A 1153433-nucleotide genomic window follows, 5' to 3' on the forward strand; every position below is an offset into this window, starting at 1 on the left:
GTGATTCCCAGCAGGAAGCAATATGCTTGCGCTAGTTCTCATTGAGCTAGCCCTCTAAAAATACAAGTGCAAGTTGTGAGATGGGCCAGCTGCCCCCATAATATGCCCATCCAAGCACATAGATAGGGAGGCTAGCCCATCCTGCTGCTCACACTGCTGTGGCTACGCTCTGGTGGTAGCATGCTAGCTCAATCAGCATTAGTGCGAGTATGTCTCCTTGTGCTGGGAATCACACTCCAAGCTCCAAGGGCTTGTCTACATCAGAAAGTTGCAGCGCTGGTGAGGGAGTTACAGCGCTGCAACTTAGGAGGTGTACACATCTGCAGGGCACCACCAGCGCTGCAACTCCCTGTTTGCAGCGCTGGCCGTACTCCCGTTTTGTCTCGGGTGTAGAGGATCCAGCGCTGGTGATCCAGCGCTGGTAATCAAATATAGACACTTACCAGCGCTTTTCTTGACCTCCGTGGAATAAGCAGGTATCCCAGCATACCTGAGGAAGCCTCTGGTAATCAAGCTGGTCTCCTTCCCCGGTTTGCTCTCGCGTTCCCCGAACCCCGAGCAAGCAGGTCTCCTTCCCTGAGGTTTGCTGGGTGGTTCCGGGAACGCGAGAGCAAACCGGGAAAGGAGACCAGCTTCGCCGCGGTTTGCTCTCGCGTTCCCCGAACCCCGAGCAAGCAGGTCTCCTTCCCTGAGGTTTGCTGGGTGGTTCCGGGAACGCGAGAGCAAACCGGGAAAGGAGACCAGCTTCGCCGCGGTTTGCTCTCGCGTTTCCCGGAACCACCCTGCAAACCGCAGGGAAGGAGACCTGCTTGTTCGGGGAACGCGAGAGCAAACCGCGGCGAAGCTGGTCTCCTTTCCCGGGTTTGCTCTCGTGTTCCCCGAACCACCCAGCAAACCGCAGGGAAGGAGACCTGCTTGTTCGGGGGTTCGGGGAACGAGAGAGCAAACCGGGAAAGGAGACCAGCTTCGCCGCGGTTTGCTCTCGCGTTCCCCGAACCTCCCTTGAAGCCGCCCAACAGCGCTGCAGTGTGGCCACATCTAACACCACTTGCAGCGCTGGTTGCTGTAAGTGTGGCCACTCTGCAGCGCTGGCCCTATACAGCTGTACTAATACAGCTGTAACAACCAGCGCTGCAAAATTTTAGATGTAGACATGGCCCAAGTTAGATAGACCTCCAGCCTTGGTAGACAGACACATGCTAGCTAACTTGCTAAAAATAGCAGTGTGGACATTGCAGCATGGACTAGCTGCCCAGTAAAAGACCACCTGACCCCATAGATCTGAGCTTAGGTGGGTAATCCACTCCACTGCCGATTCCACAATGCCCACAATGCTATTTTTAGTGTGTTAATGTAAGCAGTGCTAGCATGTGTCTGATTACCTGGGCTGGGAGGCAAGTGCAGACATATCCTAGGATGTAGTACTTCACTGCTTAGCAAACACACTTAAGGAGGAAAGAGTATGGCATGCCCAAATTGGAATGTTCCAGCCTCCCACATCTTCTGTGGCTGGAAAAAGAAACCCTACATTGCGATTTCAGACTTTTCTACTGAAAAGAAATAATCCAGTGGTTCTGTGGATTGCTAATATTTTCTGACACAAGAGCACATTTACTGGGAAACAAGGTCCTATCTCATCCATTATATAAAGCACGTAAAAATATTCTGAGATATGAGTGCACTAGTGTAGGTCACAGAAATGCTGGTTCTTTGGAATTAATATAGCAAGAATAACTGCAGAATTAGGGTTTCAGTGGTTTTAGTAGGAAATGACATAATTTCAGCATGTTCTAAGCTTCTCTAACATGTTGGTCATCTTTTTAATTAGTGAATAGTTGTGTTACATTTTCAGAGAATGCAGGGTTCATTTGCAAGTGGTACCACTGTGTTTATGGCCAAAACCAAATAACAACACTGATAATAAGTAATAAAAAAGCATAAGGTAGAAGTAAAACAGTTCCACACAAAATTCTTCAAAAGGCTTTTATTTACCAGACAAAGCGCTAAACTATAAGGAAAGATTAAGATAAACTTAGCATGCACATGTCATTTAATAATGGCATTTGAACTTAATATAAGACAAGAGCAGATTTTTCTTCATTTACTATCTTTCCTTGTATTATAGTGAAATCTTATGTTAAAAAAAGACCCCCATTCCCCATTTGTGGCATATTCTGAAAATGGGAGAAGAAACGCCATGAGCAAAAACTTGTAGAGTTTCCTTTGAATTCCTTGGGTAGGGGAGAACAGTGTCTTCCCCCCCGACTCCTTTGTAGAAAAAGCCATTGATCCTCCCAGATATGTGTAGATTTGGGGGGAATCTGTTCTGCTGCCCAACACCCATCATCATAGAGGGCACAGCTCCTGCAGGAGATATACTTGCAGGGATTCTGCTATCTGTGGCTGCCTCTGGAACCACACTCACGCCATGTCTACACTAGAAAGTGTATATTGGAATAGCACCCAGTACAAAAGGGGTTCTGCTATCATAGCTGCATAGCCTCCCTGAATGAGGTTAACAAAGCTGAGAGAAGCATGCTTCTAATGGCATAGTTGTGTCTACACTGAGGGTTTGTTGGTATAGCTGTCAGCTAGTGGATGTGATTTGCCGTCATAACTTTATAGTGTAAACAAGTCTCAGAGGGTATGTCTACCCAGCAACTAGACACCTGTGACTAGCCCATGCCAGGGCTTATGGTACTTGGGCTGCAGGGCTGTTTCACTGATAGGCACTTGTGGACCCTGCAATATGGAAGCCTGGAAGTCTACAAAGCAATGAAACAGCCCTGCAGCCCGAGCCCTGCAAGTCTGAGTCAGCTGGGACAGGCCAGCTGTGGGTTTTTCTTTGCCGTGTAGAGATACCCAGAGAAGGTGCCACAGCACAGAGTTAATTCTGCTTCAAGCTGTAATATTTTTGCTACTTCCCCCACGCAGGAGTGAAGGTGGGGAAGGAGAATCTGGAGGAACTCAAGTGGCTTCTCTGCACCATCTCCTTGCATCCCATCCCCGCCCCTGCCAAACTTTCCAATGTCAAACCATAAAAACAGGAGCAGTTTATAAGCATACGAGACTAGCTAAAATCAATGGGAGTTTTTCCATTGGCTGCAATGGCTTTGGAACAAAAAATACGGTGACAAAGAATATACTGTTAAGAAAAGTGCACTATCTAATCAATAGTGCTACTCAGTGGGATGGTAAGAAATTAGAAAAAGTCTGAAGCCATGAAGTTCAGATTCAGACTGAAACATCACCAAAGGTCAGAAGTTATGTGTTCTGGATCCAGGATTTTATCTTTAGTTGCAAGCAGACTGGACCACTGGCTTGGAGCCATAGCTAAAAAGAACAAAGGAAAGAAGATGGGAACTCCTGAACATGAACATTTCCATATCTTAAAAGTCAAAACAGGTTTTACATCCTGAGTGGCCAAAAATTTACTTTAAAATAAAATGTTTATGAATTGCAACAAGCATCTGACTGTAGATAGCGCAAATTCCCCAACCACCCCTTTTGGTAATTTAAGAAAAAGGAAGAAGTTGTTGTAAAAATACATTGTGCTTTAATGTAAACAAGTAAAGAAAGCCTATCAAAATGAGAGACTAGATGGAATTCTGTGGAATTTAATCAGAAAGCAAAGGGACAAGAAATATATAAAATCCAACCTCACCATAGCAGGTGGTCCAGGGAAACAAGAGGACGGCATAAGCTTCTTAACATCCCCAGATTATACATTTTTTTTAAAATAGCTGATTCAGAAAATCAGGGGTATGTTGTCTCTTTCTATATATATGCTATATTCAACAATTTAAACAATGTTTTTGGTTTTTTTAATCTGTTTTCAAGCCACAATGACTGAAGCAGCTATGTATAATTCAAATAATGAGCCAGATCCTGTTCCCATTGCAGTCAATGGTATTTTTGTTTGCATTATTGTCTTCAAAAGAGTAAGATCTCTCTCGCTCTTCTCTCTCGGTAGCTATATATATGTCACCTGAGATGACACGATTTAAGCAGTGTCTGAGCCAAAATGAAACAACGGAACGTGCATTTAGATTGCAATTTTAGAGAAAAAACCATAAATTGATAGTTACAACACTACTAAATCTAACAATATTTGTACTTACATTGTTCCAGTTTCTGATTGTTCTGGAGTATGGAATGTAAACATAAAATGCATCTAAAGAATTATTTAGGCATTTTCTTTTGCCAAGACATTGCTTTGAATGACAGACTGTATGTGGAGCCCATTAATATTACATGACAAATTTTAAACAGTGAAAACTCATACAGATGAGTTAATTTGCAGCTAGCAGTGAAAACTAAATTACATGAGGTCCTTTCCTGTGGGAGTAGTGACACCTGTGCTGTGTTCAATCCAAAGAGAATATAGGAGTACTTCTAATGAGAACCAGTCTACAGAAATTGAGTAATGTATCTGAGAATGTGAGTCAAGTATTGGCATGAAGAGTGTTTATTTCTGCAAGAATTTGATCATGTACAACAGAAATAGCCATGGATCTATATTCAGATATCTGTTATATAAAATATAGTGAACTATTAACCAGATATTCAAGTCCTTGTTAGCAAATTCAGCAAACTTGCTAACACTAACTTGGAATCTCACTGCTGTTTATACACATTAGGGTCTTGAGAATGAGTTAGTCTAAAACAAAAAGGTGCCATTTACTTTTGGCTTGCCGGCCCCTATCTAATACACATTACACAATTTATGCAGGCTTCCTGGGCCCCCAAACAAGCCTGAGAAGGTCATGTAAGGCTGTGCAGTGCTCTGATCTAGTCAGAAAACAGGTCATCCTACTGCTCAAGGGCAAACCTCCAACACATCTGTCCAGTCTGAGAAGTTGCAGAAGAGCTCAGGAGGTGAACACGCACAAATGATCTCTCTTTCTCCTGAACTCCGTTCCAAGACCTGCTGCTATGTGAATACAGATATTACTATGATAACTGTTGTGTGTAGCTCCAACTATAATGGGCCTCTGGTGGGTAATAAAGGTGAAAGAAAGAAAGCTGGGACTTAGACCTGGTTAAAAAGAAAACCTCTCAAAGCTTTATTTGTGGCGAGAGGTGGGATAATACTTTAGTTACTAATTTATTTGATGAATTTTGCCTCTTTTTTCTCTTCATGAGCAGAACACGAATTTCTTGGATTTATTTGTGTTTCAGAATATTCACCAAATAATTCATCTGGATAATTTTTGGTCTTTAGATCCTTCATGCACAGTTCTATTCTCTGATGAGATGAATGAAACTATGATTATTGGTGAAAACAATTTTGGTTAAAATTTTAAATGTGCTTTGCATAGATATCTTCCAATACTCATAGCATACGTTCCTAAGAAAAAATGCGCTTACTAGATTATTTGTAGAAAGTGAAAACAAAAGAGTGTAAACACAGTCAAAGAAAAAATGTATAAAAATTCAAAACAATATTCATGGACATATTTCTGCAGTTTTGCCTATACTTGTGGTCATAGAGGTATCTCCTACTTTGGAATACTAGGTGAGAATTTTTGCCCAGTTTGTCCATGGTTTTGGATCACAGATATCTTGTGCTGTTATGATCAGTGCATTTCACTTCATTGCTGCAGCAAACAGCAATACAATGGGATATTGTGGTTGTTCTCGTATCACAGAGCTCTGTATTATTCAGACCTTTTTTATACAAGGCAAATTAATGAGCAGGTGATTGAAAAGTTAGGCTTGTAAAGATATGCTACATCTGTAGCTTTTGGACTAAAAAATTTAGAGATGTAGAGGCACAATTTTGAAGCTAATGGAGTTGACATATTTAAGCCAGAGCTGAATTTAGTACTTGGTCCAGATCCTTAGCTGGTAAAAATCCACAGAGCTCCATTGACTTGACTATTTGATTTTAAGTTATGTACAACAAAATGATGTTAAAAGAACATTAGGGTTTCAAAGTCAAGCACTTAAATTGCCAGAATTAAGGTTGCCCATGCAGCCTTAATTTGACCAGGTATGTATGCATTATGATACAGTCTTTAATTACACGATCACATGCTATTTTCCACAAAGCCCCTCCCTCATTCAGTGCATAAGATGGACGATGCTCAGTGAATAGGGAGCTATTCAATATTTCTTTTTGTTCTCATAATTCAGTGTGTGATCCCAGGCCTTATTTAATTCACACCATCCAAACCATGCAACCAACACAAAATTATGAATTACTCATGGACTCTTCCCGTAGAATCTAAATACCTCACAAACATCACTGAATTTATCTTCACAACAGACTCTGAGGTGAGATGGTATTATTAGTCCTGGTTTACAGATGGGGAACTGAGGTAGAGAGAGATTAAGGCCTGATTTTTCAGAGCAGTTAGCGCTTTATATGTTCAAAGCACAGCTCCAATCAATTTCAATGGCAGTTGTGAGTGCTCAGCACTTCTGCCAATAAGGCCACAGTTGTCTCAAGTTGGGAACACAGATAATGAGGGACATGCAGTGGCCACTTTTCGTAAAATTGGTTTAAGCTTAAACAGTAATTCCATCATGTGGAAGTGAACCCCACATAGGTCATCTACGGGTTTGGAATTATTGAAACCATAGCATAGTCCACTTGAGCTAATAGAATAACTGGTTACTGGTAGTATGCTATTATCCTCTGTATGGGTTAGCCACTAGAGGGAGTTGAAACTAACACAATTTGTTGGAGGGGTCACAGATATTTGCTAGACAGCAGAGGAATGTTGGAACTCAGGAATCCTAGGTTTTGTTCCAGGTTCTGGAGGAGAATATTATCTAATGGTTAAAGACTCTTCTGCTATGATCCAGGCCAGGCCAGCCCACCCCTTTCTGCTCTGTCCTTTAGAATGTATTTCTATCTTTCTTGCCTGTACGTCTATACTCTTCTTCCCTGAAGGAGAAGGAAAGTGGCCTTATTGATTAATTAGGGAACAATGCACCATTCATCAAGGATAAGATGGAAGAAAGTATGAAGGTGTTCTAAGAGAAACAAATAATAGATGTCTGAGTCTGGCACCATTGGCAGAAGGATGGAATAAGAGACAAAAGTATAAAAAAGAGTTGTGAAAGGCTTGAAGGTGAGGATAAGAATTTGATGCAGTAGAAAATAGGGAATCACTGAAGAATTCATAAAGAGTGTGATGTTGTCAGAGCAACATTTGGAAAATTATCTTAGCAGCTGGGTATTGGATGTTGCCACTGATATGATTTTGCTTGTTTTGAAGTTGCCAGTTTTTAATAGTCCATTGAGTTTATACAAAGCCACATGGACTGAAAGAATTTCTTGCTGTTCTGGTTCTAACAATCCCTTTGCTTCTCCTAGAGATGAAAATGATCTATCTACTAACAAGACCCAAAGCTGTCATAACCTTCATCAGCTGAAAGAAGTGGGTAGCAGGTGCTTTAGAATACTTTCATCTCTCTGTGTGTATTATATACAAACATATACATTGATATAGAGAGTATGTATCTAGAACTACTTTTTGCTAAAACCAGAATTAGAGACCAGGAGTTCAAAGCTGATTTGATGAGAAGTGACAAAATTCCAAACTTTTTTTTTATCATCAGATATCTTGAGAAGACTGTATTATTGCAGGAGAGCTGAAATAAGACATTTTCCTCATTATTTCATCACCCTGTGAACCCCCTTTTCAATCACATGAAGCAACAGTGCTAAGGGGAGGGATCTTTTGCATGCTGATAGTGACACTTACAAATTTTATTTGTTAGTTTGAGGTGCAGCTGTTCTCAAAGTCCATGAGAATAACTCATTTATGTGCCATCTTCTCTTGTGCTGTTGCACCAGCTAGTACAACACATGGCTAGGACAACATGGAGAAATCCATGTCTTGCTGAATACAGTAAATACATTTTTTCTTAGCAGTGGATAAATGGAAAGTCTCTACTGTCACATCTGCTCAAGCTTACTTATAAAAAGTGATGTAACTGAGGTCTGCTGCAGTCTGAACTATTTAATACTGCTCATCAAGTTTTTTGTATTCTCTCCAAAGTACCTAACTTCAGATCTGGATGTCTATTTTAGTGTTAGAGGATGGATCTCCAAAAGGCGACATGGTTTTAGCCAGTCTTAGCAGGAATGGTTGTGTGAGTGTTGAGGAAATAGGAATCAACCTGAACTTTTGTTCCAAATGCTAATCAAACTTTTTTGAGAATCTGAAGTGTTTAAATACATTTTCTCCTCAATTATTTTGTGCACGTATGTACTTCCATGTCTGTCAGAAGCAGAAAAGCTGAAATACTGTAAGTAAAGGAGAGCTGCATTTAATTCCTGGCTCTGCCACAGGACTTCCTATGTGAATCAGGGCGTGTCAACTAATGCAATTCAATGGAACTTTATTGTCATGACAATCTAGTCAAGTGCTGCCAAAGAGTAGTGACACTTATTGGCTACCTGTCAGATATTCACCTAGGATAAGACTATATACTGCATCTGAGGTTTTAGCCACTGTGTATATTTGTCATTACTGTCCATCCCAGACCAGTGGAACCTGCTACATAATCTCTGTACTTCATTTCCACATCTATTTACTTCTTGTCTATCACATTTTGTTTGTCTTATGTATCTAGATCATAAGTTTGCTGAAAGCATATTTGATAATGGAACACTATCAATGCAAATGCTGTATCTGAGAACCTTATGTGGATTATGGCTGATATCTGCAGGATTGTATAGCGTCCCACACCCTCCGCGTCCCAGCGTTTCATGTTACTACAAAGAAACTACAAAATCGCAGACTCACACTCTGAAACAGAGAAAGATAATATCCGCTTACTAATTTAACTCTAAAATATGGCTGAAAAATGATGAGGCTTTTAAAATTTCAGAATGTAGAGATGAGCCAAATGATTATACCTTTTTTCCTGTAGTTTGTTGCAAGCTCTATATGTGAGAGAACAAAACAGACAAGAATTTGGCATTTTTAAAAAACAGACAAATTTAGTCTCAAAAACTTTTTCCAATGAACTATTTGGCATTGCCCTATATTCAACAACTTCAAATATGCTCCAGATTTTTTATCTCCTTTTTTCTCACCTCTACCACCAACATCTTTGTCCAACCTTAGCAATCTCCCACCTAGATTACTGCTACCTCCTACTCTCTGCCCTACCTGACAGGTAGATAGGCCTTGTACTTCTTCAATCTACCCAAAATGTTGCTGCTAAACTAATTTTCCTCTGTTGCTGCTCTGACTGTATCACTCTGCTATTCAGGCATCACTGATTTTGCAACAATTCCTTCTTCCAATTCATAACCCTTGTCCTCATCTTCAAGGTTTTGTACAACTCTACTCATGGCTTCCCTCATCTTTCATCTCCTACCATTTCAGCCTCAACCACCAACTCCATTTCCCTTCATGTTCTCTTTGTATTATTTTTCCACAAGTACCTGCACACTTTCTCTCACACTGTCCCCTATGCCTGTATTGACTTTCCTGCTGTAGGACACTGAGCAATCAGCCTCACTTCCTTCAGGTCCCTCTTCATAATCTATTCTTTTGACTAAATTTCAGTTTTGATCTGAACTCTGACAACTTTAGAGAGGGAGAAGAAGAGAGAGTGCAGGACAGAGGGAAACAGGGCATACACCACAAAAACAAGAAAACTCTTGACATTGTTTTATGTAAACCTCGTCCCTGATTGAATGGCAAAGGGCTCTATTATAGGAATTTATCTGTGACCTTACACCCAATTTTCTTCATAGAAATATTGTTATGATATGAATATGGCATGACCAAGATATGTTTTATGCACCATGGGTCATGTAAGGTATCATTGGAAAGGTTATGATTTATTGAATGTGTTTATCCAATTTGTATGCATGTATCATTTCTGTTTCTAAAGTTAGGAATACTGTCTATGTAAAAATTACAATTGTGTGGGTGTGTGCTTGGGAAACGCCCACCAGACAGTAAGCAATTAGCCTTAATGGGCAATTAGGTAAAGACAATGAGTTTTCAAAGATGTGGATCTTCCCAAGAGTTCCTTCCTGTGGACTTTGCAAATAAACCTTGTCTCATGGTTGCCCTGACACTGCAAAGTCATGTGATAATATCACCTGATACAAAATACCACCTTGGACACTGCTGGTACTTTTCCACTGGACACAAAGGCTTCCTGCCTTATGTAAATTCTATTTAAGGCTGGGAAGAAAGGCATTCAGGAGTCTCCTCCATTGCCTGCCCAGCAAGGAAGACTGCTAAAAACAGGGCCTGCTCCAGGCACCAGCTAAAGAAGCAGGTGCTTGGGGCGGCCAATACAAAGGGGTGGCAATCCGTCTGCTATTGGGGCGGCACATCCGGGTCTTCGGTGGGAATTCGGCGGTGGGTCCCTCAGTCCCTCTCTTCCTCTTTCAGCTGCCGCCAAAGAGGAAGGGAGGGAGTGGCGGACCTGCCACCAAACTGCCTCTGAAGAATGGAGCAACACGACTGAGCTACCGCCGAAGTGCCGCTGATCGTCTCGCCTTTTTTTTGTTTTGTTTTTTTGCCACTTGGGGTGGCAGAAAACCTGAAGCCGGCCCTGGCTGAAAAACACCTGAAGGGAAAGGCAGGGATGAGTCCAGGCTGAGACAGGGGTCCAGTCTGTAAGAAAAATAACTGGAACTCTAAGCTGCAGAAACTCTGCAACTTGCCTAAACCAACATTTAAGGTGAGAAATTACAATTTGTAACCTGTTTCTTGAGTGTATTAAGCTTAGTTTGCATGTTTTGTTTTATTTGCTCAGTTATCTGCTTTGTTCTGTTTGCTATCCCTTATAATCACTTAAAATTTACCTTTTGTAGTTATAAACTTATTTCTTGTTTATAACGTAACCCAGTTTGTGCAAATCAAATTCGGTGGGGGCAAGAAGCTGTGCATCTCTCTTTCGACATTGAGGGAGAGAGTGATTTTTATGAGCTTGTGCTGTGCAGATTTTTCTATACAGTGCAAGACAATATTATTTTGAGTTTAGTCCCCAAAGGGAGTGTGCAGGTGTGCGCTGAGTGAATCTCTGAACTGATTTCTCCCACACCAAACTGATCTCAGTGTCTCTGCGTCCATTTGCAGCTGGGTGTATCCCTACCCTGTGTGTGTGTGCTGGAGAAGGCTTGAGGGCCTGGAACAGCTGGACATGGTGAGGAAACTCAGGCTGGTGGAACAAGCAGAACTAGTGGGATCCCAGTACATCAGGTGGCATCCAGGATGGGGCGGAGGGGGAGGGGTTTCATCCCATCACATTATCCTGCTAGGACAACACAATCAAAGTATTCTGAAGAAGACTGGCTTGGGAAGCAACTAGAATCCATGTAGTGCACGGAAGAAATTCCAATCTAGTATTTACTTATAAATACTACAAATGAAAAGTCTTCAGTATCAATGTTTCAACAAGTGTGAGCCAGGTAGAATGTTCCCTACTCTGCATTTTCCTTTGGAATAACTTGCTACATGTAAAGGTGAATCCCAGACTGGAGACTTTTTCTAAGTCTGAATGGATTCTGGTGGTTTGACACGTCCTCCTGGGCAGCTGGGCTTCTACAGAGCCCTGACCATAAAATACAATTGTCCTCTCTTATCTTAAGAGGATGGCACTATTCCATTACTATGGGTATAAAAAGTGTTAAATTGCAACCCCTATACTCATAGGGGTGGTGAAAAAAGCACCTCTGTGAATACAATCTTTTTCTTCTTGCACATATCTCATAGATGTGAGTGACTGTGTCCTTTGGTTAAGGACTGTGTGATTTAGTCTTGTACCTACAATATATAGGCATGACCAATCTCTTGACACTTAGCTTCATTTGTGAGGAAGGTGATATATTGTACTTGAGGCTGAATCACTATTAAATTATCCCTCCTCTGCCCATCCCTGGGTAGGAATGTCAAAACAGACATCAGCCATTATGTATTATAGATCCAGGGGGAGATTTTCAAAGACATAAACAATGTGCTAGACAAAGTGAAGTGGCATTCCTAGGAAATAATTGGGAGGAGAGGAAGGCAACTTCCTACCTCTGGGCCCATCCTTTTGAAGCTACACCCTGAGGAGAAACCCATTGTTTGCTGATTACCTGTTATGTGAGAACCAGACCAGAGCCCAGACTGGACAAAAGAGTGACTTGCTGAGAGTTGTTTACCTTGGTGGGGAAATAACACAGTGCAAGTAGGGAACTGTGCAGGCTGGAAAAACCCTGGTCAGAAGCAAGAGTGATGCAAGTCTCCGCCCAAGAGAGATGATGGCTGTGGAACCGAAAGCTTGAGACGGATGGATACCCTTGCTGGACCACAGAGGGGAAACATAGGTGCCGTTGCCTTGAATTGTGACAGCTGCATTTTAAGCTGGTGTGGGGAGGGAGGGAAGGTTCTAAGAAATGCATGTATGTGTCTACACAAGGGCAAATATACTCAAGGGACAATATACTCAAAGGATTGTTCCCACATTACCATGACTGATACCGAACCCATGTTCCATGGAGTTCTGTGGAATGCAGGCCTAAGCAGCCCTAGTGCATTCTTCTACAAGGTACAGTTTGTGCACTCATCCTGATGGCCAATCTCCATCACTGGCTGATATGGAGGGGAAATGGGGCCATGGCCATATCCCTCCTCATTTTTTGGAGCATTTTAATCACACAAAAGGAAAAACAAGGGAGTGTTGTAACTGTCTTGACAATTTATTTGGTTCTCAATGTAGTTATAAACTGCTACTAAGGGGCTAGAGGCATTATGATATCAGAAGGAAATCAACCATATATCAGACACTTGAGTTTAGTTTGGTTATAGTCTAAAAGCCTATAGATTAAAATACTGTTGTCTTGAGTTTCTCACACCTAAAAATGTCACATTTCATGAAGATGCAGATAGGCACCTAGTGGGATTTTCAAAATACCCATCTGCATGTTTAGGTGCCTAAATACCTTTAAAAGATTCCTGACCCTAAGTGCCTAAGTTATGTTAAAAATGAGACTTAGGCCTCTAAATCACATAGCTGCTTTTGAACATTTTATCCATAGTCCTTGCATTTCTACTGAGCAAAACATAATGTCAGGGTTTCTGGGCAGACTACCCCTTCTGAGACCCTTTTCCAATACCAAGAGTGCATCCCTTTCAAGTGGCAGGTCTGTGCCTCCACTTCTCTTTGGGGTGGGATCCCATAATCCAATGCTTTCTCCAACTGGGTCTCCAGATTACACCTCCCTGGGTACCAACTGTGCTACCTAGCAGGTCCAACTACAGCTGGCCCCTGCTGGAGTACTCCTTCAGGTCAGTAGCAGTATGTAGTGTCACAGACACAGGTCTTCAAAAACGAAGTACGATTTATTTTTTCCAGATGATAGACAGAGCTTAGAGAAGTTGTTTTAAAAATAAAGGAGACCTACACATATACTGACTTACCTATGCTTGCCATTCTCCTTAAGTCCTAAGGTAGATACAATTTAGCCTTGATGTCACCTGTTCTTTCTTGGCATCAAGTTACAGCTTGCTAGTTGCAGGCCCTGACTCTGTCAGTCAATGTGCCTGCTGACATTTTCTTCCCTCTTCTTCTGCCAGGGCACCTTTTCAATCCATAAGTGGCTTTTGATCTTGTAGGGTCTCAGGTTCCACAAAGTAAATCTATTAGCTTTGCTGGTGCCTGGAAGTGCCATCTCCTGGTAATGGCCCCATTGTTCCTTTAGCTGCCTTGAAGCTGGCTACCTGAGAAGCTGTCTTACCTGTGTCATTGCTTTACCATTCCTGGATTTTTTAACAACTTCCCCTTTACAGCCTCCTTTGATTTAGCTATAGGCATTCAGGCAGGGTAATGCCATGCAGATATACTGAAGGACACGCTATTTATTAAAACAACTACAAATATTTCCAAGTTCTCCACATATGGTACAGAGTATAATTATTTACAATGCTACTCAATATAAACTATACTAAACCCACATGTTACTAAGATTAATCTTTTCATGAATATCTCTGTATCTTGTTGTGTCATTTATTGGAAATGTTTTGGTGAAATCACCTCTATTTCCTTACTGTTTAATTCCTTGTTAGCCAATGTCAGGGGCAAAAAATTGCATTTTGACAGGCTTTCTTCTTGATTAAGTTTTGGCACAGAACTCATCCTTTTCTGTCATTTGGTTTGTCACTTTGTAAGGCTTTCTTGTTATGGCTAAAGAGCCTATGTTGTTTTTTCTCGCAGCCTATGAGAACTTGGCTGTTGACACCTCATATACTAAATGTTTCATTGGCCCTAACGATTATTTACTTGTTTTTCATAATGTACCAAAACTTAGCTTCCACATGAACAGCTGTTAGAATTGCATAGACAACCATTATTTGTAGTCGAAGGAGATGCTGGTATAATACAAAATACTAGCAAATTGGCAGGTCCTTGAAGTACATATTAATTCCACCATTTATGGTGTGGCAAAATAAAAAATCAATCAATTAATCACTCCAGGCATACAAGATTCCATTGTGCTCAGAAGTGCAATATATTAATGATGGACAGCTTGCCCAAAGTTACAACTTCGAGGAAAACTGAATTTGAATGGGTCTAGTCCTAATTTGCTGAAGATCAGGTTATCTTAACTCCTGCACTGGTGCTTGTGGAAGAATGGAGAGCAAGCAACGAGCCTTATGGGATAGTTGCAAGGGTCTGGCATAGTTGCAGTTGCTTTTCTTGGGTGAGCCACATAGATGGCTTCTGTGGTGCACTTCCAGGGATGCACAGTGGCCTAAAGTGAGCAGGGCTGTCCCCCATCAACCTGAGGAGCAGATTAGTCAGACTTCAGCTAGCAGGTTGTATTGCCTGCCAATCTCCATGTGCACCAGGCTGCTCAGGGAGGGATTGTGCCCCACTGAGTTGGTTATACCTTTGCCAAACTTTAACCATTCAGCCTAGGTGTTTGCCTGAAGCTGATTATTTTTGGAAAGTTTCAGCAAAAATGGTTCAGCTGTTTCCAAGAACAAGATAAAAGAATAGTAGGTTGTGTTGTGCATGTAAAAAAAATCTTACAGTCATTTTGCTGAGAAGCACCTGCACCCCAATGGTCTGTGGTTTGCCGTGGAGTCAGGGATGAATCTTTTACAATATCCATGAAAAACTCCAACATTTGGCCAGTGTATAAAATTTTGAAAAATCTCATGTTACACATGTTCAGTAGAGCCTTTTTAAAGTTTGAGTGGGACAAAAGACAGGGCTGAGGAACTGGGGTGGGATGGGGGAAGAGACAGAATTATTGCATACACTGGTTGGAAGTGACAGAGGCAGAAGGCATTAGGTCTGGAATGAATGGGCAGAAAGGACTGTGATCACTCAAGCGGACTGTACTCTAGAACCTGGAATGGAATCCAAGATTTCTGAGTCTCAGCATTCTGTCAACAAATAGCTGTGACGCCTATTGACAAAGAATAGTTTATCTCCCTCTAGTGGCTGGTTCACATAAAAGGATGACAATCTACTCTTATCTATCCACTATCTCCAGTGCCAGTGTTTTGCTGATCAAAAGAGTCTAGCCCTGCTGATGACCCATGTGGTTGTCAATATGATGCCACATGATGGAATTTGGTTTTTTTCAGTTTGATTCTTTTTTAAATGTAGGAAATTCACACACAGAAAGCAAATTAAAAATCATTAAGGTTGCAAAGTCAAACACCCAAAAGTTAGGAAATGTCAGAATTAAACTTGCCTGTGAAACCTTAATTCAGCCCCCTTGTGTTTATACGTTATGATACAATCTTTAATTACAAGATCGTGTACTGTTTTGTCCATGGGACCCCTGCCTCAATTAGTGCACAGTGTGGACTGCACTCTAGGGATGAATCAGGAGCGTGCAGTAGAGGAGCCTGTTGTCTGTAAGATCCCTGCATCATTTGCTGGAGAAGTTAGAACATATGCAGCAAATGGGGTGGGTAGGGTTGCCAGCTTTCTATCTGCACAAAACCAAATACCCTTGCCCTGCCCACCGCCCCTCTCCTCCTCCAAGGCCCCATCCCCACTCACTCCATTCCCCCTTCCCTCTGGTGTTCACTCTCCCCACTCTCACTCACTTGCTCATTTTCACCAGGCTGGCTCAGGGGGTTGGGGTGTGGGAGGGGATGAGGGCTCTGGGGTGGAGCCAGAAATGAAAAGGTCAGAGTGTGGGAGGGGGCTCTTGGCTGAGGCAGGGGGTTGGGATGCAAGAGGGGGTGAGGGCTCCAGCTGGGGATGCAGGCTCTGGTATGGGGCCAGGGTACAGGATGGGGCTCTGGGCTGGGGCTGAGGGATTTAGAGTGTGGGAGGGGGATCAGGGCTGGGGCAGAGGGTTGGGCCGTAGGGGTGGGCTCAGGGGTGCAGGCTCCAGGTGGCACTTATCTCAAGCAGCTCCCGGAAGCAGTGGCATGTCCCCTTTCTGGCTCCTACACAGAGGTGTGGCCAGGCGGTTCTGCATGCTGCACCGTCCGCAGGCGCTGCCCCTGGAGTGCCCATTGGCCACGGTTTCCAGCCAATGGGAGTGGCAGGGGCGGTGCTTGGGGCGGGGGCAGTGTGTGGAGCCCCCTGGCTGCCCCTATGCGTAGAAGCTGCAAGGGGGACATGCTGGCTGCTTCCCAGGAGCCGCTCGGAGGCTAGCAGGGCACCTGCCAGCCCCACCATACAGCACCACCAATTGAACAGTCAGCAGCCTCCAGGATCCCTTTTTGACTGGGTGTTCCACTCAAAAACCAGACACCTGGTCACCCTAGGGGCAGTGATTACAGGAAGAGAATGGATGGTTTTATGCTTAAGACAGTTGAATGCTGCTGTGGCAAACTGGATGCTATCCCTACTTCTGCCACAAAGTGCTTATGTGATGCTGGCCAAATCACTTAAACAAGTTTTTTCACAGCTGGTCACTAATGGTGTATTCCTCATTTTCTGGATCCCACCTTGAGAGCCTGGGGCATGATTTTCAGAAATGGTGAGCACTCACAGCTGCAAAATGAAGTCAATGGGACCTGTGCTGTGACCAATTTAAGTGCTATAAAATGCTAAGTTCTCGCAAAATCTGAAACTGGGTGCCTAAAATTAATGGACAGTCCTGAGCTCAATTTCTCTGACCTAGACCTTCAAAGATATTTAGATGCTATCTATCTGCCTCTTAAATGCTTAAGGGGATGTCTATATAGCAATTAGGACAACAGCTTTAGGACAACAGCCAGAAAGAGAGGTAGTCAGTCCAAGTGACAGACAGGAATTCCTGTGTGCCCCTGTATACGAGATATATTATACCTTTGAAACTACAGTATTATCAGGTCAAAATGAAGTAGTGAGGGTGAGTATATTTGAACCTTGGTCAAACCTCTTCAGTCCAAGAAGCAGGCGGACAGAGGCCTTATAATCTACCATTCAAATGCTAAAAAAGTAGCACCAGACAAACAAACCAGAGGAATTGCTGTATTTTTTCCTGCTTTTTAGGCAATGTGTTCTTTCAGAAAAGTAACTTTTGATGTGACTTGCTTTGCTCTGACAGCCATTTCTCACACAATTTCTAGGTGCCAAAAAGCAGCATATCAGTGTCTGTCTCCATCATCACAAAGAGAAGGCAGAGGTTAACAATCCCCTGATGGATTGCTCTAATGTGCACAAAGCTATCGATCACATCAAACGTTACTGTAGCATGTATCAGGATACCACAACATAATAATCAGTGTGGTCACAGAATATATACAGTTGCTGTCATGATACATGTACCCTAGCTGGAAACGAATGATTCTGTAAATTCACTGGGGACATAAGATGGTTTTGCAAACTGTTTTTATTTATTACTTTATGAGGCATCTTTTACACGCATCAAGGGGCTTTGCAACATAAAAACGAACAAGTTCCTATATGATGCAATCAATGCATGGAAATAATATTTGGAATAAAGACTCATTTAGCTCCACTTCAGTGCCTTCTCTACTCTGTTTAGTAGTGCTCATGCACTTTGTTCTTTCATGGTTTGGCTCAAAACATACAAAAGATTAGTGATTTGAATGCTACAGAAGATGCAGCATTAGGGTTCATCCCTGCAATGCTTGTGCACAGGCCAACAGGCCCCCAGCTCCTTCTCTCCCCTCCCCAAGGGCTCTGCTCCCTGCTCTCACCTCTACCTCTGGCGTCTCCTGTGCAGAGGTACGTGAGCTGCATGCCTGAGCCTCACGTGGAGCTGACCCAAGTCCCTTCTCCCTTCCCTTCCACCCCTACCATGTGAAGCTGGCCCAAGCCCTTCTCCCCTCCCGCTGCACTGCGTTGTTCCAAGCTTCTTCCTTGTCTCGCGGAACTGGTCCAAGCCACTTACCCAAGCCCTTCTCCTTTCCCATGCAGGGCTGGCCCAGCCCAAGCCCCACACTCACCTCCTCAGACCCCTTTTTTGGTACAATTTGGCATGTGTCCCATTTGCTCCTCCCAACTGGTGATCAGTTGGCAAGAGCAAATGCCTAGTTGTGTCTAAAATTTGGGCTGTCCAGGGCCAAAACAGGATGTATGATCACCCTAAGCTAGGGGTTCCCCAAACTTTTTCAGTTGTGCCATCTCCCCAGTCTGCTCCCCACTCCTGGGAGCCAGGGCAAAGAGCAAGGCAAGAGAAGAAAGCGGGAGCTGAGCCAGGGGTAGTGGTGGGGCTGGGGGGGGGCACGGTCATGAGTGGGGGCCAGAAGTACAGGTGGGGCTGTGTCCAGGAGTGGAGCCATGGCTGGGAGCAGAACCACAGCTGGGGGCAGGGCTGCGATGGGGCCAGAGTGGAGCTGGGGGCACAGCCAGGTTAGGTGTGGCTCTCCACCCACCCTCTGTGTGGGCTGACTTGGGCCCTGCTGCATCCCCCTCCCCCCTGAGCATTCCTCTGTGCCACCCTAGGGTGGTTTGGGGAGCCTGGGCAGCTGTACGGAACCCCAGCCCTCTACCTGTCATGGGAGGGGGGATGGGAGGGAGGTAGCAGAGGTGCCTGAGAGCAGCTCTGGCCTGTGTCCCACTCTCCCAGGGTGTGCCACCCAGGACAAGTGGCAGGTCCAGGGTAGGGTTGCTAATTTTCTAATTTCCCCAAAACAAACTCCCCTGCCCCACCCTGCCCTGAGGCCCAGCCTCTTCCATACCCCTTCTCCAAGGCCCTGCTCTCGCTTGCGCCATCTCCCCCACCCTCACTCACTTTCACCAGGCTGGGGCAGGAGGTTGGGGTCTGTGTGTGAGGGTGAAGGCTTGGCTGGGGCTGCAGGCTCTGGTGTGGGGCTGGGGATGAGGGGTTTTGGGGGTGCAGGAGAGGGGTCCAGGGTGGGGCAGGGGTTGGGGTGTAGTGGGGGTTATGGGCTGAGGGTGTGGGCTCCAGTGGGGTTCTAGGTGTGGAGGAGGGCTTCAGGCTGTGGTAGGGTGTTGGGGATATGTGGGAGGGGGGTGAGGACGCTAGCTGGGAGTGTGGACTCTGGGGTGGGGCTGAGGATGAGCGGTTTGGGGTGCAGGAAGAGGTGGAGCCCTGTGGTGAGGGTGGCGGGGGGGGGGGGGCAAATTTTCTATGTGCCCAGTGCCCCAGTAAATCTTAATCTGGCTCTGCTTCATGCACCTGACTGTCTCCTCTTTAGTGGGACTTCTGGTTTATCAAGGAAAGCAGAATTGGGCCAAGAGCTTCTGAATTGACTGAGTTTGGATGGCAAGATTGTGACAGGCCTTTGTGCGGCTATGAAGCAGCATTGTAGAAATGGTGCTTGCCTGTGCCAAAATCTCTCAGCTCTGGCTGTGGTGTGGCAGTAACTGGGCTTTAGGGGAGGCTAGTGGCAGCACTGATTGAATTGGAGAGTGGAACTTTTGGGAGAACAAGGCAATAGTAGAATGTAGGAGGCAGGACAGATGTAAGAGAGAACACAACCCATTCCCCAACTCCTGCTTTGCTAAAAGCAAAGGGAGCACTCCCTCTCCTGGCCTTTGGGAAGCACAGTTCCTGCATAGCTCCCCCTCCTCTGGGATTTTCACTGACTAGTGACATGAGGGCTGATCAGGGAGGAGACTCTAAAGTGGGATCAGCAGGAGGTGCTGGTTTCTGGCTGGGGAGTTTCTGTGGCTTCCAGCCTTCCTGCCAATAGAAAGGGCAGTACCAGCACTTGACGGGAGAAGAATTGTCTTGATGGAAACACCTATGCCACCATAAAACTGCAAGAGCTGGTGTGTCCCCTCTCCTGGTTTGATCTACTTTAACTCCTGGGTGGTGGATGTAGTAGGAAGAGAGCCTGGGACATAAGCCTTTGATTCAGGGGCCTGGTATGAAGCCTGAGGCTTGGGCTGAAGTAGTGGTCAAAGCTTTCCTAATATAAGGCAAAGTCAGCAAGAGCCAGGCTGTAAGCAGGAGTTAAGTTCTACCTGTGTACGCACTCCCAGAACCTGGCATGAACAAGGCTGGTATTGCAAAAACACACACACATTCCTAAGAAATGCTAGGCACAGGATATTCATGTAAACACATTCCAGAAGGGTGCCAGAGCACTCCATTACCAACTATGGCACAACCACCTCCAAATATAACAAGAACACACTGACCTCTCTTAAAGATAAGGTCAGGCTGACAGTGTGCTCAATAGAGGTGTTTTGATCAAACAAACATGTACAAAGTAATAGGTGGTAGCTAGCCACATCAGGGGAACAGTAACTAACCACATCAGAGGGCAATACTTAACTTGTTTGTATTGGTGTATAAAATGGTCTCAGAGGGAGTGTGGGGGGGAATGGAAAGTCCCACCAGTTACTGAGCTGCATCCATTGTCATAGGCATACATGCACTGAATATACTTGTAGCAAGTATAGGGCACCAATACTGTGCTTTGTCGACAATAAACCTTCCTGGGTGCCTTCTTATCTTAACAACTCTTGTGGTCATTGGGCAGTTCGTGTGAGGTCTGCTGTGCCAGCTGTCTGCACAGTGCTGGGATGGCACACAGAGAGAACACACATACAGCTGACTGGCGACAGTGGAAACTAATTTTGGGATGTAGAGTGAAGATAACTGATTTTGTTGGTGGGGTGCTGGTAACTTTGGGGAGAGGGCAGCAGCAGCAATAATTGATTTGGGGTGATTCTGAACAGTAATTGTCCCAACACCCCTGAACTAGCACTAAATATAAAAGGCATGTCTTTGAGTTAGCTTTTCTTCAGTATGCCTCTCAAACATGTCAGGATCTTTGCACTTTATGAATTTATTTTAAAAAAAAACCCATCAATAACTTTAAGCTCAACAACTTCATAAGACCTGACCTAGCTAGACAGAATGATGGCATTGATGTTGGCAGGGACTGACTGCTGCAGTAAATTATTTTTGAGGTGGGACTCTGTGTGAGATGGGCAGAAAGTGAGGAGAAGGACTATAAGTGCAACAGATAGACTGAGAGCCTGTGACTTGGGTATGTGGTACTGCGGTCAAGAGGGCTGAGCTTTCCCAACAGCATGTGGTGTGGGGGAGTGTCTATGCTGCAATTAGACACCCATGGCTGGCCAATGCTAAGTCACTTGGGCTCATGGGACTCAGGCTAACTGGCTGTTTAATTGTGGGGTAGAAGTTTGGACTTGGGCTGAAGCCTGGGTCCTAGGACCCCTGGGAGTTGGGAGGGTCCCAGAGCTTGGGCTGCAACCCAAGCCAGAATGTTTAAACCAAACATTAAGCAACCTAAGCCTGAGTCTAATGGGTGTCTAATTGCAGTGTATTCGTACACTGGTTTCAGGTGTTGTGAAGCTCTTCTTGTTATGCATAGCCAATTGGAACTGGACCCAGAATAAATTGTATTGTGAGAGAGTATATGTGAAAGATAACTGGAGAGAGAGCATTTTACTAAAAGCCACAACACAAGAACTCGCACTTGGCAATTCACAATTTTTGGAGGAACCATCCCTGGCAACTTAATTCCCCTCTAAGCTGTGTGGTCATGCAGCAGCCTATTAAGTGATGCACAAGCACTCAGGGCTGTGGCAGGGAGAGATGCCTCTTCCCCAACTCCAGACCTGCCATAGCAGGTGGAGAGGTGCCCCTTCCCCAACCCCAACCCCAACCCAACCCAGCCCAGCCCCAAACCTGATGTGGCTGAGGGCAAGCAACCCTCCCCTGGCCCCAACACAGCCCAGCCCCGAACCTGATGCAGCAGGTGGAGAGGTGCCCCTCCCCAGTCCCAAACCAACTCAGCCCCCAGCCTCAACACAGCCCAGCCCCGGACCTGATGCAGTAGGTGGAGAAGTGCCCCTCCCCAGTCCCAAACCAACTCAGCCCCCAGCCTCAACACAGCCCAGCCCCGGACCTGATGCAGCAGGTGGAAAGGTGCCTCTCCCCAGTCCCAAACCAACTCAGCCCCCAGCCTCAACAAAGCCCAGCTCCAGACCTGCCGCGGCCAGGGGAGAGGTGCCCCAACCCAGTCCCAGCCCGGAGCTGCTGTGGTGGGGAGAGGTGCCTCTCCTCCCCAGCCCAGATGCTGCTGCGAGGAGAGACAGAGAGAGTTGGGGGGAGCCCTCTGTCCCCTCTGTAGCCCTGGGGCAGCCTACACCCCAAACCCCTCATCCTCAGCTTCACCCTAGAGCCCGCACCCCACACCAGAGCCCCTCACCCCCCTGCACCCGAACCCTCTGTCACACATCACCTCTATATTGGTGAACATAACTAAATTAATTCTGCACAAATGGGAAAAATTATGGGAACACTGCTGGCCACACCCTCTCAGTTTAAATTTCATGTTCTTTCTCCACAGCTCCCCAAAGACTCTCCGCTACTCTTTAGCTAGCTACAGTCCTGGTGGTGTGAGGTAGGGCAGGAGGTGTGATCAGTGCTGTGGAGAGGAGCTCACCCTCTCTACAGCCCTGGGTATCTGCCACAGATATCATTGGGTGAGGAGAGAGGTAGCCTTTTCTGCTTTAACTTATGTTGCTTTGGAAGCAGTTTAAGATAAAACAAAGGGCTGGTCTACACTGGGGGGGGGCGGGGATCAATCTAAGATACGCAACTTCAGCTACGTGAATAGCGTAGCTGAAGTTGAAGTATCTCAGATCGATTTTCCTTGGGTCCTCATGGCGCGGAATCGACATCCACGGCTCCCCTGTCGACTCTGCTACTGCCATTCGCGCTGGTGGAGTTCTGGAGTCGACGGAGAGCACGTTCGGGGATCGATATATCGCGTCTAGATGCGATGCGATATATATCGATCCCTGAGAAATCGATTGCTACCCGCTGATAGTCTGGACATACCCAAACAAAAAAGCCACTCTTACTCAAGAATAAGTGTGCCAACAGGAGGAGTTATCCCAGTATAACTATATTGGTTTAACTATACTGCGATGATTATACTGGCATAACGAGAGAAACTTTCCCATGTAGACAAGCCCTTAGGCTCCAAAGTCACTTAGATGCTTTTGAAAATGTTCCCTTAATCTCTTTAGTACTTACCTGTATAAGACAGTAGATATAGCAGCCCCAAAGGTTTCTGAATGGATTCTGAGATAAAGGTGTCTAAAGAAGACATGAGGACAATGACTGGAGCACAGAACACGAATATGCAGTGACTAAAAAAACAGCAAATACAACTGCTGTCTTCAATCTATCCTAAGTGTAGGATCTAGGAACCCAGGCTTTTTAATTCTCTGTATCACTCTGTGCTGTTTTCCTGTCAGGCATCACAAGCTATAGAAGTTTGGGCAATCTAGATGGGAACCATTAAGGAAGCCCATGCTGCTGTAGGAAGTGGTTTTGGTAAGTCAGTAGGTGGTGCTATCCTTTCTGAATCAGTATGGAGCCATTGTTGCTGAAGGGTACCAGTGGAGGTGGTAGGGCCAAAAACCTCTGGTAATTAAAAGCCTCGTTTTTAGAGGTTCAGAAGCCATACGAGCCTATGTAATTTCTGTTGTAAGACCAGGGTTGTTAATCTCTATGCTAGTGAGGTAGCATGTTTGTGGCCATTATGATTCAAAGGTTGACTGGAGCATTAAAGAAAAGCAAAGGCTGGAAGCTGAAGTGGTGTTCTGTGAAATAGATATTCATTTTAGTAGATGCTAAATAGTTTATTCGGAAATAAACTGTTTTTTAAGAAGAGGATTCTAGATTCTAGACACATACTATTTTTGCAGTGGTTTGTAAATGTGTATGCACCCATCTGCTCTGAAGAACCTGCTGGCATGGCATTTGCTGTGTTGTAGTCACAGGACATTTCACCACACAGAAACCCACAGTGGCAGCTGAAGACTGCAAATCTTGGCTCTGTATGTGGCTAAATGACCCAGTGGATGCTAAGCCCATCTGTGGAATGATTTTTTTTTATTTTTATTTTTTTTTAGAGACCCTTAGCTGCTGACCCAGTATATTGATAGCAGATGGAGAGCTCATTCCCCTTTCTCATCTCTGAATCTTGAGTCTTATTCATAAGGGACAAAAAACTGGCCTCTCAACTCCTTTATATTAAAGGATTAGCTGCTCACTGCAGATCACCAGCTGGGTGAGGCTCCTGGCTTATCTGTCAAAACATAGCACGCTATTGCCAAAAATATTGGGCAGCTAAGATTTCTGTCTCTGTTTTAGCAAAGACAGTACCTCTCTCTCCAATCAAATTTTGTGTATTTTTAACAACTCTGCAGCTGCTATTGTCATGAATATCTCTTGGTAGCTCTTCAGAGTCAGGTTAACTGACAACCCCTCCCCTTCCACCTTCTTATCAGAGCTGTGCAAAGCTTGCTGGTTTTGTTTCACATGGATTTGTACCCCAAGTCTGAGTTCAAACAAATCCCAAACTCAAATCAAAGCTCAGCCCAAATTGCTGTTTCACAGCTGATTTTAAAATAAATCAATACTGTTATGAGCTGTATGAAACCTTAGCACAGGATGAATGCAAACCTCTTAAAACAGCTGTGTGAACACATTCTGCACTTAAGTTGCAGAACACATTTAAGGGGTCACACCTAAACCAAGGCTTAATAGAATTCACCTAGCACCAGCGGTGTGTGTTTGTGTGTGTGTGAGTGTACAGTCTGCTGCCACTGTAAGCAGTGTGACCCTGACAAAAGCGAGAGAAAAGAGAGCTTTAGGGTTTGTTGGCTACAGAGATTTGGGGATGTAAACTAAGAAACTGCTCCTTTTGTTCGTGGTTTCTCCTGTGTTCAGAGAAATGGGACTTTGTCCATTACTTGTAAATAAATGAGATCACATCAAAGAAATCCCTATCATCAATTTCGTCTCCAAACTAGAACAACCTACCAGATCCTGAAAATTTGGCTAGTTGTTCAGCTTAAAAGGTGTAATAATACTTTATCCTGGCTTTGTCTGAGCGACTTACAAATCTTATTGAGCCTTTCAGATAACTTGGGATAGGTTTGAGTTTGTAATGAAACTCACATCCCAGAGAGGTTTGTGTGGTTATAGGTTTCATCTTAAGTTCCCTCTAAGCTGCGCGGCTGCGCAGCAGCCTACTAAGTGCTGTGCAGGCACTCAGGGGTGTGGCAGGAGATGCATATCCCCCAGCCCTGGACCTGCCATAGTGGGGAGAAGCGCCCCTCTCCCAGCCCCAACCCAGCCTGGCCAGGACAGTACCAGGTTTATAATGGCACCATAGCGCTAAGCCAATGCTCAGCAGGGGCCCTGCTGGGCCAGCCTGGCACTCCATTTCACTTGCAGTGCAACCTAGCAGCTCCTCTCCTCTCCTCTCCTCTCCAGCCCCTCCCCAGTGCTCCTTTAGGCCTGCCGGCCCAGGGCTTCCCCCCATCCCCCTCCACTACTTAGGGAGCCTGAAGTGGTGGACCATCTCCTGTGGATGGACCTGCTGTGGACAGAGAAGAGGTGCCCCAACCCAACCCCGGACCTGCTGCAGATGGGAAAGAGGCACCCCAACCCAGCCCCGGGCCTGCCATGGAAGTCACACATCACCTCCATATTGGTGCACATAAAAAAAATCATTCCACACGTGTGGGAAAAATTAGAAATAACACTGGTTTCATCATGAATATTTCACTTCATTCTTCCATCCAAGCCTTAAGGAATTCTTGTATGTAGCTGTGATGTAACATGACTGTTAATAAAGAGACTGAGAAGCAGAGTACAGGGAGGAAGCAAAGGATACTAAACATGAACTGTTCTGCAGCCCTGCGGAGATGACAAATTTGTATTTTGGATAAAAAAAATTGCATGTCTGTGCTGAGTTGCAAAAATAGTCCTTAATTTGAAACTTTTTATAATTTAGATGAATTCTAAAGTTTAAAATTAAAAGGAATATATTGTAAATAATGTAAAGATAGAACTATTGATAAGACTTGAACTACAATCTTTCTCCCTCTCAAAAACACACATTCACAGTTTCATAGTTCTAAATTAAGGATCTGATTCAGCAAAGCACTTAATTGCATGCATATGTGACTTAAAACCCAGTGACTGCAATAGAATTACTCATGTGTGTAATTTTTAAGCATATGCTGAATTAGGGACTAAATTGGGGAAGGGGAAAATTAATTAGCCTCAGTTTTTCATAAAAGTAACTGTTGCCTAACCATTTGTAGATGTAAATAACAAAAATTCTATCGTGTCACATACATCTCATTTAAAATGGAAATACAAATTTTAAAGGGAATGCTCTGGCTGCCTATTGGTAGTGGAATGCATTACCATGTAAGGATCTGAGTTCACAGACGTGGCTGTGTAGCTGTTTCATAGTACTCTATAAGGACTCATGTATACGGCTCAACATAACTTGGGGTTGAACTGGAGAATATCTTTTAGAAAGACATCCAATCTTGATGTTAAAACTCCAGTTATGAATAGTATACCCTAACCATTGGAGATATGTGTGTCTGTGTGCATATATATAATGCCATAGAAACATAAAGGGTCTTTTGTTATAAAAGGAACTTTCAGTGTCATCTAAAAAAATAGGGTAAGAAAGCAAGCACAAACACAGACATGATCTCCCCATCTGTCTTACGAGGGTTATTTATTTTGCAGGATGTTTAACCTTTTCTAGCCATGCATCACACTACCATTTTAAACACATGCATAGATTCTATTGATGACAGAGGAGCATATAAAGGTTATACTGGGGGCCAGTATTTGGCCCAATAAATCTAGCTAAAGCAAAAAAGGGAATTATGGGTTGCCAGACTGTAATAATAGTAATGGGTGAGTCTCATGTGATTTGGTACAAGTCACAGTATAAGCATTTCTAAATCACTGATATCTATAATCTAAATGCTCTATTTTACATCATGACCTGTGGTGAGGTAAGCACCTGGATGAGATAAGACTGAAAAACTATCCATATTTCTCTGAACTGTCTGACCCTCTTGGGTTTATAAAATGTTCTAGCATTAAATATCACACAAGCAGGCTATTGAATTCCAATACTTCCTGTTTCTGGTAAGCCAATAATACCAGCCCTTTCCACAGTTTCTCAGCCCTTCCATCTTAGGTGCCAGTTAGAGCCAGGAAATACATAGAAATACAAAATTAAAAAATAATGAGAAAAAAGTAATCTGAGCCTTAGAAAAGGGCTGACTGGACTGTTGGGTTGATTCTTATTTCATCCCAGCTAGTTTGCTCATTATCTGAGCTGGAATTTGTCCAGGATGCCAAGGTCTTTACCCTAACCTTTGCAGAAAAAAAAAATCTCACTTTTATAACTTATCTGAAAGAAGATGAGGCCCCTAGGGCCAATGGTACAGTGACTGCTAGATCCAACTATGGCACTAGTTTAATAATGATCAAGGCTCTGATCCTGCAATGAGCTCTCTATGGATGGACACAGAATCATAGAACTGGAAGGGACCTTGAGAGGTCATCTAGTCCAGTCCCCTGCACTCAAGGCAGGACTAAGTATTATCTAGACCATCCCTGACAGGTGTTTGTCCAATCTGCTCTTAAAATCCCCAGTGATGGAGATTCTATCACTTCCCTAGGCAATTTATTGCAGTGCTTAACCACTCTGACAGTTAGGAAGTTTTTCCTAATGTTCAACCTAAACCGCCCTTGCTGCAATTTAAGCCCATTTCTTCTTGTCCTATCCTCAGAGGTTAAGAAGAACAACGTTTCTTCCTCCTTCTTGTAACAACTTTTTATGTACTTGAAAACTGTTACCATGTCCCCTCTCGGTCTTTTCTTTTCCAGACTAAACAAGCCAATTTTTTCAATTTTCCCTCACAAGTCATGCTTTCTAGACCTTTATTCATTTTTAATCACTATACACAGCAAGTTCATGTGTACGGTACAACTCAAGGATGTGCAGTTTGGAAAGACGACAAATTATCTTTAAAAAAATTGACAGTTGGCAAAGGCATTTTAGACAATAAACATATTTGCCCATGACAGAGCTGTGAAATATATTCCTGTTTGATTCAAAGGGACCTTTTCTGTACACTTCTAAACATTATTTTCTCTGCACAGTAAATGGCAAATGCATCAGAACACTGGGAAGGGGTGTGGAGGAGAAACTATTTTTTCCACCAGAATTAGTGGCTGCATAGTGGATTGCAGCATGGGCTCAGAATACGTGATGCTGCAGTTTGGCCTAATCATTTGGGACATGTCAGGTTCCAGGGTATTGATCATTTCATATTAAATCTTGCTCTTAAGCGTGAAGTGGTCCCTGTAGCTCTGCTGTCAGATTAATCGCAGCAATAAGAAAGATCTCTTCCCTTGAGAACAGAGGTAAGAAATGTTAAGGCAGGACTGCTGCCCCACCCCCCAGCCATGGTATTGAGTCCTTCCTTCCTCCTTCCCCCCTAGGATTTAGACAGAATTTACTGCATGATAACTATGGAAAGGACAATGTGAGAAGTGTCTGGGGCTTCATATTCCCCTTTTTCTCCCTTGAACCCTACCTCCCAAAAACAAAGCTATATAGTCCTGACCAAACTGTTATAACAATTGGAATAAAAGACAGAAATTTGGCTCAATAAGATTAGGTTATTGTTCAGTCTGAATATCTAATTCAGAGACAACGCATAACTCTTGATGGCCAGGTGGGCACAATTTAAAGATTTGGGGGGCGGGGGGACATGTGACTGTCCCATGCATCACCTCTGGGCTGAGGAGCAACAGCAAAGTGAGAAGTACCAAGGTAGTGGCGAGCAAGCACCTCGGGGAGTATCTCATGGCAATCGGGCTCCACGGACAGGGGCTGGCTCCAAGGGGCTGGCTCCAAGGGGCGTCGCTGGCTGGCACTGGGCTTCTTCAGGGAAGAGGCATGGAGGTGCAGCTCAGAGCTATACCACCTGCCCTGCCTGGGGAGTGCCTGGTTGTGCAGAAGTGGCCCAGCTCCAGAAGCAGGGCAGGGTGGGCTGCCACATGGTCAGCCAGCACCCCAGCTCCCAGAGCATGGAGAGTCAGGGGCCCAAGTGACTCCTACAGCTTGTGATTCACTGTCTCCTGGCAGGAGGCAGGCAACAGCTTTCAAACAATGGGGCGTGCCTCCCTGGGGTGTGCATATGCATCCTGCAATCTGAAAACCTCTGTGCTTAATGGAAGGTAAAAATCTGGGAGAGCATGTGACCCTGCATGTCTCTGCCTCCCCCCTCCTCCCCGCTCACACACATAGCCTCTGGTCTAATTGTACTAAAAGCTGCTCTTCCTGATTTATCAAAGTGCAACTGTGCAGCATGTGACCAACAGAAATTTCATTTAGTTTAATACCATTTCTGCAGCTACTAAAAGACCATGCCTTCACAGGGCAAATCCTGCCTATATAGTCACACAAAGTCCTCTGGGAGTGGCACCAACATGGACCCACTGTGCAAGGTTTGGGAACCTGTCCATTCCATTCATGGTGGTCAGATCACTAGGGTGTGGGAAGGGGTCAGATGTTGGGGACAGAAGAGCCATTGCTGGTGTGCTGCATTGTATAAGGTATCAGATTAAAGTAGTCTCTTCAGAATTGCTCTGCAGGTTAAGGGTGGGGTAAAGAAGATTTCTCCCACTTCCATTTGCTCAGAGCCCAACCCAAGCTACTCTCTGGGCATTGGCATGAGGTTTTGATCTTCAATACACATATAAATATTGCCAGGGAGTTAGTACTTATCAATTAGAAAACATACACAGGGAAATCAGCATGAATTTTCTTTATAAGCTGCTTCCTGGACTGAAACTAACCAAGACAATTAACTTAAAAAAAGCTATTCAGGGCGTGGGGTGGGAGGCATTGGCCAACAGAAAATATGTAAGTGAGGGAACAGCACTGAGGCTGCAGAAAAATTTATTAGTAGAATAGCAGAATGATAGATACATTATTCAAAGAATATGTGCTGCATGCTGAGGAGACAGTAAATATGGTAAGAAGGAAAAACAAAGAGACATGCAGCAACCAGAAATAAAGATTTGGGACCTTGGTTAGTTGACTAGATATAAATATAATGGGCTTCCTATTTAAAGCTTCTAAAATAAAATGACAGTAGAAAGCACTACCAGGATTCACTGCATTACACCATAAACAGAATGGCTTTCTTCCCCCAGTGTTTATTCTTTTATAACCCCATCAGTGCAATCTAGCCAGCGTAGACAAATCCAATGATACAGTTTTAAATTACACAATTCCATGCTATTTTATACATAGGACCCTCATCTCATTCAAAACACAGGATTGACCTGCTCCAGGAATGGATCAGGGTTGTGTATTTAATGAGGCTGTTGTCTGTAGGAGCCCTGCATCATTTGTTGCAGAAGATGAAAGGCATGTAATAAAAAAGAAAAGGCAGAGAAGAGAAAGGGTCACGTCATGGTTTAGGCAGTTATATGCCATCCTGGCAAACTGGATTCTATCCCTGCTTGTGCTGCTGAGTTCCTATGTGATACTGGGTACCACAGAAAAATCACAAATAAGGAGATCAGTAATTCTGTATTTAGAGCAGCGATCGAATGGCGTGAATTAATAAGGCAAGGGACAACACATTGAATCAGGAGGAGAAGAAAAAATATTAAATGGCTGCTCATTCTTTGAGAACCATCCATCCCGCTCACTGAATGAGGCAGGGATCCTGTGGATAAAAAGTCTAATTTGTGAAAGCGGATGATTCTTTTATATGTACACATTGATTGATGCAATATACATTTTTCATATAATTATTGATGTATTATAATTTATGACCAGATCCTCAGCTTTCATAAATTATCAAAGCTCTACGGAAGTTTGGATATAATAATTCATACCAAGTATGGATCTGGTCCTAATGCATGGATTTGCCATTCATCTATGTAATCATATACACTACAGAATATTATGTAAATCTATTAACATCAGCTAATATTCTACATAAAAGAAACTCTATTAATGTTGTACATAAAAATACACACCCAACATTTATATCCCCCAAACTGATTACTGTGTGTGCATAGCAAATACCTTGCTCTTCTGCCTGAGAAATGCCCATTCACATAGCTTTTGTGTTAGAGTACCTAGATTTTTTAAGGAACATATGCTTCTCTTTCTCTGTGAAACTACACATTTTTTGGAACCACTGCTATGTTACATCATACCTTCTGGGACAGGTAGTAGAGTGCAGCAGCCAAAGTGATGTTGTCATGGTTCTTATGGAATCCAAGAACCCATGGGAACCCAAGGATTAAGTCATTTATTTTTTCTTTCAGTTTCAGCAATGGTAAACAACAACTGCTAGAGCTGGTTAAAAAAAATCAAATTCTGAAATTTTTCAACGAAAAAGGACTTTAGTTATAGAGCATACATCAACTGAGATTAAATGTTCTAAAATGTTGTCCTGGCTCTGGAAATCATTTCTATCAATAAGGAAAGATAGTGTGATGAAGAAGTCAAAAGTTCAGATTGTCAGAGAAAAAACTCAGTTCTTCCTTTCAAATGCAGACAAGGTTAGGACAGTAATTGAGCTTGTCTGTCTGGCAGTAAAAGAGCAGTGCCATAGCTTCATGTATTTCAAACACTTTAATAGTCACTGAAGAAGGGTTTGGAAGATGCATCTGATTACTATGTTACTACAGTCACACCAGTTTGACAGGTGTGATGCATCAACACAGTATTACAAGTTTAAGATAATCTATAGTATTCCTTTTCATCAAGCGACACACTGTAGTGGCATGTTGCACAAAGCTCAGTGTGTTCAGTCTCTAGGCATTTGTGCTTGCTGCCTAAAATAGAATGTCTCACTGTGATGGGTTAATCCTTCTTTGGCTCTGGTCCTGGGCAGATTACTAGCTATAGCATTCTGTGAAAGACTGCTGTGTAAGGCAAGTATTTCACTTAAGTCATTTACCACAGTTTCTAGACTGTAAAAGTATCATGTGCATCTGCCAGTCTATATGTAGAATAATTTCAATTGTCATTTGTAAAGCTTCCACTGAGTATTTTAATCATTAATTTAAATAATGAATAATTGAAGTTTTATTCCAAATAATGGTGTTTTAAAAACACTGGGTGAAACATGAGCCCTCATTTATACCTGTGCAAATCCAGAGCAAGTTTGGCTAATGTGTCCCCTAAAAATGGATTTCACTGTACAGTTTTGTCACATTTGCGTTGTTGTAAAACCTGCAGAGAGTCTCAATTGTATTAAGTGATGATCATGTTGATAAATGGCAGCCTAATTTACACCCAACTGAAGGTCAATGAATAGAGCCCAGTGATTACTGAAAGAGATGTTCCACAAATATTTGTCCTAACTTTAAAATGGTTAGTGTCATCCCCAAACTCATGGCTCTTTTCATGTGAGATGTCTGCTGACTTTCAATCAACTGAGTTTTACTGGAATGAAAAGTCACAGAAACCAAAGCTAAGATTTTCAAAAGTGACTATGCTTTTAGGTGCCTTAAGCATGGGTGCCTAACTTAAGATACCTTTTAAGGGCTCAGCACTTTCTGAAAACTGGTCATTTATAACACAGCTCCAGTTGGGAACCCAAAAATGAAGCCAACCCCAGATCATGACAAATTGTGAAATGATTTTGAAAATTGTGGCACTTTTTTAAATTTACAAACCCCCCCAGCTTGTACATGTATTAACATCCAATCAGAAGGCAGAAAAGGTACAATGTGACCATGCATGACTGACTGACAGCTTGAATATTGAATATTTAAAGAGAAATATTCAGGTTCAAGCTACAGAAATACATCCCCTCACACACACACAAATTCATGAATCAATTTTGAATAATGAGCCCTCCTGAGGAAGTGGAGACCTAGTTGTGGATATCCTAGTTGCGGAGCAAAAAAAAGAGCTAAATTTGTCAGATAAATTCACTGTGAATTATTCACACATTTGTAATAAATATATTGAGGAACAAAAAGGTCAACATTGGGAAATGGGAGAGGAAAGGAAGTTGTTATATATCAATTTTTAATGCAACAAAAGCATATTATTTTTCAGTTTTAGTATTCTGTCATATTTTATATTTTGTCAGTAAAGTTGGATTAATCTAGGGCAAAATTTTCAAAGGAGTCTAAGTCACATTTTCAAAAGTGACATAGGCACTTAGGACCCTATGTGTGATCCACTGACTTTCAATTACTTAGACTCTTTTGAAAATTTAACCATTAGTCTTTGGCCATTCCCATTATATTTTGATGTTGGAAGAATTTCTAAAGGAGGATAAATAAATATTCAGTAACTACTCTTTAGGCTGACTACCTGCGTACATCTGAGAACTGACTGTAAGACATGGAAGTCAGCAAAAGTTTTTATCCTCATAGCAGAACCAATCATATACAATCATATACTGGGGAAATAGACAGCCAGAGGTACCAGAGAAAGCATTGAGATGTATTTGAAATATATGAGTGAAATGGTGAAAGTTCAGTTTCTCAAGGAAGAGCAGAGAGTATGAGAAGCTATGTCTGAATGCCACAGGAATCATTGCTGACATCAGATTTGCCAAGGTCAACAAGCACAGCATCAAAGAGACACTAATTTTCCTTAAGTCGCCAAGTACAAGAAGCACTGCTCAGAAGCTTCAACATAATCAGCCTAGAGTGAGTCAGGTTAACAAAATATGTCCTGAGCAAAGTGAACAAATATATGCAGGACTGATCCCTCCCCACCAAAAACTACAATACTTTGTGCATTTAATAAAAGTGCTGTGCCTTCGTTCCAACCAACCTCTCTTGAAAGTTTACTCATATTAAAAGGGCACAGTAAAGAGAGAACTCTGCTGATAAACTGGGCTGTAGGCCAAAAATAGTAGTCCTATTGCAACAAAAAGGGCATCTCCACAGGAATTGGGGGCAGGGAGGGGAAAATAGTACCTTAAAGGCACAGAAGCAGCAGGAAAAATATTAAACAAAGGAAAACAAAAAAGGTTGTAAATGAACAGAATTTCTTTTGCAAATGCCTTGGAGTGAGCATTCCTCCAAAAAGCTTTATCTTTGCTGGTATACCAAGATTATCAAAATAAGTAAGTTATTTTCAATGGTTTCTTGTTGCATCAGGAATTGTTATAAGAGCAAGGAACACTAAATAAATAACCCTCCATGTAGTACATGGGAGATAAAGCACTTTCTGTGTATATGCTTTACTTTCAATACTGGATCAAAAGAATGAATAAGTAGTATAAAGTGAATAAAGTGAATAAAGTGAGATATATTTTACCGGGAAACATGTGACCTAGGAAAAGTTATTCCAAGACCCAGATGAAACCTCCAAAAATTACAATAGCAGATGTACAAATATTGGAAGAGACAGGTAGACTAAGAAAGAGAGTCATTGCTGAACAAATACTTCAGTAATGGCAAAACGCATGGTGCACTGTCTGCTCTTTCAAAGAAAGAGGCTCATTATACTAGAAAACTTGAGAGCTTAAATGCTTGAAAAGATTTAACAGGGTCACCAAGGAACACCAAACAAGAGCACATCAAAGCATCTGCATGCCAGGACTGTCAGACCAGATATTGTTCTTGATGGAAAGTCACTTAATTTGTGCAAAAAAAAAAAAAAAAAAAAAAAGAAATTGCAGTTCTAGTTGGAACCATTGTTGACAACAGAATTGTTCAAAAGACTGGCAGCAGTAGCCACTGGAATAATGTCACATACCTAGTAGACTATTATACATACAGATATGTGGAAGAGGCTAATCTATTGTTCACTGTATTCACACAAGAGATTAACAGATTTAAAGTCATATTCATAAAACATAGAGTTTTTTCACACTTTTCACATATAACGGTCCACATTTGTTCCTGTAATAATCTCTTACAAAGGGTCATCCGTGGGGATTGAAACTGGACCATCATCTCCAAAAAACCACAGGGCTGAAATCCTGGCTCCACTGTATTTGATGGCAAAACTCCCATTGACTTGAATGGAGACAGGACTTAACCCCATGGTGCTACCCCATGAGCTGAAGGAGTAACTCCATTAGCTTATAGTAATAGTAGGCTCTTAGGGTAAAGTTTTCAAAGCACTATGGCCCAGAGCCACAAAGGTATTTAGGCTGCTAACTTCCGTTTAGGAACCCAACATTTTCAGAAGGGATTTAGGCATTTAGGAGCCTAAGTCCCATTAACTTTCAACGAAAAAGACTCCGAGTGCCTAGGTCACTTTGAAAATGGGACTTGGGCACTTTTGAAAATTTTACGTTTATTGTCTAAGTGGACTGGCTATCTTATGATACTTCAATACAGTTTACATGTTTCATTAAAGAAGGTGACCTTCCCCAAAAGACCAGTAGCCCAGAGTATTAGGTAATTTTAGGAAGTACATAAATCTGAGGCAGAATAACCCTCACAATAGGTTTGGAGATAGGTAATCTATTATGAACTCTACTTTAGAGTTTATATTTAGATCTTGTTGGATGTTTCTGAAATTAATTGATGTTAGAAATTATGTATTTGTGATCCTGATTAGAAAATGGTGTTTCATTAGCTATAAGAGAAGAGCTATACTGGGAGGGACTTTAAGAGTTAGTGCTGTGGGTCTCACTACATTCAGAGATGGTGCTGACCTTGCAGTGTCTCTTCTGAGTCAATACTAATAAAGCAAGCACTTCTGTTATCACTGCATGTACCTCCCTGTGGTCCTTGTCACTGTCTGCACCACAACACTGCAGTAGCTTAATTCATTCAGTAACTAGCTTCATTCTTCCAGGTTTATGCTATATTTGAATATTCCCTGTACCATCTCCTGAAGTACACACTGCAATTAGTCTCTGAAGTAAATAGAAGATATATGAGTTATGATGACTTTTTACTTGCCAGTGATTACATGTAAAATATGGCCTGGGAGGGGTCCTGGCTTCATTCATGGTCTTAAGGTTTGATTTATATATATGCACTGTTGAGACTGGGATTAATCTGATAAATTTGCTAAGGTGTCTAGGACAAAAGAGTGGAATTGTTTTACTAGAGATATGAAATATAAGCTTTCCCTGAGCTGAAGCGGAATACTATTGGCATAGCAATAACAACTCTAAACCTGTTATTAAGCCATTCAGCTCATCCTATGGGAGACATTATAATTAACTAATATTTCTTAAGCGCCAGCAATATACTTGATCCTCTAAAACATAGCAAAGACGAAATGGCCCCTGTCCCAAGGCACTTGCAATTAAAATAGAGAGACCACATAAAATGCACTGGGAAACCCAGAGGAAGGCTAATCTTAGAGCTTTTTTCCCTTTCTTTCAAGTGCTTTACTAAAGCAGGATAGCATCAGTGCACTCTGTGATTATAAAAAACTGTTCAAAGCTATTCCTCTTTCAAAGCTACTCTCTTCAAGACATGTCACAGCTGCAGGTGGTTGTAGCTTTATTAGTCAATTGTAGAACAAATCACAATGCAAACTGGCTTTTATTCAATGAAAGCTACATAACTAGCTCAGGGGTTCCACTTATCCTTCCTTTCTCGGCTTTTAAATATTTAATTTTCTTAAATTAACTTTCCTGAGGGAAATAGGTTAATTAATTATATCATAAGTACTAAGGTAGCATTTACAAATCATAAACTATCAACGTTCAACTCTTTCTCCCCAAAGAACCTAATTTGTCTCAGGCAGTTGGGTTCTATTGATGTGGGAGCACCGCCAAGGTCTGATTCTCTACTGAAGTAAGAATGCTGCAGAAACTGGAGATCAGTGTAGCCAAGGAATTTAAATGTGTAGGTTAAAAATAGCTTATGTGTCAAGTAGAGGGTCAGTTTTCATGTGAGACATTTATGGTGAAGAGACTGAATCTGTTACCCATTGTTGAAAGTATTTATAGGAAATTAACTATTTGGAAGCATATCCCTGTCCATTTCAGTCTGCACTGGAGAATCAGAGAATACACTGAAAGAAGCTGGTGGCTGGTAAATAGAGGATACTGGAAAGTTGCTTTGTCCTTTTAAAGATTAGCTAATATTTTCTTTAAACATGACATTAATGATTTAAGGAGTTGTCATGCAACAATTCATATGAGGTACAGGGTTTCCAACTGTAAGAAAATGAATGGACATTTAAAAAAAAAACAGAACATTTTTGTTCTGTCTGTAAAAACATTCTTTCTTGTAAAATATTAATTTGAGAGCTCACGAAATTTTAGATTCCTGCATGACGCTGCGTTGTATTTACTATCTTCATTGTATTAAATGAGTTGGAACAGCCTGTTGGATTTAACCCCCCGCCCACACACACAATATTGAACTATATAAACTAATACCTTTTTCTCCATTTAAAAAAATTATAGATGTTATTGATACTAGCATAGAAGTAGAGAAATAAATATTTTATAATTTAAATTCCTAGTTTAATGAACTAGTCCTCTTATATTGCCAATTAAAATATGTGTGTTGGGGGGGAACCACTGGATAGCTGCAAAAACTGGTAAGTGTGGTTTTTTTGTTAGCTGGCAGTTCTGAATAGGCCCTCCTTAGAAATAAAGATTTTAATGACATGAGTGAGCAATGCTTTGTTTATGCATTATGCTGTTTATGTATAATGGCCCCAGTTGAGCAAAGCACTAAACTTAATTTTGAGCACATGTTTAAGACACATTACAGATTTAAATTAAATTTATGCATAAACTTAAATCCTTTGATAAATAGAATTGGGATTCCTCATGTGCTTAAAATGAAGCGAGTGCTTAAGTGATTATCTGAATCAGGACCTAAGAGCTGAATATATAAGGGAGCAGCAATTAATGATAAATAGTGTGCGTACCTTTATTTTTCAACTATGCTAAGTATGTTTTATACACTATGTGATGTACTCCATCAGACAGATCCTTTTAAGAATTATGAATTCCTCTCTCAATTACATGCCCACAACTGAGGGCAGAATTATTGCTCACTTCAGCCACCAAGACCCGTAAACAATAATATCAAGGCAACATGTGGAGGGAAAAGAAACCCATTTAAAACTGTATCGTCTGAAATCTGACCTCAATTATATCTCTTTAACACATGTTCTGAAACAGGTATAGTGAAATCACACTAGGGATTGAGTGATGTAGTGTGGCGTACCTGCAGTACTTTACGCAGAAGAAATAGTAGTAGAAATATAAAGTAGAGTGCTATGCAGGAGGGTACCAACTGCACCACAAAGCTTAGGAAGAAACTGATTTAGAGTAGAATATTTCACACCTTATTGTGGGATGGATGGAGTTTCCAGAATTCTTTCTTGCACCAAAGTCAAAGGATCCATTCTTAAGAGACCTTCTCACTAATGATGCCGGGGCAAAGATACTTCTGGAGTAGCTTAATGCCATTCCTAATGTGAGAAGGTCATAATATCCTCTTCCTTTCAGGATTGAGGTCCACATGGAAGAAAGCATCCCTATTTAGGACAGCATTTAAGCCTGTTCTTAAGTACCACTGCTGTCCTGAATAGGGATGTTTTATGCACGTGAATAAGTGCTTTCCTGAATGGAGCCCTGAGCACAACAGAGTTTAAGGCCAGAAGGGATCGTTAGTCAGCTAGTTTGGCCTCCTGTATATCCCAGGCCACAGAGGTTCAAACAGTTACTGTGGTGTGTTTTTGTTTGTTTAAAGCAAATCTCCCAGAAGGTCTTGCTGCCTCTTCTATAGCCCTCACAGTCCTTTCCAGGCTGAGAAGAAAAACACGGAGCTCAGAACCCAAACTTAGTTGGCTTACATGGCAGAATGAAGAAGGCTTTTCGATGAATAAATGTTCGGTGATATGTAAACATCTAAAATGTGATCATTCTTGGGAGCTGGACAAGAAATATGGACTTGCCAGACAAGGAGCTGCTCATCATGGGCTAGAAATCTGGAATACTTCTAAACATAACAATTTTATTTTAGTACAACTGTCACAAAAATGCCCCATTTATTTAGTTTTCCTTAAAATATTGCATCAGGGTATACATCTGAGATGCCACTCCTCATTTACAACATTTAGAGGTTTGTCTAAAAACATAATTGGACATCTGCACAGAACAGAAAACCCCAGAGTTGCTGCTTTAATGCCGTCCCTCGATGGAACAGCAGAAACATGAGCATATTTTCTTTACCAAAAAAAAAATTAATATTTAAAATGAATTCTGTGAAGCTCAAGAATTTGCATCTTGAATTACAAGATAATGGACTACTTTATAAGCCTTCTTAGTAGTCTGCAGAACTAAGATAGGCTACAATGTTAACCTCTTTGTCTACTTTATCATAATTAATAACTTATACCACATGAGCTATTTAAAATCATGAGACAGTTGTTACATGGCAGCCACTTGTATTGCTGGGAATAACCATTCATACAAAATGACTGAAATAAATAACTTTGTTATATACCTTTATCCTTACATAGCACTTCTGATTTTCAAATACAAGAAAGAACACAGAGGGCCTGCAATATAGGTAGATAGTAATATCAACATGTTACAGGTGAGTAAATTGGGGCAAAAAGAGTGCGAGGCCAAAATGTTCAACTTAAGTGCCTAACATTAAGCATCTAAATCAGGGCCGTCCATAGGATTCCTAGAGAAGGGCAACAAAGGTGTAACAAGATTATGGAGATCAACAGATGGCTCAGGCAGGGCTTTGGGATGTATGGCCATTGGGAAGCATTTAAGGACAGAAGACTGTTCTCTCGGGATGGACTTCACTTGAGCAAGGAGGGAAATAGACTTCTAGGATGGAGGCTCGCCGAACTGATTAAGAGAGCTTTAAACTAGGAAGTTGTGGGAGATGGTTGGGAGATGTCCATGAGATCTCCACGCTGGAATGTAACCTTGAGAGGGAAGTAAACAAAGTAAGAGGGGATACAGCCGTGGACAGAAGAATTGACATAAGGAGGAAGGGTAGTGTAGATAGCAGACTAACAGGTGATGCTGGTGGTAGAATGTCTGTGCCTAACAGGGTAAAGAATGTCAGTGAAGCCAAACGGCAAAAATTAAGATGTCTGTATACTAATGCGAGGAGCCTAGGGAACAAAATGGAGGAACTAGAGCTACTGGTGCAGGAAGTGAAACCGGATATTATAGGGATAACAGAAACATGGTGGAATAGTAGTCATGACTGGAGTACAGGTATTGAAGGCTATGTGCTGTTTAGAAAAGACAGAAATAAAGGCAAAGGTGGTGGAGTAGCATTGTACATCAATGAGGAGGTTAACTGTAAAGAAATAAGAAGGGATGGAATGGACAAGACAGAGTCTGTCTGGGCAAAAATCACACTGGGAAAGAAAGCTACTAGAGCCTCCCCTGAGATAGTTCTTGGGGTGTGCTACAGATCCCCGGGATCTGATTTGGATATGGATAGAGACCTCTTTAATGTTTTTAAGGAAGTAAACACTAATGTGTGATCATGGGAGACTTTAACTTCCCAGATATAGACTGGAGGACAAGTGCTAGCAAGAATAATAGGGCTCAGATTTTTCTGGATGTGATAGCAGATGGATTTCTTCACCAAGTAGTTGAAGAACCAACAAGAGGGGATGCCATTTTAGATTTGGTTTTGGTGAGTAGTGAGGACCTCATAGAAGAAATGGTTGTAGGGGACAAGCTTGGTTCGAGGGATCATGAGCTAATTCAGTTCAAACTAGATGGAAGGATAAACAAAAATAGATCTGGGACTAGGGTTTTTGACTTCTCGAGGGCTAACTTTAAAGAATTAAGGAAATTAGTTAGGGAAGTGGATTGGACTGAAGAATTTGTGGATCTAAATGTGGAGGAGGTCTGGAATTACTTTAAGTCACAGTTGCAGAAACTATCGGAAGCCTGCATCCCAAGAAAGAGGAAAAAAACCATAGGCAGGAGTTGTAGACCAAGCTGGATGAGCAAGCATCTCAGAAAGGTGATTAAGAAAAAGCAGAAAGCCTACAAGGAGTGGAAGAAGGTTGGGATTAGCAAGGAAAGCTACCTTAGTGAGGTCAGAACGTGTAGGGATAAAGTGAGAAAGGCTAAAAGCTGAGTAGAGTTGGACCTTGCAAAGGGAATTAAAACCAATAGTAAAAGATTCTATAGCCATATAAATAAGAGGAAAACAAAGAAAGAAGAAGTGGGACCGCTAAACACTGAGGATGGAAAGGAGGTTAAGGATAACCTAGGCATGGCCCAATATCTAAATAAGTACTTTGCCTCAGTCTTTAATAAGGCTAATGAGGAGCCTAGGGATAATGGAAGGATGACAAATGGGAATGAGGATATGGAGGTGGATATTACCACATCTGAGGTAGAAGCCAAACTTGAACAGCTTAATGGGACAAAATCGGAGGGCCCAGACAATCTTCATCCAAGAATATTAAAGGAACTGGCGCATGAAATTGCAAGCCCATTAGCGAGAATTTTTAATGAATCGGTAAAACTCAGGGGTTGTACTGTATGACTGGAGAATTGTTAACTTAGTTCCTACCTTTAAGAAAGGGAAAAAACGTGATCCGAGTAACTATAGGCCTGTTAGTTTGACATCTGTAGTACGTAAGGTCTTGGAAAAAATTTTGAAGGAGAAAGTAGTTAAGGACATTGAAGTCAATGGTAATTGGGACAAATTACAACATGGTTTTACTAAAGGTAGATCGTGCCAAACCAGCCTGATCTCCTTCTTTGACAGAGGTGACAGATTATTTAGAAAAAGGAAATGCAGTAGACCTAATTTACTTCGATTTTACTTTAATTTACTTCGATTTTAGTAAGGCATTTGACACGGTTCCACATGGGAAATTATTAGTTAAATCAGAAAAGATGGGAATCAATATGAAAATTGAAAGGCGGATAAGGAACTGGTTAAAGGGGAGACTACAACAGGTAGTGCTGAAGGGTGAACTGTCAGGCTGGAAGGAGGTTACTAGTGGAGTTCCTCAAGGATCGGTTTTGGGACCAATCCTAACCTTTTTATTACTGACCTTGGGACAAAAAGCGAGAATGTGCTAATAAAGTTTGCAGATGACACAAAGCTAGGGGATATTGCTAACACAGAGAAGGACCGGGATATCATACAGGAAGATCTGGATGACATTGTAAACTGGAGTAATAGTAATAGGATGAAATTTAATAGTGAAAAGTGCAAGGTCATGCACTTAGGGATTAATAATAAGAATTTTAGATATACATTGGGGACGCATCAGTTGGAAGCAACAGAAGAGGAGAAAGACCTTGGAGTATTGGTTGATCACAGGATGACTATGAGCCGCCAATGTGATATGGCCGTTAAAAAAGCTAATGCGGTTTTAGGATGCATCAGGAGAGGTATTTCCAGCAAAGATAAGGAGGTGTTAGTACCGATATATAAGGCACTGGTGAGACCTCACCTGGAATACTGTGTGCAGTTCTGGTCTCCCATGTTTAAGAAGGATGATTTCAAACTGGAACAGGTTCAGAGATGGGCTACTAGGATGATCCGAGGAATGGAAAACCTGTCATATGAAAGGAGACTCAAAGAGCTTGGCTTGTTTAGTCTAGCCAAAAGAAGGCTGAGGGGGGATATGCTTGCTCTTTATAAATATATCAGAGGGATTAATATTAGGGAGGGAGAGGAATTATTTAAGCTTAGTACCAATGTAGACACAAGAACGAATGGGTATAAACTGGACACTAGGAAGTTTAGACTTGAAATTAGATGAAGGTTTCTAACCATTAGAGGAGTGAAGTTCTGGAACAGCCTTCCAAGGGGAGTAGTGGGGGCAAAAGACATATCTGGCTTTAAGACTAAGCTTGATAAGTTTATGGAAGGGATGGTATGATGGGATAGCTTAATTTTGGCAATTGATCTTTGATTATCAGCAGATAAGTATGCCATGTGGGCGGTGATGGGATGTTGGATGGGATGGGATCTGAGTTACTGCAGAGAATTCTTTTCTGAGTGCTGGCTGGTGAGTCTTGCCCACATGCTCAGGGTTTAGCTGATCGCCATATTTGGGGTCGGGAAGGAATTTTCCTCCAGGGCAGATTGGCAGAGGCCCTGGAGGTTTTTCGCCTTCCCCTGCAGCGTGGGGCATGGGTCACTTGCTGGTGGATTCTCTGCAGCTTGAGGTCTTCAAACCACAATTTGAAGACTTCAATAACTTGGACATAGGTTAGGGGTTTGTTATAGAAGTGGATGGGTAGGGTTCTGTGGCCTGCTTTGTGCAGGAGGTCAGACTAGATGATCACATTGGTCCCTTCTGACCTTAAAGTCTATGAGTCTATGATTCAGGAGGTATGGCATCTTTGGCAGTGGGTCCCGGGGTGGAAGGACCCCCTGCAGCCGAATTGCCACCAAAGACCAGGAGCAGAAGCAGTTCCGGGGGCCCAGGCCCCGCAAGAGTTTTCCAGGGTGTCATAAACAGATAAGTAAGAGTTAATAGAACAGACGTACTTCATCTCTCTTTTACCTGTAAAGAGTTAACAAGATCAGTGAGCCAGGCTGTCACCTGACCAGAGGACCAATCAGGGGACAGGATACTTTCAAATCTTGAAGGAGGGAAGTTTGGGTGTGTGCTGTTATTTTTTGGTTGCTGTTCACTCTCGGGGCTCAGAGGGACCAGACGTGCAACCAGGTTTCTCTCCAATCTCTCCGATACAGGCTCTTATAAGTTCAGAATAGTAAGTACTAGGTGATAAGGCGAGTTAGGCTTATGTTTGTTTTCTTTATTTCCAAATGTGTATTTGGTTTCAAGGAGTTCAAATTTATATTTTGCTGAAAGGATTTTAATTTGTACTTGAATACTTAGGCTGGGAGGATATTCCCAGTGTCTATTGCTGAAAGACCCTGTACCTATTCCATCTTAAATTTACAAAGATCATTTTTAGTGTTTTTCTTTCTTTAATTAAAAGCTTTTCTTGTTTAAGAACCTGATTGTTATTTTTATTCTGGTGTGAGACCCCAGGGGACGGGGTCTGGATTCACCAGGGAATTGGTGGGGAGAAAGGAGGGAAGGGGGAGAGAGAGGCTAATTTCTCTCTGTGTTAGGATTACTGTCTCTCTCAGGGAGAGTCTGGGAGGGGGAGAGAGAAGGAGGGGGGAAGGTGCATTTTCCTCTCTGTTTTAAGATTCAAGGAGTTTGAATCACAGTGATCTTCCAGAGTAACCCAGGGAGGGGAAGCCTGGGAGAGGCAACGGTGAGGGAAAGGGTTTACTTTCCTTGTGTTAAGATCCAGAGGGTCTGGGTCTTGGGGGTCCCCGGGCAAGGTTTTGGGGGGACCAGAGTGTACCAGGCACTGGAATTCCTGGTTGGTGGCAGCGCTACAGGTTCTAAGCTGGTAATTGAGCTTAGAGGAATTCATGCTGGTACCCCATCTTTTGGATGCTAAGGTTCAGAGTAGGGGATTATATCATGACACGGGGCCCCTGGAGCGAGTGAAGGACCCTGTTCCAGGGGCCCCCAAAAAATCTCGTGGGGGCTCCTGTGGGAACCAGGGCCTGGGGAAAATTGCCCCACTTGCCCCCCACCCACCTCTGGGCAGCCCTGATCTAAATTTACATTTAACCTCTCACATAGATTATTTTGGGTGCCTAGATTTTAGTTTAGATTAAGGGTAAAATTTTCAAAGGACCTAAGGCCCAGAACCTCAGAGGATTTAGGCACATAACTTCCAGTAAAATCAATGGGAGTTGGGAGACTAAATACCTTTGAGGTGCAGGACCCAAGTGACTTAGGCACTTAGGTTTCTAAGTCTCTTTTGAAAATGGGACTTAGGCTCCTAAGTCGTTTAGGGTCTGATCCATGAAGCAACTTAGGCATCTACATCCCCGTGCGTGGTACCACTGCAATCCATGAAACTCCCACTTGGCTGCTGACTAACCCTGCTAGATGCCTAAACTCACTTGGTGCAGAACTTTTCTCTGTAACAGCTCTCTAGGCACCTAAGTTTTAGACCCTGGGGCATGCACACTGCTGCCTCACTCTACATGCCCAACTCTGCTGAAGCTCAGAACCAGGGGAGGAGGGGGGAGCGCTATCCGGTAGATGGCCTCTGAGCAATATCCAGCTGTAGGACGAGGAGTGGCTGCTGTTGCTACCAACCTTACAACTCTTAGCCCAGTTAGAGCACTCACCTGCAACATGAGACACTCAGGCTCAATTTCCTCCTCTCTACCAGAGAGAGAGAAGGGATTTGAACAGGGGTCTCCTACCTCTCAGGAGAGTGCTCTAACTGGAATATCATAATGGGGGGGGGGCAGGTCCCCTCAGTCTCTTCAGTTGAAGCTGTTCCACTGTGGATAAATAACGAAAAAGTGATTGGGATAGCATGACTGGACCCAGGGTCTCCCTCCTCCCACCATTGGACTACAGAATCATTCTCACTTGCTCTCTCTCTCTGGCCCATTGACAACTGAAATATTTATCCACAGTGGAACAGCTTCAACAGGAGAGATTGAGGGATTTACCCCACATCAGAATATCCCACCAGAATGGCCAGAGCACTAGCCTGAGAGGTGGGAGGCCCCTCTTCAAAGAGAGGGGAATTGAACTAGGATCTCCCACATCCCAGGTGAAGACTCTAAGCACTAGTATAAAAGTTATAAGGTCTCCTCCCCCACCCTCTGTTTTGTGCGTAGCGAGGCAGGAACCAAACTCATTCCTACAGGAAATGCCTTCTACGTCCAAATGCACCTGTCTTCAGGTGGTTGGTTCTTGTTTGTGGATCGCTAAGCAGAGATAGGTTCCTTTTTGAAGCCCAGATTTAGGTACTTAACTCAGAGAGGATGGGGGTTAGGATTCACCCTTCTGGTTGGTATTTCCTAATGGCTAGCTGAGGTGGCTCCACCCCTAGTCTGCTGGTTTTTGTGGATTACAGGTGACTCTCTCTCTTACATGCCTATCTCTCCGCACTCATTGTATGGGCAGCTGAGGTACCTAACTCAGTCTCTGTGAACCATAATGTTGTTCCTGTAATTTTCTAGGCACCTACATGTAAGGTGCTGTGATGCTCAGCATTGCATGCCCAGGTCTGTTTGTGGATCCCAGGGTGAGGTCCTTTTGAAAATTTTACTCTAAGGGTAGGTCTACACAGCTCATAGCAGCGAGCCTTCCAGCCTGGGTCGAGAGACTCGGGCTTGCAGGACTCACATCGGCACTCTAAAAATAGTTGTGTGAACAGCGCTTTGAAGTTGCAGCTCAGGCTATGAAGCCAAACCTCTTCTCTAGGCTTCAGAGACAGAGCCACAATGTCTACACAGCTATTTTTAGCATAGTAGCACAAGCTCCATGAACCCAAGGGAACAGCTACAATGTGGGGGCGGGGGGCGCGGAATACAGACCCGCAGCAGCAATTCTCAGAGCCTGGGCCAATGGACTCGCGTTCACAGGAGTCACACTGAGGGGCTAAAATTAGCAATTTAGACATAAAGCTTGGGATGGAGCCCAGTCTCTGAAACCCAGTGACAGGGGAGGGTCTCAAATCCCTGGCTCCAGCCCAATCCCGAACATCTACACTGGCATTTTTAACTCCACAGTGCGAACATGAATCAGCTGACCCAGGCTCTGAGCCTTGCTGATGAGGTGTGTGTTTGGTTTTGGTTTTTGCTGTATAGCCATACCCCAAGTCTGTCAACCCAGCCTAGGAGGCCTGCTGCTGTGGGCTGTGAGACATACCCTAAGAGCCTAACTGTAGGTGCTTAACCTTGACAATTTTAGCCTTTTCAAGGTCACTCAGGGTGTCAGTGGCGGTGCTAGGAATAGAAGTGAGGCATTTTCACTCCCATGATCTAAGCTCTACACAAAGTTCCACTTGCAAAATTTCAGTTTGGAGAATGCAGCTGTTGGTATTGCTCTCTCTCAAAGGTTAAGCAAGCTACTTGCTCACCATTCGATAATGTTGTATCATCAGCAGCATATGTGACGATGTACAGTAGGTAACTATCAAACAAGTAGATAGTTCCTGCCATAAAGAACACATATCTAAAAACATGAGTGGTTACAACAAAGCATAGTCCAACACAGAACAGAGTAGGGTATGGTCATTAGAGCTGGAATGCTGAAGAGTTTAATCATTAATACGTGTCTAAATAGCATGTAACAGTATGAAGAGGTCGGTTCAAAAGTTGGGCCTCAGTCACAGTGTAATTGTATTGCACCTCTTCTAAAATGAAAAAGGGAATAAACTCAAAGCTGAGAGAGATTCACCAGCTCTTGGTTTTAGTGCAAAAATAAATACTGATTCCTTTTGCCAGAATTAGGTGAGTTACATTCGTTCCTTGTATTCCAGCAGAAACAAATATCTGTCGGCATCATTAGACATGGAACTTTGTCACAAGAGTGTGAGAGAATCGTTCCATATTTAGTTGGCTTTTCAGCCTGTTTGCATGTCTAAAACTGTGCTGATCTTAGGGAGTTTATTTCAGCTGAAGTGAGCTTGCTTGGCTCCCTGTCGAACAAGGCTGTTAGGCAAGACAGCTGCATGTCATTTGTTTTAATTTGTTGATACTAAAAATCCTTGCATTTGTAACTGATGGGAGGCAGAATATGTAATTCCTCAGTGCAGGACTTAGAGCATTCTTAGCTGTGCGATTTCAGACCAGAATGCACTGAACGAATGCTAAATTAATAGGAAGTCAGAGACTTGGTAATTCTCATATTAAAAGAAATCTGATTTTATGTTTTGGTAGTAATATTTGGAGACATCTTTAAAGTATAGAATAGTGGAGGTTTGAGAGACTGAGATGCTGCAGGAGGAAAAAAGAAGGCTGCAAACAGAAGTGTAAAATTCTACCTCACAACATAATATTTCATATATGCCCTGTTAAGCTTCTGAACAAATTACTTAAGTACCAAGGTTTTATATTATTACTCAAAATAGATACTATAGCCAGCTTAATATCCAAGCAAAGAACATTTCCATACCTGTCTGCCTAACAGGCATCAAACAATCTGCCTTATTTCTGCTAATATTATTGCTAATAGGCATAGAAATGTTAAGAAAATTAGAAAAGTCTTTACTAGGCAAGAACATAATGGTTCTGACTACAGTACTTTACTACCTGGTAAAGCATAGATGCATCTTATTTTGTTCCATATTGTAGCTTTCCTAGATATTATTAATAATCATCTTCTAATTTCAACCAAAGAGTTGTTTTATCTATTCCCACGTTTAAAGAAATGTGACTGCTCAATGAATATACTGGTGTGGGGGTCTATTTTTCAATATGAGGTACTTTACTTATTATAGGAAAATGTTGAAGCTAAAGATACACTGAAATGCAGATTGAATTCCCCTTGCTAGTCATTTATCCCTCTGTTAACCCCATCAGTACTAATTTTTACTTTAGTCATACATTGAGATTTTGCAAGTTTTCTACCTACCAAAAGCTCTTGTATTGGTTGAAGGGTGTACAGCCCTGTGAAGATGTACAATATCATATTATTGAATTCTGAGGTCTGACAAATTAATTTAGACTTAAATCTTAAACAACAATATATTCTTATTCATTTTGACATAGCACCTAGAGACCGATCAGATCAGGGTTCTATAGTGCTAGTTGCTGAAGACACAGAGTAGAATAACAATCCCTGACCCAAAGAGAATACAAGCTAAAAGACAAGACATGACAGGTGGATGGGACATACAAGAGGGGGTTGGAGGAGATGGAGTAACAAAAATAATAGGACTGCACAATTCTTAACCAATCAGGAGCAGTAACCACATGTTGTCACCTGTTTAGCCATAATCTGCTTGCAGTTTTCTGTACGCATTACAGAACATGAGAGTTTTGAGGAGGGACTTGAAGGGAGATAAAGTGTCTTTACAGATTTTGTATTCAAGCATGCATGTCAGCCTTTATACACATACTGTAAGACTAACTGTAGCTGGAGAACACAAATGCAGACTTTTTATTTTTTGTGCCCTGGTACATGCCAATCCTATTTCTTAGTTTTCTTTCATTTTAAGTTTTTGGGTCACATTCAGAGAAAAACCTCACATGTATTCCTTCAGTGTTGTTGGGATTTTTTTTTCTGCTGCAGTGTTTTGCCAACTTGTAGGCAGGCTGTATTAGCCTAAGGGGAATGGGGCAGAGGAGAACAGCATTGGTGAAGAAAGTTGTATGCCCTGGATCTGCCAATCTCCAGTGCAAATGTGTTCTTGCAGCCATGACTAATGCAGCGAATGGCTGCTTGAAAGCCAGAGACCTTCTGTCCCTGCTGTAACAGCAGCACCTAATGCAGTCAGCCACAGGAGCAGCTCACATGTACAGTACAGGGCTGCAGGCTCACAGTCTGTTCCCATGACACTCATCTAAGCTGCAATATTGTATGAGTTTGGCCTCTCAGAGCCTCCAATGGATACCCTCCCCCCACCAAGCATCATGGAGCCTTTTGATGAGAGAGGAACAGAGAGGAAAAAGAGAGGAGAGAGTGAGGCCACATAGTAAGAGAGGAAAAAATGAGAAATCATTCATCCCAAACAAATTCAGAGGTGGAAAAGTGACAGGAAAAAATAGTTTGGGACTGTATTTTATGGCCTTACTTGATTTGTTGAAAACAAGAGTTCAGCAACAGAAATCCAAAACTGCAGTCATAACTGGTGCCAAACTCCCACTGGTGTCACAGGGAGCTTTGCCTGAGCAGTGTAGGGTCAGACCACCGTGTCTAAACAGGAATGATATATGTTTAATTTTGGATAATTGGCATTAAAAATCTTTCAGCAGTTAGTTGGTTAACAGGATACACATACACTACCACTGCAATTTTAAATCTTTTTTTTTTTTACAGTATCATCTGAAGGCAGCCAGTGCCAACGTGGACCATTAAAATTCAATCTAGTAATTACACTACTACCGTATTAAACAAAAGAAATGTACAAGTCAGGCTATATAACATCACTGAAGAACAATAGAAATGCCTACCGATAGTGTAACATAGAAATGCACAATTAAAAGAATACAAAAGATTCCCTTATTAATTGTATTCTTGTAACAGCTAACTTGGCATTATGATGACATGCACATTTTATTATTAGATATGCCTGGTTCCTTTTGCATAATTCTAGGCTTTTGGCTAGGTTTACCTACAGCTATTCCAAAATGTGATCACATATGAAATTAGGTGTCATCCATGAGGATTTCACTTGGCAGGCAAAGGCAATGCTGAGAACTCTGGGTATTTAGCCCTATCGATCTAGGTATTTATAAAGCCCTCACCACTGCAGTATCTGGATACCTGGGAAAAGGGAGGGCATCTTGTTATTAAACATTAATCCCCTCCATTAATTACTGTTATTTATTACTTGTATTGATTTTACAAACAGATGCAGGGGTTTATTATTTAGTAACAGGAGGCACTTCTATTCCTCTGGATCCTTAGCATTTCTAGTGACTGCAAGATTAAATTAAGGAGCAACTGTAGTGGGTTCTCAACCTCACCCAGGAAGCTAGTGCCTATGGAATGAGGCATTGAGAATGGAGTTAAATATATTAGAAGTCAGGATTCAGGAGGCAAAAGAAAGGGCTCTCCCCAATTTGGGGGGGAAATGAGAATTTAATTTTGATTTAATGAGACAAAAATTGTATTATAAGGGGAACTGGCTATTTAGGTTGCTTCACACTTCATTATAAAAGATTCTTGCAGCCATTTTCTGAGGACCTCTAACAGCCTCCTTTGTTTGCAGCAGGCCTTTGAAATTCAGCAGAAAGAACACACTTTGGCCAGAGAAGAGCCTTTTTTCTGTCCCATGCAGTTTAATTGAGCTATAAACTGTGAGAATTGCTATTTCCTTGCTGTTACTTGCATTCCTCAGGAGAACATCGGCAATGTGTCAAAGCAATAACTGAACAAGTGCATTCTAAAAAGCCAGGCCCATGCTGCCCCCAGAGCAGCAGCAGCACACATTGGAGCTGTGCTGTCTCTCTTCTGTCCTCCCCAGGGGAGAAAAGAGCTGGGCTCCCCTGACAATGCCAGTTGGACCTAGCAATAGTCCTAGTGGCCCATCCCTGACCTCTGGACACTCCACGTGGGACAGTAGCTCCCCCTACATCCAGAAGCAGGGAGAGACAGTGAGCCTGGGCTCCCTCTGACCATGCCATGAATCCAATATATGGCCTCATTAGCCCTTCCTACACTTTGGGTGGACCACATGGTGCAGAACCCCCTCCCCCATCTCCTGGATGGGGGAAAACGAGAAAGCCAGGCTGGGTTCCCCTTGACCATCACTCCAGACCCAGCACCTGGCCCTTGCAGCCTATGCCCCTATGGGATAACAGCCTTCTCCTGCTGCTAGATAATATAGATAATCCGACAGCTCAAGCTACACTGCAGCACTGAAGGTTCAAGTTTCAAATTCTACCGATCATGCAGCCATGGGGGAGGGGATGCTTCAGGTTTCAGCACATAACAACATTAGTTATCAGTTATCATTTTTCCTTTAAAAATATCCAGGAAATTACACACAAAACATGATGTTAAAAGAATGTTACTAAGGTTGTAAAATCAAGCATTCAAAGTTAGGAAATGCCAGATTTAAGGTTGCTTGTGCGACACTAATCTGCCTTCCCCCTTCTGCACGTGCATTAGGATATACTCTTTATTTACACTATCACCTATTATTTTTCTCCATAGGTCAGTATCTAAGAGGTGTATATTTATTGCCTTTTATCAAGGAAAGGACATTCCCAGATGCAAACAATTTCCATCGGCCTAAATCCTCCTCCTTCCCTCAGGACCTGAGAAAAGACATGGGTCTTGTACTGTGCCCTATAAATCAACAAACCTGAGCTCTATTACACCACTAGGGGCAGTGAATTCTGGAGCCCTTTTAGCCCTCAGCTAGGGATTCTTTGTTCCAAAACCACAGGCAGTTAAGTCATGAGATAGTTAGTTTACGTGCTGCAGCTAGGGTGACCAGATGTCCTGATTTTATAGGGACAGTCCCGATACTTGGGACTTTGTCTTATATAGGCACCTATTACCCCCTACCCCCATCCCGATTTTTCACACTTGCTGTCTGGTCACCCTGTAACTGATATTGGGCAAGAGGAGGCTCCAAGCTAGACAGGACCAAAGCTACACAGGGCTTTATTGGTCAATCTTAATGCTTTGAAATGCAATGGGAAGCAAATAGAAAACCAGTGCAGTTATCAAAGAAATGTTATAATATGATCCTTGTGACTAATACTACATAACTAGTAGGCAGCTGCATTCTGCATGACCTTTGGTTTCAAAATGCTTTTCAAATATAACCCCAAGTATAGCACATAACAGTCACAGAGTCTAGAAGCAATAGTGGTAAAACCTACCATGGAAAGATCTGAGTCCAATGGGAAAGGCTGCAAACACCTTGCTAGATGCAGGTGACACAAGTCACTTTCAGTCGCTGATACCATGAGGGATTCCAGGAGCCGTTGGAGGTACAAGAGCAGACCCAAACAATGACTGTCTTGGACAAAGGTTGGCTAGACTCCAATGGAATGGAGAATGAGCTGGCGATATGCCCATTAAAACTGAGGCAACTGGATATATGAAAGCTGTTATCTTCAAAGCATGATCCTGAATACCTTACCTGCTGCAGCAGTATATAAGGGCTAGAGCAGAGAGGAGAATGCTTCCATGCATTGTTTGGTAGGTCAGTGGATAAAGGGGAACACAATGGATCAAGGGCTGAACTCTTTGAACCACAAAAAATTAGTTTCAAAAGCAGATTAAGTGTTCCCATTAAATCAACAGATTGCTGTTGATTTGACAGCTATTATCTGGACCTGAACGTTCAGTGACAATTTGGGTGATAAATTCTCTGCTGACAATTTTACACATAAAATGCCATGGATGACTTTGTTGTAAATTTATTTTTTGATCCTGAAATATCCCAGAGGTTGCCAGTGTGTTAGATTCTCTATAGAGAACATGTCTGTAGTAATTTCCAACATGGCATTTTATGATTACAAATATTTCAGGATTTAGAAAGATTTTCATGAGTAAACAGGTGGTCATCCAAATGCTAGCGAACAATAATAGTAGTGTGAAAGCTTTCTTAACACTCTTTGTATTATTTTTGTATTGCTCTAACAGCTCAAATCCTAGCGTAGGAGTAGGCAACCTATGGCATGGGTGCCAAAGGCGGCACGCGAGCTGATTTTCAGTGTCACTCACACTGCCCGGGTCCTAGCCACGGTCCGGGGGCTCTGCATTTTAATTTAATTTTAGATGAAGCTTCTTAAACATTTTTTAAACCTTATTTACTTTACAGACAACAATAGTTTAGTTAGATATTATAGACTTATAGAAAGAGACCTTCCAAAAACGTTAAAATGTATTACTGGCACATGAAGCCTTAAATTAAAGTGAATAAATGAAGACTCGGCACAGCACTTCTGAAAGGTTGCCGAGCCCTGTCCTAGAGTAACTAACTGGTGAATATATACTCTCCCAGCCTTGATGTTTTCACTGTAAAACAGAAAACAGCCAGATGCTGCTATAACATCAACTTTGTCTCCTCTCATACTATGTGGTTGTTTTGCCTGCCTCTAAACAATGGCTCTGGTAATAGGCATTGTGACCTCTGCTGATAGGCTGCTGTGCCTGCATGGACCACAATGCAGTACTGGGGCCAAGGTTGCTTATCTCTGTGATGAGTTTTTGTCATAAATGAAAGCTCTGTAATTCTAAAAAGTTTATATTTTAACATACTTGCTGGATAAAGTGCTTTCCTGCATGCATAAAAAATGCACTCTACCATCTGCCTACTCATAACATTCTTCTGATCTCCGAGGTTTTGAATCAACTTCTGGAGTCAAATTCGTAACCCATTGGACTTTAGTCACAAACTTTGACATGAATTACACAGTTCCCTGAACTGAAGTCATTTCTTAAACAAACATTATCTCTGGGGGAGTAAAAGCTATTCATCACTTCCTTCCCCAAGTTATCTTCCATGCTGATTAGCACACATTGGGTAAATAAGTTACTGATGCCGAGGAGCCACACTAGCTGTTCTGCAGAAGGTGAATATAGTGCCATTTCCAATGTTGAAAATTTGAGGATGCTTGTGTTGAATTATACATTACAGACATCTTTACTCACTATGCAGTGTCTGTGTCCTAGGCCATTATCTTCATTCCTTGGGGGATTACAGGGAACTAGCAAGATGGAAGCGTAAAAAAAATGAAAAACTTGTTTGTTGCTTGAGGCATGTTTTCTTTTCTTGTTCAGCTTAGTTCAGTTTCAATGCTACACTTGATCAGGACATGCAGACAAATGAAGGAAAGACAATGGGATGGATTTAAGTGGCAGGTTGCACCTTTATTAATTTAACACTGAGAAGTGATGCTATGCCCACCCTCTGCTTTCATAGACCAGACATGGAACCCCATTGGTTCCAGCATGGGGTAACAGGGTACCTACCATGTAACCAATTGCTCAGGGAACACTTGCCTAGGACTACCCCTAGGACTCAATTTGATTCTAAATCATCTCTGCCTCCTCCCAGGTGACGGGTGGCATTACCAAGGGGGAGGAGGGCATCAGTCCGCAAAGACTTCAAGAAGCCCATTCTCCTATAGGCACAAGGTCCAGCACTTGGGACGCCACATTGCAGCACTCTCATCTTTATGCGGTTCTGTAAAATAGGATGTGATCCAATCCCTCAGCAATCTACATCATTTGTTCCCACCAAAAAGTACATGTACCATTCTGACACTGTAAGCTTTTGTGTCAGAGACTTTATTCTCTGCCTTGCTACCTCTTTATGCAATTTTGTGCTGGACCCGTCTGCAACTATATATGCTTTTACTTGCCACAGAGCTGGATTTTGGAGAAGCAGTAGCTCCACTGTGGTTTAGAAAATACACAGTTAAATGGAAGGTAGCAAGGACTGGTTAATATTGCTGAGGCCTTAATCTGGTAAACGGATGCAATTTCAATAAAAAGCTGAAACTCCTTGTCGACAGGAGCAAGGGAATTTAGCTTATTAATGAAAATAAATATTTTAGAGGCAAGGTTTTTGTGAACACTCATATTTGATGACGGTGTTACTCAAGCTCAGGCAGCCCACTTGATCATGCACTGGGTCCTTCCCAGAAGGCTTTGTTTCCACATTGGAAAAGTGCATGTCCCTGTCTTACTGTTTTCATATATGTGGATAGCTTTTTGTTGTTGTTGTTGTTATACACACACTCAGACTACCATAGAAAATTACATATAGGTAGAACTGGGCCTCACAAAGTAGATGATGCAGGTAACTGGACCCAGAATTTGACTGGCATACTACTGACCTTTTCACATCAGGATTTCTTCATATCAAGATGCGCATTATTAAGATGAAGAAATAAGCTTGTGCTAAGAAAAGCTGTTTGTTTTTAAGCAAATAATATTATTGCTGCCTATTCAAAACTTTTTAAAAAAATAGGGATAGTACTGCATTATATTTGAGAACCTCTCTTATAAAGTGCTTTATTCCCTCAAAAACTCTCATTAAGCAATTTTAAATCTAAGTTAATTTTGGACGACTGTATCAAAATTTCACATACACTGCTACCTTGATATAATGCCATCCGATATAACACGAATTTGGATATAACTTGGTAAAGCAGTGCTCCGGAGGGGACTGCGCACTCCAGTGGATCAAAGAAAGTTCAATATAACACGGTTTCACATATAATGCAGTAAGATTTTTTTGGCTCCCAAGGACAGCGTTATATTGAGGTAGAGGTGTACTTGTACAAATTGTGAATAATTGAAAAAATATTAGGGTTTGTTGCAAATATTTTGTAAAGTATAGTATATTTTTACCCATGATCATGCAATACAGTAAGAATGAAAAAAACAATAATTCTTTATACTTGGAGCCAAACAACTTCTGTGAACTGGAATAACTTTTGCTACTTCACACTCCAGTGAAACAATACCTTGACAAAATGGTTCACTGAGAACAGATGCTGGCAGTCTGGCTAGGAAGCCTGTAGCAAGTTTAAGCAACTTTGCATCTATCTGATCTAAGCCCTTTGATTGGAGTAGTGGAAAGGCCCTCAAACCCTTTTTTATGGATTAAGGTGGCAGAGGTAACATAAGCTTCCTGATTAATTTTATGGAGTGGTGGAAACTGCTGCAAGCGAAGAACCTGTTCAGTCTGGGGTTGAAGGAGGGGAAAATGGGAAGAAGAAAAGCTGGTGAAAAGTTTGCAAGTTGATCATCTCTTTAAGAACAATATTTTAGGGGTTGAGGTAAAGCAGTGTCTTCAGCAAAAAGCACACATGGGCCTATCCCCTCTCAAGACCTGGGTTCAGATCTTAAACTGTCACACACACAAAGCAGTTCAACTGCTCGGTGGTCTTCTCCTAGCCCCCATTTGTGTGCACCAGACAAACATCATATATGACAATTGCTAGGCTGCTGCTATGCTGAAACCACTGCTTGTTATACTGATCAATATTGTCTCGTTGTTTCCTGTGCTCCCCCATCTGTCTACAGCCATCTGTTGTCTCTTCTCTTGTGCTTAAGAGTGTAAGCTCATTGGGCAAGAACAGTCTTTTTGTTCTGTATTTGTACAGCACCTAACACAATGGGATCTGGCATGATGACTGAGACTCCTAGGTGGTATAATAATACTGTTTTGACACAATTGGTTGCCAGTGCCTGCTAAGGGGAAAGCCACGACTAGAGCAGCAGAAAAGATGCCGTTCAGGACTGAGGAGCCCTGGAGCCTCTTATATGGCATCTGACTGGCTAAAGTCAGAGCTCTGCTTTTCACTGTTAAAGGAAATACATTTACCTTCAACTATTTAATAGTAGAAAAAAATAGATTTCTCATAAGAGCAGTAAAGAGCAATGTTTCAACATCAAAAATGAAAAAGTGTCCATCCTTCACTGCTTCCTCCATTCATACCAATGAAATATTTGCCGAAAGTCAAAAAAGAAGTGCAAATACCACTGAAGCAAAGTCAGGCTTTTATCAAGTGAACATGGATTTTTTTTTTAAATATTCATCCTTCTCTGTTAATCTGGAATTGGGATTCCAGCACTCTACAATACATTCCTTCCTGAACTATATGAATACTGCCACTGGCCCAAAGTCCAAACAGGGACCAAATTGTGCCTACACACCCAAATGCCACTGATGTTAATGGCATTTGTATATGTGTATTTAAGGGTAAATTTTGGCTTATAGTCAGAAAGTTAACTTTATATATAGCATGAATAGCAATGCCACTGTTTTTCATCTACTGCACCTTTAAATGTAAGGGGCTGGCTTACTTGCCTTTCTCCTGGGGGTAAGGTAGCGTGGAGATTCAAAATGAAGGATCCTACAGTGATAGAGTCACATTTATTTCTCTCTCTCAGGGGGATTTTATCTTTGTTCTTCCTTTTTTTGCTGCTTTTCTTAATGTAAAATCTCTGAAATCAGTTTGGACACTGAAGCTAGTACAAAAGAAAGCAGCTCACATTACTGAGCAGGGCTTGTTTTCCCCAGGAGCATCTGACACCAGCACCCTGGGATCTGCACGGCTGGAGTTTTGAATATTCGTAGCAACATATAAAGATCTATATGTCCTGGGACCAGCCTACTTGTGAATGACCATTCTTTCTATGACATAGGGGCACAGCTGTGCAGCTGAGGTGAATGAGCTTTACTCCCCTCAATTTATTAGAGAGAATGCTGCTAGCAGGGCATTCTGTGTGAGGGGCCCAAGGCTCTGAATGAAATTTAATCTCCCGGTCCATCTCACCTCTTGGTCCAAAATAGCTCAGACTTGTTTATCTTCAGGGCACGTTGCAAACCCCCAACTTTTGGGAAGGAGGGGGAATAGAGTTGCTGGGGCTATAATAGGTGTAATCAGTGTGGATGATGTGGCTAGAATTAGACTCTTGGGAGTTTTTTCTCCCTTTTGGGGTTGCGAAGATTGCTGCCATTGGTTTGAAACTTTAATGGATGCTGAAAGCCAGTTGTGCTTTTAGAAAAATGTTCTCTTTTAAAATGCTGACAAATCTAAAGAAAGAAAAATAGAAGTCTTTTAGATTTTACTCTCTGAATCTGGAAAACATATTCTCACTGGTGAAAATAACAATTTCATCTCAGTTACCAAGTCTGGTTTACATGCCATATATTGCCCTATTGCCAGTTAGGTACAATGCAAATAACAGCTGCCTCACTGTACTGGAAACCTTTGTGACTGGCATGAAATTAACTGTGTCATTCACCATTGAACTAGCTGGCCCTGTCAATACACAGGAGGATTCCAATATGTGGTTTGTTTGCTTGTTCTCACCTTATTTTGGCAGCAGCAGCTCCACGTAACACCTATCTTGACCATATGAATCTTGATTTTTGTTGCTGAAATCTTCAAAACACTAGTTGTTGTCTTTTTTAAAGGTTTAATACATTTTGAACATGTGAAGAATGAGATTAAGTGCTAACACCATGCAGGAGACCCTGACTTTGACAGTAATCCAGGATATAATTTCATTCACATTTCAGAATAAGAAATGTAACACTGAGATACAATAGAATCCATCTCTAGGAAACAGTCTCCTTCCCAGGAGACTTAGCCTTTTAGCCAGATGTACCTATTAATGGAAACCTACAAGGATATGTTGCTAAAAAGACATTTTCAGCTTATTTTTATCAGAACATCTACTTGCAGAGAAGAATAAGCTATTTTAAACTTGCTTAAAACAATCTAAAAAAGGATAGTTATGTAATTTTGGATGTGCACAGACATCCTAGCTGCAAAGAGATGATAGTCCTTCTTTATATGGTTCTGGTAAGACTACATGTCAAATACCGTGTTCAATCCTGGGCATTTCAATACCAGGAACATTCCACAATATTGTTTTATATATTGAAGAATAAAACTTTCCTTCACCTGGTCTTTGACATCTATTCAATTCCCAGGAGTGCACCTATCAAGCTAAACGTCTGACCCTTGAAAATTAAATTACCCTCCCATAGTGAATCAGATTAAAAAATGATTTTACAAATAGGGATAATCTCAATTTATCCTGGTTTTTCAGATAAAATATTATTTAAATCCTCCCTTGTTTGAATCACCTTTTCAAGTCCTTCCTGTTTCTGCCCTTTAGAGATTTAACAACTTTTTTTGGGCAATGAGACTATACAAATATGTCAATTTATACAGGAATCATTACATCAAAAATAAAACTATCATGCTCTGGCATTTCCTTATTTTATTCCTTTATTGTTTTGCTTCATCATCCTATACTGCACTAGTGTAACAATGAGCAATAGCAACAGTGAATTAATATAGAATAAATAAAGCATCCAGAGACACCTCTTGACTATATTTCATTTTTGTCTTGGTCAAATTCTTTTAGACCTAAACTAACAAATCTATATTCAACATGTACCATATCAAATAGTTCAAAGCAGCTGTAAATTCTCAAATGTCCTCTTTTGGGAACCAGTTCTTCATCACTGAAATCACTGGGAGTTTTGCCATTGACTTCATTGATATCAGGATTGATCCTCTATTCCCTTTTGTAATAATCCACTGTTTCTCCCATGTAAATATATCTCCCAATTTGAAGACTAGCATAAAAGATTAAGGTGTTTTATACAACTTCTGGATAAACCGGAAAAACTATAGGATAAAATCCAATTTAGGAAACAATATCATTATACTGAAATAACCTTGTCAGAGTATTTTCAAATTCAATGTTTTCTTAAAAATACATGACAGAGACAGCTACCAGAATTTGAACTTTTGATACAAAACGTTGATTTAAAAAAAGCAGATTATTCCAAGTCTATGTTATATTATTTAAAAAGCAAGAGCAAAACAAATAAAGAAAAATCCTCACATTAATAGTTGGAAAGCTGATTTATAATCTCAGAGTTTAGGGAGAGAGTAAGGATAGAGACTTCTATGATGCCTTTGTGTTTGCTAACACCACGAGATGCTGCACGGGCCTTATTGAATCAACCACTCACAGGGTAATAAGAAATGGGAAATGTTAAAGCAAACCTTTTGCATTGGTGTGCTTCAGCATTCAGGAATGTGGTTGCATTATATTTGAGATATTAATTTGTTCCCAAAAGATCTAAGTTTATTCAGGTTCACTTTTATTTATTTTGGTTTATCAAAGAATCATAGAAGATTAGGATTGGAAGAGACCTCAGGGGTCATCTAGTCTAACACCCTACTCAAAGCTCAAAGAAGACTGGGACTTTGATTGGAAGAACCATCCAGAGCCATAACTATTGCACAAAAGTTTTAGGGATGCTTTGCTTATTTCCTTCTCGCAGCTTGGTTCTGTAGGGGATGAAAAACTTCCACAGAACACCCTTTTGGCAGAAACCCTTACCACTGAATGACAATGAGGCCACTGCTTGGGATGGGGGCTGTTATAGGATTGCGCTCTCGCTCTCTCTCTTTCTCTCTGTGTATCTATCTATCTATCTATGTAAATAGTAAATTAATAGATTAGGTGCCAGTAAGTGGCACTCAAAAATATGTAGCAAGTTCCTGAATTTTGTGGAATCAATAATAATTCTTGTTGGGCACTGCAAGTGCAAGCAGTTCAGTGTGGGAATCATTCTATGCAGCAGGTTGAAGATCCTTGCTTTGAGGTCAGGGTTTCTTGACTTACATGGCAAATTCAGGCCCTGCCCCAATAGAGGAATATTACAAATTCAGTCTCCCTCCATAGAGCCACCCGCTCCCAGAGATACTGCATCAAAACAGGAGACTCTGAAACCTCACTCAGTTTTATGGTAAGTGTCCATCTCCTGGCCACAGTTACATGGAAATACTGGGAGCTTTCCTTATGAAATGTGATAGCTTTCTGTGGCTATTCATTAATTTTATAATGGAGATACACCTATCTCCTAGAACTGGAAGGGACCCTGAAGGGTCACTGAGTCCAGCCCCCTGCCTTCACTAGCAGGACCAAGTACTGATTTTGCCCCAGATCCTTAGGTGGCCTTTTCAAGGATTAAACTCACAACCCTGGGTTTAGCAGACCAATGCTCAAACCACTGAGCTATCCCTCCTCCCGTCTCAAAAGAGATATATTAGAAATGAAAAGGTACAGAGAAGGTACAGATTAAGGGTATGGAACAGCTTCCATATGAGGAGAGATTAAAAAGACTGAGACTATTCAAACTGGAAAAAAGACAACCGAGGGGGGACATGATAGATATCTACAAAAACATGAATGATATGGAGAAAGTAAATAAGGAAGTGTTATTTATTTATCCCTTCACATAATAGAGGAACCAGGGATCATCCAACGAAATTAACAGGAAGCAGGTTTAAAACAAACAGAAGGAAGTACTTCACACAATCAACCTGTGGATGCAATCCCAATGCTCTGGGTATCCCTAAACCTCTGACTGCAAGTAATTCAGTCTCTTTGCTCCTACCTTAGCTATCACTTCCCCTTTCTTACTTCCTGCCCAAGTTGGATGCTGATGGTTATTAACCACATGTTCTAAAGTACTTTATTAGATTTTTTAGAAGGGATTTGATGAGGAACACATTTATCAGCCTCCCACCCTTCCAGTTCTAAGGGCAGTTTTTAGAGCTGTTTGTGTTTAGGATACCTGGGTCCTTGATATTTTAATTAAAATACCTCATGGACCTAGCCTTAGATATCAAATTAAATATTTCTGTGGATCTAATATTTTCATTAACAGCCCCTATAATCCTCACAATAAAGATTTTAGCAGTCGAATTGAATACCAAGAATAAGACAGTGTGTAAATCTCACAATAGAGACCTTACACAAGTACTTTTGCAGATATAAACAGGGAATCCCCATACCCATATACGTTTTCGATATGCAAATGTTGCTGAGGATGGTACTGTATCTCTGCCTGAATGCTTGCAGGAACACATACATCAGATAACACTTTCATGAACCATAAACACATTCCACACCTGACTCACACTCATGACTTCATAATTCAATGTAATCCAACTGTCTATGCCAACATTTTTTTATTAATTGACTCCTTGACAATCATTGATTTATTTTGGTTTTTGAAATTATCAAAAATATTAAAAATAGCTTTTTATTTAGTTTCTACATTAAATCAAGCATTTCCTAAAATCTTGTTTATTTTTTTTAAATGCCTTTCATAATAAACCTAATATCCACAGTCCAGGCACATTATCTGACTAGTTTTTATTATAACAACAAGTACAATGTAAAGGCCATAGAAACCTTGATGTTTAACATAGATGATAAAATGCATCCCTAGAAGGAAGGCTAAATTGCTTTTATGAGACTGTGGAATAGAAAATTTCCTGCTAAAATGGTCACTCTTTCATTTCTTACTTCTTCCTTTTCATAAACAATTTCTCAAACATCACTCACAGCTGAATTTTTCCACTCTGTGTGCATTCTGGGAAGGCCTCCTGCAGAGCTTTGCAGTGTAGCATGAGGGCCACTTACCCTAGCTCACGGGTCCCCAACACGGTGCCCATGGGAGCCATGGCACCCACCAACACGTCTAAGTGCACCCGCATACTGGCCGGTGGACGAGCATCCCCTGAAATGCTGCTGACAAGCTGCGTTATCCACAGGTGTGGGAATTTTGGCAGATGCTTGTCCGCCACCACGGTTCTCCGTGGCTCATCGTCTGGCACTTGCCAGATGAAAAAGGTTGGGGACCACTGCCCTAGCTGCTTTCAGCAGACTTAAGGTTAAACATTGCTATAAATTAATGATTATATCTAAGCTAAAACCAAATCATTTATTTTCAATTTGCATAAGGTAAAGCTTTTGCATGTTGCCAAAGTCTGAGGGTCATGTAAATAAAATGAGATGCTCATGATGTGAAAAGTTGACTTTGGAAGAAGTTACACAGTGGAGGATAGATAGGGACAAGCCACAGGCTTAACTTCTGTAAGCTTTATTTTTAAGAGAGTAGATTTGTTTTGTCTTAGTTTATTTTGATCATGGGTAATCCTAATTACCAATAAGTTGATTCCTCAAGGAAAACTTTGCAAAACTTTGAGGGGCAGTTCTTTCTACTCTTAGAGAAGAACCTCACTGTTTAGCCGAGACTCTTTCAGAATGACCACATTTTGCAAAGTAGTGAGTAAGAATAAGTAACTCACTGCATGTGGAAGGAAGAATTCTGGACTGGTGGCCTAATCAATGCCTCCACCGCATTATATGCTTTACCCTGAAGCTACACAGGATACACCTTGAGGGCAGGTCTACACTACCACTTAAGTCTTCTAACTTACGTCGCTCAGGGGTATGAAAAAGCCCCCTTGTCCATCAGCGACATAAGTTTTGCGCTATCCATACTGGCGCTATATCTTCCACTTCTTGCCAAGGTGGAATAATTATGCCGATGTAGCTGTAGTGTAGACTTGCCCTGAGTGACTTCTAATAAGACAACTGATTTCAGAAGAACATTATATTGTATCTACACAGTGGAGAACTCAGATGGTTAGGTAAAAGCTTTTTGATACCTGCAAGTATTTTTAGCCCTGGAAACCAAAGAGAGTTTGTAAAAGCAGCAAAGGGTCTTGTGGCACCTTACATACTAACAGACGTATTGGAGCATGAGCTTTTGTGGGTGAATACCCACTTCGTCTGACTCATGTAGTGGAAATTTCCAGGAGCAGGTATATATATGCAAGCAAGAAGCAGGCTAGAGATAACGAGGTTAGTTCAATCAGGGAGGATGAGGCCCTCTTCTAGCATATGTGATTAATATTTATATTACAGTAGCACACAGCAGTCCCAACGGTGATTGTACCTCTACTGGGCTAGGGAATCAAGTCAGGAGCCTGTAGGGGAGAGTGCCTTCCTATAGAACCACGGTCTCCTTTAATTCCACATTCTTCAGTGTTGAAAATTACTGTACAAATGAAAAATTCTTTAAATAAAAAGGTATTTAAATATCAGTGTTTTTCCTGGGGCAGGTCAGTTTGGAAAAAAACCCTGCATATCTGAAGCAGTTGCCTACTTCTTCCTATCATTATAAACATAATTTCCCTTGAATATGGGAATTCACCCCAGTTGAGGTGTGAAAACCAAGGGAGGAGAAACTGCTTTTGTAGTTGGCAAGTCATTCACAGTCTTTGTTTAATCCTGAGCTGATGGTGTGAAATTTGCAGATGAACTGAAGCTCGCCAGTTTCTCTTTGAAGTCAGGTCCTGAAGTTTTTTTGCTGCAGGATGGCTACCTTTAGATCTGCTATTGTGTGTCCATGGAGATTGAAGTGTTCTCCTACAGGTTTTTTGTATATTGCCATTCCTAATATCTGATTCAGCCCAGCAGAAAAGTCTGTCCTATCTCGGGGACTCTCCTTCTGCCCTGCCACCCCCACAAACATGATACAGTTCTGCTGCGATCTGGAAGCCTACTTTCGCCGTCTCTAACTCAAAGAATACTTTCAGGATAACACTGAACAGCCCACTGATACACAGTTACCCTCCCACCAACAGCACAAGAAGAACTCCACATGGACTCCTCCTGAGGGTCGAAATGACAGTCTGGACCTATACATAGAATGCTTTTTATTTTTTAAAGCCTTCTGCTTATTGCTTGTACTAATCTTTATATTCCTACTTAACCTCATTGCCCTGTTTCCCTATCCTGTGGTTAGACTTAGCCAGGGTAAATTTCAGTTGAAGCTTTTCCTCTTGTTTCTTAGATATTTTTCACTTTTCCTTAGTAGGTTCACTTTTCCATACAAGATTCAAGTATAAATTCTTGTGGCTTCCCACAAATTCAGCATCTCGAAAAACCAAAAATGTGTCTGCTGTTTCCTCTAGGTAGATATCTTCATCAATGTCTAAACATTTAATTAACTTGAGATGACTAAATCTTAGATGTTTCTCAAATTCAATCTGCCCTATTACAATTACTTCATTTCTTAGGATTAAGACTAGAGTAGTTAGAAGAGTGTTCAATAAATAGCAATACTTGAAAGCAATAATATCAATTATGTATTAGCCTATAGTCTGGATGGGCCAACACCCAAGGCATTAGTAAATGAATAGCAAAGAAAAGGAGCATGCATATGTTTTTTTCCCCACAAAATGTGTCTATTGTAATTTTGATTTGACTCCTTCATATGTTTCACTATAGCCACAGGATAATTTTTCAATCACTTCTTATGCGACATGGAAGGGGAGGATATAAATAACATAGTGATAAATGGATGTGCATCTGGGTCTAGATAATTAAGACTGAGTAACTCTAAGGGCTTGTCTATATGGTGAGTAAGTGCGTGGCAAGCCAGGATGTGACTCTACAGCACACTAGTTTGCCCCATACTAACTTGCCAAGTGGACCCTGCCAAGGCATACTAAAAGTTTTGGAACTATATCAAAACACACTATGGAACTTTTAGTGCATGTGAGGGTCCACACTGAGAGTTAGTGCGTGGCATGCTATTGCACTATAGACTCACACCCTGGCTTTCACTAACTTGTGGTGTAGACAAGACCCAAGTCTAGTGGGAGTTTAAATTGCTATTAAAGACACACTGAAGAGATTAGAAGGAAATGTAAATTACATGTGCTTAAATAGGACTAATTTAGGCTGAATTTGGCCCATTGTGTCCATGCATTTTTTCAAATACCTGAAATTGCCTATAGGGGGCTGGGGGAAGTTTTGTTTTTGTTGCATTTTTATATTTCCTGTACTTAGGTGATCTTTATTATTGACCATGGGCAAGAGAAATGGTTAAATTACTTGGCTTCCCCTGAATAGCTTTGCATAGCTGTTATCCTAGTTTATGGCAACTATTGAAATTTCCATGTTCAAAATTCTAGGCTGTTGCTTATTTCAATATTTTCTGATCATGAGACTTACAATAATGTTCAGACATTTCCAGCCCCTCCTATATTTGGATTGATATCTTTCTAAGGGATCACTGCTATATCCTTTTAGCTGACTTCATGAGTACTGAAACAGAAACCTTTGAATCCTGGTATTTTAAACTTAGTCATTGTCCTGCTTCAGCACTGCCTGTTATTTCAGTCATGTTACATATATTCTTAAAACTTGCAAATTCCATCTTGCAGTCTTCCTATATCTGAGTGTGTGCACATGTAGATTTTTTTCATAATCCTCCATTGTTTTATATACTTACTTTGTCCTAAATGTTAATCCACTTGCCCAAGGAGTCAGACTTTTCCTTGGTGAGGTCAATTTCAGGCACTTACTATGCTGAAATTATAGGTGTCAGAATTTGTTAAGCAGTAGGGTTAACTTAGGGGCAAGTCGTATCCTCACCTGTGAAGGCTCCCCAAACAGCAAAACCAGGGTAGCTGTACTGTTTAAAATGAAAAAAAAAAAAAAAAAAAGGTAGGGCTCTAGGGGAAGGGCAGCAGGGGATAGGCATGGGTCATGGGAATTCAGAGGATCCACTTAGACTTCCCCCTACTAAGTGCAGCAGGAGGAGTATTAGGAACACAGGAATTATGACAGCCACAGAAGAAATTCTGCTGTGGCTCTCAAGCTTCTCCAAACCTGGTCTGGGGACAGGCTAATGATTCCTGGTAATTAACCTGTGTGCTCCTGCCCAGGATTTGGGCCATAGAACATACCATTGTCACATATGCATTCTTCTCCTCTAAATAAGTCCAGTTTTGACCAGGCGTGTGAATCATCCTCATTGCAAGTCTGACAGACATTGACATTTCATAAATGCTTTTCCTACATCTCTTTCCCCTTGTATCTCTCATTGTTACATTTACCCAGTGAGCTCTTTGATCACACAGTCAAAAGAATCTCTTGGAAGGGATTAGTAACATGTCTTAAGCAAGTTTTACCATAAAAGGATTTCTTAAATGTGCCATTCATTAGCTAAAATGTTTGGTGACAAAGATGTAGGCTTTCCACCTGCTGCTCTGACCTCAGTTGCCACAAACACTCGATCATTAAACAGAATTATTTATCCAGCACCTACAGAGTAAATAAATGAAGTCACCAGAACCATATACACATTTCCAATGACAGATTCCAACTGTTTGTGAGCTATAAATATACTAGCTACAAATATTATCATCCATCAACAATAATTACTATGGAACAGACTGTGCCCTGCTGCTTCACAGATGAGCCAGGGTAGTGAGGGCACAAGAAGCTGCCTCCTCTTTTCTACCCTATGCAGCAGCATCCAGGCACAAATGCAGGAAAGTGCCTCCATACTTGCCCTGAATCACAATACCTCAAAAGGGAAGGGGAGTTGTAGCCATAGCCCTGCTCCCATACAGCCCAGTCAGCAGATGTAGCTGGGGATGAATGCAGCACCCCTACTAAGGTATCCTGCAGCTGACATGCTCGCCTTGCACAAACAGGAGGAATTCTGTCTCCTTGAGATGCAGTTGCTCCTAGAGTCTGTGGTGGCACTACTCCATATCACCCAAAACCTATGCTTGTGCCTAGGAATAATTTAGGCCTAGTTCACCCTCATCATGTAATTCTTCCCTTTGGGACGAACTATGGTATGAATCTAATGTAACTTAGGGCTTGTCAATATTACTGGCTGGATCAACAGGCAGCAATCAATCCAGCAGGGGTCAGTTTATCACTTCTAGTCTAAGTGCGATAAATTGACCACCGAGCACTCTCCCGTTGACTCCGGTACTCCACCAGGGCGAGAGGAGCAGGCGAATTCAACAGCGGAGCATCAGCCGTTGACTTACCACAGTGAAGACACTGTGGTAAGTAGATCTAAGTACGTCGACTTCAGCTGCGTTATTCACGTTGCTGAAGTTGCATAACTTACATCAATCCCCATCTCCCCGACCCAGTGTAGACCAGGCCTTAGGCTTGTGGGAAGTGGTGAAAGAGAGGAAGGGAGAACTCCCTTCAACATACAATTAAATCAAAAAATAATTCTTACAAATAAAATTTATAAAGGCATTCACAAAACTTCACACACACACAAAGTAACTTCAATACATAACATTTCACAAATTATATGCAAGCTTTATAGAGAGTTAACCTCTTATCATTGCCTTTCTTCATGAAAGCCAAATTATGTTTTTGTATACATTAATGAATTATTAATATAGAAATGTTAACATCCATACCATTGTTGTAACTAAGTTCACTGCACTTTTAAAACATGAATTGTTTTGAATAATCACTGTGCAAATCACTGCCACAAAGTTCAACAAAAACAGATATTCTGAAATAGATTCCTAGTGTATGACAAATGTAAGGGACTTCTAAGTTCCCAAGATAGACACATTTAGAGACTCAAGATTTTGGCTGGCAAGTGCTTTACATATTTAGCACAAAACATATGCATTATGTTGTGATAAGTGACATATCCAGGGATAATTGCTACATGCCAACTATGAAACACCCATCAGATCTGTCTAAGTCTGATTTTTTTAAAAGAAATAGCATCTGTTTACAATTGCCAGACATTCTTATTGAGGGGAGGGAAGGACTGAAAGCAGCAGGGGAATGATTAATATCAGTTTGAGTAACAAAAAAAAGTGCTTATGCCTTTTCTGTTGTTGTTTTGGCTTATTAAAAAGAAGACCTGATTATTTTCCCCCCTCTTTAAAAAACTTTATTTTTATTTTATTAGATTAGATATTTAGGTCTTGTCTGTTTTGTTTTTCCTGGAAGACTATATGGACAACTGATAAACTAGTAGAATTTACATCATAACAAGTACTCACAAAACCCCTGAGCGACTGAGAGAGGAAGGAATTTTGAGTCACATTGCTTAAAACGTTGTTGTTGTTTTGCTTTTGTTAAACTGCTATAATGTCCTGACTCAAAGTCCCAGAACCAAACTTGCCTGAACTTAGGAAAAGTTTGGATCTGGATCTAAATGTAATGGCTCATGTTAATCACTAGTGACAGTCACTGCCTGGAGCCAGTCCTAGTGAGAACAACAGGGGTCATAGTACCTTAGGAGTGGTCACTGTCTCTGCTGTAATACTACAAATAAAAAACAGAAATCTAAGTGTGGCCTTATGGTCAAATGATTGATTCATTACTAGTAAATTATTTAGGTCATTGAGGAGCATGTTACTTTAACCATTGAAAAATGGAAATGTGAAGTGTACAAATGGAATGCATTTTTAAAATAGCTTTCAGGTCCAGGCCCATGGGGTCCACCTGAGTTTCTCAGACTAAATTTACTGCGATGAGGTAATGCTCACCTGACTCTGAAGCAGGGGGAGGCAAAGCCAAGAGGGAAGAAAGGACATGATAAAAGGGAGAGACATTTGCCATGCTCTCTCTCTTTCACCTACATCTACAGACACCACACCAAGTGACTGAAGAGCTGATCAAAGGGAAGAGCCTGGCAAAAGAGCAACCATACAGCCTGTGGTGAGAAGCTTCTAAGTTTGTAAGGGCTTCTTGAAAGTGTTAAGATCAGCTTAGAATGTGTTTTGCTTTTATTTCATTAGACCAAATCTGACTTGCTATAATTTGACTTATAATCAGTTAAAATCTCTCTTTACAGTTAATTCTCCCTGAAGAGGTGTGTTTGGTTTAAAGCATGTCAGAGACTCCCCTTGGGATAACAAGCCTGGTACATATCAATTTCTTTGTTAAACTGACAAACTCATATAAGCTTGTAGTGTCCAGCAGGCATAACTGGACACTGCAAGACGGAGGTTCCTAGGGTTGTGTCTGGGACCAGAGATTTTGGCTAGCATCATTCGGTTGCAAGTAGGTGGGAGCAGCTTATATGCCAGAGGCTGTGAGTGAACAGCCCAGAAGTGGGGGTTCTCACAGCAGAGCAGGGTAAGGCTGGCTCCCAGAGTCGAGGATTGGAGTGACCGAGCAGATCACCAGTCTAGATAACACCAGAGGGGAAAGTCACAATCTCCCATTACTAACTTAATTGTACCTGGTGGCAATGGAAAATACGTACATGTGGACCTTGGAAGCAGCACCACATCTGTAATTGTGGGGTGAGAGTTTTGATCCCTGTGTACAGATATGCATGGGAACTAGGACAAATTTGCCCAATTTATTTTTCATTGTGACTCAAGTGTGAGAGTGCTTCCATAGTGAAGCGCAAGTTCATCAACTCATCACTCCATGCTGACCCTTCTGGAATCCTAATTTGATGCACTCCCAGAGCATTTGATTGGGGTCAGAGGATTTAGGCTGAAACTCTAACAAGTATTAGATTTGAATAATCCCATCTCATCTGTTGTGACTGGTATCCAGTTTATTCTAATAGTCTGCTATGTGAGTGTCTTTTTAAGATTTAATGAAGTTTTATTAATATCTAGGCACACCAGTGAGCACAGTACAAGGAAACAATACAGCAGAACCTCAGAGTTACAAACACCAGAGTTACAAACTGACTGGTCAACCACACACCTCATATGAAACCAGAATCACGCACTCAGGTAACAGCAGAGACGAAGAAAAAAAAGAAGAAGGGACAAATGCAGTATAGTACTGTGTTAAATATAAAATACAAACAAAATAAAGGGAAAGTTTAAAAAAAAGATTTGACAAGGTAAGGAAATGTTTCTGGGCTTGTTTCATTTAAATTAAGATGGTTAATGTTCAGCTGTAAACTTTTGGAAGAACAACCAGAACGTTTTGTTCAGAGTTACGAACATTTCAGAGTTATGAACAGCCTCCATTCCTGAGGTGTTCGTAACTCTGAGGTTCTACTGTATATCCATCCCTCTAAGCCCATCTATTTACCATTTCCATAAGATTTCATATTGGACTGAATTTGCTATAGATTTTTGTTCCTAGGCCTTAAGAGCCTGGATGATATTTGAAAACTGAGCCAGAGACAGAGGATAATGTATATATGAAATGAACTGAAATGATATTTGGGTAGCAAAGTATTACGCTTCATAGGAGAAGCTAGGATGAATTTTGTCATTTACAATGTCTGGCAGAATCTGGATCATTCCAATTTATCTCCATGAGACACATGAAGACTAGCAAACCTGAGTAACAGTTTCTCAAATTAGTCACTTGAAAATGTGATTTTAGGTATTTTCATTGTTTAAAAAAACCAAAAGCAACTCTCCCTCGCCCCCCAAAACCAACCAAACAAAAAAAGCCAATGATTTTACATTTCCCAAAATGGCTTAAGAAGTTTTCTCCCACTCAGCTGTCATTGGATGAGGTAGCATCTACTTCCCTTCTTTCCCACACACTTATGTTGTATTAACACACCAGTAATAGCTGAACTAATAACATTTACCAAATTCGTAAATGACTTAATACTTTTTTCTCTTGTATAAAATAAACGTAATAAAAACTGCGGAATTAATATATTTTTGTAACTAAATGAAATGGAGCAGTAATCACAGAGGGTTTGGATCTTGCTCCCATTAAACTCTGTGGCAAAAATCTCATTGACTTGACTGGTGAAGGATCGAACCTAGAGTGTTCCAACTTCCAAGCTCTTATAACGATCTCTCTCGAGTAATCAGAAAACATCAGCAAAGGGTATGGTCTCCCATTATTGAATATACAAATGTTCTGACTTTATAATAAATAAATCTAAAGTGGAGACTATCATCGCTTGAGTTTGACATGTAATTTTTGGATATACTTTAATTAATCTCTTTCCACTTCCAATTTAGGGCCCTATTCAGCAGGGCATATTTAAGAACATCTAGGATTTTCTGGAGACTTTCATATGCTCCCAGAGAACCTCAGTTAGGCTCATTTAAAAATCTAATTAATAAATAACTATTTTAAAACACAGTCAGATTTAAAGGGATGATGATAATAAAAATAATAAAAAACCCAAGGAGGGCCCAAAATCCTGTCCACATTGAGCAGGTGTGTTCAGGGTGGGAATGGGGAAGACGGTAAAGAAACAGTCTCTCACATCCTCCAGCTCACCAGTACAGAAGCTGAGAAAGATCCAGTCTCATGAGTAAGCTAGGTTGGAGGAACTCACATGACCTGCCCGCTGGTATACTGTAGGCCTAAGGTAGGGTGGTCTACCAACTTAGGGGGATGGCCATCCCAGTCCCCAGAACTTGGTGCATAGGATGTCAATGGCAGCAGATGCTAGCAGGGAAGGCACTGCTAAAGGAGAAAGGTAAGGGCGTGCTGTAGTACATGTCTCCCTTGGTCCCTCCAGCCTGAAGCCAGTAGGATGGATCAGAGACTTTCCTCCTGGCCATCCCTGCATTCTGGAAGAGCCACAGCAGAATGTTTGCATCTCAGAAGAAAAATTAAAATACACTCTTCAGCTCTTTTGAATAGATCAGATGAACCTAATCTGAAAGAAATGTTAATTAGACTGGAAGAAAATAAACAGGAAGAAAAAAGGAAGAGATAAACCACACGGGCACAATCTGTTTTAAATGATCAGCTTAATGCAAATAACTTCAAATAGGCATGAACACGCTGTCAGCAAACATTTTAAATAAAACTCTGGAAATCTTTTATGCTATTTTTTTCTCCTCCTTTAAATTCCACTAGCCCATCTTTTTCACAACACAAACAACTGCTGCAAGGCAAGGCATTTTTTCTTTAAACGAATCCCAGTGCCATGGCTATTCGAGTACTCATAAAGGATGCAATCCTGTAAGGTGCTGAGTGCCCACATCTCACACTCAGAACAGTGGGAGTGAAGGGTGCTCAGCACCTTGCAGGGCTGGGCCCACAGCACAGAATATGGTTTCATGAATTGGAAATCATACTCTCACATTGCCTCTATGGGTAAAGGTGACATCAGGATCATTGGCAGCTGGAATCATTGTTTTTATTGCATAGCTTTACAACCACCAAAGGAAATAGCAGTAGCTGAATTAATTCCTTAACTGCTATTGAAGTATATGAAAATGAAATCCTTGACGGTAAGGAGAATAAGAAATAAACCTAATTATCTCACTGGAATCTGGAATGCAAAGACATTTGTGTGTTGCTAGATGAGATACAGGCCAGTAAACAGCTACAGGACTGCTGATGTATAAGCCACTGAAGACAGGACAGACTGGTATAATACGCTTCCTAGAAGTTGTGCTGGTAACTGGGCAATGTCACATCTTTAAAAGAGGCCAGTAACAGATTAAGGTCTGTCTTAGACTGACCTAATCTATGTTACCCCAAGCCTGATCATAAGGGTAGGCAGGAAATTAGCACAATAAGAACCTGGTTACCTAGAGTATGGGAGAGAAAAACCGGTAAAAGGATTAATAACGAAATAAACAAATAATGCCTATTTGATATAGTATTTTCATCAGTAGATCCAAAGCACTTCACAATCTTTTAATGCATTTATCCTTATACTACCACCGCAGGGAAAGCTGTTATCCCTATTTTACAGGTGAGCAATTTAGGAACATGGAGGCTAAGTAACTTGCCTAACGTCACACAGAAAGGCAACAACAAAGCAGGGAATTTAACATGGTCTCCCACATCTTAGACCAGGACTCTAACTACTCTGCCATCCTTCCCATTCAAACAGTCTTGATTCAGACAGTCTAAGAAGGGTCTATATTGGCTCCAGTTAACATAGAATAAAACAAGACAAAAATATTCAAAACAGGTGACTATCACCCCAAACATACTTATGTAGTACAAGGCAGGATTTAGACAGTCAAAATCACCCGTTGATTTAGTCATAACGATTGGTTTCTGTGCACAAATTATTTTCTTGATAGATTGGATAAGAAAGCCAGAACAGGTCAATAAAGAAGGAAGAAAATGAGAGAGAATGTATTTTAAGAAAGGAAATATCTGACTACCGATTCCACATAAATTGTGTTTGGATTCTTTCAATTGGGAAATGATACCAAGCGGCACTGAGAGACAGAGGAAATCACAGTGTTATGCTCCTTAAGCGTCTGCAGATAAATAGCTGTTAAAAAATATGGTTAATGTTTTAAAAATACAACACAAAAAAAGAAAAAGAGCAAAGCGATGAGATAAAAAGATGATTTATCCTGTGGCCAGTGTGCTTCAAACTGACCAGAGAAAGTAATCTAATCAGACTTTATTAAACTGATTCTGCAGTACATCCCCTATGCCTGGAAGCATTGTCTGAGCTGGTCTGTAGTCTAATCCTGCTTTAGGAGTCTTGCCAACTATTTAGCCTTTCAAAGCAAAAAAACAGCTACACCCAATTTAATTATTGTGACCTGCTTTTATTGGGAAAAACAAGGATTTTGATGATGGTAAACATCTGAGATGGGCTAAACTGGTGCCAAAATTTTTTTGATACCCCTAAACACAGACAGAGGATCAATCTTGTTCCCAGGCATGGTAGAATTGCCATGGTAGCCAGCCATCACACAGCCTAACAAGCCGCTGCTAGGTTGGATAGGTTTAGAGCATGCATCCAAGCCAGCCCTGGAAATGGAGCACAGAGGGGAGCCTTATTAGAGGGCTTCCCTTAGAGGGCTTCCCTTTGCTTCGGACACTTTCTCAGTTGTGCAATAATCACTCCCTGACAAGGTGGCAACACTGCTCTGATAGAGAGAGGGCAGACAAATTTCTTCACCTCCCCAAAAGAAGCAGTGGAAAGCATCCTCAAAACTTGTTAAAAACAGATTGTGACCTGCCTTTGCCTAGGTGTGTGCAGGTGTGGGGGTTGGGAGAAGAGAGGATGTACAAGGAGCATCTCCCCATACTATGTGCATCTGGGGAGGCCTCAGTCACTGTCTTTGTGAACAGTAAGTACTAGATCCTTGTTCCTTCTGGAGAACAAATCACTTGGGAAGGGGATGGAAGAGGCACCTCCTGGCTGCGCTGGTCCACAAGGCAGGGCCAGTGCACCCAAAAACAGTCTGCACCAGGCTAAAGGGGTGACCCATGCTCACAAATTCTCATCCATGCTCACCAATCAGTTTCAGAGCCACTGCAGCTCCTGAGGCACAATCTCTCCTGGTGCTTCACCAGGGATGCTGCAGTTCATTTCTTCCCACTACACCGGGCTTTGTACAAACTGTACAATTACCTAGCCCTTCTCATAATAGCTTCTACATATGACCACTGGCTGAACTTTGCCTTTACTAAATACTTCTCCTTCTTTGATTTCTTAATAGCTGACTCCCTTCTCCCACTATCACTTCAACTCACCACAGGTTCCCCTTGTCAAGCTGTCTGGAGTAGCTCAAGAGCATGAGTACCAACCTTTGGCCAGACTGCCAAGAAGCAGGGCACAACCCCCAAATTGGTTGAGAGTTCTATACTTAAATTTCACCAAACAAGTAGTAAGTGTGCACTCCTCAAGCACTATAGCAGTCTAACCATGGATTCACAGACAGTCTCCATGGATACTCTGGTCGAGACAAACTTGCCTTTGTGATAGATGGTCCCTCACACCAAAAATCACAATATTCAGGTTACTCCCAATCTCAAAAGACCAGTCACTTATACGTCAGCTGTAGAGTGATTACTTTGTGTTCACCCACAGGTGATGGGGCATTTTTGTCTTTTTTATCATTTTCCTGTGAGTTCATCTGAAAGCATACGGATTGGCTGGTTTTACCCACATAGCTGTTATTGGGGCATTTAGTGCACTGGATGAGGTATACCACATGTTGTGATAGGTATGTGAAGGATCTATGGATCTTGAAAGCTGTGTTGTGGAGGTGTTGATCATTGTAGCAGTGGAGCTATGTCTGCAGGTTTTGCATCTGTAGTTCTGGTTCGGCTTTGAGTTGGTGTGTCCTGGTCTGTGAGGAGCTTGCTTATGATGGTGATGAGCATGTCTATACACCATGATTCCCTGGCCAGAGAAGCAGCGTTGGTGCATTTTTTCTTCCAATCTATAAACTTAATTTTAAGACAATCTGACACTATTGAATGCTTCTCTTGGTCCTCGTGAGTTAATTTACTGTCAGGCTGCTGAAAAGCTGGACTGCAGTGCTGTGGGACAGTGCAGAATCATAATAACTGACAACCTCTGATGAGATTGGACAGGTCCGGTATCAGATGCAGAATCAGCGGAGAAATGTGCACTCCCTCTGACCCTGATGCATAAGCTAGAACACAGTGGCTGTCAGAAAAGTTCTGCATGATCTCAGGTAAAGATCAAAGAATTATGCTAGGATAGAGCTAGGATAAATTCCTATATTGGCTAGTTTACTAAGAAACAAAAAAGGGGCTGTACATTAGTACTGGCTACAATGCTGGTACTTCATCCATATTAGGGGCTAGGCAGTAGTAATAATTGGCTTCCTTGCTTCCTCCTCTCCAATACCACATCTCAGCCTGTCTTTTTGACATCTCTTCCTGGATTGTTTGCCATCAGTTTAAGTTTAAGAATCCTATAAATGAATCCCTGATCTTTCCTCCTAAACACTCACGTCTCTCCAGTTCATTGTCACCAGTGACATTCCCACCATCTTCCTATCATTTATGCCATAACTTGTTATATATTTGTAATCACTCCCTCTTCTTTCCCACACATAACCAGGCTGTGTTCAAATAATGCTCCCAGACTGCATAACATTTCCAAAATCCAACTTTTTCTTTCTGTCCATAATGTCAAACTCTCATCATCTCCTCCACTCTGGCCTTCCTATTCCAGATCATTCAAAATGTAACTGCTGAGATTATCATCCTGTTCCATTGTTCTGATCATGTAACTCCTCTCTTTGAATCGTTCCACTGCCTCACCATTTAATAGGAACAAAGGACATAGATTGGAAAGGCCCTCCTGGGTCAGAGTCCAGTCTCTTGCTATCACAGACAACTCTGGCATATACTCCCATTAATCAAGTTTTCTGTTGAAACTAGTTAGGCTGCTTGCTCCCACTACTTGTATTGGGAAGCTGTTCCAGAGGCTCACTCCTCAGATGGTTAGAAACCATTTTTCTAATTCCCAGCCTATATTTATTCATGGCCAATTTTATACTCATTTGTTTTTTCACTGTATTCAGGCCTCTTATCCTGAACTTTAAGTCCCCTCACAACCATCACTTCTTATCCACTTTTGTATTTTATTTGTTCCCTCCACCACTCCCTACCAATGATGCCAGATTTGAAAACCAATTTGCCATCTTTCGTCACAAAAATCTCCATGTTTTCTTCCATGCTGCCCTATATGCATGGGAAGCCTTCCAAAATTAGTTCATAAGGCCACTGTCTTTTCCTCCTCATTCTTCTTAAGATCTACTTCTGTTGTGATACACACAAGAAATCACTCAACCAATTATGGCTAGGTTGCACATTAGTCAGGACTAGCTATTGTCTGATTCATTCATTCTTCTCTGTTTCAAAGTAAACAGTGAGTTCCTTGGGGCTGTGTCTCCCTGGATGTTTGTAGAATACCTAGGTAATGGGGCCTGATACTGAGTGGGGTCTTTGGGTGCTATCACAACACAAATAATAAATAACTAATAAAAGTTTAATCTAGTGGCATGACTTAATTTTAAACCATATTAAAAGCCTTTAGGAAACAAGTGGGTAGAATGCTCCCGCTAACTAAAGGGTCTTGCTAGCCACCACACTTCAACCACTCTTCCTGATCATCCAAAGTGCAAAGACCTAGCCTCAATCCCTAGTGTTACATCCCCCTTTATCCCTCCTCCTATAAAATGTCAAGGCAAGTTATGCCCGCTGCCCATCCAATTTTTTGCTTACATGATGGCCTTGCATTTGGAAGGCTGCCTGGGGAAAGATGCCTGAGGGAAAAGAAAGCAGGCAAGCATAAAAATAACTTGGATTTCCTTTATAATAAAAATTGCATGGGCTTAATGGGACCCCATTCTTCCATATCTCCAGCTGAATATAATAGAAAAGAACATCATCACTGTGATATATGCAGTTGTGATGTGAGGGATGTGCTATTTACAGCATAGTGTTCTGTATTGAGGTGCTGATCTGCTAGCGACAGCAAATCTATTTTTAGCATTGGATAGTGGAATTCTGCCTACTCACTGTTTCTCCTCTCTGCATTGGCTTCATGTTGACACACAGATTGGATTAACAGATTTGAGGTTCACTAGAGATCAGCCAAAATTGAAATTTTGAGTCCAAACCCTTTCACATTTCTGAGTGTGGGTTGGATTTGAATTCTAAGGTTAGAAACAGCTTTTCTGCTTTTAGGATCACATTGTATCCAGAACCAGATGGGACCAAATAGCTAGTTCTACTTCAGATCCAGCCAAAATCCCCCAAAAACTGCCTCTCTCACAAGATTTTGGGCTAAGGTGACAGCAATTTCATGAGCAGAGGGAAGATTGCCAGCAGAAGTAGCAGAAATCTCACAAAATTTACTGATTTTTGATCCTGAGGTATGCAGAAGTTAAATGGGCATGGACCATCTTTTTGCTTCAGTGGTTCAGGGATTATGGATCCTGTGCTCCTTATCTATGAGATTTTGGTGAAACTCATGGATTTAACCTTGCTTAAAAATGGTTAAATCAGTGAAGCAGAATCTGGGTATGTTCTTAGTGTAACTTGTTGTTGTACACATACACCAGTCCTGGAACAGAGGTGATAACAAGCAGCATGCAGGCATCTTTCAGGCATTTCAGCCAATACTACCTGGTTTCAAGGGAGTAACTCTTCTCAAGAACTTTTCTAGTGAGCCTGATTAATGCAGAGAACAAACTCTTACTGCTTGCAAGAGGTCCCCCTGAGCTGAAGCTGCAAGAGGTCCCCCTGAGCTGAAGCAGGAACAAGTATATGTAGACTATTCCTGACAGATGTTTGTCTAACTGGTTCTTAAACCAATGACAGGAATTCCACAACTTCACTTTGAAGCCTATTCCAATGTTTACACTATCTTTATAGTTAGAAAGCTTTTCCTAATATGTAACCTAACTCTCCCTTGATTCATATTAAGCCCCTTACTTCTTGTCCTACCTTCAGTGGACATGGAGAAAAATTGATCACAGTCTTATTTATAACAGGCCTTAACATATTTGAAGACCGTTTGTCATTAGGTTTCCCCTCCGTCTTTTTTTCCTGAAGATTAAACATGCAAAGTTTCTTTTAAACCTTACTTCATTGGTCAGGCATTCTAAAACTTTTATTATTTTTGCTGCTCTTGTCTGAACTCTCCCCAATTTGTCCCCACCTTTCTTAAAGTGTGGTGTCCAGAACTAGACACAATACTTCAGCTGAGGCCTCACCAGTGTCAAGTAGAACAAGACTATTACGTCCCATGTCTCACAGATGACACTCCTATTAATACACCTCAGAATTATATTAGCTTTTTTTTGCATCACATAGTTAGCTCATATTCAATCTGCGTTCCACTATAATCCCCAGATCCTCTTCAGCAGTACTATTGCCCAGACAATTATTTCCTATTTTATGGTTGTGCATTTGATTTTTCCTCCCTAACTGCTGTTCTTTGCACTTGTCGTTATTGAAGTTCATTGTGTTGATTTCAGACCAATTCTCCAAATTGTGAAGATCATTGCGAAAAATAATCATGTCTGCCAAAACGCTAGCAACCCCTCCCAGCTTGGTGTCTGTGACCTTTTGAGGTGCACCCAGATCAGTAAAGGGTTCCATCACTGCTTGTGCTGCAATCTTGGGACCCTTTGTAGTGTGGAGCTGTGGTTCAATTCCCTGACACCAGTAGCCTGACCACAACCATATAGTCTTACCTTCTCACCGGGGTGGCACCAACAGCCTTTCCAGTCCTCGGTCTCCTCAAATACATCCTTACTGAGTTCTTAATTACCAGACAATTAGACTGTTCCCCTCTGGCTTGTCTACCTCAAAGGTGTGACAGCATCCCTCCAGTGATCAGCTTACATCGACACACACATACACTCCACACTGTTTGTACCTCAGAGACCTGCTTAGATGAAAAAGAACAAAAAGTTAATTTAATAGGAAAAAAACCCACAGATTCAAAGATAAAATAGTAAGGGAGAGCAAATGTATACCAGTTACACAGAAAACAAACGTGAAGATGCAACCTCAGACTTTACACTTTCATATTAGATAAAATCTCTTTTCTCATAAGTTGGAAAACAATTTCCCAGTAAACACCCTAGCAACAGGAGGGATCTAGTGTTGCCAGACAGTTTCCCACCTCAGGACTGTCTCCCAACTTCTGGGTGCTTTTCAGTTCTAACCCTGCCCATTTTAAATGAGTTTGCAGGGCTTTTTCCTCTGAACGTATTTAGAGTGGGAAAAACTCCACCCTTTCTTAGTTTTCAAAGACAGGGTTTTCTTTTCAGTTTCATGCTGCATCCATTTGCTTTCATGGTTGTTCCTCATTGTTTTTTCCTGGGCTAGACAATGGCTAGGTGCTTGAAGCCAATCTTGTCTGGCTGGGGAGATGGCCCCTTTGTCACCTCACAAACAAGATGGGGAAGCAAACTCATATCACATTTCCCTTCATCTTTCTCTTGTTCCTAATGAATTTATAGAACCTCATTTTTTTGCCTTTGATGTCCCTTGCTAAGTGTAACTCAGAAAGGCTAAGGCACAAAAAGATTTTGTTCTTAGGTGGTTGTGTTATTTCTCCTTAGCAATTTGTCCAACTTTCCTCTTATTGTAAGATTTCTTTTTAATTTTCAGGTAATTAAAAAGCTCCTGATGAAGTCATATTGGCCTTTACTATTCTTTCTATCTTTCCTTTGAATTCGGATCGTTTGCTGTTGTGCCTTTAATATTGTCTTTTAGAAACTGCCAACTCTCTGGAACTTCTTTTTCCCTTGGATTTTCTTCCCTTACCTACCAGTTGTCTGAATTTGTTAAAGTCTGCTTTTTTGAAGTCCATTGTCCTTATTCTGCTGCTCTCACTCCTGGCTTTCCTTAAAATCATGAAATCTGTCATTTCATGATATCTTTCACCCAAATTTCCTTCAACCTTCAGGCTCACAACCAATTCCTCCCCATTAGTCAGAATCAAGCATAAAATAGCTGCCCCCTTGGTTTCTTTCTCCAACTTTGTGAAACAAGAAGTTGTTGCCAATTCATTCCAGGAACTTAATCTTTTGCCATATTACTTTTACGACAGATGTCTAGGTAGCTAAAATCACCACATTATTGCCAGTTCTTGGATTTCTGATATTTCTGTTATTTGTTCTAGAAATGCCTCATACACCTCCTCCTGCTGATTTGGTGGTCTATATTGGATCACTATCATGACATTACGCCTGATTTTCCTCCCTTTTATCTTCACCAAGAGACTTTCAGCTCATCTGCCTCTCACTTCCTTCTGAACCTCAGAAGAAATGTATATACTTTTGATGTATAATGCAATAACTCTTCCCTTTTTCCCTGCCTGTCCTTCCTGACCAAGCTATACCCTTCTCTATCAGTATTTCAGTCATAAGATTTATCTCACCAAGTCTCAATGATGACAATTAGGTAATATTTTAACTTGTGTACTAACACTTCCAGTTTGTCTTCTTTATTCCCCATACTCCTTGTATTGGTGAATAGACATCTACAATGTTGATCAGGTTTCCCACTGTTCTCCCTCTTGTTGTTCCTCTGAATCTATTGTAATTTCCATTCCCCAGCCCTCTGCCCTCCAAAAAACCCATCTACCCCTATGTTAAGGTCACCTATAGGCTTTTGTCACCTGACTCCTTTCAACCTAGTTGAAAGCCCTCCTCACTAAGATTGGCAAGTTGGTATCTAAAGATGCTCTTCACCTTCACCGCTGATTAGGCCTCAACTGGAGTATTGTGTCCAATTCTGGGCGCCACATTTCAGGAAAGATATGAACAAACTGGAGAAAGTCTAGAAAAGAGCAACAAAAATGACTAAAAGTCTAGAAAACATGAGCTCTGAGGGAAGATTGAAAAAATTGGGTTTGTTTAGTCTGGAAAAGAAAAGACTAAGAGGGGCATGATAACAGTTTTCAAGGAGAAAGAAGAAAAATTGTTCTTCTTAACTACTGAGGATAGGACAAGAAGCAATGAGCTTAAATTGCAGCCAGGGAGGTTTAGGTTGGACATCGGGAAAAGCTTCTTAACTATCAGGGTGGTTAAGCACTAAAATAAATTGCCTTGGGAAGGTTATGGAATCTCCATCGCTGGAGATTTTTAAGAGTGGGTTAGAAAAACACCTGTCAGGGATGGTCTAGATAATACTTAGTCCTGCCATGAGTGCAGGGGACAGGACTAGATGACTTCTTGAGGTCCCTTCCAGTCCTCTGATTCTATGATTCTTGGTCAAGTGGACTGCATCTCTTCTTAGTGGTCAACCTTCTGAGAATAGCAACTCATGGTCAAATAAACCTAATTTCTCATGTTGACACTATTTGCACAGTCATGCATTCAGTTCCAGGATGTGCATGTCCCTGCCTGGGCCCTAACCCTACTCTCAACCAGGAAGGTGAACAAAAACACAGCCTGCACCTAGATTCCTTTACCCTCACTCCCAGAGCCCTCTGGTCACTGCTGATCTGCTCAGGGTCATGCCTGGCCATATCATTAATGTCCAGGTGGATGGGCAGCATGGGGTAGTGATGGGGGACTGATAAGACTTGGCAAACTTTCTTAATATCCTGAGTGCAGGCTCCGGGCAGGCAACTCACCTCCTGGGATATAAGATCAGATCAGCAGATGGATGCATCCTTCTCAAAAGGAGAAGTCTGGGCCTTGTCACCACCCTACACCTCAATCTATTGGTTGTGGTGGCATGAACCTCCCAAACTTGGAGGAAGGTGGCTTCTATCCCTCAGTCATTGGGGTCTGCTTCTCTCCTCTAGTTGCCAGTACAGCATACCAGCTCTTGAACTTAATGGATGGAGGTCCTAGGCTGGAGGGAGAAGCATACGGTGCCCCATAGCCAGTCTTCTCCCTTCAAAACAACCATTTCTTCTTTTTCCTCTGGTGCTTCTGTAGCCATCAGTAGTGGGCTATCTTCCACCATCCCAGATGTCTCCAAGTGCATCCTGTCTTTGAAGTCCTCATGCACACAGCTGCTAGGCAAAGAAACTGCCCTCTCCTGTCTTACTTGCTGCTTCCTGAGGGACTCCACCGATAGACAACTCTCATGTGTGCCTTTTTCTGCAAGGACATGCAGGCTGCCTTCCCAGCAAGTCAAAATGACAAAATGGGTAGAAATCTCCATGGTCAGGATGACTGTTTGGCTGAGCCCCCACAGGTAGAGTCAGAAGAAGAGCTAGCAGTCGTATTGCCAGCATGTTGTTTTCCTCCCATTGTGTATTCTTCTTACCTGCAAGCTATAGAGGAAAAAAACCCCAACCTTACCTTCCTGCTTTCCTTCACTGGTGAACTCCCTTGGTTTTCCAGATGCCTTCATCTCATCAGCCACATGTATTAACAATTGGTGGGAACCTGCATGAGTTTTTTAAAGCCTGAGCCCCCCACACAGCTGGAATGGGTTACTGAGAAGTGCCAACTTCCTCAATTCCCAGAGGGTGCCCAACCCCCCACTCTCCCCCAGGCTCTGTCCCCACTCCACCCCATTCCCCCAACCCTCCACCTCATCCTGCCTCTTCCCGCTCCTGCTCTGCCCCAGGTCCCATCCCCACTCCAACCCTTCCCACAAGCTCCCACTCCTGCCCTTCCCCTTCCCAACTTTGTCACGACCCCACCCCCTTCCACCCCTCCCCCAACTTCTTCCTGCCCCTGCTCCTCCTCCTCCTCCTCCCAGCAGTGCCTCCTGCACACCACTGAACAGCTGATTGAAGCAGGAGGGAGGCACTGGGAGGGAGGGGGAGAAGCTGATTGGTGGAGCTGCCAGTGGGGGGGAGCCGGGTACTGAGCACCCAGTATTTTTTTTTCCTGTGGGTGTTCCAGCCCCGGACCAACCACAGAGTCAGTGCCTAAGGGTGACTCACTCCTTCTTGCTTTAATCACTAGCTCATAAAAAAAAAAAGAACACACACCCTGCACTGCTCTCACTTTAAAGATCTCTGCTAGAAATCAGGCACTATCCCACCTAACTGCAAAGCAATCTAGCCCAGACAGTCAGCAACCAAGCCCAGATTTCAAATACAGCAAAGCAGCCCAGATTCCTACCAAAGCTCCCTCCTCCCATCCAAAAAAAAATTTAATCAATAGAAATAAGATAAACTTCACAGAGATACTCATCACTTGGCTAACCCCTTTCCTTGCTTCCTCTCCTCCCATGTTAGTAAGTAACCAAAAATATCTCCTCCCAAGAAACAATACCATTACTGCACTGATGCACTCTAGAAGGGTGTGTCCAGCCCTCTTGAGACAGAAGGCTAGGTTGGCTTGAGAAAGCACCTCTAGGGAGCGGAAATGACCACTTCCCCAATATTACCTGAAACCACCCTCAAATAATCCCAGCACCAGCAGCACAGTTAAACAGCCTATTGAAGAAATTACAATCCCCATTAGATTTTATGCAAAGCTGAAGACACTGCAGCCCATCCACAATAGCTAAATGCATTCCAGTAACAGGAGCGGCGCCAGGGTTTTTGGCGCCCTAGGCGCAGGGCCGGCTCTAGCCATTTCGCCGCCCCAAGACGGTCCCGCAGCTCCGGTGGACCTGCCGCAGGCATGCCTGCGGATGCTCCACCGGAGCCGCGGGACCAGTGGACCCTCCGCAGGAAAGCCTGCGGGAGGTCCACCGGAGCAGCCTGCCGCCCTCCCAAATCCTGGTGCCCTAGGCAACCGCCTAGGTCGCCTAAATGGAAGCGCCAGCCCTGTCCAGTAATCTCTGAGCCATTAGGAGCCAGTTTCCAAATTCCTCCCCTGGCCAAGGGTTAATGAGGATGCAACATATTTGTGGCAGTGCAACTCTGGAACGCTTCCTCCAACCATCTTAGCTCCAATTGCTAAGCAAGGTCCACCCACAGTGGACCTTGATCTGCCACACTCCATCCAGCCTGACACAAGATTTTAACAATCAAAGCACAAAACACTAAAAAAAAATTGAAGGTGTCTTGTGCAAATGCAGACAGACCTTTTGCAAGAGCAGGGTGTGTGATGAGTGCAGTACAAATGCTTGAAATAGAAAAGCTTGTACCCAGTAGGGTGACCAGTCATCCCAATATTAGGGGCTTTGTCTTATATACAACTATAGCCTCAAAAAAAAAAAAAGTGTCCCAATTTTTCACACTTGCTATCTGGTCACCCTAGTATCCAGCCTCCAGAATTACATGTATTTCAATTTTTCATTTCATGTAATATTATACAGCTTTATTTAAAATCATGGTCAGTGCATCTGGGATTCCTTTAGAACTCTGATTCCTACATGCTTTTAGTAAAAATCAGATATCCTTGCCCTACACAAGGGTTCTACACTCCTGTGTAGATTTGACTGAGTAACAAATGCTACCTATAATGGACAGCATGTCTACTGGCTTACAGGATCCCTATGTTTAGTGTTAAACAGTGGCAGCAAAGGGAACATTCTGTATTTTTCTTCTGCTCCAGTTGGTACCAAGAGTTACAGAAATTAACTGATATTGACTGTAGTATTTCTTGCACCAAAATCTTTGCAGAATGTGACATTGCAAAGTGCCTAGTAACTGGTGATACAAAGTAATGGGGGATGGGAAAATGTTTCTAAATAAAGCAACAGATTTTTTCCTCCTGCCCTCTCTTTTGTCTGTGGTTTGTAATGCTGTGATATTAATAGAGAATGACAAGTTTAAAGCTTTTATTTATAGTAGTGGAGAATATTTTTGTGAAAGCTCTAAAATATAGGGTTCTGTGGCAGACATTTTATAGTGGTGCTTGTGAGGGAAGCAGAGAGTTCCCTAAAAAAGCATTACTCAAAGCAGTAGAGCTTTAAAATAACATTATTTCAGGAGCATTTCTACCAGTGTAACTCTGCAAATATGCACTACTAAAATTGATAGTTAAATATTTGTTTCACTGTAGCTAGCTCAGAACTGGGGTTCCATTGTACCAGGCACTGAACAAATATATGAAGGCACAAAGGGGCAGAGCCCCTGTTGATGTAAATTGTCATAGATCCATTGTAGTCCCATCCAGTCAACCTGATTCACCACTGTTCATCCTGGCCACCCCACAGGAATACATTCAGTGTGAAAGGAGAATGATAGGAAAAAGCCCAGCCACTCAGCACGTTACAAGGCTGTCCATACTACACCTCCTGCACTCACAAAGGGTCTGCTCTGTTGGGCCTGCATGGCCATAACTGACCTAAGTGCTCACTGCTGGCTTCCTGGTACATTTTCCCCCATGTATGAATAGTAGGCTTCTATGTAGAACTGAGAGTGGTAAAAAGGCCTTCAGGACTGATATTGCCCTCCTCAAGTATCTGGTGACATCTGATTGCTACTTCCACCTCCCCTTAGAGGGAAGGGAAGGGATTACTTTATAGCTTCCTCATAGACTGGTTCTATTCCCCCAGCTCTCCAGTGGCATCAGCTGTCTGGCACTTCACTAACTCCATCCACGCCAAACAGGTTGCTGCTCCACAGGCCTGGCAGGTGGTGAAGGTGGAAGTCTGAAGTCCAGTCTCACCCCATCATGTTCAGCACTAATCCACAGTGGCTCTAATCCTGACTAGATTTTAGTACTTCTGATAGATAAAATAGTCTGAATAACAAGATTATGGTCTCAGACTGTTCACATGGAAATTTGAGATTAAAAACAACTTCCCCACCCCACTCCCCGCAAAAAAAGAACAAACCCTGTTTGATCATCTAGGGCAAGTCCACACAGTCCATGGCAGTAAGCCTCCCCATCCAGTTAAACAGATATGGGCTAGCAGGCAGGACCGGCACCAGTATTTTTGGCGCCCTAAGCGCACTGCCATTTTGCTGCCCCACGCGCTGCTCCTGCGGCTCCGGTGGAGCTGCCGCAGGCATGCCTGTGGGAGGTCCACCGGAGCCACGGGACCAGCAGACCCACTGCAGGCACGCCTGAGGCAGATCAACTGGAGCCGCCTGCCGCCCCGTTGGCAAAATGCTGCCCCGCAATAATCCTGGCGCCCTAGGCGATTGCCTAGGTCGCCTAAATGGAAGTGCAGGCCCTGCTAGCAGGGCTTATGCTAGCACTCTAAAAATAGCTGTGTAGACACCAATTTGAAGTTGCTGCTCAGGCTGGAGTTTTGGCTCTGGGTCCCCCTCCCTTTTTTTTTAAATCAACCATTCTCCCAGTTCTGTGCTCTTTGACTGCTCATATTGCTACTGTTCTCTTATCTACTTATACAACACCATAGGTGTGCAGGGAACTTTTTAATGACAGGTCTTCACCTTGAGGAGCTTCCAGTTGAAATAAGACAACTTGGTGAGGGATGGCACTAACCAAAGACTTTAGAGAGGAGCAAAAAAGTGAAAAGGGTCACACAATATGCTGTCTGATACATTAAAATTGTCTGTTGTCCTTGTTGAAGATTGTTTAGCTATTTAGAATCATAGGACTGGAAGGGACCTTGAGAGGTCATCTAGTCCAGTCTCCTGCACTCATAGCAGGACTAAGTATTATCTAGACCATCCCTGACAGGTATTTGTCTAATCTGCTCTTAAAAATCTCCGATGATTGAGATTCCACAACTTCCCTAGGCAATTTATTCCAGTGCTTAACCACTCTGACAGTTAGGAAGTTTTTCCTAATGTCCAGCCTAAACAGCCCTTGCTGCAATTTAAGGCCATTGCTTCTTGTCCTATCCTCAGAGGTTAAGAAAAATAATTTTTCTCCCTCTTCCTTGTAACAATCTTCTATGTACTTGAAAACTGTTATGTCCCCTCTCAGTTTTCTCTTCTCCAGACTAAACAAACCCAATTTTTTCTATATCTTTCCTCAGGTCATGTTTTCTAGACCTTTAATCATTTTTGTCACTCTCCTCTGGACTCTCCAATTTGTCCACATCCTTCCTGAAATGTGGTGCCCAGAACTGGACACAATACTCCAGTTGAGTCCTAATCAGCGCAGAGTAGAGCAGAAGAATTACTTCTCGTGTCCTGCTTACAATACTCCTGCTAATACATCCCAGAATGATGTTAGCTTTTTTTGCAACAGCATTACACTGTTGACTCATATTTAGCTTGTGGTCAATTATGACCCCCAGATCCCTTTCTGCAGTACTCCTTCCGAGGCAGTCATTTCCAATTTTGTATGTGTGCAACTGATTGTTCCCTCCTAAATAGAGTACTTTGCATTTGTCCTTATTGAATTTCATCCTATTTACTTCAGATCATTTTTCCAGTTTATCCAGATCATTCTGAATTTTTATCCTATCCTCCTAAGCACTTGCAACCCCTCCCAGATTGCTATCACCCACAAACTTTATAAGTGTACTATCTATGCCATTATCTAAATCAGAGGTTCTCAAACTGTGGTCTGCAGACCACTCCATTCAGGTGGTCCATGGATAAGGTGCATGGTGCTCTTTCTTCTCAGGAGCTGAGGACCTATGAGTGCAGTTTTGCCATTCTGATATCAGTTTACAGATCTGTGTGGGAAAGAGGCAGGGAACCTCTCTTCTCATTGACAGCCCAGAAGTACCTGGAGGGCTTCTGTGGTCTGCTTGGCAAATGAAAGTTCAATTCAAATGCTGATATTTTCTGAAATAATTAATTTACAGAGACATACCCATCACCCTCCCAAAAAACCCAACCCAACAAGCACCCACCTCATTAGGGCCTCCAAATATTTTGGGTATGTCTACACTACAAGAGCTACAGCAGCACAGCCGTAGTGTAGACACTTCCTACATTGAAGGAAGCATTCTTCCAGTGACCTACTTGTGTCTACAGTGGGGGAGGAGGAGGTTAGGTTGACCTAATGACAGCACTCAGGGCTCCAAATGACAGCAGTCAGGGCTGAGCAATGTAGCTATATCGATCTAATTTTATTGTAGACCCAGCCATATGTTTAATTCTTTCTCCACCATCTCCTCTTACTCTCATTGAGAGAATCAAGGTGAAGCTATTGTTCCAGCATCTACATTCCCAGAATCCCTGAGTAATTGCACATCCACACTTTTCCCAAACTTCTTTATATACAGGAGTGAACATAAACATTCCAGTTAAGTGTCTAACTTAAAGGCATTTGAAGGGACAATCTAAGCTCTTTTCTTTTAATACGAGTCACATAATTACAATTCTCTTTTGGGTTTACAGTTTAATCAATGAGTCTGCGTTTAAGGAACCATTCCAGCTATACCCACAAATCACATGGTAAATAACTATTCAGTATACCTTTACTTTTCTAATACATGAAAATCTTGCAACCATAATGTGTTTACAAATCACTGCCATTATCCTCTGGACTATATATTAATGTAAGCAATTTTACATTATAAATATTTGCAAGTAAGCTATTGAAAAGCGTTTGCAAGAGATACTGTGATTAAGCTTCAATAAATGCATCCCTTTCCACAGTGGCATCATTGGTTAAACAGAAAGTAAATATCAGAGGCTTAAGGCTCAGAGTAGGTGATGGTGGAAGGTCTCAGTTCATGTTGGGCAAGATAAACAAAATAACTTTTCTCTACAGTGTTGCACATCCCCTTTTAGTTACCCTTTTTATGACCTCTTTTTATTTCACTTCTTGATAATATCTCAAAAGCCCTTTAAATTTGTAAATTTATACAGAATTCGATATCCTGGATTAAGTGAGAGGAGTTCTAAGCCATGTCCTACAAAAGACAAAATAACATGATCATTCACGGTATTTCTAGGAATGGACCATGTCATAATTCTTCTCTGCCAACAGAATCAGCCTGATCGTTAAATCTTCTTCTGAAAATGTTAACCCAACAATTGACAAATTCAAGGAGAGGTTCCTGGATGCCTTCCTACTGATCTTAAGAACAGCTCAATCAGATTATTTTCCTCTATTGTCAGTAACTAGTACACTAAAAATAGCGTGGCATATTCTAGATTAATTTTATTTGACTTTACACAGTTTTATGTGTAATGTTCTGCCAGCTGAAATCTGATATAAGTACCTATTGAAGGAAGAAGATTTAAAGTGTGGGGGAGGAATGTGCTGTGCCACAAAACTGAGGTCAAAGTTTGGCACTCTTCCCTCTCCCACTCCCTCACAAATACCATTGTTGCCCTTGAACCAGAACTCTAGTTCTCAGACAGGTCTCCACACTGGGAAACCAGGCACAGGAAAAAGCCAAGTGGCTATTGTGTGAGGCAGAGGAAAGTGTGGTGTACGTGACACCACATCAGATAGCAAATTTGAACAGGATTCAATAAGAAACTTTAATCTGTTTGATCTTTCTAACCTGTATTTAACTTACTGAGTTATTTTATAGTTTTGATATTTAGAAGAATATTATCAACTTAAAAATACCCTTAAATCTGTTTTGTGGTGTTATTTTTAAACACACTTACTATTGTTGCAAGCACCCAAGATCACTGTAATTGACAGAGATGAGAGAAAAACCTATTTAAAATGTGTTTACTTTGGGCCGAATCTAAGCCCAAAGCTAGCATGGTGGTAAGGGGGCATGAGACACTTCACCAGTAGATGCCCATGTAATAGGTTGTGAAGTAGGGAGGGGACAGGCTGTACAGCACCACAACTTTCCTCTTCTCATGCATGTGAGTGAGGGAGGCTGGGAGTGGATGGAGAAATGCCTAAAACTATTTTTAACTTTATTGTTTTGTTTTAAACAGATTAGATTTCAAGATCTGGTTGTTCCTTTATGGCATCATCCCAACATTTTCAGAGAAGATACATAGGAATCAGGAAACTGAGGGATCAGACTTTTCTTAGCCTAACCCTAATGCAACAACCAGATGGCATTCTTCTCTCCACCCCTTTTATTTCTACAGTAAAAGTGATCAAAACTTTAAGACAGATGTTGTAGATTTTAAATTTTTCACCTCATACCTGGCCTTGTGGCTGGTGTGTATTAATCTGCAAATGCCCAAGTTCCAAAATAGATGCAAGATTGCTGCATTAACATAGCATGTTGCATGGTCTATATGTGGGCATTATTTTTAGTTCAAGAGCAATTCAATTATTTGCTGCCTTTACTGTTGCTAAGGAGGTTTTTCATTGCTTAATAATGGATAACAACAATGGGCTTGATTCTGAACCCACATGGGTATAAATCGGAGTAACTCCATTGCAGTCAGTGGAATTACACTGGCTAAAAATTGGTGTAAGAGAACGATCAGGATTTGTCTGTACAAGTCTCATGCAAGAATGGTTGATAATCAATATCAGGCAGTAGAAATGAGGAGACACATCCAGTCCCACTGCAGCAGCCTCTTAGAATATTAGCAAGGACAGAGAGTTTTAGAAATATTTCTTTATATATCAATCCCCGTCCTCTGATTTGTGGGCACTGATTATATGCAAAATATTGAAAGGCTATTGTAGATGTCAATTGTACAGCTTTATGTTCTATTAAACAATAGGCTAGTTACAGCCAAAGTCAGTGTCGGTGAGTTAATACAACTGATAGCATTTTAGGTGGTAAGGATTCTAATAATTTTATGTATAATACCTCCAGTCCTACAACTGCATCAGTTACCCAATGTAAAAACTCAACATTTATACGATTTGTTTAAGTGTGTCGTTTTAGGCTATCTTAAAGTAGTTCCATGCTTTGGGAACACACAAAACTTCAAGGCCACAGTCAAAATAAATAGGATGAATAAAGAAAAGAAAAGAAAAGAAAAGAAGTGCTGGTTGAACAAAAACTTTTCTTTGAACCCAAAACTAAATGTTTCATTTGCATTTCAGGCATTTTTAACAAAAGCAAAGGGAATTTGGCAAGGAAGGGTTATATTCACAGGGAGACCCAAGCACCTAACTCCAGCATTTTGGCTTCACAAAATGAGAAGAGGAAGGAGGTGGTATCCCTTTGTTACCCAACAGGCCCGTGAGCACTCACTCATTGGAGCAGGGACTGGCACCTCAGCGAGTCACTCTCTAGCCTTTGCTTAGCACACTCTCATTCCTCCTTCCTCTGGCTCAATGAAAATGCAATTATTTATACAAAGTGGAACAGTGTGAACAGGACAGATTGAGGGAGACCCACCCAAAATAGCCAATATCCATCCTAAAGGGGCATTTCTTTCTCCACAATTTTGTGAATGGCAAGGACATTTTGGAGTTAAGTGCCTAAGTCCTCTTGCGAGCCTAGCCTGAAAAATCAAAATGTTAATTCTGAGAATGTCAAAATGAACCAATGTTTTTTTTTACTGAAACAATTTGCCAAAATTGACAAAAAAATTGTGAAATGTTTCAGTTGACCTGAATCTTCTTTTTTTCAGCAAAAGAAGAGTTTGGGCCAAAAAATGTTTTACCCTGTTGTAGAAGACATATCATAGAGATAAATGGCCCTATCTGAAATTGTTCTTTTTGGCACTCCAAGTTATCATTTCAAAAAGTGCTCCAGGGAGAATTTGATTTCAAAATGACATCACTATTGAGAATTGATTTAGATATGGGCCAAAATCAGAACCATTTTAATCAAACTCTCTGAATTGGACAAATTAGGACCTGAAGTTGGTTCTGTAAAGCTAAAATCTGACCAAAACTTTGAAAAATCAGAACCAGTTACAGTTTTGCTCACATCTAGGCTAAGTGTCTTAGATTTTTATTATTTATTTATTTTTGTCTTGCATCTGTTGAAATCCAAATTGGAACAATTGTTTTAAAGAAACCATTTTCTCTCTAAACGCTCCTATTTCAGGAAAATATTGGAACATTGTTGGTGTCAGTACAGATAACACCCTTACTTGTATGCTGCTCAGTGACCTAAACTACATGAATAAAAGGGCAAGTGCAAACATGGTGGAATAAGATGCAGTGTTTCAGTAAGGAATACACGCTTAATATTATTTGGCGTTGTGCCACTCTGTTCAGAATTAAAAGATGGATTATTGTGGATTTGTTTTCTTTTAGGAATTAGGGCTGGCACTGGCTTAGCTTCAGTACTGCAGAGGTATTAACTGAAATGCATTTCTATCTTACAGCTTCATCCCATTTAGCCATTGTGACTTTGGAGTGACTTCCAAAGCAATCCAATCAGAATGAGTTGGCAGATTAATGCTAACTTTCATGTCAGGACTGAAGGCAATACAAAATGAAAATGTTATAAGAGTAGGCATTGCACCAGCCATGCCACAGCTATAAATAAAAATGGACTGTTTCATGTGAGCTAATGAGCCTTTGTTTAATCTGCAAATGGGTAAATCATTAGTAACCTGGCATTGTGTGTATTAATCCCCCTCACATTTGAATAAAAATGATGCGATTGCTCCTGGCCAGAACAGTATGTCCTGCTTAAGGGTTTGGGGTTTTTTTCTATTCATGCAAAATTTCTGACTCAACCACAAATGTCCCCCTCCCCCACACAGTCAACTTTTGTACCCACTGAGACTAATCATGATAAATGTTATCATAGTTCAGCAGAAACAGCACTGTCAAGATTAGAATGGGATTTACTGTTGCACCTTTTGTGTATGCAGGTTTTCCTTCCTGAAAGCAGCATATATGGAATATGGCCTTGTTTTATGAACTCATATTTGAAGAGTGGGAGTTCAGTACAGATATAATTTAAAACATCCACTGTTAATTTATATAATTTTAATATTTAAGTAGAACCAGTTACCAAAACTGTGGTAGAGCCAGTCAGGAGCGAGATAGTCAGAGCTGTGTAGTGAAGTTTACAGAGATCCTGCTCAGTGTTTGACCGAAGTCTGTAGTTCCACCATATCTCTCTCTGATGATAATGAACTACCCTCAAAGTTTAAAAATACATTCTTCTTTTGGCTCCACTGTACTAATTATGTGGAAAGCTATTTTTAGTCTTGAGATATCTGAATGATCTGCATGACTGGTAGTCCACATTCGAAATTCCTGCCAAGTAATTAATGTTCCCTAGGAACACAAATGACACCAACATGCAGTATTAATGGGTATCTGGCAGAACACTTGCTATTGACCTAGATATAATACCATCAGTTGCACTATATCTAATAGGATGTATTGCAAAAAGAGGTCCTGAACCATTTCCACCCAGATTGCTTTACTTTCAGCAATAGCTGATAATTCTGTGGGTTGAGATAATTTCTTATGCAGTACATTGAGTAGGTCTTAGATTTTTAAATTCCTAATTTGCAGGTGTGGCAATCCAAGAGTAACCGACTGTGCCCACAGCTAATTGCACCCACAAAAAAGAAACCAGGTTCAGCCCTTGCTAAAAATGATGCCCCCTAATGTCAATACACGTTAAAGGACATTTAAATAAATTAGATGCAGGGGCGGTGAGTTATATGGATGTGTGGTGCCCGGGCTCCAGCAAATTCAGGACCCAGGGGGCCCGGTTCCACCAAAGTTCGGGGCCAGGTCTCTCCCCCAGCCCTGCCTGCTGCTCCTGCGTGCTGCTCCCAAGTGTCCCTGCCTGCACAGGCCAGTGGGCGGCTGCCCCCTGCAGCTCCATGCTGCACTCCCTCGCCGGCTGCTGGCACAGCCGGCTACAAAGAAGCAGCACTGGGGACAGGTTGAGCCAGCTGCTGTGCCTGCAGAGGGAGGAGGCGCATGGAAGCTTCCCCACCTCCCCTGGCAGGTGACTCCAAGTCAACTCTGGGAAAGGAGGGGAGCTTATCCTGTTTGGACCTCCTAAGCAGCAGCCATGGGGGGCTTGGGTAAGTGTCATGCCCCTCTCTCCCAGAGCTCACTGCTGTCGGCAGGGAGAGGGCTGGGGGAGTCCTCCTCTCTGGCCTGCAGCCCCAGGGCAATCTGCCTGCTGCACATCAAACTCCTCATCTCTAGTCCTGCCCCATGCCTCACACCCCTTCCTGCACCCCAACCCCATGTCCCAGCCTATAGTCTACACTCAGTACCCAAACTCCCAGCCAGATCCCGCACCCCTCCTGCACCCAAAATCCCTCACAGAGCCCACACCTGCACTCCACCCCCCTGCCCAAGCCCAGAGCCTGCACCCAGCATCCAAACTCCTTCCCAGAGCCTGCACCCCTCCCGCACTCAAACTTCCTCCCAGAGCCTGCATCCGAATCCCCCTCCTGCACCCAAACTCTCTCCCAGAGCCTTAAGCAGGTTGGGGTGGGTAGGGAGTCAGACTTGGGCCTGTTCTGGGCACTATCAAAAAATTATACAAACCTGTTGCCCCTGGTTAGATATATTCAATTTGGTGGTGCCTGATGAAAATCACCATAGGGTACTTAAGGAACTAGCTGAAACAATCTTGGGAACTATTAGCAATTATCTTTGAGAACTCATGGAGGATGGGTGAGGGCCCAGAGGACTGGAGAAGGGCATATTCAGTATTTATCTTTTAAAAAGGGAACAAAGAATACCCAGGGAATTATAGACCAGTCAGCCTAGTTTCAATACCTGGAAAGATACAGGACAAATTATTACTGGCCGCATCTGCAGGTTCGGCCGATCGTGATGCCGATCACTGCTCCAGGCTAATGGGAGCTGCTGGAAGCGGAAGCAGCAGGTAAACAAACCGGCCCGGCCTGCCAGGGGCTTTCCCTGCACAAGCGGCGGAACAAGTTTGGGAACCACCGACTTAGGGTAATAAGTAACAGTCAACTTGTATTTGTCAAGAACAAATCATGCCAAACCAAAATAATGTGCTTCTTTGACAGGGTTTCTTGACCTAGCACATGGGAGGAAGCAGAAGACGTGATATCTTGATTTTAGTGAGGCCTTTGACACAGTCTCACATGACATTCTCATAAGCAAACTAAGAAAATCTGGTCCAGATTAAATTACTATAAGGTGGGTACAAAATTAGTTGAAAGACAGTACTCAAAAATGTAATAATCAATGATTCATTGTCAAACTGGAAGGATGTATTAAGTGGGGTCCTGTAGGGGTCTGTTCTGGAGTACTATTCAATATTTTCAATAACAACTTAGATAATGAAGTGGGGAGTATGCTTATAAAATTTTGCAGAAGACTCCAGGTTGGAAGGTGTTGCTAGCACTTTGGAGGACATGTTTATTATTTGGAGTGATCTTCACAAATTGGAGAATTGGTCTGAAATCAACAAGATGAAATTTGATAAAGACAAGTGCAAAGAACTACACTTAGGAAGGAAAAAAATGCACAACTACAAAATGGAGAATAACTGGGTAGGTGGTAATATTACTGAAGGGGATCTGGGAGTTACAGTAGATCACAAACTGAATGAATCAACAATGTGATGCAGTTGCAAAAAAAGGCTAATTATTCTGCAGTGTATGGTATGAGGTGTTCACCTGAGACCAGCCTCAAAAGGGTTAAGGAAGCTGAAAAAGGGCCAGTTATTGAGAAAGGCCACAGAAAGGGTTTAGGCTGGCAGATCAACTCCTGACTAAAAGACAGAGCTCAGCTAAGCAGGTAGGAGCTGGGGTAGTATAAAGCCAGGAATGTGGTAACAGAAAGGGCTTCAGTGAGGAAGTCTTAAATCACTCTCTATGCATTAGAAGAAAGGAGGGAACCCTTGGAAACGGTAGGGACCCTGGTCCTCAGGGAAGGGTCCCCAGATAAGAAAAAGGTGGGGAAAAAAGCCTGTGGGTAAGAAGTAGCCCAGAGAGAGAGAGCAATAAGGTGGTAATGAGCAGACCTTGGCTGCATGTTGTAGGGTCCCTGGGCTGGAACCTGGAACAGTGGGTGGGCCTGGTTCCCCTACCAGCCATTGAAACCGTGGCAGTGCATGGACAGCAGGTCCAGTAAGACTCTATTGTCTGGAAGGGAAAACCACACAGTGATATGCTCAAAGGGCCAAGTCACAAAGAGGAAGCTGCAATCTCTGGAGCGAGAGAGAGTCTGTAGAGCGTAAGAGAGGACAACGGGTGAAGAGACTGCAATTGTAGATATTGGACCTGGAAGAAAGCTTTTCCCCAGAGCAGCCAGGAGGAGGTACCATCAGCAGTGAGCGAGTACCCCATGACAATGTACTAACAGGAGTGCCATATATAAGATATGGGAGGTAATTGTCCTGCCCTACTCGGTGAGGCCTCAGCTGCATTATTGTGTCCAGTTCTGATTGCCACTCTAAGAAAAGATGTGGACAATTGAGAGAGAGAGAGAGAGAGAGAGAGAGAGAGAGACAGTCCGGAGGAGAACAAAACTGATAAAAGATTTAGAAAATATGACTTATGAGGAAAGGCTTAAAAAACCCTGTGCCTGTTTAGTCTTGAGAAAAGACAACTGAGGGGAGAATAGGTTGAACAAACCCCTGTCCTAGATGGTCTATGTATAGTTGGGCCAGCCTCAGTGCAGGGAACTGGGCTAGATGACCCCTCGAGGTCCCTTCCAGATCCAGCCCTATATTTCTATGATTCTATGTGTTCGACCATTCACTGTATGGCCTAAAACAAGTGTCTCTCTGGTACCTTAATTTGGCCTACGGTACTGAATTTGCAATATTTATATCCCTTAGCTTTAATATTTAAACATTGTTCTTTTTGTTCCAAGATTCATTTTTAAAATCTCTAATTACTTTTGTTGTTCACAACAGTATGGCAGTTTCAGTATATAATCTTGTATGCCCACTCATTTGGCGCCTTGTGTATTGGGGGTGTGCCTGGCCTAGAATATAGATACATAAAGAAAACTAAAAAGAATTTCAAAAAGTAGAAATTCCCACTTCTGATAACTTATCAGATCTAGTTTCTCAAACATACACAAAAAGTAGATTTGTCACAGATTTTAATGTACACATTTGCTAGTAGAAAAGTTATTTTAACATATTGTCGCAGGATCTAACAGCTGTATAAAATATATGATAAGCTTGAAGAGAGAGAGAGAGAGAGAGAGAGAGAGAGAGAGACCAGACTTACCAAGTGCAATTATTCTAATGATAAAATTCTTAGCTAAACAAATATTGTCAACAGAATGTCACCTCCACAGTTATTGACAATTTCTGGCAGCAAACTGCTCCAGAAATTAAAAACAAAGTCAGATAATGGAAAGAAGACAGATATACAATTCATGGAAGGATCTTTTGAATTAAAATAGTATATATGAAATATTGCCACAACGTACACTATAATAGATGGGTCAGGATTTAACCCTCAGGATCCTTGGCATTACAGTAATACAAATAATAATAATAATCTCCTGTTTTTTCAAGGCTAGTTCCAGCTGTAGGCTGTATCAATTGGCTACAGACCCACTGGGAAAGTTGAATTTGGAGTCAGTTTGTGCCAGCAGTACCCAGGCATTGGTGCTCACTATTATGATTTTAAGGTCCTGTATCTCCAGACCTAACAGGTTGTTCCACTGGAAAGCTTGAAAATGTCCAGTTTCAGCTGTATAGAAATCCTATTTCTAACTCTGAAGAGTCATACGGTAGGAGATTTTAAGTTGGTCACTGATGCAGTTTTGCCCATTCGGGGCCTCTTTTGAGAGATGGGAAGGGAAGGGTAGAGGGAATTCCAGCTTTGGAACATTTCTCTGGCAAGTTTTTACCAACACTGTATCCTGGTCCCCCAAAATTTAGGAAACCATGTAAAATAGAGTCATTTGCAATGTGAACACTACCTTGTTTCCAGTTAATTGTTTTAGAGTGGCTGTTCACACCTCAGATATGTGAGGTGCTGTTAGCAACATGTCACTCCTCAAAACCTAATGAACTAAGGTCTGAACTTGCAAAATTAGAGGATAGACAGAAAATATATTGGGAGACTGGCTTTTCTTCCCTGCGGTGATTGTACAGAACACATGTATAGGATATTCCCCACAAACCTCATGCAGCGCTGTAAGGGGGAATAGAGAATGCCCCATGGAAGTTATTTGCTCTCCTTAATGTTTTTAAAATAACACTGCTGCCTTACGGGCCTCATCTAGCTTCCATTCAACTCAAGAAGGTCATGCCATTAAATTCAAGAGATGGAACAGGCCCTGGACTTGCAACTTATTAACAGAGATGATCATTTTCAGAAATTCATATGAACTCTTAATTCTTATCAGATCAAATCAAACCTTCAAAAGCATTTTCTGGTTAAATATTTTTTTGGGGTAGAAGATAAGAATGTGCCTTGAGCAAAGATTTTTGTGGCACTAAAAAATGCCAAACAAAAAACAATTTAGCCACTTTAAGAGTAAATATAGAAAGTTAAACAGAAAATCTTTATACTGTTAACAAAATAATACTTTGCACATGCACAGGACTTGCAACCAGAAGATCAATGTGTGTTATTAAAATTATTTAGCTTCACACAATTCTTGTGATTAAAATTGTGGCTCCCTTGTTCTTTGCAAACAACTGTCACCTAAGACTTGACAAACTCACTACAAAAACATCTCATATAAGATATTTATCCATAAAGAGTAACATGTAAGGAATCTACAGAAAGCTCATAACTTGTCAAGTTTCATAATCATTGTGACATGTATGTTCAAGTAATATTTAAGGAACAATGTATTTGCATTGCAAGTATGCTTTAGGGACTGAGCAAAAATTAGTTACCAGGGGATGTGTGTGTTTCAGCAATGGTCCATTTGGGCAGGGAGGAGTTGTCCACCCTGCCGTATTTAACTAGCAATGTAATGCAAGGCTCAATTGTTTACCCTTGCACAATACTAAATTTCAATGGGAAACCATCAGAGGGAACTGCAAACAAATGGAAGCTACTTGCAGGGTTTTTAAAAAGGAACTTTACAAGACAGGTATTCGCCCTGCCTGTGAATAAAAACAAAGGCTGTTTTCAGTATAACACAGAGGTACTATTCATTCATTGGGAAACACCTTTCTGGAACAGGGGTGTTCATGAACATTTGGGTCTTGATTTTTGTAAAACCAGTCAGCTCTGCAAAGACTGAATTTTGGGGAGAAAACTTACTTTATTATATAGGAAGTCAACTATTAACAAGTCTAGACCAAGATTGGTATTTTATGGCTTTGTTTTGTATTGTAATTGTTTGTTTCGATCACTTCTTCTCATTCTAGTTAAATCTTTACCTTTCCTTAAATAGATCTACCTTTTGTTTTACTTTAAATGCTCACAAGTGCTGTGTGTTTACTGGAACTGTGGTTTAAGGTAAAACTGGTAACTGGGTACTCTGCACTTTCAGGAGCAGAGGATCTGGGATTTCTGTGAGTAGCCAGTGGCAGGGACTCATTGATGGATTATCCACTGGGCCAATGAGGCCTGTGCCCAAGGACCCTAGACAATTGGAGGGGCCCCAGAAAAATGAGCACCCCAGTTTTCCAACCCCACTCCCTGGCAACAATGCAGGGCTGCAGTGTGGGGGGCATAATGGGGCTGATCATGTGTGGAATGGGGTGGTGCCATTGGTGGAGCCACAGGCGGAATGGGTGGAATGGGGCAGGACTGCAGGTGGAAGGGGTAGGGGGGGCCCATGAAACCTTAATCCACCTCTGCTGATTATCGCAGGGAAATGCTTCAAAGGGACTCAGGGATAGGGTGTACCTATCATTAACCTGCAAGACAAAGTTAGGTCTGGCATAGCTCGGAGGAGAGGGCTTGTGTGGCTGAAAGGCTGGTGTGGTGCCAAGCACAGGCAGGACTGAAGGCAAGGGTTACAAGATGACTCTCAATCCTGATGGCCCAAAGGACAGTCACAGAAGCATTAGTATCTCCATTTTACAAATTGATTTTTGGGTGCCTACTTTGAGACAACTTGGATCTGATTATCAGAGATTCCAAACATCTTCAGCTTCCATTGACTTCAAGGTGCCTCAAATTTGACACTCAAAACTGAAAGCACTCAAAATTAGTGAGTACTTTTGGAAGTTTTGGACTAAGGGGTCTAGTGTGTGCTCACTGAATTCAATAGTAAAATCCCACTCATTTTGTGTATTATAGGTGTAGAATCAGTCCTTAACCAAAGTCAGACAGGAAATCTATAGCAGATTTGGTCTCCAGATATCCAATTTTATACTTTATCCCTTGAAAAATGCATCCTTCCTTAAACAGGAGGCCAACATGGTCAGAATTTGTTGGATTGCTCTAGGAATACGTTAACCTCTTCTATGAAACAGCACCATGCTTAGCTAAAACAAATGGCTTTTTGATATTGGTCCATTAGGTCCTATGCCAAAGATACACTGGGCCAAATTTTTAGCATGTTTTTCGAATTGTCTCTGAAATGTTTGGTGTTAGACATGCAAAAATTCTCTCATCCAAAGCTCCACAATTGTTCTTATGTAATAAATAATAATATAAAAATTAACTTTGCAACCAACAAGACAAATGAAAAACTTTAACTCAAATAACATTTCTTCTAAAGTTACACAACTTTCTGCATTCTGTCTAATTTATCATTTAAGATCTTTGAAATGGGTCTTTGTCTTCTTACCTATCTTTAAACCAGCATGCACAGTAACAGTGCTGCAAAAGCAATGCATGCTAAAATAACTGCACTTGCAGCCGTGTGCCTCCGCCTAGGAGCTGGACCTGCTGCTGGCCACTTCCAGGGTGCAGCACGGTCCGTGGTGCCAGAACAGGCAGGAAGCCTGCCTTAGCGTCCCCGCTGCACCGCTGACTGGGAGCCACCTGAAGTAAGCCATGTCCCAACTACATGCCCTAATCCCCTGCCCCAGTCCTGAGCCCCCCCAGCCCAGACCCCTGACTCCCTCCCACACCTCCAACCCTCTGCCCCAGCCCAGAGTTCCCTCCCACACCCTGAATCCCTCCTCCCCAGCTCCAATGGGTCATGGGCATCAACAATTTTCTTCAACTGAGTCACCAGAAAAAAAACCACGGATATAAATGATGTATTATTATTATGGTATATTTTTAACATTACAAACTGACATCTTAAAATTATTTCAGATAATTCTTTTCATGATTTTTTAATCTTTCCCTCCCAGTCATATCTATCTGTAATAACTGCAAATGAAAAACAGTCCTTCATTTGGCACCTGAGCCATCAAAGGATCTCAGTTTAGCATTCAATTGTTCATACCAAATTGCATGTTCACTAATGTTACATGAACAGTTACTAAGGCTGTACGTACAAATTAAGAAAATAACCATTTGCACATCTAGCTCTATGCTTGTCCTTGTTTGTATGGAAATATTCTGCCTGGACCAAAGTGAAAGCCATTTTAAAAATATAAAATCTGACCACAGCTGCCTAAAACAATGTTTGAAGATAGAAAAATCTTTGCTTCCAATTTTGCTTTTTTCAGATCCATATGTTGTTACATAACTTATTTTGTGATGTGACCTTTTTAGATCACTATCAGGTTAAAATCTCAGATAAGGCTAATCCTTGATTTCATGATTCTACAGGTTATATAGTGGACTCCACTTAAACTGAATGCCAGTTATCCAGACAATCCTGATGAGAACTGAGTTCCCAGGCTAAGTCAATTTTCTGCACAGCATGTACTGTACTGTCAGTTAAACTGAACAGAATTTTCTCTAGTTTACTTTCCATGGCTCCTCTTATCCCTTTCCCTTCAGCCTCTAATAGCTTTCTACATCCTCTTATATCTATCATATATAGCCCCACAGGTGTACATATTTTAAAAGCTGACAAAAAGACAAAGTGCCTGCCACACTTTAAGATCTCAATCTTTCAAGCAGCTATGCACCTACCTAGCTTGAACCTTGTGAAAAACACTGAAGAACATGATCTTGAAAACCCTTAGAGACTGATTCCGCACCATTTAACTGAATGGGATTTTTGCCATTGATTTCAGTGTGCATAGGATCAGGTCCTTCAGGCTCACTGCTGAAACTGAAGAGTTGCAAGCTCTGCCAACAGTATTTAAGTGCCTGTAGAATCTGGACCTATATTAGATTAAGAACACAACATGAAACCCAAGATCAGATAGTAGTGAATATGGAAGGGTGGGCATAGGGGAGACAAAATAGTAAATGTACAGGAGGGCAGTCCACTAAAAATACTATTAGAGAAGGATAATTATTCCCACAGGCCCTGATCCAAGCATGTAACTTGTAAATAGGACTACTCACATGCTTTAAATTGAGCACTTAAGTCCTTGCTGGAGAGGGGCCACAGTGACAAGTTATTTGAACAGACTAATGCTTTATATTTTATCTTGCTTACATAGGTTTTATTTTGTGATTGTCTTTGTGGGAACTTTATCAAGTTATAAACTCTAAGGATACATCTACACTACCCGCCAAATTGGCGGGTAGTGATAGATCTATCGGAGATCGATTTATCATGTCTAGTGTAGACACAATAAAATCGATCCCCTATCGCTCTGCTGTTGACTCTGGAACTCCACCGCGATGAGAGGTGGAAGCAGAGTCAACGGGGGAGTGGCAGTGGTTGACTCTCCACCATCCTCATGGCCAGGTAAATCGACCTCAGATACCTATTCGCATAGCTGAAGTTGCGTATCTTAGGTCGACACCCACCCCCCACACCCCGTGTAGACCTAGCCTAAGAATTAGTTTGTAATGGAAACAGTCACAAAACATTAACTATAAAGCTTGCTAAGGCAATATGTTACCAAATAACTAGTAATGCATTTATGACTGATAAATATTATACAATGTCTGTGTTCTCCATTATGTGCAGCTTTGGCCAGTTTTTATTATTTGTATAGCTCCAGTGCATTAGAAACTCTACTAATAGTAACACCTAAATTGCCTTATTTCTGTTTGACTGTGGCCACGTCCACACTACAGAGTAAAATCGAAATTAATAAAATCGATTTTATAAAACAGGTTTTATAAAATTGATTTTACGCGTCCACATTAGGGCACATTACTTCGGTGGTGTGTGTCCATGGTCCCAGGCTACCATCGATTTCCGGAGCGGTGCACTCTGGGTAGCTCAGTAAAAGAATGGGACCAATAACTTTTCCGTCCACACTAACCCTAAATCGATATAGTAATATCGATTTTAGGGTTACTCCTCTCATTGAGCAGGAGTACAGAAATCGATTTTAAGACCCCTTAAAATCAATTTTAAGTGCCCTGTAGTGTGGACGGGTACAGCGTTAAGTCGATTTAACGCTGTTTAAATCGATTTAACGCTGTAGTGTGGACCAGGCCTGTGTGTTACCCAAAGTACTACTCATTCTCCTTCTATATAGAATTTGTCAACCCACTTACAATTAAATTTGTAACCCAACGATGAGAACTATTCTTAAAACAGAAAACAGTAATCCCATATGCAACAGAAATGGAGTATTACGGAATGAGTCAAATGGTACAGTATGTATGGCATGTAAAACTCTCCCTTTAGAGGCCTGTAGTGAAAAGGAATGACAACTACGGATCGTTTGCATGCAGACAGGGCACTTACAAGCGTGAGGGATTTTAGATAGCCCACATACTTCTATTCTCTTTTCCCAAATACAGCCTAAATGGGTGATTGCTATTCTATTGACTCAGCTTCTAGATGTATAACTCACAAGCCACCATTTCAAGATACAGAAAGAAGATGATATATGTATATTACCTTTGATTTACTCCATATAATAAGTGTATGGGTTTTTTTGTACAAAGACTATTATAATAGTGTGTAGAGTGTGAATACCGGTGTGCTCATTGCCACAGTGAACTTGGACTCAACCACTCTTTGGGGCTTAGTTCACCAGCAATAAACCAGAGTTACTTCTCTACCTCTCTGGGGTGTTATGTGGACAAAAGATTAAAGATTGTGAGATGCTCAGATACTACAGTAAAGGGGGCCATATATGAATCTAAGAATCTGTCTTTAAAACACCCCATACACCTTTGATATTGTATAAACAAAATAGCTTCATTTTGGGAAATGAAATTTGGGAAGTGATCAGTTCCTAATCTTGATGCAGTTGAACCAAATCACCTGTGAGGATATTTACACCTGTAGTTAACTGATAGCTTATTACAATACAAGACTACCTCTAAGATTTCTTGCTCTTAGTTTTAAATTGCTATAGGCACAATTTTACCTCTTTTGGCCCTGATTCTCCTCACACTTACTCTTGCAAGTGTGAGACGAGTCAGGAGGTGTGAATCAGGAATCAGTGGAGCTACAGTGGTGTAATGTGCTGTGGGAGGACAGTCAGGCCCCTTCTTCAATTCAGGATGTCAGCTGAATGTTACTAAAATCCATGAAAACAAGTATAAAAAGTCTTGTCACAGGGCTCACTCACAGCCCCGCCCTGGTGGTTTAGCACACTCTTCCATTGCTCACGTGCCTCACAGCTCTTTTCACTCTCCAGGACTCATGGTGCCATCAATTTGTGACTCAGCCCTATAGCTACCTAACTATAGAGTTTTCCCCTTCCAAGCTAGCCAAGTCCCACTGGACAATCTGACCAGGTGCCACCTCAGGCAGTCTTCTGTAATTCCCAGTCTGTACCACTTTCCCAGTGGCTCGCAGGGGAACCTGGCTTGCCCGCTACGCCAGGTTTCAGCCCAGGGACCTAATCAACCATCAGCAGCCAAAGTCTACACATTCTCAACTCTTCTTGATTTTCTCTTGGGCTTCTTCCCAGTCTGCCTTCCACAGGTTTTCTTCCCTGCAACTTCTGTCAGGGACAAGATCCTAGGGCTTTTGGTCCCACCATGGTTTCCTTCTACCCACTCTCTGTGCTCAGAGTGCAACTGCAAACTCTCTCCCTGCAGCCCTTTTCTGCTGTGACTTACTGGCTTTATACAAGTCCATCCTGCTCCTGTCCATCTGGGCTTCATCCTCAATAAGTGAATATCAGTCAAGCCTGACTCTTTTCCAGGTGCAACCTATAAGGTTAGTTGCGCCTTTCTGAGCCACTTTAGTGCTGGTGTCGGGGTGAAAACTACATCATGCCTCCAAAAAAATATCATGCTGGACATCACAATAAAACTCCTAGCTAATGTGCTTTTAATATAGTAAATATTGAGTACAGTATTTAACATTTATCTAACATTTCACCTAATAACCTTGTTTACTGTTTAGATATGGCTCAAAAGAATTTACCTACCAATGGGTAAAATACAGTTCCTTACCAAAGTAACCATGGCTCTTTGAGAGAATTACCCATATACCTACGCATTCATGCATCTGAAGAAGTGGGTTTTTTACCCACAAAAGCTTATGCACAAATAAATCTGTTAGTCTTTAAGATGCCACCAGACTCCTCATTGTTTTTGTCATATACCTTTGTATATAGGTGCTTATATAGCCCATAACCATAGTATCAGATGAAATAAAACTATGAAAATTTGAATCTGCATTCTTGGGAGTAGTCTGTAGAGCGTAAGGTCAGAAGTTTCTAGCAAGCAGTGTCCATTAGGACCACTCACCTTCCCCCATCTCCCATGCTTTGGTTCCCAAGGATACAAATTGGGACACATCCCCAACTGCGTGCTATTGCCTTAATCGGAATCCAAAGAATATTGGACTGAAGACTTCAAAGAAGCAAGTGCGCTGAAAGTGAGTACATGTGAGCAGTCATCTAAAAAAACCAGTTCCTGCTGTGGACTTTTTGGGAGCGAGGAAGAATATTTTATTTTGTACTGCATACTAATTGATATGAACATGCCTCAGCCCTGACCTGGAGGAATAACTATGAAGGGTAAGAGATCTCAAACTCTAGTTAATCTTTTTCCTTTGTGCTCAGACTGGCAACAAGAGTAGCCATCATTGCCAATTGTGGTGATTTTTGTGATGTGGACACTTGTTTCCTAGAATGGACTGAAAGCAATAATTTATTTCATGTAGATTGGAGTCCTATATACTCTTCTGAACAAATGCCCAAAACTATAACGCTCTATGGTTAAAATAATTAGGATGAATAAATACTAGTACAGTACTGCTATCTAGATATGGTCTATTTTTCCAGGTCAGTTACCAGGTATTTCAAGACAAAGGTTTCAAGACAGTACATATGGGCTACTAATGCCTTAAATTCTTCATTCTAAAAAAAGCATTATTTATATGCAGTCTGAACAATTTATGCCTCGTTCTCATTTTTTGGATGAACTCCTCAACACACACTAAGACCAGTTCTATACGTACAGTGCTGCAGTGATACAGCTCTATCGGTTCAGCTGCGCTGCTAAAGCATGCCTGGTGAAGATGCTCTATGCTGACAGGAAAGAGCTCTCCCGTCAATATAATAAAATCAGCTCCATGAGCAGCAGAAGCCATTATGGTGGGAGAAGCTGTCCTGCCGACATAGCGTTGTACATACGAGAACTTATATTGGTGTAAATTATGTCGCTCCGGGCAGGGACTAGTTTTTTCACACCCCTGAGTGAGATAAATTATGCTGACATAGGCTATCATGTAGACATAGCTTAAGATCCTCCCTGATAGGATTACCAGAGACACTGTGTTTCTCCCAAAGCTCCCATTCATGCACACTCACACACAGTATTTAATAGCATTAGTCCTGTAGCAGCAATTTTCTCAATAGTGGTTCATTACCAGCAGCTAACAACCCCCTTTTGGCCTTTAATTAATTACCTTATCTTTGAATTTTGGTGAAGGGAAACTACTGTCAAGGGCATTGTTTGCTCAATTACCCAAAAGTAATGGACAAATGCTTAGTAATGAATGTAGAGATAGAAAACCTTCAAAAAGCCATTCAATTTTATTATATTTTCAGTGTGGGCTGTGAAGCCTGAATTTCTTTGACTGGTATCTTTAAAAGAACTAATAGAAGATTTTTTTTCCAAATACCAAGGCAAGAATATTTAAGTTCCTTCTGTAAAAATGCAGTAAAAGGATAAGCTCCAAAGATCAACTAAAGTACCTGATATTATAGCAATATATGAACTGTCACAGACATGCATCTGACGAAGTGGGTATTCACCCACGAAAGCTCATGCTCCAAAACGTCTGTTAGTCTATAAGGTGCCACAGGATTCTTTGCTGCTTTTACAGATCCAGACTAACACGGCTACCCCTCTGATACGTTACAGCTCAGTACTACAAGATGCTGAACAGCTTGAAGTCACTGGGAACTGAAGATGCACATTGCAGGTAGACAAAATTATTCTGTATTCACTCAGTTCCAATGTATTCATGAACAAGTATTCATGGATAGTTCTCCTAGATCTGACAAAAATAATCGCGAATTTCTATGTGTATTAAAGATGGCCATTAGCCTTTTTATTCCCAGTTACCATAATCTTTTCTAAGGTTTACAAGTAATATGGAAACCAGAGCCCCCAGTTTATCGACTTTTGGAGCAGCAGTTTTTTTATTAGAAAGACCAGGGGGTTAAGTGCCTAAATACTTTTCAGGATCTGTCTCCTGATGTATAGGCACTCAAGAAAAGGGATAGAATATAAATTAAAACAGGAGAGACAGTGTTTGTCATTTTATTTAAAAAAAAAATGATGTTCAATATTTAGCTTCTCTCTTGATAGCTTAATGAAGGTCTTTGTGGCATACTGAATGCAACAATCTTGCTCTCCATGCAGGCTGAACAGGATTTGAAAAGAAATATTTAGAGTGTGTTATAGGTACTGGATGTAATGCTGTTTGATTACTCACTAAAATGTTATAAAAGCAGCACCAACATGAGGTGGTACAACAGTGGTACAAATATTGGGAATTACCATTCATTTTCTTAGTAGACAGAAAGATGGTCATTTCCCTCCTTCCCCAACCCCCACTTTCTAGATATAAGCTGGAAATGGCAATTCAGCATTACTGTGTGGGGCTCACACACAGTGCAGTACTGCACACTAGTCACAGAACTAATGGAAACGACATTCCATCCCCTATTCTTGGACCTAACTGTAATGCTCATTCAGTTACTTCATCTACCATCAACTATTTCCTATTTTGGCTTTATAGTCATCTTTACTCCCCCCTCCTTTGCCCCCCCCCAAATTCTTTATCCCTGTAGATTGTTTCCTCTGTGTCACACGAACCCCTGCTGACACTGTGTTTTACAATATGAACAAAATGCCACTGCAAGTTTTTCTACTGCATCTCCCTGAGGATAATGATCATTGATCCTGTAACACATACCTCACAACACTCCAAAGACATATGAACACCTCCACAGGCTTTTCCTTCTTTGCTGGTGTTATGATTTTAACCCTAAAGAATAAAAACAAAACATGATTTACATGTCTTTTCTGAAACTGTGCAAAATACTGGCTCCAGAAATCCTGAAGTCTAATCATTATCAATATACTTTCTCCCTCTGCCAAAGAAACTACAAAATGTAGGTATGTTACACATTTACATCAAGACTAGAACACTTGTGAATTACATCAAGTATAATTAGACTGCCTGACAAAAGAAAAGAGCAACATCAGTTTCTTGCCATAGTATGCAATTCCTGTGCCCTTCCCAAGACAAAATACTTTCTTCCTAACCATCCCCACCACAAAAACTCAGTTACACATACTCACCACCTCCACACAAAAAATGTATTCTGTACTGTGTCCCTACTCCCCAAATTATTAATTCCTTCCACCCTCTGGCGGGTACCCCTTCACCTGTCATGCTCTTCCTTCCCAGCATCTCAGTGAGGCTCGGTTCCTCACAGCAGCTGCAGGTGGATTGTTGTGCAGCCTCTGTTGGCAGCAGTTATGGTGGACATGCAGTCCAGCACTTTCCAGATATGGGGGTACCTGGGTGGGTGAAAGGGGGGGGTCCTATCTGGTTGGCTGGGTGACCAATTGCGAAAATGGATTTATTTTGGTTCTTGAGGAGAATAAGGCTTCCCTGACAGCCGGAGGTCTCCTCTAGCTGCTGAGGGAGTTGTGGGAATGGAACTCCCTATGGTGGTGGAAATCTAAGCCTTACAAGTCTCCTCCAAGTCTGATGAGCAAGAGAACAGGGCTCTTAACTCCTTACCAGCTTGTTAGGCTCTGGCATGGGCAGTGAAGCACCAGCAGGGATTCGATGTGAGATGCAGTGGCTACAAGGCTTCTGCTCAGTGCAAATTCTGAATTGTTTTGATATGGTCAGTTTCTTATGAAGATGTGGAGAACTGTACTGTTTGTTACAATTACTCACATTCACATGGGAAGAATGCCATTTTCCCCATTGGTGCTTTCCATATTTATACAGGTTTATTAAGTAAGTGTGCAGAATCTATACCATGTGGTATAGATGACCAGTCACACACTGTGAATAATGAATAACATGTAGTTGAAGCCATCTAGATTTTATAGCTATTTCTACAATACCCATCACTTCAGTAGTCAAAGTGAAAGGTTTATGAACCACCCAGAGGATGAAATGTTTGCACAAGTGTTTAACAATCATAACAAAGGATAATTAAAAATTACTGTGAGACAAATGAGACTTTGAAAGCTACATTTGTCAGATAAATTGCTTGCTATAATAGTGACTATAGTTCTTCTAGTCCTATGTAGCCAAAAGGCCAAGTTTAAAAAGATGTCACTTTCAAATATGTGGGTGCTGAAAGGGCTACTAGATGTCAGAACCCAAAATTTACCAGCACTAGACTGACACTAGACAGCCAGTATGATGATCATCTGAGTGAAGACTCTGTAGGGAAAGCCCAGACAAAACTGCCAAACAATATATGGATTTACAAGATTTGGTTCTATGAGTCTGTGACAGGATCCCTGTGTGTCAAGCTGGGGCACCACTGTCAGCCCAGTACGGGATTGGTACACCCCATAACCCAGTCATCGGGACTCCCTGTTAAGTGGGTGATTTCGGTTAAGTGGGTCCAGGGCCCGTGATAGGGTCACTTGAACACAGGGGTTAAAGTAACATAAAAGACTTATCGGTACAGGGACCTGGTTCCGGGAAGGAGGGGTGGGGGGGGCGGGGGTCAGCCTTCCCCAGCCTGCCCTTCCACGCTGCCTGGCCCATGATGCCTGACCACTTCTTACTGGTATGCCGTACTGGCCCACTTTTACTTCTGCTTAAACAAATAATCTGTGGTCTCCAGGGGGCCGAAAAAACAAAAAGCTTGGAGCCCTGCAGCCTCCTAGGTGGGGCAAAACAACCAACCAGTCTAGAGCCCTGCAGCCTCCTGGCTGGGGAAGACAGTAGTACTGAACAGCAATCAGGCTGCAGCCCCTCTGAAGGGCTAACAAACAGTCTAGAGCCCTGCAGCCTCCTGGCTGGTGTGGCAGTGGCACTTGGGGAATTAGCCCCCTGGGCAGGGTGAAGCAGCAAGTAGGCTACGGCCTCTGGGTGGGGGAAAACAAATAAACAGTCTATAGGTCTTACTTCCCTCTGTGCTGGACATAGAACCGGCAGCAGCCTCCTCAGCAGATGGTGGCTTGGCTTCCCTGGTGCTCTTTATGGTCAGTGAGTCGCCTGGAGTCTTTGGGCTCTTGTGCCAGGAGTGTTGCTGAGACTGGCAGTGTATGTCCTTCCTTCTCCATCGTTCACCCTGACTGGGCTGGATTGCCTCCCTTTATTAATGACTTCTCCACCTGGACCATGTGCAGCAGGAGAAAGGGAGCATGGCCTCCTGGGCCCACAATGATTGGTCTACCCCCCGCAGCCCAGTGCGGAGTTGGTACACCCCATCACAGAGTCTATATTAAAATAAGGATGTCTGTGCAAAAATAAAATCGGAAGGAAGAAAAAGGAAAAAAAAAAGTAACAAAGAATAAATATTCATAATAAATAAACCAGTAAGTTTGTCATCTTTTTACCGTTAAATCACATTCCATTAAACACGTAGGAGGGATTTTCAAAAGCACTCAGTGCTGGCCTAACTCTGCTCCCATTGAAGTCAGTGGTAAAACTCCTAAACACTTCAAGAGGAGCATAGATAAGTCAATGCTGAGCATTTTTTAAAATCTTGTGTGGTTTTTATGTGGTGCAGGCATCTGTCTTACTGGTTCCTTAGTTAAATAAATGATATGTTTGAATATATGGTACAGGAGCACCACATCTTCTAGCAGACTTGCTTGTATCTAAAAGGTACTTTATACAGCATCCAACATAAGTATTTTAAGTATCAACTTTCTCAAGTTATCTGCAAATGGAGGCTTGTGTTGCCACCTCCCACAATTTCACCATAAGCTGCCTCTGCTGGAGCCAGTTTCATGATGATACAAAAAGCTCCAGTCCTCACGCTATTTCCAGTCTAGCAAAGAGGGATGATGTCACAGTTTCTTGGTCCAGGTGCCTGGAAAGTTACTGGCACAAACACAGAGTCTTGGGTCACATGTGCCTTGCTGAATCATGAGGCATTCATCACCTACATGCTCCCTGAAAAGACTCTGGGAGGGGTCCCTGGAAGAGCTGATTGTCCTTAATGGGCAATCAAGCAGGCTGGCTATCCTTAATGTAAATCTGTCTTGGGGGTGTTACCCAGAAACACAACACATTTGAGATACAAACCATACCAAATATTAATAACTTCAGATATCATGATGATACATGGCTTTAAACAGGATAATCATACTTAGCAAATTACAACTTTTCCATTTATACTTTATGAGGCATACAGTGGACAATAATCATTGCAATTATGTAATAGTGGTAGAAACAGTAATATAAATGGTCACCTTCCTTTTTATACAGCATCACACTTCCATCCCTGAAACACCAGGCCTAGAAAGGAAGCAGGGAAGCTTCTCCCAACCCCAGTAGAGGGAGTGAAGAACCCCCGGAGCCTCAGGAGGAGTGGAGGTACATTGAGGATGAAAAGTAGATTTGGAGGTTAGGCTGGTGGGAAGAGGAAACACAGAACTAGATAATTAGAATGTCTGGGTTTGGAGAGAAGCTGGAATCTCTGCACCATCCAGCAGGCAGTGAGAGCCCTTTCAGTGATGTCCAGAATCATCTCATGCTATAACATTTTGGTGATCTGGCAAAACGGTCACACACATAACACGTGAGATGGGCCGGGGAAGTTCTTAAAAAAAAAAATCAGGAGACAAAAGAACTCCCCCACACACACTATAGTCGTTACAAGATTCACCATCCCAGAGTACCCCTCTCACAACATCATGTGGTGTTGCAGCCACTATGTCTCAGTTTCCCATCAATGGTCTGCTTGATCCATTTAGAGATGTGTGTTTTCTGCAGTGATTTGGACTCCTCCAGGATATCCATGTCTAATACAAACAACACATCAAAGTCTTTGACTAAATCTCAAACTGGGCACAGCCCCTTCTTTCTGGGGGTCTGCTTTCTCTTCTCTAATTCAGATGCTCTCCTGCCCACTCTCTGGACTCATCTTTTGCCTTTTCCAGGCTCCTCTCCATCTCTCCTCTCAGCCTCTCCTGGCTACCTACACCTTTCTAAGTAACCAGTCCTAGGTCTTCTCATCTGGAGTCTTCCACAGGCCTCTACCTATCTTATACTCTCCTCTGGCTTCTCACAACCATCTCCTCTCATCTCCAGCCAGCTTTTCGCTTCTGGGCTTCCTTCCTCCAAAGTTCAACACCCAGCACAGGTGTAGTGGGGTGGAGTTCCTTGAAAGGGCTGATTGGCCCCAAGCCTCATGGACCTAAAAGAGGCAGGCTGCCTTGTTACAATAATCACAAAGGGGCTAACAGAGTCTGAATTATGATATTTTAACTTTTGGGGTTGACAAATAGGCCTGGTCAGAAAACAATTTTGCTTTGAAAAATAAAAGTCAAGGTTTTACATTTTAATTCAATGTCTGAATGAAACTGAAACCAATGGAAAATTTTCTCATGTACACACACCAAAACCAGCACAAGAAACCTCACTGACTTGCCAACAACCTGTTGGTTACGGTGCTTGCAGGAATGTAGGAGTCCCAAGTTCAACACCCTAGTCTGCTTGATTTAGAGCAAGTGCTTAAATCTATCCCTTCCTTCATGAAATTCCATCATGGACACAAAAAACTTTCCCAACAAAATTGTCACTGAAATGGATATGTTTCTGTGAAACACTTCAGTTTTGATGAAATGTCATTTTTTGTTGGGAAACAGTTTCATAAAAAAATTTCAGGCACCTGTAATTGTCCGCAATTAAATGTTATGTTCACATTTAATGTCCAGTTATCTAGCTCATCTATAGGGTCTGATCCATCACCCATTAAAGTTAATGGTCCCACTGAAAACAAAGGTGCTGTATGAAGCTCTAAAATCTCATGGTCAGAATCAGCTTTTGGTGAATTGAAAAAGTCCATTCCAGAACAGGGATTTGAACCTGGCTTAAGCCAGTGAGGTAGAGGTTAAAGGGAGGGGAGATGTATAATGGCACCACCACCACCACTACCTCATCTGTCTCTTTGGACTATTTTGTGGCTGGCTGAAACCATGTGTGTCAAATGTGCTAATATAGTTTTTCATGAACAAAATGCATTTTTAGGCAAATAAATTTGTCAAAATTTTTTTGTCCAGCTATAATCATCATTAGCAACAATAAATATTTGTTAAAAGTGCTGACAAAGGCAGTTCTTACCCAAAAGATTTTATATTCCTGAGTTCTATCTGTACCATTAAATGTGTAAGTGGAATTTTGCTGTCCACATGTTGTAAAGGTGTCTCGCAAATTTGTCCTGTTGGAAAAGCTGCTTACAATAGAGCATTGGCTTCAGACACATGCTCTCTTTCAGGACTCAAACATAAAGGTGACAGTTTTCTGGGTCACTTTGTCACCCTCTGTCTCCAGCAAGAGAGCGTCTTTCTTGTGGCTGCTGAGTGTCAGATGCCTGGCAATACAAAACAAAATTACGTGTAAACCTAGGTCTACACTTTTCAATTGTTATCTTTCTTATCTAATAAAGTAGACCCCTTGCAAAGTTCAGTCCCATGTAGAACTAGCTGGTTTCTCAAGAACCAGGAGTCAATTCATGAAAGCACCCTGTAGGGGACCCCAGAAGATATTGTCATGGTGTAGGCCAGGGCTTGCGCTTTCTCAAGGAGAGGTTATTAGCAGACAGAAGTTGCTAGCAGCTGCTGCTTTTAACCAGATAAAACTGCTCTGTGTGGGAAGCCTCGGTGTTTTGGGGAACTGCAGATTGTCTGCAGAAAGTCCCTGGCCCGAGGCCAGGGGAGGCGGCCATTGCTGATGGAAAGTCCCCCATTGCACATGTAAAGGCTGCTTTGCATGCTATTAGCATGATGCTATAATTGTTGAGGGCTAGAGCTTGCGCATTGAACTTCACACCTGACCGAGCTGTTCGGACGTTGGACTCCCCAAGCCAGTGGCAGCAACGCGTGGAGTTCCCGTTGTGGGTGTGTCACTTAACCTTCATTAAAGCCAATTAATTCACCTGTGTGTGTGGGCCTCGTCCTTGCAGAGCATCCAGGCACGCAACACACCCCCTCCGCCAGGGGTTTTCCTCTGTGTATGGATCCAGAGTGTCTTTCTCTACACTCTGTTATAGTGAAAATAGTCTTCTGTTTCTATTCAGAGGCAGGGCAAAGCCTGACCTTGTTGTACAGGTGTGTTTTCCCCTCTACCTTTAAGTGATTTCAATTGTTTGTGATTATCTCTTATGGTTTTCTATTGACTGTTCTGCAATGTGGTGAGGAAGCTTTGCATCACTACGCTGGCTGACTGCAATGGGCCATCACCGAGACACATCACCTCCTGGTGACCAACTTCTACTCCTAGTCTTTAAAGCATACTTTCAACTTCCTCAGATAATACCTGTGCATACATCTCATGAGGATTATAAATCTTGACAAATTACAAGCTTTCTGGAAATACTTACATCGTACTCTTTATGGATAAATATCTTGGAAGACTGGAGTGGGTTACCTAGGGAGGTGGTGGAATCTCCATCCGTAGAGGTTTTTAAGGCCTGGCTTGACAAAGCCCTGGCTGGGATGATTTAGTTGGGGTTGGGCCTGCTTTGAGCGGGGGGTTGGCCTCGATGACCTCCTGAGATCTCTTCCAACCCTAATCTTCTATGATTCTAAGACATGTTGATATGAGGTTTGTCAAATATGAGGGGAGAGTTGTTTGTAAGGAACAGAGGACCCCTTGCCAAGGGGTCTCTGGGTATGTCTACACTAAAAACACTATAGCAGTACAGGGGTTTTCTCATCCCTGTAGTAATTCCATCTCAGAAGCAGTAGCTAGGTTGACAGAAGAATTCAATCTTCTGTCAATCTTTCAGTCTCTACACTAGGGATTAGGTAGGCTTAATTACATTGCATAGGGCATGACATTTTTCACAGCCCTGAGCAATGTAGTTAAGCTGACCTAATTTTGTATTATAGACCAGCCTGCAGCGTCACACTTTGGCAAATAGGCTTTTGTTACATTAGAACCAATTCAAGTTCTGTCTATGATCATCATATCAGCAACATTAATTAGGATCCCTGTTTTTGAGTCTCTATGATATGGATTCTTATGAATGCTTAATGTGAACATAAACTGTTTCTTTGTGCAGTTTTGCTGGAGACTCCTGAATGGTAAAAAAACAGGCTATAGTTTTTCAATATAAGCAAAAAGGCATTTGCATTGCCTAATGGCTGCAGGGCTCATCTCAGTTAAAATTTTTGCATAACGAGGAGTGTGGGGATAACAAGGTGACTTAGGGAAAAAAGTACAATACATTTCCCAAACCAGCAACATGTCACAAATATTGATGCATTGCATTTCAGTATGATTTTTGTTTCAAAGCCATAACAAAAGGCCATATAGTTCATTAAAAACATTAAGAAAGCTTCAATACAATGGCACAGCAGTTTGTCTCTCAGAAATACCCAGTCTTTTACTTCAAAGATACTACCCACGCTAATTTATTATGCAAACTAAGAGTGATTTTTTAAATAAAATTCTGCAAGTATTCTCTGTCAGCTCTTGCACTTACATATAAATGCAAAATCCTTAGAATTTCAACTCCTGGAATATTTGTCAATTTCATGACTCTGTCTTGGGGCTTTCAGATTGTCATGAGGCACTCCGAGTGGGCAGCCAGAGGTTTGAAGTTAACAAAAAGTGACGGAGCTCATATCTGGGACTATGTTAAATAAGGTTAGGTCAACTGGTTTTAAGTAAATGTTCTATTTATAGATGATCCTCGTTTTGAAATTAAATATTTTTCACTGAGAAGCATGGGTTAAACTCCTCTGCTTGTCCCTTATTTGCCCTTATCTCGGGGGAAGTAGTTGCATGTGGTCATTTTGAGTTAGTCAAGCTGTAACAGTTCTCTACCTGTTTATCCCTTCTTGCAATATTCATGTTCCAAGTCTAGATGACAGCTGAATACATTCAGTGAAGACAGAATTTATAAGAAGGAATTTAACTATTCAGATAGAAATAAAACATGAAATATCTATGCAGTAGTAAGGGATATGGTTATATCTGACACTGGTATGTTTTTGCTACATTCTTCTGACCGTCCAAGAAGTTAAGTATTATGCATACTTGCACTGTAGATGTGCACAGTACTAGATGAAATGCAGATATTCTGTATAATTTACCTTTTTATGTTTTCATGGCACATTTGTGTCACCATGGGCCACTATGTACCAACGTGTGTGCATTATACTGAACACCTAATAAAGCCAAAACTTCCAGATATCTCCCTTTCCACACTTGAAATGTGTCAGGAGCCCTCACCTACAGCTGGTCCGGAATTTTTTTGGTGAAACCGTTTTTATTGGAAAATGTTGATTTGTCAAAACATTGCTGGGATGGGGTGGCTGGTGCACTGGTGTACACACAACTCATGTATCAGTACGGCATGAAACAAAATAGCAAAACTCTGAATTTTTTGCAAAATTGAATTCTTGTGTTCCAGCAAGCCCTATGCTAAATTTCAATTTATACCAGAAACCTGCTAACACATCTTGTCAGGGAAGAGATGCAATACCATTTGACCTATGTGGTTAGTTAAAACTAAGCAATGCAGCTTGAATGTTCAATAATGAATATGCACAAAAACAAAACAAAAAAAACCTATCTACAAGCCAAGAATTGGTAAATAATTCTGAAAAACAAATAACTTTGGAAACAGTGGAAACCTGCTTACTGTATTTTCCACTCCATGCATCTGATGAAGTGAGTTATATCCCATGAAAGCTTATGCCCAAATAAATGTGTTAGTCTCTAAGATGCCACAAGGACTCCTCATTGTTTTAGCTGGGTGAGCTATTCACAGCAAGCAATATATTCAACAAATATGGCCCCTTTTTCTCTTTATGAATTATCTGTGAAGAGGCTTCAGTTATGCTGAATGGGGTCTTTATTCAAAATAACTTGAAGGATTTGTGTACATATTTAAATTTATAGATTACTTGCAATTTATTTTCTATTGACTATAGCTTTGCGTGGTTTGTGGTAAGTGACTTTCTCCTGTCCCATAACTGAATTACTGCCAAACCCACAAACATTCAAGAGAGCTGCATGAATTTTTACAACCCAAAAATTCATGGGCATATATGTTTGCATAAGTATCTGCAACTCTACTAACATTCTGGTGACAAAAATCCACATGTACAAATATTTTCAGAAGATACAAATGTTGTGACTTAATCACAGATGTTTGCAAACACTTTGGCTGCATCTACACTATGATCTATGGGTGTGACTCTCCTATATGTATACACATATTTATGCTAGCTTGATAAAACAGCTAGCACAAGCATAAATAGCAACATAACTATGGTAGCAAGGATAGCAGCAGCAGAAGAGGTACGGTGGAGCAAATCAACCTGAAACTGGTGGGCATGTTCTCAGCACAGCTCACCCATGCCTTCACTGCCTCTATCCATGCCTCTACAGCAGCTACCTGCTATTTATATTCATGCTAACTCGATGAGACGTAGAGCAAGTATGGGTACATGAGCAGAGAACTCACATCTGTAACTCTTAGTGTAGACATAGCCTTTGAAGCATTATTCACCTAACTCCAAATGTAACACTTAGTATTTGTATTACAGTAATTCCTACAGGCCCCAACTGAGATCAGAGAGCCATTGTGCTTAGGTGCTATGCATACATATAGTAAGAGACAACAGCTGTACCAATAAACTTATAATCAAAATAGGCAACGGATGGGAGGGATTGCAGGGTTACAAATTTAACTTAAGCCATGTTCAGAGTAAGATACCTGTATTATCTAATGCACATCTGCCAGAAAATGAGAGAAGCCCAGAACGTGATAGAAGCACAAGCGTACATGCTTGCTAAAAACCAGGTATCTGCCAATAAAATGCAAGAACTTATAGAGGAAACTTGTGAGAATGCAGCTCTTTGAAAAGATTTTATTTTACAGGTAGTCAGCATCAAAGAGATGAGCCTTATCTGTAGTTCACCATTAATGGTCTGTAAATCATCCATTGGTAGGTGTTGGTGACATAATTCTGAAAGTGACAAAATTTAGTGATTCCATGCAGTATGAGGGAAGAAATGCAACATTACATTCATGAAGAACATAATGCAAAAGGAATACCAGAAAAGCCTTACTAGACGAGTATGAAGACAAAAAATATTGTTCATATAGTTTTGAAATATGCATTGTTTTACAGCAGTCTAAGAACCATCATATCTTCAACAAGTACCAGACAAGAGCATGACAAAATCCATTAACTCACCTTATATTTTGAAGGCAAACTATTTAGTGGTAGACCACTCATTCAAACTATTTTGAATTGAATCTTCTACAACAATGGTTCTCAAACGTTCACATAGCAAGCCTCTGTGTGGGACCTCCCTAATAAATTAAAAACACTTTTTTACGTATTTAACACCATTATAAATGCTGGAGACAAAGCAGGGTTTGGTGTGGAGGCTGACAGCTCGCGACCCCCCATGTAATAACCTCGCGACCCCCTGAGCGGTCCCAACCCCCAGTTTGAGAACCCCTGTTCTACAAGATACCCTTACTGAAACAGTAATTTGCCATATAAAAATATATTTAACAGAGAATATTTTATAAAATGTTTTCAGCTAGTGCTGCACAGTATACTAATACAAAATTCAAAACATTCCTACTTGGAGTCTTGAGCATGTTACCCTGAATCTAAGGTACCCAAAGGCCAAATGGAATAGCAAATTAAACTATTCAAATTGTCAGTCAAATTAGGCAGATCTGGATGCTTGTTTGACTATACATTAAGATGCCCCAAAAGGACAATCTGCATTCATAGAATATCAGGATTGGAAGGGACCTCAGGAGGTCATCTAGTCTTTGCACAAAGTGGGACCAATCTCCAGACAGATTTTTGCCCTGATTGTTAAATGGCCCCCTTAAGGATTGAACTCAAAACTTGGCTTTAGCAAGCCAACGCTCAAACCACTGAGCTATCCCTCCCCCACTTTCTAAAAGAAGATATCTGAAAACAGGTTTATGGTAGTTAAAGTGCACAGCTGTGACACAGTTAAGAAACTGACAGTTTGTAACCAGATTTAAAAACTACTAAGAGTGTATCTCGGTTTATACAGTACAGATACCTTACATGGGTTCAGAAGAAACATGAAAGATATATTGAAGGTTTCAGGTGCAGATACTAACAGTTGGAATATCACCTTCTTTCATACCGTACACTGATATTCAAAAATAGGAGGAGAAATTCCACAGAAGTGCTGGCAAATTCAAAAGCATTTTTCATCCTGTTGTATAACTATCTAGAAATGATGTCATCACGGTCATTTTAAAAACTTGTTGTGTTTTTTGCAGACTGAGTGATGAGGAAGGAGGAGAGATTAGAAAGATATAATAGAGTAGTTTAGATATTAGATATGATAAAATAGACTCTGCTAGACTGGATAAGAGTAGGAGAAGAGGCATGACCAGGGAAAGGGGTAGGGGAGAGATACAAGGGTGGGAAGCAAGGGAATAAGGGTAATGACATGAGCCCAGACACCAGGGCTCAAGAAGAAAGATTGTTATTCAGTTCCAGTTGCCCATAGGTAATGGGTCACTGTCAATGTAGTCCCACCTATGCAACCGCCAAGACTTCTGTGCCAGCAAATCATCAAGTGATCACCATCAGTAAGAGCAGGGGAGAGAACAGGCATGGGTTCAGTCATCAGAAAAATCATGCTCTCAACCAGGACCAGCATGGTCAGCTTCAGTACATGTCTCCCAGAGAAGCTGAGGCAACAGAAGTGAGAGTACCCAGCAGAAGGTTCCTTATCTGCTGACTCTGAGTGACCCCGTGCATCTGAGGGTCATCTTCTCAGCACACATCAGTGCTGTGTATGAGGAGAGGGGTTCTCTCCAGAGGGATAGGAGCACTCACAAGAAGAAATAGGATAACAGTTGTTAGATACAACCAGTTAAAGCCATCACCTCCTCCCATACACCTACTAAGCTTTACTTTTCCCCCTGCCATGGTGCTGGTACGCATTATTGAAAAATCTGCATAAGATGGGTCCAATCTGGGATGTGATGAGAACATTGAAAAATATGGGCTTTCTGTTGAAATAAATGCTTTATGGGAGAGGAAGCTTGGGATCTTTATCTTGAATCCTTCCTTTATGCAGCATGTCACTGTTGTGTTAGAGTTAGTGCCTGGGAAATAAACAAATATGAAAATTTGTCAAAGTAAAAATAATGTATTCTGCATAATGCCAGTGTGGCTGTAGTCACACCAATAGGTAAGGTTGCCTAACACTTTCCATTATAAGGCCCTGTATTCAGTTGCATATAACTGCTACATTTTGATCATGGGCTAAAATTTTCATGCTTGTTCTTATCCTCAGGCTGATTATTTGTTTACTCTGAAATTTTCAGCAAAAGCTGATCAGCTGTTTATGAAAACAGGTGACTGTTCCAATGTTAAAATTTTTCCTAACTATTTCTTTGAAGAGCTCTAATACTTGAAGTTTGGCAAGAGGACAGTCCCGGAGTCAGAGAGGTGTGTTTTTATGTTCCAGTGAAAATCCACCTAGATTTGGCTCAGTTATGTGCTCCTGAAAAATCACCATTTGCACATACTCAGTAGAGGCTTGCTTCTCTGAAAATCAAACTGCACAGAGCATGATTCAGTCCCACAAAGCTACCAGTGTGCTAGCCAAAGTGTGAGCCATCCCAGGCACAGAACTACAGCTTTGGATGGGAGGAATAGGGGGAGTTGCAGCTGCCACAGTTCCTTTGATCTATGGGAAAGAAGGGGTTAAAGTAAGAAGTCAGTGGATTTATGCCAGGCCCATGTCTCTTCCTACTTAAATCAGAAGAAATATTTTAAGTTTACACTTCAAGTGCAGTTAAAATCTGTATATCTTAAACCTTTCATTGTGCATAACAATAGACACGGTCAAGGTGTTAACAGGTGAATCTCTTCATGCTGGAATGCCTTTGGAAAAAGAACCTTCCCAAAACACACCAAGAAAAATATGTTTAGTGAGAATCCTGAAGTATCCCAAGCCACCTGGGAACTCTGGTTTATATCTGATGTCGTTGCCATGCAACCATCACAATCTTTCAGTTACTAAAAATGATTTGACTGGAGTTGACCTTACTTTTATGTTAAGGTTACCCCTGCAGCCTTCCTCAAAATAGCAGAATTCTGTCAAACTGCCAGAAACAAAATTCTGTCATTACACAAATTTTTGCAGCCCATTAGTCCATAATATGAATGAATGCCTTTAGCCATTCCAGAAGGGGAGACACAAAAACTACTGATTTATTTCATTTAGAACAAGGTTTTCACTTTTCACTACATCTACATTCTTTTTTTCCCTATGAACATTCATAAGGATTTAAAGCATGTAGACTTTGGGCTCAATTCTGCAGTCCTCATGCAAGCAACCCCCCTATTAGATCTAATGGGAATGTTGCCTTATTTAACAAAACAAAAGAGAGGCCAACAGCTACAAAGAAGTCTGTTAATGTCAGATACACTGTCAGACCAACACAACAACTTAAATAACTAAGGAGTCATATGACTATCATAACCTTAGTCCCAGATTTGGACCTTAGCGTCCAAAATATGGGGGTTAGCATGAAAACCTCCAAGCTTAGTTACCAGCTTGGACCTGGTACCTGCTGCCACCACCCAAAAAATTAGAGTGTTTTGGGGCACTCTGGTCCCTCTGAAAAACCTTCCCTGGGGACCCCAAGACCCAAATCCCTTGAGTCTCACAACAAAGGGAAATAATCCTTTTTCCCTTCCCCCCTCCAGGTGCTCCTGGAGAGATACACAGACACAAGCTCTGTGAAACTACACAGAGAGACTCCCCCTCTCTGTTCCCAATCCTGGAAACAAAAAGTACTTTCCTATTCCCCCAGAGGGAATGCAAAATCAGGCTAGCAATCCAACACACAGATCTCCCCTTGATTTCTTCCTCCCACCAATTCCCTGGTGAGTACAGACTCAATTTCCCTGAAGTAAAGAAAAAACTCCAACAGGTCTTAAAAGAAAGCTTTATATTAAAAGAAAGAAAAATACATCCAAATGTGCTCTCTGTATAAAGATGATACAACACAGGGTCAATTGCTTAAAAGAATATTGAATAAACAGCCTTATTCAAAAAGAATACAAATCAAAGCACTCCAGCACTTATATTCATGCAAATACCAAAGAAAAGAAACCATAGAACTTACTATCTGATCTCTTTGTCCTTACACTTAGAAACAGAAGACTAGAAAGTAGAAAGTACTTCTCCAAAGCTCAGAGAAAGCAGGCAGGCAGACAAAAGACCTAGACACTCAATTCCCTCCACCCAAAGTTGAAAAAATCCGGTTTCCTGATTGGTCCTCTGGTCAGGTGCTTCAGGTGAAAGAGACATTAACCCTTAGCTATCTGTTTATGACAATGACAAATATTATTAACACTTACATTATTTATGACATACTACCACTCAGCCATATATCTCAAAGTGTGTTACATAGATGTACAGATATCATTCCCATTTTGGAGACAGGAGAATGAGGAAGAGAGAAGTTAAATGACTGACACTAAGGGCATGTTGACACTTACCGGTAGATCAGCACTGCTGCAATCCATGTAGCGAGTGTCTATTTAGCAGGTCTGGTGAAGACATGCTAAATCCATGGGAGAGTGCTATCTCATCTATTTGTGTACTCCACCTTTAGCCACCACAGTAAGTGGATCTAACTATGTTGACTTCAGTTATGTTATTCACGTAACTGAAGTTGTGTAAGTTAGATCGATTTACCATGGTAGTGTAGACCAGCCGTAAATTGCGATGTGACCATAGGCAAAGTCAGAACTATTCAGGTTTCCTGTCTTCCAGTCCTGTGCTCTATCCACTAGTTTGTATAGCACTGTCTAGACACACTCGTACGCACCAGTAGGAAAAGATTACAGAAGGAGTAGCTTTCTTCTAACACTGAACAAAAACATTGATTAGAAAAAGACAAACAGTATAATCTTTAAAGCTACTTTATCACTGCTCTGCTTTTGTGTACAGCCATTGCCTACAATCTCTTTCTGTCCCAATTCTTCCTGACTTCTTAATACCATTTTAAAAGAAGTGGTACACACACACTCACATTGCTCTTAATATATCAAGTTAAAAATCCCTCTGTCATGGTATGTAGTGAAGGCCAAAAGTATAACTAGGTTCAAAAAATAATTAGGTAAATTCATGGAGGACAGGTCCATCAATGGCTGTTAACCAAGAAGGTCATGGACGCAACCCCATGGTCTTGATGTCCCTAAACTGCCAAGTGCCAGAAACTGGGACTTGACAACGGAGATGAATTACTCTAAATTGCCCTGTTCTGTTCATTCCCTCTGAAGCATCGGACAGTGGCCACTATCAGAGACAAGATACTGGGCTAGAATGGCCCACTGGTCTGACCCAATACTGCTGTTCTTATGTTCTCTCAACAGTGATAACTCACTGTTTCTTCCCAGCCAAAGTGATGGCAGCTATTTTGGCAAAAAAATATTCTTCCATGGTCTGCAAACTCAACTAACGATTTTACTTTGGTCAGCATCAGCAGTTTCTTGTCCTGAACATAAGATCTGGTTATATCAATATGGTGTTCGCTTCACACACTTTGATTCAGTATTCTTTGAGGTGAGACTTGCCAAAATGAGAAGGGTGTAAAGATCGATGGCACAGAGCACACCCATTCAGGAACTGTCTGGGATTGAGCCTCATGTACTCAGAGGGCATTTTACACCACTCTGGCTCTGTAAAGGGCATTAAAGTGAGCGTAAAAGGTAATTTTCAGAGCAGTGTAAAGAGAATCAGGACTCCTAATATGGAGACAAGAGATAAAACATTGCAATCACCTGGATCCAGATAGTTCTCTTGCATTACATATGCCAGGACTTAGATATTCAGCATCTCTTGTAGCAGCGGATTCAACCTCCACATTAATTACAAAATTACTGTATACAGATTGGAAGTTTTGTTTGGTCCCTATTTTAAACAAAAAATTTATATGAAGTACTATTATTTTGAAAGTATTTGATCTGTTCACCATGGAAAGTTACATGCTGATTTAAAAATTGAAAAGTATATCTGTATCAAAGCTTATGAAGCAGATTTCTAGTTAACTGAAATGTTAATCTTCCTTTCTCCGGAATCAAAACAAATAATCATCTTATTGTCTTCATTTATGAGTTGCCCTTTGCTGTGGTATCTGAGTAACAAATTCCCAGCACTCAGTACTTCACATATATTAACTACGGTTCTGCATCCTACCAACACCCTTGCAAGGCAGGATGCTACTATTCCAATTTTACATAAGAGAAAACGAGCCACAGAGAGAATAAGTGTCAGAGCCAGGATTAGCACTTAAAACAGTGGCGGGCAAACTTTTTGGCCTGAGGGCCACATCATGTTTTGTAAATTGTATGGAGAGCCGGTTAGGGGAAGAGGTCATGGCCTGGCCCCCACCTCTCAGGACTCATGCCCCATCCCCCCGCTCCCTGTCCCCTGCCAACCCCCGGACCCCCGCCGCCCCATCCAAACCCTCCTCTAATTCCTGACAACCCCCCCAGGACCCCTGACCCATTCAACCACCCCTTCTCCCTGTCCCCTGACTGCCTCCGGAACCCCTGCTCCTGACTGCCCCCCACCACACCTCCCTCCCCGCTCGTTCCTGACTGCCCCCCTGGGGTCCCTGCCCCCATTCAACCCCCTGTTCCCGCCCGACTGTTCTGACCCCGTCTACCCCCACCACCACCTCCCAAACTCCCCTGCCCTCTATCTAATCCCCCCAGTTCCATGCCCAGTTACTGCGCTGCCTGGAGCACTGGTGGCTGGCAGCGCTATAGCCGCACTGCCCAGATGGAGCCAGGTCATGCCGCTACCACCACCACACGGCACAGAGCACTGGGTCAGGCTGGGCTCTGCAGCTGTGCTGCCCCAGGAGCTCACAGCCCTGCCACTCAGAGCATTGTGCCAACAGCAGAGCAAGTGAGGCTGCAGGGGAGAGGGGACAGCAGGGGAGGCTCCTGAGGCTGCAGGGGAGGTGGGACAGCAGGGGAAGTGCCGGGAGAGAGCCAACCAGCCCAGGAGCTCAGTGACTGGGCAGGATGGTCCTGTGGGCTGGATGTGGCCCGTGGGCCGCAGTTTGCCCACCTCTGACTTAGAAGGTCCGAGCACAGTACTGGGAGCCACAGTTCCTAAGATGGTACCTCACTCGCTAACAGAAAGTAACCTTACATTTCCCTAGGAACAGATAAACTCACACATTTTAGCTAGAATAAGGCACTAAAATGATCTGATTCAATAAAATTCTGAATCCAAATTTACCACTTCTAAGTATAACAAACATACGTGACTATAGGGGCTGAAGAAATGCAAACATCCACAGAGGCCCAGAGGCATACAAGACTTGGAATGCTCACTGGAAGGTCAGATGGCTTCCTCCATTGGGCTAGCCAACATATCAGACCAACGACTTATCGAAGATGACTAGGCAGAACTTGGGATGTAGCATTTAAGCCCAAGGATAATATGGCCATCCTGAAAATGTTGTATGCATATTGTCCAGCCTAGGTCACTAAGATCCAGGTTTCATGTATATTTTAGCTATCATTAAGACAAAGAACAATTTTCACCATGGAACTCCAGTAAATGTTTTGCTGAGTGCTTATTAAGGGGAAGTGATAGCTTTAGCCAAACATCACTCCTTTCTAAAAATGCATGCTATTACTACTACTTTAGAAATGATTATGTATCTCTTGAGGTCATAGCTCATACTCAGATATATTCCCAGAGAACTCAGTGGGAATTGTGGGTGCTCAGCACCTCTGTATATCAGGCCACTTTTTTTACTGAAAGAGCCTAACTTTAGCCACCTACTTTCAAAAATTTGTGACTCAAGAATCTTAAAATTATTTCTTACCAGACCCAAGAACTGTACAATTTCTCTACCAAGTTTTCAATGATCTGATGTGCTGAACTCAGAATTTGATTTATTTCTTATGCAACAACCATTACTGATGGGGAAAGTCAATTTCAGCTGCTGAAGTATAAGCAACAATATATAAACAACACACTTGTGATGGCATAGTCAACACAATGTCCTTTCCACTCTTTACCAGTTGGACAAACCTCTGAGGTAACTGGAGTTGTGGAAGCACATTTAGGAAATTTCTTTGCTTTAAATTCTATTCATCCAATGAAGTGGGTATTCACCCATTAAAGCTCATGCTCCAATATGTCTGTTAGTCTATAAGGTGCCACAGGACTCTTTGCTGCTTTTACAGATCCAGACTAACATGGCTACCCCTCTGACAGTTAAAATATATATCTTAAATAGCAACAATTGTTGTCAATGTATAGGAATTTTCATTTATATACAACAACAGAACAGGCGACAATGTACCTGGTGAGAAAATATTCACAGTAATGAATGCTTTTCGGAAGAAGGACAAAAAACAAAATGTAAACAGATAGGTAAGTAAATATGATTAGTTAGGAACTATTTGGATAGTAAATGCTGTGAGTTTTATGACTGGCTTTTTTGTAATCTAATATTAGAAAAGGACATCAGAAAAAGTATGCAATCATCTTGTGCACCTCTTTGATTGTGTGTGTGTGTGTGTGTATATATATATATTTTTTTTAAAAAACAAAAGCTTTCACACCAGGTAAGAAGGGCTAGAAATGCTTGGAGTACACCAGCAGGAGGGTTGTTTAGACATCACGATAATAGGTGCTAGATGTACTAGGTAGGCTGGAGAAAATACTGATGAGCAGAGGAAAGCACTTTGAAGGGTTGGCAGCCACAGTGCAGTCTCATTTGGTTCACAGCACTCATCCACAAATAGTCAGTTCAGGCTGTAGGTTTAGGAATACTCCTGGAGTTGTTACTGATACTAAACTCTCACACAGCAGCATTCATGAATAATGCTTTCTACCATCTCTGGCTTGGAGACCACATCACATTCTTGTGAGTGGTAACCTGCCCTCAGTTACACATGCCTTCGTCACCTACCATTTGGAATACAACATTGCAGCTGGGAAGCTGGTCTGCAAAATATCTAGAATTTTTGGAAAAAACTTAATCCCAACTCAGGACAAAGCAAAAAACTCAATTTTTTGTGAACATAAATTCAGCAATATTTTGTTTCAGAAACAAATATGGCCACTGCTACAATGTTTTGGTGTTTCCAAAACAAAATACTCTCCCCACCTTCACGTCAGCCTACCTGGAGGACTACCTGACTTCCTGCTTAGTGGGTTGCTGAATTGCCTGGCACCCAGCCTTGCTGGGGCTGCCTGGCCAGGCAGCCCTCTCACCAGACAAACAGCCTGGGTAGCTAGACAGCCTGGGAGCCAGCCAGCCCATCTTCCCAGCATGCAGCCTGGGAGACTGGTACACTGGGGAGCTAGGTGGGCTGGTGAGAAACTAGCTGTCCAGCCTGTCTGGTTTCTGTCAAAGGTTTTATTTTGATTCCATCAAACGATCATTTTCTAGCAGAAAACTCTTCTTTCAGAAAATTTTCGACCAGTTCTAATTGTGATATATCTGGGCACAAAGCCATCAGCCCCTAGGAAACTCCAAGTAATTCCGAATGTGGTAGCACATCTCCTCAGCAACACAGGCTTCTGTGGGCACATCAAACCTGACCATCGCTCGCAAGACTGGCTTCTCATGTAATATCCAGTGAAAGAAAAAGTCTTGGCCTTTATCTTCAGGGACCTTAATGGCTTGAGTACTGCATTTCCAAAAGATTGGCTAATACTCAAAGATGAAGACTTGTTGACAGCGACACTCCTTGGACACAAAGGAACTTTCTACTACAAGACCATCTGTGCAGGAGCTTTATGGAGGGCTGGTCCCAGAATGTGGAACAAATGCCCACAGGAACTAGGAAGTTCCACAAGCCTCACCACCTTCTGCTCCAAGTGCGAGGTGCACTTCTTTCACCTTGCCATCTCTCCCAAACACATGGCAACATGTGCGTATTATTTTTTCTAAAAGAGTCCTACCAAAACATGGCACAACACATACAATTTTCGCCACTGGGGAAAGGATGAGAGTGGAAATAAACTACATTTCACAGATGTTAGTCACATCACTTAATGTACTACTGGAAAGTGCTCAGACACTACAGTGATGAGGGTAGTAATTATATAGAACAGAAAATGCACAGGAACAGGAAATCTAAGATTAGACATGGTCATGGAAAATTATTAGTTTTATATACCATAGTCTGCATGTACCATATATATACCATATATGGCAAGATATTGAAGCACAGTCCTTCCTTTAACTATGTGACTGATCCCTTTGACTTCAATAGAACAATTTCTGCTTAAAATTAGGCATGTGTTTAAGAGCATCTTGCTGAACTGAGACTTCAGTAAGAGGTCAGACATAAAACATAGGAACATAAATATACACTTTAGTTCTATCTACACTGTAAATACTACCATATTGGAGGACCCAATTAAAATATGGTTGATCCTGAACTGGTGAAAATATAGTGTGATTTTACAATGTAGACCAGAGCAGAGTACTAAAGCCCCGTTAAATCCCAAGTCTGTAACATGGTATAAAAAACACAGCCACGTGCCATCCAATCTGTAAGTCTAAACAGCACTTTGCACAATTCAAACTTCAAATATCACCAAGGAATACAGCTCACACATATGTCAAATTGACAGTGGCTATACCTGGAATGTACTGATCTTTAAGGATTTGTTCAGAGTTGTACAAGATAAATCCAACTACTAACACCATGTTCATAGATTTCATCGATTCATAGATTGTAAGGCCAGAAGGAACCATTGTAATAATCTGGTGTGATGTCCTGTACAAATAGGAATTCCCTGAATTAATTTTTGTTTAAGATAGAGCATATCTTTTAGGAAAAAATATCAAATCTTTATTTAAAAATTGTAAGTGATGGACAATCCACCCCAACTCTTATTGCATTGTTCCAATGATTAATTACCCTCACTATTAAAAAAATGCACCTTATTTCCAGTCAATTTGTCTAGCTTCCACATCCAGCCTTTGGGTCTTGTTATACCTTTCATAGAATAGATTGAAGAACTCTCTATCAAATTTCTGTCCCCCACGTAGGTGCATCTGAACTGTGTTCAAGTTGCCCCTGAACCGTCTCTTTGAGAAATGAAACAGACTCAAGGAGCTCAATTTATCACCATAAGGCTTATTTTTCAATGTTTCAGTAATCATTCTTGTGGCACTTCTCTGAATCCTCTCCAATTTATCAGTATCCTTCTTGAACTATGTATACCACAAGTGGACACAGTATTGAAGGAGTGGCTGTATCAGTGCCAAATACAAAGGTAATATAGCTTCCCTACTCCTACTCAAATATTCCCTTTTTTATATATCATTGGTCTTTTTGGACACAGCATTGCACTGGAAGCTCATGTTCAGCTGACCATCCACCATCACTCCCAATTCCTTTTCAGAGTCACTGTTTCCCAGGATAGAGTCCTCATTCTATATGGTCTACATTCTTTGTTCCTAAATGTATAACTTTATATTTGGCTATATTATACCACATATTGTTTGCTTCTGCTCAGTTTACCAAATGATCCAGATCATTCTGTATCAGTCATAAGTGGATATAAATAGCTGCAGAGAGAAAGCCATTTGCAGTACACAAGTTTTATTGGATCTACAAAGCCCAGGAACTACGCTATATAATCTTGAATTCCATCTACTTGCATCTCATCTTTTAACTATTTACATACACCCACACATGCATATCTATATATACACACACAAATACAGACATCCCATAACAGGTGGAGGGACTCTCTTTTTGTTACTTGCTGGTATAATAACCTACCTACTATGATCCTTGACTGTGCTTTCTAGGCAATGCCATAATAGTGATAATATACAGAAAATGCAGATTGAAAAAATTCCAATGAAATTGGTTTTCACTGGAATTTAGTAATTTCTCCAAATCAAAGTGTTCCACAGATTAATTTCAACCAAGTTCCTCCAGAAATCAGGCAGGGTTCTGAATAATTTCCACATCCTACAGACACCTGCCTGGTTTCCTACCAGTTCACCTGGCAGGCAGGTGGAGACCCTAGTGTCCATGGCTTTAGGACAGTCAGCTGGCAAACTGTCCTGGAGACAGGGACACTAAGGATTCCAGCATCCGCAACCACAGAGACCCAAGGGCTTCTATGGTCCACTGTCCCGGGGGCAGCCAGACAGATGGACTGCTCCAGAATTGGGAACCCCAAGTCTTTTCCTTTTGTGGAGAATTTCAGTTTTTGTCCCAGAACAAATTTCAAAATATTGAAATCCTCTTTGAATCAAAATTGCCTTTCTCCAACAAGCTCCAATATTCAAATTTAAAACTACATTTGTAAGTGGTGAGTCTATCAACAATATAAATGTTTGAATATCCTTTAATTTAAGGAAAGTGACATGCCAAAATAAAGTATATAGTGTACAACCACACATTTGTATCTGATCATGCACCTTGAGTTTTCTTGATCAGGTGCAGAATTGGACCAGGTCATTTATTTTAATGTTCTCATACAAACATGAGAGTTATAATGCACACAGTGTCCTGTCCAGGTCTTACAGTGACCAAACTGGGTCTGGTGAAAAGCTGAGATTTATGTAAACCTTAAACAACTAGAAAAAAAAATCTACCAATATTTCAGGAAGGGTCAAGGCACTGGTCCTTACCAAGGCCAACAGATTAAAACCCATTCTGAGTTCACAGATCAAATCCCTTTTGAGTTATCATGCAACAGAATATTTTTGGCAAAATTCAGACAAGTGCAAATTTCCCTCACTTTTAAACCCCTAAATCGGAGGAGTAAATTTCCAGTTTATTTCACAGAAGCAAAAAAACAGCAAATCTAGCATAAAAGCACTCTGATTTTTTCAGGTGGATTGTCAGAGTTTGGATGAAAATAGAGAGGGGGTCAGCAACAGCCTACTAATAAACACTACATTAACTGAAGAGACTAGTCTCTCTAAAATGATTTTTTCTTATAAAATGCCAAATCATTTTACCAGTATTCATGCTTCTTTGACAGGTCTAGAGAAACTGAGCTGCTCAAGGTCAAAGAGCAAGTCAATGACACATCTGGACACAGAAACAAACTGTTTCATTGCAGGTATCTCAGAATATGTATTAAGTGTGTTCCTGAGTATGTGCCTCAAATACAAAAGCAATAATCTTACCAAGTTTTAAGAGTTGGTCAGTCACTCAAGTGTTAAAACAATAATTCACCAGTTCCCATAGACGATGGCATCTGAAACTGTCAGATTCCTGAAAGAAAGATGCATAATGACAATGAACTGTTCCCATTAACATTGTTACTTTTCTCTTTTCCTTTGCTATATTCTTTTAAGAAAGTTTAAAATAGACAAACCTTTGTAGTACAGGATGAGATTGCTATTTGGTCAGATACTATTGTTGCACCAAGCCCTTAGCGTTAATAGACCAAATAGCTCTGACACTAATGAATGAATAAACATATACTTGAGGACATATATTGTCCTATTTATGCCCAGCCACAGTTGCAGATTCAGTCAACAGCTGTTCATGTGCACCATTAGTGCCCTCTGCAGTGTGTTAATATAGTTGCATTAAAATACAGAGCCAGAAAGCAGTAAAACATAAAGCTAATGCTAATAAGACATTGAATGATGCAACCTAATACACACATTAACCAAAAAGTCATGCTGATTACTTTTGTCAAGTTAAAAGACAGTACGATCATTTGGACAATTTCAGCAAACCAAAGTAGTTAACCTGCAAAGGCTTGTCTTGCACACACGAGTAACTTCACTCTGGCAAGTTATTTCATAGACTTCAATTGCATGGCTCACATGTATCAAGTTACTCTCATGTGGGTTTGTAGGATCAAGTCCTAAATGTTCGAAATAAATTTTATTATATATATAGTTTGAACCAATTCAGAGCTTTGGGGTTGCTTAGTGCATGCCCAGAAAAGCATCACATGTTTGACTTTACAGACATGTGCTGTACATCTCCTTGCTCTTGCAGAAATCTGTATCTCCGCATCTGCCACTTCCTTTGCTGTTTCTTCTTGTCTCTCATGGCACCCTTTCTTTTCAAAAGAATATAGTAAGGAAATTCTCTCCTACTATTACTGTTTCCATTTCCTTCCCATTCCTTGTCTTCTGAAAATCTCTCCATCCACCTCTTTTCTTCCCCCTTACTATGTAGACGCATTTACAGACCATCTGACGCCCTGCCCCACAGATTTACCTTGAATCTGATATTGATACCTAGTCTTTCTCCTTCCTTTTATCACAATTTATACCTTCATCATCAGGGATATGGTAATACCAAACTACAAAATATATAGAAATGACTGAGTAGGTAGTGCTGGTGGGGGAGTGGCACTATATGTGAAAGAAAATGTAGAGTCAAAGTAAAAATCTTAAACGAATCAAACTATACCATATAATCTCTGTGGATGGAAATTCCATGCTTAAATAATAAGAGTATAGCAGTAGAAATATACTACCAACCACCAGAACAGAATGGTTCTAGTGATTGTGAAATGCCTGGAGAGATTAGAGAGGCTACAAAGGCAGAAATGCAATAATAGTGGGGGATTTCAACTATCCCCATATTGACTGAGAATTTGTCACCTAAGGATGGGATGCAGATATAAAATTTCTAGACACCATAAATTATTTCTTCTTGGACCCACTTGTCCTGGAACCCAGAATCGAGAAGGCAATTCATGATTTAGTTCTAAGTGGAACACAGGATCTTGCCCAAGAGGTAAATATAACAATCATTCTGTAATAGCAACCATAGTGTAATTAAATTTAACATCGTTGTAGGAAAAAAATGCCAAGCAAACTCACCAAAATAGCATTTAACTTCAAAAAGGTGAACTGTACAAAAATGAGGAAGCTAGTTAAATGGAAATTAAAAGGAACAGTCAGAGGAGTGAAATGCCTGCAAACTGTATGAAATACTATTTTAAAATATCATAATACAGGCTCAAACTAAATGTATACTCTAAATCAAAACATTAAAAAACAGTAAGAGAACCAAAAAAAGCCACCATGGCTAAACAGCAGAATAAAGGAGGCAGCCAGAGACAAAAAAAGGCATTGTTTAAAAATTAGAAGTCAAATCCCAGTGAAGAAAATAGAAAGGAACATAAATTCTGGCAAATCAAGGGTAAAAATATAATAAGGCAGGCTAAGAAAAAAATTGAAGGGCAACTAGTTAAAGACACTTTAAACACAGCAAAGTACATCAGAAGCAGGAAGCCTGCCAAACAGTCAGTGGGGCCACTGGATAATTGATGTGCTAAAGGAGCACTGAAGGAAGACAAGGTCATTGTGGAAACGCTAAATGAATTCTTTGCCTCAGTCTTCACTGCAGAGGATATAGGAAAGATCCCCACATCCAAACCATTCATTTTAGGTGACAAAGCTGAGGAGTTATCCCAGACTGAGGTGTCAGTAGAGGTTTTGAAACAAACTGATAAATTTAACAGTAATAAGTCACTAGGACCAAACAGTATTCACCCAAGATTTCGGAAGGAACTCAAAGAAGAAATTGCAGAACTATGTATGAACTGCAGTATGTAACCTATTGCTTAAAACATCCTCTGTACCAAATAACTGGAGGGTAGCTAATGTACTACTAATTTTTTTAAAAGGCTCCAGAGGTGAGCGTGGCCATTACAGGCTGGTAAACCTAGCTATGGTATGCCCACACCTTGAATACTGTGCACCCCATCACAAAAAAAGATATATTGGAATTAGAAAAGGTGCAGAGAGAGGCAACAAAAATGTTTAGAGGCTATGGAATGGCTTCCATATGAGGAGAGATTTAAAAGACTGGGACTGTTCAGTTTAGAAAAGAGATGACTAAGGGGAGATATGATAGAGGTCTATAAAACCATGAATGGTGTGGAAAAAGTGAATAGGGAAGTATTATATACTCTTTCACAAAACACAAGAACTAAAGGTCACCTGATGAAAAGAATAGGCAGCAGATTTAAAACAAAAGTAGGGAAATACTTCTTCACACAATTCATAGTAAGCCTGTCATCTCAGTCACTGATTCCATCCACTCTGTGCTCTCCTTCACCTTCGACTCTTTCATTCCTCTCACTCACACCAACCCAGCTGTGACTCACTTCCAACATCTCCTTCCTCCAATACTGCTTCTGTCTTGCTGAAAGACTCTAGAGAAGTCCCATGACCACACACAGATGTCCTCAATTACAAATTCATCTTCCTGCCTCTTTTCTTCTACCGTCTTCTTAGCCAAAAAGAACTACTCAATTTTCATTGACTTTCACTCAGGCAACTGCCACCAATGACTCCCTCATAACTTTGCCACCAGTTTGTTCACTGTATCTCCTAGATCCATTTTTTCTGCACTATTCATACCCCTGAAGCTGTCGTGCATCCTCTGTTAACTACTGCAGTTTCTTACTCTTGCCTTCACAACGCCCATCAAAATTTAAAATACTGTTACTAAGAACATCTTCATTAACCATTGTTTGGACCATGTCCCTCTTCTTCAAATCCTTCCACTGAGTACCTATTCTGTATCTCATCTAGTACAAGCTTCTCATCCTTTCCTTTAAGGCCCTTCACAACATGATCTCCATTTTATCCATTCTTTCATCTTATTATGTTGCCCCCATGCCAGCCCCTTCACTCTAACAACACCCTTTTCGATCACGGATTTGTCCACTTCTTCCACAAGCACCGTCCTGTTTTCTTTCATGCCATCCCCAATCCATGGAGCAGCCTACCTGGACTAGTCTGTAAAGCACTACCCTACTCTGTCCTTCAAATCCCTCCTCTAGACCTACTTCCACTCTGATGCCTACTGGAAACTGTCAATTGGTGATGGGTAGACTGGAAGCCAGAAAGGATTGATTTTCCTTGTTTATTTATATGTTTAAAAAAGTTCAAAAGCTGCGAAGTGCACAAATAAATAAACTAGATAGCTAAATGTTCCTACCACTGAAAACCTCTCCTCTGTTCCCCATCAACTGCCTATTTGTTACATCTTGTCATAAATGGTCGGGGGGTCAGGGGACTGCCTCTTACTATGCATTTGTTGTGCACCTGGTCCTGAGGATCCCTAATCCTGACTGGGGCCTCTGGTTACTCTTGCCATACAAATAGACAATAGGTAAGTATTACCTTCCTAAACAGTTAACTATTGAAACTGGAACTTTGCCAGGATTCTGAGGTTAAGGTCCCATAGCTTTTATTTCTCAACCAAAAAACACCTATCAAACACCTGCAATATAGTACTCCCAAAACTATACAGGGGCAGCAGGCTCAGAAGTGTGTCACTAACTGAATCATCACCACCACTACCTCTTACTCCCGGTAGAATTCTGTGTCACTGTACAATGCAGAATTTGAGCAGAATTTATATTCTGCACAAAATTTCCTTTTCCACCTCACACAAATGGGCTGCAGAGCTGCTGGCAGCCATTAGGGGCTGCTGCATCCCAGCTTCCCAGCTCCCAAATAGAAGACACTGTTGCAGGGGAGTGGGAGGAGGAGCTGGAGGGTTCCCGGCAGCTGCAGTTCCCAGAATACCCTGAAGGAAGGAGGCGGTATGCAGGAAAGTCCATACAAACCCAGAACCCAGCATCAGGCTGTTTCTCCCACTGGATCCCTGAGCTCTAGGGGGTAGAGGGAGCGTGAGTGCCTGGGCTGGGAGGAACTCCACAGCTGGGGTCTGGGAGGAAGGGGGTGTGGGGGTCTGGGTTAGAGGGGCACCCCACAGCTGGGCTCTGGTGGGGAGGGGGTAAGCAAGTCTGGGCTGGGGCATTCCCCATAGCTGGGCTCTAGGGGAAAGGAATATGGGTGCCTGAGGGGTGTGAGGGAGGCCCTGCAGCTGGGCTCTGGGAGGAGAGTCTGTCCCATCCAGCTGCGACCTGGTGGGGGAGAGGGAAGAGAAATAGGAACTGGATTGTCAAAGGAGTTTTTTTAACTCTCTACTTCTGAGGGAATTTTTTTTGTTGCTTCTATTGTTACATACATATATAGTTGCTGACAGGTACTTTGAAAGATATTACCAAAATAATTGAAACTGGCATGATAATATAGTATTATCTTGACAAATAAAATATGCAGAATTTTAAAATATTATGAGCAGATGTTTTTAATTTTTTTGGTGCAGAATTCACCCAGGAGTAACCTATATAACCTCCTTTTGCAGACAGCCTCCCAATCTGAAGCAAATACTCACCAGTAACCACAGACCACACAACAAGAACACTAACCCAGGAACCTATCCTTGCAACAAACCCCGTTGCCAAGTCTGGCCACATATTTATTCAAGGGACACCATCATAGGACCTAATCACATCAGCCACATTATCAGAGGCTCGTTCACCTGCACATCTACCAGTGTGATATATGCCATCACATGCCAGCCATGTCCCTCTGTCACGTACATTGGCCAAACTGGACAGTCTCCACGAAAGAATAAATGGACACAAATCAGACGTCAAGAATTATAACATTCAAAAACCAGTCGGAGAGCACTTCAATCTCCCTGGTCACTCGATTACAGACCTAAAAGTTGCAATATTACAACAAAAAAACTTCAAAAACAGACTCCAACGAGAGAATGCTGAATTGGAATTAATTTGCAAAATGAACACCATTAAATTAGGCTTGAACAAAGACTGGGAGTGGATGAGTCATTATACAAAGTAAAACTATTTCCCCATGTTTATTCCCCCCCTCACACACACACTGTTCCTCACACCTTCTTGTCAACTGCTGCAAATGGACCATTTTGATTACCACTACAAAAAGTGTTTCTCTCTCCTGCTGGTAATAGCTCACCTTACCTGATCATTCTCATTAGAATGTGTACGGTAACACCCATTGTTTCATGTTCTCTGTGTGTGTGTGTGTGTGTGTGTGTGTGTGTGTGTGTATCTATCTATCTTCCTACTGTATTTTCCACTGCATGCATCCGATGAAGTGAGCTGTAGCCCACGAAAGCTTATGCTCAAATAAATTTGTTAGTCTCCAAGGTGCCACAAGTACTCCTGTTCAATTTACATACAATTTGCTATTCCATGATATCTGAAGTACTGTTGAGGGATCTTGCCCATTAGTAGGGGATCTTCTGTGAGTTTGAGAAAGTGAGTGCGATGGTACCTCCCATACGGCTTTATGGAAATATGCACATGAATGTGTGTATATATGTAACATAACTAGAATGTTTTTTATACTAGATATGCCATGCAACATATCTCTGTAAAGGTTATTATCTACTGAATCTATTAATCCTATTTGTATGCATGTATCATTTTTGTATTCGAAGTTATGAATATTGGCTGCATACTTGTTTGATTCTAAGTAGGCTGTAGTGAAGCAGTTGGTCAGCTTCCTGAAAAAAGATTATTCTCAGTAAGTGCCCAATCTGAAAACACTTAAGCCAACAATGAATTTGGAGATACCAATACACATCTGGGCTTTCCCAGGAATGTGGCTTAGCTGGTAAGGAACTCAGTCATGCATAGACATGTGACTTTCTCAGGTGACTCCAAAACTCCATCTTGGAGCTGGACTTTGCATAGGAGAGGGGTGGGGGGCTACATCCACAAGAGAAAGTCTATTTAAGCCTGTGGGAAACCCCTCCATTTTGTCTTCAGCTGGCTAAAGAGATAGCCTCTCCACCCCACAAGATACCTGAAAGAAACTGAAACAAAGGACAGTGACTACAAGGGTGTGAGTGATTGCTGGATCCAGGCTAAAAGATTAGTCTGTAAGAGGGAGCATTCTGGAACTGGTGAGGATCGTATCTGTATTCAGTTTGATTAGACATAGATTTGCATGGTTTAGTTTATTTTGCTTGGTGACTTGCTTTGTTTTGTCTGTTACTACTTGGAACCACTTAAATCCTACTTTCTGTATTTAATAAAATCACTTTTTACTTATTAATTTACTCAGAGTATGTGTTAATACCTGGATGGGCAAACAGCTGTGCATATCTCTCTATCAGTGTTACAGAGGGCAAACGATTTATGAGTTTACCCTGTATAAGATTTATACAGGGTAAAACGGATTTACTTGGGTTTAGACCCCATGGGGAGTTGGGCATCTGAGTGCTAAAGGCAAGAACACTTCTGTAAGCTGCTTTCAGGTAAGCCTACGGCTCTTAGGGGACATGATTCAGACCTGGGTCTGGGTTTGCAGCAGGCTGGTGAGTCTGGCTCAAACCAGGCAGGGCACTGAAGTCCTAAGCTGATGAGGCAGGAAAGCAGGGACCGAAGTAATCTTGGCACATCAGGTGGCGGCTCTCAAGGGGGGTTCTGTGATCCAATCCATCACAATGAGTCTGAAAAATGGCCCCACTATAAAAGATCCCAATAAAAACCAGAAAGTTGGCTAACCACATATCACTAACTTAACTGTTGTGGGAGTGCATATACTCTTGCCCACTGTCATACATGGAAGAGCAATGGAACTGAATATTTGAGGGGGAAGGTCAATAAAGAGAGGACAGGAAAACCAACACCTGAAAAATGCTAGGTGCTCTGTTTAAATCACATTGTTTTTTAAGAAGGGAAAAATCACTCAGCTTGGTGTTTTTGCATATATAAAATAAGTTAGCACCATCTAGTGGCATTAGAAATATTGACTCATTTTTGAAACTGCACACCCCGCTATCTCAATGCAGATAATTTTCCAATGGTGCCTTATTAGGCATATAAGTCTATATTTTCTAATGGGTGAAATCCTAGCTCTATTGAAGTCAATAAGAGTTTTGCCACTGACTTCAATAGGGCCAGGATTATATCCAGCATGCTAAAAGTTAAGCTCCTAAATAAAATGTGAACTAATCTCTATTTCACCAGACCATCAGGGGGCATAAATCCCCTAACTCCTGCCAAACAGAGGTGGATTAGTCTAACATAAATCACATACACTAGAGTTTGTCCAGCAGCAAAACCCCAATCCACGTTTCTTGATCTTGTTTCTAAACACACACACACACACACACACACACTTCTTGCTTAGCAAGGCATAGGGGATGTTCTAGGATGTGTACCCCACTCCAGCCCAGACAGAGTTAACAAGGGCCTCAGAGCCCAATTAGGTTACCAGGGGTCACCTGAGAGACAGAGGGATAAGGTTAATTGAAAATAAAGCCCATCTGGGGAAGGGTTGTGTCAGCATTATATAGACAAGAGACTGAAAGCAGGAGGAGCCTGCAGGGGAAGGAGGGAGGTCATCAGGACTAAGAGGAAGCCTCAGAGGGTCGGGAGGAGAGGAAGCACGGAATCCTGTCCTGTAGTAAGGAATCTAGGAAGAGATTAGGAAGGGGTGAAGTAGCTACAGGGAGTAGAATAGGCTCTTGTGGTAAACCCAGGAAAGTTACCAGAAGAAAGGCTATTGCAAAACAAGCAACAGGCAGCAAAGGATACCCTATATTGTGAAAGCTACATTTTCCAACATGGATGCAAGGAGGTGCAAGAGCAGTGATTGGAAGCCCTGTTACAGAGCACTTCATAGCACTCTCTGACTGGGATACTGTCAACGGTTGGCATCACAGCAGAGTAGCTCTTCATATAAGAGTTAAATATGATCATCACTACTTTTGACCACACCAGCTATGACTGGAAGATTATGTTAATGGTTCTGGCCTTGCAGATTTAAACTTTGAAGATGAAGAAATACATTTAAAACATAAAATGCCAGACAAATCTGTCTATTCCCATTACTAATATTCCTTTGACTGCCCATATGCTATAGGTAAATGAAAATGATACAGTCCACATATGGTCTGAAGATGAAGCATCCTCAGGAGAAGAGCAAGTTATAGAGTAACTCCAATTTATACATTACAGCAGCACAAAGGGATCAAAAGTTTTCTTAAAGGGAGAGCTGTTGTACAGGAGTCCCCAGTGGGATAAAGCCAGCAGAGCCAGCCTGTTTGACACCACCATCTTCCCTTTTCCTTTAGATGAAGGGCATGCCTCCCTATCCCTGGCACATGCGACATAGAGTGAAGCAACAGGAGTCAATGTAGCAGGGACTGGAACACGCTACACTCTGGTGATTTTGAGCCAGCATAACACTCCCTATGATGCTGTTCCAGACAGCACAAGTTGGAGAAACCTTGTGGATGTTCTCACTTGTGCCAGATTTAATAGGCTGTAGGTTTAAAATAAACAAAAGGAAGTACTTCTTCACACAGTGCAGTCAACCTGTGGAACTCTTTGACAGGGGATGTTGTGAAGGCCAAAACTATAACAGAGTTAAAAAAAGAGTTAGTTAATTTCTGGGAAGACAGGTCCATCGATGGCTATTCACCAGGGTGGACAGGAATGCAACACATGCTCCGAGTGTCCCTCTAACCTCCATTTACCAGAACCTGGGAGTGGACAACAGGGATGGATCACTCAATAATTACCGGTTCTGTTCATTCCCTCTGAAGCACTTGGCATTGGCCACTGTCTGAAGACAGGATACTGGGCTAGATGGACCTTTGGTCTGCCCCAGTATGGCTGTTCTTAGGTTTTTATGTTTAGTGTCAGTGATTGTGGGTCTTGAACCATGGCTGACCAGGATCTTCAAAGCTAGCAAGCTGCAACCTACTACCCAGTGACCCGCTAACTATTGTCAGAATAGGAACTGAACATTGACAGAGGACCCCAGTTCTGGAATCTGATTGACAAAATCCTGGGTATTCTGACTGGTTCACAGTTTTTATTTAAACCCAGCACAGGAACAGACAGTTGCCCATGAAACCGGGTCCCTCCCTCCTTTGAACTGCTTCCCCTGCAATATCTGCTCCTACTGCCTGCTGCTGATCTCCTGGTAACCTGACCCCATCTGACATCTGATTCTTGGCTGCCTTCTGCCCTATCAGACTTTGATTTTTTGTTAACCTAAACATGCCTGCTTCCAAACACCTAATGTCAGTTTGTCCTCTGGCCTGTGTCAGACTCTGACCTGGTATCAGACCCAGCTTGACTCCCGACTCCTGCTCCAATCACTAGATCAGACTGTCACATCCCAGTCATGACAGTTAGCTCCAGGATCAGAGGAGGAGGAAAAATGTTTTAGAACTACTTTTTCCCCACTCCTGACATCAACAGATCAAGCACATATGATTTGTCATGTGTTAACCTTTTTTTCTGTTAAGTATGTTCAAGATATAGTTCAAAATTCCTTGTGATGGATTTGAATTCTTGCCATTGGGATTCCATTACACTGTTCACTGAAAAGCCATACCATATGGGTTTCCAGGACAGTTATTCCCTCCTCTACTTTCTTTTCTCTACAATGGATTTTGGAGGTAGGTTTCCAAAACATAATAGCAATGCCTATGAAATGGTGGTAGTTTAGCAACAACTTACCTGAAAGCATAATTAGGCTTGAATTTCTCAAGAACTCCATTGTGCTAATTATAATTAAAATAAACCTAGTGATCATTCACTGTTAAATGAATTTCATTAACTTCTTTATACCTCAAAATACAGTTAATATCCTGACACACTCCAAGATGACCATTAAATGAATCCATCTTCTATTTCAACTTGGTGAAGATTTGGTACAAAGAAGAGCCAATTCTCATGACTAGTGCTCTGGCTAGGAATTTAACACTGGCAACCTCAAGTCTGGTATTAACCTTTCACTTTTCTGATGGTTACTTTATACTCCTCAGAAAAGTTTCGTAGGTTCACACTAAACAAAACTTCAGTGATATCTCAAAAATTACATCATTGGGTATAAGCAGCATATGCCTTTAGCACATTTTAAAATCAAGCACCAAATATTAATTTACAATTGTTTCCTGATAGGTAGCAAATGGAGAATAAGTATCATTTTTGCCAATTATTAACATTTATAACAGATTTCAGTACACACATTCAAATTTTACTATAAAGAAACTTCCTTCCTCACCTCTTCTAAAATAAAATCCACCCATTGTGCAGAGTCACAAACTTACCCATTCTTGGAGTTTAGCTTTATTGAGGAGGAAATAAACAAAAAAAATTCAGCTTATGCTTTCTCTCCAGGCTTGGCTGTTCTTTGGCTTTCTGATTCAGGGCTTTTCAAAACAAAACTCTAGATCTTCTCTCTCCTAGTCAATCACTCATACCTCCTTCATATCCAGATGGGGAAACAGGCCACCTGCCTCAGTGAATTAACAGACCCTATTTAACATTCCTCACCAGGATCAACACTTACTGCTAAGAGGATGGAGTGTTTCAGGAAAACAAATGCTGGAAGTGTTTCACGTGTCATGTGCTATATAATAAATTCAGAAGACTCCATATTTCTAAAACTAAACAGACAATTGTTTAGACAATTGCAGCTAGCATTCAAGCCATGTACTCATAGACTGACAAACTGCTGCCTTTTCCAAACTCTTCCTTCCTACAACTTTTGTTCCTCTATCCAAGTTCCATACAGGATGCTACAGCCAGTATATTATATTTACATAAAGGTAAACTCAGCATAAAATCATCTCATTTTTTTCCATTTTTAAACCTGCATTGACATAGCATTTCCCAAAATATAAGCAATATTCATTTGTATGGATCTACTATCACAAGTAACTCCTATTTCAGTATCATTACAGTGCAGACTCTTTACACAAGAGGGCCAAATGCTCCAGCCCTTATCCACATGATTAATCCCAATGGGATAGTTTATATGAATATATGTTGCAAGATCAAGCCTGTAGTTAACTGCTTTTGGGATGAGGAATAGCAAAATGTGAAAGTTTCTGGCAGACTGTTCATTTAGAAAAGTTTATTTGTAGAGCTGGTTGGAACTTTCTCGATTAAATAAAATTTTACTGAAATACACTTTTTGTTGATATGAAATGCTTCATTTTTCACTAAGTTTTCACAAAGAGACAGAGCTAGCCTCTCTCACTCTACAGCCTGTTGTTTAGGACACTACCCTGAGATGCTGAGATTAAGGTCCCTGCTCTGCCTAATTCAGAATGATGTGTAATGGACATCTCTGATTCAGGCAGAACCCATCTCCCACAGGTTTTGAGCTGAAAATGGAAAATTCCATTTCTCTGAAAAAATTGCCACAAAAATGGAACTATTGTCCTCCTGCCAGTTCTAATTATTAGTGCCAGATTTCCAGCTATGTTACTGATCATCACAATTAAAGATCAATTAGACATTGTTTTTGATTCCCCAGAGGAAAATTGCTCTGATGTGAGATTAATCACTAGATTACCCTGCTGTGACATACAGAGCAAAATGCACAGAAACAAAAATGTATTCTATGGTAAGTGTGGTCGCAAATAGTTGTCATAGTAGACTATGCAGGTCAGCATGGCTCAGCATGTGAAATCACATTTTTTTATTATTGTTTTACTGACATTATGAATGGAAATAGCTTCCCAGAGTAAGTTGTATTACCTGGTAGAAGCCTTCCTAGCTTCTTTGTATTGGTCTAGTTCTTGCACTAATTTTAAACATACATAGTTCTGTTGCCTTCAGTGGAGTTATTCCAGACTTATAGCAATCTGAGATCAGAACCAGGCACACAGTTAAAATTCATCATTCCATGCTGATGTATAAAATTCTGATTGCATATATTGCTATGCTTTATCTGTTAGATGATGCAAGCCCATTAAGACACCACATATGACAAATAAAATAATCTAGACTTACATGACTGAAAGAGCAGGTTTTCTGACAAAAATCTCTCAGTATACAATTCATAAATCAATAAACTAAAAGATTTGCCGCAGAGAAAAAATAGATATAAGTTTTGCTTCTGAGTGGCACTGATTCTCCATCAACTGTGTAATGTGGCTGCAAATTTCATGTTTTCAGAAGAGTTATCCAGTGATTGTTTTCTTTCATAATCTTGAGTTGGACAGTCGGGGCTTCTGGATCACATAAGCACCAAGATGTCTTCTGGTTTATGAAAGCTAACAGCTAGACTAAGACATCTCTCTCTCTTTCTCAGAGAAAGTAATATCACAGTACTCTCTATACAAATGAGATCAGGAGAAACATCCTATTGTCCTCTTCTTCTCCCACTCCTGTTACCTATTTCTGATTATATTTACCCTTATCTTATGTATGCATCTCAGTCCAATATTTATTTTTCCTGTGGTAGGCGCCTATGTCCATTTTGTTGTTCATTTGAGTCTATCACCCCACCCCCAGAGCTTTCTCTACTTTACTGATGTGTAAGCAATTTCCACTGTGTACTTCTGCTTGATATTATTATTCCCTATGTGTGTTATTTTGTATGTATCTAAATTAAATCTCAGATAGTTGGCATTTGCCCAATTTTTCTAAAAATCCCTAAATTGCTCAGTAATTTGTCTGGCCTTTCCTTGTTTGCAGTCAGTTTAAATTTGATATGGTCTGCAAATTTGATTCATGTACAATTGATTCTTCCTGTAGATTGTTTATGAAGATATGGAAATAGTATTGATCCCAAGACAAACCTTTTTTTCGTGTTTTATACAACTTTCCTAATTTGAAGTCTATTTATAATCTTTCTGTTCACCATACAGCAGTCAATTTATCCATTCCACAATAACTTGTTAAAACAAACATCATTCTAATGTCTCATTTAACTCCCTTCCTATGCAGGATCCTAGTTAAAAGCTTTACTAAATTCTAAACTAAGCATAGGTCAAAATCAGAAGCTCAAATACCCTGCTCTTATGCACCATCTTAGAAACAAACCAGCCATGATGGTCTATGGTCTAATGTCATACTGAAAATGGGAAAGGAAATATTTTACTGTGCCTGGTTGGATGCAAAACAAGAAGGTAAAAATCTTGCAAGAACTGCCAATCTTGGGAGATGTCTGTCAACTTGGACCAAAGTCTAATAAGAACAGTTCTGAAATCAGAGATTTTGGTTCTTCAGCACTCTTGAAATTCAGTGGGCTCAGTTAAGTTCCTAAATATGGATTTTGGAGCCTAATGTCAGGCATCCAGTTTTGAATGCAGTCCAGTGTAAACAGATTGGGTGATGCCATGGAAACAGTCCGATACAAGAAAATATTCCATTAGGAAGTTCCATTGTGAAGTCTATAGCTAAGAACAAATACATTTTCTTCTCTTATTTATAACCTTCTATAAATTCCTTGTACAAGAGAAAACAAGACTCCAGTGGCCTCCAAACATCAGAGAAAGCCAAAGTAAATCAAGGAGGACAAATTTAGAACCCCTTCTACCAGCTGAGAATAGCTATGGATGACCTTGGAAACATCAGTTACCAAAATAAGTATCAGTACCAGTTAGGGGACTGCACAATGTGTAAAATTCACAAGTCTTGGATGATATTATTGAAGTCTACCTCTGGGGCAGACCTCTCAGCAAGGATGACTGCACAGTTGAAATATCCGAACAAGTCCCTCTAGATGAAGTCCAAGGACTACATCATTTCCAAGAAATCATGTGCCAGTTGATACTAGTATATATATTTAAATGATCAACAACAGTAATTCTTGACTCCCTACACCAGCTCCAAGAGTCAACTGTAAACTCCCCCATAAAATGCAGTGATTTATAAATTTGTAGAATATAAACTTTGCTCAGTTACTGACTATGAGCATATATGCTGAAGCTTTGCAATACTTCTATGCTCTGATGTTTCACCCATTACCTATGATTTGTTAGGTATGGCTACTCATAGTTTAACACCTTGAATGCTTATCTTACTCTGCCAATTTATATACAGCCAGGCACTTCCTTGGCTTTATTCCCTTTTGTCTTTTAGGTGATCGGAATGATTCTTAATTATTAAAACCCCAACTTTATAACTCAAAGTGCTCACATTACTCTTGATTTTTAAGAAAACTTAGTTGAGCCAATATTGACCAGATACAGCCAACATTGAAGTCAATGACAGTCCTTTCATTGATTTCAATAGACATTGGACCAGGCCTAAGAAGAGTAACTTTTTGGGTGTGAACTTCAATTGAACTAGAAAACCTCACCAGGTTACAGCTGTTATCAGTTTCCAGCTGCTCTCTCCTAAGAGTACAAATTTTCTCAAATTCTCTATTGTTGTAACAAGACTTGTCTCTGGTGAGTAAAATTCACTTAGAGGTTTAGGCCACTTATTGCTCTTTCTACAAGACAATGATACTTTAGATCATGCTTTTCGTGATAGGCACATGTAAAAATATTAATATTTACCCACAGATGCTACAGTGCTAGTCTGCAAACCACATTTTCCCCATATATCAAGAACAGAAAACAGTTTTGGAAACTGTTGGCAAATATTGACTTATGAATGGTAACTAGTGTAGTGTTCAGTTTTCAAATCAAACAATATATGAACATATGAATCTTAGACTCCATAATGGTGTAAACTATTGTTTACTCTGTCTTCTTTCAACTGGCTGCAATGTATACAGTATGTTGCCTGTGCCAACAAGATGCTATTGATTGGGCTAAATGCTGTAATTTAAATAAAGAAAGATAAGAACAGAAAGAAGTGGTGTGCAGGAACTACCCTAGTACATTTGTACCTAATGGGGTGCCTAATCTGGCCGTTTTTTAAACAAAAAAAATCTTGGTACTAGAGCATGAAAATGAAAATTCTGCAATTGACCACTCTCAGTTTATTTTTTCTCATCATCTGAAAGCATTTTCCTATGGGACCCAACTGACAAGGTTTGTTGTTCTGTAATGATGCCACAATAGCTGTAAAATAGTTGCCATTCCAGAAATAGTTATTGCTCTGTGCTTTCTGGGATACTGCAACTATTTCCAATTTCGGTATAGAGCATTGTGCTGTTGGTCAATATTAACTCGTGTTATGGCTCCCACTGCATATTTAATTCTGCCTATGATAAACTTTAAAATTAAGCTCGGTTGTTCAGAAGCACTGAACATATATTTTCTAGATCAATATAACATATGATTGAATAACTAAAACTATATTATACCACTTTAAAATCAGGGGGGTTTCTATTGAGAAGTCCTTGTTCTCACTATAGTCACACATGCACAGAAATGGTTATCGTTACTGCTAGTACTGTATAAGAAAATAAAGCTTGGAAAAAAGAACATTCTTTCATCCTGAAACTGTATGTGGTCATATGTGCTTCCAAAAAACAGATCATTGCAAGACACAGTTTTCAGTATCATGGACACCAACATTTGCAGCTGTTCACTTGCCACATTCATATAACCATTCCACGTACATCTGACTAGAACACACCTGCTGTGATGCTGAAGGTGTCAGATATAGTTTATTAGTTTCAGCTGAGTGTAACTGGGAAAGAACAGCAAAGCAGAAACGGTGACTGTCCAGTTGTGCTGCATGGCCAGCATAATATAAAGAGTTAATACCACTCTCCCCCCCCCCAAAAAATATAATATAATAAAAAAATATAATATGAATGAGGAGTTAACTGGCACTCAGAGATTATGTTTGAGAAGTAAAAGTCCTCAGAAAACATGTACCTTTTTCTTCAAACATATACTGATAAAATGTAGTAATATAATTAACTTCATCAACTAAAAGGGACAGTAGATTAAAAGAAAACCTTGGTCCTTTAGCTCCTTTAAAATGGACACATTAAGGAGCACTCCCATTCATTATCAGACAAGTGGTCATTTCAACAAACGTGGCAGAAGTTAAAATAAAAATGGCATTACAAAAAGTTCTTCTGAATGCTGCAAGACAAAGTTCCCCTAAATGCCTCTCATCATGAATTCCCAGATAAGTACTTTATCAGGAAAGCTTTGTAAAGAAAAAAAAATGAGTAAGAAGTCAGCTACTTTTCTTTGACACTCAGACTTAAAGGTCACCACTATTGCACATACTTCAATGAAGATTGCCCTGATGATGACCACTAATTTGCTCATCATGAAAGTGAAGAGGTTAAAGGTTTGTCCTAACAAGTTCAGTATTGGTCCAATTTTCACTAATGGTTAAATGGTCCCTGGATTTTTGGGACACTGCCTAAATTAGGAAAGTTAGTGGCTATTATCCCTTTTTTAAAAAATGTTTTCTTTGTCTTTTTGGCTAAATTTTTAGATGGCAACAGGTGCAATTCACACATCTGATTTTAGTGCCCAGATTCACTTGACTTTAGAGACAGTCATAGTACTACTACAGTCAAAACGCACAAATGTTCTAATGATGTTGTCTCAGGATTAGTCATTTTACATCTTTTAGTAATTTTCTCCTTTGATCTTGAAACATCTTTTTGAATGTTTGGAAGCAAAGCAATGTTCATCAAATACTGGTCGCAATGGCTTTCATTTATGGCTGGAAGGACATTTTGACTCTCCATCTATGAACAACTGCAAGCTAGTTTGCTCTGCTAATGACATACCATTCCACAAAGTTCTACTGGTCACACATTTGCCTTTGGTCAACATTTTTTTAGATCTCTGTAATACTTATTTTCAATTCTCCAATGTCTGTGTCCTTCATAGTGAATTCAGCAGTGCATTTATTTTATGGGATGCTGTTTTGGTGATATAAAAACCAGGACCTTAGTGATTCCATATTGATGTCTGTTGCAGAGATCACATGACAGCAGCAATGGCAATTTTCCTTTTCAAAAATCATTTTCAGGTATTATTGTTTAACAATACTGAGGGGATTATGGTGATCCCACATTATTTCTGCTCTCACATCTAGTGGACTAAGACACTATACTTTCAGGTCTAAAGGTCTGGCTTTACCTCTGCATTAGGACAAGTAGCCTGGTGGCAGAATTATCTGCGACCACCCTATGCTTATCTACACTGTATCATGTTAGAACATGTCATTGCAGTGTTGGGTAACAAAAGGAGTGAAACATTCAGTGATGATGACTGACTGTCATGTTTACTTTTGGGTCAGCAGGTTGTGGTTTTCTTTACAGTTCAACCTTATGGTTTACCGTATGCTATTAACTACCATGACTCCTAAAGCTCATTATTAACACAATGAAATTTTGTAATGTAGACAAGCCCATGGAGAATTGAACATGTATCTCTTTCAAACCCAAGACTGGTTTTAGTTGTTGAGCATTCTAGACCAAAAGAGGGTGCTTTCCACAGACTCTCTGCTGACTTAGATAGCCCACAGGCAATAACTCTGTGGACTTTCAACTGTTGCAGCCATGCTGTGGGCTGTCAAAAATTCTTTCCTAATAAACAAATATTTGACATTTGTTTAACATCTAAATCCTCTTTGAAATTAGCAGTTCAACCCCAAAAATAGCTTCAAAAACTTCCATTGTTTCCTTAGGCTCCCCATGTCCATCTGTTGTATCCATCTGTTGTCTTGTCTTATTTAGATGTTAAAACCCTTGGAGGAGAAAATCTTTTTGTTATGCAAGTGTGCAGCACCTACCATAGTGGGATCCTGCTCTGTGAGTGGGATCCTTAGATGGTACCACAATGCAAACCGTAAATAGTAACAATAATCCTTGATTTTACAATGCAAGTAATTAAACACATCCTCAAGGCTATGGGCTCTTGCCAGGTTTAAAACCACTGTTGTTCATTTCACAATATTTCATACATTTTAGGTGGTCAAAAACTCTCCATTATAAAAAGCGATGAAGAGTCCTGTGGCACCTTATAGACTAACAGACGTATTGGAGCATTATTCATTATATTTAGATTTACACCAAGATGAACACCTTTCCCAAGCTATGTGCACTATGCATGCTTTATGCCATGACCTAACGCAGGGGACAAGGTAACTTAGTATAAGGTTTACTATTCTTTTCTGGTAATGGAAATCCCATGTCATTTACTATTAAAGAAAAACATTTTTTTCCCCAAGCTCTGCATTTCTTACCTTCTACCATGATCTACTTTTAACTGGGGGTAGGGAGAGGAAAGAGAACCACATACATTTAAGGGCTTCTTTATAGAGAGGTTAGAGGAGTGAAATAGGAGAAGAGTAATTTTTTCTTTAATTACAAATACATTATCAAAATAATGCTCTAAGGCTTGAATTATAGTGTAATTACTCATGCTTACTTGCAGAAGATGGCACAAGACGAAATTTCAGTAAGCATGAATTATTGTACCATAATTCACATCTTGTCATGCCCTGTCACTTAATTAAATACTGAATTATGAAATTCCTATTGAGATGCCATACACAGAATGCAACTCCATATTAATATTAAGCTAATTCTCTAGGCTATCCATTGCAATTGACACCAACAAGATTTAATTACAGGATATTTAAAATAAACTTGTAATTAAGTTTATTTTGAAGTTGTATATCACTTCAATGAAATTAGATTTTTATTTAGAAACCCAACAGCTTTAAGAAAAAAGGCACATTCACCCACCATTTATTTCCTTATAGTTAATACAATGGAATACCCTCTCTTTCCTTCTGTTCCTTCTCTTCTCTAGGCACTTATTTCTTAAAGGGGACCTGCAAATCTTATTTGAAAAATAAGAGTCTGATCTTGCAAGCTGAAATTAATGGATCAGATTCTGTTTATTATTCTTGTACCACACTGAGTACAAAGGCCACAAGCAGGTTGGAACCCTTCAGGTGCTCCTGCAATATACATGTAAAATAAATAAATAAAACCAGTTTGGAGAATGCCCAAATAGCAATGGCGTTAGATGCCCAGCACATCAGAAACTTTAGCTACCCAAACTTTAAAATGTTGGCTTAAATTAGGGCCTGTCTACACTACAGTGGCACATCTATGCCACTGCAGTGCTTCAATGTAGACACTACCTACATTGAAGGAGGCAGTTCTCCTGTCAGCGTAGGCAATCCAGCTCTCTGGGAAGCAGTATCTAGGCCGATGTAAGAATTCTTTCATTGACCTAGTGCTGTCTACATGAGGAGTTAGGTAGACTTAACACCACCACTCAGGGGTGTGGATTTTTCACACCCCTCACCAACATAGTTAAACCAACCTAATTTTCTAGCATAGACCAGCCCTTAGACATTTAACTCATTTAACACTTAGGGTATGTCTAAACTACCCACCGTATCAGCGGGTAGTGATTAATTTCTCGGAGATCGATATATCGCGTCTCATCTAGACACGATATATCGATCCCCAAAAGCGCTCCCGTCAACTCCGGAACTCCACCAGCGCAAACGGCTGTAGCAGAGTTGACAGGGGGAGCTGCGGACATTGATTCTGCGCCGTGAGGATGAGACATAAATCAATCTAAGATACTTTGACTTCAGCTACGCTATTCATGTAGCTGACGTTGTGTATCTTAGGCCTGGTCTACACTACGCATTTATACCGATTTTAGCAGCGTTAAACTGATTTAACGCTGCACCCGTCCACAACGAGGCCCTTTATATCAATATAAAGGGCTTTTTAAACCGGTTTCTGTACTCCTTCCCGACAAAAGGAGTAGTGCTGAAATTGGTATTACCATATCGGATTAGGGTTAGTGTGGCCGCAAATCGATGGTATTGGCCTCCGGGCGGTATCCCACAGTGCTCCACTGTGACCGCTCTGGAAAGCAATCTGAACTCGGATGCACTGGCCAGGTAGACAGGAAAAGCCCCGTGAACTTTTGAATTGCATTTCCTGTTTGCCCAGCGTGGAGCTCTGATCAGCACGGGTGGCAATGCAGGCCCAGATCCAAAAAGAGCTCCAGCATGGATCATACAGGAGATACAGGATCTGATCGCTGTATGGGGAGACAAATCTGTTCTATCAGAGCTCCGTTACAGAAGACAAAATGCCAAAGCATTTGAAAAAAAATCTCCAGGCTATAATACAGAGTCCACAGCACAGTGCTGCGTGACAAGCATAATGGAAAGCCAAAGAATCAAATGGATGCTCAAGGAGGAAGGGAGGGGGGACCGAGGACTCCAGCTATCCCACAGTCCCCAGCAGTCTCCGAAAAGCATTTGCATTCTTGGCTGAGCTCCGAATGCCTGTAGGGTCAAACACATTGTCCGGGGTGGTTCAGGGTATATCTCCTCAATTTACTCCACCTCCCCCCCGTGAAAGAAAAGGGAAAAAAATCGTTTCTTGACTTTTTTCAATGTCACCGTATGTCTACTGCATGCTGCTAGTAGACATGGTGCTGGGGCAATGAACAGCAGCATCCTCTCCCCTCCCTTCCCTGGTGGCAGATGGTACAGCACAGAAGGACTGGTAGCCGTCTTCGTCATCAGCCCGTGAGTGCTCCTGGCTGGCCTCAGGTGAGGTTAGCCGGGGGTGCCTGAGTATAAATAGGAATGACTCCCGGTTATTCCCGGCAGATGGTACAAAATGGCTGGTAACCGTCCTCATCATAGCAACTGGGGGCTGAACTCTATCAGCCCCCCTTCCCCCTTCACGTCTAAAGAAAAGATTCTGTACTGCCTGGACTATCATAGCAGCGGGATGCTGCACTCCGCTCCCCTCCACTGTTTAATGTCCTGCCTGGACTATCATAGCAGCTGGAGGCTGCCTCCCCCCCATTTTATCTCACTAAAAAGTCAGTGTTTCTTATTCCTGCATTATTTATTACTTCATCACACAAATGGGGGGACCTTGCAATGGTAGCCCAGAAGGGTTGGGGGAGGAGGGAAGCAACGGGTGGGGTTGTTGCAGGGACACACCCTAGAATAGCATGCAGCTCATCATTTCTGTGGGATCTGACACGGAGCGGCTGTGATCTCTGATTCTCTGATACACTGGTTCTCTAGTACACTTGCCCCATATTCTAGGCAGGACTGACTCTATTTTCAGATACAACATAAAGGAGGGAATGACCCTCTGGGTCATTCCCATTTTTGTCTTTGCGCCCCCGGCCGACCTCAGCAAAGGTCAGCCAAGAGCACCCGTGACAGCAGCAGATGGTACAGAATGACTGATAACCGTCATCTCATTGTCAATTTACAATGGCACAGCAGACGGTACAGAACGACTGGTAACCGTCTCTGCTACCTTGCAAAGGCAAATGAATGCTGCTGTGCAGCGCTGCAGTACTGTCTCTGTCAGTGGCATCCAGTACACATACGGCAACAGTGACAAAAGGCAAAACGGGCTCCATGGTTGCCACGCTATGGCATCTGCCAGTGCAATCCAGGGAAAAAGGGCGCAAAATGATTGTCTGCCGTTGCTTTCACGGAGGAAGGAATGAGTGACAACATTTACCCAGAATCACCCGCGACACTGTCTTTGCACCATCATGCATTGGGATCTCAACCCAGAATTCCAGTGGGTGGGGGCGACTGCGGGAACTATGGGATAGCTACGAGATAGCTACCCACAGTGCAACGCTCCAGAAATCGACGCTAGCCTCGGTACATGGACGCACACCATCGAATTATTGTGCTTTGTGTGGCCGCATGCACTCGACTTTATGCAATCTGTTTTACAAAACCAGTTTATGTAAAATCAGAATAATCCTGTAGTGTAGACTTACCCTCAGATCGATCCCCTCCTCCCCCTAGTGTAGACCAGCCCTGGAGTAAGTAGCCTGATTTTCATAACTGTTGAGCAACTGCATCTCTCTTTGACGTTAGTAGGAGCAGCAAGTTCTTAACATCTCTGAAAATCAGGCCATTTATTTAAGTGCCTTAAGTTGTTATTAAGGCAAAGTTACACTAAAACTTTAACATACAGCATACATTTTCAGGATCAGGTTAATATTAAAAAAACCTGTCTGAAGATTTTTATGCCTATATTTCTAAGTTTTAAAACATTAAAGAGGATTAAATGCTCCCAAGCCTAGACCAGCAAACTCCATCTCCAAGTGATGGCTAAACATGTTGTAATGTCATAGGAACTCCAAGCCATGCTGGAGCGTGAGGCCAGCCTCCTCTAGCTCCGCTGAAGTCAATGGGAGTTTTTTCATTAACCTCAAAGGCCCATAGTGGGAGAAGTGTCATTGCTACAAATTTTCTTTCAGGATGGTAAACAGCAAAATACCTAAGCAATGCCAGAAGAATCTTAAAGTGACTGGGACTGAGGGTCTCAGATTTTGAAAAAAAATATTAGTTAGCACATAAGTATCAGTAATAAGATGAAGGGAAATAGAATCAGAAATGGTTTGTCCTTATACTTTTACCATAACTAAAAAAAGTCAGTGACACTGAATTAATTAATTTAATTAAGATTTTTAACCAGCAACATGCGGAAGAATCCTCAGAATGGGAGTCATTTTTCAAATAGTATCACCCTACTGACATCATGTTAGAACACACAGATAGATCAAGCATAACTAACTTGTACAGCCTGATTCAAACTTCATTAACTTACACTATTTCATCTTAGCTCACCTGTATCTATAAAGCTTGATTTAACATTGGGTAAATTATAGTAACTGTCAACATAGCTGGGCAATATTTTTACGCTACAGAATGAATTCTGTGTGAAATTGGATTTTGTGAGATTTACTATATGTAGATATAGAGGAAGAGGGTGGAGAGATGGAAAACAAATAGATTTTTTTTAAAAAATGGGCATCTAAAGACAGGGGAATGAAATCAGTATTTAGGCACCTAAATGAGTGACAATAGTTTGGCAATTAGTGGATTTCATTACATCTCTAACTTCCCTCCCTTTCTGGGTTATAGAAACTATGGCTTGGGGTACAAGTTTTTTATTAGCTTTTTGTCCCCGGTAGTTCACCAAAAATTCTTCACCATCCCGTGCTCATTGAAATCAACAGCAAAGCCCTCATTGACTTTGATAGTGAAAAACAGAGCCCATATCCCTAAAGAAGAATCTCAGAAGATTCTGACGGGAACCCTATTTAGAGTCATCTCATGTTTTTGCAAAATCCTTTAAAGGTTTTTAAAGTAATGATGAAAAGGCTTGGATCATGATTAAATTCACAGAAGACCAAAACCATATTTCAGAACAGATCTCAGCGCTTTGGGAACAATTAAAAGCTGTTTAGTACTAACAGCTCTCCTTGGGCCATATGAAAGCTGAGAGGATGAGCTGAATTTCATCAGTACAGTCGATAGAAATTCAACAGTATCATGACCAGCTGGCTTCCTCTCTTTTGAAAAGGCAAGGTCTGATTACTGAAAGGTACAGGAACTTGCTCAAAGGCATGAATACAATGTTTGTGCTTCTGTTCTGCGTTAGCACTTGACAGTTATAGAACTTTAAATAGCAACTGATGCCTCATGGAAATTTTTAAAAGTGTAATTAATTTTGTAATTAAATAAATTAATTTTGTACTGTATTGACAGCCCTGGAAGCTTTGCATATTGCTACAGAACAGGTACAGTATGGTCAGCATTTGTGCAACCTCTAGCATGCCTCAATACTGACCTGAAGGAACCACCTATACTAGGTTAGTTCAGGCTCTTGCCTGCCCAATCCTTCACTTTGTGTTGAAAATGCCAGCAGAGATCCCCACTCAGATCAGCACTTAATGGAAAAATGTATTTAGAAACATTTCTTTCATATCAATATTTTCTATACTACTTGTACCATTCTTCAGTATTGCAAGAAATTATGCTCTGTGCATCTTAAAAATTCATTGTTCCTGGTGCCTATCCCCCACTTGAAGTTACAACCCTTTGCTGTGACCCGAGAATTAATTGCTGTGTAAAGGTATGTCATACAGGATTATGACTCCCAGGTTTGGAACATACATCTCAGGAGCTGATGAACTCTCACAAATCTCAAGATGTTCTTTTTATATACATGTTGAACAAAAAAAGGCGCATAAGCAGGATTCTAAACAGAATGTTTAATGTTCTGCATGAGGCAGCAGCCACTTTTTAAGCGCCCTGATTTAAATGCTGTTCATTCTGTCTCATGATAGCTACAATGATATCAAAACATTTAAGAGAGTATTCCCGCCCCATACAAGACACACATCATTTTGAATGTCAACTTTTTTTTGACTAAAAAGGAACAACTTTGCAAAAACATTTCCCTCTACCTGACCAGTTCTATTATTAAGTTACTATTTTTTTCTTGTAAATGTTTGGTCCACATGGTACTTTATTTCTCTTTAGAATTCAAGCAGTAACCAATATGTTTGACTTTATCAGGATACATTGGGCTTGTCCATATGAACACTTAGTTTGTGCCAGTCTAGTGTGAAGCAACCCACACTAGCCTGCTGCACATCAAGATCCACACATAGGGCACATGCAGCTAAACACCACAATGAAAGGTAGTCTGCATCCACACTGCAGCGTGTAGCTACCTGCAGGGAAAGAATCTGGCTGCAGGACACAACAATGATAAAAAAAGCAGTGTAGACTTAGGAGGCACTGCTTGGGCGTGTAGAGAGATGTATAGGGTATATATCCTCAGGTTTTGGCATGTCTCTATGCTACTTGCCTAAACAGTGCCTCACCATCTATAGTATTACTTATACCCTGCTGGGGGGACGTGCAGTCTTATGTTTAGATTGCAAGTTCTTTGAGAAGAGGTAAGCTGCCTTACGTCAACCTAGCTCTGTAGTGTAGAGCGGGGCAGTGTTTGTGTCCAATGTCTCAGATTTACTTTATTACTCCTAGACTTGCAATCTTTGTTTTGTTTCAGACTGAGTCTCCCACAAATCACAGCTTGATTTGAAATGGATTAACATTGAATAGCACTACTCATTAATTGTTGTCTGTTACTCGTGGAAAGAAGAAATGCACTTAAGAATAGTTGTCTATTTTTTTTTAACAAAGTTATAAAGGAAGTAGTTTTTGAAAGTAACATTATTTGATTTTCAACTTCTAGAGAAAATTAAAGCAGTAAATGACTTCCCCTTCTTGAACACTAATCATAGTACATTGGAAAGGAGCATGCATGGGCAGCTTATACTTTCAGACTTGAGTTTGCTAACAGATAATTATACTTCTTTACAGATCTCGTATGCAGTATAGTTGTAGATGTGTTGGTTCCAGGGTATTGGAGTGAGACAAGGTGGGTGAGGTAATATCTTTTATTGGACCAACTTCTGTTGGTGCGAGAGAGCAGCTTTAAATCCAGACAGCACTCTTCTGCAGGTCTGTGAAAGGTGCTCCCAGTGTCACAGCAAAATGCAAGGTGGAACAGATTGTTTAGCATAAGCAGTTAGCTAAACAAGAAGAGCTGTGAGTGGCTTGAAAGCTTGTTTCTCTCACCAACAGAAGTTGAGCCAATAAAAGTTATTGCCTTACCCATCATGTCTCTTTACAGATCTGTCCATCAGCTGCAAGCTTCCTCATACTCATTTTGTTTGTTTGCTACAATTTATGAGCTATATACTAAAAAAATGTACTTTACTAACAGGTATGAAAAACAACCTCCCATAGAGAGAAAAAACAACTCCATTCCTGCTCAAGAGAAATTCCTCACCCCATTTTATTACCTAGCCAAAATTTATACTTAGCAGGATCAAATAATGGGTCCAGTCCTGTTCTCTGCAAGAACTTTCTGCTCCCACTGAAATTACTTAGGTGTGAAACAACATTTGTTATAGCTGGTGAGCAGTTAGAACATTTCTGCTGCCTACAGCCGTGTCCCACATTATTATAGTGCATAATGATACCTCCATTTGATGCTCCAAGGCTAAGAGGAATTATTGATTTATATGCTAATTGGAAGCACTTGTTTGATATAGATGTCGGATAATAGATAGCCAATTAATGTATATGTGGTTATAATTCATTTATGAGGCTATAAAAACACAATCCCTAGAGTAAATCTATTACATCTATTCTAAATTACAATATACTATATGTAGTGTAGGGTTTTCTCTCCATTTATCCTGGGAGCTTCCCCTCCAAACTGCTGTTATTCGTATTGCAGGGAAGATGCTCTTCAGGACAATATTGCTGCTATAGGAAACACTTACATAATCATATCCGAGGAAGCTTTATAAGATTATCTAGCTCATTAAAAAAAAATAGGCAGACATAGTATTTGATTTGCAGTTGTGACAAAGTTCCTCCCTACCTTGGTGGGTCCTGCGCTAATTTGGCAGATTTGCTCACCTCAGTGATTTTCCCCAAGTCTGGGTCAACTTCTCCTGTGTCTGATCAGGAGTTGGGAGGTTTGGGGGGAACCCGGGCCCGCCCTCTACTCTGGGTCCCAGCCCAGGGCCCTGTGGATTGCAGCTGTCTATTGTGCCTCTTGTAACAGCTCCATGACAGCTACAACTCCCTGAGCTACTTCCCCATGGCCTCCTCCAAACACCTTCTTTATCCTCACCACAGGACCTTCCTCCTGGAATCTGATGACGCTTGTACTCCCTAGTCCTCCAGCAGCACACCCTCTCACTCTCAGCTCCTTGTGCCTCTTGCTCCTAGCTCCTTCCACACACTTCCTCTCCTCTGGCTCCCCTTCCCCCTCCTGACTGGAGTGAGCTCCTTTTTAAACCCAGGTGCCCTGATTAGCCTGCCTTGATTGGCTGCAGGTGTTCTAATCAGCCTGTCTGCCTTAATTGGTTCTAGCAGGTTCCTGATTACTCTAGTGCAGCCCCTGCTCTGGTCACTCAGGGAACAGAAAACTACTCATCCAGTGATCAGTATATTTGCCCTCTACCAGATTCCTGTACCACACTGGCCTGGGTCTGTCACACAGTATACATAGCATATGAGCATTTTTCCTTACCTACAAAACAAAGAGAGGAGAAATTGCCAGGACTAAAGGAATTGTAAATATCTTTCTCTTTTTATCTGCACACAATAAAAAGTAACATTGTGAAAAGTGCTTAAGGAACCTAAATCCCATTTTCAAAAGTGACTTAGGCACTTAGGTTCCTAGAGATTCTGAAAATTCCACTAGACTCCTCAAAACTTTTAAAAATCTGACCCTTAGGTTCCCATCTCTGACTTCCCTAGGTTACATTAGCTGCTAGGCACTTCAACAAATACTAAAATGTTTCCCTTCCAAACTCTAGCAAACCAGTAGCAGAATCATGTGAACAGCCAGTCAACATTAATAGTTAAAAAGGAACATCCTTGCCTTCCCAAAGATCCCCAAACCCATGAAAGTCATCCCCCAAAGCCCTAACAAACTGCAACATGTACCAAAGGTCAACAAATCTAGGTTAATTTGGATCCAGTCGGGGACTGCATTCCAAAGTCAGGAGGCCCTAACTTGGAAACACCTTTGTTTAAACAAAGAGGGCTCTTGACTGAAGTATCTTTGGGTGATTTGAACTAGGCTGAAAATTTGGATCGATTATTGTTTTGTCCAGATCAGCTTGTCTTTCTCTCATGATGAAATGGGGAAACAAAAAGAGGGAGAGAGTCATGTTCACTATGGATTAGTGCAACCCATTAGGTGACCTAGGCGGTCGCCTAGGGCGCTAGCATTTGGAGGGCGGCATTTCAGGCCCTTCAGTGGCGACCGCGGTGGCCAGATCTTCGGCCTCCCCAGTTGTTGTCAGCATTTAGGCAGAGGGACATGGGGCAGGGTGGGTGCGGGGAGGGCTGCCTGCAGCAAGTAAGGGGGGGGCGCAGTACGCAGAAGAACCACTCCCCACCGCAGCTCACCTCTGCTCCACCTCCTCCCCTGAGCACGCCGCCCTACTCTGCTTCTCTCCCTCCCAGGCTTGTGGCGCCAAATAGCTGTTTGGCGCCATAAGCCTGGGAGGTGGGAGAAGTGGAGTGGCGACAACGTGCTCAGGGAGGAGGCAGAGCACAGGTGAGCTGGGGCGGGGAGCTGCCGCACGGCTCCCTGGGTCAGGGGGAGCTGCTGCGGAGGGGGCACCTCAGGGTGGGGGGGGGAGATGCTACGGGGGGAGTGCCTCAGGGCAGAGTAGGAGCAGAGAGCTGCCACAGGGCTCGGGGGAAGGGGGTGCAATGTGGAAGTTTCACCTGGGGCGTGAAACATCCTTGCACCCACTCTGATTAAAACAGAGAACATAAAGGAAGACCGAGTTATAGATTGAGCACTTTGTGCACTGTTCTGTCTCTCTCTCTCTGGAAATATTTCTGGTAATTGGTAAATTCACAACTTGCACAATTGACTCGTATTTTTGGGGATACAAAATAAGAAACTTTCAAGATTATACTTTTTTTTCTCTTAGACTGTCTCTATAACTGTATTGCTGATGCACAAGGGGGCAGTATTTCACAGGAAAATCTTGAATGCTGGATTTATAAAGTATACTGGTGAAAATCTTAGCATAGAAACAAGACATCAGCTCAAATATTTTATATCCAGTAGTTGAGCCAATTTAATGAGTCCAGGGAACTGAACAACATTAAACATGTTTGCCTGCATTTATCTTGCCTTTACTTCTTTATATACCATATGAGTTTGGTTTATGTTACATTAAACTAAATCACATAGTAAGGCTCTGCCAACATTGGTACAAGCTGCAGCCAATGCACGATAATGGCAACAATTGACTCAGCAGCATGTGCTGGCTCTTATACTTCAAGGTCACCTTCTAAAAACATTAGACAAACTTCCAAATGCAATAAGTTATCTTGATCAGGCACCCCAATAATGTTAAAGCTGAATTTCCTTTCCTATAGAATTTCAAGACATCTATGATATTTGTAATAAAAAATTGTAGAAAATATTCAAACAGAACAATTTAAGTTAGCTGATCATGAAATTATTTCATGAATGTGCCTGGAAATTCGGTATGATCACTTAATTTATAAGCCTCCTGATATACAAAATCCCAGTAATGACAAAGTATGGTTTGTGAAATACTATGTTTACATTCTGTGAAAATTTCTATGATACGGCATTGCCCTTGCCCTTCTTTAATGCATTTCAGCTGGAGACCCTGATTCTAGTGTTATCTCAGCTCACGGATGAAAAGGAGTTTAGTGAGCTTGTCCAGTTCCCATTTTCTCACTTCACAAACCCACGAGCCCTGTGACTTTGAATCTGTTCTGCAGAGGCAAATGACTGAAATTGCCATTCAGACAGATGGAGAAGCATTGTGGGGAAACTTAAACAGCACTTGTCCACAGTATGCCTGTCTCAAACCAGTACTATTAGTATTGCACTAAACCTACTCACAAAATAAACATAAAGGACTTCATTCAGAGAGGTGGTTTCCCCCACCGATAGAAAAAACTTCTCAGTGTAGGCTGCTTCTACATTGCAGAACTACGCCGACGTGGTCTCCTCTGTAGTGCTGACATACCTTAAGTTTGCAAAAGGGGCTAGTGATTTTGGGTGCCCAAACTGAGACACCCTAGAGGATTTTTCATCAGTGCTGAACACATACAAAAAAAAGAGGATTGTCCCTCAAGGGTGTCTCATGCTGGGTGACCACAATCAGTAGTCTCACTTTTGGAAATGTTGGCCAAAAAAACTCAACAAAAAACCTGTTTTCATCACCTGGCTTTTCTTATCTTCAAATGTGGACTCATAGTAGTCCCAATATTTGCAAATCAAGTGCATTCCATCTATAACTTCACACACTTCACCTGATTCAACCTTTGTGTTCCACCAGCATGAGTCGGCAGAACCCCGTCTCTGCCCTCCAGCAGCAGAAAGTCTGCTAGGAGCAGGGGCACAAGCCACCAGCAAACCCCACTCTGCTGGAGGACTTTGAACACCCAGCACAGTTGCCAGAACAGAGAGGAGTCAGCCGAGCTTAGGAACAAGTGACTCTCCTGGACAGCCTTCGCTATCAGGGATCATAAGGAACCCTGGCTAGATTTTACAGATGCCAGCTCTGCAGTGGAACATTGATAGGAAGGCAGGCATGGTACCACTGCAGCCACAGAGCAAATCGCCCACTCTCACACAGCTGCTCCAGCAAGCACAGCAAAGAAGCACCTATCGGAGTGAATGTTGCCAGTTGGGTTTAATAGTTGTTTACAGTGTAGATAAAGACAAAAATCTCCTGAAAGTTCAGATGTAATCAGCAACTTGATATGGATAAAGTGAGAACTACCGTGAATCCAATTCCCAAACAAAATCTATGTTGAGGTTGGAAAAAGTCTGATTAATTTACCGACCTCAGGCTCCAAATATTTTCTGGTTTGGGCTGCAATGCCACAAAAAAAAGCTTTTCTCAAAGTATTTCCAATCTAAACAGAGACTCAGAAGTCTTGTGAGGAAAAGTTACTTGTTGAAATATTTCCAGACAAACTTTAATATCAGACAGGTTTGGGGAAATTTAGTCACGCTCAGGCTATGCAAATGGAATGAATCTCTGAACCTTGTGAGGTTAGCACACTACCAGTTGGGACACAAAGCAAAAGAGGCCAAGAAATTCAAAGTTGGGCCTTTTTTCTTATCTATGTGCCTTAATATTAATTAATTGCATGTTATCACAATGCACTGATTGGCAACCTCTGCAATAAAGGGTATGGAAAATGTGGGGTTTTTTTCAGAGGGAAAAATTGGATTTTTATTATGAGGAATTTTCTTCTCATTTTTTGAATTTACTTCAGTATTTATGTGACGGTAGCATGTACTTAAAATTTCTCATAGAGTGGAGGCATTAGACAATCTGTGAATGAAAATTTAAACTACTGTGTTCTAAAATATTAAAGGGCAAATAAAACATCTAGATTCTTGTTATGCTAATGTGGAAACATTATGAAAGTTCTAGCACAGTCTGGAAGCCTAGCAGGCAAAGGGAATAAGTGAAGTCACAAGTGACTGACAAGAGGGATGCGAATGAACTGTGTTAGAGGTGCTTAGAGTTTGTTAGAATTTAAGGACTTCTTGGAAGCAAGGCATGTGGTAGTGTGTTTCTACATAAAGCTGGTTAGCTTATCTTATTTTTAATTTGTTTTTTAAATCTCAAAGTGCAGAAAAATGGAGGATTTTTCTTATTCAAGATTGAATTTGCCATTGAATAAACTGTAGCCTATGGAAATAGAATAGCAAAATACTGATTATTTTGATGATCCTGCAAGTATCATATTTCTTATCCAATCATCTTTATCAAAACGCAGACAACAATGATAATAAAAGTCCCTGTTCCAGACCTTCCAGTTGCTCTTCAACATCAGATTCATTCAGGATCAATGTCCATTCACCATTGACTTAAGTGGGCTTAAGCATGCACTTAAAATTAAGTACACTTCTACCTCAATATAACGTGACCCGATATAACACAAATTCAGATATAACACGGTAAAGCAGTGCTCTGGGGGGGTGGGGCTGCACACTCGGGTGGATCAAAGCAAGTTCGATATAACGTGATAAGATTTTTTGGCTCCTGAGGACAGCGTTATATCGAGGTAGAGGTGTATGCATGTTTTGCTGAATCTGGGCCTTAATCCAGAGTGGATATTCTTATTCCAGAGAATATGAGAGTAATCTATAACCCCATATTCATCTAGCTTTTTTTACAATCATAGACTTCTTGAACTTGCTCATATATTGATCTACCCTGACATCCTACCTTAGAAGAACTGCATACTGGACTTCCCTATTCTCACTGGTTATCAGAAAGGTTTCTACGCTTGCATATGTTCTGTTCTACTTCACACAAAAAGTACTACCTGTAAATGATGTGCATGGGTGCAAACATATCACATCCATATGTCTAATTGAATCTATTTTTCCCATATTGTTTTTTGGTCTAAGATGGAACCAAGTTTCAATTAACCCGATACTACCATTCACTCTCATTAAGTAAATACCATTAAAACTTTTACAATGTCTACAATGTTTTTTTAAATATTCATTGTATTTGTATCCATAACAAACCTGGCATTTTGTTCTCTTTTAATGATCATTGTTTATATTTTCCGCTTGCTATCTCTCTACTCGTTATTCTGTTCTAGTTCAATGTTCATCAGCATGCAGATTCCTAGTCTAAAAACAAACTTGATTTTATAACACTCTTTCCACATACTTCCTGTTGGGTTGCAGCTCAGTTTTTCTTAGGATTCTGTTTCACCCAGAAAGTAGATAGAATCCCTCCTCTAATCACATATTTTCTGATACGTTTTACAGACAACCAAGCACTTTATAATTCTAATCAGCAACCTCCTGTGCAGTCTCCAGTTGGGAAACTCAAAGTCAACTTGAAAAAACACTACTTCATATGTTGCATTTCTTTCCATATTCAGAGAACATATTTGAACCTGTTCTTTAAAGATCAATATCTACACACATACCTACACAGCCATAAGCAATACTACTGTGATAGGTCTGAAGCAAAAGTAAGATCTACCCTTCACCCCAAAAAACATACAAAACAAAACAAAAAACCCCTCAAATTTTGAGAGTGTTCAAAATCTGAACTCAAATTAGAATATTGCAGATAAGAGAAATCATAATCTTATATTCAAACCACCCTTAACTTTAGGGTGTTCCAGATTAAGATCTTGATGCAGATTTTGCAGCACCAGCCCATCTCTGTCTAATGTAATTCCCTTAACAAAGAAATATTTTTTAAGGAATTCAGAACATGGGATAAGACTATGATTTCCTAGAATATACTGATTGTGCAAAAATATTCAATAAATTGATTTGTGATTTTTTAAAAAAATTCTATAAATTAATAGTAAATAGTTTCCTATAAATACTTGACATATTTGAATGCTTTGTGACTTATCTGACCAATCATACGAAAATTGTACTGTTCTTTGATTGAAGACTATGCAATAACACATTTCTAGGTTATTAATGTTTGTAAAGTTCAATGGGATTTCTTCATTTTATAAGCAAACCTTACAATATGGGAAATCAATTTCTACCAATTTTAGGCTTTTATTGTTGTGTCAGGGCCGCCCGGGGGGGAGCAAGTGAGGCAATTTGCCCCAGGCCCCGGGCCCCATAGGGGCCCCCACAAGAGTTTTTTGGGGGCCCTGAAGCAGGATCCTTCACTCGCTCCGGGGGCCCCGGAAAACTCTCGTGGGGGCCGGGCCCCCGGAGCTTCTTCCACTCTGGGTCTTCGGCAGTGGGGGGGTCCTTCCGCTCCGGGGTGGAAGGACCCCCCACCGCCGAATTACTGCTGAAGCAGGACCCGCAGCCGAAGTGCAGCCAGGTCTTCGGCGGCAATTTGGCGGCAGGGGATCCTTCCGCTCCGGGACCCGCCACCAAAATGCCCCGAAGACCCATGACGGGGGGTCCCCCGCCACCACATTACCGCTGAAGACCCAGCTGCACTTCGGCAGTGGGTCCTGCTTCGGCAGTAATGTGGTGGCGGGCCTCACCGCAGGTCTTCGGGGCACTTCGGCAGTAGGTCCCAGAGCGGAAGAACCCCCCTGCCTCCGAATTACTGCTGAAGTGGGAGCCCCCCGCTGCCGAAGACCCCAGGCCCCCCGAGTCTTCTGGGTGGCCTTGTATTGTGTTAGGAAATATTGTTAAGTAGACAGAGCTATTCATTTCCATTAAGGGTACTGTACATTATGATTTCTTCTGTATTCCCCTTTGTTTTGTACCATTTTTATTATGCATTATTAACATGGATGCCCTGAGCTGGTTATCGACAGCAGAGATTAAACACAGGGCCTCTAGCTCTAGGGCTAGGAACTTCTACTGCCTGAGTTAAGAACCAGCTTCCAGAACTCAAAGTTTGTGATAGACTCAAACTTCTAGATGTGCACTATCCGCTAGATGGCAACAAAGAGGCATGTTGCTAATCTGAGTTATCCACAAAGCTGACCAGGAAATGGAATTTTAGTCCTGTGTCATAAATATACACAGGGCAGCTGTACTGCATTACCTTACCTATAAGGGGTTAATCTGTTCAATTAACCTAGTTGGTACCTGACCAGAAGGACCAATGGGGAAAAAAGATACTTTCAAATCTGAAGTGGGGGAGGTTTTCCCTATTATTCTCAAGCCTCAACAGGAAAGGGGGTGAAAGGGGCTTCTAATCCATCAGAGTTTGTTGTAGAAAGAGGCAGGGACCATGAAAAGCCTTTGGAGCTCATGGGGTGAACCACTTGGTTGCCACCTCTAAACACCATCAAACATATGGCCTGGTGGAGAAGTTTAATGGAACTTTGGGAGCCATGATACATAAATTAGTAAATGAGCGCTCCAATGATTGGAACCTGGTATTTCAGCAGTTGCTTTTTGCCTACAGGGCTGTACTAAATTGCCTTACCTGTAAGGGGTTAATCAGTTTGATTAACCTAGTTGGCACCTGACCAGAAGGACCAATGGGGAAATAAGATACTTTCAAATCTGCTGGGTGGGGAGGCAGGTTTTGTTTGGGCTCTCTTTGTTGTTCCTTCTCTCGACAGAGAGAGACACACCAGGCGTCATCTCCTGAAAACATACCTAAAATGATTCATCTACAATTACAAAAAATGTACATAAGCAAGGAAATGTGTTAGATTATCATTTTTTTTAGCTTGTGAATTTTCCTTATGCTAAGAGGTAATTTCATTCCTGTTTGTAACTGGGAAGCAGAGTCAGAGGGGAATCCTCTGTGTTTTAAATCTTTTTATTTACCCTGTAACGTTATCTTCTATCCTGATTTTGCTGGTGTGATTCTCTTACTTTTTTTTATAAATAAAATTCTTCTGTTAAGAACCTGATTGATTTTCAGTGTCCTAATAACAAAGGGGTTTGATCTGTGCTCACATTGTAACCAATTGGTTAGTATACTGTTCTCAAGCCTCCACAGGAAAGGGGGTGAAGGGGTTTGGGGGACTATTTGGGGGAAATAGGAATTCCAAATAACTCTTTTCCTGAATTTTTGTCTAAATCACTTGGTGGTGGCAGCAATACCGTCCAAGAACAAGGAAAAAATGTGTGCCTTGGGGAAGTTTTTAATCTAAGCTGGTAGAATTAAGCTTAGGGGGTCTTTCATGTGGGTCCCCACATCTGTACCCAGGAGGGAACCCTGACATCCTGCAAAAAAATTCGGAGGTTTTTTTGGGGAGGAAAAGCATTCTGTTAGGACAAAAAGTCAAACACACTGAACTTTTTGCAGGACTGGAAATTTTTTAATTTTTCGTTTTAGGAATATTTTGTTTTTTCCAAAACATTCCTGCCATATGGGCAGGGATCTCTGACTGCCTGGCTCCCAGTCTCCATGTGCTGCCCAGCTGGGGAATTAGCTAGTGGGAAAGCCTACCAACCTGCAGGTGGCCTTCCAGGGATCCAGAGAGCCTAGGGAGTCATGGATAGGCCAGCAGGAAATCAGGGAAGGAAGCAGTTTCATCATCAAAACTTTTGACAGAATCTATGTATTCCTGTGACATTTTGGTTCCATCATATCCATATAGTCCAACTGAACACTGTTCCATTAGAAAAAAATTGACCAACTCTACTGATCCATTCATCCTGAGCTTCAGAGGTCCCTCAGAGCTAAAATAGTATGAACCACCAGTTGTAACACCGTTCTGCTGTATGGGTTACAACATTGGGGAATAGACCCTGGACTTCTACCTCTAAACACATAAACCTCCTCTGCCCTACACACAGACTCAGAAAAGGTTTGAGGGATTCTGACTGAGTCAATCAGGCCCCATTTTCTCAGAATCTGTCCAGATATGTCAAAATGACTTACTCCATCCCAGAGTCTTTTGATCCCTCCTTTGAACTTGGGTTAGGCACTGTCCAAACTTCAAGACAATCCCTTAACTCTTTGAAGGGTATTCAAGGCCTTTCAAAGGTTACGCACCTACAGGGCAATTGCATATTGTTTATTAAAGGACAATAGGAGGGTCACTAGAGTGGAAAATACAAGTCTCCTGGCCCTTTCCAGTTACATTCATTCCAGTGTTGTATACTGGAAAGAGAAAGAGGAAAAAAAGATACTTGCTTCAAAGGGCACAGTCACTCCATGTAAGTTTAATATAAGATGCATCGCATGAAACCTGCAGGACCAGCTCAAGAACAGAGCCCTCAATAGTCACCATTTGCCTCCTCTACTTTCTTAGATTGCGTCTTTACAAACCCACTAGTTGAAAATTAACCAGTGAGCGAGTCCCATGAAAACACTCATAAGAAGGCTGCTGCAGGGCAACAAGCCTGGGCAACTACCTCCTGGCCAGAAATCACCCCTCACGGCTCCTGTGGCGTTGAGGATCTGTGACTTTTGTTGCTAAAGGCTTCAAGGTTCCTTAACTTTTTTCAGCCTGGTTTTAGGCTGTAGTAGAGCCTAAGGTAGTTTGATTGTGCAAGAATTTTACTCCTGTGATGGACAAAAGCCAAGTGAGGGGTCTTATTTGATCTCCTACTGCTTCTTTCTCTACTCTTGGTTTACAGGATAAAGTCTCTACCAGAGTGATAAGGTGCTATATAGAGAGAAAGTTAAAAACAAATATAAAATAGCAGAGCCAGTCAAAAGTTTTTTGTTCAAACTCCTTTTCCATGGAAAAAGGTCTTTGACTTCAGGTTTTCATGGAAAGCAAAAACCATTTTTTCTTTTTTTACAAAAATAAAAAAAATTCTGAATAAAAGTTTAGACAAAAATTTAAAAAAATGTTTTAATCTAATATTTTCACAAGGAAAATGAAAATCATTTGCTGACTAGTTTAACAAGTAATTTTAAAGTTGTAGCCATAAAAGACCAAGATTGCTTCACTAGTTTAAAAATTATTTTTAAAGCACAAAATAGATTTCTAGTGTTTCAAATCTTACAGATTTTTCTGGTCAAATCCCCTTTCTCTTGTGCAATATTTACACTCTCTTGCTTTAAAACTCCCTTCTGAATTGCTTTTAAAAAATCACTATTTCCTCAACTATACATAATATTTACTATTGCATATATGTTTGCTCTCATTTTTTATATTTCTTTTAGATTATATTTAAATTCCCATCCTAGTTTTCCTTTTATAATTACTCTGATCTTTTGTGACATTCATTTTCCTTTAATTCTCTTCAGTAGGCACACCAGAGAGATGGGATGTTCATGGAAGTGACCCCTATAAGCTCATACCTCAGCTCACATCCTCACTAACTGAAACTGACAGTGTCAGAGTGAGAATAGAGACAACCCATGCTGATGGAGGAGTCATGACATTTTGTACTGAAGTGCATTCTCCTGCCTTTTTTCTAAAATTGACTCTTTAAACTTTTTATTCCATTCTAACCTCGGTGCATGCCTCTGATATGAACGTGTAAAATGGGCACCGTACAAAAGCATAGTACATTAGTATTACTACATATATAGGACCATGTGTAATGCCTTCCAGAAAGATCTTCAGGTTTCTGAGTAGAGATGGGGGCAGGAGTCAAATTAAAAAAAATTACCTGGAGTTATACTAGGGTTCCATCCTATAACAGGAAAAACACTTTTGGGGAATGTTAGGGACTATATTTCTGTTGGTTCTAATCCAAAAAAGTTTTGTTTCCAAAAAATTTACATGGAATAAAGACTTGAAGATGTAGCCCTTTAATAATTATATTTTATATTAAGCCATACATGTGGGTATTATAGGTACAAATATAAAACTCTTTAGTGTCCAAGAGTTGATAGTCTAATTTATTAGTAAAACAAAAATAGATATCAAAGCATAAAGTGATCAGGAAAGTGGGGTGATGAAACAAGGGAGGAGGAGGGGAAAGCTCTTGGGAGAGCATTTTTCTGCACACTTAAGTTTACAGTGACTAGATGGGTCATTATTTTTATTTTAAAAAATAAAAACAATATGGTTTGCTTTAGGACCCTACCATGATTGGGGGTCAAGCAGTATGGGGATGAATAAGACTGAGCAGAGGTTGGGGGCAAAATGAATAATGAATGTAGGTTTGGGTGGAAGGGGAGAGAAAGCAGTAGAAACAGAAGGTGGAATGAGCTCATTACACATATAGGAGGCCATATGGAAGAGAGACAACACAAGGTCAAAAACTAGAGAAGACAAAAAACCGTATGAGGGCAAGCGAATCTGGGAATAGTAGGAAGGCTTTGGCTCTGGCATTAGCCTATGCATCTCACTCTGCCTAGTATGAGGAGTGCAGAGCTGAATATGCTCAGTACACAGGTGTAGTCTTAGGATCTCAGCACTCCTACTTCCAGAGAATGAATTTGATTCTCCCACAGAACTTCTAGCTCCACCTTACAGAATAGACAAGCTAGTTTCCATGGAGTTTGCATGCCCCGCTTCAGTCCAGTATGATTCGTGAGTATACCACTTACAGCTATCATTCCCCTCCTTCTTACAGGTAGCTCCACCCTTTAGCTGGTTGCTAGGCTTTGGTGACCCACACAGCTCCTCCTACCAGATGTTCTCCATCAGCTATAGTCAAAGCTTCCTTTGTCTGAAACTCTTACACAAAAGATTGGACAACTCTATATCACTAGATAAAACTACAGAGAAGTATATACTTATGGCTTCCAGGCAGGTCTCCTTTGCAGAAAATTAATTCGTAAAGATAGAGACTGAAATCTGCAACCCCCTGGGAGCTGCCACCTGATGGGCCCAGACCACTTCTACCCCCGCTTTCCCTGCCAGCTCAGGACCCCAGCACCCTGTCTTGCTGAGCCAGACACGCCCGTCTGCTCCAACAAATACCCAGGGTCTGAATTACTTCCCACAAAGCTGCAGGATTCCCTGAAAACAGCTCACAGAATTGTTCCTGTCTTTAACACTCAGATGCCCAACTCCTAATGAGGTCTAAGCCCAAATAAATTCATTTTACCCTGTATAAAGCTTATACAGGGTAAACTCATAAATTGTTCACCCTCTATAACTCTGATAGAGAGATATGCACAGCTGTTTGCTCCCACAGGTATTAATACATACTCTAGGTCAATTAATAAGTTATTTTATTAAATATAGAAAGTAGGATTTAAGTGGTTTCAAGTAGTAAAAGACAGAACAAAGTCACCAAGCAAAATAAAATAAAATACACAAATCTATGTCTAATCAAACTGAACACATATAATCTCACTCTCAGAGATGCTTCAGTAAGTTTTTTTCTCAGATTGGACATCTTCCAGGGCTGGGCACAATTCTTTCCCCAGTACAGCTCTTGTTCCAGCTCAAGTGGTAGCTAGGGGATTCTTCATGATGGCTCCTCTCTTTAGCTAGCTGAAGCCAAAATGGAGGGGTCTACCAGGGGTTTAAATAGACTCTCTCTTGTGGGTGGAGACCCACTCCTCACTCTTATGCAAAGTCCAGCTCCAAGATGGAGTTTAGGAGTCACCTGGGCAAGTCACATGTCCATGCATGAGTCACAGTTTTTACAGGCAGCATCCATTGTTTACATGCTACCTTGAACATCCTCAAGTAGACTTCTTATGTGGATTGGAGCATTCCAAAATGTATTGTCCTTTAAATGTTTCTTGATTAGGTACTTAATTTCAACATTCCTTTCTCCAGGAACTGACCAAATACTCCACTAAGGTTATTTAGAAACCAAGCCAGTATACAGCCAACATTCATAACATTCATAACTTTGAATACAAAAATGATACATGCATACAAATAGGATTAATACATTCAGTAGCTCATAACCTTTAAAGAGATATGTTACATGGCATATGTAGCATAAAACACATTCTAAGCATATTTCCATAAAGCCTTATGGGAGGTACCGTCACACTTATGGCTTCCAGGCAGGTCTCCTTTGCAGAAAATTAGTTCATAAAGATACAGACTGAAATCTGCCTTTCCTCAGGGAGCCACCACAGTCTGGAATGTGAGCAATGGCTAGCAGTACTCCAGGTAAAACTTTGGTTGGATCATTGAGACAGAACTGTTCAACACATTGATTCTGAAATGTTGAGTAATGGTGTGAACTAATTAGCTGATCACCATTGGAAGCAAGCTTGGTCAGACAACTCCCATGAATGGAGTGCCAGCACTGAGGGATATAGTTTGTTCTGGAAAGATAGGTATAGGATAAAAGGAGGAGGCATTGCACTGTATATCAAGAATGTACGCACTTGTTGCAAGGTCCAAGAAGAGGTGAGCGGCAAACCTCTGAGAGTATCTGGATGAGGATAAAAAGGGAAAAGAATCATAGTGATATTATTAAATCAAGAAGAGGAAGTGGATGATGCATTCTTCAAGTATGTAACCAGATTAGCTAACACACACAAGCTAGTATTAGTGGGGGATTTAAACTTCCCTGATATCTGTAGGAAGACTAAAACAGCAAAACATAATATGCCATGCAAGTTCTTAGCATGTGTAGGGGACAACTTTCTAATTCAGAAAGTTGAGGAAACAACTAGGAGGCCATAAATTTTGGATCTGGTGTTGACCAACAGGGATGAATTAGTTGCAAATGCTAAGGTGATTGGGAACTTGGGATGAAATGACTGTAATTTGATAGAATTCAAGATCCTTAGGAAAGGAGGACATAAAAACAGCGAAACAATGATACTGGACTTCAGAAAAGCAGACTTCAACCAATTCAGAGAAATAGTAGGTAAGAAAAGGAGTTGAAGGCGGCTGGCAGTTCCTAAAAGATATAATACTAAATACTCAATATCAAGCTATTCCAATGCAGAGAAAAGATAGGAAGAGTCAGGGGAGGCCTATGTGGCTGCACAAGGAGCTTTTTAGTTATCTAAAAACAAAAAAGGGATACATACAGGAAATGGAAGGAGGGACATGTCACCAAGTAGCTATAAATGGGACTAGTGCAAATGTGTAGGGATTAAATCAGGGAAGCCCAGGCAAAGAATGAATTACAGCTGACGAGAAATGTTAGAGACAACAAGGAGTTCTACAATTATGTCAGACAAAAAAGAAAGATCAGAGATGGTGTGGGTCCATTGCTCAATAGAGAAGGTGAGCTAGTAACGAAAGATGATAGGAAGACAGAGCTGATCAGTGCCTACTTTGCTTCAGTGTTCACACTAAAATAACATGTGACCAGACAACTAGCAAAGTTATAGACAAAGGGGAAGGGATGCAGATCAGGATAAGTAAAGAACACATCAGAGATCTTCTGACTTTTTCTCTCTAGATTGCTGAAGGAATTAGCTGAAGAAATCTCAGAGTGATTGGCAATAATATTTACAAACTTGTGGATGACAGGAGAGGTCCTGGAAGACTTAGAAAAGGGCTAACAGAGTGCCTATCTTTAAAGGGAAAAAGGAGGTGCCAGGCAACTATAGACTAGTCAGGCTGACCTCGATGCCTGGGAAGCTACTAGCGCAATGTATAAAACATTCAGTTTGCAAATACCTGGAGGATAAAGGGGTATCAATAGCAGCCAGCATGAATTTACTAAGAACAATTCATACCAAACCAGCTTGATTTCCTTCTTTGGAAAGGTCACTGATTTTGTTGTACCAATTATATTAGACCAGTAAAAACCAGCAGGATCTTATTAAAGGGGACAAGGCAAAGATGCCACATTTATTATGATAACAATTTATGACTAATAACTAATATCTTAATTCTTATACACACACATTATACCTATTACCTACACACACACACACACACACACACACATTATCAGGTGTTCTGCAGCTGCTGCATAGTTACCAGTCCTGAAGATAGCTTAAGTTCATGGCTTGATTTTGCAGCTTGGGTTTGTAGCTTGTGGCAGCTAACTGGCCAGGAAAGCTGGGCACAAGGCTGAGCTGGATCTCTGTTGGGCAGGCACCGATGTTCTTCCATGTTGGCAGCAGAATGTTACCCAGAGTCTCTCATCTCACCCTTCTTTTTTATAGGCTTTTAGTTTGGATTCAAAGTCTACAGGTCTTGCTGTGTCACGCTGCCTCTGGGTTTAGATTGATCACCCATCAATTGCAGGCATGACTTTCAGCCTTGGACCTGGCTTTGATCTTCCTTGTGTTGTTCTGTTGTCCTTTTCTTTTTAGGGTGGATGCTTCTTACTTTGTTTAGGGCTGTTGTCTAGGTCTTCAGCCGTTGGTATTTGAACTTTATCTCATCAGGACAGGCTGGGGCTGGAGGTTGATTCCATCATTCATTCATACCTCATTCACACATCTAAACTAAACTAATATTACAGCAGGGTTTGCAAAAATGAAGGTTGGAGGAAGCTTTTACAAAATGGAGTGAGTGTTTTAAAATGGGGTTTGAATTACAATATGGAACAGAAGTTACAGTGTAGGCAAGTGTAGTGAATGGTGAACAGAAGTTACATTAATAAAGGGAACAATTAAAAACAATTTCATTTATCAGTTCTACAATTTGGTGGATGGGGGAATATGGTGGACATAATATACCTGGACTTTAGCAAGGCTTTTGACATAGTCCTACATGACATTATGACAAGTATGGTGGAGAAATGTAGGCTCGGTGGAACTACCCTTAAGTGGATACATAATTGGTTAAACCACAAACAGTAACAATTAATGGAATAATGTCAGATTAGAAGGAAGTCTCAAATGGGGTTCCAGAGGGATCTGTTTTGAGTTTGGTGTTATTTAACATCTTTATTAATGACCTGGATGTAGAAAGAGAGAGCATACTGATAAAATTTGCAGATTATACAAAGCTAGGAGTGGACTGCAAATACTTTGGAGGATAGAGTTAAAATTCCGAGGGATCTTGATAAATTGGAAAAATGAGCTATAGGCAACTAAATGAAATTCAAAAAAAGACAAATGTAAGGTACTACATTTTTTGGGGGAAAAAATGCACAAAATACAGAATGGAGGATAACTGACTTGGCAGCAGCACTTCCAAGAACAATCTGGAAACTGTAGTGGATCACAACCTTAACATGAATCAATAATGTGATGCTATCGCAAAAAACGCAAATGTAGTTTTGAGTTGCATTAACAGAGGCAGAGCATGCAAGTCACCAGAGTTTAAAGTACCTCTCTGCTCTGTACTCATGCCTCATCTGGAATATAGTGTCCAGTTTGGTCACCAATATATAGAAAGGATGTAGAAAACCTGGAAAGGATCCAAAGGCGAGCAACAAAGATGATTCAAGGGGTGGAATGCAAGCCATATAAGAAAAGGCTGAAGGAAGGGGGTATGTTTAGTTTGAAAAAGAGGAGATTAAAGGGGAACATGATAGCAGTGTCTTGAAAGGCTGCCATAAAAAAGAAGGCAAAAAGTTGTTCTGTCTTGCCACAGAGGACAGGACAAGAGGCAGTCAGTTCAAACTACAGCATAACAGATTTAGATTAAATCGCAGGAAAAACTTCCTAACTGCAAGAACAGTAAGGCAATGGAACAAACTGCCTAGGGATGTTTTGGAAGCTTTTGCACTACAGGTTTTCAAAAAGGAGGCTAGAGAGCCATCTCTCTTGGATGCTTTAGACACAACAAATCCTGCATCTTGGCAGGGGGTTAGACTAGTTGACCTTGGCAGTCCCTTCTAATGCTATGATTCTACCCTCTTCTGCCCATGAAATGGCCATGCTGTCAAGGGAATGGGATCTTACACCCACATGGCAATGATGTCCTTCTACTATATATGTTTCTTTAATGCCTTCCCCTATCCATCCCTTCTATATTTTACCTTGAAAAGCCTAAAATTTGCAAAATGCATCAGTCTGACTGAAATCAAGAAAAGGTGGGCTGACCCAAAGGGCTCAAAATGAGGAGAATGGAATCTACACAAAAACAACTATAACTTCTGACCAAATCCCAATGTGTCTGTTTTGGAATCTAATCATAACAAGGACCAGACTCTTACTGTGCGTTTGGAGACTTGGATCACAACTGGAACATTTAGGTGTTACTATGAAATACAAATAACGTTACTAAGAACAACCACATGCTCTGTATCTCTGTTTAGGGCTTTTCTATGCATTTCCAGGTCATCCTCAACACAACACACCGTAGAGAACTAGTAGGGTCAGTGGAGAACAAGATCAGAAGATCAGACAGCAATATAGGGCTGTGGGACAGCTCAATGGAGTTGGACCACCTAGTGGGTGGAAGAACTATTTCATCTAGAAAAACTACAACTCCGATTTCTCTGAAGGTGCTGGTAGGCTATGTAACCTGAACAAGCCCACAGAGCATGTCAAATCCTGATGCATCACTCTGTCCAAACTGATGCTGATGGAATTCATTACAGACCAGGCTGCCTTGTAGTAAGAAAGAAAAGGGTTCTGACATAAAATTGATGAAAGGAATGGAAATTCCACATGTGTATTTGGTCCCAAATAGCCACAAAAACATCATTTCAAATGGGATTGAACTGAAGAGGGAATTAGGATACGTTTGAGGATTTTAATTCATTTGGCTTTTGGCTGTTTGTTACTAATCATGTGATAACACACTTAAGGAAGAGGAAAAATACAATGAAGTCTTTTGAATATTTTTTTGGTAGGAAACCAAATAAAAAGACCGGGCAGAGGGTGGCTCATGAATTTCAAAAAGAGCTCATGAATTTGCAAATGTGCCTGCCAAGTGCAGATAGTGGAAACGCCTCCTCAGACATCATGCTATATAATACACTTCGACACGGTTACTTGAGAAGTAATAAATGAACTGCAGTCCCTATCCAGAATGTTTGATCAAAAGGAAAAAGTCACAGTTGTGCCAACTTTAATTCACAAGAACGGCCTTAAAGAAATCAATGCGACTGTATCCTCTCTGCAAAAGTATTTCACAAACCATTCCATGATTGCAGCCTTTATAGAGAAAATAATCCAGAGACTGAAAACCAATTTAAGAAAAAAAGAATAGGTATCTGTCATTTGCAACAACTTGGTTGAAACGTGCTGGCACAGCAAACATTTCAATTTGAACAGCTATTGGCAGGACAACTTTATTACAAAATTTGCATCACATTCATTTGTATTTTAAAATAAAAGTGTATGGTTAGCACTTGAATCCTCTTTCATACAAAAATAAAGATTAATAGCCTCATTCACCTGGGTATTTCCTTACCTGAATACATTTTATTAAAAACACATACATGCATATATCACAGTCTTGGGCTTTTCTGAAGTTGTTTCAAAACAGCACATAGAACATCAAAAGTGTCTTCCCAATTACCTCAATGGATCAGGCCCTGAATTTCTGGTTATACTACCTGAAGGGATAACATGATTTTCATGACTTTTAAAAAACATCTGTGTTGAAATAGGCATCAGCTTATGTTAAAAAGCTTTTTTTTTTTTAAATCAGTGACTATCTAGATTGCAACTTAAATAGACTAGAATTTTTTAGTCTTGTGGCCTATACACTTAAATAAAAATGAATTCAGTAAGAGTGAGATGACTTGGCCCCCTCTACAAATCCCTACAAAAGTTTAGACCTTGATCCAACACTGTGTGTGTGTGTGTGTGTGTGTGTGTGTGTGTGTGTGTGTGTGTGTGTGTGTGTGTAGCTCTACACACTGTAGTTCTATTGAGATCAGAGGGTTTATTCATACTGCGTAAAATTAAGTACATGCATAAGTTTTTGCAGAGTCAGGAATTTCCAGTTTTCCAATTAAGAAAAATTTGGGCCCACTTAAGCAAATAAAATGAATTAAGGACACTGAGCTTTATTTTTCTAGGTGATTAAACTGCTGACCATACTTCTGATTTCAAAATCTAAATATGCGTCTTTTTATTTCAGCAGAAAGTCAGTGGGAGCTGTTGTATCTCTGAAAATCATACCACTTTCCTAAAGTTCCTAACTTTAGGTGCCCAGGTTTGAACATTTTGCTCATAGTATATAATACTAGAAAGGGTTTGTGAACCTGGCAAATGAATCAGGTTAATATTTCCATATAACAACCAAAATACACCAGACGATGTAAATAATGCTGATCAACCAGCAGTTAATGGGTGGAAGAATAGGCATCAAGCATCTGTTGAGATTAAACATCTGTAGTGATTTTCTACCATAACCACTTCCAGTTGGTTCCAGACAGACCAGGGAATGCAGAGATGTACGAAAAATAGGAAATAATGGGGAAAAAAAGCTTATCAAAATCTAAAAAGATTTTGAATTAGATCCAGCTTGGAACAACTATTCAGTAAGTTGTTATTTATATAAATAAGTTCACCTGTCCCTAAATAGGTCCTCTGTTATTGTCTAAATATGATTGGGAATATCCTCCACAATTTAAATCTCTAGCATAAATGTAGCACTCCATGTCTCTGTTATTCATCTGTCCTGCCTAAAAACAATCTATGGTGAAATCCTGGCCCTACTGAAGTCAATGGGAGTTTTGCCATAGACTTCACTGGGACCAGGATTTCACTTTACATGTTGTAATAAACTGGCAAGTGTGCACAAGTGTGCTAGTGTTTTTTTACACTGAAGTCTTGTAAACTGATCCACATGGAACTCAATGGGGGCTCCATTGTCTGGGGATTGGTCCTGCTTTGAGCAGGGGGTTGGACTAGATGACCTCCTGAGGTCTCTTCCAACCCTGATATTCTATTCTATGATTCCATACAGGCACAGAGGTGAATCTGCTCAAATCACGTTGCAGGAAGCAGGCCTTTGGGAGAAATTCAATCTCTCAGCTGTGGTTCCTAGGCCCTATACTGTTAACAGTCATTCTCCTTTAGCTTCAGTGAACGAGTATTGCTCTTTTGGAATAGTAGGATCCTGGTACCTGGAACTGCTGAATGGCCATGCCAAGGCAGCATGACCAACTCTAATACTTGTATTGCTAGTCCCACAATATTTGGTGTTTTTTTCCTTAAAGCTCCAGCTCCTAGAGATCTCTAGTTATGGGATTATCTCAGCTTTATTTTAAATATATATATTTTTTTAGCCCTCATCATTGCAGAGAAAAGCTTGAAAATATGAACCCTAAAGGTTCAAAGCCAGAGCAGCATAGAAGACCCCAATATTTATTAGTTTTCATATCTCATAATTAAGCCAAACTCATTATTATTTACAGCCTGATTCATGGTTTTTTAAAACTTGGATTGGGCAGCACTGAGCATAGTGACAATTATCAAGTTCTAGCTGGTCTCCAATTTATTATTAAAGAGCTGAGCTAAAACTGGAATTTCTGTCCTATAGGAAATTCCAATATTTTTCTGTCCCGAAATGGTGAAAAAAAGTTGAAGTATCAAAAATTTTCATGCAATGACATTCTGAAAATTTTTGACATGTAAGTGGGGAGACATTTCATTTTGGCATTTTCTATTGAAACAAAAAATACTGGGTGTTTCTGAATCTAAATGTTTTATTCCAGTTTTTTAACTGACCCAAAAAATTTCATTTTGAGTCACTTCCTATCATGGGAGATGTGATCCAGATAGGGAGTCCAGCACATAGGAGAGAATGAGAGCAATGAGATACTAGAACTACAACTCCTAGGAAACACTGAAACCTCACAGGGATGTAAAGTTTAATGTTGAACTGGCCTGAAGAAAAATATTTTGGGGCAGTTCAGACTGAAGTACTTGATTCAGTTTAAAACAATCCAAGCTAAAATATATTTCTATTTTCTCAACAGAAAAATAAAACTTGAACAAGTTCTGCAATTACACATTTTAAAATCATATTAGTATTTGGGAACTGTCTGCATGTAAAGAATGAGTTGTGCTTTTCTTCTGTTGTCAGACAATTGAGCAGCTAACTGCTCTGATCTTTGCTTCATCAACGGTGAATGCACAGAGTTAAACAAGTTCCTCTAGAAATACAAATTGCGGGGCGGGGGGGTTAGAAGGATAAAATGGTTTGGTCTTTATAGTTATTCATTTGCAAGCAAAGTGCCTAACTAGGCTGAATTGCAGTGCGGATTTTATTGAAGTGACTTGTATTTATAAGCATGCCTTTTACCCTCCTTCATCTGTGCTTTTCATCATGATGCACAGCATCTCTAGTAGGTTTATAATTTGCAGCTGAAAAGGGCAACAATTATAGATATCAATTTGAAAAGAAATCATCTCTCATATCAGTCCTTAGTGAACTGACAATTAAATAATGAATCCTAAATTATGCACAAAAACTACAGATAAAATTTTTTTTTGGTACCTCTGAACAAGTATATATCAAAGTAGCCTGTTGTTAATGCAAGCATGAAAGAGTTACTAATGGGCATTCAACTTGTTCTTCAAGAGTAAATATTTACATTTTTGCATGTCAAGATTTTTTTAAAGAGCAACATCCCTTCCCTTCATCCCTAGTGCAAACTGCACCTAAATAGTGCATTTTCTGTTTGCAGTTAATTGTGGCCATAAATCAGGTATGTATCCACCCAAGTGCTAGGGCCCCCAATTAATTGAAATGACCGCATGCATGATATTTACAGGCCGAGAGTCCACCAGCAAAAAATGAGGTCAGATGGAAGGCCATTTACAAATCTGGTCTTAAGGTACAATCTAAAGAAGAATATACCTCTGATCTCGCACCTGAATGGGAGCAAAGAAGGTCAATTTCTATCCATTACTATCTTGGCATCATTACCATCCGTAGCCAATATTTTTAGCCACTTCAAGTGCTCCTCAGCTCATCAAGTTTCCAATTTAGAAAATTTCCCCAAGCCTTGTAATTTTTCTGTGCCAACATTAAGGTAGAGCCCATCCTTTAATGTCCTAACTCTCCATCCCACCTTCTCACCCATGCACTGAAGCCTTTAAAAATCTCCCTAAGCAAAGAACAAAGAATTTCAGAGAAAAATACCATAGAGGCCCAACACTTAAGCCTTTTTCCTATGCCTCTGAGCGAACATACGGCATCATGTCCCCATGTGACTTAGATAGCCAAATGTCTTTATTCCCCTGGTTTCTGAATCACTCTGGGACTTAGGCATCTGAACCTCTAGAGGAAGACAGCAGTGTGCATGCCCAGAGGCAGGAACTGAGGCTCAGTGGAAAACTTTTACTCTGAAAAAAATGTAGGTAACTACCATTTCTCCTTACTACTTACTAAAATCCATGTTTCATTGCAGTGTTAGTACACTTTAAACTTATAAGTGAAACAGAAAAATAATATGGATATATGTTGGAGCATCAACCATATACAAAGCTTGGCACAAATTACTACCAGAGATTAATTTCCAAAATGTGGAATCACAAGATAAAAAAATTATAGGGCTAGATTAAAACCTAACCAATGCATATTTTCTAAATAAACCTACACAAGATTTTATCAGGTTGGGAAATGGTTAATAATCAGAAACAGAAGAGAAATAATCCTAGTAAGTATCAGAGGGGTAGCCATGTTTGCTGCTTTTACAGATCCAGACTAAGAATCCTGTGGCACCTTATAGACTAACAGACGTTTTGGAGCATGAGCTTTCGTGGGTGAATACCCACTTCTTCAGATGCATGCAGACATGCATCTGAAGAAGTGGGTATTCACCCACGAAAGCTCATGCTCCAAAACGTCTGTTAGTCTATAAGGTGCCACAGGAATCCTAGTAAGAAAATGCTAAATTTCCATTATGCACACTCCACAGGAATTAATATGACTTAAAATTTGCTAAGAGTAAAAAAACCAAAACTTTGCATATATTTTAAATAGTGCCGATCATAAGCTGCCAAAGGGAAAGCAATTGGCCTGACTTTATCTACAGAACAAGCATCATGGCCCATGTTGTAATGGAGGGTTCTCATATCTGATCTGCCACTGTGACTCAATCAAAGAAGGCTTGTTAAGAGAGTCGGACTCTCTGCCTCTCCTGCTTTAAATCAGTGTCATCTTTGACTGCTATTGTGAAATGGCTTTTAGATGTCACCAGCCTGAACCCTGACATGGTAGGACAACTTGTAAGTGTGAAAGCCTAAAGTCTCCTTCGTCAGTTCAGTCTTTGGCCTCTGCTGAGACTCTCAAGAGTGTTAAAGCCAGTTCTGTGGGTCTGTGGTATGGGCACCTATCCACTGAGGGATAAATTAAGGTTATCGGCTCATTACATGTAGGGCACCCAACATCATACAGATGATAATTTGCACACACTATACCCAGATTCAAACCAGCAACCTAGTGATTGGAAGCTCCATATTCCATTACCAATGAAATAACTAAGTGTAATTTCAATTTATATCAGAGTATCTATCTTTTCCTCTTCGTGCTCTGACATATAGTCGACAGTAACAAACTATCCAAAATCTGCGTAGACTGTGGAGAAACTCAAAACTCTGAACTCACATTCTGGAATTGCTAAAGACCTTTTAAATCCACACTTTAAAACAAAGAACAAAACAAAAAAGGAGAGAGAAACAATTACAAAAGGTGTCAGAGATTTCCCAACACAGGCATAAAGGCTTAGAAACTGTATAGGCAGACAAGCCACCAAGACGGCTGTGATGGAGTTGAGAGAGATGTTCAACTTAAGCCACAAATAACCAAGCACCACCACCAAAAAAATCAATCTTAATTGGAGACATCCCTGAACCCCAGACTCAGCTCACGAAGTTTGGTGAATATAATCCAAGGCTGTTCACGGAAGTGTGGAAAGCCAGTGGACCTTCCTTCTCAGAACCATTCACTCTTGATTTCTCCCCATCCCCAGTGAGCCACAGAAGCATATTGGAGTGGGATCGTTATTTGTATTACACTATAACTCAATGACCACAGTCAAATTTTCCATTGTGGGAGGTGTTCTGAATCAGAGCAATAAAGAGAGGCAGAGGCAATCTAGAGGCCAAATTATGTTGTCTCTCAATCAGTTGGGATAAAAGAGAAATCAATTAAATTGGGAATAACCACAAGTGAATCAGAGTTAGTTGTTTTATCAGGAACCACTACTTAGGCTTACACCATAAATACAGCAACCAATTACTGTTACCTACTGAATATCAACTACTATTATCTTAATTAAACTCATTCTATAGGTAATAATTTACATTTATGAAATAACAGAATTTTGAATTAGAAAATGCTATGCACTAGAACATAAACCTTACCATTATATATTGCCTTTTCAGTTTCTCAGGGCTTGTCTATATTACCGGCTGGATCGACAGGCAGCGATTGATCCAGTGGGGGTCGATGTATCACATCTAGTCTAGATGCAATAAATTGACCGCCGAGCGCTCTCCCATTGACTCCGGTACTCCACCAGGGCGAGAGACACAGGTGGAGATGACGGGAGCGTCAGCCATCGACTTACTACAGTGAAGACACCGAGATAAGTAGATCTAAGTACATCTACTAAGTACGCAGTAAGTAGAGCTAAGTTATTTACATAGCTGAAGTTGCATAACATAGATCAGTCCTTCCCTCCCTCTCACCCCCCAGTATAAACCAGGCCTCAGTTTTCAGAAAGAGGGAGCTCAATTACTCAAATATCAGAAAGGGAGCAATCGAGGCCAGTTGAAAAATTTCCATCAAAATTGTTTTTAGATGGAAAAATGAGTTTCCACCTAAAGTTTCTTTATGAAAAGTGTCTGCTTTCAACAGAAAATTTCTATTTTTTATCAAAAAATAGAATGCCCAAAACATTTTGATTTGGGTATAATGCTATAGTGCCTCATGGGAGTTATAGTTCAGTTTTCCTCTATGGGCAAGGCTCCACAGCCAAACCACATCTCCCATGATGCGCCACAGCCAGAGACTACCATGACACACTGATTCTCCTCTTCAAGGAGGTAGCCAGTGGTGTATCATGGGAGATATAGTGCAGCCAATGAGCCCAGTCTATAGAGAATAGAAGCATTAGGCACCCAATGAGGCATCTGAGTGGCATTTCCAAACTGAACTATTTTTGCTTTTGGCAAAAATACCTTGGTTTTTGACTGTTCACCAAAAATCAAAATTTTCCACAGAGGAAAATATCCAACATTTCCCAAACATTTCTAGGTGGCTGTTTTGGAGACAACAATAAGGAGCCAATTACAAGGGCTGATCTGAAGGAAACTCCAAGGGTTTGGTTTACTAAGCCACTTGAAATGGAGCACTGCAGGCTATGTACAGCATGCAGGAAAGTATTGTGGACATTTGTTACTAGTGCAAATCAGCATCACCCTGTTATTCAGTTATTTTACATGGACAGAGGATTTGCACACATGGACGCATTTCTTGGCTCAAGATAAAATTATAACAATATTCCTGCCTCTAAGCATTAATTTCCTTTGTACACCAACCAAACTGCTGCACTTTGCGTTTGCTGACACAGAATAACAACACTTTCCAAGAGCACACCACCAGATGGTAACTGGCATCTAATAATAGAACAAAATACTGAGATTGCCTGCTGTTTAGTTGTGCTTTAACTGACATGACAGCAGTAAATCAGCCACCTAGTAAATACAGTAAGAGGAATGGGATTTGAATAACCGAAGGCCACAAGGCTATAATAAGTGCCTGTGCAACAAACCAGTGACAGGGTTGCTTCAGCACCATGGATTGGAGACGATGAAAGAGACAGAGAATCCCAACAGCTACTCTGCCACACACTTTGTATATTGGAAAGTGCAGCATGATTAATTCAATCAAACCAAATTTACCCAACATACTAAAACACTGGCTCATTTCCAATGAACTGATGAAGTAGTAAACTGTGATGTAAATAACACTGATTTTCTAGTTCCAACATGCAAGTTTCTTGGAGTTGGAGCTGAAATTCAAGATTTCTGGAGAAGAAAGCAAGCATGTGACTTGAGCCTTGTGCCATGAACGGTGAGATTTACCTAAGGCTATATCTATCTGTCTACACACACACACACACACCATATTAGCAATAAGACTGGGATATAATAATTTTGGACCCTTAAGCAAACATTTGAAGTGGAGTCTATTTCTCTCCTCATCACAATAGCCTCTCAGCTCCACCAACACATGCTCAGATGCACATTGTCAGTGTTGGGCTGCTCAGTACCAGAGTTCCCCAACCCCATAAGGTACCAGTTGCATGCCAGGTGTCCTATGACTTAGAAGCAATCACTGTAGATGCTTCAGCAGCTAGAATAGGCCCTATCCTTGGTGGGTTCCAATAATCACTCAGAGGCATGGCTAAGAGAAAGGTTGTTTTACTAGGACTGGGAGGAGAGAGAAAGGTTGCAGAGATAAATGGTCACAATTCAAAGTGAGCAATAGCAGTCAATAATGGGGCTCCTAGTGCCCAGGATGCCCTTTCCAGTTCAGTCTCTGTTTCCAAGCCACTGTCAGCAAGAGTCTCTCACTGAGGCCCCTCAGCACTGGCTCCCAAGGAAAAAAAGATGCATGTGGACCAGGCCTGGTATTACCAGCCATTAAACAATAAACCTTGATATAATAGTAAAACTACATGCAAGAAGATAATAGACATATGTTGTTTTTGTTTAACAAAAGCCAAGTTTTTATTAATAAAACATGGCTTTCAGTAAACAAAAGTGATTTTGAAAACAACTCTTACATCCACTGAACTTATCACAAGTAACAAACACAGTAATTCCTAACTCGTCCACAAGGAGGTAGGACAGCTGTGGGTAAGGGCTCCTGGGACCTAATATTAATTTACTGTTTGTATTATTGCAGCACGTAAAAGCCCTAGTCATACGCCAGGGCCCCATTATGCCAGTCGCTGTACAAACACAGATAGCTTAGAATACAAGTATAAGACAAGAAACAGACTAATAGAGAGAGTTAGATGAGCAAACACAAGGAAACAATGAGACCATACCGTGAGCATGACAGGCTTTGGTATTAGTGTACCGACACTAACAGTTACAAAGGGTTTTTTTGGGTAGACATCTCAGCAAAGGAAAATTTTGAGGAGGAATTTGAAGGAGGACAATGAGGTAGTACCTGGGCAGCTTTCTATACAGTCCGTTCCTCTATTAAAATTATTGAGAATTCCCTGAAGGTCTTACTGGCCGGGGCTCAGCTCCACCATACACTGGCTCATTGGGGACCCCTCCACATGTCTAGATGTTGTACAGGCTGTAAGTCCCACATCACAGTCCCTCCTATAAAGGCATTAGTGCACACTGTACATGAGTACCTTGGGTGACTACTTTTTCTGTGCTCCCTAGAGTCCCCTCCAGATCTAGGTCTTCCTAGGACAGAGTTTAAAGGGTTTCCACCTTCCCTCCCGTATTGGCCAGAATAAGGCACTGGGTTTGCTCTTCCTCCTCCAGCAGACTTATGACTCTCCAGTGGAAGAAAGAGGGAAAAGTAGTGAAGATGCTGAGCACCACATTCAGATTGGAAACAGAATGGGAGCCCCTGGGTGGATGAGGGGATTGGAAGGTCTGATGAAGTTTGGGAGGGGGCCTATCGGCAAGGAAGTTTTTGTGATGGGGAATTGGGAAGAAGGGGAATTAGGGGCACCTCAGAGGGTTAGAATAGGGACTCTAGGCACGAATAGGGGTTGGAGAACTCTAATCATCAGAATGGGTGTTGTGGAGGCCTAGGGCACTAATGTTTTGGCTGTGTACTGGGTGGGAGATGATGTGACATTTTACTTTTTACAAAAGGTGGCAGTGGTGGTACACTGACTTGAGGTGAAATTCTGCTTTGTTACACTGGCATAACTCCAGTGGAGCAAAGGGAATGAGTCTGGATTTCCACTGGACTAACTGGGAGCAGAATTTCATCATTTTTTTTATGATCCTAGGACTGCACTTATGTAAAACAGCTGCTCAGATCTCCCCAGCTGGGAGGGTATTACAGTCACGCATTGACAGCACATGTCCCAGAGTGGGAGAGGACTTAGGGCAAGGAAACTCATCTAATTTTCTACCTTCCATCACTTGGCACCCGGCTCTAGCTTGGAGCCCCAACTTGCTTGGCCTTGTGTAGTACTTCATTAGCATACTAGTAACATTTGGGGATTCCCCATCATGGTGTGAAAGGTGGCTGCTGATCTATTATTTCACTGAATTAAAAGTTAATTGTGGTGTATCCCTGTTTGGAAAACAGAAAGAGAGACTGGCAGCACGCTCAGCTAGCAAGAGCCAATTGTATGCCTGAAATTGCATGGAACACAGAGTACAAGGCAAGTTTGGCCAGTATTAGAAAAGAGAATTTAAGGTTATGTTAATGACTGAGCCTGAGTTCACAATTGCCCTATGACCACAGAAAAGCTGAGCTGGCTTCAATCACAATAAGATTTGATAAAGTATAAGCACCTCCCTGCAGCCCAACAGTTGATTCCTCAGTAGTAAGAACTCACACTCTGCTAATTTGCACACTTGCTATGATTACTCCTGTTCAACACCCCTTCTAGCTGTCTGCTTTGATTGATTTTCTTCCTCCAGTCTTCAACATCCTGCTGATGAATGGCCTCATTCTGCTCGGGAAGCCTGGCCATCCATTCTTGTAAGAGCCATATCACAGCCTAAGCTTCATATTAATATTCTCAGAAGTCTTGCTGTCAGAAAAAGTATTCTCCCTACCGCTTAATTTAGGAAAAGTAAAGACCTTGATTACAAGAGTATAGTACAGTACTAGTGGAATTTTCTATTCCGGTCTCAGCACCAAGAAAATCTACCACCACCACCCCCTTCTCTGGCACAGATAAACTAAGGGAGGTGGAAACTAAGTCACTTTTTAGGAGCTATATGGCCCCAGGTGCAAGGTAGAGCAACCTTGGCTACCCTGACTTGAATAGTTCTTCTAGGGTTTGTTTCACTGGCCAAAGATCAGCAGAATGCATTGTGCTCCAGTTTCCGCAGTGCATCCTCTCTTTCCTCAGGAGATCTTAACACATGCCTTATTCATGTGGGGGTGGGCCCTAGCATAAAATTTATTTTACAACAGCCCAGGATTCCCCCCTACTAGAGGGGAATACATACATCAACTTCTTTAAGGCTGGTTTAGGGCTAAAGATGTGTGGAGGATAGAAATTCTATTTCATGAAGGATTTTGAAATCTGACTTTATTTCAAATCATAGACTCATAGACTCATAGGTCAGAAGGGACCAATCTGATCATCTAGTCTGACCTCCTGCACAAGGCAGGCCACAGAACCCCACCCATCCAATTTTGTACAACCCCTATCCCAGGACAGAGTTATTGAAATCCTCAAAAATGGTTTGAAGACCTCAAGCTGCAGAGACACCACCAGCAAGCGACCCGTGCCCCACGCTGCAGGGGAAGGCGAAAAACCTCCAGGGCACCTGCCAATCTGCCCTGGAGGAAAATTCCTTCCCGACCCCAAATATGGCGATCAGCTAAACCCTGAGCATGTGGGCAAGAGTCACCAGCCAGCACCCAAGAAGGAGTTCTCCGCAGCAACTCAGTACCCATCGCATGCAACATCACCCCGCAGACCATTGAGCAGACCTGTCTGGTGGTAATTCAAGATTAATTGCCCAAATTAACGATCCTATCATAACATCCCCTCCATATACTTATCAAGCTTTGTCTTAAAGCCAGGAAAGTCTTTTGCCCCTACTACTTCCCTCGGAAGGCTATTCCAGAACTTCACTCCCCTAATGGTCAGAAACCTTCGTCTAATTTCAAGTCTAAACTTCCTAATATCCAGTTTATACCCATTCGTCCTCGTGGCTACATTAGTACTAAACTTAAATAATTCCTCTCCCTCCCTAACGTTAACCCCCTTGATATATTTATATAGGGCGAGCATATCCCCCCTCAGCCTTCTTTTGGCCAGGCTAAACAAGCCAAGCTCTTTGAGTCTCCTTTCATAAGGCAGTTTTTCCATTCCTCGGATCATCCTCGTAGCCCGTCTCTGAACCTGTTCCAGTTTGAATTCATCCTTCTTGAACATGGGACACCAGAACTGCACACAGTATTCCAGATGGGGTCTCACCAACGCCGTATACAACGGTACTAACACCTCCTTATCCTTGCAGGAAATACCCCGCCTGATGCATCCCAAAATCGCATTTGCTTTTTTAACAGCCGTATCACATTGGCGACTCATAGTCATCCTGCTATCAACCAGTACCCCAAGGTCCTTCTCTTCCTCCGTCGCTTCCAACTGATGCGCCCCCAACGTATATCCAAAATTCTTATTATTAATTCCTAAATGCATGACCTTGCACTTTTCACTATTGTATTTCATCCTATTTCTATTACTCCAGTTTACAAGGTGGTTCAGATCTTCTTGAATAGTATCCCTGTCCTTCTCCGTGTTAGCAATACCCCCCAGCTTCGTGTCATCCGCAAACTTTATTAGCACATTCCCGCTCTTTGTGCCAAGGTCAGTAATAAAAAGGTTAAATAAGATCGGTCCCAAAACCGATCCTTGAGGGACTCCACTGGTGACCTCCTTCCAGTCCGACAGTTCACCTTTCAATACGACCCTCTGGAATCTCCCCTTCAACCAGTTCCTTATCCACCTTAAAACTGTCATATTCACTCCCAGCTTTTCCAATTTAACTAACAGCTCCCCGTGCGGAACCGTGTCGAACGCCTTACTGAAATCTAGGTAAATTATATCTACCGCATTTCCTTTATCTAAGTAATCCGTCACCTTCTCAAAGAAGGAGATCAGATTGGTTTGGCACGATCTACCTTTAGTAAATCCGTGTTGCAATTCGTCCCAATTACCATTGACCTCTATGTCCTTAACTACTTTCTCCCTTAAAATTTTTTCCAAGACCTTACATACTACAGACGTCAAGCTAACAGGCCTATAATTACCCGGATCACTCTTTTTTCCCTTTCTTGAAAATAGGAACTACATTAGCAATCCTCCAGTCATACGGCACAACACCCGAGATTATCGATTGCTTAAAAATTCTCGCTAACGGGCTCGCAATTTCAAGCGCCAGTTCCTTTAATATCCTCGGGTGGAGATTGTCCGGGCCCTCCGACTTCGACCCATCGAGCTGTTCAAGTACGGCCTCTACCTCAGTTGCAGTAATATCCACTTCCATATCCACATTCCCGTTTATCATCCCTCCATCATCGCAAGGTTCCTCACTAGTCTTATTAAAAACCGAGGCAAAGTACTTGTTTAGATGTTGGGCCATGCCTAGGTTATCCTTAACCTCCATTCCATCCTCAGTGTATAGCGGCCCCACTTCTTCTTTCTTTGTTTTCTTCTTATTTATGTGGCTGTAGAACCTTTTACTATTGGTTTTGATTCCCTTTGCAAGTTCCAGTTCAATGCGGCTTTTAGCCTTCCTCACTTTATCCCTACATGTTCTGACCTCAGCAAGGTAGCTTTCTTTACTGATCCTGCCTTCCTTCCACTCCCTGTAAGCTTTCTGCTTTTGTCTAATCCCCTCTCTGAGTTGCTTGCTCATCCAGTTTGGCCTGCAACTCCTGCCCATGGTTCTTTTCCCCTTTCTCGGGATGCAGGCTTCCGACAGTCTCCGCAGCTGTGACTTAAAGTAATTCCAGGCCTCCTCCACATTTAAATCCACTAATTCCTCCGTCCAATCCACTTCCCTAACTAACTTCCTTAACTCTTTAAAATTAGCCCTCGAGAAGTCGAAAACCCTAATCGCAGATCTACATTTGTTTATCCTTCCATCTAGTTTGAACTGAATCAGCTCATGATCACTCGAACCAAGGTTGTCCCCTACCACCATTTCTTCTACGAGGTCCTCACTGCTCACCAACACCAAGTCTAAAATGGCATCCCCTCTCGTAGGTGCTTCAACTACTTGATGAAGAAATCCATCCGCTATCACATCCAGAAAAATCTGACCCCTATTATTCGTGCAAGTACTCGTCCTCCAGTCTATATCCGGAAGTTGAAGTCCCCCATAATCACACATTTCCCCTTTGTGTTTACTTCATTAAAGACATTAAAGAGGTCTCTATCCATATCCCAATCCGATCCCGGCGGTCTGTAGCACACCCCAAGCACTATCTCAGGGGAAGCTCTAGTTGCTTTTTTACCCAGCGTGATTTTTGCCCAGATGGACTCCGTCTTATCCATTCCATCGCATCTTATTTCGCTACATTTAATTTCATCATTGATGTACAAGGCTACTCCCCAACCTTTGCCTTTCTTCCTGTCTTTTCTGAACAGCACATAGCCTTCAATACCCGTGCTCCAGTCATGAGTACTATTCCACCAGGTTTCGGTAATCCCTATAATATCCGGCTTCACTTCCTGCACGAGTAACTCCAGTTCCTCCATCTTGTTACCTAGGCTCCTCGCATTAGTGTACAAACCTTTTAATTTTCGGCGTTTGGCGTCAGTGACATTCTTTCCCCCGTTGTGCACAAACTGTCTGCCACCAGCATCACCCGTTACTCTGGTTTCTACTCCACTATTCCTCCTTGGATCAAATCTTGGGGCCGCAAGGGTATCCCCGCTCACTTTGTTTACTTCCCTCTCCAGGTTATGTTCTGGCGTGGAGATCTCCCGAACATTTCCCAACCATCTCCCCCAACTTTCTAGTTTAAAGCCCTCTTGATGAGGTCGGCGAGCCTCCATCCTAGAATCCTATTTCCCTCCTTGCTGAGATGAAGTCCATCCTGAGCAAACAGTTGTCTATCCGTAAATGCGTCCCAGTGACCGTACATCCCAAAGCCCTCCTTATAACACCACTCCCTGAGCCATCTGTTGATCGCCATAATCTTGTCCCTCCTTCGTCGCCCCGCTCTAGGAACCGGCAGAATCCCACTGAAGATCACCTGAGCCTCGATGTCTTTAAGCCTCTTCCCCAGTCTGAAATAGTCCTCCTTGATACAGTCCAGTGAGTAACTAGCTGTATCGTTCGTTCCCACATGAAGGATAATCAACGGATTTTTTCCCGCTCCCGCTAAGATCGTATTCAGGCTCAAGTCCACATCCTGTATCTTAGCCCCCGGCAGACAGCATACTCTTCTGTTCTCCCGAGCCAACAGTTTTCAAATTCTAAGCCAGAAAATTCTGAAAAAAGTCATTTTGCATTGATCAAAATACGTCATTTAAAAAAATTATTTTTGACTTTTTAAAGGATTGTTAATATGTTTTTAACAATTTTTAAAACATACTCATTTCAAAACATTTCATCCCAAAAGGGTCATAATGGCCTATTTCAACATTTCTGGAGTTTTTTAATCCTGCTGTTTTTTTATTCCAAAGTGGAATTTTGGTGAAATTGACACAATTTCGAGTATTTCAATTTTGACAGAATTGCCTTTTCCAACAGAAAGTGGTTCTGTCACAGTATTTCTAACCAACTCTATTTAAGATCCTTTTGAGCTGCTTTGTCATCATATGATTATAATGGATTGCATTAGCACCATATATCCTTAATGCTAGTGTAGGTCTGTGCCTTCCAATGTTAAAGAAAATATTTTAAACAGCATCTTGGTTTTGATTCTTCAACTGAAGGTCAAGGCGATCATTGACAACATCATGGTCTGAATTGTGGATGTACTGATCAAGCTATCAGAATTCTCTTACATACCCTTAGTTGCTGAGCAGAAGCAGCACTTAACAGGAAAGAAATGATCAATAGCACTTGTGTGCTGCAGCAGGATGAAACATCACTTATTCCTGAGGGGAAAATTAGTGTTTTAATGAGAAACTCTTTTATTAGTTCTATCCGTGTATTATTATGTTTTTTGTATGGTAATAGCTAACTGTATTTCTTATATAGCACTTAGGCTTTGTATAATGTTTCTCTCAAGAATATCCAAGCACTTCTTAAACTTCACTTCAATTAAGCTTCACAAATCTGCAAGTCAAAATAATTGCAGAAAATGGGCAAACTGAGGCACAAGATGGCTAAGAGAATTTCCCAGTGATTCTGAGTCAGGGAGTAAGCTAGAGTTTCCAGGCCCCTTTTGTTTTTACACTAAACAACACCCTTTAATATTTTACACAGAGAATGTTATAACACAGATAAATAGTTTCATTCCTGAGCAAAGTTACAGAATATCATCAAATATATTCCATTGAGAAGACAGCTGAGTATAAATAGAAATATCATAGGATGAGGAGTGCCCATAGAAATAACTATATCTGCGGGCAGAGGGAACACACACACACACACACACACACACACAGTGGAAATATGAGGAAGTAATAACAGAGTCTTCAGATGTGATTGTCAGTAATGAAATCCGAATAAATTTTTGTTGTACTGTGCTACTAGAACAGTGGTTTTCAATCTGTGATGCTCTGCAGACTATGCCTAAGATTTCTGAAGGAGTCTGCACCTCCATTTGAAATTTTTAGGGGTCCACAAATGAAAAAAGGTTGAAAACAGTACGGTACTAGAGAATAGGTTTTTCGGTTATCAGAACAGGTTATAAATGAAATTGGACTCAGAAGAAGTATTGTTTTCAATAACATGAATGAGGATTGGTACAATACAGTGTAGCTATGGTGATTTTTTTAATTAGGGCTAATTAACTTTGATAGCTAGTATGATAATTGTATATTGTCCTTTCATCAATTTTAGTTATCTTTACAATAAAAATGCTGAAATAATCCCCTCTTAATTAGCATATACACTGATTAAACTATATGAAGGCACAGCAGCAGTATTTCTCCTGATGTTTAACTTTGATGATTGATGAGGACACCTCACTCTCAGGGTCACTTATTCTCAAGCCCTTGAATTCATGGTGGAAAAAAACAGTAATGAAGAAGCTGTCATGAATTGTGCATTTTGTCTTTTATGCAAATTTCAGTGCAATTATGTTCCTAATAGCATATTTCAAAGTACATAATGGTACAATTTCTATTCTGCAACTCCAGATATAATCGGTACTGTGCCAGAGCAGGAGTTTTCTGGCAAAGCAGTCATTGCTATTCTTGAACATACTGTTCATCAACTTCCAAATATCCTCAGCCTATTAGTGATATTTACAATTAATGGTTACTTTTTTTACACAACACAATATGATGTAGATTTAAAACAGTGAACACACATAGTACGGTAGGTTAGGCTAGGATGGCTGAAACAAAAGAAGAAAAGACATTTACCTACACTCACCAACTAGCACTGAACACAACAAATATATACTCAAACTCCAGTCCTGGTAGCATACGCCATAGGTCTTGTTCCACGTACTGGTGGAGCAGTCAAGAGCAGCAGAGTACCACACTAGTATGTGATGCAGTTCATGTTTAATGTGGATTATGAAGTTAGTAGACAAAGCCACTATTGTTTGCATTCTAAACAGATACTCTCACAATCCAAATATAAATGTAAGCCTGAATTTATTTATTTGTTGAGAGGATTTTTTTCTCCTGTCTAATTTGCATTCTCTCATCTTTGGCTGTTACTAGGACACATAAAAGGAGAGCTGGAGGATAAAACATTTTCAGAAATGTTTTCAGGTTACTTGTTCACATCAAGCATTTTGTTTTCCAATCACATTTCATTTTTTTAAAAGAACATAATTAACTTCTGTATGCATAGCTTAGAATGCAATGTTTGCATGTTCATCTTGTCCATGAAAAAGGAATAGAAATTACAGATACAAAATCATTTTGCAACTAAGCAAGCGCAATGGATTTTGCATGAGTAAATTATTACTTGTGAACATAAGTAACAATGCCTAAAAACATTGTGAGGTCCAATGACTGTTTCTGTACAAAGGAGAACAAAATAAAGTTTGGAATAAAAAAAACTAAAAAAACAGCAAGAGCAGCTTCCTGAATTACATCCGGACAACAGGTCAGATCCTTCTCTAGTGCAAATTAATTTAAACTAGTGATTGACTCACACCCACTGAGGATCTGGCCCAACATTTCCACATGAATTCTCATTTCTAATGTTCCAGTGGGCTGAATTTTTCAATCCTCTCAATTACAAACTATGCAATTTATGTTTCCCCAGTTTTGATCATTGTTCTCAGAACTGAAGAAAACATACATTCCTTCAACTCTTCACCATGCTGGAAACATAATTCCTCAGTTATTTGTCCTGACAGCTATTTTCAAGAGGAAATGCACCTTGCAATAGCTACAGACTAAATAGATAAATCTACTTTAGAACAAAAACAGGAAAATGATGTCTTTATAAGGCGTTGCAATAAGATATGAAGACACTTCTCAGCATTTGTCAGGGTAAGATAAGACTAGAAATGGACTGAAGAGCCTCAACTGTTTTGCAAAGAGCCTGTTAAGGCAGTAACATACCTCCCTTTATTTTTACAATGCCTAACACATAATCAGTGTTAGAAACAAATAACTTTAAGGGATGATTTAGATCTAAATTTGTGGTGGGTTCAGATTAAAAAAACCATCTAGTTTTGGCTCATGTCTAGAGAAGACCTTATCCCTGATCAACAGAATGGCCACAGGTACCTGGCCTCACAGTCAAAAAACCTAGCCATTTGCCTGATCTGAAGTCTGTGAGACTCTTTCTATGAATTCAATGGGTTTTGGATTAAGTTCAATGGGAGAACACTGGTGGGGTCAGAGGAACCCAGATAATTTGTTATGTAGAGCAACTGGGATTGTAACAACAAAGACATTTTTAGAATCTCTCCTTCGCTGAGTTATTTTAAATTTACCTTGGAAATATGTAACAATTTATTTGGGGGTTTGTTTTTATGACTGCTGAGTTAGGTAGCATGACAAGGAAAAGATTCAGAAAGACATTTAAACAGGGGCTTTGTGGTACCCATTTTCGTTTCCACAGAACTGCAGCAGCTAACCTTCAATGGGGCTTCTTAACATCTTTTTCTCCACAAATATGATAAACTTGTTAAGCCCTCTGTCTCACATCCCATCTCAAGAGATATTTTTGATGGCAGGATGCTGGACTAGATAGGCTGGCAGCCTGAAGGTATATCTGAAAGAACTCCAGGATCTCAGCCAAGCAAGATGCATAGTTTTTAAGAAACACGTGCACATACATAATACCAACACATCTCAGTACTGGTCTTCAATAGCTCTGTAATTCCAGTCCTGGGCCTCTTCTGAGCATTTTGTGTCAAACTGCATAAGGATTTTGTGACAATAGAAATGATTATGAGATGTCTAGAGAGGAAAGCCTAATGCACTAATTCATGGTTCTACCTAGCCTCTACCTAAAGTTCTTCAAGAACTTTATGGGCTATTTGTAATAGGAGAGCCACATTTTGACTGATGCACAAGGATCCAAGAAATTGCTAAAATACAATATCAGTATTTTTTAACCTCCTTGTGCCTATTCTAGTCATTTTCTACCTTCTTCCCAGAGGCGGCTCTGACGTTAAAAACTGTTGACCTTGGTTTATGGTAATATTTGATAGAGCCAGTAAGATCACTGAAAGTAGTTCTGCAGTCCAGCACAGTAGAAAGATTATGGGATGTGGCAAGATTGGAGGTAGAGGATGAGTATGAAGGTACCTGAAGAAGATTGATCTGATATGCCTAATTCACCCAGAAAAACTGCTGCAGCAATTAAAAAGTAATTAGGTACATACTGTAATAAATGGAAATGCTCCCAAGCATTTTTGGGGGGTGGGGCGCGCAAGAGAAAATAAATGGGACTGCTGAATGTAAGTGTCAAAGGCAGAAACAGCAGCAAAGATTAAGGTGTTCATTCCATTTGTTAGAGAATCTAATGGCACACAATTCTGTATAAACATTTGTAAAAGTATAATGCATTGGAATCTCATTTGCAACATTCAGCTGTGTATTCACTCCTGCTAATTATGATACATGTGTGCTTGGTAGTATATATTACTATTATAGCACAAATAAAACACTAGTAGGATAAATAAGGCCACCGGAAAAGCAAGACAACTAATCTGATCCAGGAGAAAAAAAAAACACAAATACAGTTTTACACATTTGTTGTTATGTCCTCTCCCTGCCCTAGTATATATTGTATTTGCTTTGGAAGTTGTCTCACATGAATGAATTGTGTTTCACTAGTTGATAGCAAAAAAGCAAGCATATTTCAGTGGGGTTTAGAGAGAGTTAAAACGTTCCTACAAGCAGCTCACAAAAATGATCAGTATTTGGACAGCATGTTAAGTCAGTGGATGCCTCTTTTTTAAATAATGCATGCTATTTCCACTTTTGAGTTGTGAGGTAGTGGCACTGCCATAGGGAGAAATAGCAAGATTTCTCCCATTCCTTAGCAGCACATAGTTTTTCTACCCCCAACTTAAAGTGTATTGACTTAAGAAGTTGCAATCTCTCTAGCACAATTCTGTAGAGGGGAACAGATGGTTTGTTAGATACATTTTACAGCTAGTGACTCACAGGAGTTTAGACATATTACTCAGCAGATTAATTTTTTGCTGTAAAGTCATATCAGTGAGTTGAGATCAAAGTGGACACAGCTGAAAACAAGAGCTAGTTAGTCCCTCACTGTCAATGATATATCTAACAAGTGGGCATTTTGCTGAATGAATAATCTTAAACTAAGGAAAATAATTTAGACTTAAGCCAATAGCAATGATGCAGAGACCATGAGCCCTAAAGGAAGTGAAATTATTTTGCCAAAAGCTCTCTCTTGATTAAATAAATTTTAAAAAGGTTAAAAAAATCTTGCTTCTTTGAATGGCTTCTCAGCCTATTCTGTGTCCTGAGTTTTAATGAAGGGAAATAAAAAATCTTGACCGTTACTCACAGAACAAGAAACACGGAGTTTGAATGTAATGAGCATCATCCAGAGTAGAGGAAGCTAAGACTAAGGCCATGGCTACACTTACAGTTCTGCAGCGCTGGTAGTTACAGCTGTGTTCGTACAGCTGTGTAGGGCCAGCGCTGCAGTGTGGCCACACTGACAGCTACCAGCGCAGCAGTGTGGCCACATTTGCAGCATTTGCAGCGCTGTTGGGAGTGGTGCATTGTGGGCAGCTATCCCAGCATTCAAGTGGCTGCAACATGCTTTTCAAAAGAGGGGGGTGGGGTGGAATGTGACAGGGAGCGTGGGGGAGACAGAGAGAATGGATTTTTGGAGCTGACACTGTTCTCAGCTCCCTGCCTTGCAAGTTCTAAGGACTGGAAGACACACAGTGCCTACCTTCAATCATTTTAAAAGTTCTGACCCCTTCCCCCAACCCTTCTGTCATTCACTAAATGCAAATTATGCACTCCTAAATAGCAGTCAGACCAGATAAGCATCTGCTCAATATGGACTTCCCCCTCCCCCTCTGTCGTGTGAGCGTGCTGTTTCTCTCTTCAAGCAAATAGCTGTGAACATTCCAAAGTAATTCCCCTGCCTGCCTCCGCTCGCTCAGCAAACAGGAGCTGTGGTTGTTTTTTAAATAAGCAGTTTGGCTGAACTCCGAGCTCCCCCTTTCTTCCGGTTTGTTGTGGACAGGAATTCTGGGATACCTCCTTATACCCCGGAGGTCAATAAAAGCGCTGGTGGGGTCCACACTTGCTGACCAGCGCTGGAATCGCTACACCCATGGCACAACCGGGTGTACAGCCAGCGCTGCAACCAGGGAGTTGCAGTGCTGGCCGTGCTTTGCAAGTGTGGCCACATCCTAAGTTGCAGCGCTGTAACCCCCTCACCAGCGCTGCAACTCTCTAGTGTAGCCATGGCCTTAGTGTAGTAAAACTTTAAAGGTGAAAAGCAGCATATGCACAAGGAAGGATGAGTTTCAAGAGGTTAGCAGTTTACAAACAAATCTGAAATGAATTCTGACTACTATTTTTATTAAAGCAGCACCTAGAAGACCCAACTGCCAAGGAGTTCCCATTGTGCTAGGCACTTTATATACATACATATTGTAAGAGACAATCCCTGTCCTGCCCATACAACCTAAACAGACAACATAGGCAAAGGCCAAGAGATGAGAAGTATTATGATCCCTATTTTAAAGAAGAGGCACAGCCCAAAGTCATACTAGAAGAGTATGGCAGAGTTAGGAATTGAACCCAGACCTCCTGAGTCCCAATTCTAGTACCTTAAGTACAAGATTACCCTAGCTCTCTATGGAACAGTCGTCACAACACTGCAATAAAAGGACGGTTTTTCTGCCAAGTGAATTGACTCTCACCCACCTACTCCCAAAGTAAAGTAAGATGGAGTCTGGGAAGTCCCATCATGAAATGAACCATCTACAGTCAGTCTTAACAAGGCTTCTTGAAATAATCCCCATTTAACACTGTTAAGCATCTACAGGTGCTGAGCCAAACTTCATTAACTGAACATACAAATGTTTCTATTATGAAAAAAATGCATTTTTTCTTTAAAGCAATAATGGCCTCATATCCCATTGATTGCTGTTGATCTTTAGATTTAAAAGCAAAACATGGAGCTATCACTAAGGCATGAATAAATTAGACAAAAGCTGCAGACTCTCTTTTAACGGGCCCATTTATGAATAGTGCTGAAAACCTGCAGTGCTTGATGGGAGTGGTGAGTGCTCAGCACCTTTTAAGATCAAACTCTGTGTTTGAGTGTATGAGCTTCATCAAATTCTTATTTTGAGGAAGACACTGAATGGTATCTCCTTACTGTCTCCCTGTGAACTCCTATGGACTTTAATGGGAGTATTGTGTTTAAATACCCCATATAACGACACTAACTTTGAGAAGATGCGGTATTAGATTGGTACATTTTATATCATTTTAGATTTCCATTTTATATCCGAAAACTATGAAATTGTATAAAGGCTAGAAAGTTTCTGTTCCATACCATCCCACAGTAAAGCTACCTGACCAGCGCCATATGCTTGATTTGCTTCAAGGAGATTTGTTTCTGAATGGAGATGAAATCCACATTTACAAGTTAATCAGAGATAAAGCATGCAGTAGCATCTTTTCCACGCATTCTCTCCTGCTCTCTTTTTAAATACTCATTTAAAACTGGAATTTATCCATACAATGCCAGTGTACAGACTTCATACATTACACCTGTAGAGTGAAGTGCTGAACAGTATGTGCATTACAGATAAAAATAAGTTCACCCACAGTGTGGAGACAAATGCTGAGATTCTGTGCTGCACTTTGAGTTTGCACGAGAAGGCATAGCCCAGCGGGTGAGTGTGCACAAGGCCATTTTTGCTCCTAAAATTTCGTGCTGATCCATGGGCCAAACTAGCCCTCAACATAAGTTACAATGACCAGGAGCCAACGTGTATAATTTACAGCAGCCTCCCGAAGTCTGCATGTGAACTGCTCCACAGTCTAACATGGACAGAATCCCCATAGTGCCATATGCTATGGGCCCACCCCAATCTGCCTCCTGCTTGGGGAAGAAGGGGGCAGCATACAGCCACTTGCAATGGCTTTACTCTGTGCCTGTACTGAGAGGAAACCTCATCCAGATTCCTTTCATGACGTTGACAGCCCCGGCATACAGTGAGCCATAGCTGTGGCAGAATCTCTCCCAACGTTCTTTCATACATTACTCCTTGTCAATGGTGTGGTCTAGTTGGAACCATGCAGGATCTTGCAATGGGAGAGGCATATAACGGACAGTGTGGAATAGGTATTTCTAAGATATTTATCTCCTTGGTATCTCACTGTTAATATAACTGGTTAAAAACATTTTGCACATTAAGCCAGGTGTGATATACAGCGTTTGCCATTAAGAAGTTGTTTTCAATAATTACCTCACATCTTTCTCCTATTCACAAGATATGAAATAGTTGTGGTAGCTGCATAAAACATGGATTTTTTTAAATGGCAATGCAAGCAATACCAGGCCCAAACAATAAGAGTGATAGCAAAACAAAATGAAATAGTGCTTAAACTGTTGTGACATAGCAATTACCAAAAAGAAGAGAACTTGATCACTACACTTACACACACACACACCCTCTTTCAACATGAGAAGCTAAAACAGTATTGTTAACAAAGGCCGAGACACTACTCCTACTTCTCAAAAGGGCTGTAGCAGCCTGGTAAGAGTTTAGCAGTTTTTAAACTGAAAATTACATCAGCTGATGGAAATTCTGCTGAATGTGTTAAGTGGATTTTACTCACTGGTGCAAGCAACTTTTAACTACAATAAGGTATAACTGAGATTGGAGCTACCCTCAGAAGAGAGAGGTAGTTGTTAGGACAGATGAGTATTGAAAGAAGGAACCCTGAGTATGGCTTAGCTGAGGAGAAGCCATACGTGGGATAAAGTAACCGAAGAGAAGGTTTAGGTCTACAATACAACTTATGTCAGTAAAACATAACTCTCTCAGGGATGTGAATAAAGCACCTCCTTGAGCGACAAGTTCAATCAACATAAGCACTGGTGTGCACAGCACTGTATCAGTGGGAAAGCTGCTCACACTGACCTAGTTTCTGCCATTCACTGAGGTTGTTTTATTAAGTCGACAAGAGAGCTCTCTCTTGACAGCATAGATCATCTTCACCAGCTGCGCTGTATATGTAGACAAGCCCTTTAGACAGAATTCATAGGACTAGTTTGTCAGCATCTTGTTAATAAACAAGACCCCAGGTGTGGGTGATATATTATTTTGACTCTGTGTGTTGCTTGGTGTGGGGATGCCATCCATTTACAGTCCCCTCTTGAAACATAACTCAAAGCCTGATGGAAATTGAGGGGTTTAATTATATAAATTAAAGATAGAAGAGGCCTATTAAGTCATCTTGTTAATCCCTGATCAACCCAGAATGTTTCCCTATGGTGTATTTTCTAGCACTTTGTTTCATCTAATTTTAAATATCTCCTGGGAAGGAACTTCCACCACTTTCCTGAGCCTTGAAAAACTATTTTACAGAAATTATGACTTAAAATAGCCATCAGAATGAAGTTGTACGGCCTCCTTAAACTAAAGATGACTTGAATGTAATATAGAGTCTAACACTAAAATACGTCAGAATATAATGGAAAACAATAAGGCAGCAATTAATTTACTAAAGACATGTATGCTGAAGTATCTTATTCTAGACGTATGTCTGGCTCTTAACTACTAATGATAAAAGCATAACAGAGTAATCATACAAAATGCATAAGCAACCTTCAAATGTAGAAGAGAGAAACCAAATGGCTCCCATCCTATTACTTGTGGATGCCCTTCAACCAAACCACAACATTTATTTAACCACGAACATTTAGACACTGCAGATGAAATAGTCTAAATCAGGGGTAGGCAACTTAGGGCATGTGGGCCAAAGGCAGCACGCAAGCTGATTTTCAGTGGCACTCACATTGCCTGGGTCCTGGCCACCGGTCCAGGGGGCTCTGCATTTTAATTTAATTTTAAGTGAAGCGTCTTAAATATTTTAAAATCCTTATTTACTTTACATACAACAATAGTTTAGTTATATATTATAGACTATAGAAAGAGACCTTCTAAAAATGTTAAAATGTGTTACTCTCACACGAAACCTTAAATTAGAGTGAATAAATGAAGACTTGGCACACCACTTCTGAAAGGCTACTGACCCCTGGTCTAAATTATCAATCCCCTTCCCCTCTTCTGAATTTCATCTTAATGTTCCTTTGCTGTGAGGTTTTTCAAGTAGTGAGGTATCTGACCCCATGGACAATTAAGAATTCAGTTAAGGAAGAAGGTAACATCCATGCTGGGAATTACGTAACTAGAGATCGGTGCAAGACACACAATTGAGATTTGGACCCAGATACACATTAACCTTAGGGATGTTTGGATTTAAGATTTGATTCAGGACATTATAAATATAGAGTCCTTTTGCAAACCCAAATCAAGCACCTGGTTTGGATTTCCAACCCCACTCTTCCTGGAAAGTTTGGTGCTATCTGAAGCCAGAGTTTTGATTTGGTCTATACTCACTATCTGGTATTTCCAGAGGGTATAACATGAAAAGTACACTATTTGAGCAAGATTAAACTAGGTTTCCATGACTTACGCACCTACGCTGAAGAAACATGTAAAAGCAGTCACTTCTCTCATGTTAAAAGCTTAAATCTAATTAACAGAGGGCTCAGGCTCTGTCTTTGGTCAGAATTAAGAAGATTTCCAAGGGATTCCTTTATCTGTTTCTGAACATGAAGTAACATTGCCTTGCAGACTTTTGCTGATGAAAGGATTAACTGCAAAAGGTTTTATTTGTGATAATTGAAAAGGTTAAGGAAGAAGGCTGGATCAATATGTCAGTATTTTCTTGTGAGAGAAGAGACTGCTGGATTGAAGAGAGTGAATATTGTAAGGAGACACAATTTCCTCCCCCTTTCTACCATCACAGGAGCTTAATGAGTTCATTGGCCTACTCACAACTAGAATCCTAATATTCCTAATCAAATCCCTTGTTATTTGATAGCAATGACTGATACAAGAAGCGACTGAAAATTTGCTTTGTTTTCTCCTGTGCTATCCTAGAGACAATAATCTATAAGTATTGAGTCTTTAAAAAGATACATTGCCAGTCAAATGACAATGTTCATGCCACAACAAAATTGGTGGTATGATCTATAGAGCATACATGCAAGAAGAAATAGGTATGAACCATTGTCAGGGATGCAGAAACTATTCTTGGACCACAGTCCTTTCACTTCAGAAAGTACATATGGTCAACAAGAATAGATTAGATTGATAGGTTGATTCTTCACAGCTGATTGTTCTAAAGATCTATAAAATGGAACACGTATTTGACTCTGTAAAACACATGTTTCTGTTGGGGCTGTGAGGTGCAATGACAACAGTGGCTCACTATGGAAACATGAGATTGTCTCTTTGGATAGCATTAGCCTTTCACTTTTAAGACACAATTAAGAACACTTTCAGTTTGAATTCTTATTCTTTGCCACAAATTTATCTATAATGGTCTTCACTTTCCTACTGAGGTATGCAGGGAGCTGGCCAACATAAGACATGATTAAGACATTTGACAATGTCAAGACAGCTGGTAAACTGTGGTCACAGCACATTACACTCATAATTATCTCACTGTTCCCTCATGCTCCCCCTGTTGTACTCACCTACTCTCTAATTTTATGATTAGATTGTAAGCTTTTTTAAGAGCTGGAGACATCTTTTTTGTTATGTTTGCAAAGAGCTAGCAAAATGGGGTTGGGATCTTTGGGCATTATGCCAATACATATAATTAATTAGCTGGGAGTCTGATGTTAGAATTGGTAGCCTCAATTATCTTCAGAGAGCTCATGATTTAAGAGATATGCTAGTCACTGGATCTCTAAGTTGGAGAGTTTGAAGTTTGCCCCAATTGTGTCTTTTTTTCTTTTCCTTTTTCTTTTCTTTTTTTTTTTTTTTTTTTTTTTTTTAACTCTACCATCTCAGTGGCCAACCTTTTCCTAAATGAAACCTTAAATTTTGGAGAACAAGGTGGCAGCATGAAAGAAGTGCCAGTACACTGCACCACCAGATATCAGCCCAGTCCAAACTCTACTGTACATTTACTTTACTGCCAGATATTGCATTCCAAAGCATGCAAAATGTGAAGAGTTTTACAAGCTGACATCAAAATCCAGTTATAGAAGAGGTAAAGATTGTCCTGACTCATTTGCTAGCACATAAGCACCCTGGCTTGGGTGACATTCTGATACTATAAGGGAACATGGCTCCTTCTCTGGGTTATAGTTAAATCATTGATTTCTTGACATTCAAGGGATGTACACATACACTGTCATTACTGGTTTTCTGATAGTTGTAGTTCTTGCAGTGTAATCTGATAGTTTAATGAACTGTTTCCAATGAGAAGTGTTTATTGAACCACTACCTTCATTTCCAAGTAAACCCTTGCAGAATAGTTCAAATCTGCTCATTATTCTTCCTTGGCTCATATCCTGATAATCACCTTCAGATCTATTAAAAGCCATTACCTGGTGCTCTACAATGAACAGTGTCCAAGAATTATGAAAGACACTGCAAACAGTAAAGTTGGCTGAATTGTGGAGTCTATTTCTGTGCAGGTAGCGGACCTGCCCTTTACACAAAGAATGGGCAAGATTTGGGGAAGAGAGCACTGTGATGCAGTTTCCGGCTCCACAGGTGCTCCCTGTATAGGAGCATGTGGCAGGGGATAAGGACTGGGGTGCAGGAAGAACTGCTGGAAGAACTGCAGTGGCGTTGGCAGATCCATTACACCATAGATCAGTGGTTTTCAAACTTTTTTTCTGGTGACCCAGTTGAAGAAAATTGTTGATGCCCATGACCCAATGGAGCTGGGGATGAGGGGTTTGGGGTGTGGGAGTGGATCAGACCTGGGGCAGAAGGATGGGGTGTGGGAGTGAGGTCTGCAGGGGTGGGGCCAAGAATGAGGAGTTCAGGGTGCAGAAAGGGGGGGCTAAGGGCTGGGGATTGGGACATTGACTTACCTCCGATGGCTTCTGGTCAGCAGTGCAGCCGGGGTGCAGAGGCAGGCTTCTCACCTGTCCTGGCACTGCGGATCATGCTGCGCTCCAGAACTGACCAGCAGCAGGCCCGGCTCCTAGGTGGAGGTGCACAAGCAGCTTTGTGTGACTCTCACCCGCAATCACCGCACCCCCTCCCCAAACCGGTTCCCAGCAAATGGGAGTGCAGAGCTGATGCCTGGGGCGGGAACAGCATGTGGAGCCCTGTGGACCCCCTGCCTAGAAGCCAGAGCTGCTGCTGACTGCTTCCGGGGCACAGCGTGGTGTTGAGACAGGTAGGCACTAACCTGTCTTAGCTTGGCAGCACCGCCAATGGGACTTCTAACGTCCTAGTCACTGGTGCTGACCAGAGAGAGACAGTGCCTGCCTGACATGCCACAACCCAGTACTGGGTCGCAACCTGAACTTCGAAAAAAGCTGCCATAGAGCGTCTGTTTCTACCAGCAGCACAGAGGGTTTGCACTAGTTGGGAGGATCATCACTTCTCCATGGCTCTGAGTGCCTTTTCCACAACAGTTGTCCTAGTATCCCACCCAGCTACTCAAAATGGGTGTTGGGGATGCGATTTGAACCCTAGAGTAAAAACAAGTGAAACTTCATCAACAAAATAGCAGCTTGTTCTGACTTACACAGCTCAATTGCACAAACTGTGTCACTAATAATGTTCCATTACAAAAGCCTGAAGGCCAGAAAACTTATGCTGTACCACAGTGGGACCATTCAGAATCTTAGCAGTCAGAAGTAACCAGTGGAGCTGGCTAGCCACACCGGGATATGTGCTGCACCCTCTGAAAGGGCCTGACAATGGAAGGCATAATTTTTTCCACAGTTTCTTCTGGGGCGAGTGAGCTTTCTTTATCCTTTGCCCCCACTGGGCTGTGTCAAAATGGCATCACAGATCTCTAAGGTAACAAATCATAAATCAGCCTGGGTAGGGATAGATTTGGATTTCGAAAATTAAAAGCCAATGGGCCAGCCAACCTGATCGCTCAAACAGCCAAATATATTTTCAAATTGGTTAACTGGACACATGAAAATGGAGCAAACAGTGAACAACAAAAGCACACATTCTCAGCCTTCTCTCTCTCTCTCTCTCTTTTTTCTGCTTGTGCTAATGCTTTATAGGAGGGAGAATTGGGAAGAGGGGAGGTTTTTAATCTAATATTATGAGTTATGAGTTTATGAGTTTAATCTAATAATAATGAGTTATGATAATTAGTGATGCCTAATACTTCTCTGATGCTGTCCTCATGAAAGGATGCTAGGAGTTATGAAACTGTGGTTGGCAGATAAATGATATCTGCCTCAGCCATTGGTCTTACAGATGATTCTGTATGTACAGCTATTATTTCCTGACAGATGCTGGCAGCTCTGCAATTGTTCACGGTCTCAGTGAAGAATAGTAGCTGTCAAGAGGTTTGAGTGTGTTACAACATTTAACAGACCGCCTTTTCAACTTGTCTGAAATGCTGAAGAACGGCATGTGGAAACAATAGAAATGAACGCAAGACTTATTACTGAATGGAGATGGAATATTTATTTTTTGCTGTGCTATGCAGAAGTATTGCAAGAAAGTTTTGTGTGTCCTTTTGGCTGGAAACAGTATGGAAAATCAGGACAAGAATAGAGCACATGGATGAAAAGAAGTGACATGTACACACATACACACGTGTCCATGGACAAAAATTTAGAGCACTTCACCTTCCCATAGTCCTAATTTACAGTAAAAGGAGATGGGATGCCAGATAGCACTCTATTTTAAACCCACAAGGAGTGAATGGAGGTGCTTCCTGCAGCTCCCATTGGCTGGGAAAGGCAAACCGTGGCCACTGCGAGCACCTGTACCTGCGGACACTCAGGTAAACAAAGTGTCTTGTGGCCTGCAGAGGGCTTGCCCTGAACAAGCCATAAACCAAGTTTGGGAACCCCTGGTGTAGTGGATAATAGGCCATCATCTATTGCAATGGTAAAATTTTAACAAATGACCCTCATATTTTGGGCATGTGTATCTTTAAAACTTACCAAAGATGTGTTATATTTAATAAAGGATATCAAATATTTCTGAATGAAACTATATTCTCCAGTGAGAATTTTTTGTCAAAATCATAATTTTCTATGGGAAAGTATCAGTTTTGAATTGTTTTTTTCCCATAAGAATTAAAGTATAAAAATTCATACAGACTTTTAAAATTTAAAAATTGTTTTGAAGTGTCAATTTGAATAGAAAAATTTCATTTTGGCATGTTGAAGCATTTGGTCAAATATGCGGAAATCTTCCATTTTGAAATTTCTGATTTGAAACTTCTCAGAATTTTTTATTTGGTGAACTTTTTTTTGACATTTTGTTCAAATTTGGAATGGAAAATAATTTTTTAAGTGTTCAATTTTTCCTTCAAAGAAAATTCCCCTTTTCCAACAGCTCTAATATTGAATATGGCTAATATGACCAGAAAGTTGAGCAGCTACTCTATAATTTTGTTTTTCCTTTGAAAAGCACAATGGTGAACTTTAGCCATCCATGCAGTATACATCTGCAGTTTCATTTTCCATTTAGAACCCTTCTCTGACTGCCTCTCTGTATCCTCCCAGTCTCCCTTGCTAAGAGTCTCACTTTCATTACTTTCCCACCAATATTGCAGAATTCTTGCTTTTCCTGGCTCTAATATAGAAGATGACCATATTACAGTTTTTCTGTGAAGCAATCCCTTTATACCTATCCAATTCAGAGTCTTATTAGTGTAGTTACTGTGCAAACATACACTAAATAACAATCCCTGCCCCAAAGAGCTTATGATCGAAAAGATAAGACAACAGATAGATGAAACAAGCAGGAGGGAAGGAGCAGAGTAACTAAAATAATAGGATGTTACTGTCTGTGTGTATGCAATTTCTAGCCAGTCAATAGCTATCACAGCTCATCATAAACCTAGCCATGATCTCATTAATTTGCCTATTCAAAACTGTTGCTCTTTATGGCTAAAGAGTGAGTCACATGGTGGAAGCAGGAAAAGAACCAGTGCAATCAGAGACATTCACAGTGACACATGCACACAAATGCAGCTCTTTCAGATGCTGTGTAAAATCAGAGCAACTGGAGCTATTAAAGACCTAATGAAAAAGAAGAATCAGTACTTTTACTGACCTGTGATATTTCTGAGCCGGTAACCTCTCTCTCTCTCTCTCTCACACACACACACTTTTTTCAGTTACTTTTCTGTGTAGCGTTCTCTTACCAGGAATAAAACTTTCCTCCATCTGTGGGCAGCAGGAGCTGCACAAGAAGTTAAAATACATTGTTAGAAACTAGAGCCACAGACACCACAGGGGGGAATACCTTCTCCTGTCTGCCTAATTATATCAGATACATAAACAAATTCAAACCTCTGGCATTGTGAAAACACACCTCAACACAGCTCTCTAATTTAATTTTTTTAAGAGCAAAAGATCAGCAGAAGAGGCAGGTGGAAGAATCCACATATTTTGAAAACAAGAATGCTCCCTACAGGATGCTATTTTAGCTGACTAGACATTTTGTTTCTCCTTGGAACATTAATGAATATTTTCCAGATATCAAATTGGCTTCCAGCAAGTAGCTAAGGGGAGGGGCAGAGAGAGAGAGAACAGGTTCAGAACAGAACAAAAAGGTTAGTGGAAGTTACTCACAGGAGCCAGGCTCAGAAAAGAAGAACAAAGCAAAATATGAGATTTGGACATGGGATTGTAGAACAAACAAACTTGTGAAGGGAGGATGTATTTAATGGGTTGGGGATGGGGGTTGAGAAAGAGAAAGAGAAATAGAGCAGAGCAACAAAAGAAAATGGCAGAAAAGAATTGGAAAACACACAGGGAAGACAAAGTACCCCTTTTAAGGAGAGCTTGAAATCTATTAAAATGGTTTTGTTACAATTTCTAAGCCACTACCTTGAAGATTTGATCCTTACATCTGATGCTTTTGGTTTACAGTGAGAAAAGATGCAAACACATTTAAGTATAAGGTCCCATTGTAGGCTGTGGTCATTCACACGTGCCCTCTGCAGGCTGAATATGGACACTAGCCCAGTTACAACTGTGCCTCTCTTTCATTTTTCTTCTATTACTGCACTGACACTTTTTTGTATTTCATTATCCCATTCTCATTTGTTAACATTACAGATAATTCTGCCTGTACTTCTTAAAGTTTGGTCAATCTCTACTTTTCCACACTTGCTTCTTCAGGCATTCCATCAACTTTTCCTTGGTGTAAGCCTCAATTTTTTCCCAACAGTCAACTGGTAATATCCACTGATCACAGGATCGGACTAATCTTTTGTTATTATTTAAATGTCTGCCTTCTCTGGGCCTATCCTCTTTCCTGAAGGGTTTTCAAGCAGCTTCCTGCTGTTCTCTTTCTGGCCCTTTCTCAGGATTCAGCTTTCCACAGAGCGTGTCCCCAAGCTCAACCCTCAGCCTCTTCCCTATATTGCCCATCTGTAGCTTTCCCCTTTTCCTGTATACATCTCTCTACTAATCCTCTGAGTCAGGTGTCTCCTTGCCCCTCATTAAAGCCAACATCAAAGCACCTGACTGGTCACTGAAGCAGCTGGATTCACTTATTTTAAAGGGGCCAGCCACCTCTGATGGGTCCCAAAGAGGAAATACAAAGACATATGCTCAAATGGCTGTGTGATACGAGAGTTTGATTGACACCACACAATTATATATTTTGTTTAGGCCAGAGATTTTAAAACCTTTCCCTTCCCTAAAGCTTACCTTTCTGTATCTACCTCACCCAAAGCTGTACCTTTCTGTACCAACAGATGTATTGGAGCATCATCTGACGAAGTGGGTATTCACCCACAAAAGCTTATGCTCCAAATACATCGAAAGCTTATGCTCCAATACATCTGTTAGTCTTTAAGGTGCCACAGGACTCGTCGTTTTCAAAGGATGAGTGCTACAACAACAGCCATTAAAGCCATCTCTTGCAAAAAGCAGTATACTTTTTTTTCTCTCTAAATGCAGGCCCCAGTCTGGCAGGCTGTCAGAGCAGCCCTTTGCAGCAAATAGTATATGCAATGGATAACTACTTACTTCAGGCAGTTATTTAGAGACGAGAAACGGAAAGAAAAAGGGTGGAAAAGCATTGCATTAAATGTGTTTCATAATAAAATGCAAACAGGAGGAAAATGGCTTCTTCAGACTTCCATGCTGTGAGGGTTTGTACATAATTCAGCACTTTCTGAAAATGAGCTACATTTTTAGTGAATTTGGGGGTAGATGGGATGCTGAATTTGTGGAAACTCTCAATGGACATAGTGCTCCTGTCAGTAGTTATGTCCTCATCCTGTAGGGTGCTGAGTGCTTCTTAGAGATGCTGAGCCTCAGATCCTTCGACTTTAATGGGAGTTAAGGGATTCAACACATGGCAGGATGGGATCCTTAGGATTATTGGAAGCTCACGTCTATTCTCTGATTGTCACTCTAAATGTGCAGATTGAGATTGCACCATTATTCGTATTGGGACTTAATACTCATTTCCACTTAATACTTAAAAGGATATTGTGAGGTTAATAGGCATATTTAAAAAAATGCTTACCTGTATTAACCTTAGTGATTATCAGGATCACTTTTTCCCCTCTTTGCTTTACTGAAAATTGGTAAAACTAGATTCCTCTCCCCTCCCCCTCCCCCCTCATATCTTTTATTGCTGGTTTAGAAAATGGTTAGTGCTACAATACTTTTTTTGTCAATTCCATTAATTGCCTACAAGTTTTATGTATGTCAGTTGGGCTGTATAATGCATTTAAGTTTTCCACATGATAAAACCTTATTAATGCATTTAAAAGCTGTACTTGCTAATTGTATATATGTTTTTTTTTTACACACATTTTCAAAAATGCACTTCAATAATCTCAAACATGTGAATTATTAATTTTATCCCTGTTTACATGTATTTATTAGCAGTTTCCTTTCTAGTGCTACTTTTACTGCTGAAAATTATACAAAAGACCTTCATATTCCTCTTGAAAGGAACTTCCTACAAGAACTTGAATCTTGGCCCTCCAATTAAAAATTAGATGCTCTAACTGTGCTCCTATTAAAATATAGGTTTCAATTAAAAACTTCCATTGGATCACTACAGATGAAAATGTAATTATCTTATACAGTGAAAAGCAATTATGAAACTGACCACAAGTTTTTTCTGTCCAGTGATTAATCATCATTATAAATGCACTAGAAGTGAATAATAAAGAATAACTAGCATACGGTACAAAGTTGATGTATTTAACATTGTTTATGGTATACATCAATCACACTCCAGTATCCAAAGTACCACCGTATTGCATTCAGCAACACCTCAAATTTGGTGGCATTTGGCTGCAGGACATTTTTATGGCACTACTGCAGTGAAGAGATATACCAAAGCATGATCCACAACAACAAGAACCACTGCTTTATTTCATAGACAATGAAAACTTTACTGAGGAAACAAAAAAAATTCTTGTTCTTATATGTTTTTGAACCTTATAGGCGTCATCATATGAAGTATAACAGATGACAGAAGACACTCTTCTCAATTATATATTATAGCCAATTATTAGGAAAGTTTTTGTCTCATACAATATATTCTCTCAATAATATATTTCAGACAATCCATCAATATGATGAATTTCATTTAAAATACTTCACAGTATGCATGAGGTGCATCACAGAATCATAAAAAGTCTACATTTCAATAGCATAAATATATGCTCAGGATAGTAAAGATGTAATTACATTATTAGCCAAATTAATGAAGCATAGTGCAGAATGATGCCAATAATATAAAAATGCTTTCACCATCAGATGTTGCACATCCATCAGCAATCTATTTCTTCTGGTAGAAGAGAAGGTTACTTACCTATAGCTGGAGGTTCTTCAAGATGTGTGGTTCCTATTTGTACTCCAATTGTGGATGCACATGTGCACCACGCACCTGAGCCCTAAGGATTTTGTAGCAGTGTGCGATGATCTGCACATGTTGTGCATCCGCTCTTACTCCCAGCCAAAGTTATAATCGACTCTGCGGGTCGATGCCTCTCCAGGGACCCTCTTAACTGCTGAGTATGCCAGTCCGCAGCAGAGGGGATGGAGGGCAGGTATTGGAATACTAATAGGGACCATGCATCTCAAAGAACTTCTAGTTACAGGTAAGTAGCCCTCTCCTCCTTCTTCAAGTGATGGTCCCTATATGTATTCCAATGTGTGTGAGTAGCGAGCAGTAATCAGTAATGGAGATGGGTGCAAGGATGCAGGAGGAAATGCAGTCTGTAATATGGCGCAGCCCATGGAAGCGTCTGCAGCCACCCATTGGGTGATGGCATAATGGGAGATGAAAGTCTGAAAGGAAAGCCATGTCGCTGTTTGACAGATATCTTGCCACGAGACATCTGTAAGGTATGCTGATGTGGTAGCTTGCACTCAGGTAGAGTATCTGGCAGCTCTATGTTGGAGAGTGTGTAGCATATTTGGATGCATCCAGAGACCAATTTTGAGATCTGCTGGGAGGAGACCGCTCTACTTTGGACTGGTCTGCAATTGCAAGGCATGGGTCTCATGGAGCTAGAAGGCTAGTGCATGACGGTGGTTGAGGGAGTGAAGTCTCTTGTCCACATTAGAAGTGTGTGGCTTGAAACAGAAGACTGAGGTAGGCAAATGGACTGATTGAAGTGGAACTCCAACACCACCTTCTTGAGGACCATAGGGAGATTTTGTCCTTGTAGAGTATGGGATAAGGGGGGAGGGTCAGCTATCATGGCTGCCAGTTTGCAGACCTACCTAGCGGAAGTAATGGCTACCAAGAACAGAACCTTCATAGAGAGACTGGAGCAGCAGCACATTGCCAGCGGCTCAAAGGATGGTTTCATGAGCAAATAGGACGAGATTAAGCGTGTGGACTAGAGTATTGGGGGAAAAGGTGTTGAGGAGACCTCTCATGAAGCAGATGGTGGTAAGGTGGTAAACATTGAGGCATGGAAGGCACTAAGTGTTGCCAGGTGGACCCAGATAAAGGTTAGGGTGAGGTCCAACATTCTGAGCTTGAGGTGGTAATTAAGGATGATGGGAATGGAAATCTCACTGAGGTGAGGAGGAGGTGGTGATGGTGAGGTCGTGCAGTGAAATGTTTCCATTTAGCTTGGCCGCAGGCCCTGGTGGATGCCCTCCTGCTTTGAGTAAGGATGTGGTGCGCTGGGATGGAGCAGGCTTTGTCTACCTTTGAGGTCCATCCAAAAACCAGAACGTGAGGTGAAGCAGGTCTTGATTGGGATGCTGGACTCATCCCCACTGTTTCATGAGGACATCTGGGATTATACCGAGATGGAGAGGTACCCAGGCAGAGTGTCTGAAGAGATCTGGCAACCAAAACGGATGAGGCCAGTATGGGAACCTGGTCTCATCAAATCTTGAGGAAGACTTGTAGTAGAAGGATAATGGGGGGAAAGGCATAGCAAAGGTCTCCCATCTAGGACAGGAGAAACACATAGTTTTGGGAGTCCTGCCCCAGTGTTTCCTGGGAGAAATAAAGAGGTAACTTGCAGTTCTTGCAAGTAGTGAAAAGATCCCAAGATAGGGTGGCCTAGATTCAGAAGAGGTAGCGGAAAGTGGGGTTGTGTAGTTCCCACTTGTGGTTGAGGTGGAGAGCTCTGTTGAGTGCATTAGCTATGGAATTTTATAGCCCGGTAGGTACATGGCCTGGAGTGAGACATGATGGTGAATGCACCAGTTCCACAGGTGTATAGACTCTGCACAGAGGGATGGAAATTTGGTGCCCCCTTGTTTATTGATATAGGTGACTGCTGTGATATTGTCCAAGAGAAGCTGCATGTGCTGTGATTGGATCAGAGGAAAAAATGCTTGGTAGGCTAGCTGAACTGTTTGGAGCTCCAGAACACTGATGTGCAATCTGGCCTCTTGTGGGATCCAGATGCCCTGAGCTGTGTGACTGTAGGTGTGCCCCACCGCCCACAAAAGAGGCATCTGCCGAGATGGTGGTCTGTGGGGTGGTGGAGCCAAAAGGGGTGCAGACCATAACATTGGAAGGATCGGTGCACCAGGTGAGTGAGGCCAGAACTGTCTGGGGAACCATAACCCTGGCCATGAGATGGTCTCTCTGGGGTCTGTAAACAGAGAGGAGCCAGAGTTGTAGGCAATGCGTGTGTGATCACAAATGTGCATGCCACCATATGGTCAAGGAGGGAGAGGCAATAGCGGACTGTGGTGTATGCTGGAGGTTCATCACAAGGGCCATCAGCATTGTGAAGCAGTCTGGCGGAAGGTATTTAGTAGGCAAAGATCAAGAATGGGGTGGCACCCTCTACCCTTCTTGGAGATGAGGAAGTATGGGGAATAGAAACCTTTGGTACGGAAGTGCCATGGTCTCTATGGCACCCTTTGTCAGAAAAACTTCAGCCTCTTGTTGGAGAAGGCATTGATGGGTAGGGTCCCCTGGAAGTGTCTGGGGGTGGTGGGGAAGGAGCTGTTTAGGAGAAACTAAAGAAATTCTATGGAGTATCTGTGGTGGATAATCTCCAGTACCCAACAGCCTCTGGTGAGCTTGCTTCAATTGTGGGGAAACAGAGCAGGATAGTCCCCCAAAGATGACATGTGGGGCCCTGGGTGGCAATAGGAAGGGTTCACAGCACTCCACTGACATGTCAAATCTGTGCCTTGCATTGTTGGTAGGTAAGGGTCAAGAAAGTGGCTGCGGCACAGGTTGTGGGTTGCTGACACTGAGGTCTACATAGGGGTTCCTAGTGCCGCTGGTAGACGGCATGTAGGGCATATATGGTTGAGAGTGACATTGTTGGCATTTTTGTTTGCGGTGTGGGGCTAGGGTATAAAAACCCAGAGAGGGCAGTGTGTCCCTCAAGTCCTTTAATGAATGAAGAGACTCGTCAGTCTTAGAGTAAAATAACTTGTCCTTGTCAAAAGGGAGGTCATTTCAGAGAAACCAGAGAAATGCAGCCAAGAGTCGCCGCACATGACAATGCCCATCACAAGTGAGCATGAGGATGTGTCATCCGCACACACCTCCCCTTGGAGGCAGAACATGGCTAGGAAGTGCCCTTCATCCACCAGCATCTGAAAGCATTTCTGCTGGTATGGGGGTAGCTTGTCTTTGATCTCTGCCAGCTGGGCGTAGGTGTTAAAGTTATATTTGATCAGCTAAGCCTGGTAGTTGGCGATGCAAAATTGCAAATTTAACCCAAAGTTGTAAACTTTTTGCCACCTAGTCTGTTGGTATGCCCTCTCCTGGCCATGTGCACCACCAGGGACCTGGAGGGTGGGTGGGAAAACAAAAAGTCTGCCTCTTTAGCTGACACAATGTAGCACCATTGTGTGTGTTTTGGCATGAGGATACAGGAGGTCAGGATGTGCCACACTGCTTGTGTGGACTGGAGGATGACAACATTAGTAAGGATTGCCATCCTTAAGGGTCCCTGGGCTGGAGGATGTTGAGCAGCTGGTGCTTCTGATCTTGCACCTCTTCCAGTGCTGGTTTGTTGCTGCCCTTTGTAATAGGTCCTGATACTGCCTGTGGTCATCAGTGGGAGACACGGAGGCAGGAATGAGCACTTCATCCAAAAAGAAGGAAGCAGCTATAGGGACTGACGGAACCAGTGGTACCAGCTTTACCTCTACCCAGTGGCGTTGGAACAATTTTTATATTAGGGGTGCTGAAAGTCATTGACCAAAACTGTAAACATGGTATATGCAAGTACTCCACTTTGAAGGAACAATCAGTTGTACACATACAATATGGGAAATGACTGGCTAGGAATGAGTACTGCGGAAAGGGATCTGGGGGTCACAGTGGATCACAAGCTAAATATGAATCAACAGTGTAACGCTGTTGCAAAAAAAGCAAACAACATTCTGGGATGTATTAGCAGGAGTATTGTAAGCAAGACACAAGAAATAATTTTTCCGTTCTACTCTGCGCTGATTAGGCCTCAGCTCGAGTAGTGTGTCCAGTTCTGGGTGCTGCATTTCAGGAAAGATGAGGACAAATTGGAGAAGGTACACAGAAGAGCAACAAAAATGATTAAAGATCTACAAAATGACCTACAAGGGAAGATAGAAAAAAAATGGGTTTGTTTAGTCTGGAAAAGAGAAGACCAAGAGGGGACATGATAACAGTTTTCATGTACATAAAAGTTTGTTACAAGGAGGAGGGAGAAAAAATGTTTTTCCTAACCTCTGAGGATAGAAAAAGAAACAATGGGCTTAAACTGAAGGAATGGTGGTTTAGGTTAGACATTAGGAAAAAATTCTTGACGGAGTGGTTAAGCACTCCATCATTGGGGATTTTCAAGAGCAGATTGGACAAACACCTGTCAGGGATGGTCTAGATAATACTTAGTCCTGCCTTGAGTGACCTTTCAAGGTCCCTTCCAGTTCTCTGATTCTTTGATGGAAACCACTTAAAGTCAGGGGATGCGGCAGCACCCCCAGCATCCCTAGTTCCAACACCCTTGCCTCTGCCACCTCCTTGGAGCCCGGTGGTGCCAGTGGAGGAGCTGGGGAAGACTGGTTGGAGGCCTGACAGGGTGGGCACTGAGGGCAGTATAGGTACCAGGATACCCAACAGGTAGGGACCCAGGGGTGCGGCGGGCCCCAAGGTATCAGTATTACACCGTCAATGCCATGTCATAAGCAGCTAAATACGGTGGACGGGAGCAGAAGTGATATTTGCACCTGGACACAGGGAAGGTGGGCTCTGGTCCAGAAAAGTCCAAAGATGTCCACAGAAGCGGGAGAGCCAGCAGCACAGACCAGTGTGCTGTTGGTATAGTCTTCTCCGGCAGGAGCAGCTCGTTCGCCAGAGTGTGGCTGGAGAGCAGCAGCAAAGATGGGTAGGACAGCCCCAGGCCCTGTATGGATAGAAGGGGCTCCAAGGGGTCCAGGGAGTGTCCTTGGAGGCATCTGAAGACTGAGGTGGAGTCCACAGAGCCGGCTGCAGTGAAAGTTGTGGAAGTGGTGGCGAGACTGGTGGTGCACATGCAGGGGATGGCAAGATCAAGTGGGAACCAGGTCCCCCGATGCTGCTGCTGGATCCTTTTTCCTCTTTACCTTATCCTCAAGGTGGGGAAGCTTTGGCGCCAGCGAAGTGGTGTTGGCGCACAACATCTCACCCAACCTGAAATGGCTTAGGTAGGAAACGTTGCTCTTAAAAGCAGCCCTCGATAAAGGACTTGCTTCTATGCCCATGAGTGTGCTTCCTACTCTCATATCTGAGCTTGTTTGGGACTGCTGGATCCGAGGCGCGGGAGGTGCTGGGAGGAGCACTCACCGCTGGCAATGGCCAGTGCACCGTTGGTTCCAGTGGTCCCAGATCCGAGTGTGTGTGTGGCCTCATAGTCTCCTCCTGAGGTGAAGTTCTCGTGCTTCTAAAGTCTGCAGTGGAAAACCTTACAGATGGTGCAGTAAGCAGCAATATGGGTTTCCCCAAGGCAGCAGAGACAACATTGGTGCTCATTGTTCACAGGAAATGAGTGAGAGCACAAACACGGTACTTGAACCCAGGACTGTGGGGCATAGTCCCAGGGAGTTGGGGGAGCAGGGGAAGGGATCAGACCCAACAGGGGAAAATTATCACTAAGTAGTAACCTCTGGAAAGGGTGATAATTGGTTGACTTCTTCCTCATAGATTGCTAGATTGGAATTCTCTTTCAGGAAGTATTTATGACTTTTTCATAGGAGATGGTTTGAGTTACTCTTTCACAGTATTATCCATTTAGATACAACTTACTATTTTAAGCTTCATTTTGAATGAATGTAAATTTTACTTGATTTTATGTTTCCATTGAATATAGATATGAAGCTATATTAACAAATAAAAGACATGTCTGAGGTGATTTTCCTAGCTGGGTAATGACAAACATAAAATTTTTAATTAAAAATAACTGATTCTGATACATATTGATTATTCCTCAAGTAGCTTCATTGAAATCAATGGAATGAGTTGCATTGAGCAGTATCTTGCCCCCCAAGTGTGAGAGAAACTGGCTTTAAAGTGTGTTTATTATGTAATACAATCATATTTGTACAGTAATAGTCACATGAATGAGAGAGTAAATGTTCTGCAACAAAACTGAAGTGAAATGGAAACATGGACTTCTCTGAGCAGTGCAACATTTAGGTAGAAAATTAACTTACATTTGTGTTCATGTGCTCAATAGCAGTTTTTATATAGCAGAAAAATGTGTAAACCTAGAAAGGCAGAAAAATATTTTCAAATAGTTTTCACTGCTGTTCCCAGTAGACCATCACATTCTTTTGAGAGGGAACTATTGATCACAGTACAGAGAAAACTTGGAGTTTTCTTTTTAATTAGCAAACAACCACATCTTTTCTATTTTGATTAGAAGAAAGGAGAACAAAACAAAAACCAACCCCTACTCCCATCACCATTACAAAAAACAACACACCAAATAATCCAGGAATTTTTTTTTGTCACAGATAAAACGTTTAATGACAAAAGTAGGGTTTGCAACAATGAATCAACAGAGCAGGTCCCACTTTTTTCAGAATGGCACAAAATTTTTTTTACATTTTTTAGAACTTTTGAGGAATTAATTACAACATATATCAGCAAGTATGGATTTTGGCATATAATAGCAAAATCTACCTTTAAGATCACTTGTTTAGAGAGCACATTTTGTTAATATTGTCATGTGAATGCACTATTTTTGCTAGCCACAAAAGTAGCCTTTTAAGACAGATTTTGCAGTACACCAGTCTCAAGTCCAACAATACATTATCTTTATTCTTTGCAGAACTTTAAAAAGGTAATGTAATAAGGAAACTATTGATCTTGTTACATTTTACAAATACATTCTTTAATATGAAACATTAACCTGAATTACTGTATATTTTATGTACACAAATATCTAATAATACTAGTGTTGTATACTATAGCTAAGTTCCAGGACAGAAGTGTAATGTTGTAAACTTTATCTTCAGCATGGGATGTCAACACTTTCTTGAAACCTTTTTAAATACCACCATATCTAGCAGTTTACTGAATACCAGGAATGAAACAGAATGCAAATAAATCTCCTTTCCTTTCTTCAATGCATTGAGTTATTCAAACTCAACTATGAAAAACAGTTAATGGTACTAAAACATACATATTAAAGAACAAATGTTTAACCTGTGAAAAAGGGATCTGGAATTTAGCAGCGTGCCTGTGACCTGATCTGCCCAGGAGATGTTTAAACCTGTAGCCTTCTCAAGCTCTATGGATTGTTATCTGAACTGAAATAACTCATTCTCCCCAAGTATATCTGATCTGGGGTTTAAATGTCTCTTATTCAAAGGTTATAACTAATTTAGAAAAGCTAGATGGCAACCGTTCAAATCCTATTCTCTCGCTTCTTTAGTGGAACTACTTTTATGGCTGTAGTTCTCACTAATGAATTTTCATTAACATATGACTCTCTTTTTCATACTGACTACCCATGATCTCAATTATAATCAGGCAGCAAAATCCTTGAGAGCACAAGTTGGAAAAAAAAAAAAAGTAAGTGTAGCTGTGGGGCTATAAAATTGCAATGTAGACGTTTGGGCTCAGGCTGGAGCCTGGTCTCTAGAACTGTGCCTCCTTGTGGGGTCCCAGGGCTCAGGCTCCAGACCAAGCCTGAAAGTCTACACTGCAGCTGTATAACCCCACAGCCTGAGCCCTGCAAGCTCAAGTCAGCTGACACGGACCAGCTGTGAATGTTTTATTGCAGGGTAAACATACCCTAAGAAAGGCGAACGGATGAAGACATATCTGCTTTCAGAACTATGCTGTATATCTGAAAAAGATTCTAATCAGACATTTAAAAAAAATAACCAACCTAACATTTTGTTTTGTTTAATTTCCAATATGAGAGTGGTTTTTTTTCTTGCTAGTCTCTAGTAAGAGCCCTATTTATTAAAATCTTGCCTATGGTGCTTGTGATGCTACAGATTCTTTCAAGGCAAGTATTAGTCATAAGTAGCTCAAGTGGTGCTTGGGGCCTCATATTTTTACTGGCCCTGTTCTGACTTGCAGCTTACGACTGGCCAAATTCTTTCCTAGCTGGCAGTTTAGGACATGACAGTTCTCAAGGTTGTCCTTGATGTGATCCTACAGTGCTAAACAGATGACAAACATGTTTCCTCCTCTAAACAACTTCCATTATGCAATAAAAAAACTTCATACAAAATAGCATAATTAAAAATATACATCTACAAACTATACATTTCACTAGATGACTTCTGTAGGTTGACTTAGAATTTCTTTCCAAGTAAATCAGTCCCCTTTTTGTAATATCGATATTTCCAATAGATATTATTTACTTCTTCGTTACTTTTTTTCTCCACCCCCTTCCCAAGTAGTGCCTTATCAGATTTAAAGCTCTTTAAAATGTCATTAATAATGAAAAATCTTATTCTGCATTGACAATGAAAACTACATTATATTTGGATTATACTGGTTGTCTGGCTCATCAGTAAGAGGGGAACAGAACATTTTGAAGACGCATGCAGCTTTGGACAAAAGTACTACAGTTAAAGGCTGAAAGCTTAGCTAGCATTTTATGTTTGTGTACTCTTGGTAAAATCAAGTATAACTTCTTGTACTGGCTTCATGTTTTAATCTTATCAATAAATAACTTGAGAATTTCTGAAGGAAAATGAGGAAAACAGCTGTCTGTTAACGAAGACAATAGATCAAAAATAGTTTAATCAGTCTGCAATGGAAAGATATTTTTCCAAGCTATTTTATGATAAATTTTCTGTGTAAAGTTTATGGAAAACTGGTAGCTTGGAAAGTTTTTATTCAAACTTTTATTTATAAAGGTCCTATTCTGAGAAATCATAGTTAAAAAGAAGCTGTGCAAAGACTGCTAAATTCCGGACAGTGTTAATGAGGCACAACCATTTTGTGTGTACACAGATGTAAAAATCAGATTTTTCTTAGATCCTAACATCTCAAGTTCACATTCTTTATATTTTATTATACAATCCAAAATCAATCTGGAAAGTACAACAGGATATTTTCAAAATGCAGCATGGATAGCAGGGTCACATCTGGAAGTCAAATTTGCACTTCTGAATGCTGGTGCAAAAATTCCTACTGAGTGGCAGAAATGATAAGGCCTGCTGTTTCACATAACAAATCAGACTGCTTTCCACTAGAGGATCATCATCTGGGAGGCATAATTCCAATGTTTAAATTCCACTTGCACTATACCAAAGGGAAAAAAATATGTAACCATTGTTTGGATTTTATTTCTGAACAATAACATCTCTTGCAGCCAATTTAATACTTCTTCCTGTGTGACACCAGAAAAAATAAGATGGTGCTTATCTTGATCAGTTTCTCATGTGGTCCGGTTTCCATGTTTTTAAAAAACACCTACAATAACTTAAATACAAAATAAAGGTTGGAGATACAGCAGCATTGCTTAGTGAAATTAACATAAAAATGTGGGAATGCAACATTTTTGTTGTATGTTAACTGAATAACTCATCTTCTCTGAACTGGAAGGATAATGCATGTGAAAGTTTGGATCTCCAGTAAAAATTGCTTTTCAGTTCCTCTTGGGAAAATATCTGTGTTAGGCAGTATCTCAACATTTGTGCTTCATGGCAAGCTGAAAAAGAACAAGAGAGAAAAAGTTATACTAGTTGTAATTATAGCCATTCCTGGCTAAAGCAACTAATCTGGATGGGCTCTACAAGGAATCCTTCAAATAAAGTATTTTCTAGTGGAAAGGTTGTTGAAAGCCAGACCTGAAACCAGATCCAAGTTTTGACTCAGATTAGCCTTTCCTTGCTCTCCACTCTCCTATTCAGCAGGAAAGGGATTTGGCTGCTTTCATAGAACCAGCTCTATGGGGGCTCCATGCATCAGTTCTCTGTGAAGGGAGAAGGAGCAGAGAGACTCACTAGTATGAGCTGGGACACGCACACATTTCTCCTCCAATCCAACAGAGGTTTCCTGTAAAAGATCACTAAGGCCTGAGGCTTACCTAGTCAAAACAAAATAGTCTTTTGGTCAAGTGGTTTCACAAATATGTGTACTTCTGCCCCCAAATAGTTAGCAAAATGATGATCCAGAATTTCCAACCCAATTTTTCAATCTTCCTTCCTGAAGTTCCTTGTCCAACGGATTCAAAACTTTCAGGGGCTGGAAATCTACCCTGAGCTAAGATCCTGCATGTGAAGTTTCAGAGAAACTTCTACAGTAGCTGGCTTCAACCTCTAACTATGGAAAGGCTACTATCTATAGACTTAGCATGCTAGAGCAGGTGGAGAGGACTGAAGTCCTCAGCAATGCATCAACACCACCAAATGGGCAGTGGCAGTGAAAATTTCCTCATTTGCCTCCAGTCAAACCCTGAGCAGTAATAACAGGACTCGATTAGGTAAGCCTCCATGTGCTCAAGCCTTGGCCTTTCTATTAGAGTGCTCCCAGAGATGGAGTTTTTTTTTTTTTTTTAATAAAGTAGAAATTTACTGGAAAATGTTTATTAGAATGGAGTGTCAATGGCCACTATCTTTTCTGGAAACATCGTGAATAATCATTTATGAGAAGTACATTTCTTTAAGTGGCTTAGATAGCAAGATCTTGCTATTTAGTATCAATAGTTCCAGGATCCCAACTAGATCACAGACATACGCGAAGGATCCCTGGGGAGTGTGGGGCTCACAGTATGGAAAAGGGGATCCCTTGGCACTAAAAAGGTTGAGAACTTATCAGCTAGGGCTACTTTACATTTAACAGAATGTAAAGGTTTAAACTGTTTCACTTGAGAAAATGTGGAAAAAAAAAAAAAAAAGCTACTAGTTCTACTGGTAATTTGTCTTCTGACATAGACTTTGAACAGGTGACTAAGCTGTACTTTAAGGTTCCAGAAAGATTATTCCAATTCCTTACCCAATCTTATTTCTTAAAGTAACTTGACATATAGCTATTATGATTAGTCATATAAATATATAGCTGTGCAATAAACCAGTATGCAATCATAGCAAATTAATGGTGAAATTAATTACAAGTTTAAAATAATACAAATATTTGAGCCATTTCTTTGAAATGGGGCCTACGCCTAGAGAATACTGCCAGGAAAAGCATCCTAAATGGAGACTCTAATTGACTGCAACAAATGTTTGCAAATGTTAATTTGGTGCTTGTTTCTTCCAAAGTTAATGAACAGTGATGTTCATTATCAGTGTTCTGCCAGAGAAGCATTATTTTACCATTTAAATAACACTGCATAATTAGATTCCTACTTTTCTTGTTTGTTTTGGAATACTGAAATATGCAGGAATTTTTTTAAAAAATAACTTAATTTTTATAACAATGACTCAGCTCTGTGTAGTGATTGTCCAACTATTTCAAAGTGTTTAATACCGAAACATGAACAAAAAATTACCAAATTTACTTCTCTGTTACATAAAAGCCCGTCAAAAACAAACCGAAGCACTTTTTCCCAATTTAAAAAACCAAAACAAATCAATTGAGCATCTACAAGCCACTAGGTCACCTGGGTTAGCTGCCCTACACATTTTTACCAGACAATGTGAAGTGATGAGATTATCTGCAGAATTTTAATGAGCATCTTTCCTATTCTTTGTGGGGAATTGTAATTCATTCATCACCTTTACTCGTTTTAAAACAGGTCCTGCTTCAGTATAATTAATATTGAAAGAAAGCTGGTTACAAATAACTGAATTGGGTGACACAGTGTGACTGGTATGAGAGCAGCTTGTGATGATGCCCTTTTCTAAGGAGGGGCATCCTGCTGTGACCAAAAGCTTCCTTTCATGCTCTCCCTCATATATTCCAGAGAAGTAGTAAGTAGAGTAGGCAGAGTCTCTGGCATCCACTCCATGCTTCTGGCCACTGACGGAGAGAAAGGCCAGATTATCTCGCTGATTGCTAGCAGAACTGAAGCAGCCATGCTATTCCTGATTTAGTCTTTTCATTGCCACCCAGAATGCCAGCAGCAGATATCTATGACCCAACTGCTGCAGAACTCGAGGACTAACCCATTTGTCCAATACCCAAGAAAAGATTTGGGGTAGTTCAGTGCAGGAGCAGAAGTGAAAAGTAATTGACCCATTTTATTTTCTTTAACTGAAATCACTAATTTATTCTGGGAAGATGCTTAATTTATTTATCTTCCTGAACATGAAGGTAAATAACACTATCTCTGCTTTCCTTTAATTAAAAAGAAAATAAATTCTGTTATAAATAACCCCATCATTTATCAACTTTGCCAACTCCCTAACCATCACCCACAAACATCTGTTACACTGTCAAGACATGTAGCTGACAGCCAGGACACCTAGCAATGCACAATGGATCATATTAATCCAAGCATGAGGTAATTCATGACACGTATCATTCAGTAAAACTTGAATAGCATGAACTTTTAGCCATCTAATTCCAGCATTACTTCCAAACGGAGAACTAACAGTATCAAACAGACAGCCTATGCAGAAGAAACATTTAGCTACAATAGCAGGTGAAAGCAAGTGCAAGTGACTGGCTAGAAAATGAGGACTGGAAGTTCTCCAGAATTTTTTTTCTTGACAAAGCTTTGTGTTGTAGGTGACTTCCCCCCTCCACCCCTCTCTCTCTCACACACACACACTTTTTCTTCCAGCTGTGAATATCATACTAGTATCTTTGGGCTGTGCAATACCAAGCATGCTGTCTGCACTAAAAAGACAAGTATTCACTGTGAATTTATATTGCATGTTTTAGTTCTGTGATTTCCAGAATGGGATTTTTCTTATGAGGCCTGTGGGAAACAAATAAAACTGCCTTTTTGTCCACAGTTAGGTTTTCATTTGTGGATTTGACAAATTCCTAACCAGACAGAACATGAAATCACTTACTTAAACTACAAGATATTGTACTGCTTTGAGAAATATTTTTACCTCTTTAAAATTACTGTTCACATGTTTAGAAGAAATTTTAATATTATATGTACACATACAGTGTTCGTGTACTAGTTAAACCTGTTTATACCTTCATATAATTGGACCAGGAATGTCGAGGTAGTTGTGGGTAGAAGTCAAGGGAAGGAGTAGTGGAAAGCATGTGTTGATATTTTACATGGGTGTAGAAGATAAGGGGTTGCTTATCAAAGAAGGTCCTTTACTGCAGGTTTCATTGTACTAAGCAAACACAGTATAGACCAGGGGTCCCCAATGCAGTGCCCATGGGCACCATGGCACCCATGGGGGCATCTAAATGTGCCCGCGTCCTGTCCAGCGGTCGAGCATCCGCCAAAATGCCGCTGAAATTCAGCGGCGACTCCTCTTGATGATGTCACTTGCTGCCAACAAGCGACGTCATCGAGAGGCGTCACTGCCGAAATGCTGCCAACTTTCGGTGGATGTTCGACCGCCGCCATGGTCCTTCATCTGACGCCTGCCAGATGAAAAGGTTGGGGATCACTGATATAGACAGTGTGGATAGCTCCTGAGAATAGTTTTGAGGCGCTAAAAATTCTACAGTATTACTGGACAATAAATGTTATTTTAAAATAGAACAGTAGGAGCCACTAGGATATGATTGAGTGATATTGCCCTGCTCATAAGCCTGACAGCTCTGTTTTTCTAATACACATTTGAATGCAAAGTATACTATCACTCACTGAAGGAACTACAGAACTGCTAGTTTCTGTTTGCTCCTTCACTTCTCCCTTGCTCAGTTCCTTGCTATTGGTTCTATGCAGCCTTTATTTTGTTCTGCTCTATTCTACAGCATCCTGACAACTTCGGCTGGAGGCTGCCATAGACAAATATATTATGAATTTAAAATGTTTAACCTATGCTATTCCAAACTCTTCCACTCCAAACACTGAAGAAAAAATTGTGGGGATGGTGAGCTTGAAAGAAAGAAAGGCCTCTGAGAAGCTATTACGAGATTTTTTGTGACAAGGGATTTCAGACTCTCCCTTCTCTGGTTAAACCTATGCTGCTTCCTCTCCCTTGCCACTGGCATTTTTCCCTATTTAGGTCAGGAATAACATTTGTAACACCAACCAGGCTACTTGAAGTTCCATTATACACTTTGTATGGACTTTTTAGGCATTCATCTAATAACGTAGGCTATTCAATACTGCATCCAGTGTGTTAAAATGCAGATTAACCACTACCACAGACAACATTTGCTTAATGCATTTTCATTGAGTTGCTACATTTAGTCTAAGAAACATGAAGCTATTCATGTACACAGACCATTAAACAAAACAAAACAATCCTTAACCAGGCTGCAGTGAATTAAAAAGCACAACAATTATCAGGTCTATATCTGATCTGAGAACATTAACTTATGGAAAAGTGAAATGCTGTAAACTTAACACTATCCACAACAGGATTTTCATGGTATATTTTCAGGTCTCTATGCCTTAACTCCCTTCTAAAAAAAAGTGAATGCTATGTATCAAGGAACTCCTTCTGGATCCAGGTTACTGGGTGCATCAGATTATTTTAGTTTATTTCCAAGAACTGTAAGCCCAGAGAGCTGCAGTATGTAACCAAACCATTTGACCGTGATGGGGCTTATAATGACACTTAATGTTACCTGCCATAATCTGTTCAAGTAAACTTGTAGGGGTATCCATCAGCTGATGAATCACGATAAGAGCTGCCAAGACTTGTGGGGCCAAAAAAAGTTGTACATACCTGAAAGGGCTGATCACAATTCCTGCTTTAAGACAGTTCATATTTTAAGTCTCATAAGGAAGTGGCTACATTTAATTCATGTTTCTATGTGTTCATTGTGTTTTTAAACATATAGCAAAGATACTTAGTGGCCTGGATAGGCACTTCTTATATTCTGTAGACACCTACATAAACAAAAATAATGTCCATGATTTTCTCAAGTGGCTAGTGCTTTTTGGTACCCTACTTGAGACACCAGAAAAAGGCCCTGTCATAAACAGATAGCTAACGGTTAATGTCTCTTTCACCTGAAAAAAAAAAAAGTAACCTGAAGCACCTGACCAGAGGACCAATCAGGAAACAGGATTTTTTCAACTCTGGGTGGAGGGAAGTTTGTGTGTGAGTCCTTTGTTCTTGGTCTTCTGCCTGTATGCTCTCTCGGCTATGAGGGGATTTCTATTTCTTGCTTTCTAATCTTCTGTTTCCCAGTTGTAAGTACAAAGGATCAGCTAGGGATTCATATGTTTTTTTTTGTATTTACATGTCTATAGTTGCTGGAGTGCTTTGAATTGTATTCTTTTTGAATAAGGCTGTTTATTCAATATTCTTTTAAGCAAATGACCCTGTATTTGTCACCTTAATACAGAGAGACCATTTTTATGTATTTTTCTTTCTTTTTATATAAAGCTTTCTTTTAAGACCTGTTGGAGTTTTTCTTTAGTGGGGAACTCTAGGGAATTGAGTCTGCAGCTCACCAGGGAATTGGTGGGATGAAGAAGTCAGGGGGAAAATCTGTGTGTGTTAGATTTACTAGCCTGACTTTGCATTCCCTCTGGGTGAAGAGGGAAGTGCTTGTGTTTCCAGGACTGGAAATAGAGAGGGTGGACTTCCTCTGTTTAGATTCACGGAGTTTGCTTCTGTGTATCTCTCCAGGAACACCTGGAGGTCGGGGGAAGGGAAAAGGTTTATTTCCCTTTGTTGTGAGACTCAAGGGATTTGGGTCTTGGGGTCCCCAGGGAAGGTTTTTGGGGGGGACCAGAGTGCCCCAAAACACTCTAATTTTTTGGGTGGTGGCAGCTTTACCATGTCCAAGCTGGTAACTAAGCTTGGAGGTTTTTCATGCTAACCCCCATATTTTGGACACTAAGGTCCAAATCTGAGACTAGGTTATGATAGGCCCAATTTCAGAAAGTGCTTAGCACTTACCTTCTGAAAAACAAGCTTCTTTATGGGGACTTAAATTCTGCACCCCAAAATGATGAAAAATTAAGTGAAAAATTGTGACTATTTATTTTTTTTGGTATTTTCTTAAAAAAAAACACCCAGCAAAACAAAGGTAATGATAGATTTTATAACTTGAAATAAGTCTTAGTGGCATGGTACAGATACCATACTACATATGTGCATATATCTATACACACGGGAATGGGTAAAGCTGTTGTTTCAATAGCCTGCACACTTTCAATGAGTGATAAAGACAGATGGATACATCGCTGCAGGTTCTGTGCTATTTTTATTAGAACGAGTTGCAACTGAAATCATACAATGACCTATCACATTGTTGCCCAGTTATCTGAAATAGAGTGGGAAGGACCGACCGGACAAATTCAGGGAGGGTGATGATCACTTTTGTTCTAATCCATGGTGATTGTTTTAATGTGAGTTGTGATGGTGAACTGTTGAAGCCTCCATTCAAAGACTGTTTGTGCCCTTTAATGTAAACCATTTCCAATAATATTTTCCCCTGCTTGTTTCTTTATGTGGTGAATATCAGGGCTTCAGCTCCCTCTTTTTATCAGAGGATTTTGGGAGGGTTTGCAGAAACTGGGTAGTGATGCCCTGAATTCTGAACTGCAGCTCTCCATTTTCTAAGTGAGGGCTGTTCCAGGTCCGACGTGCCTGAAGCTGGGGGCAGAGAAAGCAGAAGCCCAGATTTCAGTTTCCTGACCAGGAGCACCGCCAGCTTTTTTGCCGCCCTAGGTGGCAGAAAGTCCCGCCCCCGAAGTGCCGCCCCCGACAGAGGCAGCTGAAGGTTCTGCCCCTGAAATGCTGCCCCTGACAGAGGCGACGGAAGGAGCTGCTGCCGCGGTCACTGCTCCCCAAATGCTAGCGCCCTAGGCGACCGCCTAGGTTGCCTAATGGCTGCTCCTGATATACCACCACCCAGGTCACCCAAACATACAGTACATCTTAAATTCCCAGTGTCTCAATTTGACATATACCCCTACAGTGAGGACAACTGCAAACGCCTCATACTACTAGTGCTATAGAAATAAATAAAATAAAATAACCAAAAAGTCTCATAATGGGCCCCTTCATTGCCTCCCAAATTCATCAAATTCATCTAATTCTCCTGCGATCAAATATCTGTTCTTCCTCCCTTTCATTCTATTTTCCTCTAAGGCTGTGTCCTACACTGTGCAATTGATGGGTTGGAGAAGAGTGTGAGGAACAGCATGGCTCCTGGCTGTTTCCTGTTCTCTTTCATCTTAGCAGTTACCCTGCTGCTGATGCCTATCAGACTCTACTGTTCCTACTGCTGCAATTCAAAGTGAAGTACTACTGGCATCTATCACCTTGGTAGGTTTTTTTTTTGTTTTTTTTTTTTTTTTAAGTATAACAGCATGCTTGCTGGGCCACCATGGAGCTTGCCCTTTGGGAAGCTTCTTTTGCATCATTCTGGATTCCATGTATGATGGCAAGTCTGTAGGACACCTCACTTAGCGCAAGAGAGTTGAGGGATCATTGGCAAAAAAGATGGAAGTCAGGCCAAATATCTAATATCAGTCTTTCTTTTTTTGAAAGCATGTGAATGCATGCACTGGGTGTGTGTGTGTGGTGGCGGGGGAGGGGGAAAGAGACTAACCACACTTATTAGATCCCCTCACAGAATTCTATATGGCAGTTTGAATTGAATGGGCTAGATTTACAGTAGTCACTTTCCTTTACAATTTCAAAACACAGTTCAATGCAGGCTCCCTTGCGACTCAACCCTGAAAAAGCACTTGGGGGAAAGAGGGGACTAGTAACTCCTCTTGAATAGTAGAGACTCTTCCATAAATCCAGGCCATAAAGTCCATGTTTCTGAAGCATATAAATTAATTTTATTCTGACAAGTAATTTACTGTATTACTCTACAGAGTATATTTTTAGGTAGTATTGACATCTGGCACACACACACACAAACACATACACCCTCCACTCCCCATGCTCTTGGAAGGCATTTCTAAATACAGAAAGCCTCCTTTATACTGTAGCTTAGTATCAGTTTCTACCCCACTCCCTTGCAACAGTATTTCTAAGGTCACTTTTGATTCTCGTTATGAACATACAGTAGTTACCATGCTAGTATCAATCATATGACTTCTGCACACTTTCATCCCTGGCACGTAACGTACTTTGCGAGATGGTGCAGTATCTTCAGTATCAAATGCTTAGCAACTGTAGAGTAGATGCCCTGCTTAAGAGAACCAGCTCAACTATAGCCACTATTTAAGAAAAAAAGATGAGGATGAGAATGAAATAGATTACAACACGTACATTGCAATTCAAGACACATTTTAGCACACTATGAGGAATACAGATTAAATCCTATTTCCAGAATTATGCTAATATGGCTAATGATATTCATGCACAAATAAGGAACTAAATGAAATTGGGCCACTCTGGCAACATGTGTTATTATATTTAGTACAAAAGTGAACCAAAATCTGCAAAATGAAAAGTCAAAACTGATGTGCGAGGAAAATTTTGGGGTTCCTGAAGGGTTCTTACTATACACTAATGTATAGAAATGAAAATCTAAATATTTATCTAGACAGGATAGGTGGATTTGCTTATTAAAGTAAACCAACCTTCTCTTCAAACTGCAAGTTTAAGTTTTGTTTAATTATTTTGGAAAATTACCCTCCAACATTGGATACTGCTGCAGTCTGATGTCAGGTAGTCCCTCTCTCTTTCTCGCATGTGCCTTGGCCACCAGTTCCAGTCATATCTTACCACCCTGGGACATCCTAGAAGCACTTCTGAATGTATTTTGTGACCTGATCGCTAGATTTGATTACAACAGCCAGACCAGGACCCCAAGAGACTGCCAGATCAGAGAATCAGACCAGAAAATGCCAGATTAAGAAATTCCTACTCTTCAGCAGTGACTCTCCATCATGCACTCTCCATCTCTGTAGGCAGCATTAGAAGAGATAAGCCCATTCTAGCTTGCAGGGAAATCATATCTCCAGCAACAAGTAGTCATTTTCTTAAATCAGACAATATACTTCCAGACCAGTGGTACCGCTATGGGCACCTGCATGGCCCCACAATATGCCAACATTTTTATGGCTGACCTGGAACAACGCTTCCTCAGCTCTCGTCCATTCATTCCCCATCTTTACCTATGCTACATTGATGACATCATCATCATCTGGACCCATGGGAAGAATTTCACCATGATTTCAACAGCTTCCACCCCACCATCAACCTCAGCCTAGACCAATCTACACGGGAGGTCCACTTCCTAGACACCACAGTACAAATAAATGACGGTCACATTAACACCACCCTATACCGAAAACCCACTGAACGCTATGCCTACCTTCATGCCTCCAGCTTCCATCCCGGACAAACCACACAATCCATGGTTTACAGCCAAGCACTGAGGTACAACTGCATTTGCTCCAGCCCCTCAGACAGAGACCAACACCTACAAGAGCTTCACCAAGCATTCTCAAAACTATGATACCCACATGAGAAAATAAGGAAACAAATCAACAGAACCAGACATGTACCCTGAAGCCTCCTCCTGTACAACAAGCCCAAGAAAGAAACCAACAGAGCTCCACTGGACATCACCTACAGTCCTCAGCTTAAACCTTTCCAACGCATCGTCAGTGATCTACAACCCATCCTGGACAATGATCCCTTGCTTTCACAGACCTTGGGAGGCAGGCCAGTCCTCACCCACAGACAACCCGCCAACCTTAAGCATATTCTCACCAGCAACCACACACCACACCATAGCAACTCTAACTCAGGAACCAATTCATGCAACAAACCTCGATGCCAACTCTGTCCACATATCTACACCAGCGACACCCATCACAGGACCTAATCAGATCAGCTACAACATCACCGGTTCATTCACCTGCATGTCCACCAATGTTATATATGCCATCACGTGCCAGCAATGCCCCTCTGCTATGTACATTGGCCAAACTGGACAGTCTCTATATAAAAGGATAAATGGACACAAGTCAGATATTAGGAATGACAATATACAAAAACCTGTAGGAGAACACTTCAATCTCCATGGACACACAATAGCAGATTTTAAGGTAGTCATCCTACAGCAAAAAAACTTCAGGACTAGACTTCAAAGAGAAACTGCTGAGCTTCAGTTCATTTGCAAATTTGACACCATCAGCACATGATTAAACAAAGACTGTGAATGGCTAGCCAACTACAAAAACAGTTTCTCCTCCCTTGGTGTTCACACCTCAACTGCTAGTTATATACCTGCTTCTGGAAATTTCCATTACATGCATCTGACAAAGTGGGTGTTCACCCACGAAAGCTTATGCTCCAATACATCTGTTAGTCTATAAGGTGCCACAGGGCTCTGTTGTTTTTCACAGATCAAGACTAACACGGCTACCCCTCTGATACTTAAATCAGAATGAAAACATATTCTTTTCCCATCTCAGTTTTAGGCTGAAATATGAAACAGACTAAAAAATATTGCTGAGATACCATTTGCAACTATTCTTATGTTCACCTTATCATAAAATGGACATTAGGATTTGTCATAAACAGATAAGTAAGAGTTAATAGAACAGAAGTACTTCATATGTCTTTTGCCTGTAAAGGGTTAACAAGATCAGTGAGCCTGGCTGTCACCTGACCAGAGGACCAATCAGGGGACAGGATACTTTCAAATCTTGAGGGAGGGAAGTTTTTGTGTGTGCTGTTAGATTTTGGTGGTTGTTCTCTCTGGGTTCTGAGAGTGACCAGACGTGCAACCAGGTTTCTCTCCAATCTCCCTGATACAGGTTCTTATAGATTCAAAATAGTAAGTATTAGGTGATAAGGCGAGTTAGGCTTATGTTTGTTTTCTTTATTTGCAAATGTGTATTTGGCTGGGAGGAGTTCAAATGTGTATTTGGCTGGACGGATTTTAATTTGTACTTGTATACTTAGGCTGGGAGGGTATTCCCAGTGTCTATAGCTGAAAGATGCTGTAACATATTCCATCTTAAATTTACAAAGATAATTTTTACTGTTTTTCCTTTCTTTAATTAAAAGCTTTTCTTGTTTAAGAACCTGATTGTTTTTTTTATTCTGGTGAGACCCCAGGGGACTGGGTCTGGATTCACCAGGGAATTGGTGGGGAGAAAGGAGGGAAGGGGGAGAGAAAGGTTAATTTCTCTCTGTGGTAGGATTACTTTCTCTCTCAGGGAGAGTCTGGGAGGGGGAGAGAGAAGGAGGGGGGAAGATGGATATTCCTCTCTGTTTTAAGATTCAAGGAGTTTGAATCACAGTAATCTTCCAGGGTAACCCAGGGAGGGGAAGCCTGGGAGAGGCAACGGTGAGGGAAAGGGTTTACTTTCCTTGTGTTAAGATCCAGAGGGACTGGGTCTTGGGGGTCCCTGCGCAAGGTTTTGGCGGGACCAGAGAGTGTACCAGGCACTGGAATTCCTGGTTGGTGGCAGCACTACAAGTACTAAGCTGGTAATTGAGCTTAGAGGAATTCATGCTGGTACCCCATCTTTTGGACGCTAAAGTTCAGAGTGGGTAATTATACCATGACAGGATTACAGAATCAGTTCCTTCCCACTGTATATCTTTTTCATTTGAACATCAACAAAGTAACCCTTGTACTATAGTAACTAATATTGGTTACAACTCTCAGGAGAAATCTGGGGACATCAGCTTGAAAGATGTGTGTATGGAATGGGGATGAAATAAATACTTAAACATTTTTGTTTCCATTTTGTAACATGGAAGTTAGGACTAGCAAGGGAAGCATTAGAACACCAGGTCTATTGCACAGGAGAGAGAAATTATAAACCAGAATTTGCTTGTTATTGAGGGACAGTTGTGAGACAAAGCAATCACATATTTGTGAATCTTCGTCAATTGAAAATTTCCCAGTAACTTGTACCTCCTGCAGACGAGGGTGAACAAACATGAAACACTATTTTGAGCTACTGTGAGCCCCATTCCACTAAGAATCTTACCTTGTGTGCAGTTTCTGCAAACTGCTGGGCACTGTTTTTCATATCCTCTGTCTTTTCTTCTGCCCGACCTAATCTTTCTCCACGCTCATTCAAAGCCTGACTTGCCTTCTGTACTGCACTGGTCACACTGTCTGCTGCTGAATGGAGTATGCTGTTTCCTGAAATGCCAGATGTATCATTAGCAACCTAATGTTAACATACAGTGTAGCATAAAAAAATGTGAAAACATTACCAGATTTTTCTTCTGAGTATTAAAAGAAGTTATTTTCAACCCTTAATTCATTCACTCAAGAATAGCATGTCTGCTAATCCATCCTAACTACATTAAATCTAGTTACCTGAATCCTCAGCTAATCTGGGTTTCGTTGTTTTAAACCTGACCACCAAAATGATTTTGACCCAAACCATACCATTAACAGATTATGACCAAATCACATTAAAATAATATAATTTAGGAACATAAGAAAGTGTTACTATGACTAATAGCTAAATGAACATGGTGTGCTACTGCTAGTGACATGTTACCTTTAAAGTTACAGTACTGTATGATGGTAGTTCATTTCAGGATACTACCTGAATAAGTCAATGGAACTGTTAACAGAAATTCACCACAGTAATGTAACAGATCTTAAAATTCTAGACAAAATCTCTATCGTGTAAGTTTATCTAATGTTGTACTCCTTGAGAGGCTACAGCAGGGACAGGCCACCTATGGCATGCGTGCTGAAGGCAACACGTGAGCTGATTTTCAGTGGCACTCACACTACCCAGGCCCTGGCCACCGGTCCAGGGGGCTCTGCATTTTAATTTAATTTTAAATGAAGCTTCTTAAACATTTTAAAAACCTTATTTACTTTATATACAATAGTTTAGTTATATAATATAGACTTAGAGAAAGAGCCCTTCTAAAAACATTAAAATGTATTACTGGCACACAAAACCTTAAATCAGAGTGACTAAATGAAGACTCGGCACACCACTTCTGAAAGGTTGCCGACCCCTGGGCTAGAGCCTTGCAACTCTGAACAACACTTCCTCCTGGATCCCCTTGCCACCATATCAAGTTCATTATATTCAGAATAATGAATTTATCATCTTTCCTCCAAATCATTGTCTGCTTTCTCTCTTCTTTACACTCTTTACAGTTCCATGACTTCGTCATGCCTTAGGCGCATAAACTCATTTGTGATTCCTTTCTTTTTCCTTCACAGCCAGGCTCTCATTACATCCTGTTGCTTTTCCCCCTTTCTCACCACGAAGAACTATACTCTCCCTCTTTATTCTTATTGCTAAAACCCTCAGCCAAACCTGACCATCTGTCATCTCACCTCTCCATATAAAATGGTACTGCTGCAGTCATCTTTTATCCATTTGATCATGTCTTCTACGCACCAGGTCTTATCACATCAAATTCAAGCATCACATTTATGGTTCTGCCCAGACTCATTCTATCTACAGTCTCTGAGCTCATTTCTTCCAAGCCCCATCTACTCGGATTTATTTCTGTTTACTGCCCTCCCCCCCTCCATTTCCTTTCTTATGTATGACTTTGCACTCTCTCATGCAATTCCCTAAACTTGCAATACCCTTCCATTTCTTGTCCACCTACCACCTCTACTTCCAAATCTTTAAAACGCCAGGCATTCTGCCTTGGTTTCCTCAATACAAGGTTCTTTGCCCTCATGAATGTACTAGTCGCTTGCGTTGTGTATGTATTGCTCTACAAATAATATCTTCCCATTTAAAGTCATAATAAGATACCTGTAGATTTCATACTCTTAATAGATCATCATAAATAGTTAGCTTTTAATCATGAATTTAACTCTTCAATGTAACAAACTAATAAGGATTAGGTATTTCCCATTTCTATCATACAGTTGATATAATAATCTTGCAGGCTTTCATCAGAGAGACTCAGAATGTTTTATAATCTGTTTCAGAAGGTAAGTAATTTGCCTAAATCACACAACAAGCTGCTGACAGTCAGGAATGGAATCCAGATATAACTCCTAGTCTTCTGCTCTAACCATTAGATAAGGTATCATTGTGGTGAAAATTAACTATTTAAAAAACTGCTCTGCTAATTTCCAAAACTACCCCTTACCCAGTAGTTTGGGATTACTGGGAGGACAGATACATAAAGATATCTAGGGCTGGAAATTGGCAGAGGGGGAGAGAAACTCTTTTTTTCAGGAAGTCCTTCAGGACGCTGAAAACACTTTGGTGGTAAGAGTTATCCGATTTCACGGAGCAGCTGTCTGCCTCAATTTTTCTCAGAAATTCTTGTTTAGCTGAGAATTTGCTTATGTAAAAAACTAATTCTATTGCTTTTTTTGGCTTTTGTTCAGGTGGTTTGTCCTATAAACATATGTACTGGGCAATACGCCAGAGGAAATAACCTCCCTTCTTATGTGGGTGTGGTCAGCAGCATTCCAGCCTCTTGTACTATTTAGTGTTGGGTTTTGGGATGAGATTTTCAAAAGCGCTCAGTGTTGGGCTAACTCTGCTCCCACCAAAGTGAACAGTATTGACTCCAATGGGAGCAGAATTAGACGACCACGGGAGTGTTTTTGAAAAATCCAACCCCTAGTGTTTTGAAATGGTTCACCAGAATGGATATTTTGCTGGTCTTATATTACTTTCAATCCAAAAATGTAGCACACCTAGAAATTCTTCAAAATATTTTCAGAGAGAGGGGTCAAAATTCTGTATTTAATACATTTCAGCAGAGAATTATATGGCTCTGATTTTGTCAGCAGGCAATAGTAATTAGCTTATTTTTCTTCTTAGCTCTTATGGCATTGTATTCTCTCCTGGTGCTATTTTGTTACATTTGGCTGTATTCAGTGACCTGCAGAAGCAGCTATTATCAGACTGACTTTGGTGCCTCGTTTCTGGCTATTGGTTCCATTTGAACTGCAGTTAACCGTGGATCTGAAAATAAATGTATTTTAGAGCTAGTGACCAGACGACAGCTGACATAGCTGATGATACTGCAGGCTCCCATTCCCTTCATAGCAAAGCGTTATTGGAGAGGTGTGACAGGAAAGTTTTTCTATCACACTGGCTCTAGGAGTATTAATATTCGTAACTCCCCCCCTCCCGCCCCACACCGAGTATTGAAGTGCTGTTAGGAAGATAATCAACATGATTGGAAGTCCTCATAAGGTTCAGCTCCGCAACTGAGGATCTGCCTGAACTGTGCATGCCCAGAGTTAATATCTAATACTGCCAGCCGGTATTTACAAGTGCTAAATCATTAAAAAAAATAGCAAAAGACAGTCCGTGCTTCTGTTCTGTTCTCTGGGAAGAGGGTGGTCCTTAACTTTGTCCCCACTCAGTTTTCACTGAAAGATAAAATGGCTGCAATGTGAGCCATCTTCTTCCATTCTGTACAGAAGACTATGCAGCGGTCATATTTAATCTCTCTTTTTGGCTCCATTGAAAGTTATCCATTCAAAATGGATAAGGCACCCTTTCATGTCTTTGAAAATCATAACCTCAAATCCCCATAACTGTAAGATTATCTACTCCTTTTCCTTTTTACCCCCAAGAAAAAAGCCTGCATGAATCTTGGATGTTAACATAATCATGCACTATCAGACTAGTGCAACGGATTAGTTGAGGTGCATAGCAGAGGTCCCGTTACTGGGAATACCTTGCCTGCAGCTCCATGATGTTTAAATCTGAGTGTATGTGTTATCACAGATGCTGCAGCTGGTCACAGCTATCAGGTAAAACACAGAGAGGCACATTTCCATGGGGGTCCAAAACAGAGCTTTTTTAGATAATAACCAATGTCCCATGTACCAGGTGACTAGTCTGACCTAAATTCCGCCTCTAGGTTCTATGGCCCAGTAAAACAGGTTGCTGTAGATGGAACTAGAGAATGTCTTACTAATTTTTCTTTGAAAAAATTGCTTATTTTAGCATTCTGAGAAGGGCAGACACAAACAATTTTATCTAGCTCAACTGCATGTTATAAGATAAAATGAGAAAACATGTATTTTATAATGATTTTAACTAAATTTTATAAGCAAAATGTGTGTTATGGCTAATTATTTCAGCCTGAAAATAAGAGGAGGATGATGAGCTAATTCTCTTCTTCAGTTTAAATTTCACTGTACATGAAAGCACAAGCAGATCCAAATTTAGTGCCTACATAATTACTCAAGTGAGTGGCTTAATAAGATGGCTTTTAATAAAGTTTTTCCTATCTATGATGGTCTCTCTCATTATTGCAGTTCTCTACTCACAAGACACCAACATGCACTTGTACAAATAAATCAATAGCCACAAATAAATTGTTAATTCAATTTGTTTAGCACAGATCTAGACATTTCATTTCTTAATTCCTTGTAGTGTGATGTAAACCAAATAAAACAAAACCTTTCTCCATCCCTCAGCAGCTTCTATTAGCATTTCTAAATGATATGCAAAATGTACCATGATCCTAATGAACAGAAGGACACAACCCTGTGTGACTGCTTTAGGCCGTTTATCAAACATAAGAAAAGTAAGCTCTTAACACATCATACACACAGAAAAACACACATACAGATGTTGTCATCACAATGAACAGCATAGGAGTCAGTCAGTCTGTCAGATCATGAGACTAATTGGTCTCCAGCGATATAATTGTTGCTTGTTTGCATGATCTGTTTTAACACATTCATAAGACATTAATAACATTCTCTATTAGCCATGTCCTGAAACACTTCAGTCTGACTTATCCATGGGCTTTAACTATGTGTCAATGATATTACTTACAGGTATTGCTTTGTAAAGAATTACAGTTCATTTTTAATTGTGTATACATTATCAAAAACATTTGAATGTTCCCGTCTGTTTTGAGAAGGAAACGTGTGCAGTTAGCTATGTAGATACAAGAAATGAGTTTGTCACATTAGTAAAACATATGAGTTTAAAAGAAAAACATTTTAGGTCTTTTTAAAGAGACATTTATAGCTCCCTCCGAACCCTGTTAAACTGGACTCATGCTAATTAATAAGGCTTCTTTACAGATATAATGTACTCCTGGCCCTGCAATTCATGAATAAAGCAGCTGTTCCGAACTCACAGAGAGAACATTTATACCACATCAACATATATTCTATTTACATACAGATAAATTTTTAGGGTGAAATACTGGCCCCAAGAAATGAATGGGAGTTTTATGGCCAGGATTTTAACCCTGTGTGTTTTTTTTTCCCTTGAAAATTCTGTAGTTTATAATGAGTCTGCCCTCCAGATTACTTGAAGTGTCACTCAACACTTTAAAATACAACACTATTAAGACATCAGTCACCATATAAACCATCAATTATCAAATGTGAAATTAAAATAATATGGTTTGGGAAAGGAACTGACCAATTAAAACTGGAAATATTGTTTTGTAAGTGGAAAGCATGATCTGAGGGTGCAAGGAAGCCACTTCCACACACTATAGGAATCAAGTGTTCTGTGTCTACAAGAGGTGCAGTAGCAGGATGTCATGGTATATTTCCCCAATCTGAACCTTAGAGTCCCAAAGATGGGGTACCAGCATGAATTTCCCGAAGCTTAATTACCAGCTTAGATCTGATAGCTGCCACCAATCAGGACTTGGAATGCCTGATACACTCTGGTCCCCCCAAAACCTTCCCTGGGGACCCCCAAGACCCAGACCCCCTGGATCTTAACACAAGGAAAGTAAACTCTTTTCCTCACCAGTGCCTCTCCTAGGCTTTCCCTCCCTGGGTTACCCTGGAAGATCACTGTGATTCAAACCCCTTCTCTCTCCTTCTCAGGCTTTCCCTCCCTGGGCTATCCTGGAGAGATAGTCAGATTCAAGCTCCGTGAATCTAAAACAAAGGGATTCCACCCTTCTCCCCTCCCTTCTCCTTCCCTGTTAAGTACAGACTTAATTCCCTTGAGACTCAACATGGGGAAAAAAATCAAACAGGTCTTAAAAAGCAAAACTTTTAATAAAAAGAAAAAAAAAAGTAAAAGTTGTCTCTGTAATTTAGATGGTAAAAGTTACAGGGTCTTTCAGCTTACAGACACTAGAGAGAAGCGCCCCCCCCCCCACCCCAGCAAAATACAATTTAAAATACTTCCAGCAAACTACACATTGGCAAATACAGAAAACAATCAAAAGACTATAACAGCCTTTCTACTTAATACTCACTATTCTGAATACGTAAGAGACTGTAGCAGGGAGATTGGCAAGAAATCTGGTTGTACGTCTAGTCCCTTTCAGGACTCAGAGAGAGCAAAGCAAAACCCAAAAACCACAAACAAAGACTTCCCTCCACCGAGATTTGAAAGTATCTTGTTTCCTGATTGGTCCTCTGGTCAGGTGTTTTTGGTTCCCTGTTTGTTAACCCTTTACAGGTAAAAGACATTAACCCTTAACTATCTGTTTATGACACAGGACTCCTCCTGTAATGCAGAAACAGTATATTTATACATGAAGACCAAATATTTAAGCAGTAGGAAAGGGTAGACTGAGAATACCATATCTTTAAATGTACAGCAGGCAGAATACTTTCTCTGGGCTTCTGTTGGTACTTGGACAGGCAGTATACACTGATTTGATTTCAGTGATAGGACATCGATGAGTGTGAAACTATGGCATGGATATTATTGACAATAAGCTATATTTGAGAATACTGACCAGTGCTAAAAGCTTTTTCCAACATATCCCAACACTCATTGCAACTGGAGCGATTTCATGTGTCTTTCTCCTTTGTAATATCTGAGGGTCTGTATTTTCATTTGACTGTTTTCCACTTCTGTAATTTGGTTCCTCTCTCTCTCTCTCATACAGTAGTTTAATCAGGTCCCATTAAAAATGGCAAGTCTACTCTTAAAACTTTTGCTAGTAAAGTAATGTCAGTGAGAGGTTTGACTTTACAAGACATTTTTATACTGGCAAAAACCCTAGTGTAGCTTCAGTTATATTGCCAAAAATAGTGCTTTTGCCAGTATAAACTGGTATATATTGTTGATTTGAGGAATGGGTATAAGCTATACTGGCAGGAAAAACTCTTTTGCTGGTCGATAAACTGTGTCTACACAAGGAGGATTTGTCAGTATAGCTATATCAGCAAACCTTTTCTAGGACTGACTAGGACAAAAAGACCAAACGTAGTTAAAATAAATGCCTCATAGAAATTGTATTTCTTCCCCTCCTGTTGTCTACATAACATTCTGGAAATATGAGAAAAAGCTTTGGTCTCCATGAATAAAGGTCTATTGTGTGGAAAGACTTATGTGACTAAATGTAGAACCACATAACATGTAAAAGGATTGCATTACCAACAGAAAAAAAGCAAATAACTACCACTTAAAAGCCAGTAACTAAAGGTGTTAAATACATGTAAAACTTCTGCTAAGTAGCAACGATGAGTCCTATGGAACCTTAAAGACTAACAAATGTATTGGAGCATAAGCTTTCGTGGGTTAATGGAAATTTCCATTACATGTGTCTGACGAAGTGGGTATTCACCAACGAAAGCTTATGCTCCAATACATCTGTTAGTCATTAAGGTGCCACAGGATTCTTTGTTGCTTTTTACAGATCCAGACCAACACGGCTACTCCTCTGATATCTGATAACTAAATGTTCTTTCAGGTCTAAGCTCTTAAATGGCAATATGATTAATATAAAGCAATGCACTAGAAAGTTCACCTTATTCAGAACTGAAGGCTTGAGACTGATGGACTGCTGCAGAAGGAAACCATTGCTGAAAAACTGAATTTGAATGTTGTTGAATATAGTAAACGAAAACCTTTTTCTGTTTTTTCACGTGCATGGGATAACAGTCAGTCAGCCACATGCAACCAATATTACCTCTTTGGTAATTATTATCGCTTGTGGTATAATTATTACTCAAAACAAAGCAAGTTATACCTGGTTACTTTATATTTTACTCCCTGCTTATCTTTTATATTTGTAAACTCCTGAGTCTAAAATACATTTTTCACTATGACATAATATTCTCTAACAAGAGAGGATTTAAGACTTCATTTTATTTTATTGTATAATCTCACTCAAACCTCAGACTGAGGCAATAGATGGATTTTTAAGAAGAACTCAGCCTTGGCCTAACTGAGCTCCTACTGACTTATATACTTGCTTAATTCTCTTCTTAGTTACACCAGCACAGCTACATCAGTTTCTATGATCAACATAAGACTCTGTGTTGAACACAGGATCAACATATATTATATTGGCAACTTTGGCCAAACTCACTGAGCTCATTTACATTGGTAAAACCCAGGTTGAGAATATGTTGGTTTGTAGTTCAGACAAGTCCAATCCTTCCTATGAGTGCTTATTAATATAACTAGTGGTAATAACAAGTAAACCAAATTGGAAAAATTTGCAGCATGGTGCATCTCTAAATTTCAGCTTTAGAGCTATGTAAAATATTTGCTCTTGTTAAAGAATTTTTTTTAAAGCAGGTTGTTTTCCATAAACCAAAGGTCATCTGAAAGCTTTTCCTCTTTTTAGTCTCAGAATTGACTTTTAAAATCTTAAGTCAAAAAATATTGCACATGTTGCAGGGGTAAGAGAGGATAAAGGATTTTTTTGGCACTATTTTCACAAAATTTCACTTCTCTAGTTCTATGACCTAGAAAACATCTGTGAAACAAAAGTGTATCTATTATACGAAAGTATACACACTCATTGGACAAAGATCAATGAGAGAAATGAAAGATTAAGTGAAGCTAAATAATCGAACCAAACTTGTGATCTGTTTCAATACAAATGCTTTTATAATATAATAAAGTGAATGTGTCAGTCTATCAGTGGTTTTTTTAAAAAATGGCTGCCATAGCACAGTTATTTAAAGAAGTCTATGTTAATAATGAATGTGTTGATAATTAAGGTGTCAGGCCCATAAAGGGGTCTAATTGTCAAGTGTCTCCTTCATGATTATCTCTTGCTTGTAGAACTATTTTATACAATAAATTTAGTGTTGAGCTGCACAAGTGCAAGACAAGCTTAACTGTCTCCTCATGACACACACACACATTCATCCTGGCTAGCCTTTCATAGATCACGAGGGCATGGCAATGTAAAACAAGAAACTACCTATGTTTAAGGCAACTTATGTCATGTTGACAACTCCTTGGTGATGGTCTTGGTACAGCAGTAGGCGATGACTAATCAGACTAGGAAAATCTCAGTAGATCAGATTATTTCTCATTTAGTGACTCTCTTTTAGTGACTGCTCTTATGTCAATGCACCAGAGAATTATATAAGAGTTCAATAGTGTTAATAGCAGAGTTAGGCAAACAAGTGATTTTTCATATTGGTAGCTGATCAGGAAAATAAAAAAAAAATCATTTGGGGTTGACCAGAAATAATATTTTTGATTTTTTGTGCAAAAGCAAAAAACTGAACATGTCGTTTAGGATGAAATGATGTGTTTCTTTCAACCTGAAATGAAACACTGTTCAGGGTTTTTCTCTTTGTTTGTTTTTGTTTTTGATGTGTTTAACTTCAGTACTGGACAAAATGGTTGAAACTATACTAAAGAATAGAATTGTCAGACACATAGAGGAACATGATTAGTTGAGGAAGAGTCAACATGTTTTTTGTAAAGGGAAATCACGCCTCACTAATCTACTAGAATTCTTTGAGGGAGTCAACAAACATGTGAACAAGGAAGATCCAGTGGATATAGTGTACTTAGATTTTCAGAAAGCCTTTGACAAGGTCCCTAACAAAAGGATCTTAAGCAAGGTAAGATGACATGGGATAAGAGGGAAGGTTCACTTATGGACCAGTAACTGGTTAAAAGATAGGAAACAAAGAATAGGAATAAATGGCCAGTTTTCAGAATGGAGAGAGGTAAATAGTGGTGTTCCCCAGGGGTCTGTACTGGGCCCAGTCCTATTCAACATATCCATAAATGATCTGGAAAAAGGAGTACAGTGAGGTGGCAAAATCTGCAGTTGATACAAAACTTCTCAAGATTGCAATCTGCTTTGGACTAAACTAAGAGTTACAAAGGGATCTCACAAAAATGGGTGACTGGGCAACAAAAGGGCAGATGAAATTCAGTGCTGATAAATGCAAAGTAAGAGACATTGGAAAATATAATCCCAACTACACGTATAAAATGATGAGGTCAAAATGAGCTGTTCCCACTCAAGAAAGATCTTGGAGTCATTGTGTATAGTTCTCGGAAAACATCCACTCAATGTGCAGCGGCAGCCAAAAAAGCAAACAGAATGTTGGGAATCATTAAGAAAGGGACAGATAATAAGACAGAAAATATTATATTGCCTCTATATAAATCCATGGTATGCCCACATCTTGAATACTGCATGAAGATGTGGTTGCCCCATCTCAAAAAAGATATATTGGAATTGGAAAAGGTTCAGAAAAGGGCAACAAAAATTATTAGGGATATGGAACAGCTTCGTTTGAGGAGAAATTAATAAGACTTGGACTTTACAGCTTGGAAAAGAGATGATTAAGGGAGGATATGATAGAGGTCTATAAAATCATGATGGGTGTGGCGAAAGTAAATAAGGAAGTGTTATTTACTCCTTCTCATAACACAAGAACTCGGGACCACCAAATAAAATTTAATAGGCAGGAGATTTAAAACAAAGAAAAGGAAGTATTTCTTCACACAACCCACAGTCAACCTGAGGAATTCTTTGCCAGAGGATGTTGTGAAGCCCAAAACTATAACAGAGTTTATAAAAGAACTAGATACAATCCTGGAGAATAGGTCCATCAATGGCTATTAGCCAGGATGGGCGGGGATGGTGTCACAAGCCTGTTTGCCAAAAGCTGGGAATGGGCAACAGGAGATGGAGCCCTTCATTACCTGTTTTGTCCATTCCTTCTGGGACACCTGGCATTGGCCACTGTTGGAAGATACTGGGTGAGATGAACCTTTGGTCTGACTCAGTATGGCTGTTCATATGTTCTTAAGTTAAATCTAGCTAAACTTCAAACAGTATTTCAAAACAAAAAAGTTGAAATGTTTTGTTTTGAAAATATTGAAATGAAACATTTTGACTTTTCCAGAATTTCCCCTCCCCCTCATCCCCCATTTTTTGGGGCCAAAACTATTTGCTGAATTCACAGTCAACCAACCCCAAAGTACATTTTCTGGCCAATTAACTATTTGCCCACAAAAATGAGACCAGCTTTCATTAACAGAAGTACTGTATATAAATCCTCACAGTTATATATAAAAATTCTGATTATAAACCGCAGCTATTACAAACATCAAAATGTCAGAGGACTTTGGAACCAATATAACAATTTAAAGTGAAAATCTATATTTAAAGTGTCTGGTACAGAGGGGAAGGTTGGTTCTTTTGTGGTTAAGTTACTGAGTTGCGACTTCGGAGATCTGCGTTCAGTTTCTAGCTCTGTCATAGATTTCCTATTTAAACTGTAACCTCATCAGGGCAGGGACTGTTTATTATGATGTATTTGTATGGTGCCTAGCAAAATGGGGCCTTGTTCTCAGAGGGGGTTTCTAGTCTCTACCATAACGCAAATAATTATAGGGGGAAAAAAAAACACCACAGAGGGAAAAGAATAAAAGGTAGGATGATAGTTCTGAATGTGTTCTGGAGACATGATCTTGTAATTATTCATGTGCAACCAACTGATGCCACAAATGTGGATTTGTGAATACATCGCAGGTTTTAACTAAAGGAACTTGGGCTGGACCAAATAATAGTGCTGGAATATGAATAGCTCAGGAAAATAGAAATTGAATTCAGAAAGTTACGGAACTATTATACAAATTCTCACGCTTCACAATTTGAAAGTCCCTTTCAAAATAAAGAATATACCAGTGTGTTTTAATAATTGTATACAGATTCCAAGAGGGAGTTAATTGGTTTGGAAATAATTGTGCTGTCCAACTGCTTTTGAAGCTTTATTCAGCTCGACTGTTTAAAAGAAACTCTTCAGGAATTTGACCTGGTGGTGTACAGTGAAAGTTCACATCTTCTTCCTGTGTCTAAAATATCCAGTTTCATATTCAGTGAGTCATTTTACGAAAAACAAAAAAACTACAATTTCACAGCAGTTCTAAGAGTTCTGACTTATTAATGAGTCATTTGTGAAGAAGTGCCTAATATTTCTGAATGCTAAGCCAAAGAAAAAGGTCTGATTTCAATATTTACATAGGGTCTGATTTCTTCTCTGATTTATGCCAATATAAATCGGGCATAACAGCATTGAAGTCAGTGGTATAACTGAGTTTCGTGGGTATAAAATTGTGAGCGAGAAGGATCTGGCTCATAGTATTTATATATTTGAATATCATCTACCACTTGGCACCTTCCTCTATTACAACTGTGATTCCATTTACTGTCATATTTAAAGTTTAGACGTTTATGCTTTTGGAAGAGATTTGCATTCCCATCAATGTACTCTTGCTTTGGTTACTACTATCAAGAGTTATTCAATTAATTCTAATTGGACCTCATTTTAAAACCAAGTCATTCCTCCTAATTTCTTAACAGATTGCATTCAGTTACTAATGAATTGCCATAACGCATTAGGATTTTATAACCAAAAGAAAAATACTGAATTCAAACCACCTGGCCATTAAAATCCTCTGCAGATCATCATCAGCCAACTGCTATCAAATATGGATGTTTATCTGCACAATTTGATTTTAAATTCATAAATAGGATTGAAGTTTATGAATATGTCACTAAATCCTGTTTCCTCAAGTAAACTGAAGCTAAAATTGATCCAGTGTCAATGCAATCCAAACACTAAGGATCAGTTTTACTTTCTGTATAAAAGGAAATCTTATTAAATCCTGCTACAGCACAACATAAAATTTTGGTCACTATATTATGCTACCTCTTAGTAACCAGATGTCATATTCTTCTGCATTTTATGAGGACAGTTATGTTTTTGGTTTTTTTTTTTTTTAGAGTAAACATGGCTTCACTACTTCCCACTTTGGCTATATGAAAAAAAATGTTACTTTGCACCTGCTTATTTCTACAAATTCTGGGAATGTTGCAAACTACAGAAATCATGCTCCTGATCCTAAATAGTATTTCCTACCAGCTAAATGCCTTAGCAACTATGATTCTACTTAATTGTTTATAAAGTATTTTGCAAGAGGACTCCCCATGAAGAGCTAGGCAGCAAGGATATACCAGATTTGTGCTAGCAATGGGTTCATTACTGAGATTATTTTAAATTTCTTTAAAATATTCTAATGAATTGACAGAAAAATAATAGATGTGGAAGAGTGGCAGCCATCTTCAGCTTTAGCAAGACATTAAAAAAATTTAAGCATCTATTTACTTAAAATGGGTTGCTATTTTAAGCATTAATATCTGTGTTAGAATGAAATAGTGGCAGAGCTACTGTTGTTTTTCCAGTCTGAGAGCTGGGAAGCTAGCAGTAGCTCAAACAGTCTGACAGTATTGGGGAAAATGAACCCTCTCCACTAAGAGTTTGGCTCTGCAACAGAGCATTATAGCGTTGCTGTTCTAATCTCTGAACTAAAAGAGCCTTTGTTTGGAACCACCACCAGCTCCGACTCCAAAGTCACCATTGCACTGTGGTATGTATGGAGCTTGCATGAAGCGGGGCTCTCCATGTGATGGAACTCAAACCTGTACTGCAAGACAGCCCTCATAGACTCATAGATTCTAGGGTCAGAAGGGACCAATGTGATCATCTAGTCCGACCCCCTGCACAAAGCAGGCCACAGAACCCTACCCATCCACTTCTATAACAAACCCCTAACCTATGTCCGAGTTATTGAAGTCTTCAAATTGTGGTTTGAAGACCTCAAGCTGCAGAGAATCCACCAGCAAGTGACCCATGCCCCACGCTGCAGAGGAAGGCGAAAAACCTCCAGGGCCTCTGCCAATCTGCCCCAGAGGAAAATTCCTTCCTGACCCCAAATATGGCGATCAGCTAAACCCTGAGCATGTGGGCAAGACTCACCAGCCAGCACTCAGAAAAGAATTCTCTGCAGTAACTCAGATCCCATCCCATCCAACATCCCATCACCTGATCCACATGGCATACTTATCTGCTGATAATCAAAGATCAGTTGCCAAAATTAGGCTATCCCATCATACCATCCCTTCCATAAACTTATCAAGCTTAGTCTTAAAGCCAGATATGTCTTTTGCCCCCACTACTCCCCTTGGAAGGCTGTTCCAGAACTTCACTCCTCTAATGGTTAGAAACCTTCGTCTAATTTCACGTCTAAACTTCCTAGTGTCCAGTTTATACCCATTTGTTCTTCTTTCTACATTGGTACTAAGCTTAAATAATTCCTCTCCCTCCCTAATATTAATCTCTCTGATATATTTATAAAGAGCAAGCATATCCCCCTCAGCCTTCTTTTGGCTAGACTAAACAAGCCAAGCTCTTGAGTCTCCTTTCATATGACAGGTTTTCCATTCCTCGGATTATCCTAGTAGCCCATCTCTGAACCTGTTCCAGTTTGAATTCATCCTTCTTAAACCTGGGAGACCAAAACTGCATACAGTATTCCAGGTGGGGTCTCACCAGTGCCTTATATATCGGTACTAACACCTCCTTATCTTTGCTGGAAATACCTCGCCTGATGCATCCTAAAACCGGGATATCATACAATGCCCGGGGAGCAAAAGCCAGCATTTACCATCCCAAAATGTCTTTGAATATAGTGGCAAACCTGCTATTTCTCTACTTTTGGCTGAGTACTTTACTGCTAGGCTGGGTAAAGAAAAGTATCAATATTAGTTCTATATTTCTGTAGAAATTATTGATGTAAACACCTAAATTTATATCTCCACATTATCATTTAATAATTCAGTTTCAATTTAATTAATCTAGCTGAAGACTCTCTTGCTCTCTCTAGAGAGGTAATAGTACTGAACAGGTAGAATTTGGAAAGAAGCCCATTGTTTGATCGCTTTGGGACATACTGCATTAATCTGATAATTTTAAAAAAATCAGATTAAGACTTTTTGGAGACTTTTTTGGGGGGGCAGGGGTTATAAAAAGGTGTTTTCCAGTTTTCTTGCTTCTGTGTTATCCAATTTAAAAAGAAAGAGTTTTGATGTAGTGCCAACAAAATTAAATACACTGTGGATTCATTTGGTCTTTACAAATCTTCTTTGGCAAAAGATTTGTAGCTATCGTTACATTTTCTTTTAATGTCTTTGACAGAGTGGTGTCATTTGAGACTTTATTTACCATTCTCCATGACTGTATGCTTCATTTCTGAAGAACTCATGTAAACGGCTCCATTTTAGACAAGATGCTTCCTTCTGTCGGCAGTAAACTAATTCTTTTTTGAATGAGGAAGAGTTTATTTTTTGGTACAAGTACTGTAAATGCCATCTTGTTAACTAAAGGCTAGTCTACACTAGAAGCGCTATATCGGCGCAGCTATGTCAGCATAACAACGCCACCTCCATGAGAGGTGGTAGCTATGTCAGCAGGGAAACGCTTATGTCGATGTAACTTATGTCGCTCGGGGGAGAGGGGTTTCCACAACCATGAGCGACGTACGTTATATCCACATAAGTGGTGGTGTAGACAAGCCCTGAGTATCAGCAAACATTTTAAAGAAAAACATGGTAGATTTCATATAGTCCTACCATCCTTCATAAAAGGTATGTGCCCCCACCTGTCAAACAGTATGTAGTCTAGGAATCTTCCTGGACTACTCTCACACCATACACTCAAATTGTAACAGCAGTAAACCCTACCTTTGGCTGACTAAGTAGACTATATCCCATACTAACAGATACACAGACTTGAGCACAGTAGTCCATGGGTTAATGGGAAATAAACATCCAAATCCCCTAATATGGCTTGGAAAACTCAACTTTTAGACTTGAAAATTAAGACTATGAGCTGGCTCAAATACTAACTCAAAGACAGTCTCTCCTCCTGTGACTTGAGGCAACTGCTATCTTGGGGGATGTTGAAACACTCCGCAGAAGGATTAGACTATGAGGAGCTGAAGACAGAGCCATTTCAAGGGACTATAATTGGCTAGAGAACCCGTTTTACTAGAGCTGAGGATGCCCACACATTCAGGCAAAATGCAAAACCCACCTCTTGTGCTACTGCCTTCCCATAATGCTATACTGACTTTAAAAATTTTAGTTATTTGTCTGCTTTCTGAATAGGGATGACAAAAGAGTAAAAGTGGAAGAACAAGATCTGTGAAGTCCCCAAGAATTCATCTTGCTAGTGAAAAGATGAGAGAAAGTTGGAATACTGCCTCACCGGGATTCAGGCAGTGTTGCGAGTTCTCCTAGTATCAACTACTGCATAATCCCAAATTATTTAAATTAGGTACATTTCTAAACATGCTAAAATGACTGCATTTAAAATACAAAATGTTTGTGTTAACTGGACGTGGTGTTTTTAGTTCAACACCATTGCGAATGCTGGAGGAAAGTCATGTAGTCAAGTTTTGGGCCAGTGGTGAAAGTAAGCCGGTATGCCCCAGTTCGGCTCCAGCCCTGGGCCCTTTAAATTACTGCCAGAGCCTTGCTGCCAGAGCCCCTGGATTGCGGAGGTGGCCGGGACCCCCAGGGCTCCGATGGCAATTTAAAGGGCCCCAGGGCTTTGCTGCGGTAGCTGCGGCTGGGAGCCCCTGGCTGTTTAAATCACCGCAGGATTCCCACTGCTGCTACCCCAGGCTCCCGGGAGTGGGGCTCTGGCGGCGACTTAACGGCCCAGGGCGGTAGTGGCAGCCAGAGCTACCACCCCAAGCCCTTTAAATTGCCACCAGAGCCCCGCTGCTGGAGTTGGTGGAGATTTAAAGGGCCCGGGGTGGTAGTGGCCAGAACCCCAGGCCATTTAAATCGCAACCCAATCTCCACTGCCAGAGTCCCGGGGTAGTAGTGGCAGTTGGTCAGTCAACAATTTAAAGGGCCTGGGGCTCCACTGTGGTAGTGGCGGCTGGGAGCTCCTGACCTTTTAAATCACTGCCAGCACCCCCGGCCACTGCAGCTATCCAGGGGCTCCAGCAGCAGGGCTCAGGAAGCCATTTAAAGGGCCTGGGGCTCTGCTGCAGTAGCAGCAGCTGGAGCCCCGGGCCCTTTAAATGGCCCCTGAACCCCAGGCTTCCAAGCCACCTCACCACCTCCGGCAGTGATTTAAATGGCTGGGGCTCCCACCCTACCGCAGCTGGAGCCCAGAAGACTGGGGTGCTGAGGAGGGAGGTGGGCAAGCTGGCAGGAAACCATACACAAGTGGTTTCTGGTGGAATTTCACAGACACATGACACCATGGAACACTTCCATTTCAACAAATCAGCAAATCCCAATGATCAATTGTATAATCAAAAATTTTATGATGAATTCTACAAACAACTTTAACTTTTGCATTTCCTGAGTGCTGAACATGCAACTGTAACATTCTGTTACTACAGTGTTTGTACGGAATTGTATGCGAGAGGACAGAAAGATTGGTGTAAAGCAAGGAATTACCAAAACTAGATGTTTCATCCATAAAAGTGAAAATTTACATGAGCATAATTAAGCCTTTTACTGCCAAGATGTGCCTCTCTCAGGCTTATGCACTTCCAGCTGCAAGCACTGTACATTGTCATGTCATCAGCCTATTGGCCTTAGCTTTAAAAAATTGGGTAATATCTTCACCTTGTAGATATTTTAAATCCTCTAGCTCATGAACATTTGAACTAATGTTAGTTACAGTACTTGTGCTGATATGCTTGATTTAGTAATTTTCTGTTTTTTTGGTAATCCAATGTTTTATTTATATTGAAGTTGTAGAAGAAGGCCTATGATGGCAGGTAACTGAAGGGTTGTATTTGTTTTCAATGGGACTTGTGTTCCTACATATGTGATTCTGAAAATCCCATCCAATATGTATTTGAAAACAAAAAAAAACAAGATGGGATAACTCTAGACTCTTCATTTGCATTTACTCTTGGGAAATAGTAAAAGGATATAACTAAATACAGTGTAAATGGTCAGGAACAGATTCATACCTTTACTTAGTCCCAATCCAACATTTACAATTTCTAGATGCTTCTAACTGTCATGTTTGGTTAAAAAATAAGAACTACTATAAAAGTACAAAGAGCAAAAATAATCCAGACTATCAGATCTAGATTCCCCCCCAATGGCCTATGTAATTATTCTTTCATCATTACTGGTAAGCTGTATTACTTGCTGTATATAATTTTGAATTAGTTAACCAGGTTAGTGAAAGCAGATGATACAGTTCTATCACAGTCAACTGAACTTCACGGATTGGACATTTACTTATTTATATACCGTAAATCTTTACAAACAAATATATGTATTTATTCAGAAACACAGCCAGATACATATTTAACCTCTGAATATGAAGGTAACACAAGCTTCAGAAAGAAGGAAATTGTTACCTTAAGGGCCACTTCGCAAATCCACTGAAATAATAGTTACTCTAAAAGAGTCAGTCTTTGCTACCATACCAGAAATGCATCACTCCACAAAACCAAACCAGTGTTGTGACTGCCGTGACAGCAACAGAAACAAGATCAGCTGACATATTCTTGACCAGAGGCCAACCTGAGGGCAGCTTTGGTAATTTCCCAGGTGCCTGATTTCTGTACCTAATTTGTACAAAACACAATATCTCACAGCTGCCTAAAAGAGATTTTAAAGGGCAAAAGGTCAGTGAGGTGCCCAACTCAAACTGAAAGGAGTGCACCTATATGCTCTTGCCTTTGAAAGTCTCCCTCTACATCTTAATTCCAGAACAGTGACGTACAGACTACAGGCCTCAGCAAGTCATGTTCAATTTTGTTCTGAGCAGTATCACATCACCTCTGCAATGCAGTGAACTCTAGAAAGGATGGTAGTAGCAGGTAGACAGACAGTTTACAGTACACTACTCAACAGCAGGCAAAATAGAAGCTTGTTACAGGACACTCAGGTAAATCGTCCTCTTGTGAAAAGTGTCATGGAATTGTTGATGTCCACAAAGCACTAATTTGGTCTCCGTTTTTAATGACTCATCAGAAAGGCCTCACACACATTAATTTCATAGACCTTGATGAAATGATAAAGGGCTGAATTAAACCCCAGGATTCTAACCTATGATTCCAGGAAGATTAGGTATTTTCAAAACAAACATACACAGATCAATTAAGAACATTACATGCAAATATTTCCAACCTCTGTAAGTCAACCCTCCTCTTACAAAGGAGCGCTGCACTTGTATTTTTTCTTGAAATGGTCATTACCTGAGTTATGTTTTCTAGATTACTAAATCCCTTTTACCCAAGACTTTTCACTTCCAATACAATGTAACTGGTAGTGACAACACTTGACAAGGACTATATTCTCCAAATGCTAGTTCGGTAGTGGTGGTTTGTTTTTTTTAAACACACGACTGTCATACGTCATCTTGGGTCTATTTGCTGCATGTCACCAGCTCGTTATATTTTTCGATAAATAATAAAATTACTGACATAATGAAGCAGGTAGCAAAGGGCTTGTGAGCTTACGTGCATCGCTTATTGAAGTCCCTTATTAAAAAAAGTAGAGGTGTTACATAGAATCTTAGAGAAATGTTATTTCTAGTCATGCAAATTTTATATGCTAATTATCTCCTGTGGTATTAATGAAGAATTCTAATATGACATGTACATAGTGTGCTTGCAAACAAAACATTTCCAGTATGCCAATTCTCAGCTAGAAGGGATGCTTCAGTGCTCTAATTATTGGTTTGAAATACTCAGCCTCCCGCAAGCCACAGGTTTGAATCTGAGCATTATTGACTCATCTCTTCATCCATGCAAGATGCATAAATTAAGTTCCATGCAGTTTATTGTGAGGTTCCTTAATAATGGAGCACTATTGCCTCTGCCATTTATCCCATAGGCATTTCATAGTAGAGGTATGCCCTGGGATACTCAACAATTTACCTCACACAGTCTCACTCTTGAGCAGTGTTAACCTGGCTGCTGCCCGACGCACTAGATATTTCAACATTTATTTCTAACTAGCCCAAGAAGGAGAAAGAAGGAGGGGGAAAAAAGGCTGACCAATGAATCCTGTCCAGTGGGGAACTGCTAGGAGAAGTACTAGCATTAAACCCCAAGACAGCTACAGGTTTTGGCCACTAACATGTAAACAACTTGGAGGAAGCACTTGAAAAATGAAAGGAAGAAAAAAGTAACAATGAGAAAGGAAGGAGGAAAAAAAAGGCTAACAAATGAAACATGTCCTGACCTAGAGATCGCACTTCTGATTTTGTGACAGATAGGAGGAATTATCTCCAGAAGAGCCAGTTCCACGTTGGAAAGTGCCACAAGCGTCGTGGTAAGTTGAATCACCTGACAAAGTAACAGTAATTAAACCTAACTCCACCTTTTTGAGTTAGGCAAGGCATGTTCCCTCACCACCAAAAGTATCCATTCTGAAGTGGATCATAGCTCCTATTTAATAGCACCTAGCAATTCTGACTACAACAGAGAAAAATGTAGTACAGGAAAGGAAGAAAAATATTGTACCCAATTGTAACTGCAGGAGAATTTTAAACAGACAAGAATGTAATAACCTATGTTGATATTTAGCCCATCTCTTGTGGAAGAAAGAAAGAAAAGAGTTGGAGTATTATATTGCTTTAAAATGTGATCCCCTACCTTTCGCAATTTATTTCCAAAATGTTATAATTTTTACGCATTTTGGCTGAATCCTAGATAATAAAATATTAATTTCAGTAATGTAAAAGCTTTTAATGCTGTAACAGCATGTTTTACACAGTCTCATTTGCCATTTCATTGTTTTGGAATCCATTAAATTTAGATTTACAGAAGACTCTCTTTTATATCTGTAATCCTGCACTTAAAACCAAAAATGCCAGGTTTTTCGTACCACACTTGTGTTCATAGGAGATCATAGCTTATTTTATTTCTGCTGGCAGATAATAATTTTCACACTCTCAGTAGATTAAAATTGACTATCAAAGTTGTCAGGACTAAAAATCTAACCTCCTGAATCACAACAATTCTATTAAAAAAATAAAAAAGCGCTACTGGTCATGAATAACATACCTTGGAAAATATCAGTGCTGCAGCACTGATAACATCCCAATTTCTCAGCTGGGTAACAACATCAGCAAACAACCCAGGGAAATGAGGCTCACTGATTGCCAGCAAACTTCAGTGTTGCTGTCTGCTTTGTTGTTGTTTTGCTCTATAAATATAGAGCTGCTAGCCATGGCAGCTTCCTTTAAAAAGGAATTTGTGTTTAGGCACTAATTTGTGATTTCCTCAACTATGACAGCCTGAGGGGGCGTATGCTCCATTTCCTCAATACTTATTTTAGTCTAATATTCAGCCAAATTTCCAGACAAAATTAAAATTAAAAGGAAAATTTAGAAAACAAATTATTGTGCCTATAATCACCAACAGCCATGATTCCAGCACTCAGCGTTACACTGATGGGACACACATACCAACGTTCTTCACTCAATACCAGTTCCTTAAGTCCATACAGATAAAGGTGGCAGTCCCTCACTGCTTTGGCTATGTGTAATATAGTACCAGGGAGATACTAATCATACTGCTCTTTCCACCTTACTATATTACATCCACAGGAAGGGGAGGTATAGTATGTACCGAAGTGACATAGAGCGTAATCTGTATACTGTAGCTGGAGGTGTAATTTCTAGCTTGGGTAGATATATATGTGCTAGCTTTGATTGAGTTAGCATGCACAAAATAGCAGTATAGCCACAGCGGTCTGGGCAGCTGCATGGGCTAGACACCCAAGACAATCCATGCAGGACCCTAGATACTTACTCAGGAGGTTATCCCATCTCACTACCTATGCCAGAGCATCTACACTGCTATTTTTAGTGCACTAGCTCAGTCAAAGTCAGTGCATGCATGTCTACTCAACCAGAAATTACAGCTACAGCTGCAGTGTAGATGTACTCTGAGGTCAATGTAGCAGTGATTTAGCAGAAACTGAGTTAAATCAACACTTGAGAGAACTTTTCGTATGAAGATGTGGAAAAACAAACAAACACACCAACCATCATTTAAAAAGGCATAGTTTTAGTACTTCTCCCCCTTAAAATAAATTCTGTATACACACACACACACACACACACACACACACGAGAGAGAGAGAGAGAGATCATCAACTATGCTGGTATAAAAAGCTAAGTAGAAATTCTCTATAGAAAAAACACAAGCAACAAGAAAAAAGGTTTTGCCAAATGTAAGTAATAATAATGCCAGGAAGTTATTTCAGGCCAGATCCTTCTTCCCAGTCCATCTCATTTGCACTAGTCTGACAGTAGAAGGGTGATGGCACAGCAGAATCCATCATGGAGTGTAAAACTGATATAGCAGCTTAGTTCTGGTCCCAGTTCCACACCAGCACAGAGTCTGTGTCGGGGAGGTTGTGACGCCAAGAGTACCCTAATCCGAATGGGACACTGTCAGGATATTTACCCCCCAAAGGTGGCATGTAACACATTACTGGAGAACTAACAGTGCACTGACCATTACTATTTTTGCATGATGTACATATGGTTAACCCACAAAGAACTTTACAGATGTGCTGGAAAATAAGTGACTAAAATGTACTTCAGGGGGAGCTAGTCAACAGGTTCTCTCCAAACAAAAGAATGAGGCCAACACCTCAAAACAGGAAGCTGAATTCAATGGTTATTTATTTGAATTTGAGGTTGCAGGAAGAGATCATTTACATCATAAAAGTTACCAGCGAGGAGGAACCAGCATGGAGTCCACACCCAGCTGGGGAAAAAACTTTAACTGGGGAGAATACATTTCTAATGGTTTACTGGACGATACAGAGAAGGGGAGTGAATGCTTAAGATATCCACTTCTTGAGGGAAAAAAAGAATCAGCATTTTGATTCTGGAGCCGGGGTGGATCTTCACTGGAACAGCCAGTTACAATGCAGAAGTTGCTGTAAGCAGGGAAACCTTCTTGAACAAGAACTATAGCTGATTAAGTTAAGTTTTAGTCTTATAAACGTTTTACTTGTTATTTGTAACCATTTTAATCTTTATTTCTCTTACTTGAGATTACTTAAACCTATTGCCATTTTTGTTAAGAAACTTGTTTTACTTTTACCATAAACCGACTAATTGCTTTGTTTGAAGTGGAGAGTTTGTCACCCCCAGTTAAATTATTATGTGGCTATCTATTATCTCTTTAAAGGAGCAGGCAACTTAAAAACCTCTGAGTGTGTTCAGTGAGAGGGTTGGACACTGCAGAGAGATGTGTTTGAAGAACTTGGGAGTTGGAGTTCACTGATTGTTATCTGCTACTGGACAGGCAGAGTCCTGAAGAGTTTAATGGAAAGTTAGAAAAGCTGGTGTGTCAGGGAGCTGAGGCATAATTTAGCATCAGCAACACTCTACTTGCTGAGGCTGAAAGGGATAAACACGGTGGCTCACAATTCTCGGAAACCCAGAAGGTTGTCACTGAGGTATCTGGGATGCCTGGGACAGCTGAATGGCCTAGATGGGCCTGTTACTACTGGCATAAGTTAAACATATCTTAAGGCTGCTCTAATTTACATCAGGGCTGAACTGGCCCTGGCTGCCTGTAGGACTTAGGAGCAGAAAGGTGGCAGAAATCCTCCTATATCCCTCTCTCTGAGGGTGTGTTGAGTGATGCTAAGATATACCTGAGGATCTACTACTTTATCTTGAAGTTTTTAAGTAAGTATTACATACAAGAGAGAACAATAAAACCAGAGAAAGCTAAAACATCACACAGTGCCCTTAGAAATGCCCTACCATGCAACTGAGAATATATTAGTTTAAAAGTTATGCTGTCCCAAGTCACCTGAATATCACCTTTTCAAAATCACAATTTTTAATCAGGAAAGTAATTTTGTAACTGGAAAAAGCACTTTGATTTATTATGTTATCATGAAAAACAGATAATGATATACCCTCAAATTTTGTTGAAAAACAGCAACGATATTTTATTTCATTTATATTCATTAATAAGCAACTCTGATCTATAAAAAACATCTCCGGGTAATAGCTAATTTTGGGGGGCATGAGAAGTAGGAGTGGAGTCTATTTTCAGATGGAGACAAATGGCTTGAGTTGATGAATACTGTCTGAAAGACATGGTCTCCTACCTTACCTCTCAGCTGATCAAGAATTGATTGCCAGTGGCTTCATATTCCAATGGTAAACAAATCTAAATAATTGAGGAACCTGGCCAGTGGGCTGCTTGCTATCATTTAGTTATATCTGGTGTGACAAAGTTCCTCCTTTATCTTGATGGGTCCTGCGCTTATTGGCGGATTTGCTCACCTCACAGATTCACCCTGTGGGTCCAGAAACAGCTCAGAGACCTTCTCCGCTGGTAGAAGCCACAGTCCAGGTTAATTCCTCTTGTGTTTGATCAGGAGTTGCAAAGTTTGGGGGGAACCCGGGCCCGCCCTCTACTCCAGGTTCCAGCTCAGGGCTCTGTGGACTGCAGCTGTCTAGAGTACCTCCTGGTACAGTTGCATGACAGCTACAACTCCCTGGGCTACTTCCCCATGGCCTCCTCTCAACACCTTCTTTGTCCTCACCACCGGACCTTCCCCCTGATGTCTGACAACGCTTGTACTTCTCAGTCCTCCAGCAGTATAGCTACTCACTCTCAGCTTCTTGCATGCCTCTTGATCTCAGTTCCTTGCACACACTTCCTCTCCTCTGGCTCCCTTTGGTCTAAATGGAGTGAGCCATTTTATAGCATCAGAGAAGCCTTTATTAGAGTTAGGTGCTTAACAGCCTCACCTGACTCTTAGCAGGTTAATTGGAGTCAGGTGTTCCCATTAGCCTGGAGCAGCCCCTGCTCTGGTCACTCAGGGAACAGAAAACAGCTTATCCAGTGGCCACTATATATCTCCCTTCAACTACTCTGCTGTTCCCAACTGGCCTGGGTCTATCACACTGGAGAGCAGTTGATGCTGAACACCTGGAAGCCAGTTTTGCCCTGTAAGCCAAGGAAAAACAGGAACATGAATTCCTGTTTTAAGTGACTAGATTAGATATAATGCAATTATACCAAAATGTAATGGATGCTAAATGTAAGGAGGTGCGTAGGAGAATGTTATCCACAGTGGTGCAGTAAGAATTAGTGATTTTATGAAGCAGTATGGCCAAGCAACAGACTTGTTTGTTTCACTTCCTTTTTTAATTAAGACTGCATTTATAATCTTTCTTCTACATACATGATTAATGTATATTTATATTTAAGCATTTTGACTATGGTAGGTACTGTTGTTGTAGCAACTTAAATCTCAAAGGATCCAAAGCATTTTAAAAACAAACTTATCTGCAGGTATCACATCATAAAACACTGAAAGGTAGCTACAGATGGATGATGACATTAAGAAGCCAAGGGTCAAGAGTGAAAAATCCTAACGAATTTTAGTGCTGTATCCTTAATTTTGTTGGATAATAAGGAAAATTATTGCCAGATTAATCTATTTGTGCTCAAATTCAGCGAGAGGTGAACGGGCCTTATTTTACAATGCTGTCCGGTTGCCCACAATCCCTTGGTTTGTTAGACACACACAAGTAGATTATCCTGGCTGTCCTCCCAACTCACTAAACTTTGAGACTAATGGAGTCAATTGACAAGTCTTACATAATAGCTGCATCCCCTCCTCATTAATTCTCCACTTGGAATCAAGTTCACCAAGTTAAGCAATACTAGCAAAATGGCTGTGAAGTTGCTTTTATTTCTCCATCACAGTACTCATCTATCACAGATAATGAAGCACAAAAGCCAGTTAACAACATGCCCAATAAAACAGGAGATCAGATTGATTGGAGGCGACATCTTAGCCACGAGGCTGATTCAGGCTATGTAAAAAAGGAACTGGGATAGCTTTAAAAAGAACCTTAAGTACTGGAAGTTGTTAGTCCAGAAACATCACTTGTAGTTACATCTACTTTCTAGGATATATTCACTCTTTCCATTAATTTGCATTTTCATTAAATACATTTTGTATTAGTCAGGGGGATCCTACGTTTTCCACTCAACCCATCTTAGCTTTCCTTCTATGCACCTTGAAGGTAAGTGCTCGGTGCTGGATAGTCTGATGTAGCATGTGGGAAAGTCACAATGGGGCAGGTCATTTGCTATGGTGATATTAACAAGAACTGCCAGATCAAATCCGATAACTTGGAAGCCACTGCCAAAACATCACACTTGTGAGACGCTACTTTTTGGAGCTAGGGAATAACTTCAAAAGTGTGCATGCTACTGAATACTTAATTTTCAATTCTGCAGCATTTTCTGATAGAATAGAGTTAGCTGGCACTTGTCCAATTTTCTTTTGTTGAACATTAAATGTTTTTGAACATTTCTAATGTTTAAATACTGATCTTCCGACTCACTTCTGGGAACTGCTGATGATATATGGAAGCTAGCAAGAAGAGAAACTGGAAGAGCTAGCAAATGGGATACAAAGCAGAAGGGAAGGTGTTGCTTAGCAGAGAGCATTTCTTTCCCTTGGAATGCAGTATTCTGAATTGGGTGTTTTAAGATATCGAGGTAACATATCTGTTTTTGAGCCTTCTACCTTAATCACTACATAGATAATTTTGCTTGTGAAAGGAATAGTAAAATATCCATCTTTTATGATTGGACTCTGTTAAACAAATTACATATCAATGGTGATTTCTTATTTTTTTCAACTCCTGTTCAACAGGTCAGTGACATACACTGACAGCATGATCAACAGTTCACAAAGCAGCTTAATTACTCAAGTAATTAAAAACAGAGCTAGTTAATACATATAAGTTACTTAAAATGTAATAACTTGTGTGCTATAAAATCCACAAAGACCACAAGTTGTAATATGTAATCAAGAACACTTAAAAGCACCAATAAATACGTTATCCAAAAGAAATAACGAATTATCATTGATGTATAATTTTTTTTGTAGAAACACAGAGTCCAGTCATAAAAGATGGATATTTTACTATTCCTTTCAAAAGAAAAGTTATATATATATATGGCGATGAAGGCAGAAAGCCATCACTGTGGCACCAGCTGGTAGAATTATAGAGAAACCTGGGGACAAGATGGAAAATGTCACCACTGATACATTTCTTCTCATTATACAGTGTGGGCTTAGAGTCCAATACACTGAAACTTGAACTCATCTGTGGAAATGCAACATGAGACCACGGGCAATTCAGACTCAGTGGTCATCCTACTTCAGTCAGGTATATAAAAGGGACAAATATGTTTGTTACCTTCAACCCTCACTATTACTAAAGCCACTACTCACATATATAAGGGAAACAGGATTTGACTTGAAGTTTGAAATGATAGTTCTGGAGACAGATTGTGATTACTTCGAATGGACCTGAAACGACTGAATACTCTTGTGATGCACACAAGACATCTCGGTGTCAATACTCTGACTATTATGACACCTGACAGTTTTCAGCAATGCATTTCAAATGAGCTTATCACTGTATAATTTTCTAACAAAATGAACCTGTAGTACAGACTATTCCAATATCCATTGCTAATTAACCCTTTACTCTAGTGGACTTGTTTCAAGCAATTCAGAAATAGACAGAGAAAGGGCTTTTGATACAGAAAGGCTGGATGACTCAGGGACTTCTTATTGATCCAGCAAATAAGCAGGATCATCTGTTCAAGTGTGTGTGTGGGCCCAACCCCTGTGGAAGGATTGGACAGTTTGATTAGGGACCCATAAGACTGCGTACAGGAACTTTTATTGTTTTAATATGTTTGCTCTGTAATGCCTTTAACAATAAATGTGCTTTCTTAGAAAAAGCTATGTGGTAACTTATAACTACCAGCAACCCTGATATTCTATGATTCTATATGTAGCCATTGAAGAGAAAACAAAGCACAGGTGCTGGCCTCTAGGCAGACTGGCTTGCTGGGGATATCACAGCATAAGGCAGTGAGCTGTAGAGCCTTAAAAACATCTGGTCAGAAGGGAGTGGAACAAGAGTCCCTGCCCAGAGACAGCTGGAGACCATGGAGGGGGAAATACAGGTTCAAATGCCCACAATTTCAGGGTAACAAAAAGAACAATTAATTGAAAAAGTAACCTATGGGCTAGGGAAATGTGTTACTGTTAGCCTTTGGGAACAACTGAGCATCCAGATGATGATGTCCCAGATAAAGATTTTGATTGTTCCGCCCCTACCCCTCCATGCCTTTTACTTATAGGTGGTGACAAAAGAGGTAAGCAAGTAACTTTAATTCTGACAGTGCTGTAGTGAATATGAACTTTCAAAGATCTAAAACAGTGGCACAGACAGGAATAAGTAGATTACAAAAGGCTTTATGGTGGACCAGACTGTGGCTGGTCTTGTATGGCTACACACACCAAGGGGCCCCTGGAATAGTGTTCACAAGGTGGCTGGGTAGCAGCACAGGCATCACAGACAACAGTTTCACACCCTGTTCATTTAAAAAGCATGCTACTTCATTTTCAATTATGTTAGTGTATGTTTAATTTCCTGTTTTTAAAAAAGTGACACCTCCCCCCCCCCGAAAATAAAAAATTCCACCGTATGGCATCAGATTGACACCCATATGGTTCATCAGCAGGGTTGGAACCTTTTCTTCCCTGTTCCTTCCAACCGGTTTATATCCCAGTCCTGTCTCTTCACCACCTGTGGCTCCTTGTCCCACTGTACTCACCTAGACAGTTGCAGTCTCTACACCTCAGGCTTCTCCTTCCAGTCCCAGCCTCCTTGCCCAGCAAGTCCTAGTCTCACTGCTGCAGATGCCTCATCCCAGTACCAGTCTAACAAGACTCTCCCAGTCTCCTTGCCCACCCACTCCCAGCTCCTTATCCCCAGTCTCCAGGCCCAATCAATCCCAGTTCTCCCTCCGCATCTAGATGCTTCATCGGGTCAGGTCTACCCTCTCCCTTCATCTCCTTCCCCTCATCCCACCCTTTCTCATTCCCACTATCCGTGCCCAACTGTAATTTAGAATTTAAAAATTTGATGCAGAGCTATTCAAGGTCAGGGAATTCAGTTAGTGTCTCAGTTCCTGGTTATTGTCTTCAAAGAAAATACTCCAATCATTACAAAAGTTCAAGTGCCAGATGAAAGGAAAGATCAAGGAAACCTGAATTGGTGTATCCAAGTTCTAATAAAATCACAAGGGTCTCAGGGCCACTATGCTAGAGGAGACTCTGCCTGACTCACTTAGTCAAAACTCCTGCTGGGCATCCCTTGGAGCATGACCCCTCTGTACTACTCCAGTGCAGGGCCATAAGGACACAATTTAGTCCTCAAGTTAAAATTTAGCTAGAGGAGAAACGAAAATGGAATTTCAAGGTAAACACTTACTCCTCAATCAGCTGTTTTCTGTTAGCTTTTCAAATCAGTGATTAGAAAGTTCATTTTCATCGTCAACACAATAAATAAATATCTTTTTTTCACTCTACATGAATTGTGAGTTGTCACCTCCATTGCAGAAATATTGACATTTCTCTCCTGTTTTAGTACATTCAATTCAAACAATGTTCAGTAGCCATATCAGACTATCCACTTTTATTATGCACTAGATTAACACTAAAAATAAACTCAAAGTACTGCACACTGTGCAATTAACTCTGACTAATAAACTGCATGATTGGTGGCTGCACTATTGAGAAGAGAGATGTGAGGTTTATACACTCTGTCACAGGCAAGAATACCACCTTCAAGAAAGAAAAATTCAGTAATCATAATACGTTGGAGCTGCTAGAGGAATCCATGAATAAATACCTGTCCCCCTGAGGAGAATGCACTTTGGCACTCATCAGCTAAGCTTTACAAATCTGAGTATGTGAATAAAATAAACTACCTGCCCCGTTCAGACTCACTCTAGTATACAGTAACATTAAAGGTGAAGAATTTATTTTTTCTTGGCTAAACTGACAGCAATTTCTATTTGGTAAAGCCAAACAGAACATCAGCTACCAACGAGACAGGTTTAAAAGATTTTTCAAATCTCAAAACACATACTAAGGCATGACTGAGTCAGGCCAGTCATATTCCACCTACAAGATTCTCACTTTTTTCAGTCACCCATCACTATTTTTAATATTATACAGTTTTAGCATTGTTATAATGATTACTGGATCCATAAAGGTTTGTTGCTCCGGTTTTCATCAGAATATACTGCAAACTTTATGCTTTTGCCTAGGACCATGGACTGCCTGATACTTAAAAACTGGCTTCTAGCTCATGTTTATTTGTATAGGCTGTTCAGGGATTTCTCTAACAATAGATGACAAAAGCATCTCTTCAAACAAGGACTTTGTTATACACCAAAACCTACACAGCTGTCACTTATTACATCATAATCAACAACATAATTCAATTTCAACTCATATTTCTAGAAAAAATAGAGAGAGAGACAGCGAAAACAAAATATATAGCAGTATATGTCAGAGGTTTCATAATTCCCATATCCAGTACAGACTGAACAAGAGCTCAGGGGCTAAATCTAACAAAATAATTATAGGATTAATTTATTATTTTAAAGAGAAATGAGTTAACAGAAATGTAGGAATTGCCTGAATGGATCAGAGTAGAGGTCTATCTAGTCCTATAACCTGTGTCTTACAGTCGGCAGTACCAGCTGTTTCATTGGAAGAAATGCTGCAGCAGACGGTTATGGAATAACCTGTCCCAAAGAAAGCTACCTGCAAAACCCCAATAATTAGAGGTTTCTTTATGCCCTGAAACATGAGGGTTTATATCCCATCCAAAGGTTTAGTTTATATTTTATATAGTTATTACTTCAACTTTGGATATTCTTGTTGTCCATATAAATCTCTATCTTTTTGGAATCCTCTTTTCCTCCATGATACATTGTTGCAATGAGTTCCACAGTCCACCGTGTTGTATAAACAATTTTTTCTTATTAATTTTTAAAATGCTGCCTTTCTAGTTAATTGAATGTGCCCTTGTTTTTTTGCATTAGCAAATACACCTCATACTTTAAAAAATGGAATATGGGACATTAGTTGCAATTTTTTTTTTTGGTTGGTTGGTTACATATGTCTATGTTCTTCATAGAGTGTTCCTCTATTCACCAATAACAGGCAATATAAACATTAAAATATATGTACATTTAATAGACATTTATTATATGGTTCTACCCTTCTAAAAGTTTATGAAAGTTAACTTTTTATCCAGGAGGAAAAAAAGGAACGTTGGCTAAGTTAGCAAGAATGGACAGACATATTGTTAAGTCTCATCAAAACATCATTCAGGAAACTGCTCTGTTATTAAGTTAGCCCAGAGATCAGACCCCAAGCCAAAAAGACAGAAGTTAAACTAGAATGTGGGCAATAAATAAAACTACAAAAAACAGCCAATCTTTTTTGCTCCCCTCCATTCCACTTGTTTTTAAATACTGAGACTGATCAGAGAACATGCAGACCACTCAACTGCCTCCAATGTCACTAGGGGCTTGCCTACACAGCAGGTTACTGTGCTGCAACGCAGAGCTTGAATCTACAGTGCAACAGTTTGCTATGCAATAATGTCTCGTGTGGACATTGCTACAGTGAGTGGAAGGCACAGTGTGCTTACAGAGTTGGTCCAATAAAATATATTACTCACCTGTCCTGTCACTCCAACTTCGCCATGCGTTGCTATTTACAATCTGATACAAATTGTGCTCTGTGCACATCAAAACAAAGAGCAATTTGTAAGTCATGAAGGTGACACCCCACTGTGATTTACTGTTACCAAGACACTGTTATAAAATTATTGGATAATATTATGAAATAGACTATTTTATGGCTGAAATACTGTATACATTAAAGAAGTTTACCTTCCTCTCTTTCATTATCAATGTCCCTTTTGACTTACTTTATCTTTTCCTATAATTTTTACAAGAACAAACACACTGTTTATTTGATTGCCCTAGTATGTGTTTGTTTTAGGAAGGCAATTCTGAGATTTGATTATATGCACCATTTTCAAGGAGAAAGCGTGGTCCTACTCTTACGCATTTTATCTCAGCACATGAGCCATCAGCTTCAAAAAAATAAAACCCAGCAAATTTTGAAAAGTTTTATCCGTTGAGTTATATGGGGGCCTCAAATAAAAGAATGGCAAAGTTGATTAACCTTGACATGCATATGTAGTGGAAGAAAAATTATCATATTTAAAAAAAATGCTCTTTGGCAGTATACCTTCTATTGCTTTTTGTTTCCATCTCAAATTTCACAGTAGACATTATTATCCCCAAAGTAAGCAACTGCAACTCATGGTACAAAAAAAGCACTTCCAAAAAGTATTCAAATTATTTCTTACTCAGAACACTGCACTGTAGGTAGCAAAAATGGAAATAAATTCAAAGAATTTGGCAGCTTTATATTATTTGCCTATTTATCACTGCATCAAAGGTAACATACTATTAAAGTTTTTCCATTAGGATAAAAACTTGTATCACTATTTAAAAATCTGAATTAATTATCCAGATTTATGGTGTTTCAACTTTATTCTCCTTATTTTTCCCGCTATTAATGCACATTTAAGTTTCCTTTAAGATCAAATCATTTTTTTAAATAGCTCAGTTTTGTTTTAGGAACATTCATGCTTGCTTTTGCTGTATATAAGTATAGCACTAAAGCAGTTATCTTAAGAATAATAAGATAATACTATCACTATCTTTACACTTTATCCTATTTTTGATGTTTTAAGTTCATTAATGTGAGAGTATGTTCTCATTTGCACCACAACTGCTGTGAGAAAAGGACAGAGATATTATGTCCAGTACAAATTAGTTTTCTATTTTTATCTTTTAGCTTAACAACTAGCAATAATCAAATTTTAAGAACAGAGTAGCTAAAATTCTTTATTTAAAATGCATTCTTTGTGTAGTTTTATTCTGAAAAATGACTTCGTAAAACAGAGACAGAAAGTCGGTGAGGTAACATCTTCTATTGAACTAACTTCTGTTCCTGAGAGAGACAAAGCTTTTGAGCTTACAAAGAGGTCTTCTTCAGGTCTGAGAAATTTACTCAGAGTGTCAAGATGGAACAAAGTATAAGAGGGGTAGCTGTGTTAGTCTGTATCCACAAAAACAACGATGAGTCCACTGACACCTTGAAAACTTATGCCCAAATAAATCTGTTAGTCTTTATGGGTAAAAAACCCACTTCTTCAGATGCATGGAGCGAAAATGACAGATACAGGCATAAATATACATTGGCACATGAAGAGAAGGAGTCTTGTAAGGTAACTTGTAAAATAGCTACCCATAATGCAACACACTGTCAATGCAAGAGCACCAACTGTAGAAGCGCTCCACTGACACAAGGCACGTTGTGCACATGCAAACAACCAATGTAATTGAAGTGGCATATGGTTATTGATGTAACTGAAGTTGACTTAAGTTTGTAGCGTAGACAAGACCTTAGTTTCCCAGACCTGAAGAAGAGCTCTGTGCAAGCTTGAAAGCTTGTCTCTCTCACTAACAGAAGTGAGGTATTACCTCACCCACTTTTGTCTCTGTTATACCTTGGACACAGTTACAACAACTTCATAAAATATGTTATTGGGAACTCCTACGTATATCTTGTCTAAATAATTCCTGCATCCAATTTGGTTATTTTACAAGTAAAAATAGGCTTTTATTTTCTAATTGCCCGGCCTGCTATAATGGTCAAGCTGCTGTTCTTGGCTCTCATTCCACCATCATCATTTATGCAGTTGGAACTTGGGGCCTGATCCAAAGCCCATCGGTGTCCATGGAGAGACTCTTAGTGCCATTTGTTAACAATTCCACTGAAAATACCCTAACAAAATTAGAATCCAGCTCACTCTCCCACAGCTGCTAGAGAAAGAAACTCTTGGATAAGGTGCCATTTTTACAGTAGCTCTTCTAATCATAAATACATTTTAAAGTGAAGGTATTTTTGATGTACTAACTAGAGGCCATGCTACTCATATTTTGTTATAAACTAGAAATAAATAAAATCTTAACGAAATGCAATGGTGTAGGAGCAGGATTTTATAATTGTACAATGAGAATTAATGTATGATTTGATTTCATCCTGCCAACCACCCTTTTTGCATAGCAGAAAGGGATGACCTCTGGGACATTGGTAGAAATGCATCTGACAGACTGTCAAGGCTTGGCTACACTGGAGAGTTGCAGCACTCGTGGTGGGTTTACAGCGCTGCAACTTAGTAACTGTCCACACCTGCAAGGCACATCCAGCACTGCAACTCCCTGGCTGCAGCGCTGGCTGTACACCTGGTCTGCTTGGGGTGTAACGATTGCAGCGCTGGTGATGAAGCGCTACTCATCAAGTGTGGCCACCAAAAGCGCTGTTATTGGCCTCCAGGGTATTAGGAGGTATCCCAGAATGCCTGCTCACAACAAACTGGAAGAATGGCTGAACTCTGAGCTCCCCTGAGCTGCTTATCTAAAAAAAAACCAAACAGCTCCTGTTTGCTGGAGCGAGCAGAGGCAGGCAGGGGAATTGCTTTGGAAGGTTCACAGCTGTTTGCTTGAAGAGAGAAGTCACACGGCAGAGGGGGAGGGGGGAGTCCGTGTTGAGCAGCTGCTTATGTGGTCTGAAGGCTTTTAGGAGTGCATAATTTGCATTTAGTGAATAAGAGAGGGGTGGGGGAAGGGCTCGAAACTTTTAAATTGATTGCAGGTTGGTGATGTGTATGTTCCAGTCCTTAGAACTTGCAAGGCAGGGAGCTGACAGATCCAAAGATCCACTCCCTCTCTCTCCCTCACGTTCCCCCTCACCCCCCTCTTTTGAAAAGCATGTTGCAGCCACTTGAATGCTGGGATAGCTGCCCACAATGCACCACTCCCAACAGCGCTGCAAATGTGGCCACACTGCAGTGCTGGTAGCTGTCAGTGTGGCCACACTGCAGCGCTTTCCCTACACAGCTGTATGAAGACAGCTGTAACTCCCAGCGCTGTACAACTGTAAGCCATACCCTCAGTGTCTCTACTGATGTTAATGCAGGGACAGACCAGAACAGTCCTTATGGATGATTATGGTCACCTTTTTGTTTTAGGATAAGATTTCATTACAGTATTTGCTATAAGGTCTTGCTTCTTGTATGCATTGCAAACTAAGTTGTGTAAGGTTCTTTTGTAATCCGTTTAGTAACCATATAATCCTTCCAAAATGTTATCCTATCTGAAGGTCTCTGTAAAAGACTGTTTGTGTGAATGAGGAACGTATGCATCAGGAAACAAAAAGGTGCGAAGGTCACTGTTATAGCCAGATGGTCAAGGCGGAAGGAGTGAGAACCATCAACATGCATCCATAATGAAGGAAGGGCAGATTGATGACCCTGAGGTGCAGGCAGGCATCTCTAAGGACAAAACAATTAATCAAATCGAAACCAGGACAGGATGATCCTCTCAGAGGTGTATTAGAATGTTTACATCAAAAGATAACACAAGTAAACAGTCAGAAACTGACACAGCAAAATCCATAGACTTCAACAGAGAAAAAAGACTATGGGCTTGGCTACACTCAAAACTCCAAAATGCTGCTGCTGGAGCGCTCCCATGGCAGCTCTTTGAAGTGCGAGTGTGGTCGCAGCACCAGCGCTGGGAGAAAGCTCTCCCAGCACTGGAGCAGGTACTCCACCTCCCCGTGGGGATTAGCTTGCAGCACTGGGAGCCGCGCTCCCAGCGCTGGGGCACTGTTTACACTGGCACTTTGCAGCGCTGTAACTTGCTGCGCTCAGGGGTGTGTTTTTTTCACACCCCTGAGCGAGAAAGTTGCAGCGCTGTAAAGGGCCAGTATAGCCAAGGCCTATAAGAACAGGGTGCTTTGCCATGGGACTTTGGGTTCATCTTGCCACTACTCCAGGAGCATCGGATAGCGACCGACGGAGCCCAGCTCCCCTCTGTGTCCAACCTGGCTGGCCACTAGATCGATCCAGACTCTGGATTGGTAACTATAAACATCAACTGGCAGGACTCTATTTGTGTGCATGGTGTGTGTGCGTGTGCATGGTGTGTGTGTGTGCGTGTGTGCTTGAAAAGCATATGCTAACTGCTGTATTCTCAAGAAATGCAGCGTTTTTGCCTTTTCCCCTATAAAGATCTCGTGTGCTTCTTATAAATACAACAATGGAATTTGTCCATCACTTATAAAGGTTAAATATTAAATATGTGCTGTGTCTTAAAGTCAGGAAAATAGCATGTAAGAAAAATGCAACATTAAATACAAATTAAGTATTTTATGGGGGAAAGGATATCAAGGAAATAATATTGCTTAATGCCATAAAAACATTATTGACTAAAGAGGAAAAACAAGAATCATCAGGCTTATGCACTAATGCAAAAGATAATTATTTTTTCCTACCACTATTTGTTTCCCTAACATACTGCTTCAAGACTGCAAAGCCCACAGTAAATGTTCACAGCTTTGCTTGTGTTTTCAAATAAGACCCAACTGACTCATGTTTAAATGTCACAATGAACCTGAAGGCAGACCAGTTTTTACATATAAATATGTTTCAGATTAGCCCACCAGACTAGTGGAAGCACCATATTGTGCTATTTGTGCATAGCTAATCTGAGCCAATATGTAGCTGATGAAAATCAAATTATTCTCTGAGGAGGAAGAACTGGATGTTCCATAAGTAGCTTCTGCCAGCTGCCCTGGAGCAAAGGTTACAGAAGCCAAAGATACCTTTATTCTTACAAAAAATTGCAACAGCTGAGCTGGTGAAGCTACTTGTTAATTCAACTAGCAGAGGGATTGCTTTGAAACCAAAGTGTGTAGCATGAAGGCTGCAGTAGAAAGTCCCAGATCATCATCATCAGCTTCTATCATCACTCTGCTGCCACTGGAATCACTATATTTTGCAGTTCTCATATTTATCTATAGGTGGCAGCAACTGTTTGCTCTAGAAGGGCAGTTGCAGTCTTGATTGAAATAGTTTAAATATAACAGGGAGCACTCAAAAAACATAGCCAAGAATCAAAAGGGTCAAATTTGTTTCTAATATAAGCCCAATGTTTACAGGAATTAATTTGGCCTAATGTGTTCTCCAATAATTTGTATCATAATAGCAATGTGAATAAAGATACCAGACTCTGCCTTTAAAGGAAACATATATTGGGCTTGATTGTGATCTTACAGCAGTTTTCTTGTTTGTTTTTGTATCTATATTTATTTAGGAAGTTTAAACAAGTTTACAAACCCTTCTCATGTAACTATCAGAAACAAAACAAGCATTACAGCAGTTTTTCATTAAAGAACAAATGAAGAAAAAATCCTAAATGAACCAAACTGTACCATAGAATCTCCATGGATAGTAATTCCAAGCTCGAATAATAAGAATATAGCAGTAGGGATATATTACCAACCACCTGACCAGGGTGGTGATACTGACCGTGAAACGCTCAGGGAGATTAGAGAGGCTATTGAAATAAAAAACTTAATAATAATGGGGGATTTCAACTATCCCCATATTGACTGGGTACATGTCACCTCAGGAAGGGATGCAGAGATAAAGTTTCTTGATATCTTAAATGACTGCTTCTTGGAGCAGCTTGTCCTGGAACCCACAAGAGGAGAGGCAATTCTTGATTTAGTCCTAAGTGGAGCACAGAATCAGGTCCAAGAGGTGAATATAGCTGGACAACTTGGTAATAGTGACCATAATATAATTAAATTTAACATCCCTGTGTCAGGGAAAACACCACAGTGGCCCAACACTGTAGCATTTAATTTCAAAAAGGGGAACTACACAAAAATAAGGAGGTTAGTTAAAGAGAAATTAAAAGGTACAGCACCAAAAGTAAAATCCCTGCAAGCTGCATGGAAACCTTTAAAAGACACCATAATAGAGGCTCAACTTAAATGTATACCCCAAATTAAAATACATAATAAGAGAATCAAAAAAAGAGCCACCATGGCTAAACAACAAAGTAAAGGAAGCAGTGAGAGACAAAAAGGCATCCTTTAAAAAATGGAAGTTAAATCCTAGTGAGGAAAATAGAAAGGAGTATAAACTCTGGGAAATGAAATGTAAAAATATAATTAGGAACGCCAAAAAAGAATTTGAAGAACAGCTAGCCAAAGACTCAAATTGCAATAGGAAAATTATTTTTAAGTACATCAGAAGTAGGAAGCCTGCTAAACCACCAGTGGGGCCACTGGATGATCGAGATGCTAAAGGAGCACTCAAGGATGATAAGGCCATTGTGGAGAAACAAATTAAATTTTTACATTAGTCTTCACGGCTGAAGATGCGAGGGAGAGTCCCAAACCTGAGCCATTCTTTTTAGGTGACAAATATGAGGAACTGTCCCAGATTGAGGTGTCATTAGAGAAGGTTTTGGAATAAACTGATAAACTAAACAATAACAAGTCACAAGGACCAGATGGTATTCACCCAAGAGTTCTGACTCCCCCAGGCAGCCTGGTGGTGATTTATAGGGCCTAGGCCTCCGGCTGCTGCCACGCCAGTGCTGACTGGGAGCCCTGGACCCTTTAAATTGCTACCAGAGCCCCAGGGTAGCAGTGGTGGTGGTGGATGGGAGCCCTGGGGCTCCGGTGGTAATTTGAAGGGCCATGGGCTCCCCACAGCCCTTTTAAATCACCAGGCCCTGGGGCAGCTGCTCCTTTTACTCCCCCCCAACATCAGCAGCCCTGCCAGTATGGTTGGCTGTCTACTGGCGGCCACTTTCTTACTGGTGCACCGTAAGAGACCACACTGGTCTGCTCAAATGTGAACTTGCAGGAAAACTAACTGCAGTCTGTAATCTATAATTTAAATCAGCTTCTGTATCAAATGACTGGAGGATAGCTAATGTGATGCCAATTTTTAAAAAGGGCTGCAGAGGTGACCCCAGCAATTACAGGCCAGTAAGCCTGACATCAGTACCAGGCAAACTGGTTGAAACTATAGTAAAGAAGAAAATTGTCAGACACATAGATGAACATAATTTGTTGGGGGAATAGTCAATATGGTTTTTGTAAAGGGAAATCATGCCTTACCAATTTACTAGAATTCTTTGAGAGGCCAACATACATATGGACAAGGGGGATCCAGTGAATGAAGTATATTTAGATTTTCAAAAAGCCTTTGACAAGGTCCCTCATGAAAGGCTCTTAACCAAAGTAAGATGACATGAGATAAGAGGGAAGGTTCACTCATGGATCAGTAACTGGTTAAAAGATAGGAAACAAAGGGCAGGAATAAATGGTCAGTTTTCGGAATGGAGAGAGGTAAATAAATAGTGGTGTCCCCTAGGGGTCTGTACTGGGCCCAGTTCTATTCAACATATTCATAAATGATCTGGAAAAAGGGGTAAACTGTGAGGGGCAAAATGGCAGATAACACAAAACTACTCATAATAGTTAAGTCCGAGGCAAAATGCAAAGAGCTACGAAAGGATCTCAAAAACTGGGTGACTGGGCAACAAAATGGCATATGAAATTCAGTGCTGATAAATGCAAAGTAATGCACATTGGAGAACATAATCCCAACTATACCAATAAAATGATAGGGTCTAAATTAGCTGTTATCATTCAAGAAAGATCTTGGTGTCATTGTGTATAGTTCTCTGAAAACATCCACTCACTGTGCAGCGGCAGTCAAAGTTAACAGAATGTTGGGACTCATTAAGAAAGGGATAGATAGTAAAACAGAAAATATATTCTCTCTCTAAATATATCTATCTATCTATATCTATATCTATAGATATATATGTATATATATCTATCTATCTCCATGGTACGCCCACATCTTGAATACTGCATGCAGATGTGGTTGTCTCATCTCAAAAAAAGATATATTGGACTTGGAAAAGGTTCAGAAAAGGGCAAAAAAAATGATTAAGGGTATGGAACGGCTGCAGTAGGAGGAGAGATAAATAAGACTGGGAATTTTCAGCTTGGAAAAGAGATGACTAAGGGGGATATGATAGAGGTATATAAAATCATGACAGGTGTGGGAAAGTAAATAAGGAAGTGTTATTTACTCCTTCTCATAACACAAAAACAAGGGCCACCAAATGAAATTAATAGGCAGCAGGTTTAAAATAAACAAAAGAAAGTATTTCTTCACACAACACACAGTCAACCTGTGGAACTCTTTGCCAGGGGATTTTGTGAAGGGCAAGACTATAACAGGGTTCAAAAAAGAACTAGATAAGTTCATGGAGGATAGGTCCATCAATGGCTATTAAGCAGGATGGACTGGGATGGTGTCCCTAGCCTCTGTTTGCCAGAAGCTGGGAATGGGCAACAGGATGAATCACTTGATGATTTACCTGTTCTGTTAATTCATGGCATTGGTCACTGTCAGATGCTGGGCTAGATGGATCTTTGGTCTGACCCAGCATGGCCATATTACACACACACACACACACACACACACACACACACACACAAAATCACCTATAATATGTCAATTTCTTGGGAGGTGCTCAACAAAGTCTGGGTTAGAGTGCCACCCTGCTTTGAGCTGACTGACTTGATAATACGAAAGACTGTTTGGAACAGCCAGTCCACCCTACTTGACTGGTCTGTACAAAGTACTTTCATTCACTCTTGGTCTTTTCTTATTCCATATAAATTCCAACATCATCCTCATTATTTCTGCTAGGTGTTTATCTAAGATAATCACAGAACTATGACACCAAGCTGGGAGGGGTTGCAAGTGATTTGGAGGATAGGATAGGATTAAAATTCAAAATCATATGGACAAACTGGAAAAATGGTCTGAAGTAAATAGGAAGAAATTCAGTCAGAAATGCAAAGTACTCAATTCAGGAAGGAACAATGAGTTGCACACGTACAAAGTGGGAAATGACTGCCTAGTAAGGAGTATTGCGGAAAGGGGTCTGAGGGTCATAGTGGACCACATCCTAAGTATGAGTCAACAATGTAACACTGTTGGAGGAAAAAAAAAAAGTGCAAACATCATTCTGGGATGTATTAGCAGGAGTGTGGTAAGCAAGACACGAGAAGTAAGTCTTCTGCTCTACTCTGCACTGACTAGGCCTCAGCTGGAGTATTGTGTCCAGTTATGGATGTCACATTTCAGGAAAGATGTGGACAAATTGGAGAAAGTCCAGAGAAGAGCAACAAAAATGATTAAAGTTCTAGAAGACATGACCTATGAGAAAAGATAGAAAAAAATGGGTTTGTTTAGTCTGTAAAAGAGAAGAGTGAAGGAGGACATAACTTTCAAATACATAAAAGGTTGTTACAAGGAGGAGGGAGAAAAATTGTTCTCCTTAACCTCTGAGGATAAGACAAAAAAGCAATGGGCTTAAATTTCAGCAAGAGTGGTTTAGGTTGGACATAGGATTTTTTTCCTTAACTGTCAGTGTAGTTAAGCACTGGAATACACTGCCTAGGGAGGTTGTGTAATCTCTGCACTGGAGATTTTTAAGAGCAGGTTAGACAAACCTGTCAGGGACTGTCTAGATCAGTGGTGGGCAACCTGAGGCGCGCAGACTGCACACGGTCAGTCAGGCTAATCTGCTGCCAGACTGCCATATAGCTTGTTTACATTTGCACGGCCACCCCCAGCTCCCAGTGGCTGTGGTTTGCTGCTCCCGGCCAATGAGCTGTGGGAAGCAATGGCCAGCACGTCCCTGTGTTCCGTGCCGCTTCCCGCAGCTCCCATTGGCTGGGAATGGTGAACCATGGCCACTGGGAGCTGCGGGCGGCCATGCAAATGTAAACAGACTGGTGGTGTGCCAGTGGATTACCCTGATGGGCCGCAGGTTGCCCACCACTGGTCTAGATAACACTTCGTGCTGCCTTGAGTTCAGGGGACTGGACTAGAAGACCTCTCGAGGTCCCTTCCAGTCCTATGATTTTGAAACAAGAGAGATATCCTTGGCAGAATGTTCATGGTGACTCTGGATGTTCTTCCCAGTCAAGAAATTGCGTACTTCCCATAGCACTACAGATCTTTTTTCATTTGCTGAAGTAGTGGTTTGACATTTAAGTCAGAGCTCTTCTAGGGCGTTTGAGATTTGAACTTCCAGGTATCTTATAGAATTTGTTGCCCATCTGCAGTGACTTTTCAGAGTCAGACAAATTTATAACTAGTGTTTCAGATTTGGTACAATTTTACTTTAAATGCAGACATCTTCCCAAAGTTCAGGATTTCTTTAGAGACTAACTTTAGGGAAATATTTGGTTTAGATAAAAATAATATTAAAGCATCTGCATATAATGCTGTTTTCTGATGTGTTTCTGAGATAAATTCATTGTTCCTTATCCTCTGTGCAAAAAGATTATAAAATCTGTGCAAAAAGTAAAGGAGACATCCCTATTTAGTCCCTCTGTATATTTCAAACAGGAGAGATTTAACTCCATTTACTTGTACAGCTCTGCATCTAGTGATAACAAAAGAAATGGATCTTTTTATGATCTGAAATTATGAATGATTCCAAGTACTCTCTGAATATTGTCCAATATTTATCTATCAGTGAATCCAGTCTGAACTAGAATTATGTAAGCTGAGAGCATAGACTGCAATCAGCTAGCTAGTATTTTTGCTAAAATCTCTGTCATGCTTCAGCAATGATATGAGTCTACAGGAATTGCAAAATAAGATCTTTTCCATCTTTAGGGAGACAATCACAGTAGCTTCTTTCTTAGATTGTGGAAGTTCCTCCCCTCACAGGATAGCGTTGAAGGTACCTCTCAAAGGATCCATTAATAATTCCTTGAATGACAATAATAGTTTTCCTGATGAATTTGACAAGGTATCAGGTCCTGTAGTTTTATCACTTTTCATACTTGCTATTGCCTCTAGGATTTCTTGTTCTGTTATTTCTTTATCTGAAGTTTCTTTATCAAGTTTACTTATCTCTGGCCAGCCTGCTACTTGAATAATTTTAGAGTTAAATACACAGCAAAAATAGCACATATTTCATTAGAGTGTGTAACTATCTTTTGTGCTGACTGTTCTTAACTGGGTGGAATAATCTCTCAGCAGTTTTACACAGCCACAACAAAAAGATGGAGCCCACTGATTTACAAGATAAGTTTAGAAGAAATTTTGTTTATTTTAAAAAATTATATGGACAAAACTAACTACAATTTTCTTCCATATCAAAATATTTACACATTGGTAACAAATATTTATCTACACACTTTTTGCAAGAGCTTGTACCAAATGACAAATTATTAGAATTCTAGACTTTGCTAGGTAGAAGTGGGGAAAAAATAATATTTTTGTGAGGTGTCAAAACATATTAGAGGACTATATAGTCTCTTCTGCTGTTATCTCCCAATGAAACTGCATAATTATTGCCTTCAGAGACACTAAGAACCAGCTTAATGAAATATCTTTTTACCCAAGACAAAAGATTTTTGAAATCACTCAGCTGGGAATATTTAAATGACTGCTACAAGGTTGCTTGAAATTTAATGCAGTATATATTGAGATGGCATTACTTAAGATAAGCTTCTGTGGATATGCAAAAGATTAATTTTGACACCATACACCTATTTTATTTCTTGCTAACACCATGTATGTCATAGGTAAAATCTGTGGACCATCACCAAATGTAGACTCAAAAGATATCACTGCAGGAAGTGGGGAATAACTAAACACACTATCAGAAAAATAGCTAATGGCACAAGTGCCTGCGTCAATAGCTGTGAACAGCTTTCTCGGGAAAGAACAGAAAGAAGTGACATTTTTTGTCCATTTCATTTCTGCCCACCTGGTACTGACTAGCAGTGGCAACACTTGCCTTAATTTTGTTTAATTCTACTCAGCTGCTACTTGGCAAGGCTATAAGCAGCAGCAAAGGCACTGGAGCTATCTGAAGAGAGCAGATTCCAGAAAACGGTATGCATTGGTTCAATCACATTGGTAATGGAATTTTCAACCCTACTGTGATGACCTTTGTCCTCTCTAATTTTAACTGGCTCAAGTGAGAGGGAGACTGTTTCACAGTTTAAATGACTATCATTTGCAGAACACTGTCAGTTAGCAATACAGAAATAATGCTACCTTATTTGTTACCTTCACCATTAAATCAACATCAACCAAGGGTCTGTTACAAAATGGAAGGAGTACTACCTCTGTTTAAAACGGGGGTGGAGGTGTCTCCCCTCTTCAACCAATTAGTGTCTTTTAACCTGTTGCATCAACATCTGAATAGATGGAAGGGTCTGTGATACAGGCCCCAGCCCTAGTGATCAGGGTCACTGGGGATGGGGTGTAAGGGTCAGCTTGCTCCAGGCCTTCCATTTCAGAGGGCCCCCTAAACTGAGTGGCATTGTGACCTAGCATGTAGGGTTGCAGTGCCACTCAGGTTTGGCCTGGTGGTCCCTCTGTTGTGAATTTGTGTCTTGTAACTCTCTGTTATGACAGAGGGGCCATAGAGGCAAACCTGAGTGGCACTGCAACCCTGTATGCCAGGTTGCAATGCCCAGAGAGGACAGCTGGGCCAAGTCCCATAGAACAGGAGCCAAGCCACCATTACAGGGTGATTACAGTGGAGGTTTCCTCTGCAACTCCCAACCCTGGGCCACCCCTTACTGGTAATATTTTGGATGCATAGGGAGGGGACCTCATTTTCAGATTTTGCTCTGGGCTCCCAAAAACTTCTGTGTGGCCTGGCAGCAATGCCAACTGGCTCTGCCTGCCTCAAAAAGTTGTTCAGTAACATATGGGTGGTGCTGCTGCAGTCTGATGGCAAAACAGCTGCTGTAGGTGTTGAGGACTCTTTGGCAAACACTCATGTTCACTGGTGAGAGAGAGAAATGTGGGGTTTTTGAGGTGAGGGCATTTTTGTGTGCAAAATATGCACATCTCTTTGACCCGGCTCTACTGAACATATTTACACCAGATACTAATGAGAAACTTGTGTTTCATCTTCAATGGTATTTGTTATTTTAAAAAATGTATGTTAATACATATTTCTAATGTAATCAAATGACAAAAGCAAATGACCAGCCAGCATTAGACTTTAAACAACAACAGACTTTATCCCTGAAGGAACTGTATACTCCATACAGTACGCCAAAAACCAATGCCTATCCCATACAAAAGCTACCTTAAAGAGATGGGATGAAGCCACAAGTTTCAATCTGGATTTTGAACACCCCAGAAGTTAGAGAGTATTTGGATCTACTGTTACTAGAAAAAGGGTCATTTGGAAAGTCTATTCTGAATTTAGATTCCAACACCTCCCCCAGCAATCCCTAAAACTGAGTTGTTTATACATGATGTTTTAATTCAGGTCAATTTCTACTTTGTCCCCATTTTGAACTTTGTGATATATATCTTTGCATTTTCTATTAGTGTCTCTGAACATTGCGGTTTCAAACTAAGGTTCTTTGGAATATAATGGGATCATCCCTGGAAGTAGTTAAAGATTTCTCTTCACTTTCTAAAAGAGTTGTGGATAATCCCAGTGTGACGCCAACAGTCCCTTGCTTCATAAAATAGATTTTAACCTCAATGAATGGGGCTGTTTCTGGTCACTTAATAGCTATTCTGTTTGTGGTCAAAGTTATTGACCTACTAATGCAACTCAGGTTTGCACAGGTTTGAATATAAAGGAAGCTAAATAGCACCAAATTCTATTCCATATTACTAAGAATCTCTGCTTTCAGATATTCTCTAAAATTTTTAAGACAAATATTTTCTCTCACTCTGTAGGAGATACATGTATTTATATACAGGAAAAAGGTGAGACCATAAATTGTAATACAAGCCAAAATGTTTTGCTTTAATACTATGAAAGCTTCTCCTTCTACGCTACTGCTGTTATGTTGACTCTTTACAGGAGAAGGCTCATTGGTTCATTTGATAATAAAGATTAACAGATTAATACTTCTTCCATGTTATTACACATGTAAGGAATAAACAGTAGTAATAACCAAATGCCAGCAGTGAGAAAAACCATCCCCAGTTTATATGACAGCTTCCTACCAACGAAGCTAATCTCATCTGTGCCCTTTTCCTAATAATACCAACTTCATTAGGAGCAAAGAGTCCTGTGGCACCTTATAGACTAACAGATGCATTGGAGTATGAGCTTTCGTGGGTGAATACCCCCTTCGTCGAATGCATGTCGTGGAAATTTCCAGAGGCAGGTATAAATATGCAAGCAAGAATCAAGCTAGAGACAACGAGGGATAACGTCATTAGGGTTTTCATAAAGATCTTGGCACTTGTGGTAAAACTGTGCTTTTAAAACTACAGTAGATTAAGATGTACCTTTATGTATACATACAGACAATACAATTCTGTAATTATACTGTATATTGTTTTTTATATAAATTGTTAATGTTACATTAAGGTTATGGATCTGAATGCTCAACGTCAGGAAATACAGATGTTAAATTTGAAAGTTTAATTACCTTCTCCATTCAGTGGTGCTTACATGTTACAATATAGCCTCTAATTATATGATTTGATGGTATTTTTAAAATATTTCTCAACAGTCCCACAATAATAACGTATCAGTTTGTTGATGAAGGATTGGCAGGGGATTTCCTATTGTCAGGTGGTGTTGAGAGGTGGTGACCATTTGGGTTTTGTGGTCACATCATTAGCAGAGTTTATTATTATTTATTATTATTATGATGTGTTCCTGGTAGCAACTACAACTTGCTAGGCATGGTACAAACACAAAAAGGAGGTACAGCCGCTGATAGGGGAAAACGGAACAAGAAGTATGGTAGCCAGGTGGAGAGATTTGCCAAGACCTGGGAGAGCAGTGCCTTTAAAATAGAGACTAACCTTTTGACTTTGAAGGCAACATGAGAACATTCGAACTGTTACTATGGAGGAGTGGGCCAGGCTGATATGGTGAGAATAACATGTCAAGGAAAATGAGCATGGAGACATTGTTTTGTATGGACTAGAGTGAAACAATGTGGGAATTAGGAAGGTCAGAGAAAAGGCTGCATCAGTCAAGAGTACAGATAAGGGTCTGCACTAGAGTTAACTTCAGAGAAGTAAAGAAAGAGATATTAGACGTATGTTGGGAAAAGTGGCAGAATTTGGACACGTTTGAGATGTGCGAGGTGGGGAGAGGTACAAGTCAAAGGAGCTCTAGAATTATGAGCCTCAGTGACAAAGCAAATACTGGTGTGGTCAAGATTAAGAAAATTGAGGTAATGGTTTGGGATAGAAGAAAACCAGCTCAATTTTAGCTATGTGCCGCTTGCATTAAGTTGACAGCGAGACATTCACAATATTATCAACTTCAAGAGATGAAAAAATTAGGAGTCGCCCCTCCCCCCAATAATGAGATTTTAAAAACAAATTCTATTGCATTTTTTAGGTCAGTCTCTTGATTTTTGACAATCTCCCTCCACCCCACACCCATCCCCAGGGGGTGGACATGTGACAATTAGCTTTGCCTGCCCTCTGAGATGTACTGGATAAGGGAATTTTGACCCTTGCTGCAGGAGCTCTCACCCCCTACATCTGTCCAGCCTGTTCTCCATCATCACCACCATATCAGTTCAGCCCCCCTACCCCATCAACCCTCACCACTCTCAGTTCACCCTCTCAGGACTCACCTCATCTGCTCCAAACCCATCATCAATACAGATCCCCCCGCTCCTATGAGCCCCCAACCTTCTCACTTCTGCCCCCCTGAAGTCCCAGGCCATAGTTCAGCCTTCCCAGTCTCTCCTCTGATCCTCTTTGGGTTCTTCACCATGGCCAGGCCAACGGGGCTGCAGTGGGGTCCCCTTCCCACTTCCCAGGCTGGCAGAGGAGCCCCAGTCGTCCCAGAGCTGGGACTGAAAGCGGGAGCCCTGGCCGACCAGGGCATGCTGACAGCAGGAGCCTCTCCTTGTGATAGCTAGGGCTCCCACTGTCAGCCTGCCCCACAAGGAGAGGCGCCCACTGTCATCCCAGGGTGGCTCTGGCTCCCGCTGTCAGGCCTGGGGCTGACTGACAGCGGGAGCCTCTCCTCGTGTGGGCCCTGTGAGACAGGGCTCCTGAGGCATCCCTGGGTGGCCGCCAGTGGGAGCACCAACTAGGGCTGGCTAACAGCAGGAACCTCTCCCTGTGGCAGCTGTGGCTGCTGGTGTCAGCCCAGGGGTGACAGCAGGAGCCATAGCCATGTGGGGCCGATAGCAGGAAATCCGGGGATGACTGACAACAAGCACCCCAACTGCCACAGCACTTTCTACGTCAAGTTAATCCTGATTCATGATCTGGGGATAGAGCTCTCCAATGTGAGGTGTCAGGATTAATTTTACTTAACTTAATCGTGAGAGACGCAATTTCTGTGAGAGTTGGCATGTCTGCATTCAGGAACAGATGTCACAAACAGGCTGTTATGTGGGGCTGGACAAAGTGAAACAGCTCAGGAGACAGAAAGATGTGAGTTATCGGCACAGAACTGGCGGTTGAAGCCATGTGAGCCCATGCAATTGCTTTAAGAAATGGCATAAGGAAAGAACAGCAATTGAAATCAAAATCACTTCCAAATAGTAGAAGAAAGGCAGCAGGGAAACTCATCAACAGACACACACAAGGAAATGTCAGAAGTAGAAGGAAAATAAGGAGAGGATGGTATAATGAAAACTCAGGGAGCATAAGGTGCTAAGAAGGCGGAATGATCATCTGGAGAAGAGAAGATTAAATTAGCGAAGAATTTGACACCACAGGTGGGAAAGGAGTGTTCAGTGAATTTAGAGGTGAAGGGAAATAAAAGGCAAGCGGGGACAAGCAATGGCTTTGAGGATGGAAGATGACAAGAACATGCTCTGATTGTATGAGGAATGAGACAAAGGCCAGTGAGGAGGCGGCAATAAGAATGTAACAAGATAGTATTTGGGATCTGGTTGAGAACATCTGTGTCTATTCACCTTCCTGGGGGAGGTATAAATCAGGTCATGCCTTTGTTTCACGATTTGGAAGACTCAGCAAGAAAGAGATCAGAAGAGCTAATCACTCAGGAAACAGACTGAATAGCTTAATTAGATTGTTTGAGTGACAACTAAATTTTCCCTAATTTCTTCAAGAAAAAGCACATTAGAGAATTGCTGCAGAGACTTATAAAACAAGGTGCTGCAGATAACGAACATAAGAAATTCCAGCCTGTAGGATTAGATGAAACCAAACCTGACACAAATGATTCTGATAGTTCCACAGGTTTTCATCTGTAGAATCTTAAGTGGAATAACTGGGAATCTTCCCGTCAGATGCTCTTCCCGCTGTTTAGACAAAGGGAAGAGTACACAAACCCATATAAGGTTTCAGTCGATATTTTATACCCAATGAATGATCCTAAGTTCATAGTTACTTTAAGAAACACACTTTAATGCTATTATATAGGAATTATGCGAGGTAGCATGAAAAGGAGTAAGATATTGGACTGATTTTCAGCATGGATTTCTGAAAGACAAGACTCAATTTCAGAATGCCTACTTGGAAATTGAGTAGATTTGTGATATAAGCAGCTTTTGGGAAAAGCTTTTGAAGGTAATACAGAGAGTAGACTTTCAACTGGAACTTTATGAATAGCTAGAAAAAAAATTCTGAGGAAGGTGACCCAGATGGCTGAACTGGATGAGTAAAAGTGGAAAGACAAATTAGGCATTAAGGTTCTTTTAGTTAACCAGTTTTCTAAGAACAGGTCCAAGTGTTGTGTCCAAGAGCTAGTCACTCTCAAAACAAATCAGTTGGAAGACTGTTGTGGCTCTTGACAGAGAAGTATCGTAAGGCTTTTGAAGATGGGAGCTTTATTTAACTTCCAATCTGGGCACATTCAGATCCATTACTTCTAAAGAATTAATATGTGGACAAAAGTACAGTTTGACATATACCAGCTCAAAGAGTCAAAGCTTTATCAGGTGCAGTGAATACCTGTGTGAATACTTGTGTTATGAGCTGGTGAAAAATGAGACATTGCTTGGCAAACTCACACTTCATCTTCTATTCTGATCTCACCTCTCTGAACTGGGTCTTTTCCACTACTAAAAAGTACTGCAGAATTATTCACTAGATACTCGATCTTCAAGCAATTATTTCTGTGTGTGGAAACTAAAAGATAGAATTTGGTTGGTTTGAGATATTCAGGAATCCATCTGCAAGATCCATTGGACAATACCTAGAAACTCTGTAAAGTAAGACTTGTACAGAGTCCTGAGAGAAGTAATGTCTCAATCTTGTGCTAAGTGACAAGAAGAGAAGGTCTCAAACCTTTCAGACAGTGCGGATAGTGCTCCTTTGAGTTGAGGTAGTGCTCGTGGAAAATCCAGAATTGGCAAGAATCCTGTTGTGTATACTGAAGCCACCAGGAAATTAGTGAGTGAACATGAATGGAAACAAATGTGTGTTAAAAAGAATGAATCTTGGCAAATGAAATTCAACAATACCAAACAGAATCATCACATTGACATGTCACTCAAGAAATGACTTCATCTGTTCCTATAGATATGTTACCATTAAAAAAATAGCCTACTTATAGTATTATTGGCAACTTCTTTGTATATCAGTGGCATATAAATCAATGTGCAATGGCAGGCAAACATATAAAGTTTTCATTGAATGAACATATCAAGGATATGTAGTATGATCTGAAATACTATCAGAGCCCAGAATTCTCAATCTGCATCACACATGATGGACATAGGAGATGGAAGTGTTGAGAGTCTCTGGGTTAGGCTAAAAGGGGTAAAAAACACAGGTGATGTTGTGCTGGGAGTCTACTACAGGCCACCTAATCAGGTGGAAGAGGTGGATGAGGCTTTTTTCAAACAACTAACAAAATCATTCAAAGCCCAAGATTTGGTGGTGATGGGGGACTTCAACTATCCAGATATATGTTGAGAAAATAACACCGCGGGGCACAGACTATCCAATAAGTTCCTGGACTGCATTGCAGACAACTTTTTATTTCAGAAGGTTGAAAAAGCTACTGGGGGGAAGCTGTTCTAGACTTGATTTCAACAAATAGGGAGGAACTTGTTGAGAATTTGAAAGTAGAAGGAAGCTTGGGTGAAAGTGATCATGAAATCATAGAATTTGCAATTCTAAGGAAGGGTAGAAGGGAGTACAGCAGAATAGAGAAAATGGATTTCAGGAAGGCGGATTTTGGTAAGCTCAGAGAGCTGATAGGTAAGGTCCCATGGGAATCAAGACTGAGGGGAAAAACAACTGAGGAAAGTTGGCAGTTTTTCAAAGGGACACTATTAAGGGCCCAAAAGCAAGCTATTCCGATGGTTAGGAAAGATAAAAAATGTGGCAAAAGACCACCTTGGCTTAACCATGAGATCTTACGTGACCTACAGGGTTAGCAGCAGTGAAAAGTTTTGCAAAAGAACAAACACTAGTGCAAAAAATGCCATTGTGAGTCAACAAGGTTTGTAGGATATTGAAAAGATACTGGTGTCGGGAGTCCCTGGGTAGGGTGAAGCTGGCACAGCCAGCCCCATGCCATCCTCTCCCAGCGCCAGCATAAAGAAGGGGAGGAGGCATAGCCAAAGCACCATGCATAGCAGTGATCTCCAGGCACTGCAATGATCCCCTGGGCAATTAGTTAAAAAAGCTCAGCGTTTGCTCTTGCCACAGTTAAATGTGGCAGCCTTGTGGACCAGAGAAGTGGAATAAACCGACCTCCCTTTATAACTTGGGTTTCACACCTAACAGCTCAGTCAGACCAGAGGACTGGGGCTCCAATATTTTGTCTTACAGGTTCCATTGATCAGTGTAATTTTTTTGAGACATCAAATATATGCTTATATATTTGCCAGAAGAAATTACAAAAAAAGAGCCAGCAATTACTGGGAGAACTTTCTGCTCTCTGAAGCAGCAATTCACTAACACGTCTTAGAGCAGTGCTGACATCAATAATACCAGTGTACAGACGGAGATGTTTTGGCATGATAGAGCACTGAATTGAATGGTTATTGTTTAATAACAGTTATTCTAATTTAGCTCTTTCAGAATAGGGGGAAAAATCAATGTTTGCTAAATGGAAAAGAACAAAATCAGTGGGGAAAGGAATTAATTTTTCAAGCTTTTAGGTTGGTATTCTGAAGAACTGAGAGGAGAGAATGCAATTAAAAAAATGGGGTAGTGTTCTTACATCTCACACATCTTAAAGCAAAATAAATTAAAACCTTGGGAGGAGGGCGGGGAGGAGTGAGAGGGGGCAGGCTAGGCAAGAAGGTTTTTCCAGTAAAGTAACAACTCCACTTCCTTAGAGACCAAACTACTCAGTGCCACAGTTGAATGACTGTCTATTCTGCTGAGCAAACCAGCTCTTTAAGAAGACTGGTGTCAGCTCTTCACCCAGTGACTACTGTTATACAGCAACTAGACATGGTTATTCCTCTTTTGTGCAAATATCTGCAACAGTTTTTACTTACAGAATCCAAAAAATAACACTTACACAGCACTTTGTATGTTCAAACCTATGCAGACAGATTAACACAATTGTGTATACAGTCTACGTTATAAAAACAATATAAAACAGATTAATTAAGGTTCAATCCCCAGAAGTATTTCAATCGCCCTTTACTTACCTCCCATAATTTTAGACTGGCAGTTGATAAATTCTGGCTTCTTGTCTGTAAGGTAGCGCTGACAAGTGTGGTGAAGAATCTGAAAGAATGTGGATTTTTCGGAAGCCGTGCTTGCTACCCATTGGTCAAAAGCATTTTCAAATAGTAAATCAAATTCTGGGGAATCCTAGAAGAAAAATAAGATTTGAATCACTGGTACTATATTTTAAAACTGATTTGAAGATTACATGTAGCAATGGACATTTTTAATAAAGCAATTTAAAATACATTATTTTAAATGACTGACATTCACTTTTACAGCTGGTCTGAAATTCTATTTTCCTGAAGAAATCTTGGATGAAAGTGAGGAAAAAAAATGTTTCTTAATGGAAATTTCCAGGGGTATTTTCAAGTTTTCAATAAAAACTCAAAATTGAAAGATTTCAGCCAGAAATGAGAGAGTTGTAGTGCCTCATGGGGACATGTGTGCCCTTTCTCCTCTGTGAGTGGACTACAGTATATCACTCGTAATGCAACATAGATTCCCCTTTTTGGATGCGCGAGCTGTGCAGCATGGAGTTTCCGGTTGTGATGCATTATGGGAAATTACTCCAAATGGGCATTCCAGGCCATTGAGGAGAATGGGGACACAAGAAGCAAACAAGAAATCATAGTTTGGGTAGGCTGTAATGTTTCCTAAGAGACTGCAGGGCTGACAGTCTGGATTCAACTTGGACAGCAGGCAGTCAGTTAACAAAATACAGCCACATTCCAAACACTGTGCCAACTGCAAAAAGAAACCGACTCTGATCATGTGGTTTGCTTCCTTTGCCTGGCAATCTAGGACAATCCATCCATATCAATGACATGATATAATGTATGCACTGATGTACAGCAATGAGCCACAGCAGGACATGTGTTAGTAGGCCATTGGAACAAGCTTCAGATATGTTTAGCTTTTTGTCTACAAAGTGCTCCAGTAATATATTAATGCATGCCCTGGCACGTCTTATTAGAGTATGCCTGATTATACTGAAAATTAAATAGAGAAGTTTATTGCACTGTATTCTTCCACTAAGAAAAATAGTTCCAGGTAGAAGGAAAAGAGAAAATGGTATTGTATTTTCCATTCTAGTCAGAATATATTTAACAGTAAGGTTCCAAGTGGTTTCCAAACTGCTGCTGACAGGACAGCTTAGCACTTTTGGAAGGGGTGGTCTGTTTCAAACTGACTTTTCCCTCTCCTTTTCTCTTATTGTCTCTCCATACCTCACCCCTACAATGACACAGCAGCCTCCATTATCTTTTTCCCCTCCACACACTCAGTAGAATAGGTATATGGATTATTTTTTGTATTTCGTTTTTCAGTCATTAGATCCCAGACGTGCACTGAGAGAAGTTGGTACACTGGTGCATCATCATTAAGTCACCAGTCAGAATGTGACTTTAGACAATCTAGGATCTCAGCCATACTCAATAAGCATGTTTAATTGTATAATGTATTTGTTTACTTTATACATAATGTTTATGACCACAAGATGTGATTTAAATCCCCAACTCCTAAGGCTGCAAACATTAATTTCTAGCTGCTGCTTAAAAAGGTTTTATCTTTAACTAGCTTGTCCTTTGCAAATCTGTCTGGCGCACTTAACACAGAGAGACGTTAGAAATTCTGAAAGAAGAAAAACCCAGATAATAAAAAAAAAAAGTGTTATGTTGAATTACATTCATGCACCACCTTGAAAATTGCATCTTCGCTCTTTGGGACTGTAACATTATCTGATTAAAATATGACGATACAGCTCATTGTTGCAACCACTGTTATAAATTTGCAGCAAATCTTGTACAAAGGTTGTCAAGTGAGCAGGGGCGGCTCCAGGCCCCAGCACGCCAAGTGCATGCTTGGGGCGGCATGCTGCGGGGGGTGCTCTGCCGGTCGCCGGTCCTGCGGCTCCAGTGGACCTCCCGCAGGCATGCCTGTGGAGGGTCCGACGGTCCCACGGCTCCACTGAAGCCACGGGACCGGCGGATCCTCTGCAGGCACGCCTGCGGGAGGCCCACCGGAGCCGCGGGACCGGCGATCGGCAGAGCGCCCCCCGCAGCATGCTGCCGTGCTTGGGGCAGCGAAATGTCTAGAGCCTCCCCTGCAAGTGGGGTGTCTATGAAAAGGTTATGATTTACTGGTTATGATTATGCTATCTGTATGCATGTATCATTTTTGTATTTGAAGTATTGGCTCTATACTTGGATTTGAAATGTTTGGTCCTGAGGTAACTCCCACAAGGTAATGCCCAGCATTAGAGGGACTATTCAAATTGAGTGGCCCATCGAAAGAATGTTTAACTGCAATGGACCATGGGAGAAGCCTATCTACACTTAATGGAATTTCCTACTGTGACGAGGTGAAATGCATGGACATGTGACTTGCCCATGTAACTCCAAACTCTGTCTTGTTGCTGTAATTTTCCACAGTAAGAACAATGGGATGCCCTCCACATAGCAAAAGCTATAAAAGGCCCTAAAAACACCTCCATTATGTCTTCAGTCCTGCTTCTTACCTCTGGAGGAACTTTGCTACAAACTGAAGCTTTGAACAAAGGACTGAATGACCCATCCAAGCTGTGTATGTGCTCCAGAGACTTGATGTAAGCCAGCACTTACATGCTGCAAGCATGAACCAAGAACTTTACCATTACTGTATGTAATTGATTCCTTTAACCAATTTAAACTCTCAATTTTCTTTCTTTTTATAGATAAACCTTTAGATTTTAGCTACTAAAGGATTGGCATCAGCATAATTTGTGGGTAAGATCTAAGTTATCTATTAACCTGGGTGTGTGGCTGGTCCTTTGGGATCAGAAGAACCTATTATTTGATGAGATTGTAAAGAACCACTCATCTCTGAATCCAATGGTTTTGGTGGTGATATAAGAACTGGAATGCCTGAGGAACCTGCCTTCATGTTTTCTCGTTACCCAGTGTGGTGAAACAGAAGTTTACTTTTGTGGCTGGTTTGGTATATCTTATAAAATAACCACCACCAGTTTTGGGTTGTGTTTGCTCTATTTTTCAGCAGTTCATCCTGAATTTGGCATCCTCAGTTGTGACCCACTAAGGCACTGTTACAGGGACAATGGACAGTCTATAGAGATTGCCATTTTGTTGGATTAAGGAGGAGCCTGTAGGGAAGCATTGCCCCAGGAAAGAGAGTAAGGTCTGTGACCTCTGCAAGGAACAGATGCAGTTGTAGGCAAAGCCAGTTCCAGGAACCTCTTTCCATGCTCTCTCCCACCTTTGCCTGTCCACAGGTATTGATTCATCTTACTGGAGGAAGCATCTAGGGACAGATTTCCAAGTTTTATATTGGATGCAGCTCCATGATGAATTGAAGGCCAAGAGTAGGCTTAGAAACTTGTTCTTCATGGTGGTAAGAGAACAAAGGGGCTCTTCTTCCCTTTTGAAAGCGGGGAAGGAGACAGAAGCAGAAGAGAGAAGAGGAGAAAGGCAGGACCAGAGGTGTAGAAGTGAAGGAGCATAACAGAAGCAAGCTTATTCTGCTCAATCTTCACCTTAAAATTGGGAGAGAATGTGTACTGCTCCACAGGATAGTCGAGAGTTAGTACTTAAACCTGGGCACTTGAGAATATTTGCTTATACATCAGCATGCAAAGTTGGAAACTGTCCAAGACTTTTTGTGAAGAAGACCCCAGGGAGAAGGGGTAACAGTCATGATAGGGTTCCTTCCACCTGCAATTCGGATAGCAGTACAATGGCCTTGATCCTCAACAATAAAAGCAAAACTCCTAACAAAGTTACTTTCTCCAGATGTGTACAATGTACTCACCCGATTAGAGTCTATACCATTAACCTGGCGAAGCTGCTCAAGCATCCACTGTGATCTCTTTACAAAGGACGTGGAACCTTCAAACTGTTTGACTTTTGTAATAGACGCCTGGGAGGGTTTCTTGTTAGTCACTGAACACATAAAAGAAAGCAAAAAAGTATAAATACAGACACACACACAAACACATTTACGTATGAATAGCATCAGTAAAGAAGTGTTAACTCAACACTGCCTGTCAGGAAGGCACTATTTTCCTCAGCCTCAAGTATAAGAGAGGAAAAGGATAACCCCAAACTTTGTAAAGCACTTTGAGATCCACTGATGAAAAGTACGACATATCAAATATCAATCATATTAATAACAAAGCAATGGATGCCTTACAAATATAATAACAAGAAATGAAAAATAAATTTTGAGAAAAAGGGAATGTGCAGAATGCCAGCAAACACAGAGACAACCTAGAAAAGCACACAGCAAAATGACATGGAAAACTTGGATCACTATCTCTGTGCCTAGACCAGGAGAAAATCTAAGTGAGTTGTTCTGAGTGAATGTGCTTCACTTGTGGCATAAAAGAATGTAAGTTTTCTTCTTTTAAAAAAAATAAAGATGACTTGTATATTTGATGCAAAAACTATTCCCTTTGTTGTAACCTTTAATGTAAGCTCATTTACAATTATTTACTACAGTTACAACATTTTAAAGTTATTAATTAATTACTGCCTAACAGTCTTCCTGTACATTAGCTAATCTACTGTTAAAGATATACTAATGATCTACCATTAGATAACTAAAAGATGGGGCTTAAACACTACCAGCCTTATTCACTGGTGCATTTTGCACATTAGTAAAGCCAGCAGGATTTGGCTCTCTCTACTGAGCTTTGCAAACTGATAAACTCCTTTTGCCATTCAGGATGATAAAATCTGCATTCATATTACACTACAAGCTTTTGATTATATATTGGTCCTTCTGAGCATACATCCCCAGGCATTCAAAAATCACCAAGTCAGGAATTGAAAAAATATGAGATGGACTTAAAAATCATCAGATTAGAAAGACAGACAGATAGAAAGAAAAACAAATTTTAGGTTCCTAGTACTGTATTTTGCCTTCTGGTTTCGAAGATTTTAAGGCACATTTGCTTCATATTTGCATGCTTTTCTATAGAACCATAAAAGCTAGAGATAGACTTTTTTCAAAAAAGTGAAATCTGAGCTTCTCATGAAATAACATGACTCCTAGAGCTGGAACTTAAAAATAGACACCAAATATTGTAAAAGTGGGAACCCTGCACAGCACCAGGAGTCTGTTAAAGCAGTATCTTAACACAAGTGATGAGTCTGAACATACAAGTACTTTCAAAGCCTTAAACATGCTTTTTAAAAATACATTGCAGGATAACAGTCATAGTTTTGTATTAAAAATATCATATACTATAGTTTCATGTACATAAGTTTTTTTATTTTCTGGTTCCCTACAGTAGTTCAGGGATGCTGGGCATTGAAGTCCAGATGCCCTTGGTACCTGCCAATCAATGTCATTTCTTCCTGGTTGGGGGCGTCAACTGGTGAATCTCAGCACTTCTAATAAGCACTAGTATAGGAAAGTGGGCAATGGGGAAGCATTCATGGAGGGCAGAGATGGGAAGAAGCAGAAGTCTTGGTGGGTGGAAAAGAGTCCAAAACTTAAAAGATTGTTCCAGACAAAAACGGCCTAAACCTTAATAAAAGATATGAAATTTCATTGTTCAACACCATATACTCTTGTAAGCAGTGCCTCTCGCTCTAGCACATCATTAGTTCCTGTAATGGAAATATTCAAAATCTCCAAAGGGATGGGAACGAAGTTACTTCTATTCCAGAGTATCCTTGTTACAGTGTTCTGTGACACCACAGTGATAAATTTACTTCTTTGAGTCTCTAAACATAAATATCAAACAGTGGGCTCTACAGGAGATGGACAGCAAGCCAAAACCTTGCCATATATGTAACCTATTTCCAGTCTTCAATTTTAACCAATAAATTGGACAAACAAAATTTAGCACGCTAGAAAGGGAAATATGAGTATTTGATTAGCATTATTTTTATTAATTGTGTTCACAACATTTACACATTGTTCTTTAGTTTTTAATCCTGTGCCATGGGTTATATTTCCAACCAGGACCTTCACCTGCTTTAGGCTCTGGTTTTCATACTGATACACAGAATATGCCAGCGAACATCTGTAAAATTATTTTTTTTAATTCATTGCGATACTGGCTGGTCTTCTGGTGACTTTTCCTGAGTGAACTCCAAGTGGAAATTACAGCGAGCCTCTTTTGATATACATACAATGTGACAAAAATCTGTTTCCTGATGCCATGTCAGGATACATATTCCTTATTGATAAAACAAGCACTATATTTCTCAGGTCCGGAGGCATTACAAAGTTCCTTATAAGCCTCTACACTGCTAAATGCTTCTGAAAACAGAACCAAAAAGTTATACATCTGTGTCCTTGTTACCAGTTAAATATTCTTACTCCTGCACCCTTTCACTGGCTTGTTTCCCATGCCTTGGCCTATCCACTCATTCATTTCTTCCTCCTCTTGTATTTTTGTAAACGTGAAGCAGCTAGATTATAAATTCTTCAAATAGCCACCTGCTGTTTGCCCACCTTCACTTGTCCTTTAATGTTACTCTGGACTTCCATGTCAGTGATTGATTTCCAGCCCTACAAAGTCTGCCAGTAGTCCCTAACATAACAACCTACACTTATTTAATATCCTCAACATTTAAAAAAAGTTTAGTTACTTATTTGCAGTATATAGTCAATACACACAGTAAACTATAGATAATAATGACAGTAATGTCAATGTCATTTCACTGGATATTTCACAAACTTAATTGAACTTTGCACTAAAAAAGGGAAATAATTGAACCACAGGCAAAATACAGTTTGATAAAAAGATATTTATTCTAGCACCAAACTCCTTAAATTCTCTCACTTATTCAAATAAATAGGTTCCATATACTTCAGAATAAAACAGAGATCATGTAAGTAAAAATCAATCTCAGTTATATCAAACAATATACTAACTATATTCCAAGAACATTAAGAGTGTTGGGAACACATCATTACACTTTAAAAATATAGAAAACCGTACAACTTAAATAAACACACTATCCTCAGTGTTTTGATATGTGCTTAAAAGATTAAAGCTAACTTCCAACAACAGGAAAAAAGGCTTCCTGTATTAGACTCACTCCCTAAACACAGAAAGGAGATGCCTTTTTTGTTGATGTAAATCATATCTATTTCTGACCTCTCAATAAGCAGTTTAGGAACCATCTTACAGTTTTTAAATAACTATATAAATACTTTGTTATATCTTATTCTGGTCTCCTACTTCACTTTTCTGTTGCCTTATGTTCTCTTTACGCACTTGAAAGTACATTATTACATTATCTCTGCATTTCTGACAATGCTATTTTGTAAATTCACTGTGATGGACAATCTGGTTATTTAATAACACCATGTTATTACTGTTTTCCCCATGTCCTCTGGATTACCTATATTTCTAAAATCCTTTTACCCTCCAGTGTGCCTGAAGCGGAGACTGTAAAGTTTAGGGAGACTTGCTGTGTTTTTTGCTTTCAGGTGTTGACATTTAAATCTCTTCCTTTTTGATACAGTACACAAAGCAGCATGTGAAATTGCACATGTATACATTTTAATCAGATCTTCTGTAAACATACTACTGAATAACTGAACAATACCACAAAGTTTTTTAAAGAACCAAGCTTTGGTCAGGCAGGCAGTTTCTACGAGTACGTAATACTTAAAACAAAGAATAAAAAATAACAAACCCTGTCTTCCACTGCCTCAACATACATCAGATAAAGGGATTGCATCTACAATAATTAGTTGTTAGGGGAAAAAAATAAAGTCATTTACCTTTACTTAACATTGTCACAAATCAATGTATCTGGTTATAAAAAGGACATGGCTTTGCTGGTCTCCATTTGTTACTCAACTGCACCATTATCATATGAAAAGTTCTATTCTTTTGACATTATCTCAGATTTACACACACACATGGCCGCCTTTAGGACATGTGGGGCTCGATTCAAAAGAGCTGCTTCCGAAATGCCGCCGAAGATGGTGGCAATTCCGCGGCAGCTCAATTGGTTGCTGCTGTTTCCGGTGGCACTTCGGCGGAGGGTGTGGGGCCCCTCTTCCAGACGCTGCAGGACCCTCTTAGGCGCGGGACCCGATTGCCGGGAACTGGGGGAATCACCCTAAAGACGGCCCTGCACATACATACCCTACCTAGTATTTCCCAGTTACAGGAGAGATTCAATACAGTAACAGAAAATCTATTTCTGGGATAATAAGGACAGGCCAAAACCCCACCACTTACATGCTTCCCAAGGCCTACAGACAAGGGAACCCAGGCAGACCCATCATACCTAGCCACAGTACTCTTATTGAAGTAATATCAGGACCCACAGAAACCATTAAATCGCTCATCACACAAAGGGCCAACTTCTTCTAAGACAAAACTGGTTTCCTCCACAAACTCTGCAATATTAATAATCTATCCTAGAACACCATTCTTGCCATTGCAAATGTCACTACCCTATACACAAACATTCCTCAAAATGACAACATAGCCACCTGCTTCAAATATGTACAAGACAATGGGCAACCCTCAGATATCCACCCAAAATATATCACCAAACTCATCCATCTATTTCATTTTCATCCATAAGAATTTTACATTCAACAACAATCACTTGGTCGAAACCATGGGAACAGCCAGGGATATTAGGATGGCTCCCCAATATTTCAACTTCTTCATGGGATAGTTTGAGGAAGGATTTCTGGACAAATGCACCATCAATGACTATTAGACAAGATGGTCAGGGATGCAACCGTATGCTCTGAGTGTTGCTAGTCTCTGTTTGCCAGAATCTGGGAGTGGACAACAGGAGATGGATCACTAGATGACTGCTTATTCTATTCATTCCCTCTGAAGCATCTAGCATTGGCCAGTGTTGGAAGATAGGATACTGGGCTAGATGGACTTTTGGTCTGATCCAATATGGCTATTCCTATGTTCTTACAAAACCAATGTCACACCTGAGATACACTGATGATATTTTCATCCTCTGGATGAAACTCTCTCGTAGACTTCCACGACAGCAACAACCACCACTCATGAATTAAATTCCTTCTGGAACACTTCCACACTAGCAACAACTTCCAGAACACCATCCTCAAATTCAGCAATGGCACCTTACAGACAACTACATACAAGAAATCGATGGATCACCACACATCTTCATAGATCCAGTAACCACCACAAACACACCAAGAAATCTGTTATCTACAGCTAAGCACTCAGATACCACATGATATGCTCCGAGGAGAACATACACAATAATGCTACTCAAAACCACCTTCCCCAAACAAGGATGCTCCACCAAAGATGTAGATGGCATCATGGAAAGGGCCACCCAAAAACCCCGAGAAAACCTGCTTCAGTACAGAAATAAACCCCCCTCTGATCACACACCTCTAGTTGCTACCTACCACCCCACACTGGAATCCATAAGGAGTATCATCAAACAACTACAACCCATATTCATCCTGAAAGAAATCTTTCCTGAACCCCCTCTTCTGGCTTTCAATCAAGCCCCCAACCTCTTTAAGTTCGTTATCAGAAGCAAGCTCCCCCAGACTAGGGCACACCAACTCAAAAGTGGCACCAGACCCTGCCAGAACAACAGATGCAAAACCTGCAGACACCTCTACCCTGCTAACACACTTTTCAAGATCTATAGGTTCTACACTTGTCTAACACAACATGTGGTGTACCTCATCCAGTGCACTAAATGCCCCAATAACAGTGAGGTGGGGAAAGCCAGACAATCACTACAACAATTTGGAATGAACTCACACAGGACAATGATAAAAGACAAAAACACCATGTCACCAATGGGTGTACACTTTTCACAAAGTGATCACTCTCTGTCTGACCTATCAGTTCTCATCCTCAAAGGAAACCCGCACAACATGTTCATGAGCCAGAGAGGTTAAAATTCATTGCTAGACACTAAAAATCACAGTCTTAACAAATAGACAGGATTTATGTCTTATTGTAACAATCTATTAACTTACCTTCTTTTCTTATGACAACAGGGGTGTTAACAGACCACTTCAACTTGAATGGTCCCTTATAAGTAGTTAGGGCAGCAAAGAATCCTGTGGCACCTTATAGACTAACAGACGTTTTGGAGCATGAGCTTTCGTGGGTGAATATCCACTTCGTCAGTTAGTCTATAAGGTGCCACAGGATTCTTTGCTGCTTTTACAGATCCAGACTAACACAGCTACCCCTCTGATACTATAAGTAGTTACTGCATATTCTATTAAACTTATCTGTCCAATCTTGTATTTAGCTGTCATAATGAGTAAGTTTCCTAGACCTGAAGAACTCTGTGTAGCTTGAAACCTTTTGTCTCTCACCAGTAGAAGTTGGTCCAATAAAAAGAGATTATCTCACCTACCTTATCTCTAAAATACACATACACAGACATCATTTTTCCTTAAGGTACAGTAAGGCCCAGATTCAGCATTATATGTAAGCCCTATGCTCCACTTTTGAAGAGCAGCACTTCTACTTTCATAGCTCAGAGCCTTAGCACGTGAACACTAATATTCTATAAAAGCAGTAAAGAATCCTGTGGCACCTTATAAACTAACAGAAGTTTTGGAGCATGAGCTTTTGTGGGTGAATACCCACTTCGTATTTACCCACGAAAGCTCATGCTCCAAAATGTCTGTTAGTCTATAAGGTGCCACAGGATTCTTTGCTGCTTTTACAGATCCAGACTAACACGGCTACCCCTCTGATACTAATATTCTGAATCTTCATTCGTAATATGAGTCAAAAGTCGTCATGGTATATCAACTGTAAAAACAATGTTCTATAAAAAACATTAGACTGTTTTAGAATGTGATGACAGACTTGTTTTGTTTTTTAAATGAATAAAAATCAAAGTAAACATATTGCCTGAATCAACAAAAAAAGATAGCTGGCATAATACTGGAATCTTGTCAATGCTGTTCATTCAGCTGATGTAAGCCAATACTGAATAATATTAGATAAAATGAAATCTTTGGAGAAAGTTCAGGACAGAAACAGTGATACTAAACATCCATTATGAAGTGCTGATGTTGCAGGTGATACAGTACTGCATTGAAAAGGGAGATTATTTGATGTGTTTCCTTAATATTCTTTCATGACTATCTACTACTACCCTAAATGGAGTTTCCAGCTCAGATGAGAAACAAGTGTGTGTTCCTAGGTCAGTAACACAAGCTATTGACAAACAAGAGTCATTAGAAGTTCATCAATATGAAACAACTTCAGTAAGCTGAGCCTCTGCAGAAGAAAGGGTTTAAGACAAACCTCCATAGGATACTTACATGTCTCAGACTTTGGATAGTCCTAGAGTCAGGAGAACGTTTCTATAGGAATTTAGCACAGCATTCAGATCACTCCATTCATAAGCTTGTGGATTGTGGATTCATGCTGTCACACCCCCATTGCCCCCTCCCTCAGGGGGTCCCTTGGGAAAGCACATTAGCACTGCATGTTGCTAACGCTGTTGTAAGCATCACAAAGCATTTTGGGGAGGGTCAAAGGCATGAGTGAGGAGTGAAAGCTTTCTTTGCAGACTGCGAGAGACCAAAGGGGGAGGAAGGAAGAAAGCAGAGAATGGGGCCTGGTCTACACTACACGTTTATACCGATTTTAGCAGCGTTAAACCGATTTAAAGCTGCACCCGTCTATGCAATGAGGCCCTTTATATCGATATAAAGGATTCTTTAAACCGGTTTCTGTACTCCTTCCCAACGAGAGGAATAGCGCTGAAATCAGTATTACCATATCGGATTAGGGTTAGTGTGGCCACAAATCGACGGTATTGGCCTCTGGACAGTATCCAACAGTGCACCACTGTGACCGCTCTAGAAAGCAATCTGAACTCAGATGCACTGACCAGGTAAATAGGAAAACCCCTGCAAACTTTTGAATTGCATTTCCCGTTTGCCCAGCGTGGAGCTCTGATCAGCATGGGTGGCGATGCAGTCCCAAATCCAAAAAGAGCTCCAGCATGGACCGTACGGGAGATACTGGATCTGATCGCTGTATGGGGAGACAAATCTGTTCTATCAGAGCTCCGTTACAGAAGACGAAATGCCAAAGCATTTGAAAAAAATCTCCAGGCTATGATACAGAGTCCACAGCACAGTGCTGTGTGACAAGCGTAACGGAAAGCCAAAGAATCAAATGGACACTCATGGAGGAAGGGAGTGGGGACTGAGGACTCCAACTATCCCACAGTCCCCGCAGTCTCCGAAAAGCATTTTCATTCTTGGCTGAGCTTCCAATGCCTGTAGGGTCAAACACATTGTCCAGGGTGGTTCAGGGTATATCTCCTCAATTTACTCTACCTCCCCCCCGTGAAAGAAAAGGGAAAAAAATCGTTTCTTGACTTTTTTCAATGTCACCGTATGTCTACTGCATGCTGCTAGTAGACACGGTGCTGGGGCACTGAACAGCAGCATCCTCTCCCCTCCCTTCCCCGGTGGCAGACGGTACAGTGCAGAAGGACTGGTAGCCATCCTTGTCATCATCCCCTGAGTGCTCCTGGCTAGCCTCAGGTGAAGTCGGCCAGGGGGCGCCTGGGTAAAAGTAGGTATGACTCCCGGTTATTCCCGGCAGATGGTACAGAATGGCTGGTTACCGTCCTCATCATAGCAACTGGGGGCTGAGCTCCATCAGCCCCCCCCCCACCCCCCACTCCTTCATGTCTAAAGAAAAGATTCTGTACTGCCTGGACTATCATAGCAATGGGAGGCTGCGCTCCTCTCCCCCCGCCACCCCCCTTTAATGTCCTGCCTGGACTATCATAGCAGCTGGAGGCTGCCTCCCTCTCATTTTATCTCACTAAAAAGTCAGTGTTTCTTATTCTTGCATTCTTTATTACTTCATCACACAAATGGGGGGACCTTGAAACGGCAGCCCAGAAGGGTTGGGGGGGAGGCAAGCAACAGGTGGGGTTGTTGCAGGGGCATCCCCTAGAATGGCATGCAGCTCATCATTTCTGTGGGATCTGACACGGAGCGGCTGTGCTCTCTGGTTCTCTGATACACTGATTCTCTAGTACACTTGCCCCATATTCTAGGCAGGACTGACTATTTTTAGATACAACATAAAGGAGGGAATGACCAGGGGGTCATTCCTATCTTTGTCTTTGCGCCCCGGCTGACCTCAGCGAAGGTCAGCCAGTAGCACCCATGACAGCAGCAGACGATACAGAACGACTGGTAACCGTTTCTTCTACCTTGCAATGGCAAATGAATGCTGCTGTGTAGCGCTGCAGTACCGCCTCTGTCAGCGGCATCCAGTACATGTACGGTGACAGTGACAAAAGGCAAAACGGGCTCCATGGTTGCCATGCTATGGGTCTGCCAGTGCAATCCAGGGGAAAAGGGCACGAAATGATTGTCTGCCGTTGCTTTCACAGAGGAAGGAATGAGTGACGACATTTACCCAGAATCACCCGCGACACTGTTTTTGCACCATCATGCATTGGGATCTCAACCCAGAATTCCAATGGGCGGGGGCGACTGCGGGAACTATGGGATAGCTACAGGATATCTACCCACAGTGCAACGCTCCAGAAATCGACGCTAGCCTCGGTACATGGACGCACGCCATCGAATTATTGTGCTTTGTGTGGCCGCGTGCACTCGACTTTATACAATCTGTTTTACAAAACCGGTTTATGTAAAATCGGAGTAATCCTGTAGTGTAGACGTACCCGGGTTAACTCACTGTGAAGATAAGACGTGGGCTCCAATCCAAGGTCATACGCTCGAGAAAGAGTCTGTGAGAAGAGGAGAACTAACTGGAGCAGGACGGCAGAGATTGCAGTGAGAACAGTGATGGTAAATGAGACAGCGAAGACCAATGAGGGGAAAACGGTCTCTGGAGCCAGTATGTTTTGGGAACGCGTGGAGGCCACAGTTAGCCGGTTTGGACCAGTACACAGAGAACCAGGAACAGAGGGCCCTAAAACAAAAACATTGTAATGTTGCACCCACTCAAGGATATAGCGGGATTCCACTCCATGGAGATAAAGGCAAAAGGCCTCATACCTGAAGGGGTGTACTAAGATCTGAGGCAAGTGATCAATGGTGCAACTAGCCCTGTAACTGTGACAGTAAATATAAGCAAATGGAAACCACAAATGGGAACCACAAAATAATACAAAAGCACTACTCCATGAATATATCTATCTCTGATTGCCCACACCCCAGCAGCCGTAGAAAAGAGAGAAATGGGCTTCATTAAATCCTGGCTCGGGTGAACCAAACATTTTTTAACTGGACCAATTTTGAAATACAGGTTGTTGTTGTGGAGGGTTTTTTTTTTTTTAAATCTGCTTTTGAGATCTTGATTTAGGATTGATGCATTTAGCTCTGTAAGTCTTTACTTAGGAATAACAGATCTTCATTTAAAGATTCATTTTCTTTTTAGTTCAAAATACACTGTATGAAAAGTTCAAATGTACTGACTGCTGAAGATTAACAGCAGGCAGTGTGAAATTCTAAAATCCTCTAGCTAATCAGAAATTCTATGACAAATGGCTTGATTGCCTCATCGCAATACAACTGGAAATGCTATGTATTTATAAAGTGTTGAATGAATCAAATAACTACTGATTCAAGGAATTAGTGTATAAAGTCTTGGAACAGTTATAAAGGAAGTGATTGTTACAAATGTTTATATTTTAACAAAAAAAGAATTTTAGCTTTAACTGTGAATGCAGGAAAAGTTGCCCACACTGCTTAGATTTTTTTTTTTTAATCTAGAAGATTTTTTAAAAAATACCTATGCTGAAAACAATGGGGATGGAAAAATGACACTAGAAGAAATAAAACAAAGTTTATATTCGTTTTATGAAAATTATGTTAAAAGTGACTGAGGATGGGAAATTTGTCACTGTCTGTGGAAATGTACTGCATGGGTGTTAAGAGTGTGGTTAAAAGAATACCCCTAAATTGGCATTTCCTTGCTTTTAAGGTTTTTAGTTGGGGTAGTGTCACGCCTAGCTAACCTTAACTTCTTGTAAAAGCTCATTTATGGAATTGCAGACAGGTTAGAATAGCAATTTTGTCTAAGGAAAGAAAAGACACAGGCAATGAGTGGTTAGTGTATGAGAGTTCATGTGAAAACTTAACAGCTCCTTCAAACCTTATGTACTGTAATCCATTGTGGAGATATGTACAGTATTTAAAGTACACCTCTACCCCAATATAACACAACCCAATATAACACAAATTTGAACATAATGCAGTAAAGCAGTGCTCAGGGAAGGGGGCTGCGCACTCTGGCGGATCAAGCAAGTTAGATATAATGTGGTTTCACCTATAACGCGGTAAGATTTGTTGGCTCCCGAGGACAGCGTTATACGGGGGTTGAGGAGTATGTTTAATAATTATGAAAATCCAAGTGTACTTTCTTAATATGGAATATTCTTTCAGTTAGACACCTTAATTTACCCTCACAAAATGAAATTAATTACGGTTGACTGTTCTTTGATTTATTAGTATACAAAGCATCAAATATAATAAAAAATAAACTTATTTAATACTGATATTTGAGGAAGTGAACATTTGTAAAATATACAAGCAAATTTCCTTTCATTTTAACAACAGGGGATTTTTATGGCTCAGTATAAAAAAAATCACACACTGGAAACAGATTGACAATAGACAGGCTGATAACTTTAGTTTTCATATTATAGAATGCATCTAATTCTTTCTTAATTGTAAGAATGCTGCTCCTTACAAATATCATTAAATAAACTATGAAGACAATACTCCTACAGGCTTTTGGATTCCACCATGTATAGTAGGACTTCCATTGTGTAGCATAAGTACATAATACAGACTCCGTTCCCAAATTTTATTTATCTCTATTTTCCTCCCTCTCTCTCCCAACCCCTCAAAAAGAAAATAGATCATTTAAAGAGACGTGTGAATTTCTGCATGTCCTAGAGGTTGATGATTAAACACCGTGTTTAATACCTGATACAGTCTGTATCTGGGAGCTATATCTTGCAATGTTGGTAGCAGCAGGGGAGAAAAAAAAATATTTTTTCTAATAGGCTTTTTTTAATCTGATTTGAAGATTTAATTTAAATCACTGATGTTATGCATGAGGGCTGAGAGTGTTAAATTGCAGCTTTGTATCCTTAAATATAAGGGAACGCAGTACTCAAAAGTTGCGTTTTTCCAGTCCCTCTCCCCAAACTTTTAAGTCAATGCAACCAGTTCAAACGAAGCCAGGTCCAATCCCAGTGGAATACATATTACAAACTCTCAAAGACAACATATCAATTGAAATTCTAACATTCAAGTTCTCAAAACTTATGTGATGAATTATATATACACAATATTACCATTTACTAAAGGGAGCTGTGGTTTCTGACCTTCAAATACAGTATCTTTTTTGTTCATCTGTCCAATTTCCACTCAATTCTACACCACTTTCTGGGTCCACTTTTATATTCAGAAGGAGAAGGTGGGGGAAAAAAAGTGACCATGCTGAAATGCTACAAAAGTTTCAGAGACCCTATGACAAATCCTTTCTTGTACAGATTATAAAGAACACAATCTGTAAGAGGAAAAGATGCCCCTGACAGGGATTTCATAAAGGTTTCAATTCTTATGTGAGATTCTTAAATCATTTCTTGTACGTGAACTCTCGGAAAAGAGATGCACCTTTATTCCTCTAAAAGGGAGAAAGAACTCTCCTTTCTTCTATCAGTTATATAGCTATCCTGGAGCAGTGTTTCCCAAACTTTCAAAAGCTGAGTCACCCTAATTCAGAAAAATAAAACCTTCGAACTGCATAATACTAGCAAGGCAGCAAAGGGGCCCATGTACCACATTTTGGGAAGCGTATCTATAAGGGTAATTTCTGACATAGTTAATTTGCGTGTGTGTGAAGTGTTGTTTGCAGTACGATCCTAGAAGTGGAAAGGCCTGGGCTTAGGAAGTTTCCCTAGTCACAAGCCCTCTGCTGAGAACACAGTCTCCTAACCTCATAAGTTAGGAGCAGAAACTTGAACATGATCTGAAATTGACCTGGCAATGTAGAGTTCAGAGCACTGGAGTGAAGACAGCCCCTGAGTTCTATGCAAAGAATAAACAGAGTTATCCTAAAGTGACTCTGCCACTGCTGCAGATCAATTAGATATCTTAACAGCAGGCACTGCTTACTAGTGACAAACTCAATAACAGATTGAGGAGAACGTGCAGTGACATTTGATTGGTTCCCACTGCTCGTTGAAATGAAAGATGTCAGTCTAACCAAGGAAGAGAAATTAGAGGCCAGATAATAGTTGGTTAGACCATCAATACTGAATGATGCCTTCAAGAGTATAGGCTGGACAGTTGTGTGTTAAAGGGTTAGTAAGAAGTTTCTGTCTCTTAGGAGGCACTGGTAATCTTTGTCATTGGTAGATCCAGTCCATTTTTCACCATATAAGAGGGTCTATTTCACAACAGATGGCGAGGCCTTCAGCCGATCCTTGATATAATCCCATCTGTGGGAATGGGAAGGCAAGGGAAGCTCGCTAAGGGAAAGTGGGTCAATAGCCCTCTTTCAGTTAGAGTCTGCTTCTAGGAGGAGTGAATCTTGAATGCAAACCACCTTTTTCTGCAGAACAGAATGAGAAATTTTCACAGTGGAAGATATTAGACTCCTGGACGGGTTGAAGCCAGGCCATTTTGACACTCAACCGGTTGAGTTTTCACAACTCCTGTGACAGAGAAGAACTTCTTAGGGTTCCTTAAAGCCATGCAAATAGCCACAAAAACCTCTTACACTGTAATTGGTTTTCTGACTCTTGCACTCTTTTAGCTTACTTTTTTGTTGTTAAATATTTGTTCCAGATCATTCATGAAACAGTGACCTGTGGGGCTGATGCAGGGGTGAGATAGTGCCTACGGGACAAACCTTAACTAGTTGTGGACAACAGATGGTGGGCATGCTCTACTGGTTCATCCATATCCTAATCCTGTAGTTGGACAACAGTCACCAAGAGAGCGCTATGGATCTATTAGATCCCAATGGCAGACTAATATGGTTGGTTCACCTCTTTGATAGGGGGTAAGAACCCTTGTGACGTTTCCCTCTGGTGTTGTCTGGACCAGTGATCTGCTAGGTCACCCCAATCCTTAACTCTGAGAGCCAGCCTTACCCTGCTCTGCTGTGAGAACCTCCTTCAGAGTCAGGTGAGCATTACCTCACAGTTCCAAAGGAAGGGGGTGATTCTGTTGTTGCTGCCTAGGCCAGCATCCTTTGTTCCTGTGAGTCTGGGCTGGGTATGTCCCATCCACGCCCTGATGGAAGTGTGAACTGCCCTTCTGCGTCTGGCTGCCTCTCCCTCCATAGCCCTTCTGCGTGCAGCCTCCTCTCTGGCTGCCTCTTTTTCTTCTCTCTCTTTTTTCTTTTAACTCCAGTTCTTTCCGCTGTAATAATCTCTGATGCTCCCTCACCTTTTCTGCAATCTGCAGCCTAAAAAGCTCCAACTTCGCAATCGTTTCACTGCTTTCACTCATTTTCCTGCTTTTCTGTTCTTACTTCCCTTTCCCAAAATAAGCAAACAGAATATAACAAAACTGACCTCCTCCTGACTGGTTTTAGCCACTGCACTTAAAATTCACTTAAAATCACAAATATCAGTGCTTAAAATGTGAACTTCATTTGGAGTAACAAGCCGTACATACACCCTTGCTCTCTGAACCACTGTGATGTTCCCCTCTAGTGTTGTCTGGACCAATGATCTGCTAGGTCACCCCAATCCTGGACTCTGTGAGCCAGCCTCACCCTGCTCTGTTGTGAGAGCCCCCACTCCCGGGCTGTTCACGCCCAGCCTCTGACATGTAAGCTGCTCCTTGGACTGTGCAACCGAATGACACTAGCCAATATCTCTGGCCCCAGACACAACCCTAGGAACCTCCATCTTGCAGTGTCCAGTTATGCCCCCTGGACACTGCAAGCTTACAGAAGTATGTCAATTTAACAAAGAAATGGATATGTACCAGGCTTGTTATCCCAAGGGGAGCCTCTGACACACTTCAAAACAAACACACTGCTTCAGGTAGGATAAACAAACAAATTTATTAACTATGAAGGTAGATTTTAAGTGATAAGTCAAAGCACAACTAGTCAGATTTGGTCAAATGAAATAAAAGCAAGATGCATTCTAAGCTGATCTTAACACTTTCAATACCCTTACAAACTTAGATGCTTCTCATCACAGGCTGGCTGGTTGCTCTTCAGCCAGGCTCTCTCCTTTGACCAGCGCTTCAGATGCTTGGTGTGGTGTCTGTAGATGTAAGTAGAAGAGAGAGAGCATGGCAAATGTCCCTTCATTTTATCTTGTCCTTTCTTCCCTCTTGGCTTTGCCTTCCCCCCTTTCGGAGTCAGGTGAGCATTACCTCATCTCAGTTCCAAACTGACCAAAGGAAGGGAGGTAACTCCCTGGAGAGTCTAACAGATTTTTTTGTTGCTGCTTAAGCCAGAGCCCTTTGTACTTGTGAGGCTGGGCTGGGTTTGTCCCATCCACACCCTGATGAGGTGTAAGCTGCCCCTCTGATTTTGGAGAGTTTTTGTCTTGGCTTGCTTTAAGCCATGACAATACATTTTCAGCCTCATAACTATATACATGCAATTATAACCTATAATATCACTACAAAATCACTATAACCACCATGCTCAGTACATCATGAGCCTTCCGAAGACACTCAACATGACAAACTCTGCATTGGATACCACACAGTCATTTTAAAAGGATGAACATGGGGGTGCTGGGTGTTCCTCTGAAGTACAGAGCATCACAACCCTAACCTTAACCATTGCTTGGATCACATTTATGTTATGTTTCTGGTGTCCACCATCAATAGCTCATTGGTTTGAGCATTGGCCTGCTACACCCAGGGTTGTGAGTTCAATCCTTCAGGAGGCCATTTAGGGATCTGGGGCAAAAATCTGTCTGGGACTTGGTCCTGCTTTGAGCAAGGGAGTTGGACTAGATGACCTCCTGAGGTCCCTTCAAACCCCGATATTCTATGATACTTTCCAAACTGTATCAAACTGAAAGTCAAGTCTAGAAATCTCTGCCTGTGAGAAGTGTAAACAGTAGTAAACACATAGATCTCTGAAAATGCACCTGAAAAAATTCTGCAAGTCACAAGATATCCTTTTTACACAGTCACTTTTCAGAGTAGAATTGAACTTCAGTGTGCAGGGGGACAATTAATTTAGGAAATTCCAATAGTAGACTTGACCCAACAGCCTAAAGTTAACTCTGATAAGAAGCCAGTAATGCTGCAAACTGGTATATACATCAACAATATTCCTGTGGGGAAAAAAAAATTGGATGCTACTTTTCCTTCTCTGGACTATGCTAAATCAGGTAACTATCAGAAGGACGCACTACCAGCACAGGGTCAGCATCATCCAACCAAGGCTTGCTGATGCAAATGTGGTAACATTAAAATCTAGTTATCATTACAGTTATAAGTTATATCCATAATCTTAATATAACCAAGAGACTTGAAGAGACTTTGACAATGGTTACCAGGTAGTATTGGCTATCTTTAGCCCCAATCCTGAAGTTAATGGTTTACCATGGAGGCCCAACAGCCAAACAACGTGTTGTAAGTTCCAGGATCAGAGCCTCAATCAATATTGATTTAACACATTAGAATATATTGCCAGAACACTGCCAACTGGTCTGTAGCAGCTTTTCCCACAGCTCCCAGAACTGCATAGGTTAAAGTTTTAAGAAACAAAGACTAAAACATAATCTTCCGTCATATGGATGAGTGATAATCAACAATGGACTGAAAGCTATCCCGCAGATGCATACTTAATCACAGTACTGTTCAAACAATCACAGTACAATTCAAACAATAGATTAAACTCCCCACCAAACACAGCTGGCCAAGCTCTCCTTTTATTTATGTATAAAAAGAGGAAGGATATTCTAGAAATAAAACCTGATTATTCTTTGGAAGTAACACTAAAAACAGAAAACCATGAATACAGAGTAGTAGATTGCAATGTGGGATTCAAATTATGCAACCTTATTTTCTTCTTTTCTCTTTCTAATTCTGAAGCTTTTACAATAGCAGACTATGTATAAATCAAATAAAAGATGACTTTCTAAAACCCCTGCTCGCTCACAAATGAACTAAGACCAATAGTGAAAGCTGGTTATTCAAATTTAGGTATATATATTTAAGAACAATATGTGTATGAATGGGTGCATGCGTTTTTTTTTAAACTGACTTTCCCTATAGGATAAACAAACCTTAAAAACTTTCAAAACTTACCTTATTTTATTATTCAGGTGATTGTCTGATTTTTTTGTCTGATTTTTTATTCCTATTTCACCATAAAACAGTTTGCGAAGACATCGCCAGATTAGTTCAAGAAAAATAAAGCATTATCTTCTGACATTATAGAAACTAGGATTTTCTCTCTCACACACAATGTAGCAATATATTAAATAAAAAGTTCAAGACCATCAGCAATGTGGGTATTTGGGGGCGTGGGGGGAAGAGCAGGATTATATTTTTGAACTCTTCTAAATTTGAATGTCACAGAGTTACAAGGTTCACTGTTCTACTGAAAACGGTTAAGCTCCCTGTGTAAGCCAGCCATGAATATGACAGAAGAAAAAGCCTGCAAATTTCAGTAGCGTTAATACAATTTTCAATAGCAATAGTATTACCTGTGCCTAAACATCTGATCTTCTGTTCTTTCATCATCTTTCCAGATATACCAAATCCTTAAAAAAAGGCAGAAATTGGGCTTGGTTTTGGCTTAATTGGCTTGTGAGTTGCTTGTTTGCCTTGTAGCTTGTTGCTTCTTATTTTTGATCGGCTCCCAACAAGTGGGATCAAGGGGGTGGGGGGACAAGCAGGGTCAAGGAGGGAAAAAGTTAGGGATGCACAGGGGGCCCACCACCATCCCACACTGCACGTCGGGGGGGGGGGTCCTAGTCACAGAGTGTTGGGGTTCTTAGGGATTGGCTTGTTTTGGCCTTGTTTTGAAATGGGATTAGCTTGATTTTTGTCTTATTGTGAAAGCCCGGATGCTTATTTACCGTTTGAAAGTTGGCAACTGTGCATCTTTCCCAAATAACCAATTTAAGTTATTTTAAATTCAGTATTCACACATACATCCTGTTCTTCTATGCATTTTATGTGGCAATAGCATTGTGAATGTGGAGGTGATCTGTCCCGGAAAGCGACCAGTCTGGTGAATTACTATCTTTCATGCACAGAAACTACAACTCTGTAATACATGAACTAATGACATATGATATCAATCATAGTATTAGCAAATACAGTAGAAGGCATGCACATAACACACAAAGAGGAAGAACAGTAAAATCATAGAGTCATGAGCATGGCACTTGGAAGACTAGTTTCCCTGCCCCACCACCAGCTTCCAGTGAAGCTTTGAGTAGGATGCTGAGTTTCTCTGTGCCTCATTTCCCCCTACCCCTCAGACACACATCTGTAAAATGGGAATAATAGCACTTCCCTACCTCCCACGGTGTTGAAATTATAAATACATTAATGATTGTGAAGAACATACTATGGTAAATGGGGGCTTTCTTATAGGTGGCACAGGCAATAATACTTATATTTACATTTGCCCAATGCTTTCTATTATTAGATCCTTGAAGTGGGGCAGCTGCCCCTCTGGCATGGAAGGGGTTAAAGCAAGTCAGGGAGGCTGCACAGAGTTCCAGCCAATCCTGGAAGGGCTTACTGGGAGCCAATCAAGTGGAGGCTTGAAAGCAGCCAATCAGGGTCAGGCTGGGCCCTATAAAAAGGCTGCAGGGCAGAGAGGCATGGAGTCTCTCCCTGGAGGGCAAAGACAGAACAATTGGCTCTTAGAGAGAAACACGCCTAAGATAGAGCAGGGCTGGGCAGGGTCAGAAGAGGCTGGGAGAGCCCTAGGCTGATGACTGCCAGACTGGGGCCCTGACACAAAGGGGCAGAGAAGGTGCTGGGGCTAGGAGGAAGTGGCCCAGGAAAGCAGGCAGTAAAGGAGAGTTGGAGGAGAGCTGTAAGTGGCTGCTGTTAGAGGGTCCCTAGGTCAGGGCCCAGAGTAGCGGGTGGGCCTGCTCCTCCCACATCCATCTTTTTCCCCCACTTCCCAGTAATGAGAGCAGCTAAACCAGACTGTAGTTTGCCCTGGGAGGAAGGGGCTAGACTGAGGCACTGAGGTGACTGGTAGAACCAGAAGCTGCTGGTCCCTCGGAAGGGGGTGGGAGAGAGCCAGCAGAGTGGGCACAGCTGGATGGCAGTGTCCAAAAGCAGATGCTGCAGTCCGGGAATGACGCGGATCTGACTGTGATGACCGTGGAGACAGAGAGAATAATGGTGGGTGAGACACCACTAGCCAATTCTCAAGCCAACCAGCAGGAGGCACCGCTGTGGTGAGTCTGTGCCTCATTACAATCCTATTTGCAGTTCTTTATACAATTTTGTGAATAATAATGTGGGAGGAAAGTAAAGAGAAATGGTTTCCAGACCCAAAATGTAATAATTAGCTTAATTGTTTACAAACTTGCCACACTTTCTGCTAACTGTTCTGCTGATGATGATGAATATCTCCTACACACAGCTCATGATGGGAAATTAAATGAACTGTGGCACAAGTTTAAATGTAAAAGAAACAGAACAGAAATTCCTGAACTCACCTGCAGACCTGATGCATGAAATTAAAGTATCCTGTATCTCCAGTGAAGACTCAGGACTATGGTGCGATCTTGGAGAGACACTTCAGCATTCAAAAAGCAGAATGAAAGACTTAGTATTTGGGTTCTAACATTTTGGTAGTGGTGAAAAACAAAGAGCAATAAATTCACCAGAACAAGACAATTTCTCAAGCCATTGTTTTTTCGTCTCTTTTTAATTCTCCTATTGCTGAGAAGTACAAACCTTAAGTAACTGTTTACAGCTAGAACTCTCCATTTCAGCTTAAGAATAAATTAAGTCTGTTTAATTGTCAAACTTTCACTCTGCCAATAAAACTAAGCCTCATTCTTAACTGAATTTGGCAGGTCATTTTGTGTTGTGTGTAAACAGAATAGCTGAGGTAATTAAAATTAGTTTTTATTAAACTACTTGTATTCATTTCTTTGAATGAATTGTTAGATTGCTAAGGAACATCAATAATAATGTTAGTTAATATTTGTGCTAATAGTTTAATGCTTTGTTGTAGTTTGGTATTTTCAAACACTGGCTTTACAGCATCATGTATATATGTTTATATGTACTTAGAATGCCACTCTACTATACAGATTCTTAGCCATTTTTGGGATTATAGCTTCCTGTTCTCACAGAGCTATTAACGAGGTCACAAAAAAAAAGTGAAATTGGTATTCTATGCATCAAAACAGTTTTATTCCCTGTGTTCCTTAGCTGAGCATTATAGGCCCCACCATCTGTTTAGGAAATGCTTTTGTATATGGTTATTTTTCTACTTTGCAAGATTTTTTCTTTTTATAGGAGTTTGTCAACATGACATCTACTTATTTTGTAAATAGTTCCTAAAAAGGTACTTGCAGTTCTACACTTACTTCTGAATCGCGAATACAATTTTGTTTTGTGGTAAAAGCAGTTTCTATGTTTAAAAGACCCACACAAACAAGAGAGGAATACTGTGAAACTGACTGGAATGTAAAGTGGCCTCCTCAGTCCAGCAAACAGATATCCACTGTGGAGATAAGCTCCCTTCACAGTGTGTTCATCCAGTTCAGCCAACAGGTACAACTGGCATGAGGATCATCAGGTCATCCCCTAACATTGCTAGGAGGAAAGGTAGTCTCTGAATACAGCCAGAAGATGCAGCAGGGACATAAAGGACTGGGCAGATATTCTGTGGCTGCCCTGATAGGCTCTAGTTTTATGAGCATTTCTGGAATAGAAAGTCTCTTCTCTCTGGTATTGACATCTGCCCCCAGGGCAGTCAGTCTCTGAATATTATATCAAGAAGCTCTTTTCCCTATTCATGATCAGTCCCAAGGTTTGGATCAACTGCTGGTGACTGCTCTGGAAGTTTCCTGGAAGGTTTTTGTTCACATGAGCCAGTTGGCCAGGTAGACCACATGAATTACAAAGAGCTACTGTCATGTACCAACATCCTCCTAGCGTTTATATAGGACACTACCATAGCCTTGCTTATCCTGGGTTTATCAGCTCGTAAAGCTGAATATTTACAGTAGTCTTCAATAAATAGCAGTAGTAGGGGTAGATTCACTGTACATGCAGCTTAAAATAAAATCTTGCTAATAGCTTCACTTCTTGGTTTGCTGGGTTGGTTTTGTTATTAACCTGAAAAGATCTCATTGACTAGGTCTCAAAACACATATTTAATAGGAAGGCTTTGATGGTTTACTGCAAAGTACAGATTCCTTCCACTCCCCCACCTCTACCCCCGGCCCAGCTTTCTCCTTATGCTTTTCAACTTGCTAGGTTCACTACTTCCTACTGGGTAAAATTGAGAGCCAGCTGTTTATGTTAACAAAAGAATTAACCAAGCAGTTTATTGTCACCACCCTAGATTCCTCTCCTTCCCCAAGGTGTTGTTTTTTTTTAAATATGGTTTAGGTCAGGATATTTGAGCAAAGTAACAGAAAACACAACAGTTTCTATCAATACTCTTTCTATAATATTCTGGGGGGGGTCATTTTGGGAGTAATTGCAGTATGTACAATATGGTTTAATGTCACTAAAAACCTCCTTCCCCTTCTTCCATCCACAGTATATTTTGCAACTGATGGGGGGAAAATTGTATAAAATAATTGAGAGCAGTTTCCAGCTACAACAGACACAAGCTGCATCTGCCAAAATCTAAACATTCTCTCCACATCCCCTCCCAAGAGTTCAAATAATAAACATCCCACCACATTGGTCTGATTTGGCAGCAACTGTACCAGTACTATTAAGCTAGGCATGTCAACCTTTCATACCCACTTCCATAACTCTTTCAGGTAAAGTATGAGATTAGAATAAATTCATATTCCCAAACTAAGATTTGCTTGGCTTCTCTTCGATCTACAGTGATTCTTTAATTTTTTTCTTTTCGAAAATGTTTACTGTAACATTCCTCTTATGCCTTATATAATCAAAACCACAATGCTGTAAATCAAATCTTGTTTCCTTTTTAGCTAGGCCTCAAAGTAAAAACTATGGTTAGTCATCAGATCAAAATCATATGCTACTTTCCTGAAAGGAAAAGCTGAATAAAGCAGTTTTCACTGGCCTTCATAACAAAAGAGTTGGTTTTGCCCGGAATGCTATTAACAAATATCTATATAAGAAAAATGTAAAAAAAACCCTGAGGTTACAGATTATGAAAATCAGCATGTGAAATGTCTCAAACTCTTAAAATGTGTGTGTATTATACTGCTGGGCTTCTTTGAAAACTACCACAAAGCAGATGCAGAATGTGACCCTCGTGGAGCCACTGCCCAGGGGGAGGGTCCCAGTGCAGGGGAAAGTTTATCGGTGTGCGTCAGCGGCTCCCAGGAGCCGGAGCTGCCTCCTTCTCCCTCCCGGAAGGGCCCCCCCTGCAACACCTCCCACAGCTGCTTGGCCTGAGCTGCTGCAACCTCGTGGGGTCCAGCTGGGAGCAGGGTGGAGGCCCCCCTGAGCCCAGGGGCAAGGCCTGGGCCACACACGCAGCATTTCTCTGCTCCAGCTCGGTCAGAGGGAGCTCGTGGGTAGGATGCAGCCTTGCAGGTGAGAGCACGTTGGGGCTCGGATGCCCAGCTCCCGAAGAAACTCCCCCACTGCCCCCGCAGCTCCGGCTGCTGCTGCGCGGGGGAAATGCCCAGCTGGGGGCACAAGGGCTGGAGAGCAGCGGGAGCCAGGAAAGTTGGAGCCCAGGAAGGAGGCGGTTGTTTCGGGTGCTGGGAGGGAGGGGGCGATGTGCATGCTCAGGGGAGGAGGCGGGGCCAGGGAGGGGTGGAATTGGGGTGGGGACTTTGGGGAAGGGGTTGGAATGGGGGTGGGGAAGGGACAGAGTTGGGGCGGGGCCAGGGGCCCCCATGGTGTGTCCTCTTTTTTTCAGTGTTTAAATATGGTAATCCTTTGAGTAGACAAGCTGAACTCTCTGCTGTTTACAAATATTGTCTACTCTCTGCACCCCTTGGCTCTGCACTTCTTAAATAGACAGCATATTAGTAAGCAGCATCTCATACAGCTTTTGCTGAACAATAAAAATATTTAATAAAAAGAATTAAGACTAGCATTTTGTCATGTATATTTAAAATCTCATTTCAAACTATCTTAGAGTTTAAGGCTTAATATTCATGACATCCAGTGGACACCTAGGAGGCTAGCGTAAAGATTTTTTTTTCTTAATCATATTTCAACATCAGAAGTTTTGCCTCTGGAAAACTGTTTAAAATGTACACCAGGAAGATCTCTACTGTTTGTAAGTGGGATTTGGCAAAATTCCTATACGAGTCAAACAGATGTGCCTCTAAGTGCACAGGACACTAGGAACTATCTCACCAGCATTGTGAAAACAATGCTTGACCTTTATAGTAGCAAGAGGTCTCAGGGCAGGAAGAGACTAAGGAAAATAAGCTAGATGCTCCAGTTAATTAGGCAACGCCTCACATTAAAAGTACTAGAATTGGCGAATAATGGAGTTTTTGGTTCACTAGCATAGCCATTCTGAAGAAAAAAAAAATTTCAGGTCAAACAGAATCCAAATATTCTGGAAAAAAATCAGTGAATTGAAGAAGTCAGCAATAATTTTGTATTGGGTTGACTGCAACATTTAATCTGACACAAAACTAATGGTTTGGTTTCTTCGCTCTTTTGAACACAATGGTCTTCTGCAATATAGGGGTATTTGAATCTGGGTCTCCCACATGCCAAGTCAGTGCCCTAATCAAAGAGGTAACAACTGAAAGATGGGAAACCCCTCCCCCCTTCCCTGTTTTGCGAGCTTCACCTAAGGGCTTATCTACATGGTGGGATAATATGCTCTATGGGGGTATGATTCCTAAAACACACTAATACGTTGAGCATTAATTGGTCCACGCAGACCCTACTGGTAAGCATTAAAGGTTCCCTGGTGTGCTTTACCTTAGTACTCTCTCAAACGACACTACGTTAAAGCACATCAACAGGATCTATACTTGGGGTGGGCAAACTACAGCCTGCAGGATTGTATTCCTTACTTCTCTAACTCATCATTCAATTGTGTAAGAATGTTTCTAAACCTGCTTTTCTTTTCCATAACTGATTTATTACCGTTACACAGCACTGACCTTGTTTCACTTCATCTGAAAAAAGATGCAGATATTTAGAGTAACTAGAATCTCATTTAGCCTTCTTCTCTACTGAGTAATAAGAGTCTATATTTAGGTATTCTACCAATCCTCTCTTGCATACACTAAAAACAACAAAAACCCATGCCACAGGATATCTAGCATGATAGAGTGTAACACCAACAGATCCTGGTCATTGGTGGGACTGAACCTAGACCTCTGGAGCTTAGTGCATGAGCCTCTACCGCATGAGCTAAAAGCCAACCGGCTGTTAGCTAAAGCTGAAAAGCAGACTCAATCGCTCTCTTTTCTAAGTGGTCTCGGTACCCTTAGATGGGACAGAAAACCACACCCAGATATTTGAGATTTGGAGGAAAACACATACATTAAACTATTCAATGCAATTTGTTTTAAGTAAAACATTGGCTAAACTAAGATGATCACTAAACATCCTATTTTTTTTTAAATGTTCAATTTAAAAAGCAGTCAACATCTAATCACACAACAGGTTACATTTGATTTTGGTTAATTTGCACTACAGACCGATTTTGTTCCTACTCTTCTGGTTTATTAAAATTGAAAATCCATATTGTTTAACAGCCCTGTGATGGGATCCCTCAGGCCTTCTATGCTCTCCTGCTTAAGGAAACCCATGGAGGCAAGGCTACCGACAAGCTTAGGTTATGTCTACACTTGAGCTGGAATTTACACCTCCTGCTTGAAGTGTAGGAATACCCTTAGTCTTCTAGAGACCCAGAAAGGCCAGGAGAAGACACTGCCCAATTGACAGCCAACAGGCTAGTTATGAAGGCTTGCTTGCTTCCTCTGAGGGGGAGCTCTGGGAAAGCGGGGACGGGACAGGAGCTCCTCAATGCCAACCCACAACCAGGTCAGGGACTCGTCTTAAAGTCCTGCGAGCAAGAAGTTAACTTTTCTGTTAGTTTGAAGACACACAGAGCCAAATGCTGAGTTTGTTGTTGTTTAGCTGTTTAAAAATCAATGCTGAGCTCACCACATGGGCAGTTCTGCTCTAGACAGGCTGTAACATCTTGTAAATTAAGGCACTATGAGCCTGCATTGCGATGTTTGACCAAAAAGGGGAGGCCACACCTGTGACAAAAATTAAAAATAAACTCCTCCATGCACAGGTCAAAACCACAAGTTTGAGTGATTTTAGGATTCTGGATCTCCTGAAGATCAGAAAAGTGTATTTGATCTTTAAGGAAACACGTTGCCAGCTGAACAATGGAAAGAAGGCAGTTTTAAATCTTTTATTCTCAAACTGGAAACAGGTGCCACAAATATGACAGAGGGAAAATATCCACCATAAGAGGGTTGAGTGGAAAGGAAGAAAAAGGTCATTTTCACTGTAGATACGGAAAATGAGCAGAAAAGAATGCTCTGGTGGAGTATAAAGCACTAAGTCTAAAGAGACCAAAATTCTTGAAGGATTGTGTCGGTTAAGAGGCAAGCCTCAATAGAGATGCACAAAATCTTAACTTAGGAATTTTGTTAAAATCTCTACCGATAATAAACCAGTATTAAAGACTAGATTGAAGTGGCCACTTCATAAACATTATCAGCAAGGCAAATTTATATTTTGTTGTACAGTAGCATATATCATCTCTAACCCCCTGACATTAGCTTACATTCATATGAACTGACTTGGTGCAGTATTTAAACAGGATCATTTCTTTGACTTTTTGTTTTCCCTCAGCAAATACCAGTTACTACTGAGAAAACACATTGTCTTCAGAAAATAAGAAATTACAACATAGAAACCTCCAGCAATATAAATTAATAGAGCTAAGATATTTATGGGCAACACTCCAGCTTTGGTCAGTTATTCAGTTCTGAATATCTGGTCTCCTAACATCAAGAGAGCTAGATTTTATCCATGCTACAACCCCTACCCCGTTTTTAATACTTGAATCCCCAGGATGATTTTAAGAGAATTGTGAAGTATATTTACAGTACACCTGCACATTTTTCATGGGAATAGTCTACTTATAATGATCTGGAGGAATGTCTGAATTAGAGGAAGATTTTGCATCAAGTATCTACCCCCAAAGTACTACTTATGGCCTTCCAAGCAGCAGGTACTAGCTGAGCTGCAGCACTCTGGTCTGTTCAGACAAAATGTCCTTTTATTTCAAAGGAAAATTTTCCCACAAGAAAATACACACACACCTCTGTTGCATGTTAGCCAATGAGGATGATGGCCGGAGCAGACATCAGGCTCAATGGTGAGGGTCAGAGCCATGGTCAGTAGTCAGGAGCCAGAAGCGCAGGGTCAAACCAGAAGGCAGCAACTGGATTCCAGTGTCAAAGGATGAGCCGGGGTCCATCATCAGAAGCCAGAGCTAAGGGTCAAGCTGGAGATCAGAAAGTGGATACCAGAGGGTCAAGCCGGAGTCAGCAGTCAGAGCCAAGAGTTAAACTGAAGGTCAGGAACTGGAGCAAGCAGGGGATCAGGCAGGGAAGGGTTCAAGGTGGGGGCAAGACTGAGTGCAAGGCAGCAGGAGCAGGAACAAGTTAACACAGGAGCAGGCACACTGGCTAATCAGGCACAGTGCTGCAGGCCGGCTGTACTGATACGGTTGTCTGGAGACTAACTCTGCTGCAGGCCCTGATTCCTGACAGTGTCACAGGTAGTTGCAGAGCTGCCCATAGTGTAGCCTATTTTGTACCCCACCTTCCAAATTTTCATCAGTGTAGCTATAATGGACTCTTATTTTGGTACATGTATCATCGTTTCAGAAACTGGACTGCAAATGATCCAGACCTCACTGTCAATATGGGATCTGGGTGTGGACCAAGAATCCCTCATTCTTGATTGTTGATGCAAATTCATTTTATTTATGTAGCCTTTATCCCTGTTATTTAAGAGTTTCAAGTAGACATTTTGCATTGCAGCACTTGTTGTGTAGACCCAAGGTTACTTCACGGTGGGCTAGGGCATTGCTGGTGGACCTGATACAGTGTAAGCTAACTTTGGTTTATGTTGTCATTTAATCTGCTTTTAAATTTTCCCAACAAACTCAACCTCTGAAAGTTTGCAGGAGTTCATTTCTTCTTTAAGAGTATCTTCCTGACACATTTAAAAATAATTCCATCACTTGAAGATTTGGTTTATATCATCCCTTAAAATAGACAAGATATGTGAAATGCTTATATTCAAGTTTTTGCTAAGTTTAGCAAACAAACTTGTAGTTTATGGGGGTCAGTAGAAGGGACAGGGATAAGGGGGAAGAATTGTGACCTCAACCACCAACTTGTTTGAAAAATGTGTCTTCATATCAAATTAAGACAAATCATCTAAAAAGTTCTTATTTTTCAGCAACTAGATTAACACAACATATGGTTGTTAGCCTTGCTGCTTTTTAGAAAGCAATAAAATACAATGCATGATACGGTAAGTGAAAGATAACTCCTTTCACAAGTGTAATTTGCATGACAAGTCTCACCTGAAAGAGCCTGGTAACTTTTTGTAAAACTAATTCCATGCATCCGGAGTCAGTAAATTTGAAAGTTGTGTCCTCTGGTCTGTGCATGTGCCCTGGCTCACTCTGTTCTTCTGTCTGAAGCGATGAAGCGACTGATGGTGTCTTCAGTTCCTTCTCTGCCATGAGTTCACCAATCCACAGCAGAGAGAAAGGCGGGTGGAAAGTGGAATACAGACAGGGACCACACATCTTGAAGAACCTCCAGTTACAGGTAAGTAACCTCCCCTTCCTCAAGTGATGGTCCCTATTATATTCCACTGACTGTGATTGACAAGCAGTACATAAGTTGGAGGAGGATGCAAGGATGAGGATGGAATGGTCATAAGGAAAGCTGCCGTGCCAAAGGAGGCATATGCCGTTGAGTCCTGCACTACCACATAGTGAGCTGCAAAGGTGTGCACCCAACTCCTCGTAGCCACTCTACCTACATCTACAAGTGGAACATCCTAAAGGGAGGCTATGACCAAAGCCTGAGCACTTGTGGAGTGAGCCCACATCTTTGTTGGGCAAGGCAGGCCTGACAACTGGTAGCAAAGTTTAATGCAACCATAAATCTATTTGGAGACTTTCTGGGTGGAGACGACTTATCTCCTGAGTCTCTCTGCTACTACAGAATAGTCTAGGGCACTGCCTGAATGGTTTCATTCTGGGCAGGTAGGAGACCAGAGCTCACCATACGTTGAGGGAATGGAGTTGATGTTCTTCTGCAAAACTGTGTGGTTTAGGGGAGAAAAAAGGTAAATGAATGGCTTGATTGATGTGAAACTGGAAGACCACCTTTGGCAAAGGTTTGAGTTGTGGACATAGGGAGACTCTATCCATATGGAACACCATGAAAAGTGGGTCGGCCATTATAGCTCCAAGCTCGCCAACCTATCTCGCAGCAGTAATTGCAATCAGGAAGGCAGCTTTCAAGGAAAAGAGGGAGCACAAAGCTAATGGAACAAAGGATTGCCTTGTCGGCATAGAGACAACTAGATTCAGTTCTCGTTGCCTGGTGGAAGGGTCCCTCAAGGGAGAAGCAGGCAATGGTTCCCTCATGGACTGAGCAGGTTCTGAGTGAGACCTATTGTGCCTCGGGTTTCAATATGGCCAATAGGTCAGATCCAACGGTGATTGTGGGGGTCCCCACAGCGTAGGGTACCGTCAACTTTGTGGTACTTGTGGCACTAAGTGTTGCCACAGATGAAGGGGTTTTCATGGTGCATAAGAGTGATAAGCCAAAGGTGGCGGTTCTCCCGGTTCTGAGTTGTCAGAGAAGAAGGCAGATCCTGTTTCTAATGGTGGTATCATCACAGCTGAGGAAGAGAGAGTGTAGATTATCAGTGTGCAGGGTGAGTGGCCCCGTCCATTGGTGGAGATCTCATCTCTCTAGAGGTGAAAGGGCTCAATGTGGCCAGGGGAGAGAATCTGGCTCTGGGAAGGCAAAGACTTCACAGAGAGAAGATATGGCTCTTGATCTTCCCGATGTGACAGGCACTCTTTCTTTGCTGGTCATATGAACAGGCACTGGGGTCCTTCCTGGTACAGGAGGGTCCCGAGCTTTGTGGGGTGCCGGAGATGGTGGTACTGATGGATGTGTGCCCAGAACCACTGGATCCCATTGTTTGTGGGTCTTTTTCTCATGCCTGTGGGACTTAGATCATGCTTTGGACCCTTAGGCCAAACTGGCGGAAGTAGAGTTCAACTTTTTTGATTTGGAGGAAGACTTAGTTCCATGCTTATGGGAGTTCTTCCTTACCTTCAAAATAGGCCTTGCAGAGGTCATTCCATGAGCAGTGGAATCAGATGTAGTAGCAGAACATGCATTCTGCGTGGAAACAGGCCAATGTATGGGGGCAGCAGAAGGATGTCCCTGGCCCGGGTCTGAGTATGGTCACATGGCAAGCTCCATGAGATGTTTCCAGAGATGAAGTGCCTGGCCTTCTTGGGTGTGGCTGGGGAAGGACTGACAACTACTGTACTGTGCCGAGACGTGAGCTTCTCCCAGGCAGTAGAGGCAGTGTTAGTGGTCATCACTGACCAAGAATAATCATGAGTAGGAGGCACAGAGGCTGAAAACCCCTAAGTCTATCTAAAACAACTGAGGCTAGTAACTATTAAGAACTTTTTTAAAAGAAAAAGTTTGTAAACTACTGTAAAAACTGTATAAAAACTATGTACATCTAACATTTCTAGAAGTGCGTCTGAGGCGAGATCCAGACCATGGGGCGGTGAGAATATTTGAAGATGCAGTTGGTCCATCCTGCCCTTTATCGTCTCCGATGGAAGCACGAGGTGAGCTACGGTGAATGTGAAGACCAGTGGACAAAATTTTCCAACTCCAGATGCATGGCACACATGCGTAACCCTCAGTAAAATACAATAGGGACCATCACTTAAAGAAGAATAACTGCTCATGAGAAAACACTGCATGTTGATGAAGGTACTTGGTAGATATCAATACATGTACAAATCTCTATAGTCGGAACCTTTGCCTACAGAGTGGAATGACAAAACATTGTTTTTGAGAATAGTCCTTTAAAAAAAAGGTCTCCCCTTTTTCCTTTAATCTAAACTGCTTATTTATTGTAGATTTAGCATTCAATGGTTTGAAACATTAATGGGTTTATACTTTAAGTTATTACAATTCTTTTTTCTTTCCTCATTCAACAAACAGCTTATTAAATCACTGCTGGAGGCTCTTGACATGAGACTGGAGAACAGTGAAAATTTGCTCATGCGAAAAGTTTTACTGAATCCAAATTGGTTGTGATTTGCCACTGCTTTTCTGGCAGTAATGGTTGAAAAAGCACACTACTGGGATGATGAATCTAAATGCAAGTCACAGAAAAACAAAATCTGGTAAACTGAACTCACAGGCTGGATAGCCCAGCTTCAGAAATGAGCCACTAAGCTTACTTTATTATTACAAGAGGAACAAACAAGATCAAATTAATAGAATCAAGCTTTCATCTGAATTATCAATGAATGTGAAGCTTGCATAGATTTTCGAAGAGTACATAGTTACATATCTCGCTGCTCTCATATTCTGTTCTTTCCAGCTTAGGAGCAAGGTGGTGAAAACTGCTTAAAGTTAAAAGAATTAAACTCGATCATGCTATTCTGATGATATTGCTGTAGGAGGTTATTGTCTCCATATTCACAGCTACCATGAAACCCACCAGGAACACACTTGTCAAACAACATACACTGGATGGATTTTTAAAACTACCTCAGAAGGACAACACATTATGCACTGCCATCTCTACACACACCACTGTTAATAAAGGTACAGTCACATGCTAGCCAATTCACAGAGTACTCCTCATATTAAACATGGCTAGCTTTGTGTAAAAAGAAAGCCTTTTTCAAAGGCATGTTAGTATTAAGATAACTGTTCCTAGAACTGAGGCAAGAAATTATTTTTATATAAACCACTGTGAAAGCCAGTAAACTACATTTTCCATGCATCCGATGAAATGAGTATTCACCCACGAAAGCTCATGCTCCAGTACGTCTGTTAGTTTATACGGTGCCACAGGACTCTTTGCTGCTTTTACATTTTAAAATACACTATGGGAACTTAAATCCCTTTAAGAGAAGCTACTTTTACTGTAATGTAAAAGCACTGAAGAAGAACTAAAACTCTGTCAACTGTTATTTTTCCATGCTGTTGAGAGAAAAGAAATGTACTATAAAGCCCATATTGCAGATTCCCACTAGCAATAATAGGAGCTCCCCCTAAGAATATCTCTGCTTCTAATTATCTTAACTAAATATAAGCTTGCTAAAACTTTGAACTCAGAGTAAGTCTGGCGATACATGGTCTTTGTACTGAACGTGGCCTCCAAGAGCTCCCCCAGAACCTGCAGGTTAAATGGGCTGAAAACCATCTCCTCCTAACTGGAGGTTAACAATACATTAGACAAACGCCTGTCAGGAACAGTCTAGGTTTACTTGGTCTTGTCACAGCATGGGAGGCTGGATTAGATAACCTCTAGATATCCCCTCCAGCCATACATTTCTATGATTCTATGGAACCTCAGTCCCTCCTTATAAAGCTAATCTGCAGGAAAATGCTGGAAGATTCACTTCTAAGTTCTCCCTCTGCCCCTAGAGCACTACAATTAGGTTTTTAATTGCAGTCATGTACGTTATTATATGGCTTACATGAACTCATTTCTGTGTTTTCCTATTACCTTTCATATTAAAAAAAAAAAAAGTCAGTATACAGACTCCCACACTACAATACTGTAGTCATGTCCCTGTTAGCCAATTCTATGTGTTCTGATATAACTATTTATTTTACTGTGGTCACACCCAGTTTTCATCAATCCTGGTTCCTTCTGTAAGAATTGAAATTAAGGCATTAGTGCTTGTACACAGGAGCTCCTTCCTCTTAGTGCACATTCTAGAAGAGTGGTGGACTTGGAAGGGCACATGTTCACCCTTGGGGCTGCAGATGTAATATGAGAGGACCAACATGAAATCTGGGGCATGGTGACGAATCAAACTGGACCTTTTAGAGGGAATGGAAATAGGAATTAAAAATTATATATACCCAACAGCTGAAGTGAAAATGAAAAAACCTGTACCCTCCTGTGATGTTGGTAGACCAGGTGCTAGGCCCAGGCCAGTTTATTTATGTATTCGTATAGATCAAAGTGATTGTTAAAATGTATAAAAGCATATTTGGTGTTTAAACTTCATGAAAACTAGTGGGATGTTACTTGCGTTGTTTTCATTTATCTGTATCCCATTATAATGTAGTAGCAAACATTTATAGAGTGTATACCCCTGTAAACAACCCATCAAACAAGAAAGAAGACTTGTGGAATGCAAATGAAGAACTTTAACAGAAAAGTGCTAAATTTCAAAGCAAGGAGTTATTTTGTGTGATGATCAGATGTCAAAGACTCAAAATGCATTCTTCATTCTCTGTCATCAAAGGAAAAGCCCTTTGAGGTAGTGACATTGTCTGCATGCTTTCTGTGAGAAGAAGCTTTAAGTTATTGATTCAAGAAAAGATCCTGCATCTCTGGACTGTTACAGGGAAGTGGACCAGATGCAAAGTGGAGACCCCCAGAAACAATCTGAGTACTCTGAAAAGACTTTTGGGAAACTGGCAATTAATTACATCAGTGCCACAATTTGGAACTACAAACTGTGACTCACCTGTGTATATATTTTACCTGCTTTAACCTCTCAAAAAAACTCATTTCCTTTTCTTGGCTAATAAACATTTAGTCAGTTTACTATAGAATTGGCCATCAGCATTATCTTTGGCATAAGATCTGGGATAAGAGACTGGTCTCTTGGGATTGGAATCAACCTCATGTGGTGTGATTTTTGGTGCAAGTAACCATTTTATCACAAAGTCCAGTTTGTATGGGTGGCAAAATAGATTTGAGAGCCTAAGGGGTCTATCAGTGACTCCATGGTAGGACTGATATAGTGGTACAGGAGTTCACGTTGCCACTGGCTTGGTGAAATCTAATTACAGAACACACCACCAGCTTGGGGTATCTTCAGACAGTCTGCCCTGAGGTAAGCATTCACAGTCGTGAGCCACCCCAGGGAGTGAGACTCCTTCCCACTTCTGTTACTTATTGTACTCACAACTCTGACCACCATAATGTGCATGGAGCAAAATGAATAACATCTTGACTATTCTACTTCCCTAAATAGCTCTGCTGAGATGAGTTTTAAGTCACAACAATGCAGTGAATATAATATGAAAACTGCAGTGAAGAAAGTGGCAGTTGCACCGAACTCTCAGCTAATGGAGCGTGAACTTTGTCCACTGATTTGAAAAAACAGCCAAATGCTGTCCAAGTTTAACATTTCTTCGGACAGACTGTAAATATGTAACCATGTTTCAACATCTGTTTCTTAATCTAATTAAGATTCTGTTAAATGTTTTCATATTAATAGTAATAAAAATAAGTATTTATTAGTTTAGCAAGAAAGTTTCAATACAAATGTTATAGAATCATGCTTTGAATTGCCTGCAAGATACTGGACCTACTTAAAAGAATGGTTAATTTGTCATTTAGAAGTGAGTTTCATGTAATAAAAATAACAGAATCATAGAAATGAAAGGATGGAAAGGACCTCAACAGGTCATCTAGTCTATCCCTACACAGTAAGGTAGGACCAAATATACCTAGACCAGGCCTGCACAACTCGTAAAGCAGCAAGGGCCACATTACTCCAAAGAAAACAGCAGAGGGCCGAAACCTCCCAGCCCCACAGAAACACCCCACCCCAGGGCTGCCCAGCACTGCGGAAACAAACCCTCCTTCCCCAGCGCCGCCCCACCAAAACAGCTGTGGGCCAAAAAGGAAGGTTGGAGGTGGGGAGGTGATACTTTATTTTAAATCAACCAGTGGCTCCCTGCTGAAGAGGTGGCTGGGAGCCCTCAGGGGCAAATTAAAGGGCCCAGGACTCCGGTGGCTGGGGGAACCTGGCAGGGCCAGCTCTAGGTTTTTTGCTGCCCCAAGCAAAAAAAAATTTGGCTGCCCCGCATCCCAGCCCTGTGCTCTCCCCTGTACCCCCCTGCTGCCCCAGTCCTGGGCTCTCCCCCCACCTACCCACACCCCCTGCCACCCCAGTGCTGGGCTTCCCCCTTTCCTTCCGACCAGTGCCCTCACCCAGCTGCTGTCCCAGCCCTGGGCTCCCCCCCTACCAGTGCCCCACACACACACCTCCTGCCGCCCCAGCCCTGGGTCACTGGTAACTCCCTTCCAGGGTGAGTCATTCAGCAGGAATTTTGGATGTGCACAAAACACAGACAGGATTGGTTCCCATATGGTTACAGAGCTGCAGTAAAGTGGAACAATTTTCAGCTTGTGTGATTGGAGGATATCTGGATGCATATTATAAGACTGTCCTCCATAAATGAGAAAAAAGTTGAGATGCCTTTATTATTCTTTTGTTCCACTCTTTCTTTCTATGGGGAATTTGCCAATGCAATATCACTGTCTTCCTTTTAAACAAACAAAAAGGCAATGGCTGTTGAAAATAGCAATTCCAGTCCTAATAAGCATTTCTTGCTCAATTTTATCCTACTTCTTCTACAGCAAGTTACAGTGGATCAGTATATTTGATTTGGGAGAAATGAAGTAACAGCTGCACAAACTGAGCTTGAACACCTCAAAATTCAGGAGTGCTCAAATCTAGAAGGCAGGTGCTGGGGGACAAGGGGGGCTGTGGGCTCCGCGGGGGAGCATGGCAGCAATGTGGCTGGAGCTGCATGGAGCCAGTCACGCTGGTCTGAGTGGCATGGTAAGGGGGCTGGGGGTTGGAGAAGGGGTAGGGGGTTCCAGGGGGCAGTCAAGGGACAGGGAGCAGCGGGGGTTGGATAGAGCAAAGGTTCGGGGGGGCAGTCAGGGGACAGGCAGCGGTTGGATAGGCATGGGAGTCCCAGGGGTTTATCAGGGGACAGGCAGGGGATGGGGTCCTGGGGGAAAATTGGGAGGGGATCTCAGGAGGGGGCAGTTGGGGACAAGGAGAAGGGAGGCTTAGATAGGGGCTGGGGTCCCAAGGGGCAGGGGTCTCAGGTGGGGGCAATCGGGGGACAAGGACCAATGGTGCTTGGGGGTGCGGGTCCTGGGGGGGCAGTTGGGGCAGGGGTCCGGGGAGGGGGCAATCAGCGGCCGCGGGCCGGGGTTCAAAGGGCTCTGGGGTACCCGAAGCCGTGGGGGAGCCCTGAGCCCTTTAAATCCCAGCCACGGCTGGGAATCACTGCGGGCAGCCTAGAGCCCTTTGATTCCCGGCAGCGGCTGGGATTTAAAGGGCTCTGGGCTCCCCACGGCTGCAGCAGCCCAGAGCCCTTTGGTTGCCCACCTCGGCTGAGATTTGAAGGGCTCTGGGCTCCCCGCAGCTGCGGGCAGCCCCGAGTCCTTTGACTCCCGGCCACAGCTGAGATTTAAAGGGCTCTGGGCTCCTTGCCACTGCGGGCAGCCCCGAGCCCTCTGACTCCCAGCTGCAGCTGGGATCTAAAGGGCTCAGGGCTGCCCACAGAGCACCGTGTGCGGGGGATTTAGAATCCCACTGCAGGCCGCACAGTGAGGCTCCGCGGGCCGCATGTTGTGCCGGCCTGACTTAGACCATTCCTGACAGGTGTTTCTCTAACCTATCCTTAAAAGTCTCTAATTATGGAGATTCCACAACACCCTTGGGTAACCCACCCACTTTCCAAGCAATTTCCTACTCTTAAGAAAAAAATACCCAGGAGTCTAATTATCTCTTTAAGAGGAGGAGGAGGCGGCGGAGGGTGGAGACTCAGGACTGGGCAGGAGTATAAGAAGAGTGCAGGAAAATATAACTATGCACAAGTTCCCAGGGAGTGATTTTTGCTGATATAAATTTTGCTTCTCTCCAATTTACTCATTCTCTTCAAAGTGAGGACACCACAAGAAGAATAAAGGAGGTGAGATACCTCCTTACATAGCAACTTTGCCACTATCCCTCTCATGGTGACTACACCATTTATGACTACACCATGGTGACTACAACACCAGGAATGGTCCTTCCCAAAAGTTACATAGTTTGTAAATCCACAGCAACCAGGATGTCAAAGCAAATGGCAGGGCCACTTCTGATTGTAGCAGGCTACTATCCTCATTTGTTTGACACACACCACTTCTCCATAGCTATTGCAAAACTATGATGTGAAGGCCTCAGAGGAAGGATTTCCAAGATGCAGTTCTACATGAATCACCATAAGTTCCAAAAGGTAGACACAGACAGGGAACATTCCACTCCACTGTCTCTGATGCAACACAACCCCACATCCCTGCAGGGAGACATTCCTGCTGTCACATAGTAGCATCCGTGAAAAGTACTTTCCACAATCTGTTGGCCAAGAGACTCCATCTCACCCTGGTGCATAATGACATGCCTTAAATTATTCATGCCTTTACCGTTTCATAGTTGACTACAGCAACACGATATACCTGGTAAAAAGCCTTCAATATTTAGAAAACTCCAGCGGGTACAGAATGCTGTAGCATGTCTCCTCATATCTCCTCAGCAACATAGGCTACCTCAGATACATCACACCTCTCCTCTGCTCCCGACACTGGCTTCTCATCAAACAACTAATCAAGTTGAAGGTCCAAGTCTTATCTTGAAGGTGCTCAATTTATCTAAAAGATTGACTAGAGCTCCAGGATGAAGACCACGGCTGACAACTTCGCTCCTCTGGAACAATGGAACTCTCTCAGTAAGGATAAAGTTCATCTGTGTGGGAGACCGGGCTTCCTCAGGGACAAGTCGGAAACAGTGGAAAGAACTCTCCCTGGAACAAAGGACCCTCACAAACTTCACCACCTTCCACTGCCAGTGCAAGGAGCATTTATTTGAACTTGCCTTTTTTACATAGCATACATAGCAACATATAATTACAAAAAATAGTACCAAAACAAGACACTTTGCTGCACACACTTCTCCCATCCCCTGGGCAGGGGATGAGAGAACAAAACACCCTGTGGCAGATGTTAGTTGTGCTCCTTAACGCACTACTGGAAGATGTTTGGATACCTCAGTGGTGAGCAAGATATTCTATATAGAATAGAACAGAACAACTTCTCTACAGTAACAGTAAATCCTTTGACTCTGAGGCGCTTACAATCCAAGCTCAACATTAAATAATGACAGAAATTAGATGGAGAAACTTGGAATAAAGGCAGGACTAAGAAGGCAATGTTTTACCATGAAGAGCTGGTCAGGGCCCAGGTGGACTTCCTCCTGCTCTGTCCTGGCAATCACCAAAACCAGTATCTTTGGAAGAGCCAGTGTTCCAGGTTTACATACCATAATTACAGCTTCCACAGTCAATGACATGCATATGCTTCAGGTGTCTTTTACAGAACAAATCATAGGAAGCCACAAGGGTTTGAAATTTGCCTCTCCCCCATCATATACATTGACTACTGTTTAGGCTATTTATCCACTTAGATACAGTCATCTGCTGTAAACTCAATTCAGCTGTGCTTTAGATACATGTAGGGCTAATTTTTTTTCCAAATTCACACACAGTTAAATGAGGATATGGGTTGCTAAACATACATACATAAAACAAACATTTCAAAACATCTTCCCTAATATTTCAGACACATCAAAGCAAATGTTGAATCTTAAATAATCGACATAGCAATGAGAAGAATTACATTTACAATGCTCATTCTCTGTCAGAGGAATCAGAGGTGGCTTTGACAAATTAGTTGCACAGATGGAATGATTATTTCCAAATCCTTGTTCCACAAACATTGATGCAACTCTCTATTGTTTAGTAATAAAATTAACTTATACACTGTAAAGTCTATGCTCCCTATTTGTGGTAAGCAGACAGAGGTTGCCTCAGACAAGTTGGAAGACTATAAGCAACTCTTTTTGAGAAAAAGTTTTCTAGGTAAAAACTGGTATTGACCTTTTCCGGTAGCTTTGTAAACCTAGTAGATGACACGCAGAATGCACTATAATCAGAAAGCGACCAAACAGTCACAGCATGTTTGATATTTCCATTTTTTTTTTGAAGAGTTCTCCAAAGTATGTTACCCCCAGTTAGATATATATAACTAAAAGCCCATTCGGGGAACAATTCAATGCATCTGTGCTACATACTATTAGGCATATGTGGTTGTATTTTTTCTGAGATTATTTTCTTATACAGTAACAGTACTCTCTCAGAGTGTGCAAAGATATGACTGTACAGTCAGCCAATAGGCACACACCACAGGTTGCCACAAAAAGTCCCCTAAGTTTCATTTTTATCCTTACTTTTCTTCCAAAGAAAATGTAGTGCTTCACTTGTTTCTCCTAAATGAAATGGCAGCCAATCACCTCTGCTTTCACTAGCATACCATGTATCTACACAGGTCCAAAATCTGCCTTCCAGCAGTAGCACTGTACCACCATATATTCCTTGATAGGAAACATGCAAGAGAAGATTCATCAAAGAAGTATCCCCTCGCAGCTGGGCATAATGTAGCAGGCTCTCCTCCTTTACTGCCCCCTGCCAATGGCTGCTCTGGCTCTGCAGTGGTCTGCCTCATCTCATGACTCAGCCCTCCAGCCAGGTCATGCTCAGTCCCACCCCTTTCGGGGTAACAAAGTCTAACAAAAACAAAATGTTTAAGTTCTCCAGCCGGTGGCCACCCTGGATTCTGAGCCTACTGGTCTACATACTCAGGAGTTCTAGTAGACCATTTCCCCTTCTCAGAGGCTTCATACAATCTTACCAGTGCATGGTAGGGGAAACCCAGGCCCACCCTCTACACCAGGTTTCAGTATTTGGACACTAGGGCAGGCAGTCCGGTTGACTCCACAAAAGACTTCTTACTGCCACCTCCCTGGACTTCCTCCCAGCTAGCTTTTACAGGGCTTTCTACTTGCCCTGCAAGAGACATCCTGTTCCTTATAGCTTTCCTCACTCCCTCCTACCAGGAGACTGACTACAGAGTTTCCCCGTCTCTCCCTACAGCCTCCTTCTGCTCCAAAATAGTGTCAATACATTACAGAAACTGGATCATCTCATAAAAATTCTAGTGCTGATGAAAGATGTCTGGAAATAGCCACGACCATTTAAAAATGAAAATTGTTAGATTTTTAAAAGTTCTTTCAATAATTATGTTAACATAACATTAGCTAGAGAAAATTGTTCATTTGCAGGAATAATTTAATTGATTCTGTCCTTTCAGAGAGACAAAAATGATATTTATCTTTTAAAATTATCCTGTATTTGAACATGCCCCCTTTCAATCCTGGTGATGTACTTTTCTTTTGAGATATTTGAGACTAAAATAAGTTAAGTTACTAGGACATGTTTCTCTGCATGTACAAGACTTCCTCTCCACTCCACTGAAAGACTAATCAGACACTTTCCTTAGTTTATTCACTCTCAAGGTGGTGCAAACATATTAGTTTTCTAATTTTGAATTCAAATAAGTGATTTATATTGAAGGGCTACACTACTGTAGCTAATATCATGAAAATAATGGGCTAGAATCAAGAAAGAAAACTGATACGGCAGCTAGTAAACATATTTTTAAAAGTCTCCTTAGTGCATTCCCCCAAAAATGAGATACACAGTACAAAAGATGAACTTATTAAAAAAACAAACAAATAAAAAAAAAGCGAAGCAAAAAAAACAACAAAAAAAAGCAGCATGTCTGGTTTGTACAGAGTTTCACTTATTGAGATACTTCCCCTAGGTGTACCCAGGGTTGTGTGGCAGCTCAGCACCACATACGCTTAGCATGAAGCAGTGTTGTTTATGACTGTTGTGGATCAGCTCCCTTAAACCACCAGCCTCTGGCAACACAAAACATTGTCTTTCTGGCCCCTGCAGGCCTCTTGTTCTCTGTGCAGGTTAGTGATAGGCACACATTAACCCAAAACTCTCAGAGTGTTCCCATGTAGTGTTCATCCCCTTATCCACTGAGCACTCTACAGTTACCAGGCCTGCTGTTCCCAAAGGAACAGTACACTCCAGCTTGTAAGATTCAACTCAGGATCACCACTTTGCTTAACACTGCAGCACTTAGATATATTTATAGTGAAAACAAGAATAAGTTTATTATCAAAGAACAAATGATGCAGGTGATAAGAATATTGGAAACAAATGTTTACATATGAAACAAACATATTACAAGCTTTTTAGAGACTAAACTTTACTAACAAGTTACTCAAATGAGACTGTATTCAGATAGTAACATCGCACCCATTTGAAGAAAACTTCCCCCCACAAAAAAAATACACACACAAAAAAAAAAACCCAAAACCAAACTCACATCCCTGGTTACAAGAAAACTGACAGATATAACACCATTTTGTTAAGAATGCTGACTCCATTTTCTATAAGAGTCAGACACCAGATCAATAGGTACCTTAGAATGATATAAAACTCAAAAGTCAGCTATGCTATACAGACAGATACATCTGTATGAGCATATATACTGAGAGACTGATCAATTTAGTATCTGTGACACAGGAACACATTTTTCCCCCTAGTGAACACTACATCTCCTATGGTGCAGCAGGCCCCATGGTGGCTGATGAGAGACATAATGTGGGGACACTACATCTGGTATCCACAATTCAAGAAATATGTTGATAAAACTGGAGAGGGTACAGAGAAGAACCAAATGAACGATTCAAGGATTAGATCAGAAGTAGGCAACTTGCGGCACGTGAGCTGATTTTCAGTGGCACTCATACTGCCCGGGTCCTGGCCACCAGTCCGGGGGGCTCTGCATTTTAATTTAATTTTAAATGAAACTTCTTAAACATTTTAAAATCCTTATTTACTTTACATACAACAATAGTTTAGTTATTTATTATAGACTTATAGAAAGAGACCTTCTAAAAATGTTAAACTGTATTACTGGCACGCAAAACCTTAAATTAGAGTGAATAAATGAAGACTTGGCACACCACTTCTGAAAGGTTGCCGACCCCTGGATTAGACAGACCCAAGGAGCTCAATCTATTTAGCTGAACAAAGAGAAGGTTATGGGATTACATAATCACAGTCTATAAGTACCAACATGGAGAACAAAATTTGAGCATAGGCTCTTCAGTCCAGCGGAGAAAGTTATAACATGATCCAATGGCTTTGGAATTAATGAATATAAAGGGATACACAGGATAATACAAAGGAAACATCTCGCACGTACACTGTACAGCATGTTCTTTATACAGTAGTATTCACAACGTTGCTGAACATACTACATTAATATCAGCAACTGGAAAAACGCAATTATTTTGTTTAGCAATCTGTGCATAAGAGTTTATGAATGAATTTAAATCAGATGAAGGAAATTGTTTCTCAGATCTTGATTTCATTAACCTTTAAAGGTTAACAGCTAGAGATTTTTTTAAAGCAGATAAATAAACTTCACAATTGGAGGTAGGGAAGAGGAACAAAACAGAGAAGGTTGAGGAAGGAGGCAAGAATAGAACAGAAAAAGGAAAAGGGAAAGAAATTAAGATTGGAGAAGCAAGAAACAAGGGATTCATTTCAGGTAACCAAAATCGTTACCCATTTCCTCTAGTAACAGTCATACAACCAGGACTCTCAGCCAGTTGAGCACTTCTGTTGTCAGGCAGTTGTCCCATATCTGGGAATCACACTGATAGTTTGGTATTAAAGATTGCTTAAAGGAATGGAGCTACCTGCTGCTTGAGCCAGCTTCAGAAAAGATGTCTGTAAGGAGGGCAGACATCCTATTGCATCAAAAAAGGCCATTCACACAAACAGGCCTCACACTTAAAGAAAGTAGAGAAATAATAATTTAAAAAAGTTACAAAGCTGCACAATACCAAAACAAATATTGTATTCTACAGTTTAAGAAGTTGAAAGCCCTAATGAAAACTAGTACAGTACTTGGATGACTATCTCTGAGCTGATTAAGAGCAGCTTATGTCTTCTGATCACATTAAACTACAAAAAAGGTTAAACAATCTGGTGAAAAGAAGCAGGCTACAGAAAGCCTGCATATTTGCATATAGAAAGCAAAGTGCCTGGAAAAAAGAAAAAAGAAAAGAAAAAAAGAAATTGGTATTGTATATTTTACTGGAATACCTTTTGGATTCCTACTGTCACTTTAAATACTCATCACACAAGCCAATTAGAGAGCATCTTTATCACATGAGCAGCTCATTAAAACCCTCCATACTTCAATCTACATAATGATTTATAGCTGCCTTATTTTAAAAAAGGGACAAAGAGGTGTAGTATTAAGTGAAGTTGGCAGTCATCAGCAACATTGGTAAGGTGTGACAAATTAAAGAGGGTTTTTGAAATGCATATATTTTAAATTCTGGTGTTTACACATAGCCACCTCTAAAAGGCAGATGTGCAGACTGAAAACTAGAATCTTTAAATTCTGCAGTGCAGCATGCTTGGCTCATGACATGAAATACAAGTTACACTGAACTTGGCGTAATTATGGGTGGCACATGACCTTCTTCCCAATAGTTCTGACCAGAAATTAATATTGTGGAAGTATGTGGATCTCACTTGCTCTTCTTATGAAAATATATTTGTACAGGTTCAGCAATGCACTGCAAAACCAAAACTGCAACTCAAATTAAAATAATTATCAGGCTTTACTCCAGTGAAGAATCCATAAATGGGAAGCCAAACGCATATTCCAGACACACACGTTTCAGTCACTGTAGTTAAACTTTGATTAATATTAGAGTAGTAGGGAATGAGTAAAGAACATGTATATACCATTAATACAGGAGGGGTTCTGTTGGAAGTATTAGTTTAAAAACCACAGTTTTAAGGTGACTGTTATAAAATCAGTAACCTCTATTGTTTACAGTGAAAAGCAAACAAGTATAACCTCCCTCCTTTTGTCAGTTGGGAATGAGCCAGAGCATCTTTCCACTCTCATCACTTTCAAAGTCTTGATCTTCTGCTTTCAAATAGCTAAACATGTCACTCAGTGTCAGAATCTCTCCATAACAGGACAGGGACTCATTAGGATTCCTGATAAAGTCATGAACAGTAACCTATAGGCACAGGAAGAATACAAACAATGACCTTGAGGAGTTAAGCAAAAATCTGCAGCAATAAAAAACTACTGGGAAGGGAAGTTAATTTATGAAAGAAAGTCAGGCAAATTGTATTTAGTACTTGTCAGAGTGATCCCTTGTTACAGTCCTCTTAGTTTTATCTCACTGCTCAGTCTGAAATTGACAGAACGTAGACTGAAAAGGCAGTTTTGCTGTCCATTGCTATGTAGGGAGGGCCTTAGTGCCCCTTCTCCTTTCAGTTCCAATGAGCTGGTAGAGTTGAAAGTTTTATCAAGGTCTTATATTTGCCACTAAGCTGTTCCTCCTGCAATACAGCAGCTACATTGCAAAATAAATTACACAAAAAAATGTGTTACGTAATTTAGGAACAGCCCCATGCGTTCAAAAACAATTTTAAAATGAGCATAACATGTATAGAACAGCTCCTTTTTTAATTGACTGGAATTAATATCTAAATCATTTTTATACATTTCTATTTTCATTTGCTGCCACATTGCCATTTTTACAAATACTACACATTTATACATATATTGTGTGGTCCTAAATTCACGTGGGGCTTTGTGGGGTCCATCATAAACATCACCATATTGATTTTAGTGCAATACATCCAAAGAGCGAGTTACAAATTTTCAAGTCTTTTGGTACCTAAATAAGTGATTTGATATCCATTGGTGCTAAGTTTTCAATTCCCCTTAACATTAATGGGAGTTTCAGAAGCTTAAAGTGGCCTGATTTTCAGGTGGCCAAATATGTGGGTATGTATCTGGGTGCCTAACTTTAATCAGACAAGTTTGAAAATTTTAATTTAAGGAATATTCAGAAAAACAAACAGAGTTAAATTATTACTCAGTGAAATCCTCGTTTGCAAATAAAGAGATGATAGATTTTTTTTTCGTCAAAAAAGACTCAGGTCACAAAGGTTTTAGTAGACATGGTGCACTGACCATGAAATTTAAAAACTGTAATGAAAACTTAATGTTTGCACATAACTTTAAATAGAAAGTATTCATATTTTATAGTCTGGCTTTGCAGTTTTATTAGCATACTTAAGATGGCTGCATTATTTATGGGTGATGAGTTCACAAATGATTTATGTAAGCCATTCCAAAATCTTTACACCAGACTATATGCCATCAGATATTTTGTTTGTGCCACACAGACTACAGAGAAACTATTTTAGATGCAATTTCAAAAGATTTTTTTTTAAAAAATTTATACTATTTTTCACATCAACATGTAAAAGTTGGAGTGAGTAAAACAAATTTTAGAGACCTCCAATAGTGATCTAAAATATATTTTCTATACATAGCAATACAAAGTTAATTGTGACACTTCCTCCACTAGTGTTAGCAGCAAATGCATATTTATTATAGAGAGTTGTGATGGTAAAAAAAGGGGAGAGGAGTCAGTTTTGTGACAAGAGTCAAAATTTGAAGCTTACAAAGGAAAAAGTCATACCACACAATATTTAAATTAATATCAAGTTTGTTATGGGACACCACGACCAGTTAAACAAATGTGTTATTTTACAATATACATTGGTTAACATTTAATAGTATTTAGCTAACAGTTTAAAATTATTTAAAACCCTGTAATATTCAACTACATTTGCTTTGTGTACAGACAAATTTTTAGAAGTACATGGAGGAATTTTCTTTGATGGTAGACTGGCCGCAATGACAACGACCAAGACTTTTTACTTGGAGGAGTGGGAGCTACTCTAGAAGTGCTTCTTTTTGTCACTGGACTCATGGCTGTGATGGTTTTATCTAGTGACATACATGTTGTTTACCTCTGTGGCTCTCAACCTTTCCAGACTGCTGTACGCCTTTCAGGAGTCTGATTTGTCTAGCGTACCCTATTTAAAAACTACTTGCTTACAAAATCAGACATAAAAATACAGAAGTGTGACAGCACACTCAATGAAAAATTGCTTACTTTCTCATTTTTACCATATAATAAATCAACCCTATTATTAATACTGTACTTACATTTCAGTGTATATTACATATAGCAGTATAAACAATTCATTGTTTGTCTGAAATTTTAGTTTGTACTGACTTCGCTAGTGCTTTTTATGTAGCCTGTTGTAAAAGTAGGCAAATTATCTAGATGAGTTGATGTACCCACTAGAAGATCTCAGCATATCCTCAGAAATATGCATATCACTGGTTTACAGTACCAAGACACTGATTAACGGACAATTGTTTGCAGTATTGTAGCTGTGTTGGTCCCAGGACATGAGAGTGACAAGATAGGAGAGATAATATCTCAACTTCTGCTGGTGTAAGGGACAAGATTTTGAGCTTCATGGAACTCTTCTTCGGGTCTGGGAAAGATAAACAGTCTCTCTAAGCTAAATCTGTCTCATCTTCTGTTTAGTTTAGACAGTCTGCTTACCTTCCACAGACCTGAAGAAGATCTCTGTAAGATCAAAAAAACTTGTCCCTTCCACAAACAGATGGTGGTCCAATAAAAGATATTACCTCACCTATCTTGTCTCTTTAATGGACAACACTTTCTAGAGTTAGAACTCTGTCAAAATGGTTTTTATAAACTATGTTTAAGGTGTAATCTGGATCATTAAGCAAATTTTCATTTTTTATTTAAAATAAAAAAAAAAAGTATGCACAATTCCATGAGGATACAGCTCTCTCCCGACACAAGCGTTGACAAATTATAAACTATAGTAAATTATTCAGCCTGCTCCAGGGTTGTCAAAAGAGGAGACTAGAGTAGTTTTCCCCCTTGATAAAGTAAGTCTGAATTTGTGAGGCTATTTTCTGGTCTCAGTTGTGACAGAGAGAGGGGGAGAAAGAATGTTTTTTCAACCTCTGATTTTATCATTGTGCTAACTTCCATAAACTAGAAACTTACTGGTAAATAACAGGGGTCCTCTGTTTATATCTCCACATCAAGTCACATTACAGTTTGTGGTTGCTGAGAAAAAAAAATCTTGACCAATTATTGTTTGGCCAGATGATTAGTCCTACTTAGGTTTCACTGATTATGAAACAAGAAAAAATCTGAAATATTATTTCTGTGATGACTTTTTACTATAATCGTTAATGATCTAAATCACATCATCACCACAACTAAAATCTTTAGTGCTATTTGTGCGTTATGATAGATTGGCTTTATTACACAATATTGATCCACTGATCTAACTGGGAGATAATTTTAATTCTTATACCTTCTAAAAAAAATCCACTTAAAAAAAATTTGTGGTTATTGTCTTTAAGCATTGCCAACTCTTAATTGCATTAAAATCACTGTTGAACACGTGTCAGAGCTGACAGACAGCAAAAAAGTCTAGGCTAAAGTAAAACCCAAATAGTGATGCTGGTTTACGTCAATTAATGTTTTCAAGCTGTCTAGTGACACAGAGAAAAATAAATCTAGTAGTTAGTTCTTAAATCTGAGATTTGTGCTTTTGTGTTAGAAACAAAGAGACTGAAACTTGGTAAATAGTGACAAATTACAAAAAGCACTAAATTGTATTTGGACACACTTCCAGAGAAAGCAGAATTTGAGCATTTTAAATACAAATGTATATTTTTAAATACCTTAAAATCACCAGACCAGTTTGTTTATCATCCAATCATTTGAAAAATGATTCTTTACTGCCAGACAGAAGTCTGTGGAATAGCCTGCAAATTGGAAGAATTTCTAGATTCCAAGTGAAAATCTCTCTCACCCTTCTTCATTAGTATTAGAACTTCTTTAACACACTGATGGGGCTTACACTGTCCAGTTTCAGGGACTGGGGATGAGAAGCACAGGACTAGAGCAAATTATCACTGTTCATCAGGATTTAACTAAATTGCACATCTGTATTACATTCTACTACTGCCTATAGGTCAGACTTGAAACTCTTTTCTTTCCTATCAGAGTCCTTCACCAACAGCATGACACCCTTCTACGTCAAGATAGGCGGACAACAAGACAAATCTTGGCATAATTTGTCTTTCCTTAATGTCCCTCTTCTGCACGATTTAGCAGTCAGCCATCAATAGCTATCTTTGTTTGAACTTTGTGCCTTCAGATGCTAGTTTAATGGGAAAAAATATTTTCCAGAAACAGTGTTATGTAGTTAGCCTAAGGCTAATACCGTTTGTTCACCATTCTATGTTGAATAAAATTCCTGGCACTAGTAAGCCTCAACCTCAATATTACTGAATTGCTTTAATATTCTGCATCTGTCAAAGACACTCCTGCACTGAGCATTGAGTATTATGATTTGCTGCATAATGCCAGGAATGAAATTGTGTGTGAACAGCTTTTAAACACTGCTAAAAAAAATCCAGAATTTCTCTTAGACAGGCAAATCTTGTGTATAGACAGAGATACCTGAACCAACCCAGACGAGATATAACTTGACTCAAAAGAAAGTCACCAGGGATTCCATTGAGACTTAGTTCCTAGAATGGGTAAAGCACAAGTATTTTTCATTTCAAAAGAACCAAGCAAAGCAAAATGATTTTGCAAAACTTTCATTACAGACAAAACTACTGTATTTTTTTTTTAAAAAAAGTCACTGAATCAAAATGCTGAATCATGTGTTTTCTCAGATCAGCACTAAAAATTATATCACTTCCTTCAACACAGGTTTTTTTTAAATTACAAACTGTTTTAAAGATAAAAGGCTCAAGTTTATACAGTCAATGGTTTAACGTGTAGTGCTTTGAGCCAAAAAATAAACTCATGCAAATTAACAGACCTCGGTACTAAAGGCTCTTCGGAACACACAATACATCTTTTTAGCTCCGTGGGAAAATATCCATCAGACTGTACAACCCATATCATGGAGATTTCACTTTTGATGATACTATAGTAATGTTTAATTTGCAGCAGGTGGGGAAACTTCTGTAGGGCTATCTTTTACCCCTAGCAAGCATGGAGCTGGAAACCTCCTTCACCCCCAGTCCAAGCAAATAGTGAAGGAGATAGGAATGAAGAAATAAAGCTTTTGGAATACTTAAATCTATCCAGCTAGAAATCTGAGGCAGTGGAAGAAATACAAATCCTCAGTGGACAATGTATATTTTAAAAGTTCATCAACACTTGCTTCGCTAAATTATACATTAATAGCAGCAGTTAGAGATGGGACCTTAGAGGAAGACCAAATGATTCTTCATGCAAATCCTCTCAAATGAGCAGATTTTCACTCTTGTTTCATAAAGAGACTATTTCTGCTGCCCTGTCTCTATGGAGCACTTCACATCCAGTAGTTTGTTAGGAACCATTAGAGTTCTCATTTGAGAGACTGCTCAGAAAAGAAACCTGCTGCTGAAAGTTAACAGCAGCAGAACAAGTGTAGCTGCATCCCTAGGCAATGCTGCAGTGTGATGCTGAACGGAGAACACCTGAAATGTAGCCAACAAAAGGACTCAGCAGTAGTGACCCTTTCCATACCAGGTCTTTTAAATAAATTACTTTTTTGAAAGGCAAATCTTCACAGGATGCAATTAAAAAAGAAACATTTTACAAGATACTAATGTGCTTAAAATTAAATTGAAAACAAAACAAAACAAAAAAACAAAGAAATGTTGACCTAACTGGAGTTCTTTTCTCTAGAGTCGTCGTCTTCTCCCCTGCCACCCATTTCTTATGGAAGAGGAAACTTTCTGTTGAGCATTCAGTTCTCTCTTCATGAAATGATAAATATACACCACTTCATTTGTCTGACATTCTAGCATCAAATCAATGAATGGGATGGCACAGGGTATGTGCATCTGTTCAGCATTACCATGACAGCTGGTTTTAAGATTTGTCAAAAAAAAATACGGGTAGTCTGTTTGGCTGCTGAACTCCTACCAAGAATGAACTTACAGAGCTTTAAAGCCAGCAACTTCCCAGTAAACCTAAAAATTAGGGCTTCACTGACAAACAAACAAAAAAAACCAAAAAAACACAACACTAAACTGGCAACTTGTCAAATCAGTTGGACCAGAGGTTCCTGAACTGGGGTCCATGCACAGCACTTCCAGGTGATTCACAGACCTGCTTCCATCCAAACTGGTGAAGCATGTGCAACGGAAATAAAAAGGAGGCCCTCTGTCCTGGAAAGTTTCAACTGCACAGGCATCAGTGTTCAAGCACTTTCCTCTTTGTCACTTGCCAGAGCTCCCCTGAATGCTTGTTCCTGTTAGAATGCTTGCACAGGAACTGAAGTATGTTAATGAGTTTATCAAGTGTTGCTTCATCATCAATTTAACCATAACCAAAGTTTTACTGAACATAACAATCATAGCAGTAGCCAACACAGAAAGACCAAACCAATCTTCACAATGCTCTGGAAGGATTAGAGCTATTGGGAATGCAGGCAACCACTGATCATCTAGTAGTGTCGTACAGTCGGGGAGGGAAAGTAAAAAGCACAGGGACAAAAAGAGGAGAAGGTAACAAAGCAGCGATACACATTCTGTGAGAACCTTTATTTTTACCTTTTCTTCTTCATACTGTCCTACTAATGTTTCATAGAGCCCAATACTGAAGCTGCCATAAGGAAGGTGTGGGATCAGGAGTGGTAGGTGAGGTTTCCATTAACAGACTTACATAAGGGAGTGATGTGCAGTACAAGAAAAACAGTCCAGGTATTCTCAGGCTTACAGTCTTTTTAAGGGCCAGATTCTGCCACCTTTCTGGCTGTTGATTTAGACTGGATACTCTAAGGCCTAGTCTAAACTGGGGGGAGGGGGGAAATTGATCTAAGATATGCAACTTCAGCTATGAGACTAGCTGAAGTCGATGTATCTTAAATCAAATTAAAATTACTTACTTCATGTCCTGGCGGTGCGGGATCAACGGCCACAGCTCCCCCGTCAACTTTGCTTCCACCTCTTGCACTGCTGGAGTCTACACTACATGTGATAAATCGATCCCTGATAGATCAATCGCTACCTGCCAATCTGGCGGGTAATGTAGATGTACCCTCAGAGTAAGGCACTACACTGGGGGGTGGGGGAAAATCTGGGCCCCTTATTATTTATGCTTACAATAACTAAATTATACCTGTTGATTTCCTGAGTGGAGCTGCAGTGGACTATTAGCCAGTGGGTGTTTCACAGCCACCTAAGTGACACATAATAGATGTTTAAGAGTGACAAAAGATGAGACAGCTTTCTTATCACTTCACTTTTGTCAAACTCTGTCCAGATAGAAGAGCCTTAAATTTGTTTTTAACGAGCCTGCTGCCTTGCGGGAACGTTTTAGTCTCCTGCGAGAGATAATAAGCACCTTCAAGCTATGGAGCTTTTGTTGAAATTCACATAGCAACACACGTGATATTTTCACCCACAAAGGCAGTTGGATCTTTACTTCAATCCCACTGTGGCATTTAGAAGGAACGGAAACTGTCAGGAAAGTGAATGACACCACTGATCTCCCTGCCTTAACCACTACACAATTTACTGATCACTCTGAATCAATATTTTTCTTGGTGAGGAAGAGGGTGGAAGTAGTTCTTTAAGCACGAGTTACCATGCTGAACCGTAAAAAAAAAAAATATTCAACTGACTTGAAAACAAGGTGAGACAATCTTACTTTTATATTAAATTATCTCATTAATAAATAAGACCAAAACAACACACATCTCCTATATGAACTGCAAAGGGAGCATTTCCTGCATGACTATTTGTATATGGATAGTTTGTGTCACTGAATAAGTCCTCCAGCTTTGGAGGGTTTGCGTCTCTGGCAGGGTCTGAGAGAAAATGGATCTTAATTGAGTTGTGTGCCTAAGAATTCTGAGCAGACCTACTGGGACATTACTGTTGGTGGCTTTTCTTTTCTTTTCTATCAAGACCACCAGCTCCACTCCTGAGCTTTCTCCAAAGTGGAAAGTATAAAAGTCCATTTCCAAGAGTTTTGGTGGCTTCTTTTGGTTTAGCTGCTGGACAGAGCACAATTGAGGTAACTGTTATGGTAGCAACAAGGGGTAATGTTTAGGAAGGGGCTGACCTGGCACATAGTAAACTGGCTGTGCTTGAAATATTTTCCTGATTAAATGTTTATAAACCAAGTAATTTTTTTTAAGTAGTACCTTAAGTAAACAAAGCAGAAAATATAAAAGCATTTCACTGGAGTAAATCATTTATCTTTTCAGAGAGGTAAAAGATTATCTGGACTGTAAACATGCACTACGTTTACAGAACGACCACAGAAAGCTACCTTATTCAAGACGTTAAACTAGTGCCCAAGAAAGGAGATTTTTGACCCTCATTCTTCAACAAAGAACCCACACTCAAATTGTTAGCATAGTGGTCACCACACCTATCAATATCACCTTTCCTGAAAAAGGCAGAAAATACTTAATCTGTTATATGATGCAGATTTTTAACAGTGAGTATATAACTAGCGGAATAGTTACAAGGGATGAGATATATTTGCCATCACCTGAAGTCTCGTAATCAAGATTCCTTGTCTTTCTAAAAGATATGCTTAACTATAAATTATTGGACAGGATGAAGGAATTACTGGGTAACGTTCAATGCTCTGTGTTTGCAGGAGGTCAGACTAGATGATTTTAATATATACTTCAACCCCTGAATTCTATAAACGCAAGACTATGCATATAGAAATGTGCTTCAGTTATACAATCCAGTAACCAGCTTAATGTTATCATTCATTAAGATTTATTTTACTTGGTGAATTCAATATTATCTAGTTCATTATGCCACATGTTGCTTTATTTACAACGCTGAAAGGTATAGGTTACATACCTATCCTAATTCAATCAGATCTACTTAACTACACAATTTATTTAGGACTGTAATTGTTTAAAAAAAATCTTAGAACATATATTTAAGTGGCTTACAAACTGATTTAAGCATTTTTGCCCTTAACTTCTATAGCTGGAATAAAGGCTAATCTAGCACAAAGTCTTAAAAAAGCCTGTTGAAGGGAAAAATGAAACAAAACAAAAAAGCCCACAGTAGTCATGGAATTGTCAAGAGTTAACTTACAGTCATTGTCTTATAGGAAGGAAATCACCCCATCAGCCTATACTAACATTTTATTGACTACTGCTCTTCCTACTACATTTTTAAGCCTGCACATGTGATTGTACTCTCTTCCTACAGCATTTTATTAATTTGCATTATGCACTTTACTCTGTATCACCGAATTTGTGTCATCTTGGCATACAAGATTGAAATAGCAATAGTTTATATGGACATGCTTGGAGACATCAAGCACATTTCCAAAGGTAAATTAGCTCCCTTCAATTATTATAAATTGCAAGTTTTGATTAACTACTCTTGCCTTAAGAAATCTACCTATATATCTACTACACTGACGGAGATAACTATGTGCTATCCCAAAATTACTTGCTATAGTGATTTCTGTTCAAGTGGGACAACCATCCCCCACTCTACCATTGGGTGAGCTTCTGCATTTAGTGAGTCTGCTGCCTACAGAGCTGGAAATCCCCACTGGCAGATAGAGTTTTCTAGTTGGTGAGCACCCTACACTAGGGGTTGGAACCTTGTCCTGAGCTGTTGCCCAAAGCACTTTCCCTGCTCCCAGTCACCTGGCTTTGCAGGGAGGTGGTATCAATGAGTCCTTGGTTTGATTGCTGCACTTACTCCCCTCCCAGAAGAACTAGGAAAGGGGTGTGTCTGGGTGTGAATATCAGAGTCTGTTTTGAAGGTGTGCACTCAAAATACGCTTTTGTTAATTTTAACTCCCTTAAGTACTTCAGAGTTCTGGAAGCGTGATTGGATCATTGCTGGCAGCAGGCACAGAAGTATGAAGCATAAACCTTCTGCATTTTCTTCCCTACTTAAAGGCAGATTTGAAGTTCAGAAAAATCAGAGAATCAACTCCAAGTTATCAGTGGATGAATCAGCATCATTACCGGAACATTACTGATATTGGAATAAAATAGGTTTATTGCATTATAATCAGTCTGATTTAGATCTATACAAATACCCTCTTTACGGTACATCCAGATTTAACTGTCAGTACAATAAGGACAACTAAAACTATGATAAAGATCAGAAAAGGTATGGTACAAATAATGGTTTCAACTTGAACTTTGCCATACAAGTGAGAAAGGGACTAACAGTGTTTGAGCAGTGGTTTCTTAATTTCTCTTCACTTGCATTCCAATTCAGTAGACATGATAGAACGCATTATGATGTAACTAGACATGAGACCAAAAACAGAATAAGACCTAACAGTACTACTCACAAATATTATGGTACAGCTTCTAAAACAGTGGTCTCCAAACCTTTTTGATCGCGCACCCCTACCAGTAAAAAATTTTTGAGCATGCACCCCCTGCCATGCCAAAAAAAAAAACACGCTCCTCCTGCCATGCACCCCCACTTTGGAGACCACTGTTCTGAAACTGCAGAATTCCCGTATACAGCATCTCATTTGAGTATCTCAGAGAGCTTTATAAAAGCTGTGTAACTATCATCATCATCTTCTACATGGGGAAGGAATGTGCATTATAAACCAATATAATTAGATACAAGTGAAAATTTCCAAAGGCACAGAGATTCATTTTAGGGTTAAGTCTGAAAAACACTAAAACACAAAAACCAAACTTGATTTATATTCCCAAATTATGATTAACCCACTTAAAAAACAAATTTTTTTTTTAAGTTTTCCTACATGACTATCTGACATATAACCCAGGCTGTTGACTTATCAGTCTGTATCACTGACTAATCAGAACACTAGTGGCTCAACATTTATGCTTTTGTTTATTTTTTGCTTTACCAGGTTAACTTTCAAAACGAAAGTCATAGACCTTCAACTGGCCACTGAATCACCAGACCACCCCCTTATTCCACTTCAGCACTGATCATTATAGCAAATAAAGAGCCATTTGAGATGTGCCACCACAGTGTTATATGTAAAGACAGTTTGAAATTTTTGTAGAACCTGAATGGGATCAATTTCCTGGAACAATTGGACTAGAGGTAATAAATCATACTGACTTGTTTAAAAATATTTTTATTTCTGTAGCTTCTTGGAGAAACCAATGAGTTCTGCACAAGATTAACTGGATTTCTTAACCTTCCATGCACACTGCATAACCCAACATTTTCATTACGGCACTTGGGTAGGTTGGGGGATTCATAACAAGTGGGGCTAGAAATTGCAAGATGATACAGGTAGGGTGTTAAGGGAACAAACTTTTTGTCTAATTGGTGTTTTTTGTGGGAGAGCCTATAAACTGGAAAGATGCATCAATGCTGTACTGAAAAATGGTTAGATTTTCTAATAGTCTGTTTTAAATTCTGAGAGGCAGTTAAAGCTCTGAGTAGAAACTAGGGGAAAAATGAATAAACTGCCTAATAACTGTTGGAAAAGTATGTTTTTCTTCTTGGTCTTCTGCAGCTCTCTCTGGTGCCCTTAGTCTCATACCTTTTACACTTCCAGTTAATTGTTGATGTTGGGAGAAATACGTCCACCACCCTAGTTTGCCTGTGATAGAACTTTCTCCCTCTGCAGTTTACTACTTTAAACTTTTTGACGCATGCGGATCCTGGAGCAGCTCCTACTGTGTTGGGTTCTGTCCCCAGATAAAAAATTTATTACGATAATATTTAAAAAAAGAAGTGAATGGTACAGAGTTTAAGCATAGAAGTTTCTGGTTATCAGGGAATAACGTACAGATTATCAAAGGTTGCAAAGTTCTGTTTAAAATCGGGTGGCATAAGGAATACATAATCTGCAATATCCCCAATTGGGGGTAAAAGGTTGGTTGTCAAAGTACACACATTGAGATATGAGAATATGAAATTCATACAATGGCTATGTTCACGTGTGGAGTATAACGAGTGGATATGATGATGAGGATGGCGAGATTTAATGTTCAGGGAGTTTATGGTTCCAGTTCATATGATCCAAAGGAGAAAATCTCTTGGTCCCTTTCTCGTAGACAAAGAAGAACAATGTCACTCCGGCTCACATCTCCTGGTACTGTCGGTGGCCGGTGATGTGTTCGATGTAAATGTCCCTGGACCATCAGATGGTGTCTGAGACCATGTGGTGCCACATGAGCCGTGTGTAGTGTCCACCAATACTACTCTTAACTGGATCTTGTTTGCTGATTTGGTGCCCTAGCCAGGCTGCTTTAACAGAGAACATGTTCCCTCTCTAATCCAGGCAACAGATAAGCATAATCATCCTTACTCCTTTATTCTCCATTATCTACTGATTTCAGCATCTTGCATTCCAGGCAATTACCAATCCCTCCTCAAAGAGAGCTTGTCAGTCATGTGAGCTCTCTCTCCCCTCCTAATAATGGTGCAGGAATTTGTTTAGCTAATGAGATGAAAATCAGCTAATAGCGGGGCCAGAAAAGAAACAGTGATGTGAGAACAGTTGAATTAACTTGAGAAACTACTGACAGGAAATACAATGGTTAAAATACTCACTTCTTGTAGTCTTTTCTCACATATTTGTGCCATACTTGCTTTATGCCTGTATTTTAAAGTGTCACATGTTTTTACACAATAATAGATCTGACCGCTCACTCAAATTTCTGAACAAATAGAACTATACTAAGAAGTTGATGCTTCCCACATGTGTTGGAGGGGAAGCAATCTCCCCTGCCCCCCCCCCCCCACTGAACAATTTTTCTGGTATTGAGGTATTCAGGACTGTACACAGTAGTCTAGGGCCAGTCATCCCAGAGCCACAGACACAGACAATGAAGTGGTGGATCAGATTCTGTGCTGAATTTCCCAGAAGGCATAGGCCAGGCAGCTAATTCATGCTACTTATGTGCTGCCTAGATTCTGACTTGTAGGAGCAGAAACAGTCTCTAGCATAAACTGGAATAACCCTGGAGGCTGCTCCATCTAACAGCAATCTCTCTACAGTGGCCTATGGGCTGCATTGCCAGACTATCCATAGGACCAAGTGCTACAGCTACTATTCTGGTTTGCACTAGGCATGAAATTTGCTGGCCTGAGTATGCCACCTCCCCTCTTCCCTCCCCACTCATACCCTCTCAGGGTTTGCAAGGATCAGTAGCACAAGGCCACTAATGAAAGCTCTACAGTATTCCTGCTGTGACTCTGGTAAACCAAGTGCCAGCTCTAGCCAAAGCCTAGGCGTCAGCTGAGAACATACAAACCCACAGCTGGAAGCCAGGCCAATTCACTTACGAACCAGTATAGATCAAAATGATTGTTAAATGTATAAGAATGTATTTGGTGTTTAAACTTCATGAAAACTAGTGAGGGTGCTGCATGCATCACTTTCACTTATCTGTATTCTCTTATAATGTAATAGCAAACATTTACGATGTATATACCCTGTAACTAAATAACCCATGAAACTAGAAATAAGCCTTGTGTAATGCAAAGGAAGAGCTTTAGCAGGAAAGTACTAATTCTTGTGCATGTGAAGGCAAGTGGTCATTGTGTATGACGATCAGAGATCAAAGACTCTACATGTATTCCTCTCCCTCTGTCAATCAAAGAAAGATAGGTGGGAACCTTGTCAGCTTGTTTTCTGTGACAAGATGCTATCAGTATGAACACAAGGAAAAACTCCTCATTTCTGGACTGTTTGGATTCTAACAAGGCAGAATAACTGAAGGAGAAAATGGAGATCCCCAAAGTTATTCTGTGTAGCCCAGCTGTACATATATTTTTATGTATCATGTTTCAGTAACTCTCATTCTTTTTCCTTAGCTAATAAACCTTTAGTTGGTTTACTATAGAATTGGTTACTGATATTGTCTTTGGTCTAAGATCTAGGATGCAAACAGACCTGGGTGAGTGACTGGTCTCATGGGACTGGATGTAATCTGAATATGTTGATCACTTACATCAAAAAAATCATATCCATCACATAGTCCAGCCTACCTGCATAGCAAGATAGACTGGAATTCCTAAGGCTGTGATACTCAGACTGAGGCTCACAAGCAGCTCTTTGCAACTCTGCATGATTTAATTATTAACCAATCAGGATGCTTTTACTATGTTACTAATCAATGGTAGTTCATAAAATACTTGGTCAATCATTTTGCTGTGAGAATATATATCTATTTCCCTATTATACTGTTTAAATGTGAATATACTGTATAGTACTATACTAAATGAAACAATGAATTCACACTACTGTGGCTCTTTTGGGTAATGTTGATCACTAATTCTGCTCCTGAACAACTGATGTCTGAGTATCGCTGATCTAAGGGGACTGTCTGCGGCTCCATTACAACGCTACTATAGTACTTTGTACTCCTGAGTGAATTCTGTGCCAAAAGATTAAAAATTATGCAAATTATATTTGTCAATAAATAAACGTGGCTCCAGCATGTCAGTGGGGAGCTGAGGCCACTGGCCGCATTGAGGAGGGAGATCACCCTGAAGCCCCTAGCTTCTCCAGTACAGGGACTTGGCAATGAGGCTGCACCTGATCCTGACACAGTGCAAGGGCTGGGTCTGCCCCAGAAACACCCCAGGGCCCTGCCCCTCTGTGCCAGGTGCACCAGATGTGGGTGGGCAGGCTCAGCCTAGCAGGATCCAAGTGTGGAGGAGCTTAGTGTGGGTGGATCCAGGTGTGGGGTGAGAGGTTTCTGTGTGGGGCAGTCTGGGTGTGGGCAGCTCAGTGGGAGATCTTGATGCATAGGGGCTCATTGGGGGGTTCCAGGTGCAAGGGCAATGGGACTCCGCAGGGGATCCAGGTGATGGTGGTTGGGCCCAGCGAGAGTGTGGGGGGGTCTGGTGTGGGGAGATGGGGACTATCTGGGTGTGGGGTCTCAGTGGGGGTCCACATGCTTAGGGGGTCCAGGTGCACCTGGTTGGGACTCAGCAGGATGGGGATCTGGGTGTGGGGGGCTTGTTGGAGGGGTCCAGGTGTAGAGGGGTAGGGCTTGTCAGGGTGAAGGTTTGATGGGCCTGCTTAATGAAGGGGACTCAGCTGCTGCTGAGGGGATGACACATGCCAGGCTCCCGCTTGCCCTTGTGATTCCCCATCCCCTTTTCTTCTCCATCCCACTCCCTTCAATCCCACATTCCCTTCCCCCTTCCCTATTCCACCCCACTTCCTTTCCCACTGCCTCTTCCCCCCTCACTTCCTCCACCCCCATTTACCCAGCCCCACTGCGAGCACTCACTGTTCCACAGAAAATAGGAAGGCTCCCAGCACACAAAAGGGGAGCACAACTGGTACTAGGACCCATGAAGCTGCATTCAGCTGAAGAGTCAGCGGAGCCTGAGACACAGCCTCTGAGCCTCTGAGCTCTGCATTTGCCGAAATGAGGGGGGAAGGGGCCGGGAAGGCAGTGGCACATAACCCCGTGTGCCTTGCATCATGCCTTGCCTCTGTTTCGGGGGCAATCCCCACCCAAAAAACTACACACATGGTCGCCTCCCACCTGTGCGCGGCTTGCCTTTGCTTCCCTGCCATTTTCTGCAGGAAATGGGGGAGGAGGGGAAAGAAAGAGGAGGAAGCACTTTCTGCAGGTGCGCATTTCCACAGAATCCCCCCAGGAGGAACATTAGGAGTTCACATTTGTTACTGGCTTGATTAAATCTAATTATAGAACATGCCACCAGTTTGGAATGTCCACCCTGCTTTGACATTCTGCCCTAAGGTATGCACTCATGGTCAAGAGCCACTCCAGATAGCATGAGACCTGCATCACAGAGATTTCCCTCCTCAAAGCCCTGAAGCTCATTTATAGCCTTGATAGACTGCTGAAACAGCCTATAGGGCCAAATCCAGGTCAGAATGCCTCCGTATGCATATATGCTCTGGCTGGGATAATTTAGTTGTGGTTAGTCCTGCTTTGAGCAGCAGGTTGGACTACATGACCTCCTGAGGTCTCTTCCAATCCTAAATCTTCTATGATTCTATGTTTACACATATGAAACAAAGACTCAAACTCCCTCGTTCACATTGTGATGTCTTTGCATACATAAGTTTAAGTCACTCTTTTTATGCTACTACATTACATCTTAATATCTATGAAATTCATTAACTATCACTCCAGTTCTCTTTAGGTATTAGATGGTAGCCAATTATCTTGCTCCCATTCAGCTATGTTGCAGATTATATTTTTCAGGAAAAGTGCAAATCTTGGGTATTATTTCCTACCCATTGCACGCATGGCATTATTTCTTGGTTCTGACTATGTCTGCAATGTCTTCCAATGTATTATCTGTACATTTAATTAATGTGGTGTTTACCACTGCTTTGAAGAACAGTCTAAGTGGTTGTTCTACACAGGGCAAATTGACCAGCATATTTACTCCAAATAGCTCCCCTAGAATATTCTAAGCTATTCCATGTGGGCACTCTATTCTGGAATAAAAGTGACTTTATTCCAGCATTGTTAGTATGATTTGTGAGTATGCCAATTATTTCAGAACAGAGCATCCATACTGGGAGCTATTCCACAATAGTTTTTTATGGAATAACTTATTCTGCAATAGTTATTTCAGTCAATTTCCCCACATAACTCTTAGAGGGAGATTTTATGAAACATCATTATCAAGTTCTTTACTGGAGTCCGTATAATACATTTACTCTGTTTCAGTCATCTACTAATTTTGAAATTTGTTCACAAAAGCCATTAGATTGTTCTTTATAAGCCAGTACTATTCCTGCTTCCATTTTGAATGGATTTTTCAAAAGCATTCAGCACCGGCATAACTCTTCACCCATTACAGTCAATCACCATAACCTTTTAGATATAGATTACGATAACAGCATATTAGGTATCTGTCACTCCTGACAAGAGTTGTGAACACGAAGTAGTGAACCACTAGTGGGCCTCTGTGTCACATACAAACGTAGTAATACTTCCAAATTGTTCATACAACATCTCTCAAGTATTTTCTTTTTAAGCAACCCTGTAGCTCAGTCAGTTTAGAATAATTAGTATTTGTTTTCTCACCACTATATTTGTAAAGGCACTTCTAATTCCCCTTAAAGCTGCATGACCAGCCTTAACTCATTTCTGTGGAAAATATATTTTCCGTTCAGAACTATATTATAAGTATATATTATCTGAATATAATATAAGCACAAGTACAAAAACTATTCTAAGAACAAATTTTGATTGTTTTATATTTCTCCAATTTCCAAGTTAGAAATATGATCATCCAGATATTTAGTTCACATTAATCTCAGTTTCCTGTATGGATGGCCCATATGATACAGAGCCTAGTTCAACATTTTCCATAATCATTCCATAATTGGGTAAATCCCTGTTAATCGTGCCTGGTTCAGTACCTTCCATAATCGTGCCATAATTGGATAAATCTGTTTTACTATCACTAGGAAATGCCACTGGGTTTAATTCTGGAAGTTATAAAGCAATGTAGGATATATTCTGGGGAAAATGTACATTGTTAATATTACTGAAATTTAAAGACAAATACAAAATGACACACAGAATCAACAAAAACTGTGCTGGCAGTGGTTTAATCTTTCATTGAGTTTCCTTATATTAATTTCCTTCCTCACTAACTCTTCATTTGTCAGTCTTTCAAAACAACATCCTTTGCTATTTTCTATGCTCTCTTTTAGGATACTCATTAAGCCAGACATTATGTCACTTATTTGTGATGTTAATAGTGTCTCGAACTTATAAAGCTGTTATTTCTTCTGCTACCATTCTATTAGTCTTGTAATAGCCCTGTACCGTTAAGAATTGGAATAGTAACACAATGTTCTCAGCCTTTGACACCAACCTTCCAGCTCTTTGTCAATTTCACAATATTGAAGGAATCACACAATACCTATCCTACTTGAAATAATTCAGTAAACATCCCCAGAGATTCCCAGTCATACAGTTCTGTGGTAACTGGAACTATCCTATTCAATCATTGTTCATTCTGAACTGCTATTGAAAAGGTCCTTCAGACTCAGTACATCAGTAGCTTAAAAGTATTAAGTTGAGAAGCATGGGATATCCATCCTCAGAAATAGGCTTCCTCTCCATTGTTATTTTATCAGTAAACTATAGCACATAAAGAGTGCATCTAATGAAGAGAATACAACAGAATGTGAAGCAATGGAATCTCTAATCCACCAAACCTATTACAATGTAGGCAGGTAGTTTCACAATCTCATACATACTAACTTGCTCTGAAAAGTGCTGAATAGTGTACATGTTATTCAATTTTGTGGTGAATAAGAGTATTCTCCAAGGATGTTTACAATGTAATTACAGATAATTCTGAATAGCTAAGAAATCCATCATGTTACAGAGAAGAAACCTATTGGGTTTACAGCGGTATTAATTTTTAAAGTTTATAAATACACCATTTAAAAAAAAATTACTTCTACACATGAAAAACTCAATCTGTTTTGGAACATTTGGGTTGATTGTGTCTCTCTATTTAAGCTGCTCAAGAATTTTTCCACAAGACTCCTTCATTCTCTACTTAAAAAGGTGTGACACTTTAAAATGAGAAAAGAGAGGAAAGAATCAAATACAGGTGATGTCATAACTGTCTGTGGCTGGTGTATTTTGTTCTGTTCCTCACGTTACCAGGAAATTCACCCCATAGAATTTCAGAAAAACAGACTAGCCAAATTCACCCAGCCTATTGCAGCATTAACCAGAAAGGCAATTCTACCAACTGGAGAATCTAGGCCATGCTGGATTTTAGTGGGTCCAGCAGAGAGATGACCTTAGAAAAATAAATCTCTCTTAAGAAATTATTATTTCCATCATTATCTGAATTGTATTGAACCTAGCCTTTCTGAAATATTACAATATGCAAAACAACTCTATAAATTGAGGTTATTTTGAAGATCACACAAGTTCTCTCTGATGTAGGGCCTAGGACTTATAGGGCCACAGATATATTATTGTCATCACATATTGAACCTTCAAAAGAAGGGCTTGTTGTTGTTTTTTTATTTAAAGGGTGTATATAAAATCCCAGATGGAGTTCTCAAAACTAGTCTGTCAAACAAGAAAAACAAAAACCAGGTGTGTTTATCATCTTCCCCATTGAAGAGTATCAAGCTTCCAAATTCGTGGGCACTTCCAGCTTCCAAAAAGGCAATTCCAGATGGTATTTCAGAAAACATTGAATATCTAAACATGCAAATGAGGCATGCCCAAAACACCTTGTGGGCCTAGCAGATGCAACTTGGGAAAAGGAAGCTTCTATTCTCAGAGTACAGTGCATGAAAAAAGCAGCCTGACCAAAAACTGGAAGACACTCAACACAATGTTTTGTTTTAAAAATAATTTTAAAAGGTACTGATACTAGGACTTCAGTATCCTACCGCTCTGCTCTAATACAAATACCAGACATCACAGATACTGAAGCTGCTGTGTCATGCTTTAACTATGTCCTGAGCAAGTCCAGACACCCTACATTACATATAAAATAAAATAAAATACAGAGATTTACTGGAACTGTGCCTGGTATTAATATGAATTTAAAATTTATAGATTAGTTGGTCTGGCAGCAGGAGCGGTGCCAGGGTTTTTGGCGCCCTAGGCGGGGGTCCTTCCTTGCTCCCAGTCGTTGGTGGCAATTCTGCGGCGGGGGGTCCTTCTGTGCTTCCGGTCTTCGGGGCACTTCGGCAGCGGGTCCCGGAGCGAGTGAAGGACCCGCCGCAGAATTGCCAATGATGACCCAGAGCGTGGAAGGACCCCCCGCCGCCGAATTGCCGCCGAGGATGACAAAATGCTGCCCTCCCAAATCCTGGAGCCCTAGGCGACCACCTAGGTCGCCTAAATGGAAGCACTGGCAGCAGTGTCTGGCAGCAGAAAGCTAAGGCTGTAGATTCTACATATAACTGCTTTCTCTATTTCACCACTCCCCCAACTGGTTAATGCTTTCCGACACCCCTACCAATCACCCTTGAAAGTGAATTTTCAAATGGCTGATACATAGAGGCTGGGAGAAAATACTGTGAGATTCTGAGGTCCCTTCAGAAAGCAATGGTATTACTGTTATCAGTTGAAAGCTGGAAGTCCAACAACTACTCAAGGGAAAAAGCAGGATAATTTTAGAGCACACCACAGATTTCAAACAAAGAAAGAATGCTGGATAAGCTCAAATACGAGGGGAACATTAAGTTACAAAATGCACTGCATTTTTTTTAAATGTCAATTTAACAGCTTGCTAATCTTCCCGAACATTATGGTACCTTTCCAGACACCAACTCCTACCACCACCAACAGATTTACATGTTTTTAGATGCAATTATAAACTAAATCCATCTCACCTCTTTACCTCCCACTTCCTATCAGTCAGCTGCCTCGATCTGCCTATTCAACCCATTACTTCCCAAAATTAAATGGAAGGCATCTTGCTTCATCACTTCCGTTACTCCTTTCTCTACTCCTTTGCCAAATATAATTAGGACAGTTAAAAAAAAAAAGAAAAGTTATAAGATGCCCAACATTATTTCAAAATTTCAGAAATACTGTCCATCCACTGCTTCTTTATATGATTTAGACTTTGTGATCCTGCTGAACTCATCAGCTGCAATACTGACAAGCCTCCATTTCCTTTTTGTGTTATTTTTAGCTCCTCATCCTTCCATCCCAAATTCTAAATCACAAAAGACACCATAAGAGCAACTTGGATAAGAACTTCTTGAAAATAAGGAAAAATATCTCCAATGTTTTAAGCAGCATTTCTCCTCTGGTATTCGATAATATAGTTAAATCATGCACAAACGGGCTGAATTAAGGTTAACCAGGAAACCTTGTTTCTGGTATTTCCTAAGTTCTGAGTCCCTGACTTTGCAACCTTAAAGTTTTGTTAAGGTGGGTTTTGTGTCTCCATTAAAACTTAATATCCCTTTACTATCCGATTTGCATCTGGATACAATTCAGCTTCTAACATTTCATCTGTGACAGGTCTGCCTTCATTTGGTATAAAAAAGTTCAGTTACAATCAACAGCAAAATAATTTCTTGGCTACAAGAAAAAAGGGCAGTGAAACATTAATAACTCTTCACACTGCAGGGCATAAGCCAACTTATTAGGGTATTAGGAAACAGCATTTCCTACGAGGAGGTTATACCATATTTGGCCACTTCAAGATTCTTGCGCCTTGCTCTGAAATATCTTTTACTAATCACTGTCAAACAGGATACTCCACTGAACGGACCACCATTCTCATCCAATATGGCAATTCCTATGTGAGCTGCATCAACAGAGGCACTTACTAATAGAGCATGTTGCCTTCAAAAACAAAATATAAGGTACTCCTTGAAGCATGACATTCTCGTATTTCCTTGGAGAGTATAACAATTTACTAGGGATTCTGGTAAAAAAGCAATTTTACACAGAATACTAGTAGGCATCTGTCAAGAGGCAGCCCCTACCAAGGTTTACAGTCATACAAGAAGTTAGGTGATCATTGCCTGTTTTGGTCAAAGCAGAATGAAAACAATTTTTGTCAAGAATGTGTCACTTGGTGAAAATAGTGTGAACATTCACAAGAAAGGTATTTTTTTAAGTTAATCAGGTCTATTACAGGAAGTTCTACTTGCACTTTCAAATTATGGGCTATATATAATGCATGTAACGGATATTGGGCTGCTCAGGACTATGTTACCTTGTTATCCCCCCTCCCTTCCTCCAGCAAGAGAGAAATTTGCTTGTGCTTAACTGTGTGTTAACTCCCCACCCAACACCACCAGCTTGTTAACCACCCAAAGAATCGCCTCTCGGCTATGCCAGCCCTTACTTTGCCTTGCAGGTTAATGCATGCACCCCAGTCCCCGAGGTCCTCTGAAACATCCCCCTACGGTATTCAGCCCCTTATCCACTGAACACTCATCTTAACATCAGCTATGCTGTTCCTCAAAGGAATACTATTCACACTAGCCTGATCGACTCAACTCAAGATCTTTGTACATTACTACAGCACTAAGATATATTTATAGTAAAAACAATCATAAGTTTATTGCAGCAGTAACAATGGGAATATTGGTTTGGCTGAGGTCTGAGCAAGTCAGTAAACTGCGCCAGCGACCCTTTAAACATCCAAATGCACATTCTACCACCATTCTGCACTCGCTCAACCTATAGTTGAACAGCTCCTGACTATTGTCCAGGCTGCCTGTGTATGGCTTCAGGAGCCATGGCATTAAGGAGTAGGCTGGGTCCCCAAGGATAACTATAGGCATTTCAACATCCCCGACGGTTATTTTCTGTTCTGGGAAGTAAATCCCTTGCTGTAGCCATTTAAACAGATGTGTTTAGTCTTCCTGAAGACATGAGCATCATGAATCCAGCCATCCCACACTGATGTTGGTGAAACATCCCTTGTGATCCACCAGTGCTTGCAGCACCATTGAAAAGTACCCCTTGCAGTTTATGTACTGGCTGCCCTGGTGCTCCAGTGCCAAGACAGGGATATGGGTTCCATGTATCGCCCCACCACAGTTAGGGAATCCCATTGCAGCAAAGCCATTTGCTATGACCTGCACATTTCCCAGAGTCACTACCTTGGTAGCAGCAGCTCAGTGATTGCTTTGGCTATTTGCATCACAGCAGCTCCCGCAGTAGATTTGCTCACTCCAAATTGACTCTCGACTGACCGGTAACTGTCTGGAGTTGCAAGCTTCCAGAGGGCTATTGCCACTCGCTTCTCAACTGTGAGGGCTGCTCTCATCTTGGTATTCTGGCGCTTCAGGGCAGGGAAAAGCAAGTCACAGAGTTCCATGAAAGTGTCCTTACGCACGCGAAAGTTTTGCAGCCACTTGGAATCGTCACACACCTGCAACACTATGCGATCCCACCAGTCTATGCTTGTTTCCCGGGACCAGAATCGGTGTTCCACAGCTATAACCTGCCCCATTAACAGCATGATCTCCGAAGTGCCGGGGTCCGCAGTTTGAGAGAATTCTGTGTCCATGTCCTCATCGCTCTCGTCACCACGCTGCCATAGCTGCCTCCTCCTCGCTTGGTTTTTCAGGTCCTGGTTCAGCATAAACTGCACGATAATGCGTGAGGTGTTTACAATTTTCATGACTGCTGTCTTGAGCTGAGCGGGCTCCATGCTTGCCTTGGTATGGCGTCTGCACAGTTCACCCAGGAAAAAAGGCATGAAAGGTTGTTTGCCATTGCTTCACGGAGGGAGGGGTGAGGCTGTACCCAGAACCATGGGTGACAATGTTTTTTGCCCCATCAGGCATTGGGATCTCAACCCAGAATTCCAATGGGCGAGGGAGACTGCGGGAACTATGGGATAGCTACCCACAGTGCAAAGCTCCAGAAGTCTACACTAGCCTCAGCACATGGACGCACACCACACATCTGTTTTTCTGTTGACGTTTGCTCATTTCTCAGCTGTGAACTGCTTTTACTCCCTTTCCTGACAGGCTGAAAATAGGGACAAAATGGAAGACATCAGAGCTGTCTTGATGTCTCGCAAGCAGTAGCAAATCAGGAAAACGACTAAGAGAACAGAAAGTAAAGCCTCAGTTAGAAGGAACTACAAAGTCTGGCCTCCTTGAAGACTGCTGGTGGAAATAAAAAAAATAAAATAAAGAAATCTGCTTTTTGGGGGGATGTAAATCCTAAAACACACAACTCTATATGTAAGTGAGAGATGTGATTGAAAGAGACGTGTATAGTAAATGTTTTCATATACTGAAGAATCCTTCATTGGAAGTCTTTGTTAACAAAGCAAAGAGTCCTGTGGCACCTTATAGACTAACAGACTTATTGGAGCATGAGCTTTCGTGGGTGCATATGCACTTCGCCTTTGTGGGTGAATATGCACTTTGTCGGACGAAGTGCGTATTCACCCACGAAAGCTCATGCTCCAATACGTCTGTTAGTCTATAAGGTGCCACAGGACTCTTTGCTGCTTTTTCAGATCCAGACTAACACGTCTACCCCTCTGATATTTGTTAACATAGAATTATTTCTCATTTTGCATTCAATGAATTTGAGATTTTAAAAAAAATTAAAGATATTTAATTGTTGAGGGTAATACTGGGTGTTAATCTCCTCGCTGTTGAGAATAGCATCTGAATTAACCTGAAAATAATGACTTGATGTAATTTCCAACACAAAACTAACTGGGGCATGCACACACAAGAGCAAACCAGAATTCAATTTTTTCCTGCTATGATTATGAAATATTCTTGTACATGCCCATATGAAATTAAATTCTCTTTCCAAAGTAGACTGACTTGCTCTGAGTATGCATTGCACAAGTCAGAATGAACATTCCTCTTAAAATTTAAAGTTCTCAAAGATGTGAGTTTCAGGAGAGATTGGTTACTGAGATTCATACAACTCTAATCTCATAGTTGTCAGGAAGTATGTGTGAAAAACACTCAGCATATACTCTGGTGTGCTGGACTAAGATTCAGTAGGGGTCATGAAGGTGTGTGGAAGTACAGAAAGAACTGACAGGGATTTGTAGGGGATCTTAATGCATGAAAGTCTTTGTTAGCAAGAGTTAGGTTAACTGTAACCCTAATAAAGAGAGATTTGTAGAAGCGAGGATTGTGCGAGGCGAGTGGAAAAGATCTATGTGAGAAGTTGTTTTTCGACCTTGTGTAGATAATACGAAATGCAGACTGGAGTCTCTTAAGTGAGAAAAACAAGATATCAGGATGACCTATGTATAAACAAAATGTAGCTGTTGCTTATTATTGTCTGTAACAAAAGTATAAATGCTTGCTGTAATTGTTTACCTGTTGAGAGACCTGTCTAGGAAGGGGAGACCCTATGTCCTAGAGCACTCTCTCCCTGTTGTAGCTGCTAAATAGAATAAAGTATCTGACTCTGCTGCACCCAAACAAAAAGCGAGAACTGAGTTTTTCTCCGACAGGTGTAAGTGGTGGGAGAAAGTAATATCTATAAAATCCCATAATATGTACATTAGAGAAAATCCACCTGTCAAAATAAGAGAAAAATGGTTTGATTTATAAGCTCCTCCACTCCTCACCACTGTCTAATTAAAAATGGATCTCACTGTATCATAAAAGCAAATCCATCTCCAACATAGCAACACATAAAAGTGCCATGTCACTAAGGATTTCATCTCATCTTGCATTCATCTTAACTGATATGATGCACATAAATATCTCTAGAAAAAAACAGACTATTGTTCAATTCCTCATACACACGCTAAGAATGTCTAAAATGAGCATTCCACTTCCCTTTTTTCCCCTGGTGTCTCATACCATAGAAAATCTTAACTTTTTGGGACACATTTTGAGAAATTAGAAACTACTATTTCTGATACATATTATCCCTTTATTCCCCCAAACCTTTCTGTCACTCAGAAACAGTAACCAGCTCCGGGTCAGCTCCATGGCAGGGAGGGGAGGGAGGTGGCGGGTCAGGGGGGAAGACATCCATCATAAACCAAATCTTGACTCATGCTAAAACATGATCTTTCAGTTTAGCAGCCTCTTAGCTCATATACTTGGCAAAAATTTACAATGTTCACAGACTCCTGAAACTTAATCTTCTGAAAAATTCTCTGTTGCCCATATAGACTCAGATTTTTCTGATGAGCAACTGTACAGATCATGAGTATCAAAGGATTTTAGGTGAACACAAATTGTGTTTGAGATACGGAGAAAGGGCAAGAGTGAGGAACACCGTAGAAATGCTTGTTGAAATGAAACCATTGGCAGAAGCTCTGAACTTCACCATTTCCATCTTAAATTGTCCTTTATCCACGGGCCCTTCAAATGCTGTAAAAATCTACCAACTAAACCATGTCCAAAATACAAAAATATTGTTAGCAACAAGATAATACAGCATCATTTGTTCAAGTTCTGCAAAATCTCTCCCGAGTCCTTTATTACATGGATTTTTCCTAGTCATTAGGTTTCAGATCTAAAGTTATATAAAGCATACAGCTCTGACAATTCCAAGCTGCAGGGTACTCAGATCTCCAAATGAAGCTAGGCTGGTACAGTTCTTGACAATAACTTGCACTGTTGATCTGAATAATCCTAGTAGACTGCCTAGGATTTAATATAGAGAGAGGTCTCATTTGACACTAAATTTTTTGGACAGCCTGTTATTTCCTATCATTACTAAAAAACTCACATGTAAACAATTACCTAAATAATGTAAATTAGAGAGAACTTCAAACTTACCATTTTGGAGGCTCTCTTATAGAGCTGTTGAACTTTATTTTATTATTATTAATTACCAGTTTTTAACTAGAAAACAATTCTGACAGGCTGTTGTTACACTGGGAGTGAGGGAGAATTCACTGAAGTTATACAAGTTGAGACTTACCTGAATTGATTTCCAACTTTTCCCATCTTCCTGATATTAGAAGACTTCCTTTATTCCCACCCTGCCATAACCACACCACACCTCCCTAACCATTAGTTGTCAACAGGGGATCAACAAGCATTCCCTATTGGAAACTGGAGTCAATCTGGAGTTGGCTGAGAGCAGGAAGATGGAAAGAGAGAAGGAGAGAGAGAACTGGAAGGACAGATCAATCTGTAGTGCTGTTTCACAGAGTTGTGGTTGACAGCTGAGGGAAAATAAGGCAGGCGAGAGCGTCTTCAATGTTGGGAAATAAAAGAGATGGAAGTGTGGCATGACTCTATAGTTTGGACGCAGTGGGAAGTGGAAGGAGTTGAAAATGAGAAGAACTCTCCTGCAATTCCTCAGTGCATGAAAACGCCACACAAAAAACAAAAAACTGAGTCATACTTGTCTTCAGTGGTTTGAGGTTTAAATGGATAAAGCCTTTTTTTTCCCTGCTCTTTTTACTAAAGCCTATAGCTTAGAACTCAGAAAAAGAACTAACTTTATCATCTAAAAGATGGGTTAATGCATTCATTCACGCTGAGTTAATTTGTGGCTAGGGAACTTGCATGTTTCTTAATAAAAAAAAAAAAGTCATCATTCTTACACAGCCATTAAGACTGAAATGAAATGAGCTCTAATTCTGCATAGCCTGAAATAGATGTCTGCTTATTGGTTGTGTGCTGTTTTGCCCCTCATCCTATGCATCCACTCAGGAAAACGAAAGATATCTGGCAGGGAAAATTCTTCTGTTGAACCCAAGAGTGTGAACCTCATACAAAACTTTTGCTCTTAAACACAGGGAATAAGTGATGTAACACACTAATCATGGCACATCTGTTTTTTTTCCCCTCCCTTATAACCTGAAGATTACATCAATCAAAATAAAATTGTGACATCAAAATACATTTTTTTCTGGAAATAAAACCCATAAAATAGACTTGTAACAGTCAATAATATGGACAAGCACCATTACATTCAGACTAAAACCAGTGGTGACTTAAGATTAAAAAGGATCCAGAGCCAATTCAACCAAAGGGCCTCTTACAAAAATTTTGCAGCAGTTTGCCAATGTCCTGTATCCTCTGCTCCAATCCCCATGGCAGATCACATCACTCTCTGGCAGTCAATCTTATACAAAAGACCACCTTCCACTTTAAGCATAGCCGAGGTTTACAATAAGATGGTTTTTCCTCTGTAGGTGGAGACAACTTCTGATAGGCAAAAAAAAAAAGCCAAGGCATTGAAGTCAGGAGACACTGTGCATAGCACAGACATTACATTATAGAATGTTTCCATAAGTGAACTGGCTACATTTACTTTTGAGATCTGAATGGTAAAAATTACTACAGCACAGCTCACTAACAGCAGACAGCAGGTGCCCTCACATCACCTGCAAAACCTCCTTTTCACTGTACTGTAATGAACACATGAACCTTAGCAGACTGGCAAGTTTAATTTCAACTTCAGTTTTCTTTACTTAGCCTTACCACATTAATTCAAGATACTGGAGGTTTAAGTCTGCTTGTCCTAGCTTTTATGTTTGATACTGAATCTTTTAATGCAGTCCCTGTTAACTTGAACATTTTAAAATCCAGGTAATTGCTTTCCTCGGAACTTTAAAATCTGTGGAAGTCACTGATAATCTAAAGTGTCGAATTATTAATAATATTCATCTTGCAAACTGTTTGTAAAGATCCATCCATGCTTTCTGGAAGGCAATGGAAGTTTTTGTTTTCCATCACAGACAGAATTCGGTTCACCCTTGTCATATAGATATCTCTTGGGCAACAATGATTTCATTTCCTATACTAAGAGATCATGTGAATTTTTTTTTCTAGTTCTTATTCCTACAAAACTCCCCTATCTGGTGGTCATTACTACAAGCTTTTAAAGGGCACCTATCATTGGGTAACTGAAACATACACTGAGACAAGACACAAGTGATCTTAATGAGATACATATGCACATACACAAAAAATAAAAAATAAAAAAAAATAAAAACATGCTGCCAACAGATTTCAATATAACCCAGTCTGCTAAAGAATTAATTATTCAGAAAGGTCTGGATAAGGAGGTAAATCTTGCAATGGAAAATGCTAGTTTTTATTTGCATCTTGTAGGGAAGCAATTCAAGAGCCAGTTACTGACATTGCCCAGCCTCCAGCGCCCACAAACCTTCACCCTTTGGAATAATGTTTGACTATTCTGGATGAGCATAGAGTGTACAGTGAGCTGGAAATGGTAAGGAAATCCTTAAAGAAATATGGTGCTAGTTCATTTAGGGTTTGGCATGTGGTAACTAGCTGGCATACAAAATTCAATGGGCGATAACTGGCAGCCAGTGCAAGAACCAGAGCACAGGTGTCATGTACTTTTATCAGTCCACCCACTCAGAAGGCTGGCAGGCATCTGAAGAAGTGGGTATTCACCCACGAAAGCTCATGCTCCAATATGTTTGTTAATTCATAAGGTGCCACAGGACTCTTTTCTGCTTTTACGGATCCAGACTAACATGGCTACCCCTCTGATATATAAATCTCTAAAAGTTTACTACATTTTTTTAAAGTGTTTTCTTCTCAGAAAACCAATATCTTTAAAATCTTAAGTGATATTGAAAACAAAAACAATGTAAACTATTGGAATTTTTTTTAATACCTTCCTTTCATTTGGGGAGTACATATTGCTGCCACTAGTTAGCTTGCACTTCAATCCTTTCCAAAAATCGTTGGGAAAAACCTTAAGGTGAAACTCAAAACAAACCAACTTAATTCCCCATCAACAAACATTTCATTATGGATAATTTTTGCTAATTCTTTCTCTGGTTTGATCTCCATTAGATAGTGCCACATATTCACTGCTATAGTTAATTATCGGTAGGATATAAAAGTCCAGAGACATACTATGAGCATGGATGGAACACTCTGCACAGAGCAATTCCCAAGGCCAGCCAATCCTTACAGTTTAAACAAGGTCATGGCAAGGAAATCCATTAGGTGTGTACCTTGCACTTTTCAGGGGATTTCCTGATGTCAATATTTACACAGCGCCAACAAGCTATTTGCAGTACACTTTACCATGTTTACTTATATCCAAAGCATCTCTGATAGTGAATTCACCTGAACATGCACCAAATGTTGCCTTTATGGCTTAACAACCTGGAGATAAAACAAAGTGACAGCAGACGATGGTTTTCTCTCAACTATGTATAGTTGCTTTTAAGCCACTAGTAATTCAAGATTTATGTTCTGAGAATGCCAATTACATTTATCATCTAAGTAAAAAAAAGTGACAAAACTCACGCGCTTCATGAAATACCATATTATACAACTCTTAAAATAAATTTCAGGAATATGATTTAGATTTAAAATACAGAGAACAGCACAGAATGAGAGAGAGAAAAACAGAAAAATGGTTAGCTTCCACACCATGACCATTTCTTAAACACCTACTTAACAGCACGATATTGGATTCATTCCCTTTGTTAGCATCATTTATCAATTCTCCTCAATACTTGGTATTTGCACTAATATAGCACTAAAAATCCATATGACCAATAGTATAAACAAGACATGGTGTTATGAAATATCAGGATACATTAATACACCTCTACTCTGATATAACGCTGTCCTTGGGAGCCAAAACAAATCTTACTGTGTTATAGGTGAAACCGCGTTATATCGAACTTGCTTTGATTCGCCAGAGTGTGCATCCCCGCTCCCCCAGAGCACTGCTTTACTGCATTATATCCGAATTCATGTTATATCGGGTGAGAGGTGTACTGCAAAGTTAATTACTAATACAGAGTTTCTTTTAAAAAAAGACAATATCACTCCTACACTGAAATTATCAAGGACTAAGTGTTAGGGGATGTCTACACAGCACCCAAAGGTGTTTCTGCAGCTCTCATAAGCATACCTGCCATAGCTCTGAACAAGTTAGCAGAGCTAAAAATAGCAGTGAAGACATTACTGCACAGACATTAGTGCAAACTAGCAACATGAGTACATATCTAGGATTTTGGGTGGGTCACATTAAAGCCTGTGCTGCTACTTCTTCATTGCTATATTCACCTCTGTTAGCTAAAGAAAAGCTAGCATGGGTAAGCCTATACAAGCGGCAATCACACTTTCGACTGCAGTGTAGACATACCCACAGACTATGGGAACACATTTATGTCTGCTATGTTACCAGTATAGAGTTAATAGAGAAGATGCAAAATTATATTTATCCACAGGCTCACAGACAGAAACTTTATAATAAGAGGTTAATGATAAAATAAGAGTGCCGTGGTCCTCAAGATATCTAATTATGCATGGTTATGATCTTTAGGCAGCATTTTTGAATGGCAACATTAATTTTTTTTCTTATTGTATTTTACGCATGAGTACAAGAGGATTATGTTGTTATACAGCCTTGTACAGTTATATAGATTGATCCCCCACACACACCGCAACTCCCTGGCCACTCTCCCCTTCAGGAATCTCAGCCAGACTTGCATTAATGACTAAAAGTTTATTGGGTTGCATCAGTTTCCTGCTAGAAAAAAACATTGGCTTGATAAACATAAAAGTCTACAGCATCCCGCCACACGGAAGCATGAATCCTTATTTCAGCCCATGGTTCAGTACATCCTAAGGTAAAGAGTAATCTCTAATTTCTTTTGGATTTAAGAGATGTCTTTGCAGAAAATGTTTGACCACCATAAAAGTCTACAGCATCCCGCCACACGGAAGCATGAATCCTTATTTCAGCCCATGGTTCAGTACATCCTAAGGTAAAGAGTACTCTCTAATTTCTTTTGGATTTAAGAGATGTCTTTGCAGAAAATGTTTGACCACCATACATAGTTCATTTAGATCACAAATAAACTTACAAAAACTGCATCTCAGACTCTAGTGGAGACAAAAATCACAGTGCTTTTTGGAGACTCTACTATTCAGCAAGTACAGCAATCTCCCTATTATCCTGCAAACTTTCCAACTTCATAACCCAAACTTTCCCAATCCCTTGCAGGATTTCACAGACTCCACACTCTTCAACTCCAGGAGTCTTCCTGTTGTACCAGGAATTTAGTAGTGCACAGATGCCAATGTTAACTTTTTCAAGAAAGAGATCTCCAACCACACAGAGTGGTTGGGGCTGCTTTGGCTAGAGGTTTTGTGCGCATTTTGGCAAAATGTAGGGCTGCTGTTCGAGTTTTTTGTATTTATAACCTCTATGTAAGTGGGTCTAAACCTTTTTCACTTGGGATCATAAACTGGCCTATTTATCACCACAACCTAAAATATCAAGAAAGGTGTAGGTTCAAGGAGCGGCAGTGTGGTTTTGAGGGGCAAAGGTGAAGAAAGAGGGGCCAAGAAAAAGGCGGAAGCAAGAGAAAAGCTTAATTTTTCCTTTCATTGCTGCTATGTGTTTGTTTTCTGAATCCTTAAATGCCACTCATTGGACATCCCTCACAATCCATCAATTAAATGTGCTCATGGGTTACAAAACTGTGTTCTATACTGCATATGCAGCATTGCAACTGTGAGATAAAGATGTTTGCCACAATGCCTCAATATTGCAAAGATATAACATGGAAGCCTGTGAAATCCCACCATAATGTTCATAGAATCATAGACTATCAGGATTGCAAGGGACCTCAGGAGGTCATCTAGTCCAACCCCCTGCTCAAAGCAGGACCAATCCCCAGACAGATTTTTGCCCCGGATCCCTAAGTGACCCCCTCAAGGATTGAACTCACAACCCTGGGTTTAGCAGGCCAATGCTCAAACCACTGAGCTACCCCCATGAATGTAAGTGTATAAGTAAGAGTACAGTTGTGAAAGCTCCTAAAAGGTTCAGAGATTAGGATGTTTATCAACCCCTAGACTCATTAATCAGACTGATCTAATCCTAGAAATTTTCACTCCTATGCAGTCTGCCTCCTCACAGCAGTATTTACAGGACATCTTACTTCTCTCAATCTGTTCCCAGCCTCAAGCCACAAGAGCTGCCACAGGGGTTCTATTAGTTCCGCCATGCCGCTTGAAGTTAGGTCATTATCTCAACCACCTCTCCTATTCAGCCTTCTCCCAGTTTAAGAGGTGGAAACTGAATGCTGCAGATACCTCAGGCAGACAGCTCTGGTGAAGATGCCTTCTCCTAAATGACAGTATCTCCTACTGCTTTGTCTGGGGGCAATGCATCTACATATCACCCCTTACTCAGGGCTATGCCATAAAGCTCAATCTAGCCATTCACTGTTTGAGTCAAAAATAGTATTCATTACTCAAAGGAATAAATAGGAAATATATTATTTAATATTCTTTTTATACAGACTTTTTAAAGAACTGGAATTTACCTAATATAATGGTGAAAGCTCCTAGAATATAGATTAATGGATGTTAAATAGCAGATTTTTGGCTGAAACTATGCCAGCAAACTGACTTCTTAAGAAAATAGCAGAAAATGTTTTCTCTTTTTGAGAAAGACACCAGGACCATCATCAGTTATGTTTCTATTAAAATATTGTTACATTCTGGGATTTTTTTTCATTAAAAAGCACTGACTTTTCAATGAAAGAGTGTATGCATACACTTCAATTTCAGCTGCTGATTTAAAGTTGCTTTTACAGTTTTCCTTTAAGTACGTTTAACAAATTTCAGCTGCCAAAAATCTGCAGCTAAAGATCCATCACGTGATATTTTGCGCAATTAATTTTAGATATGTAGGTTATTAACTCCAGGCATTAGGGTTTTCTAAATTTCTTTGTATAAATGTCATTATTCTGGATGAATAATCATAAATAATGCTTGGGAGTTGAAAGCCTTTGGCTATTTAAGCTTTCTAAATCTGTCTTTTCAATCGGTCTCAGAAAGGGTATACTGTATAAAACAGTTTCTTCATTTGAGGATATCCTTGTGACAAAACTTAAAAGCTTAGTTCTCAAACAATTCATTAGTCCACTCATGGAAATCAGCTCTTACCATGATTATGTGGTTCTAGATACAGCTTTTCAGTGAAAAAACAGAATACGATAGTGTTCTATTGTACCAAAATTATTATCCATGGAAAGCATTTAATACTTACTTCATCTGCTAAAAAAGTCTACGTTGTAACTTCCCTTCCATCTGATACTGCCTCCAGTAAGGCAAAATTTGAGAAGACAGGACTAATGTACATGACTAGATTCTTAATAAGGTTTTCTAATATTCATCTAGACTCGAGATGAAACTGCCTTAGGAATCTTATTTGACAAAAATGTCTCAAGACATACTGTAATTTCACTCTCTCTTCAATGTCCCAGGATGTTAAGACAATCATTCACATATACAAACTGAAAATATACTTATGTTTAGTCCAATCAAGCCCTTTCCCTATCTAAAATTTTAGGGTAAAAGAGTGAATCTTGTACTAATTGACAAGAGATACACAAATATATGATTGTTTAACAGAACAGGTCTTCTAAGTAAGATTGAACATGAACTTGTTAGATTTTGGGGATATTTCTGGGCCCTATCTTAAGACAGGACAAGCCTGTGAAACAAGGGTAGACTCTTGTGCAGGTTTACTGTGCTTCATCTGTCCAAGAGGAAGTTGGTTACAAAAAGATGATCTGGTAGTCTGGCATATGATTTCAACTGGGAAAAGTTACTTAGGTGGGATAACTGTATCCATAAAGGAGCTGGGGCTGAAGACAGAGTTCAAGCCAGGTGTTTGATCTGTGTGGTAGAGAGAAATTAAACTCAGATTTCAGAGCAGATGGCCTTTTCTTCAAGTATCAAGGTTTAAACATTTGAGATCCAATATAGCTGACATACCACCCTTTCTATATGGAACTACAGATAGAATAGAGAGCAACACACTTCTGAGAAAACATAAAATATGGATTTTGGGGGTAGCTGACTTTCCCAGTGAAGCAGGGCCAGCTATACAGGTACTTAGAGATTAGTCCAAGGAGGATTTTAGTGTAACAGGCTAGACATAGGAATGGAACAAAATCTCACAAAAATGTTAATTCTTTCTTTGCTCTCTCCTTCATTACATCATCCATCCTCTGTTTTTGATCAGGGAAGCGTGTTCACATTATGACCAGGCCAGATGGGTCCAAGGACCACACAAAAGGTTTGAAGTAACTGGGATGGAGAGAGGGGATGAGAATGAAAAAGTTTAATGCTCTTTGGTGTGAACGTAGAACTTTGAGGGAACTGCTGACAAGGCAGATCTTGTACTAACACCTTGGATCTTTTCTTCATTGATAAAGAGAGTTCATTTTTTACCTTGGGGTAACTTATATGCATAAGCTATCCTGAGATAAAAAACACATCAAGGACAGTTTTACTGCTAAGTAAACTATAGCCCCACTTGGGGTTAACCTTGCCTGCTTTACTTAGCAGTAAAACTGAAGTGCCTTGTCATTGCTGTGTTTTTTACCTCAGGATAGCTCACACACTTAAGTTACATCAAGGTATAACTACACCTCTTTTAGTAGTGGAGACAACCAGCAACCCAACTGTGGAACCCAACTGTGAAAAATGTCAGACCGACATTCCCATAAAAGAATGGCATTTTCAAGGAAGTATTGAGAACATACATTTGCATGTGTTTAGGTTTTAGACAGCACTAATTTAAAAGTAAACAAATGCTAAAGGTAAATGTTGGATGGATTAATATAGACTTTGCTTTTCGTATTCAAGGCAGTCTAAGGCAATTTACTAAGGAAAGAGCAGAGCAGGGATTTTCCAGGCAATTCAAACAACCAGTATGCATAATGTAGGGGTTCTCAGACTTCATTGCACTGAGACCCCCTTCTGACAATAAAAATGACTACACGATCCCAGGTGGGAGGACTGAAGCCTGAGCTTGCCCAAGCCCCACCGCCTGGGGCAGGAGAGCTAAAGCCAAAGTCCCATTGCCCTGGGAGAGGGGCCAAAGGCCAAGGGCTTCAGCCCCAGGCAGGGGTTTGTAACCTGAAACCCGCCAACCATGGCTGAATCCCTTAGACTTGGGCTTCAGCCCCAGACAGTGGGGCTCAGACTTGGGCTTCGGCCCTGGGCCCCAGTAAGTCTAATGCCAGCCCAGACGACCCCATTAAAATGAGCTTATGCACCACTTTGGGGTCCTGACCCAGTCTGAGAACAGCTGCGCTAAAGCAAGAGCTCACAGATGTCTTTGCTCAAGAGACGTCAAGGATAGAACAGTAGAATGAACATAGAAAGAATGGTGGCAATACTTACTAAATATGTATCCACCCTAGTATTAGTCTGAGACAAAGGCTCTTAGGAGCTCATTCATGTTGAAAAGTATGCATAGTTTGTATCTTTATCCTGTCAGTAGCGGGTCTAATGCTTCCTATAGTTACATACATAGTAGCGGGTCTAATGCTTCCTATAGTTACGTACATTTGGATTCATTACTGTAAGGCCAAAACATGAGGGGAAAGGACGAGAGATTGTGTTGTAGTTAAGGCACTAGACTGGGACTCAGTAGATCTGGATTCAATTCCTCGTTCCACCACAGTCTTCCTATGTGAATTGATATCAGACAGGCAACTTAATCTCTTTGTTCCTCAGATCCTGTCATAATGTGAACTGGCTGCTTAAGCGCTGGTGTAGCTGCTGGAATTGGAGCCTCTCTTTGCCCTTTATGCCAGCTGGTGATTTCAGCCCAGAGACTTCCTGCTGAATGCTTCCCCCAGTCTCTCAGCCCTTGTCCTCCAAGGAAACCTACACAACACCTTGAAAATACAAGCATGAGAGCTTAAACTTATAACTCTGCTAGACATTAAAAAGCATGAATTTAATAAAGACACTTATTGCAATAATCTGTAAACAACTAACTCCCTTTTTTCCCCTATGACTGCACAGGTGTTAATGGGCCACTTCACCTTGAATGGTATCTTACAATATGTGATAATCACTTATGCTAAACAGTCTGTCCACCCTGTATTCAGTTCTAACACCCTGAGTACCTTTCCCAGTCCTAAAGAAGAGCTGTGTAAACTTTTTCTTTTGACCAATAGAAGTTGGTGAAATAAAAGGCATTACCTCACCCCCTTGTCTGTCTTAATTAGGCAAGACACACACAATTCTTCCCCAAACACTTGTTTGTGGTTCCCCCATGAACTCTTTGTGGCTTCCCAAGGGAACCATTGCTCAGAATTTGTGAAGCACTATTCTATACAAATATATTTTTTAAAGGTGAAGCAATGCACAGTTAGAATCTGACTTTTTTGATGGAAGGCTGGAGGACAGAGGACAGAGAATCATCATCTGCAGAAGGAAATTTGATAATGTAATCCTGCCTTGTTCCTTCACTACTGAATTGACTCACAAAAGATATACAATGTCACAAATAGAGATTTTCCAAGTTCAAGAGAGTGTGTTATTAATTTTTAAGGCAACAACAAAAGGTAATCTAGCAGGTGAAAATGTTGTATATAGCATTCGAATTTAACTAGGCATTCCTTTGTCATATTTTTTCCCATTTGCTGTTCTGTATTCAAGAATACTCATTAATTCAAAGCTCAGAAGAGCAGATCTGTGACAGAACCTTGTTTCCCTTAGTTTCTTTAACATGCAGCTTGATATAAGGTAAAAACAAAGATCTAAAATGAAGTCTATCAGTTAGAAAAGACTACAAAAGAGAGAGAGAAAAGGTGATAGATACAAGCAGGTTCAAAAGCCTATCTTTAAATAGGAAAATTATTATTTAATAATGTGACAATACAGTATCTGAAAGACAACCGTCTTCTACAGTGCAACTGAAGGAAACAATACAAAGTTATTCATCTAATACAGATTAGGTATGAAGTTCAACAATTGTGACACCACGTATCCAGTATTGCAAATAGAGCTCCTCGCCATCTGAAAAGCTTGACACAAGAGACACTGCCTCAGCTAAAGTATTACCACAATGCATAATTGGGTCTCGTATTGGGTCTTTTAAGCACCATAGTAAACACAATTTCACAGCAGGAAGTTAGCCATCAAAACAAGTAATTTTACTCTCCTGCCCATCTTTTTGTGTATGGTTCCTACACTCTACTTTAACCCCAAATGTTATTTGGAAGTTTCTCTCTTGGCACACTGCCATAATTTTGCCACACAGACGGCAAACATCAACCTGTCAATAACTAACTTGATGAATTAACAGCTCCCAAAGATAGCACGACATTCAAGGGGACACTTAAACCTGACATTAAACTCCATATCGATGTCTGCTTTATCTGAGAAGGATGTAACCACAGCTCTACTCCAGTAGATTGGATTCTACTTAACCCCAACATTTTCTGCAAACATAGTCCCTGAGCCTATCTAGCAATCAACTCTAAACTGCACTATGAGATGATCGTGCAGTCTCCATCATTTGCTGGACTGAGATGGACTGGAAAGGAATTTTGCAACACCCATTCCAGCGACAACTCCCAGTTGTGTTGAGTTAACCCTCCATTAGTGGTGTTCAGCTCCCTTATTCTGATATAAAGGATCTCTCTCTCCTGGACATTGGCCTAGCAAAGTAGTCAGGAGAAAACATGGGCGAACAGCTACGCCAGCGACTTAGATTCTACCTGCTTGGTAGGGTGAGTGAGTTAAGATTCTTTCTTTTAAACCCTTAAACAAAGGAATTTCTCCACCATATTCTTTGGCTATGGCTAAACTAGAGAGCTTAGAGTGGCACAGCTGCACAGATGCAGCAGTGCTTCTGCAAGCTCTCTAGTGTAACCACTCTAAGCTGATGGGAGAGAGTTCGCCCATCAACTAAATGAATCCACCCTCAAAGAGCAGTAATAGTTATGCAGGCAGGAGAAGCTTTCCCGGAGAAGCTTTCCCGTCGACATAGCTCTGTCCACAGCAGCGCTTAGGTCAATGTACTTATGTCACTCAGGGGAGTGGCTTATTCACACCCCTGAGCGACATAAGTTATATCGATATAATCGGTCATGGAGACATAGCCTTCGCTGTAAAATTCTAGGTCCCTAATATTCTAAACATTTACATATAGACATACATTGAGAATAACCTTACAATTTCCTTTGTGCAAATGGAACAAAATCATGTAAATATGGCTAGTTCCCATAACTTGGTCACTCATGCCGCTCGGGTTTGTGTACAAGAATTTTAATATACAGAAGTTTTGTTATCCAGCATATTGGGGAAATGGGGGGTACCAGTTAGTCAAAAATTCTAGCTAACTAAGAGTTATACTTACTAATGGAATACCAATTTTCAAAGAATTAGAATACAATAAAATATAAAATAGTATACAGGTACTCACCAATCCAGTAGCAGTATTGCACTGCAGAGTGGCTGATTCCTTGAAGCACTTAGGTGTATACAAATAAAGTTTTCTATACAGTAGGTTATCTTATGACACCACATATCACTATGGGCAGTGCATGGCGTATACCTAGATCACTACAAATATACTTAACACTAAAACTATACTGAACATAATTTAATTGGGAGATATCAGAAATGCCGTTAATAGGGCTTTCTGGTTGATTGATTAAGTGCTGGATAACACTGTTTTTACTGTATTAATGCTTTTCGTGTTTCAAAACAATACCTGTTCTGACTGTTAGGACCAAAAAACACCACACTCTTCAGATCATCTGAGTGAAGTGCAGGATCCATTTTTTCACCTTTCCTAACTAGTTTAAAGCCAGCTTAACAACATCCGCTGGTTCTGAATCCAGGAGTCTGAAACTCCTTCTACATAAGTGATTATTTTAGGAAAAAGTCAAGGTGGTCACAGCTACAATAATATCGCTGAATCTAGTATTTAGATTTTGAAACATTCTGTTGCAGTGAAGACTACTTGAAGAGTCTAGTCAAACAAATAGTAATCACAATCCAAGCTGAAAGAGTGGTCAGGAACCCCAAAAGCTGTTTTCCTGTCTAACAATTTCCTCAATTAGAAACAAAGGAATACAAAAGCCAAGGTATCTTTCATTCTTTGGACAAAGGGACAGGATTATATAAATTAGCTACTAACACCAGCTTCTTCAAACCTGTGTGTCTAAAGTTGGCACCAAAATCCATTGCTAGTCACCTAAATAAACAACCAATTTTTCTAGGTGCTGAGCAACATCGTTTTCATTACACTTAATGAAAACTGCAGGTGTTGAGCACCTCTAGGAAACAGGCGACATATCTAAGTCATGTATCTCAGGCATCCAATTTTGATCTAAACTCATGTGTACTGGGGTGTGGGGGAGGGCACAAGAGAAATATATGGTACAAAGCAATTGCAGACTATCCTTGGGGAAGGATGTAAAACCTTTGTGAAGAGAAAAAACCCACTAATATCAATAGCACTGGATGAAACAAACATACGCAGCCAGAGGGAATCTACTGTTTCAACATACATTACATTCGTTTTTTTCAGGATGAGATCAATACATGTAGCCTGCTAAAAAGAAATTAAATTTTAACTGTATAAAAAAAGAAAAACAAGATCAATATGGAGGTCAAGAAACACAAGTCAGACTGCAAACAAAAAGCAGCTACACCCTCTAACACCACAAGTTGACTATGTGCAAAGTTTTCAAAAAGTATTTAAGTGACTGAAGCCTGGTTTACACTAGAAAATTTGCTTTGCATAACTACAGTGCTCAGGGGTATAAAAAATCCATAATCCTGAGGGTTACCGTTAAGCAGGCCTAAATTCCCAAGTAGGCAGTGCTAGGTCAATGAAAGAATTCTTCTGCCGACCTAACTGCTGGCTCTTGGAGAATGGATAACCTAAGTCAATGGAAGAATCCATCCCATCAGCGTTGTAGTGTCTACACTGAAGCACTGTAGCAGCGCAGCTGTGTTGTAATGGCTTAAATGTAGACAAGCCAATAGGCTTCAAAGTCACATTTTCAAAAGGAATTTAGGATCTTCAATCCCACTGACTTCCAATGAAATTAGAGGTCTAACGTCTTTCAAAAATTGGATTTAGGTGCTTTTGAAAACGTTACCCTATATCAAATGGTGAAAATTAAGCCACATGTGTAAAGAAAGAGGTTTGTTTATGAATTTTATTGAAGTACCAAAACAAAAAAAGAGTATATATGGTAATAGGCAGATGAAGAAATGATTTAATTACATTTACAGGACTTAAAATAGATAACAGTCTCAACAAGATTAACACAGAAGCTAAATTCTCAGAGCTCAGACAGCAACCCTAGCTGTGAAGAGATTATTCATGACACTGCTGTCCATCATTCAAACTACAATGTGGTGTATGTTTCTGCATAGCAAATTACATTAGCAACTGCTTCAGTTTCACCTAGCTCTGAGGGAGGGGTGACTTGGAGGACTGATAATGGGATGAGGAACCTCTCACAGTTGGGCAAGTGGTATGAAACCACCCATGTTAAGTAGTGACCTGAAAACAAATTGCTGTTCTCAGATGCTCATTTTGATGGCCTATGTGAAGCAAGTCAGTCTCAGTCCAGTTCCCTATATATACGCATGTAGCCATTATCTTTGGCATTCCTACTGGTAGGATCTTAAGAGCCAAGGAGCAGATTGGACATGGAAACTGACCTGCCCTCCAAGCCCTTATAATAGCCTCCTTAACATCATTAGACACAATTGGGGCAAAGATGCTAAACTTGTCTGCACTGTGACTGTCATATATATTTGCTCTTTATTTTATCTGTTTTCAGTGCTGCCACAATGGAGCATCTTTCAGAAGCAATTATATAATGGAAATATTAAAAACATTTCCACAAAGGCACTAAGTTCTTCAGCAGCTACATGGTTAAGGATTAGTCAAAAGGAGGATAACTTAATAGAAACTCACTGATGGTAACAATTTAAAGGATTAGTAAAGACAAATCTCAGTCATGCACAATCAATTTTATATCTATTTTCCTCACATTTACATTGTATCAGTTTTTAAGTTTTAATTCACTTCACACATGAAAGTGAAAATAAATATCTGAAGCACAGGAATAGGACAAACTTTGCACAGTCTTAACACAGGAAAGTTGGCAACGTTCATTGTTCGGAGAAGAAATGGTATTCACACACATGCTGCAAAAAAAACAGGGGGTAGGAATGGAATAAATAGCATGCAACACATCTGCTAGCAAATGTTTTTTTCCTAGGATTTATGAACATCTCCCCATACACTGCAGGGAAGTGTAGTGCTTATTCAAGTCCTATGCAGTCTCCTTCAGCTTCAAAAAGTAAGACATTGGCAATGGATCTAATAGACATGGATCCTGGAACCTACAAAGAGCCTATTTTCAACACAAACTGAAACTTTACAACTGTCTCTTCACCTAGTTGTAAGAATCCTATGACATCATTTCCTTGACTTGGATTAACTTTAAATATTTCAGAATGTTTTACATAAAACTTCGTCAAGGAAAACAATGTCTCAAGTAAGAACACAGACACCTTAAGACACGATGATTGAGAAGGCAAAAATTGAAACATTTAAGTGTGTATTCTTCACCTGCAAATTCCAATTTTCAGTTATTATTTGTATTTTGACAGTGGCTAGATGCCCTCAGTCAGGACAGATACCCCTTGGGCTGCGTGCCATCCTGACACACAGGAAGAAGAGAGAATCCCTGTCCAGGGTAGCTTGCAATCCAAAGAGACAAGCAACAGAGACGAAGGTGGGGAGCTGCAGAGGGGAGCAGAATGTGGCATACAAAGTGGGCAGAGACTGGAACAATTTTTTTTATTTTTATTTTTTACCCAAGACAAACAACATACTAAGGTTAAGGGAGAACAGAGGGTATATGTATTACTACACACATACCATATATCTCTACTTATGCTGGTAGGTATAAATGGCAGACATTAATCACAAACCTGGTAAAAGTCTCTGGGCGTACGAAGCTGTCTTCATTCAGGTTAACAGTGGGAGCAATTAAATGAATCATTGAATCATAGAATATCAGAGTCAGATGGGACCTCAGGAGGTCATCTGGTCCAACCACTTGCTTAAAGCAGGACCATTCCCTAACTAAATCATCCCAGCAAGGGCTTTGTCAAGCCTGACCTTAAAAACCTCTAAGGAAGAAGATCCCACCACCCCTCTAGGTAACCCATTCCAGTGCTTCACCATCCTCCTAGTGAAAAAGTTTTTCTTATTATCCAACCTAAACCTCCCCCACTGCAACTTGAGACCATTACTCCTTGTTCTGTCAATGAGCCTTTGTGTAGTGATAGTTGAAACAGGCAACCACCCATGTGGATGGAGGGATTTCCCTGGAGACTGAATGCAACTGTGTGCATGAGGAAGAGAAAGGAACCAGAAAATGAAGAGAAAACTAGCAGGCATTGAGAGCAGCAGTGATATGTGGCCCTGGGAACAATCCAAGAGACAAGAGCTTCTACTAAGCACAATACTCTCTAAAAAGGCATACTTGGATTTCTGAACAAGAAAAGTATCAGAGGGATAGCCATAGGGTGATCAGATGTTCCGATTTTATAGTCTTTTTCTTATATAGGCACCTGTTACCCCCCCATCTCCTATCCTGATTTTTCACACTTGCTGTCTGGTCACCCTAGGTAGCCGTGTTAGTCTGGATCTGTAAAAAGCAACAAAGAGTCCTGTGGCACCTTATAGACTAACAGATGTATTGCAGCATAAGCTTTTGTGAATGAGTTTTTGTCACTTTGAACAAGAAAACTGCCTCATGTATTTGTGTAAATTCTCTATAAACAAAACAGGTTTGCACCAAAGAAATACCAGGCTCTTATAATCAAATTCTCCTCCAAATGGAAACAAACCCTCAAGGCCTGCATATTGGCTAAGCAGTCAGGCTGCAAGAGGCATTTTATTAAATATCTTATAGCACACACAAGGAAGAAATTAACATATCAACTATATCAATCTACCTATTAAAGGCTGGCCAATTTCTGGCAGCTACCTCAGCAAAGGTGGGTTTTCAGACAATTGCTGAAGAAAAGAGTTGTGACCTTATGATTAGTTAAGGGAGGAGATTTCATTCCACAAGCAAGAAACAGTATGGAAGGAAGCACAGAAATATCTATAGGAGAAGTGGAGAAAATAAGTGCTTGAGATGGGTGCCATCGGTAGTGGAAGGGATAATGAAATGTGATCTTGATGCTGGTGCTGTAACTGAACGAAGTGGATCAGTGATAGTTATTATAATTTGTAATTTAAAGTCCTGTCAGGTGAATGAGCTAGAAGTGTAAACAAATGTTATAGTCAGTCATTATTTCCACACCTTTAAGGTTATAGTGGTTTTTAGGTTTTGTTTTGCTTTGTTTAGTTTTTTTAATGGCAAAAACCTTAGTATTTTACATACAGATTATATACCACAGCAACCCTTAACTTCAAAGTATTTTGCATGGGAATAATAAACATTCCTTCCAGCAATGCTGTTCTGCAACATGAATGGTATTTTGGTACTTGAAACATTTCAAGGGAAATGGAAGCCACATTCGATAGCATTGTATGGAGAGCAGCAGCAAATTAAACTGCAACTTACAAAAAAAAAGTTGGAATGGAGCAAAGGAGGACAAAAACAAAGCTTATGTTCAGAAATTCAGATTTATACTTCAAAAAGTTGTTTCTGAATGCATTTAAAAGGGTCTAGTACAAGAGCAATCCTATGGTTAGAATAAACCACATAGCATTAGTACAGCATAATGGTCCTTGTCTTTGCAGGCTTTGGGTCAGAGGTTAGTAATTTGTGGCATTTGAAGCTGTTTGTTCCTTCCCCTGTGAAGAAGTCTCTAAGACTTCGGAGCAGAGAGAGAGAGAGAGAGAGAGAGAGTTACTTCAGCATTTCACTTAGGGTTAGGAGTTTACTCATCCAGGGATTCTGGGGGATTATGCGCTTGCAGAAAATGCGCCCCCAGCAGAATTCCTGTGCTTCCCTGCAGAAAATAGCAAGGAAGCAAAGGGAAGCCATAGGGGGGAGGGGAAGAGCAGGAACATGGGTGCAGTTTTCAGGGGCAGACTGCCCCCTCAAAACAGAGGCAAGGCATGTGAGGTGCCTATGGGGTTATGGGCCACTACTCCCCCCTCATTTCTGCAAGCACAGAGCTGCCCAGTTGAAGGAAGGAGGCTGCATCTCACGCTCTGCTGACTCTGCAACTGAACACCGCCTCCTGGGTTGTAGTGCCAGTCATGCTCCCCTTCTGTGTGCTGGGAGCCCTACTGTTTTCTGTGTATCTGAGAGTGCCCGTGGTGGGGCTGGGTAAGGCGGGTGGGGGAAATGAGGGAAGCGGGCCAGGAGGAAGAGGCAGTGGGGAAGGAAGGGGGTGCAATAGGACAGGGGGAGTAGAATGCGGGAGTGAGAGGAGGGAGAAGAAAAGGAGATAGGGGAATCACAGTGGGAAGTGGGAGCTCGGCATGTGGTGTCCCCTTGGCAACAGCTGGGGCTCCCTCGATAAGCAGGCCCACTGAAGCTTCACCCTGACAAGCCCTATCCCTCTACACCTGGACCCCTCCAATGAGCCCCTTACACCCAGACTTCCACCCTATTGAGTCCCAAGCAGATGCACCTGGACCTCCACCCCATTAAGCCCTACTCCCCCAGGACCCAGACCTCCACACTGAGCCCCCCACACCCAGACCACCTGCTGAGCCCCATCTTCCTAGACCTAGCTCTCCTCCCCCTCCCCCCCAGCTCCAACCACCTTCACCTAGATCCCTTGCAGAGTCCTATTGCCCCAGAACCCCCCAATGAGCCCCTATATATCCAGATCTCCCACTGATCTGCATGCACTCAGAATGCCCCACACAGAAACCTCTCACCCCACACTAAGCCTCTCCACACTTGAATCCTGCTCGGCTGAGCCTGCTCACCCACACCAGGTGCACCTGGCACAGAGAGGCAGGGCCTGAGGGTTTTCTAGGGCAGGCCAAGGCCTTGCACTTTGTCAGGGTCAGGTGCAGTCCTCACTGCCGAGGAGGAGGATTCAGGGTGATTTCCCACTTCAATGCAGCTAGTGGCCTCTGCTCCCCACTGCCATGCTGGAGCCACATTTATTGAGAAATAAAATTTGCAGAATTTTAAAATATTGTGTGCAGAATTTTTAATCTTTTGGTGCAGAATTCCCTCAGGAATAGGAATTGTTCCAAGATAGATTAGAGTGGCGGCTCTAGGCATTTTCCCGCCCCAAGCACAGCAGGCACGCTGCCGAAGGTACGCCAAAGCGACGGGACCAGCGGACCTTCCGCAGGCATGCCACCGAAGGCAACCTGCCTGCAGCCCTCGTGGCAACCGGCAGAGCGCCCCCACTGGCTTGCCGCCCCAAGCACACGCTTGGCGTGCTGATGCCTGGAGGCGCCCCTGAATGGTAGGGAAGGAAATGAGGATGGTGTGTGACAGTGAAAGAGAGAGAGGGAGAGTCAATTCTTACTATTCCTTTGCTCTTCTGCTGGTTTCTCTTAGTGCTTGGAAGACCAGTTTTTTTTCTTTGACCATTTTAAATTAAAATGATTTAGATAAAAGTCATATGAAAAAGTAGGATGTTCTCACATTCAACATTTTGAGTGCACTACTACATGAAGAGGAGGAAGAAAAGCCAGCTACTTAGCCCTTGTCTAGAGAAGAAAATTGTATCAGTTTAACTTCAAATGAGTTTTTAATGCCAGTTTAGGGCATGGCTACACTTGCAGATGTAGAGCACTTTGAATTAAACCAGACTTCATAGAGCGCAGTAGGGAAAGTGCTGCAGTCTGTCCACACTGACAGCTTCAAGCACATTGGCATGGCCACATCTGCAGCACTTGCAGTGGCATTGGGAGCAGTGCATTATGGGCAGCTATCCCAGCATGCAAGTGACTTCAATGTGCTTTTCAAATGGTGGGTGGGGGTGGAATGTGTTATGTGTATGTGGCGGGAAAGAGAGTGGTTGTTTAGGGGGCTGAAGGCATGTCAGCATGCTGCCTTGTAAAGTCAGACAGCAGCAGACCCCCCGCACCCTCCGCCTCTCTCTCTATCACACACATACAGCATTCCACACTAATGGCTGCTTTGACTAGGAGCAAATAAGCAGCCAGGTGTCAGAAACAGAGCTTTTAAACGGCATATCTACATTCCTACAGCGAGTTCAAAACAATAAGAATGGCCACTTGACTTAAGTGGATTATGGGATGTTTCCAGAGGCTGAACACCTCGTCCACATTGGCACCATGGCACTCCAGCAGGGGCACAGCAAACGTTATTCCACTTGCCAAGGTGGAGTACCAGCAGTGCTGTAGCTGTGGAGTCAGAGCGCTCTACATACCTTTCCAGTGTGGACGAGTAGTGAGCCAATGTGCCCAGTGCTCCTTTATTGTGCTATAACTCGCAAGTGTAGCCAAGCCCTCTGTATGATCGGTGCAAACTCCTTTGAACACTTGGCACTGGCAATACAGTTCACCATCATGCTTTATGAAACATGATTTCTTAAAGTATAATGAGCATATTCTAAGCTCTTAGCACTTTATTCACACATTTCTTTAACAATAAGGCCAAACAAAAAAGTCTTTTTAAAGAATTTTAGTTTAAGGTTGTGTAAGATGAAGTCTACAAGACTCAAAGTTCAGTCTGACTCACTTAGCATCTTGCCATTCTGTCTGGTGGTGTGAACGGGTGGCAAAGTATACAGATGGAATGTCTGTTTTTAACTTTGAATTTACTAACTTGTCTCTATGTCAAATCCTTTCCAACTCTTTTTAAAAGAGAGCCCCATTTTCATCTTCTCTTTGTTTTATCTGCAGTCACTGCTCTTCTCCATTTTCCCTCTGTCTACTGCTTAATTGTTTTCTTTTCCATCTCCACAGTTAAATGGTATATGGCTCCTCAATGCTTGTCAGTCCCACTACAGTATAATTGGAGACTGTGTGTAGGCAAACAATAGGGTTTCTTCCCCTCTGACATATTAATAAACTGTAAGGCTATGTCTACACTACAAATTACTTTGGTATAACTTAGGGCTTGTCTACACTATGCAGCTGTTAGCTCCAAGGCTGTGTCGACACAGCCTTGTTGCTAAAAGTCAGTGAGTGTGAACGCTCTTTTGCGGTATTTTGTCTGCACTTTTGCCTACAAAATACTTCCAGCCTCGCAAGCGGCATAAGGAAAGCGCTCCTGCCAACAAAGCCACGTTCACGCTGCCGCTTGTGTCGGAAAAACTTTTGTATTTCGCAGGGGGGGTGGAGTGTTAAGTGCCGCCGAAAGACAAAAGTTTTGGCGACAACTGTGCAGTGTAGACATACCCTTAGGAGCAAGTCTTCACTAGCAACATTAAAGCACTGGCTGCAGCAGTGCTTTAATGCGGCTGTGAAGTTGGGGCATAGAAAAAAATCTCTGGGCTTGTCTACATCAGAAAGTTGCAGCGCTGGTGAGGGAGTTACAGCGCTGCAACTTAGGAGGTGTACACATCTGCAGGGCACCACCAGCGCTGCAACTCCCTGTTTGCAGCGCTGGCCGTACTCCCGTTTTGTCTCGGGTGTAGAGGATCCAGCGCTGGTGATCCAGCGCTGGTAATCAAGTATAGACACTTACCAGCGCTTTTCTTGACCTCCGTGGAATAAGCAGGTATCCCAGCATACCTGAGGAAGCCTCTGGTAATCAAGCTGGTCTCCTTCCCCGGCTTGCTCTCGCGTTCCCCGAACCCCGAGCAAGCAGGTCTCCTTCCCTGAGGTTTGCTGGGTGGTTCCGGGAACGCGAGAGCAAACCGCGGCGAAGCTGGTCTCCTTTCCCGGTTTGCTCTCGCGTTCCCCGAACCCCCGAGCAAGCAGGTCTCCTTCCCTGCGGTTTGCAGGGTGGTTCGGGGAACGCGAGAGCAAACCGCGGCGAAGCTGGTCTCCTTCCCCGGCTTGCTCTCGCGTTCCCCGAACCCCGAGCAAGCAGGTCTCCTTCCCTGCGGTTTGCAGGGTGGTTCGGGGAACGCGAGAGCAAACCGCGGCGAAGCTGGTCTCCTTTCCCGGTTTGCTCTCTTGTTCCCCGAACCCCGAGCAAGCAGCTCTCCTTCCCTGAGGTTTGCTGGGTGGTTCCGGGAACGCGAGAGCAAACCGCGGCGAAGCTGGTCTCCTTTCCCGGTTTGCTCTCTCGTTCCCCGAACCCCCGAGCAAGCAGGTCTTCCCCGCGGTTTGCAGGGTGGTTCGGGGAATGCGAGAGCAAACCGCGGCGAAGCTGGTCTCCTTTCCCGGTTTGCTCTCTCGTTCCCCGAACCCCCGAACAAGCAGGTCTCCTTCCCTGCGGTTTGCAGGGTGGTTCGGGGAACGCGAGAGCAAACCGGGAAAGGAGACCAGCTTCGCCGCGGTTTGCTCTCGCGTTCCCCGAACAAGCAGGTCTCCTTCCCTGCGGTTTGCAGGATGAATCGGGGAACGCGAGAGCAAACCGCGGCGAAGCTGGTCTCCTTTCCCGGTTTGCTCTCGCGTTCCCCGAACCCCCCTTGAAGCCGCCCAACAGCGCTGCAGTGTGGCCACATCTAACACCACTTGCAGCGCTGGTTGCTGTAAGTGTGGCCACTCTGCAGCGCTGGCCCTATACAGCTGTACTAATACAGCTGTAACAACCAGCGCTGCAAAATTTTAGATGTAGACATGGCCTCTCTAAAAAACCACCTCCACCAGGGGAACAGCTCCCAGTGCTGGTGCACTGTCTACACTGGCACTCTGCAGCTCTCAGGGGGTGTTTTTTCACACCGCTGAGCAAGAAAGTTGCAGCACTGTAAAGTGCCAGTGTAGAAAAGCCCTAACTTTAGTATAATCATCAACACCCTTAAGCAACGTAAGTTATGCTGACCTAAGCACCAGTGTGGACCACACTGTGCCCATGGGAGTGTTTCTCCCGCCAATACAGCTACCATCACTTGCAGTGGCAGGAGTTATTAAGCCAACAGCAACTTTGTAATACTGTTCCTAAATTACCTTTCAATTCGTTTCAATCCATTACAACTCCTTATACTGGAGTGGCCAACCTGTGGCTCTGGAGCCACATGCATCTCTTCAGAAGTTAATATGTGGTTCCTTGTATAGGCACCGACTCAGGGGTTGGAGCTACAGGCGCCAACTTTCCAATGTGCCATGGAGGTGCTCATTGCTCAACCCCTGGCTCTGCCACCAGCCCTGCCCCCATTCCACCCCTTCCCGCCCCCTCCCCTGAGCCTGCCATGCCCTCACTCCTTCCTCTCCCCTAGAGCCTCCTGCATGCCACAAAACAGCTGATCAGGAGATGCAGGGAAGGAGAGGGAGGTGCTGATCAGCAGGGCTGTCAGTGGGTCGTAGAAGTTGGGAGCAGAGTGGGGGAGCTGATGGGGGACTGCTGACGTATTACTGTGGCTCTTTGGTAATGTACATTGGTAAATTCTGGCTCCTTCTCAGGCTCAGGTTGGCCACCCCTGCCTTATACCATCATAACCAATTCTTTCTAGCCTTCGATCCCAATACAGCAAAGCATTCAAGCATGCAGTTAGGCATGTGCTTAAGTTAAAGACAAATTTTAAAGGGTAATTTCTTGCTCCTTCTCTTTCAGCTTGTAAAGTTTAACAGTTCACCTTCTCACCTGTCCTTCTCTTGGGAACCTATAGACATGGAGCAGAGAAGTTCTTTATGTTTACCTGATTTTAAATACATCGTATAACTCACAAGCTACAATCTGAACAGTGAATATAGTATAACCATTACCATGATTGAGTTTCAGGTTTCCGTACATATAGGAACCTAGGACTTAACAGGGACTTCTTGTCCATGGAATGTTGATTAGCATAATTTAACAAGTCACTTCATGTGGGCTGATTGTTTCAGTTTGCAAGTTAACTTGTTTTTAATGAGAGCTTATCAAAATTAATTTATTATAGCACAAAGTAAACTAGCCTGTGAAAATGAGACCCACAAAAGCAGTAAGACATCCCATCTTACACATTTCACTATAATTTTAACGTCGTTAGTTTTGATATATATGTATGCATCAATAAAAGTCAATCTGATGAATGAGAAGAACGAATTAATAAAGTACAAGTACACTAGAGTGTGGTAAACTTCACAGTGAATTTAAGTTTACTTCCCTGACTAGTTTGGTTTTTCTGACAATACAAATAATCCTAGTTTTCAACTTTTCCACTAGGATCATGTTCAATACAAGCAAATTCTTCTATAGCCATGTCTTCTACATATGGTGGGGGAGGAGTGGCTTGGCAGAATTCAATGTTTTGTTTTGTTTATCATTTCGATGGATATCTACATTCATTTTTAAGGTTTTTTTATTTTTAATCAATTTAAATTTTCACAGTTGTGGGAAATTGGGGAAGTCAGGCAGTACAGGGGAATCAGACAATTATTTAATGACTATAGATGTTGATATTCAAAAAGTTAAAGCTTTAAAAAAAAAACAAAAAATTGTTAACGTTGCATGTCAAAATATATAAAATATCTATCCTTAAACTCTAGTAAGTTCTCAAATCGGCATTGTTCTTACTTTGCCTGTCTGTACATTTCTATTACTAATTGATGGAAATATTTTATCATCATTTCTGTGTTTACATTGAAATCAGTGTTTACCAACATTTACCAACTAAAATCTGATCCTTCAAACCTAAATATATAGCAACTTTTTTTGATGTCTGGTTGGCCCTTATGTGCACATACATAAGCACACATTATATATTTGCTAACCATGTTAACATATACACGTGTATATTATGCATATATGCTCTAAAAGGAGAGTCATAAATAAGTTTTGCCTTTTTATACTTGGGTAATTTAAGTTAATTTGTACTGGAAAGGAATTATTCTGGAAAAGACAAATGAAGGAAAGCAGACTTCTCTGGACACGCCTCAAGTATGCCACTTGTTTACTGAGAAATTCCAATGATATTTTCCTAATATGAACACTGGTATTACTCCAGGTTCTGATAACTTCATGAAACTCAGTTCCTGCATATAGGGTTAGAGCATAGAAAAATCAATCGTGAAAACTTTTTCTCCAGTCAAACCAAAAAACTTAAACTTTAATTTTAAACCATACTTTGAAGTGTTTACACAACTATATTCCTATTTATCTGCATATGTATTTCACTGTGATAACCCTAAAGTATTCAGCATAGAAGTGCAATTCTTTCGACTCTTTAAAGATTGCAGGAGGGCGGCGATGGAGGAAAAATGAAAATGAAAACTAAGATCCTATTATATTAACAGCTGAAAAGAAAAATGCAACAGAGTCCACATTTCAGTCTTACAGCTTATATTCATATTTCAGGGTTTCTCTTTCTTTGGCTGTCAGCCACATCATTTTAGCCAGAAGGTGGTATCAGTTCACCACGAGTGTGAAAACAAACAGTTTAAAAGTGTGTGTTAAGGGAAAATAATATGAAATCAGAATATTAAACAGATATGTTCTTGCTATATTTGTTGTTCCAATGGAGATATAAAAATAGTAAGAATAGATACTTGGGCAAGAGACATCAATCTGACTAACATCTCCAAGCAACTTGCAGTCTCCCCCAGCTGCTCCCAGTTTTATAATGGTACACTAAAAACAATTACAGAGAATATTCTCAACACAGCCTGAAAAGTAAGATGACATTATTACCCAAGACATACTCAAGAATTTCTGGGCAACTATTAAGTTATCTATTACTCTAATGCCTACAGTGCTCAAGTAGTAAATTTTCTTCTAAGGTATTGAATACATAAATGGCAGTTCCACTTCAAAAAAAAAAACTATAAACACACTTTGTTATTTTAAACCAATCACTTCAGATCAAAGAATGTTCATAGAAAGGCAAAAGCAAAAGAAAAAATCCACTCTATTTCATACCTTTCTATTTAAAGGATGTCAACTTAGTTATGTTAAAGAAACAAAAGTCTTAAGTAAATCCATACATCTGGCTTAGTTTTGCATTTCTTGCAACAGGGACAATGAAAAAAAAATCAATTCATCACTTCTTTGCTGTTTAACATGCTGCAGAGGAATATTTGCTTAAAAAGCAAAATAAATGAAAATGGTGTTTTTTTAAATTGTAGGATCAGTTCTATCGGTCTTCAGTTTTATGAAAGCTTGTTTGGTTTCGATTATTTGTGTCAAGGCTGATTCCCCACTCTAGCACTTCGAATGCAGAAGGTGGGAGCCCACAAGGATTCTAAAATTAATACTGGCCACTACAGGTTTGTATTAAACTCCCAAGGTTACAGCTTTTCTCTGATCTTCGATTGGTAGATGCTGCCACCACCTGAGTGCAGAACCTCTTTGAGAACCCAGGAATGCGCACTTGGGAATTCCCTCCTGTGGGTACCCTTAAGCCCTTTCACATGCAGACACCCATCCGGGGAAGAAAGAGCGGCGGGGAGGAGGGAGGAAATCAGCTGTTGCCACCAACTAATTAACCAACATGTGCACAAACCTCTTAAGACACAAAAATCCAATTCTGTTCTTAAAAAAAAAAGGGGGGGGGGGTAAATTTTATTAATAAAAAAAGAAAATACATCTGGAAACTTAGGTTTTTGCTAGATAAAAAAAAACTACAAGAATTAAGCATCAAGAATAGCTCTCTTGAAGTCCAGTTTAAAAGGTTACAAGCAAAACAAAAGCACCTAGGGTTAGCACGGAGGAATCCACAAGCCATAAAGAAATACAAGGGATAAACCTAATTGCGTCTTCCTAGACATTTCCTGATCTACTTACATATCTCGCGTTTTAGATGAGTAGTTTCTAGGTATGACACTGATGATTTTTCATACCTGGCCCAAGCTTCTCACAGCATAACTGCTTCCTGTCTGCCTCTCCCCAAGAACAGACAGACAGACAAAAGGGAGTCTTTGTACAATTTTTAAAAAAGTTCTAGCCTTTCCATTGGCACTTTTGGCCAGGTGCCCACTCACTTACTTTTACCTATGCATAGCAGTGTGACTTTTTAATCCTTTATAGATAGGCCAATTAGATAGCTACTAAGAGGGATTTTATAGCTACTGGCTGGCTGGGTGTCCATAAAAGGTAGCGCCCCCTCCCCCCCTTTCATTTATCACAATTTGTTTTAACAAAATTCAAATGTGGGCAGAAATGTAAAGTGTTCCTTCAGGGATTTACAAATAGATTAATAAGTCTTCTTTGTCTCCATACAAAGAAGTCTGTCTTCTTTTGGATAGTTGCAATGATATTTATTTATGCTCTAACACATATATAGCATCTCAATGCTTAAAAACAAAACAAAAACACCCCTCAATCCTAGGAAAGCAATTATGTTGTGACATGCATATTATGTTGTCACAGTATTGAGTTTACTCTCATAATCTGAATGAGCAAAAAGAAGGGCACTGTATAATAATTATGCTTTAACATCAGAATATACTAATTTAAAACAGCAGGAAACATCAAGGCCATGTTATCATATATTACCCTTGGCCCAAACTCAAATTTGCAGCCTTTTTGCTAGGCTACTTGGTAGAATCCTAATGAGATACTGCAATGCATACTAAAAACATGCCTAAACACATCAGCAACAACTAGACCATCCTTCTCCTTTTTACATGACCCCTCAAGAGATTTTTATGTTTTCTCTTCCCATCCTCACCCAAAATCCTTTAAAGAAACAATACTTCTGTTTTTCATCCCCTTTTTAAATTAGGTGACAGTGACATTCTTCATAGAGCTGAAAACATTCCAGTTACAGCTAAGTTGCCATGGTCCCAATGACGTAATCATACACAGAGGGGATCTTTGAAAGGAACAGGGGAATGTATTAGTTTCAGACAATTGAAGGAAATACAGGAGAAGCAGGTAGAATATAAAGTTCATCCCTCAGAGGAATAGCTGAATCAGCTTAACAAAGACCTAATATTTCCAAGTACACTGACTACAAGGTAAGTTCATACTGTGCACTATGCCACCAAAGACTGTTTTAGTAAGAACTGTGAAACCATCCGATAAATCAGCTGTTTCTGTCAGCTATATCTATCATATGACAAACCACACACTTCCTGCATTCAAACTTATAAACATTAAAGATATAAACAGTCCTAGTTCATCCACTTGCATTATTAAAATACAAGTCACTCCATTTCTTATAGCAACAGATGATAGCCAATCAGTTAATCAAACTTTAAAGATAAACCAAAAGGATGGCTAGCTGTCAAAATCATTTATCTTACCTGACAAGCAGATGTAGGTTAAATATTCACCCTGGCCCCCAGTTGCTAGGAAAGGAATCTTTTTCTTCGTTCTCCTTTTCACTTGGACAGCTCCCAGCATCCTTTCATCATGTGGGGCAAAAATTTCTTTGTTGATAGCAGCTTTGGCACTCATTGTAGATCAGAAATGGAAGAGGCTGCTGTCCTCTCTAAAATAAAATCATCAATCAAAAAATTAAAACAACGCTAAGTTACAAGAGACTACGGCTGACTTTCATGTACATCAATTATTTTGAGCTTCAAATTAAGTCTTGAATGACTTTGCACAATAATTTCACTTCTTGTCATCTAGAGGTGGGATTTTCAAAAGCACCTAAAGGTATGTTTTCACTGCAGAGTTAACTCAAATTTACCTACACACAAGTTACTCCTCTCAAGTTAGCCTTGCTCGAGTAAGAGCGGCCACACTGCAAAAGACTTACAGTGTCTGTACTGGTGCTGTCAGGGCCAACTCTAGGCACCAGCATTCCAAGCATGTGCTTGGGGCGGCACTTTTCAAGGGAGGGCACTTAGTTTTTTGGGTTGTTGTTTTTTTTTTTTTTTTTTTGCTTTGGCAGCGGCACTCTGGCTTTTTTTTTCCCCCTCCCTTCTTTTGCTTGGGGCAGCAAAAAACCTGTAGCCGGCCCTGGGTGCTGAACTCACTCATGTATAGTGTATCTCATGGAAGAGCAGTAATCCAAACTGTTCTATGAATTCTTCACCAGGGAGTTGTGTGAAACCACATCTGTCCTTTCAAAGCAGAGAGAGAATTGTGGAAAGGCACTGAAGGACTAACAGCACACAGACATGCACAGGCACTGGCTTCCTTCGGGCCCCAGGGGTGCTCAACCATCCGTTCCACCCCAGGATCGACCCCTACCCGATCCCTTTCCCCCCTAAGTCCCCACCTCTTCCTTCCCAGTTCTGCCCCTTCCCCCCCAGCACCTCCTGCACGCCACAGACAGTTGATCACAGCAGGCGGGAGATGCTGGGGGGGAAGGGGAGGAATTAATTGGCAGGGCCACCAGCATATGGGAGGCACTGGGGGGGAAGCTGGCTGCTGGTGGGCACTAAGCATCCACTATTTTTTTCTGTGGGTGCTCCAAGGATTCGGCGCCTCTGCAGACATGTCCTCATTACAGCGTGGTCGTGTTAGTAACAGATGAATCACGTTCACCTGACTTACAGGCAGAGGACACTCAAGATATAGGTAGCTTATACTCTCTTGGGTGAGCAAGTAGAGTTAAAAGCACCTCCACAATGTAGGTAAGAGTGTTTATATGCGGACAGGAATCAAGTCAGGACCAATTCTCAAGTTGTAACTCAGCATTGAAGACAAGCTCATAATTAAAAGCATTAACTACATTGAGTGATGCCACTAGGTCAGAGGTGGGCAAACTATGGTCCGCAGACCACATCCAGCACGCAGCACAATGCTCTGGGGCAGCACAGCTGCAGAGCCGGGCCTGACCCAGTGCTCTGTGCTGCGTGGTGGTGGTGTCAGTGGTGGCGGCATGGCCTGGCTCCAGCCAAGTGGCACAGCTGTAGCAACCCCAGCCACCGGTGCTCCAGGCAGCGCGGTAAGGGGGCACGGAGCAGGAGGGATTGGATAGAGGAGGTCAGGGGTGTGGATAGGAGTCAGGGGGAACAGGGGGTTGAATGGGGGCAGGGGTCCCAGAGGGACAGTCAGGAAGGAGGGGGGGTTGGATGGGGCAGCAGGAGGCAGTCAGGGGCAAGGGTTCTGGGGGCAGGGGGGGTGGATGGGGCAGGGGTTCCAGGGGAGGGGGGGCAGATAGGAGGTGTGAGTCGTGGTCCCTAACTGGCCCTCCACACAATTTCTGAAACCCAATGCAGCCCTCAGGCCAAAACATTTGCCTGCCCCTGCACTAGGTCTTAAGAGACTATATGGCAGCTAGTTATGAGGAAGAGTGCCTCTGTCCCCACACAGATTGGACTCTTCACCCTCCTTCTGTCACTGACCCCAGCCCTGTTTTCTCTGGAAAGTTCCAGATAAATCAGGTGACCTTTTGTTTGGCTCACTCAATTAGTTTACACTTATTTCCCACTTGGGAGCCACTTCCTTGATACCAGTCTTTAGGGTATATCTACATTACAAAATTAAGCCACCACAGTAATTAAATTACTTTTGCATGTCCGCACTACACTCCTTGCATCAACCGTGTGCACCCTCTCCAGGAGGGCTTGAACCGATTTAACTGTTAGTATGGGGCATTGCGGGAAGGCTTCTGAAAAGCAGCAACAGAAGATGCAAGCAATGCAGGGCCTACGCTGACACTGAAGCGATCTGACTACATCGACTTAAACACTATGCCTCTCACGGATGTGCAGTTATTAAGTTGGTGTAGTGGGCGAGTTACATCGGTGGGAGCTATATTTTAGTGTGAACGCTTACAGAGTTAGGTTGATGTAAGCTTTCTTGTGTTGATCTAGCTCTGTAGTGTAGACGATGGCCTGCTTACTTAGTACCTAGAGCGAATGAAACGTCTTAGTCCAATTCAGTGCCACTCCTTTCCTTCAGACTTTAAACTTAATTGATTTTCAAACAGATTCTGTATCCAAGTTCATTTGTAAGTTAATGAAACGCAGCCCCTGATTCAGCCTCTCTCTCTCTACTATATCTAGAGTATTTAACATAAGACTTAAAATGAAAGGGCAAGACCTCTGAATTTGCAGGAGGAATTAATGAAGGACCTCTTAGTTCCATTCAATACTATTTAAATTACTCAGCCCAGCTCTTCATTCACCTAGTCACCTCAGAGACAAAGACAATGGTTAACCTTCGTTTGCCTAGTTTCAAGCTCAAAAGCAAAGAAGGTCAAAACTTAGTTGAAATAATAACTCTCTCCCCTCCTCCCCCCTGAACCTTTTACATAGGGTATGGCTACACTTAAAATTTTGTCGGAGCGCCAGCGCTGGGAGAGAGCTCTCACAGCGCTGCACGTAAACCACATCCCTTACGGGTGTAGATCGCTGTGGCACTGATTACACTGAGGCTTTACAGCGCTGTATCTTGCAGCGCTCAGGGGGGGTGTTTTTTCACACCCCTGAGCGTGAAAGTTGCAGCGCTGTAAAGTGCCAGTGTAGCCAAGCCCATAACAGTATAGGCCCTGATGTGCAAACCATTACACAGATGCTAAACTTCATGCATGTTAGTAATCCAGATGAGGTTAGTGTTATCCTCCATGTATTCAAGTCTGCAGGATCAGGCCCTTTTTCTCCCAAAAAACTTCTTGGATTTTTTTGAAAATTTTCAAATTTTAAAAATTTACTCTGTTCCTCATAATGTACTACCAATTTGGAATCTTCAGATTAGTCAAAAATGGTTTTTTTCCCCCCTTCAAAATCAAATTTATTTTTAATACCTATTTTAAAATTTTAAAATACGCTTTTGAAAAAGGAAGAGATCTATAAAAATACTATACAAATTTTCAGTCACACAAAGTAATCACTTTTGTAAAGGAATGCAAGGCTTTTAAGATTTTCAATTAAAAAAAATAAATTTTCCAATCTGCTCTACACAAACAACATTGGAATTAAATTTAAAATTAGGCCATGTCAATATGTACAGCGCTGCAGCAGCGCAGATGTACTGATAACAGTCGCACCACCGCAGCACATCTATGAAGATACTCTATAATCGATGGGAGAAAGCTCTCTTGTTCTCACACCCTTGAGGGACATTCATTTTACTCACACAGGCTGTAATATCCACATAGCCTCACCCTGAACTATTTGTTAGCAGTGGCAATCATGCAATTTGACAGCTTGGTTAAAATTCTGCACCTAATTTAAATCGCAGCTATAATTCAGAGGAGTGGGGTTTTCGTTTGTTTTTAATCAAAGTTGGCTGCCTTTGTAGGGAAGTTTACTCAAGATAAACTAAAGGCTACCTTGAAAAGGTCTACAGTGAACCAGGAATATTTGAAGTCTTACTGGTGTCCTGTCTAGTTGCCCTCTTCTCCCTCACTGCCAGCCTGCACCCTTTTCACAGCACCTTTTTGTTTGGTATATCGTTGCATAGGACACAACTAAACTCCATAACTCCAGTCATAAAGGCATTCAAGCTCATAAGCCTCTTTTTATGTCTCGAACTTCCTTTGTATGCTCATATGAATCACCCTCAGGTCACTGCTAATTAGCCCAGACATGTAATTGACTGAATAAAGAGAGATAGATAACGTTTGCCATCATCTAGCTAACAAAACATATATGGGAAAGTTTCAGTCTTAGGTTGTGCATTTAAAAAAAAAAAAGGAAATCAAATATAGGATTCAATATTCAGCATGCATACACAGAGCAATTTCAATTTAAAATCTTTACATTTGCTGTTTGCATATAAATACCATGATAATCCCTTTAACATAGTGAGACCAATGACATCACTGGAGATATTCCAGATTTATTCAGGTGTAAGAGTACAATTCTGCCCAGGTAGTTTATCAATTCATTTCAGAACAGATCAGAATTGTTAGTAACAAAGAGCATAGAATTATATTTTTATGCACAAAACACTTACCACAACTACACTGTTGGGGTTGTGCAAAAACTGTAGAAATATTTTGACAAAGTCCACATTTCAGACAACTGTAAGTAAATAACTAAGCTAACTTTCAAAAATAGACTCAAGGTATATGAATGAAACCAGAAAGAAAAGGATAAATCCTTCACTCTCCAGTTACTCTTACTACAGTATTCATTAAAAAGGAAATTTTATTTGACATATCACACTTTTCTGACATACCACAGTTCATTCCTATTCTGAGTTTATGGAAATAGCTGCAGTATCTTTCAGAATGTGACAACTGCAGGTAAAATGCTGACTTGTTAAATGCGATCACTATAAAGGATTATTGGCTTTTGTCCAGGACCGGCGCTAGGGGTTTGAGCACCCTGGGCGGCTGGCAATTTCAGCGCCCTGCGCACTGGTCCCGCAACTCCGGTGGAGCTGCCGCAGTGGTGCCTGCGGAGTGTCCGGTGCTCCGCGGCTCCGGTGGAGCTGCCACAGTCATGCCTGTGGGAGGTCCACCGGAGCCGCACGAGGAGCCGACCATCCACAGGCAGGACTGCGGCAGCTCCACCGGAGCCGCGGACCAACGGACCCTCCACAGGCACCACTGCGGCAGCTCCACCGGAGCTGCCTGCCGTTCCCTCTGGCAAAATGACGCCCACCAATTATTCTGGCGCCCTAGGCGATTGCCTAGGCTGCCTAAATGGTAGAGCTGGCCCTGCTTTTGTCACACGCAGAGAGAGATTTAGGCCATGTCCTCATGGGAAAAGCTGCAGTAGCACAACAGCCTCTGAGTGATATAGCTGGGTCAGCCTAACTTTTTAGTGTAGACCTGGCCAAGACTGAAAACCTTTAGAAGTTGGTTCAATAAAAGATATTAGAGACAAGGAGTAGTCAGATGGTTACCTCCTCCGCCTCATCTGGAAGAGCCCATCACAGAAAATTATGAACAGCAAGAGCCAACCCGCTGGAGTGGGGAACTGGGCCCAGTCCTATAGGGCTGGAGCCATATTCTGCACCAGGCCAAGATAGAAACAGTGACACCCCCTCACACACGCACACCAGAAAGTGGGGCCTGACAGTTTTACTCAGCTCCACTCCACCCGAAATAATATCTTCAGCAGCTGCCTATACAATGAATGAATTACAGTATATTGACTGGTTTCAGAGGGGTAGCCATGTTAGTCTATCAGCAAAAACAACGAGGAGTCCTTGTGGCACCTTAGAGACTAACAAATTTATTTGGGCAAAAGCCCATAAAAGCTGTCAGAGTTCCCTTCCCACAGTGAACTCTGGGGTACAGATGTGGGGACCTGCATGAAAGACCCCCTAAGTTTATATTCTACCAGTTTAGGTTAAAACTTCCCCAAGGCACAAATTCCTTGCCCTGGGATGGTATCGCTGCCACCACCAAGTGAGTTAGACAAAGATTCAGGAAAAGGACCACTTGGAGTTCATATTTGTGCAAAATATCCCCCCCCATTCCCCTTCACCCCCTTTCCTGGGGAGGCTTGAGAATAATATACCAACCAAATAGGTAACCAAGGTGATCACAGACCAGACCCTTGGGTTCTTAGGATACTAAAATTTCAGATTCTTAAAAACAGAACTTTATTATAAAGAAAGAAGTAAAAGAAGCACCTCTGTAAAATCAGGATGGAAGGTAATTTTACAGGGTTATAAGATTTAACACACAGAGGATTCCCCTCTAGGCAAAACTTTAAAGTTGCAAAAAACCAGGAATAAATCTTCGTCTTAGCATAAGGAAAATTCACAAGCTAAAATTCCTTGCTATTACTTACTATTTCTGTCATATTAGATGTATCATTTCAGTCGGAGCTGGATTACTTGGCTGGTCTCTCCCTTTGTCTTAAAGAGAACAACACAGAGCACAAAGCAAAAACCTTCCCCCACAGATTTGAAAGTATCTTCTCCCCTTATTGGACCTTTTGGTCAGGTGCCAACTGGTTATTTGAGCTTCTTAACCTTTTGCAGGTAAAGGAGGGATTTTAGGCTACCTTTAGCTGTATGTTCATGACAAAAGCTTTTGCCCAAATAAATCTGTTAGTTTCTAAGGTGCTACAAGGAGTCCTCGTTGTTTTTGTATATTGACTTTGGCTTTATTTCATGGATGTCTGAAGCAGAGGGATGGAGGGATGCAGACAGGCAGTATTATCTTAAATGCATTGAAATGGGGCAGGAAAGAAGGATAATTAAACACCAAGGCCATGGCTACACTAGAGAGTTGCAGCGCTGGTGAGGGGGTTACAGCGCTGCAACTTAGGATGTGGCCACACTTGCAAAGCACGGCCAGCGCTGCAACTCCCTGGTTGCAGCGCTGGCTGTACACCCGGTCGAGCCTCGGGTGTAGGGATTCCAGCGCTGGTGATCCAGCGCTGGTCAGCAAGTGTGGACGCCCACCAGCGCTTTTATTGACCTCCGGGGTATAAGGAGGTATCCCAGAATTCCTGTCCACAACAAACCGGAAGAAAAGGAGAGCTTGGAGTTCAGCCAAATTGCTTATTTAAAAAACAAACACAGCTCCTGTTTGCTGAGCGAGCGGAGGCAGGCAGGGGAATTACTTTGGAATTTTCACAGCTGTTTGCTTGAAGAGAGAAACAGCACGCTCACACAGCAGGGTGGGAGGGGGAAGTCCGTGTTGAGAAGTTGCTGATCTGGTCTGACGGGTATTTAGCAGTAAATAATTTGCATTCAGTGAATGAGAGAGGAGTGGGGGAAGGGAGTTAGAACTTTTAAAATGATTGAAGGTAGGCACAGTCCTTAGAACTTGCAAGGCAGGGAGCTGAGAACAGTGTCAACTCCAAAAATCCATTCTGTCTGTCTCCTCCACGCTCCCTGTCACATTCCACCCCACCCCCCTCTTTTGAAAAGCACGTTGCAGCCACTTGAATGCTGGGATAGCTGCCCACAATGCACCACTCCCAACAGCGCTGCAAGTGCTGCAAATGTGGCCACACTGCAGCGCTGGTAGCTGTCAGTGTGGCCACACTGCAGCGCCGGCCCTACACAGCTGTACGAACGCAGCCGTAACTACCAGCGCTGCAAAACTGTAAGTATAGCCATGGCCCAAGTGAGCCTGGGGTTGAGTTTCAGTTTCTGACTACCAACTCAGGCCTTGGCTACACTGGCGCTTTACAGCGCTGCAACTTTCTCGCTCAGAGGTGTGAAAAAACACTCCCCTGAGCGCTGCAAGATACAGCGCTGTAAAGCGCCAGTGTAAACCGTGCTGCAGCTCTGGGAGCAAGGCTCCCAGCGCTGCAAGCTAATCCCCATGAGGAGGTGCAGTACCTGCAGCGCTGGGAGAGCTCTCTCCCAGTGTTGGCGCTGCGACCACACTCACACTTCAAAGGGCTGCTGCGGCAGCTCTTTGAAGTTTCGAGTGTAGCCAAGTCCTCACTCCAAAGTGCCACAAGCAATCAGGCTGTTAGCCAGAGAAATATCATTTCAACTCTAAAACTAAGCAATTTGCTGTTATCTTTTCATCTCTCTCCTTTCTAATTTGCATGTTGGTTTCCATCTCCTTTTCCTCTTGGATTCCTATTTGTTTCTGCTGGCCAAGCCTCAACCACACGAAACTAACTTTCAGCTACCAACATATGATGTGCTACAGAAGGAGGAAGAGAAAAGTACACTGTGATCTTCTATTATGACTCTGCTGCTCCTGTTAGGGAATTATCCTTTACAGGAGCAAAGGACACAGGTGAATGGAAACAATTTTCCACTGAAGTTGGAAGGGAGAGAATCTCTCATAAGTGTTTCAAGGTGGGCAGAGGTGTTGGTAGAGGGGGAAAATGCAGGATCCTCTTGGAAAAAAATAGCTCCCTGTTCACATAACTACTGAAAGCACCTCCACATTGTTGACAACTCATGATTTTACTGTCTCATTATTATTTAAAAGCCCCACCTCTTGAATTTATGATTGTGACAATCTGAGTTTTCCCTTAAAAAAAAAAAGTTATTAGCCCTCATGGTTGCAGAAAGGTTGAAAATATGGACCATAAATGCCCAAGAACCAGAGCCACCAAATAAGAGCCACCAAAAATAATAATCTTGCAGCCTACTCAATTTTTTTAATATGTGGGTTAGGCAATACTGCTAGTAAGATAGAATTCTAAAAGAAAAAATAAAACCTGTTTTAGCTCCCACCTCCCCCAAACTTGCTAATGATTTTTTTCTAAAATTGTCTTTGCAAAATCTGCTTCATCTCACTATTACAACATATTAAAATGCTATGGTTCCAATTTCACGCTGTTGCAAATAGAAACTGAAAATAGTTGGGTACCATGGCTAGTTATTGTCTTTGGAACTGCTCTCTTCAGCCACAGTACAAAATACCACCAGGTGCCAGCAATCTGAGTAATCAGAGCCCAATTAAAATCTACTCAGCTGCCTGATTTTTACCCACAGCTGAGAAGCATCTCATTTTGTAAATGAAATAGCTATAGGAGGCTTGTTCCTAGCATTAGAGGCTTGTTCCTAGGTGCTTAACTCTTATCACATGCAGAAATGTGTTCTACCCTGAAAGCCAGATTAGGCTTGGTGGAAACAGCATTTCACATCATGCAATATGCATGGGTTCAGATACCAATCCATAAAGCGGTTACAAAGCTCTCCTATTTCATAGTTTTGTACCGCCACCCATCACCATGTATGAGCCTCTTCCATGTAAAAATTCAAATTTCACAGAGATGCTAGTTCTTCAGGAGTTATGGAAGTTTGCTTGGGGCATGGTCCATATTTTTAATTTTTTATAGTCTAGACATAACTTTTCAAAAGTGATTAGCAATTTTGGTGGCCTAAATGTTTGGGTGACAAACACGATACCTTAAAAGGGGCCTGCAGTTTTCAGATAGTGCTGAGCACCTTCTTGCTGAAAATAGGCCCTTTTTAGATGTCTCAAGATAGGCAACCCAAAAAATCACTGGCCACTTTTGAAAATGTAAGCCCTGGGTTTTATCATCGGTCACAGGTAGTCTCCAAAGAGTTGATGGTGCCAGCCAAGAACTGAAGGGTATAAAAGACCTGCTCCCCTCCTGATCAGGCGTGAGGCACATACATGAGCCATATGAGGTTAGGTCACTTGGTCTTTCACATTTGAGCATCCTGCCTTCAGTAGCAGCATCCAAGCTAGATGGCTCAGAGGAAGATGAGCCATCCTTCTCTCCCCCTCAATGAATGCACTCGTGGAGAAGTGGAAGAGTCTTTCCTGCTAGACAAGAAATTAAATGTTTTGCTCAAGGTCACACAAAATTGTGACAGAGCTGGGAGAAGAACCCAGATGTCTTGACTGGTTTTTTGCTTTAAGTAATTAATCTCATTCATATTACTGTAATGATCATCTTGGAGGTATTAAGAAATTGCTTTCCCCCTCCTCCCGCAGATTTTCACTCTAACCATATTACAGTTTTATGGATATGATTACAGAATTTACGCTCCAGAACATAGACCTAACTGAAACACACAAGAAAAACTTCTCCTGCCTATTCAAGCAAATATGAATCTGAAAGATACAATTCATGTGCAGCATCACACAAATCTTCCCATGCTAAAATCTTTCTAAATGAAATCTATGCCAAGTAGCAGCTTGCAGTTGGACAGCTCACCCATTATTCAGTGATACAAGAAAAAAATCAATTTTAAACAACTTTACAGTATTTCCAAGACTACATTAAAATTAATAAACTACTTATGATCAAGCAGATCTGTCTGCGTGAAGCCCAAAAGAAGTCAAACAATGAGCCACTCGGAAAGTTTACTGGCAGTCTCAGAAGAGCTGTCATATCACATGGAGTTTCCTTGTCCTTCCTTGCAGTTGCTTTTACTGGATTGCAGAAGCAAGAGGATCCAGCCAAAGTCTTCATTAGGGCTCTTGCTACATAGGAGGGGTTGAGGAAATCTGACCTACAGGGAGCAGAATTCAATAGCAGAACTGGGGCTGCCAGTTGGAAAGGAATGCCCAGTGGAATCAAAGCTACTCAAAATGCTGTGCAAGATGAAGAGAAGGACCAGATGCTCAGGAGAGCAGAAGAAAGGAGCAAGAAGCATGCTCAGAGGAGCAAAAGGACCGAAACATTGGGAGGGGAAAATGAAATAGCAAAAGGAGAAAGTGTAATTCATTTATTTGCCAGCAAGGGGAAAAAACACTCATATTAAACACAGTTACAAATTAATGTATGCAGTTTTCGGTATTACTTTTCAATGTATGAGACTGCTGTATTCACTAGGACAGTACTCAGGCATAAACAGGATTGTGTCCAGAAGGCAGCCTCTCTATTAAGCTAGGGTGCATGCTATGAAAGTGTTGAGTAACTAACTGTTGCTGAAACCATCAAGAGCTATGAGACAGTGCTTAAATCAACTTCAGTCAATGGTAGTGTCATTATAAAACACAACTATTCGTAAGAATAGCTTCTGCTGCTTTATGGATCTTGATCTTCCCCTGAATATTTGCTTGCTATAAATGCTAAGGCAACGCATTTGACCATTACCTTTCATCAATATTTTATATCCATTGCTGTCTCAAGCAAAACAGTTAACACAAAGTGTTTTGAGGTGTTATGAGGCATACTGCCATTCTGAACACAGAAAGGTAATCTGTAACTTTTCAAAATGCAAAGTTTAAGACACCCAATTTCTAGACTTGATCCCAGAAGAGTTGTTGGACTTAAGTTTATCCTTAAAATGTAATTAAAGAATTTAATTAGCTCTGCATATAAGGATTAAACTAAATAGGTCAACTTCACTTACAGAGCCAAGGTGAAATCCTGAAAAGGCTGTTAGTTTAGTAGAATAGCATGATCAGAATACTTACCTGTTCTTTCAGTCTGTTAGTTGTCATTCTTCAAAATAAATTAATTAATTAAATAACTAAAAGAAAGAAACTGTCTTTGCTTGAAAGATAGAAGCTATTATCCATACTGCAAAATGTCTATTACAAATCTATTTACATACACTCACAACTTTCCAAAATTATCAATAAACTATTAAAAGGAAATATTCAGCTCCAATAGAGGAGTTGTCTTAAACAGCTGAATTTTCAAATTGACTTTCCCATCCCTCTTCACAAGCACATGGTCAGTGATAAGTGGTTTACAAAAAAATGTTTTTAAAATATGAAAGTTATGAATTTGTGAAAGCACAACATAGTGTGTGTGCATTTTAATTTTAAATGGTGATCTTAAACATACATGTGGTATTTTTTTTGCACACTTTACTTAGTTGCACACCAAAATGTTGAGTTGAACCTGCAGGGACTTCTAAAAGTATGGTATGAGAAGGTGATGGTATAAGTCTATACAGCCAAGAGAAAGCATGACAGGGCTGGAAAAATTCATAGATTTCTTCCTACATCTGCCACTCAGTGGCAATACAAATTTCGCATTTTGTCCAGCACTGTTTGCTTGTCTCCAGCTTATCAAGTGATCTAGACTGCGCTCTACCAGGCCTATCCTCTTCATTATTTACCACTCCCACAATTTTCGTGTCATCTGAAAACTTTACTGCTGAAGGTTTTGTTTTCTTCCAGGTCACTGATAAAAACGTTGAACAGCGTAGGATCAAGATAAGAATGAATCTCTACAGGGTCTCACTAGAAACACACCTGTTTGATGGTGATTCCCTGTTTATAATTATATTTTGAGATCTATCAGTTAACCAGCTTTTAGTCCACTCCATGTTTTATCGCTCTAGTTTTTTAATTAAAATGCCATGCAGTACCAAGTCAAACACCTTACAGAAGTCTTAGGCATAAGGGGAAGGGGTGGGGGAGAAGGTGTCGATCTAGTTTACACAACTTCAGCTACATGAATAACGTAGCTGAAGTCAACGTACTTAGACCTACTCACCATCGTGTTTTCATTGCGGTGAGTCAACTGCTGCTGCTCCCCCCTTGACTCTGCCTGCGCCTCTCGTGGTGGTGTACAGGAGTCAATGGGAGAATGCTTTGGGGGGTGGGGTCACTTTAATCACGTCTAGACTGACACAATAAATCGACTCCTGCTGGATCGATCGCTGCCCACCAATCTGGCAGGTAGTGAAGACATGCCCATAGTATAATGAATCAACACTATTATCTTTATCAACCAAACTTGCAATCTCAAAAACACCTGATATCAAGTTTGACAGGACTTATTTTCCATAAACTCATGTTGATTGGCATTAGTTACATTATCCTCCTTTAATTCTTTATTGAGTCCCATATCAGTTACTCCATTATCTTTCCCAAAATTGAAGTCAGGCTGTTCCTATAGATTTTTTTCCAGACAAGACCTTAAATGCCATTAAGTGTATAGGAAACTAAAGAGCCTGTGACTTTTTTAAAGCAATAAAAAAGGACAGAGGTTTGCCCCAGCATCCAACAAATTCTCCTTCCTCTGTTGTTGGCATTACTTTGGCCAAGGCACTACGCATCAGAAGCAACTTACAAATTGTTATGAACTAATGTGTTCACAGTATTTTCTGCTTAAGTGGCATGCAGTAAGTCAGGGTTGCTACTTCAGTGAGGTGTTTTACAGTAAAATGATTTTGCCTAATGACCATGAATGGTAATCACTGCTGCTCAATAGGAACTAACTCAGCTAGTGCTAAGTAGCACAATGAACAACAAGCTGTTAAACAGGGATGGCCTAGTAGTCTTGCAGTACACAGGTGTCCAAAGCATCATGACTCATGGGTAGACAGGGATACTGGGGGTCATCACATTCCAATCCCCCATCCAGCAACCTGCCAGCATCAGCTTGAACTGGGACTCCTTGAAGTCCAGCTCAGACAGAAGGCTCCAGCCTGAGGCTCCAACTAGTGGAACACTAGAGTTCCTGATAAGTAATGGGAGTGAGACCTAAGCCAGGAGGAGGAACAGCAAGTCACTATACAACTGGGTTCCCCCCTTCTTTGGACCGTTCAGCCAGTTCCACCTGGTCCTGTCTCCTGATCATGACCTCCTGATTCAGCCTGATTCCTTATACCTGACTCTTCGTTCCTGACCTCAGCTCCTGGTTCAAAGCCCCAGCTAATGTGGGGACCCAGCCCTCCACTCTACACTAACCACTAGGCATAGCCACCTACATTCCAGCCCTAACACAAAGAAAAGAGCATGGAAGTTGAACAAGTCAAGAAACAACTGAGTTAGGATTAACTACATATATTTGACTACAATATAGCTCCCTTGGGCTTAACTACATATATTTGACTACAATATAGCTCCCTTTGGCTTATTTCTTAAAATGGGTTTCCAGCCAATAGATCATTATACACTGTTCAATCAGGAGGCTTTGTAAAGTATATCCTCAGGTCAACCCTCCCCAAGCCAATGGTGCTAGCAGCAATACATCTCCTGCAGTGTCTGCGCCAACGAATGACATCTACGGGCACTGAATGCACTGAGGAGAAGCAGGGAGCAGAATGCAGGTTTCTGATGCTGAAGAGGAGGGCCAAGAACCCAACAGCAGCCCCCAGCATCCAGGTCTGGTGAGGGAGCAAAGCAGGCTCTGCCACTACATTCACCACTCTTCACCACTCAATTTCTGAGGGTAAGAGGGGACAGAGACTCAATGCACAGAATGTGACAATTCCTTCAGCCATTCTGAACACCCCAAGTGTATTAGATTTTCATTTTCTTACTATTTCATGATTTTCTAATAAATGACATCAGCCCTCATTTCTTGATGTCCATTGGAAGTTTAATCAGTTCTGCCATACACAGTTTGAGAGAGATGGAGATATCTTTGTATCTATGGAAAGATCTTGGGATAGATTATTCTAATATTTTTGTACTTGGGAACAAGCAAGAATTATGTGGAACAGAAATTGTCAGCAGCATCTTGTGTATTTGCTATGGTTATCTAAACATGTTTTTTGTAGCCACTTCTCTATCTGTTTAGGATTTTATTTCTAGTAAGTGATAGATAGACTGGAAGTATTGCTGACAGACTGCCTACTTGCATGTCATCTTCTGACAGTAAGTGTCACCCATTTCAATGTCCTCTTGATGAATTTGATGCAGCCTATGCAGATCCAATTCTGCACAGTGAAATGGTTCAGAAAGCAGTTTTGCAGACATTTCTTTTCCAATCTTCCCTGAGATATTTTAAATAAAAGTGAGAAACAAGTTCTGCTTGACTTCACATTCCTGTCCAACCTTAACAAAACAGTGAAAAAGCTCAATTCAGAGCATAAACATTATATTGCACATGGTAGAGACAGTGATTTTATCTTCAAAGACATTTGTAGATAATCAGTCACATTCTTGGAAAAGTTTGAATTTGAAAGTTGAGGAACTGAAGCCACTTACATTTTCCCCAATTTTCATTTTTTTTCATAAGAGTTGACAGTCAGCTGGCTGCTAAAGTGACTGAACTGTTACATTTTGATACGTGCATCAGAAATAGAAACTGTTACCATGCAAACCAAAATCCAGCAGAAAGTCAGATGCCAGAGTACTGATTTTTAAGAACAAGTAATAAACAATGTTGCTGGCATTATCTATGAACATTAAAATTTTCTTTGGGTCTCTGCATCCACATAAGCCTCCACTCTCCAAAATGAAAACCAACCAGATCTTAGTTCTCACAGTCATAGAGCCACAGAGTTTAATGCCAGAAAGGACCACCAGATCATCTAGTCTGACCTTCTATACATCAGAGGCCACCAGAACCACTCAGCACCTGCACACTAAGCTCAACAACCAAAATTAGACCAAGTATTACAGCTGACAGGAGAGTACACTATTATACACCATAGGCAGAGAACAGGAGGGACTGAGATGCACCTGCAAAGGCAGGGAAAGGATTCAGCGAGATATAACCAATCATGAAAAGTGACCATACATCACTTATGCTGCAGAGGAAGGCTATATTAGACAGACAGACACACCCCTCTACCCCGATATAAGCGATAAAGCAGTGGGGAGCCCCTGGCCCTTTAAAGCGCCACTCGAGCCCCATTGCTTTACCACGTCATAACGAATTCGTGTGGAGCCCAGGGTCCTTTAAAGTGCCACCCAAGCCCCGCTGTCGGAGCTCCAGTGGTGATTTAAAGGGCCCGGGGCTCCCCACAGCAGCTGGAGTACCAGGACCTTTAAATCAGTGCCCAAGCCAGGCTGCTGGGGCTCCGGCAGCTAGGCTCGGGTGGGGATTTAAAGGGTCAAAGGCTCCAGCCACTGCAGGGAGCCCCATGCCCTTTAAAGTGCCATCGGAACCCTGCTGCCGGAGCTTCGGCAGTGATTTAAAGGGCCCAGGGCTCCCTGCAGCAGCTGGAGCACCAGGCCCTTTAAATCACCGCCGGGGAAGCCGGTCCAGTCCGGCAGGGAGTACCAGCTCTGGCCAGTACACCGTACCAGACTGGACCCAATATAACGCGGTCTCACCTATAAGGCAGTGAGATTTCTTGGCTCCCAAGGACCATGTTATATCGTGTGTGTGTGTGTGTGTGTGTGTGTGTGTGTGTGTGTGTGTGTGTGTGTGTGTGTGTGTGTGTGAGAGAGAGAGAGAGAGAGATATCTATATATCTATATATATATATCTATATATATATATATATCTATCTATATATATCTATATCCAATCTAACCTGGGGGGTAATTCCTTCCCAACCCAATACAGGGCAGTTAGACATGAGCATGTGAACAAGAACCAGCAAGTCAGCACCACTGTTCCTTCTATTTTTTTTATGTCCACGTGCATAATGGATTTGGTTATGTGCAGCAATATGGTGCACATAACAAAATTCATATGGTGGGGGCCTCAGGGCTGGGATGGAGCAGTGAGGGTTCTGGCTGAGGGTGCAGACTCTGGGGTGGGGCCAGCGATGAAGGGTTCGCAGGGGGCTCAGGTCTTGGGCCAAGGGTACAGGGCAGAGAGTGAGGGCTCCGACTAGGAGTGAAGGTGCTGGGGTGGGGCCGGGGATGAGAGGTTTGTGGTGTGGGAGGGGGCTCAGGGCTAGGGGCAGAGGGTTGGGGTGTGGGCTCTGAGATGAGGCTGAGGATGAAGGGGTTGGGGTGCAGGCTGCCACTGCAGTGGGGAGAGAAGACCCCTCCAGCCCTCTCCCCACTGTGACAAGCTCTGTGCTGGGGCCGGCGGGGAGGGGTGCCTCTCTTCGCCGTGGCTCTGAGCCTCTGCACCAGGTTTAATAGGCAGCTGTGCAGCTTGGAGGGAACGTAGATCAGTACCTGAGAGACCGAACACTTGGTGCTACCTCAGAGCCCTGGGCCCTAATGTCCCATTATACACTGCCATGGCCATTCCAGAGTTTCAGAGAAAGGAGATTTTTAAAAAACTGAATACACGTTTTGTTATTCTTTTTTTTGGGGGGAGGGGGGAAAGAGAGGTGAGGAAATCCCTTTGACTCCTGCAGGTGGCTGCCTGAAAACATTCTTTGCATATCTGAATGACAGACCACTGGATAACTCCATCAGTGTGTCTGTTTCCAGCCCCACACTGAATTTTGAGAAACTCAGACCATCATTAAGTGTCATGGTACAGCGATGAGCAGATTTATATTGGTCCAAGATAGACAGATAAGGTGAAAGAGTTGGAGAGCCATGCCCTTAAAATACTGTCTCTTTATATAAGAAATCATCACTAATCCTTACATTTTATACACACAAACTATACAAATTGGAAACTTATATAATAGTAAATTATATATAATTTTTTACATGGCTGGATTTTTAAGTCTAAATGAGATTTAAAAGAAAATTAGTTTGATAGTTTAATATTATGAATGATCCACGTCAGCAAGGTGATACTTAACCAGATTTTAAAGGCATAATTCCAAGGAAACAAAAGTTAAGATTTTCCATCTCAACTCTACATTTGAATATTTGATTCTTCAGCCCTACTACACCTCTACCTCGATATAACGCTGTTCTTGGAAGCCAAAAAAAATCTTACCGAGTTATAGGTGAAACCACATTATATTGAACTTGATTTGATCTGCCGGAGCGCTGCTTTACCGCGTTATAGCCGAATTCATGTTATATTGGGGTACAGCTGTACTGTTAGAATGGTGAGTTTTGGCCTATAATACAGAAAAGGAAAAAAAAATCGCTCCTCTCCTCCTCACACAGACTTGTAATCCAGAAAGTAAGTGGAAGTGAACCGCTACATAGATATATAAACAGATATAGAAAAGAAATACATTTAAAAATAACCCCTGATTTCCAACATGGCTGGAGGTGCATGAAAATCTAACAGACTACTTCTGTGAAACTGAAGATTTTTTTTAAATAGAGTATGAGACTCTCAAGTATGGGACACAGCGATGCCAGCAACTAGCCTGCAGTTATGAAATACCCTTGCTGCAAGAGATTAGAAGGAAAATTAATCTTAAATTCAGGACAAAAAGGGAAAGCTAATCTATTCTACACAGATATGATCACCAATATCTTTTGGAAGGAAAGGGAAAAAAAGAAGGAGGAAAAAATCCAACCTACTAGGGCCAATAAATGATGCTAGAGGAAGAGACAACACTGATGCTCTGACTATACACTCAGAGAAAGGTGAGAGAGAACAAGAGAATTCGTATTTAGATCTTGATGGGTTTACTACAGTTCTGTATCTTATTAAAATACTATATAAGGAATAAGGGATGAGTGAGATAACTCAGTTCAACTCCTAAATTGTTGTTCCAAAGAGGCAAGGTAAAATTAGTATAAATTACATACAGTAAACAACATATTAAACAGAAGTTAATTTATCTCAGTGACAAGCCAACATGCCATACACTTCAGAGTTTTCTGTATCTAATTGTTTACCAGCATAAAATCACAGACTAGCTTGTCCCTATGGCTGCTGAAAAGGTAGGTTTCTAGACATAATACAGTAATTTCTTTGTCTATTCAGTGTTCTCACAGGCTCCAATAGTTTTCACCACGTTACAGCGCATTATCTTATAATGCAGGCTGTCTCAAGCACATGTTAACTCAAGTAGTTTGCACTAGATAAGCAGTCCATTCCAAGGGCTATCCTCTGTATTTGTGTGCCTTATTTGTGACTGGTACAACTCTGTGTTCAGTATTGGTGCTTAAATAATATGCTTCAGCCATTTATACAGATTGACCAACAAATCTTTCCTCCTGTGAAGGTAATTGAATCTGGATTCTGCTGTAATGACCATGTTTTTTGCTTATCGGCACTGTACCGTTTTGGGTGGATTCATTTCCAAAACCACATGAGGCAAAGTGGAATGTAATACTTTTTTATTATTATTAAAGAAACATCTTAAAGTGCTCAAGAACTTACTTTAGAGTGCTAGAAAGGTTCTGCAATTTTGCTGAAAACCAAAGTCACAACACATACAAGACAGACAACAAGCTATTTAAAAGCATCAGCAAGAATTTCTTCACTTTCCATACATTTCAAAGAAACAAGAAAAGCTAAAGAGGTAAATTAAAATGAGGGCAAGGAGGAATGTGATGCTGTATATAAGAAAGTTGATCATTTGTATCATCGTTGCTACCACCATTGCACAATTGCAACAAGTCTTGTACAAATTAGTCATGTAAGATGTCAATGGAGAAGTTATGATTAGCTAGATTATCCTGTTTATATGCATGCATCATCTTTGTATCTGAAGTTATGAATATGGGCTATGCAGCACCGACCGGGAAAAAATAGTGGGTGTTGTGCATCCACCAACAGCCAAGCTCCCCCTAACCCCACCACTCCTCCTTCCTCGAGCACGCCACGTCCCCACTACTACCCCTCCCTCCCAGCACTTCACACCTGCCTAGCTGTTTGGTGGTGCTTAGAACTTTCCGGGAGGGAGGAGGAAGAGTGGGGAAGCAGCGCGCTCAGGGGAGGAGGCAGTAAAGAGGCAGAGCGGGGACTTGGGGGAAGGAGGTGGCATTGGGGCAGGGCCAATGGCATGCAGGGGCAGGGTCAATGGCGGGGGAGAAGGGGGTTGAGCACCCAGAGGGCAGAGGGGAAGTCATCACCTATGAGGCTATGTACTTATACCTTACACCTGTTATATTCCTTCATGATGCTTTCCTGACAGAATTTACATTAGGGATAGACAGCTATGCATTGATGATCCATCAAGGACACTCAGCTCTCAACAAAAAAAAAATCCCCCTCTTCAAGTAAGACCAAAGGAAAAGATATAAAAGTAGATGAGAGATCTATGGGTGGCAGAAGCCACATATTTTTTATTTTTTAATGGGACTGTTATACTATTTAAACAATGAATCGCGATTAATCAAATTGTTAAATAGAATACAATTTAAATAATGTCTACATTTTCAAATATATTGATTTCAATTACAACACAATACAACACGTACAGTGCTCACTTTATATTATTTTTATTACAAATAACTGCACTATAGAAAACAATAGTATTTTTCAATTCACCTGATAAAAATACCTCAGTGCAGTATCTTTATCATGGAAGTTGAACTTACAAATGTAGAAATATGTCCAAAAAAATGCACTCAAAAACAATGTAAACTTTATCGCCCACATGTCCACTCAGTCCTACTTCTTGTTCAGACAATCCTTCAGACAACTTTGTTTACATTTGCAGGAGATAATGCTGTCCACTTCTTGTTTGCCTATTCTTACCTTCAGGTGACATTGTATTCACAAAGCACTTCTGTAGCCAGCATCACAAGATATTTACGTGCCAGATGCACTAAAGATTCATATGTTCTTTCTTCAACCACCATTTCAGAGGACATGCGTCCATGCCAATGATGGGTTCTGCTTGATAATGATCCAAAGTGGTGTGAACTAATGCACATTCATTTTTATTATTTGAGTCAGATACTACCCACAGAAGGTTGCTTTTTCTGGTGATTCGGGTTCTGTAGTTTCCACATCGGAGTGTTGCTCTTAACTCTTCTGAAAGCATGTTATACACCTCCTCCCTCTCAGATTTTAGAAGGCACTTCAGATTCTTAAACTTTGGATCGAGTGCTGTAGCTATCTTTAGAAATCTCACATTGGTACCGTCTTTCTGTTGCGTCAAATCTGCAGTGACAGTGTTCTTAAAATGAGCAACATGTTCTGGGTCATCATCCAAGACTGCTATACCATGAAATATATGGCAGAATGCAGGTAAAACAGAGCAGGAGACATGCAATTCTCCCCCAGGAGTTCAGTCACAAATTTAATTAATGCATTTTTTTTTTTCCAAACAAGCATCATCAGCATGGAAGCATGTCCTCTGGAATGGTGGCCGAAGCATGAAGGGGCATAAGAAAGTTTAGCATAACTGGCACGTAAATACCTTGGGATGCCAGCTACAAAAGTGCCATGAGAACACCTGTTCTCACTTTCAGGTTACATTGTAAATAAGAGTGGGGATATTCACTCCCATAAATGAAAACTTATTTGTCTGAGTGATTGGCTGAACAAGAAGTAGGACTGAGTGGACTTGTAGGCTCTAAAATTATGTAACAACAAAAATCTACATTTGTAACTTGCACTTTCATGATAAAGAGATTGCACTACAGTACTTGTAGGAAGTGAACTGAAAAATGCTGACATTTTTACAGTGCAAATATTTGTAATAAAAATAATATAAAGTGAGTGCTGTATACTTTGTATTCTGGGTTGTAATTGAAATCAATATATTTGAAAATGTAGAAAAACATCAAAAATATTTAATACATTCAATGTTTAACAGTGCAATTAGTCACAATTAATTCTTTTAATCGTAATATTTTGAGTTAATCATGTGCGTTAACTGTGATTAATCAATAGCCCTAATTTTTAACCTTTTCTGTACACTCTTGTACATAGCACTGGGAGCGGGAGGATATGCTGCTTTAAAAAGTTTCCTGTCAAAAGACTGAGACACAGATAGACAGACATGGATATGCTCTCTCCTACATATCGCTTCCTGCTTGTGCTACTCTGCATGCCCTGAGCAACATCCCAATTTCTCAAGCATCAACAAAGAGCCCTTCAGAGACTATGGTAGCTATTTCACTGACAGAATGCTGCTGTGACAACATAGACAGCCCAACAATGCAGAAAGGAAACCATCAGGGCAGTATAAAAGACAAAAAGAAGAAGGGAGGGGAAAAGAGGAGGAGTTTTAAATCTTTGAGCTCATCAGCAAGAGGTGATAGCCAGGGTCAGATATGCCCATGCTGATACATCAGAGGATGTGTAAGTGTCCTGCACGTGAAAAATGGTTCTGCCTTTTTTTTTTTTTTTTTTTTTTGATATTGTGTTTTGAAACATAATGGCTACATCAGGGCCATAACCAGAGCAGGGTGAGCAGAGCAGCTGCCCACATTGCAAAGTCACAGAGATGGGAAAATAGGGCAGAAAAAAAGACTAGGGGGAAAGCAGGAGTTGCTTGTATAACACCAACAGACCCCCAGTCGTCAGGATTGAACCTAGGACCTCTGAAGCTTAGTGCATGAGCCTCTACTGCATGAGCTAAAAGCTATGTGGCCCTTAACTAAGGCTCTAGAGCAGACTCATTAATCCCTCTAAGTGGTCTCAGTGCCACTAGATGGGACAGAGCACCACACCAGTGAGGTTATACTTGCTCACCCCAGGCACTAAAATGCCAAGTTATGGCACTGGGCTACATACAAAAAAAACCCCTCTGCTCTTTCCAACAGCCTGTGCACTGTGTTGCCATTTCTAGAAGCTGCAACTCACAGAGGAGATGTTGTATCAGAGATAAAACAGCTAACAGCTCTGGAACAGGTTAGGGAATAGGTTTGTGTCCAGTTAGTTTTATAAGTACTATTTGTAATTATTACTGTCATCATGAAGTAGATCATTCCTTCTGCAGCAGGAACTGACAAATTGTGGGAAGCCACTGATGCTGAATGGACCCTGTACCTACCTAGGACAAGGGGGCGAAGTCATCACCCTCTCCCTCTTAAACCCTAGTCCAGGGTGCTGGAACTGAGGGGGTCAGAGTCCCATCCCTTTTTACTGGTCATAAAGGGGAAGCAATGGGAGGAGGCAGCAGAGAGGAGCTTGCAGAGGTCGGGACCCTGGGGGGGAGAGGTGGCACGGGGGCAAGGCCTCAGGGAGAGGAGCAGTGCAGAGGCAGGGCCACAGTTCAGGCACTGGTGACACACACACTTTAAGGAAGCTTCTACCACTCCTGCCCTAGTCTAAGCACATGGCTGGGACATGCCTGACCATCTGACCCGGAGAGGAGTGTGCTTCTCCAAGTCAAAAGGAGCCATTGCCCTGTAGGAAACACAGAACCAGGAGGAGGACTGGAGGCAGGAGGGACCTTGCCTCTTCTAAGAATTTAGACCAAACTCGAGGGCTCGCAAAAAGGGTTGAGATCAGACATGGTGGAGATGCATTCAGCAGTTTGTTGTTTTTCATAGATCTGTAAGTCTCTTGTGCTTTTCAAGGAGTGAAGTGTGTGTGTGTGTGTGTGTGTTCGTTCCATAGATTCATAAGAGTTTATGGACTGAAGAAATTCCTTTGCTAAGCACCTGTGTTTCCTTGCTTTCCTGCCACATTGCTCTAAAGGACATGACTAGAAAACCAGAGCTCCCACAGTCAGGTGGACTCTGGGGAGAATGTATCTAAATAACTGGTGGAATCAGGAAGACAGAGGCACTGGTTCCAGGTGGGTCTTGGATGCCAGGCAGCAATAACCCACTGCCCAGGAGATGTCGGACATGGGGTCCACACTTGGGGAGTACATCTGAGAAAACCAGTGATAAGAACGGTGACCTGTCACCACCCAGATGGGCTTAGTAGCACATGGGAGTCAGTGGCTGAGCCTCCATTCAGAGTGGGACTGGATTAGGTGAAAACCTGTTCTATATTATCAGATTTAAATATATGTATATGAAAAAAAGTGTCCAACTTATTGAATACTAGAAAAGAAAGTTCAGGGCCAAGAGGATCACAACTCACTCATCTTTTTATGCCTACCAAAAAAGTGTTAATGATAGGGGTGCTCTTACATCTCCTTATAAACTACAGCACTAAGCAAGTGGATTATTTAGACCTTCAATATACACCTCTACCCCGATATAACGCTGTCCTTGGGATCCAAAAAATCTTATCGCATTATAGGTGAAATCGTATTATATTGAAGTTGCTTTGATCTGGCGGAGTGCACAGGTCCACCCCCCCAGAGCGCTGCTTTACCACGTTATATCCAAATACATGTTATATAGGGCCACATTATATCAGGGTAGAGGTGTATATCCAAACCTCTAGCTGCTACACAACACTGTGAGAATATTTTTCTTTTAAACATAAAACCTAGAGTACACCCAAAGAAATAAGGACAGACCAGCATCTTTAAAAGAGACACTGTAAACTTATATTGCAAGCAAAAGTGGGCTTGTCTACATGGTGATATTAACTATTACTAGTGGCATTATACTGCTCCACCTATGCCAATATAATTCATACGGGCACTCTACTCCAGTGGTTTTCAACCTGGGGTCCGTAGACTACATCTAAGATTTCCAACCTCCATTTGAAATTTTTTAGGGGTTGACAAGGCTGAAAACCACCATTCTATTACAAACTTCAGTATAGTATATGTCGCTTTAGTTGTTCAGAAGAGACATAAGGTACTGGGGGGGGGGGGGGGCAGGGGAGGAGATCTCTTTTATTCCAGAATAGAATGCCCACATTGGGAATTATATTGCCATAGCTCCAACAGTCAATTCCTAGTTTTGCTAGTCAATTTCCCATGTAGATAAACCCTAAACACACTTAAATTACTATTGCAATCTTAGATTATTAAAAGTGAAACTCTTAAAAATCTCTCTATTATGTTCTTCTTTCATTATTTGTATTTATTTCAGTTTGGACGCTGAAAAATCAATAGTTCTACTTTTGACAGTCACTTTCAGGTTCTTAGTGCTGCAAAATTTGCATTACAAACATTGCAGGGGAATTTCTTTACTTTAAAAGCCAAGTAGAGTACACAAGTTTTGGGCTCCAGTCACATGACGTGGATACTATGTTCAATACCCAAACTGGTGGGAATGCCAATCACAATTGCTGGAGAGTAGAATGTCATTCAAGCTTGTACCAACTGCTGCAGTTATTCTACTAAGCGCTAAAGCCATGGTTTGAAGGAATAGGGGTAGGAAGGAGACAATTACCAAATGATCAGACCTAAGCACAAACATCATTTTACTTCGATATGCTGTGCAGACATGTCCAATAATACTGATATTTTAAGAAAGCTTGAAGACATGGGCAAGTGTTTGACAAAACCATTGCCCTCAACCTCTAGTTCTTCACTTTAAGCATGACACTTCCAAAGAAATAACAAATGTGAGCCAGCAGACATACTCCCAGCTGGAATATGCAGTTCAGCTACATCAGAGAACCTCATTCAGTGCCAGCTTCCTTCTACAGCTCCCATGATTACATGAACACAGATTACACAGTAAATGGCAACTTCATCACAAAACATTTTTCACTATCATGTTATCACCATAAAACACATTTTGTTGTGCCAAATGAGAAAGACTGAACCTCAAAAAGTCAATAATTTGAACAAATAGCACATAGGAAAGAAGCCAACCATTTTTGCTGAACTGAGGAATTTTGGCATTTCACAAGGTCCTTGTACTTATTCTTCAACACTAAGGCCTGGTCCACACTACAGCGTTAAATCGATTTAAACAGCGTTAAATCGATTTAACGCTGTACCCGTCCACACTACAAGGCACTTAAAATCGATTTTAAGGAGTCTTAAAATCGATTTCTGTACTCCTCCCCAACGAGAGGAGTAACCCTAAGGAAATCGAAGTTATTGGTCCCATTCTTTTACTGAGCTACCCAGAGTGCACCGCTCCGGAAATCGATGGTAGCCTGGGACCATGGACGCACACCACCGAAGTAATGTGCCCTAGTGTGGACGTGTAAAATCAATTTTATAAAATCTGTTTTATAAAATCGATTTTATTAATTTCGATTTTACTCTGTAGTGTGGACGTGGCCTAAGCAAGCAGACAAAGCTTCCAATTAACCTGCTATGCTAATACAATGCTCTAACAGAATGGTGGAAACAATGTGTGGAGGGAGAGGGAGGAAGGAGAGGGAGTTGGAGATGATCCTCCATCAACCAAGGTTTAGATCTGGACTAAAATACCACATAAAAGATTTACAAAAGGCTGGTGACAAGCTGTTATTTAGACATTAATTCTGACAAAATCCCAGTTGATAAGTTGAGAGCACTGATAGGAAAACATTAGCAGGAATATTAAAATTGGACATTATTTTGCATTCAGATACAAAAAATTAGGAAGGACATCTCAAAGAAATAGCTAGTTGTTAATGTTTAAAATCATAAGTTTATACCTCTGAAAATGATTAACAAATTTTAATGAACCTTTAGATTGGAATAACATCAATCCAGTTCTTTGTAAATACATGAACAATTAAATTCAACAGCATTTCTACTGTCTATCCAGCTTTCAACATGCTTTTGAAACAAAACTGAAGTAGCATTTGTAAGAGATTAATTTTACTTTTGCTCTTTTCCACTAAATGTGCGGATAGAAAGAGGATAACTGATGTAGTCCTGTTAACAATGGTGTCAGGTTAGCAAAACCCATCCCACACTTCAGTGGTAACTTAACAGAAGAAAATTCACACGCTCCAGGAACTATTTGCACAAGGATGATGTATATAAAAAGGTATCCACTGCAAACATCCTGGGCAAATCTTTTACTGTGTATCAGGTTCTAAAGTCTCTGCTTATTATTTCATTGTTGGCACACAGTTACCTCAAATTCTGGCATTCTCCCATTTTTGACTGAGGGAAAGGAGGATGACGGAGAAGACAATGAGGCAATGACAAAGTTTTTCTTTATCTAGTTTATGGGAGTTTTTACACCATTGCATACCAAGGAGAAGAGAAAAGGTCTACTTCAGCAACTATAGCCTCACCATGATAAACCAATGAAAGCAGGGGAGAAGGCTGGAATAGAAAATAGCTTTCCACTCATATGCTACAAAATAAGAATAGCAGTATGCAATACCCCCCATGTAAAATTTTAAGTGACTACAACAGGAAGCAAGTTAGAGGAAATCGGGGCCTCAGTGTCCAAATACTGCATCAGTTGATATGAACACATGGAGTCTGTAGTGTATAGTAAAGGTGAACAAGAATAGCTGCCATAGTTCTTTACCAGGGAGAGACTAGTTAGAGGTCTGTCAGAAGACACGACCCTTATGATGTGGGCTTTGACCTTGAAAAGACATGGGGTTTGTTCTACTCTGTTCTACTTTCTTGGATAGGCACCTCAATCTGTTTAAAAATTGCTAACCCCCAAGCATTGCAAAACAGAATAATGAGGTTTGCAAAAACTCCCAAGGATACTGTGCTTTAAGGATTCTCAATTGTTCTGCCAAATACTTCTTCATTTGGAAAGCTAGGACAGAAATTAATAAGAGAATCCTAGTCTAAAGGGGCATGTCTGGGAGAAACTACCTCTGGTAAGACTGACAAGTGCAGAAACCCAAATTAAAAATGAGGAAAGTACCAGCCAAGTGCTATCACCCTTCTTTTGGCCAAGGTGATGAAAGGGACAATTACCCTAGAGTGGGGCTGAGCAATTCTACCATCTTAAGCACTGCTTTGATATGTATCCAGGGTCTGCTGTAGGCACCAGCTAAACAAGCAGGTGCTTGGGGCAGCATATTTACATAAACTCACTTCCTCCCCTCTCACAACCCTGTAGAAGCGGAGCCACCGAGCAGCTGGGGATCCAGCATAGGAGCTGAGAACCCATGGGACCCTGGGAGCTGTAGTTCTTTGCCTAGCTCCCTGCCTATAGAGCCAGTCCTGGAGCAAGGAAAGAACTACATTTCCCAGCAATCCCTTGGCAGCTATCAACAGGAAAGGGAGGGGTAGGGATTGAGGTAGCTAAGCCATGCTGCAAGTGGAAAGGGGTGGCACCGTGAATGGGGAAGAAGTGTGCCCAAGGAGTAGAAAGCTTTGCCCCAGATATCCCCTTCAGAAGGCTTCCCCGGACTACATTAGGGATACTGGTGTGACCTCACCTTGCAGCCCACAAAGAAGGAATTGGGTGGACTAAATGGACAGTGCCCCTCTCTATCTGAAGCCTAGCAAGGGAGGTACGTGGATCCTACTGGAATTTAAAATGAAAAGTAAGGGAGGGGAGGCTCTGCTAGGGGACTTCAGGAGCTTTAGATACAATACCAGGCACGTAGGAGGATTTCCACTTCTGAGCCATGGAAACAGAAATTGTCTTTTCCTTTCCAGATTTAGCTAATATTCAGAAAGGGAATCTAGCACCTGCCTTCCAGATTTGAGCACCCTCAAAATTCAGGAGTGCTCAGGCTCAATTTGGGCAGCTATTACTTCATTTCTCCCAAATCAAATACACTGATCCAATGTAACTTGCTGTAGAAAAAGTAGGATAAGAAATGAAGCAGCAAGAAATACTTCCCAGTGGTTTTTTAGGACGGGAATTGCTATTTTCAACAGCTATTGCCCTTTTTAAAAAAGAGGAAAAAAAGTTTTATTTGTTTAAAAGGAAGACAGTAATATTGTACTGGCAAATTCCCCATAGAAACAGAGTAGAACAAAAGAATAATAACGGCATCGCAACTTTTCCTCATTTATGTAAGATAGTCTTATAATATGCATCCAGATAACCTCCAATCAAACAATCTGAAAATTGTTCCACTTCACTGCAGTTCTGCAACCATATGGGAACCAATCCTGTCTGTGTTCTGTGCACATCCAAAATTCCTGCTGAATGACCCACCCTGGGAGCGAGTTACCAGTGACCCATGGCTGGGACAGCAGGAGGGTGCGTTGTGAGGGAGAGCCCAGGGCTGGGTCCGCAGGGGAGTGCGGGTCGGGGGAGGGTACTGCTGGGGGGAAAGGAAGGAGCCCAGCGCTGGGACGGCAGGGGGTGCAGGGGTGGGGGGGCAGCCAAACAATTTTTTGCTTGGGGTGGCAAGAAACTTAGAGCTGGCTGTGTGTGGATCCCCAAGTAACCCGGCCCAGACCAATTAATAAATGTACATAATGAAATATTCTTTCCTGTTTGAAAGCAAGGGGATGGGTACAATATAAATAGGGAGGTGATGTGGTGTAAGAAACCAGAGAGACTGCCACAATTCATTTCAGTGTCATCAACGTCCTTTGAGTCTACAGCAGTTGAGGGACTGAGAAGGAGAAGTACTGTATAGGCTAGAAAAACTTTTTTTTTTTTTTTTTTTTTTAAAACAAGTAGTTACCGTACAACTTCCCTGAGCTCAAGATAGTTAAGTAACTGCAGGGTTGCTGGATAAAGGGAAGGATCTAATCCAGAAGGTATGGGGGAGTGGGAAGAACAATTTAATGCAAATCACATCCCTGTCTAAATAAAAACAAGAAATTTAACTCCATGGACTTGCCTTTTGTGACTTGGTTACCACCAGCTAACAGTGTTATTTTACACCTGGCTGAAGAATTAAGTGAAGCGGTATAATTAGCATTATCAGATTTTTCAAGCAATTTATTTGTACAACTGAACCTAGAAAAGAGATCCTGAAGCAGCTCTTTATAGCCTGTCAATAAATTTTACTATCCACAAGACACCGATTACAAATATTTTAATACTCTAACATAAAAAAGTGGATTTATAAGTTTTAATGTGATAGTTCCTATTCTCATACACATAACTGTAATAGTTTAACCGCTCTTTTAAAATTTCCACAGGCTACCAATTGATTAACTCGGCCTAACTACTGTAGTTTTGCTTGGTATGGGAATATTTCCATAAAGAGAAGAACTGTTATTAAGCATTTCTCAGCACAGTTGTTTGAAACTTTAAGAGTATGTTTTGCAATGCTCTGTGGTAAAATTAGAAGTTTCATTATTTCCTCCCACTTCACTCCTTGCTCATATTGTGCTATTGATTTTAAAGCCCAACTCCCAACAGTAAAAAACTAACGGCACAATATGGCCCACTGCTTGCAATGCTAAATTTCTTATGTCAGTTTTCCCATAATATGGATTAGTCCTTTGTGAAACAAAAAGAGGGCTACTGAGGAGTTGAGATTCCCAACCCAGTGTAAGACAGGACTTAGAGTTAGTCTTTGTTACCAGGTCAACACTGCTGTACTAGATGCAATGGGTGTCAATTTAACGGGTCTAGTGAAGACCCACTAAATTGACAGCAGAGTGCTCTCTGCTCGATTCTGTTATTCCAGCTCACCGAGAAGAGTAAGGCAAATCAACCAGAAAGCATCTCCCATTGACACAGTGCAGTGAAGAGACTCCACAGTAAGTTGGCCTATGCTACATCTACTCCAGCTATGTTATTCAAGTAACATAACTTAGGTGACTTACCCCGGCAGTGTAGACAAGGACTTAGCTAATGTCCAGAGACAAGAGGCAAAGAAATTTTCAAGATTTACCTGTTGCTGTTATCTTCTTGTTTGACATAGTACATATCCTTTACTCTAGGCAGATGAAACTTCAAGTACTATGTGAAAAATCACTTCCTTAATGTCATTTACAAAAATAATAGTTTCCACAATGGCAAGGAAGAGCACAGAATTCATATAAAAACATTTGTGTCTAACAGAAGCAAAAAATAGATACACTAAGATCAAACTCTTAAAACATATCATAGAGGCATACAAATACGCCACCAATGTGTTAAGATATTCACAGTCCTTGATCATTTAAAGTCCATACAAGTTCCTTAGAGACCTGTTTACTAACAGTAGATAATCCATACAATTCCTTCAGACAAAACATACTGAAACAATAGTCTTAGGAAGCGTTCCAAAAAAAACGCAAACACACACTCAACCTTAACTCTTATCCCAGCATATGCAGTTAAAAAGTTCATACTGATACAAGTGGATAGTGCTTAATGTGTTACTGTTATGGAACACACAGAGTTATGAAACTATACCCAATAATTCAATAGCTAAATAATTTACATGGAGTACAAACACATTCGGTGTTCTTTGATCAAATGAGAAAAAACCCATCTGCCCTGTGCAGTAAAATGTGGTCACCCATACAACTTTTAGGATGCTTTGAAGTTTGTGTACATTTTCAAATTAGTGGTTCTTCAATGTGGATTACAGTGTCAATTTATAGCAATTCTGAAGGCAGCCTGCTCACAGAAGGTTGATAAAGGTAATAGGAAGTGCACTACCACACATGTTAAAAGATAAGTGTCTACAAAATGGACTGGTCAGAAAAAATAGAACCTGTTAGTATTGTTATTTGTATTACTGTAGCACCAGGTAGCCTCAGTGATGGGCCAGGGCTCCACTGTACCAAGTGCTCTACAGACACAGAACCCTAACCTAGAAAAGCCCTGAGACACTTTTTACACCACCTCAATAAAGCCACCCATCCATAGTGTGATGATAGAAGTGAGTTTTAAGACCTCTCTGTTCAGGACATGACTAATCATTTAATCAGACGTTTATAGTACCAGTAAGGCTGAGGTATATATTGTGCCAAAAAGAGATAATTTGCATTAAATTACTTATATCTGTTTGATATTACCAGTGAGCAGTATTGTGGTAGCCATGTTGGCCCCAAGGATATTAGAGAGATGAGGTGGGTGAAGTAATATATTTTATTAGACAAACTTCTCTTGGTGAAAGAGACTAGCTTTCAAGTTTACACAGAAAAGAAGAGCTCTAAGTGTGAAAGCTTGACTCTCTCTCACCAAGAGAAGAAGTTTAATCCAACAAAAGATATATAATTCAGCCACCTTGTGTCTCATATATGAACAGTGTATTTTATGTCCTGTTTACACCACACCCAAAACTTCTCCATCAAGTATCTCAAGTATTCTATTACATCAACATTCCTCATATTTCACAAGAGGCTGGCATTTGTGCTCCTGGCATATTGCACCATGAAGTAATTGCAGTGATTGTGTGTAGGATGAAGGTATCCAGCAGTTTCAGAAGTCACATGTAGCTGAGCCTGAATAACTCAGCACATTAACAGCAGCAGACAGCACACTATATGAATTATAAAAGGTGATGCTGGCAAGTGTCACACAAGATGACAAGACTCCCTCTGGATGCTATAGTGATATTGTCACTGCAAATCAGTTGAGCTGTTGTGATGTTATTGAAATAGATGATATCACAGTGTGGTAATGTGGAGATTTATGCAAATCAGTAAATATGCTGGACAAAATTTTCAAATTCGAGTGCCTACATTTTCAGTTAGATATTAGGAGGAACTCTAAAGATAGTTAAACACTGGAACAGATTACCTAGGGAGGTTGTGGAATCTCTGTCAATGGAGATTTTTAAGAACAAGTTACACAAAACCCTGTCATGGATGCTCTACTCAGGGGTCTCAAACTCAAACCACCATGGAGGGCCACATGAGGACAAGTACATTGGCCCGAGGGCCACATTACTGACATCTCCCCGCCACTGCCCTCAGCCCCGCCCTCCACTCCACCCCTTCCATGAGGCCCTGCCCCCATTCCAACCCTTTACCCAAAATCCCCACCCCAACTCTGCCCCCTCCCTGCACCCACGGGGTACAGGACGGGTGTAGAATGTGGCAGGGGTTAGGGCAGGGAGTTGGGATGTGGGGTGCAGGAGGCATGAGGGGTGCGTCAGGGGGTTCAGGGCAGTGGGTTGGGATGTGGGGTGCAGGAGGGGTGCATCAGGGGGCTCAGGGAAGTGGGTTGGGGTGCAGGAGGGGTGAGGCAGGGGGTTCAGGGGGTCAGGTGCAGGGTGCAGCAGGAGGCTCAGGGAAAGGGGTTGGGGTACAGCAGGGGGCTCAGGGCAGGGAGTCAGAGTGCAGGGTATGGCAGGGGATCAAGATGCAAGGTGTAGCAAGGGGCTCCCTGCCTGCCTGCCCTGCCCTGCCCCCGTGCGACTCTGGGAAGTGGCTGGAACATGGGGGAGCAGGGGCACAGGGGTGTGTGTGGCTGTTGCTTCAGGCACCGCACTCAGCATCTGCCATTGGCCTGGAACAGGGAACCACAGCCAATGGGAGCTGCTGGGGCAGTGCCTGAAGCAACATCAACACATACCCCTGCGTCTCTCCTCCCCCAGGTTCTGTCCGCTTCCTGGAGCAGCGCGAGGGCAGGGCAGGCAGGGAGCCTGCCCTGCCCCCGGGTGTCGGGCCAGAGCTGCTCTAGGTAAACGCTGGGGGAGGATTGGGGGGGGGACCCGCAAGGAGCTTGGGGGCTGCAGAAAATAACCTCGCAGGCCGCATGCGGCCCATGGGCCACGTGTTTGAGACGCCTGCTCTACATATATTTAATCCTGCATCATCATAGGGGAAATGGACTAAATGACCTCTTGATGTTCCTTCCAGCCCTACATTTCTATGAGTCTATGAAATCTGAATAAATTTGAAAGCTGGAAATACATTTTGCATAAATTGTCACTTACAGCTGAACTAAAAAAAAAAAAAAAAATCTAATTAAGACAAATCACCAACAAGGACACACATGCCATTTATGCTGGTGTAGCACAAGAGTCCTGGGTAAAGAGCTGAATTAGAGCATTAAATGGATTTGGTCACTCTTCAGGAACTCTAGAAATCAATTGAGAAATCCATGATCCCTACTTCTATTCAAGTTTTTCTTTAAACTAAAAAGAAATTAAGTTCATGCCTTGAGCTACATGAGTTTTTTCCCTGTAATAAGTGAGTTCCAGGGACACAGATAATCACCAATTCTTCTTAGTCTCCAAAAATAGGTTCAGAATGAGCAGTGTTTCAGGGATGATGAAACACACTTTTGGCAGACTTCATAATCTAGAAAAATAGCCATGTAAAACTCTGGATGGCTTCCAACCTGTTTCTTACACCGCCAGCGTACTGTATGATGTACTGCATGAATCAGTTGCCAGGACGAACTGCAAATGAAATTCATTTAAGTATCCTTAGAGAGGAGCATTCTTGCAATATACAGCAGCATCTACTATCTTGTAGCACAATCATTTAAAGGGAGATAGCCTAAAACAAACAAAAATTACCAGTGACAGTGAAGCAAACATTTGCTGCTTTTTAAATAATTTTTTATACATCTGTTTAAAACCAGTGTCTCTTTAAATATTATAGACAACATGCATTAAGGTGAGTTTTCAGTCTGAACAGTCAAATACAGAATGAGTGCTGGACAACTAGGTGCATGCCCAGTGGCCCAAAATGCCAATTTCTCACAACCGCAAACAGCGTCTTGAGTAGCTGAGTACATATACACCAGACCTCAGATCATGGTCTCCCAGGCTAGAGTGAACTAGTGATAGAACACAGTAAACACTGCTAGTGCTCTGGTCACTCCAAAGATTGTATGATTTAGCTTCCCCTACTGTAGGATGTGGAAGAGAGAGCAACTATTCCCACCAGATCTAATTCCCCATTCTCTTCAACCTCAGAAAGGAAGAGAGTTAAAATCTACCATATCTGACCCAATATGTCCCCCAGGTGAGATGAATAAATGGTGCAGGCTGCTAAGTTTCTTATCCAGAGGGAAATGGAGGTTGAAGAAACTGATCATTGGTATGATGAGAAGAAAAGAAAGAGGATGGTGGGTGAAGGAAAGAACACAAAGGAAAAATGATCAATCACATCCTTGAACAGAAGAGTAGAGAATAAAGTGTCATGAGAGTAAACAAGCATGTTATTCTCACTTTTTATTTAAATATTAACAAGTTTTATATATCTAAAGTAAAATGATTTTGAAATGCCCAACTGTTAAGAACCCCATATCAACGGAATATATATAAACACTTAAAAGTACAAATTCTTAGTCACACAAACAGTCCCTATAAAGACAGCGTGGCTACTTGTAGCGTTACAAATGTAGCTCAGAAACATTCTGAGCCAAATTATTTCGAGTCTGGTCCTCTGACTTCTCTGTTAAGGCCATAGTTCTGGCTGTATCTTTCCACCTTAGGCCCCTGCTACAGCGGATGCCAACCCCTAACACAAAGTGGTACGAAGAATACAACTCCTGTTTCAGTTTATAACCTATGATACCAACAACTTCAGGGAAAATGGGGGCGCTAAGACTCAACTCAGCAGGCAGAAAGGCCCCTTGCATTCATCTGCACCACAGCTGGAATGTGCTTCCCCACTCAGATCAACTGACACGCACTAGCTCGCCAGGGGTAGCAAAAGCAATGGCTCAAGTTAGCTGCCCAAGTACTTATACAAGAGGTCCAGGTGGGTTTGTACTCAGGTGGCTAGCCTGAGCTGCCACCTGTGCTGTTCCTAGTGACTGTGTATTTTTTAGTGTGTTGGCTCATGCATAGGGTTGCCAACTACCTAACTGCACAAAACCAAACACCCTTACCCCGCCTCAAGGCCCCGCCCCTGCTCACTCCATTCCCCCTTCCTCCATTGCTTACTGTCCTCCACCCTCACTCACTTTCACTGGGCTAGGTCAGAGGGTTGGGGTGCAGGAAGAGGTGAGGGCTCCAGTTCGAGCTGCAGGCTCTGGAGTGTGGCCAGAAATGAGGGGTTCTGGGTGTGAGAGGGGAGGGTAGTGGGGAGGGGAGGGGTTCTGGGTGTGGGAGGGGCTCCAGGCTGGGGAATGAGGTTGGTGTGCAGGAGGGGGCGAGGGATCCAACTGGGGATGCAAGCTCTGGGGTGAGACCAGGGATGAGAGGTTTGGGGTGCAGGAGGAGGCTCCAGGCTGGGGTCGAGGGGTTTGGCGTGCAGGAGAGGGCTCAGGGCTGGAGTAGGTGTGCGGGAGGAGGTGAGGGCTCCAGCTGGGGGTGTAGGCTCTGGGGTGGGGCAGGGATGAGAGGTTTGGGGTACAGGAGGGGGCTACAGGCTGGGGGGGTTGGAGTGCAGAAGGGGGATCAGGGCTGGGTTAGGGGGTTGAGGTGTGGGAGGAGGTGAGGGCTCCAGCTGGGGCCAGGGATGAGGGGTTTGGGGTACAGGAAGGGATTCAAAGCTGGGACAGCGGGTTGAGGTGCAGGTGGGGGTATGGACTCTGGGAGATAGCTTAGGTGCGGAAGGGATTCCGGGTTGGGGTGTCTTGTTGTGCCACTGATCCAACTTGTAGCGGCCTGATCAGTAGTGCTGACCAGAACTACCAGGATCCCTTTTCAACCGGGCGTTTCAGTCGAAAACTGGATGCCTGGCAACTATATTCAGGCAGAGCTTGTGTGTGTGTGTGTGTGTGCGCGCGCGCGCGCATCCACACTGGGAAACACGCTGCCAGCTGCAGTGCGTATGTACCCTTAGTTTACTAATTAAGGTTCCAACATTGGACTCCTCTGAATTAATAGAAGTTCTGCATTTTTGAGTGTGAGGAACCTGGCCTCAAAGTCCATAAATGTTCCATAAGCAACTCAGAATTTCATGTAGTGTTACATCTATAAATACCATTTTCATTCTTATTTATTAACGTTAATTTTTGACAACATAATAGTAGAGCACGTAGGTTTTGAGACCACTGCATATGTAAAACAGAGGTCAACCATAAAGTGACCAGGATCCTTTGAGAAATGCTGATAACACTTGATAGAAAAAAACTCACACAAACAAAAGAGTGACGATTTACACATACAGTTATTTTAATAAAAGGAACATTTATATCAGAAGTGATCCCCACAGTAAAACTGAAGCAGCATGCTAAAACCTGACATTCTGATGTTTAACCATGAAAGACTTGTGAAATGTCAGTAAACAGAACTGTGAAAAATAATTTTTACCACCAATATTGTGAATTTGAAGCTTTGGAAAGTCTTATCAGTCAAGATATCAGGGATGGTGATTAACTCTACAAATTGTTACATTTAATAAATTAGTAATTTGTGATATTCCCACTACATTGTATGAAAGAGTTAAGACAAATGATTTAATACAGGTTGCAGTAGTGTCCATCATTATATTACCACCTTCAAAATATGCACTTACTGTATGTAGATGACAATGCTAGTAGGATTTTTTTTTGCCTCCAAAAACGTAGCTGGTTCACGAGGGGGAAACAAACTAAAGCTTAAAATCTAGTATAACCAATCTGCTCAAAGGGATACCTCCCACCCCAGAAATCTTACCTGCTTAAGTAAGGATCATAATCCCATATTTAATTTACATAATTCCCCATTTTCTAGGCCTGCAATATGGAGCTATCTTTAACTGCAAGAAGATGTGATTCAAGATAGACAGATCCTCTTGGAATATAAAACAGCAGGGGACTCATTTTATTAGTTAGCCTTGTTGGGTCTGTCTTATTTCCTGCCCCGCAACTCCATTCCCCAATAGATCATTCCTCCCCCCTCCCCTCAAAACACACTTTTTGTAAGAGTCAGACAGATATAAGAGAGAGTGTTTTGCAGGGGGGAAGGAAAAAGGAAAGTGATTTGAAAACTTTAGGTTTCAGAGTAGCAGCCGTGTTAGTCTATATCTGCAAAAAGAACAGGAGTACTTGTGGCACTTTAGAGACTAACAAATTTGAGCATAATCTTTTATGGGCTACAGCCCACTTCATCGGATGCACAGAATGAAACATACAGTAAGAAGATATTTATACATACAGAGAACATGAAAAGGTGGAAGTAGCCACACCAACTGTAAGAGGCCAATCAAGATGAGCTATCATCAGCAGGAGAAAAAAAACACTTTTGAAGTGATAATCAAGATGACCCATAAAAGGTGTGAGGATACTTAACATGGGAAATAGATTCAATTAGTGTAATGGCCCAACCATTCCCAATCTCTGTTCAAACCTCAGTTTATTGTATCTAATTTGCATATTAATTCAAGTTCAGCAGTCTCTCTTTGGAGTCTGTTTTTGAAGTTTTTTTGTTGTAAAATTGCCACCTTCAAGTCTGTCACTGAGTGGTTAGAGAGGTTGAAGTGTTCTCCCACTGGTTTTTGAATGTTATGATTCCTGATATCAGATTTTTGTCCCTCAAGTTTATTGATGACCATTAATAAGAGGTAGTTAACACAGTAGTAGAGAAGTATGGACATTCCCAGCATGTTTGTTCTAAGCTACAAAGGTTTGTTCTTTATCCTAGGCATAGTCTACACACAAATTGTGAACAGATAGGTCTCTTTCAAGTGTGTGTGGGGGGGGTGGTTCTTTTTTTTTTTTTTAATACTGAAAGACGTTATACTGCTAGAACTCCTAGTGCAAACATAATTATACCAGTGCAGTACCGTGAACCCCAAAAGCTCAAAAATCACTGTTTAAAAAGAAAAGAAGAAGAAAGATTTTGTGCTTTGTGGTCCATTGTGATTTTGACTCTCCTCTCCAAGAAGAGTGAGGCTGCGACTATGTGACAATTACTTTTTTCAACTCCCCCAAATCCACTGAGAAAGATGATTCTGGCACCTGCTGCTGGAGCTCTCCCTGGCTGCCTGATAGCAGGAAGCTTCCGGGCCTCTCCCCCGGACCCTAACAATCTAATTAACTGTGTCCCACAGATCTGCCATACCATCGCTCAGCAATTACATATGCATGCCTCAGTTGTGTCCTTGACAGTTTTTCCCCTCATCTGCTACCTATCATCCCCACAGCCCCAGTCTGGTCCGGCAGCTCTAAAGGTTCCTCCCATCCCTCTCACAGCCCAAGGTACAGAGAATGCAGTTGCAGCAGAGTCTTCATCTCCCCCTTGCCAGGCCTGGATTTGCAGGGAAGGAGAAGGGAGTGGAAGAAGCAGAAAGCAGACTGACCCATTTTTCATGAGGCAGGGTAGAGGATGGAACAGAGCCAGTGTGAGCTGCTCGGCTCTTTCTGCTCCCTCTCGGGTGAGAATGGCATCGGCTGCTCCCTCTCACAAGTCCCCAGCCCAAATACTCCTCTCTAGAGCTAGGGAAGTGAGGAAGGCACCCAACTGGTGTGGTGGGGGGAGGGGTCAGAGAGAGCTCCCCTAGCAAGGGTGAAATTCACGAGAGCTGGAGCTTCTCATGCAATTTAGAAATTGGTTCCAGGCCCAGCCAAAATTGTGGTACTCCAAAGGAAATCATGAGAGTTGGCAACACTGGGATGTTATGGACCTGTATACAGACAAATGTGTCCATCCTAAGTGGATTTTTACACTTTTACTACACCAGTATAACAAAGACGGTACAACGTTTGTATTTAGACAAGTCCCTAGGAATCATCCTAGGTTTAAGGACAAACATCTGTAACCTTGTTCAAATGTGTGTTGAGGGCCCATACTAGCCTTTACAAACACTTCATCTAGTTATTTGGCAAATAACTCAACATATGGCAATCTAGTGAAGACAAGGAAGCCCTTAGAAATTGGAACTACCATTCCCCATCTCCCTATCTGGAAGAGCAAGGCAAGAACTTCCTTGTAATTATCATGTGGCTCCTGATCTACCAGTCTGCCAACACATTACAGTATGGTTGGCTAAATAAACTATATAAATTAAAACAAACATCCAAGCCCATAATATTTATTGTTTAGCTTTCTTTTGTGTAGTAGCAAAGACATTGCTTACTACCCCACAACCTTCCCTCAACCATAATAATAAGAACAATGCAGATTAAGGATAACCTGGATTCAATTCTACAGCTGAAGTGGAATAATTCCAAATCCCCTCCCACCCTTCATCCTACCCCCCAAAAATGCTGTTTTCTTAATTCAACACTTTTGAACCTATTCCAGTATAGTGGGAAGTGCGAATACCACTTAGCATGTGTGGGAAGAATGTAAATTGTGATCAAAAGGAGAGTAATTTAAAAGAAAATCACTTTTCATTAATGAAATCTTGTTCTACTACTGTTAAAACATACTGCAGTTATTTTATCACCCTCATTCTTCAAGTTAATTCAGATCATGTCCTATACCAAGTTTAAATTCCAGCTTTAGTGCATTGTACTGGATTGCTAAGCAGTCGAATACCAGTTTCACCCCTCCAAGTCTTCACTATTCCTTTCATATAACTTAATGAAGTTTCTGTGTACACACACACACAAAACTAAGAGCAATTTCTCCTGCAACTTTATACCAGTAGGAGCAAAGATGCAAATCCTACCCAATTTTCACTCCCATTCACCTCTGACAGAGCCTAATCCTATTACATAAGTGTTCTTTAACAGACTAAATGCTCTCTACAGTGGGTGGAAATGACCCCCTGAGATTGCCCCCCATCCCTGGCAGAGAGCATCCCTAGCTGGTGTAGAACGGATGTAAGAGCTCCACGCTAGCCTTGTACTCATGCCTGAGCAGGGGGGGGGGGGGCACTGTGGTCAGAGTGCACTATGGCTATTCTCTGCTTGCTAGGGCCCAGGAGAAGTAGGGAGTATGTCAGAGCAGCCCTGTGGCAGGTATGAGACTCCACATAATATTACATTCGCTAACTACAACTGGACTAACATTTTGGCAGTATTTTTAATGATTGCCACTATAAATTACAAGCTCTCAGGGCTTAAAATTCCAGTTTGAGAGATTCCTCAGGATATGTTTCAAAGACTCTCTCAATGATGCATCTACTAGGTGGTGGGGAAGCACGAAGGGGAGACGGAGTGTAGCAGGGTAGTTACCCGCTCCAGTCCTGAAAGGGTTAAAGCCACCCCTGGGAGAGGGCTGAGAGAAAAGCTGGGCTGACTGGGAGGCAGCCTCAGCTGGAGGACATGCCCCACACAGACCCAGCTGGTCCTATAAAGAGGTCAGGGCAGCCAGGAGTTCAGAAGGCTCTCTGTGAACTGAGAAGGAGCAGGGCCTGGCTGCCTAGCAGAAAGGGTACTAGGAGTGAAGCAGGGTTGGGAAAAGGCAGAGGAGCGTAGGAGCTCCTGGCTGACAACTCCCCAGGCTGCAAGGCCTTGTTTAAGGCCTAAAAAGGTATTGGGTGGTAGAGGAAGGCAGCAGGTCCAACTCCCCCTCACCAGTGCTGAGTGGCATACACTGCAGTCTGCCCCAAGGAACGAGGGCTAGTTGGTGACTGGCAGTAGCCTTACACTGAGGCAAGATGAGGATAGAGGGTGGGGGTTCTCCTGGGCAGGGAGACCCTGAGACTGAGGGGTTACTGCCAGAGGGGCAGCGCCCCAGAGACAGGGGCACTGGGAGGGACATGGGGGCTGGCGGTAAGGCAGATCACCGGCCTGCAGAGGGCGCTCCGGAAGCTAGACGAGCTAATTCCCAACAGAGACCAGCTGGAGATGCCACAGGGGTGAGTCTGCACACTTACACAGAGACTCCAAAAGATCCTCTTGCAATATCACTTCAGTCCTATTTTTAAAAAAAGCATTCATAGCCATTTGTTTCAGTGATAGTGGCACTATGGTACTTTAGGCCCTTTGCTCTCACCAAACCTGGTTCCTCTGTAGCTAACTAAAATTTTGACCCATTGGCTCCCTTTCTGGAAGGGAATGGATGAGATAGAAAGCAGAGCAGCCCAGATGCCATGACCTGCATTTGAAGATGGGAGGAGGGAAGTTAGGGAGCAGAGCATCTGGAGCCACTACATTTCCATAGGAAAAGATGGAGGTAGGAAGCACAGCGGCCCCTGAGCAGCTGCTCCTTTCACAGTGGAAGAGTGAGAGTGAGGACTGAAAGCAGAAGAGGAGGAGGATTGAGCCTTCCACGTATCCTGGGCTGGGCAGCAGCAGGAGGGCCATCTATAGATCACCAATGGTCAACAATGCCACATGTTCGCTACCATCAAGAACCGGAGAAATTCCAGTGGGATATCTTCAAAGTTTCAATATGTACTTGGAAACCTTGTAGAAAAAGAAAATTGAACCGAGAGTCTTTTCATATTCCACAAATGCAAAGAGTCAATAAGCATTAGAAAAGATTGACTCTTCAAGTTAAGTACTTTGAATGTTTTGCACATGCGTGTGTTTTTGCTGATATCACCAACTCCTTAACGTAAAGTGGAAGCTGCATTCCTTACAGCACTTCAGCTGTTACCTATTTCATCAACTGTAGCAAGAGAAAATAGAAGCCTGAAAGTTTGATCTTATGTCTTGGCAGGTAGATGAAGGTGGGAATGCATTCTAAACGAGTATGTATTTGTAACTTAAGTATACAACTGTATGCAGTTGGTGATATGGAATCCTAAAAGAAATTAGTATTAATAGGCTGCATTCAATATTGCAGCAAACCTGTGGCCAAAGTAGTAGAATCACAATGGGTATTGATACGTAGCAGTCACAACTGGGATAATGCTGACCATAAATATTATAGGAGCGTGGGGACATGTCTGGCATATGGAAACACCTGCCTTAATCTTTCTTTTTGTCCTTCATTCGAGCCGCTGTAAAGGCAGGGTTCAGATGCTGGAAAGGATTCTCCCAGAACTACATGCTTAAGAAAGGCGGGGCACTACTTCGGTAAGTTTTCTTCTTAAAGTATCTTACTTTCATGTTTATGTTTTAGGGTTGTTTTATTAAAAAAAAAAAAAAAAAAAAAAAAAAAAAAAAAAAAAAAAAAAAAAGACTGACCACTGAACTTACATACTCTTTTTTTTCTCCCTTTTTTTTTTTTTTTTTTTTTTTAAAAGAAAATCTAGTTTGGCCCAAGTAGAAACCGAGCTCCTCTTCTATCTCAAAGCAGTAGATACTCCTTGGGACCAGAGTAGCATTTAGAAATCCTTCATCACCATGGGATTTCATATGGAATAGCAGGAAGCGGCTAAAGAAATCATCAGAGCAGAAGCATAGGTGCAGCTGCAGAGAGGGGCAGAGCTGTACCAGTGATCTCACAAGCAAGACTCAGGCCATGTCTACATCTAAAATTTTGCAGCGCTGGTTGTTACAGCTGTATTAGTACAGCTGTATAGGGCCAGCGCTGCAGAGTGGCCACACTTACAGCAACCAGCGCTGCACGTGGTGTTAGATGTTGCCACACTGCAGCACTGTTGGGCGGCTTCAAGGGAGGTTCGGGGAACGCGAGAGCAAACCGCGGCGAAGCTGGTCTCCTTTCCCGGTTTGCTCTCTCGTTCCCCGAACCCCCGAACAAGCAGGTCTCCTTCCCTGCGGTTTGCTGGGTGGTTCGGGGAACGCGAGAGCAAACCCGGGAAAGGAGACCAGCTTCGCCGCGGTTTGCTCTCGCGTTCCCCGAACAAGCAGGTCTCCTTCCCTGCGGTTTGCAGGGTGGTTCGGGGAACGCGAGAGCAAACCGCGGCGAAGCTGGTCTCCTTTCCCGGTTTGCTCTCGCGTTCCCCGAACCCCGAACAAGCAGGTCTCCTTCCCTGCGGTTTGCTGGGTGGTTCGGGGAACGCGAGAGCAAACCCGGGAAAGGAGACCAGCTTCGCCGCGGTTTGCTCTCGCGTTCCCCCGAACAAGCAGGTCTCCTTCCCTGCGGTTTGCAGGGTGGTTCCGGGAAACGCGAGAACAAACCGCGGCGAAGCTGGTCTCCTTTCCCGGTTTGCTCTCGCGTTCCCGGAACCACCCAGCAAACCTCAGGGAAGGAGACCTGCTTGCTCGGGGTTCGGGGAACGCGAGAGCAAACCGCGGCGAAGCTGGTCTCCTTTCCCGGTTTGCTCTCGCGTTCCCGGAACCACCCAGCAAACCTCAGGGAAGGAGACCTGCTTGCTCGGGGTTCGGGGAACGCGAGAGCAAACCGGGGAAGGAGACCAGCTTGATTACCAGAGGCTTCCTCAGGTATGCTGGGATACCTGCTTATTCCACGGAGGTCAAGAAAAGCGCTGGTAAGTGTCTATATTTGATTACCAGCGCTGGATCACCAGCGCTGGATCCTCTACACCCGAGACAAAACGGGAGTACGGCCAGCGCTGCAAACAGGGAGTTGCAGCGCTGGTGGTGCCCTGCAGATGTGTACACCTCCTAAGTTGCAGCGCTGTAACTCCCTCACCAGCGCTGCAACTTTCTGATGTAGACAAGCCCTCATGCTCACAGGCAGACAATAAGGGCAGGTCTACACTACCAGTAAAGTCGAAGTAACTTATACTGCCCCACTCCCCAAGCAATGCAAGTATTCTGCTGTCCACACCAGTGCTATGTCAGCAGGATATGCTCTCCTATCAGCATAGTGCGTCTTCACCAGACGTGGTACAGCGGCGCCAATGTAGCCCTGTAGTGTAGACTTGCCCTAAAATACTAGTGTTGCTCTCAGTGTTTACTGTGATATCTCTTTTTAAAGAGACTTTCCTTTCAACTTTCGAGGAGCTTTAGTCAACTTTTCAAACAATTTTTTTCTTCAACTTTTTACCCACTAGAGTCACAAACACCATCTAAGATTAGGTGTTGTCAAATGCATGGAGTAAACTTGAAAGCAATGTGTATAGAAGTCTCATGGTCTCTGAAAATAGGAGTCAGTACCCCCTTCAAGAGAGTCATTCACATACTAACAGACAAGAACAAACATATTTAAAAAAAAAAAAAACAGGATTGCACAAACCACACCTCATAGGGAGGTGTAGTGCCTGAACTATTTGCAACTCATTTTTTAAATTGACTTTATTACAAGTTGACAACACCCCTTTAGCAACAGGGTTATTCAGCCACCAGCAGTGCAGAATATGGCAGCAACATGTGCTTTCTAAGAGTAATTTCAATGAAAACTCCAAGGGGAGCTTCAGTTACGCAGAAAGCAATTATGTAGTTGGAAATAGGCCAGGAGACTGGGGTTAATAAACCTACTCTTCCAAAAAGTACCTTAGTTTTACGTTGGGGGAAGGAAGGGGGGAGAGAAAGAAATTGTATCACCACAGTAACCCAATCAGTAAGTTATTTACTAGGATTTACATTATTCACTCGATACACAATATCACTCAAGCCACTAACCCTTAACAGTGAGGTCTCATGCAGTGGAAAGACAATTTAAAAAGTTCCAGAAAGATTAGTTTGGTTTATTCAGCTCTCCAATCTTTATACAAACACACGAGATCTTTGCAAATACTTTAGTTAGGGAAATTTTTATTTGATTTAAGTTCTGCTTTTCAAAATAAAGACATCCTGAATCAAAGGAAATCAATCAGTTAAATTATTCTGTATGTCAAGAAGAGAGGGCATCTGTAAGTTGGAAAAGAAACCGAGTTAATTAAACTAGGGACATCAAATAGGAAGTTAGTTAAGGAGAGGACAGACATTTTTAAGGAAGTTATTCCACTTCTGAGTTTTCTACTATAGATGTTACTATTTAGCTGTATATTCAAGTGAGCAGTTCAAGCGCTTTGGGACTAGACGGCAGTTTACCTGAACAACGAGGACACCATGCAAGAGAAGAGAACTGTGCTTTCAGGATAATAAGAGTCCTGTGCTGAACACGAGATGGTAACCATCACCACAGCCTCACCAGATAAGAAGTTCAATTCTTGGCTACAGTATGCAGCAATGTTCATAGAGGTTAAGGCCAAAAGGGGCAGACCACTACATTTCACCAAGTTACCCCTGTAGTGAGCTCAGCATCGTGTCTGAGTAAAGCATAACTAGTCTGAATTTGAAGACCTCAGGTGATGGAAAATCCACCACTTTCCTTGCTAGTTTCTTCCAATGGTCAATTACTCTCACTGAAAAATTTGTACCCGATCCTTAATTTCAATTTGTCTGGCATCAACTTCCAGCCATTGGTTCTTTTTATGACTTTCTCTGCTAGATTAAAAAGCTCTTGTAGACATGTCCTAAGTTTCTCACTGAGGCATTTTCTCTACCCTTTTAATAATTTGTGGTTCTTCATTACACACACTCTGGTTTTTAAACAGATTTTTAAAAACGTGGGTACCAGAACTGCACACACTATTCTAGTATCAGTCTCGCAAATGCCACATAAAGAGATGAAAAAACCCACCTCCCTACTCACACTCAATTCTCTTTACACATCCAAGGATCATATGGGCTCTTTTTGCCACAGAATCACACTGGGAGCTCATATTCAGTTGTTTGTCCACTATAACCATAAATCCTTTTCAGAGTCACTGCTTTCCAAGATACAGTCCCCCATTCTGTAGATATGGCCTGCATTTCTTATTCACATTTGGCTGTACTAAAATGCCTTTTGTCTGAATGGGCCCAGGTTACCAAGCAATCCAAATACCCAGATCACTCTGCATGTCCACCCAGTCCTCATCATTATTTACCACTTTGCTACTGATTTTTTTTTTTTAAATTGCTAATGACAGAAAGATTGGCAATGTTATAGTTACTTTCAGGCTGTTGATGAAAATTGAGGTCTAATATCAATTCCTGCAAAACTCCAATAGAAATACTCCCATTCAAATGATAATTCGCTGCAGAAGACTCCTTTTGTGATCTGTTAGTCAGTTCTTAATCTATTTTTTGCTTTATTGATACAATGTAGGGCTAATTTTTTTAATCAGAATGTTGTGCAATTATAAGTCATACATCTTTTAAAAAGTACATCTACATGGAGACCTGAAGAACAGCTCTTTGTAAGCTTAAACCGGAGGCAGGCAACCTATGGCACGTGTGCTGAAGGCAGCACACGAGCTGATTCTCAGTGGCACTCACACTGCCCAGGTCCTGACCACCAGTCTGGAGGGCTCTGCATTTTAATTTAATTTTAAGTGAAGCTTCTTAAACATTTAAAAAACCTTATTTACTTTACAGACAATAGTTTAGTTGTTATAGACTTATAGAAAGACCTTCTAAAAATGTTAAAATATATTAATGGCACATGAAACCTTAAATTAGAGTGAATAAATGAAGACTCCGCACACCTCTTCTGAAAGGTTGCTGACCCCTGGCTTAAATGCTTGTCTCACCAACAGAAGCTGGTCTAATGAAAGATATTACCTCATCCACCTTGTGTCTCTATATTACATCTATGCAGTTATCTTTAACAAACACAAACTTGTAATTTCACCAAGGAATTAAATCAGGTTTGTTTGACAAGACCTATTTTATCTGCTGACACATACTAATTTTATTCTTGTCTTAATTCTTTATTAATTGCATCCCATTTCCATGATTTAGCCTGGAATTGATGTCAGGCTAACCAACCTATAGTTACCTGGGTCATTCCACTTGCACTCTCAGAATGCTGGCACAACATTAGGACTCTTCCAGTTTTCTGGAAGGATGATAAAATAGCTAGGGCACTAACCTAAGACTTGGGAGATCTAGTTTGAAGTCCCTGCTTCTCCAGAGACTTCCTGTGTGATTGGGGGAAAGTAACTTAGCGTCGCTGTGCCTCAGTCCCTCATCTAGGGCTTGGCTACACTTGCAGATGTCCAGCACCCATGGGAAAGAGGGGGAAGTCAGCGCCTATGATCATGGGGCATCCTGGGTCCCTGCACAGCCTCCTCTCCCCAAACACTGATCAGCTCCAGTTGCTCCAAGCAGGGTATCAGTTGCTCTGCTGGCTAAATGATAAGTGAGCACTTGCCAAGAAAACAGGAAGGGGAGTTTCAAAGTTCCCAGGGCTTCACAGGCAGATGTCTGTTTACCTGGTATCAGAGCTGCTGGCCAGAGTGGTCACCTAGGCACCGTGGGATATCCTCAGGAGGCTAAAAGCTCTGTAAACAGACAGAACGTGTCTTCACTTGCACATTACTGCAAAAGCATCACTGGTAAGAACTGTATGCCTCTCATGGAGGTGGGTTTCTTTTTGCAGTGAAATTCTGAGTTTCACCGCAAAAAAGTCACTGGCAAGTGTAGGTGCTCCCGTAGTTTTTGCACGAAAAAGGGACTTTTTCCCCACTCTAAATGGCAAGTGTAGACATGCCCTTAGACATAGGTGCAGCTGGAAACAAGGAGCAAAGGCAGCAGATGTTGGGGATTAGCCAAGGCTGGGGGTGGGTAGGGCAGATCTTGCAATGGGAGAGATGGGCAAGAGAGTCAAGGGTGGAGGAAGGTGAAGCATGGAGAGAAACCACAACCATATCAGTGGAAGAAGGGAAAGGACTGAGAGTAGACAAAAAGTCATCAACATTGATGAACTAGAACTCACTGAAAAGTTGAATGACAAGGCATGAGAGAGAGGGCTGATGAGTGGTGCTGAAAGAGATCAGGTTGGAGAGGGGAAGTTCAGCAACAGAAAGAGCTGGTTTGTTCACCGGAAGAGCTGCAGGTGAAACAAAGTGGCCTGGGTGAGGAAATGTGTAATTAACTTTGCACAAAAGTTAATCAAAATTAACTAAGGCTCCTCTGAAGTTTCCCAGGCCTCCTTATTAAAAGAATATTTGTTGCACTTTGCCTGTGCCCTGCTCTCTCATTCTTATGTGTGTTGGTGGTGGGATTGCGGCACACTTCCATCAGCATCTCTCCTCTTACCATCACAAGAGGTCCAACATAAAGTTACAGTTTTTCTTAATGCAAAGCACATAGGGTGGGGAGAAGAGGGATTCAAGAGAACATGTTTTTGCTGACCCATCCTTTCCCACGCCTGCAGCTTTTTATTACTGTCTTCATGTTCCCTTTCAATTGTGACAGATCATAGGAATTCACAATTAATCCCCTCCACAACTTTTCATGAGATTGCACCTCTGTTTCATATATTGGACTCAAAACCATTTTGGTGTGTGGTGAAAGAAGAGTCACATTCACGTGAATTATTCTGAAAACACTCAAGAAAAAAAAAACGTACACAAACCAAAACTGATCTAAAATTGAACTTTGGACACTCCTATATTGAGAGGTCACTAAATAAATGCATATAGAAGGGGCAATAGAGGGAGTACTATATACACTGTTTACTCCTTTATTAACAAAAGGAAGTGTGCAAACAAATGACCTTAAGCCTAATTACCAGGGCAGAAACTAGTCCTCAAATACTCTCATACAAAATCAGAATGTGAGCCACTTATATTACTCACCCATTGAACTACAAATTGTTTAATTTTTTCCCTATTTGCTCTGCACAAATATATCTAATAGACTAGTACAGGATAAGACTCAATTACTGTTGCCATTTTTGGCCATAGAGATACCGCCCACATATGGAATAATACACGCAAACCTGAATCCAAGATTATTTTTTCTTGAAACCAACTGTTCTCAATAAACTGAGTGAAAATTCTTCCCACCGCTCAAGAAACTTTTTTATTATATTGGAAGTAAAACAAACTTTTGTGCTACTAACTGGACAAAATTCTACACTCAGTGTAAATCCACAAGCACACAATTGCAATCAACTGAGTCACTCCCAACTTGCACGGAAAATTTCTCAGTTTCCTCATCAGCAATACCCACCTAAGTCTTAGGATATTGAAAGGCTGAATTAATATTTATAAAGTGCTCTGACAGCCTCAGATGAAACGCACTGCGTAATAGTCTGGTAATGTTACAGATGTAGCACAGTAACATTCCCCAGAAGACTCCTGAAGAACGTTACATGGAATAATGTCAGAGAACACTGGCAATTCCCTCCCCCACTACACATATTTGCTCTCGTTAACTGAAGTTAAACTACTGTGGTTGAATAACTTTGGAATAAAAAATTAGACAGAATATGTGAACAAAGCGAAGTCACTAAATTGTATCTACAATTTTTCAAAAACATTTCAAATGAACAATTTTCAGTCTATGGCTTCTTCACTCCAGCTACTGCTCTCTGTGGTGAGCAACCAGTCCCTTGGGGTTCCTGTTCACTTACCAGATAACAAACAGCAGACAAGTAGGATGACCAGATAGCAACTGTGAAAAACCAGGATATTTTTTTTTTCAGAGGGCTGGGGGAAGATAGAGTATAATTGTGTGTATAAAACAAACTCCCCTAATATCAGGACATCTGGTCACCCTACAGATAAATGATCAAATAATAAACTTCTGGCAAAGGTTCCTGAAACTCTGAAGGGATTCCTGAACAATTTTATAAATATACAAAAATCATCCAGGGATCTACAGAGTGTGACTCCCCACAAACACAGTAACAATTCTAACTCAAAGCATTTGTTCAAAAATACATTTACAAATCTGTTTTCCCTCCCATTATGGTGTCTGTTCCTCACTCAAAATTACTGAGAGTTTTGCTCTTAACTACAGCGAAGGCAGGATCAAGCCCTATTTTTACCAACTGTATCGTATGTTTAATGAGAGCCAAATCCTGCATAGATATAGATGTGTAATTTACACCCTCATCTGTTTAAGTCAATAGAGTATTCATGAGTAAAGTTACATATGTAAATATAAGGAGGATCGGGTCCCAAGACTTTGTCCAGAGCCGTGATAAAGGAGCTACAAGAATAACAATGAGCACTTCATTTCCTCCTACCCCCGAAATATTTAATTTCTCTTCTACAACCAAGGAATAACAAAAGAGGCTTTATTTTATTTGACACAGCTGTTAAGCCACGTTTCTTATTTTTGTATAGAAAACAATGGGAACATTTTGGGAATGTTTCCTGAAAGTATTCTCAACTTTCACCTTTCAACTGGGCTTTTTTATTTAAAAAGCCAAAAGTATAGTTTTTGGTTTTTAATAAAACTACTTCAGTTAAAGATTTTAATAATTTTTTTGTCAGTAAAACCTCCTCCATTTTTTAAATAGCATGTTTGTTTTGTTGTTAAAGGGCTCAGATGCTTGAGCAATGGATGCATGCACATAAACAAATGTATATAACCATTTAAAAAAAAACAAAACTCCTTTACAACAGTTAAGATCATGCCATTACCAAGTGTCAGAAAATTTAATGTAAAGTTGACACCCATGTCAGTGTGAGTTTAAGGGGTATTAGCATCCGTGCCAGAATTTCACAGCTTTAAAACAGAAGTGTTTACATTATTTTTTAAAATTATATAGCTTTGTAATCTAAACATTATCCTCTAGGGCCTAGCAAGTGCAAATACATATTTATAACCTACACCAAAGGTAGTCAACAGGCAGACTGCAGACCAAATAAAAACTGCCAGACCCTGAATGGACCCTGATATCTTTTTATTTGCTTATTCTCATTACTGGGGGGGGCTGTGTTATTTTCTCTGAAGTCTGGACCTTGACTGTACCTTAACCAAGAAACTGAAACTATGACAAAAAAATGACTAGCCCTGACAAACAACATTACAAAGCCAAACAGACCAGCACTGTGCTGATGAATAAAAACCAGACAACAAGACTAATCTAGTTTCATCATGTAAACTGAAGACTAAACACTGAAAAGAAGAGTAAAAAATAGTATCCAAAAAATCTAATTTGCTTCCTTTATTACTAATTTTTAAAACTCAGTGCAATTGTCACCAAAGGATGTGAAGTCTCATGCAACATGCTGGACCTGTTGCATAAATATTACATCATGGAATTTGTGAAATTCCTTCCTGACCTTTCTTGTTTATAACCCAAAATATGGAAATAGCTGCCCTCATTTTTTTGTCCTAGCTAATTTAATGCAGATATTCTTGTGCAAGTATCAAATCCTTTTTTGAATCAGGCTTCCTCTGAGGTTGAGGATGGAGAGGTCACATATGGAGCAACTGTTTGTGAAAAGTGTTTGCCCATTTAGGGCTTGTCAACACTACAAAATTAAGTCAACTTAAGTCCACTACAGTTTCGTGCTCCTTCTGTTAGTGGTGCAGATGGAAGCACTCCTGGTGAGAATCAACTGAAATGGGGCATTGCGGGACACTAACAGGTGGAGCCTGTCAGCCCTGCATGGAGCTCAGAGCTGGCTCCTACCGCAGCTTGGGTTGTCAGCGCCAAGGCAAGGGGGAAAGGCTCCACCTGTCAGCCCCACTCAGGACTGACAGCCAACAGGTGATGTAACTAACAGTGTCCACGTGGACATTGCACCCCCCTAAGTACATCAGTATAAGTGCTACACCTATTGTGTAGATGCAGTTATGTCGAAGGAGGGGGGAATTACTTCGGTGAATGCAGCATTCTAGTGTAGACACTGACATAAGTAGGTTGATGTAAGCTGCCTTGGGTCAACCTTTAGATAACATAGGGTATTTTGTCTTATTTTTCTGGTGAGTTCATTCAAGACGACAGTGATTGTCTAGTTTCACCCACATAGTTGTGTTGGGGCACTGGATGAGGTTCACCACATGTTTTGATAGGCATATGTAGGACCCCTGAACCTTGAAAGGAGTGTTATAGGGCAGGATGGCATATCAATCATCATAGCTTTGAAAATACAGTTGCAGGTTTAGCATCTGTTGTTATGGCAGGTCAAAAGCTTGTGTCTCAGCAAAAGAAGTTGGTCCAATAAAACATATTACCTCACCGACCTTGTCTCGCTCATATCCTGGGACCAACACAGCTACAACAATACTGCAAACATGAGGAAGGACTTCATTTATAAAGAAACCTGTTTAAGAATGTGATAAAACAGAATTTTGCCTTAATGCTCAACCATGAAGAATTAGAACATCACAAACAAGAAGTATGCAAAAAGTTAATGGAACTGCAGCAACAAGTACTCGTTAGAGAAAGGAAAGGAAGCACACTTTAATAGATTGCCAAATAAAGCGACAAGGGCTTAAAGGAGAAGTTATTGCTCAAATACCTGCATTTTACAAAGGGCCAAGGAGTAAAAAAAAAAGATAGACCACTTTACCTTACGAGTACACTATTTCACAAATCTTGTCATTGTGATTATTGCTTAGTGAATGTCCTTTCCAATTTTACTTCTGCTATATATAGCCTTAACGAACATAGTACCTGTTTTCCTGAAAAACCACGGTCACTTCTGTTGTGGTATCTTAGATCCAAAAAAACCCTACAGAACTAGTTACTATTTCTGGGATATTTCTGAGAGGATTGGACTCAGGGCCTTTTATTGAACACTTCCATATCTACATGGCCTATGGCATCCTTCAGGGCAGAGTTCTACCTTTTTCTTCCTTTATTTTATGCTGTAGTTTTATTGTATATCAGAAAGGACTATTTATTGTATGCGGTAGTGTCCATTTCCATTTTGCTCTACTCTCCAGAGCATGTGGGGATTTATCTGGAATATGACACCTATTTTCAAAATATTGGTTTAGTTGTTTTCTATTAAACAGGTGCCTAGAAGACGTTTTAAAAACAAAAAAAAAAAAACCCAAAGATTTATTATTAGTGGTAAGATGTTGCATTGCCCCCAGGTTATATATGTAGATCTCAGTTACTTGCTTATTCACAAAAAGTGGAAGTTAAGCTGCCTTATTTACATTCACCAGTATAGCTAGGATCTCACCAGTATAGTTAGGATCAGTGTGGTTGTACATACAGTAACTCCTCACTTAACATTGTAGTTATGTTCCTGAAAAATGCAACTTTAAGTGAAACGATGTTAAATGAATCCAATTTTCCCATAAGATTTAATGTAAATGTGGAGGGTTAGGTTCCAAGGAAATTTGTTTTGGGCAGACAAAAGGCACTATACACTGTACAGTACTGTATTGTGGTTGGGAAGTGCTCCTGGCTTACCCCACACAGGCACAGCCCGCTGCAGGCAAGGACACTAGGAAGCACCTTCGCAGCAGCAACCGCAGCTTCCCCGGAGAAGAACAGGCGCTGACTTTGCTGGGGGATTCTCCAGGCCCGCCTCTTCCCACCCCCACTCCACCTCCTCTCCGGAGCAACCACATCCTTGCTCCTTTCCCCCCCCAAAGTCCTAAGCACCACTAAACAGCTGTTTGGTGGCGCTTAGGACTTTCTCATAGACTCATAGGTCAGAAGGAACCAATATGATCATCTAGTCTGACCTCCCGCACAAGGCAGGCCACAGAACCCTACCCATCCACTTTTATAACAACCCCTAACCCAGGACCGAGTTATTGAAATCCTCAAAATTGGTTTGAAGACCTCAAGCTGCAGAGAATCCACCAGCAAGCGACCCATGCCCCACGCTGCAGGGGAAGGCAAAAAACCTCCAGGGCCCCTGCCAATCCGCCCTGGAGGAAAATTCCTTCCCGACCCCAAATATGGCGATCAGCTAAACCCTGATCATGTGGGCAAGACTCACCAGCCAGCACCCAAGAAGGAATTCTCTGCAGTAACTCAATTCCCATCCCATCCAACATCTCCCCGCAGACCATTGAGCAGACTTATCTGGTGATAATCCAAGATCAATTGCCCAAATTAAACTATCCTATCATAACATCCCCTCCATATACTTATCAAGCTTAGTCTTAAAGCCAGATAAGTCTTTGGCCCCCACTACTTCCCTTGGAAGGCTGTTCCAGAACTTCACTCCTCTAATGGTTAGAAACCTTCGTCTCATTTCAAGTCTAAACTTCCTAATATCCAGTTTGTACCCATTCGTCCTCGTGCCTACATTAGTACTAAACTTAAATAATTCCTCTCTCTCCCTAACGTTAACCCCCCTGATATATTTATATAGAGCAAGCATATCCCCCGCAGCCTTCTTTTGGCCAGGCTAAACAAGCCAAGCTCTTTGAGTCTCCTTTCATAAGGCAGGTTTTCCATTCCTCGGATCATCCTAGTAGCCAGTCTCTGGACCTGTTCCAGTTTGAATTCATCCTTCTTGAACATGGACACCAGAACTGCACACAATATTCCAGATGGGGTCTCACCAGCGCCGTATATAATGGTACTAACACCTCCTTATCCTTGCTGGAAATACCTCGCCTGATGCATCCTAATATCGCATTTGCTTTTTTAACAGCCATATCACATTGGCAGCTCATAGTCATCCTGCTATCAACCAATACCCCAAGGTCCTTCTCCTCCTCTGTCGCTTCCAACTGATGCGTCCCCAATGTATATCTAAAATTCTTATTATTAATCCCTAAGTGCATGACCTGGCACTTTTCACTATTGTATTTCATCCTATTACTATTACTCCAGTTTACAAGGTGGTCCAGATCTTCCTGAATAGTATCCCTGTCCTTCTCCGTGTTAGCAATACCTCCCAGCTTTGTGTCATCCGCAAACTTTATTAGCACATTCCCGCTCTTTGTGCCAAGGTCAGTAATAAAAAGGTTAAATAAGATCGGTCCCAAAACCGATCCTTGAGGGACTCCACTAGTGACCTCCTTCCAGCCTGACAGTTCACCCTTCAATACGACCCGCTGGAGTCTGCCCTTTAACCAGTTCCTTATCCACCTTACAACTTTCATATTCATCCCCATCTTTTCCAATTTAACTAACAGTTCCCCATGTGGAACCGTGTCAAACGCCTTACTGAAATCGAGGTAAATTAGATCTACCGCATTTCCTTTATCTAAGTAATCCGTCACCTTCTCAAAGAAGGAGATCAGATTGGTTTGGCACGATCTACCTTCAGTAAACCCATGTTGCAATTCGTCCCAATTACCATTGACCTCTATGTCCTTAACTACTTTCTCCCTTAAAATTTTTTCCAAGACCTTACATACTACAGACGTCAAGCTAACAGGCCTATAATTACCCAGATCACTTTTATTCCCTTTCTTAAAAATAGGAACTACTTTAGCAATTCTCCAGTCGTAAGGCACAACCCCCGAGTTTATCGATTGCTTAAAAATTCTCACTAACGGGCTCGCAATTTCACGTGCCAGTTCCTTTAATATCCTCGGATGCAGATTGTCCGGGCCCTCCGATTTTGTCCCATTAAGCTGTACAAGTTTGGCCTCTACCTCAGTTGCGGTAATATCCACCTCGATATCCACATTCCCGTTTATCATCCCTCCATCATCGCTAAACTCCTCACTAGTCTTATTAAAAACTGAGGCAAAGTACTTATTTAGATATTGGGCCATGCCTAGGTTATCCTTAACCTCCATTCCATCCTCAGTGTATAGCGGCCCCACTTCTTTCTTTGTTTTCTTCTTATTTATGTGGCTGTAGAACCTTTTACTATTGGTTTTGATTCCCTTTGCAAGGTCCAGTTCAATGCGGCTTTTAGCCTTCCTCACTTTATCCCTACATGTTCTGACCTCACCAAGGTAGCTTCCCTTGCTAATCCCGCCTTTCTTCCACTCCCTGTAAGCTTTCTGCTTTTTCCTAATCCCCTCTCTGAGTTGCTTGCTCATCCAGCTTGGCCTATAACTCCTGCCCATGGTTTTTTTCCCCTTTCTTGGGATGCAGGCTTCCAACAATTTCTGCAGCTGCGACTTAAAGTAATTCCAGGCCTCCTCCGCATTTAAATCCACAAGTTCCTCCGTCCAATCCACTTCCCTAAATAATTTCCTGAACTCTTTACAATTAGCCCTTGAGAAGTCGAAAACCCTAATCCCAGATCTACATTCGTTTATCCTTCCGTCTAGTTTGAACTGAATCAGCTCATGATCACTCGAAACAAGGTTGTCTCCTACCACCATTTCTTCTACGAGGTCCTCACTGCTCACCAAAACCAAATCTAAAATGGCATCCCCTCTCGTAGGTACTTCAACTACTTGATGAAGAAATCCATCCGCTATCACATCCAGAAAAATCTGACCCCTATTATTCTTGCAAGCACTCGTATTCCAGTCTATATCCGGGAAGTTGAAGTCTCCCATAATCACACATTTCCCCTTTGTGTTTACTTCATTAAGACATTAAAGAGGTCTCTATCCATATCCAAATCAGATCCCGGTGGTCTATAGCACACCCCAAGCACTATCTCAGGGGAAGCTCTAGTTGCTTTTTTACCCAGTGTGATTTTTGCCCAGACAGACTCTGTCTTATCCATACCATCGCTTCTTATTTCATTACAGTTAATCTCATCATTGATGTACAAGGCTACTCCACCACCTTTGCCTTCTTCCTGTCTTTTCTAAACAGCACATAGCCTTCAATACCTGTACTGCAGTTATGAGTACTATTCCACCAGGTTTCTGTTATTCCTATAATATCCGGTTTCACTTCCTGCACCAGTACCTCCAATTCCTCCATCTTGTTACCTAGGCTCCTCGCATTAGTGTACAGACATTTTAATTTTTGGCGTTTGGCGTCAGTGACATTCTTTCCCCCATCGTGCACAGACCTTCTACCAGCAGCATCACCCGTTAATCTGGTTTCTACTGCACTATTCCTCCTTGGATCAATTCTTTGGTCCGCAAGGGTATCCCCTCTCACTTTGTTTACTTCCCTCTCCAGGTTATATTCCGGCGTGGAGATCTCCTGAACATCTCCCAACCATCTCCCCCAACTTCCTAGTTTAAAGCTCTCTTGATGAGGTCGGCGAGCCTCCATCCTAGAATTCTATTTCCCTCCTTACTTAGATGAAGTCCATCCTGAGCGAACAGTTGTCTATCCGTAAACGCTTCCCAATGACCGTACATCCCAAAGCCCTCCTTATAACACCAATGCCTGAGCCATCTGTTGATCACCATAATCTTGTCACTCCTTCGTCGCCCTGCTCTAGGAACCGGCAGAATCCCACTGAAGATCACCTGAGCCTCGATTTCTTTGAGCGTCTTCCCCAGTCTGGCATAGTCCTCCTTGATACAGTCCAGTGAGTAACTAGCCGTATCATTCGTTCCCACATGAAGGACAATCAACGGATTCTTTTCCGCTCCTGCTAGGATCCTATTCAGCCTCAGGTCCACATCCTGTATCTTAGCCCCTGGCAGACAGCACACTCTTCTGTTCTCCCGATCAGGTCTAGTTACAGGCCTGTCTATTCTTCTCAGTAAAGAGTCTCCAATCACGTAGACTTGCCTTTTCCTGGCGACAGTGTGATTCTCCGGTCTATCCCCCACACCAGCTGGCCGCAAGTCCTCTCGATTTGTATTCGCCCTTACAATCCTCCTAGGGCTCATACTTGTTGTCGCCTCCATTGACTCCTCCCGTCCTTCTGCAGGACTAGCTGCTCGTCTCTTTTTCCTTGCCCTCTCTCCTTCAGCAGCCTGCTGTGCTCCATCTTCATTTTCCAATTCAGCAAACCTGTTCCTGAGTTCTATTTCTCCATCGCTGGCCCGTCTCTTCCTCTGCCTGGTTCTCCTAGTCACATGCTTCCACCGTCCACTTTCCTCACCCAGCAGCCCCTCCTCAGAGTTCTTTGGTCCTGCTTCTATCCGCTCGTCTGGGCTTATCCCCTGTGCCTCATCATGTCTGTGTTCCATCATTTGCTCAAACCCCCTTCTAAACTCAGCCAGAGTTTCCACCTGCATCTCCAGTCCTCTTATCTTTTCTTCCAGCAGCTCTATCAGGCGGCACTTCATGCAGACAAAACTCCTTTCAGGTGCCCCCTCCAGGACCATGTACATGCCACAGCTACTGCATCCGGTCATCCTCAGTGTGTCTCTACCTGCTGCCTCTGCCTCAATCATACCCTTCCAACTCTGTGCCTGGCAATCCACGCCTCACACCGCACCACAGGCCACCAACAAGCACTGGGCTGCTGGCAGACCCCTGCCCCTTCCCTTGTCTGACTTCCTGGTTTCTCTGCCTTGGTCTCCCCTGTAACCTCCCCCTGGAAACTCCCACTGAAACTCCCCTGTTAGTGCAGCTCTGTTTGCTGGCTCCTGTGCCGTTGCAGCTGTCTGTGCCGCTGCCTGAGTGCCTGACTCCTTTCTGGGAGGGAGGGGAAGTGGGAGCGGAGACGTGGCACTTCCCTTCTCCTCCGCCTCCCTCCCAGAAAGTCCTAAGTGCCGCCAAACAGCTGTTAAGCGTGAAGCCCTGAGAGGGAGGTGGAGGAGTGGGGAAGCACTGCATCTCCGCTCCTCCCCCTCCCTTTGAGAAAGCTGTTCGGTGGTGCTTAGGACTGTTTAGCAGTGCTTAGGACTTTCTGGGAGGGAGGGGAGGAGCGGAGACACAGACACAGTGCTTCCCCACTCCTCCCTCTCCTGCCCAGAAAGTCCTAAGCGCCGGTGGGGAAAGCACTGGGAGGGAGGGGGAGGAAGCGGAGAATTGGAACTTGTGCAGTGCTCCTTTGTAAAATCGCTGCTTTCCACAGAATCTTACAAGCAGTGGACAGAGCAGGCATCCAAATGACATTATAAGGGAGCACTGCACAACTGTAAACGCGCATGCTCCCTAATAAAGCAGCGATGTAACTTTGAAACAACATTAAGCGGGAGGACATTAAATTAAGAGTTACTGTACAGCAATCCACCATGTAAGTGGATTTGTAAACTGTCCAGAGTGTATAGCTTCAAGACACAAAATTAATTGGAAGATCTACAGATATGTCTACACTACGGGATTATTCCAATTTTACATAAACCGGTTTTGTAAAACAGATTGTATAAAGTCGAGTGCACGCGGCCACACTAAGCACATTAATTCGGTGGTGTGCGTCCATGGTCCGAGGCTAGCGTCAATTTCTGGAGTGTTGCACTGTGGGTAGCTATTCCGTAGCTATCCCATAGTTCCCACAGTCTCCCCCGCCCCTTGGAATTCTGGGTTGAGATCCCAGTGCCTGATGGGGCAAAAATCATTGTCGCAGGTGGTTCTGGGTAAATGTCGTCAGTCATTCCTTCCTCCGGGAAAGCAACGGCAGACAATCATTTCGCGCCCTTTTTCCCTGGATTGCCCAGGCAGACGCCATAGCACGGCAACCACAGAGCCCGTTCAGCCTTTTTTCTTTTTTTTACTGTCACTGTATGTGTACTGGATGTCGCTAACAGAGGCGATACTGCAGCGCTACACAGCAGCATTCACTTGCCTTTGCATGACAGCAGAGACGGTTATCAGTCATTCTGTACCGTCTGCTGCGCCATTTGAGATGATGGTTATCTGTTGTTCTGTACCGTCTGCTGCTGTCATGGGTGCCCCTGGCTGAGGTCGGCTGGGGACACAAAGACAAAAATGGGAATGACTCCCCAAGTCAATCCCTCCTTTATGGTATCTAAAAATAGAGTCAGTCCTGCCTAGAATATGGGGCAAGTGTACTAGAGAACCAGTGTATCAGAGAACCAGAGAGCACAGCTGCTCCATGTGAGATCCCGCAGAAATGATGAGCTGCATGCCATTCACGGTGGGTGCTTCTGCAACAACCCCACCCATTGCTTCCTTCCTCCCCCAACCTTCCTGGACTACCGTGGCAGTGTCCCCCCCATTTGTGTCATGAAATAAAGAATGCAGGAATAAGAAACACTGACTTGTTAGTGAGATAAAATGAGGAGGAGGCAGCTTCCAACTGCTATTAGTCCAGGCAGGACATTAAGCGGTGTGGGGGAGAGGAGCCCAGCATCCCGCTGCTATGATAGTCCAGGCAGTACAGAATCTTTTCTTTACACATGAAAGGGAGGGGGCTGATGGAGTTCAGCCCCCAGTTGCTATGATGAAGATGGTTACCAGCCGTTCTGTACCATCTACTGGGAATGACCGGGACTCATTCCTATTTTTACCCAGGCGCCCCCGGCTGGCCTCACTTGAGGCCAGCCAGGAGCACTCAGCAGATAGCAAGCATATTGTACCGTCTGCCACCGGGGAGGGAAGAGGAGCGGATACTGCTCTTTACTGCCACAGCATCGCGTCTACCAGCAGCATGCAGTAGACATAGGGTGACATTGAAAAAAAGTCAAGAAACGATTTTTTCCCCTTTTCTTTCACCGGGGGGGAAGGGGTAAATTGACGAGCTATACCCTGAACCACCCCGGACAATGTGTTTGACCCTACCAGCATTGAGAGCTCAGCCAAGAATGCAAATACTTTTCGGAGACTGCTAGGGACTGTGGGATAGCTGGAGTCCTCAGTACCCCCTCCCTCCCTCCCTCCCTCCCTCCCTCCATGAGCGTCTATTTGATTCTTTGGCTTTCCGTTACGCTTGTCACGCAGCACTGTGCTGTGGACTCTGTATCATAGCCTGGAGATTTTTTTCAAATGCTTTGGCATTTCATCTTCTTTAACGGAGCTCTGATAGAACAGATTTGTCTCCCCATACAGCGATCAGATCCAGTATCTCCCGTACGGTCCATGCTGGAGCTCTTTTTGGATTTGGGACTGCATTGCCACCCATGCTGATCAGAGCTCCACGCTGCACAAACAGGAAATGAAATTCAAAAGTTTGTGGGGCTTTTCCTGTCTACCTGGCCAGTGCATGCGAGTTCAGATTTCTTTCCAGAGCGGTCACAGTGGTGCACTGTGGGATACCACCCGGAGGCCAATACCGTCAATTTGCGGCCACACTAACCCTAATCCGATACAGTAATACCGATTTTAGCACTACTCCTCTCGTTGGGGAGGAGTACAGAAACCGATTTAAAGAGCCCTTTATATCGATATAAAGGGCCTCATTGTGTGGATGGGTACAGCGTTAAATCGGTTTAACGCTGCTAAAATCGGTTTAAACGCGTAGTGTAGACCAGGCCTACGAGTGCGTCAACTCACACACATCTTGAGCTCCACAATGTTCCTAAGGGTACGTCTAGACTACCCGCCGTATCGGCGGGTAGCGATTGATTTCTTGGGGACCGATGAGACAATCAATGAGACGCGATATATCGATCCTCGAACGCGCTCCCGTCGACTCCGGAACTCCACCAGCACGAACTGCGGTAGCGGAGTCGACAGGGGGAGCTGCGGACGTCAATCCCGTGCCATGAGGACGAGAGGTAAATCAATCTAAGATACTTCGACTTCAGCTATTCACGTAGCTGAAGTTGCGTATCTTAGATCGATTCCCCCCGCCCCCAGTGCAGACCAGCCCTAAGCTTCACAGTCTAGGAAAATTGGGTCCAGGAAACACTTGGATGTCTTTGCCATATACACTACAGAATTGTACAGCTAATGTGATATTAAGACTATGGCAGCCTTCTGCCTTCTGCTCTCCATCAAATCCGGGGGGGGGGGGGGGGGGGAAGACATACCAAAGCTGAGATGCAAACATTTTTGTCCAACACTGCTGAGAACAGCCTTAAACAAACCACTCTCTGATGTGCAAATGCCAAAGTTGGGCAGGAGGGGAGAGAGAAAAATCCACCACTACTTTAGATAGCTTCAGAATACACCCAAAAAAAATTAGAGCGATAACAGTAGTTACAGTTTTTCTATCTAGATTCATCAGTGAACAGGCTTTTATTTATTTAACTCTAGAGAGCATGTACATAACATGTAGAAAATGGACCTGACATGTTTGTTTGTTACCACTCCCTCTCTCCCAATAAAAAACCCCAAACAGGGACAAAGTACATTCACCTCCTCTTATTTGTTTCTGAATGCTATAGTGTAACCTATTAAACACAACAAAGACAATGCAGAATTCATAAACTTCTCAGGGAACATTTCTCTTTTAAAGTTCAACTGGCCAAAATATACAAAGTTTGAAGTATCATGGGAGATTACAAAGAACACCAAAAAAAAAACCAATCAGATAAGAACTCCCTAAACAGCTAATTATTGTCAACCCATCGTCTGTTTTCAACATGTACTGCTGAAAAATCATGAACCTCCTCACAGGAAAATAAGCTGAACTGAGTCTGAGGTACAAGAAAAAAAATCTACTTATCTGAAAAAGGCCCTAAGAACACATCATTATGTAATCTCTGAATGCAAACACTGTAACTTTCATTTTAATGCAAATTTTCATTTTACTGATCAGGATCTTTGACCCGGAGGCAAAGAGACATATCAACAACTCCAGGAAGTTTGTCTGTAGGACTAATTCTTAGAGATAATGGCTTCCACATTCCCCCATCACATTCCTCCCTTGGCTGAAAGAGCTGTTAAATTATCTAGTCTTGACAAAAAGTGAGGAAAGAGCTTCCTATTTGAACATCTACATGGTTATACCATCACTGGGGTTTCTTTTCTGTTGTCTCCTTCAAGGGGAATTTATTTTCTTTTTGGGGACAGTGGTCAAATGACATTAGAATAGCTATCTACACCTACAAAGAACACTGTCATTAAGACAACACAGGAAAATTACAGAGATGGAGGGTGGGGGAAACTGTCTTTTGCTAAATGTCCAGTGCTGTTTAGTCATCCAGTTTAAACAATGCTATGCCTGTTCCTTTCCTGTCACCTAAAGGACAGAAGAAGAGAGACAGGAGGTTTGAATGACCTCCTCCACAGAAGTGTGCTGCAGCCTTGATTAGATACACCTAGCAGAGGAGACTCAAGGTAATGCATTGCCCTTCCTCCAATTTCAGTAAGGAAAGATGGAAGAGTCTGTTCTTCCTTTTGAATAGGAACAGCAGAATACCTGAGGAGATGCCAGCACTCTTCTTGTCAGATGACCTAGGATGAGAGATTCTTAAGAATTTCTCTGTTAAACTGCAGAGTATTGAATTTGTTAATTTCTTCGTTAAATTGCAGAGAGTGTTGATAACATCACCTCTGCCTCACAATAAAGTTAGACAAAGGATAAAATGAAGGCATTCCTGAGAGATCATTCACATTAGCAGAGATTGGACATTCAGGTGACTAACTTAAGCCACAAAAGGTAGACAGGGAAGGAACAGAATGACAAAAAATTTTGTTTTAAATGCAAAGATTCCATTGCAGTGTTTTGGATCTTAACAGCACCACTGAATGAGGCTTACAAATCTAGTGGCACTGTTCACCCTAGGTGAAAAGGAAAACAGTGAACAGGCAACATAAAGGTGAACAAATGTAACCTTGCCAATCAAGTGTATTGTTTTAACATTTTATAAGAAACACACAAAGCAGTTTAAACCATTATATACTTATTTTTATCCTTATCTTTATTCCTTTAAGAATCTCACCAGTAGGAGATGAGGGAAAATGACCATTTCTAGACTGCATAAGCATATCTGGAACAATTCCCTACTAGCAGTCTCTACCTTTAACATCCCTTCTCTGCTATAGGAAAAGCATATTCAGTTACTGAGCAGAAAGATCCCAAGAAGGGGGGAAGGTGAAGACCACAGGAGCCTTCTCTCCCGCTCTTCTTCTTGTCCGCTTTCAAAGCCTTAGAGTGTAGAGGCCAAGGGTAGACAAACTGGGTCACACTCTGATCTTGGTTACGCCAATAGCTCCAGGGACGCTGTCCTGATTTCTACGGGAGCTGCCGCCAACTCCAAACTCTGAGCTGAGGTGTCCGCCTTCCCAGCCCCCAACCCCCACGCAAAGATCTCACCCCATCCCGTGTAACTAGCAAACAAAACACTTTGCAAGAAAAACAAAAGCCACAATCAGACACTAGAAACCCAAACTATCCGCTTGTAAATATTTAACTTTTGCTGCAGTAAATACCAACGCAGAAATGCCGTCAGGCTATATGGCTCCGAACCCCCTGACTGCAATGGGAACTGTAACACGGACATCAAGGGGACAGGATCTGGCCCTTAAAAAGGCCCCATCCCAGGCTGCTCTCTCCAAGCCAGAGCATGATCGCAACACGTAACAATGTGGTTTTCCTAGAAGGAAAGCCGGACTGCGTTTACACTGGGATAACGAGCCCCAGCGCGGCCACAAAACCTCCCCAACCCTTCCAGGATTGGCATATGTGGGCTTCCAGAGGCGGTTTAATCCTTCACTCTCGGGGCTGCTACTTCTTCATACTTCGCGGGAGAACATCGCCCGGCAGCTTCCAAACCCAGCACACCCGGAAAAAGCGAACTCAGCGGGGCGGCCACTCACCGGAGCCTCTGCACAACATGAACTTCAGGGCAGCTCAACTGCCTGACACAGGCTACTGCTGCCAGCAAGTTACACTGGAAATAGCAAAGCCTCCCCCGCCCTCCAGCAACTACTGCAGCTGCAGCAGCCCTGCCACGTCTAACTCCCGGCTGCAGCGGGGCAAAGCAGCAGTAGCCGCGGGCAGACCTACCTTTGTGCCCGGATCCTGACGCTGCTCTCCGGGCTGCGCGCGTTCTGCTGCCGGATCCAGTACTCACTCACTGAATCTCAGCGGCCGGGCGGCCACCCAGCTGTCAGCCCAGAAGCGTGAGTGCAGCCTCACGTGCGGGTGCTGAGCCAATCCAGAGCGCGAACTGCTCCCCCACACACACCCCCTTCCCAGCACATGCGAACTGCGATCGCTCCAAGAGCTCACTTCGGGTTTGGGACTTTCCAGCGGAGGGAGAAGGTGCCGGATCCCAAATGAGCAAGGTTGAGAAAAGCTAAAGGAAGACTGATTGCCTTGAAATCGACAAAGAGAAATCAAGGAGAGTTACGTGCCTAAATACCTTTCAGGATCTGGGCCTTAGACCCAGTAACGCTGTGGTTAAAAATTGGAGCTGGCCAAAAAAATCTATCCAAATTTTTTTGCCCCCAACAAAATGGCTATTTTGACAAAACAGAAACTTTCCCAAAAAAGTCCATTAAAAAGGCACAGGTTTTGAGTAAAAAAGGTATAATATTTTGCTTTTTCAACGGAAACCTATTTTAAACAAAAACATTTTTGCTTTAGACAAAATTTCGCAATCTGCACTATAGTAATTGCAGGATGTGGCCTTTGTTGACTTCCCAGAAAAGGAGATTTATTGGTACAGGAGCAGCTTAGAGGAATAGAGTCTTAAGCAAACACCTATGAACGTGAGTGGCTTCACAAATGAGTTGCATTCAGGGAGACAACTGGCATGTTTGCAGGGCTGGGTCTTAAGTGTGGAATTAAAAATTTTTTGAAGAGATTTGAAATCCAAACAACATGGAATTCATTTAGAAAATGTAATTCTAGTTTTCTGTGTCATAAGCTTCACAATACTAAATTTGCTGAGAAAAGTTGACATTATACCCATCTAGTGACAGAATGCAAATCAGTATGGGAAGGAATTTTTGCCTTATTGAATGAATTCAGGGACTGAATCTTAAACAGCAATGGATAATGTTATGGTAGGAAGAACAGTAACTACCAATGTAGGCCCTGATCCTACAACTTTTTCTGTCTGCATGGAGCTTCCGTTTTAAGGTCCACCTGCCTGGAACAGCTTGCAGGATCAAGACCATATTTTGCTACAGTACTTGTCAAATTATTTTGATTATTAAATGAGAAGATTTGTCCTACTTTTGGCGTGTCCTATGTGACATGACATTAGCATACAATGTCACTGTGACATCAGTCCCAATTCAACGTTTAAAAACAGGTAAACCAGCTAGAATGAAAATCTTCTTGATCTGTTTTTATGTCTATAATGTTAAGAGGGTATTTTGTAATGTTTTCAGTTGCATTTTTTTTTACAGCATTTCAGGAGAGCTAGTATTTAACTATACAGTTTTAGTCATGAGTTTTATATTTACAATCATTTTATCTAACAGTGCACACTAAGAGTTCACTAGCCACTTAGTTCAGTTTTGCTTCTTAATCAACTATATTTCCCACTAAAGTTAAGTGAAGCTTAATCATCAATCATTAGAGGGCAGGATTGGGCCCTGTATCATTACAATCTGTTAAATTTTCATTCATTTAGGACTCAATCCAACATCCATAGAATCTATGGAATGACTCCCATAAATTTCAGAGTTTTGGATGGGGGCTGTGGAAAACATCCAACCTAGCTGACTCTGTGTTAGACTCGGTAACAGAACCTCTTCCAAGTGTCTGACCTTCTACCATTATGTACTGGGGACCTGTTATTTTTCATTTGGCCAGCACCGACCCGTTTTCCCTGTAGCATGAGGTTAAACTCTCAGATCAGGTCCTTTCTTTCTGAGACTCTCATTGCCAATACAGCCAGCTGTTTCCAGCACTCACAGTTTTTTGATCTAATGCACAGCTTTGGAAGAAAGCCAAGGGCAACTGGCCAGGACTTCCAAAAGGGTAAAGCCACAAGCAACCAGCCAAAGAAGCTAGCCCTCCTCACATTGCTATAAAATGCAATATTGCTGATACCAAGAAATCACAGGACAGGCCTCAAAAACGATGAGATTGGCTTAAAAATTATGAGATTTTTTCAAAATAATAAATGTATACATTTTTATTTGCTTTCTGGTTTTCTAAGCTTTTAAGGTACATCTGGGTCACATTTTCAGACTGTTCTCTTCAACAACGAGTGCTAGAAACTTGAAATCAATGAAATTGAGGAGCCTACATATCTTTGAGGGTCTAGGCCTTGCTTCTTTTTAAAAATGAAAGCTAAGATTTCACGTAATTTCATCATTTCAGGAGTGGAGAAAAACATCAAATATCACAAGCACTGACAATACTGAAAATAGCAGTTTTCAGCCCTATTTTATCAGCTCTCTACTTTTTTCTTCCTTCATTTCTAGTTCTTTCCCTCATTTGTTCCCTTTACAATTTTTATATGCCAAGCCGAGAGGTCAGTGTTATATTTTATGCTTAAAAGCTGCATCCCAAGTTCAGCTGCTACTCTTCTCACCTGCAGTCTTACTGCCAGCTGTTACCCATATCTTTCAAATGTTCTTCATTTTTACCTCCATCGTCTATTGACCTTATGATATCTCCCATTCATTAGTTAATTATTGATATCAGAAATGTTGAATCATGAAGTTCTGTTTTGCATGCTTAAGAAATTAATCATCTGTCATCAGCACTATTACTTTTGTCATAGGCTTAATTTTGTGCCTGTGTTCCACACTTGGGCATTGCCAGACTGAGCTGTATTATGTGGCCTACCTGTGGCTCTCTTTCCACAATTGGAGAAGTTCATTTGAAAGTACAGATTCAGAACACCGAGGCTGTCCAAGGGACTTAGGCCCCAATCCTGCAAAGATTTAGGCACACACATCGTTTTGAACGTAGGGGGACAACTCAACTGGTAAGTTACTCTTGTGCCTAAGGGTTTGCAGGACAAGGGCATTACAGCCAAACTCTACCCTGACCTGTGCTTTCTGTTTCCCCATGAAGTCACTGAGACTGTTCTGAGTATCTGAGAGCAGGGTCTAGTCTTTACTACAGAAGAAGCAGGGAGACTCAAGCAGGGCTGGTGCAACCCATTAGGCGACTTAAATGGTCTCCTAAGGCGCTAGCATTGGGTGGGGGGCATTTTGGGTCCTTCGGCGGTGGGTGGATCTTCGGCCGCCCTGGTTGTCATCGGCATTTAGGCGGAGGGAGCTGGGGCAGGGGGGCACGGGGAGGGCCGCCTGCAGCACGTAAGGGGGGAAGCGGTGGCATGCAGGGGAACTCCCCGCCCCGGCTCATCTCTGCTCCATCTCCTCCTCTGAGCATGCTGCCCTGCTCTGCTTCTCTCCCTCCCAGGCTTGCGGCGCCAAACAGCTGATTGGCGCCACGAGCCTGGGAGGTGGGAGAAGTGGAGTGGTGACGGCATGCTCGAGGAGGAGGCAGAGCAGAGGTGAGTTGGGGCGGGGAGCTGCCGCACGGCTCCCTTGGCCGAGGGGGAGCTGCTGCGGGGGGGGGGGGGGCACCACAGAGCGGAGGGGGGGGAGGGCACCACAGGGCGGAGGGCGGGTGGAAAGCTGCCACTGGGCTCGGGGATGGGTGGAGCGCAAGGTAGAAGTTTCGCCTAGGGCGCGAAACATCCTTGCCCCACCCTGGACTCAGGGAAGAGCTGCTAGAGACTTTACTCTTCCTCCAGCAGCAGGAAGTCTTGGAAGCTGCTACGTGGTCCACCCCCTCTTCCAGAAGATGACAGCATACTGGGGAAAGCCACTCACAGCTTATTCCTGGCCCGTGGGAACAAAATTTCTTTCCTCTTCTTCCTGGGGATCACCTACTTCCTCCCATTGCATTAGACCTTATTGCGTCACCTCGGTGACTCTCAGTGCCTTTTTAGGGAAGAGGATGGAAGGATATAATGTGAAGAATCTGTTGCATTATCCATTTCAGCATTTGTGGTGTTTAGTAGAAATGTTAGTCATTTCTGCTCCTTTTATTTCTCTCTCTGTGGAAGGACTTATTTTTGGCGAGTGTGGAAGAACACTGATAAGATGCAGCACTAAGAAGCAATTCATATTAATAAGTAGCACTGTGGAGACTCTGTTGTGCCATTGCACAGCCCATACAATAGTAGATAAGCAATCTTGTAAAACAAGTCTGGTGTTCCATCAAGGGAATCTGGTGTGGCAGCATGCTAAAACAGAGGAGAGATGCTTCAATACTTTTAATATCCACAAGAATCTAACATACAGAGAACAGCATTGTTATGCATGATAGTTTTCCCTTGGCATATGATTTTTAAAATCCGTATTGTGCAAAATGAAATACTATCAACATTTAGAATAATCTTTGTCATCTTTTTGTTCCTTCGATCTCCTCACTTTTATCTTCTTCTGCTTACTCTTTCCACATTTGTATTCTAATGATATCCCTAACTGACAGTTCAGGTGTATCCGAATATCAGGGAGGGAGGGAGAGGAATTACTTAAGCTTAGTACCAATGTGGACGCAAGAACAAATGGATATAAGCTGGACATTAGGAAGTTTAGACTTGAAATTAGACAAAGGTTTCCAACCGTTAGAGGAGTGAAATTCTGGAACAGCCTTCCAAGGGGAGCAATGGGGGCAAAAGACATATCTGGCTTCAAGACTAAGCTGATAAGTTTATGGAGGGGATGGGATAACCTAATTTTGGCAATTAATTGATCTTTGATTATTAGCAGGTAAATATGCCCAATGGTCTGTGATGAGATGTTATATGGGGTGGGATCTGAATTACTACAGAGAATTCTTTCCTGGGTGCTGGCTGGTGAGTCTTGCCCCCATGCTCAGGGTTTAGCTGATCGCCATATTTAGGGTTGGGAAGGAATTTTCCTCCAGGGCCCTGGAGTTTTTTGCCTTCCTCTGCAGCATGGGGCAGAGGTCACTTGCTGGAGGATTCCCTGCACCTTGGGGTCTTTAAACCACGATTTGAGGACTTCAGTAGCTCAGACATAGGTTAGAGGTTTGTTACAGGAGTGGGTGGGTGAGATTCTGTGGCCTGCATTGTGCAGGAGGTCAGACTAGATGATCATAATGGTCCCTTCTGACCTTAAGTCTATGAATCTATGAAACTCTTACCTCCAACTGAACATCAAAAGTGTAACTATATGTAAGTACTTTCCAAAACAATGGGCCTGATTCTCCTCTCACAATAGTTTTTTATTGATATAATGCCATTGACCTTTCTGGAGTAACTCTGGATTTTGGATAGTATTAAGAGGAAGAGTATGGCCCTAAACTTTTCATTATGAAAATCGGAAGAAGAAATGTGATTTGGGTATGAATATGAGCTATGGAAAGCTCTGACTGGCTATCAGTTATAGGTTTTAGAAAATGGAAACATTTTATTTGTTCTGATTGGTTCAGCTGTTAATTGCAAGGCTTGCTTTACCAACTGATGGATCTAGGTATAACAACATTTCTGAGTGACAGGGAAGTTTATTATACATGGCTGTGATGTCACGTGCCTTCTTGACTGATACCTTAACAATGCTTTTAATTTGCCCACACATATTCTAATATGATGTGTAATAAGGCAAGGTAAATACTACATAAAATTATATACCTTTGCATGGCACGCCTTTCTGTTAATCATTACTAAATGGTTATTGTCATAGCCATGTGGAGACACTAGTTATGTATCACTGGTAGAATCTAAATAAGGACTTAGACACAGATATGTTTGCATAACAATTTGTTGCACTTTTATGTTTTAGTGGTTTTGACTGAGGATATGGGGGTGTCTCAAACACTTATAACCTAATCATTTGAATTCATAAAAAAACAATCTTCCTATCAGTGCAGAATGGAGGAAAAAGTGGACCATGCTAGACAGATTACTGTAGAGTATATATTAAATATGTATAATGTTTTATTGGCTCTGTGGTATCTTTTAAATTGTTTTCCAGTTTAACTAATGCAAACATACTCCTTTTCTCGAAGGGAACTGGCTTGTCCAATTGAAAGTACAGCTTTGAACTGAAAGAACACTAAGAGTCTGATGGGTATCAGAAATCCAGCTGATGACAGAAAACATACAGCATAACATAAATACATGAAAGAAGGAAGAGAGTGTTGAAATAGCTTTCTTAAATCCGGTAGCCACATTTTATTGGTATTACAGTAGTGCCTTCCACATTGCTTCTGAAGAGCCAAGTTTCACTTTGACATCAATTTTCACAGGTGCAAATGACAACATTAAGATATCTAACCTTACCAGCAGTGTATGACAGAAGTCTCCGTGCTGCCTGTTGTGCCGACAGCTGATTGCAGGCATTAGTGGACATTCTTCAGAAAAAGTTCCTATTTTCTAAAAATAATTTATAAGCCAGAGTCTTACATAGTCTTGTGAGAAAAAGAAATCCACAAAGAATCATGCTGGAAATGTAATGCTTTAGAGCAGGGGTAGGCAACTTATGGCACACGTGCCAAAGGCAGCACGGGGGAGCTGATTTTCAGTGGCACTCACACTGCCCTGAGGACACCGGTCTGGGGGGCTCTGCATTTTAATTTAATTTTAAATTAAGTTTCTTAAACATTTTAAAAGCTTTATTTACTTTATATACACTAATAGTTTAGTTATATATTACAGACTTCTAGAAAGAGACCTTCTAAAAATGTTAAAATGTATTACCGGCACTCGAAACCTTAAATTAGATTGAATAAATGATGACTTGGCACAGCACTTCTGAAAGGTTGCTGACCCCTGTTTTAGAGCAAGCTATTAATGCCACGGAAGCTATCTTTTATAGAATCATAGAATATCAGGGTTGGAAGGGATCTCAGGAGGTCATCTAGTCTAGCCCCCTGCTCAAAGCTGGACCAATCCCCAAATTGTCCACTCAAGGAGTGAACTCTCAACCCTGGGTTTAGCAAGCCAATGCTCAAACCACTGAGCTATCCCTCCCCAGTTATAGCTGGAGAGATCATATCAAAAATCCATAAATGGGACATCACTGCAAGAATAATTTCTGTTGATATCAGTGAGCGTTCTGGATGTGAACTGAGGGCAATATGTTGCCCTAAGTATTAGAGCAATAGGTACTTTTCAAGCATGAAAACTATATGAAATTCCTTTAATAGAAAGCTTGATTGTCTGGCAGTTTAAATTCAGAATCAAGTCAAATAAAATCTTATCACTTTACTCCTAATCACTGTCCAAACTTCAATTCTCACAATATGCTGTGAAGTCAGAATTATCTTCTGAATTTTATAGACGGGACAGTGAGGTATAGAGATGTTAGGAATCACCACAGGACATACCAAGTTAGGTATGTTACACATCGCGCCACCGAGTGGCTAAACTGTATAATACAGTTTAGCATTTAGTTACTGCCCAAGACTGAGCCAATGCAACTCCCGCCACACTGCTAGTTGTAGCCCACTCGCTCAAGCAGGGCTAGCATGTGTCTATCTGCTAGCACTGAGAAGCATATTCTCAGTTGCAGTGTAGACCTACAGTAAGTAGCATTAGAATCAGGGAACTGGCTCCCTGACATCACACCATCCCCACACCCATGCTAAGCAGATCCACGGCACAAGAGAGAAGCAGCCTCAAATTGCCATTCAAAATTGTATAAGAAACTAATATTGTACAATAACTCATTTTAATTCATTATCATACTATATTTTTTTAAACTGCAACTAAAGAAACAGAAAAGGTGCAAAGAGGCATTTTATTGTAGATCAGCAATTTAACAACTGCTGAGGATTCTACTTTGTGTGTTAGTATAATCCACCTCAGCCCAGAGACACTCATGCTTTTGATGCTGATATTGGAACTCTAAGATATCGCTCTGACTAAAACATTCCAGCTCATCTCCATCTCTCAAAAGGATTCTGGAATTAAAACTTTCATCCAATTACACACAGCAGCTCAGCCAGCATCAACCAGAAATCAGAAAATAAAAGCTAACAACATGCAGGAATTCATGAGAAGCTTCAAGATCCTGCCAAACTCCACTCTCTGGGACTAAACATTATTGTTTTAATGATTATGTTTACCTATGCTTCCACAGCCAGTTTTGACAAAGATACAAGAAGACAGTTAAGAAAAACTGTTCCAGGAACAGTTGTGCACAGCAACTTCCTGAATTATTTTGTTACCTTCATTATGTCTAAAAATACTTTAAAATAGCGTAGACGTGGACTATTCACTTTCCCCCCTTTCGTTTTCTATCAACCTCCAACTCCATGCCCTTTGTCAGAACATGTCCAGCTGAAAAATTTCAGTGATCTCAGTATCATAGATCTCACCGAGCTTGTTGTTATACCTGTAACTAGATTCAGGGCTGCTGCTGCTAGAGAGTCAACCCAGAGTGGGGTTCCAGCAGTGTATAATGTCTGCAGACTAGGATGACCAGATAGCAAATGTGAAAAATCGGGACAAGGGGTGCAGAGTAATAGGATCCTATATAAGAAAAAGACCCAAAAATTGGGACTGTCTCTATAAAATTGGGACATCTGGTCACCCTACTACAGACTTCCCTCTGCTGAGGGCTTGCAGCCAGAAATAATTTACACTGTCCAGGATGTGTGGGCAATGCATTTGTTTAGCATGAACTCCCAAAACTTCGGTTGGTGGAACCCCAGTCCCAGCTTAAAGCTGTCTTAACTCGGGGAAACACTTGAGGGAAATTGGGTGGTACAAACTCCCCTAGATGCAGAGGGACTGTTAGCTGAGGAAAGCGCAAGTAACACACCTCAAGGCAAATTCACTTTGAGTTCACAAGTAGAAAGGATCAAATAGTTGCTTCTTTTTCAAGAAGTTTATAGGTTATTAATGTGCATGTTTTCCAATTTTATTAGCATACACTAGGTTAGAACTTTGTGCATGCAAAAGAGTATGCACATGTGCAAATTGAGTAACTGCACCTTACTACCCAATTTGAATAGTCACAATGTGGGCTTTGGATATACTCAATATGGCAGTCCTCCGAAAATTTGTCCATTAAAGGTGAAACTACCTTGTGCAGTGAGGCCTAGACAATCCATGTTTCTTTCTAACAAGAGACCCCAAATCATCAGCTAACTACATACATATGTCAGGAATAATATAAATCACAGCTTCTGACTTCAAAGAAAAAGAACACAGAGGCAGCTCAGTTAAATCAAGCAATAGAAACATATAAACCCCTTAAAAGGCTTATTAGTTTCAGCAGAGAACAGCAATACACGTATACCCATACCAGTTCCTTAGTTACAATGTGCATCAAAATCATATATTAAATTACAATAGAATGTCAACACATTCACGGTCCAGTGCACAACCTGTCCAAAGCATTTTGAAATCAATTAGCTGAGGTATTCCTCTTCATGTTTTTTGGCATTTACTTCAACTTCTGGCAGATAAATTATTGGGGTATGTTTTGCACTCTTGGTTAGTCCACGTTTCCTGAAGAACCTAACCAAACCCAGACTTGTGAAAATAGGCAGATATGCAGATTTCTTAGGTACAACAAACGTCAGTGCATTCAATGACCATAGCTAATATTGAGAATCATGGAAGTGACTCTAGACAATTTAGAAGACTATTATAGTTGGTATATATACAAGACTGCATTTGAAAGAGTTTAGCATGTGCACCAAAATATACTTCTACAAACTTTGCTTTATAAATTACTAGAGCTTCCATCTAAAGGAAGGCTGTGGAATCCAAGGGAGGTTGTACACATCATTGGAGGGGTTTAAGAACCTCTGTGAGGAGTTTATTTGGTCCTGCCTCAGCACAGGCATCTGGGCTGATGACCTCTTGAGTTCTCCTCAGCCCTACATTTCTATAATTCTATGACAATACAAAATTGTCTGTGACCGTTCAATCTGAAAGCTAATTTCAATATAACCATGTTCATGGTCTATGATGTTTGCTTTTGGAAACACTTAAGAACTTGACCATTGCTAAAATGTATAGTCAATGAAATCTAATATTTAAAGTGGGGTTCTACTCTAAAAGTTGCTCTGTAAATAATGGCATCATTATTCTTTCCATCACTGCCGTCACTGACAAATGTTGATTGTCTTCATTGGGTTTAATTAGGTGGCACTGGTTGGAACTGTGATGCTGTGTATAAGAAAGGTGACCATTTACATCACTGTTGTTACCACTGTTACACAATTTCCATAAATCTTATACAAAGTATGTTATGTAAGGCATCAATGGAAAAGTTACGATTTGCTAAGCATGATTATCCCGTTTATATGCATGTATCATCTTTGTATCTGAAGTTAGGAACATTGGCTACATACTTGTATCTTAAACGTGTTGTATTCCTGGGGGACACCCCCCATAGATTTACATTAGGGCTAGACAGCTATGTGTTGATGGATCCTTATCTCTCACAATGAGACAGTGAAGAATTTCAGATGCCCAGATGCCTTTCCTGTGGATGGCTTAGACAGCAAAAAGCCAATGACCACACTCTGTGATTCAGCAAAACGTGTAGAGACATGTGATATGCTCATGTGACCCTGGACTTCAGCTTGAGCCATTAACTTTCCGTGCACATGGCAAAGGATATAAAAGACACCTCCATTTTGCTTCTTTCCTGTTCTAATTCTCTGGATTGTGGATTTACAACTAAAAGGGGCATCTTGAACTACGGATGGAGAATCTTCCGATCTTTTAGAAGTTACCAGAGAGACTTTTGCAAGCCATCCATCTATTCCATCTCTGCTACAAACCTGATATAAGGACTTTGCAATCATGTGTATGTATCTGATCTATTAACCATTTTAACTCTATTCTTTTATTAATAAATCTTTAGTTAGTTTATTAAGGATTGGCTGACAGCATGATATTTGGGTAAGATCTGAGATACATATTGACCTGGGGGTAAGTGTCTGATCCTTTCAGATTAGTAAGAACCTTACATATGGCAAATAGAGTTTCCAGCAACCTCTCACTACATTAGACCTGTTTGTCTGGATGAGTGCCAATGGCTGGAATGCCTTAAGGGGACTGTGTTTGGCTTCTGGTTAACCAGTGTGGTACTGCAGAAGCTCTTTTGTTACTGGCTCGGGGAATCTAGTTATAGAATAAACCATCAGTTTTTGGGGATTGTCTGCCTTATTTCTGCCAGCCTGGCCTGAGTGTGGCATTATCAATGTGGTCCCTTCCAGGCACCCAGTCACAGGAACATCAAACATGATTCTGATAGGAATTCATGATAAGGAATTGGATACCAAATCATGCCCTCTTTACTATGTTGGCACTGGAAGGATAAAGTTTTCAGCTTGTAAAAAGGAACAGATCTGTTCAATAAGAAGGTTACTTTTCAGAGCAGATCAGCAATGCTAGTAGAAATGTGGTAAAATTTGATGGAAAAGATTACCAGAAAATTACAAATGAATATATGCTTCAGATTTGGATTGTGTTGGTTAGTTACATAACTATTCCAGTCAGAGAACAGAAATAATACCACTTAATATGACTTAATATGACCAATCAAAACAGTGCAATTTTTGAATATTTGCAAGACTTCTTGAAGAGAATAATGAGCAGAAAAAAATTGAATACTTTTCATGCTATGAATTATTCTCTCTACTTGCAAATTGATGTTGTAGCACAGACATAACTAAGATGTGAGGTATGTGTAGAAAATGAGTACCCCTGAAAAGAAGTTATTTTATATATTTTAATTCATTATTAATTCCTGCTCCATTTGTGGGACAATTGTCTCCGAGTCACTTTGTTTTAGTCTAGTTACATAATTTTTGCTTCACTATCAGCAATTTTTAACTTGGATAGTTAGGGTAAAGTGATGGAATAAAATATGTTTCCATTGCAAAAAGCACTTTACTGTCAAAATCGAGACAAGCAATATTTTGAGATCAATTTTCATGGGCTCTCTATGTCAGACACAATCAGTATTGGAGATATTTGCTATATATTGTGATGAAAGATAGAGGTCTGCTTTGGGTTTGTATTTGAAAAAGAAAAAATGTTCACACAGCTTTTTATTTTAAGTCTTAATCCTTCTCCCATTCACTTCAGTGGGATTATATTCAGGCAGTCAACGAAGTATGATAAAGACTATTGTATATCAAGTGAAACAAAGAAGAATACCATCTCTGTATCTAAACTTACATAGGGTGGCATCTTGTGACCCTCCTTCCCCCCCTCCCAAAAAAACAGAATCTTTATAGTTATTTCCTCTTTGTTTATGTAAATGCTTTTTCATTGGTGGATATGAGTGAAGAAATTACTTCCTAAAGACAGGAACATGAAATGTTTGTTCATGTAACAGGTTTCATATAAACACAGCCCAACAAAATACTGCACAGCTGTGGGCCAAATCCCAAGGACTTTGTTCTGCTTTTTCTCTGTCATCTTATCTAAATATTTTTAAATTGGCCCATTGTGAAGCAATAAAAAAATGCAATGAATAAGGGCAGAAGAAAAAAATCCGAAGAGATAATAAGGGCATAAGGGAATGCCACATATTACAAATTCCAGATAACCTCTTGACACACAGAAAGTGGTTAACACAGTTCAAACTAATAAAGCAAAAAATTGTCCAATTTCTGCAGCTTGCACAGACTAAGATAATCTTCTGAATACTCAGTGAACTGTAACCAATAGTTTAGGAATCATCCTTGACAGTCAATATGTTTTCTATGGCTAAAGTATTTTACCCTTTTGAGAATTGAAAAAAAAATAGTTTTTACTTGATATTTACTCATACTTTAGTTAGGAAGAAAGTAAAGAGAGTTAGCATGAGCAAGGATGTAATAAAAATTGAGAAAAGAATTCCTAAGCTAGTGGTGGGCAATCTGCGGCCCGTCAGGGTAATCCGCTGGCAGGCCGCAAGACAGTTTGTTTACACTGACTGCATTGAAAAGATGTCTGAGTAAATATGACTCTCACACCCCTTATCACCTGAAGCACCCCTCAGATTATCCTGTTTTTAAGGATAGGTGTAGTAGTTCTGATTCAAGCTGGTATGTGTTTGAGGCAGGGAGGAGTCATTTGAGAATGGAAGACAAGAGTCGGGGATAGGGGAGGGGTGTTCCTTTCATGGCTCAGGGAAGATGCTTTGGTTGCTAGTTTTTGAAGCACTTCATTTTACTGATTGACTTATTCTGTGAATGTGTGTCTTCCTAACTACTGAGTAGATCTTAGCAGAGATTCTACTGTTTCAAGTTTTTCTGGAGCACTGTCTGAAAATTAAAATACTGATGTTTTGTTTGCTATATAAGCAGATTCCATCTGGAGGCTCTTCATAATAAGAACAGTATAATTTAGCATATCTTGATAATGTGCTTTAAACCAAGTATTTGCATTTGGGGTTTTCAGCAGAAATAATTCATAAATAATTCATAAATTAGGTGAAAAGTATGAATTGTATCTCCCTTGCCTTTCTGGAGTGATAGAAAGCTGCACTTCAACAATATCAATACTTAATTTAATTCTCTTTTCATTTTGAGTTTTTTTTTTCCCTTGCAAGTCTGCCAGGGAAAATTATGCTTAAAACAGCAGCAGATTAGAGAGTGTTCATCCTTTATGTAAATTATACATTACAGCAAAATACTGACACAGTAGACAAATTTTCCTTTTTATAAACTCTTAGAAGCCAAGATTTTCCAGGGATCTAACTTGCCCATGGAGTCCTGGAAGATTTGTGTCTTTAATAGGTCCAGCCAGGTGCCCCAAAATACTCACTTTACACCCTCCTCCCCCCCTCTTCCCCTCCAGGTGCCCTAGAACCAACCTGTTCTGAAAGTTCTGTCCATAGCTTGATGGGCTGCCTAAACCATGGAGAAGATGAGCAGATGAGTACTGTACCAAATGGAACAGGGCCGCCCAGAGGCAAGTGGGGCAATTTGCCCCAGGCCCCGCAGGGCCCCCACGAGAGTTTTTCGGGGCCCCTGGAGCAGGGTCCTTCACTCACTCCGGGGACCCTGGAGCTTCTTCCACTCCAGGTCTTCAGCAGCAATTTGGCAGCGGGGGGGTCCTTCCACTCCAGGACCCGCTGACAAAGTGCCGGGTCTTCAGGCCCCCTGAATCCTCTGGGCAGCCCTGAAATGGAGCCTGTGCATTGTCTTCACATTTAGTTTCAGATACAGTGGATTGCAGTAATCCAGCCTGGAGGTGACAAATGCCTGCATCAGGATGACAATATGACAGTCCTTATCCAGGAGGAAGAGACAAAGCTCCCTGGGGAGTTGGAGATGAAAGAATGCATCTTTAGACAATAATACAATTTGTTCATCCAGATTTAGTGAGGAATAAAACAGGACCTCGAAGCTTCACAGCATCATTTAAGCATTGCCTGAGTTCGGCTTGAGGTAGCTACTCTTAATCCAAGAACTGATCTGTTGTAGGCAGTATGACATCTGAGCACAGTGGCAGTGCTTTCTGTACCCAAGTGGAGATTTAAACGTGATTTAGATATGTTTGTTAAAATGCAAATTATATTTTACTATAATATCCATTATCTCTATACAATTTCTTTTATGGATTAACTTCTTATGACCCTCAGAATCAATGCCTGACTGATATATAACATGGTTGCTTTATGTTTAAGTATTTTTTGGTAAAACCGACAACAGAGATTGATTATTCCATGATCACCTTTTTTTTTTCCCAAGACTGAAGAACTGAAATAGTGTTATCATAATCTGTTTTGGTGTGGAATTAGGTATTTATTTTAAAGATATCTTTAATTCTTCATATTAAAAATCAGTGAAGTATGAAATATGTATAATACATAATAAAAAGTGATGAATTTTGAAGAAAAATTCCACAGTGCTTCTATATTCAGTATCACTAGTCTGTAAAATCATACATGCAAAACAGTAACATTTTTCCCTACATCTCTTCCAATGAGAGTTCAAATAGCACCACCGTCATGATTTCTGAAGATGACTTGGATGGTTAGTTTTAACAAGACATTTTAGAAAACATAGTACCTCTAATGTTTAGAAAGCTCTGAACTACAGTTGAACCTCAGAGTTGCAAACACCTCAGGAATGCAGGTTGTTCGTAACTCTGAAATGTTCGTAAGTCTCAACAAAGCATTCTGGTCATTCTTTCAAAAGTTTATAACTGAACATTGACTTAATACAGCTTTGAAACTTTACTATACAGAAGAAAAATGCTGCTTTCCTTTTTCTTTTTAGTAGTTTACATTTAACATAGTACTATACTATATTTCCTGTTTTTCTTGCTTGCTTTTGTTTTTTGTTTCTGCTGCTGCCTGATTGTGTACTTCTGGTTCCAAATGAGGTGTGTGCATGACTGGTCAGCTAGTAACTCTGTTGTTCATAAATCTGAGGTTCTGCTATAGCCCTGATTGAGCAAAGTGCATACATGAAGTCATGCATGTGGTGAAAGTTAAGAATGAAGAATTATGGAATCCATAAAACTGTAGGTCTGGAAAAGACTTTTAGAGGTCATCTAGTCCAGTCCCTGTGCTGAGGCCAGACCACGTATACTTAGATCATCCCAAACAGGTATTTATCTAATCTATTCTTTAAAAACCTCCAAAGATCAGGATTCCACAACTACCCAGTACTTAACTATTCTTTATAATCAGAATTTTTTTCCTAATATCTAAGCTAAATCAATGTTGCTGCATATTAGGCCCATTTTTTCTTCTTGTCCTACCTTCAGTGGATATGAAGAACAGTTGATCACCGCTCTCTTTATAACAACACTTAACATACTTGAAAACTGTCATCTGGTGCTCCCTTTTTTGTCTTTTCTCAAGACTAAACACATCTAGCTTTTAAACCTTTCCCTAGTTTGCTCATGACAATGTCAAAAGCCTCACTAAAATCAAGATTTATCACATCTGCAGCCTCCCCCCTATCCTCTAGGATATCCTAATGTAATCCTGACATAGAAGGAAATTAGGTAGGATTGGTATGATTTACTCTTGACAAATTCTAGTTTGCTATTACTTATAACCCTACTATCCTGTATATGCATATAGGTGTACTTAAATACTTTGCTGAATTGGGACTTAAGCCTTGACAATTGTCTCAGTTACTTAGTTGTGCCACTCATTAGGTTTCCAAATAAAACTATTTTGCAGTGCTTAGGACATATCTAACATGTCCCTGGATGCTTATTCCCGCAGCTCCCATTGGCTGGGAACGGCAAACCGTGGCCACTGAGAGCTGCGGCTGGCCGTGCCTGCGTCGGTCAATGTAAACAAACTGTCTTGCGGCCTGCCAGTGGATTTTCCTGATGGGCCACATGAGGCCCGTGGGCCGCAGGTTGCCCACCACTGAGCTAGAGACTGTTTGAAGCGCACTAGAGATTTTGCTATTATGATTGATTTTACATAGTAGTTGGATGCCTTTTATGGTGCTGGACAGCTGTATAAAACCCTAAAAATAGATTGCTTAACCAGTAAGTGAGATCTCTGAATTCAATGTGTAACAATGACTACATGCTGTTACGTAGCAAAAACAGTGTTACAGGTAATGAAAACGTGATAGACGGAGTGCTGCTATAAGGCTGGTCTTTGCTTACTGGCCCCAGACACATGGGTCAGAGTGACAAACAGTTATACTTCTATTACATGGCAGGGGTCAGTACTGACTGACTTCAGTGGCTAAGTTTACATGGCATTCAAAAATCCCTGGTAAAAAAGTTAAAGACCTGTTGTAAACCAAATCTAAACAAGGGCAGAAATAAGGTTGATTTATCATCCTTGAGTTACCTAGCTGTTCACAAACATCAAAACATAATGAAAACCTTGTGTACTGCAATGCAGACCATAGTTAACCATATCTGGGTGAATTAAGGATAGGATAGTATTTCAAGTTCCTGACTTCCAGTGGTAAAGAAGTTAACAACAAGGTATTTTATGTGATTTTTAATCTTGTACTCTTGCATCCTGAGTGCAAAAAAATAGAAAGTACTTTGAATTGGAAATACTTCATAAACCTCTTCATAAGCTACTGTGTCAATCATAAGAACTATTAAAGCATGTGTCCATACTTACAGGATATATTTTTCTTTAATCATAAACCATTGCCAGACTTAGCTTTAAAGCAAAAGAAGTGTAAAAGTTTTGCTCTTCAGTGGTAAAAGCAAAAAATAGTTATAACTACTGAAAAGTGTATGTTAGCAAAGTGAATAATGCATTATACTGTTTTCCTTTCCAAAGGCTCCGTAGGAAGGAAACCCTAAGGGTGAAATGCTGGCCACATTGGAGTCCATGGCAGAACTACCAGGATTTCACTTTAATGCTTCATCATAATATTTATTCCTTGGTGAACTAATTAAAATAAGGAAGAAAGCTGAATTTTAGCCATGACAATATAGGCTATGGTACAAGTATAAGACATAGTAGCACATAGAAAGATTTTTATCCAGAGCTCTTCATCCTATACTTTGGAAGCTCAAAAATCCAGCTGATTAGACCTGAACATACGCTTCACTTTAGGGTGACCATATGTCCCATTTTGGCTGGGACAGTCCCTTTTTTAAGCCCTGTCTCAGCCGTTCCAACTTTTTTGGCAAAAAACTTGTACTCAGTTGCCAAAAGTAAATGGGAAAAATACTCACTTCTGTCAAAAAATTGGGGCCCGGAGGAATGTGTGAGTGGGAGGGGTAAGCCATTGCAGTGAGGAGGCAGGTCTTGGGCCAGAGGCAGGCAGTTCACCAACAAGCAGCAACGCCAGCCCCAGCCTTGCCCGCGGTCAGGCAGGGCTCCTGTGAGCAGCAATGCCAGCCCTGCGCAGGAAGGGCAGTGCAAGGGTCAGACTAGTGGCTTGGGCCAGCCCCACATGGGGATGGAGGCTCAGGCAAGTAGTGTCCCGTTTTCCTTTTGGGAAATATGGTCAACCTACCAATGTGATATATGTCATAATGTGCCACCAATGCTCCTCTGCCATGTATATTGAACAAACTGGACAGTCTCTACGCAAAAGAATAAATGAACACAAATCAGACATCGAGAATTGTAACATTCATAAACTAGTAGAAGAGCACTTCAATCTCCCTGGACACTCAATAACAGACTTCAAAGTGGCAATTCTTCAACAAAAAGACTTCAAAAATGGACTCCAATGAGAAACTGCAGAACTGGAATTAATTTGCAAATTGAACACCATCAAATTAGGCCTGAATAAAGACTTGGAGTGGATGAATCACTACAAAAAGTAATTTTCCCTCTGTTGATACTCACAGGTTCTTGTCAACTGTTGGAAATGGGCCATCTTGATTGCATTGGCCTCATTAGCACTAAAAAAGTAATTTTCCCTCCCTTGGTATTCACCCCTTCTTGTCAACTGTTGAGAACAGGCCACTTCCACCTTAATTGAATTGGCTCGTTAGAACTGAACCCCAATTGGTAAGGCAACTCTCATCTTTTCATGTGCTATAATATATATTCTGCTTACTTTATTTTGCACTCCATGCATCTGATGAAGTGGGCTTTAGCCCATGAAAGCTTATGCCCAAATAAATTTGTTAGTCTCTAAGGTGCCACAAGGACTACTCATTGTTTCTACTTCACACTCTCTTTGTAAGACCTAAATGAAGCAACGGAGCTTAGAAGACTCCCAGCTTCTCAAACACCAATTTCAGCAGGCCAAATTTAGGGGCCCTTTTAAAACTTTCATGTCTACTGCAGCAAAGAATGCTAGAATTCCCAACAGTTCACTCACCACAGTGAGTGCTATTCCTGATCATTAGACCATTAACCTAAAGCCAAGTCCTGTGTATTAATTGGTTTTAAAGCCTTCCCAGCATAGGTCTTTGCTGCCCATAGGGTAGACATCCTGCAGGAGATAAATTAATGAAGTATCCTGGAGGAAGGGAGAATTGAAGTTGTTCTTATTAGATACCTTTGGCACACATTCTGGCCTTGAATTTGGGAAAAGGGCTCCACAGGCTGCAGTTTTCACAATTGATAAAGGTGCTTTGCATTTCTATAGCATGTTCACTAAGGATTGCAAAAAGTATGTCAAAAATATAAATCTCCACAGCACCTTTTTGAGATACAGAGTGAAGGTAAAGAGGATAGCTGTTCCCTAAGTTGGTAAATTGAGGCACAAAGGTGTTAAATGGAAACTAGGAAGCCTGACCAGCCTCTGTGGTTAACCACCAGACTACCCTCCCTCCTCTTCATATACACTTTGAAGGGAACTCAATAAAATGTGAAGTATTAAAGTAAAACGCATTTTTGCCTTCTGAATTTCAGCAAGTTGGAGTCAGAATCTGAAGGGTTTATGGTGCAGAGCAAATCACAAATATTCCTCTACAATCTCTAAAAGCATTTATTGCAATAGTTACATGGCAGACACAGGAGTTTTATTTTCAGATGGTATACATTTTCCCCTGGAGATCTCTCCAAATTTTATTTTCCTCTGTCAGTACAAAAGAGTCAGAGTTCCTTTGAAATACACATTCTTTTAGCAGCAGACTCATGAATCCCTTGCTTCCTGAAAGCACTTGCCCTTCTGCAACCCAGAATCAACCCTTTTGTGGCCAGATGAAATAGATATCTAATTTTTAAAGACCTGATGAGAGCTCATTTCAAGCCACTGAAATAGCTTTTTTATACATAGGTTGATCAAGGTGCCCTTTTTAGAGCTGTAACCTCAGTTTGATGGATCAATAGCTTGGGGGCCTTTCAATTAAGAGAACACTATCAGCTTAATTTAACCCCTGATATTTAGACTTGGGGGTACAAAAGGGAGGGGAAGTGATCTGACACTTAATAAAGGTACATGAAATATTTTCATAGTAGTTAAATCAGTTATTTTTATTTCAGGATTCCCTTGCAGCGTTGTCACCCCAAACACAACATCATTTGGTTCAAGAGAGAAAATTGGAAAGTGAAAACAGCTATTAAAAACAAATGAAACTAATAAATCTGCTTTCAGAGGCCAAGCTGAATGAAATTCCTAAAAAGAAAAATTGCAAAATGTTTGAAAGTAACTCAGATTTAAGACCTCCTCCCTTTAAATAATCAGTAATACAGAAAATTTTGGCTGATAGAAGACATATTATTTTCATCCCTCTTTATTGTAAAGAGTTTGTTAAAGTGATATGTTATTGGATTGGGTGGAATTAACTTAGTTCCAAAATAACCATAGCCCATTCCTTGACAATGAAATTGTAGATTTCATCTTTTTGTTCATTCCTTACAAGGTTATGGGACTGAGCTTGAATGGTGCTGAGAGCTTTTATTCACCTTTAAATCCCATTAATTTTACCAATCCCATTAACTGAGAGTTGTGGGTATTCAGCAAATAAGAGGAGGCACTCAGCAACTTGTATGATTGGGCTCTGGGATGCTTTAAAACAAAGAGAAGCTGAGGACAGTGTAATGACTTACATTCGTTATATGTATTTCTCATTACTCTGGAAAAGTTTAACAACTAGCACAAGTCTAGACTTATAATTGACTATAATCCTTCAGCAGTTTATTGATCGGCATATATATTTTTACCAGAACAGTGGCAAACTCAAATAAAATATACCAGGCTTCCTAGAAGAAGCAGAGTGAAATCTTATCCCCACTGAAGTCAATGGGAGTTTTGCCCATTGACTTCAACAGGACCAGGTTTTCATCCATAGAGTTTGAAATATACTTTGGCTCCGAACCTATTCCCGTTTGCAAAACGTTATATGACATTTTTGGGTCTGAATGCTTGGAAGACTTATGCATGTACTTAACTTTAAACATGAATAGTCCCATTGGTGTCAATGGAACTACTCATGTGCTTAAAGTTAAGCATGAAAGTCTTTGCACAATCAATGCTGTTTTCTGTTTACTCCTCAACATAATTGTCATTGGTAAAATGGATCCTATTTGTTGGCTTAGTAACTTTTTCTTTCTTTTATTTTTGGGATCCATCAGATTTCTTTTTACCTGTTGTTCGCAATATGCCAAGTACTGCACTGTTCCACTGCTGTCTAGTTTGGTTTGGTAGATGGCTAAGTGAAGTGAAAGTGTAATTTATTTACCTATGCAATATATTTGTTTTAACACTTTCTAGCAACCTCGATTTTCATCTTTGTCTTATTCTTTTAGCTGTGGACAATTTTAAGACCTCTCTTTTGCGTTTTTGTTATACTTTTTGCTTTAGAATACACGTGGGGAATTTGGCAGGCAAGAATCTTCACAATATTTATAATAAAAGGTCTATTTTTTAAAATGCCTTTTACCAGGCTTCCTTTCATGTGCTCTCAATATTAGAATCTATAAATAATTGTGGGCACAAAGTTACTACTAATATATAGGGTCTGATCCCGCATTTGCTGAAGTCAATGGCAACACTCCCACTGAGTTCAATGTATGAAGGATAGTACCCAAAGTGTGACAGATTCATGTTACCAATTTGTCTGAGGTGTTGGGTGATTAGGCTGAGGCTGCAGGATTGTTAGGGAAAAGGATGAAGGAGAACACCAAGTGTTTAAGTTTTAAAGCTCTATTAGTATAACAACAGCGGTGAGTGCGGGGTGCTATTTACGTTACTTAAAGGAAGGAAGAAAGCGTTAGTGCCCGTGCCCTAACCCACTTTTATGCTTAAACTCGCACAACCCAAGGCTGGCCAAGGCTGGGTGTAACGTAAGAAGAGGGGGAAGGGTAGAAGAGAGTTTTGTTTTGTACACAGGCTGTTTAGGGTTTGCTGTTTATTTTTGACTTGCTTTGGCTTCTAGGAGGGTTTTTAAGTTCTGGGTTTTTTGGAGAGCATTTTGTTCAGGGACCTCTGTCCCCTGTACTCTTTGTCCCAGTCCAAACTGGCTTTCTCCAGCTTTCTTAGCTTTTTCAAAACATACTGGCTTCAGGAACAAGAGACTTTGTTTTCCCCCTCGCTGGCCTTCGCTGTCTCACTAGTTTTTGCAGCCTCTGCAGTCCTGCTTAGCTTAGTTTCTTTTTGGTTTTTTTTAGATGGCTGATCGAGGTTGGAGTCTAGGCTCCCCCATCTTTCTTGGCAGGTAGCTGAGAGTTGGTTGTGTGCAGTGGCCTTGGGCTGAAGTTAACCTCTTATCTTTGGACCTAGCTGGATTGTCGAGTTAATCCATTCCCTTCTCTCTCCCTCCCTCTTCAGCCTCTTGCAACCTGCCAAGGAAACTTTTACTCCACACTCACACCTTTAACCACAGCGTTAGCAACATACAATGCTGATCTGCCTCCTCAGGGGACCCCCTGAGTGAGGGGGCCATTGGGTTGTGACATTCCCCCCCCCCTTGACGCTGAATCAACATTTTGTTGTGGGGGGTCACTCATCACTTAGGTTTTTACCCTCCCTCTGACACGGTAGTTAGTGTTACTGTTGGCCTTCTACACAAACAGCAATATAGCACAAACAAAATTGTTAGGGCGGCAGCAGAGTGTAAATACCAGGTATTATACAAATGTCAGGGAAACTTAGGACTTGGTCTAGTTGTAGATGTCTGTAGATGTCCACATAGCTTAATTTTTATCAACAAATAATTACACCTCAAAATCACACTTGTAGTTATATGTGAATTCAAAAAGGGAGCCAGAGTTATAAGTTAGGTGAAATCTTAAAATCACATATAACTATGTGAAGTAAAAAGCATATTTCAAACTGCTTTGAACAAATGTTTGTGCTCAGAAGTCATGCTAAGCCTTATTTTAAGATGTGGGTGCCTAAGCTGCATCTGGAAATAGGTACTCCAGTAGCAGAGAGATAATTGTACATGCAAAATCCAATATAGTTTTGTTCAGACAAAATGATTAATTTTGTGAGTTTGTATGCAAATGACCCAGTTTATGGGTCAGCTCCTCATCTGGCATAATTAAAAGCAGACTAGCAGAGGGGCTAGATTAGTTCTGTATCAGTTCTCTCAAAACCTTCTAGGTCAAGACCTGTCTATACTTAAAATGCTACAGCTGCGCAGATGCAGCACTTCAGCGCAGACACAAATCTATACCTATGGGAGTGGTTCTCCCATCGGCATAGGTAATACACCTCCTCAAGAGGCAGAATTCTTCCATCAATCTAGAGCTGTATACATGGGGATTGAGATTGTTTTAACAATGCCATTCAGGGGTGTGAATTTTTCACATCCCTGATTGGTCTAGCTAAACTGACCTAATTTTCCAATGTAGACCAAGTTTAGATTATATTTGTTCATTTTACAAATTAGAAGGTTCCTGCCCCCACCCACCCGACAATGCTGCAAACTCCATTTGGGATCTGAAAAATATAGCTTTGCTTTCTCTCTGATATCACTGTTAATGATTGTGCAGTGAGAACTTAGCTGACAATTTGGATGATGCAAGAAATAAAGTTAGAATCCAGCTCACTCTTCCATAACTGTACTGTCTCTTCAAGGCAGAAAAGTAAAAACACCAAAACCCACTGCTCTTGACATTAAGTAAGCAGGCTTGACTCCAAAATGTACATGGAATAGACATATTGAGTAAAAAATGTCACTTTTATACTGTTACTTTGCCTGACTATAAACCTGTGGAGGTTACTTTTGCCATTTTTCCACATAGTTCTTAACATGCCTATATGTTCTGCATCAGCAGGTATTTCTTTTTCTGAAGGAGAGAGAAAATGTGTCTGTGTTCAGTGACAGTATAAGATGGCTTTAGCAGTCTGGAATATCTTTCTAGCTGGAGATATATCTCCCTTTGTCTAAATGACATTAGTGGTAAGTACAAAGCTTTAGCTGACCACTGAACTCTATTGTGATGCATAACATATTTAACTGTAAAAAATGAGCTGATTTCTGAATTCACAATAAAATAAAAGAGAGAAGATTATTATCCTGTTAAGTATCTTAGTATCATAGCAGAAAGGCTGTTTTGGGTAGCTGCCAAGGTACCAGCTAAATCCTGCATGTGCAGCTGCAATTTTAGCATTAAAAATAAATATAGAAATAGTGCAACTTTCTGGGATATCCAAACTATGAACAGATTCATGTTAATTTAAAAACATATTGGAAAAATAAATGCAATCTTCACATTGACATCTGTCATTCTACAGCTTTTCAGTAAATGCATGCCAGCTAGAAAGTAGATTATTTTCCTTTCTGAGACCAGTAAAAAAAAGTGGACATAAGTCATTTATTGGAAAAGACAACAATAAATGACTTTACAAGGTAAGATAAGACATAATGAAGACAATTGTTTATGAATTTGGTGAACATTTGTGTACAGTATTGAATGCAATAGATTGTGTTAAAAATGTCTGTTTATAATCAACAGAAAAGTGATGCTCAAGCTGAAACTCTGTATTCCTAAGGAGTCTGTGTTCAGTGAGTGATTTTAGATGCCATAAGCATTGTATCACCTAAGCACATTAAGGCAGTGTAAGGGTGTAATTTCAATCACAACTTTGAATTGCTTGACTTAAATCAGCAGATGCTAAACAAAACACTGACATGACTTTTGTTTTTCATTTCTTTTTTATTTAGCTGTGTGTGTGTGTGTATGCGCGCGCGCGCATGTGCACACGCACGTGCGAGTGGGGGGAGGTTCAGGGATAGGGGAGGCATTGTAGGGGACCCACACGATTGTCATTAGAGAGACGTGCAATGTCCTGTAATACCACAATTGGCAGTTAAATTTAGCAGCGTCTTAGAGAGAACAGTGCCATCTATTGAGCCATCACTTCCAGCAGCTGCACTATCTTGCTGGTTTTTTTTTCCTTTAAGACAAAGGGGATCCCACTGTTTTTCATGCCTGGCCAGATCATAATGAGGTAAATTTGTCTCTAGAGCAGTCTGGGAATTGAGAATTTTTCCAGTGGGAGTTTTCACAGGAAAAAATCCCACGAGAAAATTTCCTGATAGGAAATACATGTTTTCACATAGGAAAATTAGAAACAATGTCCAAAATGTCCTTAATCTTCTTCCCCCTCATTTTCTCACCATTTTCCAGTTGTTCCCATGATGGGCTTCTGCCTCCAACCCACTTTTCTAGGAAAAAACATAAATAAGAGAAGGTGGGCATTTTCCCACAATTTCTGAATAACAGACGTTTTCTTCCCTAAAGTTTTTAATTACAGATTATCAAACCAAGAAATTCCACCAAAATAGATTTTTGTGAAAAAACTTGTTTTCTATGAAAAAACTCATTTTTTAAAATAAAGATGTAATCACAAATTTTTGATCAGCTCTATCTCATGGCTCTCTTATGCTTCTCCTGTCTGAATCATGATACTATTTGTGATCATAAAATACCCCTATGGCAACTACAGCAATTGCTTATGTGGAAAAGAAGTATGTGGAAGTATTCAGCATTCTTGATCAATCTATAATGATATGAGTTCAATTGTTCTTGGGGCAGGAAGAGGGAGTGATCACTCTTGTATTTCTCTTTTTGTCACCTCTTCCTTTCCATCTCTTCTGTTTTCTTCGCCTGCTTTCGGAACATGCTTTCCCTCCCTCTGATCCTCCACTCACCTCTCTTTCCTGCACATTCTTCTCTTACTGGAGGCGCCTGGTGGTCCCACTGGTGTCAAGTATCCCTCATCTCACTGGTAGCTCTGGTCACTCAGGACAGCTCCTTTTCTATCTGCTCAGCTTATATATTAGCTGTCCCTAGTGGTGTCAGCTAGGCTAGTGCCTCTGCCTTGTTTATACCTGTTGTAGGGAATCTGCATACCTGCGGAAGCAGTTGAAATAAATGCAGAAAAGCCAGCATAATGTTTTCTTCAGACTCACTATGGCCCATCAGCAAGCATGGGAAATAGGATTTAATCTCTTGTACTCATTAGGGGCCAAATTGCAGCTGACCCTGCACAGATATGTATGAAGTAGGGATAAGGCCACAAGGAATCCTCTCCCTTCCACATCTGCACAAATGGCTGGCACACTCACAGGCCTAGTGCACTTGTGCAAGGGTGGGACAGTGTAGTGCTCATCAGCAGTGCTGTATTCCCAGGCAGGGTTGGGGCCTTACTCCTGCTCTCCTTTATGCACCAGCAGTTAGAAAACAGAAGAAGCAGAAACACAGACTGTATTCTTCCAATGAGTGCTGTAGTTGTCTCTATGAGTGCACTCACAACCCCATTCTCAGTCATTCTGCTGACTCAGTACAGACACAGGCAGAACCCCCTCTTGGCTTGCCACCAGTGCAGAGATCTTTCCCCTTCCCTGTACAACTGTGGCATTAAAAACCACAAAAGATCTATAGGACTGGTTCATTTGGTTTAGTTTGTTCAGTGTATTCCCTGTTAAATGTCAGAGAAAGACTTTCAATCCAATTCAGTTGGTGCTTGAGGGGACTTTTGTATAGACCAACATTAGGACTGGGCAAATAGTTCAGACAGAAAACTGAACTGACTAAATACATTTTGACTACTAAGATGAACCTGAGCATTGCAAGGTCAGTTTGGAAAACACGGAAATAAGCTTTTTCATCGTGAGTCTTCTTCCTACTAGGTTGTCCGAATATCTCACAACTAGGAGCCGGTGGTGGTACCTAAATATCATATAGTAGATAGATGCAGTCAAATAATTTTATTTTTATTTACTGCACATTCATTGTTCATCAAGCTCTAGTAGTAGAGATACCTGAGGCAGTAAAAAGCTTAGGTATTTTTATACTTGTGTATCCCCACATACAGACATCATTTGAGAAGACTAAAAAGTGCTTTCTGTAAAGATAGATATGGTCAGATTTGGTCATCTACACATTTTGGAAGACAGAAGAATTGAGGGGGATCGATACATACTTAAGTATGTTCCAGTCTCTTACTCATTTAACATATTACAAGGATTGAATTATTCACTGGGCTCAGATTTCAACCCAAGTCTCATCAGGACAGACTATATTCAGTTTTCTCCATCCAAAAAACACCTTGCATTTTATTCATTCAAAGGCCTGGCCGCTAGTTTGATAGTAGAAGTCATTCTGTATCCGAGGGTCTTTTCACTTTGAGCCTCAACCAGAAAGATGTTGAAGAGGAGTCTCTGCTGGTAAAGAAATTAAATTGTGGATGTCTTCAGGCTTTTAAGAAATTGTACATTAAGTTTCTGTGTAAGAACAACCATAAAATGGAGCTACTGAGAATAATAATAAAATAAGTCCTGGCTGCTTTTTTCTGAAACTTTTCTTAAAATAGAGAATTGAGGCTAAGCTTCATCTAAAATCCTAAGATTTTATCCATGGTAGCAAAATAGGAAAAGGATTAGGTTTGGTTTCTCTTAAACTCATGTTAAATAAAATGGATGTAGAGTTTAATGGATTTTTATCTGATTTCATATTCCTTTCAAATTTCTAAGTGTCACGCCAGTGCTTAAGAGTAGCATTGCAAGTATTCAAGCTAAAGGAATGTTACATAAACCTTAGTTTGTTTTAGTGAAGTTAGAGTTCCTGTCCTTCAGCTCCCAATTCAGTGATAATCCTTTCTAAGACACGTATGGCTGTAACACTGATATGAATGGCTCCCCAAACAGAACTAAAGATTAGTACTATAACTAGTTCTTTCTTATATGAAGTTTGTGTGTATGTATATTACACCACAAACACACACTTTTGGCGGAGTGGAGAGGACCAAGAGATTTGACACAGATTAGCTGGTTTACTTGAACCGTGATTTCCTTTGCAAATATCACATTTTCATACTTTTGGATTATTCTCTCCAACCAACTTTCTTCAAACAGGGTGAGTTTTCTAAGCTGCCAAAGTGAATTAAGAGCACAAATTCCATTGAAAGTTGAATGTGACTTGTTTTCCTAAAATCACTTTAGGCCCTTTTTAGAAAGCTATCCACAGTAGATAGGTTAATCTGGTATTGACCTGATTCAGTCTTCAAGGGTGTCTCAGAAGTATAATTGTATCTGTGCTTTATATTCATACTCAACACCAAAATATGTGAAAATCTAAAGGAGATCAACAGCTATGTGGATGTCTACAAGCAAACCCTACTGAAATGTGCAAACCTCATATTTGCAAGTAGTGAGCTCTCAGACAATCTGACTGAATAGTAAAGCAAGGGGTTGCTGAGAGCAGTAGTGTAGTCAAGGGTAAACACCAGTAAATGGAGTTTGCAGACTTCTCATTTGGGGAATATAGAGTTTAGGTTAGTTTACCTGTTTAAAAAAAAGAAAACACCACTATATCACTGGTGGAGAGTTTCCATCCACACCACAATGGAGCCAAAGGGATGAGGGAGATTCTTTCAGAATTTCCCACCCTCTTCATTGTCCATCCACAGAGCACTCATGGTCTTCCTCTATAGGGACCACAGTTTACTAGTAATTATGATTGAAGTGGGAAAGAGGAGAAAGACAAAATCAAACCTCCAGGAGGAAGCTCTGACAAAACCTTCCGTCTCCCCAGTGCACACACACACACATAAAATTAGATATTGTGTGATATCTGAAGAGCTCTGCTCTTTTTCATGGGAATCTTCTAGCCAGATGGGCTCCTCATTCCAGATCTTTTGCTATCATATAGGATGGCAGCAGAGATGCTTAACCATTTTTGGGGTACAATTGGGAGGCCAGAGAAGGGCTCTGCTACTTGATCAATCTCGATTTAGGATGGTATGTGCAAAAGAAACATTCCAAAATACAGAAAGGATTTCTAGAGTGTCTGAAACCGCAAGTCTGCACACTGGTGTGCCAGTGAATCTGACTAAATCCAAGCAGGCAAATGTCAGATGATAAATTTTGCAGAGACAAATTGCTGTCAATCTCAGAATGTAGGATACACCTGGTTTCATGTTGCCCTTTCATACAAAGATTCACTTAAAGGCAAAGAAATGGTGAATAAATAAAATTAAGGTAATTTATACTGGTGTGGAAGGACTCTGAAAGGAAAAATAAGGGATGGTTTCCTGATAAACCAAATCGGCATTGAATTAAAAGAAAGTAGGAGCAACCAAAGAGGAAGTTTCAGTTAAAATGACTACTTTCACTGGGCACTGGACAGCAGGAATTTTTATTGTACCATTGGAGTTGATATAGGTAAAAGATAAATCTTCAGCAGAAAATGTGATCTTTCAGAAAATAAAAACCAGGCTATTTCCCTTTAAATACACACAGTGACCTGTATTTGGTAGCTAAATACAGCAGCAGAGCAAATTGGCCTCATTATATGTTCTTCTAGTTTCTTTGCCTGCCTGAAATATGTCAGGGCAAAAATTACCATCAAGTTGTTGCCTGCTCAACAATCCTGTAGGAACTAAGAGAGTAAGCATTAGTTTTCATTTGAATTAGGTATATGTTACTGAAAATCTCATACAGCTGATTTTAAAATCTATATTGCCAAATTCAGAGCTAATGTGTAAGGATGTGTAAGTTTTGCATCAATAAGTGGATTACATGGGTCTAAGGGAGTCTAAATTTTGGTAACTTACATACTGCAGGGATAGTAAAGATAACCTCAGATCAACTTATCAGAATGTAATTTATAAGCCTATACATATCACCTCTGAATTTGGCTCACTGAGTCTGATGGAGTCTAAAATGGTTTACTCACATGCTAAGGGGAAAAAAGGGTATAGCAGGAAAATGAACTCAAAGGAAAGGTAACGTGAGCCACATTTAACATTAACTACCCTCATCTGGCTCTTAGGCATATGTTAGTAAATTTTATCAGTTTATACTCAGGACTTTCATACATCCACTTAGCACTTGACAAATCACCTCTGAATTTGGCCTTTGTCTCTGAAAAATTGTCAGCTACTTCCAGGTTATCCATAAAATGCTGTTTCAATTTGCTTTTTGTTGCTGTAAATTTTTAGTTACCGCTTCATCAATTTGCTATTAGATGAAAATAAGGGAAATTAATGGATTAGGCACTAAATCAATTGGTCCAAATTCCACATTCATCTTGTAATATAATGCACTGACTATTATGCCATCAATGAAAACAGCTGCCTACCATAATGTTTCCACCCTACTTAACAAATAGTTACCTATTCTAGAAGTAGAATAGAAATCTTTGAATAGAAATCTTGCTATCAGAATGGGACATATTAATTTGTATTTCATCAGACTGGAGCTGTTTCAATAGTATACCGTCATTATCTTCTCTTGATTCAGACACTCACTCATCAACTCTTTACATGGTTTCTGCTCTTTCAGCAACATTATCTCCCTTTAACTCTTGAACAGCTTTTGAAGCTCCCCATCTCCTGTTTATCTTGAAGTTTCAAAATGTCTACATATCTTAGTACAGGCAGTACAAAAAAACCTTCAACCATTGTCACTCTAAAGTGATTGTATTGCCAGCTTCAAGCTTTCAAAAATCATGAGATTAGCTTAACAACCATGATGTTACGTGTATATATAAATAAATGTAAAATGGGGCTCTATTTTCTTTTTATTTAAGCCTTCAGGGAATCACTTTTCCAAGCCTCTCTCTACAACTGTAAGAGCTAGAAACCAGCATTTAATACTAAAAAAAAGCTCAGATTTTCAGGTTATCACATGATGCCAGCAGCTGTGACTTTAAGAAAGACTGCCCACTAAATACCATGAGGTTCAAGATAAAAATCATGACAGTTGGCAATACTGTGATTTCATATTATCTCCTTTTCAAAATATGGATAGATAATAAGTGCAAGTACGTGGGGCAGTGAACATAGGGATTCAAATAGCACTTGGTTCTTGATATCTCACAGCTCTGCTTTCTCAATGCACAGTGGCCATTTGCTGTGGTTACTTATCTGCCCATTGGAGGGACAAGGTGTAATCATGTAGTTCAGACTTAAATTCAGGGCACTCCAAATAGTTGTTTTGATACAGAACCATCAATAGGTCAGCTAACTTCCCAAAGATTTTGGCTTATATTTCCTCAAAGACATCATTGTGAAAACAAGACATCATTTAATTCCCAAGGTCAGGGTAACATGATAGTTAGAAGAAAATACAGGAGAGCATGTTTAAAACAAAATGCAAAACGTGTTAATATCTGTTCACCTTGCAGAACAGTCAGAGGTTTCCCTTGGAACTGCGGTTCACTTTTTCCATCCCACTACCTCATTTTACCCCTCTACAAAAGATATACAAAGGCAAGTACATAGATACAATTTATTTACTAGTCCAATCTACCTATTCATTGATTTGTGTCCTTTAATACCAGACACATAGCAGAAGTAAATCACATAGCAAAAACTACGTTCTCCAGTTCAGACTGCTAAAGCAGTTTTTATTTTTGGCCATAGGCACAACTATTGGGTAAGGACTAAGGAGCACATGTGACCCCTGAACATTTTACTATTCCATTAGATTTAATCTATTTTCACTACCTGTGGCACAATTCTCAAAGTCTGTAATGCACTTGCATCTTTTATAGATAGTTACACTCCACTATCTATACAGTTTTGGAGGCAAACGCACACATAGTGTTCCAGATAATATTTCATATCTGGAAAAAAATCCTGTAAATGAGCTTAAAGTTTAAGACCAGATCTCAGCTGGAGTAAATTGGTACACCTCCAGCTATGCCAAGTCATATCAGCTAAGGATTTTTTACACTTTGCACATTTGTATTGATCTCTATGTAGCCAGCATAGATATCCAAGATACCATAATTATGCTTTTGTGAACTCAAAACAGGGATTGAATGTACACTTTGCAACCTTTTATGCAGTTGTATCAGTGGGTAAAACCCTCACCCATTACAGGTCCTTAAAATATTGTTTGAAGTAAAGTTTTCATGGCATTGCATAAAAAGTTGGAAGCACTAAGGCTATTGCAGTATTGCTAAGTGAATTGTTTGCAGTTTGCCATACTTGATTTACTGGCATTCTAACTCATTTGATCAATAAACTGAAATTGGAACAAGAGACATCACCTAAGATTTTGAGGAATGTTGGGCATTTCCATCTTGTCATCACAATCTTCTGTAGACAACATGGTGGTAGAAAATGAAAGGCAAGTTTTAGATATTGGTCCTATATTAGGATTATTATGATAAATATCACTAGGTGATGAGTTTGCTCTCTGTTTTGGTCTCTGATTAAAGACAATACTTGAAGCAGATATGCTCTCTGGGAACTGGACATTGAAGTTGGGCTGAGATTCTTGAAAGGATTGTGTATGGCCACCTTTGTTCCAAGACTGTTGTGTATATATATAAATAAAATAAGTTACACTCAGAATATACCTAGATTCCACCTCTGATTCCTCCTCCACTGGGAAAGTGACCTGTCAGGCACCAGACATCTGCTACCAATCAACAGAGGGAAGACAATGGTGTCAGAGCAGGACATGATATTAGAAGAAGGGGCAACAGTATTGTTAAAGTATCTTAAGAACACATTAGATATAAAAAAAATTAACTGGATTTCAATCTGCCCCTGCCCCTTACCATACTACTAAGGCAGTATGTGTAATAACTATATCACTGGTCTATGGCTCACAACACCTGGGTTCTATTCCCAGCTCTGCCAGTGGCCTTGGCCAAGTCACTTCATCTCTCTGTTCATCAGTTTCCTCATCTATAAAATGGGTATAATGGTACTTATCTCCCTCAATTGTAAAGTATTTTGAGATCTATTGATGAAAAGAGCCAGGCATCATTACTGTTATTTGAAACTTTACCGTCAGCAATAATGCAAAACTTGAAGTTGTGTTGCAGTTGAACGATATTACTTCACCCACCGTGTCTCTTCAATAGATTGTACAGTTGAAACATGGGGTAGGCAAAGTGAAGCTCGGTCTTGTTCTTTAGTGTAATTCTTGTCTGTTTACACTATTTTAGACAATAAAAAGCATCTACATAAAGAAGCAGCATATTAAAGCAAGCTTTTTTTTTTATGTGTTTCAAGTTATTGTACATCCTAGGTTCCCCCAACCCCTACAAAGAAGTCTTAACTCTATTCTAGAGGGTTTACAAACTAGATCGATCAGAAAGTTATTGTGTTAAACAAATAAGATCAAATGAGAGAAGAATGTTGAAGTAATGTTGACCAGAAATCTTGCAATAATAAATGTAGAGGTTTCCTCCACTAGTGATCAAACTTAGCTACTCATAAATGTGATTATTTTTAGTTCTTAGGAAGGTGAGAGCCTGAAAATCACTGGTTTGAGTTAGGCACGATGCTTGTGAGTATTACATAAACCCTCTATGTCCCTGACATAGCATCTTAATCTATAAAATCTTGTTCCATGTCTATTAAAGTAGATATGGAGGCTGATGTCAGATTGTGTAGTTTTGTAATGTGAATAAACATTCATTAGGAAACAGCTCGAGGGAACTAGAGTCATTTGAAATGTAATTAAATCTATTTGTCCTAAAGGTAAACAGTGACCGTTCTTTGGTACCACCTAATCCTGCTCATTTACTTACAGCAGTTCCACATTTTGCTTCAAGAGGTACAAAACTGGAAACTGCTGACAGGAGAAGCACTACTCACATTAAGCGTACGGTGAACTATATCTGTTCTTTGCCAAAAACCATTACAGTGTCTTAGATTTCAATCATGGCCTTTGCATGCCGTCTAATAATGACTCAGGAGGTAATTGCACTACTCTGTTCAGCATTGTTGAAGTCTCAGCTGGAGTACGGTGTCCAGTTCTGGGCACCACACTTTAGGAAAGACGTGGACAAACTGAAGAGAGTCCAGAGGAGAAAAACACAAATGCTAAAAGGTTTAGAAAACCTGAGCTATGAGGAAAGGTTAAAAACATATGGACATGTTTAGTTTTGAGAAAAAAGACTGAGGGGGGAACTTAAAACGGTCTTCAAATATGTTAAGGGTTGTTATAATGAGCACTGTGATCAATTGTTCTCCATGTCCACTGAAGGTAGGATGAGTAGTAATGGTCTTAAGCTTCAGCAAGAGAGATTGGTGTTATGATACTAGGAGAAACTTTCTAACTGTAAGGACAGTTAAGCAGTGCAATAGGTTTCCAAGGGAGGTTGTGGAATCCCCATCATTGGAGGTTTGTAAGAAGAGGCTGGACAAACACGTATCAGGGATTGTCCAGGTATACTTGGTCCTACATCAGCCAAGGGGATGGACTAGTTGACAGTTGTAGGGCATGTCTACCCTATAGTGCCCCCCCCTAGTTAATGCAGTGCTCTGCATATTCCCTGCCTCAGTTTCCCTTCTCAGGAAGTCAATCACTTCATTTCAGGCACATTTGACACTTGACTCAATACCATCCTTGTTAGAGCTTGTTTATTACAAAGCCTCATACAAAAAGAGCCATAACAATAAGTTCCAAATAAACAAAACATGCTTCTGACTTACATGATTGACTGAAGACTGCCATCTAAGGTCTGTTCCCAGTCCTCACAGGGCTCAATCTCACTCTCTCTCTCCACTTATGGGAGGAGTCTCAGCCCTCCTTCTGGAGCTTGGGTAGTTCAGGCAACTTTTGTGCTTCCCTTCACCAGATGTACCCACCTTGACTCTTGGAGCTAGGTGGCAATTCATCTTCCTCGCCATACCTTGTAACAGGTAGGGCTGACCAGTAGGCAGCACGGCTAATAAGGGGAAGACTACTTTGTCACAATGACCTTTTGAAGTTCCCTTCCAGCCCTACATTCCTATGATTCTATATCCTCTGGTTATGCTGAGAACTTTAGTTTCAAGCACGTTCAGTTTCTGTTGACAGGGTAAGTCCTTTTCAACAGTAACAGATTTTCCTTTCCTCTCAGAGCCATTAGTTTCAGCAGTAGGAACTAAACCCAGTCTTACGACCCTTTAACCTTGTTTGTTTAATTTGCATTAAGGGCGCTGAACCTGTCTCACCTCACTAGTGTCTTTGGACAAGTTATGTAAGCCGTATTAGATTGTGCTTGAAAATGCACATGCATTTTCATTGCAATAGACTCTCGCCTGTACTCTCAACCTTAGAAGATTTCATATCCCAGTGTTTGCTCCTTTTGAGCAGCCTGGAACTTATCCAATTTCTAGTATGCTTTACAGTATAAAAGACAGTTCTGGCAGGTTTTTTATTATTGGGTTCAATTCCCTTTACAAGACTATGGAAAAGGGACTGAGCTAGAAGAGGAGGGGTAGAGAGAAACATATTATGAAAAAAATGGAATTAAGAGGGTAAAAGAAAAGTTTAAAATAAAACTACATATTCTGTGTTTCTGTATATGATATAGACTTCATGTACTATATATGCTTTATATACTAGATACACTTTATGTATGTGTTTGTATATACCTTATACACTATATATTCCACTTAACGGGCTTTGAGGGGTGAGGGATTTCCCTTCCAATTCATAGTATAATTTTCTCTTGGGCTATGAAAACGTGTTTGTTTTTTAATTGAATTACTTAAAAGATGTATGTCTACAATACAGGAATACAAGGTGTCCTAACTTTCCTACTCAGGTCTGAACCTTAGAGTTCAGAACATGAGAAGCTAGCATGAAACCTCCAAACTTAATTACCAGCTTGGATCTGATATCGCTGCCACCAGCCAGAAGATTCCAGTGTCTGGCTCACTGTGGTCTCCCCAAAACCTTCCCTAGGGGACCCCAAGACTCAGATTCCTTAAGTCTCACAACAAAGGGGAATAAACCATTTCCCTTCCCCCTCCTCTCCTCCTCCCCGATTTCCCTGCCCTGCGTTCCCTAGGAGATTCCCTGCTTCAAGTCCTTGAAACACAAGTACCGAGAGATCAAATCTCTCTCTCCCCTCACCCAGAGGGTATGCAAAGTCAGGCTTTGTAAATCTAACACAAAGAGATGTTCCCTCTCCCTTTGTTTCTTAGCCTTAACCAGTGAAAAACACTTAAACATGTCTTAAAAAGAAAGCTTTATATAAAAAGAAAGAAAAAGACATAAACTGGTCTCTGTATCAAGGTGACAATATACAGGGTCAATTGCTTAACAGAAAAAATGAATAAACAGCCTTATCCAAAAAAAATACAATTTAACACATTCCAGCAACTACACACATGTAAATACAAAAAAACAATATAAACCTATTGTCTTACTATCCTTGTACTTACAACTTGGAAACAGAAGATTAGAAAGCCTGGAGATAGAAAGATCACTCTCAGAGCCGAGAGGGTCACCGAAACAAGACAAAGAACAAAGAACTCACACCCAAAACTTCCCTCCACCCAGATTTGAAATAGTCTTGTTTCCTGATTGGTCCTCTGGTCAGGTGTTTCAGGTCACTTTTTGTTAACCCTTTACAGGTAAAAGAACATTAACCCTTAGCTATCTGTTTATGACACAAGGTTTGTGAACTAGAACTAGTTTTGCATACCATGTGAACACAAAATATGGTTCAAGTGGTTTGCAAAACCTCCAAGTCCCTGAGGTTCACTCATTCCTAGTTTGCATTGAACAGAGCATGTCCTGTGTTATTTCTCTGGTGTGAAAGGAAAACTAACAAAGTGGTTATGTTAATTGTCTAAAATTAAGCTTAGCAATTACCAAGATGTTGAGAAGTCTTGGAGGCCAAAGCATTTAGTACTAAATCTTACTGAGGAGTAATTACATATATATAGAGAGAGAGGAGGCTTAATTAGATGCACTGCCTTTGAGCAATTGCGACATGAAAGGTTGTGTTTAAGCAGAAATGTTTCATAGACCTTTAATAAATGGTCTATGAAACATAATAAATGAAACTACACAAAACTACAGATTTTGCTGCCACTAATTCCTCCCAAGTAGGCACAGTAGAATAATCTGAGAATTCCAAACTCACTTGTAGCTTTTCCAAATTCTAGAAATTAATTTTGCACTAACATCGGAGACAGTCTGGCTTCTATTTCAATGAGTGGGACTTATGCCATGGATTGCAACAGGAACAGAAGTGAGATGCGTATTAAAATTAATTATGAAGGTAGTGGTGTATTTGGAATTATATTTGCATATTGTTAGGTTATGCCTCTTAGCCTGAAACAACACCTATACAGTCAACTGATAAGTCTCTCCCACTGTACAATTCATTGATTCTTCAGATGTTCTATTGGTGAAATTCTTTGCAATTGAATTAATATAATAAATAAAATGTGTTCTCCATTCTCTACAGTAATCAAAATAAGAGATTCCTGCCTGAGTTTTATGTAAAACCTTGACTGAAGTGAAAAAGCAGTTTCTGAGGCCAAGTTTAGGAAACGTCATTTTATCCACCGAGAGCTAGATTTTGCTCAACCTCTGTTGTTGCTCACAGGATCAGGGGCTTAAAGATGATGGAGATGGGCTGATTTGGACCAGATTCTCAGATGGTAAGTAAGTCAGCATATTATACCAGAAGATAGTTAGCTATATTAGTACCCAGATCCTCTTCTAGTGTAAAATTTGAACTTTGATAGAGATTTTAAAAAGAGTGTGCACCTACACTTACAACATTTAGTCTCTGGGGAAAGACTGAATTTTCAGGCATGTTAGAAGTAAATCTGTTCAGTAGTTTAGGAGTTGGAAGCCGTTAAAAATGACTCATTTCTGAAATTCAGACTTACTTTTTCCCTGGATCCATCTAACTAATAGATAGATGAACCCAAACTCAAAAACTAAATCTCACACTTAGGCTGGTGTTATTTTTTACATGTACCATTTATTATCATGTGTATATACACATGCAAATGCACGCACACGCACAGACACACAAACCCCTACCCCTTTTCCCTTGGTAAAATATTTCATAAAAACAAAACAAAGATAAAGTTAGTCATAGATCCAACCCCCTCCCCCAATATGCATTTATAGTGTATGTATAGTAACTAAGAATATAAAATCCTGCTGTGAAAAGAGTTCTGTTACAACAACATATTATATCTTAGCACGAGTAACTACAAAAGTTGTTTCTGGTCGCAAAGTTCTCAGTTTTAGCTCCTGAAAGAAAAAATAACAATTGCACGTGTGTGCGTGTGCACACGCATGAGGATAGAAAATCCCTCAGGACTACAGACTGAAAATTGGCCTTGTAAAAAAAAGTGACCTAAACAATCAGTTCAAACAGTTTTAGGCTGAGTTGAAGGATTGTGTTGAGGTTAAGAAAACAATATTAGAACTTCTCTTAGATCTGTACCAAAGAAAAAAGATCTCCCAGATGGAATTCATGATAAACCTGTTTTCCAATGGTGATACCATATGCTTCTTTGAACTCAGACTGAAAAAGCCATGCTAAAACCTTTTAAATATACAGCATAAACATAAGATACATCTCGTGGGGAAAAAAAAACAAAAAAAACATAGGCTGAGAAAAAGAAGGTTCCTGAACCTCTTTTGGATTCAGTAAAGTATTGAATTTATTTTGAAAAATATAAGCATAGAAACTGCAGCCTTAAGGGGAAAAGGCACCACAGGTCTCAAGTGACAATAGAAACATAGACTCATAGAATATTAGGGTTGGAAGAGACCTCAGGAGGTCATCTAATCCAACCCCCTGCTCAAAGCAGGACCAACACCAACCATTTAAAGGAATAGCTTGCTTATTTTAGCTAACAATCAAAGATCGCCTCAGAATATGCAGTAGCTGTTCTTGAAATAGCAATTTCACTGGTAAATAGACTCAGAATAGCAGGTTTTTTCCTTATCCAAGCAATAAAGATTTTGCTGCAGACAGATGCATTCCTGCAATAAACATCAAGCCCAATGCTGTGTTCACAGTCAAGCAAGACTCCCACTGAGATCAACATACTTAGTCAGTTTGGCTCAAAATTAGTCCCAAGAGCAAAATGAAAAGGTCAGCATGGATGTAGGAGGTCTGGCTGTGTGGATTAGAGAGGGAAGTATCTCTCTTTTTACATTCTGAAGACCAGACTGTACACTTCACTGCATGCAAATGCACTGCAGTGCCTGCGGAGCTCCCCAAAGTCAAGGGCGCTCTGTGCTGGTGCAAAACGAATTGCAAAAGTAGAGCCTAAGGCTGAACATCACTTCACCCCCATAAAGCTGAAGTAATCAAAATCAACTAGGGTATGTCTATACTGCAATTAAACCCCCGTGGCTGGCCCATGCCAACTGACTCGAATTTGTGCAGCTCAGGCTAAGGGGGCTGTTTAATTGTGGTGTAGATGTTCAGGCTTGAAGTAGAAGGGTACCAAAGCTCAGGCTGCAACTTGAGCCCGAACATCTAGAATGCCATCAAACAGTCCATTAGCCCAAGCCCGAGTCAGCTGGCACAGGCTTTTTAATTGCAGTGCAGACATACTTAGTGGCCTGCAGGAGAAACCCAAACCATGACTGTAGGTGTTAGTGGTTAAAAACTTTCAGTTTATTTTTAAATTCAGAGAGGATGAAATTCACCCATATGCCTGTGCCAAGTCTACTGCACCAGCCCAGGTTTGCACTTCAAGATTTAAGTGGTATAAAAGCCTTGCATGTATTCTTTGCACTGTGGTAAATTTCAACTATAATGATTTAAGATCTAACAGGCACATTTTTACATTAATTAAAAAAACTCTATTTCAGTTCACTTTATCTGCCCTGAATGCAACTGACATTCCCCAAATATCTCACATTTGTGTATTCTGGGTTATTTGGGATTCTGAGAATACTTCAGACTAGTTTGTGTCAACAATTTACATCACTAAAGAGCCCAATATTTCGCTAATGAACTATATAGAATTTCCCAGACAAGAAGCTTCTTATACAGAATTAAGGTTGCAAATATGTATCAATTACTTATGAGAACACAGGGTAATTGATAAGTGAATGAAATAAAGTAATAATCCATGCAGTATTTATTCACATTACAATGGTAATAGCACTATTGATTCAGGGTTTTTTATATGCCTATTAAGATGTCAATTCAGTTAATCAGGATATTAGAATGAAATCACGTAGAATAAGTGGATTTTAAAGAGTATTAGAAAGATCAGACAGAAGCTCAGCTTCAATTCACTTAGATATCATGGTGAAGGCGCAGTACAAAAATGTAGATTAGATTGGATAGCTGTTCAAAAATAGAGAGTGAGAAAGTATTTAGTTTGATGCCCACGAGCAATAAGATAGATAAACTGGTAATTAGTGAAGGACAGATTCTGCTCTAATATACCCCTGTGCAAACTTGATGTAATTCTAGTGACTACTCTCAATTTACACTTGCTGTACTGAGAACAGACTTTGGTCCATAGTAGTGGGGGTTTTTTTAATGAAATAAAAATTCACTTACAAAAGTACACTTCATTAGATGCATTATGTTTGTTTTCTAAATATAAGTAAAAGGTGGCGCATGTTCTTAGATATGCAGTATGTGTGGGGATGGGATGATTTGTTTAAAGGGTAAGAGATTTCTACATGTTACGTCTGAAGGCAAGGAACTGGATTTCAAAAGGACAACATTTCCAATCCAGCAGCCCTTCATCCTCAGAGTTTTATTGAAGTCAGTGGGCTTCTCACATGGGCTGTAGGATCAGTGCCAACATCAGCAGACATTTGGCACAGATGACCTCTTTTGAAAAAGGAAACTAACTGGAGTTAATAGTTTTCTTGATAACAGGAATAAATAAAAAACTGAACTGTGGTGCTGGGTGGATGTGGTTTTCAGTTATCCATATTTACATGAGACCAAATCCTGGCTCTGTGTCAGGACAAATACAGCAGCATAAACTACTGACATCACTGCTAACTACTGAGGGACTAGAAGTTGATAATGTACATATAGGAATGAAGAGAAACAGTCAAATGAAAGAGTCTCATTCAATTACATCACATGAAGACAGACAATTATTTACTGACAAATTTTAAAAGTCCTTGTATTCAAATGCTAGAAGTCTAAATACTAAGATGGATGAATTTGAGTGCCTGGTATTAATGAGGATATTGACAAAATAGGAATCACAGTAACTTGGTGGAATGATGATAATCAGTGGGACATGGCAATACTAGGAATGACAGAGTAGGTTGTGCTGGTGGGGGATTGACAATATAAGTGAAAGAAAACAGAGTCAAATATAATACAAATCTTAAATAAATCATATTGTACCACAGAATCTCTATGGATGGAAATCCTATGCTTGAACAATAAGGGTTTGTCTTTACTACCATCCGGATCGGCGCTCTCCCATGGACTCCTGTACTCCAGCTCAGCGAGAGGTGCAGGCAGAGTCGACAGGGGAGTGGCAGCAGTCAACTCATCATAGTGAAGACACTGTGGTAAGTAGATCTAAGTACATAGCTGAAGTTGTATAACTTGGATCAATCTCCACCCCCCCTCGCAGTTTAGACCAGGCCTAGGAGTTTAGCAGTAGGAATATACTACCAACTACTTGACCAGGATGGTGATGGTGACTGTGAAATGCTCCAGGATATTAGAAAGGCTACACAAACAAAAAATCCCATAATGACGAGAGATTTCAACTATCCCCATATTGAGTAGGTACGTGTCACTTCAGGATGGGATGCAGAGATAAAATTTCTGGACACCATTAATGACTGATTCTTGGCCCAGCTAGTCCTGGAACCCCCACAAGGGGACAGGTAATTCTTGATTTAGTTCTAAATGGAGCACAGGATCTGGTCCCAGAGATGAATACAGATGAACTGCTCAGTGCTAGTGACCATAATGTAATTAAAATTAACATCCTAGTAGGGGAGAAAATATCAAAGAAACCCAACATAGTAGCATTTAACTTCAAAAAGGGGAACTATACCAAAATGAGGAAGCTAGTTAAAGAGAGATTAAAAGGAACAGTCAGAAAGGTGAAATGCCTAAAAACTGCCTGGAGATTATTAATAAAGACCATAACAGAGACTCAAACTTAATGTATACACCCCCATCACTTCCCTTCCACCCCAAGAAAAACAGCAAGAGGACCAAAATATGCCATCATGGCTAAACGACAGAATAAGAGAGGCAGTTAAAGACAAAAGTACATCTTTTAAAAATTGGAAGTCATATCCTACTGAGAAAAATAGAAAATAGCATAAACTCTGGCAACTCACATGAATAAGTATAATTAGGCAGGCCTAAAAAAGAATTTGAAGAGCAGCTAGCAAGAGACAAAAACTAAGAGCAATTTTTTAAAGTACATAAGAAACAGGAACCCTGTCAAACAATCACTGAGCTCACTGGACAACCAAGGTGCTAAAGAAGCACTCAAGGAATGCAGCTGTGCAAAAGCTTAATTAATTCTTTGCATCAGTTGTCTGTGGAGGAATGTTAGAAACCACTAGGAAAGGTATAGATAATAGGACAGTAACTACAGTATCATAAAGCCACTATGTAAATCCATGGTACAGCCACACCTTGAATACTGAGTGCATTTCTGGTCTCCTCACCTCAGAAAAGATACATTAGAATTGAAAAGGTACAGAGAAGGGCAACAAAAAAGATTAGGGATACGGAGCAGCTTCTATACTAGAAGAGATTAAAAACTCTGGGACTGCTCAGCTTTGAAAAGAGATGACCAAAGACAGATTTGATCATGAATGATGTGGTGAAAGTGAATAAGGAATTATTTACCCCTTCACGTAACAAGAACCAGGGGTCACCCGATGAAATTAATAGGCAGCAGGTTTAAAACAAACAGAAATACTTCTTCACACAAGTAAACCTATGGAACTTGTTGCTAGGGGATGTTGTGAAGGCCAAAAGTATAACTAGGTTGAAAAAAGAATTAGATATATTCATGGAGATAGATCCACCAATGGCTATTAGCCAAGATGACCAGGGATGCAAGGTACTCTAGGTGTCCCTGAACCTGTGACTGCCAGAAGCTGGAACTGGGCAACGCAGGATGGATCATTCACTAATTCCCTTGTTCTATCTATTCCCTCTGAATCATTGGTACTAGCCACTGTCAGAAGACAGGCTACTGGGTTAGATTGGCCATTGTTATGATCCAATATGATCATTTTCATGTTCTACTACACATTGGCCTCAGAGATTAGGTTTATGACTGCGGGGTTGCACAGGTATAACCAAAGGCAGAATTCACCCTGGCAGGCTTTCTTCGTGTCCTTCCCCAGTTGCTGAAGTGGCTGTACTTTATTTTAAATTAAGATTACTTTGATAACAGTTTGATATATTTAGTCTACTGTATTAGTATTTGCCCACTACTAAGATTAATCTTTAAGAATTGAAAATATATTTAGTCTGCAGAAATATCTTGCCAACAAGAAAGAGCGAGGCAGAAACTGAAATCTGCATGGGAAGTGAGAAACTTATTTACAGTGGGAAAGATTTCCAACTCCTTGTATATTTTGTGGGTGAATAAATTCTGTTTAATTTTTCTTTCATATTACCTGGTTGGTGTTTCATTTTCTTTTTTGCTGTGTCCAGTACATTCTTCCATACACTTGAGGTTTTGGTGAATTTCTGATGTAGGTACTAATTTTAGCAAACAACCTACAATGGGCAGGGGCAAGTTTTCACTTCCTATGTTAAACTGGAGCACTCAAGGAAGAAAGGGCAACATTTAATCTCATACTGTGTCAATAGAAAGGGGTAACACACTACTTGCTATCCCATATCAGTGAAAGTGAAGAAAATTTTGTCTTGCTTGCCTTTGAGTGAGTATTATTGAATCACTGCCACTAACATCAGTTTTCACACAGACTAAACATGCACTTTTCAGTGTGGTCTGATGTAGATCATCAATAAAAATAACATGAAAGGAAATGGTTACATGATCTTTCAAATGTTTGCTACTGTGTATTTATTTTTGTGGGGAATTTGCGATGAGGTAACTACTTGCTAGAGGCTGTCAGACAACATTGTTTCTTATGTCCATTTTTCACTTTACCCATTTCTCCCCCCACCCCCTGATTTGATCTTTAGACTATTTTCTTAACCCATAAGAAGACCCAGGAAATAAGTTTTAGATTAGTGTACCTGCTGTTTGGACTAATACATAAAAAAACTTATAGTGTTTTAATGATAAATCTTTGATTTTAGGGTACAGCTCAGGGGAAAATATTCACAGATTACTAACTTGCAAACTATCCCATGTAAAATGAGTTTGGTGGTTTTAGTCCATTTCCCAGGATGCAAGTGTCCATTTTACCAAAAAAAAGTGTGCTGACAAAAGTAGTGTTAGTGCCATCCAAGAGAGGCCGAGAACTGAACAAGCACAAGGATTCAATTCTTCTCTGACCTACTCTCCACCTTGCGGTAAAGGATGGTCTTGCAGTTAAGGCAGTGGGCAGAGATTAAGGAGATGTGGATTAAATTTCCAGCTTTGTCACAGACTTCCTGCATGACCTTGGTCAAGTCACACAGGGACATTTTCTAAAATGCATAAGTGACTTAGGAACCTAAGTCTTATTAAATGATAATGGGATTTAGGACCCTAAATCACATACGGTAGATGCTTTAGAAAATTTTATCCTTAGTCTCTTTGCCTCAATCTCCTTAGTGTAAAAATGGGAATAATACTTCTGTACTTCAGGGATGTTCTGAGATTTGGAGGAAAGTCAGCCACTAGAGAAAGTGCTTCCATATGAGAATAATAAAATAGAGGATTGATGCATTTGGTGAATTAGTCTGGAGTAAATTCACATTGCTGCCTGTGCTTTATCATCTGTGGCTTTAGATACATCATCCAGGCTGTCAATATGGACTGTTCATAAGCACTAAACTTCATACAAAAACATTAATCATACCTTAAAAAGACAGAAATGCCCTTGGGAGAAACCAGCCAGAACAAACCATAAACATACTCAATATAGAAATGGCCCTTTAACCCAAAACGAGAAGGTTAGCTATAAAAAAAAAAGTGACTGAAGTTCTTTAGTTTTAACTGGGATTAGAAAAGAGACAATTTTCTCTTTGTGACAGCTGCTATAAGAGACACATATTAATGGTAGCGACATGCTGCAGTTTCATTACCTTTGGTCTAGTAACTGCCAACTAATGACAACAAATGGCATTTCATATAACCATCTCTCCCAAATTACTTGATCATTTCTTACATATCCTGAAAAAGATGCAATACTATTAGCATTCTGCACGGTTTTACTGCCATAAGACAGTAATATTATTTCCTAACAGGCATCACGGAACTTAATAATGGAAGTATCAGAGGGGTTAGAAGTTCAGACAGGTGTGAAAAATGCACTGAAGATACGTTTGATTTCTCTGTTAGTTAGTGAGCCAGTAGGGAGAATATAACATTGTGTCTGTTCACATAAACGAGATGGAAGCAAAAGATAACAGAGGATGTTCAAACTGAGATCAATTCCATAAACAGGACTTTGTCACAGCAACTGCAATGGATTAAAAAAGGATGACAAATACAGATTAAAAAAAAGTTTAGTATGTCTATGTTAAAAGTTTCTTTGCAAATGTGGGAGAGCACCTGGGTAACATGTATCTGCTATGGCCAAATTGTTCAAGAATCCATGTTAAGGCACCAAAATAAGATTGGTCGTGTTTTCAAAGGTGCTGAGCAGATCAGTGTTCCTCTTGGAAGAAATGATACTTAATTAGGTGCCTAAATATAGATTTAGGAGTCTCATTTTAAAACCTAAAAGTTTCAAATGTAGGAGTCTAGAAACATATAGGCCAATAGGTTCAACACCTTAGTACTCAGTTCATTTTTCAGGTTTCCTGGAGAGAGGATGGGATTGGGTCTCCTTGACACCTGGACAAAATGCTAGCTTTAGATGGTTGTCATCACAGGAAAGTCTCCTAGCCATGTCATAGTTTTCAGGAATTTTGCATGTGGAGTATTCCAATATTTAAAGAATAAGGGCAGGATCATGGTTGTAATGCACTGCCTGCACTAGGAGATAGGTAGGTGAGCACTAGCTGCTGCTCCCAACTGTTCTCTCTCCTATCATTCCAGGATGAGATTCAAATCAAGATGGTGTGGTTGGAACACAAATCTGTGGGGGGTTTTTTTGTTTTTTTTTTTAAGAACACAGAGTGCAGAGTGTATTTTTCTCATGCTGGCCCAGGGCTCTTAAACATCTGTTTTGCTCTATCTCTTTTCGGATATCTAACACTACTATCGGTGCTGGAATCCCCTGCCTGTGAATGGCATAAGCTCTGGTATTGAGTCTGGCCCATTGCTAAGGTGAAAGGTTCTCTTCACCTTCACCTCCTCAGCACTAAACACCAGCATGAAACTAAGTACTATCTTAATCTATGTGTGCATCTAAAATTAGAATTAGAGCCAAGCAGGAAACTTTTTGGTCCCACAAAACTTTTCAAGATTTCAAAAATCTTCCAGTTCTACATCAGGATAAAAAACAAGACCTGCCTCAAGTCAGGCAGAGTAGGGACTTAAAGCTGGGTCTTCTCCATCATAGGTGAGTTCCCAATGGACTTTCAGCTAATGGCTATTCTAGAGTGAGGTCTCTCTCTCTCAAATTCCATCCTGGATCTGAGAAACTTTTCCAACAAAAGTTTTGTTGATGCGGTACATTCCCACTAAAAAATTCAGTTTTGATTAATTTGCATTTTCTCAGGGAAAAAAACTCTCAACCAACTCTAGACAAGATGAATGATAAATTCAGCCTCCAACTACACATTAACAGCCAGTGTCTGATGCCTGATAGACATATGCAACACCCATTGGCTTCAGTGGGAGGTGAAAGTGTACCACTGAGTGCAAAAATTGGCCCTAAATGTTTATTCTTTGAACATGTAGTGATTCTTTAAAGACATGTCTTTAAAGGGGTTAAAGAGCACTATGGCTTTTGTCCATCTCTAAAGGCTAGACCACAGAGCGGTTTATGAGTTTGCTGATACCTTAAAGCTAATGGACATGATCCTTTAATAAACAGTGCATGCTTTGAGATCCTGAGGTCCTGGCACAAATACAAGTAGTGGCCCATAAGAGATTTGAATTACTATGCACTTTTGAAGCTTGGGATAATCTTTCCCAGTCAGATAACTCTTGCTTATACAATGTGGCTCTTTGTCCCCCTCTACTAGCTAAATTGTGACTATAGGTTTATGAACATAGGTTTATGAATTAAAATGAACAGATATAACCTTTAGCTTAAACAGTAAACGCTTATGCATTTAGATTCAGAGGTCTTGAGTTCAAGCCATGCAGATGATGTAATAAGAGGAATGATTACACTTGTAAAAATAAATGTGATGTTTTCCATTAGGTCGTGCAATATGTCTCATATGCTAGGACCTAAATGTGAACTGTACAACTAGGGTTGAGAAACAACCCCCTTCCAGTCTATTCTACCCTTACAAATGTACTGGAGGAACAAAATTCAGATAATATTGAGGGAGATCATGGGCAGTCAAAGTCCTTAGAAGTTTTTTTCATATACTGTGGCCTGTTTTTGAGAGCATTTCTTTTTATTCTTACTTTTCTTCTCTAGTTGCCTTTAAACAAGGACATGTTTCATTTTTATCTGATGAGTCATTCAAATCATGTAACCAAAATTATATTTTCATTGACACTTATTAATAGTACTTCACAGTATATTTCCTTTCAAGGGGACGGATGGTTGGCAATTATGCAAATATTCTTTAGCTTTCCCCTTTCACATTAGTTACACCAGTAACTCTGAGGCTTATACTAATGGGAAAAAAACATTTATGCTTACAATAATTCATCTAACTTTTCAGAGATGTGTGTTAGTATAAGATTATATATGTATCTTGCTTTTTGGTATCCACAAATGCTATACTACTACTTAGGACTCGTATTGCTTTCCTCCTTCAAAGTGCTTCACCAGCATTAGCTAATAAATTTTCACAATAACCGCATGTGTTGGTTAGTGAATATTTGTATTCTCATTTTCCATAAGGAGAAACTGAAGCAGAAAAGTTAAGAAACTTGCTCAGGACCACAGAGTGAATGTGTGTTCAGCCCAATCTTCATAAAACACAACTTTTTATGTGCAGACATCTTTTTCTGACTAGTAAACATAAAAGATTATCCACCCAAATGGCAAATATACTAGATCAGTCACCTCATTTCCTACATTAGACTTGGTTTATTATGCAATCAAGTCTGGTTTTTGTGTCCTATCTGAATTGCATTTTAGAGAATTTAGTGGTTGTGGAAATTACCTTCCTTGGAGAATGAATTCTTCAATTCCATTCCGTCATTGACCTTTCTACTGAGACTATCAATATGTTTGTGTGATGTGGATATATCTCCTTTGAATTGGACTGAGGCCACTAACTCATTTTACATAGGTCACCAAACCATCATAGAAGAATAATGGTGACTTCTTGTTACCACTGACTGAGCCAGATTTAGAGAAACAGTCACGAGGTAAAAGGTTCCATATCTTAATGAAAATTTCTTGAAGGACCTAGTCCTCCTTTGCCCTTACTCTCATTTAAAAAGTCTTCATGAATACTTCTTTTGTAGTCTCTTCTCAGTGTTTGTTTCTGCACTTTTCCAATGAGAATTTTAAAAGTTATACATTAGAACTTCTCATTCCTACGGCTTTTCTTCAGAGGACAAAATATGTTAGTAAACAGATGTTTGCAAATTCTTTTAGATAGTTTAGTAAGAGACAAATAGAAATAAAACAAAAAAGAATTATCCTCAAAAGCACATTAAGGTTATGGTACTGAAAAACCCCCAAGATACTGTATAAAAGTGATGTTCTGTCAGAGAGGAAAAGCTTTGCACCATTAAACAGTTAGGAGTGTAGTTCTCTGTGGAGGATCATAAACATGCGTACTGTAGTTCTTATGCAGCAGATCATAACAACTTGGTTAGATTTCCACATTTGCTTTCCTTAGGGAAAATTCATTAAGAAATATACTGTTTGGCAATATCAGAATAAATGAGTATAACCTACATAACAAATACAATATTATCGCAATTTCCAAAAGAAAACTTTGAACAATTTCTCCTCTTCTGAACCCTGGCCCATCTCCTATTGAAGTCAGTGGCAACACTCGGTTTGACTTCAATGGGAGCAAAATAATAGTCATAACTACCTGGCATTTATTTAACAGTTTTCATACATAGTTTCTCATAGCACTTTACAAAGGTGATGGACTGGGTGCTTAATTTGCTGTCCCAAGTAGTTCTTGGCAACCAGAGGAGTCTGTGAACAAAGTGCTAACCTGCATGGAAGTGAATGGAATCACCTGCAAGGTTTAGTGCAGTGGCTCTTAAGCTATGACTATGGAAACCTTCATGGAGGTCTGCAGAAAGGACACATTTTGAGAAACCAATCAGAGTGAGGAGGGACTGTTAGAAAGTGGGGCAAGGAGACAGTCCATGAGTGTATCTTTTTACCATCTGGTTGGTAGAACAGAAGTTAAAGAACCACTGATTTGTGCCTTAACTTGTTGATCAACTAAATGGCTCTAGCTTTCAGAAGCAAATTAATACCATAATGCAAGTGCAGAGAGTCAGTGCTAACTCTTAGTCAACATACAATTAAGCTTCACTATGATGTGATGTCACAAGACTATGGTTTAGCACTGCTCTTTAAGCAAGCACTCAGTTACATAAATAGGTAAGGGTAAAAGCTTCCTATAGCACAAGGCGAGAAAGTGACAGAACATTTTAAGTAGCATTTGAAACCCTTGTATTCTAACAGGGCAATTGCTGTTTCAGTGGCCGTAAGTACAGATTGGACCAAGCCTTTGCTGAATGGCTTTGCAAAATTATCGGCACATCTCCAGTAACAGAGCTATTAATCAGTCAGAGCACAGAATTTCCTAAAGTCAATGGATACTTCATACTGCTTTAATATAAAGGGGGGGAGAGGGTATATTTAAAAATACACAAATGGAATGGAGTCTATACTTCAAGAAAACATCTTCCAGGTTTGTTCTGTTCTCAACCGTGGCTCTCTCAACAGCTCAACCCTGCAGGCTCTGCTCATCAATGGTCAGTGCCACCATCACAACCATGCCCTGTCTAAGGCTTCCTATGAAAATGATTAAACAGCATTATTTAAAAACCATAGATGCCAGGTAGGGCACGTGTGGTCATGGGAAATTGCTGCTTCTTAGCATATGTCTTCTTTGCACAGTTTGGCAGGGCTCTTTCCCATGTGTTGCCTCAACCTTCCTCCCGTTCACACGGGACCCTTAGAAACATGACAGATTGGGAAACCCAAAAGTGGCTTGGATCTTTTTTTTTAAATTACGCACTTAATTTCTGCAGGAATCACAGATTTTAGTATATATCATAACAAAAATTCTACTTGGTAAATGCGGCACTTGATTCATTTTTATATTTTGACTATACTATGATTCTGCATGGAAGTTCCCACTGGACTTTTGGCTGTTAAAATGTATAAAATTATTAATATTTTGGGGCAAATTCATCCCTGGGATGACTTCACAGATTTCAATAAATTTAGCTCAAGGATGAATTTGACCTATTCCTAATTCGGACCAACAGTGAACAGTCTAATCACATCAGGTACTTATACTGGAGGTGATTGCATAGTTCCACCATTCTGGGCACCAAGGTGTTCCCTTAAACACTGGTGACAAAAATTAAGACAACCATCAGGTCCTCTTAGGAAATGATCTGTGAAGAGTGATATATAATTCTTGCAAGGTGATGAGCACCACCCACTGAATTCATCTGGGAGCTAAAGGTGTTTGTTAGTTTGTAGGATAAAGTTCCAAGGCCTCACCTGGCAATGGGCTCTGCCCTGTCAGAATCAGGACCTAAGTTTGCAGTATTGAAACTTGGCTAGCACATTTCAAACATTATCTATGAGCAAGAAAAGCCTATTCCTTGTATTTGACTAGCATGAGCAGGGGAAGCCCAAGCATAGCAGGCAGGCAGCTTTCGGTGGCATGCCTGCAGGAGGTCCGCTGGTAACGTGGATCTGGCGGCCTGGCTGCGGGAGGTCTGCCGGTCCCACGCCTTCGGGGTACCTGCTGCCAAATTGCCGCTGAAACCTCGGGACTGGCTGACCTCCCACAGGCATGCCGCCACTGAAACAGCCTGAATGCTGCCCTCATGGCAACCAGCAGGCCGCCCCCCATGGCTTGCTGCCCCAGGCACGCGCTTGGTGCACTGGTGCCTGGAACTGCCCTCGACATGAGTTAACGAAAACAAAAATGTACCTACCAGGAAATTTTCTGTAATCTGCTTCTCTGATGTAACTTTGTTAGGATGAGTGATGTACATTTCTATAGAAAATTATTGGCTATATCTGCATTTTCCTGTTCAGATAAACATCTGAAGATCAACTTAGCTGCATCTGAAAGTTTTTACTTTGATCAGTTAGCTAGATTCCAAGGATCTAAAGATTAAACATGAAGCAGAGATCTCAGTATTACCAGTTGGACAAAGAATAGAGCATGAAATTGGTTAAAAACATGACAGTGCAGTTAACTAAAACAGACGTTATTATGACAATACTTTTATTATCACATCCGAAATTGTCAGTATATGCCAGCAGATTAGACTTCAGGATGGCACTAGAGAGGTTAGCCTTATGAGGACTTTAATGCTGCCTAAAATTAGGTAGAGTGTGAAGATGTAGGAGATTGTCATTTTCTGCCCTGAAAGAATTCTGTCAAGAAAAGGCACCAGCTGTGCAGCATTAGAGAGGCAGAGCTGGCCACAGAAGAGTAGCTGTGTACATGTGGGACCCAGACTTGTCCAAGGACTCAGCAAAAAAAATAACATTAACTTAAAAAACAACCAACCCTCTCCTGGTAAGCTGTGGTCAGAATTTTTCACTTGAAAGAGCAGAAGAGACAGGATGAACCTCTGCCCAAGAGGCAATATTGAACTGTGATGCATAGAATTTCTGGCAGTTCTATGGTCAGGACCAAGACTGGAACCTCACTAGGTTTGCACAGAAAGGATCATCTCACAGAACTGCAATCTTGATGCCTTGCTGACTCTTCAAACATATTTTGATTTTTTATGATCTGCAAGGATCACATATTTTGGAATCACAAAGAAAACTGGACATGCCAAGGTAGATGCATTGTGATAGTGGTATTGGCCCAAAGCCAAACAGCTTCCCTGTTTTCTTTTTAAATGTGGGAATCTTACAGTATGGAGTTGCCTGACAGATTTGTTATTAGTTCAATCACTGACTGAATCATCTGTTTGCAGCATGCCACAAAAACTTCTAATTTGCCCTCAGAGCTTGCCATAAACAAAAATAAAGCACGATCAATAGCACACCAGGTTGATGTGCTATATTATGTTATTCCTCAGTAGGGAAAGAAAAATTAAGATTGGACCATTAAACATGTGCTAAAGGAATATTTCCCATCACCAACCAGACAGTTAATGCAGCCATGATTTTAATCTACTATACATTGTGCAATGTAGGCAGAAAGAACATGGGCTGAAGTTTCCAGTTTGGGTATCTATATCCTGCAGAAGGCCTAACTCATACAGTTCAGCTAAAAAGCCTGTGTGAACTGGGATAATTGCTTTAATAGAATCATAGTTGGAAGGGACTTCAGGAGGTCATCTAGTCTAACCTGCTGCTCAAAGCAGGACCAATCCCCAACTAAATCCCCAAATGGCCCCCTGAAGGATTGAACTCACAACCCTGGGTTTAGCAGGCCAATGCTCAAGACACTGAGTTATCCCTCCCCCTCTGAATTTGAGTTCATGGAGCTCCTAAAATGCTAATTCAGCTTAGCGAAGGGTCTATGGAAGGAGTAGAATGGTGTGGCCCCGAAAGATTTGTGGGGATTTCCTTTGAGTACTACAGCATGCATAATATTCCCTAGGCTCCTTTTCTCATGGTAGCATTGCTCCCCAGGTATCTTAAGGTAATTGACTAGAGCTGATCAGAACTTAGAATTCCCATTCTTCAGGAAATTCCAAAACTATGATTCCCCACCCCGCCATTCTGAACTGGAGCAATAGCAAAAAATGTTTTGAAATGCATAGGGAGTAGAAGGGATCTCATGGCTCATTGAGCCCAATCCTTCTATCTCAGGCAACTTAATGTAATAGTTGAAACATTTCAATTAATTCTATGGTATATATTTTATTTTTATATGACTTTATAAATAGACAATTGGTTTTGAAATTTGTATTCTAATTGGTTTGGTAATTGTACTTGGTTTGCTCAATTGTTACTTTAATTGGTAATTTCCTATTGCAATTAGTATAATAAAACTAAAATAATATATTTATATTTAATAATACAATGCAAAAATAGAAACAATATGTGAACAGTCAAAACATTCCAACTATTATATTATAAATTGCAAAAAAGTCACAGTTAAATATTTCAGCCATACAGAAATTATTCATTTTGATAATTTTATAAGAAATTTCAATAAAATTGATACTGTCCTGCAGAACATTTCAATTTGGTTGAATCAAAGTAACATTGGAAATTTTCCAACCATCAGTTCACTGACCCAGGTTGTCAGAGAAAGAGAAAAGACCGTTTTTTTCCTGGTGTCTAAAAAATAAGTTAGTTTCAGCCTCCCACACAGCCCCCTGCTTCAGTCATACTTCACATCAATTAGCGGTGGCAGGTCTGTACAAATTTTGGTGGTGCCCAAAAGCCCAGAGCCTGCCCCTCCAAACTCCGCCCCCAACAGCCTAAGGGTCTGGGAGAGAGTTTGGGTAGGGGGAGGAGATCTGGGGTGCAGGTCCTGGGCTGGGGCAGGGAATTGGGGTATAGGAGGGGTTCAGGGTGCAGGCTCTGGAAGGGAGTTTGGGGGAGGAAGGGGTGTAGGCTTTGGGCTGGGGCAGAGGCTGGGGTTGCAGGTGAGGAGTGCAGGCTCTGGAAGGGAATTTGGGTGTAGTTCTGGGCTCAGGGTGAGGGGTGCGGGTGAGGTTCTGGGAGGGAGTTCGGGTGCAGGCTCTGGGAGGGAGTGCGGAGGGCTGGGGTGCAGGTTCTGGGAGGGAGTTTGGGGGCAGGAGAGGGTGTATGGGAAGGTGGTGGGGGTGCAGGCTCTGGGATGGAGTTTGGGTGCAGGCTCTGGGCTGGGTGTCATAAACAGATAGCTAAGGGTTAATGTCTCTTTCACCTGAAGCACCTGACCAGAGGACCAATCAGGAAACCGGATTTTTTCAACTTTGGGTGGAGGGATTTGAGTGTTTTTGTCTTTTTTTTCTGGCTGCCTGCCTTCTCTGAGCTTTGGAGAAGTAGTTCTGTTTTCTAATCTTCTGTTTCTAAGTGTAAGGACAAAGAGATCAGATAGTAAGTTATATGGTTTCTTTTCTTTGGTATTTGCATGAATATAAGTGCTGGAGTGCTTTGATTTGTATTCTTTTTGAATAAGGCTGTTTATTCAATATTCTTTTAAGCAATTAACCCTGTGTTGTATCATCTAAATACAGAGAGAACATTTGTACTTAATTTTCTTTCTTTTTATATAAAGCTTTCTTTTAAGACCTGTTGGAGTTTTTCTTTACTTCAGGGAAATTGAGTCTGTACTCACCAGGGAATTGGTGGGAGGAAGAAATCAAGGGGAGATTTGTGTGTTGGATTGCTAGCCTGACTTTGCATTCCCTCTGGGGGAATAGGAAAGTACTTTTTGTTTCCAGGATTGGGAACAGAGAGGGAGATTCACTCTGTTTGGATTCACAGAACTTGTGTCTGTGTATCTCTCCAGGAGCACCTGGAGGGGGGAAGGGAAAAAGGATTATTTCCCTTTGTTGTGAGACTCAAGGGATTTGGGTCTTGGGGTCCCCAGGAAAGGGTTTTCAGGGGGACCAGAGTGCCCCAAAACACTCTAATTTTTTGGGTGGTGGCAGCAGGTACCAGGTCCAAGCTGGTAACTAAGCTTGGAGGTTTTCATGCTAACCCCCATATTTTGGACGCTAAGGTCCAAATCTGGGACTAAGGTTATTACATGAGTAGCAGCGGTGGGAGATAGACAGAATCCAGAAGCCAGTAGAAATATTGTATTTTTCTTTTCTCTGCTAAGGACTTTTTAGCAGAGAGAAGCAGTTGGTTTTAAAAGGGAACCAGAGAGAAATTTTTTTTTTCTGCTCTCTCTGGCAGTTTGTGGCTTGCATGTTAAGCAGAAGTCGTTAAGGACTATTAACAGTCTTTTGTCACACAATAGCACTCCCATTGAGAGTCATACCAGCACTATATGAATGCAAATAAAGTGGTTTTTCAGGTTTACTTGACATTGAAGATTAGCTAGAGAGAGAAAAGGAAAAAAGCACTGTTGCTAGGCAGACTTCAGGAGGCAACAGAGAACCTGCAGTTCAGAAGATAAACACCGGAGGGCACCCCAACACAAGAAAACAGGAATCATGACTTCTAAGGCAAAAATTGCGGCCGAAGAACAAATCAAAGAAGCTGAACACAGGCGACAGATGGAGATGAAAGAAAGAGAAGAACAGATCAAAGAGGCAGCCAAAGAGGCAGCACACAAAAGAAAACTAGAAGAAGAAGAGGTGGCCCACAGAAGGAAGCAAGCAGAAGAAGAAGCAGCCCACAGAAGACAGATAGAACTCCAGAGGGAAGCCCACCAACAGGCCATGGAATTAGAAAAGGCTAAGCAACAGACTCCAGCCAACCCTAACAACCCGGCGCCACATATTGCTCCACAGCCCAGGAAATTTCCCACCTACAAGGCAGGTGATGACACCGAGGCCTTCTTGGAAAATTTTGAAAGAGCCTGTCTTGGGTACAGCATTCCCGAAGACCAGTACATGGTAGAATTGAGGTCACAGCTCAGTGGACCTTTAGCAGAGGTGGCAGCTGAAATGCCTAAGCACCAAATGAATGACTATAAACTTTTTCTAACCAAGGCCAGATACAGGATGGGGATAACCCCAGATCATGCCCGTCGGCGTTTCAGAAACCAAAAGTGGAAACCAGAGGAGTCATTTCCCAAACACGCCTACTACATTGCAAAAAACTATGAGGCCTGGCTAACAGGAAACAACATTCAAACCTTGGAAGAACTGAACCTCCTCATACAAATGGAGCAGTTCTTGGATGGTGTTCCTGAAGACATCACACGGTACATACAAGATGAAAACCCCAAAAATATCGCGGAGGCGGGGGAGATTGGAGCCAAATGGATGGAACTGGCAGAAAGCAAGAAAGCTACTGTCAAGGGGAACGATTACCCCAGGGGGCACACAGACCATAAACCCTACAACCGAGGACAGCCAAGACCCCACATACCACCCAAGTAAAGCCACAGATACCCTACCCTTCAACCTCACCAGTCTCCAGTAACTCACCTCGGCCCAGTGACCCATCAGATGGAAGATGCTTTAAGTGTAATGAACTGGGACATATCAAGGCCAACTGTCCCAAGAACACCATGCGAGTGCAATTCATTACACCACCATCACACCAAAGATCCCCAGGCCCGGATGCCTCCCAAATACCCTTGGAGCGAAGGGAAAATTTGAGAGTGGGCGGAAAGAAGGTTACTGCGTGGAGAGACACGGGGGCACAAGTGTCAGCTATCCACCAATCCTTCGTTGACCCCAAATTCATCAACCCAAAGGCCAAAGTTACAATTTACCCCTTCATGTCACAAGCTGTAGACTTGCCTACAGCTCAACTGCCTGTCCAGTACAAAGGCTGGTCAGGAATGTGGACTTTTGCAGTCTATGACAATTATCCTATCCCCATGCTACTGGGGGAAGACTTGGCCAACCAGGTGAGGCGGGCCAAGAGAGTGGAAATGGTTACACGTAGCCAAACCAGGCAAGCTTCCAGACCCATTCCTGTTCCTGAGCCGTCCACAGAGGCCCCGTCTGTGTTACCAGAGACCCAGACAGAGGTAGTGGACCCGGATTCCATGCCAACCACTGAAACAGCCACAGCACCTCCAGTCCCAGGCCCGGAACTGGAACAGCAACCAGCACCAGCCATTGCAACCCCATCTTCAAACTCAACGCCAGAGGGCGCCAGCGAGCCAAAACTGGCAGAAGCAACAGACAGCCATACCCAAAAGGCTCAGCCAGAGCCTGAAATACCCTCAGGTGCACCAGCGGAGAGCGGTTTCACCAGCAACGGAAACAACCCCATCACCTACATCGCTTCCAGAGGGACCAAGCCCAAGTCCACAGTCTGAGGAAGAACTGGTGACCCCAGCCTCAAGGGAACAGTTCCAGGCTGAGCAGGAAGCGGATGACAGCCTTCAGAAAGCTTGGGCGGCGGCACGGAGCACCCCACCGCCTCTCAGCTCTTCTAATCGATCCCGGTTTGTTATAGACCAAGGACTTTTATACAAGGAAATTCTTTCTGGTGGACACCGGGAAGAATGGCAGCCGCAAAACAGTTGGTGGTTCCAACTAAGTACCGGGGGAAGCTCTTAAGCTTAGCCCATAATCATCCCAGTGGCCATGCTGGGGTGAACAGAACCAAGGACCGGTTGGGGAAGTCCTTCCACTGGGAGGGGATGGGCAAGGACGTTGCCAAGTATGTCCGGTCTTGTGAGGTATGCCAAAGAGTGGGAAAGCCTCAAGACCAGGTCAAGGCCCCTCTCCAGCCACTCCCCATAATTAAGGTCCCATTTCAGCAAGTAGCTGTGGATATTCTGGGTCCTTTCCCAAAAAAGACACCCAGAGGAAAGCAGTACATACTGACTTTAGTGGACTTTGCTACCCGATGGCCGGAAGCAGTAGCTCTAGGCAACACCAGGGCTAACACTGTGTGCCTGGCCCTAACAGACATCTTTGCCAGGGTAGGTTGGCCCTCTAACATCCTTACAGATTCAGGGTCTAATTTCCTGGCAGGGACCATGGAAAAACTGTGGGAAACTCATGGGGTGAATCACTTGGTTGCCACCCCATATCACCATCAAACCAATGGCCTGGTGGAAAGGTTCAATGGAACTTTGGGGGCCATGATACGAAAATTCATCAACGAATTCTCCAATAATTGGGACCTAGTGTTGCAGCAGTTGCTGTTTGCCTACAGGGCTGTACCACATCCCAGTTTAGGGTTTTCACCATTTGAACTTGTGTATGGTCACGAGGTTAAGGGGCCATTACAGTTGGTGAAGCAGCAATGGGAGGGGTTTACGCCTTCTCCAGGAACTAACATTCTGGACTTTGTAAGCAACCTACAAAGCACCCTCCGACACTCTTTAGCCCTTGCTAGAGAGAATCTAAAGGATGCTCAGGAAGAGCAAAAGGCCTGGTATGACAGACATGCCAGAGATCGGTCCTTCAAGGTAGGAGACCAGGTTATGGTCTTGAAGGCGCAACAGGCCCATAAGATGGAAGCATCATGGGAAGGGCCATTCACGGTCCAAGAGCGCCTGGGAGCTGTAAACTACCTCATAGCATTTCCCAATTCCTCACTAAAGCCTAAAGTGTACCATGTTAATTCTCTCAAGCCTTTCTATTCCATAGACTTACAGGTTTGTCAGTTTACAGTCCAGGGAGAGGATGCTGAGTGGCCTGACGGTGTCTACTACGACGGGAAAAAAGACGGTGGCGTGGAAGAGGTGAACCTCTCAACCACTCTGGAACGTCTGCAGCGGCAACAAATCAAGGAGCTGTGCACCAGCTTCGCCCCATTGTTCTCAGCCACCCCAGGACGGACTGAACGGGCATACCACTCCATTGATACAGGTAATGCTCACCCAATCAGAACCCCACCCTACCGAGTGTCTCCTCATGCCCAAGCTGCTATAGAACGGGAGATCCAGAACATGCTACAAATGGGTATAATCCGCCCATCTACCAGTGCATGGGCATCTCCAGTGGTTCTGGTACCCAAACCAGATGGGGAAATACGCTTTTGCGTGGACTACCGTAAGCTAAATGCGGTAACTCGTCCGGACAACTATCCAATGCCACGTACCGATGAGCTATTGGAAAAGTTGGGACGTGCCCAGTTCATCTCTACAATAGACTTAACCAAGGGGTACTGGCAAGTACCGCTAGATGAACCTGCCAAGGAGAGGTCAGCATTCGTCACACATGCGGGGGTGTATGAATTCAATGTCCTTCCTTTCGGCCTTCGAAATGCACCCGCCACCTTCCAGAGGCTGGTAGATGGTCTACTAGCTGGACTGGGAAAATTTGCAGTTGCCTACCTCGATGATGTGGCCATTTTTTCAGACTCCTGGCCCGAACACCTACTACACCTGGAAAAGGTCTTTGAGCGCATCAGGCAGGCAGGACTAACTGTTAAGGCCAAAAAGTGTCAAATAGGCCAAACAGAGTGGACTTACCTGGGGCACCAGGTGGGTCGAGGAACCATAAACCCCCTACAGGCCAAGGTGGATGCTATCCAAAAGTGGCCTGTCCCAAAGTCAAAGAAGCAGGTCCAATCCTTCTTAGGCTTGGCCGGATACTACAGGCGATTTGTGCCCCATTACAGCCAAATCGCTGCCCCACTGACCGACCTGACCAAAAAGACCCAGCCAAATGCAGTTAAGTGGACTGATGAGTGTCAAAAGGCCTTTACCCAACTTAAGGCAACGCTCATGTCTGACCCTGTGCTCAGGGCCCCGGATTTTGACAAGCCATTCCTAGTAACCACCGATGCATCTGAGCGTGGTATAGGAGCAGTGCTCATGCAGGAAGCAACAGATCACAACTTCCATCCTGTCGTGTTTCTCAGCAAGAAACTGTCTGAGAGGGAAAGTCACTGGTCAGTCAGTGAAAAGGAATGCTATGCCATTGTGTACGCCCTGGAAAAGCTACGCCCATATGTTTGGGGACGGCGGTTCCAACTACAAACTGACCATGCTGCACTACAGTGGCTTCATACTGCCAAGGGGAACAACAAGAAACTTCTTCGTTGGAGTTTGGCTCTCCAAGATTTTGATTTTAAAATTCAACACATCACAGGAGCTTCTAACAAAGTAGCTGATGCACTCTCCCGTGAGAGTTTCCCAGAATTCAGTAGTTAAAAGTGTTCTTAAAATGTAGAAGTCTGTTAGTTATATACTTAGGAGTATATGTAAAGGTGTATGTGTTGTATTAATCTGTTTATTTTCAAGTTCTAGAAGGAAATCGCCGCCAGTGAGCTTCCCCACTGTCTGCAATTTGGGGGGCGTGTCATAAACAGATAGCTAAGGGTTAATGTCTCTTTCACCTGAAGCACCTGACCAGAGGACCAATCAGGAAACCGGATTTTTTCAACTTTGGGTGGAGGGATTTGAGTGTTTTTGTCTTTTTTTTCTGGCTGCCTGCCTTCTCTGAGCTTTGGAGAAGTAGTTCTGTTTTCTAATCTTCTGTTTCTAAGTGTAAGGACAAAGAGATCAGATAGTAAGTTATATGGTTTCTTTTCTTTGGTATTTGCATGAATATAAGTGCTGGAGTGCTTTGATTTGTATTCTTTTTGAATAAGGCTGTTTATTCAATATTCTTTTAAGCAATTAACCCTGTGTTGTATCATCTAAATACAGAGAGAACATTTGTACTTATTTTTCTTTCTTTTTATATAAAGCTTTCTTTTAAGACTGTTGGAGTTTTTCTTTACTTCAGGGAAATTGAGTCTGTACTCACCAGGGAATTGGTGGGAGGAAGAAATCAAGGGGAGATTTGTGTGTTGGATTGCTAGCCTGACTTTGCATTCCCTCTGGGGGAATAGGAAAGTACTTTTTGTTTCCAGGATTGGGAACAGAGAGGGAGATTCACTCTGTTTGGATTCACAGAACTTGTGTCTGTGTATCTCTCCAGGAGCACCTGGAGGGGGGAAGGGAAAAAGGATTATTTCCCTTTGTTGTGAGACTCAAGGGATTTGGGTCTTGGGGTCCCCAGGAAAGGGTTTTCAGGGGGACCAGAGTGCCCCAAAACACTCTAATTTTTTGGGTGGTGGCAGCAGGTACCAGGTCCAAGCTGGTAACTAAGCTTGGAGGTTTTCATGCTAACCCCCATATTTTGGACGCTAAGGTCCAAATCTGGGACTAAGGTTATTACACTGGGGCAGGAGGTGGGTGTGCAGGAAGGGGTGAGGGGGGCAGGCTCTGGGCTTGGGGTGAGGGTGCAGGATCTGGGAGGGGGTGCAGGCCCCACCCTGAAGCCTCTTCTGTTCTGGTTATTCTCCTTATGACTATGCTTTCCCCCCCTTGTTCCAAGCTGTATGCCATTATCTTTCTGCAGCCTTCTCATTTCTCTCTTACTGGCCTCTCCAGTCAATAACGGCAACTCCCATCTTTTCATGTGCTGTGTATTTATACCTGCCTACCATATTTTCCACTCCGTGCATCTGGTGAAGTGGGTTATAGCCCACAAAAGCTTATGCCCAAATACATTTGTTAGTCTCTAAGGTGGCACAAGGACTCCTCATTGTTTTTGCTGATACAGACTAACACGGCTACCCCTCTGAAACCTGTTACAATAGGGTTAGCATTTGTGTATCATTTTACAGTCAGTAACTCATCCATCTTCCAACGCCCCTAAGGAGAAACCAAGCCAGAAAAGTCAAGTGATTTGTCAATGTCCACAGAAGAAGTATATGACGGAGATGCTGGGATTGAAGATTTTTGCCATCAGACCTATGACTGACATGCTGCCTCTCTCACTATTGAGCTGTCCCTCCTCCCTGTGGCCAGAAAGCATGTTGGCTGCTGAGTACAGAAGCTGACTTAGGGTATGTCTACACTACGGGATTATTCCGATTTTACATAAACCGGTTTTGTAAAACAGATTGCATAAAGTCGAGTGCACGCGGCCACACTAAGCACATTAATTCGGTGGTGTGCATCCATGTACCGAGGCTAGAGTCGATTTCCAGAGCGCTGCACTGTGGGTAGCTATCCCGTAGCTATCCCATAGTTCCCGCAGTCCCCCCCCCACCCATTGGAATTCTGGGTTGAGATCCCAATGCAAAAACAGTGTCGCGGGTGATTCTGGGTAAATGTCGTCACTCAATCCTACCTCCATGAAAGCAATGGCAGACAATCATTTTGTGCCCTTTTTCCCTGGATTGCCCTGGCAGACGCCATAGCATGGCAACCATGGAGCCCGTTTTGCCTTGTCACTGTCACCGTATGTGTACTGGATGCTGCTGACAGACGCGGTACTGCAGTGCTACACAGCAGCATTCATTTGCCTTTGCAAGGTAGCAGAGACGGTTACCATCCCTATTGCACTGTCTGCCATTGTAAACTGGCGATGAGATGATGGTTATCATTTGTTTTGTACCCTCTGCTGCTGTCATGGGTGCTCCTGGCTGGCCTTGCTGAGGTCGGCCGGGGGCGCATGGACAAAAATGGGAATGACTCCCCAGGTCATTCCCTTCTTTATGTTTTGTCTAAAAATAGAGTCAGTCCTGCCTAGAATATGGGGCAAGTGTACTAGAGAACCAGAGAGCACAGACGCTCTGTGTCAGAGCCCCAGAGATCCCACAGAAATGATAAGCTGCATGCCATTCTAGGGGGTGCCCCTGCAACAAACCCACCGTTGCTTCCCTCCTCCCCCAACCCTCCTGGGCTACCATGGCAGTGTCCCCCAATTTGTGTGATGAAGTAATAAAGAATGGAGAAATAAGAAACACTGACTTTTTAGTGAGATAAAATGAGGGGGAGGAAGCCTCCAGCTGCTATGATAGTCCAGGCAGGACATTAAAGGGTGAGGGGAGGAGCGCAGCCTCCCGCTGCTATGGTAGTCCAGGCAGTACAGAATCTTTTCTTTAGACATGAAGCGGGGGGGCTGATAGAGCTCAGCCTCCAGTTGCTATGACGAGGATGGTTACCAGCCATTCTGCACCATCTGCCGGGAATGACCGGGAGTCATTCCCATTTTTACCCAGGCGCCCCCGGCCGAGGCGAGCCAGGAGCACTCACGGGCTGATGATGACAATGGATAGCAGTCATATTATACCGTCTGCCACCGGGAAGGGGATGCTGGTGTTCAGCGCTGCAGCACCCCGTCTACCAGCAGCATGCAGTAGACATAGGGTGATATTGAAGAAAGGTGAGAAAAGTTTTTTTTCCCTTTTCTTTCGGGGAGGGGGAAGGATGTAAATTGATGACATATACCCTGAAACACTCAGGAAAATGTTTTTGACCCTTCAGGCACTGGGAACTCAGCCAAAAATGCAAATACTTTTCGGAGACTGCGGGGGACTGTGGGATAGCTGGAGTCCTCAGTAACCCCTCCCTCCCTCCATGAGTGTCCATTTGATTCGTTGGCTTTCCCTTACGTTTGTCACACAGCACTGTGCTGTGGACTCTGTATCATAGCCTAGAGATTTTTTCAAATGCTTTGGCATTTCGTCTTCTGTAATGGAGCTCTGATAGAACAGATTTGTCTCCCCATATAGTGATCAGATCCAGTATCGCCCGTACGGTCCATGCTGGAGCTCTTTTGGGATTTGGGACTGCATCGTCACCTGTGCTGATCAGAGCTCCACGCTAGGCAAACAGGAAAACAAATTCAAAAGTTTGCAGGGCTTTTCCTGTCTACCTGGCCAGTGCATCCGAGATCAGATTGCTTTCCAGAGCAGTCACAATGGTGCACTGTGGGATACCGCCCAGAGGCCAACACCGTCGATTTGCGGCCACACTAACCCTAATCCAACATGGCAATACTGACTTCAGTGCTACTCCCCTCGTCGGGGAGGAGTACAGAAATCGGTTTAAAGAGCCCTTTATATCAATATAAAGGGCTTCGTTGTGTGGATGGGTGCAGGGTTAAATCTGTTTAACGCTGCTAAATTTGGTTTAAACGCGTAGCATAGACCAGGCCTATGCAGGCAGCTGTGTGGCAGCTGAGAGGAGCTTATTGCAGTTCTAGCACCGCCAGTTCTCTGCACAGCAGTACTCACTTTCCTAAGGGACTCTCTTCCTGGGCTTTTGAAAATTGGGTGCAGCTGTCCTGGCTCCTTTCTTTGAGTTCCCGAGGCAGCTCCTCTGGGTTCTAACTACCCATCCACAATTGCCAAAGTGGACGTTATCTCCATTTATTGGTTAACTGGCACATAGCAGACTGATGACCGCAAGAACAATCTTTGGCATTCTCAAGGATCTGCCCATCACAGAATGCTATGTTCAAAGAGAATAACTGCCCGAGCAACAAAATCAATTCCATCCCCATAGCAACCAACCTCCTCAGAAGAAAGGTGAGTAAATAGGCCTTGCAGTATACTCAAATAGGCATAGTTGATCTAACTCACTATATTTATATATAGATATATTTAGACAAAATTAATCACACACAAGCTACCGTGTCCCATCCAAGACTTCCCTAATGGGCGCTGCAAAACTCAGAATGTTGTGATGTTGTAAAGGCAGGACTGGTGCAAGGAAGTTTCACGCCCTAGGTGAAACTTCCACCTTGCACCCCCCACCCAGCTAACCCTGCCCCCCCCCCACGGCAGCTAACTCAGCCTCCCACCCGGGGAGCCCCCTCCGCAGCAGCTACCCCCCCATGACAGCTAACCCCTCTCCATCGCTATCCCCCCACAGCAGCTAACCTCACCTGGGGGGACTCCCCCCCGGTCCCCCGTGGCAGCTAACCCTGCCTGGCCAAGGATAGGTCACATGTGCGGCATAGATATATTGATTTATTCCTGAATTCATCTCCAAAAAGAAAACAAGATTGCTAGTGACAGTGGCACAAACCCAAACTAGGATGAAGCAAGAACTCGTTTGCTTATCATTCTTGGAGCTAGAACACAGGTGCTCTTGTTCAGTAGCAAAGATAAACCATAAAAGACATAGTTTTTTCAAAGGCAATTCAGTCTGTATCTAAAATTATTCAGTATGGGTTTGTGTAGTAAAGAGCACAATAAATTGTGTTCACACTGTGGAATTTGTCTGTAAAAAAAACAAACAAACAAACAAACAAAAAAGACCTCCCCACCTCGGCACCTAACTCTGCCTGGGGAGCCCGTCCCAGCTCACCTTGGCTCCGCCTCCTCCACTGAGCATGCTGGCGCTGCTCTAATTCTCCTCCCTGCCCAGGCTTGCGGCGCTGATTGGAGGAGACTTAGAGCTGGGTTGTGTGCTCAGCGGAGGAGGCAGAGTGGAGGTTAGCTGGGGCGGGAAGCTGTTCCCCTGTGCGTCCTGCCCCCGTTACTGCGGGCAACCCTCTCCGCGCACCCCCCGCGTGTGACCCCCCATCCAGTTCACCTACACTCCACCTCCTCGCCTGAAGAGACTTTTAGGCGCCCCCAACCACTAGGCGCCCTAGGCGGTGGCCTAGTTTGCCTAAATGGTTGCACCGGCCCTGTGTAAAGGATAACAACAAACTATTGATTATCACTGAAGAACACAGCAGATGAAAAATTTCATTTTTAATTTAGTGTCCCATCAAGTTAATTTGTAAATTACAAGAAACATCTATTTTTGGAACTGTAATTAAACTGTTATTGAGTAGGATATTAGATAGAGTATAACGAATTACAAGGTCTGATTCGCCCAACCTCATAAGTTTCGGTAAATAAAGATAAGTAACCTGGAAGTGGTCTGTGAATCTGACTCATCATCATGTAAAATAGTTGTTTTCACCTGGTGAAATTTAGTCATAACGAAGCTGTGTACACACGTGGGCCACTCAAGCCCAATGCGGCAGCCACACGTCGGTTCCTGGACACCGAATATATGCCATAAAAAAGGATCTTCACAAACCAGCATGGAGAGCAGTGATGGGATGGGAGGTAGATCGTACAAGGAAAGGGCCACTGGACCACATTACTATAGATTCAATGTCCCTAACACAAGTTAGGGACAAGTAGTGTAGAGGACCTGGAGTAATGGCTGCAAGGAAAGAGGGGGCTACATTGCAGCTCCATGCTTTGGCATCAGGGTGGGTTATAGATTCTACAGCTTCCCAACCCACTTCCACCACTTCTGCATAGAGGCCAATTGTGTGGGTGAAGTGGACATCACTCCTGAGGTGGCAGTGTCCAAAGAAAAAATTAATATGGAAGATTAAAGAAGAACCTGGACTTGCTCTTGGAAACAATAGCTAAACGTTTGCAGTTGGGGAAATTCTTACATAGTTGTTTAGGGAAATGTACTAAAATAGATCTTTTAGGGTGTAAAAGATCCTTTTGAGATGTTTTCTTCTCAGTATGTTCTCAGAATCCATTTCAGAGCCCTGGAGATCCCTTAACTCATTGCCAACTTGTGTCCTGACCCCAACCCTGAAGGCATCACATCATGGCCACAGCCATCTGAAGGGAAGAGTCTGAGAACAGACTTCTCATTAGGCCCTTCAGCTCCACTTCCACACTAGATGAGAAGTGTTTGTGAGGAATGGGATATCCTACCTCCCTGGGGTTCATCAGGTTGCCAGTTCCCATCAGTCCAAAGAATAAGACCCCATAGCAGCACCACTAAGCCACTGGGCTAATGCAGCTTGTCCTCCTCACCCTCAAACTCTTGCAGCTGCATGTTTGCATGAGAAAGTTGTGACAATGGTAGATTTAGGATGAAATTCATTCCTATGCAGATGGCTAGGACAAAGCCTATACTAAAAATAGGGTTTAAGTGGGCATAGCCTTCTGCTGGCCCTTTGCCCATGGGTTAACTTTACTCTTAGTGAACAAGACAAGATGCACATAATATCACATCAAAATCTGCTGCAGTTTTTCCTTGTAAATTGCATGGATATTTAGCACAAGCATTGTGCACCTAAACATTATGCGAAGCAGTCAAAAGATTGTCCATTAATACAAAAATTTTGAGCCAGGATTTTTTCAGTGCTTTTCAGTTTAGCATCTTATTTATTTTCTTTGCTACATGGACAAAATTTACTTCATATTAGAAAAGTCTCTAAATTGCTAGAATTAACGCTTCTGTCTTCTCATTCATTCCAGACTATGGATCTGAAAAGCACTTCTAAGCTAGGTTTGATTCACACTGGTATATACAAGAGTAATGCTATTGAAGTAAATGGATGGGTATCAGTGTAAAACTGGTGTAAGTCAGATCAGAATCAGGCATGAAATACACAGAGTCTATAAAAATTCTGGGCTGAATGACCCATGCATAAAAGTGTCATATCACAAATAAATGCATTAATTTCTCATCTTCATGTTAAGGAAGTTACATCTTAGCTGCAGACAAAAACTAGGCTAAACCAGTTTTGAGAACTTTTGATACTCCTTTATTTTATTCCTAATGCCACACCTGTATGTATCACCCAGATATCTTTGGAACTATAAGACCTCCTCTGACACACACAAACATCCCATGATGAAAAATATTTTCACCATTTTTTAAGAGAGAAAAACTATAAGAGAGGAAAATTTAGCAGGAATCTGTGAGGTGTCATGAAACAATAAGAATCCTTCAAAGGCTTTCTTAGGCCCCAGTTCACCAAAGCACTTTTCCAGGAAGTTAGGCATGTGTCATTCTCCACATGCTCAATGCTTTGCAGATTAGGGATGAGATTATTCACATAAGCATGTGCTTAAATGCTTTATCGAATCAGGACCATTATTTCTAAACTACTTTGTCTTTTTTCTGATCTGATTTCAACTACTTCTGTAACTTCTCTAGAATTATTCCTGATTTACACCAGCATTAGTGAGATCAGAATCAGTTTCTTAAAGACTAGCCATATACTAACATCAACCTAAAATAAAAAAACAATCCATGGACAACATCCTATAGAGCAAAGCAAACTATCTTTCTCTGCAAACTTCCGCTTTGTATCCAAGATAATAAGAACAAAGAAAGAGTGATTTATATAGTTTTAACAATACAAATCGTTTTTCTTTTAAAGACCTTCCTGCCATGTTGCTAAATAACTAATTAAAAACAAGGTAGATAATATCTTTTATTGGAACAACTTCTGCTGATGGAAAGTTCAAACTTTTAAGCTATAAAGATCTCTCATTCAGGTCTGAGGAAGAAAGTAGAGACCTGAAGAAGAGCTCTGTGTAGCTTGAAAAGTTGTACCAAGAAGTTTAGTAAAAGATATTACCTTATCTTTCCGATATCCTAGTATCAACATGTCTACAAAAACACTGCAGTCAACTATTTAAAAACAGATAGATATATATCAGGAAATTAAAATAACTATTAATGTCTTGGTGAAGTAGTGGAAAACTGATTTTTTATTTTTTTATTTTTTGGTATTAAAACAAGAACATAAGAGTTGCCATAGTCCAATATCCTGTCTCTGATAATGGCCAGTACTAAGAGCTTCAGAGGAAAATCTGCCCCCACATTACATCTCTTCCTGGTCTCTAATATATCTCTTCCAAAATTTTTGTTAGCAATAATTATAAGTCTGCTTATAAGAATAAGTATATATTCTTGCTGTCCCTGTTAAGAGTCTAGTACCTCTGTGAATCTTGCTGAATCCTTGGCCTCAGTGATTTCCTGAGGGGATGAGTTCCACAGTTTAATTATACAATGTGTGAAAGAGTATTTATTTTTATCAGTTTTGAATTTGCCAACTTTAAATTTAATTGAATATCCCCTTGTTCTCGTATTATGTGACAGGGAAATATGGATGCACCAGAACCAGAAGTGAAAGGATAACACAAGGGCTGAACTACTATTCTTCCAGGCGGATAGAGATGAATATTATCATTGACTGAATACCAGTCATAGTTAGAAAAAAGGATCAGCGCACCGGAAGATTCCAACTGCACTAAGCAAAGGTTGGGATTTCAGTCAAGCTTAAAAGAAACAACTTACCACATAATAAAACTTGGAGAATAAAGCAAATAAGTATTAGTAGACATTCCTGTGAATATCTGTCAGCTTGCTTCTCTAGCATTTACAGATGAATGAATTTTTAATTTGTAGGAATCAATAATGTTAAGAAGTATTCACATCAAAAAGCTTTTCTAGCATATTTTAAAAGCTCTGTTTAGTGCTCACAGGATATATTGATTGAACAATTGTGTAGGCTCACACACAATTTATTAACAAAGTACTTTTTATAAAGCTTAGGGGTAACATCTTCAAAAGTGCCGAAATGATTTAGGGGCCTAAGTCACATTGACTTTCAGTAATATTTGGCATTTAAAATGGAACATGATCAGTTTATGAATGGGATTATTTTATGGGGTTGCTTGCAATAGCAAGGGAGTGGTCTTGATGAACAAGAAGCTCTGTTAATGTCCTCTTGTGGGTCAGGGAGATGCTGCAGGTGTGTCTTGCCTTAATTTCCTGTGGTTGGGGTGGCAATAGTTTTGTTTTAACAGCCTGGGGCAAGGAGAAACCAACACACACTAACAAAATAGTGTCTCTCCTTTTAATAGGGGTCCAGGACTGAAGCAATTACAATAAACAGTTTGTAAGGTCCTCACGTCTGGACCCTTGGTCAGAGCTCCTAAACCTAAAGTCCACAAAGTCCCTAGTCCAGTTGAGCTGGTGTCCTAGAGCCTGGCTGAGCAACCAAACTCACTGCAGCCTGCATGAATTCTAACTCCCTCTCTTGTCTCTTGCCATTAATTTTAGTGGACCTGGATTTCACCCATAGGCTCCTTAGTACCCAAGCTATTATTGAAAATGAGAATTAGGAGCCTAAGTCACTTAGGTTATTTTAAAAAGTTTATTATCAGGCATCTAATCAGGGAACAGAAACAATAACGTGTGTCTTAAGTAACCAATCATATGGCACTTCCCTGTCCTTCACCAAAATAAATAAATAAATAATCACCAATATTTAACAAACTAGTTTCTTCCTTCAAAGACTTATTCAACATACCATGAAACAAGGTATTCCTGAATAGTTCTAATGGAATAGTGCCCATATGGACACTTTATTTCAGAATAAAAATAATTTCTGCTCCACAGGAAAATTATTCTGGAATAAAGTGATTAGTATTGCAGAATAGTCTCCACCCAGGAAGCTATTCCATTATAGTTATGCCAGTCAATTTCCCCATGTAGACAAGGTCCAACAAAGAATAGAAAATAACCCACAATGGTTTCTGCATGGTGCACACTATTTAAAACTCTTATCTTTCTGGGTATACATTAACATGAAGTTCTTACTAGCATTTCTAAGGCTCTGGTTCCCAGCAGTTGATGGGAACTGCCTAAAACAGGACATTAAGTGTTCTCATTTGTGTGCACCAGTGTCACCCATTAGCCAATTAGCATTATAATGCAACTTTATTCCCTTGATATATTTTCCCCCTATTTTAAAGTATCTTTATTTTCAGACAGGTATATTCTATCAGTCATATATAAACCACCTCAGACGATTATGTAGCACCCAATAATAATAATCTACACTGTATTAATCATCCAATTAAAACATAGATAGTTTAGAAAAGTATTTTTGTTATAACAGCTATATTTTTACCGCTCTGTCTCTTTAAGGGATGGACTCTGCTAAAAGAGCAGCAGTGCACAGCTCCTTTGAACAGGCTGTGTTGTAGCAGTGGTGTCTGTTGGGTGCAAGCAGTTCAGCAATGAGCTATGCTGTTTGATTCTGACGCAAGCTTGAATACAATGTTCCTGTTTAAGAATAGCCCTGATCTGTGAACATAAGACATACTCTTTGGATGATTTCTTGGGTCTTGCATGGACAGAGACATTTTTTGTTAAAATTTCCCAGTATTTCTCCCACCATTTCAGCTCCCCTGAGGATAGACAAAGCACGAGCAGCAGATACTAGCATTTTAAGCCCTGGGTCCTGTGTAGCCCTGGTCTGAGCAAGGTTAGATGACATGGTACTTAGAATGAAAGTGGGTCTTCTGGAGGTTCCAATTTACACTCATCCACCCACAACTGCTACTCTCAGTAGAGTTGCACTGGCAGTTGCAATGGTAAAAAAATTATCAACAAAAAAGTTCTACTGCAACAGACACATTCTTTCTCTTAACACCATGGGTTCTCTGCTCTGAGGCTGAGAATGCTATATTGCTTTATGATTAGAGGGGAAAAAAACATGCATAAAGCCGATATATTCAGCAATGTACCAAATAAACTCATGTATCTCCTTGGCTTTATATTATACCAATGGCACTAAATATTAAATATTAATCCAGGTACATTTTCTGCCTAGTAATGCCCTTTAAATTTAATACATTACATATGAGCATTCTGACTTCTCCACTTTAAATAGCTGTGAGTGTTAAGTGGATTTTATAAATATTTTCAACACGCTGTGTTACTCTAACAGCCACATAATTAGTGCTCACTCTCCCATTTTTAGCCACTGGAACATTTAAAGTATTGTTTACATTTTTTTTTTAAATTTGCTACATGCCAGTTTTATTTCTCCCAGCATTAGTAATTGCAAGACTGCATGGCCACAGGACAACTTCTGTTTTTAAACTATTGGGCTAGATTTTGCAATCCTTAGTCAAGCCGCTGAGCGTTCACACACTGAAGTCAATGGGATCACTCTTATAAATCAGGTCCATACAACTCAGGCCCATTGTTTTCTTAGGGCCAAATTCTTTCTTCTTCCACATTGACACTCACCTTACTTGGAGTAATCCCATGATTTTGATGGGACTGTTCACCAAGTCAGGTACTTCTTAGCAAGGATGAGAGTGGCAGAATTAAGCCATTAGGTTTTCACTCTTTTATTCTCAAGGCTCTTTATTTTTTTAAAACCAATTTTTACTTAAAAATTCCCAGGTTTTACAAAAGCTATTATTCAGTTTTTAACCAATTTTCACCTGAAATTAGGACCACATGAAAATACTGCTATGTTAAGAAAATCCAATGCATTACATTAGGTAAATGTGTTTATGTTAATGGTAAATTAGCTTAAGAGTAAATGTGACGCTGTCTTTGTTAAACTAAAAGAATGTAGTGGAAGAGTCATAGATTCTTCTAGAAGGGACCATTGTGATCATTTAGTCTGACCTCCTGTATAGCACAATCCATAGAATTTTCCCAAAATAATTCCTAGAGCATATCTTTTAAAGGAAGCAACCAAACCCGATTTAAAAATGATCAGTTATGGAGAACCCACCACAACCCTTGGTAAATTGTTCTAATTGTTAATTACTCTCACCATTAAAATTTACACCATATTTTTAGTCTGAATTTGTCTAGCTTCAACTTCCACCCATTGGATCATGTTATACTTTCTCTGCTAGATTGAAGAGCCCATTATTCAATATTTGTTTGCCATTAAGGTATACCTCTACCCCGATATAACATGAATTTGGATATAATGTGGTAAAGCAGTGCTCCGGGGGGGGTGGGAGGGCGGGGCTGTGCACTCCAGTGGATCAAAGCAAGTTTGATATAACGCAGTTTCACCTATAACGTGGTAAGATTTTTTGGCTCCCAAGGACAGCATTGTATTGGGGTAGAGGTGTACTTGTAGACTGTAATCCGATCACTCCTTAACCTTCTCTTTCTTAAGCTAAATAGATTGACCTCTTTGAGTCCATGACTATAAGGCATGTTTTCCAATCCTTTAATCATTCCTGTGGCTCTTCTTTGAGCCCTTTCCAATTTATCAACATCCTTCTTCAATTATTGGCACCAGTATTCCAGCAGCAGTCAGACCAGTGACAAATACAGAGGTAAAGTAACCTCTCTGCACCTACTTGAGGTTCCCCAGGTAATGGACCCCACTGGAAACAGAATGGCTAGATGCCAGTCCCTATTTACAGCTACATTTTGAAATCTGTCATTTAGCCACCTTTTAATCCATGTAATGTGTGCCTTGTTAATTTTAAATTGTTCTATTTTTAAAATCAAAATGTTTTGCAGCAACAAGTCAAACGCCTTACTGAAGTCTAACTATACTATATCAACACTATTATCTTTATCAACCAAACATCAGATTAGTTTGACAGGATCTATTTTCCATAAACCTATGTTGATTTGCATTAATTACATCACCCCCCCATAATTCTTTATTAATTGAGTCCTGTATCATCTGCTCCATTATCTTGCCCAAGATCAATATCAGGCTGACAGGTCTATAATTACCAGGGCCATCTCATTAATTCTTTTTAAAAATTAGCACAATATAGACTTTCTTCCAGTCTTTGGGATCTTCTCCAATGCTTCAGTACTTATTGGGAAAAAAAATCAACATTAATGGTCCAGTGAGCTCCTGGGCCCGCTCTTTTAAAACTCTTGGGTGCGATTTATCTGGACCTGCTGATTTTTAAAAAATCAATCTAACTTTAGCAGCTTCTGTTTAACATCTTCCAGATATATTATTGTAATGGAAAAAGTGTTGTCAGCATCACATGATGAGAATGCATCATTTATTTTTCCTCAAATAAAGAACAGAAATATTTATTGAATACTCTGCCTTTTCCTCATTATTATTGCTAATTCTACAGTTTCAATCTAATAATGGACCAATACCATTGCCAGGATTCTTTTTGTTCCTAGTACATTAAAAAAAATTCCTTCTTATTATCCTTAACACTGCTGGCCATAGAATTCCCCCTTGTGTCCCAGGCATCCCTTATCAAAAATCTACAATTCCTAACTTCTGATTTATACTAGTTACTATCAACTTCCTCTTTCTTCCATTTGTTATATATATATTTATGTTTTACAGCTGCCTTCCTTTCCCCTCTAAAACAGGTTATTTTAATCAGCACAGCCTTTTTTTCAGTTGGAGAATTGTGGCTTTTGGGGCATCTAGAACGATATTCTTAAATGATTCCCAATTATAATTTTTCTGGTTAAATTCTTCCTCTTAGCTTATTTGGCTCATAATTGTTTTCAGCTTTGTGAAATTGGCCCTATTGTTATACCAATTATATTAGACCAGTAAAAACCAACAGGATCTTATTAAAGGGAACAAGGCAAAGATGCCACATTTATTATGATAACAATTTGATTTATACTAATAACTAATATCTTAATTCTTATACACACACATTATACCTAATACCTATACACACACACACACACATCCATCAGATGTTCTGCAGCTGCTGCATAGTTACCAGTCCTGAAGATAGCTTAAGTTCATAGCTTGATTTTGTAGCTTGTGTTCGTAGCTTGTGGCGGCTAACTGGCCAGGAAAGCCAGGCACAAGGACAAGCTGGATCTCTGTTGGGCAGGCACTGATGTCCTTCCATGTTGGCAGCAGAATGTTACCCAGAGTCTCTCATCTCACTCTTCTTTTTTATAGGCTTTTAGTTTGGATTCAGTCTATAGGTCTTGCTGTGTCACGCTGCCTCTGGGTTTAGATTGATCACCCATCAATTGCAGGCGTGACTTTCAGCCTTGAACCTGGCTTTGATCTTCCTTCTGTTGTTCTGTTGTCCTTTTCTTTTTAGGGTGGATGCTTCTTACTTTGTTTAGGGGTGTTGTCTAGGTCTTCAGCTGTTGGTATTTGAACTTTATCTCATCAGGATAGGCTGGGGCTGGAGGTTGATTCCGTCATCCACACATACCTCATTCACACATCTAAACTAAACTAATAAGATTACAACAGGGTTTGCAAAAATGAAGGTTGGAGGAAGCTTTTACAAAATGGAGTGAGTGTTTTAAAAGGGGGTTTGAATTACAATATGGAACAGAAGTTACAGTGTAGGCAAGTGTAGTGAATGATGAACAAAAGTTACATTAATAAAGTGAACAATTAAAAACAATTTCATTTATCAGTTCTACACTATTAAAGCACAAAGTGTGTGTGTGTATGTATGTATGTGTATATATATTTTAGTGGTCTTGACCTTATTCTGCACATTACAAATGTGAACAAGTCATGATCACTTGTACCTAAGCTACCATCAACTTTTAGTTCTGTGATCAGTTCCTCTGTCTGTTAGGACAAAGAACATAAGAATGGCCAAACTATGTCAGACTGTAGGCCTGAGATTTAACTCACCCCATACTAAACCAGCCTTGGGTGAAACTCAGTGATTTCACCACTAAAATTAAGGAAAAAGTGCTCCACTGATGCTAAGGTTCCCCCCACCCTCAGGAATGCCCCTAACAAGTGTTATAACACCAAGGATTGTAAAGTAGAGACCTCAGGAGCTGGGAAGTTTAGGGAGGAAACAAAAAGACCTCAAGAATTGGTAAAATAGAAAAGATAAGCTCTGACCAGTGAATTTATGCTGACCATCTGCACAAACAAAGAAGATCATAAATAAGGTACAATTTGGGCATGAGAGATAAAATATGAAAAGAGTTGAGCAGGGAGGAGAAAAAACATAGATGCAAGTGCATGACTGGTTAAATTTTGTTACCTGGGGAGTACTAAATAATGTGATAGGTTTAGTAAAGTTAAAGGAGGTAGCTAGTCTTACCTATATAATGTAACAAAAAAAACAGTGTTTTTTGGGAACCATTTCCAGCCTGGAATTTAACATGAAGCTGCTAGAACTTTGACTTCTCTGCACAATCATGACGTGCAGAGGCATCGCCAGAAACCTCGAGAAGAGAGGTTCCTGACTGGCCATCGGGTGAATTTTGTCTGTATATTGGGAGTGGTAAGCAGAAGAAATTTGCTTGTATTCTGTGTGTGTTGCTAATAAATAGATGTTTAGTATCCTGTCTTCCGACAGCAGCCAATGCCAGGTGCGCCAGAGCGAATGAACAGAAAAGGCAGTCACCAACTGATCAAAGTCTAATATAAAATTCCCCTGTGTTCCCTGCAACATGTGTGCATATGTGTTTGTCAGTATACAGTATTACACAGCTAAAATACAGTTTATGTAATAAACCACAGCATAAAACTACTTTTACTTTCAATACTTGTATTTTTCTACATATTACTTTATTTCTGTCCTCTTGTCCCCCAACGTTAAACCAGATATTTACCACAGAAACTGTGAAGTTAATTTTTTGCACAGATTTTCACCTGCTTTTTAATTGTTGCAATAAACACAGATAAATTGCTGGGAAATTTTAAACAAAATAAAAATTGAAAACAAAGAGCCCTGCTTATTTTACAGTAGTAACCTGTTGAATGTGTGCATACAGCATAAAGTCTTTTATCAAGAGTGAAAATACATCAGAAAAGATTCCTTCTTAGGCTGTTTTTACTGCCAAAATAAATAAATAAATAAATAAATAAGGTGGCATTTTTAGAGTGAGTAAGCTATCTTAGAGTTACAGGTTTCAGAGTGGTAGCCATGTTAGTCTGTATCAGGAAAAAGAATGTGGAATACTTGTGGCACCTTAGACACTAACAAATGTATTTGGGCATAAGCTTTCGTGGGCTAAAACCCACTTCATTGGATGCATGCAGTGGAAAATACAGTAGGAAGATATATATACACAGAGAACATGAAAAAAATGGGTGTTGCCATACCAACTCTAACTAGACTAATCAATTAAGGTGGGTTATTATCAGCAGGAGAAAAAAAAACTTTTGTAGTGATAATCAGGATGGCCCATTTCAAACAGTTGACAAGAAGGTGTGAGTAACAGTAAGGAGAAAATTAGCCTGGGGAAATAGTTTGTTGTTGAAGAATTGCAATTTTTGTGTCTGTAATTGAGTGATCAGGGTGGTTGAAGTGTTCTCCAAATGGTTTTTGAATGTTATAATTCTTGACATCTGATTTGTGTCCATTTATTCTTTTGCATAGAGACTGCTGGTTTGGCCAATGTGCATGACAGAGGAGCATTGCTGGCATATGATGTGTCAACAAAAAAACCCTTCAAAAACAGACTTCAAATGAGAAACTATGAACTAGAATTAATTTGCAAACGTGACACCATTAAATTAGGCTTGAATAAAGACTGGGAGTGGATGGGTCATTACACAAAGTAAAACTATTTCCCCAGGCTAATTTTTCCCCTACTGTTACTCACACCTTCTTGTCAGTTATTTGAAATGGGCCATCCTGATTATCATTACAAAAGTTCTTTTTCTCCTGCTGATAATAGCCCACCTTAGTTGATTAGTCTTGTTAGAGTTGGTATGGTAACACCCATTTTTTTCATGTTCTCTGTGTGGGTGTATATGTGTATATCTATATCTATATCTCTCTATATATCTATCTTCCTACTGTGTTTTCCACTGAATGCATCCAATAAGTGGGTTTTAGTCCACGAAAGCTTATGCTCAAATAAATTTGTTAGTCTCTAAGATGCCACAAGTACTCTTCATTCTTTATATTGGCACTGTGCTGCTCACATTGAATCTGTTCTATGGCTAAATAGGGGGCTTCGGACTCTTGGCTGTGTCTTTCATGAGCCCTAATTACTCAGAAAGAAATAAAGATTGCAGTTGCAACAGCAGTTCTTGAGGTGTCCGGGTACAATACCACACTGTCATAGACAGATAGCTAAGGGTTAATGTCTCTTTCACCTGTAAAGGGTTAACAAACAGTGACCTGCAACACCTGACCAGAGGACCAATCAGGAGACAAGATACTTTCAAATCTCGGTGGAGGGAAGCCTTTGTTTGTAGTTTTTGGGTTTTGCTTTGTTCTCTCTAGGCTTTGAGAGTGACCACACATACCTACAGGCTCTCTAATCTTCTGTTCCAATTTTGTAAGTACAAAAGTAGAAAGACAGTTTAGTCTTTTTTAACTGTTCTTCTGTATTTGCAACTGTGTATCTGGCTGGTAGAGTTTTAATGTGTATTTGGGTGAAAGTATTTTAAATTGTATTTCTGCTGGAGAAAGCTTTCTTTCTATTGTCTATAAGCTGAAAAACCCTGTAACTTTTTACCATCTAAATTGCAGAGATAGACCTTTTATTTTTTCTTTCTTTTTATTAAAAGTTTTGCTTTTAAGACCTGTCTGATTTTTTTTCCCCTTGTTGAGGATCAAGGGAATTGAGTCTGTACTTAACAGGGAAGGAGAAGGGAGGGGAAGGGTAGTATCCCTTTGTTTTAGATTCACGGAGCTTGAATCTGGATTCCCTCTGGGGGAAGGTATCATTCCTCTCTGTGTGGTGATTCAAGGAATTGAATCACGGTGATCTCCTAGTGTACCCAGGGCGGGAAAGAGCTGGAAGGAAGAAAGGAGGGGGAAGGGAAATGATTTATTCCCCTTTGTTGTGATACTCAAGGAATTGGGTCTTGGGGCCCCCAGGGAAGGTTTTGGGGAGACCAGAGTCTATCAGGCGCTCTACTCTAAGTCCTGAGTGGTGGCAGCAGTACAGGATCTAAGCTGGTAATTAAACTTAGGGGATTTCATGCTAGTACTCATATTTTTGACACACACAAAATGGTTCTATAAAACATTTGCTCATAATTAGCAGGGAAAACATATATGGATAACAGAGATAGGACCTTTAAAATATTCTTGCAGTACTGTGCAGGTGTACAGAGCTAAAATCAATACCATCAAATCTTTTTCAAATGCTGACTCTGAAAAATTACTTCCCAGTAATTTATCAGGTAAATTTAATAGTTTTATAAAAAAAATCAATGATATTTTTTCCAGAATATGCCCAAATGTCTTTATTACCAAGAGAAAAATAATTTCCCCAGATACCTTCTATTAACCACACAAAATGAATTCACACAAACAGCTCTGTTCTTCAATTTTTATGCACGCACATCTCTCAAGCTTAGCAGCAGCAAAATAAAATCAGGTATTGGGCTTGCTCACATTGTTATGAGCTCAGTGGGTCTTGGTCCTTAGGCCTGACTCTGATCTCACTTGCATTGGTGTAAGTCAGGAGTAATTCCACTGTAATCAGTGGAGTTTACTGGTGTAAAACCAGTAAGTAAGATTAGAAGCAGGCTAGCCATAGTTAAATTAGACCATCTGTATTATACATTTAGCCATACCTTCAATTCAGTGATCTGTATTCCAATATTTCATGTTTAGTTTGCTTTGTTTAAAATCTTCTATATCTGTCCCTACCCATTTCTCACATACATTATCAGTTAATATTGTGCAATTTTGCTAATTCTGCTCGATGTGAGAAATGGTTTGAATCTTCAAATTCGGCAGGGATAAGGCCAAATTCAGCCCTTATACACTTAGTGGCTGACTAATTAATAGTTACGTTAGTACAAGGAAGAGTAATTCTCTGTGCTTTCTACTATATGTTAGGGACATGAACGTTCCTCCAGCCTTTTCTATACCAATTTCTAAATAACAAATTCTGATCCCATTTGATATGTGAAGGGCAATTTTAAGGAAGTGAGGTAATAACTCTGACTTTCTTTATGTATTGCAATATTTAAGGTCCAACACTGCACTCATTGCACACCTCAGATTCCCCAGTGGAATTTGGGGTGTACAAGGAATGAAGGTGCATGGTAAATGTCCTAAACTCCCAAGCTGTCCATTTATTTGCTGTTCAAATATCCTCCTTCAGCACCTGTCCTTATCATCACTTCCCTGATGGGACTGAAACTTGGCTGGAAGCCAGGGCACCAGGTCATCTGTTCTCAGTATGAGCAGAGTTTGATGGATTTCTCTGTACATATCCTGTTGTACAACATAGCAGTCTCATAATTCTAACACTGCACTTCTAGTGGTTTATCATTCCCAGTAGTTAAAGTAAAGTGAAACAGGAGGGGAAACTCTCTGTACCAGCCAAGAAGGAGGGGGAGACAAAGAAAGGTAGGAGGATTGTTTTCTCCACTGCGACACTGGCAGACCAGATGCCAGCTCACACTGAACTCTGACATATACATACCTGGGAATCAGTCTGATCCAACTGTGCACTAGTATTGTTAAAATAGGTATTAGAATTGTTAAAATGTATTCAGCATTGAGACTTTATTGAATGCTTGTCAGTTGGTGCTTGCATTAATCTTTCTTATAACATATGTGTTCCCTAGTGCAAGGTAATATTTGAGCGGCTGTATTGTAAGCCTCTGTGACTGTGCAAATCACCAGATGGGAGAGAGACATAAGTATGAAGGGCTTATCTTCAACAGAAGGTTTTATGCCCTTCCCAAAGGGAAAGGTCCATCAATACCAGATAGATTACTGTGGGATGTTGTGACAAGAATTTCCCTACATACCATCAACAAGAAGATAAAATAATTTTGTTGTCCTGCTCTCCTCCCTATGAAGATGAATCATGCAAGCAGGCTCCTCCCATCAGCTGAGTTTGCAGCATGTGGGAGGAAGGAACTAGTCATAGAATCATTGAAATGTTGTACTGAAAAGGACCTCACAATAGGTCATCTAATAGAGTCCCCTGCACTCAAGGCAGGACTAAGTAATAACTAGACCATTCCTGACCCACATTTGTCGAGCCTGTTCTTAAAATCCTCCAGTGACAGGGACTCCACAACCTCATTAGGCAATTTGTTCCAGTGCTTAACCATCATGATTTAGAAAGCATTTTCTAATGTCCAACCTAATCCACCCTTGCTACACTTTAAGCCCATTACTTGTCCTCAGAGGTTTAATGAGAACAATTTTTCCCTTGCTTGTTTGTAACAACCATTTTTACACTTGAAAACTGTCATCATGTCCCCACATCAGTCTTCTCTTCTCCAGACTGAACAAACCCAGTTTCTTCAATCTTCTCTCATACGTCATGTTTTCTAGACCTTTAATCATTTTTGTTGCTCTCCTCTAGACTTTCTCCAATTTTTCCACATCTTTCCTAACATGTGGCACCTAGAACTGGACACAGTACTCCAGCTGAGGCCTTACCAGTGCAGAGTAGAGTGGAAGAATTACTTATTGTGTCTTGCTCACAACACTCCTGCTATTTGCATTTTTTGCAACAGTGTTACACTGTTGAATCACATTTAACTTGTGATCCACTATAACCCTCAGATCTCTTTCCATAGTACTCCTTCCTAGGCAGTCATTTCCCATTTTGTATGTGTGCAGTTGATTGTTCCTTCTTAAGTGAAGTACTTTCCGTTTGTCCATATTGAATCTCATCCTATTTACTTCAAACCACTTCTCCAGATTGTCCAGATGATTTTGAATTTTAATCCCATTCTTGCAACCCCTCCTAGCCTGGTATTGTCCACAAACTTTACTCTCTATGCCATTATCTAAACCATTGATGAAGAAATTGAACAGAACCAGACCCAGTTGTCAAGAAGGTGTGAATAACAGTCGGGGAAAAATTAGCGTGGGGAAATAGTTTTTACTTTATGTAATGACCCATCCACTCCCAGTCTTTATTCAAGTCTAATTTCATAGTGTCCAGTTCGCAAATTAATTCCAGTTCTGCAGTTTCTCATTGGAGTCTGGTTTTGAAGTTTTATTGTTGAAGAATTGCAACTTATGTCTGTAATTGAGTGACCAGGGAGGCTGAAGTGTTCTCCAACTGGTTTTTGAATCTTATAAGTCTTGATGTCTGATTTGTGCCCATTTATTCTTTTGCGCAGAGACTATCCGGTTTGGCCAATGTACATGGCAGAGGGGCATTACTGGCACATGATGGCATATATCACATTGGTAGATGTGCAGGTGAACGATCCTTTGATGGTGTGGCTGATGTGATTAGGTTCTATGACAGTGTCTCTTGAATAGATATGTGGGCAGAGTTGCCAATGGGCTTTGTTGCAAGGATAGATTCCTGGATTAATGTTTTTGTTGTGTGGTGTGTAGCTGCTGGTGAATATTTGCTTCAGGTTGGGGGCGCTGTCTGTAAGCAAGGACTGGTCTGTCTCCCAAGATCTGTGAGAGTGAGGGATTATCCTTCAGAGTAGGTTGTAGATCCTTGATGATGTGCTGGAGAGGTTTTAGTTGGGGCCTGAAAGTAATGACAAGTGGCGTTCTGTTAATTTCTTTGTTGGGCCTGTCTTGTAGTAGGTGACTCCTGGGTATTTTTCTGGCTCTGTCAATCTGTTTCTTCACTTCAGCAGGTGGGTATTGTAATTTTAAGAATGCTTGATAGAGATCTGATAGGTGTTTGTCTCTGTCTGAGGGATTGGAGCAAATACAGTTGTATCTTAGAGCTTGGCTGTAGACAATGGAATGTGTGATGCGGTCTGGATGAAATCTGGAGGCATGTAGGTAAGGATAGTGGCCAGTAGGTTTCCGGTATAGGGTGGTGTTTGTGTGACCATCGCTTATTAGCACTGTAGTGTCCAAGAAGTGGATCTCTTGTGTGGACTGGTCCAGGCTGAGGTTGATGGTGGGATGGAAATTGTCAAAATCATGGTGGAATTCCTCAAGGGCTTCTTTTCCATGGGTCCAGATGATGAAGATGCCATCAATGTAGTGCAAGTAGAGTAGTGGGCATTAGGGGATGAGAACTGAGAAAATGTTGCTCTAAGTCAGCCATAAAAATGTTGGCATACTGTGGGGCCATGCAAGTACCCATAGCAGTGCTGCTGACCTGAAGGTATATATTGTCCCCAAATGTGAAATAGTTGTGGGTGAGAACAAAGTCACAAAGTTCAGCCACCAGGTTTGCAGTGACATTATCGGGGATACTGTTCCTGATGACTTGTAGTCCATCTTTGTGTGGAATGTTGGTGTAGAGGGCTTCTACATCCATAGTGGCCAGGATGGTGTTTTCTGGAAGATCACCAATGGATTGTAGTTTCCTCAGGAAGTCAGTGGTATCTCAAAGATAGCTAGGATTGCTGGTAGCATAGGGCCTAAGGAGAGTGTATACATAGCCAGACAATCGTGCTGTCAGGGTGTGAATGCCTGAGATGATGGAGTGTCCAGGATTTCCAGCTTTATGGATCTTAGGTAGCAGATAGAATACCCCTGCTCAGGATTTTAGGGGTGTGTCTGTGCAGATTGTTCCTGTGCTTTTTCAGGGAGTTTCTTGAGCAAATGATGTAGTTTGTTCTTGAGAGACCCTTTCAAGGGATGAGAAGATAGTTCACTCTTGTTTAACTAGCTCACTAATTAACTTTTGTAAAACCAGTTCAGTCTTTGGCACTTTTGCAAAGAATGCCAACAAAGTAGGCAGTTAGAGCTAAGAAGTATTTCTTCACACAACGCACAGTCAACCTGTGGAACTGTTTGACGGAGGATGTTGTGAAGGCCAAGACTATAACAGGCTTCAAAAAAGAACTAAATAAATTCTTGGAGGATAAGTCCTTCAATGGCTAGTAGCCAGGATGGGCAGGGATGGTGTCCCTAGCCTCTGTTTGCCAGAAGCTGGGAATGAGTGACAGGGAATGGATCTTTTGATGATACCTGTTCATTCCCTCTGGGGCACCTGGCATTAGCCACTGTTGGAAGACAGGAAACTGGGCCAAATGGACTTTTGGTCTGACCCATTATGGCTGTTCTTATGTTTTTAACTGCAGTGGCTTTGAGATGCAGATACCTGTCTTTCAGAAACAAAGATCATCAGAAGTAAATATCAGCCTATAGGAAGTGTCACATAGGCCAGTGAACAGCTAGAAGGCATAGTATTAACTTTTAGTTATTAGTACCTTGGGGACTAATCCTGCTTGCCTTACTCAGTCATTAGCATTTTACTTCAGTTGGACTATTTGTTATTTTATTATTATTTGTATTACTGTGGTGCCCAGGAGCCCTAATCACAGCCCACTGTACTTGGTGCTGTACATACACAGAACAAAAAGGTGGTCCCTGTCCCAAAGAGCTTACAAGTGGCACAGCTGCAGTGATTCAGTGTAGACACTACCTATGTCGACAAGAGGGGTTCTCCCATTAGCATAGGTAATCAATTTCCCCAAGAGATGGCAACTAAGTAGACGGATGTATTCTTCTGTCGACCTAGCAAGGTGTATACAGAGACCTAGGTCAACTTACCTCTGCAGCTCAGGGGTGTGGATTTTTCACACCCTTGAACAACATAATCATGCCAACCTAATTTTCCAGGCCCAAGGGCTTGTCTTCACATACAGCGCTTCAGCATCACAGCTGCACTGGAGCTGTGCCGCTGTAGTGCTTTAAAGAAGACACTACTATGCTGATGGGAGACCTTCTCCCATCAGCATAGTACTTCCATTGACATAGCACTGTCGACATGGGGGTGGGGGGTTAGATTGGTATAACAATGTCACTCAGGGGTGTGGATTTCGCACCCTAGAATAACTTAGGCCATGTCTACACTATGGGAGTAAATCAACCTAAGTTATATAACTTCAACTACCTGAATAACTTATCTGAATTTGACGTAGCTTAGGTCCACTTACTGTGGTGTCTACACTGCGCTGCATCAATGGGAGACGCTCTCTCATCGACTTCCCTTATTCATCTCATTCTGGCAAAGTACTGGAATCGATGGGAGAGTGATTTGCGATCTTCACTAGATCTGCTAAATTGACCCTGAGTGCATCGATCACCACAGCGTCAATCTCCGGTAAGTATAGACATGCCCTTAGTTATATGGATATAGGTTTGTAGTGTAGACCTGGCCTAAAAGAGGTAACTGAGGGATACAGAAGGACAGATAGAGGAGTACAAGGAAACAGTGAGAACTGTGTGAGTAAGCCAAACAGGATTTGGCTGCTGGAATTCATTTGAACCAACAATACAGAGGTGAGAGACTCTATCTAATTACTAATAATCTGAGCCATTCAGCTGCATGACTACAATTCTTGGTTCAACTAAGCTGCTAGATCTCAATAACACGCTTCCTGAAAAGGGGTGTGGTTGGTTGGTTGGTTGTTTTTGAAATTACACATTCAAAAGATTAAAAGTGCAAGGTTCACCAAATACCTCTACTTGCAGCCATTAGCATAAAATTTTAACAGATTTTACATGAAAAAAAAATGTCTGCAACACACTTAGTTCCTAAGGATTGCTTCTCTGTTAACCACTTTTAGTTTATAGACTGCAATGAATGTGTAACAGGACAATAACATGTCTGAGCAGTTTAGGAAAAATATATTCATGAAATCAAGAGGTTCTGGTCATTTGTTACAGCTGGAGTAGGGAGTGACAACCTTTTTTTTAAAATGACATTTCTGACAACAGTACAAATAACAATTAAAAATAAACAAACACAGGAACATCACTAGATGGCAAAAAATGATACTTTATATATCAATAGTTAACAAGAATTGAACGTAAAGTGTAGGCTTGATTGATGCAGTTATTAAATTCTATAATTCAGTGACATTACCCAGAATTTAAAAAAAATCTTATCCAAGTTCTGACTTTTTAAAAGTGAGTTTCCCCATCATTTCCTACATTTTGTTAAATCAAAATGTTGTGGCTGGATGTGAGGTGTATGTACGGGCTATACTTTATGGCTCATTTTCAGGTGTTCTGCACCTTTACATTCAGAGAAGTGTTCCTCCCTGCTTCAGAGACAGCTGCCATTTTGTATTCAGATGGAGCTGTTGCAGAAGGGCACTGGATGATCCTGATGACCATGCTGTCTATCTCCCACGTTCCCATTCCTTCCTGGTTTGTTGGATTTTTTTAAAATGGAAAACTGAAGTCACTGAGATGGAAAGAAAGTGATTGTTCTTTGTCCATGGGACAATGGGCAGGAGATTACTTGTTTTTCTCTTCCAGTGATTTGCTGTAGAGTAACTAATAAGTGGGATATTATTTCCTAAGCTTTAAACATTGTACATTTTTTCATACACCTCCCAACAATGTGAGGTGCTGAGCTTCTTCAGTTCCCTGTGAGTGGGCCTACTGGGGCACTCAGCACCATACAGGATAAGGCCAACAGGACCAGTGCCATATTGCTTTTGGCAAATATACAAACAAATCTATTGCTTCCTAAATTTTTACTTCTTTGGACATGCTCGCCCCCCAGCCTCCACAATGCTTCCAACAATCTTTTCCCATGCCTTTGGTCACCGTTTTTATTCTGATGGGTGTAAATGTTGATAGATTTGAAGTAATTTCTTTTGTAAAATCAAACAGATTTTCCATATCCATTTCCATCTGTCTGGATCGTTTTCTCTCCCATGATCCCCTTTCCAAATACTGCATGAAAGGCAATTCTTTTTCTACATCAACATCTTTCCAAGTTTTATACATATTAGATACAGCTTCCTTTATACTCATTTCTTTAGCAATATACAGCACTGCTACTTGTAGATCTCTATTTAAAGACTATTTCTGGGGGTGGAACATATTTGTATGACTCTTCTACATCCTACAACTGTTACCAGTCACCCCTTCTCATCATATTCATAATGCCCTGACACTCCCCTCCTTTACTTCCCTTCTCAAGCAACTGCATGATCTTATTATCTTGACCCTTCTCTTTCTTCCTTTTTATACGCCTTACTGTGTTTATCTTTTTCTCATATTCACTTGGGTACTGATCCCAATTGTAATAAATACTCTAATAATCATCATCACTAAGACATTAACCAAGCATTACTGGTTGAAACTAGTATGATCATCAAACTCCAATGGCAATATCTTTACACAGCGTGGTCCAAATGCTCCTTGGACAATTCCATCCTCCACAAACTCAATGGAAGAGCCCTTATTCATATCATATTTATCCAGTTTTTGTGGCGGTCCTGATGTTGTGGCCCACATGAATCCGTGTTCACATCACACTCCCCATCAGTACCCAGCCTGAGCTGGGGAAGCTAATGATCCACCCAGTGAACAAAATTCAGTGATGAATCCTGGTCACATGCCACCTGAGGCACGTTGTGCATATACTAAGACTACTTACAATTTTCTTAATATTAGAAAAGAAATACTAAAGAATCCAGGGATTCTAATATACTTGATACAAATGAAACTTAGGAATGCAAACATTCTCATTTTGATGTGACCTACAGTAGGAACAGCTCTGGGTCTAATCCAAAGCCTGTTAAATCAGTGGTAAAATTCCCATTATTCCATATAATTTGGATCAGATCCTGTTTTAAGAGTATCCTACAAAGTAGTTGGTGATAGAGAACAGATGCTTTATTCATTTTATTTGTTTGTCATGTTATTTACTTCATCTGTTCTTTTGTATCTAGCTACTCCAGACTGACTTTTATGCTTTATGAGTGTCTTGATTCTTTCCACTTCTATTGGGTTTTGGTGTTAGATAATAATGCCTTCTAGACTATTACCTTTCTTTACTAAAATGTATCTATCAATTTAAACTGAAAATACATAGCCCCCTAGAGCTTTACCAGCAATTACTAGACCTCTTCATAGCAAGATAAGGTCAGAGCAGATGGATTTGTGATCACATAGAAGGGGAAACAAAATATTTTTCCTAATAAAATTGAGTCTATTTAGGTCAGCAGAGGCTTGTGAAAAATCCCCCTGCCTCACACAGCAGGAGCAGCAGCACTGAAATTATATTGCTCAAATCCCTTTCTAAAAGCCCATGGAACAGTAATATACAAAAGAAACTTGTTAGATAACTTTGTTACACCAAAATTATAGTTTTTCCTAGCAGTCTGATCTTGCAAAACACAAAATTCAGTTAAATGGGATCTGATGTTTTATTCAATATATTTTGGCTTTCTGAGCAGAAAAGGCATTCATTGAAGAGATCTTTTATTTTATCAGGTCAAGTTGCTATTTTAGCTTTTCTTCTACTGGACTTCTCTTCTTTAGCATATATATTCCATTGTCAAGTATTCACTGGAAAAAGCATGGGTGTATTTGATTATTGGCCCTACTGTGCAATAGATTAACCATTTATACCTGGTGCCTTACAGAAGGGGGAGGGATACCTCAGTGGTTTGAGCATTGGCCTGCTAAACCCAGGACTATGAGTTCAATCCTTGAGGGGGCCACTTAGGGATCTAGGGCAAAAATCAGTACTTGGTCCTGCTAGTGAAGGCAGGGGGCTGGACTCAGTGACCCATCAAGAGCCCTTCCAGTTCTAGGAGGTAGGTATATCTTCAATTATCATAGGGGACTTACCCTGTGTTGGGGGATCCTCCATATTCTACTTTTAAAAAAATACAGTATTACTTTGTAACATACATAAAATCCTGCATCCATTAAAGTCAGTGGGAGTTTCCCCTATGTTAGTGGTTTTCAATCTGTGGTCCACTATGACTACATCTAAGATTTCCAAAGGCACCTTCATTCAAAAATTTTGAGGGGGTTGCAAAAAGGTTGAAAACCACTGCCCTGGGGGGATGGAGAGAAGCAGCAAGAGCAGCTAAGATCTTGGTGGCGAAAAAAAAAAAGGCAACTCATTTGTAAAATGGTCAGATACATGGTGAAAAGTGTGGTATTAATACCTAGATACCTCAGTAGATCTGGCCTGCAGGTCCTCAGAATTCGGAGAGTAAAAAGTTGACTTAAAACAGCAAATCAGGTTCCAAGGATCAGGCCAACAGATAGATGATTGGTCTGCTGATTTTAGAAGCATCTGAGATTATGGAGGTCAGTAGAGAATATCCATTTATGTCAGAGAAAGTTAATTGCGCAGGGAAAGATCACAGCTTGTGAAGATGGATCTGGAAAAGTGTTAGAGGAATGTCTTGACTAACAAACTTCAGAATGAGCGTTAAATAGTAGCTCATAGTATTTCACATTCTTTTTCAGTCCCTGCCCTTCAAACATAAGGTCCAGACTGAGTTAAAGCTGTGAGAATACAAAACACATAAGCACACATCTTTGGTACAGCACAGCCAAACCCACAGATTTCTAGAAAATGTAATGAACTGCACAAGCTGCCAGTGACTGGCAGCAAAATAAAACCCTAACATGCACATACAAAAGCTAAGTAGTATTTTTATTTTCACTTCCTACATACAAATATTTATAGGCTACTAGTCTGATTTCTTGTCGGTGGTTATGATTTATGTATCAGGAGAGACAATGCACATTTATTGGCAGGATATCTTATTGTCAGTGATTTCTGCTTCTGTAGTATCCTCCAAATAACTCATTGGTCAGCCCAGTGCGATTTAGAGGCTCAGGTACAGTTCAGTGTTTGCATTTTTCACTCAGGACCTGGCTCTACTACTTACTCACCACGTCACCTTGGGCAAGATATAGAACTTCTATGCTTCAGTTTCCCTATCTGTAAAATGGGTTATATTATTTCTGTAGCATAGTAGAGTCTCTGCTGTTCTTTAAAAAGGATTTTGAAAAATCTGAATTGATTCAGAGAAAGGCTACATGAATTACTTGTGGTCTAGCAAACATACTTTAAAATTAGAGATTAAACAACCTCAATCTGTTTAGCTCATTGAGGAGAAGGCTAAGACGTGATTTAGTCACTGTGTATTATTACCTAGGTAGAAAATATCAGATCTAGAGGGCTCTTTAATCAAGTAGATAAAGACATAACAAAATCCAATGACTGGAAGTTGAGGTCAGTAAAATTCAAACTGGAAAGAAGATGCACATTATTAACTGAGGGTAATTAAATTGGAATAGATTACTAAAGGGTACAGAAAATTCTCTATCACTGGGGGACTTCTGACTGAATGTCTTGCTAAAATATATGCTCTAACTCAGACTTTATAGGGCTAGATGCAGAAGCCACTGGATAAAATTATATGGCCTGGGTTAAAACTATTAAATCTATGAATCTTACTGTCTAAGCTAAGACAAGAATAGGAGGAGACAACAGGGCAATGAGGAGTATTTGTTGAAGGACAAAATGAATACAACAGGGTAACGATGTTTGAGACTAATGCGTTCTGAAAGTTATATTTGGGCTTTTTAAACTACACAAGACTAAGGCAATGCAGAGGTGTAAATGCCCCTCCATATCCATTTCCCAATCATACACATTGCTTGGTCTGAGAAAAGAAGGAAGGGGTAGAATGGAAGGAGAAGAGTTGAAGTAGGAAGGAGCTGAATGGTGGAGGGCAAAAATGAGGCTCCTGAATTTGATTTGGAAAGATAAGGTGAGCTAACGAATGCAATAAGGGCGGAACAGGGGCACAGTGTCAGAGAAGATGGTAGAATTTTGGGCTCCAGGACCCTGCCAGGTGGGAGAGTCAACCAAAAATAATAATAAAAAAAGCAGTTGTGTTTTTACCATGGGATAACTCACACTTATTAGCTTTCCTGCTGTCAAATCCTAGTGAAGGCTAGGCACTTAGTTTTACTGTGAGCTAAACCCCAGGAGGGAGTATAGAGCTGACCTCACCCACCTATCAGGAAGTAAGCACTACAAATGCCTGGTCTCCACTTAGGATTTTACAGCAAGATAATGGTGTCCCACTTTGACCCAAGCGGCTAGACAAAGTTTGGGACTCTGTGAGTGTTCCAGTTGGGAGCAGAAATTGGCAATAAGCAGATATTTCTTTGATGCTGGGTTTTTTTATTTACAAATATAGAAAGCCCTGTGTCTCTGAACACGGAGAGAATCAAATAGCAGGAAACAGTTTCTTTTGCTCATAGCACCAAGAGCACTCTTTCAGCTTGTGCCCCTGGCCCAACAACCTCTTCCCAGGTTTCTTTGAGGGTTAGTCACACATTTTCAATTACTCCTTCAGGCTGTCTGTCTCACTCAGTCTGTTCTCAGTTGTCCCTTTTCCCTGCCCCTCCCACTCCTCTATACCTGGTCACAATATTCAGTCTATGTGGTGCTAGTTTCTGGCCAGACTCCATTAGGATTTGTTTTATATGTGGCCCCTTAATTGTATCTTACAACTGACTTAGATGCAGGACTCATTCACATATCACTTTAAGAAGGTTTTAACTGAACCTGTAACAAGGTTTCACCCCAATCATAACAATAACTATCCATGGTTTGTCCTCTTACTATAAAAACATATCTTTTAAAGCAGTGAAGATAAATTTTTTTTTTCCAGCAGCATTTTGAACAGATTGGAAGGATTATAATGGGTTCAGGAAGTCCAGCGAAGACACAGAATAATAATTCTTACCTCCCTAGGGTGTTCCAAGCTTTAATTACTTAATTTGTATAGGACATTTGGACATCTGTAAATTATAAGTGCTATTTAAGTGAAGTGTTATTGATGGGCATCCTTTTACTCAGGCTTTACATTTTACAGTAGATCAGCATGTAATGTTGTGTTAAAGGTTCTAAAGTAGTGGAATACTTGAAACAATTGTCCATTCGAACCACTGAAAGCCAAAGCCCAGCACGGGGAGATTGATATCTCATGCAATTTTTCCAAGGGCTATAGTCAGGGGAAACTAGTCTAAGGTCTCTTCTAATACAGTGTATATCGTACACCTGTTTTAAATCAACTTAAAAACAACCCAACACTTTAGGACTGTTTCAATATGAACTTAAATCTTATCTTTCTGCTCAGGGATATTTTCCTCAATTGATAAAAAGAGAAAATGATATATAGAATGAATATTTTTTAAAAATTCAAACTGTGATAACTATAGCAAACCCCTTATGCTTCCTTTGTGCTCTCATATGATCTTTTTATATTTTGCTTTAGCTGAAGAGGGGGCTTTTGATATGATAGTCCAGATAAAACTAAGTTTAGATTTGGTTTGTGTGTGGGGCAGAGCATAGGGAGTGAAAACAACATGAATTTCAAATATACGTCTAACTTTTTTTACTAGAAGATTAAATATGCCATAGATACCTAACAAATATCTCCCAGCCCTTGCTACAAGTTATTCATTGTGTTTCACAAGCCTGACCTTTTCCAACAAACCTAGAATACTGAAAGTATTCATTTTATTCATCCTTTGTTGTTTATGAAAATCATGCCATGCTCATTAATCTTTCTTAAATTGTTTATACAATCCACTGGACAAGTTACAAAAAGGCTTTGATATTTAAAATGTCACAGCATCAACTACTTGATTGACTTCATAAAAGCAATCTTCTCAAACTCTGTTTAACCATTTAAATGCAAAGGCACTACCGTACCTAGATCCATAATGCCATCATAGAACTGCATGCAGAACTCCTACTCATGTCAGATCCAGAACAGCGAAAGGTTTGGGCCAGATTCTCTGATATGATCTGGCCTCTTTGCTCAGGTTACAAATGACCAGTGAATTCCCCCAGCTGAAGGGAACTCTGCTTGGGTAAAGCCAGAAAAGCCAGTTCCAGCCAACATTCACCCCAGTGTGTAGGGTATGCCATGAGAGAGAAGGGGCATGTCTTGTGTAGGGAGAAGGTATGGCATAGCCTGATCTCCACTGCGGATACTTCATTTGAATCGGGTCTCTTGAGGACCCCACAAACAGAGGTGTAATTTAGAGCAGTCTTTAGGCTATTCTGAGGTACACTCAGGCCAGAGCCAACTCCAGCCAGCGCCACAGGAGCATGGAGCTCCCTCACCCTCCACTCCCCTGTACAAAGCAGAGCTCAGACTCAGGGAAAATCTTTTTATATTTCTTCTTCTACTGGAGCATGTACCAGTCAAAATGTTTCTGGCTGTAAATGGAATAGCTTTGGCCAAAATCATTCTCCCAACAGGAAATTTACAGTGGGAGGTGGTTTAAGAGGAAGAAGTCTCTCCCTTTAGAGTTGCTTCCTGACTATTCCATTTGTTGGGGGGTGATGAAGGAATGAGATGGCAGCTCACCCTGCTCCCAAAGGAATAGGCTATGGAGGCTGCTTCTAAACTTAGTAGATCCTTGTTAATCCACAGAAGGCCCTATATCTTCATTGCTCTGACATCTGATAGGTCTCTGTACTCCACTTCCTTTATGGTACTGCTCCAATGAGTTCCCAGGCCTCAGCCAATCCCAACAGGAACCTATAGAAAGCAGGAGTGGGAACCAAATCCTGCAAACTAATGGATGTGGATAATTTTACTCACGTGACTCATCCTACAGAATGCAATGGGATTGCTCTCAGACATGTGAGTAATTTACGTGTTTGCAGGATCAAGCAGATGTCGATTATATCATTCGGAAAACTGCATTGCTTGATGCTAAAGAAGTTAAGTTGAGGTGTTAAATGAACTTCAGAAGCATTGAACTTGATTTGGTTTCCTCCCAACTTTTATATTGATCTGACTAAGGGCATACTCCTCCTTTTTAATATTCTAGTAAAGAAAAAACATTTAATCTAAAAATAATGCAGGAAGTAGCACTATGCCTCGTGACTTTTAAGTCAGATTTTAAATCCTATTTTTTCTATCAAATGTGTACTCAGTTTGGAGTAAAGATTTAATTAAGCCTAAAAATGTAATTAAGTGCTATTGAACACAGTAGGTGGCTGTCCTATGAAGGGAGAAGTGCAGCTGCTAAATAGGACATGAAATTTACTATCAAGAGTGGTTTATTTATATAATAATGTAATATAATAATAGGTGTCCTTCAACAGATTAACATTTCAGATGATCACTGACGAACACTTAAGAAAGTGACATTGACAGGATGGTAGTATTATTCTATGTCTATGATGTTTAATCCTTCCCAGGGACCTTGACATGCTGTGAAGGCATGTGTTCGAATGACCCTAGACCATACGCTGTCCGGAGTTTTAACTCTTGGCAGGGCCATTCATGCCAAACAGGTCAAAGTGTAGAGACCAGACAAAAAGCAGTACATTAGTCCTAGACATTGGGAGTTGAACAGTAGGTCAACAACCTATTTATGTTATAGAAACATAAGCTTGCTAGTCTGGAAAACAGCATGATAGACAAACCATCACTAGAATTAAAGTTCTGAAAAGACTTCTTTTTCCATGCAAGTTTTGCTGAAAGTCATTTCAAATGTGTTTTTCATCCTCAAAATTTCACTCTTCCTGGACTTTTCAGCAGACTAATTCTTTTTTATATAGAAAAAGTGGGACAGTTATTGTACTAAAAAATTCAAGTTACTCTCTGGGGTTTTCTTTTTGTTTATTGTGTATGTGTGGCGGGGTGGAGTATTTGAGCAGATTGACTTCAGCTGTTTGAGTTTAGCATGGGTAAAAAGACAAAAATCAAACCACTTATATACCTACCCCTTCCCCAATATTACTAGGATAAAAGTTAATGGTTTTTGAAGTTTCTGGCTAATAGTGGACATAGACTTCATGAGGACTAGTCTGAAAGACAGTTTTTGACTTCTTGGAGTACCAGAAACAGAGACTGTTCAAATAACCATTTTTATCCAGGGAATGAATGTCCTTCCAGGTAGGTTGAAATAGCAGAGGTCAATATCTTCAATGGTAAAGTTTGTCTTCTTTATAGTAGCTATAGAAGGTGAAATCCCAATCTCATTGAAATCAATGACAAAATTCTCATTGACTTCTGTGGAACATACAAATGTCTCTAGATTTGCAAAATACATTGGTTAGTATATATTAACCTTTTTAGTTCTCTTTTTTATATTAATTCCCCCAGAATTTTTATGACATTAGCAGAAAGTAGGTTTGAATTCTAAGAGTATTAGTTCTTAACCTGTGAGTGACCTGTACTCAGGAATTTTTATGTGATTGAGTGTTGGGTTGTATCTAATTATTCTCAGCATCTCCAGGTCTGAGGAATCCAGGTATCCAGAGAAAAGACCCTTCAAACTATTAGGAATGTCTACAGAAGTATGTTATAAACAAAACTGGGTGATTGATCAGGGATACTTTTTTATGGCAGATGTTTTCTGTAGTGGGTTGGGTGATAAATCAGGAATAATTGTTATTACAGATGGATTCTGTAATGGATGAAATAATGAACCATTGAAAGATGTTTTTAAGTTATTAAGAACTGTCGGTTTTCACAGCGGTTGGTCATAACGACCAGATTAGAGATTCCTTTTTACTCATCAATCAGATAAACTGAGGACCATAAAGAAATTCCATCAGTAATTAGGAAAAGTGGAACACATGATAAATATAACCATGGGAAAGTATTTTTGCCATCCAAAAATTGTGTTCCTTGTCTCCAACCCTGTAAAAAACAGAGGGCTTGAAACTTAGGTCAGGGAGTTACAAACTGGCAGCATTCCACTTATTACAGAGGAGAGACACACAAAGGCCAGCACTTTACCTTACACCCAGGGTGATAATGTATCTATTCTTTCTTTATTCTGTATAGTGCTGTACTAATTTCAGATTGATAATCTTTGATTAACTAATTCCATTTCAGCCTGTTATTTGACAATCTTGAATTATAAAATTCAAATATGCAACCTACGTAATTCCTGTGAACATGATTATCATGAGCTTGATCTTCAGAGGTGCTGAAAAACTGCTACTCCCATCCAATGGCTAACTCATGGGAAGGGATGATATAATACCTTTAGAATTATCTGCCTCCATCAGAATGAATAGGAATACAAGAACATTGGATTTAGGACTGGAATGGACCTCCTGGGTCATCAAATAGAATCCCTTGCTATCACAGGCAACTCAATCATACAATTCTGTTCAAAAACTAATCAAGGATCATCTTCAGACAAGTTGGATTGTTTGTCCCACTATTCCTATGGAAGACTGTTCCAGAACTTCACTCCTCTGATGGTGAGAAAACCTCAAAGTTGTACATTTCTGAAAATATTGCATCATCCATTTTCAACCCAGGTTGCATTGGGAGGGAATTACCTCTCCTCTGTAAATAATGCTTTCTTTTCAATGGGATGACTCTCATTGGCTTCAACAGGTTTTAGATTAGTCTGGTGTTCATACATCCTATGCTGCTAAGCATTTGATGCTGTGCAAGTAATGCACATGCTGGTCAACATGGGATCAAGAGCAGTCTTGGGATACTCTAGCAAGCAGATTTCAAACTGATAAAATTCATGTGATGCTTAAGAAGTTTTAAATTGCTTCAAACAAGTGCAAAGAAAATTCAAGGCAACAGAGTTGCTAATAATCTCACCATTCAGGTCCTCTGGTCTAACTAGCCAACCCTCTTCTGAAGTATTACATGGAATTAACAGATCAAACAGCAGAATTAATTAACAAAATATAGAACATCGCCCAAGAAAAAGATTACTACAAATCTTTATTAGCTTTCTCACTGCTATGACCTTGACTGAAGCCTGACTGAGTTTGATCATATTGCTATAGCTGGAAGGTACCCTATACATTTTCAAAAGAAATGGCAAATTAAAGATGCTTCAGGAGAGGACTATCAACATGTTGCAAGGAAAGGAGAGGCTTATTGTCAGTTTAAGAACAGCAGGGGAATTACCAGATGTCTGGAAGACTTCTTAATGTTTGTAATAAAAAGGAATATTGGCATTAGTAAACCCCCACAGAAGCTGCCTGGACAACATAGTCCAAAAAATGAGTTGCAGCAAGAACAGCAGAACAAGCTTTGTAAATGATAACAGTAGTAACTTCTTAAAATCTGAGATGACATGTTTTAAAGGTGCTTTCCACAGCTCCAGAATGTTTTTCCAGTTTTGCAGTGGCAAGTAACATTTCCTAAGCACAAGCAGCCTTCTAACAGGGAGACTGTGCTTCTCCTTCTGTCATTGGCTGTAATACCAAAGCTTCAAAAGCAAGCAGGTACTCCAACAATACAACAAACAGCTCCTAGAAGAGCAAAAATCCCAGGAGAGTCTCAGATCCAACCCTTTGCTCAACGATGGCTCAAAATAAGGAAGCTGCTGGCTTTGTGATGCATGCAAACTTCTTAATTACAGTTCTTCTGAACCACACATTTAAGTACTATGAAGATCCTATTAGCTACAAAGCAGAGAGCCAGACACTTACCCTGTGGCACAGCATTAACAGTACCACTAATGTTACCTTGAAAGGACAGAAACTCAAACATCCACTTCCTGGCTACTTCACAACAGTACTTAAATTATAAAGATTGGCAGGCAGTCTCTGAAACTCATTACTATCTGATGGCTGTTCAGTAGCCTATGTGAAGTGAGTCTAGTTCTGTTTGGATAGATGTCCACCTAACAACTGGCACCATATAGTAAACTTGATGGCAGACCAAAGAAGAATCAAAGGACTGAATGTTTGGATGACTCAACTCTCCCCTCCCTAGGAGAAATTGGGAAATCTGGATTGCCACTACCCATACTGTACCTGCTTTGTGATGGAGACAGCTTCATTCTCCAGTTCTGTCACTGTGGCACAAAATTCATTAAAAAAGCCAAACTGTGACATTCCAGGGTGTTATCCAGACCAGTGAGAGGCTTTGTCATCACCTACCATGTAACAAGGGGTGACCTGCAATGCCTTGCTGCTGTAGCTCCCAACCTGGATTGCTCATAGGAGCACCTGCATGTAACTGCAGCCTGCCAGCCACACTCTGGTCACACTCCAGCTGTCAGCAGCATTGGTTACTATTTCAGGGTGACCCCAACAAATTCTCAGTCTCAGATTTTCCCCCAAAAATGTATGTTCTGTACTGTCCAGCCCTCTCCTGGACAGTCCCAGAGATATTAGGTCTGTTGTTCCTCTAATGAAACAATACACAACAATTAGCCACCTTCAATGGAGTTACCAAGACAATTTAACTTAAACACAGTGGGTTCGATCAAACAATAAAACAAAAGAAGACAGGATTTTAAGTGAGTACAAGTAATGAGGCATAAAAAGTCTGAAATGGTTATAAGAAAAATAAAGAAAATGCTTCCTAGTGCCTAACTGAAACTGTACTTGATTCAAGGTAACATCCTTTCCATATCCTTCCAACAGCATTATGGACCAAAATCTTCACATCTGGACCCTTCCTCCCAAGTCCAACAGATGGTTCTTTAGTCTTTTTGGGAGCAAGAAGGGAGATGGATAGGTAGAGAGATACCTTGGGGTGTTTGCCCCTCACTTTTAAAGTTCAGTCCCCCCCCATAAAGTTATATCAAGCTGAGCAGAAAGAGACATGGAGTCTGAGGGCTGGTCTACACTAGGGGAGGGGATCGATCTAAGATACACAACTTCAGCTATGTGAATAGCATAGCTGAAGTCGAAGTATCTTAGATCGAGTTACCTCCATCCTCACGGCGTGGGATTGACATCCGTGGCTCCCCCTGTCGACTCCGCTACCACTGGTCGCATTGGAGGACTTCCAGAGTCGACATGAGTGCGTTCAGGGATCGATATATCTTGTCTAGATGAGACGCAATATATCGATCCCCGAGAAATCGATTGCTACCTGCCGATATGGCTGGTAATGAAGACGTACCCTAATGAGGAAAGATGCTTCATACTGTTTTCTTTCACCTGCGTGTGCTGAGATGCAGATTTTCTTCTCTCTTTCGCTAGGCTCCAGGACCCTGAAAGGAGAGAGAGTCCTACAGCCCTGGCCCAGCTAACATGGGCCAGGCATGGGTTTTTAATGGCAGTGTAGACATCCCAAAATGGTAGGAGTTTAAGTAGCCAGTCAGTCACTAATATTTAATGGTCCCATAACAGCAGAAAGGGAAAAATAACAGATTTAATTAACATCGCATTGTTGAATAAGTCCAACAGTAATATGAATAAAAGTAAAGGTAATATAAATAAAATCTTAATAGTGTTGTCCAATTAGTGGACAAATGATGTATGATCATGAGTACTAAGAAGATCACAGGAGATAATTTCATGCTCGTTAGTTCGTAGCTATCGCTAAATTCTTAAGCCTGACAGCCCAACCCTGCAGGAAGGTTTTGCAACTGACTTCACTGAAAAAAAGAAACCGATAGCAACTTCGGAAAGACACGAGTCCAGATTTTCAAGACTGCTGAGCTCCCAGTTAAGCATCAAATAAGGGCCAGATTTCATCACCACAAGAAAACCTCCATGTCTGGTCTGTACTTTTAAAGTTTTGGGGATAAATCCTGCTCCTGTCTTAATTTTCATCAAAAGCCCTAGGTGTTGCAGTCCAGATGTGGTTCAGTTGCATACAGATGCAGAGGCCATGGGATGTAGGAAACCAGTGAAAGGAACCTGCATACCCCCTACATGCCATAAAGCCCCTCTCCGTGGGTTCCTATCTTTGTATCCTTGCACAGTGGGATTTTTCTGTGGGTGGGATCACTAGAAGGATTCATCATCAGCCACTGACCAAGTGAGGGGGCTGCCCTATAGCCTGATGCATAGGATAGTCCCCCATCAACACTCTGGAGAAAAACTTGTGCTTGAGATATGGTGGTGAATTAGCTCTTTCATAACTTTGCCCTTTTTTTTTTTTTAAATGCTGTACTACCTAACCTTCTTTGCTTGGACAGAGAACAATCACTGTACAAAAAATATTCCTACAGTAAAAAGCACATGCTAATAACTTGATATTACTGTTAGTTACTGCTTTCTAATTAATTTACCAGCATGTAGAAGTATATTTTTAAAAATGTCAGTGTTATTAAAATTATATTGTGCCAACATACTGCTCTTTAGTCTTAAAATTGTGAGTGAATTACAAATACTGTATATATGCTCCATCAGCCACTCAGAATGCTGGAGTACAGCTCTTATCCACAGAATTTAAATTGAGAATAAGCTTTATCAATTGGAAACCAGCTTTTGCATAACATATAGACAGACTCCATGCAATTATGCACAATGCAAAAGCCTGCATAAATTTATCTCCCTCCCCAGGATAATGCATATAAATTTGTTTGCCCTGCATAAATCTACAAAACTGGCCAATTTTCCTGCCATCCTCAGCCTATCAGCCTGTCTGCCCATCATTTAGCTTTCTTCCTCTATGCCTGCATATTCTGCTGTGCTGTCCACCCAAAGGTTAAGCCCAACGAAGAGCAACAAAAATGATTTGAGGGATGGAAAACATGCCTTTTTTTATAGTGAGAGACTTAAAGAGATTAATCTGTTTAGTTTATGGGAAAAAAAAGATCAAGAGATGACTTGATCGTGGTGTATAAATACCTTCACAGGAAGAAAATACCAATTACTAAAGAGCTCTTTAATCTAGCAAAGCATGACATCACAAAACTGATGGCTGGAAGCTGAAGCCACTAACATTGATTAACCATTCAAAGAAATTATCAAGCAAAGTGATGGATTCTTTATCTCCTGAAGTCTGAAAATCAGGGGTGCATGCCTATCTGGAAGATAAGCTTTAGCACCAGGATCGGCAACTTTTGGCATGCAGCCAGTCAGGGAAATCCGCTGGCAGCCAGGACGGTTTGTTTACCTGCCGCGTCCACAGGTTCGGCCAATTGCAGCTCCCACTGGCTGCGGTTCACCATAGGGGCTGCAGGAAGTGGCGGCCAGCACAACCCTCGGCTCATGCCACTTCCTGCAGCCCCTGTTGGCCTGGAACAGTGAACCGCAGCCAGTGGGAGCTGCGATCGGCCAAACCTGCGGATGCTGCAGGTAAACAAACCATCCCAGCACACTAGCGGATTTCCCTGACAGGCTGTGTGCCAAAGGTTCCTGATCCCTGCTTTAGCCTAACACAAGTTATTGGGCTCAGTACAGGAGTAACTGGGTGAAATTCTATGATCTGTAATACAGAGGATCAGATTAGATGATATAACAGTTCCTTTTGGCCTTAAAATCTATGAACAAATTAATGGAACGTTACTTATTAACGTCAGCGTGTTTGATCAGACACTAATTGCTACCATGTTGGAATTGGCCCAGAGACCTCATCAGCCCCTCTTGCTTCTGCAGGTCTCCCTCCCCTGCCGTACAAATGAAAAAAAATTCTTCTCCTGAGGAATTCCTAACTTCAGCAGGAATTATTCCCTTTCTACTGTACAAATAAATACATAAATAGTTATCTATTTGGATTCATTTTTAGAATTATTGCAATAAAACTGAAGGGTGTTGAATAATGTTGTAATCTGATAACAATGTTGCATAATTCCCAGTCAAAGGCTCTTAGCTTTTTGATCTTTTGTTTCCTGATTAGAGTTGTGCAAACTGTTTGCAGAGGAATCTGAAAGTACATGGAAAATGCCAATTTTGTGATCTAGCAAACTGAGAATCCAGATTAGTTTTGCTGAATTACTTACAAAGCTTCAGGAACCTTTCCATTTTGATAGGTCTTGTTGCACACGAATCCATGCTTGTTTATAGTTTTCATGGAAGCTATGTGCAGTTTTGCATTGCTTGGCTTGCAAAATTCAGCACTTTGCACTGAATTTTGCTTTGCCTTTTTAACTTTGAGTTTGAGTTTCAAACAAAGCAAATCTTGAGGTATGAGATGCAGACTCAGAGAAAGAAAATATTAATAGAAACATCTCCAAAGCAAAACTGGAGAAATTCACAGCTCCATTCAGAAGATGGAAAACTATCTGAATAGCTACACACCTAATGGTATGTACGCTGTAAACTTAGGGCCAGATCCTCAGCTGCTGTATATCAGTGTGACTCTCCACGGGCTTCAATGCAGCTACACAAGTTTATGCCAGCTGAGGATTTGGCCTATGTTATACAAAACTCTGGAAATTGCTCACCTTGCTGATCTGCTGCATCCCAGATTCCTTAACCTTTCAGGTATACAAAGCCCATCTTTTATCCAGGCATGTATAACTTGAGGGAAAGATGATAGTTTACAAGCCTTCCCTTAAAAGTATCAGTGTGAAAGATAAATAGAGCCAAATTTTGATCTCTTTACTCATAGTGAGTAGTGCCCTACTCCACAATAGAGAGTGACAAGTCAATGGGACTACTTTATAAGGGTATCACAACATTCCGTAACATTCTGTTCAAACAAATGTTATATCGTATATATTGTACTTTATTTTCTGTTATGTGCTATATGTAGGTTATTAAACTATAAAATAGAAATAAATAAGATATAGGTAATGGAGAATATGCTGTACAGCGTGGAATTATTTCAGACTCAGAACACATAAAATGCAATGCATTAGAATAAAGATGCTACTGCTTCTCCCTGAATTGGTACAATAAATTAAACACTTTCAAATTTTCAATGCCCATTGGAAAAAAAATCTCAGCTATACATATAAAATGATGGGATCTAAATTAGCTGCTATCACTCAAAACAGATCTTTGAATTATCATGGATCATTCTCTGAAAACGTCTGCTCAAAGTGCAGCAGCAGTCAAAAAAGCTAACTTCAGGAAAGAGATAAGACAGAATACATTATAATACTATTTTATAAATTTGCGGTACACCCACACCTTGAATACATGCTGCATATAGTTCTGGTTGCGCCATCTCCCTCCCCCCCCCAAAAAAAAATAATATCAGAATTGGATGAGGTGCAGACAAGGGCAACAAAAGTGTTTAGGGGTATTAAATGGTTTACATATATGGAGAGATTGAAGACACTGGGCCTGTTCATCTTAGAAAAGAGGTGACTAAGGGAGGATGCAAAAGAGGTCTAAAAATCATGAACGGTGTGGAGAAAGTTAACAGGGAAGTGTTCTTTACCCCTTTACATAACACAAGAACTAGATTTCAGAGTGGTAGCCGGGTTAGTCTGTATTAGCAAAAAGAACGAGGAGTACTTGTGGCACCTTAGAGACTAACAAATTTATTTGGGCATAAACTTTCATAAAACCCACTTCATTGGGGTCACCCAATAAAACAGATAGGCAGCAGGCTTAAAAACAAACAAAAGGAAGTACTTTTTCAACACAACTCACAGTCAACCTGTGGAACCTGATGCCAGGGAATGTTGTGAAGGCCAAAGGATAATGGGATTAAAAAAGAATTAGAAAATGGAGAACAGATCTATCAATGGTTGTTAGGCAAGAGTCTTAGGGATACATCACCCTGCTCCAGGTGTCCCTAAATGTCCAACTGCCAGATGTTAGTGTCACACCCCAATGGCCCCCTCCCCTTAGGGAGTCCCCCAGGAAGGTAGATCAGCACTGTAAATTGCATCGCAAAGCATTTTGGGGAGGGTCAAAGGTGTGTGAGTGGGGAGACGAAGTTTCCTTTGTAGGTACTAGAGGCCAAGAGGGGAGGAAGGAGAAGAGCAGAGAATGGGTTAATTCAACACTAGAGCTAGCAAGTTCAGTCCAAAGATAAGAAGCTAACTCCAGCCAGCTCAAGGCCAGCTGCTACCTGCCAAGATAGAAGGAGGGAAGTCCAACGCCCCCCGACCAGTTGTGAGAAAAGAGGAACTAAGTAAGACACAGAGCTGCAGAGATAACAGCGAGACCAGTGAAGGCCAAGACAGAAAAGAAAACAGTCTCCAAAGCCAAGATGTTTTGGGGAAGGGAAAGAGACCACAGAAAGTAGTTTGGACTGGCACAAAGAGCACCAGGAACACCAGGTCGCAGAATGGAACACTCCCAAAGGAGCCCAGGACTTAAAACCCTCCTGAGAGCTGAAGCAATTCAGAGATCAACAGCGGATCCTTGGATGACCTGGACCCAGGACAGCACTCCCATCCACCCTTCCCCCCCTCTTCTTCTTATGTTACACCCAGGCCTGACCAGTCTTGGGTCGGGTGTGTGTGAGTATGAAAGTGGGTTAGGACTTGGGGCACTAATGCTTTCTTCCTTCCCCTGAGTGATGTGGGAGCATTTCCAGCACTCTCTGCTGTTTTTTGATCAATAAAGCTTTAAACTTCAAACACTTGATTCGCCTTGTCATCTCCTCCCCAAAAAGATCCTATGGCCCCAGCCTGATCAACTGTGGGTCCAGGCAGATTGGTAATGAAAATCTGTCACGCTAGGGCTGGGTCACTTGAAATTGCCATTCTGTTCATTTCCTCTCAAACATCTGGCACTGGCCACTGCCAGAAGACTGGATGCTAGGCCAACCATTGGTCTGACCCAGTATGGCTGTTATTATGTTCTTAAGAAAGGCAAGTCTTTAAAAAATGCTAGTTTTACTTTGAATATATGTCCAGAAAAATAACTACAAAAGTTTAATCAGCCTTTTTCATAGTTTGGAAAGAGAACATTATCATTTTTGCTGAGTCAATTGGATCAGTCTAACCAGTAAATTGATCTCTTTCTAAAGTGATCTATAGTTTACCAGCATGCCCTGAAATATACCCGAGAAGACCATAATGACACATTTACACTATTTATCTCAAACGACAATTTGACAATATTTGTTTGTTCCCAGGGCTCCTTATTTCATATTGTAGAGTTAATTTCCCACACCAAGAGCAAATGAATCTGTAGCACAAATCCCTAAATTCTGTAACAGTTCAAATAGCAACAAGTTCCTTTAACTATCCATAAAGATTCCCAAACACTGATCATCCAATTTCCAACTACATAATCTGGAACAAACAAACATCAATTATAGAAAATGTAATTATCCTTTTAAAATTTCAGCTTAATGGAGATTTTATATCTGTCATTTGTTTCAGTTGCAGAACTATAATTTTACTTAAATAGCAGTTTTAATGGGATTATGAAAGATTTATAAAAGTGATGTATAATCAGAAGGGTTATATACTGAGAATACAGTTCTCACACTACTGCAGAAATGCCTGTGCTGCAAGGAAGAATTATAAGAGCATAGAATCATAGATGTTAAAGACTGAAGAGACTTGGGGCTAAACTCATCATGGCCTTTGGCCAGGCATAAATCCCACCCCCAGAATGCTCCCCAACTCTTCCTGACCTGGCATAGGGGGCCTGTGATCTGTATTGCCTGTACAGAGATGCTATGTCACTGGTGGGCAGGCAGTGGGTAGGCAAGGACAGAGTGGTTGGAGGCTTGACTCTTCCCACCCCCACAACTCAGTAGGTAGAACAGCAGTTACAATCTGCCTCCCAACCCTGGGTTCCTCCTTAGATAACTGGGCTTGCCGCAAAAGAACAAATTAGAATAAAGAAATTAAATATCTTCATAAATATCTCCTTACCATGGTATCATTTGATAGACATAATTAGATCAGTTATATAATTAGGTTTCAGCACCTCTATACAATTCGTAATGTATTACAGAACTCATGTTATTCACTCCATTCTCTCACAGAAAAATTCCCAGTCCTCAGCTAAACAGAGAAATCAGAAATATGCTTTTCATTTCATTTCAGAGAAATCCTTTTTACTTACAAATTCTCATCACGAAGGGCAGGATCTTGTAGAAACGGAGCTTTTACGTGATACTGATTTTAAACAGAAAAAGTTGTCTTATAATCAGAAAAAAGGAATCAGAAAAACACTGAAATCTTAAAGCCAGAAGTCGTCCACCTGATTGTTCCATCTGCTCTGCTGTGTTTGGAAAATGTAATTCTCAGGAAGTGAAGTGATACAGGTCTGAGTCAAAACCTCCAACAATCATTAAGAAAAAAGAAAAAAGCGAAGAAAAGAGACACTGGGTGTAGAGACACATACACATACACTTATGTGCACACATACATATAATATACACATTATATTGTAGAGACACATACACAGACACACATATATATATACATACACTGTTCTATGTTTATGCTGGGCAGAATTCAATTTTTATTTTCTTATGTCAACAGATATTAATGTTTCCCTTTAAATTTTTACAGATGTGGGAAATTATGGTGGGGGAGTCAGACAATAATTTAAATGACAATAGATGTTGACAGTTTTTGTTTTAATGGTTATAAAACTTTAACATTTTTAATCTCAACATCACATGTCAAAATGTTAGCCTTAAATCAAACATTAGTAAATTCCCAAGCAGCATTTTTCTTACTTTGCCTATCTGTAAATTTTGATCATTATCAATGGAAATCTTTTTTATTTGGTTTGTGGTGTACAGTGAAATAAACACTTATCAACATTTAAGTATAAAAATCTAATTCTTCCAAGCCTACCTGCATTGTAGGGGAGTATTGTTAATGCCCTATATAGGAGTGGGGCAATGAGATCATTGTTATAACAGCATGCATTCTGTTTTCTGACAGAATTTTAAGACATATGTTCAATGTTATCACTGATCAGTTGATAAACTGACATTTCATTCATTTCAATGTAAGTGGGCAGCACAACTGAAAGGAGGGAAAAGAGCAGGGAGCTAGCAACAGAAGGCCAAACAGAATGTACAGTATATGCTATGGGCTAAATTCAGAACAGGTTTGAGCAGGCACCATACTCTGGGTAAACACTTTCAAAAGCACTTAAGTGATTTAGGAGCCAATTTTGAAAACATTACCATTTATGTTTTTCTACTGCAGTGTCCCAGACACAGAATCATAGAGTTAGAAGGGACCACAAGGTAATCTAGATTAGCCTCCTGCCAAGATGCAAGATTTATCTGAGACATTGGGACATGTGAGTCCCAATCCAGCAAAGCACTTACTCACATGAATAGTCCCATTGACTTCAGTGGGATTACTCATGTATTTAAAGTTAGGCCCATGCTTAAGAGCTTCGTTGAATCAGGGCTCTGGCATTTATATCAGCTTTATTTAAAGTTAAAAGCAAATTGTTCCACATGAAGTGGTTAGATGTTATATAATAAGCAATTTAGTGCCAATGGTGCATGAATGAAATAAAAAGCTGTAATTTAGAAGCGTGCATGGGTAAAAGTTTTTTTGCTTTTCTTACTTTGCAACTGGACAGGAAGTGTCTGTTAAAGTGCCATTGTAGAGATTTAATTGGAATTGTTCTCTGTGCTAGCACTCAGTTCTCATAAGGGACTTTTCCCTACACATTTTCTTTTGCCCTCCTATTTCTGTCTGCCACTAAATCTAACTCCTCAATTTCCCCTATAAAACTATGAATTTTATTTGCTTTTTTCCCCCAAGTGTACTCTAAAGATAAACTAAGCAATTATTTTAAAGGTTAAGCTGTTGAGACAACTGGAATATATTCTGAAAGATGCAATTTAGCACCAGATCAGATGTAACCAATTCTCAAGAAAGCAAGCAGGAGAAAGACTGAATTATAAGCAAGATTAAAAACGTTTAAAAGAAGTCTTTATTAATAAAAACTAGAAGAGTGGTAGGGAAGAAAAAGACTCAATTCCTATTTAAATTAGTGGAAGGACTTTCACTGAAGTCCATGGAGTTGGATCAGACTCTGAGTTTCTTAAGAAACAGATTACTGAACCGAGATACATAAGACAGCATGGACTGTAGCTGCACATATCAAGAAGAACAAACTGAAATTCCAGAATTGTGTTCTCTTCTCAGATTTACCACTAACTAGTTGTGTGATCTTTGCAAGGCCACCCAAAGCTGCTCTAATTTACAACTTGCACTGTTTCACCTACTGCAGTAGCCTAGAATCCAGGTGTGTAAAGCCACCCGCTTTGCTACACCTTCTGTGCTATGTCTCAGGAGATGCAGCACAGAATCTGGCCCAAGTTATTTCACCGGTTGAATGAAAGATCATTTTGAACTATCTTTCTAATGAAGTATGAGTAGTTGAAAAGGCATTGTCATAAGAATATCTAGCAACATTTTAATATAGCTGTTTGATTATTCAAGTAAAATTAATAAGCCAAGCTCTGCTCTGCTCTGATTTACGTACCTCATGCAGTCCACTTGCCTTCAATAGGGCTGTACAGGGCTCTCTACAACACCCAAAAATTGCAGACAAGAGAAACTTATCAGAAAAATTATACACATAACTGGGGAACAAGGACTAGAATCTTGGCCTTTCAAATCCAAAACTACAGACATCTACCAATTGAAGTTAAAGAGAGGGGGGGTTAATGCCACCTAGAAGGTGGAACCACATATACACAAAGCCTTAACAGAGACTGGGAATGGTTGGGTCATTACACTAATTGAATCTATTTCCCTATGTTAAGTTCTCCTCACATCTTCTATGGGTCATCTTAATTATCACTTCAAAAAATTTGTTTCCCCTGCTGACGATAGCTCATCTCAATTGATTAGACTCTTCCTGTTGGTATGCATACTTCCATCTTTTCATGTTCTCTGTATGTATAAATATCTGTCTGTGTTCCATTCTGTGCATCTGAAGAAGTGAGCTGTAGCTCACGAAAGCTCATGCTGAAATAGATTTGTTAGTCTCTAAGGTGCCACAAGTACTCTTGTTCTTTTTACAAAGCCTTACAGTGACTCTACACAGAACTGGGTTCCGTGACATAGGCACTAACTTCTTTTGTTCCCGGGTGTGTATGTGTGAGAGGATATTCTACTCCTGCTCTGCCCTAGTCCTGCCCCCACTCCACCCCTTCCCCCAAGCCCACACTCCCCCTCTGTTCCGCCATCATCTCCCCCACTCTCACTCCCCCACCCCCTAGTGCCTCCTGCACCCTGCTGAACAGCTGATAATGGCGGCGGGAGGCAGTAGGGGATCAGGGGGAGGAGCTGATCTGTGGGGCTCCCGGTGGGTGCTGAGCGCCCATTATTTTTTCCCTGTGGGTTCTCCAGCTCCCAAACACCACAGGGTTGGTGCCTATGTTCAGTGACTTCAGAATTAATTAAAAAGAAGCACTGCAGCCCTAATCCAGGGAGATCTTGCTGAGCCACCTCAATTCCAAATGAAGGCATTAGGACCTCAGCAACTCACACGCTTGGTTTCCTATTGCATGTTCAGGCTCATTCTTCATGGGAATATCACCCAAATCACTTCTTGGCAGAACCTCCACAGTGCATGTATTCTGACCAGGAACAATAATTACTCCATATTATGCTATGGCATATGGGGGAGGGAGGCATGCTCACCTCCTGCCCACTCCCCACCTGCCTCAAAATGGTGACGTGGTGGGGTGGAGACAAGCTGTGTCACAAGGCACCAGCAGAGAGACACAGAACTCCATCCTCTCATATGGCTGCATATTAACAGTTATTTGGGAGTCCAGAAATGACTTGCTCTTCAGGGCAGGAGTAAGCACCTTTACATGCTTACTCTTTATGGGGATCGTCTCTCTTCATGTGTGGATATTACCAGATAGATAAAGCCTTTATGAGATTGTCTTGGAAACATTGTTTGTCTCTCTTTTTTGCTGGTAGTGGCAGTTTACCCTGTGGTCCACATGCAACGTATAAGTTAAACTTAAAAGGAAGGAAAAACACTATCATATTTTAGAGAAAATAAATATAGTTAATGCCATCACATCTGAGAACAAATCCTGTTTCTGCTGATGGTGTATCATCTTCTAATACTGTGTGTAGACCACGCCTCTGTTAAAAGGCTCTCCCTCATTCATAAATTGTCAAGACTGGGATGTGGGTGGTCCGACCTAGGGGCAGGTCAGCTACCAAGAGATCAGTCTGTGATATGCAGCAGGACAAATAGTCAGCTTACTAGAATCAAACAGTAGCAGCAGAGAAGCTACCCTAAGCAGGAGAAACCCAGGTGTATGGAGAACTTCCTGTTCCTCTGCTTGATTTAAATAGAAGCACAGCCCCAATCAGGACTCCCAGAGTTCACCCAATCAGAACACAGGATTGAAGTCTTCTGTTGGAGTTCAGCCTCTAGTTCTAACACTTGTTAGCAAGTCACTGGGTGGCAGGTCAGGCTTTCCAGCTGCCTAAGATCCCTATGAATTGAGGTGTGAGATCTGTAGTCCCTGACCTAAAATGCTTTTCAAAATGAAAAAAGTCTCTTTTGCTAACTGAGCTAGACAGAGGCAGAGGGTAGAATGACTTTAAATAGAATGTCATTATTGTGCATAGCTGGTGAGTTTTTAATAACATATTAAATTGATTTTCCATCCATACTTCCACTCTCCTGGTGCAGAGAGAGAGAGAGAGAGAGAAAGTAGGCACAGCTGATGTTATTTTTAGATTTGGTGTAGGCCTCCTTTTAAGTGATAATACACTGGAGCACCCTAGACTGTCACATACTGAAGAATAATTACAATCAAGCTCATGAAATTTTAACACAGAAACTGTTGCATTATTTAGAACGTTAATGTGGTTTCAGGAAAAGTAATTACTGGTTATCTATTGCCAGAGACCTCATTTGCTGTCTAACTACAGGGGTGCTGTCTGTGCCGGGATCAAGGCAGAATGCTCTGAATATTTCAAATAAGTCCACAGTAAATGCTTTCTTGTAGTTGTTTTTCCACAGTTATGAATATAACCTACGCTTAAAAGAAAAAAAAAACTTAGAAAAAGCTACTTGTACTAACAAAAACAACTGTCTTTGGGCAAGGGAACTGGGTTGGTAGCAGAAAGAATCCCTGTAATATCAATCTCTTTATACAGAATGAATCATCTTCGTTTTGATCTTCTATGGTTACAAATGTTTAAATATTTCCCCCACTATCACAAATGCTTCCAACAGCCCTGCAACCAGGTCACTATGACAATCGGGGAAAATGTCAGGATGATCAGCACAAGAAACTGTATTGGAAGTTAAACATATTAAATGACAATCTTTGCAGTTATAACTGAAGCCTATTTGAAGGAGCATGGAATGACCCTTTCCTCAAATTATTATTTATATTGCAGTGGTATCCAAAATGTACTGGATGCTTTCCACATTCAGGAAGACACAGGCCCTGTTCCAAAAATCTTGTAACCTAGACAACTAAGTAATATGTCCTTTTCACCCATTGGAGCTTATATATAAATATAATCCAACTTCATTTCTGTGCAGGTGGCTGCATAATTCCCCATTTTTTTTAAATGGCTGCATATATGTGGTCTGAGATTCCATAACTTTTTCTTCTCTCTAGAAAATATGGTTAAAAAGAAATTTCAAAACGTGAACCATGTGTTATTGATGCAGTGAACATCTGTCTGTTCCTGCTGATAAATGTAAACAATACCCCCAAAATGTGTGAATTACTCACACTTGTCTTAATGAACTGTTCACTTGGAAAAGTAATGATTACAAAAGTAGATATTGATTATTTCATTACTTATCATGTTAGGAAAAAAATAAGTGAATGCTATACATTGGTGTGGGATTTAATGTCACATATGCTGTCTATGTCTCTCTCCAGTTTTTGACTAGAGCTTCACATTATCTTTGATTATTTTCTTTTTTAAATCAACCATCAATAAACTCGTGCAAATAAGAGGACAATCACTGACGTCTACATGAACTCAGAACACCGAAGGGTAATCGTTCTTGAGTAGTAACAGCTTTAGGTTGCTTTGTGTTCTCTGTAGCCTTTGTGGTGGCAGAGATGGGAGTGGTAGGCTCTGGTTCTGATCCGAACCATTTGACTGCTTCTGTTTCCAAGAAGATAAATTATTACTAAAAATACAGCAGGAAGTAACTCCATTGAAGTCAATTTGGTGACAAAAATGTACAATTAGTGTGATATCAAAATCAGGCCCTATATATTTTGAGACTTGTTTATTACTATGATTGAAGGAGGAAGGTCTGTTATTCTACTTTTCCCACTTTGAGGTGGAGGATCACATTTATCCTTTCAGGTGTTTGGGCTGGGAGGACGTGCAGGTGGGGAAGGGGAAATCTTGCAGATGCATGCGACTGAACACATTTCACAAGGAAACTCCAGATACTTTGCAAGCCCCACAGAAACTCTCCACAGACTCCATGGAAGACATGGACCCAAGCCTGAGAACTCTTTGGCATCACACTATATTTAGAATCAGTTTAAACCAAGTATAACCATTAACATGACTTATATACAGTAAATGCATATAACAGTACATCTTTTGTCCTGACTAGCCTGATGGGAGCAGTAAAGTCTCACTTGCAGTTTCTGTTTTGTACACCAGATTGCTATGATGGATGGATCATGGATGTGGTCTCTTTTACTACCCTTGCACAAAAATAGCAGTTTATTATAAAAAAAAAATTCTGTTTTATAATTGAAAGTGATACAGCTTTACAATGTAATGAAGATTAACTGAAACCCATGACAACAGCATGGCATGATTACTCTGAAATTATGAATTTTTATAAAAACCCAGCTCAATTTGTTTCAATATTGCAGAGGTCTTTCATTAACAATCAGTAGCACAGTCTGGATGCAGTTTGTATAGCGATTATGTGGAATTTACAGTCTTCCACCTCTCTCCCCAGAAATATCCTAACTGCTGCCTCTTCAACTTCCTGTTGGAGAGATTTGCTTTAACGGTACATTAGCTTTATTGGGTTCAAATAAATGCCTGTGGAATCAGACAATTATTGCTTCACCACAGCATAACTGCCGTCTGCTGTTGTATAGCAAACTCTACGCTGCAGATCAGTGTCCTGGTTTTAGTGTTTTGGTTTTAGTAGCACATTCCCCAGAGTATTTTTATTCACAATTTATTTTTTTATTTGGGTTTATTGATGGCTTGTTTAAAAGAGAAAAAAAAGCAAAAAGCAAAGTATGTGAAGCTATGGGCAAAAAAAAAATACAAAATAAAAAGAGAGAGAGGGACAGAAGAAAACAGAGGCTATATCTACTCTGCTCACCACTGGTGTTTTGTAGGGTACGTGTATCTGTCCACCCAGTAGTGTGTAGCTACATGTGTCAGTGAAAGGCTCTGACAGGGGCAGGTAAAGGGGAAAGGCTCTGGCAACTCCTTGCCACAGGAAAAGCCCCCACAGTAGTGGGAGTTGTCGGAGCCTTTCACTTCTGTCTCACCTTGTCAGAACCTTTCTTTGCTGCTGGGAAATGCTCCCTGTGACAGAGAATGGCTCTGGCAGTGGGACACTGGGGAGGCACGAGGCAAACTGAGGTGGCCACCTCAGATGACAGACTTGGGGGGGGTCACTAGGACCCAGAGTGTAGAAAATTATGTCTGCTGCTGGTGCATATGTATTCTCTCTGCTCTAGATGCACAGAGATGGTGGAGTGCTGTGCTGGAGGGAGGAGGGCACAAGAGACATAACAGGCAGGCAGGAGAAAAAATGAGAGGGACTAACAGAAAGCAGCAGGAGCTGCAGGGAGAGAGAGGAGCCTTTTATATACCTCTGTAGCACTCGCAGAAGCCTGGACTGATTGACACCAGCTTTCGAGGGATCTTCCTGTTTCCTGCTGCTTCCCTGGACCCACTTGAGGAGAACAGGCAGTCAACTGAAGTAGTAGGAGCCAGTTAGGCCCTTAAAATGCCAATATCTTCCCTCACTCAGGACTTGCTACCAGCCTGCTTATTTGTCCCCTTCAACTGAGTGTTGAGAGCCACTGTAGCTGGCACAGAACAGCAGTTATGAGTGAAAGAAGAAAACGCCCCTCTGAGGCAGCATTCAGAAGAAGAAAGCAAGCAAAGGAAGCTTTTCTATCTAAGCAGGAAGGAGCTCTCCTGAGATACATAGACACAAATGTTCACTCTGAGCCTTCTGGCCCCAGTGAGGATGTGAATGGTGAGGAGATGCCTGATTTTCTAGTTAGTCAGAGTGCAGGTGACCTGGCAGCTATTGCAGCATCCACATATACACCTCAAATGGATGTAACTATGCACATTCCTGAAGAAAAGTGTAGATCAGAGAAAAGTGTGGTGGAGGCGCAAGAAACAGCTGCTGCTGAGTTAGTTCCTTAAGTTTAGATGATCCAGGATTGTGGACCCACTTGAACAATAGCCTGACGGACTTCTTTGTATTGCATGGGCCACAACAAGTAAAAATTTCATGTTCCCCAAAGACAATGAAAATAGAAGTTTCCATCCAACACATTATTGGTGTGAAATCCCCAGTTGTGACAAAGTGGAGAGACCACGGCTTATGTACTCAAAAACCCAGAATGCTGCATACTGTTTTTGTTGTAAACTCTTCCAGTCTTATGTTCCAGCCACATTGGGTTCTACAGGAACAAAGGACTGGAAAAATCTGGCTAGAAATCTGGCATGCCATGACAAGGCAGCAAATCACTAGAGAGCATTCCATAGATGGAAAGAGTTTGAGATGAAACTAAGATTAAAGGCCACCATAGATGATCAGTATCAAGAGAAGATTGCATCAGAGTCTCTTTACTGGCAAAATGTTCTGAAAAGGCTCATTGCCATTGTGAGAATGCTTGCTACCCAAAACCTAGCACTATGTGGCACTTCAGATCAGCTGTATGTGCCAAACAATGGAAACTTCCTTAAAATTGTGGAGCTGATGGCTGAGTTTGATGCTGTACTCCAGGAGCATCTAAGATGAGTAACCACTCAAGAAATGTACATACACCACTACCTTGGAAAAACAATAAAAAATGAGATCATACAGTTACTGGCAACAAAAGTCAAACAGAAGATTGTGGCAGATCTGAAGTCAGCAAGATATTACTCTGTTATTCTGGACTGCACACCTGACATCAGCCATATGGAACAAAAGACTTTAATGGCGCATTTTGTAACAACAACAGAACCGAGTGAAAATGTCCCTGCAATGGTGACTGTCAGAGAGCATTTTCTAGAATTTATTGACATGATGATACTACAGGAGCTGGTATGACAAATGTGCTTCTTAAAAAGCTGGAAGTTACAGGAATTGCGATAGCTGACATGAGAGGTCAGGGCTACGATAATGGTGCCAACAAGAGAGGAAAGAACAGAGAAGTGCAGACATGGATGCCAGAGTTAAACCCTCAAGCTTTTTTTGTCCCATGCAGTTCTCATTCATTGAACTTGGTGGTCAGCAATACAGCATCAGCTTCTAGTGAGGCTGCTGAATTTCTGAATGTAATTCAAAGCATATATGTTTTTTTCTCTGCATCAACTCATCGATGGCAAATTTTGAAGCAACATCTGGGAACATCCTCTCTGACACTGAAACCATTGAGTGCCTCATGATGGGAAAGTCGAGAGGAGGTGATAAAGCCTATCAAACACCAAATTGGGAAGATAGATGATGCCATAGTTGCCATTATGGAGAATAATGCTTTGACAGGAACTGTTTGTGGGAGAACAGTGGCAGAGGGAAATGGAATCACCAAAAACATACATAACTTCAAATTTCTGTGTGGCTTAGTGTTGCGGCATGACATACTGTTTGAAATAAATTTTGTAAGGAAGAGACTCCAAGGTGTTGACCTTGATATATCTGGAGTAATGGAACAACTGGACAAAGAAAGTCATACCTACAGTCTTACTGGTCAGATGAGGCATTTCAAAACATTCTGAAGAGTGCACAGAAGTTGGCAGAGGAAGGTCACACTGAAGCTATTTTCCCACCCACTCAAGAATATAAGAGTCACTGAAGAAGACATTTTGATTACGAGGCACGGGATAATCCCATAAGACACCCCAAACAACAATTTAAATTTGAATTCTTTAACCAGGTGCAAGATTGTGCACTACAGTCAGTTGAAGAACGTTTCATGCCGCTCAAGGAATACAGCAGTATATTTGGGATGTTGTATGATATTCCAAAACTCCTCACTATACCTGAAGGATTTGTGATAGGTTATCTAAGTTGTACCTAGATAGGTTTTAAATTGTGCCAAGGGCACCCATCTATAACCTTATCACCATTCCTATAAATCTAAATGGAATAAATAATATTGCAGAATAACATACTTTGTTTTTTAAACAGATGAAGACTATTCTATCCTTCAGCCATGCTGCTGTAAAAAGGCTTTCATATTGTGGTATGGTAGAATAATGCATTATCCTTCACTCATGACTCTATGTGAAAGATTTCATGTGTTTATAGAGCAACTAGTACTCTTACAAACTTAGGAAACTACCTAGTGAAAAATAAAAAGAGGATTAACACTATATAAAAAGGTACATTTATAAAAGATGAATAGATATTTTAATCATGTTACAGAAAAAAATAGAATGTGATAAAAATGATTAACACCTAATGATGTGGTTATACAGTTGGTTCAGCCACAGTTATTGCAATCTATTGGACTCAATATCAGAGAACATGATTTCTTGGAGGGCAGATTGCTGTGGAACATAGTGAGAACCAGTTCAAGGTTGTTGGTGGTGCTCATAGAGCAGCTGCTAATGGTAGAGTGCTGCTTCTGGGCCTGAGAAACTAGCACTGACTGGTGGTTGCATTGTAATAAAGTTGAGGGATGACGAGCAGAGCTGCAGAACTTTCAGATGTACCAGGCCACATTCCTGGACCTGCGTGCTGAGCTCGCCTCATCCCTCCAGTGCAGGGACATTTCAGTGAGAGCTGCACTGACAGTGGAGAAGCCAGTGGCAATCACACTGTGGGGACTTGCAACACCAGATTGCTATCAGGCAATAGGAACTCAATTTGGGATTGGAAAATCCACTGCATGGGCCATTGTCATGCAAGCATGCAGGGCAATTAATTACTATGCTGGACTGCAGCTCTTGGCAATATGCAGGACAGTGAGTAATAGACCCTACACATCCCTATTTTATCATCAGACCATCTTGCCCCCCAGAGTACATCAACAGAAAGGGCTATTTAATATGGTCATGCAAGTGTTGGTGGAGCCAGGGAATGCTTCACTGACATCCATGTTGGGTATCAGCAGTATTCCTTTCACATTCTTCTTTTCTAAGGAATGATGTGTGTAATCATATGCCTTCTTTTGAATGACAATCAGCAATCAATTTTAAGTTTACAAACTTTTGTGATTAATGCTTATGTAATTTTAGCTTGAGACTTCCTTAGTTTTTCCACATTTGGATTTCTTCAGTCATATGTGCTGTCCCTCAGTTGGAGGGATGTTACTCATTTTAGCACCAACAGTACTCTCACAATGCAAACATGGCTACAACTCATTTATATTGCTGAAAATTACTAACATTAAAAATACAGACTTCTGGAACTGAGGTTATAGAAAGTTATTTATGCTAAAGGAAGGACTCCTAGAGCATTTCAAGTTTTCTGTGAATACATTTTTGATGTCACACATTGTGTTGTTTATCTGGGCCTTGAAAAGTTGAGAGGTGGGCATGATGATATGCGTTGCTTTGAAATGAACTTAGCAACTTTAACTCTAAGTTTTGGGAGTGTGCATCCATATCTATTTCAAGGCCCGAGTTCAGAAAGGATATCAAGTTTCAGCTTGTTCTCTCTTCTCACAATTTCAGCATACATTCAAAGACTTAACTATGCTGCTTTGTACTGCTAGTTTGACCAAAAATGAGGTTAAATGTGCCTCCTCTGCAGAACATTAGGCAGGTATATTTGAATACAAATCTCATTATCATAATTATGAATACATTTTGAGTGGCTCTAATTATGACAACTGTAAAATGTAAATTTCCATTAATGGCAATTTCAGAGTTTTGCTTTCATTGGATTAATATTAATAAACCATGCCATTATGTATAGCTGCACACAGCATAGGCATTAAACAATTACTTTTGCTGCCATTATTCTTCTGCTGCAATGCTTTACATGTAAATCAAATGTCCTTATTTTCCTCTGCTGTTTTCTTGTATATATAAATAAAGAATGTAACTTTAGACCTGAGACAAAATGCACTTTATGTTTAAACTTTCTGATCCTTTTGTTCTGGCCCTTTAAAGAAAAAAAAGCCAAATCTGGGTTGTCAGCAGTTAGGGTCCTTTTCAAAATGGGAGGTCATCTTTCCTCTTTGTACGTAGTTAGATTAAATCACATGGAGGAAGTGCCAGGCCTTTGCTCTCAGGGTAAGGAGGTGTCACAGAAACAGTTTGGAACTATGAGAGATTTGGCTCAATCACAGAAAGCACAGCCATCAATTCTTTCATCTAAGGTCACATTTGTGCTACAGCGACAAGACAAAATTATTGTTTTTCTCCTATGTTTTTAAAGCAAAAACATATGGCCTCTATCTTAGGCACATATTTGGCCCCCCATAACTGTAGCATGTGGGGTCCAGAAGTACTATCATTCCTATTTTACAGATAGGGAACTGAGGCATACAGGGCTAGGTTCCATAAAAGGACTTAGGTTCATAACGGCCACGTTAGGCACCTAAATGCCAGAATTGGGACCCACTAGCATTCACAACCCCCTGCTCAGTGACCCCAGAACCCTGTAGGCACCCAAAATTGCTCCACACATAAATTTTTGCAGTAAAATTTTCCTAGGTGCCTATGTTGCCATCTCTAGCATGAGCCTTGAAGCCAGGCATCTAGACACCTAAGCATCACAGTGGTGCACAAACCAGGGAAAGATAGGCAGAGGAATGCCTAACGCACCTGCTCTTCCTGATCTGATAAGCATGCTCAGAAGTTGCCTACCAGAACGGGCCCTCATTGGTGAACTTACACTGTGGCTAATAAATTTAAAAAAAAATCATTGTAGCAGAGGGACTAGCTCCTAGGAATGTCACCACCCAGGTGGATGCCCTAAGCACCAGGCCAGAGCCAGTCTCATGCTTTCCCCCTCAGCCCTGTGCCCATCTGCCCTCCTTCATTTGAACAGCTTCAATAGCAGAGATTGAGAAATCCTTACATCAGAATATTCCATAGCCCAGTGACTAGGATACTTACTTGATAGGTGACAGATTTCTCAGGTAGAGGAAGGAGGACTTGAACAGGAGAAGGAGTTTCCCCTTCCTCCCAAAACAACACAGTTGCCTAACTCCAAGAGAAGGTTTGTAGATGAGAATCCCAAGCAGAAGGAGGTGCCTCTCTGAAGCTCAGATGTAGTTACCTCTCTCCAAGACAGGGACAGGGCTTTGCACACACTCCTGGGCTTGGCACCTCTCAATGGCTAGCTTAGGCAAAGAGTTTTCTAGCATGCTGGCTTTCCTATCCTCCATGAACTTACCTAGTTTTTTTTTTAAACTTTGTTATAGTCTTGGCCTTCAACATCATCCTCTGGAAAGGAATTCCACAGGTTGACTGTGCATTATGTGAAAAAAATATTTCCTTTTGTTTGTTTTAAACCTGCTGCCTATTAATTTCATTTGGTGACTCCTAGTTCTTGTGTTATCAGAAGGCGTAAATAACACTTTCTTATTTACTTTCTCCACAAAAGTCATGATTGGATATACCTCTCTCAGATCCCCCCTTAGTCGTCTCTTTCTCAAGCTGAAAATTCCCAGTCTTATTAATCTCTCCTCATAGGGCAGCCTTTCCATTCCCCTAATCATGTTTGTTGCCCCTTTCTGTATCTTTTCCAATTCCAATATATCTTTTCTGAGATGAGGTGACCACATCTGCATGCAGTATTCAAGATGTGAGCCTACCGTGGATTTATGTAGAGGCAATATGATATTTTCTATCTTATTATCTATTCCTTTCTTAATGATTTCCAACTTTCTGTTCACTTTATTGACTGTCACTGCACATTGAGTGGATGTTTTCAGAGAACTATCCACAATGACTCCAAGATCTCTTTCTTGAGTGGTAACAGCCAATTTAGACACCATCATTTTATATGTATCATTGGGATTATGTTTTCCAATGTGCATTACTTCGCATTTATCAACATTGAATTTTATCTGCCATTTTTTTGCCCAGGCACCCACTTTTGAGAGATCCCTTTGTAGCTCTTTGCAGTCTGCCTCGGACTTCACTATCTTGAGCATTTTTGTATCATCTACAAATTTTGCCACCTCGCTGTTTAGCCCTTTTCCCAGATCATTTATGAGTATTTTGAATAGGACTGGGTCCAATACAGACCCCTGGGAGACACCACTATTTACCTGTCTCCATTCTAAAAACTGACCATTTATTCTTACCATTTGTTTTCTATCTTTTAACCTGTTACCAGTCCATGAGAGGACCTTCCCTCTTATCCCATGACAGATGACTTTGCTTGAGAGCCTTTGGTGAGGGACCTCATCAAAGGCTTTCTGAAAATCTAAGCATAGAGGGGGAGGGATAGCTCAGTGGTTTAAGCATTGGCCTGCTAAACCCAGGGTTGTGAATTCACTCCTTGAGGGGGCCATTTGGGGATTGGTCCTGCTTTGAGCAGGGGGTTGGACTAGATGATCTCCTGAGGTCCCTTCTAACCCTAATAATCTATGATTCTATGACTAACCTAAATAGTATATCCACTGGATCCCCCTTGTCCACATGCTTGTTGACCCCTTCAAAGAATTCTAGTAGATTGATGAGGCACGATTTCCCTTTACAAAAGCCACCTTGACTCTTCCCCAACAAATTATCTTCATCTATGTGTCTGACAATTTTGTTCTTTACTATAGTTTCAACCAGTTTTCCCGGTACTGAAGTCAGGCTTACTGATCTGTACTTGCTGGGATCACCTCTGGAGCCCTTTTTAAAAATTGAAGTCACATTAGCTATCCTCAGTCATTTGTTTGTACATGGTAGATACACAGTAGCCTAAACTTTCACAGAATACCAGGGTTGGAAGGGACCTCAGGAGGTCATCTAGTCCAACCCCCTACTCAAAGGGGGAACCAATCACCAGACAGATTTTTGCCCTAAATCACCCCCTCAAGGATTGAACTCACAACCCTTGCCAATGCTCAAACCACTCAGCTATCCCTCCCCCTAGGAGGCAGCCTCCTTTTTGAGGGCACAAATAACAAATAGAAAATTACAGGTACTAATGTGAATAATTGAACCTCTAACTACCTGAGGGCAAAAAAGAGGTCAGTTCTCAGCCATGTTAAAAATAACCCCTTGATAAGTTTATGAACAGGATTATATGATGGGGTTGCCTAAGATAACATGGGACTGGACTTGACTCTGCAGGTCCTTTCCAATCCTATCTTCCCTGTACATCTGGTTTTCATGTTACAATTTCTCTCCTTTCTTCTCTTCGATATTTTAATCTTATTTTTTCCACTGGAATTTTCTTTTCTTTCTGTTCCTCTTTTCACAGCCACTTCTAGGCAGAATATGAACCTAATAACATGAGTCTGAGCTGAACTTTTGAACCCACAATGTATGTATGGATTTGAGATGAAGCAAAGCAAGCTAATCCATTTTTAGAAAAAATGAAAGATTATAGCACTGCTTTGATCTATTCCTTGTCAGGTACTATTAGTCTAGTACCAGGAACACCACAGGCATCAAGACAAGGAGAAGGTAGGAAGATGTAGAAGTCATGCCAATGTGAAAAATGCAATGTTTGAAATGTAAGCAACTCCCCATCCCTATTAACCAATAATAAATAGAATAGCAAAAGGCACTACATACAGTACTGAACAAGAGGGTTTACATACCAGCCAAAACACAGCTTCCAGCTTTAACAGGTCAGGGATTGTCTGGCTTACTACTTACTACTACACTGTATTCCAACAAGTAAGAGGTGGTAGGGTCAGGCAGGTCCCCACTCCAGTCAGAAAGGGGTTAAAGAGCTCCTCTGGCCAGAATCAGCCCTAGCCCAGTACATCTGTCAAACCTGGAGAGGAATGTATCCTTGAAAGGGAAAATATCCAAGCCCCATCCAGAGCTGCACTTCAAGATCGGTAGAGCTAGCCTTACACAACAGTGTCATGACTGGGATGTGGGCAATCTGACCTAGTGGTCAGAGAGGGTGTCAGGCACCAGGCCAAGTCAGACACCAGATCAGAGTCTGAGATATGCCAGAGGATAGATAGAGAGTCAAGTGTCAGGCAGGGTCAGGTTACCAGGAGATCAGAAGCAGGAGTAGGCAGCACAAGAGAAACACAGTTCCATGGATAACTTCCTGTTCCTGTGCTTGGTTTAAATACAAGTATGAAACAAATCAGGACTCCCAGAGCTCTGCCAATCAGATATCAGGACTGGAGTCCCCTGTCAAAGTTCAGTTTCTAGTTCTGACAACTGTTAGCCCATCACTGGGTGGTAGATCAGAGCTTACCAGTACCTAAGTGCTCTGTGGATCAGGGTTTGAGCCCTCTAGTTGCTTACATCACCCCCTCCCTATGGCATACCCTCAGGACAACATTAGATTGAGCTTTTTGGGGTGAATCCTATGGAACCCTTACACAAGTGCAGGGGCGTGTACACTTTCTACCAGCTCCTCAGCACCATATCCCTCCCAACCAATAAAATACCAGAACCTACCACATTTACAATTAAAGTCCAGTATCTTGTGAACCACTTATTCTTCATGGCCCTATACCAGTGGAGAAGGTGGCTGGGTTCTGTGAGGAAAGTTTTCCATGTAGAGTTTCAAAAGTGATGCAGGAAACATTGTATGAATCTTCAGAGAGTGGGAAATTGAAGTTCAAAACATAATGGATTAACCTGTCATTGGATCCTAAAAGGGTCAAGGAACTGAAAGCCCATCTTGTGAGCAACTCTGTGTGAGGAGATTCTCTGTGGACAAAACACACGGTGAGTTTTGTCTACCCCACTGAATAGTTGGGGTCTTGCTGTCGATGCTGGTCTGCATACTGTTTATAGTCTGCCTTTGCTTTTTTCATGTGATCCTTCACTTCTTCCTGGGCCCAATAAATCTGCTATGCTAGGTCTGAGTTGGTTGGTTTAGGAAAGAACATGGGTAATTGTAGGTGGAATTGTGGGTGCTACCCATAGTTATTAAAAAAAGGGGCTTTGCCCCATAGACACATGGTCCACATTGTTGTATGTAAACTCCATGTAAGGGAAAAGTGAAGACCAATCATCAGCAGGATGATTAATGTATCAGCTCAGTAGTGCTTGAAGATTTCACTTTTATTTTTATACCGAATGATGATTTTTGCATCACACATCTCTTGTGGTACCTCTGCCTCTTTCCAGCATTTAAGTAGCAGCTAATGAAGATATTGCTCCTTACTATAATTTGTCATAATTGTACTATTTGCAACTAATTTATATTTATAAGACCCTATTTTGAGGGATAAGAACAGGGGAGCAGAATTTAAGTTGACTGCCTGAATACACGATGTGGTAATGTTTAAAAGGTTTTACTGGTGTGAGATTGGCAAAGCCGTGATGAGGTTGTGCAGGTGATCCCAAGCAAGTCAAACAATAGTATGAAAAATGACCTAAAGGTATCTCTCTGCCTAAAAAAGCACAACCATAATTTCACAGCTCTACTGAGCTAAGGGGAACTATTGAAACTCACTGAAAGCTGGAAATCTCCAGAAGGCAGCTGCTTGAAGAGGCTCAAGGGTTTGGAAAATTAGAATAAATTATAGGGATTTAAATCAGTAACAGAGGGCAGGTGAGACCATCAAAGGTGCATGATACATTTTGTTTATCACAGCTACTTGCCATATTATACCATTTTACTCTGCTATTAAACCAAAACATTATAATTTCTAGGCAGGACTGTTGTTCTAATGATTCTAAATAGATGTGTAGTCAGAGTTTTCATATACCAGGCAATTAATCAATAAGAATACTGAACTTTGTAGGATTAAAGTATTGAGGGGATGTGACAGCTGATGGAAACACTGCAGTCTGATATATTAGATTTGAATATTTCATTGTTGTCCATTTATTTATTTCAATGTAGCTCTCCATACTGCAGTACATTGGATATGTATGTTTTCTATGAATTTCAATCACCCAAGCTATATTCAGCCAGAATACAGGAAAGAATACTTAGCATATTAATGAACCACACCTCTACCTAAGATAAATTGGTTTAAGGAGGATGTGTGCTCAGATACACAAAAGGGAGGTGAAGGCCTTTAGATATGCTCAAAGCTGTTAAATCTTCCGGGCTACTTTTTGATGTGCAGACATTTTGTATTCAGATTAAAAGAATCACCCAGCAAGGTAGAAAGGTTTCTTTACAAAGAGGTGAAAGATCTTTGAAATGCACCATATAACCCATGCACATTAGAAGAAAGAAATCAAGATGCATCTAGAGACAAGGAATGATTAATAAATAATACAAATTTGAAATCCAACTAAGTTTTTGTATTGTATTGTATGCTAATGAAGATTTTTAAAACCTAGCTTCACAAATTGACAAGAGGACACTAAGGAGAAGGAATCTGGTCACACACACACAGGTCCTGAATAGACCTTTATGGAAGATGCTGAAGTTCTAGCAGCAAATACAGTCAGAGCTAGAAGACAGACAGAACTTTTATTACATGTAAAATCTTCAAGTAGTTTCAATAACATTCTGTGTAACCAAGATGAGAGCCAGATAGCTAATCGTTCCATGAAGTTTTAGACTTTGCTTTTATTTAAGATTCCTAAATTGGTGGCAGAGACTGTTAGTGAGGGGGAAAAAATCACTGTCAGGCACCCAAGAGAAAAGTAACCTAACCGTAACACTCTAAATCAATAAATCTCTTAAACCTAGTGGCTAGAGCGCTGGACTGGGAATCAAGATCTGGATTCTATTTCTGCTTCCACTGTAGGACAAGTCAGTTCACTTCTCAAGGGTTTCAGTTTCCCCATAGGTAAAATGGGGATAACGATACTGAGCTCCTGTGTAAACACTTTGAGGTCCACTGATAAAGCAACTAAACAAGAGCGAGGTATTATTATTTTTAACTCTAATCATGTCTGTAAGTCGCATTTGAAGTCAATGGGACTTAAGTGCTCTGCTTAATAAAATGTGGATAAAAATCTATGATTTTTTTTTAAAAATCATATCTGTAAAAAAATAAATACAGCTTTATTGAAAAAATAAACTTCTTTAAAATTAATTTGAAGTCACAAAACTGCCAAGTTGCCAAGAAAGTCAAAGCACTGAATTGATGGAAATCCCTGACTAGGCACATGGAACCAGAGTTTGTTGAAGTGCTAAACCAGCTTTTCTCAACAGTAGCCTCTTCATTTTTCTTCATTTCAGTTTATTCAATTAGTTCAGCTCAATGACCAATTCATTCAAAATTAAGAAACCAATGGGAGTTGAAAAATCAGGAAAGCTTATTTTCCTCTTTCCATCTATGAATAAAAACTAGGTGTGAAAGGATGAGATATATTAGTTCTAAAATCTTAAAGGACATGGAGACCAGAAACAATTGGTTCAATTCACTAACTACAAATACTTGCTTTGTTTAATAAGTCAGTTAGTTTTAAATGCAGAATGTATTTTGATAAACGTTTTTCTTATGTATTCAGCATATTTAAAGATTTAATTAATATAAATTTGAAAATACTTTTCCATTTTAATTGAATTTTGATTTCCATTCAAATAGAGGTTGAAACAGAGTATTTAGTAAATAAGAAATGCATCATTCACTATTTTCTAATATAATAAAAGTATACAAATTAAGCATCTGAATAAATGTAAGTTAAGCTATTAAATTGCTTAAATAGGTATGTATAGATACAGCGTATACTCCTGGTTATCAAAAAGCAAATTTAGTGTAAAGGCTATCTTTAGTTGCAAATCAGCACTGGTTAATAACCGTTAGAATATGAGACTCAAACTTACTTTAGGAAAATAGTTACAAAGTACAAATGCAAAACAAGATTTAAATAATCACTTTTGATCAAGGTTTCCTGTTTGCTGAATTAAATCATGATTAAATCCACCCTGGCTGAACCCAAGTGAGGTGGAAGTGGGAAAGAGTTAAGAGTTGCACACCTGGTCAAAGGGAAAGAAACTGTGAATCCTCTCCAAAAACAGTGTTGAGAGAAAGCTGTCCAAGGCTGTCCTGAGGATTGGAAAGCCTGAACTGTCATTCTGACTACATGGATAGCCATACTAATTTCAAATACAGGTGGTAGAATTAGGCTCTGTAACTTTCTCTGTTTGTACATATTTTACATTAGTTTATATAAATGTTCTTACCAGAAAACTTATATTAACAACACAACAAATTTTAAGCAAACAGTAAAGAACATCCAGGGAAAGTGAGTTGAACCCTAAAAATGAGACATGATCCCAGAATTGCCATTGCATGTAATAGCTTGGTTTGGCAACTCAGACTCAAGCCACAGAAAATTAGTGCTATCATCAATTTGGGTCGCAAGACTGACTACACTCATGTTTCATTAACTATTACTAATTGTTGTTTATCACACTTTAGTTTTGTCTGGGGATGTGGATTTTTAATTCAGCATTTATTAACCATGACAGACAACTACAAGACATCTTTGCTAATAATGTATCAGAGAAATCTCATGGTTATCCCTTTGCAAATATACCAGAGAGACTGCACTGGAAAAGAGTTCTGTAGTAACCAGAACAAAAATGCTCTTTAGTTTCATAGTGCTGGTGGCCAGTAGTAGTACGGAGACCAAAGATCTGTTTCTATAAGAACTTCCTAGATCTAAGAGATAGATAATTTTGTCCAAGAACTCACAAAGTTTTTAACTCTGGATTTCTCTCAAAGGAATGTGTTTTTTTATTTTATATTCAGAAGGAGAAAAAACAAGCTTAACAGGCATTAAAGGATCACAAACTAAGTAAAAACCAAAGAAAATAATATCCTGATCCACTGACTCACCCCCTTCATTTCCACTTTTGGTTCTCCTTTCTAGACCCACAAGCAATATGGCTTAATCTGCATGCTTATGTACCCTCTTTAAACCTCTGCATGCATCAGATAGAATTTCTCAGACTTTGTAGTGTGATTGTAGTGCATAGTGAGAATCACCTGGACTCTCCAAAACTTGAGAATAACGGCAGTCTTTCTGTCCTTTCAAACTCTTCAGGACTCCGTCAGCGAACAAACAGTCTGGGTATTTCCACAGTAAAGCAGGTTGCAAAGCTTTCATTGGAATGACTTCCCAACAACAACAAAATTAAATTAAAAAATCCCCTTTGCAAAACTGAAATTTCCCACCAGATGGCTCCAGCTCCAGGAACTGAAGAGGCAGTGAGAACTGCACCATGCAGGCTGCCTCAAGTCTGGGGAGTCAGGTCTTCCAGAGTTTGGGGCTCTGAGGCAGTCCTGCCATGCCAGGGCTTCCAGGCTAACTGCCCTGAGGACAGGTGCCTGAAAGCCTCACCTCTAACTAGGGCTCTGCAGCAGGGAGCCTGGAACCCTGACAACCCCAGTTCAAGCCAGGCTCTCAAGTCTTCCAAGCTCCCTGCCATGCAGCTGAGATCCTGACTCTGGCCCCGAAGTCTTGAAGCTGTGGAGTTACTGGCCAAAAGTATGAATGGTGGGTCTGCCTCAGAGCTACCGGCCTGAGAGCCCAGGTGGCCACAGAGTGAAACTGACATCTTGTCAGTTCCAGTCAGCAGCTGTCAGGATCCAAGGAGCAGACTGTTTAGGTAATACCGTATGTTGGTGTTTCTGAAACAGAAATCCTGAAAAAACTTCTAGTTTGCAAGAAATTTGAAAAAGTGTGGATTTGTTCTGAATTTGTTCAGATTTTTTGGATTTATTAGGAATGAAACCAAATTTCAAAACTCTTTCAACCTGGACAATTCCAGATTTCAACCAGCTGTATTTGACAGGTACCACCATTTCAGCCCTTGGGTTAACAGCTGATTGGCCCTCTCAGTTACTGGTAAAACAGACATCTGTAGCCACTATCCAAAGTGTCACTTTCTAGGACAGTATCTTCTCACCATAAGCCCAGCTAAACCAGGCAAGAATCAGCAAACCCCAACTTCACTCAGCTTTGCTCCTGTCCTTTCTTCAACTGAGACAGAATCCCAGTTTAAAACAGTTAACTGGTAAGTGTAAATTCCATTAGGCAGCATAGTCTCTAGGGGCAACAAATATCCCTTCCCAGCTCTCCTATAGCCATAAAGTACACTACAGTGGACAAACATTATCCTAATGGAGTGCTTCCCTCATAAATGGAGTTGGAATAGCACTTATCTATATCCAAAGTAGTACAGGTATTAGAAGCCAGCCCTCACAGCAGACACATCTCTTAGTTCTACCTGGAGCAGCTGCTGATCTTTAACTCTGCTATTTATAGCCTTCCTCCCCACACCCCTTCTCCACTGTGTGCTCTGATTGGCTCATCTCTAAGGGGGTAACTAAGGTTTGACCTACCAGGCAGATTGCCCACAATTACAGGTTCCCAGAGAGCTTCAGAAACAGTTACTGAACATATCCAGTAACTGCCACATCCTGATCTAGGTGTTTCTGGGCCCCTGTGGTTGAGTTGCCCTGCAGGTATTTGGAAACCTAGTATGCCAACTAAAATCCATGTCTCCTCCTCACTGTTTCTTTCCCTTTCTTTGAGCCAAAGTCAGATGCTACAGTATAAAGCATGAGTTACATATGCACTCATTAAGCACATATGAAAACTATGGTGTCTTTAAACCAATAGGTATGGCAATATGGCTATTAATATGTAAGCAAATATCTACCACATGTAGGAACCTGTTAATATTGCTGGTTTGGGTGTTGCTGCTGTAACAAACATTGTGTTTACTCACAAACATTGCATTTGTTCAACTAAAATAATTTAAAAATCTGATTGCAAACTCCTGAGCAGACACTTCAGTTTAGCCACATTTAAAATCAAATCTGCACAGGGTTTTGAACCATTTTCACCAAGTCAATTAAAAAATACACTGTTAGTTAAATGGCTGCCACTTTGTGTGTTGGCAGAACCTAAGATCATTTCTACCCCACAGGAAGCATTTCATTTTAATAACATATTTATGGATATTCTTTTTCCACAACAGTTATGTAACACCACTAAGTGCTTTACAAACATTAATGAACTTAGCCTCATAACAGTCCCATGTGAGATGTTATTACCCTCAGAGTGCACAGTTTAAGAAGTGAGGCAGAGAACTTAAGTAACAAGTACAAAACCAGAGGGGCAGGAATAGACCCAAGATCTCCTGGTTCCCAATCTTGTACTTGAATCACTACAATGTCTTTCCACAGGTACATGTTTTCAAAACAACAATGAAGTTAACTGAGGGTTAATGCCAAGTGATGTCCATGTGAATCCTTACATCATTTTTCTAAGACATGGATAGCGACTAACCCAAAGCTATAAATTTCTTTATTTCTCCTTAGCTTGAGACAAGCTGTTAGTTTGTTTGAATGTATGCTTGTTAGAACATAAAGAAATTAAATGAATGCAATATCAGACATTGGCCTACTACATCAAAGACCTTATAGCAAAGCAGAGAAGCTTATGCTGCATCCCTTGATGTCAGAGTTTTGAAGATTTCATCCCACCATAGGCTTTTCAGCTTTTGAATGTCACAAGTGTAATAATTGGTACATGGGCAAAAGAATGAGCTGAGCATAGGTTGTCAGAGGAGGAACAGAAATTTCACAAGGTGAAAAGAAGTCCTTGGTAAGTGACAGATAGATATAGGTTGGCTGGGATGATTCTTAAGCGGTGGCAGGGGGTGGTTATGGTAACTACATGCTGAAAATAGAAAAATAACATTAGTGATGACTTCAGCCAAAAAGCCATCTTCACGATGGCTCTCCAAATTAATTCTTCAGCTGGAGAGTTATGGGTGTAAAGGAATGTGCAAAACTGCACAATTCAGAAATGGTCTGTAAGAAAGAATTATCTTTTTCCTGACTATATATAGGCTATGATTATTGTTTTCAGGCACAGAACAAATGCAGGATCTTAGTTATTAAATGTAACAGGTGATTGACACAGGATAAACACAGTTATAAGCATTTGGTGGCAGTATGAGTCACATCCAGTGACATATAGGACATCACTGCAAACTGTGACCATGGCACTACCATCCAATAGTTCATCAGCTCATTCACTCAGGACTTAATCCATGGTCTGCTGGAGTCAATGAGAATCTTTCCATCAACTTCTGTTGGCTTTGGATGAGGTCCTACATCAGCTGCAAAGCATAATGGGTCTGAAGCAGGGCTGGCTCTGGCTTTTCTGCCACTCCAAGCAAAAAAATTAAAATGGAGGGGGGGGCAGCCAGAGCGGCAAAGCAGGGGGAAAAAAAAAGGCACAGCCACAGCGACAAAGCGGGGGGGACAAAACAAAAAAATGGCATGGCTGGAGAGGCAAAGTGTGTGTGGGGAATGGCACAGCTGGAGTGGCAAAGCGCAGGGGGGAAGCACTGCGTGGCTGGAGCGGCAAAGTGGGGAGGGGACACGACACGGCTGGAGCAGCAAAGCGGCAGTGGGGGAGGACAAAACTAAAACAGCACAGCTGAAGTGGCAAAGCGGGGGAGGGGGGAAACAGGGTGGCCGGAGCAGCGAACAACAAAAAAAACAGCAGCCATGCCGCCCTAGGATTGGGCGGAATGCCGTCCCGTAGAATCTGCTGCCCCAAGCACAAGCTTGCTCAGCTGGTGCCTAGAGCTGGCCCTAGTCTGAAGTATAATGAACAACAAAGAAAACTGAATCGGTCACTAGAAGAGAGTAAAGGAGTCTTCTTTGGAAATATATGTATAGGCAGTGTCTGTCATGATGTTATAGCATCACAACCAGCTGTGAAAGAAGAGGAGGCAACAGAGCCTCTTTTTCCTCTTTGGAAAGCTGCCATTCAACAGAAGAGTCTGACAGGCAGCTGCAGCATCTGTAGAATCTGGAGGATAAGGAGAAAATGAACTTCAGTTTACTGGCAACTGCAAACACCAGCAGATCCCACAATATATACGAGACAGATAGTGTGTCTTGTTAGCCCATCCAGTATATGGAAGCAACATAGATTATCTGTTATTTACATTGTCTAGTCATAGTCAAGAATTTGATTGGAGGAACTTATTTATTCTCCTAAATTGTAAAGGCTATCTGAGATCTTAAATAGTCCCACCAGTCAATCAACACAGCAAACGCAGCTTTGGCATCTCTCATTGTGCTCCAGCTCTCCAGTATAGTATCAGCATCTCTCACCATGCTCCAGCTCTCTAGTACAGCTCCATCATCTCTCACCATGCCTCACCCCACCCTTCAGTTAGAGTGCTTCTCTGCCCTGTTTATCCTCAGGTTTGACTCTAGCTATTGCCAGGAGACATCAGCCAGCTCACCCCTCCATCATTCCCCAGCCTTCAGCCCTCTCTGGCCCTTTAGCTTCAGTTCTCAGGCTGAAAGCCTGGATCCATCTCCCTCTTCTGCTCTCAGGCTTTAGCCCTCTCATGCCATGGCTCACGAGCTTGGGGAAGTTTGTGGATGATTACTTGAATGCCTTCTTTCACCAGCCAGATCTGGGTCTATGGCCCAACTAGGGAACTCTCAGCACTTCCTCCTTCAGGGATATCCCCTCCTTGCTCTTAGTCCAACTCAACTCCTATTCTCAGCTTCATCTCTGGACTCTCAACTGTCTACTCCCTATGAGTTCTGAACTCTCTCTCTCTTTCTCCAAACCCTCATTTATAACTCCCTAGGGCAGCCCTTCTGGGTTCATTACACCAAATGAGGGTACAGCTGGACTGGAACAGGAGAGCTGGGCCCAGTTTCATTTACATCCTGCTCAACAGGAAAGATCCATTGCCACCAGATGGAACACTATGGGACATTTAAGAGGACAAAAGACATTGGTTGTTCAGCCTCCTCTCCCAATGAAAATGAATCATGAAAGTGGATTCCTCCCATTAGCTGAGTTTGCATCTCTGAGCACAAGGGAGGAGGGGGATAAAAACCTCTGACAAGAAGGAACTGTATGGCTATGCTGCTTGGACTCTGGGGCAAGATTTTATAGGCATAAGCAAGAGATCCCCAGCTGTGTAGCACTAAAGGACATATTGAGCTTACTTATTATAGAAGCCTGTATTACCTTTTGAAATTTAAGATTGTAACTCATTTGTGAATATGTTCACCTGCTTTAATCTTGTAAATAAGTCTCATGTCCTTTTCCTATATAAGGAAGCTGTAGATAGTTTATTATAGAATTGGCTACAAATGTTGTCTTTGCTGTGAGATCTATGGCACAATTGACCTAGAGTAAGTGACTGATCCTTTGGGATTGTGAGTAACCTAAATATTACTGTTATTCTTGGTATAAAGGACCCTCTGTCACAAAGGTAGACTCAAGTGGGTGGCAAGATAGATGAGAGATCTCAAGGGGACTGTCTGTGAATCCAAGTTAAAGCTACTATAGTGCCTGAGGAAGTTTACACTTGATAATCGGTTGGTGAAATGTAAGTATAGAACTCACAACCAATTTGGTGTTTCTGCCCTCATTCCAAACAGTCTACCCTGAGGCTGGTATTCTTGGTTGGTGCTCTTTAGTCACTGCAAGCACCATTACGACCTCTTTTTCTATATAGCCACCAGGGAGCTATCTTTATAGAACTTTCTGACTGAGGCGAAACATGCCCATATATCTTAGTGGCAGGTGAAGTCACCTGTTACATGTCCTAATTTTAGACACCACAGCCCATTTTTAAAGTGCAAAATCTGAACAGATTGTCATTCTGTAAAAGAGAGTGAAGGTGGCAAATTAGAGTGCTGGTTGTCAGTCATGGTGGTTGTGTTGGGTATTACAAATTGTGATTATAATGTACAAATGACAGATAATGAAAAAATGAACAGAACAATACCATAGGCTATGATGAATCTCCTGCCCAGTCTTAGGTCAGTTAAGATAGTGTGATGAATCTGCTAAGGAATGAGTTTCCTGCTTTCTTTCATGCACTGGAAGGACCTAAGTTACTAGGTTCCATGGCAGCTGGGGAAACAGTTGGCAAGGAGTGGGTGAGAGAAGCAGGTTGTTTATTGGTGCTAGAGTGAGTGAGTGAACAAAAGGCAGATGGGGACCAAGGATTATGGGGCTGAAGAGAGCTGTTTCTAGGTAGCAGAGGGAGGTGCCTGTGCGCTGTTTGGTGTTTAAGATCAACAGAATTTATGCACATAGTGTAGAAAAATACCACTGGAAGATACACGACTCCATGTCACTGATTTCTCTAATGATAGGGCTACCACTCAACCACAGGACAAGAAGTCTGTATGTCTGGAACACAGCCACAGGGGAACATGGCTTTGACAAGCCTAAAGCAAGTGTCTTCAGCTTCTTCTTCATGCAGGGCTAGCCCAAATTGACTAACACCCAGGACAGAGATTTATATATAGGGCCCAGTTCCACTCCCTTGTTTTTATTACCTCAGGTACGAGGAGCTTATTCTAGACATGCCCTCCATTCCGCCTTAGGTTCTTAACTCCAGTTAAGCACAGCGCCAGGTTCAGAAAGCAGAGCCTTCGGTGGCAGGTCAACTTTAAAAAGAAAAGGAGAAAGAAAAACAAACAGATGAAAGGGTGAGAAATGGCAAATGCTGTACTAATGGTACAGCTTTTGTCTGGCCTCAGTTCAGAATTAAGAGTAAGAGGAATAAAAACAAAGCAAAACATGCAATCCTACAGGGCTTACTGGGACAGGGGGCATTTCAGTTTCCATGCCAGCTTTTTTGTTGTTGTTTTTCAATGCCCCATATTAAACAGCTTCTGATCTCAGTTACATCAGTATAAATGTGAAGTAACTCCACTGAAGCCCATAGATTTATCCTAGTGTAACTGAGAACAGAGTTATGACCCTTCCTGTACATTCCCATAGAGGCTTAGTTTAGTTCCATAAGTATTTCAACCTGAAATTCCTTCCTTTCCATACATTGGAAATAATTAGATTTGCCTCTAGTGTTTTAAGTATTTGACATTAATAATGTAAATACTGTATAACTTCAGTTGCTAATTTTCTGTTAGAAGACTGCAGTGTAAAGCAATCTAATTTACTTTGAAGTTGAGTCGTTGTGTTGCAAGAATCACCTGTGTACTTGTTTTCAACTGCTGTAAACTGTATCTAGCTGGTATGTTGATAGGTGTTTTTAGAGATCATTAAATAAATAAGAAGAAAATAATTGGGTCTCCATCATGAGGTACATATTACTGTGATTAAGAGAGTAACTACACAGGGGAGTCAGGCTCCCTGACACATTGCTTGTGACCTAGAACTGATCCCAAGATGCTTCTCTCTGTGAAGTCCCATTTTTCATTTTCATATGACTCTACAAGTCCAAGATCTAGCTCTGTTTGTTCCTTTCAGAAATGGAAGTGCTGAAATGCATGTTCTTCTGTATTTTCTGTGGAATCAAGAAGTAATGGAAATCTTCCAATTTTTGCAGGCTCAGGAGCATTAGATAAGCATCCAACCATCCTGGGTTTTTACCATATCAACCCTGACCTCTCTCAAGGCCCAATTATCTGTTTCTCGATTCCTGCTCCTTAAGCCAGCTTTGTATCCCTGAATTGTGAGACAGCCAGGAATATGTGCAGGAGCTATAAATTAACGGTCATGAATCTGCTCTAATTTATCATGTCCCTCAATTGCTCCTGGGAGTCATAGTGCCCTGCACTCTAGATATGTTCCCTCTCTGTGTCTTCTCTGCCCTATCCCCAACCTCCAACTCCAAACCTTTGGTCTGCCTTTTCTTGGGGGAGATCCCTATTATGTCAGCTCTGCACTGGCAAGGGAGGTCCCCTGCACAAGGCATATTCTCTCCTCAGGGAGCTATTTCCTGCCATTTCAGGTTCCTGTACCCCATCATAGTGGTGTAAAAAGATCTCAGTGTGACAGAATATCTGGCCTTTAGTCTTAATCACTATAACTATTTATGACTAGAGAAGGCTAAGCAGATGCAAGTAAAATAAGATCTGGTGCTGACTTATTCTGGTTTTGGATGAGAACAGAAGCTGAAATGGTAAAGGGCTGTCTGAGCGGTATTTGTGGAGCTGTCCAAAGCAAAGATAGATTACAAAATTTGCAAGAAAGCCTGTCCTTGTGAGATTGCATCCTGATTTTCAGACCAAGGCATCTCAGATGCATTTGAGAACTTTCTTTGAATCCGTCCCTCCCTCCAGCATCAAAAATTTAAAGGTTACATTTTAAAGAGTGTATTCTCCATGCTGAATGCCAATAAATCTACATGAGGAAATTGCCAGATTGAAGGGCAGAATGGAATGAAAAAGGCTTCTTGCTTATTTTTACTCTTGAACAAAGAGTTAATTACCATATACTCTGAATCAAGTATGCTATTGACAGGGTCTCTGTGGATTAATAAAAGGATATTTTTGGAATTTTAGGCTCTAGGAAAAATAAAGAGCATCTGAGTCATTCCCCTTTATTCAGGTTAATTGCCATAACCTTGTTTAAGACTCTCTGAATAATAGAGATAATTTCAACAGATGACACTGAAAAAGAAAGTGGGTAATTATTATGGAATTTAAAAGGGATTTAGGAAATATAGGAAGATTTGACCAATAAGATAGACTTTCCACAACAATATACCTTTAGTGCTTTTCAGAGCCTTTGTCAGCAAGAAGAGTTCAAAAAAATAATTATCATTTTCTCAGATTAAATAAAACAACTTTCTGTTCAAACAATTTTCTTCATCTAGTCATTTGTAACTGGCTACATGCATTTGGGTTTTTTTTGTTTGTTTTTCCTTCTTCTGAAGAATCATGTACTGGTCACTTCCAGAAGATGGTTATTAGCCATCATAGACATCAGGACTGTCCTATCCAATCTTAAAAACCCTGGGCCCAACCAAAAGCCCATTATCATCAATGAGTGCAATTCCATTGATTTAATTGGGTTTTCAATCAGTCATCCTGTGTTCCAGTTTTACTAATCAGTTGTGTGTGTGTGTTTACTGCTTTATTTCTGGATACCTATTGGCAAACCATGCCCTCCTTGAATTAAAAATGTGCATGTGAAAATGTTTGACGTGTCTCTACGCACTGCAATGGAAGTGATATTTATACTGTATCTCGTTTGAATCATGTTCCATTTGCTGTGGGAGGACTGTTGTCCATCCAAACAAGTGTTCCTATTTGATTTTGTCCTCCATTATTTCTCTATGTTGACTTTCCATGTCCAATATGCCTTATTTATTCCCTTCTCATCCAGATGTGTGATTGCCACCTTATTTGCTTTTCACCACACTCCTGAACCCAAATTATCAACTGGAAAACTGTATCAGCTGAAATAAAAATTCTGCAGAAAGACCAGAGTTCCAAAATCCATGTGATTTTTCAGCTGATCATTCCAGTCGATGTAAAGCTACCTGGAAGACTTCAACTCAGATGCCTACATATCACACAAAAGGGTTTTGTTCATATCAGCTTAGTATAAAAACAAAAGAGAATCTAGGTTGTATTCTGACAATTGATTCCCTATCAATATTGTAAATGTTAGATTTGTATTGGCCTGGAGGTGCTCACATAGACAAACTCATAAGTTAATCACTGAGTGTAAACAGAACATGAGAAATCCTTCTCATGATCTTTTAACTCTGAAAACACAGAACTGTACTGACAGCTCCTCTGCCAATAGTAAAAGGACCCTAGAAATACTGGAACACGGCTACCACTCTGAAACCTGGAACAAGACTGACACTTATGCAAACACGCAGCCTTCACAGGTCACCCTGGATGTGCCTATCATACATTTTAGTTTTATGCTCCATTCATAGGGCTTCATTTTGGCTACATATGCATAGGTGCCCAAGGGTAGGTTGGGGGCAGGGGGAAAGAAGGGTTTGGGAAGCCCTCCCATTATGCATCCCATGCAGAAGGCAGTCAAAATGACAATGCAAAGAGGGCAAGTCAGCACAAATAGATACCAGTTGGATACCTCTGCCCACTCATTAGTAGCTAGCAGCCAGTGTGTGTACTGGTTCTTTAAATCTGTAGCAAGAAGCTGGTGAAGATTCTACAGAGAAGCTTAACAGTGAAGCAGAGACAGAAACAAGAGTGCAGCTTTAGGAGGAATACTGTTCAATATTGCCAGACTTACAGTTTTAAGACCTATGAGATTAAATAATTTTTTTTTGGTAAAAGTTTGCCTTCAGGATGCAGTCAAGTCATTTTGCCACTAGCTTGCTGGATGACCAGTTCAGCTCTCTGTACTTCAGTTTCCCCAACTGTAAAACAGAGAGAAATGATACTGGCCTCTTTTGTAAATCTCTGAGATCTCTGGATGAAAAGTGCCATGGGGCTAGCTATTATCATCATATTTTCAAATTTATCTCTGCAACCATGAAGACTAGACATATAATTAAAAAAACAACATAAGCTCAGATTCTCAGTTCATCACTCATCTCAGGGTTTAAGTAAAACACCAAGTATCACAAGATTTGCAATAAAATTGCAAGAGGTAACAACATTAAAGTTTTCCCTATTCTAATACATTTCCTTATCAATGTCAGGCGAAAGTGACTCTGTGATTGTTTATCATTGTTTCGTGACAGCCAGCGCTGTGGAAGAATGCATGATATACTGTTTTAGACGGCACAGTAGCAGTCTTTGAATGATCTCCCTCAGCACCTCCAGAAATCTTCTGACTGCCTTTGTCTTTTATAGGCACAATGCCTCTGGCAACTGTCACTTGGGTGTTATATTTCTGCATTCCCCTCTCCCTGTCTGCGCAATCAGCGCACTGCTATCTCTTGAAAAGCTACAAGAAAGTCACTAATTAATCCATGACAAGAAATACTGTGATCTTTCAGAATGCAGTGCTAAGCAAAACAAACCAGCTTTCTTTAAAGATACAGCTGTAAATGAAGTGAAAAACTACAGTAGAAGAGAGAATGAAGCATTGTTTCTTTCCCTTTTTCAGTAAGGTGTTTTGTTAATACTGAAGGATTATCGTACTCTAATGTTGAATCCAGATACTGTTTTTCAGTTTGACTAGTAGTGAAGAACAGTGCCATCTAGTAGCCAATGGTGCAAACTACATTCATTATGGAGCCACTGAATTTGATTACTCGTAGGCATAGCTTTTCATTTAATGCAGGACTACTTGACATTTAGGGTTTTTTTAAATTTTGTTATGAACTTGAAGAGATGCCTATTTCTGTGGAAAATGTCACTAAGGCATGCACATTTTTCAAGCAAAACCTGGCCCACTTTCCCAGTGAAATAGACCAGTTTTCAAGCAAAGTGACAGGGGGGTAGGGAGTCGATTTTTCAAGCAACAGTGACCTTTACATTACAAAGATGCAAAATTGCATCTTTTTGCACGTTTGCAGTATGGAAAAAGCCACTGGATAAACTTTTCTGAACACAGCAACATTTGAGATGGGGGGGGGTGTCTAAAATTATGGGTCAGTGGGTGACCCAATTTTATAGGGACAGTCCCAATTTTTGGGTCATTTTTTATATATACTTCTATTACCATCCTACCCTGATCCTGATTTTTCACACTTGCTGTCTGGTCACCCTATGGGTCAGGCTGTGGGGGAAGCAACTATTTACATCCAAAAGTCTGTTAAAATTGCACCTTCTTTCACAACTTTGATATTGTGTACTGTGAATAACCTCCAATTCATGATTAAAGCAGGAAGGTGTCTGTAAAGCCAAGATCATGAAATCACTGAGGCTCTAGACAGATGCAGGGGACAAGCAATGCAGATTTGAGTGCAGGCTCAGATCTGAAATATTCTACAACTTCAGTTGCTGTCTGATTTTTCACCTACTTGTGCTTCAGGTTCCCCATCTGTGAAATGCGGATAATGATGTTTACCTCCATTGTAAAGCACTTTGAGATCTGTGAATGAAAAGTGCCATGTAAGATCCAGGAATTCATTAATATTTCTTATTATTGCCCAAAAGATGATACAAAGAGAAGAGAAAACGATGGCTTGGTTAGTTGTACCTAACTCTGCATTACTTCATGAATTTGTCAAGAAATCTGTAATAATCCCTATTTATCATAGTGTAAGGGAACTATTGGCCCCTTACTAAAACTCAGTGGAGGTTTCTTGACTGGCTAGCTCCCTGTACCAAAAGTAAGGGGAAGGCTCAATGGGAAATCAGGACCCGGTGACTGACAGTCCCCAGGGGCAATGGAGAGAGGCCATTGCTCCAGGTCAACCTGATTGATGGGGCAGGCAGGCTAATAAGGGAGTCAGGAGGTCGTGGAGGGGTCCTGTCCTCTGTGTGAGCTGGAATTGCCTGGGTCAGACAGAGGGGAGTGGGTCAGTTCTGGGAGTAGAGCCAAGGCAATAAAAGCCCAGAAGCAGCCCAGAGGGCAGACCTGTGCTGGGAGGAGAGCTGTAGCAACCAGAGCCAGAGGGGCCAGGAAAAGCAGCGCAGGGTGCTGGAGCCAAAGCAGCATCAGTGCTAAGACAGAGTGGAGCTGGGACTGGAGCAGTCTGGAGCCAGGTGTGATGAGCAGCTGGGGAGAGTGAGAGGGACCATGGGAGTGGGGCTCAGCGCAGGGAGACGCCCCAGCCAAGAGGCCTTGCTGGTCAGACTTGGAGTAGGATCATAACTCTGATGAGGGGTAGTCCTGCCACATGGAGCCTGAGAGCGTGTGGCCACCGCCACAGCAAGTGTCTGACTTGCAGCATCCCTGGAGCACAGCCAGGGCCTGAGAAGGAGGCCTGGGACTTGTGAGGAACAGACTGTGAACTTCCCTTACATTCCAGAGACTGGTTGTGATATCCCTATGCCACAAAGTGGGGTTGTGTGTTTTCCTTTAACCGTTCCCATTTATTCCTTATTTTTAAAAATTGATTGACATTTAATCAATTGTATTTGCTTTGAACTGTATGCAATGATCAGTGGGTCAGGGAAGTGTCCAGTGCAGAGAGAGCACCCCGGAGTCAGACATCTAGCCCCTTCCTTAAGTGACCACAACAAGGTTGGGGGTCAAGCTGCCCAGGAATCCTGGGCCCAGCCTTGTTGGGGTTATGAGGACTCTGCCACATAGGAGAATGGAAGGGGAGCCCTCGAGGACAGGTAGGCCTCTGGGTAAAGGAAGTGGGAGCACGGACTCAGATCCTTTCTCTAGTCCACTTCACCGGGGTAGTGTATAAGCCAGGAAAGTTCCCCACAATATCGAGCCTGTTCCTCCACATACAATAGCATAATTGGTACTACTAAATTAAAATAGGTTTCAGAGTAGCAGCCATGTTAGTCTGTATCCGCAAAAAGAACAGGAGTACTTGTGGCACCTCAAAAACTAACAAATTTATTTTGTAGCCCTCGAAAGCTTATGCTCAAATTAATTTGTTAGTCTCTAAGGTGCCACAAGTACTCCTGTTCTTTTTTTAAATTAAAATAGTGCAGGCTAATACTCTGATGTGTGTCTATGCTGCATGGAAGTGATCTCAGCATATTACTTTTACTGAATTAGGATTTAGATGTAATATTGACCAGATATCAAGGAATTTTTTTTCCCGGCAGTTGAGATGAATGATTTATTTCAGAGACAGTCTATTTCATTGTCAAATAGAAAAATTGTATTTCTACCTTACTGTTACATTTTCCTAAAAGACAAACCATGAAATCAAAACTGCATTCCAGTGCTCTTAGGGAATAGCCTAGGACACAAACACAGGGATCAATAATAGAAAAACCTAGTCCAGAAAATAACTAATTAAGCCTTCTGTTTTATTTATTTATTTATTTTGAAGTTCCAAAGGATTTCTGATTTTATCTTCATGATTTTCCTTTTCCCAGGCCCATTTTCATCTGTGCTCCAGCCAGCATCAGAAACCCTAGTGCTCAGAAAACAGAAAAGGAAAACAAACAAATGCAAAACAAAACAAAACAAAACTCCCACACTACCTTGTTGGAGTATTTTGAATCTAATGGGTTCAGATAAACTTTGGACAGTAATCTTTTGCCATCTTATTCTACCTTCTGAACTTACCTGAGCTTCGCCAGTCATTAATCAAGTATTTGAGTTCTTTTTTATATCTCCAGAGAGATTCATAGTTGCGATTGAAAAATATTAATCTGATACTAGCCGTATATTCCCATTAAGCCTAGGCAAAAGAATCTAAGTATGTTAAGCACATAAATACCATTTAATTTTAATAAGAGCTGGAGCCCTAACTCTAGTAAATGCCTTTGGAATTCCCATCTCTAATGTGATTAATAGTTAATAAATATAGCTCTAAATGCACTTTAAAAAGCAGTATCTATCTGTCTCAGTAGTATCTATGTCTGTTTCACTCATTTCTATAGTTAGCACAAAAGCAAAAAGGCCTTTTTTAGCCTCTAATGCTATGTAAAAGAGTGGGGTTATTTTTCTCTTTTTAATTATACCCTTTGTATGGCTACTTTTAGATCTTGACACATATGGAGGAGCGTGGTCCTTTCCACTTATTGATTAAGTGCACTTAGCTTTCTGTGATCGACTCCTATTTCTGTTAATTATAAAACTAAATTTTTTTCTTCTTAAGAAAATAAGAGCCAGTAACTAATTTCATTTAGGAATTATTTCATGTCTTCATCTGATGTAGAGGTCCATTCGGGAGATGGGAATACTTCCTCACACTGAAGAGTGAGAGAAGAAGGAAGAAAAGCTAAGAATGCAGCATCTTATGACCCAAGCTTTTCTGGTGAAAGAAGAAAAGGTAGGTGTTTCACTTAGATAGTCAAAGTCTTTTGAAGTTGAGAAAACAAGAGCCTGGACTCCCTGTTCAGGAATTCTCTCTCTCTCAGAGTGCCCATGAAAAAGAAAACCTCTTCCTCTAACTACAAAGCTTGTGATGCTCAAAGCCCACGATGAATCTTTCAGTGATGGCTCTGGAAACCTGCAATATCCTTTATTGTAATATTGTAAAATTATGGACCCCAAGGCACACAAATATCCCCATGCAATCTCTAGGCCAATCTCTGTGCTCAGTCACACACCTGAACCTGATGCCTGTGGAAATGATGCATTCATATCTGACTAAGAATATCCCTCCACTAGGACAAATAGCTTCAAACAGGATGGAACAGCCCTTACCACCTTGGCCCTCTTCCTGTCAAGAGGAAACAAGTGTTTATTAAACTGAAGTTCAATGAGCGCCCATATAATTTGGCACTACCATGATTTCAGGGGCTCTGGGGCCTTGGGTTTGCAAATCATTAACATTGTCTCTTCCCATAGTGCTTTGCCTTCTGAGCAACTTTCTGGTCAAGGATTTCTTTTTAATAGTGATGGTGCATGAAACTACTGCCATACATGAGGTCTAGTTTTCTTGGAACACTGGGATTCTCCTCAGTTGCTGTTAAGAAGCACCAGTGCATGTATAAATGATTGATGGAGATTATGTATGCCTTTCAGCACTGCAGGGGAAAAGAGTCCTTTCCAGAACTGAGCAGTGAGACTACGGCATCAAATCTAAAGGAGATATCTAAGAAAATCCATGTCTTTATAGCCAGCACAATGCACAAGCAGGACTGTCACACCCTACCTACAGTTTACCATCACAACTGTGGGAGGGCTATGTGGGAAGAAAGCCTAGCTACTGGTGGGAGTGGCCATCTGTCTCCACTAGTGATGCAGACATAATACTTTTGTTTCTTGGGACAGTTGCTGTTGGACAGTTGCTAGGTACCTCTTGAACAAACCATTACTAAATTTCTCCACAGCAAGCAAACACTTAGACATGCAACAACAAATCTAGGTGACCTAACTGGATCAACTGGTCCATCCTTTGGACTTTTCTGCTCCCAGTGATTTAGTGCTGTACAGTTCCCATCCCTCATGAAGTCATTCAGAGCATGATGATGTACAACCATGTACTACCAACTGCTCCATGAAAGTTATATTAGAGAAACATGATCTTTATGTAGGCAGCTTCTCTTTCATTGTGCAGTGGGACAACACACCTGCATCTAGTTGGGTAATGGAAGACATCACCTTCAAGAGGAGGCTTTGGCTCAGACTTATTGCTGACTAATCCCTGTTACTTCAAGCAGGGGTGGCTCCAGGCACCAGTGCACCAAGCACGTGCCTAGGGCGGCAAGCCACAGAGGGCAGCCTGCCAGTCGCTGTGAGGGTGGCAGTAAGGCTGCCTTCAGTGGCATGCCTGCAGGAGGTCCGCCAGTCCCTCAGTTTCGGCGGCAATTCAGTGGTGGGTACGCCAAAGGCGTGGAATTGGCGGACCTCCTGCAGGCATGCTGCCGAATCTGCGTTACCAATGGATCACCTGCAGGCGCATCGCCGTAGACCACCTGACTGCCATGCTTGGGGTGGCAAAATATATAAAGCCGCCCCTGACTTCAAGTTAAAATTTGGGGGAACTTCTCTGGGTTAAGTATCAGGGGGTACCCGTGTTAGTCTGTATCCACAAAACAACAAGGAGATGCATCTGAAGAAGTGAGGTATTTTACCCACGAAAGCTTTACATCTGTTTTTAAGGTGCCACCAGACTCCTTCTTGTTTCTCTGAGTTAGTTCATGAGTGTGCACATCAAATACACAGAAGGGAAGAAAGAGTAATGAAGCCAAAATGCGCCTACTCTTTGGCAATGCCCTGACGCTTTGCATCTTGCACTTGCTCCTGCATAAGGGGTGGAGATTTGGCTCTACAGGATTTATTGTAGAATGCCTTTTATTTCATGCTTTTCAGCTGATTTGCTACAGGAAACCATCTCCATGTTTACCACTTCTGGAGTCTCATTAGCTGGGTATTGAATTAGGCAAGATGTCAGTCCAGAATAAATGTGTTCCTGGCAGCACATGCTTTTAAATGCTTCTGTATGTCACATTCAGAGTGTAAAGGAATGTTGTTGGGTAAACATTCAGTAGACATCCTATTTTATGGTAACTGAATTAAGGTTTATGAAGAGCAATTTAGAAGCCATGTGTAATTGTTTCAGCATTTCCATTAGAATTCCCTGTATCCATGGGTTTATAACTGGCTATAAAAATTCACAACGGGCTTGATATATAAGGTCAAACCATGGAAATAAATGTATTTTTAAATGGTGGAAGTGTTATTTAACTGGCTTTCTATATTCTTGTAACAGAATACAAATCTGATCAATGATTAGTCCAGACCAAAGATTATTTTTGAAAAACAGAACAGATTTAACTTACCTTTAAAAAAGAAACATTTTGCTGTCAAGCATTTCATGAGAATTTTTATTTTGTGGCTCAACCACACATTCAGAATCCTACTGAACTAATAATGACTCCTCTTAGGCTCAGTTACCACAGTGATGAGCATGGGAAAGATAGTTGAAACATCAGGATCTGTGAATTAAGCAATATTCTGATTACTGTTGACCTTGAAACCATAACATGAATCTGATTAAACATGCTCATTTCATGAATTTTTAAATGTCCATACACAGATTTTTTTAATGTACATATGAAAAAGTTTGAAAAAAAGTTAAAAAACAAGAATATATTTTTTAAAAATGACCAGTCACCAACATGTGTCACTTTCTTACAGAAACATTTCTCAGACACTTAATAGGTTGGTGAGAGGGATAAGAAACGGTGACTAGAATCTAGAAAAATATGAGTGTTTCACTTGAAAGAGACCCTGAAAAACGTAGTACCAATGTAGTAATTTTTCCTGAATAGCTAGACTAATGCCTTCATGAAATTTTATATCTAAAGGCTGATGTTGAAAATGTTCAGTCAGCAAGGGTGTTCAAAAGCTATTTGCTTGTGCTAAATACAAAAAGTTAGGTTCAAGTGAAGAGTCTGGTTTAAAATTATAAATGCCAAGAGTGAAATCTGAAGCTCAAGACCAAATTCAGCTCATGTAATTATTGAAAACAACTGAGTTGCACCTACTTACCCAGGGCCGGCGCTTGCATTTAGGTGGCTTAGGTAATTGCCTAGGGCGCCAGCATTATTAGGGGGTGGCATTTTGCCGGAGGGGGCGGCAGGCGGCTCCGGTGGAGCTGCCGCAGTCGTGCCTGCGGACGGTCGGCTCCTTGCGCGGCTGCGGTGGACCTCCTGCAAGCACGACTGCGGCAGCTCCACCAGAGCCGCGGGAACAGCCGACCGTCCACAGGCAGGACTGTGGAGCTGGGGGACCAGCGCGCGGGGCGGTGAAATGGCCGTGCGCCTAGGGCGCTCAAACCCCTAGCACTGGTCCTGTATTTACCTCAGAATTGAATTTGACTGCCAGTGCTTAACTTTACTGTATGCAGCGAGGGCAGAGGTGGAATAGAGTTTTAAGGTTGAACTTTAAATTTCCAAGTGCTTGTTATTATGCTAGATACTTTCCACATTATCATCAACATAGTGTATGATTTAAAATACAGGAACAAGTGGGGAAAACTGACATGGACAATAACATCTGTCATAATTTGTACTGTAAATACTTATTAAGGTATACCTGACTTAGCTGGCTGTAGACTACTGTAGTGCTACAAGGCCGGATTTAGGGGCAGGCGACCTAGGCAACTGCTGGGCTTGGGGTTGCCAGGCTCAGGGTGCTGTTTTTGTTTTGAGCGACAAAAGTGAAAATAGAATGTTTGAAGTAAACTGTTGCAGATCACTGACTTCAAATTTTTGGTCTCAATTGTGGTTTGGCATGATATCCTGTTTCAAGTAAACGTTGTAAGCAAGGCATTACAAACTCAATTGATGAACACTGTGACTGCTACTACTTTGATGAGAAGCTGCCTTGATTTTGTTGTGGCCTACAGAGAATGGATTTGAAGATGCCATTACTGCTGCCAAAGAAATAGTGGAAGACTTAGAAGTTGAGTCTGTGTTCAGGGAAACTCTTATTTAATTAGAAGAAGAGACAGTTTGGTTGCAAGGGCAATGATGAGGTGATGGGAAGCTTGGAAGAAAAATTGAAGAAGGAGTTCTTTTGCTCATTCATTGACACTGCTTGACTATTCATTGAAGAAAAATTTGGACAAATGAAGCACCATGAAAAGACCTGGGTTTTTCTGCATGAGCTTAGTAAGTTGCTGTGGACAGGAAAACACCCTTGAACAATTGTACAGATCTTCACCGAATGCTGACACATGGGAACTGTCTGGACGTCGGTGATAAAGAACGCTATGTCGAATTGGACAACATCTGTCACATTTTGCCACACAGCAAGCAATCTACACTCCAAGTTCTCCAATTCATTCATGATGCAGAGCTGAAGGACACTTTTCCTAATGTGTGGTTAGCATTGAGGATTCTACTCGTCACAGTTGTGAGTGATGAGTGCAGCTTTTGAAGCTCAGGCTTATTAAAACATATCTTTGATTGACGATGGCCAATGAGAGACTGACATCGCTTGATATTTTATTGCTTGAAAATGCCATTGGCCAGTCTTTGGATCTTTCTGACATTGTGCTTCTGTTCACAAGGGGAAAGGCAAGAAAAGTGAACTTTTGAACTGAAGGACTAGGGCAGGAGCTCTCAAACTGGGGGTTGGGACCCCTCGGGGGTTGCAAGGTTATTACATGGGGCATTGCGTGCTGTCAGCCTCCACCTCACACCCCGCTTTGCCTCCAGCATTTATAATGGTGTTAAATATATCTAAAAGTGTTTTTAATTTATAAGGGGAGGTTGCACTCAGAAGCTTGCTACGTGAAAGGGGTCACAAGTACAAAAGTTTGAGAACTACTGGACTAGGGTTAACATTCAAATGCTGTCACCTACTGTAACACTATTTAATGCTGGTCCACCCAGTGTCTGTGCACAGTTCAATTTCTTGATGTTAGTACATTTCAGTTATTTTTAAAAATTAAGACGTTTCTATAAGCTCAGAGGAAACTTTTTTTAATTTCCTTATATATAGCATGAATAAATACAAATTAACAGATTCTATGCAAACAAGGCCGGTGCAAGGATGTTTCGCGCCCTAGGCGAAACTTCCACCTTGCACCCTCCCCCCCCCACGCTTCCCCCCTGAGGCGCCTCCCTGCGGCAGCTCCCCCGCTCTTCCCTGAGGTGCTCCCCTTGCGGCAGCTACCACCCCCCACCCTCCGCCCTGAGGCACCCCCGCCCCCACCCCAGCTCACCCTTGCTCCGTGCACGAGCATCCCGAGCACGCCGTCGCCGCTTCACTTCTCCCGCCTCCCAGGCTTGCGGTGCCTAAGCTGATTGGCGCCACAAGCCTGGGAGGTGGGAGAAGTGAAGTGGCCACGGCGTGCTTGGGGAGGAGGCGGGGCAGGGGTGAGCTGGGGCAGGGAGTTCCCCTGCGTGCCGCCCCCTCCCCCCTTACTTGCTGCAGGCGGCCCTCCCGTGCTCCCCTGCCCCAGCTCCCTCTGCCTAAATGTCAGTGGCGACCAGGGTGGCCAAAGATCTGGCTGCTGCGGTCACTGCAGAAGAAAATGGCACCTCCTAAATGCCAGTGCCCTAGGCAACCGCCTAGGTCACCTAAATGGTTGCACCAGCCCTGCATGCAAATGTATTGTCTCATATAACAGGGATAAATCATGCATGCAAATCATGAATCAAAATTGTGAAATGGGCTACAAATGTAATAAAAATAAGGTATTCAAAAGTTTAACAAATGGGGGGGGAGCACTGGAGATGCTCCTCGCATGGGCCATTTGGTTTAGCGCCGGCCCTATAGTACTAGACAGATACCCTTGAAACCACAGATATACTTAAAAAGACATTAAAAGCTTCTCTCTAAGTCACTCTTCTTCTGTGTAAAGTTCAACCATTTCTTTATTTTTAAAGCTTTCCATAACCCTGCCTACATCTCTATCCTCTTCTCCAGCTAAATATACATTCTGTTCTTTCACAGTGCTTCACTCCTGATCTCTCCCTTTGGCTCATTCACCCACTCTAGACTCCAGACTTTCTTTCGTGCCACTGGGTGTGCTTGGAACAACCTCCTAATCAATAACCATCACATTTCTCATTCATCTCCTTCAAAAACTCCAAAAGCTTGTCTGTCCCTGGAATATTCTAATTTTAATGACTAGACATTAAGATGTTTTTTCCTATTTGATGCTCAACTGCTTTTCTTAGATGGTAAGGCCTCTAAGGCACAGGTCTTTCACCTATTTGGTAAAGCTCACCAGCTGCAATCAGAAAAATAAACCATTTAACAATTAATATTTCTTTTCTCTAATTAGATTTAAAAAATAACAAAGTACACCCACATAATACAGCTGTAGATGTCCTAACAATTAGACATACAACAATATAATGATGACTATCTGGCAGCATTCAATACACATATACAGCTAACATTATTAACTCAGCCATGCTGTTTTATTCCCTCAGCCATGCTGTTTTGAATTAATATTCATAGGTAACAAAAATAAACTGAGCCAGCCAGTAGCTTAAAGCAGTCAAACAGCAAACAACAAATTCATCCAGACAGCTAGTAAATCAAAGCAATAGAAAAGGCAGTCTCACCCCCACCAGGTTCCTACCATCCAGGGATAAACTCTCAATCCCTCCCCTCCAAAACAATGAATAATAATAGTAATCATCAAAATTTCAATTGCTTCTTACTCTGTATGTCACACATCTGGAGGATGTGGGCCTCCTGTCAATTTTCAGAAGAGCTGGTCAAAATGGTTTATTTGAAATTAAGGTTTTTCTGTTTGGGGGAAAAACAAGGCATTTTCTGTGGGACATTCTGATTTTGATAAAAAGATCTGTTTTTACACAAAACACATAAAACTTCAGCAGAAAGCATTTTGAATTTTCATTGTATTTTTTTCATATAAACAAAAGCTATTTTCTGACCAGCACCAGCTTTCAGTCCTGACTGCGTAGCTTTTCATGAATAATATTCGAAATATGGAGTGCTGCTTTAACAGGAGTTAATAAATAGCCTGAGGACAGAGTCAGAGCCTTTCATTGAAAAAGAAAAGACTAATGAATGTTCCTGTTAAGAAGTTGTACACTATTCCCTCTCCATCATAACACCCTTGGTCTCTCCGCTAAATCTGACAGCTTCTCTCTGGGTCCCGGTTTCTTCTTACACATCATAAGGGCACCAGCTAAAGGTAAAACTAATGTTAAACTAGAAAGTAACCTCACTAGTCATCCTTCTTAGCACTTGTAAGATTCAGATTTCTGATGAAGGAACCTCTAGCAGTACTTAGAGAAATTACATATCCTAGTAAAGAGTGCTAGCCCCCTCTTGTGGACAAATATCCTCTCTTCTGCAGACATCTCACACTAAATAAAGTAGAGATAGTATTTGAAGTTTAAATAATACTACATCATAGGCATAGTGTGTATGTTTAACATGTGCTGCAACTTATGTCATTCCTGTTCCTTTCTGTCATTTGCAACAAGAAATTGGTGTTCTATTAAACAGATTTTGCTGTGCTGCTAACTGCATGCAGGTAGCAACCCTAATTGTATTTGCTTGTCATTCTAAATGTTGTCAGTAAGTTTCTGTTTTTAAGTAGAGCTGTGCTTTGAAAACTTCATGAGAATGGAAACAGTTTTATGCAAATGGTTGGGAAATGTATTTTCTGTTTTCTAACCAGTTCTTCTGGTTAGTCACAAATAAAGTTTACATTTAAAGCATCCCTGTCAATCCCTCTTGTGAAAGAGATGCCTTTTAAAGAAAAATATCTGCAGGATTCTTTAAAATACCCAGCATATACTCACACATTTGACTTTTGTTTTAGTTAAAGTGATGCACAGCTAAACTAAACATATATAGCATTTGGTTGCCTAGAAGCCGCATCACAAATGAGCACTAATATCAGCTCATCTCACCAAGAGCAGGGTCAGTTCAAGAAAGTCCGGGGAGCCTTTCAAAATCAACATTTGGTTGGGCCAGCCATTATAAAGCCCAAGTTGTAATGTTTAGTCTTATTCCAGACCATGAGCAGGACTGCGCTGGAAATGTGAGGGCCTTCAGGGAGAGCAGAGAGGGCTCCCAGGGTCATCTGGACAGTGATAGCTTGTGTTTGCCCATCACCTTTCCCTCTTGGACCTGAGGCATGGGGACGGTATTTTCTCCAGTCATTCAGATAAGATGGCTGGAAACATCAATGGCCCCATTTCATGTTGTGATTGTCTGGTGGGTCTGGCTGCCCCAGCACTAGCTCTGCCACATGTGCTTACCTCCTGCTGTTAGGAGAACGCTTAACTGAAACACATGAGGCAACAGTGTTGCCTGTACTGGGACACTAAACTCAAACAAAAAAAGCAATGAAGGAAAACTGGGGTCAGTCCATGCCCTCACTCAATTCCTACCTCATGAACCCATGCATTTCCAGTGATTGGATCCCCCTGATCTGCGCGTGTGGATCTTGGTTCTGTTGGTCCCTGGGCCCCTGCCAGCCTTGACTTAGATCAACAGATCACTGGGATTTGTATTTGAACTGCCACTGCTTGGTTTTGGGGGGCCTTGGAGACCTGGGGCCTCCCAGGAGATTTCCCTTTCAGCCTTTCCAAGCCTGTCCATCCCCTGCTCCAAATTTATATGCCAGCTGGAGAGGGACAACATAACTATACAAGTTAAGAACTTGTGTGTGTGTGTGTGTGTGTGTGTGTGTGTGTGTGTGTGTGTGTGTAGAAGTTAGAGCAAGTGTTTCCTTTTAATGAGAACTTCTGCTCTGCCCCAGCCAAGTTGACAATAAAGGAGAAGATGTGGTTTCCAGAGAACGTTATCACTGTTCTTAATCAAGCAGCAGGAGCTTGTTCTCATGATACACAGGTACCACATGATAGCAGAAAACAAACAGTTAATGTTTCACCAACATTTCAATTTGCCCTTGGTGTGGTAGGGTGGAACTCTCAAGGCTTTGAGGATGTTGTGGTTATGAACTGGACGTTGTGTATGAGTTGTCCCTTGCCAAGAGAATACCAGCTAAAAAAAGTGCACAGAGTCTCTCATAGAAAACTTAACTCACTCTTATCATAGCTATGGAATATTGCGGGTACTAATTCTGCTGCTAAATGTGTACATATACCTTAGTGTATGTACCTACATACTGTACTATGAGCCAAACAGTTCACTGAGATACTCATTCACAACTCCAGTGAACATCAATGAAAATTGCATAGATGTAGCAGGAGACAAAAAATCAACTCTATATACTAGAAGAAAGGACAGTTGCTCCTCACCAATGGTGAGTGAGTCCCATACTATACAGAGGGCACAAATACAGTACTGCAAGAACATAGCCTACTTTAAATAGTTAAACAATCCATGACTGGATACATATATAAACATGCGCGTGCGCGCGCGCGCACACACACACACACACACACACACACACACACACACACACACACACACACACACACACACACATATGTTTCCGGGAATAGGATTGATGCAGTCTTTCATTCCCTGTTCATTTTTAGGCCCCAATTCTGCAATGATTTATGCGTGTGCTTATTATTACTATTTAACATAGGCCAATGGGACTACATACACACAGTATGTCATTTTAATCTCATGCATAAATTATTGCAGGACTGGGGTCTTAATTTGCCTTCTTTAGTGAGATCAGTATCTAGGAAATGCACCACTCACTATGTATATTGTTTATTTCACATTGTCTGTAGATATATTCATTTATTACAATGAAATGGTAAAAAAAAAGCAGCAAAAAACATACCACTTTTCAAGCTCTGCTCAGTCTCTCCTGTTTCATTCTATTTTTTTAATTTAGACATTCCTGCAATTTCCCTCTAGTGGACAAATAGTAAAGTCATCACTACTGTGTTACAATTAACAATTATAAAGTCATCACTACTGTGTTACAACAATTAAATTGCCAGTTAGTACATTTATATCTTAATCAGACAAAAATCATACTAACGGTGGTTAACAGACAGTTATTGATATATTTAAAACGTGCTGTATTACAAATTTTTAGAGTGAGGAAATTCAACATCTTCTGCAGATATCTTCCTTTATTGCAATAAAACAGTAAAAAGAAACCAAAAAAGAAACAACAAACTTTTCAAGCACCGCTCCTCCTTATTAAAATTAAAGATGTAACTTTAATAAGCAAATAAGTGTTTTAGGCTCAATGTAGCTAAAAAAACCTAAATAATAGAAAGACTGGAAATACTCTAGCAAGCTTTCAATATTGATCTTAATCCTTCTCATTTACTCTGCTTTTACTTGATACAAGTGGGAGAACCTTACTAGTAGCCAGGGGTGGCTCTAGCTTTTTTGCCGCCCCAAGCACGGCAGTCAGGCAGCCTTTGGTGGCCTGCCTGCAGGAGGTCCACCAGTCCTGCGGCTTCAGCGTACCCACCGCCAAATGGCCGCCGAATCCGCGGGACTGGCAGACCTCCCGCAAAAACACCACTGAGGGCTGCCTGACTGCTGCCCTCATAGGGACTGGCAGGGCGCCCCCCGTGGCTTGCCACTCCAGGCACGCGCTTGGAGTGCTGGTGCCTGGAGCCACCGCTGCTGGCAGCTACAAGAAATGTGCAAATGTGACACAAGACTGAGATCTAAAAATGCCTAAAATCAACAAGCGAGACAAAGTGGGTGAGGTAACATCTTTTATTAGACCAACTCCTGTTGGTGAGAGAGACAAGCTTTCGAGCTTACACAGAGCTCTTCCACAGCTATGCCACTGCAGCACTTCAGTGAACTCTCTACCTACATTGACAGAAGGGATTCTCCAGTTGGTGTAGATATTCCACTTAGGGTTGCCAACTGTCTAATCACACAAACCCAAACACCTTTTCCCTGCCCCTGCCCTGAGGCCTCACCCCATCCCTTTTCCAAGGTCCCACCCCGCTCGCTCCACACCCTCTCCCTTTGTTGCTCACTCTCTCCCACTCTCACTGGGCTTGGGCAAAGTATTGGAGTGTGGGAGGGGGTTTGGGCCCTGGGCTGGGGTCAAGGGGTTAAGAGTGTGGGAGGGGTGCTGGGCTTAGCCTGGGGCAGGGGATTGGATGCAGGAGGGGGTGCAAGCTCTGGGAGGGAGTTCGGGTGCAGGAGGGGATAGGGTCCATCCCGATATTTGGGTGGTTGTCCCGCATCCCAACCAATCTTTGTCCCAATATTTCACTCTGCCGGCAGCACTCTTTTTTTTACACTTTTTTTTTGTTCCGTCGGCAACACTCAGATTTTTTTTTTGCTCCCCCTCATGTGTCCCTGTATTTCATCTCATCTGGTCACCCCAGGAGGGGGTCTCAGGGCTGGAGGTTGAGGTGCAGGAGGGGATTTGGGGTGCTGGCTTTGGGAGGTGGCTCAGGACTGCAGCAGAGCGGTTGGGTGCAGGAGGGGGTGAAGGGTGTGAGCTCTGGCCGGGCAGTGCTTACCCCAAGTGGCTCCTGGTCGGCAGACACAGCGGGGCTAAGGCAGGCTCCCTGCCTGCCCTGGCCCTGCACCACTCCAGGAAGCGGTCAGCATGTCCCTGTGGCCCCCAGGCACTACCCCCTGAAGCTCCCATTGGCTGCAGTTCCTGGCCAATGGGAGCTGTGGAGTTGGTGCTTGGGGTGGGGGCAGTGTGCGGAGACCCTTTGCAGGGCTGGCTTTAGGAAGTGCGGGGCCAAATTCGAACACTTTTGGCGGGGCCCTGGCAGGGATGACTTAAAAAAAAAAGTGTAAAAAAAAGCCTTCCATTTCTTTCATGTATTATTTACTTTCCATAACTATATAAATAATAAAATTGTATATTATGTACCTTGCATCATATATGCTGTTGATTGGTTATTAATGACTGCCGTTTCACATGTGTGGGTCCCCGCCACTCCCTGGGGGTGTGCACATGTGTGGGTCCCCACTGCTTCCTGCACCCCTCATTGAAGCAGGTGTACAGGTTACTGGCCTGGGAACTGCAGGGCAGCAGTGGACATGGGGCTGGTTCGAGGCAGGGCAGGGGCTGACTGGAGGTAGGGTCTGGCTGCAGGCAGGGCAAGGAGTGCGGGGTTGGCTGGAGACAGGGGAGTGTGGGGCGGGCTGGCTTCAGGCAGGGCCACGGGGGTGCAGCAGGGGTTGGCAGGGCTGGAGACAGGAGTATGGGACTGGCTGGCTTCAGCAGGGGGATGCAGCAGGGGTTGGCTGGAGACAGGGCAGGGCGGTGTCATAACCTATTCCCAGATTTGGACCTTAGCGTCCAAAATATGGGGTTAGCATGAAAACCTCCAAGCTTAGTTACCAGCTTGGACCTGGTAAAGCTGCCACCACCCAAAAAATTAGAGTGTTTTGGGGCACTCTGGTCCCCCCAAAAACCTTCCCTGGGGACCCCAAGACCCAAATCCCTTGAGTCTCACAACAAAGGGGAATAAACCATTTCCCTTCCCCCCTCCAGGTGTTCCCTCCCTGGGTTCCTGGAGAGATACACAGAAGCAAGCTCCGTGAATCTAAACAGAGGGATGCCACCCTCCCTGTTTCCAGTCCTGGAAACACAAGTACTTCCCTCTTCACCCAGAGGGAATGCAAAGTCAGGCTAGTAAATCTAACACACACAGATTTCCCCCTGACTTCTTCCTCCCACCAATTCCCTGGTGAGCACAGACTCAATTCCCTGGAGTTCCCCCACTAAAGAAAAACTCCAAGAGGTCTTAAAAAGAAAGCTTTATATAAAAAGAAAGAAAAAGTACATAAAAATGGTCTCTCTGTATTAAGGTGACAAATACAGGGTCAATTGCTTAAAAGAAATATGAATAAACAGCCTTATTCAAAAAGAATACAATTTAACACATTCCAGCAACTACACACATGTAAATACAAAAAAACAAACCTATGGTCTTCCTATCTTTGTACTTACAACTTGGAAACATAAGATTAGAAAGCAGGAGACAGAAATCCTTTCATAGCCGAGAGAGAGACAGGCACAAGACAAAGAACAAAGGACTCACACACAAACTTCCCTCCACCCAGATTTGAAAAAGTCTTGTTTCCTGATTGGTCCTCTGGTCAGGTATTTCAGGTTACTCCTTTCCAGGTAAAAGAACATTAACCCTTAGCTATCTGTTTATGACAGGCGGGCAGTGCAGGGCTGGTGCTGGCAGGGGTGTGTGGCAGGGGTTGGCTGGAGACAGGGCAGGGGGTTTGGTAGGGGCTGGCTGTGGGCAGGGGGTGCAGAGCTGGCTGCAGGCAGCGGGGAACGGGGCTGGTGCGGGCAGGACAGGGGGTGCAGCAGAGGCAGCTGGAACCCCGGCCCTTTAAAAAGCCCCCAGAGCCCCCACCCGCTACCCCAGGGCTCTGAGGGCTATTTAAAGGGCCCGGGGCTCCCCTGCTTCTACCCCACCCCGGACCTTTTAAATAGCCGTGGGAGCCCTGGGGAATGCATGGGGGCGGCGGGGCTCCGGCAGCTATTTAAAGGACCGGGGTGGCAGAGGCAGCTGGAGCCTCGGCCCTTTAAATAGCCCCCAGAGCCCCCTGCTATCCCAGGGCTCTAGGGGCTATTTAAAGGGCCCGGAGCTCCAGCCAGGGGCACAGGGCTTGCCGCGCTTCAGCCGGAGCTCCAGCCAGGAGAGCGGGACTGCAGGGCTTGCGGCGCTCCGGCCGGAGCTCCAGCCGGGGCTGCGGGGCTTGTCGTGCTCCGGCCGGAGCTCCAGCCGGGGCCATGGGACTTACTGCGCTCCGGCCAGAGCTCCAGCCACGGCCGCGGGGCTTGTCGCTCTCCAGCCAGAGCTCCAGCCGGGGCCGCGAGGCTTGTCGCGCTCCGGCCAGAGCTCCAGCTGGGGCCGCGGGGCTTGTTGCGCTCTGGCCAGAGCTCCAGCCAGGAGAGCGGGGCCACGGGGCTTGCAGTGCTCTGGTCAGAGCTCCAGCTGAGAGAGCGGGCCTGTGGGGCAGCCGCGCTCCCGCCGGCGCTTTGGTCAGGGGAGTGGGGCCATGGAAGTCCCCGGAGCAGACCGCAGCCAGGGTAAGTAAAAAAAATTTAAAAAGCGCCTAAAGCGCGGGGCCCTCTTAGGCGCGGGGCCCGATTCCCAGGAATCGGGCGAATCGGCCTAAAGCCGGCCCTGACCCTTTGCCTCCCCACTAGGGGCCGCAGAGATGTACAGGCTGCTACCTGGAGTGGCATGGGGCTAGGGCAGGCAGGGAGCCAGCCTTAGCCCTGCCAGACTATTAGCACCTAAAATCTCCCGATTTGGCTGCAGTACCATCTCCGGGAGATGAGCCAGATTCTGGGAGACTCCCGGTGAAACCTGAGAGTTGGCAAACCTAATTCCACCTCCCTGAGAGTTGGTGGCTGGTTGACAGGAGAATTCTTAGCACTGTCTACACCAGGGGTTAGATTGGCTTTACTGCATCACTCAAGGATGCTGGAACAGATTGTTTTGCATAAAAAGTTAACACATATTTCAAGAGACCATTCAAGGTGAAGTGGCCTGTTAACAGTTCTTCAGTCAGAGGGAAAGGAAAGAGGGGTTGTGGTGTGGGGGAATGCAGCTGTGTGCCTGTGTTGTTTGTTTGCTTTTCCTCCATCACTTCCCTGTGACTAGAATGGTGTTAATGGTCCTACTCCATCTTGAATGGTCCCTTGAAATGTGTTAATGCCTTATGCTAAACAATCTGTTTCACTTTGTATTTAGCTGTGACACGCTTAGCACTTTCACAGACCTGAAGAAGAGCTCTGTGTAAACTCAAAAGTTTGTCTCTCTCACCAACAGAAGTTGGTCCAATGAAAGATATTACCTGACTCATCTTGTCTCTCTAATATCCTAGCACCAACACAGCTACAACAACACTGCATACAATTAAAAGGGAAATAGATCTATGCTTTCTGGGCTGCATAAAATCATAGTAATAGAATTTAAGGCCAGAAGGGACCACCAGATCCTCTCATCGGACCTTTTGCACATCACAGGACACCAGCATCCACGCACTAAACCCAACAGCCAAAATTAGACCAAAGTATTGCAGCCTACAGGAGACAAATTATTATATGCCATAGGCACAGAAAGTAGGAAGGGCCAAAGTGCACCAATGCCTGCGGCCCCCCTGAGCTGTCAGGGAAATGGTTAAGTGAGATATACCCAGATAATCCTGGCAAGTGACCTTCACCCACATGCTGCAGAGGAAGGCACCCATCCCCCTATAAGATTACTGCTAATCTAGCCTGGGGGAAAATTCCTTCCTGATCCCATATATGGTGATCAGTTAGACCTTGAGTATGAGAACAAGAACCAGACAGCCAAATCCCTGAGAGAGGAATGCTCAGTGCCTCCTCAGATCTCTGGTTCCTTCTCCAGCCATGACTATCACTGATGCTTCAGAGAAAGATTTTTTTGGGGGAAAAGATCCCTTCTTGACCTCTGCAGGTGGCTGGCTGAAACCATGAAGCATGAGCTTTTAGGAACATAAGAAACTGAGAATGAGCTCCAGCACTGCTGAGCCCTGCCCCCTACCGTCATCAGCAGCACCATCATGCAATCACACTCAAATTCCTTGTGCTACATGCATGCAGTTGAGTGTATGAATTATGGTTCCAATACTGAAAGCAGATCTATACAAGGCAGATCCTTATACCTGTGAGGAACATACTGACAGCAAAGTCTTGGGGGAAGGGGTGAAGTATGAAGTATGAAGGACAGTAAGTTAAATGTTTGGTCTCTGTTCCATACCACAGGGGCAAAGGTGCTCTGGTCTCCATCCTATGATGAGTGAGTGGATTTGAAGTTTGAAGGCAGCATGGAGCTTTTTTTCTAGGATAGCTAGGCACCATGGCAGAAAATGACAAGGTACCTTTAAAAGTATTCAGTGGAATTCACACCTTACTGATGTCATCTGCTATGAATTGCAGCCTTTGTCACTTCTTGTTTGTATTCTTCTTGGTTCACTTCTTGGTTGTGCATAGCAGTTTCTTCAGAAGGAAATCTAATTTAGGGATGGTTGAAAATTTTCCATCACAACTGTTCAATAGAAAATTGGGTTTTCAACTATATATAAATTCTGCTTGAAAAGTACTGAAAAAACAAATCCCTAAAGCCAAAATATTTCAATATTGAAAATGCAGCTGCAGCAATGCATCATGGAGGCTGAAGTTCAGTGGCCTCATATCCCCATTCTCCTCTATTAGCCAGGCTCCCAGGCTGGACTACATCTTACAGGATAGCCCATGGCTATGGCCTCCCATGATGCACCATCACCCTTAGTCAAGAGGAAAGACATGGTGCATCATGAGAGAGATAGTCTGACCAGGTAACCTGGCCTATGGAGGAGAATGGGCATGTGAGGTACTCAAACAAAATTCTTTGAGTTATGCTGGCAGCATTTCCATATCAAAACATTTTAGTATTCAATTTTTTTGTTGAAAATATGCACAGCCAGCACCTGGGTCCTGCTCTGCCTGCTGGAATCCACGGTGGCTTCTCTTAACACTGGGGACCTCTGAGAAGCGAGGAGGGATAAGGGTTTGAGGTGGGGGACAAGCTGGGCTGTTCTAGCCTGGCCTGTCTGGGAGCTGCAATGCAGGAGGAGAGACAGATATTCGGTATCACCACTACCGAGGCAGAGTTCTCCAGTCTGTATACTCCTGCTTGCTGTGAGCTGCGATGGCAACTCTCACCTGGGGACATCAGGAGGGGAGAAAAGTGGGAGCAAGGCTGGATGTAGATACAGTGAGGAAGACCCCAAAATCCCTTCCCATAAGGAAGCCTCAAGCCAGCAGGGAGGGGCAAGGACAGGTGAGGAAGACATGGAGTCCTGGGAAGGGATGGTGCAGCCATTGAACAGCGAGGCTACATCCAGGCCTCATGGAGAATGCCCAGGGTGGTGACTGACGAGGGCTAAATTGGAAGCAGGAAGAGTGATGTGCTTCAGCCATCACCAAGCCTTGTGGAGATTCTGGTGGAAATCTGTTTCACCCTGTGACTGCATTAACTTTTTCACAGCTCCTCCCAGGCCTAGTAGCCCCCTGTAACAGGGAGATGGTGGGTAAGTGAGAGCAGCCATTGGCTTGTATTTCTGTGCCTATGTCTTCATTGCAATAAAATAGGTGTGGTTTACATGGAGATAACTCGAGATAGCTGTCTTGAAGCACAGTCCTAGCAGAAACAAAGCATGGGTGGTTTTTATCCCAATGTGTCTAGTCAAGGTTGACCCTTCAACTTCCATCTAGGATTGAACTTCACTAGCTACATGAAAGTTAAAAACTGTCTGTGCCATCTCTCTGCTAGGATCTCAGTAGTTACCTCTGTGTTAAAAAAATAATCCATTTCTTTCCACTGAAGCCTATGACAGCTAGTTTAACCTCCCATTTGATGTCTTACCAAGTCTCTATCACTGCAGTGATATCCCACATTATCACTGATGTATGTGCTTCAGATCTAACAAATAGTTTTGGTACTTACTGTCAAGTTACTTACTGTGATGTCAAGATAATTATTCTTCTAGGCACAGATATATTGTTATAGCACGGGTATAAACTATGGATACATTGAGAAAAGAGTGGGTGGGACTGGAGACAGTTATTTTGTTTTCATTTTTCAAAATATACTTTTATGAGAAAACAAACATTTAGCTCAGGTGAATTATATCTAAAGCAGGAATTAAAAGTATCCAGGATAGCAGTCCCTGAAAAGGAACTGGGAATTGTTCCAGAAAAGAAAGAATACTAGATAAACAAAACAAAATCAATATAACAGTGCACAACTAAAAATTATAACCTAGCACAATTATCCCCAGCACTACTACACACTGCTATTCTTAGGTGTTATCTCATTTGACAGCAGCATTATGGAGCTATTTAAAAATCTTTCATGCAGATGGATAATTTGTGTATATCTGAAGGTATAGTATTTTCTTTCATTGTATTCTGACAGCTACCCATATGATTATTCATTATGATTATTTGGCTTTTCAGAACTGTTATCGGACATTGCAGAATTAATGCAGTTTATCCAAAGTTGGTCCTTTCTGGCTTCTAGCCTGTAATTCTGTTTTCCCCACACAGTGAGTGCAGCCAAACAAATCTGTTTATGTTCCTTGATGTTTTTTTTCTTCTTGGCAGAACTACTGGGTTGTTAAAAACAACGCTACCACCGCAACAGTATGAGAAGAGCAAATGAGATGCCAAGCATTAAAGATCTTGAGTTTTCATTAACAATACAGACAAACCAAAGTTTGCTTGATTTAGAAACAAAATATATTGAAATTTGAAAGTGACAGTGTTTTAGGGAGAAATTGTCCTTGTTTATCTGGAAGTTTCCCATTGTATCTCATTCACCCTTCTGACTGAACATTTTGAAGGACAGCCAAGCAAATATCCCCCTAGTGACTGAACTGTGAGTCAGTCACTTGAAACAATTCTCAGGGGATTGCACCCCTGCTGGGCCAATTGCTTTGAAAACTAATCCAACCAATGTCAGTGACGGGATGTGAATGTCCTTCAATTCCACTGCTATGAGGTTTGGCCAATTATTTAGCTTACATGATTTGTAATGAATACTAATGATCCTGTATATCTCATTCCAATTGTGTGACAATTTTTCCTATAAGGCAGAAATGGCCTTGCACTCAAAGGGATCAAGGTGGTGGACCAGTTGACATATATGGTCAATAATGTGGCTAAGTAAGAATAAAGCATGATTGGAAAAGCAGAGCTCATTTATTTTAACTCACTGAGGTTTGCTAATGGAGAGGTTGCTTCCCTGCTCATAAATGAGACAAGAGGCACCTCGGTAGGTTAACAGACCCCTAGAAAGACAAGAGGGAACACTGGGAGCCATAGTTCTGAATGAGGGTGTGCAGGTGCAGACGATTTGGTCATGTAAACCACAGTCCTGACAACTATGTAGGTAAGGGAGTCTAACAGATTAAGTCTGAAGGAAAGACATTGTGTTAGGGACCAGGACATGGGTGGTCAGGCAGCCTAATGCCCACAGTGGGATTCTGTAGCCACATGCCAGAGGCAAGGGTCACAGCTGGAGTCAGAAGCCATATGCTAGAGCCAAGGGTCTGAGCTGAAGTCAGAACTCAGGAATCAGAGCTGAGGGTCACAACTGGGTTATCGGGAGTGAGGCAAGGCAGAGCAAGGCTGGGCCCAAGAGAGGAGCAAAGCTGGAAACAAGAGTTATCATAACTATGGGTGAATGCTTTGAGTAGCCAGAAATCTGCTGCTGCTGATCTTAAGAGCAGCTAATCCCCTCAGCTAGTGAGGTGGCTCAAATGGGGCCCAGGCGCACTTATTAGACTGAGGTTAATCTGAGGGTCCTTGCTCCTGACACAGAAAGAATGACCCATGAAGTGGTGGGATATCAAAGAAAGAGGATAGCATGTACTGTGACAAAAATATGGCTTTGAACAGGGCACCTTGTAGGATGAACACTTTAGGGTGGACTCCTTTTAATGCAATTTATACAAGGAAGAATATTTTGAATGTCACAGAGATGTTCTAAATATACTGTATTGGTATCAATACACAAGGAGACTGTTGCTGTCTGACGATGCTATATATTTCAAACAAAAAAGTGCAATTAGGACATCTGGAGAAATTAGAATTGTAAGCGATCATCCTTGTCATCTTAACACCTCCATTACTTTTCATTGACCTTTGGAACATTTCTGATGCAGGTTTTACAAGATTGCATACACTGGAAATACACACTTGCATAGTATTGATAGTATTCATTTAAGTACCTATGGCTACCTGTAAGTCTGTTATGTATCATACATTATTGTATGTATTTTATGTAGTTCTCCACTGACAGACTAACTTTAAGGTACTTTTACACTGAATATGGGCTAGCAGCCTTATATGTCTGCACTATCCAGAGAAAAGCCAAGCCAACTGAGAAAAGTTCTCTTGCTGACTATAGTCAAAAGACCCTAAGCCTAGGTTCAGCTGTAGTAATTTTGAGTGTCCTGTCCTTGTGTCCTGTATAGGAGCACTCACTCCTGGGGAATCTCACTGTTCCTGGTGGCAATTTGGCTCACTTCCAGCAATCTTTCTGAGTCCAATTATAGATCACTTGCCTCTAGTCCTTGGCAGCACTCCTCAAGTCCTGCCACAGTAGCTGGATGGGAGGAGCCCTCCAGTGCCCCTCATCTGTATCAGGATTGTTGTATCAGTCTACCCCCAAACAAAGGCAGGGACACAGAAAGAGGAGATAGCAACTACCTCAGCCTAAACTCACCCTGCTATGAGAGCTCACTAGCAAGTCCTGACAGCCTTCCAGCTCCTGGGAAAACTCCTATTTGTATGGCCAGTCTCATCCTTTTAAACTCCATTTCTCCAGGTGAGGCATGTTCTGCAGGTCAGCCTAATTGGTGCTGTCTGAGTACAGGAATGTACTATCAGCAGAATGGGTGTGTCCCATCACACTGACTAGCAGCTGGTGTGCTTATTTATCTATTTGATGGTCTCTTTACTTTCCTCACTTCAAAATGTCCATCTATCTTGCACACTTTACAGCATACAGCATTGAGCAGCGACTTATTCTACATTAACCCTTCCAGATACCAAGCAAAACTACAAGTGTCAATCTTAGTCAAACTCCAAGGTATATAATTGTTTAATTGATGATGAATTAAATTATCATAACCTAGTCCCAGATTTGGACCTTAGCGTCCAAAATATGGGGGTTAGCATGAAAACCTCCAAGCTTAGTTACCAGCTTGGACCTGGTAAAGCTGCCACCACCCAAAAAATTAGAGTGTTTTGGGGCACTCTGGTCCCCCCAAACCTTCCCTGGGGACCCCAAGACCCAAATCCCTTGAGTCTCACAACAAAGGGAAATAAACCTTTTCCCTTCCCCCCTCCAGGTGTTCCTGGAGAGATGCACAGAAGCAAGCTCCGTGAATCTAAACAGAGGGATTCGACCCTCCTCGTTTTCAGCCTTGGAAAACAGAAGTACCGAGAGCTAATCTCTCTTCCCCCCTCACCCAGAGGGAATGCAAAGTCAGGCTAGTAAATCTAACACACACAGATTTCCCCCTGACTTCTTCCTCCCACCAATTCCCTGGTGAGCACAGACTCAATTCCCTGGAGTTCCCCCCTAAAGAAAAACTCCAACAGGTCTTAAAAAGAAAGCTTTATAAGAAGAAAGAAAAATACATAAAAATGGTCTCTCTGTATTAAGGTGACAAATACAGGGTCAATTGCTTAACAGCAATATGAATAAACAGCCTTATTCAAAAAGAATACAATTCAAAACATTCCAGCAACTATACCCATGTAAATACAAAAGAAAACAATAGAAACCTTACTGCCTTACTATATTTGTACTTACAACTTGGAAATAGAAGATTAGAAAGCAGGAAACAGAAATCCTCTCATAGCCGAGAGAGAGTCAGACAGAAGAACAAAGAACAAATGACTCACACACAAATTTCCCTCCACCCAGATTTGAAAAAGTCTTGTTTCCTGATTGGTCCTCTGGTCAGGTGTTTCAGATTACTTCTTTCCAGGTGAAAGAGACGTTAACCCTTAGCTATCTGTTTATGACATAAATAAATAGGATTAAGCATCAAAATTCAGATCTGGAATACCTGAAAATTCGAGGGGTATTTGGAGAAGAGGAGTTGACTCATTATAAAGTTAAAGGTTATTGGTTAATTTTAGTTCCAGGTTTGAATTTTAAACACTCTAGGTGTGTTTGTATCCAGGGTTTTAGTTTAGGTGTGTTTTCAGAATGGATTCTCCTGTAAGTGAAGTTGTCTTATGCAGATGACAGCAGTTCATCTCAGTATCATAATTAGACACAATTGCACTTCTTAGGGAGCATTCAAAATTAAGGTTTGTTGGAAAAAAGGCACAACACTTTTATTAGCTTCATGAGCACTCAACGGGGTCTGATTCTGCTCAGGTTTCTGGAAGTATCCCATTCATATCTAACAAGTTCAGGCATTTAAACCAAGTATTAGCATAGTCACTCCCATAGTAGAAACCTGATTCTTACCCTTGAAGTAGTTTATTATTTAAGTTTAATGAGAACTCCAGATTTTCTGCTGTCCAATCTTATAGTTTTCTTTACTGGTGTTGATATCCTTCACGTACTCCCTGGCTCTCTCTGCTATTTCACACGTCCTTACAGGCTGCCTCTGCTGACCTTGATCAGTTACAACCTCTCCTGCTTCCTTGATTCTAGTCTCCTTCTTTCTCCTTTCTACCATTCACATTTCTCCCTCGTGTTCTTAACCCTAGCCTTGTTCCTTAAAACACTTTGGCCTGTCCATGTCTCCTCTGGGTCGGTACTAAAGGGAAGTTGTTCTTTCTATTTCACGATCCGATTGGCCTTTTAAGTTCTTAAGGCTTTGTAGACACTAACAAAAAAAAAAGTATCTTCTTCTTCTTGACCCCTAATCCTCTCTGCCATGCTCTGCTATGAACTCACTCACACTCTGATTCATTATAACCCCCTGCTTTATAAAAAATGTTAAACTCTTAATTAAAATAAAAAATAAAATCAGTTTTGTTTCACCATCCTTTCTGCTCCTCCTCAAGACTGCTTAATCTTACCCCAGTAATCCCTCTTCTAAATCCTCTTTATAACGTAAAGAAAAATCTAATACTTTCCATTGCCTCCTTCCTACTAATCCTTTATTCTCATTCCGTTACCCTCCACAACAGCTCAATACCTGCCTATATTACTTATTGTGAATGGTTCTTTAAATAGAATGAATGTGGCTTGGGACTAAAACGGGGGATCAGGTGGGATTCAAAGATTGGAAGGTCTGGACTGTGCATACAGAGTGCACGTTACAGCAGTCTTGGTAGCCTAGTCAAAAATGGCACGACTCGGTGTCAGACTACAGACTGTAAAGTCAATATGATACATTCTGATATATGGGCTGTGTAGTGTATATTAAGGTTAAGGCAAAGCCCACATTACTTTAAATTAGTCTTTATTTTCCATAATATATTGTGCGGACAACAATAAAATTATTTTGACCAGACAGCAGATTTCCATTTTTTTTCACAATACTAACAAATTTACAATACCATTAAGTAGTGAAAGGATAGGAATGTTTTCTTTTCAACGTATTTAAGACAATGCATGGTTCTTTTTGCAATTACTTGACCATAATTAAATCGCAGCATTCTGCAGATTTGTACCAATCACCCTTTTCCTTTTATGTTTATTATATCATTATAGTATATTATTGAATGCTTAAACTGAATTGTAATCTTTTTGCTAAGTGCCTTGTCTATTGGACTTTTTTTTTTGTTTTTTTAATTTAAACTGAGGCTATCTGTGGAGCTTTTTTCTCAATAGATGGGGAAAGTTTTGAAGTTTCCCAAGAGAAAAGAAATATTTCCAATGAGAAACTGGATATGTACATTCTCAAGCACTTCAGTGTAGTTTACCTGGCACTTGATACTATTTTGAAAAATACCTTACCCACTCCAATATCAAGTAGTGAGAAATGGAAGGAGAGAACTCACACTCAAGCGGAACTTGCATAATGAAGAGATGTATCTGTTAGTCTCTCTTTTTTGGTTTGCTAGTTTATTTGCATTTTTTGGAATGGGACTTATATATAACATGTACCCCTCTTCATTTCCTTCTCCGTACTTATATTATTTACTTATCTAAGGCCAGAGATTCAAATTCAGCCCTGGTAGATAAAGGCTGAAAGGAACTATCACATGCAGGTTGGTATGGAGAAATCCTTTGGTGGTCTTTGTTAGATTTTCAAACTACTAGTGGGAAGCTGCAGTGGATCAGGTATTGGGTAAGAGGGAACTTCTCCTGGTGGCACTGCTAGCACAGCCACTGATGCCCAGAGACGATAAGGAAGAGGAGCGTTGTGTCCTGAGTAGGATCTTCCAGAGATAATCACACACAGGCTGTATATAGTTTCAAATGAAGATGCCACAGACAACTTGTTTAATCCGGCAGCTCCCAGAAGACAGCATAGAACTGATGCAGCTTCTCTAACCATAACTAACTGAACTCTCTAGTAAAACTCCAAAACTTGGAATGGACTAATGTAACCCAGCCAATATACTCGATGCTCCATGAGAAACCTGGCACAGATCACAGAATGAATTCTCCATAAACACTACAAAGATTGCCCAGGAAATTAAGAGTCTATTTTTGTCCTGGGACCCAGGGTGAAGTAAAAGATGCTGGCTGCAGGTAGCTGAGGACCTGGCCACTCCTTTTCACAGGAAAACCTAGAAGAGGGAACTAAAAGAGAGGAAATATCTTGCTGAATTTTCTCCTCATTTGTTCCATCCAAGGGTGATGTTAGCTCTCCCATGGAACAGCCTCCCCTAATCTTCATGGATCCTCAGCAGAATCTCTGGCTTCACTCCTTAGCAGCTTGGCTCCGTTGCCTGGGTGTGGCAGCTCCCAGACCCTTTTCAAAGGCAAGTTACTGCCATGGAGTGGGGTTGCAGAAGTGGAATAAAATCTCTAAGGGAATCCCCATGAGGCTAGTGGGGAAGAAAGATATGCACTCTGCCCACACCTCTCTAGCCACTCTGTGGATCTCCAGGCCTGCAGACAGACCTCTACAGAACACTAAGTGGAGGCGTGGGTGGGAGAAATGTGTGTGTGGAGGCTCCCATCAGTGGGAGCCTGATCTAGTCTTGACTTCCAGAGTCTGCTGGCTGGGGAGGTGTTAGACAAGAACACAGCTGGAGAGGGTGGCAGGATGGGTGGATGTCTGAGTTGTCTTCTCTAATTTGTGTGTGTAAATATCACTGTGACCAGTCATGGTAGCAATCAGATAATTTATATATTAAGTTCTTGTGCAATGAAGAGTCCTATAAATGTGCTATTTAAAAAAAAAAAGAATTGAAAGGGTCAGATTTCCCATAGTCAATTGGACAGTATTGGAAGGGGTCACTCTGACATTTCCTCTTTGCCCTACTTTAAACATGCCAATCTGTTTGAGATAAAGCAAATGCTAACTTTCTAGCCCAAACTCGTTTTGTTACAGAGTGAGACCAAGAATATATTATAAGCTATTCTAAATGGGACTTACACTGAAATTTTTAAACTCTCATACCTCTGTAATTTAAAAAAAATTCAATTTCCTCATATTTGGACAGAAAATTCTCTTGTCTTATGTATAATATATGAAGTGGAAAGAACCATTCTGGAGCATTTTAGCGTCTGTTTACATTCTTCTCAGTGAAAAGGCTATTTTCCTGATGACTTGGAACATTGCTCCGCCCACCCCTATCCATGCATGAAGTGGGCTATCTACTGTGAAAACCCACCTTCCCATATATCAGTGGAACTATCTAGGGAATAAAATGCTAATCAAGATGAGGAAGCAGAAAGGGACCTTCAGTTATTAGTGTGATTTTAGGAAGCACGTGGGTCAAACTTCTCTCTTCTCCTGTGCATTTTATTGGTGGGAACCTGTAACTAAATTATATTCTCAGCTGTTTTGGTATAAAGGTGCTATTTCCACAGTAATGTCTGAATGCTTCGGCAACCCAGTGTTTAGTTAACACTTGCCCTGGGAAGAGCTGGTGCCTAGCAGGGTGCTAATGGGGCTCCAGGCCCTCAGGAGCAGCACAGGCAACTGATTGGAGAAAATGAATCGTTGCCTATCCCAGGCATGTTCAAACCATGGGGTGACTGGTGGGATCTAGTCAGTGTTTGGGTGGGGACTGAGACTCTTGTTTTATTATATCATTTACAATAATAAAAATAAGAACATACAAGTGACTGGCAGGGATTTTCTTTTCAATCCAACTAAACATCTCACTCATGAACGCATCAGGGAGCGATCAGGGTTTCCCTGCAGTGACTGCCCTGGACCATCATGAGTCATGGTGGTACCAGCAATGACAGTATGTAGACTGTCTCTCTTCCCTCATGCTTAATGTCCCTTGCTGGTGCCCAGCCAGCCAGCAGACACTGGAGGAAAAAGGAGGAGGCAGCAGCCAGCTGCTTCTTGGCTGTGCCAGCAGCCAGTTGCCATCTGGCTGTGCCAGTAGGGAGATGATTGGAGAAAATGAGATTCAGTTTTGGTCAGTCTGCCAGATCTGGATAGCTACGCACATAAACAAGGTCACCCATCTGTAGTGGCGTGTCCACCCCACACAAGGCAAAGTAGGGTAAATTAGAACAAATAACCTTAGAGGCTGCACCTGAAGAAGAGCCAGGGCTTGATAAAGGCTAATTGAGGAAGCTCAGAAAGGAAGGAGCAGGTTGGACCTGTATGAAGCTGAAAAAAGAAAGGAGTTTTGGGGGAAGTAGTCTGCAGTCACTGGCTGTAAGAAGTGTGATTTGTTTGGGGCTACGGAGTCTGGCAAGAAGTCAGAGAGAGGAATTAGTCTATCATTGCTCTCTGGGAGGAGGGAGTTTGGGCCAGAAGAGGGGTGGTGAAGATAGAGAAGGGAAATAGGACGGAGTCCAGAAAAATAGGAACAGCGTCTGGGAGCAAGCAGACCATAGTTGCTAGACTTTGGGTCCCTGGGCTGAAACCTGGAGAAATGACTGAGCTTGGGTTCCCCTACCAGTGGTTGGAGAAGTGGTACAGGACCTGGCTGTGGAGCAGAAAATTATCTGGACTAGCATGCGGACAGCTGACCCAGTGAGATATTGATACCCCAGAAGGGAAGAACTACATAGTGACCCGATTGTTGGGGCTGATTGCTGAGAGGGAGCCTGTTCACACCACAGCCTTCCTCACTCTCTAGAGCTCACAACCTGTTGAAGAAGGTGTGTCTGACCTGAGTGGAGCTAATTTCCAGACCCAGCCACAAGAAGGTGCCAACAGTGAGTGAACTCTGTAACACCATCTCACTGAATTGTGAATGGGGCTGTTCTAGTGCTTGTCTAGTCTGGTCACTGAAGGTCCATTTCTCTTCCAGATAGGCAGAGAGAGGAAACAAGAAGTTTTCTTTGGGAAAAGGAAGATGCTGTCATCAGTTTCCCCTATGCTAGGGCTATTTAGAATCCATAGGTAACAGACTGTCCCTTTTCTTCCCCTGGAATTCCCTGGGGGCCAAGTAGGTGAGAAAACATGTATAGACCCTCTACATAGCTCAACTCTGTGTGTGTGCACAGTGTATGCATGTGAACAGTGTTAGCCTCGCTATATGCCTGTATAGGTACCTGGACACCTTTCAGATACTTTTCCCCTCCTTCCTTGCTGATTTCTCCCAGCCTTAGTGTTGGGTGAAGTTTTCTTGACAAATTGGCAAATGTACCAACTGCATTTTTCGGGCACCAAAAACATTCATGGATTTGGGTCAAACTTAGAAAATAGTTTCATTTGAAAAAAAGGGGGGAAATGAACTAGTCAAAACAATTCATGCTGACAATTTCAAAATGAAATGTTTTGACTTTTTTGATTCAAAATGCCATTTTGTTTAGAAATTTAACTATTTTTTAAAAACCATTACAATAGGGTGAAAAACACTTGAAAGTGACCCAAAATGAAACAGACTTCTTTATTCTTTTGATTGGGGTATAAGATTTGATGCCAAAATGATTTTTTTTTCATTTCAGTGAGGAAAAACTGGAGAAAAAATGAATTTTGGTTCAAACTGAACTGACTCCCCGGCCCTGAACCAAAAAATCATTTCACTCAGGTCTACCTGTATGCAGATAATATGGTATTGCATCATTACATGACATCAACACTCATTATGATTTACAATCACCAAAGTCTTACTCCCTCTCCCCTAATTTGGTCTGTTTTAAGCCCTGATTGTGGGGCCTGATTCTGATTTCACATACACCAGAATAAACCAGGAGTAACTTCCCTGAAGTTAGTGGAATTAAATAGCTGCCAAATGGGTCCAAGAGATCAGAATCAGTCCCATAGTGATCCCTCAGTGTTCAGTGTCTATGCTGAGTAAGGAGGACATTTGGAAGGTGTGGACCCAGTCTGGCACATATTCAGTCTTGGCCCATGTTGCCTGTAGATAATGTTTGTGTTTGTATCATTTTTGTTCCCTGAACTTAAAGCAATTTGTTCATCTTGATAATCCAGTGTGATATTCAGCAGCTTTTGTTAGGTTTGTCATAAAAAGGAACTTAAAGCATTTTTACAGTTGAACTCCATCGCCCACACGGACTCAATTCTACACCTACAAAGACAATGGGAATTTTGAAACTGACTTTCATTGGAGCAAAGTTCATCCCTAGTGCTGATCATATGCTCTGTTTTAAATCTCTAGTGAATGACTTGCTGCAATTTCATTCCTCATAACAGTCTATCTCTGATGCAATGCAGTACCGATATGTGCTGCCATCTAGTGCCCAGAGAGAAAATACATGCAGCTGAGTTGATAATGTTAGACGAGCACTGCAGGTGACACAGTTCTTGCTGTCTGCACCTACCTCCTTCTGTTTTACTTTGCAATTAACCCTGCTGAAGCTTGCTTTCTAGAATATATCGTTAGTGACAGAAATGTGTACAAAGGGCTAAAAAAAAGCTCACAAAAACAATTGGTAAACAAGGCGACATGCAGTAGCCAGAAGGAAAATACAACCTATTAAAGTTGTAGCTATCTTGCTGTTTGAAATAATCAGCACAAGGGCAGTGCTGAACCAGAATAAATGTACGAAGGGATACAACTGGTGATTTTGATGACCTTGGAAGGTGCCCAGGGCTGGGGGTGTGGAGATAGAAAAGCTTACAGAATGGTTTAGTGTTGGAGATGGTAGAATAATATTTTTCTAAATGTTTTGATGCATTCCCCAATTTTAAAAATGATTCCATGAATAAATATACATATAGTTTTTTTAAAGGAAACAAACAAAAAAATCACAGTATTGGTAAACCAACCAACCAACTTACCAAAAAACTCCCAAACAAACAAAAAAACAAACCTGAAAGCAAACCCAGAATAACATTAAATGTAAACAATTCACCAAAGCCCTAAATAACCAACTACACACGGACAGTTTCCAAAATAAGTATATATATTGCATAATAGTTGTGAACTTTCAATAAAATTCTCCCAAAGAATATCACATGTTGGCATAAAAATGTCACAATCCATAAAGTTATACAGTAACCAAAAGAAAAATAAAGGCCTCCAATCCCAAATGACATTAAGCACCACTGTGAACGTACAATATCAGAGAAAGAGGAAAAAAAACATTATTCATATTCAAGGAGAAATGAGTATACATTTGAAATCAGATCCTGCTCTGAAATATCCAAAATTCTTTCTGAAGATTTTTCTTTTATTTGCACTAAAAAGAAAGTTTTGGTGCTGTTGTATTTATAAAAATATATATGCCTCTCTAGTCCCTTCCAGTCAACAATTGATTAAAATTCCAACTTAATTATCAGAAATGCCTTTCAATAAGCTTCAGTTGCTCACAAAACTGAAAGAATATCTTTTTAATATATAAGAGTGGCCATACCGCGTCAGACCAATTATCCATCTCGCCCAATATCCTGTCTTCCAACAGTGGCCAATGCCAGGTGCCCCATAAGGAATGAACAGAATAGGTAATCATCAAGTGATCCATCCCCTGTTACCCTTCCCAGCTTCTAGCAAACAGAGGCTAAGGATATCATCACTACCCATCCTGGCTAATAGCCATTGATGGACCTATCCTCCATGAACTTATCTAGTTCTTTCTTTTTAACCCTATTATTGTGTTGGCCTTCACAACATCCTCTGGCAAAGAGTTCCACAGGTTGACTATGCATTGTGTGAAGAAATACTTCCTTTTATTTGTTTTAAACCTGCTAATAATTTCTTTTGGGACCTGTAGTTTACTGAGCAGAGAAGCAATGCAAAGTGCATGATTTACATTGAATTTGATAGCATGAGTCTCCTGTTTATCACATGGCCATCACTATTGATATACATATGTATATTTCAAGGATATTTAAAGAAATTCAACAGAACCTGAATTTTGAAAATAGCAGAAGTGAATAAAGAACACATGCACACAAACACACATTGAAGGTTGCCAATGATAGGTTTTGTTTCAGCCATCCCTTACCCTTTGTGAACACATGATGTCAGAGTAGCAAAACCTTTCAAATTTTTGACAAAAAATACTGTCAAAAATAACATGAGATCTTGGCTGTAGATACATGTCTATCCCTCTACCCCTCACTGGATACACAACTAGATTTTTACAGAGCAGGCATCCAAGATAGCTTACACTCAAGACCCTTCTTAAAACTCAGTTGTATGTAATGCTCATGAATAGGGTCCTACTAATATCAAGGCCATGAAAAATTGTCCTGGACCATGAAATAAGCCTTCCCCGTGAAATCTGATTTTCCCCCTTTGCTCCTGGGAGCGCCCCAGCTGGGGATTCTCAGTTGCAAGTCCCAACCAGGCTGGGGAGGGACAGGACTTGTCCTTCCCCCACACAGCCACTCTCATTGGGAGATCAGACCCGTCTCCAGGTGCCTCCCCCTGCAGCTGGAGGAGGCTTGTGGATGTGGGTCCGATCTCTCCCAGCTGCTTGGAGTGCCCCAGCTGGGGGCTCCTAGCTGTGAGTCCCTGCCGGGCTGGGGAGGGACAGGACTTCCTCTTCACCTCCACAGCTGCTCAGGGGGGAAGATCAGATCCACCTCCATGTACCTTTTGGGGTGGAATCCACATGGTTACAACACCATGAAATTTCAGATGTAAACATCTGAAAACGTGAAATTGACCAATTCAAAACCCCCCTGGCTGTGAAATTGATCAAAATGGGTCATGAATTTTGGTAGGGCCCGACTTATGAAACATGTAAGGCTAGGTGGTTGGTGTGCTGAGAATGATGGTTGATATACTAATTGTGACTGTTTCATTGGTGCCTTTCCCTCTTCCTGCTTGTTTTATCTACCTGTATGCCATCACAAACTAGACTGTGATCTTTTGGGGTTAGGAGCTGCCTTTTTATTAGCTGTGTGTATAGTCCTTAGCTTAATAGCCCTGAGATAGTACTAGTGATACTACTGTCACTAGGAATGGCCTCGCTCTTCATAACCAATGTAGCAACCAAACCTCTGAGGTTACAGCTCAAAGGAAAAAAATAACAAGAATATCTGAACAGTCCTGTAGCCTTATGCTGAAGGATATTGTCACAAGAGTATCTCCGATGAGTTCTTAATTAGTGGAGGAGATTTGGCAAATTTAGCTTGAAGGTAACATGGATAAGTTGCACATTACTCCTACATTATGGGAATCAAAGACATACTGATAATGATATTCAGTTAGCTTGGTGGAACTTAGTTTAGATGATCTGGGAACTGGCTGAGACATGCTGCCTGCTTCTCAATATCAGAGATTCAAATGAAAGAATAGAGCATGAGATGTGGGAGGCTTGTGTAGTCTTACAAACTAGCTAGTACTGCTCAGTGTGAGTGAGGGTGTCACACTCTGGCCCTAAGCTAGAATCCTATACAGCTGTGGGGTTTTGATTAAGTTTTTCCGCTGATGCCTGCTCACATTATTTGCAGCTCCATGAAGCCTTGTACAAATCAGAGTGAATGAAACTGGAAGACTTATCTTCCTCCAAAAATTGTTCTCTGAGGACCAGATTCCAAAGTCATTACAATGGCAAAATTCCCATTGACTTCAGTGGGAGTTTGGCGGCTGCAAGGACTTCAAGAACAGCTTCTTGCTAGCCAATGTGGATCTTTGATTAGTCCAGGCATGGAATGGGGAGAGGCTACTGCAGGTCATTCCTTCTGCCTCTGACATGCCTAATACTTCACATACCAGCTGGCGTATGGGTGCTCCATGCCCCACCCAGCAGCTGGCCAGCTCATAGCATGTGGGGAGGTGCTTGAGTACTTCTCCCTGCCCTGTTGGGAGTGTATATGTGGAAGAGCTACCTTATGCTTCTCTCATATTTGTGGTCATCAGTCATGGTGCCCTCTTTTGCCTCTCCTTTCCATCTTAAGTTTGGGTTGAGACTGCACATGTTTGGTTATCACCAGTTCTCCTGGAGTGCTGTGGGCTTGGCTGCTCAGATCAGGAAGGCATTTCTATTTAGTGCAAGTTTTTTGCATACACTGTCTGCCTTTTTCCTGCAATCAGGGGTTTTGTCTCAGCTTGTTTTATAGACAATTAAATGTTTGTTGCAACTTTGGGCATGAGTCCAGTGTTTTGGGGTTAACAGTGGCTAGTTTGAAGGATCTCAGCACAAGCTTAGGACCTGAATTTCATGCTTTTTGCAGATCAGGTGCAAGTCTCAGTCTCTTGCACAAATTGAAGTATTCCTCATCTATGCCCCCTAATGCTTGTATGAGGGAGATGCTGCAAGGGACTGACAGAGCTAGGCCAAATTCTTATTGGCTGGTAGGGGGTTGGTCTAGGCAGTCACTTGGGGCAGATCCCTAGATAAGAATGTACAGTTCAGAGCAGATCAGGGACGTCTCTAGACATTTCGCCGCCCCAAGCACGGCGGCATGCCACGGGGGGCACTCTGCCGCTCGCTGGTCCCGCAGCTTCGGTGGAGCCATGGGACCAGCAGACCCTCTGCAGGCATGCTGCCGAAGGTACCCTGGCTGCCGCCCTCCTGGAGACTGGCAGAGCGCCCCCTGTGGCATGCCGCCCAAGCACGCGCTTGGCGTGCTGGGGCCTGGAGCCACCCCTGGAGCAGATGCTCTGATCCTTTTTGTTCTGACATTTGATGGAGTTAGAGTTATAAACTTTCCACTTTGTCAGCCATCATTTTGGATGTTTCAGACAAGACCGGCTAAAACATTAGATAATATATGGGCATGAATAATATAGCACTAGTAGGGAAATTAACTAGATGGTCTAATTGCCTTTTCCAGTTCTGATTTCTGACATGTTGATTCATTTTGTGTGTACCCAAAGACACTTAAGTTAGTTGGGTGATCCTTTGTCAAGTTCTGGTTTTCTAGGAGTAGCAGGAAGTAGATATTTCACTACAAACTAGAGTTGGACAAATGTTGAAAAGAGAAATTTCACAAGTATTAATTTGACACTCTAAACACATTTTCCAGCTATATTTGTACCTCTTTTTTGTTCATTTCCTTCAGATTTTCAACCAATGAGTTAACTTGTATTTTCAACATATTTGTTCTAGTAAAGTGAATACTGAAGAATGTTTGCAGAAAGTATATAGTAATTCAAAATCATGTGTGTATAGTCTTAAGGGCATGATCTGTGTTTGCATTTGTACAACAGGCCTCTGATTCTGGCTGAGCTTTTGGGCACTATTGAGAAATAAATAAGAAATACTATTTGCAGAAGGGACCTGAGTCTAAGATTTATGCTCACCCACTGAGGGAGCAGAAACATGTCTAATCAAAGAGCTTGAATTTAGAATTCTTGCAACTAATTGCTTGGGGTTGAGTTACAAACTGAGAATAATTCACAAATGATATTCTGCAGATAATGAAAACAATTAATAAACTCCAGAAAAATCACCATCTGCTCCTGTGTAATTCACGAACAAAAGAAGAGTCAGGATGCAACAGATGAATGGGTTTGTTATCGTTATACACCCTCCTCTGTTGCTAACAGGTGAAATCTGTGGAGCGCTACTATGCTATGTTCAGAATGGAATTTTGGTAATGGCTGCATTTCATCATCTGAGTCCTGGACTGTTAAAGGAAAAGGAAGGCCATTTAGCACAAAAAACAGTGGTACTTGGCATATTGAAGATAACTGCTTAACTTCTCAGCTTCTTTAAGTTGTCCACATTGCCAGAAAAACAGAAGATATTCTATATGGCAGGAGATACAGGATTTGGCTGAGTGCCTCATCTCTCATTGTAGCAGGCTGCCTAAAGAATAGAAATTTGATTGCATTTCTTCAGCTTCAGTCAGCTAGAGTCAGGCTAAAAATATAAAACATGACTGGAGCATTGTTTCTAAATAAAATGAGTTTGAATGAAATTAGCAAAAGGCTTACTGATCAATCCACTTTCAAACAGCTGCAGTAAGCTGTAGTAAGAATCCTTTTCATTCTGAAAGTTCCCAATGGGCAAGAGATACTCTTTGAATTCTATGGTCATCTCACAGACCTTTGCATCATAAGACATTTTCACACAAGTTGTCTGGGTATTTGGATAAAATTCAAAAAGAGGCTTATACTTCAAAGAGTAGGAAAGCTGACTTAAGCTTTAGAATAAATACCAAAAATGTCTTATCTTTTCATATTTGTCGTTTGTTATAATCCTTGCAAAAGTGGCCTCAGCAATAATAGGAAAAAAAAATCACAAGATTGGCTTGACAGACTAACAAAAGCATTATATATAAATGCTGGTTAGCGGACAATTATGGGGGATTTAAGCTTCAGAAATGATAAACGCTCATCTAAATTAAAATGTACATGAATTTTCAGTGGGAATGTTTCACCATGGAAAGTAAAAAAAAGCTTTCTTTGGGGAATGTGACTTACATTATTTTTTCTTTAGCATTCATTCAATGGAAAGTTTCCCCAAGTGCAAGGACAGTGAGGCCTCATTCCCTGATGATTTTATTTTTTAATTATTTTTGTTGTTTTATTATGGTGAGTCCCATTCTTTTCTACAAGTTCAGGGCTCAAAGTCCCTTAGACAATATAGCGATGAGTGTAACCAGACCAATCTCTTTTGTAAATTACCTTTTGATTGTGAGACGGTTAGCTAATATATTTCAAGTGTAGTATTATGGTGGCGTTAGTGATTATATAGTTAAGGTTGCATGGAGATTTGTACTTATATAAAAATTAAAATCCCATTATTCCATTCTACATTACATGATTAAGATTAGTCTCCATATTAAAAGCTTTTGTTTTTTGTTATGTAAGTATTTTATACACAATTTAACTTTTTATGCTTCTTTGGGTAAAACTATGAATTTTGGCAGAGGACACATTTAAAATGAGCCACCTGTGAAATTTTCTTTATGAATCTCACTCTTGAAAGAACAGTTAATCCAACCCAGTAGTTACCCCATACACATTGCCATGATATCTCCCGAATATAAAACTTTTCTAATCTACCATTTTAACACATGAAGTTATTCCTCTTATCACAACTGAATTTATCACCAAAGATAATTAGACATAATTACCCTAATATAGTGACTTTGCAGCCCCAATGAAGCTGTTTCATGCTGTCTTGGAACTGGCTTAAGCAGCCATCTGAAGATTTACCTGATGTAGTGATGTAGGGGAGACCCTGGTGATGTAGCAGTGACACAGCAGTCTGCACACCCTGCCTTTCTGGAGTTAGTTTTACTTTTCTTGACTCTATGTGGTTGCATAGAACTCAGGCACAACCTAACATCCATAGCGATTGCATTGACTGGAACTTAAGTAACCTGAACTTTGAAGTTAGCTAATTTTTTTTTGTGTGGGAATGTAAGGGGCTAAATTCAGTCCTGGTGTTAGCTGCTACAGCTCTACTTAAATCAAAGAGATCACACGAAGGCTAGTTATAGTTCTATAAATGCAACCTTTGATATACTTGGGGTTAGCACTCTTATCCCAATAACAATGTCTTTGAGCGTCCCTTATTATTATTGTTTATTACATTATATAAGACTTTAAGGAGCTTAAATTCATGTTTCAATCAATATTATACCATTGAAAATAACTGATTTTTAAAACATACAGCAGACATTGATTTTTGAAATGCCACAATGCACTCATACCACCACCAACATTAGCAAACTGTTGCAAGAAGCCATTTGCTAGGGAAAAACACAATCTTGGCATTTTTTCGATTTGTTAACTCATTATTTTTTCACGATGTTTCTTTTTTCTCATTGAAGTTTTTTTTCTTTATTTTTTCTTCGGGTCACAAGAAATAAGTTACCTTCTAGATGAGAACATAAAGTGCAATAGCTCACTAAAATGCCACAGAGAGGTGCTCTAAGCCCACTTTAGTTACTCAGAGCAGCTCTGCTGAGAAGAAATGGATCTGCGTTAAGCTCCTCTCAAGACAAGATTCTTTCCGATTTTAGTACTCTTCCATTTATTTATTTATTCAGCATTCATTGTGCCACATCATGTGCCCAGCAGTCAGAGCTTAAAATAATAAGATCAGTAACTGCCACTACGCTTACAAGCTGGGTGAGATTCACCCCACAGAATGAATTCAACCAGAACACTCATATCCATTATCTCATTTTTCATACATAACACATTCGTTCTAATAAACTCCTTTATAATTTGATTAAAGCTATGCAATAAGTGAGTTGTTTGGGCTTATTTTATATTGGCCTTTATCCTGAAAACAATTATCCACCTGTTTAGCCTTCCTCATGTGAGTAATCACCTTGACTTCAGTGGGACTACTTGCACAAGTAGTGATCAGCATGTGCATAAAAGTTTGCAGCATGTGTTCCAGTGAGTTATGGACTAGAATTTCCCTTCTGGAGATCTGGTTTCCAAATCTGTTTTCAACAGAAATTAAATGAGTTTAGACGGGTGAGTGGGCAAAACTTTTTGGAATATGCCCATGCAATATATGTCTTTGAGCAGTGCAACTACAGGAAAGTTCATCTTCTTAAAGTCCTTATGTGTCCATAACTATGTGCAGGACTTTCTAGACAGAAAGGGCCAGAATTTCACCTTATTAGTGCCAATGGCAAAGTTCCCATTGAGGTCAATGGGGCCAGGATTTCACCATCATCTCATTATTAGAACTATTAAAGCAGAACACTGTATATAAGCTTTTTCCACTCTAAGTGTGAGGAAATTTGCATTTTTATACTGGACCAAACTGAAACACCAAATTCGAACAGCTCCAAACTTTGAGGGAGTTTGGATTTGTATGGCTCATGCCTCATTCCCAGTCATCATACATATCTTACTATGTACCACACAATGAAGAGCCACTGTGTGTGGTTTTCAGAGCCTTTGTTCATTAGGCACCATGAATGGAATTATTATACAGAGATTGAACAAATGGAATACAAAATTGTTGTCAACTCATATTTCATTACTATTTTTGAACCTTTAAGAAAAAAATTACTTCATATAAACGTGGATTGAGTTATGATTGAGTGCCATGTTTAAAATAAAGCTTCAGCTCTTTATTTAAAAAAAAAACTACATCCCCCCCAAAGGCAACTTTATAAATAACCAAAAAATGCAGCTCTTATCAATTTAACAAATGGCATTTGAAGCATGTATGAATTTTTAACGTATGAGGTTCTGCCCACATATAACTGAAATATCATGGATGCTTGTCATGGGCTGTGACTGTAATTGTTTTAGAGATACTCAGATATTGAAACACACAATTTGCCTTGGTCCCCCAAGGTAATTAGGTAATTCAACGCACCTACTGCTACTTAGACAAGAGCAGGTTAAGTGTACAGGTTACTTCTAATGGCAGGATGGATGCAGTATAATTGGCTGGGTAGATGATAGATTAGATAATGAAGATATTCAATACCTCATACCAGCAAAATGGTACCAGTGAAATGAAAGGAGAGGGATAAACATTAACTGTTATTAAAGCTTCAGCTTATTTAGGCACCTCTTACAGGTTACACTACATTGTTAAGTGCTTTTATTCTTGTATAGTATGTCTATCTGGTCACCCTTTTCAGGTACCCTCCTCAGAAACCTTTCATTAACTATTCTCTTTTGCTACCTTTTATGTATATATATTCACGAGCCTAAGAGTCTCTAAAAGCTGCTATTAACCCTACTAACTATAGAAACAGTAGAGTGGTATGAAAAGTTATGCATTTCTTGAGATAGTGCTAAGTATTGCCTCATCAGCATTCAACACTACTGCCACAGCATAAAGGATAGAAGGGGGAAAAATCCTACAGACATATGAGAAGATAACAACCCCACCCCCCAAAAAAAAAAAACACACAGAGCAGAAAGAAAAGCTCTTTATGTCTGTACTGCAGACTCTTTTTCTAATGGGTCCCACTCCCAACCTCCATTAACACCAGCATGTGATGTGTTCTGCAAATAATAGATCAGCAATGTCACATCTGAAATTGCACCTCTCTGGCATTGAGGTGTTACAGCTAATCAGCCAGCAGCCAGAGTTTTGGAGGAATTACCCAGGGGTGTATTACAGAATGAACGTGTATGTTAGATCATCTAGCAGCAATTATAGTAAACCACCTCTGGCTTGAGCCTGAATCACCGTTACTTCCCACAGCTCTCTCTCCTTCGCTCTCATATTGTCTGTCCCTCTCCACTACCGGGTATCAGACTGATTTGGCTGGAATTAGTGAGGCATAGTAAATACCACAGCTTCTTCAGATAATGAAGTGACAGCTCTTCAGCAGTTCTCAATCATGAATAGATCTTAGTGAATAATTGAAAAGATAGTCATCAAATTATTTATCTGAAAAGTATTGCAAGATGTATTAAGTAAATGATTTGATGCCTATTGTTAGACCAGCTCTAGTCATGAGTGTTTTCTTCTTTCCTTTTTTTTCCTTTTCTCATAATAGTCACTGCAGCTAGTTGTAAATGCATTGAAACCCCCCTGCTTATGTAGGACGGAGAGAATACAGACAGTGATTTATGGTATTACAGCAATTGGCAAAGTTCAGCTGCAGCGGAAATCTCACCAGTTTCCGAATTTGGAGGGAAGAAAAAGGCCCAACCTTTCATGTGCAAAATGTGAGAGTGGAATTTGCATGTGCACAATTACTGCAACTGTGTATGTATTTGCACATATGCATGTGACAAATTAGTTGTCTAACTGACATTTTTCATATCCAGTTACTGTGTGTATAATTCCACACATGGCAGGTATGCCTGCAGTTGCATGTGTGATATTTTTTGTCAGGGACCTCTGTAGAGAACTCCCCCAAGCAGATGTGGGAGAGGCACACACTTATTTCCTGTAGCCCTCCAATATGGTGGCAGTGAGGGTTTGTGGGGAGACAAAGGCAGTTACAGAGGCTGGAACCAGGAACCATATTGAGTCTCTATCCTAGCCTACTCAGCCTCTGTCCCACCCTTCAACCCTGACCACTCCAACAGTTCCTGTTCTGCTGTATTGACAACTCGCCTCCCTTGGCAGCAGGGCACTGGAGCAACTGTATGCCTCTGCCTCATCTCTCCTTCTGCCAAGAGCTCCATGCTGGATATGAGCCAGCAGGGGAACCAGAGAACATCCAGATGGGAGACAGACTGGCTGCCTTCATATCTATCCCCACAGTCCTAGGATTCTCGTATTCCTCACTCTGTTAGCAGGCATTGGAATCCTGTAGAAAGCTGCAGGCCAATTAGGAACTTTGCTGTCTCATTAGGGACTCATTTGCTTACTTGTTAGGGAAGGTGTGACTCCTCATAATCCTCTATGAACATAAGGAGGTGAGGATAGCTTTCTAGCAGAATGAGCTAGAACTATCACCTACTTTAGGGGGACAAATATCCCTATGAGCAGACAAGTCTGCAACTGGGGTGAAGTAAATATGGAAACAGCCAAGCCTGAGGAAAAGGCTTGGCTTTTATTTCCATGTATTGTTTTGTAATTTTCATTTCTCATCAATACACCTGATTCCAGCAGGTGTCATTTTTGTAATTTTTATTTTATTCAAATGTTTAGTTTTGTTTGGTACTATGGCACAGCTTCAGCCATTTGCACCAGTGAAACTGACCATACACAAAGTGCTGTCAAATTCACAACTGAAAATAGAGAGGGAATATATATTCTGGAAAGGATTAGACTCTCCAGGCACATGCTCTTCCAAACTCTTCAAGCCATTAAAAATAAATTAAATGACTTTATAAAAAAAATAGAAGAAAAAGCTAGTTCATTGCTGATCTCTGCTCATTTCACTTATACTGTCCATCTCAAAGTCTGATGGAAATTGAAACAGCTGTCAGTAGATCTATCCAGGTGGGAAGGGATTTCTTTATGGGTAGTAGTAATGAACTGAATCATGGCTAAAGAAAAAGTGACCTTGCTGTTCCTTAAACCACAGAATATGTGAGCAATCTTGCAATTTTTGAGAGTTGAATGTGTTTTTATGATACTTTGGCAGGACACCAAAGGTTTTTTGTGGATATATTTTTTTTTGACGCACTGAAGTTTTATTATTGTAACTTTATCAGCAAGTAAGAATCAGCCATCCAGAAGTCTGTCTGGCATACTCTCAGACTCCATTTAGTTTCAGATTTCAACATTTAGTTAAATCTTGGTAGTTAATTATTTGTAACATTTGTAATGTTACTTTAAACATAACATGGAATCACACAATATAACTGTCTAGCACAAGGAACTATACATTCAAAACAGTGTTGATCTGATATTTTGAGTTAGGCCTAGCTCTACTAACTGTTAAATAAAATGAGTTATCATATGTCCAACTACTGGGACTGCTCCTGTAATCTTATCTGCTTGGGCAGGTGCTTACACCCATTTGAGGTCCCCTGTTGTCAGTGGGACTCTGCACAGATGCAGGGTTCTGCTTGCATGGGTCAAATTGCAGGATCAGAGTCATACACAGTGAAATTATGTCTATATTAGAAACTTACAGAAAATGAAGTCTGCAACAGCTTTTTGACTTACTCAGTGACTGAGCCTTACTTACTGACAAATAATAAAACTTTGACTAGTTAGAAAACAGCTTATTTTTGTGTGAAAATACGGATTGGCTGAAGCATATTTGAAAGTTATTCCCTCAGCCAATTATAATGCAGCTTGTATAAGAGAAATGAAGTCTGTCTAGTAGAACATTTTCTTAGGATCAATGTCTCTCAATATACTTCGACATTTACTTTCAATAGATGTCTCGCATCTCTGCCCTGGCATTTATCTAACAACAGGGGACCATTCTACTGTGACAATGTTCTAAATCCATTGAGGTTATCTCTTTTACTATATGTGTGTGTGAAAAAGATGTGCAGTAACGAACAGAGCAATAGAAAGGAGCAAGCTGCTAAATAAAGTAAGATGATCTAGGAATTATACTTGGACCAAATTAAACTAGACAATATTTATAAAAAGTGTTCATTGCATAGTTAGAACTCAGTTAATATTCTGTATGGCTGAGTTATTTTGGGGCAGGGGAGGATGGCATGCTATCTAAGTTGTAGTTCATTATGCATTCCAAAGTTATTAGAGGAAGTGCATTGGGAATGGGACTTGCTACACCTCTATAACCGGTGTATCCCACACTCCTCACTAGCTCAGCCCTACTGTCTTGCAGTAGACGAAGGAGGGCACCCACACATTCTTCATCTAGCATCATTGTTGCTACTCTCAGTGTAAGACACTCATATTCTTGTTTGTGATCCCCAGACCTGCAGCTAATTTAAGGATGCCTCTTTCACAGCTTCATTAGAGAGGAAAGAAATAACTGTACTACCTTTCCCTCCCTACCACTGCCTCACTATTTCTCATCCCAAAGCATCTTTACAGACATGCGGAGTAGTACAGAGTCACCATTCATTCCTGTCCAGGGCTTGTTCCTCCATTAAGCCCAGCCTGGTCATGTCCCTGTGTATAATGTCCCACAATCTGGTTGTCAGTTGGCCTCTAGATCTGACTGACCTTGGTGATATTTTAATTATTTTCTTTGGTATCCTATCATTTGTTTGTCTTCTATGGTTTCACCACGATTTCTTTTCGATTGCAGCCAACCCCAGGCCCTTTATGAAGTTAATTACTTACTTGTCCATTCCCTAGAGGAGAAGAGTACATATCAGAAAAAAGCCACCATCATAACTGGCATCATTTTTAGTAATCTCAGCAAAGAGGTCAAAGATTAAATGAGTCTGAAATCTGAACTGTCATTAGATTGTTCCCACATAATCTAGGTGACTTTCACATCCTACTCTCCTAACTTTCTCATTTATCATAAAATCATTCCACTTTACACCTGCCATCTTCTGAAAAATCTCATCTTTACTGCTTCCAGTCTTCCGATATCTGTTTCATTTAATGCAGCTGCTTCCAGACCATAGAATAATATGGTTAGTACACTGATCAATTTTCACTTTAGTACCAACAATATTTTTATCAGTCCATAATTTCATCAACTTCTGTGCAACACTTGTAGCTAAGCACATCTCCTTTAACTTCATTCTTGATGAAACTATCAACATTGATCAATCTTCCTTAGGACTCATAAGATTTCACTTGTAAAATCTTGTGTACCTAGGCAGCCTCACTGGTGTGGCGTAATTGGGTCCTAAATAAGGGTTTCATTCACAGGTCATCAAAGTATCAGTTTTTGTGGGAGAATTCTATTTTATATTTGTTCCTATACCACGCTCATCACTATAGTATCTGAGTGCTTTCCACTAATGCATTAAACTACGTGACTAGCATTTCTCATGTGGCAAAAAATAATGGAGCTGCTGCCTCTTGTCCTTGAGCTGCTTTTTCTTTAACATCCAATAGTTCATGCTGTGCAGTAGGTATGTTCAGTATCTCTTCTGAAAACAGCTATTGCAGTTTTTAAGAGAAAATTAGTAAGTTTAGCCTTCCCAAACTTGCTGTTACAGTTCCGGGCCCACGCAGATAGAAAGGGCATTGCACAGCTCTGTGCCTGATGCTTGGATTAGAAGCCATGTTTCATCATTCAGCAACAGGGTCTAGTAAACAAAAATATGATCCATTAGCACTGACATGTGAATGACTATTCAATTGAAACGTGGTGCAAATGAGTCAGCACTCATCAACTTTAACAAACCAAGGAGAACGATTACTAACTTTAATGAGAAGGCTCTTTTAATAATACAATTTTTTTTAAAAATTCATGTAAGTGTATGAGGAATGGGTGGGGGTAAGGAGAGGGTTCCAACATTTTCCTATTCTGTCAGATCTTTCAACAACCTTAATATTCCTCTGATTATCCCTTTGAGAAACTAGCATACTCTTAAGGTTCATTCTTGGCTTCAGATTTACAGGCAAACCACACTGCATAATTTCTAGTAATCAGCTACAGTGCATGCAATTTCAAGTGCAGTAGCAGATTTAAAAAGGTAAGTGGCAATGCAGACTCATGTATGTGAAGGTTGGATTGAACCCTGAGTGTCTGAAGTTTTTCAGGGATGCTGGATCACCACTGTGGGATAAGATAAACTGCTAGGTTGGAATAACAGCTGGGATGATATTGAGGATGCATTAATACGATTACTCTCATACAAGGCATTATAATATCAATGTCAAGTCAAAAATTGCGCATACCTAGTCTGTTTCAATTTGAACTGGTGAGCTCAGAAAGAGCATTAAGGCCTGCTCAACTGGATCACAGCCAGAGAACATCTGCTTTAATGAGGTGCTTAATAAATGCAATTTTATTGAATATTGCTATATCTAATGAAATTAAATTGTGTAGCATCTCCTCGTTTCCTCCTAAGACTTGGAGCAGCTTTTGACAAAGTGAACAATCTCCAGGCTGTTTATCTTCCAAGGATTTAATTGAGCATGTTCAGATGCGGAAATGCGTAGGCAAAGTAGTGGGGGTTTTCCAGAGCCATGTCCCTTCCATTAGAATCAGGCTTGGTGTCACCACTCTGTTTTGTCACTTGCTTAGATAAGTGTATTTGATTTTAAATACTAACATATTTGCCAAATAAATTATGTATCTGTACCCCATGAAGAAGAAAAGTAGGACATGATAATACAATGTTAACGTTTAAAAATTAAGCATTTAGAGTTAAGAGATTCTAAAAGTTAAGGTTGAGTTTTGTCTTAAAATAGTCTTTTTATAACAATGAGCTATTTGTCTAATATACCTTAATTTTTATACAACCTTATGCACAATACACATACCATAGGTCAGATTGTCTCTGTTAATATATTCTTGGTATAAGACAGGTGGGGAACTCTCAGGGAATCCCACATTTTCAAGCTGGCACAGTCCTAATGTAAATCAGCACAGCCTAGGGTTGACTTTAATTTACAGCCATTAGCTGCTATGGCTAAAAGGCCATATGCCAGCTGAGAATTGTGTTATGAGAGCAAAACTCCATTCAGTTTCCTTTCTTTCTCATCATGCCTGCTATGCCATATGAGGAGGGTGGCATAAGAGCTGGCTCCACTGGCTTTACACCAACTGAGAATTCCCCTGTTGGGGAAATATGCTACAGTCAAATTAAGTTACCTGAATGCAAGTTAGGCAGAGTGAAAGGGATGGAATTGGAGCTAAGAATTTGGCCCTCCATGCACTTGCCATACTACTTGTTTGTCATTGACTATTACTCAGCCTTAGCATATGGTTAATTTATAACTTTTTCTTCTACCCTTGGGGAAACCCAGAGGCACAGGATAAAAGGAGGTGATTCTCATGCAGTTTTCCTTATGTTTCTGCTACCCTCATGGAAAAATCCTCCATTGATCTCTTGCGACCACAGGGCTTGTGGGGAGTTTGTGCGGCCTATTCCATGAAGGAAAACTAGTTTATGAGTGTCAGTGATTGATTGAAGCCCCAAATCAGGACCCGACAGTTCATTCTAAACCCAGGAGGCTGTTATCTAATCACTAATTGCAATGGGCCAAATCCTAAAGAGTCTTGCTTTCAGTAGGAGTTTGCCTAAGTTTCCTTTGTACTCATAATCCCTATGAAATTTTTCATGAATAGTACATATGTGCACTGTTACATATGTGCCCAGCCTGCTTTTCTAAATTACATGTTTGTTTTAAACTTTTTCCTGATCCAAACTAACAGCAAAAAAGGGTTCACAGTGTAGACTATCCATTTGTATAGATTTTTAAAGACATAAGTTTAATTCATAGGTTTAAGAATTAAACTTCTGTATTGAAAGATCTATTCCCCCCTGCCCCAATCACATGAATGTAAGGTAATGCTATGTTATCATTCTTATGCTTCTGACTTTATCCAATCACTGGCTAATTTGGTGCTCCATTTAATCTGGAATCAAGCCATTTGTATTAAAAATAACCTAACTTTCACCTCTTATTTTGAGAAATTTTCTGCTCTAAGCAGCTATCTGATATTTCAATTACAGGCTGTAAAAAAAAGTGACCACTATTAATAAAGAAGACCAAAATTCATCATGACCGAGAAAAGGAGCCTCAGTAAGATCTTTGTTATAACAAATGAAAATTTCCAAGTAACATAATTTTGTATTGATGGGGTCCAGGTTGTGAAATCCTGACTCACTTGAAACTTGCATGGATGTCAATGGGATTTTGTCTGAGGGGGGACTGCAGGACTTTTGGAAACTCATAGTGGTATGAATTTTTACTGTACTTTATAACAATTCAGTAAGACACGTTGTCTACTCTGTCTGATCCTGTAAACGCTTATACATGTCACTGGTGGGTTTCTCTGGCAACTTCCATTTCCCTGGTGCCAGATTTAAGTAATTGGCAATCCATAAAAAGAGGAATTAAGTTGCCATCAAGAGAAGTGACACCTCTCTTCAAAGAAAAACATTCAACCCACCATCCTGCTAACCAATTATTAGTATCATGTTTCCCCGCACACCCTGGCTGATTCCTTTCAGAGTGAAGATAGAGAGACACTAGTAGAGGTAGTCTTATTTATTTAGCATGCATACTCATCTAGAAGCTAAAAAGATCTCATGTCCTCCAAGGGATTATAGAGACGGTGACAGGGTGCAACTCACCACACTAGCGCCTCCTGCTGGTCGTCTTGCAGAGCAGCTCCTCAGGTTGGTATGCCAACACTTGTTGGTGTCTTGCCCACAATCACTTCTGCTCCTGGACCTGTGTCACTCTGAGGACCATGGCATCCTCTTCATGACATAGCCCTCTGGCTGTACCACATTCTGTGCTCTCCCCTTTTGGGGAACAGTACCTCAGTCCAGTGGTCCATCCACTTTCTCAGTGGTCAGTGGGGGTAGGGGTGAGGGACCCAGGCCCACCTGTTACTCTGGGTCCAGGCTCAGGGACCTTGAAGATGGCAGCCACGTGCTGCATCCCCTTAAACCTCTCAGTATATTTCCCTGGTCTGTTTTGCTGTAGCCCCAGTGCCTTCTCTGCCCTTATCTCAGGGCCTAAGCAGTCAGCCAGGAACTGGCTCTCACTCCCCCGATCCTCCTCATTACTGTACTATTCTGTCCAGGGTGCTAGCATTTTTCCTCCTGCAAGGCAACCAGTTCTCCCTCCTCGAGTTCCAGTGACCAACTGAAGCTGCTGTGTCCTGCAGGCCTCTTATATGGGCCTGCCCAGCCCTGATTTGCTGCTCCTTGCAGCCCCTCCCTAATTGGCTGCCTTCTGTGTAGCCTCCCTAGGGCTCTATTACCCCTTAAGGGCCAGTGTGGGGCAGATGCAAAGCAGGAATATTCTCAAACTGTGAGTTCTGCCAGGAGTGACTTTACAATGATATTGGATGGGTAAGAGGTAGCAACACGTGGGGGGCATGAAGGATCATGTGCCGCACCGAAATATGTGGCTTGACTTGTACTGAGCATGCTCACACAGACAGATCATGCTCAGTAACACTGTTGAAGCTGTCTGCCCTCACTCTGTCCCCTCATAGCAAGGCACAGGTCGTCTCTGAATTACAGCTTTAACAATTACTGTAGAAACTGGAGACATTGGGGGATGATGTAGAATATATAAAACATTGGACTGAAAGGAGATACTAAGGAGGTGGGGACCAATAAGGGTATCACTGAATTTTCAGAACTTTGGTTTGATTTTATTTGGTACATGTGGTTTTTGAAAACACTTGCATGCTCCCACATCTGGTGCTCTACTCTCACTAATCCTGGGAGCAGATGCCATATACCAATTGTTATATTCTTCTTTATTCATGATGAGAAATGGGTTCAGACTAAGATGAAAGAGAAAAAGTGGCTTATCATTAGACTCCCTATACTCCTTGACCTTCTTAGAGCTGCTGAAAGTTGACTTTTTCCAAAATGGAAAAATTCCAGCAATTATTTCCTCCCCCCCCCCCCGCTAAACTTTGAGGATTAGCTGAAGGAACTAAATATGATATTAAAGGTTGCTCAGAGGCAAAACTCAACTCTTTATGGGAAAAAGCTGAAGAATCATTACATAATGATTTTCACTCAGAACTCATTCCTCCTGGAATGTTTGAAGTTGATTGCTGAAGGATAAATGGTTTATTTGTCCTGCTTTTACTTTAGTTGACTTTTTATTTCTGGAGGGAACAGCATTGATAACGTTTGTTCATATAGACATATTCTGAGCCAAGCAATATTTATGGTAGGGTAGCTGTATAATGAGAAAGATTTCTTTCCTTCATTATTTAACCTAATACTGAATTCTGCCAGTTTGCCATTTTGTAGTATCTTGCTTGGGGGTCATTTATTTAAAGGTCCTTCTCTCCTTTGAACTTAACTTGAATATTTCTTCGACTTGAAATTTATACTTTTTAATGTTCCCATTTTTGTTAGTGTTGCAGACTATTAGATATAGGGCATAATTTTAATTTATGGACTATGGCTGACTTCTTACAGTAGTCCATCATTTGCAATGGTGTTACACCGGCAGTGAATTTCACCCACCAGGGCCTGATTCCTGGATAACAGTATAGCCCTACTGATTTCAGTGAAGTTACGTCTAATTTACACTGTTACACATGAGAGAAGTATTAGACCCCCTTTCCTTCCATAATATGGCATGTGATTTTAGTAAGAGAAAACAGAAAATGACTCTAAACCTAGTTCTGGGGTGTGCTATATTCAGATTTGTTATTTTTCAAGTCTAATATCTTGCAAGCAATCAGTGCTAGAAATTAATGTGTATCCCTTAGAACAGCTGGAAACCCTGCTTTTCTCATGATACCTGTTACATTTCTGCTAGAGCAGTGGTTCTCAAACTTTTTTACTGCTGATCCCTTTCACATAGCAAGCATCTGAGTGTGACCCCCCCCATAAATTAAAAACACTTTAAATATATTTAACACCATTATAAATGCTGGAGGCAAAGCAGAGTTGAGGTGGAGGCTGACAGCTTGTGACCTCTTGAGGGGTCCCGACTCCCAGTTTGAGAAGCCCTGTGCTAGAGCTCCTCTTGGTTAGATACTCACCAGGTTGTTTTGTTTGGATTCTAACACCCTTTACGAGAACTCCATTTGCGTGGGCTCTGTGGGTTTAAAGTTTAACTCTTCAGGGGCATGCAATACTGAAAGCAAACAGACTTTCTAAAGGATTCTGATCATAATGACTCTTTACCCTGCATGCAAGAGACCTACACAAAATAATAATCAAACCTATACCCATTTCCTGGCCTCACTTTCCTCACCACTCTGGAGTCCTTTGGACTTGGGCAGAGTCCTCTGGAGTATCCAGGATCCGTCTCCTGCGGCTTGTGGCTTATCTTCAGAGTCATGGAGTCCTCCTCTGCCCCCAGGTCAGTTGTTTTCTCTGAATTTGGCTGGTCCTGCAGTTAAACAGGACACCCATACTATGGAAACATGTTCCTCTCTTCTGCTCCAAACTTCTGATGTCTTGCTCTGAGTTCCTCAAGTTCATATGCTGCCTACCAACATGTGGTACTACTTCTGCTGTGGGGGATTTTCCATTCCCTCTCCCTATAGAGAAGTTGGAGGGACTAGCTTCTCCCAGCTTTTGCCAACCCACCACTGTCTCAAGGTTTTTCCAATTGAATAGGTGCCTATTAAGGTTTAACAATAATCTATTGTGCCTGGTCTAGCAGAGATCTACTATTATCTCTGTCAACAAATGGTGGATTCCACATTGAAGCCTTCTATGATATATCAGTTTCCTAACAACAACTTCATAACATCAACTGAAATTCATATGTTGTACAAAAACAGATTTCCAAAATCACTACAAGAGCCTATAACAGGTCTGTTTTTGTTGCCCCTGCAGTTCTGATTCGTGTTTACTAACATTAGAGTTACAGGATTTGGCTGGGTATTTGTTGAATGTTGCCAGCTCATGATTTATCAGACCACTTCTCCCTCCCCCCACCTTCTTTCAGTACAGATGTTTCTGTCACTCAGCTAGTTTGTTTTTGTTACTAGAGACCAGCTTTCTAAAGGATTTCAGCTTCACAACCTATAGCCTCAGTGGACGAAGAGCTTCCACACCAAAAACTTTTAAAACCACTGTACAATGTCTCTAAAATATGTCATAAACAAAATAATACATGATGGGATTGTGTAGTTTTTGCTACTCTTTGATTAGGTTGGTCTCCATAATCCAGGTCATGGCTTGGCTCACACATGCAGAGAGGACAATACCAATACTAAACAACATTTTAATTATCATAGTGCCTAGGAGCCCCAGTCATGGACTAGGAACCATTGTGCTGGGTGCTATATGAACAAATTAAAAAAAGACAGTCCCTGACTTTCCAATCTAAGACAAGAGACAGATGGATACAGACAGATGGGGAAATATGAGGAAATAGTGAGACAATATTGATCAACCTGGTAGACAGTAGCCTCTGCACAGTAGCAGCCCAACAGTTATCAAGTCTTTTGTAGACATTCTGGCAAAGAAGGGTGTTGAAGGAGGATAAGGAGTTAGTTTGTGGATGTTTACAGGGAACCTCTCCCAAGTGTGAGGGAAAGCATGGGAGAAAGCACCAGCACTGCCTGTTTGAAAGTTTAACAAGTGGCTGATGGAGGCTGACAGTATGGGCTGAACAGAGATGGGAATTGACTTTTTGATACTGAAAGAGAGTAGATAGGGTGGGAATAGATCATAAAGAGTCTTGACAGTGTAGAAAAGCAGTTTACTTTTGCTACACCAGTGAAGAGTGTTTCAATGAAGGAATGCAAAGAGAGGGGTGACATGGTCAAAGCAATGAGTACGAAAACAATCTTCACAGCAGCATTCTGAATGGATATCAGTGAGACAAGATTGCATTTGTCAAGGCCAAAGACAAGAATGTTGCAGTAACTGAGACATGAGATCATGAGTCTGGAAGAGAATTTTAGCTGTGTGGATGGGTAGGAAAGACTATCTTACTGTTGTTATACAGAAGAAGTCTGCAAGACTTAGATATAGTCTGGATGCAATGCCCTAGAGAGGGCTGAATCAAAAATGACACCCAAGTAACAGGCCATAGTGACAGGCCGCTTGGTGACGTTGTCCACAGTGATCAAGAAAGTAGGTTGTGAGGATTGTTTCTGGGAGATTAAGAGCTCTGTTTTAGTCATGTTGAGCTTGAGTTGATGGCTAGACATGCATGAATATAATTAGTCATTCCTAGATTGGGTCCTGGTCTGACAAAATTTAGCTCAGAGCTGTTTATGCAGCACATCTCAGTTATAAATCCAGAACAAAACCCAGGATTTTGTGATGGGGATTATATCAGAGGTGTAGCCCGATCTATAAATTATATATATGTTGATTACTTAAGAATCCTCAGTTATCACTTCGAGGGTTGACAGGTTCTTCTCCCAAGATCAGGCTCAGTATTACTCAAATTATTATATGGTTGGGAATCCCAACGTGCACAGTTGCAACACACACTCAGGGAACTCTTCTATATTTACAAATAGTTTATTAATACATTTAGCACAGTCACAAACACCCCAAGTCAGTAAGGTAGATAGAGATACCATAGAATGTACTTCTGCACACCCATATACTCACACCATACCTTGCAGAACAACTTGGAATGTTAGCCATCATCTTCCTTATCACCATCACCTTCCCCATCATCACCAGTGAGCATCATTCTGGCACTAACAAGGATTACATCTCCTTCTCCTACTGTCCCTAGGCTGGGATGGCACTTTCATAATATGTTACGCTGATGCTGCTATATTTGATGTACATTCAGTAGGGGATTGTCCCCTTTTCCTTATTTGTATTTCCTCCCCTAACTAAAGTTGGAATGTTCTGTAGGTTAGTTTATCAATGATCTAAACTTATTATCATACATGTCAATTTGTTGCCATGGCCCTTTGGTGGTTAGGTATCTACAAATGTAGCTTGTGTACCTGTTATACACAACAATTCATTGCCATGACACTTCTGTGGTTGGATCACGTACCTGTGGTCAGAACTTCTCCTTAAACACTATTTTCAATTTTCCATTGGCCCGTTTATCTGTGCAAAGTTCATAGCCTCAAGCCTTATGCTAACTTGCTGAAGCTAATGCCTTATAGGATACAGGCCTGGAGGTTCCTTGCATTACTGCTGATTATAATGCAAAATAGAGTATAATATACAACTGTGGGCTACTGGGCTACAATAACTAGATTTTAAATTCTTTGGGGGAAGCAGACATCTTTTCGTTCTGTGTTTGTACAGCACCAAGCAGAATGGGGTTCTGGTCCATGACTGGGGCTCCTAGAAAATACGAGTAATAAATATATTGGCATGTGCCACCCACTATGACCCCCATCCAACAATGATGGATCAGTGCAGAGCTCATTGCAGTATCATGATGCCTAATAGGAAACCAAGGCATGTAGGCAATATGTTTTGAGTAACACAATGTGTAGAAGGAAACTCTTTATTAAGATACTGCACATTAACTTGTTCTCTTTTTTTTTCTGTTGTGTTATTTTAGTCCTCTGACACCTGTTTTCAATTTGTTTGTAATACTAAGGTCTTATTTCTGCTTCAGTGTCAGCATCAACTCAAAATAAAACACAAGTTTAACAAAAATAAGTTTTACATACTGATGTTACCCCATATCCAGTTTTTCCATTTTCTTGAGTACTTTTCAGCAGCAAACTGTCCTCCAGCACAGTTAACACTTCCAAATAAAAGACAATTTAAACTAAACTTTAAAAAAAATCATTTCTTTTATAAAAAATAGGTTTTCTGTGCCCATGGTGTCATGATTTAATGATATTGATGTTAATAAATGATTACAATAGAGTGTAATAACAGTAGATTTGGGTATGACATGAGCAAATTTTCATTTAAAGTAAGAATATCCATTATAATCAGAGACAGGGTGCTTGAACTGAGGATCACCACTTTGTTAAAATAAAAAGAAAATTGGTATTTTTAATAGAAAACGTCACATGGATACATGAGGAGCGGTGCACTTTTAAAAATGTTTTCTAGAAGTCTATTTTTCCATTTTGGATTTTAACATTTAAGCATAAGAAACACTTTAAAGCTATTTTAGGTGGTACAAGGCTATGTTTAATTTTAATTGACGACAATAAGGCATCTGAATCTATAAAACTGCCCAGTGTTGCATTGTATATGAAAACAGACAACCAATCAAATAAATGGTTAGAAGCACAAAGCCTAATTGTAACTGGAAGTAGATAACCACAACATAAAGTTATATCTCACTCTAGTAGCTCCACAAATGTCTTAGCCTATGGAAGTGCAATAGGAGTGGTTTTTGAGGATAATTTTAGCCCCTTACATTAGTCTGGTGACAAACAGTCATCTAAGGTGTATAAATTAAATAGGGCTTCCATTATTAACAGAACCTTACAAGCAAAAGGCTGTATCTCTGCCATGTTTACTCCAAAGTACATGCACAGTAGCCTTGAAGTTTCACTCAATTGCCCATTCAGCACTAGAAGACATATGAACAATTCCACTTAGTAAACGCTGGAGTTTATGACACTGTCCATGGCAACGTGCATCCATTGTACCTGTAAGAAGGATTATGCTCTTCATTTGTAGATATAAAGCTCTGGTTATGTTTTTTATTTGATGCATAATGGCACAGTGTGTGCTATGTATATTATAGAATGAGTGCACATTTAATACTCACTGTACATATGAGCACTGGAAAAATGCATGATTCTGCTTTTAAGGCAGCCCAAAAGCTATGCTAAACCTGAAACTTGCTCAGGTCTATGTTCCCAAAAACATAACACCAGTGCCAGTCTTCTCAATATCCCTTTCCCTAATCCTAATGCTTCTGAAAAATCTCGCTCCTTCTTTTGTTTGGCTCTGTTACTCACGGGCATGTGGTTGCTTCTATATCCTCCAGGCTTCTCTGAAAAACCTGGGGAGAATCCAGGAACACACAGGTTCCTCTGCAGCCAAGAAGAGAAACTTTGGTGTCACATGCATATCCACTCCTGGCGTCATAGATAATGCTGTAGTGTGGAGTGACCTTCTGTACCAGTGGTTCCATTACCCCAACACAGAATTGGACAGTCTGTCTGTAGATTGGTTCAAGTTATTTAACAACATATTGACAATTCTGCAATCCAACAATACATTCAAAGAAAGATGAGATTAGTGATAGATATTCCACACAGGACTGCCTACGTCATTACAGCAACAGGGGAGAGGAGCTCTAATGTGCTGCACCCCAAGAACTGTCCAACATTGGGCACCTCTGCAAAGATAATTTAAGGGAAGAGAAAGTGTCTGTGCTTTTTAAGTAAGACTGAAATCTGACCACCAGATGATTCTTCCCTCTTAAATTCGGTCTTGTATTAACTGCCTGATATAAATGTATTAAAATATCTTTTTGTATAAATAGCTTGTATGTTGGCACACTTTCTTGGACTTCAAGAATTATGATACCACATTCATTGGGTGGTTCAGGGAAAAAAACCACAATCCATCAACATATTGTTAATTTTTTAACCTCCAAGCTGGAACACAGACAATATGATGTGAAGTCAGAAATAGAAACTTTATTTAAACATGTACAGTTGATGCAAAGAATCATTACTATAAGTTCATGCACATGGAGTTAACTTCACAATTATATGAAATATGTATTATTACTTTTGCTTATATGCTTTCCTTCTCTAGATATATGCCTGAACAGTTTGCATTCATTAAGGGTGTCATTTTCCTTCATTTAGCATTAGAAATATTTCATTAAGTTTATTACAAATAAAAATACGCTTTGGCACCTTTAGAGAGTTCTGTCTCTCTAGTCTTAAGGAGCTGATGCTGTGAGGTGTGAAGACAATGGGAGTTATGGATATGTGTAGTACCTCCCAGGATTTAGCTATAACTGTTTAAATAAGATACATATGGCTGTCTGAAGTTAAAAACTGATTATATTCTGTAAATAATTATCTCACTTTCTGCCAGTCAGATCTTTTGAACTCATAATTCAGTACTTTGAAAGACCCTGGTTAGAAATCAGCTGCTGAATAATACCACAGGCTCTTCAATTTCTATTAAAATAAGTTATAACTAAGTAAAGCTAAATTCCCTTATGTGGAGCTAAAGGCATATTATTATTATCTTTACTAGAAATAAGTAAAATAATGAATAAACTCTTATCTGAGAGGAGCTTCATCTTATTTGGAATTGCATAGGCAGAGTGGCTCATCTCTGTTTTATGGTCACCTCTCAAACTGAAAAAGATGATACCTTTATCAGGTATAAACATATTATACCATTTGCAAGTCTCCTATCCTGATAAGAGCAGCATCAGTGCTTTCCAGTTATGCGTTTTGCGATTGTTGGTGCAGGAGTATAAAAAATAAACACTGATTTCAGTTGCAATTTAGTTGAGCTCATATATAATGAAAATGGCTTTTGCAATCATTTTGCAGGAGACCAGCATATTTTCCAAAACAAAATGTAATATAAAATAGACTTTTTACACCGCAATGCAGTTAAAAATGTAAGAGAATTTTTAGAGTTCATTGTTATTCTAGACATAATAACAGCAGCCATATTAGCATAATAGAGATGTAATCATTTAGTCTTACAGGGAGCCACTGCAGTTACCTGTATCACAAATCTGTTAATTACAGCCATCAGTAAATAGGCCTTGATATGAAAGACCATTGTGATAGCGCCAAAGCCCGCGCAACTGTCTCCAGGTAGGCTTTGAAATGATAAGTGCAAATGGTTTCAAAGGAGATTTTAGGTCTCCATGACTGCAGATTAAAGTGTCTCCAAGTACTCTTTGACATTACAGTCCATAAACAGCCCCTATAGAGCCATAAAGTATATTATATCAATGATCTATGGATTTAAAGCGTTGACAAAGCCCTGGAAATAAATTTTATTTAGACAACACTTCTGCTTATGTGAAACACTATTTTTTTCTGCATTCCTCTTCTTTTTAAGGGAACCTCACAGAAAACTGAAAACATTCTATAGAAATCCAGTTCTGTATCTGTTTTCTAGATGTCTCCTCCCACTTTCTTTACTACTGAAGGTATTTGCAATGGAAACCTGAGTTTTATTTGTTCAGTTCCTTAATTCCCACCTAATTCTCCATGACATTGCAACAAATTGCATGTGAATAAAGGTTTATTAGTAGATTCATAGAATTTAAGGCCAGAAGGGACCCTTAAATCGTGTAGTCTAGTCCTGTATATCACAGGCCATTAAATTGCATCCATTTATCCCTGTATTGGGCTCACTAATGTGTTTTATTAAATCACATCTTCTAGAAAAGCATCCAGTCATGATTCAAGATGAAGAATCCATCACTTTCCTTGCTAGTTTGTTCCAATAGTTATCACTGTCATGGTTAAAAATTGTGCCATGTTTCTAATACGAATTTGTCTGGTTTCAGCTTCCAGCCATTGGTTCCTGTTATGCCTGTCTTCCCTAGATCAAAGAGCTTTTTGGCACCTAGTATTTTCTCCCCAAACAGTGATTAAGCCACCTCTCCGTCTTCTTTTTTGTATGCCAAATAGACCAAGCTCTTTAAATCTCTCACTGTCAGGTAGTTTCTCCAGCCCTCAAATAATTTTTGTGATTCTTTTCTGCAACCTTTCCAGATTTTCAACATTCTTTTAAAAAATGTTGTCTCCGGAACTGGATATAGCATTCCAGTTATGGTTATGACATAAAGTAGACAATAAATAGCAAAAATAAGTGAACTCTTAATAAAGGTCCTGATTATACACAAAAAGCATCACTAGCAGCAGGGTCGGATTAAGGCAGGGGCTTTAGAATCATAGAATATCAGGGTTGGAAGAGACCTCAGGAGGTCATCTAGTACAATCCTCTGCTCAAAGCAACACCCAGCAAGCCGAGCCTTAAAAGGATAGAGATTCTGTCAGCTCCCTAGGTAACCCATTCCAGTGCTTCACCACCCTCCTAGTGAAATAGTGTTTCCTAATATCCAACCTAGACCTCCCCCATTGTAACTTGAGACTGTTGCTTCTTGTTCTGTCATCTGCTTCCACTGAGAACAGCCGAGCTCCATCCTCTTTGGAACCCCTTTTCAGTAGTTGAAAGCAGCTATCAAATCCCCACTCATTCTTCTCTTCTGCAGACTAAATAACCTCACTTCCCTCAGTTTCTCCTCACAAGTCATGTGCCCCAGCCCCCTAATCATTTTTGTTGCCCTCTGCTGGACTCTCTCTAATTTGCCCATATTCCTTCTGTAGTGAGGGAACCAAAACTGGATGCAATACTCTAGGTGTGGCGTCACCAGTGCCAAATAGAGGGGAATAATCACTTTTCATCCAAAGGGGATGGATCTAGACTGTTCTCAGTGGTACCAGATAACAGAACAAAGAGCAATGGTCTCAAGTTGCAGTGGGTGAGGCTTAGGTTGGATATTAGGAAAATCTTTCTCACTAGGAGGGTGGTGAAGCACTAGAATGGGTTACCTATGGAGATGGTGAAATCTCCTTCCTTAGAGGTTTTTAAGGTCAGGCTTGTATGGTTTAGTTGGGAATTGGTCCTGCTTTGAGCAGGGAGTTGGACTAGATGACCTCATGAGGTCCCTTCCAACCCTGATATTCTATGATTCTAGCCCTGCTGCACCGCCTGTGGTAAGTGCCTCCCAGCTGGAGCCTACATCTCACACCCCCTCCTCCAGATCAGAATCCCCCTCCTGCACCCAAACTCCCTCCAAGACCCTCCACCCCCTTTTACACCCCAATCCCCTGCCCAGCTCCCTCCTGCACCAAACTCCGTCCCAGGAAAAAGACTTGTATGCAGGGACCCCACAAAATCTAATAGCCCTGGGCCCACAGGAGAGTTAATCTGGGCCCTGACTAGCAGTAATCTTGGAAACAAAAATAAACACACACACCCAGACTATAGAACTATAATTGTTTTTACAGACTGCAATGTTTGCAATTTCACATGAACCATCAGCTTCTCCTTATGTGTTACCAAATAGGCTAGATGTTAGAAAATTTTCTGCAAATGTTTAGTGGAATTCTGATTTTTTTAATATTTTTAGTTCACTTTGCTGCAAAGGTTGAAATTTTTTGACCACCCGTATTGAGTGCTCTTTCATCATACAAATGTTTGGGGGAAAGATTTTATTCAAACATATATTATAGGTGTATTCATTGCTACTTTAAGCTCTTTTGTGGGTTTAGGTTCCATAGAGGATTGCTGTGATGGGAGCTCTGCCCTTTCTTCTACCTCTGACATGCTCCTTCTTATTTGTGAAATGTCCCCCTCCCTTCCTGATGTGCTTTCAATGCTGCAAGAGGGTGAAGCGAGGAGCAGGGCCCAGAGGAAACTTAGATGTACCAGAAGGAATTCTTTTCTGGGGATTTGTTACTGAGTTATAGCCCCTTTGCATCACTCAAGGGAACTCAGCTTGTGAATCTGCTCCATTGTTTTTGTGGATTTGGAAGTGAAGGTTGCAAGTGAATGTTCGAAGCTAGAGAATGAGAAGCTAGAGACACTGTTGTCATTCTTATCCATTAATATCCTTTTCTTTCCACAACCTTCTCTCAGTGAGAAAACAGAAATAACGTGACTTAAATGACCAATTACATATCTGGAATAGTGCGTCTTCAAATTAATACTCACAAAGAACAGTGTATGACCGTTCCATAGGTTGAATTATTCTCTTTAAACAACTGTCAAAAAACAAACACATTCAAAAAATTTTCGTAAGCAAACCAGAAAAAAGTAAGCTAATTTCAATACATACACTGACTCTTATGTTGTTTCCCATGAATAATGTGATCAGTTCTAATCTTGACACTATAATCATTTTCAGCCATTCTCGTCTGTCCTGCCTGTGGCCCACATGTTAAAGATTGTGTGCTGTACCAAAGCCAATCAGGTAAAGTCTTCTGTGTCAAAAATCCATTCATTATCCAACACTGCTGAGATGGTTTTACTGATGACATATGCTGCAAATAAAAGAGTAAGGCACAGCTGTGTGGTTTAAATTAGATCCTTAACACCAGATTCTAATGTCTATGGTCCACTTAGTGGTCAAATGTCTTTCTTGTGCTGGTTCACAAGGCCACTATTAACTCTTCATTATTTCACTCGAAGACTCACCTTTGCCATGATGGCTACCAATTAACTATAACAGTCAAATTTCCCTGCAACAATGTCATAATTACTTGTGCTGTAGACATCATTGTAAAGGAAGATCTTCAGGTGAAATTTTAGGCTCAATCCTGCTGTCATAAACAGATTGTTAAGGGTTAATGTCTCTTGTACCTGTAAAGGGTTACAAGCAGGGAACTGGACACCTGACCAGAAGACCAATCAGAAGACAAGATACTTTTAAATTTGGGTGGAGGGAAGCTTTTGTGTGTGTTGTTTGTCCGTTGTGTGTTCTTCTCTCGGAGGGTCTGAGAGAGACCAGACATTACTACAGGCTCTCTAAGTTTCTTTTCAAATAGTAAGTAAAAACAGGCGGTTTAGGCTTTCTGATTGTTTTACTCTATTTGCAATTGTGGATCTGGCTGGTTAACTTTTATATGTGTAGTTGCTGGGAATATTTTGATTTGTATTGGTACTGGGGGGAAAGTCTCTTTCTGGTGTCTGTAAGCTATAGGACCCTGTAATATTTACATCTTGAAGTTACAGAGATAATTCTTTACTTTTTCCTTTCTTTTATTAAAAGATTTCTTTTTAGAGAACCTGATTGATTTTTTTTTCTGGTTTCCCTTGCTTTATTCCAGGGGATTGGGATAATTCACCAGGATGGGTGGGGGAGATGGGAGGGGGGAGAGATAGAATCTCTCTCTGTTTTCCTTGAATCTGTTTGCCTCTTTGTGGAAGGGAAGGGAGATGCTTCTGTATATGGTGATTTAAGAGGTTGGATCAGTATCTCTCAGGATAGCCCAGGGAGGGAAATTCTGGGAGAGGGAAAGGTGGGGGAATGGTTTATTTCTCCTTGTTTTAAGAACCCAAGGGATCTGGGTTCTTGGGGTCCCCAGGGAAGGTTGGGGAGGTCAGAGTGCCCCAAAACACTATATTTTTGGGTGGTGGCAGTGCTATCAGATCTAAGCTGGTAATTGAGCTTAGAGGATTCAGGTGCTAGTATCTCATTTTCTGAACTCTAAGGTTCAGATCTGAGAAGGAATGCTATGACTAACACCAGATTCTAATGTCTATGGTCCACTTAGTGGTCAAATGTCTTTCTTGTGCTGGTTCACAAGGCCACTATTAACTCTTCATTATTTCACCCGAAGACTCACCTTTGCCATGACGGCTACCAATTAACTATAACAGTCAAATTTCCCTGCAACAATGTCATAATTACTTGTGTTGTAGACATCATTGTAGAGGAAGATCTTCAGGTGAAATTTTAGGCTCAATCCTGCAAACACACATGTTCAACTTTATGCATTTGTTTAGGACTATTCATGGGGCAACATTGAGTATATACTATTATAGGACAAGAGCCTAATGAAGAGAAGCTGGTGGACTTGCAGACCATATCGGGAAGCATTACATGCAAAGGAGATGGACAGAGTAGGTGCAGAGACAGTTGTTATAGAAACAGACATCTGTTGTATAATCTATGGATTACTGACACAAACATTAACTGCTCATTTACAGTATAAATGCCAATTTGGAGATTTTAACACATGCTCATTGGCAGGATGAGCCATAATGACTAGAAATTATTATAGCGTCAATATTGCAGGTGGTCAATTTATTCTTTGCAAACAATTTATCTGCTTAAATTAGTTTTTGTTTGTGATTTTTCCTATGAGGAGGTCAGTTTTTTTATGAATGGGTTGGCCTCAGTCCCCCAGAGAACAATGGGTGGAGTTGGCAGCCATTTTAAAAGGACAATTCTCCTTGGAATTCTCTGTGGTAAAACGGCATTATTCAGCTTCTGCTGAAGAAGTAACTTTCAGCTATAAAGAATATGGAGGCCAGGGGAAGAGAAGTGATCATTAATCCTAAAATACTTCCTTCAAATGTAGCATATAGACAAGAGTTCAAATGTTAATTATATGGGAAGTTGTGTTTGTTATTCCATTAGTGAGTTCATTAAGTATAACAGAGAGTTCTGAAACCAAATGTTACATTTCTTAAAAGAGCCATTTAAAATTAATTTTAACTCCTAAACGAATTAACATATTTACTTGTATAGTCTCATAAAATTTATTCTATATTCAAGAAATACTACAGTTTTGGAGATGTTGTGCTGTATTTTTCATACATAAGAGGTTGAATATTTGCATTAAATGCACTGTGAAACTCATAATTTGAGTATCCTTACTTAAGATTACCTCCATATGTAGTAAGTTAATCACAGCTCAAATAAACATCATAGCATTAGCACTTTTCTGTATCAAGATGTGGCCAATTGATACCTGATTATCCTACTTCTTTGTTGTTTCCTTTTCCACTGTTCCATCTCTTCCTTTGCATTGTATTAGGCTATGTCTACACTACAAGCTAGAGGGTGTGATTCCCAACTCACATCCCTTATGTGTGTAACAATAGTATTGATGTGGTAGCACAGGCAGTGGTGACATGGCTGAGCTTCTGCCAAGTACATACTGACAGGGTTCATGAGGTTTGTACATGGCATGGCTAAATTATGGCGCCTCCACTCATGCTAGCTCTTATTGAGCTCTTTTGAATATGTAGACATAAGCTTTAAATCACAAGTCTAGCTTGTAGCATAAATGTAGCCTTATGTAGATTATTAGGGCACATTTTTTGTGTTAGCGGAAACAAGTAATAAATCATAAGAACAATAAAAATGTACACGGCTGTAACTGAGATCAGAATCTGGCCCTTAATGTTACTTTTGGTGGTATTTTGTATGTATGTGTTCACTTAATAATGCAAGCGTTTCTAAAGTCATTAGACAATTCCTCCCGTGCTATGTAACTCATTTTATTTATGATAGCTGCATTCTCACTACTTCAGATCAGAATTTCCAATCAGTACCTAAAAACTCATTCTTGTGCAATTGTTCCCTCATGGTTTCTTTGTTTGCATATTGTAATTATGGATAGCATTAATTGTTCAAGCTACTTTTGCTAATTATATTTGTATTCCTATATTTCAAATGTCTATTACATATTTTCCATTTATGGAGTATAGTCTTGTTTTATTGTGGTGTCTCAATGGGTTCGTTATTTTTTACTGCTACACAATATATACATAAAATACGGGGCATGAATATGTGATTGCATGGAGAGTTTTACTGAATAAATATTGGTCCCAGTGCTAGCGGAAACAGATTTAAAATTAAGATAACAGATAAAAAATGTTATTTTATTATGAAAAGGGAGTTTTAAAAGTTAATCCTATTGATGTCAGTGAGATCCTATGTGGGTCAAAGGTCTGCTAGCCACTGAAAGATCAGAATCTTCCTTTTTACTAGTTGCAGAATGCAATTTGTTTACTTTTCTAGGACAGTGACAACAGAGAAATACGTTTAAATTTCTTGATCACATGCACTTAGAGCCTGATCCAAACCCGAAATGCTCTCATTGGCTTCAGTGGCTTTGGATCAGACTCTAACATAGTTCTGAAATGATTAGGTTAAAAACAATTCCACAGAATGTGACTCCAGAAAGAAAAAAGTCACTAGAATTAAAAATTAGGTGGTAAAGTCTGGGGCACGAGGGTGGGATCACCCCTGGGAAATATTTTATCTTATTTTTTGATCTTATAAAACCTGGCATCAATTAGGCATCAATCCCTTTTAGGCTCTGAAAGTGGCTATTGCTATTACACAGTGCATTTCTTCAGAAAAAGAATAACTCTTGAGTTTTTTATTTTCCTTTTACGGCACTCAAACCTCACATCGGTGAAAAACAATGATAGCAACACGGACATTTATTTTTTCCTTTCTCTACCCTCTTACTCAGAAATACTATGCAACATTTTTTGTCAGAGATTTGGCTTATAATGTATCCCACTGTATATGAGGGATTGGCTAAATTCTCTACAGCAATTTCTCTAAAATTCTCCTTTCCCCCCTTTTACTGGATTTTCTTTAGTTGTGATGCTTTTCCTGCTACTGCCTAGGTAATGGGTCGTATTATTCAACTTGCTTCCCATTCAACACATATATTTTGCTATGAGCTGTCAAAATAATTAAATACTTAGTATAATTTGAGTACTTAAAATGACAAAAAATGCTGCTGATAAGAATAATGGAAGAAACAGAAAAGCAAAAAAAAAATCACAAGGGTAATTCAAACTGCTTCATCTGTAAATAATGAGAATTTAATGAGGCTGATATTCAAAAAGTCTCTCATTTCTTAGTGTATAAAACATTCATTTTTCACATTAATTGTCTTCCTGGTAGCATTCTTAAGACACTGTTCAAAGAGAAAAGGTTATACTATTTTTGCACAGAATGTACATGCATGCAGTTTTCACATAAGATTCTTTTTCCTTTTTGTAAAGAAAAGTCAGTTCACCTGTGGAGCTAGATGAGAATGGTTTTCATATTAATAATCAAAAACCAGGAAGGATAGACAAAATCCTCCCTCTTATTTACTGAGTGGAGGACTCATGAGAGACTTGTGTAGAAACTTTTATCTCAAAATACACCCTTGCCTCTGAACCAAACAGGTGATTAAGGCAAGAACAAGAGAGGCATGAAAGACTAGCAGCAAGAAAAAGAGAGAAAATGCTCAATATTCTGTGCAGTATCTGCCTTGGAAGATGGGTTGCAGGGAAGAATTAACGAAGCAAACTGTTCTGGCAAGCAAACTGTTTCAAAGCTCATGAGATTTATGCCACTCAAATGATAGGCTAACTCTCTTCATTGACAACCTGAATATGCCCAGAAAACTTATAATAGAGAATGAGCATACAAAGTATTTTAAAATAAATCCTTGTTGGAAACGTCTACTACTCTGAGAAAGATTAGAACCATAGGGATTGGCATGGAGCACACTTCCAGGGCACCCGCTCCTGCCAGGACACAGCACTGCAGGGATTCTTCCACTCTAGCAACCTCTGTAGGCCATGTGCCTTTGTGAATGATTCAGCTCTCCAACAAGAAGGGGTCCAGGTCCAACATATTTTGGAGTAGTACAAGTTCACTTCAGCAACCAAAGTGTCTCAACAAATCAGCCCTTCCTCTGAGCTCTCTCTTCATTAGTCTGTCTCAGCTACTCTGAAGTCTTCTCTCCAGCTCTGGTATTGAGCATTGGCCCCTCAAATTGAGTATTCCTCAGGTATCTATTCTCCTGCAATCTTTGGCTCAGACTCCTTGAAAGAAAACTCTCTGCTCCTTAAGGTTCCTCCCCTCAGATTGAGCTCTCTCCAGGTGTCCATTAAGATATCACCTCATGCCTCTTATTCCTGCCTCTCTGTTTGAGAAGCAACTAATTAATTATAGTACAGGTATAATAATTGTGAATAACCATATCTAAACCCTTTCAAGCCTGTGATGGAGTTTCACAAGTAATGAAATAAAGGATAAAGTTCAGAATGAGAGCATGACACCATCATCTTGGTCTAAACCAAAGATGTGGAATGTCTGAACTGAATTTAAGTGCACTGCATAAAGTGATGACCCCACTAAACGATCTAAAAAGACTTTGGAACAACTAAAGAAGAATCCTGCTCCAATTTTACAATGACCCCACTGCATGCTAAGACAGTAAGATGGGACTGAGTCAAGTGATCTCTTTCAGTCTCACTATGACTGACTGACAGCCAGTCGGCCAAGAATGAAAACCATTCTACTTGGATTTAGGGAAGTGATGGTGAATGCTCTTTGTTCCCAACTGTTACAGTCAGGGTCCAGACACCCCAAGGGGAGAACAGAAGGTTTAAAATGCAAACATAAATGGTTAAATCAACTGATTGTATACTATGTCTTGTATTATCCAAATACTGAGAAAAGGTTTTTTTACGAAAGCTTGTAATGTTTGTAATGTTCTGATAGCTATTATGATATATAGTAATACAGCATGGCCAGAGGGCAGCAGGAGAGTGTTAGCAGGGAGCCTTATTCCCTGCAAGGAGAGGAAGGTTTGCTATAGATTAACCAGAGCACCTGAAGTCAATTATGGCACCAGCAGTCAGTCATGTGATAAAAACCTCCTACTTCAGCCAGATAGTGTGGGAGTTGGAGTAGGAAGGTTTGGTTGGAGCAGAGAGCAGTTTGAAGGAGTTGGAGCAGAGAATAGTTTTGAAGAGAGACCAAAAGGAAAGTTTGGAGGAGTACTGCAGTGGGCTGAGAAATCCAAAAAAACCCTAGGTAAGGGGCACCTGGCTTATGTAGAAGGAGGGCAAGAAGCCCCTTCACAAGTTGAAGGGCAGGAGAGGGAAGCAGCCCAGGGGAAGGAACCACTAGTTCAAGTGGTTCACCACATACCTCAGGGCCCCTGGGTTGGGACCTGGAGAAGAGGTCCCTCCCTCTCCACTCCCCTCCTCAAGAACAATAGTGGGGTAATTAAAATACCGATTCAGAGGCAAGCAATGGTGCCCTGAACCTTCCCCAAAGAAGAGAAAGCGTGAGACCCAGCATAACAATACTGGCAATTTGGCACAATATATACAGACCAAGGTTATGAATTTATGTATTTGTATATATAGAAAACCTTGCTCACAAACTTCAGTTCCACTTCACAGGAGGGTGTGGACCAGTCAGGCTGGGAGGGGCACTTCCCAAACCAGTTGTTTACATGAAACCAGCTTCAAGTACCGATCCATTGTCCAGCTGAGGAAAGAACAATGATGGACCATTAAAGTTAATGGAAAGACATTGAGACAAACTGTAGATTATTCCCCCACTCCGAATAACCATGAGACACCATCTCAGGAGACTAAAAAAAATCAGAAGGGAAAAAAAAGGATAAAAAACCTTTAAAAAAGGAGGCTTGAAATGAAAATGTTCATCCAAAAACTGAGGGCCATCCTCTAGGCAGGAAACTTTGAGTGAGAAGCTGGGTCTGCCCCTACAGTTATGGGGCATGCTGGGAAACTGTGCAAGGGCAATAGGTAGCTTGTATTAGAAAAGGAATTTTATCAAATATAGAAGTGTAAAAGCCTGAGCTGTGCCTTTATGTTTATTTTCTGCTTAATTTGTCTATTTTTGCTCTTCTTTACAATTTCATCTTTGAATCTCTGTTTTTCCTATTAAATACTCTTTTTGTTCATTTTTACCCTAAGCAGGTCTCTGTTGTGCAAACTGGGTGAAGGGTGTGTGCTCCAATGTGAACTGATAACTGGGGGTCTGATTTCATGCCTTCAGGGGTGAGGAACAAGAGGGGGTAAATCCAAGTGTCTGATAAAATTAAGAATTCAGGAAGGACAGATTTGAGGAGATTTGGGACTGGAAGGGCTATTGGTGTCATCCTGCAAGGAGTCAGTAGGCGGGAGAGAGCTGTGGTGAGACTTTGTGCTTGTGGACAAGCTCACGCCTTACTGGTCTGGGAGATCCCCAAAACGTCACACCAACATCATCACCAAGTGTCTGACCAGACCAGACTGTTTGTGAGGGAATGAGAAGGAACTCTACAAATTGTGTGTGTATGAGAGAGACAAAGAGAGAGAGAGGTATATTAGGAGAAGAAAGGTAGACCAAAGCAAGAAACTGAAGGCTTATTACTTAACCTTTGTCCGAGGGGACAGGCTTATTGTTACTCGTAATAACTGATTGTTTATTTCAATACAAGCTTTCGACTGTGCTAGATTACTTAGATTTGTAATGAGATATGGAGCCTTTTATTTCAAGTTTCCTTGTTCAGTATGACTAGATTGGTAGTGGCTAAATGTTATTGCCTTTATGACCTTCTATTCTGCTTAATAAAGGCCCCAAAATGTCAACCAGTGATTTTTGTATCTTGCCCAATAACTTGGGCTTGAACCAAATACTTTCTGTTCAGTAATCTTTTTTAAATGAGTGGAAGATCTGAGTTAGCTGAAATTTACTAGTTGTTTATTATTATTTGTCTTTTTTTAGATTCACAGTTCCTAAATGAAAGCTGGTCATATCACAAAAAGCAGCATTAAATTTAGTACCTTTAGTGGCAGTTTCAAGACCAAAGTAGTTTGTGATAGTGGTAAGAAAAAAGACTGCATAAACATGGAAACCAAGCTGCACTCTGGACCCCAGAAATGATCCCTCCAGATCAGCTTGAAGCACATTAGATAGCTGGGAATAAAACTGGATGCAGGCCCAGGACAAAGCAGAAACATCACAGTGTTTACTATCAAAGGGATTGTGGTGTTAGACCCACAATGGGCAAAAACTAAGCCTAAAAGCTTACAAAAAGCCTTCAAGCTGTCAGGTTGGAAAAGGAGTAGCTCAGGGACTTTAGAAAGCCAGGGCCTTAGTTTATACTCATTATGTAGCCCTATCCAAAAGGTTTGGCCACCACTGTTCCAGAGGGAAATTTGAAAACAAATCTGTTTCTTGCATTAAAAACAGCTATAGAGAAGCATTTACTATAGATTCCAAATATCTTTGTTTTGGCAATATGCTGCTCTCTAGGATTCGCTGACTGTTCTCCCTCTACACATTTTGTAATGATAGCTTAATCTCTGGCCATGACTGCATGCAGAAGCCCCTGGGATGCTGGTTTAATACAAAACAACTCCACAAGGAAATTTCCAAATCTTACTGCAGTGCTTGGACGCCAAGGCAATAGGTACTCTACAAAACAATAAAAAAACAGGCAACTTGAAAAATGCTAAGAACAATGGGTCCATGTTCTTCAAAGGTGACAGTTTTTCTTACCTATGTATTAATTTCAGGCTTCTTAAGCAAAAGGGTATGATCGGTGTTTTGGCATCTATCATGGCAGAGGTCTTAACTTGAGCCATGCCCACTCCTACTCAGAATGCTCCTACTCTAGGAGCCATGACTGGGTGACACAGAGGCAGTTATGCCAGTATAATGCCACTTGCTGATTCCCCTACATAAAGGGAATACCCAACTGGCTGTTTAGGCCAGTTCTCCGCCCCCTGTGCAGAGTTAGAGTGACACAAATGGGAATGGAGTGGGAGACAACCTGTCTAGACATATTGCAGAGCATTGATTCACTGAAGGAAGATGTTTACTGTTGGTAGCTAAATTGAAACTACTTTTATGCCTATAGGATTGAATGTTGAGGTCCTAATTCAGACTAACCCAGGCAAATTCAATAGGCCTGACAGACTACTGTCTAACCTCATTTTTAGGCTGGTGTAATTGCACTGAAGCCATGTGAAAGTGATGAGGTAAGGGAGGACCCAGCTTCTCCTCTGCACAAACCAGCAGGATTGGTCAGGCACAGAAAGGACCTATTTAAAGTGTGTCAAAGCTGCCACTCAGTATAACCTTATGTACATTTTCCCTGCCAACACCTTATGTACCTCTTTGTTGTCAATGTCTATGTACCTTCCCTGCTATGCCTTTAAGATACAATCTAATCCTAAGGCTTTTGCTATGATAAGGTTGTTTTGCTCATGCACAGTGATCTATCCAGTATCTGTCTCTTTCATCCAAACTCAAAGCTTTTGTTATTTGAAATCAATGAATTTACACCCGCATAAAATTGGAGTAAGGCAGTAGTGGATCAGGGCCAGTGCTCTGCTTAAGAAAGGAGGTCATGACTTTGCCTATGATGAAGAGTGACATACATACAGCATGCAGTGGTATATCTTAAAGCCCACAATGCAATAATAGCCTCATTGAGATATTATGATTAAAATCAATGCTACAATCTCATTTTGGAAATCCATTTACTGTAGGTCTCTTCCAGCATCAATTATTCAGCGATTTCATTGGTTTATGTTCCATATAACGTGGGCAGTGGTGTGTGAACCAGAGGGGCATCTTTTCAGGTATAGGAACAGTTTCCAGTGAGAAGACTCATTTCAAGGTTCATTAGGAATATATTTTTATTGTTGCAAATTAGTCAACAGTCTCCTCCTTTTAAGCATTAGCTAAAGCTCTGAACCAGCCACTAATATGCAGCTGGAAAGTCAAAAGGAAAATTTTATTACAGTTACCGATGCAGAGAAATATTACTTTACTTTCACCTTGGCCCTCTTCTTTTCCCTTTCAGGTTCCAGAGTGTTCTGCACCTAACAACTAATGTCCCTTTCAGCTCTGAGTCTGGATGAGAGGTAGATACTGAATAGATCCCTGAGGATCAGCAAAATAACTTTATCTTAGCAAAAGAACTGTATATAGTGCTGCTGTGCAAATGTTAAATCCCAAGGGCTAGATTGTATTAAAGGCAGAGCCCTGCACTTATGGCGGGATGCTCTGGGCCTATGTTGCACTGGCTGTCCTGCCATCCTTTAAACTGATACAACTTGTGCTCCTTCTGTGGTATGCCACTTCAGAGAATAGACCAGACTATGATCCTTTGGGGCAACTAGTGCCACTAATAGAGATAGCAAAAACAGTGGCTGCATTCCCCAGCCATACTATAGCTGGACTCTGGCAGGGATACATGTGTTGAAGTGAGTTCACACATTTTGTGCCCTTTTCTCTCCCCCTTGCATGCTCATCCAAGCCAAGACTATATGTTAGGGAAGCTTTCAAGAAAAAAAAAGAGGCGTCTGTGAAGTTTTTGAATTTCGTGAAATAATTTAGAACAGCAAATGATTTGCATTCAACACCTTCCTCCTTTCAAATCCTTGATATATTAAAATCCTCAAGAGATGTTGTTCAAGGCACTGATGTGATTGTTGTTATATTGAGCAGACCACGAGAGGCTAAAAATAATTCTTTAAAATTTGGAAAAGAGAGAAACTCAAACTGCAAAGAAAATCAGTATCAGGACAAGACTGCTATGTTTTTAGCGTCTGATTTGGATCATTTCCATTCAATTAAGTGTGTAGGGTAAGTTGAAGTTTTCCCTCTCATATGTGGATTTTTTTCTTGTATCCTGTGTTTCCTATTCTCTATAAATTCACTCTTCATATATTTTGTAAGTAGTGCAGGCTTCCAAACAATTCTAAATCAAAAAGAAGTTTTTTATATTTGGTTTCATTAAAACTGCACATATTTCAGACATGCAATCTTTGAAAAAATGGGCCCCATCATATAGAACAGAACATTCTGAGATAAAACTCTTACAAAGCTATTGAGAATGAATTGGATCAGTTACTGATTGTAACATTACTATGGATAGTATACCAAAGTCTGCATTCTACTGGGGAGCAATGTTGATTCATTGCTATGAGTTCTTTAAATATGAATGTTAGATGACAACATTGTTTAAACAATTGCTGCATGTGTGTACTATGTTGTTGAAGCTGGTTTAAAGTTAGGCACATGTTTAAGTGATTATAAAGTAACCTCTGGACCATAAAGTAAACATAAATCCTGCTTTTATTTACAAGTGATACTTAGGCTTGATGTAACATAGCTTTTGTACCAATGTAACTGTTTTGGCTAGGGACTGATTTTTTTACTGATATAGTTATACCAATACAACCTTTACTGTGGAAACAGTTATTTCAGTATAAAGTTGTCTTATACAAGTGTAGTTTGTTTACCTTCCCATGAAGAAATAGCTATATTGGTGCTTTATACTGCTATAAGTACAACATCTATTCTAAGGAGGTTGTATCACTTTAAGTGCTTGTCTACACATAAAAGTTGGTATGTTTTCTGTGACATTTTCTATCCTTAACCATGTGCCTTGTCTATATCTGTCTTCCTGAGTACTGTGCCTTTTAGGTCTGTTAAACGTTAGTGTGTATCAGTTTTGTCTGTTTTGCATGGGAAATATTACATGATCACTCACTTCCTCATGCCCGTCACCCCAATCGGGGTATGGGCCGCCAACAACAGATCTCCAGAGTCCTCTGTCCTGGGCCATTCGTTCTAACTGGTTCCAGGTATAGCCCATTTTTTTGCTATCAGACTGAAGGTCACGTCGCCAGGTGTTTCTTGGACGGCCTCTTTTCCGCTTGCCTTGGGGGTTCCACCGCAGTGCCTGTCTGGTGATATTAGTTGGCTGCTTGCGTAGTGTATGTCCTATCCAACCCCACCTTCTCCTTCTGATTTCTTCCTCTGCTGGGAGTTGACAGGTCCTCTCCAAGAGGTAGATGTTACTGATGGTGTCTGGCCAGCGGATCTGGAGAATCCTTCTGAGGCAGCTATTTATGAAGGTCTGGATCTTCCTGATGGTTGTTTTTGATTGTCCTCCAGGTTTCAGCTCCATACAATAGGACTGATTTCACATTGGAGTTGAACAGTCGAATTTTTATTGCCAAAGACAGCTCTCTGATGTTCTTGAGCTGTAAGAAGGCTGCTCTTGCCTTACCAATCCTTACTTTGATGTCTGCGTCTGTGCCACCCTGCTGGTCGATGATGCTACCTAGGTAGGTGAAGGACTGCACTTCTTCCAGGGGGGGCTTCCATTCAGTGTAACTGGGTCATTGCTGATGGAGTTAATTCTAAGGATCTTGGTCTTGTCCTTGTGAATGTTGAGGCCAACCTGTGATGATGTGGCTGCCACTACGTTGGTCTTCTCTTGCATCTGCTGTTTACTGTGCGAAAGGAGCGCAAGGTCGTCAGCAAAGTCCAGGTCATCAAGCTGGATCCACAACGTCCACTGGATTCCGTTCCTACGCTCGTAGGTGGATGTCTTCATAATCCAATCGATGACAAGAAGAAAGAGAAGTAGTGACAACAAGCATCCTTGCCTGACTCCAGTTTGCACCTAGAAGCTGTTAGTAAGCTGCCCTCCATGGATCACTCTACAGTGTATACCGTCATATGAGTTCTTGATCAGGTTGACCACCTTTGCTGGGATGCCGTAGTGCCGAAGGAGCTTCCAAAGGGTCTCTCGATCCACGCTATCGAACACTTTCTCATAGTCAACAAAATTGATGTACAACGAAGAGTTCCACTCTATAGACTGCTCGAGTATGATGCGAAGCGTTGTTATCTGGTCCGTGCATGATCTGTTCTGCTGGAAACCTGCCTGTTCATCTCGTAGCTGTGGATCGACGGCATCCTTCATTCTCTCTAAGAGAACTCGGTTGAAGACCTTCCCTGGCACCGACAAGAGTGTGATTCCTCTATAATTGGCACAGTTGCTAAGGTCTCCTTTCTTGGGGATTTTGATGAGATATCCCTCTTTCCAGTCTACTGGAATCACTTCTTCTTCCCATATCTTCTCAAAGATGGGGTACAGCATTTCCACTGAAGCATCCAGGTCTGCTTTCAGGGCATCTGCTGGGATGTCATCAGGTCCAGCCGCCTTCCTATTCTTCATCATGGTGATGGCTTTTCTGATCTCGTCTCTGGTTGGTTTATCACAATTAATTGGGAGGTCCTCGTTAGCTGAGTTGATATCTGGTGGATTTGGTGGTACTGGTCTATTCAGGAGTTCCTCAAAGTGCTCCGCCCATCTGTTCATCTGTTGTTCTATTCCTGTTATAGACTTTCCCTGCTTGTCTTTAACGGGACGTTCTGGCTTGCTGAACTTTCCAGACAGTCGCTTGGTAGCATCATACAGCTGTTTCATATTACCGGTGTATGCTGCCTGCTCCGCTTCTGCTGCCACTTCATCCACATACTCTCTCTTGTCCTTCCTGATATTCCTCTTCACTGCTCTGTGGGCTTCAGCATACTCTTTTTGAGCTTTGGCCTTTGCTGCTCTAGTCCTGCTGTTGTTGACTGCTGCCTTCTTCTTCTTTCTGTCTTCTATCTTGATCAAGGTCTCTGCTGTGATCCACTCTTTCTGCTGGTGTTTCTTATTCCAAGCACTTCCTGGCATACTGACGTAAGTGTCTCTCTCACATTCTTTCATCTGTTTAGTACGCTGTCTTCCTCTTCCTCAGACTGATCCTGTAATACTGAGAACTTATTCTTCAGCCTCAGTTCAAAATCTTCCTTGATCTTATGGTCCTTCAGAAGGCTGAATTTGTACTTCACTCTTCTGTCTGACGTGTCTATCCAGTTCTTTTTTAGCTTCAGCTTCAATCTGGCCACCACTAAGTGATGGTCGGACGCCGAGTCTGCTCCTCTTCTAACTCTAACGTCCTGAAAGGATCTTCTAAACTTCTTGCTAATGCAGACATGATTGATCTGATTTTCTGTCGTGCCTGCTGGTGATACCCAGGTACTCTTGTGGATCCGCTTGTGAGGAAAGATGCTATCTCCTATGACCAGGTTGTTAAGTGCACACAAATCCACAAATCTCTCTCCATTCTCACTCATCTCTCCCAGAGCGTGGGTCCCCATGACTTGTTCGTACCTGTGTTGTCAGGTCCAATTTTGGCATTAAAGTCTCCCATAAGGATGATGATGTCTTTGTCTGGGAGAATCTCTAATATATTCTGGAGTCTGTTGTAAAAATAATCTTTGTCCTCCTCTTCGCTGTCATTAATTGGAGCATAGCACTGAACAACATTCATCTTAATCCTCTTCATTTTAGTTCTGAAGGATGCTGTGATGATCCTGGGACCATGTGCCTCCCAACCAATCAGTGCTCTCTGTGCCTGCTTGGACAACATGAAGCCTACTCCCTGTGTGTGGGGTGCATTGCTCTCTTCATGTCCTGAATACAGCAACAACTCTCCTGTCAACAGTCGTCTCTGCCCCGCTTGCGTCCATCTTGTCTCGCTAATGCCTAATAAGGTCAGGTTGTTGCTCCTCATCTCTGCTGCAACCTGCACCATCTTTCCTGACTCGTACATGGTCCTCACGTTCCATGTGCCTATGGTAATCCTCCTGGCTGCAAGAAGGGTAATCGGCTTAGTGGCTTCCTCACAGCTTTTACCACCCAGCGTCATGCATCTTTGAATTGAAGATCCTTCTTTTTCCAGGGTAAAAGTCTCTGTTATCTCTATTTTTGGCGTTTCTGTAGCAGGTTGATTTTTACGGGGTGGAGTTGCTAGCCCCACGCCCAACCCTCCTCCTTTATCCTGACTTGGGACAGGCAGATGGCCCCAAAGGACCTCTCTAGTGGAGTTAATATTACATGATATAGGATTCTTACCTTTCTGCAAGGGCCGCCCAGAGGATTCAGGGGGCCTGGGGCAAAGCGGGGCAGCTGCGGCACTTGTACTCACCCGGCAGTGGCCCAGGTCTTTGGCGGCATTTTGGCAGTGGAGGGCTCCACGTCTTCGGCAGCACTGAAGGCCCCCCTGCCACCGAAATGCTGCCGAAGATCCGGAGCGACTGAAGGGCCCCTGCCGCTAAAATGCCGCCGAAGATCCGGACCGACACCGGGCCAGAGCTCACAGGGCATTTTGGCGGTGGGGGGCCCTTCAGTCGCTCCGCATCTTTGGCAACATTGAAGGGCTCCCCACTGCCGAAATGCCGCCCAAGACCCAGGCCGCCGCTGGGTCAGGGTTCGTGGGGCCCCTGCAGCAAATTGCCCCGCTTGCCCCACCCCCCTCTGGGCGGCCCTGCTTCCTGCCAGCTACAATACTGCTGGAGAACAATATATAATTATTTTCAGGATAGGACATATACTGTAAGATCTGCTCTTTCTTGTCTCTGACTACAATTTAATTGTATTATTGAGAAAAGAAGATGGGGGGGGGACCCAATAACAGAGTAAGTTCTGTTATTAAGAGGATGGTGATTATTGTTCTATATGTCCAATGAAGGTAGGACAAGAAATAATCAGTGTAATCTGAGGCAAGGGAGAGTTTGGTTAACTATTAGGGAAAACTTCCTAATAGTAAGGGTAGTTAAGTATTGTAATAGACTTCCAAGGGAGGTTGTGGAATACCCATAATTGGAGGGTTTTAAGAATAAGTTAGATAAACATCTGTCAGGGATGGCCTAACTGTCTCAAACTGGGAGGAATGGATTAGACGACCTCCATTTCTATAATTCATGCATTCCTTCCAGCCCTCCATTTCTATAATTCATGCATTCAAATGCAAATGTATGTGTATGTTTTATGTTGACCGTTTAAAATATTTTAAACATATGTTAACGGTCTGATTTTCTGAGGTGCAAGTTTGAATCCACAGCTCCCATACACTTCAAGGTTGTAGGTGGTCAGCATCTTAGATAATCAGACCATTGGAGTCTGATTTGCAAGTTACTCACAAAAATGACCAGTTAGACATTCAAGTGGCCATTTGCGCTCTCAATAATTCAGTAGTCATGTGTAATACCAATATAAATAGGTTTAAATATCATGTCCCCTTAATTTAAATTAAATAAAAACTTTCTGGCACTATTTAAACTGTTTCTTTTGTTTACAGGACGAAGCACTCTGAAGCAGGAAATGTCTGGTGATCTGGTGATTCATGCTTGTACATCCAAAACAACAGGACCTTAATCTTGATTGGAACTCTAGGCACTACTATAATATTAACATTTAATAATAATAATAATTAATAATAATTAATAATCTACCACTACTTAGATTATTTAGTAATCTCAAAAAGAGATTACTCTATTATAGAAGCAGAGGTGAAAGTGGACTGGTACGGCTGGTATGCGTATTGGTAAAAAGTGGCCACCAGTACCGGCCAGTACACAACCATGGCAGTGCTTTAAAGTCGTCGCCAACGGGGGGCATAAATAGGGAAGCTGCCCTGGGGCCAGCCCTTTAAATCACTGTCGGAGCCTTGGGTGGTGTGGGCCAGGCAGCGCGGATGGGCTGGCTGGGGGACTCTGACCCCCAGGCCCGCCCCTTCTGCCCAAGGCCCGACCCCCATACTGGTAAGTGTTTAATGTTACTTTCACCCCTGTATAGAAATGGATAAAGCAGGGAAGAGAGGATGAAAAGAGACCTATGTAAATACTAAGTCATATGCGCAGGCTGAACTATTTCTGCTTTCTCTGCAAAAGTGTTAACAAATAATGGCACATTTCATTTCTTACTCAAGTTTTACAAACTGGCATTGTAACCTGTTTCATTCACAAAGAGTGTACAATATATGTGGCTTATTTGGTAATCAAATAACCCACAATCAGTTGTTAGTCACTGTTATTTTACCACTGTGACTTTAGCTGTGTCACCATATGCTGACCAGTCTAAGGATGTTATTTAGTCACTAAGAGAAAGTTCTAGCTGCTTATTTAATTGACACCTTAAAGAACAAATTTTGTATATCTGTCTGCAGCACATAAAAGGGTAATCTTATATTTCATTTCACACTGTTGCCTTTGGATTTACAGGCTTTCTTTGGTGTCCTTGGGGAACCACTTTGAATGTAGGCAGCTACAGTTATAATGGTTAGAAAGAAATCAGCAGTTACATGGGAAGTGATCAAACAGTAAATAAAATCACCATTTGGGGCTGTTTTAACAGTATGTCTTTATGGGCATTTGGAATTGTATTTGAATAAAGGCTTTAAGCCTGAGCTAGGATTTAAAAAAACACAGTTTCAAAAGGAGCATGCAAAACGACTCCACTCCTTTGCAGTCCTCAACCATGGGAGTGATGGAAAGTATAAAATTTTACTTGCCTATTCTTATATTTCTGGCAAAAATGATTTCCACCATATCACTCTTTTCTGCAGCATAATAGGACTAATTTACAATCTGTGCTTCAGTAGTGAAGGGTTCTCTATCTTTCCCCATCCTCCATCCAGCTTAACATTTATATTTGCTGTCTTTTCACTTATGTATGCATTCTCTCCCCTCTTTTTCTTTATCCACTGTAGTGACCGCATTTTGAAAAGAACCATAAGCAAAGTTAGAGCATATAAAAAAGAGTGGGTTGACAGTTGTTGAAACTAAAGTTCCCCTATTTAGCTACAGAACATAATGTATACTACATAATATGATACTTAGCTCTTTGATGGTGTTTTTCCCTCATAGGTTTATCAAGGAAGGTAAGTCATTGTCCTCATTTTTACAGTTGGGGAAACCAAGGCACCAAAATGAAGTACTTCACAGCAGATAAGTTGCACAAAGCAATGTAAATAATCCAGGTCTCCTGATTCCAAGTCCATCTCTCTGTCCACTGATCCACGTTGCCTTCATAAGTATTGTTTCCCCCTAAAATGTGTAACTTGTGTTCCACACCTGTGACCTGGATGGACTATCTCCAGGATTTAGGCAGTAATGCAATATTCCAAGGTCCCCCTTGCTAGCAAGTTGCAAAGGTGTGATGAGGGCAACTTTGACATTAGGAAATGGATTTAAAGTAACAGCTCATTTCACATAGTCAACTGAACAACTTCACTTGGTAACAACATTTTGTCCTTATGAAATTAGTTGGATTCAAACCAGTGATTTAGCAGTGAATGACGCCCTAGCAAGTTTCCAATCCCATGAGTCATTCAGCCCTCCCCCCACCCCCGGTAGGCCTTTACTTCTTAATAGCCTCATTGTCACACTCACTCACTCTTCATTGTCACAGAATAGGATCTTAGCCTAGGCCTTTGTATAGTGAATCTTTGTGAAAAAAACTGTATGCATTCTTCGAGCCAGGTGAATGATTTTCTGTTGATTGTACATTGCACACTCAGTGGCATTCAGGAAGCTAGGTCCATGCAGACTCCCCACTTTCCAAGGATTCAGAAGTAGCAATATGTGTTTCTGACAACTGTTCTCCAGTACGTCAATGTGGCACTGCTGTTCCCTCTTGTCTTTAAGCCTGTTTCTTTCCCTTGGTCACACAGTTTATTCTTTCACCGGTGTGGTGCTGGGGTAGGTAATGAGCCACATACTCTGTGCATCAAGGGGTAAAATGCAATAATTATTTGAATGGTTTCAGCAGATAAAAGGATTTCTGAAAAAATAATGAAAGTAATCTAATTAAATTCATCACATAACACTTCTGGATGTTAAAACATTACAGATCCACTCATTCAATGACACAACCAAATTAACGTTTTCTCACCATGTTGTGTCTGAGACACCTGATCTGATTACTGATAATGGGAAACAAGCTTCCTGGATACTTTAGGTTTTGAACATAATTATGTTTTCTTACCTGCGTTTGTTTTTTGCCCTCCCTCTTTTCAAATCTGCTAAGACATACCTCCTTCCTTATGTCCTTTATTAGTATTCTGCAGAAAGTACAGTCTTCATTACTGTAGATAGAGAAGATTTATCTTCATATACACTAGTTGTCATCTGAGAATTTTAGAATTATCTAGTTTAGGGATTCTGGGAAGCAGCTTGTGAGATTCTCATCTTCACTTGTTTTTGTCATTGGCAATACATCTGCACTGAGCTACACTGCTTTTCTGCTCTTTTGTCTAGGAGGCTTTTATGCCCTGGAATGCTAAAGACACATGTTTCTGAGGGGGGTAGAAATAGGAATACAAACCCGTTTTGATAGATGATCTAGTTTATTCTGCACACATCCGTTTTATTGATTTACAAACCAGAAAGACTAATCCAAATTTACATTGCATGTATTTTCTCTGGTCTCAGAGGAATTTCCCTCCCTCCCACAAGATTTAACAATGCAATTTTGTCTTTGCATCCAACAGCCTGTGTGATAGTCAAGTAACCATCAACTAATCAATTTTACTGCAAAACTAGTTTTTTACTTTAAACAAACATCGCCACACTTTCTTGACACAATTTAATAATTTCGCTGTTATGTCATATATCTAGCCTGCACCCTAGGGAGCAGGTAGAAGCCACTGCGGAAATCATGGCACACATGCTTTTGCATGAAATTAAATATTTCTCCCTTAATCCTATCACCAGCAGCTGTTAGGTACCGTGGCTTATTGCACATGGCCTATATAATGAGACAGATTCAGGCAGTTCAAGCTCCTCTGCTGAATGCTGAATAGGGCCCTTCTCTCCAAGGACACTAAGACATACTGCTGTTGAAAAAGAGAACTCCTCATGCAAATGAATAGCTTCAGCATACATGTTTCAAAAAGAAAAGCAGCATTAGAAACAGGGCTTCCTAGCACCAGATAGATCAAATAAAGAGTGAGTTGGTACATGAAATGAAAACTACAAGCAGGGAAGCTCCTTCGAGGTTAGGGGTTAGGGTCTTTGGTCATCAATAAAACTTTCCAAAAATGGGTCAAATCAATCTTTTAATAACTAAATAACTTCTAAGTAAGTCTAAAATTGTAGACAAATATTTCTAATAGCTGATATGATGTTCTGATGAGAGTATAATAGACATCTAAGAACTGTGCAGGAGAACAGAACATTTCTGCATGTAAATGATACAGTTAATTGACCCTTGGTATTAAGAATAGAGAGAACCCAGTCCCAGTTCTATTTTATTTTATCTCTCAGTTCATTGCTCAGTAGGCAGCAAAGTTAAGGGCATTCCTCTGACATGGAAAAGACAGCATTTCTGCATTTGAATGTTCAAGCATAACTAAAAGACTTCTGAAACATCAATTAAAATAATCTAGTAAAAATAATCTGAAAATAAGTTTTGTAACATGAACACTAAAAAGCAAAACAGCTACACTCACTGAGGCAATGTGATTAATATTTTCCCCTTGTAATGTACAATATTGGACTTCATTACAAGTATGGGAAGCTGTTTTTTATCACATTTGAGTTTTGCATATAAAAAGCAGATTAGTCTAAATGGAAAGAATATTTCTTTTGTGTTTCATGTCAAGCATGGTGAAAATTAGTTTCAAGGGGATAACTGGGGTTGCTTATGTTTATAGGGCCAAATCGTCTCCCTAGTGCACACCCAAAGCCCCTGAGCTGTTCAACAGAGGTTGAGGGGTGGAATTGCGCCAGTATGAGCACAATGCAGCTGTTACCTTAGGGCTTCAGTATCCTTTGAAGCTGATGCAGTCCCTCCATCAGACACCAGTATGTGGGTGGTCATGCCTAGTGGTTGGAGCAGGAGTCGGTAGCTAGGAATCAGAGGCCAGGACTTCTCAGAAGTCAGAAACTTGGAACAAGGTGGGTGCAGATTGGAACAAATAGGCCCTGGAGCTATGGGTGAATGCTTCAAGCAGCCACCACACTGCTGCTGCTGGGCTTAAGAGCTGATCTGCTGACTCTTGTCACCAATCAGGTGGTATCGCCAATCAGGCAGCCTACTATAGGTCAGCTGGGCTTGTTACCCAGAGACTGGCTGTGCTGTGGGCCCTAATTCCTGACAGTATCCCTCCTCAAAGGCACCTCTTAGAGGCCCAGGGTTCAGTTTCTTGGGGTACTTCCAGTGGAACTCTTGCTACAGATCCAGGACATGGATGTTTTCTACTGGTTTCCAAGACTGCTTGTCTGGACCACAGACTTCTTAATCTACGAGATAGTGAAGCCTTCCTTTAACTCATTAAGAGTTGAGGATTCAGTGGAACAAGTACTCATCCTATCTGTGGACTGTTATGGATGGTGGTGGCAGGCTGGAGTGGTTTGGGTATGGTTTCTCAGTGTAGAGCTTTAAAAATGAGATGTGAAAGATAGGATGGATCTTCAAGAACTTGGGCAGCTGTAAAGGGAAGACCACTGGGTTTACTTGTACTAGAATCTTGAAGGGGCCCAGGTATTGGTAATCTAGTTCGGTGAATGGGCATCTCAGTTTAAGGTTCTGGGCTGAGATCCATACATTGTCCCCTGTGTCTAGATTTGGGTCAGCCTGATGATCTGGGTTTGCATGGTATTTATAGGTTTCTTTGTTTCTGGAGGTCCTGGTGTACCTACTATAGGTGGGAGGTTAAATCCAATAACTTATTACCTGAACTACCTTGTTGTTAATGTTCTAGGACCAATATGTCCACCACTGCAAACAGCTGCTTTAAAAAGTGTCAGTCAATTTATTGGGGAGCAGAAACACCAAGCAACTTAGCTGACCATTTGAAAATAACCTATAGGCTGAAATGTGGTCACATAGACTAACTCAGCAATTAAAAATAGAATCACAAATATCAAAACTGTTTTCAAGCAACTTATGAAAAGGCTAAATTTGCAACAAATACTATTCACGATGAGTAATTTGACAAGTTGTTGGTTGAAAATAATGTAATTTTTGACAGTAGCATTGTGAGAGTCTAGGGTAATATTGTAAACCAATATTATCTCTCCTAATGCTGATGAAACAAAATGAGGGAAGGTGAGAGATGCAGTTTTTAACAGTTTTGTTACCTGTCATCCCTTCTTCTTGCAGTATTGCCATACTCTATTTATGGTAATTACTCTAATAAAAGGTAAGCCATTTTGTGAGGAACAAATGTTACATTCTTGATGTATGTACTAAATACATTGTACAATAGTTGACAGATTCTTTTTTAATAATAATAAAAAAGATTGATATTTATACAGCAGTTTTTCCCTTCTAATCAACCCAATATTAAAACTATAATTAGGCACATAATCTCTTACATTCATGGGCCAGGGAGAATGATTATGATCATCTAGTCCGAGCCCAGCATAACACAGGCCATAGAATACCAGCCATAGTTTCTGAATCAAGCCTAACTATCCTGTAGCTCAGACAGAAGCTCTTTTGGAATGACATTCAATATTAATTTTAAGACTTCAAAAGATGATGAAGAATCCACTATATTCCTATACCATATTTCTGTACCTTATTTGTGGCTTGAATTTGTCTTAGCGTCAACTTCCATCCACTGGACCTTGTTGTCCCTTTGCCTGCCAGATTAAAGAGCCATCTACTTTTAGAAATCTTCATGTAGGTACTTACAGACTGTGACCAAGTCACTTCTTCACATTCAACTGGATAAACTAAATAGACCAGGCTTTTTAAGTCTCACTGTCAGCCAAGTTTTCCAGATCTTGAATTTCAGTTTACTTGTTCATAGTATCCGTCTATCCCAATGTGAAGGAAAGCTAGGAAAAGGCCACTGTGAATCCATCTGGTGCTCTTTAATGTCCTGAAAATCAAAAAGGAATCCTACAAAAAGTGGAAACATGGTCAAATTGATAAGATTGCATGCCACAAAAGAAAAAAAAAAGCATCTAGGGACAAAATCAGAAAGACTATGTCACAAAAACAGTTACAATTAGAAAGGGATAAAAAAGGCAGTAAGAAGAGGCTCTATAAATCCCCTAGGAGCAAAAGAAAGATGAAGGAAAGTGTAGGTCCTTTACTAAGTGCGGAAGGAGGGCTAATAATTGATGATAAGATCTGATATGAATAATGCCTAGTTTTCACTAATGCTTCAGTCTTCACTAAAAAGAGAAATTGTGACCAAATACACAACACAATTAATATTAATAACAAGGTGGAAGGAATGAGAGACAAAATAAGGAAAGAACAGGTTAAACAATATTTAGCTAATATAGATGTATTCAAGTTAGAAGAGCTTGATGAAATTAATCCTAGGGTACTCAAGGAACTAGCTGAGGTACTCTTGGAACAATTATCAATTATATTTGAGAAGTCCTGGAATTTCAGTCTCAGAAGACTGGAGAAGGATAAACATAGTACCTATCTTTAGCATCTTATTATCTCTTGTTGGTGTTTGCTTTAGTAAATTTTAATCCACTCAGTGTTATGCTCTTTTACCCCTTTGCTGTTAAATTTTGGTTTATGGTGGTCATCCTAGTGTGAAGCACCACATTTTGATCTGTGCTACCATGTCCCTGATTAATTTTCTGGGACTCTGAAATCTTTCCAGTGCTGGTGAAGGGGCACCAAGGTAATGTAACAGCTGATTTGAACATGCAGAGGCAGGGTTGTGACATTCTACTAATGTGCCCACATTTGAAAATTGGACTCAAACCATCTTACCTCCTCCACATTATCCTATGATTTTGGTGAATTGTTACTTGAGTAAAAATACCTTCTGCACAGTTGGACCAATCTGACTTAAATATCTAGGGATCTGATCCCTTGAAATCAATGGGAACTGAGAGCTCTAGGCACGTCAAAATTTAGGCTCTGAATTACAAATTTGTGACTGCAAAGTGAACGGGTTAATTTTGCTGGTGTATTTCTGACACAATGCTCCTCATCACTAGAGCAGATTAATCTTGTGCCATTTTCTGTTTTGATTATAATCTTTGTCACACAAGTGAGGCAGCAGAATGTTAATGTCACATATTATCTCTGAAAGATAGTAGTATTCTCCATTGCTTTGACCTTTTCAGTGTTCTGCATTTTGATTTGATCTGGAAGTTGATGATTAATGATAATTACAATAATTACAACTGGAGGCTTGAAATATAAATTGTCAAATGTTCAAAAGAAGCAGTACAAAACATTTAATATATCTTTAACAATCTATTGGCCATTTTCTCTTCTTTTTAAGATGTAATACAATCAATGACATTTAGTAAAAAAAAGTAAAATTATTGATGGGCCTGAACCAAAACCATAGATCTGAATACTCCTGATCTTTGGGAAAGATTGAATCCAAATCTAAACTTTACAGCTTAGACTTATCTATAGCAAAAACACAGGTCAGGCTGAAGCAGGAAAAATAGAAAAGCTTTGATTTGGGAGCCATGTTTTAGGTACACACACAAAAAATCAATTTTTGAAATCAATAACATGCTCTTTTGCTCTAACAGCTTTGCTTAACAAAGGGTGAGCATTACATAAAACAAGCTTTGGCTTTGGATTCAGATCATTAACTATGATTCCCATTATACTGTTGGTGCCACAGGGAGAGGGATAGTTACTTTTCTGTTCAACTTTGCCTTGTTGGATTTAATTTTGGGGAACTAAACTTCCTGAAGATTAGGGCTAGTCTACACTGAGGGGGTGGCATATCGATCTAAGATATGCAACTTCAGCTACGTGAATAGCGTGGCTGAAGTCGAAGTATCTTAGATTGATTTACCTTGGGTCCTCACGGCACGAGATCGACGTCCACGGCTCCCCGTGTCGACTCTGCTACCGCCGCTTGCTCCGGTGGAGTTCTGGAGTCGACAGGAGTACGTTCGGGGATCGATATATCAAGTCTAGATGAGACACGATATATCTATCCCCGAAAAATCGATCACTACCAGCCGATACGGTGGGTAGTCTGGACATACAAGTTTGGTGGGTGATTAACAGGTGTCCTCATTGATCTAAGGGAAACAGGTAGTGCTATAGTGTACTATGCATGGATGAGAGAATCAATTTGTAATCATAACTTAAACACCATCCCCATCCCAGTGCTTTTCATATGCTAAATCCTGGCTGGCTCCAAGAATGATAGACTTAGTACCCAAGTGTATGTTAGTTTTATAATAGTCTATAGTCCAGCCCCCTCTCTGCAGGTACAGAGCCTTTATAAGCAACACAGCTGATTCTGAGGCCTTGTCTACACTATGAGGGTAAATTGAGCTAAGTTATGCAGCTCCAGCTATGTGGGTAATGTAGCTGGAGTGGATGTAGCTTAAGTCGACTTACTGCGATGTCTACACCGCGCTGGGTCAATGGGAGATGCTCTCCCGTCGACTTCCCTTATGCTTCTCGTTCCAATGAAGAACTAGGGGAGCGATCCACAGTTGATTTAGTGGGTCTTCATTAGACTCACTAAATTGACCTCCAGGGCATTGATTGCAGCAGCATCGATTCCCAGTAAGTGTAGAAATGCCCTGATACATAAGGACATAGCAGAATTTTAGAGAACTGCACATCCTCATACAACACAAAACTTAGCTCTGCAAAGGCTCCCTGTGCCAGTGCACTAGGGGGAAAGTTGGGAATGGAGCCTGGTTTAGGATGGGAGATGTCCCATTGCATATTTAACTCATCTTTGTGGGAGTGTCCTCTGAGAGGCTGTCATTGTGCTGCAATAGCCCCCAAGCTCTTTAACTGCTCCTTGGCCTGGAGGAGAATTACTCTGCTCCATGCATCAGCCCATCAGCCAGCCCTGCTACTGCCCCCCAAAAAATTAGCTCTTCTAACTTCAGCAGAACACATACTTATTTTGCAATGCTCCGGCATATGGATACATATGCTTGTTGTTGTCTGACATTTCTAATATCGTTCTAATTAATTCTTTCAGTGTCTGTGGCCAAAATTACATCCATCTTATCAACCTACAGAGGCATTTCTAAAACCCTATTGCCTGTTGTGCACTACTTGGTTGCTTCCTTTTCACCCAGAGATGGCTGCATTTCAACAGTGCTATAACCAGACATTTTGGGGCAGTCCTCAGCTGTGGTAAATTAATGAAATCAGTGGAACTATGGTAACTTACAGCTGCCCTGTAAATATAAGCTGTATTTTTACTGAGTTCTCTGTTCCAGTTCTAACTTTTGCATCGTTTTATTTTGCGTTATTTTCAGGGTAGATATATTTCTTTAATAGATTCTGGGAGCAATGGTAAAAAAAAATCATTCCTGGCTTACTTGGTGCCCTATAATTTCTATTTTCTCAATATTTCTTTCCTAAAGGCATTATAATAAAGGTCAGATTGATTTTGCAATCATACTCCCCAACAATGTGTTAAATAAATACATACAGTATGCTGCGTTCTTTGTTTTAGTTACTCCATCATCCTCAATAAATACATCCTCTTATTATACTTCTATGTTTGACTTTTCTGTCTCTCAAAGTTGCAGTAGGTGGCTTCTATTAAATGGGAGCAATGATAAATTAACTGGTGACTGTATTGGGTGGAATGTGGTACTGAATTTAGCTCTTGGCAGCCTCACTACCAAAATGATATAGTTAAACTGGAGGCAGTCCAGAGACAGTATATGTGAGCAATGGGCATGTGGAGAGGGTTGAGCTGCAGGGATTGACTTTTAATCTATTAATGCTTAGTTCTTATATAAGGATGTAGATTTTTCAAAATGTTGTATAAACACTGAGAAAAGATTAAGAAAGCAAAACATGCATAACTTGGCTAAATGACAACAAAGGACAAGGGCCATGGAAACAGTGAACACATATTTGAAGAGTGTAAACACCGAGGAGTGTGAGGAATTTTTTGGATGGTACAAGGGGGCATATAAATAGGTATAGTAATAGGATGACAATTAAATAGGGAAAATGAAGTGGGACAGCAAGAAACAATATCAAAAAGTGATTATTTCTTAGAGTTTAGAATGATGTGGAAATGCCCTCCATATGAACCTGAGGTCTCCAACCTTTTCATCCTGAGGGCTGAATATATTATTCCAAACAAGTAAAGAGACCATTAGATACACAGAGATGCATAGAGAGTAGAAACCACCCACGAGTCTCCTTTTGCATGTTCTCCTGGCATGAAGGGTTCCTTGGTAGGTGTAAAGCCAGTATAGTAGTATCCTATTCCTACCTTCCTGAAGCCTCCAGATAGGAGACATGTTGGGAGTGGGAGAGAGAGCAACTAAAGTTCTCTGACTGTCTCCAGCTGGCCTGTGTAAATTACAGCATCTCCCAATCTGCTTTAACCTGTTCCAGGGCAGAGAATGAGGCAAGTGTAGGCGGTTGTTGGTTCTCAGCTTCTCTTTCCCCTACTCCTCCTGGGCTGCCCTAAATGGGTGTGTGGGTATGGAGAGTGATCCTTTGCTATGTGATTACCTAAGCTCAGGGAGAACCTGCTGTCTCTGGGCTTTCATTGCCCAGCAAGAAAATGTGTAACGGAGCTGCTGGAGCTGCTTTCCTCCCTCCACTGTGATTCAGCAGGTGACCAGTGGGGGAGCTGCTGAGCAGCTGCAGCAAGCTATTCAGAGTGGTCCCAGCTCTCACTTCAGCTGTCCCTGGGGCTGCAGAAAAAGCTGTGGGAGGTAGTTGAGATGGAGTCCCCTAAGACCATGCCTTCGTGACAACCTGATTCAAATACTTCAGGTTAAAAAATCACACAGTGCATCTCAGAGAAGACGTTTTCATTCATAATCAAATACATGTTTTCTTTGTGACTCTCTTGCTCCATAGGGTCATGATTTAGAGCCTTGAGGGCTACATGTGGCACCTGGTTCACTGCTGCTGGCAATACAAAGTAGATGGAAAGAATTAACTAGAAATACAGAGTTGTAACCCACCTTGTCCCAGTCTCTAGCTGTCCCCTGAATATTTCAGGAAATGGTGACTCCTAGGGAATGTGCCTCATGTGACTTGCCTCTATTTTCTGGAGGCCCTATGTCAGGGACAGATAGGGTTGAGGATAGGTATGAGTGTAATCCCTGGCAGTCCATCTTAGGAGATGCCTATGGATTGGACTCAGTAGGTGTTGTGAGGGAAACCTGGGCAGAGGAACACACAATATCTGCAAAAGCATAGCTGCATCTTGCTTATCTCTGCCTGATCCCAATGCCCCGATGCTGCGGCATTCAGAGATACTGAACAGGCCAATCCTCACTGGACTCTTACGATCCTTTTTTTCTTGATTAAGGTACCGATTATTTATTTATTTCCTTCACATTAAAGGTCTAATTCCTAGTTCACCATCCTCCCTATCTTGTCCTAATAAGTGTTTGACCACATATGGAGAACAATCTACCTATTTAGTATTAATCGTTCTGCATCTGCATGAAATATTGTTTATTTCCTAAAGATTTGTGGGGCGGCCCCAGAAGCTAGTTAGAATTGAATCTAGGGATCATTTATAACAAGTACAGTTTTTACTCCTGTAACGCATTACCTTGGGTGTAAGATTTAGTACACTGCATAATGTTTGCCAGGAACATAATACATAAATAGAAGGCTGGTGTAGATCAGGGCTTCTCAGCCTGTGGGATGCAACCCGCAGGAAGGCTGCAGAGGAGTGAGTACTGGATAAGAAAGCTCCAAAACTCTACAATTGTTATGGCCCAGGGGAAAAAGTGCCAGAAAGGAAGTGCCATCTTGCTCCCTTCTCTGGTTTTCCCTCTTCTGTGCCTCCACTGCCATCAAATCCTGAGGAAGCTCCTCAGCCCTTCTTCACTCCCTCCATGACAGTATGCTTCGCTACCAGCGAAGGAAATGCCACTTCAAGAGACTAATGGCTCTGCAGCCTCATAAAGCAGAGCTTCCTATCCTCTGGAGCTGAGCACAGTGAAGCACGGGAAAGGGGAGAAGCTTTCTATTCAGTCCCGTGCTGTGAAGCACCCCAGTCAGCACTATCAACAACCCCCACCAAGTAGCTGCACCAACCTCTTCACCCAGCAGCCTGCATCAACTCCTTCATGTCTCAGCAGCCTCACATCCATCTTCCCTCCCGACACTCACACACTCCCTTAGCACCTGCATGAGAGAGTGTAAGTTCTGAAATAGAATGTAGTGACCTTTCCCTTAATGGATTTATATGTCCTTGTACCTACGATGTTCATATAATTCAGATTAAATAGTTGATCATGACATTTCTGTCAAATTTACAAATTCAGCCAATCTGGAAGGGATTGGAGGAAAAAAAGAAAGAAAAAAGAGAGACAGCAACTGTAGCATCAGTGATTTTTCTCTTTTTCCATAGGAAAACAGCAGATTGAGGCGTGTATGGAACCTGGATTGATCAATATGTCCCCCTCTTGAGCAAGGAAAGGGGAAAGATGGTGAAAAGGTAACTCTTTGTCATGTGGAGGCCCATGTAGATTTCTGTGGTGTATAGGGCCCAGATTATTGGAAAAATCCAAAGTCACTATTCACAGACACTTGAAGTATTACTTTTAACTGAATAATATAAATTTCCTTTGATAAAAAACCCTTAATTCCGCATAACTTTAAAAAGCCTGAGGAGAGCTCCCAAAGTGAAACATCATTATAGTGACACCTATCATTAAGGTAGTCTAACACTTCCCACTATAAGGCCTTGTTTTCAGTTTTTTACTATGGTGCCAACCTTTGCCCAGTCAGGATTAAATTTTTCAGGCCAGAGATCTGTCCATGGCTGAATGATTTTAGGAAGTTTCAGTTAAAATTGTTCAGTCAATTCCTACAAGGTTAGAGAAAAAAATCAGTAACTTTACCCATGCTAAAAAAATCTGTACACTTTGTTTGTTGAGAAGCTCTAGCACCACCATTCTTTAGAGCAGGGAGGTTGCTGCCCCTTTGAAAATTCATCCAAATTTGACCGAGATACAAGCATCTAAAAAATCCCAGTTCACACAAGCACTAACACGAAGTTGTTAGAGTTTAGCAGCTACAGTTTCTGAAGATTCCATCTGCACTGGGCATGCTCCATCCACATACAGCTCCTATGTGATGATTCAACTGCATATGCACCACTCCCCACAGAGAAACTTTGCATGCTCCATCAATGAGTTCATGAGGATAAAAAGAATTACCTAATCCTCGTTATTCAATGTGTGGCCCTATGCATTATTTAATGCACACCATCCAAACTATGCACAGTGCAGCAGTATTAGTTTCCTCCTAGGCTTTCGTATTGTGCTGACAGTATAGTATCTTAATTCTTGAATGACTTTTCCCATCCTCTCACTCCCTCTGTGTTTGAGGCAGGTAGATGCCTATTCAGTGAGTACAATCCATCATGTACACTGAATGAGCTGTGGTCCTGTGGGAAAATATTATGGGATGTGACAGGGTGTACTTGCCCCACACTAGTGTGGAAGGGGTTAAGGCAACACTCTGAGCAGCAGAAGCTGTGTCCCCTCAACCCTGCTGAGCATGCTATAACTGCTGCTGCAGTATAAAAGGGAGCATCCTAGCTCAGTCTGGGCTGACTGCCAAGGAAGAAGGATGCACCTCACTGCTCCAGTCAAGGAACAGCCGGGATCCCAGACCCCAGGAGCAGGAGACACTGATACCCAGGCAGGCACCCCGGTAGCTGTAGATAGCCCAGAGAGATTTCAGTCATTGTTTGAGGACTCCAGAGACACTGAAGACTCCCCAACGTCAACTGCTGAAGTCATAGCAGGAAGTAGCCTAGGGAGGGACTAGCCAGTGTCCCTGCAGCAGTTGGCATGTTGCGGGAGGATTCCCCGCCGACTTAGTGGTGAACCCATTCACTACTACTAGGGCCCTGGGCTGGGACCTAGTGGAGCAGGGAGGGTTCAGATCCCCCTACCCTGGCTGCCCCCTACCCTGTCAGCCCATCACACCCCCTCCTATTAACTCTGGCTATTGAGCTGTTCTTCCCTGCAGCCAAAGGGAATCCTACTGACTCTGGCATTGGGCCACACTTCCCTGCAGCCAAGGGGAGTCCTATTGACTCCAGCCATTAGGCCGAGCTTCCCTGCAGACAAGGGGAATCCTATTGATGCTGGCCCTTGGGCCACGCAGCCCTGAGGCTGAGGGCAGCCATATTGACTTTAACTGTGAGGCTACCATGCCTCGGCCCAGCCCCCAGGGTGATGAGGTGTATTTCCCCCACAAAACAGGGTCATGTAGTTTAGCACCATATCACAATACACATGCACAAGAGGGGCAAATTAAAGTTGCACAGGAAAATTTAATTCTAGCATTTTGTAATTTTTGGGTCCTTGACTTTGGAATCCATACGTTCTCTTAATATTATTTTTTTTTAAATGTAGTTACTATTTAGATTAAGAAAAAAAAGACAGGCAGTGATCAAGTCACCACCACCACCAAGTGGTATAGTACTTTGATTATCATCAGTACAATGTGGCACATCTTGGGCTTGGTTCTAACCTCACATACACAAGGGTACCACATAAGTGTAATCAATTAAGTGTCATAGTTTCATAGAGTTGAAGGCCAGAAGATGGCTTTTGCCTATCTAAGAAACTCTTTTTTAAAGAACTTTCAGTTTTCATTTACATTTTTCTGTCTATTTTTCTTCCAAATTTATCATTCATAATTTTCCTCAGCTTTTGGAAGTTAGCTCATTTAAGCACCAAGTACAGTACGCTCCTGTTTATCTGAATGGCCCAAGGACATCCAAAACTTCCAGGAAGCTGGGCATTAGGATAAACGGAAGTGCTATTTTGAGCTGCAGTTTCACTTCTATAGAAATATGGGGGAGGAAGGAAGTAATACTGATGTTTGCTTAGTAAGCTGTATTTTATTAGAGTAAAAATCTCAGCTTTACTGAGTTTATGAAAACACCAAAATAGCATTAAAACCACTGTGGACATAATTTAATTCTGAATTACTTTGGTCTACAATTTTTGAGAAGTCGTCTGCTTCAGAGACAAAATGTGATATTTATTATGTATTTTGATGTGCTGAATTCAAATATGACAATTAAAACAACTGATTGGCTACTGTTTCAAAGATATTTAAGTTTTTACACTTTCTGTCTATGTATATTGTGTAGATAGTAGAGTTTTAATAATAAATTGTAAACCTAGGTCTTTTCACATGTTTATGGTTGCTTTACATGATAATATTTCACCTGTCCTGTTTATGTAACACTTTAAAAATCAGCAGAAGGGTTATATAAATAAAATTTATTATGAAACAAAAGGCAAAAAACTATTATGTACGTAGTTTAGTCCTATTCAGTGTCTACTGGGGCTTCTTGGCTTGTCTCTTGTATTCATGAAATGGAGTATCTCTTGTCACTGTCCAGCAATAGTCTGCAAGTATTGATGGGCTCCATTTGCCCTGATAGCCTGCCAGGAGATTCCACTGCTGTGGTCTGGAGCCCAACAGCTCTGCCTTACTCTTGAGTAGTTCCAAATCCCTGACAAGGTCATTCAGTGTTATGAGGTCATTCAGTGTTATGTGGTTCAGAGGAGGAGGATGGGAGAAAATGTGGGTCCTGTGACATTGATGGTTCAGGACCAGAAGTTTCATCCTCTTCCTCTTCCTCGTCTGACTCGAGTGAGAATGATTCTAGTGCATTAGGAACCGGCAGTCCTTCTCTGTGGGGTACTGGGCGTATAGCTGATGGAATGTTTGGATAATGCACAGTCCTCTTTTTCTTCTTTGACACACCTTTCCCAACTGGTGGCACCATGCAGAAGTAACAATTGCTGGTATGATCTGTTGGTTCTCTCCAAATCATTGGCACTGCAAAAGGCATAGATTTCCTTTTCTTGTTCAACCACTGGCGAAGATTTGTTGCACAAGTGTTGCAGCATATGTGTGGGGCCCACCTCTTGTCCTGATCTCCAATTTTGCAGCCAAAAGAAAGGGGATAGGCTTTCTTAACCATAGTGGTTATACTGCGCTTTTGTGATGCAAAAGCACTTCACCACAAACATAGCAGAAGTTATCTGCACTGTTCACACAAGTACGAGGCATCTCTGCTCACTGTGGCTAAACAGAAATGTGTCCCTTTGCAAAATCAAACACTGACAAATAAGAGAGCACGACACTGTATGATTTTTAGAGCTGATATAGGGCAATTTCTTCAGCAGAGTGATGTAAGCTTCGTTATGATTGCATCATCCATGACTTCTAGGAATAACATGATGCAATTCATATCATGTATGATGCAATACCAGCTTCAGATTGCATCATTCATTGTTTTGCCTAAAAAGCAAGTACTGTCCAAACCCAGTTATAGATTTATTCATAGATCCAGTCAAAGATGTATTTTAGTCATTTCTGGTTTAAATTGAGATCCCTTCCCTTTATAACTCACTTATCCTCCGCCATTCCCAAGTCAAGGGTTGTATATACTGACCCAATAGCATATCTTGAAAACTAGAGCCAATCAACAATTTTAAGCATCATTTTTGTTCTCAGCGACCCAGAATTAGTAAAGCTGGACTACATTTATTTCAGAAGCATTTTGGCTGTAGAGCAGTTTTATTTGTCTTTTTAAATAAACTGACTCATCAGAGTCTGTTTGTGAGCATTTCTTTCAAATACATAACTTTTCCTTTTCAGCACTGTCCCACCAAGCTGCTGTTGCTGCTGAAACAAGATAGGTTTCAGGGCTTGTCTGCAACTGTAGTGCTTTAGAGTAGACACTACTATGCCGACGAAGTGGGTATTCACCCACGAAAGCTCATGCTCCAATACATCTGTTAGTCTATAAGGTGCCACAGGACTCTTTGTTGCTTTTACAGATCCAGACTAACACGGCTACTCCTCTGATACTTGATACTATTACGAGGGCTTCTCCTATTGGTGAAGGTAATCCACGCCTGGCTTCACTAGGGATTAGGTCAGATTAACTACTCTGCTCAGGGGTGTGGATTTTACACAGCACTGATCAATGTAGGTAGGTCAACCTAACTTTTTAGTGTGGACCAGTAACCTCAGGGAACCATTCAGAACTGCTATACAAATACAAAGCTGTTGATTAGTGTTAACAGGCACTAAGAGGCTAATTGAAAAGTTATTAGCAGGCAATTAAAAAAATATGGGTCTACATATTTGGGGGACACACTGTGGATCTAGATAACTAGGATTTTTAGTTAAAGGGAATTCAGATAAGTGGAACGATACTATATATCTGTTAATAGTTGGAAGTATCTACTGTTTGATCATATTAAATATAATCAGGTCATGGTCACTGTCCCTGGGCAATCACCAACTTCCAGTCCAGTGATTAAGTGCTTTTTATCCGTCAAAAAGAGATCCAGAGTAGAGTTATCTCCTGTTGGCTGCAATACTTTTTGTGTTAAAAAGCATACCTTATGATTTCTAGAAACGCTAATGTTTTACGACTGGCTGAATGAGACTTCCAGCATATGTCCCCATAATGAAAGCCTCCATTACAATACAATATTTATTTTCATACATTGCAGACAGGTGCTTAAAGAGTAACTCATCCTATTGTCTGGTTTGATTCTGTGATAGACTTCCACTAGTAACCCCTCCTGGGCTGTGCTAGTTAGCACATTGATCCATATGCATTCAAGATCCTGTGCTGCTGGGTTCTTGCTAACACTAAAACAGATAATGGTGTCAAATGGTGTTACTCCTTCCTCCTGCTCACACATCATTTAGGACCACTCTGTCTTTCCTGAAGAGGTTAGAACCAGTGATTTTAACATTCCAACCATGGGAATTGACCCACTAAGTTTCAATAATGCCAATTATATCAAATTTCTTCTCATCAATACAAATTTCCAATTCCTCTTGCTAGTCACCTGCACTCCTTGTATTGGTATATAAGCCTCTGAAAAATGTCTTCTCTTCACATTCGTTGACACTTGGAGTTTGTGAAACATTTGTCCTTTTAGCACCCTCCTTTGCATCACTAGTTTAATGCCCTCCTGACTTCTCCAGCTAGTCTCCAACCAAGAAGACTAGATCCCCTATCTGTGCAATGAAGACAGTCCTGTTCATACAGCCCATTCTCCTGCTGGAATGTGTCTCAGTATTCCACAGAATCAAAACCTTCAGTTTTACACCAGATGTTATAGCCAGTGTATGCTGGTGTGAGATCAGAATCAGGTCTTTATGTTTGCTAGCTAAATGTGATTATCAATGCTTACAGCATGTACCTCAACACTGCTCATATTTTAATTATTTCTAATTAATATATGCTGTCATATTTACTGAATAATTCATGTTTTAAAAATGGAAAGACAGGCACATGTTTGTCAATCTGTTTATGTATTTCACTGACATGCAAAACAAACAAATATGCAGGGTCTGGTTCTACTCTTACACAAGTTCTTTCTTTGATTTCAGTGGAGTAATCCTCATTTATAATGAGGTAAGAGAGATCAGAATCTAGCTCTACTGTTCCTTTATTTGAGAAAAGAACCTGGTATATGAGAAGGCAGGCATGAATCAACAGCTTTTAGAAGCATGGAAATTGGCAGCACTAAGCATTTTGTATTTCCTTTTTATTGCAGCAAACAGAACTTTACAGAAATCACCCAGGGATGTGTCTCATGTCACAAGATCTCGGTGAATTCTTATCCAAAACCTCCAGACAAATCATACTTCAGGTTAACGCTCTGGCCAGATCATTCCTTATGTGGAGGAAAAAATGTTGGTGACAGGGAGCTACATAGTACCGCTAAATTTCAACTGGATCATTCCCTGAGGTAGGAGATGAGGGATAGGATATGAAGTCCTTGGAATCAATGACTAAGTTTTGAATCAGATGCTCTCCACCCTTCCTATACCTTGTGATTCCCACAATTTCTACCCCGAGTCCTGATGGAGCCTCCCATCTGGTCAATACCTCTGGAACCTCCCTCTAGGGAGGGGAAGTTTCAGCTTCATGGAGAAGGAAAATATCTAAGTTCATGCTGACTGTTGGTGTGGGAGTGAGCGTGTGTAGAGAGGTAATGATCTATCTAATCTATCTATGTACCTACCTATCTCTCTATCTAATTCACTGGTCTGGCTCAGGCCCCAGATTTTTATGATGAGGATGGAGACCCTTTGTATATAGTTCTACCTCTGCCTGCTAGTGAGAAAGGAATTGCTGCCTCCACTGCACAGTCCCAATCTTACTCACCCTTCATGAATGCTCATCCACAGGAGCTTGCGGGGGGGGGGGGGGAAGGGAATGGAGCTAGATAAAGGTTATGAGGTTGGACAGTGCACACAAAGTACTACTCTCAGCAGCAGCATCCTCTACAGAGATTGGCTTTCCATGCAAAATATTGATGGAAGGTAATCTGCTCAAAGAAATTTCTCTCATCAGATGGAACAGCTCCAGGAAACTCTGATCGATCAGTTTCACAGAGCTTTCCTTCCTCTACAACCTCCCATGATTTTCTCTTGTGTGGGAACTATTTGCCCCAGTGGATTTACTGCTCATGAAAGCGCTGGCTTGACAGTTCTGAGGTTGAAGTTGCTATCCACTAAATTAAGAAATAATGACACGCATGCTAGCAAACTATTGAGAGGGCTATTTCGATCATATCACTACTACTAAACAAATTACCATTTGCATAACAAATATCCATTGAACACCATATGCAGGTATGTGGCAGAGTAGGCGGAAAGTTTATTAATTTGATTTAAAAAAAGCTAACTAGAAGAACAATTTAACTGTAGTGGGATTTAGAAAGCATGCTAGGAATGAGATAACTGCTGCATTTGTGACAGCCTTTGTAAGGACAGATTGTTATTAACTAACAATATTGTCATAAGGCGGACTGGAGATTATGAACAATTGCCATCTGGAATGAAGGTAACACAATTGCCTTCTGCTGCATTGCAAACAGGTGATGTGGACACAACTGCCATTCAGATGAAAAGATGTCCTGATTGCTGTTGACCATTCTGTTGAAGAAGAAGAAAATAATGCTAACAGCACACAAGTACCTCCTGGGTGGCTTGTATAAGAATGATTCAGGGAAAGGCAATTTGACCTGTCACTGCCCATCGACAAGATGGCAGAGTAACAAAACAAAAGTTTAAAAATGAATAGAAAAATAGAACTTGGTCACTTTGAAAAGTTAGGAATGATTGTCTCTCTTCCTTTGGACAGGCCATCTCTGAAGGTTCTCCCATTTGTACAGTTCAGGGTTTGTTTCAAGCATCCACAGGATGAAATCCTGGATCCATTTGAGTTTTATATCTACCAAACCCACTCCCTCCTTACAGAACAGTGGGTACAATGGCTTTCAGCAGTCTATAGAGAATAAACCATATTATTCACAACGAGTTCTTTTATAATTATTTGTAACTTAGTTAAAACAATTAAAGCATAGAAATAATCAAGAAACAGAGGAGCTGATTTCTTTCATTGGATAAATGTTTATATGGGGCACAAGCTCAAAAGAATAATTTAAGAATTATAGTTGTTTACTTAAAAGTAAGCAGAGATTTAAGATTGAATTTGACTGAGTTTCAGTTCTTATATTCTGTAGAAACATCCACATGTGCAGACACAGAAATCATATGTCTTGTAGACTATTGGATAAATGTGAGAGAAACCCTACTTTGCTTTTGGAATTGAAAAAAAATACTTTGAGCTTTTCATTGAATCATAGACTTTAGGGACCATTATGATCATCTAGTCTGACCTCCTGCACAACACAGGCTACAGAATCTCACCCACCCACTCCTGTATCAAACCTGTATCTGAGCCAAATCATGGTTTAAAGACTTCAAGGTGCAGAGAGTCTTCCAGAAAGTGACCCATGACCCACGCTGCAGACGAAGGAGAAAACTCACAGGGCCTCTGCCAATTTGCCCTGGAGGAAAATTCTTTCCTGACCCCAAATATGGTGATCAGCTAAACCCTGAGCATGTGGGCAAGACTCACCAGCCAGACACCCAGGAAAGATTTTTCTGTAGAAATTCAGATCCCACCCCATCTAACATCCCATCACAAGCCATTGGGCATATTTTCTGCTAATAGTCAAGGACCGATCTCATTATACCTTCCCTTCCAAAAACTTATCAAGCTTAGTCTTGAAGCCAGATATGTCTTTTGCCCCCACTGCTCCCCTTGGAAGGCTGTTCCAGAACTTCACTCCTCTAATGGTTAGAAACCTTCATCTAATTTCAAGTCTAAACCTCCTGATGGCCAGTTTATATCCATTTGTTCTTGTGTCCACATTGATACTGAGCTTAAATAATTCCTCTCCCTCCCGGGTATTTATTCCTCTGATATATTTATAGAGAGCAATCATATCTCCCCTCAGCCTTGTTAAGCTAAACAAGCCAAGCTCTTTGAGTCTCCTTTCATAAAACAGGTTTTCCATTCCTCAGATCATCCTAGTAGCCCTTCTCTGTACATGTTCCAGTTTGAATTCATACTTCTTAAACATGGGAGACCAGAACTGAACACAGTTTTCCAGATGAGGTCTCACCAGTTCCTTGTATAACAGTACTAACACCTTCTTATCTCTACCGGAAATACCTCGCCTTATGCATCCTAAGACCGCATTAGCTTTTTGCATGGCCATATCACATTGGCGGCTCATAGTCATCCTGTGATCAACCAATACTTCAAGGTCCTTCTCCTTCTCTGTTACTTCCAACTGATGCGTCCCCGGCTTATAACAATAAATGCATGACCTTGCACTTTTCATTATTAAATTTCATCCTATTACTATTACTCCAGTTTACGAGGTCATCCAAATCTTCTGTATGATATCCCGGTCCTACTCTGTATTGGAAGATACAGTTCAGAAAAATGCAAAATAATTAATCATGTTAAGCCTCAATAAAGGATTAAACAATTTAATCAGGTTTCAAATGGGTTGGCAAATGCAAATCTTTGGAAAACTCTTAAGCAGATTTCTGACCCTGATTTTCTCTCTGTAATGATTTAAAAAAAAAAAAGAAAAAGAAAAAGATTTCAGTGGGACTAGATAATTTAGAGCACTGGAAATGAGACACTGAGCTTTTCACCTCTAGGTAATCAGTTCAAATGCAGATCAGACAGGTAACAATTTTTTTTACCTGCTGGCAGCTATTCCGTGGTCTCTAAAATTAATTGGTGATCTTTGTGTAGCTCCTCAGTGAACAGGTGTTCTCATTTTATGACTCCCAATAAGCATTAATTTTTATCCCTGTTTACAGTCTGAGATGCCAGGAATCCATGTGGAGGAGACTGAGCTGTCCTCTAACTCCAGAAGTGATACGTCTGAGGCATATTGCCTGGATTATGTAGGGTAGATGATTGAAATCGTAAACAGAATTAGAATTTTTGTAAACCTTTCGGTTCAACTCTAACATCATGTCAGCATCTCACTGGAGAAATACCTGAACTGGAGAAATCACTTATCCAAAGTGTGTTGACGTCAATAGAAAAAGAATTGATGCATTAAACTCACATGAATTATGGTCACACTAAAAACAAAAAATCCACTATGGTGTTCATTCACTACAGTGATAGCCACCATCTAAGGGCATGTCTACACTGGCAAAGTTACAGCGCTGGCAGTTACAGAGCCACTCAGAGAGAACAGAAGGAAAACTGCTGTTGTATGTTCACACTGAAAACTGCCTGTGCAATAGCATGTTCACACTTGTGGCACTTGTAGCACTATTTGGAGCGGTGCACTCTGGGCAGCTATCCCACAGAACACCTCTTTCTCTTTTGCCGCTAAGACTTGTGGGAAGGCAGAGGCAGTCGCAGGGAATCCTGGGTCCTGTCCCAGTGCCCTGTGATGCATTGCTTCACATCCTAGCAATCCCTCTGCTTCCATCCTCATTTGGCACCATCTTTCAATAGTTTGTGTACTGCACACCCTGCCTCTTTCAGGCTGCAGGAATGGATCCCGAACTGCTCACCAGCATGCTGCTTGCTCTGACTAACACGTCATGAGTGGCAGTGGAATTATTCCTTGAACTACAAAGACAAGAGGATTGAGACGATCTCCCCACGCGTAGTAGCTATGAAATGAGATTGCTTGTGGCTTTCACGGAGGTGCTGACCACAATGGAATGCTGCTTTTGGGCTCAGAAAACAAGCACTGAGTGGTGGGATCACATCGTGATGCAAGTCTGGGATAATGAGAAGTGGCTGCAGAACTTTCGCATCAGGAAAGCCACATTCATGGGACTGTGTGATGATCTCAAGATAAATCCTGATTCTATAGTTGTCAACTGCACAACTCCCATAATAGCAAAGCTGTCCCTACTCCTGCAATAGGCTAGTTTATTTCAGGTTTCTAGGGCAAATCTCCTGGATCCAAGAGTCAGGATGACATAGTCTAGACTGTGGTGATTTATCCTCCTGTAACTCTTGTAAACCAAAGATCCATCAACACTGGATGGAAGAACACATGTCATTGCAAAGAGGGAAATATGACAATCCATATTTTAAAAGTCAGTATTACTTACACCACAGACTTAACCACCCATCCTCAAATAAACTGTTTCTCTATAATAAAATAGATAGATCTAATTAAATATTTGCTATCTATCACAGATGGCAGCTAGCAGGAAACCTCCCTTCTACAAGGTTTCTGGACCCCAAACTAGAGAAAGGGAACCAAAAACCTGGATCATACTTCCTGGTGCTTGATAAATTAATCCTCTCTCCCTTGCCACCCTGTCTCCTCCTAGCAAATGAACCCTAAATATAGGCACAATATGGTAACACCATTTACTTCAGTGGATTTGGTTTACTGAAGTAGGAACATTCATGAAATGTTAAATTAGTACTTTATTTAATAGCAAATTTGCCTTATTTGGAGATCAGTGAATAAATTTTAATACAAAAAATGTAACAGTGAAGATGCCATATGAACATTGAAAACCTGAAAAAGAAAATGTTTAAATTTCCAATATCTGATTCTCATCTTACATTAAAAACACAATTTGAAATAATATTGGTGCCAAGTCAGTCTCATCTACATATCTAGCATGTCCATGCCATTTATATTCTTGCTTAGTTTGAAACTGTGGCTGCCATTTTGACCTAAACTGACATTTCAAAGGCTGAAGAATAATTAAGGAAATAAAGGACTCAGAATTACCTTCTAGCACACTCCTACACAGTCTTTTCTTGTCCAGGCAGAATACTCTCTACTCCACCATTTTTTATAGCTGAGCACAAAAATAAAATGCACAGACATTTCTTAACTTAGTGATCTAATCTGAATGTTAGTAGATAAGCTTGCATCTAACCGAATTGAATTCTTACCAGTAAATATTAGTTAGTTAGGACTTAGTCATATAACTTTCTTAAACACAAAAGGAAAATAAGAGAAGACACTTTTGTAGGCGTTTGTAGGTACACAACATTTATGGTAAATTTCAAGTGAGTTGAATCCAATATTCAGATTTCCATCCACATGAGGAGGAAACTTTAATGAGGTAAACAGATTTCTCTTTTTTCTTTCAATAGTTTTATAGAATATAATGGAAGACTGTAGGGAAGCAGGATTAATTAAGGCTGTTTTTACAAAGTATTTCATAATGTAAATAATATACATTGTATATTTCCAGGTCTTTTCTTAGTCATAGGGTTGTCATATTACTTTGTCATCTTTCTATTTTTTTTTTTTTTACACAAAGTAATAATATAGCCACAGGGAGTGTTGTCTCCTCCCCTGCCCCCCATTTTATGTCTATGTTTCAAGAACCTATGCCACATTAAACCTAGGTTTTTCTGTCCTATAAGAAATTGAGATTTTGAAAAAAATTCCAATCCCAAACTGAGACAAAATGTCAAAATCTTGAAAATTTTTGCAAACCAAAGATGAAAAATGTCACAGTGAGTCAATCAAAACATCTCATTTTGATCATTTCAAAATATTTTGACTTTTTTTTTTACACTTTTTAATATGAAAAAACTTTTTTAGGCAAATAGTTATTTTGAACCCCCACAAATTTAGAAAATGGCAAAATGGGACATTTCAACAATTTTGAAATTTTTGCAAAATTTTTCAAAACCTATCTATTTCTGCAAAGTTTTGATTTTTATGAATCAGCATTTTCTAATGAAAAAAATTTTATGACATTTTCCCTAGCCATTTCCATTCCACATCTTTATTAGAAACACACTTAAATTAATGTTTTCTCTCAAGTTTATGTTCAATAGTTATAATTTCTAGAAAACTTTTCATGTCACTCAATGCTGCCAACTCTTGTGAGTTTTATATTTATTTTATTTTGATATCCAGCTCCTGGCAATAAGTGATTATCTGACAATTTCAGCTTGCCTTAAAAAAAATAAGAAAAAAGAGGTTCTAACCTTTACTATTGAGGAGAAAAGGTTGACAGTGTGATGTGAGTGAGCCCTACAACCTCAAAACCAAGAAGGAAAATACGAAGTGTGATGGGTTGCGTCCCTCAGATCCAGGCTGCCAACTGATGTACTGGGGTACCACTGTGTCCACTGGTTCCACCAGTCTGGGTTCCCTTAAACTGCCCTGCTGAGCCGGGCCCTCCAGCTCCAGCCTCCTCCAGCACACACACACACACAGGTAGTGTCACACCCAGCTGCAGAAAGACACACACACTGAGATCAGCGCTGCATGGGAAGACTCAGCTCAGGAATTTCCCAGCACTCAAGTCCACACCCCCTCTGGAGTATAAATCCAAACTTGCATTGTTTTGCACTGTACAGAAATCTGTTCAGTGTAAGCTCATGAAATCTGCTCCCTCCCTCCATGGGAGGAAGATATGCACAGCTTTTTACCCACCTCCCGCCAGTTATGAATTCCACAAACTGGTTTCAGAATAAACAAAAGCAAGTTTATTAACTACACAAGATAGATTTTAAGTGATTATAAGGGATAGCAAACAGAAGAAGTGGGTATTCACCCACGAAAGCTCATGCTCCAAAACGTCTGTTAGTCTATAAGGTGCCACAGGATTCTTCACTGCTTTTACAGATCCAGACTAACACGGCTACCCCTCTGATACTAGATCAAAACAGATTACATTCCATAAACAAACTGCAAACTGAGTTTAACACACTAGATAGGTAGGATATAAATTAGTAAATTCTCACCCTGAGTGATAAACAGGCAGATTCTTAAGATACAAGTTTCCTTGGCTTTCCCAGATTTCCATACACAGGACCAAAGATCCTTCTAGCCTCGGACCATCACTTCCCACAGTCCAGTCCTTGCCCCTCAGGTGTTCCCAGGTGTATTCTTGCAGGGAGAGAGAGGTCCCCTCATGATGTCATTATCCCTCTTTCATATCTTCTTCCACTTGCTGGAAAGCTCTTCTGCTGTGACCTGGGTCGAGCAGTTCCGATTGTGTAGTGCTACCCCTGAGAGATTTCTATTGTACACAGTTCCTGGGGTAATCCTTGTGCTTGTGTGCATTTCCTCAGTGAACATTGTTTGTCCTTTTTACTGTTGTATCTGAAAGGCTGCTTGTGGGTGTTTTCAACCTCACAATATGTTTCAGTAACACATACATAGCCAAACTTCATAACTTCACATACGACAATAGCACATACAATCCAATAAGATAATAAAGTCTAGCAGATCAAGACTTTTAGAACGATACCTCACAAGACATACTTTGTACAAAACATATCCTAATTACATGGCACTAGTGATTTTTGAGGTGTCAGGGTCACACAAAGTACCCTTATTTTATTATTTTTTTAAAAATCTCATGATTTTGGAGGATCCTGACTGATGATGTTTGAATGTTTGCAGTGAGCGATGCTGTGCCACTTGTGGTGCTAGTGTTTAAGGCCATGTGTGCACTACGAACTAGGGATGCGATTCCCATGCTCATGTACACATACTTGTGTTAGCTCATAGAGACCGAGTGTGAGTCTAAATAGCAGTATAACTGCAGTAACACTGGCAGTGGCAGCAGAGGCAGGGCTGAGCTGTGCCAAGTGCACATCTACAGGTTTTAGGCAGGTTTGTACACAACATGGCTCAGCCATACCTCTGCTGCTGCTACCTGTGCTACCACAGCTACACTGCTATTTGTACTTATGGTAGATGAATGAGAGCTAGCATGAGTATCCTTACATGAACAGGGGAAATTACACCCCTTACCTCATAGTGTAGACATATCCTAAGAATTGTATGTTTACCTATTCTCTTCATTGTTTCCACTAACACATTGGATTCTGATAACAATAGCTTTCCATTATTGCCATTCTGAATTAAATTCAAATGACTATATATGGTGGCCTAGAGGTGAAATGTTCTTTCTCCCATTACCAATCCCTCTAAGCTTTAGATTTTAGGATTTAAGAAAAACAGAAGGAGGCTAAAAGAATAAAGCATTTACTAAACTGTGCATGAAGATGATTTAAACCACAAATTAGATTATATCTTATAAAACAGATCAGCTATTTCTAGAACCATAACTTGTTGTTTAGTAGTTTTGCATAATTATATGAAAGGATTAACTAATCAATGATGGGGATTTCTTTATTTTAGGATTTTGTCACTGCCATTCTGTAGATTTCAAGTACTGTTAACAGAAATGACATTTATTTAAAATTTAAGGGGTGCATACAAAAAATGTATTATAGCTGTAATATATTCTTATAATATCAGGGTAGATATGGAAAAGACCCACTAAGACATCTTGAAATGAAAGATTGTTACTTGGCTTGTAAGTGTTAGTTCCCCAACTGCTGTTGCTTCTGTCAGAGCATATCTGTTTGAGGAAATGTTAGGGAGAGAGATGAGTCAATTGAAGATGGGATTTCTGTCTCAGAGGAAAGTGAGATGGGAGTTGAGTGGAGTTAGACTTTTGCAAGACTGGAGATCAAATGCTATGTGGTAGGGTGCATATCCTTGGGCGGGCCACCTGCACCACCAAACTGTGTGTATAAGGGAGACAGCAGGCTTATTGGACTGGGAATGTATGGTGAGAGGGAAGGAACTGGTAGAGCCCTGATTCTGCCTCTGCAAGACAGCACAGGGGGGGAATTCCAGCTAATGATACAGGGACTTGTCTCCTAGTGTGGGCTGAGGGAGAAACCAGGGAGGCAATAATGTATGTCAGAGTCAGAATTCCTTTCCTGCTCTGCTTCTGGAGCTGTGTGCTGCTCCTTGTCATGGGCTGAGATGCTGCTCCTAATCTAGTCCCAAAACCACTAACTAAAATCCCATCTGTTGAGAGTAGAATTAGCAGTTGTTTGGTACTTGCATAGTGATTATCTATACAATCAAAGGTCTACATGTATATTTCAGAATGAATTACAATGTTGATAAATATTCACATAATGTAGACTTAATTACTGGCTTATATCAATGCTATTAGGGATTTTCCTCCTAGATTCTTTATTGAGTAGAGAAGGTAATGAATAGAAGTTACTGCCCCTCTGTATTAGGATCAGTTGAATTCAGGAATAAATAAATATTCACCAAATTACTTTCCTTGAGATAGGGTGATTTAGACCATCTACCAATTACAGGTACTGTGAATTAGGACAGGTAATTGACATTTCAGCAAGTGGCCTTTGTCAAGGAGATAAAGTTTCTTTTTTATGGAATAGGAAGTTTCAAAGGGTTATCTGGAGGAGGACACCTCGGTGAATGCTAATTTTTTACAAAATGCTCAACCTTATATGCAATTTGTGCCACTGAAGCCAAGCTGATTTTGAATCTTATGAAACCCAATTTGTCAAATTCCATAAATATTGAAATAAGTTCACTCTTCCTCCTCCAGAAAAAAAGCAGCACAGAGGAGAAACAACTCTTTCAAAACCTCTAACTTCGTCTCTAAGATTAAAAAAAAATGAACAGATGGTCTTTAAATATTGTAGTGACATGTAATTTGATCTATTTGTTGTGTTGAATCTTAGTGAGTAAATAAGAAAGGTTGGTCTAATAATTGGATTTTTTCTTTTATGTGGTTTAATACTGTAAGGTATAAGCCTGTGTGATTAAATCTGAGTCATTGCTGTTTTTTTCTTTTTAATAGAGCTATTCAAAACTGTCTAATCAAACTCAGAACCAGAGGAAACCTGTCATCATTTGTGTTTCATTGTGGAAACCAGTCATGACTGGTTGGCCAAAACTAGGGGAAAAATTCAGTGTTGTGTTTTGAGTTAACTTCATCATATTTTAGGTACCAAGGAGATATTTATTTTTATGGTTTTGATTAAAATAATGGCAAACTTCACAGGTTGTCTCTGGTTTCAGGTTATAGCTTTGTGATACAGCCATGTTGGCTGAGATTCGGGGCTTAGATGAACTTGAAACTCAAAGATGAACTCAAATATCTGCTAAAACCAGTTACAAGGGCAGCATTTACATCTTTGACACAGTCATTTGTACAGTCATTAATCTTCTCAACCTCCTCTGAGGTAGGAAAGTGGGTCAAATTCAGACCTGCTTCAATTCCACTGAATTCAAAGAATGTAGGGTCAATTTGGCATACAATTTAAATGATTTGCAGAAGGCCATATTCTGAGCTTGTAGTTCTATACTTAGTTGATTAGACCATCTTGCATTTGTCAAAGCCAACATAAAAGTTGCATGAAATTGAGGCAAACCGAACCTTTTTTTTTTGCGCCAAATTGACTAGATTTTAGTAACCTGAAAAAAACTTTTCTTTTGTCCCTCAGGACTGTTATAGCAACTGCAATTCTTGAAGATTCAAACCTGCTAAAAATATGGATGCTTGATTTAGTAGCCTGCCAAGATCCAAGCACTTTTTTGGAAATGAAGACTTGTTACTGGTACACTACTGTAACTCTACTTATCAGCGGCAGACATTCAAAGTGCTTTTGGTGTCTAAACATAAAGACACCATATAAATGTACTGAGTTAGGTAAAGATCAAAGTTTTCATCAATATGATGTTCTAGCTGTAAATGGTTTCTTTAGAGAGATTAGATGAGGAAGACAAATGAAAGCCTTATGATTCTTATCATTCCTGGATGTAGCACTTTGTATCTGAAGAGCATCAACATTAATAAATACATGCTGCCAGCATCTTGCCATCTAACCTATAGATGAATGTAGTGCTTTAATCCAGAATTCCTGTCTGATTGTATCAGCATTAATTAACACCAAATTAAAAGCAAAAAATGTGTGCCATTTTGATTTTTAATTCTGAATTGTATGCTAAATAATGTTTAAGGCAATTTGTGTTCTTGCTTTGACTCTTGTGAGCATAATTCTAGGCAGTAAATAGCACACTGTAGAGTCCTGGGCTATTTTATTTTTTTATGGGAACCTCAGATTCCACACCCACATTTTCTTTCCTCCTAATCAAGTGCTCCATGGCACATACATCCAATCTTCTTCTTCCAGAGGAAGTCGAATCAGCTATCAGCACTGCTTCCCTCTTCGGTTAGAGTGGGTCAGTGGGGAGATATAAGAAACACTCCATTTCATTCCCACTCCCACCTCAAATTCTGAGTGTTCTGCTGATGTTTCACTCAGCTTCAACCAGTCAGGACAGGGGACTGAACTAGGAACCAAATTCAGATGTTCACATGGCAACACTTTTGCTGGCATTATGACCATGAGGCCATGTGCTTTTCTAAAAGAAAACATGCTATGTGGCTATCTTTGAAAACTAATATAGTAAGTGTCTCACGTTATTTAAATCTCCATTTAAGAGGCTGTTGAATTATGTACATTGACTGCCCATATGCCTAAAGCGGAAGAGTATTTCTATGTAGAAATGGAGGGTAAAATTAAAATTTGATGGTGAGAGCAAAGCAGTTCGGATATCTTCTGAGGAGCTACTATATAACCTTTGTTCTGAGAAATTTAAAATACTCACTGAGACCCTCCCTCAACTGACTTTAATTTTATGAAAACTCCAGTGAGTCAGGACTAAGGGGTCAATTGTAAATCTTTAGTCCCCAATTCTGCCCCTACTTATAGTGCAATATTTCATGCAATCTCACTCATGCTGAGTCCTGTCAGAGCTTTTATTTAACATCTATGTGTGTGGTTACTAGAGGATATGATGAGATGTCATAATTATGATGCCAGCAATAAGCCAATGGTACAAATTTCATATGTAGCATTGTCTCCCAGATACCTCAATGCATGGAGGAAATTGAAGCCTACATAAAGAACATGTGCCCCAAAAGTGAACCTATGAAAGGCTGAAGTGATGTTAGCTGGAAGAGGGAAATGCTTCCTGAAGCTGACAAGCTCCACTACCTCAACACCAATTGAAATCACTTGCTCTTTGGTAGTTTAAACAGTTTACAGCCCTGGGCTCATGCTGGATTATGACACTGGATACTCAAATAGCAGCAGTAAACATCTCCCATCACTGGCTATGAGAAGATTACTTTCACTCCCCTCGGACAAAGTCTTGGTCATTACAGTCGTTGAGTTTGTTACCCCCAGGCTGGACTACAGTTATGGTTGCTGCACAGTGCAACTGCTTGTCACCCAAATCTGATGTGTGTGCTTTGTCTCATCACACCAGTGTTGATATTGATATACATGGCAGATGGTGTAGGGCCATTGTAATGGGCCACATTTGCCCCTGAGACCCAGCTAAGCAGCTATAGTTATCTAGTACATTCCAGCTGACAGAACCCAGGTATAAACCTAAGGAGTCTAGAGGAAGAGACTTCTTCATACTAGGCAAAGCTTTGAAACAACCTCCCATATTAAATCATGAAAGATCCTTCCCTTCTATACATCACGTGGTAAAACATGCTCTCTAACCTCTAGGGCTGAAATCTTGGATTCATTGAAATCAACAGCAAAACTCCCAAGGGAGCCAGGATCTTACCTAGGTAGTTTACATGACCTTCATCATCATCGTTTCTGAGTCCCTACTCAAGAAAGTGTTCCCCAAAGAACCAGACATGAAATAAACCTAACTGGGTGCTCCAAAGTGGAAACTAGAGATTAAAGCAAAGAGCAGAATGGAGAATCATCTCTCTTCCTCAGCAGATTCCATTACTTTCTATAACTCTTGTAAAGTGTTTATCACTGTTGTAATCCAGGCACTGTAGAAATGTCTATAGTTAGATTTAAAACCTGATTGTGATGCACTCTCTAGTTTACAGAGGATCTTTCATAATTCATTTATGTAATGAAACAGGTCACATAACAGATAAATGCCCTGGAGATAGCTGAGAATCATAACATAAAGATTCTGTTTGTTGTCTGAGTGGGTAAAAACCCATATCTGATATGTTCAGGTAGTGACCTTTTGTCCTCTTTGTACTGCATTCTAACACTGTCAGCATGGTTGGTACCCAGACCCCTAGTGTGGCAATTTTCTGAATCTTAGCCATTCTAAGTGTATGCAGTTGTTTTCCTAGTTCATAAGCTGAAAACTCACCCAGAGGGCAGTGGAAGAGGAGAATCATCTTGCATTTCACAATTTAATCCAGCTGATCCAGTGGCTGACTTTAATAGGGAACAGGGAAGCAAGCACCTACTGTTTTTAGTACTAGCCTTTTCAGTGTAATATTGAAGCAACATTGTGCATATTTTAAAGACACAAATTAGTCGGTGTAATGAAATATGCAATGAAGAAAGGAATGAGTGCATTAAAACTTGAAAGAATATGTATAAATTACCTTTAGGTTTGTTTCTGCTAAGACACAACTTAGTTGCTAAAAAGCAGTTCTGCTTGCATGCGCAAAACTACTTATACAAATGCACAAATACCTATCTATGTTTATATATGCTATTAGCTTAATATACAACTTAGGTATATGCATAAACAAATGGCTATTTGGATACTTGCATGAGCTGCCAGTTTGGATATGCAAATACTGAATAAACACATGCTACCTTGATTACAGTATTTTTAAGTGTAGGGACATGATTGCACATATATTTGTTTCTCCAAACAGGTCACTGTCATTCTGAAAATTTGATCCTAGATGTTTAAGTCTTTCCTTACTGGAAGGTCACTGGGTTATTGAACACTATCTTTTTTAAAATAGCAGTAAAATGATTGCATTTCTCCTGGTTGTTGCATAAAGTCATTCTTATATCTGATTTCTAATATATGCATTTATTCAGTGTGAAAGGCCCTCGCTACATTATAGGGAAGAACGGAAGGAACAGATTGTGGGGGGGCGAAGGGGGAGGAAGCAACAGTCCCCAATGTATAAAGGGACACAGAAATAATAAGAAAGATAGTTTGTGTTTATCTGTGTGATTAACGGAAACTGAAATAAGCCCACGAGTATATTATCTAGAAACCATATGGATCAAATTCAAACAGCACTGGTCAGAAGATGCTCCAACTTATGCTAGGAACTTGTTCAGCCCCACAACAGCCACAGGACTGAGAAGTTATAATTTAAAATTCCCTTGCTTCTTCTACACTCAGCAGCACCAACATGAGATCAGCACAGCTGAGGATCAAGCCCATGGTCTTAGCATTATTGTAATCATTTAAAATTATCAAAAAACAAACCAACTTAAAATGCCTATTCTGACTTGGGTTTTTTTGGGAAAAAGAAGGAACTATATCCAGGAACAGTGACCCTTGTAGCTGGTCTCAAGAAAAACAAAACAAAAACATATTTGCTATGAAGTAGCCTTTACAGGAAAAACAAAAAAACAAAAAAATGCAGATGGATGAGAACATAGTGAGAGAAATGGAATTGAGGAGCGAGAGGGAGACACTCTGCTAATACATGGAGCGAGAGGGTACAGTTTTTCCAGGCATCAAAAGTACCATGTTATGCAAACAGCAACCAATTTTCCAAATACTAAGTTTTGACCATTTATTTTAATCTGATTTTTTTTTAATGCTCTCCGTCTCCATTTCTTTATTTGGTAATGGAACAGAGTGGTGGAAATGAGGCAAGACCTTTCAAGATTTCATTTCACTCCAGTGTGAGTTCTGCCATTCACACCGTACCCTAAATCACCTAACAATTTTTCTTTCTGCTCTTCTAGTGCCCTTCCATGTTACCAAATTGTATCCACTGAGGCTTTCAAAGTTTTGCCAGAGTTCTAATATTTTACTGCAGTCCATTCTTGGGAGAAGGGAGGTATTTTGGGGAAGAACAATATGTTTCTTTTACAATAAGTTGCTTTAATCTTCAAGTACAACAACAAAATAATATACAGTGGCTCTCAAATGGCATATATTCTCTTACTTTTATTTCATGGTGTTTTCCCTTTTTTGGGTTACTACCAAGTGGCATTTAAAATGATTTTAATTTATTCACCAATGTTCCCAATTCAGGGCTGGAAAACCACTAGATTCCCCAGAGCAAGAAATTCCTCTGGGGCAAGGCTAGTGAGAGAAGATAGAGGAATACAACTAGAATGCTTTGGTCTCCGAAGCAGGTTCCAGAACTCAAAATGTTCAAAAGTGGCATACAGTTGACTTAGACACTCTTTTCCAAGCAATACCTCCTGAGCTGAGCCTCTAGCTCATTGTCAGGGCTCACATACAATGCTTTACTGCATTGTAGTTGTCTTCTCCATTCAAGGATGTATATTACAGATAGCCAGAGTTCTGGCCGCTACAGTGTGGGATCAACAAAATAGACTGAATGGGCTAAAAAAATTGTTAAGTGCTTTTCAACAGTTGTTCCATAGAGTGGATGGTATTTTATGCCCTTAATATTGTCAAACAGTGTGACTCATCTGTTAGGTTTTTGATATTATTCCCTGAAAGGTCACCATCCCTCAAGCAATAAAGATTAATTATACTATTTCTGTTCTATATTATTCCAACTTTACAAATGAATACAGAAGGGTAGAGTGACTTCCCAAAGTCATATTTCTAGTCAGTGGCAGGGCTTGGAATAGAACTAGGAGTAGAAATGAGTAGGGTTTTTTTTGCAGATGAATAGTTAATTTGCCAAAAAATGCAGTTTTTGATGATCAGAAGCTATTCATGACTTTGAGCCAATTAGTTTTGTCTGGTAAAAAGTTATCATGGCCAGCTGAGGGGGTGTATGTTCATCCATCTTCATTAGAGACAAGGTGGGTGAGGTAATGCCTTTTACTGGACTAAGCTTGGAGACAAACTTTCAAGCTTACACATTTCTTCTTCAGGACCGGAAGAAGAGCTCTGTGTAAGCTCTAACTCTTGTCTGTCTCATCAACAGAATTCAGTCTAATAAAAGCAGCAAAGAGTCCTGTGGCACCTTATAGACTAACAGACATATTGGAGCATGAGCTAATAAAAGATACTTCCCAACCCACCTAATCTCTCTATTATCCTGGAACCAACATGGCTACAACAACACTGCATCCATCCATCTTTATGGTATTTAATCTAGTAATTAGGGCACTAACCACTAATGAAATGCTACTCTGGAGTAGGAACTTGAATTTCAATTGACTCTCTCCCAGGTTAGCGTCCTAACCACCAGGCTATTCTGGGGTTGGTTGCTTTCAATCTCTCCTACTAGTAGAGCCTTATGTAGATACAAATTTATACCCATGCATGCAGATATCCATGGATATAAATTGCTATCCACAGAACAGCAGGGCTCTCCCAGGAACAGCAGCTGTGAAAGGAGCACAACGTGGGGCCACCTCTTCCAGGAGCCAGCGCTCTGCACCAACAGCTCCTCTGGTTCAGCTGTACCATCCCCAGTCCAGCCCCCATCCCTGCTCCTATCCCTTCTACCCTTCCATGGGTATAAATTTGTATCCACGCAGGGCTCTACCTATTGGAGCTATTCCACTTTGTATAAATAATTAAATATTCAGTGTAACAGATACTTGAACCCAACTCTCCTACATCCCAGGTGAGTGCCCTAACTATTGGATTATAAAAGCAGCAAAGACTCCTGTGGCATCTTATAGACTAACAGATGTATTGGACATGAGCTTTCGCGGGTGAATACCCACTTCGTCAGATGCATGTAGTGGAAATTTCCAGAGGCAGGTATATATATGCAAGCAAGAAGCAGGCTAGAGATAATGAGGTTAGTTCAATCAGGGGGATGAGGCCCTGTTCTAGCAGTTGAGGTGTGAAAACCAAGGGATGTGAAATTGCTTTTGTAGTTGGCTAGCCATTCACAGTCTTTGTTTAATCCTGAGCTGATGGTGTCAAATTTGCAGATGAACTGAAGCTCAGCAGTTTCTCTTTGAAGTCTGGTCCTGAAGTTTTTTTGCTGCAGGATGGCTACCTTTAGATCTGCTATTGTGTGTCCAGGGAGATTAAAGTGTTCTCCTCTAGGTTTTTGTATATTGCCATTCCTAATATCTGATTTCTGTCCATTTATCCTTTTCTGTAGGGACTGTCCAGTTTGGCCGATGTAGATAGCAGAAGGGCATTGCTGGCATATGATGGCATATATCAATTGGTGGAGGTGCAGGTGAATGAACCGGTGATGGTGTGGCTGATCTGGTTAAGTCCTGTGATGGTGTCGCTGGTGTAGATATATGGGCAGAATTGGCATCGAGGTTTGTTGCATGGATTGGTTCCTGAGTTAGAGTTACTATCATGCGGTGTGCAGTTATTGGTGAGAATATGCTTCAGGTTGGCAGGTTGTCTGTGGGCGAGGACTGGCCTGCCACCCAAGGCCTGTGAAAGTGAGGGATCATTGTCCAGGATGAGTTGTAGATCCCTGATGATGCGTTGGAGGGGTTTTAGCTGGGGACTGTATGTGATAGCCAGTGGAGTCCTATTGGTTTCTTTCTTGGGTTTGTCTTGCAGTAGGAGGCTTCTTGGTACACGTCTGGCTCTGTTGATCTGTTTCCGTATTTCCTCATACGGGTATTGTAGTTTTGAGAATGCTTGGTGAAGATTTTGTAGGTGCTGGTCTCTGTTGGAGGGGTTGGAGCAGATGCGATTGTACCTCAGTGCTTGATTGTATACAATGGATCGTGTGGTGTGCCCGGGATGGAAGCTAGAGGCATGAAGGTAGGCATAGCAGTCGGTAGGTTTTCGGTATAGGGTGGTGTTAATGTGACCATCACTTATTTGCACCGTGGTGTCTAGGAAGTGGACCTCCCGTGTAGATTGGTCCAGGCTGAGGTTGATGGTAGAGTGGAAGCTGTTGAAATCGTGGTGAAATTTTTCCAGAGTCTACTTCCCATGGGTCCAGATGATGAATATGTCATCAATGTAGCATAGGCAGAGAGGGGCGTGAGTGGACAAGAGCTGAGGAAGCGTTATTCCAGGTCAGCCATAAAAATTTTGGCATATTATGGGGCCATGCGGGTGCCCATAACGGTGCCACTGATCTGGAGGTATATATTGTAATCAAATTTGAAATAGTTGTGTGTGAGGATAAAGGCACAGAGCTCAGCAATCTGTTGTGCTGCAGCATCATCAGGGATACTGTCCCTGACAGCTTGTATTCCATCAGTGTGTGGGATATTTGTGTAGAGAGCCTCTACATCCATGGTGGCTAGGATGGTGTTTTCTGGAAGGTCACCAATGCACTGTAGTTTTCTCAGCAAATCAGTGGTGTCACAGAGATAGTTGGGAGTGCTGGTGGCATAGGGTCTGAGTAGAGAGTCCACATATCCAGACAGTCCTCCAGTGAGAGTGCCAATGCCCGAGATGATGGGGAGTCCAGGATTTCTGGGTTTGTGGATCTTGGATAGTAGATAGCATAACCCTGGTCGGGGCTCTAAGGGTATGTTGATTTGTTCCGGTGTTAGTGTAGGGAGTGTCCTGAGTAGATGGTGCAGTTTCTTAGTGTATTCCTCAGTGGGATCTGAGGGAAGTTGCCTGTAGAATTTGGTATTGGAGAGTTGTCTGGCGGCCTCCTTTTGGTAGTCAAGCCTGTTCATGATGATAACAGCACCTCCTTTATCAGCCTCTTAAGAGCCACAGGACTCTTTGCTGCTTTTACAGATGCAGACTAATACGGCTACCCCTCTGATACTGGATTATACATTCTCTCTCTCCCTAGCCCACTTAATATTTAATTATTTGTACACTATGGGGAACAGCTCCAACAGGAGAGATTGAGAGAGAGAGACCTATCCCAAAATAGTTAATAGGTTCAAGTGAGTTACTCAAGGTCACACAGGAAGTCTCTGGCCGGGGTGGGAAATAAACCCAGATCTCCTAAGCTCCAGTCTAGTACTTTAAACACAAAGCCATACTTCCACTTTGAAGCAAAGGATACCTGAAAATAACTTCACATAAATATAAATAATTCTCAACTATTGCTCTATTATAACTAAGGCCCCGTTTTCCTAAGAGATAATTAGCAGTAGTGCATTCTATAAAGGCTACTTATGCTTTCACAGTTCTATTTAGTATCCTTCAAAGTTTCTGAGGGAGAATGGATTTAGATAGTAATATGATGCCAAGATTCCTTGAATTTAAAACAATCTCTCCACTTATTTTGTATACACTTAGCTAGTAACTGAAATTAGTTAATTATTTTTCTGATTTCATGGTAGTTTTTTGTTGTTCACATGTGCCATGCTGTACATATTTTCTTTGGAAATGAGAAGGTTTTAAGCCTTTATTTCAGAAATAATAAAAACTATGTACAATAGATATTGCAAACATAAGCAAAGGGTAGATTAAAGTTTAGGCTGGCCTCCCTTGATCTTATCCCTAGAGACGTTCACGCTCTGGTAAGAGAGGAGTTAAATCTATTATAACGTCAGTGACTTTGTGGTTGGCCTCAGTTTTTTAAATCATCCATTTTATTGAGTGAACAGCAATTTCTCATTTTCAGCAGAAAGAATACTGCTGACTTAAGAAAGTGGAAAGAGTGAAATGCATTCTTTCACAATCTATTGCTTGTTTGTTTGTAAATGAGACAATACTAGTGAAAAAAAAAACCAAACCAGAGGTAAGCTCAATGCTCAGTTAAACCATCATAAATCTGGAACAACTCTATTGAATGCTCTGTCTACTGCACCATGGTAAACCTGGAATAACTCCACTGAAATGGACTATTCCAGATTTACCCTGCTGTAATTGAGAGCGATATGACCCTGTGTCTTCAAAAGTGTAATCTGATTTACAAATAAACAACAACTGATTGTGGAAGAGCACATTTGACTTTCCACTTCTTTGAGTCAGCAATATTATTCTTGCCAAAAAATGAGAAACTGCTCTTCATTCAATAAAACTGATGGTATAAACAGTTGAAATCAAATATGTCTTGAATTGATGAAGGTGCATCAGCTTCAACAGTAGGATACAAACAAGATTAAAGATCTCACAGTTTGCATGAGAGAGAGATTTAGTACAGTGCTCCTTTTTTTTTTTTACAATTTTAATTTTGGAAAATAGGGGACACTGAAACAGTAACTTGCTCCCTGTCCATCAAAATAATCTAAGGTACAACAGATAAATAAAGGTTATGAAAATAAGGGGTCTCAGAAAACTCTTGTGTTCTGCAGAGAAACTTACTTATCAAATAACTGCTGTTAGGACAAGACCTAAAGACCTAGTTTGAATATATTACAGCCAAACTTCTATGGTCTTCAAATTCCTCCTGTCCTCATTTAAAAAAAGTGTTTACTGAATTTTATGAATGAAACTTACAAATACTAAGTATTTTCATTAGCACTAAGCAGAGCTCTCAGTAAACAAGACCAGCAGACTATGCACTGATATTGAGCATTGACAAAGGATTTTTCCTGTAACAAACTAAACTGTAATAATAAAAGTACAAAACAACTAGTATCAGTGTCTAAATAAAGTTTGCATTTTCCCTATTCAATTATTTATTTTATTGATATCCTGTTTGGATTACAATAAGGGAAATAAAAAAGTCAGTTACACCAACATTTCATTACTTTGTGCTACTGTTTAGATCTCACATTATCCAATGGGATGTCCCACTGATTTTAACTGAACTGTTCACAGGCTAAGGTGGCAGTATTTAACCCTAAGGAGTATATTATTGTTTTACTAACAATCGTGTATGGGATGTTGGGACAATGTCCCGGAAGCAACCTAGGGAAGGAAATGTGCATCAGAGTCTCTCAATTACCTCTATGATCCATCCCTTATCCAGGGGTGAAGTAGCTACGATACCAGCATAACTGATCTGGTGAATTGGGGGTGCATGTGAATCCAAGGCTCCTCCCATTCCCCACCCCTCCATGCCACCTGCGTGTGGGAGAAGGAAAGTGTAGACATGCAGCAGCATTGCCTTACTCTCCAAGTAGCCTGCGCAGAGGTGTCAGGGGCAGTTCTCTTTCCTCTACAGGACTACACAGTCTAGTGTACAATGCAGCCTGAAGTAAGTGTGACAAGGAAGGCATTGTAAACTATTTATGATGCAATTCACTGATTGCTATTCACTGATTTAATGGATGGGAAACTTGACTGGATGTGGAAGGTGCTGGATGGCTATATAATAAAAGGGGAAGTGCATACAGAGGTAGGCTCTCATCCCCTGGGGTGCTCTGCTGCTCTGTATTTGGCCAGCCAGAGAGATACAAGCCAGTTGGCTTTTGCTTTCCATAATCATTTATTTAAACACTGACCTGGGGTTTCTCAAGCCTCTTGTTCCATTTTTAGCTGAACCTGGCCTCATTCCCTGTTGTCATATAGCATAAGAACTGTGTTTTTACTTTGCTGTGGGTCTGACTGATCACCTGTTTAAGTGGACAGGAAGGAATATTTCCTATCAGGGCCAAACGGACTGTGGCCTAGTGGGTTTTTTCACCTTCCTCATAGCATCATGGAGACACAGTTATGTTAAGCAGATGTAGGATTTAGGAATGTAATGTTGGGAATTGTGTCAATATTAGTTTATCACAACTTGTGGCCAGTGCCCATTGCAGATAAAAGATCAAAGGGCCAGCGACAGGAAAGTAAGAGACATGGGATTTCACTGATGGACCCCAGGTCTATACAAAAAAGAGAAACTTGAAGTCCTTGCGGCCCTGGGTCCCTCTTTGATAGGTATTGTGCCGCCCCAAGCACTGCAGGCAGTCTGCCTTCGGCGGCTTGCCTGCTGGAGGTCCCTGGTCCCGTGGATTTGGCGGCTTGCCTGCGGGAGGTCCGTTGAAGTCACAGGACCAGCTTGCCGCCCCAGGCATGTGCTTGGCATGCTGGTGCCTGGAGCCGCCCCTGTTGATATCTTTCATAGCTTTTGCAGAGGGGAAGCACAGCAAGCTGAATCCTTGAGGTAGGAAGCAGAATCTACCCTGAGTTACAAGGTATGTGATAGAGACACCCTATAAAGCCTCCACTGGACCCATCTAATTCCTTGGTATGGGCAGTAGGCCAGACAACACCTATCTCCAATATTAAATCTAATAAAGCAGTGGTCTGCTGCTTAAAATCCATTCCTGTATCTGTCCTCATTCAGTTGTGTGTCCTGATCAATCTGCTCATTGTTTGCTCACTTATCAATATGCAGGTTTCAGAGTTTACTGTGAATTTGGTGTGTGTGTTTGGGGGGGAAAGGTTTTAAGTTTATGGCCATAGTTAATTGAACCACCAGAGCTCAGCAGACTGATACCAATGTTTCATACCATAGAAGCACTAACAAAACACATCACAGATTCCAAGCTTTTTGTGGATACTCTGAAAGAGGCATTTAAGTCACTTGACTACAGGTTTATATTTTTCTTACTGTTTGCATCATCAACATGCAGTGTTAAAATTAAAAGAAACAAAATCAAATGGCAAGCTACTACTAAAGCAAATGCGGCTTCTGGTACCAGGAGCAACTATCAGCCAGCGTCAAAGCTGTCTCAACATACACGCTAATTAAGCTCTCCCCAGGAATCAACTCTCCTCACAACTCTCCCATTAGCTTCCAAAGTGAACTGGCTTGAAAGCTTGATTTTTATTTCGAGATGAATCAGGCATCACATCATGATCACCTGATGCCTGGCTCTTGATTAGACACGCATTTGTTTTAATTATCCACCTGCTTTCAATTAAGTACCAGGAAATACACCCTATTAGCAGTACAAAACTAATCATCCTTGTACATAAAATAAAGTCCTTTTTCTCTCTGGCCACTTTTCAAGGATAGAATGGGTAGATCAGTTCCAAATATAGTTTAGTTTAAAACTTTGACACCTCAGAAGTTAACAGCAGTAATGAGACATCTGTTTTACATTCTGTGGGATAAAAGGCTATTCTCAGCCAAAAAGTAGCACTGTATCTTACAATAAGGGTCAGTTGAGAGAAATGTGTCATGGGCATTAAGAACTCCATTTTCAAAGCAATGCACTGGAGGCATGTGCACAAATCCTTTAAAAATGGGATTTCCATTTCTTTATCACATGTGTTGCTTTGAAAATGTCCCCTTTAACGACCATAATATCAACTGCGAAAGGCAGCTGTCTGAGCAGCCGCTGATGTTCTCCAGATGTGTAAGATGATACTTTATATCTGACTGCTACATTTTAGAATCTGAAAATAAAATCTTTATGAGAGAATGAACTCTAAAAGCCTTCGTAGAAACGGAAAGCACATTGAATTATTTTCCACAGTGCCAAGTTTAGAGTTTCTACTGTAACCTCATTGTGAATTTGGAAATCCAAACATTATAGTTCCAGGGATTTTATTTCCTGACTCAATATAGTGACAAGAAACAAACCTTGCACGTGTTTAAAACTCTAATGAGAAAATGAAGAAAGATTGAAGGTACTATTGTATGTTCAGAGCCCAGGATGAGTATATCTTTAATAAATCTACACCTATACTTAAATAATAGCTCTTGTACATTTTACAGCAGCAATCTTGACTAAATTTTTTACATAATGCATTACCCATTTATATTTAGATAAACAGATTAATTTTCTTTGTGTAAAAATTCCAGTAGTAATAAATGAAACAACATATAGCACAAGATGGATACTGAACTGTAGCAAGGATGTCTGGTCTTTACTGTAATGCTGGTCAAAATGCAAAGCAGAATCAGATCATATGTAAAATAGTTTTAGTCACTGATCCGCCTGAAAAATCGTGTTTGGATTTTTCTCTCTATTGGAAAATAATTTCAGAGAAAGAGGGTTATATTATTCATTTCCTACATTCAGAGAATGTTTACAGGACAGAGTAGAAGATGATGGCATATAGCAGGAAGATATTTCACCTGATAGTTCTTACATACTGGATATCAGAAAGCACCAGCTACATGCCATAAGATCTAATTATCAAGAATTGCCTTTTCTGCCCCAAAGCAATCATTTTGATGACAGTCTTCTATGCACTGTAAAACAAAATGGGAAGCCTGTGCTATATAAACTGGCTCAGTGCTTCCTTTTACTTCCTCTGATATCAGCGTCCCCATCTCATTTATTTTCCACACATTAATGGTAGCAGTCACCTTGAGCTGGTGATGCAGAGTAATTTTCACAGAAACCTTGATCAGAAACCATAAATCAGCCTGATGTGCTTTTATGGTCTAATAACATTCTGTCTGCTCCTACAGGCCCTTATGTAAAGCTGCACTGCAGAGAATTCCTTGGATTAGATTTTTTCACAGATACTACAGTATGCATTATACATCTGTATCCATAACGCACAACGCCTACATTATAATGTCACTAAGAGATTTTGCTTAAACTCATAAACATGAGAAAATTCAGAAGGAAACCTGAAAACTCCTCCTTAGAGCTTTTTAATCTTAGGCATTGCTGTACATAGAATATGTGATAATAATTGTTAGTCTGATCTACCCAGGACCAAACCAGATATCAACAGGCATTATGGGGTGCATCTGAATGCCTTGTTTGCAGTAGAAAAGGTTTGTGGATATAGCTAGTGTAGACCTCATTTATACCAGCAAAAGAGTGTTTTCTAGTATAGCTTATACCAATTTACTGAATGAAAGACGATATAAGGGCAAGAGCACTCTTTTGCTATTATAACTGTGTCTACACTGGTGCTTTTGCTAGGGTAAAATGGTTAAAATTACACACCTCTAAGCAACAATAATACACAAGCAACAGTTTCCAGCGTAAAACATGATGAGGAGAGAAACCCTAGTTCTGACCTCCCATATATAGGTGTAAAACCCCAGAAGCCATCAAAATAACACTGGATGTGAGATCAGAATTGAGCGCACAACAAATTCTTAATTCTTTGCAATGTTATGGTGAGTCTTGTTATAAAAAGGTATTTGTCTAAACATCTAGCTTTGCTGATGGGCCAGATTAGCTGGTGTAAATCAGTCTATCACCATTAAAGTCAATGGAGATATGCTAGTTTATGACAGTAAGGACCTAGCCCCAAAGGAGCAGCTGATTTACACTGCTTCAGCAAAATTCAACATACTGGGGTGGGAGGTTGGTGGTGGTGGTGGGGAGACTGGGAGTGGCTGGGCAAGGAGCTAGTGAAAAGGAGGAGGCCTGGAAATAGTTAGGCAAGAAGACTGGAACTGGGATGGGGAGTCCGGCATGATGAGACTAGGATATTGCTGAGCAAGGAGATTGGAACTGGGATAAGAATTCTGAGGAATGGAAACTGGACTGATCAGAAGATGAGAATGGGACTAGGATGAGGACCCAGGGACTGGGAAAATCCAAGGGTGGAACAGGGACAGTTTGAAGGGGATTGGGCAGAAGGTGTCATATTTGGGGAATATGGGCAGAAGAGTCTTCGCCCACTAGCATATACTCCCCTCCAAAGCCTGGAATGGAACACAGGGTTAATGAGCCTCATCATTCCTCTGCTGTTAGCAAATATCTGTGAAACTCACTGGCAAAGTGGCTTATCCCCCTCTAGTTCTGCTTCACTGTATAACCTATTACTATAAGTTACTTCAGCTCAAGTGACAAAGTTCTGCACAGTGGATCTTAAGGTTACAGTCCTAGTGATGATCCTTGTGGGTGTCATTATGAGGTCATATGATGGAATTTCTGTTTTTTATTTTGTTTTTTTTTTTCATTTTGCTCTTTTGAGAACATATGTTAGAAGAACATTATTAAGGTTACAAAGTCAAGGAAATGTCAAAAATCAACAGTTAGGAGATGCCAGAACTAAGATTTCCTGTGCAAGTTAAATTTGTGCTTATTCTTTATGATACAATTATTAATTGCATGATCACTGTGATGGTGCATCCACCCCACATAAGCTCTGAACGGGGTTAAGGTGGGTAAGTAGGCCAGTTAACTGCCCAGGCTGCACCTGGAGAAGGAGCCAGGGAGCTGGGATTAATTATAGATGAGGCTCATCTGGAGAGGAACAGGCAGGCTTGTATAAAGCCAAGGAGCCAAGAACAGAAAGGGACTGCAGGAAAGTAGTTTCCAGTCACTCCCTAAGAGACTGGAAGTGTGTTTGGGGCTGTAGAGGGAAGTGCCTACAGTTACTCCTTGGGCAGAGGTAGTTTGGTCTGGCACATCCAGAGGGGGTGGAGAGCCAGAAAGATGGGAAAGGCTCAGGGAAATAGCAGCAAGGCATGGGATAGGATGGACCTGCACAACTGAAAAGAGGGCCTCGATTTTGAAACCCAGAGTAGAGGGCAGGCCTAGGTTCCCCTACCAGTCACTGGAGAAGTGGTACAGACCAGTCAGTGGAGAGTGAGTGGACTGCCTGGGACAGTTTTCCCTGAAAGACTTTGATATCCTGGAAGTGGAGGATTATTGTGTCCCGGCTGGAAGGCCAAGTCATGAACAGGAAACTGCAACTCCTGGAGTGAGAGGGGAAGCAGAGTGAGAAAGGAATGAGCTAATTCCCAGATCTGTTAGGAAGGAGGTGCCCTAGTGGATCCCATGATAATGACATGCTATTTTTTTCCACAGGATCCCTGCCTCATTCAGTGCACAGGATGGACGTGCTTACTTAATGAGCAGCTATTAAATGTTTTGTTCTTTTCTCCTCCATGTTCAGTGTTGGCCTCATGCCTTATTTATTGCTCATCATACAAACCCAGCACTCTGTGTGTAAAATATATATAACCACAATGTACTTGAATTATGCTATACATTTGTTTTCCTTTTAAACTAAATGAACCATTTGCTAATTTCAGACTCTAATCACATAGTCTTCAGTTATCATGTTTGACAGCATTGACAATAGTTCAATTTTTACATTTGTGACTCATTTTCTGCAGAGTTTCTGAATCTCCCCTTCAAACAAAGTGTACAGCAGGGAGCTACAATCAGCTCACTACCAAACATCCACAGCTCACCATGTCTTTCATGTTAGGGCTCACTGTGAGTCTCCAATACTGCATGGGAAATTTCCATCTTGAATCTCTTTCCAACATTTCAAGACCTGAAACAGCAGAGGCAGAGTATAAAAGAGGAAGTGCTGATGTCCTGCCCCTCTCTTGCTCTGATACCCCCTGCTGTTTCATTCACAACCTGACATTTGCTGTCTGTCTGAAGAAGCTATTTGCAAACCCTCCTGGTTAGAAGCAATGTAAAGAGGACAGTGGGAAGTACACTGAAGGAAAATGAAGTAAAGAACACATCCCCTTTCATATTTGCTTATTTGCAGTTGTGAATAATGCAGCTCTAGCACTAAAGCAAACAAAAATAATTCAGCCTTGGCACTCAGCTGCAAACCTTTTTGTCAATGATAATGTTTTTTTCTTTCAAACAGTTGCAAATTCTTGTGGCCCAGGCTTCAGTACACAAAGGCAAAATTAAGGAAGGAAATGACAATTTAAAATGACCCTGATGTCAAGTAAAATTACAGTGTTACAGTAGTAATGTTACACTGATGGTTCAGGATGCACTTTCATTGTATGTATCCAGGAAAAAAATGGTATTTATAAGCATATTATATCTTGCCTGTAGGAGAATTCACACTAGTTTTGCCTAACCCAGGAAGTAAAGCTTGTGATGGGACTAACTGCTCCCTAGATGCAGGCTGCTGCCCCCTCAGTCTGACTGAGATGTTCTCACTCTAGCCCCTCTATGGCAGACTCCGCCCCAGCAACTTGTTTTCCTTATTGGCTGGATGCTGATAGATGAGCTTCTGATGGTCTTCAGGTAAGAATGGCTAATAGTGTAGGGAACTGCCAAAAGCAAATGTGGGGTTGGAAATCAGGAGATAACAGGCTAACAGACTCTCCCCCTCCCCACCAAGAAGATAACAATAGAAACAGGAAACCTAGTTGTATGGGAAGGGAGGATCAGCGGCTTATTGAAGAAGGGTTATGGGTAGCGGGCAGAAGGAAAGGAGGGCTGAATGTTTTGATGGGCAGCTTCCAGAGGCCTGGATAATTCTGACTGAAGAACTGAAATGAATCTGAACTCTGAACCTTTAGAAATTCACCCATCACTAATGCAGATGTAGATCTGTTGTATATAGTTAGTACCTTGGTTTCAGTTAATTATATTCAAAAGCACTGAGCAAAACTCAGACTCACTCCAGCATTCCACATATCTATAATGGTTTGAATTGAATTTAAATGCCTCGAAGGCCCCTTGTGAATTGTTGAGCTCACAGAATTCTGTCTCCACTAACCTCTCTTTTATTTCTTTGAAGTGTCATCATGTATGGGTAAAGTTTTGTCTATCCCCTATTGTGAAGGTCAGGCTCTAATTAGTTCAGGCACTTTATAACTGGAACATAGATACATTTTAGGGCACTCAAGAGAACCTCATTTAGTAGTTTTCCTGAAAAAAAAAAATCAAAGTTGAAGAATATTGTTTTCAGTGCTAAGAAAAACATTGACTTTCAAGACAGACATAATTTCTGCTAATTACAAGAAAAATACTGCTGCCTTCAGTGCTTTTTCTTCATGTGTACAGCAGTAGATATTTCCTTCATCAGAGAATAATTGTTTCATTTTTGACCTGAATTAAGATCCTTCTTTTCCCCATCCTCTGATTTCTGCTCCCCTTTTAGTTCTTTATAGAAGTGTAGAAGGAGGCTTTGAAAGTTTTCAAATCTTGCATCTCACAATGTTTGAACTAATGAATTAAGAGGCTGACAATTTAGAATCATTTGTCTCACTTTAGAGTGGTAAAATTGATCAGATTTCAGTCCTGTAGGAAGGAGTAGATTTTTTTTTTATTTTGTGTATTTAAACCCTCTACTTGCTTGAAACAGACTATATACACTTTAAAAAAAATTCAAAGGAGAAAAATATGTGGTAGGCTTTTTCTTAGGAAACATTTGTAAATCTCAAATTTCAAGAGCATGGAGTATTTAGGATGGGATTTTCAAAAAACACTAAGGGAAGTATAAGCAGCAAAGAATCCTGTGGCACCTTGTAGACTAACAGACATTTTGGAGCACGAACTTTCATGGGTGAATACCCACTTCATCGGATGCATGTAAGGGAAGTATGTGTCCAAATCCCATTGTAATTCAATGGGATCTGAGTGCCTAATTCCCTTAGGATCATTTGAAATTGCCAACGTTGGTGTTCATCTCATTTAAACATTAGAAATGATACAAATAATGGCTTTTCTGTTCACAAAGATGAAAGGCATAGACCAGATCCGAGTACTGTGTAAGAAAAGAGAAATAAAATGTAAGTCTTTTTCTTCTTTGTATGAATGTGTCATGCTTTTCATTAAAGTTCACAGGAGAGATGATATGTAGACGCATTGAGACAAGATATCCACCATTGAGACATATATTTCAGGTGATTTTTTAAAATTTTATTTTGCTCTCATTTAATCAACTTTAGCCCTAAATGGTGCTGTGGTTCCTTCCCTCTTCCTTTAAGAGTGGATAAAGCAGTGGTGTTTGAAGCAATTGCCAATGTAAAGCTAAGAATAGTGGAATGTGATGTGTGGAAGAGAATGTAGTCAACATCCTTCTAATGTAAACAGAATGCCAAGTGCGCTCTTGAATCAGTTTTCAGGGATTGGCAAGACTCTCAAAACCCATAGCTGGCATAGAATGCAGTGTTCCTCAAAGCCCTCTGCCCACAGCTGTACACCTTTTAATGAATCCAGATTAAAAATAGTCTCTGATGAAGGAGCTTTAGCAGAACAGCCAACATTTATAACTATATGTAGTATTATGTATTTCTTCTAACCCTCTTAAATTTGATTATCCGCCTCCTCACATAAATGCACCAGCTCAGGCTCTAGAGTAATGGTAGCTTTTGGAACAATTACTCCCTGTAGTAGACTCTACTGTTTCCTGGAGAGGGATTAAAAGAGGCTTTGTTAAAATCCCAGTCTAGCAGGTTAATAAGAATTAAGACGGTAACATATAAAGACATTGGGCCAAATTCAGAGGTGAGTCTAAAACAGTATATGGAAGTCTAGTGGGAGTATCATTTACATTCTCTTCTGGCTGTCTCAGCATGCATGTTACCAGACACAAATTTAGATGGCCTGAAGACTGTTTCTATTCGCCCTTAGACTCAGGCTACAGGCTGAACACAGGCCATCCCATGCTGCTACACTTTCAGGGCCCTGCGCTGGGACCCAGTGGAGTGGGAGGGCCCAGTTCTCCCCATCCCACCCCAGAACCCCAACTCTGGGCCACAAGAAGGGAAGGGTGATACTGGCATAGAATATAGTCCAGCACAGACCTCATGAACTAAGAGGCCCAAGACACATGAACTAAGAGAGCGCCTAAGATCAGAGGCCCAGACCACTAGGCCTGCTGAATGTTCAAATCACTCTGCTACAGCAACCTAGGTACTATATATAAATTTTGCAGCATGGATTTAAAGGTGCAGCCCATAATGGGTAAAAGTTGAGGCAGGAATTTGCTCCTGTGAAAATGTAGTCAATAAAAGTGAATTTCAGCATTTTGTATGTTTGTTAATTTTCTTGCAATCCTTATTTTACTCTGGAAATGAGCAACTAATTCTTTTTAATGCCCACTGACCCACACACCATAGAACTGTAAAGTCTCACAAGGAAATCCACATATAATGAAACAGTAAGTTCCAGTTGAAGTCTCCCTGCCTCATTCCTAGGTATAAAGCAAAAATACTCATGGAATTCATTTCCATTTACTTGGGCTTTTGCTTGGACATCACTATAGAGAGCCAATAGCCACATGTGTCAGAACATTTATTAATAAGTTTCACTCTTTGTAATCAAACTTTTCTGTATATCAAGTGAATGGAGACCTCTTAGGCTATTTCCTGACTGAGAGAGTGGAGAATTTCAAGTAATAGTCTGACATCTGTCTATCACTAATAAATCCTGAAGATGGACACATACAGACAATATGTATATAATCTTTTGCTAAAATTTTGGCACTAGCAAAATATGTCAAGAGAAGCTAAAAGATGAGTTCCCCCACCGCCATTCCTTAGAAAATATTTTAATGGCAGCTTTGTAGTGGTTTGGCTACTTAGTGCTTCTCAAACGCCTTCTCATGGAAGGAGGTTGCTTTATGGCACCCTGCTTCTGTAGCCATCTCATCTTTTCAGGGGCCCTTTAAAAAGTCACAGAGTCACAAAGTTCTTCAAACAATCCCCAAAGGGATCCTATTTATTGAGCCCTCTGGTGCGCACTGACTCTCCAGAACCCAAACCCGGTTCAGTGGCCATCTCCCAGTAGTCAAACATAACAGCCCTAATGGGTCAAACCTAAAGTCACCAGATGTCCAAGATCTTTCTTAAGTGTTAACAGCTAATGTAGACTCCATCATTTTGTATGTGTAGCTGGGACTATGTTTTCCAATGTGCATTACTTTGCATTGAATTTGCATGTGCATTGAATTTCATCTGCCATGTTGTTGCCCAGTCATCCAGTTTTGTGAAATATCTTTGTAACTCTTTGTAGTCTGCTTTGGACTTAACTATCTTGAGCAATTTTCTATTACCTACACATTTTGCCACCCCACTGTTTTTCCAGATCATTTATGAAGGGACACAAAGTCTTTCCAAAACAAATCACAAAGTAATGCAATCTTCTCCCCAGTTTCAACTGGGCACAGCTCCCTCCTCCCTGAGGGTCTTCTGCAGTCTCTCCCTTGCTTCTCAGGCAGAGTGTCTCCCAGGCAGAGCTTTCTGATGCTTCTTGCAGTCTCGATTACTATCATTTCCCCCCATCCTGCCCCCCTTCCTGTTGCCTTTAACCTGGGAACATTTGATTCCCCTCAGGTGGGACTCATCATGTAATCAGGGCTGGTTTAGCCTCAAGCTCCTCAGCCAAAGGGCAATCCACCCTGTTACAAGCGTCTTTTGTAGATAAAGGGAGTTTCTCAACCAGCAGTGTAACATTGAAGATACCTGTTAGGAGTACAGTGAAAAGTTCCTTGAATGTCTTATAAAATTGTACTGGGGATGAAGCCCATTCCACTTCTCATCCTCATTATTGCTGCTAGAATTTAGCAAAAATCTGTCAGTTGCCTTGAGATGCACTCAGTGAATATAAAGTTCACTTACTAGAAAACAATCTCGTATTTTAGCAGACTGTATTTTAACAAACCCAAATTCTATTTGTAAAGACTATTATAGTAGTCAGTTTATTTCTGAAAGTAGGAATAATTTGCTGTCCTGCATTCCTTGAAATTTTCTCACCAACATTTTTCACTTTTATTTTTCTTTTCATAAAACGTTTTTTCTTGTGGAAGACAGACTTTTTCCAGGAGAAGCTGCCACCAGGCATTTAGTTTTCTGTTGTGTTTATCAACTGTTTCAGAACCTTTTATCCCTTTATAAATTTGTTCCAATCTTTGAATTTCTTGGTCCAACTTTAACTTATGCCAGTTCTTTTGTATTTTTAAGTAAGAAGCTGTGATGTTAAGTTGTCCTCTAATCACTGCTCACTATCCATCAAACAATGCTACTTTCCATGTCACTTTTGTAATACATTTGGAAGTACTGAATGATGTTTTTGTACACTGCTTTAAGTTGCTCAGAATCCTGTAAAAGCTGTGTAATTCCATAAATGTTGTCTCTGTTTTTGAGTCCCCCGTGCCTCACAAATAGTTCTAAGAGTACAGGATCAGACAAGGTCTGAGTCCTTATTTTAGCAAATCTTATCCCTGCACTGAGCTAATTGTTAATAACATATCGGAGAATATAATTCATGCATCTGGGAATGAAATTAGTCATTTATATTTAGGTGTAAGATTATAGGTTTGATTTCATGTCCAACACCACTTCACTCTTCTTTTTCTACACTTCTCTCTGTATCAGACCAATCTATATAAGGTATGGGAGTATAGTTAATATTTTTCCCTTCTCTTCCAATTCTCTGAAACAAGGTTTCTATGACATCTGTTTAACCTAAACTGGAAGTATGTTATGTTAATCTACCATTGCAGTCTTTGTACCATTCCTTCATTTGAAATGGTGCATTTCTAGCCAGTTACATAATGATTTTTTTTCTAATAATGCAAACAAGTGTTAGTGGATCCATGTTCCCTTCATGCTGGTTTCTTGACCATCACAGAAGTATGTTTCTTGATGAAATAAAATTTGAGATAATCTCTTTTGTTTAAATTAAGCGAGCTCTTTACACCATTAAACAACACTCTTTAGCCCTTCAACATTAATACCCATTTTGAGTGCCATTATTTTTGTCCAAGAACATTTTTTACAATCTTTCGTGAGATGTGGCTCCACTTAGTTTAAGATATTCAAAATATACTTTCCCAGCCTATTAGGGCTATATATATTCCCTATATATATTTGGCCTTAGCCAAAACCCAATGAAGCCAGTAGGAATCTTTACACTGACTGGCCCGTATTCCACAGTTCAGTGTTTCCCAAGACACAAGTAAAAAGCAGGACTTGGTACTGCATGATATTTTAATTAAAAAAACTTGAGTGATATAAAATTAAAATCTATTAACGGATAGGTGTCAAAATGTAGTTATAAACACAGAATAACCATAGGGTGGATGTGTTTCCAATGGTGTCTTGCAGAGGTCTGTTCTTGACCCTATGCTATTTAACATTTTTATCAATGACATGGAAAAAAACATTAAATCACTAATAATGTTTGCAGATGACCCACAAATTGGGGGACTGGTTAAATAATGAAGAGGACAAGTCACTAAAATAGAGCAATCTGGATTGCTTGGTAAACTGAGTGCAAGCCAAGAATATGTATTTTCATATGGCTAAATGTAAATGTATAAACCTAAGGAAAAAAAAGAACATAGGCCATATTTGCAGGATGGGGGACTCAATTCCAGGAAGTTTTGACTCTGAAAAAGATTTGGGAGTCATAGTGGATAATCAGCTGAACATGAGCTTCCAGCATGGCACTGCAGCTAAATGGGTTAATGTGATCCATAGATGCATAAACAGGGGAATTGATTCCAACTTCCAAGCAACTGTTTTATGTCTATAGTAGGTACCGGTGTGACTGTTGCTGGAATACTGTATCCAGTTCTAGTGTTCACAATTAAAGGATGTTGAAAAATTGGAGAAGGTTCAAAGAAGAGCCATGTGAATGATCAAAAGATTAGAAAACCTACCTTATAGTAAATCTATCGAGTTGAACAAAAAGAAGGTTAAGGCTGACTTGATTACAGTCTATGAGAACCTTGCTATAACAAATGGTAAGATACATACTATGCTTTGAATTTTCTTATTTAAATGATTAAACCAACACATAGCTAGTTCTTTCAGAAAATACCAACCAATATTCTATAATCTAAATCTTGTATGGTGCCTTTTGTTTATTAATGAACCATACTCATAGAAGATCATTCAGGCTGATGTGTCCTTATGGGTGCTCCACATTGTGTGTAGATGTGCCTGTGCACCTTTGATCAGATCTTTTTTCTTCATCAATGTCTGCTGGGTCACACCTGTGCCCTGCAGAGCCTTGTGCTCAAGAACTAGGGTAAATAGTAGAATGGGGTGGACCCACTGCCACTCAAGTTCCTTCTCTATTCCTGAGAGTTGAAATGGAGGGTTGTGGTATCTCCTACATATCTATGTTCATTCTTTCTCTGTTATTTTATTTAGTTTTGCTTATTTTACCTTTTCTATTTTAATTTTCACTTATGCCACTAGATTTTACCCCTTGGGCCTTTGGAGAGTTTCCTCCTCTGTTCTTTGCTGGACATGGCAAGGTCTTCAGCCAATTTTTCCCAGCTGGATGTTTTGTGGAGGGTTATGCCCATCACCCCAGACTCAAACCCTACCAGTCCTACCACTGGTCCTCCCCATTCACGTACAAGCACTGCAGCTTCCTCCATTGCCACAGAGAGTTGCACATCCCATCTAAATGCAAGGACTTCACCATGTTTAAAAGCATATCTAGCAAGCGGAGGGAACATAGACTGAAGCTCCTTCTCATGGAGTGGTCTTTGAGACCCTCAGTAGCACTCTCCCTCCTCTACCCCCATACATCGGCTTCAGTATCTCATAGTATCCCAGTGTCTCTCAACTTTGGTTCCAGCTCTGTGGAGAAAAGATCAAGAGGTATTTACAAAAGCTTCCAAATGTTCCAAAAAGAAAAACTTCTGGTCCACTGATAGGAACCTGAAGCATCAGGAGAGATCCCTCTCAAGGGGACCTCAAGTCTAAGGAGATCTCCTGTCCTACCCCAAGTACTGCCAAGGCTCTGGCTTCTTCAGTTACTGAGGGTCTAGTACTGCTAAAGGGATCTTCCGTCATTCTATGTAAGGAGAAGTCTTTAAGCAGGATTTAAAGCCAGGTTCAACACTGCCCTCCATACCCTTGGTGAGCCCTCCAGATGTGGGGACTCAAAGAACTCACCAGCCCTGACTTTGCCAGCCTTTAAGGGCTGTGGGCATCAGGAGCTCTTTAATGACCTGAAAATCAAAAAGCAATTCTACAAAAAGTGAAAACATGGACAAATTGATAAGGAGTACAAAAGTGCAGCACAAGTAAGTAGGGACAAAATCAGAAAGGGTAAGACACAAAATGAGTTACACCTGGCAAGGGACATATAAGGCAATAAGAGGTTCTTTAAATACATTAGGAGCAAAAGAAAGATGAAGGAAAGCGTAGGTTCTCTACTTAGTAGGGAAGGAAAGCTAATAACTGATGACATCAAGAAAGCGGAGGTGTTTAATACCTATTTTGCTTCAGTCAAAGGTACTAAACACAACTAATATTGATAAACAAGGGAAAGGCATGCAAGCCAACATAGGGAAAGAAAAGCTTAAAAAATATTTAGATAAGTTAGCTGTATTCAAGTCAGCAGGGGCTGATCAAATTCATCTTAGGTTACATAAAGAATTAGTTGAAGCAATCTCAGAGCCATTAGAAATTATCTTTGAGAACTTGTGGAGGACGGGAGAGGACCCAGAAGACTGGAGAAGGGCAAACATAGTAACTATCTTTAAAAAGGGGAACAAGGAGGACCTGGGGAATTATAGACCAGTCAGCCTAACTTCAATACCTGGAAAGATACTGGAGCAAATTATTAAACAATCAATTTAAGCACCTAGAGGATGATAGGGTTATAAGATATCAGGGGGTAGCCATGTTAGTCTGTATCCACAAAAACAATAAGGAGTCCAGTGGCACCTTAAAGACTAACAGATTTATTTGGGCATAAATTTTCATGGGTAAAAATCCCACTTCTTCAGATGCATCTGTTTTTCACCCACAATACTCATTGGGCCAGACTCTGTCACTTTTACTCATACAAAGTAATATCTTGCCCTCTGGCCTGTCTCAGAGTCTGGTCTCCTAGTACCCAGACCCAGCCTGTCTTCTGACTGCTGCTCTGACCCCTAGGCCAGATTGCCCACATCCCGATCATGACATATGTGTGAAATCCTAGCTCCATTAAAGCCAATGGCAAAACTCCTCTCCACTTCAGTGGGGTCAGGATTTCACCCAGGAGAAGTATATAACAAGTGAGAACTACAAAAATTTAAGTTGGGAAAACTGTTCTGATCTAATACACCAACTATCCAGAGCCCAGATTAGAATAATCAAACAGGAATCCTAAGAAAACAGTTCTAGTTCTGAAATCACACTTGAAAAGGAAGGCAGTGGAGGCATTGCACACTTCATAGTTCCAAAACTGTGTCTGAAAGATGCAAGTACAGAAACTAAAAATCTTAAGGATATATTACAGGGTTTAAGAATCAGTCCAAAAAAAAATGTCCTAAAAGTCAGATTATTAGTAGCAGGCTAACAGGACACAGGAAAAATAATAAATCTACCCTGAATTCAGTGAACATATTAAACTTCAGAGAATCACACTGTTTTTAAAAGTATTTAATAGAAAGTGCATGAGGCATCCATATTTCCATGAAAGCACTGTTACTGAAAAAGGAGTGGCCAGTTTTCAGAGTGATAGCTTGAAATGTGCTTCTATTGTTTCATTATGTTCCATATTAACCAAGGACTGCAAGAATGAAAATAACTGTTCATTATGTTCTATTTCTACTTTTTTTTTCCTTTGAACAAATGAATGAGGCAGGGATCCTGTGGAAAAAATAGTATGTGGTCATATAATTAAAGACTGTCTCATAAAGTATACACACGAGGGGGGCAAATTAAGGTTACACAGGCCTTCTTTTAAGGTAGTTTTTGTGTATAATTTATGCTGTCATATTCCAATATCAGTTGGGACTGCAGTGCAATCACTCATCTTAGATCATTACTAAATATTAAATAACCTTTATTCATAACTTATAAACTGAGAGATTGGTTGTCTTTTGTTGACTGTTGCATGTTCTACTGCAATGCAAGTTGTATCAATTTTCTTGGTGATTGAAGGGCAGTAAACTCTCCAGTTGTCTGCTTAAGTGCAACCATAAATTGTTCAGTTGTTCTTTAAACAGTACTGTAGCTGTTCAGTTGCATGATGCCTATAAACTGTTGCATGGTGGACATTAACAGTTAACCTGATTGTTGAAAGCTCATAGCAAACTAGTGTCCTACATATTCCCTTGGTAGTACTTGGACATGATACTGATCTCAGAATTTCACTTCCAGATGATATTGTTTCCAACTTTGTGTTCACTAGAGCTGCTCCTTAAAGGAAGATGTGGTGTGCACCCACTGAAATCTTCTCTGCGTAGCTGGCCTATAACACTTGATATAGACAATGAAGTTTAATGTCATCTGTAGTCATGTAAAAAGTCACCATATTTCAAGGTGTTAAGCTCTGTAATAGAAACTGAGAAGCATGATAAAAAATAACCAATTTTATTTGAATAATATATTAATTGACTTTACATGTATGTACACTTTTTTATTTGTATATAGTTATTTTGAAGTTCTGGTCCTGGCAGAGAAACTATTCTTTCTACAGAAATCTAGCTTTGGCCTTTTTAGGCTTTAGCTCCATGGAGACACCTACTACATTCATCTCCAGATCAACATTTTCCCTAAGTAGGGCATCTGCTGCATGCTCATGCCTAACTGTGCAAAGCCTTCCAACATAAGTACTTTTGTCTGCAAGAAGAACTGAAATGCTTAGTTGCAGGATGACTCTACATGTTTAGGGGAAGAAGATAAGGTGGCACCCTGGTAGAACAAAGCAGGGAAGAGGTCTGGAGTTTACCTTAAACTAAAGATCATATCCAAGAACTATTCTATATAGGTTTGTATACTGTGCTGATTACCATGGTAACTGCCACAGGAGTTCAAGGTTTTATGGCTGATACCCAAGCAAAACTGAATACAATTGAAAAAAGAAAATGAAATCAAACATTTCAAACAGGTTGATGAAAACTCAGATCAGGTTGCCTAATTCCAAGTGAGAGTAAAGTATCTGGAAAGAGGAGACAGATAAAAACATGGGGCAAGGGGAATAATTACATAAGGAACAAGAAACGGAAATAAGAGAGTGTCAGGAAATGTAGGAGAATGGAACATTGGCCTCACTGTACAAAATTTACTCCAGGGAAATTTTAACTTGGATTCATACAGCAGAAATGATACTGGTGAATAGAGCCCATAGAGATCTTTCCACCATTCAAATGCAGGCAACCATCCAAAGTTGCCATAATAGCTAAGCTACATTACTTCCAGAAAAAGAAGTGCTGTTAAGGAAGGCAGCTGATCAAAAGGAACTTGTTCAAAATCAGAAAATACAAATATTTCAAGATCTCGCTGCGTTAACTCTGAAGCGATGCAGGGAGATGAGAGAAGTAACTGAAGAGCTCTGACAAAGGGACATGTTATAGATGGGGCTTTCCCTTTAAGCCCCTCTTCAGCTATCAAGGACAGAATTTATATTGTTAGAGCTATGAAAGAAGGACAAAAGCTCCTCTGTACACTTGGAATGAAAAGAGAAGGCACTAAAGGAGATCAAGGAATAAAAACAGAAGAAGAACAGGAAGCAGGATTTTGGCAAGCAGCAAAACTCAAAAGAATCCTTAAAGAGTAGGAAATGAAAAATAAAGATTTACTGCAACAGACTGACCAGCTTGAGACTGAAGAAGATTCACAGGCATGGGGATGGACTTACAGCAAAAAGTACTCATGCATAATAAGCAGCTAAATAGCTCTGTGCTTGTAAAAACACAATGAATTTAAATAAGGGGGGAAACTACAAAATGAATTATAATAAGGGTCAATTGTGATAAGACAGGTGACAAGTAAAACTGGCATAAGAAATCAGGTTTGGAAAGAAAAGTCCAAATTTACCTTAGAACACATTGGGCTCTGTTCTTTTCCTCCTTTGTCTTTAAGCAGTTGATAAAAATATTTAACATACTCAATGGTGCTAGAAAATAACTGAATGAGGTATGAAAGTGTAGTGGGCACTACTGTGCCTAGCACAATGGGGTCCCTGTCCAACCAGGTCCAACTGGGTCTCCTAGGTGCTACCACAATTTAAAAAATAGTAATAATTCTCAAAATGGAGGGGAAGGAAGTTTATTAAGAGAGGTGGACAAGGGTCAAAAAATGTTCTGAATCTCTCCCTGTCTTAGATTTTTGCTGATATGTGGCCTAAGGATGGGAACCAAAAATATCTTGTAACCTGTAAAATTAATGCAGATCATTTATCTGACCTTAAACTCTCTGATTCTATGAATTGATGCATGGAGAGTGATACCAGAGACAGTATAGGTGGACAGTCTGCACATTTCTTATATCTGTGGTCCTCAGGCTCTGCATGTCATAGAATTATAGAACATAGAGCTGGAAAGGACCTCAAGAAGTCATCAAGTTCAGTCCCCTGTTTTGTGGCAGGACCAAGTACACCTAGACCACACACGGCAGGTATTTGTCCAACTTGTTTTTAAAAGCTTCCAATGATGGGGACTCCACAACGTCCCTTGAAGCCTATTCCAGTGCTTAACTACCCTTACAGTTAGAAAGGTTTTCTTAATATCAAACCTAAATTTCCCTTGCTGCAGATGAAGCCCATTCCATCTTGTCCTACCTTCAATGGACAGGGAGAATATTTGATCCCTGTGCTTTTTATAACAGCCCTTAACATACTTTAGGATTGTTGTGAGGGCCCCACCTCAGTCTTATTTTTGCAAAACTAAACGGGCCCAGTTTTTTCAATCTTTCCTTATAGGTCAGGTTTTCTAAACCTTTTATCATTTTTGTTGCCCTCCTCTCAACTCTATCCAGTTTGTCCACATCCTTCTTAAATTATGGTGCCAAGTATTGGACACAGTACTCCAGCAGGGGTTTCATCAGAGCCGAGTAGAGTGGGACAGTTACCTCCTATGACTTACATACAACACTATTGTTAAAACACCCCAGAATCATACTAGCCTTTTTTTGCAGCTGCATCACATTGACTACACATTCAGTTTGTGTCCCATTATAATCTCCAGATTATGTTACACTTTTCAGTAGTGCAACCAGCTAGCCATTTATTCCCTACATTGTAGCTGTGCATATAATTTTTCCTTCCTAAGAGAAGTAATTTGGACTTGTCTTTATAGAATTTTGACTTGTTGAATTCAGACTAATGCTCCAATTTGTCAAGGTCATTTTGAATTTTCAACCTTTCCCCCAAAGTGCTTACAACCCTCCCAGCTGGGTATTATCTACAAATTTTATAAGAATACTCTCTACTCCATTTACAAGTCTGTATTGTAGTCTAATATTTATAAAAAAGGAAGAATCCGTGGAAAGAATCATAATAAAATGGTTATTATCTCCTTGCTTTCTAAGTCAGTAGTCAAGCAGTTTTTTCTATAATAAAACAATTATCAGCCAAAACCAACATGTTGGAAAATAAGCCAGTGACAATGATGGTTCAAATTGATTTTATTCTAGAAGCCAATGAAAAAGTGCATAGTATTTTAAAAAAAGATTGCCTACCAGTTGGTTTCTTCCTTTGTTATAGTAATGCTCACTAGTAAAGTCAGTTAAGAATAATTTATCATCAGTGATAAGGTTTTTCTTACTCTCTTAATTATGTTCTTATTTAATTGTGTTGTAAATAAAACTACATAATTTACCTTCAAAATAAATGTTGTGTTAAGGTGTTTTAATTAGTCGGGGATGAGAAAGATAGTTTTTTGCCAGTGTTATGGGGCCATTAGTATCAAAAGCACCTCAGTAAACCCCAGCATTAACATGGGAAAACTTTGTGTAACAGCCTGCTGTAAACCATAGCAAAGTACATCGAGACCTAGTGATGGGGAAACCTAAAAAGGTTCAGAGTTTAGATTATGATTATCTGAACTACCCACACTTGCAGAGTATCACCTTTGTTCCCACATCCAATAGGCTCTGTTATTGACGCTTCTCTGATATTCCCCAAACTCCTATTGTAGATTCATAGATTCCTATCATGTATTATCTTCTTGCCCAGAAGGACTCATTGCCTGCTACACATCTCTGCTGTCTGGTGGATGGACTTTTTCTTGCCTCTGGATTCTTTTGGGGATCATCATAGGGACATTATCACATGAAATCCTGTCTGATTTTAGAAGTTGTAATAAGAGACTCACTGCCAATCACTCCCTGCTTTCCCTCATAGAATTATAGAAGATTTGGGTTGGAAGAGACCTCATGAGGTCATCTAGTCCAACCCCCTCCTCAAACCAGGACCATCTCTAACTAAATCATCCCAGCCAGTGATTTGTTAATGCGGGCCTTAAAAACCTCTTAGGATGGAGATTCCACTGCCTCCCTAGGTAACCCATTCCAGTGCTTCACCACTATCCTAGTGAAATAGTATTTCCTAATATACAACCTAGACTTCCTGCCCTCCCCCCCCAACTGCAACTTGAGACCATTGCTCCTTGTTCTGTCATCTGCCATCACTGAGAACAGCCTAGCTTCATCCTCTTTGGAATCCCTCTTCAGGTAGTTGAGGGCTGCTATCAAATCCCTGCTCCCTCTTCTCTTCTGCCCATTAAATAAACCCAGTTCCCTCAGCCTCTCCTCATAAGTCTTGTGCCCCAACCCCCTAATCATTTGCATTACCCTCTGCTGGACTATATCCAATTTGTCCACAACCTTTCTATAGCGGGGGGCCCAAAACCGGACACAATACTCCAGATGTGGCCTTGCCAGTGCCAAATAGAGGGGAATAATCACTTCCCTCGATCTGCTGGCAACGCTCCTACCATTGCAGCCCAATATGCCATTAGCCTTATCAGGCCCTCTCAGAGATCCAGAGAGGCCTGGGCCACTTCCAGCTTTTGAGGCCCCTAGCCATAATAAAAATAAAAAATGATGACACATTAAAACAAAATAAGGCACCAAATGAGACTAATTTGACTATTTTTTTTATTTAACACACACTTCTCTAGCTTTTCTGTGCAAATGCACTAATTATTGAGGAAAAATCTAGCTTTTGTGCAATGTCACAGCTGATATTAAGCATGGTGAGCCCATTCAAATGCTCTTATCCCATAGTGGAATGGTAATAGTTCTTTACCTGCTTCAACACATTAAAGGTGCGTTCACCTGAAGCCACTAATGCAGGCAAACTGACAAAAATATGCAATGCTATTGTGATATTAGGAAACATCCCAGAGAGTCCAAGTTCAAGTATTTCTTGAAGCAATTCCTTTGGTTTGCAATCCAATTTAAAGTTCATAGAATATATTCATTTGAGGAAGATGACCTCGTAACTGAGATCTTTTGAGATTTCTTTGTTGTACTGTTGCTGAAATTGTTCAGCTGCAGAAAGTAGATCTTTATTACTCAGTCTGTTGAATTGTCCAAGAAACCCCAAAAGGGTATAAATTAGTCACAATGACTCAAATTGATGTGTAAGACCTGATTGAATAACATCAATGATGACAAGGAAGACATTGACCCTATAATGCTGCTCAGCAACGGATTCAGTAGGTAAGTTGCAATTGGTGGAGTACTCAGATGAAATGCAAATATTCTGTGCTACTAATATGGACTCAGTCAGGATCGCATCCCATTATTCATGAATTTGTTGAATGTCATTGGTAAGACTTTCAATGTGATCCCTCTCGACAACAAGTGTAGCATTGCATGCTTCAGTTATCAGATTATTTTGGTGGATCATTCTAAGTAGCTTCATCCACAAAGATGACATCAGAATGCATTGAAATTTGGACATATGCTTCTGAATAGACTGAAGTTCAGTTGAAGCCTGTGCAGTGAGATTCACACAAATGCTGAATGCTACACAAATGCTGAAAAGACTTAAAATGAAGGAATACTAATTAAGAACACAAAATGAAACAGTCAGACAGGTTATTATGTTTATCACTGAATCTAAACTCAAGCACACAAAGTATTGTATAACAGCTTGAGCTGAAGACAGAAGGATGGCATATATTGTGAACTCAGACACAGATACAGAGAGAGGGATAATGTCCAAAAATTTCAAATGTGTGTCCTCACAAAACTCACTGTACAAGATTGTCCTCACAAATTTTCAGCTTGAATCTGGGCCTATAGACTACGAAAGCCAAAGATGATGGCCAAGCTACTAAGCTAGGGCTCAACCAACCAAACAGTCACATCTTTTAGCTACCATATGAAGATAATAATAAGGAATTCTCACACATAAAGAATCCCTTAGACAACTAGAAGTAAAACTATAAAGACACTAAAATGTAACAATTCTCTACCTTTCAACATGCACTTGATCCAGCAGCAGCCACTAGTAGTGGTTTCTTTATATAATCAGCTGATCTGACAGGACACGTTCATCACGGTCTAATCTTGTGCCATCAGAACTGATATATTTTTATTCATATTTATAAACATTTTTAACTCTTTAACATGACAAAATATAACAAAAAAATTATGTCTTTTACCAAATCACATCTTTTATTTGCTTAAATTTGCAGCTCTAAGCTGAGAGAATGTGTCACATTTTGGTCCAAGAGGGATGCATGTAAAACCAAGTTGCGAAAATTAACAATTTGAGTCCCCCTTGGAGCTTGAGGCCCAGGCCAAATGGCCCTGCTGGCCCCCCTTTTGATTGGCCCTGAGCCTTCTTGACAACAAGGGGCACACTGTTGACTCATATCCAGCTTCTCATCCACTGTAATCCCAGGTCCTTTTCTACAGAACTGCCGCTTAGCAAAGTCTGTCCCCAGCCTGTAGCAGTGCATGAGATTCTTCCATCCTAAGTGCAGGACTCTGTACTTGTTCTTTTTGAAACTCATCAGATTTCTTTTGGCCCAATCCTCCACTTTGTCTAGGTCACTCTGGACCCTATCCCTAGCGGTCAGCGTAATCACCTCTCCCCACACAGCTTAGTGTCATCCACAAATTTGCTGAGGGTGCAATCCATCCCATCATCCAGATCATTAATGAATATGTTGAACAAAACTGGCCCCAGAACCTGCCTCTGGTCCAGTGATCTAGACATTGAGCCATTGATCACTACCCATTGAGCCCGATGATCTAGCCAGCTTTCTGTCGACCATATAGTCCATTCATCCAATCCATACGTCTTTAATTTGCTGGCAAGAATACTGTGGGACCTGATCTAAAGACCTTACATCATTGGTCAGACCTCTTTGATATCACTGGATTTTGGATCACGCCTTAAAAGATGTTTCTTCTGACTGAGCACACAAAATTCAACCACTCCTAAGAAAATGATTTCAACCAAATAACCTGTGACCTACAACCACTACACAGGTTTTCCAAAATGTGTAGAGTGCAAATTTGTCACTAAATATTTGCAATGATCTTAATGGCAAAAACATTTCTGAGTGAACTTTTGGGGTAATAGTTTGGAAAATAGCAAATTTCACACAACTGATCCAATTCTGTAAAAGTTTCATGAACTCAAAAATGGCAAATGTAAGTGGAAAAAAAGTTTATTGCATATGTTTTGACTAGCAATATGAGAATATAACATATAATATGAGGTGTATACATTTTAATTTGTCAAGCAAAGGTTAATATGATGCCACTTTCCCCTTTATTGTCTATTTCTATACACAGGACCTTACGCTGTTAAATAATATTTTATTCTATTTCTATATGTTACATTCAATGTAGGCTAGGTCTTCAGTCTAATAAAAAATTAACTATAATGAATTATATTGGCTGAAGGTGTTATATTCATTTTGTATATGGTAGTCAGTTTCTCTGGGTTGTCAAATTCTAGCTTCCTAATGCCACTGACTATTTGCAATGATGACAATAAGAATTAATTACAAGAGTCAATGAAAATAATGAGTGTAATATTAGACTTTGGGTGATAATATTTTTTTTCCAATTTACATTTTAGACTAAATCTGAAAAAAATCTTTGCATTGACATTGAAACATTGTGGAATGTGTTTTACTCTTTTAAAGCTAAACTTAAGCCAGAAGGTCTAAACGACTTGTAATATTTGTATGTAGCTACAATAGATATTATGAAAGAGATTAGACTCTCTCTCATTTAGATGCATGTTTACATGCCCTGAATGTGAAAAATAATTTATTTATTTATCTTTTCCAGTTTTACCATGGAATTACATGCCAAGAGCTTTTAGCTAAAGACATTCTTTAACACTAGCAGTTATGTAGAATTAGTAGGATAAAAAAAGCAAAGGCCTTTCTATTCTTTTATAGTTAACCTTTAATCTTACTTAGAAACACAAAGCACCCATAAACTATCATCCAGTATAAATAAGAGTTCACATATCAATCCACTGCTATTCATTTGTCCTGTCCTGCTTCATTTCTCATTGGAAGTCTTATTTTCAAATGATACCTTACTTGATACAGACTGGTGGGAGAATGAGTTACACTGGGTAAAAATTTCAGAAATGCCTAGGTGATTTAGGATCCCAACTCCTGTTTCTAAAAGAGATGTATGCTATTTGGAGCCTAACTCCCACTCACCTTCAGTGAGACTCAGGTTCCTAAATTACTGAGGTGCTTTTGAAAATTGTAACCATTATCTATATTTGTACACTAAGCCAATGCCTCATTCTCCAGGCTCAATTATTTAATGCCCTTTCAAAGCATTTCCTTTGTAGCTTCCCAACAGAATTATTCTCAAAAGTGTACCTAACAGAGATCACATGTATGTACCTCTATTCGTCATCCCCTTCTGTGCTAGTCTACATATTGGTCAATGAAAATAAGACATTCGCACACTTATGTGCTACCTCTGTATCACCCTTTTTCAGTGTAACAAAGAGTGATCTCATAGTGTAGTAATTAATGGTTGCTAATTAAACAAGATAAAAGGTTTAGAATATCCAAATTATGGGACAAATTATGGGATTGATAAGTATATTATCTGCACATTTTGATCTCTTCTTCCTCCTCACAACCACCGTAATTCTTGAAAGCAGCTACAACAATAGTTGCTTTGAGTTTTGTTGGGAGCATATGGAATAGCAGGAAGGGGTGGGGTCATTTTTCTCCCCAACTCTCAATTAAGCACGGTTAATAGAAATTGAGAAAGGGAGGAAAAAACCCTCAAGTCAAATTCCACTTTAGTACCATTTATTACCCCCATATAATGCTCTAGGGCGAATCCTATATAATGCAACTGTATAAAACCCCATTGTTAAAACAGTCCTGAAATACTAAGGCACAAAGGGACAGATGTTCAGGAGAGAGTTACAGCATTAAGTTTTTGTTTTCTGGCTTCTGTTGATATAAGCTAGACCCTTGACATTATTTAAAATTGTTTATTGTATTTAATTAGATTCTAATTTCTGGAGAGAGACATTTATTTTCAATGCTAAATTGGTAATACAGGAGAAGGAAATTCAAATCAGCTGTGTGCTTTATTCATGTTGTATTCTACTTCAGAGGTAATTACTTCTGTTATTTTTAAAGACATAGCTTTATGAATAAAATACATTTGGAAAATGGGAGAGACAATGTAGATATATAGACCACTAAAAAATCTTATAAACCCAGAACATATACTTTAATTATGTTGGATGATTGTAAATCATGAATGTAGAACAGCTGGATGCTATGAAAATGTAAATGTAGTCTAATCTGTGGACATAGAATGAAGCTAGAGAAGGTGTAAATCAAAATATCTATTGGAAAAAAATACAAGGGCTGACATCAGCCACTTTGACATTTTTACATAATTTCCTGCTGGACTTTATAGTCCATATAAATGCACGTGAGAGTATTGTAACTCTCAGCTGTGAAAATACAACCACATTAAAAATGACTTTGTGCATTGTGATTTCCATAATTGGCTTTCTCTAAATTAGGTGTCCAATTCCCAGTTACGCAGCCCACTAAGTTATTCTTCTAACTTAATTATTTCTATATACTAAGAACTAAAAATTTCTGGGTGGAGAGTAAAAGGGAAATAGTGTGTGTTCTTGACAAGGATCCCAAATATTGTCTCTTGCTTTTACAAAATGAGCTCTTTCTGTGCCCTATCTAAGCAACAGTAAAACTTTTATTTATTTATTTATTTACAGGCTTTTCTATGAAGCTTCTCAATGAATTTATCTTCCAACACCTCTGTGAGGTCAGGAAGTATTATCATTCTCATTTTATAGTTGTGGACTGAAGCACAGAAAAATTTCAGAGTGGAATTGTCAGACATGCCTGAGATAAGAGCACAAATTCCACTGACATTAAATGTACTGAAAATCAATGGGACTTGTGTGTCTAATTCAAATAGGTCCGTATGAAAAATTCCACTCTTAGGTAACATACAAAAGGGCTAGGGTTAGGGTTAGGATTAGGGTTAGCATAGAAAGTCTTTGATACTCAGGAACAAAGCTTCCCAGTCCAGTTCCTTATTCTCAAGATGATTCTTCCTCCCCAATGAATACATTATAATCTCTGTCAGGTTTGTAAAAAACAAATTAATAAATGGTATAGAAAATATAGATCAGGAGCTTCTGCTTTCTGTGTCTCATAACAGAAGGGACCATTCAGTGAAACAGAAAAGTGGCAAATTTAAAATTCAAAAAGGAAATTTTTTTTGCACAGTGTGCATTTAGACTGTGGAACTCATTGCCACAGGATGGCCTTGAGAGTAAGAATTTAGAAAGATTCAAAGAGGAATTGAACATTTATATTGATAATAAAAATATCCAGTTATAATAATTAATGCAAATAAATATTTCCAGCTAGGAATGAAGAGAGGAAAGAAGTCAGGATGAAAGTTAACAACTCTCACTCTCAAATGTGGACAACAGAGGAAATTGAACTTCTAATTCAATTAGAGATTAAATATGCTGAAACTAGGAATATTAATGAGAAGGAACTGAAGACAGAAACAAAGAGATTGTAGACAAGAAAAGAGACTGGGCTTTAAAAACAGGCTAAAAAAGAATTAACAAAAGTGGCTCAAGATTCAGACAATCAACTTGGTGGAATCATACTGGAAGTTCCAACACCAGATGAGAGGATTAAATTATTAAAGAAACATTTTAAGATCAATAGCCTCTCTAAGAAATTTAGGAATGATAAGAATGTAGAACAGATTTAAAAAAAAATTGGAAGAGATAAAAGGTAGCTTGGATAGAATTCAGACTATTCCAGTTGGTTGGGATATGATGGAGGAGTTGAATAAATCCCTGGTGCAAGTAACTAGAACTGTTCGCTCACCACCATTAGCCACCAGGATCAAAAATAATAGGAGTGGAAATCAAAATACCCTAGAAGGAAAGAGGATATTACTTTAAGTAGGGAGATGCTACCAAAAAAGGCCATTTTAAATTTATCAAACTTTATTTGAAAAGTATAGAAAGAGATTGGCATGTATTATTATGGGGAACCAGATAAGGCTATATGTTGTATTTCCACTGATAAGATTGAGAATTATTATTTAGAAATTTTGGATAAGGTTGGACATGGTAGTACTGTAATATGGCCCTTGAAAGGAGAGCGGGCAGATAATAATCTTTTGATGAGGCTAAAACAACCAATGAAGTTCGAGAAGCATTAGAAGCTGTTAATAAAACTAGTTCCCGTGGTTCTGATCAAGATACAGTTAATGAACTTTGGGGTATTTTAAATTTAAATTCTAATATAATTAATAATATTTTTAATATTTGGTTTTTAAACTTACAATTTCCAGTATATGTGAAGGAGACCAGGACAATTTTAATCCTAAAAATTCAAGAGCCTGAAGGGCTTGCTCATCTCTCCTTGTGGAAACCTATTACCATCAGATCATCTTGGCTTAGAATATTCTAGTGACCTGATTAACATTAAAATATGCCATAGACAAAAAGGATTTATTTCAGTTACTGGATGTGAGGAAAATATATCTATTTTAAATAAGTTAATTAAGGGAGCTAAAGGCTGGGGAGATGAAATTGCTATTGTCTTTGTAGCTTTGGCCAAGGCATTCGGCTCAATAGGTCATTGCCATATTGTATATAGTTTCAAAAGATTTAGTATTAGTGAAAGGTATATTGAAGTTATTAAAAGTCGGTATAAAAATTATTCTACAAAAAATTATGTGGGTGAAACATGGAAATTCCCTATCTGCAATACTGTTTAATATTGCTATGGATCAAAGATGGAGCCTGAGGGATGTGGGTTTGTGTTTGAGGGGGAAAAGATCATGATTTTGGTACAAGCTGACAATGTGGTCATTCTGAGTGGAATCGTCAGGGAGAACCTGGAAATTTTAAATCAGTTTTGTACTACACTAGTCTTAAAGTTAATATTAAGAAGACAAAAGTGGTAGCCAAACACAAACTTTACATTGTTAACAACAACTGGAGATTAGGCAGCAAAATAATAGACTGTGCAACCCAGACATTTTGAAAAATATTTGGGTGCTAATCAACCCATGGACTGGGATTGTAAATGCATCCTTAGCTATTAAATTGGTTGACTGGAATAACAGTTTTTACAGAGATCCCTTTAGACCAGCCCCAATGCTGACTATTTTAAAAGTTCATATTTTACCCAGATTGTTTTATAATTTGTTATTGAATGAGCCTCCCTTTCACATTTTAAATAATTTATACGTGTTGGTTAGGAAAACTAATAAGAATATATTTCATCTCCGCAATGTACTGCAGATAGGCTATTTTATTCAAGATTCAAGGATGGTTGCTTAGAGTACAAATTCTCTATATGTTAATTTGCAAATGGGGAAAGCATATGGCTTCTAATAACAGTTGGGTAGGCTTGTCAGTAACATACACCTGAATCAATTTTAACTTTTAGTGCTACCACCCTTAATCCCAAAACAGGGAGTGAAGAAGAACTCAATAAATGGAGCAGGTTAAAGCATCAAGGAGTGTGTATCAATAATTTTAAAAATAATCTTATAAGTAATGCTTTTTTGAAGTTTACTTTTTTAGCCAAATTCTCTGCTCTGATAACTGCATTGAAATTAACAGCTAGTGTGTTTCCTACCAGGCAAGCACTGGTTAATGTGATGTGTAAATGGTATGGTTTGGCCAACGAGACACTTCCACATATTTCCAGGCAGCATTTTAAGACAAAGGATGACTGGATTAGAAGATATAAGAGAATATTTCATGCCCTGATCAATGAAACAAATTGGATTGGAAACCATTGGAAGAACCACATATTAGGATTGGAAAGATAATACTGGGAGTGTGGAGGCAGCCAACAGGGAGAAGGTGGAGTACTACCCTGAGGTGGAGAAGGAAATCAAAAAGATCGGATGTATCATCTCCTTATATGGCTTTGTACTTGGGGCTTGTTTTACCCTAATAATGATGTGGTGTTGCAGTAGTAATCCTGCTCAGTACAAGAGGAACTGCAAGTTCAAACAGTTGATGTGTATGCTTGGTCAAGAAGCCAATGGGGCAAAACCACTATCTGTGGGATTATGACTAAATGACTCTAAATCAGAATCCCCCCTAAATGTAATGATATGGCAGGTCCATGGGGCCTTGTTTGGCCCTAAGTAGCCATGCCCCTTCTGGGGGGAGTAAGGCTCAGTGAGAAGAACCATTTATGTCAGGACTGGAGTGAGGACAGAAGGGAGCCCCTCTCACCTAAAGCACACCACATGCTAAGGGGGACCCTCTAGCAGGATGGGAAAAGTACCCTCATCCTTCCTCCTCCTCAGGCTCCAGCCACCTCCTTGTATCCCTTTTCTAGGGTCCTAGAAGGATCCAATGACCAACAGGGACGTGGCGCCCAGGACTGGTGGGAAGGGTGTTTCTTGCAGGAGGAAGGTCCAATCACAACTTTTCCATCGCTCTCTGGGGTTTGGGGTTGACCTGGTGGATGACAGGGACTTGAGGCACAGGACTGGAGTGGAAGGAAGTGGGCAGGGCAACCCTTGCAGAAGGAGGGTCCAGCCACCTTCTTTTCACCTCTCTTTGGGGTCAGGGGTTGACCTGATGGCCAAATGGGGCTGGGGCCAAGGGCTGGAGGGTATGAGCAGGATGAGCCTTGGCAGCTGCCTCTCCAACTAGTGGAGCCACAAGATCACCCCAATATACCCAGTGGGTTCACTTGGCAGATGGAATGACCCTGGAAATGTACCCCAGGGCATCATTTTCCTAAGCAGAAGCCACAGAGGAAGGCTTACTAGTCGAGCTACAGCAGATAGTGGGGAAGCTTAATAGTCGGCACCCAAAGGAAGGGGAAAAGCTTAATAGCCTCTGGAGAGGAAGGCTGGGCAGTCCCTGGACCCCAAAGTAGGCATTCCTCTCCAAGCCAAGAATGGAACACCCAGGATGGCCAGGAAGAAGCAACAGGAGATGGGGATCCATGGACCCAATCCACTCACTAGTTAGAGGCAGCCCTGCAAGAATGGAACACCCAGTTTAATCAAAAAGAAGCACTCTTCAGTGGGGCCACAGGAACTTTAAATCAGCTTTATTTTCTTTTTCTTTCCCCTTTTTGTCCCTCATTCTTGTGGGGTCAAAGTATTCTTCCCCAGGACATGAGCATGCAGACACAAGACTCTACCTACTGGTAGCCAACTGCATATTTATGACTTTGCTTTAACAGCATTTAGCTGCATTGATATGTGTAACCTTCTAAACTGAACTCTTAGGCCTGGTCTATACTACGAGTTTAGGTCGAATTTAGCAGCGTTAACTCTAATTAACCCTGCACCCATCCACACAACGAAGCCATTTTTGTTGACATAAAGGGCTCTTAAAATAGATTTCTGTACTCCTCCCCCATGAGGGGAGTAGCTCTGAAATTGACATTGCCTGTTCGAATTAGGATTAGTGTGGATGCAATTCGATGGTATTGGCCTCCTGGAGCTATCACAGTTCACCATTGTGACCTCTCTGAACAGCAATCTGAACTCAGATGCACTGGCCAGGTAGACAGGAAAAGCCCTGCAAACTTTTGAATTTCATTTCCTGTTTGCCCAGTGTGGAGAGCTGATCATCACAGGTGACCATGCAGAGCTCATCAGCACAGGTGACCACGCAGTCCCAGAATCGAAAAAGAGCTCCAGCATGGACTGTATGGGAGGTATTGGATATGATCGCTGTATGGGGAGACGAATCTGTGCTATCAAAACTCCTTTCCAAAAGATGGAATGCCAAAACATTTGAAAAAATCTCCAAGGCCATGATGGACAGAGGCCACAACAGGGACTCAAAATAGTGCTGCGTGAAACTTAAGGAGCTGAGACATGCATACCAGAAAGACAAAGAATCAAAAGGACACTCCTGAGCAGAGCCGCAGACATGCCGCTTCTACGCTGAGCTGCAGGCAGTTGGGGGGGGGGGCACCACCACTACCCCACTTCTTTCCATGGGCTCCGATGATGGGGTACTCTCAGTCGCCATGCCTGAGGATTTTGCGGATGGGGAAGATGAGGAGGAGGAGGAAGAGGACAAAGTTGAGGGGAGCACACAGTACACCCAGGACCGGCACTAGGGGTTTGAGCACCCTAGGCGCACGGCAATTTCTCCGCCCCGCCCTCTGGTCCCGAGGCTCCAGTGGAGCTGCCTCAGTGGTGCCTGTGGAGGGTCTGGTGCTCCGCAGCTCCGGTGGAGCTGCCGCAGTCATGCCTGAGGGCGGTCCACCGGAGCCGTGCGAGGAGCCAACCGTCCGCAGGCACTACTGCGGCAGCTCCACCGGAGCCGCGGACCAGCGGACCCTCCGCAGGCACCACTGCGGCAGCTCCACCGGAGCCCCTGCCGCCCCCTCCAGCAAAACGGCACCCACCAATTATTCTGGCACCCTAGGCGATTGCCTAGGTTGTCTAAATGGTAGTGCCGGCCCTGAGTACACCTTTCTCCTCGACAACAAGGATCTTTTTCTCACTCTGACTGAAATACCCTCCCAACCCTCCAAAGGCAGTATCTCAGACCATGAAGCCATAGAAGGGACCTCTGGGTCAGGTCTGGTAGGGGGAGAGTTAAAGAGGTCATCCCAGAGAAAAGGATTGGGGGGGGGTTAGTTTGGTTTCTGCTGCTGCACGTTAACACGAAAACCATAGCCCTAAATGGACAATTCAATGGGCTTTGCTCGATATGGGAGAGGAGGGTACTGATGTTATGAAGGTTGCTGAAGCCAAAAGACTATGGCTTACCATGGCCTCCTGCTAGCCAAATTCTGTTGCCCGGCGTGGTTGATCTCTAACACTAAAGCTGCAGGAACTCAATATAAGATGCAAAAAATGACCTTGTACCGTGCTATGTAATGTGAATACTGTTGTTCACCGTGAAAGAATATATCCATTGTTGTGTAAAATGTATCTTTTTAAATACTTCTCTCCCTTTTTTCCTCTCACAGCTGCAAATATTTCAAGCCTCCCTCCTCCATTCCAAAGGTGATCTCAGATAAGACAACGAAAAAAAACGCACATGCAATGAAATGTGCTCTGAGCTCATGCAGGCGACCCACGATGTCGTCTGCACAGGTAACCCAGGAAAAAAGGCAAGAAACGATTTTTTCCGATTGCTTTCATGGAGGGCAGGGGGACGACATGTACCCAGAACCACTTGCAACAGTGTTTTTGCCCCATCAGGCATTGGGAACATAACCCAGAATTCCAATGTGGGGGTGGAGACTGTGGGAACTGGGGATAAGCACCACAGTGCAACGCTCCGAAAGTTGATGCTAGCACACCTTAACACAAAATTGTTCCTTATTAATATGATGAAAATGGAATAGGAGAATACTCAAATTAAGAAAAAATTATGGGAAAATGAATATGTTGATGATAAGTTGAGTGATTTAGATAAGGATTAGTTACTTGATTTGATATCACCAGAAATTGAATGAAATTGTTTTTATTTGTTTGCTTTTTTAATTTAAAACTCTAATATCTAGACAGTAATATACAGTTTGTATTTACTAACCAATATTTCAATATATACTTCATTTTATAGAATGTCTTGTTGAATAATCTGGTGTAATTTAATTGGAATTTGATTGATATAGAAATCAATTTTCAGCCTATCTTCTATATTAAAATTTTGTTATCTGGAAAGTAATGTGTTTGTGTTTATTTCTTATCATATCAATAGGGGCTTAATTTTGTTGGCTTTTCTACAGAATAAGCTGGGAAATATAAAAAGCAGTTTTTATTTAGTTCTTTATTGATTTTTTTTATATTAAAACTCTATGATCTGAAGAGTAATATGTTTGTATCCACTTACAAACTTATTAATGACACTCAATTTAAGCCTTGCAGTTTTTTTTATATTGGACTGATTTTAACTACAGTCTGTTTTTAAAAAATATATATAATTTTGTTTTTATTATCTCTTTAATTCTTATATGGCCAAATACAATTGTTCGGTATTATTAGTCTGTTTTATAGCAATACCTGAGGACATGGGAATGAGCTTTTATTTATATTATATATTACTATCTTGAAATAGGGAATGTGACTTTTTAAACCATATACATGTAATAGATCTAAAACCTTTAAGATATTTTTAAACAAATGATCCAACCTGACCTCCACTCAAAAAATTACTCATATGAAGCTGTCATTACCATGACTGTAATAAAATCTGTCACAAACAGATGGACCATTCTCATCTCTCCAGTGTGTGAGAATAACTCTTAGCAAGTGTAGTCCTGGGAATACCAACAGAAATCCCTAGACATAGAGATCTGTTTTAGTTGCTCCCATTTCTTTATATTTTAACCCTCTCACTGCAAGGAAATTTAAAGGAGTGCACCTCTTGTGCTCTTGAACATACTGGGATGAATGTGCTGATTTGTTACAAGTCAGCCAGGATGGGGAAGGTTCCATGGCAGTTGAAGGGTCAGCTGGTCAAAAGTTCGTTAGTGCAGCAAGGTGTTTGGGAAGTCTGAGATCAATGCAGTGTTTGATGGCAGCTCTATGACATAATTACATACAAAAGGGGACAGAATGATGGTTTGCTTGTTGTCCACAGTTGTGACAGCTGGCTGGTGAGAGTTGTGCAGAAGCTATTGCTTTGGCATAGATCCCCCAGCTGGAGTTCTTCTACAGTATACCTAATTAGTTCTATTGGAGACAGACTAGAAGGGAGCACCCCAGGTTCTAGGTCTGAAAGGCCTAATGTTTCTGATGTCACCCATGGTTCAAGCTAGGGACTGCTATATTATTGACTTCCAACTAGTGAGCTTAGGTATTTGCAACCTTTTCTGCCAGCCATGGTTAACTACCATTTCCTTTGAGCTATGTGTCAGAATCCGTACTGGGAACCACTAGGTTCCAAAGCTTACATAGCCTAGCTGTCGAATCACCTTTAACAGTTGTCTCTAAGTCATGATGCTCCTGGCATGCTACCAAGTACAGTATCTCAAAAGGGTTTATGTACCACAGAAGTTTATAGACCCCAGGGGGTGAGGATGATTCAATTATCATAAATTATACTAATAAATGGTCAGTTATAAACTATAGCAGTTACCCTAGGGGACCATTGGCGAAAGGGTTAATAATGGCTACACTTTACAAAGAAGATGGATATATGTGAAATATAAAATGTACTAGTAGATATACCATGTAAATTTACAGCTATTAGATTTTTTTGAATTATTGTGTAGTATAGTTCATTAGAAATGCAACTAAAAATTTCTTATAACTTATGCTTGAGAGACCCTTCAATCATCTCTGTTTTACGACCACAATATTCTTGTCCAAGCTCAGATGTTCTGGCATGGTGTGGGGGGAGGGGCTGAAAGGAGCTCCCGCCCATGCAGAGATCAGTTTCTGCTAGTGTTTGTAGTTTAATTAAATGCTATTTGGTGTACCCGTGGCTTGTGCTAAAATACTAGTATTTGATCTCATGGTCTAAACATTTCACTCCTTTATAATCACACAGATGAAGTAAACATCCTATCTTTATTAATTTAAGCCCATAAAAGTGCCAGCTACAAAATCAACCTTTCTTCCTTACTCATTTTCTTAATTGTGTAAATATTAACTGAGTTGCAACCAAACATTCTTAGAGTGGTAGGAGAATAAAAAAGAAAAAGATTAGGAGCTCCTTTAAGTGGCCTGGTCATGTTCCAGCGCTTGTTGTCAGCTTCGGGCTGGAGTCACAACTCTTCCCTCAGGAAGACATAGTCCCTGGTCCATATAAGGTGGATGGGTTAAGACCAAGTCCATCTGGTCATCTGGGATAGATTATTAAACCTAAGAAACATTGTGGCCTGAGGTTCAATGGGGTTTATATCCATTACACCCATGGCTTGGAGAGCAAAGAAATGGACAGATGCAGAGCAAACAAAACAAAGCTGACAAACATAAAATTGAAGCTATGCTTCTCTCCATGCCTAACTACCAAAAGCAAATCTCAGACAGTCTAGGACCATTCTGCTAACCAAAACAAAATTCATAGCCTTCCTTAACCATCTTTTTCCATCAGTTCCACTCTGAAAACATTCCCCAAGGGGGTTGGAAAAGCAAGCATTTTTCCTGTGGAGCAGAAATTTTGAATATGGCAAACTCTTAAATCTGAGAAGGGAAGACACACTGAAGGTAAATATACTGTGCACAGTCAAGAATTTAGCCATTCATATATTTTTACATTTTTACAGCTATTTTTACATTTAATACACTAGCTTGAAATGTAATTATAGTACTGCTACTGAATTTAAATGTAACATAAAACTTTACGGCTACAGTAGCTAGATGAACTACAGAAGAGTCCGTGGACTATATACCTACCAAGAAGAATGTGTGTGTACTGATTACATTGATAAGCTCTGCCATGAGAACAAATTACAAAACAAAAACATCTTTTCTGTCTGATGGTTTCCTTACTAGAAGTTAAATTAACTTCATGTTTCTATGTTTTCCTTTGGGAAAAGCTATGGGGAAAGACAAGTGAGATATTCTATTATAGTATGCTGGGGGTCACATTAATCTTTCTAAAGGCTCAACTACAAATTTGAGAAATACTGGACTTTAATACCTCAGCCTGCTGGAGAGTTCTTGATTTACCCACCTCACTGCCAGAGGCATTGTAGGAAGGAAGTACCTCAACTGAAATTCTTAATTATTGAGAATACAAGCATAGAGTCACAAAAAGGAGAAAAGTGTGCCTTACAGGGCTACCATGCACAGAAAGACGCCAAACTCAGCAGAAATGGATCCTTATATGCAGAAGGGAGCAGAACCATTTCCACAGAATACTCTTTCTTCCTCTGATTCCGTGGAAGCATCTCCATGGGTGCACTGTGTGGTCAGGAGTGTTAGTTGTCTGTGCACCATGGCATAATTCTCATACAGTACAAAGCTGTGGGGATCTTTCTATATAAGATATTGCTGGCTGTATCCACATTATCTTGTATGCTGTCCTCCACCTGCATGCAAGCGGTGGTTTAGGGTGAAGCTATCAGATTGAAACTACATAAGATCATTGCTCTGAGGGAGCCATATAGCCATAGGGAAAGGAGTGCTGAGGGCATCAGGTCCTTTTTGAAGATGTTCAGGATCATGTGGCAGACCCAGATTTAGAGGTCTGAGCCCCCAAGCCTACTTTGTTAGGCATAGAATCCCAAAATGGTATATTTTCCAACATAACTTTCCCCCTTCCAAACAGCATATTTCTCCCCAGGGAAAAGGACAATATAGCTCTGTTATTTCTCTCTTAATTTTTACAATTAACAGTGAAACTGATTTATTATGCATTCAAAGAAACAAAATAACATAGTCATAGAAGAAAAGGAAAACACAGAGTTCGATTGATTACATCGTTTACTCTCATCTATCAAAATTCCACTTAAGTCATTCAGCTAAAAGGAGTATTTAAACAGTCAGCAGCCTTCAATCATCCTTGAGTCACTCTGCTTGTGGAAGTGGGCAGAATAACATTTTTAATGTTCAGCCAATGATGCCTGAGAGAGAACAGGAGGAAAACAAATAAAAAGTTGCTAATTAGTTGGAATTAAATTTACTTTGCAAATCTAAAATTTATTTTTCTACTTAATTAAGAAGAATTATATTAAAATTATGTTAAGACATTCCCCAAAACTGCAGGAAATTTACAGTTACTGTGTATTTTAGGGCCAAATTCTGCCTTTAATTATACCTGTGAAATCTTCGGTTTAAATTTTCCACTTTAATAATTTAGGCTAGACCGTCCTCTTGGGAGGAGACCAGAGGAGAGAGGAAATATCCACAAATTATTTTCACAGAATAATCTCTAGATGATTCCATCAGTGTTTTGAACACAGACTGTCCCAAGATTTAACATAAGTCAAGCTGTGCCTTGTCCCCACACCAGCTCTCTGGAAGTGCCATTCTAGTGGAATCGCAATGCTGGGCTTCTATACCCAAAGAACAAACTTTCTGGACTCCATTATTTTCAAATAAAGAAAAACAACAATGAACAAATATTACAAACCTATGAGAGAGCACATAATGTGCTTCTCATCATGTAACAGCTGTCTTAAAGTGACTGACAGGCAGAGTGGTCTTCTTACTTTTGAAGCAACACTCATTGAAATGGATGAGGGACTTCTCCCTGGGTTAGGATGCTGGTGAGAACTGTGTAAGGTCTTCAGGATATGGCCAAATGATCAACATTTGGAAAAGAGAAAGTATTTCATGTGGATAAAGTTGGATTTTGCTTGAAGAGGATTTTGGAAACCAATTTTTCTTGTAAAAAGTACATGGTTTCTTGTAGTGAAATGTGAGTAATTCCACTGTATTACCAGCCAGTTCAAACATTTTTGCATCCAGCTACAACACACAGTAGATTAATTGCATCTCATTAGAATAAAATTATTGTATTTTTGAGAAATATATCTTTTGACAACATCATTAGTTTTATACATGGATATTGCAAGGATTTAATCAAGAGAAGTCTTACTGGTCTGACTAATAGAGTTTTAGTTTAAATATCTAGAAACCGTTAATATTTCAAATCATTAATGTCCAAATCCATCTCCTTCCAAAATCTAGAGGAATTTTGCCATAGATTTCAATGTTCCTAATAAAATAATCTCACTGTAACTTTACCCTGCTGCAAATTATCACCTGAATACTGTGATACCTAACCTTTTTCAATATTTTATAGAATTGTATGTGTACCAGTAGCTTAGAGGCAAATAGTGTAGGTGATCCAATCCCTGGATTCTACATTCTCTAGCCTTTTAGGGGTTCCCAATATATATTTTAGGACATTATTGCTAGAGCTTGCAGGAAAAGCTCTTAGGATATGTCTACACTACCCATGGCTGGTCATGTAGTTGATTCAGCTGATTCAGGCTCATGGGGCTGCAGGGCTACAAACTTGCAGTGCAGAAGTTTGGGCTTGGGCTCAGGCTGGAGGCTGGACTAGAGTCCCAGAGCCCAGGCTCCAGCTCAAGCCCAAATGTCTACACTGCCCAAATGTCTACAATACAATTTTATAGTCCTGCAGCCTGAGCCCCATGAGTCTGAATCAGCTGACACAGGCCAGCCACAGGTGTTTTATTGGAGTATAGGCATACCCTTAGAGCAGAGGTCCCAAACTGTGGGGTGTGCCCCCCTAGGGGGGCATGGAGGAACATCCAGCAGGGTGCAATGTGGTCGGGCCAGCCCCCATGGAGGGGGGGTGAGGTGGGAGCACCAACCAGTCCCTTCCTACTACCAGCTGTGCTCCAGTCCTACCCCAGCAGCATCCCCAGCTCCTGGCCCTGCACTGGCCCTGTCCCCAGCCTCGGCACAGCTCTGCCTCCAGGTTCAACCCCAGACCAACCGCCAGCTGCGGACCCAGCCTCGGCCCCCTTATTCCTGTGTGTCCCTGTCATAAACAGATAGCTAAGGGTTAATGTCTCTTTCACCTGTAAAGGGTTAACACAGGGAACCAAACACCTGACCAGAGAACCAATCAGGAAACAAGACTTTTTCAAATCTGGGTGGAGGGAAGTTTTGGGTGTGAGTTCGTTGTTCTTTGTCTTGTGTCTGTGCCCTCTCGGCTCTGAGAGTGATCTTTCTGTCTCCTGGCTTTCTAATCTTCTGTTTCCACGTTGTAAGTACAAGGATAGTAAGACAATAAGTTTATATTGTTTTTTTGTATTTACATGTGTGTAGTTGCTGGAATGTGTTAAATTGTATTCTTTTTGAATAAGGCTGTTTATTAATTTTTTCCTTTAAGCAATTGACCCTGTATAGTGTCATCTTATTACAGAGACTATTTTTAATGTCTTTTTCTTTCTTTTTTTTATATAAAGCTTTCTTTTTAAGTCCTGTTGGAGTTTTCTTTAGTAGGGACTCCAGGGAATTGAGTCTGCAGCTCACCAGGGAATTGGTGGGAGGAAGAAGTCAGGGGGAAAATCTCTTTGTGTTAGATTTACTAAGCCTGACTTTGCATACCCTCTGGGTGAGGGGGGCAGGGAGATTAGCTCTCTCGGTACTTGTGTTTCCAGGACTGGAAGCAAGAAATCTCCTAGGGTCATCCAGGGAGGGGAGCCTGGGAGGAAGTAACCAGGAAACAAGGGGAGGGGGTTATTTCCCTTTGTTGTAAGACTCAAGGCATCTGAGTCTGGGGGTCCCCCAGGGAAGGTTTTGGGGAGACCACAGTGAGCTAGGCACTGTATAATTCCTGGCTGGTGGCAGCTTTACCAGGTCCAAGCTGGTAACTAAGCTTGGAGGTTTTCATGCTAACCCCCATATTTTGGACGCTAAGGTCCAGATCTGGGAAAAATGTTATGACAGCCCCCTCATGTCCCAAAACCGTGGCCCCACTCCTGGCCCCGGGAATGTGGTGGGGGAGGCACAGACAGGGATATGGGGAGGTGCAACACTCAAATGTTTGGGGACCACTGTCTTAGAGAATAGTTACAAAAGGAAAGCAGAGAATTTCTAAATATACTTCTAGAGGACAGTCCAAAAATAGATACCAGTCTAGTTCCTCAAGGTTCCTTAGATATAGTATCCAAATCGCCTCTTCAATTCCTGTAATTAACCTGCCGGCTCATTAGTGAGTACAGCCACACAGCATGAGATGGAGGGGAACTCTTAGGCTTCAGCACATCCTCAGGAGAATGGGGACCTAGTACAGCAAATAGCCAATAGAGGATTTGATGTTGTTCAATCAATAGAAAAAATAGCAAAGGAGGTCAGGTTCAGGGAGAGATCCCAGGAGGCAGTATATATTACAATGAGGAGCAGATTGGAAATGGCAGCCTGGCAACTGGACCCATGGAAAAGAAGCCCTTGAGGAATTCCACCATGATTTTAACAATTTCCATCCCACCATCAACCTCAGCCTAGACCAATCCACACAAGTGGTCCATTTCCTAGACACTACTGCGCTAATAAGCCATGGTCACATAACCACCACGCAATACCGAAAATCCACTGACCTTTATACTTACCTACATGCCTCCAGCTTCCATCCAAGACACACCATATGATCCATTGTCTACAGCCAAGCTCTAAGATACAATCACATTTGCTCCAATCCCTCAGACAGAGATAAACACCTACAAGATCTCTATCAAGCATTCTTAAAAACTACAATACCCACCTGCTGAAGTGAAAAAAACAGATTGACAGAGACAGAAAAGTACCCCGAAGCCACCTACTACAGGACAAGCTCAACAGAGAAAACAACAGAACACCACTAGCCACCACCTTCAGCCCCCAGCTAAAACCTCTCCAGAGCATCCTCAAAGATCTACAACCTATCCTGAAAGATGATCCCTCACTCTCACAGATCTTGGGAGACAGGCCAGTCCTCACTTATAGACAGCCTCCCAACCTGAAGCAAATACACACACCATACAACAGAAACACTAATCCAGGAACCTATCCTTGCAACAAAGCCCGATGCCAACTCTGTCCACATATCTATTCAAGTGACACCATCATAGGACCTAATCACATCAGCCACACCATCAGGGGCTCTTTCACCTGCACATCTACCAATGTGATATATGCCATCATGTGCCAGCAATGCCCCTCTGCCATATACATTGGCCAAACCGGACAATCTCTATGCAAAAGAATAAATGGACACAAATCTGACATCAGGAATCATAACGTTCAAAAACCAGTGGGAGAACACTTCAACCTCTCTAACCACTCAGTGACAGACTTGAAGGTGACAATTTTGCAACAAAAAAACTTCAAAAACAGACTCCAAAGAAAGACTGCTGAACTCGAATTAATATGTAAATTAGATACAATTAACTTTAGGTTTAAACAGACTGGGAATGGTTGAGTCATTACACTAACTGAATCTATTTCCCTATGTTAAGTTCTCCTCACACCTTCTATGGGTCATCTCGATTATCACTTCAAAGGTTTTTTTCTCCTGCTGATGATAGCTCATCTCAGTTGATTGGCCTCTTACAGTTGGCATGGCTACTTCCACCACTTCATGTTGTCTGTATGTATAAATATCTTCTTTCTGTATGTTCCATTCTGTGCATCCGAAGAAGTGAGCTGTAGCCCACAAAAGCTTATGCTCAAATAAATTTGTTAGTCTCTAAGGTGCCACAAGTACTCCTGTTCTTTTTGCAGATACAGACTAACACGACTGCTACTCTGAAGCCTGGGAGTATAACTCCCAAATGTCTCTCATTTCAAAGGACATAGTCCTATATGTCACACAAATTTGGTGTCCTTTCCCTTTTATGTTTTATACATGATAATTTATCAGGAACAAAGAGTCATGGAACTGAAGTAAATAAGTTATTTAAACTTAGAGAGGAACTCCAACAGCATTTTGTGTTTCCTGGATGAATATATTAGCTGTGTCCCCCATTCTGAGTCTCATTTTGTAGTTCTGCATTTGGCCTTGGCTCATTGAGAGATATGCTTGGGAGCTGGCTATAGAGGAAAGGCCAGGTATCAAGTAGCTACCTGAGATTTAGTATCTCCATTTTTGGGTGCCCAGATTGGTAGACCTGGAAATGATTCTCTGGAACTGCTGAGCAGGTCTCATTGGTTTCAGCTGGAGCTGTGAGTGCTCACCACTTACAAACATCAGACCCCTAGGGTGTGTCAAAATTGACTCCCCAAAATTAGGATACCGCAAATTCATTCCTGTGATAGAGGTATGGACCTCTATCTCTAATTTGTCACAACAGGAAATGAGTAGCTTTCATACTGAGGAAAATGCCAATTTGCCTATCTGAAGGGCACACAAACAAACTGGCCTGTGAAGTGGAGTTTCTGGGATTGGTTGTTAAGCCTTTGAAAGCTGGCTATTTATTCTCATTAGAATCATTGTATACTCAGTGAACCATTCCAGTAAGCCTAAGCCCTTTTTGTATTTGCGGTAACTGAAGAAAGTACTTTGGAAAATGGGAGTGCCTGCCCAAGATCAAGGGAGCTGTGTCCAGACCTCTAACTGCTGTAGCTGAAGGGATTTAATAAGTGACATCTCTGGATACAAAAGGGATTTGTATCTTGTCAGCAAAGGAAGCTAAAGACAGTCCAAAAAAGTCAGAAGAGGCCATAGCTTTCAAGAGATGTAAGCTATTCACTTTTCTTTTTTTCTCTGTAACTATGCTGAAAATGCTTTATTTAGTTTAGCTTAAAAGTAGTAAGATAAAAGAAGAAACTATTGTAAGTAAAACATTTCTTTTGAAATTCCATTTTCTCTCTTTTTAATGTCTTACTTTTGTTAAGATTATTATTAAAGGGGTAATTTCACACAGTCATTTCCACAGAAAAGAGAACCCTGTAACCTCTAACGAGTGGAGCTGAAGTCCACAGAGTTTCTGGAACTTGCACTCCCCTCTTAGTCTTAGTAGAAGGGGCTAGGTCAAGGTGTTCTATTTCTGTGAGTTTTGTTTTTGAGGTTTAGCGTATGTATACACTATAGTTAGACATCCACGGCTGGTCTGTTCCAGCTGACTCGGGCTCGCATGGCTTGGACTCAGAGGCTGTTTAGTTGCAGAGTAGATGCTGCAGATTGAGCTCTGGGATTTTCCCATCTCAGACATGGTAGCTTAATAATAATACTAGTAATAATACTACTACTAATGATAATAATAATAATAATAATAATGGTAATGGGTATCTTCATTTGGAAGCAGAAGCACTGGCATGCCAAAAGAGACTAAAGATACACTGTACAGTCACCAAATGTACAATTGTTGCAGAAGGGCTGGCTGAGTACTCCATTTCCAGCTGAGAATTCATCACTGTCTGCATGAAGCTTCAAAATTCAAGGAAACAACTTTCCAAACACTGAAATCAAGCAATAGGTGTTTCCCTTCACCTGAAACATCAGGGTCATTGCTGGAGGAAAGACCTTGGACTTGTATAGTCTAGTACTCTCATATAGTTTGGGAGGAGGCCGGATGCTGGACTAATTGGACCTATGGCATAATATTTTGTACTTTTACTCTAATATTAAAATTAGAATTACAAAAAAGGGGGAAGAAGAAAGGTAAGAAAATGGTATTTTAATGCCTCAAAGGTTTCAAACAAGAGGCCAGACTGCTTAAGAATCAATCCTGAAATACTGCATGTACTTAGGTAAATAACAAGCCAAAGATAATTGTAATTGAGAACCAGCAGTTTAGCAGATTGTTTCTGACCATTCTGTGCCGATAGATACATCCAAGGTGCTGATTAGGCATCATGAAAGACTGTCACTCTCCTTGAATCATTTTAATATAATTATGCTTCTTCAACTATCATTTTCACTGTATTCGGCCTAGTCAAAGACAATTTAAGTACATTTCTCCAAACTGTGCAATTTCCATAGGTATTGGACATGCACTTAGACATTTAATGTTTAACATCATTGTGATCAGACAATTTTTGCATGGATTTAAAATTCTGAGCATGTCGTGGAGCTTTTCCTGGAATATTTAAAAATCCACTCTGTTATTCTCATATTGTTTGTTACTATATAGTTAGATATAGTGTATGTGCACAGAGAGAGCCAGAAGAAGTGAATGTAACAGTTGCATTAGCCTCTCCTGGCATTATTGTCTTTTTTTTTAAACTGTTTTTTTTTTCAAAACACTGTTTTCAAAATTTTTCAAAAATTACTGATTTTCACTTGTGTTTTCTTTACTGATCTGTACAGGGAGTGTCTGTGTTGTAACATTTTCAGAATAATTAAAATTGGATACTTTAAAATGTTTTGAATAGTAGTGGGGAAAACAATTCCAAATAATACTAATCCACTACAAATTGGCAAGGGAAAAAACACATCTAGGGAACATTTGAGAGTGACACTATATACACCTCTTTGATTTTGTAATATAAGCCACAATTTCTTTTTTTCCAGGGGCGGTGATCATGAGCCAGAGAAAGCAGAGACTTCCATTTCAGGGCATTCTTTATGGGCTCACAACCTGTTAATCTAAATACTGTTTCTTATGACTGGTGCAATCACTGACTAGGTCAGACACAGAATCAGTGCTTTTCTGCTCTGTGTAAGACAAGCACAGACCAATGCTTTGAAGAATGCATGAGGAAACAAAGGGCCTGATTCTGAAAACACAGATAAGTAGTCCTCATGTGAGTACAACTCTGAAGTCAATTGGACTACTTACGTGACTGTGGGCTTGCAGTAGCCATCCTATACAGAACAGCAATAAATGTGATTGCCACTGAGAAAAAAACTACAAAATTTATACTTATTAACTTTTACATCTATATTATACATAGATGAAAAAGCTGACAGGATGGCTACCCTCAGCATTCAGGAGAGAATATGGCAAAAACATCATTCTGGTATAACACTGTGTGCATACATATATGCCTGTAGAGGATGAGCCAGACCTCGCTGAAGACAAAAGACTTCCATTGACTTCACTGGGCTGTGTAGAACGACATTCTTGTCCCACTGTTGCTGCATACGCTTTTTGTACTGTCTCTTTACACCTGAAACAGATGGTCCTTGGAATATATTACAAACATTCACCCTTTAATGGATGGTCCATCCTCATGCTGAGTAGGCATGCTATCTTATATAACATAGCGTATCCAGCTTAGCTCACAATGAACTGCCTTATACCATACTGGAAAGAAGCATATGCTTAATAACTACCAGTTAGACTGAACACACACACAATCCTCAGTGAGGAAGACTGGAGACCATCATTCTTAACCCAGTATAAAAGTTAGGCCTATCATTAGATTGCGTGGGGTCATTCTCCTTGCTGGGCAATCACCAACTGGTCTGTTTAAATGTTAGGCATGTTCTGGGACATATTTTTTTATTTTTATTCTAGCCCCAATAATTAAAACAAAAATCAACCAACCAAACAAAAAATCTGTTTGTTTGTCCTCTTGGTCCAGTTTATTTTAAGACATCACTTTTAATTACTTTTTTCAGATTATTCCCCTTCCCCTGTTTAGCCCTTACATCTTGCTGCAAAGCCAATCAAAAACTTGATACATACCCCATTTTATTCCTCAGCATCTCAATGCTCTCAGCTCTGCTCAAAAACTAAGCCAAAATTATATATTGACACCACTACAGCAGGTTGATTGTTGCATTGTATATTTCATGCCTGAGACAAAGACATTCCTCTTTGTACAAATGCAGGTACATAGGAATTGCTATACTGGAACAGACCTGAGATCTATCCAGTTCAGTATTCTGTCTCTGACAGTGACCAGCATTAGGTGCTTCTGAGGAAGCTGCAAGAAACACCACAGTAGGGAGATGTGGGATAATCTGTTCCCCTTTAAGAGTTTCAGTCCCTAATAGTTAGATATTTGGTTGAGCCATGAACTCTGAGGTTTTGTAACCATTAGAGGGTGTTTATGCCAAGCATGTTGACTCAATCCAGATCTGGTGTGGAATGCAGAACCAGATGGAGGGAATAGGAAAAGCCTTTCTCTGGGCTGGATAGCTCCTTAGGATGGCGCTTGGGGAAATGGCATGCAATAGTGTGGCAACGGAGATGTTTACCACATTTGCTTACCCCATACAACTCTTACGTCTGTACTTCTGTGTGTAGTATTAATGTGCTTTGCCCATTTGTCAAAAGTTGCTAAAATCTGAGGACAAGAGGGACAATTACAGCATTCTATTCTATTCTATATATTACAGTATTCTAAATAGAACAGAAAACCCCATACTTATGCAAGTTGCTATTGTGTCTATTGTCCTCGGGGTTAAAAGAAGCATATGTGAAATTATTAGTACAACCAGTCTCAAGCAAATATGGGTCCTCTAATATATCTTAATAGTTGTAATAAAAATAGGCTTAGAAACATCCCATTTCAACTCATTAAAAAGATTATTAGTAAAAAATAATGGTAAAAAAGAAGGGACTCTCATTTTGCAATACAAGATGCAATACAAACTAGATCTGCTTCTCTGTACAGGACATCATATTCTTCCTTATCATGGATCTTCTATGCATGAACAGGTCCAACACTCTCTGTCAGGCCCCTAACATATTTAACATGGCTAGTCAGGGCATCAAAATCAGCAGTGGGACATTGTTAACCCAGTCCAGCTCCAATCCAGTATAAACATCAGTATTATTTAAATTTTCCATAAATTTAAAAGATATAACACATCACAGGGGGAATCTATCCCTTACCAGACAGAAAAACACATGCCTGGAGGAGGCTACTCTTGCCAGGGAATGGATTTAAATCGGCTGCCTTCCTCAGACCTTCTCCAAACTATAGAGAGTGGTTAAGACAGTCATCCTTACTCCTCCCATTTACCTGCTCTTCATTGAATTTCTTCATTTTGACGTTCAGAGCACTGGGCAGAAATCACATTGCGTCAACACCCACTTCAGTCCTTCATGATGCTTTGTTTTCATTAAACAGTCGGATCCCCTGGTCTGCACCAGTTCTAAGTCAGCTGCTAGGCACCACCTGAGGTGGAATGACAGTGCCCCTCAGCCCCATTGAGGGGGAGAGGTAAGCAACATCCACTACAGCTGGGACAATCCACAGGAAGGGCCCAGCTTTAGTCAAGAGTTGCTGCCATTCTCCAGGAGAGGGTGGTCCCTCATCCAGTTGCAGTTCATGCCCAGCCCTTAGAACAAATTCTTATCCCAAAGTTATAGATCTGGCTTGCCTACTTCCCTTACCTACACTGTTCTAGCATGCCAGAGGCTGTTCACCTTGGAGACCTACTGGTGATATGGATACAGCCCATCATAAGATTTATACCATCTACCCTGGATTTTCAAGGACTAGTCAGAGCTCATCAGATGCCAATGGAACCATGACATTTTCCAAGGCTTGGACCCCTCTCTCTGTTCAAATCCATTTCAGGGTGCCCTGACCTTCACAAAGAAAAGAGAACTTGTCCCCTTTTAGACCTAACACCACCCTTGTAAAAGGCCACAAGGGCTCATGGGGGAAAGTGCAGTGGTGGTCATCTGTTTCAGCCTGGGATGCTGGAAGAGCTACTGCCTGGGGGTTTTAACATTCACTACCAGAAAGCAGTGAGTCACTTGCCCACCAGGCCTTCCCAGCTGACTCAGTGCCAGTCATGATGCATCGCCTCAGTGTAAATACACCCAATAGGCTGGGAATATCTGTGAGGTATTTCCCCAAACCTCCCAGAGAGGGTGCAGGGGATCCATCCTCCTGTGCCAACTGACCTAACCTGCAGGATGGAATTCTCCAGGCAGACTGTGCAGACCCCCACCTGTTTAACCTCTTAACTGATTCACACCCTACTCTCCCTTCAAAGTAGCAGATGGCTGGGATGGTGGCTCGTGTGAACATGCAAAGGAAGGCACAAAGGTAGTCCAGCGATAGACAAATGCTAGTGGAGGGGGCCACCTGGCCCCTTTCTGTGCCCAAGACCTCACTATCAGGTCCCATTTTGCACACATACAAGGTTGTTGGTATGGCTCCACCATAGGTGCGCTGTCTTTTGAGGTCCAAGCCAGCACACCCAACCCCACTAATGATCCTTCCACAGTTTTGGCTATGGAAACCATGTTATGACTTTTACATCTTCTACATAGCCAAGTTCGACCGTCCTCATCAGCCATCCAAGGACTGCACTAAACCATCCAATCAGTAGTAGTGACAGGTGGTGTGTACAAAGAGCGGGGACTTAATTAATGTGAGCTTATGATCTGCACTTATTGGGAATTCCTCATTCATGAGGAATAATTGCAATCCCAATCCACTTCACAAATGGAGTTCAGTAAGGTATCTGCACCTGTTGGAGTAGGGTAGACACACACTACGCCAGTAGTGTAGACCATGTGCACAGCCTTGGACATCTAAGGGCATCACGAACTTGTTATTGCTTGCCATGGGGTGTATGCACGTTGGCCTAGTGACCCAAAGGTTAATATAGGTACTGACAGCCACTGTTGATTGACAGCCTCACAGCAGCTTGGAGAATAAAAGAGCTGGGAAGCAGAGAGGCGGCGTGCCTACCAGAGGAGTAAGCAAGATGAAGAAATAAGTTTCTGAGAGCAAGCTACTAAAGATCTTCCCAGAAACAACAACCCAGGAGGGGACTAACTGATGAATAGGCCGGAGGACCTGCAGAGATCCAGGGGAAGGTAGGAAGAAACATAGGGCATTATCAGAGTTGAAAACCCCTGATCCTGCTTATCTAGCTCCTGGGCTCTGAGCTGGAGCTCAATGGAGTGGGCGAGCCTGGGTTCTCCTATCAACATGCAAGGTGGCCAGGTGAACCAGAGTTGGTTTTGGTCTGATAAATGCACATATCATCAATGTGTATTAGCTCTAGAATTACAACAATTATCCAAGTAATGGTTGGAGTGACCAAAGGAACCATAAATGATTTAATGAGCCATTCATATTTGCACTGTATTACCCATGTGTACTTAGCCTTGCATGACTAAATCTTTCAGACAAGTATTTGCTACTGGCAGGATCAACTAGGTAGCTGTGCTCAGGATTGAGAGGAAGGGCCCCATCTTAAGGACAGGGAGCACCCCGGCAGGCCTCACCAGCCTTCCTCAGAAGAAAGGAGCAGGGTCTGCAGCACAGTTGATGGACTGATGGGGATAGCAGTCCCCCAGGTCTGGGTCATACCAGGGAAGGACAGTGGAAGAGAGGGTGGCCTATCAAGATCTCCTCCTCCCCACTTTCCTCACAGGCCCAGAAGAGGCCAGAAGAGAGGGTCCCCTTTGAGAATCTAGCCCCTATGGCCTAACTGCGATTTGTTCTCTGGAAAATCTCCTCCTAGATTTCTTATGTGCTATACTTCTTTGCATCCACATCCACATGCATCAGTATCAGACCAGTTATAATTTAGCCCCATATTTTTTTTACAAGTACAACATTTTTTACTTTTAGAATTCTGAGATCAGAACTTTTCCAGAGGGGAAGAAAGGTTGCTCGGATGAAGTATTTTAAGTACTTACAGAACCAGTTTCAACTTAATATTGTAGTGTAGTTTTATTTCTGCTTGACAAGTTTTTCTTAATTAACGTAGCTGACACTTGTTCAGGAAGAAAGATGTCTCTTTGCAAAGACTTTGAGACAAGGAAAAAACCTTTAGCTAATATAGTTTTCTTTGAAAGATCCCTGAACAGAGTTAATTATCCTTAATGCTGAGTTTAGAAACTTTACTAGAATTCCTTTAAACTGTGAAGACTGAAAACCAACAGACTGAGTTTCAGCTTGCTGTTAACAACTAAGTGACACTTGCATCTTTTACAAACACATGACCTGAATTTTATCAATCACTGACCCTGAAGTCAATGGATTTACATCAGTAATACAGGCCTCAATGAGATAAGAATAAGGCCCTCATACTGTACAGCTATTTTGCATCTCTCCTGTGAGGCAATTATTTTTCACTCAATTCGTTATTCAGCAGATTATTTTCATGCAGATCACAAATTAGTAAAGATGTCAGTCAATAAGCTTAGGAAAATCTTTATCTAACTCACTGTAATGAAATACTCATCTGACTGATATAAACAGTAATTTTATTAACAATGTCAATTTACTATTAAATAATTCAGGCATTATGGACAGTGATGGCTTTCACGAAGTTCAGTTATCAGTAAGCTTCAGGAAACCAATGATTCTTCAGTTCACAGGAGACATCCTGCATTTAAGAAACAAAAATATGGACTCTCCTCTGAAAAGAGAATGATATAGTGTAACAAAAATTGTGCTCTCAGCCTCAAACTATTCCATCTATGCATTAGTTAGGCTCCTAGTTAAGCCTGGGTCTCAATGTACTAATTGAGCGAGCTATATCTATTTTTATTTCTTAATAGTAGTACAAATTCTAGTTTATCAGCTTGCACTTCTATACTGCTTTGCTGTTTTGGTTTAGATTACAAATTTACATAATGTTTTTCACACTGTGCTAGTTATGTTTCATACATGAAATATATCAAATGAGATGTCATCCTTGGAGTTCACCTAAGTAAAATTTCAGTTGGTTTTGAAGGGTATGCTTATATTTATTTTGGATAAAATGTGGTTTGCAGGGTGCTTATGCATAAGGAAGCATGCTGTGGCTCACTAGCCTAGGAACATTCTAGAGAAGGCCAGGGGGAGGGGGTTGAGCTCAGCATGTGGACTGGAGAACTATGAGTATGTGATAAACAAACCCATATATGGAAAGGTTAACTCTGATTGGTTAGAGTTTCATATTATGTAACTTGTTATATAACTTGTTATGTAAGTGCCATGTGCTATAAAATAGCAAGGGGCGGTGCTCCTTGGGACTTTGCCTGACTTTTTGTACCAGGGGCTCTCCTTGTGCAGATATTGAATAAAGCCTTGTTGAATTGAATCACATCGAATCAAAGTCCCTTGATTTCTACCCAGCATCAGACACTGGGAACCACCAAATCCCAACAGTTTCTTGGTGCAGTGAGCAGAGTGAGAAATATCCTTCAGGATCACTACCTACAATCAAATTAGAGGGTGAGATTGTTCATTTTTTATTTGGTTGTGTGTCTCTGACCTGACTGGTGACTCTCATACCTTTTGTAGTAGGCAAGTCTTGGTGCTGGGGAATTCAGGGGGTTTGTTGCGGTCTTAAGACATTGTACTTAGGGTAGGGGCTGGCTAAGCTGTAAGTTCCTCTAAGTGCTGTTGAAGTGGGAAATCAAAGAGGCTGTAAGGACCAACAGTTAGTGTAGGGGCAGGTATAGCCATAAGTACCTCTAGCTAATGTGTTGGCTGGCCTAGATCTCCTAATTGGACATTGCAATTGTGCAGATCAAATAAATTGGAAAAAGATTTAATCTGCTGATGGAGCATTTCAGCTGGGGTGTTTGATTTGAATAAATTGTTATTAGTCTGTAAACAGAATTGTGTTTAAAAATGTGGAGATTGGAGGATATTTAGGTTAAAAAAAGGGAAGGATGAAGAGATATAGTGATCCACAATATGAAGAGTATATAATTAGTGCTTTTATAACTATTGTAGCAGTACATTTATTAATTTTCTTGTGGAGATATTTTGGCTATATGATTGAAATAAAGAAGGACAAAATGGCAGCTATGTGTTTAATTGTTGATTATGAACAGCTGGTTAGAGCGACTGATGTGCCAAAAGGAAGGGTGGGAGAGATAGAAGCAGAGGTAGAGAAACTGCAAGTAGAAGCAAAAAAGTATAAAGGAGCAGACTTGCAGGGAAAGAGATTTTGTCCCTCAGCACCTTTGGATCCTACATGTGGAACATAGGGATCTCAGTCTAGTTTCATGACTCCAGTGAGAGTGCACATTGTCCCTAATCCTAATCCAGGGGAAGGGGACCCTGCTACTGTTAGTCTCCTAGAGCACACTCCTATGAGCCTGTCATAAACAGATAGTTAAGGGTTAATAGAACAAGAGTACTTCATGTCTCTTTTGCCTGTAAAGGGTTAACAAGTTCAGTGAGCCTGGCTGTCACCTAACCAGAGGACCAATCAGGGGACAGGATACTTTCAAATCTTGAAGGAGGGAAGTTTTTGTGTGCGCTGTTAGTTTTTGGTTGTTGTTCACTCTGGGGGCTCAGAGGGACCAGACGGGCAACCAGCTTTCTCTCCAATCTCTCCGATACAGGCTCTTAAAAGTTCAGAATAGTAAGTATTAGGTAGATAAGGTGAGCTAGGCTTATGTTTGTTTTCTTTATTTGCAAATGTGTATTTGGCTGGAAGGAGTTTAAATTTGTATTTTGCTAAAAGGATTTTAATTTGTACTTGTATACTTAGGCTGGGAGGGTATTCCCAGTGTCTATAGCTGAAAGATGCTGTAACATATTCCATCTTAAATTTACAAAGATAATTTTTACTGTTTTTCCTTTCTTTAATTAAAAGCTTTTCTTGTTTAAGAACCTGATTGTTTTTTTATTCTGGTGAGACCCCAGGGGACTGGGTCTGGATCCACCAGGGAATTGGTGGGGAGAAAGGAGGGAAGAGGGGAGAGAAAGGTTAATTTCCCTCTGTATTAGGATACTTTCTCTCTCAGGGAGAGTCTGGGAGGCAGAGAGGGAAGGAGGGGGGAAGGTGAATTTTCCACTCTGTTTTAAGATTCAAGGAGTTTGAATCCCAGTGATCTTCCAGGGTAACCCAGGGAGGGAAATCCTGGGAGAGGCAACAGTGAGGGAAAGGGTTTACTTTCCTTGTGTTAAGATCCAGAGGGTCTGGGTCTTGGGGGTCCCCGGGCAAGGTTTTGGGGGGACCAGAATGTACCAGGCACTGGAATTCCTGGTTGGTGGCAGTGCTACAAGTACTAAGCTGGTAATTGAGCTTAGAGGAATTCATGCTGGTACCCCATCTTTTGGGCGCTAAGATTCAGAGTGGGGAATTATACCATGACAGAGCCCATCTGACTTGCTGAGCATGTTAAAAGAAATGTCATCTTTGCAGCTTAATAACCCAAACCTACCCTTCTGGGAAAAGGTACAGGAGTGGATGATAGAGGGAGGCTTACATGCTTTTGGTGATCACATAGTGTTTTCAGCCTTAGACATTAGCAATGGCTTTTGGTCTATTCCTGTGCACCCTGACAGTCAATTTTGGTTTGCATTCACTGTTAAAGGGAAGCAATATACCTTTACTCGCCTAAGACAGGGTTTCTATAACTCACCTACTTTGTTTCATAGAGTGTTAGCTGATGTGCTGGTAAAGCTGCCAGACATGACTTCTTGTGTTGTACAGTATATTGATGATATTCTTATCTCCTCACCAGATTGCCAAACGCACATGAAAGACTTAGAAGTGATCCTGCAACACTTGGCAGACAGTGGGGTAAAATGTAATGCTAGAAAAGCTCAGATCGCAAAGGAAGAAGTATCATATCTAGGGTATCTAATATCCAAGGGGTACAATCGTTTAACTGTTAACCGCATTGAGGCTATTAATGCATGCCCACGACCGATTATGGTCAGGGGAATTAGGAAAATTTTGGGGCTATTCAATTTCTGCCAAACTCAAATCCCAAATTATTCAGAGATTGTCCAGCCCCTTAATAATCTCCTGAAGGGTGCTGGTGGACCACGTGATGCACTTGAATGGACACTTGAATGTGAACAGGCATTTACCACATTGAAACAGAGGTGAAGTACTGCCCCCCAGGGTTGGGACTTCCTAATCCATTAATGCCCTTTACATTGTACACGCATGTCATAAAGGGACATATGACAGCAGTGTTAATGCAAAAGCATGGGGACAAACAGCGCCCAGTAGCATAGTACTCTTCTGAACTAGATGCTGTCACTCAAGCAATACCATCATGCCTCCAGGTGGAGGAAGGAGCTTCTTTGGCCCTAAATCAGGCCTCACCACTAATTGGTGTGCAGGATGTAAATAATGTCATGCCTCACGCTGTCCTTGCTATTTTATCAGGAAAGAAATTTTCGGCAGTCCATGTGGCAAAATGGACTCGATGGAAAACGAGCTTGCTAATGCCTTCAGTACATCTGCAATGAGCGTCATCGCTAAACTCTGCCACCCTCATGCCTAGCCCAGATGAGGGACACCAGCATCATTGTTGCCTTAAGGAGGAGCCCATGGACCTTCCATTGGTAAAAGAAACTGAAATACCTGGTGCCCCTTGTCTATATGTGGACGGCAAGCGACACACAGGATGGGCCATTTGTACTCAAGATGGGCAGCCGGTGGTGCATGGCAGTTTACCTGGAGCATCGGCCCAAGTAGCAGAACTACAGGCATTAGTTGCAGCATGTGAAGTCGCGGAAGGTCATGCTGTAAACATATATACTGATTCTAGATATGCGTTTGGGGTTGTACATGATTATATTAACTTGTGGGTAAATCGGGAATTCCTGACAAGTACAGGATCCCCAATACAAAATGGGGGGATAGTGCAGAAACTTCATGCAGCCATGCAGAAACCTACTGAAGTAGCAGTGATAAAAGTGAAGGCCCACACAAAAGGGACAGACCCTCATAGCAAGGGGAACCAAAGGGCAGACGAATTAACTAAACAAGCAGCAGTGGAAGGTAAAGAGGCACAACTGATTGCTGCAACACAGCCTCTCATAAAAACTCCAAACTTTTTTGAATTACGGGACATTCAACATCCTGCACCAAGGGCAGAGAAGTGGTTATGGATGGATAATGGCAAACTGTGTGATGATAACACTTGGAGAGGTCCAGGGAACATATTAGTGTTACCATATGTGCTAATGGGAACTATGATACAAGTGTATCACATGTTGGGACATGATGGAGCATGGAGGGTGATCCACCAGATGTTGGACACCTGGTGGCATTCTAAGCTTAATGCGAATATGCATGATTATGTGAGGAGGTGTGTAACGTGCTCAATATAATTCTGTTCCCACAGTGAAAATGAAAATGCAACATCAGCCAAGATCAACACAGCCCTTCATGCAGTTGCAAATAGATTTCATTGGACCCCTGCCATTGGGCAGAGGAAAAGAATATGTTCTGGTGACCATGGATCACTTTGCTAAGTGGGTAGAAGCTTTCCCAGTGGCCAAGGCCACTGTGTCTGATGTAATTAAACTATTGATGCATTTTATATTCCTAGTTTAAAGTTGATGTAGGAATTTTTGTAGTCTACTAATTGTTTTGAGTGGTTTTTGCAAGTTTTTAAGAGGTCTCATCTTAATAATGCTGCAGTGGCTTTCAGTGTTTTACTGATGTAATCACCTGGGAAGGAGCCACTGGATCAGTTGTAAATGCCATTACTCAAACCTAATGGTAGGGACTGGGTTGAAAATTTGTTAGTAGCAGGAATGACAGTTTATTGTGGTGAGAGTGGGGCTCACGTCTAATCAAGTTAGATATTACCTTAACTCAGCAACAGTTGGTCAGGTCCTCACTGTTGTACTCAGCCATCTATTAAAAACTACTAAAATGTATGAGCATGCATTGGTCTAGGCATGTGGAAAAATTGTGTTATCTTCCTGGCATGGTATCATCCTGGTGTTCAACATGGAAGTTGCAGCCCTGATAAGAGACTCACTCGTGCCACAGGTGCCTTGTTGGGTGAGAGCTGCAGTTCTCAAAGACTGAATGTCGTCACCTTGGATGGTGGCAGGGGAGTGGTCCCTATTGATAATAGGGGTATGTTGAGATGGTCTTTGCATCCTTGGAGGGGTGTTAATTCCTGAACTGGAGGCTCAGCCAGTGCAGCCACTCCCATTCGCGTGTCATAGACACCTGTGTAAAATAAGGGCAGGAGATAACTATATGGCTTTACCATGGGACCAATGTTCCATCCTGGGAGGATGGGTTTTGTGTATGGGAAACCTAAAGTCAGGACAAGCCTTATCTCTAATGTTGGGACTTGACTTAATGGTGCATGAAATGTTTAATTTAATAGATGATATAGCAGTGAGGAAGTACTCCACTATCTGGTGTGGATTTGGGTGGTTAACTTTGGCAGGCAAGCCTGGCTTAAACATCTCATTCTTCCTATTGTGTTAAGACTTTTAGAAGAAATTGAAAGAAGTGGTAGGGCAATTACAGTGATTCAGTGGATAAAAGGGTTTGATCTTGTGGAAACAAAGATTCCATGGGGATGGATTTGGATTGTACTTTTGCAATGGTATGGGGACATTATTATTTTTATTGTAAATATTATGTATTATTTCATTCTGTTCTCAAAATCATAGTTAATTGTTTATAAAGTTAATTATTGTTCCTAATAAATACAAGTTAGTGGTGTTAGTGGGGTCTAAGAATTGTTCTTAGCCCCAAAACCAAATGGAGGAGCTGAAGGGTATGCTTATGTTCATTTTGGATAAATGTGGTTTGCAGGGTGCTTATGCATAGGGAAGCATGCTGTGGCTCACCAGCCTAGCAACATTCCAGAGAAGGCCAGGGGGAGGGGGTTGAACACAGCATGTAATTTTAGATCACCTTAACTTTTTATTCTTACTCATTTCCCAATCTTCTCATGTACCTGTATTTCTGCTCTGAGGAATAACAGACTGTAATGTGTATAAACCCTGCACTAAAAGTGAAGGGAAAAAAAGAGCAACTCACAGTCCAGCTGTACCTGCAGAGCATGCTACAGTTGCAGATGGAGCTTAAAAGAGAAACCAGACAGCTCAGAAGGTGACTGAAAAGGCAGGAGGAAGGACCTGCCCTAGGAGCTCCTGAGAAGGGATGCCACAGAATCCTCTCTTTGAAAAGAGAAGCCTTCCTGCTGGGTCCAAACAAACTTAAGGTGGAGTTAGTACCTTTTGGTACAGACTGTGAAACTTGGGCAACAGAGAGGGTGGTAGGAAGCAATCCAGGGAGGAAGCCTTAAGGTCCTCTTGAGTGCCAACCCTACGACAACCTGGGCTAGAGCCTGGTGGAGTGGCAGGGCCCTGGTTCCCCTACCAATCCCTTCTGCACCAAGAAAATACTGACCCCCTAACCACAAGGCAATGCTTCCAACAAGCACCAGCCATCACACAGACACTAAATTGATCTCATTTTAAGCAGTGAATTTACCCATGAGCCAAAGATAATGCTAGTGCATAACCCTCCTTTAGTTAATTCAACAAGTGTTTTGTTATTGCCTTTTTTTTTTGGCCAAGTGATATTCCCAAATTACTTCTTTTTTTAAAACTATGTTATATGTATACATAGCCATTATTTTTAATTAGTATTTACATCATTCAGTAAGGCTGTGACAATGGTCCCAAAAGTCATCACCTACCTATAGAAGAGAGAGGCTGTAAAAGATTATTCTGAGGGAAGATCAAAAGTTCATTCAGCCAAAATCATTCTAAGACAACCCTGATATTGGTGTGGCCAGTGGGATGGACAAACCTGAAAAATGTACATAAATAACAAAATATTTTCACTTTTACCATTAGAACTTGTAGGCTGTGATCCTAAGCAGACTCTCCCAATGAGTCCCTTAGATTTTCTTCACATAGTTTCAGCCTGGACTGGCAAGAGACCCTTTCAAATAAACAAAATTATGAGATCAAATGAAATTTTCACACTCTGTGTCCTTTTCTCCTCAGGTGTCCCAACTGGGATGGAGTATTTTCAATGTTTCTCTGCCATGTAGAGCAAGAGTCCAAACAGTTGAGTTTGGTTTCATTCTTCTTGGCCCCAAGAGAGGTAAGTACATTCTCCCTCCTCTCTCATCCGTTATGAGCGAAGAGGCAGATTATATTCTACCATCCTTCATAGAACTTGTCCTGGTTGGCTGAGAGAAAGGGGAGCCTTTTCTACCCTAGGCTTCCAGGCTTCTAGTACTGGACTTAAAGACCATTTGCCTGTTTTTGTTTTCCAGACACCTATTACTTCCTCAGCACCTCTTTGCCATTCTCTGGATCTCTGTCTGCTGCAGAACTCCTGGAATAGCCTAGCCTAGCACTCAAGACTTCCCCTCCTTGCCTTAAGGGTCAATATACCCATTTACAGAGCTCAAATTGAACATTCCAGTCAGACATAATGCCGAATTGACAAGTTCTAAAACTCAGATGACATTACAGTACATTAGAGGTGTCTATGCCACATATATTCTTTGGATTGCTTTTTTCAGTTGCACAGGTTACTGTTTGACATGACTGGAAGAGTTACAGTATGGAGAGTGGTATAATTTTTAATTTTGCAAGAAGTGGTGACAGTTACTTAGATGTGTCACTCAGTAAAGAAGTGGCATGACTAAATGTCAGAATAGTGGTTTTCAGGACAAAATGTAAAGATGCACAACAGCTATAGGTAACTAAAATGCCAGCTTGCATCTCAGGATACAGTTTTTCCCAGTGGAAAAGGTGCCATTCACAGAAATATTATGGAATGACACATTGTGGAAATAATATATTTTTTTCCTACGTAGAGAGACGGATATTACTTGTGCAATTTGGAACCTTGCACCTATGCTTGTTTTTCTGCTCTGTTCTATTCTTGTCCTATACTCATTGTCATAGTATCTGCACATTTGACTACAGTTGTTGGGTGGCTACCTTCATATTTTAAAGGACACAAAACTTTTATCTGAGTTTTTTCATTAACAAAGGCATAGTCTATGGGAAAACAACAAAGCTGTGAAAAAAGCAGTAGTACAGTGCACTGCCAACTGCATATAAAATAGTTGCCTTTCTCTACCAAGATCAGAACAGAAAGGTGTAGTACAGACTAAATAAAAACGTAATACCTAAGTATACCTGTCTCACACACACATCTAATAAAGTTGCTTTCTGCTAACAAACACATCAAACCCAACTCTAATAATCTCCACTCGAACATCAACTCGTTATAAATCACACTGTGCTTAGTTCCTAAAGGATAATGTATATTTTATTGTGCCTATTTCTGATTAGTGAATGCTCTGCTACCTTCAGGGATGCTATAAATTCAGCATTACAAAGTAGAGCACCAGAGAGGAGAGGAATGGCTGAATATTTCCTTTTTCTAATGAATGAATTCTCACCACTAAAAACCTTCTGACCACCATCAGCAGCTGAAGGAGAAACAGGAAGAGAAAATCCCAGAGTTAGTCCTAAATGCACATTCTCTCAAGTAACTACATAAATTTGCATGTTATCATGTTAACATGGACATCTCCCATCTCCGTCAAACCTCAGCTCATTCCCTCAGGCATCTCACATAAAATACAGTATAATAATGGTTTAAGTTAGTTAAGCATCCAACACTCTTTTAGAGTTGGCTGAGGATCAATTTTTCATTTTTTTTTAACTAGCTGAACCTTTGTCCCTGTGACTTATGTTATTTTTCCTCTGAACATTCAAGAACTTCAGCCGTCTCAATAAGCTTTCCATGCCTCTCATCGATCACTTAAGATTAAAGAAAAAGGAAAAACTCAAAAGAATGAGTTATAAATACTGCAGTTCCATCATCTTTTAAATCTCTTCACTAACAATTAACCCTGCAGATACCTTTACTTTGAAGTTTGCTGTTTGTTACTAAATACAAGGCAACACGCTTCACACATATGAAGGCACTATCCTATTTCTGTTTTTTCCTTATTGCAGAAGATACCATTTTTCCTATGAGGACAAAGAGTTAAAAGCCCAGGTAAACTACAGTGCTATTCCAGTTGGTCTCACAAGTTGAAAGAAATCCAAACAAAGTCTGAATGCCACTGGTATTTCTACTAGGACAATAATAATACTGCAAATAATTGGACGTTTGATAATATCCAATTGCTTTGGTTTGTTACAGTGTCATAAATAATGGAATTTAGTATGGGAAAGTGGATCAGCTCTTAGTGGCTGAAAATTAAATGTTTTCTGGTTTTCCTAAATACTCTGAATTGAAGCTCTATGAAGTAAACTGATTTTCATTGTTTTATGTAGGCTTGCCATTATTTTACTAATTTTATTCCCAACCCTTCAAACATAAATATATCTTTACTACCTATAAGAAAATATAGCTGTTATGTTAATATGTTCTCCCCTCCTAGGTTAAAGATTTAAAAAATGTCTGTAGCTGTGTTGTTGTAGCCATGTTGTCTTCAGTGTTGTAGCCATGTTGGTCCCAGGATATGAGAAACAAGGTGGACGAGGTAATATCTTTTCTTGGACCAACTTCTCTTGGTGAGAGAGACGAGCTTTTGAGTTTCACAATGCTCTTCTTCAGTTCCTCGAGAAACATCACTGTCTTTTCTGCAGTAGGTTTTAAACCTGCAAACGCTATCTGTGTAGTGAATACAATTACCTACATAGGCACTTACTTGGTTTCTATCACCATAATGAATTTATCCTTACAACACACCTATTATTCCATTTTATAGCTGGAGAACTGAGACAGCGTTAAACTGATTTATTAAGGTCACACAGGAAGTCAATTACAGAGCCAGGAATTGAACCCACCTCCTTTGAGTTACAGTCCAGTGCCTTAATCACAAGACCACTCTTCACAGCACAGCACAGTGCATTACAATATAATTTCCATACAGTAAGACCCTCTAATTACATTATTTAGATAATTCACATACATGGATTTAAGTCTTTAAATCCTGGTTAATCAGCCAGGTCCTGTTCCTACCCCCAGATGTACGTGTATCTCCTGGGCGGTGCTTACTCCCTCAGATTACATTAACATCAATGGGAGTTGTGAGCACTTAGTCTCTTGTAGGAATGGGTCTTCAATTCTGTAAGATCAGGTCTTGTGTAAACACTCATGTGATTCATGGATGCTACATTTTCCTAATGTGTTTTTATGTGTGCAGTTAACCTCATCTTGATAATTTTGGAATACTCTATTTTCTGTCCAGATAAAATTGACTTCTGTTTATATCTGCTCAGTTCTAATATGAAGTAATAAATACCATATATACAATTTCCCCAAGTACTTACCAAGATTCATTTGGATAGATGATTAGGTAGTGAGCCCTTGACACTACTCTTTTTATGATTTTTTGGGTATGTATGTGGCAATATTTTAAGTATATTTTTCATAAAGCTAATTAAAAAGATTGTTAGTTAAAGCATGTTTTCACATGCTGTAGATTAGCATACAAAATAAAAAACTGTTGTAGCATAGACCTGCAAAAAATACTTTACTATGTATGTGCTATTTACCTTTTAAAGCCAGTAATGACCTGGTTGAGAAACAAGCTACACACAGAAATATTATCTCCCATATGTACCTACATACATGCAACCCACACACTTCTCCTATGACCTGATGTACTGTATCTGAATTTCTGTTCAAACGGTCGCTGCATCATTTATTCTTTTCCACAAGTATCCTAATTACTAATGACAGAAAGCAGAGTAAATATGTAACAGATGACTGAAGGTAATGAAATCAATCTACTTTCTTCCGATGATCTATATAGAATCGTTTCTGCTGATACCTTGCAGTGTCTGACCTTTTAAACTGATAGACTATTCACCACTGAAGCTTTTTAAAGACAGCTATCTCACCTCAGAAAAGTGGAAGCCAGACATCTAAGACCAACTTATTTGTCTGTGAATCAAACTGTCATTTTTGTTCTAGTAGTGTCTGTTATCGCGTCTGGACAAGCAATTATTCTCTAGGTTAGGTTCATACAACCTTGAATTTTTAGGAAAGTCCTTGAGAGTTGTTTAAACAGCCACAGTTAATGTATATAAGTGAATTGTACAGAATCTTGGCAGCTAGTGCTGATAATAAACATTTAATTTACAACCCATACAATTCTTTTAACTTTGCAAAGTGCTTCCTGTATCTGTCCGTTTCTTCAGATTTATTAAAAACCCTATTTAGTTCCGTACACAAGTGCAGCCGGGGCTCTACCCTCTCCGGGGGATGAGAGGAGCCATGCCGGCTCACTACATACCGGTGGGTCCGGGAAAATAGCTCGGTAGTCCTCACAGCAATCGCCTGCCCTGTGGGGGAAAGGGGCTCAGGTCCTTCGGCAGGGCTGAGCCGTAACCACTGCTATGAGCCTGGCCCTAGGTCGGGGCGTGGCAGCAAACACCGAGTCAGGAAGCTCAGGCCCTCGGGCAGGACTGAGCAGCAATAACAGTCAAGGCCCTGGCCCTAGGTCAGGGCAGGGGAGCAAACACTGAGTCAGGAAGCTCAGACTCTTGGGCAGAGCTGAGCAAAAATAACCGGCTTCAGCCTCCTCAGGCCAGGGAGAGGGGGAGTCTGCCACCCCGGAATGGGTGGCAGGGGGGACTCAGGCCCTCCCACTCCACTGCGTCCCAGCCCAGGACCCTAGCAGCACCTAACGATCCGCTGCTCAGTCAGTGGGGATCCTGGCCGCAACACACTGACATAGGCTCCGATAAGGCTGTAGCCAGACTGAGGTCGGCTGCCCCCGGGGTACTTCCGTACTCCCCCTCAGGACCTACTTGGGTCCTAACGTCGGCCTCTGCAGGGTCCAGGAGCATGGGCTCTTCATGGCCGGGGCTGGGTGGTAGGTCTGGCAACTCCTCCGGATAGTCAGCCCAGGGTAGCTCTGGGAGCTCCTCTGGGTAGCAGGTGCAGGGGAGCTCCGGCGGCCACTCCGGGGAGCGGGCACAAGGGAGCTCTGGCAATTCCTCCGGGTAGCGGGCGCGGGGGAGCTCCGGCCAGTCTGGGTGGCTGCCCTTGGTTGCAGGAGTTTCCTAGTCTCAAGCTCCCTGAGGGACATCTGCCCTCTCCGGCTGCTGGAGCCTGAATGAGCTCTGAGGGCCGGCCTTTATAGTTCTGGGTTGGCACCTGACCCTTTGAGGGGCGGGCTCAGAGCTCCTTAGCTCCGCCCACTCTGGCCTCCGGCTGGGCCCTTCCTCCTCTGGGCAGGAGGGGAGCCACACCACCTCACTACAAGCTCTCATTGTATTTAGGTAAATGGCAATACCTAATGCATGCATTCTGGGGTCTAATCCAGACCAGTGAGGGGTTGTCACCACCTGCCCTGAAAGCTTGGGTGCTTCACAAAGCTTTTCTGTTGTGGCTCCCAGCCTGGGCTGCTCACAAACAGCTAAATGGGATGCAGGTCACACCCTGAGTTTCTGTTCTGGTCCAGCAACTCTTACCCCAGCAGCCTGTCAGCAATATACCAGTCACATTCTGGCTTCAGCCAGCCTTGGGTTACTTCAACACACTCTCAGTCCTGAATTTTCCCAAAACATGTGTTCTGCACTGTCCTGTGCCCTCCTGGATATTTCAGCTATTAAAGGTCTGTTGCTCCTGGAAAGGCTCAATATTCAACAGTTCGCTCCTTTAACTGGAGTTACCAAACAGTTCAGTTTAAACACAATACTGATTAGTTTAGTTTATAAATAAAATGAGTTTATTTAACTACAAGAGAGATTTTGAATACCAGAACAAGGTATTAAAGTCACAAATTGTTGCAAGAGAAATAAAGATAAAACACTTTCTAGTAGCTGAAACTTAACAAGCTAAACATGGTTCAATGTAAAATCTTTACCACATGTTCCCAGCAACATGGCTGACCAAATTCTCAGATCAGGATCTCCCCTAGAGTCAAAGGGCTGGTTCCATTGTCTTCTCAGGTAGAAAAGAGAGACAGAGAATATGAATGTGTGAGTCTGGGGTAGTTTTGCCCCTTGTTTTTATAGTCCAGTAACACTGTGAAATGCATTTTCCTGAGGGTTACCTCTAGATAAAGTTCATTCCATCTGGTAGGAAAGAGACATGGAGTTTCATGATAAAAGAGGTTGCACATTGTTGTTTGCTCAAATGCAGATCACTTTGTTCCCACTCCCTTTGTTACCAAAGAATGGCCACTTGCCAGGCGATTGGCAATCAACTTTGGTGACACCTGGCTTGAGGTGTCAGCTTGTCCGTTGTCTATGAGAAACTGGTTTGCCCACTCCCCAGACTTGTCTTGTAAACGCATTGTAGTTATAATTTCAGTTTAAATTCATAACTCTTTATGCATTTTGTACATACATTACACAAGATTATTAAAGATCAATGAGTTATTAGTTTCTAAATGATACCTTGCAAGACATATTTTGTACAAAGATTATTACAATAGCGTGTAGGGTGTGAATGTAAGGGTACTTTCAGTCACAGCTGAACAGAATGAGAGCCAGGGCTAGAGCATGAGCAACTCATGATTAGGTAGTGACAAATCAAAACTTTCATTATGTTCCCCTATTTCAAGATTAAAAATTGACTCAGTAAGCAGACAAGGAAATGATGTGGATCTCTCTCCCTTCTCCAGTTTATTGTATATTTCTGACTGAGAACAAGAAACTCATTACATTGCACAGAGAAGTGGTTAGATCATTTATACCTATTGCATTAGGCCAAAGCACAAAAAAAAATCACCTACCAGCATAAGCACCATACACTGCATTATATACGCAACAAACATAATTCAAAATGGAGAGTCTCATTCAAGCTGCCGAATAATCAAAATCAATCTAGAATGGAAAATTTTCAGGCGAATGCATTCAGAGATTGAAAACACTCTCTGAACAACTTAAATAATGTATAAAGAATATAGCACTGAATTGCACTCTGAAATAGAAATCTGCCAGATCCATATGACTTTTACCTTCTTTTATCTGAGGGAGTAATGAAATGATGGTTGCATGTAATTAGATTACTGATTATCTATAGCTATTTATGGTAGGGAATTCATACCCAAATAGTTTTTGCAGGTTGCTATCTTTTCTTAATTAAACTTGTGGAAAACCTACATATACATGAAAACATATCCACACACATATATCGTATCTTCATTAATGTGAGTCTGAAAGCTTGTTTCCCTCCAGAGCCTGGGTTCAGGGCTCTGTGTTTTTCTTAGAACAACAGTGATTAACAAATAAAGAAAATAAAGAAAATAGTCTCTACGCTGTTGATGTCAGCCCCTGCAGACCCAAGATGGAGCATGCTCAGTCACTCTGTGAGGGTGGTACATGGGCAACCTGGTTGTAAGGGTTGCCACCTGTCCAGGTTCCCTCAGGATCAGCCCTTTTTTGAGGCAGCTGTCCTGGGACATCTGTGAGAGTACTCAGTACACACTGCCAGCTGTCCAGTTTTATGGGCTCAGGATCAGCTCGGTTGTCAGGTTTTTGTAACTCAGAGTGGCAACCCTACTGGTTGCACATAGGAAGCTGTGAGGGGCTAGAGCGTGGTCAGTACAGATGGAATCTTTGTAGAACTTAGGTGCCAAATTCTACCAAGCCTCTACTTAGCCTATGCCAAGTATGAGTTTCAGTCTTATAATTTTTCCATATTCACATGAATTTTCATGAAGATGGTAAAAGGCACATATCTGACATCAGGTGGACTCTCCTGCCTAATTTCAAGACCTTGCTCCAAAGCATGGATGTACTACTGTTTCGCGACCACTTATATGAAGATTTTTAACATAGGCAAAACAACATAGTTTCTCCTACATGTTCTAGTAAATGGCTGAACTATTAACTGAATCTTAAAAACAACCACCACCACCACACACACCCAGCATGGAAAATTTCAGCCCAAGTGGTTAAAGTTTGCAAAGCAACTTAAAACAGGATCCTAGAATGGAAAGTATCAGGCAATCTTAACTTTTACCTGTGCTGCCCATAATGAAATAAGCCAAGAGCAAGCTTTGTAGCAGATAAAAAAAGTTATTAGTCTAATTTCCCTCTGTGAATATACACCAAAAATAATGTTTGTTATGTCTCTGTTATTCTCTCCTATTGTCAGAAGAGGCAACACACTCCACCTTCCATGGGTTTCAAAGGAACACTTTCTTCACCCTCAATGCCCTATGCCACAGAAAGTTTCCTAGACTAATTAGGACTATATGAGTTTCTCTTTATATCCCATCAATGTTACTTTATGCTCTGCTACAAAGATCACTGCAGAGTGTTTTTCTGCCTACGCAGCATACTGTGCACTAGGGGAAGATTATTCCATAACTGCCTACTGAAGAGTTTCTTATACTTTCCTCTGAAGAGCTGGAACTGTCAGAAACAGGATACTGGACTTGATGCGTCATTGGCCTGATCCATATGTCAGTTTCTAAGTAGCCCAAACGGATTAGTGCCTGATTGCTTCAGATGCTGTAGTTACAATGGGCAATTTTAAAGAAAGCTGGCTGATGTCCTGTATATTAAAAATATTTCTGGATCCTAATAGCTACAGACCATTCTTTTGAAAATATGAAAGTTAACTCTGTCTGTCAGTGCATATTGTCAGCAGCCTTTTAGAAATAATGTTCGATTCTACTATGTGCAGCTTTTCTATACACACACACTGACAAATGTTAACATATAATGTGAATAGATTTATTAGAACTGTATCACAAAGCATGGTCCTAAAATCAATGCAGAATGAAGAATAGTGACCTTGGAATACACTTGCAATCACTGAAAAGTTTTTAAAAGCAGCTATGTCAACTGGCTCTGAAGTTAACTTGTTTTGAAGTTTAACAGAGAAATCTGTCCTGAAGGTTATTCCAGTTTTATTGTCACCACAATAGCAGCAGGATGTAGCATCTCAAGGACTCCAAGAGGTTTTGTTTATGCTCACCACTTCATAACTGTTGTTCTTGCTGTGCACAATGTGAAATGTAAAGGTATATAAAGCCTGTTGATGTCCCCGATCAAACATGTTCTAAACATGAATAACTACATCCCCTAGATTCAGCTGAAAAAGAATTAAGGAAAGGATCAGGTGAAACGTGTTTAGGATTGAAAACTCACACCTTCTTCACACACATAAATACTTTTCTATTTGTCACATGTATGCTTCAAAATACAGGTGTTTAACAGAAAAACATGGTAGAATTTTCCAACAAAATGACATTTCTCATCAATAAATGAATAAAGCATTTTGAGACAACTATTAGAAGAATCACTATCTGAAATATAACTAATTTTTTTTAAAAATGAATAGTAAAATGTGATTTTATTTGTTCTTGTAGCATTAACAAAATCAAACAACTATAACATTAGAAAGTCTTTGATTAGTTAATCTTAGTGCTAACACTTCCTCTTGCTACAGTACAAATTAACTAAGGATGGATGGCAAACATTTAATATGCTTAACTATGGATAGAAATTAGCATCACAATTTTTTTCTGATGGTCCCAGAACTAGAGAGGAGAGACAGGGAAACCAAGGCACACTTCCTGACGCTCACTGCTTATCAAACACTGACCCCCAACAGTATTCCCAGGAACTTGTATGGGAGTACTTGAGTAAACTGACCAGAATTTGGCCACTGTCTGTCCCCTAATCTCAGATAAAGGAGGCAGTTAACAATTACTGCAAGAGGCCAAAATTTGAGGCCTGTTTTTGAAAGATTCTCTTTGTAACACAGGCTTGCAATGGAAAGTATATGTTAATATCCCAGCTGCGGCCAGATGTCCAGGTAGCAGTAGTTGCCAAGAATGCTTTTCATCATTTGTGCTTGGCAAGAAGATTGCAGTCTTTATCCTCTGATGACTCTTATTAGCCTTCCATGGCCTTGTTACCTTGAGACTGTGGTGTGCTGTACATGGATACCGAACATTCAGCCCATTCAGAACCATAGCTAGTGCAGAAAGTGAATGCCAGAACTTCTTCTGAGAAGCATGTTATGCCTGTTCTTTATAATCAGCTTTAGACATCAGCCCTTTCCCAGAAGACATTAAGGTGTTGTTTTGTAACTTATAAATACTAAATAATTTGTGTCTTACTTTTGCTGAGCTGGATTGTTTCCTGCTATGGTAAAGCTAATGGGAGGAAAAGGGGGGACTCAGGGGGTAGAAAGCTCTGTGAGATTACCTTTAGGAGATAGATTCCCCATGCATTTCTGTCAGTTGCCACTTGACCTTTAGAATAAGCTACAGGACCTTGTTCAGCTGCAGGCTATGTGCTTTTATTTTTTTTTTCCCCAGATGGCTCCACCTTCTATTCCCTGGCCACATTTGCCTTATCCTTTCCGTGAAGGGGGATCCCTGATGTGGAGTGAGGACTGTGAAGAAATAAACAGCCATAGGCTGAATTATCCTTTCTTAGGAAGCCCCTCAGTGCAAGTGAGGAGACAAGCAGTATCCTTATTTTGGCCCCACCTCCATCTAAGAGTCCCCAACATGTGCCCCACCTTGTCCGCCATGGAAATGAGTACCTTCTGCACATGGGCCTTGGAGATGCAATTGCCCCTTTAGATACCACTTTTCCTGATGTAGTATTATGGCAGTTGCAATCAGTGGAGGTGCTTTAGCGAGTAGTTATCTGGTTTAAATGAGAGGGGATGCTGCCTGTGAATTACTGGTGAGAGATCATTAATTCTGAAAATTTCTTTCCTTTTTGGTTTGCCAGAGTCTAGATTTATTGACTCTCTGGGTATACTGCTGGGCATCTGTTTTCCCTGATTTCTCTGGAGAGGCATGTGAATAATTTTAGAGCTAATAACTAAACAGAGTCCTTTGTTGGCATTGGGCTAATTTACAAATCTCTGTTTTTTCAGTACTGCTTTTAATTTTTCTGCAGCTACTAAGAAAATACTGAGCATCACATTTAGAAAATTTAATAAATGAAGCCATCAGCTGCTCCTGCAAGTTAAGGTGGGTTTGCAGTTGTACCTAGCTCATGGAAAGATCGATCCCCATGGAAAGTGTAAAACCACAAGGGAATCTAAGCTTTTTTGTTTCTGTTTGTGAACAATATCCATCAGGACAGATGCTACATGTTCTCACTAATCCACTGCCTCCATCCTACTTACTTGACCTTCAGAGAGCAAGAGCAGATCAGTATAAAAATGAATTGTGATCCATTAAGGCATTACAAGGCTTTCAATTGCCAAACCCCAAAACTAATAAGTTCTAAATCATGGATTCTTTGAGTTCTCCCTTTGGTATCTTTATGACAAGCAAACAAGTGTCAAGATAATCCTTTTATTATGAACAGACAGAATAAGGTAACAAACTTTCTACTACTCTGTATAGCTGTAGCTTGTGTCTTCTCTATCCTGGGCTTCCTTGCTTCTATCTCCAGCAGGAAGTGTCACAGGGAAACAAAAGAGTGCCTCTAGAGTTTAGAGGAAGTGTGGCAACTCCACAATTCCTACTTGTGAAAATCTTGTGTCTCCTTTTCAATTTGTACATCATCTCTGTGGCTGTCATAACTCTAGATGCATATGAGACTGGCAACCAATTAGCTCCATAATGCTGTAATAGTACTTCTCCCAGCCCTCCTTTCAAGGCATCTGTACAGAGTTTGATGTCTTTCAAAAGGCTGCAAAATTGTAGCACTGAAGCTGATGTCAGAATGTGCTTTAAATCTCTGAATGCTCTGGAATCTATGTCCATTTGGTAACCTCATGGGAAAGATGTCTTAGGTGAATATGCAAACTGTATAGTTAGCAATGAACTTGCTGTCATAATTCAGCATGCCTTTGAACTCCCTTTTTATCTTTAGGTCTTGGTCTGTTCAGTTTTCCCTGAATCTTTGATTCATTGGGCAAGATTCCCTTTGAGGTCAGTCTCTCTTCCAAGTATTTTATTTCCATTTGAAACTGATATTTGGCCTTATTTAGTTTCAGGTTATTAGCTCTCAGTTTCCAGTACTTTCCTCAGACATTCCTGATGTTCAATGGCAGTGCTGTCCCAACTTATTATGTCATCAATCTACATTTTCAAACCTGCCACACCCTTTAGTGATTGGATCATTGTACAGTGAAACACTGCTGGAGCGGAACATATTCCGAAAGGCAGTTTTAGGAAGCAGTATCTGCCAGGGGGTGTATCGAAAGTGCAGACCTTGGAGCTCTTGGTGTTCACGGGGATCTGTCAATATCCTACTAAGGCAACTAATTCACTGAAGAATTTGGCTCCTGCACTCTCAGACAACAATTCATTTCTTGTGGGGAAGTGTATGTGTCTTCTTCTTATATATACACCGCTGTATTCCACCACTTTTTTTCTTTGCAATTACCAAGGAGTGAATCCAATTTGTTGGTTCTTCTATTCTCCAAATGATACCATTTGCTGTCATATTTTGCATCTCTTCTTCCAGTCTCTTTCTTAAGGCTCGTGAAACTTTCATGTAGTATATACCAGGTTTTGCATCTTCTCTTAACTATATCTTGTAGGTTTCTGGGAAGTATCCATTTCCTATTAATACATCTTCAGATGATGCTATTAATACTTTCATATTTGGTTCTGTGTTGCCTTTTTGTCTTTCTCTGACATACATCCTCTTAATGAGACCAAGCACCCAATGTAGGCCCAACACTGGTTGCTCACCTCTTTATACAACCACACACACTTGTTTTATCATTTTCCCTTTGTTTTTAAATATCAGTGTGCACTCTCCCAAAATTGGAATTGTTCCTCCATTATTGTCTTTCATGGATATTTTTGACTCATCTATTTCAGTTTCTGTTATTGCATTTACTTGTGCCCCAGTGTCTATATTGTATATCACATTAATGCCATTTGTGCACGTTTTAATTAGCCAGATTTTTGAGTTTTCAGCCTCCTCCATTACTATGCTTTAGAACACCTCTTTTTCATCTGAGGAATTCATTTTTTCACTTAATACTTCAGTTTTGTTCTTTCTCTGACCACGTTAACATAATGGGCTTATTATAGTTTCAACACATTTACCTGAATGCAGAGCATTTCCTGTACTTATACTGTTGCCATATCACTGACATTGTTTCCAGCTCTCTGTTTTTCTGTCCTTGGACAATTTAATTTATGTGAACTTTTCTCTTGCTGATTTAGCTATAGTGCTCAGAGTGATGTACTCAGTGGCTTTTTCTAGGCTTTTTATTTATGTTTGTTTGTTCCAGTGCTTGGCATATACCTATTGCCCTTTCTAGAGCCAGTTCCATCCACCTTAGTAAACATTCACATACCTTTTTATTGTTACATCCCAGGACAAACTGGTCATTAATGATAGAGTCTTTTAACATTCCATAATCACAGGACTGATATTTTAGTTTTAAGTCTGTGACAAACTCCTCTATGATTTTCCCTTCATTCTTTGTTCTCATCCTGAATACATGGCTCTCAAAAGTAATATATTTTTCTTGGGACATAATGATCCTCAAATACTCATTATTACTGCAAAACTTTCTTCTCTCTCTCTCTCTCTCTCCCCCCACCCACACATCATCTTCATGTAATTCATTGACTATTACTAGCACTCCATGCCTGACACTGTTAACAGCAGACCAATCCTTTGTTCATCCTCCTGTTTATTTGCCCCTGTGGCTTTCATACACATCTCAAAATGCTGGTTGAACTATTTCCAGACACTGTCAGCATTTCCACTGTATCCGAGGGCTGTGGGGGGAGTTATATGCAGTTGAATGGGTTCTGCAGCAGCCATTTCAATGTTACCTCTCACTAGTTATGCCAGCACACTGTGTCTGCTATGTAACCAGCACCATGAAGTATCTCTCTGATCAGCAGATCGGTGTCAAGGTAAATCCTTTGTTATGAGTAGGATCCATGTCCAGCAATGTCGTAACCGATTCTCTAGTGCTCTGTGTAGCTGCAGTCTGCAACTGGCCTGTCCAGGGTCTTCTTTGTTTCTGTCCCCAGCAGGAAGTGCATCATGGTAAACAAAGGATTGCATCTATCATATACAGGAAATGTGGCATCACTACACTTCCTGAAGGACTTACTCTGTAGCACTTTCTCTTCTCTGATTTGTATAAATAAAGTCTTCGTACTTGCTTAACCATCAACTGCAGGTCGAGTAGACAATTGTTTACCATTCCTGTAGTAAACAGGTAACTGCAAGCTGGAAAGAGTCTACATTATTTATAAATCAGCACATCAATCTACTTTCAGTATATGCAGTAAAAGCCTCTCAGGCTACATTGTGTACTGTTATGTACTAACAATGATGGATAGCTTCCATGATCATAAGTCTGTCCAAAATAAATCTAGATCTCCCAGCCTGTCTAATCTAATACTTGCTTACAGATTGTGTCAAATTGTAACAGTCTCCTGCTAACTTGCAGAATTTTGCTACTTTTGTCAAAAGTGTACCAGACACTTTATTGCTAATTTAATTGCTGACTTCATGGTGTTCTAACTTCTCCTTCTTTAGTTCAATAAGATCCATGTCCAGGAGACCCTTTTACAATAGTCTCATAAAACTGTGCTCATGCAATCTGTTCCCTTTGTTTCCTTGGCTCTAGTTTTATAGTTCTTTCACAATGGTACAAACTAGAAAAGTAACTGTCTGTGTTTATATGCACCAGGGAGCTTTTCTTCTGTGCTGCCCTGCTAAAGAATTGCACTTGGGAGAGGAAAGCATAAAGCCAGCCTCAAGATGCTTTATGACCACTGGGACCTACTGCCCTCTTGTTCAGATTCACTAACTTTGCTCCCACCTTGAAGGGCCCATCCTAAGCCTTATGTGGTGATGTTAGCATTGCTTAAGGGATCTAAACCCTCTGTGATGGGTTGGATCGCAGAAACCCCTTTAGGAACTGCCAACTGATGGCAAGACTACTTCTGCCCATGCTCTCCCTGCCAGCCTGGGAATCCAGCACCTTGTCTTGTTGAGCCAGACACACCAGTCTGCTCCAGGACAGACCCAGGGTCTGAACCATGTGCTCCAAAGCTGAAGACTTAACTGAAAGCAAGTTACAGAAGTGTTCCTGTCTTTAACACTCAGATGCTCAACTCCCAATGGAGTCTAAACCCCAAATAAATCCATTTTACCCTGTATAAAGCTTATACAGGGTAAACTCATAAATTGTTCACCATCTATAACACTGATAGAGAGGTATGCGCAGCTGTTTGCCCCCCCACCAGGTATTAATACATACTCTGAGTTCATTAGTAAGTAAGAAGTGATTTTATTACATATAGAAAGAAGGATTTAAGTGGTTCCAAGTAATAGCAGACTGAACAAAGTGAATTACCAAGTGAAATAAAATAAAACATGCAAATCTAACCCTAATACAGTAATACAACTGAGTACAAATAAAATCTCACCCTCAGAGATGTTTCAATAAGTTTCTTTCACAGACTGGATGCCTTCCTAGCCTGGGCACAGTCCTTTCCCCTGTGTCAGCCCTTGTTCCAGCTCAGGTGGTAGCTAGGGGATTCCTTATGATGGCTCCCCCACATTTCTCTGTTCCACTCATTATATATCTTTTGCATAAGGCGGGAATCCTTTGTTCCTTCGGGGCTGTCCCCCACCCCCTTCTCAATGTAAAAGCACCAGATTAAAGATGGATTCCAGTTCAGGTGACATGATCACATGTCACTGTAAGACTTCATTACCCACTTGCCAGTGCACGTGTATAAGGGAAGACTTACAGATAAAACAGAGCCATCTGCAGACAGTTGTCCTGGTTAATGGGAGTCATCAAGATTCCAAATCACCATTAATGGCCCACACGTTGCATAATTACAATAGGCCCTCAGAGTTATATTTCATATTTCTAGTTTCAGATACAAGAGTGGTACATTTATACAAATAGGATGAACACACTCACTAGATTAAAAGCTTTGTAATAATACCTTTCAAGAAACCTTTTGCATGAAGCATATTCCAGTTACATTACACACCTCTACCCCAATATAACGCGGCCCTTGGGAGCCAAAAAATCTCACCACTTTATAGGTGAGGCCACATTATATTGGGTATGAGTCAGTACGCCATGCTGGACTGGACCAGCTTCCCCAGAGGTGATTATAAGGGCCCAATGCTCCAGCCTCTGTGGGAAGCCCTGGGCCCTTTAAATCACTGCCGGAGCTCTGGCAGTGAGGCTCGGATGGGGATTTAAATGGCCCAGGGCTCCATGCAGCGGCCGGAGCCTCTGGCCCTTTAAATTACTGCCCGAGCCTGGCTGCTGGAGATTTAAAGGGCCCGGTGCTTCAGCCACTGTATGGAGCCCCAGGCCCTTTAAATCACTGCCAGAGCTCTGACAGTGGGGCTCAGGCAGCGCTTTAAAGGGCCCTGGGCTCCCCACAGCTTTACCGCGTTATATCCGAATTTGTATTTTATCAGGTCACATTATATCAGGGTAGAGGTGTATTTAAACTCATAAAATCATGTAGAGTGCAACATCACATCGTCCTTGTAAGATTCCCTGTTGCTTTTGAGTGATAGAGTGTGACAGAGTTCTGGACAACAGTAGCTGATCTAGCACACCGGTCACTGCAACTCTAATTAATTGCTCTAGATTAGACCTTATTAAGAAGAGCTGTGCCTAATTATGGATTGGGATAGGCTGATGAGCTTCAAGAGGCTAAGTAGGCAGAAAGAAGAAAAGACAGGAGGGAAGTACAAAGGGGTAGTGAAGCCTTTCAGAGTCAGAGTCTAGAGGGATCTCTGAGAGCAAAGATTTCTTCTGTCTTCCCTACCCTACCCTTTTAGCCAAGGGAACTGAGAATCATGTGTTAGACTAAATATGGGATTGCACGAGTCTGTAAAGCTAGTGGGTAGGATACTGAAATGAACCACAGGAGGTGCTTACCAGAAGACATTCTCAGGGCTCCATGTGAGAGAGCAGGGTTCCACTCTTGTCTCTTTTCAAGTTCTCAACAGCTCAAAACCATTTTCTCTATTTTGCCAAGCCTTGGTGAAGATTTTCTTTTTTAGAGGCATAAGTATGTGTCCTGGGCTTCTATAAGTGTAATGCATGTTTGGAATAGTGGGAGAATAGTCATGCTGCTAAGAGAATAGGAAAAGCTACTGTTTCTGAGGACCTCGGCATGTCTGCAGTTGTAGTAGTAAAAAGTTGCTATTTGGCTATAACCAACAATGCTTATAAAAAAAAATCTAAATACAAGCCAATGATTTAATGAGAAGCTATTACTGTAATAGTAGCTAGAGGTGCTCTTTTGGGAAGATTCTTTATTTTATATTTCTTTATTTTTTTGACTAAATATCTCACTGTTTTAAATTATATAATAAAGGTAGAGGAAAATAAGATCATTTACCGAACTCACTGGTTACTCAAGGCAGTAGCTATATCAGTAGCAGGAGACCTGGAGAAGAGTTCGATCTCCTAGCTGAGTGAAGGAAAGCTTCCACTTTGACTTTAGTCTTTTTATTTTCAATTACTTCCACAATTTTCACCCCCAGAGCTCATCTATTTTTACTTTAACTGTCCTGGGAATCCTATATTTCCCTTTCCTCACATAATAGTTCACTTTCTTTGTTATCTCAGGAGTTCAAAGTTTCCACAGAAATTAATTCTTTCTTTGCAAGTAGAAAAACATGCTTGTTCGGCTTTCCACCCAAATCACTGAAAATCTTGATCTCCTACACTGATTCAAATTCTGAATACTTACCTCTCTCAATGACCCAGCTGTAGCAGCTCTGAAACATTAACATTCACATTGATATTCACATTGTGTCACATCCTTCTCAGATAGGCATTTAAGTCTTTCAAGTGATAGGGAAGATCCACAGAGGGAACAAGGAGACTAGAGACTTTCTTTAGCTTTCACAATACCACAGTGATAGTAAACAAAACAGAGGAGAGTACAGGCTTTAGAATCTGTAGCCTGTTTGATACTTGAGAGATTCTACTATGGAAAGACTAGAAATAAATAAAGCTAATACACCAGTGGGAATATTTCCCAGTTTGCAGTAATATCCACCTTGGTGATTTCTCAGCTTCTCAGATGAGAGGAATAAAAATACCACATGGTGGATAACATTTCTACTGCCTCTTTGTTAGAAAATTTGTTACATTCAAAAAGATACATTTTCCAAAATTGTTTGTGAAAGGTATAAGGAGAATGCCAGAGTATCATACAGTACATAGGGAAAACATTGTAACAGCTGGCTCTACCCTAGTAATTTTAGCTGGGAAAATAATTCACAATACATAATTCATTCACTAAATCTTTCCTCTTTTTCTTTTCTCAGTGTGTCCAGAAACAGAGTCCAAAATGCTTGAATTCATTTAATATTCAATGAACTTTACAAGTTTATTGGGTAAATAATTCCTTGGCTACATATTATTTGCTAACTGCAAATATCTGAAATATGTCATCTGAAATTGTGCTGCATTAGTTGCACAAGTCACATGATATTGCTTCTGTCTACTGCTTGAATGATTTATGTGCTTAACTGAAACATGAATTTCAGTTCATAATTTTCCATTGTTGCTGGTTAATTATGCAAGTCAAGATTTCGCAATTATGCAAGATCTTGGTGAATATCAAAATTAAAATGTCCATTTCACAAGCATTTGTAGATATAAGGTTGAAGTGCCTGCCTTTTTGTGGAAATTCACTTTTGAATACAAGCATTTGCAAATAATTTTTGAACTATTAACTAGGCTGATAGTAGTCAAAGTAAACCTGATATAAAATAAAGAAGTCTGAGTTCAAAATTAGGACATAGGTGCAATCCCAGGTAGTGTTGTCAGTAGCACCCATGAAGCACACATGGCACATTATCTCCACCCATTTGTTTTAACTAACTTCAAATTACCTACCAGAATTGAAGAGTTTTCAGGTGAGTGATTAACAGTGTCTCTCTCTCTCTTTTTTCTTTGGTGAACAGTGACTATTTCCTGAAGGACTATTTAATGAGAAAGTGAAGTAGGACTGCTATTTGATGTACCTACATTTACCTTAGGCCTACATTTTCAAAAGTGACTACCGATTTAGGTGCCTTGATATTTAAATTTGAGCACCGACCCTTTGAAATTCAAGCTTTTCTAACTTTCTCAGGTTGGGAACCCGGAAAGGGAGACACCCAAAATCACTTGTTACTTTTGAAAATTTGTGTGCATATCTGGAACTGGAACAGGAATGCTTGCTCCCCTGTTGATACTCCTTTGGAGAAGGACAGTTTACAGCTATATCTGCCGTCCCATATGAGAGAATGAAATAGGTCTGCTGCTTGCTGTAAAACCTTTCACTCACAGGAGGTAAACAGGTCTACTGTTCTGCCACTGATAATATGCCACTTGCTTTATTTATTGCTAATTTGTTATTTTACACTGAGTAGGCTGGTTAGTTAGAGCTGAATGATCTATTGGCCAATGAAATAGTCCAGCTATAATGACTAGGTTTGTATTCCACTGACAAGCTGTTTGCTCAGTGTCAGTGTCTATTGTCCCCAGCAATTTTATTAATGAAAGATGACTGTTTTTCTACCTTTAGGGGCTTGAAACAAGATTGCTTTACATACACTAGCAATACAGTAGGTCAGGTACAGTCAGCACTACTGCTGATGTATCAAGAATAGGAAAAATAAGCATAATTCAATAATAAGATTCAGAATATAGAAACGCTTCTGGATTCATGGCTACTTCTGGATAACCAGATGTTAATGGTGACTAAGGCTGCCTTTTTAAAATGTACTCGCCATCTTTCCTTTTGGATGTAGACCTTTCCATAATTATTTATACATTTATTACCTCTAAAGTGTACTATTACTACTCATAGATCCAGACAAATCCAGCAAAAGAGCTTCACAAATATTCATTCACATTTTAAAAGTAATTGGCTTCACCTGTTATATGCCCACTGTGTGCTGACTTTTTCTGAATATTCTTACACATGAATTTTACAAGCAAACTGTAAATGAACTGTGACCGGGGTCCCAGTGGGTGCTAGCTGAGGTCACGCAATTAGGGTGAACTGCAAAGAATAGGGCAGATAATCCCCAAAGCTGGTGGATATTTTCAATACTTAGATTTACTAAGCCAGCATAAAACAGCTTCTTTATTACCTCACTGGTTGCCCAGAAGCCAACGACACAGTTTCCTTGAAGCAACCCAGATTCAGGACTCCATCCAGTTACCCAAGTCAAATATGATGAAGATTTCTGAAAATCTTATTTCATCATATAAAATAAAAGGTTCTACCAATTCCAAAGGATCAGATACATTACCTCCCAGGTTTAATGAATATTCCAGATCTTACCCAAATACATGCTTTCAGCCAATTCTTATTAACTAAACTAAAATTTATTTTTTTAGAAGAGACAGTATGGTTAAAAGATCAATATACATACAGACATAAGTTCAGTTCTTGAGGCTCAGATACATAGCAGAGATGGTGAGCTTTGTAGTTGCAAAGAGTTCTTTTAGAATTTACTCCACAGGTTACAGTCCAATGCCACCTTCAGGGAGTACCAGCATAACTGGAATCTCAATCTGGTGACTCAAACTTCCTCAGGCGAAGCTTAAACAGATCTGAGAAAAAAAGGATCTGGACCCAATGGTCTTTTATACAGTCTTCTAGCCTTCACTTGACCATACAGTCCTGAGTAAACAATAGGCTTTTGTTGTAACCTTCTGTTTCCTGAGCAGTAATTAGTTACACAAATTAACATAGGGCAATTTATCCATTAACCAGTTTATCACAAACTTTAAAGACACATATAGAAAATGACATTATTTCACCCAAGATTTATCAAAATGTTAATATTCCCTTTTGATCTCTGAATCATTAGCTATAGTGACAGACAGTAACTGTCTGTTTGTTTGGCTAACTTCTAAGATACACACAATAAGTATCACTTCTAACAATATAGATTTGTATTTCAAAGTTCTAGCCTATCTTCCATGAATGGCCCTAATTCCTGTTTGCATACTTTTCTAAAATGACTCTATAGGTGGGCTCTGGGTCATTGACACTGCAAGCTGCTTAACCCTTTCTGGCCATGAGTTACATTTTGCATAAGATTTGGTGCAAAGATATAGTAGTGGTAGCAATAATGATTTGCATGATTATATTTTAATCAGACAACATCACATGAACATTAGAGAAAGTATATAGAAAACAAATTTGGACTTTATAAATACATAGAGTCATGCTGGAAATCTGATGCTAAGCATTACTCATCCTGTCAGGGAACAGAAGTATACCATATGACCTCCATCGCTGTCAGAACTAAACAGTGTTCACATTTAGAATATTGAATACTTGCAAAGAATGACTCCCTAATCTAAGCACCATGAATTAGTCATGGAAATTAGTCAGCAAATGATTATGATTTAAAAATTCCTGAAAATCTTTGACAATTTGCAAACAGACAAAGAGATTCAGTACACTGAACAAATTATTCATTTCAAATTATTTACAAGCTTTGATTACTACACCGTCTGTGTGGGCCTGCATCTGAAAACCACTCAGAAACTTTAGCTCCTGTAGTAACTACTCAGAAACTTTGCTCCCTGAAAACTTAGCAATATTTTAGAATTGTAACATATTATCCCTATGATCCATAGACTGCACTGGCTTCCAGTTAGTTTCCAGATTCAATTGAAAGAATTAGTTTTGAGTTATAGAATGGCCTTTTATGGTTTGGGTCCCCTAAGTTTTACAGGTCATACTGTAACTGAGCAGTTCAATTCAACTGGGACATTTAAGCTGACAGTCTCTAGGTATGTTTGTTCTGGGACTGGCCCTTGACTCTAGAATTTGCTTCCTTACTTTGTGCAGCAGAGCCTAAGTTTTTGTCCATGAGGATGTGTTGCGAGGCTTATCTGTTTTCTCAGAAGAGTTCTTCAGGCTGATTTGAGAGAGAGAGAGAGAGAGGTCCTAGATTTATATTTTCCCCCAGTAGCCTGGAGTAGTCTTTACTACTGTTAATTGACATTGAGCTAATTGCATATGTAAGTAATTTTATAATTTGGTCTGTGCATACGTTTAGAAGCTGCAACAGGCACTTTTTTTATAAATCAGAACTAGAAATAAATCAATACATTAAAGAACTATGATATTGGGCAGTTGTTGCTATGAAACATCCACTTTAGGTGAGGGGTTAGTGGAATGTTCAACAGTACTCAGCACTGGCCCAACTGCTCATTGAAGCTAATGGTAGAATTCCCATTGCTTCCATGGGAGCAGAAATAGGTCAATAGTCACAGCTTTTGAAAATCCCACCCTTAATTAGTATTTGACACTTATATAATGGTAGTGCTGAAAGGGCAAATTCAGGTTGGGTCCCACTGCGTGGGGGCAATGTAAAAACATATAATAAATGACAGTCCCTGCCACAAGAGCTTCCAAGCTAAAACCTTGCAGCCTTTGGATTGCTAAAACAGAGTGGTAGATAATGGGTAACTGTGATAGGGGTCTCTGTGGCCGGGGAGCCTAGTGGCTAGATCGCTGGTTAGGGAGGCTGTAGGGGACTTGACCCCTCCTTCACCCTCAGATCCTGGCCAAGGTCCTGTGTTGCTGAACCGGGAGATGGATCTTTTTCCCAGCCATGTGGAGGGTTCATGGCCTATTTTCTTGGCCTGCTCCCTATGAAAGTTCTTTTAGTTTGGGGCATGGCCCCTCTAGTCCAGTTGCCCCACAGTTGGAGCTTATCTGTAGGTTCCACTTGGTGAGGAAAGATTTACCTGCCTCCAGTGGCTGCGATGGCAGGCAGCTTGCTGGTCTATACCTTCAAGCAGGCATACAGAGAGCTCCTGCTTCTTCACCAGTCAGCCCTTGACTGAGTCAGGCTCCCTTCTTTTCTCTCCCCTGGCATTGGCTGCAGATATAATGGGACAGGCTAACAGAACCCACAGGTATTCTTTAACCTCTGCTGTGCCCAGCTGCAGTCTCTCTGCTCCTTCATAGTAACATTTTCAAAAGTGATTTAGGTGCCTGAGTGCTATTTTCAAAAGTGACTTAGACACTAAAAGAGATGGAACTTGGGAACTAGCATTGTTACAATCTGAAACAGCTTCTGCAGGGCTGAGGTCTCATGCTGCTTGAGCCTGTTCAGGGATCCTGAAGGGAAACAGTGGCAGACCAGTACATTCTGGTCTATGTTCCTGAGATCTGCTGGGTACAGTAGAGCTGAAACAATTTTTGTAGTGGGGATGCTGAAGGCATTATTACTACCACCTATGGCTGGGTAGATAGGTCAGTGTATGGATTCAACTTCATTTGGATTAATTGGAATCAGGAACCAGTGGTCTGACTGAAAGAATAGGAACTGGTTGATCAGTCTATTGGACCTAATTTTGTTATCTTGACAAACTGTTTATTTTACCAAGACCTTGAAAGTTATTTCTGCATTGCACGGTACCACCAGCGAAAAGCTATCAGAGGAATGTGTCACTTCTTGAGTGTTGTGCGTCAATCACATTGTGGATTTCAGAATATAAACTATCTGCCCCTGTCATATGTCTAGCAGTCCTCATTACCTTTCAAAACAATTTCAAGTGTGCAGTGGGATACGGAATCACTTTGTCCAATTTCCACTTGCTGCATAAAGTGTTGATGTACCAAGACTGGATTTTCTGAGTCCTGGGACTCCTCCACTAAATCAAATGTACATTAATTAATACCAAATCTCTAGTTAGGAAGGGCTGTTTTAATTAGCGATGTGAATCTATTATTCTGTTTCTTATGGACAGAATGCTGTATCTCTATAGCATCCAGCCCACTGAATTATTCCTATAGAGCAGTCGGAGGAGGGGAGAGAAACTTGCTTGTATTTTTTATTTTGGTCTCTCTCCCACTACTAGAAAATATGACAGATTATTTATCATTTTAATGTCGATACATTCATTTATTCTTTATCCACATCTCTGACAATTCTTTATTGTAAACCAAAGAACTGTAGGGATTTTGTCACTCAATTTGTTTCAGCTACTATTATAATTGTTTAGCTGTTTTCTAGTCTGTTAATCAAAGATTATTTTAATATTCATGCTGATTTTGTAGTGGCGTTATGTATGCGGAAGATTTCACATCCACTTTGGATTCACTAGATATTTTTCAGCTACTTGGTATGGAATGCTGTAAAAGCTGAGGAATTAGGTGAGACATTTTCATTGTGAATGTAGGATCTCTGCATAGCTAGTTTATTTAGTTCAGCAAAAAAGAATAAATACTTTTTTTTTGCCATACATTTTATAAGGTATGCTTGGTATCTTTGTTTTCACTGTGGTTACCATTGTATTTTAGATCTATTTGGGACAATTTTAGCTCATTCAGAACTCTGAAACATCCAGCTTTTTTATTATGAATGTTTCTCTTATCATACATATGGCTCCTACCTCAGACTAAAATATGCTTTTCTTCCTTTTGTGTAAAATTCACACCACTATTAAGTGGGGATTAAATGGTCAAAGGCCACCTGCAGGGGGTGAATTTCAGCCAGTGAAAATGTTTTCAGACACCACCCCCTCTTCCAGTTTATCATTTGAGGATGAAATATTGAATTATTGTGCTGCAGTGTCTGTTTACACCATTCAGTTTGTTTGAGCTAATCTGAGCAGCTCTCATTGCGCTGAGGCTTGTTAGGCTCTTAGCAGTGTTTCATTTTAGGTTAATTTTGATCCACTTTCATTTCAATAATGCTTGATTTATTTGGCACTATAAACAAAAAGGGACCTGAATTTCAGGAGGACTAAGCACCAAAAGCCCCAGATGGAGTCAGGGAGAGATGAAGGTGCTGAAAATCAAGCTGTACATTCTTTGAACTGGCTAGAAGACCATATTTGTTGGCTTTTCAGGCACCATGACTGTATGTTTCATTTCTTAATTGTCAGACTATGGTTAAGTACAGTTTTATACTTGTGCTTGCAGACATATAACTTACAGTTGCCCTGCAGAAGGAAAATCTTCCAGTCAAGCCTGTGGCACAGATACAGACTTTCATATACTTATTTAAAGCAAACGTTGAAACTTCATTCCTACATTGCTTGTCAAATAGTTAGTTACTTTCTCAGGACAAGATTGTGACCTCTCTAACATGGCTGTATAGAAAAATAAAGAGGCATAGGGCGCCTTTTTACTCTTCTGCACAGTCTGTCTGAATCAATGGCTTGTACCAAGGGCTCAACAGATCTGCTATTTCCCCATCCACTCTGGTGGGTGGAGACAGGCAATTAAAGCACAGAGCCTTGACTCTTCTCACTCAAATGTACCAGCCAGCATGCGAGGGGAGGAGGAAGCAGTCTGCCTGTGGTATGTATACTTATTCTTAGAGCAAGGGGAGAACCAGGGAAGGAACTCTGAAACTCTTCCCATGGCTACTCCTAAGATGGCTCGGTTTTGTACCTCACCTTACTCAGAGTGAAATGGTAAGTTCCAGTCTTGACCATAATTAAGTTGGGGAGGAATAGGGAACTCTGTTCTAGATAAAGGATTGTTGAAAACGTGGTTGTACTTGGGCACCTGATGCATGTTTACAGCGATAATCATCAATAAAGTTTGCTTTTATGTACATACTTTTTTATTTTATACTCAGATCCACAATGCACTGCTGTTCTTTTCTAATGGGATTTTATTTTATTTTTTCTCTCTGCTAGAGCCACAAAGAAGAGGAAAATAATATACATAATATTGATTTTTTTAAAGAATATATGTGTGCAGCAATCGTTGGCTAATGTTCCATGTTGAATCATAGGGAAGATTTCAATTACTGTGCCTTATTGTTAAACCAATTCCTTACCTTGCGGGTTTTTTTTAAAGATATTCAGGGAAAGAAAAGGTTTGCTTTGTTTCTATTTGGTAAATATTTTACATTGCAGTGTCCACAAAGTATTTATTTCTTTAACTGGTTTTTCTCGACATTCCTTTGCAATGACATTTAATAGTGCCCATCAATGCTGTCCAAGATTCAGAATCTTCCAGTTGTGGCAAATCAAAAGGAGCATCTGTAATGTTTTTGGTTTTCAAAGTTGTACCAATATAAAAATCTCAATTCCATCTTCATTTTATGCCTATAAATATACACAATCCCTTATGTATAAATTAGTGATAAGTTACCACAGCTTCCCCTCCTTTAATATTGTCTTCTGATTCTTCTTGTACTCATTTTATTCCTTGTCATTCATATTTAATAGATAGACTTTTGTGTTTGGCTCTTTTAGTACAATTTTCAGTTTTTGTATTTAATATCACAAAGACCATGTCATTTTCTTGATGTCCAGTTTCTTAACAGCTCCTGCTTCTTATGTATACAAAATACATTTACTTACATGTACATTTGTTACATGTAAGTTGTGAGATGTGATTAGGTGCTGCTGTACTTTTTCATCAGTGATGGAAATTTGTGTTATAGAATGGTTAAAATTCATTGAAACTGGGAGCGGGCAGTGGGGATGGAGAAGGGGAGCAGCGAGGGTGTAACCACTGTCCTTCATTTTAAGATAGTTGTAAGAAGCCATTAAAATTCTTTACAGAATCAGGTAGATGAAACAATAAGGGCTCCAACCAAAACACAGGTGCATATGAAGCCACTTTTGAACTGTGTGGGTAGAGGGGTTTTGCTGGTAATGTATTAATAGAGGTGGGGAGGGGGTGAGAGAGAGAGAGAGAAAAGCAGGATAAACACCACCGAGGACAGAAGACAGCAACAAAGCATCACCACAGCCACAAAAGTCCTGCTAGCATGATCCTGGGAAAAAGTTGAGTACTTTTGGGTTGTTGACCCCGGACCTAATCTTGGAAGATCCATATCTAAGCTCAAACTGTAATCTACATGTTTAGAAAACACAAAAACGCTTAAGAAAGTGATAGTCAAAACAACTAAAACTTGAATGGAAGCAAGGAAACCTACAATATTAAAGGATTTGAAATAGGCTTTGCAATAAGCTTCAGGCCTATAGGGCCTAGTAGTTAGCATGGGTGCTTGAGATGGGGTTATAAAATTGAGCAATATGCATCCTGTGATAATATGCATCCATGTATAACCATGGAACAAAACCATATTTACATATCAAAACTAGGACTGTCAAGCGATTAATCACACTGTTAATAGTAGAATGCCATTTATTTAAATATTTTGGATGTTTTCTACATTTTCAAATACATTAATTTCAATTATAACACAGAATACAAAATGTACAGTGCTCACTTTATATTTATTTTTATTACAAATATTTGCACTGTAAAAAACCCAAAAAGAAATAGTATTTTCAATTCACCTAATATAAGTACTGTAATGCAATCTCTTTATCATGAAAGATGAACTTACAAATGTTGAATTAGGCACAAAAAATAACTGAATTCAAAAATAAAACAATGTAAAACTTTAGGGCCTATAAGTCCGCTCAGTCCTACTTCAGCCAGTCGCTCAGAGAAACAAGTTTGGTTACATTTGCAGGAGATAATGGTACCCACTTCTTGTTTACAATGTCACCTGAAAGTGAGAACAGGTTTTCTCATGGCACTGCTGTAACCGGCATCACAAGATATTCATGTGTCAGATGCACTAAACATTCATATGTCCCTTCATGCTTCAACCACCATTCCAGAGGATATGTATCCATCCTGATGACAGGTTCTGCTCGATAATGATCCAAAGCAGAATGGACTGATGCATGTTCATTTTCATCATCTGAGTCAGATGCCACCAACAGAATGTTGATTTTATTTTTTGGTGGTTCAGGTTCTGTAGTTTCTGCATTGGAGTGTTGCTCTTTTAAGACTTCTGAAAGCATGCTCCACACCTTGTCCCTCTGTTTAGCATATCTGGCATGTAAATACCTTGCAACGCCAGTTACAAAAGTGCCATGTGAATGCCTGTTCTCACTTTCAGGTTACGTAAATTAGAAGCAGGCAGCAGTATCTGCCATAAATGTAAACAAACTTGTTTGTCTTAGAGATTGGCTGAACAAGAAGTAGGACTGAGTGGACTTGTAGGCTCTAAAGTTTTACATTGTTTTGTTTTTGAGTGCAGTTATGTAACAAAAAAAATCTACATTTGTAAGTCACACTTTCATAATAGAGATTGCACTACAGTACTTGTATGAGGTAAATTGAAAAATACTATTTCTTTTATCATTTTTACAGTGCAAATATTTGTAATAAAAATAATATAAAGTGAGCACTGTACACTGTATTCTGTGTTGTCATAGAAATCAATATATTTGAAAATGTAGAAAAACATTCAAAAATATTTAATACATTTCAATTGGTATTGTATTGTTTAATAGGGCTATTAATCATGATTAATTTGTTTAATCTCTATTAATTTTTTTGAGTTAATCATGTGAGTTAACTGCTATTAATCGACAATCCTAATCAAAACCATTGAGAAATACATGAAGCAAATAGCTTATGCTAGCAGCTAGAACCTTTCTATGGTCCCGTAAAATGAAATATGAGCAAAGAGCTGAAACTGAAATCAAATATGGTCCCAGATTTGTGGGGGATGTAAAGAAAGAAAGCTGTAAACATGGTCAGACCAATCCCTTGTGGGGAAATCAGAAATACGTGATGGTGGCAACCTGATCGTTATGCCTACTTATGGGGCTTCCTCCACTACTGTTTTTCTACCTTTGTTTCCGATGGTCTCCATAGGGTTGTAAGTAATGCATAAAGCAGAAAACAATTTTACTGTACTTATTCTCATACTGATTTTTCTACAACTGCAATCACTGCTTGTTGATATAATAAGTCTTTTTGTCTCCATTTGTGTGATTCATCAATCTCACTCTCTATAATAAATTTGACATAGCCACCTAAGCAAAGAACCTGTGGTTAGTAACTTGTGCAATTTGCAGCCAAATTAATCAAAAAGCTACAGGATTGAATGGTGGCTAAAAAAGGCTTGAAACTATGACCAAAGAAACTGCCTCCTGTTGTTTGATTCCTCCTGTGTTCAAGGGAACAGGGTTTTTGTATGTTGCTTATAAATAAACAATAATGCACAAAAGAAGATCGCTGTCTTTATCACAAATTTCTTCTCTTTGTGGAAACAACCCACAGGATCCTAAATTTTGGCTAATCACCCAGGTCAAATCGTCCACCTACCGTTTTGTCATCTCTTGCACCACTAAGGGAAGAAGGGATGGGAAAAACTTAACACGTATATAGAGGAGGCTGGCAACATTGAAATAGACAGCCATTATGCAGAGGCCAGAATCTCTCTCTCTCTCTCACACACACACACACACACACAGAGCAGTAGAAGTTAGGAAACATTTTCACATCCACACACTCACCCACCAAAGAAAGGCATGTTACAACGTTGATATTTCATGTCATTACTTTCATGAAACTACTTCAATACTGTTCATATGCAAGACTAAGTTGGCTTGTGATTTACTCTACAATATGCTAGCATGTGAATAATGGAGGGTGAATCAGCCACCAGTAACCCTTCAGCATAGGCAACTATGCTCTAACTTTTTTTAAGAGGTCAGGGGCATGATCAGATATTAATTCTGTGAGGCTGGCAAGAGCATGTATAATCATGCAGAAAATAGTGAAACTACTATTAGGGACAAGAGTACTTGTGGTACCTTAGAGACTAACAAATTTATTTAAGCATAAGCTTTTGTGGGCTACAGCCCACTTCAACGGATGTATGTAGCCCACAAAAGCTTATTCTCAAATAAATTTGTTAGTCTCTAAGGTGCCACAAGTACTCCTGTTCTTTTTACAGATACAGACTAACACAACTGCTACTCTGAAACCTATCATTATTAGGGACAGTTTTTCCTGTACGATCCAATGTCTTTGCACTGCTTGCACACTAATCTTTCCATAAAAACAACAAGGAGTCCGGTGGTGCCTTAAAGACTAACAGATTTATTTGGGCATAAGCTTTCGTGGGTAAAAAACCTCACTTCTTCAGATGTTTTTACCCACAAAAGCTTATGCCCAAATAAATCTGTTAGTCTTTAAGGTGCCACCGGACTCCTTGTTGTTTTTGTGGATACAGACTTACATGGCTACCCCCTGATACTTAACCTTGTCTTAGTTTAGGTTGTAACTAGTTGTCCATTATAAGCTCAATATTGGTCAGGCAAAAGAACAAACTTGTGAACTCTACCAGTGGCAGGGTGGACACTGGACACTTTTCAAAGGTTTGGTAGAGTTTTACACAGTTCGTCAGAATCATTGTTCAGAACAAAGACTCTACTGTCTCTCCAGCACTCGCACATGAGCACACACTCCTGTCTTCACTGAGATCCTTCACCATTATTACCAGCATAATGCTGCTTATCCTCCTCTCTGCTGTGGCCATTTTAATCCCTTCTACATACCCTTGGAGTTTAGGAACCATACTTTCTGGTGTCCTGGCTTACATGCTCTTCCATAAAGGTGATGCTGCAACTCCCAGGGTTCCTTGATAAACCTCCAGACCAAATTCCTTTGTGTCCCAGGTTACTAAGAGCTTCCAAAATCAAAGCACTGGGACTCAATACTGAGTCTTTATTGCATGCTATACAACATCCAACTTTATTGAATGCTATACAGCAGGAATACTTACAGTTCTAATTAAACTCCTAAAGGACTTTCTCTGCCTGCAGTGGGTTCAGTGGAAGATCTGGGATAGATTATTTAGAAGTAGTTTTCTCTTTTGGTTGTTCCAAATCTTGGCCAAGAAGAGGAAGAACTTTCTCGGACATCATACTTGTATCTCTGGAGGAGACATTTGTTAATTTAACCATTTTAAAGCTGTGGACTTAATATGTTTCTTGTTGCAAAAATCCCTCTTTTTAAATGAGGTCTTCAGTAGCAGAAAGCAGCAAAAGTTGTAAAAGAAACATATCTACAAAAGCAATGTCTGAACTATATGCTGCATCTCCCCTACTTTTTCCTACCCAAAAGTACACACCTGCTTCTTCTCATTCATCTCTTGATTATGTAAGCCATTTCCAAATTCAGTTCATCTCTTGGCACACTGTGCTGTTTTTCCATCATTTTGTTCTCCTTAGAAATATACATTTACATAGCAACCACTTCTAATGCTGCTATGTTATTATAAATTGTCCTATTCTTTGTCTGTAATTTTCAGAGCCAGCATTCTACTTAATCTGTTATTTTTGGATTTTAGGCACTGTAATTAATCTGTGATATGGAATGGTGTCAAAAATACTTTCTGAAAACAATGCTGCCATTAGAAAAATTGCAGTTGTGTTCAGCAAGATTTCTTAATTCAATCTTCAGGGTTACAGGATCTTCAATATCAATCAATAACCATTTGATTGTTGAATAAAGTTTAAAGTAATTTACCTTCACCGATAAACATGGTAGAAACAGTCTAGTTTTTGGTATGTTTCAAGTGACTGAACCGCCAAATGCGAATTTTTATGGCTGCGTCGTGTAACTTTCCAGAAATGCATCAATCTTTATTAAATGGGCAGAGGGATTTCCATACCCACAGACAGTATCTCTGCTTTTGACATAGATGATAGGGGCTTTGGATCAACTGTGGTCTGCTCAAATCAGCATTAGATTGAATGGAAAACTACCTCCATTTTTAAAAAGGCAAATGATGTAACCTGGTGAAGCTGAAAATCTTCCCCACTGCAGCCAATGGAACTCCACCTGGGGATCTTACCCAATTTATACTAGAGTTAACTGAAAAGAAAAAGATATTTATATGAACATTTCTCCCCACTTTTCTTTTTGAAATAAACATTGATGGAAATTTTATTAGCCCCTCTAGTGTATGTTATTATTTCAAAGGTTAAACAATGTCAGAGAATTCAAATAGCTCATACATTGCAGATTCCCATAACAAACTATTATCAGTCCAGCATGAACCCCCTGGACTAATATGTGTAGGTATTAAAATGGCCATTAACTTTAAGTATAAGAAATTACCTGCCTCTAGTGGGTATTATGTAAGTGAAATATTTGAAGGGCTTAACCTTCAAGTCCTTATTGAGATAAATAGACAATGACTTTCTTTTTGTCTGAGTTATGACTATGGGATTGGGTCTAAATTCAGTATTCAAATTATTAATCTAACTGAAACAATCTTTACTAGTGGTATCAGAAGGATAAAATCAATTTAATCTCCTTGTCCCCACTTTGTTAACTGTAATGGAGGAAGGACTAGACTTTGAGCAGGGAATTGGACTAGATGACCTCCTGAGGTCCCTTCCAACTCTAATCTTCTACGATTAATCTATGATTCTATATAAACAAATTGCTAGCATGCCCAAGTTGTGTTCAATGAGAACTTTTTGTAAATACAAGGCACTTTATTCGTTGAAAGAATGGAAATTTGGTGATGAAAACAAGAGAGCCTGAAAAATAAAATAAGTGAAGACAGTCAGAAATGGTGATAGGAAAACTGTAGCACTCAAAGAAAACACTAGCATTCAGGGCTGGATTTTACAAAAGAGTTAACTGCCTTTTTAAGGAAATGAGGAGAACATAACTACCTTTAGACATGGGAAGTAGGAAACAGAATGAAATGAAATAAAATACAGTAGCAAAATCCTCTTAGAAAGTGCTAAGTGACTAGCAAAGGAATGTGATTCACAGAGTAATAATTGCTTAACATGTAGTCTGGAGGCATCTGTGTGGGGTTTAGCAAGCAAAGTAATCATTACATAGCAGAGAAGAACTGGGAGTTAGCATTCAGGTGGTTTGCTTCATACCCTGTTTGAGCTGTAGAGCTAACAGATTAAAAAGAAAGAAAAAAAAATTGGAGAAACATTGACAGAAAGGTAGAAAGAAACTGTGAGAACTCAAGCTATCAGTTTTCAAGAAAGTGTTTCAAGTGATTCCCAGTTGGCCACTCTATTATGAGAAATTGTTAATCATGGATTTCTGCTGAAAAAGCCACGAGTGAACAGACCATACTGGCCAACTGACCCTTAACTGCCATCTGACCAAATCCATCAGTAGCCTTTGCAACAGAATATAGGTGAAATCTTAGACTTATTGAAGTCAGTCACAAAATTTTGATTGACCTCTATGGTGACAAGATTTCATCCTATATGTTTTTCACAGACATAAAACTTATTTTTAATGCAATTTGTAATACATGTTAAAAACTCTTAACATAAATTCTAGATGTCTTTGACATACATTAAAAATACAGTCACATTTTAAAAAATACAATGTAATAGCAACTACCTCTGAACCCAAACCCATAAAATAACCGATGAGAGATAGAGTCAAAATCAAATCAAGATCTCACCTCAGATACTAGCCATATTGTTCCCCTCTCAGTAAAAGTATAGGTAAATAGATGAATTTTGGAACATTTTCTGAGGACAAAAATCTGGGCTGTTTCAGATCTTGCCAGGGGAATAGGTTCCAAAGTCAAGTAGTTATCATGCATAATGCCTTGCAGTAGCTCCATATATTTTGTGAAAAGATGGCTCTGGTGTCCACAATGGTGGCAGAGTAGTCAGTGAGTTTAAGATCCTTAAACCTGCAGACGTGGCAGGTAAACAAACTGGCCCCAACCAGCAGGTCTGGCCCTGACTTTGAGAAGCACTGGTCTAGATAATACTTAGTCCTGCCTTGAGTGCAGGGGATTGGACTAGATGACCTTTCAAGTCCCTTCCAGTTCTATGATTCTATGATATCTTCTGTAAACTACAGTCCCAATCTTTTCAATATCTCTTCACACAGCAGTTTTTCTATGCTTGTGATAAGTTTCTTTGCCTATGTTTGGCTCCCTTCTGTTTCTGTTTTCTCTGCAAACCAGAGCTAGCAGACCAGAAATGAACTTGATGTTATAGATGTATGTGTACCATTGATTTATGTAATGGCATTAAAATATTTTCAGTGTCATTTTCTATTCCATTCTTTATACATTCTAAACTTGTGTTTGCTTTTATGATTTCATCTGTGTAGTGAGTAAATATTTTCATCAAGCTAACCATAATGATACTCTGATCTTTTTCCTCAGTGGTTACGGTTAATTTAGAATCAAGGAGAATGTCATGAAAGATGGGCAAGATTCCAGAGGACTGGAAAAGGGCAAATATAGTACTAATCTGTATAAAGGGAAATAAGGACAACCCAAGGAATTACAAACTAGTCAGCTTAATGTCAGTACCCGGAAAGATATTGGAGCAAATAATTAAGAAATCAATTTGCAAACACCTAGAAGAAAATAAGATGATATATAAAAGTTAGCAGGGATTTGTCAAGAACAAATCATGTCAAATCAACCTAATAGCTTTCTTTGACAAGGTAACAAGTCTTGTGGATGGCGAGAAGCAGTAGATGTGGTATATCTTGACTTTAGTATGACTTTTGATACTGTCTCACATGACCTTCTCATAAACATACTAAGGAGATACAGTCTAGATGGAGCTATTATAAGGTGCATCCATAACTGGTTGATAAACCATTCCCAGAGAGTAGTTATCAGTGGTTCACAGTTAAGCTGGAAGGAGTCCCTCAGTTCTGGGTCTGGTTCTGTTCAACATCTCCATCATTGATTTAGATAATGGCATAGAGAGTACACTTATAAAGTTTGTGGGCAATACCAAGCTGGGAGGGGTTGCAAATTATTTGGAAGATATGATTTAATGTTCAAAATGACCTGGACAAATTGGAGAAATGGTCTGATGTAAATAGGATAAAATTCAATAAGGAGAAATACAAAGTACTCCACTTAAGAAGGAACGATCAGTTGCACACATACAAAATGGGAAATGACTGCCTAGGAAGGAGTACTGCAGAAAGGGATCTGGTGGTCATGGTGGATCAAAAGCTAAATATGAGTCAACAGTGTAACACTCTTGCAAAAAAAAACCCAAACATTATTTTGGGATATATTAGCAAGAGTGTTGTAAGCAAAGCACAAGAAGTAATTTTTCTGCAGATTAGGTCTCAGCTGGAGTATTGTGTCCAGTTACTGGTACTACATATCTGGAAAGATGTAGACAAACTGGATCAAGTCCAGAGAGGGGAACAAAAATAATTAGAGGTCTAGAAAACGTGACCTGTGAGGAAGATTAAAGAAATAGGGTTTGTTTAGTTTGGAGAAGAGAAAACTGCAAGGGAACATGATAACAGTTTTCAAATACATAAAAAGGTTGTTACAAGGAGGAGGGAGAAAAAAATGTTCTCATTAACCTCTGAAGACAGGACAGGACAGGACAAGAAGCAATGGAAGCTTAAATTGAAGCAAGGGAAGTTTAGGTTGGACATTAGGAAAAGCTTCCTAATTGTCAGGGTAGTTAAGCACTGGAATAAATTGTCTCTGGAGGTTGTGGAATCTCTGTCATTAGAGATTTTTAAGAGCAGATTAGGGATGGTCGAGATAACACTTAGTCCTGCCATGAGTGCAGGAGACTGGAGTTGATGACCTCTCAAGGTCCCTTCCAGTCTTATGATTTCTTGGTTCTATGTATGAGCATGTAAGCAGGTTGTCTGAGTGGCGCCCCCTTTGTGGCCTGTTAAGGTATGACTCATTCTGCTGTGGATCCTAGGCATCATCCCTTACAGATTTAGGGTTGTGATGCTTTAGCCTTCCTGCTAGGGCACACTCAAGTCCTACCTGCTTTTTGGGGTGTTAGTCTCCAAAACAAAAGGAAAACAGCAAACTTCATAAACTGGATCATCCATTTGCTTTTCAGGAGAACCTTCATCCATCTGCTCTGGGCTTGTCTCTGGGTAGCTAGTCATTTTCTGTCAGGCCTCTTGGGCTTAGTCGATCCATCTGCAAAATGGTTCACTCAGGAAGCAAGCTTCCTTCATCTCTTCTGCCCTCATCAAGGAAGCATCAGAACTCTGCCTTCTTTCCTGATTAGCCCTGGAATGGGTGATGTTTCCCCCTTTCAGCTCCCTTCTCTGTGCATGACACTGCCTACAGGTATAGGGTGGGATCAACTGGTTCCACAGGCTGTCCTTAACATTCTCATTGCCAATGGGGAGTCTGAGGCTCCTTTACCCCCTCATTGCCAGTGTGGGTCAGAGGGCCCCCATCACAAAGCAGTACAGATTATTCTTTCAAGTGAGCATTGTCTTTCATTTGGCAACACTGACTTTCATCTACCATTGTGCTACTCTCTTGCCTCACTTTGTTAGGCCCCTGTGGACTTCCTCAGTCTTTTATAGTCTTGAACAACCTCAAAAATGTATAAAATGTTTCTACCTCACATTGTTCATTCCCTTTTCCAAATCACAAATATATTAGAAAATAGTATTTTTAATATGGATCTTTTGGATATGTACACAGAGTAAAGGAAAGTCCTTGCTTCAAAAAAGCTTACCACTAGCACTGTACGTAAGATTTCTTATTTCATTATCTTTGGTGGCGAAAAACCAGCTGGCCTATTTAAATCTAACATATGTTCTGAGACTTTGCTGGACCATAGTCATCCAGAATATATAGTCCTCTCTCTACGCTGCAGGAAGCCCCAAAAGTCATGTGATTTCATGTCAGCAGATCATCAAGAGTTTGCCAGAGGCACTGAAAATTTAAGATGGATTTCGGCAAAGAAAGGAGATCTGTGTGTTTTGGGAAGGAGGAGGAGTTATCTTGACCTTAGTGAACCTAATAAAAGGCTTATATTTAGTCCTCAGTTTTGGCTGGTTCTTATTTTTTTCTGAACCAGTGTGCTTATCTACATGTAATATATAGGTTAGAAAGATAGTTAAATTAAGGCAGATAAATTATGATGAGGCTTTAGAAAAGTAAGTGTTTATCATTTAAACCAATGAATTAAAGAGAGTCAAAAAGTTAAGTGTGTGGAACATTATATTATGGATGATGAATATATGAATAAAAAATGAAGGAGAAGGCAGTTTGTTTCAGCAGTGTTGAGGTAATTCCATCAGCAGTGGAAAAGATAGCTGGTATAGGTTTATAATGCAGAAGGGGTGCATAGCTTAAAGATCAATGTATTAAGAGCTAAACAACATTAATTAAAAACTTTTTCTGAACGAAAAGAACTGCTAATATGATTTATGATTTAGAACATCTAAAAGTATTTGATCAGTATGCTTTTTCTCTTTTCTTGGGTCGAACAAAACCTAAGGTAAAGGCAAATACTGCCAAAAAATAGAGAGAGAATGAATAAGAAGAATATAGCCAGATAGCAAAAAAAAGACTTGAAACATTTTAATAGATGAAACAGACAGTTCAATGCAGATAAGTGCAGCATAATGATGACTTTGATGGGTCTTTATCACAGAAGGCCATGTTAATCATAAATTATAAGCTATAAAAAGGAATTCTATAGTCAAGACAAGTCTGTTAGTATCATTAATGGTTGATGCGCAGACGACACAAAAAACAACAAATCTCAATATGTAGAATAACGACAACTTTGATAAGTCTATTACACAAGCCTCCATTGCTCATAAAATATGTAGAAGTAAAAAGACAAAGATTTAAAAAAAAATCCACCAGACATGCCTTTATGCAATTAACATTTAGGGCTCCCATTGCAACATTTTCTTTTAAGTGACAGATTAAAACTGTTTCAAACTAAGGGGCTTGTCACCATATTAAAGAACATAATAATTTCTTTTAGTGTATGTTTATCTAAAAGAGAACTATTCCAACACTTTGTGCCTGAGAACCCCTTTCAAAGGACATAAAGGACATTGGAAAAAACTACCATATAAGAACTTTATTTTTATGAAGAAAATTTCAGTTTCCAAGCTGTGTTTTTCTGTGAGTCAGCTGTTTATGAGAGTGTCACTCTGAGAGTCCAGCTATGGTTCAACAATAGTTCTTTCCCTTTTGTGCAGGTCTGTGTATTTAACTACAGCACATGAGGAGTTCATGTAGGAGCAAATCTTCTGCCCAACACTAGGCTGGACTGGATGCAGAGAGGGAGACCAATGGGGAAAGTGGGCAAGGAAGTCTGCCGCCACCACTGAGGCTGTAGGATAACATTAGAATAAGCCCAAGGGATTATGCCCTCCTAATAAGTAGACAGACCAGTGGTCCTAGTGCTCCTCCTTCATTGTTTAGGTCAGAAGGAGAGCACGAGGATCACATAGATGAAGATTCTCCAACTCCATACTTTCTGCGCGCCCTTGTGCCACTCTAGCCTTTCCTTGCATGTGCCCCCACAATGGGCTATGCTCTGTGCCATGTCTCTAGTGCTCAGCCTCTGAATGGCCTCACCAAATCCTGCTGCCTCTTATGCAGTGAAAATACACTGGTTACATTGAAAGAGGGCCCTCCACACTCACAGGAGTTGGGGAACAAACCATGCCCCATAATAGACATATTGCATTAATTCAACTAGAAACCAATGTCTAGTCCATGTACTGTTACCTGTGTAACCTTTCCTCTCCTATGAGACACTAGTGACAGGATTGCAGTAGACACTAACCCTTTATAGATGTCTAGTTGTGCGTGTGTTGTACCGTAGATAGAGCTGGCAACATTTTCCCCTCATAATTGTTTTTTGACATAAAATTGAGTTTTCGACCAAATACATTATTTCAGGGATAGTGTCTGCTTTTTGTGAAAAAAATACCACTTTCCACTGAAGAAATGGAAACCAGAAAATTAAAGTTTTCAGGCAAAACCCCCAAATATTTAATTTTTGGTCACTTTCTTTTTTTTAAAATTAGAACATTTTTGTTTTGTTGAAATTTTCTGGGGGTGGAGGGAAATAACATTTCCCAATCAGTTCTAACTACGAGTTTGAAGACTTCAGGCAGCAGGCCCATGGGCACTAGAACTTGGGGGTTCCCAATAAGCATTCCACCTACTACCCCCACTCCACTCAGGGCCCTCAGATCCTTTGCCTTTTCTCCGAGTGGCGACAGAAACTTTTCCTCCTGCTGACCAGAACAGAACCTACCAGAACAGAAGCCAGAATCAGTCCTCGCTAGATTCATCACGCTGCCCTGTGCTAGACTATGAGTATTCAGCAGCTTGATCACACATTGTGCATTAGTGATAGCTGAACTTCTTTCATGTGATTCAAACCTATTAAAACATCATGTATTTAAAACTTTGTAGCTCTTGTTTTTAAATGTATTACAGATATTTTTGTATGACTGAAGTTAAAAGAGACTATGGTATTAAGACCTAGGATACCATACAAGTCAAGCCTAGCGTGTTCTACCCCACATAGCAATTGGTGATAGCACTGACACTAGCAACAATTGGCTATGTGGCAGGTGCACGTTTGTTTTTATAGTTTAGGCTGACCTTTTAGACATTTATGTTTTAGAACAACTCTGTACTGATTTGAAGCAGCATGCATCAGAAAAACACAGAAATTTCAAAATGTACACATATCAACTTGCCAAACTAAAGAGGGAGTGAAAATTATCATGTTGTTGATGTCTTTTAATGCATAAAAGATGCTGGATATGGAAATCCACAATGCTGAAAAGAGGGAAGGGAGTAGCTTATGTGCTTCACAGTCTAATATTGTTTTTAGTTCATGCTAAATATATGTTCAGAAAAAGAACAGAGCCATATTCTCAGCTGGTGTAAAATAGTGCAGCTCAATTGACTTAAATACAGTGTTTAACACTAGCCGAGGATCTCACTCATTGGATTTTTCCTCTTTTTTAGGAAATCTCTTTCATCTCTGGCCTACCTAGGATTCACTCCATATCACAGGTCAGACACTACTCTCCTAGTCAAGCTATGTGGGTTCATGTTCTCAGGAATTGTGTTGATCAAGGATGTTGATAGGTCACTCACTAGTCATCTTCTGCTGCTAACCCTATTCTGTGCAAAAATCACCTTTATTTTGTTATTTTGTTTTTTCTATGATGATTTCTTTCTATTATGATAATGAGGTGGTTTTTTCAGTTGCTGACTTTTAACTTCTTTTTGCGTTAGTCAATTTTTTCAATATTTCTGTCCACCATTTAGCTAGTGGCCTACAATATTGTTGACTTAGAAGGTGAAGTGATCAAACTTTCTAGTGATTATCAGTGCTATAGATTTCAGCATTTAAATTTCTCATAGAGCAATTTCCTGTGAGTAAGCAGATAGCTCCTCTGAGTTTACTGATTTACCTTCTAAGTGTGGACCTCTCAGTGCTTGGTTTCAGTGCTGTGGATCATAGTGTAAATAGATGGTCGTATGGACCAAAAAAAAGGTCTTGCTTAATTCCATGTTCTATTTCAGTAGCATATTTTTGGTTGCATGGTTTTGATGAATTTCCCAGTGTCATATAGAGTTGCATGTTTTCATACTGGTTTAATAAATTTTCAATGATGTTCTGCTTCTTGCTCGATTGGAGTTTTGTAGCTGCACTTCCTCCCTGCTCAGGATCCATGCACCTTTCACATTTATACATGGCACTTGCTTGATATTTTTATGGAACTCAGTGTACCTGATGGTGTATTTGGCAATATATGTGCTTTCCGTTAAATCATGTTACAAATAAATACATGTTGGTAGTCATTATAAAATGCCATTTTTTTGCAACACAGCAGAAACTCTCACAAGGAAATCAACACTTTTCTTCAAACGATTGAGTTCATATGAGTTAATGTTCACAATGGAAGGCACCATTCAGTACTGATGAGTAAACATATAAGTGGTTTAAAAAGTGCATTTTAGTTTTATAGACATGGACAATGCTGTGAGGTGGTTTTGGTTCCACCAAAACAAAACCAGAGTGACTGATATTTGGGTTCTATTGTATTTGACTCCCAAGAAAGAGCAATTTGAGATAAGCAGAATGGACCCAGTAAACTAGCAGTCTTTTGCAAACCTATGGTTTCTAAGGCCATGGCTACACTGGCGCTTTACAGAGCTGCAACTTTCGCGCTCAGGGGTGTGAAAAAAACACCCCCCTGAGCGCTGCAAGATACAGCGTTGTAAGGCCTCAGTGTAAACAGTGCCGCAGCGCTGGGAGCGCTGCTCCCAGCGCTGCAAGCTACACCCGTAGAGGATGTGGAGTACATGCAGCGCTGGGAGAGCTCTCTCCCAGCACTGGCGCTGTGACCACACTCGAAACTTCAAAGCGCTGCCGTGGCAGCGCTTTGAAGTGTAAGTGTAGCCATACCCTGAGGGCTTTACAAGACTTCTACACCTGTTGTGATGTAAGCTCTCCGCTATCTTCTACCTACATCAGATTTGAACCTTAATAATAATGTTCCACTGTTACTATGGAAATTTTCACCTCTTTTTCATTCCCTTTTTCACTTATTTCTTATCTTTCCTAGCCTATTCCCTTGGTCTTTTTTTATCTTTCTGCTTCTGAAGAACCCACAAAATCAATTATGTCATGAATACAGGCACTAAAAAGATCCAGCATTAAAGATCATGATGTGTTTGAAGAACTGTTTGGCTCACTAATACATATTTCTAAAAGATCTTAAAATAGATATTTATATGTTAGGCCATAATAGCTCTATTGGGTCCATTAAAATGTATTATGTGCAACTTTGGTCATTTCTTTCAAAAATGAATATCAAAAGAGTGTTTAAAAATGTACTGTGGCAACTGCTACATACTGCCAGGAACATTTAAAATGTATTTTTATTAGGAAAAAAATAAGTGATATAGTGCTCACTTGAGGTATTGGAATAGACACCCTGAAGATGGAATTCTCTATCCACAGAACAAGAGCAGCAAGGTTAGAAGCAGTAGCGTTTGCTCCACTACTAATATGGAGGGAGCATTTCTTAATGTGAGAAAGTAGTTTAGTTACTGCTTCTCTGCTGCTGATATTGCAAGTGAAGTTCAGAGGTCACCAAACAACCATGAGATTCTAATGATTTTCAGTCACTACTAAACCTGAGCCAGATTTGAACTAGTAACCTGTATGTGAAAGGTGATCTTATTACCAGTTCCCTGGCAAGTCAAGTGTAACATATCTGTTATTCTTTTGATCTAATACACTACAAAATCAAAGGATATGACAACATAAAAACTATATTCAAATGAATATTTTAAAGATCTGCTGGTATGAAAATATAAGCTGGAGGTGCAGTTCTGCTCTCAGAAGTGACTTGAAAAAAACTTGTATTGTGAGGTTGCTTGCCTATTGTATCAAGAATTTTTTAATCCCTTTTCTTTATTTTGAGGAAAGGAGGAGATTTAGAAAAGGAGAATAAGATATAAAGAGCAAAATCATATGATGCCATGGTTACTTGCATTGCCGGGTACCATCTACTGTCTGATAAATCACCTAGCAAAAGTGTGGGTTTTTTTGTTTTGTTTTGTTCTGTTTTTTTATCTCTGGTTTTATCCCTGTCCCTTACTCAAACCACCGAACTCTAAGTTTGGGTAGGAACCCTACTGCTAATTTCTAGAAAGTAAGAATTCAAATGATTTCACATTTTCCGCACTGACTGCATCACAGAGTATTATCATAATAAACGTACCTCCTGAGCTTATCCTGATTACTTGAATCTTGCCTCCTCAAGGGAAAATTACTTCAGAGAATTAACCATTTGCTCATTTTTCTTTTAAAAAGACTGCAGCAACTTGACGCTGCAAACTCTTACTGAAGTTCTTTGACACAAACAAGAATGATAGAAAATAAACATGAGCCCCTGTAGAAGAGTATGTAAACATGGCTTAAATACTGGCATCACTCATTTCCACATTTTAATCATAGCTGCAAGGTCTTTTTTCATCGTATGTGGATATACCAATTATGCTTTTTTGACTGCACACTTAATTTTGCATGTAATGTTACACTTCTTAAATATTTTGCAGGCTTCCCTCCAAGAGCCCATTTGTAACAGTTTAACATAAAAACAAGATTTAAAAAACAGGGCTCACACATGTAATTGAAACTTTATATTATTTTGAGACTGTCTCAAGACCCCATAATTGAGCCCTTTGCAGTTATACAGACAAATAGAAGACCTGTGAGACTGTGAAATCCATGATAGTTTACTAATGAAATCAGCCTGGAAACCTCTTCATTGAATATTGTAATTTGATTGCCATCATATTCTGATTGGACCCTTGTTTTGCATTCTAATGAACACACATTATTTGAAATGCAAAACAGGGAGTTATCAGGGGTATTTCACTAGAACCTACAAGATTAAAATGAAAAACGTCTAATGTTCTGTTTTATAAAAATATTCAAAAATGAAAGTGCAATACAGATGCATTGGAATTAATTAGGAAGAGCTTATAGTAATTGGACATTAATTAATTAATTAATGCTAAATTACAAGAAATTCCTGTGACAGCATGTATTACATTCTCCTCAACAGTACTAAATGGATTCATAATAGCTACCAATGACTTTTTTATTCGCTTTGAGCTTGAGTATCCTTTGATGACAAAGTAGAGCTATTGCAAAATAAGCAGCATGAATCTCCAATCACTGGATATGTATTTCAGTGCTTTGAATTTCATAAGCTTACTTGTTATTTAAGGAATCTAAAAGAATGATCTCATTTTCTGGTCTGCTAGAACTATTACCTAACTGTGGTGAACTTCCTTGTAGAAAAGAGCTTCCCATTAGTTTGCAGATCAGGATATATTCTGGTTGCGGTAGAAGCTTGGAGTAATCAACTATAGTATTTGAAAAATTGTTCTTGTATCTGATCTCAGTTAATGAAGTACTTTCTGCCATTAACAGGTCACATACAAGAACAGTTTATACTTTTTTTTTATTTTTATACATAAAAACTTAAGAGTTAAATTATCTCCTGGTATAAATGGGTAAAACTCACCTGAAGTCAATGAAGTTGTTTTATGGTGGAGTATAAGGAATTTACAACAGCAGAAATTTGACTTTAAGATCCTAGTTCTTACAGATTTTCTACAGTTCCATTAAAAATGACAGAAGTCTTACTTTGGCTAGCATTCTTTTTCAGGTAAATAATTGTAAATGAGGAAAAAACTACCCCACCATTTCCAGTAAAGATTTTGGATTCAATTCTGATGTGAACATGATCAATCTTTTAAAAGATTCAATATCTTTAAATAGTCAAGTATTTTCCTTTGTTGAAAACCTTTCCATCTCACTAATCATATTTTAGTTCTTTACATCATGCATTCTGGAATAGGAACCTGGATAATGCTTCTCAACTACGATGAGTGAGCAATATATGTAAAGTATCCCCCACAGAAATTTCCTGGTTTATTTATTTGGGTACCAGACATTTAGACTTCTAACATATACATATTATCAGGTGGGATAAATTCATGTTTGCTTCCATGTAGCATGCCATGTGTTTTAGGAGGTCTTATTTATGAAGGAATAATAAAAGTGTGGGGGATTTAATTTCATCTGAAATTAAAACAAATCAAACTTTTCTCTATTTCTCTCTGCTGCAATTTTTGCTACACTCTGGAGTATTTTGAAGGTAATAGAATATACCCAAGCATTGCATCAATACCCAGGTGTTTCTAACTTGTAATCAATGGGGAAAAACAAGAAGTTTATGATCAAGAGAACTGCGCAACTACTGTGTTGTTACCTGTGAATAGTTACCTATCTGAATCATGCACAATCTCTACATCCATGCAGTTTTCATTCTATTATTCTGGAAAGAAAACCTCTGTTGACAAGGTACTGTAATTCATTGAACGGGTCCATGACCTTTTCATCTTTCCACTATCGTTCAGCTGCAACCGTTCTCAAAAATGATAACAACAAAACAGCAATAGTTGTAAAAAGTTCCAAGTCCATTTATGTTATGTCAGGTCTTGACAAGCTTGCTTTCAGCTCATTCCACATCAGAAAGCTTACGTGAGGTAGAAGCCAGTTCTTGAGAATAGATTATGAACAGAGAGGCTAAAATATCTTGGATTTTCTTTTATAAACAAGTGTTAATTATAGCATTAATTTCTATTGTTAAGATAAAGATAATAAATGCAGACGGCAATTACACTCATAGTTCCTAGTGTAACAAGTAGCCTAGGAATACAGTGGAAGACTTATTACTGGAATTAGAGCTATAACCATGGTTAAGAACACTAAGCAAAAAGCCCTTGAACATAGGTGCTGGAATTAGGAGTGCCTGGGGTGCGGCAGCACCCCTTGGCTTGAAGTGGTTTCCATAATATACTGGGTTTACAGTTTGGTTCAACGATGCTCAGCAACCCGCTATACAACCTGTTCTAGCACCCCTGCCCTCGGAGCATCTGAGTTTTATTTGCCATTAAATCATTAGACTCATTCTGCATTACAAGCTTGAATGTGCCCATTAGGCTCAAACTGAAGAATAACCTGTGATAAAAAAAAAGGTACAAAGGAGTGTGACAGAGCTGCCAGGGAACTGAACCTTCAGATAGCACTGGAAGCAAAGTGGCGGCTGATACATAGCAGACCATTCAGAAGACAGATACTGTGTTATGACTTTTTTTCTGATTGTGATGGATGTTTTCATTGATCAGCATTCTGTGAGACAAACCAGGCTGTGTTAGAACTGTTAAGAAAGGAAAAGCTAAAAGGTATCACCTAGATAGTGCTACCCAAGATCTTTTTTTCTCCTCTATAAATCTATGCCAGTGAATGAATAAGGGTTTTTTTAAGCAATCTAGGGGGGTAATGTGCTCTACAGAGGAGTGATTTCTAAAGCACATTGATGTTGTTCATTAATTGGTCTGCGTAGACCTTGCTGGGACACACTAAAGATTCTCTAGCATGCTTTAACATAGTACTGCTTCAAACAGCGCACCGTTAAAGTGCACCCAGTTTAAGAGTCCATAGTATGGTATATCTGACAATACCAATGGCAGTTGGGTAGCATAGATGTGACATTTCCAAACATCCTTAAGTGACTTAGCTGATTAAGTCCCATTGGCTTTCCAGAGGAGTGAGCTATTTAAGTTAGGGTGGTCCAGTCGCTCATGCCCTGGCTTAGAATATGGAAGGCTAGGGTTCAATTCCCTGGTTAGCTGTGTGACCATGGGTAGGTAACTTACCTGCTCTATGCCTTAGTTCTCTGAAATGGGGGATAATAATGCTTACCTATCCCTGTTTTATGAGAATAAATACATAAAATATGAAGGCATGTTCTAAGATCTACTGATGAAAAGCTCTGCATAAGAAATAGGACTAGGTTCACAGAGGGATTTAGATGCCTAACTGTCTCTTTAGGCTCTAAAGTCCACAATTTTTTTGCCACTGACATTCACAAAACCACCACTTAGCTGTCACCTAACTCTGTAGGTGCCTGAAGTCCTGGAGATACCAAAGTTTCCATTTGTAGGCATGCACAAAGCTGCCCATTTCCTGACATCACAACTAATGTGCTGCTCAGACCCCTACCCCATGCTAAGTCCCAGCAGGATTCTCAAAGTAGTTGTTCCCCTGCCTATCTTACCTGCAGGGTCCAGCCTGGAAGGTGTGCCCAGAAAAGACATAAAGGAAATATTTTTAATATTGTGTCCAGAATGAGTGATGGATGAACCTCAAAGTTTCTAATGTTTGAGATCAGCCTAGATAAGCACTTAAACTTAGGGCTATTTATCCAGAATTCTGAGGTCCATAAAAGTAGACTCGGAGGTCTCATGTGAAGAGGCTTTCTTGAGTAACTTCCTTACTTCCAGTCAGACCAGGAATATCTTGAGAGTAACCTGTCTTACTCATATTATTTTAGTGCTTTAACAGCTACTGCCCTCAGAAAGGGCAACCATGAAAAGTGAAAATTCATGAGAAAAAAAAATTTCCCCCCTCTTAACAGCCACAAAAATTCAGCTGTGGTATTGTTCAGATTTTGGATGAAAGTTTAAATTGGTTTTATCTGAACAGATTCACTCATCCCTTTCTAGAACAAATCTAATGACTCAAGACAAATATAATGAAAAATGGGACACTGCTAACAATGAATTGGACACAGTGACTATTATGTGTCTTTCTCTTGCAATTTATAAATTCAGTCTAAATTAGAAGGGCACCCTCCCACCGTTACTGTGGTTAGTCCTCTGTGTGTTGACTTATTCCTGGATGTTTCTGCATTATATGGGACTGCCTACCTAGTAATTAAGTGCCCAACAATTTTACTTTCATGTTAAATAATTTTTATATCCCAAACAGAAATCATGGCAATTTCTCACAAGTGTGTGTTATATTGGAATTTGTCATTAAGCTCATGTGTTCAGGAATGCTTTTTTATATGTAGGGCTGTTCAAACTATTCAATACAGATAATATTTGTTACATATTTATTACCTTTTGGGGGTTAATAAATTGTCCAGGAACCAAACGAGATTCTCTTCAAATGTATTTGTTGTTCAGAAGTATTTGCTAAACAGTTATGATAAATAATTTTCAGATAATGTATTGTTCCCAAATAATTCACTTCTGCTATTTGCTGTTCATTATTCATAGTGTGTAGTTGCCCAGGGTATTATTTTTCTGCTCTGAGTGGATGACTGCAGCTTTAAAAAATAATAATAAAAATCTAAACTGAGGAGGGAATGTCATAAACAGATAGCTAAGGGTTAATGTCTCTTTCACCTGAAGCACCTGACCAGAGGACCAATCAGGAAACCGGATTTTTTCAACTTTGGGTGGAGGGAATTGAGTTTTTAGTCTTTGTTTCTGGCTGCCTGCTTGCTCTGAGCTTTGGAGAAGTAGTTCTACTTTCTAGTCTTCTGTTTCTAAGTGTAAGGACAAAGAGATCAAATAGTAAGCTCTATGGTTTCTTTTCTTTGGTATTTGCATGAATATAAGTGCTGGAGTGCTTTGACTTGTATTCTTTTGGAATAAGGCTGTTTATTCAATATTCTTTTAAGCAATTGACCCTGTGTTGTATCATCTAATACAGAGAGAACATTTGTACTTATTTTTCTTTCTTTTTATATAAAGCTTTCTTTTAAGACCTGTTGGAGTTTTTCTTTACTTCAGGGAAATTGAGTCTGTACTCACCAGGGAATTGGTGGGAGGAAGGAATCGGGGAGATCTGTGTGTTGGATTGCTAGCCTGATGTTGCATTCCCTCTGGGGAAATAGGAAAGTACTTTTTGTTTCCAGGATTGGGAACAGAGAGGGAGATTCACTCCGTTTGGATTCACAGAGCTGGTGTCTGTGTATCTCTCCAGGAGCATCTGGAGGGGGGAAGGGAAAAAGGATTATTTCCCTTTGTTGTGAGACTCAAGGGATTTGGGTCTTGGGGGTCCCCAGGGAAGGTTTTTCAGAGGGACCAGAGTGCCCCAAAACACTCTAATTTTTTGGGTGGTGGCAGCAGGTACCAGGTCCAAGCTGGTAACTAAGCTTGGAGGTTTTCATGCTAACCCCCATATTTTGGACGCTAAGGTCCAAATCTGGGACTAAGGTTATTACATGAGTGGCAGCTGGTGGGAGATAGACAGAACCCAGAAGCCAGTAGAAATATTATATTTTTCTTTTCTCTGCTAAGGGCTTTTTAGCAGAGAGAAGCAGTTGGTTTTAAAAGGGAACCAGAGAGAATTTTTTTTTCTGCTCTCTCTCGCAGTTTGTGGCTTGCATGTTAAGCAGAAGTCGTTAAGGACTATTTACAGTCTTTTGTCACACAATAGCACTCCCATTGAGAGTCATACCAGCACTTATATGCATGCAAATAAAGTGGTTTTTCTGGTTTCCCTTCATTGAACATTAGCTAGAGAGAGAAAAGGAAAATTAGCTAAAGGCACTGTTGCTAGGCAGACTTCAGGAGGCAACAGAGAACCTGCCGTTCAGAAGATAAACACCGGAGGGCACCCCAACACAAGAAAACAGGAACCATGACTTCTAAGGCAAAAATTGACGCCGAAGAACAAATCAAAGAAGCTGAACACAGGCGAGAGATGGAAAAACACAAACAGCAACTGGAAATAAAACAAAAAGAGATGGAGATGAAAGAAAGAGAAGAACAGATCAAAGAGGCAGCCTACCAAAGAGAACAGGCAGCCTACCAAAGAGAACAAGCAGCCCAAGAGGCAGCACACCGAAGGAAACAAGAAGAAAAAGAGTTGGCCCACCGCCGAGAAATGGAAAAGCAACAAAAAGAGAATGAAGAGAAGGAAAAACAAAGAAAACATGAACTGAAAATGGCAAAAGCTGGGTTGCCTGTGCCAGCCAACCCTAACAACCCGGCTCCAAATATTGCTCCACAGCCCAGGAAATTTCCCACCTACAAGGCAGGTGATGACACCGAGGCCTTCTTGGAAAATTTTGAAAGAGCCTGTCTTGGGTACAGCATTCCCGAAGACCAGTACATGGTAGAATTGAGGTCACAGCTCAGTGGACCTTTAGCAGAGGTGGCAGCTGAAATGCCTAAGCACCAAATAAATGACTATAAACTTTTTCTAACCAAGGCCAGATACAGGATGGGGATAACCCCAGATCATGCCCGTCGGCGCTTCAGAACCCAAAAGTGGAAACCAGAGGTGTCATTTCCCAAACACGCCTACTACATTGCAAAAAACTATAAGGCCTGGCTAACAGGAAACAACATTCAAACCTTGGAAAAACTGAACCTCCTCATACAAATGGAGCAGTTCTTGGATGGTGTTCCTGAAAACATCACACGGTACATACAAGATGGAAACCCCAAAAATATCGCTGAGGCGGGGGAAATTGAAGCCAAATGGATGGAACTGGCAGAAAGCAAGAAAGCTACTGTCAAGGGGAACGATTACCCCAGGGGGCACACAGACCATAAACCCTACAACCGAGAACAGCCAAAGACCCCACATACCACCCAAGTAAAGCCACAGATACCCTACCCTTCAACCTCACCAGTCTCCAGTAACTCACCTCGGCCCAGTGACCCATCAGATGGAAGATGCTTTAAGTGTAATAAACTGGAACATATCAAGGCCAAGTGTCCCAAGAACACCATGCGAGTGCAATTCATTACACCACCATCACACCAAAGATCCCCAGGCCCGGATGCCTCTCAAATACCCTTGGAGCGAAGGGAAAATTTGAGAGTGGGCGAAAAGAAGGTTACTGCATGGAGAGACACGGGGGCACAAGTGTCAGCTATCCACCAATCCTTCGTTGACCCCAAATTCATCAACCCAAAGGCCAAAGTTACAATTTACCCCTTCATGTCACAAGCTGTAGACTTGCCTACAGCTCAACTGCCTGTCCAGTACAAGGGCTGGTCAGGAATGTGGACTTTTGCAGTCTATGACAATTATCCTATCCCCATGCTACTGGGGGAAGACTTGGCCAACCAGGTGAGGCGGGCCAAGAGAGTGGGAATGGTTACACGTAGCCAAACCAGGCAAGCTTCCAGACCCATTCCTGTTCCTGAGCCGTCCACAGAGGCCCCGTCTGTGTTACCAGAGACCCAGACAGAGGTAGTGGACCCAAATTCCATGCCAACCACTAAAACAGCCACAGCACCTCCAGTCCCAGGCCCGGAACTGGAACAGCAACCAGCACCAGCAAGTGCAACCCCATCTTCAAACTCAACGCCAGAGGGCGCCAGCGAGCCAAAACTGGCAGAAGCAAAAGACAACCATACCCAAAAGGCTCAGCCAGAGCCTAAAATACCCTCAGGTGCACCAGCGAAGAGCGGTTCACCAGCAACGGAAACAACCCCATCACCTACATCGCTTCCAGAGGGACCAAGCCCAAGTCCACAGTCTAAGGAAGAACTGGTGACCCCAGCCTCAAGGGAACAGTTCCAGACTGAGCAGAAAGCAGATGACAGCCTTCAGAAAGCTTGGGCGGCGGCACGGAGCACCCCACCGCCTCTCAGCTCTTCTAATCGATCCCGGTTTGTTATAGACCAAGGACTTTTATACAAGGAAATTCTTTCTGGTGGACACCGGGAAGAATGGCAGCCGCAAAAACAGTTGGTGGTTCCAACTAAGTACCGGGAGAAGCTCTTAAGCTTAGCCCATGATCATCCCAGTGGCCATGCTGGGGTGAACAGAACCAAGAACCGGTTGGGGAAGTCCTTCCACTGGGAGGGGATGGGCAAGGATGTTGCCAAGTATGTCCGGTCTTGTGAGGTATGCCAAAAAGTGGAAAAGCCTCAAGACCAGGTCAAGGCCCCTCTCCAGCCACTCCCCATAATTGAGGTCCCATTTCCGCCAGTGAGCTTCCCCACTGTCTGCAATTTGGGGGGCGTGTCATAAACAGATAGCTAAGGGTTAATGTCTCTTTCACCTGAAGCACCTGACCAGAGGACCAATCAGGAAACCGGATTTTTTCAACTTTGGGTGGAGGGAATTGAGTTTTTAGTCTTTGTTTCTGGCTGCCTGCTTGCTCTGAGCTTTGGAGAAGTAGTTCTACTTTCTAGTCTTCTGTTTCTAAGTGTAAGGACAAAGAGATCAAATAGTAAGCTCTATGGTTTCTTTTCTTTGGTATTTGCATGAATATAAGTGCTGGAGTGCTTTGACTTGTATTCTTTTGGAATAAGGCTGTTTATTCAATATTCTTTTAAGCAATTGACCCTGTGTTGTATCATCTAATACAGAGAGAACATTTGTACTTATTTTTCTTTCTTTTTATATAAAGCTTTCTTTTAAGACCTGTTGGAGTTTTTCTTTACTTCAGGGAAATTGAGTCTGTACTCACCAGGGAATTGGTGGGAGGAAGGAATCGGGGAGATCTGTGTGTTGGATTGCTAGCCTGATGTTGCATTCCCTCTGGGGAAATAGGAAAGTACTTTTTGTTTCCAGGATTGGGAACAGAGAGGGAGATTCACTCCGTTTGGATTCACAGAGCTGGTGTCTGTGTATCTCTCCAGGAGCATCTGGAGGGGGGAAGGGAAAAAGGATTATTTCCCTTTGTTGTGAGACTCAAGGGATTTGGGTCTTGGGGGTCCCCAGGGAAGGTTTTTCAGAGGGACCAGAGTGCCCCAAAACACTCTAATTTTTTGGGTGGTGGCAGCAGGTACCAGGTCCAAGCTGGTAACTAAGCTTGGAGGTTTTCATGCTAACCCCCATATTTTGGACGCTAAGGTCCAAATCTGGGACTAAGGTTATTACAGGGAATAATAAATATAACACTCTGATAAGAATTATTGGATGAGTAATAATTGGTGCTAAAATATGATTTTTATGGTATTCACAAACTGTGTCATATATACCCAGTTATTGTCTGAGTACTCACAAATATAGCCCTTATAACACTGCTCTACAGCCAAAATGCTTCTGAAATAAATGTAGTCCAACTTTACTAATTCTGGGTCACTGAGAACGAAAATGATGCTTAAAATTGTTGATTGGCTCTAGTTTTCAAGATATGCTATTGGGTCAGTATATACGACCCTTGACTTGGGAAAGGCGGAGGATAAGTGAGTTATAAAGGGACGGGATCTCAATTTAAACCAGAAATGACTAAAATACATCTTTGACTGGATCTATGAATAAATCTATGACTGGGTTTGGACAGTACTTGCTTTTTAGGCAAAACAATGAATGATGCAATCTGAAGCTGGTATTGCGTCATACATGATATGAATTGCATCATGTTATTCCTAGAAGTCATGGATGATGCAATCATAACGAAGCTTACATCACTCTGCTGAACAAATTGCCCTATATCAGCTCTAGAAATCATACAGTGTCGTGCTCTCTTATTTGTCAGTGTTTGATTTTGCAAAGGGACACATTTCTGTTTGGCCAAAGTGAGCAGAGATGCCTCGTACTTGTGTGAACAGTGCAGATAACTTCTGCTATGTTTGTGGTGAAGTGACTTTTGCATCACAAAAGCGCAGTATAACCACTATGGTTAAGAAGACCTATCACCTTTATTTTGGCTGCAAAATTGGAGATCAGGACAAGAGGTGGGCCCCACACATATGCTGCAACACTTGTGCAACAAATCTTCGCCAGTGGTTGAACAAGAAAAGGAAATCTATGCCTTTTGCAGTGCCAATGATTTGGAGAGAGCCAACAGATCATACCAGCAATTGTTACTTCTGCATGGTGCCACCAGTTGGGAAAGGTGTGTCAAAGAAGAAAAAGTGGACTGTGCATTATCCAAACACTCCATCACCTATACGCCCAGTACCCCACGGAGAAGGACTGCCGGTTCCTGATGCACCAGAATCATTCTCACTTGAGTCAGACGAGGAAGAGGAAGAGGATGAAACTTCTGGTCCTGAACCATCAATGTCACAGGACCCACATTTTCTCCCATCCTCCACCTCTGAACCACACCTCATAACACAAGGTGAACTGAATGACCTTGTCAGGGATTTGGAACTACCCAAGAGTATGGCAGAGCTGTTGGGCTCCAGACTACAGCAGTGGAATCTCCTGGCAGGCTTTCAGGGCAAATGGAGCCCATCAATGCTTGCAGACTATTGCTGGACAGTGACAAGAGATGCTCCATTTCATGAATACAAGAGACAAGCCAAGAAGCGCCGAGTAGACACTGAATAGGACTAAACCATGTACATAATAGTTTTTTGCCTTTTCTTTCATAATAAATTTTATTTATATAACCCTTTTGCTGATTTTTAAAGTGTTACATAAACAGGACAGGGGAAATATTATCATGTAAAGCAACCATAAACACATGAAAAGACCTAGGTTTACAATTTATGATTAAAACTCTACTATCTACACAATATACATAGACATAAAATATAAAAACTTAAATATCTTAGATACAGTAGCCAATCAGTTGTTTTAATTGTCATATTTGAATTCAGCACATCAAAATACATAATAAATATCACATTTTATCTCTGAAGCAGACGACTTCTCAAAAATTGTAGACCAGTGTAATCATAGCGAGTCAAATTCAGTGCTTCAATTTTCAAAAATATTCTTGAATCATTGTTTTTACTATTAAATCAGCTCTGGTTAACAGGTACAGTATGATCAATATGTAATCAGTATAATAAATGTATGCAGAGTGTAAGATACTAATGATCACTGCTGAAGAGATGACATTTTCAGTGCTATATTTATTGCGTATCTAAACCAATCACAGCGTTACTCCCATGCTCCAGGGAAAGATCTTTACTTATGACTTGGCACAGTGTGAACTTAACAGATGGACATAAGTAGCAGTAGCCAAAAGCCAGTACTCAATGTACATCTAGGGTATTTGTTGATGACAAGATTCCTAGACAGGAATTTCCAAACAGCTGTCAATCCTAAATCTACAAAAAGAACAGAAGTACTTGTGGCACTTTAGAGACTAACAAATGTATTTCAGCATAAGCTTTCGTGGGCTACAGCTCACTTCTTCGGATGCATATGATGGATCACACAGATAGAAGATATTTATACATACAGAGAACATGAAAAGGTGGAAGTACCCATACCAACTGCCTAAATCCTAAATCTATAAGCCCATGTTTAAAATGATGTGTCATTGCTAATCCTGCTCTGAGAGACTTCCACTTACAAAAACAATAATTTCCCAGGCTCTGTAAGGAAAGGTTGTGTTTCTGTCTCTTTGAAGGTTGTAGTGCATACCAGGTATATGGTGCAGAAAATATTGGCTCTACAGACAATGCGTCCTGGCTGTTATTTACTTCTCCCCATTGTGAATATAAAGAATTCCACAATATTTATTATAAACAACACTGAAATTAAGGTTATGACACAGTTTGAAACCAGACCAAGCAGGGTGGTGTTATTTTACCACCAGTGCATGTATTTGTGCAGCAGATAAAGGCAATTTTAAATCTCATTGCCCATTGTGACCATTAAACTCCTTTGAACTATTGTACCCAGAGATATAGGACATGCAATGTGAATCTAACACTGTGATCTTCTTTAAGGTTCTGTTGAAAGCAGAGGCTGCTCAAGACAATCTGCTACTCTAGGCAAAACCTTGGTGTGCTGTCCCCCTCTTACTTCCTAGAGTAGAGTTCTCAACTAGTGGAAAGGGTAAATCAGATTTCTTGGAAGCAAGCACCAGATAGCAGTGCCACTCACTCCCTCTATCATAACTGGGGAACGGCCAAGACAAATCTGAATGAGTGGCATTGCAACCTGGTGCACAGGATTGCACTGCCACTCAGGTGTGATGTGGCCACCCCTGCCAATCAAGGTAACTGCTTAGTTTGTCTACAGCTAGCAGGGCCCTTGTTTGAAAATACAACTGTTTCTAAAATTTTTGTCTTGACAGCTGGGTGATCAACATGTCGAGCTGATTGAGTCTATCACTGCAGAGCAGAAATTTCTGAGTATTATCTGCATGCCCCTAGTTGATATTTGAACTGTGACCTTATCATCCAGTGCAACACCACTATCACTAGTACTAAAAGAAACCTCTCTCTCTCATTTGCAGAACTGCTAAGCTCTTTTGTTTTGCTTGGTGGTCATATTTATGTACATGAGGGTAATACTAGTTTCTAAAGTAGAAGAGCTTGTAATCAAATGATCATAGAAGAGAACTGGGTTCTGGATTCTGTTCCTACTTCTGACTCTGATTTTATCTGTCATTTAATCTCTCTATAACCCATTTTTCTCATTCATAAAATGGCAATAATATTTATTGACCTTCTCACAGGGATTGTGAGGCTTAAATGAGATTTCTAAAGTGCTTCAAAATCTTCCAATGAAAGGTGTTATTTTAGTACAAAATATTTAACAAGAATGAAAGTTGTGCCCATATTCTCATAGAAGATGTTATAATATTTTTCATACATACTGTGGCAGTAGCAGGTAACCATAGACCTCCCTTACTCGGACTGGAGGAACTTAAATTTTAATTAAAATTAAAATTAAATTTTAAATGTAGAAAATCGTACAATTTACTAAAATTTCAAGATGACACAATGTTTTTCTTAAGATTTCAGACAAGTGTTTAGAAAGTGCAGTTGTCTGTAAGGCTCAATGTATATTTTATGCCTTGCATTTTTATTAATAATGGTAAAAACAAAAGTGCCCATAAAACAGACATTTGACCAAAAAAAGGTAGTTCCCCAAATTCCCTGTAGATTTTGTCAGTTACAGAAATTGCTAAAACAGCTTTGAGTAACTATGGCTCTTTTATTATTCCTTTAACTTTCCTCCAAAAATATTCCATATGAAATATGCATCTTTGTACAGTTCTACTTTTGATGTGAATGAAAGAAAAACCCATATTAGAGCCAGAGGGTGAAATCCTGGCCCCACTGCAGTCAATGGGCAAAACTTCCACTGACTTTAAGGGCTAGGATTTCTCTCACACACAAATATATGTTTCGGGGTAGGATGAGAAACTAGGTAATTGTCAGCACTATTGGCTTTTGGGCAGATGCCATGTTAAAGAATAACTGAAAGAGCTACTGGAATAGCACACTGGGATTACAGGCACAGATGCCAGCCTAGTATCACTGAGGTCCAAGGGAAGTCAAACCCTCTGCAGCTGGAAATGGTGCAAGGTTCTAATAACAGTATCAGGAGCAGTTAAAATTGGGGAAGAGTTACTTGAGGGAACCTTCAAAATTCCTGCTTGAGTACTGAAAACACAAGTCTGGTAAAACTAGGCGCAGAACAAATGGATAGTGAGGGCACGTAGTAAGTGATATTTTAAATACAGTTTTAAAAATGAAATATCTCATCTTTAAAAATCCCATTAGGATAAATAATATCTTGTCTCACTGGGGATCATTTTGGGCACATTATATTGAAAACTACTTCTTTTTCACTCACTTAAAGGTGTCTCTTTTATGCTGTGTGATGGAGAGCAGTTTCCTGTTCCAGCAGTCTCTTGAGCATGCAAGAAATAGAACATCCTGTTCCATCTTGCATTTTGGCAAGTTGTTTAACTGTTCTTGCTGATTCACATTTTTAAGCCTTGATAGTGACTTGCTCCGAACATAGCATAATGTCATAACTCTGTTTGGCAAGGCAGTTTAAACAGTGCAATGCAGTCTCTATGTGCATGTAGTCATTCATCCTTCTTTAATAAGCATGCAGATAAATCTATTCTATAAAACACAGTAGGCTAGGGGAAAAACACCCCATTAATCTCTCCAGCAACTTTGTGTTAGAGAGAACAAAATTTCATTACAAACAAACTGCCAAACTGGGGCATGGTTCCTATTACTTTTTAGGTTTAGTGGAAGAGAGTCTTCTAGAAAACTGCTCTTTTACTCTCTGCAGGTCATGCATGCTGCTCACATACACAGCTGCAAAATAGTTCTTCTGTGGAAAAATATTCAACAAAGGAACAATCTGTTCTGAGCTTATACTTCACCCGTCTTTCTCTGTTGACAACTTGTTCCATATTCACCTTGATCATTAAAGGACAGAAAAATAATTAATACTCTCTCTCTCTCTCTGTGTACATATATATATATATATCTCAACCCATTAATGTCCTCATTTTTTACCTTTTAAATATGTTTGCACTGATGCAGCCAGGAGACCAAGGGATCCAAATTTGGACATTTCCTCTCCCCTTCCCCAGTCACTGGTATCGTTAGTTGCACAAGCACCGACCCCATGGGTGCTCTGGGGTTGGAGCACCCATGGGGAAAAAATGGTAGGCACTGAGCACCCACCAGCAGCTTCCCTACCAGCTCCCCTCCCCCCACCTCCTAGTGTTTGCCGCCTGAACTGCGCCTCTCCCTCCCTCCCCATGCCTCCTGCCCACCACGATCAGCTGTTTCATGGTGTGCAGGAGGCTTTGGGAGGGAGGGGAGGAGAGAGGGCATGGCATGCTGGAGGGAAGGGGCAGAATTAGGGTGACCAGATGTCCCGATTTTATAGAGACAATCCCGATATTTGGGGCTTTTTCTTATATAGGCTCCTATTACCCCCCAAACCCATCCTGATTTTTCACACTTGCTGTCTGGCAGAATGGGGTGGGAAGAGGAGGGGCAGGGGTGGAGCTGGCTCTTGGAGGAAGGGGTGGAGTGTGGGTGGGGCCTGGGACATTGGAAAGTTGGCACTTGTGATTAGTTGAACAGATCAGCTTCCTCTGATCAACAGTATGTTGAGCAAAGTGGCTGATCTAGTCTTCATTTTCAGCCAGCAGCATTCTGAATGTGCTTTGGCATTTTTCAGTGGGAGTGGGGCGTGGGGCAGGGGTGTGTGTACTGAGCCTAGTGGCCTGCTAGGCATGGCTGAGAGCTTCTTAAAGATGCTTTGATCACTAACCCTTTTAGGATCTGTTAATTAGGGGGCAGGGCTACTCAGGGAGAACAAGGGTTTAAAAAGCCATCTCTTAAGTGACCAGAGGAACTAGCGAACAGCAGCAGCAAACAGGGGAGTTTTGTGAAATACACCTAACATTGTCTAAACTTAGGCCAATAACCTCACCCTCACAACTGCTGCAAGAGTAAAAATAATGCAGGCAGAAGTCCAGCAGCAGGATGAGGGCTATCCAGTTTATTGCACTGTATGAAGCATGTATGATTACCTGCCTTGTGGTGTATTTGTGCACTTGGTGGAAGCAGTACATGACCCTCAGAGACCAAGTACAGGCTCTTGAGGACTAAGTGGCTGAAGTGGTGGAGCTAAAGGAGACATAGTGGCACACAGACAAGACTTTCCAGGACATAGTATAGCAACTCTTTCCCCCTCCGCTCACCCCGAGTCTGTTTCTGTGTCATTGCTGATGCATTCTGTGCTGTTGAGGAGGATGAAAATCTCAGGGAAGAACATAAAACTGGAGTGGACGGAAACAATCCTATAGCTGGGTCTCGTCTTCCAGGTGATGTCATGGTATCCTCTCGTACTGTGGATACCCCTCCAGTGGAAGAGACACCTGTGATTAGGAGGAGACAGATAATTGTTATGGGGAATTTGATTATTAGAAATATAGATAGCTCGGTTTGTGACGACTGGGAGGTACCACATGTTGAACTGCCCGTTAGGTGCAAATGTTGCGGACTTCTTGATACATCTACACAGACTTAGGGGCAGCGCTGGTGGTCGTGATATGTGCAATATCAAGTGACTTAGGGAAAGGTAGGAAAGAGGTCCTGAAGGCCAAATTTAGGCTGCTAGATAAGAGATTAAAGTCCAAGATTTCTATGGTAGCATTCTCTGAAATGTTTCCAGTTCCACATGCAGGGCCATCTAGATGGGCAGAACTGCAAGGTCTCAACACGTGGATAAGACGATGGTGTTTTAGGAGGGTTTTAGGTTTATTAGAAACTGGGAAATCTTTTGGGAAGGGAGCAGTCTTTAGAGGAAGGATGGATTCTATCTAAACCAAAATGGAACCAGATGGCTATCATGTAAAATTCAAAAGGTCATAGCAGAGTTTTAAAACTAAGGACTGGGGGAAAGTGCATAGGTGCAGAAGAGTACACTGTTCAGACAGAGACATCCCATAGAGGAGGCTCTATTAATGGGGATTCTCTATATCCTAGTAAAGAGGAGAGGATAGAAGTTGATAAAGTACAAGTAAGAACTGGAAAGAAACCATCAAATGAAAGAATTACATTACGTGCAGGCAAAGAAATACATATTGACAAATTTTATAAATGCTTGTATACAAATGCTAGAAGTCTAAATACTAAGATGTGTGAAGTCCAGTGCCTGGCATTAAATAAGCATATTGATTTAATAGGCATCACAAAAAATTGGTGGAATGATGATAATCAATGGGAGATGGTAATACCAAGGTACAAAATATGCAGGAATGACAGAGTAGGTTGGGCTGGTTGGGGAGTGGTAAGAGTAAGAGGACAAAAAATGCCACCATGGCTAAACAGCAAAGTAAATGAGGCAGGTAGAGGCCAAAAGGCATCCTTTAAAAATTGAAGGCCAAATACTACTGAGGAAAATAGAAAGGAGCATAAACTCTGGCAAGTCAAGTATAAAAGTATAATAAGGCAAGCCAAAAAAGAATTTGAAGACACAGACTAATGGCATAAAAATTTGTAAGTACATCAGAAGCAGAAAGCCTGCCAAACAATTAGTGGGGCCACTTGATGAGAGAGGTGCTAAAGGAGCACTCGAGGAAGACAAGGCTATTGGAGAGAAGCTAAATGGATTCTTTGTATTGATCTTCACTGCAGATGATGTGAGGGAGAATCCCACACCCAAGCCATTCTTTTTAGGTGACAAATCTGAGGAACTGTCCCAGACTGAGGAGTCAATAGAGATTTGGAACAAATTGGTTTATTAAATAATAATAAATTGCCAGGACCAAATGGTATTTGCCCAAGAGTTCTGAAGGAACTCAAATGTAAAATTACAGAACTACTTACCGTGGCATATAACCTATCGCTTAAATCAGCTTCGGCACCAGAAAAATTGGTTGAAACTATAATGAAGAACAGAATTATCAAATTATCAAATAGATGAACACATTTGTTGGACAAGAGTCAACACAGCTTTCATAAAGGGAAACCATGTCTCACCAATCTATTATAATTCTTTGAGGGGAGGTCAACAAACATGGACAAGGATAATCCAGTGCATATGGTATACTTGAACTTTCAGAAAGTCTTTGATGAAGTCCTTCACCACAGGCTCTTAAGCAAACTAAGCAGGCATGGGATAAGAAGAAAGGTCCTCAAATGGCTCGGTAATTGGTTAAACGACAGAAAACAAAGGGTAGGACTAAATGGCTGGTTTTCAGACTGGAGAGAGGTAAATAGTAGGATCCCCTAGAGATGTGTACTGGGACCAGTGCTGTTCAATGTATTAATAAATGATCTGGAAAAACGGTGAGGTGGAAAAGTTTGCAGACAATACAAAATTACTCAAGCTAGTTAAGTCTGAAGTTTACTGAGCAGTCACAAGGGATCTCGCAAAACTGGGTGTTTGGGAAACAAAATGGCAGATGAAATTCAATATTGGTAACTGCAAAGTAATGGATATTGTAAAACATAATCCCAATTATACATACAAAATGATGGCATCTAAATGAGCTGTTACCACTCAAGAAAGAGATCTTGGAACCATTAGGGATAGTTCTCTGAAAACATCCACTCAATGTGCAGTGGCAGTCAAAAAAGCTAACAATGTTAGGAACCATTAGGGAAAAGATTGATACTAAGACAGTAAATATCATAATGTTGCTATATAAATCCATGGCACACCCACACCTTGAACACTGCATGAAGTTCTGGTCACCCCATCTCAAAAAAGATATATTAGAAATGTAAAAGGCACAGAGAAGACCAACAAAAATTATTAGGTGTATGGAGCAGCTTCCATATGCAGGGAGATTAAAAAGACTGGGATTATTCAGTTTGGAAAAGAGACCCTTCGGTGGGATACGATAGAGGTCTATAAAATCATGAATGGTGTAGAGAAAGTGAATAAGGAAGTGTTATTTGCCCCTTCACATAACACAAGTACCTGCCTCATTTACTTTGCTGTTTAGCCATGGTGGCATTTTTTGTCCTCTTACTCTTACCACTCCCCAATCACTCGAAGAAATTAATAGGCAGCAAGTTTAAAACAAACAAAAGGAAGTACTCCTTCATGCAATGCACACTCAACCTGTGGAACTCATTGCAAGGGAATGTTGTGAAGGTTAAAAGTATAACTGGGTTCAAAAAAGAATTAGATAAATTCATGGAGGATAGGTCCATCAATGATTATTAGCGAAGATGGTCAGGGATGGAATCCCATGCTCTGTGTGTCATAAGAACATAAGAAATAAATCAGAAGCACCTCACTTTTAGCATACACTAGGATTTGGGAACATTTCAGAATTTGGGAGCATTCCGGTTGCTGGCTACTGACATCTTGGATTATGTAGATTCAGGAGAGAGAGTAAAATTTTATCCTCCCTCTAATTCTCCTTCCCAAACTCTGATTTGGAATCTGCTATCTGTGGGAAATTTTCTTCCTCTTTGCTCAATTCTCCTTAATGTGGGATGGAGTTATTTCCGCCCCCATCCCCAGCTCTTTGCATGGCTACAGACTCTTTAGCATATAGAACTACTTCCTACTGTGAATAAGGAAGTCTTAGCTGCCTTCATATCTGCACCTTCCCTTGGACCACACAGAGCATGCTCCACAGGTCACTAAGGGCTAGATCCTCCAAATGCTTCCTGTTGAACAGACAGCTTATCAGAACAGACTCAATGGGACTACTGAAGGAGAAGCTGTGGTTGTGTAAGAATGTGGCTTCAGAATTTAGGGAGTCACTTGCCACAGTGGAAGGAAAGATTCTGGATTGCAAGTTGCAGCCAACATCAAGTTCTAGAGTTATGTAACGCTTAAATAAAATAATTTAAATGGTGAAATATGAGCTCCCTTGACTTAATACAAACACCACCACAAGCACTAAGCTTGGTAGGAAATGTTTGCAACATCAGGCCCTGATACTGACTGAGAACCTAGAGAATAGAGCTAGACAGAGAACTGAGACTCAGTTCTTTTACTATCATCATAAATAAAAGTGCAAGTTGGTGTTGCTGTGATTCATAGGGTCAGATTTGTTTTGAGAGTTTACTGACATCTACTGGGACCATGTGAAAATGTGCAATAATCTTGAAAGCTTCATAAAGTTTAAACATAAGTGTGTCTCTGAATATTTGTACAGTATTGGAAATACATTTACTGTCCACTATTCTTCTCTCTGAGGCTACATCTCCACTTGGAGCTGGGTGTATGTTTCTCAGCACAAGTACACATTCACACTAGCTCTCATTGTCCTAGCACACTAAAAATAGCAACGTAGCTGTAATGGCACAGGCAGCAATGAACTGTGGCATGGGCCAGCCACCCCGAGCATGTACTTAAGGGGTCAGGATGGGTTTGTACTCAGGGTGGCTAGCCTGTACCACCACTCGCTACTGCCCCATTTTACTGTGGCTGCGCTACTACTTTTGGAGCACTAGCTCAGTCAGAGCTAGCACTAATATGCCTTCTTGAGCTGGGAATCGCACTCCAACTCTAAGTACAGACTTCGCCTAAGATGGTTCCTTCATGCAGTCAAAGTATATAAACAATATCCTGTAACTCAGTTGACCAACCACACAACATGAACAGTGAATGCCAAACAATTTATGAATAACCCACTAGGAAAGCTTTTCATCTGAACTATTCACTGACTACTTCTGAAGGACAAATGCATTCCAGGGAAATGCAGTTCACAAACCACTGGCTAACTGAAAAGGAGCAGTATTTGCAATTAATATGTGATAGGTAGGAAAAAAAACCACACTGGAAATCTAATAATGCAGGAAAAACTCTGGGCCTTGGAGACCCTGCCTCATGGGCATGCTCCAGTTGGAGGAGGGACTTAAAAGGGAGTATCTTCGGCACTGCAAAGTGGCAGATGGAGAGAGGCACCTGCTGCTGCAGAGGGACTACATCAGGAAAGCATTTCCAGAGGATGTCTGCTACACACAGCTGAGACTCCCTGCTTTGTTAAGGCCTGTGGACCAGCTTGCCAGGGACAATTGCCAGCCATGATATGCCCAAGGGGAAGGATAAAGCAGTAGAAAGAGCCCAGGAGAGTGTATTTGTTGGACAGCAGGTAGTGGACTCCTGCATTACGGTGTGCAAGAGGCCACTCAAGAGGGTCCCTGAGTCAGAAACCTATGGGATCCCTTACCCCATAACCGATAGATTGGGCTACCATAACAGACTGCAGCCACTAGGTGGGGAGGTTCACCCTCCCTCACATGTTATTTATTAGACAATTAAATGTGGAAATGGTGGACAGAGCATAAAGAGATGAATGAAAGCTGCAGCAGTGGTACCAGAAATTACCAACAAAATAGTGTTCAAATATTAATAAAATTGAAACTAACCTTGTTTATTTAAAAATTATCCTTAACTTTTAAACCAGGCACATGCAATTTTTAATATGGAATCTAATAGAATTAAATTTATTCCATGGTGATAATTCTGGATTAATGTTTCTATTTTTGCAGTGCTTAAATACTTCTAAATTTGAGTTCACTGAAGCTTTGCAGATAATTTCCAATGGAAAATTAAGACAACTGACTGAACTGTCATTCTGGATTAATTAAACCCTAATATAAAGAAAATTAATTTAGTGAATATCTGCTGTCCTCCATTTGCTTGGAACTAAATACAAAACAAAAAATCTTCTTGAACATGAAGCTATTTTTTCTCTTAAGTATTGCTCTCTAATCCTGCTTAGTGGCATTAGAATCCTATTAATTCCAGTGGAGTTATGAAAATCTGCAGCTGTGTAGGCAGCGGCAGTAAATATAGCAGTCAAGTCACATTTTGACATGGACATGGAGCAGGCCTCCATAAATCTTCAGAGGTTTCAGCTAATGAGATTAAATGTTTCATTTTAAAAATAATTTGCTATCTTTCTAGTGATTTTACATATATTACAAAAATACTTGGGTTTAATGTGAGAAAACAGTGTTATTAATATAAAAAAATAAAAGTAAATATTTGTGCTAAAAAGGAAGAGGAGTGTGGCCTTGACACTCTTCCATGTGGAGATAAGCTGCACAAGTCTTATGGAAGTGCCACACAAGTACTTATATTTCCCCCCAGAATTATTCTCTGGGCAAGTAGGGAGGCCTTCCTCCCTACACAGTGCTTGGCAGGTCTTAGAAGATTCAAGAGGAAACAAGGATACAGGCTAAAAGCATGGAAGAGAACAAAAAATATCTAATCAACAACACAATCAACAACTACTATCAACCAATACATTTAATAATATACAGAAAATGGAGGTGGAGGGTCAGGCTTGCAGCCAGAGGGTCTTGCTTGAGCCAAACCAGGGCCATGGATGGCCTCTTCCAGTATTGTTGCACTTGTCTGCTCACAGCTGCAGCTGCTCTCCTAAATATGTTCAATTGCCAGCTCTCCAGACTTTAGGGATGGCAGAGAAGACTGGTGATGAGGACAATAGAGCCTAGTGCTAGGGAGGGGAGGCAGAGGGTTGGATCTGTAGAGTACTTGAGAAGGGAACACTGTGCCCTCTGAGGAGCAGGTATATTGCCTTTCGGATGTGGTATCTTTAATGTACCACCTCACCCACAGCTGTACATGCCAGACAGAGATAGGACATTTCAGGGCCCAGCACAAGCAGCTTTGCTTAATTGATACTGCCCAGAGTAAGGGGACTACTAAGCCTGGTCCTCCCTCGCACTCCCAGGCATCAATCACTAAGGGTGCAGGACTGAATCATAAAGGGACCAGTACCCTGAAGAAACCCAGTCCTTCCCTCCCAAACCAGGTTTGGAGGGTAGCAGGACGGAAGCAGGGAGGCAGCATGTTAACAAGAGAAAGCTGGAGGGATACTGGGGAAAGGGAAAGGTGAGAGGAGAAAAACAAAGAGAAGGGGGCTGCACTTCCTGTAAGGGAAGCAAGTATATTGTTGATACTTATTGTCCATAATGCGCTGTGATTCACTGTATCTGCACATTTAAATGGGAAGCAACATGTGTGTAGGGGAGAGAGCAGGAGGAGGTTGTTAGTCCATTGGCACAACTGTTGTCCCACAGACCATATCTATTGTACTTATATGTGTTCTGTCACTATAGCACCTCACAGTGTAACATTTATCCTCATCATGCCCCTGTGAGATACGGAAGTGCTATTATCCCCATTGTACAGATGGAGAACTGAGGTATAGAGACACTAAGTGACATGCCCAGGGCCACATAGGATGTTTGTGGCAGAACAGGAATGGAATGTGGGTCTCTTACAGACCAGGCAAGTGCTCTAACTACTGGCCCAGCCTACCTTCCTAACGAAGTGATTGGCATTATATGCAAGTTTCAGTTTTCATGCAGTGAGCTGGGAATACTTCATGTATTCTATTTACTCTTAATTGTAGAAGGGGTTGCAATGAAAAATCAGACCAAGATTATATTTAAAACGCTTTACGGAGCAGATAGAAATGGAAAAAAATATAAAATGTGTTTTGCTTCTACTAAGAACCCCCTTAGGAATGCTGGGTAGGAATTTTCAGCCTAATTGGGCATTCCAGTACAGAATCCAGAGGCTTGGGTTACATCACCATGCTGCACAAGTTCTGGTTCTGAGAATTTATTGATCTGAAATAACAGTAGATATCAAATTAACCGAAAGCTTTACCGAGTTGTAAAACAATGACTTTGCCAAACACATACAATAAAGTCACAGTAATTGCATATTCCTCATTGCAACTAGATGATTAAAAGGGAAAGATTTGTTCATATTTCATTTACATTTATTAAAGTGCTAGTGCAGTTACTCATCTAAGAAATGGGCATATTCAGGATAAATAGGTTAAATGTGGAGAAATTAATTACTTCTACTAATTATGTTTATTCTTGTAAATTAATAAACTTCAAGCAAATATGCACAAAAAGTTGTATATTTATTTGCCTCTATAATTATGTACGGATTAATAACTCATGATGTTGAGGTTCCAAGGCAAATTCAAATATATTTATTGAAAATACAGAAAAAATAAACTGTTGAATGAGATGTGGCATATTTATTAATTCCTACCAGGCCAATTATACATTCAGAATGTCCAGATTGTATACTAGATTATAATAAAATATAATGTGTCTTCAGAACATCTGGTCAGAGTTGCACATTGGTAGGGAAGCTTGCACTGCCTGTTGGTGGGAGTGTGCCTGCATAAAGCACTGCAGTGTCCCTGGCTGTTAATCTGATATATTTCATAAGTCTTACCAAAATTAAACAAAGTTACACATCATTAAAATATCAATAGATATACTCAAACAAGCAAATTATAAAATGATTGGATCAGATTTTCAAAAGTGTTCATCACCCACAATTGTGTACATATTTTCAAATGAAATCAGCTTCTATTTAGGCATCTAAATGGACCAGTGTAGGGGCTGAGCACTTTTGAAAATATAGCCACACTCATAAGATGCCAAAATGGAAGCTGAGCTCTTGAAAACATGGCCATTTATTTAGGTGCCTAAATAGGAGTATTTGAGTGCTGGGCTTTTTTGAAAATATAGATCATTGTGCTGCTTAGGACACAAAGGATTTTTTTTTCTAAACCAAGACTGCAATTAAATATTACTACCTCACACTGCAGCTAACTATATAAATAAATGAATATAATTTAGAATCTAATGCTTATTTGTATCTATTCTGATATATTTCCAAGTGATTTCTATTTTCAGATTCACAGTTAATGCACTAAAAGGACTATTTTTTGTAAAACACAGTTGGCCAGATTCTTTGGTCATTTGTTGAATAAAACTGCCATTGAAGTCAAAGAGAACTTTATGCGAGTAAAGATTGCAGATTTTGAGCTAACGCAGATGCTATAGGAATAATTTATATAGAAGTGGGTTGGAGCTGATGGCTAAGGGGAATGGTAATGTTAGTATATGAAGTCTTTCATAGCAAAGGCATCTGTCTGAATCCAGCTCTGGTGGTTAATTACCATCTGGGGGAACTTCTGCCTATTTCACTGACACTAGCATTACTATAATTTCCCTGGACTATTCCCATGAGTATAGTGAGCAGGACAGCCTAGATGAGATGGGCAGACTGTCCCAGTAAGTTTCTAGTGCACAAACCATCATTACACCTGCTGATACGGATGTTTAAAGTCTCAGCAGGGAGGGGAAAACATGGAACAAATATGAAGACCTCAGAGATGATCTGTTCAAAACAGGCTTGAAGCACCTTGACAAGGATAAGTTGAGGACTTTTACACTGTCCATGACTGTCAACCCAGTACCTTTCAAGAGCACAGAAATCACTCAGGGCTCAACAGTGCCATTTAAAGACAATCCTGTATGGGGTAGATGTGAAGACATATTGTTCCCAGAGGAACACTAAAATGCACTCTACCTTATGAGGAAGGCATTTCAAGACCATGGCTTCACCTCTTCCCTACTCTCTTTGAGGTGCTATGCAACTCCTGAGAAGCAGAGAGTGAGCTGACCCTGTACTCCCTGGAGTGTAGGGCACCTGGGCCAGGTGCAGCCAATGCCAAGTGAGGGGGAGGAGGTATACTACTTCCCCTTATACCCACCACATGCCTGCATAAGGTCCATGAACAATCTAGCTGTCAAATATTAACAAAATAATGGCCTAATTCTGAACATACATTTGCATATAACTTTATTCACGTGAGTCAAATAATTCATATGCCTGGTGCTTGAGAGATCAAGCCCTAAAGAGTCACACAATTCTATAACAGACAACAGAACCTCAGAATTGTTATCAAGCTCAATAAATTCCTTTATAATATTTCTCCCTTCCTTATTATTTGCTATTTATATAGCTCTAGGCATGGCAAAGTACATGAGATCTGTATATTTAGGGTAGGAGTGTGGCTTTAAGTCACTGGATACATTGCATGCATGGGCAAGGTGATTTCTGCACCAGCTGCTACTGTTATAAATATATTGCTCTTGCCTTGCCACTTTTGAGAGTGCAATCTTATGTTTACTTGCAGTATACTGTTCAGCCACTAGATCTTTCTGTTTGCTATATGGAGTTCCAGATGAGGGTGGTCTCTGGTAAGCAAGAGAGACAAAAACTGAAGCTCAAGTTGTGTGGAAGCCTGTTCATCTAGAGTTTTATTGTTTTGTTTAATAAACTTACCCAGTTTAAGGAAGGCTGTGATTCAGTATATTATTATAGGCAGCACAAGAACTTGGAACTTTGCCTGACACCTGGGTAAGAATGTAATGGTTGAGGGAAGGTACACAAGGAACTTTTCACCTTGTACTCTCTTTGTACACACACACATGCAAAGTTAGCCAAACTAGCCCTTAATATTTTGAAGACATTACTGACTCTCAGAATTCTTTACAAGTATTTCTACCAGTATATGACTTTGTTACAGGAAAATGACAGCTTACTAAATCCTCACACAGTGCTTGCATATTGCTTAAAAGAGAGCTCTGAGAATTCAAAACACAGTGTTTTCAATCTTTAGTTTCAGTTCTATACTGCACTTGACAAATTACCATAGGACTGAGTCTGTTTTGGAGTTATAGAGTTTAGCTTTCAGTTTTGTTAACGTGTAAAAAGCAAAATGTAGCAGGCAGCACAAAAGCTGAGGTAATTAGTGGTGGTGGTGATGATGATGAAATATAATTGGTACTACATTCCTAAAGTGTCTGCCTTTGGAAAGGTAGGTTTGTAATTTGTCTTTTTAGGCTTGGATCAAGTAACCCATCTAGAAAGTATGACAAAATTGTTTTCACAAAGGAAAGGTATGACTCATTCTCACTTATTAATGCTAAGTTATCCACCTACTATTTTCTCCTGCTTTAGATGTTTTATGTGCTTAATTCCACTTGACATGATTGAAGGCCTCCTCTGCATCAAGGGATAGAAACATTTACCAAATATACCTTTCCATAGACTCTGACAGTTCCCAGGGATACTGAGAATTTTGAGACACCTAGCCCTAAGCAGGAGGAAGTCGTGTCTTAGCCTGCCAGAGATCAGCTCCCAGACTCCACCAGCCACAGGCAACACCAGTACTCACCTCTCAGCCTACTCTGGCTCTGCCATCCTTCAGCAGATTAGCTATAGACACACTTCAACCCCCAAGTCCTCTGAGCATCCCCTGGAGTGCCCAGCCCCTGTTCCACACTATTTACAGATATGCTATTCCTAAAGAATACACCCCAGTTTACCAGTTTCACCTCAGGATTATTGCTTCTCTCACAGCACTTAGATTCTTTTATAGGGAAAACAAGTATATGTTTATTCAACAAAGAACAGAGATTCAAGACATAGCAAGGAGTAATAAATACTGGAAACAACTGGTTATGATAAATGATAAAATAAAATAATAACATGCTTTCTAGAGCCTAGACTTAACTAAACAAGACACTTTGCTGGTCTAATGAAGTTTAGCTCACCCCAGAGTCTTTTTTCCAGTGATTCATAAGACAAGCATGCTGACATTTTCCTCCCTAGGTGAAGGATACCAGGTGTATTTCTGATTTCTCCTGATATACCAAACTAATCTTCCATCTCTTAGACATAGATGGGACACCCTCCTGCTGTGTGCTCCTTCCTACAGATTTTGTGATTTCTTGTTGGCTTTGCAATCTTGATTAGCTGGTGGCTCCACATGCAAATAGACTTTAGTTGTAAGACACACAATGCACAATGGTGAGAGGGAGAGATAAGTACCCCCTACCCCCTTCCTGACCAGGAACTGTTTATCACCTTCAGATAAACCTGTCCTAAACTTGTATACCTTAAGAACATAGTTGTCAGTATAGATATATAACTCCTTAAATATCATATGTACATACATCTTGCAATGACTAAGATGACCAGTGCATTACTGGCTGTTGGTAGAGATCTCACATGCTGCAGTTTTGTAGACATCAGACCCAGGGGACCCTATGCATCACTTATGTTCTCTGCCAACTGGCACCAAGGGGTCTCTGGATCACACAGAAAAACGTGATTCGCTACTACAACTCTCAGTATGCTATCCACTGAGCAGTGTGGCCTGGACTAAACCTTGTCTGGTCTCTATTAATGAATTCTGGCAGCGGAGAGTCAACCTATTAGTACCTTGGCAAATATCTTGACATCAATGTTTAAAAGGTAAATCCATTTAGAAGAGTCACAATCAATTTGATCTTTGTCAGGTTTCAAAATCAATTAAGTATACGCCTCTCCCATTGATTTTAGAATCCAATATGTTTTTAGGAAACTCTTAAATAAATTAGCAAACTTGGGAGCCAAATACTCTACTTAACTATAACATAGTCTTATGAGAAACAATCAAGGTCTGGCAACTTGGTGACAAGCACCCACTTTATCACTTTATTCTGTATCAGTTTATTTATGTAGGACTGTGTCTAAGTCCTAAAATCAAGCCAGGTAAATCTGCACCTGTGATCAAAAATCTGGTCTCCATTTATTTGGTTTTCACTTATAGAGGAATAAAATGTTTACACACTTCACAGCTTCCTTTTGTCGTCTTCAGTAGCCTAGACTTAAGGCATCATAAGGACGATTTCTGTCTGACCGGGATCATTGTGACCACCAATTACAATGGATTGGATAACAATGAGAGATTTTTCAGAGACCAGGCTACAACTATCAAACACCTACTCCAAGAGATTACAATTGATTATAAATATGACCCAACTTCAGGACACAATGCTGGGCTCATCTTTCCTGCATATCCTTCCTGCAAGAACATCTTTGTCTCAGAAAAAGAAACATGGGAGTGTAAAATAAGAAAAAAGATGCTGGAGGATAGGAACTGGAGAAGATCATCTGAGTACATGTTCAGAGCCAAGAGAAAGGGTGACAAAGGCATAATACAAATATTTTGTCAGTTTTGTGATTTTTTTTGATTTTTTTTTTGTAGTAAACAACTTAATTACTTCTGTGTAAACAGCAATAACATAAATCTCACAAGAGCAAGGCATTTGGAGAGATTTCCAGGCTGCTTTTCCAAAACAAGTCCAAACTTAAAATCTACTGAGGTTCAAGCATCTCTAACTTTGGCTATCTAACTTGAGATGCCAATTATCTGATCTGCAGAGCAGATGAGCACATAGAGCTGTCATTAAAGTCAGGGTCAGCCACAGGAAGTAACCATATTTGAAAATCTTAAGAGTCATAGATTTTTAAGGCCAAAAGGGACCATTAGACCATCTAGTTGGACTTCCTGAACATCTTAGGCCCTTACATTTCACCCAGTTAACCCTATATTTAGCCTAATGAGTTGTGTTTGACTAACGTGCATTTTCCGAAAAGGCATTCAGATTTTCTTTGGTTGTTTGTTCAAGTGGGCAGTCACTCTCTCACTGTTAAAAATTTGAGCCTAACTTCTCAGTTGAATTTGTCTGGCTTCAGCTTCCAGCTATTTGTTCTTATTATACCTTTCTCCAGTAGATGGAAGAGTCCTGAAGAACTTAGTATTTTCTCCTAGAGAATATACACAAACACTGTAATTAAGTCATCTCTCTGTCTTCTTTTTGATAATTTAACTGATTGAGCTCTCTGTCACTGTAAGGCATTTTCTCCAGCCCTCAAATCATTTTTGTGGCCCTTCTCTGCATCATTTATAATTTTTAAACATCCTTTTAAAAATATCGACACCAGAACTGTACTCAGTATTCTGGTATCAATTTCACCAATGCCTGTACGCAGAGGTAAAATCACTTGCCTACTCCCCTGTTTATACATCCAAAGATCTCATTTGCTCCTTTTGTCACTGTATCGTATTCTGTCCACCATGGCTCTTAAAATCCTTCTCAGAGTTACTGCTTTCCAAGGTATAGTCTCGCATTCTCAGGGTATGGCCTGCATTCCTTGTCCTAGAAGTACAAACTTACATTTGGCTATATTAAAACACATTTTGTTTGAATGCACTCAGCTTATCAAATGATCTAAATTGCTCTGTGAGACTGCCCTGTCCACATCACTGCTTACTATCCACTAATCTGTGTCATTTGCAACTTTTATCAGCAGTGATTTTATATTTCCTTTGAGATCGTTGATACAGATGTTGAATAGAGGTGGGGCTAGTATCAATTCTAGTGGAATCTGACTAGATACATTCTCATGTGATGATGATGCCCCATTGACAACTACTTTTTGAGCTGTCAGCCAGTTCTTAATCAATTTCATGTGTTTTTATTGATCTTTAATGGACTATTTTTTTAAAATTAGAATGTTGTGTGGTACTAAGTCAAATGCCATAGAAAAGTCTAATTATACAACATCTACACAGTTGCTTTCATGAAACAAACTTGTAATTTCATCAAAAAATGAGATTAGGTTTGTTTGACAGAATCGGTTTTCCATAAATCCATGTTGACTGTCATTAATTGTATTCCTAACAGTTAATTATTAATTGAACCTTGTACAAGCTTTTCCACTATTTTGCCCTGGATTGTTGTCAGGCTCACAAGCCTCTAAATTTCCATGGTATTCCAAGATTATTTAAAATAATATCAACAGGCCAGAGGTCTCCTCAGATGGATTTTTAGAACTCTTGGGTGCAAGTTATCCAGACCTGCTGATTTAAAAATATTTATCCTTAGAAGATGCTGTTTAACCTCCTTCTTAATTACTAATGGCCTGAAAAGTACTTCCTCATCCTCATGTGATACAAGTACATCATTCTGCTTTTTTCAAAATATGGAAGAGATATTTATTGAGCATTACTGCCTTTTTTTCATCATTATTAACAATTTTACTATCTCCAATTAGTGATGGGCCTATACCATTGTTAGGATTTCTTTTGTTCCTAGTTTTTGTAAAGGGACTGCTCAGTGCACAAGAAACACATCTACTTTTAGGACTGGAGGCTGGGGACATGCTGCTTTATTTAATTACATAGAAACAAAGTGAGGGGAAATACACACTAACTAAAGAGGAAGAAAGGGATGGGTGAAGCATGGCTCCAACCAATAATACTCTGAGTAACTCATGTAATACTTTGATGACCACTTTATTGCACCTATATACTTTAAAAACTCCTTTGTATGGTCCTTAACCTTGCCAGCCTTGCCATGGATTTATTTATTTTTCCTGTCTTTAGATTCCCTTATCATTTTTCTATACATCTTACCTGTAAAGTTGGGTATACAGACATGAAGCAAGCAAAACTGGAAGACATTTTTGAGCCCTAATTAATTCACTGAACTCTATTGCTTTATCTCAACTGTTGTCTCCTTAATTCCAAGACTTTAATGGTGTTACACCTCAAAAGTATTTTATACTTCCACTGGCCCTGGTCAGCAGAATGAAAATCCAAAATGCAGTCTCAAAAACTAGTCTCCCATAGAATAATAATTGTACTTATTTGCATATTACCCTACATGAAAACTACATTGAAAAAAAACAACTTTGAATTGCAAAGACTGCCATGTGGATAAAATTTAGACTGTTTTCAAATTCTGCCCACTGATTTTATGCACCAAAAAATAACTGTACTGTTTATCATTGTAAAGGGGAATTCTTCACCAGTACATACATTGTGAAGGAACTACTGCTAATTCCTGTTGATAGTGTTGGTTCATGTCTCCATGTATCAGATAAAAGGGTCTCATGCACATAAATAAAATATGTAAGTAATAATTTTGCAAGTAAATCGATTAGTCGTTATTCAGATCTTGTGATGGTCAGCTTAGAATTTAAAAAGTTCTTTTAAATGCTAAGGAATAATAATGATCCATCTTATCTTTAGATCTGTGTCCTTTATTGCCTGATAAATTTCACACAAAATTAGCCTATATTTGATTGGTCTGATATTTTTAAATTTTTGATTGACAGTTATTGACTGCTTCTTCTAGAGCAGTTACTGCAGTGACTCAGCTATCACTGGACATTACATGAAATGCAAGTTCTGTGGTCTCCAAATGAATATCCTTAGACAAGATATTTATTTGTTTAAAAAACCCTGGTTAGATTCTTCTGAAATAAGTACAGCCATAGAAATGTCATTTTTTAGGGTCCAGTTCATACATTTATCTGTTGGAGAAAATGCTTTCACAAGATGTGCAATCCCCATGGGCCTTTACAACACAACTTTCTTGGAATAAAAAGAAACTATGTAACTTTCTAACTGGCTTATTTTGGCTTGGGCTTTTTGAGGCAGATGTTACAAATGACATGACTTGTCTATTCTGGGCCTCAGTGTGGAAATTATTCACCACAACAGACGTAGTCCTTTCAGTTTTACTGCCAGTTATGTTCTGGTAAGTAATACACCACACGGCCCTGATTAGTTGTTGTCTTCACTCCCACCTCATCATCACTGGGACTGGAGAAGAATGATAAGGATATTCTTCTTGATAGATTCAGTTCTGAGAGACAGCTCTCTTATTTCATTGTTGGTTTGGTTTTGTGAAATTCATACAACCATTAGCCGTATGATATTAAAAAAAAAAGGCAGCGCACTCCTGTTTTTAGGAGTACTGCATTTCCCACAGAGCTTCTATATTCACGTTCCTGACTGAGGTTTGAAGGCACCCAGGGGACAGATTCTGGGTTATTGCTGGAGCTATTAACACAGAATTTATTGCTGCATAACAGAAGATGTTGCTTCACCTCCTGTGTACATTGCATAATCTCTTTTATTGGTATACAAAGTCTGCTTTTAGGCTCTTCCTCTTGTCTTCAGGTATGGGCCATGGACGAAGAGCCTTTTGGTCATGTGTCCATTAACTACTACATTTAATTTTACTGACCCCTGTGTAGTGAATGTGATACTACTACTTTGCGTGTCTACAGAACAGACTTCCAAAACGCTTTCCAGTCATTAATGAATTTAGCCTTGCAAACAGCCCTGTGAAGGGGAGAGGCATTATTATCCCCATCTTACAAGTGGAAAAGAGAGTCATGAGCAATTTGCCCAGGCTCTCACAGCAAATGTGTGATAAAGGCAGGTGTAGAACAAATGGGTAAAATCCTAGCTCCATTTAAATCAGTGAGGATTTTGCTATTAAATTAAAAGGGGGCCAGGATTTTACCCCAGGTCTCCTGACTCCCAGCACAATGACTGAAGCACAAGATTATTCAGTGACTCTGTGTGACACTGTCCCAGTAAATTCCTTTAGAAGATTATATATTTTTTAATATCTTCATTGCATTGTTATGGTTTTTGAGAAAACACTGCACCTTCAAATCATGCTAAATATAATAAATCTAATCTGGGGCTTTCCAGGTGCACAAATTAAATATTCAGGGTGGGATTTGCAAAAGCACTCAGCATTTGCCTAACTCTGCTCCCACTGAAATCAGAGTGAGCTCTTTTCAGAAGGGAATTTAAGCTATCAAGCTTCAGGGGAGGCAAGGAGTGCAAAGGAAGAGATGCCACCCTGTCCAAATTTGACTGGACAGCCTTAATTGCAGCAAACTGGTCTTGCTTTTAGGATGTTAAATAACCTAAACGGAATGCAGCTAGAGAAAACCACTCCAAGCTCTCTACTTTGAAATGCTGATGCACAATACCAGGATATGATGCATGTGTTGTGATGCTGTATTGTTGTTTTGAAACATTATGAAGACTCACATATGTGCCATGATAGCATTATGCCATTATAGTTAAACAGATGAAAATCTATAGTCTGTGGTAGCTTCTTTGCAATCATAGCTACCATGTAGGTCCCAGTCCTGAAGACGTTTACACAAGTAGTCCAGTTTAATCTGTGTTTGTACACAGTATAATAAACTGTATCATAATCCATAGCAAAATACACTCTTCATACAAAATAACTATTTTTAATCATATGTATAGCTCCCCCTTTATATTTCTGCTGCCAAACTACTAAAGGAGACGAAATCACATTAGAAACAATTCTTTCACCATTACCCATGTTGATAGTACCTTAATTCTCAAGGGGTTCCCATTGATACTTAATATGAATAAGCAGGTCAGAACTGGGCCCACGTGGCTTGATTCTGTTCCCATTAAAGTCAATGGCAAAATGTCCATTGAGTTCTGTGGTGCAGGATCTGGGTCCATAATGAAGAATTATCTTGACAAAAAATACAACTTTTAAATCACAGGTGTTATATTATGCTGTGTTACGAGAAAGGGAGAAGAAAGAAAAATGTTAAAAAATTACTTTAATAGCATTCAACTTAAAAATGGCAAGACAAAGCTACACAAAAAGAATTCCCTGTGAGCTACAATTTTTGTGCCAATTTTCCGACTAAAACTGAATTGTTATAAATGTCCAAGACGATGAGTTTTATAATGGAAAAAGCTCACAAGCCCTAGCTACTGTACCAAGCTCCAGATTTGAAGGTCAGGTGTTCCTCTGTATCTTTCTTGGTTCACTTAACTGCATCATCTAAACCTGATAAAAATTACCTTGTTCTGGAAACCCCTCATCTTTGAAGTATCAGGATGTGCTAGGAAACAATAGTCAAGAGAATGGACTTTGCTAGTATCCATCAAAACCATTCATTCTAGTGAGTCTCGCTCAATTTTAAAAAAATCCAGATTCTATATGCCAGTTGTTTCTAACCTCCCCTTTCAAGGATGAGGAAGGCACAAAGGAATGAATGTTTTATTGAATTGCATAGAACAGACTATATTTTTCTAATTTCAAACCAGTTATTCCATTAGGTGACTGGACACATCATGTTAGTAAGTTTCAATATATAAAATATAAAACAAGCCTTTTATCAAGGTCTGGCTCTTTGAATATTGGAGCTCCAATTTGCTTTATTTTAACTACAGAGAAAGCTGCAGTGTTTGCCAACTTGCTATGTGTTTGTTTCCTTTCTGATTTGATAAACACTTATTATAAGAATAAAAATTAGCTTTGCAACCCCAACTATTTATAAAACTGATGGGAGCAAAGCTAAACAAATAGATGACTTATTTTCCCTAGCAAACACACACTCATGTACAGAAAATAAATGTCACAGTGGTTTAAAAAAAAAGAATGGCTGATGTTTAGGTTTAGTTATCAAAATCCACAGCATATAGGCTGACAGCTTTTGAAATACATAAACTGTTTCTGGCCTTTTGGTTTCCATGGCAACTGAGTGCTCAAAGCTTTAGTTTTGCATATGAGAAAGAAAAAAAAGTCAGAGTAGGATCTGGAATTGTCCTTGGAACAAAAGAAGAATGAGAAGAGTGGAAAAATAAGCATCTACATGCAAAAAGACTAGCACTAAGCCTCTCTCTTTTGCTTTGATCTTATTGATTGCTTTTATGGTTTGATGGTTGCTTTGGCATGGACATTTATATAATCAAAGGTTAGACCCTTTCATTCTGCAGTGCCTTAGGAAAGTAAAAACCTGAGACCTTTATTTATATGATCATTCTGTTCACCTTGAAATGGCATTTCATTTTAAGCAGAAGCTTATTGTATGCTCTATTATTTTCTGCATTATAGAGTGCCTCCATTAATGAGTGTTGCCAGAAAGACTCTGTCACTGTCTCCAGCTGTTGTGTTTTTTGATATTTTTTTTAATCTCTGTTTTAAAAGGGACTTAGCTCAAAAATTGTTTGGTGTGTGCGCATACACACACACCCCACACACGCAACCTTACACCTTTTCAAGGTGCAAGGCATTTGAGGGGAGCAGGGTTAAAACAGAAGCTACATTGCACTGGAGTCCTAGAAGCATAGTAAAGGACCAACATGTTGGCCGGGGAGCTTTGACACACTTCAAAAGGGCACAGGGTGCACTACATGTGCAATGACCCTGCTCTTTTTGCTGACACAGAAGGCAGAACTGCCACAGCCCCTTTGTGGAATCTAGATTTTAGCTCTACTAAAAAGAAACAGTCCCAGGTCTCAGGACACACAAAGATCTGAATAGTGATTAATCCCTATGCAGGCGTGCAGGAGACTAGAGTCTCTTTGTACAATAGCCTCAGTTTCCTATTTGTTAAATAGACATTAATAATATTTGCCTTACAGGGCATCATGAGGCTTTAGGCCAGATCCTTAGCAGGTGTAAATCAGCATAGCTCCCTTGTTTTCAATAGAATGATGCTGATTTACACTATGTGAGAATCACACACTTTGTAAGATGGTTTAAAATCCTTAGATGAAAGGCATTATACAAATGTGCAAACCATATTCTAGAGTTTCAGGTGCTTATTTGTTTTAATAAATTGCCAAAAATGTAGCATCTCTAGTAGGAACCAAATCTGGATTTGTAGCCTGCAGTATTGTGAAAAATCACGTATTAGAAACAAAGTTTAAAAATAAGCAACTAGTAAGTAACTTTCCCCTAAGACAGTTTTTACAAGGAACTTTATTGGGTCATCTCCTTAATACATATTGACTCGATTGACCAGAACAGTTCAGAGAGAGCCATTCCAGATGTGCTGGATAAATGATAGGCCATTTTAAAAAAGCACATGAATGAACATGTAGGTTGGAATGGCTCCTCTGGGGCTGTTTTGGTGGATAAATACATAAAATATTTTTAAGTAGTTGAAATATTTATTGACTCAACAGAGCACAAAGGCATCTTACTGGGTATATAATAGTGTAGGGCCCTACCAAATTCACGGCCATGAAAAACATGTCTCGGACTGTGAAATCTGGTCTCCCCCCATGAAATCTGGTCTTTTGTTTGCTTTTACTCTACACTATACAAATTTCATGGGGGAGACCAGCGTTTCTCAAATTGAGGGTCCTATCCAAAAGGAGTTGCAGGGGGATCACAAGGTTGTTTTAGAGGGATCATGGTAATGCCACCTTACTGAGCTGGGCAGCTGGAGAGCAGCAGCAGTTGGCTGTGTGTCCAGCTCTGAGGCAGCGCCCCACCACCAGCAGCGCAGAAGTAAGAGTGGCAACATCATACTATTGCCATCTTACCTTCTTCATTGCTGCCTGCAGATCTGAGCAGTCAGAAAGTGGCAGTTGCTGACTGAGGGCCCAGCTTTGGAGGCAGTAGCGCAGAAGTCAGGATGGCAATACTATACCACGTTATCCTTACTTCTTAACTGCTTCTGGCAGCAGTTCTGCCTTTTAGAGCTGCGCTCCGGGCCAGCAGCTGCCACTCTCCAGCTGCCCAGTCCTGAAGGCAGAGCCACCACCAGCAGCAGCACAGAAGTAAGGGTAGCAGTACCGCAACCACCCTTACAATAACCTTGCGACCCCCCCACAACTCCTTTTTGGGTCAGGACCCCTACAATTACAACACCTTGAATTTCAGATTTAAATAGCTGAAATCATAAAATTTACAATTTTTAAAATCCTGTGATCATGAAGTCAAGTATCAGAGGGGTAGCCATGTTAGTCTGGATCTGTAAAAGCAGCAAAAAGTCCTGTGGCACCTTATAGACTAACAGACGTTTTGGAACATGAGCTTTCGTGGGTGAATACCCACTTCGTCAGATGCGTGTAGTGGAAATTTCCAGGGGCAGGTATATATATGCAGGCAAGCTAGAGATAATAAGGTAGTTTAATCAGGGAGGATGAGGCCCTTTTCTAGCAGTTGAGGTGTGAAAACCAAGGGAGGAGAAACTGGTTCTGTAACTGGCAAGCCATTCACAGTCTTTGTTTAATCCTGAGCTGATGGTGTCAAATTTGCAGATGAACTGAAGCTCAGCAGTTTCTCTTTGAAGTCTGGTCCTGAAGTTTTTTTTGCTGCAGGATGGCCACCTTAAGGTCTGCTATAGTGTGGCTAGGGAGGTTGAAGTGTTCTCCTACAGGTTTTTGTATATTGCCATTCCTAATGTCTGATTTGTGTCCATTTATCCTTTTCCATAGCGACTGTCCAGTTTGGCCAATGTACATGGCAGAGGGGGATTGCTGGCATATGATGGCGTATATTACATTGGTGGAGGTGCAGGTGAATGAACCGGTAATGGTGTGGCTGATCTGGTTAGGTCCTATGATGGTGTCGCTGGTGTAGATATGTGGGCAGAATTGGCATCAAGGTTTGTTGCATGGATTGGTTCCTGAGCTAGAGTTACTATGGTGCGGTGTGCAGTTACTGGTGAGAATATGTTTCAGGTTGGCAGGTTGCCTGTGGGCGAGGACTGGCCTGCCACCCAAGGCCTGTGAAAGTGTGGGATCACAAAACTACAATAACCGCATGAGGAAATAAGGAAACAGATCAACAGAGCCAGACGTGTACCCAGAAGCCTCCTATTGCAAGACAAACCCAAGAAAGAAACAAACAGGACTCCACTGGCCATCACATACAGTCCCCAGCTAAAACCTCTCCAACGCATCATCAGGGACCTACAACCCATCCTGGACAACGATCCCACACTTTCACAGGCCTTGGGTGGCAGGCCAGTCCTCACCCACAGGCAACCTGCCAACCTGAAACATATTCTCTGTTAGTCTATAAGGTGCCACAGGACTCTTTCCTACTTTTATGATCATGAAATTGACCCAAATGGACCGTGAATTTGTGAAAGGAAAGGGTCTGTTTTAAATGCTTTCTCCCCTGGTAAATCACTGTGACTTTGAATGAGCGCTTCATGTTTTTGAGGTACATAATAGGCATTTGTAGATACATCTGAATGATCAATTTAATTCTTCAAACCAGTTTATTTGGGATCAGTAGATCTGTGTTTTGGTCTATCTCCTTATGAAGACTGTCATCACATTGTAGTATAAGCCCCATTTTTAGCTGCCCTATAGTTTTGGAAAAGAAAAATAATTTGGATTGAAAATTCTAGATTTACTTAGAAGGTACAGGAGAATGTTAGAGAAGTCTAATGTTAGAGAAGTCTAACTGATTACGATTAACAACATCTATCTGCATCCTTAGGTACCTAAATATCTTTACAAATTTAACCCTTAGGAGCCTAAATCCCATTAACTTCCATTGAGAATTAGGTTTCTAAGTGTCTTAAGTCCCCTCTGAAAATGGAACTTGGGACCTTTCAGCAGTTTTGAAAATTTTGCTATAAAAATAATTGTAACCAAATCCAAATGTTGTCAAATGAACACTATCAGAGTAGCATAGTGCATTCTAAATAACACAATGAATAAATATGGATGTATAAAGCAGATGTGTGGCATATTGTCAAAGTTAGGTAGTGACTGAGTATGATTTAAATGTCTCATCTTCTTTCCATCTCATATTGTGGAAGTCTAGCAGAAATATGTTTTGGCAAACGAGCACAAATGTGGACTTTTCTTCCTGTTCAGAAGCATGGAGCTAGGATTCTGTGGAGATAGTACTGACCTCAGGAAACAGTTAATGGATTTTACATGACTGAAACCGTTTCAAATATCTTTCTGCTATTCTTACATGATGATCCCTTCTCTGCTGTCTCATTATTTATTAAATGTTTGTGTCATGCTTTGAAGATGTAATTGCTAAGTAAGTGCTAAGCATAGTAACAAATCTGTGACCACTTAGGACCTACATGGTTATCACACCATGGCCATTTGATACTTCATGACAACAGATGGGATAAAACCAACATACTATTGCTCCCAAAACACAGGCCTAGCAATACTGCTAACAGGAAGTTCTAAGGGCTGTTAACAATATAGAGCCTTTGACATACAAGTATATTGTTCCTATTCTGCCCAATGGACAGTTCATTGTATTAAGTCATGATATATTATTAGGCTGTTTTATTTATATATGTATTATGTTTCTCTCTTTTGCTTGAGGACAGATAAGACTTTCAGCTTAAGTACTGTTTATAGGACTCTAACTTTGCATGTCTCAGGAGGACAGTATGTAGAAATCTCTTGTCAGCAAAGCTACTTCTTGAAATTATCTGGTAGATTTATGGCTGAGCAGGGCCATAGTCAAATTTCGTTTTAGCTGTCTTTCTAAAAGTGATGCTGGCAATATTGTCATACATTATTTTAATGTGGTAATATGCTAAATTCTAATCTCTAGGCAACAACATATTATACGAGAGCGGGGTGGATGAGTCTAACACATTTTATCCACTGTTTTTTGAATGATCACTCAAGATAAACCTCCCCTCTAACTTAAAAGATCACTGAATGCAGAGATGACTATTTGGGTTTAGTTTTTTCATCATGAAGAGCAACAGAAGCACAACCAGGGTCCATTTCAGATGGGAAAACAAAAGCAGATCAACTTCCTTCTTCTCTAAGATTCAAGTCCTCTCACCTGCACTAAACCTGATAAGCTAGATGGGATAGAAAGGTCTGCAGACATTGAGAGAGGGACCCTCCTACCCCAGCTGGGAGGAGCAGTGAAGCAGCTCTGTAACTTCTACTGCAGCAGTAGCTCCTATCAGAGTGGCAAGGTGGGCAATGACTAGTGGATCCATGTACAAATGGATTGAACAGCCTTGGCCCCGTTTCTCACTGCATCTCATCCACTGCTGTAAGTGGCGTTGTCCATGGTCACAGAAGAGAATACAGGATTTGACCCTGGGTTAATTAATAACATAAGATAAAGCATCAGCCTAGGTGTTATGTGTTGTAACAGAGGAATTTTGTGCCTCCTTGAAATAGATTCTAGCTATATACCAGAAAAGAAACAAACATGCTGATCTGTAACATGAAAAAGTTGATCCAGTCCAGTATATTTAAGCTGCTGGTGCTTGTTGCCCCCAAGCTATGGAGGAAGATGGGATACTTTTTGTAGATGAAGTGTTTTATCACCCATTATTACATAATGTAATTACACATGTATTGCCACTATATGATGAGGGAGTATAAATGTAAGTGAAATAAACATGACTGACAGTGTATATATGATTTGGTTAGTTTTGCAATTTATCAAATGAACCAAGGCATTAAGGTCTAGTAGTACAAACTGGCACTAGAGGATTTATCTTTAAGGGAACCTGCTCTGCTTATTTAAAAAGCTCACTTTTGCCATAACACCCAATCTTTTATTGGTTTCACTACGACAAAGAAGAGTTATTTTTTGATTGTAAAAGAGGCAACATGTCCACAGCATTGGTTGAACAAGGGAAATATAAACAAGTTTAATATGTGTTAAAAGAGATTTTTAGGATTTTTTTAAAGGATTCAATATTTTTAAATATCTGACATGGAAAGAGGACTGCTATTTTTTCCATTTTGTGATGCCAAGGACATCACATCAGGACACTGCTGAGGAAGAGACTGCTTGTAACTCCCTAGCTGGGGTTATCTTTGGGTGTAGGGAAGTTGCCCGTCTATAGAAACAATGTGATTGACTCCCATACCTCCCTTGCCATATCCTCTGGAACAGAGGGCAGGGAAGGGCATATTAAGGTGAGGAAAAGGAGTGGCTCGAATGCAATGTGCTCTGACTATTCCTTGTGGTGAGCAGTACTTTACAGGCCTTTGCCAACTGGCAAGGTTGGAGCAGCCCCTGGGTTGTTCTAACCTGTACCATGGCTGGAGCAGGAATCAGAGAACTGTAACCAGCTCCCTGATAGTTCTTCAGACTATAACAGAGCATAGGGAGAGCTAAGTGTGCAAAGAATTTTGTCTGTCATCCCCATTCACCTCAGTGCAACCATTTTTGTCATAACCTACCAAAGGGAAAGGTCCAGAGGAAGATGATGATTTTCAAACCCAGTGTGGGATACAAGTACCTCCAACCTCTGGCACCACAATATTCAGACACTCAGATGCCATGGTAATAATGTTGTAAAAATCCAGGGGATATTTAATTTTTTACTTTCGATATTGGTCTAATTCTACATAAACTGCAGCTATACAGTACACGCAGTACAAAATCTAGTTCCAATCCCTATAAAATGATACACATTCAAAAAAATCCAAATACTCGCCACATTGCATTTTTTGAGTCTGCAGAGTTTATATTTCAGTTATATTATCCTTTAGGGTCATAATAAAGGATCAGCATAGATAGCGATAGAGAAGACCCTTAATTCATCCAGTCAGTTCCTCCTGCTGATTCAAGTTATTGTCCCAAGACAGAGAAGATATCAAATATTAACTGATAAAAAGCAAAGAATGTACCTAATTGTCAATTTCTCCCCATTCTTGCAGGGTTGCTATAACAATTTGTATGTGTGTGTGGTGGGGGTAGAGGGGAGTGATGGTGCTGAGAGCCATTGAACCAAACTGTAAACCCTGTATATAATGGAAACCAGATCAAGCCAGAGTTGTGGCAGCACCTCCTGCACCCCTAGTTCCCGTACTTATGCATTCTTGTAGTATTTGATGCATTCATTTTAAAATACATCACCAATGTTCATGCTGCTGGAGCCATGTTTGCTTACAGTGTTATGCAGTCCACAGTAATAGGACTAAGACGACAGGAAGTTTTCAAATCTTTTAGGAAGCTGAACCTTCATCATCACTTGTTCCTTACTGGAATTTCTAGAACGGCTAACTGGCTTCTACTAAGGAACTTGTTATAGAAAGTATTGCTGTGTGGGTGCAATAGGAGGAGCCTTTATGTACCACAAATTTGCCTAAGAGATCTGGATTCATGATTTTAACCCAAAACTTTCTAGTACTTTGTTAATGGCAGTATTTTAAGGAACTATTTCAGTTGTTTCTTGCTCTCTCTCATGCATCTTCTTCAACACATTGAAAGTGGAAAGCAAATTGCAATAAGGGTGTTTGCTAATTTCAAAGTGGCTCCAAGAGAGTGTTTCATTTTGCCTCACATTTCAGTGTCTCCTGTTTCATTTACTGGAAGGATCTGATGTATGTTGCACCCCTGCTCTTCCTAAATTCAATCTCCATGACCCCCAAAGATGTCACAAAACAGTCAGTTGTATACATGGTAATAAATGACCACTGCAGAAGTGTAGTACAAAAAGTGAACACAGGAACCAACATAAAAGAAAGGTACAAACACCACCCCCAAACATCCCTTCCTGACATAACCCTTTTCTTTTTATAATCTACCTGAAAAAGAAGAGAGTGTGGACAGGAGATCCATCTATGCATGGCCTTGCTGTGTTTGTTTCAGGTTCAGTTTTCATTCCGAAACATGTGCATGTGTACTCATCCATACAAATGGGAATCATGACATTTTCCACTAAGTGTTCCGAAATCAGAAGTTAGATCCCCAAATATCCATTGTGTGTGTGTGTACATAGAGGGGACATTCATTTGTTCAGATAGCCAGGTTTTAAATAGGAGGTCTGCCTTGTGGTTTTTGACCTCTTCATATTGACAGCAGTGACCAACAGATGCACCAATTACTGCTCAGCAACAAATTCTTCCTTTTTTTCTTCTACTGACAGGCAAATAGAGGATGGACATTGTCCTCTCTTCTCTGTTTTATACTAGAGTATTAAGGAAGATTATTTATTGTATACAAGGTCATGCAGAATATCTATATATAATACTGTGGATAAAAACATAACACTATGAATCCAAGCATTCACAGACCTTTGGGGGAGCTCTAAACCTGAGCCTGGAACCAGATCACTGTATCACAAAAGTCCACTATCTTTATAGTGGACCAAATTAAAACTTCAGGTTGGAACAGCTCCCAGACTTCAGGGAGTTCAAAATCTGGAACAGGATCTCAATTTTCTGCCCAATTTTAGTGATTACTATTTTTAAATTATGCAGTAATTCAGGAACTTGTCACCATGCTGCACTGAATCCCACTTTTCAACTTGAGAGGTACAATGAGACTAAACACACCTGGGTATGCTGTTATTATAATCTCTGCAATGTCAAAAATTCATTCAATTGCAATGATTAGGTCTTCAGTTTTCAACCAGCATTTATTTTTGTTATAATTAGAATCAGGGTAGTGCTCTTCTTTTTGCTCATTTGGCTTTCTATGTTATAAATATTTTATCTTATCAATAAACATGAATTTCCATGATCCTAAGATATTTAGATTCTTAATCAGGTAGGATGTCTAAATTGGTTAATCAGAGAGTTCTTCTTAGAGGTTTTGAAGAAAAAATTACGCTCACTGTCCTTCTGCAATATTTGAGCTGAAGGAATATATGTTAATCAAACTGAGTCATTAAATTGGGCACAGACTTCTGCAGTATCCTTAACCACTCTGAATTCAAGCTGTCTCCACATGCATGTTGGACACTAGTGTTTAAATATTAATGCAAAGCAAAAAAGAGAGCAGGCACCTGGAAATAAAAAGCAAATGTCATTTTAACATAAATTTTAGGAAAGTTAAGCAGAGAACAAAGTTATGTAAACTAAAGCCTGTCTAGTTCTTAGTAGTTTATGACCTCTGATCCGATAGACCTTGCCCCCATGAACATCAGTGGATACTGTGCAGACATGACGAACATAAGATTGCTTATTAAGGGCCTGATTTGTGTCATGGAAGTCAATGAGAATTTTGCCATTAAGTTGTGTGGCTCAGGATTAGGCTCAAAGACACATGGGAATGCATAGTTATAGCTGGGTAAGTGCCACTGTGATATAAAGATTCAGTGGCCAGACCCTTAACTGGGTGCAAATCAGCATAGTTCTATTGAAGTGAATCTGATTAATCTAACCCTAGAATTTAGAGTGTCTCCTAAGAATACTATTCTCCTCCAACTCCTGCCACACGCACTTCTAAATGACCACACAGTGCTCACATAGCAAGGCAATGAAAATCGAAAACACATTGTGAGGGCAGTACATATCAGAGAGGTGGATACTGGTTGGATACTGCATAAATGCTGATCAGTTCCATTATGTGCTATATAGGCAGAAGTTTTAAAAAAGATGGAGTTTTTTTTATTGTTTATTAGACCTGACTAGCTCTGACACAGGTGGATTTTCAAATGCTTTTTCATTTTCAATGATGAGGGGGGAAAGGAGAGAATGTGAGACTTGATATATAACTGGGGCCTATCCTTGTACAAGATAGAGAAATCATATTTGTTGAGAGACTGCACTGTTCAGATTCACAGAGAGAGTATGCCCTCAATTTCACTGCACTATACTAGTGTTCATTCAACTGATGAAGTTCTCAACTTAAAGGGCAGCATACACTTTGTTCTAAGTTTCTACTGGAATGGAAAAGCTGACAGGGAAAACTTGCACAAAGGATATTGTGCTGTTAAAGTTTGTTCAAAGCGGCACTTGTCAGATCTCTTTGAAATGAAATTGAAAAGGAAAAACCAATTTTCTTTGAGGACAAAGTTCATCTCATTTGGCGTGCTGCACCTGTCTAATTTTCTTCTCTGTAAAAGAAATCTTGACTTGGAATATTTGAAAACATAGTTTATATGAGTGCAGGTATATATCAGAATGGTTAATTGAGGGTGGTATAACATTTGTAGACAATAAATATAAATAAATTGCATTTTGAATGAAGCTGTGATGCATACCCTATTTGATGAAAACTGTTGGACTTTGTTCTGTCATCCTAAATATCGCTTGGGGCTACTACTTAAACTGTTATGAAAAATATGATTTTTAATGTTTTCTTTACTTGCCTTGTTGATAATGGGTTAAATTTCAGAAGCAATTAAGTGATTTAGGCTCCTAAGCACCATAGGCACCTTTAAAAAGGGGTCTAGGCTCTTAAGTCCTATTGATAATCAAGCCTGAGTCACATAGGTATTTTTCCAATATATATGTATATGGACTTGAATGATATAGAAATTAAAACGCAGAATATAATGTGGAATGCCTCCAATTATTTAAAACAAACTTTAAATAAGTAGCATCCCTAATCTTTGCTGCTTTTGGAAAACAGCTGACTGACGTTTTAGAAATTTTATGTTTTATTTTGCATGTGAGTGTTTTTGATCAGCTCTGGTGCAAAATGCACTTATTAGAGATCTGTGGTATTGCTCTTTGAAATTTTTTTTTGTTTATAGAGGATTTTAGTTTATAGTACTCAATCTAGCACTCTTCGTTACCACTGAAACTCATTTATCAAACAGTATAATCCAAAATTATTGTTCCCAAGGACATTTTGACCCTACTTTTAAATGTATCCACATGAAAGTCATTGTGCTTAAGAAAATGGCAAAATGAGGGAAAATTGAGAAGTTCTCTCTATATATTCAATCACTATTCTACTTATATGGCCTATATTTTACTATGCTATCTGAGTGCTTCAAAATCTTTAATGTATTTATCCTCACAATACCATGTGAGTTAGGGGTTTCCCCATTGTGCAATGGGGAACTGAGGCACAGAAAAATTAAGTAGCTTGTCCAAAGTCACCGAGGAAGTCTATGGCAGAGCAAGGCATTGAATCCATCTCCTGAGTCATATGATATCATCAGTCTAGCCATTGTATCATTCTTTTTTTGTGCATGTAAAAGAACCTCACTACACTTTAACCAGGGCAGGGTTGTCTGGCTTGCAGGGAGAGGATACTGATTCATTATCCTAGGTGACCAGACCAGAAGGGAGGGAGAATATATGAGGCAACCCAAGTGGAAAAAGCACCTTCCCTCAGCCAGACCAAGTGGAGCAACACCCACCCCCCCCAGGTCTAGTCATGATCTGCTGTGGGCACTGCACTAGCCATTTCCCTCACAGCCAGATTGGCCAAGAGAAAGAGGGTTTTTTTCACTTTCCTTACAGTGCATTCAGGGTGGGGGCATAGTTGGAGAGAGCATGGAACAGGATTTCTGTAATGATGTCACAACTTATTATGTAAGCATGGGACCAATGTCAAGTGCAGGTACTCCACAGGAAAGGGGTACAGTGATCAGATAAATGGATTGGTAAGGCCTTATAGGACTTATTTGTTAAAGGAATAGAAATGGTGGGGAGGGAATTCAGGGCTCCCATGACTGGCATGACAGGGAGTCAACTTCCTTGCTTTATAGCCCACCATAACCCTCACTTGAGGTGGGAGATGGTAAGGTCTCAGCAGTGGGTTGTCGAGGGACAAAGATGGAAAAATGGGGAGTGGGAAGATATTGAAATGATCTTGGATTTACCTGCACTGTACACTTTTGTCTGCCAGGTACCCCCAGATCATTCATAATAATGTATGATCTAATTTAACCATATCCAGTGTCTCGTGTCCTTCTTTTGTTATAGCAGGTCAAAGACTATCAGGACAAAATTTCCCTGTACATTTATTCTTTGCTGCTTAGAAAATAAATTGAAGGGTCATGAGTTCTGATAAAGCAGATTAAAGAATTAATTTAAACAGATATGTGAAGCTTCTGTAAAGGATCTTGGATATTTTTGTTAACAGTATATTACACACATACACACACGTGTGTGTAACACTAGCCCATCAATGAACAGAGTCATACAATTGTCCATCTCTAACAGCTGAACTGGCTTGGAAAACTAGCTATATCCAAATGCAATGCTCTTCAGAAGCATGTGGAAGCAATGTTTGCATGCTATCAACCTTTCCGAACAGCTGCATTTTTTTTCAAGCTGGAAAGAGTACGCCTGGAAACGGTTGCCTGAGAAATACTTTCTGAAAATGATAATATCTGGCACTATCAGGAGTGAAAAATCTTCCCTTTCAGGGGTGATAAAACATCCTGGAAGGACATCAAAGAGAAAGAGCATGTGTGGGTTCAGAAAACTCTGCAGTGTTTGTGGGATGCTCACATGGAAGAGGAATTTACTGAGTCATTCATCTCGACTACCACCACACTTATTTTTATTACATGAGTTTTATTTTTGTAACCTAGGTTGTGAAGTGAGATAATGCCCGTTTTGTATTCTCCTTTCCTACCAGAAGACTAACTGATTAGACAGCAGGGTTTACTGCCACAAACAGAACATAGTGTTAGACTCAACCTATTTTCAGTGAGTAAAGCTGTGGTTAGTTCATATCATGGTTTGCATTGCTGTAAAATGTCAACAAACTGGCATAACAACAAACAGGTTAAGATTCTATTTAATTTGCAGATTGGCAAACAGACAAGGCTCACTGGTATTTCAATTACTAGTGAACCAATGGCCTCTTCTGGATAGAAAAGAAGCAGAAATGTGTTCGTTCCTAGTAAACTAGAAGGTATTATAACATTTACTCTGAATTATTTGATATTTGACAGGATTTATGATAGAAATTGAGTTGGAAAATATCACCGTACCATGTTTTTGTCACTACAACTTCTGTGATCTTGCAGACAGATGTAAGACTGGAAAACAAAATGAAGCAATTTAAGTAACAGGACAATTTTCTGCCTGTTAGAAAGAGACAAGTTGTATTTTGAGAAAGGATGCTATATGATGTCATATGTGCCTTTATATGGTGGGAAGTGAAAAAGATGTATTTTTTCATGAAGTACTTGGAGTTGTTATACTGCAACTGAGAGACATTGACTTAAACTATCTGTGCCAAGAATTGTTGTGAACCCCCAGGAGTAAGGCAAAATGAAAACAAAAGTCTTATGACTGATTGTTTCTATTTAATATAGTGCCTATAGAGTGAATTCAATCAGAAGATCTCTAAGCCTGTTATAAACATTAAGAGACAGTTTGCAAGATGAAGCCTGTGCTCATGTAGCTGCAATAGCAGTCCCTGGCTTTCTGGTTCTGAGGAGAGCTGGGGCTACTTGTTCCTGGTTCCACTCCCAAGGGAGCAGGATGCTGAAAAGGCACCACGCATCTGTGCCCTCCTGCAGAATGGTACTAGGTGTATGCTCCATTCTAATGGATGGCACCAGGGCCAGCTCCAGGCACCAGCTTATCAAGCAGGTGCTTGGGGCGGCAACTCAGGAGTCGGGCGGCACTTTCAGGGATTTGGCGGCAATTCAGCGGAGGGTCCCTCGCTCCCGCTCAGAGTGAAGGACCTCCTGCTGAATTGCTGCAGATCGCAGTCGTGGGGTTTTTTTGGGTTTTTTTTTGGCTGCTTGGGGTGGCAAAACCCCTGGAGCCAGCCCTGGTGGCACATATTGCTCAGACCCTTGTAAAGAGAAGCCCAAGGAGCAGTTGTGCCTTCTTGAAGCACTGTCTCTCTCTGGTGTTCTTCTTCTGCAGGGATGTGAAAGCCATAACCTAGCTCTATCTACCTGAGCTTCACAGCACCCCAGTGAGGAAGGGAATTATCATATGTCTTTCACAGAAAGATGAAGTGACTATCCCAGAGTGGGCTAGATATTGAACTCCAATGTTCAGAGAACCTCCTCTAACCTCCAAACAACCCTCTCTATCTATCTAAAAAAAAAATCTTCTTTAAGTTCCATGTTTAAAAAGAAAATAAGTTTATTAATGGTTTAGATAAAACCATATCCAGTGAGGTATGGTTACATTGTTATGCCTTCACTCTATATATGGTTTTAGATGACAGACATTGTGGTGGGTAAGTTGCTCCATTAATGGTTAATGTTTTAAGCATATGAATTTGTTGATCAATGGGTCAGCTTGTCTTTAGTCTCATTGTCAGACAGCAAAGAAACACACGGTTTTGTGATGTGATGGCCTTGAAGTTGGTATTCCTGCGGAGGAAGAAGGCAAATGCAGAATTTGAGCTGTCCTGTGGCATTTCAACATGTCACACACAGTGATGATTTGACAATAGATTGAAAGACAGCAGCTGTGTAGGAATTTGTAGGTGATTATGTCGACAAGTCTCAAGAAAGTGTGGGGGAAAAGTGGAGAAAACATAAAGCACAAATATACTCTAAATAAGAAAGTGGACATTTAGATGTTGAGCTTCTATAATGTACATAAGGAATAGGTCTAATTCCTTTTTTTTTAACTGACAATTTTCAGACTTCATAAAGCAGCCATTTACAAATAAGGTTTTATAATCATTCACAATACTGTCACTAAAGGGCATGTGTTAAGTTTTTATGATGGTTTAGCATATTAATATTTTACAATCAGAGTTTAACATACTTTTATCTTTTTATACAAGATTAATATCCTGTTTCAATTCATTTTATTACATGCTATTTCAATTTTCACTAAGCTGCTCTCCCTTCTTTAAAATTTGAGCTCTCTTCTGTACTATTTTCCCTGCTTGTAAGGTTTAATTCATTTTTCCATTCTGAAATTTTCCATTCAAGCTTGCTGATCAGCCATTTTGGATGACATGCAACCTGAGGAATTAGGAGCACTAGTTAACTAGTTTACTGAGCTGTAACACTGAATTGTTTTTGAGGATTCATGGAGAACTAGAAAAGTACCAGAAGACTGAAAAAAATAAAAAAGCAACAAAACCATTAATTTAAGAAAGAAAGAAAGAGTGATCCTAGCAATTATGGTCCCTGTAGTCTGTTTCTTTTATCCCTAGTAGAATAATGGAGCAAATATCAAGAGACAGAGTGCCTTATTCAAAGACCATGGGAATATTTTCATGGAGTTCATTGGGCTTTAGATCTTACACTAAATGACTAAATCTCCATGGGGTGATAGAATCATAAGATAACCAACACGAGCTTATAAAGAACAAACCTTGCCAGACATGCTTACTTTTCTAAATGAAATTACAAAATTAGTGGATGAAGGTGAGCAGATGTAATTATATTTAGATAGTAGTAAAGCATTTGACACTGTCTAACTACATCTTTTTTGAAAACTTAATTCAAATTGGCTTGGGTCACTGTCACAGTGATTGAAAAAAGAAGACTGCAAAAGAAAGCAATATATAAAGTTATGCAAAATATTTTAGTAGGGGTATTGCAGGGATTAAAGCTAGGTCCAGTCTTTCTTAACATCTATATTAATAATTCAGAAGAGGTAGTGAGCATCATGTTAATTAAATTTCAATGTGATGGTAAATTAGAAGAAACCTAAAACCCAACTCAAGGCAGAGGAGGTAATACAAAGGAAGAAAATAATGAAAAATATGTAGTTTGGCAAAATGCAAGCTAATACATCTAGGGTAAATAATCCTGTATGTACACACACACACACAAACACACACAGTGGGAGACACAAACCTTGGAAGAAGTAAAGATGAAAGAGACCTTCTATAGTGGTGGTAGGAGATAATAAATTAGATATGAGTTTGCAATACAATATTGCAGGAAAAAGGCCAATTCATTCAAGGTGCATGCACGTCAGCATCAGTTCGTGGAGCAGAGGTTCTATACCTCTCTATAGAACACATCGTGCTCTGGAAGGTCCCATGCAATTCAGTAGCAAAATTCCCATTGACCATAATGGTGCAAGCCTGCATCCTATTTGGCTCTTATGCACAAGGATTAAGTACATCTAGCTAGGTTGAGAAGCAATGCACTGTGATCTGAGTGTGGTAAGTTGAACTTTGGCTTTCTCCCACTGCCCATTCTGCTTCCTGGCCAGAACATGTATGCTGACAGGGTGTGATGAGTGTCTGAGCCTAATAAGTCATGCCTGAGCCTGAGTCTGATGAATCAACTCTGAGCTTGAGTGTCCTGGTTGTTCTGAGTGTGATGACTCAACCAATCCGCAAGCAAGGGTCGAGCCGCATGACCCAAAGACAGGTATATAGACTCCTAGTGAAAGCAGCGACTCCAGTCTGCTCAAGGTAACTATCTTGTTGGAGATACTCCCTGCTACCTGACAGTTCTGAGAGACTCCTTTTGCCCCGATCCAGCCACAGTTAATTGCCTGGCTGTCCTGACACAGGGGGAGTGTAATTTGTTCCTGGTAAAGACCAGCAGTCAATTATTTCCCTTATCCCAGAACAAGAAGGCAGAAAAGGAGGGATGGTGGCTCAGATATATGTCTCTGTGTCACAGTGCCTCTGGGGATGGTGCTGTTTATCCAGGGTTGTGGCCAAAGTCTCAGGTTAATCTTTAACTTGCACTTGAACAACCAAAATTTAAAAAAAACCTCTTGGTTCATTTTTATTCCTGTTATTAGTACTCTTTTCCTAGCAGGCCATAGATGAAAACAATTTTGAGGAATGAAGTGGACTTTTCCATTTAGTGCTTACTCAGACTCAGAATCCAGGCAGGTTTACAAATAATTTAAAATTGCTGAAGAAAGGGGAAAATAAAATCTGATATTGTTACTTGGAATTCTTTCAGTTAAGACATACTAGCAGGATGGAGAGTGTAATCTAGACTGGAGGTCAGATTAGAGCAGGGAATTGGGTTCTCTTCCCATTATGGCCACTGACTTGCATTGTGATTCAGAGCTTGATCCTCCTGCCTTCCAGTTAATGAGAATTTTGTAATTGACTTCAGTGGGAGCTGGATGAGACCCTTAACCTTTCTGTACCCCAATTAACGTCTCTGTAAAATTGTGGTCACAACATTAGCCATCTCACAGTGCTGATGAAAGGGTTAATTAATTTTTATGGCATGCTTAGAAGTTTCTGGATGATAGGTGCTGTATAAATACAAAGTCTTATTTAAGTTAACGATTATTATTCTGTATGCCATGCTCGCTTGTTCTGTAATGATGCAGAAAAGGCAGAAGTGTTCAATAAATATCTCTGTTCTGTATCTGGAGAGAAGCAGAATGATGTGTTTGTATCACATGAGGATAATGAAGTACTTTCCATCCATTAGAAATCAAAGAGGATGTTTAACAACAATCAACTAGGGATAAATGTTTTTACATCGGCAGGCCTGGATAACTTGTGCACATGCATCCTAAAAGAGCTGTCTGAGGAGTCGATTGTTCACTGATGTTACTGTGTAATAAATCTGGAATACCATGGAAATTCAAGAAGACTAAAGGAGTTCTAATATTATGCCAATATTCAAAAAGGGCAAGGCGAATGACCTGACATCAATCCCAAGGAAAATAACTGAAGAGATGATACAGCATTCAAGTGACAAAAATTAAATGATAGGAATATAATTAAAACCAGTCAACACGGTTTTATGAAAAATGTATCTTGTCAAACAAACTTGATTTAATTCTTTGAGGATGTTACAAGTTTGGTTGATAATGGTAACTATGTAGATGCAATGCACTTAGACTTTTATAAAGGATTTGTTCCTTGAGGTTCTAATTAAAAATAAATACTATACAATATCAGTAAAGCACACATTAAATAAATTAAGAACTGGCTGCCAGTTCTCAAACAATAGTTATCAATGGTTAATCATCATCAAAAGGTGGTGTTTCTAGCGGAGTTTCAAAGGGATAGGTACTAGAGCTGATGCTATTCAACATTTTCATCAGTGATCTGGAAGTAAATATAAAATTGCTGTTGATAAAATTTGCAGATGACACGAAGACTGGCAAAATAGTAAACCATGATGAGGAGGGGACAGTTATATAGAGCAATCTAGATTGCTTGCAAACTGGGCATATTCAAACAAAATGCCTGTTTACAGAGACAAATGTAAAGTTATGAATGAAGAATATAGTTCATACCTACAAAATGGGATGACTGAAAAAAATTTAGGTCTCATAGTGTTCAAACTCAATAATAACTCCCAATGCAGTTCTGTGGCAAAAACATCCAATTCAATCCTTTGATGGAATACTGGAATAGGCATGCTATTCATGAGGCCAGAATTGGAATAATATGTACAATTCAGATGTTCACATGTTTAAAAGAATATTAAAAATTGGAATGGGTTCAGAAAAGAGACAACAGATATTTTGAGTGCTGGAGAAAACACATTATGGTGAGAGACTTACAGAGTTCAATTTGTTTTGATTATCAAAAAGGAGATGGAGAGGTAATTTCATTATAATATTTACCTTTATTGGGATAAAATACTGCATACTAAATGGCTCTTTAATATAAAGGAAAAAGGCATAATAAGAACAAACAGCTGAAAGCTAAAACCAGACAAATTCAAATGGGAAACAAGGCACACATTTTTAACAGTGTGAGTCAGGGGCTATTTTGCCGCCCTAAGCATGACAGACAGACTGTCTTTGGCAGCTTGCCTGCGGGAGGTCCACCAAAGCCGCGGGACCAGCGGACCTTCCGCAGGCATGCCGCCAAAGGCAACCTGCCTGCCGCCCTCGCAGTGACTGGCAGAGCGCCCCCTGTGGTTTGCCGCCCCAGGCACGCACTTGGCGTGCTGGTGCCTGGAGCCGCCCCTGGTGAGAGTGATTAACCATCAAAACAAACTACCACAGTAAGTGGTGGATTCTTCATCTTCTGATGTGTTTGTAACAAGACTGGACACCTTTCTGGAAGATAGGTTATGCTGTAGTCAAAAAAATACAGGATTAACTGGGTGAAATTTAAGGGCCTATGACATGCAGGAGATCATACTAGATGATTTACTGGTCCCTCTGGCCTTAAACTCTATGAAAGTTGCAGTGCTAGTAATGGAAAATCAGACCATAAGAGAATTCTTTTGAGATGCTGCTGCTGAAGTTTTAATTTTGAACAGAGGTTGGTGTGACTGACGTTTTTTATTTGAGACATGACAAAAGGTCATTATTGTTCCTGAAAAAACAAACAATCTCCCTTAAAAGGAAAAGATGCTGTAGACTCATTTTGTCCCAAAATAAGCATTAAATAGCTTACTGAATAAGATGGAGGGCTAGAGTAGTAGCTGATATTATGAAGGCTGAGAGGAAAAACTGTGGGGGATTTAAATCTTGGCAATGTAGATAAAGTATCATTCAAGTGCCAGTTCAATTACTATTATAATTCATCTGCAACTCTCCACTATGCGTCATATTTAATTATTCCAATGTATGGTAGAAGTGTGAAAGATTATGTACAATTCCATTCAGTACCTAAACTCTTCTTTTTTTCTCTGCTGGACACAATGATTCCACTGTCTTCTCTGCTGTCTTTGTGTATAAATTCCTAAAACTAACTGAAGTGCACGAACAGCTCTGGATATTTATTAGTAATAGGTTTTTCCTCTACAAACAGAACAGTATGTTCTATAGTTTGTGGTTGCTATGCCACACTTTTAAAATATAGCTACTCATCTGACTTAAGAAGCTCAGAGTTCTGGGTCTTTGTTTTGTCGGAAAATCTATGTTGGCACTGCATCTACTAGAGACAGCAAATGATCTCATGCTGTTTTTGCCCTGATGTACTCCTAGTGAAATAAGCAGAGTTCCATGATTACAACCCTTCTGCCACGTATTGTCAGCAGCAACAAGGGTGAGGTTAACATAGTGAGGGGTCCCTCTAAAAACTAATGTACACCACAGGTTGGAGCTCCTGGGCAGAATTTCTGGGGTCACTAAATACCTTTTCTGAATGCCCTTTCTGAGGCAATACTTCTCTACTAGCAAGAAATGACTCTGTGTATGAAACAAGAAAAACTTTATTAAGGAAAAAGGGAAGATACCATCTGTTTGGGAAACACAGCAATAATCTGTGAACCTAAGAACACCTCTAGGTGAACTGGCAAAGGTTCACTGTTCTAAAACAGAAATTTCTATCAGGCCTGACAAACTCACTATACCTAGCATACTACTTTCATAATAGTTATCTATAAAGAAGTCATGTGAAATCTTAAATGAAAGCCAAAGTCACACTGGTTATTAATATCCTCGTGATATGCAACACTATGTAAAAAAGTATGTATATACTAGAAAATATGTTTAAAGTCTGAATCACAGCAGGGTTGACAAACAGGTTTTGGCTAGCCAAGAGGAGTATGTCTACCACAGTTCATGTGTATATTAGACATTGTAAGTCAACAAAATGGAAGACTATTTGCATATGAAGTCAACATGAGTATGTGAAGGCAACACAGAGTCAGTGCATCAGGGAATCAGCCTTGGGGGATCATCCTGACTCTAAGGACAAAGCAATAAACTTTGAGGGAGATAACGAGAAGAAAAAAAGGACCCCTCTTTATCCTTCACAGAAGAACCAAAAAGGACAGTGCTTTTTTCATTCATGAAAGAGGGATTCCAGCCAAGTTGGCTGAAGATGTTGGGAGATAGCTTTACATCAGATAAACTAATTAGACCAGGGTTTAGCCTGTTAAAGTTACGTTTAGATTCGAGGAAGCATACTATACTTTGTGTTTATATAAAACAATTTCTATTTCCATTAATTATCCTTAGTCACTCTCTCTTAAGTCTTAGCCTTTGATAATAAACTTACAATTGTTTTCACTATAAATATATCTCAGTGCTGTGATGTTATAGACCAGTTGATTTTCAGTTGAATCAAACAAGCTAGTATGTACACAGTCCCCTTGGGGTTAGCAAACCTGGTAATTTCTGTCCATGTTCGGTGACTCCTGAGAATTTGGGGATTGGTGTGTGCCTATTACTAATCCACACGGGGAAAGTGAGGTCTGCAGAGGCCTGGAAAGCAGTGCTTATGCTGCTAGACACTGTTGGTTTCAAGGAGCTGAAATATAGCAGGCACAGACAAGACTGTTTCACACTAAGTGCAGGTAGTGGTGAGATGCCTCACAATCCTATGAGCTCCTGGGGAGAGTCACACAATCTTTCTCTAGAGTTTCAGGCCATAGGGTTTATAGTAGCATACCTGAGATGAGAACCAAGCCCCAAAAGGGGTTGACATTTTCCACACTCTGCAACTCAATGGTTTCACACACATTATTTGCTTGTTTCTTATTGCATACCAAACTGGCTATAACAACTGTGAGTGAAATAGTGTCTTTACAGGAAATGGCCCTTCCTACAGAAAGAGAAGGGTTCAGGAAGCGGCCGTGCATCCAGCATTTGAGACATTCTCCTGCCACAGGGCAAAGTGTCTCACAGTAAACCATTAAAACTTCAAGGTGGGAACATGTTCTGTTCTCACTGGGCAAAACATGTGACCCCTAACTAGAGACTAGCTAGTCTTACTGGTGAATGCAGCATATGCACTCTCTGACTGCAGCACTTCACACATCTCTTTGTGGACCATGGCCTCTTTAGGACACGATGCATACGAAAGAATGCAAGCTGAGTGTACCATTACCCGGCACGATCTTCTTTGCTAAGGAAGTATCCTGACTATCTGTTGGGGCAGGTACCATAGCAGGCTCCTTACTCTATCTTCCAAACCAATGCCAAGAGCTAAACAGCACCAGAATTTGTGGGGAAGTTGAAATCCTAAAGCCAAATTTAGTGTCTGATAACTAGAGCTTTAGATCTGCATCTGGGGACCATTTGTAATATTTCATTGTTAAAATTATATGTTGCTGTTTTATTTTTTTAAATTAAGGGGTTGTTTTTACACTGCTATTTTAAAGACCTTAGGAACTCCCACTCCTCACCATGTTATGACAACTAAAATTCAAGTTTAAGAGAGTAAATGAAAAAGGATTGTGGATTCAGTGGGGAGCATTAAACAAACAACCATCAAAACCAGAAGAGCTAATACAATACATTTTCCTGGTACCATGTTATGCAATCAATTATCATAAAACAGATGAAACCCACTCATATAAATAAAAATTGAGATGTTCAATTTCCCATAAGAGTAAAAAGCAATAATTGCACCATTTAATTATCCACTAAAAAAAAGTTTAGAAAAATTGATTTGTGTAAAGCAAACTAACAAAGAATATCTCCTAATGGCAGATAAAGAATGAAACTTCTTAAAAATCCTTGTCTGTGCATCAAGGCTATACTTAGGAGTTTTTCCCATTATTATACGTATTAATCATATGCATTCAGGAAGTTGGCAAGGGCTATCAAAAACCAACTAGTGTAACTCGAATGCCAACTTTGCAAAATAATCAGGGTCTGGTGGGATGTATAATCAAGTATGCCAGACTGGGTCATTATAATGTAGTTTTGAAAGAATTATACATATTCATTCTGCTCATTTAGCACCTGAATGGCAACAAGCAGGTGAGAACATCGGTATGATACATCAAGCAAGACAGTTGCCATTATGAACAAAACATAAAAGAGTGTGACAGAGTTGAAAAATGGTAAGAATGTTCTGTTCATACCTTGCAGGCATTGTTATTCTTTGATGGTGAAATGAAGCTTGCTGGGGAGAGGGGTATGTCTTATTGTCATCACAGCTAACACTTCTGTGACAAATTACATGAAGTACATATTTTTCAATAAAATTCACCACAAATTTTTAAAAGTATTGCAAGGAAAGGAAAACTGCCAATCTCTTCTTGACTCCTTTGTTATATGCCAAGGATCTTTTCTGTGAAAAGGAGGGCTTGATGAATCACTAATGAACTCCAAAACACTGTTTTTTGTTGTATTAATGAAAGACCAAAATGTACCATGACATTACTGAAAGATAAAACAAAACAAAACAACACCTTCCCTAATTCTAGAATGTACTATTGGATTCCAAAGGGCTGCTTTATGTCTAAAAAATAAACAGCTAAAAGGTACTTTATGAACACCACCTTTTTTTCTTCCTCTACAGTGTTTCAGAATGTAATATTGACTAGATGCTGTCTGCTATCTTTCAAGCCACAGTCACTCACTGACAGATCATATCCAATCAGACCCCACAGCAGAGATGCCTTTTTGGAATTAAGACTTATTGTTTTTTAACTAGAATTAATACTGAAAAATCATAGAGCAAAATGAAGAATTGCCAAATGTTCGAGAAAAGACAGGGGCTATTTGACATAGGGGGCAAGTTGAAATCAGTGCAATTTCTGGAGGAAGAGAGTATTCAGCCTGAGTAAGACTCGCAGAGTTTGGCTCATTGTTGGCTTGGCTTATAGGAGAATACCTGTGTTTGAGATCATTTGCATTTCTTTGTGGAAAATTCAGCAACATAAAATAATGGTGGAGTGCCCTAGCAATATAACAACAGATGCATTGTAATTCAAAAGGAAAAACTGAAGTTATTGTATTAGAGTTTCTTTTAAACCCAAGAACATCAGATGAATTCATGTATAGGGTGGACTTGCAATATTAAGGGGACAAATTCTGGACTTAGAGTATAACCTGAGTAAATGGGATATACGTTGAGGAGAGGTGTGGTCAGTGGATACGGAATCCTCCCTCCATGCCATTGAACAGCTGTAGAAACATATAAGGTTAATAGTGCAGCTGTAAGCTGCAATAGACTCTGTGGTTGCTCTGATTCCCCTTTCCCTCTTTATATACAAATGTTTGGCTGCTAAATCTGCAAAACCACAGTCACTGAAACACAGAATTCACCACCTTTCCCCCAGTACACCCCATCATATCCTCAAATACACAAGCCCATCTACATTCAAGTGAAGAGAACTCTTTGTACCATACATACATGGATATAGACTGTTCTAAGTATGTCCCCATTTGATGCAGGGTAACAATAATGATTTCACTGCTGTCAAGGCCTTCCACTCCATGGGATGAGGAGCCAGAATAGAATATGTAATATAAATTCTTCCACCTGGGGACAGACAAAAGAAGTTTAGTTAAAATTCCTACAGTGACAACAGCTGTAGAATCTCAATAAACGATACAGCAAGAACTGGAGAAAACCAGAGGGAATTATATACAATAAATAATGTATTGTACATTGGAGCTTTGGGGGACAACAATTCACTAACAGATCCCTACTCATTTGTGTGCTTCTTTTCTCTACATTTTTGGTAGATTGTTTGGGGCCATAGCTGGGGACAAAAAAACTGGTTGAAGCAGGAAGGACTTCAAAGAATGAAATATGGGGAAATAGAAATTGTCCGGCTAGGTAGTTAAGGGATGGGGTGTTTGAATGACATTTACTCATTTCCCTTCCTTGGTAACTGGCAATCAGTAGTGAGAGAGAGCATGCATACAATGAGATCTTAAGGAGAAAAAGAGAAAATTAAACAGACTAGAGTGAAAGGGCTGTAAGTCTGAGATTTATGTTTTATTTTTGTGTGTTAGCATTTATTCTATTCTTGCTACAAGATGCTCAGCAAACTAATCTATTGCATTCTAATTCATTTCCCTTAGAAATCATTATTTTCTTGTGAATTTATTTTTAAAGCTGTAACAGAACTTCTAAAACTTTTTAGAAATGTTTTAAATTAATGTAAGCTTTGAGACTTGTTTTGGTTCTCCATCCCTATTATAGAGTCATGACTTTATACTGGATTTAGTTACAGCTAAGAGTGATTATAGAAAACGTGGTGTTATCTGTATGGTACAAGGGCATATGAGACAATTTCCATGGACTCAAAATAAAATAAAAAAAGACTTTACCAGTGTTGAAAACATGGAACTACATTTCTGAGCAACATGTCAGTGACACATCCATTAAAGTTCAGATTTACCGTCTCCAGACTTAGGCCTGGAAACCAGGCACAGTATAGACACAACATTTTTTCAGGACTTAATATAAAAAATGCATGAGTGCATTGTTTAAAATTCAAGTATCAGAGGGGTAACCATGTTAGTCTGGATCTGTAAAAGCAGCAGAGTCCTGTGGCACCTTATAGACTAACAGACGTATTGGAGCATGAGCTCTCATGGGTGAATACCCACTTCGTCGGATGAATGAAAGCTCATGCTCCAATACGTCTGTTAGTCTATAAGGTGCCACAGGACTCTTTGCTGCTTTGTTTAAATTTGTTATTCAGTAAAGAATGTTAATCTGTAAATTTTTGCTCTGTAAATTATTTTTTCCTTTTGATAATTCCTCCTCACCTGATACCTTCCACAGTTTAATAAACTAATTTGTAGATGGTTGATAATTATTTGTTTGATGATAGTATTGTCTTCTCTGCTGCTAGTATCATCATCCTTTCTAGAGGTTACTTGATTGTTTCAACTGAAAATTTCTAGAAAAACATTAATATGAAAGTTTTGCTCTTTCACTCTATCTGTCTCATCTTCCCATGTTTATAGCATTTTTGTTTGTATTTTCTCCAGTTTACACTTCCTCCCTATAGGGCAGAGGCTAGAACTGTACACACTATTCCTAGTGCAGTTGGACTAATGCTAAGTGGTGAAATATAATTACCTCCTCCATTCTACAGTCAAGACCCATGCATGACATATATCCTGGAAGAACAGTGACTTACTTTGAAATGGGATTTCACTTTGAGCTCCTCTTGTGTTTGCCCTTTCATTATCATTTGTAGTATTTCTCAGATTCACAAGTTTCCAGACAGTTTATATTCACACTGTTTATTTCCTTTTTCTATGTGTATAAGTTTACACTTTCCGGTACCTCAGTAAATCTGAGCTCAGATGCTCACTTTTCTAGTCTCTTTCCAGATAATGCTATAGCTATGTTCTACCCTTTCAATTTTGTCATCACTAGAAAATGATTACAAGTAAATTTACACCATACAATAATTAGTGATTAATAATTGACAGGATAGTTACAATTGTTTGGACTTTGGAATAACAAAGAAACTATAAGTATCTTGAATATTGTTGAGACTAGAAAACTATATTTCCTGTTGGTATATAACTTTATTCTGAACTGTAGAATCACTTTCTTAAACATTAATTCGTTGAAATCTGATGGCAGTCAGTCTTCAGGTGGAAGTGGCAATTAAAAGAGCTACAAACAGCAGATGGGTAGAAGAGTTTAAATTGTTTGATCATGCTAGAGGATGCTTCAAGAATTTTGGCAAGCATATTGAATTTGTGAGTGGTCAATGAAAGCATTGGGCAAGGGGAAAATGCTACTGAATACCATAAGATAAAACAACCTAATCAGCTGGCTGTGCGTCTGGGGTAAAAGAAAAAAGCAGTCCTGAAAGTAATTGCAGAGAATCCAGGGATTAATAAAGGAATAAGCTAATGTGTAGGAATATTTCTGGTGGATGGTATTCCAAGACACAGACAGATATGAAAATAAAACCTATTTGGATCTAGAAGATAAACTTTTTATTTAAAAACAATGATGGTGGTTGTCATTTAAATATAGGCTGAGACTAGCACACTGCACCCCATTTCATTTCATGTAGCTTGAGATATATAAAGACAAAATATTTTATATGCTGTGTTGTTGCAGCCGTGTCAGTCCCAGGATATTAGACAGATGAGATGGGGGAGGTAATATCTTTTATTGGTGAGAGAGACAAGCTTTTGAGCTTACACAGAGCTCTTCTTCAACTCTGGGAAACGAGAGGAACCTCTGAAAATTAGGTCTAAATGTCCCAAAGCTCGGCCTCAAAATCAGAGTTTATTTTTGAAAGTTTGGTCATATCTGCATTATCCAGTATGAACATAAGAATCACGTGCACCTTAGATTTTGCAATAAGACTGCATTTGTTTACATATTTTAGTTATCCATTCATTATACTTACCAGTATTGCTAGTAATTTTAGCATATTTTATTCATTCTTCTGACTTTCTTTGTTCCCAGCGCTGTCAAGTGATCTCCAATGTGTATAAAATATTTTGTCTTTTTATATCAACTGTTTAATTTGTTACATTAGTATTAGTTGGTCTCATCATTTTCCTTCTTCTTTTGACATTGATTTTTCTTCTTTATTTATTCCATCTGTAACTGTAGGTATGAATAGAATGATTCCTAACATACCACACTCTAACATGTGGAATAAACAAATGTTAATTAGGACATTCATTTAGATGACTCTTTTATCAGTCCTACAGTATGAATAATAATGAATTACTCACAAATATTAAAATTCTAAAACAAAATGACAATTGCTATGTCAATAGAAGTCTCAGTTTCTTAGTTTTACATCTATCTGGAATTGAAAATTGTATTTATACGGTACTTGTGCTTTTATGGTTGCTATTGCTATTTGTTTTGTTTGGTTCATTCAGTTTGTACACCAAACTGAATATTTAAAATGATATTTTATTGTTTTGAAACAGATGCAACCTATCCTACTGGTTAGTTCGAGGGCCTGGAAGTCAGGAGTTGTGGAATCTGTTTCCATCTCCGACCTGTCTCTTCACTCCTCACTTCCAACATTTTGTGGCACAGTTGGATAAGATGAAGGATTGATCCATCTTAACACAAATACTGTGCAAATGGCTCAGAACGCATATACTTAACTGCTATAACCTATAAGGTGTACAACCACCTGTTGTGATTCACTAGGTAAAAGTAGTCTCCACCAGATGCCTTTGCAATGTCTTTATCATGGAAATATGCAAAGTTGGAACTGAAAGCACTACACATCCCTCCTTATTCCGTCAGCTCGACCTCTAATTCCGAAGCCCCATTTGGGAGATTACAGGACTAATCACTTTATAACAAATACTCCCTAAATACTTCCTCCTAGAGACTCGCTACTGCTAGGTATCACCCAAGGAAGAAGAATCATATGGGAAGCTTTTGAAGGCAAAACTATGGCTAGTTACTACAGTAACTGTGGTTCTCCATGATAATTGTTCATATGGGACCCACCTTTTATAATTCTTCAGAGACTCAGAATTTTTGAATAAGAAATTTTTTACCCTTGAAAGAAAAGCAATGGAGGGGAAAGGGTAAGGGACTCCAATGGACTCTGCTTGTTAGCTTTTGAGCTCAAAAGCTGGGGAATGCTTCTCCCAAGAGTGGATCCTTCTGTCTATATTAGTCTCTTATATGATCCCCATTACTGTAATATCTGAGCACCTCACAATCTGTATGGTATTTACCCTCAACATCCCTGTGAGCTAGGGAAGTGATATTATCTGCATTTTAAAGTGGCTTACTCAGAGAGTCAGAGAGGCTAAGTGATTTGCCCAGAAAATCTGGTGGAGCAGATACTCAAATCTAGGACTTCCAAGCCCTAGACTAGGATCCTACTCACTAGATCATCCTGTCTCTTTATTAGTCTTCCAGACAATCATCTGGAATTGCCATACTTACTGTAGTAAATAACCAGTTTTTTATTTTGAAAAGATTAATAAAGTAAAAGGTTAATTATAGAGAAACATTTGCCATATTACTGATACAACTGAGTGCTTACTTTTTAGTAAAGCTACCTTTCTGATGGTGACAACTGCATGCAAACTCAGAGAAAGGAGAGAAAGGAATTCAGAAGCCTAAGTTAGTGCAATTAAAAAACATTTCATATCCTTGTTGAGGTTTCCCTGAGAAAAATAGACACGTCTAAAAACTGATGCTCAACAGCCTTTTTTAATTCCTCTTCCTCCTTCCCACTTTGACTATCTGTTCAAAACTGTCACTTTGTTGTTTGTCACTCTCCCCACTCATTGGCACATTCATCTCTTCTAAAATGGATGGAGATGCTCCGGTACTTATTTGACAGCTACTCAAGAATGTACAGGATCTTCTGGGCTGAAAATTGTTTTAAAAAAATCCACTCATTTGCTTCATAAGGGTTTTTCTTATATTGTATTGTTAAGGAGAGGGGCAGGGAATGTTCAAATTTTTCTAGGAAATCCAATTTCAATGGCATTTTCTCTCTGGAGAGAGAAAAACTCCCAGTTACTCAAACAAAACTCCCACTGAGGTCTTGAACTGAGATAAGAATTCAAGCAGATGAGTAAGGAAATCTCATCACATTGGTGCTGCTTTCTGGTCCCCCAAATAATTGCCAAACTCAACCTGGAATTTTGGATGCCTTCTCCTTTTCTGGACAACATTATCTGAGATCCTTATGGTGTGATGGGCCTGTTGACCCCTGTGGAGAAATTGTAATATTGTAGATGAGATCCATGATGTGGATCTGAGACCAGCAGTTTGCCACGTGAGTGGCTGTCTGGGAGCTAAAGCAGCAGATAACATCAGTAAGTTGTTATGTTTCCAAGATGAATTAAATTGATTTTTAGTTACTCTGTTGAGAAACAGTTCATGCCTTCCCATCCAAATACCATATTCCATAATATAAAATGTAGCTGTGACTTCAGTATTACTTTACCTTTCATTACTGATCTTATTTTTGTCTTCAGGCCATAAAGAAGCTAATGCCATTCTTAACTAAACAAATAAGCAACAACATATGTTGAAATGTAAAATAAAATATGAACATGTGAATCATCTTTCAGATGAATCATTGCCATAAAACAAATAATTTACATTTAAATAACTTATCTCCCTTTCACCTAATTTTTAAAACTTATCTTTATTCTTTCTCAACTAATTCACAAACTTATGGACTAGTTTGATCATATTTGTGCAATAAAATTTAAAATTTCAGATATGGCAGGTAATCAATTTTAGTCACCTCATCTGTGTTTCCAATCTCATTACAGATTGCAATTTTCAGTGCAGATTACATGATGACCCATCAGTGGCTTTGTTGTTTCTGAATTACCGATTCCTCGCCTACTGCCAGATAAGAACAAAGCCTATGCATCAGCCTGACAGCTTGCAAACAGAAAATGGGCTTGTAGGATTGGATTTAAATCCCAGGTGTAGGGGATAATTACCACATCAGTCATGCAGTAACTGAAAAATGGTATTTCAACAAGAAAAATTACATTCCTTTTATAGTGCCAACAGAAATCATTATTTGAGGCTTCATACTGATTCAGTGTATCATTACATGTGCACTGTACTCATTAAATGTAATGTTTGTTGCAACATAAAAAAGTTATTATTTCAGATACTTTTTGTGAAGCAGGTAGCTTAAATTCAAGGTTTGTGAAACCCTGACAATGTAGAGGTCACTCTGGCTATAATATATATCACAATTGGAACAACAGTGGAAAACTAAGCATTCAAAACATCTTCTATTGTGGATGATGCAGAAAAGGAGATATGGAAAGTAGTAGTGCATAAATCCTACTTTTGAGACTTCCCATGGATTAGACCTTTTGAAGCAGGCTTTTGATTCATTAAAACAAATAAAATGCTAATAAGATGCTATCGACATCTGTGTAGGGCTGTGCATTTTATGCACTTCCAATATGCAGTAGAGCACGTAAACTATGAAAGAATTTGTTGATAAAGGATCGAAAAAGGAGACACCCCCTGTACTCTAAACCTTTGGTTACTCACTATTTAAATACAGATATATTTTATCTTGTAATTTTTACTTTGGATGGTTACATACAAGGTTTGCATTGTTATCAAACAGAACAATGAAACAAAAGGAACATTCAACAGAGAAATCTTTAGGCACAGAGAATTATAAGCTGGCTACCTGAGAAATAGCTATATTGTGTTAATACATAGTGTTGTTTATAGTCATCAAGGCCCTCATCCTGCAAATCCTCACTCAGCAAGTAGACCCATTGATTCTATTGCTCACATAACCAAAGCTTTGCAGAATTGGACCATAGACCTTCCCATTAAGGGTAATCAAAATAATAAAAAAGAAGATGAAGTTATTTTGTTGCACCACTTGGCACACCTGTGTGAGAGGGACCATAATGCAAATTGTATTTGTTACTGTTTAACCTGCAATGTATTTCCATTGCTTATACATCCTATACTTTGCAACAAATCTCCTTTCTAATGCAGTGGTGGGTGGGCAATATCGTGTGACTTCAGTACGAAGCCTAGCAGCTAACAGCAAATCTCAGAAGTAGATCAACCATTTATAATTTTCTAATGAAGTATATATAATGCAGAACTACATCTGTTTATCATTATTATACTTCAAGTGCAGGCCATAATTTCCCAGCACTGCGCAGTATGCAAAAGAAATCAGAGTCTTTGCTGCAAAGATCTTGAAGTCCAGTAAACTAGGGACCACATTCACTGCTTACAGATCCTTACTTCTTTTCCCCAGCCCTGGCCTGGTCCTAGTCTTGGCAAATTTCAGAACAGCCTGGGTGCTGCTTTGAATTTGTACCAGCTGGCAATGGTTCTTTAGGACTATCTGCCACTTCTCCTCTCCATCTCCATCATGACCTCCAGGTGGTGTGGACCTAAGGACGATGGCAAAATAATAGATTTCACCAGCTCTTTATCCATCAGGGATTCACACACCCTAGTGGTACATCCAAGAGGATAATTAGGACCACACCACATAAGGAGTCAGTCCAGGAAACATGCCCCAAGTCTGTTCATTATGGGTTTGATGCTCCCCCTATTAAAGTTATTTGGAGTTTTTGCCATACGCTTCCATAGGAACAGAATAATGAGGTGAGATACTATGCTATATTTCACATAATTTGCAGCTTATCTTTGTTGCTTGAATTTGCACCATTTCTTTTAGAACCAGTAAAAGGCTGCAGTCAGAGTTGTAGTAAGTGAAGGCCCTGATAAAGGCCCAGTATGAGGCCTGAGGCCTGAACTAAAAGTAATGGTCAAGACTTTGCTAACATAAAGCAGAGTGAAGCTGTGAGCCAGAGGCAGGCCCTGCTCGCAGAAGCTGGCAAGGAAAGGGCTGATGCTGCAAGAAGATACGTACCTAAAAGGTAATGAACACTAGAGATCAGAACATTCACATACTTGCACATTCCACACAGATAACAAGGAACAGGCCGACCCATCCCAATGACAGGGGCAAAAGGGTAATATGATGGATAGAGTTGTTTTGATAGAACCAACATGTACAAGGTGAGAGGCGGCACCTTACTGCGTAGAGGGGTTGTACCTTGCTGCGTGGAGGGGCTGCACCTCAATACGTCAGGAGTGATGTGTAACTTGTTTGTATCTGTGTATAAAAATGTATCCCTGGGGCGATGTCTTTGTCCGGCCTAGGGGGCAGTGGAAAGTCCCGCCACTAACTGAGCCGAGTCCATTGCCAAGAGGCACTTTCTCGTAGTATGCCCTGAGTTAGGCTCAGAAACCTACAGGGAACTGCAATTGTGTCCGAGCGCAATAAACCTGGCCGACGTGCCTTCGTACCTTACTAGACTCTGTGGTCATTGGGGGTTCTCTTCGGGTCTGCTGTGTCAGCTATCTGCGCAGAGCTGGGGCAGCACACAGAGGGAACACACGCACGCAGCCGAGTGATACCAACAAGGAGAGAGCAGAGCAGAGCACCACACCGGTAGCCTCTGACAACAACAACACCTCTGACAACACTGGTGACCCCGACCGCTGATCTGGTAAGTAAGCGAGCTGTCCACCGTAGGAATCGCGATCTAACATGACAGAAAACCTCGTGCTAGGGAACCCCCTGATCCCCTCCCTTTTGATCCCCACGGAGTTTGATAACTCATGGACATGCTGGATTGCCAGTAAGTGGGGCCCATATGAATTTAAAAAAGAGAGTGGGGAAACATGGACTGGCATATGTAGAGCGATGGTAGAAACCGAGGCTCTGAAAAATAGTAATAAAAGTAAAAAAGCAAAAGTAACAGTAACAAAGAAACAGTTAAAAGAATCAAAAGAAGCTACACAGCCCTGGAATGCTCCCACCGCCCTAGCAGGGTGGCAAGCAGCCCAGAGACAACCAGTACAGGAACAGAGTGAAACACTGAAAACAACTGTAATGAACCTACAAAAAATACATGTGCCGTCCCCTGTTATAAATATTGGTGGTAAACAGCAGGCTCCAGGTAGCTACCCTGTGCCTGAACAATGGAGACAGAAGTGGAAAGAGGTGGTCCTAGTAAAATTAAAACATAAAACTGGGTCCACTGCATTGCAACCATCACCTTATGATAAAAGCCGGGTTCCAGTTAAACTTAAACCGGAACCTAGACTGGTGCCTGTCAGAACGGGACAAGTAAGTGCACAAAAGGAAAGAGTAGTAAACAATACTCTCATTGAATTGGTAAATCAAATGAAGGGAAAAATGGAACAGTTCACAGAGCACATTAGGAGACAGGAGCTGCGACTCGATCGCAGGGGAGTGAGTAAAAAAAAATTTCAAAGTAAAAAACTAAAATTAAGCGGGTTAACACCTAGAATTGATGCATTAACACATGGAGCTGCCCAGAAACAGTTAACTGCAGCAAAAAAGGGCACTTCCACTATCCATTTGGCATGCATACAAAAGCAACAGACACTGGGGGAACAAATTCAGGTTTTACAAGAGCAGGTAACTACCCCCAATCTCCTCTCAGAGCCAGGATAAAAGCCAGGGGCGCAATTCCCAACTGTGCAGGTTCTCAATTGCTTTAACCCATGTAACCACACTCCGCGATCATATCTGAAAATAAAACCTTCTTTCTCAAATATTTTTACATACCAGTTAAGTTTTGTCCTTTTGTTTTCTCAGTTTGCTAAACTTGCTGTTGCTGTCTGTACTTTCAAATGCCTTGATAGAGTTAATCTCTCTTGGCTCAGGTCTCGCTACCTATCTAGGTTGCTCTTCAGCCAGGCCCCCTTTTTCACCCGCCTCTCCTCACTTCTACTTTTTCTCTTTGTTTTAAAAGTTAAAAGTTATAGTTTTTACAGAAACCTCCAAAAGATAAAGCAATTGAAAACAGAACAAAACAAGAAACAAAAAAAAAAAAAGGTAAAAACTTTAAATCCAGTAAATTAATTATTTTAACCCGTCAGGAATGCAACAGCTGGAATTATTCCTAACTTTCTTGAAGATATGGTTGCCAAGCAACAGAAATGCACTCTCTGCTTCTAATCCTAACCACTAACTAATATTTGAAACATGGGCTTTTCTTATTCCATACAGCAGAGTTTTAAAATAATGTTAAATATAAAGTAATGCAAAATTCCTTGTTACCAAATTAATACAATACATTTGGCAAATATTAATATATTTTTTATCAAATTCATGCTACAAGTTTTAAATAAGGTAATAACTTGTTTATTCAAATGTTTAACCCTTTTTACTTTTTATTTTTGTTGGTGTTATTTTGTATAGTATAGTTATGAATAGAATTCTGGCGCCATTTGTTTTTAATTGTAAGTTTGTCCTGTATGTCCTGTGTGTGTGTCTTGTGTCTATGTTGTGTGTGTCACATGACAATTTTTTTTTAATTATTTTTATTTTTATTTTTTGTTGCAACAAAAGTCAATTTTATACCCTTTTAAAAAATATGAGAGATGTGGTACCACACTATTTTAAAATCACGATTGGGGTATAATCATAGTATTATTAACACCAATTTTTTTTGTGCAAAGTTCAAAAAGGTTTCAGTTACAAATATATGTACATATATTTCTGTCTCAACAAATGATGCAATTGCAAACAAAAAGAATTCTCTTTTATCAATCACAGTTTTGTTTTTTAAGTTTTTTTTTAAATTGTTATTCAAAGAAAAAATGTAAGGGGAAACCTCAACATTAAGGTAAAGATAATATTAACAAAATGTCAATTTCTTGTTTGGGCTTTTTATAAATTTGTTTGTACTGCTAAATATAGTTATAAGACTATCATAAAAAAATGTTTTAAAATAACAATTTATGCGTGAACCTAACCAAACAATTTCAACAGGTTTCCATGTTTTTAACAGGTTTCCACCTTTGGCTCCCAAACATAGCAAAGCATTTTGAAAGTATACCCTCAAATACCCTTAAAGTATTTGCATGTATCTGTATTTAAAATTTATTTTGGTTTAATTTTATAGTTGATTTAATTTTATATGCTCTTCTTTTGTTTTGTTATGTTAATGGGGAACAATGGTTGTTAAGGTTTGTGCTTCTAAACAGTTAACAAAAGTAAAATTGGTATCACAAGCAAATTAACTCTAACTCTAAAAAGCTTGTTGAAGTTATGTTACTAAAAACAAAGTGTTCAGCCAGGGAAAGCAGTACCCCTTCTCATGAAAGATTGTGAGCATTTATTTTAGCTGTTAAGCATTACATTTAGTGTTAAATATTCGTAATGCATCCCAAATGAAAATGAATGTCTATACAACAATTGCAAAAGAGGGAAGTGCTTGTGTTTCCAGGCTGGAAACGGGGGAGGGTGGAATCCCTCTGCTTAGATTCACGGAGGTTGCTTCTGTGTATCTCTCCAGGAACACCTGGAGGGGGGGAGGGAAAAGGTTTATTTCCCTTTGTTGTGAGACTCAAGGGATTTGGGTCTTGGGGTCCCCAGGGAAGGTTTTTGTGGGGACCAGAGTGCCCCAAAACACTCTAATTTTTGGGTGGTGGCAGCTTTACCAGGTCCAAGCTGGTAACTAAGCTTGGAGGTTTTCATGCTAACCCCCATATTTTGGATGCTAAGGGCCAAATCTGGGACTAGGTTTATGACATGAGTGGCAGTGGTGAGATAGATACAATCCAGAAGCCAGTAGGAATATTATATTTTTCTTTTCTCTGCTAGGGGCTTTTTAGCAGAGAGAAACAGTTTGGTTTTAAAAGGGAACCAGAGAGAATTTTTTTTTCTGCTCTCTCTGGCAGTTGTGGCTTGCATATTAAGCAAGAAACCATTAAGGAGCTGTTACGGGTCTTTTGTCACACAATAGCACTCCCATTAGGAGTCAAATACCAGCACTATATACATGCAAATAAAGTGGTTTTTCTGGTTTACTTTACATTGAAAACATTACCTAGAGGAAGAAAGAGAAAAAGGCACTGTTGCTAGGCAGACCCCAGGAGGCAACAGAGAGCCTGCAGTTCAGAAGATAAACACCGGAGGGCACCCCAACACAAGAAAACAAGATGTCACGAAAACCAGAGGCAGTACAGCTCGAAGCAATGGAAAAACAGATAGAACTGCTCAGAACACAGATGGCCAGAGATGAGGCAACTCACAAACAAGAGATGGAAAGGCTACAAAAACAAGAAGAAGCCAAAAATGCAGCCCACCACAGAAAACTACAAGAAGAAGAAGTGGCCCATAAAATGAAACAAGCAGAAGAAGAGGTAGCCTACCGCCGAGAAATGGAAAAACAACAAAAAGAAATGGAAAAACAACAGAAAGAAAGTGAAGAGAAGGAAAAACAGAGAAAACATGAACTGGACTTAGCGCAAGCTGGGTTGCATGCGCCAGCCAATCCTAACAACCCTTCGCCAATTATGGTTCCACATCACAGAAAATTTCCCACTTAAAAGGCACGTGATGACACCGAGGCCTTCTTGGAAAATTTTGAAAGAGCCTGTCTTGGGTACAGCATCCCTGAAGACCAGTACATGGTAGAATTGAGGCCACAGCTCAGTGGACCTTTAGCAGAGGTGGCAGCTGAAATGCCTAAGCAGCAAATGAACGACTATAAACTTTTTCAAACCAAGGCCAGATACAGAATGGGGATAACCCCGGATCATGCCCGTCGGCGTTTCAGAACCCAAAAGTGGAAACCAGATGTGTTATTTCCCAAACACGCCTACTACGTTGGGAAAAATTATGAGGCCTGGATATCAGGACACAATGTTAAAACCTTGGAAGAACTGCACCTCCTCATACAAATGGAGCAGTTCTTGGATGGTGTTCCTGAGGACATCACGCGGTACATACAAGATGGAAAACCCAAAAATCTCGCTGAGGCGGGGGAGATTGGAGCCAGATGGATGGAAGTGGCAGAAAGCTACGGTCAAGGGGAACGAATACCCCAGGGGGCACACCGACCATAAACCCTACAACCGAGGACAGCCAAAGACCCCACATACAACCCAAGTAAAGCCACAGACGCCCTATTCTTCCACCTCACCAGTCTCCAGTAACTCACCTCGACCCAGTGACCCATCAGATGGAAGATGCTTTAAGTGTAATGAACTGGGACATATCAAGGCCAGCTGTCCAAAGAACGCCATCCGAGTGCAATTCATTACACCACCATCACACCAAAGATCCCCAGGCCCAGATGCCTCTCAAATACCCTTGCAGAGAAGGGAAAATTTGAGAGTGGGCCGAAAGAAGGTTACTGTGTGGAGAGACACGGGGGCACAAGTGTCAGCTATCCACCAATCCTTCGTAGACCCCAAATTCATCAACCCAAAGGCCAAAGTGACAATTTACCCCTTCATGTCACAAGCTGTAGACTTACCTACAGCTGAACTGCCTGTCCAGTACAAAGGCTGGTCAGGAATGTGGACTTTTGCAGTCTATGACAATTATCCTATCCCCATGCTACTGGGGGAAGACTTGGCCAACCAGGTGAAGCGGGCCAAGCGAGTGGGAATGGTTACACATAGCCAACCCAGGCAAGCTTCCAGACCCATTCCTGTTCCTGAGCCGTCCACAGACGCCCCGTCTGTGTTACCAGAGACCCAGACTGAGGTAGTGGACCTGGATTCCATGCCAACCACTGAAGCAGCCACAGCACGTCCAGTCCCAGGCCCGGAACTGGAACAGCAACCAGCACCAGCAAGTGCAACCCCATCTTCAAACTCAACGCCAGAGGGCGCCAGCGAGCCAGAACTGGCAGAAGCAACAGACAGCCATACCCAAAAGGCTCAGCCAGAGCCTGAAATACCCTCAGGTGCACCAGCGGAGAGCGGTTCACCAGCAACGGAAACAACCCCATCACCTACATCGCTTCCAGAGGGACCAAGCCCAAGTCCACAGTCTGAGGAAGAACTGGTGACCCCAGCCTCAAGGGAACAGTTCCAGACTGAGCAGGAAGCAGATGACAGCCTTTAGAAAGTGTGGGCGGCGGCACGGAGCACCCCACCGCCTCTCAGCTCTTCTAATCGATCCCGGTTTGTTATAGACCAAGGACTTTTATACAAGGAAATTCTTTCTGGTGGACACCGGGAAGAATGGCAGCCGCAAAAACAGTTGGTGGTTCCAACTAAGTACCAGGGGAAGCTCTTAAGCTTAGCCCATGATCATCCCAGTGGCCATGCTGGGGTGAACAGAACCAAGGACCGGTTAGGGAAGTCCTTCCACTGGGAGGGGATGGGCAAGGACGTTGCCAAGTATGTCCGGTCTTGTGAGGTATGCCAAAGAGTGGGAAAGCCTCAAGACCAGGTCAAGGCCCCTCTCCAGCCACTCCCCATAAATGAGGTCCCATTTCAGCGAGTAGCTGTGGATATTCTGGGTCCTTTCCCAAAAAAGACACCCAGAGGAAAGCAGTACTTACTGACTTTCATGGACTTTGCTACCCGATTGCCCGAAGCTGTAGCTCTAGGCAACACCAGGGCTAACACTGTGCGCCTGGCCCTAACAGACATTTTTGCCAGGGTAGGTTGGCCCTCCGACATCCTTACAGATTCAGGATCTAATTTCCTGGCAGGGACCATGAAAGAACTGTGGGAAACTCATGGGGTGAACCACTTGATTGCCACCCCGTACCACCATCAAACCAATGGCCTGGTGGAAAGGTTTAATGGAACTTTGGGGGATATGATACGTAAATTCATCAACGAATACTCCAATAATTGGGACCTAGTGTTGCAGCAGTTGCTGTTTGCCTACAGGGCTGTACCACATCCCAGTTTAGGGTTTTCACCGTTTGAACTTGTGTATGGTCACGAGGTTAAGGGGCCATTACAGTTGGTGAAGCAGCAATGGGAGGGGTTTACGCCTTCTCCAGGAATTAACATTCTGGACTTTGTAAGCAACCTACAAAGCACCCTCCGACACTCTTTAGCCCTTGCCAGAGAAAACCTAAAGGATGCTCAGGAAGAGCAAAAGGCCTGGTATGACAGACATGCCAGAGAACGTTCCTTCAGGGTAGGAGACCAGGTTATGGTCTTGAAGGTGCAACAGGCCCATAAGATGGAAGCATCATGGGAAGGGCCATTCACGGTCCAAGAGCGCCTGGGAACTGTGAACTACCTCATAGCATTTCCCAATTCCTCACTAAAGCCCAGAGTGTACCATGTTAATTCTCTCAAGCCTTTCTATTCCAGAGATTACAGGTTTGTCAGTTTACAGTCCAGGGAGATGATGCTGAGTGGCCTGACGGTGTCTACTATGAAGGGAAAAAAGACGGTGGCGTGGAAGAGGTGAACCTCTCAACCACCCTGGAACGTCTGCAGCGGCGACAAATCAAGGAGCTGTGCACTAGCTTCACCCCATTGTTCTCAGCCACCCCAGGACGCACTGAACGGGCATACCACTCCATTGACACAGGTAATGCTCACCCAATCAGAACCCCACCCTACCGGGTGTCTCCTCATGCCCAAGCTGCTATAGAACGGGAGATCCAGAACATGCTACAGATGGGTATAATCCGCTCATCTACCAGTGCATGGGCATCTCCAGTGGTTCTGGTACCCAAACCAGATGGGGAAATATGCTTTTGTGTGGACTACCGTAAGCTAAATGCGGTAACTCATCTGGACAACTATCCAATGCCACGCACCGATGAGCTATTGGAGAAGTTGGGACGTGCCCAGTTCATCTCTACAATAGACTTAACCAAGGGGTACTGGCAAGTACCGCTAGATGAACCTGCCAAGGAGAGGTCAGCATTCGTCACCCATGCTTGGGTGTATGAATTTAATGTCCTTCCTTTCGGCCTTCGAAATGCACCCGCCACCTTGCAGAGGCTGGTAGATGGTCTACGAGCAGGACTGGGAGAATATGCAGTTGCCTACCTCGATGATGTGGCCATTTTTTCAGACTCCTGGCCCAAACACCTACTACACCTGGAAAAGGTCTTTGAGCGCATCAGGCAGGCCGGACTAACTGTTAAGGCCAAAAAGTGTCAAATAGGCCAAAACAGAGTGACTTACCTGGGGCACCAGGTGGGTCGAGGAACCATAAACCCCCTACAGGCCAAGGTGGATGCTATCCAAAAGTGGCCTGTCCCAAGGTCAAAGAAACAGGTCCAATCCTTCTTAGGCTTGGGCCGGGTACTACAGGCGATTTGTACTACACTACAGCCAAATCGCTGCCCCACTGACCGACCTGACTAAAAAGACCCAGCCAAATGCAGTTAAGTGGACTGATGAGTGTCAAAAGGCCTTTACCCAACTTAAGGCAACGCTCATGTCTGACCCTGTGCTCAGGGCCCCGGACTTTGACAAGCCATTCCTAGTAACCACGGATGCATCTGAGCATGGTATAGGAGCAGTTCTCATGCAGGAAGCAACGGATCACAACTTCCATCCTGTCGTGTTTCTCAGCAAGAAACTGTCTGAGAGGGAAAGTCACTTGTCAGTCAGTGAAAAGGAATGCTATGCCATTGTGTACGCCCTGGAAAAGCTACGCCCATATGTTTGGGGACGGCGGTTCCAGCTACAAACTGACCATGCTGCGCTAAAGTGGCTTCATACTGCCAAGGGGAACAACAAGAAACTTCTTCGTTGGAGTTTAGCTCTCCAAGATTTTGATTTTGAAATTCAGCACATCTCAGGAGCTTCTAACAAAGTAGCTGATGCACTCTCCTGTGAGAGTTTCCCAGAATCCAGTAGTTAAAAAGTGTTCTTAAACTGTAGAAGTCTGTTAGTTATATACTTAGTGGTATATGTAACGGTGCATGTGTTGTATTAATCTGTTTATTTTAAAGTTCTAGGAGGAAATCACCGCCAGTGAGCTTCCCCACTGTCTGCAATTTGGGGGGCGTGTCATAAACAGATAGCTAAGGGTTAACGCCTCTTTCACCTGGAAATAAGTATCTGAAGCACCTGACCAGAGGACCAATCAGGAAACAGGATTTTTTCAACTCTGGGTGGAGGGAAGTTTGTGTGTGAGTCCTTTGTTCTTGGTCTTCTGTCTGACTCTCTCTTGGCTATGAGGGGATTTCTATTTCCTGCTTTCTAATCTTCTGTTTCCAAGTTGTGAGTACAGAGATCATAAAAACAATAGGGGTTATCGTTTTCTCTTTTGTATTTACATGTCTATAGTTGCTGGAGTGCTTTGAATTGTATTCTTTTTGAATAAGGCTGTTTATTCAATATTCTTTTAAGCAATTGACCCTGTATTTGTCACCTTAATACAGAGAAACCATTTTTATGTATTTTTCTTTCTTTTTATATAAAGCTTTCTTTTAAGACCTGTTGGAGTTTTTCTTTAGTGGGGAACTCCAGGGAATTGAGTCTGCAGCTCACCAGGGAATTGGTGGGAGGAAGAAGTCAGGGGGAAATCTGTGTGTGTTAGATTTACTAGCCTGACTTTGCATTCCCTCTGGGTGAAGAGGGAAGTGCTTGTGTTTCCAGGCTGGAAACGGGGGAGGGTGGAATCCCTCTGCTTAGATTCACGGAGGTTGCTTCTGTGTATCTCTCCAGGAACACCTGGAGGGGGGAAGGGAAAAGGTTTATTTCCCTTTGTTGTAAGACTCAAGGGATTTGGGTCTTGGGGTCCCCAGGGAAGGTTTTTGTGGGGATCAGAGTGCCCCAAAACACTAATTTTTTGGGTGGTGGCAGCTTTACCAGGTCCAAGCTGGTAACTAAGCTTGGAGGTTTTCATGCTAACCCCCATATTTTGGACGCTAAGGTCCAAATCTGGGACTAGGTTTATGACAACCCCAAATGAAAATGAATGTCTATACAACAATTGCAAAAGTATAGCTTGTGTTATAAAAGGCTCGGTCCATATTACATTGTTCTTATTACATTGTAAACAAACTAAGTTAAAACTGTGTATTAAGTTTGGGTTACTGAAAACACAAACAAACCAAAAAACTTTACTATGTTAACTAACAAAAGTTGTTTAAGTTGCATCCCACAGACCAAAGATGCCAGAAAATATCACACCCTGAAAACACCAGATAATAACTGTATACAGTGAAGAAACCTCCAAGCATCAAGAAAAGAAAAATGCTTTATAAATAAGACACCGTTCAAATACACTTCTACCTACCATATATGGACAATTAAGTTAACAATCAAACAAAAACCACTAGCTGGATCAGAAAACCTGTCAATTAATTTTAACTTGATTACTGTGTAAAAATAACTGAATTATTGCTGTACTACTGTACTATCATTGTACTGCTGTATTATTGCTGTATTGTATTATTGCTGTACAACATCTACAATGTGTATAACCTTGCTAAACTGTTTAACCAACCCACAGGTAAAAATCAACAAATGAATGGCAGCAAACATCATAAAGGCAAGGAAAAAACAAATTGGTAAAGAAATTAAGCTACATAGTAACTACAAATTGGGTAAACAAATTGCCTGTTAGTACCAGTCATAATTTGGGTCAGTGACACTGCATCCTAACTGAGGCACATGTTAGTCAAAACAATCTTGTTTAGTATCTGGGTACCAATATTAAATCCTAACACAGCAATATTTAATAAATTGGTTACTGTCCATTCAGTAGGTTATCTGGAAGACAGCATCCATAACAAACAACTGGATCTACATCAACTACTGGTGTATCACAGAGCAGTTCAACCAATGGAACAGAGAAGCTACCCACTTCTGTTTCCTGCCCAGTAAAGCTAACCAGAGGGTGACAACCAGCCTTAAGGGTAACCTATAATATGAATGGACAGTACTGTGTAGTAACTAATTACAATATATTTATATATATATAAAGGCCTCAGTGGTAGTGTCACTACTCCAAATTTCTGTTTTACTTCTCATATACATAGCACTGTGGGACACACTATCACAACCCCTATCCCAGTATTTCAAAATACTCAGCCTACTACTAATAATGAGAGAGGTGGTCACTGGAATTGCCCTAATGGAAGTGTGTTTCTATCTGTGTCACCAAAGTAAAAGGGCCAGAGTACACCAGCAGCCTGGAAAAACATGGTTACACTTGGATATAAGTTGGTGTCATATGTACACATACATACTATACATATAGACCCATACACACTACAGATATATGCCATATCCATATAATTCATATATATTAATTATTTGGAAGTGCCTCTAAGGATCAATCATAATATTACATTCCTCAGTCATGGTCCCGGGCCTAACATTCCCAGGTCCACCATAAGGGTTTAAAAAATAATTGGATAATAAAATCTGTCTCTCAGTCGTACGAGGGAATGTGCAGACTAAACAGACAGATGGGGCATGAGTGTATGGATGGTAAAATAAGGTGACCACAGAACAGTGTTTAGCCCACTGGGTTATCTTTAGTCCATGCATTATGCTTTTCCGGGACAATGGGTAAACATCCTCCCCATAAAAAGACAAAAAGTGGGGGAATGTAGTAAGTGAAGGCCCTGATAAAGGCCTAGTATGAGGCCTGAGGCCTGAACTAAAGTAATGGTCAAGACTTTGCTAACATAAAGCAGAGTGAAGCTGTGAGCCAGAGGCAGGCCCTGCTCGCAGAAGCTGGCAAGGAAAGGGCTGATGCTGCAAGAAGATACGTACCTAAAAGGTAATGAACACTAGAGATCAGAACATTCACATACTTGCACATTCCACACAGATAACAAGGAACAGGCCGACCCATCCCAATGACAGGGGCAAAAGGGTAATATGATGGATAGAGTTGTTTTGATAGAACCAACATGTACAAGGTGAGAGGCGGCACCTTACTGCATAGAGGGGTTGTACCTTGCTGCATGGAGGGGCTGCACCTCAATACGTCAGGAGTGATGTGTAACTTGTTTGTACCTGTGTATAAAAATGTATCCCTGGGGCGATGTCTTTGTCCGGCCTAGGGGGCAGTGGAAAGTCCCGCCACTAACTGAGCCGAGTCCATTGCCAAGAGGCACTTTCTCGTAGTATGCCCTGAGTTAGGCTCAGAAACCTACAGGGAACTGCAATTGTGTCCGAGCGCAATAAACCTGGCCGACGTGCCTTCGTACCTTACTAGACTCCGTGGTCATTGGGGGTTCTCTTCGGGTCTGCTGTGTCAGCTATCTGCGCAGAGCTGGGGCAGCACACAGAGGGAACACACGCACGCAGCCGAGTGATACCAACAAGGAGAGAGCAGAGCAGAGCACCACACCGGTAGCCTCTGACAACAACAACACCTCTGACAACAAGAGTAAACTAATTAAGCATATAGTAATAGAGTTACAAGGAGACGCAAGAGAACTGGAAATTATTTTGTAGTATATTGGGAAGAAAAATGCAGGTCTGCAGGTGAATCAAGTGGCAATATTAGAAACTGTATTAATATGCGCACAGGCAAAGTGAATGAAACAGAAATTAATATTTTGTTCTGCTCTGGAAACACCAACACCTGTAATGCTGTGAAAAATGGAATTTATCTGCATGAGTGCTATCAGTGCCTTGCATGTAAAGGATAAATTGTGAGGATGACACATAACTGAATAGGGGATTATAAATTGTGCTCGAAACTCACAGAATTCTGAAGATCAGGGTTTTATAACCTGTATTTTTTTCTTCTTCACAGAACTCTCCATACCTAGTTGTCTACACAAAACAAAAGGTCTTTTGTTTCCCTTCTAAACTGAATACACTTGCATAATTTGTTACTAGAAAAAAAAAAAGGGTGCTGCTTTTAGGCAGTGCAACTTCCAGTTTCTAAAAAACACTTTTTTGTATGAAGTAATGTCCCTGTAGTGCTGGAGAATTTGGACTATAGCACTGGAAATGATAGGATTTAAGTGTATCTGATAAATATTCAATGAGATAAATACAACTGCACTGGAAAAATTCATACTGTATTTTTCATTCCTGATCACAATTAATGTTCAGTTCTTGCTTTGATTCTTTTGTTTCTATTCTTAGGGCCAAAATTATTAAATACAGGCAGCTAACTTGAACCCACAAAATATAAACATAGTGAACAGGTAAATGAGCATGCATAACACCAATTTACACTTGCAAAAGAGGTAATTTCATGCACTAGCAGTAGTCTGCACATGCAATTACTCATCTGGTTCATGCATATGCATGTTTTTGAGAACAATTATCTGTTTGCATATGTGCATATATTTCACAGGCTCAGTTTAGGCACTGATTTTTAGTCCTTATAATTTGTGTGCATGTATAAACACCACTGTATTCATTTCAGATGGCTTACAGGTGTATGATCCTGTCACAGTAGGAGGCTGCATCGGATCAACCTTATAGGTTCACTTGGGAAGTCAGCTTCTACAAACACACATTTCCCCAAAATTTCCATGCCTTCCCTTTACCACGTAGGTACCTTCAATACATCACCTGTCACTATGCCAGTTCCCCTGGCCCACCTGTTCTTCACATACCCCTCACTGATGGATCTCTTCAATGGGAGAAAGGCCTTCCTCTCACTCTTGGCTAGGTATCAGTTAAACCCTTTGAGGTTCTCTCAGGGTCTTTAGAAGGTACCAAGTGCTCACACACATCTCAGCAAGCTCTATAGAGAGTTCCACAGGTAGACTGTGCCTTATGTGAAGAAATACTTCCTTTTGTTTGTTTTAAACCTGCTGCCTATTAATTTCATTTGGTGACCCCTAGTTCTTGTGTTATGAGAAGGAGTAAATAACACTTTCTTATTCACTTTCTCCACACCAGTCATGATTTTATAGACCTCTATCATATCCCCCCTTAGTTGTCTCTTTTCCAAGCCAAAAAGTCCCAGTTTTATTAATCTCTCCTCATAAGGAAGCCGTTCCATACCCCTAATAATTTTTGTTGCCCTTTTCTGAACATTTTCCGATCTTTTTTGAGATGGGATGACCACATCTGCACACAGTATTCAAGATGTGGGCATACCATGGATTTATATACAGGCAATATGATATTTTCTGTCTTTATCTATCCCTTTCTTAATGATTCCCAACATTCTGTTCGCTTTTTTGACTGGCGCTTCACACCAAGTGGATGTTTTCAGAGAACTATCCATGGCAGGTCTCTCATAGTGCCTGATGGTCCTTTCCAAGGGATAGCTAGTGAAGGTCAAGCAATTCCCTAGCAACTGCATGCTAGGTTATTGAATTGTCTGTTGGGAACCTTGCCTCCCTCAATCCTCCAAGGTTCTTTAGGGGTTCATGAAGCAGTGATCCTCCCAGCAGAGCTCCAGGAGCTGGGAGACATTCACATCCTCACTACTAGAGTGGCTTTGTAACTGGTAGAGCTAGTAGTGTCCCTTAATCTTTGTACATGTAGCTAGCTCTTTGTCAGTTACGAAGCCACTCTAGTAGTGAGGATGTGAATGTCTCCCAGCTCCTGGAGCTCTGCTGGGAGGATCACTGCATCATGAACCCCTAAAGAACCTTGGAGGATTGAGGGAGGCAAGGGTCTTAGTTTGTGACCTTCCAAAAAAGCCTGCTGGTGTGGGGAGCAGCCACCTGGCAACTCCTTGAAGTCCCCACTGAGACACTGAGGGGCAACTGGGTCTCAGGGTGTGTAATGCAGGTGAACTGTGACTACCATGTTATCTTATCCTACATGTGGTCCAGTTACTATAAGAACACTAATACTATCCCCAGTGAGCAGGATGTCATTTTAGTTAAGTAGTAATGCTTATGGAGGCATCCTGTATATGCGCACGGTGTAATCTCAGCTCCACTGTGCACATATATAGGGGTGCCTGCATGCATGCAGCTTAGTACTTATATGTGCTATCTACAGCATGTGTATTCATTGCTGGCATGAGCTGTTTGAATATGTCTGCTTTTTAGCTGTAGGGATAATCAAAGTGTGGCTGGATTTTTTTTTATTTTAGAGCTGGAAAAGTGTAGGGTTATTCCCTCCTTCTCCCCATTCTCTCAGCTCAAAAACAACTGAAGAAATTTTACTCAAAGTTTCCAGTACAAAACAATTACCTTCAGGCAGATACCAAGCCTGGAAGATTTCAGCTTGAGAGATAACTTCAAGTTAAACTGCTTTGAACAAAGTTAATCGAATAGTGCAAATAAATTATTCATCAATTCACAGAGGGAAGAAAAGCCAAATAACCTATTTGCAAATTTTATTCAACCAGCTCTAGTTATGAGCATGCGAAAACAGGCTGTTATAGTTTAAACTGTTTTGTACCGTTGACTGTAGCAGTCACTGTCAGCGACTGCTACAATACTGTAATATTGCATGGTATAGGGTAGGATTTTGAAAGGCCTCCAAGTGTGTTAACACCCAGCATCCATTGTAAATCAATTGGACTTAGGTAACTCACTCCCTTTACTGCCTTTAAAAATCTTATTCCAGCTCTTTAAGTATATTATAGTTAAAATGGTTTGTGTTAAACTGGGAGGTAAAGGGAAGCCATTTGGAATTTGAAGTAACAATATCTAACTTAATCAAAAGCACGTTGATATCAAAGGTCAATAGCAAATTGGTGTGGGACTGACAAATGGTAGTTACTGTCACTGTAGAAGGCTGTACATCTGCAGCAGCCATGCTGTGGTAGGTGGAGACTATTTTCTTTTCAATATAAATGCCCATGCTATGAGATTGTTACATCTACCAATGTGATTCACTTTCAAAAAATGTCAGCAGAGTGCAGTGACGCTCACAATGAGTTAAAGTTAACTCCTCTCCCCTCTCCACTCGTGCAGATGCTCAGGCAAAGGGCTACACACTATCCACTGAGTGACAGAGGGCAAAATGCCTTTGGGAAGGTTGAGGAGTTTTCACTCACTCCTGCTTTTAGTTTATTTTAACTTGTTTTGATTTCTTGTTACAAATTGTATCCATTGAAGAAAACTCTTGCTGACAACATGTATACTTTTCTTTCTGCTGAGTCAGTCCAACAGCTTATAAGTACATGAATTCCCAAATGTATTTGTTGTTGGTCAATGAACCAATGAGATTATTTATAATGGCACCAGTGGGGCTTTGCTTTCTGAAGGAAAAATATGTGCATCATCCAACTAGTGCAAAAAAATCTACTTAAAGGATCTGAAGCATTAGTAAGCCCATGTTTTGAAATAAGTATTGTTAAATAATACTATATTTTAATTTTTTTTTTGCTTTTTTCAGAGAGCATTTCCCCCTTCATTTCATGCTCAATTATATTAGTCTTCTGAAATTCAGATTTGTCAAAACCAGGCATGCTAATTAAGAACACGGGTTAAGTGCCAACACAATTTACTATTATAATACTCAGCTAGTTATAGTCAGTCTTGCACCACCACAACAGAAATTAAATGATTATTGGTCTCAATACATTTAGAAGTACTGGTGTTGTTCTAGGAATCTTTCAAAGCTCTGGATACATCAGAAAATGACAATGCCTTCCTACTATACAGACAGGAAGAATCTTGTTTCTGGAACTAAAAGAATAATTCTTAATAATTTTTCAGTACATTTACTCTCCTATTCAGGTTGTCCAGGAAAAATTGTGAAATTCTCAGATTTAACTCATATTCCCCAACATATTTAGTGAATAATTCTTGGTCTGTTGGTCACTCGTGAGCAACTGTAAGTAAGCCAAAATTTGAAATTCATGCTTTTTAGGTCTGATTCAAGGCCGACTGAAGTCAGTGGAAAGAATCCCATTGACTTTAAGTGGCTAAGGATTAGATAATTGGCTAGTGTGGTATTGGAAACTGTACCATTAAGTGCTTTCACCTGCCAGAGAAGAAGTCTGGAGGATGGGCACTGAGGTAGTTTACCTTCTGTTAAGTAGAGACAGTTGGGGAACTGCATCACTAAATAAAGAGGATCTCTTTCAAGCACCTTGGACCCAGAGTGATTAGTGAACACCACAGTTAGCTATATCTTACATTACCATTTCAGTTTCAGTTCCGTGAATAGATGTCTTTTATAAGTTATCAACTGTTCAAATTTTGCATTGCATATTTGATTTTGTTCATATCCATTTTGTATTTGCTTTCTGCAAACATTCTGTACTAGTATGAATACTTGCAAAAAGTGAATTTTCAGATTAAAACTTCCTTTTGTACTCAAAGTGGATGTGTTAAAATACGACTGAATATTCATTGAAAATATTTTGAGGTATTCATTCAGTTTTATTTACTGCATACATCAGTACCCATTTCAAAGGACATGTCTATACCCTATTTCATGGTATTATCAGATAAAATAAAACATTTCACAACTTTCTTAACATTACAGGCCACAGAAATAGAAAAGTAGTGTGAAACTATACTGTTCATTTCATTTTGTAAAATACAGGCTCTAGTTCAAGCATAATTGGCTCAATAATGCTTACTTTTACAGTAGAGAAGAAAAATTCCCTTCACTGCAGAAATTACTGGTTAAAATTCTGTGGTCTATATTATGCAGGAGGCCAGACTGAATTATCTTACTGGTCCTTTCAGGCTTTAAAATCTGTGCAAAGTTCTCTCTGAAAAATAATTTGCATCAGTTGGATAGCATCGCAAGTAGTCACTTGCATTGCGCACTGCTGGTGCCTCTAGTGTTTATTCAAAATTTAGCATTTTTTAAAACAAAACTAAAAACACCATTGGGGTTAGGAGATGGCTTCACATTTACCATATCTAAATTCAATGCTCTCTTCTCCTTCTGCTTAAATGACGATCATTAGATGCCAAATTATGGAAGAGTGACATCTGGCTCCTTGGCAAACACCTCAGGCAACTGTGTTAATGACTTTGGAGATGGCTCTGGATCTGTAATAGTACAATCCAGACAACAAAGTTAACTCTATCTGTTTACTCTCAGACATCTTTTTCCTTTTGTCCTTTAACTCACATTGGTTTAATTGATTACCATTCATAAGTCTGACTTACAAGCCTTTCTATGTATTTCCATCCACTATAATACGCTTTTTGCAAAAAGTGATGGCCATATTTTACAACCAGTTATATTCTGCATGCAACTGAAAAGAGAATGTCTTGTCATTTGAAAGTGTATTTTTAGTGCTTGATAAAATTGCATTTTGTAGATGATCACATTTGGTGCTCTTTGCGACTAGACAGTATAAAGGAAATATAACCTTGTTGAACATGTAGGCTTTGAATTTGAAAACGATTCCTAATGCTTCATTAGCTATAAAACTGAATTGTAAAAAGTGGAAATTGCAATAATAATAGTTATGTCTCTCAGCGGACAAAAAAATAGTGCTATACTGTTAAAACAAAGTTTTAATCTGAAATTGCATCTGTTGTTTTGATATGACAGCTTTGTTTTCTAAGTCTGAGCTTTCTTACCTACCAATGAGCAGTTGACCTATTAAATATGTAGGCAAGAAAAATATCTAGATGCAGATTCTTTGTGCCAATCTAGTGGTGGAAAAGGAGGGTGTCTGTTACAGCTGTCCCCCTGCTGCATTCCTTTTTCCCCTCTCCTTTCTGTTTGTCCTGTGTGGCCGCCCCTCCCGGCCATTGTGCTAACTAAAGTCACAGCCCTATTCATAGGAATGGCTTGTACAGACTAACTGGAGCCATTGCTCTGCCTAGGGAGGGGGCTTCTTGCTTCTTTGTTTGGCTCCTTTGTTCAGACCCGGGCTCGGTGTGGGGGGCGCTGCCCAGAAATGCAAGACCTGAAGTGGCCAACTAATTAAGCATATGAGTTATACCTGTGGCTCAGAACATGCCCAGGCATGCCTATGCTTACCTGCAGCCTTTCCCTGCCTTCTCTCCTCCCCTGTATCAAGAGGAGCCAATCAAAAGTACTGGTGGGAAACTGCCTGAGTTTGCCTTTAAAGCTGGACATTTTCTGATCAGATCTCGGAGAAGGTCCTTGCTTTGCCACCTAGTCTGATCAGCTAGGGGTCTTTGGGGGCCCTTTCCTCGCTCTCGTTTGTTTTTGAGCGTACCCCCGTTTTTAAACTCCCCTCCCACGAACAACGAATTTGTGCCTGGAGATCTCCTGATTATTGTAAGCAAATCGAGTCCTCTCTCCATCATCCGATGCTACTGTTGGCCAAACAGGGCCCGTTTCCCCCTGGAGCTTACCTAATTACACCAAGGAGGCACGGAGAACAAGAAGACGGGTACCACACCTTTATTTTCGTTCAGCTGAGCGGGTGTTTCTTCTCGACTAATGCCAGAGAAGAGCACACCTTACATGGGGGACATGAGTCCCTTTTATAATCAGTAACAAACAACTTTAGTAAACGTCATTATACTGACCTATAGATAACAGGTCACACAGAATACATGATTATTTTGGGGAAGGGGATACAAGATACATCTGTTGCGGATACATTTATCATTTTGAAGGGAGTATAAGGTACATACCTTGACCTTTAGTATTACATATCTTTGAGGATACATGGGAAAACAGCTGCATAAACTTTTGTGCCAAGCGGACTAATTAGTAAATAGCTGACATGGTTAAATGAGACTAGATACATGTCTTGTCCTGGATTCCCAGGTTTTGCTTGTTATTCAAATCCCTAGGCCCCTCTTTGGGCTAAAGCCAGGGAAAGAGAGGAAGATACAGGCCTGGGCCTGTTGATTTTTAGGCCTTTTCTATCACTACTGCTGTTCCTGCCTCTGTGCTTGCTGCTGTCCTGGGAACTGGTAAGAACTCCCTCTTGCAGACTCCCTCTGTCCTAGCTGCTGGCCTTGTTTCCCCAGCAGACAGACCCAAGCTAACTCCTTGGTCTGTATCTGTAATCTGTTTCTTGCTCCACAGTGCCTTTGCTGCTAAAAATAAGCCTGTGCCGCTGCTAAGCTGTGCCTTCCTGGACTGTATCCTGGGCCGCCGGCTTGCAGCCGCTCCACTGCTGCAGCCACCCCCCCCCCAGGGGCTGTACCCTGGGCACACACCACTCTGCCCTCTGGAACTGCTCCCCCTCCCAATCAAAGAATCGGCATAGTGTAAGGTGCACCTATTAGAATCAGGTTCTTAGTCTAGATAAGCTGTAATTTCATTTTGCATAGTTGTGGTTAAGTTAGGTTTAAAGAATTATTTGTATTGTGCTCTGTAAGTTAGGTTTAAAAAAGAATTGTTACATTGTGTTCTGTTACTTGCTAATTTATGTAGTCTTGGTTAAGTTAGATCATAAATAAGATTTTGCTATGTTCTGTATAATTGTGGTTAAGTCTGTCTTCCCACTGCCCTAACCCCTCTCCCCCCAAGCTTGCCCGTGTCTCCCCCCGAGCTCCCCAGTCTCTCTGCTGTTTAAATTTGCAGCCTGTCTGCTCTCTGTGTCTCCCTGAGTTTAAATCTCCCTCCGCAGCGCCTCTGCCTTTGGTCTCTGCTCCACCATGTGCTCCTCTTCCCCCATCCCCCAACCTCATTCCTCTACCACTGCCTTTCTCTCTCTCTCTCTTTTAATCCCTTCCCCCACATGTTCACCTCGCTCCTACTGCTGCCAAACTTCAATTGTATTACTGAAGTCTAGCATAAAACCCCATTGGTTACCTTTTTTCTCTCTGACACACTTAACATTTTACATTTACACCACTGTGACACATTTTTACCTAGAGTTGTTGGTTATTTAACACATTTCACCCATAACTGTTAGTTGGTTATATGCTGCTGTGACACACCCTTTACACAGAAATTGTTAGCTACCTGTTACATTTATACTTCAGTGTTAACTGGTTACCAACTGTATTGTACCCCACTATTGAAACCCCCTATACTATTTACTAAAAGAAACTTCTTCCCAATTGTCTACCTTAACAAACCCATACCCCTCACTACTGAATTTTCCCTGTTTTTGCATTTTCATAATAAATTTTATTTTGCACCCCACCAGTGCAGTAGTTGTCCCCCAAGATCCCCTACCTGCTGGCAGGGTCAGAGGGAAACCTTTTGCAAGTCATCTGATGAGGATTCCCCAGTGTGGAGGCATCCTCAACATGTGTACACCCAGCAAAGCCTACACTGCCACAACTGTCAGCTCAGGAACATCTTGCGAGTTGCTGCAGTATGGTTAACTAAGCTATCCCCAGTTGGTATATGGCATTTGCTCTGCTAGGGGAACATAGCTACCTAGTTCAAATTAGAGTAGCCCCTAGGCTGCTGTAACCCACACTGGTTATCAGGTAACCGGTTTTCTGTTGTTACCCCATATTCTGCTGCACACAGTAGAAGCTGTCTGCAGCAGAGAATATGGCTCCTAGGCACTGAGATATATAGTGATGGACAGTATAAAAACACAGGACTAGATCATCAGGCCCAGCTAGGCTGCATTTATCTAAGACCTAAAGGTGGATGAGAGTAGTTGTAAGCCATCTGCCACTCCCATGATCCTAGTATGACCTGCAGCTTGGGGACTGGTGCCCCGTAGGGTCATTCCACTGGCTGGGAATTTCGGGAGTTTAAAGTGCTCCAGCCATGCCCCTTCCTAAACCTGACATGCCCTATGCTGTGGGGACTAGGAATGTGTATGATAGGGAGGATTATGCAGGCTATGCCAGGGAAATCCTCAACTGTCCCATTAGGCCAGTCTAATGGCTGCTTTATACTGCCTAAGCAAAGTAGCCAGAAGGGGGGTCTGAGGATCTGGCCATTAGACAGATTTCTGTAAAACTGCTATGCATCATCAAATGTGCTTTTCTACATAATGAAAAATCAATGTTATGTATGTCCATACAGAGATATTTAAAATTTCTTTTGCTTTGCTTCAGTTACTTTAGATATCTATCTGTCCTTTTGCTTGCAGGTATTCATTTACTTTATAAAAAACACATTCTCTGCTATTCTAATGTATAAATGAATATTCTGGCCACACTGTAGAACCAAAGCATTTATCATGTTTAATGGGGAACTAATGAAAAAATATTTATTTTGCTTAGATTTTTATTTATTTATTTTTATTTAGATAAGTTGTTATGAAATATGTATAATCAATTCAAATATCAAGGTAAATTACAGATGTGGGATTACAAAATGTCAATTTTTAAATTAAAATAGGCTCAGTGTAAAATTCTAGGTGCAGCTTCTTAATAATGACATTACAGATTGTATTTCACCAAAATACTACCTAAAGTTGCTGGTACAGAAAAAAAAAAAAAAAAATATATATATCTATATCTATCTCAGTGTTTCCCTATTTAAGTGGCTAAAGTTGCAAGAACCAATTATGGACTTTTGCTACACTGGCTGCTTCACCGAGACACAATAATAAGAGCAATATAAATATTACTGCCAAGGTGAAATGTCTTTCAGCTATGAATTATTCTTATTAGGAATAACAATTTTTTTTAAGAAGTTGTCAGTCTCTCACTGAACTCTCTTGTGCCTTCTTTAATGCAAAACTACAAGCCCTATAAGAAAATCAGTGCTGCCAGTAAGGGTGTGAACAGATGTTTTATCCCTACATTGTGTGCATAAATGTAAGTACTCTGATGTAAATTGATCAAACTGTAGAAACAAATCATTTAAGATTTGTGCAGTGATTAATAACAGAAGCCAGTAATCAAATTTCCCTGCCACCAGCACATCTGTTACAGAGAGTTTCTAGTTTGCCCTGTTATGCAAATATGTAATAAAACAAATACATTACTTGATTTAGCAGCTGCTTGAAAAATATTTTTAGGTTTTTTTTTAATGTATTGTTTTTACGATTGATAGCTTCTAATGTGGTCTAATTCAATTATGTTTATGAAAAGGGTTACAACATTGGAAGAATCATTTGTGTGCCTTGTTCTGTGACTAGTGCAGAATTTTAAAACTTTTAGCACTACTCAGTTGCATATAGCTCCTAGATCAGTGAAGATGAAAGAGAGGCCAAGATGTTTTGGAACACATAGTGATAAAGAACTAGTAGGAGAGAGAGCTCTGCTAGGGCCAGTGCTTCAAACACTTCACACAGGTATAGTAGTCTCATTGACATCAATGGAATAACTTACATGAGTAAATGTGTGTGTTTGCAGAATCAAACCTTGGATTTGTGTCTTTATTGTTGCCCCTCCTCCAAGGTATGGCTCAAGCCTCCTGCTTGCTACTTCCAGTGGCTTCTCCTCTTTCCTGACATAACTTGGGTCCTAGTTCTTTTTAGGGGAGCCTGGTGCCTTCACCCCAAGTGACTCCTCACTGTGGTTGGAATATGAGCATGCTGTCCACTGGGAAAATGAATAATGCTACCATAAGAAACAATAAAATACATCAACATAAAGCCTAACAAAGAATGACACATCCCAAAACAACAATATAACATAGGGGGACTAGGAGCAGGAAAATAGACCCAAGGAAAGAAAGGGCTAAGATTAACTAATAAATACTAAATATCTACAATTAAACATTCACAGTTTATCCCAACCCTCATCTCCCTCCTGGATACCTTCCTAGGCAGATGATATGCTCAGAATAAGTTTGGAGACAGGTGCCGCAGAGCTGTGCATTCTGGCTGGCCTAGACAAACAAAGGGGTCCTCTTATAGTGTCTCCAATCCTGGATGGAGTAGGGTCCTCTCCTGGCTTCTTGGTCCTTTGGAGGTCCTGGCTGGCTCTCAATAGCTGGCACCAGGTCAGTTCTCTGCCTCTGTGGACAATTGTCTCTGCAGGTAAGTTCCTGAGCTATGCACTAGATCTCACAGCAATTCAAAGACTCGCCTTGAAGAGAGTGGGTGTTAATCAGAGACCATTCGAACTGTTTGCTTCTCTGATCCCAAGCTCAAACTGAAACTAGCCTCCTAGTCAGCCTGTCTTCTCACACTGGGGGGCTGAGTACTGGCCCAGAAAACTGCTTGATGATATCCAGGGTTCTAGGAGCTGGCAAACTCCAGGGGTTACATTATCATCATTGTATTACTGAAAACGACTGTAACTTCTCAAAGCCAGTTCTAGAAAACTGTGTCCCTTGATGCCTCTGAGGAAATTCACCCCTGTGCAGAGGAAGGGGTGACAGACCTTTTTACATTTTCACATACCTTTTTATCATTTAAGCCCCACTTAAATCCTATTTTGAGGGTTTAAGTGGTACACTGTAGCCCTTGTACTGTCCCTCTCCACAGGAGTGAATTTCACTCAGGATGATCACAGCGGGATTGCACAACAAAACCCAGAAAGAAGGTCATGGTTTACTCACTGTTATTGATGATCATTATTTAGCACCAAAAATGCAGTAGGCATTTTATGGAAATTGGTAAGAAACAGCCAGGAGGACCGAGCTCTGATATAGGGCACAGCAGAAAAAAAGTAAAGTTTTACTGGTGGAGGAAAAAAAGGAGGATTATTTTGCACTGTGGGAGTGTAACCATCCTCACTCAGGGGTTGGTAGGGAAGCATGGCCATCTGGTCAGGGCTACAGCTCCTGACCAGCAAAGGCTGTTGGTAGGGGGGCCTGGGCCCTCCCATTCCTCTGGGCTACTAGTGATCTGGCAACCAAGGCTGCTTAAAGCTGCCCTCATTGGGCCACTTCCTATTCCCTTCACCCACCAGCTCAGCCCAAGGCTTTCCACTGCTGGGGTAGTCAACACCAACAAAGTAAAAAGGGATTACCAATGTCCAGGTCCATATGTGGGGGAGAGGGGAATGCTTCCCTCTCTGAATGCTGTTGGGATGGGTCCTTCCTTTCCTCAGGGAAGGCCCTAGATATTTCAGCCTTCCCTCTGCTCTGTGGTCTGCAGATCTGCTGTCTTTCAGTCTGCCACCAAATGAGCTGTTTCCCTGTCTTTTAACTCCTCCACCAGATGGAGCATTTTCTGCAGGTGTGGCAGGTCAGGGCTGGCTGGACCCAAAGTAATTACTTAACCACTTGTTGCCTAGTGTGGGGTTCATGCACCCCATCACAGGGAGGGAGAGATATGTTTGACTGGGCTGGAAAATGCAATGTAGTGGGAGTGTGCTAAAGAAACTTCTACCTTCCACATACATTCCACTGATACATCCCCAGAATATCAGATATTCCAATACTTCTGGGGCTAGCATGAGCCCATCCTCACCTCTGCCATTGTGACCTCACATGCACCATGTATGCAAGGTCACAACACATGAAGGATGCCATTTTGAAGGTTACACTGGTGGGGATGAAGCAGCATGCTCTTCAAAATGTCATCCTTCATGCACAATATCAAATAAAACCACATCTGGTTTTACTGCACAAGGGACAAACCAGACAAAAATAGGACTGTCTAACTTAAAACCAGATTTATGGCATGCCTACCTCCATATGATGCCTGGATTTACCATAGGAAGAAAATATATACAGTGTTGTCACTCTGCCCCACCCCCAGTGCTGATTTCAGTCTGTGAAAAGAAGGATCTACTGAGTCATGTAGAGGGGGCAGGGAGCCAGGACCACAGAGACATCTCCACTCCCTTTCTGTTCTATTACTGATCTTATGCCAAGTCCATCGCTCTGTTGTCAGGAGTGCCTTCCATTAACACAACAAGTACCAAAGGAGTGGAAGCTTTTAGAGGTCATTCTGGTTTATCTCATTTATTTTAATAATAAAGATCTCATAGTTTGTAAGTGAAAGGAGTGTTACATGAAAATCAAGGCATCATTAGAACAATAAAAGTAAATATTTTTGAGCTGCTTTTGTTCTGGGATAACGAGATCTATTGAGTATTGATTAACACCTTGCAGGATATGGTGTGTGGATTTTTCAGATAATAGAATCATAAAATCAGAATATCAGGGTTGAAAGGGACCTCAGGAGGTCATCTAGTCCAACCCCCTACTCAAAGCATGGTGATCACTCTAAAAAAAAATGTATCTTCTCTTATAGTTCCCATGATACTTTATGTTCAGGAAGGAATTTGTGGCACTCCCTTTGGTTCAATGTGTCTTTCCTTTTCTGCTGTGCAGTACAAGTTTGATGTCACCCTCCATCTCAAAGGTGGCTGTATTGTCGCACATAGGCATAGAAACTTCTTGGCTTGGTAGGGTTCTTGCCTTACTTATACTTGCATTTATACCTCACACAATCATCCAAATTCATTAAAGTTCTATCTTGCTTGTACAAGTGAATTTATATACTTCCTGTGTCCCTTTCCTAGCATGTAAAGTTATCAGTAATCCTTCTGGCTTTTCTATGCTTGCTGATCCACACTGACAAATGTTATGAGTTTACAAGGCTCTCTGAAATATGCCTAAAGGTTTTGTTTGACTCATATGATCTTATCTGTGCATGTACCATCTTTCCTGTGAAAGCACACACACCAATGCACAGACATTGTTAGTGTGCTGTTAGATACACCAGATACTTGAGTGTTGTTGAATGTAAAAGAGCCTTTAGGGAACAGGGGCTTTTCAGAAACATTTGTGAAACATACTGTTGCAGCCAAAAAATCCTGCGGTGCTGTAAGACAAATTGGGTATCATTTCACACAGGTTTGCAGAGCAGTCACTCTGAGACTTGCTAAACATTAACAGAGATTGGGTCATATTCAGCATCTTTTTCCAACACTGAACGAAATGAAAAATTCCACATGGTCAATTTAATATTGGCCTAGACTTTATGTTGTCTCTCACACTGTATGTGTGTGTGTGTGTGTGTGTGTGTGTGTGTGCACGCGCGCTCGCATGCATGCACATGAATTAACACACAAGAGAGACACAGATGGTGGATAATTAATAAATAGCTATGGCTAAAACTATCATCATGGCAGATTAAACTATTGAGAGCTACAGCTAGTTGCATATTATTCATCAAGTGTTTTATTTTGTGAATTTAACCAATTTTTAATCAAGCAAGTTAGTGTAGTATTCAGCCATCCACAGCTTTTCACTAGAATAAATTAAATTAATAATTTCTGACCAGCTCTAGTATTGGTAGCCTAATTGAGGCCTTTTTAAAGTTTAAGATTAAATAATTAGAAGTATTTACACATAGTAAAATGTCCAAACTGCTGAAATTTCAAAAAAAGAAATCAATGAATGTCATTGGCATGAACACTCCTGTTCATACCGATAAACTTTAAACAACACAGAAACGACTGTATGACAAACAGAACAAAAGCCAGAGTGAACATTATGAAGAATTTATGTCCTGGCCATACAAACTAAACGGCAGGGGTTCAGCTCCTATCTAGGTTCTTACATTGGCACCCAGCATCGGTGTCTGAGAGCCTCCCGAATAAATGACAGCAATGATAACTCTCTCTTCCTGCCTGACAGAGTTCCTTCCTCTGCATGCCTCTGGTGAATCCCTAGTGAGCCCTGTATTTGGGTGACTAAACCTACTTCTACGGGGTGGAGGATCAAACCTGGTCTCTTTGATCAAAGAATGAGAATGCTTAGGCATGGGGCCCTGAGATAGCGCTTCAATCCCAGGAAGTGTTGGTATAGACAACTAGACACATAGCCTGAACTATTCCCTATGCTGAATTATACATTTTTACAAAGTATTGCTATTAAAACAGACAAACATTAATTTCAAACAAATATTATCCTTCAGCTGCCTATGCAAGCAAAGTACATTGTTCTGGAGACATGCACTTTAATAGTTGTCAGAGCAGAACAAGTTAGTGTGTCAAATACATTCAACAAAATCCTTGAACAATATTTTCTAAGAGAAGGTCCTATAACTATTTGGATATCTCCTATTCATTACTGGTAGAATACATCGATGAACAATCAACATACCTGAATTCACCAGATAGCCAAAAACAAAACAAAACCAAAAAACAACCCCAAACCCAGCCACCTGTGAAGCAGTGCCCACCCTTACAGGGAAAATGAATTATTTTAAATATATTCATTATCCACAGCCACCACATTGAAAATGTACTCTCCATATTGAAGAGACCTTCAGTCTCTGTTTCTGCTAGACAACTGGAAGAAGAGCGAGAAGAATCCAGGAATCACTTTTGAAGAGTCTGGTACATAGTTATTCAATTGGTTAGGCTGAAGCTAGAAACTCCAGCTCTTCTAAGGCAACATTTCTCCTCTCCCCCATCACTGAAGGTCCTTATGGGTTCCTATCAACAGACAATATGTTGATTAAAAAGGCTTATAACTATTTTCATTTATCTTTTTCCTGTGTATTTCTATTTTCTCCCTCTGGATATTTGAAACAGAAAGAAGGCCAACTAATTCAGATTAGAGCATTAAAACAAAACAATAGTGGTTAATGTGCAGACAGAAAGGATTAGAAGTTTGGTGTGAATTCATGCACAGAAATATCTAAACCTTCCTATGTTTATTCAGACTTTGACAAACATCCTCAGTCAAGAAATTATTATTGAGAGGGAGACTCCCATCGGAACAGAATTTCTTATGGAATGTCCTGAGTTTGGTCAGGCCAGAAATGTCACATAATAGCTTTGCCAGCACTATTCCTGCATTTACTCCCATCCAAAAGTAATAAAGGCCAAGATGTATTACATTTTCTCAGAATAACTAACTGATTTTTAAAAACCTCTTTATATAATCCATACTATCAACATGTGTGAAACACTGAGCTGCATTTGGCTTAAAGGAGATTTGAAATGACAATGGATCAAATTTCATCCTTAGTTGGGCAAAATTGATATTTAAGTCAGCAGGTGTTTGCATCATGGACAATGGAGGAGGTTAAGGAAGCTCCACAAAGCTTTCACATAGTTTTCTACCCAATTGTTTTCTTTGGTAGGGAGGGTCTTTTCAAACACAGTTTCCCCCATCATGCCATCTCTGGGTGTCCTGCAGCCCTCCTACGTCCCCTACAGTGCAGCTCTGATGGAGCCTCACTATCTGGGGCTTGCCAAGCCAGTGCCTTCCACAGATTCTGTTCCCATTGGCCATCCGGGTGATCTTGGGCATGTCAGGTCCCCTCCCTGTGCCTCAGTTTCCTATTTGTAAAATGGGGATAATGATTCTGACTTCAATGGTAAAGTGCTTTGAGATCTATTGATGAAAAGTGCTATATAAGAGTTAGGTATTATTATTATAATATTAATAGTGGTATAAAACAGGTCTACCCTCATCCTGGGGAGAGGAGATGGGAATATAACAGAGCACTGGGTTCTATAGTATTTCCATTCAGATTTTCCTAGATATCTACTGGGGATAATGCACTTCCTCCACTGCTGCCCCAAGCCACAAACCCTTCTTGCTATGAGTTACCAGCTGCCCATGTCCTCCCCACACCTCATCTGCCAATTCCCATGTCCTCCACAGCATCCAGGAAAAGTGAGTTCACTGCTATAGATGTGGTTGATTTCAATGTTATGTTCATAGCTAAGGTTCTTCATTTCCCTATTTTTTTACTGAAAAATTCCTGGGTTTAAAAAAAATTTGTTTTAAATTATTTTTCACCTGAATTTTGGACCAATCAAGTACACCAAAAATACTGATTATGCTAACTAAATCCAAAATACTATATCAGGTAATTGTGAATAAGTCAGTCTAAGTGTACATACATTCAGGGCTCTCTGTAAACGTAAGTGCAATGGAGTGCAACTGACCACTGCAGCGCCTCCTGCCGACTGACCTGGGGATTAGCTCTGCTAGCTACCCCACCTTCTTCTGGTAATGTCTTGCTGCTGTCACTTTTGCTCCTAGACCTGTGTCATTCCAAGGACCACAACATCCTCTTCAGGACACAACCCTTTGGCTGAGCCACACTCTATGCTTCCCGCTTCCAAGAAAACTGCAGTCTGCTTCCAGCCACTTCCCTCAGTGACAACGGCAGCCAATTGTCTGGCCACTTCCTCAGTGGTGAGAGCCAGGGTAGGAGACCCAGGCCTGCTCTCTACTCTGGGTTTTGGTCCAGGGATCCTATATATAGCAGCCACATGCTGCATCCCCTCCGACTTCTTAGTCCATTTCCCTGGGCCACTTCCCCACAGCCCCAGCACCTTCTTCACTCTTATCACAGGGCTTCAGCCTGGCAGTCTTAGCAGGTAGCCAAGAGCTCTCTCTAGCTTCCCCGATCCCTGCTGACAACAGTGCTCAGTCCATGGTGCTGGCACCCCTTCCTCCTGCTAGAAGCCTGATCTTGCCTCCTCGAGCTCCAGACAACAATTGAAGCTGCTCTGCCCTGCACCATTCTTATGTTGGCCTGCCCAGCTCTCCTTGGCTGTTCCTCGCAGCTCCTCTCCTATTGGCTGCTTTCTGCACAGCCTCCTTAGTTCTCCATTAATCCCTTACAAGCCAGTGTGGGGCAGATGACCCATCACAGTAAGGCAACGAAGAGGAAGTTATGCATGTACATGAAAGTGTGTGTGTGTGTACATGTTGTTAATGTATAGTTAATAAACCCCAAATAGAGAGAAAAAAGATGCTGCTCCCTGAGGCAAAACTCACCTTCCGCTCCCTTTTGCTTTCAGCTGTCTCTTTCCAGACTGGCTGACTGCTGACTGATTCAGATGATGTAGACCATGTGGTTTTCCTCGGAACCTCTGATGTGCAAGCAGGACCAGGAAATCTCTCCCTCTTAACGTGACAGATTGTCCATTTTAAACCAGTTTCTAATACACCACACGTGTTACTGTTTTTTAATAATCTCTTGAATGTTAAGCCAATCTCATGTTTTTGTGGGGCCTGACTAATGGTTCTGGAATGCTTGGGGTTGGCAAGACTGTAGAGCAAAGTGTTTCTTCAACATGTAGATTTGGGGACAATGACCAGTTCTCCAGTAAAGATGTCAGCATTAGAATTATGGGGTTCTATTCAATGTGCAGTTTAGCACTCCAACATGCAGAGCAGCTCCAAGCAGGAAAGCCAATGGAGGGAGCATTCTAGGGCAGGCCCTGGGCTGGAAGGTTTGAGACTTGAGTATTCTTTTGTCCTGGTCATTCTGCACTCCAATAGTGGCCCATAGTAGTCATACAATATGAGTGCAAGTTATGACAACTCTCAGGTCCACTCTAATCTGTGTCATGAACTGAACCAGCTCAGTCTAATAGACACAAATTGCCATCTATATATAGTGCATCAGTACAGGAGTGACTCTTGCCCATGGTCATTACCTTGAAGTTGTGTATCTAAAATATAGGCATTCCTTGAATCGGTCATTGCACTCATATAACAAAATGTGCACAGGGAATATCTAATCGATCTGCAAGTGGCTATAACAGGGGTCGGCAACCTTTTGTAAGTGCTGTGCCGAGTCTTCATTTATTCAATCTAATTTAAGGTTTCGTGTGTCAGTAATACATTTAAACGTTTTTAGAAGGTCTCTTTCTATAAGTCTATAATATCTAAACTAAACTATTGTTGTAAGTAAAGTAAATAAGGTCTTAAAAATGTTTAAGAAGCTTCATTTAAAATTAAATTAAAATGCAGAGACCCCTGGACCGGTGGCCAGGACCCAGGCAGTGTGAGTGCCACTGAAAATTGACACACTTGCCATAGGTTGCCTACCTCTGGGCTATAACAATCCACCCAGAGAAATGCACAAGATCTGGAAAAATATACTGTATTTATAATTAAGTAAGGAATGGAGCTAACAGAAACATTACATCAAGGAAGATGGAAGGAAATCAATACTCTATTAGTATGATAACAAAACAGCATGAAAAATAAAGTGACATTTGTGGTATTAAGTTGAGCAGAAATAATTATCTCAAAATTAATATTTGAAGACAAAGTTAAGAGAAATGGAATCTTGGTAGGACCAGTGCAGTTAGAGAAAATGAACAAAATATGCTATTGTTACACAGATACAGATGAATTTTTTTTAAAAATCACACACAGTATGTAACAAAAGAGAACACCAAGATCATAAAAATGGCCACAGGAGTCCTGGTAATAAGTAATTCTAAACCAAACACAATAAAAATGAAATATGGTTATAATAGTACTATAAAAGCAGCAGATTAATGCAAGAGCCAAGTACAGGCCCACAGTCTTTATACAAACCATCCCATACATTTCTGCCTTCAACTGTTCACAAACTTCACACTGGCACCTTTCATACTCTCTTGAATGTCCATGTTCAAATGCATGTGGAAAGATGCTCTGCACTAAAGCAACAAAAATAAAAATGTACAGTGCAGGAGTTGAATTAAAAATCACAGGGCCTCAGTCTCCATTGTGTATTCCAGCTTTCGAAGCAGCAATTCTGTTGATTTCGGTGCAGTGTCACCAGCTTAAAATGGAAGTAGAAAGCAGAACCATCAAGAGAGGCCTTAGAAAGTGACTAATTTTGTGACACCTGGGCCAAATTCTCAAATCCTCAGTACTCATCTCCATTGCTCAGCACCTCAGGGAAGGATCAGAAGTGCTAAGCCAAAAATTAAGGTTTGGATTCAGATATTCACATAGCTTTATTTTTAAATATTATTAAATTAACATGACAGACATTCAATAGATTAAAAGCTGGCTAACTGATAAGTCTCAAAATGTAATTGTAAGCAGGGAATTGTCCTCAAGCGGTTTGTTTCCAGTGGAGGCCAGCAGAGGTCAGTTCTTGGCCCTATGCTATTTAACATTTTTATCAATGACCTGGAAGAAAACATAAAATCATCCACGATAAAGATTGCAGATGACACAAAAATTAGGGGAATGGTAAATAATGAAGAGGACAGATCACTGATTCAGAGCAATCTGCATGGCTTGGTAAACTGCGTGTAAGTAAACAATATGTGCTTTTATGTGGCTAAATATATATGTATTCATCTAGGAACAAAGAATGTAGACCTTACATACAAGATGGAATGTTCTATCCTGGGAAGCAGAGACTGAAAGAGAGTTAGGGGCTGTGTATAAGTAGCTAAGCATTAGGAATTCATATTCACCTAGATCAAAATATCCTCTACCTTCACAAATGTTTGTTGTTCTTCATATTCTTTAATTTATCTTGTACTATATCATACAGTAATTCCTTTGAGCAGTCCTATAACTACAGGTTCCATACTATATTGGTAGTTGCAATACCTGCAAAGTATGCAAAAGTAGCAGTATGTCAATGGTAAAAGAATATAACATCAGAAACTTTGAAGTTTCTTACTATATTTGGAAGATCAGAAGTGATTTGTGTATCGGGGTCAGAGGTTTATTTGGTTTTTATTTTCTTGAAGTCCCATTGATAAACTTAGCAAATAGTGACTTTGCCCATCCACGCTTGGGGTCGTGCCAGCCCAGCTGTACCAAGGGATGGCCACTAATAACTGCTATCAGAGCAATTCTATATTGTATACCAGGAATCTGCATCTTTAGCATGCACCTCGTGAGGGAAATCCACTGGCGAGCCGGGACGGTTTGTTTACCTGCAGCGTCTGCAGGTTCAGCCGATTACAGCTCCCACTGGCACATCCCTCAGCCCATACCACTTCCCACAGCACCCATTGGCCTGGAACGATAAACCATGGCCAGTGGGAGCTGCAATCAGCCAAACCTGCGGATGCTGCAGGTAAACAAACCGTCCTGGCCTGCCAGCAGATTTCCCTGACAAGCTGCATGCCAAAGGTTGCCAATCCCTGTTCTAGACAAAGCTTCCCACTAACTTTCACACAACTGGATTTTTCCCACTCTGAACCTGCTCTCCTGACTTTAAGCCTACATTTCTGAATAGACCAGACTCATTTACATTATGCAAAGAAATGGTCATCTGATTAGTTGACCTGCTTCTAATGTTATAAATAATGCCACTATCTAACAATGAGCTGTTCTAGCTAACCTAAAAATCAAACTATAGATGCAAAACTAATAACATACTTTTCTTCTGTATTCCAAACTGTTAACTCAAATCTGAATTAAAAATTAAAAATTCATGAAGGATAGAGGGACATTTTATGCATGATTTTAATAAGAGGTTATGAGGATTTTGTTTATTTTAAAACTTTGTGGGAGTCAAAGAAAAAAAAGGGTGATATTCTGCACTCAGTTACACTTATGTAAGCCTAGAATAACTCCACTAGAGTTGATCCAGATTTATCCAATTAACATCAGAGAGCAGAATCTGGCCAATAAAACAGAACACACAGGAAATCTCTGTAGGAGGCTATGCATACATCCCTGGTTTCTAATGATATCACCGCTGCAGTTATATCTTCAGAACCCTGTTTGGGTACGTGTAGCCTTGCAGTTACCTCTGCACTATCCTCTCTCTCTCAGAGATATAATGCAAACACTAGTTTTCATCTTCCAGAGTGAATTTGCATGCCTGAAAAGCTATTTAACTCTGTGTATTTATGAATTGGTGTTGTTAAAGTATTAAGAGCATCTTTGTTTGCAAGGACTATGCCACCGGTTTGATCTTCACCCATTTTATCTCTACAATTACTGCATGTAAACAGCAGCCCCAACTAATTTACTGAGTGGTGACCTACAAAAAAATAGAATAAATTGCAAGCATAATTACCCTATCTTATCCTCATTTATTTGGTGATATCTCATGGTACTAACAAGATGACACAAGGCTTAGGCGTTCGGGTTGGAAGAGATAAGACCCTTCAAAAAGCTTGATCACTTTTTAACTTGTTCTTACTCTTCCCAAACAGGACAGAACTTTTCAGATTCATGGAACTGGACAGTAGCAAGCATTTAACTTGCTGAAACAAATGATAGTGGATGTCCCTGTCCTGAAATACTAGCAGCCCGGAAAGCCACTGACTCCAGTGAGATGCATTGGAGAAAGGATTAAAGGTAGCTCTTTTTCAGGAGCAGCTGGTCACTTATGCCAGAAGAGCACTATCTGACACTGAACAGAGGCATGCCCAAATAGAAGAAGAGATTCTGACTGTTGTATTTCGAGTGGAGCAATTCCATCAGTTTACTTATGGCCACTCAGTAATAGTACAAGCAGACCATAACCCCCTAGAGACAATTATGGAGGAGTCCCTTTTTAATGCTCCTAAGAGATTACAGCTCGAGTTGATGTGCCTCTAGTACTACTTGGTAGAGATCAGATATTTTTCAGGACAACTACTTATGTTATTTATTTTATTATTTTTTATTACATGCTCTCGTGCCTTGCGACACATGAAGCAACCCAGTCTTTCCATTTCCATCTGTCTAATGTCACATTTCTTGCTCTGTTATAGTCCGTTTCCATGACAGCAGTCTTTCTCAATGGTTCTCTCATAAGTCACCTACTCCACTTAATTCCCGCTTCTTCCTTTGATGTTACTTTTTGTGTCACATAATCAAAATGCAGAAGGGGAGAGGTGATAAGATGCATCTCTGTCACACTCCAGTGACAATATCAAACCAGTTGTTCTCTCCATTTTCTGTCTTTAAACAGCATTTTGAACCTTCATACAGCATCATAACCAGTGACACTATCTTTCTAGGAAGACTATATTGTCACAAAATCTTCCATTGTGACTCTTCATGAATGCAATCAAAAGCTTTGGTGAAATCTATTAAATTCAAGATTAATCTTCTCTGGTAAGCAAGCCCCTTCTCAATCATTTCAGGTTGAAGATGTAATCTGTACACAATCTATTTGGTCTAAAGCCTGCTTGCTCAGTATGCAGTTTTCCACCTATGACCAGTTTTATTCTGTTCAATAGTATACTACGGAACACTTTTTTTTACTAAAAGTATTGTTATTCCCTGTCAATTGTCACACACAAGTTGGTTTTCTTTTTCTGGTAATGTACTCCTTTCTTCCACTCCTTTGAGCAGAATTCTCTCCCCCAAACTATATTTCAAAATGTTTATGTATTTCATGTACTACCACCCTCTCCCCAGCTTTAAGAATTTCAACAGTGATCTTTATCTTGACCAGGTGCTTTGCTATTTTTAGTTGCTTAATTGTTTCTCTATTTCTGCTTCTGAAATTTCAAGCAGTGGTATTTTTAATTCTTCACTTTCTTCACTTCCACCAGTTGGAATTGTTGTCTCTGGTTGGTTGAGTACTTCATTAAAATGTCCTTGCCCTTGTTCTGCTTCAGTTGTTAAGAATCTTCTATCTTTTGCCTTTATGATACTACTTCTTGAAACATGATGATAATTCCTTATACATCTGGAACAGGTTATTGGAGTTGCTTCTCACTGATGCTTTTTCAGCTTCTCTTGCTTTTGGTCAAGCCATTTTCTCTTACCTTTCTGACACAACTTCTTCACTTCTTTATTTTTCTCTACATAACCCCATTGAAGCAAATGTTAATGTTCTAGTTGTGCTTGCCTTTGGTTTTTCTTTCTTCAATCAATTTCCACATGCATGACTGTATCCAGTCTTCTTTCCGTGGTCCAAGTGAATTTGTGGTAGCTTCCCAAGAGACATATCTAAGTGAGCCCATTGTTCCTATATATCATCATTCACTGAGAGCTGGATTTTAAAGTCCCTCCTGATTCCCAGGTCATACCATTTCTTCACATCAAATGCAATCCCTTTTTCCTTATTTGCTTGTCTTGTTAGCTATTCTAACTGTTCTGATGAGACGATAGTGCTTGCTTCCTATAGCAACACTTGCATGAGCTCATGTATCCAGTAGTGATATTCTCCATTATTTACCGATGGCAATGTGAGCCAATTGTTTCTCCTTAATTCCATTGTTTGACTTCCATGTTAATTTGTGTTTCCTGTGATGAGGAAAAAGTGTCCACCTAGTGCACAGATTATACATACTACACAGCTTACTAAATCTTTTACTGTTTTCCAGCTACTCCTCAATACTGTGTTTTCCAATGTAATTTTCATATCCATTGTCAGTTTGGGCACCCATAATCACACATAACCAGAACAATATCATAAGCATGGACCGGGTATAATACAGCTTGCAACTTGCTGTAGAACATATCTTTTCCTTGTTCACCATGGTCATTAGTAGGCACATGACACTGGATAATAGTTACTTTTCATGATCAGGAACAAAATGTGCTCCTATAATGTGAGAGTCAACTGGCTCCCACTCCTGTAGAGATTGGGTTGTCTCTTTGTCGAGGAGTGCTCCAATTCGCCCTGAGATTGGAAGAAAGGTGAGATCTGAGAGTATCATCTTGATTTCCTGAATAAAGTACTGTGATGCTATCTGAATGGAATGTTCAACATCCAGTCCATCTCATTTCATTCACTGCAAGAATACCAATATTGAACTGAGTCATTGCTTTAACTACTTGACACAGTTTCCCAGTGTCCCACATGGTTCTCACATTCCAGCATCCCATTCTAGTTTTAGCTGATAGGATCTCCTGTTTCAGGTGATGAACTGTCTTATGGGTTTGGTCCACCCTCTCCATACCTCATTAGAATTAATTTGTTGTTGACTCAGTGATTCTGAGTGGTTGGCTAACTAAGACAGACTCTTGTCAGGGTTGTTTCTATAACTGTGATTCCTTCATCTGCTACCTTAAGGACATGCCTGGTAATTTAGTATGCCCAAGGTACTAGTGTTAGCTTACACCCTGAGCAGGGCATACTCAGCACCAGTGAGTTGAGAAAAGGGGATCAAAATGCTGAATCCATTAACATGCTGCACTATTTCAACAGCAAACTTAATGGAAATCAAAGAAGCAACCAAAAAGGGTATCCAACTACAAACAGTTAAGAAAGCAATACTAGCAGGGTGGACAAAAGACAAAAGCCAAGTACCAGCAGAAGCAAAACCATATTTTCAAATTAGAATTCAGCTGAAAATGGAGGATGGAATCATCATTCGAGGAAAAAGAGCTGTTATTCCCACTTCACTACCTAAAGATGTCATGGAAAAAATACATACCTGCTACCAGTGAGGGGAGATCTGTTGCAACTGGAAGGATGGAAATAGCACTGAGAGGAGATGGCCAACAATCAGAGAAAACTGGCTGTAGTATACAACAGGTCAGCCAAGAACTTATCATCCCTGGAGACAGGCATTCCTGTGAGGATCCAGCCATCAGAAAGATACCAGAAGGAGTGGACTGAAGGAGTCATGAGGGTTGCAGTGGCACCCAGGCCATATGAGGTGATTATGGAATAGGGACAAGTGACTGAAGGAACAGGAGACATGAGCCAGCAGACAAATCCCCAAGAAAGCCTACAGAGATCATCACAGAACAGAGAAACAGAGAACCATCCAGAAGCCAACCCCACAAAAAGGAGGAGACTCCACACAGAGAAAGTTTGCTAGACTCAGAGCCAGGTGACAGGGAGACAGAAATAGCTTGGTCTCCTCCTCAGGTAAGTGACCTATCTTAAAGACTATGTAAGTAGCTGAGCCTGTGAATAAGACAAGACTCCAACATGGCTGTGTGATAGCAACCTCTGGCCAAAGGAACACAGAGTGGGGGTCTGGGCATCAATTATTTGCTTTAATTTTTATATGAAAATATTTGTAAAATAGGGAAGATGCATCATGATCAGTGGAACTGGCATCAGAAGGCCACTGTTTCCTGGAGGGACTATTATTGATGGGACAACCTGTAGATTGGGGAAGAGGAGGAGTTAGGCTGGAAGGAGCACTCCACAGAGTTTTAATAAAGTTTCACTTGTTCAGATTAAACTGTACTCAGCTTCATGCTTTGTGAATGAAACTTAGGGTGGCACAGGATGAAACTGCTGAAGTTTAAACATATCCTCTTTCTATTTTATGTTACATCAAGGGCACCTACAGCAAATAGAGAGGTGCACTTTTTACTTTGCATAAATCTAAATAAAGAAGGAATCTATGATATAAGTAGGATAAATATTCCATATTTTCTGTAACAAATGAAAATTGCACATATCTATTGCAGTTTTATTTCTAGATGGTTGGATCAATATGTGAATTTGAAGCTCAGGCTTAGCATATAAATTAAAGCTGCCTGGGGTGAACTTTAACTTACTGAATTCTGTTTTCAGATTTGCTTTTTCTTTCCAGAGGAGGATGCAAACTAGTTTGTTTGAGCATATTTCTCCCTATTTCACATGGTATATGTGACTTAAAGGGCTCAGAGTAGTGAGCACTTTCTTTGAGTCCTGAATGCCCGTGCACCCCACTGATTTCAGGGTGTACACACTTCACAGGATCAGGCCCTTAAAGAATTCACAGCATCATGCCCCCCTTACCTAAGGAGTCCCTCATGCAAAATTTAGTTTTGTAGATGGAAAAATAGTGATTGTGCATTACATACATAACAGGTCTATTTATGTCGCTCAAGTAATAGGTGGAGATAAGAGGAATGTAGGACAAAAAGAATAAGACAACTTAATATTCTATTCCTAATTATTTATCTAGTGTCCATATCTATAATAAGAACAGGAGTACTTGTGGCACCTTAGAGACTAACAAATTTATTTCAGCATGAGCTATCGTGAGCACAGCTCATGCTCAAATAAATTTGTTAGTCTCTAAGGTGCCACAAGTACTCCTGTTCTTTTTGCGGATACAGACTAACATGGCTGCTACTCTGAAACCTGTCATATCTATAATATTGATCTCATTGGAGAAGCTATGTTGCCTTGAAGTAGCACTCATTAGGTGCTGTGTCATACTCTTCTGTATACTATGTACTTCAGATTTCAATTGTAATTTGGCATCAATTAATATATAATAAAGTATTACTATTGGGATTTTCATTTTTTTATCATTTTTTATTGTTTTAATACAACTTTGAAACTGAAGTTGAACTGCTAAGGTGACATTCTTACACACTAAGTTTTCCTATAAAGATAAATACAGTGGAGTGTTTTTTCACCAATAAAACTATTGCAATGCTATTTTATTTCTTTGTGTTGCCTGGTAGCTCACCTGTCTCCTAGGGTTTATCTACTCATTCCGAATAAGACCCTGAGAATGCAATTAAGGGTTACGTATGTTGTCTGAGGAGTCAGGGATAAGGAATTAATTTCTTAGTTTGCTTTCCCTGGGCTACAAATTGGTTTGCAAGTTATTATTCAGTGGAACAACCCAGAGCTCAGAGGAAAAGCAAAGCTGCTACAGCTGCAGTCCATTGTCAGGGGAAAAAAAATTAGATTTTGTACAAACGAAAAACATCTATAGCTAATATAATGTGTTTGAAACCAGTTCAGGACTTTTCAATACTTTTCAATAACAGCAAGTAGTTTTATAATATTTGAAGCTCAGGCAGACATTTCTGTTACTTTCATATACTGTATATTTTGGGAGTTTACATCATTAACATGGATTTCTCTCATGTAAACTATAGGCAAGTTGCAAATTAACATTGCAAAAGTAGAATTTTGGAGTTAATTTGTTCTTTCTGGAACATAGATCTACAGTTCATTTTGGATTTCCTAACTTGTATCAATGGCACTCAGATCTGACCTACTGTGCATTAGAGACCTACAACCTAAATCTAATCATGAAATGATGATCATGAATCATGAAAAAAACATGGCCAATACTCAGTGTGGAGCTCACCCAGGACCTTCTACATCAAAAGTACATGTCTCTACCACTTGACCTAGAGGACAATTCATTTGCTGTGAGAATGTAGCAGGCTGTGTAGTCACTGGGATCCATCACTAGACAGAGTCAAGATCATAGGCCAGTGTATTTTATAAACACCTCATACAGATCTACCTCTAAAGTTTGGGATTTGTGCCCATTGTACAATCAGGCAAAAGTCACATCTCTCCATTGTACTGCTGTAAAGAAGGGAGATACAAAAGGTAACTGCCACAAAGGGTTGATTGTTTAAAGAAATTTAATTGATGAGGCTTATGTCCATTAGCACTGTTACCAGACACTACTGACAGACATAAAGAGCACATGAATTGGAGAAAGCTCAGGATCATTACTATTTGGACCAGTCCAGCCACTCTCAGAAGCTGATAAACTGCAGTGAACCACCCATTTACGTAGTTTTTGTCCTATGAATTGTTTTTCATGTCTTCAATAACAGTTAATGCCACTTCAATGTATCACACTTTACTTCTTTCTTCCAACATTCTCCTCTTCCCCAGATCTAGACTTAAACATTGAAAAGACTGGGACAATAAGAGGGCTGTTTCTTTCCACTCTCCTAGTGGTTAGGGTTATTATTGCAGCAGGAATGAAAGAAAGTCTAGTATTCCATCAGAGGTAGTAGAATGCAGATTTGTAGAATTATCATTCTAAATGACTCCAAGGCCACAGTACCAAGATATAACATCAGCTTCAAGGGATTTTGTGATGCAATAGGGCAACCTACACACCAAAACCAATATCATCCTCTCCTTCTTTCTGTCCTAGGACTCACACTCTAGACAGGTATACTCTATTAGTTCTTCCTCTTCTAAGCCAGATCTAATACAAACCCCTGTTCAGAGTCCTGACACAAACACAATTAAATAAATCTGACAATGATCTATAGCATATGCTGTGATGGGGCAAGGCCAGATGGCTACAGTAAAGTACTGAGAAACAGGTACATTAGCCCCAGGCTAAACAAATCCCTAGGACCCTGGTAACCAAATGGCAGTCGCTCCAGGTTAATCAAGGCACCTGGGGCCAATTAAGATCTTTCTAGAAGGCAGTGGAGATAGCTACTTTAATTAGAACACCTGCCGCCAATCAAGGTAGGCTAATCAGGGCACCTGGGTTTAAAAAGGAGCTCACTCCAGTCAGGCAGTGAGGAGCCAGAGGAGAAGGAGTGTGTGAGAGGAGCTGGGAGCAAGAGGGCAAGGAGCTGAGAGTGAGAGAGTGTGCTGCTGGAGGATTGAGGAGGACAAGCATTATCAGACACCAAGAGGAAGGTCCTGTGGTGAGGATAAAGAAGGTGTTTGGAGGAGGCCATGGGGAAGTAGCCCAGAGAGTTGTAGCTGTCATGCAGCTGGTACAGGAGGCACTATAGACAGCTGTGATCCACAGGGCCCTGGGCTGGAACCTGGAGTAGAGGGTGGGCCTGGGTTCCCCCCTAACCTCCCAACTCCTGATCAGACACAGGAGGAGCTGCCCCAGACTGTCGGTTCCACAAGAGGGGAAGATCACTGAGGTGAGCAAATCTGCCAATAAGTGCAGGATCCACCAGAGTAGATGAGGAACTTTGTCACAATGCCTAGGACCACTCTATGTGAATATGATGTGAGAAAATTAATTGCAAGTCTCTCCCTGGCCTTCACTATTTCAACAGGCTAATTTTTCTAGCACTGATGTATTAGGCAAATGGATTGGAAAGAGAAATGGATTATTTAAGAGGCCTAGATAGGAAAAGGTTTAAGTATGTCCTAATAATTCCTTAATCCTGCTGGCCTAACTCCACAGACTGTTCTATCACTCTTCCTGAATTAATCAAAAGCAGAGTGACTTGATCACATTCATCCTCCTGTCCTGCCTTACTAAAAAGTTGCCTTCATCCAAAGGGTGAACAGGAATAATGACATATGACTAAGCTGACCAATCACACAATGTTAATAAGCAATAGTAAATAGATACAGCAAACACAGGTGACAAGCAATCCACAGACTGAAATCTGGTTGCATGAACAAATTAACAAAAATCAAAGTCTGTTCATGAACCATTTGAGGTGAGAGAGAGAGAGGAAAAAAAGAGAAATTTGTTGATTGATTCCCTCTGAATAATTCATCCTGCTTTACTCATATCACTTTCTCATCCAAGGAGTCTTCTACCTCCTTCTATACCGTACTGCACTGGAACTCCAAGGCTGGACAGTGAATGGTTATGTATCATTGTTCTGCCACTTCCTGTATTAATTAATGACTGAGCAATCCTGTCCTTTACCCTTCCTGTCCCTTCTGCCCCTTTCTTTGCAATCGAAATGCTTTTCATAAAGCAGAAAAACATCAGTATGTCTCCTTTCCATTCCTCTGCCTGCCTTTTTCTCACCTCACTGTTCCCAAGTTTAACTGGAGAGTTTAAGTGCCCTCACAGAGGGCCCTCAACCAGCAGCTCTGCAGAACTCTATTTGAATAATTCATCAAACTCAATCTCACAGAGTGACTAATGTGTTAATCATACAAAAGACTCATTTTATAAGGTTGGTCTGGTGCTCAATGCTAAACATCACTATAAAATATCTATATGGTATTTGGGGATTTTCAGAAAACCGCTAATATGATAGACATCTGTAAGGGTGGATACTTTTCTCATAGTCACTATTCTATTTCAGTGAATAGATTTGTCACGAATTCAACACCCAAGCCAATTTGATAGCTGGGTAAAATATCATGTTACAATAATGTACCAAAGTAAGAGGAATAGTCTCAAATGTTAACATTGTAAAGAGGGACAAAAAGTAGCTAATGAAAAATGAAGGTCTCCTGGTCTATCAAGGGCTCCCTTAATCTACTATCCAATCCATACTTAATAGACTATGTGAAAATGCCTTTTAGGAGATTTTGTTATTTTTAACTATGGATGTGCTGTATGGATCATGTAATTCATAAAGGTGGCCATAAGTCATTTCTAACAGTACACACTTTAACTAGACCTTACTGTGAAGAAATGTGCAGTTTGTAGTTTTTACCAAAAGGTGGAGCCTAGCTGAAATAAAGAAGAAAGTTACTCATATTCATTATTAGGGTAGGGTTTTCTCTCCTAGCAACCTGTCACTGCAACAGGGTAAGGGAAGTATAAAGAGAGCTACCTCTGTAGGAGGTCAGCAGGGAAGTAGAGTAACTGAGTGTCCAGGGGCAAGATCAGTAGCTAGCACTTAAGTCTGTGGTAGTGACTCCTGGAAATCAAGCTGATCTGAAAACACTGAAGAGCTGAAGCAATAAAAGTAAAATACAAAGGAGCTTCTTTAGTGATGATAAAATCTACCTACTATTTCTGGGATATTGAAATACGTTTGGAACTGTCTTGCAAAGCCAAGATGAGTTAAGCAAACATCCAATAAAAGTCCCACTTCAGCTCTAGGACCCAGAAAAGAGAAAGAGGGACTAACAGACACACAAAATAAATCAGCCAAAATCCCACAGAACCAAGTACTTCAGGTAATACATGTGGGTAACAAAAGAAGCTAGAAGGATCACAAGATAAAGAGTCTAATCCAAGAATTTCTAAGAGGAGAAGAAGAAAGTGAAAGGTAATTGTATGACTGAGCACACTGACCATAACAGCCAAACAGGACGTGTGGATTCTCTTCACTGGGGAAGCTGCAGAGGTACCATGCCCTGATCAGATAGGATCTTCATCATCATCCAGAAGCCACTTCAGAACCCAAAAGTGAGCATTAGCACTAGCAGTGAGAAGAACAAATCACAACAGAGCTGCACGTGGCTGATCCCTGAACCATCCATTTGCCATATCTGGCATATTGAATTCAAAGAATTAGCCATACCCCGAGATCTTTACTAGATCTGGGAAAAACAACTCACAGTGAATAACTTATGAGAGAAGTTTTGCCCTATCCTTCTTTGGAATGGTCTGCAAATAAGTGAATAGGGTTAATACAAATATACTTCTATATATTGCTAATGAGCTGTTCACTATGAGTATTGCTTTGAGTATCCAAGTAATATCAACTTGAAGTCTGAGCTGTTATGATTGGACACACAGTATGGTTTTATTCCCTGATTGAGTGTAGCTACTATAATCAGATTTCTAATGTGAATACCCTCAATTGTGAATCTGAAATCCACAGCCTGTGAATATGCTGCAATAATTCCTTAAAATGTCCATGTCAGTGAACTTGACCTCTAGCATGTTCACAGAGAGCAAACCCAAACTGGACATAATAACACTCATTTAAAAATGTAAATGACTGTTTGTAACTATGTATTTTGTTGCACCTCGTCTGGCAAATACCTATAACTTTAAGGCCTCTTTTATACCATTGACTTCAGTGGAGTTACTCCTGATTTACATCAGCATATGCGAGAGTAGAATCAGGCCTGGGGAAATTAAGTTATTTCTGGATTTATTGAGAATGTCCTGACTGATGAAGTCATCAAATTATTGATTGAAAAAAAACCAAACAGTATGTATAGCACACACAGGCCCAGATTGTGCCTGTAAAGCACAATGGCTCCAGTGACTGGTCTGGAGTGAGAATTGAGAAAGGCCTGGATGGCCCCAGTTCCTCTATCCCCCTCCCTGTCTCCTTTCATGTGGCAGTCCTTCTGCTCAGTACAGCATACGGATTGCAGCTGTGCCTCAGCATGAGAGACACTAGAGGGAAGATTCCTTGTACCATGCTTATCCCTGCCACGATGCTTGGTTCAGGCACAATCTATATTTCAGGATTATCATGTTTTAAGAAACAGTAGGTAATGAATCCATATACATGGTAGTACTTTGGAGCATAATGTAAAAGTGGACTGGGCACGTTCATAATTGGGACTGTGTGGTAGTACTGGGCTAATTAAAGAATCAAGAGGGAGACAGACGCTGATTTTTTTATCAAAAATAGTGCTGTTAATTGAGGAAGGTACCAGTTTTGCCAATAATTAGGCTCTTGGTTGCCCTGATATATTTTATGCTTGATCTTTATACCAGTGTGAAGTGCTGACCCTACATATTTATCTTAATAGTGGACAAGGCATGGATTTACAGGTTTTATTTAGGGAGAGTTAAATTGCCCAGGTGATTTGAGGTCTGTGACAAGTCTTGTTGTACTAGAGCAGGGGAGAATAATTATCTTTGTGAATGAGAATGCTGGGATCTATGGCTAACAGCACAGCATGGGAGGAGGGAGCAGAAATTCACTTCTGAGGCAGGTGGAATGAGTGATGTAATATGATCCAAGAGGAATCTAATTCCCTGTTACAAAAGTCTACAGTGTTTGTCTAATTCTCCAGACACCTAGACTTGAGGAGCTTTGGCTCAGGCAGATTTGTTGTGTAAATTTAGTTAACAATTAGTATGAGACATTATGTGGCTTTATCTGGAAAAAGTAGTTTTGCATAATTTGCTCCCAGCATACTTATTTCTCATCTAAAGGTATTTTTGGTTTCATATCTTCTAGTCATATAGACACATGCACACGCTCACACATTTATATAGTAGAATGAAATGTCGTGTTATTTGGCATACCTCTTCATGTCTGGGAAATTTGAACAGGTGGTACTTGATAGTAAGAAAGGGTATAACAGAAAATTCTTCATATTTAATGCTTTCACAATTTAAAATGTAAAAGACCAGTGATTAGCAGCCAACATATAGGCAAGTTGGCATGTTACCATGAATGGATCACAGAAAAATGTGGTAAATATTTCTTTGATTATTTGCACATTTCCAGTTATTGCTATTTAACAGAGATAAAAACACAGCAGGTATTATTGGTCAGGCACTTTGCTGGATTGTCTGCTCTGACTTACTGATAAGGATTTTATTTAAATAATTTCACACATTCACAAAACAGCTTAATTTTAAAAGACCGGGTTTTTAGAAGAACCAGAACCTTTGCAGCATCAGAACAGCTTTGTATTGGTGCAATAGGATCATCTCAGTCTAGGGGATCAGCCAGTGCCACAGATTCTGTGCTATTGCTTCTCCTTGCAGCCAGTGTAGAGCACAGCCAGCAGATATGGGGGGTGTGATTGGATTTATCTGATTCCAAGGATCTATGGCTGGCACAACAGCCTGATGGGGCCAATGGCAGCTGGTATGTAATGGCCCCAGATGTGAGTGGCTTAAAGCCACCATTGCACCTCAATTAGAGAGCTACATTGGCTGATTATTGCCCTTACTGAGAGCCTGGGCCAAACTTTCGTTTGGCTTGCATAGTTTTGAAACCATTGGGTTTCACATTAAGATTCATGTTTCATTTGTACTGATTCCTGCATAGGCAAACCACAGAGTGAAGCTCTCTCTGGCCACGTCCAGACTACGGTTTTAAAATCGATTTTAGATACGCAACTTCAGCTACGTGAATAACGTAGCTGAAGTCGAATTTCTAAAATCGAGGTACTCATCCGTCTGGACGGCGCGGCATCGATGTCCGCGGCTCTCCCTGTCGATTCCGGAACTCCGTTCGGGTTGATGGAGTTCCGGAATCGATGTAAGCGCGCTCAGGGATCGATGCATCGCGTCCAGACTAGACGCGATATATCGATCCCCGAGCAATCGATTTTAACCCGCCGATGCCGCAGGTTAGTCTGGACGTGGGCTCTGTTATGTATAGTCATGTGAGGATCCAGAAGGCTTTTAAGGGGAAAGAGATCTCCACTTTGGGATTCTTTTGGAGATTCTCTCTCCTAAAGTCCCTTCTCATGGCGTTCCTGTTCCAGTGGGACAATCTGATTATGTGACCATGATTGGATGTACCATCCCCACAATGGCCCAGTAAGGGTTAACCATCCACTTTGGGACCAGGAGGCCACACCGCCATGCCCTTGCTCGGAATGCTCCAGTTGGAAGCAGTATATAAAAGGAGGTGGCTCAGCTCAGTTTGGACTGACTGAGGAGGAGAGGGAACACACCGCAGGCTCCTGCCAGGGAACTGCTAGATCTCCAGTGTGCAGAGTCTGAATGTGCTGAATCCACAGCAGGACCCCTGTCTACTGCAGAGGATGAGGGAGATGGAAGGCTACTAACCTTGAGAAATTGCCGGATCCGGGAGCAAGGGTAGGAAGCAGCCCAGGCACCAAATTTGTTGAGAAAGGGGGCTGAACCTGAAGCCAGGACTGCTGGTTCCACAGGGCCCTGGGTCAGGAATCAGTAGAGCAGGGTGGGCCTAGGTTTCCCTACCACTTTCCCCACCTACCACTAGGCCTCACTGCCCCGAGGAATAGGACAGTTCTATAGACTCAGGTCACGAGGCCACACTGCCCTGAAAACAAGGTTGGCTTCATGGACTTGGGCTGCTAGGCCTCACAGGGCCATAGGCAAGAAGCCACCAGCACCAGAAGAGGATGACCCCCCCTTTTCTTTCCACTGATGGCCTGATACCCTGTGACACATGGTGAAGAATGCAAGCATGAACTGGGGCCTGATAAGAGGTCTGAACAGAGGACAATAGACGAAACTGCACAGCCGGTATGGAGATACAGAAGCTCTTGAAATGGATGCTGGAGAGCCAGCAGGAACAGGTGGCCCAATAACACCACCACCAGGCCCAGCTGTTGCAACAAATATCCACGCAGAAACAAGAACAAATGGCACAACATCAGGAACAACAACAGTTGGTCTGGGAGTTAGCCGCAAAACACCAGGCACAGGAGTCCATGGTTCAGCAGATGGTGGTACTGATACAACTAACTGGACAGCCAACACTGTGCCAGCAGGATTGGGGCTGAGAACATCCTGACAGGTTTTCCAGTACGACTAGCCGACATGGGGTCTGGAGATGACCTGGACGTGTTCCTGGTCACTTTCGAGCAGGTCGTCACAGACGCTTGATGGCCCCCAGAGCACTGGGCCACTCTCTTCACTCCATATTTGACCAGCCCTGCACAGAATGCCTATCAGAATTCGGACCCGCAGAATGCTTTGGACTACCCCAACGTGAAAGCAGCCATCTTGTACCACATTAGTATTGACCCCGAGACTTATCAGCTGTGGTGCCACTGGGAGAGAGATCCCCTGAGGCCCGACCACAGGCAGTGGCCTAATGCCTCTGAAACTACTGCTGGCGATGGCTAGGCCCCAAGAAGTTGACCGAGGCCGAATTATGGAGGTGGTCTTATTGGAAGAGTTCACTTAGATTCTCCCTGCTGGGGGGAATGAGTGAGTGCAACACCACCACCCAGTGATCCTTTCAGAGCTGATATCTTTGATGGAGGACTACCTGTCCACCAAGGGCCCTGAAACAGTCATCATTGGTGGCCAGATAGTCCAGGGAGCCCCAGAGGTCAGGGGTGAGCCACCAATGGAGGATAATATAGGCCTGAAGGACAGAGATCCCAGAACAAACCTGGACAGCGGATGACAACCCCAGGACCTGCAGGTCATCCCCTATGGAGGGGGATGACCTGCAGGTCCTGCTCACCAAGAGGAAGAGGCCTGCTGGGTGGCCCTGGAATACTGAAACTGGGCACACTGATGGGAGCACCAAAGAACAGATGCTATCAATGTGGCCAGGAGGGGCACTTCAGGTGCAAGTGCCCGCTTATGGATTGCAGCTATGGCCAAGCATAGGTAAGTGGCCACCATTCCTCACCCCAGAAACGGGGGCAGACCAAAGTCCTGATCCCTCTGTGAGTCAATGGCATCCCAGTGACAGCCTGGGTTGACTCGGGGTACAGTCAGATGCTTGTCTAGGCCAGCCTTTGCAATGAGTGGTACTGCGATCTTTCTGGCCTGGCATCTACAAGTAAGTGCAATATTTTTTCACCTTGTGCCCGGAAAGTTAAGGAGCCAGTGTGAAGGGGATACCTAAGGCTCCCCTGATACCATTCTCAATGATTGGGGTACCCTTCAAAATTGGCATGAGCTTGATCCCTTGAGAAGAGTGGGTCAGGGTTCCACCATTTACTCATAGTTTCGGATTATACGACCCGGTACCCCAAAGCCAACCCCCTGCATATGACCACAGTTCCTGCCATAGCCACCAAACTCCTCAAGATCTTCACCAGGTTCTGGATACCACAAGACACTAATGAACAGAGGGACTAATGATAGGAGAATTTGGCCAACTGCTGAACATCAGTGACCTCAAATTGTCAGTATACCACCCACAAATCGACTGCCTGGTAGAGAGGTTCAATAGGGCATTGAAAGTGATGCTAAGGAAGTTTGTCAATGATGACCCATGGCATGGGGACAAGATGCCACTCGTGCTCTTGTTCGCTGTGCAGGAGGTTTTCCAGGCCTCCACAGGGTTCTCCCTATTCAAACTTTGCTACAGGAGACAACCCAGGGGAATCCTAGATCTGCTACAGGAGACTTGGAAAGAGCAGGAGTCCTAGGTCACAGGGTCCATTCCCCATACCTTATGACTTCACAAACTCTACCAGATGCATGGCAGGTTTCCTCAGGAGAATTTATATCAGGCATAGCAAACTCAGGAGCTCCAGTATAACTGGAGAACAAAACTACAAACCTTTGACCCTGGGGACAGGGTCCTACTTTTATTACCCCTGTCCAAGTCCATGCTGCTTTCCAAGTGTCCGGGGCCATTCAAGGTTATTTGAAGGGTAGGACCGGCTGACTAAAAAATCCATTTGTCTGGGCAATGGCAGGACATCCTGGTATACCTGTCAACCTCCTGGAGACTTGGAAAACCTGAGAAGGCTTGCTAATAATCCCATATCCCCCTGAGCCAGAGCTGGGACCGCTAGCCATTGGGCCACCCAACACAGCACCCATCTTGATTGGACAAGATCTCAGCCCAGAACAACAACTGCAACAACTGGTCCAATCCTTCCCCACCATATTCTCACCTCACAATGGACAGGCAGATGGATGTGAACTGTCACCACATAACCACCAGCCCAGGACAGAAGGTCCAAGAAGATGTGGGAACATGTCTGGAAGAAGGTTGATGCAGTCTGCTTCTGGGGGTTGTGGAAGAATCCAGGAACAAGTGATGAATCCCCCCATTGTCCTAGTCCCAGAACCCAATGGGATGATAAGATTCTGCATAGACTTCCAGAAGGTCAGTGCCATTTTGCGCTTCGATGCCCAGAGTTGACGAGCTGCTCCAGCAACTGGAGAAGGCTAAATTTATATCTACCCTAGATTAAACCAAAGGTTACTGGCAGATACCCGTGACCCTGACATCTTGGGAGAAGAGGGCATTCTCTATACCATTTGGCTTTTACCAGTTCGTCATCAGGCCACCTTTCAATGCTGATGGACTAATTGTTGTGGCCGCACCATCGAAACATGTCCACTTACGTTGATGATAACATGGCCTACAGCTCTGGCTGGGAGGAACTCCTGCAGCACCTTAATATTGTATGGCAAGCCCTCAGGGAGGCTGGGCTGACCACAAACCCAGCTAAGTGCCACCTTGGGCAAAAAGAGGTGACATACTTGGGGTGAGGGTGGAGAAGAGCTAGTTGCACCCCTTAGTAAACAAGGTACAAACCCTGAGGGACTGTCTGGTCCCTACAACCAAGAAGAAAGCAAAGCAGTTCCTCAGGCTAGTGAGGCACTATCAATGTTTCATGCTGGATTTCGCTGAAGAGAAGAGCAGATCCATAGACTCTGGCTGCTAGGTCTTGTGGGCTCGAAGGTGAGAAGCCACCATCACCAGAAAGGGGCGACCCCTGCTTCCTTTCCTGGTGGCCTGATGCCATATGACAGTGATATAAATTTTTTTTTCCTTGGGTACCTATATAAGCACAAAGAATGATCAACAAAGAGCCTGAGCTAGGAAATGCAGGCTGGGAGGGAGAAATATAAGCATCTCTCTTACTATGGGAAAGTGAGTTGGAGAAAAGGTTAGCATTATTCAAGAAACCCAGAGTCTGAAGACTGGTGTTAGGACCTAATGTGAGGTTTGAGAACATGGGAGATTATGTGCTTGGAATAAAGCTGTAGCTGTACTTGTTAGCTACTGCTGACATTTGACCCCTTTGCTCTATGGGAGTGACTAAGTTATTACTCAAGGTTTAGTGTCCCAACTTCGGTGCATTCTGAACCCTGGTTGCTGAGAGTATATAATGCTGCCGAGTTGGACAGCTTATGTCTGTGGTTTAATTTCACTGTAATTCTCTGAAGATATGGCTCTCTCAGCAGTGTATTTATTGTGAATATTGTGTGATAAACCCAGCAGAATTTACAAGCAAAGCCATGTTCATGAAAGATAGAATGTTAATTAGCTGCAAATAAAGCCCAAATGTATCTTGGAAAGCTAATCTTGTACTTTCTGATTTTTCACACACACACACACACACACACACACACACACACACACACACACACACACACACACACACACACACACACACACACACAATGTATACTGTGGCTGTTGCATTACAAATTGTTGGTAGATCATTCATTTTACATATTTTTTTAATTAACCGTAGACTTTTTATTTGTTTACTTTTGGTAATGTTTCTGTTTACGCTTATTGAGATTTTTTTTCAATTAAACACAGAGACAGCTCCTTTAGATCCAACACAAATATCAAAAATTACAATGGTACCAGAATAGATGCAGTCAGATTGTTCCAAAGTGGAGACAATTATGAAACTAAGAAAGAAAAAAAATAGAAAGGAAAGGGTTATTACAGCATCATATACATGTGATGAATGAAGTCACCTGATATGGTCAAAGTCAGAAAATCTTCACCTACACAAAAAAGAGCAGATAGCAAATAAAATAAATGAGAAAAAAGTTAGTTCAAGGACAGATGAAGTGTATCCCAAACATGAGAAAATGAGTCCATGTGAATATTTAACTTTCTTGTATTAAGAATGTATAGATTAAATATCTACTACAGGGAAGTCCTTTCAAATTTGGAAGGTAGCACTGATCATTCTTCCACTGGAGTCAAGGAGATAAAATGCTGTAGCTGAGATCAGAAACAGACTCCTGATTTTGCAAAAGGGATAACCATAATTCCTGCTGAAGTCAATCAGAGCTTGTGGGTATACTCCACTCCATGTCAGGATTGTGTTTTACCGCATGCACACCTTTTAACTGTCCTTTCATTCACTTTACTCCCCAAGTTGCCTAACATTTCACACACAATTTGGTGTCCCTTTTTCATTATTGACATTTAGGAGCACCTGTAATAAAGAATCATGGAACTGATGCTATAGAAAAGTTATTTACACTAAAGGAAAGAATCCCACCATATTTTAAGTGTCTGCCTGAATAATTTTCTTGTGTCCCTCATTCTGGATCTTTGTCACACGTCACATCCCACATTTGGGGCTGGATGGGCTGAGGGGGTATGGTAGTGTATATTTAAAAATGGATTGTTTTGTGCCCTGTGACTTAAGTGCAGTGAAGGATAAGACTAGTCTGGTTCATACTTGATTATTCACTGGTCTACCCTTTTTTAGTATCCTTTTCCCCAAACCTTAATTTTTAATAATCGAAAAATGTGGTTTAATGCAGATCAGTCCTATAGAAAAAGAAAAATCCTGGATCCCTATGTAATTTCTAGTTTTTAACTATCATCATCCTTTGACAAAGAATGAGTTATCCGATCCTTACCTTTTCCTAAAGGTCTAGAGATCTCTGTCAGGGTCCTGTTGTGTTACAAAAGACTGACTTTTTCACAATTTATGCAGTGCAAAGGATAACCCAACTGAGGGAGTGTATGGCAAATCACTTTTTGCACTGCACACTGATAGTATTAATGTTTACTTCCTAATTGTATTATATTTGTTTTAACTGTTTGCCAGTGTACAAAGCTGGCATATGTCTGACTACATTATACATTTTACAAAGCTGTTAGCATTCTGTAACGAATCAAAATGCACTCTTCACTGATCTTTTATCACCAAAGGCCCCAGTCATCCATTGAAGACTGAAACTGGCAGACTATTTAGTGTGCCCTAAGTATAACTTGGAGTCAGCAGGAGCTAGAGCTTTCTATAATTATGCTCCCTGATTGTTGAATCTGCTCCCTATTGAGACTGGAAGAGCAGCATCTGTTGTGACATTTAGACTAAAATTAAAGAGGTGCACAAGTTTGCTGATGCATTTAACTATAGGGAATTGTTTTATTTCTTTTTTCAAAAACAGAAAAATGAAGTTGCAAAAGAGAATATTGGGGAGTTGGAGTTCATTTTGTTAAATTTAGTAATTATTATTTTATACATTTCCAACAGCGTACTAGGAGGGGAAAAGGAGTAACCAAAGTAGCCTGTCCCATAGAATGTATGTGGTAGAATTTTTTTTTTCTTTTAAAAGATCAAAAGGGTCATGGGAAGAATGGCTCCAATTGAACCATTAGCAGCTAAGGATTCTCCCTTTTCTAATTTATCAGTTGTATGTGCAGCTAGGGGCCATTTTTGCCCCAATAAGTGTAAAATATGAAATTGTATTCAGTTATATCTTTGAAAAACTAGGACAAAACTCACTGAAATGTATCGCATTAAATTAGAAAGGGAGTTTTTTTCCAGGGTTACCCAGGTCACACGGTGCTTATACCACCAATTCATGTTATTGTGACCTCTTTGCTGCATTCCCACTTTTGAACAATCAGTCTTACAGCAAGCGCACATGCTTTCTGCAAGCAATTTGCTCATGTGGTGTTTAGTTTATATTAGGTCACAAAGGTCTCCCAGGAGAAAATTTTTCCATTATTAGGACAGGCTATATTTGAGACTATTGTTCTTATTTTTCCCTTAGAGGAATTTCCATACAAAATTAAACTGATCTCAAATGTCTTCTTCAGAATTCTAACATCTGCCTGTCTTCACTACACATCCCTAACTTTACATCTCCACCGCCTAACTTTTTTATTCAGCTTGATATCCAAAAATAGTGTACTCCTGCTGTACAGTGTCTTACTAGTAAACATGTCGATTGTTTCTTGACACCTGAAATATTGTAAAAAAGTGATATTCAAGGGTGAAGCAGCATTTCTGATGCAAGGTCAGAAGCAAAGTGCAGGTCTAATTTTGGAATGTGACTTTTTTTTAATCATAAGGAACCAGACAGCACAGATGCTCCATCCTTCCATGGAAGAGTCCTCAGTTGATGTAAAGCTGGCTTCTGCTGACCTCCCGATACCCTTCATAGGAGCACTCCCAGGCATACGAATGTGATCCTGTACTTCAGCCTTGGTTGACAGCTGCCCCATTCAGTCTTTGCCAACTGGCCTTGTGTTACTTTAAGCTATGTGGGGTGCTGAATCATAGCTGTTACCAGTATGGACTGAAGCCGATTTCTGGTGAGAACTTCACTTTTATATCTTGTCAAAAAGATGTCCACTTCAGAAGGACAGTACCCATCAATATCATGCTGTGACCTTGGTTTGGTACTGTCATAAACAGATAGTTAAGGGTTAATGCCTCTTACCTGTAAAAGTTTAAGAAGTTCACCTAGCCTAGCTGACACATGACCAGAGGAACCAATGGGGGAACAAGATTTTTCAAAAGGCAGGAGGGAAGTTTCCTTTGTTTAGTCAGTTTTTTTCAGCCAGAGTGAAAAAGATCAAGGAACTAGCCTCTTTTCAGAGTAGTAAGTTTTAGAAAGGAATAAATAGGTTTGTTTGTTTTCTTTTGTAACTTGTCTTGGTGCAATTAGGGGGGAATTATCAAATTGGGTATTCTTGTGTATTAAGATTTCTGCTCAGGGGAACATTCCGTGTTTTCAATCTATTGTCTGTGAGATATGCTGGTATGCTGTCTCCCAGAGGGTTTATTTTTTCCCTCTCTTTTCCCTTTCTTTTCTTTAATTAAAAGCCTTCTTTTTAAGAACCTGATTGATTTTTTTACCCCTGTTTTTTAGATCCAAGGGAACTGGATCTGGACTCACCAGAGACTGGTGGGGGGCGGGGAAAGGGAAGGGGAAGGAGTAATTCTTCCTTGTTTTTGAGATCCAAAGGAATTGGATCTGGACTCACCAGGGAATTGGTGGAGGAGTCTTTCAAGACTACCCAGGGAGGGGAAGGTTTTTTGGGGGAAAGGGAGTGATCCAGGTACTCAGAAATTCTGGATGGTGGCAGCGAGACCAGAGCTAAGCTGGTAATTAAGCTTAGAAGTGTCCATGCAGGTCCCCACATCTGTACCCTAAAGTTCAGAGTGGGGGTGAGACCTATGACAGGTACTGAAAAAGAAAAGTGGCCCCTACCAAAACATCATCAGCACTCTTTGCAGTCTTTGTGCATTTTCCTTCAATATTTCTCATCCAAAGAGTTACCAAGCTGCACTTTTCTTAGCCCTGGTCTACACTACAACATTAGGCAATGTAAGGCAACTTACATTGACCTAATTCTGTAAATGCCTACACTAAAATGTCACTCCCGCTGACACAACTAGCCCGCTATGCTGACTTAACAACTCCAGCTCTAGGAGAGGCATAGCATTTAGGTTGATGTAGTTAGGTTGATTCAGTGTCAGCATAGACCAGGGGTTGGCAACCTTTGGCATGCAACCCATCAGGGTAATCTGCTGGCGGGCCACAAGACATTTTGTTTATGTTGACCATCTGCAGGCATGGCCCCCTGCAGCTCCCAGTGGCCGGGAACATTGAACCATGGCCACTGGGAGCTGTGGGTGGCCATGCCCACGGACAGTCAACATAAACAAAATGTTTCGCGGCCTGCCAGTGGATTACCCTGATGAGCCGCATGCTGAAAGTTGTTGACCCCTGGCATAGACATTGCTTGTATCAACTGTTGCTGCCTTTCAGAAGCCATCCCCACATTGACAGTTACATCAGTGCAAGTGCTTCCAGTGTGGATGTGCGCCACCAACACCAGGAGAATAGTGTGGACATGCAAAAGCTATTTAATTAGTGTGGTGGGTGTATGTTGACATAATTTTATAGTGTAGCCATACCCTTAGCTTGAGAGACCTGACATGATTACAGTCCTAGGTGTCTAATGGGAGGCAGAGAATGTCTTTTTGACAACTCTTACATCATAGGTAGCACAACAACATTTTTCTCTTATCTGGGGCTCATTGAATTCCTAATAAAACTGAAAATACATTAAAAAATCTTCCTTTTTTCCATCAGAACTAAAGAGATTCTCTTTTTTTAAAATACTGCTTCACAGTCTATTTAAATTCTAAGTTCTAAATTAGATAAATTAACTTAGGTTTGAACAGAGACTGGGAATGGTTGGGCCATTACACTAATTGAATCAATTTCCCCATTTTAAGTATCCTCACATCTTCTATGGGTCATCTCAATTATCACTTCAAAATTTATTTTTCTCTTTCTCTTGCTGATGATAGCTCATCTCAATTGATTGGCCTCTTACAGTTGGCATGGCTACTTCCACCTTTTCATGTTCTCTGTATGTATAAATCTTCTTGCTATATGTTCCAGTCTATGCGTCCAATGAAGTGGGCTGTAGCCTGCGAAAGCTTATGCTCAAATAAATTTGTTAGTCTCTAAGGTGCCACAAGTACTCCTGTTCAATATCATGGTTTAAAAGAGTACCCCCCCCTTCACAGTCTATAGCAACTGGAGTTCCTGCTGGGTGGTGGAGTCCCCCCCCACCACACACACACACTTCCCTCCATCTACTGCAAAAGAAGGTAAAGAACTTACACATTCAACAAGAAAAGTTCCACCATTTAATGACAAGTGTATAAAGTGTACACTGAAGGCTATTGAATACCAGAAACCCCCTCAAAAAAACATGTTTGGAGAAATTTCGTCAACGTGGAAGAAATGAGCACAGCAAGAAGTTGCTTAGCTGAATGATTTCAAAGGGATTCTGAGGTTTAACAACATAGCTGGTGTGAAAAAGTTGTGGGGTAATTCAGTTGTGGAGGGTTTTTTTATTTGTTTGGTATGATAATGGATGAGTAGTACTGTTTCAAATGTCTGTAGTTTAGGGATATAATATATCTGTTTTAAATGTGCTCTGTCCAGCAGTATTCATCATCACCAATGGCACAGGGCTCAGTTTGAAATACCTACTGGACTAATGATCAATAAGGTAACAAAAAAGCTTATAAACCCTCCACTTCGCAAAAAAGAGACATGGAGCCAGATTCTCTGCTGGTGTGTGAGTGAAATTCTATTGAAATCAATGCTGCTGTACTTATTTACAGCAGCGGAGAATTTGACCTTCTGTGGATAAGAAAAGTAAGGTTCAGCCTAGAAATTTCACCATCTTATATTGTGATTATGTATAATTTGACTCTTACCATTTATAGGACTTGTGGAAAAAAAATGGGAGATTGAGCAGCAGCATTTATTGGGCCCTCACTAACTCTACGTGATACACAGAGGATTAGTTCTCAGGGGCTCAACCATACATTTTCTGCTGTTTCAATCCAGTTTGTTTTGCAACCTCCACACATTTCTCTGAAAGTTTCTGGTTCAAACAAACCTGAGATCTAAAAGAAAATATCCTCATTTGAAACAGTAGAATTTAGCTGGGTGTTGCAGAAAAACCAAATGAAATAAATTCCAACATGAAAATATACACTGGTTGACATTCACTCAAAACTGAGTCTAGGTTCACTTGAAAGGTTCATAAATCTTCAAGAATCTTTGGATTAAATGTGAATTTCAAGTTTGCTGTGCAACCAGATTAGGTATGCATATTTTTAGGTTTATTGTGAACTCTTTTTTTAAACACAACTCTAGTCTATGACAAGTGTCACTAAAAATAAGTTTAAAGAAAAGGAAAATAAGGAATCTCTATAGCCCAATAATGTAGAGAAAGTAAAGATAATGAGTTCCAGGTGGTAGGACTAATTTAGCTGATAAGAGTAATCCCAATTTAAGACAAGACCAGCCTAAACAAGTAATTGCTGAAACAACTAACTGTTGTGAATATGTTTATAATAAATAAGGGAAGCAGAAACTAACTATTGTGGGAATGTTTATAGTAAACAAAGTAAGCAGGAACACCCCGAACTGATAAGTTTGCTTTATTGCAATCTGGAAAGTGATTGGTCCTTATATGCAAGAAGTAAGCTGTAAAGTAGAGAAGATGAATAGAAACGATGTAGTAGCGTGTGACATGAACTGAAATTGTGGTATCACCCAGTACCTAAACAACCTGCATCAGGAAAGAACTGTTACATGCCTAATAAACTAACCCAAGTGACGGGCTGGAGTCAAACTGAGTTTTTTGGATTTCTGAGGACTGAATGAAGTGTTCTTTCAGAATTAGACAAGGTGTTCTGGATAAGATGAGAGGAAAAGTCTAAGAGGGAATTCCAAAAACACATTGGCTAGAACTGAGTGAATATAGGAGAAAAACACATCTGTGAACATTTGTTCAAAGAAAAATTGGATAATTCACTAAAATGGTATTCACAGCCAGTTTTAGGGACATAAAACTGGAAGGGAACTTCTGAGTCATCAAGTCCAGTTCCCTACTATTACCGGCTACCATGGTCCATTTTAAAAATAAAAAAGCCAAGCTGATGCTAATATTTAAGAATCCGGAGGTATCTTGCAATAATCCCATAAAAGGAAACCACACAAATGTAACATGAAATTCAGCTATGACTGTCACAGGTGACAAATGTTAGCTATTGAATCAATCCTGCAGCTGCAGGTAGATTTCTGTTAGCCTGTTCATTAATTTAGAATCATTAGTCTTGTATTTAAAAATGCGTAAAATGCAAGTAAATCCTAGTCTGGATTGTTGTGCCCTCCCTCAAAATGGAATCTAGCTGTATGAAGGAAACATAGTGACTTTAGACCTATAATCAAAAGGGTCAAAGACAACAGTGGAGTGCATGTGTGTATAATGTCAGGAAAGCCCTGGAGCAGTGGCTTGACATTGTACCCCTTTCAGGAGTCTGATTTGTCTTGTGCACCCCAAGTTTCACCTCACTTAAAAACTACTTGCTTACAAAATCAGCCACAAAAATACAAAAGAAAGTCACAGCACCCTGCTACTGAAAAATTGCTTGTTTCCTCACTTATACCATATAATTTTAAAATAAAACGGAGGAAGATATAAACATTGTACTTACATTTCAGTCTACGGAGCAGTTGTCATAAACAGATAGTTAAGGTTAATGCCTCTTTTATCTGTAAAGGGTTAAGAAGTTCACCTAGCCTAGCTGACACCTTACCAGAGGAACCAATGGGGGAACAGGATGTTTCAAAAGGAAGGAGGGAAGTTTTCCTTTGTTTAGAGTTTCAGTTTCAGCTGGAATGAAAAAGATCAAAGAATCAGCCTCTTATCAGAGTAGTAAGTTTTAGAAAGGGATAAATAGGTTTATGTTTATTTCTTTGTAACTTTTCTTGGTACCATTAAGGGAATTATCAAAATTGGGTATTTGGGTATTTTTTTGTGTAACTAAATTTGTGCCCAGGGGAACATCCTCTGTGTTTTAAATCTGTTGTCTGTGAGAGTAGCTGGTATGCTAATCTCTCCCAGAGGGTTTTCTTTTACCTTTCTTTTCTTTAATTAAAAGCCTTTTTCTTAATATCTGATTGATTTTTTCCTTGTTTTTAGATCCAAGGGGGTTGGATCTGGATCCACCAGGAGTTGGTGGGAGAAAGGAGGGGGGATGGTTAATTTCTCCTTGTTTTAAGATCGAAGGGGTTTGGATCTGTGTTCACCAGGGAATTGGGGAAGTTTCTCAAGGCTACCCTGGGAGGGGAAGGTTTTGGGAGGAAATGGGGTGTTCCAGATGGAGGATCTGGATGGTGGCAGCGATACCAGATCTAAGCTGGTAATTAAGCTTAGAAGTGTCCATGCAGGTCCCCACATCTGTACCCTGAAGTTCAGAGTGGGGAAGGAACCTTGACAGCAGTATAAACAAGTCATTGTCTGTAAGAAATTTTACTTTGTACTGACTGCACTAGTGCTTTTTATGTAGCCTGTTGTCAAACTAGGCAAATATCTGGATGAGTTAATGTACCTCCTGGAAGACCTCTGTGTACCCCTAGGGCTATGCGTGCCCCTGGTTGAGAACCACTGTCCTAGAGCACATCTGAGCAAAGCATGGATAGCGGACAGAAAGTGGCACAAAATGCAGAAGTTTCACTGATGTTAACCACTGAAGAGAGGACAGATCTCACTTGATATGCCTTCTGCTTTTATATTTTACATGGAGCAACTCCACTTGGACATGAATATACAGTATTCCTCCAAGTGATGTCAATTGCATGCTTCCACAGTGTCTTAACATAACTTGTACCCAGGAATAGTTCACTACACAAGTTAAGCGTTACACACTAAGGGCTGTAAACATTCTTTTCTTCACTTGTACTCATTCAAAGTGAAGAGTGTGTGTAGTTCTTTAAGATACATCATTTAGGTTGACTCACAAACTCTTTGCGTCTGAACTGAGGAGTTGCCAGAGATGGAATGGTGAAACATCCAGTTCAAATCAATCCAGCGATTTTGCTATGTGAAAATGCACAGTGAAACAGCTTCATAACATGAACAGCAGCAGCTTTAAGGCAAATAGTTGTCCTGCCAAGAAAGCCACCAGAGTTTCTGATTGTTAGCTTTCACCAGCACCCTGCCTTGGAGACCCTCTAACATTTGCTGAGAATAGTGGCGTATTCCATTCTCCCTCATCTTCATTAGTCAAAGTCTCTTGCTGCTGGATGAATATGGAAGGCAGAGAGAGAGAGAGGCCAGTAGGAGAGGAGGCCTAGTGAGCACCGGGGAGAGGCAATGAAGGGCAGGATAAACAGTCAATAAAGTAGAGAGAAAATAATGTCCAGAGTTTAAATCTTAAAGAGGCCTTGGGCTGTAAAGATTGGTGGGGAGAAAAGCTATCAATGGAGAGCACTAACCATACCTTATACCCACCATTCTACTGTTACTCCCAACTGTTGCTGCAGAAATTGCTGATGCTCCTGGGGATTGGCTCCATTTCTTACAGATCCTGCACTTGTAACCCCAGTCCACATGGCTAGGCCTGGGTGCTGCTCAAACTTGGTGTGCCTGAAGTTGCTAGCATCTCCAGAGCTCCTTACCAAAGGTCGGGTATGGAGTTGGAACAGGGGTCCAACCACTCTTCCTTGCCTACACTTGGTCTGCTCTCTTGTAAGCTATCAAACTGACTATATTTTATGGTCCTTGACATTTGCTGCTTACTTTTTCATTTTTCACCACATTTATTAGGTACTCCAGCTGTAGATAGCTCCTTGTCTTCATGGCACTCTAACTTCAGTGCTGTATGAGTTCATCATGTTGCCCTGGGTTTCATAGTTATGCTGTCTAGTTTGCTTTTAGTACATTTCAATTTATTCTAAACATCTGCCACATTTAGGAAATATTTAACAGGGCCTAGCTATGTTTTCCTATGTCCAAAATATGAAATCCCACAAAACTCACCTGAACTAGGATTCTCACATCATCCACTGCAACCCTCTGTTCTACATTACCAGAAAAAGTTGAGGAGAAAACCAACTGGGTAATCTATTGAAAAGAAATTAACTTTCAAATTAATCAAAGGGCAAATCACAAACTTGAAGTTTCCTATTTCATTCATACCCCAGAAGTCTGGTCAAAAGATAACTCAAGAGATGTATAGGAATATCTGGATTTCTAAGTACAAACAATTCACAGTTACTTACTGTGCCTTGTTCACATGTTTTTTTTTCGATCCCCAACCACTAAATTAAGGGATGGAACAATTTTATTGCACTTCAGGCTGTGTTCTCATTAGATCTTTCAAGTTAAGCAGCTAGTTACCATTTGAAAGGCAGATTTTCAAGAAAAACATAGGAGTTGTAGGAAGTGATCGTAGCAATTCAGCAGGTGGCACTTCTTCCTCCTAGTCTTGAGCCAATACTCCTGTGTCGTGAGGTAAAATTGTACTGCTGGAGTTGATGAATATTAAGTCTGGTGCCCTGGTGTAATTCTAGTCTGGCTAATGCCTACCTGAAAAAAATCTGTTTAGAATTTCTAGTGAATACAGTATTCTTCACTTTCTCTTCTAAACTGCAGCTCCAATCTGCAAACTCAGAGTCACATAAAAGTCACAATATTGCAACAAAAAAAACTTCTAAAACAGAGTCCAATGAGAGACTTCTGAATTGGAATTAATTTGCAAATTGGACACCATCAAACTAGGCTTGAATCAAGACTGGGAGTGGATGGGCCATTACATAAAGTCAAACAATTTCCCCATGCTTATCCCTCCCACCCCCAATTCCTTACATCTCCTTGTCAATTGCTGGAAATGGGCCATTTTCATTACCACTACAAAGTTCTTTTTCTTTCCTGCTGATGATAGCTCACCTTAACTGATCACTCTCCTTATAGTGTGTATGGTAACACCCATTGCTTCATGTTCTCTGTGTATATATATATATATCTTTCTACTGTATTTTCCACAGCATCCATCGGATGAAGTGGGCTCTAGCCCATGAGAGCTTATGCTCAAATAAATTTTTTAGTCTCTAAGGTGCCACAAGTCCTCCTGTTCTTTTTATAAGTAACCCTGTTGACTGGACTATGACTAGTGATGTGAGGATTGTGTGTAAAATTAGGATTTTGTTGTGTAATGTTTATTAAACATTTCCAGCATTTCACTGGAGGTTAAAATGATTTCTGTAAATACAATCTCTAATGTGCTTTGGGTTAAAGAAGCTATAAAAATGTTACTCTGATTATAATAGTTTTGATTTAAAAACCTGAACCATCATCTTGTCCTATAATCCCTTCAAAGGATCGGAGGAGGAAAGAATGTTTTGGGTTTTTTTAAACACACAATGAGAAACAAATGAAGAACTCATGCACCAATAATTTTTCTTCTCCCTGAATTCCAGCCATGGCACAGTACCTTAGTCAAAAGAAAGACGGACAGAAGGTAAACACATGTATTACTAATCACCTTTGATCTTAGATTTTAACTATACCATTTCTGTTGTAGGACTAAAATATTTCAGAATATACTCATACAACACAGTTATATTCTGGTTTTTTCCATGTTGGATTTGGAGTTGTACAGACATCCCTCTTGCTTAATATCTTACTGTAGCAAACCTAGCCCCAGAGGGGAGTTCAGCCTAACCTTTCAGCACTTCCTTCAGATCCTGCCCCTCACTGTCAAATATTCTGGCATCGTCTATTGGTTTTTCATTCCCTTTCATGTCTCTCCTTTTTAATGTTTTTTTCTTCTTATATATTTTCCTTTTCTCTTCTCCTGCTGTTCTTATTATCTCTAGTCCCACAGGTTCCCAGCTATAGTTTTCTTTGTTTCCTTGTTTGACTGGTAGCTGTTTTGACTGAGGCCCAGTATCTCTAGGCTTCTCTTTCGGAATTTGCTTTCCCTCTGATCAATGCCTTTCTTTTTTAAAACTAAGGTGCTCTCCGGATTGTTCTGTAGGTTCTTTCTCTTTTTATTGTGAACAGACAGCTGAGTTTTCTTCCATTTTCCCTGTTGATCTGTGGTCCTGCTCTATCATTACAGGGAGGATTTCATAGATTCAGAAAGGCAGAGAAACCAAAGATTTTAAATGCACAGTAGATGGGGAAAGAATTATTGAATTAATAAGGTTATTCTAGGTTAACCAACTACAGATTGTCATTTTGCATCAAGCAAATATCTTAAGGAACTAGGTTGATGTGGGGGGTTGTTATATTTACATGTAATGTTTTCATTAACACACATTTTCATTAGTCCTAATATATTATATGTGGGATTGGCACTCATATAGTCTTGCTTCAGTAACTCTGCTGAAAATAATTGTTTTGTTTTGTTTCATTCATTACTGCATCTTATTAAAAAAGGCATCCAGTGTTCTGCGGATATGTAAACTTCATAAAAACTAAACCACCATTAGGACAAGTGACCAAGCAATTGTCCTTCAAAGGACAGGATTCCTTTAAACCAGAATTATCATAGAATCATAGAATATCAGGATTGGAAGGGACCTCAGGAGGTCATCTAGTCCAACCCCCAAATTACCCCACCCCTACACCAACCTACTCATTCCTCTTCTCGCAACAAGTAAAATAAGGTAAACCAAATGGGCTTTACAGCTTGATTTGCATGTCAACAGCTTGCTGACAAAGGAAGCAAGAATGCCACATTGAGAATAGCCTGACTCCAGCCCTTTTAATAGCTAAACCAGGGGGCTAGTCTCTTTGGAAAAATCCTATAGAATATAAAAAAAAACAGTTGTATAATCATAGAATATCAGGGTTGGAAGGGACCTCAGGAGGTCATCTAGACAACCCCCTGCTCAAAGCAGGACCAATCCCCAGACAGATTTTTGCCCCAGATCCCTAAATGGCCCCGTCAAGGATTGAACTCACAACCTTGGGTTTAGCAGGCCAATGCTCAGGTTAAAACAATAGAAATATCATTTCTCTTAAATTGTTTATCTTTATATAGTGTAATTGCTATAGAATCATACTAAACTTCTGTCATAAACAGATAAGAAAAGTTAATAGCACAGAAGTACTTTATATCTCTTTGACTATAAAGGGTTAACAAGTTCAGTAAGCCTGGCTGTCACCTACCAGAGGACCAATCAGGAGACAGGATACTTTCAAATCTTGAGGGAGGGAGTTTTCTGTGTGTGCTGTTAGAATTTGGTTGTTGTTCACTCTGGGGGCTCAGAGGGATCAGACGTGCAACCAGGTTTCTCTCCAATTTCTCCAATACAGGCTATTATAAGTTCAGACTAGTGAGTACTAGGTAGATAAAGCGAGTTAGGCTTATGGTTGTTTTCTTTATTTGCAAATGTGTATTTGGTTGGAAGGAGTTCAAATGTGTATTTGGTTGGAAGGAGTTCAAATTGGTATTTTGCTGAAAAGATTTTAATTTGTATTTGAATACTTAGGCTGAGAGAGTATTCCCAGTGTCTATAGCTGAAAGACCCTGTACCTATTCCATTTTAAATTTACAAAGCTAATTTTTACTGTTTTTCTCTCTTTAATTAAAAGTTTCTTGTTTAAGAACCTGATTGTTTTTTTATTCTGGTGAGACCCCAGGGGACTGGGTCTGGATTCACCAGGGAATTGGTGGGGAGAAAGGAAGGAAGGGGGAGAGAGAGGCTAAATTCTCTCTGTGTTAGGATTACTGTCTCTCTCAGGGAGAATCTGGGAGGGGAAGAGAGAAGGAGGGGGGAAGGTGCATTTTCCTCTCTGTTTTAGATTCAAGGAGTTTGAATCACAGAGTGATCTTCCAGGGTAACCCAGGGAGGGGAAGCCTGGGAGAGGCAACGGTGGGGGAAAGTTTTTACTTTCCTTGTGTTGAGATCCAGAGGGTCTGGGTCTTGGGGGTCCCCGGGCAAGGTTTTGGGGGGATCAGAGTGTACCAGGCACTGGAATTCCTGGTTGGTGGCAGCGCTACAGGTTCTAAGCTGGTAATTGAGCTTAGAGGAATTCATGCTGGTACCCCATCTTTTGGACGCTAAGGTTCAGAGTGGGGATTGTACCATGACAACTTCATTCAAACCCTATTGGTTTTATCTCTATTAAATTCTGTAGCACTTTTCCAGTATGTTTAACTCTAGCACTTCAAGTAATCACAACTGTCTGGGGAAAGAGGCAGTCTTTGAGGTAATTGGACCTAACCCATTTAAGAACTGATAGCTTAATATCAGCACCTTAAATTGCACTTGAAAATTAACTGGAAGCCAGGTATAATGTGCTTTGTATGAGAAACACCTTTTAACAATAGATTGCTCCATTTGTCACTAGCTACAGTTTGAGTGGGCTTAAGATGTAGTTGTATGGAGAGGGCACTATGATAATCCAGTCCAGATGTCACAAAACCATGGATCACTGTGGGAGAAAAGAAAATGCTGCCATGCTTAAATACATCACTGCTACTGAGATACCTGGAAGCACAACTCCCCACAATTCTTCCATTTCTTCCTCTTGGTCCCTATCATGCTGCTTTAACTACATTCTAGTCTAGGATTGTGTTGAAACTGTGTCACCCTCAACCAAACACTGTATAAGCCACGCATAACAGATCAGGTTCCACTGCACTATTAGGACAGACCAATCAAATAGGTCTCAATATCATTGGTGGCTCGTATTGACAAAGTATAACTTCCATACCTCCCACTTTCAGTCATATCCTAAAGACTAGGTTCAGAGTGGCTAGCTGTCTGGACTGAGTTATTAAACTCACGCAATAGTTATATAGTTATCATCATTGCTGTGAAATCCTGACACTATCCAAGGGACAATGAACACTAAAGTAGTGTAGAACAATCCATCCTGAGATTCCAAGGCCACTGCAGTGAGGAATAGAATCAGATCATCCAAAGATTACAGAATGCACCAGGGTGATATGTACACCAATCCCTTTCTAACCCCATTTGTGATTTCATGCACATCAGGTGGACTATCAGGTCCACATTTATCAAGGGAGACCTCCTGAATTATTTGTCAGAGCAGTCACCTCTGCCTTTTATATTTTGGACAAAATATTTCAGCTTGTGTTTATTAATGTACCATACCTTCACTAACTATGAATTACACTGAAGACTTTGCATTCCTGATTCTTGACAGTTTCCTAGGAAACAAGCAAGACATACTGTTTTGCGTGGAAAGGCAAAGTTGTCTTCAGTGCTTATGTCTATGGGTTTATAATTTAGAGATGCTTCAATTCAGAGCCTCACTCAAAAATGATCCCTATTGCTTTTTTTTTAAATGTATATATCATAGCAACTTCCTTCCAGCACCATTAAGGATGTCATCAGCATCAGGTGTTCATTTTATTATATGTCACAATCATTAGCCTGCCTTCCTTGCCTTTGTGTTTGTGACCTGCATGTTTATAGCCAATTGTACAGCTATTTTACTTCCACAGTGTGTAAGAGACTTTCCCTGCACCCATTCTTAAGTAGAAAAGGTTTTAGCTGTGTCCCAGCCAATTGCACACTGGTCTTCTTAAAGTACGTGGGGAATGGGTGGGGGAAGGTGTCAATTTTTTCCTTATATGTGTTGTACAAATTAAGACATGAAGAATGGCTTGAAATAATATAAGGACAAGATTTGAGGACTGTCTCCATGGGGTCTACACACCATTAGAGTTCAACTCCAAAGTGGAGGACTTGGGGATAAATTCAACACTGGTGGATACATGGATCCATAAAGCATACAGAGAGACAGGGAACTAACTATAGAAAGTATATGACAACCTAGGGCTATGGCAGAAACTGCAGAACTATTCAGCTTCCACATAGTGGCCCGTGGGAAAGATTCTTTCCCTCACAACCATCCCTAGACTTCTCCTGTGCCAAACCTTGTTATTCAGACTTAGTGTGTGGGAAAAGGATTTCCCTCTAAAAATGACTTTCAGAGGCAGCAGTCTATTGACTAGAACAGGAATATGTGGAGACAATTATTTTCCTCTTCTGCATCTGAATCTGATCTCTTTGACCTTGGACAAGATTCTTATTCCTTCGTCTCAGGTTGCCCAGCTGTAAAATGGGGTTTATTATAATATATTTACAGATCCTGAATTCTAGTGAAGTTTTTTTTAAAGGCTTAATTAATATTTGGAAAACACTGGAAATAGAGTGCTGCACATTGCTATTATAAAGGTAAAAGATGACAAAGATGAAAATCTTACTTTATCAGAATAAAAGAGGGGCATGCATCTGTTAAGCTAAACTGGTTTGCATAAAAGGAATTGCCACAGTAGCACTGAAAAATACAGCAGGATGTGGGAGAAGAGGAGGGAATACAGGACTTGGTGGCACCCCTCACAGCTGTGGTGGAAAGAGTACTTGAGAAGTATGCCAGATACAATAGTGAAGAGGTCCAAATTTGATATACAATATGCTAATAAAACTAATAAGTCTACTTATTAGTTTTAACTATATGCACATTAAAATACAGCTTGTAAATACATTTTATATTTTAAAAATATCTACATTCATATTTTGTTACTGTCCTGTTCCCCCTGCACCACCAAAAGATGTCATGGCCCTTCCTCCTTCCCGTTTCCTGGAAATACACAGAAGGAGTAGTTGTGAATTGCTCTGTGTTTTCCTTTCCCTCATCACCTTGCCCTGTGCCTGGTCAAGATCCTGTGAGAGTGTAGCCCTCATGTAAGATCCAGTTAGAATGCAGTCTTCAGGCTCTTGTTCACACACAAACACCCTCATTTGCAGAGAACACGGGTACTAGTGCGAGGAACAACTGCTCACCAAACATTAGTATGAACAAATACACTTGATTGTTGAGCTAACAGAATAAAATTGAGTGTTGAAACAAACCACTGGTTGGAAAATTCAGACTAATATTCACAAACATTGTAGTGCAGTATTCACTCACCCCAGTGTTTTAAGATGTTACTAACCCACCTTTCAATTAATTTTCATGCATCTTTCTAACTTGTCTCCTTTATAAACCAGGATGGCTAGCAAAAGATTGGCTATCAGATATTTTAACTTCTGAGCCCAGCTCCTGAAAAAGAAGCGCTTCAGTCCTACTTAACATATTTTCTATATATTTTTAACTTATATCTGTTCTGGATCCAAGACCAATTTAATCCTCGGTACCTAAGCTTAAACCATAGCCAGTATCAACATATGGCATGGCAGTAAATTTTGTTTTACTGAGAAAAAAAGTAGGTTTCTAGTTGGCAGCAAAGTGAGCTCTAGTTATTTAACAAAGCCGGTTTCCAGAACTTCATTGGCATCATTGCTGCCATAACTGATTATGCTTTTACAAAGCAGACAGTAAATACTCTGTCAAGGTAGGCTGAGAAACAGAGGGGAGGAGGGAGGGGAAAATCAATTTTGAAAAATGGAAAAGGACTAAAGTGGTAGAGAATAAAATGCTGCGTTCCAGCTTCTCTGTGAGATTACAAGTGATGGGGAATGAAGAGCAAAAATGAGAAAAAGCTTTCAAGGTAGTAACTAAAATTCAGTGTAAATGCACTTTTATAAATAAATGAAGCATGTGTTTTTGCTGCATTTTACACCTTCATAGCACTTCACAACATTGTGTATACATAGACTTCATTTTTTAAAGTGCTGTGAAGGTGAACATGATGATTTTTTATATATATATAATTATTTATGAAATATAAATAATTCAGACTTAATAGTAGCAACTAAACCATGTGAGCAGTGACAGATCCATATACTTTGAATTGCAGATGCTGTAGTTGTGATAATACAGAATCATGTACTGGTATCATGGTGACCGGCTGATGACAATCTCCCAGCTACCAAACTCTAGTGCTATGCAGTGTGAACATTTCAATTATCACCTCCTAATGACTGAAGATTGCCATGTTCTATTTGGATCTGCACAAGCTGAGGGCCCCTTTCGTGGCACAAAGGGGAGGGTCAGCCATCTCTGCAACACTGTTCCCACTCCTCTTGTGTGTGGTGGGGACAGACAGATAGGACTGGAGGAAATGCACCTTGCACCTGAGATATCAGTGGTAAATCCTCCCAAAACATAGTGCAGCTTGAGGCTGCACTAACTTTGACTGTACTTCCTGCTCCCTATTGGGGAACTTGTCTTTGGAGGTGGTGTCGCCAGGTTTTTTTCCCAACATGCTACTGATGATTTGTAGGAAGACTAGAGAGCCCAAAGCTGATGGAGAGGCTTCTACGCAGCTCACCTTTTGCTTTTGGTTGATCCCCTGAGATCCCCACACTCCTGTGAGGGCTACGCAGTCCCTTCCTAATGAAATTATTAGGAGGGAAATGTTCCTAGTGTAACCTCATGGAGTGTTCCTCCCGCAAGGGCCTTGGGATTTTCCATGTAAGGGCACTAGAACACACTCTACCAAGTTAATTCCTGTTCTCAACCTTCACTCAAGCTTTCACAATTTAGATAATTTAAGTTCCTTTCTTATTCCATTGTGCTTCATTCCTTGGATGAAACATCAGTAAAATAAACTTAACATTCAGAAACTCATCTCCCACAATATCATGTCATGTCATTGAATGGTCCCTATTGTATAAATCATACTTTTCCTCTGACCTTGTTGTTATTGTTTTGTTATATAAATTATTCAGCTTGGTATGTCATATAGGTTAGACACTCCAACAACAAATGAGAAAAAGCATCCCATAGGATTAAAAAAAATGACAAGCAAGTTTGCTTTTCTTCAAGTATATATTTTAAAGCAGGGCATTGCTTAAACCCAGACAGTGGTGTTTGATTAAACAGACAATTCTCTGATAGAGAATGTACTTTGGAATGACTTAAGTCTTTTTTCCTTTCTTCTGTGCAGAAGAAAGAACACTCTGGGGTGCGTAAGTCAAAGAAGCAAACAGCCTAGAATGGTTATTCCCAGTTCGAAGTTGAAAAAATAATCATTAGAAGAATCATTTGCAATTGGCTAAAAGGAAAATGTCTGAGTTATGCCAGATAGTTCTAACTTTTATGTCTGTTAAAAGGTTGGCTTGGTTTTTCCATCATTCATTGCCTTTTTACTGAAGAATAATATTTAACCCAAATACCATGTGATGCATTCAGACAAAGAAACATAAAAGAAAACAATGGCTTTTTTTCCCTTGAGCTATAGCTAGAGGAAGACTCTTGGATGGTGGATCTCCATATTAGTAAGCCTTGACATTTCTTCTTTGTCCATCTCTCTTTTCCTGATAGACTTCTTTGGGCGAGAAGGGAAAGAGAAAATGCATTAAGAAAAGGAGTCTCAATATTTATTTTCACTTTGGTTTTGTCTTCCCATCAAATTCTGATGCACACAAAATGCAATGAGAGTTTGAAAATAATGGATTGTAGCCTCTGTAAATTCACGACAAAGCAGTATAGCCGTTGTAAGATCTCCTGATGGGAATTGAAGTTTGCCATCTGTTTTTAAATCAGATTTGCTATTCTCTAGTACTTCCCAAACCATTCATCACTCCCACACCTTTTATGCTATGCTTTTTTTCTGGACACTTTCCTCAGTTATGCTAACACCTACCATGTTCACTCATTAAGAAAATAGCACATTAAAATCTTTCAAAGTCAAACTTATGTCTCTTCTTCTTGGACATCTGGGTTTGGAAATCCCACTTCTACATTTCTCCAGTGTTCTGCGAAAAGTGCAAAAGGACACATGATGCTGATTATACAGTCTTTCTTGTATACTACAAAATAGTCATTCTCAGATTCTATTGCAAATCAGGACCCATTTTTAACAGAGAAAAAATGGCCTACTCATGTAGACCACTACTACTCCCAGATGTACAATCCCTTCCTCATATCAAGTACAGTGTCTTTCACCCTCTCTTCATCTTCTTTGATAATATTCTTGCTAGGAACAAAACTAATCTAATTTGTTTTTAAAATTCCTACACATGGAATTTTGTTAGTTTCAATTCTGATTCAGTTGAGAAGCCCTACAGGAACCAGCATTGTATATCTTTCTTAACAGAATAGAGTTTGTATATAATCCCCACATACTAGTCATGTGACAAAGTAATAAACAAGTAAATCATCTTCCTACACATTCTTCACAATACTGTGCTTGTTTTGAATTTTCTGTTTGCTTTTCTTTTGCCCCAGAGGGTCTGTGGGGCAAGTTCATCATGACCAGATGGCTCCTTGCTTTAACTCCAAGCTCAGGATTCATTTCTGTTTTTGGTTGCTTAGGTAGTTCTTCACCTACTGCAGTGTCAAACTGGTATGGAAATGAATTGGCAGGAGAGTATATCAGTGTAATAATTCTTGTGTCTCATACTTCTGTTGTGAAGCTGAATTGGTTAAAGTTTGTAAAGCTCCTGGGGCCAAAGTATGGCCCAGCTGGTGTAGCAATACAAGGTGCCCCCTTTTCCCCCTGCACCAACTACCCACATCCTTGTGCGGGGAGATTGAAAAAATTGGATTTTTTAGTCTGGAAAAGAGAAGATGGAGCTGACATGATAACAGTTTTCAAGTACATAAAAGGTTGTTTCAAGGAGGAAGGAGAAAAATTATTCTTAAGTGCTGAGGACAGGACAAGAAGCAATGGGCTTAAATTACAGCTAGGGAGGTTTAGGTTGGACATCAGAAAAAAAACTTCCTAACTGTCAAGAGTGGTTAAGCACTGCAATAAATCACCTAGGAAGGTTCTGGAATCTCCATCATTGGAGATTTTTAAGAGCAGGTTGGACAAACACCTGCCAATGATCATCTGGATAATACTAAGTCCTGCCTTGAGTTCAGGGGACTAGACTAGAAGACTTCTTGAGGTCCCTTCCAGTCCTATGATTCAATGATAGGAATGGGTGGTGGTGTGGGCATGGAAGCAAGTCTATAGAGCTGCTACTTCCTTCCCCCATGCAAATGGGGAGCAGGGTGAGGAAAGGGTGGAGCCTTGCCTGTGCCCCACACTGGTGCGCTGGGAATACATGGTGTGCTGGGTATAGACCCTGCTCAGTTTATTACCTCTCAGAACATCTGGGAAAGTGAGAAAGGGATTGTGACTCAAAATCAGTTCTCCTTTCTGCAACTGTTCCAGGGCTAGTGTAACAGTGCACCACCTCTATTCAGATAGTTGTCTCACAATCTAGCCATTTATCAGTATAGTATCTGGATGGGAGCCCTCCTAAGTAAACTCACTTGTTTGTTGCTCAAATGGTGTTGGTGATTAGTAGTTGGATTGCTTTTGTTTGAGAGATCATTTGCTTGGAATTAGGGGCCATATTCCTCTAGAGGTCCCATCTTTCAGATATCACAAACCTGAGGTTCTGACTGAGCACTTGTGATTATTAAGATCTAGTGACACTTTCCACAGACCATATCCTGAAGCCTTTACTCAGCATACTCCCACTGACAGACATCTGAGTTGCGCACACACACACACACACACACACACACACACACACACAGGAAAAAAAAGAAGTGCCACACCACCAGGCACTTCCACAGGAATCATATTGTGTGTGATAAGCTCCACAGTGCAGACACAGGAAGGGCTCGTAGTACAACAAAGATCGAGCTCTCTAAATGCCTGAATTTGGATAATCGCTGTACTTGCCCCAGTGGCTTGTCCCACAGCTTTGAATGTAGAAAGAGTGCATTGTACGACAGGAGTGGTAACAAACAAAAAATATTTTTTTTGTATAAATAGATATTCAATACATAGTGCATTTTAGCATTAAAAATAGCTGTTTTTCAGAGTAAATTTTGTTCTAACTGTTCTTGAAAGATACTGCGTTAGAAGAGATTATTTAAAAAAATTATGGATGTTCTTTCCCATGATTTTAAGAAGAGTATGTGTAGGGGTTGAGGTTTCTGCAAGAGAAATAAATGATCTGTCTCCTGGCAATAACAGAACCAATGGAGGAAAAGATTCTTTTCTGATGTGGATATATTTTTGAGATACTCTCTTGGGTTAATTATTAGGTGATAAATCAGAATTCATAAAGGACAGGGTATAGTAGAGAAGAAAGGATTCAATTCAATTAAAGAGGCTCTTTTGTTCTGACAAACATAAGATTTTAAAACCAAAACATATAGTGCTGCTCTATGGGGGTGGGATTGCAATTGCCATTTTCTCCTTTCCAATCCATTTCATCCTCCCACTTATTCCATCACTGAGATCAGGATGGTGAATGTGTGACATCTTAATAATGTCTAAAGTAAGAGGTCATAAATAAAGCATAATGTAATCTGCACAATCAAACAGAAGAGGTGGAGAAGTTGGGTATAATTGAAAAACTTGTTCAGATACACTTCTTGAAAAAAAGTAAAACAGAACTGCAGGAACTAGTGGCATCTACACTGTTTAGAACCTGGCCTAAAGAGCAAGGACTCATGGATTCAGTTTCCAAAATCTGGCACTGACTAGCTGTATAATTTTCAAAAAGTCACTTCCATAATTATTGGGACAATGAGAGTTTGCCTGAATAAAAACTGAATAGGAATCTTAGGGTTTGGTTGATAATTTGTTACTAATGTAGTGCTGCACTGCCTGTCTATAGGCAATTTTGCAAACACTGAGCACACAAGTTCTCTGTACTAGGTGTTTACAATCTGACTCTGGTGGATAAACATTTAAAGGACGAGGCATCAGAGAAGCTGCCAACAGAATTGCAGATCAATATTAATTTTTCCACTAGCACACAATCCTAGTTCTATATGCTTTCCAAACATACAAGTAGGCATGATTCTTGTTCCATCCCAAAGGTCACCTCTCCCTCTGTTAAAAACAATTCCAAGCAGCTATCTGAACTCAATTCTTGCCAAAAGTCGAAACAAATAGAAAAGCCGTGCGGCATGCCCTGAATGTCAGCAAAATTCAGGCAATATGAGGACCAAGATGAGAATGAATTGCAAATTATTTTATGCTCAAAATAAATGTGTAAGTCTCTAAGGTGCCACAAGTACTCCAGTTCTTTTTATGGATACAGACTAACACGGCTGCTACTCCAAAACCTTGCAAAGACAAGATATCCTAAAAAGAACAGCCTTCCAGCAGCTCCCCTGTTATAAGACATGGGGGTTCCAACTCATTGCAACAATGGCAGTCTCTCTCAGGTAGGCACCACTTGGGCCTTTTTAAGTCAACATCGAACCTTAAACTTCACCTGGTAATTAAATGGCAGCAAGTACATACCCCCAGAGCAATGGGACACTGTTTAGAAGCTAAAATGCTGGGGCGGGGGGCGCGCAGGAAGAAAACTTTTAAAATACAATCTGAAGGAGAGTAAGAGGGAATTGCCCAAGAATATTGAGCAATGATTATTTCCATCCTTGTTATAATTTGGTTTGTGTTTTATTCTTTTTTCCTTTAACATATGATTAGAGGGGGGATATTTTATAACCAGGAGTTTTTTTATATTTGGTTAAAGTGCCCATTTGGGCACGACCACTGAAGGCAAACATTAAATACCTTTCTGTGCTTCGGAATTTCCCCATCGGTAAAGTGGTTTCATAATGCTGATACTTATCTGACAGGGCCATTGTGCTGCTCAATTAACTGTTTGTATATCATTTGATAATCTTCAATGTAAGCTATGCATATAAATGCAAAGAATGATAGTGTCAGGGTAATTGTTTTTATATATTGTGGCAAAGTACCTGCCTCTCCTCTGCTAGCTCAGTCCTTCTTAGCCTTGGAGACACAAGCTTGGGCAAAGCAAAAAGCCCTTCATAGTCGCTCAGGGTCTGGCTGATCCCTTCTCAGTCAGACCCTTGTTCTGTTTTCCTCTCCTTCTGGGGAGAGAGCAATCTGCCTCGCAAGAAAAGTTTCAGAGTTCAGCTGCCCCTACTCGCTGGCAGCTACTCTACTTCTCTCCTCCCCCCTGCTTCCCTGCCAGGGAGGGTTTAAAAAGGTCTCCAGCCACTGGGGCCAGCTGAAACTAATTAGCTCCCTGGTAACCCCTGTTCCAGCTGAACCTTATTCCTCCATGGTTACACCTTCTGGGACTAATTACTACCCCTCTCCTGGTAGCTAAGTGTCCTGAGTTTGCCACATATCCCCCCCCCCCCGCTCAACACTACGGGGTTGGGCTATTGGGTCGGAAAGCAGTGCACCCTTGACAGGCCATCTGCATTGCCATGTTGGGTTCCTGACCTGTGTCTCACCGTGAAGTGGAAGGGTTGAAGCGATAGGAACCATCTCGTTACTCTTGCATTTTTGTCCTTGTTTTGGTGCATCCACTGCAACGGGGCATGGTCCGTGACCAGGGTAAACCTCTGTCCCAGCGGAGGCTTTCAATGGCCCATTTTACTGCCAAGCATTCCTTTTCCACTATGGCGTACTTCCGTTCCCTAGGCAGGAGCTTTCTACTGAGGAAGAGAACAGGGTGTTCGTCATCTCCGACCATTTGTGAAAGCACCGCCCTTAGCCCTACTTCAGAGGCATCTGTTTGTAGGATAAACTCCTCGCTCCAGTCTGGGGCTATCAGTACGGGGTCTGTGCAGAGGGCCATTCGCAGATCTGCAAAAGGGGTTTCGGCCGCAGCAGACCATTTTACTATGTCTGGGCCCCGAGCCCTGGTCAGGTCCGTTAATGGGCATGCCCTGGTGGTGAAGTGGGGAATGAAACGTCTATAGTACCCCACGAGTCCCAGGAATGCTCGGACCTGTTTTTTCCGGAGTGGTCAGGATCACTTCTGTATGGTGTCTAGCTTGTTGAGTTGGGGCCTCATCACGCCCCTCCCCACTATATATCCAAGGTATTTGGCCTCAGCTAACCCGATCGAACATTTGGAGGGATTTGCAGTCAGTCCGGCCTTTCTCAGGGTATCCAGGACTGCCTCTACCTTTCTTAGGTGCGTCTCCCAGTCGAGGCTATATATGATGATGTCATCAAGATAGGCAGCAGCGTACTCCCCATGGGACCGTAACAGTTTGTCCATCAGCTGCTGGAAGGTAGCGGGGGCCCCATGCAACCAAAAGGGAAGAACAGTGTACTGATACAGCCCTTCTGGGGTTGCAAAAGCCATCTTCTCCTTGTCGGCTTTAGCCAGGGGGATCTGCCAATAGCCCTTAGTAAGATCAAGGGTAGACATGAAACGGGCTTTTCCCAGTCTGTCAATCAGCTCATCTATCCTGGGTAAAGGGTAGGCGTCAAATTGGGACACTTCGTTTAGCTTGCGGAAGTCATTGCAGAACCTCATACTGCCGTCTGGCTTAGGCACTAAAACCATGGGACTGGACCATTGACTATGAGACTCTTCAATGACTCCTAAGGCCAGCATCTTCCTGACCTCTTTCGTAATCTCTTCTCTCTTGGCCTCCGGGATCTGATGTGGCTTGACGTGCACCTTCACTCCAGGTTCTGTGAAGATGTGATGGTGAACCTCAGTAGTCCTGCCTGGCTTTTCCGAGAACACATCCTGGTTGCGTTTGATCAGGCTGACCACTTCGGATCGTTGTTCCGGGGTCAGCTCCGGGGATATTCCTACCAGGTTGGGCTGATTGCCTTTAGGGGATGGTGCCCCCAGCGCAGCTACCAAAGCTTCTCTATCCTGCCAAGGTTTCAGTAGATGTATATGGTAGATCTGCTCCAGCTTCCAGCGACCTGGCTGCCGGACCTTATAGTCAACTTCTCCTACAGCTTCGATTACCTCATAGGGTCCCTGCCATCTGGCCAGGAGCTTGCTCTCCACCATGGGTATGAGCACCATCACCCAGTCTCCCACCTGGAACTTCCGGGACCGTGCTTGACGATTGTAGTACGTCCGTTGCGTCCCTTGGGCTTTCTCCATGTGTTCGCGCACAAGGGGGGTGACTCGGGCTATTTGGTCTTTCATTTGCAGCACGTTCCACAATGTTTTTCCCCGGGTTCGGCTGTTCTTCCCAGTCTTCTTTAGCCAGGTCCAGTATGCCCCTGGGGTGTAGACCATATAACAGCTGGAAGGGGGAGAATCCAGTGGAAGCCTGAGGAACTTCCCGTACGGCAAACAGTACATAAGGTAGCAGGGCATCCCAGTCTTCTCCACCGCTTCTAATCACCTTCCATAACAGGCTCTTCAACGTCCTATTAAAACGTTCAACGAGGCCATCGGTCTGGCGATGGTAGACAGATGTTCTGAGGGTCCGTATGTGGAGCATGGTACACAAGTCCGTCATCAGTTTAGAAACAAAGAGGGTCCCTTGGTCCGTCAGGATCTCCTTAGGTATCCCTACTCTGGAGAATATATGGACTAACTCTTTGGCTATGGTCTTGGACATGGCATTCCGTAGAGGGATGGCCTCGGGGTATCCGGTGGCATAATCTAGTACTACCAGGATGTATTGATGGCCCCGGGCCGACTTCTCCAATGGCCCCACTATGTCCATAGTGATTCGCTCGAATGGAACCTCAATAATTGGCAGAGGTACCAGAGGGGCCCTTAAGTATGGTCGGGGCCCATGTATTTGGCACTCCGGACAGGAGGAACAATATTGCCGGACGGCTGCATAAATACCAGGCCAAAAAAACCTCTGTAGAATCCGATCGAGGGTCTTATCCATCCCTAGGTGGGCCCCAAATAGATGACTGTGGGCCAGATCCATTACCGCTTTTTGACGCTTCCGGGGGACCAAGAATTGTTCGATGACTTGCTCTTGGACGCGGACTACTCTATACAGCAGATCTTTTTTAATCATATAATACGGCCCTGGGCCCTTAGTTCTCTCCTCCACTGGGACCCGATTTACCTCGACTACTTCCTTAAAAATGTTGTGGTATATGGTATCATAGGCCTGATCCTGACCAAAAGTCCCACATGCGGTCCCTATTGGCCCTATTTCAGGGGGGTCTACCTCCGTCTCCCCCTCAGGGACAGCGCCTGGGGAACCTGGTCCAACAACTGGGTTGTAGTTGGCTGACCCCGTCCCACTGTTAGCTTAGTCCCCTCTTTCCCTTGCCAGTGTAGGCATCAGGTACTGGGTCAGGATCCTCATCCCCCTCCTTTTATCGGCCCTCCGTTCCCTCTGAGTCTTCCTGGACTTCCTCAGTGGGAAGAACACATCCTGGCTAAACTCGTGGAAGGCAGGGAGAGGGTCCCTGATCTGGGCCACCCTTTGGGTCCCAGGGTCCTTCTTTCCTTCTCTCTCGTCCCCGGGGAGTAGGCCATCAAACCCCGGGAAGTCTCGTCCGATAAGGACAGGGTAAGGGAGTTTCGGAACGACTCCCACTGTCAACTCAGCGGGGTTCCCAAGAACTTCTATGCGTATGGGGACGGTCGGGTAATAGCTGATATCCCCATGTACACAGGATATTCCCGAGCACTTGGCCTGGGATAGTTGGCCCGGCCTGACCAGCTTCCCTGAGACCAGTGTGACTGCACTTCCCGAGTCTTATAATGCTGTGGTCGCTATACCACTCAGCTTAATGGGCCTAGTGTACCTATGGGGGACCATCGCAACCCCGACTAGACTTATTAGCTCGCATGGTCCGCCTATATCTCCCAGTTCACACTGCATGGGCTCTCCTAGATTAGGGCATTGGGCAGCAATATGCCCTAATTCACCGCAGGCATAACAGCAATACCCCCCTTGGGGCAGCCCCCTATTTTTTGGGCTGCTGGGATTTATCCCCTGAGCCTTTCTTCCCCAGTCCTCCAGTCTCTCCAGGACTGCCGGTGGCTCTTCCGCCTCCTGCTTCCCCTCCATTTTCCGGCCTGGAGCTAGGGCAAACAGGGGCCTCGGCGCAGAGGCTGGTCTCTGATACTGGCGCCTTCCTCCCCCGGTGGTCTGAGAAAGTTCTTGGGCCGCTAAGTGCCTCTCCATGAGAGCAACTAGATCATCATAAGAGGAGGAATCATTTTGGCAGACCCACCCCCTATGTCCGGCGGCAACCTTCTCATGTACCTGTCCAATACCAGGCTTTCTACTATCTTCTCTGGCCCACGGGCCTCGGGGCGGAGCCACTTCCGCGCAAGGTGTATCAAATCAAATAGCTGGGACCTCGGTAGTTTGTTCTCCCGGTACTTCCACTAGTGGAAGCGCTGGACCCTTATGGCTGGCGTCACGCCTGCCCTCGCCAGGATTTCCGCCTTCAGCCAAGGGTAATCCATAGCTGCTTCTGCGGTCATGTCGAAGTAGTCTTTCTGGGCCTCCCCACACAGGAATGGAGCCAGCAGACCTGCCCACTGGTCTTGGGGCCAGGCATCCGGCAGTGCTGTCCTCTCGAACGCGAGGAGATACGCCTCTATATCGTCATCTGTTGTCATCTTCTGTAAGTAGTTGCTTGCCCGTAGCAGCTGGGTCCCCTGAGCCTCGTATGTCATCATGGTCAGGGCCTTCAACTGGTTCACTACCTCGGTCAGCATGGCTCGATCTTGGGCTGCCTGGCTCATCAGCAGCTGGTTGGTCTCCTGTTGTACCCGTACGGACTCTCGCTGGGCCGCCACCTGTACTCGGGTAGCCTCTTGTTGAGCCGCGGTGGCCTGCATCAACGCCTTCAGTACATCCTCCATTTTCCCCCCCCAAAATTTTCTCTCTCTCTCTTTTTTTTTTTTACCTTGTCCTGTGATGGCTTGCCATCGAGCCTCACTCACTAGTACATCCCACTTCTGACACCACGTGTGGCAAAGTACCTGCCTCTCCTCTGCTAGCTCAGTCCTTCTTAGCCTTGGAGACACAGGCTTGGGCAAAGCAAAAAGCAAAAAGCCCTTCACAGTCGCGCAGGGTCTGGCTGATCCCTTCTCAGTCAGACCCTTGTTCTGTTTTCCTCTCCTTCTGGGGAGAGTGCAATCTGCCTCACAAGAAATGTTTCAGAGTTCAGCTGCCTCTACTCGCTGGCAGCTACTCTACTTCTCTCCTCCCCCCTGCTTTCCTACCAGGGAGGGTTTAAAAAGGTCTCCAGCCATTGGGGCCAGATGAAACTAATTAGCTCCCTGGTAACCCCTGTCCCAGCTGAACCTTATTCCTCCATGGTTAAGCCTTCTGGGACTAATTACTACCCCTCTCCTGGTAGCTAAGTGTCCTGAGGTCGCCACAATATAATCTCTCCCCTTTCCCAAATTAGCTCCTATATAAAAACCTATCTTTAAGTAGCTGAGAGCACAATCCTAAGTAGGAGATACACTCACCACCTGGAAGATTGGGTCCTGGGCCAAATTCCTCTCCTGTTACAGAACATGAGTAACTCACATTGAAAGGAACAGAGATTTTTTTGTATCTTAAATTTTACCACTAGTGTGAGCAAAAGCAAAGTTATTTCCACTATTCTGGGATTAAAGAGAATGCTGATAATCATAAATATACATAACACCATTTCCACCACTTAAGTTTTACAACTGTTAAAGGGAAAGCACCTTTTAAATTATGATTTTGTTATATAATAGCAAGAGAAAAAAAATGTAAGTGAAATACGATCACTTCTATAGCAGAGTTAGAAAAAAAAGTGAGGAGGGTTGTTTTTAAACTGAAGAAAAAAAAATCAGACTTCTCAAGTAAAATGGATTTTGGTGCCTGCCAGATAAACAGTAAAAATCAGCATGTGTCTTTATGAGCCAGGGATCTTCTGTGTGCTAGATCAACAACTGCCAGCAGCAAGAAAGACTTGCTGCAGAGAAGTCAAGGAAACCTACATCTACACTTCAGACACAAATGAAAGGGTGAGATCGGGTTAATGGGGGAAATCTGCTCAAGTTTTTGTGGTTTTGCCCAGATCTGGAATTCCCCTGTGCTTTCTAAGAGCAAAGCATGTGTACATTTAAGAAGTTTACTTGCTATGTCACGTGAAGTATGCAACTAAAGAAACTGGAAGCCACCCAAGCAGGTGGACTCTAGAGGAGATTAGCTTAAGCAACTAGAGGAATTGGGCTTGGGAATTCCAAAGCATTACTTCTGTGGTCTAGGTGGGTGACCAGTGCCAAGAGGGGTAATGGAGGGGTCAATACCTGGGGAATGCACTTGACCCAGAGCTACGAACAGATTTCAGTCACTGTCCAGACCTAGGGAGCTTTGCAGTGCATAGGATTCAGTGGTTAGATCCCTTTTACAATGGACTGGTGTAGGTGTATTATTTCTAAATCCTTTTGCAATTTGAAATTCTGCCTGCAGTGTCTCATTTGATGCCATTTTCTTTAACACTCAAAAATGCATCACATCCTTAATATACTGAAGGTTGACTCATACAGCTGCATGTTGCTGCATGTACAGGAAACACTGCAGTAATCAAAAACAGTGCAAGGCAGGCAATAATGTAAGCCATTGATATTTCAACCCCTCTTCAATTGTTTAGGGCTTTCTATTTTCTGACTAATGAAATCTGACATCTGTTCATATGTTGAGGACAGGAGATGCTAGTTTTTACCAGTTTTGTTTGTATTTTGCTGGGAAAGTTACAGTTATTCATTCTCACTGTATGCTTGTGGCAATCATGCTTCTTATTAGTTCCTTCTGGTGCTTATATATCTGATTTCACAGGCAATGCAGCTGTGCTAGAGCTGATCAAATAGGTTTACCCCATTTCTTTGTTCCCTCAGCGTGCCTCTATTTCAGTTTCTACCTCAATAATTCCTTAGAAGAGATAAAGAGTCTCCTATTAAGCCCCATGCTCTCTGCCCCCCTGCTCATTTGAGAAATATTTCCCCTCTTGGGTTCTTTTGGGGGGAAAAGGGCTTGTGTCTCCCTGAGGAGGACAGCCAGGCCCATTTCTCCCTCTCAAGGTGTGAACCAAGGTCACTGTGGTCTCCATGTATTCCTCTCTGAAATGGATTTGTGGAGGAAGTGACATGACACAGGTATTTTTTCCGAGGGATAGGTTAACAGAATGATTTTCTGCTGACACTCTGCTATTAGGGACCTGGGCTGCTAGTTCCCCTCCATCTATCAACAACAGAAGACATAATCTAGGTTTCATAAAAACCACCTCATGATGCCTATATGGCCCAGGAACATCTTTGAGATGCTACTGACTAGCTAGGCCTGCTCCTCAAGGCTACTACTGGAAGAGTAGAAGCAGCTCATTTTTCCCAACAGCTCCCATTCCTGGCCAACAGAAGACACTCATGCTTGCTCAATTAAGCTTCAGCCCTGGTCTACACTATGAGTTTAGGTCAAATTTGGCAGCATTAGATCAATTTAACTCTGCACCCGTCCACATGACAAAGCCATTTTTGTCAACTTAAAGGGCTCTTAAAATCAATTTCTGTGCTCCTCCCTAACGAGGGGATTAGCGCTGAAATTGACCCTGCTGGGTCGAATTTGGGGTAGTGTGGATGCAATTTGACAGTATTGGCCTCTGAGAGTTATCCCAGAGCGCTTCATCGTGGCTGCTCTGAACAGCGCTCTCAACTCAGGTGCACTGACCAGGCAGACAGGAAAAGCACCGCAAACTTTTGAATTTCATTTCCTTTTTGGCAAGTGTGGCAAGCCCAGAGGTGACCGTGCAGATCTCATCAGCACAGGCGACCAGAATCGCAAAAGAGTTCCAGCATGGACCAGGAGGTACTAGATCTGATTGCTGTATGGGTAGATGAATCTGTGCTATCCGAACTCCGTTCCAAAAGACAAAATGCCAAAACATTTGAAAAAAAATCTCCAAGGGCATGAAGGACAGCGGCTATAACAGGGACCTGCAGCAGTGGCGCATGAAAACTTAAGGAGCTCAGGCAAGCCTACCAAAGAACCAGAGAGGTAAATGGCCGCTCTGGGTCAGAGCCCCAGACATGCTGCTTTTATGATGAGCTGCATGCTAGTCTAGGGGGTAGCTGCCCCATCCCTGTGCATGGACTCCGTCAATGGATTCACAACCAACAGGGATGCAAATTTTGGGGACGAGGAAGATAGCGCACAGCAAGCAAGCGGAGAAACTGTTTTCCCCGACAGCCAGGAACTATTTTTCACCCTGGATCTAGTACCCTCCCAACCCACAGAAGGCAGAGAAAGGACCTCTGGGGAGTGTACCTTTGTAAATATAATACATGGGTTAAAAACAATCATGTTTAATGATTAATTTGCCCTGAAGACTTGGGATGCATTCACGGCCAGTACAGCTACTGGAAAAGTCTGTTAATGTGTATAGGGATGGAGCGGAAATCCTCCAGGGATATCTCAATGGAGCTCTCCTGGATGTACTCCCAAAGCCTCTTAGCCACACAGTGGGGGAGAAGTGAAGCAATCATCCCACAGAATTGGGTATGTGTGTGTGGGGAGGGGGGTTAGTTGGGTTTGTGCTGCACGTTAATCCAAAAACCACAGCCCCTCCTTTTAAATGACCAACCCAACAGCTGCTTGGTATGTGAAATGGGAGCACTGCTGTTTGAAACCATTCCCACATGTTATGAAGGTAAAGAAGCCAAAAGACTGCTGCTTATCATGGCTGCCTGCAAGCTGAATTCTGTTACCCACTGGCCCTGTGTGTATGATCTCTCACACCAAACTGGTAGGTCCTCAATATAATAGGCAAAATGCGACCTTGTAAAGAAAGCACACATGCTATGTAATGTTAACAGCTTGGTTCATCGTGAAAGAGTCTACTCATTGTTCTCTAAAATGTGTCTTTTGAAAGACTTTCCCATTTTTTTTCCTCCTGCAGCTGCAAATGTTTCAACGCTACCAGTATCATCTCCGTCCTAGAGGCTAGCGAAGATTAGAAAGTGAAAAAAATGCACTCGCAATGAAATGTTCTCTGAGCTCATGCAGCCTTCCTCACTGAAACAGCCCTGCAGAATGCATGGAGGCAGACACTGTCAGAGTGCAGGAAAGCACAAAATGAATGTGAGAACATGAGGTGGGATCAAGATGATAGGTGGCAGCAGCATGACGAGAGGAGGCAGGATGCAATGCTGAGGCTACTAGAAGATCAAACTGATATTCTTCGGCGTATTGTTGAGGTGCCGGAAAGGCAGCAGGAGCACAGACCGCTGCTGCAACCCCTGTGTAACCAACCACCCTCCTTCCCAAGTTCCATAGCCTACTCACCCAGATGCCCAAGAACGCGGTGGGGGGGCCTCTGGGCACCCAACCACTCCACCCCAGAGGACTGTCTAAGCAACCAGAAGCTGGCATTCAATAAATAATTTTGAAGTGCAGTGTGGTCTTGTCCTTCCCTCCCCCCCACCCTTCCCAGGCTACATTTGCAGTTATCCTCCCATTTGTTTGACGAATTAATAAAGAATGCATGAATTTGAAACAACAATGACTTTATTGCCTCTGCAAGCGAAGATAAAAGGGGAGAGGGCAGGGCGGCTGGCTTACAGGGAAGTAAGAGTGAACCAATGAGGCAGTTTTTCATCAAGGAGAAACAAACAGAACTTTTACACTGTAGCCTGGCCAGTCATGAAACTGCTTTTCAAAGCTTCTCTGATGCGTAACATGCCTTGCTGTGCTCTAACTGCCCTGGTGTCTGGCTGTGCGTAATCAGTGGCCAGGCGATTTGCCTCAACCTCCCACCCCGCCATAAAACATTTTCCCCTTACTCTCACAGATATTGTGGAGCACACAGCAAGCAGTAATAATGATGGGTATACTGGTTTTGCTGAGGTCTAACCGAGTCAGTAAAATGTGCCAGCGCGCTTTTAAACATCCACATGCACATTCTACCACCATTCTGCACTTGCTCAGCCTATAGTTGAACAGCTCCTGACTACTGTCCAAGGTGCCTGTTTATGGTTTCATAAGCTATGGCATTAAGGAGTAGGCTGGGTCTCCAAGGATAACTATAGGCATTTCAACATCCTCAACGGTTATTTTCTGGTCTGGAAGGTAAGTCCCTTTCTCCAGCTATTCAAACAGACCAGAGTTCCTGAAGATGCGAGCGTCACGTACCTTTCCTGGCCATCCCACACTGATGTTGGTGAAACATCCCTTGTGATCCACCAGTGCTTGCAGCACCATTGAAAAGTACCCCTTTCAGTTTATGTGCTGGCTGCCTTGGTGCTCCAGTCCCAAGACAGGGATATGCGTTCCATCTATCGTCCCACCACAGTTAGGGAATCCCATTGCAGCAAAGCTATCCACTATGACCTGCACATTTCCCAGAGTCACTACCCTTGATAGCAGCAGCTCAGTGATTGTGTTGGCTCCTTGGATCACAGCAGCCCCCACAGTAGATTTGCCCACCCCAAATTGATTCCCAACTGACCAGTAGCTGTCTGGCATTGCAAGCTTCCAGAGGGCTATTGCCACTCACTTGTGAACTGTGAGGGCTGTTCTCATCTTGGTATTCTTGCAATTCAGGGCAGAGGAAAGCAAGTCACAAAGTTCCATGAAAGTGCCCTTACGCATGCGAAAGTTTCCCAGCCACCAGGGATCAGCCCAGATCGGCAACACTATGTGGTCCCACCAGTCTGTGCTTGTTTCCCAGGCCCAGAATCGGTGTTCCATGGCATGAACCTGCCCCATTACCACCATGATGTCCAAATTGCCAGGGCCCATGCTTTGAGAAAAGTCTGTGTCCATGTCTTCATCACTCTTGTCACCGTGCTGCCGTCGCCTCCTTGCCTGCTTGTGCAGGTTCTGGTTCTGCATATAGTGCAGGATAATGCATTTGCTGTTTACAGTACTCATAATTGCCGAGGTGATCTGAGCGGGCTCCATGCTTTCCGTGGTATGGCGTCTGCACGGAAAAAAGGCATGAAACGATTGTCTGCAGTTGCTCTCACAGAGGTACGGGCTACTGATGACATGGCTTACAGGGAATTAAAATCAACAAAGGGGGCAGATTTGCATCAAGGAGAAACATGCAACTGTCACACCGAAGCCTGGCCAGTCATGAAACTGGTTTTCAAAGCCTCTGTGATGGGCAGTGTGCATTGCTGTGCTCTTTTAATTGCAAACAGCCTAGACAGCAAACAGCACCAGCAAAATTTTAAACATCCAAAGGCACTTTCTACCACCATTCTGCACTTGCTCAGCCTATAGTTGAACTGCTCCTTACTACTGTCCAGGCTTCATAAGCCATGGAAGCAAGGGGTAGGCTGGGGTAGGTGCGACTGCAAGGTGCTGCCAGCTAGGAGAGCAGCCTGAGGCAAAAGCCCCCAGCTGGCATGATATTCTAGGCAGGACTGAATCTCCATTAGACGAAATTTAAAGAAGAGAATGACCTGGAGTCACTCCCATTTATGTCTAGGCGCCCCCAACCGACCTCACTGAGACCGGCCAGGAGCAACCAGGAGACAGCAGCAGACAGTGCAATACGGCTGCTAACTGTCTTTGCTAACTTGCAAAGGCAAGGAGCTGCTGCTGTGTAGCAATGCAGTACCGCATCTGTCAGCGGCACCCAGGAGATGTATGGTGACAGTGAGCTGAGCGGGCTCCATGCTTGCCGTGGTGTGTTGTCTGCATGCGTAATCCAGGAAAAAAGGCGAGAAACGATGTTTCGCCATTGCTTTCATGGAGGGAGGGATGGGGGGCCTGACTACATGAAAGTCAACGCTAGCCTCGGTACTGTGGACGCGCACCGCCAACTTAATGCGCTTAGTGGGGACACACACAATAGACTAACTGATTTCTAAAAAATTGACTTCTATTAAATCAACCTAATTTTGTAGTGTAGACATACCTTCAGGTAGATGGCATGAGAAGAAAAGATCTTTAGGTTAGGGGAAACTACTGACTTCCATCTAGGTACTCCATGGAAGAAAGGTGATAGAACCTTTCCTAGAGACCTGTCTACCCAGGAGGTGTCAGGGAATACCGACTATACACACAAAGCAGTGGAATTTACACACAATGCTGTCAAATGCATAAAGTTCATAGAAAAAACCTGGAGATTATTTTCCCCTCTAATCCCTTTCACTTACAGTCTAGTTTTAGTTATAGCTTGTTGTAATATTAATGGTTACCTTTAAGAATATTCATACAGAAGAGTGATTTTTATGTTGGTGGTGTCCATGAAGCATTATCTAGTATTCACAGACAGGGGGAAAATGGTATCATTATATAAATACAACTAAAATCTCATTGGAAGATGCCCTGTATTCACTGCTCCCCTGACTAATTGCATGAACACTGTTGTAAGACTTTACCATAAATCTCTAACCGATAACTCTTTGCACCAGTTTGTATTCCTGCCAGTGCCAGGTAGGAGTAATGAATGTATTGTACTTAACAAGTAGTATCTCATGTCACCATTAGACTACACAGGCAGTGATTTCACATTCCTGGCTCAAATTGTACATGTGACTTGTAAGTGTAATGAAGTGATATTTAACATGGAAAATTATGAATATGGTTTGCTGTTATTTTTCATAAGTATAAGTGCTGATAATCTCATTAAGCCAATATAGCTTGGCCCTAAATTGCAACATTATTTCTAACAACAGTCTTTCCTGAGCAGGGACTGTTAGTGCCATTTTATATCAGTTTTGCAGGAGGAGCGGTTGCTCAGTACGAACAAAGCTGAGGTCACAAAATTCATTGTGTTAGACATTCAAAGCAGTTAACAAGGACTCTGCATTGCAACTCAAAGCTGAGCCCACAACTATCACTTTGGAAACATTCTCCACTGATGTGTCAGGGTCAATCAGGCCTCCAGAGACAAAAAGCAAGAGCACTGAATCACTGTGCCTCCTATTAAGTAGGATTGGTAGGATACTAGTCTGAGGAAGCTCTGCAAAAAACATTAAAAAATAAAAAAACAAAAACAAACATACATTAGGTAACCTGGATTCAGGTAAGTTTCTTTTGCTTTCCCAATTTGTTACAAACTCAAAACCCAAATCAGATTTGCTGAAAGGCTTCAGGCAAGTCTAGACCAAGTTTCAAGTGAACTTGGTAGAAGATGCAAGTGAATCAGGCAATTTATATTTAGGGTAGGAACCAGGACACACAAACCTGTGTGAACCAAGGGCCTAATCCAAAATCCATTAAAGTCAGTTGGACTCTATTAACTTCAACTGGCTTTGGATCAAACCACAAAATGCAACATTTTACTGAGTTCTACTATTCAATTCTGAATGTTCACACAGGATCAGATTCTTGTTGAGATGGTTTTAGTAATAATCGGAGCTATTTAAAACTTTGGTGGCACTTGTTCATTACCAGACAAGAATCCTGCAGGCTGAAATGCTCCAAAGTGTAATTTAGATTCATATCTAAAGTTGGTAAATTTCATTACAAAAAGTGACTCCATTGTTAGAGCTACTATTATTGAAGCGAGAGATGAAACTAATGTCACATTAAGTGCCACAGTGCCAGTGTTCATGCTTGAATGAGAAATAATTCAAAGCATCTATAATGTTAGTAGTTTTGTGTGACTGCAAAAGCCACTCCATCCACAGATATGCAATTTATACAGCACTTTCTAAAGTGCCTTGACTTGCACTGAATGGGATGAATGCTCTTATATGCCAATATAACGGAAGCCTTCAAGAAGGGTATTTATTTTTGAATTATCAGGATCTTTAAGTGTTCTCTGAATGCCAGCCCCCATGATAACTAATGAATGATGACTTCACATTTAGTGTATCTTTCTCTCTCTCTCGCTCTCTCACAAATACAGCACTTTGTTACTTTAGCTCTGCAGCTTCAATATATTTCTGCTTCTTTATGTGCCTACTTTATAGGCTGAGCATGCTTTCCTGGAGCACTGATGGGTTCTGGATGGTTTGTGCTGTTTCAATTACTGGAGTTTTTCCCCTCCTCATCTGGAGAATCAACCAGGAAAGATCTTATTGATCAATACAAGGTCATTCATCGGCTAAAGCATCATCATACACAATCTGATATCGTACAAGGCGCCTGATGTCACCTGCATCAATAAGACTTGGCTGGAAGATTCTGCTAGCTCTGTGCTATCATCCCTCCCCCCTTACAATCTACCCAGTAAAAGCAAGAGCACAGGAAGGGTAAGTATTGTGGGGGAGGTCACGGCCTAGAGACAATATCCTTTGAAAGCATTCACTTGGGGAATGAATCTAAGGACGAGATCAATGTTGGAATGTTTCTGGAATATAGCAACCGTTCCACAGCTCCAGTGGATTCATGCCAGAGCTAATAGACCTGCTGTCTGACACAAGGGATTCCCATATTAGTTTAGTCCCTGGACTAATGTGTACAATTTATTAATTTGAATGTGGCTCTGAAACATTTGATCGCTCTTTCCTCCTCTCCTTTATTTTCTCCCTTGCCATCTGCAGCTCTGTGCTCTCCAAAGGAACCTTAAAATGACTACTTTTCCAGGATATCCTTCAGAGAATCATCTTTTCCTCTCCCTCTATCTGTTGGAGTTCATCAAGGTTCTGGCCTGTATCACCTCTTCTACCTCAGTACTTTACCAGCAACCTTATCTGTCAACTAGTCCCTGTGTGCAGTTAAGGGAAGAGAAGTAGATTTGGGAATTAAGTTTTATCAGTATGTCCGATCCAGATCCATCCCTTTCTCATGCATTTCCTCTTGCATATCCCCAGCACCTACTGAAACTCAGTCTCTTTAAAGCTGAGTGGATAAAACGGACTTCCATGGAGCTGCACCAGTTTACACCAGCAGAGTATCTTTCATGCTTATCTCTGTTAATATAGCTCAGTCCTGACTTGTAATGCCCTTATTTATTCCATCATCAGATCTTTCTTGAGCAGAGGCTGCTAGTGGCATATTGTGTCAGAGTATTTTTAGCAAGAATAAGGGCCCAATGGGGAGAAAGGTCACTAGGCTAAGACACAATAACTGAATATTGGTGCACAAGTTAACAATCAAATGTCTCAAAATTCCTCAACTCCACATCTAGAAATAGTTCAGTTACGGTCACAGAGCAGAGGCACACAGCAGTGTATAACCACAGTGATGATACAAAAGGCCTAAAATTCTGTATTGTGAACACTGACACAATAGCAGCATTTGGTCTCAGAGCATGTCTGAATCTTAAACTGATTACCAGTAAACCATCTTTGCCTTAATCTCTCCAGACGAAAATAATTTATTTAGGTGCAGCTGCTGCATACAGGTTACACCCATCCCTCCAAGCAAGTAAAACTTGACATGGTACCAAGGCATTACCATTAATCTGTCTTCCCTCTTCTCTCACATTGCTTTTTGTTTTTGTGTAGCTGAACAACAGTTGCATTTAGCTGGTCCTTAACTCCCTTCAAATCATCCTTGCCTGGATTTGTTGAATTGGTCCATTGTTCACCTGAGTTATCAGTACTTTAGTTTACATATTATACATTTTTGTCACCAAAATGCACTTTATTTTCTTTAGCAAATTGGTTGCACCTCACTCTGGAAAAGATTGTGTCTCCCTGCTGGCATTTGAAGTAGCATTACGTTATATTAGCTAATATTCAGGTCTGTGAACAAGCCTAATGCATTAGTGCTTTGGCTGTCTATCAACAATATGGAACAAGTGAAAACTGATGGTTTTGGATCAGGGCAGCAGTTTAAGTCTACTGCTGCTTCTGAACTATTAACTGAGACTTAACTATTTTATATTTTGGTTGAGGAAGATGTTAGACACGACCTAATGTTAGCATATATTCTTTCAGCAGCTGCTGTGTATTTCTTCATGGCATGATACACAGTCTGTTGATATATAGGATAAAATATTGCCTCTGAAAAAAAATGGAATTTCCTCCTACTTATCTCCCTGGGAATTCCAATTAACTGAACCCTCAAAAAATAACCACAAAAGATTTCAGCCAAACAACTGAGAAATAAGTGCTCTAGCAAGCATTTTCTTACTAAAAAGCCTGTAAAATAGGGCTCTCATCTAAGAGGTAAATAAATCTCCAAAATTTACTGCAGTGCTGTATTCAGTATATTGAATACTTTAGAAGTGTATGAACATTCATGCTAATAACTAATCAGTTCCCTCACCATCTAGTTATGCATTTAAAATTTGTGTGACATCTCTTAAACAAAGCACAATGAGGTATAGAGCCACAAGTAACTGACTCCTAATGAATGCACTAAGGAGGCTTTTCGTATCCCAGCTGAAAAATATTTCCCCAGTCAGAGTTTCAGAAAGAGTGCTACATATTTCCTCATTCCTAAATTAACCAAAGAGACACCTTTGTGAAGTCAAAATCAGAGCCTATCAAATAAGACCTTTTCTAGCTACCCCTTTCCTCTCTCTACAAGAAAGATCTGACTTCTACCATGATAAACAAGTAGCTGAAACCACATCCTCTTATATTGTGCTGGGAGGAATTGGCCAATTTACTACAGCTGGACACAACTATATTTCCCTGGTAGGCAGGCTCAGCACCTGCCTGCCTTTAAGGACATGCAGCTGTGCTCTTTCTTCTACAAAGAGAGAGATTTTTAACACTTTCCTTTCCAAGTTCTGAACAGAGTCTTCACCTCCTCACAGACCCTGATGTTAACATAATATGAAAGCAGTACAAAAGCATTTTTTTTAACTGAAAATTTACTCCAAACCAATATAACTCAAAGCCAAGCAAACTGGTAAGAAATTATTCAAAAATGTCAAGCAGCAAATTTGGAAGTTTCTGCAAAGCTCCACTCAAAAAGCAAACTCTCTATAGAGGAAACATTAATGTTCTGATCTTGCAAATGCTTTTACATGTGTTTAACTTTGCACATATGAGCAGCTCCACTGAGGCCAAGGGAACTGCTAACATGAGTAAAGTTAAGCTTGAATGTAAGTGTTTGCAAGAATGGAACCTAAATGAAGTGCAAAATAAGAAAAAATAATCCAGGGATATTCCTAGAACCTCTGCTGTGGCTGCTAGTATGGAATCAAGAAAGATCCAGGAGACTACCTGTGGCAGAATTCAAATCCACAAAGGGCTCCGCAGTTCAAAGTCTAGTGATGCAAAATCTAGTAGAAATTTACACATTCTTTTGAAGATGCTTCTTTAAAATCACAATGGCACACTATACTACACTTCCAAGAGAGAGCTGTAGGATAGACTTCTACCATGCTTGTCAGGCTGTAGCTACAGGGTTAAAAACAAGAGTTTTTCCTTTATGAAGACTTTTGCAGCCAGTTTATGGTTGGATGCCAATGACAAATAGTCATTGCATGGGGAAAGCATAAAAGTTAGAGTAAATATTTTAAAATGGCATCTTTGAATAAAGTTTGTAAAATGAAGCATATTATTCCAAGGGAACACAATGTATGTTTGATGTGGGGAAAGGGTTTATCAGCTGCTGTTTCTGTTACATTTGAACTGAAGAATAATAAACTTACCTTCAAATAGCTTCCTTTGAAATAATGAAAAACCTCATCACTTTATTAACTTGAGGAATCCCAAACCTATGTAACTATCTCTGATTAATATTCAGATTTTGCATGGGGATAATTAACACTGCAAGTAAATGCTTTAGTTACTATATATAAATTAATTCCCTGCACTGAATTTATATCAAACTCTATTAATAAGACTTTCAAATGAATTTCAGTTAAAGAGGCAACCATAATTAAATGACGTTAAACAATTATAAATTACTGGAAAACATGCAAAAGTCTAAATGCAGCACAACTCATATATGATTTATTTGTATCACTCTATAAATTAGTTGGTATGGTGTCTTTATTGTTAGCTGTGTGTTGGTTTTATGAAATATTCTTCTGGATACCTGAATTTTTACCATATACACTGACTGAAGGGCTTTTTATTGCTCATGACTAGAGGATTCCTGTTGCAAAGATTTAGGTCCACCAAAATCTGATTACAATGGATTCAAAAACTGGTGGGTAAGATACTATGAACTCACATATCAATGTTTGTTTGTCTATGCAGCACAGTCTTTTAGTCTAAAACAAAGAGAAAAGTCTCCCCTACACTTCTGAGACATTCAAACAGCTCTGTACATAGGAAACAAAGGAGCAACTGAAAACCAAGTGATCATGTGCAGAACAAGAATACTGTAACAGAATCTTTTAAATCTGATCTTGTATGGTTTTTTTTGGAAAAGCAGGGTTGAATGAGCTATGTCAAAGGAAGTAAAGAGTAAGATCCTAATTCAGGAAAGCACTTAAACTCATGCTTAACTTTAAGCACATGCTTAAGTATCACTTAAAGTACCACTTTAAGCACTTAAATATATGCTTAAATATAAATGGTGATCCTCAGATTGTGTAAATTGTCATAGTTCCACTGAAGTCAATACACGCAATGAAGTAAATGGACCTATGACAATTTACACCAGCTAAGAATCTGCCTCTGAGTGCTTTGCAGAATCAGGGCCTACAAGAACAAGGGAAAGGGAGAGCCCCAGATAAGTGATTCTAACAGGAGTTATGTGAACACATATTTGGGATGATTGGGTCCCTTATTTCTCAAAGAAGAGGTGTGGAAGTTTTATAGACAAAAACCTGGTCTACTCTACAAAGTTAGGTTGATGTAAGTTACCTTGCATCTACCTATTTGGGCATATGTCTACTCTCAAATTTGTCTCAGGCGGATGTTAGCGCCTTGTTAACAGTGACACAGTAAAACCATCTCCCGAACAGCATAAAGCCATGGTTAACATACTGAGGTTGATATAGTGAGAGTGTAGATATCACGTGACCTATGTCAACCCTAACAGTTCTCCAGCAGCTGTCCCACAGCGACCCATTCCCTGCAACAGTGACCACTCTGGTGACAATTGTAAATTTCACTGCACATGGGTAACAGAGCCTAGAAGCCATCCTGCTCTTTCTCACACCTACCCCATGTGTTTTTAAATTCCTTTTCCTGATTGCCACACCTAGCTGCTCACCCTTGCTGTGTGCAACTGCCTAACTGACCATGCCAGCTCCAAGCACTAGATGAGCTGCAGCCTGGAGTAAATAGGCAGTATTGGATCTCCTGGGCCTGTGGGAAGAAGTGGTTGTGCAGGCACAGCTACAGACCAGCCATAGAAATGTGGACATCTACAAACAGATTGCACAGGAGATGACATCTGGGATCAGCAGCAGTGCCATGTGAAAGTGAAAGAACTTCCCCAGGGATACCACAAGGCCAGAGATGCCAACAATAGATCTGGTGGTGTCCCATAGACCTGCCCCTTTTACAACAAGCTGCATGCCATACTTCGCGGAGATCCCACCAGCACCCTGCAGACCTCTGTGGATACTCTGGTGGACCCCCAAGACATAGATCCCTGTCAACAACATCTAGGAAACGGGGGTGGGGGGGTTGCAGAGAGTGGGTCTGGTTATACCACAAGCCAAGACCTGTCTGAAACAGTCTGGTCAGTCCCACCAGCCAAGCACAGATGAGCCCAAAGCAAGGGCAGGAACCTCGAGTGAGTGTGTGCATGCATTTTCCCTTACAATGTTTCAATGTAATGATGACACCCAGTTCATCCTCAGGTAAGACACAGGTATCGACTTTTCAGAAGAGGAAGATGTATAACAAACAGAGATAGAGTTAGCATCTGCTTTTCATTCTCCTGTTGGATCAGACTGGGAGGAAGGGCATGCAGAGCTCTTTGTTTATATGCATAGACCCATCACTTTTATCCTCCTGAGAGATCTCGATGAAATTTTCATGGAGATACTCTGCAATCCTCTCCTGAAGGTTTCTAGGGAGGGCTGCCTTATTTCTTCCTCCACACTAGGACATTTTCCCACAACACTCTGCAATACGTTCAGATGGCACCATCACAGCAAACAGACCAACAGCATCTGGGCCCAAGCAGCTTCAGGACACCTGTAGCAGCTGTGTTCTCTGTGCCTTTGTGACCCTCAGGAGTGAGATATCAGCTAAATCCACCACTTCATATGGGAAATAGTGCCAATATTCAGTGTCTTTGCCCTGTACTCGTGCCCATGGAATAGGGACCAAAAATCTAAAACTTCATGCACAAAACAACCTTCCCCCATTGCTCTGGTGAGCCATACTCACTATGGCTGAGCCTGCCAAGCAATGGTGTGCAGAGGTGCTTCAAAGCTGTAGTGTCTATAAGCATTTCTTATTAAAAGTGTTCATGAGACTAAGGGAAGGGTGTATTTAAACATATATTTCCCTGTAATTTGTGACTGTAAATCCAATAGTACATCTATCTGTTTTTATCAGCAGCTTCTGGCATGGTGACCTTGAGAGGTGTCCTCTCCACTCCCACAGGATGCCTGATCCTGAGGAGGAGAAAGGACTAGGGAGGACATGTTCAGCAAGATCCTGTAAGCCAGTACTGCATCAGATCATGAACAAAGGGCTTGGAGGGCCAATATGACTAACTGTATTGAGAAGGAAAGAGAAGACAGGCCCAGGAATAGGATAATGAAAGGAAAATGCACTGTAATGAAATATTAAACCGTATTATGTTTACCCATTAGGTGGCACTATGTGTAGCATAGAATCATAGAAATATAGGGCTAGTAGGTCCTCCAGAAGTCCCTCCAGTACTTTGCACTGTGGCAGAGCCAAACAAACCTAAATCATCCCTGAAAGGGGTCTGTCCAAACTGTTCTTAAAAACCTCCATTGATGGAGATTCCACAAGCTCCCTTGGAAGCCTATACCAGAGCTTAACTACCCTTGTAGTTAGATTTTATAATATCTAACCTAAATCTCCCTTGCTGCAGATAAAGTCCATCTTTTCTTGTCCTACTATTAGCGGACATGGAAAACAATTGAACACAGACCTCTTTATAACAGCTCTTAACATATTTGAAGCCTGCTATTGGGTCTCCCCTCAGTCTTCTTTTCTCAAGACTAAACATGCCTGGTTTTTTTAACCTTTCTTCACTAAACCTAAACGTTTTATCACTTTTCTTGCTCTCCTCTGGTCTCTCTCCAATTTGTCCACATCTTTCCTAAAGTGCGGCACCCAGAAATGGACACAGTACTGCTGCTGAGGCCACACAAATCCTGAGTAGAGTGGGACATTTGCCTCCCATGTCTTACGTACAGCACTCTTGTTAATACTCCGCAAAATGATATTAGCCTTTTTGCAGTGGCATATTCAATTTGTGATCCACCATGACCACAAATCCTTTTCAGGAGTACTACCCCTAGCCAGTTATTCCCCATATGGCAGTTGTCCATTTGATTTTTATTTCCTAAGTAAAGTAATTTGCACTTATCATCAATGAATTTCATCTTGGTGAATTTAAACCAATTCTCCTACTTGTCAAAGTCATTTTGAATTCTAATCCTATTCTCCAAAGTGTTTGCAACCCCTCCCAACTTGGTGTCATTTGCAAATTTTATAAGCATACTTTCCATTCCATTATCTAAGTCATTAATGAAAATACTGAATAGTGCCACAACAAGGACTGACCGCTGTGGGATGCCAGTAGATACTCCCTCTGAATTTTGATATCAAACTATTGAAAATTATTCTTTAAGTATGGTCTTTCAACCAGTTGTGTGTCAACCTTTTAGTAATTTCATCTAGACCACATTTCTCTGGTTTGCTTTTTGAAAATATCATGTGAGATTGTGCCAAAAGCCTTACTAAAATCAAAATAAATCACATCTACTGCTCCCCCCTCCCTCCACATACAGATACACTAGGTTAGTAACCTTGTCAAAGAAGAAAATTAAGATGGTTTGGCATAATTTGTTCTTGACAAATTCCATGCTGACTATTCCCTATTATCCTCCAGATGCTTACAAATTGATTGTTTAATCATTTGTTCCAGTATCTTTCCAGGTATCAAAGTTAGGCTGACTAGTTTAAAATTGCTTGGGTTCTATTTGTTTCCCTTTTTGAAGTACTCTGTTTGCCCTTCTTTGGTTTTCTAGGACTTCACCTGTCTGCCAGGACTTTTCAAAGATATTGCTAATGGATCCAAGATTATTTCAGCTAGTTCCTTAAATACCCTAGAATGAATTTCATCAGGCCCCAAATACATCTAAGTTGTCTAAAGCTTCTTTAACCTATTCTCTCCCTATTTTGGCTTGCATTCCTTCTGTCTTTTTCTTAATATAATGTGTTCATATCTGGTCACCATTAACCTTTTCAGTGAAGACTGAAGCAAAATAGCCATCAAACACCTCGGCTTTCTGGATGTCTTCAGCTATTAGTTTTCATTCCTGGACTTTCCTTCATCTTTTTCTTGCTCCTAATGTATTTAAACAACCTCTTCTTATTGTCTTTTATGTCCCTTGCTAGGGGCCTCATTTTGTACCTTAGCCTTTCTGATTTTTGTTCCTAAATGCTTGTACTGTTCTTTTGCACTCCTCCGTAGCATGTCCATGTTTCCACTTTTTGTCCATGTTTCCACTTTTTGTAGGATTCCTTTTTAATTTTCTGATTATTAAAGAACTCCCGATAGATCCATATTGACCTTTTCCTACTCTTCCTATCCTTCCTTTCCATCAGGCTAGTTTGCTGTTTTGCCTTTAATATTCTCTGCATAAAAAACTGTTAGCTCTCTGGAACTCCTTTTCTCCTAAGATTTTCTTCCCATGGAATCTTACCTACCAGTTCTCTGAGTTTGTTAAGGTCTGATTTTTTTTAAGTCCATTGTTATTATTCTACTGCTCTCACTCCTTCCTTTCCTTAGATATATGAAATCTATCTTTCCTGCTGTTACCCAAATTGCCTTCCACCTTCAGGTTTGCTACACAATTCCTCCTCTGGTTACTTTGTACACTTTCTGAAACAAACAATTGTCTTCAATATATTCCAACAACTTATTGGAAATTTTGTTTTTCGTTGTATTACTTTTCCAACAAATATCTGGGAAGTTAAAGTCCCGCACCACTATCAGGTCTTGTGTTTTGGATATTCCTTTCATTTTTTCTAGAAATGCCTCCTCCACCTCCTCTTCCTGATTTGTGGTCTAGAATAGACCCCTACCATGATCTCACCCATACTGTTTACCTCTTTTATCTTTACTCAGAGTCCCACAACTCATCTGTCTCCCACATTCTTCTGGACCTTGGAACAAGTGTATATATTCTTGATGTATCATGCAACACCTCCTCACTTTGTACCCTGCCTGTCCTTCCTCAACAAGCCATTCCCTGTATACTAATATTCCCGACTTGAGACTTATCCCATCAAGTCTCTGTGATGCCAATTAAGTGATAATTTAGCTTATGCACTAATACTTCCAGTTCTTTCTATTCATTCCCCACACTACTCACATTTGTGTATAGACATCTAAGATGTTGAGCAGATTTCCCCCACTGATTTCCCTCTTGCTTCCCTTATCTGAGCTGAGAACAGCCATAGCTGGCAGTGCAATAAAGAATCTCATGGAAGACATATCTGGTGTATCTCTACATAAAATAATCTCTGTAGCCAGTCCATAAGTGGTACAAGAGCCTGAGCTGCTAATAGTACTCCTGAAACCTACTGTGTACAAGAGGTACATGACAGGCATCAAGACACAGCAGGTCTTCTCTGTCAGAAAAACCCAAATACTGCAGTTTCTATGTTGACCTACATGTCCAAAAATCCTGGACTCTCTTTTTCGCTTCTTGGAGAACTCCATGTTTGCAGCTGCCTACACTCCCCAACATACCGCATAGCATCACAGGCCATATCCTTACCTCTACCACTGCATGAAACACACTTTCACATACATTGACCTGTAGGGAGAACCACAGCTGGTGTATGTGAAGGCACAATGGACTACAGTTGTGCACTGAAATGGACAGAAATGTTTACTTCCTTTCCAATTTTAAAGTTGCACTCTGCTAATTTATCTTAAAGGTTTATTGCCTGTGTTTTTTTGCGCGTTGTGGGTTTGTTGTTGTTATTGTTTTGTTTTGGCACTGGTTTTCCCACTCAATAAAGTTCTATTTTTGGAGAATAAAATGATCTTCATTAATTCATAACACATATTGCAGACTACACAGTGGCACTCAAAGCATATGTAAATGTAAATGCACAGCAAGCACCACATAATACAATAAATCTTTCAATCAGATTTATACATGTACAGAAAGCCCTACACAATTCCAAAGCTCCAAGCCCAGAGAATTCTCTAACACAGCACACTACTGTGGATGACCACTAAAGTGTTTTTTCAACACCTCCCTCAACTGAATAGCTCCAAGTTGGGCTCTTGTGTCTGGCTGTTCAAAGTCAGCAGACAGCTACTCCATCTCTGCCCCTGACCCTGGCAGCAGCTTTGCCTCACAGATATTCTGCAGGACTCAACAGGCAGCCGTAACCATTGGGATACTTTTCTCAATGAGATCCAGTAGCAAAAGAATATCCCTGCTTGTAGCTTTCTGAACAGTCCTATGTTCTTAAAGAGGTAAGTGTCTTGAACCTTTCTTGACCAGCCCACATTGATACTGATGAAGCATCCCCAGTAATCCACCATGGCTTGCACAACTCTTTCTATTGATGTACTCTGTAGCAAGGTAGGTGGGTGCCAAAATAGGGGTATATGTGCCATCTACTGCCCCACCTAAGTTCAGGAACCCTGGGGCTACAAATCCACCCTTTATGTCATGCACATTGCCAAGAGTCACAGTCCAGAGAAACAGGAGACGATTAATGGCCCTACGCACTTGCATGACAGTGGACATTCCAATTTCCCAAATGATTTCCAACTGACTGATAGTATTCTGGCTTTGCAAGCTTCCAAAGTATGAGCATTATTCACTTCTCCACTATCAAAGCAGCTCTCAATCTGGTGTCTACACACTGGAAGGCTGGAGCGAGCTCAGCACACAGATTCAAGAATCAGGTTTCAGAATAGCAACCATGTTAGTCTGTATCTGCAAAAAGAACAGGAGTACTTGTGGCACCTTAGAGATTAAGAAATTTATTTGAGCATAAGATTTCGTGGGCTAGAGCCCACTTTATCAGATGCATGTAGTGGAAAGTACAGTAGGAAGATATAACAGACTCCAATGAGAGATTGCTGAATTGGAATTAATTTGCAAATTGGCCACCATTAAATTAGGCTTGAATAAAGACTGGGAGTGGATGGGCCATTACACAAAGTAAAACTATTTCCCCATGTTTATTCCTGCCCTCCCCCCCCCACACACACACACAGTTCCTCACATCTTCTTGTCAATTGCTGGAAATGGGCCATTTTCATTATCACTACAAACAGTTCTTTTTCTCTCCTGCTGATAATAATTCACCTTAACTGATCACTCTCCTTATAATGTGTATGGTAACACCCATTGTTTCATGTTCTCTCTATATCTATCTATCTATCTCTCTATATATCTATTTTCCTACTGTATTTTCCACTGCATGCAACTAATGAAGTGGGCTGTAGTCCACGAAAGTTTATGCTCAAATAAATTTGTTTGTCTCTAAGGTGCCACAAGTACCCCTGTTCTTTTTGCAGATTCAAGAATGTTTCTTTTCACATACTAAAGTTCTGTAGCCACTGCTCATTGCATCAATCCTGCATTACAATGTGATCCCACCAGTCAGTGCTTGTTTCTCTGCCCAGAAAACAGTGCTCCACCACTTACAATTGCTCTGTGAATGCCACTAACAACCTTGAATTCTTTGTTGCTGTATCCCTAGCAATCTGTCCTCCAAGAACTCATGTCCCCTGTTGTTGTGGTACTTCCCAAGACTGATAATACTGGAGAATTTTGCGTTCTTTTTTTGCAATGTCCATGAGTACTTAAGTACTTTGCCTCAGTTTTTAATAAGACTAGTGAGGAGTTTAGCGATGATGGAGGGATGATAAACGGGAATGTGGATATGGACGTGGATATTACCGCAACTGAGGTAGAGGCCAAACTTGAACAGCTTAATGGGACAAAATCGGAGGGCCCGGACAATCTCCATCCGAGGATATTAAAGGAACTGGCGCATGAAATTGCGAGCCTGTTAGCGAGAATTTTTAAGCAATCGATAAACTCGGGGGTTGTGCCATACGACTGGAGGATTGCTAACGTAGTTCCTATTTTTAAGAAAGGGAATAAAAGTGATCCGAGTAATTATAGGCCTGTTATCTTGACGTCTGTAGTATGTAAGGTCTTAGAAAAAATTTTAAGGGAGAAAGTAGTTAAGGACATAGAGGTCAATGGTAATTGGGATGAATTGCAACATGGATTTACTAAAGGTAGATCATGCCAAACCAATCTGATCTACTTCTTTGAGAAGGTGACGGATTACTTAGATAAAGGAAATGCGGTAGATATAATTTACCTCGATTTCAGTAAGGCGTTTGACACAGTTCCACATGGGGAACTGTTAGTTAAATTGGAAAAGATGGGGATGAATATGAAAGTTGTAAGGTGGATAAGGAACTGGTTAAAGGGGAGACTCCAGCGGGTGGTATTGAAGGGTGAACTGTCAGGCTGGAAGGAGGTCACTAGTGGAGTCCCTCAAGGATTGGTTTTGGGACCGATCTTATTTAACCTTTTTATTACTGACCTTGGCACAAAGAGCGGGAATGTGCTAATAAAGTTTGCGGATGACACAAAGCTGGGGGGTATTGCTAACACGGAGAAGGACAGGGATACTATTCAGGAAGATCTGGACCACCTTGTAAACTGGAGTAATAGTAATAGGATGAAATACAATAGTGAAAAGTGCAAGGTCATGCACTTAGGGATTAATAATAAGAATTTTATATATACGTTGGGGACGCATCAGTTGGAAGCGACAGAGGAGGAGAAGGACCTTGGGGTATTGGTTGATAGCAGGATGACTATGAGCCACCAATGCGATACGGCTGTTAAAAAAGCAAATGCGATTTTAGGATGCATCAGGCGAGGTATTTCCAGCAAGGATAAGGAGGTGTTAGTACCGTTATATAAGGCGCTGGTGAGACCCCATCTGGAATATTGTGTGCAGTTCTGGTGTCCCATGTTCAAGAAGGATGAATTCAAACTGGAACAGGTCCAGAGACGGGCTATTAGGATGATCCGAGGAATGGAAAACCTGCCTTATGAAAGGAGACTCAAAGAGCTTGGCTTGTTTAGCCTGGCCAAAAGAAGGCTGCGGGGGGATATGCTTGCTCTATATAAATATATCAGGGGGGTTAACGTTAGGGAGGGAGAGGAATTATTTAAGTTTAGTACTAATGTAGGCACGAGGACAAATGGGTACAAACTGGATATAAGGAAGTTTAGACTTGAAATTAGACGAAGGTTCCTAACCATTAGGGGAGTGAAGTTCTGGAACAGCCTTCCGAGGGAAGTAGTGGGGGCAAAAGACTTTTCTGGCTTTAAGACTAAGCTTGATAAGTATATGGAGGGGATGTTATGATAGGATAGTTTAATTTGGGCAATTGATCTTGGATTATCACCAGATAAGTCTGCTCAATGGTCTGCGGGGAGATGTTGGATGGGATAGGAACTGAGTTACTGCAGAGAATTCCTTCTTGGGTGCTGGCTGGTGAGTCTTGCCCACATGCTCAGGGTTTAGCTGATCGCCATATTTGGGGTCGGGAAGGAATTTTCCTCCAGGGCGGATTGGCAGGGGCCCTGGAGGTTTTTTGCCTTCCCCTGCAGCGTGGGGCATGGGTCGCTTGCTGGTGGATTCTCTGCAGCTTGAGGTCTTCAAACCAATTTTGAGGATTTCAATAACTCGGTCCTGGGTTAGGGGTTGTTATAAAAGTGGATGGGTAGGGTTCTGTGGCCTGCCTTGTGCAGGAGGTCAGACTAGATGATCATATTGGTCCCTTCTGACCTATGAGTCTATGAGAATAGTTCAGAGGTGTCTGGGCTTCATGCTTCTGTCTGAGAAGGCGGACATTGAAAAGTGCCACATGGGTTGGTGAGCTTTAGAAAAAGGTGTAAAAATTATAGAATATGGTTTACATTATGGGATGGAGAAAGTTGCTTGGTGGGAATTTGATGCCAAGCTCCCAGAGATTCCTGGGTGAGTCATTTCTATCCCACAATACATTGTGAAAATTTCCTAAAAGACACTGCACCATACGGCGGTGCGTGGCACAATGGGATACCTATCAATGGTTCACTGTAGTTTGCATTGACTCAAGCAATCCTGGTAAGTACTCACAGCACTGACATAGGCAGCCAAGTATGTATGCTTTTTTAGAAATGGTGGTCCCTGGTGTATTGGACAGCGGAATGGCCATCTCCCACACACAAATATTATCTGCATACAAGAGTCAGAAAGAAAAGTTTTGAGCTGAATCACTGGCCAATATAAAACCTGCAGCACTATGGAAGAGATATTCTTTATTATAACTGACATAAATCATAAGGAGCGAAACACTTTTGTGAGAATAACAGGTTACAAAACACAACCATCAATTTTTAATTAACCATGACAACATTTCACATACATTAGTTGGATTCCATGTTGCTTCAATTAATCAAACTTTGTATGAATTTTATAAATTTTATTAATTAAACTAATAATTAAAATAATTAGGAAAATGTTTATGATTTTGATAATGAAATTACACATATGAATTTTAATAGAGGAAAACAGATCCTCAACTGGAAGAACTCAACATAGCTACACTGAAACCAATTTTAATAAGGAGTAATAAATCTAATGAATTTAGTTCATAATAATCAAAGTCTAATCACTGTGGGCCAGATTCTGGTACCTTTATACTCATAATAATGTTCACTTACTCAGTGACTTCACTGACATGGCTTTCAGTGAGATGACTTGCCTCAGGAACATGAGTAAAATTTACTACAATCTGCGTTATATAGTAATTTCATGTAATTCTGTTCTAGAATTCTGGGAAGATGATTTTAGTATCATTGAAGATGAGTTAAGGGTAAAAACAATATCTTAAACCCAGGACAGAAGTTAATTGGATGCTCTGCAGATTATGGTTGGGTCAAAGAGCTATTTGAAATTCAAGCAACTATTCTTGAACACTGTTTTGCAGCAATCAACCAGTTTTCATTCTGCCAGAGACTAAATAATTGTAACAGGCTTGTTGGAATAGTGATAGGTCAAAGCTTAATTCATTAATATTTGTGAGATGTTCAGCTACTATAGTGATGAGGCCATAAAGTTCCAATAAATGTTCCAGTAAAATAAATGACCAAGGAATTCTGCATGCATTGATTCCATTCAAAGAAGACTAGGAATTTTGAAAATCCCATGACATCTACACCTTCTAGAGAATGACTAATCTGTATTCCTTACTTCAGAGAATATTGCATTGTGGTGGGTTTTAAGTAAAAGAGGGGCCACTTAATTTTCTATCCCACTGATGCTGCAAATTTGCCTTGACCTTAACCAGTGCTGCATATTAACTAACACGAATATGGTGACAGCACTTTTAGGTTCTGTCTTCTTGTTTTGTCCTCTCCCTTTTTTTTCTTTAACATATTTTTCAGAAAAATCAAAATTGCAATCACAGGATGCATGAATCCTTGTATGTTCCTTACAAAGTAATTCTAGGAAACAATATAGTACTGAAAAAATATATGTAGCTAGAATACAGGGGCTAGGTCTACACTACAAAGTTAGGTTGACATAATCCATCTTGCATTGACCTAGTTGGCGTGAATCTACTCTTAGATTTGTCTCCTGCCAACATTAGCACCCAGTTACGGCAATGCAGTAAAACCAGCTCCCCGAAAGGCAATGAGCCATGGTCAGCAGACTAAGGGGCTGTTTAATTGCAGTGTAGACATTCAGGATCAGGCTGAAGCCCAGGCTTTAGGACCAATAAAACATCCTCTCAGTCCAAGCCCCATAAACCCAAGTCAGATGGCACAGGCCAGCCATGGGTGTCTAATTTCAGTGCAGACATAGCTTTAAAAAGCTAGTTAAAAGAAGAAAGTGGGGAGTGGCTCATCAGCATACTGAGGCTGACACCCAGACTGACTGTGACATACTCGCAAGTGACCACTTGCAAGAGTTGCTAGTAGAGAGAATCTAAATAAACAAAGTCTTATTTCTAACAAGCAGGGCTTTTGTTATTGTCCATATTTTCTTCTTTCAACCCGCCTGAAGATGTCTAAATGAGTGAAAAGCTTTTACTATTATTACTATTCCAATCTAGCTACATGGTGTTTTCATAGATCAAAGAGATGAAGGTCGAAATTTAGCTATAGCCTACCACCAAAAAAATCATCACCCATTTGTAAGAATTGTGTCACCTTTGAAACCATTTCTTTTTAGTATTGTAATATTTTAATTGTGGTACAATTATTTCAACACAAATAAACTAAAATGTAAGACTGCTTAAAGACTTCTGGCTTTGCAAATTAAGTAATCAACCCTTCATCATAATTCACATCACCTGGGGAGGTTAGAAGATTTGATAAAAGTAAATAATTTTAGGGTAGTGCTATGCAATTTATGCTTATCAAACATAGGCACACATCACATGCAGGGAACATCAGTCAGACACATTTCATACTGTGGGTCCTATTATGAGAAAAAGCATTAGTGCTCAATTAGATCCCTCCAGCCAATTTTCCCAGCAGACTCCAGGACCTTCAGATTATACATATTCTGATTATGCTGAAAAGTTAGCAGCAAACTAATAACATAGAGCTCAGAAGTGATGCAGCAAAACCAACTTTTAGTTTATTTGCAATATATTGAATCCCCACTAACAAGAAAAATACAATATTAATTTTTAACCCCCCCACACACACTGCATTAGGATCATGTACCTGTAACACAGAGTTACAGCAGCCAGAGTGAGGATTGCCTAGTATTTAAATATGCTATGCAAATAGCAGACTTGTATCTTAAACAGACCTAGGGACTCAGCTTTGTTCTAATGGTTTGAGGTGCTAGAGAACTGCTAATGAGATGCTCTCAGTCTCCATGGAAAAATGAAGTATATATACATCATTCTTGCACAACCCCTAAAGGCTGGCTGTGGAGTAGCAATACAGCTTCAGTGGAAGCTATTGTTCATACACAGGGTTATTACAGCTGCAGTCTGGGGTAGTGGCAGAGATTGATATGGTTTAAATGATGGCCCAGAAGGTACTGTAGGGTAGATGAAACCTTTACAGTGGAATAATATCCTGAATCACTGCCTCTGAGGGTTAGAGCTTGCCTGGTACAAACGTCCTTGCCAAGGTCAGTGATCAAGGAAGACTTTATGTTTAGTTACCTTCAGATCCTCCTGAGGAAACCAACTTGCATACACAATAGGTAGATTTTGATATTTTGAAAACGCTGATAATTTCAAGGCGCTTGTGGTATATTCTTGCAGAGAGAACAGTATTGGGGTTCCCTGGTGATTTTCCTTCATTATAAATTCACTCATGATTGAAAGCAAGTAATTTATAATGGATGATGCCTTCAAGGTAGACTGAGATTGCTACCTGCTGTTACAGCTGGTAAAAGAAACAAAAGTAACTATATGTTGGGTGATCATTTAACCCATTAATTTTACACACATATTTAAGAGATTAAACACCTGAACAGAAACTCGTGGTAAAACCAGGCTGTTTCCAAAATCCACACTTTTATATTCTTATAATTCATTAATCTTTGATTCTGGAAATATCATGTACTTCTCAAGGGTTATGTAACTACAAACTCTCACTTTTACCTGAATAATGTGGGTTATACACTTTCACTTCAGATGCAGGCATATCTTCTCTCTATCACCTAGTAAAACGGATTTGGGTACTGGAGATCTCTAGATGGGGAAGAAAGGGAGGAATCATTCTTCCTAGGCCATAGAGCAGAAGTATAGCTGCTCCTTGAAGTTGGCCCTAGCACCCACTCTGCAGGAAGAAAGATTTCAGGATTTATATAGTGGTTGAACCTCCAGTCACAACCTCTCCCCAGCACTACACACAAGGACCTTCTCATAAGAGAAAGGATTTGGTTACCACAGTCAAACTTTACTCCGTTTGTTAAAAAAGTAGACTTTCATGGGGTCTTCAGCCAAAGGGTGCTTGGACCTTCAGAGAAAGGAGCAGGATTAACTCCATAGTGCCTGTGCCAAGTAAATGAAATATAATACAGTATTGCCAACTGCAAGCATTCAAAAACCATGCATCAGGGCCCCCCAAAATCATGATTGGTTTTAAAATTGGGAGATTTAAAAAATATATATATCTTTGCGGTGTTTTTATTTGCCTCCTGGTTTTCAAGATGGTAGGGTTCATGTTTTCAAGCTTTTCTTCACAACTATGAGGGCTAGAAACTTACATTTTTTAAAATGAAAGTTCAGGTTATCGAGTACTCTGATGATCCTAGAGCTAAGATTTTAAGGGAAACACCAACCATCATAGGCTTGTGATAAAATCAGAAAAGTTGATAACACTGGCAGTGAGGTAAGTTCCTCCTGAGTTTCGAAGTGCAGTAAAATTTAATTTCAGCACATTTTAGTACCCACATTTTCCCTTTGGCAGCAATAATGACTGGTTAACCTGTGGGTTCTGTATTAAATATTTTTTAAGCACTTGAGTGAAAGATTCTAAAAGTATAGAATTTCTCCCCATGATTTTTCAAGGAACAATCCTAATGATTATTATTAATAATAAAAATTGAAAACAATGTCCTCCTTGTACAAAAGAAACTAGTGAAGGATGGTCTCTTGGAGAGTTTGCAATGCTACTAAATTAAAGATTGCCCCAAATGAAAATGTCACTTTTGATATTCTAGCAGCTATTGTTGCTGTAGCTGGCAGTATTTCTCTAGCAGCATTTCCATGTCCACTGTCACATCTGATCTTCAGACACCAAGAAGACACTAGAACAGTAGCAGCCTATTCTAATGCTCAGACTACATTTGCCAGAAAATCTATAAGCTGCAACTCACCCACCACTGTAGAATCTGCTGTCTCCTGCTACTATAAGGATGATTAACTCCCTGATAGCAAGATCTGTTAGGCTGTTGAAAAGTCTCCCAAAGGAATTGGTGAAATCCCCACTGCTTGGAAAAAAAACTCTAGAAAATATACTGCAGGTAATAATTGTAATAGGTCTTTTCTGGCTAAATTTTACACTCTGAGCCAGATCCTTCACTGATACATGAATCAAATTGTACCATAGAATCTCTAAGGATAGAAATTCCATGCTTGAACAATGAGAGTATAGCAGTCAGAATATACTACTGACCCCCAGACCAGGATGGTGACAGTGATTGTGAAATGTTTAAAGAGATTATAGAGGCTGCAAAGGCAGAAAACACAATAATGGGGGATTTTAACTATCCTTATATTGACTAGGTGTGTGTCACCTCAGGAAGGGATACAGAGATAACATTTCCAGGCATTATAAATAACTGATTCTTGAAGTAGCTAGCCCTTGAACCCATAAGGGGAGAGACAAGAGACAATTCTTGATTTAGTCCTAAGTGGTGCACAAGATCTGGTGCAAGAGGTGACTATAGCTGAACCACTCAGTAATAAGACTGTAATGTAATTAAATCTTACATTATGGGAGCAGGAAAGCGCCAAAGAAACCCACCACCTTAACATTTAGCTTAAAAAGGGGGAACTACACAAAAATGCCCAACATTAAAATACACAGTAAGAGAAGCCATATATATATATATGTATGGGTGTGTATGTATATATATTTATATATATACACACATACATACACACACACACACACACACATACACACTACCATGGCTAAGTAAAAGAGGTAGTTAAAGGTAAAAATTGGGAAGTCAAATCCTAGTGAGGAAAATAGAAAGAAGCATAAACTCTGGGAAGTCAAGTGTAAAAAGTATAATAAGGCAGGCTAAGAAAGAATTTGAGGAGCAACTAGCTAAAGATACAAAAACTAACAGCAAAACACTTTTAAGTACATCAGAATCAGGTAGTCTGGCAAATAGCCAGTGGGGCTACTGGACAATTTGCTAACGGAGCACTCAAGGAAGACCAAGCCACAGAGGAGAAGCTAAATGAATTTATTCCATCAGCCTTCGCTGCAGATGATATGGAGAACAGCCCCACATCCGAGTCATCCTTGTTAGATGACAGAGCTGAGGAATTGTTCCAGATTGAAGTGTCAATAGAGGAGGTTTTGGAACACATTGATAAATTAAAGAGTAATTGTAATGGGGCTCCATTAACCACATTGGCACCTCCTGCTGGCCATCTTGGGGATTAGCTCTGCAGATGGTGCCTCTCCTCATGGTGCCTAGCCCACTGTCATGTTTGCTTCTGGACCCACGTCACTCCAAGGACCACAGAGTCCTCTTCATGACACAGCCCTCCAGCTGTGTCATGATCTGTGCTACTACCTTCCAGGAGTGAGTGTGGTAGTCCAACTCTCCCACCACTTCCCCAGTGGCAACTGCAGCCAATTGTCTGGACACTTCCTCACTGCCCCAGCACCCTCTTCACTCGTGCCTCAGGGCCTCAGCCTGAAAATCCCAGCAGACAGCCAGGAGCTCTCTCTAGATGCTCTGGTCCCTGCTCTGTCCAGGGTGCTACCTTCTTTCTGTCTGCCAGGCACGGCCTCCCTCCTTAAGCTCCAGGGAGTAACTGACCTTGCTTTGCCCTACAGCTCTTTTTATATGAGCCTACCAGGCCCTGACTGGCTGCTCCTCTTAGCCCTTCTCTAATTGTCTGCCTTCTGTGTAGCCTCCCTAGAGCTCTGTTAAACCCTCAGATGACAGTGTGGGGCGAATGCCTCATCACAGTAATAAGTCACCAGGACCAGCTGATATTCACCCAAGAATTCTGAAGGAACTCAAATATGAAATTGCAGAATTACAAACTCTGGTATGAAGCCTATTGTTTAAAACAACCTCTGTAACAGACTGATGACTGGAAGGTAACTAATGTAATGCTGATTAAAAAAAAAAAAAAAGAAAGAGGCTCCAGAATACAGCCAGGCAATTACAGGCCGGTAAGCCTAACTTCAGTACCAGGAAAATTGGTTAAAACTATATTAAAGAACAGAACTATTAGACACATAGATAAAAGTGATATGTTGGAGAAGACTCAACACAGATTTGGTAAAAGGAAACCATGCCTCCACCAATCTATTCTTTGAGAAAGTCAACAACATGTGGACAAATGTGATCCAGTGGATATCATGTACTTATACTTTCAGATAGCCTTTGATAAGGTTCCTCACTAAAAGCTCTTAAGCAAACTAATCAGTCATGGAATAAGAAGGAAGGTCCACACATGGATCAGTAAGTGGTTAAAAGATAAGAAACAAAGAGTAGGAATAAATGGTCAGTTTTCACAATACAGAAGTGGTTAAATAGTGGTGTCCTCCAAGGATATGTATTGGGACCTATGCTGTTCAACATATTCAGATCCAGAAAAGAAGGTGAATAGTGAGGTGACAAAATTTGCAGACAATACAAAATTACTGAAGATGATTAAGTCCAAAGCTGACTGCGAAGAGTTATAAATTTGGTGACCAGGCAATAAAATGGAAGATGAAATTCAATGTTAAGTGAAAAGTAATGCACACTGGAAAAATAATCCTACTATACACACAAAATGATAGGGTCTGAATTTGCTGTTACCTCTCAAGAAAGAGATCTTGGAGTCACTGTGGATAGTTCTTTGATAACATTGTCCCTGCCTGCAGGTATATGGGATCTTGGGGAGCAATTACCACACAGGTAGGGTGCCAATTAATTTCTTTATTAAAGGAAAAAGGAAATGGTGGGAATTTAACAATGAAATACGATGGGATGGGGTGTATAGGGTGTTTACAATAGACAATGATGGGGGGGTTCTTCTTATTGAACAGTGTAGGGAGTTCTAACAGTGGGGTACAGTAAGTGGGGTTCAGCACAATGGGGTACAGTACAGTCAATAAGCGTATCAAAAAGAAATGCAAAATAAAATGGTAGCTTCTATATAAAATGGTCAACAATCTTAGATAGAATGTATTAGGTGGTTGGTGGCCTTATACACAATGTAACACAATGGTATCAATGCAACTACAAAGTATATTAGAAAAGTGGAAGCAACCAATGGGATGTTATAATTACAAGTAAAATGTGAATATAAGTGAATTTATGCAATGTAACGGTAAAAAAGAAAAGTAATGACTTAATTTGTGAGGCTAAGATAGCAGATAATCTGTCAAGGAACAGGAGGGTGAGGGGAGTGAATGATTAGTGGCAACTGATGAGAGGAGAGTGCAGCTGGAAGCAGCGAGGGACTCTGAAGCCCTGCAAGGTAAGGACAATGGAGCAGCGTGATGGTGATCTTTGGTAGGGGAGGGGCAGCGGAGAAGTGTAAAGAAGGGCTGGAGAGAGGTTTAAGCAACAAGGGGACACCAAAAACAAAGGGAAAAAAAGCGGCAAAGGGATTGGGAAGTTTCAAAGGGGGAGAAGCAGCAAGGAGTTAGGGGAGTTCGGAGGGTGATGCAGACGCGGGGGAGGGAAGCAGCAAGGAGTTGGGAGGTTCGGAGAGAGTGCAGATGGGGGGGAAAAAGCAGCAAAGGGTTTGGGAAGTTTATACAGGGAGAGAAGCAGCAAGGAGTTTGGGAGGTTCGGAGGGTGATGCAGACGCGGGGGGGCGCAGCAAGGAGTTATAACAAGGAGACATGGAGGAGCACACAGAGTGGGAGATTGGAGTGGGGGAAAAACAGACACGGGAAAGTTCAGGGAGAGATCGAGACAGCGGGAAGACGAATTTAAGCAGCAAAAACCTTATCTATCTTAACCAACGACTAGGCAAAACAACAAATATCATAATTCTAAGCAAAACTATAACAAGTAACTATACGGAGCCACAAAACAGTAAATTATAACAAGGCAGGTGAACTTACAAGCTCTACAATCTTAACAAACTATGACTTATTAAACTAAAAAAAAAACCTATGGTGCACCTTATGCTATGGGGAAGTTACAGAGGGCAGAGTGGTATGTGCCCAGGATACAGCTCCCAAGGAAGCCAAGGGATGGTGGATGAAGCCAAGGGATACAACTGAAAGCTGGGAGCCCCGAGGCAAAGCCCACAGGAGCAGAGCTTAGCAGCGGCACAAACTTATTTTTAGCAGCAAAGCGCTGCGTGAGTTTAAGAGAGGTTTTAAGACACAGACCAAGGTGTAGCTTGAGTCTATCTGCTGGGGAAACAGAGCCAGCAGCTAAAGTAATAAAATAAAAGTAGGGAAAGTTTCACAGAGGGATTCTTACCAGTCCCCAAGGCAGCAGCAAAGGCAGAAGCAGCAGCAACATCAGAAGAAGCAAGGAGGGCTCCCTACAGTCTCAATAATCAGGAGATCTCTCAGGTAGCAATTCGTTCTTCTTGGGCGGGGGGTTCAAAAAACGGGGGTACGCTCAAAAAATAAAACAAGAGCGGAGAAAGGACCCCCCAAAACCCGTGGCTGATCAGACCAGGCAGCAATGCAGGAACCTTTCTGATGTTTGTTCCAAAAATGTCTGTTTTTAAAGGCAAACTCAGGCAGTTTCCCGCCAGTAATCCTGATAGGCTCCCTCTGTCACAGGGGAGGAGGCACAGGGAAAAACTGCAGGTTAAGCACAGAAACATGTCTGGGCAGAGTCCTGTGCAATAGGTGACTCAAAAGCACATGAGGCCTGTGACTCATGCCCAGGATCTTAAACACACAATAGGTCTTGCAGCTCTGGACATTGCCTGCCCTACACCAAGCCCAGGTTCAACAAGGTGATAACAGGACTAACCCTTTGAACAAGGCAATGGTCCCATTTAGCACGCAGCACAAGTGGCCATCCCTTTGAGAAGGGCAATGGCTCTTGTTAAACAACTCAAGGGGCCCTCCCTTTGAGAAGGGCAGTGGCCCTGGTACCCAACTTAACAGCCAGGGCAGGGTGGCCACAGGAGGAGAACAAAAACAAAATGGAGTATGGGGACAGCTGTAAGAAACAAAATGGAATAGGAGGATAGCTGTAACAGACAAACATCTGCAGTGGCAGTCAAAAAAACTAACAGAATGTTAGGAACCATTAGGAAAGGGATAAATAAAAAGACAGAAAATATCACAATTTCACTATAAATCCATGGTATGACCATCCCTTGAATACGGTATGTGTTTTGGTTACGCCACCTCAAAAAATATTGGAAAAGATCGGAAAAGGTTGGAAAAGGTGCAGAGAAAGGCAACAGAAATTACTAGGTTTATGGAACAGATTCCATATAGGACTTTTTCATAAGAGTGGAAAAGCCAATATTTGACCCTATGTACCTGGGCCGGCATCCTTATTTCCTTCATCTCTAGCATCTCTTTTACAGCCTGCATCAGTCAACCTGCCATCCTCCTGTTATCTCCATACAGCAACACACTACACAAAGATTTTCAAAAATGTGTGGTGGAAGTTAGGTTCCTAAAACCATCTTTAGGAACCTAAAGGGCCTAATTTTCAAAAGTGCTGAACACACAACAGCTCCTGTGGAAAATCAGGATATTTAATTAAGTGCCTAAACATAAATTTCAGAGACTAATATTGTTGCATTTATTTAGTTAGTTTTCAACAGTAAAAAGATGCCAGTACAAAGTTTTCAGGCACCCTAACAAGTAATGTTACAACATAATACTTCCAAGCAGCATTAACAAGCAACCATCCAAGCAAAACTCAACACTGCCAGCCCAACTCAGTCAGCCCACTAGCAAAAAGCTTCTTTTCCATCCTTCACTTTAGGCCATTCTGTTTTAAAATCTTAGCCTATAGCCAATTCCTGCCTTTGTGGGGTTTCTGTGCATAGTAGCAATCATGCAACATGCTGATGCTGGTGCTAATACAGGGGATGCTGGCCTTGTCTATGTTGAGGATTGCTCTGATTTCAGCCATTGAGGGCCAGACACCAATGTAGCTGCATTGGTACAACCCTTATCATAGACATGCAAAGTCACAATTTACACTAGTGGTGCTTTCCCCTGCTTGAAATCCATATGAGATGGACCAGTGCCAAACAAAGCTTACAGTTGTTTACCCTGTCTACACTAAAGGTTATCATCAGCTGATCACCAGCAAAAAGAATCAGGGCAAATCCCCAGTTCAGAAAAGGCTTCGGGTTGAAACCAGCAAAACAGGAAACTTCTCACTGGTGCTCTCTCTCATATTGCATGCTGGAAATGGCCAGAGTATATGTCCCCTGCTTCATGTGAATGCAGAGTGCATTGTTTAGTAATTTGGTAATTGACTGCACATTCAATGGTTACATAAAAAGCAAAGTATTGAGAAAGCATCATTAGGCTAGAAAAAGTATTGGTATAATTAAACCACCATAAATAGTAGCAGGAACCTGAATGTTGTTTGGCTTCCTTTTACTCCTCTGCTTCTAACTTTCAGTAAAGATTTATAAATGTGAGGTTTAAAAGCATCTCTCGAGCTCTCCTTGGTAGTAATTGTGTTCACCATTACTGACATTCTGTGCATCAGTGCAGAATATGGGAAACTGCTAGCTCGTTGTATCTTCTTTCCTTTGATCACTGCTTCTCTAAATAATATAGGAGATTGCCAAGATTTTGCTTTAGTGTCAATTGATCACAAAGTAAGCACTATTGCTTGCTATTGGTTTGAGCTGATGCATTCCTGTCGAGGCCTATTTTGTACCAGAACAATTGCTGAAATGCTATGTCACTAGATTGTCATTCAGCAGACTGGATTCCTCATCAACTGAAACAGTTCATAAACTGTATTATCTGAGCTGTTAGCATTTAAAAATTCCTAAAACTGAGGTGAGCTCCAACCGATTTGGTCATTTTTGAATTGCAGAATCTCATTTAAATTTCTTCCTTCTGGTTTGTGGGGTTTTTTTTGTTTTTGCTTTTTTAGTTTCTATTGTTTTTCTCTTAAGGCTTTTTAAAAAAGACTGTTCTCTCACAGCAAAGCTTTCAGAGGGAGACATCTATTTCACATGTTATGGCCCAGTACATGATATGGAAGCCAAACTCCAGCAGAGTTTTAACAAACAGTCTTAGCTTATTGGGCACATTATTTAGCTTAACCTCTCTGTCCATCGAATGATCAAATAACTGACTGAAACTTTAAAAGCAAAGCAATTAATATGAAATCAAAATGGATACTAAATAAATCAATCACATATAAATACAATACCCTTTTTCTTCCAAAGCTTCTATATCCTGATGATCAGTTATTTTCTCCAAAGCATTAAGGAGTTAGATGCCTAAATACTTTTGAGGATGTGGGCTCTAGACCTTTAAAAAAAGATGGTAAACCTGATGGGCACACATGACTCAGAAAAATCTAAGTTTATTTCAGGCTGAATACTGGTTTAATTCTATCACTCATAATGTTACTCTGCTACCTCTGCTACTTCATGAGAAACACGAAGTAAATATACGTGTGTATTTTCTGTACCTATTCTAACTGACTGAATATTGCTTTCCCCCTCCCCCCTTCCAGTTTTACAGAATTTGGAAGCACTTAGGAGTTAACTAACCATTATTTCATTTTTTTCCTTCTTAAAATGCTAGAACACTCTGTAGTAATTAGAAATGAATCACTTTTCAGGAATTATCTTCAGTTTTAATCTTAGTGATTGTTAAACTGGTTTTGGACTTAGGTAGTCAGCAAATCCATTATTTAAACGGTCTAATGATGTGCTCTTTGCTGAGGGTCAAAGCTTACTGATGCACTACTTTTTATTCACCACAAAGTTTCTCTAAGTAAATTTGGTAAATCAGAAATCTTTTCCTTAACAGAGAAGGAAGGGAATTTTTCAATTGTAGGTATACAGCAGGAGGGTAAAACTAATGATGCATTGGGGAGGAGAGTTAGAGAGGAAAGGTCATTTAATAGCAATTAGAACTGAAAATGGATGGTCTAACATTGATCTGTGAAACTAAGAATTCTTATCAGAGTCCAGTTTCTGCTTTTGATCAGCTTAAGTCATCTTTTAAATAGATTCCTCATAGATAACAGACGTTTTGGAGCATGAGCTTTCGTGGGTGAATACCCACTTCATCAGATGCATGATGTATTCGTATTCACCCACGAAAGCTCATGCTCCAAAACATCTGTTAGACTATAAGGTGCCACAGGATTCTTTGCTGTTTTTACAGATCCAGACTAACATGGCTACCCCTCTGATACGCCTCATAGATAAGATATTTTTAAATGAGGGATACAAAAGTTTTACCAGAGGTCCTCATCATTAAAATTGAACAGCCCTTCTCAGATACATTGGACAAATCTGTGATGTGTTGCAGAAATAAGTCTTTCCTCATTGGGCACTATTTCAGTGGAACCATCATCTCCGTCTCCCATTCCTAGGCTCCAAAAATGATTTCTGTTGGCTGAGCACCACATCTGTGTTGGTTTAAGTGGCTCTCCTAAATGGTACAAACCCTGCCTAAGTGCCACTGAGTTTAGATTCTCCTTTTCTGATTCTGCTTTAAATTAATCTACTATAAATCCAGAACAACTCCATTGAATCAAAGTAAATGGAGTTATATCAATGTGAAACTGATGTAAGTGAGGTCAGAATCAGGCACTTTTCATCAGCCATGAAATTTCGTTCAGGAGCAAAAGGTATTTCACCCCGAGCCACACTAATCTCATCAGATACAGTGGGGTCACTAAGATGATGACTGGACATACATGTAAGCCTATTTGCAAACACAAAGATGAGAAAGCAATCCTTAGCAATCCAGAAAGTTATATAGATTTTGGACAATTCCTGGAGGATTTTAATTTGACAACTTTAGACAATAAACTCCTATTTCCTAATTTAGGAGTTGGAATTGCAAAACATGAAGCATCTGTCAGCACGAGGAAGATCAGATACTTATATATCACATTTTAGAATCTTTGTTGACGTCTGATACAGATGCTAGATGACAGGTAGGTTCTGCTCTTACTGAGAGCAGTAGCAACACTCCTACTGAGTTGACTGGGAGTAGGCAAGTGCCCCACAATGCCTGTTAAAGCAACAGTCTGCTAAAGCATTTGACCACTAACATTTCATGATAATAACAGTGAACATAATGAGGAATAAAAGAGATTTGAAAGCCATTAGGCTAGAGGAGAAGGAATCATTTGGATAAATATTTCATATGCAACTTGGTCCAGAATTAATCAGGGTGACAGTGCAGATTTTACAACTGGATATTCCTTAGTGAACTTGGTCAGTATCGCTGTAGGGAGCAGAATAAGTATGAAGGGAGATTTCAAGACACTTTTCTAAATAATATCACTGTGGGCTTTGAGCAAACAGAACTGTATAATAGAAGTGGGGGGTGGGGACAGGACTACTGGCATGGGAGGCAATGTTTACAGAAACTCCGGGGGATAATAAATGACCTAGGCTACAGTACTGGCTATGGAGTGGGTTCTCTGAACTGAAGGCTAGGATTCCATAGTTTTGGTTCTTCTTCTCATGTTCCTTGCAGATGCCTCCAGCATTTGGGATGCCTGGGCCCTTCCAGTGAGCTGACAATTTTTAATAGTCCTTTCTGGCCTTAAAACCTATGAGTCTTAAAACAAAACCAAAAAATCAGAAATGATTTATTTTAAATGAATACATACCATTGCATGTCACCTCTTATGGTATAAAAAGTTGTCAACTCATTCAGAGTCCTGATGAAAAAGATGCTCACTTTTTCAGTTCTCACGCCTAGACTGCTCAGAAAATGACAATTTTAGAGGTATTCTGATGGTACTTCATTTATATGACACACTGAGACCTTATCTGAAAGTATATCTGAGTAATTCAAAAAGCTGGTTAATATCAGGCCTGTTTAAGTGCCTAGACAAAGAAAAATACTATGTTGGCTAGAGAAACACAAATGAAAAGTACTTAAATTATCACCGTGCATTAAACATCAAAATGTCTTCCTCTGAGAAAATATATTTTGCAATGTGGATTGTTGTCATTGGATTCTGCTTAGGTTAAGGTACATCCGGTGGCAAAGCTAAATTCAGAGAACTACATTAGTGTGAATTTTATTGCACATCTGGTGGGATGAAACATTATATTCTAAATATTCCCCGCTGAAAGAAAAAATGCCATTTAATGGATGGGGGATGGAGAATTTAGGCAAGCATTTCTAATTATCATGTTATAGGGCTTGAGAAAATAGAAGTAGTGGAAGAAAAAGCAATAGTGAATTGTATTTCCTTATTTTCCTGTCTTTTATTTGATTTTCCTCATAGCTGTCCCAAATGTGACTCAAGGTGCCCATGGTAGCCCACACTGAAAATTCCAAGGTAAGCACAGGCTGCAAAAAGGAGAGCGGATTCTCCCAAAACTGGTGGTTAACACTGTAGTTAGATGCACCAGCCAGTCACATACTGTGATCCTGATCCACTACGCTGGTTATCAAGAAGCTGAAAAAAAGAAATCTCACAATCCCCTTATTGCATTTCAGTCTCTGGTTTCCAATCAGCAAATAGATCCAGTAAAGTGAGAAGTTATTTAAAACCCTATTCACTATACAAAATGTTCTTCTGCTCTCCAAAGGGCCAGCCACATTAGCAAATCAATACTAGTTTTGATCTTAAACAAAATACCACACTGCCTGCCAATCCTTTACTATCTAAAACTAAACCTTTTATTATAAAAGAAAAGATAGAGAAGAGAGTTGTTAAATGGTCAAAGCAATCAGATACATACATATGACTTCAGAGTTCATGTATCTCGTTCTTATCAGCATTGGTAAGTTTGCTGGCTTGTAAAATCCCTCTGGAACACATCCAAAGCTTGGATGGTCTATCAGACCTTTATTCAAAACTTCAGTTTGTAGAGAAGTTACTCCAGATGTGGGAAGCAGGATTGAAGACAAAATGAAGAAGATGTAACTACCTTTTTATATCCTTTCCCATGCGGCATTTACATCCTCTGCCCCAAACACAAACTCACAGCACATAGGCATTGAAAAATTCTTGGTGTCCCCTGTTCACAGCCATGTCATATTGGCATAGCCCCTCGCTTCTCTCAATGGGTTCATTGTACAGCTGAATGCCCTCAATAGCGCTGATGCCAATCTGTCTGGGAGTGTCACCTAAAAATGCTAAATTTGGGATGCAGATATATCACATATATTTATAACTCACAATACAAAGATGACACATACATATACACAAGATGATCATACTTAGAAAATCATAACTTTTCCACTGATAGCATATCTTGTAAGATTCATTGCAATTTTATAATAATGGTATCAATAGTATTATATATGGTCCCCACATTTCATAGAGCATCACACCATTGTTCAGTATCAAAGAATGGCAGAGCGTTATTGCTGTGGAGTTTAAAGGTGATTTACAAATGAGCATGTTAAAAAATAATTGTAGAATTTCATGCTGCATGCCCAGAATAACTATAACATGCAGCACATCTTTAGCTAAAATCTTCATGGATTTTTCTTTTTGCGGGAGTGCAGCTCCTCTGCAGATCAGTGGCTCCCAATCTCTATGAGGTCCCAGCAGGCACTCTCCTGGAGATCTCACATCTGTCATTGAAACCTGCCAGAGCCTCTGTGCTACTAACAGGCCTGATCTTGCTCCCATTCAATCAATGGCAAGAGTCCGATGATTTGATGAAGCAGGAGCAGACTATATGGACCTAATACTGTGTCCAGTGAGGTATTGAGCACTTCCTTAGAGGTGATCTAAAATCCAGCTGACTTCAACACCTCATTGACTTTAATTGCTATTGATCTCATGGCATCCAGTCCCATACAGGCAAGGTATATATATATATTTATATATACACAAATGATATACAAAGGCAGCTGGCTAATGTATGTTATGCTTACCAGGGGTACACAAGCTGGTGAGGCACCTTACTACTACCTGCCCTTAACATGAGGAAGACTTCTCTGTGCCTGCCAGGAGTCAGCCCCCCAATTCCACTGGTCAAGGGCAACACAAGCATCCCCCGATAGGCCTACACAGGCCTTGTTGTCATTCTAAAAGGTTAGCAATGAGCACACTCCAGCCCTTGATCCTTCTGAGAGTTTCCATGGAGTGTCCAGTCCCTGATCCACTGGATGCTCAGTATTCACAGATTTGCTGCTCCCAAAGGAATAGTACACTCCAGCTTCCCAGTTCCACGTCAGACTGATGCTCTGCTTAACACAGACCATTTAGACACATTTATAGTGAAATCAAATGTATGTGTATTGAACAAAGCATCACGGTTCAAGTAATAGCAAGTAGAAGTACTGGAAACAAATGCTGTAGTTACATATAAAAAAAATCATAACAGGTATTCTAGAACTTAGACTTATTCTTTTTAAATAATCCTTACCACTGCTTTACAGCCACACTGGTAGTGACCCACCTGTCATAAGATAAACATGCTGTTGGCTTGTCTTCTCCATGGAACATATTGTGCATTTCTTTGATATACCAGACTAATCCTAGGATCATAGTCCTAGGGACACCCCAATTGCTGATTGTTTTTCCTGTTTATTCTGTCTTGTAGAGTTCACAGTCTTTTGATTGATATCTGTCTCAATATGCAAACAGGCATGCAGTTTGAGGCATACAGTATTCAGATGCTCAGACAGAAAGAGAAGCATCTGTTATCGCCTGCCTGAAAGGGACATGTCTTAAGGGTGAGCTGCCTTAATTCCTAGACCTTATGGACATTTTTTAGTATAGATGCAAAATTCCTTAACTATTACCAGTATATGCATTTCACAATGATTATAACAACCCATGGGCTCTTGGCTCTCAGTACAGACCTCCCATGCCGCCCTTTGCTCAACTATGATGTATATATCTGAACCAGGGGATCCCTGTAAAGCCCCCTTGTGCACTCTTCCCCCCCCATGCCCCCTTGTGCACTCTTCCAGTTAGCACTAAGAGATCTCTGGGTCACAGCTAGCATGACAACAATACCCCAACCCTGGACCAGAGGTGGTGGTGGCATGGCCCCTAGACCAGTGTATCTTGGAGTTAGCATCCATTAATAGGATGAGGCAGTTTACCCTAGAAAAGTAACCATAATGCAGCTGAAGATGACCAATGGCTAGGTCCCTTTGTACAGAGGAACTCTGCTAGTGTACACCATCTGGTTGTTTTGTCCACTTCGATGCAAGGGGAGGAAGGGTGTGTGTCAGGGGCTTTCCACAGATGGAACCTGGGTGAAACAGGGACGAGAGGTGAAGTGGCTGGGTGGATCTCTGCTATGGCTGATCTTTCCCTGATGTAAGATTCCTAAACTGAGACTAGGTAAATGAATCAGGTAGCTCCAATTTTCACTAACTGTTCCATGTGGCCCCATTCCTCCCCACTAGTTAGGACAGCCTTGAGAGCCCTTTGTTTCATCCACTCCTGTGGAAGGACTGCTGCTTCACCTGTGGTCAGTGAAGACAGGATAGGGCACAGAGGTGTGACTGTAGTGGTGGGATGGAGATTCATCTGTTGAGGTGCAGGTCCTGCAAAAGGTAGCCCCCAAATTCTTGCCTGCAGTCCTGATCCCACTTCACCTAGATGCAGGAAAGCTAGGTTTGTGGCCAGGCTCTTCCTTCCTTGCATATTGAAACTGGACCTGAGAACTAGGAAAATTGATTCAGCTAAATCAGCTAAAATTGGGTCAAGAGGCTTGAGAAGCCCCAGGCAAGGGTTTGAATTAATAATCCTGGGGAGCAAGGAGCCAGCTGGCTCCCATCTCTCTACAGCTGGCCAATAGTCTATGGAGCGCCTGGGGAAGGAATGGCCTGTTATGACAGCTGGGTCTACAAATTTACTCTAACTCTGAGCTCAAGTGTTAGAAGTTCATAAGATGTTACAATAAGCTATAATAACAAATGTTGATGGGAAAAGGTACAGAAGGGAGACAGAATAATTGAATTATCTAAACAAAAAGGCCATGTTGATAGGATTCAAGGATTGCATTGAAATTATGCTTGTTATAAACAGGAGATGTGGAGCCAGAAGTTAATGAGCCAAAATTAGTGTGTTGGATATTAAGCTTAAACGGTGGACAAAATAATTAGGGGATGGGCTGTTCCACCCTTCACTCCCTTTTGGGTCCTTACAAAGAACGAGATTGTGTGGAGAAGGCACGAAAGAACAAAAAGAATAAAAGAACAGTTGAAGGCGACAGGAGCAAGCTTCACCATCATGGCTATCACCCGCGCCATCTCCTGGGACCCTAGTCCTTCATCATCTTGATCCTGAGCAGCGTCCTCACCATACTGGGCCAGAAAGAGGGACCTGCGTGACATCTCCAACCCCAGCAGCTTCAGTTTAATCTCAAACAGCACCTTGGATGACAGATATTACAATCTTTGATTCCAGCAAAGAGATTGTCATATGAAGGAACTTTTCATTCTAAGACTCGACTTCAACAACAGCAGCAACATCTCCAGCCCATTTCAATTAACTTCTTCACTTTTCCCCAAAAGGATAGTTATGACCAGCTTTTATACTGTCTCAGAGACTGTCAAATAGCAGTGGAGTTTTCCTTCTAAAACCTGTTTACAGCTAAAGAAAAAAGGAACAAGGGGGAATGTTAAAATGGAACTTTTAATTAATACTTTACGTTTCAAATGCTTTAACAGTTTTTCCTGCTTTTCTGTATCTCTAATAAAATGTTAAAAGGATTTTTAATAGTGTGTTTTCTGTGGTGCTAAGCAGGCTGTATACCAAGCCCTGGACCTGTTTTACTATTGTTTAATTTTGAACAATGACTGGGTTATGATAACACATTTAGCCCATTTATTTCATTTAAATTAATACAACAGGCCCTATGCACACTCTCTTTTCCATTCTAAAGCTGTCCAGCACATTGCAGATCCAATCAAGTCTCTCACCCATTAAAGCAGGTGGAGGGCATGCTATTCAGTACCTCTCATAACCACTCAATACCTTATGGGATCATGCTCTTTTAGCGCACAATCACATATTTCAGACAACAACTCTCGTTGACTTCCATCTACAACTAGACCATGGTAATTCAAAACCAAGCACAGATCACTTGAAAGTTTTGTGAATTTTAGCTTATTTTTCCACATGGCTTGGATTTGTAACAAAATAAGTTGTGTGTAGCCTTTTGAATATTTTTTACAGTTCTCTATGGTATACAGTAAGCTGAATTGCTTCACTGAAATACGTTATAGCAACGTATGTAGTCCAATAGGGAAAAATCAGGATCATGTTATTCTTATGCTCATAAGTAGATCATGTCATTAAGCAATTATAATGTAGGTATTGTCAGGAGGGAATGTTCCTGCATTCTTTGTCCATCCTAGACCTGGATAGCAAGTTGCCTTATTGTTTTAATTTTGTATGAATTATAAGAAGGTGCACGAGGTCTGCAGAGAAATCAAAATAATTATTAAGTTGGACGTGGCTATATATCAGTACATTAATATATATTTCCCTCCTCTGAACTGCAATGTAGCCATCTCTTTCCACCCAGAAATAGTAAAGTTTTTAAGGAACTTGAGCACATTACTGAAGTCACATTGCAATAACTCTAATAAACTGCACCTGTGGACTCCTCTCGGGTTTATTTATATACTATATCACAGGTCATTAACAGAAAATAACCCACTGAGATACAACATTCTTGTTTACAGTGAGATTCTGGTGGTGACAGCAGGAACATAAAACATAAAATCAACGGGGAACACAGAACTAATAAAAAGACAAGGGTCTATAAAGCAGAAAAAAACCCAAAGCCAACTGTGCACACACAAAAATAAAATAAAATAAACTTCCATCATAAAACAATCAAAATCTAGAGTATATTTACAGAGACTGGGGAGTCCAAATACCCATTGAGCTTGAATATTTATGGGTGTCAGATTGAAAGTCAAGAAATCTGTGAGCTATTCAGAAACAAAACTTGATCAGCAGGCTATATCCTCAAGAAAAAGCTGATTGTGACCTTTTTCCCTATAACTCAGAAAAACCCACCCAGCAAGCAAACTCTGATGTTAAAAAAAAAAAATGTTTCTGAAACTGTATGCAGCCTAATAAATTGTTACTCTCCTTAACATTGTGTTCAGGAGACCATCTAGTACAGAGGTAGGCAACCTATGGCACGGGTGCCAAAGGTGGCATGCGAGCTGGTTTTCAGCAGCACTCACACTGCCTGGGTCCTGGCCACCAGTCTGAGGGGCTCTGCATTTTAATTTAATTTTAAATGAAGCTTCTTAAACATTTTAAAAGCCTTATTTACTTTACATACAACAATAGTTTAGTTATATACTATAAACATATAGAAAGAGACCTAAAAATGGTAAAATGTATTACTGTCACGTGAAACCTTAAATTAGAGTGAATAAATGAAGATTCGGCACAGCACTTCTGAAAGGTTGCAGACCCCAGTCTAGTATCTTTAGGGCTCTAAAGGTATGTACATTGCATAGGAATCATAAATATGTTGCTCAGAATTGGAGGTTTCATTCTGTGACATTGGGAAAAGGGTGTATTTTAAAGGTTCATGTCCAAAAATACAGAAGATCTGATGCAGATGAGGCTCTGAAGTTCTGGGGTCTTTCGGTAACTTGTAGACTTCACTACTTCTTCAGATTTGTCTGAGCTGTTTGTTGCTTTACAAGTCTTCCCATCAAAATTCCTGTTATGGTACTACATACACAAAGTGAAAACGTACTTTCATTCAGCATCACCTTTATTTCAGATCAAGAGACAAACTAATCAAGAAAGAACAAAAGTAAAGCCTCCGTACAAGAGTACATAGCTTGTGGGTGTACGTTGTTATGTTCTTCACTGAACTATGAGAACAAAAAATGGCTGCCGAACTCTGCACACAAGATTGCATGCTAAGAAATATAAGGGTATAATCTACCAAAAATAAATAATGATTACACTTCCATAACTTAGTACATTCGTTATGATTCTGATCTAACTCCAGTGTAAGATATAGCCACAGAGTACTAACAGTAGTCCAAAGGGTAGCTACCATTACTCAACATGGCCACAACTCCCCACCCCCAGCACGTGGATGGAGTGTGACTCCCCAGTGGAAACAGCGGCTAAGCATGCACACTGCTCCTTGGGGAACAGAGAGGGACAGGTAACCATGAGATGGAGAATTCCCATCCTCTTCCACCAGGCAATTGAATAAGGAGGGGAAATTAGGTGAAGGAAACATGCTAAATGAACAGCACGTTGAGGATCTGATCCTGATTCCTCTCCCCTGCAGCAAGTCCACAGGGGTTTCAACAACAAACTCTTCAATACTAATCCCCTGCCACTCAGTGTTACCACATCATCCACGCAGCAGTCATGCTACTGCTCTGCATGTTTCCCAACCTGATGGGGTTTGGTTCAGTCAGTGTGCAGCCACGTAGATGCTCCTAACTCCTGCATAATCGTGAGCCAGAATTTGTCTTAAGGCATGAGAAAGTTTTACAAAATAAATACTATCCCTCTCCCAGTTCTAATGTTCACCCCAGGTACTGATGAAAATGTAGTAAGTGAATGCTCCAGAACATGTGCTCCTCCCTAAGTCAAGCAGTGTCCTTTTGCACAGATTTCCACTGTTGCAGCATCAAGATAAGATTAATTCACAGCAGCACCAGCAGCAGCAATCTCCTCAACAGTGAACAGCAGTGAACTTCTCATATGGGTGGATTCTTCTCGGCCTGTCTGCAGTGTTAGCAAGGAGCATGCTGCATCTCTGCTCTTTTTTCCTCTTCATTTTTAACAACAAAATATCTTATGCTGTTGTCAGGAAAGCTGAAATAAAGAATCACTTGCATTCTATGCAGATAATAGTGACCATTACTGCCAGAAATGGTTTCAGTTTATATGTAAACTCCACTCCTCCCTCCCCCATCCCTAACAACAATAAGCCTGGATCTTGATTTATGCACTTTCCTCTGAGTTTAAAGTCATTTTGTGCATAGCAGTAATAGAAGTGATGTTCAACATGGAAGTCATGCTGCGTCTGAATGAAGCTTATCCATTGCAAGATTTTCAAAGGAGAAAATCAGTCTTCCTTTATGTGTGCATAGAAAATCTTTCCATAATTTGAAGTAAAAGAATAGTGGGCAACAAACCTCTGCATAATTTCCTGTGCACCTGTATGTAACTCTTCCATTCAGAGCTGATGAAGATTCTTTGTATTATACATTAAGATTATTAGTTTTATTTGATCTACTGCCAATGTAGCAAATGCCTCACTATGTTCAACAAACATCGGAAAGGAACCAATCTGATTCAAAATTATCATTTTGCATTATAAATCCATTATAAATCCATTCTGATTTACAGGGTAAATGCTTGTATATAGATCTAGATATAGATAGTAACTTGGATTTTACATATTTTGGTTCATTTCTTCCTCTGATCATCAGTATGAATTTAAATGTATAAATTCAATTTTCTCTCTTAAACCTTAAAAAAAGCAGATGTATTTTATCTGTTTTGTCTTCAGCAGCAATATGCAAATATAGTCTTCCCAGCTAAATCAGAAGTGGACACCTAATCTACAGTATAATGGTATTTTAATTTAGAATGGACCTTTTTGCTTAACTCACATATATCTTATGCATTTAAAAGGAAAATCATTTACAGAGGAGGACAATAGTCCCTGGAGACACAACATCTCATTTTCAATTCAGTTGGCAAGAATACTAATTACATTATCACATATTAAGTTATTTATTTATTCATCCTTAAGACCCAGGATGCCTACCAGGTCAGTTCCAATAAGCACTATTTTGAAAATCTCAGCCAATGGTATACAAAGATAATTAGATATAGAGCTGTGTGAAAAATCTCACACACAAAAGCTAAACCTCAGAGATTTGCCTCTTTGCTAGGTTCATGACTGAGTGAAAAAAATATGTGTTGCCATAAGCAAAAAGAGTTTCCATGAGAATAAGAAAGAAAGAAATACTTTTTGGTCTATGCATGTTAAAGTTTAAGATCATAAAGGAAACGAGGCACTTGTAAATCACCATTTCAAAAGAGAAGGCTGCATCCCACAATCTCATTCTGAATCATGTACGTGCTCAACTTTACTTATTCCACCTCAGCTGTCTCTGAGGCAGAACAAAGAAATAACAGAGTAATCCTATTTACAGTCCTTAAAGGATTTTTATTTCTCAGGATGTTTGACTATAGATTAGAGCTATGAGATATTGGGAAATACAGGGAAAGAAAGAAGGTAAAAATAAAGGTCTGGACTGGCATTTTACAGTCTGGTCTGGGAGGCAGTGGATAGTTTCATTGCCCTGGGAGTGGGGCTGGGACAAACCTAGGGATCTGAGATTCAGGGTTTATCTTCACTACAGAGTTAGCTCAAATTGTCTACACTTGATTTAACTCTGCTCAAGTTAGAATGGTTTGAGTGAGAACAGTCACACTGCAAAACAACACTGGAGTAGCACGGAGAGTTTGTATTAGCACATGGAGTAGCAAAGTTCCCGCTGCTTTAGTAGCTCCAGCATCAACAACACATGAGCTTCAACGCATACCCTGTGATGGGTCAGCTAGCTTGTGTTCAAAGCACCACTCAATTTGAGCTGGAGATTTTTGCATGTCCTGGGATTAGGGTTATGGGCCAAACTCGAGTTATGCCTCAATCTAACCCAGCAGTGAAGACAAGCATCAATCAGAGTTTGTACCCTGTTTCCTTCTTGCTCCATAGAGCAAATTACCTTCTCCTGGTGCATTTTATTTCCTTCTTCAGAGCAGCTCAGCTGCAATGGCTAGTGCACTGTGGGAAGGGGCATGAAACAAAGGCCACACGCACTCTGTGCCAGTGCCTGTCTACTCTGTACCCACCAGCACAGGATAGGTAGTAGCAGCAGATGATGGCTGCTCTTCTTTCCATGCACCATCTGGCAGTACAAGTAGTTTAGACAGGTGACTCTTCATGTTTCCCCACCTCCCCACCTTCAGAGTAGGCATTCAGGTAGGCTCACAGCAGAACCCTAAGCAAGGGGGTGGGAGGCAAACAACAGAAAGTAATCCAGGAGAAGAGATAAAATAGATCTCTAGTGAGAAGAACAAAACCCCACAATTTTAATTGTGCAATAGATTTTCTCTCTAATGGACCTTCTTCAAAGAAACTCTGAGTAAAATGACTGTGACCTGTTCTGCAGATGCATTGGAAGCGTGGGGTTTCCAATATGTCTTTATTGTGCTATTGATAACAACCACATATAACCTGGCCATCCAAATTTGGCCAGGTTACAAGCCTTTGAAAAATCATGGCTTGCACATGCTTAGTGGAGACTTAGATTTTTGCAGTGAAATTCCGTGAAAAACAGTATGAGATCATGTAATTAGAGACTATATCATCATGTCTGTAAGTGAGGGGGGTGAATTAAGGTTACACAAGCAATCATACTTTGACATTTCCTTACTTTTGAGTATTTTATCTTTGCAATCTTAATGATGTTCTTTTTATGTAATTTTGTTCTGGGCACTACAAAAAGAACTTGCCGTCTAGTGACATTAGTTCTTCTTCATGAACTTAACCTTGCTTTGTACTCCCATTTTTAATCTGCCTTTAAATCATACACAGATTCCAGGGGGCAGATCCTTAGCGGGTATAGGCCCACTGAGGCTCACGAGGTTAAATAAGTCTTCTTGCATGAAGTGGGAGGTTCTCACATAGGCACTGAGTTTCTAATCTGATGGGAAATGCTCCCCAGCAGCTCTGCCCAGACCCTGCCCCCACTCCACCCCTTCCACCAAGGCTCCAACCCCACCCTGCCTCTTCCCATCTCTGCCCCGCACCTTTCCCACCTCTTCTCATCTTTTTCTGCCCCTTCCCTGCTCAATTCCAGCCCACTCCCAAGCACGCTGTGCCCTCACTCCTACTTCCTTCCCCCCAGCACCTCCTGATGCCGTGGGACAGCTGATAGCAACAGGTGGTAGGCACTGGGAGGGAGGGAGAGGTTCTTGCAGGGGGGTTGCCAGTGGATGCTCAGCACCCACCATTTTTTTCTCATGGGTGCTCCAGCCCCAGAACACGCATGGAGGCGGTGCCTATGAATTCTCATATTTGGATCTCATTTCTCCTGTTCTCTTACCAAGCTCCTTTAATCTGCATTAGTCTGCCAGCTCCCCAGGACCCACTTCCTGATCACTTTATGCTCTTCTGCCAATCCATTCTTCTCCCAACCCACTTCTGAAGTAGATCATAGTGAAGAGATTAGGACTAATCAGAGGGATGTTCTGGTAACAGGTAGGTATTCCCCTGATTGGCACTGAGCTGCCCTCCTCTGACCTTGTGTTTAGGGTAGAACAGGGAAGGTTTGTGCCTGGAATTAAAATCCATTCGTGCCCCAGTGAACTCAATGTAAGTTTAACCATTAACTTCAAAGGATGCATAGGGTCGGGCCTTTACATTCATAGAAATTAAGGCCTTAAGGGTCCCTTATAATCATCTAGTCTGACTTCCTATATAACACAGGTGATAGAACTTCTACCAATAATTTCTGCATTAAACCCGTAACTTCTGTTTGAGCTAGAGAATATCTTTTAGAAAGACATCCAGTCTTGATTTAACATTGCTAATACTGGAGAATCCAACTGGCCCTAGGTAAATTGTTCCAATGATTAATTACCCTCACTATTTGTTCATTATTTCTGGTCTGAATTTGTCTAGCTTCAGCTTCTAGCCATTGGATATTGTTATGCTGTTTGTTGCTGGACCTGTCTATTATCAGTAATCTCTTCCCCATGTAGGTCCTTACCATGATCAAGTCACATCGTAACCTTCTCTTCAATAAACTAAGTAGATTGATCCCTTGCAGTCTGTCACTATAAAGCATGTTTTCCAGACCTTGAATTACTCTTGTAGCTCTTTTCTGAATCTTTTCCATTCTTCAATATCCTTTTTGAAGTGTGGACACCAGAACTGGATAGTATTCAAGTAATTGTCTCACTCACTATATATACAGGTAATACTGCCTTTTCCTAATATTCCGCTGCTTATGTATTCAAGGATCATGTTAGCCCTCTCAGCTACAGCATCAAAATGGGAGCTTGAGGTCTGTTGGTTATCTCCGAGGACCCTTAAATCCTTTTCAGTATCACTGCATTCCAGGATACTGTCTCCCGTCTTTTACGTTTGACCTTCATTATTTGTTTCTAGATATATTACCTTGCATTTGGCTGTACACAAATTCATGTTGTTCAAATGAGCCCACCTTGCCAAGAGATCCTGATTGGTCTATATAATAGACCTGTCCCCGTCATTATTTACCATTCTACCAATTTTTGTATCATCCAGAAATTGCTTCAGATTCTCTTCCAAATCACTGATAAGAATATTAAATAGTATTGAGTCAAGAACATTACCTCATAGGACCTGACAAATAACAACCCTTTTGGATGACAACTTATCACTTAACCCACTTTTATTCATTTAATATGAGCTTCATTGACTTTGTATAATACTAATATTTTTCTATCAGAATGTCATGCAGGACTAAGTCAAATTCCTTACACATCAACACATATTATGTCAGCCTAGTTACTTTTATCAAATACATTAGTTATCTCCTAAAAAATGATATTATTTTTGTTTGACCAGATCTAGTTTCTATAAAACCATGTTGTTCGGCATTAATTATGCTATCAGATTTTTTTTACTGACTGCATCCCCTACTGACCTTTGCATACTTTTGCCCAAGATCTGTGTTAGGCTAATCGGATTATAGTAACTTAGATCACCACATTTAATCTTTTGTAAATATTGAGGGAAAAGAGCTGTCTGAAGGGTTTATCAATAAATTTAACATGGGGGTACTAGAAAGTGGTATAGGGCAAGTTGGTTTATAAGTTCAAATGAAATAACATATAACCTAAAGCTTCACCCCAAAGATCAACCAAACTTAAATATTTGAGTTCAATTTGCAATTTCTTTTTGGTTATCATTTTATATGTTCACATATCATGGCAATTCCTGGCTTTTGGGTACAACAGGTAATGGAAATTCTGCAATGGATGCAATCCTAGTAGCATTTCTGACCTGGCCCTAAGTATTATTGTTATTTCTATAGTACCAGAAACACCCCTGAAATGCGGAAGTGGTGATGTCCAGAATCTGAACCTGGAGATCAATTCAATCCAGTTTTTCCCTGCAGTATCTCTACAACAGGCCAAACCAAAACCTTGGATATAAATGCCAATAGAGTTTGCAGTGTTTGAGGAGTGGCTACAAATCTGTTGCCCTAGCTTCCCTTTATTCTGAATATGACCATAACACAGTGATCGTTTTAAATATTACCTTATTGTCTCAACAGTTCTGTCATCTCCCAGACTTAGTTCAGTCTGAATTGTCTAAAAAAATGGTAGGATCTTTTATCTATGCAATTTTTAAAAGCATGAATTAAATATTATCATTAGTGGCCTTCATGGCAATACAGTCTGAGCTAAAGCTGTTAAATAGAAAAGGACTCATTTTCTAAACAGGCCCCCATGGGGATTCTGTGTCTTCATAACTGATGACTGATTAAATTAAATGAACCAGAGCTTAATACAAGTACTGTGTTTTAGCCTTGTTGTACGGTACTGATAAGAATATGCTTTAGCAGAATGGAGCAAACAGTTCACTGTGTTTCAGCTACTGTTAGCTACTGCTCAGTGAGAGTAATGGTGGCAGAATCAGACCCACAGTAATTTCTTTGAAGATTTTGTTTCCCTATTTTTCTTTCCTCAAACTAATTTTTTTGGAATTACTCAGAATGTTTTTGGCCATTTTTTTTTGTCTCAATATTGTTCATGATCATTACACTGTAAGTATTCTGGGTTTATAATTCCAGCTGTGTGAGTTAGTTTTCATTGTGCTCATAGTTCATGTGACAGGTTTCTGCTTCCTGATTGGCTTGAATAACTCTTCAAAAGTTACGTTTGCAAAATTAAAATTCACTTTCTGTGGCTATTTCTCAGCATTTCCTTATTCACTGTTTCCCTGAATATTCCTGCCAGTAAATTAACTGTATAGAAAAACACTTACAGAAATCAAACCCAGAAGTGATTGGAACACATTCTAAACAGGTACTTACAGGAAATCTTGTTGTTTTCTCTTGTAACTCAGACTGTTTCCACAGTATATGATCGTGGTTTACTGTGGTGATAAGAACATTCCCTGGCTTCCAGCTGTTCATGCCTGTAGTGAAGTGAACTAGTTTCTTGATTGTCATTCTAGACAGTGGGTTTGTTTGTCAAACCCAACAGCTTAAACTTCCTTTAGGAATCAATTGCTAGCCAGTGAAGGTGGTAAAGCAGTGATTTAATGTGTTTTCTGAGGAAAGCAATGCTAAATAAGTGGGAAGATTAATTCTACATTTGCTACAATTTCCCAATGCTTTTAAGTATAGGCCCATGCAGAGTGCACTACAGTAATCTAAACTCAAAGTGACAAAAACATGAAGAACAAAAGTTGTCTTGGTAACATTTGCAGCCTGGGAGTATCTGGGGATCCAACAAGACAACAGAGTTTACAAAACCTTCAAAGAAGTGGTGGGCAAACCTCTCAGATATGCAACCTCCAGCAGTTGTCCTGGTTGCTTCCACCATCACATAAGTATTATCTTTGTTTTATTTGGGTTGAATCTCAGCGAAAATAGCTTTCATCCCGACTCCAATTTATGACAGGCACCTAATCAGTTGTTCCACTGTTACTGAGATTGAAATATAGAGCATGTTGACATCAACATACTGAATTTTTTTTCATTAACACTGCTAACAGCACCAGAAGCATGGTAAGTAGGAGTGCGAAAAGATGCAGCCCTGTCGAGCCCTGTTTTACAGGAGCCTCTGCTTTGATGAGCAATGAGCCAGTACTAACAGCTGCAGTTTCCCTGAAACAAAATAATCCAGCCAATTCAGAATGCCTCTCCAACTATACTCCACCAGCCTGTCATCCACACCTCATGGTCGAGTGTATTGAGCTGTAAGAGAATCAGCATGGACTCCTGACCATATTCCATTGCCAAGAAGAGAATATTGACCAACATCCTTAGTGCACTTTCCATATTATACTCAGGCCTAAAGCAAAAATCAACAATGGTCAAAGTGATTGTGTAATGTCTCCATCCAAAGAAGTGTTACAGTTTTGATGTGCTTTCCTCTTCCGACTACATCCTGCCATATACTGCATGCATAGGACTCATTTGCCAAACATAATGACTCTCAAATAGCATCTTGGAGATGGGACATTAGCTGGTAGGTGGGTGCAAGCCTAAGACCAACTGTACAATTTATTCAGATAATTCTTATCTAGATTAGAGACATCAGCTAGGCTTATCAGTTGCATACAAAACTATAAATCAAGCATCCAGACATTACTATTACAGTATATTTTTCCCAGCAGGATGTGTATTAAGATATTTCACCCATCTAGTTGCATATTGCTACTCTACAACTGAATCTCCTGAATATGTGGAAGTGCAGAGAGCTGTCATATTGTTATCCCATTCCCCCTCCTTACAAAAGTGAGGTGAGGAGCGTTATCATCATCAGCATTGCCAAATGGTACTCCTCAGTGTAGCTCTGTCATGAACAGATAGTTAAGGGTTAATGTCTCTTTTACCTGTAAAGGTTTAACAAACAGTGAACCTGAAACACCTGACCAGAGGACCAATCAGGAAACAAGATACTTTCAAATCTTGGTGGAGGGAAGCCTTTGTTTGTGTTTTTTGGGTTTTTGTTTTGTTCTCTCTGGGTCCTGAAAGGGACCAGACGTGCAACCAGGTTTCTTGCCAATCTCCTTGCTACAGTCTCTTATATATTCAGAATAGTGAGTATTAAGTAGAAAAGGCGGTTATAGTCTTTTGATTGTTTTCTGTATTTGCAAATGTGTATTTTGCTGGACGGATTTTGATTGGTATTTGTGCTGAGGGGAGACTTCTTTCTAGTGTTCATAAGCTGAAAGACCCTGTAATATTCCATCTTGATTTTACAGAGATTTTTTACTTTTTTCTTTCTTTTATTAAAAGCTTCTTTTTAAAAGACCTGATTATTTTTTTTTCCTTGTTAAGGCTCAAAGGAACTGAGTGTGTAGTCACCAGTGAATTGGTGGGAGAAGGGAAGGAGGAGTGGGGGAGGAAAGGTGAATTTCCTCTGTGTTTTTAGATTCATGGAGCTTGCATCTGTCTATCTCTCCAGGATAGCCCAGGGAGGGAAAGCCTGGGAGGGGGAGAAAAGAGAGAGGAAAAACCTGATTTCTCTGTGTTGTGATTCAAGTTTGAATCACGGTGATCTCCTAGTGTACCCAGGGCGGGAAAGATCTCGGAGGAAGAAAGGAGTGGGAGGAGAAATGGTTTATTTCCCTTTGTTGTGAGACTCAAGGAATTTGGGTCTTGGGGTCCCCAGGGAAGGTTTTGGGGGGGACCAGAGTGCCCCAAAACACTATATTTTTGGGTGGTGGCAGCCTATCAGATCTAAGCTGGTAATTAAGCTTAGAGGAATTCATGCTGGTACCCCATCTTTTGGACTCTAAGGTTCAGATTGGGGAATTATACCATGACAAGCTCAAAGTATAATAGTAGTATGATGCAGTTTGGAGGAGGCAGCAGAAACTTAGTCTGTATACACATGGTTAGCAGCAGTTGAAGCACCTCTGTAAATAGTTGTCTTAATAAAGAGCCAGTTCAGTTTTACAAGCATGGAATCATTTCATGTTATTTATTACTCAGCACATGGTACATGAAACATACAGGAAATCATAAGAGAGAGCTTGATTATGCAATATTTCCAGGCAAATTTCTAAACTAAGAACCTTAGGGTCTGAATGCTTTTCCACAACAAACTGAACCTCAGAACCTTTGGAGTAGGTCAGAAAATTTAAACAAAAACAAACTTTTGAAGGAAAACAGCATTTACAAAATATTCACAAATTGTTTCTTTTTGTTTTCTTACTAGTTGTTCTTTTGAGGTTCCCCCTTATTAGTGATATAGCATGCTCTGCCATTTAAGACAAAACAGATAGCTAACCAGGGTAGTAAAAAGTGCTGAAGTTGATAATTGTGAATGGATCTTAAGAAGGGCCATACATTTAGTAGAGGTAGATTTGAACCAAAACTTCCCTGAACTTTGAAAGTGTTGGATCCAGATGTGAAACCAAACATTGGAGCATAGACCTTTCTCTGATGTTTGCTTGGAGCAGGAAACCCGTAAGTAACATAAATGAACTCATATATTTGAGTAACTAAAAGCCTTCAGCTTCTTTGGCATTCTGGTTGTCTTCTCTTGTGCTCTCTTCATGTTGACAGTATATTCTTTGATTAAAGAAAAAGCAGCCAGGACTGCAGTATTCTTAAAGCGTCCATCGGCCTCTTCTTTTTGTACCACATTGGAATAATGCCCTCTAAATTATATTTCCTCTCTTTATAGTGGCAGAGCTCATGAATTTCATACATCAAAAGATCTTAGCAGCTTCCCTTGAGACTTTGTGATAGACTGTGGCATTCGAGGCCCATATTTCCATGGGAAATAATGGCCCTAACCATGGTAAAATATTTTATCAGTGTAGCATTATCTCGAGGTAATCGTTCTATTAATGTTTGTCACCACTGTATGTTTCCCATAATTTGGCTTCTTGTTTTTTTTTGCTGCTGTTCAGCAGAGTACTGAATGCTTAAGAGTTTTATCATGCACACACAGCCCCGAATCTGGTTTCAAGATTTTTAATGCATGAAGTATCAAGGTTGTCGGTGCCTCACAGTCATACTTATTTTTGTTACTTTTTCCTAATCTCCTTACCAAAGACAAACCTCTACATAAAACTGCATAATCTCTCTTTATCTAGCCATGTTTCTGGTTTATTCAAGTAATTGGAACTGTACTGAATTAAAATCAATTATATTCTATAGTTATCTGTTATCTCTAACTAAACTTTTTCAGTAATAAGTATACTTTAGCCTGACCTCCCATTATGGCTCCTTTGTGCTTCTCTGTTGGGGCAAAGATACCATAAGGCAGGCCAGCTGAGAATTGCCTTGGCATGAGGGGAGTATTGTAACAATAGCCAGTGGAAGAGAACGTGGTCAGATTATCTTTGTGCACCCATCCCCATCTGCCACTCCAGCCTTGTAGGGGTTGTTACCAGCTGGTGTGATTGAAAGCAGCCTTAGGGTTGCTCTGAATTGCAGTAGGGAGCCACAGCAGCCTCTAGCTGACCCAAGGATCAGGGAAGCTCACAGGTGGCATAGCACTCTCCTGCCCCAGATCTTGCACTGAAAACAGCTCATATGGAAACTAGAACTGGGGACAATATCTATTATAATTACCTTTTATTTTGCATTATGTTTTTTTAAACAGCATAATACCATGGGCCAGTTCCTCAGCTGCTGTGTATTGGTTTTGCTCCAAAGACAATGTGCTGATTTACACCAACAGAAGATCAGGCCTATGTGTATTTTACATTTATGAAAATGTTTTGCATTTATCTCTGATATTTTCATCACAACATAAAATGTAACTAAAAGAAATTATGCAGCCACATGGAGGTGTTAGACTCTTATGGTGAAAAAAAAAGGATGTTAAAGGAAACTAAAAGGGAAAAGTTCAGATGAAGAATACAGGCCAAGAGTTAATGAAAATCAGATTGTAGAGTCTGGTTTCAATCAACTATAGACAAAATTGGCAAGATATTGTAGTAACTGGTGATGTAATTGCTATGAGTAAAAATATCATCTATGTAATTAGCGTTATCCCTGTGCCTTACTCTGCCATTTCATATATTTCAGCCTCCTCCTCTTCTCAAGAGCAAAATAAATAGTTTTCCTGTTGCTAACTGATTTGAAGTCCTAACTCCTTTCTTTTAGATCATCCCACTCACTAAAATGCAGACATGAATTGCAGCCATCTTTGGGGTGAAATCTCGCAAATGATTAATTGTGTATGGCAACCCTTCTCAGAAATTTGAGACAGGAAGTGAGGAACATTCCAACTAAACTAAATAGGAAATATTAGGGAGAAATAACTAGAAGAAGGTCTCCCTGAAAAGAAGATGGCAAACCTTAAGCGGGTTTCCTATTGTGCATAGACCTAAAAATATGATCACGTAAGGGGAGCCTTTAAAAGTCACTGTAACCCTTATCTTCCCTTCCCCATTCATCCTTTTGCTTATTACACTTGCTGTTTAAAATAGAGTGTAAGAGCTTCAGAGTAGGGACCAAGTCTTCACACATGACTGAATACAATGGGGCCCTGATAGGGCCCTGATCCTGGTCACTCCTGCAATTACAAATCATTTCTCACAGAAATAAAGGATCTGAGTCCCAACATGGAAATCATGCTCAACTGGCTTATTTCTGTGAGAATGCCTACTGCATGATGTACAGGACCTGAGACAGAGATTTCTCAGGGAAGGGTCCAGCTTACATTAGACTGTAAGCTTCATCTGAGTCTTGCCATATTTTGAAAATGTCTCAAGACTCACCTTCTCATGAAGGTGTTTCCCTAACCAATAATCTATTTTTAATTATGGTTCATGAGCCAACGTATAAATGTAACCTTGATTCACAGTAGAATGTTCATTGCTGTCACATTAGGAGGTTCACCCAAAGATCAAGGGAAGTGACTAAGCAGCTAATCATTTAATTAATCTTTATTACTTATTCAGTGCCCTATGACTGCACTCAGTATCACTCAGTGAGAAATATGCTCACTGTTAGACCACCGCTATTTCTGCTCTGCCCTTTGTTTCTTCTCCTCTTCATCCTCCTTTCCCTGTTTCCTTTGCCCTTCACAGTCCTTGTGAGTTTCCGCTGCTTCTCCCTCTGCATTTCCTTCTCTGCAGCTCCCCCACTCCTCAGTGGGGCTTCTCCCACCCCATTCCATAGTCCAGCTGCTAAAATGTTCAGCAAGCAAATAGAAAATATTGACAATGAAGTGTCAATGTTTGGCTATCACGTTTCAGTGAGATTCATAGGGATCACTGTTTGAGGCTACCTACAAATGCAGGCAAACATCTTTACATTTGGTTCACACTGGAAGATTTTCTTCACAACCATTATTATTCTTTTTAAACAAAATGGCCCATCTGAATATATCCAATGGGCTGGCTGGAACTAGGCTGTGAGTCATACATGTGACATCCTTGTCCCAATGAATGTGAGACTTCCCCAACTCTACTTAGATTCTGGACATTCTACTCTGTAGTTCTGTAGGATGAGAAGTGTGGGGGAGCTACTTTCCCATTGGGAGCAGTCCTTGTTCTAGAAAAAAAAGGGTTCTGCAGTGAAGGGTGCTTTAGAAATGTGAGCAATAAATAATAGTAATAGTTAACTGATTTCATAAGGAAGTAATTGGAAACTTGTATTGCAGTCTCACTGGGTTATTTTTCTGGGGACCAGTAAGGAAACGTGAATATAGATTTAGTAATGGAAATGTTACTCAGTTAGATGTAACTCATTCTGGCTGAATAACACCATGAACTTGTCATGTGATCAGGTTGAGGAACATGTATACTCAATTTCTTTTTTAAAAAATTCTTCTATAATGAGTTCTGAGTTTTAGATAGTTGAACCTCCTGCATGTAGTCTTAGCTCAGGAGGGGTGTATATCTATATTCTAGTTTTGTAAATCTCAAAGCATGCATTCCTCACGTTTTCCAAGTAAAGCAGGAAAAAATCCAGTGGGAACAGACAAATAAATTTTGGTTTGTTTGTTTTCCATTTCACCAGTTGCCATTGGGCACAAGGACCAAGAAATTTAGCACCATTGTAGCAGTCAAATGCCTTTCCATTTAGGCCTTCATAAAATTGTTCCAGATGCACTTTTTTGGGAGGGGAGAGACATGGAGTGAATTAAACATTTTATATTCTTCATCAGTCATTTTCTAAAATAAATTATGCTGGTAAAACAGAAGAGAAGAGGGTAAAATAACCAAAATCCAGGAAACATAATATTTCAAATATACAAACCATTTTAAGTCTGTAGAAAAGCTAGTTATCAGAGAGAAAAAGTAATGTGTTGGAATAAATAAGTATGTATATTACAAGAGCTTTTTGACTTGCATTTCTTCATGTACCTTGCAGACATGTTAAGAAAACAACTATAAAATCATAAATAAGATATTAAATGAACTTGGGGGCAATCTCCTAATACTCCGTTACTGTGCTCCAGCCTGGTAATCATTTCTTTTTCTTTCCAGTACATTTCCATAGAAAATCTAAAATAAAAAGCCACAGTGTGCATGAAATGTATTTAAGGTACATGAAAGTAGTTGCACAGGATTATATACTGAAAAGGGAAAATTAATTCCCATCTCCCTCTGCCAAGGCAGGTGTGTCTCTAAATAATCGTTTAGTCCCACTATGATACCCAGTCAAAGAGATTTTCAAATTGAGTAAAAAATCCCTGTGCTATGTAGTCTAGAGTAAATGATGTCTTATACCTTAACTTTAGATCTTCTTTAGACTCCTTTCTATTTGATGTCTTAGTTTTACTTATCCTTAGATAAAGGTCTATGTAGAAAGGTAGTTTCTTCATAACTTTGCCTTAGATCTTATGACGAGGTACAGCTTTATAACACATGCCTCTAAATCGTACATTAGCATATTTTCTTCAATGATAAGAGTAATGATACTTTTAAACATTTATTTTACTGTCTCTAACATGATGAGCCTTACCATCTGCGATCAAGAGGATACTGCATTACGAAAATGCTACATTAATATGCTAAAATAGTCTTCCTTTGTAAAAAACATAAATAGTTCTCCAAATTGCAGACTAATATTTTCATGGAATCACCCTTGAAAATTATTTTTGTGAGGCAGTATGTGGGAAAGTCAGAGAACTAAAAAGCATTTGTTTCTGATGCAAGCACCGAAGACAGTAAATTTTTGTCTTAGTCTGATCAGCTACCTTGTTGGGTAGGTTTTCCCTTGTATTCATTTTATGCTATGCAGTAGTCAGAGGATGACAAGTGGAAGCTATGTACGTGGTCACTGGATGGGATTATTCCAATTATTCACTGTTGTGTAGTATGTCAAATGCAAATATAGTCTATGGTGGCTGAAAGGATCAATACCACAAGTGGTGGTGGTTATTCATTCCTTTTCAATGAGTCCTGTCTCTTTCATAGGAAACCAGTAAGTTGGCTGAGTACTTGATTTGATGAGAAATAAGGATGCTGCCCCGGCTTGCCTCCACTGCTTTGTTACCACATTGCATATTTTCCCTTACTTTCTTTACACCTTTTCTCTGTCCTTTTCTCTTTTGTCAGTATGTTTTGGACTGAGTAAATCATCACTCGTGCCCCTACAAGTGTAAACTCTGCAGTGTCAATCTACCTTTGTCCTCCTCTGCTGCTCACCAACTAATTCCCACTTATCTTGATGGTGTTTCTTACTTTGCTCACCATTTCATCCTTTGAAACTCACACTATCAGTACATTTGGACAAATGGAGCAGGTTTGTTGTTTCCAAGTCAAGAAATCAGTCCTGTCCTCAAGAATTTTTTTATTATTTTTTCTGTAAGTTTCCTCTCCATTTCCTCCACATTAAATGTGGGAGCTTACATAGAAAAAAACACTGCAAACGAGGCAGCAAACAATGTAGATTTATAGGACCATACCATAACTCCCATGTTTTCCAGTTTTGCTTTTGGTCTCTGCTCAGCTGACAGACACTGTACTTTAAACCATTTCACACTATCCTTCCCAATGAATCCTGTGCCCAAGCTCAGAACTCCACTGTAATCTTACAACATCTCATGGTGAAGATGGAGGTGATGGTATTCACTAGGTTAGCTTGTGTCCCTATGTCTCCCTCTTCAGTGAAAAGTTGATAAATCTATTACCTTCTCCAAGGGTTAGATCAGCTGACTACTGGATTTCCCATGCTGTACCAACACAGTGTGATCTCAATCGCAGTTCCATTCACCACTGTCAGATGGGCCATGCACAACAACTCTTAGTACTTCTTGTACACCTTGGAGGCAGGGAAATTTACTATACTCACCTTTTGTTTACCCATTTTTTTCTATTTAGACCTAGCTAATGCTCCTATGCTGATAATAATAAAAATTTAATGCCTGTTCAAGGAATTCACCTTTTCCTTTGCCTAATCTTCAGATGAGAGTTGAAAGGCATTTCTTTGAAACTACAAGAAAGAGATCATCATATTCAATGTGTAAAGATTAGAGAAGTAAGCTACTACCATTTTGGGGGGAAAAAGGTAATTTGACTGCTCTAGTTTGTATTTGTCTCTACACAGTTATCCAAACAATTGGTAACTTTATAAAATAGAACATCTTTTCACAATACTTTAATTTAGCAAAATCATTATTTTCATAGGAGAACTGCATTTTGTGGTTTAAAATAAGTAAAGGTTTTAATACAGACCTCTGCTTTGAAACTGGATTGCTGTGTAGCAGGGTTGAACAAAAATGTAATAAAACTATGTAATTTGCTCTGCCCTTGGAAAACTCACCCTCTGCTGGAGGCAGAAGCTATTAAGTCTTTAAGCTCATACAGTCCTCACCATTTTTCATCAATAGCCAGCATATGTGCAGCACAATACAGGAGGCTAGTGCCATGAACTATCATTGTGCATTGCTAACTCTGCTACTGAGTCCATCAATATTATTATGCATCAAAAACACGATGACTTTGAAAACACTTTGGTCTCACTACAATGGAACAAAGATTCATATTTCATCTTTTGAAAAATATGTGCAGTTTCCATAAAGATTTTTTTAGGTGTTATCTATTCTGAAAGATGTTTTTTCTAAAAGAGGTGAATGATACAGTTCTTTCTATCAATTTTCCATGTTCTCTTTCAAGATTAAACAGTCTCCTTTTAAATCAATAAATATCAGTTCAAAAAGCCAGTTAAAATTGCATATATATCTAATAGTGATAGTGTAGCAGCAGTACCCAAGTAAAGATGGCTGACTTCCTTGTAGTCTTTGTATTCATGAAATAAATATTAGAACAACATCATGTAGATAAAGAAGTGTGGGAAGGGGAAACTTCCTGTAATGTATAAACCTGTAGCAGTCAACATGGTGCAATGGTAGTTAAACATAAACAAAATTGCAGAACTAGTTTGTCAAGATCAGTAGTAGCCCAAGTTAGATGCAGTATGGTACAAGCCATATATATGTAAAGGGGTAGCAGCAAAGCAGCTTTGTATATCACTCATGAGGCAAAGGCAGTATAGGCTTTTCCTTTACAGTCATAGTGCCAAATCTTGACCTCTGATGCCGGTACAATCAGCTCTAGTGAATACCCTGGGTAGCCAATCCATACATTCAGGGGACAATCTGGTTGTTAGTGATTCATTTACAGAGATGGAGATGCAATTTGCATCCTCAAGAAGCAACTTTCAGTGCTGTTTTCAGACTTCTATGTTATGATCCATAAAACAGACACAGAGATGTTTATGGGCATTCCTTTGGTATCACACCAAATTATTGTGATTAGAGCAGGCACTCTGAAAATGTATTGTTTAAACAACCTCCATTTCCCATAGTCTCTCTGGATGTCTGATTTTTAAAAGTAACTCTATGAAATGACACTGCTTTTTAAATGTTTCATTAAAGACACCAGCATATACAAAACACACATCAATGTCCAAAGTAAAGAACAGTAAAATCCATAAGGTTCATTTTCTGTCATTCAATGCAAACTGTAGCTGATAATTTGTCACAGAGTTAACAGCAATACAACTATATAAATGCTGATGTCACATACTTTGAGGTACACTCAGAGGCATGTAACATTTTATAGCTTAGTTTTGCTTATTTAAAAAATGAATATATATTATCCTTAATTTTACACTGGGAAGAGTGATAAATACTATTAAAGGAAACATAATCTGCATTCCATTGTGTTTTAGCTACTACCAAGAGGAGATCTGGGTTTTTTCCCATTTATTAAATCAAACAAACAAAAACCCAGAAAAAAATGTCATGAATGCCTTGTGAACAATGTGTTTTATGGCAGAGTATATCAATTTCCTTGGTAAGTAAAACAGATCCCAAAAGGTAGTCATTGACAAAGGCCACCCAGAGATTGCCTGCTTAGTGATTACTCTGAATTTTACATTCACCTAACAGGGCTCAACTATAAATAACAACCAGTGGAAAATAGCTGAAACATACCCTGCAGCATCAGGCTTGATTAATGAAGTTCCTGACATGCCTCTGCACCTTCAAAACAACTGGCATGATCCAAGCATGGGGGCTTGCAGTGATTCCTTTGAGGTCAATGGTGGATTAGGTTGTCAGTGGAGGTAACACATTGTCTCATGCCACAGGGAACGTGAGGGATGAGACAACTGAGTTGCGATCTTATATATGCCATCCATCTTGGTTTGGGTCATATTCTCCCAGTCCACTTTACAGACCTCTGACTGAATCATTGTTCACTTTGACCTTTTTGTACTGTTTAACCGTACTAGTTTGCAGAACTAATTGAGAAAAAGAAATGAACATTACAGGGTGTAACAGTCCAACTGGAATTGTACCTATTTATACCAGGACTGAATTTAGTCCCATGACTTTTACCATTCAAAAATGCTTCCTGGATTTTAAGAATTTTAATTACTGTAATTTATAACATTTAGATTGAAAAAACAATAAAGTGGTTCAAACTCATTCCATGTGTATCTGCATACAAGTTAGAAGAGTGCCACAAGGTGAGGATTTGGACCAGTTTCTTTGGACTTACACTGCAGACATTCAAAACTAGGGAAGCCCCTAAAGTTGATTTTCTCCCTGGGCTTCTAGCTGAGGACTAAGAAGCTGGAAATGTTTTTATATTGATTCTTAACCTAAATCAGGAAACAGATTTATAAAATCCTCTACAAAATGACAGCTTTTGCAAATCATGCCAGTACATCAGGAATGAAATGTTTTGATTTATGAATCATTACTTTGCTTTAGAATATATGGTAAGGGAGAATTAAAAATAGACAGACTTTTACAGAACTCCAGTGTTTAGAATGACCATTTTAAAATAAATTCTACTTTGCATTTATGGCTGGGCTTTTCAAAGTACCTAAGGTAGTTTGATGTCCAGCTCTGACCGAATTTCTGAGGAATCAGACACCTCAATCCCCTACGTCCCTTTCAAAATTGCAGTTTATGTAGCACCTTACACCCACAGATCTCAAAGCACCCTAGAAGTTTTAGTTAATTGCACACTTGTGAAACAGACAAGTATTGTGGCACCCATGTTATGGATAAACTTAGGTATTGTAAGATTATGGACCGAGTATTTAAAATACTTTGGAATCAAATAGCTGTTTGGGCCCCCATTTAGGCATTCAAGTAAGAGATGGCTAGGTGTTTCCAACGCTGGGATAGCGGCACACCCAAGTTGTGAATCCTGTGGAAACAACCCACGGTTGGCAGGTTTGGGAAAATCTCTCAGGGAACAGAATGCCCAAACAACATTTTCACAAGGATCCACAGGTATACTAGGTCTCCTCTGGGGGATCAGAAGTTAGCTGGAACAGAGGCATAACTAAGCTAAGAATGCAGTTGTGCAGAGGCAGAAGCCCCTCATTAGATCACATGCAACCCATGCAGCCCTAAACAATGTTCAAAAAAGGCACAAAGAGACCCAGGATCACAATTACAAAGGGCAGCCATTCAGTCCACGTAGGGAAAGGCCATGTACCACCAATTCTGCTCTTTAATTGGAAGAAAATTGCCCATAAGTGAAAATAGTCAAAAATGTATGGTTATGGTGCAAAGATTTAGGCAGCTTGTAAATAGAACATTCACAGGGAATGTCAGGACATGGGAGGCTTCATGTTTGCTAATTTGCGTGCCACCAGTGAGTGGGCACAGGATAAGCTCTGTCCAGCATCCTCTTGTCACATGGGTTTACTTCGCATTTTCCCTCTCCCCGCAGCCCCCTATCTTGGCTCTGGAGACAGATGTCCATCTCCAGTGTAACGTCAGAGCAAAAGCAAAAAAAACTAATGAGTTGCGACTGTACTTGCTGGATTAAAGAGGAGGCTAGAGTTTATCTTCTTAGGGTACTGACATGGTCCAGACAAGGAGGTAGAGGTGTATCTTTAGAGGTGAGACCTTGGTTGGCTTTCTGCCAGCCCTCATTCCTCATGGGAGCCAAGAGCCAGTTTGGTCCTCTATGAAAGGCAGAGAAGCCCAGAACTACTTGCGTTGGCTGGAATAACTCCCCCCTCATCCAGTAATGACCCACCAGCCTAGGCTCATCAGAAGCCACATACTCTATCCCATCCCTGACATGCCACTAGACCAGAAGGGCCAGGAGCAGCTGGCGTGGAGCTGGCTATACTGACTCTATACAACTTGGGTATTCGTCTATACAGCAGGAATTCTCCATTAGCTCTTTCATCCCTTTTTTGTGCCGCCAGAATGCAAAGGGGAGAAAGAGTTTCAGAATCTAAGCTAATAAGTGCAGGGTGAGTGCATGAGCGACTTTGTTTAGGCAGCTGTTCATTTAAGATTTTAACTGAAAATTCACTTTAAAATATTAGTCAGTCAATCTGTTCCTTGTGGATCACTAATACGAATCCCTATTTTATTTATTTAATCCCATTTCTATTAATATAATATATATCCCTCTAGATACAACATCCATACTCACACATTTTGATAGAAATTATGGTTGTTTGCAAAATTAGCCAAAGGGAACACGATATATAAACAAAATATCAGGTTATGTGTGTGTGTGTGTGTGTGTACCAAAATATACATGCAGACATATCTGTGTGTTTTTTTCTCCTCATTAGGATAATAAAATTATCTGTCTTTAGCCCTCTCTACTGCCCACTCCTGTCAGCTTGCAGCACAATATGAGCACTACTAGAACAATTTTAACTAACTCACAAGCGTATCCCTAGGCTGTTAGTTGATTTTCCTTGCTTCCATTCTGTCTTTAGGCTATATTATTTAGGAGTCTGATCATGTAGTCACTGATCTTCATAATAATTGAAGGGAATAAAATTACTGTATTGTGTGATTCTGTACTGTGAGACCTAAAGTTTGACTAGTGATACTTTTTTTTTTCTGAAATATGGCTGCAGTGAAAACTGTGTATCAACTGACCAATGGTGACTGTGATGTGGCCCTTGAACCAAATGAAACGCACACTGTTATATAATGTGGCCTTTTAGCCAGCCCATATTTAATATTGTGGTATATCTGCTGGATGAAGACAGGGCATTGGATACTGGGATATTAATTAATAATAATTATTATATGTAGTTTTTTAGGGCTGTACCTCCACATTAAAAATGAATGAACACATTGACAGGTTGCTCCATTTAATGAAAACTAAGTGCAACCATCACTTCTGGAAATTTGAAAAAAAAAATCGTGAGCTGTAGTAATAGATATTGGACGAGATACATAATTTTTCAGCTGGTTTGGTCTGATGCATTGTACTGATATACCTACCTGCTTTGGAATTAGGTTTTGGTTTAGGATCTGTTAATCAGATAGGTCAGAAGATTAACAAATGGCTAGAGAGCACATTTCTCCAGTCATTTGGAATAAATGAGAGAAATTCAACTATCCCTTGGAACTGGTTCTTTTTTCTCTGTTGCACCTGGACAATGGCTTCCCTAAAAGATGGTTGTTGCTATTCTCTACACCTTTTTTAAAGGATACTTATTCTGATTTATTAGACAAATTAAGTTGCCATATGCAAGTGCAGAAGTTAATTCTTATTTTTCAAGACAATCATTTCTGCAGGCCAGAGCAGCAGCAACTTGTTCTCTTAATGAAGGTGAAGAAGCTAGGGCCAATCAGCCAGTTCAGTGTTTGGGACTTGAAACCTAGAATAATCAATGCACATATATAATCACTTGGCTCTGTACATGTCAATTTGTTAGATTTTCATTTGTCATTCTTTCCACTTGTGAATCGACAAGCTGGTTGAACTAGAATGAAAGTGTACATTGAAGCTGGGTTTTAGATAAGCAGTCTGCATAATTTAGAAAATGCCGTCATTTTGGCAGGAAGTCTTTTCCTGCAACCATAAAGCCAACGCACTGACAACAGCCTCTTGCACCTATTGGCACAAGAGATTGTTAAATAACAGGGGTACATACAAACAAAAAACACAGATCTGACACCCTCAAACAGATGAGTGTGTGAGTGAGAATGAGGGAGCTGGGTCAGAATCTGAACCAAAGGTCTGGATGCAAACACTGTCCCAGCTTTGGGAAATGGAAAATCAGGATCTGAACACTGTGGGCTGGGTTCCTCTCTACTGAACAGGCCATTTAGTCCAAGGCTTTCCCGTGAGCTTTCTCCATAGGAAAGTAAAGGCATAATAGCAAAGGAAAAAGGAGGGAAATAGCTAGAGTTTTATAATATCTAACCTTTTTCTTCAGGAATCCTGTGTTGTTGTAGGTGCATATCACATTTTTTTGGAAACAGCAGGGTGTGAGATGAGTTTCCAGACTCCAGCAGAGCTGCTTTTGAGGAGCACAATTCCAACAAGGAGCCTTTCAATATTAACTGGCTAGAAGGATCATTCAAGACCTCTGCACAGTTTGCATCTGTGGGTGACCAGCTGAGAGATTAATAAAGTAATCTGAAATAGAAAATTAAAAACCATGGGGATAGCATTGTGTGGGTCTCATAGGTAACTTTCCAACATAAAGAAAGACCTTGGCATGATCTTCTTGAAGATGCTGATTTCTAGGAAGCAGCTCACGTTTTCCTTTAGATGCCAAACTCTGTCCACCTATGAGTCTTCCATTTCTCCCTCTTTGTAAAACTGATACAAGTAGTGCTATTGCTACGAGAAGAATGTAAGTTGATTCTATGTCCCAAATTGCTCTAGTTACAAATGATGAGCACTTATGAGTATGATAATAACAACACTTTTTTCTGATTTTCAGAGGTGGAAAAATCTGATCCTCTCTCATTTGGGGGTTAGCCATTCTTACCTCCACTGTCCAATGTCGGCATGGCTTCTTTCTCTTCCCCTACACCAATATTGTTAGCACTGTCAAAAATGGTCTTGTCATGCACATATTGTTTGTACCAGTTACTGCTACACTACTGCTTCTTGTGCATACTGAAAAAATACCATAGTTACTGTTACTGTTTGAGCCGCTCTTTGTATATACAATATAAAGTGATAAATATGTGCTCAATATTATTTATTCTTTTTACTGTCCTTCAGATAGAAGAGAATCAGAGTCCACATTTAACAAACAGAAATACCCTTTCGGGGAGCAAGGTCATGAGGCGTTACCATAATCCTCTGCACAGGCTTACTGCATCAACAGAACCTGCTCAGTGAGGCAGGAGAGCAGCTGATGTTGGGCTGATATTTCCCTTCCTCCACCAGAGGGTGTGGAGTGAAAAAGCAGGAATGGGGAAAAGGCTCAGAACCTTGGTTCTGCCCAACTTCCCCCAATGCCACCACAACTGAGTTTTGTGCAGAGCTGTGCTTGGGGGAGTGCTGGCACAGTTTATTTCCCACTTGGATTAAGGTGGGAGCATGAGTGAGTTATGACCCTCAGACTCATATTTTGGTCCTTGTCTTGCTCCTGGAACAGCACAGCTGATCTCTACCCCTTACTTGAGCTCGGCTGCAAAGTGTCAATCCAACCCAGACTGCAATAACATTTCAGAGATTTTTCTCTTAAAAATAAATAATTCATAAGCAATGGTATGTGAAATCATCTCAGAGAGAGTTTATATTGTATTGTCAGGTCTTTGGAGCATGGACTGGTTGAGCCTTCTAGCCACTACAACAGTATGAACAAGCATAATGTATTTTGCGCTTTAGCCTGACACGATGGGATCCAAATAAATAGATTTACTAACTATATACAACATGCAAAGCCTATCTATGTATGTACACACTGATGCTCTGGCAGGGTTCTAATGACTTCTGAAACACAGATGACAATGAGGGCCACAAGCTGACTCACATACTATTGATATGGATCCTACCTAATTCCTAATCACTTCAGTAATAAATAATTTTAGTAATGGTATATTACCCAAGATATCAGTGTAAGCATGTTTTTGTTTGTTTCAGATAATAAAAACAAGTTTATCAAGACATTCTAAAATATGACACCACTGAAACATTTTGGAAAGATTTTAAAAGAGATTATAGCACTGAATATTTCCTATCCTTATTAGCTAAAATACCAAAGTAGCACAGGTAACAGCAACATGTCTGTTGAATAAGTTTCTTATCATATTACTTAAAGCAAGGCCCAGATTAAGACTTTGGATGTCAAAACCCCAAACTTTGAAGTGCTTGGAATTCGGACTCTAATTTTGCAACCTGGGTCTAGCTCTCATATTAAATAATCACATTTTTGAAGCAGATCACATCATTCCAGGGCACTTTTGCAGAACCAGTTGCTTTAAAATGAAAGCATCTGTTGGCCAGTAGTGTTTATAAAGCTTGTTGTTTTCCAGCAAAATTTAAAATGATTACGTTTATGTGAAATATGAGTGAAAGGAATTATTGTAGTTGTCAACTTAGAGACTCGAGGAAACAAAAGATTATAATTGTATATAATGTTATGCAGACTATTAGCTTAATACTCAACTCCTTCACTATGTGAATGGAGCAGCATACCTTGCCACCTTTGGGACAGATAGACTTTCAGCTTGAATGGGCCCTTTGAGAAACAGTGGAAGGTAAATACTAGACCATTTATTTTGACATTGTGAGTATCACAACCTTTTCTTCTCACCAGAATGAAGTGCTGTAGCACAATCTCCTTGAAAATATGACATTACAGAAAGGATAATTTGTCTAGTCCCAAAGGTGACTTTTCAAACACTATTAAAAAAATCTGCTGTAGGGATAAGGAGGCATAATGAGGCAGGAAGGCAAATGAAGCTCAGCTTACACACTACAGCATGTTTGATTTAGAAAGTGAAACTTCACCTTCCCTGTCAGGAGATCTGCTCTCATGAAAATGATGTGTGATATTTCAGAATCTTCTACTTCTCCTGCTAGAATGCAAGGGGATGCAGTTTCTTCACAATAAAACAACAGTTTCCTTTGAGGATCAGGAATTATAGTGGTTATGTATCATTTACTGGAGTCAAAAGACTCCAATCAGGATCAGGGCCCATTGAGCTGGAAGTTGTACAAACACAGAGGAAGACTCTTCCCAAAGATCATTTTGTGAAGCTAAAAGAATAGGTACAATTAATGGTGTAATTAATGTGGACCACATACTATTCTACATGGTTTCTTTTCTGGGTAGGGGCTAGATCTCACACACATCTATGAAGATACTGAGACACGCATAAGAAGCAAGAGCATCCATATGGCTGCTGGAGCTAATACTTGCATGGCTCCCTCATCTCGTCACTCCTCATTGTCAGATATACTAAATAAATCTTGAGGTATATTGGCCACACAAAGAATGACTGCTGGTTAAGCCAGCAGTAGCAGCAGGCAGGTTTATACTCACAAGTGTGCCCAGCTCCTGTGCATTCCACACACAATAACTGCTCCATAGTTCTTCATGCCTGGGTCCACTTCCAAAAGCAGACTGCTTAGACTGAGGAGAGGGCCAGGTCGTAGTAGGGGGACATACAGTTGAGCCACTGTTCTCACTTTTTGCAGATATGGGTGTTATGGCAAAGCCAAATCTATGTTCAATGGATGCACAGATCAAACAAAACAAAACCACTCCTCAGGGCTTTCAATGTATTTACAGCTGCATTCCCCCCCTCAGGCCCCCAATCAAATGCATGAAAATTAGTAAAGTCTCTGGACACATTTCTTTCATGTAGCTGAAATGTTTGCAAACTCCAAGCAAGCAGTATAAAACAATTTCTCCTAGCTGGGATATAGCTCAACATTACTTGACTCTGCTCCTCTGAGGGGCATCAGTGAGGCAAGCAGTGGCAGGGGTCCCTGGACCCTCTGCAGGCAAAACCGAACAATACAATCGGCTCCTCATAGCCACTGTGGTACACAACTTGTAATCATCTACATCACTTGGTGGAAGCTAGCTTGTAAAGAGCTTTGAGATAGTAAGGACATTTGTTATAGAAGAAGCAGTAGTCATAACACTTCAACTGTGGCTGCAGCATGATAGGATCTAAAAAAAGTTTTGGCGAGATAACATTATAGACCGAGCAGAGCAGCCTTCTCCTAAAAATTATGTAGGCAAAGAATGTTTCGTTTTTCTTGCTCTTCAACTCCCACTGCAACAGGGCTCACTTATTCTGGCACTATCAAGTCACAGTAACTATTGACCTCCGTCTAATGAGTAGAAACAGGTAATCAAAGAGTGAATTGTTTTATCTTTTGACCTCCACCAGCAGCCACACATCCTCCTTTTCTAGACTTTCAGCTTTTCCATAAAATGTTTGGGCTGGTCGGGTTTCTTTCATTCTCTTCATGATCAGCCTCAAGGCCAGTTGCAGGAATTATAGAGAAGCTAAAGCCTTATCTTTTTGCAGATGGGGACTAAAGAAAAGCAGAATGACTCTTGTTATTTCACACAATTAACAAAGGCAGCTGCTGAAAACAACACACAGGCTAACATTAAATCAGATTTTTACCTCACAGTGCTGGTGTGTAAGTGTACCTGAGCTGACTGGAGCCCCACATTCGCCATAGATAGGCTCAAACTGTTACTGTTTCTTCCTCCCCAGGGAGAACAGGAGGAGGGGGAGTACCTGACTGTTTGGGTCTCTGATGCTGCCTACTAGTTGGGCAAGTCATGGCAGAGCACTGACTAGCACTTCCACTTCCTGTTTGCTGCTGTCAGCGGTGGTAAGAGAAGAAGATTGAGAAATAGCCAGTTAATTATTCAGATAGCACAACTATGCCTTGAAAATAATTGCCTTAGAAACCATGGCTGATATTTACATTATTTGGTAAATTTATTATTGAGTTCTCTAATCCCTAGTTGACAGCATATCAGATTCACTGCTAGAGTCAAATTTTGAAACTGGAATTAGTAGTGCTAGATAATATTATGGTGAATAACAACATTTGTATTAAGTATTTGAACCTACTGAAGTAAGGTTAAAACAATTCAGAGCATAAATGAATTACCATTAGAACCCCTATGTACAGCAATTTTCCCCCCATGTACAATTCACTATTTTCCAGGGACCTGATTCAGGTCTCACTGAAATCTATTCCATTCACTTCAGTGGGATTTGAATATCGTGCTAGGTGCATTAGATTTATAATGGTTCTGTGGTGGTAGCGGTGCCTTCCTTGGGCACCTCAGATATTGATCACTGCCAGAGACTAGATACCTGACCAGAAGGACCAATGCTCACTTTATCTAATGTATCTATTGAAGCATTCACACTATCTTGCTGTTTGGGGTATGGACCATGAGGTTCTGGGTGTTGATAGTGTGTCTAGTTCAGTAAGGCCATTATCCCAATTTGGATCTTTGTATATTATTGCAATACAAACAAACAGTAATGATTTCTGGGCCCCAACACTGTGAGATGATGAATGCATTATGAACACCCTCAATATCCACCAAAGACAATAGGAATGGAAGGCATTCTGCACCTTCCAGACGGCACTCAGTACTTAACAGGATCATCCTCCAGGATTCTGTATAGCCTGACTGCAAACAGCACATCTCTTGTGGCAATGCCTGGGGTAAGTTCTACCCAAGAGAATAGCAAAGGACAACACCATTATAGCTTGAGATATATTTCAGGATATTCCTGTAGGTTCCCTACAAAACTTTCCAGAAAGCTCACAATTCAGGTGCTATATTTTAGCTGAAAATCCAGCCTTCTAAAGTGTGGAAGGGGATAAGGATAATTGAAAAAAGGATCAGCCAGCCATAAAGTTAAATAAAATGTTGCTGCAAAGAACATAAGGGAGAAAGGTTGAAATTTAGAAACTATCATTCCCATTACTGAGGTGAAGAAGAAATGTTTTATCCAGCGGAGGCTGAAAGAAAAATTTCTCGAATTGGCAGTTTGTCATACTGCTAAATAAAACAAGCTCAACTAGTAGTTTACCTGTTTTGGAGGGGTTTTTTGGTTTTTGTTTTAAGGAAAATGTTTTCAGTAGTTTCTAAGAGCTTTTATTTCCTAACCTACTTCTTTTCTATTTACCTATGTGACCTCCCAAGCATTCATTGCCAAATTTGCAAGTAGTATTTCTGATTTTTCTGTTTCTAAAATGAAGACAGTTATCCGAGAAACCTGATCTTCCAACTGTTAAAGAGCAAAGAACTCTCCATCTGCTTAGATGGCTCTGTGGAGCTGGTGCAATCTCCATTTAGTTTGTCCTCCCAAAGTCAAGAGTGTGATTATTCCATAATTCTCTCACCTGATTAATTCTTAACTATGAACATAATTACACTCTCCAGAAGGTAAATCACTCTTATAAATCAGTTGCTGCTGACAGTTCACTCTTCTGCACTCTAGCACACTGCAGCAAAGTCAGTCTGGGATTATAGAAAAGGGAGATGTTTATTAAAGCATACAGCACTTACAGAAAGGCTATTCATTAATGAATTATAGGGTAACACAATATTTCAAGCAAAACAAAAGAACAAAGGCAGAGGAAGGAACTTATAAATCCTTCACTTACAACAGAAATGTTTCCTATGATTAGACTTAATAAAGAGGGTGAAAGAGTTGCAGACTAGTCTCAGTAAATCTGCAGTGAACTCCATGCCCTATTAGCTAGCTGTGAAGAACAAACCACTCATCACTTCTGAGCAATAGTCTGCTGTAATCTTGCTAGGTTCTTTTTTCCAGGTGATCTGGTTGGTGTCTGTTGGGGTGGCTTTGAAGAAAAAGCCTATCAAAAATAGTCTAATGTGAGAAATCTCTCTCTTTCTCTCTCTCACACTCACACACACACACACACACACACACACACACACACGTGTGAGTAAATGTAAAGACCTATGTGCAAAGGATCTTATGGACCATCTGAAATAAAGCATCATACAAGCTCAAGATCAGGCTAGGGGTTCTATCATAGTGAAGGAGATCAGGGAAGAATTTAGCTCTGAACTGTGATGAAAGAGAACATTTTAAATATAAGGCATCAGACAAGATGAAAAGCTGTCACTGCCTCATTTCACATTCTAGGGTCATGAATTAAGAGCTTTTTTGTCCCTTAATTCACCCATCTCAAAAGAGCAATTGCCATGGCAGAACAGATTAATGGTACATATAGCCAATGTCCTATCTATGGCAGAGATCGATATCAGATGCTTCAGAGGAAGATAAACAAACCCCTAAATGTAGCTGCATAATTGTACAATACTATTTTGGGGATATGAGAGGGTTTCTTTCTGACTCCAACTGTAAATTAATGTATGTCCTGAAGCAGGATTTATAGCCCTAGTAACTGAGATCCTTAACTGTAGACAATAACTGCAAGTGCTGTTCCTTTTCACATACAGTAAAGATATATTTTTGATTTTTTTTGTTTTTGTTTTTTTGTTGTTTTTTTTTGCAAAATGTTCTTCCCTTTTTTCAAACACCTCTAGTTCAGAGTTGAGGTTTTGGTTTAAGAAACCTTACCAGACATCCTGGAAAATCCTGGGGAAAGAAATTGGAGTTTCAAGAATACTAGGCTAATGTGTTGAACCCTCTGACGCTGTGACATCTCATTCCATGTGTCTAAGGCTCCGGATCTGAGTGTGTGATTGGCAGGCTCTGGCCACTCTCTGCAGCAACATCTCCTTGAAAGCCTACCATCATTATCTTACACACTTGTTCCATTACACATTCAACAGCTACTTGCCCTAGGGTTTAATTTGGGATGGTGAGAAGTTCAAGGTAGCACAACTTCTGAGGGAGACAACCTGCCATAAGAGATTCAAGTTTCTGAGGCATTTAATGGAGGACACTACACAGATGTTCCAGTCTTTCTCCAATGACCTGAAATCCCAATGATTTGCAGGTTTGGAGGACAATGGCCTGTGTCCAATCAATAGAGGGACACCCCCTGATAGAGTGATTGTACAGACATGGCACAAACTGAAACTCATAGAGATTTCTGGTCCTTCACTGGATTTTTTCCACAGGAGACATGCACTGATCCCAGTGTCCAGTCCTTCCTGACTATGGTTAAATATTTTTTCCACAATGTCCTGCATCAGTGAGTTCCAAAGTTTGGTTATAGATTGTGTAGAATGTATTCAGTACCAGCTATTTAAAATATTCTCTATTTTACTTTCTCTGAGTGACCACATTTTACTTTTATTATAGAAATGGAAAAAAAGAATGTCTGATAAGCCCCTCTGTACCATTCATTATTTTATATACTGTATCTATTATTATATCTCCATTTCCACTTATCCTTAGGAAACTAAATAATAGGCTTTCACATCCCTCCTGATATGGAAGAGCATAGCTATCACCAATGCCTCTAATTATTTTTGTTGCCTTCCCTGGGCCCTTTGTACTTCTACAGTATCCTCAGTGAAATGAAAAATTACCATGAGATAATGGAACCTCTGACAAGTATATTTCTAAATAACTGGGCCAAATTCATCCCTGAACTCAAAGTACTCACACTAAGGATGAATATAAAGCACAAATAATCAACGTGATGGCCAACTACCACAATCTCAGAATGAAGACGATGTATATAAGTCTTTGAAAAGTAAATGTAGTATAAAAGGTGAGATTAAGTTGAGTTCAGTGCACTATAACATATGGAGGAAGGTGACAAACTTTAAATGAAGCTCAATATTTCAGTACAGGTCAATAATTAAAGGAGAGAAATTTCAAAGGACTAAATTTCCTTTAAGATTCCATATTCAGAGATTTAATTTTTCAGGTCTTATTCTCCACTCTCTTACACCAGTTTTACACTTCTATAATTCTATTCAAGTCATTGACAGTACACAGGACTTGAACTGGTTGAACAGAGGTGCAGAAGCAGCCACTCCATAAGTATGTGTATAGTTTTCAATGATCTTAAAGAGTTTTCCCTATGGAAACTGACACCTCCTTGCTGCCAAATGCTTCTATAAGACTATTTTTATGCTGTGTGCTTTAGTCATGTATATTTATTTATATGCTTGCAGACTTTTTCATGTATATTTTTAAGATCACCTTCTATTAAGCACAGATGCTCTCTGTTCTTTAGAGTGACTCAAGTTAAAGATACTGTTAACATGTAATCCTAAAAAATCTCTATGGCAATGCTTCTCAGCCTTACTTCTGTCCAACATCACTAGTCAGGTGCTCATGATGGTGACCATTATTTTGAACTCCAAACTGCTGAAGTCCTGATCCAAACCCACTGAAGTCTATGGAAAGATAGCCGCTACTGCAATGGGTTTTGACTTAGGGCCTTACAGAGTACATGGTACTGTCAAAAATTATTTGACTGCATAACAGTGGTACAGAGTACACTGTACTCAGAGTACAGAGAACCCTCCAACACTGATATTCAGAGTGGAGCTGGTCAGAAATTTCCAACATTTTTTTTTAAGAAAGAGGGTGTGGGGGGAATGGATGAAATTTTTGCTAAATGTTTTTCCCTTTTTTCAAATAGTTCTAATTCAGAGTATTTTGTGTCATGGGAATCAATAGGTTTGCTTTGCAATTAATCAATATAACATCTTAAAACTACCCTTTTTCCTCTTGCCTAAATTATTTTATAACTGAATAATGCAAAATCTTTGGGTATGCAAGAGATCCTTACCCAGAATCAAAGCTATGGGCTGCTGCTCCCCTCCACACTTGAACCCCTCCTTGGAATTCCCCTGCATTTCTCACTGTTTTTCCTTTGGCTAACAGATGTATTCTTTCCACAGCGTTAGTGAGGTTGGTCAATAAGATGTCCATATAAACCAACTTCTGTCAACACAGCAATCTTTTGAAAGTGGGACACACACATTTTGTTTCTTCTTGGGGATTGGTCCTGCTTTGAGCAGGGGGTTGGACTAGATGACCTTCTGAGGTCCCTTCCAACCCTAATCTTCTACGATTCTACGTCCCATATTTACCAACTTTCTAAGCCTCAAACTCTTTGCATGTCTAAGGGCAGTGATAGCCAATTGTTTAGAGGGTCTTGTGGTCCCACGTACATGATGATGATCGTGATGATGGTCATGATGATTTAGAGCTTGTCAAAAATTTTCATTCCAAACTTTTTTGATGAGAAATGGCCTTTTTCAAATAATTTTTAACAGAAAATTGTCATTATTTTGAACTTCTCCAATTTTTGAATGAAAAAACTGAAAATCCCAAATGTTTTCAGTTGTCCCCCTTTCTCTCATTTATTTCTTTTTTCACCTTCTCCTCCCTCTTTTTCCCTTTTGCCACTGAAAAGGGGTTGGAGGATGGGGAGGTAGTACAGTAGCACAGAGAGGTGCCAGTGATGGAAAATCATGTATCAAATATATTTCTGACACAGCTGGTAATTTAGGATTCCAAATGCAAACTCTTGAAATTAACAAATGCCTGAAACTTGCCTAACTTTGTCCACTCATATGGGACTCTTCCATCTGCTCTCCTCTTAGGAAGGACATGTATCTAGTCAGACTTAGGAGTCAGAAGCACATCTGTGGGAAATTCAGCAATTTTGATGTGCAAGGTTTTATATCCATAGATATTTGGTTTAGATTAACATGGACCCAGAATGAAGTATTATCTAAATGTCCCTCTCACTTAATTTCACATGGAAATAATTCAAAATAATAATAAAAAAAAATAAAGGAGCCAAACCTTTCCAAAGTTTGAAGTTGTTTGGATCCAGGGTTTTGTTTCTTCACTTTATACGTAGAGGGACACACTCATGAAATTCAGATCTGGATCCAAACTTTCTCAAAATATTGGGGTGTCCAAGTCCAGGATTTGATTCAGACCCATCTCCAATTAGAACATACATGGAGGTGAGCAAATCCCTCAGGCTGCTTATAATATTGTGGAGTACAGCAACTTCAATCATATTTTATAAACCATACCTGACTTATTTTAAGGTCCTGTGGTACCATATGTGCTCCACTTTCTTGACAGATGGATATTGATATTTGTTCTCATCTGCATGAACATTAGCTGAAGCATATGCAAAATTCTTAATGACATTAAAGCTTTGCCAATTAAAAGCATGTTAAAGCATCTGATATAATACTTGATAGCATGTTTCACAAGTTTCATTTTGAATTTTACATAATAGTTTTTACTATACTGTTTGTTGAACTGGTGTAACTAAAACCGAACTATTACAAGGGACATTGTTTAAAAATCCTATATCATTTTATCACCTGGAAAAGTTAATGACTAAAAAAAATCAGTAAATTCACTAAGAAGTGAAGGGAAAATGAAAGGAAAAATTAAACATTAAATTGAAGTATATATGTATATTTTCAAGAGGAAAGATAAAGCTGCATATTTGCATTTTACCACTTCTCTCCTCACGCTAAATGACTTGCTGCCAAGTTTTATTCTCAGACTTCACAAAGAAATAATGCCTCTCAGAGAACATATGGGAATGCGTATAACATTATATCTCAGATATGAATCTGGGGATGATGCTGTGTAATTTCAGGAAAGACTCTGAGGGGAAGATTCAAAATAACATGCTCAGGTGCATCTTCAGAATCAGAAGCTGGAATGAAGCACTAATTTACACAATAAATTATAGGTAAAGCCTATTAATATAGCAGGCCATTAACAGTGCTGAGAACAGAACCCAGCTCTCTGGAGTCCCAGTCAGCAGCTGCTCCAGGCATCACAGCTCCAAGCACATGCCTGGGGTGGCAAGCCGCAGGGGTGTGCCCTGCCGGTCCCTGCGAGGGCGGCAGTCAGGCAGCCTTTGGCGGCATGCCTACGGGATGTCCGCCAGTCCTGCGGATTCAGCGGCAATTGCGCGGCAGGTATGCCGAAGCCGCGGGACCAGTGGACCTCCCACAGGCAGCCTGCCTGCTGTGCTCGCGGTGGCAAAAAAGCTAGAGCCGCCTCTGATCCCAGTCCAGTGCACTAGCCACTATACAACACTGCCTGAGTGACCTTGGGAAAGTAACTTCCCCTTTCTGTGCCTCAGTTTACCCCTCTGTAAAATGAGTGATACTGTCCTCCTTTGAAAGGCATTTTGAGATCTACTGCTGAAAAGCACTATATAAGAACTAGATATTATTATTTCAAATAAATGGCCTTTTGAGGGGGCAGCTAATGGCTGTTATTAGATCAGATATTGAGAGAGATAGAGTATGTCTATACTGGAATCACAGGGTAAGATTGCAACTCAGGTAGACAAACCCAAGCTAGATGCTAGAGACAAAGGAGATAAGGCTATGATGTAGGAGGGGCAGCAGGTCATCCCCAGCGGAGGAAGGATTGGGATAATCAGCAATGCCCTGGTGATGCTGAAGGAGAGGTTGAATATAAGGCTCCTCAGGGTAAAGGGAATGGGATATCTTTTGGGAAACAGGTGCATAGGGCCTGTGAAGCGTAGAGAACTTCTAGGAGGGAGTTTGAATTGCTGGAACTCCCTCATCTCCCGTTCAAAGGGAGTTAGGAGTTGGGGAGGGAGAGAGTTGTTACTTTGGTACTTCATCACAGCAGGTTTCCATCCAATAACCAAATGGAAGCCTAACTCTCTATTCTGAACATTTTAGAATCTAAATAAAATTTTGTTCCATTCAGATTCAAGTTGTGGCCAAATATTGAAAGGGGAGAAACTGTGATCTTCGTAACTGACAAATCTGTGAATTCCTATTAGTAGAGTTTAAGTCATAAATACATAATATGTATTTCTTTTAACAATCAGTGGCCTACCAGTCTGTCTCTGAGACTCCTGTACATATATTGATACCAGGATTCAGTGTTTCTCTGAGCATACTCACAGTTTAATATGTTTAAGTGGACAATACTGAAAGGAATGCCAAACTTCCTGCCCTGCCTTAGTTCAGGGGTGAATGCCAAAAAAGCCATGTGGAGAAACGTTAGTCTTCTAACTCTGATATAGGTTCTCTGGTAGCTGGAGTTCCATGCAGCTGTATCACATTATTTGGCAAAGCACAAGACACAGGGCCAATGTCACTCCATACACAAGTGGTGGAAGCTCTTAGGCCCATTATCATTAGCATATCGGCCAGACACAACATTAAATTGTGGTTACACTGCACCAACAAAATTTGATTCCTTTAGTGAAAACATAATTGCGATTACCGAACAGAAATGACATTTAGAAGATCAGTATGGAGGACTGGATAAAACTTTAAATCATATACTTTAAAACTATTATTTTTACATTTCAAGTCTGATCAGGGAATATTTAATAAAAACCAGAAGCATGAGTACCTGATTACTCCATGTATTTAAAGGGCAGCAGTTATGAATCTGAATATATTTTTTTTAATGTCATGCTGTTTCCAAAACTAAATTCCTGATTATTATTATTGATTTCCACAACCACTATTTTTAATTTAAATGCAAATCTGTTCAACTTTAGCCTTTTGTATTTAGAGCCACATCTCTTTATAGCTGTCAGAAAACTGTTTGCCCAGAGAAAATGAATCAATACCAATTTACCCTGTAGCATTGTGCTGGCACACGCCCTTAATACATGGAGTATGTCCTTTGACTCACATCTTGCTACACTAAAATGGTTTTCAGAATGGATAAAAATCAGACTGGATAATGTTGGGACCAGGCCACAATAATTTGTGTCTATTTGCTATCATCAAAAACTAACAATAAAGCAAAACCTCTGCCAAAGAATATAATTTTTTTTTCAAAAATCAGAAATGCACTGACAAGCATGAGAAGAAATTTGGTGCTTTATCTTTTTCATATTTGTAATAATTAATTTAAATTAAAGAGTTAGCCAATTTTATTTAATTAAATTATAAGAATGAGTAAGCATGAGTTGTGCTTATTCAGACTGGCTAACTTTAAGATTTATTTGCAAATTCAATTCTGAAAGTTGCATCCATGCAGCAATATGTTTTCAATATCCCCTTTAGCAAGGCACCTAAAATTGATGTTTGTTTTCCTTTCTGATCCCATCAACTGCCTACCCACATCGCTATGATTACCCAGCTTGCATCATGTGGACTAATGTTCTGGAATTTGTCATATCTTTTGGGTTCTTTTCCATAATTTGTGCACAAGATAGAACAAAAATTGGAATGTTAGAAGTCACCACAACATAGAATAATTATTAGATCAATACATTTAAATCATTTTACAGATTAGAGACAATTATTATATATGAAATACAAATCTTAAAAGACAATTCACCTTCTGATGAATTTGAGTGGTATGGTAACTGTCCATAACACTCGACCCAGAAATAGTTGCAGAACCAAAACTCCCACTTGAATTTATGGGTGAGCTAATTGCATAGAGAAGAATGCTATACTGGGCCCTTAATTATGTTGAGTTGCCTGCATAGATTAAATTTGGTCACTGATTTGTGATTTTAAACACTGGTTTACTTGTGGATTTTTTTATACCATCTCAATATTACACCTTTAAGAATGAAACTGAAGATATCAGCACATTCCTTTCTGTGTTCTGATCTGGAATATGTTATTTCTATCATAATGTTTACTGGAATTCCAATGTTTTGATGAATGGCTCAGTAGGAAACATGATAACAATTTTCTTGCTTTACTGGAGCTTTTGTTGAAAATGAACACCTTATTGCCCTATACCTGGAACATGTTTGCCATGGCAAAAGCATTATTCAAGCACAACATTAAAACTGTGTTTTTCATTTGTTAGCTAACACACTTATTGTGTTTTGGAGGGAAAAGAAGCCAAATATGTCTGCCATATGCTGAACTTAGTATACTTGATGTTCTCAATAAGCTATCTATGATCATTATGTGCTATATGAAATCCCACCGATGAGTTTTTGATTTGTGAGCATTTTCACAAAAATGACAGAAACCACTGATCAGTGCATTTTTGAACTGTCCACATCTAAACTAAAGCATTGTGGACTGAACAATGCCAAATCCAGTTATTGTTGTTGTGATAATAAGCATGAGTACAAAAGGGAAAGATAACAGTGACTAAAAAAGAATGGAATGAATGACTCATTATACCATAAACCTTTGTTATTACAGTGATAACCTGATGTCTCCAGTTTAACTGAAACCTGATCCAACTCCCACTGAGATCTTGGGATTCAGTGGAAACTGGATTAGGACCTAAATGAAGAAAGATTTTTTTTGGGGGGAGGGGTGTCTTGCTTTACTGGGACTAATTTCTTATCTCACTTCCACTAGTTTTACTCCAGTATAATTCTGATGACTGATATAGATTTTCTTTGAAAAATCATGTACTTTATTGTTTGGTATCATCAGGTAAATAAACAATTATAGCCATATATTCTTCTGAGAATCTTGGATGGTACATACTTGCACAATTTTCTCCATACATACTTCCACCCAGTGAATTCAAATATTTACTCAAAATTTGAAAATCTGGTTCTTTTTGCATCCTTTTTTATTCTATGGGCTTGAGTCTTTAGTCTACCATGTTTACTTTGCCAGCTGCTCCATCCCCCACCCTATAGCTCCACTGTACTTAATTCTCCACAAGCATAAGTTCTGTTCCAGCGGTGGAAGTTAGAGTAGGTCCACTGCTACTTAAACTTCTACCAGGCCTGGGCAGCCAAGAATCAAAAGGATGGAATTAGCTTTCTATGGCTGTCACTTTCAGTATTGCTTGGAGATAGTGGAGAATCAGGGCCAAAAACTCTGTCCAAAGCTGAAAGAAATGACTGTTTGAACATAGCAATAATTTGTTTCCCCTGGATTTTGTTCTGACTACAGGCCAACCACTTTGTTATAAGAAATCATGGGCCTAAACCTGTGCCCACACTAAGGAAAAATTCCCATTGAAAGAGCTTTTTCCACAGTAATTCAGCTTTTTGCAAAGGAGATTTCAAGCACTTCTGCAGTTTCATTTGCTTCTCCAAATGTAACTTGAGCAAACTGAAACATATTTAGATTTTCCTGTACTCATCTGTGACAGACACTAGACTTTTTGACCTAAATGTGTTATCGGTTGAGGCAGAGGTGTCAAGATTATCCAAGTGTGGTGAAGTATGTGATTCAATCTTTCAAAGTGACCAAAAGACTATAGCAGAAATGAACTGACCAAGAAATATACTCTGTAGAGGTTAATATTGCCAAAACTGAGAACATAGGCATTACCATGCTGGAACAGAGCAATGCTCCATCAGTTCTGTATCTTATCTCTGGCCACTACCAGTGGCAAGTGCCATAAGAAAACCCTAGGGGGGAATTATGGAATAACCCACCCATATGGAAAGTGTGTTTTTAATACGCTTCAGTTTGTGATTTTCACCTAATTCTCATGATAAAATGAGAATTATAGAGTCATAGAAATGTAGGGATGGAAGGGACCTCAAGAAATCACCAAGTCCCTGAATTTAGTTAGGACCAAGTACAAACCTTCCTAGACTATCCCTCACAGGAGTTTGTCCAATCTGTTCTTAAAACCCTCCCATGATGGAGATTCCACAACCTCCCTTGGAAACTTGTTCCAGTGCTTAACTGCCTTTATAGTAAGAAAGATTTTTCTAATATCTAACTTAGTTTTTCCTTGCTGCAGGTTAAGCCCATTACTTCATAGAATATCAGGGTTGGAAGGGACCTCAGGAGATCATCTAATCTAATCTAATCTAATCCAACCCCTCTGCTCAAAGCAGGACTAATCCCCAGACAGATTTTTGCCCCAGATCCCTAAATGGCCCCCCTCAAGGATTGAGCGCACAACCCTGGGTTTAGCAGTGCAATACTCAAACCACTGAGCTATCCTTCCCCCCACTTCTTCTATTGCCAGTGGACATGGAGAACAATTCATCAAAACCCTCTTTTCAACTGCCTTTAACATATTTAACTGTTCTGAGGTCCCCCTCAGTCTTCTTTCTTCAAGACTAAGCATGGCTAGTTGTTTTTAATCTTTCAACATAGGTCAGTTTTTCTAAACCTTTTATCATTTTTGTTGCTTTCCTCTGGACACTCTCCAATTTGTCCACATCTTTCCTAACATGTGGCATCCTAAATTTCACACAGTACTCCAGGTAAGGCCTCACCACTGTCAAATAGAACAGCTTAAATACCTCCCAGGCCTTACACATAAAACTCCTGTTAATACACCCCCAGAATGATAGTAGACTTTTTTGTAATGGCATCACATTGTTGACTTATATTCAGTTTGTGATCTGCTATAAACTCCTTTATCCTTTTCAGTAAAATTAGCGCCTCTCTAGTTACTGCTCATGTTGTAGTTGTGCATTTGATTTGTTCTTCCCAAGTAAGCACTTTCCAGTTGTCTTTATTGAATTTCATCTTGTTGATTTCAGACCAATTCTCCAATTTGTCATGATAATTTTGAATTCTAATCCTGTCTTCCAAAGTATTTGCAACCCCTCCCAGCTTTATATCATTTGCAGATTTCATAAACAGATTACCTACTCCATTATCCAAGTCGTTAATGATAAAACTGAGTAGTACTGGACACAAGACTGATTCCTGTGGGATCCCACTAGAAATGCCCTTCCAGTTTGGCAATGAACCATTGATAACTACTGTGAGTCTGACATGTCAACCGGTTATATATCCATCTTATAGTATTTTCATCTAGCCCACATTTCTCTAGTTTGCTTATGAGAATGTCAGTTGGAACTATTAAAATCAAGATATATCATGTCTATTGCTTCCCCCCATCTACTAGTCCAGTAACTCATTAAAGAAGGAAATTAGGTTGGTTTGCCATGATTTATTCTTGGCAAATCCTTGTTGGTTATTCCTTATAACCCTATTATTCTCTATCTTACAATTTGTTTAATAATCTGTTCCAGTATCTTTACAGATATCAAAATTTGGTTGACTGGTCTATAATTCCCTAGGTCCAGTTTGCTCCCCATTTTAAAGAAAGGTACTATGTTTGCCCTTCTCCAGTCCTCTGGGATTTCACCCATCCTCCAGTCCTCGAAGATAATTGCCAACAGTTCTGAGATTGCTTCAGCTAGTTCCTCAAGTACACTATGATGAATTTCATGATACCTTCCTAACTTGAATACATCTAACTTATTTAAATATGCTTTAACCTAGTCTTTCCTTATTTTGGCTTCCACTCATTATCTCTTGTTGTTAATATTAATTGTGTGGAGTACCTGGTCACCTTTAACCTTTTAAGTGAAGAGTAAAGCAAAATAAACATTGAACACTTCTGCCTTCTTGATGTCATCAGTTATCAGCTCTCCTTTCGCACCAAGTACAGCACCTACACTTTTCATCATCTTTCTCTTGCTCTTAATGTATTTAAAGAGCCTCTTCATATTATCTCTTATGTTCCTTGCAAGGTGTAACTCATTTTACGCCTTAGCCTTTCTGATGTTCTTCTTACATGCTTGTGCTATTCTTATGTACTCCTCCTTAGCAATTTTTTCATATCTCCACTTTCTGGAGGATTTCTTTTTGATTTTCAGGTCATTAAAGAGCTCCTGATGGAACCATATTGGCCTCTTCTTAGTCTTTCTATCTTTTGTTTACATCAGGATAGTTTGCAATTATGCCTTTAATCTTGTCTTCTTGAGAAACTGCCAGATCTCCTGAATCTCTTTTTCCATGTGTAACCCTTCTGCCCTTCTGAGTTGGTAGCAACAAGGGCCGGGTTCAGTATCCAGGGGTTCCGTTTCAATAACACAATGCATAAGAACATAAGAACATAAGAACGGCCGTACCGGGTCAGACCAAAGGTCCATCTAGCCCAGTATCTGTCTACTGACAGTGGCCAATGCCAGGTGCCCCAGAGAGGGTGAAGCTAACAGGCAATGATCAAGTGATCTCTCTCCTGCCACCCATCTCCATCCTCTGATGAACAGAGGCTAAGGACACCATTCTTTACCCTTCCTGGCTAATAGCCATTTATGGACTTAGCCACCATGAATTTATCCAGTTCCCTTTTAAACATTGTTATAGTCCCAGCCTTCAAAACCTCCTCAGGTAAGGAGTTCCACAAGTTGACTGTGCGCTGTGTGAAGAAGAACTTCCTTTTATTTGTTTTAAACCTGCTACCTATTAATTTCATTTGGTGACCCCTAGTTCTTGTATTATGGGAATAAGTAAATAACTTTTCCTTATCCACTTTCTCTACATCACTCATGATTTTATATACCTCTATCATATCCCCCCTTAGTCTCCTCTTAACCGGCTCGACCCCCACCCAGTGACCTGGGACACTTACATACCACCACCCCCAGGTGCCTCTAGGAGGCAATACTTCCCCTCTCACAAGCATGGAGTCTGAGTATAGCAAAATCCTTTTAATAAAGGAGGGAAACAATGTGGCATCACGTTGGAGAAACACCACAAACAGGATTATAACACAAACCATAAGCAAAAAAAACCCACCTCCAAGTACTTTTGGCAATGTCCTTTCCACCTTAGGGTGTTAAGTCCAATCACCCCAAAGTCCAACAAGCCAAAAGTCTCTGGTCAGTGCCACCTCAGAGTTCAAAAGTTTATCTGCAGAGTTTTATCCTCCTCAGCCTGGGTGGAAATGGGGGGGCCGCACAGAGTGGTGGGGCCCACACAGAGTGGTAAGGGGCACCTTACGTGGGCCAAGGCCAACTGCTCCGCCTCTCCATGGAGTTCTGCTGCAGCCTTCACCACGACCAGCTCCACTACACCAGCTGTGCTGCTCCTCCAGCCGTCCCTGCAAACCGCTCCACTCCGCTCACTGTTCCATGGGATGCTCCAACATGCTGCAAACTGCTCCGCTCTGCCAGCCGCTTAGCGATAGGTCTTCAGGCTTCCCCACTAGTTAGCACAGCACTCAGTGCTCTCAGCTCAGTAATTCCAGCTCTTTAGTGATTTCAACTCTTAGCAATTTCCGCTCATAGTAGGGGAGCCCCGGTGCTGGTGCACCATTGGCCCAACATGAATTCAGCTCAGCAGCCTTTAGATGGACTCCTAATGGAATCAAAATTAGCTCTACTCTTTAACAGGGGCCCATACCATCAGGTACACACACCAGTCCCCAACCTCTCTCAATTCACTGGGTTTTGGAACCCATGTCCCTTGTCTAGCAAGGGCTACTTAATTGAGGTTGAGTCATTTCTGTCATAAAGCAGTCTCATATTTCCTCATTCACATAGTCAGGGTGACAACACTTTATTCTTCCTGCCCCAATAACAAAGAAATTGGGGATCCCAGAGCTGTCAAAATAACCATCCCAGGCTGCCGTGGGCTATGCTAGTGAGGTGGGTGTGCAAATGCAAATATCTGAAATTCCTTTCCACGCTCCATGAAATTCTTTCCACACTTCCCATAATTCACCACCAGATGTCAGGGTAGAGCTCATCCTGACTCTGCTTACACATGAGATTTTCTTCCCATGAGACCTTACCTACCAGTTCTCAGAGTTTGTTAAAGTCCTCTTTGTTGAAGTCCATTGTCCTTATTCTGTTCCACTCATTCCTTCCTTTCCTTAGAAAATGCAGGTTTAAAAGTAGTAAATTTCCCCAGAACACATAGTAGCCTAGATAGATTCTGTTCTGAGAAACTTTACAGTCTTGACTGAAAAAAATAAGGATGGATATTGTGATCATAATACAATAAAATACATAAAACATTTTACAGTTGCACTACTAGAAAGGAAGGAAGGAGGGAAAGGGCTCTTAGAAAGAAAGATATAAAACAAAAGGTAATGATATGGAAAGCAGAGAAGAGGTCCCAGAAGCCATTTGAGGTGTAGATGGCAGAAAGGCTTTACATCTTGAATCAAGAGACACATAGATTTTTCACTATCTATTGCAGAGGCAGAGTAGGGATATAACCCTTTGTTTTAAGGCTAGACCTGAAACATAGGGCTATAAAGTATCAACATCCAGCCTTAAATCTGAAGTAGTGACAGTGAGAACTCAGCAGAGATATAATGTAACTACCTTTTATTTACCATACAGAGGAGACCTTAGACACTGCTAAATTGGATCAGGGGATAGGAAGAAAAATTGGAAAGATAAAAAGATCAGCAAGCTAGAGAATGGAATAGAACAAAAAACATATCAAAATGGAGGAACTAATAAAACAAAAAGTTCATCTGTTTCTTCTTGCATTAGAAACCTTACAGTTGCTGGGACAAGGTTTCTAGTTTTCATTTATAAAAGGTAACATTTTACACCTCTGGAAAATAAACCAAATATTTTTTAATAGAATGTCCAATGTGAGAAGGGTGGCCACAAAAGACCTATGCCAGAGTAGATAGGAATATAAATTATGTTCTTGTCCCTGCAGCAATAATCTTATGGGAACGGGAGGACATTAACAATGTGAAATAGCGTGTTATAGTTTTAGGGAAAAAATCAGTGAAAGGGAAGGAGAACTTGATAAAAGCCGGTAGAGGCATAGTAGCTGCCGATTTACCTCAATATGCCTTTGTTGGTCAGGGCACACTGCATGCTGTTTTGGATATTTCTTTCAATTTACTACATTTATCAGTTAAAGACAGTGCCTTATGAACTCAGTTAGAAACTGTCCCTAAACTTGTAAATACATTCAGTAAAAAAAAATGGTTTGGAAATACAGGAAGGGTAATATCCATTGGTTGTATCCACGGGGTACAGTCTCTTTCTAAGAATCTAATAGTCTCTACAAGTCTCTGCACACATTTCTAAACAACATTTCCATCTTGAAGGACCAGAACTATCTTGTATTCAACACTGGGAAAACAGAAGTCCTGTTACTGCATGCACAGTTATTGGTAGGAGAGGATTCTTTCCCTTTAGATGACCCCACTTATTAAGGGGATTCAGTCCCCTTTCCTCTTTCTAATCTCTTCTAAAAACTCACTTTTGTTGTGTTGCTTGCAAAATGCAAAGTAGTTGATAATCACTACAAACCCCTCATTTAAAGAAGCTACCAAGATGAAAACATGCTTTACTGAATAACAGCATGATCTTATTATCCTAATACTATTGTTTCCCCCTTTGACACTTGTGTCATGGCTGAATTGAGATTTTAAGCACTTTGGGCAGGGATTATGTCTTCAGTCTTTTTCTGTTAAGCACTTTGGACACACTTTGGCACTTAACCACCCGTGTGACCTTGGGCAAGTCACGTCACCTCTCTTGTGCTCTCTTTCCCCTCCCACCTTTCATCTGTGTTGTCTATTTCCACTGTACACTCTTCATTATGTGTTTGTCTCTCACTAGGTATTCGTACAACGCATAGCACAATGAGGCCCAATCTTTGATGGGACCGCTAAGCTCTACCATAACACAAATAAATAATAATAATGGGTAGGGAAATGTCAGTTGTGCAATGTGATAGGGTGTCAAGCCCCTATAAGCACCAGAGGCCTGGAGCTGGCCAGTCCCTGTCCGATTAGCCCTGCCTGCCAAGTCTGGGGTGGAGACTGCAGTTAATAGCAGAACTAGTTGGGTATGGAGAAGTTCCTGTAAAGCTGCAGAGAAGGAGGAATGCTGAGGAAGCCATAGACAGACTGCAGATAGTGAGAAAAATTCCTACAGGGAAGACCCTGGGATGAAGGGAGTTAAAGGCTCCTGCAGGGAAGGGCAGGGTGTAGCCTGTTAAGGCAGGAAGGACTCAAACACCAGGTGAATGTGGGGCTGTGCCAAGCTTATGGCTGGGAGGAAGAGTTTTGTGTTTATTTTTGAACTTTAAGTCAATAAATCAGACCCTAAGGAGATCTGTTGTCATTGGACCCATGAAACCTCCTATGGAATTTATTTAAAAACCCCTTTGGAAGGGGAAAACTGAGGCAGGCCACCTGAAGAATGGTCATGAGGGGGCACTCAGGAGGTGGCCAGCCTAGTGACAATCAGTTTCCCTATGTTTCTCTCTCAAAAGCAGCATGCAGCTTTGTGGCCCACAGAGCTTGATTATTATAGCTCACTCTTAGCAGGATTCCCAGCAGTGTCTCTCTGTCATCTTCATCTAGTTCTGAATGCAGCAGCGTGTTTGCTCTTGCATCTCAGCAGCCATGACAACATTACTTGGCCATGTGCTTTTCACACTGATTGTATATAAAGCCATGATCTGAATTTAAAGTTAACAGCATTGTTTTTAAAGCTCTAAATGACATACTCCTTAGCTACATTAATATCTCCTGCTTGAACCTTGTCTTGATATGAATCTACATTTGTAAACCACCTGAATTTTGCAGACCCCACCTAAGGGTGGTAGACAATCCTAAAATTGTGTGTGTGGGCCATCTTGCTGGGAGCATGCTTCTATTTAACACAATGTTGGTCCGTCTCTCCTAGCTTTGGAAACACATCATAAAACTGCCCCCTTTCGTCCCTAAAGGTGTTTTAAGTATGAGCACTGATTTCCCCTTGTTTGTTCCTTTTCATCTCTTCTCCTTTTTCCCAGTCTGACCATGTGATGTTCTGAAAAAAAGAATTGAAAGGATGTTTTCAGTACTATGTTTTAATTGAATAGTAGAATGTTATTTTGCACATTTTCAAAATTACTGTAAGTACAAATCTGTTGGGCTAAATAAGTCCAAGTATAAAATATAACACTTAAATAACACAAACAAAAATGACCACTCTTCTGGTAGCAGTTTTTATAAGAAATGCCAACGTTAATCATGGAAATGAGCACACTATACATTCCCATAATACGCTAAAACATGGTGTGCCCAGAGCTTTTCCTTTCACCTGTGTACATAAGCTTTCTAAAGAATGGACTGTAATTATATATAATCTCTCTGTTTGGCTTTTTGAAACACAATACAACTGGTGTCTGGTAAAAAGTGTCGTTGCTTTACAAATTCTATGTGATCCCTCTACAATTAAATGGAATGCTGATTACATGACCTTGCTGTATAATCTGACTCACTGCTCTTTGGGCATATTTTACTTTCCATAGTCGCCAGTGAATTACATCTTTCTTTTTTACTGTATCTTGAATAAGTAGTTTCAAGATTTACATCAAGATGTACCACTGAAGCCTTAGCCAACCTCCTCGACATCCAAACACAAAACTAGAACTGTGTGAACACTGGATTGTTTTGGGTCACTGGCAACTCCAAAAAATAAAAACATACATTTGTTTTGGGCTGAACTAAAATGAAATGTTTTGAAATTTTTGACACACTGAACAGTCAAAAAGAATTCAGTTAAGATCAAATGAAATGTTTTCTTTGCCTCAAAATAAAATGTTTCATTAAGTTATTGCGCATTTTTTACGTTTACATTTTTTTACGAATAAATTTGAAGGAAGTTTCCAAATGAAAGTTCATTTTGAATGAAAAAGATCATTTAAAATTTTTGAAATGAGACATTTTGACTTTTTCTAATGGGGGGGAGGTTCAACGTGAACAATTTGGTAAAATCAAAACAAATTCACTAAACAATTAGCGTCGAGGTTTTTTCCTCACTTTGAACTTTAGCGTCCAAAAAGTGGGGACCTCCATGATCACTTTTAAGCTTAATTACTATCTTAAATCTGGTACGCTGCCACCAGCCAGAAGTCTGTGTCTGGCACACCTTCTGTTCCCCCAAAACCTTCCCTGGGGAACCCAAGACCCAAACCCCTTGAGTCTTTAAACAAGGAGAAATAAACCATCCCCCCTCCTTTCCCGCCCCCCAGACTTTCCCCTCCCTGGGTTGCCTTGGGAAGCTTCACACCGATCCAAACTCCTTGGATCTTAAACCAACGAGGAATTAACCCTCCCCTCTTTCTTTTCCCCCCACCAATCCCTGGTGAGTTTAGACTCAATCCCTTGGATTCTAAAACAAGGAAAAATCAATCAGGTTCTTTAAAAGAAAGCTTTTAATTAAAAAAAGAAAAGGTAAAATTTATCTCTGTAAAATCAGGATGGAAAATGCTTTACAGGATACTCAGATTCATATAGACTAGAGGGACTCCCCCCCGCAGCCTGAGATTCAAAGTTACAGCAAACAAAGGTAAAAATCCTTCCAGCAAAAAGACACATTTACAAATTAAGCAAACAAACATAAGACTAATCCGCCTTGCCTGGCTATACTTACAATTTTGAAACATGAAAGACTGATTCAGAAAGATTGGGAAAGTCTGGGTGTAGGTCTGGTCCCTCTTAGCCCCAAGAGCGAATGACAAACAAACAAAAAAAAAACACAAACAAAGACTTCCCTCCACCAAGATTTGAAAGAATCTTGTCTCCCCTTGGTCCTCTGGTCAGGTGTCAGCCAGGTTCACTATACCCTTTATAGGTAAAAGAGACATTAACCCTTAACCATCTGTTTATGACAATTAGGTATCACCAAATCTGCTTTTTTTGCCTAGTTCTACTGTGATCCTAAGTGTCCATCAAATGGCTCACTGTTCAGTAAATACAACTATTGCCCGGCCTGACAAACTCACTACGCCTAACACACTGTTGTCATAATATTTATCCAAAAAGTATCTTGCAAAGTATCAAATCAAAATCGGTGACTTTTGGTTTATTAATATTACTGTGTGATGTATGTACTGCCAGTGTGTAAACAGCTATGTATTTGTGCTGAAAATGTGTTTCTAAACTATGTTCAGACCAAGCAATCTGAGTAGAGTGGATAAACAGATTTGTCAGTCTGCCTTGGTAAAGCTTAGTAAACCAGAGACAATGAAAGTACATTTGCATCTAAAGTAAACAAAGTAATCAAGTCAATAGAAAGAGCTAATTAACAAGAGGCTGAAAAAGGCATGCCCCACCCACCCCACCCACAACGCAGCAGCAGGGGAGAAGAATATTGCCTGTACTTACTTTAAAAAATAAACTTTTCAAAGGTTTTCTGACCTATAGGAAAAGGGGGAAAGACATTAGATTATCCATCACTTAGGAGGCAAAGAGGCCAGCTCTCTTGGAATCTGTGAAAGGTGGATCCCCCAGCCATGTGGACTGAGGACACTGAGAACTGATTGAAAAGTCAGTGAGAAATTGCCTGAGACCAGGATTGTAATCTGTTAAATTTTAGACACTGGAAAGTGTGTATTTTTATTTTATTTGTAACAATTTCTAGTTTCTATTATCACTTAAATCTCTGTTCTTTATTAGTAAACCTATAGTTTGGTTTCACCATAAAATCTCAGTTCTATGTATTAAAGTATAGGCCCTCAGCCAAGCTAACAAGCAGGTGTGCACACTGTCTCTTCTATGAGTGTCCAGTGATAGAGGCTGGATACTGCAGAGGAATGCTCTTCCAGCTGATTGGGAACTGTTACCTTCAAGGTAAGGTTATGACAGGCAGAGGCTCTTGGAGTTTGTGGCTGAGGTGGACAGACTGGTATGGCAGGCAACTGACACACATTTAAGGTCCAGAAAAGCTCTCTTGTGCTGAGGCAGAGGAATAACTCAGTGGCTTATGATGCTAAATACCCCAAATATACGTCACATCTACACAAAACCATTACAGCTGTACCAACTTATATCACAAAAAAAATGTAAATGTTTGTCAGTATTTCCATTATCTTGCAGACCTTTATTGTAAACACTACTAAGGGCCCAATTCTGCAAGATGCTGAGCATCTTGTACTCCCGTTGTGGCCAAAGGAACTGAGAACACGACATCCTGGCATCATGATGTCAGCAGAACTTGGCCCCATATAGAACTTTATTCTGTGACAATGGCCAGCTTGCTCTAATGTAGATGAAGGATTTTACAAGATCTTCTCCAAGTTTTTCATGCAAAGAGGAGATGAGCACAACAAGCTTGCAAAGGTTTTCATGTATGTTTAGCAGAAATAATGAAGTTGGAATTTAAGGGTTAAACACTTTAATGTATTTGGACACAGAATGGTTTCTGCGTGCAATTTTGCAAGATAATAGTTGCACGGATTAGGTATTTGTTCTAAAGTTATTCTATCACAGAAAAATGATATACGCTGAATACCATATAGTTAATAACTAATGAAGATGAAGATGGCTAGTACATATATCAGAAAAAATATAACTGTTAGGTTAAGTATATGCCAGATGTTCTCAATGGAATACAAATGAATCTTCACATGCTGAGGGCTCGGTTCACAAAAATAAACCCTGCTTCATTCAAGGCAGGAGGCTATCTCTGATGGACAGTTCCAAGACTATAGACATGCATGAAAAGGAACTGCAAATTAACACTGTCATGGTATAATCCCCCACTCTGAACCTTAGCGTCCAAAAGATGGGGAACCAGCATGAATTCCTCTAAACTCAATTACCAGCTCAGTACTTGTAGCGCTGCCACCAACCAGGAATTCCAGTGCCTGGTACACTCTGGTCCCTCCAAAACCTTGCCCGGGGACCCCCAAGATCCAGTCCCTCTGGATCTTAACACAAGGAAAGTAAACCCTTTCCTTCACCATTGCCTCTCCCAGGATTCCCCTCCCTGGGTTACCCTGGAAGATCACTGTGATTCAAACTCCTTGAACCTTAAAACAGAGAGGAAAATCCACCTTCCCCCCTCCTTCTCTCTCTCCCTCCCAGACTCTTCCTGAGAGAGAAAGTAATCCTAACCCAGAGAGAAAATTAACCTTTCTCTCCCCTTTCCCTCCTTTCTCCCCACTAATTCTCTGGTGAATCCAGACCCAGTCCCCTGGGGTCTCACCAGTATAAAAAAATAATCAGGTTCTTAAACAAGAAAAAGCTTTTAATTAAAGAAAGAAAAAAACAGTAAAAATTATCTTTGTAAATTTAAGATGGAATATGTTACAGGGTCTTTCAGCTATAGACACTGAGAATACCCTCCCAGCCTAAGTATACAAGTACAAATTAAAATCCTTTCAGCAAAATACAAGTTTGAACTCCTTCCAGCCAAATACAAATTTGAACTCCTTCCAGCCAAATACACATTTGCAAATAAAGAAAACAAACATAAGCCTAACTCGCCTATTCTACCTAGTACTCACTATTCTGGACATATAAGAGACTGTATCAGAGAGATTGGAGAGAAACCTGGTTGCACGTCTGGTCCCTCTGAGCCCCCAGAGTGAGCAACAACCAAACACTAACAGCACACACAAAAACTTCCCTCCCTCAAGATTTGAAAGTATCCTGTCCCCTGATTGGTCCTCTGGTCAGGTGACAGCCAGGCTCACTGAACTTGTTAACCCTTTACAGGCAAAAGAGATATAAAGTACTTCTGTTCTATTAACTCCTGCTATCTGTTTATGACAAACACATAAAAAGGTTGATACATAAATGGCTACTAAATTAGTTTTGAGACAACTAACTTTTTGACAGGGCTGGGTGAAACCAAAAGCACTGCAGGAGCATTCATGTGAGGCGCAGACACTTTTTGAAAGAATTGTCATTTTTCCATAAAAAGCAGTACTGGGCCAGATGCATGAAGAAAATCACCACTGCTGCAGTCTTCTGATGCCCAGGCAAAAGGCCTGGTAAACACTGTGCAGCACAACTGTGAATTCGGAGCGTCAGTCAAGCTGCCACTTTTAGAGTGCTCAGAAAGAAGGGCTACACCAGCAGGAGCCTTTACTGAATAGAAGAAGATGGGAAACATACATAAATCTTTTAAACCTTTTTTATGTGGGGAGGGAGCCAGAGAGAACAAGAGAGAAGGTGAAATGAGCCAAACAGGCAAAGGTCTGGGGGCAGACTGTATCTGTGCTTGGGGGAAGCTGCACTAGGATACATGGACATAATGACCCCTCACATATATCCAAACAGTGGATGGGAATAATTGCACTCTGTTGCAGTCTCTGAGTACTGCTCTTACCCAGTGCTCTGGGATGTCCAAACCAGTCTAAAGGGCGCAGGCAGGATTTGGGGCTGTTGCCATAACCTCTTCACACCTAAAGGTGGTATAGCATGCGCAAGTTCAGAGAGAGACTGTTCCAGCACAAAATAAAATTCCTCCCAGAATTTTGAAAAGAGAAATGCACAGATTTACTGTTTTCTATGCAGGGCTGTTGGTCAGGTGCATGTGAGCCCTTTGGAGGAAGAACAATTAATTTTCAAAACTGGTCAGTGATTTGAGGGGCTTGACACACTTTGTGATTGATTTTAAGAAGTTCTGAGCCCTCAGGATTCTAGCTCTAGGTGTTCAGAACCTCTGGGGAAAAAAAACCCACATCCAAAGCACCCAAGAGATGAAGCAATCAAAATCAGTGGTAGGTTTTGAAAATGTGCATCCATCTGATGTACATAAAGTGAAGCACAAACATTAACTGAATTAGTCTCACGTCACACCACAGAAAATGGGCAAGTCTTATTCTTCCCATTTCACAGATAATAACCTGAGGCAAAAAGAGGTTCAATGATTTGCCAAAGTTCACAGAAGAGGTCAATAGCATAGACGAAATAATAAACCATATCTCCTCACTTTCAGTCCTCTAATATACCCATTTGACTAGATTACTAGTCTCAGAGGAAACAGAAGAAATCATGATGAAGGAATAAAGAGCAGTAACAAGAAACATATATTGGTCCAACTTCTGCAAACACTGAAGCATAAAACTAATTTTATTCACATGAGCAGTCCCATTTAAATCAACCAGATCCCCTAAACGAATACAGTTACTTATAAATATAAATGTTTATGGGATCAGACCTTAAGGATAAAAAAATAAGAAAATAAATATTTAATAAAAATGTCAAATGAAAAAAAACCTCAACACAAAAGAAAGAACAGATCAGAGGATAACATTAAAGTAAAAAGAAAGTGGAGAATATTTAAAGAATATTAAGTTATTCTAGGAAAGAATATGTGGGGCTCAACCAGGGTTGCTTTTGGGAGTTAACCCAGGGTATTTTTTTGTTTGTTTATTTGTTTAAACAAATCATGCTATTTCCATCCACTGACTGACTATGAGTTTGTGGATTTTTTTGCATAGAAATGATTTATTCCCCTACCCCGTACAAAGTATTTAAAAATATATAAGATGGCAACATTGTTAGATATGGGACACTAAAATGGGTGGGCCCGTGCACCAACCATTCTTTCTCTCAGGCGTTTGGCTGGCTAGTTCTTGCTCACATGCTTAGGGTCTAACTGAATTTTCCCAGGTCAGATTGGCAGTGGCCTTAGGAGTTGTTTTATCTGCCTCTGCAGTATGGAGTGTGGGTCACTTGCTGAGATCATTTGGGTATATCTCACTAAATCAGTTCCCTCTTACTGCAGGGCCCTTGGGCATCGGTGCACTTTGGACTATCCTACTCTCTGTACGTAATAGTTTGGTCTCCTGAGGTGTGTAATACTTTGGTCTAATTCTGATGCCTGGCTTGCTGGGAGTGTGGCTGGGTGGTGTTTAATGGCTTATGATATACAGAAGGTCAGATTGGATGATATTATTAGTTATTTGTGTTATCATAGTGCCCTCTTCATGGACTAGGACCCCATTGTGCTAGGCACTGTACACAGAACAAAAAGACAGTCCCCGCTCTAACTAGACAAGATGGACAAGGAGTGGGGCAGCACATAACACACAAACAGTGTGATGGTGGCATATGTCATGTTACCTCCAAAATTATTTTTCATGAAGTGGGTTTACTCGGGAGGGGATAAGATAAAAGGGGGGAAAGAAGGGTAAGGGGCCTTTGAAAGGAAGGCTGGTGAGAGGGACAGGGCAGGAGAGAAGAAGGTAATAGAGGCAGGTGCAGAGTGAAGCTCAGGGGAAGTGTTGTAGCAAATAGCCAGTCAGCACAGCAAAGAAAGCCCAATAAAAACCACAGAAAACTCTCCAAAGGTCCTCCAAACCATGGAAAGTTCTCCAGCTCCAGCTGGAGTTTGTGGTTGATTCCTTTCTGCAGTGGTCTCCCAAACTCATGTCGTTTCAGAGGGAAGGGAGGCCACGTGTGGGTTCTAGGGACCCCCAGTGTGTGTTTGTGTGGGGGTGTCTCCTATACACAATTTGAGGCCCAAGGAGCTACTAGGGGGAGGGATGGCCCTAGCTGGGCCCAATTTTGCCCCTTAGCCCAGTACAGCAATCCCTGCTTTGGCTGCTTCTGGCATGATCTGCTGGACCCTTCTGAATCTGTAATGGGCATATAGCCTACTTCAGACTGTTGATGAATATGACATCAAGAAGTTGCCATGTAACTTCCAAAGGTTGATGACTAAATACATAACACTACAGAAGAAAGAAAGGGGAGTGAAGTGAGAAAAAGAGTAAAGAGAAGAAAAGATAACAGGAGAGAAGAGATGGGGTATGTTAAGGGTTTGTGGGGGAGGGGGGTGGTTTTAGTGATGGTTGTGGTGTTTGTTATTTTGTATAAAGTGTGTTGCTATAGTGCTCTGTCAGACACTGAAGAGTGCTAATGAAGGAAAACAATCTTGCTTTGCAGTAAGAAAGGGAGAAATTGATAGATTTCTCTTTCTCCCAAGCAATGCTGCATTACTCAGTTCACATTCACTCTTCAGTGCACTGTTTGCAGAAAGCCCTAAATTAGCATTGAGGGACTCAGGCACAACAATATCTGAGATTACAAATCAATCCCTGTTACTGCTGCTGGAGTCTGGAGATGGCCTCAGATGGTACTGGCAGCAATTGTTTTAGTGTGAAGTTCACGTCACCTGCCTAGAGCCCAAGTAATTGGTCTCTCTGCAGGAGAAGTGCAGGTGGGCTGGAAAGTGAAATAAAAACCCTAATCTGGGGCCAGCACACAGAGCTGTAGCACAGACATCCCCACAGCTGCTACTCCAGTTTTTAGATTGGGTGTAGTGAAACTTGCCACTTTGCCAACTAATTTGGAGTGGGTCCTAAATATAGAACCCCCAGCCCTTCCGTTGCCCTATCCTTGCTGTCCTCTACCATTGCTGTCTGAACTGCCTTATATAGGTCTAGTTGGGAGACCACCTCTGCCACATGGAGGATGTGTGCCAGCCACTCCAAATCAGCTCCTCATACAGCTCCTATGAACAGCTTACGTGATGCCAAGGACCTTGAGTGGAACCTCTGCACTACGGCTGAGTTTCAGCCTCAGTCTGAGTCAGATGCAGCTGTTGCAGAACCAAATATTATCCCCCCACACACAAACCTTCTCTTAGCCATCAAGGGTGGGGAGGAAAGTGTGTGCACTATTTTACCAGCCAAATTTCTCTCTGTGGTGGGTAATAATTCTGTCATTGAAATAAGCACACATTCTGTAGTGTATGATACTCTTTATTCTTTTAAGTCTGCACAACAGCTCAATTTTCATGAACACACAAGCCTTCTGCTCCTGTGTTCTGCAAAATAAACAAAATATTATTCAAGAAAGCCAATGCGTGTGTAAAGTCCTTTAATAGCAACCATAAAATGTATTAAGATATAGATAAAAAAAGGTCTCTTGAACACAGCAGTCATAGATTATGAACAATATACTGCTGGAGGTAGCTGACTGCAGTTTGTATTTATAGGCAACCACAATTATGAAGAAAAGAATGGAAATAATAGACATATGAATATTAAAATCAGACTGAGCAGAGATGGTTCAAAATCAAATCTCCAGATCCAATTACTTCTGAAACCCCACAAAGCGCATCCAGATCCCAGCTTTACAGCCTCTTCCTATCTCTGTAATGTACCGAATCAAAACCTAGGTAGGAGCCTTCCAAAAACCTTCGGGAAACTTCATATCTGGATCAGGGTTTGGATTTGAACATTGCATCTTGGGCCCTTCTCTGATTACCAGCATGTTCCGACTAGCTGCTTTATGGATATGTATTGTGTCATAGTTAGAGCTAAATGACATCTCTTGCAATTAGGCTTGAACAATGCTTCAGGATCTTCCCCATTCAGCCCACAAAGGAGCACAGCCAGAAAAGACCAACCCACTCACTGTGCTCCTGCTTCTGTTTAACTTCCCCAGACTATTTACTTTGGGTGAAAGAGGCACAGGAGGTGACTTTGGTGCCATTGTAGTTTGGGATGAATAAAAGAAATTAAAGCAGTGACCCATGAGCTCATGATGAACTATCAAGGTACAACCAAAATTATTATTACAGCTCTCTTTCTGTACTGGCACATTAGAATAAATACACTGCAATTTCACAAAGATCTGTAGATCACTATTTTATCATGTACATGTAATAAAGTATTCATGTTTTTCGTTAGCATAAGCTGGAACTTTGGCTTTTGTCAAGACTACAAGACAAATACATGCTTTGGAGAATGTGTGTATGTGTCTAAACATATATTGAAGTTTATATAGAGAGATATTGGGGGGAATATATACATATATATATGTTTTTCTTACTGCATTTGAGATATAATTTAAGGATAGCACTGCTCCAGAGGTAGAAAACATTGCACTGGTTTGCAGTATTTTTAGCTCTTAATATATTTCACAAGGTAACACACTCATACAGCCTTATTTTCTGGTCTGGCCAAGCTCTACTCACATCAGAGTACTGGTGATGATACCTTTATGCATTAAGCCTCTCATTGCTGGCCAGGGTCTAAGGTAATGCCAGGCATAAATTGGAGCAGCATGACTCAGTTTTCCAACATCCTGACAGATCTTTTGAAAGCTGGTGATCCGTGTGATGCCAGGACACTCCAGTCACAGCCCGCCCTCTCCCTCCCAGCTTCAGACCACTAGCCAAACACTAAAAGCTTGGGACTAGGAGGAAGCAACCTCTGTGGGCAATATGCTTTAACACCTTCCTCTGAATTACCTGGTGCTAGCCGCTGTAGGATAAAGGATGCTGAATTTTAGATGTGGTCACCCCAAAATTCAAATGGGACCCTCCCAGTCTTCTGTGGGATTAGAGTCAGGCCCAGAGAAGTGAACCAAACATCTACATATTCAGAGAGGTGTATGCATTCCTCTGTAATGCTTAGTCCATTCGCAATCTTTAATTTCAGCCTTATCTGTTTACCAGTGTATAACATTTTTCCAGGACCTTTATTTGTACTTGATTTTTTTTTCTTAATTAAAAAGAGGGAGTGACTGAATTAAGCCCTGGGTATGTAGATAGTGAAAAGCTCAGTGAGAAACAAAGATATCGCAGCTCTTTATTTCCCTTCAAAAGCACATGGCATGTTGAAGTTATCAGACCACATCAGGCTTAGGGGACATTAAATGTCAAGAGAGCAGACATACTATAGAAAACTGATTGGGGGCTCCTGGAACCTATAGTATCAAATGTTTTTCCTCTATAATAAAGGGCGGCAACATCAATCTCAGGAATGCTGCCACAAATGTCAAAGAAAACCTGACACTGTGTATAGATTAGAGTTGCAGATAAAAGCACAGGTCGAAATCAAACCCTCAGTGTTCTTTTACTGAAACTTCACTGCCAAAAGTGCAATTTCTTAGTTATCAAAAAATAGAATCTGTAACACAGCGCTCATAAAGTTTCTCATTTTTGGTGTTATCAAGGAGGTTTATATTGGGAAAAAACAATTTTCCCCCAGGGTTTCTGCAGCAGCATCTCACTTTTATTTTCTTATTTAACAAACAATGTTTACTTCAGAGCAGTTGGCTTCAAGACAAAGAGTGACTTGCTCTGCAAATACAGCGATATAGTAACACTTCAATGCTTGTTTGCCGCTCCCAGAGGGGACGCTCACATTTAAAGAAAAATAAAATAACACACTTTTGTTGTATCTCCATGCAGCCTCCCCGAGTGCCTCATGGATAAAAATGCCTTTGTGGAACCAACTCAGAAATTGTAAACAATGCTATGGCACAAAAGCAAGTTCCGAGAAGGAATCAGCACAAAAATAAATAAATAAAACATAGACCCAGGCTCTGTAATAGAAAGGCTGCTGGGGTTTTTAAAAGACTCCAACTCCCACTGATTCTTATTTAGACTCCTAAGAAAAACTCACTTGAAAGGTTTAAGGTGATTGTCAAAAGTGCCTGAGTGATTTAGGAGATTAAAGCCTATTTTCAAAAGTGACTTAGGCCCTTAGCCTCAGCTCCTCAAATATATTTAGATGCCTAGCTCCCACTGGTTTCAATGGGAGTTATGGGCCTAGATGCCTCTGAGGATCTGGGTTCATAGATTTCAAGGCCCAAAGGACCTTTATGATCATCTCATAGACTCATAGACTTAAAGGTCAGAAGGGACCATTATGATCTTCTAGTCTGACCTCCTGCACAATGCAGGCCACAGAATCTCACCCACCCACTCCTGTAACAAACCCCTGACCTATGTCTGAGCTATTGAAGTCCTCAACTTGTGGTTTAAAGACTTCAAGGTGCAGAGTATCCTCCAGCAAGTGCCCCATGCCCCACACTGCAGAGGAAGGTGCAAAACTCCCAGGGCCTCTGCCAATATGCCCTGGAAGAAAATTCCTTCCTGACCCCAAATATGGCGATCAGCTAAACTCTGAGCATGTGGACAAGAATCACCAGCCAGACACCCAGAAAAGAATTCTCTGTAGTAACTCAAATCCCACCCTATCTAGTGTCCCATCACAGGCCATTGGACATATTTACTGCTAATAGTCAAAGATTAATTGCCAAAATTAGGCTATTCCATCATACCATCCCTTCCATAAACTTAGACATGTCTAGTCTGACTTATATTGCACTAGCCATACAACTTCCCCAAAATAATTCCTAGAGCACAAAAAAGCATCCAATCTTTATTTTAAAATTGTCCATAACAGAGAATCCACCACAACCCATCTGAATAAGTGTCAACATCCAGCCATTTGATCATGTTGAACCTTTCTATGCTAGATTGAAGAGTTCATTATTAAGCATTTGTTTCCCATGTACGTATTTATAAACTGTAATCAAGTCACCCCTTAACCTTCTCTTTGTTAAGATAACTTGAGTCTATCCCTATAAGGCTAATCATTTTCTAATCATTGTTGCAGCTCTTCTCTCAACCCTCTCCAATTTATTAACATCTTTCCAGAACTGTGGACATCATAACTGAACACAGTATTCCAGATTACTTTTGGTGCCAAATACGGAGGTAAAATAGCCTCTCTACTCCTGCTCAAGGTTCACCTGTTCATGCAGCCAAAGATTGCATTAGCCCTTTTGGCCACAGCATCGCACTGGGAGCTCATGTTCAGCTCATTATCCACCATGACTCTCAAATCTCTTTCAGAGTCATTGCTTCCCAGGATAGAGTTCCCTATCTTTTTAAATCTAGCCTACTTGCTTTGTTCCTAGAGGTATACATTTCCATTAAGCCACGTTAAAATGCATGTTGTTTACTTGTGCCCACTTTACCAAGAGATCCTGATCATTTTGTATTAGTGACCTGTCCTCTTCATTATTTAACACTTTAATTTTTGTGTCATTTGCAAACTTTAAAAGTGATAATTGTGTATTTTCTCTCTGGTCACTGATAAAAATGTTGAACAGTGGCAGGTAAATAACCAATCTTTCCAGTACCTCACTAGAAACACACCTGCTGGATGGTGAATCCCCATTTATGATTACATTTTTAGAATTATCAGGGAGATAGTTTTTAATCTATTTAATGAGTCACAATAATTTATAACTTTCTAGTTGTTTTAATCAAAATGTCTGCAGTACCAAGTCAAATGCCTTACAGAAGTCTAAGTATTTTACAACAACACTATTGCCATTATCAACCAAACTGGTAATTTCATCAAAGAAGGTATCAAGTTAGTTTGATAGCATCTGTTTTCCATTAACCCATATTGATTGGCATTAATTATATTCAGGACCGGCGCTAGGGTTTTGAGCACCCTAGGCGGACGGCAATTTCGCCGCCCCGCACGCTGGTCCCGCGGCTCCAGTGGAGCTGCCGCAGTCCTGTCTGCGGGAGGTCCACCGGAGCCGAGCGAGCAGCCAACCGTCCGCAGGCACGACTGCGGCAGCTCCACGGGAGCTGCCTGCCGCCCCTTCCGGACACCCTAGACTGCTGGCTGCCGCAGCGGCACCCTGACCCAGGGTCAGAGCGCCTCCGTGGCAGCCGGCAGCCCGGGGTTTCCCTGGGCCAGGGGACCCCCACCCCTGGGCTGCTGGCTGCCGCAGAGGTGCCCTGACCCAGAGAACACCCTGGGCTGCGGGCTGCCGCGGAGGCGCCCTGACCCAGGGGACACCCTGGGCTGCGGGCTGCCGCGGAGGCGCCCTGACCCAGGGGACACCCTGGGCTGCGGGCTGCCGCAGAGGCGCCCTGACCCGGGGGACACCCTGGGCTGCGGGCTGCCACAGCGGCACACTGACCCGGGGGACACCCTGGGCTGCTGGCTACCGCCGGCAGCTCAGACTCCCTCTGTGTCCCAGCAGCAGCGGCTGCTCAACCATTTAAAAAAAAAATTGGGGGTGCTTTTTGGCACCCTCAAATCTCGGTACCCTAGGCAACCGCCTAGTCCGCCTAAATGGTTGCACCGATCCTGATTATATTATCCTCCTTTAATCAATTATTAACCGAGTCCTGTATCAGCCACTCCATTAGCTTGCATGGGATCGACATCAGACTGACAGGCTTATAACTACCCACGTTATTTGTTTACTATTTTTAAATATTGACACAACATTAACTTTCATCCAGTCTTCTAAAACTTCCGCAGCGTTCCAAGGCTTTTTGAAAATCAACATTAATGGTCCAGTGAGCTCTTCAGCCAGCTCTTTTAAAACTCTTGGATGCAAGTTATCAGGATTTGCAGATTTAAAAAATATCTGATTTTAATAGCTGCTTCTTAACATCCTTCCAAGATACTAGTGGAATGGACAGTGTCATCATCTAATATGACTACATCATCTGATTTTTTTCCTAAATACAGAATAGCAATTTTTATTAAACGCTTTTACATTTTCTGCATTATTATTGATAATTCAACCATTTCTATCTAGTAATTAACCAATATCATTGTTAGGATTCTTTTTGTTTCTAACATATTTACAAATTTCCTCGTTGTTGTCCTTGAATCTGTTGGACATACATTTCTCCTTGCAGTCCCGGGCTTCCCTTACCAATTTCTTACTGTTCCTAACTTCTTATTTTTATATAGTTAGGGCCAGATTTTCAAAGGTATATTGAAGCCAATGAGAGTTAGGTACCTAACCTATTCTGCTGCTTTTGAAAAATATATTAGGTGCCTGTCTGCATATTTAGGCACATAACAACTTTGAAAATCTTGCCCTTATGAACTTAAGTCCCATTAACTGTCAATGAAACTTAGGCTTCTAAGTTTCTCACTTGAAAATTAGACTTAGGGTCTTAAATCATTTAGACATGTTAGATAAATTGACCTATAGTGTTGGAACTATGATTCACAATTAATGTATTAACATCTTCATAGATAAGGGAAGGGAAATTGTTTCCCCCCCCCTTTGGCTTTTTTTCAAACGGGAAGGAAAGGGCATTGATACACACCACATCTCTGGACATCTGTCACCACAGTGGCTTACTGTGGTTAATACCACCAATCAGTGCTACTGAAGAGACCAGAACAAAACAGAAAGAGCAAAAGGTACAAAAAACAAGCAAGGGGATGACATTTCAAGAGTGACTGAGAAAACCTGAAAAAAATATAAGATTCTGTTAACATTTTTATCTTGTTCTTGTTCCGTTCAAAGAACTGGGGCCAACCCTTCAAAAAGTATTAGTCCCACATACTCAAAGAGCAGACAACTTTTTATTTGAAGGTGCTAGAGTTTAAAAAAAATAATAGTTGTTGAATATCACTTTACACTAATTATTGTAGAAGATCAAATCCCTGATAATTCAGTTAGAGTTCTCTTCAATACAGTACTCTGATGGTCTAAGCTGCTTGAAGTCCCTCTCCCCTGAGGCTCAAGTTGAACGTCTATCCTGCAGCAGACCCAGACTCCTTTCTTCCCTGTCTGGGAAATGACTCAGCAAGCTATATTTCCTTGTTCTAGTCAAAGGAATTCTGTGTGCCTGGGTGAAGCTCAACTGTCTGAGCTGTACTCTTTCTGCAGACAAGTTGTCTGTTTCCCCTCCTCTTCTCATGAAAGACTGAGTAAAGTAAAGTACATATTTTCAAGATGCTACAATGAAATCATTTAAAACATGGCTTATTGAAAAAGAGGAAACTAGACTTCCATGAACCAGTGGAACAGCCTCTTCTGGTTGTAGTGCTGAGAGGTCTCTAATATCGCCTGCACCAGAAACCAAGTGTCAGTTGCCTGACATTGTTAGCATTTCTGAGACACCTCATCAGTCAAAGCTTAATTCTTTCTTTGTGCATAACTTTGGAAATCAAGGCCATTTGTTCTGCTAATCCTGGTTTGAAGATTTTCAATTTGTTCTTAGTTAGTGACAGTGTATTTGATTTGTACTATTGTACAGCATGTAGGTATGTACTGCATTTGACTAAGTACACACATGACTTTTCCACACAACACTCTGCAGTTGGAAAAAGGCATGAGAAAAATTTGAGAGAAACTAAGCTTCTTCATGTAATCATAATGTAGTCGATATTCTCCAAAAGACCATAAAGAATGTTGGTGACGGTCATAAACAGACACTTAAGGGTTAATTACTCTCTTACCTGTAAAGGGTTAAATAGTTCACAATACCTAGCTGACACCTAACCAGAGGAACCAATAAGGGAACAAAATACTTTCAAAGTTGGGAGGGGGCAAAACAGTCCTTTGTCTGTGCTGTGTGGGCTTTTGCTGGACAGGGAGAAGGAACCATCCCACTCCTAACAGGGTAGTGAGTAATTAGAAAAGGAATGTAAGTTACTTTTATTTCTATTTGTAATTTCTTTTGCAAAATAGAGAATCAAATTGGGTTTCTGTGTAACTTTAAAGTGGGATGGTTCCTTTAACCCTTTAAAGGTAAAAGAGGAATTAACCCTTAACTGTCTGTTTATGACAGTAACATGCTAATTTTCCAGTGCTATTAGAAAAAAGAAGAAAACAGGGAAAGCCTAATGAAAATACTAAATATTATATATTACCTTTCAAACAAGGACTTGCACAGTGAGATCATTACACTGAACAAGCTGAAAATACAACTTTAAGAGGCTGAATGCAACTTCATTCCACTACTTTGTCTGTAGGTAGAATATGATCCTGATTATTCAAAGTAGCTGAAAAAGAGTCATGACAAATTCACAAGTCCAGTTATTCCAAATGAGATAATCAAAGTCATGCCTCTTAAAATCATGAGGGATACTTCTGAAAAAATTCCTTGAAAGTTGTATGCAGTTATGGTAGATGAAATAATAGAGTTCTCCAACAAAGAGCAAGTAGCTTTATGCCCGCGATACGTAGATGACAAAAATGTCAATGAAAAAGATCATTGGACTGAACAAAGTAGTCTGTACATCAGAAGAGGTAATCATATGAGTAATTTCAGATATTATTGGCTCTCAGTCTCAGGATCAACAGTTGTAATGGAAAATGATAGGATGGTGTCCCTAATATGCACGACTTAGTATCAGGTTCAGCAAACAGAGTGCAAGAGGAGGAACCATGAGCTCCCTGTATGCATTGGTACAGATATGCTTTGAATTTGGCAATCCAGGATGCTATTAAAAATACTGTCAAAAGAAAGATTCTTGAAATTGTATACAGGAACCACAAAATAAATTTAAAAACAAAATCAAATGAGAAGCAATATTTAAGGACATAAAATATGAAGTGTTAGGGGTAACATCAGGAAGTGCCCTCTGTGTCCTGTGTCAAACAAGGTGGATTTGCCATGCAGAAACATTGGCCTAAATTTCTGAGAACTACCAGAGGGGTTTTGTAACAAATTGGTAAATTAAACAGCAATAAGTCACCAGGACCAGATGGTATTCACCCAAGAATTCTGAAGGAACTCAAATGCGAAATTGCAGGACTGCTAACTGTAATCTGTAACCTGTAATTTAAATCAGCTTCTGTACCAGATGACTGGAGGATAGCTAATGTGATACCAATTTTTAAACAAGGCTCCAGAGGCGATCCCAGCAATTACAGGCCTGTAAGCCTGACTTCAGTACCGGGCATACTGGTTGAAACTATAATAAAAAACAATATTGTCAGACATATAGATGAACAAAATTTGTTGAGGAAGAGTCAACATGATTTTAGTGAAGGGAAATCATGTCTCACCAATCTACAAGAATTCTTTGATGGGGTCAACAAGCATGTGGACCAAGGGAATCCAGTGGATATGATGTACTTAGATTTTTCAGAAAACCTTTGACAAGGTCCCTCTCCAAAGGCTCTTATGCAAAGTAATCTGCCATGGGATAAGAGGGAAGGTGCTCTCATGGATTGATAACTAGCTAAAAGATAGGAAACAAAGGGTAGGTATAAATGGTCAGTTTTCAAAATGGAGAGAGGTAAATAGTGGTCTCCCCTAGGGATCTGTTCTGGAACTAGTCCTAATCAACACATTCATAAATGATCTGGAAAAAGGGATAAAAGATGAGATGGCAAAATTTGCAGAGGATACAAAATTACTAAAGATAGTTAAGACTCAGGCAGACTGCAAAGAGCTACAAAAGGATCTCTCAAAACTGGGTGACTGGGCAAAAAAATGGCAGATGAAATTTAATGTTGATAAATGCAAAGTAATGCACATTGAAAAGCATAATCCCAACTATACATATAAAATGATGAGGTCCAAATTAATTGTTACCACTCAAAAAAGAGTTCTTGGAGTCATTGTGAATAGTTCTCTGAAAACATTAGCAGTCTGAAAAGTGAACAGAATGCTGGGAATAATTAAGAAAGGGCTAGATAATAGGAAAGGAAATATTATGTTGCCTCTATATAAATCCATGGCACACCTACATCTTGAATACTGTGTGCAGATGTGGTAGCCCCATCTCAAAAAAGATATATTGGAATTGGAAAAGGTTCAGAAAAGGGCAACAAAAATTATTAGGGGTATGGAATGGCTTCTGTATGAGGAGAGATTAATAAGACTTGGAAAAGAGACGGCTAAGGGGAAATATGATTAAGGTCTATAAAATCATGACTGGTGTAGAGAAAGAAGATAAGGAAGTGGTGTTTACTACTTCTCATAACACAAGAACTAGGGTTCACCAAATGAAATTAATAGGCAGCAAGTTTAAAACAAATAAAAGGAAGTACTTCTTCACACAACGCACAGTCAGCCTGTGGAACCCCTTGCCAGAGGATGTTGTGAAGGCCCAGACCATAACAGGGTTCACAAAAGAACTAGATAAATTCATGGAGGACAGGCCCATCAATGGCTATTAGCCAGGATGGGCAGGAATGGTGTCCCTAGCCTCTGTTTACCAGAAGCTCGGAATGAGTGACAAGGGATGGATCACTTGATTATTTCCTGTTCTGTTCATTCCCTCTGGGGTACCTGGCATTGGCCCCTGTCAGAAGACAGAATACTAGGCTAGATGGACCTTTGGTCTGACCCAGGATAGCCATTCTTATGTTCTTACTTTGCACTGTGTACAAACATGCAAGGCTGAGCGAATTATGGATATTTTGGTTCCAGGATCCAAACTGAAAAATCTGAAACAAAAACAATTGGTTCTGGTTTAAAGCCAAAACAATTTTTTTGAATTATTTTCATCTAATCAAACATTGATTTTATTTGTTTGTTATGAATCAATTAAAACATTTCAAGTCAATTGGGAATGGATTTTTTTCCATTTTTCAATTTCTTTCAAGTTGAATGAAATATTTCAGTTGACTCTAAATGAATTGTTAATTTTTTATTACTGTTAGGCCATTTGGGGTGTTTTTCACGTGTGTGTGTGTGTGTGTGTGTGTGTGTGTGTGTGAGTGTGTGTGAGTTTATTTAATTTTTTTAATTGGCCAAATTTGAAATTGAAATACCATTTCAAATTAAAAAAATCAAAGAGAGATTCAAAATGGGGAAAACAAAATGTTTTTTTGCAATCAAAACAAATTTAACAACTTCAATTCAAATTTGGGGCCTGAAAAATGCTTTTTAACAACAAAAATTAGTTGAAAAAATTTCACCCAGCGCTACTTGGGAAGGATGCAACAAAAGATCCAGAAATGAGATTTCAAATTGGTAATATAGTAGATGCTCAGCACATCTGAAAAACACTGTATCTCAAGTTGGTAAATCAAAATTAGTAGATACTTTTAGAAATTCTAGGCCTTAAACTTTTTTGTACCACCATCTATCCATCTGAAAAATTGATCTCATAATATTTAACTCACTGAAATGATGAAAATTAATGCCCATAAAGTACACTGAAATCCTGGCACACAAAGCACTAAGCAAGTGTAAAATGCTGATGAAATCAGTCTCTTTGACTCAAATTGACTTCCATAGGCTCAGAGTTTTACCATATATGACTCAAACAAGCAGAAAGGCTGAAAGACATGAAAATGTTTTTTGAAAAACATATCATGCTTGTTTTTTGTGTTAAAAAAATGAAAAATATATTCACTAAGCTCTAAAAATTAATCACATATTACATGGCAGTGTTTTCCATTGGAATATGCCATTTCAACCTAACCTAGTTTTTTCCATGAAAATGTATAGATTTTGATAACATTTTGTTTGGAAAATGTTAACTTTGTTTGAATGAAAACTTTTGATTTTTTTCATTTTGAAACATTTTGTATTTAAATTTTTTATAAGCAAGGAAAAAGGGAGAAAATCAAAAAGACATATTTTGATTTTTTTAAATGTTTCAGTTTATATAAAATAAACTTTTTTGGTATTTGGTTTAATGAAACATTTCAAGATTTTGTCTTTTCATCTCAATTTAAAATTATTTATTTTAATCTCAAAATTTTCCACAGAGCAGAAAATCTATTTTCAGACTAGCTCTAATTAGGGGAATGAACACTCTTGAAGTGTGGGGGTGAGACTGTTTGCATCTACTGTTTTGTTTATGGAACATCTCTAATTAAGACTCAACAAAAGTAGAACAATTTATCATGAATCTAAGGTTGCCTGTTAATGCTATTTAGTTCACTATGGGGAAGCAAAATGCCAAATAAGTTCTCCTTAGAATGTTTAGTTCAGGGAGGTTAATATATTATTATGTACTTTAGGAGAGTGATGATCAGATAAAATCTCTGCAGCCTTGAAATATGTTATACTATATAACATACATATAAATTACTATTAAAATAGTTGCTGAGTTACTTACAAATTTGTTAAGAGCAGTTTACAGTTATACTTCCCAAAAGAGAAATGATGAAAGAATTGTCTTGGTCTCACATATCAAACTTGGGTAAATATCAATGTTTTTATCTACTCCTGAATAATCAAAGGGAGATAAACTTCCTGTAGCAGCAAAACTTTCTTTTAATCTCTCCCTGCTACCCCCATGTGAATCTGACAAATCAAATACAATATTTTAGTCTAAATCAATGCACTTCTATAAATCAGCTTTATGCATTCTATAGTCTTAAAAACAATACAGTAGATTTATCTAAAAATCCATTATTTGAATACAAACTCCCTAACAAATTAAATCAAGAAAGAAAATCAGCATCCAGGTTTGAGTGATAAATATGTGAAAAGCTGAAAAACAGCTCAAAATGACAATAGTAATGGAAAGCTAAAGGGGAGAAAAAGGAGAAAGCTGAAAAAGAAAGATAAAATGAGAAAAGAAAAAATGATATAAGAAGTGTGTATAGTCATACAATAGGAAGAACTGACATGCTTGTAGATAATTCTCGAGATGCATTCAAGAGCCATGGTATAGTACAAGTCAAAATTCCTTCTGTATATAGGGCTTCAGTGCTTACAAGTTCTCTAGAAATACTGTTTGGTATAAAATTATTTTAAAGGTTTCTTTGTAAACATAAGCATTTGTCAGAAACACTAAAAACACGATGTTACTTTATAAAAAGATGCAGGAAGTTACTGTTTTCCAGCTACATATAATTAGGTGTCATTATTAATTATTATTATTATTACTATTACTATTGTTAGACTCGATCTGACAGTCTGAACAGAAGTGGCTAAGTAATCAAATTCTATAAAGCCCTTGTCATCACAGCCTGATGGCTCATTCCTCAAGGGCAACAGACTTTCAGTGAATACGCCAGAGGGCACAGAGTACACCATTGGTGTACAGGAGCAAAGAAGGCACATGCCCTCCAGCTATTTCGTCAAGGGGAAAAAAGATCTCTTTTTCAGGAAGGCCAAAGAACAGGCAAAATCTAACAACAAAACTATTCTCAGTATTATAAGGATTATGTGATTAGGTACAGAATATTACATACAGAATATTACATACACACACACACACACACACACACAATGTTTTGAATATCCCACTTTGCTGAGAATTGCTGTTTTCCTCTTCTGTATCTTGGCTGATTAATTTCAGTGGGAAGGGGGAGATTTGTATGGTTTCAGTTTGAGACTTGACTCTCTCATATTGGTTTGTTAGCTTCTCATTTCATTTCCTTGTCCAATATTACCAGGAATATTGATATGCATTAAATGAAAGGTTTTCCCCATGTCATCAGACTAATGTCAACCATCAGGTGATGTGCATCAAATCTCATTAGTGTGTTGATTTCATTCAACATTCTTTTGAAAGAATGTTTCATTACCATGCAAATAGAAATAGCACTTGTTTCCACACTGGCTAATTGCTACAGAATATCACATATCGACACCTATGAGTTAGATTCTTCCCTAACTTAAATCTTATGCAACCCCATCCAAGTCTGTGAGGTTATGCAGCAGAATTTCATTCTATATTACACCCACTGAGCTTTATCTAGCAGGGCCCATTCACATCAAATGGGGAAGCCACCACATCAAATCAGCTGTCATACCACTTGGGGAAGCCACCATCCATTACATTGACTCAGTATTTTCTGCAATAATTAGTAACTAAGGAACCGTACTAAATGCTACAATCTCCCCTATGTGTTTTCTGATCTTTATTGTTGTTAGCAATGACTGTAATTCAGCCAGAAGAATTTGGCATAAGTTCATATCATTGGTCCATCTACTGTATCATCATGTGCCCAACAATGACTAACATAAACACATAATGCACCCAGACATGCTATAGATTGGGAGTGGGTGGGCAGAAATGGAATTGGAAATCCTATCTTTATCTTTAATATGCAGAAGTTGAAGCAAAAAATAATTAAATGGAACCATTAGGCTGCATATATAGATTTCAAGATCATCTGAACTGCAACGTGTATAACTAAAGGCATAGTCTATATTTGATTTTTCTGTCAACACCACTGGGAGGTCTTCAATAATAATCTTTCCATCTAGCAAAACTTGTTTTTCTTCAGCTATCATCAACCAGCCCAGCTGTCATCTATAATCTTTCTGATAATGTATGTTGTTGTAATATCCCAGAACTCAGTTATTTTGAACAAAGTTTGTTGAAATATGGCCAACAAAAGCAGTCAACTGATCTGGATTCTTGACTGAAATTAAAGCTTTAATTAATCTGACATTGAAACATTTTTTCTGACTTTTTTTTTGTTTTTTCATTTAGATAAGCTTGCAGAATTGTTATTCAGTCTGGGAAAATCAGACCCACTATTCAACAAACAAACAAACAGGACAGCACACTTAACTGCATTCATATAGACTCTGGGACCGATTCATTGTCATGTTTAAGCTGAGCTATTTCATCTCCCCAGGGATCCTACTCCCCATGCCATTATCTCAGAGCTCTGCCTTTATTTTGAAAATAAATCTGCTGGGATAAGAACTAAGAAAATGAAATACAAGGCAGGAGATCAGAAAGTGAGAGTATACATAAGAGAATAAAAGAAGGAGAGCCGAATGGGATAAATAAAACAGTTGGATGCAAGAAAAGCACATGGCTACAAGCGAAAAAAGAAATCTCGTTGCCAACTCAGAATAAACTCCTGAGGCTGATTACAAGATTCAAATGTAAGTAGTAATGCTCTTGCAATAAAAAGGAGCATTTATTAAAATTTTAATATTCCAACACATAATTTATTTCTCTACTTCACTATTCCCAATTCCCATATCAAATGTAATCTTCTTTTCACCTATTACCACATCTATGAGTTGCATTCATTTTTTTAAATTCCCCTTAAATAACAGACATTTTATATAAAAGCATTGGAAGAGTCCCCTGAAACAAGTGTTTACTTAACCATTAAAAAAATACATTTGAAAGTTCTGATGACAAAGGACTAGTCTTTAATTTGTTATAAATCAATATAAAAATATATACCAAATCCTAGTCCCACTGAAGTCAATAACAGAACTTTCATGTGGTTTCTTTTGCTAAATCAACACTTTCATAACAAAATTTTCAACCAACACACTCATTTTGGGCTTATTAAGTCACACAGTATGTTGAATTGAAAGACATATTCTAGATCTAAATGTGTGCTCAGCTTATACCTGTTGGATCACCAACTTGAAGAAATCCTAATATCTCGTAAGGAACATATAGGAACTACTACTGGTACAGTGGAGTGGCATCTTATGTAGGGGTTATGTTCTAAAGTCAGCACGTAAGGCGAAAATCACGTACAGTCAAAATTACCTTTGAAAATCCCTACAATCACCCATAAAGTACAGTATACTGTACATGTTTTTTCTATACAACTCTGTACAGTAATATGTATACATGTATAATGTATACAGTAATGTACAATATATAATAAAGAGTACATATGCAAAATATAATTTTACGGTACTGTATTTTTAATTACAGGGAGTAATTACAGGGGGTCGTCAGGGCTTGATGTCAATTCAGGAAATGGAGGTGATAGAGAGCTTGGGTGATGGAGAGCGAGTCATAGACGAAGTGGTTGGCTCTGGTTCAGCTCAAGAAGTTGATTGCCTAGGCTCATCTGCTGCTGGCTGTTTTTCCTTGAAAAACATGGTGATTGGTAACTGACGCTATTGTCTCTTGATCTGCTCAAGCATTTCTTGTTACAGTCTCAAATCATCCATAATTCTACATGTGATTTTGAGGCTTTGTTCCATAGGGGGATTGTATTCAGAAATTAAATCACTCAAGTGTTTTGCTGCTTGGAACACTTCATCAAATTTATGAAGATTCCAACTTGCTGGCTCTTCCTGTTCGTCGACATCATCTTCGTCTTCTGTAGATAATTTTATCAGTTCCTCTAACTCTTTGTTAGTCAATGTTTCTCTATGGTTCTCAATTAATTCTTCAATTCCTTCCTCAAGGATGTCGACGAAGCCATTATCACTCGCTTGCCTGGCCACCTGAACAATGCTTTTCACTTTGTCAATGGTTGGGAAACCCTTAAAATCATTCACACATTCTTTCCATAGGTTTCGCCAACATGCATTGACTGTTTCAGGCTTGACTGCACCCATTGCCAGTTTAATATAAGTGATGCAATGGGCAATGTTGAAGGACTTCCAGCACTCCATCACATTAAGTTTGGGATCAGCATCCATAGTTCTACGTATCCATGAGAACGTAAGCCTTGTGTATGTGGCCTTGAAACAGTGAATCACACCTTGGTCGAGAGGTTGGAGGATGGAGGTGGTATTGGGGGGGAGAAAGACGACTTCAACATCGTTATGTGCAAACCAAAGTGCCGCAGGGTGGCCAGGAGCATTGTCCACCATCAGCAACACTTTAAAGTCAAGTCCTTTCTCTTCGACGTATCGCTTGACCTCCAGAATGAAACACCTGTGGAACCAATCCAGAACTAATGCTGCTGTCACCCAAGCCTTTTTATTTGATTGCAAGAACACAGGCAGGAGTTTTTGTTCTTGCCTTTTAGGGCACGGGGATTTGCAGCCCTGTAGAGCAAGCTTTATTAAATGCTCAACCGCATTGCCACAAAGCAACACAGTCACATGGGTCTTTAGCTGCTTTGAAGCCAGGGGCTTGTCTTTCTGATTTCGAAATGTAAGTGCGATTGGGCATTTTTTTCCAGAAGAGCCCAATCTCATCAGCATTAAAAACTTGTTCTGGAAGATAGCCCTTTTCTTCTATGATTTACTTTAATTGTTCAGTGTAGGCTTTTGCTGCCTCTTCATTGGCAGATGCAGCTTCATCAGTAGTCTGTACGTTTTTGAGGTTGAAGCAGTTCCAAAAACTGTTAAGCCAACCTTGGCTGGCTTTGAATTCCTTCTTATCAGAAGGCTATCCCTCTTCGGCAGGAAGTTTGAACACATGTAGAGACTAAGAGCCTTTTCTCGCAATGTGTTGCCATCAATAGGCACACGTTTACAATTCATGCCTTCCAGCCATAAGTTTAATGCCTTTTCAGTCTTCACTAGTCTTAACACACACCTGACTCTTCACCTTAGCAGTTATCGGAGCACTTGATGCCACAGTTTGATGAATTTCTCTCTCTCAAATCTTGATGTCATGGATGCTAGATTCATTGCGGCCATATTTACATGCCACATTGGAGACCGACATACCATCTCTCAGTAAGTCCAACATAGCCAGTTTTTCCTCCAGTGTTGGAACAGATCGCTGTTTCTTCAGCTGAGCAGCAGATAAAATAGTTGGCTTGTGTTTAGGGGCCATGTTGTATGAAAAATACGTATCTTTAAACACTAGAATCACACTCATTGTGGTGAGATGCTCACACTATGAAAGGCATGTGGGAACTGAGGCTGACTGAGGGAACAGTAAATTCATGTCTCCCATCTCACGCTCACTCCGGGGCATACGCTCATTGGGTGGAATAGCCGGCACTATTTACAGGTATCTTGTTGCTTTCTTTTTTAGCCGAGTGCATATAGTTGAATTCGCGTAAGTTAAATGCATGTACGATGCGACTCGCCTGTATTATGCTCTTTTCCCTTAAAAAATGAATGTAGCTTAATTCTACAATGTTACTATGTGCCTATATTCTAGCCAGCAGGCACCACACCACCCACAACCTCAACTTACAGCCCACTGGCACTAATTATTGTTGCTAAGCACACAGTCTGGGCTTTCTATAGTTGCTATTACAAGGTCGAAGATGAAACATATAGAAACAAACACCAGGCCCTCTTACTTATAAAACCCATCCTTAAAATGCTCCTCTGTGATTCCTGTCTTGGAAGGCCTATCAGGCACCCTACTCCTGGGTTTGGTACAGGAGAAACAAAAGTTTCCCCCACTCTTCCCATGATTTTTTACATCTGTACACACCAGGAGGACAGAATTTAGACCAAATTTTCCAAAGCACTCCTATCCCCACAGAGGAAAGCTAGGTGGACTAGGTTTCTGAGAAGGCAACAGTAGTGTTAACTAGACAACCATGGGTCTAGGAGGCAATGACACCTGAGTTCTACCCAGCTCACTGTGTAACCCTGGGCAACTCATTTAACCACTCTGTGTCTCAGATTTCCCCATCTGATATATGGGGATAATGGGATTTACTGACCTGCCTCAGCAGTCATGGAAATTAAATTAGAGCAATGTTCTGCCTCCAGATACACACACAAGCTATCACTGATTTCATGGGGACCTGATGTGTATCATAGTGCTGAATATGTCCCTTGATGTGTACACAGCACATAGATGATGTAAAGTGTTATGCAAGTTCTATGTATTGTTAATTATTAAAGGATAAATTGATGAAGAGTGAATTTGTGTCACTTGAATTGATAAACATAGAAATTAAATGGTGAGTGAAATCTGTGACTTGTCTTGCCTTCTCACTTAGGCTCTTTGGTATGACATTAAGAGACTCTAATAAATTTGCTGATTGATCTCACAAAATTGAAATGCAGGAGAAAGTTGTTGACTGAATATCCAGCTCTCTTACAGCTGTCACAACAAAAATGGCAGCCAAAAAATACAATCCAAAAGTGGGTGATGTGACATAAAGTCAACTCTTCAACACAACTGTGACTAGAGCAAGGGAGCAAGTCACCACCCTAGAGCTCCCCAGATATGATGTTGTCCCCTCAGATCAGGAGAGATCCACCACTCAGACGTCAGTAAGCCAGTGGTATGCTACTTGTATATCCATCCATGGCTGCTTAGGGGGATATTAATGCTGCCCTCAGCTTGTAGTAAGTCATGTCAGCTGCATAGTCCCAGTAGATGAATAGAAGCCAATAGTCCAAGAAAGGGCTTAGTAAAGCACGGAGACTTTTCATGATTCTCTTTATTCAACCAGTTTCACAGTTCCTCAGTATTGAGAGAGAGAGAGAGAGAGAGAGAGATGGAGGGAGGTCTTTTTAGCAGGTTGATCTTTCCCCTAGATAAATTGGCCTGGCAACTCAGAAGACATGTGTCAGATTGTCATAGGATGAGCTCTTGAAGGTGGAATCAATCTAATGCTATTTGGAGATCTGAGCAACATAAATATTTACATATTCTTATGCACAAATAATGATGCCATAGTATAAATAATAGTGTAGCCTTATACAGTAAGCATTTTAACATACATTCATACAACCACAGTGAACGATTCATTGTGACACTTAATTTGGACAATTTTGTTTTCTAAGGGTTTTCTCCCCTATTTCATATTCTTAGCAACTTCGATAGGAAATCTACCAAGATATGAACTAGAAAAATAAAATACAGATCAGGAGGCTGAGAGAAACAAAATACACATGTGAATAAAGACTGGAAAGCAAAATGTAATAAATAAACCAGATGGAAGTGAGAAAGCACACAGCTCCAAGCTAAAAAGAAATCTTTGCAGTCTCAAAACTAACTCTTGGGGCTGAAAAGAAGGTTCAAACAAAACCAGAACTTATACAGAAAAAGAGAGTAGCATTAAGCTTTAGATATGTTAATATACAGAGAAATTCATTGTTCCTTGCAAAAGTTAAAGAAACTGCATCTCATGAGTAAAAATTCAGCTAAAGAGCTTGAGTCAATTAGGTTTCTTATGTTGATGAATTTTAACTTATAGAAACAGACAATGAGATGAAAAGAAAAATGAATAATGAAGTATATAGGTATGAAACTACTTTTTCATGGGAATCTGAGAGATGCCAGTTGAATAGTGCCGGAGAGTGAGGGCCAGATTCAGAGGGGAGTCCAAGAAAGTCTAGAAGGAGCCTAGGTTAGTGTACCTTACATCTCCATCCTGCTCCGAGATTCAGCTTCTACCTATTGTCCCCTTACTCTGGCTATGCTTGCCGAAAGGGATCATTGGACAGGAATGAAGACCTTATGATGCATAGAACCCAATCTCTTCAGTCATCTAATCCCTATCTTTTACTTATTTATTTTTTAAAAAATCATAAAAATCCCACACACCCTTATAAAAATTCAACTGCATAAATACAACTCTGTGTGTGTGTGTGTGTGTGTGTGTGTGTGTGTGTGTGTGTGTGTGTGTGTGTGTGAGAGAGAGAGAGAGAGAGAGAGAGAGAGAGGTTTGACTGGGGGAAATAGTGGAGGAAAACAGGCCAATTCTGCAATATGTATATGAGCTGACCAACCGACCAAAATTAGGAAATGATGAACATTTCAAGTGAAGAAGCTTTCCTGAGGAATATTCAAACCAATTTTCAGTTTCAGTTTCTGCCATTTCAGAAAAAGAAGAGGAACAACAGGAAGTCGTTCTGTGGATATATAGTATTTGTTGAATTGTATTAGCAGCAGGGACAGAAAAGCAGCTCCTAACATAAGAAAAATACTTTGAAATAAAGAAAGGGAGATTGTGTGCATGCTTCACAGAATCAGTAGCATTTCCTGAGACCAAGGGCTAGATTCTGGTGGCCTGTGTAGCAGCATCAATAGGGGAGAGGGCGCAGAGACCAAAGAATTGATGTCATAACTGGCTGGAGGACTCAGCAAGTCTCCTGTCTTTCAGTCCAAGACCCTGTTTACTGGACCGTGAAAACCAGCCTAAAGCTTGAACCAAATATAATCCTCTTAGGTTCAAAATAATTCAGTTCGTTGAATGCCTTCCATTTTTGTACTCTTCAGCACTTCCCAGTTTCATCTGAAGTAAATATCAAAACAGCACAAGCAAGAGTAGTCTCATATTATTCCTGCCCCAACAAACTCAGAACGTATGGAAACCTTTAAAGACAACCTGACCGTATAAGATTTAAAGACCAAAGATGTCTGGATAAGGGTCTGACTGGTAGATGCTTATCAGAACAAACTTCCATATCTAGTGAGGTTCATCCATCACTAATTACCGGTCCCCTTTGGAAATGTTTTCCATTATCTTGTGGGAATATCCTGCTAACTTAGATTTGTCTCAAGCAAGATGTCCCAGAGGCAACAGGTAGTTTTTTAAATAAGCGTAACTGAAACGGAAAGATTTATCCTCCAATAACAAGCTGTATATTGCACTGAATAGAGGAGAATAATGCACTGGAGATGTAGTAAAATATGGGGTCTGACCAGGTCACTTCTCATACTGTCATGTGTGATGGTTTAAAATCCAGAAAGGTAATTTCAAACAGAATGATAAATCAAACCCATAGCTGTGAATCCTAAATGGCTGACATTGTATGTCCAAATTTAAAAAATGTGCTATACATAGTACAGAACCATGATGTTATTAAGGATATTTATGAATCAATTATCCATGATTAATCCCTCTCATTTACAAATGGCTGTCAAGAAAGCTTGAAGGCGATGGTATGATTAGACTGCCTACAGTGGCATGTAGCCGATCTGTGACTGCTAGCAGCAAATATCTCCAATGGCCAGTGATGCAATACTAGATGTGGAGGGCTCTGAGTTATGAAAGAGAATTCTTTACCAGGTATCTGGCTGGTGGGTCTTGCCCACATGCTCAGGGTCTAGCTGTTTACCATATTTGGTGTCGGGAAGGAATTTTTCCCTCAGTTAGATTGGCAGAGACCCTGGTGGGGGGAAGGGTCACCTTCTTCTGCAGTATGGGGCACGGATTACTTGGAGGTTTAAGTTAGTGTAAATCGAATTCTCTGTAACTTTAAATCATGATTTGAGGACTTCAGTAACTCTGTCAGAGGTTAGAGGTCTATTACAGGAGTGGGTGGGTGAGGTTCTGTGGCCTGCAATGTGCAGGAGGTCAGACTAGATGATCATGATGGTTCTTTCTGGCCTTAAAGTCTGAATCTATGAAGAGATGACCCATCCCAGAAAGTATCCCAGACATGCTGTACTTGATTCTGATATATGTCTTTGGTAGTGCAGGCCAAAGTGGTATTTATCAGATGTTACATAAGCCTTTTTTGGCCCCAATTTTCCCATCAGTCCTAATAGCAATGCAGCTCCCCTTGTGTATTCAGGGCCTCGAGTGGATTCTGGTGCTTTAAGCACTATATCTGCTCAAAGCAGATATAAATGACATATTACTAAATATGCTGATAGTTCCCGAGGCTTGGTTGACACTAGAGCTCTCAACATTGTTAGCAACATTGCATTCAATGGAAAAATTCTCAGCAAGGGGATTAGGGTAAACAAGGCTTCTGGACCAAGCCTGGTGTCCTTCCTCAGCCTTCCCCAATTTCAGAGATTTCACTGAGAGGTGTTTTTACTTCAGGATTTGACTCTTTGAAGGGAGCAGTCAGAACTTAATCCAACAATTCCCCTCATCACTATATAGTGTAGAGGGAAGTTTGTAGCCATAGCTGAGGCCTTAATTTCTCCCTCTTCCCCTGGATAGCCCAATGGCAGTGACAAAGCTAGCCAAAGTCGAGCTTCCATTCAGAGAGCATAAGGCCTGAGTCTCAGAGGTGCAATAAGAGCAGATGGATTCTTGCAACCTTGCTCCCAAAGCTAATTACAGTTTGGTGCAAAATGTTTTTCACATCAACTACTAGTGAAACTGTTATTTTACACTGGTACGGAGTGTGGTGCATATAGTTAGTAGAAGTAATGGCTTATTTCTCCTCATACTGCTCGTTTACGTTGCTAGGAGTCTCGTGTGGCATTTTGTGAGGCAGTTAGATGCAGCAAGTTACCAAGGGGACACACACCATGATCACTCACGGAACACAGGTCTATTTTTTGTTTTCTCTTACTCTAAGCTAGAAATCATTTAGACTCAAAGTATATAGTTCCCTTTTGTGCCTGGAATTGTAGAATTAGAATGCCAGAAGTAGCAAAAACTAAGATGACTATCTTCAGAATGAAACCTTTGAAAAATAAAAATGATTTAATGCACTTGATTTCCTGTTTAATTTCTACCACGTGTATCCGGAATTAAAATTTAATGTTAATTTCATTTTAATAGAGTGGTGTATTAATTTTGATATAATTAAGCCTACCAAGGATACATCTTTGGGATAGCACAGGGAGCTTTTCCTTAGATAGTTAACTGTGTGCTGCACATTTCTACCTGCTTCTAGCTGAGCACTATGGAGAGGAGTAAAGATAAATTATTATTGGAAGCCTATATGATGACAGGAGAGATTACAAATGCGATTAAAGATTTAGCAGTAGGAGGGTGATGATGGAATACCAGTCAAATGTTTTTTTAGCTGCCTTAGGATATTAGTGCCCCACTCTCATTATAATTATGAGTTGATCTGTGGAGAAGAAAACAAGTCTCTAAAGCTCCCAGTTTCACAGGTGCCATTCAGCCAATTTTTTTTCTCTCAGTGCAAGCCTGAAATACCCCATCAGGCATGAAATAGTGAGTGAGCCTGAAAGAAAAACAGACAGCATCATGCAAACAAAAGCGTCTCAGCATTGGGGAACCAGTGGTTCTGCAGAAACTTACAGTAATGTTCATAATGTAATATCTCTTCATAATTTCTCTCTGGCACACTGAACAAATCCCAGCAGGGTTCAAGAAACTGCAGCACAGAAAGAAAGAGGGAGAAATTCAGAGAGGGAGAAACCAATGTTTTGAAGGGCTTTTCCCCCACAGGAATGCAGGGGAGAATTCAGTGATTCCACCAGACCTTTCAAGCAGTTCTACCATTTTACTAGTCCAACCAGCCAGCTTACTTTGCTCTTCTCAGCCTGTGCTTTTTCAGCCCCATTTGGCCAGGTGCATTCTAAAGTCCATCATGGAGACTGGGTTATGCAAACCTAGCTCAACACTGTGACAAAAGCGTCAAGAGTGAGTCAAGCCCTGTGGCAGGATAAAGCATGCACAGATGAATGGAGGTAAGCAGGATGGCACACCAGGCCTTAGCAGCTTTTACTATTTAAGGTAAGGTTTGGAGGGGAGCCCAGATACCATTCTGTAAATTTTGACATACCAATATTTGAGAACCACTAATTGCAGGTAAAAGACTTAGGAGCACTTGAAAACACTAATAACGAGGCTTTTTCTTCAATTATTTTGTATTACTTCTTGGAAGATTTTTTTGTTTTATTGCCCAAACCAGATAGAAAAGACAAAATAATTTTATTGAGCCATATGCCAATCTGAGCTACATCAGTGTAAAATCTGGAGAAATCCCATTGATTTCAATGGAGTGACTTCAGATTCCCAACTTGGAAGCAAATGAAATTAAATATAACAGCACTTGTAACAGCAAAGGGAGCTACATGTATATATTCCAGGGGCAAAATGTAGCTCTTGTTGCTTTTTTCAGTTTGTTATGATCTCAGATTAGGCTTTCACCTCTGCTTTCCTCCAGACTTTTCATGTTCAGTGTGGAACGAAACAAATCAAAAAAACCTCAGCAACTACTTTAAAATGTTTTCTTAGAAACTAGTTTGGCCTTATTAAATTTGGAACTAGTGAAGAAGGAGAATACAACAGCTGTTAGGATCCTAAAACAGAAACCAAACAGCCTCTTAAGAGCTTTATTGTTTTCTTTCTGTTCTTAGGGATTTATTTTATTTTATTCCGTGGCAGTTTAGGAAAGAACATGGGAGAAACATTTGCTTAGGGACCAAAATGAAACAACAGAAGTTAAATGTTGTTATTGTATTTTTTTCCTGAAGATACATTTTTATGTACTATGTCAGACATCAGCCAAAGAGAAGGGAGGCCTTGGTGACACTCAAAGCTGGATTTTGAAAAATTAGCTCCCAGACTCAGATTAACCCAAACAACATTTTTGGAGGGGCTGCGGGTGCGACAGAGAGAAGAGTGTGAGCTCTGGGAAGAGCAATTCTGGAACTTGACTACTTCCAGGGCACATGCTGGTAATAGATATGTTCAACATAGCATGTTCTTTCTGTGGCCTCAGCAAGGGTTAGTCTGTCTTTCCATATTTTATGCAAGACATAAAACCTAGGCCCTGACCACTTATGTTCATTAAAAATCCATTATCAGTTACATAAGAAGAGGGGTATTAACAAAAGAAGATATTAACAACTGGGCAACTGTACTCTGTGTACTTAAACCTTTAAAACTGCGTTTCATGGACTATTGGCATTCCACAAAGCAGTGGTTGGTCACCTGGTGCCAAATCTCCTCCTCCTGTTCACCTGCTCAATCTAAGTAAAGTCAACTGAAAGGCACAATATACTTCCCTTTTAATTTCCATGTAAGTATTATGTTGGTTAACATAGGGATGCTGTTTACAATTGTGAAGATTAGAGATGCTAGTCTGAATGATGATAAATGGGATGAAGGTGGTCGTGCATTTGGGAATGGGAAAGAACATGTTCATGAGACACTTCCTCCATTAAGATGGAGTTCACAGTCTGAACCCCTACTTTAAAATATTGTCAGCTGTTATAAATCGGTCTCCTTCTGCAAGGTGCTGTGAATCTTTCCCATACTCTTTAAAGAAAAGGTTGAAGACAATGGAATGAAAAAAAGTGAGGATTCCTCAGAAAATGAGGGATGGATTCAGCAGTGTCACCACCTTTATCGTGTGCCATGTAAAGGGGCAAGACGGGATCTATCAGCAGCATGCCGGGGGCAGGGTGGGGCCAAGCTATGCCTGATCTCCCACTAGCTCAAGCAAACCAACTTTATTCCAATATCAGAAGTTAGAGCAGCCAGAGGTTCTAGGTTGAATCTAGGTAACTGAGAATCAGAGAGCTGGAACCAGCTTCTTTCAGTTGCCATTGTCCACTACAAGCTCCGCTTAGGCATGGTAGAGAATCGGGGCCCAGGCTTGCTTACAGAAGGTGGTCCTTGGTGGAGCTTTCACTAATTCCTACCTAAAACAATAACAACACTAATCAGTACTAACTTGACTAAGATGTTTTGAAAACTAACCTAAATTTAGCGGACAAATAGGATTAGTAATGGAGTAAGGAACAAAAAAATGTTTCTTGTTTGCTTCAGAAAAGTATGCTGCCTGCAAAACATATTCATGATATTGAAAGGAAAGAGATAAAAAATGAAGATCACAGTACAAACATGTTCATCAGGCTGACTTTACCATAGGGTGACCAGATGAGAGGAAGAAAGTATCGAGACACATAGGGGGTGAGGGGGCCAGTTAACCCCAGTGTTTTGAGGCATGTTATTACCTTTCTTATTTGGAAGGGGAAAATTCAGAGACTATGTGTATGGGAGTGTATGTTAACACTTGGTAAATGGATCTGAACTACAGAGAGGGCCAGTTGGATTAATTTACATCAGTATAGACAGTGATACATTTCAACTCACATATGACCTTATACATCACCTCTAAACTTAGTCCTAATTATTTAAAGCAACATTGCCTCTTATTATTATTAACTAAATATGACTAGAAACACAACTTGTTCCATTTGAGCCATTCATGTGAAAACTGGAAAGGATCCTATCTAAAAATGTGTGTATGTTGCCAGCTTCATGCTGTAGAAATCAATCACAAAGTGGTGATGGTGACATTCAAATTTTGTATGGTATACAGTATGTGGATGATTCAATTTTTAAAAATATATATATATTTTTTAATTAAAAAAATGATCAAATTTGGAAGATGTGTGATGGGAAGGCTCAGCATCATCATAAAACTTCCAATTCAAAACATCAGGAAGTATTTTGGAATGGACCCTCAGGATGATGCACTAGGTGAGGAAGGAGAATGAAATTAGGAGGGTTGTCTGAATAAAGCTAGCGCAACTCCAAGTTGCATTTCAACGTAGTTCATAGCATGAGCTCCATAATATAAGGCAGGGTTTAAGCTTAGGCAATATAATTGGCCTTATAGGATACATTATTTAATGGAGTATATGAGGGGAACAAGATCTTTGGAATTTCTTCAGCATAATGTGGAGTCAAAAACCTAGAACACAGGTTCTGCTTAGCTTAAGAAGAGCATCAAAAGAATCCTTTACCTAAAGCACTAATACACTCAGGGCAATCTCTGGATGGCGACAGTTTGATTTGACAAGTGGAAAATAGTTTTTCAACTGGTAAAAATAGAATCTGGCTCATAGGGAAACTTGTAACACTTGCCTCAGGCACAGGGAAAAAGGATATTGTTTTTTTCTACCCAAAGTCCATAAAGAAATAAATTATGCTAGTGTCAGAATATGGTATAGATGAGAACATTTTCATTTTGGTCTATCAGTAACCATGGGCCATATTCATCTTTGGGGTAACTCCATTAAAGTCTAAAGTCAACGAGACAATTAAGACTGAATTTGGCCCCCAGAGGTTGGACCATACCCTCTCATGGAAATACCCACAGCATGGGGCAGTTGGGGTGGAAAATCTTGTGAGGATCCCCATACAGTTTTTCCTGAATCATTCTGTCTTGAAACACAGCTGACCCTCAGCACCTACTATTTCGAGCCCAAACTGGTTGGCAATTATGTGATCCTCAGTGATCTAGGTGATCCTTGGGATATCCTGTGTTTCTACACTGGATCTGGGGCTCTCCCCAACTCAAATTCCACAGCACTATTAGGGTTATTTTCCAGTGCCACTGCTCCTGAGAAATCCTATCTCTTAAAGAGGTTTCCCAACCCAACCACAGATGGAAAAGAGAAAGTCCCTCAGTAAGGGAAGGGGGAAATCCTCCCCCTGCAGGTCCAACTGCAGCAGGTGATCTGGCACCATGTGTTTAAATCACGCCAAACTTCATGAACATCAACAAATAACACAGACCTCTTTGTCACAAAAATCTCATTATTTAACAAAGACTGCAGAGCTGAAACTTCCAGCATACTGAAAATCACTAAATCATCACTTTACTCTAGCAGACTGTGCTGAAAAGAACCTGGTTTGGGAGTTCTTCTGGTTTCACTGATTCAGTCATTTGTTGTCGATAGCTGAAAAATGAATTATTTAACTTCCTTCCAGGCAGAGGTCAGAAACTCATAGCTGAGATGTCCATTTCACCATTAGTAAAAATGAAAAACAAAACATTTCAGGTGGTAAACAGCTGCTACAGTTAAAAGTGGGTTCAATGATAAGCGCTGTAACATGGCCATAACAAATCAAGTAAAGCTAAAATGTGCATACTCCCTGGCAGCTAGCTCCATTCTATATTTCTTGCATTTTTCCTTATCAGTTTCACACCACGGATTGATGCCAAACTGACCAAGAGAGCCCCAAGCAGCTGGAATTCAGGACAGAAAGTATGTGACTTGGGAAAAACCAGTTATAACACAAACAAAATCTGAAATTTATGTGAGCCAGGGAGTACTAGTGAGTAGCAAAAATCCTAAGGCTTAAATTATAAAGATACTGGATTGTATTCTTCTCTGATGTCTTCTAGTTTTACATCTAATTACTTATATGTCCCCCAATCTCATAGTATCTGCATGCCTCATAGTTTTAACTATATTTATCCTCACAGCACACCTGTGAGGTAGGGAAGTGCTATTATTTCTATTTTACAGAGCCACAGAGAGATTAAGCGGCTGGACCAAGTGGCAGAGGAGAACTGAATCCAAAATCTCAAGTTAGCATGCTAACTGCTAGAGCAGCCTTCCTCTATAGACTCCTGCTGACTTACATCATTGTGAGAGAAGAATCAGACCCAGGTTTAAATATCTGACTGAGAAAGAAACTCTGTAGAAAATCCAGTTTCTCTTGTGCAGCAGTTTGAGGGCTAGGATCTGCACAATCCTGTGGTTAATCAGCTCCAATTTCACTGAGAGCTATCAGTTTAAAAACAGGGAATCTAAGGATTTTGGAAATAAAATGTAGAACAGTCTTTTAAAAGACCAGGCTCAGTGCATAAACTTCAAATAAGATCCAAGGAAGATATTTCAGAATTCTTGCTTAAATATTTTGTATTAGGACTAAGTCACACAGTGCCCCTCATTGTTAACATGGTGTATGCAAGTGAGCTTAGAGCAAGGGTTTTCTTCACAGGATAGTGTTTGTAACCAGAAACAAACACACAAGCTCAAAAAAAAAAATTCCCTTTCCCCCTCCCAAGGATCCCAGCCACTTTGTGACCCTTCTTGTAGGCAATCTCCAATTTATAGTCTTCCTCTAATCACCTGTGCAGAAGGAATTGGGAATTGAGCTGAGGTTAACACTTTGTTCACCACAGACCTGTTAGGGCACTTTCATCCTACCACACTTGTCCAAATATCCTGCCTTTGCAATACAGTCTTATCCCTTTCAACCTGAGATTTATTTATCACCACATGGAAGTTTTCATAAGTGGCTATTGTTTCTTCTTTTTCTGCCTGTGGCACATAACTTCACTCAAGGGATGCAGCTCTTCTGCACTGTGTTACTGGTGACATTTATAGCTCTATTTTCCCAAGACTCCATCCAGCATTTCCTCTATATGTAACTTTTCTTTTCATTCTTATTTTTCTGATATGAAACAAATGGTGCTCAAACATCAGCATTTGTGCTCAGAGGACTAACACTTATTTCAGGGTCTCAGTGGGCCCCATCCTACTTCCACTGAAGTCAAAAGCGAACATCTCATTGGTTTGAAAGGAAGCAGAATTGGATACTAACGATCTGATCCAGCTCCAAAAGAAGTAAATGCAAATTTTGGCACTTACTTCAATGGGAGTTGGATCAGAATCTCAGTCAATGGAAAGACTCACAATGAATTCAAAGAGTTGAACTAGACCCTAAAATAGGCCAGGTTTCATTTTCCCAGAAGTCTGAAGGAATATTTATTTAACTACCACCCTTCTCAATGAAGCTAATGGTAGAATATAGACCCCAAAACAGTATTATTAACCTTTTGGAGAAATTGCTATAGAATTAATAGGGACAGATTGAGTGGGGCTTAATAGAGTTCTATGGCAAACTCCACAAACTTAGAGAAATGAATAGAATCTGAACTCCTTTCTCTAGTTTTTCGAACCACCCTATAGTCTATAGCAGGGATATAAGTATTTATTAAATTCCATAGATAGACTAAGAAAATAAAGTTTTTCATTTTCTCAGAAATTCTATATGGCCTTTTTACAAAGAAATAAGATCTAACCTCCACAGAGCCTGATTTTTCAGAGAACTGAGTGCTGACAGCTCCTATTGGCTGCCATGGGAGCTGAGGGTGTACTCAGTACTTCTGAAGATCAGGTCCCATAGCTTTGTAAAACCAAGGCATCAGCAATGTATAACTAGCCCACAACATTTTGCTTTCCTCACAACAGCATCTTTCCAAGCAGCTGTTCGTTCCATCTTGAATAACATACTTCAGTGCTTAAAGGAGTTAGAACATTCCCACTAACTTTTTAAATGGGAAGGTCAATAACACACTATGTTGATTGGGGTGAAGAAGGAAGAAACGCTGAATGATTATAGAATACTAGTATTATGTGCAGTGTTATTATGGCAAGATGCCCAGGGCTCATAAAAGATAAATGAGGTTTGAAGGGGAGTTGAGGGGGGACGGGGTTGTTAAATTTAATAGAAGTTGTTTTTTTTTCTGGCAAGGGAATGCAAAAGACATCAAAGCATTTTTCCTATAAATCTATATGAAAATGAATTTCAGAGGCAACTTTTCTGCTTTTATTACTGAAGTTCTTTTAGAAGCTGAAAGGCAGCATAATTCAGTGTCTTTCAAATTGCTTTGGAGAAATATAATAAATCCAATATATATGAGAAAAGTTATGGGCTTTTTTTTTTAAATTATATGGACTAAACATATGCAACCCCTGGATTTTATTTTATTTTATTTTTGGTTTATTAAAATGGTTCCTAAGGAAATTCCTTCAAAGCTCTGTCCATGCATATTTCACTTTGAGATATACTCATTGATTTCTAGTCTAGGACGCCAATGACATGATACAGCAGTTTAGTTTAAGGTTACTATCACCTTCTTAGGAGGTAAAGCCCAGTTTTGTGATTAGAGATCAAGGTTGAGACACCAAATTACTGAGTTCTATTCTTGGTCCTGCCAGTGAGTCACTCTAAACTGGCCTGTGCCTCAGTTTACCAATCTGTAAACAGCTATAATAATAAGTACCTACCTCACAGGTGGTAAAGACGGTACCATTTAACATATTGAGTTTAGCCTTCATGTAAATGGACACATAACCTGTCACTGCAGACCTTGAGAGTGATTCCCCAGTGCCTTGCATCTTGTGAAATCGTTGGAAAGTGGGTGGAAAATTCAGCTTAATGGTAGAATGAACACCTTCCTTTCACTCACGTAGAGGATTAGATAAAGTCCAAAGCACTGGAAGAGCAGGCCTCTTGTCTCTTAATGTGTCAGACACATCCCCTCCACAGCCTCAATGCTCTGTTCTTCACCTTCCCTTGCAAATGTATGTGATTTTTCCCCATATTGCAACAAATGTTTGAAATCCCCTCTCAATTCAACTCAGCTCAGCCAGCATCCTCTTCTCATTCATATCCCTCCAATGAGCCACAGGAAATGAGTCAGTAATATAAAAATGAGATAGATAGTGACAGTACAGTCTAACCCAGAGTAAGAAGCAGTGTACACTATTGTCCTGTCTCAGAAGGAGCCCAGGTGTCACAATCTCTTTTTTGGTCTCCTCGCTGCTCTGGGGGAAGGACTATGCTATGACACATCACTTGACATGCCAGGTACATGTGGGAGAAAGAAGACTCCTCTCCCCCTGTCATAACTTTAGTCCCAGATTTGGAACTTAGCGTCCAAAATATGGGGGTTAGCATGAAAACCTCCAAGCTTAGTTACCAGCTTGGACCTGGTACTTGCTGCCACCACCCAAAAAATTAGAGTGTTTTGGGGCACTCTGGTCCCCCTGAAAAACCTTCCCTGGGGACCCCAAGACCCAAATCCCTTGAGTCTCACAACAAAGGGAAATAATCCTTTTTCCCTTCCCCCCTCCAGGTGCTCCTGGAGAGATACACAGACACAAGCTCTGTGAATCCAAACAGAGTGACTCCCCCTCTCCGTTCCCAGTCCTGGAAACAAAAGCACTTTCCTCTTCACCCAGAGGGAATGCAAAATCAGGCTAGCAAATCCAACACACACAGATCTCCCCCTGATTTCTTCCTCCCACCAATTCCCTGGTGAGTACAGACTCAATTTCCCTGAAATTTCCCAGTAAAGAAAACTTTAACAGGTTTTAAAAAGAAAGCTTTATATAAAAAAGAAAGAAAAATACATACAAATGGTCTCTCTGTATTAAGGTGACAAAATACAGGGTTAATTGCTTAAAAGAAATATGAATAAACAGCCTTATTCAAAAAGAATACAAATCAAAGCACTCCAGCACTTATATTCATGCAAATACCAAAGAAAAGAAACCATATAACTTACTATCTGTTCTCTTTGTCCTTACACTTAGAAACAGAAGATTAGAAAGCAGAAACTACTTCTCCAAAGCTCAGAGAAAGCAGGCAGACAGAAAACAAAGACCTCAGACACAAAATTCCCTCCACCCAAAGTTGAAAAAATCCGGTTTCCTGATTGGTCCTCTGGTCAGGTGCTTCAGGTGAAAGAGACATTAACCCTTAGCTATCTGTTTATCACACTCCCCCTCCCCCGCCCATCTGCATGAGAAGGAGTCACCATACCTCACTGGGTCACAGCTGAGAATACAGATTCAGAATAAACTGCTAAGAAATAGGGCAGGCTCACCCCAAACCAGTGGTTATTCTGTCATTAGGTATACCAAGCCTGTAACAAAAGTAAACTTCTGCCTCACCACACAAGTTAACAAGAAGTCAAAAATGCAATCTTCTAAGGAATTCCAGCCCTTGTTTCACCACCCAGACACTAGACTTTATGATGAGTGGTTACTGGAAGCTAATTTAAGCAAACAAAAGACTCTTCTGATCTCAAGAGATCAGTCACATAGCCAGGTAAATATATAACTCAAATCTTACCCAATAATCATGCTGCTGTCAATTCTTTAGTAACTAAAATCTAAAAGTTTATAAAGAAAAGTTAAAAATGGTTAATGGATCAAATTCATACAATAATGGTCAGGTTCTTATATCAGGTGTGTAGCAGTGATGTTATAGACTGCTGGCTTGTAAAGTCTCTGGTAACTTCCAAAGTCCATAGTCCAATATGCTCCTTTTATTCCAGAGAATCAGAGCAGGAAAGAGGCAAAATGGAGTCATTCCAGGGGCACTCTTTGCCATGTATCTGGAATATTTCTGTTTTAAACAAAGCTCACAGCCCAGCTCGTGGAAAGTTACTGGAAAAAGATTGAATCCAGGGTCACATGAGCATATCACATGTCTTTACATGGCTTGATGACTCAAAGAGGGTAGTCATTGCCCCCCTGGAGACTGAGGCATCTGCTGGAATAGCTTTCTGGGCAGAATGAGTTTCTGCTATGGCCCATTCTGAGAGCTAAGTGCCTTTGATGGGCCACCAGGCTTGAATAGTCCATTCACAATAGGCTGGCTAGACTGAGTGTAAACTACCTTGTGGGTGTTACCCCAGTAGCAAACATATTTGTGTTACAGGTATATAGCCAATATTTATAACTTCAGATACAGTGATGATGCATGGATTTAAATAGGATAATCTTATTTAGCAAATCATAACTTTCATTGATACATTATATGACATACTTTGCACCAGATTTGTTGCAATTGTATCACAGTGGCAATATCAATTATGTAAATGGTTATATTTCTATCACACAGCATTACAGGGGGTGCAGAACAGCCTTACCTCTCCCACATAAAGGAAGAAGCAATACAGCATGCCACCACGTAAAAGACCCATAGTCGAGGGCAATAGCTGTAAAATACTCCCATCCAAGTAATTCCTTCATGTTGGCTTCTAAATAAGACCCAACACTCAGGTCTATCTCATTTAGGCAGCATGCTTTTTGAGTGTTATTCATGCAATAATTTACTGCCATAAGTTTCAAGAGGATAGTAATGGAGCTAGAACAGAGCCATTATATGAAGCTACATCAGTTTATGCTCACTGAGGCTCCAACTCACATTTTTTGTTTATATGAGACAAACAAAAATCCTGAACTCAAACATCCCTAAACTTTGTAGAGTTTGAAATCCAGATCCAAATGTTCAGTCCAATTTGTAGACCAAATACTCACTCCTCAGTGCAGCCCAGTTCATTTCAGTCATGGGTCATGGCTTCTTACAGACATCACATATGGCTTTCTGGAGATGTCAATACCTTTCCTGCATGGGCCCGTATAAGTGTCCTCCACTTTGCATAGCTTTAATTAGTACCATGTTCTGAACATAACACAAATTGGAGAAAATATACCAAAAAGTGTAACATGTAACTATTTTCTTTCACACTTGGGAAACTCTAGACATCTTTTGAACTAATCTTTTCTTAACTGATTTATGTAAGGATGGCTCTTTGTGCTTTGATGGTTGGGACTCCTTTGACCATATATAGCCATTTTCTTTGTTGCTGTTATTGAATTTTATCTTTAAAATCCTTTTATTTAATATTCTTACTTTTTAATTTAGAATAAATGTTAGCGGTATATGGGTCTGATACAGTTCATTATCTTTGGGTAGCCGTGTTAGTCTGGATCTGTAAAAGCAGCAAAGAATCCTGTGGCACCTTATAGACTAACAGACGTTTTGGAGCATGAGCTTTCGTGGGTGAATACCCACTTCCTCAGATGCATCTGAGGAAGTGGGTATTCACCCACGAAAGCTCATGCTCCAAAACGTCTGTTAGTCTATAAGGTGCCACAGGATTCTTTGCTGCTTTCATTATCTTTGTAACATGTTTGTAAAGCCCATATTATTCATACATACATAATGACCGTGCATTTAAATGTATATTCCTATCAGTCTTATCCTTACCCTACATCAGCCTACTCTATGTTTATTTGGGTATTATTGTTTACAAAAATGTTAATAAACCTATTGGACTAAATTCAGCCATGGTGTAAGTGGATGCAATTGGAACTGCACCTGCTTACACAAGAGCTAAATTTAGTCCTTTGTTCCTAAAAGAACATTAGAAGAAAATACCTTTACAGAATCCTCCTACATCCTTTCATTTTTATTCTCCAAATAACGTACTGAAATAATTCCAAATTGGGTAGACAAAGCAATTTTCCCTCTGAAGATGTTCTGTTTTATCCACCAGATGCTGATCTACATGGAAAGGGTGACATTATGTACTGATACAAAGGTCATGTATAATCAGAGATTAATGGTGCTTAGCAGGAAATATGATCTGGGTCGCCTACTAAGGATGTACCCTTGAATTCTCTTGTTGCTACCAAACCAACATCCTGCAAGGTGCATAAAATAGTGTACAAATCCATACAAATGTCTAGCAATGCTAACAAGCAGAATTTTTTATTCTCCAACGGATAGTTCACCAACTTTTTTTTTGTAGATCTAAGCCATTCTCTCCTAGCAAGAGGGAGTTTTTATTCATGATTTGGTTTTTACCAAGCATGGGTCAGATCAGTGTCCAACCTTAACGGTCTAAAGCAATGTTTTAAGAATAACCCACTTAGCACAGTGAGAAAAACATTTAAATTACTGTTATATGACTGCAAACCATCTCTGTTTTAGCCAGTATTCCAGAAACCCGTGAGGTAAATTTGAGAGCAGTTCAAAGGCATCATGTGCACAGATAGTATTATAAATGCAAAGCAGATTAGTAGCAGTGCAATGGTCACTGCGGTGTCTCTTCTGGGACTTTGCAAACTACTCATTTGAAAGGTCATGAGAATACTTTGTAATGCTCCATCTAAGAAAAATATTCACTCAAAATGCAAGACACCTATGCAAACATACTGAGAAAAGACTGGTTCTAGCACAAAACCTAGACTTAAACTGAATGCAGTGGTATTTAACTCATTCCATGCTAAACCCCACTACTGTATTACAATAAACAAAGGAGAATAAAGGAGCTATGGTCTTCAAAGAGGAAAATGAGTAGATAGTGCAAATTGTTTTCTAAATTTTTGCAAATGCAGTAAATTTCTATTTACTGCTACTTTGAGATTTTATTGAACAGTTCTAGCAATACTTACAAAATTTATGACAAACTGACACTTTGCAAATGTGATCTAGTATGACCCCTTATAATCCTTTCTGACACTAAGTATGCCCAGGTTCAGGAGACACAATATTCCTTTGGCTACTATACCTCCTAACTAAGGTCCAGGTTTGATAACCTTGTTCACGTCGAATAATATCTTACTCCAACAACAGGAGAAAGCAATTGGAAAATGTGGTAAGAATCAACAAAAATAAAAATAGCAAAATCTGACTCCCAATAAAATGGCTTGAGTTCCCATTTAGAGGCACTCACCCAAAAGCACTGGGCTTTATGAAAATTAAATGAAATAAATAAATAAAGAGCCTGGCTCACCATATCTAATTTGAACAAGTGACAAATACAGGAATTACTTTGGGGGAGTTCTATGGCCTGTGTTATATAGAAGGTCAGATTATGTGATCACAGTGGTCCCTTCTGGCCTTGGAATCTATGAATACTGAATCCTTCATGGACTGAAACAAGAAGTTGACACCTGTGAATGAGCAACATAAACAATGGTATCAGTATCAACAGGGGATGGGACATGCACAAATGGAAATGGGGATACAGTAAAAAATACATCGAACAGGAGCGCTGCAGCCTGGGAGCAGCTGGATGTTAAAGACGTCGGAACTTAGACTAAAATGGATAGTCACCTCTGAGAAACAGCACTGTCAGTTCATGTTAGGAGATATTTATCTTGTGTAAGGGCCTTCCAGTTAGACTAAGGATGTCGCTGTAATTTGTATCCTCTGGCTGCTGGCAGTCCACCCACTGCAACTATCTATATTTACCAAGTAATACACACGGGAGTCAGGGCACTGATGGATCTGGAGGTAAGTGAGCGCATTGGGGAAGCAATGAGAGAAGATTATCTGCAACAGCAAAGGCAGACTCTTTCCTGATACTGAATCTATCTTTCTTCTCCTGAAGGGACACTTAGACAGGACAGCACCATTACCTAAGTCCTTTTGAAAGGCAGATGGATTCAATCCTTAAACTCCATCACTAGCACTCCACAGACTTCATCACTAGGACCCTCAGCTGTCTCACCACTCTTCTCCTTTTCTGAGGATCACTGTGGCCTCAAAGTTGGCAGGTAATTGTCTCTCCAATGCAATGATTGGATGTCGCAGCTATGGGGCTACAGGGTAAATGACTACTGCAGGTGTCTGCTGCTTCTGAATCCATCTGCCTTTCTACATCTATTGGGGTATACACTCTCTCTGGCTCCTTTATGCCAAGAAAAAGTCTGGGGCAGCATAAAAATGGTTCTGGCTCCGTAAGGATTTCTCTGGCATAGGCACTGCAAAAGACAACAACTTATCTGTCCTCAAAGATCCTTCCACAAACTCAGAGTGGGAGGAGCATGGCAGAGGTAAGGCTGTGGCATGCAGTGCTGTGGAGATCTCAGGCAGTGCTACAACTCATAGGCAGTACTGAGGAGGCTGTCATAACTTAGACAAGCCCATAAAGCCATTTAAGTTATACCAGGCATCTTTCCTTGGTAAAGCCTTGGGAGCAGCCCCGGATTCAGAGGGCTGCACAGGTGGCTTAAAGCCACCTTCTCCCCTCCTCCTGGGCTGCAAGTTGTGTGCTTAACCTCTTAGAGGCACAGCACAGAATTTTACGCTACATGTGTCTGCTACACTGAGAGTTGCAAAAAGGATGTCGTCTCTAGTCAAAAAGATGGAAGCCAACTTGTTTGGGTACGTCTTCACTTCCCGCCGTATTGGCGGGTAGCAATCGATTGCTCGGGGATCGATATATCGTGTCTCATCTAGATGCGATATATCGATCCCCGAACTCGCTTATATTGATTCCGTAACTCCACCAACCCGAACGGAGTTGCGGAATCGACAGGGGGAGCTGCGGACATCAATCCCGTGCCGTGAGGACGGTGAGTAATTCGATCTTAGATACTTCGACTTCAGCTACGTTATTCACGTACCTGAAGTTATGTATCTAAGATCGATTTTCCCTCGTAGTGTAGACTAGCCCTTTGTTTATAGCCTTTTGCTGTTCTCCCTAATATATGCTTGTTTTTTCCTTTTAAGAAGAAATGTGGCTCCATATAATATGACAGTATAAATGCCTAGATTGATAGATACAGTGTTGTTGTAGCTATGTTATCCCAGGATATTAGATAGACAAGATGGGTAAGGCAATATCTTTCAAGCGTGAAAGCTTGTCTCTCTCACCAACAGAAGCTGGCCCAAGAAAAGATATTACCTCATCCACTCTGTCTCTCTAAATTGATAGGCAGCCTTTCTGTGCATCCAGATTTGAGCAAGGCTAAAATATATATACTTCCTTTATCTTGAAACCGCCTAGAGTGTTTTACAAACTAAAACAATATACAAACTAAACACATGAACATGTCAAAAAGGCCACTTTTCATATGCAGTTACCTCTGAGGTGAAAGGCTATAATTTTTTAACAGGGCAGAGCAACACTACATGACTGTTTCAGACATGAAGTGATCAAAAATAGCTTATTGAATAGAATTTTTTTTAAATCAGCAGGCCTGGATAACTTGCACAAAGGAGTTGGCTGAGAAGATCTCTGGACTACTAATATTATTTTTTAATAAATCTTCAAATATTGGGGAAATTTCAGAAGACTAGAAAATTCCTAGTGTTCTTCCTATATTCCAAAAAGGGCAAGAGAGATGACTGAGGTACCAATAGGCTGTTTATATTGACATCAGTCCCAAGCAAAATAATGGAAAGGTGGATATGGATACAATTAATAAAGAATTCAAGGATAGGAATAAAATGAATGTCAGCCAGTGTGGGTTTATGGAAAATATATCTTGTCAAACAAACCTGATTTCATTCATTTATAAAATTACAGGTTTGGTTGAAAAAGTTAATTACATAGATGTAATATATTTAGACTGTGGTAATATTTTGATTAAAATTAGCACGATGCAATATCAATAAAGTATGTTTTAAACGGATTTAAAAGTGCCTAACTGCCAGATCTCAAAAAGGAGTTTTCAATCAGAAATCATCATCAACTGAGGGGAGGGTATATCTAGTGGGCTTCTGCCATGATCAATACTAGGCTTGATGCTATTCAACATTTTCATCACAGATCTGGAAACAAATATAAAATCCCTGAGGATAATTATGCAGATGACACAAAGACTGGCAGAATGGTAGATAATGATGAGGACAGGGCAATCAGGACAATCTGGATCACTTGGTAAGCTGGGCCCTGTGATGGGACAACTGCTCCTCACCGCAGAAAAGGTGTTAAGAGCAGCCTTAGGGAGGCTGTGCTGGAGGCAGCCAATTAGAAAGGGGCTGAGAGGAGCAGCCAATCATGGCCTGGCTATAAGAAGGGCTAGAGGGCAGAGCAGAGGTCAATAACTGACTGGAAGCTGAGGGGAGAAGACCAGGCTCCTAGAGAGTGCCAGCACCTGGGATAGAACTCTTGGCTGGCTGGTAGGGCAGAAGAGGTGCTGAAGCCACATAGGAAGTGGCCCCGGGACAATGGACTGCAGTTGCCACTGAGGGAGTGGCTGGCCAGAGATCGAAGGTCCCCTGGGAGGGAGGACACAGATTGTGGCACAGCCGGAGGGCAGTGTCACTGAAGAGGATGCCACAGTCCTGGTAGTGGTGCAGATCCTGAACAAAAGTGACAGTGGCGAGCCACCACCAGAGGAGGGTGCCCTGCCGAGTAGAGCTAATTCCCATGGTGCCGGCAGGAGGAGCCAGAGTGGTGAGTTATCAGGCCCATTTAAACAAAATGTGTTTTAATACAGCCAAATGGAAAGTTATACATCTAGGAACAAGGAATGCAGCCATACCTACAGAATGGGGAACGGTAGCCTGAAAAAAATTTAGGGGTCACAGTGGTCAACATGAACTCCCAGTGTGATACTGTGGCCAAAAGGGCATATGTGATCATTGACAGTATAAAGAATGGAACAGTGAGTAGGAGTACGGAAGTGCCTTTACCTCCGTATACAGCATTGGTGAGACTGATGCTAGAATACTACATATAGTTCTGGTATCCATGTGTTTAAAATGGATGTTGAAAAGTTGGAGATAGTGCAGAAAAGAGACAGAAATTATTTGAAGGCTGAAGAAAATGCCTTACAGGGAAAGGCTTCAAGAGCTCAATCTGTTTACCTTTTTTAAAGAAAAGACTGAGAGGTGACTTTTTTAGTGTCTATAAGTACCTTCAAGGGAGAAAATACAGGGAATAAAAGGGCTCTTAAACAGAGAAAAGCATAGCAAGAACCTAAAATTGTCTGGCTGGAAACTGAAGCCACACAAGTTCAGCTCAGAAATAAGGAACACATTTTTAACCAGCAGGGTGATTACTCATTGGAACACTCTACCTAGGAAAATGATGCATTCTCCACCTCTCGATATGTTCAGATCAAGAATGGGTGCCTTTTTGCTTTATCCAGATACAAGTTATTGGACTTAAAACAGAGATAACTGGGTGAAATTTAATGGGAGATCAGGAGATCAGACTAGAATATCTAAATGGTCCCTTTTGGCCTTAAAATCCATGAATCAATTAAAACAATTGCAGGTGGATATTAGGATATAGTTACTCCAGCTGTATTGTTGTATACAGGAATTCAATGATTCTGCTCTCATGAAAGGCATCATGAGATCTTTTAATGACAATGCTGCCAAATATTGTGATTTTTCCTGTATTTTTTGCAGTTTTAGTATTTTTGTTAAAGCCCCAGGTCCTGGAGAAGTCGTGTGATTATGTAAAAATCCTAGATTTCATTTAAAAAAATAAGTTTCTGGCCCCTATGGTTCCCGAGTTAAGCTAGAAAATGTGAATCTAAAGGTTCAAATATACCTCATATATATTATTTTTTTTAAATCCCATGGTTCTAAAGCCAATCTCATGATTTTTGGGGAGTCCAACTAATGATTTTTGAATGCTTGGGAGTGGCAATACCTAAGTCAACACAAATGGCTAGAAGCTTAATTTTACATTTTGGCTTTCATTTGGCACCTTCAGCAGTTGAGTGGGCCACTAGCACCTTAATATAACATTGATTGAGCACAAACTCAGGACGAGATGAGATTTTGAATCACCAAAATCACTTTCTATGGGAACTAGTATCTACAGATTAAACTGTACTTTTTTCAGTAATATATAACTAGACACAAAAGCAAATCAACTAAACAATGAATAGATTGTTATCAGCTCAGTAAAACTCAAGAGCCAACTAAGCATCTACTTGATATCCAGTCCTGGCTTCCCCTTTTCACCTTGTAAGGAATGTATTTCCCTCTTGATACGCATATTTAAATCCCACCACTAATGACCCCTAATGACAAGTGGGCTGGCAATTATACATTTACACCCTGGGAGACTTAACCCATAGGGATAGCAGTTCTATGAAAGGTAGAAGAGCAGTTTTAGTAACCTAATTCTGCAAGATTGGCTCATGCAGAGAGTTTTGCAAAAGTTGAACAAATATGTTTCGCAAGTATGCCAGTGTTTTAGAAATTAGTTAGACATGAGCAAACATCGTGCATGGCTTTATAAACAAATTAATGTGTCAGCTCTAGTCACTGTTACACAAACAGTTTGAACATATTTGCAAAATGGACTGGATGGGAATTTATTCTTAGCAAACAGTTTGTAGCCATTAGCAAATTAATTTTCCCATTGTCTCATAGGGTTTAATCCAAAAATGGAGTCACCATTTTTGCTGCCTTTTAGGGGACTGGTGAATAAAATCAGGTTGAGTAAATTAAGGATGTGCTCTATCTCTGCTTTTCTTATTCATTGAGGTTGCTTGTTCAATACTACAAGTTTGCTAACCTGATGTCAAGGGACAGATCTCTCTAATATCAATGGCTCAATCCTTTTAATTTGTGTAGCATAATTTGTCTCTTTGCTAGGTCATCCCAAATCTCCATTCTCTGACCTAGGGATGGAGAACTTTCTGACAATTTTGAGAAGGCAGGAATTTACCTAAGAGTAACTACAAAGCACATATATATACCAAACACCCTTATCAGCCACCTAGTGGCATAGACAGAACCATAGGAGGAACGAGTACAGAGATTCATATACCTGGTTAACTAACCACAGCAATTATACACTGACAGTGCAATGCAATAAATCCCAGATGTTTAAGAAATGAGCTTTAACTCCATCAGTAACCAAACAGCCTAAACTGCACCAAAGCATTAGTCCCTTAATCCCAGATTAGTGGGATTTTGGGGTTGTAGACAATTCTTGTGTATAATATAAGTTTATAGTACCCATGCATCCAAACTGCTCCTAGGACTTGTATCCCAGAACCAGGCTGTGCCTGGGCATGATGTGTCTTTTTGGTACAGCATATGCCTCTTACCTGTAGCCTACATGATTCACTCTTTTCTAAAGTTGCATTTTCATCTCCCAAAGGGAAGAGAGCTGCCAGCAGAAAATAGGAGTGGGATTTCCTGCCAGCCCTCCAATCGGTTTGGGCTCTGGGTGATAGTGGAGAATCAAACTCCTCTCCCCATAGCCAATTGGGACTCAGTCGGTAGTGATCTGTGGAGTGGGGTCCCCGTGCGTTCTAGTCTGGATTGTACAAACAATCCAGGAAGTTTTTGGAAAGTGTAGGGGACAATTTCCTGGTGCAAGTGCTGGAGGAACCAACTAGGGTCAGAGCTCTTCTTGACCTGCTGCTTACAAACTGGGAAGAATTAGTAGGGGAAGAAAAGTGGATGGGAATTTGGGAGGCAATGACCATGAGATGGTCGAGTTCAGGATCCTGACACAAGGAAGAAAGGAGAACCGCAGAATTTGGACCCTGAACTTCAGAAAAGCAGACTTTGACTCCTCAGGGAACTGATGGGCAGGATCCCCTGGGAGAATAACATGAGGGGGAAAAGGAGTCCAGGAGAGTTGGCTGTATTTTAAAGAATCCTTATTGAGGTTGCAGGAACAAACCATCCTGATGTGTAGAAAGAATAGTAAATATGGCAGGCGACTAGCTTAGCTTAACAGTGAAATTCTTGCTGATCTTAAACACAAAAATCTTGCAAGAAGTGGGAGATTGGAAAAATGACTAGGGAGAAGTACAAAAATATTGCTCAGACATGCAGGAGTGACATCAGGAAGGCCAAATCACACTTGGAATTGCAGCTAGCAAGGGATGTTAAGAGTAACAAAAAGGGTTTCTTCAGGTATGTTAGCAACAAGAAGAAAGTCAAGGAAAATGTGGGCACCTTACAGAATGAGGGAGGCAACCTAGTAACAGAGGAAGTGGAAAAAGCTGATGTACTCAATGCTTTTTTTTCCTCTGTCTTCTCGAACAAGGTCAGTTCCCAGACTACTGCACTGGGCAGCACAGCATAGGGAAGAGGTGACCAGCCTTCTGTGGAGAAAGAAGTGGTTCAGGGCTATTTAGAAAAGCTAGACAAGCCCAAGTTCATGTGGCCAGATGCGCTGCATCCGAGGGTGCTAAAGGAGTTGGTGGATGTGATTGCAGAGCCATTGGCCATTATCTTTGAAAACTCATGGCAATCTGGGGAGGTCCCAGACAACTGGAAAAAGGCTAATGTAGTGCCCATCTTTATAAAAGGGAAGAAGGAGAATCCGGGAAACTACAGGCCAGTCAGCCTCACCTCAGTCCATGGAAAAATCATGGAGCAGGTCCTCAAGGAATCAATTCTGAAGCACTTAGAGGAGACAAAAGTGATCAGGAACAGTCAGCCTGGATTCACCAAGGGCAAGTCATGCCTGACTAACCTAATTGCCTTCTATGATGAGATAACTGGCTTTGTGGATGAGGGAAAAGCAGTGGATGTGTTATTTCTTGACTTTAGCAAAGCTTTTGATACAGTCTCCTACAGTATTCTTGCAGGAAAGTTAAAGAAGTATGGGCTGGATGAATGGACTATAAGGTGGATAGAAAGTCGGCTAGATCGTCGGGCTCAACGGGTAATGATCATGTCTATTTGGCAGCCAGTATGAAGCAGAGTACCCCCAAGAGTCGGTCCTGGGGTTGGTTTTGTTCAATATCTTCATTAATGATCTGGAGGATGGCATGGGCTGCACCCTCAACAAGTTTGCAGAAGACACTAAATTGGGAGGAGTAGTAGATACACTGGAGGGTAGGGATAGCATACAGAGGGACCTAGACAAATTAGATGATTGAGCCAAAAGAAACCTGATGAGGTTCAGCAAGGACAAGTGCAGAGTCCTGCACTTAGGACGGAAGAATCCCATTCATTGTTATAGACAAGGGACCAAATAGCTAGGCAGCAGTTCTGCAGAAAAGGACCCAGGGTTTACAGTGGATGAGAAGCTGAATATGAGTCTAAGCGTGCCCTTGTTGCCAAGAAGACTAACGGCATTTTGTGCTGTATAAGTAGGGGCATTGCCAGCAGTTCTAGGGATGTGATCATTCCCCTCTATTTGACATTGGTGAGGCCTCATCTGGAGTACTGTGTCCAGTTTTGGGCCCCACACTACAAGTAGGATGTGGAAAAATTGGAAAGAGTCCAGTGGAGGGCAACAAAAATGATTAGGAGGTTGGAGCATATGACTTACGAGGAGAGGCTGAGGGAACTGGGATTGTTTGGTCTCAAAAGAGAAGAATGAGGTGGAATTTGATAGTTACTTTCAACTACCTGAAAGGGGGTTCCAAAGAGGATGGCTCTAGACTGTTCTTAGTGGTACCAGATGACAGAACAAGGAGTAATGGTCTCAGGTTGCAGTGGGGGAGGTTTAGGTTGAATATTAGGAAAAACTGGTTTTTAAGGTCAGGCTTGACAAAGCCCTGGCTGGATGATTTAGTTAGGGATTGGTCCTGCTTTGAGCAGGGGGTTGGAATAGATGACCTCCTGAGGTCCCTTCCAACCCTGATATTCTATGATTCTATGACATCAAAGGACAGGCTACTGTAATGTTACTGCCCCAGCACTTCTAGCTTGCTGGGCTGATTTCAAAATGGAGAGTTTCTGAGAGTTCTCTGGTTCAGCATCTGCAGGTTGGTGTGTTGATGTTGAATTGCAGCCATATGGAGCTGTATGTAAGAAGGCACAGAGGTGAGTGGAGAAGGACACAACAGAGTCACATGCCTTATGAAAACATATTTTAGTATAATTTTCACACTGAATAACCTGTATACCTGAAGCATGCTCCTGAAGTTTACAAAGCTACTAAACTTGTTTTAGTAAGTTAGTAACTTTAAAATAACTTGGCCGTGACCAATAGCTACACTAAAATGAAGAACTAGAAAAAGTTCCACGTCCAGAAACTGGTCATTGCTGCAATTGCCATACAGCTCCAACAACCTAGTTTTTCCATTGTTTTAGTGTAAGGATAAGAGCCAGCGTTTGCAAGGGCAGCACTGTAGGGAACGGAATCAGAACCATGGTATAGTACAGAGCTCTCTTAGATCGACGGTAAAATGCACACTAACACTTCCCCTTCAGTTTTTCATGTCTCTTTATAAATTCATTCTGTAAAGGCTCATATAATATTCTTGCACACCTACATGTATTAATAATCATCTCTGATATGAAATATGACTGTCAAGTTTAAATTTTAAAAAAATCTGTAAAAAATGAATGACAGGGGAAAAGTAGGGAGGACACTTACTTCCTCTTCAGATCCAGCTAAATTCAACAAAGCCCACCATGTATAATGACTTGACCTGCTCCAAAAAAGTTAGGAAAAAATGTTTTTGTTTTTGTTTTTCAAGGAAAACACAAGAGTTTTGTGAAGAAAACTATTTTTTTCATTAAAAAAAATCCATTTATTGTGAGCAAAAAGTTGATGAAAGCTTTTTGAACAGCTGTAATGGTGACATTTCCAAAAGGAGAAAATATTGTAGAATGAAGCTGTTTAGCAATAAATCAGGATGGGAAGGGGAGCCTTTCTGTAGAGTTTAAGACAGAACAGACCACCAGATCCTCTAGTCTGATCTATTGCACTTCACAGATCCCTAAATTCCACCCAGTTATCCCTGTATTGAGCCCGGTAGCCTGGATAAGACGTATAGTATTGCAGCCCTCAGACTAAACTATTGAGTACCACAGGCGGAGAATAGGGACCACTGTGCACCAATGCCCAAGGCCACCGCAGTGACATAGAACTGCTTTGGTGAGATATACCAAGATGGTCCTAGCAAGCGACACATGCCCCATGCTTTTCATTTTGTTTTGTTCCAGGTTTTTAAATCAAGCACATGAGGAAGGAAACACTCCGGGTTTTTCCTTCAGTTCTGTCTTAACAAAAGGCAGGAAAAATATTTTCCACACCAGCTAAGAAAGAAATACCAGCAGCAAAGAGTCCTGTGGCACCTTATAGACTAACAGACGTTTTGGAGCATGAGCTTTCGTGGGTGAATACCCACTTTGTCAGATGCATGTAGTGGAAATTTCCAGGGGCAGGTATATATATGCAGGCAAGCTAGAGATAATGAGGTAGTTCAGTCATGGAGGATGAGGCCCTGTTCTAGCAGTTGAGGTGTGAAAACCAAGGGAGGAGAAACTGGTTCTGTAATTGGCAAGCCATTCACAGTCTTTGTTTAATCCTGAGCTGATGGTGTCAAATTTGCAGATGAACTGAAGCTCAGCAGTTTCTCTTTGAAGTCTGGTCCTGAAGTTTTTTTGCTGCAGGATGGCCACCTTAAGGTCTGCTATAGTGTGGTCAGGGAGGTTGAAGTGTTCTCCTACAGATTTTTGTATATTGCCATTCCTAATATCTGATTTGTGTCCATTTATCCTTTTCCGTAGCGACTGTCCAGTTTGGCCGATGTACATAGCAGAGGGGCATTGCTAGTATATGATGGCATATATTACATTGGTGGACGTGCAGCTGAATGAACCAGTGATGGTGTGGCTGATCTGGTTAGGTCCTGTGATGGTGTCGCTGGTGTAGATATGTGGGCAGAGTTGGCATCAAGGTTTGTTGCATGGATTGGTTCCTGAGCTAGAGTTACTATGGTGCGGTGTGCAGTTACTGGTGAGAATATGTTTTAGGTTGGCAGGTTGCATGTGGGTGAGAACTGGCCTGCCACCCAAGGCCTGTGAAAGTGTGGGATCATTGTCCAGGATGGGTTGTAGGTCCCTGATGATGCGTTGGAGAGGTTTTAGCTGGGGACTGTATGTGATGGCCAGGGGACCCCTGTTGGTTTCATCTGCTCTAACCCCTCAGACAGAGACCAACACCTACAAAATCTCCGCCAAGCATTCTCAAAACTACCATACCCGCATGAGGAAATAAGGAAACAGATCAACAGAGCCAGACGTGTACCCAGAAGCCTCCTACTGCAAGACAAACCCAAGAAAGAAACCAACAGGACTCCACTGGCCATCACATACAGTCCCAGAGTGATTCCCATATGCATGCATGCATTTTCCTACTCATTCTTTCATGAGACACCATGCCCTTTAAACGGAAGACTGGCTGTGAGTGTCCCTTGCCTCTTTTCTACCACCTGGCTCCCAGTGGCCCCTGAAAGCACTGCAGCTTCCAAAAATTTTCCTCTGACAAGGCAACCATTAAGATGATTGACTGTGGTTCTCATACACTCCCTTATACCATCTCCACCTTTATTATTTCCCAGAGCTGGAAACCTACAGGCTTCCATAGGATCAGCATGCTGAACTCTTGCCCCCGAAGGCCAAACTTCCTGTTTCCACAGGCACCAGCTCCATTTTGCCTTTACAGTTTGTCTCACATATTGGGTTTTTGTTGTTGTTGTTTTGTTGGGTTTTTTGTTTTTTAGTGTGTTTTTAGATAATAGGGGATCAGCACAAAAACAGAATCTTCATATTCACTGGTACAAGAAGTCAGTGTATGTTTTGTTGCATACATTCACTCAGAGCCACTGCCATCCAGCGAGGCTGGAATTTGCTCTAGCTGCATAAACTGAAAGCAGGTTTCATTTTTAAATTGGAAAGTAGTATTCTAAAGGACAGATGAATTTATTTCATTGTCATTCAGGATGTACTTTTATATGTGATCTGATATGAATTTATATCTGGAACAATATTCTCCAATCAACAATAGGCAGGTAAAGGTGCTGATTGAAACTGCAGTAGATTACTTAGGGCGTGGTAGCAGGGTCCACACAGACAGCTGGTGTGCGGCAAGCCCAAAATGTATTGAGGGGTGCCACTGGCCAGCTGGCATGCTTCTAGCACTTGCCACTGAACTGCTGACCACAGTTGTATACAGTGAAGAAGGGTGAAAAAGCAGGGGATCTGACAAGATAGATCTTGGGCAGACCTGAGGAAAGAGTATTAGGAAACTAACTGAAGCTGCTGAGCAGCGAAGAAAAATTGCTTCTGAAAATGAAGGGTTGCAAGATAATGGAGCATTTGTCAAGTAATGTACAGTATAGGGAGAAAAGGACTGAAATGTTACAATAAGAACAGACTGGGTTCAGGTCTCAGTATTACTGACCTCTGATGAGTGAACCAATAGACTCTTAGTGACATCACTTAATGTTTTCAACCAATCATGAGTGAGAATTTTGCCCACACATATAGCAACACTAGTCAAATCCACAGTAAGCAGCTATGTCACAAATGTTTACTTTCATGCAAATATGACTACAAGTAGAAGTTACAAAAAAAATAATCAGCTGAGGGACACTGGCTCTAAGCAAATTATTTTTCAAAGTTTTTGTTGAGGTGTCGGTGGACACTTATACAAAGTTTTTAAAAGTTATAGCTTGTGTTTTAATCTTTCTAGGCTTTATTTCTTCCTCTAGAGTGAATGACCCACCTAGCAGGCCCCTCCACCCCTTTTTTTAATAGAACATTTTGAAAAAATCCATCTGTTTCTTCAAATATTTGATATATGTATTGCACAGAGCACTATGATTCAACTAGAACATTTTCTTTTCTCAGATGTTTTCTTTGCTTATTGATTTTTTTTTCAAAATTAAATATACAGCATGTAAGAGAACGTGTTTGTGTGTGGGAAAGAGATGCAGCAATTTTGACATCACTTTCATTTCAGTTTCACCTAACCTTTCAGAAAGGATCAGTACCCAGGGTATAGAGGAAATAAACAAAAAGACAAATGTTGTGAGACATTTCTATTCCACTAACTATTAATATATGGATGATACAGTCCTCATATGTTTACAAATTTATTTTCCCTTTTTGCACCTTTTCAAGTGAAGCAATTTCAGATAAGAAAAACATTCAGGTTTTTTTCTGTTGGCGCTATGTAGAATGTTGGTTTTGAAAAACTTGGCAATTTTACTTAAAGATAAATAAATATGATTACTTCAATATCTACAGCATTCCCTTGTACTCCATTATGCTTGTTGTAACAAATGGACTGAATACAGTAAATACTGAAGTTAGCTAACTGCAAATCTTAATCACCTTGGGCATTTGGTAAATTTTTAAGTAATGAGGTTGAAGTCAATGGGAGTTTTGCATTGACATTGGTGGAGACAGGATTTCACCCCTTGGTTTTAGAACCATGCTGTCTATATTAGAGGTTTCTAGGGCTCCTGTCACCTGTTATCTATTGCTAATCAATAGATTCCCATAAAGCTACCAGCATCTCAATATTAAAAAAAAAAAAAGCGACAAATAGATTTTCAACTGTGTGACTGTAATGGGGTTAGGGGGATGCTCAGGTACTAGTATGTATAATTCTATTGTACTGCACTTCTTCCTGCACCTCAGCCTAACTCTTACTGAAACACAGATCAAAGTTCTGACTTTTAACCTGGGTTGAACCTCAGGACTATTGTATGTGAAACCTTGAAAAATAAGCATTAGTAGTTCCCAGTCAATGAGAGAGAGAAAGACAGAGAGAGAGAGAATCATCAAACAGTTTGTTAGTAACACAAACATTTAATGTATACAGAAAACACTAAATGTAGTATAAAGTATTATAAATAGAACTTGGAATACTATGACGAACTTTTAAACAACAGTTATTAAGGCAATAAATTTAGTGTTCCTCAGACAGACTTCCCCAGTTTATTGTTGTTACATATTTAAATGCAAGGTTCTAAAATAACATTTACACTTCTACATCTAAACACATTCTCTTCTGATCTTCTTTCAAAGAGGATTTCTCTTCCAAGCTAGGTTTACACTCAGGTTAAATCTATATCAATGTAACTACATCAATCAGGGGATAATCCATACCTCTGAGTGATGTAGTTATACCGACCTAAACTCCTGTGCTGTGTTGATCGGAGAGTTTCTCCCATCAACAGAGCTACTGCCGCTCGGGGACATGGATCAACTACACTGACAGGAGAAGCTCCCCCATCTGCACAGGCATGTCGTCACTAAAATGCGACAGTGGTGCAGCTGCATGAACACAAGCCCTTAGTCAGTGTGGCCATAATATGTTGCATATGACACTTGGATTCTTCAGAAGACTGTCAGTTCTTTCAAACACTCCAGTGCCCTGTCCGCAAACAATCTGGGGATCTCCACAGCTAGCAGTATTCCAGCTCTTGTGTTAATGGCTGCCTAATCCTCAGTTGTTGGTGAAACAGAAATCTGTAGCCAGTATCCAAAAGGGGATAGCTATTGGGATCAGCATGTAAATATCCATTCCCTGGCCCTCTCCCATCATTAAACCCACAGACTGCTCTCATATACCAGCTTTCTGCTGATGATTATTAGGGCAAGAAGCCCCATGTGCTGATGATTACTATGGCAAGAAGCCCTACTGACACAACCTTCAGAACTGAAATTATGCAGATTTGATCCCTCAAGGTACAAGTGCACCACTTTCCTTTCATCACATACCTGTGAGGAGCAGGCTCAGACCCAGATCTCCTCATACAAACCCAGTTCTGTCAAGCTGCTACCACTAATCCTGTAACCAGTCAGTAGAGCTACACTTAACACAGTGAGTGAAGCTAGAGTGCATGCAGATAATTCCCAATGGCCACTGCCAATTCCCAGGGTTGCCTTGACATGTACCTTAACTCTGTATTTCCTGATTTTCAGAGAGAGATTTGAGTTTTGCTGAATATGATGAACTGGAAGGACACAAGCTACAACTGGGCAACCTCTGCATTAATAAGCCACTGAACATCTATACTGAACAGACCATAAATGGGGAAAGTTCACACGAGGGGGTGTTGTGTTATCTGTACTGCATTCAGGTGGATGAAGAATAGAGTGGGTGAACCCACTGGATTTTACTGCTGCCGGTGGGCCTGATCCTGTGAGGTGTATAGTGCTGCCTGGGAGCGCTCTGCACCATCAACTCCTAGGGAAGTCAACAGAAATTGAAGATTGTTCCTACTGCAGTTCCCTAAATGAGAAATATCAATTTCTTCAAATGTGTCCTTCCAATGACTGCCAATATGCCCCATTTCCTTCTGCATCTGCCCAACCCTCACATCACCTTCCATGCCTGCCCTGACCCCCCTTTACGTGCCAGCCTTTTTAGACAGTGTAGACAACTGGGACCTGTTATGCTAGAGAAGACACCTGACTCTGGTGTCATCTGGGGAGTACAGTGGAAGTGAGAGCATGGGAGTTTCCCTTTAGCAGTGTTAGCAAGCCCTGTAGGCAGCAAAGGGGAAGTACACTTAAGGGGGTTGATTAATTAGGCTGAATCAAAGCAGTAGGAGGCACATACAAAGTCAGTTTTGCAGGATGTAGCACTCTGGGCTCGGTCTGGTAATAGACTTCTCCTGCTGGCTGACTACAGAGCCACCTTCATCTCTGCTTACCCTGCTGGTGTCTGCCTCCCACTCAGGCCACTGTCGGTGAAGCACATTTCAAAGGCAGTAGTTGAATTTGAAGCCATGCTATTTTGTAAAGCTAGATATAATTATTATTATTATTTACTTATTTATTATTGAGTCCTTTTTACCATTCTCCTGGTATCGGTCCCAGAGCACAAGTTCTGCTGGGTCTGCCATTAGGATGCATATATATGTGTTGCAGATATTGAAACTGTATGCAGTGTTTGAGGGGATCAGATTGCATTAAGTTTGTGAATGGTTTATGGATAGCTGTGGGCCAGGGATTTCATGCAACTCTGGGGAGTGGGGAACAAAAACAATGGGAAGTGTGATTACCATGAATCACTCAGACTGTGAACACTGCCAGAGAAGTACCACTGCCCTGGGGAGTCTTACATATACTGGTTCCAACAGACAAAGAAAGGGCTTTTTGTATGAAAATACAGTGTGAACTGACTCCGGGCCTTCTTTCTAATCCGGCAAATTGGCAGGACCTTTTGTCCAAGTGGCCCCCAGCCCTTAGGGAAGAGTGGAAAGATTTTGGCCTCTTAGGGCCCCCATAAGACTGATGGGTGACTCTTGGTATATTTAGTGTGTGTTTAAATCAGTTTTTTTTTATGGGGTGTGGGAGAGGTTTGTAATGTTTTTACCTTAAGCTTAAAGTTGCTTTCTTATGAAGAGCTGTACGGTAACTTGTAACTGCTGGCACTACACTGTTCATGGCCCTCCTAGAGAAAGGGAGGCACAGGTTCTGGCTGTTAGACAGACTGGATGACAGTGTAAGGCAGGGAGCTGTGCAGATGTAAAATTCTCAGACAGAAGGGAATAGGACAAGATCCCTGCTCAGAGACAGGTGACAGCTGGAGACCTGACTGGACACTGCTGAAGCAGACCTCAGAGTGGGGATAGAAGTGCAGTTACCCTGCAATTGTGACAATGTACAAGGAGGAAAGAAGAAAATCAGATTCTTTCTTCCAGCTGTGCTCCAGGGGCCTGTATCTAGGCCAATGGCATGTCAGTTTCCTCCCCCTCATGAAATATGATATATTGGTGATGGAGTTGGTGCCGCAATTTAACATCATAATGTGACTCAGACTTCCAAAGGGGGGCAAATACTTTGTCTGCCAAGCCAAAGTTGCAATGTTCTGGTTAGGTTTAACATGCTGTAAGGCAGCAGGAATTCAAATTTTCACCAAACTCTCAGGCACCATAGCTGGGAGAATTTGGCAAAAAATCTAAGCAGCTTGGTACCTTTTTGAAAAGAACACAGTGTAATTTTTCTGCTCCTGGGGGAGTTTTTCAGGTATTTGTTTCGAATGCCAAAGATTTTAGTGGATCTTCCTGTCTCGCACACAAAACAGCATTCATTTCGGTCTTATGTACAGAAACAACCTTATCCACAGGCAAGTCGCTGAACAAATGAGGAATTCAAACATCACATGATGGAAGTCTAAAGAAAACAAACACTCAGACAAGTATTGTCAGCCCAGAAAAAACTATTATTATAATGCTTCCTAATCACAACAGAACTTCTCTTGTGTGTCAACAGTTCAGTTGCCAACCCATTAATGACCCTGATGGCTTCCACAACAACCATTTAAAATAGTATTATTTTTTATAGATCAGTTTCAAAAAGTAAACTAATGGTTGTACTTTGAATCAAACTCCACTAATAAACGTGAAGAAATCCTAACAAGTGTTTTACGAAAGAAAGAAAGAAACACACACCAGTAGGTTTGTTAGAAAGAGTAATTTCTGGGCAAGAACATGAATTAGTATGTAATGAAAGCTTATGTTCCAAAGTGTCGTTTTTAATATTTGGCATATTTGCATTTTGTTCATTGGATTTTCAGAGTGTAAATCAGAATAGTTTTGATTAATCACATACTGTAAAGAGAACAGATAAAATGCCAGATTAATCCTGAATATATTCAGAATGTGAGACATTCAAAATGCATAGTGAAAATGTCCAAATATTGAAGTATTCTCAATATTCTCAGCACGTCTGTATTCTGAATTAACATTTTATTTTCTTGTCAGTGATTCAGAATTTCCACCGCTAGTCTTCAGCGACTAGGGAAAATCATGCCAATTGGGATAAAGCTTTATTTTAAGGTTGAAGGCATGAAATAAGCACTAAGAAGACAATTGTACACCTGTTTTGAAAAGTAAAAGGCATCTCAAATCTGCTTTGCTTTTGAAAATTTGGCCAAGGAGTGTATTTCAAAGGCCCAATAGCCCATAACATTATTCCCAGTGCTCTGTGCTGTATGCCTAATTGGGCTCCTACACATTTGCATAAGCATGATGCTTCATGATTAATGCATAAGTCACAGCCTGGAGCCCTGTACCAATTCATCTGCAGAATCTTTCTCCTCCCACCCTCATTGCAAACAACCATTATGCCTCAACTTCAATCCATCATAATTGTAGGTATGGCTGTGTTATCGAAAATCAAACTGTATACATTTCATCACACAGTCCGTACTGAAATGTAAATCTCTTTTGTCTAAAAAAAAAGAAAAGAAAAAAGTTAGATGGCATGATGCCTCTGGCATTTATACTTCCTGCACTGCAACTCATGACAGCCTTTTTTTAATCTTAAAATTAAGTGTCACGTCTCTTGCTTTGTTCTGGAAATTGTACCAGATCATATGAAAAATGAAGACATTGTTAAATTAACAACCTACTAATTACTTTTCATTATTACTCTTGGGGTAATGTTAACCTAGAGTGAACTGGAACTAGCTGCTCAAAAAGAGCAACAACATGTTAATAATTCAATAGTCACAGATAAATTAAACAGAAAATAAAACCCTCAAAATGCTGGTAAGGGACTGACTAATAAAAGAAAGCCAGCAAATGCTGCGTTAAGGCTGTCAGGTCAACTTTAATCCAACCCTTTGTGGCTAGGCACTGCAGGCATCTTGAGAGACTGTACGTAAATACATATTCTATTTGCCGCAATGCTCAGTGCTAACTAAGTGACTGTAGTTAGGGTATCTTCACCATAAACTGGATTCATTTTAGCCACAAAGAGTGAAAATAAATTCATTCTAAAAGTCGTAGTGACATCTAAAGGACTTCTCCTGATGCCACAATGTGAAACATCAGTTATCAAATATGATTTATTTGCAAACAAAATGCACCATGTTATTTGTAACACTATCAGTACTGTGGGTGAACCCAGTTTAACAGAGCTCAAACCAGTTTCCAACCTCTATTAGCTATGGTTTAACAGTGAGAATTAAAAACTGTAACATTTAACACATAATAAACATTTTACTTAACTTATTCTGCATACTCTGTATATTACTAAACCACATGACATCATATTGGAAATTAATTTACAGGCTTGTGCATAAACATTAACTTAACTTTTGAATTTCATACTCTCTGCCATTACAATGCTCAAAGTTTCTTTTTTCCCTTGAAGTGAGTAGTTCTTCAATAACTTCAAAACCATCAGGGCACGGAATGGTCATAACTGGCCAAGATAGTAACGATAACTGTGCAACAGGTGGCAAAAGCAAAGATGCGCGGTGTATGACAAATAACATAACGTGCCACTACTATGTCCTGTAATCAGTACTAATGCACTTTACCACACTCAGGACCAGCTCTAGGCACCAGCAAACCAAGCATGTGAGGCGGCACAATTTCAGGAGCAGCATTCGGCCATCTTTTTTTTTTTTTTTTTTTTTTGGCTTTCGACCGTTGCACTCTTGGAGTTTTTGGTTTGGTTTGGTTTGGTTTTTTTGCTTGGGGCAGCAAAAAACCTACAGCCGGCCCTGACCACACTAGTTCTGTGAAGTGTAAACATTGTATAATCATGTATAATCATATAGCCACATATAATCTCCTAATTAAGGGTGCTGCAAATTCCATTGCTGTACCAGCATTTTCTTCTGCGACACTGTCTTGCTTCTTCCTAAAGAAAATCTGATTTGGGATCTTGGCATGTTCTAAGAGTTATGTGGAACATGCAGTGCAGGACAGTCACCTGATATCAGAGATTGTTGAGAGGATGCCTCTGTCATTTCTTCTGTGATGATGTCCTTAGGCTTAGCTTTGGTCTAGTCTGTCTTTTACTCTTCAGTTGTTAGAGAAATATATTGTATGGAGCTTGGTTAGCATTGCTATCCTTTTTCCCTGGAAGACACAATATCCTACTAACTGTATAAATTTTATTTCTTTTATGACTATGCACAAGGGTGGCTTCTTATTTAAAAAATATGTTTTCTCCTATCACGTAGTTATATATACTTACTACATCAGCAGAGGAGTTTAGTTTGCAGGGGATTCATTCCTCACTGAGATACAAATGGACATGGACTCGAGATAGTCTTTCCCAGTTTATTTGTATTTACAGTACAGACATAGTCCCTTTTATAACCCCCACAAAGAAGGAGTAACAAGATAAGTAGCACCAACATAAACATATATAGTCTCACTTCTGGACTGCTGCAAAACTTATATACCTATCTCTGGGTTCAAATATCTCCAGCCAACCTGCTCCGCTTCTGCTTCTTCCAGAAAATTGGTATGTCACCTAATGGCTCAACCGCAACATATATTAAAATACTGTGGGCCATTAGGTGACATACCAATTTTCAGCAGTGCCTGTAAAGTAGGGTGACCAGAGAGCAAATGTGAAAAATCAGGATGGGAGTGGGGAGTAATAGGAGCCTATATAATAAAAAGACCCCAAAATCGGAACTGTCCCTATAAAATCGGGACATCTGGTCACCCTACTGGAAAGCAGCAGAGGAGCAGTTTGGCTGGAGATATTATCCATTGTCCTTATATAGTGTACATTCAGAGTGCAGCAAGAATAAAAGGCTATCAAAGCCAATGGCTACAGAAGGTTTTGGGCAATGGAACACCAGGTTCTTTGTGTTCAACTTTTCAATCAAAACCCACTCGCGGAGCAACTGGCCCAAGAGACGCACACAAACACACACACACACCCTATGCTCTCTCATGGATACTTTGCTTTTGTTCTTTCTTGTATTTTTCTCTCAATTTAAAATAAAAATAATTCTGATTGAAAATAGTGGTTTGTTCTTCTCTGTGGTATAAAGCTTCCAGGACTTTAGCAATGAAAATGCTACTGTAGCATAAACAAAGATCGAGGAACAAGAAAAAGAAAGCAAAGTCATAGCACTAGCAGTTACCCTAAACAATACGCAAACCACATTACATACAGGTTCTCTTAGAATACCGAAACCACATACTGTTTTCCAGAAAGCTTAAAATACCAGACCAACTCAAGGGGAAGGTCAGTACTGGGAGATGCCTGTAATCTTAAACGTCCTCCACATTAACATCAGTGGACAAATTCTTCTATTTCTAGGTGATCTCTAACTTATTCCTTCATCAGGCAATCCCTTTTGGGCCAAATTCTGTTCTGAGTTGTGCAGGTGCTATTCCCACTTGAGTCACTAGGAGGAACTGTGCTATATATCACAGGACAGAACCTGGCCATTAGTTTTCTATGGTCCCCTGCTCCCTTCCACATCCTATCTTGCATGTACAACACTTACTTGCAGGGGGCCAACAGAAGATGATGGACAAGTGCCACCTACTCCTCATTGAGTTTTGTGACATTTCCTGCATGCTCACCTGCTTTTCATGATTACCCTACCACCTCTTGTACTCTTCCTTATTACCAGAGAGCTCCATAGTAATCCATCTCATCCTCACTCCTTCTTTTTCCTCTTTCTTTTAGTCTTTCTCCAATAGATGCCCTAAGAGCTGCATTCAGATTCTCTTTTTCTCTGTTCTGCTTTCCAAACCCACTGCGTGTCCTTGGTCCCAGAACAGGAGGGCTGCTGCTACTGCATGAGCTGTGTTCCTCCAACCGTGGTTGATCTTGGAAATCCTCCTCCTCTTTACACATGCACACACATAGTAGGGAAGGCTCCACAGCACAGAGATGAAATATCTTAGTTTGCTACAGCCACAAAGGGAGCTCCACTGACTTCCATCTTTCAAAGCCAAGGAAATGGAACCCCCCTGAAGGGGCTTCTAGTGTGTTGGATAAAAGGTGAAATAATCTACATGGGTGAAACTCTCCCTACTGTGAGTGCAGGTTCTCCCTTGACATTCAGCCCTAGGTGCTGTAGCTCACTTTAGGAAAGAAAGAAAGAAGAGTGAGGGCAGTGAGTTTAGCACCTTTTGTGGACCCTAAAAGCCAGAAACTGTAATTTAAATATACACGTCCTGTATTTGTGTGTATACATACATAAATGAGTTTGTGCATTTATGATTGCGTTCATTTAAAATATTAGACTAAAGATATAAAACTATCTGAAGCTTATATTATAATAATTAGGGCTCTCTATGGCTTTCTAAATATATTTCTTTATAGGTGCATGTATTTTTACTGCTTTAGGTCCTCATCCTTCCCCCACTGACTTTAATGGGAACAAGATCAGGCTCTCTCTGCATTACTGTGTTCCTCTTTCCCTATATGAGCATTTTCTAAAATTCTCTATGTTAAGGTTAGTGGGCGATTTACTGCATCCTCTCATTATAACTGAAAGTCCCTCTACAGTAAATATTGTGTTAAGGCAGTAATATAGACATTTTTTAATAAAACATTTTAGTTATTTATTTAATCAGTGAATACATCTGATATCTGATATACTTTTTCTAGTACTATACATAGAAGTTCAGTTTAATTTGATTACATTGACCAGATTTACTGTCATTGTTTTCCGCAACGAAAACCAGGCTTTTTCTATAATAGAGAGGCAGCACACTGAGGAAAATGAGAATACAAATCTTTTCTGTTTGACTGTGAGAGTCCATTCCACCTCACCTATAAATGAGACATTAATGGTGAAACCAAGAGGATCTGTATTTTGTGTAAATGAAAGATAAGTATGTCAGGTTAATTAAGCTTTATGTTTTAGTTCTCAGAAATCCACTGCTTTCGCTTTTCTTTTATGGTCTGCCTGAGGTCAGGCTGAGCTTGAGTTATGCTGTTTTTAGGATACAATGCAGGACTTGTCTCTTCCAACATGACTTCTAAGAAAACAGCCGGCAGTTCCAATACCATTATTCTGACATAACATCTTTGGGAGGAAAGGGTATCAGAGAGCTCTCCCTGTTTCAGAAGGCATCTATATTTTGTTTAATATTCATGTAGCTGGAGTATACAATCACGAGCACTTTAAATATGAACTATACATAAAAATAAATCATTGTTTTAATTCCTTCGATAACACTTTTTATAATCCTACAGACTGATCAGCCAAAATGCTAGTATAGAATCTTAATATCTTTGCAACACCACAGTTTCCCAACAAAAGCAAAATATCATTGACAAACTACAATCCTTGCACATCAAAAACTTTTAAAATATAGAGAGGGTTAGATAGTTTCAGTTCTGTAGCAGACTTTCATTAGACAGAAAATCAATCAAATCCCATGTCTTTGGCTAAAGAAGTATCCACTGGGTCAGTCATTTCACATGGATCCTTCCTTGGTTATTCTGGCTGAAAACGGCTTCAGTCTTCATGCCACTAACTTGTGCATAATATGGATTGAATTCCAGAGCAAGTTATGTGACTAAATTCATTGTCAATCATCAGGATCAATAAATGCCATAAATTAATTTAATGTGAAGAAGCTTGGTCAGTTGTGTATTCCTCACACTGTGATAGCAGCAACTTCTGTAGTTAGACACTTAACTCTTTTTTATACTGTTGAAGTAAAGCCCCAAGGAGCCACTGTTGTGTTGTTTATCTGTGATCTCCCTCTCATAGCTCCGTCCATGTTTAAATCAGAAATCTTTGACAGTAGCAGCAAGTTTCCAGATTTAAATGCACCTCCAGCAGCAGTGGAACCAATGTGGAAGAAAAAGGAAACCAAGAAGAAAGTTCAAGCATTTCTGCTGAGGTACATGATTTAATACTGCTAATGCTCTCCTGTCAGTAGAAATATTGGCATAAAAGCTTAGAAATGTATTGCAACAGGAGTAATGCCAGGGGAGAAAGTTTTGCAGTTCAAATTACAATAATCTCCATGAGCTGATAGGGGAAGGAGAAGACCCACAGAGACCTACTTGTTGCCCTGTGTTTTCTGCCTTGAAGTAATAACTACAAAACTAGAACCTGGAACTAAATGGGTTCTGGGCCACTGACACTTCTGAATCACCACTAGATGTTTAGCTTAGGTTTCTGCTGGAGGATCCTGTGAAACTAGGCTTAGCAGGAAGTACTGCTGACCAGGACCCGAGTGACAGCCCCTCACAGCCTACTGATTGGCTGATGCTAGTATTTAAATCAGGAAGCCAGCATTGGGAGCTTTCTGAGCAACAATGCTGACTGCCTGCTTGCTTCTACTCGAGTCCCTGCTTGCTGTCAATCCTAGACTCCAGCTGGTTTGTCCTTGATTTTGCTATCTGATTGCTGTCTATAACCTGGTGGCTGACCCTGACTTCCTGATATCCTAACCCAGCCCAGCCCCAACTCTGCTATTTGCCTGCTACCTGCAAGTTGATGCTTGACCCTGACTTCCTGGCATTCTGACCCGGCCCATACCTGACCCCACTGCTCATATCGTGACTTAACTTTAGCAGCTGACCAGTACACACAGGCTATCCTCGGTTCGGCTCTGATACTCTGTGAGCAGCACCATAACGCCTGGCTAAGGAGAAGGTGTGAATTTTCTGTCTCCCCTACTTCTGTTTCAGGGCCAACTAACAACAGGATGAGCAGACATTACGCATAACCAATATGCATGGTTGTGAGAAATTATAACACTCCTTCCTGCTTTGGGATGTGAATCCAGAATTTGGGCCTCAAATTACAGTCTGCAGCCAATCCTAGGATCTTGTTTTCATGGTATTTTAATCAATGAAGCTTGTATTGCCCCATTTACATTAAATTCAAGAACATATTACCTTGGTGTGTCCATCATCTTGCCTTCTTGGTGTAAGAGCTGATATGATTGCATACTTCTTTAGCACTTAAATATGATAATGGACATCTAAGATACAAATTATATAGTTGCACCATGTGTAAGCAATGATTAATAATTAACAAGACAGATACCACTCTATAGTGGATTTATTTAGCATAACTTTACCTTTTTCTTAGCATTTTTTGTGTCTTTCTAAAATATCTCAGCAAAATTATTCAGTTTAATTTCACCCAAACCTTAGATCTGCTTCATGCTTTTTCCTTAAAACTCTCTCTATCTCTCCTCCCCACCCCACCTCCTACAGTATGATTCAGAGACTTCTGGAACAAGAAATTGAAACTAATGAAACCACATTGTCTGATGTATTTTTTCAGGCCAGGCCAGAATTTTCCACCCCATGAAGACATTTTCTGGAAACCTTTTTAAATTCCTCAACCATCTTCTCCTCAAAGCCTCCATACAAGCAAGAAACCAAATGTGCTCCTGGGAGGAGGCAAACAGAAAGAGACTAGTAAAAAAAGTGTACATCACGGGCCACTGATCACAACAAAGTGAAGGGTTATGGCACCAGCACTATTTCTGAGATCATTTGAGTTAGTGTATGGATTATTTTTTCTACAAAACTGAGGATTCCCTTTTTCTTCCTCACCCTTCTGCCCAACAGAGAAACAGACAAGCAACTAACCCTCCACCCTCATCCCACCACTGCTAAATACATTATACCAGGAGGTACAGTTTAAGAAAATAAATAACACCTATCTTGGAAGGCATTAGCAGTAAGAAATTATACATACAGATGTGTATGTGTAAAAGAATAACTTGAACTCCTTATCTGGCACCAAAGAACAGTCACCAGTGGGTTAAAATACAGCCACTATTTACAAGTAAACAGCAATGCTGCACAATTGTTGAGGAAGGAGCAAAAAACTGAACACAGAACTAGAACTACAGGTTTTAAAAAGGAGGCTGGATAGCCATCTGTCTTGAATGGGTTCAACACAACAAAGCCTACATCTTGGCAGGGGATTAGACTAGATGATCCTTGTGGTCCGATTTAGTCCTCTGATTCTATGATTCTATAGGTGGAGTATTAGGGTAACAGAATGTGCAAGTGAGAGAGCTGCCTGGAAAATGGAAACCCTTTCCTGCCAAAAAATTCATGTTTTTTTCTGTTTGTTTTTTTAAATCAAACTGGGACAAAAAGTCAACACTGCAAAACTTTTCATAAAAAATGATTTCCAGAAAAATTCCATTTCCAAAAGAACTGAAACACAATTTTTCAGCTTGCCAGCTGCCCACCTGAAAGGCTGATGTCAATTTCTCCCTGCCTGCAGCAAGTGAAATTGACAAGCATCTTACCAATGGGCTGCCCAGGCAAAGCACCTCTCCCATCTCCCAACCCCAGCCTACAGCTTGGCTTTGGCTCCCCAGATGCATGCGTGGAAGATTTTCTGCCTGCAGGCAGAGTATAAAATTTAAAATAGCCTTTCAAGTAGGCAGGAGGTATGATGGGACTGCCTACAATAGTATCTGGCCCATTGGCGACTGCCAGTAGCAAAAATCCCCAACAGCCAGAGATGGAGAGGGCTGAGTTACCACAGAGAATTCTTTCCCAAGTGTCTGCCTGGTGGGTCTTGCCCACATGTTCAGAGTCTGACTGATCACTATGTTTGGGGGATCGGGAAGGAATATCCCCCCAGGTCAGATTGACAGAGACCCTGGGAGGCTTTCGCCTTCCTCTGCACTATGGGACCTGGGACTATTCACCATTTAAACTAGTGTAAATGGTGCATTCTGTCTAACTTGAGTTGAAGACTTAAGTGACTCAGCCAGAGGTTATGGGTTTATTACAGGAGTGGGTGGGCGAGGTTCTGTGGCTTGCAATGTTCAGGAGGTCAGACTAGATGATCACAATGGTCATGTCTGACCTTAAAGTCTATGAGACTTCTATAGTTGCTTCTTCTTCATTGACTAATTCTTCCTCAATCACAGTTCTCACCTACCATGCTCTCCTACTGCTTTTTTCATGTCCACCACAGGTCTCCTCTGTCATCTTTTTTTCCTCTTCCCCTCCACGACCCTTTTCCCACTGTCATGATCTCCTTCCCTTCCCTATAGGGCCTAATTCAATACTTCACCATTGACCTCTATGGGAGCAGAAGTTGGCCTCTTACATGGACAAATCCACATCCCACTTCTGACTCCTCCTCTTCCCTCAACCTCAGTCCTTCTTCCATCCCCCCTTCCTCCTCCTCCCCCACTGTTTCCCATCACAACATCCCACTCTGGTCCATCCCTCTCTAACTTTATATTGTACTCCCCATTCTCCGTCCCTTCTTGTGGTACAAGGCAAAGACCTCATCACCATTCATAATATCCTCTCCATTGACCTCAAGATGATGGCAGAATACTTTTAATACTGAAAGCTCCACCCCAATACCTCCAAAACCTTTGTAACAGCCTTTCACCTAAATAACAAAGTCACCAATGAAACACTTAATATCACCTTTTGTAACCAATTGGTCCAAAATGAGCCCTATCCAAAGTACTTGGGTGTAACCCTGGACAGAAGCATGGTTTTTAAAGCTCATCTAGAAGAGACATGCAAAAGGTAAAGCAAGAACTACTCTCCTCTGAAAACTCATGGGCACAATATGGGATGCTGATGCACACACACTTCAATCAGTGACTTTAGTACCAGTATATGAAACTGCTGAATACTGTGCAATAGTCTGAGCAGGCAGCTCACATACCAAATCTCTGGATATGCAGCACAATTCTGTTATGAGAATTATAACCAGAACGTTAAAATAAACACCTGTTCAATGGTTGCCCACTCTAGCACATATATCTCCATCCACAATCTGAAAAAACACAGACACAGATCCTGAGTACAATTGAACCATGGCCAACCAGAACTTGCAAATTCATGAGGGCCTCCAGAATCTTCTGAAGACATGTCAGAAAGTCTTAAAGCCTTTTTCAGATCAAGCTAAAGCTCCTAAAGCATCTTCCTGTAGCCCTGAAGCACACTGGAAAGAATTGTGGGACAATGTTAATGACCAAAACAAACACTTGATTGCAAACCTCACAAAAGAACTTCCATTCTTTAACCTACTGGAACAATGGTCCACTCTGAACCATTTCCAAACAGTGCATGGCAGATGCTGTCATCTCTCACACCTTTTGAAGATGAGAGACAAAACACAATGTAACAGTGGATACCAGCCATAAACTATGGACCACATTATAAATGAGTGCCCAGTTTGAGCATATGCTGGTGGCATCTCAGACTTGCACCAAGCACTTCTGAAGCTATCCCCGGCTCACTAATCTGGACTTGGTTATTTGAAATAGTAGTCTCAACTGGTACCACAATATACATTTTTCTACTGCTAATAATGATAATGATAATAATAATAATAAACAAGCTGGAAGTTCAGTAGAGCCCCTGCTGGAAGTATCATCCCATGGCAATATGAAAATGATTTCATGCCTGAAGTGTACATGTGATAATAGTAAATGTAATCATGCAAAACCAAGACACAGTAAAATTGAAATTTTAAAGACAAGTGATTTAGTGGTTTTCATGGCACCTCTGACTAATTTGTATCCAAAGATTTGAGTATTTAGCATTAACAAGTTTAAGGCATGCTGTTATCTCTCCTGCCAGTTTACATCACTAGGGAGATGTAAAATGAAAAATGTCTCACTTTCCCTGCACTGAACCAATTTGACGTGTGGTGTTAATTGCAAAGACTGGAGAAAATCATTAATAATTACCCTTCATTAATTTTGTGATGAATGAAGACTGTTAGAAGGAATAGAATAAGGTCTAAGAGTAGCTAATCTGTTAATATATTCCTTTTAACATTGTTACTAGAAGAGAAATGGATTAAAGGGGTCAATAACTAACCATGGTTTTATTTGGGGGAAGGGGGAGAAGTAGCAGCCCCGCAAAGCTGTTGGCGAATTTTCTGCTGAAAGATTTTCTTGATGAAATATTTTCCATCAGTAACTTTTGATTTTGCCAAAATGTTAATTGCCCATCAGGAACATGGAAATTACATATTTTGTTTGGAGTTAGGTCAAATAGAATCTAAATATTTTGGTATGCCAAAAGGAATAGAAACATTTCTTTTCGAGTCAGCTCTACATTAATCTGTGCCTACCTGAGCTACTGTGGTACCTTGGAGGAGTTGTAGTTTGGGTGACTCATTCTCCAATATGGGCTGGCTCTCTGGCTGGACTACATCACCTATCATGCACTATAATCTCCCGTCTGGTTTAACTGCTAGGATGCATTATCAGAGATTTAGTCTGGCCAGAGATCCCAGCAAACATAGGAGAAAGGAAACATGAGACACCACAGAAACTTAAGCAGTTCAGCTGAAATTCAGTTTGACAAACAAAATGAAATGTTTGATTTGTGAATATCAAAATGTTTTTATCAAAAATATTAAAACAAAATGTATTTGAAAATGTAGAATATCCAAAAGTATCTAATACATTTCAATTGGTATTTTATTAACAATGTAATTAAAACTAAGATTAATCATAATTAATTTGCTTAATTGCGATTATTTTTTTTTAGTTAATCACATGAGTTAACTGCGATTAATCAACAGCCCTAATTCCAAACTTTGTTCTTCAAAGTTTTTCATGAAGATGGTCTTCTGGTGTTAAGAATAAGCTCATCAACTGACAGACCAAGCCTGTTTATAAGGGCCAGCAGCTCCAACAGTAAGAATGAGATAGTAGCCAGTAAGCACTAAACCATCCCTTATTACTGGAACCTTTTGCCGACACCTCAGCAAAGTGATCTCAGATAACAAAATTGATGCCACTTACTAAAATTGCCTATGAATTATTGAGGATAAAAGGTAGCATTTAAAGCCCTATGGGGCAGATTTACAAAAGTATTTAGGAGCCCAAAGTTGCAGATAGGTGCTTAGTGGGATTCACAAATGCACTTAAGTAGATCTGGCATCTAATCAGTTTGAAAGTTAATCCTTGGAAGTGAATGAGAGTTATGCACCTACCCTACTTAGGCTCTTTTGTAAATCCCACCTATATCTGAGTCTTTAGGTGCCTAAATACCTTTGCAAATCTGGTCCTATTTTCCAAAGCACATTACTAGAGTCTCTCTATCACCTTGCTTCTTTCTGCCTAAGACTATAGGCCCAATATAATCACCTTTTACCAATATAAGCGGTCACCCAAATTGGTAAGGGGTTCTGTCACCACTTGTCCTTTACTTCAGGGTGCCTTGGTGCCATGCAGTTATGGTTGAGATCACTGACACCAGTAGGCAGTCGCCCACAAGCATAAGGTCTGACCCTGACTCTCCCAAATCTACTTACTCCTTGTAGAGTGACACCAACAGTCCTCTCAGTCTTCAATGTCCCCAGATCTGTCCTACCCAAGTTCTTAACCACCAGACACTCAGAGCATTCTCATCCGGTTCATCACCCTGGAAGGCACGGAAGCAGTTCCCCGGTTATCAGCTCCCTTTTCCCTCCAAACTCTCCAGTTTCCACACCAGAAACCTGCTTGAGGCAAACATAAACAAAATGTGTAGTTAATTGGAAAACCACAGATTCAAAGATGAAATGGTATGGGAGAGTAAACAGATACAAGTTACACAGAAAACAGAGACAAGTTGCCTTTGGAACTGCTCCATGTCCTGCTGTGAAGCAGAGCTGAAGTTTATGAGCACAGTTTTCTGCACAAATACATACATTCATAGCCAAGGTCTCTAGACATAGCTCATAATGGCTATCAAGTTCAGAACAATACAAGTTTTCATAAAAGACGTTACTAGGTATATCTATGTAATACAGTGATAGTATACCATCAGATGATTTCACTGTTTATTCTTAGGGCTTAAACTTTCTGTTTTCCCATTGCAGTGTCTGAATACTGATTGTCACATCAAGCTACACAGGACTCCCATGACGGCAGAGAACCAGTGTACCAGCTCTATACTACTGCCGACCAGTATCCATCATAGGGGTCTGGCTAGACAGCAGTGGCATGACCAGAACACCACTGAACTCCAGCTATTCCTGGCTACAATATTAGCTCCTCAGCCAGCACCAGACTCAGGGATCTATGAAGTCACTTTCTCTCCCTTTCTCTCAGGTCTTGCACTTAGTAGCATTAAGCTAGACCTAAGATAGGAGAACTCTACCTTGAATCATACAGTAACTCATGAAATGCATTCAGGGATAATCACCATGTCCTCTTACAGCAACACTTTACAGAATAGACTTTTTGTGAGACAGTTTTCTGTCATTTTGGCTTTTGTAGTCTGTTATTTCTCATGAGATTGGTCACCTGCATTTGAGGTGGAGAGAAAAGCCTGGATGACAAAGTTAATTTGATCTTTCACTGTTTCAAGGGTGAAACTATGGTGAAGCAATTTAGGCTCTATTTCTGCGGACTAACACACGTGCTTAATTTTATGCATCATGAGTGCTCCCATTGAAAGCAGCGTGACTACTCCATATTGTGTGCAATTAAGCAGGTGTGCAAGTCCTGGCAGGATTGGAGCCTACATTTGTAGCTTACATACAAAGGAGTGACACTGAACTCCCGTACAGTAGTGCATCGGCCTTTATCTATTTTAATGACAATATTCCCTCTGCTGTTATCAAGGTAGCTGAGCACAAGAGGAGGTAATTTTAAACTTACCAATTGGAAAAGTCTGACAAATGTTTGACTAGTTGGACCTTCCTACAAAAAAGAGGGGAACAGAGCCGGGGTTTGTGGATTATCTATTATGTATATAGGGAATAGCCTTCAGCCAAGATTCACTTTTTCTCCACTAGCCTCCAGATACCATGGCAACTTAAGACAGCCTATTGTCTCTGAAAAGTTTATACACATGGAAGTTTTATTAAGTATAGCCTTAAGCTTTCCTGCCAGCATTCCAAACAGTTGGCTTTGCTGTAGACTTTAGTAGAATCTATTTTTATTCTATGTTTCTCTTATAGGGTTTTAGATTTGTGAACAGGATAGAATAAATGCTATATCCAGAATACCATTGGACTGTGCTGTGCTCCATGGGAGCTCACTCATGGTGCATCTCTGGAATTCAAGTAGCAAACATGTCTTCACCACAGTTGAATCACCCGGTCCTCATTAGCTAGGGGGAGCAGGAGAGTGTTTGAATCACAATCACAGTACTAGACAAGCCAGGAGTAAACCAGGATGCCCATTAATGGGTTCAGGCTGAATTACTAAATGGACACAGAGGTGGAGACATCTGGGAAGAAAGTCTGTGACAAACAAACACTTAAAGAAATGTAATAAACCTGCCTATTTGTACTTAGTTTTTACAGGTTTGATATCAAGAGAACTGAAGAGAGAAACTCTGGTTTTCTTGTTCCAACCTTACATATGTTAGGCTTCCATACAAAGAACAATACTTATGGTTTCAGTGTGGGTTACTTTTGGAATTAAGGAAAGCCAACCAAACGAACAACAAATATAAAATATCTACATGAGCTAATATAATGTTTCACTCTCATTCTGTGTGATCCTTCACCTTGAAACTTCACACAGTCTCACCCTGCCCCCACACCTGACAGAAAGGCAAACTTCTAACACACAAAAGTGTAGTGCCCTGCAAACAGAATACCAAAATGTATTTCAGAACAGCAGCACTGTGCTAGAACTTGACCATTATTAAGTAGGGAGAATATATACCGTATATTCCCACAATGAGAACAAGCACCTGTGGGAACATTTGTTCAGGATTGAGTGAGATTCAGCTATGGTGAGTCTTTACTATTCAGTTAAACATTATGTTTAGCCTGCCTTTCCCTCTTTAGCATGGTGTGAAAATCATTTTTATACAATGTTTTCCTAGGAATGATAATGACCCCTATATATCTGCAACATGCAATACAGATATATTTTCCACAACGCCTCCATTGTAAACTGAGCCTTTGAAGTCCATCTTCTTTCTATATTCATAAAAATGGATTTGTTTATTTTAACAAAAAACAGCTCCTTTATTTGTTTGTTTTGTTTTTGTGAACTTCAAATGAAAGAAAATTTTATTTCTATAACTGATAGTTTATTTTTTTATGTATGCTATATTTTTCTTTAAAGAAGGTCTATTTTTAGACCTAAATCAGCAAATACATTAGGAAATCATTCAATTTAGTTTCAGGAGGCAGAAAAGAGAAGTAGAACTATCAACTCATATTAGAGTTATTTGCAAATTCCTTCTTAGACCATTTGGATTGTACTTGGTCCTCCTCCAAGCCTTCATGCTCTAGTTATATGAATCCCTCTGAACATTTACAGTTTGTGAGAGCTTTCCTTAGCAAATTTCTTTACACTGTGCTCCTTCCCATTAGATTCCAGGGGTTAGTGAATGCTCATTCTCTCTTATGAAGTCCAAGACTAGAGGATGCAGCTTACCCCCTACACACACTACTACCACCACAAGAGAAAAGTGAAGTAATTACTAATCGTGAAATTGTAGTATATTCCCAATATCCCTGTAAGGTAGAGAAATATTATTATTCCCACTTTCTAGTTGGGAAACTGAGACACAGAGCAATTGAGTGACTTGCTCAAGGTCACATAGGAACTATACAACTAATATATAGCCAAGCCAGGAATGGAACCTCAGTGGTCTCCCAAGTCCCAGTTCAGGGCCCAGATTTTAAGATCATCCTTCCTACTTGTTTCCAGGTCTGGACTGTTACATCTAGTTCTGCTCCCCACATTATAAGGAATATTTTGAAAAATTCAAAAAGAGAAACTAAAATTCAGTAAAAATATCAGGCATGCATAACACCCAGAGAGAAAATAAGAGGAAAGTACAGTTGATACAGTCTAGGAAAAGATCATTAAAGTTGGAGGAACATAATACCCATCTAAACACCTCCCAGAGCACATCACCAAAAAAAGGGAATTACTTACATTAGCTGAAAGTAGTAAAACAGGGATCAAAAGTTGAACTCAGAAAAGTTCATGCTCAGCATTAGGAAAAATGACTTTGTAGTGACCATGATAAGTCATTGGCAGTTCACATTGCCAATGAAGGTAGTTATGGTCCCATCACAGTAAACAATTTAGGGAGATAACCTTCATGATAGGAGGGAGGAGGTTCCCCTCTCTCATGTAAAGGAAAGGAAATCAAAAGAGGTTGGGCTTTAATTCATTTGCAATACCTACAATATGCAATGGACCATAATCATCCCTAGCATAACTTCATTGATATCAAGGACGAGTCTGACCCATTGTGCTTACAAAGGCTGTGTTTTTCTGGCCACTGTGCTAATGGTTGGCGATATTGTAGACCAGCTGTTTGGCACTTATTGCAGGACTTGGGATTCATAACAGAGATCTGAGCATTTGCATTCACATGTGTAAAATCATTTTGGATAGTCATGACATAGCTCTGTTGCTTTTACTGTTTCAGTGCTCCTCCTCCTGCTGGGAAGAGCGCCAATGTTCCTAGGCAAGCTGGATAAGAAAGGGCAGCAAGCATATTTAGGAAACTGACCAGGGAAAAGGCATTTTACTTTATTTACTGTTAGTGATGAAAAGCAACAAGGAAATGAAATATATCCAGTGCCATGAGCACGGGAAAGATGGCACCGTGGGAATGGAATTAGGCAGCGAGCAAGGAATGGTTTCCAGGCTGCTGCCTTTCATATTATGTATTGCTTTTCAAAGCAGACCCATGGGGGGGAAATACTTTGAGTCATTCTGCTGCTACTCTTCAGCTTCCTGGAAAATAGCTCCTGGAAATCTGCCATTCCTCCCCCAACAAAATAGAGCCACTGGATTTAATGCTTAGATATAACTTTATAAATAGATCAGCTAGATAGCCTTATAATTAAATTAGAGTCCCATAATCCCTTTAAGAAAAGAGGACAAAGAGCTTGATTCTGATCTCTGACCAGTGTAAATCAGAAGAAATAAATGATGTTACAATCTCAAAAACAAGCCCCTGGAAGTCAAATATGCCCATGTAGGGCATATTTTCTTTATGGCATGCAGATCATCCCATGGAAAAAGAGAATCATCTACTTAGTACTCTCTATGTATCTTAGTTCATTCTGACTCCCATAATTAGGGGTCTACCAAATTCATGGCCTTGAAAATCAAGCCATGAACCATGAAATCTGGTCTCTGGCTACCCAACTCTGAAGGCAGAGCAGAGAGCGGCAGCTGTTGATCGGGCACCACACTCAGCATCAGTGGAGAAGTAAGGGTGGCATGGTTGACAATTTCCAAGCAGACAGCAAAAAGAAAAAAAGAGAAAATTGTAAGCAAGTTATCCAAATTTAATAACTATTGCTCTGCTAGTACTGATTCAGAATCATCTTCCAAAGATGCTGGACCATCTTTCTCAGAAAATGATAATCATATGAAGTTGTATACATAAACTTGTTCCTTCAGGAGAGGGCAGAAGAAAAGGCAAATGTTCATGAAATCCAGGATGAAGTGAAATTGCAAGCCCAATAGCAATAGCAAGTATTTTTAATGAATTTGCAGGCTCTGGGATTGTATCATTTGACAAGAGAATTGCTAATATAGTACCTATATAAGTGATCTGGGAAACTACAGGCCCCTTAATTTGACCTCAATTGTATGCAAGGCCTCTGAACAAATTTTCAAAGAGAGAGTAATAAAACACATAGAAGTTAATGATAATTGGGATATAATACAACATGATTTTACAAAAGGTAGATCATGCCAGACCAAGCTGGTCTCTTTCTTAGAGAAGATAACAGGTTTTCTAGACAAAGGAAGTGCTGTAGATCTAACCTACCTGGATTTCAATACAGCATTTGATTCAGTTTATGGGAAATTTTTTAGTTAAATTGGAGAAGATGGGATTAATACAATAGTCTAAAGACGGGTAAGGAACTGGTTAAAGGGGAGAATATGACAGGTCATACAGAAGGTAAACTGTCAGGCTGGAAAGAGGTTACTAGTGGAGTTCCTCAAGAATCAGTCTTGGGACCCATCTTATTTGACATTTTCATTAATGACCTGAACACAAAAAATGACAGTGTGCTAATAAAAATTGTGGTAAACGCAATTGGGAGGTATTGCCAATAGCAGAGGACTGGAATATTATAAAAGAAGATCTTAACAACCTTGAAAACTGGAGTAATAAATTGGAATGAAATTTAATAGTGCAAAGTCATGAATTTAGGGACTGACAAGAGTTTTAGCTGTAAGCTAGGAATTTAAAAGTTGGAAGCAATAGAGATGGAGAAAGATTCAGGTACATTAGTCAAGGTATTTCCAGTAGAGTTAGGGAAATATTATTACTATTGTACAAGGTATTGATGACGCTTCAACTGGAACAATGTGTACAATTCTCGCCTCCCATCTTTAAGAAAGATGCATTCAAACAAGAATTGGTACAGAAAAGGGCTACTAGGATGATCAGAGGAACGGAGAATCTGCATTACAAGAGGTGGCTTAAGGAGCTTGGCTTGATTAGCTTAACAAAATGACTATGGAGGCTGAAAGGCTATATGATTGCTCTCTATAAATACATCAGAAGGATAAACACCAGGGTGGGAAAGAAGTTATTTGAGGACCAATATTGGCACAAGAACAAATGGATATAAACTGGCCATCAACAAGTTTAAGCTTGAAATTAAATGAAGGTTTCTAACCACCAAAGGAGTGAAGTTCTGGAACAGCCTTCCAAGGGGAGAAGTGGGGGCAAAAAACCTAACTTGTTTCAAAACGGAGATTGAAATTTTTATGAAGGCAATAGCATGATGAGAATGGAGAGGGCTCTGAGTTACTACAGATAATTCTTTCCCATGTGTCTGTGTGTTGGGTTTCCTCCATATGCTCAAGGTTTAACTGATCACCATAATTTGGGTCAAGAAGGAATTTTCCCCCAGGTCAGATTGGCAGAGACCCAGGGAAGGCGGGGAGGTTCACCTTCCTCTGCAGTTTGGGGCATGGGTCATTTGCTGCTTTGAACTAGAGTAAATGGTGGATTCTCTGTAACTTGAATTCTTTAAATCAAGAGTTGAGGATTTCAGTAACTCAGCCAGAGGTTATGGGCTTATTGCAGAGTGGATGGATGAAGTTTGGTTGCCTGCAATGTGCAAGAGATCAGACTAGATGATCATGATCCCTTCTGGTCTTAAAGATTATGAGTCTAAAATGTATGAGTCTAGACAGGTTTGACAGAACTACTGTATAGCTTCAAAAGCCAGGTCTGGATTTTGTCATTGCTGTTAATTTGCTGTCACAAGCTTACGGTCTCATTTTAACAATCTTGAGGACCAAGCAAAACAATTGGAAGTGATGTTGCTGAGTCCTACCATCTACTGTAAATCAAATAATTCCAGATGGTAAAATTGGACACTACACTTGGAGGAAGAAGAAAATTTGAGGTTGAGTTATTTCATATTAGCCTCAACAAGCTCAGTTAGGAACTAAAAAGAAGAGTGAATGTTATGCTGAGCTATCCACAAGGTCTGGCTTTCTTACATCTCTTGATCAAGTATGAAGTGAAGAGAGGATGAAAATATGTGTTCGGGTATTGCTCATTGCTTACCTGAATGATCTAGAGTCTGAGTTATTCTCAGAAATGTATCAATTTTCAGCAGTTATAAGATATTGACCATGCAGGATAAGAGTGCTACTAGAATCATCTGATAATCACATGACAAAGATCTCAGAAATATTTTTCTGAATATTTTCATTGCATTGAGGCTGTATTGGTCTGTGCCCATTGCCAACTGTGAAGCAGAGCGATTGTTCTCTAAGCTTGTCTTAGTGAAAAAATCATTTTTGGTCAAAAATGGTAGAAACAGAGCTTAATGCTCTTGCTGTCATGTCAATTGAACAGGATTTACTTCACACGCTGTCTTCTGAGGATACAATCACTGAATTGCAGCACGTAAAGCTCGCAACTTACCAGTTTAAATATGCAACATTTCATTTGACTCTTAATAGTTTATGTTTATGAAGGTGGTATGTAACCTCTTCATTGTCTTTGATTTGCTTTTCATGCTTAGTCAGTAATATACATGACAATGTTGATTGTCATTAACTAGGTACTTTTTTGCTTTCATTAATACCATGTTCGCAAAAAAGGCAGATTCCCCAAAAAATTGACCCTAGCCTCCTTTCTTGTTAATCAGGCCTCAAAGAGTGAAATGCAACTACTGCCTGGGTAGAGATTAGCCACCCATCAATGACTGAGATTTTTGGAGGAAAAGTGAGAATTGATTCAATTTACTGAAAGTAAAGGGGGATGAGCAGGTTAGTATTAAGCAGTAATGTATTTATGGCGGTGCATAATTTTAAACTCATGAGGAATTCCATTGATCTAAGTTCCAGGTTCTAAACTGAAAAGACCAAAATCATTTTTATTGGTGATATAAATCAGCTAGCATCAGTAAAATTCCCTTCTCCCAGCATCCCTGGATCCAGACCTGTGAAGAGGAGATACTCGAGGGGTGGGCCTCCCCCTACTATTTGACCTGAAGAAAGGAAACTTCAGGGATGAGCCAGCCAGAGACTGAAAGGGGCAGAGCAGAAGCAATTTAAGCAGGAATTGCTGGACCTGGACTATGTCCGAATATTTTCTACAGTGTTGACGTTACATTCTCTGTTCTGTGCTGAACAGCTCTTTGCTCCAACCTCATCTCTTCCAGTATCCCTGCTTCAACATCACTACAAATCTGCCCTTCATTATCCCTTCATGACTTCTTGCTAATTCTTTGTTTCTTGTGCATTAGAAAGCCCCTGCTCTTGATTAAATACATTGAATCAAATAAAGGAAGAAAGTGAGAGTTAGAACTGATCAAATTAAGCAATATAGGGCCAGTATTATTACTGTGATATAGGCCCTACTCTCTTCACAACTTGTTCATTACGTGATCCTGGTCTCTACTAATATATTTGTTCTTTGAACAAACAATGTACAGCCCATGGGTTCTTTGCAGACCATTTACTATTGGTGGTGATACAAGTCACATGGTATTGTTGCCACTACCTGACAGGATGACTGATTTTAAAAAAAGAGAGAATAATGTATGGCAAATAGTGCATGATCAATACCACTTTTCCAGTCTGAATTTTTAAATGAATAGCTTATTTATGCACTTTTTATGAGCCACAGATATTTCATAAATACCTAGAGGTTGTCAAAATGCTTGTGACCTGTAAATAACATGGTTTCAAGAACAGCAAAGCAGCCAAGCTGTTTTACGATTTTTTCACACATTTATTAAAGAATCTGTCTTCTGTCATTGCACCAGGTCTAGCAACTTTATTTTTTACCAGAAACATTTTTTTTAGATTACTAGTCTTTAGTTGTCTATCAGTGATAATTTTTTCTCTCCTGAAGTTGTGGCTGAGCGTATCTGAGGACAATGTCATTGCTAAAAAAGAAGAGGACCTATAGATAAGTATGCATCTTCTTGCTTCCACTGAACTCTTCAGTGGGAGCAAGAGCAGCCCTCAAATTTCTTATACACTCCATATATCATGTATTTATTCAAGTCCCATAACTTTGATGCCCATTAAAAGAAGATCTGGAGACATGATTTTTTTTTATAAAAAGAGCTATATAGATCTATATTAATATTATACTGTATGTTGCAGCTTATTTCTAAAGCCTGGTCTACACTAGAAAAGGTTTGTCTGTATAACTATACTGGCAAACCCTCCTGGCAAGCTTATGATAGAAAAACAGTGCTGTTGTCAGTATAGCTTATACCAGTTCCCCAAGTGAAATCCAATATACTGGCAAAAGCACTTTTTCTGCCAAAATAACTGCATCTACACTTTTGACAGAATATAAATATATTTTAAAAAAAATCACAAGCAAAAAGTTTCTAGTGTGAACCTGCCCTAAGTCACTCTGCCTCACAAATATCTAACTACTCTTAGTTTATTTCAGAAACTTCACCCAGAATAAGTCCAATATTAAAAAGAACCCCCAAACAGGAAACCTGAATGTTTTGACAGTGCAGAGCAGAGACAGCCGGAGAACAGGAAGGAGGTTTATGGCTTTTACTAGTTATTGTTAATTGGTATTCATTATTTCTAAGTATCCAAATCTGGCCTCACAATAAAAAATAAGACACAGTCTATGCCTTGTAATTTCAAAAAACAGAGATGAAACAACAAAGGGTATAATAAAAAAAAATCGTGAGCAGGTACTGGAGGACAGAAGTGATACATCCCAAAGCTTATGATCAGATTTGAAATAGGTCAGCTTACTTTTGATTTTTAAGATGGATTTGTGTGTGTGTGTGTGTGTGTGTGTGTGTGTGTATATGTGCGCATGTGTATGAGAGACAGAGTGCAAGTGCACAAGCTTGAGTAAGTGTAAGAATAAGATAGACATTCATCAAGAAGGATGACAGAAGTCATATTTAATGTAATTAATAGTGTCACCTACAATCCAGTCTACCCATGGAATTTTGAGAGGTTGCTAGCCTGCCCCCCCAAAAAGGAACTATCCGCTAGGTAGTTTCCTCTTAATTTCTAAAGTATGTGACCAAATTCTGTTATGCAATTTTCCTTTTCTGTACAGCTATTCTAAGAAACCTTTTTTTCTTTTATATTGCACCGAATCCCATTTTAATACATCATATTGATTTTCCTATATGCTACATTTGTATACCTTAAACTGAAATGTAAATGATTAAAAGACAGTTTACACTATAGCAATTGACAGCAATTTAGCATTTTTTCTGAAGAATGCATTCAGTGGCTCCCTCTGCCCAAATGATCAGAGATACAAACACCTTACTGAGGTTTCATGGTTGTAGACAAAATAAAAGAAACATTAAAGCAAGACCAAGATACCCTGTGAGAAAATAAGAAGTTCAAAAAAAAGGTCACAGTTAGTTACCATAACAAGGTTCTCAAGTCAGTCAGTGCTTTGCACTATTTTGCTTTTTGATATTACAAAGAGGAGGGACAAGGTAGGGACATAACATTATTTTCAATTGAAGCCTTTTAAAATGATCTTATAGAGCCATAGCTCCCGAATACATTAAACCCAATCATAGTGCTTTTTTGAAACACTGAAATATTCATAAAAAATCGGCTCCTTATTATTTAGATTATTAGGAGACATGGCTATTGTTCCAGATTCTCTCACTGACTTGTTGTGTGACGTTGGCAAGTCAGATAGCAGCTTTGTGCCCCAGTCTCCCCATGTATGAAATAGAAATAATAACAACAAAATTTGTAAAAATTCTGTGGGACGTTTGGCTGAAAGATACTAAGGGTCTGATCCTGCACAGTCCTGAGCAATTTGGCCCCAATCCTGCCAAGTGATTGACTATCTGAAGAGGGCCACTAAATTCAATGAGACTATTCTTATACTTACAGAGGTTTGAGGGCTTGAAGCCCAAATGCTCAGCACCTTACTGGATCAGGCCCTAAATAAGTGTAGTGTGTTAATTATGAAATCATTATAATTAATTTTGTTAGAGATGAGCAAAAAAATAAAAACTCAAACCCCAAAGCATTGCAACAAAAAATTTATCCAGCTAACATTTCCTTTCTTTCTGCTCTGGGAATATCCATGAGAAGATTCCAATTTGCTCAGATTCTCTTTTATTCTGGTGAGAATTTCCAAAGGCTACTACAGAACATCCTTAGGTTCCTTTGGAAATCTCATTTTAAATAAATATTTTTGAATAGTTTAGGCTCCAGAGTCATCATGAATATTCTAAGTACAACTGTGTTATTTAGTGTGACTAGTCACCTATGTCACTGAGATATTGTTTCTGTTCTCTGATATGATAAGAATGTAGCACGTCCAGAAAAAAATATTTAAAATTTAAAATTCAGTTTTTATGCATGTGACTTTGAAATTTGCTTCCTGAATACATTTTTGCCAATAAAATCCAGCTGTTCAAAGGTTTAAAAAGAGTGACCAGAAAATTTCTCTAAAAATTCAATATAATAGTCATGAAAATGTATTTTTATATTAGGCCAGTTCTTAATATTATGACAGAAAGATGTTCTTATAAAATGAAGGTAAGGATGGTTCTTTTTTTTCATGGTAAATATTAAAAAGTGCTATGAGGCCCCAGTTCAGCAAGGTTCTTAGGGTCAATTTTTTAAAGGGTTTTTAGGAATCGCTGTGCTTGGTGTTGCGACACCTAACTAACATAGAATCCTAAATCTCGTGTTCAAAAGGGATTGAGGTACTTAGGAGCCTAAATCTCATCAACTGTCAATAGGATTTTGGCTCCTACATGCCTAATGTTTTTTGAAAATGAGACTTAGGATCCTAAACTTGTTATGCAAAGTACTGCAGCACCTGAATACCTTTAAAAAATCTGACCTAAATATCTTGCTGAATTGGGGCCTAGTTGAGCAGTTTTTTGTAAACATTTATTCCCTTATTCATAATTAACAGAAGAGTCGGTTTCTGGAACCTCAATTTGCTGAGAGAGAAACAAACCCTCTGATATTAGGCAGGCTTGTAAACTCCTTTTAATGTCTGGACACTGCAAACCTCTTCAGAAATGGAATAAAAGACATTGTTTGGCAAAAGAAAGAGTTAGCAATAGCAGGGAACCAAGTTTTGTGACAAAATATTTAAAGGCTAAACATGTTAACCTGATTCTGTATGCTTTCATCCATGGAACACCCATCCACTGATTTCACTGGGAGTTCTGCATGTGGAATAGGCCCCCCATCCATTAGTTTCCCATCAAACAGTTTAGCTGGTCAGAATTATAAATACCCAAATTACTTCTGGGTGGACAGTGTTCCTCACCTTGTCAGACTATTTTTGATATTTGGCAGATACAGCAGCCAGTTTCAGTAATATTAAGGGCCAGATTTTGAAATTTATTCATCTGGATGAGAGGTTCTTCACACAAATATTATTATTAATTTATACTATACTAACACATAGGGACCCCAGTCATGTCCCAAGACCCCGTTTTGCTAAGCACTGTACACATACATACATTATAACAGAAAGACAGTTCCAGAAGGAAGGAATTTAAATAGATTTCAATAGGATTATCCATGTGAAGAACTGCTAGGCAACATGAGCAAAGTTTTCACAATTTGATTCAAAGCATATAAGAGGTAGCTAAGAACCAAGTAGAAAAAACTGTTCACCTACATCCCCATCATCCATATAATCATCAATGGGAAAAAATATCTTAGGTAGATAAATCACTGACCTGTTTATTTTTGGTATGTATGCAATGATTCACTGGATAGCAGGAGCCACTAGGTGGCATTTGTGATTTATTACTTTGGAAGCTTTGGTTTAAAAATATTTCATTTAATCCCCATTTTAGAGAGAACAAGACATTTAACATTCCAAGACATTTAATTCAAGAAAACCTTTCCATAATTAGATAAATGTACTGAAATTTATTTTCTGCTATATTATTTAGGAATCCAATTTCTGAAGTTTCAATTCAAATTGTATGCATTTTTACTCCCTGACCCCACAGCACCAGCTTACATAAATAATTACTTGTCTACAATTAAGCTGTAAATAATGCAATCACTCCATTCTTGTCCTGTCACTCTAGTCCCAACCACAACAAATAGGGCTAATCACATACTTATTCAAGTGTATAATTATTCACAGTTAAACTTCTGTCACTTTCACCCTGTTTGGAAACAGTAGAACACAACCTGTAATTAGCAAACGTTGCTGCAGGCACTTTCACTTGGAATTAAGCCATGGCTTCAGCACCTATGTGAGCAAAGAGCTAGCCCCTGTGATCTGGGATCCTGGTGTCACTTCTTCCCCTTGGGCTATACCACGTCAGCCCTCAATAAGTCACTAAGATCAATGGATGATTAGTATGTCAAATAAGTCTATTGCAAATCACCTACTTTTCCCCCTTCACTGTCTCTGACATAGATATATGCATATATAATATGTGTGTGAGAAAGAATAATTCACACACACACATACATATATTATAGGGGCATCAGCAATGATTCCATAGCTAAGGTTGCCTAGAATTTTGCATTTAATGCATCAGTAAAAAAAATCTCCAGATTTTATACAATGGATTGATAGTTTTGAGTTGTTGTTGTTTTTTTTTGTTTTCAATGATGTTTCTTGGTTTAGAATTTGAGCCTGTGAAAGAGATCCTTCTTACCTGAAATGTCACTGTTCATGACATTATATTTACTGCAGCACAATTACTGTTAGCAGCAACACAAATGAGAAGAATGAGTTTGTGCAGACATACCACCAAAGAGCTACTGAAGAATCAAATGCCGCTAAACCTTTCTCAAGTTTACTATGCTAAATCTCCCAGTGAAGTCATTGCCTCCTGATAAGTCATGCATGTCACATATGTATGACAGCCTATACATGACACTTCCTTATGCAGGGCCAGATTCTGCCATATTACTCAGCTTGAGTCATTCTATTCTTTGTGAGTCGTCCCGAGACCTAGTAAAGGACTATTCAGTGTGAGCAAGGGTGGCAGAATCTGGCCCTCAGAAAATTAGAAAAACTCATTTGTCACCTACCATTAGCTGCAGTTCTAAAAGCATATGGAATATGAAATTAAAACCAGTACTTGCCTTTTGCTCTCAGGTGTATAAACTGATTATGTAGTAAAAGGTTTGAGGAACAACAGGAGTAAAAATAATTGTTCTAATGCTCTATTTAGTTCATCAAAGGAATTGGGTTTGTTAGTTTTTTCTTTCCCTGTGAATGGCTAGTATGTCTCATTTTGCAGCAGTTCTGATGAAAGAAAGTTGCTTCACACCCACAAAACACTGCCGGCTGAGGAAAGAACATGCAGACTGGCAAATGAGCCTTCTTTGTAGGGATATGCCTGCTTTGAAATTCTTTATTAAATCTTTCAACAAACAGACTGTCCAGTATCATTGGGGAATATCTCCTTTTTACATAGGGTCTATGCTTTGAATTTGTTAGGTAATTTCACTAGTACATGTCAGGATGATGAGAAAAAAATAGCTGTCAGAATGCATTTCAACCTTCTTTGAATATAAGGAACAAAGGGAGTCCAAAAGCTTGCTATCAGGCTGTTTTTGTGGTTTGTATAGCTAGAATCACATGATATGGATTTGCAAATGATGAAAGCTAATTACGCACCATACCTACTGGGCAATCTATTGGTTCTAGGACAGAAATGGCTAAGGAGCACTGCATAGCTTCTAAGGGGCTGGCAAGCAGTTCTAGACTAATAGATTTCAATAAAATGTCAAGCATCTGATTGCCATGGAAACATTAATACGGGATGGACCCTGCAGCACTTTTTTTTTTTTGCTGTTGAATTACAATAATATAAAATTGCTGTAATCTCAAAATACCTTTTGAAATGGCAGTAGCTGCCTCCCAACGTAATGACTCACTTGAACACTCTATACTAGCCAGAACAAAATACTCAGTAAATGTTTCCAAGATGATAGAGATTTTGTTAGGAAACCGTTATTCGCTGTCAATATGATGCAGGGAAGATGCAGACACACTGACCTTTGTTTACATTTCTAGCAGCCTGCTAAAATGATGACCTTTCACTGATGATATACATATGCTGAGCATTTGTTTACACTGCCTCCTCTCAGCTGATAAACACAACCCTCTGGATTATGTTATGTAGATGAGTTGCAAGGGAAATAAAAATGAATTTCATATGTTCCTTCCCATCAGTGCTTCCCACAGCTTTGCATTATGGAGCTTTTTAAAATATATACTCATTGCAGAAAGGTGAACGATAAATATAGTTATTGCAGAGAATTTTCCCTAAAACACAATCTGTCAAACTGTCATTGCAAGCTGTCATCTGAGTAGTTGCCCTTCAGAGTTTTAATTTTTCCCCTAACATGGATTGTTTATAAGACACAGGGACACACATCTCCAATCAGCGCCCTTCAGAGTCCTCAAGTCTTATCAACTCCATGTGATGAAAATGTTATGGGATCTGCTAAGGGTTGGGTATACCTGGTAATGAACCCACCTAGCCTCTTCTCATCATTTGAAGGTAGTAAATGCGTTGTCTATTGCTGATTGGGCAATCAAGAATCAGCCTATTAGGTAAGTCTGTTTCCCAGGAAAAGCAGCTGCTGATTCCGTCCCCCTGTCACAGTGTAAGTATTAAGGTTGTGTTTTTGCCACCAGCAAGAATAAGCAATAATGGGTGGGTTTTGCTTTATTTATCTTATATCTAAAGCTGAAATACGTCTGAGCTGCAATAAATTAACAGCACTATATGGTATACATCTGTTCAGAAGTCTGTTACATTCCCCCGCAGCCCTCTACTCCAACCCCATTCCATAGCTTTGTGTTTCACGGAGCTTTTGTTAACTTGCATGTTTCCGTTCATATGGGTTATTTATTTATTTATTGTTTTCTTCTCATTTCAATTCATCTGCTGAGTTTTCTTTACACTCAGTAAATTCAGTATACGCATCAGAGTATGACTGATTTTTAAACCTTAATGATATCTACTAAAATAAGCCAAGTCTGAAGAGAGTCAGTAGATTAAAAGTTTTGAACATTTAAATTAGAATGGTTCAGATTTGTAGATGTTCCATTTCCCCTAGGTTCTTTGAAGCTTTGGAGTGACTGGTTGAGAGGCCCTCATGGCTGTTTCAAAACTCATCTCAACACCCAGGAGACTGTCACAATGTCTGGGCCATCCAACTTCATCTTTCATCACTTTAAAAAGTACCCAACTAATTTTCTTCCCATTTGCTCATGGCTGTTCTCTCCCCCCCACCAAAGATTAATTCTAATCTGATTAGCTATTTTTTGAGTTCTGCAAGTATGAAATAAATTACATTTCCAGAATACAGCTGATCATACATATTTCACATGGATAACAACGACAAGCCAAAAACATGGTACTTGGCTTGAGGAGTAAACCAACTTTGAAGAAAGTTAGATAAACAGCTTTGAAGTGTTAAAGTTGGAAATTTCACACTTCTGCAGTAGAACTATACTGTATTTACTGCAATTTACTCTGTGTATTGTAGTATAAAAATCCCAGATTGTACTAGATATTGTATTACTTGACATAATTTTAAGGGCCAGACTGATAAATCCCTTATTACATTAGTAACTGCAGTGGGAATAGCTAGGTAAGTAACTGCTTACCAGTGTGATAAAGGGGTTCACTGTCTGCCTCCAGATAATGAGATGAGGAATTTATCCAGCATTTTAAGGCATATGCACAAGGGACACAAATTAAGGTGGATCTTTCCTTCTTAACTTGGCATTTACTGACATGAGTGCTTGGTTTCTGCCTGCATACTGCATTATCTGCTTGTTACTTTGTTTTTAAAGAAAAGAAAGTCAAAATAGTGCCAATGGAGTATGTAACGACCTTGATCTGGAGCTATTTGCCTGGGTACTTCAGGAAACCAGCTTGCTTGTAAACAAAGCATGATAAACCTAGGTAAATCTAAACTGAAGCAAGACAAGCTCAACGTATCTTTATAATTATCATTTATTATATAAGATGGTGTTTTACTTAGGGCCAGAATCAATACTCATGTCGAATAACACCTTACTTTAAAAGTAGTTATTTTGGGATTATTTGAGGAATAAGGTACAATTGAGCACCAATAAGTGTTCAACTGTTCCATAATAAGTGAAGACAGTTTTTGTCCTAAAAAGCATATAATCTAAACTGATCATGGCAAGACAGGATGCCGGGGTAGATAAAAATGGGAAAGGCAGAGAGGCAAGAAGTGGAAGGAGAAGGTCATTTTGGAGTTGGTCTGTTGGGTTGTTTGTTTCAAGGGAATTAATCAGAGGATCATTGTTTGAGGAATTGTCTCAAGGGGGATTCCGAAGACTTATTTAAAATATAGAGTGAAATCCTGGCTTCAGTGAAATCAGTATTAAAACTCTCAATGAATGACTACAGTGGGTCCAGGATTTAACCCACAGTGCATAGGCTTTGGGACAATAGAGTTTTGTAAATTAGAAATAGCATTGTTTAAACAAACAGATTGTTTTAATCTTTTGAAGACTTTTTGTACTGTTGCAACAACACACACACTCCTATTTCCTCTTGTATATATCATGTGAATGCATATATATATATAAACACACACACATATGCATGTATTTTGCAAATGTGGGTAGCATACGCTAAAGAAAAAGTCCACTGAAACCTTAGAGTAAATGGGCATTATTCAAGATTATAAGTGGTATAATAATGTAACTGTAGCATATTCTCTTGGAAGAGATGGTTAGGGAAAAAATAGTAGGCTCCTACTTACAAAAAAAAAAGGTTTGATGAAATCCTGACATTCCTTATTTCCATAGCTCTGCATCATTAAACTCATGGATCTTCTCAAATTCATATTGACAGAACCTTTTTTTATTTTATTATCTGGGTTTTGTGGCATTTCCCTGGTTTTACTGATTTGCACTGCTAAAACTTAAGGCAACAAATGGGGCAAGAACATATTCAGTTAACTGCATCTCCAGGTTTCATTTCCTATAATGTCTGACTATATATTTCATAAACCATATTTACATCTGGTTGAATCAATCACTTGTTAAAGTTGCATTAAACTAAAGCACTCACAGATTATGCTATTTTATTGTACAATTTATAGCTGGCACACTAACTTCTAGTTCTGTTCCTTCCGTTATTCATTTTTGTCCAATTATTCATTTAAATAGGTTCGCCTGAAATGCCGGAGAAATTAAACGTTCTATCCATATTCATACTAAATGAATTCATCATGATTGATGATACTAGAATGAATACAAAAGGAATTAATCATCATTAGAAAGATATTGAAAAGTGTAGCTCTGACTTTTCAATCTCTAATATACTGTTAGCTTGCTTGACATTAGAGACTATCCACAATCAAATCCTCAGCTCTGAGCACCAGGAGGACTCTAGTTCTGGATTCAGACTTTATGGTTAAGGCTCATCTCTCCTTGAAGAAAATACTTAATGTGCTTGTTCTCCTGGATCCTTATTTTGTTTTTAAGTTATTTTGTACTCTATAGTCACTTTCAGCTACAGCCTTGAGATGGAAGCAAAGAGGAACTGTACTCCAGCTGGCAAGCACATAAGAGTGGAAAATTGACCTTGATGATTACACAGTGAAAAAGGATGAATAGGGGAGATGAACTGGATATAAATAGTACTTTTGGATAACATGTACCCCATCTCTTTTTCACCCCTTGTGCCCCCTCAAAGAAACCCCACAAAGTGGTTCTATAATATTTAGACAGAAAGTAATGAGTAGTGATTAAAAATTGACATCATCTGATCGCTGTTCAATGAGCAATATAAAAAGAGGTAGTAAACTCTAATTCTTAGTCTAATTCTTCTTGGTGCAGCTAGTTCTGGAACCCCTAAGGGGAGATGCAATTCTTGATTTAGCCCTCAGTGGTGCGTAGGATCTGGTTTAAGAGGTGAATATAGCCGAACCACTCAGTAATAGCAATCATAGTGTAATTAAATTTCATATCCTGGTGGGGTGGGGAGATACCCACCACAGTAGCATTTAACTTCAAAAAAAGGAACTATACAAAAATGAAGAGGCTAGTTAAATGGAAATTGAAAAGAACAGGCACAAGAGTGAAATGCCTGAAAGCTGCATGGAAACTTTTTAAAAACACTACAATAGAAGCTCAAACTAAATGTTCACTCCAAATAAAAAAGAACCATAAAGACCCCAAAAAATGCCACCATGGCTAAACAGAGTAAAAGAGGTGGATAGTAACAAAAAGACATCTTTAAAAATGGAATGTCAAATCCTACCAAAGAAAATAGAAAGGAGAATAAGCTCTGACAAGTCAAGTATAAAAGTATAATTAGGCAGGCTAAAAAAGAATTTGAAGAGCAATTAGCAAAAGACACAAAAACTAACAACATTTTTTAAGTACATCAGAAGCAGGAAGCCTGCCAAGCAATCAGTGGGGACAGCGGATGATAGAAGTGCAAAAGGAACACTCAAGGAAGACAATACTGTTGCGAAGAAGCTAAATGAATTCTTTGCATTGGTCTTCACTGCAGAGGATATGAGAGACAGTCCCACATCTGAGCCATTTTTTTTAGGTGACAAATGTGAGGAACTGTCCCAAATTGGGGTGTTGACAGAGGAGGTTTTGGAACAATTGATAAATTAAAGGATAATAAGTTACCAGAACTAGATGGTATTCACCCAAGAGTTCTGAAGGAACTCAAATTTGATATTGCAGAACTAACTGTGATAGGTTACCTATCACTTAAATCAGCCTCTGTACCAGATGACTGGAGGTAATGTGATACTTAGGGCAGGTCTACACTAAGGTAGTGATCGTCACTCTGGATTGATCCATCAGTGGTAAAGATCCAACAAATCAACTGCAGATTGCTCTCCAGTTGATCCTTGTACTCTACCCCCGACGAGAAGGGTAAAGTAAGTCAACAGGAGATTTTCTCCCATCAACCCCCACAGTGTAGACCCTGCAGTAACTCAACCTAAGGTACATTGACTCTAGCTATGTTATTCATGTAGTTGGAGTTTGCATAGTGTAGGTCAACTTACTACAGTAGTTAGACGTAGCCTTATTTTCAAAAAAAAGACTCCAGAGGCAATCCTGGCAATTACAGGTCAGTAAGCCTAACTTCAGTACCAGGAAAATTGTCGAAACTATAAGAAAGAAGAATTATCAGACACAGAAATGAACACAATATGCTGGGAAAGAGTCAACACAGCTGTCATAAAGGGAAATCATGCCTCACCATTCTATTAGAATTCGGAGGGAGTCAACAAACATGTGAACAAGGGTAATCCACTGGATATAGTGTACTTGGACTTTCAGTAACCTTTTGACAAGGCACCAAAGGCTCTTAAACAAAGTAAGGGAGTCATAGGATAAAAGGGAAGGTCCTCTCATGGATCAGTAACTTGTTAAAAGATAGGAAACAAAGGTTAGAACTTAATGGTCAGTTTTCACAGTGGATAGAGGTGAATAGCGGGATCCCCCATGGATCTGTATTGGGACCAATGAAGTTCAACATATTCATAAATGATCTGGAAAAAAAGGGTAAACAGTGAGGTGCCAAAGTTGCAGATGCTACTAATTTACTCAAGCTAGTTAAGTCCAAAGCTGTCTTTGAAGAATTAAAAGGGATCTTACAAAATAGAGTGACTGGGCAACAAAATGGCAGATGAAATTCAATGCTGATAAATGCAAAGTAATGCACATTGGCAACCAATCCCAACTATACATTAAAAAATAGATATAACTTCTCAAGAAAGAGATCTTGAAGTCATCATGGATAGTTCTCTGAAAACATCTGTTCAATGTGCAGCAGCAGTTAAAAATGCTAACAAAATGTTAGGATCAGTTAGGAAAGGGATAGATAATAAGAAAGAAAATGTCTTAATGGCACTATATAAATCCATGGTATGCCCACACCTCGAATACTGTGTGTAGTTCTGGTTGTCCCAATCTCAAAAAAGATACATAAGAAATAGAAAAAAGTACAAAGAAGGGCAAAAAAAATGATTAGTGGTATGAAAAGATTGCTTAGAAGAAGAGATTAAAAAGACTGACACTGTTCAGCTTGGAAACGACATGACTGAGGGGAGATACGATAAAGGTCTATAAAATCATGAATGGTATGGAGAAAGTGAATAAGGAATTGTTATTTACCCCTTCACATAACATATAAACCAGGGGTCACCCAATTAAATTAATAGGCAGCAGGTTTAAACCAAATATGAGAAAGTACTTCTTCATGCAATGCATAGTCAACCTGTGGAATTTATTGCCAGGGGATTTTGTGAAGGCCAAAAGAATAACTGGGTTAAAAAAAATAATAAGATACATTCATGAAAGATAAGTCTATCACTAGCTATTAGCCAAGAGATCAGGGACATAATCCCATGTTCTTGGTGTCCCTAATCATCTAACTGGTAGAATCTAGGACGGGATGACAGGAAGTGGATCACTCAATAAATTGCCTTATTCTGTTCACTTCTTCAGAAGCATCAGGCACTGGTCACTGTCAAAAGACAGGATACTGAGCTAGAAGGATCATTTGTCTGACCCAGGATGGCCATTCTTATGTTCTTAGTCACAAAAACTGGACACTCCTGTGCAAATAGAGAAGCCAAGGATGAAATGAGAGTGAAACTCAGCTACTTCGGGGTAGTCAGTGTGTCTGTAGATGGATATATATCTATAGATACATATATATAGTACATACATTTAGGCCCAGATTCTCAAAGGTATTTAGGAGTCTAAATGCCTTTGAAATCAATGGGCCTGAGCTTGCAAGCAGCACTGTTTGCAAACATGAAATTCCTATATATGGCTCTGATTCAGCTAGTTGTTTAAACATGTGAGTAATCAAATGTATGTCAAATTAGGCATGTGTTTAGTTACCTTACTAAATCAGGGCCTCTCTCTTTATTTTAAGATTTTCTTCCACACCATCAGCATACTATATAAGCACCAGCAATATTCCTACTTCTTTCAGACAGAAAGATGAGCAAATGGTTCTCATAGGCTTGGCTTACAATATTAATATAGTAATAGGAGGGATTCTTTAAATTGATCTAAAGTACTTTATCCTGGCACCAAAGTCACCCTTTTGACACTTAGGCAAGTTCCATCAACTAAACGATGCCTGCAACATGTGATCTGCTCAATGTAACACCATCATCATGAGAAACAGTTGCACACCGATTTATCTGCAGCTTTACTGAAAGGTTTATAGCACGGCAAGTGGTAATCACATTAGCTGCCTTTATCACTTGGCCTGTATATTGCATTAACATAATACAATTTTATAGCTTTTAGAAATATTAAACAGAAATGAAGGCAAGTGGCGCTTCACTAATGGATTTACAACATCCCTCATCCTTGCTCAGCTACAATGTCTATAATCAGGCAGAATGTTATTTCCTTTTCTTTAAAAAGATTTGGTCATCTCATACATTGTGTTACTCTGCTAAATATTTATCACCTAATCGGCTAGCTGAGGGATACAAACAACTGCATCAATCCATAATCCTGGTTTCAAACTATAGGGAGTCTTTCTTTCATATGTGTATATAATAGGGACCGAGAGAGAGAGAAACATCATATGAGAGAGAAACTGGGAGCTTGTAAGTTAGGTACCCAAACCCCATTGAATTGAGTACCTGAATCCCTTTGGCTCCTTCAAAAAGGTCAGCTTTCTATTTGATTTCTGATGGTTATAGAATAGTTTATGTTGGTCCAGTTAGGAAAGTCAATAAATAAAACAAACAAGAGGCCACTCTTGCATTTCCCTCCATCACATTATTTTTCTGGAGGACAGGTAGAAAATGCACACAAGCAAAACCACCCAATCTGATTTTAAAATAATATATTGCCTTAAATTAATACTAATAAAGCGTGGTTCCCTTGTGCCAACATTCAGACTGCAGTGGAAGATGGTAATGAGTAAATTATATTAATTTAGAAGGAACAAGCATTCCCATGTACATGTTTTTTTAATTCCTGACTCAACTTGCACTTGAGGCCAACCCTAATAAAAAATAATAGCATAATGGAGGCTCTGAAAATGCTTTCTTTGAATATTCAGTAATACAATCATGTGATCAAACATGGGTTCTCCTGTTGTAATTCCTGAAGGTTTCACTATCTGGAGCAGGGCTGTAAAAGTTCCTAAACTTTGATTTACACATAAACTCATTCTCTTTGCTCAATAGCAGCCTGATCAAGAACCCTTTGATCTGATGGAAAGACTCACATTGACTTCAATGAGCTTAGGATAAGTCTAACAGCCATAAGGTCAGTGTGAGTTCTATATGTGATGTGGGTGCTGGACTGGGCTCAAAGGATGGAATCCATGAAGTTAAATAGGTGCCTAAATCCCCCAGTGCAATCCATAAAACTTCCAAAAACCCTGTAGGCATCTAAACTCACTTGACACCTAAGTTTTTCAAAGTAAAAATTCCCTAGGTAAGTAAGTTTTTGCCTCTGGGCAGGAGCACTGCTGTCTCTCTTTCGGTATCTGGATACCTAACTCCCAGAGCAATTTCCTTGGTTTGTGAAGACAGACGTTCAGCCACTAACTTGCTCAAAGGGCCTGAAGGGGATGTGCCCTCTGAACATGCCTATCTGATCAGACCCTATTCAAAACCTGGCTAGAGGAGGCCAATGCCCACCTTATGACTTTTTCCAAGTGGTTAGAGCACTCATCTGGGATGTAGGAGACCCAGGTTCAATTCCCCACTCCCTGGCAGGAGAAGGATTTGAACAGGGGCATCTTACAAGAATTGTTCTAATTACTGAGCTATGGGATAGTCTGATGTGTATGTGGGGACGAAGTCCCTCAGCCTCTCCTACTGAAGCTGTACGCTCTGGCTAAATGAAGAAAAGCAGTGGGACTGGACCCAGGGTCTGTTGCCTCCTCTACATCGGTGCTCTCACCACTGGACTACTGTCATTCCCATTGTCTCTCTGTGGCCAATAACGTTTATTTATTTATCCAGAGTACAACTAAGTCAACAGGAAAGAATGAGGGACCCTTCCCCATCAGAATATTCCATAGCTTAGTGGGTAGAGCATTCTCCTGATGAGTAGAAGACTCCTATTCAAATCCTTTCTCCCTCTCTGCCAGGGAGGGGGATTAAACCTGTGTTTCCCAGCTGAGTGCTCTAAGCATTAGGATGAAAGTTGTAAGGTGAGCACCACCACTTCCTCCTCCTCTGACTTTTGTGTGGAGCCTAACTCATTCCTGCAAGAAACTACATAGTCCCCTACACCAGGAGAGGGGCTCCCATTCATGGGTCACTAGCAAAGCTAGTCACCTATCTCAGAGAAAGAGGCAGGGCTTAGCACATCAGCATCGCCCATTGGCTAAATTAGGCAGGGAGCCGCCTTGCATGTTGGTCTTTGGGAATCAAATTCTAAGGTGCCTCACACTACCTCTTTATTGTGTAGGGAGCCTAGGCACCTAACTCAGCGTTGTGGGTAGCAGTTGTTATTCCTGTGATTTTCCTAGGTGTCTAAAAGTTAGGTGCCATGACAATCAGCACTGCAACACCAAAATCCCTTTGTGGATTTCACACAAAAACCTCATTCAGTTGTAATATTATTGGATTTTCTTCTTGCAACAGCTCATATTCTGTAACTGGCTTCCAGGGTACAGATGAGATTTACATTTATTGGTGTTCCATGCATTTCTTTTGCTGGCTTATTCCTCTATTCAGTGTTCCATTGTTATAAATGAGTTTTATGACACACATTTCCCCAGATGAATTAAAATAGAATTAAGATATAATTTTGGGGACGGGAGGTGAGAGAAAGGGTCCTCCAGTTATTTCACAGTGTTCGTTCATGTATTTGAACTTGTCATAGAGTGTTGTCAGCAGGGAAACAGGCAGGCAAAAGCTCCAAAGATGACTAACAAAAGGAGCATATTTATTCAGGTTTAATGTTTTCAGAAGATGGGACTCCCTGCCTAGCCTAGAAGGGACTGCCTATACTGCCACAGAGCTAAAAGGAGGCACATAGGAAAGTCACAGAAGGGACTGATTCACTGAACAGTATGCGCAAATACACAATCGTAGATAGGGCGTAGTACTTTCTTTCATAAAAGTAAGGGAAGTAGGGGGAAGACTCCCTGCTTTGTCTCCACACAGACTTAAGTTTTTTTGCTTTTTGGGGGCCAGTGCTGTTCAAATTTCTCTGCATCTCTAGGCCCACTCCTATGCTGAACTCTCTCTATTCTGATTGGAGTCAAATTTGCTCGATAGCTCTCAACCTTGTTTATTATTTTGCTGCATCAATGTTTGAATGCTATTCTGGGTGTTGTCTGTAAGCTATCACCTCCCTTCACCATCCTTCTGCCCATGGAGATTGTATACTGGCAGTTGGGGTGTGTTTGCTTATTGAAAAATGCCTCCTAAAAGGCAGAGTGTGAACAGATAAAAATGCCTCTGTCTTCCTGTAGACACCTTACATGACACTCAGAGTTTTTTAAAGTTGCTTTTCCAGTACATAATTACAATCAAATAATTATATGAGGGGCTTCTGGTTGTATATTGGCTACCACACTCAGAGAAGTAATGTGATCTATCAGGTGGAAAGGTGAACTAAGAGGAAGACTCCTAGGTTCTACTCCCCATCCCAGGTACATTGTGTGATCTGCAGCAAATCATTTAGCCCCTCTGAGTCTCAGTTTACCCAATGGTAAATTGGAGGATTATATTACTAGCCTCACAGGGATACATTGAGACTGAATATTTTCAAGTGCTTTGAGATCCTTGGACAAACAGTACAATAGGAGGGCAGATTGCTTTTGTAACATCCAAACTCCATAAGTGCAAGTATCTTGGTAAATCAGCTACACAGCAAACGTGGAACACTAGGAATTCATTCCTTGCCCTAGATGTCAATGGTTTTTACAAGCATCAAAAAGAGGATGCTCCATCAGTGACTGTGTGGTCTGAAAGATGTAAGGCCTGTGATAATTTGTGTCTAACTCCAGAAGTGTGCAGCTGGCACCCATAACTCAGGGGAGGCAATGATTCTCACTTGTCATGGTGTGCTGCGTCACTCCCCTCTGCTTTCCGACAGGGTGAAACATGTCATGCAGCACCGAGAGTTGATGTATTTGCTACTTAAAATCTAATTTGGACATTAAAAGAAGTTTTTATGTAACAGATTTCATACATCTGTGCAACATAGCAGACTTTGATTTAGGCAATCAAGATTTTCTTTATATTTAATTGTATACACTTTTTTTAATTCAGGCAATGAGTTGCCAGCTTTTCATGTATTTTTTAAAATCCCATGAGTAAATGATCTGAAGTGCTGTTAATTATCAATTAAATTTTTCTCAGAGTGGATTGTAAAAAGTTCAGATGAAACCAATTAGGAAGAATGTAGCTTCTCTGTGTACCTCTAGGCTCAATTATTTTACAGTATATGATACCACAAGGAAATAATCAAACTTTTCCTATCAATTATAAATGTACTGGTAAAACTGGATGGTAAAAATCAAATGCATAGTTCAAAAGTGAGAAAATGTATATAAATATGTATTTGTTGGGCTTTATTAGTCCTTGCATGCACTAGAAGTGTCATTTTCATAAACAAGATGACCTCTTAGATTTACAGACCCTGAAATCCTTCTACTACTAATTAAAGATTTGCCAGATAAAATATTTCTATTTAAATAGTCTGCATACCTCCAATTTACAGTGATCTGATAGTAACCATTGTAATAAATTTAAGCGGTTGATCTGCCTGTTAAACTTTTGAACACCCAGGTCATATATTCAGTTTCACAAGGTAAGTTAGGAATCAGTAAAACTGCAGCCATCCCACCATGTGCTGTAACACCATCAGTTCTCATAAGCTAGCCTAAGCAGTACCTTTTTATAGCACCGTACATTTACATGGCACTTCACAGAACACAGATGAGATACAGTCCTAGCCCCATAGAACTTATGTCACCAAATGAGACAAGACAAGATAAACACAGAAGGAGACATACGACAACTTTGCAAGATAGAGAGCATGGGGTCACTAATATTGTGAAAAAGAGAGGCAGGATTTTCTGGAGAGGTGTGTTGCAGAGGAATATGAAAGGAGACAGGCAGAATGCGTGGAGAAGGAGGTCAGGAAGACTGCTTCAGGTGTAAGAGGCAATATGAGAGAAGGCACAAACTAAAAAAGGGATGCTCATACAATGAGCAAGCCCTGTTCTGAGAGCTGTGGAGAGAAAAGGAATGTAGGGGATGACCATGATTTTGGGGACTGGGTAAAGGAAAGGGTCACCTTTTGCTGAAGTTCTGATGGCTGCCCTCTGGCTGTCTTTCCACTTGCTCAGTGAGTGCCACAACAACCCTGCAGTATTGCCTATCCCCTCTCCTACTTAACTTGTGTAATATGCCTTATTTCTTAATCCATGCCTGTGCAGCTCTAAACAGGGATGAGTTTCAAACTAAAGGAGATTGGCGTATGCCATCTCCTCACTGACTTGAAAAACCATGAGTTGGTTGGTCACTGTAAGAAGAGCCTGTAACGTAGCAGGCTTCCATGTCAAATTTGAGGTGGTGGCTATTTTGATGATCATCTTCTGTAGCCACACCATTAAGGAATGGTAGTTTTAATGCAGTGATGAATGTTTGACCTCAATCTTGGAGTCATGCATATGATCAGTCAGTGAAATACTTAAGCTTTCCATTTATTTTAAAACGCTGTGAGAGTGGCAGCAGTTCCGAGAGCTTTTTCATGGATACTATAATTAGCAAATCATTCCTCTGATGTTTGTATATTGAAATATACCTATTACCTTTTGACAGTGACTTTCAACAGGGCAATAGCAGAGCACATGTCAATGGGTTAAATTATATGCTTTCACATTTTAAAACGCACTAACAAAGTTTCCTGTGCAACAGTAACTCAGAGTGCTAATGTTGTGACTACAGAAAGAATGTGCTCTAGAAGCTCTTCCTTGATTGCTTGCTCTCTTGGATTTGACCTGTAATTGTTTGTTAAAAAGCTGATAAATTGTTAAACCCCACAAACATTTAAAGAGACAGTGTCACTTTAAAGACATTTTAAGTTGCTCTTCAGCACTACTGTAGAAATCTAAAATTGAAATTGGCTTTGAAATCAAACTTGTGGCTTCCATTTTGCAGCTGTTTTGGGGGGGCTAATTTGTATGCAAGCTGAGCAGTTTGTACAGCCTGATACTTGCTGCGCACATATTATACACCCATCACAGTGACATTATCATGTACATGCACAGCTCTGGGAACTGGGTTCCTACTGTTCCTTAAGTTTCTAATACAGAAGAACTGATTCTGTGTGCCTGACTCTAATATCACTGCTTTTGCACTGGTACACTCCCATTGCCTTAAGCAATGGAATGCTGACCGGCTCTGTGACCTTGGAGAAATTATTTCTCTGTTTCCCCTCCCCCACCCGCCATTAGCTATCTTAACTATTTAGACTATCAATTTGTCATGATGGCAACTGCCTTTTCATGGATTTGTGTCCGTACCTAGCAAAAATGGGGACCCAGTCTTGGTCTGGCCTACAATAGTACACATAAATAATAGTTGTAACGATAACTCTGACACCTAGAAGTACAAGCTAAATCAATCTATTAAAATGTGAATGTTAGTACATTTGTTAGGAGCAGTACATTTCTCTGATTAAAAGTGATTTCTATTTCCTATATCATAAGTGCTTTGGGTTTGTTTTCACTTTACATACACACTCTGCTGACTGATCCTCTCTCTTCTTATCATCAAAGGTTAGCAATTACTACTACTGCTCTTAACCCATGCCTGGGCAGTAAATTGCTGCCACTAGTAATTCTCTCCCATTATCATCAGAGTTTTAGGGCATGGCTACACTTGCTAGTTACAGTGCATTAAAGGAGCCCCGGGCACACTAGCTCACTACCCGTCCACGCTGGCAAGGCACATAGAGCGCTCTGACTTCACAGCTACAGTGATCCTGGTACTCCACCTTGGCGAGAAGATTAACGCTTGACACACCCCCGGTGGAGAGCCCCACCACCAGCGTGAACAAGGTGTTGCATTACTACGCTCTGATCAGCCTCCGGAAACGTCCCACAATCCCCTTAAGTTAAGTAGCCACTCTTGTCACTGTTTTGGATATGCCCTTTGAAAGTGCTGTTTCTAACAGCCGGCTGCTTATCTGCTCTGAGATAAAACAACCATTACTGTGGAATGCTGTGTGTGAGAGAGAGACGCAGGGGGAGGTCTGCTGCTGTCTGAACTTACAAGACAGCATGCTGACATGCTCTCAGCCCCCCAAAAACCCACCCTCTCTCTCCCCGCCACATACACACAACACAGTCCCTGTCATACTCCACCCTCCCCAATTTGAAAAGCACGTTGCAGCCACTTGCATGCTGGGATAACTACTACAACGCACTGCTCTCTGTGGCCATTGCAAGAGCTGCTAATGTGGCCACACCAGTGCGCTGGCAGCGTGGACTTACTACAGTGCTTTCCCTACTGCTCTGTGAAGGCTGGTTGAACTCAAAGCACTCTACATCTGCAAGTGTAGCCATTCCCTTAATCTACTTTACTCTACCACAACCAACACTCCAGCCTCAAATTCATTCTCTAGTCCTTATGTGGATTATCTCTGCTGTACCGTGTGGCCTCATTTACCCTACTTTCTTGTCCCTCAAAGCTCTAGCCCACCCTGCCTACTTTTTATATATACCCTCAGCAGAATGCAAGTACTGACCCCTTACTTTCTTTCTACACCTCAGCATCCACCATTCCTCTCCACCTTACCTTCTAGCTATTAAAGTTCCCCAAGATTACCTCTAATGGCCACCACAACAATTCCAATCAACACTCCTGCAGCACATCTCCCCACTTAGCTCCAGGCCATCCAGCTGTTCTTACTAGCTGGAGAAATCAGTGGTGCCACAAAGGCCTTTCTTAAAATTGCTGTTAAGGTCCCAATCCGGCAACCATTTCCACAGGTGTGTAACATTAGGCAATTGACCTGTCCCCTTGACTTCATGTGTGCATAATTAACCATTTGGTAGTTTAATGCGTAACTTAGCAATTGCACTCATTTAAAGGAAGAATGGTCCAGTGTTTAGCACACTAGTATGGGCTGTGGCAAACCTGCATTCAATTTCCCTCCACCATGGACAATATGTGCTACCTTGGAGATATGTTATTTTGAGTATTATGTAGGAGGTCAGAGTGATGATTTCATCTGGTCCATGAAAGTCACTCAGGCCCAGACTTTTTAAGTTATTCAGATGCCTAAAGATGCAGATATATGCTACCAAGAATTTTTTTAAAGTACCTATCTGCATTTGGTCCTCTGTGCTTCAGATCCCTAATGTCCCTAGTATCAACTGATAGGACTTGCCTACCTCACACAGATGTTGTGATTATAAATAGAGTAAAGACTGTGAGACACTCAGATACTGTGGGGATCAGGGTCATAGAAGAATCTTATATAGATTTTAGGCAAAAATGTGATATCTTGAGGATTTTGACCTAAATCCTACATTGTTCATTAGAGTCATAACCTATCCATACAGTTGTAGAAGTTAGCCTGATTAGATCAAATCAAAAAACTGAATCATTTTCCAGCCAAACAGTAGTGCCACTTTTTGTGAGTTGGTACTTTCTAGCCCTTATGCTAAAGGGAGTTCTGAAGGGTAAGAAGGGGAGGAATGTGTTCTTTGTGCAGGATAAAAAGTTAAAACAAACTTGTATATGGAAAATTCACCAAGAACCTCTGCCCCAATATCCCAACTGTAGTTAAACACCACGTTAAGGTATACAGGAGAACTGAAGCATCAGTTCCTATGCATCACCTGGATTGTATTATATTGGTAATTTACATAACATTTAGGCCAATATTTTCAAAAGTGACTAGTGATTTTGACTACACAACTTGGGACATCTTACAAGGCCCTTTTACTGGAAAGCACTGACCATCCGCCTACTGAAAATCAGGCCCCTTTAAGCTATCTCAAGCTGTGCATCCACAATCACCAGTCATTTTTGAAAATCTAGGTCTTCAATTAGCTTGTTTTCAAAGAAAAATATTTAAAGACCCTAATTTAACAAATCCAAATTAAGCAGATAAACCACTACTCCTCACTGAACTAGGATATGTCTTTGCTTCCTGAGCAGAATTGATACAAACCTATGTAGTCATCCGATTATTCTCAAAGAATGTTTAATCTACAAAAGACATTTATTTCTTCTTATTAGCACAGATTTATTGTAGGAAGAAGTTTAGAACTGCAAGGAAATTAGCTTCTGTCACACTAAATGATGCATACTGTCAAAATAAACCTTTGAGAAGTTTGCTCATAAATCAAGAAATGTATAATGTTAAAAATTAACACCATAGATTCCCTTATATAAAGAGGTATTTTCCCTGTAAATTCTGAATTGTATTTTAGTTATGGAGGCTCGTTGATTATTTCACAGCAAAATGCTACTTAGAATTAAATGCTTACAATATATCAAACTTAGGTACTGCAAACATATACCAGGAGGGTAATGTAATTGAAGAGATAATGAACTGTAATATGAAGAAGTGAAATCATCCCTTGGGAGGAAAATTGCATCATGAGACCTTTTAGTTCAGCAAGTTATCAAAGGAAAGGCTATAGTGGTCTTTGGCAGGAGTTTACATAAGCTAATGAATAAGAAAGGAATAAAAGTTTATACTTCATTAGTCTGACATGAAATCAATCACATTCCATCAACTAATGTGACAGATTCTAATATGAAATTGAGACATTATATGGGTGGGTCAAACACAGAAGAATTGCTTTGTGGGAGACAAAAATAAAAGCCTAAGTAACATCATTCCTGCCTCGGTTCACAAAGCTATTATTGGGGGAATTTAAAATGAGAGTGAAGGACTAAGATTTGGCAAGAGTTGGGAATAACGCAAGCTTCTGAATTCCTCTGCCAGTGCAGAAGGATGAAGTAAGGTTATACTGTGTGCCAAGCTTTTTAACAAAAAAAACCAACCAAACAAAAAAAAACCTTTATTAGATACTGAAATGCCTATTGGTTTTCTTATTTTCCCAGGAGGCCAGAATCCAACAACCCTATTCTCCTGTCAGTTATGCTTTGTATAACTCAGCTTTCTGGGACCAGCTCTGGCTTAGAAGACCGATAAGAGTCAATTTTGGAAGTTACGGGAAAATGCCATTTTATCTACTCTACAAATATTGTCCACTTGAGAATATTTCACATATGGTGGCGTGGGGCACTTCTCTCACAAAGGGAAAGAATGAAGGGAGATCATTCAGTTTTCAGAAACAATGTCAGGGGTGTTTTAAAAGAGAGGACAGGAGGGAGTGACTGACTGGAAAGTTAAGCATTGCCATGAACAAAAGGAATGTGGGAGTTACATAAAGAAAAGCATTGCACAAATATTGATACATTAGGCCCAACTTAATTAGCACACTTACAAATAGTTTGTTCTCTTTAACTGGGCAATTGCCAGATGGTCATTTCAATGTAAAGTGTTTCAGTGACTCTAAACAGTGGACAAAAAGTAGGGTTTGGCCAAACATGGAGTTATTCAGGAATAGCTATTGCACTTTGAATTCGGGCCCAACCTTAATATGAAATAACTTTCAAACATAGACAAGCCCTAGGTGAAGAGTTTTCCTGGTGTGAACAGGTGTTCAAGACAACCATGATTCAGCTGTTTGTACCCTTCAGATTTTTTCCTCAAATGAGTGGATATTAACCTTCATATAATTTTTTTAATGTTTAAATCCTTTGCATTATGCTTTTTAATTTGTTAAATGATGTGATATGCCTAATTTCAACAATACAGAGCAAGAGCCATGCAAAGAATAATCAAATGCAGCAAGAGCTCAACATATAGGTATGTCTACACTTCAGTAAAACACCTGCAGATGGCCTGGGTCAGCTGAACTGGGCTCACAGGATTTGGGCTGCTGGGCTATAAAATTGCACTATAGATGTTTGGGCTTGGGACAGAACCAGGGCTGTGAGACCTCACGAGGGGGAGAGGAGCCCAGACTCCAGCCCAAGCTCAAATCTATTCTGCACTTTTGTAGCCTCATGAGCCTGACTCGACTGACTTGGGTCAGCTATGGCTGTGCGATCGTCTTTTATCGTCATGGTGTAGACATACCCTCAGAGCATGATTCTCTACTGCCTGGAACTTGCGAAGACAGTGAATGTAAAGTGCTACTATTCTGATCTAGTAGCATGTTAGAGCCCCTTTGCATTCACTCTGAAGATGTGTAAATGGCCACACAAGATATTAGGGGGTCAGGCCCTTAAACTCTTAGATATAATGGTTCCCAGGTGTATTTCCTCAGCCTTACAGCTCCTCCCTAGTGAGGGGGTCAAGAAACAAGAAAGCAATTCAGATTACAAAAGTGACTCTATCAAAGCAATATATTCCTGTCATCTTCTGATACTCTGTTAGTTGCTTAGTTTGCACTGTCTAGTTCTATCAGGTTGTTCCACTGAGGAGAGTTTCACTGAATGGAACATGAGGAGACACTGGCTACACTTATTTTCAACTTGTGCTTATGAGTAATATCAGCCATTAAGCAACTGACCTCTCAGGAACCCGCAATGAATCAATGTGCAGGGAAGTAGGTACTGTGCTGTATTTGGAAAAGCTTGTGCTGCAGTCTGCAAATCTTAGGCTGACTGTAAAATCACCTCTTCACAAAAGTGGGGCTGGTTGCTTCATAACATAAGGAACGTGTATTCCTTAATTCCTAAGCCCTGGCCCAAAGCCAATTGAGTCCTTCCATTAATGTCACTAGATTTTGGATCAGGCCCCTACTGGCCACAGCAATAAAGCATTATCTCCAGGACCAACCCCTTGTTTTTGGGCTTCACTTGGGTCTTTTACCAGAAGGATCCTGTGGCATTACACTTCCCAGGCCTCCTTGCCAAAGTTGTACCCTTGCTCAGGAGAACTTCCCTCAGAAGTCAACCACTTGATTCTGGGTCCAGCTTACACTCACCATGCTGATTCTTGTTAAAGAATTTATTGTGTAAGAACATGTCATATAGACAATTCTACAGGACTAGCTTGACCTCTACACAAAGGACAATGGGGAAAAGAAGGGAAGATCCAGGTTCTTCAGCTTAACTGATATGCCTGCCTCGATTTCCCTTCATCCACCTGCTCAAAGGAATATTGTCCCTCAGCAGCAAATTCAACCCTACTGTTCATATGAAGTGTTGTAGTCCACACATATCCCTCAGGGTTAAAAAAGATCCTCCCAAATCCCTAAAGTAAAACAACATTACAACACAGCAGTTTTTCAGTCCTGTTCATAGGTCACCATTCCAGGGGCATGGCCATAGCCTACACAATTAGCACCCTGCCCATCCAATGTTCTCCCACTACCCCCTACCCTCCTCATCATGTCTGTCACCAGACAGAGAGGGAGGAGTTCCACCTGCTCCCCTCCCTCCCACAGTCAGAGCCATGCCATCAAGACTCCTATCCCATCCCAGAGCTGGACTCTCCACTTGGCACACATGCCTAGTTGATCTGAAAGTGGTTCCTTAGTGCATCCTGAGGAAAGATGAAGAGAAAGACAGGAAGGAGGGTTTCTCTGACTCTAGAAATCTGCACAGACCTTACACCTAGCTCATGACAGAGTCTCATCCACACCAGTGGGGTGGAATGGGGGGAAGGTACAGCATCCATTTAGCAATAAATTGCAAAGCACAGCCTGGCCCAGGTTTTGGTCTCCATCCCTCCCCTCTTCCCAGACTTGTCCCGGGCACAGAGCAGGTGTTTCCCAGAGACTGCAACAAAGCCCAGGATACTTCCCTTTCCCATCTCTCTCTGCCTCCATACTCACCCCTCCACTACCTCCCCCAGCTCACCTGTGGCTATTCCTATGGGGCAAACTCAAAGACTGCCTCCCCACATGCGGGAGTAGGGAAGTTTGGTTTCCAACCCTAAGACTCATCCCAGGGACAGGTCATTGCCCATCCACTATAATTTGGGACCCAGCCAAATTTCCACTTCTAGCGAGGCCATTGCACCATTCCCATGTCACTCACCGAAGAGTCATTAACTACTCTGTAGCAGTTCGTTTAGTCCCTGTCCCAGGGCCACACTCTCCAGGCCTCCTACATGAGGGGTCTTATTCTGTTGTTGCTGGGTTAATGCTGTAGCCCCACCAAAGGATTCCCCATAGCATTTCACTCCCCCAGGCCTCCTAACCTGTGAGTCCTACTCCTGCTCAGGGAAACTTTCTCCAGGACCAACCCCTTGTTCTTGGGCTTCACTTGGGTCTTTTGCCAGAAGGATCCTGTGGCATTACACTTCCCAGGCCTCCTTGCCAAAG

General features: G+C 40.6%; 1 protein-coding gene and 1 long non-coding RNA gene across 4 annotated transcripts; one reads left to right on the top strand and one right to left on the bottom strand.

Moving 5' to 3' along the window:
* The first annotated feature begins 44165 nt into the window (after positions 1 to 44165).
* Positions 44166 to 938757, top strand: LOC127051570 (uncharacterized). Its single transcript, XR_007774523.1, has 3 exons — positions 44166 to 44452; positions 233865 to 233926; positions 938694 to 938757. It is a non-coding gene; the product is annotated as an uncharacterized LOC127051570 (long non-coding RNA).
* Positions 219021 to 452472, bottom strand: STXBP6 (syntaxin binding protein 6). 3 transcript variants are annotated; one of them, XM_050953989.1, is made up of 6 exons: positions 452381 to 452472; positions 388507 to 388694; positions 290750 to 290880; positions 286927 to 287092; positions 234447 to 234604; positions 219021 to 222185 (listed from the first exon to the last, which is right to left on the bottom strand). In XM_050953989.1, the coding sequence occupies exons 2-6, from the start codon at positions 388658 to 388660 to the stop codon at positions 222162 to 222164; spliced, it is 633 nt and encodes a 210-aa protein (XP_050809946.1). In that variant the 5' UTR covers positions 388661 to 388694; positions 452381 to 452472; the 3' UTR covers positions 219021 to 222161. The 3 variants fall into 3 exon arrangements, with proteins under 3 accessions (XP_050809946.1, XP_050809947.1, XP_050809948.1); XM_050953990.1 differs by lacking the exon at positions 452381 to 452472 and adding an exon at positions 452191 to 452279; XM_050953991.1 differs by lacking the exons at positions 286927 to 287092; positions 290750 to 290880.
* Positions 938758 to 1153433: the final 214676 nt, after the last annotated feature.

The sequence above is a fragment of the Gopherus flavomarginatus genome, chromosome 5 (assembly GCF_025201925.1).
Source record: "Gopherus flavomarginatus isolate rGopFla2 chromosome 5, rGopFla2.mat.asm, whole genome shotgun sequence".
NCBI classification, from domain to species: Eukaryota; Metazoa; Chordata; order Testudines; family Testudinidae; genus Gopherus; species Gopherus flavomarginatus.

Coding starts and splice junctions, on each gene's coding strand:
- STXBP6 (XM_050953989.1), bottom strand. CDS start 388,660: ATGAGTGCCAAAGCTGCTATCAACAAAGAAATTTTTGCCCCACATGAT. Junction 290,881..388,506: donor AACCTACATCTGCTTGTCAG/GTAAGATAAATG, acceptor TTATGTGTTCAG/TGACTAACAAGAAACCCTCC. Junction 287,093..290,749: donor ATGGTATAGACTCTAATCGG/GTGAGTACATTG, acceptor TTTTTCTTCTAG/GATTCCCCAGAATTTGATTT.